The 1,141,305-nt window shown below is 39.0% G+C and overlaps 4 protein-coding genes, 2 non-coding genes and 1 pseudogene across 31 annotated transcripts; 4 read left to right on the top strand and 3 right to left on the bottom strand.

The window, feature by feature from the left end:
• The first annotated feature begins 200,862 nt into the window (after positions 1–200,862).
• LOC121488465 lies at positions 200,863–200,969 on the top strand. Its single transcript, XR_005987093.1, has one exon. It is a non-coding gene; the product is annotated as a U6 spliceosomal RNA (small nuclear RNA).
• Positions 200,970–374,015: 173,046 nt separating this feature from the next.
• On the top strand, positions 374,016–379,335 carry LOC121487177 (annotated as a pseudogene).
• Positions 379,336–454,420: 75,085 nt separating this feature from the next.
• LRRC7 (leucine rich repeat containing 7) lies at positions 454,421–947,250 on the top strand. Of its 7 annotated transcripts, XM_041746976.1 has the most exons (27): positions 454,421–454,478; positions 559,717–559,814; positions 643,821–644,023; positions 680,577–680,694; positions 698,797–698,875; positions 709,618–709,707; positions 712,519–712,575; positions 772,666–772,729; positions 815,721–815,795; positions 821,350–821,494; positions 826,655–826,727; positions 844,391–844,520; positions 845,536–845,651; positions 850,082–850,151; positions 852,348–852,447; positions 854,845–854,969; positions 856,983–857,231; positions 862,053–862,253; positions 865,305–865,416; positions 865,629–865,809; positions 867,502–869,182; positions 873,144–873,284; positions 881,453–881,572; positions 903,775–903,996; positions 918,539–918,631; positions 932,418–932,492; positions 945,836–947,250. In XM_041746976.1, coding segments are annotated over exons 1-27 (4,728 nt in total). In that variant the 5' UTR covers positions 454,421–454,476; the 3' UTR covers positions 945,944–947,250. The 7 variants fall into 7 exon arrangements, with proteins under 7 accessions (XP_041602910.1, XP_041602905.1, XP_041602904.1 ...); XM_041746971.1 differs by lacking the exon at positions 873,144–873,284 and having other exon boundaries at positions 865,689–865,809; XM_041746970.1 differs by lacking the exon at positions 873,144–873,284.
• A 14,732-nt stretch (positions 947,251–961,982) lies between these two features.
• On the bottom strand, positions 961,983–1,011,347 carry LRRC40 (leucine rich repeat containing 40). Of its 4 annotated transcripts, XM_041748030.1 has the most exons (17): positions 1,011,113–1,011,250; positions 1,010,853–1,010,944; positions 1,004,035–1,004,144; positions 996,507–996,688; positions 995,319–995,392; positions 992,629–992,758; positions 989,426–989,549; positions 986,206–986,348; positions 984,119–984,291; positions 982,688–982,775; positions 982,525–982,570; positions 976,277–976,385; positions 973,158–973,265; positions 970,812–970,922; positions 968,116–968,193; positions 965,696–965,881; positions 961,983–963,405 (listed from the first exon to the last, which is right to left on the bottom strand). In XM_041748030.1, coding segments are annotated over exons 3-17 (1,659 nt in total). In that variant the 5' UTR covers positions 1,004,036–1,004,144; positions 1,010,853–1,010,944; positions 1,011,113–1,011,250; the 3' UTR covers positions 961,983–963,299. The 4 variants fall into 4 exon arrangements, with proteins under 4 accessions (XP_041603964.1, XP_041603963.1, XP_041603960.1 ...); XM_041748029.1 differs by lacking the exon at positions 1,010,853–1,010,944 and having other exon boundaries at positions 1,011,113–1,011,251; XM_041748026.1 differs by lacking the exons at positions 1,004,035–1,004,144; positions 1,010,853–1,010,944 and having other exon boundaries at positions 1,011,113–1,011,345.
• SRSF11 (serine and arginine rich splicing factor 11) lies at positions 1,011,321–1,052,807 on the top strand. Of its 15 annotated transcripts, none has more exons than XM_041748034.1 (13): positions 1,011,321–1,011,454; positions 1,025,288–1,025,497; positions 1,031,428–1,031,561; positions 1,035,338–1,035,447; positions 1,037,462–1,037,554; positions 1,038,263–1,038,312; positions 1,039,704–1,039,831; positions 1,041,628–1,041,709; positions 1,045,753–1,045,884; positions 1,048,962–1,049,051; positions 1,050,886–1,050,981; positions 1,051,177–1,051,315; positions 1,051,420–1,052,807. In XM_041748034.1, the coding sequence occupies exons 2-13, from the start codon at positions 1,025,313–1,025,315 to the stop codon at positions 1,051,615–1,051,617; spliced, it is 1,437 nt and encodes a 478-aa protein (XP_041603968.1). In that variant the 5' UTR covers positions 1,011,321–1,011,454; positions 1,025,288–1,025,312; the 3' UTR covers positions 1,051,618–1,052,807. The 15 variants fall into 15 exon arrangements, with proteins under 15 accessions (XP_041603968.1, XP_041603969.1, XP_041603970.1 ...); XM_041748035.1 differs by having other exon boundaries at positions 1,011,355–1,011,454; positions 1,025,291–1,025,497; XM_041748036.1 differs by lacking the exon at positions 1,011,321–1,011,454 and adding an exon at positions 1,025,091–1,025,122 and having other exon boundaries at positions 1,025,291–1,025,497.
• Positions 1,028,504–1,028,607, bottom strand: LOC121488506. The gene has a single exon (XR_005987125.1). It is a non-coding gene; the product is annotated as a U6 spliceosomal RNA (small nuclear RNA).
• ANKRD13C (ankyrin repeat domain 13C) lies at positions 1,045,377–1,140,743 on the bottom strand. 3 transcript variants are annotated; one of them, XM_041748032.1, is made up of 13 exons: positions 1,139,999–1,140,743; positions 1,117,091–1,117,132; positions 1,104,335–1,104,439; positions 1,099,119–1,099,204; positions 1,097,921–1,097,966; positions 1,092,405–1,092,471; positions 1,088,108–1,088,252; positions 1,082,930–1,083,061; positions 1,079,481–1,079,642; positions 1,068,080–1,068,159; positions 1,066,668–1,066,766; positions 1,063,248–1,063,348; positions 1,045,377–1,045,841 (listed from the first exon to the last, which is right to left on the bottom strand). In XM_041748032.1, exons 1-13 carry the CDS (start codon positions 1,140,384–1,140,386, stop codon positions 1,045,837–1,045,839), a joined length of 1,458 nt encoding a protein of 485 aa, XP_041603966.1. In that variant the 5' UTR covers positions 1,140,387–1,140,743; the 3' UTR covers positions 1,045,377–1,045,836. The 3 variants fall into 3 exon arrangements, with proteins under 3 accessions (XP_041603966.1, XP_041603965.1, XP_041603967.1); XM_041748031.1 differs by lacking the exon at positions 1,045,377–1,045,841 and adding an exon at positions 1,054,063–1,056,288; XM_041748033.1 differs by lacking the exons at positions 1,045,377–1,045,841; positions 1,079,481–1,079,642 and adding an exon at positions 1,054,063–1,056,288.
• Positions 1,140,744–1,141,305: the final 562 nt, after the last annotated feature.

The following is a 1,141,305-nucleotide window of genomic DNA, read 5'->3' as shown; positions in this document are numbered from 1 at the left end:
GGCACGATCCTGGAGACCCGGGATCGAATCCCACATCGGGCTCCTGGTGCATGGAGCCTGCTTCTCCCTCTGCCTATGTCTCTGCCTCTCTCTCTCTGTGTGACTACCATAAATAAATAAAAAGAAAAAAAAGAAAAAAAAGAAAATCCATAGTGAATCCAAGACCTGTAAATGTTTTTCTGGAAAGATGGAGAGAGGGATGGAGGGGTGGATGGATGATTTGGGTTTGTAAACGCGGAGTGTGATTTGGTTCCAGACTTCATGAGACCCCAGAGGGTTGATTTTGTGTTTTACTCTCTTAAATCTGACTAGTCAGTCAAATTAGGCACTCCAGTGCCAAAAATCCCGTGAGTCCGATGACCTACCAAACACTGTGTCGGGTCCTCTTGGGAAACAAAAATGAATAGCACTGTCCACTCCCTTCAAGAAATTTACACTTTTTGGTGGAGAAACAAGACCTCCAGGTACTAACCTAAGGCAGCCCGGGGACAAATGATGTGTGTGGGGGTGAGTGGTTCAAGCCTACAGACGCGGGAGGGTCGGCCTGGGCTGACGTGGGGCCTGGAAGGGAGCGGACGACACAGTCGGGTCGGAGGAGAGGGGAAGGAGTTAAAGTGTGTGAGCAAGCAGCAGAGCCGGGCTCGTGGTCCGCAGGCTGCCGGGCCGGGCGCCCTCCTGTCCACTCGCGTGCGAGGCTCTCCCGCCTCTCCAGGGACCCTGGGGGCCCCTAAACGTGTTCGCTGTGAAATCGCTCACCTGTCTAGCTGCCCGTTGGGCCCTGATATACCAGACAGGTCAGAGGTGAGCTTCCTGAAGTGGGAGCGAGGGACGGGCCCTTGTTCGAGCTGCTCCCCCCGCGCCGGCTCCCGGGACAGCTAAGAAACAGCCCTGCTGTTCCCAAGATCTTGCCGTCTGGAGCCCAGTGGGGTCGTCCCATCTCAACTCTACAGATGGGGGAACCGGAGCCCCGAGTGGGCTGCCGGCCTCACACGCTGGGCCTCTGCGCGTCCAGGGGCGTCCGGCAGAGCCAGGCCGCGTGGAACGGCTCCCGGTCCGGGCGTGTTCCGTTGCCATCGCCCGGTTTATGCAGAGAACACGCAGCAGGCCCACGCGGGGGGGTGACGAGGGCAGCCGCTCGCCGGGCTCCTCGTCTGGATGCGACCAGAGCCAGGGACCCTCAGCCCCGGGCCACAGCCCCGCTGCGCCCTGTGCCTCGGACAAGAGCCGATGGCCCGCGCTCTGCGTTCTCGGGAGCAGAGCCCACTCCTGACAGGTGCTCTAATTCAGCGATTAGCCACGGCTCGGGGTGAAGCCTCCCTAAGCCCCGGGGAGACCTGGGGCGCTGTCACCGCCGGCGCCTTGGCCGCAGCAGCCGGACACCCACCCTGCCCGGGGCCCCCCCAGCTTCTGCGTTTCACCACCAACTGTAATTCAGTTTTAAATGTTCTAAAACTGTGCCCATCGTGCAGCTTCTGGGGGCGCAGAGGGAAGCCCGGGGCGCTGGAGGAAGCGGCATCCCCGACGGGCGCCCCACCAGGCCTGGGGACCCTCAGCCGGGAAGCCTGGCGACACGTTAGCCACAGGCCACCTGCTCAGAGCCGCCCCAGCACACAAGGCTCGGCCTCCCGTCAGCTCTAGGAGCAGCACGTAGACTTTCCTGGCCCGGCCCGTGGCCCTCAGCCCTCGGCGGGGGCAACGGGCATCCTCCCTTGTCCTCTGTGCGCCGCCTGTTTTCCCGCCTCGCCTGTTTCCTCCCAACAACACCGACCCCCCCCCCGAAAAATCCATCATCAGGATTCTGAGAACACAGGGGGGGGGCCTTCGATTGCAAAATCACCGATGGCTGTGCCTTCCCTGCCCTTTGGAGCAGCCGCGTCTTAGCAGGATGCACGTAGGCGCGGACACTCACGGACAAGCGAGCACAGGGGAGCAGCTGGTGCAGGGCCGAGGCCCAGAACACACGCACACGCGGGACACACGAGCAGGCATTCCGGGCTCACGGAGTCTTCCTGCGAATCTCAGCGATTTGGGCCAACTTGTCAAATCCGACTTGCACGTCAGTCGTCGCTCTTGGAGGTAGAGAACGAGGACCCGAGGGCAGGGCTAGGGGCCGAGGAGCAGCCTTCTGTGGCCCTTTGCGGGCCGCTGGGCACCGCGTGGGTCCCGGGCACTGCCCTGGTGCGGGCGCCCGGCCGCGGATCATTACAGCCACCGAACGTTCCGTGAGGCTCCACGCGCTGAACACCAGATGACCCGCTCCGTAAACCGGCTTCGTGTGACCTTAGCACGCAGCGATGTCCCAGGAGCAGCCCCCGGTGCAGGTGCCACGGGCAGCTTGACCCGCGACGTCCCGTCCCTCCGACGGTGTCTCTTCGACGTTCAGACTCCAGACGGGAGGCTGCTCTCAAGCTGGACACTAAATAGCAGTACTTCCCCCCCCTCATTCTTTTCACATCAAACAAGGGGCATCTCGCACTTCATTCCCTGCTCCTCGGGTACTCACCGTGGACACGTGTCTGGGAGGGGGGACGGCCTTGTTGGGGGGGGGCCCAGCCTCTCTAGAAGAAGTCTCCCCCGCCCCGGACTGCCTGCGTGGTCTGCGCTGGGGGCGAGGCCTTGGAAGGAGGCCGTGCAGAGCCAGGGCAGGTGCTCAGGGATCAGAGACCCGCTTGGGGGACTCGAGGGCTGTACGGGGTCCAATTCAAGGTCCTCATCTCCCCGTCTGCTGGGGACCGGCAGCCTGGCTGCGACCCGAGCGACCTCAGAGATGCCACAGCCTGCAGCTCAGAGGGCATCTCCCGCCGACGTGGTCCCCGGTCGCCTCCCCGCAGGCCGCTCGCCCTCGACGGTCGGGTTGGCCGCCCTTGGCCCCCGGACCTCCACATGGGGCGGACGGGCTCCCTCCCAGCTCCCTCCCAATCCCATTCTCAGGGTCCCGCGTGCTTCTGGATCTTCGCTCTTGTCGCTGGAACAGCCTCCCGCCAGCACCTGTGCCTCCTGCCGCCCCGGTCGAGCCTCACCTGCACCAGCCCTTCCCAGCGGCGTCTCCCCTGGCTCCCATCCCCAGGCCCCGGCCGCCCCCTCCGTGAGGCCGCCCCGGGTCGGGCACTCACACGCCGCAGGTGCCCAGTGGCCTTCCTGGCCTTCCCACGTCTGGAATGCGGGATCCCCCGGAAAGATGACGCTTTCTGCTATTGCACAGCAGGCAGACTCCCCATTTTCACGTCTTTGCGCCACTGTTGCTACTTTTCTCTGCCTCAGAAACAAGCCTCTGGACACCCGTGGCGCTCTCCGCCTCTGCCCGCACGTGTCCGGCTTTCCAGGCGCCTGGCGGAGGCCTCCTGGGCCTTGAGCCCTGCTTGCCTGCCCCGAGCACCGTGATTTCGGTGCCTTCTGAGCCCTCTTGGCGCTTCACTGGGGGTTTTCCTAGACGCCGGGTTTGGCTCGTTGTCCCTCGGGCCGGCCCTTGACTAGCCCCTGGCCGGGCACGCAGGCTGGAGCACGGAGGGCGGCTGGGTGTCCTCGACCCCTCGCTGGGCCCCTACGCTTTACGCCCCCTTTAGAGGCCAGCAAAGTGCAGGGAGAGTTACCTGCCCAGGGCCAGCGAGGCCAAACCGGCGACCAGGTCTTGAGTGAGGGGTCAGGCCGAGCCGCTCTCTCCTGCTTCTGCGACGCCCCGTAACGACCGGCATCAGCGTCCCTCCTCCCCAGTGACCGGCCACGGGTGCTCTGCACGCCTGCGCCTCTCGAGCCTCGATGCTGGCGGGGGTTTGATGTAACCCGACTGCCGGGGGTCGGCACTGGGGCCGTCGCCGGACGAGCCACTGAGAAGGTCCCCGCGCTGTGGGATCGGCCCAGCCCGCTGCGGGCACCTTTCCCACATGAGGGCCTGGGGACCCAGCCGGCCCGGTCCCCGCGGGCTTCACTTTCCAAGCTGCCACCGAAAGCCGGGTCTGCGGCGCCTCGGCATGGTCACCACGTGCACTGGGGCCTGAAGAGAGTGCCCGTTAGGGTTTCCGGGCAGGACTTGATGTTTCCCCAGAACAGCGCTAGTGGGACGCGGTCGGTCCCTTCAGAGAAGCTGCCTGTGCTGGGGGCTGCGGGCTCCCGGGCAAGGGCCCGCGCGGCCCGGGGCTGTCACTGCCCTTCCATTGTGCTCACGCGGGGGCACAATTGTCGGACTCAAGGGCGACTGTCCCCTGTCCTGTGCTGCGTTTTAGTTCCCGAAGCTCGGTCTGCAGGCCGGCTCCCCCGTCGGCCCCGGGGTCGCGACACCTGCGACACCTGCGACACCTGCGACACCTGCGTCTCTCTCCACCCGACAGTCTCCCTGCAGCTGCACTCGCAGCCTCCTTCCCACTGGAGCGCCTGCACCTCGGCCCCATTTCTCATCTCTGCTCCATCCCCTCGGACCCCAGACCCTCCCTTCAGCCCCAGTCTTCACTTCCCCACCCACTATTATTATTCAGCAAACGGATCTCCTCTTTGTTCCGGCCTTGGGCCCCGCAGCCAGAGGCCGCCCTGCTTCTTGGACCCTGGCCCAGTCGCGGCCCTACCCAGGCGCGGCCCTAAGCAGGCGCCCTCTCCCCTGAGCCCGTGGTAGGCAGGCTGGGACCAAGCTGGACGCGGGACTGGGAGGGACCGGCCTGGCCCCAGAGAGGACCAGGAGGAGGAAAGGCGTCAACCCACATTTTACACCCGTGGGAGGCTGAGGGGGGAGGCAGCCTGGAGGTGGTTCTGTGGGGTGGGCAGGGCCGGGGGTTGCAGCCGGGGAAGGGGCCCATATACAAAGGCTCACAGGCGGCAGCGTCGTCCCTGGGAGTAGTCTGCATGATCGGGAGCCGTCTACACCGCTGCCAACGGTAAGGGAGGCACGAGGACAAGGAGTGTGAGGTCTGCGGACCCCCGAGTGGGCCTGTGGTGTGGGGCAACTCAACGTCTGGGGCCTGGGTGTCCTCGCAGGAAATACAAAGCCTTGTAATGACCCTTAAGGCCACCATGAGGTCTAAACGCGGTGACAGTCGCCTCACGCCCCACACGGCAGCGCCCAGCAGGGATGGCTCACCGTGGGCGGTGCGGTTGGCCAGCACAGAGCGGGTGTGGACACAGGCGGGGAGGAGACAGCGCAGGTGCACAGGGCTCCACGGGGGTCAGGAGGCCAGGTGCACCGACGCGGCCGAGCCCCACCTGGGGGGGGGTGCTCCGTGCACCTGCCTCCGCACAGACGTCAGGCCACAGCACCTGCCGCCCGGAGCCTGCGAGGTCCTGTCCTGTCCTGTCCACCTCCAGCAGCCTCGTCCCCCAGGAGCCGGTGACAGCAGCCACCTGGGGGGCACAGCCTGGGCCCTGCCTGCAGCCCCACCTGCCTCACCTGTGCCCGGAGCCTGCGGCCTGGGGACCATCCTGGTGGCACCGCGTGTGGCTCCGTGTAGGGCCCCGGGGGATGGGGGGGCAGCCACCATCTGGAGCAGCGGGGATCCCTCCGAGGGCAACAGGGGTCGGGCCCCAACAGGGGTGTAGGGGTGTCCTGCAAGTTGCCTAAGGATGTCCCCACGACCCCCTAAGTGGCTGCATCGGTCCCCACTGGTGCGACTGTCACGGGGCTGGCCCGAGAGCACTGGCGAGGGCCCGAGGGCCCCGCCTTCCCTCACTGGATGGGTCGCCGGCACTTGAGGCCACAACCCGGGGAGGGATCATTAACCTAAAACAATATGCATTTTGCTATAAATGGCAAAACTGAGACCCAGAGGAGGTCCGGACAGAATTTGTATGGGCAGGTTTGTGGGGTGGCGGCGGGCTTGCTCGGCCCTGGAGCTCTGAGCTGGGCATCCTGGGGTCAGAGCGAGCCTGTGTAGGGGGGTGGGGGGGGCTGCCGTTTCCAGAACACACGGCCCGAGCCCTGGCGCTGCTCCAGCGTTGCCAGGTGCGGCAGAGAGGAACAGCCCGGGACAGTTTGCCTCCAGGTCGGCAACACGCGGTTTTTGTTAAAACCTCGGGCGCCGGGCCAGCACTCGGGGGGCACTGTCCCAGCACGACCTCCGGAGAGCGAGGCCCCCGGGGCCTGGGGACTCCTCCTCGGATGCGTGGGGCCCCGCGGGGCGCAGGGAAGGCGAGTCAGTCCGGGTCCTGCTGGGCTGACGGGCGGTGACGCCGCTGGGGGACCTCGCACGACCTTGCCACCTGGAGGGCTTCCCGGGGGAGACGTCACACGGCTGGGGTGACCCAGGGCCTTTCCCTGCTGCCGCCTCCTAGCTCAGCCGCCGACCCTGCTGGATGCTCCGTCCCCAGGTGCAAGTCCCTGTGTGCCCCGTCCCGCTCCAGGTGCCCTAATGGTCCCCATGACCCCAGGTGTGAGTCTGTGTGCCCCGCTCCTGCTCCACCTCCCCTCATGGTCCCCGTGACCCCAGGGGTGAGTCCCTGTGCACCCCTGTTCCCCTCCAGATCCCCTAATGGTCCCCACGACCCCAGGTGCAAATCCCTGTGCACCCCCCTCCCACTCCACATCCCCAGATGGTCCCCACGACCCCAGGTGTGAGTCCTTTGGCACCCCCCTCCCACTCCAGGTCCCCTAATGGTCCCCACGACCCCACATGTGAGTCTGTGTGCCCCCCTCCCGCTCCACCCCCCTCCATGGTCCCTATGACCCCAGGTGTGAGTCCCTGTGCACCCCCCTCCTGCTGCAGGTCCCCCAATGGTCCCCATGACCCCAGGTGCGAGTCCCTGTGTGCCGCTGTCCCACTCCAGGTTCCCTAGTGGTCCCCACGACCCCAAGTGTGTATCTGTGTGCACCCCCTGTCCCACTCCAGGTCCCCTAGTGGTCCCCATGATCTTTAAGTGATGCCAAACCCATGTGCTTGGGTCAACCCCGCAGTGTGAGAAGGAGCCTGTGTGCTGTCCCGGCCTGGTCCCCGGTCTGCCTGGGCTTGGGGCAAGCCCTGCTGGGCAGAGACACCCCACTGCCCCGTGCTCAGCTCCACGGCCTGCTGCGCCTTTCCTGCGCCCCATCGGGCCCCCCTAGGTTAGGGCCCTCAGGCCCCGGGGCTGAGCCACCTCCCCTTGCGGGCGCCCCGGCCAGAGCTGTCCCGACGTGGCACCTGGCAGCAGGTGCGCCCCCACCCCCCGGGTGTCCCTGGTGCGCGGCGAGCTGTCGGAAGCCCGAGGCAGCGCGGGACGTGGCATGTGTCCTGGGCACCAACGAGGACGCTGTAGGGGCCACGCGGACTCGCAGGGAAGCGCGGCCGCAGCATCACCCCATCTCCCACGGGCGCGGCCTGTGCACCCCTCGTACACCTGCCTTCACTCAACACTTCAGGGACCTGACAGGGCCGGGGCCACAGGTGGGGACCAGAGGGGCTGCCACAGAGCCGCCGCACCTGCCCGTGGCCTCCTGCACCTGCTGCCTCCCCCTGCGGGGTGGGCCATGGCGGGTTCGGGGGACACGGGCAGGGTGGGCAGTGCCCCACGGGATCCCGGGGGACCCACTCCTGCAGAGTGCAGAGAGGGGCCGCGTGGACCTGCCCCTGAGCGCCACGGCGGGGTTTGGCACCTGAATGCAAGTTCCCGCCTGCTACGACCTCGGGGTCCCCCTGTATAAACGGGGTTGGGCTGTCACTTTAGACCAGGACGCCCCAGCTGTCGGGCAACTCGACGGGGCAGGAGAAGGCGATCTACGGTGAACGTTGCTTCCTCTATAAAACAGAAAGGGAAGTGTCTGTTTAGACCAGGTGTGCTGTTGCTGCTTCTACTGCAGGACTGCTCAGGGCCTTTAGGTGCCAGGTAAATGACCGATCTCCCAGGAGTCTCGTCCTCTGTGGCATTCCCCAAACCCGCCCACCTCCAAACCCCACTTTTGAACATCTCATTACAGGATTTCCCAGAACAGAGCTCTGGGGACTTGCTCCGCCAGGAGGTGTCTGGGGGTCACAGTCTGCAGGAGCACGGGGCTGCCCCTGCCGCAGCCAGGAAACACCGGGGACAGGGCGGCATCGCACTGATGTGCCGGAGGAGGGGACACGCACAGACGTCCTTTGTTTGCTTCAGAAACTCTCTGCCCATCCAGGTCCCCACACCTGACTTGGTGCCCAACATTCTGTCGCAGATAAACCGAGCTCCGCAGGACGCCTCGGGACCGAGTTGACGCCTGCGTTGCCCACGAACACGATGCCACACACTCAACATGTATTTCAAAAATAAATGGGTGACGGGCTCGGAGGAGGGCACGGGATGCGATGCACATGGGTGCTACCCCGTACGTGGGCAAATTGAGCTTCAATTAAAAAAAAATAAATAGGAGCCCCTGGGTGGCTCGGTGGTTGAGCATCTGTCTTGGGTTCAGGGCGTGATCCTGGAGTTCTGGGATCGAGTCCTGCGTCGGGCTCCCTGCATGGAGCCTGCTTCTCCCTCTACCTGTGTCTCTGCCTCTCTCTCTGTGTCTCTCATGAATAAATAAAATCTTAAAAAAATAAAAATAAAAAAAATGAAGAAAATCAATGAACGATTGGCCTCAACCTCGACAAGCCCCGGTGGCAGGTGACAGTCGCACACCGGGCGGCAGGTGACAGTCGCGGCTCGCCTGAAACACGCACGTTAGCGCCTGAGCCCGAGGCTAGCTCGGGAAGCACCGGGACCAGGGCGTCAGCCCGCGTCTCTTTCCACCAAGCACCGAGGTAAGTGTCGGTTCTTTCCCAGTTTTTAAATTTGTGTTTTTGTTTTATTTTATTTATTTTTAAAAATCAGGCTGACCCAGATAACTGGCTAGTGTACGAGGGGAAGCTGTGGTCCCAGGTCCACACTTAGCTCTTAGCCGCTCCTTTCTGAGCTGCGGGGCGAGGAAGGCTACTTCACTGGTGACCACGCGTGTGGGTTGTCCCTTTCCGCCGAGCAAACCCCAAACGGAGGGGATCAGGGCACACGCTTTCGGATTTGCCCATAGTACTGCTGTTGGTCTCGTTTGGGCTCGGTTGCAGGGAGGCAGTTACCCGGTGGCTCGACGGGTGCCAGAAGGTCCAACACAGCCGGGCTTGCATAGCTGGCGCTTAGACCTGGCTCACACCAGGACTCCCTGTATCCAACAGGCAAATACGGGATTTTCCGCATGGCGGTGGCAGTGTGCTCAGGCCTCTTGAGGATTAGGCTTAGGAACTCCCACACCATTCGTTTCCCCATATTCTGCTCTTCAAAGCAGGTATCAAACCCGCCTAGATGTAAGGGGCAGGAAGTGAGGGGCTTCTCTCTTGGTGGGAGGAGCAACAAGGGCACACCGCAGAGCAGCCTCGGACAATTATTACAGCCATCTTTGCAGACTCTCGGCCACCATTTTAGCAGATACTTTTTTTTTTAAGATTTTTTTAATTTAAATTCAGCTTAGGGGCAGCCCCAGTGGCACAGCGGTTTGGCGCCGCCTGCAGCCTGGGGTGTGATCCTGGAGACCCGGGATCAAGTCCCACATCGGGCTCCCTGCATGGAGCCTGCGTCTCCCTCTCCATCTGCCTGTGTCTCTGCCTCTTTCTCTGTGTCTATGAATAAATAAATAAATAAATAAATAAATAAATAAATAAATAAATAAATAAATTCAACTTAGTTAACATACAGTGTGTTACCATTTTTAGTGATGGAACCTGGTGACTCATCAGTTGCAAGCGATGTCCAGTGCTCATTATGCCAAGTGCCCTCACCCAATCACCCCATCTCCCCACCCCCTCCCTCCAGCGACCCTCAGTGCTTTTCATAGTTAAGAGTCTCTTATGGTTTGCCTACCTCTCTGTTTTTATCTTATTTCATGCTTCCTTCCCTTCCCCACGTTCATCTGTTCTGTTAAATTCCACATACGAGTGAGATCATACGGTATTCTTGTCTGTCTCTGACTGATTTGTTTCACTTAGCATCATACCCTCTATTTCCGTCCACGTCATTGCAAATGGTAAGATTTCATTCTTTTTGGTGGCTGAGTGATATTCCATGGTGTGTGTATGTGTTTTTCTATATCCATTCATCTGCTGATAGACATCTAGGGTATTTCCATATTTTGGCTATTGTGGACATTGGGGTGCAGGTGCCCCTTCAAATCACTGTGTTTGTATCCTTTTTTTAAAAAAAGATTTTATTTATTCATGAGAGACACACACACACACACAGAGAGAGAGAGAGAGAGAGAGAGAGAGAGAGAGAGAGGTAGAGACACAGGCTCCATGAAAGGAGCCCGACGTGGGACTGGATCCCAGGTTTCCAGGATCAGGACCTGGGCTGAAGGTGGCACTAAACCGCTGAGCCACCAGGCAGATGGGGACAGCACACAGGCTCCTTCTCAGACTGCGGGGTTGACCCAAGAACATGGGTTTGGTGTCACTTAAAGATCATGGGGACCACTAAGGGGACCTGGAGTGGGACAGGGGCACACAGGGACTCACACCTGGGGTCAGGGGGACCATTAGGGAATCTGGAGTGGGGGGGGGACGCACAGGGACTTGCACCTGGGGTCGTGGGGACTATTACGGACCTGGAGGGGGATGGGGGTACACAGGGACTTGCACCTGGGGCTGGAGCATCCAGCAGGGTCGGTGGCTGACCTAGGAGGAGGCAGCAGGGAAAGGCCCTGGGTCACCCCAGCCGTGTGACGTCTCCCCTGGGAACCCAGCAGTGCAATTGCTGGGTCATAGGGCAGGTCTATTTTTACCTCTTTGAGGAACCTCCACACAGTTTTCCAGAGTGGCTGCACCAGTTCACATTCCCACCCACAGTGCAGGAGGGTTCCCCCTTCTCCGCATCCTCTCCAACATTTGTGGTTTCCTGCCTTGTTAATTTTCCCCATTCTCACGGGTGTGAGGTGGGATCTCATGGTGGTTTTGATTTGTATTTCCCTGATGGCAAGTGATGCGGAGCATTTCCTCATGTGCGTGTTGGCCATGTCTAGGTCTTCTTTGGAGAAATGTCTGTTCATGTCTTTTGCCCATTTCATGATTGGATTGTTTGTTTCTTTGCTGTTGAGTTTAATATGTTCTTTATAGATGTTGGAAACTAGCCCTTGATCTGATACGTCATTTGCAAATCTTTTCTCTCATCTGTGGGTTGTCTTTTAGTTCTGTTGACTGTTTCCTTTGCTGTGCAGAAGCTTTTGACCCTGATGAAGTCCTGATGGTTCATTTTTAGAAGATTCTTTTTAGAATCACCTTCCTTGGCAATAGTCCCTTTCCTGAGAGTCTACATCCCGGTTAATGGGGATCCCTCATAAGAGCTGATTAGACAAGAGGTAGATCCTTACCCCAGAGGTAGTCGACCCATTACCAAGCTGAGTCAACCAAACTCTTTTCCTAAGGAATTAGAATTATGAGGCAAAAATACAAGTTCGTGAGTCGGTGGCGCTGGAATCAAAAGCCATTCCATGTGCCCATTTCTCTTCCCTATTGATGGAGAAGCAAAGAGATATTCATTCATTCATTCACTCAAGAATATTTGCAGCATACCCATTGGATGTCGACACTGTGATAAATAACTGGCCGATTCTATTGAGAGAGAGAAAAGTGAAAGCATATCTGCATGGGTGAGGGAATAACCTCCGCAGGTTGCTAAATAGACGGAGGCTCTGGTTCCAGAAGCTGGAGATGCCTGATTTTACATCCTGCTCTTGTTTGCCCTAAGTTGCCTCTGGAATTGTGCAATAAAAAAATCTTTATTTTCCTTAAGCTGGTAGAAATGGGTTCTGTTACTTGCATTTAATGAATCTAGATTTAGTTTCCTATTAGGAGAGGCTGGCAGTTACTTTCTGTATTCAGAGAGAATAATGACATTGGAACAAATTGTCTATTACTCTGAGACTTTTAAGAATTAGTACCCAGGTGACATGGTCATTTGAGTTTCATGAGAGCAGGACTTCAAGATGTCAGACGGATTCTTCTTTATTTTTATACAACAAGGCATTTCTAAATATTAGGCACTCTCTGACTTGCTTACTGGGCAAGAAATGACGTGGAAGGAAATAAGCTTCTGATAATAATTTATGATAATAATTATTTAGCCAACTTTCCACTGATTATTTTTTGAGTGTGTACTATGGACCAGGCACCATTCCAAGCACTTAAGAAGTCCCAATCAGCCAAATTGATGAAGGTCCCTGTTCTTATAGCGCTTACAAGGCTAGCACCTTGTTCCCAATTAATGAAAAAGTAAGGGAAACATAGAGATCATTTTAACTCTTTTGGTCTCTCTGGAAATAGTCATTTTCTTAAATAAGTTTTTGTTTATATGTTTGGTTTTTTTTTTTTTTTGAACGGGTATTTTGTTGTTGAGAAATCTAATGGCCAATAATGTGTCTAGTTTTAAAATAAACATTGTAGAATAAACGAGTACAATAGAAAATGGGGGAAAAAAGGGGGTGCCTGGGTGGCTCAGTTGGTTAAACATCTGACTCTTGATTTCCACTCAGGTCATGATCTCAGGGTGGTGAGATCGAGCCCCTTTTGGGCTCTGTGCTCGGTGTGGAATCTGCTTGTCCCTCTCCCTCTGCTCCTCCCCCCTGATCTCACGTTTTCTCTCTCTCTATTAATTATTAATATTTATTAATAAACAAAATATTTTTAAAATGAAAAAGTACAAATATTAAAAAGAATACAGTAGTGTTGATACACTTGTTTCTGTGAACTATTTCGCTGACTTACTCTCTTGCAAGGTTGAGTCTACACTGACCTGATGAGGTGTGAGCTGCACTTTGCATTGGGATAGAACTGGTAAGGTCAGGATTAACGTGTACTGTAGTGGGGTTGGGGACATTGTAACTCATCTACTATATGAATGTTAAGGGCTTGACTTCATTCTCACTAGTCCTGGGCAATATTTATTTCTCCTCTTGCAATTATCATTGTTAGGACAGGTTTAAATCAGTTGCTTCTTCCATCCTGCCCATAGCTTTGTGGAAAAAAAAAAAAATCTATTTCAAGACTATTTTTTTAAATGAAGAAATTTAAATATTTTCCGAGTCGTTTTTACATGGCAGTTATTTTTAGCTTTTTAGAAACATGACTTCTTTTACAACAGTCTGAATATTTCTTCTTAGGCAACTGGGTTTTATTAGTTATTCCGGGAGTTCAGACATTAATATCTTCTCTAAATATCGTACATGTACTAAAGTAAGAATGTTTACTAAATTAGTTATTTTTTTTAATTTTATTTGTTTATGCATGAGAGACAGGCGGGGGAAGGCAGAGAGAGAAGCAGGCTCCACGCAGGGAGCCTGACGTGGGACTCGATCCCAGGTCTCCAGGATCACGCCCTGGGCTGAGGGTGGTGCTAAACCGCTGAGCCACCCGGGCTGCCCTAAATTAGTTATTTTAACAAACTTTGCAGGATATTGCAGATACAAAGGATGGGAAAGAGAGAGAGAGAGACATAGACACAGGTGTAGACAGAGATGTAGATGTAGATGCACATATAGATCTGTGGAGTCTGATGCTCCTGCTGTATTTGTAGCCTGTGAAGTCATTTTCCTCCTGGTGGACCCTTTAAGGCTTGCTAGCAAGGGTTCGGTGATGTGCCTGTGCTTGGGACTGTCCCTTTTTGCTCTGCTCACCGAAACAAGCCTGTACAATTAGCCCCGTGGGGCAGAAGACATTACCCAAAGGAAGATTCCATGTACTCAGTGCTTAGAAGGAGGGGAGGGAACAGAGCCTAGGAGCTAAGACTATGGCCTTCAAGATAAACGGACGGGCCCAGATCCACGCTTGGTGGCTTACTGGCCACATGACCTCTAACAAATCCCTTAACCTTTCTAAATCTCAACTTTTCTTGTCTGTTATGTGGTCACTTGAATCACATCTAGTTCATAAGTTTACTGTAAGGCACGGTTATTGCTAGTGTCGGGTGATGGAGTGATGATGGGGACAAGGCGCTAACGCGTTAGTAGAACCTAGACTTTTGGAACTCAACGCGGGAAAGGACCTTATCAATCAGCTCTTCCAAGCTGTTTTTTGTCAAATGAGTACCGAAGGCCCGACAAGGGTCCGTGGCTCACCCAGAGCCACCAGGCAAGGTAGTCGTGCTAAGACTTACACACTGATCTGCAGTCGGAGCTAAGGCACTGTTCGGCCGCTGTGTTCTCTTATTTTTCCTTCTTGTAACAAGAGGGAGATATCTGTGATCATTATGGCTAGATTAGCCGAGTGACTTTTGCAGTAACTTCAATCCAGGGAGTTACCCGAAACTCTACCACTTTATTAAATGGGGCTTTTTCAAGAAAAAGAAACTTTTGTATCATCAGGATAAAAGGGAGTGCAGTGCTTAAAGAACAGACTCCATCCCTGACTCTATTAACTCTATTTGTGTGCTTTCAAAAGGAAATTCTCTTGGGCAGATAAGAAGCCAGTACGCTCCAAGGTAATACATAAATCTCCATGCTCGATAGTCAGGCCGTGAGCAGGCCTGTGCGTAAGGCAGCCCACACCATCCAGAGCTGTGGGGCAGCCTCCTAGCTCTCGTGCATTACTCATGGCTCTAAGCAACCGAGCAGGGCAGAGCTTATGGCTCAGGGTACAGATGCATCATCTGAGGGGGCCGTTCCGAATAGAAATATGCCCCCTTCCATCCTACCATACACCTCCCTCTCAAGATGCCTTAGGGAACAGGAGAAGGTTGGGGGACAGCGGAGGAAAGGGCAGTCGGCGCTGCATTGCGTGGGCACCCCAGGCTTTCCGCTAGACCGGGAAACTGAGTTCTCTGGGTTGAGCATCTGTCCCTTCTCAAAGGCTCCTTTAGAAAAAAATGCGTATGACTTTCTGATGTGATGCTCTTGTGCAAGCCTGGAGAAAGAGAGGCGTAAAAAATCCATCTTAATTTGGGAGAGCAGCTCACAAAGGCCATCGTGATCAGCTATTTGGTTACACGGGCAGGTTTGGCCATGGTCTCTGAGGGGGAAATATTTATTTTTTATTTTTTTATTTTTTTATTTTTTGGAAATATTTGTTTAATCTCTTCTCGGTCGCTACGCCAAGCTGTTTTCAGGGGAAGGTCAAACAGAGAAAATCATAATTGTACGAGGTTAATTGCACATAATTAAGTTAGGCATCACCCATATTTTATCAGAATTTATTTTTTTACTAAAAGTCCTTAATGTAGGGATCCCTGGGTGGCGCAGCGGTTTGGCGCCTGCCTTTGGCCCAGGGCGCGATCCTGGAGACCTGGGATCGAATCCCATATCGGGCTCCCGGTGCATGGAGCCTGCTTCTCCCTCCGCCTGTGTCTCTGCCTCTCTCTCTCTCTGTGACTATCATAAATAAATAAAAATTTTAAAAAAAAAATAAAAAAAAAATAAAAGTCCTTAATGTATTAAATGCCCGTTGAATGAAAGGGCAAAAGGCCGTGTTACTGCGATTCAAATAGCTGGGGAATGGTTTCAGGTTCTGGGCCCCGAGTTTCCAATCCGGGTTCTTGGAAGAGGATGTGACCCAATGTATAGACCTTTTGCTTCTTGTGCTCTAGGGATGCGTATGTTTTGTCTTAATACTTACCTTGAGGACTATTAATGAGTTTGACTTGCAGAGGCCAAATGATGTTGCTTAATATTTTTTATTTATTTATTTATTTTATTTTTTTCATGTTACTTAATATTAATCGTAATATTCTACCTGAGTTTAGATATGAGGGGCAGAAAATATTTACATTTGAGCCCTGGTCCCCACCCACACTGGCACACATCCTCTCCTTAAACAGAACCTCTATCCGTGGCCCTACATGGATTTCTGGCTTCTGCTCCGACTCCTGTCTTTAAAACATTCATTCCTTAGTTCCCTCATCACCTAGAACACCTTGGCTCACGCATCTTTGTTCTGGGGCCAGTCACAGCACTTCGTGACCAGGGTTTGCACTCTGGGAAAGAGATGTGAAATAAAATAAAACGCAGGTGACTTGGTATCTTTAAATCTGAAGCCTGGATATTCCCGTTCCTGGAGTAGCTGAGGAGACAAAGACTCCCACCCCTCTGCATAAGTATCAGCAACCTCTTCTCCAGTCTGTTTTGTCGCATACGTTGCCATGGTGTTGGAAGGCGATGGCCTAGATAAAGCCTTGCGATGCTGGGGCTCTTAGCAAAGCTTCGCGAAACAACCTTTCAGTCACGGTTGGACCAGGAGGGTCCTCACCTAACTCCGTGACCTGATGCGCCGAATGCCAGCGCCAGCAATAACATTTTCTAAAATTCCCTAAATGATCTCTGCTGTCTTCTACATTTCTGAAGGTCTCCAAGGTGTCTTGCTCACCGTCTTTTTCTCTCTCCCCATCTCTCTTGTCCCTCTACCCTCTCCCCCCACCACCTTTCCTTCTTTTAGGCATATTTATTGAGTACCTCGTGTGGGACTGTCTGGAGGAAAATGGTTCCGAGTAACCCGACTCTGAAACACACGCGTCATTTTTCTTTTCTTGTGCCTATTCCACCCGGATGTCGGTTTGAGTGCCGAGATTAGATCACACTCTAGGTTTGGGAGGGCCAGGTTTCAAGCTGAGCTCTATTTGACTTCACAGCCCCTGCAGTTTTCATTGCATCTGACCACCTCAGGGGTCTAAAGTGGTCTGGTCACTCTAGCTGTCCCCCGAAGCTGCACCGGTAGCTGGCTTGTTACTAATTCATAGATCCCAGGATCTTCTTAATGGCAGGGAAGCTGAGAGTAAAATCTAAAGAAATCAAATGCCTGAGACGGTGGAGGGGATCCTATAAGAATCAAAAAACACCAAAGATCAAAAGACTTTATGTATCACTCACACAGAGTGTGATTTATTTATGATACTCACACAGAGAGAGAGAGAGAGACAGAGACAGAGACAGAGACAGAGACAGAGACACAGGCAGAGGGAGAAGCAGGCTCCATGCACCGGGAGCCCGACGTGGGATTCAATCCTGGGTCTCCAGGATCGCGCCCTGGGCCAAAGGCAGGCGCCAAACTGCTGCACCACCCAGGGATCCCAAGACTTTATGTATCTATGTAAAAAATACTTATTTAATGGATATATATATATATATATTCCATTCATCCAATAAACATTTTTAGTACAAGACCATCTTGGTCACACCCTGTTGCTTAATTTTATGTCTTGAGGGATTATTCCATCCCAAGTCCATCTAAGTTTTGAAGATGGTAATTCCCAAAGCTCAGACACAATTACATCATAAAATATTTAAAAAGCAATAAAGCGGTTTGCGAGAGCAAGACCTTTTCAGAAACGTTTGGCAAGAGTGATGAGATGGGCAGACCGTCTCCTTTCTGGCCTGTGGGATAAGAAAAAAGACCATAGTTTGACATTACTATGGGCTGGACTGCTTCTTCATAGTGAAGGGGAAGGAGGAGGTAGGAGCGGTATCCGCTGATCCCATTAGGAGCCTAGGATTTTATTACGCAAAGTCCTCCACGATCTCATTCAGAGTGTACGACCTACAGATGAGAAAGCAAAGGAGAAAGCAGATATTCCCGGGTGGGTAATCCGCAGGGGTCTGAAAGTAGCTCACCGCATTTCCATGTCTCTGGACCCGGCCGCCGTCACTGCTCTCTTGTACTCCCCGCGGGTAGAACATGCTACCAGTTTCCTTTCCTTCGTATCCAGTAACCGAGCTCGAGTATCCCTCCTACGAAGCCTTCCACGACTAGCCTAGACCACTTGCCTTTATCTCTCTCTCTCTTCAGAATTCCTAGTTCTCAGAATGACAAGTGACGTTCATCTCACGCTGCCTTAAGTCTTTCTCTGTTTCATCAGAGTGAGTCTTGCCACCGTGTCTGACCTTGACTTTCCTGAGCCCCCTTGGAGCTCTACCATCCTGGTTCCCTATTGCAGCTAAAGATCCCAAGCACACTCCTCGACTGGGCATTGTCACTGGAGAGAATCATGTGTCTTTGAGCAAGTCACTCAGTTTTTTTTTCTGGGTTTCCACTGCTCACCACTACTGCTTCTTCTTCTTCTTTAAAAATTTTATTTATAAAATAAAATATAAATTATAAATTTTATTTATAAAGACAGAGAAGCAGAGGCAGAGTGAGAACCAGGCTCCCCAAAGAGCCAGGAAACTAATGCAGGACTTGACCCCAGGACCCTGGGATCAGTACCTGAGCCAAAGGCAGATGCTTAACTGTCTGAGCCACCCAGGTGCCCCCGACTGGTCACTTCTAAAAGCAGGAGGCCTAATCAATCCAACTCCATGGCAAAATTTCTCAATGTTATGAGTTGTCCAGGGGGTGTCTGTCAAAAATTCTTGTTGCTCTAGCCCTTTTTGTGACATACCAGCACAGAAAGGGGTGTCAGGAATCTGAATTTTTAGCAGTTTCCCTGGGTCCTCGTATGCAAGTGCTTTGGGGATCATACTTCAGTGTTCACCCCTAGAAAGACATGCTTACCAAAGTGGTTAGGATTGGAATAACCTAGGATGCATGAAAATAATATAGATTTCCAACTCTCACTTCAGGCCAATGGAATCAGAAATTTTGGAATGGTCAGGAGATGGGAATTGAATCTGTATTTTTAAAAATTTCTACAGGTGGTTTTTAAATAACCATCTTTTTTTTTTCCTGCTGCAAAAATATTTATTATTTTCGTTTGATCCTACAGCTTGGCAGAGGACTACAGGGTGGTTAAAAAGAAAGCTGCCTAGTGGGTGCAGGGAGAGGCTGGAGCAGAAGGTCTGACACCAGGGTGATGCAGAAGGACCTGAGTTTATTATTATTTTTTAATTTTTTGAAACATTTTATTTATTTATTCATGGGAGACAGAGAGAGAGAGAAGGAGGGACAGAGACCCAGGCAGAGGGAGAAGCAGGCTCCATACAGGGAGCCCGACGTGGGATTCGATCCCGGGACTCCAGGATCAGGCCCTGGGCCAAAGGCAGGTGCTAAACTGCTGAGCCACCCGGGCTGCCCAGGACCTGAGTTTAGAGGCTTTTCGTCGTGCTTTCAAAGAGTTACTGGCTCAGCCCAGACTGGGGGTTGGCCAGTCTGCAGAGGTTAGTCAGGTGGTTACCCGTCTTGATAATTGTCACCTGCTCATCTGGGAAAGGGTTCTCCAGGAAGTCCCCGAGATGAGGCTCTGTGTGGGCAGAGCGCAGGGCATGCAGCTAGGAAGGCCTGGTTCACGTTCTCCTCCAGGGCCATCAGGCTCCCCTGGCATCCGTAGTTTCACCCTACTCCGCTGGGTGCAACTTTTGCATGTTCTGGAAGAGAGCGTGTCTTCAAGAGACTCTGGGCACCCTCCACAGTCATATCCTCATGGTCCAAATAGAAGCCAAGAGAGAAGGCATTGCAGGAGGCCCATTGCACGTGCCGAACGGGCAGCTGAGGGCACCCCTACATTGATGAAATGATTCTGACCAATCTAGGAGCTCATGGTTTGTTGGCATCAAGGAGCTAAACCCCTCTACCCCCTACCCCCCACCCCCCAAAAAAAAGAAAAAGAAAGAAAGAAATGGTGTTAGCTGGTCCTCGGGGTTACAGCCGAATAGGAGGTTGGAGGGGGTCAGGGCTAGGAGGAGGAGTCCCCAGGTGTGTCCCCTCCGAACACTGCTGGTGTGAGGACAGCTTTGCGGGATCCCCAGGCACGCTCCGAAATACCCAGGCTATTGCCAGCCGCGCTCGGGAAGTCCTTGTAAGCACGTTCCCGTCCTGCTTCATTAGCAGCAGCCTCTTGGTTCTGCGTCCGCGATTGCGACACCTTCTGCGAGGCCTCGGACTACGGGCCTTCGGCTAGATCGTCATTTTGGGAAAAAAAAAAAAAAAAATTCCTCCCCTTAGGATACAAGCCCGTTTCGAATACCATCCCGAGCTAAACGCTTGATCCCGGCAATAAGACTCTTTAAAAATCATGAAGAAAAACGACTTCGTGAAACTTCTGAAAATTTCACAAAATTTATCCTACATGACTAAGCTGTTGCAGCTTTTTGTTTCCCGTTTAACCCACATAGGAAATGTCAAATCACCATGTTAAGCGCACAATCCAGCAGTGAGATAGCACGGCCGTTACCATGGAAATGTGCCAAACACAGGTGGGCTGGCAGCTTGTGTGGGGGGCTGTGGAGGGGGACGCATTGTCAGTCACTTGACAACTGCTGTGCCCCATTTTTGTATTTAAATTATTCATGTCGTCAGCCAACCTAGATAGCTGCGGCTGGGCTACAGGCGTGGCCTTCTATCGCTCTACTCGGTCACACGGTTGGAAGGAATTATTTAATTGCTATAAATGCAACCAGAACTTTTATTTTTATTTTTATTTTTATTTTATTTATTTTTATTTATTTTTATTTATTATTTATTTATTATTTATTTATTTATTATTTATTTATTTATTTATTTATTTATTTATTTTTTGCAACCAGAACTTTCTGGTAGAACCATGGTTATCCCTTCCTCCAGCTAGAGGCCCTGATTCCTCATACATAGATTTTTTTTGGCTGGAATAACAGCAACAGCAACTACAGCAAAGCGTGAACTCCAAATAGATTGCGTGTCCGGCCCGCCCGTGGTGAGCGCAGCCCTGCCTCCCCCTTCGATGTTCATTTGCACCGACATTTCCTCGATCACCCTGTTCTAGCCACGTTGGTCTCTCTGTCCCTCAAATACTCCCAGTCTATTTCTTCACATCGCGGGGGGTTCTAGGCTGAATTGTATTCCCCTCACCCTGCGCGTACCGAAGCCCTGAACCATCAGAGCCCAAGGATGTGATTCTATTTGGAGATTGAGTCTTTATTTATTTTTATTTATTTATTTGTGTTTTTTTTGGGATTGAGTCTTTAAAGAGGAAATGAAGTTAATGGAGGTAAATGAAGGTAAGGAGGTCATCAGGGCGGGCCTTAACCCCATACGACTGATGTCCCTACAAGGAGAGGAGATTAGGACGCAGACCCAGGGGGAAGACCATCTGGAGCCGCAGGGAGACAAGCCTGTCTGTAAGCCAAGGAGAGAGGTCCCACAGGAAGCCAACCTTGCCACAGCTCGTCCTTGGGCTTCCAGCCTCCAGAATTGCGGGAAAATGAACTTTGGTTGTTGACGCCACCCAAGCTCTGGTACTTTGTTTCGGAAGCCCCAGCAAACTGGCGAACGGGTGTTGGTGCTTCCCTCCTTGTGCATGAAGTGTCCTTCCCTCGGGTCTTCGAAGCGGTAAATACTTATTTGACATTTATTCTCATCTCAACGGCCACCTCCTCAAAAATACCACGATTTCCCTCAGTGTTGGCCTGCGCCAGTCATTAGGAAAACTGGAGAGGAGGAGGATGGGACTAAATCGTGTTAGTTCAAGTAACACGGTCCTAAACCAATTGGCCAATGCATCGTCCTGGTTATGGGAGTCTGCTCATCGGCAGGCCCGTGGGCGCCCCGGCAGGACTCTTGTCCACGACTACGGGAGGTGGCGGCCGGGGAGGCCTGTCCGGTGCTCCTGCAGCTATTTTGTGACCAATAAGACGATCTGCCTGAAGAGGAAGCAGACGCACAACGGAGAGTCCACAGAGGGAGCACGGAGCGGGGAGCCACAGGGGGAAAGCAGGCCCAGGCCTTGCCCTGAGCCACCGACCGGGCTCTTTGCCTGCCCGAGCCAGTCGTATTGGGGTTTCCGGTTCCTTGCAATGGAGCAGATCCTAACGGACACACTATTTTAGCTTTTCTGCAAAAGATATTGGCCTGTGGGTGACACACTTATGACTCTGCTAGAATCAGGCCTCGTGGGAGCGGATGCCCCGCCTCGCTCTCTGTGCCTGCGACAGGTGGGAGCAGCTCGTCCTATGGCCGATGCGCACAAAATACCCGTGTGACACTTAGGGCCATGGAGGGAGGGCACAGATTGTTGCTGAGGGCGTCATGTGTCCCGCGGGTTTCCATCCCCACCCGCTAGAATGCGACCTTTATGAGGATGGAGACACGTGCAACACGGAGGAGGCCCTCAGGGGGGACCTGGCCTGGAATGAGAGAATTTCCCTGGACCCTTGCAGGGATCCTATGACGTAAATAGCGTCCTGGTCCCGTTGCACAGGTGAGTGCGGAGCCTCCCGTAACAGGTGCCAGACCAGCCTAGTCGCGGGGACGCCAGAGCCCACAGCTCTGTGATGCCTCACGGCAAGCAGCCTGCAGATCCAAACGTCTGTACAAGCGAGTCGTGAACCTGTCACAGAGTCCCCCCCAGACAGTGTTGGGGTCATTACTCATGCTGGGACGGTCCCTTCCAGCGGCCCCGGGAGTCTGCAGCACGATCCCTCGTAGGACATGACGAAGGGCAGTAATGCCTGGCTGCACCCCGGGACTACTGAACCCTATTCCTGGAGGGGGCAGGTGGGGGGACGTGGGGCCCGGGGAAGGTGGTTCTAACAGCGCAGTAGGTTATGCTGATGCACAAGGGTTGGGAACCGCTGAGAAGTGGTAAAACAGCTTGTTCTGCTAGTGCGACAGCCGCACCGTCTGAAAAGCCGAGGGAGGGACCGAGGCAGAAGCTGAGCTTGCTTCTGTGCTCCGGGCACCCTCCGTCAGCCACGCTAGTGCGTCAGCAACAGCAATGCCACCACTGCTCTTCCCTTTTTTTTTTAATTTAATGGCTCCGTCACCTTTATTTGAAGATAACAAAACACATCGACCTATGTGCCATTTGGTTTTGTATTACCTGCACGTGTCACAACCTGCTGCGAGGCCCGAGTGGTTTCATGCCTTGGAGCCCAGCCCTGTGCCCCATCCACGCCCCTCCCGGAGGCCGCCAGCACAGGGGTGACACTCACGCCGCTCTTCCAGGGGACGGTGACAAACGCAAGTGAGCTGATCCCCGAGCCGGGCCCTGGACCACGTGCATCCTTCCCCGCCGAGTCTTCCAAACCATCAATGGAGCTGAGGGGCCAAGTGACCTTTTACACTCTTCAGACGAGGAGACGGCGGAGGGTCAGCCACGCTGGGTTTTTTGTTTGTTTGTTTGTTTGTTTTTCGTTTTCTGTTTTTGGCCCAAGTCCCCCATCAAGTGTGTGAAGGAAGCAGGTTTTCCTCTTGGTCTCACTCTCGTCGTAACCTCCGTATGGTCGTCCCCTCTCGGAGATCTCCAATCAGTGCTTTTGGGAAGGGAGCCACTGGCAATAAGGAAAGGGGGCGGGAAAGATGGAAAGATGCGAGGAAGGAGAAAGGGTGAAGGGAGGGAATAGGGAAGGAGGGAGAAGGAGGAGAGGGAAATACTGATGCCCTGAAAGCAGAAAAGCTGGTCAACTCTGAACTCAGACCTGCCTGTTCAGAAGGTGAGGCTGCTTCTTGTCACGGGCAGGGATGTCTCAGGTCCCCCTCACCTTGGAGGTGCTGCTTCTAGAACGTGCTGGAACACCACCTGGCCCTCTTCCCCAGGGAGGGGTGCCAATGGGGAAAGGGTCAAATTCAAATACATTATTAGGTACTGGTACTTGGGGACTTTTTGGTGTGCTGAGCAAAGGGATTAAAAAACTGAGTTTTCAGGGATCCCTGGGTGGCTCAGCGGTTTGGCGCCTGCCTTTGGCCCAGGGCGTGATCCTGGAGTCCCAAGATCGAGTCCCACGTCAGGCTCCCTGCATGGAGCCTGCTTCTCCCTCTGCCTGTGTCTCTGCCTCTCTCTCTGTGTGTGTATCATAAATAAATAAATAAATCTTAAAAAAAATAGAAAACTGAGTTTTCTGCAAGGAAACTCTTTTTGGGGGGCTCTTATCCATTTTTTTCCTCTTGCCTTCTCTGAGGTTAGCAAGGGAAAATGATTATTACTTCCTACTATATACCTCATAGAAAAAAAAGTGACAGGGCTGAGGCTATACCATTATAGTAAGTTTGGGGGGAACGGGAGGAGGACTTGGCCCAGGTTTCGGGGAGAAAATTTCAGTCTCTGGGTTTATCTTGTGTTGTCTGTTCTCAGCCCTGACGTGGTAATATCTGGAGGGCCAGGATTGGAGGGTGAGCCTGTTGTAAAGTGCCGTGGGGCCGTAGTCTTGCTTTTGCTCTGGACCTCCTAGGTCTCCTCCATGCTCCTGCTTGGAACGATCACCGATGCAGGAGTTGGCACGTAGGGTCAGGGACCAGTATCCCGCAGGACAGTAAAGTGTGCACACGCGCCCTCATTACGTTTCTCTTCATGTTTAACAGATTCCCCCCCCCCACCCCCACCTCCAGCTTGTAGTTCATACTCCAGGTCAACACCAGGTAATGATGAAGTAGCTTTTGAAATAAGGTAGACGAGCTGCAGGGCTTGCATTCTTTTTTCTTTCTTTCTTTCTTTTTTTTTTTTTTTTAAGATTTTATTCATTCATTCATGAGAGATACACAGACAGAGGCAGAGACACAGGCAGAGGGAGAAGCAGGCTCCATGCAGGGAGCCCGACGTGGGACTCGATCCCCGGACTCCAGGGTCACGCCCTGAGCCCAAGGCAGATGCTCACCCACTGAGCCCCCAGGGGCCCAGGGCTTGCGCTTGTAAACGGTGCCGTAATCCACGGGGGGAGACCTGGGTCTCTGAGGAGGTGTGCTGGTCCTGTCCCATACAGCTGCGTGTCTCTAGCAGAGGGGTTACCCAAACGTGCTCTGCAGGTCAGCAACATCAGCATCTGGAAATTATTAGAAATGCAAATCACCTGGCCTCTCCTGCATCCAGAATCAGAAACTCTGGGGGCGCCCAGGTGGCTCAGTCAACTAAACATCCAACTCTTAGTTTCTGCTCAGGCCATAATCTCAGGGTCGACCCCAAGTCGAGCCCCAAGCCAAGCCCTGTAGGGCTCCTTGCTCAGCAGGGAATCTGCTCCAAAGTCTCTCTCTCCTTCTCCCTCTGCCCCTCTGCCCTCAAATAAATAAATATTTTTTAAAAAAGAAAAGACATTCTGAGAGTAAGGTCCACAACCTGTGTTTGACAAGTCCTCTAGAGGATTCCCGAGCTCCAACCGTTGCAGTAGCTTGTGGGTACAACATCCCCCGAAAGGACTTCCCAGTCTCTCCCAGGAGCCTCCTGTTCAGTCCCCCCTTCAGCTGCCTGAGTGGCCTTCCCCTCTGCTACTGAACTTTGCCCCCTCCTGGCCGTGGAGTCCCAGGTGTGCGCACCTTCCCCCGATAGGTCGCACATTTGAAATAGAAGGTTCTCCACTGTACGATGTTGCTTTTTCTTCTGGGCCTTGAAGGTAGTACTTGATTGATTTTATAATTTATGGTTTGATGTTATCCCCAGGCAAGGTTTGGTAACCCAGGCCAAGAATGTTATTTATTGGCGGCCAAAGAGCCCATTAAAATCTTAGGCCAGTGACTTACCACCAGGATGCCCTCGACCGAGTTCAAATTCATCTTTATATTTCAATGTTGTCATCTGCAAAAATGAGAGTAAAAATACCTGTTTCACAGGGTTGCTCTGCATATTTATTTAGATCATTTATTTAGATAACTACCTAGGTTCTGACACGCAGAATATGCTCCATAAGGGATTTGTCTAACTTACGTGGATGCCCTTTTCCCTTTTCCCTCTCAGACATCTTTCAAAGACCATCTGGACTTAAGGCTCAGTAGCCCATAGATAAATGGTATCTTCATGCCACCTACAGTACTCTGTTCATCCGGTCTTCCTACTCTCCCCCCAAAAAACATTTTTTGGAATATTTTATACATATTATATATATATAAAGTATATATATAATTTATTATATATAATTTATTCTATATATGTATAATTTATTGTATATATAATTTATTCTATATATGTATAATTTATTATATATATAATTTATTCTGTATATATAATTTATTCTGTATATATATAATTTATTATATATATAATTCATTCTGTATATATACAATTTATTATATATAATTTATTCTGTATATATACAATTTATTATATATAATTCATTCTGTATATATATAATTTATTATATATATAATTTATTCTGTATATATACAATTTATTATATATAATTCATTCTGTATATATATAATTTATTATATATATAATTTATTCTGTATATATACAATTTATTATATATAATTTATTCTGTATATATAATATATTATATATATAATTTATTCTGTATATATACAATTTATTATATATAATTTATTCTGTATATATACAATTTATTATATATAATTTATTCTGTATATATAATTTATTATATATACAATTTATTCTGTATATATACAATTTATTATATATAATTTATTCTGTATATATAATTTATTATATATAATTTATTCTGTATATATACAATTTATTATATATAATTTATTCTGTATATATATAATATATTATATATATAATTTATTCTGTATATATACAATTTATTATATATAATTTATTCTGTGTATATAATATATTATATATATAATTTATTCTGTATATATACAATTTATTATATATAATTTATTCTGTGTATATATAATTTATTATATATATAATTTATTCTGTATATGTATAATTATTTATTTATTTATTTATTTATTGTAAAAAACTTCCTAGGAAAATGCCAGAAACTTATATGTACTCCAGCAGATTGGGTGAACTTCAATCTATGCATTTGTGTACACGCACGCACACACGCACGCACACACACCTCTAAGCTATTGTTACAGACCTTTACACAGTCATACTATGACTCTAATAACAACCCTATGAGATAACTACAGACGCCTTTATTTTAATGATGATAAAGTATCACCAGTAGTAGCTATCTCGCCCTGTATCACATGCAGTTTAAGGGGAAAAAACAGAATTCTAGCTCAGAATCTTGTTATAGTTTTCCTTTCATGATAAAGCCCTCCCTTAAAGAACCAGGACTAGCAATTAAACCAAAACGTGTTTTAAACTGAGAAGGATGTTTAGGTGTTGCTGATAGGTAAAGGCAGGATCCTGATGATAGCATTTGTCATTTCTAATCAGTTCTAAGTTCTCTCTGTGGACTGCAGTTGAGAAGCCTACAGACAGAACCCCATGTGATTAGCAGGCTCCAAGAAGCCTATGCTATGGAAGAAACTGAGAAGTTATTAAAATACTAAGGGATCATTACTGAAACCTAAACTAAGGAGCCTGTGAATGGAGAGAAGTATGAATATCTCCTAGAAATGAGTGAAGAGTGAGGCCCATTAACATCCTGGGAAGAGCCCGTTGTGGAATGGCCCCCAGGAGGAGCCACTAGCTTGCTGGAGGTTAATCTTGAAGACCTAGCCAGACTCCGCGGGGGTCTCGGTCCGCTGAAGGTCCAGGCCGTGCTACTGTTCCCTGGAAGTCACTTCAAATAGGAACAACATAGCAGGGTCAGCGACCTTGGCTGCGTATTAGGGTCATCTGTGGGGATTTAAGAAATGCTGATGCCCAAACCACACGAGAGCAATTCAATCAGAATCCTTGAGGGTGGGGCCCGTCCGCTAGTGTGTTTTGAAGCTCTCCATAGGATGGTCATGTATAGCTGCGGTCAAAAGCCACTATTTTGGAAGTTAAAGTCCTTTCCTCTCTTCTTTGTTCCTTTGTATGGCTTAGCCTCATTCTTCTCTCCCTTCTTTTCATTTTTCTTAAAAAGATTACATGGGGAGCCATGTGCCATTATCAATAGGCTGTGGCTTCTGTCCCTATATAATTTTTATGCAGCATTGTAACAAATGAATGAAATCGTCCAGAAACAATTACAACAGCTGTGCAATTTTCATCATATATGAATCTTGTCAAGTTTCATCTATGTATTTTTTTTTTTTTTTGAGTTTCAGTTTGAGTTTATTTTTTTTCCGAGTGTGAGTGCTCCGGTCCCTGTGTTTTCAGCAACATTAAAGATTGCTATCAATTATTTAAAAAAATGTAGAGGTTTAAAACAATATTTGTTTATTGGCTACTAGTTCTGTAATTCAGAAGTTTCCCTGCTCAGGATATCACCGGGCCGGAAGTGAAAGTGTCGGCCACACTGAGTTCTTCTGTGAGGCTCTCAGAAAACATCCACTTTTAAGCTCATTCAGGTTGATGGTTGGTTTAGGTTCCCTGGGCTCATAGGACTGAAGTGTCAGCCTCCTGGCTGGCAGTCAGGGCTCTTCTCGGTCCTGAGAGGCCTTCTCTCTCCTGCCGGCCTCCCTCTTCAGGCCAGCAACGGCGCCCGGACGGACTCCTTCTCATGCTTTGAGTCTATGGTTTCATCTTCTGCAGCCAGTTGTAGTGAACTCTTAGCTTTAAGTGGATTCACGGATTAGATCACGACCGCTTGGATGATTTCCCTATCTTAAAGTCAGCTGATTTGGGGCCTTAATTACATGTATGAAGTTCGTAGCAACACCTAGGGGAGCATTTGATTGAATAACTGGAAGACAACGTGTGTATACGTAGGGTAGGAATCTTGGCGGCTGTGTTCGAGTTCCACCACAGTCCCCAAGGAGTGCGTGTGTGGGAAGATAGACTCGGAGCCCCACATGAGGCAACAGAGGATGGCAACTGACACAGAACAGGGCTGGTACTAGTGATTTATTGAGTTCATTAATAGGGGGTACTTGACTCCAGGGGATACGTGCAGAGGGTCAGAGTTGGCTCCCTGTAGCAGGTAATATTCGAGCCCCTCCCTTCACACACTGAACAGTTATTTACTGAGCCCCAACTTGTATGTCAGGCTCTGAACAAGTTTTGAGAGATGAATAGTCAATTTTCCAGGTGAATAGGAGAATGGATTCACTATGCTGAAAGATGAAAAAGCACGGCTCCAACACGTGACAAGGAAGGTGGTATTTCATGGTAGAGACGCTGTTCAGTCCTGCCAGGACGTAGAATGTGTGCGGGGAGGTGGCGGGAGATAAAGCCGGGTCGAGGCACCTGACTTATGAAACCCTTGCGACGCGGATTTACTTTACTCTTTGGTGACGGGAACCACTGAGGGTTCCCCCCACTCTGCTGGAGTATAAAATATAACAAATTGCATGTGTATGAAGTGTACACCGTAATGAATTTAATTAGTATAGTAATACACCTGTGAAACCATCACCACAGTCAAGAAAACAAACATTTTCTATCACTCCGGTAGTTTTCTCTTGCCCTATTGGCATCCATCTCTTCTCCACTCCGTCTGTCACGTTCATTGGTTTCCATTTTCTAGAATGTAACATAAATAGATGCAGTATGTACTCGGTTATGCTTGGCTTCTCTCACTCAGCATAATGAGTTTTTAAACTCAAATTTATTTAACAAAACTGCTATGAGGGGCACCTGGGTGGCTCGGTCGGTTAAACCCCTGCCTTCGGCTCAATTCCTGTTTCCAGGTCTTGGGATCAAGGCCTGCATCGGGCGTCCTGCTCAGCAGGGAGTCTGCCTCTCTCTCTCTCTCTCTCCCTCTCCCGCTGCCCCTCCCCACTGCTCCTTCTCTCCCAGATGGATACATAAAATCTTTAAAACAAACCTGCTGTGAACATTCATGTATTAGTCGGTGTGGGCTATTTTTATTTCTGTTAAGTGAATATGTAGGGATAGAATGTGCGTCATAACTTTTTATCTTTTCATTGTTTTACTCTTACTGAGTTTTTAAAATTGAAGTATAGTCGACACACAATGTTATATTAGTTTCAGGCGTACAACACAGTGATTCCACAAGTTTGCACCTTGCGCTGTGCTGGGCACGAGCGTAGTTACCCCCGTCACCATCCAACACTATCCTAACACCATTGGCTGTGTTCCTTCCATAGCCAGAAGCCTGTGTCTCCCGTTCTCCTTCATCTATTCTGCTCGTCACCTCCCCTCCGGCGACCGGTAGTTTTGTTCTCAATAGTGATGGGACTATTTCTGCTTTTGTTCACTCATTTGTTTTGGTTTTGGTGTTTTTTTTGTTTTGTTTTGTTTTGTTTTAGATTCCATGTATAAGTGAAATCATATGGTATTTGTCTTTTTCTGTCTGACTTATTTCACTTTGTGTAATGCTCCCGAGGTCCACTCCACGTTGTTACCAATGGCAAGATCTTATTCTTCCTTACAGCCGGGTAATATTCTTGAGTGTATGTGTCTGCGTGTGCTTGTGTGTTTTTTGTTTTGTTTTGTTTTGTTTTGTTTTGTTTTGTTTTGTTTTGTTTTTGTACACCACATCTTTTTTATCCAGTTATCTGTCAGTGGACACTTAGGTTGCTTCCGTGTCTTGGGTATTATAAATAATGCTGCAATAAACATAGGGGTTCATATGTCTTTCTAAGTTAGTATTTCCTTTTCTTTGAGGGGGAGTAAGTCTCCAGTAGTAGAATTATTAGATCATATGTACTCTACAACCTCATTGACACTCGGTATGTTCAGTCCTTTAAATTTCATCAAATCTAATGGGTGTGCAGAGGTATCTCACTGTGTTTTTGATTTGCATTTACCTGATACCTGGTAATGTTGATCCTCTCTTTATAGGCTTATTGGCCATCTGTATAATTTCTTTTATGAAGTCTCTGTTTAAATCTCTGTTTAAATCTCTGATTACGTCTCTGTTCATTTGTCATAAGTTCTTTGTCTTCTTCTTTTTCAGTTATGAATGTTCTTGATGTAGTCTAACTATAAGTTCCTTTTTGAAAACTGTGCTGTTAATATTTCACTAGTCTGTGGCTTACAGCTTCACTTTCTTTATGATGTTTTAAAATGTTTGAATATATCTTTTTTTTTCTTTTTGTGTTTGTGCTTTTTGTGTAATATCTGACAAACTATTGTCTATTCCAATGTCACAAAGACTTTGTACGATGTTTTCTTCTTGCTGTTGTATTTATCAGGTTTTACATTTAGGAGTTTGATCCATTTTGAGTTACTTTATTTGTATACAGTATAAGATAAGGGTCAATTAAAATATATGAGTGTCCAGTTTATCCAGGATGATTTCTTGAAAAAAACTTCCATCTCTCATTCCATTGCTTTGGTAACTATTGAAAATTAATTACCCATATAAATGGAGACCACTGAGGAGTTTTAAGAAGGAGAAAGATTATGTTCCATACACTTAAAAAATTAATTCTTTTTTTTCATTAATTCGTTCCATAAATATTTCTGAAAATTTAGCAATATGTCAAAGTGTATCATGGGAAGAGTCTTACCTGCACTTCGATCTTCAAAACTAGAACAGAGTCTGGCCCACAATAGGTCCTTGGAAGTGTTTGCTTAACAAATAAGAGAGACAAAATAAGATATAGTTTCTACCTTTAGGGATGTAAGAGTCTAGAATAGAAGAAAGATCTTTGGTGGGAGTGGATGAAGCTACGGCAAAGAGATGACTGAGCACAAATGCAGCCCCTTGGGTAAAGAGAAGATGGCACTGAGTTAGGGCACTGAGTTAGGGTAGTAATAGTGAAAAGTGACAATGAGTTCAAGATATACAGAGAAGGGTAACTGACAGGAAGGAGTTTATGATGTTTCCCAGATTTTCAGTTTAGAAGATACAAAGGATGGAGTAGATTTAGTAGGGAAAGAAGCAGGGATTCATACATCCATCTGAGTTCCTTTGGGCAGAAAAGGGAGTACAATGGACTCCTGCCTTCAAAGAATTTATAGCCCAGTAAGGAATGGAGACCAGTGAAGAGTAAATATGATGCATGTACAAAGAAAGGGGCCAGCAAGAGATGATGGGAAAGCAAAGAGGAGACTGTGTGGAAGAGGCAGTATTTAAGGGGCACCTGGGTGGCTCAGGCAGTTGAGTATCCAGTTCTTAGTCATAACCTCAGGATCATGGGAGCAAGCCCTGTGTTGGGCTGTGCACTTGGCAGGGAGTCCGCTTGTTCCTCTCCCTCTACTCCTTCCTCCTGCATTAAATAAAGTCTTAAAAAAAAAAAAAGAAATGGTGTTTAAATAAGACCTCAGAGGAAGTTGAAGATTTTCATTGTTTAAAATGATTCGAGGATATCCCTTCTGGCAGAGGGAAGAGTTGTGAGTTAAAGCAGAAAGGTGTGCCTCTCTGTGGCATGTTTATAGGTTAGTGAGCGGTGTGTTATGGATAAAGCAGAGCAAGGTGGGCTTCGTGGGATTTGAGGCTGGAAAGAAAGGTTAGGGTCAAAGGATGTGTGATAACCTGGTTATAAATACCTATTGTTAGTCAGATCCTGTATCAAATTCATCTGGCACGTTGGCAAGATTTGATGTCTGCCTTTGAGAAACTCATTATTTAGTGAATCTAAAAACCCAATAAGTAACGATAAAGAAGCTTGAATGTGCAGCAAGGACATGTCTACAGTGGAAGGCACAAAGTAAGCAGGAATTTACTCTGCCTCTGGAAGTCAGGATGTCTTCACTCAAGAGCATCCTAAAAGGCCAGTAGAGGTTTCTGGAGGGTGTAGGACAGAGCTTTCCAAGAATGCTTTCCAAACAGAGGTAGCAGCATGAGCCAAAGTGCAGAAGCAAGTGTGCTCATGCTCTGTGTATCTTTCTTATTCCTTTTTTCTTTGCTTCTAGCTAAAGGAAATGCAATTCTAAAATCTGAGTTTGAGTGTAAGGTGGAAATGGAGACACTACTTTGGCTTCTAGTCCAGTCTCTACTGGGTCAGTTTAATCGACCAATACCAGAGAGTCCTTATTGCAGTAGCAGGTGCTGGCCAATCTTTAATAATGAAGCCTACTTTATTTCTCTTCTTCTCTGCTCCTAATTATTCAGAGTGTATTCAGTTCTGTTCAGAGCAGGCAAATGCTAAATTTCCAGAGGCTTCTACAAAGTTATTTGTTGTTTTCTTGGCTCAGTGGGCTCTCCTTATCGCCTGTCTCAGCATGCTGCTGTGTCTTGCATTCTGATACTAAAAGGCCTTAGGGGGGACAATGCAGGTGTTTGGAATTTCAAGTGATGCAGCATCACTGGGGACACGACACACTACAAATGACAATCTCTCCATTTCCACCTGCCAGAAACTTGGGGACCAGTAGCGGCCTCTCCAAGCCATGAATATGATGAATAAATCTGTGCTCACTAGGTGATTATCTGAGAGTAATTCAGGCTAAGAAGATATTTTCTAAATAAAACACTTGAGTTTCAACTCATAAAGCACTTTAAGCATATTGGAAGCTGTATGTATATCATTTATTTGTTTCATTGGATTCTCTAGTGTTCATTGGAAGCCAAGGAATTGTCCTGATTCTATAGTTAGTAGTGGTACAAAGAGTCATTGTCGCAGGTTGGGTTTCCTGGGAAGCAGATGCTGAGGTGAAGTCTATTAGTGAGCTTAGGCCGCCATAACAAAATACGGTAGACTGGGTGGCTTCAGCAACAGAAATAGATTTCCTCACAATTCTGGAGGCTGGAAGTCTGAGATCAGGGTGCCCACCTGGTCAAGTCAGGTTCTTGAAGGGTTCTCTTCCTCACTTGCATACATCTACCTTCTCACAGTGTGACCATTCCTCTGTGAGTGCACATACAGACAGAGAAGAGATCTCGCTCCTTCTTTTCTTATAAGACCTTCGATCCCATTGGATTAGGACTCCACCTTTACGTCCTCACTGAACTTCAGTTACCTCCTAGAAGTCTTATGTTCAAATACTGTCATATCAGGGGTGAGGGCTTCAGCATATGGATGTGGGTGGGTGGGGGGAACAGTTCGGCCCATAGCACAGAGATATCCTGCAGGAAGCTTATGAGGGGATACCTGGGTTCACCACTTCTGGAAGGGAAGACAAAGAAGCAGCATTGAATCGTGGGAGAAGTTGGGCTGTGAAGGAGTATCATCTAAGATGCTAGTCGACCCTAGAAGGGGCTCTAAAGCTGGGGGAGGCCTTACAGAGTTGTCCTAGTTGAGTCTTTATTGCTGTGTCAGCCAGTCATGGATGTGGATTGTTTCTAGTGAGTTTTTGTGTTCTCTCCTTGTTGATCTGTATGTATTTTGATGGTGTGTGGATAGATTCCTGGGCAGCTGCCATTACTCCCTGGGAAATATGGAAAGCTGTTTTCAGATTCTTGCTGTACATGATGGTGTTGATGGCTCATTCCTGAGGCTGCATAAATAAATAACAGGGAGAATCCAGACAAAAGGATTGTGCTTCTGAAGTCAGTCAGAGATAAGACACTCAAAATCTCTTAGTTTTAGGTGAAAATACAGAGGCTAGCAGCATCAAACATATATATCACCTTGAGTGATTCAGGTGCATCTGTCTTTATTTTCTTAAGATCTAGACTGACTGACTCAATTAGCTAAGTTGACCATTTTGTTTCCTTATGTCTCATCTAGAAAATACCATTTCTCCAACCTCATATATTTAGTGATTACAAATCATTTGATCTTTGGCATTCCCTAATCTCACAGAATTAAGTCTTTCCATGTGATCCTCTTAGCCTGCTGCATTATGTCTTTCATAGCAATCCTGACATGCATAATTACCCAGTTAATGATTATTTCTCTGTTGGAGTGTTAGTCACATGAAAATCGGGAACTATGCTTATCTTATTCACCATTGTCTCATTATCGTCCAGCTCCAGACAGTTTTCAAATATTTGTTGAGTGAATAAATGAACAATTCAGTGAATGTTAACAAGATAAAACTATCAACCAGACATCTTGGGGTCATTTAGTACCTATGACCAGAAGTCCATTTAGTACCTCTGATCTCTGTCAACATGTTAAAATGGATCACTTTTTTGGGATCACTTTTTAATAATTCATTTTGAAAACTAGTTGTCCAGATGGTACATTGGCATACTTTTTCCTCAGGTCATCACTTTCGGTAAAAACATCTCAAGATCTTCCTGACATGTATCAACAGCAATCTGTAATCATGAAAAAGTCAATGATTTTAATTTGTCATCTTTGGCCCCTGACAACATGTTAGGAGCTTCTCACAGAGATATACACGCATCTATTCATATCCCTTTACTGAAGGACAACCCTTTATCAGAGAGCGTCTTCTTTGAAGTAATCTAGGGATTAGTCCAGTACATTCATGAACATTCTTTCATTTGATACTCAAAACATTTCTATGGAATAGACAAATAAGACATTTTCTTTTCATTTTATTGATTAAAAAAAATCAAGACAGTGAAGTTTAGGAATTTATTTGGGATCAAAGACCTAATAAAGAAAAAAGTTAGTCTTCTAATTCCAATTTATTTTCATTTTCTAAAGAAGTTATTATTTCTATAGAATTATGATTTGAATTATTTCTTAGGATAATTATAGAAATATTTTTCTATATAATTAGAATTACTTTTACTTTCTATGGTTTCTTTCTAATGACTAAATTGATTGATGTATAAAGAGTCTGAGTAGGAACTTTGTAAGGTAAAATATATATTGTGGCCACTTCCATTTCTCTGATAAGAGATCAATTAAACACATCAGGGAGAAAACATGATGCTAGTACGAACTTTATTCAAGACATCTGAAAAGATCTTCTGATTCAGAGAGAAAACTGGTTGTTTTCTAGCACCATTGTCAAAATATTGGCTGATTATTATCTTTCTGGCAAACAAGCTGCTTAAAGCCATCATGGGGTGCTCATGTTAAGCCCCGTCACTAAGCAGGATAGCAAAGAACATTACTATGCTTACTTTTCAAAGGCACAGTCACTCTCAGCAGGAAGGCAACACTGAGAATTTAATTCTGTCTGTACTTCTGCATATTCCACAGATAAAACTGTCCCCATCGCCACTCTCAAGTTCTTCTGGACAGGTTAAATATCAATGGGTCCATCTGTAGTTAGATTTGTTTTTGAGGCTACATGCGCAGCCTAAACTTTAGTAAAATTACAATTAGTATGAAAACTAATTGCATGGAAGCCAAGGACTGAGAAGTAGGGATCAGGGTACGGAGTTTCTAAAATAAATTTGTATGTGTGTGTTAATGTTTGGAAATGAATGACCTAAAAGTAGGGCTTGTTGTTTACTAAGTTTATAGGGCCTTCCAAATCTGTAAGTGATAGATTCAAAAAACTAGATTGGAAAAAATAAAACCATTCAAGAATAGCACAATAAAGTTTCTTTAATAAGTATCCAATATTCAAGCCAACTATACAGGGCAATTAATTAAAGACAAAAATCATTATTTTAGATACACTGAGTAGCTGAAGAAACCCACATCAGCGGGTGCAAAAAACAAGTGGTCCTATCTGAAAGCATGAAGGATATAAAATTTATAGAGATAGGTCTTAATTTTCATTGTACATTAATCAATCAAATCTTTGTTAGTTTTGTTTTTGTGATTAGTACCTGCTCTGAACAGCCCTTCCCTCTCCTCCAAAAAAAAAAATGTATAACTTCAATCTGCATACTTAGTCCCATCCAGACTGAACCAGACCTGATGAAGGCCTGTGTAATATCAGAATTCAGGTAGATGTGGTAAATTAAATATGTATTTTTATAAATCTGAAGGCAACCTCTAAATATTAAAAAAGGCATAGCTGATAGAACAAAAGTGAAGATAAATATAATTTTAGAAAATCAAATTTAAAAGTAGTCAGTAAAAGCAGAAAAAATATAAGGAATAGATGGAACAAATAGACAATATTCAAGAAGTAGTGGATTTAAATCCAACACTACAAATATTTGCAGTAACTGTAAACGGTCCAATGATTCCTATTAAAAGATAGAGGCTATCAGATAGCATATAGGGTGGTCATGTTTTTTCATTCTATCTACAGAAAAAAGTCACTGCAGCTATAAAGGTGTTGATAAGTTAAAAGTCATAGGGTAAAAAAGATATACAAACACTGAAAGAAAACTAGGTTGGTTATGTTATCATCAGACAATGTAGGTTTCAATACAAGGAATAGTATCAAAAGTAAAAATGAAGACGTTACCTAATGATAAATGGGATTAATTCCCGCAAATGACATAAAGACACTAAACATGCATGGAAGTAACAATTGAGCTTAAAGAATAGAAACTGAATGGAGCCAAAAGAATAAATAGGCAAATCCACAGTCTTAGTTGACTTTAATATTCCTTTCTCAGCAATCCACAGAACAAATAGGAAATCAGTGAGGATACAAAAGGCCTTTACAATTTAATAAACCAACTTGACTTAGTTGACATTTAGAAAACACACTTCTTTCCAAAGAGAGGAATATACATTTGCATTGTGCCTCCTATAAACTGATCCCAAGATAAGATTAGGCAACCAAAACACTTATTGGTGAGACCACATTTAAAGGAAAAAAAAAAAAAATAGAAAGGATCTAGAAGGGATGGGAAAGGCATCAAACTATTATAAAAATCTGACTTTCGTGAGAAAACCAAGAAAAGAGAGTTGGACAGGCAGCCTCAGGCTGTGGAACGCTTTGAAGATCCCAGAAAGTCCATCGAGGGCGTCTACAAGCCAAATTACCTGTCAGGAGAGTTCCACATCTCACAGGAATGCACTTGCCTTAGTATTTCTGCCATGTTGAGTCCTCGTATGAGAGCATCTCACCGGTAGTGTGACTTAGCATGGATGATGCTGTGGGAAGTCCACCAGTTATGCTTCCCCATTAGAGAGCTCAGTGGCACATATTCATGGATGCCAAGTGCATGCCTTGTGCTGCAGATTTCCCTCGCACAGCCTTGAAGAACAGAGCCTCCATGGTTCCTATGGCCCTCTTTCTGAGGACGAACAGGAAAGGTAGGCTAGTGAGATGAACTGTAGCCACTGGCGCTGGAGAAAGCCAAAGAGAAGTTCATAATTTAGTCATTAATATTGTACCTATGTGGGTTTTTTAGTTTTGATAATTGTACCTGTGACAGTGATAGGAGAAATATGTATTTGGTCTTTCTCATACAGAGCTCCTATGACTTTTCTTATTTCCTAAGTGATAGATAGGAGAGAACATCATCTGTCTTAATTATGTATGTGCACACACACACACACACACACACACACACACACGACCCCTTCCAACCATACCTGTTACTGAGGTGTCTCTTAGTGGATGCCTGAAGAGCCTCGGGATGGGAGCTGATTGACTGAGGAACCAACTATGTGATTAGAGGGTTAAAATTTTCAGCTCTGCCCCCTGACTTCCAGGGCGGGGAGAGGTGTTGCGGATTGTTACTCACCAATGGCCAATGATTTGATCATTCACACCTTCATACGGAACCTCCAAGAATGGGAATTTGAAGAGCTTCTGAGTTGGTGAACACATCCTTGTCCCGAGAGGGTGGTGCATCCCAAATACCATAAAGACAGAAATTCCCACTCTCAGAACCCTTCTGAACCTCACCTACATACTTCTTTATCTGGCTAGTCATTTATACCCTTTATAATTTCCTTTACAATAAATATGCACTAATAAGTAAAGCATTTCCCTGATTTCTGTGAGCCATTACAGAAAATTCTCAAACCGGAGGAGGGGTCATGGGAACTCCCAATTTTTCAAGTCAGAAGTGTCAGTAACCTGGGAACCCATTACTTGTGATTGGCATTTGAAGTTGGTGGTAAGTTTGTGGCTGGACGCTCAACTTGTGGGGTCTCTGCTAATGTCTTGAGAGACTTGGAGAACTGCTTAGTGTGGAAAACCAACACACTGGTGTCAGGAGTGTCTATGGAAAAGAAAGAGAGCATAGTAGTTATATTACCATAGTTAAAAGGGTATCCTTGGGGAGGACGGGTGATTGATACATAGGAATTGTCTGTTCTGTTTTTGCAGCTTTGCTGTAAATCTAAAATTATTTTTTTAAAAGAAGGGGAAAAAACCCATGACCTTATTTCCTCCTACTAATTAGTCAGTGTCCCTGCCAATGTGGTAAGTCTTCTTGCGTGCTGGTCTTTGGACACAAGGAATCCAAAGTATCCTAGTGGTAGCCATAGGTTGTAGTGATTGAACTCTTCTTCAGTCTCTTTCATGAACATTTAGTCAGAATGAGCAAGGAATAATAAAATTAGGGAGGGAGGAGAGAAAGAAAGAGACAGAGGAGAGGTCTAATTGCAAACATCACAAATAAAAGAGGGGGCATTAGCTCAGATCCTAAAACATTAAACGAGGGATCCCTGGGTGGCGCAGCGGTTTGGCGCCTGCCTTTGGCCCAGGGCGCGATCCTGGAGACCCTGGATCGAGTCCCACGTTGGGCTCCCGGTGCATGGAGCCTGCTTCTCCCTCTGCCTGTGTCTCTGCCTCTCTCCCTCCCCGTGACTATCATAAATAAATAAAAATTAAAAAAAAACATTAAATGATAATATGGAAATGTTTTGAATGACTTTATGTCAACACGTTTTACAATGTAAATGAAAAGGACAAATTCTTTAAAAGCCAAACTATCAAAACTCACTCAAAAAGAAATACCTTAAATTGTTACGTAATGCTGTTATCCCATTGAGGAATTTCCTTTAATTCCTAGTCTGCTGACAATTTTATTACAAATGGATGTTGGATTTTTTTGACTTTTTTTTTATACTATTGAATGATCATATGATTGTTTAATAAATATAGCTATTATCCTCATTGTTGTAACTCATTCTGTCTTATACATTTAGATATAGATACTAGATTCACAGTATGTACTTCAAAAATAATAGCTATTATTATTAATTTGGCATCAACATTGAGATTTGGCTACTTGTTTCTTGCTCATATCAATTACTACCTTTTTTTTTTTTTTTACTTTCTGAGGAGATGCAAAATAGGGATAATATAGCTTCATATATTTTTGTTGTTTCTGATAATGTCTTCTCTACCAACTTCTTGGTGGTATTTATTCCCAGGTGAGCTTGAAACAAACACCTTAGAAAGAATTATGAGACTAAGTCTACATATTTCCCTTACGCCTAAAGTCACTCTTTAGCAAACAACTTTACCCTCCCTTTCTCCTGTATCCCACGTTGGCCTCTTTCCAGAGCTAGAGGTGCGTTTTAAATGGAAAGTGCATGGCTGGTTTCAACATTGGGGGGAAAAAAAGTAAAGGAGAATTTTTTAAAGTCGCAGTTTTTAACAAATACTTCTAAATGCTGATCTCTTTTATTAGACTGAAGCTCTCATAAGGCCGAGATCATGTTTAATGTTTATTCTTGTTTGTTTGTTTCCATAGGCTCTACTACAGGCTTGGCACGGGGTTGCTTCTTACTAAATACTGAATGAATAAGTGAACAAAAAAATGTTTTATCTTAGGGCATCATGTTATACTGACCCATTTGTTCATTCCCCGTAGGAGTAGATTTTCTTCTCTGAAGAAACTATATCTCAATGTTTATGTGATTCTGTTCACGAAAAAAAAAAATTAGCCAGTGATAAATTAAACCACAAATAAAATCCCTGGCATAATTTAGAGATAAATAGAGACTTTTTAAATGGAAAAGCAACAGGTGATTTATTTAAAAAGTACATGTTTGTCCGGGGGAAAACACAATAGAAGTTTAATTTTATTCTTTTGTTTTTTGAGAGTGGCATCTAGAAACTTATGCGGACACAGTGGAAGCCAGTCAGCCGGCTAGTTCGCTACCACCACCACTCTGGGAATCCCAAGTTTCCTGTTACCTTGACAACCACAGGTGAGCACAACAGAGATGGGGCTGACTCACTAAATCCCCTTCTAAATCCTCTCAAAGATTTAGCTTTGTTAGCTTATCAAGTCCACCTGGCACTCTCGCTCCTCTAAAAAACTTAGCAAAACCCTTTGATTGAGATCCAAAATGATTTCTCTGTATCACTGATGAACTTTTATGAAGCCTGGTCTTTGGAACGCTCATCAAAACAAAATTTGAGCTCTTCTTTTTACAATGGCAAATCACAGATTCCAAATCAAGTTTTAGATATTTATGGTTCATAGATCCGATCCTCCAAAGTAGAAAATCTTAAAGGAGATTTTAGCCAAAGGGAGGCTTACCTAGCCATGGCGTTTATATTTAGCGCTTGCTGAAAACATTAAGACAAATATGTCCGTTGTTGAGTAGTAACAGGCAAACAAATGTAACAGACTAGTTTTCTTTTGAACTCACCATATTTACTAATAGCCAATCATCGCTTCTAAATCTTTCCCACTCTTCAAGTTGTCCAGCCATTGAACAAAAGGATCATAGTTTTTGTTTTTGTTTTGTTTTGTTTTACTTGGGATAAAAATCATGTAACATTCAGCCCCCAGGAATCGCTGCGTATTGATAAACAAAAATAACTATCACAGTATAATGAGGCCACCATATAGTATTACTCTTGCATTTCCACTGAACCTTTCAACCTAAAGAGAACTTCAATATTGCTCACCTTAATTCAAACTTAAGAACAACTGAAATGAATATTACTATCTTTTTTCACGTGCATAAGAAAAGTGAAACACAGAGAATCCAAGTGATTTTGCCCAAGATCACACAAGTAGAGAAGCCAGAATTTAATACACATTTGCTGAGATTTCTGTTACACCAATTTACTTCCTCCTTATGAAAAGTAAGATTTTGGCTTGGTTGATATGGTGGTGTGTACAAGGAAGGGTACAGAAGACTTGAAAAGTATCTCGGTGTCAGATGATAAAAAGTAAACTTTTGAATCTTTTAAATAGGTTGAACTCCATCCTACAAATTTTAAGGAGACATTGAAAACCATTAAGCAGGTGAGGAACATATTAAATGTTTATTTGCAGTAGTGACTCTGGAATCTTTAAGGACAAGAGATTTGAGCAACAGAAGATGGTAGCAGAGAAGTCAGTTAGGATGTTACGTCTGTGGAACTGAACTGGTCCACATAACCTGTTCTTACAAATGAAACGAATGGGTGGGACATAAGCAGAGGAAGAGGCACCTCATCTACTAATCAGTCAGACCCTGTCCTAGATGCTTTGCAAATACTATCTTTAATCCTTAGAAAAGCCCTATTATGCTCTACTGTTTTTATGCTCTAAAGAAATTAAACATTTCTTTTCTCACAGCCGGGAAATGGCATCACCAGGATTTAAATTAGGGTCCTTGTGGTTCCAAATCTCTCAATTTTCTATCAATATAACTCAAACGCAGTGGAATGTAGAGGAAGAAACATAGATACAGGTCCTGTGTAGGAAACAAAACCTAACATTTGATGGCATTGCAATAGGGAGTGAAGGAGAGAAGAATCCAGAATTTTTCTTAGTTTTATGGCTTGAATGCCTGGATGAATTATTGTAATGAGTACTGAAGTAAGTAATTGCAGATGAAAAGCAGATTTAGGGGAAAGATAAACATTTCTATTGTGGTTCTTAAAATTGTACTTTAGAATTACCTGAGATGCTCTGAAAATCAGTTTTAATTGCCCAATTTTCCCACTGAATGTAATCACGAGGCCAAGGATCAAACTATCTCTGGGTACAATTACTCACGATAGTGTAGTGCTTGGCATGTAATAGATGTTTAAAAAATAAGTAAAATTCCTGAATTGTCAAGGACTCTGAAGCCCATAATACTTATCTTAGGTTGAATCAATCAGAGTTTGCCAAAAACAGAAACCACACTAAGTATTTCAAGTAAGAAGGGATTTAATACAGAATTTATATAATTATATATAATTATATAAATAATTGTTGGAAGTCCTGGAGGAATGAATGCATCAGAATCGTTACTGTTTTCTCAGGAAATTCAGAAGATAAGGAATTGCAGAGATGTTAATGATCTCAATTCCCTGTAAAGTCTAAGTGGGGTATTTTAAGGGCAGTTGGAACCTTTTAGCAAAATTCCACATCTGCCAGCTCTCAAATCCCTGTGTCTGTCCATTTTTGCTCCTGAAAAAAAAAAAGAAAAGAAAAAAGAAAAAAAAGAAAAAAAAAAAGAAAGCTTCTCCTTTTCTTGTACCTTCCAAATATCTAATAAATTCCTCAAGATTATCTAAGAAATGTGGCTTCTAGGTTTTTAGCTACTATGGATAAAGGGATAGCTTTGAAAGGTGGGTGTGACATCATCATCAAATGATATTTAGTAGAGAAGTGATGAGCTTTATCCTCAGGCCTTTTCTTAGATGAAAGGCGACCTCCTCGCTGCTGCTTCTCTTTTCTCTCCCCCACAACATGCAACATTTATGGGCCATTTTTCTTTTCTCATCTCTGTGCCTCACAAGTACACATAGTTTCATGTGCATTTGTTCAAAATAAATATATGATATACCGATAGACTAATTCTTTCCATTTCGTTGATATCTTCTGGTGGATTCCAAATCAGCGCTGTTGCCATAGATTGTGCTCTTAAAGGGAGAAGGTACGACCGCGTCACTGGGTTGGTTGTTCACAAATCGTCCTCACGAAAAATCAAGACGGGTCTTAGGATCACAGGAGTAAAAACACTGTTTGAAGGAACCCAAATGCCCCTTTGTCCAATGTCTCATTCAACGTATAAGACTCATAGTGTTTCCAAGCACGTCCAGCTCTCAGGATCCTCTTTTGTGGTAAAGTAGTCCTTTCCATTTCTCTTTTGTGTCTCATAGATCAGATATTTGGTGCCACGTATCGAATTTGCTTCCTTGTAACACATGACTAATTAAACATTCTTTATCAAAGGCATAGTATGAAGTCACGGCCCTACCGGCCTTTACTCAAGCAGTCATTTCATTTCCCTGTAAATGCAAAGCTTAGTGTCCCCGAAGCTTCACTGCGTTTATTTCAATTACATAACAATCTTTCCTGTCTCAAATGTATCGTCCAACATACAAGCCAAATTTCTCAGCTGTGGGTAGCATTCTATGTATTAATTCAAAACAGTGTTAAAGTATGAAGAAAACCTAATTAGAACAGGGCTATTGGGCAAGTTATTACAGTCCTTTCTTCAGCTGGGCCCCAAGCAATTATCCAATATTTTTAAGTTTAATGAGCTACAAACCTGCCTGACAAGAGCAATATAGTATAGGCCTCAATTTTGTTCAGAAGATATGATCAAATATCTTGCTGAAGTTAATATCTTAAGAATGTTTATTGAAATATGATTGACCTACAGTGAAATCCACAGATGTGAGATGTTGCTGTTGTATGAGTTTGGACAGAAACATCCCTCCAGGTAACTTACACTCCTATCAGGATACAGACATTTTCATCGCCCCCCAAAATTATTTTATATTCTATCCCAATTGAATCATATTCTTCCCTCTTCAAAGGCAACCGATATTCTGATTTATTTCACCATGACTTAGTTTTGTCTGCTCTATAACTTCACATAAAAAGAATAAAACAGTGTTTTATACTTTTGTATGTGTTTATCCGTTCACCTGTAGGTAGGTGTGTGGGTCGTTGAGAACCTTGGCTACTGTGAACGAACCTGCTATGAGCATTCTTACACAAGCGATTTTGTTGATACCTGGATTCATCTCTCGTGGATAAATACTTAGGAATAGAATTTCTGAGTGAGAGTGTATTTGTATCTGTTTTTTCCCCCCAAAAAATGATTACACCACTTTGTATCTACACCAGTAATATTTGAGATACCTGGGCCCTCCATATCCCAGTTCATATTTTTAGTCTTTTATGTATATACGCTTTTCTTCTTACTATTTGATGTTTACTTTTGAGTGTAGTTGATACACAACGTTACACTCGTTTCAGATGTTGGACCTAGTATTCAGCAAGCTTACCTGTTACGCTACGCTCATCACCACCAGTGCCCCCATCATCTGTCACTACATCACGCTCTTATAATATCACTGCTGATATTGCTCCTGCTGTGCCTTTTATTCCTGGGAGTTATTCATTCTACAACTAGAAGCCTGTATCTCCCACTCCCTTCACCCATTTTTCCCATCCCCCCATGCCCTTCCCCTCTGGCAACCATAAGTTTGTTCTCTGCATTTACAGGTTTAATTTGGCTTCTTGTTTATTATTTATTTATTTTAGATTCCACATATAAGTGAAATCATATGGTATTTGTCTCTATATTATTTCACTTAGCACAATATCTTCTAGGACCATCCATGTTGCAAAAGGTTCAATCTCATTATTTTTTACGACTGTGTCATATTCCATTATATCTCTGTATATCTCATCTCTTCCTTATCCGTGCATCTACTAGTGGATACATAAGTTGCTTCCATATTTTGACTATTGTAAATAATGCTGTAATGAGTGTAAAGATGCATATATCTTTTAAATTTAGGGTTTTGATTTCTTTGGGTAAATGCTCAGTGGTAGAATTATTGCATTATAAGATGTTTTTATTTTTATTTTTATTTTTTTGAGGAACTTCCACATTATTCTTTAAAGTGACTGCACCAATTTAGTTTCCCACTAACAGTGTCGGAAGATTCCTTTTTCTCCACATTCTCTCCAACACTTGTTATTTCTTTTGATTTTAGCCATTCTGATAGGGGTAAAGTTATATTTCATTGCAGTTTTGATTTATAATTTCCTGATGACTAGTGACATGGAGCATATTTTCATGTGTCTGTTGGCCATCTGTATGTCCTCTTTGAAAAAAATGTCTGCTAAGGTCATCTGTCCATTATAATTTGTTTTTTTAAAATTATGCATTTTGTTATATTTTAAATTATAGTTCCAGTGTAGTTAACAAATAGTGCTATCTTAGTTTCAGATGTACAATACAGTGACCCAGCAGTTCTGCACACTAATTAGTCAGTGCGGTCAAGACAAGTGCACTCCTAATCCCCTGCATGTTTCACCCCTGCCCCCACTCATCTCCCCTCTGGTAATCATCAGTTTGTTCTCTTAGTTGAGTCTGTTTCTTCATTTGTTTCTCTCTCTCTTTCCTTTAATCGTTTGTTTCGTTTCTTACATTCCGCATATGAGTGAGATCATATTGTATTTGTCTTTCTCTGACTTGTTTTGCTTAGCACATACCATCAAGGTCCATCCATGCTGTTGCAATGGCAAGATTTCATTATTTTTTATGGCTGATAATATTCATTTGGTATATACCACATCTTCTTTTTGCATTCATAAGTCGATGGACACGGGCTTTTTCCATAGTTTGGCTGTTGTAAATGATGCTACAATAAACACAGGGGTGCGTGTATCCTTTCAAATTAGTGTCTTTGTATGCTTTGGGTAAATAACCAGTAGTGTGATTTCTGGATTATAGGGTTGTTCTATTTTTAATTTTTTGAGAAATCTCCATACTCTCTTCTGCAATGGCTACACCAATTTAGCATGCAATACTGTTATCTAATATATGGTCCAGACTCAAATTTTTGTAATTATACTACCAAGCTAAATAATACTATATAGTTTAAGGTCAGCTCTAATTGGCCAGTACACTCAGGCCACAGCTGCCATTTGCTGAGATCTGCACCTGCATCCTTCCCTTTATGTAAACAGCACTTACCTAAACAACGTAGCAAATATTAGTGGCCTAGTGAGGTTAAAAGCCTATGTATCTATTGAAGCCTCAGGCATAACTCTGTTTACTCAGGCTATTTGAGTTTAAAACTATCGGCATAATTATAAATAATCATCTCCTTAACACAATATAAACTGCCATAAATAGGCTTAATTAAAAAAAAAAAAAAAACTTGATGGATTATGTTTACTTATATGCCACAAAAGCCTGAAGTCACCAGGTTAAGAGCTCCAATCTCTCTGGGTTACCTATGTTTCCAAATTTAATCATTTGCTATTTCTCCAGGATCCCAGTCCATGTGTATACAGTAACTATCTGGTGGGGCCTCAAAATGTGGTTGCTACACTGAATTAGATTGCATGGGATTAGATTGATGTTTGAGTAGTTGGGCCTTAAAACAAGATGTTCTTTTGCATAGTAAGAGCATAATTACGTTCCAATGTGGTAAAAAATTTACTTCCATTTTTTTCAAGTAGATTATCCACCTACATAGAAAAAGTCAAATTTTATATTTCAGCGAGGCTTAAACACAAGTTCAGCTAACCAAAAAATTGAACATCCTTAAGTGATGGGCTGAGCACTCCTTAAATGATAGGCTGAGTCTCAAGGGCACGCATCAGACCCTGGATTTGACATCCATAAAAAAGAGTAGCAGGCATAGAGAGTGCAGATGTGTTGTTGTTGCCGTTGACAGAAAAGGACCCTGAAGCATTGGAAAAGAGAAACGGAAATAATGAACAAATCAACCCCGAGAACAGGTGCTGACATGTGGCTTCATATCAGATGGAACACTTACTTCACTTGTGTGACAAGGAAATTGAGGACAGAACACCCAGTAACATTTCACAAAAACAAAATCTCAAAAAGGGAACACAGAGAGGCATAAAATGATAGATGAAGGGACCCTAAGAGGTAGCCTGATCAAATGACTTGGGAACTATTGTGGCTGAAGGCTGGGTGGTGCTTTACTCCTGGCCTCTGTTGTTGGCCTCTGCTGACTTCACCTCAGCTAGCTTTTGCATTGAATGAATGTTGTAATGCAGAGTTCTCTTTGGTAGACTAAAAAGGATCTTTCAGTTTAAATGTGGTTTTGAAGAGCTCTGGATATCTAACCATGAAAAAAGAAAAAAAAAAAAAAAAAAACCTAGGACCAGGCAACCTATTTTAGCATCTTAAGGCAGCATTTTCTAGCCCAGAGAATTTTCCGGAAAGGATATTAGCCAGCATTTCTTAAAGTTTGATCTGGGAGTTTCTGAAAGTTCCTGAGGTCCTTTAAGGAAGGGTTTAAGTGTAGTTAAAACTATTTTAATAGTAATTCTAAAATATTATTTGCTGTTCTTCACTCTTATTTCTTGAGAGCATACAGTGGAATTTTCCAGTGGCTTCCTGCAGAGTAATGACATCCTTACTTTGATAGCTAATGGGATGTGTCCTTACGTATTTTGGACTTTCTGATGTAGTAGATTTAGAGCATAAATATGTAGGTTTTCAGTGATTAACTCAGCTTATTCTCAGAGATCTCACTCTGTTATCATTGGCTATCTATAGTTAAACCTGTCATAATCGCACTAACTCTTTTATCATCTAAAATATCATTACTTTGAAATTCTAGGATAAACTATAACATTTTATAAGAATTCAAAGTTCAAGTTTTAGAATTTCAAAATAATGGTTCGTTACTTGATTACATTGGTTTCATGGGAGGGTTCCTGGATAGAAAATTGCTCTAAAGCAGTGGCAACCAGCTTAGTAATTTTCTCCATCACGTACTCACAGTTTTTAAAAATGCCATTTTCACTTAAGGATGTTTTTAATTAACTGGTAAAAAATTACCAACTTTGCTAATATTGACCCTCAAATACTTACTATTAATATTTTATGTTACAAAATAGGAAGTGCAAACAAAGCAATTCTGTATTCTGAACAATGGTCGCCTCAAGGAAAGGCACTTGTATGCTTGTTTGAGTAATGAACTAACTGCCTTTTTCTTTTTCTTTTTTATGGAACAGCAACAGACCAATTACAGTTATTCAGACTTAGGTATTTGGCAAGCAGTTTCTCAAAAATGAACAGTGTGAGCCTGTCACTCTAAGGAAAATTACTTCCAGTATCTCTTGCCAATAATAAAAATTTGAGCTTTCTAACAAAAAAAGGGGGGGGAGAATTTTGGCAAACTTGTATTCACCTAGTGTGAGTTTGACAGCTCTACAAATACTTGAAAAACTTTACTGCTGAACTCAGTGATGATATTAACAGCTGTGATCTATCAGTGATATTATATAATGAAATGTTCCACGTGTGAAAGATCCAAATAAATCATTATACCACTATTTCCTGAATGAACGATACACGATGTCACAAAATTATTTATGAGTTAAGAGATTGATTCTGAGTACAGATAGGCTACTGGAATTTAATTGAAAAGAATTCATTGACGTGGTTTCAGATTTTACACTGTAAATGTAAATAAATTTAAAAAACTACCACATGTTGCATTTTGGTATAGTGGCAAATTAGAATATTTATAATTATCTAAAAATGGTATTGAAATATCCCTATTTCCAACTCAGATCTTTGTGAAGCTGGATTTTCTTCCTATGCCTCAACTAAAATCACATATTGTAATTGATTGGATGTCAAAGCCAATGTGAGAACCTAGTTAACTTTTCTTAAGTCAAAAAAGGATTTTGCAAAAATTTTATATAGTACATTTTTCTCACTAACTTCTTATTTGTTTTATTTTAGAAAGTTGATTATTTATGTGAACAAATAGTGGTTGTATTTTTATTATTTTTAGTTGAGTTAATATTTACTGTTAACCTCCAATACAGTAAATGTAGATAGATACAACCAAAATAAGCAAAAGCACCTCGGGGTCCTCAATAATTTTTATAGTATAAAGGGATAAAGAGACCAAAAAGTTGAGAAGAGCTGACATAAACCATTTTTCATTCATATAATAACAAAAATATAGATTCTTTTTATGTGTTAGGAATTGTTCTGGGGGGGCACCTAGAACACTAGTTTTCTACCTACTTGTTTTATTGATCAGTGAAGAAGAGTGTTGAAGTCTCAAATTATAACTGTGAATTAGTCTATTTATCTTTTCAGTTCTATAAACTTTGCTTCATTTATTTTGAATCTCTGTTATGAAGTACATATACATCTTGTTGGTGAATTAATACTTTTGTCACTATGTGACACTCTTCTTTGTTCTTGGTAATTCTCCTTACATCTGCTGGCATGTCTGATATTACCATGGCTCCTCCAGCTTTCTTTTGATTAGTTTTTTCCTTTTTTAAGATATTTATTTACTGAGGGGGGGGGGGAGGGAGGGAGGGAGGGGGGATGGGTTAGGGAGAGGAGACAGAGGAAGAAGAAGAGAAGAATCTCAAGCAGACTCCCTGCTGAGTACAGAGCCTGTGCACGTGCACGATTGCTTTCACAACCCTGAGATCATGACTTGGACAGAAATCAAGGGTTGAAAGTTTAATGGACTGAGCCACCCAGAAGTCCCGACTTCTGATTAGTTTTTTAATGAGAGATTTGCTTTCACCTCTTTCATTTAAGCCTACCGACATCATTATATGCAAAGTGGCTTTCTTGTATACAACTTATAATGGGATGGTGTTTTACTTTTTTTTTAAAAAGATTTTATTTATTTATTCATGAGAGACACACAGAGAGAGAGGCAGAGACACAGGCAGAGGGAGAAGCAGGCTCCATGCAGGGAGCCTGACGTGGGACTCGATCCCAGGTCTCCAGGATCACACCCTAGGCTAAAGGTGGCACTAAACCACTGAGCCACCGGGGCTGCCCTCTTTTTCTTTTTATAAAGATTTTATTTATTTATTTGACAGAAAGAGAGAGAGATAGAGAGACAGTGAGAGAGGCAGAGCACGTGTAGGGGAAGCAGCAGCAGAGAGAGAAGAAGCAGGCTCTTGGCTGAGCAGAGAGCCAGACATGGGGCTCCATCCCAGGACCCTGAGATCATGACCTGAGCTGAAGGCAGATGCTTAACCAACTGAGCCACCAAGGTGCCCCTATTTCTCTATTTTTTAAACTACATTTTGAGTTCAATATTTTTAGTGATTCCTCTAAGGTTTATAATATACACATTAACTTTACCATTTAGTTAGAATTAATATTTTAACACTTCAAGTGGAATTTAGCAACCATGCACCATATGGTCTCTATTCTCTATTTTGTGTACTTATCATATATATCTACATACATTGCAAAACTCAACAGACAGTGTTAAAATTTTCAAACACTGGTTAAGCATATTTTTCAGAATTTAAGACAAAATATTTTGATACACTTAACCAAATACATTCCATTTCTGTTATTTCTAAAATTCTTTCCATCTGAAGTTTTCTTCTACCTGAAGAGCCTCCTTTAATATTTCTTTCAGTAGAAGTCTTCTGATAACAAGCTTTCTTTGTTTTTCTTCACCTGAAATGTCTTTGTTTCAGGGATCCCTGGGTGGCGCAGTGGTTTAGTGCCTGCCTTTGGCCCAGGGCGCGACCCGGGATTGAATCCCACGTCGGGCTCCGGGTGCATGGAGCCTGCTTCTCCCTCTGCCTGTGTCTCTGCCTCTCTCTCTCTCTCTCTCTGTGACTATCATAGATAAAAAAAATAAATAAATAAAAAATAAAAAAATACTGAAATGTCTTCGTTTCACATTCAATTCTGAAGGATATTTTCTTTTGTTGTAGAATTTATGGTTGACATTTATTTTCTTTCAGCACTTGACAGATATTTTACTATCTTTTGGCCTCCATGGTTTTAGATGAGAAATCCACTGTCATTTGAATGGGTATTCCCCTATATGTGATATGTTATTTTTCTTTGACTGATTTGAAGATTTTTTTCTTTGTCTTTGGTTTTCACCAGTAAAATAATCATTATGTTTGAGTGTGGACTTCTTTGAGTTTACTCTTTAAAGTTTTAATTTTTTAAACTGTCTTTATTGTGTAAGATTATCTCAGCTATTATTTTTTCAAATATATATTTTTTTCAAATATCCCTCTTCCTTCTGGAACTTCAATAATAAGGATATTAGACTTTTTGTATTATTTCACAGGTAACTGTCAAATTAATGCTTCAAAGTACCGGGGAATCCCTGTAGGTTCCATGACAATATAAAGGATTATAAACAAAGTGGACCAGACCTGGGTCCTTGATAGATCAAAAGAATTAAAATACACTGAGAAAAATGAAGAAATATTATTGGTAGATGGAAAATCCTAAAATTACATTGCAAGACTGAAATTGATGATTATTACAACTCTATAAATTATGCTTCTATTTAAAAAAATATGTCTGGGGCTGTCTGGGTGGCTTAGCAGTTGAGTGTCTGCCTTTGGCTCAGGGCATGATCCCGGGGTCCTGGGATCGAGTCCCACATCGGGCTCCCCACAGGGAATCTGCTTCTCCCTCTGCCTGTGTCTCTGCCTCTCTCTCTGTGTCTCTCATGAATGAATAAATAAAATCATTTAAAAAAGATATGTCTGGATAAATGTGCCATACACTAGATCATAAGATTAATTATGACAAGGGTGAAGGATCTTGGCTGGCCCTACAAAACTAAAAGATAAGCAAATATTTCCTTGGCATCTTACGCTTATTTTTTTTTTCTTTATTTGCCCCTTGGCCATTCTCTATCTTGTCTGCTTCTCTGCCTACAAAGGATTCAAGACAATTCTTTGTCTTTGGCTGCTCTTGAATTCTGGGTAGCATGCTGAACAGTTCAAACACAATTGGGTGTGAAGAATTCAATGTGACAATCTTTTCAGGAATATTTGCTTTTAAAAAGAGAATAGTAATAAGCATATAAAAATAAATTACTCATTGTAGAATCTCAAGACTCACAAATGTATAATAATTTGGAGTAGAGGCAGTTCTTTCTTTTCTTTCATTTACAGTACGTGGGTTAAATGTACATAGAGCTGATTCATTGATATTGGTAATCAGTATCCTCCTTCAAAAAAAGCTCTTAAAACCGTGCACAATTCTTATATGCTCAGAAGAGAATACAATTAAAAATTTATATATATAATATTTTCTTTAGGAATATTTGGCTCCTCAATTAATCAAAATCTATCTATAACAGAAAAGGCAGAAGAGTAGAACGGTGTGGAATAGATTTGTCTAAAAGTAGACACGAAATTGATAGTGGTTTTCCTCAGTATCATGTGTGCACCAAACTAAGGGCTAATTCAGGGAGGTGTAGTTCTTTGATTCCAGCTCACAGAGAACACATCCAAATATACGTGGGCATTCTTGGCTCTAAGAAATATAAAATTTATCATTTGAGACAAATTGTTTCAATCTTTTATTCCTTGTCTGGAAATGAATCTTTGTTCTCTACAGAGCGTTTTATTAATATTTCAGGATAGAAAAAAGAACATTCATCTTCAAAGAAATCTGGGTTATGTTTTCAAGTTCTGCATTGTGAATTTAGGATTAAATTACATTCTTAAAAATCCTACAGAGTACCTATGATGTGATAATCATTTGACCAGATGCTTAACATCTGTACTTCATTTAATCATTTAAAATGTTCTGTGATACTGATGTTATTATTTCTATTTCCTTAAACAATGGGCCCAAGGTAATACAGCGGGTAAGAGGAAGATGAATTACATGAACTCTGAATCATGTATTTTTTTTTTCCAATTTACCCTTTATTATCTATCCACTATAGATTAAAATAAGGAAGAGGAGACTATGCTTTCTCTTATAAATTTGTACCTTGTTGCATTTTAAAAGCAGACTATGATACATGCTTCCCTAAAGAGATTTTACTCCCTCATACATATATGTGTACCCACCTAAGTGGAAAAAGAGATGAGGGGAAAATAAAACAAACTGATCGTGGTAATAATGTACAATGAACTAAGAAATAGGAATGACTTAAATCTCTGATCCTTTTTTTAAAAAAGATTTTGTTTGTTTGTTTATTTTATTTATTTATTTATTTATTTATTTGGTGGGGAGGGCAAAGGGAGAAGGACAAGCAGACTCCGTACTGAGCACAGAGCCCAACACGGGGTTCCCACGGCCCTGAGAGCATGACCTGAAGCGAAATCATGAGTTGGATGCTTAACTGACTGAGCCACCCAGGAGCCCATCAAATCCCTGATCCTATAATCCAAAAGGGAAAAAAAGAGAGAGAGAGAACAAGTAAAGAAAGAAATAAAGGCTGTCTTGCAACAGAAATTTGGAAATGTCAACATTGTTTTTTGATTTATTTAGTAGACATCAGTTTAATGTTACATCAGTTTCAGGTGTGCAACGGGGTGATTCAACTTCCCTATACGTCTGCTGTGCTCACCACGAGTGTAACTACCACGTGTCACCATACAACAGCATTACAATATCGTTGCGTATATTCCCTATGCTGTGCCTTTTATTCCTGTGATGTATTCATTCCCTAACTGGAAGCCTCTACCTCCCATTCCCCTTCATCCATTTGGCCTATTTCCCCATCCCCAGCCCCCTTGACAACCATCAGTTTGTTCTCTGTGTTTATAGGTCTGATTATGCTTTTTGTTTGTTTATTCATTTGCTTTTTAGAATTTTGTAAAGTAATACCTTGAATGTATTGCTATACTAATTCAGTATTTGTCAAAATTATCTGAATAGTTAGCAGCATCATTTATAACTTTATACTCTTAGTTTCCAATGACATTGTTAATTTTTTGAGAACACAATTTTTAAGGCTATATAGGGATAGGCTTTAATTTATTTAATTTTTCTACAACACTGTTGAAAACAGGTTAGTGTCAGTTCTTGACACTATAAATAATGATGTGATAGAAATATTTGTACATATGTTTTTATTAGAATTTCTAATTATTTCTATAGTGTACATTCTGAGAAGTAGTAAAGTAGGCTATGAATATTTTTCAGAATTTTGAAAAAAAGTTGTATCTCTTTACACTAACATCAATAATATATTAGCATCTCTGTGTTAAATATACCCTTCCTAAAACTGATTATTATTATTTTTAAATTCAGTAGTTTACGATTGAAATTTTTTTTAATTTTTTTCTTTGGTTTCTTTAATTACTGGTAAGTTTGAATTATACCTTCCAATGATTATTGGCTTTTCAAAGAGAAAAAAAAAATTTTTAATTTTTCAGAGCAAGGTTAAGTTTACCTGAATGACAATGCCTTTGAGTAGATACTGAATGTGTATGTGTGTTTGTGTGTGTGTGTGTGTGTGTGTGTGTGTGTGTGTGTTCAGTTAATTGATTATCCTAATTTTACCAATGAGACACAAGGGTTCAGAAAGTAATTTGTCCACAATCATACAAAGGTTAAGTGGTAGACCAGCACATGAATCCAGGAGTTCAGCTCTGGAGCCCCACCTTCAACAGCTGTATTTTATTGACTCTTATACATAAAAATTCCCAAGTACATTCATACTTATACCTGAGTTATTTTATAATTATACTAGGCTATATCAAAATTTATTTTCAAGATGAAGTGTCACTTCTCACAGAGAAACTATCTTTTGACCAGAAAATTATGTGCACACATAGAATAAAACCTTTTATGTACTACATATTGTGTAGACTGTATCAAAATAACACCGTCTACACTAAACATAGTTTACAAATATATCTGAGTCATCTTGTAATTGAGTTATTTTGTTGGAGAGACATATCTAATTCCGTGTTTCCTACCTTTAGAAAAAGCAGAACTTTGTAGTTCAACAAATGATCTTGAATGTGATTAAAGGAAACATAGTGGTACAAAAAGTAGGGATGATTTATTTGGAGAAATGAAAATAGTAGAATCCCTTAATAATTGTCTAGAAAAATATACAAAATAACATTAGCCTATTATTCTTTGAAATTTGTTGTCAATATGTTCATTTAATGTATGTTTTCCTTTACATTTTGATGTCAACAGATTTAAATTATCTATTAAAAACAATCTTTTCAGTAGTTTTTCTCATTGCTTTTATCCTAAGAGTATCATTCCATAATGTAAGGCCATCTAAATATTTCCCTACTTATGTTAACTTTTTTTTTTTAGATTCTCTTTATTCATGAGAGAGGCAGAGACGTAGGCGGAGGGAGAAGCAGGCTCCCTGTGGGGAGCCCGATGCGGGACTCGATCCCAGGACCCCAGGATCACCACCTGAGCCGAAGGCAGATGCTCCGCTGACCATCCAGGTGTCCCTACTTTTATAACTTCATAATTTACATTTTATTCCTTATGCCATCAAAAATTACTATGATCTGTGGCAGAAACTAATAACAAAATGTGATTATTTTCTAATACTTTGGCAATTCTCTTTTAGCAATGGTCAATTTGTTATAATGAATGTTAATTTTGAAGTTTTATTGCACTGTGGTCAGAGAATAATATTCTTATAAGTCTAACCTCTGAAAGTAGAGATCATTTTTTAAGCTGTTTTAAATATTCCACGACAGGTTGGTAATATATGTATTTGTTGTTTAATATTCAATGTTGAATCAGCATAATTATTCATATCATTTGGGTATTCTCTATGCTTTATTTTGGTTTTAGTTATCCAGAACAATCACACTTATGAGAAATTGCATCAAGGAGTTGTAGCTCAATGGCATTTCAAACCTAAATTATTGAAGAGATCATCTTATGAAGATTAGTTAGGACAGTTGAAGAAACAGAGAAAATGGTTTTGAAGTGGTATAAAAAAATTAAGTAAATTTAACTATAAATGATAGAATTAAAGGAATGTGAGCTAAAAATTAGCAGTTAGGACTGGATAACACTGGGCCTTGCATTCCAGGGCAGGTGGCCAAGACTTTATTCCTTAGGCTAGCCTGTCTAAACGGGTATGTAAAAGTAAACTGGAGATTTTGATAAATGTACATTGAAATCATGCTTAAGTGAGAATTAGGTTCTAAGGACAACTCTAAGAGGCAAAAATCTTGTACTACCAAAATTACTTTAGAAAGTCTATTGAGAGTCTTTATGTTCTGTCTCCCTTTCTGATATTTCGAAAGTCTATTAAATTGCCTGTGAATTAGAGTACACAAGGTGTGTGCTTATATGCTAATTTCATACGAATTACATATTAATTTTTTACGAATGCTAAAGTTTTAGTAAAACAAATAAAAAAAGAACAGCAAAGAAGGAGAGTTGATATAAAGACGACATTCTAGTTTTCTACCTTCAAACCCTTCTACCTTTAAGATAATAGTCTGTATTAATGACTGTAGCCCGGGTTCAAACCCTGGTTCTGGTCCAGTCTTTCTCTCTTTTGTTTGGGGACTCTAATCACTTGTCTTGTCATCCTCATTAATATAACCCCTAACGAAGGAGAAGAAAGAAGAGATGGGGAGAGTCTTCAGATCATAATATAAGACCGAGTCCTGGGAAATGAGAGAGAAGAATTAGATAGTAGGAGCCTCAGGCTGCCATGTGGTTCTGAGAAAGTCCGGCGAAGGGGAGGAGCAGAGTGGAGATGCCCTACAAGAGGGGTCTCGTGTTGGCAGAAAGGGCACCGCTGTCGTACCCCCGGCAAGTATAGTCATTGGCTTTGAGCAGCTCCGGGTGAGTGTGGGCCTGCAGAGAGCTCTGTGATGGATGCCAAGGGTGGTAGCTGGAAGCCGTCTTCTAACTGTGCGCCTCGCAGAGGATTTTCTTGAAGGGGCATCTGAGCAGCATGCACCCGGGGCCACCACCAATCGTATAGCACGTCTTACCCCCAACCCCTCCACTTTTTCTTACCTGGTACTCTGTTGCCATGAGTTTTCATAAAGTTGCTTCCACATGTTACCGGAATGGATAGATTTGCAATGTATTTCTAACTGGAGGACTAGCCTAAAGGCAAGATTTTACAAATAAATGTTGGGATCTATCAGAGATAGAGTGGATAGTGCTGCACTGTATTGGACAGTTTGTTAGCCCCCCGTAAACTTTTGATCATACTTGTTTCTATTCATGCCTTGTGTTTGCAGAATTAGCTTATTACCTACATCCTATTTTCACATGATTTTGGGCATCGAGAAAGGTCCAAGTGTATCTCCTTCTGTTTCCGTCCATCGTCCGATGCCTGAAATCATACAGTCAGGTTAGGAGCATAGTCTCCTGCACTTCATGTTTTTTCTTGCCTCTCTGTGGAGTGCCCCCCAATCTTTTTTTTTCTCTGCTTATGTCATCTATCTTTCAAGTATCAGTTCAGGTGTTATCATTTCCAGGGAGCGCCCCCGTGCACCTTTCTAGGCTCCTGTAATATGCCGTCCGTCTGTCCGTCCGTCCATCGTATAACTTATCCCACTGCACTGTCATGATTGCTTGAGCTTCTGGAGCAGAGGGCGTGTGTTTTTTCCCTGTATTCCTCATGATTAGCGCTTTGCATAGAACACGATAGTTACTCAGCAAATGTGTGTTAAATGACAAACTTAAATTCCACTAAAATGTTTATAGACACAGGTATGTCTAGCACTTTTACTTAGTCATTTTCACTTGAAGGTGATTAAAAGAGGTAGGTCTTGAATGGGCGAGGAAGTGATCTGGGGGCTAATGCCAGGGGCATTGTTCCTGAACCAGGTATTTTATTTTATTTTATTTTATTTTTAAATATTTTTTTTAATTTTTTTTATTATTTATTTATGATAGTCATACAGAGAGAGAGAGAGGCAGAGACATAGGCAGAGGGAGAAGCAGGCTCCATGCACCGGGAGCCTGATGTGGGATTCGATCCCGGGTCTCCAGGATCGCGCCCTGGGCCAAAGGCAGGCGCCAAACCGCTGCGCCACCCAGGGATCCCTGAACCAGGTATTTTAAAAAGGGCACCTCTGAGGTCGTAGAAAGTGTTCAGAATTGGAACCCTGAGACTAAGTTACTTGCTCAAACAAAACTCATAATTTTTCTAAAGCTGGCCCTGGGATGGGCTTATTTTAATTTCAATATGTTATCTCAGCTCGAGTGGATTGGTTTCGTAAACTAAGGTGTTTTGTTTTGTTTTGTTTTGTTTTAACCATTAGTAAAGGCAAATGGCATTCACACATCTGCCTGAGGGGAAAAACGTTTTCTTGATTTCCTACAGATGTGACCTCAAGAATGGCATGTTAGCTAAATCCAGGAACGAATAAATCAATACGGAATGTGAAGTGGCATTTAAAGGTTTATCCCGTTGCCAGTTTTTCCTTTAGAGCCAGCTTGATTTCTTTCAGTAACAGATCTTCTGGGACTCTAACCAGTTTTCATGGCTTTCTTCGTTGTTTCTTCTCTGGGACACCCACTGACCTCTTGAGAATACGCCCAACTCCTCTGGTTTCTGCAGTCTCTGTCTCCAGGACTCTGCTCAGGTTGAATGAGAACTAGACCTGAGGAACAATGTAGCTCTGCCTTCTGCCATACTGCACTTAAACAGTCATGGGAATAATCATCGTGTTTCAGAAATTAATAATGGGAATTATTATATGCTAGAGATTTTATAAATACATGTATTCTGAGTGATAATTGTGAATATATCTTTTTTTTTCTTATAATAAGTCAAAGATACTTAACTATAGGAAACTTATCATAAAAGGGAAAAAAAGAAAACCTTTAAGATTTTTCTACATCACCCCTCTGCTTAAAAACCTTCCAATGGCTTTGCACTGCAAATAGAATAAATTTTAAATGTTGTCATGGTCTGTACAACCTTATTTGATCTGGACACAGACGATTTATAAAATCAGACTTCCATTAGCAGTTTTCCCTGGTTTCCTAGTTCCAGTAGACTTTCTTTTGATACCCAGACATGACTAAGCCCTTCCTGCCTTAAGAACTTTGTATATGATAAGGTCCAGATTTTTCCCTGGTTTTTATGTACCTGCTTCCTTTTGGTCTCAGTTCAAATGTCTTCTTCTTAGAAACACCTACTCTGACCATCATAGATAAAGCAGGCCCCTCTCTACCCATTATATAACCCATTATTCTATTTTATTTACTCTAAAGCACTCTGAAATTTCCTTAGTGGGTGGACTCCACGAGGGCATGAGCTTCATCTGTTTGGTCATGAACAAAGGGACACTTAGCTGCAAATATCAACAGGCTTATATATATGATCCTCTCACCTTCAAGTCTAGTTCTGCCAAAGTACTGAGACCAGCTCTGATCGAACCTACTTGGATCAAGTGACCACATCAGACCCAAATATTGAGGCCCAGAGGGTAGAACACAAATTAGTCAGACTGGGATTACATGCTGCCTGCATATAAAGGGTAGGACAAGCCCTGGTAGTGATATCAAGAATGTGAACAAGGTTTTTTTTTTTTTTTTCCAAAGAAAATTGGGGGTAATTTTCCTAATAAATGGAGACTGGGAAGTGAAAGCAGTGGCTGCCTGCTACAAGAAATGGAAATATACTCATTTTAAAGAGTATTAAGGTATTTCTTAGTGTGGACGTGTCCTACTTTACTTAACCACTCTGGATGGATATTTTAGGTTGTTTGCAAAATAATGATGTGATGAACATCATTGTATATGCATTTGATTATATCAGGATAATCCCTTGAAGGGAAGTTGCTAGATCCCGTTGTACATATTAAATAATTTAGGGAAGTTCTACTAAATGAGGACGGATTTCCTTGTAAAACCTCATTCCCCTTGTTAGAATAGTCCTGTCCAATGGAAGTATAATGTGAGCCACATATATAATTGTTAAGTGTCCCAATAGCTACGTGAAAAGGGTAAAAAAGAAGTGAAATTAATTTTAAAAATGTGTTCTAATTAACCTAATATGCCAACAATTAGTATCAGTTCAACACATAATTAATATAAAAATTTACTCATGAGGTATTTTGTATGTTTTTTTCTCATGCTAAAGTCTTTGAAATTGGATGTGAATTTTATCCTCACCACACATCTCAATTGAGACTAATGCTCAGTGGATGTGCAATTAGCGAGAGCAGAGCTCTAGAATATTCTATTCCTAGTAAGCACCTGGGGGTTTTACACACTGAGGTGTTTTCAGAAACTGGTTTGTGGGCAATTGTTTAAAGTTAGCTCTAAACTAAACCTAGTCCAAATCACCAACTAATCAAAAGTCTCCTTGTAAGTGATAGTTTGCAAATACACAGAGGAGAGGACTTGGCAATCTTTGAAACCTGTCGTGAAGACAAGGGTCCAGACACCAGGAGGAGGCTTCAGAGAAGCGCTGAGTGAGGCCCAGGGTTTGCTAGTGGGTATGGTGGGAAAGGATACAAATCTGGGAAAACTTGACTGCCCAGAGGAAAAGAATACCGAGTCTGGCGAGCTATGGTTATCTGGTTCCCACCAGCGTGGTCAATCCCACTGTGATCACAGAGGTTTCCGCAGACTTTGGGAGCCTAGATGTGCTTTTAGACCATGGATTTTTTTTTTTAAATCTAATTTTAGAAAAATGTTTAATATATATTGAGTGCTTGCTCAAACTCTGTTCTGGATCCACTTGTTCCTTACAACATGGGAACATAGATACTATACTTATACTAATATTTTAAAAACTGAGACAAAAGTAATTATTTCATATCAACAACTGGTAGAGCTGGAATGCAAACTTCTGACTTCTGATTCCAATGTCCACGTGCATTAGCTCTATTCTATTTTATTCTTACTATACTAACATTCTTATATAAAATGTTGCCTTTTGACTAATAATCTAATTTCTTACGCACACCGACATAGTAAGTAGGTACCCTACTATCTTTGCCATAAACATTCTAGTCGCCAAAAGTTAAATTCCTTTTTGAAAACCGATATTTAGGAATTCAAGCAACATGCTTATGTCTTACAAAATGGCCAATGAACAACCGTAGGTATGAAAAAAAAATTATCTGAAGTTGAAGACCAAATCCTGAACCCTGGGGATTCCATCAGACCCTACCTGGCTAGCCAATCTCTCTTCTTTTCTTTATGGTCTCTCCATCTCATTTTCAGATAATTGTATATAGTCATTCAGGGAAAAAAAAATGCCCGGGGATAAATATGAAAGTGCCATCATCTTAATGTGACAGATAGAAAGTAGCACAGGATCAGAACAATAATCATTTAATTCCCAAGTGGGAGATGCTGCTGAGCCTCAAAGACGTACCTGGGGGGATACGTAATAGAAATGTTGGCGTCAGAGTGTGCATTATCTGATCCCAGTGCTCAGATCTAGTTGGAGACAATATTATGGCAAAAAGAAAAAATTCATAAAGTCAATAGCCTGAAGATGCAAAGGTTTTTATGCTTCTTTGTTATTATTGAATTTGAGGCTTCAATCAGAAATCTGTCCGCTTAGGACGGATCTGACTTTCAGAAATTCACAACTTCCTCACCGGCCAAATGAACAAGTCACTTCTACTCAAACATAGGTATTAATCGTTCACCTACAAAATTCAGGGCTCGTCTTTGTAACAGAAGTGTTAAATCAGTGAAGCAAGGGGGACCATTAGGCTGAGGTGGCTTCAATGCCTTCACGGCCTAGGGAGCAGAACAAAAACTAAACGCCTGGATGTTAAGAACTGGAACTTAAGACCAACCAATCACAAACAGCCACGAGGCTTTCTTAACTAAGGCAACTGCTTGGACTCCGGCCAACCGCATAATTGCCTTGCGCAGCTTCGGGTCTTCTCTATAAAAGTCTTGTCCCAGGTCAGGTTTGTGGTGCTCTTACCCACCTCTGCTTTAGGGCTGCCTGACCGGATTGGTTTTTGCTCAAACTCACAATTTGTAATAGGATCCGTCGTTCATCTTTGCGCAGGAACATGGAGAGGGCCCACAGAGCTCCTACCTAAGCGGGTGGGGCGTGTTTGTGTGTCCGCTGTGGTGCCAAGGTCGGGGGAATTCAACGAAACAGACGGTCTTCCCCTCGGGAGCCAGGAAAGGAGCACGGCCTCTGTAGGAGCACGGCCTCTGTAGGAGCACCCTCTGTAGGAGCACGGCCTCTGTAGGAGCACGGCCTCTGTAGGAGCACGGCCTCTGTAGGAGCACCCTCTGTAGGACCACGGCCTCTGTAGGAGCACGGCCTCTGTAGGAGCACGGCCTCTGTAGGAGCACCCTCTGTAGGACCACGGTCTCTGTAGGACCACGGCCTCTGTAGGAGCACCCTCTGTAGGACCACGGTCTCTGTAGGACCACGGCCTCTGTAGGAGCACCCTCTGTAGGAGCACGGCCTCTGTAGGAGCACCCTCTGTAGGAGCACGGTCTCTGTAGGAGCACGGCCTCTGTAGGAGCACGGCCTCTGTAGGAGCACGGCCTCTGTAGGAGCACCCTCTGTAGGACCACGGTCTCTGTAGGAGCACGGCCTCTGTAGGAGCACGGCCTCTGTAGGAGCACGGCCTCTGTAGGACCACGGCCTCTGTAGGAGCACGGCCTCTGTAGGAGCACCCTCTGTAGGAGCACGGTCTCTGTAGGAGCACGGCCTCTGTAGGAGCACGGCCTCTGTAGGAGCACCCTCTGTAGGACCACGGCCTCTGTAGGAGCACCCTCTGTAGGAGCACGGTCTCTGTAGGAGCACGGCCTCTGTAGGAGCACGGCCTCTGTAGGAGCACCCTCTGTAGGACCATGGCCTCTGTAGGAGCAAGGCCTCTGTAGGACCACGGCCTCTGTAGGAGCACGGCCTCTGTAGGAGCACGGCCTCTGTAGGAGCACGGTCTCTGTAGGACCACGGCCTCTGTAGGAGCACGGCCTCTGTAGGACCACGGCCTCTGTAGGAGCACCCTCTGTAGGAGCACGGCCTCTGTAGGAGCACGGCCTCTGTAGGAGCACCCTCTGTAGGACCATGGCCTCTGTAGGAGCACGGCCTCTGTAGGACCACGGCCTCTGTAGGAGCACGGCCTCTGTAGGAGCACGGTCTCTGTAGGAGCACGGTCTCTGTAGGACCACGGCCTCTGTAGGAGCACGCCTCTGTAGGACCACGGCCTCTGTAGGAGCACCCTCTGTAGGAGCACGGTCTCTGTAGGAGCACGGCCTCTGTAGGAGCACGGCCTCTGTAGGAGCACGGCCTCTGTAGGACCACGGCCTCTGTAGGAGCACCCTCTGTAGGAGCACGGCCTCTGTAGGAGCACCCTCTGTAGGAGCACGGCCTCTGTAGGAGCACGGCCTCTGTAGGAGCACCCTCTGTAGGAGCACGGTCTCTGTAGGAGCACCCTCTGTAGGAGCACCCTCTGTAGGACCACGGTCTCTGTAGGAGCACCCTCTGTAGGAGCACGGTCTCTGTAGGAGCACGGCCTCTGTAGGAGCACGGCCTCTGTAGGAGCACGGCCTCTGTAGGAGCACCCTCTGTAGGACCACGGTCTCTGTAGGAGCACGGCCTCTGTAGGAGCACGGCCTCTGTAGGAGCACGGCCTCTGTAGGAGCACGGCCTCTGTAGGAGCACGGCCTCTGTAGGAGCACCCTCTGTAGGACCACGGTCTCTGTAGGAGCACGGCCTCTGTAGGAGCACGGCCTCTGTAGGAGCACGGTCTCTGTAGGAGCACGGCCTCTGTAGGACCACGGCCTCTGTAGGAGCACGGCCTCTGTAGGAGCACCCTCTGTAGGACCACGGCCTCTGTAGGAGCACGGCCTCTGTAGGACCACGGCCTCTGTAGGAGCACCCTCTGTAGGACCACGTCCTCTGTAGGAGCACCCTCTGTAGGAGCACGGCCTCTGTAGGAGCACGGCCTCTGTAGGAGCACCCTCTGTAGGAGCACGGTCTCTGTAGGAGCACCCTCTGTAGGAGCACCCTCTGTAGGACCACGGTCTCTGTAGGAGCACCCTCTGTAGGAGCACGGTCTCTGTAGGAGCACCCTCTGTAGGAGCACGGTCTCTGTAGGAGCACCCTCTGTAGGAGCACCCTCTGTAGGACCACGGTCTCTGTAGGAGCACCCTCTGTAGGAGCACGGCCTCTGTAGGAGCACGGTCTCTGTAGGAGCACGGCCTCTGTAGGAGCACGGCCTCTGTAGGAGCACGGCCTCTGTAGGAGCACCCTCTGTAGGAGCACGGTCTCTGTAGGAGCACCCTCTGTAGGAGCACCCTCTGTAGGACCACGGTCTCTGTAGGAGCACCCTCTGTAGGAGCACGGCCTCTGTAGGAGCACGGTCTCTGTAGGAGCACGGCCTCTGTAGGAGCACGGCCTCTGTAGGAGCACGGCCTCTGTAGGAGCACCCTCTGTAGGACCACGGTCTCTGTAGGAGCACGGCCTCTGTAGGAGCACGGCCTCTGTAGGAGCACGGCCTCTGTAGGACCACGGCCTCTGTAGGAGCACGGCCTCTGTAGGAGCACCCTCTGTAGGAGCACGGTCTCTGTAGGAGCACGGCCTCTGTAGGAGCACGGCCTCTGTAGGAGCACGGTCTCTGTAGGAGCACGGCCTCTGTAGGACCACGGCCTCTGTAGGAGCACGGCCTCTGTAGGAGCACCCTCTGTAGGACCACGGCCTCTGTAGGAGCACGGCCTCTGTAGGAGCACGGCCTCTGTAGGAGCACCCTCTGTAGGACCACGTCCTCTGTAGGAGCACCCTCTGTAGGAGCACGGTCTCTGTAGGAGCACGGCCTCTGTAGGAGCACGGCCTCTGTAGGAGCACCCTCTGTAGGACCATGGCCTCTGTAGGAGCAAGGCCTCTGTAGGACCACGGCCTCTGTAGGAGCACGGCCTCTGTAGGAGCACGGTCTCTGTAGGAGCACGGTCTCTGTAGGACCACGGCCTCTGTAGGAGCACAGCCTCTGTAGGACCCACGGCCTCTGTAGGAGCACCCTCTGTAGGAGCACGGCCTCTGTAGGAGCACGGCCTCTGTAGGAGCACCCTCTGTAGGACCATGGCCTCTGTAGGAGCAAGGCCTCTGTAGGACCACGGCCTCTGTAGGAGCACGGCCTCTGTAGGAGCACGGTCTCTGTAGGAGCACGGTCTCTGTAGGACCACGGCCTCTGTAGGAGCACGCCTCTGTAGGACCACGGCCTCTGTAGGAGCACCCTCTGTAGGAGCACGGTCTCTGTAGGAGCACGGCCTCTGTAGGACCATGGCCTCTGTAGGAGCAAGGCCTCTGTAGGACCACGGCCTCTGTAGGAGCAAGGCCTCTGTAGGAGCACGGTCTCTGTAGGAGCACGGCCTCTGTAGGAGCACGACCTCTGTAAGCCTCCGTATGATGATTCCCAGGATCAGACGGTCTATGCAGGGAAGCACAGAGTCGAACGAAGAGTCTTAGGATCGAAAAGCTTAAATTGCAGAGAAGAACATTATTCGTTCCTCCAATACAATGTTTTATAATTGAAATCTTGGAAATATATTTGTGAAGAGTCAAAAAAAGAGTTAGCCCGAGGGCCTTGGAGCAGATCAGAGGTGGTCGGGGCCGGAGAGAGCACCACTTTTGACAGAGCCCGGTCCTCGCGGGGAAGAGGCAAGTGCTGCCTGAGGACCGGGCCACTCTCCCTTGCTGGGGGGTCTTCCATCAGCGGCGGGTGGGCCACGCCGCTGGCCTTCGTGCCTCTTCACAGAGGAAGGCCACGGAGGGAGGCCGCCGAGAGCCGGAGCACAGGACCTTGCTGTCCCGGCCGCCCCGGGACTGTGGCTCCAGAGCTCCCGGGGACTGGAGATGTGATGGGGAGCGCGGAGCAGCCCTGGGGGCCCGGGCTCTGGTGGAACTGGAGGCGCCGTCGGTGAGGACGAGCACGGGGCAGAAAGAGGGCTCGACCCCATCGGGTGCGAGCCGGGGCGCGGGGTCGGGGCACAGGTGTAAGTTCAGAGCCTCCATGTGATTTTGCAAAAACAGAACAAAACAAAACAAAACAAGGCACCTTGTTTTATCGCATGAGGCTCAGAGATGAGCTCATCACAGAGGCCCTCCCTCCGGGCCTGGGGGTCGGGGGTGGCCCGCAGGACCTGGAGCCTAATCGCTCCTCCGAGACCTGGCGGGGCGTCTCTGCACAGAGGCCGTGACCCCTGCTGCCCAGCTCTCAGGCTTGCTTTGCTCCTGTGGAAGGAGCGATGCCAACGCAGGGGACCGCCCGGGTGATCGCCCACGGTCGTCGGCTGCAACCACTCACACCTCACACCTAATGTCCTCGTGTGGAGAGGAACGTGGAGGTATGAGGACAACTGTCCCCACTTTGTGCTGAATATGGGCACAGGCCCTTGAAAAAGCTGCTGCTCTCCCGGGTTCCCGGGCCTGAGTAGTTTTGCTGCTCCAGGGAGACAACGAAGTGGGTGGCAGGGGTGGCAAGTGGCACAGGCAACACGGAGGGCGGGAGGGGGGGACAGGGAGTCGGTGTCCAGGTGGGAGCGCGCAGTCCCCAGACCTTAAGTGCATTTGACAGAGATGGGTCAGCGTTTGTACAGTGTCAGCTCCACGCACAAGGCACACAAACGGCTTTGCTAGACGGCGATCCCTGCCTGGAGCAGGCCCGAGCACCTCAGCGCGACTGTCGCCCTGACCAGGTATGAGACACCACGTCCCCACACACTGGACCATCTTCGCGACCGACGCTCTGATTACGGAACAAAACTTCGGTCTCTTGATTTGAATTTAGAAAGAAGAAGGGATGTTTGTTGCTAGAAATATGCTCCCTTTGCCCCTGAGTTCACCTGCCCATCCTACTGTCCCCAAAAAACAAAAAACAAAAAAACAAAAAACAAAGCTAAGATGCAGGATGAAGGTGGCCAGGCGTTCACTGCCCTAACAGCTTGATTCCCCCACTTTATTTTTTAAAGGGTACACATCAGAGGGTTTGGGTTTCACAATGTATGCTGGAGCACAGTTTTCGTTTTCCCCATTAGCTGATTATTCCCTTAATAACCCTGATACTCTCGCACGTGTGGCCCAACCCTGTCCTTAGTGCAATCCTTAAATGCAGCGTTCATTATGAATAAGGGATTTTTACCATTAGCTGAACCCCTTCGTCCTCCTTGGTTTGCTTTTGGGACTGTTATTTTTATGATCTTTGGGCATTTCTCGTTGACTTCCGACCACATCGCAATGTCTTGGTCTTAAAGGATCTGGTCTTAAATTCTTGTCTTTTCTTTTGTAGCCCAGTCTAGTTTGAGAGCTTGGCTCTTTTATCTATTTCTTGATCCAGAATCAGGTCTTCCATTTGTTTATGGTAAATTTATCTTACTGGTTATTTTTTTTATATTTATTTATTTTTATTTTTTTTAAATAATTTCTTTTTTTATTTATTATTATTTTTTTTTTATTTATGATAGTCACAGAGAGAGAGAGAGGCAGAGACACAGGCAGAGGGAGAAGCAGGCTCCTTGCACCGGGAACCCGATGTGGGATTCGATCCCAGGTGTCCAGGATCACGCCCTGGGCCAAAGGCAGGCGCCAAACTGCTGCACCACCCAGGGATCCCTGGTTATTTTTTTTAAAAGAGATTTTATTTATTTATTCATGAGAAACACAGAGAGAGGCAGAGACACAGGCAGAGGGAGAAGCAGGCTCCATGCAGGGAGGCCCGATATGGGGCTCGATCCCAGGTCTCCAGGACCACACCCTGGGCCCAAGGCAGGCGCCAAACCACTGAGCCACCCAGGGATCCCAACTGGTTATTTTATTTTATTTTTTTTTTAAAGCCTAAAAAATGCCAGTTAAAGTGAGAAGTTCAGAAAAGAGACTCAAAATACTTCGGATCCTAAGACATTTCAGTTTTATCCCCGAGCGTGAACTCTCCAATTCCAGGTGAGAAGGTTGATAAAGCAAGAAAAACTGGTAAACTCACGAAATGACTTCTAAAGTCTAACGTAATTTGCTTTTTAAAAACGGGTTCAAAAGAGAGTATATACAACAAGAGAATTAGTCCTGAACCTTCTTCTCTCCCACGCAGGTAGGGAAGTTGGTGTGGAGCGTAGGAGAAGTTCACCTGCAGCCGCTGGCGGCAGGTCCCAGCATGTCAAAGCAGAGTGTAGAGCCGCCCCACCCCAGGGACAGGATTAGAGTGACCCGAATCCTCCGTGAAATATTAAAACTTGCAAATTTATTTTTTGTTTGCTTCTCCCTTTCCTTTTTTTTTTTTTTATTCTGGTGTTACCTCCACTTCCCCCATATTTTAACTGTTGGAAGCTCCGCCGGCATGCAGCTCACCACATGCCCTCTGCTTCCCCGTGCCCTTCAAAACCCCTTCCTGGGGAGGTGATGCCCTTAGGTGTCAGGAGAAAAACAGTCGGAATCAACGGCCCTTTACCAGGGCATTTGCATACACGGGCGAGAAATGAATCGTACAAAAGCGACGACGTTTGATAAGTGGGGTGGTGGCTACTTCACTGGTGCTCCCTGCCCTGAGCAACAGAATCTTGCCGTCTATGGCCCGATAGGGCCTCCCCAGTAAAATAACTTCTAACAAAAAAAACAAATAGAGGCTCCCGGGAGGCTCAGTGGTGGAGTTTCTGCCTTGGGCCCAGGCCATGACCTTGGGGTCTTGGGATCGAGTCCCACATCGGGCTCCCCGCAGGGACCTGCTTCTCCCTCTGCCTGGGTCTCTGCCTCTCTCTCTGGGTCTCTCAGGAATAAATAAATAAAATCTTAAAAAAAAAAAGAAAGAGAAATAACAAATAAATTCATGGTATGAAGCTAATTCAGGTCTGAAGCTCGGTGCTCAGAAGGTAAGAAAAGCAAAGTCAAGATGCAATAGAAGAAAACAGAGCCGAAAAAAAAAAAAAAAAAAAAAGAAAACAGAGCAGAGAGCTGAACATATTTTTCTACTTTCTCCCGTCTTTCTTTCTTTTTTTTTCCCCAAAGACTTCTCTTTGTCTTGGATGTTCTGCAATTTGTCATGAAGTGTTGAGGTGTGGATTTTTTTTTAAATTGTCTTACTTGTGCTTTCTAGTTAGCAAGATCTGTTTCCTCTGTTCTAGAAAATCATAGCTGTTCCCTTTCCTCCTGTTGTCTACTCTCCTTCCTCTGTTCTCTCCTTCTAGGTCTGTAGGTGCATGTATGTAGGACCCTTTAGTCTCTCCCCAGTCTCTTACTCTTTTTAATTTTTCATGTTTTCAGCTTCTCAAGGCTACATTTTTGCAAAGTTTCTCAGATCTAGCTCCAGTTCCCTTATTATCTCTTCAGCCATGTTTAGTCTGTCATCTACAACTTAACCATCGAGTTTTTAATTTCATTGACTTTATTTTTAGCTTTCAGGAAAACTACTTCATCATATTACAAGTCTGCTTGTTGATTTTCTACAGTGTTTTATCCTTATGTTTCCATTCCTATTCTTGGCTCCTGTAACATGTCTTAATTTTCTTGTTTGCTCCCCTTGGCATTAGGCAGGGCTTTTTAATATTTTATCTAGAATTCCTAGGTATTTGGTAGCAATAGGGCTTTCTGGTTATCTGGACCATCAGGTGGAAAAATATATATATAAAAGTATGCCAAAAAAACAACAACAACAACAACAAAAAAAACCATAGGACCATGGGCGGTGGGGGGACGGGGGCGTGTCCCGAAGCCAAATGTCTACCACTCCTAATGGACTGAATTACATTAAGAGGACCCATCCTTTAAAGGAAATGAGACTAGTAAATGAAGTGATGCCTAAGAAGCCCCTGGCGCGGCCCTCGATTCCAGCCGCCCGTCCATCAGAATCCCCACCGCCTGCCGAGGTTTGGATCCGGGCTGTGGACGCGATTGCACCTCCAGGGCACCAGCAGCAGCATCAACAGCGACAGCAATGGGAGATGAAAATGGCTTTTCTTCATCTTTTTTTTTTTTTAATGTTTTGATTGTATTCAAATTTTTATTTTCAACAAAAAACTTGATACAATGATTTTAAATAAAATGTGGTATATTCTAGACACTTTTTTTTAATGGTTTTTTAAATTTGGACTCCTACAGTTCTGTTGTGATGCTTTCTTCAACATTTATATTATTTCTTACCATATTATGACCACTGCGATGGAGACCCACTGGCTGTGCCCGCAGGAGGCCACCCACACGCATAGCCGCTGCCCTGACCATGGAGGAGAGTTGTCCACACGATGTGCCGCAAACTCCACCAGCCCTGATTGCTCTGCGAAAACGCAAGTATGATTGCACACTTACGCCCGCGCGCGGGAGACGCTGTGTGGTCTGTCCCCTTCTCCAAAGCCAGAATGCACGTCGGCTTAGAGAAGGGGAGAAGCCCCCTAGAAAATAAATCTATTTCCCAAAGCTTTGTGAATCTGCCTCTCTTATTTCTCAACATCCACTGGCGGTTCTTTGAAAACAGAATTTAGAAGAATATACTCAGTTTAATTTCTGAAGGTTTAACTTACGCACGAGTATATAAAACAAACTGTCTATATTACACACTCGCGTTCTAGATCATTTCCTATTTTGCAACATGAACTGCTCCTCCTTCCAGACCAATTGCAGCGCAACGCAGCAGCATCATGTCACCATCACTGCCTTAAAAAAGATGACAGAAATCCTCTTTTTGGACTTAACCGAATTAACCATTTCAGTTTTCCCGTCCCCTTATGCATCGTATGTCCTCAGAGGAGTTGGTTCTGCGTCCTGTGCTTTAGACTGAATCACGTCCCCTCAAAACTCATATGTTGGAGTTCTCATCCCCAGGGTTCTCAGAGCACTTGGAAATAGGACCTTTAAAGAAGTGATTAAGTGAAAATGGGGCAGGCCGTTGGGGTCGGCCCTAATCCATCTGACTGATGCCCCCATACGAAGGGGAAATTTGGACGCATAGACACTCGACTACACCCTTAGAGCAGAGATGATGCGAGGACACAGTGAAGAAGGTGGCCCTCTGTAAACCGGGACGGGGGGCCTCAGGGGAACCCACGCCTGCTGACAATTTGATCGTTGGGCTCCCGGCTTCCAGAGCTCTGAGAACATAGGTTCCTGCGGCTTCAGCCACCCCGCGTGTGGTATCCGGTTCGGGTAGCCCTAGCAGGCACTTGCCTCCCCCCATCCTCTCCTGAACCTGCTCTGTTCAGATGTTTGCCCTCGCGGGGTACGTAGTAGGACCCAACACAATTTGGCAGGTGACTCCTCCTTCCTCCTTGGAAGTCCTTTCCCAGTTTGGCTTCTGGGACATCAGACTCTCTCGGACACTTCAATGACTGTGCCTTCTCGGTCTTCCTTCTGGGTTTTCCTTGACTCCCTGACCTCGAACAGCGCTTCCACCCTGGTCCCTCCTCTCCTTTCCTTCCTCCCGTTATCATCCGACTCCCAGCCTGTATTTACCTTTATCATCTCATTCCTGCCACAGGGATGTGAGAGATTTTGTGTCTCTCGTATCCACGGATACATCATCAACAGCTAGAACGGTACCTGGCACATAAGAGGTAGGGCCCACAAAGGCATTTGGGTTTTTTTTGGGGGGGGGCATTTTAAAACAATTTATTTAAATTCAATTTATTACATATAACGTATTATTGGTTTCAGAGGTAGAGGCCAGTGATCCATCAGTCCTCTGTAACACCCGGTGCTCGGGACATCATGTGACCACCTTAGTGCCCGTCACCCAGTTACCCCGTCCCCTCACCCCCACCCCTCCAGCGACCCTCAGTCTGTTACCTATGATCAAGAGTCTCTTATGGTTTGTCTCCTTCCCTGATTTTGTCTTGTTTTACTTTTTCTCTCTTCCTCTCTGATTCTCTGCTTTGTTTCTTAAATTCCACGTATGAGGAGTGAGATCACACGATAATTGTCTTTCTCTGATTGACTTACTTCACTTAGCATAATATCCTTTATTCACATTGTTGTAATGGCAAGGTTTCATTTTTTGATAGCTGAGTAGGATTCCATTATACATCTATATCTATCATCTATCATCTCTCTATCATCTATATCTATATCATCTATCTCACGTCTTCTTTATCCATTCCTCTGTTGATGGACATCTGGGCTCTTTCCACAGTTTGGCTCTTGTGGACGTTGCTGCTATGGACATCGGGGTGCGTGTGCATTGGGATATTCTGGGTAGAAGTGCTGACAGTCACTTCTGTTCAAGGCCGCACATAATGCTCAAAGCACCTCTTACAATTCTGTGCAGAAAGACCGAAGAGAATCTGGGATCCTCTTCAAACGTCAGAGTTAGGAGTGGACGAAATACTGTGTCGATATGGAAATGCAGCACCAAAGAGTCAAATAATCCGCATACGGCCTAGGAATTGTCATAGTGTCTCTGTCTCTATTCCGTGGAGGAGGAGGGGTAGTAGAGGAGGTAGGAAGGGGTCTGCGTTAAGTTCACAACATGAAAAAGGACCTTGAGGAACCTTATTTGCTGTACTCCTTCGTGTTTGCAGCAGAAAACAAGACGTTAGTTCACCAGGCTATGGGCCAGAGGGCTTGGGAAGCTGCAGGGAACGGGCTCAGCGTCCAACACACGGATGAAAGAACCCGAACACCAGGTGTCAACACATGCAAGAGGCCGAACATTTGGCAGAGGGCTTTGGAGGGAGCAAGTCTTTTCAGCGACAGTAATAATAAATATGCTGCTGAAAATGCACATGAGGTATTTAGAATAAGACAAGACTGGACACGCTGTAAATTTTAAGAAGGGGATTGTGGGCACAGCGAAAATGCGGCGTAAAGCAGGGCACAGAACTGAGAATAAGAAATGGTTCCGTTAGGGTTAGAAGCATAATGTGGGATGAGATTTTCAAAACATTTTAATGGGAAGGTGATTTTCAGATTATTGCAGTTTGCCGACTTTCCCCAAACCCTTGAACTAGAGTTGCGGTTTTCCTCTGCTGGGTGTTACGCCAGGGTCTTTGGTCCCTACAGCCTGAGACTCCAGCCAGGAAATGGGTTCGAGTTGTAGGAGTGGCTGGAGCTCAGCCTGGTGAGTGGCGCCGGAGGACACCTAGAAACAGCCTTCGAGGTCGGGCCGCGGGCTCAGGTTCCACCTCGGTAACTTGCTAAGTGGGCGGCCTGGGGCAGGCTCATCAATACCTTTGGGCCTAGATCCTAGTTTATGGAATGTGGAGAGGACAGTGTCCTCGTCCCAGGTCGGGTGCGAGGGTGGCCTGCAATCAGCAGGGAGCGCGGCCGGCGCTGCGTCTGCCTCGTAGGAGTGTTTGCTGAAGGTAGGGACGGCTGGGGCGGGGCGGGGGGCAGCATCACTGCGAGGGCCGGCGTGGGGGGGACATTCTTAGTATCAGGAAACGGACAGAGCAGGCCCAGATCGAGATAAACCAAGACATGTCCATTCTAGATTATTCTGGGAGAGGAGACTGTGGCAGCTTCACCAGGGAGGACGTGCTGAGTGGATGTGGCCGTCCTACAGCCCTGGGGCAGCAGGTAAGGACAGGCCCTCCGTGTGTCCCCGGCTCCCCCAGCACAAGGTGGGCCCGGGCGGCCCAAGTGGACCCCCCCCGCCCCTGGGTCGGGCCGACCGGACAGCAGGGCCCTCCTCCTACAGAACTGGGGGTCCTGAAAGCCAGGTGCCTACCGAGAGCAGCAGGTGCCTTCCCAAGGGGCTCGTCCTGCGGCGGAGCCTCAGGCCCAGGCCTGGGAGGTCCCGGGGTGCCCGGCGCTGCCCGTCAGGCCCATGCCTCCCCCCGAAATGCTGCGTAGGTCTCTCCTTTCTCCTGAACCGTTCATCAGAACCTCCTGAAATGGTGATTTCCATCCATGTCACCCTCATCCACGTCGATAAAATGTCTTTCCACTGACCCTCCCAAGCCCTAAAAGTGGAGCTCCTTGCTCTCCCACAACGTGCCGACCCCGGGGACACTACCCTCTGCGTGGCACCAACTCCCCAAACTGCCACCGAGTTGTCCGGTGGACAACTGACCCCTTGACTGATGTGCAGGGTCTGAAATCCCTCTGTTCCCCTGGCTTCCCGCTGCTCTGCAGCCTACAGGTGAGGAGAGAAGCGAAGAGTGTGACAGTCAGAGCGACGCGGGGGCCCCTGGGGTGGGGGGGTGGGGGACCGTCTCCACCAGGGAGCACCTGGCAGCTCAAGGTGACTGGATCATCCACCTGCGCCTCGCTGGGCAATTCCGCTCACCTACAGACCTGGGCCTTGGAAGCCTTTCTTCTGGCCCCACAGTTCATCTCATTTTTGGCTGTTTGTTAGGAAATCTGTGCCCTGAGAAATGAGACGTCTGGAACAATCTGTAATCTCCGTAGACGGCTTTGGTTGTTGTTGTTGCTGAAGTGCTGCCCAGTTGTGAGGAAAAACACCATTTTCCTTACAGTGCAGAGAAAGGAAGTTGTTATGTCTTTTTTTTTTTTTTTTTTTAAAGGGAAGTGCTTAATGCTGGCCTATTACTTGTAGAAAAGAGATAATACTTTACACTCGCACTGAAAAAGCTTCAGCTATTTTGCTTTCTTTTCTTCCAAAATGGAAGAAATTTGACATATTGAAACGTTATTTGGAAAGCATCGAGGACATTTAGAACTGGCTCGCAGTCTGTAGGTGGCCTATCGGAAGCTTCAGAAATAAGCCTTGACTAATCAACCAATTTTCTTGTTTTGAAAACTTCTCTGAACCTATTATTATGTAAAACAAATAAAATTGGTTTTCTTTTCAAAGAGGCTTTCTAATCTCCACTGTGCTTCAGAATTGCAACTTCCTATGTGTAGATACTGTTCATTTTTTTTTTTTTTTAGGATTTTATTCATTTATTCATGAGAGAGGCAGAGACCCAGGCAGAAGGAGAAGCAGGCTCCCCACCCAGAGCCCCGGGGTCACGCCCTGGGCCAAAGGCGGAGGCTCCCCCACTGAGCCCCCTGTGCCTCTATGTAATGTCCCCCCCCTTCTCTGTGATGCCAAAGCCAGGTAAGTGTGACAGGGTTAAATACTTTGGGTTAAAGGGTCTTTCCTGGGGCGCCCTAGTGGCTCAGTTGGTTAATCATGTGATTCCGGCTCAGGTCTTGACCTCAGGGTTGTGAATTCGAGTCCTGTGTTGGGCTCCATGCAGGATGTGGATCCTACTTTAATAAACCAATAAACAAGTAAATAAGTAAATAAATAATTAAGTAAATAAGTAAATAAAAGTAAAATGTCCTTCCTGAATCCCAGCCCCGGGCCTCTCATCTTAGCGGAACACACGCCCAGAGTTCATATGCTTGTTTCGCCCGACAGCTGCTTGGCGAAGGGAGTGGGGCTGTGGGTGGCCTCCAACGCTGAGGCCCCGACAAACCGTATGAGGTCGTGTTGACACGGGGGAGCTGCGATCACCTCGGAGAACATCTGTAGTCTGTGGTGCAGATGGCCCAGGAGGACTGTGGGACACCAAAGTCGAGAAGACAGAAGCCCTAAAGCATTCTGCTTGGCACTGAGGACGTAAGTTGGCCTCTGTTCGGTGGCCTCATGCCGTGCTCTGCAGCCCAGGACACCTGACCGGCTGTAGGCAGTGTGGCAGGTGATGCTGAGCAGGTGAGGTGGGCAAGTGAGGCTGGGCAGGTGAGGCAGACAGGTGATGCTGAGCAGGTGAGGTGAGCAGGTGAGGTGGGGCAGGTGAGGCGGGCAGTGAGGTGGGTAGGTGATGGTGAGCAGGTGATGCTGAGCAGGGGAGGAGGGGCAGGTGAGGGGGGCAGGTGATGCAGGTGGGTGATGTGGAGCAGGTGAGGCGGGCAGGTGAGGTGGGGCAGGTGAGGTGGGTACGGTGCAGGCGGGCACAGGCTTGGGGGTCAAGGGCAGGTGCCCCGCGCCCCGGCGCAGCAGTGGCCGAGACCCCGGCGGCCCCCTGGGAGGGAGGAGGCTCCTCGGGCCCCGGTTCCCCTGGGCGGAGTCTGCGGCCCCGCGGGTCAGCACCCCCCACCCCGGCCCCGACACCCCCGAGGGCCCGGGCCGCCCCGCAGCTTCCCGGGTGACGCCGAGGCCCCAGGACCCGAGGGACACCCTGGTGGGGTTGGGGCCACTCCTCGCGGGCGCGGATGGTCAGCAAGGGGCCCGACCACTGGCATGGACACCCCATCACCCCCAGGCGCTGGGAGGGGACCAGAGGAGGGAGCTTCCCTCCTCTGCCTCCTTCCCTCCTTCCCTCCTTCCTTCCCTCCTTCCTTCTCCCCTCCCCTCCCCTCCCCTCCCCTCCCCTCCTCCTCGGGGTGGACCCCCTGCCGGATCTGTATCAGGCCCAGGCACCTACTGGCTTTTATGGAGCAACTGCGGCCGCCCGGCCCACGGCAGATTTTAAATGGTCAAAGTCTAATGAAGACTCGCGTTCCCAGCCCCGAGGTTCTTCGCCGAGCCCCCGGTGCTGGTGCTCCGATCGGGCCATTCCTAGCTGGGAATCCAGACGTTTTCTCTTTCCAAGAGACCCTCACCTCACTAATGCGACGGGTCCGAGAAGAAGAGCAAGAAAGCCCCGAAGACCTTAGTCTAGTGGAGGGGAGACAGTATCTGTGAAGTCTGTCTCCAGCCCCGACACCCCGGCCGTGGGGCCCTGCTGTCCTCAGCACCACCGCTTTGAGACTATTATTGGACACATACTGCGCCTCCAGGATCAGGACTTGAGGCCTTTTGGATTTAAAAGAAGCCCTGCTGACTTTTACTGAATTAGCAGCATCGTTTTCGGGGTGCAGAGGGCGAGGTGCTGGTCGAGAGACAGACTTGAGGCTCAGGCTGCGATCCCCGGCATCGAGCCCAGGCAAGGGGAGAGCCGTGGTGGCAGGGGGTGTGGGAGGCGGCCCCGTCCACGGGGTGCAGTTGAGGCCCGGCTGCGTGGGCCGGCAGCTCAGAAGCAAGGGAAAGCCTGCGGCTTCAGTAAACATACCTTATTCCAACCATACTAAGAGCTCATAATTTTGAGGAGTTCGATGAAGATTTTTTTTTTTTCTTTCAATGTTCTGGAGCCAAGCTGTCCGGCTTTGACATCCACCTTCACTACCTCATTGTGTGATGGTGCCCAAATAATTCTCTTGCTTACCTCTATCTCCTTAGTCATAAAAAACAAAAAAAACAAAAAAAAACCGACCAACAACCCAGCAGCAATACGAGTACTGACCATAAACACCTCGCATTAGAGGTGAGGAGCTCATGAAATGGGTCATATAAGACCTTCAATGTGGAGCTTAGCACACGGGACAGTCCCTGAGTGATACGATGACAACAAGTGGCCGCGTATTTCCTATTGATCTTCTCCGTCCGTGCTGACCACCTCCCACACGCCCGACGAATGAGGACTTTCCAGCTTCTCTTGAGCCGGAGGCAGCCACCCAGGGCGGCTCTGGTGGGTCCCCGCACGTGGAAGTCTCCTGAAAGGTTCTGAGAGAAGTTTCGCCTTCCCGTTCAAAGGAACACGTGCACCCGCCCGCACCCCTTCCCCTCTGTCTCTTCCTTGAATGTGAATCTGAGGTCAGGACCCAAAGCCATCATTTGTGATGGAAGCAGCAAACAAAGGAAAATTTCAAGAGAATTGCAGAACCCCCCCCCCCGCCACGCACTGTCAACCGGACTAAACCCACACCAGCAAGTGCCTATATCTGGGTTCTTTCTATGTGGGAAAAAAATCCCCCCATCCTTTATTCTCATAGGTTATTTGTAGGTTAAAACATTCCTAATAAGCTATTATTCTTATATTTTTTAAAATTTTATTTATTTATGCACGAGAGGCACTAGGAGCTCCATTTCGACGCTCTGGGATCACGCCCTGAGCCGAAGGCAGACGCTCAACCACTGAGCCACCCAGGAGTCCCCTATTATTCTTATTCTTATTACTCCCTTACTTAAAGGCAGACATTATTTTATTTAATCTTTGGAGAAATCCAGGAAAGTCAGTATTGTTATGTTTTTTTTTTTTCCCAGTTGGACTTCAAATAAGTGGAAGCTTAGTAAAAAGCAACATTTTAGTATTAAAAATACCAGTGGCAAAAAAAATAAAAAAATAATAAATAAATAAATAAATAAATAAATAAATAAAAATACCAGTGGCAATAATATAAATAATGAATTTTATTAAATTGATTTATCATTTTATTAAATTTTATTAAAATGATAAACTAGTAACATAGTGACTGGCTGACCAGCCTTTGAGTGCTCATTCTATTTTGTCTGCGCGACATTTTTTTTATGACCCTATGCAGGAGGAATTGTGAATCACCTCACTCTTATAGATGAGGAAACCGAGGCACAGGAAGATTAAATAACTTGTGCAAGGTCACAGAATCGAGGTTCGGATTCAGATCTCTCTGAGCACCAAGCTTACGTGCCTAATTATCTAACCTACCCTCCCCACTGCCGAGGCGCCCGTTCATCATCCTTTTTCTAGGATTTGGCTTCTTCCAGGAGACGGTCAGTGAAAGGTGTCGGAGTCGATGGCTCCGGTGTCTCAGTGCGCGCTCAAGGGGAGCGCTGGGTCTGGGGGGCAGGCCCGGGGGCCGATCTGGGCCGAGGCCGGGCCTGCACGCAGGCCAGTTCATGTCGCGTCAGTGAAATCGTGTTCCCTATTCTGGCCTTTATGCAATCAGCCCTAGGAGGGCTACTTAGTCCACGGCCAGAAAAAGAAAAAAAAAGAAAAGAAAAAAAAAAAAGCTCTGAAAAGGTGGCAGTGTGTGTCTCTGGAAGGCAAGCCTAGACTTGTGGTGGGAGTTGAAGAAATGCAGAAATTACAAAAAAGAATCCCTCCCACGGATGTCTAAAAATGATGTTCCTCGCAGCTTTAGGTATCACAGTGGTGCAGCACAGAAGTATTTGATTAACCCGCTGGCGTTACCTCCGAGCCGTGGGTGTGCTGGAAACCTGCCTGCGCCACGCTCCCTTCACACGAGCCACCTTGTCGGCCCGCTCGGCCGTGGCCAAGTCACGTACCTTCGGGGCTGCCTCCTCCCGGAGGTTCCCGACAGGCCTCTGGCACCTGCAGCTTCCCTCCTGTATTTGGGCATAGGGCGAGTCGCAGCCGGGGCCTCGAGGTGGCAGGCTCCGTCCTCGTGTGACTTTGGAGTCCGCCGGGCCACACACGAGGGATCTCCGAAACAATGTGATGAACACGGGGTTGGCTCAGTGTGTCCCCACTGTGTCCCCTCCGCACCCCGGAGTCGGAAACACTCTTAATCGGGTGATTCTCGTGGTTAGAGAAGAGACCTTTCTGCCCAACATTTAGGGAGGAGCCCCGACAAGGGACCCAAGTTCCCAAACTTCTACGTGTTCCTGTGACCTTGGTTGAGTCCATTGACTTATTGGTGATTCAGTTTCTCTATCTGAGTTTTAAGTCATGGTGATCGACGTTTTTGGTCCCCAGGAAGACCTGGTAGGTTTATCTCTTTGTCAAAGGTCCATGTACCGGTGGTGGGGGTAGTGGGCAGACTGAACCGCCAGGGCAATTTGTTGATGATGACTCTGAGTGTTGATTGGTAGAAAATGATGCTCCGATCCAGGGGTTAGATTTTTTTTTTTCCCTGTATAGGGTCAGATAATAAACATTTTAGGCTTTTCTCAGGCCGTATGATCTCTGTGGCCACTTCCCACCTCTGCTCTTGCAGCCCCGAAGCAGCCAAGACGAGATACAAACAAACGGCTACGGTTACGTTTCACCAAAACTGTGTTTGCACGAACCGGTGAAAGAATCTGCCCCAATGCAGGGTCACGGTTTGCTGACCCCTGCCATTAGCCACGTCGTCGGTGGCTACAGGGAGACTGGTGACACGGGTGCCATATACGTCCCGTACCTCATATAGAGAATTCCAGCCTCCAAGTCTTTGTACTTTTATAGTCTCATTGTTTCCTCCCAACAAACACAGGAGGCAGCTCACCAGCGAGTATTTTTAGTGTAGTGGCACGTTCTGGCGAAGGCAGAGGCCTTGGAGAGAAGCACGGTGAGGCTGCAGCTCTGGACTGAAGCCGCGCGACCTTGGGCGGGCTGGTCCCTCGTGGCACCTCCTCTGGCAACAGGGCACGGGAACCGTTTCTGTGTCACGTATCAAGGACCCTTCAGTGGATGCTCGTGGGCAGTGACTATCTTCCCTGTTCCTCTCCGTCCACTGAGACTGACCTCATGGTATTTGTGAGTATTCAATGAGGCGGCCTGTGTGAAGCTTAGAGCGCGATGTCTTGTGCACGATAATGCTTAATAGACGTTGGCTGGTCCTCAGATTTTCATTTTACCAATAAAGGAAGTTTAAAATGGTCAAATAGCTCTGCCAAAGCTTTACAGTGAATCACAGCAGAAGTGGCACTGAAATCTAGTTCTTTGGGTACCAGAGACCGACCGTACTATTCCCGCTAAAAATGAGCAAACGTGTGTTAAAACTTTCTGCAAAGGAAAAACGTAGAATTCAAATGATAACATTTTTCATTAGAAGTAGTAGGATAGGGACAAACCCTAACTTTCCATTACTCTGCTTGCTTGCTTGATTTTTAGTCATTTTGGGGGGTTAAATTTCTTAATTTGAGGTGTAATTTCTTTATAGGCCAGTCAGGAGACAACTGGCCCCTGAGAATAGAACACAGGCCTTAGGACTGTTGAGGAGAGGACATTCTACGTGGCCTTTTTCTCCGAGCTGTGTTTCATCTTTTACGAAACGGACCCTATTGCCCTAAACGCCCATGTTTCATTCCATATTGGAATCACAATCTTGACCTGCTGCAAGCGGAGAATGATGGACCTACAAAACTAAAGTAGGGGGAGGCTGGAGAGCGGTGGCTTGCGTGCGGGTGCGGCTCAAAAAGACCATCTGCGCCAACGAGATTCATTCCCATCCCCCCTGCGTCTCCGCCATGAGAACAGCAGAGCAGTGAAGGTCTTTGGACAAGCGATGTCTCTTGGAAAGCCACGAAAAGTAAAGAGATGTTCAGCAAGAGCCGAAGGGGAGAGGTGTTGCGGGCAGAAAACACAGACTAAGCAAAGGAGAGTTGACTGGAAAGGGGAGAGGGATCCTAAAGAACCGCCAGGAAGCTTTGGAGACTGTTGCTTGGTAACCACCGAGCTGGGTTTGGTGGCTGCAGCTGAATCATTCAAGCGACTCCGGTTGCCCAGTTCCTTTCTCCACCTCGTCAGGGTGAACACTTGGAGTGGAATCGGATTCTAAACCAGCAGCTGATACGGACATCAGTGATGGGAAGGAAGTTATCCCAGGGACATCTCCTCCCAAGTCATGGGGCCTTGCCTCCTCGGTGGGAACGCCCGGCCTGGGACTTAAGGGGGCCGTGATGGGCTCGACTGAAACTCACTTCATCAATCATGTTTGCATGAATAATATCTAACTCGAGAAGGGGAAATCAAACTTAAAACAGAAGGGAGCTGAGGAGGAAAGGGCCCAGGGGAAGGTGCAGATGAACATTTCCATTTATTAAAAAAAAAAATTGTAAACACTTGTAAGAGGTGGCACCTCCAGCATCGGCAGGCGATGGAGAAAGCAACTCGTCAAGATCCCATGTGTTTTCTTGATGATACTTCTCCTCCCTCAGTGAATAAATTGATAAAAGATCAAGAGCTGCTCTGGAGACGACAAGCCCACGAGCGCTCACAGCAGATGTACACGCGGCCCGCACGGTGTCCCTGGGGCCAGCCCGGGAGCTCCCACTCACCTGCACAGAGGGCAGCGGTCCTGGTCGTGACCCACAAGAGGCTGGCCCGGGAGGGGGAAGGCGGGGATGGCCAGCCCGGGCCTCTCGGGCCTCTCGGCGTGTGGGCAAGCCCAGGGGCGGGGGCAGTTATCTCCCCGCATCTGCCTCCATTTGCTTGTCACCAGTCTCCTCCTCTTTCTCTTAACACCCCCACAAACACATGCACCGTTGGAGAGGAGACGCTATTTCGGGCTTGCCGGCAAAGGCAGGAATCACACCCAGACACAAAAAAGCGAGGGGAGGATGCTGCTGGCAGAGCGGACCACGCTCCCGTGGAGCTGAGGACCCTTCAGAAGCAAGAGACCTGTGGGTAGCATTTGGCCCTCCCAGTCCATTGACTTGTCCCTCTTCAGTGGTTAAAACCCTTGAATTTGTCATGAGCGGCTCACACGAGAGTTTCTGGAAGAACACCCGAGTGGTTCCATCAACTAGAATTCCTTTACTTCAATCCACTTGAACATCTAGCGTGTTCTTTCTTTAACTTCCCGGAAGAATGGCATTTCACAGCCGATACCTGGGGGGTCTGGTCATGTTCCATTCTTTTTTAATTCATATATTGGGGAGGAAGTGAGTCACACTTGATTAAGGGGTTGATACCACCTACTCATGCAAATTGTGTGTGTGGCGGGGGGCGGGGGCCAGGCCCCAGCAGCCAGGCGCAGGATGGGCCACGGACCTCCGCGCTGGCGGTTTCCCTTGGCAGATCACAGCCCCAGCATTTCAGTCCCTGAGGTGTTGGATCTGCAGCCACCACTGCAGAGAAATGGCAGGTCCGTGCCCGTGTGTGTGTGCGTGTGTGTGTGTGTGCGTGTGTGTGTGCGCTCACGCTCTTGCCAAAACTCCGGTTCATCACAAAATGTCAAACTCTTACATTTATGTGATCTTTATTGCCTCTATGGAAGAGGCTGTTTGAAAGCCAAATCAGACTGCCAGGCACAAATTATGGTAATAACAATAATGGTTATTTGTTATTTGTTTTGTGCTTGGCAGTGTACTAGGTGCATCTCCTCATTTAATCCTCCCAATATTCCGTGAGAAGATATTTATAACTTCTACTATAATAATCTCAGGGAGGTTAAATGAGTAAACTCAACCTCAGATCTGCTTATCTCTAAAATTTGTGCTATTTTACAGCTTCCCTGCTCTTATTTTAGAATTGCACTGTGAAACCCACTATCTTTTAAAAACATTCCTATAAAATGTAAGAATATTTTATTTATAGTGTATGACAAAGCCAGAAATTTAAAATGCTTCAATATCTATACGACTCGTTTTAGCATATAATTTTATATTCTCACAATTTGTTCTGTGTGTTTTTTTTTTTTTTTTTTTTTGGTTGTCATTGTTGTTTTATGAAGACCAGTCCTTGAGGGGGCAGATTTTTTTTTTTTAATCCTTTTATTTTCTTCTGTACCCTCCTCTGGGCCTAACATAAGACATTACAGCAAAGACAAGGAAGGGAATAGAGAAGACATTAACATGTGTATGCCCAACACAGGGTGACGCATTTTCACCTGGTTCCTATGGAATCACATGTAATGTGAGGATTCGATCTTAATGTCAGCACACATGGTAATTATTTGTTAGTCTTTTCCCCAGCATTAAGTTGCCTAACACAGCCCCTCATTTCTCAGCCATGTAGAATTTGAATGGGATTGATCTCATCACAGCTCCAGAGTGGGCCCTGACTGAACTAATTAGCAAATTCCATCTCCTTGGCTGGGTTATTGATTCAGAGATGTCACATGACCCAAGTGAAAACAATCAACATGCAATTCCCGGGGCTTTAATTTGAACTTTAAGGAAAGCCAAATTCTTCTTTCCTTAGCTGTAAGAGCCTTTGAGGGCCAAGAAGGAAGGATCTAAATATGAACCCAGCCAACCCTTAAAGTGCAGGGTTCTGAAACGGTGAGAAAGTCCTGTGTCTCAGGAATGTGTGTCCCGAGTCGTCCCTAACCCAGGACTAGGAACCAATAGATTTTCTTATTGCTCAAGGAGTTTCAACTGATTTCTCTGTTCCTTACCACAAGAGTCCTACCTAATTCTCTTAGAGTCAAAAGAAAAGAAAGGCCCACAGTCACAAAATCTCACAGTAAGACCACTACAACTAATTTTTATTGTTGATGTTCGTGATCATTGTAACAAATTGCTGTTTCTTGGTTTGTTCAGGTGATGAGGGGAGTTTCATTTCAGGATCATGCTAAGAAAAATATACTTCTTTAAACTCTAGAATAACATCCTATGTAGTGAGATGCTCAAAAATGTGTACGGCGAGTAGAAACTGAGTTTCTCCCAGGAAGCCGGGAGATTCTTGTGTTTGCTCTAGAATATTTGCTCAGTGAGTGGGTATCAGGTCACATCAGTGTCCCAGTTCAGGCTGCTATAACAAGAACACCATAGACTGGGTAGCTCCAACAAACATAATTTCTCACAGCTCTCGAAATGAAAAAGTTTGAGATCAGGGTGCCACTGTGGTCAGGTGCTGGGGAGGACCCTCTTCTAGGGTGATCTAGATGTGGAAAGAGACAGCTCAGGTCTCTTTATCCCCTTACAAGGGCGCCAGTCTCACTATGAGAGGTTCATCCCTCTGGCTTTATCCAAACCTAATTACCTTCCCAAAGACCTCACCTCTGTATAAAGACACATTGGGGATTACGACTTCAACATATGAATTTAGTGTGGTTGGCAGGGGGTCGGGGAGGGGGTGTGGGGTGGTTGGGAGACAAACATTCTAATCATAGAATGTACTATTTCAAATTACTTACCCCCCTGACTCTGCCAAGCATGTGTAGTTGAAATTGCATATGAACAATAAATATATCTATAATATGACTCCATGGAATTATCTAACTTTGTCTTCACAGTGTCACTTTAAGGAAGGAGTCAGTATTTCAATATGCTATATATGAGGACACCAGGACTCAAGACTATTTTAGAGCTGTCTTTCAGCATCATAAAGATAGTAACTAAATCGGGATTTATAGCTAGGCCTATCAGACACAAGCTACATGACACAGGAGATCAATAAATTCTCTTTTTATTGATTGAAAATCTTATTGGATTTCAATGGAATGAAAGCTATAAATATGGCAGCAAATTGCTACCACTCAAGAATCAATGAGCCTGTTTAATACTGTGATATTTAGAAGTCTTGGCCTATCTCCTGACTGAGATTTTTTTCCATTATACTTTAGGCTTAGAATCTTGGCTAACTCTAAATTACAGAGTACGGGAGGATCACGCAGCGGCATGTCCCTCAAGTAGTTTTGTTTGGCTAAAGCCTGATAATTTCTTATAAAGCAAGGAAGTCACATAATGCAGTATGTCAGGAAATAGTTACTGGAATTAGGGAAGAATATTATAATTACTTACTGAAAGGAAAAAAAAGACTAGAAATGGAAGGCATTTCATCATTAACATTAAAAAAAAAGATCAAAGTGGTCTTTTGCTCCATCTGTAAATGCTATGGATGATATGAGCAGAAGAATACATTTGAGGCTTATGAGACCAAGTATTTTTATCCTCACTACTACATTTTCTTTTGATATGAGAATATAATAGTAGGAGATGAGCCAGACTCTGATCCTATCTCTTAGAGACTTGCCCTCACTTTCACACTTTCTTATTGGCAGAATGGAAAGAAGGAACTAGCATTTGTTAAGGGACTACACCAGGCTCTTTTCGATGGTGACAGTATTTAATCACTTCAACACCTTTTTGAGATAGATTTTCACTTTAGAAACCAACAAAACTTAGGATTTTTGCCAAAATTAATATGACATATTATAAAGGCTAAGTCTCCAAATTCACAAATCCGGAGCAGAATCTGCAAGACCACATGTGTTTGCAAGTCTCCCAATTATCAGAAGTGGGCCTCACACAGATGTCTAGAGCTTTTTCCCAATCTAAACCTTGATAATCAGAGGAAGTTTTCAATTTGTTTGTTCTTTAGTTAGAGGCTTTAGTTTTGTAGTTCCTCCTTTTGAATTTCTTTACTTAACTGGTACTTTATTCTTTTTATTCCCTGTTTTTGCATATATTCTGTAGCCTAACTATTGAATGGCAATATGTATTGAAGGAGAACGAGAAGTGAGAACATTTTGAGGTAGTAGAGTGTCAGACACTCTTGGGTCTCTTTACTGGGTCTTTTTACATCTCATTACGGTATCTTGGAAGGTTACCCAACCACGATGAACCCTCCTTTTGGTCTGATCTATAAAATGAAGATAATGACTTTTCATAAGAATGTTAATAATAACTGAATGGTATATGTGAAAAAACCTTACATAGCTTTATTTCAATCCTCCACGCCCATCCTCCTTCTGTGGTATAAGAACATAGGAGTCAAGCAGTCATTAGACAAACACTCTGAGTATCCAGTATGTTCCAGCAGGTGTACTTTATCCTGGATCACCATCCTAGTGGAGCATCGTTCAGTATTCTGCTGTCCCTTAATGCTTTCAACAGTTTGTTGGCTTCAGTTTCTTCTAGTGATTCTCCATCTTGACTATGTAGCAGAATAGTTGATGGAATTAAAAGAAAAACACATATCTGAGCTTGACTCTGACCCTGACTTATAGAGGTTGCAGTTCAGTAGGCTTAGAAGTCAGGGGAGAAGCCCCGTAATGTGTATGTACCCTTTATAAGCCCCATGGGAAATGCTACTGCACATGGCAGGTTGTGAATTACTATAGTTTGGGCCACATGCTCTAGAATGGTAAATTAGTCCACTCTTGGAAACAGATGGAAAGATTACATTTCCAGAAGGTGAATATTTATCTTAATTCCCATAGGTTTTTTTTTTTTCCCTTAAAAAAGTAGTCCATAAACTATCTGCATCAGTAATACCTGGTGTTCTTGTGGTAAATGTGGCTATCTAGATCTGACTCAGGATCACGGTCCTTGTTTGGCAGGGCCCCGGGATTCTGTATTTAACAAATTTCCCAAATGATTCTTCTGTGCCCTAAAATTTAAGAACTATCGCTAGAGATATTTCAGACTCGAACTGTTGAGGACAGTTCTGAGAATAAGGCACAGACCTGAGGGGGCTTCCTTTGAGAATTGATTGTGCTGATTACTTTAAGCTTGACAATATCTTTTGACTTGTGAATTGAACCTGTGCTTGTTTCTTAAGTTAACTGACTTTATTATACACTTAGCTTTGACTTAGTCTCCTCTCTTCTCACCCTTCCTTAAATCCGCTATGGACGTTCAAGTATGCCAGGATATTAAAGAGAACCAAGCTCACTTTAGACCCACTTCAGAATAAAAATTTAAATTTTTGCTTTCTCCTTAGAAAATCTGACTTACTGGGGATCCCTGGGTGGCTCAGCGGCTTGGCGCCTGCCTTTGGCCCAGGGAGTGATCCTGGAGTCCCGGGATCGAGTTCCGCGTTGGGCTCCTGGCATGGAGCCTGCTTCTCCCTCTGCCTGTTTCTCTCTCTCTCTTTCTATCATAAATAAATAAAAATAAATCTTTAAAAAAAAGAAAATCTGACTTACTTAATATAGATGTAATTTAGGATAGAGGCAAAATAATAGGCATTCTTTGAATCCCTCAACTTTGTATCACTTTGATGAAAGTCCATAGAGTCAAGAGTTTATATTGCATTTGAGTGAATCCAGGAAAGAAGGATGAGATATCACTTGTTTTTAGAAGTCAGAAGGGAAACTACTTGGCAAAGCATGTAATTCAGTGTCCTGGTTCTTGACAGCCTATCTAGGAAATTGTCATACTGCAATGCCAGGGGTTGCCAATCTCTTACAAAGGAAAGCAAAGTGATTTTGGTTTTGTTTTTGTATTTGTTTTTGTAGCTAAGGATTGTTAGTGTGTACTCGGATATGAAGACTTGAAAGCACTTGGGTCTTTTGGTAGAAATGCCTGAGCTGTGCTTACTCTATGTCTACGTCAATCAAATGCAGTTTTTATCAAATTGCTTTTAGTTCCTAACTAATCATGACTTCTGAGATTTGGTCATGTGAACAGGGCTCAGAAATCAAATAACAACAATGATTCTAGAGGTTTTCTTTTTTGTTACTTTTTTTAATATGTCCTGATTAAAATGAATTAAGCTTCAGTTAACAACCCTTGCAATAAAGTCATCAGACATCTAAAGACTTGGGAAAGCAAAATTGCTTCTACACGCATGTATTAAACTTCTGGTCTTTAGTATTTTATGGTTTATCAGTTGGATTTCTGGTGACCATTCTGTGGAATGCCTTCCTTCTTTAGTGTTAGGAGGAAGGGATCAGAAAAAAGATAATTACCTTATAATTTCATTAGTTGTTTTAATAAATTACTTCTTGTATAATCTTTAGATTCTGTTTTCATCAAAAAGTTAAGAAATAGTAACTCACTTAGGGCAGAGTGTCTTGGACCATATACATCTGATTTATGGCCTTCGGTTTTCTATAAGTAGCCAGAGGGGAACTGCTTGATCTAGATGTTGAAGTAATCTCCAGTGTTTTTTGTTCTTATCTTTTTAATTTTCTTGTTTATATCATCATCATCATCCCAAGGTGGGAGAACAGGCTCTAGGACTCATGTCTCCTAAACCCCAGTCTGATGTCCATCTCATCACATTGTATTGTATTGTCAACCTCTTGCCTATTTCCTTATCCGTTTTCTGTTTAGATTTCATAGGTAAGAACCAAAATTACACCTTCAAAAAATAAATTAATTTCCCAGGATGGGAAATAATTTTGCTGCCCTGGCAGCAAAAGGAAGTAAACAACTATGCTACTAAAAGACATAAAGACTCTATCTTGTAATTTGGAAGTAAGGATTGACATGGTGTTGGATAACTCAACATTATGATGGATTTTCCGAAAGAAAGATAAAGTAAGATACAGTATTTAAATTCAGCAAATTTTACTTAACAGGATAAATTCCAGAACATGTACCTGAGGTCCTCCTTCGTCAATCTGCTTCCTACTTTTCTAGTTCATTCCTGTCACTCATCAGGATACACTGAATATTTCAACCACACTAACTTGTTTAAATTTTCTAGATATACCATGCTGGAAGGAAATAAGGGACAAGTGGTTTACCAGAGACTAGGCTTGTCCTGCAAGAGCTAAAGCCATGATACAGGTGGCCAGGTGGGACCTGCAGCCACACAGATGCTCTTCCTTAGGAGCTGACCCAGAGAAGGCACAGCCTGCTGCTGGAAATGACAACACAGAGTGAGAGAAATGCAAAATATCCTAGCTTTTTCTCTGCCTGCCCTCCATTCTTCCACCATTGGCTCTCACTGCCCAAACTAATTAGACGTCAGCTGGCAAGGGAGCATGGGAAATAGTTCCCTGAGATACAAAGCTGAGCAGAGAACATATAGGGAGTGGATCTTAGAGCAAAAACGCATGTGAATTTTACAGTCTGTCTTAAGTTGAGCTTACCCGGAAGTACTCTAAAACAAGGGCTTGAATTCAAGTAGTTTGTTTGAGAGATGAATCCAGGATACACAGGAACAGAAGTGGTGAAAATGATATATTGAAGGTCAGGAAGTTGTAAGGAGCATAATCAAGCAGGTTATCACGGCGGGCAGCTGAGGCTCTATCTTGTTGGAAACCTCCGAGAAACTGAATGGAAATGAGGAAGCTGGGGTATGTAGGTACCAACTCTCTTCTCTTATTGGTTGAGAACTGCTCCAGGGAGGGGATGAGCATTTTCTTGGTGCCACTTCTAGCCCGCCTTGAGGATGGGCTGAACATGCTTGGAGAAAGTTAACCAAAGAAAATCCACAGGCAGAGAATCACAGGTACTTGTCATTAAGAACGTGTCAGCAGGTTAAAAAAAAAAAAAAAAAAAAAAAGAACGTGTCAGCAGGTTAAGGAACAGGAGGTGTCAAGGGGCAATGACAGCACCTCTCCACTCCCGAGACTAAATTAGGTGCTTCTCTTCTGTGTATCTTTTGTAGTTTCTTCACATGTGTATCATTGTGTTTATTACGCATCTCTAATTTCGTCTTTTGCTCATTAAACCAGAGCTAGTTCTTATTCTTCACCCAGTCCCCACCAATCAGCCACAGAAGTCCTTAATATATATGAAGTATTCAATTGGTATCTCTTAACCTAATCAGACCCAACTCCTCCCTTTTTAATCACAAATTATCTGAAATATCTCATTTATCGTCCTGAAATTTAAACAATATAACCTGCCTACACATATTTTTAAAAATATCGATATTATGTCTTAACTCTGATTAAAAAAAGAAACAAGAAACCAATTTATAATAAAATAATATGCATATCATTATATAAAGCATGGGGCATGAGTATACTGGGAAGCATACTAAGTGGTTAGATACTTGCACCCATGGCAAAATACATTTAGCTTTAAGGGAAGAAAAGAAAACATTCATCTAAATATTATTTACTTTTTAAAAATCTTTGTTAATTAAAGTACAGGCTAATACATAGATTTATATATATGTATATACATACACATACAGACTTAGTGAAAATGAAACAACTAAAAATGCAGAATGACACAGAAACGTTGTATTGGCAACTTACATTTCATAAGATTGTTGTAACTTAGGATATGGTTTTCCAAAAAAGTGAACAGATTTTGGCAGATTCATGAAGAAAGCACTTTTTTTGTTGATTAACATAATGGCATTTCTGAAAAATTCTATGTAATTAAAAATACAGCAAATACACATATGTGTGCTTATATGCAAAATAGAGTTAGAATCTAGGCTCACATATTATGTAGAGATTATCTATCTGCATGAATCTCCCACAGGATATTTGATAGTTGCCGGGTGTGAGACAATTCTCTAAATGTGCAGGACAGTCCTGTGCATTGCAGTATGTAGAGTATCCCTGGTCATCCCTATGCCCTAGATTCCAAGAGGACCCCATAACCACTGTGACAACCAAAAACTACTTTCAAACTTGTAAGACACCCCACTGGAAGTGGGATTGCTCCTTTGAGAACTGCTTTGCTAAATGTTTGTTGAATGCCTTTCTTCTCAAGTACATGGGACCTGAATGCTGGAATGGCTCTGGATGGGTCAACAGAGGGATGAAACTACCTAGGAAAATATGAAGTGGACATCCACCACTGTCTTAAAATCATTTCCTGACTATAAAGATGATCCATGGCTGCTTTGGAAACATAAGTTTAAACACCTGTATATTTGTTGGGATATATGACACTGTCCTCCGGAAGAAAACATAATGGACTCGGCCTTTTCAGTTTGGCATTTTGATAATGACTTGAAAAAATATATAGAGGAGCCATGATTATCAGCTGTAGAGATAACACAAAGTTGGGAGAGTTAATGTGATGGTTGGCCCCCATGATAAATAAAAGAGTTACAACAAATACAATAAAATTCAACTCAGTAGCACAACTGCTTCTTAAAAATTGCTTGAGAAATGACATGAACACATTTCATTAGCCGGAAGAACTCATATGACCGAACTTGGAGCAAGAGAGATGGGAGGGGAGGAGGGGGAACAAGGAGTCCGGAGGAAGCTGAGAAGTAGAGGCCTGGACCCGGCAGTTGCCTTCCAGGGATTCCTGACTACGCAAAAGAGAAAACGAATTTGTTGATGGGTGACTGGCCTTTCAGCCACAACCAACAAGATGATTTTTCTTTCACTCATTTTATAGTTGGGAATTCCAGTGCTCATAGATTCAAGAAACTTTCCCAAGGTCTCACAGCTTTTAAGTGATTGCTGAATTTTTGTCTAATTTTAACGTCTAGTCATGTTCTTACGCCATCCTGAACCATCAAGAGATAATCCTTCCTATTATTGCACTTTGCTCTCTTCCTCAAATGAATTTAATCTTCCAATTTTTACTGGCTTTTTTTTGATCAGCCAGTGAAACCCTAGCTGGTTCTAGCTTTTCTTGGATCAAAGTTACATCTCCTTTCTAGAAAAATTCTTTTTTCCTTAGTTCCACTGAGGCCTGCCCCCGATCATCTTTCTCCTGGGAATGGTCAAGACACACACATCCAAACACACACACACACAGACACCCTTCTCTGACCTTTTCTAACTTACACATTTTTCTCCTTTGGGGGATTAAACTACTTCTGCTCCACTCTCTGGTATTTAAATAAATCTGCATAAGATACTGAAGTCACTTATCTTCCAGGCTTTGCTCAGTCTCCTTAGCAACCTCCCTAGCAACAGACTTCTTAAAAAAAGAATCTCAAAAAAGTTGCATAGGACCGTATTTTTTACAATTATACTAAAAATCAGGAAAAAAAAAGGTAAAACAAAAACTCTCATGGCGGCTTACACGGACTTCCCTTGTGTGGGTCCATTCGGCAACCCTGAGACCCGCTGAGGAGCTTCAGCTCCTGTCCCTCCCGTCCATTCCACTTTATAGTCAGAGCCATCTTCAGGCACAAACCAGTGTGTGTCATTTTCCTGCTAAAATCCTTCTTTCCAATGGCTTCTATTCTCATTCTGATAACAGGGCCACCTGGGCCTTTAATCTGGGCCTACAGAGCCTCACAGAGCCGCCACCCCCACCTGCCCCTCCAGGATTCGCTCTCTCATGCTCCCCCTGGCTCTCTCCCTGTGTTTCTGTTACTCCATCTCCCACGCTCATTTCTCCTTCGAGACCTTTACCTTTGCTGTTCTCTCTGCTTGGGCCACTCGGGGATTTTTACCTGATTCGTACCTTCTCGTACTCCCTGACCACCTTATTTCATCCACGTTACTTTTTAATAGACTCTAACACTGAAAATGCAATCTTGATTTACTTATGCATTTAGTATGCACGTGGTTTCCAGGAGGGGGAGGACTTGGTCTTCTTCACTACTTGACTCCCACCCCTCAGCCCAGGGTTGGCAGTGAGCGGTCACTCAGCGTTGACTACGTCAACTAACTAGTTGTGGCCAGTGTTTGTTCAGTGCCTCCCCTATATTGAGCTTTCTTGAACAGTTTGGTTACTTGTTGTCCGAAGTGTGGACAGAATGACTGACTGATAGAGAGCAAGGCCCAGGGCCACGTGCATCCTGGAGGTAGACGCTTGTGCATGGGGCGGGGGCGGGGGGGGGGGGGCTTCCACTCCACACTGAGGTTAAGAGCAGACCTGCGATACTGTCGGGCAGCCAGAGCTGACCACGGTCAGTCTGCAGAAGTGAGAAAGGCACCGTCGGTGTCGTTCTGCTGCCCGGGTTCGTCTAGACCCCAAGATCTTGCATTAAACATGCTCGCTGTCACGTGGAGCCAAGTGCAGCACGCTGGGGTTTGAGGGATTCCGTCTTGCAGACAGGAGGTTTGCAAGATTATACAACTGAGCACAGGTGACCAAAGGGATTTGCTCAAGAGGGAGGAAGGATTCTTTTAGTGTTTCTTGCACTCACCCCTCTTTTCTTTCCCAGAAATAATGCTTGATAAGGAACATCGGCTAAGTGGGTACTTTATGGATGATGCAGAGGAAGTAAATGTGGTGTAGAAGTTAATCAAAAATGTCTCCCACATTGACTTTCTCCCGTAGCTGTTTAATTAGCTATTCAAGAGCAGCACTCCTGTACATGACTAAAAATAGGCCGAAGCCTGGTCAGGAGAAAAGGACAGCAACCTGTTTTCTCTCTATTTTAATACTGGTTCAATTTTTATATATTTTTTTCTTTTAGAATTGGGCATCTGTAATAGAAAATACGTCCTGAAAGTGTAGTACTACGTTACCTTTGCGTAGAATTTTGTAACTTGCCAAGAACTTTAAATAATCCAGTTTTTCTTCTTTGTATACACATAGGTGATATTAATGTTAAAAACCCGTTGTGACGGCCTCTTGCCCCTATTTGTACAAAAACTGGCAGCCCCTCCCACCTCGGTGTTCTTGGGAGTCCCAAGGAGATGTTTGACCTCGTCTTACAATATTGTGTCAGTTTTTGCTAGATGTCCATTGTTTTCTTTCTTACCTGTACTGGATTATTTTGTCAATATTCTCTGTTCTCCAAATTACTTTTAAAATGCCTGCTGGTGCCTCTGTTTACCATGAAAACGCTGGTATCATTGCTGACACTTGTGATGCTGGAGGAGGAATTCTGTGATCTCCACAGAAGTGGAAACTATGTTTTGTATTAACCTATTTTATTCTACATTTTCCTCCCTTCTTTGAGCAGGCCTTCCTTTCACTCACAGGTATGCTCAGATTTCCCCCAGCCCTGGGCTCAATTTAGGCTCAAATGGGAGCCCCTTATGCATTGCTTCATTAGGTCTCCATAGCAACTTAGGAGGTAGTCAGTGTAAAGTAGTACTGGTCCCATTTTATATATTAGAAACTAAAGTGCAACAAAGTTGATTAATTTTTAAGTCCAGAAAATAATTATAAAGAATTATCTTACCAGATTAAATTAGGAAATCAGATGCCTTTCTGTTTATTTTAACCTAGATATTTTTTTGGTATCTTCTTTCTAAGATCAGAGTCTCCTTTTGTTAGCTCCTTATGCAGAGACTTTTTTTTCTGCTTGATTGAGGTATAATTGACAGCAAGGACATTCTAATTGCCTATAAATGGGAAAAAAAGCTACCCAGGAAGGGATGAATCTCATGTGAATGAAGGTTTGGAAGCAGAGACTGACAGGTACCTTGGGGTGATGAAATACCAGATGGAAGATAGGAGCCAGATAATCTCTAAAATCCTTTTCCGGTCCTTTGGTGGAACTCCAAACCAAGCAAACAACAATGTGTCTCTGCTAAAGGAAAGGGAGGAGGTCTGGGCTTGAAAGCAAAGCAGTCGATGAAATCTGAGAGAAAAGCAGAGGAAAGGCGGGGGAGAGTCTCAGGTTAGGCAAGGATAGGGTCTGATGAGGCAGTTTATGGATGACTAACTCTATCCCAATTCATGGGCAGAAATGTGCTGACCTGACCTGAGGTCTTTCTTGGGGAAAGAGGAGATTGCAGTGGGCGAAAACTGAGTGAGAGCAGAGTATTGGCCCCATAGAGGCCTCTTAGAGCTCTCCCCTATTTGGTTGTGGCTCCCTGTCCAAGTCTGATTAGCAGCAACCCGCTAACGGGCACCACAAGGATAGGGCTGGTTGTGGGGGGACATAATTCTCTGTGCAAGAGAGCCAATCAGGGGAACCCAGTCTTCCCAGGAAAGAGGAAAGATTACTGACAATTGTGAGACATCCAGAAATCTCTTCTGTATCTTTGTTTTGAGTAAATAGGACTGGAAGAGTTCTGGGATGGAGAATGGTGAACTGACCACTGACACAGCCCAGTGGGCGGGGAGGATTGTTACTGTGTTCCTCTCTATCCAGTTGGCCCATAGCCACACTTGGCTGTTCATTCAGCTTACTAAAGGTTTTCCAGCATCTGGGTTTTCTGTGCACTTGCTTTCCCTGAGGTGGTGGGGCTCATTGCTTTGTGTACGAGTCGGTGGGGAGGAGGGGACTTTCCCTGGTCATATATCATCTGGTTCCTGAAATGACCTCTGTTTCTTATCTTTGACCCATGGACTGTAAACACTTTTACTGCTAAATTCTTGAGCCATTAGCACATGATGCTCTGTCCATCAACCCATACAGGTGGCTTTGCATCATTTATTTCAGCCTTGGAAGCCGAGCATGCTAATACAAAATGCCCTTATGAATGATGTAATATTTATTTTTTAATGGTACATCTTTTTTTATATAAGATAAGTAAGTTCAGACAGCTTTAATAATCTTGTTAAGGCTCACATCAGAAAAGAAAAGCAGTTTTTCTCTCTAGATGGGTAAATTGAGAGAGGTTAATTTTTTTTCATAACAATGAAAAGAACAGATTTGAGAATATAACTCTGCAACCTTGATTCCCAGTTCCCTGTTCTCATCAATAAAACACAGTCAACACCCTGTTCTCTTGCTCTGATTGCTGTATTTACATGCCCCAATTCTCCCATTCTATCTAAATTGTATTTATATTTAAATCTAAATTGTATTTAGCGTCTCCAGCAGAAAGCTTTAATTTTTAAATTATTTCTAAGAGCCCTGAGGAGAGGTTATTGGAATTCTATCTTGAGAGCACAGGTGAAAAGGTAGTGCAAAGGTTAAAGGACTAAACATAGATCACAAACAGATTGCTACTGCCAGTATAGACAAGAATTCGTATGATAGAATTCCCTCTGCCTTTGTGGATAGGTATTTTCATAGTAAAATATTCAGAATGGCACTAAAAGTAACAAAATGAAGAGCAAAACCAAGTGTCCATTTGCCTATTCTAACTTAATGTCTTAAATAGTTAATTATTATTACCCATTTCCTGTTTTTCAAACCCTATTTAGCCCCTGGCAATAGTCTTGAATGCAAATAACGACTCTAATGTTTCTTAGCTTTAGAAACAGTAATAAATATTTGAGGTTACATATTGTCTTGGTATATATCGGCTGACTCTTGACATCGATATACTCAATTCCTAAGTGCATGTGACGTCATTAGTGCAGGTGGAAGACACTGGAGGGAACTAAAAAGAAAACATGAACATGTGCAATTACCCAGTCATTCAGAATATTAGCATCTGGCTAGGAAACTGAAACTAGCACCAACACTCTCAGAAATTTCTGTACCAGTGCCAACCAAGAATGGGTAAGGAATGAGGTAAAGCTCAGAATTTAATACAAAAAGATAGGTTTCACTAAGACTTGGTAAATGGAACTCTTAATTAGCATAGAGCAACAAAGGGGTAGGATTTGTGCAAAATGTAGAAGGAAAGATGGGGAAAATCTGTTACATGAATATATATCCTATGCAAGATGATATAATATTTTCAGAAATGTAAGCAGGGGAATGACATAATTAATTTGCATATTCTTAGAGCAGCATGGCATGTGCTTGGAGAGTGGAAAACAGGAGTCAGAAACCAATTTGGAGGTTTTCCAGTGAGAGATAATAGATGTCTAAACTAATTCAGTGTCATGGTCAAAAGAAAGAGCTTATATGAGAGATAATGAGGTGGAGGAATTAATTAGAAACGTGAGACATCAAGGAGGCTGCTCGAGAACAATGGGTGGATGGTGGCTTCATTCACCAGGATAAAAATGTGTGAATCTCTTGAGAAGACAGTGAAATTTAGAAATTTTACCTTGACATGGTTGAAGGATATTTCATTTAAGATGACCAGCAGTCGGAAGGAAATTTATGCCTGGACCTCGTCAGGAGGTCTGGGGAGAGATACTCGTAATCCTGAAACCTTTGAGATACACAATAACCTGTAGCAACTATTCCAAGTAGGAGATGTACAAATTGGACCTTGGAAACTCCACATGCAATCAGTTAATCATATATTCATGATTAGTGTTCAAAGAACTAAATGTAGCACTAAAAATGAGCATATGTCAAACACTTTGGAACACAGAGAGGGAAATACTTTGTTATGTGCCCTATTTTGGTAAATTACGAAGGTTTTCTTTAATCTTGGAGGATGTCTTCTGAACTTAACCTATATAGCTTCAAAAGCAAAATTCAGAACAAAGAAACAAGGAATAACTTTTTAATAGACCGGACCATGACAAGAATAGTTTGGGTTAGATGGAAACACTTTGCTGAGAATTATAAACGACGACGAAATACTGAATGAGAAGTTCTTTAAAATGTCCTCTGAAATTGATTTTGTCCAATCTCATGACCCTAAGATTTCACATGGATAGTTCTTTGATTCATTTTTTTTTGAAAACTAAGACACAAAGGCTTAAGATTCCCCTGTAGTTATAGCTTCATAAAATTAGTTTATCACCCTTTTCTGAGAAAACAGTACGTGTAAATGTGTTTGAGCCCATTTTGTCAAATATAACCTGAAAATCTGATTAGACGTTTGCACAGACCTATCACTTAGCCAGTGTCTTAACTTGAACATGATTGGTTTCCTAACTTTTATTTTTTTTTCTAACTATTTTTAATTTTAGGTTTACAATAAAATTTAGAGGGATGTTCAGAGCTTTCTTATGTACGGCCTCCCCCTACCACATACATAGCCTTCCCTATTGCTAACACACTTACCAGAATGGTATGTTTATTACCAAGGATGAACCTACATTGGCATATTATAATCATCCATAATCCATAGTTTACCTTAGGGTCTCTTCTTGGCAGTGCACATTCTATGGTATGGCCAAATGTATAATGACATGCATTCATCAGTATGATATCATTCAGAGTATTTTCACTCCCTAAAAATCCTCTGTGGCCTGATTATTCATCTTTCCCCTACTCTTCACCCCTGGCAACCACAGATCTTTTTATTGTCTCCATAGCTTTGCCTTTTCCAAAATGTCACATTGTTGAAGTCATACAGTAGATAGCCTTCGCAAATTGGTCATATAATAATTCTATGTTTATTTTTTTTTAATTTTTATTTGATGTTTATTTTTTAATATTTTTAATTTTTTGTACCTTTTTTTCACAATAGTGGCACCAATTTGTGTACCTCCCAATAGTACTCCAAGAGTACTTTTTCTCCACATCCTTGCCAATACTTGTTATTTCCTGTGGTTTTTTTAAATTTTTTTTTTAATTTTTATTTATTTATGATAGTCACACAGACAGAGAGAGAGAGGCAGAGACACAGGCAGAGGGAGAAGCAGGCTCCATGCACCGGGAGCCCGACGTGGGACTCGATCCCGGGTCTCCAGGATCGTGCCCTGGGTCAAAGGCAGGCGCTAAACCGCTGTACCACCCAGGGATCCCCTCCTGTGTTTTTTTATTTTAGTCATTCTGGCAGATATTAGGTGATATCTCATTGTAGTTTTGATTTGCATTTTTCTGATAATTAGTGATATTGAACATCTTTTCATGTGTCCATTGGCCCTTTGTATGTCTTCTTTGGATAAATGTCTATTCAGGTCCTCTGCTAATTTTTAATCAGATTATTTGTGTTTTGGTGTTGGGTTGTATAAGTTCTTTATATATTTTGCATATTAACACCTTATCAAATAGATCATTTGCAAATATCTTTTCCTATTTTGACATGATACTATATATAGAAAACCTTAAAGAATCCTTTAAAAGACTACTAGATCTAATAAACGAATTCAGTAAACTCTCAGGATACAAAATTAATTTATAGAAATATATTGCATTTATACACACTAATAATGAAGTAACAGAAAGAAAACACTTGGGAAAACACTCTCATTTACAATTGTACCAAAAAATAGAGTACCTAGGAGTAAACTTAACCAAAGATGTAAAAGACCTGTACTTTGAAAACTATAAAATATTGTTGGAAGAAGTTGAAGATGACAGGAACAAATGGAAAGACATCCCATGTTCATGGATTGGAAGAACAGATATTGTTTAAATGTCTATGCCACCCAAAGCAATCCATGGACTTAATGCAATCTCTATCAAAATACCAACATTTTCTTCACAGAACTAAAACAGATAATCCTAAAATTTGTATGGAACTGGCTGTAGTCATCAAAACAGTATGGTATTGGCACAAAAATAGACACATGGATCACTAGAACAGAAGAGAGAGCCCCAAAATAAACTCATGCTTATATGGTCAATTTACCTATGACAGAGGAGACAAGAATACACAATGGGGAAAAGACAGTCTCTTGAACTGGTGGTGCTGGGAAGACTGGACAGACACAAGTAAGAAAATGAAACTGGACTATTTTCTTACACCATAGACAAAAGTCAACTCAGAATGGATCAAAGACCTAAATGTAGGACCTGAAACTATAAAATTCCTAGAAGAAAAGACAGATAATAATTTGTTGGACATCAACCATAGGATCTTCTTTCTAGATACATCTATCTCCTCAATAAAGTGAAAGAAAAGCAAAATTAAATGATTAAAACTACACAAAAATAGAAAAGCTTTTGCACAGTGAAGGAAGCCATCAACAAAACAAAAAGGCAACCTACTGAATGGGAGGAGATATTTACAAATCATGTTTTTTTTTTCTTTATTAAGTTTTCAATGCTACTATAATGCTTCTGAATTAGAATGATGTTTATCATTCTCAAAAGATATGTTTCCCCTGTGTTTTGTTAAACCCAATATTAACATGTAAAACATGTTCTTTTTATTGCTGTACAGAAACCCTGTTTATTTAAAAATATATAGAACCACCTTATGTTTCCTGGAGGCAATTAGGACAGAATATATGAAAAATGTCAACAAGAATAATGGCTGAGGGTTTGACATTGTACATGTGCTATTGTCATTTTAGGGATAAGTCTAAATTAAAAATTCCAGCTAGGTAAAGGTGAGATTTCCTAAGCAAATGAGTTAATAAAGAAGCACTAGCTTGTTCCATAGTATTGATACTATGGCCAACATAGTAAGATATATTTGCTTTGAGTTTTATGGGAAACTTTGTAGTTCAATATCCTGACACACTAATGGGACACTAGAAATAGAATACATCTCATTTGACTCTGCACAGCACAGAGTATAAAGGAGTCTCCATCCCTATTATTCAATTTAATGGTGAGAATACATACCTTTTTGTTCTATTGATTCTATTAATCATTACCATGTATTTACTTTGTGTTTGTAGTTGGCCTATTTGCATTGAAAATTTGATGCCATCAATTAGAATCACAGAGGTAATCTGGACAAAGACATCATCAATCTATATTTGATTTTACATACATTTAATATGTAGTGAGCATTTCCTATATACTGTACATATGAAGGAAGAAAATTACAAAGTTAGGGTATCCCCATGCATTAGCTTCAAGGTAGAGATGGTTTTAGGGAGTATGTTGAAATGGTATTAAGTGACACAATCATACAATGAATGGGCAAGCTCTTTTCCTTTTTCTCTCTTGTTTTCTGGTTATCATCAAAGAGAATGTTTCAATGTGATTCTTCTCTCTGCCACTTCCCCTACGGTACTGACAAATCTCTTTCTATATATTTAGATACTTTTATATATGTATAAACTTTTATATATAGTATATATGCATATGTGTGTGTGTATTTTTTTAATGCATGGAAGCATCCTCAGTCTAGAACTTGAGGCAGACAACAGTATCACTACAATTTAATATGATTTTTATTTTTGCCACTTTTATTTTGGACTTTCTAACTAGAGTAAGAGATCTATTTTTCTCTAAGATAAATTGATATAAGCTAAAAGTCAAGAACTCTAAGTTGAAGGCACATTAACAATACTGGCAATACTACCGACTTGATAAAACTTGTGGATTATTACACAACTGGTTAAAGTTGGCAAGTACTAGACATTTGTATTCTTTGTCCTGGAAGGTAACCATTTGGCTTATTTTTCATGGGACAGACTTCCTGAATATTCCTTTCATTATAACTCTATGTTTTAGAGGTATGTTCAGTACCTGTAAAACCAGCTGTTTTACACTACTGAGGGACAAAGATTGTCACTATTCTGGAAGCCTGCATTATTTTAAGGTTCATTTGAAAAGACAAAATTAGGAGAAAAAAATTGAGAACTCGGCTTTGGCTCTGATGCATTTCTTTTTGTTGTTGTTATTATCAATTGTGATAGCTGAGCATTCCCATGGTCTTGTTCTGTGATACACTACATTAGGGTTGTGCATCTTAAAACTGGGTTTGGCTCTTTTTTTTTTTTTCTGGTTAAGAATCACTAAGTCACCTTGAGTACTTTCAGAGGGTAGAAAAGGAACTTTGGATGATACAAGTTATATATACAGGCATATATTATTTCATGTTATGAATGTGCTTCTGAACCAGCAACTGGCAAAAAAAAAAAAAAAAAAAAATCAAGCACTCAACAAATCAGGCCTCCGTAAATTCTTACTGATTGTTTTTCTGCCCTACATAATGTAAGAGAACAATGGCTTTTTTTTTTTTATCATGAAGAGAATGAATGACCTGCTACGGAAATACAAGGCATTATTGCATATTACCAGCCTTCCTTTTGTGATATTGATCATTGTTCTTTCCTCCTGCTCCTTAGCCCATAATTCTTGTATTTATTCTCCTACCTCTATGCTTCCCATCTCCTGATAGATGCAGAAGCTTGACAAGCTGTCACCAAGACATTGATATTTGGCAGAGAGCCCTGTCCTGTTCTTCTCTTTGCTGGGGCTACCTCTTAAGGACCCTCTCCTGGATTTACTCCCTTGGGTTTGGCCTTGTCAACATCATCTGTTCCATTGTCATGAAATAAGGGAAGCTACAGTTTGAGAAAGAGAGTCGAGATCTCAGAGACACATGGAGAACACTTCTCCCTTGCCCTGGACCCTGGTAGCATACAGATGAAACTTGGGGGTAGGTGTAATTGAGAAATATCTCATTCAAATTTCATGACCCAACTCAAAGGCAAACTGCAGCTGTTTCTATCCTCCTAGGCAGATTAATAGATCCCTAGAACTTGGGTTCTCATTATACTTTGGTTAAACCTCTGTTGTACCAAGTTCCTGTTTTGGCTTGCCTTTTGCAACTGATTTCCTTGAGAGAAGAAATCTATTGTCTTTATTTCTGTCACCTCAGTACCCACTCAGTGTCTGCTACACAATAAGCACTCACATTCTGGGGAGGAATTAAAGTGTGGAAAAGAAGGAAGAATAGATGAGAAAGATTGAGAAGAGAGGGAGGAAGGATGGGAAGGAGGAAGAGAGAATTTTCTTTAAACTTTGGAGTAGATGATTTTGCTTTTATCCTCCCTGAGTATAGAGCTGTCATTTAAACCTAGATTTTAGCCCAGGAATATTTAGAAGGATATGTTACTTTCTGAGGTGGCAACATAATCATGATGGCTGTTGGTTAAAAGATAGAAGATGTTCCTTCATTAGAATCCATTTCCCGACTACAGGTTTTCCTTTAGTTTTAAAAAATAATTGTTTTTCTTAAGTAAGTGCTATGTTTGTGATCTGCTAAACATATATAAATGGCAATCTCAAAATGTTTTAATCAGTTTTTCTCTTGTCTATGAGATTATTCTTGTTTTCTAGCTCCAAAATGCCAAAAGAAAAAAAAAAAACAACTAATGCATTTCAAAAAAAAAATCTAGATGATTTTGCCTTTTGATTTGAGATTTGGGCACTTATCTTACTTTTGTACTGCAATTGAAATCAAGCAAATCATTAAGCATCTCTAAGAGGAAATCCTATGTGAATTTAAATAGCTTATATTTTTATTTCACTTTTCCCAATTTTAAGCCACTGTATGACACACAAAAAGGTATTTCTAGGTCAAAAATTGCCCTACCAAATTTTTTGCTACAGTTTGTAGTGAGAAAAAAACTTAGCATTTGCCCTCTCTCCTCAGGTAGGTGGTTCTTAAACTGAATGTGATTATGAAAGAAAAAGAAGGAGGGAGAGAGGAAGAGAGGATGAAAACAGGTTTTTACAGCAAAAACCAGGAAATGTCTTAGAGACAAGGCTACAATGCTGGGAGAAAAATAATCAGAGTGGGGAAAACTTACCAAACACATAAATCTAAGCAGAATATTTTTTTTCTGCGCTCTAAAAACCTTTAAGGAATGACCCTATTTTTTTTCTTATTGTACATCATTCACCATCTTCCATATTCATTGCATTTGATGTGTAGAAGTTGCTTACTTTCCTCTTAAGATTTTTGTACAATTTCATTAAACTGCTTTATCAACTCCATATGGCAGTCTTCATGAGAGAGTTTGTCTTGCATAAATACTGATATTTCATGGAGGTCAGGAACCATGTATTTTTCATCTTTTTATTTAGGACTTAGTAAGGTAGCAGACACATAATAAAGCATTTTGTGTGAAAAATGCATAAATGACTGAATGATGTATGAACAACAAAGATCAAATTCTAAACAAAAGAACAGTCTAAGTAATTTAGTTGAAAATCATAAATGTAAAAAAAATCAGAAATATTTACTGTGTGCCTTCCATGATTTACGCACAGAATCTAACACTATAAATTAGGTAAAATTAGAAGCTTTCTGATCTTTAAAGAACATTTTTAATATCAGCCACATATTCTATCACGATGTTTTTAAGTAATCAACATTATTATTATGACATTATCTATCAATTAGAAAGAATGTTGTGATTAACCTCTCTACTGGTTTTCTAACCTTTTGTCCAGTTTGCAGAAACTCCTAGAGGAAAAAAAAAAACTTCATAGGTAAACTTTGCTGTTGTTTTTTCTGAAGATTTGTCTATTTTGAAAGGGGAAGGGCAGAGGGACAGGGAGAGCGAATCCTTGGGCAGGCTCCACGCTGAGCATGGAGACTTACTCAGGACTCATTAAGGACAACGAGATCACAACCTGAGCTGAAATTAAGAGCCGGTCACTTAACTGACCGAGCCACCCAGGTGCCCCCATATGTAAAAGTTTGTATCGGGACAATATAACATTCTTTCACTGACACTAGCAAAGGCTTCATAATTTTAGTTATATGTGGAGCTTGAGATAATTTCATTTTAGTTTGAAAATGGTTCATTTTTAGTCTCTGATTATTGAAAAAGCAGATATCAAGGTGACTAATTAAGACAAGGGGCAAAATTAAAAGTAATATTCAAGACTATTCACTTACTGGGACAGAGAAAGCAAGAGGCAAAAAGTGGCAACGACTCTTTGGTATTTTATTTCTTTCCATGAATCAGTCTACGGCCATACCACCCTGAACGCGCCCGATCTCGTCTATGAATCAGCACCAACCAAGAGTCAGTTGGATTAGGACAGACAAAAGAAATCATTTTATTTTCAAGAAACCCTGAACAAAAGATTCCTGACTTTTTATAGGCCCATATGTGTGCACATGTGTGTTTACCTGTGTCTGTGAGGAATAGTAGTAGAAATGTACTGAGCGAAAGTAGAGGTAAGCACCTTAGCCAAAGGCCAAAGCCCTCAGTAAGGAGGATTTCGCATAAAGATGCCCAAGTTAGGAATTCAAATATGAATATGATTATGTCTGGCTGTCCCAAGGATAGGGGAATGAGTCCTTGGCTGCAATTCCTTCCAGAAAACTGTGATGCACCAGCTGGGCACCACTTCTGATGTGAGGAGGGCAGATTTCCTCAATGAGACTTGAGAGACAAAGCTTTGTTATTGCCTATGGTTTGGCCAGAAAGATCACAGGTAGGATTTTGGCCTGGAGCCAGACTCCTCACTGACTCACCATCTTCCCTCAGCTCCTCAGCTGGGGGATTGTGTTGTGCATCTACATTAGCTCCTTCTGTCAGTGGCTCTCTCTGCCTGGGATTCTACAGCATCTGGCTCAAAATATTATTCCTTTCAATGTGCTTATTATCTTTTAGATGCTTGGTCTCATGGTCAATTACCCTCTGCCTCTGTTAACTTTCATTGCCACTTCTAATCAATCATGTGCCACAAATAACAGAATAAAATATTATCCCTGAGTTCACTTAGTACTGTTCAAAATAAAAATATCCTCATCATTACTTGCCTTTCATCTCTCATACACAAGATATTAATACTGATATTTTACAAGATTATTCTCTTAAAATATTAAATAGTCCCCATATGGCTAATTGATGCTTTTTTTCCCTTTCCTTTCTTCCTCTTTTCTTTTTTTTTTTTTTCCTGCCAACTCAGGTACCCAAATTCTGTTATTTCAATTGCTGACATTCTCCCTTGTTCTGGCTCACCTTTCTCTTGGCATTCCAGTATCAAGCCCTACATTATCCTCATATTTAACTTTCTGTCCTCTGCTCCTGCTTCTGGGCTACACTGTTTGCTGGAACCATCAAGCTTGGCTTACTAGAAGTTTGTGCTGTCCAACCATAACTTGGATGTGGATATTTGTTTGGCAACCTTCTCGCTCATCCCTCATTGGATTTCTGGCTTCAATGGCAGACTCAGCCTTTAGGCTTCCATTGCTTTTTTTTTTTTCTACCTCTCTTTACAGCTGAAAACCTTCTCTATCTCTTTAATGAGATGTGAGCTCTCCAACTCACCTTCTTAGTACCTCTTGTATGTCTTTATAATTTCCAGTTAGAGAAAAAGTGATGTCTTTCTTTTTCTTTAAAAGTAATACAATAGTAAATATATATATATATATATATATATATATATATATATATATATATATATCACAATAGTGTCTGTAATAATATACTATAGCATAATAGTAAAGAGCATCGACTTTTTAGAGGAAAAAAATAGGAATTTAGTTACTATATTCATATCTAGATTAAAATCTAACATGATGGAGTAATAGGATCTTATTTACATTCAACTTTGAAACAGTCCAGAAAGAGATAGAAAAGAAGAAAGATAAACATATGGAAAATTGTTTCTGAGGCACTAGAATTAGGTTCAAAAGATGACCTATGAAAAACAAGAAACAAATATCATAAGCCCTGAAGTTTCCTGAATTTAGTGCCATGAGAGAGATTCCAGGCTACAGTTTGGGGAGGAACAATTCAGGTAAAAACCAGCCGACTCTCTGAGTTGAGAAAATTAGTAATGAGTTAAAAAATAAAAAGCAGCTATTATGGCTTGACAGAGTACCAGAGAGCTGCATGAAGAAAAAAAAAAAGCCTTGAGATTTACAGAAAACTCTTGACAGATACTCAGCTGTGTAGTGATCAGTGCAAGCCCATGAATAAGCAACTTGAGGCTGGAGCAAATAAAGAGCACTGCCTCTGTACTCATACAGGGCTGGGAATACTGCTTTCTCCCCCCAACCTAAGTGGAAAATTCATTTATAGAGCACTGCATAAAGTAATCATAAATATCTTTCTTCAGTTGTGGGGAATAATTAGCCCTAGTTTGAGCACTGCTCAGGACTTACCTACAGAATATAAAAGCAAGACCAAAAAGAAATTATACCTCACCATAAAGCTCAAGGATATTTATAGGAGTATAAAGATATCCTGTATCTAAAAAGATAAAATTCACAATGTACGGCACCCAATTAAATACTATCAGGTATGCAAAAAAGCAGTAAAATATGTCCTACTGTGAGAAAATTGAAATGGAATCAGAGTAGACACAGCTGTTAAAATTAGTAGATAATGACATTGAAACAATTATTATAATTATATTCCATATGTTCAAAAAATTAAGTAGAAACATGGAAGATATAAAAAAGACCAAAGCCCAAAAAGCATGCTATAAATGAAAGGAGCATTAATGAGTGGCTAGGACAATTTCAGGAAGCCTGGTATGTAAAATCAGAGTTCCTAAAGTGAGGAGTAGGGAAGTGAGCATACAGATCCAAGCTCAATGAATTCCCAAAACAACAACCACATGGAAAATTAACTATAGTACATCATGATCAAATTCCTCAAAACTTGCAATAAAGAGAAAATTATAAAATAAGCCATAGGAAAAAAAGATATACATGTTATAGACAGAAACAAATTTAAAGATGACAACAGAAGTCTCCTTGAAAACAATGCAACCAGGAAAGAAATATAGACACACTTTCAAAGTATAGAAGGAAAAAACTGGTCAATCTAGAATTCTATTCCTAGCAAAAATACATTTAACAAGTGATTAGACAACAAAAGCTGAAAGAATCCATTATCAAGTGATTCACACTACAAAAAATATTAAAATGAATTCTTTGGGTAACAAAAATGATACAAGATAGAAATCTAGATCTTCACAAACTAATGAAGAGTGCTGAGAATGATAACCATTGGGTAAATATATAACTGTTTTCTTATTAGTCTTTTAAAAGATATTAACCATTGAAACAAAAATAATAGCAATGCATTGTGGGTTATATTACATGTCTGTAAGTAAAATGTATGGCAGTGATAGCCTTAAGGTCAGAAACACAGAAACAGGGATCCCTGGGTGGCGCAGCGGTTTGGCGCCTGCCTTTGGCCCAGGGCGCGATCCTGGAGACCCGGGATCGAATCCCACATCGGGCTTCCGGTGCTTGGAGCCTGCTTCTCCCTCTGCCTGTGTCTCTGCCTCTCTCTATCTCTCTGTGACTATCATAAATAAATAAAAATTAAAAAAAAAAAAAGAAACACAGAAACAATATCATATTATTCTTATATTTTTATAGTATGCAGAAAGTTGTTACCATATCACTTGGAGGTACACTGTAATAAGTTAGAGATATATACTATAAACTTCAATGCAACCACTAAAATTTTTAAAAAGTTATAGATAATAGGATAATAAGAGAAATAGAAGAGAATAATTAAAAAAAAAGCTTAGTGACTTCAGAAAATAAGAAAAACGAGGAAAAAGGGAACAAGGAGAACTAAGAATAGAAAACAAATAGCAAGATGATAAACTTAACCATATCAATAATCACACTGCATATTAATAATGACCTCAATACTCCAGTTTGAAGATAGAGATCATCATATTGGGTTTAAAAAAAAAGAAAGAAAGAAAAAGCCAGGCTCAACTAAATGCTATTAGAAAATCACTTAAAATTAAAATGTACCACAAATAAAGCTCCAGGCCAGATGATTTCACTGGTAAATATTAACAAATATTTAAGGAAAAAATAATATCAATTCAAGACAAACTTTTCTGGGAATTTTACAAAAGAGGAAATATGTTCAAAATCATTAAATACATAAGGCCAGTGCCAATGATAGATGTTATCATTGCCATATATATAGGAGGATTATCAAATCTATCTCAGATGATTGGGAAAGCGTAAATTTTCTTTTAGTAAAAGCTTGTTGAATTTACATTTGTTTAACTTGTCAACACAATGATGTACCTATGAATAATGCCTAATATCTTTCCTATTAGTACTATAAGCAATATATTTTGATCACAAAAATGTCAACAAAGGAACAAATATTCAGATGCATTGTGAACAGAATGTCAACTGTGAATCTATTAAATAGCTATAAAATAATTCTAAAGTCTTTATTCACGTATTTACTGAGAAGCCTTTTAAAGGTTATTATAAAAATGAAATAATTTTTCTTGATAAAAGTTTTGTATATCATTTCTTTAGTGCACGTTGCTCCAATTATCATTTAGCTAATGAACTCTTCATGTTTCATTTGCATAATTGGTTCCAATTTTGACAAGGAGAATATATCCTGCTGTGATAAAAGCATCATTGGACTCACCAATCGAGTGATGATTATTTGGTTTGAAATCAGCATGGACACACCACTGAACAGACAGGCAGAAACACTGGCTTGTCATTCTGGTTTCTAAATTCCTAGCTTTCTTTCTGCTTACCGAGTTTGGGACTATAACTATGTTAGGATAACAACCAGTGATAAAGCTTTCACCAGAATGGTATCTTCAGGTGAACTGAACATCCCTGTAGTTCAAAATGAACTACTTCTTTTTCAAATTTGAGACATTTTTACATGTTACTATCTATTTAGTGCTCTTACATCTCTATCTCCATAGCTCTAACTTTGCTCCTGAGCTCCATCACCATGCATGAATTGCCTAATAGACATCTTTCTGGGTGTCTTATACTATGCTGAGCTCTGTGCTAAGCACTTTCTATTCTTTATCTCATCCTTAGAATAGTCTCGTAAAGGAAATATTGCCATCTTTATTTAGAAAAGAGAGAGGGAGAGAAAAAAAAAAAACAAGGTTGCAAGGACATTCCCAAGGTCACACAGCTAGTAGAGGAAGGACATGAAATTCAAACTCAATTATTCGAGTCTAAAGCTATTTTATACTGCCTCCAACCGTATATTACATCCTAGAACTAGTCAGAGTTAAGACTGAGTTCCTAGACCTAATAATGTTAAGTTTAATATCCTACCTTTAAAAAAAAATAGTTGACCCTCCTATATCCTTAATGTTGGTGAATAGCACAACATCCTTTCCATCAAAGAAATCTGTCAGAATTTTTATCTGCTTTCCTTCAACCCAATAGTGGAAAACCACACCAACCAGTTTGAAAAGTCTGTGTTTGAAGAGTTTCCTTAAGAATGTAGTTTCATTGCTTGGGGGAATAAATCAGGGGTTATGTGATGCAGATTATCATGCAAAATTAATCTAAAACTGATCACTCTCTCAGACTTGGAATGTACTTAAAATTAGTACAGACCCCTACATAACAACTGTGGTGAGTCAGAATGATTATACAGGAACGAAAAATTGATTCACACCAATTGTTCTCCTGTATCTTGATCTGCCTTGTGTATAGACAACTAGATTCACATATTTTATAATTTTATTATCATGGCATGGAGTCAGAAGGATAAAGCCAAGTTAATATTTGTTTCTTATTAACATTATTAAATCCACTTTCCTCCTGGAATTCCTGTGTGGATTAAATTGATATGACAAAATCAGTGATAACAATGTTTCGTATATAACACAATGAAGCACATGTTTCAGTAAAGCAGAGGTTCACTAATTATTTTTTTTTATTTAGATAAGTTACTGTGATAAGTCTTGACTACTACTGGACTGAAACTGACCATTATAACAAATTGGGAGGGATATGTGAAAAAAAATACATTTGAAAAAGTCAAGAGCTTTTTAGAAATCCGAGTCCACTAGTCAGGGGAGTTTGGAGAATTTGACATTTATTAAATACTGATGATATGCTGTAGAGTATGCAACGTACTTAATACACTTATTATATTTATCCCACAAGGGTTTACTGAGTGCCTTCTCGCCTATACACATTATGTTCCAGGCACGATGCTGGTTAAGAAGCCTCTGATAATGCTGTTTTGTCCATTTTTCTCCCTTGCAAACATTGAACACTGAACATTGAAGCTTTAAGTAACTTGTGCAGGATTATACAGCCCTGGGTTTTCAAACCTGATTTTATTTGATCCCAAAGCACATATTCTCAAACCCTGAACAATGCTGCCTTCTACATTAATAGGAGTTTTCCTTATCAGACAGTGAAATTAGGGTAAAGAGCATAGTTTCTGGAGGGGAAAAAAAAAGATTTTCATTTAGATTCTGGTTGTATGAATCATTAACTTGGTAACCTCTGGTAAGTCCAGTCTCATGGCCTTATTTCTTAACTAGGATAATGATAATAAAACTCTCAACTTAACTGGCTTAAAGTGATGATTACATGCAACAATGTATGTAAAGGATGTGGTATGTTGTCTTATACTGAAGGGAAAAGGTGTTTGTTATATTATTTTAGATGGCTGGTGCCTTCATTCTTTTCTAAGGCTGTGTACCTCTCACAATAGTTTTCTCATTCATGTAGTCAAGATATGCTCCTACATCATCAAATTTCTTGCTTGTCTGTTTGCTTCTGAATGATCCCTGCTGTGAGATCATTTAAATATTGCTTCACCTTGTTTCTTTCTTTCTTTTTTTTAATATGCCACGACAAAGGATATAGTAAGAGCTGAGTAAGTACACATCACATCCAAAGGGAGGACAAGAGAGAATGACTCATTAATCTAGGGTAAAACCATTCTATTACTATATCAAATTTATCAAGAGATGTTTAAATGGACTCTGATTTTAGCTAGAACAAGCAATCCTGAAATTTGTATGGAGCCACAAAAAACCTAAACTAGCCAAAGCAACTTTAAAAAAGAAAAGCAAAGTTAGAGGCATCACAATTCCAGACTTCAAATATTCAGATATTACAAAACTCTAGTGATCAAAAGAGTATGTTACTGGCACAAAAATAAACACATAGATCTATGGAACAAAACAGAAAACACAGAATGGTCAATTAATCTTCAACAAAGCAGGAAAGAATATCCAATGGGAAAAAGACAGTCTCTTCAACAAATGGTGCTGGGAAAACTGGACAGCCATATGCAGAAGAATGAAACTGCACCCCTTTCTTACACCATACACTAAATAAATTCAAAATGGAGAAAGACCTAAATGTGAGACCTGAAACCATAAAAATCCTAGAAGAGAACACAGGCAATAATTTCTTTGACATCTACCGTAGTGACTTCCTTCTAGATATGTCTCCTGAGGCAAGGGAAACAAAATCAAAATTAAACTATTGGGACTGCATCAAAATAAAAAGTTTCTACACAGTGAAGGAAGCAATAAATAAAACTAAAAGGCAGCCTACAGAATGGGAGAAGGTATTTGCCAATGACATATCTGATTAGGGGTTGGAATCCAAAATATTAAAAAAACTTACAAAAAACTCAACACCCCAAAAAGGAATAATTCACATAAATAGAAATGAATGGACTCTTTTTCAAAGCAAGCTTACTGATGGCCAACAGACACATGGAAAAATGTTCCACATCACTGATCATTAGAGAAATACAGATCAAAACGTACAATGAGATATCACCTCACACTTATCAGAATGGCTAAAATTAACCCTATTGCACTGTTGGTGGGAAAGCAAACTGATGTAGCCATTCTGGTAAAAAGTATGGAGATTCCTCAAAAATTTGAAAATAGAACTACCCTATAATCCAGCAATTGCACGATGAGGTATTTATATACAAGATATATATGTACATACAAAAATACAAATTCTTAGGGATACATGCACCCCTGTGATTATAGCAGCATTATCTACAATAGCCAAACTATGAAAATAGCCCAAGTGTTCATCAACTCATGAATGGATAAAGATTTTACACACACACACACACACACACACGTGCATGTGCACACACACTGGAATATTACTCAGCCATACAAAAGAATGAAATCTTACCATTACAACGACATGGATGGACCTAGAGAGTATTATCCTAAGTGAAATAAATCAGTCAGAGGAAGATAAATGCCATGTGATTTCACTCATATGTGGAATTTAAGAAACAAAACAAATGACCATAATGGAAAAAAAAAAAAAGAGAGAGAGAGAGAGAGAGAGAGAGAGAAGCCAACCAAGGAACAGATTCTTATCTGTTACCAGAGGGGAGGTGGGTGGGAGGATGGGTGAAATAGGTGACGAGGATTAAGGAGGACACTTGTAGTGATGATCACAGGTTGACATATGGAAATTGAATTACTATATTGTACAGCTGAAACTAATATAAAACTGAATGTTAACCAAATGGAATTAAAATAATAACTTTTCAAACACAGGATCTGATTTTATAAAATAAACCATACAAAAACATACTTTAATTTTTTTTCTTAGTTCTTCCCAACTTGAACTATAGATTAAATGTAGTCTCAAAATCTTAGCTAGTGTTTTGTGGACGTCAACAAATTGATTCCAAAATTTATATGAAGAGATAAATCCAGAATAGTCATGTCAGTAGTGAAGCAGAAGAACAAAGTTAGAGAGTTGACACTACTTGACTCTAAGACGTCTTATAAAGCTGCAGTAATCAAGTCAGTGTGGTATTGGTGGAAAATAGACAAATAGATCAATGGAACAGAATAGAGAGTCTAGAAATAGACCTACTTAAATATAGTCAACTGATCTTTTGACAAAGGAGCAAAAGCAACAGAATGGAACAAAAATAGCATTTTCAACAAATGGTGCTGGAACGACTGGACTTTGCATGCAAAAATATGAACCTAGACACAGACCTTATACCTTTAAAAAAATGAACTCAAAATGGATCACAGACCTAAATATAAACTGCTGAACGATAAAATACCTCGAAGATAACACAGAGGAAAACCTAAATGACCTTTTTAGATGCAACACCAAAGGCCTGATGTATGAAAGAAATAATTGATAAACCGAACCGTGCTTTAAAACTTCTGTGCTGTGAAAGACACTGCCAAGGGAATGAGAAGACCAGCCACAGACTGGGAGAAAATATTTGCATAAGATGTATCCAATATAGGACTGTTATCCAAAATATTCAAAGACCTCTTAGGGCACTTGGGTGGCTCAGTGGTGGAGCGTCTGCCTTCAGCTTAGGTTGTGATCCTGGGGTCCCAGGGTCGAGTCCTGCATTGGGAGTCCTGCAGGGAGCCTGCTTCTCCCTCTGCCTGTGTCTCTACCTCTCTATCTGTGTCTCTCATGAATAAATAAAATCTTTAAAAATATATATACAAAGAACTCTTAAAATTCAACAATAAGAAAACAGGCAACCCTATTTTAAAACGGGCCAAAGATCTTAAGCAGTTCCTCACCAAAGAAGATATACACAAACCAGATCAGCACATGAAAAGATGCTCCACCTCATATGTCATCAGGGAAATGCAAATTAAAACAAGGAGATACCACTACAGAACCTACTGAAATGGACAAAATCTGGAACACAGACCCAAATGCTGATGAGGATGTGGGGCGACAGGAGCTCTCACTGATGCTGTTGGGCATACAAGGTGGCACAGCCGCTTTGGAAGACGGTTTGGCAGCTGCTTACAAAACTAAAGATACTCTTACCATAGAATGCAGCGATGACACTCTGTGGCATTTACTTCACCCAAAGGAGTTGAAAACTTATCTCCACACAGAAACCTACACGGGGATGTTCGTGACAGCTAAGTTTATAATTGCCAGAACTTGGAGGCAACTGAGATGTCCTTCCATCAGCGAGTAGATAAATAATCTATGCTACATTCAGGTGATGGAATATTATTCAGCTATCAAGTCATGAAAATACATGGAGGAAACATAAATGCATATTACTAAGTGAAAGAAGCCAATCCGAGAAGGCTACACACTATGATTCCAACTATATGACATTCTGGAAAAGATGAAATTATGGAGATAGTAAGAAGATCAATGGTTGCCAGTGGTTGAGGGGGGATTAGTGGGTAGATCACAAGAGACTGTTTAGGGCAGTGAAAAATACCCTGTATGATAGCGTAATAGTGCAATACACGTCATTTTACAATTGTCCGAACCATAGAGTATATCACAACAGGAGAAAACTGAAAGATAAATCACAGACTTTGGGATTATAATGTCTATAAAGGTTCATCAGTTGTGACAAATGTGCCACCACCAACAGAGATGTTGATAATTGGGGGAAGCTATGCGTGTTATGGGGGTGGGAATTATATAAGACATCTCTCTACTCTCCCAATATTGCCGCAAACCTAAAACTGCTTTGAAAAAATTCTTATTTTTTTCATTAAAAGAAAACTTCCGACATGTTAAGATGTTTGAAGCTGTTCTTGGAATAGGTTCTCTAACCAAGACATAAAACAGAAATTTGCACCGTAGCTAGGTATGATAAAGAAGTATTCAGGTAAACGCAGAACTATTTTAATACAAAGAGGCATAAAATTATGCATGGAGGAATTGAAATTGAAAAATGCTATTATTTTAGGAAATTGGTATTGAAGTTCTACTGAAATATTTGTCAGTAGACAAAATATTTGCATATTACCTTTTCTATAAAACATAAGATCCACGATAGACTAGTTTTACTTTATAGCCTATGGAACCTACAATGTTATTTTATAATGCTAACATATCATGCACAAGTTTTTCAAAACTAAAAAAAAAGTTTAAAATATCTAGCTTACACTTTATTGATCTTTTTGCAAGGCTTGACAAATCATGGTAGAGGAGGAGATTGTCACGCAAAATATTCACTTCCTCCTCTCCAAGGCATATGTGTACTGACCTTTTATCTTGGGCTCTGCCATTTGGCTTTCTTTGGCCAATAAAATTTGTGCTTTTTTTTTGTTTGTTTTTGTTTTTGTTTTTTTTTAAAAAATTTGGATAGAAGCAATGGTACAGCAGTTCTACACCGATGGTTTAAGGCTAGGATTACCCGATTTAGCAAATAAAACTACAGGATGTTCGGTTAAATTTGAAATTCAGATAAACCATATCTTAGTATAAGAACGTCCCAGATGGTTTATGTAAGTATGTTCCATGTAATTTCTCACACTAAAAACTATTTGTTGTTTATCTGAATTTCAAATTTAACTGGACCTCCTATGTTTTATCTGGCAGCTCTACTTAAGAGCTGGTGACTATTTTTCCTTGTCCTCTTGCCAGTGTCTTGAGAAGAATATGTCCTTGGAGCCAACTAGTTCCAGGAGATGAGGTGTTTGTAGGTCAGACTGAGAGTTAACCTACAGATTAGAGCTGCTCAGATGAAACTCATCTAGATCAACTAATCTCCTACCCACCCATTCAAACAATAGATATATTAGTAAAAAAAAAGGTTATTGTTATTCGTCACAGAAATTTTTGTGTTTGTTACATAACAATAGCAGACAGATATACAGGTTTTCAGAAAATAAAGAACACATTTGCATCCTTATCAAAACACACAGAATCAGTTTCTTCAGGCTTTTTCTACGTTGACCAAAGCTTCCCTGCAGATAGACTCTATAGTAGATAACTTACTTTTAATTTATGCTCGGAGAAGCTCTGTTCGTTCGGTAACATAGAACAGTAGACCATCTAATGTGACATTACACATTGTCCCTGATTGATTACTGCACCAGAATCTTTTACAAGATCATACCTTTCTCCCGTTCTTACCCATGTTCTGTCACACATAGGCCAACTGTTCACACCGAGAAGTCTTGCTCCTTTACCACTTTATTCAATGACTATTCACTGAGTGCCTTGTTGGTTATTTGTTACTGCCTACCAAATTATTTGAAAACTTAGTGACTTAAAACAACATTTGCCATCTAACAATTTCTTTGGGTCAAGAATCTGGGAATGGCTTAACAGACTCCTCTGCTTTAGGATCTCTCAGAGGCTACCATCGATATTTTGGCTAAAGGATTTTCATCAAAAGATTCAGCTAGGGAAGGATTCTGCTTCCAAGGTTATTCACAGAGCTGCTGGAAGGATTCAGTTCCGCATGTGCTGTTGGACTGAGAGCCTCACATTCTCAGGGACTATAGGTCGGAGGCCTCCCTGAGTTCCTTGCCACACGGGCCTATCCAGCAAGGGGTTTGCTTCATCGAGATATGTAAACCAAGAAAGCAATGGGAAGAGAGAAGATCAGAAGGTGGAAATCAAGGTATTTTATACCCTGATCACAGAGATAAGGTCAGAAGGTGGAAATCAAGGTGTTTTATTCTCTGATCACAGAGATACCAGTATATGACTTTTCCCGTTAATCTGTTTATTAGAAGCCAATTGCCTGGTCCAACCACCACTCAAGGAGAATATTATACAAGTGTGTGACTATGAGAAATAGGGGCCATTGGGAGTTATAATAGGCCGAAAAATGCCTCCCTGAATGATATCCATGCCCCAATCCCTGGAATTTGTAAATGTTACCTTAAATGGCAAAATAAGAGCCTTTGTGGTTATGATTAAGTTAAGGATTTTGATAGGGAGAGATGATTACTATCATTATTATTATTACTTCTAAAAACAATGCATATATCCTTATGAAAAGGAACCACAGAGAGATTTTACACATAGATAGGAAAAGGAGATATGAAGATAGGACAGAAGGAGACTTGAAGATGTTGGCCTTGAAGATTGGAGTGATGTGGCCACAAGTCAAGGAATGTCAAGAATCAGCAAGAAGCAGAAGAAGCAAGGAATGCTAGAGCCCCCAGAGGAAGCATAGAGCTGCTGACCCTTTGATTTTGGCCCAGTGATACTGATTCTGGACTTTGGGCCTCCAGACCATGAAATAATAAATTTCTTTTGTTTTAAGCTACATAAAGTCATACTTAAACTCACTTACACAAAGAGCATTTGTATTAATTTCCATAACTAAAACTCCCAAGTTGAGTTAGTTTCAATTACTATCCCCCATTGGGACTCAAACATGTCCTATATCTTTCTTCATTACTACTTTTATACTTAGGCAGAATAAGAATCGTTGCCAAAATGTGTGGCAAGATAATTAACAGTAACTCATCCCTTGCATATTATTCGGTCATAAACTGGAGCAGAAAGAGTAATTCTTTCCTCTCAATACACCTGCACAAACTCTGAGAGCATTTCTCATTGGCTGTGATTGGGTCATATGTCATCTGTGAAACCAATCTTTGTGTTTAGAGGTACGTGATAATCTTATTTTCCTGGTTGATTCCTATGTCCCCCCTGGAGTGAGGTCAGCTTCACCAAACTCATGGATTAAGATGAGAGTAGTGATTTCTTATTGGAAAGAGGATAAATAGGTCCTGGATAGGTGAAAAAGGTAAAAAAAAGGGAATTTTACACTTTATTCAGTACCCATAAGAAGTAGAGATAAAAAAAAAAAATGAGTCTTTATGTTTCAAGGAATTTAGAGTCTCATGCTGGGTACAAAACAATAGAAATGTAATCATAATGTGTCTCGAGTACTTACTTTCTCAGAAACCAAGACTAAACAACATCAGAGATACAGTTAACCGATTTTAGATAGATAGATGGTTTTTTGTTTGTTAGGTTGAGTTTTTTTGTTTTTGTTTTTGTTTTTATTTTGAGCAAGTACCTCACTGACTTCCTTAATGCTCCCCTGGAAGCGTCATGCTCTTTTACATCTCAGGACCTTTGGGAAGCAGCATAATGTATTATTTAAAAGTGGTGGGTGGGAGATGAGCTAAATGGGTGATGGGCACCAAGGAGGACACTTGGTCATCAGCACTGCGTGTCGTGTGTAAGTGATGAATCACTAAATTCCACTCCTGAAATCAGTATTACACTATATGTTAGCTAACTAGAATTTAAAGAAAAACTTGAAACAAACAAAAGCATAGGTTATGGTGTCCTACTCTCTTGGTGTCAATAATGGCACTACAGTTTGTTAGTTCTCACATCTTTGGTAAGTTGCTTAACCTATCTGAGATTTAGCATCTTTGTTTTTACAATTTAAATCAGATTACCCCTAGGTAATAAGTTGGGATTTAATGAGCTAGCTCATTCTTAGGATTTCAGTATAATGTCGGGCAGCTGCTCTATGAATGTTATTTATCATATCTCTCGGCTTTGCTGGGCCCCAAATATTTTTCTTTTCTTTTTTTTTTTCCCCTGCCAGTAAACTTCTTTATCTTAAAGGAGTAGATTAACTCTGCTCTTCTTTGAAGTCTTGTCTCACAACTTTTCTTACACATTATCTGTTAGAATCCATGGTAACATATTCCCTTGATTTTACCTCTATTATCACACTGACCACATAATCTTGTGAACATATGCTTTTGCATTTTTTCTTGCTAAATATTCAGAGTTCTGCTTGACATATATATAGTGGATTCTCATAGGTGTTTAATGAAAATTTTGTGAAATCTCATTATAAGAAAGGGCCTTGTGAGTAAAGCTTTTGCTCGCATTGCAAGTCCCTGAAAATCAGAACATCTTTATTCTCTTTTTGACTGTACCAGATGTTCACATAATATTCTCCACAATCTAATGAATCCATATATTTCTATAATATATGACAGGACATTGTCAATATGACCATTAATAAGAACTAATATTATTTGTAAAGTACATGAAGTTTTTTTTTTTTTTTTGAGTGTCCAACTCTTTTTTTTTTTAATTTTTATTTATTTATGATAGTCACAGAGAGAGAGAGAGGCAGAGACACAGGCAGAGGGAGAAGCAGGCTCCATGCACCGGGAGCCCGACGTGGGATTCGATCCTGGGTCTCCAGGGTCGCGCCCTGGGCCAAACGCAGGCACCAAACCGCTGCACCACCCAGGGTTCCCCATGAAGTATTTTAATATACAATTAAGGTTATTTTCACTCTTGTTTAATGATATAATTCTTCTCAAGAGACATCTTTGTTTTTGAAAAAAGACATCAAACCACTTGAGTATTTACCCTCACTATCTTTGTTTAATTATTCTTTATAAATAAGATTGATAGCTAAATAGGTAAAATAGTATGAGAGAGAGATAAATAGAGAGAGAGGGAGAAAATGAACGGGAATCTAAAAAGAAAAGAAAAAAGAAAAGAAAATTAAAGTCCTGGACTTGCTTCATTTGGTCCCAGAGATTTATTTGAGAGGTCACATCCAGGGTTACTTAGTCTGTGGTTTTACCCAACAATACAGTGTTACTGAAGAAAAAGATCTCATTTGGATTAGTTCCTAGTGGAGGCAGTGAATCAGTATTTGTTAAATTAAACTGAAGTGAGTGAAAATCTTCCTATAACTCTTTTATCCGGAGCCCCAGCTTTTTCTCAGATCTAAGAGGTCTAAGTTTGAAAAGCCTAATAAATAGTGACAGTTGTATTTCCAAATGCCTTCGCTATCTTCCCCTTCTATGCCCACCTTCCTACTGCTCTTATAAACACTTGTGTAACTTTATTTATTAATAACCTCCCAAGTAGCAGTATCAGCAAATGGGGCCAACTCACAGATGGAAAGCTAGAACTGGGGCCAGACAGCTAACATATTCATCCACTGCCTTCCAGAGTTAGTCAAGTGTGTCCAGCTGGTTTAGCATAATAGGAGGCTTATTAATACAACATAGCATTATAATCACTGAATTGAGACTAAATTTTCTTTCAGCAGAAATGAAACCACACAGTCACAGTAAGTGTTCTACAGACCCTGGGGAAATGCACAGACCGTTTTAAACTTAGGATTCCTCAATATTTAGCAGAGGGATTTTCGTCACAGTAAGCAAAATGTGTATCTGCATCTTATATCCCATTTCCCTTGTAGACCGTTCAATCAATAGCAAAAAAAAAAAAAAAGCTACAAAGGGTAGATCGTTAAGGCATTTGTAAATAGACAATCTTCATTAATCATAACTTTTTGAAGAATTCATTTAAAGTATGAAAACCTAGGAATGAACTTAGGATGATGAGTTTAACAATGATAATATTGTTGGTGTCAATCAATTTGTAAGAAGAAGGGTGCCATTTTGGGAAGCGCACAGTCTTTAGGGACCAGCAGGGTACACGTTAAGAGATAGTCTCTAGGGCTTGGATATTACCTCTACCAACTATCAGGTACCAGCTTGAGCTACTTATTTAAAATCTATTTTAAACTCTAGGTACTGAATAGAGTAATTTGAATAGCATCTATTTAGTAGAATTCTTTTAAGGATTATATGATACAATGCACTTACAACACTGGCATGTAATTTTAGACATTATTACAATTATTTTATTAGTAATATTAGTATTCAGATCCGGAAAAAAAAATGTATTTAAATCACAATTTTGTCACTTAACTAATTTTACAAACTTAAGAAAGTTGTTTAGGTGCTCTGACTTTCAATTTCTTGGCATATCATCAGAGGATCATATTGCCTACCTCGTAGATATGCTGTGAGGTTTAAACAAAATATTCCTTGGAAGCTTATACTATACTGGAAAGCACCAATATAATTTCTGGCATAGCATTTGATAAGTGATACATAGTTTTATTATTGACTATTCTTATATGGTGACCAATGTCCTAAAGACTGATAATTTATATATGCCAAGGCTCTCTCAACCTAAGTAGCAACTCAAAACATACAGAGTGAAGTAAGAAATAAACTATCTAACATTCAAGCATTTTTGATGACTTCAGTAAAGAAATTGGACCTTCCCAATATATGATTATTTATATATTTCTTTAAAAACATGTGTTATGGTACAAATATTTTATAATATTTACAAAGACATTTTAAAAGAATGAGGTAAATGTTAAAGATATAAAATCACTTTTACTCACTAAAATATTATCAATATATAAATGCATTAGATTTGGGGGAAAGCAATGTGATTGAATACGCCTCACTGAGTTTTAATCTTTCTTTAATGTTTTGTGACATAGCAACGTAAAGGTCTAATTCTGGTTTCATTTTTTTTGAATTCCTGATTTTTATGACTGTTGTAGTTAAAAAAGATTTATAAGTCCAAACAACAAGAAGCTGCCATGAAGTATTCTATTAAAAATATTACACAAGATTTTGAAGAAGCACCAATTATGGAAAGTTTATGTTGAGTTTCATCTTGTTAATGTTTTCCTTTCCTGATTCAATTAGGTTTTTTTAGCCTAACTATACAATGTTATACTTTTAAATTTTTAAAAAGAAGTTTCAAATCCACTAAAATGTCATTTGTGAAAATTTTAAGACAATTAAAAAATTATATTGCTGAGGTTTTGGAGTCTGCAGATATGAATGTTTTTATGGGTGGCATACAGTGTTTTTTGGCAGCAACACCAAAGAAGGATGGAAGCAATTCTAAGCATCTTTTTCCCAAATACTCTCCCCATAGCAAGAAATTCTTTCAAAAAGCATTTTCTTATTGTTGAAATATTACTTTTACCTCAAAGAGATGAAGTCAAAGAGCTTATTAATTTATTTAAAGATCTGATAAAAAGTAAAAAGATCTGATAGGCAGCAGCAACCTGACAGCTACTTATCATACCAGAAAAAAAAAATCAGCAAATTTGGAACATCTGTCTTCTATAAAATAAAAACATGTAATTCATCTTTAGGGTCAACAACTCTTTTCAGTATAATGGCAAAAATTTCTACAGTCAATGCCCCCATTTTATCACATAGTATTGTAAAAATTTTACTATTTTAAAAATCTTTATTTTAAAAATACAATTAACCAAGGACACCTGGGTGGCACAGTCGATTAGGTGTCTGACTCCTGGCTTTGGCTCAGGTCATGATTTCATGGGTCACGAGATGAGCCGCATGTCAGGCTCCATGCTCAGCGTGGAGTCTGCTTGAGACCCTCTCTCTCTCCCTGTATATAGAATATACAAACAATCCAGTGAGAACACCACTGTCAATGTTTAGGTCTTATGGAGTTTTTATTCTTTTTGGGGATGATTTTCTGATTGATTCAGATTGATTGAGGACTGAATGAAGCGCAGATTGAGTGAGGCAGGGTGAGGTAGAGGCAGTCCCATCCATTTATTAGATATTATAAAACTTAATTTCTCCCCCATATTTTGATTTTTAAAAAAGATGTGCTTGTTTTTAATTTAGAGACAGAGAGAAGCACACAAATGGGAGGTGCAGAGGGAGAGAGAATCTCAAGCAGACTCCATGCTCCTGTGGAGCCTGACACAGAGCTTGATCCCACAACCTGAGATCATGACCTGAGCTGAAACCAAGAGTCAGACAACTCAATTGACTACACCACCCAGGCACCCCTTCCTCATATTTTTATTAAAAATTAATATCATACATTCTAACTCTGTTTCCTTCTGGTGCCCCAATGGGTCATCTTATGCATTCGTGGGATTGTGGCTCCCATTTTGGAGTCCTTTGCAAAAACTGCAAACTTTGGATATAATGTCTATGGGAAAATCAGGAAAAGCTGGAGTGGTAAAAAAAAAAAAAAAAAATGCTACTCCTTTGAGTTTAGATAAGGGGAAATAGCCTTTAGTGGACAACTCCTTTGTGACAAGCCTTCAGTATATACTTTCACATTGATTCTCCTTTATCCTTATGATATAAAAAAAGTAAATTAATAGACTCAGGGGTCTGTACCGTGTTGTTCAATAAATTAGCTGCTTGCCACATATGACTATTTAAATTTAAGTCAACTAACATGAAATAAAGACTTGGGATTTTTCAGTTGCAGTAGCCACATGTCAAACCCCATGGCTAGTGGCTGTCATAGTGGACAGTATAGACTATGGGATATTTCCATCATTTTGGAAAGTGCTATTGGATAGATCTAGTCTGTCTGGAATGAGACCTCTTAGGAGGACGCAAGTAGAGATTTTCTTTGTTGCCATTGGCACTATCTAAAATTCTAAACAAATACTTTAGTTTAGTCCATAAGACCATAAAAGGAAGAATTATCCTTCCTCAATTAGTCAAATTAACTTAGAACTCCACACATAACACTAGCTCATATTTATTAAGAACTTACTTTATGTAGACATTGTAGTATTTCATAAGGATCATTTTATTTAATTCTCAATATGTGAATGAAATAAGTTCTTAAAGAGGTGTAGTAAATAATCTGAAGCCATAGGATTGAAAAATAGTAAAGCTGTGATGTGAATCTAAGGAATCAGAAGTGGTGCTGTGCTGGTCTGGTGACATCATACTTTATAGTAAGGACACAAGTGGTGTGAGCAGACTCAGGCACATGCCTGGAGTATAAAATTTAAGGGAAAGGAATATGCCGTAAAAACTCAGTAATCAGGATAGATGATATCTTATTATACTGTTTTTTAAAAAATCAAAATAATGAAAAAAAAATGCATGGTGAACACAGTATCAAATTTTTAAATAAAGACAGGATCACTATTCCCTATTTTTCCTTTTGTCTTAGGTGCCAATGTGGTTTTTAGGGCACTTTATTTTAAATTGTGATGTTGTATTTAAATTATGATGTAAAATCATAGAATTTTTTGTGTATTAATTTGGTTTTTAAAATAGTCCCTTCATAAACTCGTTGAATCACTTCTTTTGATCCTTACTGAACCCATGACTGATGCAACTAATTAATCAGAATCTCTAAAGGCATTAATCAGGAAGCTAAATTTTTTGAGAGCTTCCTAAGTGATATTTGGTGAAGATCTATGGTTCTTTCTCCTGCTCTTGTTTACTGGTGGTATATCCAGATAAATTAACTACCTAAGCACAATAATTTCATTACTCTAGCCTTTGGAAATAACACTACTTATCTTGTTGCCTGTCTGGATTTTTTGGGAAAATCTTACTTTCTATGCCACTCTGAGTGGTAATGATAAGTGATCGTAGCCCTTCATTGTGAAGTTATTATATATAAATTTTTTTAGATATAGAATTGTTGGATGCACATAGTAAACACCCAGGAAAAGATGGCAATATATTCTGTTAAATGGAATTTATTTTTCTCTATCCTCGATATGTTTTTCTTGAGAGGGAAGGAAACTGGCATAGAATAGTTAAGAACTGATATATTGTAATGGGATTTATAATGTCACAGAAAATGAGGGATGCCGTAGCAAGTGCAATCAAAAGTGATATGTTCCATAAGAGACTAGTGCCTTGAGGAGTTGTGTTCAACTACTAAAAAGACCGTAGACCTCTCACTCTATGTTCAATGCATCTGTTCAATGCTAGACTCACAAGTTTCCCACTTTGCAGAGCACCTTTGTTTGTAGGGGGCACTGTGGTACCCAGGAGGAAAGAAGAGGAGAAAAGCATGGGCTTACGACACAGACAGAATTCGATGAAATCTTGGGCAAGATACTTAATCTTCTTGAAACTCAGTTTTCTTGTAGAAAAAGCGATGATTACCTGAGTATGTTTATATTACATTGTGGCAGAGGGTTTACATTTTCCTAACCTCTATTTTGTAGAGCTTGGTTAGCTATATAAGTTTTAGGCCCAAAACATAACTTTTGCTTGGTTATTGCTAACTGCAAGGCACTGTAGCTTCAGCTAATGAGGACAGAGTGACAAGGAGAAAAAGAAAACTAAAGAGGAAAATTTGATTACATTCAATATGTAGATTGCTCTGGGCAGGACGGACATTTTAACAATATTTGTTCTTCTAACACATGAGCGTGGAATATTTTTCATCTCTTTGTGTCTTCCTTAATTTCTTTCATACGTTTTTTTGTAGTTTGCAGAGTACGGATCCTTCACCCCTGGTTAGGTTTATTCTTAGGTACGTTATGGTTTTCGATGCAATTGTAAATGGGATCGACGCCTTAACTTCTCTTTCTTCTGTCTCATTGTCAGTGTATAGAAATGCCACTGATTTCTGGGCCTGATTTTCTGTCCTGCCACGTTGCTGAATTGCTGTGTGAGTTCTAGCAACCTTGGGGTGGAGTCTTTCCATATAGAATATCGTGTCTTCTGTGAAGACAGTTTGACTTCCTCTTTGCCAATTTGGGTGCCTTTTATTTCTTTTTGTTGTCTGATGGCTGAGGCCAGGACTTCCAGTACCGCAATGAACAGCAGTAGTGACAGTGGACATCCCTGCCGTGTTCCTGACCCAAGGGGAAAGGCTCCCACTATTTCCCCATTGACAATGATATCTGCTGTGGGCTTTTCATGGACGGCTCTTATGATACTGAGGCTGTGTCCCCTCTATCCCTACACTGTGGAGAGTCTTAATCAAAGAAGGAGGCTGCACTTTGTCAAATGCTTTCCCTGCATCAGTTGAGAGGATTGTATGGTTCTTGTTCTTCCTTTCGTTAGTCTGATGGAGCACGTTGATTGATTTGTGGACGTTGAACCACCCCCGCAGCCCAGGAATAAATGTCACCTGGTCATGGTGCATGATCCTTCTACTGCACCCTTGGATCCCCTTGGCTAGTATCTTGGTGAGAGTGTTGGCGTCCATGTTCATCAGGGGGAGTGGTCTGTCCTCCTCTCCTTCTTGGTGGGGCCTTCCTCTGGTTTTGGGATCAAGGTCATGCTGGCCTCATAGAACACGTTTGGAAGTTTTCCTTCCATTTCTATTTTTTGAAACAGCTTGAGAAGAGCAGGTATTAGTTCTTCTTTAAAGGTTTGGTAGAGTTCCCCCGGGCAGCCGTCTGACCCTGGACTCTTGCTTGTTGGCAGATTTTTGATGACTGCTTCAATTTCCTTGCTGCTTAGGGGTCTGTTCCGGTTTTCTATTTCTCCCTGTTTCAGTTATGGTCGTTATAAGTTTCCAGAAGCAGCAATTCCTTCCAGATTGCTTAATGTGTTGGCACATGGTTGCTTGTGATATGTTCTTAAAATTGTTTGAATTTCCTAGGTGTTGGTCCTGATCTTTCCTCTTTCATTTATGATTTTATTGGTTTGGGTCCTTTCTCTCTTCTTTTTGATAAATCTGGCCAGGGGCTTATCAATCTCATTCATTCTTTCAAAGAAGCAGCTTCTAGTTTCGTTGATCTGTTCTTCTGCTCTTTTGGTTTCTATTTCATTGATTTCTGCTCTGATCTTTATTCTTTCTCTTCTCCTCCTGGTTTAGGCTCCACTTGCTGTTCTTTCTCCAGCTCCTTTAAGTGTAAGCTTAATTTGTGTATTTGAGACTTTCTAGTTTCTTGATAAAGGCTTGTATTGCAATGTGCTTCCTTCTTAGAACTGCCTTTGCTGATTATCTGGGGGGAAGGTGAGGGTCACCCTGTTACTGTCCTCTACTGGGTCCCTGCCCTGAGAGCTGTGGCCTACTTTGCACACACCTGCTCCATCCCTCCCAGGGGAAGGTGGAGGGTGCCCAAGTTTCTGTCCTTTGCAGGAAAGTGGTCACCCAATCAGACCAGGGCTAATGGTTTATGGCCAATCGAGCTGAGAGCCTGCTCCAGGGCTTGCTGACGATAACCAGTTTCAGGGCTCCAATGCTTGGGAACCCACTCTGCTCAGGCACTCTGGTTCTTTCTGTGACTCTCAGACCACATTTTCCCAGCTAGGAATCTGCCCCATTTCACCACTGGAGCACCTTTCAGGCAGGGATGTCTCTCGCTGGAGCACATTTCTAAGGGTTCCAGTTTTGCACTGGGGAGCTATATCATCCTCCAGTAGCCCGCTTAGGGAGGCTCCCTCCCCCACCATTTACCTTCTGTTATATCACTCCAGATGCACTTCTTCACACCTCCTACCTTGCATAAAATCACTTTTCTACTTGCAGAGTTCCAGCAAGTCTTTTCTTACATCTCAGGTTGAATTCACAAGTGTTCAGCATGATTTGATAGATATCTAGCTAAACTCAAGGAATCAGATGAGACAAGGTGCTTACTCTTCCTCCAGCTTGCCCCTTCCCTATAGTCCCTTTCAACCAGACAAAAGCCTTCAAAGGACTTTAAAGATATTATCCAAGGGCATCCTGAGTCTCAACCCAAAGGAGAGAAGACCCTTGAAGAGATTTGTGGTTGTGGCATTTTTCTAATGTCGTGGATTATAATTTAATACCATGGAAACACAGTGTTTTTTTAAGGTAGCTGAATTAGATTGGATGAAAAAGTGGCAAAGTTTAAAATGAAAAGGGACTCATGGGCCTCTACCTTTCTTTGGGCAGGATGAAGACTGAGCCACTTAGCTACAAATATTGGACATTTCTTATAGAAAAGGAAGGATGGTTCAGAAAAGAGAGACAGAGTCTAAGGATGGAGTTGGGAGACATTGAAATCACTCCAAGGGAACAGAACTGAGTCCCAGTTTTTCTTCAAGAGTAGAGTGCTCTGAGAACTAGTATCATGCCATTCTGGGCTGAGTTTTTCTTTTTGGATTACAAGTCTACATTTTTATGAGGTCCATACCAGAAGAGCCTTATCCAGACTTGAATATGAATCATAAGATACTGAACTTTTAACCCAGTCTCCTAATTGGATAAGATTTCTGATTCTTTAGTGGGTGTGAGAAACTTCTGCACGTAGTGTAGGTGTCATTGTGGCCAGAGGGTGGGTTTTAGCAAATTGTCTGCAGATATTGCCAGCAACAATTTCTCCCATTCTGGGATGTTCATGATACTCCTACATTAAGAATCTGAGTGCATTTTCCTATCTTGAACCTGGAATGGTCTTGTGATATGCTTTTACCAATATAGTAGGCAGAAGGGAGGCCCTAGGACGTCTGATTCCAGGGATCTGACAAAAGAGATTTGACAGCTTAAACTTTCTCTATCTTAGACCTCTAAATGCCATTAAGACATCTAACTCTTCCAGCAGAGAGATATAGAGAGAAGAGTGGAGGGGATGTATGAGATCATCCCATATGTTTTATTCTGACCTCCTAGGTGAAAGCAACCACGTGATCAGCCTGGTTGAATCTACATGAACCCAAGTCAACCTTGAAAGATGATAAATAATAAATATTTTTCATTTCAAGTCACTGTATTTTTATTATATAAAAAACAAATTAGCACAACGTTAACAGCTGGAAACAACAGACATTTATTTTCTCACAGTTTCCCTGGGTCAGGAGTCAGGTAATAACCTAGCTGGGTACTCTGAAGAGGATTTCACAATGCTGTAAAGAAGGTATTGGACAAACTTCCTTTTCATCTGAGCCTTGACTATCAAAGTATCTACTTTGGAGCTCATTCTTGTTTTTGGCAACTCATTCTTGTTTTGGAGCTCATTTTGTTTTCATTTCCTTGCAGCTCCACATCCGGGGTTCAGTTTTTTATTGGTTGTTGGATAAAGACTTCCCCCAGGTCTGCAGGCCACTCTCAATTCCCTGCCACATGGTCTTCTCCATAGGGAGTTCACGATGTAGCTATTTACTTCTTGCTCCAATCTGCTAAGGCAGAGTCTTATAATTTACCATAATCAAAGGTGACATCTTATCACCTTTGCCATATAATAAACCAAATCAAGAGAGTGATATCTCATTGCTTTTGCTGTCTACCCTTGGTTAGAAGGAAGTCACAGATTCCACATGCACTTAAGGGAAAGGGGTTCTATAAGAGTCATTTTGGTCACCTAGCATCTGGCATAGTCATTGTTTTAGGTGATTTGTCAAACAGCAGCTATTGATAATTAAAATGCCTTGCTCTGACCAACAATTTTTTGAGTAAAATTTGTCATTTTTAGCCATTCAAGTAAAGAACTTAGAAATGCCATTTCATTAAATGTTTGCAAAATTACAAAAGCATCTTTTAAGTAGAAATCTTGGCCACAATACTTGTGTAGAGTGTTTCCCATCTGAGTCAGCAGGTGAGAAGTGCCAACTCTAGAAAATCTTCAGGCCTTTGCAAATGCTTAGCTCAAGCTGAGCAGTATTCTAGTAGTACTCTGCTTTCAGATCCAAGATTTAAGCAAATTCCTTTAGAAACAGGGCCATACTGGGGGGATATGTCATTTTAAGTTCACAAGTATGAAGTTCAGGAAAAGTTACAATAATCACATCACCTTACAGCAGATGGTCTTGAAAGCTGAAAGCCAAGGATTGTCATGTCTCCTGTAGCAGGCACCTTTGAATGTTAGTTATAACTTTTGCAGTCATACTTGGACCGCCCTAAGTAAAGATGGGAAAACTGATGTTCTAACCTTAAAGCACCCAGGGTATACTTCATCGAAGGGCTGTTTGCAAAGATTACCAGGATCAATGTGTATCATTCAGGTTCAGATTATATAACAGCATATTCTTGCTATAAACTCTGTGAAGATGCTGCCTCATTGCAAACAGTTGCTGTTACTTATATACTCATGCCATGTGCAATAGCAAATTGAGTAGCACTTGATGAGCGTTACTCAATTAACACTCAAAATATCTCTATTGTAGGTATGCCTGCTATGGTAAGCCATTAAAAGAAATAAATAGGGAAAATGAATCCTAGAGCGTTTACTAAAATACCAAACTTTACACAGTGAAGAAGTCCCAGAGCCATGATCCCAATTTCATTAATTTCTGTCAGATTCCAAAGTCCATATGCTTTTTTTCTTTATGATGAATTGTCAATTTATTTATCCTCCAAAGTGGATAATGTCAAAACTTTTGGGAAGGATTTGATTTTCATCACTGAAACCTAAGCATTCCTCTCATTGCAAACTAATAATAGAGATAGAAAATAGATTTTCCTGGGTTTTCTTCAAAGGCATTATAGATGGCAGCAGTAGTGTCATTCCACATGCATCAAATCACTGATGTGTGTGTAGGAATATACTTTTTCTTTTCTTTTTAAATCAAAAAGAAAAGTTTGAATATCTAAGCTAAATATGAAGACTTTGACCCAGTCATCATAGCTGGCTGGTTTCACCAATCATAATAGTAATAAAAACCAGTGGCATTCTAAAGACAGAGGGCTGAAAAGGAGAATCAAATAAATAGAGTTTTAGAAAAGTAATTCTGAGTTTATGAAAAATAAAACCAATCAGTTGAAGAAGACATTGGCAGTGAAAGAATCAGCACTTCTAGTCGAATAGATAAAGTGTGAAAAAGTCTCTTACTGCTGAGGAGAGGGGAGTTGCTATACTTCCCACTGCAGGACTTCATAGAACTTCTGAACTTCAAACAGACTAGCTATAGACCACTATGAAAACTCAGGAATTCAGTGATTCTTCCAGGGTCATCACAGAGCCTGGAACAGACAAAGGATTTTACACCCACCGGTTTGGCTCAGACACAGCTTCAAAATAGGCTTAAAAATACACCTCACTTGCTCATTCATTCATTTATTTTTATCATGCGTGGGTAACCGCCAATCCTACTAAGCGTAGCGGGTACTGAGATAAGCACTGGGGATACGATGGTGAGTGAGACGTACCTGGTTTCTGCTTTCATAGGATCACAGGGTAATGGAGCAGAAGAGGAGGACAAGTGAACAGGCCTTGGTGATACGGTGGAGTGGATCAGGGGGGTTGTGGCGTATGAGCCACAGGGGGCGGGGATGTTTGTCAGGGAAGGAGTCCAGGAGGAAATGACACATGTGAAACCTGAATAATGAGTGGTAGACAGCCCGGCTAGGGAGGCTCGGAAAGCTTATTTTAGAGAAGAAAATGGCTTGGGTGAAGACTTGATAGTGAGGAGGAGCAAGGTAGATGGGAGGAACAGAAAGAATCATAACCTGGTGAGGCCGGGGTAGAAAGGTGGAAGTGGCCGGAGGTGAGGGGAGGTCGGGCCAGGGCAGTTTCGTGGGTCTCATGAGCCTGGTCATTCAGGCAGTGGGAGAGGGTTTGCACCATGGGAAGCACCTGAGGGAAAGACAAAGGGTCGTATCATTTCTGGTTCTATTGTTTAGAAGATCAGGTAGAGTTAGCAAGACAAGGGGTAGAGACATCACTGAGGTAGTGACTGCACTGGAGCAGCAGGTCTTGACTGGCCGTGGGAGCTAAGGGAGAAGAAATCGAGAGGTCCTCGCCCGTTCCCGAAGCGGCCAGGGCTGGGGTGGTGGCTGGACACCTGGGGAGGGGCGGGCTTGTGGAAGGAGGTGATGCGAGGAGTTTGCTTTGGGGCGGGAAGACGTGTGCATGGTTTATGAGAAGCACCTAGTGAAAGTGCATGCGCTTTACTGTCTCTTTTGAATCACAGTCAGCTTCTCAAACCGAGACGATGTTTAAATGTTTTTCCGTGTTTGCTTTTTGAAACGTTACCCAAACTACTGTGACCTCTATTTCTGCCACCACCGTTACCACGACCGTAACCTGCACCTATCGACCAGCTTCTGTGTCAGGCTGTGTCCTCGTGAGTCACACGTGTAGCCATGTGTAGGCGTCCTGCCGGGGCCGGGTGAGGTCCTGTAAGTCACCCAACGGCACCCAGACAGCCTGCAGGGGACAAAGCACTTGATTCCTGTCCTACTAAAAACCTTGTGCTGGAAGAACAACCCATTGTTCTTCTAGCTTCTAACAGAGATTGGCAGAGTCTCTGTCAAGTGTCAGGTGCCATTTCCACAGAGATAAACACGACGTCGAGGCCACCTTGAAGAGCACACGTGTTAGTGCAAGAGGTAGAAAAGCTAACTTGTTCCCGCGTACAGCCCACGAGCACCGCTTTGAGGGGGGTAAGTCGGTGGTACTGAGAAGACAGTAAACGAGAGGATTCCGTCAGAGTAGAGGAGTCAGGGGAGGCCTCTAAAAAGCCAGGAAAGTCACAAAAGTAGTACAGAGCACAGGACGCGGAATGGTCCAACCGCACTTCAGGATGACTGGATCGCACTGTGACATAGGCCTGGTGAGGAGCACAGAGAAGAGACTCGGAAGTCAGATAGTTATGGGACTGGGTGTGAGGTTGAGGGGTTTTGAGTTTGGTTTAGAATTAAATCTTTGGAAACTTTTGGGTAGAGAACTGAAATCATTAGGTTTTTCATTTCTAGACAGAGAGTTCAGCAGCCAAATAGAAAACTCAAAGTACATGGTGTGGAGACCATGGCCACAGGTCATGAACTAGGTCATGAGAGTCTGGCCACAGGAGCAGCTAGGCCTCCTGATGCAAAACCAAACATTCAGACGACAAAAAAAAGCCCCTTGAATGTGAATGCTTTTTAAAAAGGTAAAGGATTCTTTGGTTCCTTATGGCGTGCATCATTCCCGATTTATTTTTCTAAAGATTTATGTATTTATTTTAGAGGAAGAGAGTGGAGCATGCAAGCAAGGTAAGGGAGAGAGAGAGAATGTCAAGCAGACTCCATGCTGAGCCTGACTCGGGGCTCGGTCTCATGACCCTGAGATCATGACCTGGGAGGAAATTAGGAGTCGAGCGCTTAACCAGCTGAGTCACCCGGGCACCCCAGGCCCTGATATTCGCGTAGCTGTCTGCTTCACTTATTTATGTCACCATCCCGATTCCTTGGGGAACAACATCTATAAGAGTAAGAAGTGAAATGATGGAGCCCTAAACTAAGAGTGACAATAGGATTAATGCAAAGCGAAGGGACTACGGAGAGATTAAACGACACGGAGACTGAAGTCCATGGAATTGTAGGCAGGGAGTATAATTCGTGGCTCACCCTGAATGGTGAGAGACAACTTTAAGGTCGATGAATTCACCCTCTGAGGCTTTTCAGCCTATTAAGAGAAGCAGAACAAGGGTGGGAAACACTGACTCTAAAGGGTGGATTTAGGAAGGGAAGTTCTTTTTTTTTTTTTTTTGGAAGGGAAGTTCTTAAGGGAGACCTTGAGGGTGGCTGGGGGGCACTCTCTGCCAACCTCTGTCCTTCTCAAGCCTGTGCCTTTGACCATGGATAAAAATAATTAAGACAAAGAGAGAAAAAGAAAGAAAGAAAGAAAGAAAGAAAGAAAGAAAGAAAGAAAGAAAGAAAGAAAGAAAGAAAGAAAGAAAGAAAGAAAGTTCCATATGTAATAACAACGGTTACAGCTTCGCGGAGCTGCAGTCAGCTCGTTTCCTCTTCCACCAGGAGAGGCAGCAAGCCCAGTGCCTGGTGGGTGCCCGGGGGTACCCCCGGTAGGCTAAACATGTGGCTCCTCTTAATTTCAATATTGTCTAGAATTACGTCCATATTTATTTAGTAGAAGTGGAGGGGATCTTTCATTAGTTATTTAAATCGCCCATCTATTCAATGATTCCTGTTAACAAATATGCAAATACCTTAGAGGCACAAAGAGCAAAAAACAATTTTCCTTACGTTCTTGACCCCTAATAGTCCTCTGCCGTTCTCACAGTTTGGTGTCTATTACGGATTATAGCTCATCCATTACAGATGATAGTTTATCTATCGCAGATCATAGTTAATATAGATTTTCCCAGACATACTTCTGTGCTTTTACGTGAATACGTGGCGATCATTTCCTCAATTTGAATCCAACGCTATACACTAAATCTTTATATTGCATAAGTGAAAACTCAACCTTACGCAAAAAGCAGCCTGGATAGGAGTGCCTCCGTGTGGATGGGGGGCTTTGGCCACTGAACCGTCTAACGGTGTGATCTGCGATGGAGGATTTGGGCCACAACACACCACTTCCAGAGAAACTGCTGACTAAAGGTGCTCACCCCGCGTCCAGGAAGGACCAGAGATAGAAGTGAGCCACTAGGCGGTATGTGACTGAGCCCCAATAAAAACTCGTGGCACGGAAGGCTGGCCTCCCCGGTTGACAGTACTCTGTACCTATGGCCAACCACCCCGCCGTGCTATTTGTGACTTGATGAAGAGGGGACAACTGGAGGCTCCACGCCTAGACGTCCTTCCCTTCTGTGTCTCTTCTCGCGGCTGATTTTAATCTGTATCCTTTTCCTGCAACAAAGAATGATGTGAGTAGAATAGTTTTCAATAAACTCTGTTAGTCCTTTTTGCTCATTGTCAATCCTAAGGGTGGTTTTGGAAACCCCATGAACTTGCAACTGGTATCAGGAGTGAAGATGGTTTTGTGTGGGACTTGAGGCCTCCAGCCTCATGATTTAGGTGACTCGGAGTTCCCGTAAATATGAATCTGCTTGATACAAGGTTAAGATACACAAGGTTTTGTTTTTTTTCTCTTTTCCAAACATTTCTTCCCTGTCTTCATGAATTTTTTTCTTGCTTTTTGAATTGAGGAATTAGCTTGCCAGAGTCATCCAAGAGTTCAGTTAGTACCATGTTTGGGACAGCATTGAATTTACAGAGCAACACGAGGATATTTACATATCGGTGATATTTAGTTCTTCCATTCATGAACTTTGTCTATTTACGTAAGTCTTCTTTTATGTCCATTAGTAAAGATTTGCCTTTTTGTTTCTATAAGTAGTGGGTGTATTAGTTATATGCCTACATGTTTTATATTTTTGGTGCTAATTTATCTTTTCTCCTTGTTTTTTCTTATTGTTAAATTCTATCATATAAGTCATTGATTTTTTTTCACACATTAATTTTTTTTATCCAGCAATACCACAAGCCATTGTTCAATTTAAGAAATTTTCAAATTAATTCTTCTGGATTTTCTTGATAGAAAATTATATCATCTGTGAATTATGACAGTCTTTGGCTTTTTCAAATATGTATGCTTTCTATTTTTTTTATTTTTTTGGACTTTATTGCATTCTCTGGAATCCCCTGTAAGATTCAGATATTGCTTAATGACAGCAATAATTGGAATCTATAGTTTGTTCCTGAGATTATTATAATTTTAAGACTACTTCCTCTTAAGTATGTTTTGCTGGGACGTTCTCTTTTACAGATACAACCAAACAAAGGGAGTTTCTTTCTATTTCGAGCTTGCTAACTTTTTTTTTTAACCAAATTTTTTCAGATGATTTTTACATTGTCAAATTGATAAAAATTGTTTTTCCTTAATCCACTAATGTACCAAATTATAATAAATAATTTTCCTAATGCTAAACCCTCCTTGTGTTTCTTGAAAAAAACATCCTCTTTGATCAGAATATATTATTCTCTGTCCAATTCTCTTGTCAGGACTTACGCTTTCTTTGTGGAATTACCTGGGAAACTTCCCATCATTGTATATATTCTAAAAACTTAATGTTGGTACATCTTGGTGTTCTATGTCTCTCTTGACTGTAATAGTTGTGGAGAGTTGAAATAGATTCCTTTGTCATTTACCTGTGTCTGTATTGCCTCCCCCCAGCTTCCCCCTGCCCTGCCCAACTCTCTCTGTACCTACAGATAGGAGGATCCAGACAAGGAAGACTAACTACAGGATTCTGGGAAATGGAAGTAATTTCCTAAGAACTGAAATGACGTTCAGAAATCAGAAATGAGCGATTAGTCCTTGCATACATACAAAATATTCCAATAATAAATGACTGACAATAATTCACAAAATCTGAGATTAGTCAAAACCTGGAGTCAGTCAACACTACATGACTGTGTCTCTGCCTAAGTGTAGCTCCTTCTGTGCTCCCTCCAGGAACTAGGGCACAGGATTGGGAATAGAAATACTACTACTGCTACTACTACTAAAGCCACTGCTGTTACACTGACTCTGACTTCTTATTCGAGAAGGGCGTGCATGACAAATTCAGGGGCTCATCAATAGTCCGGGTAGAAGGTGGTTTGGTGTTGGTGGCCCTTCCAGGGTCATATTCCTTGACCCCGGAGCCTATAGTACTGTCCCTATATTTTAGTGTCTCCTGTCTCCTCTACTGTGTTTCCTAAGTAAATGGAATTCAGTAAATCAGTCTTGTGGTACCACTTGTCCTTTATACTCACACTGCAATGACCTCCATGGTCATTCTGGAATTCTAACTCTTTCATCTCTTGGGAACCCCTTTACTCTGCACTAATCTTTCAATCACTGTTGGTTTAGGTCTTTGTCATTTAACTTACTATCACAGAGATTGGCTAATTAAGGGACCAGATACAAGTCGGGCAGCACAGGAACAATCAGATCCTAAAAGTTTGCAAGGGATGGCTTGTAATATTTTATGAGCCTAATAATTTTATAGGCAGAAGTTAGACTGCCTCTTCTCCTTTTTCAATTCAGTTTTTTTGAAGTATTCTTGTGCTATTTTTTAATCATACATTATATTTCTAGGCTTTCTATGATTACCTTTGATTTGTAGCTGATATTTAGACTGATATTTTCTCTAACAATGTCTAGAGTTAATATTTACATTCCCTGATCTCCTTCAACAAAAATGTTGGTTAAGTATGAAATTATAGTTTTTTTTTTTTGAAATTATAGTTTCAAAGGTGTTTTCCTTTTTTTTTTCCAGAAGATTTAAGATAGTACTTACTCTATTCATTCTAGAATATAAGCAGTACCCAGAACTCTAATGAAAATCTTTCTCTTATTCCTTTGTGAGTAATTTGATAATTTGAAGGAAGATTTTAGCATCTTATTTTTTTTTAAATTCTTGGCATTCTTAGGTAAATCAGGATATACCTTTGCTTTTTCCTTTTTCAATTCATGCTGTTGTCATTCACTGGACAATTTTAATCTTATGTTTTATCTCTTTCTTTATCTCAGTTCCGGGTCTTCTATTATTTCTTCTCATCAGTTATTTCTATTGTTTGATTTGAAACTCACTTTAGATGGATATTAGGTATCTTGAATTGATCTCTATGAGTCTTAATTTGTCTGACTTTCAATTTTTTTTTTGTCTTTTGATTTTTGTTTTGGTAATTTCTTTGAGTTTATTTTATATGCCATTAATTTGTCCTTTAGCCATTTATTTTCTCTATTTCACCCTTCTAATATTTTCTCTAATTTTAGCTAGTGTTACTTTTTCATTTTAGTGATTCTTTTTATAGTACATATTTTTTGTTACACTATATATCTGCTCCATTTTTTGAGAATGTCAATTAAATTATTTTAAAATTCCTATTTATTTCTGAATTTCCTTGCCTTTTTTCTTTTTCTTTTTCTTTTTTTTTAAGATTTATTTATTCATGATAGAGAGAAAGAGAGAGAGAGAGAGGCAGACACACAGGCAGAGGGAGAAGCAGGCTCCCTGCAGGGAGCCCAACATGGGACTCGATCCCGGGTCTCCAGGATCACGCCCTGGGCCAAAGGCAGGTGCCAAACCTGAACCACCCAGGGATCCCCCTCCTTACCTTTTTTTCAAAGTCAATAGTTCCTTGTTTATAAAGTTACAGAATGATCAATGCATGTAAAAGTTCTTTTATTTTAAACATGAAGTAGGGATCCCTGGGTGGCGCAGTGGTTTGGCGCTTGCCTTTGGCCCAGGGCGTGATCCTGGAGACCCGGGATCGAGTCCCACATCTGGCTCCCGGTGCATGGAGCCTGCTTCTCCCTCTGCCTATGTCTCTGCCTCTCTCTCTGTTTCTCTGTGACTATCATAAATAAATAAAAATTAAAAAAAATAAACATGAAGTAAAAGTATTCACTTTTTATTGACATTTATAGAGACTAGATGAAGAATGCATCTATTATAATCATCAGTTCTACCTTCTGCATCAAATCCTTTAAAATTAGAGAAAAACATTTTTAAAATATAACAAAAACATATTATCTTGTTCATTGTCTTTCGGTTTACTACCTTTCTCTAAAAATGTGGTGAGACTTGGTTTGCCAACTGGGGTAGGGATGAAAGACTATAGTGGTAGATTATTATTAAGGGTATTAAGAAATTACTTCTTTCAGGGTACGTAGGTCTGTATCACCAATAGCCATCATCTGACTGGCTAGACTGGCTGCGAGCTTCGTATTTGTATGGGGAATGCAACAGGCAAGCTTCACTGTAGGGTGTATTGAAGAAAATACCAACAGAAGGACTGAGGATCTTGCCTTAGGCTTCCACCAATTATCAGAATAAAGAGGTCTGCCTCCTTTCTGAAGTACTGTAGATCATTTCCTTTCCGAGGAGCCATTTTTCTTTGGTCTCCACTCTTCCCTGATTCTTACTCCCCTACCTTCAGCTTATGTTGCAAACTGAGGATGACACCACCTTTACTTGGCTCTTCTATTAAACACCCATGCTCATACTGGTAGACTCGTCAATGTCCCTGATGCTTCTTGTTCAGTCTGAGCAAAGGAAGAGAAGGTGACCTGCTGTTCCAAATATCTGGTCGTTTTTAGATAATTTCTTCAACATCTTCTCTGATTTTGTGCACTTTGAATCTTGAGAATCACTAAAATTGTTTGAACTTACATTTTTTTATTTTCCTCATGTTTGAGGGCTATACCTTTCTTTGGTTTTTGGTCAGTTGATTCTGTCTGCAATTCACCTTTTAGGTGGTCCTCAAAATGTATGTTTTGCTAGTGATACCCTATCTTGTTTCCTTTATATTCAACACATATTTTAAACATTTTTCTATAATTAAAAAAAAATTGATGCAGAATTGATGTAGAATTGATGATATACTGTATCTTCATTCTTCACCTAGATTGTCAATTAAAAACAATTGGATACTTTTACTTCATGTTTAAAATAAGAGATTTTTATGCATTAATCATTTCATAACTTAATAGCATTTGTAACTATCTTCCATCTCATGCCTTTCTGTCATTTATAGATAATGTTAGTCATTGTGTTAGAGTTCTCCAGAGAAACAGAACCAATAGTATATGTGTGTGTGTGTGTGTGTGTGTGTGTGTGTGTGTGTGTGTATGAAAGATCGAGATAGAAACAGGGATAGAGAAAGAGACACACACACACATACAGAGATAAAGACAGAGATTTGTTTTAAGGAATCAGCTCATACAATTATAGGGATTGACAAGTATAAAATCTGCAAGACCGGCTAGCAGACTGGAGACCCAGGGAAGAACTAATTTTGGAGCTCAACTCCAAAGGCAGTCTAGAGGTCAAATTCCCTTCTTTTTGGGAGAACCTTAGCTTTTTTCTCTTAGGACCTTTGATTGGATGAGGCTAACACACATTATGGAGGGTAATTTGCTCTACTCAGAGCTTACTAATTCAAATGTCAATCTCATCTTCAAAAAAAAATACATTCAGAGGAACCTCCAGACTGATGTTTGACATAATTTCTGAGTGCCATGGTCTAGCCAGGTTTGCACATACAATTAGTCCTCACCATCATACAAATTCATTAATATACAAATTACAGTTACATGTGTATCATTACAAAGTCATGTTCAAAATATATTTATATTTAAAGATCTAATTTATTTATTTGAGAGAGGGAGAAAGAGAGAGAGAGAGGCAGAGAGCTTGAGCAAGCAGGGGAGGGGTGGAGGGAGAGGGAGAGAGACAATCTCTAGCATATTCCCTGCTGAGCACAGAGCCCTACGCCACGCTTGATCTCATGACCCTGAGCATGACCTGAGCTGAAACCAAGAGTTAGACACTTAACCAACTGAGTCACCCAGGCACCCCTCAATGTATTTTAGAAGTTCACAAATACTTGTATTTAAAATTCACTTTTAAAAAAAAGATCATTAATTCTTAGCAGAGATTCCCATGTCACCCATTAGTCAATTTCAGAATTTCAACCGATTACAAAAGTTGAGTTTAAGCAATCCTTGATGGACCAGTCTTAAGACTGATGTAAAATTCCCAACAGAGGTAATTAGTACTGTAGAGGGGGTTGCTGCTGTTTATTATTGGTGCTTTTAAATTCCTACTCAAGGGATCCCTGGGTGGCGCAGCGGTTTGGCGCCTGCCTTTGGCCCAGGGCGCGATCCTGGAGACCCGGGATCGAGTCCCACATCAGGCTCCCAGTGCATGGAGCCTGCTTCTCCCTCTGCCTGTGTCTCTGCCTCTCTCTCTCTCTCTGTGACTATCATAAATAAATAAAAATTAAAAAAAAAATTCCTACTCAAAAACAAGTTGCCCTTGGGGAATGAGTTAGATAGTATTTTTGTCCCATCTCTTTCATGCCCTCCTTAAAATATAACTTTGTGTTCACACACTGCCGTGTGACTTTCAAGAAGGTAGGTCAAGAATATATGTCCTCATTGACAGTGAGTTTAGCTCTGTGTCTTGTGTTGAGCAGTAAGATGTGCACAGATAGCAAACAGAAGCTATAGTTGCTTGGTTTACCCTCTTGTGCTTCTATTGTTTGACATAAGGAAAGAATTCACTGTCTCAGGCTGAGAAACACGTGGAGCAGAACGAAACTGGACATACAGTTAGAAATAGAGCCATAGCAACTATCCCACAGATCTAGGAGTAAGGAAATATATTTCCTAAGCCACTGAAGTTATGGGATTCTCTCTTTTTTTTAAGATTTTATTTATTGAGAGAGAGGGGGGGGGAGGAGGGGCAGCGACAGAGGGAGAAGCAGACTCTACTGAGCAGGGAGCCTGACGTGGGGCTTGATCTGAAGACCCCGATATCATGACCTGAGCCAAAGGCAGATGCTTAACTGACAGAGTTACCCAGGCACCCCTGGGGGTTGTTTCTTATACAATTAATTCTCAACGAGCACTGACTAATAGCGTAGGAAAAAGACCAATTTACATGCCACTGTTACTGAATGAATGGTTGTCATATTTTATCCGTTCATCCCACAAATATTTATTGAATGACAACTGTATGCCTGGGATTACTCCAGGTGGAATTAGTACTTTTCAACTGCCAATCGTATTTCCTTTTTCTTACATGGGGCACAGAAAACTTGCCTTGCTGGCTTTCTATTTAATTAGGATCCCAGTGGAGTGGCTATTGAATAAAATAAACCTTTGTACTATTTTTACAAAATAATCGGCATCAGTCACTATGTAGCCCGAAGGAAGAAAGTCAGACACAGAATATGATACCTTCTGATTAACAGAGTAACAATAGAATTTTAAGCATCTTATTTACAAATGAAGTTATAGACGGAGGGCGGAACACTGAGAAAAAAGCAGGTCAGGATAGACTCCGGTGACCAATGACTCTAGGATCTTAGTGGTCTGCAGCAGCAAAGATCATTTTTTGATCATTTTTTTTATCATTTTTTTGATCAATGCTGGGTGTCAATCATCAGGTGGCTCTTCTTGGTGTCGCCTTCTCTCTGGAACTCCGGAATACCCAACATATAAAACGTTGTTGAACTCATAACAAAGAGGAAGTATGTTCTAGCTCTTAAAATTTCTGCCTGAAATAGAATTCAGTCATTTCTGTTTTCATTAAATTGGCTGATTCTGTCATCAGTGGGTCATGAAATTATAATCTTCATCCAGGGAGGGGCAGCAAACAATTATGAATCATTAGGTAGTTTTTATATGCAAATATCTAGAATGTATGGCTTCAGAATTATTTATGTATTATAGAAGAGGACTTTAAGCTTGTCAAGTCCATAGCCATGAGGGAAATTTTTCAAAAATAGCCGAGGCATTTTATGATGAGGAGACATACCACAGGTATAAGTCAGACACGAATCTTACTCTAATAAGAAATAGAATATGTACGTATAATTAATTACTCTAGGTCAAATACCTTGCAAACATTCAAAAGTTTTATCTTTATCAACCAACAGTAAATGACTTTAGAGTTCAGATTTTTGCTTCCTAAAATGTGCCTGAGTCCATGATCTTTTATCCTCCTCCAATGTTTTATTAATATTTGCTAATAAGATCCCGTAGAGTCTTTGGTATCACCATGATTTTTATTAGATAGGACTGAATTAAAGAATATGAAGCTGATAGGTTTTCTATTTTGCCATTAAAAATTAGAGGACTTATATTTTTCTTTCTTCTTGATAAAACAACTAGAAAAATCTCTGACATAAAGGAGGACTAAGAAAATCTTCCTCCTCTTCCTACAAATATACTTCCAGTTGCCTTTAAGGATCATTTAACCTTTATAAAACCTACAAGTAATGCTTTACCGTATATAAAGCTCTTTTCAAAAATTCAATTAATTCTCATTACAATCCTATGAAATATGTATTACTACATTTCCTTCTTTATGGACGAATATACCGAAACTACAGGAAGTTAAATAACTTTTGAAAATATCAAATACCTTAGCAAGTATTTGCTAAAGGGACTTGTGTTCAACATCCTATAGTTTTTCCAGCACACTTGTTATAATGTTCATAATTGACCTTAAAACACTTCAGTGTAGTTAATGTGATAGCATGTATGGGCCGGTTACTTAAATTTTAGCTCTGGATGTGATTAGATGGCACCATCCTATCAGGACTTCAGAGTCTAGGGGCGGTTATCTAGCAATATGATAAAGGACGACATCCCAGTGATAGCAGATGTTGACCAAGAAAGAATTCACTGAAAATCAAAGAAAGCAGGCATTTATTGAGGCAATTAGAATTGCAATTTGGGTGGCTCAGTTGAGGTCTGACTCTTCATTTCAGCTCAGGTTGTGGGATTAAACCGTGCATTGGGCTCCACAATAAATGGGGAGTCTGCTTGAAGATTCTCTCACTCTGTTCTCCACTCCCCCACTCCTGCTTGTTCACTCACTCTCTCTCTCTCAAATACATAAATAAATCTAAAAAAAAAAAAAAGAATCGCAATTTGGGAGATGCAGATTCAGGTACAAACTTTAATTGTGTTCTGAGGAAGACAAAGAGGGGTCAGAGTTATAAAAGCAAGAGGCCACAAGTATAGTTCTTATTGAGGTCCTCTGTGCAAACAGGGATTGAAATTAGGTTAACTAGGATTGGCCGGGTCAGTAGGCAAATGAGTGCCTGAAGCTTGCTGAATGGGACTAGATGTTTTAGAAGAGAAGAATGAGGGTGATCTAGTTGCCATGATGAGAAGAAGGTAAGTCCAGGCTGAGGGCTTGTGACTGGCTTAAAAGTTCACAAAGTTCATAGTTCCTCCAATGAGAATATGCAGAAGTTCCTCCTCCCTTATGGTCTTCTGACCCTATTTTAAAAGTGTCTCTTAGCTAGGCTTGCTTGCTTAGTTTTGAAGTCTTCTTTTCCACAGAAAAGCACATCCTTCTGCTATTAATACCTAATCAACAACTGATACTTAACTAAGTGGACAATAGATGCTAAAAATGGGTTTTTATTGTGAAATTAATGTTATTAATTATAATTTATTTTTAAAGGAACTTTATTTGAAAAATTCAAAATATTCAAGATACGTAGATGACTAAACTATCCTTGCTTTGTTCTATGCACTTCTCAGAGCTTCTGTGTTCTTGATTCCCTAATTGATCCAAGGTCCATCTATTGGTTTTGGAAGTATGTCTGGATCACATGATGCCAATTAGATGGACTCCTTATCTCAGGAAATTTCACATGTCCTCATCAAAATCACTTTAAGTGATTGAAACACGTAAAGGACATAGAGCTGAGCATTCTTCAAGTATAGAAAACAGGTTGTATGAACTCTTTCTGTACCAGCTTTCCCAGTAAGTAGTAATCTAACAAATGTCCATGTAGAGGATAAAATTGAGAAATAATATGTGACTTGCTTTCTTTAACCTGACAACTAGGTTACGGAAAATAACAAACACCAGACAACTTTGACTTTACCATCAGCTCCTTCTACCTATGACCAAATTGGTTGTTTTTTTTTTTGTTTTTTGTTTTTTTTTTTACCAAATTAGTTTAGATCAGTTCTCCATCACATTGCATATCTTCTCATGAACAACATACAGCATTCCGTCCTTCAGATCTTTGTAACCTGAAATCACCTGGGGGCTAATGCTGAGGACAGTGACTTAGTGACTGGAACATGATATTTTCAGGGCCTTGAAATGCTTTAGAAATGTATCTGAGCTCTTCAAATATTGCATAAGTTAGAAAGCAACGTCTTAGGGATATTTCTTCAGGTGGCTCTGATGCCCCCTGATTCTTTCTATACAGCTATGTAGAATGAGAGATTCTACTACAATTTAAAAAATGAGTGCTCTTTATATGCAGCAAGCACTCAGAGAAGATATTGATACTTGATAATAAAAAAGTGCTTAGCAATTATACAAAGCCCATCCTTAGACAGCTTTACAAATATCAGCTAATTAAATTCTACTAAAGACAATTAATTTATAACATAAACATATGGTGGAAATAAGAAAAACAAAGGATAACATAGAAAGTAACATTCAAATTAAATGCAAATTGATTGAAATTATTTTCCCTCTTTGTAGGGTACATGAGCCCACTCTCTTCAATATTTTTTTATTATTGTTTCAATAAAGCTGCATGAATTTATTCTGAATATCACACTTTTATTAAGTCTTTGAGATTGCCTTTAATTATCATAGTGATCATCTCAGGGAACTGTTATAGTAAAATCCAATTCTGAATAAAAAATCAAGTTGCATTGTTATTGAAATCAGGAAAAAGTACTTTTCCTTTGGTTTGCCACCTTAGTACTTTGATGATCTGATTACCACCAGTTTCTGTCTTGCTTATTCAGCTTTCCAAACTGGAACTATTATTTTGATGGTGAGCTTTTGTTGATAATACAAATAATCAGTCAATTTTGCAGACCCAATCAGGTTTTTAAATTTTTATACAGCTTTGTTAGTTTGAAATCATTAAGTCATTAAATCATTAAATCAATAAGTCATTAGAGGAGACTTGGAAACTGAATTAGTCTTGTAACCTTAAATGCTAATTTCTGCATCAGATAGTCCCTGAAATTAGGGTGCCTGAATGGCTCAGTTGGTTGAGCATCCAACTCTTGGTTTTGGCTCAGGTCATGACCTCAGGATCTCAACATGTGAGATGGAGCCACATGTTGGGTTCTGTGCTTAGCAGAGTCTGCTTGAGATTCTCTCCCTCTCCCTCTACTGCCCTCTCGCTGCTTACTCAAGCACTCTCACTCGCTCCCAAATAAAATCTTAAAAAAAAAAAAAAGAAAAAAGTCCCTGGAATTGTATGGATGGAGTTGGTGGTGCTGTCATATTTTTGATACCTTATGATGTATTATTTTAATAAAATCATTGTTTTTCCCTTTTTCAAGACTTTATGACTTCCTAAAGCTATTATCCTTTTTTAAAACCTGTTGGAGCTGACTTGCCCATCCATGTATGTTAGAAGAGAGAAACTTATCACTGACACCTCATCACCTATAGGACAAAACTCAAACTCCTTAGTATGATATAGAAAGACTTTTATGAACTCCATTTACTGATTTTTATTACTTTTTCAGCTTAATCTCTTAATACTGTACCCCTGAGATCTGGAACTCTAGTTACACAAGGAATTTTCATGCTATTCCATACCTTTATTCTTTTGTACAGTTTCTTTTTCTGCCTGAGTTAAAATTTCTTATGCCTAGCAAAATCCTGATTTTTTTTTTTTATAATAGTCACAGAGAGAGAGAGAGAGAGAGAGGCAGAGACACAGGCGGAGGGAGAAGCAGGCTCCATGCACCGGGAGCCTGATGTGGGATTCGATCCCGGGTCTCCAGGATCGCGCCCTGGGCCAAAGGCAGGCGCCAAACCGCTGTGCCACCCAGGGATCCCCCTGATTTTTTTAACGTAATATTGAGAGTCTGCTTTAAATTACCTCCCCTGGGAGATCTCTGTGAAACATCCCGGGTGGAATTCATTTTACTGTCCTCTGGGTCCCCTATCATCTTGAATAAACTTCCATTATACTTCTATTTATCTCGATTACCTGATTTCTCTGCTTGTCATTGAGCTCTGCCAACAAAGGCTAGAGCCTTTTATTTATTTATTTTTGCCTCCCTCATTACTTCTAGCACCTGTTGTAGATCTTTAGAGGAAAAGAAGGATCTAGCTTTTCTGCCAATTCTAAGGATGGTTTCTTCATTGTCCTGACTCCTTTCTTATTAATATTGAGGGAAGAGTGACATTAATCTGATTGGTGAGACATAGATTAATGATTGGCCTCATTAGCTGGTGGGCATGGTCATGTATGTTCTTTTTTCTGCCTCTTTCTATCATGTAGCTGGAACAGAAAGTGAGCTAGAGCTCTACCTTTCAGGATGAGCTTGTTTACTTTAAGGGCCTACCAGTGGTTAGAGAATTTCAGAGGCCATATTTTGTCCTTAATAAGCTGAGAAAGAAAAACTATAGCATATTAAAGGGGATTCTATATCTGTAGAGAGAACACAAACAAAAAATCAGATAGCTGACAAAATATAGCTGCTAGAGAAGAAGAATGTCAACTTGAATAGAAAAGTAATATGAACATTCAGCATTCAAAATTAAACAGAGCAGGGACACCTGGGTAGCTCAGTGGTTGAGCATCTGACTTTGGCTCAGGGCATGATCTTGGGGTCCTGGGATCAAGTTCTGCATTGGGCTCCCTGCAGGGAGTCTACTTCTCCCTCTGCCTACATCTCTGCCTCTCTCTCTCTCTCTCTCTCTCATGAATAACTAAATAAAAATTTTTAAAAATTAAAAAGAGCAAAAATTACACCAATAAAACATGATTTCCAACTAAACAATTCAATAAGTAAACTGAAAAAAAATGTGGTCATTGTTGAGACTTGAATTAGTATCCTAGAATATCGAATAGAAGAAATAAAGAAAAGCTCAGAGCAAATATTTTAAAATGGAGATATTGATGGAAAAGAGATTCTGAGGATATCCAGATTCAATATGCCAATAATAGAATTTCCAGAAAAGAAGAAAGGAACAGATGTAGGGGTTACATTAATTTAACCACTATTCAACACAAATATTTGTGAGCTAAAGAAAGACCAGATTTTATCATTTTAAAGGATGCACTGAGTTCCTGTTATGAGTGATAAAAAAAATAACATGTACCCGAGCATAAAAATTTCTAAATTTAATGATAAAGAAAAACATGTCTTAAAGTTTCAGACAGAAAGATCAAAGTGCCTACAAAAGTAAAATAAGCTAGAAGATGGTGGAATAGTACATTTAAATGAGTGAGATCTAAGAATTAAAACCCTAGAAACCTGTATCTGGCCAAGGTATTAACATGTAAAAGCAATATGGATAGATAGATGATAGATAGATAGATGATAGATAGATAGATAGATAGATAGATAGATAGATGATAGATGATATATAGATAGATAGATAAACTCAAGAATGCAGAATGCATGTCTCCTTATGTAGGGTGATATATAATTTATCACTCCAACTGAGAGTGAAAGGTGCTTCTATTAATAATTATTCCACAACAACAGGCATAAACTAGGATTTGCTAGGAAAACTGCACTGGCATATACTTTATCATCCTGAAAGTCAGAGAAGGCACTATGAATACTTACCCCAAAACAAGAATGACTTCCTAGGAAAATAAGGATAATGGTTACTACCTATGTACCACATTTGAGGAAAATTCTAAGAAGCTTGAACCATTAAAAAAAAAAAAAATCAAGAGAAAGGTCTTAATACCCAGGAGGAGAAAACATGAAATGGGAGGAAATAAGTCGTGAGCAATAAAACTTAAATTTGAATAAATTGTAACAGATCATTTGGTAATGGGAATGCAATGTTAAATAGAGCTACTTGAAATAAAGGAAACATAGTTAAGATAAATTCTAATTATACCTGAGAAATAAGAATAATAAATTATGTCAACAAGAGTTGGGGTGAGAATAGGAAAAAGAGAATGTAAAGCATTTTTATCATTCATCTGGAGGGGAGAGAGACTATTACAAAGAGAGTAGTAGATGTCTTCTTATATTCTTAGTTGGTTAAGTTGATTAGGGGACGAGTATAATAGAGTACTCAGAATTAGCCAAACTCAAGTTTGAGGACACAGTCCTTAAATCATAGGACTTCCAAAACTTCTGATACCAGCCATGAGTTCAGGGATCTCAAGGGCTATCATCACTTTAGACCACTTTGCTACAGATTTGGGGGTCTCCACAGACTTCCTTAGATTCAATAATTTATTAGAATAACTCATAGGACTCAGGAAAGCCCTATACTTATGACTGCAATTTTATTATAGCAAAGTATACAAATCTGAACCAGCCAGAGGAAGAGTTACATAGGCCAGAATTGGGGATGTAGTAAGGTTCCAAACACAAAGATTCCATATCCTCAGGGATGTGTTACCCTCCTCATATTGACAAGTAGCAATGAATGCACACAGTATTGGCAACCTAGGAGCTCATCTTAGCTTGGTGTCCAGAGTTTTAATGGAGTCTTCATCATGTAGGTATGATTTATTGAGTCTCCATTAATTGAATTCAGTCTCCATTGCTACCAACCTTCCCTGGAGGTAAGGCTGATATCACATTGCTTAAAATCCCAGCCCTCTAATCACGTGGTTAGTCTTTATGATGTGGCCATCCCCTATCCTGAGTCATCTCATCAGCATAAGTGATCAAACATTGTTAAAGGGATCAATGATGAATACCAAAGTCATTCCAATTATTTGAGAAATTCCCAGGGTTCAGAGGTTACACCAATAGAACTGGAGACAAACGTCACATCTTTGAGTTACAGCTGGATTCTTTATTACACAAGATCATCTTTGTGGAGGAATTATTTGGTAATTTTTTTCAGTTTATATTATAGAGGTTATGTATCTGAAAAAGAATAGAAATACATGGCGCAACTTGTAAATTATCCAGGGGGAAACTGAATGAATTCTTGGACTACATCAACACAAAGAACATAAAGGTAAAAGATTAAATATTGGTCCCTGGATAAAAATAGAAGTGATTTTTACAACTTTCAAGTAATTCCCTTGAAAGGATGGTCCTGCCCATCCATTTGTTCCCTTTTCTGTCCAGTTAACTGGACTACAGATATTATAGGGGAAAATATAGCTATTTTAGAATAAAAGATTGAACTTGTGGACTGAGAAGATAGAAGCTCTGGACTTAACACCATTGGGCCACAAATTCAACTGTGGGTCACTTACCTAGATATTTGTGAGATGGGAATAAGGGAATAACTGTGGACATTTTTAGAGGAGCTTGACCTATAGAAGAGGAGTCTGACCCATATCCTAACTAGTACAACTTGGCAAAGGGATGCTAAGAAATTGGTGTAAGTAGATAATCATAATGGAAATAATAATAGGCAAGATAGCATTTAATGTTAAAAACACCAAAAAAATGGTTAAAATCGGTCATTGTGTAATAATAAGAGGCAAAATTCAATGTGATGGCATAATTGGGAGGGCATAATAGTCATAAGCTTGTATATTCCAAACAATGTAGCACCTAATTACATTGGCATAACTGTTAAAAATATAAGAAAATGAAAACAAAGAATTGTTAATTGATAACAGAAGATTTCAAAATACTTCTCCAGAACTGAAAAGATTTAATAGATTAAATTTAAAAAAAATTAATGGTGCAATCAATAAGCTTGATTTGATAAACACATTTAAAATATTAGAACGATTATGTAAAAAATATCTAGAATTTTATTTAATATGTCATAAGATTTTTTAGAAGTCAAATTTTTTCAGGGTATTCTCTATGATTATGATCCAACTAAATTAGAAATAAGTAATTTAAGGGTGATTAAAGATCTAAGCAATTTGAAAGACACTAATAGATGACTTAGAATAAAAAAGTCAAAAATTAAATTACAAAGTATTGTAGAACAAAGAACAGGAGAACATTTTATATCAAAACATATATAGGATATAGAGAAAGCAATACACATGGGAAAACATGGAGCTCTGAATGCCTTGATTTTTTAGAAGATGATGAAAAATGAAGGAACTTGGCCTTTATTATAAGGAATTACACATTAACAGTAAATAAAAAATGAGTTGTAAGGGTAAAACTAACAGAAAAAAATTGATATTAATAAAATGGGCAAAAAATAGAGGAAAGGATTTTTTTTTAATTAAAAAGCTGGGACTGTGAATACTTTAATTAATTTATACATATTAGATGAGCTTGGAAACTACAGTAGAATAAATCCTAGATTAACATGGATGAGAAGTAGTTGATTATTTCTGTAGTAGAATGTTCTCAATTTTATTTGAAATTCCCCAAGTTTTTGTTGTGATTTTTTTTTTAAATTAACAGTGTAGATGAACCCTGTAATAGGCGAAAGCCTACCATAAGCCAAATTCAAGCTGTATGTGACCAGTTGGCACATTTAGGAGTATAGTTTTTCTTGGTGTGGCAGTCACAATTTTTAGCATGTTGTTTGTCAAATATGTCAGGTAAAATATGCAGAACATTGTCATATAAAAATAATCAGCCTCTCTTTGAGACTTGTATATTTTTTAAGATAATTCCATTAATATCAGTTGGAGCTCAGTATTCCTTTTTTCTTTCTTTCCTTCTTTCTTTTTTTTTCTTTCTTTCTTTGTTTCTTTGTTTCTTTCTTCTTTCTTTCTTTCTTTCTTTCTTCTTTCTAACTTCTTGGAGAGTGGCATGCATTGAATTCAAAAGTGAGAGAAATGAAATAAAATTCTTTAATAAGATAGTGGTTTCATAATCATGAAAGGGATGAACAAGGACAGTTTTACTTGGTGATTGTCAGTGTTCAATACCCTAATTATACTCTTTAACTACTTTGTGGGGTTGGCAAACCACGGTCTACTCGGTGTGCGTCATGGGATGTTCAATAGTTTGATTCAACTCTCCTTTTCCTCCTCAACCAAAAGTCATCAGAGAAAACCAGAAATTAGCATTCTGGTTTATTTCAGCCAGGTAGTATGGAGCGAAGGTTTACTTCCCATGGCTTTTCAGACAATGACAGTCATCTTCTTTATGAGTTTCAGATAAAAATCAGAATTGCCAAGAATTACACCATAGCAGATTATTTGGGATTGTGGATTGGTCCCACAAATCTTTTTGAATGAGTTCCGTAAAGATGATAAATGGCTGAAACAGTGGTGCCAAGAGGAAAAGACAATGTGCAATCTGTGAAAAAAAAAATGCAGGCCATTTGGCTTTTACTGTAACTATGTCCAAGTGCTTTGCCAAAGGAGAAGAAGGGCTTGGAAGGTAAATAATGAGTCCAGAGATTCAAACCCCATCTGTTCAGACAGGCTGAAACTCACTGTGATGACAGTGTTTATGCTGGGCATTGATTGATGTCATCTCAATTGGCTCTTGACATGAGAGATAGTTGAGAATGTCTGAATTAGAAATTGGTCGTAGGATCCTAAATATGAGCCAAGACCAGTGGCTGTGAAAACATTATAGGAAAAGAAAGCTAGTGTCCTCTTTCCACCATCTATTTCTCAAAAAGAAGAGAAGAGAAAAGAAAGGAAGACAAACAAAAGAAGAAAAAAATAAGAAGAAAATGTAGAATGCTACACAAGACTAGAAAATAGCCCAAATACCAGGTGCTTATTCATAAATAACTTTTTGCATACATTTTACTCACATGTTCTTTTATTTTTGTTTTATTTTTATTGTTCTTGAATATTAGCTTTTTCGCTACATTACAAAAATGAATTTATACTCAGTATGAGCAATTTTCTGATGATAATTTATTACATAATAATATATTGTTTGGTTTTTAATTATGTGACCACAACATAGTATTCTTTTGTGACAGATCTTCCTCAACTTATGATGCATTTACCTACTGAGAAACCCACTGTGAGTTAAGAATACCGTTAAGTCGAATATGCATTTAATACGTCCAACCTGTGAACATCATCGCTGAGCCTGGCCTACCTTAAACAGGCTCCGAACGCTTACGTTAGCCCTGTCATCGGGCGAAATCATCTAACTCAAAGCCTATTTTATAGCCAAGTGTTGAATATCTTATGTAATTTACTGAATACTCTCCTGAAAGTGAAAAACAGGATGGTTGTAGGTGGACCAGTTGTCTACCCTTGTGGCCATACCCCGCACTGGGAGCTGCAGCTTCTGACTGCTGCCCAGCATCAGGAGACCGTATGGTGCTGCAACCCCCCTATTCTGGGAGAAGATAAAAATTCAAAATTTGAAGTATAGTTTCTGTTTAATGCATATCATTCTGACACAATAGTAAAGTCCAAAAATCATAAGTTGAACCCTTTAAGTCGGGGACCATCTGTATTATAGCATATATTTATTTATTCATGTTTTGACCTTTGTCTCTCTTACTAAGTAAGCTCTCTGCGGATCTTATCACTTGCTCACTGCTACGTCTCCAAAGCCTTAAGCAGTGTCTTGCACGTTGGGCTCACTCCGGAAAGGACCTGCTAAGTGAATGAGTGAACTTATATTCATACAAAATTGTTAGAACTTCGAACAATTTCTACATGAGTTATTTCCTTTAATTCTCATAGCAGTCCATGAGATAAATATGATTATCCTCCACCATACAGATAAGAAACCTGAATTTTCCAGTTATTTGCCGAATATTACATAGTTTTTGGAAATGAAACTAAGCCAACTCTAAAGCTCGACTCTTTTTTTTTTTTTGTAGTTTCAAGATTTTATTTAAATTCCAGTTAGTTAACATAGAGTGGAATATTAATTTCAGGTGTAGAATTCAGTGCTTTAGCCCTTGCATCTAACACCCAGGGCTCATCACGAGTGCTGTCCTCAGTACCTGTCACCCATTTAGCCCATCCCTCCCCCTGCCCACCTCCCCTCCAGCAACCTTCAGTGTGTCCTCCCCAGTTAAGAGTCTGTTTTACTGTTTGTCCCTTTTTTATTTTTTCTCCCCATATGTTCATGTTTTCTTTCTCTAAGGCCCAACTCTTAATGACTCCTCACTAGTCACATTGCTCATGCATCTATCATTTTTAGATTATTTGTGCTGTCTTTTGGAGAAGTTACCTGGATTGACTCATTTGTAAAGAACCAAAAGAGAAAAAAAAAAAAAGACATTAGCATACATGAAGAAAATCTCCCAACTCTGATTTCTCTTTCAAAAGATTTTCTTTGCAGACAAGATTTTAAAGGAAGCAATAGAAAAAATATTCCGTGAATCATTCATCTGCAGTAGATAGCTTCTTCATTCAAGTGAAGGTTTTCTTTCCATATTCATACTTTCTCATTTGGGGTCATAGAATCATAGCTGTTAGAGATGAAAACAGCTTTAAAGTCTGGTTCATTTACAGTCATATATTTTTGGTTTTGTTTTGTTTTGCTTCATTTTGTGACCCCTCAGTTTAGAGGCGAAGCCGTTCTCTCTGAATCACTGCCCCAGCCCCAGGCTCCTACTTGCCCGGGCAGCATCACCTGAAATTCAAGGGCCGAGACTCCCAAATATGATTCATGCAACAAAGGTAAAGAGGTGAAGTAACAATTAAAGTTTGCATTGATTTATTTCAGGATAGAAATGTAAACTCAAGAAATACAAATCTCCCAGGGAAATCTACCTGTCTTTGGTTCCTTAACCAAATCACAAAGCAATTCAATCACACTCAAATGAATTAAAATGAAGAGTGACTGACAAGCCGCTAAAGACAAATTTCTGGGCCGTTTTGTTCAAGGCACACGGTTCTATATGTTAGAGATTTTGCTAAAACCCTCACAAAGCCGGTGGAATATGCTCCATTAATTTTGAGAAGTGATTTGTTTCATTGCCTAAGTGACCTGTTGTGAAAATGCGATCTACGCCACAGAAAGGGCTTGTGGGTGCCTGTTGCCAGCGTATCGCTTGGCAAAGTAGCCCTAGAGCTAATCAAATCGATTTTCCAGAGAAAGTGAACTTTTTCATCTTAGGGCAAGTGTACATTTTGCCTCTCTCCCAGATCTGGAGACTTAATTCTCAGAGAAAGAAATATAGCTTCCTCCAGAGGATTCAGGACCTGAAATGGTTACACCAGTCTTTTAGGAGTTAGAACTTACTGGTTTCAAGTGAAATAAACCCCTTGGAACTTGCTTAAGCAAAGCAAGAGAATTTATGTTGAGGTTCTAGGGGTGCTTCACAGGAACGGAGAGAGTCCCAGGAACCCATCTTGGGTTGGGATGCAGCTCCTGGTGCACACCGGTCGGGACCTGCAGTTCTCTCAGCTGGCCCCACTGGCAGCGAAGCCAAGCTTCACGCCACAATTATTTTTCTAGCAATCTAACACCTTTGTTTTCCCTTAGTGCAAAGTGTTTGAAGCTTCCTTGAAAGCTTGCACACAAAGTGAAAATACTTGAAAGAAAAGTAACAAAGGAAACTCACTTTCCGTCTGTTCTCCTAGTTAATAAGGATCTTTCCTCTCTTTCCTATGAGCTCCACAAAGCATGACATTTGCCTTCTTCAAATTTGGGGCAATTTTCACTTGCAAATAATTGGACTAGTTAACCCTCTCGGTACTATGTCTCGGACGGGAAGGGAAAACATGGTTCTCTGGGGGCAGAAAAGCGCTTCAGCAGAGAAGGCCTATGACCTGACCCAGCCCCAGCAGCTATTTGTTGTCTGTCACTCACAGTGACTTGTCTGCTCCACTGTAATTATTCCAGATTCATATTTTATGCATGTTGAATATTGAGGAAAAAAATAAATATGCCAGGAATTCACATCTTGGGAAAACATGATATATGTAAACAGCCAGCTAATAACTGAAAAAGCTATTGAAAAATTTGTGACATGGAAGTAATACACTGATGATCAATACCAGCTGTTGACCCTTCAATACGAAGCTGTAAAAAACAAACATCAGTGCCCCTTATTACGGAGCTGGCTGGAAGTATTTGTTGTATGAATCAGTGGCTAATTGAAAATAACTGAAAAATTCTTCTATCCCTAATTCCAAAGTCTCAAGAGTAGATGGTACCTGGCAAAGGAATCCCCAAAGTTTATCTGCAAAAGGAGATGATATCAATTATAAGAAAAAGATTTGAATTCACTAGGATATTTTAGCTCCATTTTTAGTATTTTAGGTAGAGGAGCATAGGCTTTGAATTAGACGTGGAAAGTTTGAATCTTTGCCATACTTTAGTTGGATGCCATTTGATATATTTTTAATATGGCTAAACTTCATTTGTAAAGCGGGAGAATAATACATCATAGAATTAATATGGGGAACAAATGTAGTGTTATATACACAGTGAATAGAGCGACACACACCAGGTTCAGTAAATAGCTATTATAAAAGTGATACTATTATGTAAGTAAATACTGTGGCATGTGACAGCTCTCTACTATAAATAAAGTAAGCATTATGTTCAGCATATAGGGTCCTGGAGGAACTGAAAATCCCAGATTTCTAGTGATATCAATACACTTACTTATTTTTATTTCCTACATTATACACAAAATAATTTCAGAATTACAACACTTATATTTCTATCAAGAACAAAATTATTAAGTAGAATGCCCAGGAGACTAAAAATCAGGTATGTAAATACTGAAAAAATAATAAGATTTAGGGTTATAAAATACACATGTAAAAAGTCATTCGTTTCATCCTGCATTAAAAATTCAGAAAATACAATTGGAAAATTTTTACACACACTTCCATCTCTAGTGAATAAACTCAATCAACAAGTTTACAGAACTCTCTGTGCAAACCAAGGTTTTCAATCCTGGTACAATAGGCATTTCAGACTGGGTAATTCGTTGTTGTGGGAGACTTTCCTGTACATTGTAGGGTGTTTAACACCATCCCCAGCCTTTATTCACTAGATTCCAAAAGCCTTTCCTGCCCTCCACCCTAAAGTCATGATAATCAAAACTGTTTCCAGATATTGCCAAATGCCCCAAGAAGGAAAATTGCCCCCAGTTGAGAACCCCTGCGACAGCCTTATATTATAGAAGAGCTCTGTCTTAAGTGGAGAGAATAATTTCTCTTTCTTTCAAACCAAGCTCAGTACTATAAAAATCTCAATTCTTTTCAGTTTTAAAGACCTTTATATATAAAAAATCATTAAGAAAAATAACAACCTAGACGAATAAAGATACGTAGACACATAAATCATGAGAAAAGATATAATATAGCTAATAAATATATAAATTAAATTTCTAGCTCACTAATAATAAGGGCAATAAAAACATAATTGAATAATAAGAAAAAAACATTTTAATCATCAATGTTAGTAGAAGTGCTTTGACATAGATTTTCACTTCCCCTGCTGGTGGTGGTATGTATCGGTATACACTTTTTCAACAGGCAATGTGGCAGTAATATCAAAATGTTTTTAAAATACACATCTCCTTTTACCTAGTAATTTCACTCTTGAAAATTTATCCTACAGATATATTACATACATGCAAAAATAACTGTGAATAAGGGTATTTTGTGATGTGATATATAAAATAGCAAGAATTAGAAATACTATTAATGTCCAAGAACAGGAGTTAGAATAATTATGAAATCACTAGTGAATATAATATTCTTCCTCTATTATTATACTGTTTAATAATATGTACTTCTTATAACAAAATATCTTTAATAATGATGATGGTGTATGTGTATTTGTATGCATGAATGCAAGAGGTTAAATTTCTCAGGAAGCAGCCCCAGTAGATTCAGACACAAAGGTTGGTTGCTGGATATTTTCTTAAAGATAGTCCTTTGGAACAATATCTGTAGAACAGAGAGAGAGAGAGAGAAAGTAGTTGTAAGCAGAAGAAATCAAGCTTTGACTTATGCTCAATGCTGACTTTTTTTGACTCTCAGGGAGCTCTGGAGCTAGAATGGCCATTGAACGTCCCAAAGATGGGCCAAGCTATATCCCCACATCAATCACTTACTGGATGTAGACTTCCACAGGAGGTAGATGACCTTGGATAAGGATGCTCTTCTCACCAGAGTGTGGTCCATGAAGGTGCTAGGTCTAGCAGCTGAGACGAATCTTTATGGAAGGGCCACCCAGGTGGTGCATCACAGCATCCATCACAAAGTATGTGTGATTTGGTCTCTGTGAGAAGAATAAAGCGACATCCTTCTTTGGTGTCCAGGTTTTGAACAAATTGAAAAGTAAGATAAAAACACTTCTCAGAATGAAGGCCAAGCATATCGTCTTTTTTACAAAAATAAATAACTTTAAGAAATGAGAAAGACCCTGCTATTGAAGAAAATGACAAGTGGGCTTTCTAATACACCAAAGTTAGGTAGAGTTCCCCATTAGTCTTCAGCACTGTTGGGCTGGGACAGATTTCCTACGGGGTGCCCACTCTAGTAAGATTTATCACATGGAGGAGCATTACTAAAAGTGTGCTCCTTTGTAGGCAACTGGGTCCCAAGGGAATGAAAAGAAGAAGGGGCTCGACAACTCCCTAGTTTCCACTTCCAAACTCACCAATCTGATTTCTCCACCTTTGCTAAAGAGTGAAAGTGTCTGGAGAGACAAAGGTGTATAGAAAGACAAAGGACCAGAGTGACTGACTTACTCTACGCTAATTGGCTTCCTCCACAGTGTAGAAAATAGCAGCAATTTAGAAATAACATTTATTTAGTAGTGGTATGCATGTGAGAAAAAAAGAGTGTGAGCAAATACACTAAAAATGTTATATATGACTTGTGCTGTTGGGACAATACTAATGCCTTTTATTATTTTGGGGAGGGAAGGGGGATTTTTACAAGTGTCTTATATTGATATTTTGTTTTACTGATCTAAAAAGAATATTGCAAAAAAAAATTTAAAGCCACTTTCCTCACAATAAAATAGATTGTATACGGAGCACAGAAATGAATGAAAAATGAAGTGTGCAAAGAGGTGGGAGAAGATGAACCAAATAAATGGAGAAGAGAAGAAATAATAAATAGGACAACAAGAATAGCAGATGCAGGTGGTTGAGAGATAAGTTGAAAAGATAGCGGGCAGGACACTTGTTCCTACTGAATAAAAGTAAAGTACACAGAGCCTATCAGTACAGCTACAAAAACTAGTGAATTATGTTAGAAAATTAGCTTTTTTTAAACTTACCCTTAAAAAGTAGAGGGCTTGCTCGCATGGCAATTACTCTGGCTGCATTCCAGTTCAATAACAAAACTTTGAAAATGGCCCTTGGGTCTATCAGAGATGAACCAGAGTTGAGATTAAAAATGCTCTGGACACCTAATTATTATTTTTTCTCTCTCCCCCCAACCCTACAATGTAAATGTCATTGATAGGACTTGGTTTGCTGTATACACTATTTCCCTAGTTCTTACAGGATATAATAGACCATCAGACAGTGTTTCTTAAATGATAGGAAATGAGCTAGATGTGACTGTTTACCAACCTGTGACAAAGAATCCAAATCCATCCTTGATCTGTAATTCTAAAATTATAACAGTTAAATGAACTCACATTTTTAAAAAAGTCTTTGCAAAAAAGGATTTTTGTGGCAAAATGCCCATTTTGCCCCAAAAATGGTTTTTTTATTAACATAGAAGATAGTGTAAAAATGGACTTTTTTGATAAAGAACACAGTCTATTTTCTATAGCAATGAAGAAAGCTCAATTAAAAGTTTATGATTTCAAATAGGCGAAAACATCATTGTCATCTTTGTATGGGATGATCAGCATCAAATACATAGGTGCATAGACAAATGTCCACAACTCTAGCAATTATAACATATCAACCAAATGAAGCACTTTCTGCCTATGCCCCGGCCATTAATCATAATGGCCATTATCTTTTACTTTATTGCTTAAATTTTATAGCCTTCTTATGAGGGAAGAATTTTATGATCTGCGCTACTCTTTGGGAATTCAGCTTATGTGCACAGTGACAAGACCAACATAAATCTACCTGATGCTTAGTTGTAGTTTGAAGAGGTAGGTTTAAAGAATCCATATATTTTTAATTTAGCATGCCTCTTCAAAACAGTCTCTGTGAAATATCGATAACATAGAAGAGTGATTTTTGTTGTACACGTAGAGTTTTACGTGTCTTTCTGTTATATGTCACTCACATTAAGTGCTAACTCTATGCTGAGAATTCTTATAAGCACTTTTTATATATTTTGTAAATCTTCATGAAGAAACTATGGAAAAAAGCCATAATTCTTCCTTTTTATGACTCTTTTTTATTGAAGTATAATTAATATGCAGTGCTTTATTAGTTTCAGGTGTACAACATATTGATTCAACAATTTTGCATATTACTAAACACTCCCCATGACGAGTGTAGTCACCATCTGTCACCATACAATGTTATTAGTATTATTGACTGTATTCCCTTTGCTCTACTTTTTATCTCTGTGACATTTATTTTATAACTGGAAATCTGTACCTCTTAATCCCCTTTAATGAATTCATTTATCCATCTACCATCTAGCAACCATCAGTTCTCCATATTTAAGAGTTTATTTGTTTTTTTTTATTTGTTTTTAGATTCCATGTGTAAGTGAAATCAAATGATATACATCTCTCTTGTCCTGACTTATTTTACTTAGTGTAATATCTTCTAGATCCCTATTGTCACAAATGGGAAGATCTCATTTTTTAAAAATTTTCCGTTGTATATATACATATGTGTATGCACTATATCTCTACCCATTTATCGGCTGATGAACATTGAGGTTGCTTCCATATGTTGGCTATGGTTAATAATGTTGTAGTGAACATAGGGGTGCAGATATTCTTTTAAATTAGTGGTTTCATTTCCTTTGTGTAAATACCCAGTAGTAGAATTGCTAGATCATATATTATTTCTATTTTTTAATGTTTTGAGGAACCTCCATATAATTTCCCCACAGTGGTTACACCAATTTACATTCCCACCAACAGTGCACAATGGCTCCCTTTTCTATACACCCTTGCCAACACTTATTTCTTGTCTTTTTTGATACTAGCCATTCTGACTGGTATGGAGAGAAATCTCACTGTGGTTTGGATTTGCATTTCCCTGATGATTAGTGATCTTGAACATGTCTTCACATATCTGTCAGCCATCTGCACATCTTCTTTAGAAAAATGTCTATTCAGATCCTCTACCCATTTTAAAATTTGATTGTTTGTTTTTCCCCCTTGTAAAAGACATAAAAACTGAGGAGAAAAGGTTAATTAAGTTGCCAATGATTTGCACACTTCATCATTTATTCAGTCATTTAACAAATGTTACTAAATGCCCTTTCATAATAAGCATTATTCTGAGGATTAGGAGTAAAACTGTGAATAAGCAGACAAGTTTCCTGCTTTGAAATGCTTAAATTCTTGTAACAGAAATAGGAAATAAATAAAAACACAATAAATAAGATAATTTCTGTATGAAGAATGAACCTGTGGACTATATGCTATGAAAACATTAAATATAATGCCAATTACAGTGGTTATGGTCACAGAGTGTGACTTTAGATAGAGGAGCCGCCAAGGAAAGTTTGAAAAAGTGAAAGTTGAACTGAAGCTCAGTGTTGAGAAGGACCAGGCATAAGAAGATCTAGGGAAGGAGAGTTTCACCGGGGTGGAGTATGTAGAAACAGAAAGAAGTCCAGTGTACCTGGGGACTAGTGCACAAGAGATAACAACAACATAAAAGCCAAATTGATGAGGGAAACCCAAGTCTCCTGGTTCTCGAACTTGTGCTCTTACGTAATAACTGGCATTTAGGACCCTGTCAGCCTTAAGAGTGTCCCTAACTCAGGAATAGACCACAAGAGTTCTGAAACTTAAAGCAAGGTAGCTGCTACGGCAAAGTGTGAAATCTTGAGAACTTTCAAGTATTCTAGAACTTGCATAAATTTCACATTCTATTCCAAATATCTCTCTCTTTGTTTTATCATGAGAATACATACTCTCCTGCCCTTAAAGATTTGAATTTCTGGGAGGATGAGCCATATTGTTTCTGAGACTCTGAGTAGAACTTCCATGGAGCACATCTGAGCACACCTGGTGTATATACAGCATATTTTGAGAAACACGATTAGCAAAGCTCATGGTAGGCACTGAATAAACGCGTAACGAACAGATAAGTCAATTTATTCAGTTTGTTCCTCTCCTCTGAGCACATGGGGGTATCCCAGCATAACCTTAAAGGTCTTACTGGGAGGTGGCAAAGCATAGTGTTAATTATACCTATGAGTTGTATATTAAGGGTTATCTAGGTTTGAAAGTTTGACTCTAGCATTTGCTAGCATGTGACCTAGAGTAATTCATTTAAGCTTTATGTGACTAAGTTTCCTCTCCTATAATAATTGGTATAATAAAGTGCTATGGTACTTTTAAAGAATGAGGATTGGATATGATAATGCCTTTAAGAAACTTAGCATGATGCCTAGATTACTGAGTGTTTTAGGTACTATGCAGAGACATAAAGTTCCACTCTTTTCCAACAACTAAAAAGGAGGTACTTTCAGGACATGTGGAGAAGTATCTTGACACTGAATGGTAAAACAGAATGGACCGACATCTGGAAGTGGTATCAGGACAGTATTCAATTGTTGTATTGTGATGCATTGCAGTCTGCTGCTTAGTAGGCCCTTGAACAATTATTAGATAAATATATCAGTAAATAGAGGAATGATCAGTAGGGTAGTATGACACATGTCATTGGCCGGTAAAATAGTTGATAATGTAATTTTTTAAATGAGTTCATTGTTTCTTGTCGTTTATAAGGGATTCCATTTCAGCCTTACATGGCATTGCTGCCAGAAATATTTTATGGTCAAATATCATGTGTATTTTCATTTTAAAATCTCTCAGAACCTCTGTGATAATGAAATTATTGTCTAAAGCTATGCTGATAAACTACTGTCTGGAAAACAAAACAAAACTCTAATTGGAAGTGTTTGTAGATTTCCATGATGTCAACAGTTTCCCTAGAGCCTGTTTCAGAATACCATGTGACATCACTGAATGTAGAGGTGGAACGAGACAGGAGGAATCGGCTCCTGTGAACTGGTACGATCCAGCTTCGGCAGAGTACTGCTTTATCTTAATAAAAGTATTTTCTAAACTTACATAGTCAAGTGGGAGAGTGAAATTCTTGTCTCATGGATTCAAAGAATTAATCTGGTGGACAAAGGACAGTGAATAAAGTAATAGAGTTTTATTAAGTGAGAATATAGAAAAAGCTCTCAGGAGTGGGGCGGGGGTCCCTGACAGGTTGACAATGGGGGCTTGTAGGGTCGGTCTTTTATTGAAAGCTAATCAGGGAATCCAAATCCTCACATCTCTATTGATATCACCCTTGAGTCAGAACTAGTGAGAACACCTTTATGACTTACTTCCCTTTTTAGGGTCCGGTAATTCTTTGTTGGTCACAAGTAGCTGCTATGACAAGACCCCACTTCTGACATCTAGGGCAAGATGGTCTGGTTTATTTCTTTGTCTCTGGTTTCCTTATGCTTCCACATTTTGGGGATTTTTGTGAGCCTGATCCCTTGGGCCCCTACCTATCTCTCCCCACCTAGCCCTGCCGGTCCCTTACTCAATAGCTTCCTTCACCTTTTGTTTAACAGCATGCCTATTAGTAAAGTGTGGAAATGTTTTATGGGGCACCTCTTTATGAATGTCTGCCCTAGATTATAATGCTCTATTATTTTTATTTCCACAAACTTTCCTGAGTGGGCAACAAAGAGTCAAGTTTAAAGCTAATGCATATCTACATCTGATAGACCTGGACCTCAATCCTAGCTTTGATACCTTCTAGCAGGACAGAGTTGGGACAAGCTTCTTAATCTCCCTATGGCTCATTTTCTTCTTCATTTACAAAATTAGCATCATAATACCCACTCGGGCGGGTATGCTGTAGGATTTAAAAAGGTTAGGCAGTGTCTGGCACATAGTAAAATGTCAATAAACGGTGACTGCCACCACCATTATCCTCATTATTCATAAAATAATAAATGGAGTGAGAAGGTTTTGGAATAATTAATCTAGGAAAGGCTGTTGAGTATCTGGTCTGGTTTCTAGTTTTTTTAGTTTCTGTAGAAAAGTAGTAAGTAACTAATGCAGTTGTGTCATAAGTTAAACAACAGAACATTGAGCAGCAATTTGGTGAAATAGATGGATGATATTAAGCCTTTGTCATCTGTGGAAGACTGATTATTTTAATGCACCCAATTCTTTACCCATTGTTGTGGGACTTTGGAACTTTCCTATCAAGAGGCAGAGTATATTTTCTCTTTCTATATTGCTGTGGCCAATGAAGTGTTAGTAGAAATGAGCTAACAGAGGCTTAGAAAAGCAACGGCACACTTCTCGTCCTCTTACATCTTTGCTATTGTCACTAGAAGGACGTGCCTGAGGCAGCCTGTGGCAGGTTGAGAGACACGTGGAGAGGGGCCAAATTGCTCCAGCTACTTCTGCTGACAGCCAGGCAACCTCCAGACCTGTGAGAAAACCCCGCCAAGATCAGGAGAGCTGATTCCAGATGCATCAACTGTCAACTTCCTGTTGTGTATCATAGAGATTTGTGGTAGTTTCTCACTCAACAGTAGCTAAGTGATACATAATCAGACAGACAGACAGATGCCACATCAAACTCTCCAGGTGGTGGTGGGGGGAGCAACAGCTACTTTACAAGGTTGTCGTAAGGATTAAAACAGACAAGGTAGGTACACAAAGCCTCTACCATTAAAGAGGCATTTCAAAGGAGTTGGTTTCTGAGAATGAAAAAGTCAACTCCCAATAAATGTCTATAAACTTTTCAGAATGCAAAATATGTTAAAGTCTGTGATTACTACTTATGAGATCCCCAAAAGGAAGAGAATATGAATATTATATTGGAACCTTTGATACCAGATTTCTGTACGTTTATAACAACAAAAGAGACTTCCTTTCTTGAGTTTGTATGTATTGCTTTTAAAAGGCTGATTTTATATGACAGTCATTACAACAAGCTTCTCTTAAACAATGAACTGCCTACGATAAGACTTTATTTTTCCATTTTTGCCCCATTAATACAATGGCCTTGTTTTCCATTTACATAATGGACTCAAGCAGTCAATGATTGGTTAAATTGCTCATTCTGCCTCTTGCCTGCAAGGCTTTTGCTGTGAGCAAGCATCAAGCACAAAATCTGACTGCCATGGAACATTAAACAGGTATTCTCCTTTTTAAACTTTGAGATCTCAATTTCCTGGAGTTATCCAATAGAAAACAGATGCAAATTAAGAGCTCAATTCACAAAAATAATAGGTAGCATTTATATGGCTTCCTATGGAGATGGCTCGGAAAAAGCGTGGAAGGCACAGCTAGCACTTTCCAAATGAAATGTGTGTTCCTACAGTTTCATAAATATCCTTCTTGTTCTCTTCCAAATATTGACCTTTCTGTGCTGAATGCGGAGGTAAGCACAGGCGTGAACAGATACAAACAGGTAGGATCATAACAGAAAGCCCCCGCTGCCCCTTTAGGACACGTGTTGGTGGGTTTTTAAGGCACCTGTTTTGGACGCACTGAGGGAGGGGCGCAGATTGATGTGTTCTGACTTCTCCTGCGGAATAGCCTGTGAGGGGCCAGGACGCTGGCGGGGTTCTGGCCCACTCTCCGCCTCACTGGCAGACGCTCTCTAGCACTTGGAGAAAGTCATTAAGGAGGAAGCTCTGTTTCTGGTTTGTGGAGAGTGTGTGTGTGTGTGTCTGGGTTCTATTTGTTCTTTTGCTTTAATAAGAGAAAGAAAAAAGAAAACCCAGAAAAGATAAATGGTTCTGCTATATGTTGATAAACTGACAGCAATCCTAAAAGAATTCAGATCGTGTTTCACCTACATTAATTAGTGAAACTCTTCACACAGATTGGTGGGTTTTTTGTTTTTGTTTTTGTTTTTAGAAAGTTTGCAACCTTAGGTGGCAATAACAGAAAAGGACATAAAAACGCAAGTCGAAAATGTTGCATGTATTTGGGGAAATGGAAAAGCAATGTGAAGAGATGGAACTTGCACACTCAACTAAACTCTGTGTTTGGTGACTCATGGGGTCTGAACAGTTTGTAGAATCACATTGAGTTTATTGACTATTTCTATCAGGGACTATTTCTATCTATCTTTGGTGCGTATTCATCATAACTGGACACTCAGTGTGTCCTGATTGGAATGAAGTGGATCTAGCCTCAGCAGATACGAAGGCAAAGGATTGGTCCTCTGCATAGTAGGACCACATGGTGATAAACAGTTGAGTTCTTAGAAATCTCCAGGCATTTGACATATAAGAGATAAAATAGCTGCCGATAGTTCATTTGCTTTGTGATGGTTCTGGAGAGTTAAATCTTCAATACGTAGATCTTTGCTGTGAGGAAAGGTGTCACCTTCCACCCCAGCTCTTACAACTCAGTTGTCTGCTGGCCGCTGGCGCTGAGTGGATTCCTTTATAAATGCAGAAAGTAGGTGCCGATACCCATTGTGACAAGTAGCTCAAGACCGTTGTCTATTTATATTCAATCCTCCATCTCTGCCCTCATTTCTGCAGCTTTCATATTCCAGGAGCAGGAGTTTGCTGCTGTTCAGAACTGGCCTTTGCCAGATTGTCCATGTATAACTCTTGGGTACTCATACCTATCTGCGGTAGGTATGGTAGTCGTCTCATGGAGACGAGCCTTGGCTATTCCCTGACAATGTCAATATTTGGATATCAGGTTATGATGAGTATCATAGCAAATTCAGTCATATTTGTCTCTAGTTTTACTAGAAGTGATACAAAATATGGAAGCAGGATTCAATTAACTTTACAATCATCATCAAGCAAAGAGAATCTTCTGGCTTCTGGTTGGACACAAGGCAGTTCCAAAATGTCTCAGTGTTATCTTGAAGAACGGGAGGGTGGAGGTGTCGTTGGATTTCCTATTCATGATATAGGGTGAGCAGTGCTTCCAAAATATCATAGATCTTGAATACTAGTAATTCGTCCCACTGGAAACCCATTCTTACTATGTATTTCTGTTAATTAGCAACACCTCTAGTATTGATTAGAAATAAATATACCTCACCCATATAACAACCACCTCTGGAGCAGGGGCTTTCTGCTCCAGAATTCCTATGAACTATGGATTTCTGAAATAGCTCCCTATAGGTTACTAATCCTTATACCATATTTTCTCCAAATTTATAAAGTAAATTGCATACATATAACAGTTGTCTAAACCTTCATCTAGCCTTCTCAGCTTTTTTAATCTTCACAATATTTTGAGCCATCCTGTTTTGGTTATTGAATTTTGGTTTCCTATTTGGCATCTCTTCTGTTTTACAATTTGATTTCGACACCCATGCCCCCTCCTTCGTCCCTCCCCTATGTTTTTTCCATCTCTAGTTACATATAAAACCATATAGGCTATGCCAGGCTTCAGTTCTTTTAGAGGAGGGAGGTTAGAGAAAATAGCAGTTCAATTACTTCCAGAATGTTGAAGAGTAAAGTATGTGTCATTAGGAGCAAGAGGAAATGGGATGAAAAAGAATATATTTCTGTAGAATACAGTAGAAAGAACATGCACAAGTTTTGGGATCAGTTCTCTTCGTATTTGATGTCTGACTACACCTTTTACCTCCTGTTTGACCTTGTGTACGTTGCTTAACTGCTTTGAATCTAAGTTCCTCATCTGTAAAATGGGGATAAGCTTTATTTACTGAACATTATAACATGTAAAAAGTGCAGCGTCTGACATACTCTACTCTAACAAATGGTATTAGTGGCAATGTTAGTAGTAGCTTTATTGTCGTTATTGTTGATATGGTTTATCCTACAGACTAAACGTGAAATTGTAAAAAAGTCACAGAGACCCGTAAAGTGGGAAAAAAGGCTGTTTAATGACATGTGGAAAGACTTGCTATTGAATTAGTTTTCTATAGACAGCAGACTCTGCTAGCAATAATGCAGTAGAAATTAAAGTTTCTATATGCACAGATTACTTATCATTCATTGGTCTTTAAGACTATGTCTATATGCCGTGATTGTCTGTGGTGATATTTTCATTCATGAAAGGCGACAAATACGGATTTATATGTGCATATATATAGTATACTTCCTCCAAGAGAGGAAGGCCGATGAGGGTTTTAGTAGGAATCTGGATTATACTCTTTAAAGGAAACAAGTCATCATTTTCAGAATAGGCATTCTAGTATGACCATTAAGTGCCATAAGTTTTTCACAGAATAAGAGTGGGTTGTAATCTTGGCTCTACCTCTTACAAGCCACAAAACCTCAGTTATAACATCAATAAAATAGGAAGAAAAACAAAACAGTTGTGAGGATAAAACGAAGTCATGTAGAGAAAGCATTTATCACAGTACTTGGCACGTAGTAAATGTTAATTATATCCATCTGACAGCCAAGGAGAAAAACAGAAAATCTCTTAGATATTCCGATGATATGTGTGTGTGTGTGTGTGTGTAATATTTAAAAAATTATATGTTTTTTATATCTATGTTTAAAAATTGCTATAAGGAATGTTTGATTCCATCAAAAACTCCTGAATATTTTGACCATCAGGAGCATGTTGGAATGTGGATGCACACTTTCATCAGGTACAATGAAGGTCAGTGCTTAATGTCAGACCACTGTGCCTAGTGCCACCGTCTACAGATGATCCCAATGGGGTCTGAGCTAAAGACCATCTGACCCTGCCTAAACGTGCCCGCCCACCTTAGAGTCTCAAGCTACCATGAACAGAAAGCTTAATTTCTGTTACCAGGCAGGTGCTGCCAACGTACTGTGAAAGGGTAATGAGAATCCAGGATGCCCGCTGACACGCTGTGGGAGGGACACAGTGTCAATGGGACACTGAGCTTGAGCCAAACCCAAAGCCTGTACTGCATAGATGCTCTACAACTCCTAGAGCCAGGAGCTTGTCAACTTTCGCAGCCCTTACACCTTGTAGATATTCAAGAGGTATATGTCACATGCTGGAGGAACTCTGAAAGTCACTCATAAAAAATAACAACTACAATGAAAAAAGCAAACATGCATTTTCTTCTCCATGTATGGTTCAATCACTGGGCCAAACACTCTGATAATCTCCACAATTATCGAATGAAATGGGTCCTATCATTTCCCTCATTTTTACGGTTAAAGACGCTGAGACTTAGAAATGAAATACCTACTCAGTCTCACAGCTCACCGAGATTTCGATTCAGGTTATTTGGCTCCAGAAAGTAGATTTTTAACCTCCAGGTTATAGCATCTCTTCTTTGTAGCTAACAGTCCTGAACCACCACCAAGTCCTGCAGGCCGCTGTTATTCAAGCTCTGAACCAAGGTGTTATCCAACCAAAGGCACTTTACGCATTACAGCCTAGGCAATGTCCCAGCCAAAGGATAACCCTCCACCACCTTTAAAATTCATTGAAGGCCCTTCACAATCTTGCTACCATTTTACTTTCTGGTCTCATCTCTCTTCATAAGCCCCTCACACATTTTCTCCCAGTCTAAGCTCTAAGCCTACTAAATTGCTTTAATTTTCCAAAATTAGCCTGCCTTCACTCCTGCCAGGACCCTGCACAGTCCTTTGCACTCACCAGAATACACTCTCCACCCTTTGTTCTCATCAGCGCCCAGGTGTTCGGCGTGGGTTTTGGCTTACTTACCTTGTGCTCTGTACCCATGTACTTGAGGCCAGACTATAGGATCAGTGATTTTCTACTGTAGCCAAGCCTTGATGTTTGATCCTGACACAGGATGTACTTCCTCCCAATGACATTTCCCAAGATTTCACATCACTTTGAAACAGTGCATTTATTAAGAAGCAAGAGTAGGCAGTGATTGATGCATGCACATCTATGAGAACTCCTGAATTTAAAAGCACTAAACTAAGACTCAGACTCCTTCTGTAGATCACAGGGTTTAGCACCAGACTGTTATCTAGAATCAGAGTCCTGGCTATATAATCACGGATATGCATCCCTCACAGTCCATATTGAAGATATTCAGGATCTTCAATATTGAAGACTATTGAAGACTACAGCCAGAGAATACGGGGAAGGATAACATTTGAGGCTTCCTCCCCGATCCTCATTGTGTGTATGTGCATTTGAACATTTAAAATTAAGAATGACTTTAGCATTTCTGGGGGGGTGGGGAATGAGCCATAAATGCAAACATGAAAGCATCTTTTAATATGAGCTTTTAAAATTTAGCATGCTGAATGATTTATCTATTTATTATCTAGAAAAATCTCCTGAAGGGGATATTTAAAAATACATAATGGTCTTACAGTTTTCAAAGTGTTTCCACCTCTCTTTTAATTCTCTCACACCCCGTGGCTTAGAGGGCAGCTTTTAGAATCGTTACTTGACAAGCGAGGGGGAAAAAAGGGACAGGAAGGTTGAGTGATTTAGACACTAAACTTTTAAAACTCATCATCTTCTAATTTTTCTGACATTTTCCACATCTCTCTGTGCTCTCTTGTATGTTATCAGACATCCAAACTTGAACCCCCCAAATCTGGTCTTTATTAGGAAAAAAATATACCTTTGCCAATGAGTCTTACATTGTGGAAAATAGATATATCATCCCAATTCTTTTCTGTCCTCTCTTGTTAAACTTTTGTTAGCAGCTATAATCACCCTTCTTTATAAAAATATATGAAGCTTTAGAAACCAGGGTGTGCAAAGGATGAGAATATTCCAGTGGGTCTCGGGCCGCTTCCAACCCCAAGAAGGATATCAATGTCAGTGTCAGGCTTCCAATTTCCCTGGAAAGTTCTCACCTCTTTCTCCACATCCCAGGCCTCCCTAATCTTGCAACCCTGTATCTGAATTGCCTCTGCTTGTCTCTGCCTTTTCAAAAACCCGAGGTGCTTATCTCAGATATACTGTTACAAGCTCCTCATCTTTTCTACATTTGTCACTGATATCAAACCGGGCTGTCAGGGCTGATTATCAAGATTGTAATCTTTTTTATATATTCTCCTCTGCTCCCTGAATGAGAGAAAGTTTGTATGCCGGCCTTGCAGCATGTTTCATTACAATCTCTTTTTGCCATCCTTGCTTCCTTTTAGGCTTGTTGATGTTTACTAGGCCTGCTGTTGTAATCCCAACAGGATTTGCATAATAGGATGAATTTCTCTGACATCACTTTCAACCAGACTCCCTTACCTTGTGCCTGTGTTATGACAACTGCCTCCTAACTGGCCTTCCTGCCTCTTTTCAAAGCATGTTTCTCAATATTGACAAATAGAATTATCGTTTTGAAATGCAAATCTTCTCATGCTGTTCTCTGGTTTAAAACCTTCCCGTCTCCCAGCAGCTCTTAGCACCAGAGTCCACGAGCTGCAGACTGATCCCTCAAGCCTTCTGCCAGGTGGTCTTCATTGACCTCTTCAGTGTTACTTCTCTCCTTGCCATCTTTCTTTCATCCATACCTCTTGCAATTATCTCAACCTGCTAGTTTCTCTCTTTTGACGTTAGGAGTTTGCGCATGTCAGCTCACAGTCTAGGATCCCCCCCCCCTCCCTTTTTTCTCTCCCTACGCACTGTTTTATTATTTTGCAAGACTTACCAGGCAGCGCCATCCTTGACCTCACAAACACCATGAGTCTGGGAAGATTCCTTACGTGGGCTCCAGCAGCATCACAGATACCTGAGAATTTCTTTGTAACTTGAAGATGGGGACTCTATACTATTTATTTCTATACCTCAATGCCTGGCACAAAGTGAGCACTCAGCAATGATCAATAAATGAATCATTAATGTTCTATGCTTGGTGTATGAACATGCACAATACTCTTTCTATAATCCCACTTGGTCAGAGATTGGATTTTTGGCCTACTAGTGTTCAGGCAGGATAGCAAACTGGGAGTCAAGAGGTCCGGGTCCAATTGCTGTTACTCTCCATGTTTCTGTCTGAATCTCTATTTCATTTGTGTATTTTAAAATATATATTCATTGAATCTCGATAGGGGCCAACACAAATTCTAGGTGCTAAGGATGCAGTGATGTACAAGATAGGGAGAGTCACTGTCTCATGGAAATTAGTGTGTTTGAGCAGACAAAAACCAAATGGATAGACATAGAGTGCATACTGAGGTTTTGCAAGAGTCATTAAAAAAAAGTAAAACAGGATAATGAGGTTAAAGAATCAAGGATGTACAATTTTAGATAGAATGGGCAGAGGAGGTACTTCTGAAAAGGTGACATTTGAGCAGAGACTGAAAGGAAATAAAGGAATGAGCACGCACAATTTTGGAGAAAGAGCATTCTGAGTGGAGGGAACAGCCGTGTTAAGACGCCTGAGACAAATTCATGCGTAGCAAGGCTGCCATTGTTTGAGCACAATAAAAGAGGGTAAGTAGTAAAAGACCAGGTTCCAGAGTTGGCATGACCAAGTCATGCAGGGTCTGTAGCTCTTAGTAAAGTGCATCCTTTTTACTCTGAGTTAGAGGGGAATCTACTGGAGGATTTTGAGCAGATTTGCGGCACGACCTGATTACACTTTTCAGGTAGCACTCTGACTCTTCTATGCAGTAGATAGAGTTGGAGGAGTGAGTGTAGAAGCAAGGAGACCAGTTAGGAACCATGGCTGATAATTTGGGCTAAGATGAATTAGCAGAGAAAGCAGTGAGAAATAGGTTCTAGATCGAGTTTGAAGATTTCGTAGCATGGAATTTTTGGTGATAAATTTGCACGTGAAATGGGTACGAAATAGAACAATCCATGACGAGTCTAAAATTTCAGACCAGTTCCTGAGATTAGGAAGACTGAGAAGAGCAGATTTTGGTTGAGTGGAGTAGACTGAGAGGATCAGTTAGATGTCAGGAGGTATAGATACAGTTGCAGGTATAGATGCAGGTACATGTTGATGTAGACACAGATGTATACACAGGTGCACTGTCAGCAGTAAGATAAATGAGTTTGGGGAGAGGAGTGAGATGAAATCCTGAGGATTACCTAATATGGAGAGATTTATAGTCATAGGATTGGAAGCTGTAACCAAGGGAGTGAATGGAGGCAGAGAAGATAAGGGGCATGAGCACAGACGTAAAAGCCAGGAAAAAACCGTTGGAGGAGACTAAGAAGGACCCAAGAGAAGATGTTATTCTGGAAAGCAAGAAAAAAAGTGGTTTCAAGGGAAGAGTGAGTGACTGTTTCAAAAGCTGCTGATAGGGTGACTATAAGGAGAACTGGGCCTCCGCCCTAGAATCTAGTAATGTGCAGGTTACTGTAGCCCTGACAAACGCAGTTTGAGGGAGTGGTAGGAACAAACTTGGTAGGAGTGAGTACATGATTGTTTAAAAATAATTATATACAAAGAATACAAACAATTCATAAAATAAGACTGTTACATTAAGTAATTTTTGAATTACTTTTTCATCTCTAATTTCTATGGTTTTAAAAACCATGTCCATGCATTATACCTCAGTACTTGGGTTGCCAATTCAGAACATTTTTAGTTCAACCCAATATCCTGAGTGTCAAATTACCTTGAATGCACTTTATTTTTCCTTTGAGACTTCAGAAGGCACTTTAGCTTTTTTAGAGCCCCAGGGCTTCCTGTACCTACATCAGTTATCACTGCGCTGTAGGACTTGTGAAGTGTCCATTCATAGAATTCTGGGTAACAGAAAACTTCTTGCATTTATAGTCCCTTTATCCTTTGTTTCATTTTCCCCTCTGCTCTGCATATCTTATCCTTGATGCCCCCATCCACCCATCCACCCATCCATCCATCCATCCATCCATCCATCCATCCATCCACATATCTAGCCTTCCCTGACTCATCAAACATTGGAAATCTCAAGACCTCTGAGCATTCTCTCTTCTTTATTTGGGGACACTGATGTGGAATATCTCCTGACCCATAGGAGAACCTCCTAGTACAGATTAAACTGAGCAGGTCCAGGAGATAAGCAGGTCCAAAGTTATAAAAAGAAGGGGAGAGATATAAAGAGAAGCTGAAGGATTATAGCCAGAAGGCTATTTTCATCATAATCCCCGAGTGAACCTTACATTAAAGCTATAAATATTGTGCCTAACATCGGATCCCAAAGTGAGTATTTGGAGGACGTTGGTGTGGTGTACAGCCTGAGAAAAGCAGTGTAGGATGAAGTCTTACGCGAGGTGTTAAAAGTCCGCTTTTATATTATGGAGATTTATGGAACAGGGGCAGTATTGATAGTAAAAGAGGGTATAGGATACCAGGATAAAACATAATTAAAGTAATGAAGATCTTAAGGTGCTTAGTTTTTCATTTTTTCCCTTTATTTCCTCTTTTCCTATTCTTCCCTTTCTGACTCTTATTTTTCTCTGACATAACACAAAGAAAAACTTGATATAAACCGTGATGATGAAATTCAGAATAAAACCTTTCTTTAAAAAAAAAATACAACTGAGTGTTAATACAATTGAGGCACCTCTTTAAATTTAACTTCACTTCTTAAATTCTGTATCTAACTGTGATCTTCAGAGGAAACTTATATTTTCCAGAAGTGACATTCTTGACACTTTCTCAATGGGCAGAAAATATGCATGATACGAGATTTTAAGTGCAACCTTCAGTACAGCAATGCGCATTAAGTGCAGTGAATATAAGATAGAACATGAGAAAAATGGTCTATTTTTTATTTATTTTTTACTCTTGGCTACTTCAGCAGGACAAGGGAGATAATGGTTTGAGCTTACATGCAGGGGTTCAGAATTACAGCCAATGAAGCGGAAAGAAGCCAGTGTGTCAGGTAGAGAGGTACATGGCTAGGACAGGAATAGACTTTCCCGGCCAGAGAAAGAAGATCCTGATACTCAGCCCTGCCTCTGTGAGACACTTGAGACGGCTGGAGCAGTGGAGCAGACGTGCCCGGAGATATTAAGTAGATAGACTGAGAGAGGGAGCCTAGAGCAAGATGGTTTCAAGTTCTGGAGGGAAATAAGTCTCTGCAATCAATAGAACCGAGAAGGCCCATTATGTGGGAGGCTCCTTGTAGGACGTGGGTCTTCCTAAGCGAGTCTCTGCCAGAGCCATGAGGACGTGGACCCTGCTCGGGCAGGTCTGAGTCTTGAAATTGACTTCGCATTCGGAAATAAGTTAAGCTTTAGTCCTGGTCTTGAGAAAAGAAGATTCTGGTCCTTATGAAAGAAAGAAAGATTCAACCACAGAACCTCTTTCTAAATTAAGGGGGGAGTCTTTGGTGATGGATCCTAAGACTTAATACTGAAGGATGAGACCCACTAACTTCTTTCTCCTTTCCCGGTGTGTTGCAGTCCAATACGTGGATATGCTAACCCAAGTGCTGGGTGACCATAGCTTTGAAAGAAGAGAAGACATTCCCTGGTACCAGCGCTGGGAGGGGGCCGTGAAACGCCCTCCTCCCTGGAATGACCCTGTCAGGTGATGTCCTTGAGCCCCATGTTCATCTCAGAGTCAGAGTCGTGGAAAAGCATTTCTCACCTCTGTTGCTCCCCCCTAGAAACCTCCGGATAATGCTACGTACTGAGTTCGTAGTTTGCTGAGCACACTAGAAAACACCTGCCTGACTATAGCTAAATTGTAGCTTTATAGATTTTATAATCTAAGTCTGAGTAAGGGCCAGACAGGGCTAGGTAGGGAGAGATAGGTGGGGGGGCGACATGGTCAGGCTCACAGAAATCCCCAAAATGCCGAGGTGGAAGGAAACCAGAGAGGAGGAAACGAACCAGGTCATTCTGCCCTAGGTGTCAGGGGTGGGGGGTGGGGATGTCTTTTTTAGGACAGTCACCTGTGACCAACAAGGATAACCAGATCCTAAAAAGAAGGAAGCCATTAAAGATGGAATCACCCGTCCTCACTCAGACCAAGCCATCGCAAGAACGTGAAGGCCACAAGCTCCCTGGTCAGTTCTAAATAAGACGGTCAGAGGAGGCCCACGTGGGCGACCCTGCCGGGACCCCTCACTCCTGAGAGCTGCTTCTGTGTCGTCGCTTAATAAAACTCTATGACTTAGCTCAGTCTCCTTTACGTGAGAGATTGACTCTTTGACTCCGTGAGTCAAGAACCCAGCGCTCCTGCTTCAACTCCATGTTGCCCGCTACGTTACTCAAGGACTTTTATCACTGAATCCCAGCACCTGGCACATTTTTAGTATCAAATCGGTGCTTCGTAAAATGAAATGTGAGGAACTATTACTAGTCTTCTGCTGCTAATGGATTGGTTTTGTGCTCCTATATCCCCTGCAGGTGCCTGGTACCTGCTGTACTATTGGTACCTGCTGTACTATTATGTTTCGTCGGCAACAAGCTAGCCTGGACCCCTGAGTACATCGTGGTGCTGTGCGATACGGTGTCATTAGCCACTGCACCCAAAGAGCACTTGAAATGTGGCTAATGCAACTGAGAAACAGAATTTTTATTTTAGTTAAGTTTAAAAATGGACACTAAATTCAGTTACGGGAAACTTTATGTTTGAGACAACTTAGATTGTGAATCTACCTTTCCTTTAAACTTTATGAAATTTAAATACAGATCAAGTATTTCTGATGAAAATTCAGTTTCCAAAGTGAGATGCCCTAATGTGTAAAATACATGCCAGACTTTGAAGACTTATTTGAAAAAGAATATAAAAGTGTCGTTAATGATTTTGCTAATGATCACACGTTGAAATTGATAATAGTTTGGACACATTACGTTAACCAAAATATATTCCTAAAATTCACGTCACCTGTCCCTTACTTTCTTGTTGCATTCTTAAATATTGGCTGCTAGAATATTTAAAACTGCATATGTGTCTTACCCTATATTTCTATTGGACTATGCTGCTCGAGACGATCTCCAGTGATGACCAGGCTCCAGTTTTCATTAATACTATGAACTTAGAACTAAATTTGAGTCCATTTCAGGTGGTGATGACAATGATGATTATAACAACAAAGATGGTATTTTAATATTACTACTAACATGGAATTTTAGAGTTTACAAAGCATTCCTACCTAGAATATTCTATTAAACCCTAGAAATCACAGCAATGTGCTAGACAATGCATGGAAGCTCCAAGAAGCAAATGATTTTCTCAAAGTTATTCAGTCCATTTTTGGCAGAGCTGAGATTAGAACCCATGTGTCCTAATTCCAAAAGCTTTTCCCACCTACCTCAGTGGCCTTTTTTGTTGTGTTGTCTGTGATTTCTTCTAAAATACATCATTTTGATTAAATAGCATATTAATCATAATTACATACATTTATGAAGTCCTTTGAGCTTAGTAGTTATATCATGCAGAAAAGTGACCAAGGATTAGGATTTTTTTTTCATTGTTAGACCGTCTTTCTGATGATTTTTTTTCCCCAAAACGCCTACAACAGTAATGTTAGAATCCTGCCACTGGAATTTTTCATAACCCTGCGGAGTGAATCTTTCACTCAGGTACTATTAGAGCACCTAAAACCATAACACACCTGGGACTTCCTTCAGCTTACCACACTTGTTGAGTGACCATCAGAATGTCTGCCTGCTGGTAAATGACTGTCTTATGTTACAGAATTTAGTTGAGTTCATGCGATTTATTAACATGTGGGCTTGCTTGAGAGGGGTTATAAGGGGGAAGAGTTTCTTTGAGAGCCTTTCAGATTGTCTCAATCAGTAATCGAAGGACCAGATTCTGTAGCAGTTCTCATAATAAGAGTGAAAAAGGAAAAGAATTATATAAAGCAGGGTAACATGACCAAAACAGATTCCTGTAATTTATGTCCAATACCTTGTGTGTGTGGAGAGCTTTCATCATATCATTTCATTTAAACAGAAAATAATTTCATGAGAAAGATATTATTACTATTTTATAAGTAGAGGCCCACAGTTCAAGGGGTAAGTTGGATTCAATCCTCGGTCTATAGCTGTAGCTTGATCTCTTTAAATTTCCTTCTGTATAAAAAGTGTCAATTGTGGTTCAATCAATAAACACTAGACTGAATCAGAATCAGGTCCAAATTGCAGGCATAATACTTAAGATTGCATAATACTCAAGATTCAAAAATATTCAAAAAATATTCATAATACTCGAGATTTAAATTACAGATACAGTATTCAGTCTCTACCCAACATCATTGTACATTTGCTCATTCATTCATTCAACAAGTGGTTGCTGATTGCCAAGCTCTCTGTTCAATGCTGGGATGTTGTGAGGATTCATGAAATGCATCTCTAAAAGTACTTTCTAAAACAACAAATGTTTAAAGTATTCTCCATGTTTAAATTACTCATGATACAATAGTCTGCGGTGATGTGGAGAACTACTGATACCTATTCCCAGCTACAAAGATTAAAATAATAGACACCTTCCTGATCCACTTGGTTTTTCAGGCCAGAATTCACACATCAACTTAAGAAATTCCTCTCCTCATTTTCATGTCATATTTACAGCCTTAACTATTGGACATCTGACTGTTCCTCTCCATCCCCATTGCTATTAGTTAGCTTAGGGATCACCTTTCTTTTTCTTCCATAGACCATTTTTTTAGAGCCGTCTTTAATTCATAGCAGAATTTAGTAGAAGATAGAGAGATTTCCCATATACCCCCTGTACCACATACACACAGGCTCCCCCATTATCAATGTTCCCCACCAAAGTGATACATTTATTAAAACTGGAGAACCTACTTTGGTGCAATATTATCGCCCTAAGTCCATGGTTTACATTATGGCTCAGTCTTGGTGTTGTGCATTTTGTGAGTGTGAGCAAAGGTATAATGATGTGAACCCAGCATTTTAGTGTCATACAGAGTAGTATCATCGTCCTAAAAATTCTCTTTGCTCTTCCTAATCATCCGCCATCCCCCAAAGTATGTAGTGGAATTGTACACTATATAGCCTTTTCAGCTCAGCTTCTTTCACTTAGTAATATGTATTTAAATTTACCGCACGTCTTTTCATGGCTTGATAGCTCCTTTCTTTTTAGCACTGAGTCATATTCCATTGTCTAGATATACCACAGTTGTTTTTTTTTTTTTTTAAGATTTTATTTATTTATTCATGAGACACACACACAGAGAGGCAGAGACACAGGCAGAGGGAGAAGAAGGCTCCCTGCGGGGAGCCTGATGCGGAACTTGATCCCAGGACCCCGGGATCACACCCTGAGCCAAAGGCAGATGCTGAACCACTGAGCCCCCTGGGGCGTCCCTACTACAGCTTATTTATCCATTCACCTATTGAAGGACATATTGGTTGCTTCTAAGTTTTTGCAATTATGAATAAAGGTTCTATACACATCCATGTACAGATTCCTGTACTGACATAATTTCAACTTACCAAGGAGTGTGATTGTTAACTTATGTATTAAGAGTGTGTTTAGTTTTGTGAGAAATGCCGAACTGTCTCCCAAAGTGGCTGCGCATTTTTCCATTCCCACCAGCAATGAATGGGAGTTGATCTTGTTCCACATCCTTGGGAACATTTGATGTCAGTGTTTTGGATTTTGTCCATCTATTAGGTGTGTGGTGGCATCTTGTTTTAATCTGGATTTTCCTGATGACATATGATATGGAATATCTTTTTTTTTGTCATCCATATATCTTCTTTTCAGAGGTTTCTGTTAAAATCTTTGGATCTTTTTAAAGTATTATTAGCCTATTTGTTTTCTTATTGTTGAATTCTAAGAGTTTTTCAAAATATATTTTGGATAATAGTCTTTTAACAGATGTGTCTTTGTGAATATTTTCTATTTGACTCATCCTGGATGGGCAGTTACAATTATCTCTTAACTAGCTCATTGACCCCCAACTGTAACCTGTCCTCCACACTGGTATTACGCTGAGAACCCCATACTGTGGACTCTAAGATGATTATTTGCTCCTCTAGCTGCTTCACACGTCATCTCCTCACCCCTGCACTCCAGATACACGCAACTACTTATAGGTTCCCAAACGAGCCAGGCTGATTGAAGTTTCCATGTCCTGACCTTGTCACCTGTACTCAGAACACCTTTTCTCTGCTTCTTTACCTAATGAGCCTTCACTGATCTTTCAAAAATCATCTCGTCAGGCTTTTCTTTTAGCTTCTATCTCTTAAACATTTTACCTTAAACATCTACATTAAATTTACCAGTCCCAGAGAGGGAAGCAAGATGGTGGAAGAGTAGGGGACCTTGTTTCATCTGGTCCCTTGAATTCAGCTAGATATCAAACCATTCTGAACACTTGTGAATTCAACTGAGATATAAGAAAAGAATTGTTGGAACTCTACAAATAGAAAAGTGACCTCTTTTTGCAAGGTAGGAGGTGTGGAGAAGTGAATCTGAGGGGTTATATTGGAAGATAAATGGCAGGTTGGGGGGAGCCTCTGTAAGCTGGCAATTGGAAAGTGACATAGCCCTGAGTGCAAAATCAGAACTTTTAGAAATCTGCTCTAATGAGAGATACCTCTGCCTGAAAGGTGCCCCAGTGGTGAAGTGTGGTGTCAGAACCCCCAAGGACACAGGAAGACCGAGGGTGCCTGAGTGCAGCAGAGTTCCCAGGCAACTGAGCAGGGTAGCCAGCTGCAATCAGCAAGCCCAGGAGTGGGCTCTCAGCTCAGTTTGCCATATGCTCTGAACCCATATGATCAGGTTATTGCTCTCTGTGTGGGGGGCCCTGCAAAGGGTAGAAATGGGATGGCCCTCTTCCTTCCCCTGGGAGGATTGGTGAGGATGCACACAAAACCGGCAACCAGGTGACCAGTGTCTGTGCAGGGACCCTGCAAGTAGCAGGTCTGTGGCAAACACCTACCCCCACCCCATGTTCAAGGCAGACAAAAGTGAAGCCTGATTTTTCCTGAGGGTTTATTGAAAGAGTTTACCATCTTTCAGCTCTGGGCCTGGAGATCAGGGCACAGCCATTTTAATTCTCATCCTCCAAGCAGCACAGAAAGCCTTTAGGGGACAGAAGTCACCGAGAGCAACTGGAAGCAGCTTATACTGAGCCCAATGCCCTGGCAAGGGCGGTGCATCTCCATCAGGGCAAAGACACAGGAGAATCAGCACAGCAGGCCCCTCCCCCAGGAGACCAGCTGGAACATCAGGGAAATAAGAAGTTTATGGGGCACACATGGCTGCAAATCTCCAGGGCTAGGGGAAAATAGTATATAGAGTTCAAAGTTTTTTCTCATGATTCATTTATCTTTCCGTTTAATATTTTCCTTTTTTCCTATTTATCCTCTTCAACTAGTTTCTTATTTTCTCAACTCTTTGTTTTTAAGTCTTTTTATATTTCGCTGGGGTTGTGGTTGATATTTTTCTTTTCTCTTATTTTATTTTTTGTTCTCTCATTTATCTATTCTTCTCTGGACAAAATGACTAGGAGGAGGAATTCACCACAAAATAAAGAACCAGAGGTAATATCTCAGCTATAGATTTAATCTACATGTATATAAGTAAAATGTCGGACCTGGAATCCAGAATAATAATTATAAAGATACAAGCTGGGCTTGAAAAAAGCATAAAAGACACTAGAGAATTCCTTAGTGCAGAAACAAAAGAATTAAAATCTAATCAAACTGAAATTAAAAATGCTCTGACTGAGATGCAATTTAAAATGGGCACTCTAACAGCTAGGGTAAATGAGGCAGAAGAATCAGAGACATAGAAGACAAAATGTTGGAAGGTAAGGAAGCTGAGGAAAAGAAAGAAAGACAACCAAGGGTCATAAGGGGAGGCTTTGAGAAATCAGCGATACCATAAAATGAGCCAACATCAGAATTATTGGAATGGGAAGGGAGAAGAAATGGGTAGGAAATGTCAGAAAGGGAGACAGAACATGAAGACTTCTAACTCTGGGAAACGAACTAGGGGTGGTGGAAGGGGAGGAGGGCGGGGGGTGGGGGTGAATGGGTGACGGGCACTGAGGGGGGCACTTGACGGGATGAGCATTGGGTGTTATTCTGTATGTTGGCAAATTGAACACCAATAAAAAATAAATTTATTATTAAAAAAAAAACCTTACATTGAAAAGTGTAAAAAAAAAAAAAAAAAAAGGAATTATTGGGATGCCTGAAGGTGAAGAGAGAGAGAGAGAGAGAGGCCAGAAGGTATAATTGAGCAAATTATAGCTGAGAGCTTCCCTAATCTGTAGAAGGAAATAGGTAATCCAGTCCAGAAGGCACAGAGAACCCTCCATCAAAATCAACAAAAATAGATCAACTCCCAGTCCCATATAAATTGAACCTTTCAAATTTTAAAGATAAAGAGAAAATCCTGAAAGCAACTCAAGACAAGACATCCTTAACATAGGAGGGGGAAAAACATTACAGTGGCATCAGACCTATTCACAGAAACCTGGCAGGCCAAAAGTGGCTGGCATGATATATTCAGGGTAGTAAATGAGAAAGACATGCAGCCAATAATACTTTATCGAGCAATGCTGTCATTCCTCATGGAAGGAGAGATAAAGAGCTTCCAGGACAAACAGAAACTTAAGGAATTTGTGATCACTAAACCAGCCCTGCAAGAAATATTAAAGGGGGTCCTGTAGGTAAGAGAGAGCCCAAAAGTAATACACCCAGAAAGGAAGGGAGACAATCTACAGAAATAGTTACCTTGCAGGTAATACAATTATACTAAATTCATATCTGAATGCAAATGAGCTAAATGCTCCAATCAATGACACGGGGTATCAGATTGAATTAAAAAAGCAAGACCTATCCATATGATGTATACAAGAGATTCATTTTAGACCAAAAGACACCTCCAGATTGAATGTGAGAGGGTGGAGAATCGTTTATCATGCTAATGGACCTCAAAAGAAAACTAGGGTAGTGATCCTTATATCAGACAAATTAGATTGTAAGCCAAAGACTGTTTTAAGAGATAAAGAGGGACACTATATCATACCTACAGGGTCTATCCAACAAGGAGATCTAACAATTATAAATATTTATGCTCTTAACTTGAGAATAGCCAATTAACCAATTAATAACAAAATTAAAGAAACACATTGATAATAATACAATAATAGTGAGGGACTTCAACACTCCATTCACAGCAATTGACAGATTAGAAGATCAACAAGGAAACAAGGGCTTTGAATGACACACTGGCCACATGGCCCACAGATATATTCAGAATATCCCAATCTAAAGCAAGAGAATACACATTTTTCTTGAGTGCACATGGAACATTCTCCAGGATAGGTCACATACTGGGTCACAAATCTCACAAATCAGGTTTCAACTGGTACCAAGAGAATGGGATTATTCCCTGCATATTTCAGACCACAATATTTTGAAACTGGACATCAATAACAAGAGAAAATTTGGAAGTAACTCAAATACTTGGAGACTAAAAGGCATTCTACCAAAGAATGAATGGGTGAACCAGGAAATTAAGGATTTTTTTTTAAATCATGGAAACAAATGAAAATGAAACCATAACTGTTCAAAACCTTAGAGATGCAGCAAAGGCGGTTCTAAGAGGGAAGCACATTGCAATACAAGCCTTTATCAAGAAACTAGAAAGTCTCAAATACACAAATTAACCTTACACCTAAAGGAGCTGGAGAAAGAACAGCAAGTGGAGCCTAAACCAGGAGGAGAAGAGAAAGAATAAAGATCAGAGCAGAAATCAATGAAATAGAAACCAAAAGAGCAGAAGAACAGATCAACGAAACTAGAAGCTGCTTCTTTGAAAGAATGAATGAGATTGATAAGCCCCTGGCCAGATTTATCAAAAAGAAAAGAGAAAGGACCCAAATCAATAAAATCATGAATGAAAGAGGAAAGATCAGGACCAACACCTAGGAAATTCAAACAATTTTAAGAACATATCACAAGCAACTATGTGCCAACACATTAAGCAATCTGGAAGGAATGGCTGCTCCCAGAAACTTATAAACGACCATAACTGAAACAGGGAGGAATAGAAAACCGGAACAGACCCCTAAGCAGCAAGGAAATTGAAGCAGTCATCAAAAATCTGCCAACAAGCAAGAGTCCAGGGTCAGACGGCTGCCTGGGGAACTCTACCAAACCTTTAAAGAAGAACTAATACCTGCTCTTCTCAAGCTGTTTCAAAAAATAGAAATGGAAGGAAAACTTCCAAACGTGTTCTATGAGGCCAGCATGACCTTGATCCCAAAACCAGAGGAAGGCCCCACCAAGAAGGAGAGGAGGACAGACCACTCCCCCTGATGAACATGGACGCCAACACTCTCACCAAGATACTAGCCAAGGGGATCCAAGGGTGCAGTAGAAGGATCATGCACCATGACCAGGTGACAGTTATTCCTGGGCTGCGGGGGTGGTTCAACGTCCACAAATCAATCAACGTGCTCCATCAGACTAACAAAAGGAAGAACAAGAACCATACAATCCTCTCAACTGATGCAGGGAAAGCATTTGACAAAGTGCAGCCTCCTTCTTTGATTAAAACTCTCCACAGTGTAGGGATAGAGGGGACACACCTCATTATCATAAAAGCTGTCCATGAAAAGCCCAGTGAACAAATATCATTTTTGAGGGAAACACTGAAAGCCTTTCCCCTCAGGCCTGGAACATGGCAGGGATGTCCACGCTCACCGCTGCTGTTCAACACGGTACTGGAAGTCCCGGCCTCAGCCATCAGACAACAAAAAGAAATAAAAGGCAAATTGGCAAAGAGGAAGTCAAAGTGTCTTCACAGAAGACACGATATTCTATATGGAAAGACTCCACCCCAAGGTTGCTGGAACTCACACAGCAATTCAGCAACGTGGCAGGACAGAAAATCAGGGCCCAGAAATCAGTGGCATTTCTATACACTGACAATGAGACAGAAGAAAGAGAAGTTAAGACATCGATCCCATTTATAATTGCATCGAAAACCATAACATACCAGGAATAAACCTAACCGAAGAGTAAAGGACCTATAATCTATACTGTAAAAACCACAGAACACAGGAAAGAAAGTGAGGAAGACACATTAGAGTTGGAAAAGCGTTTCATGGTCATGGATTGGAAGAACAAATACTGTTAAAATGCTTATGCTACCCAGAGCAATCTACACATTGAATGTAATCCCTATCAAATTACTATAGACCTTTTTTCAGAATTGGAACAAATAATTCTAAAATTTGTGTGTAGACAGAAGAGACCGAACAGTCAAAGGAATGTTGAAAAAGAAAACCGACACTGGTGGCATCACAATGCCTGTCTTCAAACCTGTATTGTGAAGCTGTAATGATCAAGACAGTATGGTCCTGACACTAATACAGACACATACTGGAACAGAACAGAGAACCAGAAGTGGACCCTCAACCCTTTGGTCAACTGATCTTTGGCAAATCAGGAAAGAATATCCAATGGAAAAGACAGTCTCTTCAACAAATGATGTTGGGAAAATTGGACAGCCACATGCAGGAGAACGAACTGGACCATTTCCTCACAACAGACACAAAAATACACTCAAAATAGATGAAAAGCCTAAATGTGAGACAGGAATCCATCAAAATCTCATAGAAGAACACAGACAGCCGCCTCTTCAAACCTCTGCCACAGCATCTTCTTGCTAGACACATCTCCAAAACAGGGGAAACAAAAGCAAAAATGAACTATTGGGCTTCCGTTGAGATAAAAAGCTTCTGCACAGCAAAGGAAACAGTCAACAAACTGCAAGACAACCTACAGAAGAATGGGAGAAGATACCTGCAAATGACACATCAGATAAAGGGCTAGTATCCAAGTTCTGTAAAGAACTTATAAAACTCAACATCCAAAAAATAAATAATCCAGTCACGAAATGGGAAGAAGACATGAACAGGCATTTCTCCAAAGAAGACCTACACATGGCCACAGACACATGAGAAAACGCTCAACATCACTCATCTTCAGGGAAACACAAATCAAAAGAACAATGAGATCCCACCTCACACCAGTGAGAATGGGGAAAATTAACAAGGCAGGAAACCACACATGTTGGAGAGGATGTGGAGGAAGGGGAACCCTCCTGCACTGTTGGTGGGAATGTGAACTGGTGCGGCCACTCTGGGAAACTGTGTGGAGGTTCCTCAAAGAGTTAAAAATAGACCTGCCCTACGACCTAGCAATTGCACTGCTGGGGATTTACCCCAAAGATACAGATGCAGTGAACCGCCGGGACACCTGCACCCCGATGTTTCTAGCAGCAATGTCCACAATAGCCAGACTGTGGAAGGAGCCTCGGTGTCCATTGAAAGATGATGGATAGAGAAGCTGTGGTCTATGGATACAGTGGGATGTTCCTCAGCCATTAGAAACGACAAATACCCACCATTTGCTTCAACGTGGATGGAACTGGAGGGTATGATGCTGAGTGAAATAATTCAACCAGAGAAAGGCACTTCTCATATGGTTTCACTCATATGTGGAATATAAGAAATGGGGATGAGGATCATAGGAGAAGGGAGAGAAAACTGAATTGGAAGAAATCAGAGGGAGACAAACCACAAGAGACTCTTAAGTATAGGAAACAAACAGGGTTGCTGGAGGGGAGGGGGGTGGGGGGAGGGGGTAACTGGGTGATGGAAATTTTTTTTAAATATTTTATTTATTTATTCATGAGAGATAGAGAGAAAGAGAGACCCAGGCAGTGGGAGAAGCAGACTCCCCGAGAGGAGCCCAATGTGAGACTCAATCCCAGGACTCCAGGGTCATGCCCTGAGCCAAAGGCAGATGCTCAAAGCCACCCAGGTGTCCAGGGTGTTGGGCATGAAGGAGGGTGGGCACGTGATGCAATGAGCACTGGGTGTTATATGCAAATGATGAATCACTGACCTCCACACCTATGTTGGCTAATTGAATTTAAATTTTAAAAAATAAATCTACCAGTCCCTCAGACCTCTTTGTTATCCTTTAAATAAACATAAAATATAATGCCGCTATAGCAATACCAACACCTCACTGCACTCCCGTAAGAGTCTTCCTCTGCTAAACGATACCCACCTTGGGATCAAGGGCTGTTTTATTCATGCCTAGTCCCTGGCACGGAGCACACAGTGCTTATTTACTAAGAAATTGAATAAATGTTTATCATGGCTTAAAATCAGATGCCCTTTGTCTACAAAATAAGGTCTGAACTCATTTCAGATGAGGCCGGGCGCGTTCAGGGTGGTATGGCCGTAGACTGAACTCATTTCAAAGTTGTAACATTAAGCAATGGCTCCCCATAAGTCTTTTGCTGTGTCCATACCTTTATTTATGATCCCGTTATAGCAAAATACAGCAATTCTCCTAATGAGTGTTAGGGTTGCAGGCCTCAAGGCCCTGACTCATCCAGATTCCCAGTTGAACTATTTAAGGGTCTAGTCAATCAGGCCAGTCCTGCACTAAGGGCCGGATGAGAAAGAGCTTGTGGAGCTCTTGTCACCTATGGATCTAAAGAGAGTGCATGAGCTACGGTGTAGGCCAACCTTTAAGCAAAATGGAAAACGGGAAAACGTTCCCATCCAAATCTTGCCAGTTCGGTCTCTCTCCAGCTAAGGTTCCCCAAAGCTTCCCTGTCCACCGCTCTTATGTCCTCGTGGGTGGGCAGGTCTTTTTTTGTGGAATCTTACACTGCAAATAACGTCCACTTCTATCGCCCACCGTATCTTCATGACCTCGTGGGCGCCAGGTGGAAGCAGTGCAAAGAGGCCGCTGCATTCCCGTGAAGTGTGTAAGTGCTCAGCACGGAGGAGCTCTGCTTGCCACCAGAAGAGACTGTGAGTGAGCTGTCTGCAGATCCCTTACACTTCGCCAGTTGACTTGACATTCGCCGCTGTACGTGGGCTGGAGCTGGCACGCGGCGATGCCAGCGTTTCCTCTGCTGCTAGCATGTAATTAAATGCTTTGTGAAGCATTTGGGGACATTCAGTTATGTGAAAAACATCACAGAAATGAAGGTTCCCTTTGCCTTTGTTCTTTAGTCTAAGGTGTCTTGTTTCTTACATTCATTCAGTTATTCTTCCTTCGGGTACTTATTGGTCCTCATAAAGTCGGAATTAGACATTTGCAGAGGAAGATTTTCTTTTACACATTGGGAACTGTCTAATAAATAATCTGGAAGCATTTGCTGTGAAGGACACATCTTTGATTTTACCAGCAGAATGATTGTGATTCCTTCTCCTGCCCTCACTCAGCCTTACCTGGTAGGTCACTAACAGGCTGGAGTTTCGGTCACCCGGATTCCTCGCCGCCTCTGCCTTCCCTCTCTGTCTCGTTCTCCCCCTGCGCCAGTTGTGGCGAAGTCAGAGGCCATGTAAGAAGCCAAATCACTGTCGTGTGAGGGAATGTGGTGGAGTCCAAGCCCCTCCCAAGTGACAGCTTCCTCTGCTTCTCAGTCCCTACATCATGCTGATGCTTTTATTTCCAGAGGACAAGGCAGATCCCTGTTTTCTTTGCCTCTTGCATTGTCCCGATGACCTCACTGCTCTGAAACCCAACTACTGGCTGTTCCCTCCCTAGTGTTCCTGTAATTTCCTGTCCAAGATTTTGAGATTCGTTGCATCCTCCGAAAGCACCTCCACTGGGTAATATTTGTGGCCCAACACCTGCACCGCCCCACAGTCCATGTCCCGTAGGCCAGGTCTGACACTCCCCTTCTTCCTCATTCCCCAGGCACAGAGGAGCAAAGTCCATGCCAGGCCTTGCCTGCTGACCAGGCCCAGTCTCGCAGAGCCAGGACCTCTCTTCTTTAATTCCAGTTTCTTCCCTCTGTTCACTGTCCTTGTTACCATGGGCTAACTATGCCAGGGAGTGTGGCCACTCCAGTTTTGACAAGTCCCAACTTAGAGTACTACCTCTACATTTTACCATAGGAAAATATGTCATTTTTATCTTTGATATTAAAAATGCAGATCTTCAAATTTGCAGATCTGGGCACATTCTATAACTTAATATAAAATTCTACTAGTTATCATGATGTTGCTTTTTTGGTTGAAAAGAATATTTTAAGTGGGGACACACACACACACACACACCAAAAACATGTAGTAAATATACACATGTATTGATACATGCAACATATAAATAATATATTTATGTCTGTATATAGTACATACATATATCTATGAATCTTCATTTTAAAAAAAATTATAGAGGCAGAGCAGGAGAGCATTAATACTTGTCATGAAAATAACAGCAATGTTTTCATAAAAGCCATTTTAAATATTTCTTAAATTAAGGGACTACAGTATTAAGAGACTGACTACATCACGGTATATATAGAATATTAACTATCACCAACAATATTTCAAAATCCAAAGAAAAAGAAGCAAAGGGATCAACCTCTGCTTGGCCACGAGAGGCACAGACAAAATTTGTAACGATGCTTAATTACGCCCTTTGCATCAACTCAGACTGGATTGCATAATTACATCGATGATCCCAACAGGCTATTTCACCTAGAAATAATATTCTACTCTGCTCTTCTCCCTGTGAAGGCAAAGATGACTCTTCCACTTACCAGTAATCATATATACGCCTAGTACATTCTGAAAAATCAGATTGGAAATTTTCAAAGTACACCTTGGGTTTCAGTTGTCATGCTGGATAGTATATTATGTGCCATTCGAATTGGCAAAGGGATGACCTTGTTCTATAAACACACTCGAACTGTTATTAACAAAGGCAGGTGCTCAAAGTCACTATTAAATAACATGCTCCCTAGAAAAACGATTATAATTTCTTTATATATTATACACACAAACACACTTGAGTATAATTGTCTGTTTTTAGACTATAATATTAGAAATGCAGATGTATAGCTTCTCTGAGTCTCAGTGTCTATGTCTATACTAGGATAATGGCACCCACTTACACACACGACTATTGGACACACTGAGTAAGATAATGTATATGAAACACCTAATAAGAATATGACAGATAATAATCATTTAATAGATGTTATCTACTCTCCCATTTTCATTCATGAAATTTGAGGAGATCTTGACAGTTAGTTATTTCTACAAAGTAGTGTTGTACCCCAAGAGCAAATCTAGCTTGGGTGGACATATCACCATATCAATTTAGTCATTTGGATTAATCTTCCAGTCTTAATTGGTTTCAAACAATCCTGGCTGGTTTCACATTCGCTGATATGCAATGTCATACTGCAGTGACCACGATGGCTTTCATTTATTGATGACTATGCTCTGTGCATTATTCCTATACCTAAAGCTTTTCTGAAAGGCAAAAATTTACTCCCTTCATTTTGCAAGTTAAAAAAGTTCAGGAACCATGAGATTAGGAGACATGCATAATCTCTACAGCTAGCAAATTCCAAAGCTAGTAACCGAGCAGTTGTGCTGGCTCTCCAGCTTCTACATTTCCCCCACACTGCATGAACTCCCTTTTGTCTTCTCATTTATTTCTCACCAGTCTATGAGACACAGCCTTTGTGATATTCATGGTATTATCTTCACTGAATGATACAGTTCAAGGCATAGGGTAGATCCTAAATAATTTCATGAAAGACAAAAGGACTCTTAAGCACAACTAATGTAATCCAGTCCAGCTCAATAAATAGCTCTAAAGGTTTACCCAATAGGCCTATAAAATTCTGGTTGTAGGAAAATACAGCCCTAGATAAGAAATATTGTAGTTGTAGTTTCCTAAATCAGTCTGTGTTTTATTACCTGAGAACTTGCAATGTCGTAGGGGACTCCATATGTGTAACGCTAACATCCCACCAGACAGTGCAGTGAGGTAAGCATCATGCAATGTGGGTATACACTAGACTTCTGCTTCAGGTGGTCAGAAAAGTGTCAATGGAGGGGCTTCACATGGTGATATCTGATGTGGACTTTGAAAGATGAGCAGAATTTCAATTCATGACAACAGAGAAAATGACATTTTCAGCAGAGGGGGAGGTACTGGGAAAATAGAAAAAAGTAGCTTGTAAAAAAGTAGCAGTTTGCATAAAGGTTGTACTTAGACATAGTTTAGGCGACTCAAGGAACTTCTGTAATTCCAGAAGTGACACGCTTGCTTAATTCTAACTCAAAGTAACCACAGAAGCTGAGCATTCATACTTCATCTTCAGGAGTCAGAAACAGTGGCCAACTTTTATCAAAAAGTTTGCCTTTCTCTCTGCCCTTGCAAGGCATGACGGGGAAAAGTCAGCTGTTATCCTTGACTGCTGTGGAAGTAGCTGAATGTGAATTAAATGGAAGGAGCAGTAAAAGATAAGCCCAAGGAGAAGGCAAGGAGTACGATCAAAGAAATCCTTGGAGTGTTAATTGCAATCACTGAAAAAGAGGTAACATGAAGCTGAGAGTAAGATGATCTGCTATAAATAGAATTTGAATGCAGAATATTAGAAGGTCAGCAGATGGGGCTCTAAGAGGTGAAAATAACATGGATATTCAGACTAAGAAATAAAGCGATGTGATAAATTCAGAAAAAGATGAGATGAGTCCAAAACTAGGAGATAAATTTTCACTTTGTGGGTTAAACCAGCTAAATACAAAGAGTACAGATAAAACCAGCTCTTTGCAGAAGTAATTAGAGGATAAAATGACTCCCAAAATAAAGCAGAGAGCAGAGAGTTTGTGAAAATAGAATCCACAGACCAGCATGTGGTCCTAGGAATACAGGGCATATAAAGGAAAATGTATAAACTCTTGGTAAAAATTGTATTGAAGTTTGCACACTCTCTCCAGCTCTTAGGATTGTTGGCCTCGGACAAGTCACTTAGCCTCGTTCATCCTCAGTTTCCACATCTGTATAATTTCTCTGATTATACCCTTGGAGGCCGTAGAGGAGTGGGACTGCAGAATCAGACTGTTGAATTCAACTCTTAGCTCTACAACTTACCATCTGTGAACGTTGAATAAGACAATTTTCTTGCCTCGTTGTTTTTTTCCTCTGTAAGATATAAATAATATATGTTACAACATTTATAAAGAATTATTTCTAGGAGGTGAAAGGCAAGCTATCAAAATTTGTGAAAGCAATATGGAATAATTGTATTATGATCTCAGGATTGGGAAGGATTTTTTTTTTCAAAGAAACAATGTTTATAAATTATAAAAAGAAAGACTAATAAACTTGATGATGTTAAAATTAAAAGCCAGTGAAGAGAGCAAAAGAAAAACCATAAACTGGGACAAGATATCAGGAACTCACACGAAATGTTAAATATCGATATTCAGGATATAGTAACAGCACCTCCAGCAAACCTTACAAATCAGTAAGATAAAAGACAATAAGGCCATAGAGAAGAAAGAGAGTTATTAACAGTACCCTCCAAATTCTGGCTCATTGAGATGGAGCGGGAAAGGAAGGAGATAGATATTCTATTTCTAAAGCTGGGTGGTGAATACTTAGGTGTTCATTTATCGTTACTCACATCTTATACACTTTCGTTAGTAATAATACGTATTTCTCAAGACATTTCTGAAAAACGGAGATTGAAATAAGTACCTACTTCACCAGGTTGCTATGAAGATAAAGAAGTTATTTAGAACAGTACCTGAAATATAGTAAATACTTAATAAGTGATGATGATGATGATGATGATGATAATCTTAAAACGTTAGAAGCATTGTAAACAGTTAATAAAAGGTAGATACTGTTTTTAAGCGATTGTCTAGGGAGAGAATATGTGACTAGAGAGAGTGTGGTCTGCACGGAGACCAGAAGAAACCCTCCAGGCCCCACAAGTAGAGGGGGTTCGTCGCAACACTGTAGGCCTGTCACACCAGCCCTTACGAGCTCCTGGCTGGCACAAAAGTGCATATAATAACCTACAGTTTCTCATACGACTATTCTCAGAGGAATATAATATGCAAATCAAGCAGTATAAATACTCTGCTCTTTTCATTAGCTTTATTACACTTTTTTCCCATTGATAGAGAAACGTCTTATTGTATGTCTCAATCTCTTCTGAGTTTATTTAGTGGAAGCTTTAGCCTTCCAAAATCAGAGGGCATCGATAAAATTATGCTTCTAGACCAGTGAAGCAGAAGACTGGTTCCTGGATCACGATACAGCCTCAGCAGTGGAGCCTGGCCTGAGCCGCCCAGCAGACTCCTCTCTGATGCGTCTCAACTAAAAAAGATTGAAGAAAAATATTGAAAAATGTTTTGATAAGAGACTGTTTTGGTTAAGGTTCTTGGCAAAGATATGGAGTAGCAGGTATACGTTGTCTCTTGAGATCATTTAAACATACCGGCATGGCCCCTGGTTTCCTGTTTTGAGTTCAGTTCTGAAGTATTGTCTACTGAGTGTAAATGAGGTTAAGCATGGAGACAAGGAAGGTGTGTAATAGGTAGCAGGCTATGGATTGATGGGGAAGCACCGATCATCAAACCGAAGAGGGGAGTGATATTTTATGTGTTTTTTTTTTAAGACATGCAGTGTCAAGACAAAAACTATAGCTGCTTGCTCCTTATAAATGCAAAGGAGAGAAGTTCCCTAAGACTGTTGAGCACTTGTTCTGTGTACGACTTATAGCATGAGAAGTGTAATAAATTTTACTCCTATTGTCTAGGTTTAAAAATAAAAATGTTCAGCAAAGGGTAGCCCGGGTGGCTCAGCGGTTTAGCGCTGCTTTCAGCCCAGGGCATGATCCTGTAGACCCGGGATCAAGTCCCACGTTGGGCTCCCTGCGTGGAGCCTGCTTCTCCCTCTGCCTGTGTCTCTGCCTCTCTCTCTCTCTCTCTCATGAATAAATAAATAAAATCTCTTAAAAACAGGTTCAGCAAAACCGCACATTTAGGTATTATTTGTATGCGTGTGTAGTTGCAGAATCTGGATTTGAGAATCTGCTCCTAGGTTGATCAGTACTTTCAAAACCGTGAGGTAATCACCAAGAGAATTGATAGAGTTTATATAAATGGAGATTGTAATAAAATGAGAGACATTGTGTTTTCTGACCATAATATAATAGTAGTTGAAATTAATTTCTCAAAAGCTTGAAAATTTGACGGAGACAAATAGAAGAAGGTTAAATTCCCATTAGAGCAGATGAATTGTCCTTAATGGTAAGCAGGTTGATAAATAGGAGAAAAGATGCTCTCTCTTCTCAAAATACCCAAGAGGAGCATTAAAGAAACATTTTTCTGACTCTTGTTAAAATGGAAAAGCAGACTATTTGGGGTCTATGGGGTTTTGCGATATGGGAGAGAGATTGGAGTAAACTCCAAATACAACAAGAAAAAGTGGGGATTTATAGCCAAGTTACAGAATAGGGGTCTATGAATGGAAAATTCCTAAGAGACACCAGGGATGAGGAGGGATTTGGCCAAACTGGCAAGGCAGGGTTCTTCCTGAAGGCAGATCAGAGCGACCGGATAGCATCTGGGGAGATAGTGAGAGATGAGGAACTGGATCAGATATCGAGGACAGGAGAATCTGCCTCACCCGACTTACTAGGATTCTTACTAACACCGAGCTCTTGAAGACACACCCAGGGATGGGACCCAGGCAGGCTCAGAGGAACCTGCTTGGAGAACCTGGTCAAGGAGAGGGTCTTTGTCTTATTAACAATTGGCAATAAATAATCCAAAGAAAGTTCTCAGGAGAGAGAGAAATGGACCTAGAAAGTATGACGCTAAGTGAAATAAGCCAGTCAGAGAAAGACGAAATGTTTCACTCATTTGTGAAATTTAAGGAACAAAACAAACAAGTAAAGGGGAAAAGAGAGGCAAACCAAGAAACAGACTCTTAACTATAGAGAACAAACGGATGGTTCCCAGAGGGGACGTGGGTGGGGGTGGGTGAGAGAGGTGATGGGGATTAAGGAGGGCACTTGTGATGAGCACCGGGTGATGTACTGAAGTGTTAAATCACTATATCGTACATCCGAATTTAATGTAGCAATGCTAATTAACTGAAATTAAAATAAAAACTTTTAAAAAAAATCTCAGAAGAAGGAATAAAGCCCCACGCCCTAAGCCTGCGTGTAGAAATTATGGGGGGGGGAGGTCCTTGCATAGAATTTCTAAAGGTAAAGAAATTGGAGCAAATGGTATACACACCACTAAGTGTACTGAGGTAAGCGTGATAACTCCAGTTGATAAGGAGAGAGGGTAGATAGGCAGGTAGGTAAGAAGGTAGGTAAACAGAGACTAGCAGTGCAGGTCATTTTTACTTGGGAAGTTGCAGCGATGCTGGTAGGAAGAGGTTTGATTTGGGATATATTTTGATAGAACAATGAACAGGCTATAGGGACAGACTGCATCTAAAGCATGAGAAAAAGAGAGGAGTGTGAGAAGGTTCTAAGTGTAAGGCCTGGTCACCCAGGTGAATAGTGGTTCCACTCAAACATGGGCAAGACGACTATGGAGGCAGCATACAGAGTTTTCTTTGGACATGTTAAATTTCAGATGCTGGTGAGACATCTAAGTGGAAATAGCAACTAGGGATTTGAATGTGCCAGAGGCAGTACCCTAAGAAAAGGGCCACACATCTTAAAATTGTTATGGAACGAAGATCAATCAAAAATTAAGAATGATTTGGCAACGCATGCAAAAAGTCCAGCACTTCAGTGTAATTTATTTCAGCAACATTAATCACCAAACATCATGAATTTATTTAAAAAAGAAAACCTTAGGGTGAAGCTAAAATCTCTGCACAGTCCACGAGCCAAGAAGTGGGGGAAGCCCTCTGTGATGCTGCCAAACCTGCCTGAGATCCCTGTCGAGTCCCCTGAAACATCTGAGGACGGCTTCCAGCCAACCTTTGGCTGCACTTTTAATGGCATATGGGCGGGAGGTATAATGACCAGCACGATGAAGCAAGAGATGCTGCTAACGCTATTTCCACAAAGCAGAGATATTTTATAAAGTGGAGACAACGAGCCATACTTATCATCAGCTACATGCTGTTTTTGGATAGGATCTTGTTTAGAGTCTGGAAAAAAAAAAACCACACAAGAAGATAAAGCTAAGTAGAGAGTCATAACTTCAGTTAAAAATATGCAAAATGTTAAAGGAGTATCCTGGGAAGAACTGAGATTCCATCGTATGGGAAACGATGAATGGACTTGGAAGGGACATCACGGTCAGGCTGACTGGTGGCCCCTCAGAGGAAGAGCTGGCCACTTGCTTGCCTTCCTACGCACATGCCACCCTTCACAGGCTTCGAGAACTGTCTTTTAGGAGCACAACTCATATTTTACTTCTCCCATTTCTCAAATATTTAGTCAAGGTCCTCCATTATCTGATATCAAACTATTTTTCGTGCCACGCGTTCCACGCGCTGTGTCTCCTTGTGTTTCTCTCTGTTGTCCTTGTCTTATGTTCTGCTTTAACCTTTGGAAAACATTTTCCTATAGAATTTTTCTCATCCTTCTAGACCCGAATTCAAGGTCTTCTCCTCTAAGGAGCTTGATCATCCAAGCATAGTGAATCTTTGTTTCCTCTATTTCTTTTCCTTAGTTAAGCTACAGTTGTTATAAAGTTGTTAATTTTCCCAGTGAGACTGTGAACACCAGGAGGCCAAACACCACGTTTCATTCCTTATGTTGGTATTTCTTCAGCCTTTAGCGAAGTGCCATGGTCACTATGTTCAAGACAGACCTGAAATCATGAATTTTAAAATGTTTTATCAGGGCCTGAGATAGGATTTAATTCATCTTAGCTCTTGATATTTATATTAGTAATTTTAACACAATTAAAACCATAGGGTTTTTTTTTTTCTCTCTTAATTCCAATTTTTCCATTTATCTACCTATAGATTGAAGTGGAAACCAGAAGTTTGGGATAAGGCTTAATCACAGGTCTTTCCCATTATCCAGCGTATTAAACAATGAACAATGAACAATGACCACAATACAGGTAGGTATGGTCCTGGGAATTTCAAAAGAAGTTTCTATTTCTTTCTTTTTGTTCCCCAGTCAGGCTGCAAGATTTGGAAGTTTTAGATTCGAATACAGGGGTGAATTTCAGGGGCAGTGCACCAGATAACCTAACCAAGGACCATTTATAAAGTTCTTGATGTTTCTATGGAAAGATGCTATGAAAGAATAAATGACTTTTCTTTATGGCTTCACTTCATTTCACTTCATTCATAGTTATTCATTTCAAAGTTAACAGGCTTTATCTTTATCCTTATTCTCTGTATTCAGCTTTATTAAAACAAACTGTTCTCCAGGAGGAAATTATTGTAGATTATAGAACCGCATGTCACATAGAAATATAACAAAATAAATCCTTGGTAAAGTACAATCCTTAGTTTTTCAAAAAATAAGTTATCTATCTTTTAATTTTAATTGGTATTTCTGAAATGATTGACCACTTTGGAGCATTGGAACTTGCTGGGATTTAATATATCCATCAAGAAACTAGGTGGTAGATGATGTTTTTAAGATAGACTTGGCAATTCCTCATTCTGTTCCTGTACATCACTGACATTATAAGCGAGGTTTATCCCTCATTGTGAAGGCAGCTTAGCTCCTGGAAAAGCTGTCGAAGGAGATTTTTTTTTTTCAAAAAGAAAAGGAAGAAGACAATTATGGAAGAATTAGTTACAATGCAAAATCTTCAGTTATCACTATGCTCCTACGGAGAACATTTACTGTTATAGGCTAAACTGTGCCCTCCCCAAGGCTTCAGGTTGAAGTCCTAACCCACACTGCCTCAGTGTGTGACTGTACTTGAAGATATGGCCTTTAAAGAGGTGTTTAAACTAAAATGAGACCATCGGGGTGGGCCCCAATTCAATCTGACTGATAGACATATAGAAGGATTTTGGACACACAAAGAGTCACCAGATATACAAGATGAGGGAGGGCTGATTCTTTCCAGTGCTTCCCATGACTGGATGTTTACATGTGTCTGATCTGGGGGTGCAGCTTTAAAATTCTCACTGCAACCCCAACCTAAGCCATTTTCTTAAGAGCTAAGTAAGCTAACTTTTGGGTTCCATCTTATTTATTGCTTTGTCTATTCACTTGGATTCCATTTCAGGTGAAAAAAAAAAGGGACGGAATTCATTTACGTATTTAAAACTCAACGTAAAAGAAATTAAACATCAAGTTCGAGAAATCATAGACTCTGTGCATGATAAATATTTTATTACAGACTAATTGATTATGATCCACAAGCTAGGTAAACCAGCGACAAGACGGCTGATAGGCACATTTTGACTCTAAAACTGGAGATGACTGGTTGGTGATTGGTTTTGTTCACCTATAAATCACATTTCCAGTCTGTTCGTGGTCTTATTATTTTCATGTCTTACTTATCCTCTGGCTTTTGGACGTTTTATTAATTATAACCCATTTTTCAAGATGAACAACAAGCTCAGGGATAAAAAAAAAAGAGAGCTAAATTTTATGATGTTTGATTTTAGTAAAAAGGGAAATCCCTGGCTTAGTGGTGTTTTCCGATTATCCAAGCTATAAAACTAGTATGTTAATGATACCTACAATGAAAACTCATTGTGTATGTATTCCATACCAGTATGTGCATATTATAGCAAAAATCTAAGTACTGTACATAGTCTAACTCATTTAATCCTTGTATCAACTCCAAGATGAAAAGGGAGTATAATGTGGTTAAAAGTACTTTGCCCAGAGTCACCTGGCTGGCAGGAAGTGGAGCTGAGAATTGAACTTTGGCTTTTGGATTCCAAAGCTAATGTGTTCACCACAAAAACTTGCTACCTGCCCAAAGCCCTTGGCATTGAGAGCCACACACAACCTTTCAATAATGGGAAGCCCCAGAATCAGCTCAGGAGGTCATCGTTCAACTAGAGAAGGAGATTAACTGTTGAACCAGTGACTTATTTCAATGCACATAGAAAATAATTTGAAAAGTTTGACACATAATTCAAACAGGACTTCTCTTATTTTTTTCCCCCCGATCAAGTCTACCAAAAATCCTTTCTTCAGTGAAATTAAAGAAAATGGTACTTTGGCTATTGCTATAACTGCTTTAAACAAATTGATGACTTTTTAATCACATTTTTTTACAGCTCTTGGGGAAAGAAAGTCTAGTTAATTTTGCCAAAAACATAATCTCGTAGTGTTTTAAGATTCCTAAGTAAACTATCTGGAAAAACAAACACTAAAAGTATTATTTAGCAAAACTAAACTTACATATGAGAGCTAACCTAAAAGTTGCCCCACACAAGTAAATGATCAAAGGGTCTGTTTTTATTAAACTTCGTTTACAGAACAAGAATTCCCATTTGGTTCTTCTTTATTATAAATAAACTTCCTAAACATTAGCAGATTTCCTTAATTGCCACCGCGAACATGTTCTCCTCTATTAAAATCTAAATCTGGATCATGTGAAAATAACAGTGTAAGTAAAGTGAGTCTTACTTCATGTGCTAGATGAGCTAAATATAGTTCTACAAAATATGTATCCCTGCTGAGTCGGTCACTCACAAAAAAAATAAAAATGACCTCAAACGCAACGTGAAGCTCCCTGAAAGCACACGCACAGAAATTTAATGAGTATTAATGCTATTCTAAAGGAGATGCTAGACTTGTTAGCGGTGAGCAGGAAAGCCTAGATCATGCTAATGTTAGAGCCGAACAGATTCCCTAAATGCCTTTCTTGTTGATGCGAGATTCCTGTTTCCATGGCAACCTGCAGTGAGTTAAGAAGAGTACTGTTCAACTGTGCTGCAATTTTGCTTAGTCTCTCTGAAAGAAAAATGTCAGAAGAAACCATTTCTCTATCCATAGTTGTAATCAGAGATCGTCTACCTCCACCCACAAGCTTCTGTTTTTGCTCCTGAAGAAGAAATTAAAGGCAGTAAATCAGAAATATGTTGAATGATCTACTGCGTTCTAGAGGAGCTACGGACCCTGTACTGGATCCAAGAATCACATCTGCAGCCCGTGAGCCCTGGAAAATCTGTAGGAAGGGATCAGAACAGATAATGGTGCTAAATTATGAACAGGGAAAATAATGAGGCAAGCATCCTTACCCTGATTCCTAGAGGCTGGCTTTAAGTGTGTGACAGCACTTCCTCTAGGGTGGTGCACTTCTCTGTCCTGTTTCTGAAGCTCTGGCATTCTTTGCATTTCGAAAAGAATGGAAACATAAGGAATATTTCTGTTGTTCTGCAAGGAATCTAAATCAAAGCTCTGACAAGGGATGTCTGTCCACACGTTTGCTTGGGCTTTCCTGATTCATTCATTATCCGGCTCAAGACCGAAAGATTCCTCCTGAATGACAGAGGCAGCATGTCCATTGGCAAGTATCCCAGACCATGCAAGGGGGGGGGATGTAAGTGAAAATCAAAGGTCCTGATACAGGGGCCTTTTATACGAAATGCTGTGGTAGGAACACACAGTCAACTTTAAAAATCACGTTTGCTTTGATGTATCCCAGGACGCCCGTAGCTACCATCTATGGCACGCCCACCGTGCTCTAGGCACTAGCTCTACGTACATCTTCGTATTGATTGTCACACAAGTTCACAAGGTAGGAACTATGAATATTATCTTCAGTTTTACAGATGAGGAAATTACCGAGTAAATCACCTAGAGTCACGCTTCCCTAGGAAAAATGTTGGAGCGATGGAGGTGGACTGTGAGGCTGCCTACCTATCTTAGAATCAGTCTTCTGCTGTTAATAATAATAACAACAACAACAGAGAATATTTATGTATCCCGATCTAGACCTAGACTGATAGATCGATAGATACATAAATACGAGTGTCTATAGTAGGTATGTTAGCAATATAGCCGGGGGAAGCAGGCTGGTTGCAGTGGGGAGACTGGTGGGGACGCTAACAGCCCCGCCAGAGTTCAGGGGCCTCCAACACGGGCAACTGCTGCTCAGCCCCCACTGGTGTTTGTCCCGTGGAAACTCAGGCTGCATGTGGCCAGACTCTTTTTTTTTTTTTTTTTTGGAGTTCAATTTGCCAATATATAGCATAACCCCCAGCACTCATCCCACCAAGTGCCCCCCTCAGTGCCCATCACCCAGTCACCCCAACCCCAGGCCCACCTCCTTTCCAGCACCCCTTGTTCGTTTCCCAGAGTTAGGAGTCTCTCATGTGGCCAGACTCTTAGTACTTTCCAAGACAACCCACTAATTCCAGTGCTCAGGTGAAGTCTACGCATTTTTAAATGTGAGTACAAAAGAGAAATGTGAGAACCGAGAAGTTCTGCCCCAAGCTTTCTTATTGTTCTTCTCTCTCTTTTAGGAATTAATCGTTCTCTCCAAAAACTGAAATAATTTCACGAAAGAACCGACTTCCCTCCAAAAACAATTCCAAGGACAGAAATGAACAAAGAAACAGGAGTGCTAGAATTGGGGTAGAATTCGAGTGGTAGAGTTTCTGATAGATAAAGCAGAAAGAACAGTTGTATAGACAGTTCAGAGGTAATGCCCAGTTCTGATTTTGGTTTCACATACGGAGCTTCTCATAAAAATGGGATGCTTTCTTTTTCTTCCTCAATGTTTGATTTTTTTTTATACCAAACAATCAAAGTAGAACAGAATTCTATTTACTTAATTCAGTAAAGTAACATTAAAAGAAAACTTGTATGATTTTCTTCTGTGTCATGGTGCAAAGTGGCAAGTTTAATTTAGTTCATCTGAAAGATGGTAATAAGCACACAGCAGAAATGAGTAATTTAGATTTTGAAAGCTCCTGCTATTATGGGCACCCAAGGTATCAGGGATTGAGAGATCTTTAAGACACACACCTCCCACAGCAATGGCCCCTTTCAGACAGCAAGGATGAAGCTGAATTACACTGGAAAGTGTTTATTATTGATTATCTTATTACATTTACTTTTAATGACAGAAGGTCAAATTACATGGCTGTGTACAGAATTACATTTCTATATATAGAAAAAAAAAAGAATCTCCTTGTTTCATCTTAACTGTCTCATTAAAGGAACAATAAAATTCTCTCTTGGGGGGGCAGGATATGGATATGTTTGTTCAAAATGTCCTAGTGATTTTCTCAGGCACTGTTAATATTAAATATCAATAAATCATTTTGTTGGAATAGTGGTATTAGACCATTTCCTCATAATTTACTACAGTCATTAACTGACCAAATAAAAGACCCAAAGTTACATGAAAGTGAGCATGATCATAAAAGTAAATTTGAGTGCTCACAGTGGTCTAGCAACACATGTAATGATTTATGAATATGGCTCCTACAATGATATTTCGGGGATTTTTTTTCTCATTTTACAGAGCTGTGAGACTATAAAGCAACCAAACTCAACCGGCATTAATAGCAGCCAATCAGACCTAATGAATTTTGAAATGGAAGCACATATGGACGGAAGTAAAATCTTGTTTTTTGGGAATCTGAATTTTAGGCCCAGACAGGGAACCAGAACCAACACTTGAATTTCCATTTTCCTTCAATCACACACTATATTTCCTGTTATCTACTATTTCTTAATAATGATAATAATGATATTAGACAATAAGATATTTAGTTCTTACTATATACCAGGCCTGGTGCTGTGTATATATATTTTCTCATTTAATGCACATGACAACTTTGATATAGGGGATGTTATCTTTATGTTATAGGGTAGGAGACTGAGACAAAGAGGTTAAGTGGCTCACCTAACCATAACTAGTAAGGACTAGAGCAAAGATATAAAGTCACCTTTTTTCACACTAATGCCCTCACCCCTCCAGTGCGGCAATTACTACTGTTATGCTGCCATTACAGTCTCGTGAATCCAGGACACAAGTGGATTTCTCTGGATGACAAAACGCAGAGAGCTGACTAGGCTGAGCAAGCCACTCAATCACCGGGATGTCGTCTCCTTTGTAAAATGAGAATAACGCCGTTGCACTGCCAACTCCATGGGATTATTGTGAAGATGAAATGAGGAAATGTACATAAGAATAATTTGAGCAATAGCGACTGCTAGCAAATATGAATTATTGTTAATATACCATTGGTGTCTGCTCGCTTCAGCAGCACATGTACTAAAATTGGAACGATCCAGAGAAGATTGGCATGGCCCCTGTGCCAGGATGACATGCAAATTAGTGAAGTGTTCCATATTATATATGTATATATATACACAAATATATATATATATACACACACACACACATATATACCATTGGTGAATCCAGTCAATTAAATATAGGAATATTTATTTTGCAGAGGGCAATGAAAAACATATATTTTCTGAGATGCCTGGATAGCTCAGCTGCTCAAGTATCTGACTTTTGATTTTGGCTCAGGTCATGATCTCAGGGTCATGAGATTGAGCCCCATGTGGGGCTCTGTGCTCAGTGGAGAGTCTGCTTGAGATTCTCTTCCTCTCTCTCTGTCTAAAATAAATAAATCTTTTTTAAAGACTTTATTTTTCTCTTACTTTTGATTTAACCCAATCTAGAAAACAACAAAAGAGCTAGACAGATGGAAATCAAAATATGAGCATGAGAAGATGATGGCATACAGGAATGGCATAGACATGTGGTAAAAATGGAATTTCTAATCTTCCTACACTGTAATCTAGACCTTTGAATAGACAAACAGTGAAACTTGAGTTTACAGAAAGTTCCCTTACTCTTCATCAGCAACTTAGGGGCCTGGAGAGAAGAGGGTAGAAAGACTGGGAATCCCCCCTATTTAGGATTTCTTATTAGATGAATTCCAGATATAAAATCATGGACAATATGCTCTTCCCTACCAACTTCTGCTGGGAAAAGTAAGGAAGGGGGCTAAAGACCTGGAGGGTTTAGTGATAAGCTTTCCTAATGCAAATCAAGGAAGTGGGTGAGAACCATCTTCAAATAGTAACCTAAATGTCAATTGCTACAATTGTTGTGGGATCATAGACTATTTCAAGCTAAATAAAAATAAGCAATAAACACTAAATCTGACTAAAGCAAATTATGAGATCATTATGTTTAGAACTGTAAAAAGATTCTGTTTAACATAAAATGTCCCGAGCTGCATTGCATTGTTCAGTTTGCCCCTGAAGTCTTTATTGACTACATATGTTGAAATTTATTGGGCCTCTTTACTGTACATTCTTTTTAATATCTTTTCCTCTTCTCTAAGTGGAGTTAGAGTATGTAACAAATTAGGAAAAATGGAAGCCTAACTTTAAAGATGAAGGATAGCAGAATGTGCTACCTCAAAATATGCCACTTTGGCATAAGGATTATTTTGAGCTAAAATCAATTGAAAGAAGCAGATGCAAGGAAAGCTCTCTGCCCACCTCCTATTCGTCTAAAAGTAGGACAGAAATTTGTAAAGGTGTCCCCTTTTCCCCTCTTTACCAGAAAGGACAAAAGTTAATCATTGGAGACGATTCTAAGCCTTATCAGCCCAGAGAAGGCATCAAAGAAGTCAGCATAACAAATTTTGCTAAAACTAGCATTTATCTACCCCTCGTTTCCCCATGTATTTGTCTTCCCACATTTGCTGCCCCTGAAAGCTGCAAGTCCTTCCCCTTTGTCTTGTCACTTCTGTAAAATCTATCATTATTTTGGTAAAATGTTATATAAGTTTAAATTCCAACCACACCTGTGAATTACTCATCTCTGAGTCCTCCCACACGTATGCATGTGATGCACATGCTAATAAACTTCTGGGTTTTCTTCTGATCTTTATAATGTGTCTTTTGTTCATCTAATTTATAGGACCCTAACCAAGGAACCTAAGATGAGTAGAAGAGGAAAATATTTTTTTCCCTTCCCTACACTGAGAACCACTTAGAAAATTTTTGACTTAAAATATCCCAGAACAATGGCCCCTGTGAACTTGGTTCCATCTTTCCTTTACAGCCTCACTGCCCCATACTGCCTCCCCAAACGCACACACTAACACAATTTATATCCCAAACACATCACACTTCCCACTCATGCAAGAACTCCAAGCTCTTTTATACATCCAAACTTTTGTATTTCCAATTTCCACTGTCCAACATGACATAATGTCTCCTTGTGGAACGACAGAGGTCTGCTCGTCTTTCAAGGTGGAGCCTAAGTGTCCCTACTTGAACAAAGATTTCCAGAACTCCTAGACACAGTGATGCTCTGTGCTCCTTAACTACTGTGTTCACGTCCCTATTACAGCATTTGCCATGTCCTACATGTAGTAGGGTGTCCTGTTTGAACCCAGACTGAGTCAGGCTGTGTATATTACTAGTGGGCTGGTGGCTGCGATTTGCACAAGTATTTTGCATAAGATTTTTTTTAATGCTTTTTGGTTAAAGGGCAGGGAAATTTTTGTTTTGTTTGTGTTTTATCTGTTTGTCTCGAGCTCTTGAGAGACGTAAATAAAAATAGAAAAACAACAGAGCATATGTCCCTGCTTAATCCTTTGGATAAGTTGTTGGCTTTTTTAGAGAGAGAAAGAATTACAGCTGGAGACATATTTTTTTTTTTTTCTGAGAGTCTGTGAGACCCTGTGTCCCTCTGGGCTCTGCTACAGAACACACTATTAACTAAATGTAACTCAAAATTAGATCAAGGGCAATATCCTTCCACTGTGGTATAGGGGAGAGGAGTGGCTTAGGGCCACCATCAAAAATGGTGAAGTTCCCATATGGCATTTCATGAGAACAGGACAGTGTTTTTCCTCCCCTCCTGGGGCTCACCTAATCAGTGTGTCTACTATAAAGTCTCTGAGCTGATGGATCAGTTCATGTTCCAGAAGAAGCACCTTTTGGATATTTCTAGAAATCTCTGGGGATATTTTGCAAGAGGCAGGAAAGTCCTGAGTAAGCAGGTAGGAGAAAGAGCAAGACTGAGAGTCTTCGGGATGCTGGGTTACATATTCTCTAGAGCATTAAAGACCTAGAATACAGCTGGGTAGCTTTTACTGTCAGTACAAATTGCCACTCTCATTGTTTCATTGCGTGCTCCTATATCCCTGTAGGCTGTGCTGCTTCTGGTCAGAAATGATGTCTAAATAATCAAATTGGATGCACCTTATCCAACATGTATGATCATTGAATGAAAGAATGAATGGCTACAGATTAAATCAAAGAACACAACTGATTGTTGCTTTGTGCCAGTTTAATTCCCAACCACTTATTTTTCTTTATGTATCAGAATTCTTGTCAAATTACCTAAAGTCATGGAGGAGCCAGGGGAAATTGAGAAAACTGTTCAACTTGAACATCTTACCAAGGCAAAGCAACCCAGTAATCTACCTTTATATTTTGTGGGCCACACAAGTGTTCTCCATTGCTAAACAGCGTTCCAGTCCTACAATAAGAGTAGTAAAGTGGTGAAAAGCACAGCTTTAGAGTCCAATAGCCTAGATTGAACCTTTGGTCTGTCACTCTGAGCTTTGTGTCCTTGGCTAATCACTTGTGCTTTCTATTTAAATTCTGTCATTTGTTTAATAAGGAGAATAATACCTACCTTGGCAGGTTGTAGTGAATATTAAATAGATATCATTAAAGTATCCATAATAATCACTGGCAGGTGATAAGCCTTCATCCAATGTTAGTCACTTAATACGTATTTACTGAACTCTTTGTCACTTAGTGAGATCTTAGCGTGGCCAAAAAGTACTAACTGCAGCCACTTATTCAGGCTTGAATTATTTCTTATACTTTAGTTTCATTTTTGAAATACCAAGAATAGGACTGGATAGACATACTGAGTATCAGCAATAGCAGGTGTTAACTTTTTTTGGTAGGAAGATGATTTAAAATACCTACCGTGCGTTACATCTGCATTCCTGGCCTTGTAAAAAAAAAAAAAAAAAAAAGTCAAATGCTTTCTCAAACTTTATCTTTGGCCTTTTGTTTTTCCTTCCATTTTAGCTATCAGACCTACTGCTGATAGTTATTGACCTCCTATGGAGATTCTGGTTTCCTGGTGATGCATGTACTCACACAGTTGCCAGGCCATAAATTGACCCATCAGTAGGTGAGAACAACTCATTCCAATCTGACCATTACTCTATTCCAGAGAGCTGCAATTAGAACTCTAACAATGGATATATGAACTCCTAGGGAAAAGGTTACAAAGCAGGGGCACAGAGATGCTTAGGAAGCACATGAAGTCATAATTAAAAATGAGAATTTGTGCTTTAGAAAATGGATATTAAATTGGGAGAATAATTTCTGTCTACTGGCAATATGCCCATTCCTTCTGCAGGTAGCAGGGGATGCTATTATTTCTCTGATGGATCATGTTTTAGTAATTGCAGTGTCAGTACATTTTAAAACACCTTGCTACGAATCAGACTGAGGTGGCCATGCACTCAGCAGAAGTTACTGCATTCTGAAAAAGTCAGGCACAATAATCACATGCTTTGTAGAGGATTAGGGAGGTGTGAAATCTAGATTTAAATGGAAGCAAAACGAGTGCGCTTAGTTTTGCAAGTGAAATTCCTGTGCTTGTTGGTCACTTGTGTGTATTCCTTTTTCTCTACAGAGCATGAATGCCAGGAGATAGAAGCCAAATTTCCTATTTTGGTATAAGTCATCCTCATTTGCCATATTACTGAAACTATAATTTATCTTCATCAGGTTACATTTACAATATTATTATCAGTCGCAGGATATAGCAGATTCTCATAATTTTTGGTTTTATCATGAGGCCACGTTGAAAGGGGTCCTAAAAGAACTTGAGAACGTTTGGAAAGAGATTTTTGCCTTTTGCTGCACGACTAGTTTTCTTTCTCTCTGATCCCTTATCATATCATTTCAATGTTTTCAAGACTTCAGTGGTTTGTCATTTCCCTTAGAATAGAGTTGTAAGACAAAATACAGAACATTTAGTGAAATTTGAATTTCAGATAAATAACGAATAATTTTTAGTATAACTATATCCCATTTATTGCAAATGTTGCTTCGGACATATTTGTACTAAAAATCATTTGCTTATTTTTAAATCTGAAATTTAAATTAAACTGAGAGTCTTATATTTTTATTTTCTTAATCTGATAAACCTACTTTAGGACAAATATCTCAACGTCACAGCCAAGCTCTAAACAATGCTTCTCCTATATACAGATCTGTACATCTCCTACTTTTTTTTTTTCGCACTAGTCATATTGGATTTAATTCATTAAATATATTATTTGCTCTCTCAGTGCCATGCCTTTGCACAGCTATTCCCTTTGGCCTAGAAAATCTGTGCTCCCACCACCAACCATCAATATTATTTCTTTGCCTACCCCAACAACTTATATTTGTTCAGGTCTTTGAAAGGTTCACCCGGAAAGCCAATATGAACAGTCTTATTCTTGTTAGGGTTATAGTGGAGGCGATAAATAAAAACCCTGCCCTGATCTCTTGAGTTAGTAGCCAACTGAGAAATAAGATGTAGAAGAAAAACAGAGAAGTAGCAAAACTGACTGAAGAGTATGATTATAAATTTGCAGCCAAATGGACTTCCACAGCTATCCCTGGATTGGTCTTAATCCTCCAAATTGTAGGCATCATGGAGAGCAGGCTAGAGTGCCATTCCCAAAGGAGAGAGGAACAGGGCTAAGCTGAGACTCTTGTCCAAAACTGATGAGTCAAACAAGTCACTCTTCCTCCATTGGGACTGAAGAGAAACTAAGAAGCTTCTTTTTAAAACTTTCCTTTTAGGAAAAGGAAGTCGAGCAGAAATTCTCCTCCCGCCATTGTCTTCCCCTTTAAAAAATCGAAAGTGTGGAATACATGTTTGTTTTCAGTGCTTTCAGCTTTTTATTCCTTCAACTCCCTGAGTTTATTCATCAAGTTTATGGTCAACTATTGGTATAGCTAGTTTGCCAGCGGGGAGACGTTAGGATGGTCATGCTACTATGTTAATGAGGACACCTCATTACATCAACCACTCATCCTTTAAAGTCCTGACAGGCAACTGGTGGGCAGATTAGCTTTTGCCTCCCACATGAGGCAGAATGGAACTAACTTCAAAGTCCTTCTGAATCCTAGATAGAAAATCCACTCTTTATTTAGTTTTTCATCTTGAATTACAAATAGATCTATTATCTAAAAACAATCCTAAAGAAGTTCCAAATTTGAATTAAATCCTATTATGAAGAGTATGGATATAAAGGGTACCCCAAAAGTTATATCCCTTTCTCTTTACAAAAGCAAATAAAGTGCAAAATTCTTTAATCCAATTTCTTATACTATTCAGTCTGACCCAGAGAGATCCCCAATCCAATGGTTCAACAGATTTGGGTTGAATAGACAGCAGCCTGTTTGCTACTGAAACAGTTTAGTTTCTAAAGCATATTCAGTGTGGAATTAATCCGACCTAAATCCCCTTGTGTGAAAAAAAATTGTTCTAATGTTTGGACACAAAAGATTATCACCACATCAATCCATCTCATAAAATTTAAAAATTCAGGTGCATCTCTAGCCTCCACAGAATATTATTCCCAGAATCCAGAACTCTGTGCAGTCCAGGCCCATGCTCTTGTTCCTAGAAATGAGAGCAGACACTTGGTGGTTGAGGGAAAGAGGAAAGCTATAAGGAATCTTGATTTTGAGTTTTGCCAGCATGTCTTTTTTTTAAGTTTTTATTTAAATTCCAGTTAATTAACATAGTGTAATAGTAGTTTCAGTTGTACAACGTAGTAATTCAACACTTCCGTACAACACCTTGTATTCTTCATCAGCAAGTGTACCTCTTTTTAAAAAATCTTTAAAAATTTTTTGTTTCAGATTTGTATCTAAATTCTTCTCGTCAGTTAACATACAGTATAATATTAGTTTCAGAAGTAGAATTTAGCGATTCATCACTTACATTTGACACCCAATGCTCATCACAAGTGCCTTCCTCAATACTTGTCACCCATTTAACCCGTCCTCCCATCCACCTCCCCTCCAGCAACTCTCAGTTTGTTCTGTTAACTATAGTTAATAGTCTGTTTCTTGGTTTGCCTCTCTCTCTCTCTCTTTCTCTCTCTTTTTATTTCCCTTTGCATGTTTGTTTTGTTTCTTAAATTCCACAGATGAGTGACTTGTGCTGTTGATTTTAGCCATCCTGACAGGGGTGAGGTGATATCTCATTGTAGTTGTGATTTGTATTTCCCTGATGATGAGTGATGTTGAGCGTCTTTCCATGTGCCTGTTGGTCATCTGGGTGTCTTCTTTGGAAAAATGTCTATTCATGTCTTCTGCCCATTTTTTAATTGGATGATTCATTTTTGGGGTCTTGAGTTCTAGAAGTTCTTAATATATTTGGGCTATAGCTAGTTATCAGATATGCCATTTGCAAATATCTTTTCTCATTCTGTAGGTTGCCTTTTAGTTTTGTTGATTGTTTCCTTTGCTGTGTAGTAGCTTTTTATTTTGATGGAGTCCCAATGGTCTATTTTTTGCTTTTGTTTCCCTTTCCTCGGGAGACTAGTAAGAGACTGCTATGGCTGATGTCAAAGAGGCTGCTGCCTGTGTTCTCCTCTAGTACTTTTATGGTTTCAGGCCTCACATTTAATTCTTTAATCCATTTTTAAATTTATTTTTGTATATGGTGTAAGAAAGTGGTCCACTTTCATTCTTCTGCATGTTGCTGTCCAATTTTTCCAACACCATTTCTTGAAGACATTGTCTTTTTTGCATTGGATCTTCTTTCTTGCTTTGTCAAAGATTAATTGACCATAGAATTGTGGGTCCATTTCTGTGTTTTCTATTTTATAGAAAACAGAATAGCATGCCTGTTAATTTGTGCCAGTTATCTGAAGGCTACAGCCTGTGCAATTAAAATTCTTATGAGAAAAACTCCCATAAAGTTATGTGTAGCACCATGTTTGCCATTTGTAGGGAGGAAGGATCCACCTACGTACCATCTCAGCTCTCAAAGAACAGTATTTCAGACATCCCTGCCCCATTTCAAAGACATTAGAACTGAGTACAAGCGGCAGCCTCAGTCATCAGATCTTATTAGACATGTATTTCTTCCTTGTCTGGCACGTGTAAAACCTCTTACTTCTGCTTTTCCCTTCAAAATCCCTGTGTCAAAGACCATGTTATGAGTTTTGTTTAGTGACATAAGTTCTACCCTTTTCTTGTGAGTAGGCCCTTTACTTTTGTTTCATAGTGGTTACTCCCGTTGCTTCTTTTGATAAAAGTTTTTTGGCACTTGAAAACTCCATATTCTCCGTATTTATTTATGTTGGAAAATCACGATGCTATGGATGCTCCCAGAGCCTGAGCCACATGGGGCTAGTGAGCACCGAGGCACCTGCCATCTGCTCCTCAATACCCCGCCTTTTCCAGGTTCTCTTTAGAGAAGTAACCCCAAAAGCAACTCTCTTTTTCCATTCTTTGTGTTTCATCATCCTTATTGACTCAGAAATAATACAACTATCATGTTCTTTAATTCACCTTGATCTTTTGAAATTTTCTTTTTTCCTTTGTTATTATTCCGCATAGTCCCCGGTTGTTACAATACTTCATGTCACCATCCTCAATAACCAGAGACAAAGACTCCAAATATCTAAACTTACCGAAGCACTGCTAAATCTCAGTGCCTCCTCAGCTTAAGCCAAAATCCTCCCTCTCTCGAGCCAATGGAGTGATTTGGTTCTTAAATGCCACATTTTTGTATTTACTTCTAAGATATTTGGCGAAGGCACCAAGATGATGGAGTATAAGGTACTCTGATAAATAACATATTTATTTTCTCCTCTGAGTTTAGAATCCATTAAGAAATTAGGCCTGGGCAGATGGATGGATGTCCAAATACCAGCTCAGTTTTAGTTCCAGGAAGCTGACTGGAGAATGTGCTTTGGCGCTGATGCCGAAGCCCGAGTTCAACCAACTCTTCAGCATTTCCTGCTCTGCCACTGCAAGGCCAGAGCCTCTCTCCTGAACCCGCTCCTCAGGGGAACTTGATTACGGTGTGCGGGGCCTTGAGGCTCTTCATTGGAAAGAGAAACCGGAGAGATTGAGCATCCTCACTTCCCTCCTCGGACTCAGCATTCATTCAGCATTTCCTCACTTGCAGAAGGGAGCGAGGGTGCGGGGAGAAGATAAAAATGAGAGGGTTGAGGAATTCGTGTCCTGCTCTCAACTCTCCTGAGTTCGTGCTTCCCTTTATGAGCTTCACAGCGACCCTTCTTCTCATTCTGTCGGGCTTCTGGTAGGTAACGTCCTTGAGGGCAGCCTTGTGTGCCTTCCTTGCCAATATATCCTTGGCACCTGGCACAGTGGTGGCGCTCAGGGGGTATTTGCTGAATAAATACACGTTTACTTGGGCTCACTATTGTGGAATTCTGAGGCAGCACAGTGCTTGATAAACCTGATTGCAGCAATTGGCCGTGGTATCACCTGGAGACCCAAACAGAGGGCACCCCTTCCGCTCTCTTTCCCTAGCACAGGAATAACTAGCATGGCTCTGATATTCACCGTGTCACTGTCCCTTGTGTGTCCTATTTCTGGCAGTGCAGAGTATCATTGAATAGCCCCAGGGACCCATCAATCATTTTTTTTCTTCTCCTCCTATGCAGTGGCAGCAGGATAATATTCTAGGTATCTGTCCCCTGAGAGTGCTGACTCGTTTCCAGAAACATCACCTCTCATAGAATGCAAGGTTAATGGGGTATCTTCAATTAAAGGACATTGTATAAAGTGTCTGTTTCATTTTATTTTTCCTAAGCTCTATTTTTAATGTAAAGTTGTAACTCAGAAGCTCTCACATTAGTGACCACATTGTCTAAAATTAAGTTTTCTAATAGGCATAAATATTTTTAAGGGAAATGGTATTGATCACAAAGCCTAACTGTTCAAATTTCATGTGTCTGTGCTGGCATCAACGACATATGGGAATAGACTTGAATAACGAGGCTGACCTAGTACAGAACTCCTCATATCCTTTCAAAGGACTGGAAGTGAACTCTTCAGTAGAAAAATTAAATAGATGAAACATAAAATCAGTTGGAGGCCATTCACTTTATCCTGTCTGGCAGCTGGTGTGATATGATTGAGGTTAAGTGAGGAATGGACTGTCCTGGATAAAAGTACTGTCCCTTATAAAATAATCACTAATGTATACCAGACATGATGTTTCACGCTTTATATATGCTACACATGATCTTCATTATCCATTATCACCTATGAAACAGGCACTATTATTCTTATCGTCCAGATGAGAAAACTGAAGACTGATGTGCCCAAGGTTACAAAGTAGGTATCATGCATCAGGACATCAGGACTAGAATGCAGGTATGTCTGTTTCTAGAAGCCGTGCTCATTACCGATGAGCTGTGATGCTTATTCAACACACTCCAAAGGGGACAAGAAGTATAGACAGTGTGAACTGGCTCTAGGGTTTTGGGTAAACAGCCAAAAGAAGCGTCCCCAAAAGTCTATACGTTATGCTGGCCAGCTCACCTGGGAGGGGGGCTTCCACCAGAAATAATGCTTATGCAACAGCTTTAAGGTTTCCCCTGCCATGCGACCCTCGAGGTAGAGTCTAATACTAAAGGGACTCGTCAGGATTGGATGAAATGGAGCCAAAAGTTCGAGGTGGAAATAATACAAATGAAACTGTCTACCTGGTGGCAGATGGGCAGGGCAGGGGGCTCCCGCTTCAGAGGCACGGCCTGATCCTGGGCGCCTTCCTTGGCGACCCAGCGGCTCTCGGACAGCTGGGAACCTGGAGCAGGGTCAGCTGACTTGAGAGGCTGTTGAATTGGAAATATCAACAATGGCTTTGAGGGCCCACCCTAAGTCGTGTACACACTACCTCAGCAACAGCACGTCTGATTTCCATGGCATGAAAGTCATCCTTTTTTACTTTTTTTTTTTTTTTTTTATTTCTTAGCACTTGAAGAAGTTTGAAGCACACAAAACCATGCCTGTGGTTTCTAAATAGTTTTGCCGAGTTTCTCTTTTAAGCCGGAGTAAAAAATGAGTTACTTACATCGCCATAAAGGGCAGGCTGGAATCGGGTAAAGGCCTTCGACAATGACATCACGTAAGACTATACACCCAGCAGAGGGGCCTTGGGCTCAGGTTCTGATCCCAGGGTCCTGGGATCAAGCTCCACATGGGGCTCCCCGCTCAGCGGGGAGTTTGCTTGTCTCCCTCTCCCTCTGCCCCTCCCGCCGTTTGTGTGCTTGCTCTCTCTCTGTCAAATAAATAAATAATAAAATATTTTTTAAAAAAGATTATAAACCAACCAGAGATTTATCCAAAGGAGGTATTGTGAGGGCAAATATTTGGATTTATTTATTCAATGGATGGCTTCTGACAGGATTTTTTTTAAATCTTCTTTATAGCATTAGAGTTAATACAGGCATTGGTATAGCTTTTGATAAAATTTAGAAATATTTTGTATGGTGTCTTGGGAAGTGGTCATGTAGCTTTTTAAATACGGAAAGCCTTGTTTGTTGAGAAGATAACCAGTTTCTCTAACAGCCATTTTTTTTTTTTTTTTTTTTAGTTTGGTCTCATCACTACAAAGTTCCTTATACTAATTAAAAACATGCCCATTATAATTTAGAATAATGAAACTGAAAAAGACTTTAAAATCCATTTGGCAGAAACCCCATTTTTATAATAAGTTCATTGATTCATTCTCCAAAAAAGTATCCACCACGTGCCTGATATTGTTTCTGACACTGGGAATATAGGAATGAATCCCTAACCTGTGGCGCACACTCCTATTAAATTGAATTGTTGACAGTCACATAATATTGAAGAGAAGTGAAGGACTTCCACTGCCCTGTACTATATATGTTACCCCCTTCAGATTACACTCTTTTTGTTCATTCTCCAGCTATATATTACTAGCCACCAAGACACTGTTTAAAGTCATCCATATTTTCCAAGTCAGTCTCTTGTATGTCCTCAGGGTTATTTTAATAATTCTGAAATAGTATGTTTTATCCTATTTCTATTTACAAATTTATCTTTTCTAGTAGACCCTCAAGTCTTCAGTTACCACAATTTATTCATGTTGAAAACTCTGCATTTTTATGGGTGTTTTAATTGAATGAATTAATGAATTGCTGGGTATTATTTTTTTATATTCATCCAATAAATATCTACTAAGTGTCTATTATTTGCCAGTCACTATACTAGTTCCACTAGGAGATCATTAATTTAAAAAGACACAAAGCTTATATTCTGGAGCTGAAAATGAGACAATGGACCATAAATTTAGTAAGTAAATTAAACATTAAGTAGGAAAGTAATAAATTCCATGCAAAAAATAAATCAATAGATGTTTTCAGGCAAGCTGGGGTGGAGAAGGCAACTTTAATTTTAATGGAACAGTCAAGTATGTCTCAATGGAAAAGCGACATTTGAAGAATGAGTTGAGGAAGATGAGGATATGAGCCATGTAGATATTGAGGGGACAAGATTCCAGCAGAGGGAGTAGCCACTGCAAAGATCTTCAGGAAAGAGTGTGCCTAGTGAGTACCAGGGTCACTGAGGCCCTGGAGAAGTGGTAGGAGATAAAGGCAGAGAGGTGACTGAGGGCATAGATTTACCAGAGCTTCATGATCATTGTAAGGACATCAGCTCTTACTCTGAGAAACTGGGGGCCCTACCAGTATTTTGAGAGGGGGCATGATGGGCTTTGACTTAGAGTTTAACAGTTCTTCTCTGAATATTCTATTGAGTTCAGTCTACAGGATGGCACAGGGAGATGGAAAAGAGACCAATTAAGAGGTCTCTTTTTTGTAATAATCTGGTTTAAAAAAAAAGTGATGGTGTGAGGGAGTGTACAAGGCCCTATGAAGTATTTGAGTTTGTGATATAGAGGCAAAGTCAATAGTGTCAGCTATTCAGGAGGACATGTAATAGAGAGGCATCAAGGATGATTTTAGGATTTTAGGCTTGAATGTCTGAAAGAATGGCGTTGCCACCAACTATAATTTGGAATATGATCAATGGGAACAGATACTGTAGGAGGATGAAGAAGCAGTAATTTTGGACATAAGCCTGAGATATTTATTTGGCATCCAAGTGGAGATATTATGCAGGCAGTTGGATTTATAGGGAGAAGCTTGAGAGAAAGAGTGGGAAAGGAGGAGATGGTCCTGGTCTTGTGTTGCAAGGTGTGTGTGTGTGTGTGTGTGTGTGTGTGTGTGTGTGTGTGTAGTATCAGGAAATAGGTAATGTTAAAAGCCATAAGACTAGATGAAATTACCAAGGGGCAAAGTCTAAGCTGGAGATAAAAGAAAGAAAAGAATAAAGCTTCATGTTGTGGTGTTAAAAAAAGAGAAGAAAGTGTGAAATGGCTATTTAGGAGAATGAGGACAGTGAATAGAGAAAGGAAATCCAGTATGATTTCCAAGAAGCATTAAGGACACCTCTAAAGTTCATGGTCATAAATCTAAAGACCAGTTAGTATGTGTTATGTTTCCCTCCAGCCATATTCAGTTGTGTGAAAACAGGTAAAGTTCAAGTGGAAGGTGGGTTTAACATTTTAGACAATATGAAATATACCCCGCATGAACTGTAGCTATTTGGGAAAATATATTGGTGATTAGCATCAAGCTCTTGTTTAGGGAGAAAAGTCTGTATGTGTCTGGAATATTGGTTAGTGTCTTGTACGTATTTGGTTAATCCAATAGATTAAAAGGATATAATTAAATATGCACATAGGAGAAAAAACACTCTGCATAAAAAATTATCAAGTTTTTATAATAGAGAGAGTAGGGAATGAAGAGGGTGCCATTAAAAGAACAAATCAGCAACATAGCAGGAACCCAAAGTCTGAGGAAGAATATCGCTAAGAAGAACTTTCTGGTGGTCAGACAGCCAAGGAGCTTGTATGAGCAAAAGTGACTAGTTTCCATTATAACTTTTCAATGTTTTAGGGTTATAAAATAAAGTTACTCTGAACATTCAATAGACACTGTCATGCACACAAAACCCAGTGAATATGGGGAAAATCGGGCATAAGAGAAGACAAAGTGAGGCAAGAGTCAAGTTCAAGAGAAGCAAGAACTTGAAGTAAGGACTATCAGGGAAGACCTAAACCCACAGGACTTGCAGAAAAGTAGGACATTAGACATGACATAGAGTTTGTTAGTTTGGGTCAATTTTTTAATTAAATTTTAAACAATAGCAATATATCCACTGATATTTGAGTTAGATAATGATAATAGCTACCATTTCTTGAATGCCTACTCTGTCTGTGCCACACATACCCGCAGTTATACCTACTATGAATAAAACTTTCCTTAATACAAAGACTTGAAAAAAAATGTATTATTAAATTTCATGATACAAAACATCTGCTTATTTATACTTTTTAAAATTGACATGTGCAAGGCATTTGATATTATCTATCAACTTTACGATACTAGCATTACATTTCTGCCTCGTCTTATGTTTGATATTCTCTCAAAATTGAAGAAATGTGACAATATCGTCTTTAAATGACTGATGAAACTAAAATTCGGAAAGGTTAATTAATGTCTCTAATTTCCCATTGATGACTAAGCCAGGGATTCAAGATGTAGGTCTCTAGGACTCCAAACCTCTAATACCTCATGTAAATTCTAGGTTATTTTCCCACTATTTCAGAACCAGTCCTTATTCAGCCTAGCAAGCTAAATTCTATTTGCATATCCAGGAATACATGTTCATGTCGCGAAAACAAAACATTTTCCCATAGCAACAGTTCATCACACTAAAAAAATAATCGTCAGTAGTGGTTCAGAAAGCATCTTGGTGGTAGAGACAAAAACAAGTAAAGTAACTCTCTGATTTATCAACAAAGGAGGGGTTCACAAAGGATAAGATAAATTCTGAAGGGTAGAAAGAAATCTTGTTTTCTTAAGTAGAGAAATGAAAAAAAAAAAAAATCAACCAGAAGTAAGAGCTACATTTGAAACACAAGAGTGAAACAATCAGTTGTCAAAAACAAATGATTCAACCAAAGTGATTATTTCATGGGGTAGAACAAATCTTTATAAAACCATCAGTCTACTATCAAGCCATTTATCAGGTAACCCCAGCTACCTTTCAAGAAGATGCCCTTGTATGGACCTAAGCTACTCCCACCAGTCTTAGGTTTTCCCAAATCCCACTATGTATTTTGGGGCTTGGGCTTATGGCCCAGAACTCATGGCCCAGATCTGAAGCTGTGGCTGAAAAGGCCAGGAGCCTACGAAACCTGGTGTTGGGTGTTAGGTGGGAGATGAAGAAGGAAGGAAGAAGAGTAAGTCACAAGACAGGGAGAATTCTGAACAGATCTATGCATTTATATAGATGTGTGCGTGCACGCGCGTGTGTAATAAATTCCAGCAGTCAGGCAGGGGTAGGAAGTAACAAGTAACACAATTAGAGCCACCGGGGAAGAGCTGTACTGGAAATACAATGCCCAGGAAGTAAGCAAAATGGTTAGTGGGATAAGGTCCTAGGATACAAATTCAAGACCGTCATGAAATAAAGAGATTCATGTCAGAACAATGGAAAATGATGCATAAAGTTAACAGATTTTTGAAGCCGTTTGCATTCTACCGTTTTTGCTACCACGAGCTTTCTCCGTTATAGTGGTCAAGCTTAGAAACCACTGAGTGCCTCTGTGACTCTATGCCTTAGACGCTGTACTGTTAAAACTTTGCTTTTCTACCCATAGTTCAACAATGTTTGTCTAAAATGACTCAGCACTTCAACAGCTTCCTCCCAAATCACTGGCAAGGCTACCTGGATTCCTTACATTGGAATGCAAGGAGTAGACTTTCAATTTGACTGTTTTTTTTTTTTTAGTCTTTCAGCTTTTACCTTCTGTTCATATCCCTTATCCATTTATCTAGTGGGTTGTCTTTTACTTCCTGATTTGTAGATTTTTTTAAAAATTACTGGATACTAATCTTTTACTGTGACATGCATTGTAAATATCTTCTCCCAGTGTATGGTTTTTCTTACGTTTGTTTATAGGATCAATTTATCAATACTTTCCTTTGTGGTTTGTTACTTTTCTTTTGACCTCCTTTAAGAAATCCTTTTTGGGACGCCTGGGTGGCTCAGTGAATTAAATGTCTGCCTTCAGCTCAGATCATGATCTCGAGGTCCTGGGATCAGGTCCCTGCTGAGCAGGGAGTCTGCTTTTTCCTCTCTCTCTCTCTCTATCTCTCTCGTGCATTTGCTCTCTCTCATTCTCGAATAAATAAGTAAAATATTTTAAAAAATCCTTTTCCACCAGTACATAAATAGTCTGCTACATTCTCTTTCAAAAGTTTTAAAGTTTTGCTTATCATATCTTTTTATTTAATCAATCTGGAATTTACCTTTGTATATAGTGTGAGGTAGGGTAACAATGATATTTTTTTTATATGTAAGCCAATTGTTTTAGTACAAGTCAGTTATATTTCACCATTTCTCACTGCTTTCTAATGTCATCTATTTACAAAGCCTATATATGCATGAGTCCATTTTGCCTTCTGTACTATGATTAACTTTTTCCTGACTTTCAAAGCCCTAGGTAATCAAAACACGTAGCCCTCAGGTATATGCCCTAAAGACAATGAAAGCACTAAACCTACATTATCAGGAAACCTTAGAGCTTGAAAGTAATATATGTTTTAAATAATCTGATAAATAATTTTATAGATTAAAAAAAAAAACACAAGCACAGAGAAGCTAAATGAGTTGCCCAGGGTGATTCAGCCAGTCTAGTGTTTAAGCTCCTTCTAGAATTATGTTTACTCCATATCTACTGCCCTGAATTGTCCACAGAACCAGTGCTTGGCACATATTAGATTGAATTACTATTTGAATCAAATGACAGCATCAAATTAAATCAAATGGGATAAATGTGACTTGCTTGGTGCCCACCGTGTGTTGGACACTATGCTAATACTCCCCTAAAACCAGTGACTGGCCCTTGAATTTTGGCCCATGAGTTCCAGTTTGTGTGCTCTTTTGTCTGCCTCTGGACCATGACTGATAAGTATGAGAATGATTGTAGTCTAATAAGAAGGTTCGATTCAGACTTGATTCCTACATTGCTGTACTGCAATTTTCTCCAACATGCAGAAGAGAGATTTTTGGAAAACCCCTGAATTACATGTATATTATATAAGAATTGTGGAGATAGAATTTCTCTTTAGAAATTCTGTTACCCACGTCTCTTGCTTCCATTTACTTATTCCACAAACATATGTTAAGAACCCCCCAATGGCTTCTATGGTCATCATTAGTAACATTCTTGTCAAAAGAGTCTTACGTCTACTTGTGGAATTAGGATCTAAACATACATTTGTAATTCCAATGTAGTAACTGTTATAGCATAGATAACAACAACAAATTGTAGAAAAGTAGAGAAAAAGATCGGAAATGATCACTGTAAGGGCACCTGGGTGACTCAGTTGGTTTAGCATCTGCTTTGGCTCAGGTCATGATCCCCAGGTCCTGGGTTTGAGTCCCATATTGGACTCCCTGTTCATTGGGGAACCTGCTTCTCCTTCTTCCTCTGCTGCTCCCCTTGCCTATACTTGTGTGTTCTATCTCTCTCTCTCTGTGTCAAATAAATAAATATTTTTTTTAAAAGAAATGATCATTCTACCCGGTGGAGTCCAGGAAAGCCTCATGAGTAGGAGTATATACCTGAACTAAAAAAAAGTAGAGGAAGGGAAACATGTATTTGTGCCTAGATGTCAATGTTGATGTAGAACATTATGACACAAAATTTTATTAAAGAATGTCGAAATTTTGTGTTAGTTGGTGATTATCTAACTTTTCTTCCCAAATCTCACATTGTGATCAATATTGCTTAATATTTGTTATGCAGTTTTCTATAGTCAGTGTGAAGGCCTAGGGAATACAGGTATAGACACTGTGGATTGGATTACTGCTTTCAGAGGTACGGTACCCATATACTTTAGCTTCGAGTACACTTTGAGATTGCAAAGAAACACTATTAATAATTACAGGGTGGCAGCAGATATAAATCAGGATTTCCCTGAGCTAACTGGGATTAGTCACCATATATAAAGGAAAACATCAGTGTGCAATGCGACTGTACAACAGAGTTCCTAACCTTGTTTAAGGTGTCATAGAAGGTTGTGCAAATGAAACTTCTCCATAGAATCAGGGTAGGCTTTATCAGGATGCAACCTGTGCAGCTGCCCAAGGTCCTATACCTAGAAGGTCTCCCCATCTGGTGTAAGTCTCTACTGCTGCTGTCTTGAAATTATGAATATTTTCAAAACAAGGGGCCCACATTTTTATTTTGTGCTAGGCCCAGCAAGTTATATATTTACAATCCTGTACAGAAAATACATAGTCTGATTTAGCAGGATGACAGTCGAAATGCCAGAGGATTTATGATCCACATAGTATGAGGCTGGCTGAAAGATCTGGAAATACTTACCTGGATAAAAAATATCTTAAAGATGAATTAATAGCTGCCTTAAAACTGAAAGTTCAGATGGGTCAAAAGAGAACTAGAATTTTGCGTTTCAGCTAAAGAAGAGGGAAGAATGCTTGGAAGTTATAGGAAAAACTGAGGAAAGGTGGAGTTTTATTCCAAAGGAAGACAAATTTACATGCAAAATTCCCCAGTATCAGGTATTAAATCTGAGGCTTGGAGACCATCAAGTCACGCTTGTCGAGCACAAACATTTCCATTCATTAAGAAAAGAATGAGAGGATTACAATATTCTAAACCAATCCTAAGATTTCATATTTATGAAATACATTGACATGTTCCTGCCAAAATGACTCATATTTCAGAATTCTAGGAAGTGAAGAAGGGAAGATGAAACAATCTACTTTCAATTATCTTTTACTCGAAGCAGGGAACATGAAGAGAAAGTGTAGTAGCCCGGTAGGATTCTCACTCAAATTGTCTCATTAATAAGCACACGCATCATGCTGACACGGCTTTAAAGTCAGCAAATGATAATAACACCTATTTATTCAACACAGGGATCTAATTTAGTTGTTTAAGCTCTGCAAAGAATTCGTGAGTTAAGACTTGTTGTATCATTTGTTAGATGGGGAAACCGAAGCTCCAATCTTTTAATCCAATCTTAAAAAATCCAATTTTTTAGCCACCTAGCAGATGAGTTAATTGATTTGCTTATTCGTCACATAACTGTTTATTGACTACCCGGTACATGCAGGCACCCTACTGTGTGCAAGGATGCAACCGTGAGCAAGACTGCATGGACTCCGTACTGTGACAAGGTAGCCAGGACAGGGTAGACTTTTTTGCTTTCGAAAGGAAACGCTCAGGCAACTTTTATTTTTTTGTCAAGCAACAGGTATTGGGGGAAATTCTGATGGTATGGACCAAGTTTATTTAGCCTTTATTTCAAGTATATGGGTCTGGTACTATTATATCAGAAAGAGAATAAGATACATCCCTGGCCTTTTGAGAAGACGTATAACAGAGACCATACCAACGGGTGACGGCGAGTACAGAACAGAATGAAATGTGCGCTAAATAGACTTGTAAGTATCACAAAATGGGAGAGCAGGAGCAGGGGAGGGAGAGGTAAATGTGACCAGGCCATCAACTGAGGGGGGCCCTTGACGGGATGGGCACTGGGCGTTAGGCTATATGTTGGCAAATTGAACTCCAATAAAAAAAATATACAAAAAAAAAAGAAAGGTTTTATGGAGGGGTGCCCGGGGGGCTCAGCTGTGGAACGTCCGCCTTCAGCTCAGGGCGCAACCCCCGGGGTCCTGGGATCGAGTCCTGCATCAAACTCCTTGCTCCATGGGGAGCCTGCTTCTCCCTCTGCCTGTGTCTCTGCCTCTCTCTCTAGGTCTCTTATGAATAAATAAATAAAATCTTTGAAAAAAGAGAAAGGTTTTATGGAGAAGGTGAACTGAGGAACATGACAAGTAGCTAAAAGTTCAAAATTATGAGTAAGTTCCAAAAGAGGAAACACTGTGATGTATCAAGACCTATATCTATCCACAGTCCATGACATAGTAACGAGTACATATTCAGTTACTAAGCAATAAGTATTTATTAAATTAAACTTCTTGGTATGTATTTCATGTTAAACAGGGAGAAAAAGCAAAATCACATAGTCATGAATATCTGGGGAACATCTGGGTGGTGAGCAGGCGGGTAAGGATGAGCGGTAGGGGATAGGACGGCCTTTACGGAAAGCGCTCGTGGGAGAAAGAGGGAATGAGGCTTGAAAGACAAGTAGGAATCAAAATGCGGTGGTGACCTCAGTTTTTAGATGAAGCTTGAAGTGAACTCCGAGCTAATGACAAGCCAGTAACTCTAGTACTGAGCACCTGTTACAGCGTCTTCAACCACAGTGCCCTGTATGAGCTTGTTGCACGAATAGGTAAAAATGTGAAATGATAAATGAGGCAAAGAGTGACCTCCATCAGTCTATTCAATAAACATTTCTCGAGCGCCGTTCTGTTCTAGCTACTGGGGAGGAACGAGGCTTTCTGTCTTCACTGACCTCCTTGGCTGACGGGTCTGCACACACGTGTCGGTGAGCAATGGCAGCGCTGTGTGCGGGGAGTACACGGGGGAGAGACAGAGCCCTTTGGGACACATTAGGGAGACTTCCCATCCCAGCTTCTGCAGACTTTCAGATTTATTGCATTTTGGATTTTTCAGACAAGAGTGGTTAGTGAAGGACGATTAACAGGAGAAAAAAGGGGACATGTATGTGAAGACATGGAATCGTGCGGTTGAGGAGACGTAAGAACAAGGTGTGCAGAGGTCTAGAAGATAGAGGTTAACTAAAAATATTCAAAGACGGCAATAGGAAGAGCTAAGGCTGCAGAGGTAGAAGGAAGGCAATGAAAGATAAAATTAGAAAACCGAGAAACCGAATGCCGGCGAACAGTGGGGTGACTACAGCAATAGCTCACAGGGAGCCACCTAAGGCCGCGGCCGTCACAATGGAAAGGGGGGGGTGTCCTCCTGACCTGCACACGCTCAGTGTTCGATGACTACTGCATGACCGCAGACCTTGGAGGCCGAAAATGTGGGGTAGAGCAAGAGAAGGGAAAATTGACGTCGAGGTTGCTAGTTTGAGTGACTATATTGATGTTGTCTTTATGACTCGAGATTGGAAACTCCAGTTATTGACCAGGTTTTGATGTTAAATTAGTAAATTTAGCTTTGGAGATGACGTGTTTGGGAAACCCGCCTGCCATCTTTGTGGCGTTGCCTTGGCAGGGTAGGACAGTGTGCCTGGAGCTCAATCACCATGGTGTTAAAGGGCAGCCCTTGGGAGAACCTTCTCCCTCATCCCATCAGGAAGCACTTTTTCCTTCTCATGGAAAGCAAATGGGATCAACAAATGGGGCGACCGTCTGTTTTTCTTGAGCAAGGGATTGTCAGTATGTGTCTGCCCTTTCCCAAAAGGCAGGCTGCGTCTCTGCACTAAGTGGTGACACAACACCTGCAAAATCTCCTGTTTAACGCCATTTTCCTTAGAAATCATGCTTGTTTATCTTTTTATGTCTATGACCCAATAAATAACTTGTAGGAAACTACGTCCCTTTGAATATTGAATAAAGCAAAACAAAATTATGCTCGGATGTTTCTTAATTTCTGCAGAAGGAGGATACTGAAAGGAATCTGAACAACCCCTTCCCCTTGATGAAAGAGTTCCCCATAGGAACTTGTCTTCAGGCTACTAGAAGGATCCTTCTATATCTGCGCTTTTCACCAACTTAGCCCCACCAGGACGTCCTAGAAAGTTGACACGCCTCACCTTTGACAAAGGCCTGAATGCACTATTTACTGGCAGTTGTTTTATGGAGCATTGAGAGAAAGTAAGAACATTTCACTGGACTTGGTCTATTGGTGTCTTGAAATGTGGTTCTGATTGCAGCCAGAGAAATCAAAACATAGTTCAGCCCAGGGAGGGAGCCTTCCTTTATTTTTTAAAGTGCGTTAGAACTTTCATGAAGGCAAATATAGCATTTGAGTCCGCGGGAAAGAATAAAAGAAGAGAGACAGAGACAGGGCGTGGGGAGGGAGGGCAAGAGAAGAAGAAGGGAGGAGAGAGAAGAGAAGAAGAGAAGGGGATGATGGGAGGGAAGAGAAAAGAGGCTGAGACAGATGCTCTAAGCTGAATACTCCAGAGAAATAAAATTTGGGGGAGTGAAAATTTGGGGAATAAAGTTCAAGGGAAAGGGTCAAGCCGGAGGGGCCACCCTGACCTTGAGGAGTCCTTCCGTAGTTCCGGGGGAAGCACTTCTACACACTTTCCAACTCGTGTGCAGCGGAAAGGAAATCACGAAGCTTAGAGAGGACACATCTGAGAGCAGTGATGCGTGTGTGATGAGACCCGGGGCATGGGAATGCTTCAGACTTGGAGAGGAATCCGACTCTGACGTCACCGCCTGTGGCTCTCAGCCCCACGTCCGGACTTTGCCTCAGCAGCTGTAACAAGGCCTGGTGGGGCGACGACATGAGCCTCCTGTAAAGAGTCGCCTTCTCATCGAGCCCTTCCCTCCGCATTTTGAGTAGAAAACAGAAATCACGTGCACGAGGGCTGCGCGTTTCAGTCATTCAGGGTAATTCTTTTAATGCAGATGTATGGGCCGGACAGATGACACTTACGTTCAATCATTTGTCCATTCCAGTTAGTTCTTGATCCTAAGTATGCTTGACCCGATTTAAAGTGAGCGGAAATTCATTTCCAGCTAAGTAAACAGGAGCCACAGTGCTTCTGTCACTTGTTGGAACGGGCCTTGTTAAATAGCAGCCGCCCGCTCTCCACTCCAATTATGTCGGTAGGTTTTGAGGGTCTAGGTTAAGTGGAGTTGTCAGATTTCACTTTGTTGTACAATGAAGTCAGAAAATGAATTAATAGCAACAGCTCAGATCTGTCCGGCTTGGTGGTTTGCTGGAGCACCCATTAGCTCACTGGATCCTGATCCCGCAGGGAGGGCGCGTGCGGCTCTCCACCTGGATGATGGGGATGCCACGGATGGCCTCCTCAGCAGGCGGCGGTGGGGATTAAATGATTTGGTCAACACAGGGAACTCGACGTTGGGCTGGGCCCGTAGCAAACATTCAGTAAGTGTTAGCTATTTTTTTTGCCGTTCCTATTATTACGGTTATTAAGGTCACTGTGCTTTGTACAGTCTGCACCACACCGACAGCAGGGGGACAGGACACAGAGGTGATGGGAGAGGGACGGAGGCCAGGGCGATGACTGACAAGAAGGGGTTAATACCAGGCAGAGAGTTGAGAGGATCTGAACCCTGCCCGTCCCCCGTCCGACAAGGCTCTCTGGGGTAGGGCCTAGCACGAGGTAAAGGAGACGGGAGCAGGCACATGGAGCTGGTGTCGATTTGCTTTGTGACTATACAGCAGTCAGCGACGGGGCGGGGGGTTTCTTTGGATTAGAAGGCATGTGGGAAGACAGGCACCCCGGGGTTAGGCTGAGGGGTCGGATCGGCCGCCCGTGTGCATGACCCTGTGGGTTCATAACTAATATTCCGGGCCCAGGGCCGCCCTCTCCACAATGTGGACCTGAGTCTCTTACATTTGTCTTACGAGGAGGCTCCTAAAGTCAAGTCAGCAGCCACTTGGAACCTTCCAGGTCGGCTGAATATAATAATAGAGTTTCGACAGGTTGTACCCGACGGTGTGTTTACTCGTTTTTTCTCCTGTTCTCTGCAGCCTGAGTTCACGTCCTCGTCGCGCCTCATCTGAATGCTTGTGCCACTTCTCAGTCCCCACTTCTCCCTTCCCTCAGCCCATGTGCCATGATGGGACCAAATCCGTCTTACCGCCCCATGAGCAGCCAACCCTGCACTGGGATATGGATTCCGCAGCCTGAGGCTAGAAACTCTACTAACCCTGGTTCATTGCGTCCTCGTCTTTATGAGACGTCACTCGTTACACCCTCGTCTCTCCGGGGTCGTCCAGGCTAACTCGCCATTACCGTCTGGCCATCATTTGCTCTGTAACCCTGGAAAAATTGCTTAACCTCACTCAGACTCATTGTCCTGATTCTATCAGCGGTTCTCCATCTGGGGTGATCATACATCCCAGGGACGTTGGTGAATGTCTGGAGACATTTTTTATTTTTACAGCGGGAGGAGGGGGGGAGTGCTATTGGCACCAAGTGGCTAAAGGCCAGGAATCCTAGTGAGCACCTACAATGCCCAGGACAGCCCCCGGCTATAAAGGATTATTCGTTACCAAATATCAAAAGGGTCAAGGCTGAGAAGCTCCGCATTACGGAGATCGTAAGCTTCCTGACTCATGTGAATGTGACAGTCGAAAGTTCGCACGTGCCATGCAGTCCCTGGCATTTACAAACACCCCACAAATGTTCATTTTTATTGCCTGTGCCATCTCATTCCTTGCTTTTCCTGATTCCCGGTTTGTATTTATTTAACAGAACCTTCCTTAGTGCTTCCTAGGTGCCAAACACTTTAAAAACATGAATCCTCAGACTAGGCCCTGAACTTACCTTCAGTCCATGCCCATTTTGCAGGTGAGGAAACAGACGCAGCAAGGTTGAGGATCTTGGCTGAAGTGACGCAGCTTGTAGGTGACAGATGTAACGTCTGACACCAGCCGTCGGGCTCTACGGTCTGCGTCCTAACGGCTGTGTTGGGCTGTTTCCTACCCCCTGCCGTCCTATAGGACAGTCACGCCAGACTTCTGTTTAGGTTCGGGATGTTCAAGCATGTCGGTACCACTGAGCACGAAATGATAAGCTTTTTAGGAAGACGGGACACGTAGCTGTTTGTCTTAGCATCCCCCTGCAGCCAGCGCAGGGCTTACCATGAACCAGACAGGGTATGAACACACGACCCTGACTACCAGCTGGAGCTCCCTGGTAGAGATTTTCTTCTAGTCCCCGTACAGGATCGGGAGGACAGTCCTTGGCTCGAGCGGGGACTAAAGCCCCCTGATCGACCGGGGACTTTGTCTTTGTCCTTCCCTATGGCTTCCATAGCCTGGGCTCCAACCACCCAAATGAATCAAAATTGACCCTAGGTACTGGGTCACGGCTACTGATCCTCCCAGGAGGCTCGATGAGCATGATTTTGCAAAAATAGATGCATTTATTTTCCATCATTTGGCAACGAGGCAGGCACTAACGGGAACATATTTTGGTTCTTCAACATCAAAGAAACAAACATGTCTATGATCTTTTGAGTAAAGAGGTAGATAAATACTGAAGCCTTCCTGTTACTATTTTGTGACACGACCCTAACACATTAAATAGGTTTAACTTTCTCCTTAGACGTAGAATGTTCCAACGTAAACATTGTTCTTAAGGCCCAGAATTTGGATTTGGAAGGCTCAGGTTGGAGCCCTAGCTCTGCTGTTTCCAAACTGTGTGACCATGGCTGTGCCAATTAACCTCTCTGTGCCTGAGAGAAAGGACGTTAATGCATAAACACACACGTGCACACACACACACACACACAGAGACACATCCCACTCATGGGGATTTCCAGGATCAAATAAGATAAAAGTATATGAAAACACTTCGAAAAGTTTTATTAAAGAAACTGTGTGACTTTAGTTAATATTAGGGAAGTCATGGTTGTTTTTGCGACTCCTCAGAAAGAAATAGGTTAAAAGAATGATTCAGGAGTGATACCCTAAAACCCATTTTATAGTAGTTTTAAAAATGGACTCCCCCCCCCAAAAAATGAACTAAATAGGACTAATGGTGACTGATAGGATGCTAAGTCTCATATTTGAGAGCACAGTTTCCACTTAATCTTAGTTTATGGATCTCAAATTTTAGGAGTAGGTCATCCTATGCTCAGTCCTATATTCTTCCTCCAAGTTGCCTCATGGCAGTTAGTGGACATCAAGTAGAAAGGAGCCCCCACCAATGATGCTACATGCATGCGGTCGTGTCCTCAACCACTCTTCACCTCTGAATCTATGATGTTCCTGATGCAGACTTAGATTTTTTTTTTTAAGATTTTATTTATTTATTCATGAGAGACACACAAGAGAGAGAGGCAGAGACACAGGCAGAGGGAGAAGCAGGCTCCATGAAGGGAGCCCGATGTGAGACTCGATCCCAGACCCCGGGATCATGCCCTGAGCCAAGGGCAGACACTCAACCACTGAGCCACCCGGGTGCCCCCAGACTTAGGGTTTATAAAATGTTTTGTTGTCTCTGCATCCTTATAGCCTGCTCTTAACAAATATTTTCCTTAACCAAACTTTGGTCGGGCTCATCTGAGCCCTTTCTTGATCTGGCCCTGTCCTTGGGCTTTGTCTACAAGAGCAAGAATCCTGCTAAGTCAGTTTAGCAAGAATCTCCCACCCTATTGATCACCTGCGATACATTTTCATATTCCCCATTTTCCACTTCCCCCAAGTGATATCTGCCCCCCCTGGCCTGCCTGCAGTTAGAATTCTATCCAACCTGTTTTAATCAGAATCCCCTCTTATTTCTGAAATTCTTTTTTAGTAATTTTCCATCTACTGACCCTTCCCATGCCCCTTAATTATAAATTACTATTTTCCCTTGTATTTGAAGTTGAGGTTAATCTCTCTCCTCTACTGCAAAAATCCCATTTCAGGAGTCACTTGAATGAAATCTTCATCACTATCTTTAATAAGTGCAGAATAATTTTTTACTTAACACTCTTTGAATTTGATTCCCTGAATCAGCTCTTTTATTTTTTTAAAGATTTTATTTATTCATTTGAGAGAGAGAGAGAGAGAGAGAGAGAGAGTGAATGCATGCACATGAGTGGCGAGGGGGCTGCAAAGGGAGAGGAGAGAGAGAAGCAGCCTCCCCACTGAGCAGGGAGTCCAATGCCCGACTCAATCCCACGACTGATCCCAGGACTCTGGGATTGTGACCTGAGCCAAAGGCAGCTACTTACCAACTGGGCTGCCCAGGCGCCTCCTGAATCAGCCTTTTTAACAGGAATTGTGTTTCCGTCATGGTCGTGCTGCCTCATGCCACCTTTGAAGAAATGCCCGTCTCTCTAGCTAAGTTCACATCAGCTCTGAGGTCACATCAGCTGATGGCAGCCCCCAGACCGGGCGCCAGCACCTTGTATTCTTTTGAAAATTGTGATTCTAAGTACACATGCTTCGTTGCTGCCAACGAGAGAAACTGAAATGCCGAGCGTGGTCATACATGTGGTGTTCTCTGTGTTTGTATTCGCGTTTAGGAAAAGTCACGTCTCCACATGAACACCTTAGGATCATATAATAAAATTCACTTACTGAGAAATCCTCCCCGACTCTTGTTTCTACTCAACAAGAATTTTAAAATAAAACAAGAACCAGTTGAAGCCAAAGCAGCACACGTGGCAGATGCTTCGGAAGTACAATGTTTTCAGTCTGGAGATTATAAAGCCCATCGCCCTCCTTTGGCATCAACTGCTAATATACTTCGCTGGTAATATCTGCAGTTTGCTGCATAAATTGTAGCTGCAACTCAGTGCTCAGCCTCAGCTGTCTGGATAGAGGTGCTGGAAAAGTAAAGCAGTCAAGCTAATCAGATGGAGCCATTAGGACCCCCAACGGGCAGGATCACAAATGAGATGATTTCACCTCTGAAGCCTTCTTGGCTAATTGACTTGTACCTTTAAAAGTCATCCTAATTCAAATTCAGTTCCTGAGTTCTCATTCCTTAAGTTCTTCTAATTTGTAGCAAAATGAGCCAAGAGAGGTTTCATCAAAGGTCAATTTTCAGACTCAAAGTGGGTGAGCAATATCAAAGGGATCTATACAGACACGGAGTAAGGCTTTACCACTCCCAACTAATCAAAGAAAGGAGAGTAAAAGTGTGAAATTTGGGCAGTTTTAAGAGAAATGAAAATAAATGTATTCTGAAGAGCACAGTAATCTGAACTTTGACTTTTTTGGTTTATTGTCCAGATTCCTGTTCTCAGAAACAAATGAGATTGATTTATAAACAGAAGCACCAATCTGCACACTGTCTTTGTAGATTGCTCTTTTAGCAGATTAAAAATCTCCCCTTTTAATCAAACCGAATACAACTTAAGATAAACTATGTAGCTAAAAAGAAAACAAAGAAAAATTTAGGATTTCAAACTCAAAAAATGCACAAATTCAGTTTTCTTGTGTGACCTTACATAGCATACTGCAAAGAGAAATCGACTAGAAGTTAGAAGACCTTAGTTGTCTTCTCAGCTCCGAACATTATATTCAAGTCAATTGTTTCATTAATGTTTTAAAAGATTTTATTTATTTATTCATGATAGACACACAGAGAGGCAAAGACACAGGCAGAGGGAGAAGCAGGCTCCCTGCAGGGAGCCCAATGCGGGACTCGATCCCGGGACCTGGGGTCACGCCCTGAGCCAAAGGCAGATAGATGCTCAACCACTGAGCCACCCACGTGTCCCCAATTGTCTCATTAATTTATTCATTCAGCAATTATTTATACTGTTAACTCTGTGCTTTGTGCTGTTTCAGACATTAGAGATACAGATGCGGCAAAAAGAGCACACAGAACTGGATCTTAGTTGTAGTGGGAAGAGACAGGACAATAAAAACAATAAACATACATAATTTCACATGATGGTTAGTTACATTTTTTTATTTTTTTATTTTTTATTTTTTTAAAGATTTTATTTATTCATTCATGATAGACAGAGAGGGAGAGAGAGGCAGAGACACAGGCAGAGGGAGAAGCCGGCTCCATGCCAGGAGCCCGATGTGGGATTTGATCCCGGGACTCCAGGATCGCGCCCTGGGCCAAAGGCAGGCGCTAAACTGCTGAGCTACCCAGGGATATCCTAGTTACACTTTTTTAATAGTGCAAAGGAATAGAATGTGAGGCGTGAGTGTATGGGAAACAAGGATTCGACTTAATTCAAGGTGAAAACTCTCTAACTAGGTATTTGAGCTGAGCCTTGACTATGAAGAAAATCCTATCAGCCTCAGTCTCATCTAAAAATTAGGATAATGATAGTAACATTCCATAAGTTTGTTTAAAGTATGAATCTCGGGGATCCCTGGGTGGCGCAGCGGTTTGGCGCCTGCCTTTGGCCCAGGGCACGATCCTGGAGACCCGGGATCGAGTCCCACGTCGGGCTCCTGGTGCATGGAGCCCGCTTCTCCCTCTGCCTGTGTCTCTGCCTCTCTCTCTCTCTCTGTGACTATCATAAATAAATAAATAAAATAAATAAATAAATAAAGTATGAATCTCCTGCATTGAAAATACCACGTAAAAGATGGCACATGGTACACACTCAGCGATAGTGGTCGTCAATGTTATCGTTAGACATGACAATGATGGTAAGTTTGAATATATTTAATATAATGCAAATAATAAATGTTCTCCAGAGGGGGTGGAGTCAGGTGGCAACACTGTTGAAAATAATTAAGAAAGGAGATAGAATGATTACAAAATAGTAAAGAAGAAACGATGAAAAATCAAAAGCTATGTCATCACCTATCACAGTTCTAGTACCTCTCATTATCATAGTAGATTGAAAATACCACCGCGTCTTTACGTAGCCTCTTTTATCTGAGCACCCTAGTGTGCTTGGATCATATCTGGGGAGAAAAAAACTATTAATCTCTGCTGATGTTTGATCAAAATAGGCTTTGTCAGGTACAATACTACGAGACAGCATCAGAATTAGAGGTGAGCTAGAGTCTGGTGTTTTATACAGAACATGATTTTCTAACCTTTTAGAACTCCAGCAGTCGCGGGATGCAGAGTGTGCATTTGTCTGAGAGACACAGGCCTCTGAGTAACAATCATTCCTCGCCACTTACTAGCGTGTAACTTTTAGGAGCATAGATGCTTAACATCTTGAAGGCTTACTTTTCCTGTCTGTAAAAGGAAAACTGAGGTTCCTAATCTCAGGCTGCTTTTGATGTTTAAGAGATACAATAAATACAAAATCCACTAGCATGATGTTGGCGAAGGGATAGTAAACAGAAAAGATAAGGATTCCCCCCCCCCCCCACCACCACCGTGAAATTTAACCTAGTTGACAAGAAAAACCCACATAGAAATATGATTGCAATTGGGCAAAATGTCCTGAGAAATAAAATAGCATAAAAATGATGAAATGAAGATGAAAACATTGTCAAGAATGCCATGGACTATTTCTTTTTTCATAGCATTGCCTGTTCTTGAAATAAATTCAAACAGGACAGAGGTCGTGCTTCCTTTAGTGACCTGGTGGAGGGCCTCACACCACAAAAATGTCATACTTAAAAAATTGGTTTGATACAGGCAATCGATTGCTGCAGTTTCATAGTGTAAGACAGCTGAGGGAAACACAGCAAAAGGAATATAAAAAGATCTCAGACGGAGTGCCTGGTCCATGCCCCCGTGAGTTTAAAACTTAGTGGGAGACGGCATGGAAGAACCGCGGTTGGCCAAAGAGCAGGGCTCCTCTCTCTGGAAAGATCGTCCCCTTCCACAGCCTCTGGAGGAAAGAACAAGGACAAACAGATGCGAGGGAGAAGGAGAAGGCCCGCCCTGCCAGCCCGGTCGGATCTGTCAACCAAAGCAGGGACTCCTTGGGCAGAACCACCCGCGGCCCATGGGCCGCAGGACAAGACCGAAGGCCCCAGATGAGTCAAGTGGGCACAACACTGGCTGTGTCTCAAGGGAGAGGACAAAACAAGGAGATGCAAGCTGACCCTGCGACGCGGGGGAGTGCAGGTCTGCAAGGTTCACTGGCTCCGTAAGTGGTGTGTGAAGGACTCCAGTTCAGCCGCCAAGTAGAGACGCACCTGATGGTGCTGCATGATGGCCCCGCGGGGCCTAGGAGGGAGGGGTTCTGACGTTCATCACCTCCCTGCGCTGTTTTTCCCTTAGATGTTCACCCACTTAGAGAATGAGGTCACTCAGCCACCCAAACCAGAAGGAAGAGACTCAGTCCTCTTCCTATTAAGTGAGATTCAAAGGTGTTGCCTACGTGACTTCAACAAATACATAATAAGGAATAGAAGAGAGACCGTAGAACCCCAGAACTGCCCATTTTCCTTACACATGGTGGGGGCTTACAGGTCATCGTTGACTAATTGACCCTATTTCATGAGACTAATTATCCAAGGAGTGTGTGTGCCCCCACTTTCTGGTGATTTGTTTAATATCCTGCCACTGCAGTTACGAAAACCAAAGAGAAGTGGCAGCTAGGAATGGAAATTTTTCTGTGTTTCTTTTTCTTTAACACTACAGCTTTCCCGTATACACAGAAATTGCATTTTACTGAAGCAAATTTACTAGTTTCTGTCACTCAAATGACAGTTCTTATTTCCTCAGAAAACTCAAACTCCCTGTCTCATTGGAAGCAGTAGTTTCCTCGCGACGTAACATAAAACATTTTGGCGAAGAGCAACCCCAGAAATTAAAAAAAAAAATTAATGAATATGACAAATGCTTTGTTAACCTTCTATTCTTATCCTTATGATAGAAAGCTACATAAAAAGACTTTTCCATCTTTTTTTTTTTTTTTGATAAGGTAAGGAGTTGAACGGATACCTGAAACAGAAATCCTAAAATTCTTTTGAATTTTAAGAGTATCCAGTGATGTGCTTTCTATTTTTTGAGGATGGATGAGATTGAAAGAAGTGGAGTGAGAGAGAAAAGTCACTGAAGCTGGTAATAGCAATAACAACATTCTTTTTAAAGCCTAAAGAAGAGTTCTTGGTCTCAGAAAATTGCTTCGTGAATCTTAAAGGCACAGAAGAGCATAAGATCCTAAGGAAAACAAGGCGGGGGACCTGCCCCTGCACTTGCAGTTCACAGGGCAGAGGAGCGGCCCCCACCCCGTTGCTCGCTCTCCCTGTGCCCCCTGCCCTGGCGGAGGGGAGCCGTCGCCAGCACTGAAGCCAGATACAGCCTGGCAACTGTGGATGAGTACGAACCCCAGGAAGCGATGAGCATCTTTAAGCAAAGATACCTACGGAATCCAGCAGAAGCTCCTGAAATCAGTACTTAGGCTTTTGAGTCATAGACTGCGAAGCCTGTAAAGTTAGAGCACTAGTATGGAAAGAATTAGCCTCCCTTCAGATCACGGCGGGGTGGGATTTGACCACGGAATATTTCAAAGGAGCAGCCTTCTCTGGTTTGGCATAATTTAGTTGACGTAAAAATAAGGTTGACGGAAAATAAAGTTTCTAAAAAATAAAAAAAAAAAGTAAAAAAAAAAATTAGTTGAAGTAAGCGTAAGCAAGCTATGTTTTTATCCAGATCAAAAACCAAAATGTTTGTATCATATTCATTACTGTAAAAAGCTAATAACTTCCCAAAAAAAGGAAAGATAATGTCTATGAGATTTTTGTTTGTTTCTTTTTTGGTTTTCCCATTTTTTAGTGTTTTATTGTCAGGAAGATGTTTTTCCTATTAAATTACACAAGTCCCCAAAACAGCTGCATTTGGACACAGGCAGGAGCATCGGGCGGGGGCGGCGGGGCCAGCAGGTGTTGGGGCCTGCAGACGGGCCAGGCGGGCGGTGGCTGCGGCTCAGGTCACAGCGCCCAGTTCCTGGGCTGGCGCAGTGGGGCCGGGGACCCTGCACACGGGTTCCCCCTGCTCCTGGGGTGCCTCCCTTTGCAGCAGAGGCTACAAGACCGAGAACTACCTTTCCCAGATTCCCTGGCAGCAGGATCTGGTGACAAACCAGGCTCGCACATGGGCTTGCACTCGCACAGGTCTGAAAGGTAAAGGAGAGCTCCTGGAGACCGTATTTTTATTGCACTTAGGTTTTTTGTCGGTTTGTTTGTCGCTGGTTACAAGTGTAGGAACGAGGGCTTCTTTTCTGCAACAGCGCACGGCAGCATCTAGCTGTGTCAGTTTAAAGAAGGGATCGCGGTGGCTTCAGAACCTTCTGGGCCTTTCCTCCACTTCCAGCTACAGCCGTGTGCTCTTACAGTCAGTAGCTCGGCAGAGACCTCCTGATCCCCCCGCTTCCCCCGGGAAGTCAGCCCTGCCCTGTTCTGTTTGTTGGACACTGTTCCCAGACGCCGGCCTAGAGCCCACTCCTCCCACTTTACAGTGATTTTTATCTGCCCGTAAACCCATGTGTTAAATCCATTTCTACTTAGACTCTCTTAAGAGTTTAGCTCCTTCATCTATAAATTGGGGCAGATTTGGGCGTTTACTAATAAAGGTGTTGCAAGAATAAAGTAAGATGACTTAAGTAAACATCTAACCCAATTCCGGACACACAGGAAGCACCCATCGTATATGGGTATAAGCACCTTATTATCTAAATATCAGTTTCAGGCCGCCCTGCCCACTGATGTACCCTTTCTACACCTCAGACATTCGTTCAATGATTAATAGTAATAGGAACAACTGAGAAAGAATATGAAAAAGATCATTTGAGATAAGAGAAAGCATCTCTAGGATCTCCTGGTCATATTAAGAAGAAGGCTGTGAAACGGGCATATTCCATAAAGAGAGAGATGGGTGGGATAATTGTCTGGAAAAAGAGGCTCCAGGACCGGGAAGAAATGTGTCCCTGGCCACAAGGAAAACATGAAAAGGATGACCTAAGAACAGGGAGCAGCTGAAAGGGGATGAAGTCAAATGATCTTTTAGGGCAACACTATACATTAAAACAATTAACTGTGGAAATTTAATAAGAATGCCTTGGACCAGTGCTACCAGTACCCAAGGCAAAAGTAGAATTTTTGACACGAGACCACCAGCTGTCTTAGGATAAGACTTTTATTCTTCTGCCCCTAGTACCCTGAAACGCCTCCTGCCTTGTCCATTGTCCCTTGACCCAGGATTATTTTAGTGGTATTTAAATCCTGACCTAAGGTAAATGCATGAGGGGGTTAATTTTAAGAACCAGCAGAAATAAGGATTATGAGAGTATTTATAGCATAGTTCTTAATCATTTTCACCATCTTTTGGAGGTGCTTTAAATTAAGCAATTGCTCTCCCACCTTTGTCAGGTTCAGTCAATCAATCCTGCCTGTAAGTTTAAGTAGTATCTCTCTTATGCAAATTGGAGGTCACATCATAGGAGATAAAATTAGAAGAGGCTCTACAAAGAGACTTTAATGGGAGCTATTGATCTGCTCATTACTTGGCCTTCAGTTTTTAGACATCATTAGCAGGAAAGGACTTACTGAAAAGCCTCATTAGGACGGGGAAGGTGGACTGGCATGAGAAGTGCATGAAGGTAAAAATCAGGTATCAGAACTCTTTAGACACGTATGAAGTATTTTCTGGGCCCCTGAAAGACCAGAGGAAATGCCTTCCTAAAAGCAGCAAAGAAGTCGTTGTAAATTCAGTTGTAGATCCAGCTCCAAGATGGAACCCATCTCTTCCTGTTCACTCCTTCGAGCCTTAGAAATTACAAAATGAGAGTGTGCGGAACTTTGGCACAATAGGAAGTAGAGCCCAGATTTCCTGAGGCCCCACTCAAGTAAGTTCCTACCCCTATCACACTCTCTTACTTCCAATTCATCTAGTTTATGCCCTGAGGTGATTTATGTCTAGCTGAGTGATCTGGTAAGGCTGAGTCCTACACTCTAAATTAACTGTTCTCTTCTTAACATTCCATTCCATTATATTTTGGGTGGGCCTAGTTTCAGAGAGATTCACAAATCTTCATATAAATGTCATTCTCAACATTTCTCGTTACTGTACGCAGGGTAGATCAAGGTTTAGAGAAATTCATAAATCTTCATATAAATATGACAGTCTCTGTGGAGACTAGGATTTGAGAAATACAGTCTACAAGTTCAGATGAGAAGCCTTGACTTCCCTCAGCTCATAGACATATTCGTAGGCCCTGAGAAGAAAAAATATCTTGTGAAGTAAAACTATGAGGAAGCTGGAAAGATGGAGAATAGTATTTTCCTTGTCCATAAAAAAGTCTTCATTTTTATGGAGAAGCAATAAGAATGTTGACGTGACAGAGAACATGCATCGTTTGCATCTAAGCAACAAACACCAAACTCAAAGATTCTCAAGGAAGCTTTGAGCTTGTCAAAAAATTCTATTAAGTGATATCTGGCGAAACCATCTCATCACTCGGGGCGTTAGTGTTCCTTGTCAGTGAAATGCAAAGATGACTCTTGTTTTCCGAGTGGGTCCTATAGGGTCCCAGACCTCTGACTGAAGGTCTATGAGTCCAAGAGGGAGCCACATAGGTAAGACCTCAAGAAAAGACCTTTTGACTCTTTCATGAGTTTCACTGATGGTTTTGCTCTAATTGCTCACCACTAAAAATAGAATAAAATAAAATAAAATATTATTTAAAATTTAAAATAATATTTTAAATTTTAAATAATATTTTAAATAATGATAGAATAAAACAAAATAAAATATTAGTTAAATATTATTTAAAATAATATTTTAAATTTTAAATAATATTTTAAATAATAATAGAATAAAATAAAATATTAGTTAAATATTATTTAAAATAATATTTTAAATTTTAAATAATAAAATAAGCCATGATTATTTGAACTCATTTCTAGATCTGAAATTCAAAGATTTCAAATAGCTGATTTAATTGTCAGATCTAGCTTTTAGCATTTGGATCAAGAAAAAGTAGAATAGTAAAATTAATTTTTCTTCTACCTTTCCAACTTCTCAGCTGAGACCTTGTAACAAAAGAGATTAACAAGAGAAAAGCATACAAATTTACTTAATATAAGGTTTAGGGGGCATAGGAGACTTGATAAAGCAATGAAGAAGTCCTGAAGTAATGATTAAATGTAAATATTTTTTATGCTAGGTTTGATGAAAAGCAGAAAGTTAAAGAAAGATATGATAGGACAAAGTGAGCTAAATGTAGAAACAAAAGGAAATGTCCCAAGGCCTGTTCAGATTTTTCTCTTTGTCCCTTCATCTTCGAAGATAACAACGTTCCTTTTTTCTTCTTTTTTTTCTTTTTTCTTTTCTTTTTTTTTTTTTTTTTTTTTTTGGTATGAAGAGAGCAGCTTCTCACATGGGTGTCTTATGACCTGTCTCGGGGCGGGGCGGGGGTGGGCAGTCAGAAAATCTTTGCAGTGAGTGCCATTTCTCAAATTGCTCCAGGTTGAAGTATTCAGTGTGCCAAGGTGCCATCTTTTGGGGGTAGCATGTCCTGAACCCCATCCACAGGTCAGGAGAGTTTACCTTAGAAGTAGAAATAGAGGAATGTCACCAACCAAACTACAAGAGAAGGTACACATTTTTTCCTTTGAGAAAATGTCTTAGTTGGTTCTTATATTATGTCCGGAGTTCACTCCAGTGTGGGTTTAAATCCTGTTAGAGTCAGCAAACACCAGTTCCTGGATGGTTCTCTACCTGCAGTTATATTTATTTAGTCAACAAATATTTCCTGAGGTCTTACCAGGAAGGTCTTATAATTCTGGGCCTCAGGAATAAAGAGAAATGAAGTCGTGTTCATTGGCTTCTTGGAGCTTACAGCATCATGGGAGGGACAGGCAGTAAATAGATCTACGTCCTAGACATAGTTTCACTCTCTTTTTTAAACTTTTTATTGTGGAAGAATTTTAGATTTACACTAAAGGTAAAGAGAGATTTCAGAGACGTCCTGTACACGCTTCACCCAGTTCCCCCTAACGTTAGCACCTTATTAACCACGGCACATTTGTCAAAAGAAAGAAATTAACATTGACAAATGTAATTAACTAAGTAACTTTAGTTGGATTTGGACAATTTTTCCACTAATATCCTTTCTCTGTTCCCAAATCCAATCTCAGATACCACATGGCATTTAATCATCACGTCTCCTTAGTCTCCTTCAATCTGCAACAGTATCTCAATTTTTTCTTACTTTTTATGACGTTGATCCTCTGGGGAAGTACTGTTAAGGAGTTTGGGAGCATAGCCCTCAATTTGAGTTTGTATAGTATTCTCACGATTAGGCTGAGTGTATAGGTTTCGGGAAAGACTACTAGAGAAGTAAAGTGCACTTTCGTCACATCATTTCAGGGGATACGTGCTACCAGCATGACTTACCGCTGGGGATGCCAACTCTGATCACCTGGTCAAGAAGTAGAGCCATGTTTCTCTCCTGAAAGTGACTGTTTTACCTTTCCATGCTCTTCAGGAGAAGAGTCACGGAGCCCAGCCTGCGCTCAAGGGGAAGAGAATTAAGCTTTCACTTCCTGGAGAGGAAAGTGCCCACATTTGTTATTTGGAATTCTTCTCTAAGAAAGAGCTGTCTGCTCAACCAACTTCCAATAAATAGGTTTGCAATTTATTGTAAGCACCGTACAGGAAGATAAAAGGGAGACAGGGAGAAATACCAGGAGAGATTTATTAAGAAAGTTCTATAAACAAGACATCAACCTAGACTGATGCCCCAAAGACAGGGGAGCAGCAAAAGAGAAAATAACAGGAGGAAAATGTACCGTTACGTGTTTTCTTTCCTGCCCCACCCTCCGTAGCAGGGGTCACTTACAGATACTGGGGATTAGTGCTGCTGGGAGGCAGCATCAGAAAAACATGACAAAGTTAAAAACCTACAAAACTCTTCCTGGAACATGAACAGGATTTTTGTACTACGTGATGGCTACCATCAAACACAGAGAATCTTGAAGGAATTCTTGAAGAAATAGCTAACTTGAGCAAGCGAAAAAGGTCACAAGCTAAGTTTTCTACCTGAGATATTGTTTGAGAGACTATATTTCTTTACTCCCCCTTTCCATATTTATGAAGCAGAGTTGTTGTAGAAGACGGGAATCACAACACGCAGCATCACAGCGTCTCAGACCAGTGTGGGCGGAGGGTGTACACGAGGAAAGTAATCCAGGCAGGTAGGTGGAAGTGGGGGCAGGCCAGGGGCTGGCCTTGGCGGGGAAGAGCCAGTCGGAATGAAGGGAGTTAAATGAATGGGGTCAGGATGAGTCTACATCCTAGCTTAAATCTGTGGGAGCCCAGTTCATGGCACAGAAGCCAAGCACATGAGGAAATGCTCCGCATCACTTGCCATCGGGGAAATACAAATCCAAACCACAATGAGATCCCACCTCACCCCAGGGAGATGGGGAACATTAACAAGGCAGGAAACCACAAATGTTGGAGAGGATGTGGAGAAAGGGGAACCCTCCTGCACGGTGGGTGGGAATGTGAACAGGTGCAGCCACTCTGGAAAACTGTGGAGGTTCCTCAAAGAGTTAAGAATAGACCTGCCCTACGACCCAGCAATTGCACTGCTGGGGATTTACCCCAAAGATGCAGATGCAATGAAACGCCAGGACACCTGCACCCCGATGTTTCTAGCAGCAATGTCCACAGTAGCCAAACTGGAAGGAGCCTCAGTGTCCATCGAAAGATGATGGATAGAGAAGCTGTGGTCTCTGTACACCATGGAATATTCCTCAGCCATTAGAAACAGCAAATACCCACCATGTGCTTCGACGTGGATGGACCTGGAGGGTATTATGCTGAGTGAAGTAAGTCAATCGGAGAAGGACACACATTATATGGTCTCATTCATTTGGGAAATATAAATAATAGTGAAAGGGAATAAAGGGGAAAGGGGAAAAAATGAGTGGGAAATATCAGAAAGGGAGACAGACCATGGGAGACTCCTAACTCTGGGAAACGAACTAGGGGTGGTGGAAGGGGAGGTGGGTGGGGGGTGGGGGTGACTGGGTGATGGGCACCGAGGGGGGCACTGGATGGGATGAGCACTGGGTGTTATTCTATATGTTGGCAAATTGAACACCAATAAAAAATAATAATAATAAATAAATCTCTGGCTTGAGACTCTTTCCTCAGTAGGATGTGAAACTACAAACCCCCTCCAAGTTTGCAAGCACTGTGACAAGATGAAATATGTAATGTAGGAAAACCAATATTTTAAATAAAATAAGTTTTAAAAGACAACTGCGTCGGGAGATCAAAGTGAAAGGAGATTGATTAGTTAATTGAAACTCTACTTCCAGCAGAAAAATAGATGAAATAAGCAGATAAAAGTGCTTCCTAAGCTCCCGTACCCTTCCTTGTTTTGTGTGCTTTAACTTTCTTCCCACAGCTCTCAATCCTGTGCCTTATTTCAAAGCCTTTTTTTTCCCACTCATCTTGGGAACCTCAGGACACAGAGGAAATTTGATGTTCAGAAATTTTATTTTTAGGATATCGTATTATGTAATATCTTAGGCTGGTGTCATTCATTCCCCCAAAGTGCTGTTTTGAACAAGAACTGAGAAAAATGCACCCAGTAGATATAAACCTTTTACATTCAGACCGTCTTAAAAACCCCTTGTAAAAACTCAGCAATCCTTCCTGAAAACATTTTTTTTTTCCTTTTATCCATTAACAAATATGTATGTGACTCCAGACTCTTTTTCAAAGTCTGATGCCTGCGACTCTTATTTCTGGCAGCATTTCTCGATTAATTAACATTCCTGAGAGCACAGTTATGCACAAGCTGGAAAAAAAAAAAGAGAAAACTTTTATTTATTTGGTTTCCCTGCTGTGTGAAGGATGTTACAACTCTTATATACTTTATCCTTTGAAAAATATCCTCTTGTTCTCCCATCAAGGCTCCCCACGAAAGCAAGATATTGAGAAGGGAAAGGAGAACAGGTACAAAAAGTCAAAGAATAATGAAGAATGTTGTCTACGTGCTGAGGCTCAAATATCAATAGGGCTCTGCTACATTCGGGGCCCACATGTGTCCGCGCACCCCTCGCGGTGCTCTTTTTATCTCAGAGGAAGACTTTTTGTGGGGTGTCACCGACTGCAAGCTCGACGTCAAACCTGAAATTCTACATGGAGAACAATAGTGAGCTTCTGGCCAGCGACGAGCATAAAATTAAAGCACCTTATAGTTTCATGCTGCATTAGACTTGTTTTGATCTAGTATTTATTTGAAAGGCTTCCCATCAGCTCCAACGAGTGTTTGATGAGTGCATCCTGCTACAGGATCTATAGGTCTGATGTTTAAACAAGATTCTGCAGTCGTAAAGTGGGCCAGCAATCCTCGAATGCTGCTGAATTGCCCCCGGAGAAGCCAGCCTAGTCATTAGCTTTATTGCTCACAAAGAGGAAAACCGTGCATATAATTACACGGATTGCAGAGCCAGCAACAAGACTTGGCACCGGGGAATTATTCCCTGTGACCATTACTTCATCAGGATCAGGAGCTGCCTGTATGCCTTCAAAAGAATGTGGGGTCGGGTTGGAAACAAAGTCAACATGTTCACTTTTTGCTCTAGATGGGTTTTTTCACCCCGAAGCAAACCACTCTAGCCACTGATGGGTTATTTTTCAAGTCAGTGAACCCAGTGAACGAGTCGGTGTGACTTTAGACTTCGTATGATCATTCTAACGTCCATACAGTATTATCAGTAAAAATAATCAATGTTTATGAGACTATGAGGTCGTGCAAACTAGAGTTCGGAGAGGTCCCAGTTATTCAAAGTTCCGAGAGTACTAGTACGTGGATGTTTTCATGCGTACACACCGTGTGTGTAGGGGAGCTGGAACCAGAACGTAGGTCTTCTTGCCAGCCTGGTGTCTTCTACGGATGTCCCTTGTTCATTATCATCACCACAGTAAGAAACACATCACAGTTTTGAGGTTCACTCACAGGAAGCCTCTAAGGGTCACGAGCAGGCATGAGCACATGTCTGTTTAGATGTGCTGTTAGATAGACCTATTGGGGAATTCTTTTTTTTAAATATTTTATTTATTTATTTATTTTTGAGAGAGAATGAAGCCGGACGGTGAGGGCGGGGAGGAGGGTGCAAAGGGGGAGGGCGAAGCAGGCTCCCGGCTGAGCTGGGAGCCCAGAGCCAGGCTCCGTCCCAGGATCCTGGGATCATGACCTGAGCCAAAGGCCGACGCCTGACTGACTGAGCCATGGGAGCCCCGGGAATTCTTACATTCCTGTTCTGCAAGGCTTCTTGAGACGTCAGCCGCTTGGTTATCCTTGCACCTCTCTGATTTCTCCCATGAAATTAAATGAGATCAATGCATTATTGACAGCACATTCCTGAAACAAATCAGATCATTCCTCCTTCTCCATTCTTGTCGCCCTTTGCAGTAGAAGAGCCCCCACTTTGGGATCCAAAGGACTCTCATTAGCAATGAGCGGGAGCCAGTCAGATTCCTCCCTAAAACACGAAGGTCATAAAAGTAAAGAACACGGTACATGTGAAATTGTCCTGTTTATAATTGATGAGCTGATTTAACTTCCGAGGTCTACGTAATCTTCATGAAACAACACTGCTAGAAGCTATTGGGATCTCTTTCGTCTAGGAAATCAGACTCTGTCATTATCCCTGATTTTCTTTGGTGCCCCTTATCTATTGATCATCAAAATTCTTTTCAATAACTGGGCAGTGCCCAGAGACATATAAGCAAAGAAAACCAAATGGTCTCTGTAAGCTTCCTAAGTATGGGGATATTGGTGAGGGGAAATATTATCGTGCGTAACGAAGATAAACGACAGTTCCAAATGGCCTTGCCGTTGCAGGCCTCCTGGTGACCCAGCTCGGCTCCCAGATGCAGCTGCGGAAAATAATAGCCAGAGAGTGACGATCATTGTGACTTCAGTCCATTATTACCAGAAGGCTGATATACATAAAATGTAGGTCAAAGCATTCTGTTTAACGCCGTATTTATCTTCGGAATATGAAGCATGAGAACGTTGTTCCAGCACGAAAGAAACAGAGGTGATAAATTAGTGGTCTCCAACGCGCTGTCTAAACGACTACGTTCAATTTTTATCTTCTCATTGAAATATGAATTCCACGAGGGAGAGGACCGTATTTACTGTTCCTACCATCTCTCAGGGCTCAGCACAGCACCTACCTCATACAGGCCTGCAATCAGATGCGGGGAAAAGATTTGATTCGTTAATTAATGGGGACCCATGTTGTCACACGTATTTATTTACAACTGTTTTCCAGGCCTTAAACCAGCCCTCTCCATGAGGAGGGATTGCTATTGTATCCGTCCCTACATGCCCTCTGCTCAGTGAACCAGTGGATGCGAGAGGGATGCTGGCTAAGAAGTCGCTGGCAGGGATTGCTTCCTCCTCGGGGCCTGAAGCAAACGTACGAAGAGAAGACACGATCCATAGTGGGAAGAGTTGTTTCAGGGTGAGGCCAGCAAGAGGACCTGGACGGTGAAACAAGACAGAAATGGCTAAAGATAGAAAAAGTAGAGGAAAGACAAGAAAATTAATGGGATGTTCGGGGCATAAAGTGATTGGCTCAGAATACTAAAGGTAACTCTGGAACAAGTAGAGAACAAAAAGGAAGAGAGGGGATTCATGTAGTCGAGGAAGTCAACGGAGAGTGGTGAAGACAGCACGTTGCTTTTTAAATGTCAGAACACAAAGGGAAATTTAGAGTTAAGTTATGGGTTTCAACCGTAAGGATTTAGAAGAAACAGCATGGAGACAATTGTTGGAGGCTTCGTGATGTGTTTAGATGTAATTACGTGAGGAATATGGCACTTTTGATTGTGCAAAGCTGTGGTTAGGAATATAGGGAACTGTTTTTTAAGCTAAGTAAGTTCAGATTGTTGGAGGTAATCCAGCAGCTGCTGTGCATGGAATTTAATGTTTACATCTTGGAGACTAACACATTACATTTGGCCTTTAGTTAAAAATTATTTAGCCAGTGCTTTTTCAGAGAGGTTATATAAAATTTATCACCGTATTTTCCACAAATCCGATCCAACCATTTGAAATTCTAGGGGAAAATTCAGGAAATTTTATATGTACTTTTCCTATACATCCCACTCTTTCGTATAAAGATGGATTTGAATAGTTTATCTATTACCAAAATCTGCTTCCTACAATTTATGAAAGTAAGAATTTTAAAAGTGAAAAAAAAAAACTTGAACAATATATGTTCCTCAAAATCATTGATTTGTTAACTAAAATTCATCCTCATCCTTAACTTAGAAGAAAACTTCCTCTGTCATCTGACAGATACAAAGATATCATGAGATGTCATGAGTTGGTCAGTGTGGAAAACAAATTAATTTCAAGAATCCTCATATATACAAAGGCTATAGTTTTTAAGGAGAGACCAACTCCTTGATGAACTTACACTGATGTCTCTCAGGATTGCTATCTTTCTTTCAAGTAATTGCCTCTTCTTGAAACCAAATTATTAACATTTGCTTTTTATGAAGAGATACACTTCTTTTCCACCTATCTATAAACAGAAAGCAAATTCAGTTATACAAAAATGAGTCTGTGGAATATTTGTATCCCAGGGACTCAGTAAATATTTTAAAAATCTCTATAAATGTGCACTTATGTATAAGTAAATAATTTGCATTTAAATGTTTTAGTTTCTTTTATGAGAAAAATATGTGCTAACTTGGGAGTTAAGAGAACTGAGTTGTCCCAACTTTATCATTATGGGCAAGTCATTTAGCCATTTTGGTCTCAGTATTTAAAGTGAAGAGATTATATTAAATGTCATTTAAGCATATTAAGTAAATTGGCTTCCATGGCAACATTACTGAAAAGCATATTTGATATAATTTGAATTGATAAAATGAGGAATAATATAATCAACTGTTTTGGATTGAATGATAATGGTTAAAGTTAATTTCACTTTGGAAAGTAATTAAATATATCCAGTGGCTTGTCATGATTATTGTTATACTTCAGTCAACATTTACAGTAGCAGTCACCCCATTTTAGTTAAGTGAAAGGTATATTATGGGTTCATACAGAGATTAAACTCACAGAATTTGATAGACTATCAAATGCATTTCAATATTTATTCATGATAGGTAAGAGTTTTATTTTTAATTAATATCCTCACTGGCTATTTTTGATAGACATTTGGAATGCCTACACTATTATTATCACGGAGTTGATAATGTCATTTTTACTAACAGTTCAAATGTGTATAAACATTTTTTGTTAACTACTTTTCAAGGCATCCTTATATTTGGGGACATTTATCACCTAGTTAATGTTAAAGTTAGCATAATATTGATCTTGATTTCAGTCTGACAATTGTAGTAGCCATGATGAAGTTTAGGTCAGTGTATCTGATGGGCTCTGGTGCATAATTGTAGCCAAAAAGCAGAGGTAAAATCAATTATTTTACAGGTACAATTAATATTTTTAGTAAATAGCTTCAAAGTTTTAACTGCCTTATAAAGATCAAGGCCATAAATCAAATGACTTTAAAAAAAAAAAAAAAAAAAAAACCTCTGGAGCACATTTCTAATGATGGCAGAGAGATGTGTGAGTTTGCACTGCTTAACTTTTATTTGAAGCATATAATTATTGAGGCAGTGAAATAAGAAGCATAATTTGGATTTAATTCTATTTACTTACTATATGCAAGAATGAGATCAAAATATTTTAAAGAAAAAAATTGATCCTAAATTTTCAGACAACTTTCAAAATGGATGTTTGTCATGGGTCTTTATATAACTGGTAGCATAAAATACTCCTGTATTAGGACCTCGTCAGTAACAAAACAATTTTAAGCTCATTGTAACACAGTTTTCCCAGGATTCACTTGTGAGATACAATATATAGGAAGCGTTACATGCAAAGCGAACAGTCCATTCACCTTCCCAAATATTTGAAAATATCAAGCCAGATCAGTGGTGACGTAAACATACAGACTATATTATAAAGGACACATCTAGGGGCACTTGGCTGGCTCAGTTGGTAGAGCCAATCTCAGGATATGACTCAATCTCAGGATCATGAGTTTGACACCCATGTTGGTTGTGGAGATTATTAAAAAAAAGAAGAAGAAGAAGAAGAAGATCATAAAAGCTATCTCTTCACCCAAAAAGCAATGATATAGGCTTTTAAGTTACATAACGCTACCTTTTAACCAGATATTCAGTTATCCAGTATATCATAAATATCTTCCTATCTTTAAATGTTATCAGCAACAACATTTTAGTGGTTATATGGCAACTTACAGTCTAGTCATACTACAATTTATTAATCTAATAGTATTTTCTTTTTTAGGATATCTGTATATTTCTTCCAAGTTTTACCCTCATACACAATTTAAAATTTCTTTTGAGGAATATTTTGTCCCTTCATATTTCTGCTTCTGTTTTGTTTTCTTTAGTTTTTGTCTACAATACCACACCTTCACATGATGTAATTTTTCAAAATTTTGAATCTTTGTCGAGCTGTGATGTAAAAAACCATATTGTAAATTGAGATGAAATTAGACTACTAAGAGCTAGCAATTGGGCCAGATACCTAGGAATTTCTGAAATTGCCTTATGTTAAGAATTTGTCTTTTTCTTATAGGTATTTGACAATTTTATCTATGATATATATCATATATAAAGTCTATATAATATAGATAAATATTATATATCTATATACAATATAAAATCTATAAAATATATAAACCTATTTTATTTAAATTTTATTTCACATGTAGTATCTTAAGATGTTTAAATGTTTCTATAATATATTTAAACTCATAGGATTTTTTCTTTGTATTTATACTTCTGGCTATATTCCTGGGGAGGTAATTCATCATATCAAGATCTATAACGTACACACTGGTATGTATCAGTTATTTTTGCTTTGGTGCCCCCTACTCTTAATTTCTGTTCTCTTACTTTATTTTACATTTCCTTTATATATTGCTTTAAATCACTTCTGAAACAAGATAGTATATAAAAACATAATATATTTCTTATCCAAACAAACAACAAAATACAAACACCAACTAACATATAATAAAGAGGACCAATGAGAATGTTTGACATTAGAATTCTCTTTATAATTCTATGTAAACATTAACTTAGTAGTTTACAACTCAATTGTTAGAATCATAAGTTTCCCTGAGTTAAGTGTTCATATTGTATATAACATGTAAATGTAATTTTAAAAGTGAAAATATATTTTCACTTAGACATACTAATTAATGGCCTTCACCAAGAGAGTAACAAAATTTTACTTAAGTCTAAAAAAGCATAATCTTTTTAGCAAAGGTAATATTCACAAATGTGTACATTGCTAGCCCTTACTATTGACTTAAGTCAGTATTCAGCATTTTGCTGTGATGTATATAAAACAATAGAGAAATACAAAAATAAAATCAATAGAAGAATGGCAGATGGAGGCAGTCTTTTCATTATAATTACCAGGTAATTATGAAACCTATGTTTCTCTTACTAAAAGTGAGAGTTTTGTTTCTTGAGAGGACATATACATACGCAATTGTCAAGCCAAAAATTCTGCTTCTTCCCAATCAGTAGTTTTTAGATATATCCTGAATTGGGCCAAATGGATTAAACACTTACATTTAAACTTCTCCAATTGTTTAATGTCTACATTTAGAATTTTTGGTGCTATGAGTTGAGGTTTTGGTTTTACTAAACATGAACTTAGTCCTTAGAAGTGTCGTATAGAGAAAAGAAAATGAGTTATATATCTAGCAAGATCTATAACTTTGAAAAATGACTCAAGCTCTATGTCACAGGTTTTAATCTATAAAACAGAAGTAATCATTACCTTATCAGACTTTCTCAAATGATTAAATTAAATAAATTAAGTAATTATATACAATTTTAAGGCACGTAAGCACCTAGCCCAGAGTATACTAGGTGCTCAATAGTGCTCTTTTTTTCTTTAACTATTAAAATTATTATCAGTTTTTATATATGAGAAAGAGAAATAAACTTTAGTACTGATATATAAGAATCTCTAGGCAAATTTGTTGACAATGGAAGTTGGTTAAATACTTCTATTTCAAAGTGATAGAGTAATATTAGCATCGTCCCACATTTTCTCTTCAGATACCATACAAAATCAGCAAGAAAAAAACTGGAAAAATAAACATGCTCTGTAGTAAAACTATGAATGGTCTTATAATCTACAAAATATGTCGAAACATTGCCACAAGCAGTGAACATCAACAAAGGTGAAGGAGGATTAAGAAGAAAATGTTAATCCAACGATTTCACTTCTAGCCTAAAGAATTGAAATCAGAGATTCAGATACTCTCATAGAGGCATTGCTCATAATAACCACGAGGTGGAAACAATCCAATTGTCTATCAATACTTGAATGAATAAAGGCAATGTGTTGTATACATAGAGTAGAATATGCAACCATAAGAAGGAATGAAATTCTGATAGATGCTGTAACATGGATGAACCTTGAACGCATTACACCAAGTGAAATAAGCCAGACACAAGAATAAAAATATTGTATTATTCCGCTTACATTAGTAGCTAAAATAGGCAAAGTTACAGATGAAAAAGAGAATAGATGTTACAAGTGGCTGGGAGGAGGAGATATTATGGAGTTATTATTTTATGAGTACAGAATTTCTGTTTGGGATGGTAAAAAAGTTCAAAAAAATAGATAATGGTGATGGTTTCACAGCATCATGAATGTGCTTAATGCCACTGAGCGTACACTTAACAAGTCGCTAAAATGGTAAATTTCATGTTATGCATATTTTACCACAGTGAGAGAGAAAATAGAGTGGCTACAGATCTCAGTGAAACTTCACCAAAAACCCTCCAAGGGGAAGGAGACACTCTTATGTGCAAAACCAAAATCTCATATTCACAATGAAGGAAAAAGGATGCAAAGGCTTAGCAATTAAATCTCTGTCTGGTTTGGTTGTAAATACCAGAGTAGGAAGAGAAATCTGCATTGTGAGCAAGCTTATAGTTAGCTACCTAAATCCACCAGCATGAAGCAATTAAAGCTAAAAGAATTCACTAAATCTCAAGAAAAAATCCTGCTAGCATAAAATACAGCCTCGGCATCTTGCCAACATGAATTTTCTGCAAAGAATTAGTTGTGGGATGGGGGGAACCCAACAATGTATTTTATCCAAATATAAAGAATCCAAAAGGAATGAGCACACTATTGTTCAAGAAAAAGTGAAGAAAGGAACAGGAAAAGCTAATTGCAGATAAATATCACCTATCTTAAAGATATTATTATGGAGCAGATCAAAATTGTGCTCAAATATGGCTATGTTCATTTTTTAAATTAGTGATATAATAATTTTTATGAAAAAGAGTACAAGGCAGAGATACAAGAGTTCAGGGAAGACATGATTAGGACAGTAGGATAAATAAATTGAAAATACAGTAAAGAACATAAAATATAGGAATGATAAAACTCAAAACAATAAAATAAGTATAATAAATATTTGATCAAGATTATGGACAAAATGGTAGATATAGGAAATATACATTATAGGAGTCCACAAAAAAAGAAAAGTAAATTAATGGAACAGAGGAAATAGTCAAAAAATAAAGACTTGAAAGGACCTACTTAGCAATATTTGGTACTGAACTGTGAATTCTATTAGTAATACTGTTAAACATCAAATCTAAAGAAATAAGCCTCTTAAAAAATGTCCAAGATGCTAAAAAGGGGGAAAACAACATGGAGATCTTAATCTTCTTCACAAGAGAATTAAATGCATAAATATAGGTGTTGTGGCATGAAGGAAGAGGGTGTGAGGGCAGGGGGTTCTACAGTTCTCAAGGAATAAAAGTGTGACCTAAGGATTTTGTACTCAGCCATAATCATTCAGTATTTGTGAAGGCACAAATATTTTCAACATGTAAGAGGTCAAAAATATTGCCCTGATAACTCTTTCTTTAAAAAAAGAAGAACAGTATAGTATACATTTTCATAACCAAGGATGGCTGGAACATTATAGCAGATGAACTGATAATGAGGGCTGGATCTATTTGGCAGTGAGTCTAATATTAAGTGAATGGAGGCATTTACTTATAAAGTGAAATATAAATTGACAGAATACAGAAATTAGATTATTTGAAAGGGGAAACTGAAAGTGGAAGGCAGATAGATGATGGAAGAGGATATAAACCTGCTGACTTCCTCATGTTTACTAACAAAAGGTCAAGAGGTACTGTGTGAAATTGTAAGAGGAGGTAAAAACGGTGTATCAGTCAGGGGTCCCAGCAGGAAGTAGATGATATACTTGAATAGGATAATTGAGAAGAGTTAACAAACTGAAGACACTGCTCTTAGATTACTTTGTGGCAGTAAGAAACAATAAATATAATAAATCAGTAAATTAGTATATTAGAAGGTGATAATTCTATGGGGGAAAAAAGCAAAATAACCTGGATGAGGAGTGTAAAAATTAGGAGTAAGCGTGGTCAGATGAGCTTCGTGGAGAATATGAACAAAATTTTGAAGACACTGAGGAAGTTAGCCATAAGAATATCTTAAGAACTATAAGGAAGAGGCAGTATAAATATCTGAAGACAAGAACATGCTTAGAATATTTGAAAAATACAAAGGGATCAGTTGAGTTAGAGAAAATAGGTGAGAAGGATTGTAGCTGGTTAGTAAGTCTAAGAAGGAATCGAGCCAGATCATGTAGGAAACTGTAGGTCTGAGTAAAACAAGCATTGACAGGTTTATGCCGAAGAGTGACATGATCTGACCCACTCTTTAACAAGATCACTCTGTTATGTTGAGATTAGACTCGAGGAGAACAGGAATGGAAGCAGGTCGAGTCAGGAGGGTTTCCTATTATCCAAATAAGAAATATCAGTGGCTTTGTTCAGAGCAGCAGGAGCAGAAGTGGTCAGGAGTGGTTATATTATTTCCGTATATTGAAGGTAGAACAACAGATTTAAGAAACATAAATGTAAATAAGTGTTAATACATCAGAACCCCCTGCCATCCATGTTAAGGGAAATTCAAAGTATAATATTGCCGTGTGCCATGTTTGGATGAGAGACAAAATGATTCCTGAGAGTCCAGTATCTTGGAACAAAGAGAGGCCCAAAGGGGTTATCCCTCAGGCATCTCCAAGAAGTGCAGGCACTGAGGTGAAGTCCCAAGCCCGAGTTGGCTGTTGGTTTTATTTCTGTAGATGTAAAGTATGTGGCCACAGGGAGGAAGAGCAACTCAAGAAACCAACCATGAGAGGGGCAGCAGGGAACTGCACAGGGGACTATCTGCAGGGGCTGAGAGAACCGACCCAGGCAGGCCTGGCTATCCACCCACCGTCACTGCTGTTTTCAGCGGGTACTATTTTCAGTCTGGACCCATGGCAGAAATAACTGGCTTTTGCCACACCCATAAAGCTGTTACCACTTATGTGTATCCCTGTTCTCATTGTTTCTTTTACCCGCCGAGGTGTTGCTCTCCCACAAAATGTCACTAAGAAGCACCCACCAGAATAGCAAAAAATGAGAGAAATAATCTGAAGTGCTAGTGAGGACGTGGAGCTGCTCAAATTCAGATATGCTGGTGGCGAGAGTGTAAAGTGGTAGGCCCTTGCAAACTGCAGGAGAAATTACAAAAGCTGAATGTACACACACGCCATGACCCAGGTATTCTCCTCCTAAATCTATATAGGACAGAGATGTAGCTATAGGTCCACTAAAAGACATCTATGAACATGTTCATAGCATCACTATTTGTTAAAGCCCCAAATGGACACTTCCCAGTTTATACCTAAACTAGAGTGTAAACTGTAGAATAATCACAAAATGGAATACAATACAGCAATGAATAGGAGAAAACTACATCAACCTAGTGAAGTATGATTGAATTCCACATACGAACAGAATGTTGATTGAAAGAATCCAGGTAGGGGATCCCTGGGTGGTTCAGTGGTTTAGCCCCTACCTTCTGCCTAAGGTGTGATCCTGGAGTCCTGGTATTGAATCCCACATTGGACTCCCTGAATGGAGCCTGCTTCTCCTTCTGCCTATGTCTCTGCTTCTCTCTCTCTGTGTGTGTCTCTCATGAATAAGTAAATAAAATCTTAAAAAAAAAAAGAATCCAGGTATAAAACTTACTGATTCAGTTTACATAAAGGTTAAAAACAAGTAAAGCTGATATCTAGTGTTAGACATCAGATGGAGGGTACTCTTGGGTGGGGATTGGAGACTGTTCCTGGGGACTCATGGGGGGGGTGGATTCTAGGATTCTGGTAACACTCTGTTTTTCTTGATCTGGGTGCAAGTTATGTGGGATTGTTCTGCTTGTGAAACACAATTCATCGATCCATTTGTGATTTTGTACATTTTTCTGTACATGTGCCATGTTTCACTTTATTGATTTATTTTAAAGATTTTATTGATTTGTGGGAGTCACAGAGAGAGAGACAGGCAGAGGGAGAAGCAGGCTCCCTGTGGAGAGCCCAATGTGGAACTCTATCCCTTGACCCCCAGGATCATGACTTGAGCCAATGACGGATGCTCAACCACTCAGCCACCCAAGTGCCCCTGCCATGTTTCACTTTAAAAAGTGAAGACAATGCTTTTCACCTATGCAAATGGCAGAAATATTAAAAAGTATTTCAGCTAGGGAATAAAAAGAAAAATGTTCTCTTGCAGTGATGGTATGAGTGTAAATTAGTGCAACATCTATGGAAGGCAATTTCTTTCATATCAAATATCAAAACTAAAAATTCACATATTCTTTTTCCTAGGAAATCTACTCCAAAGAGTACATTTATCAGATACGCTAACACATGAACAACATGATATATGTTCAAAATTATTCATTTCACCATTGTTTGCATCAGTAAGAAATTGAAACAACTTCAAAGGTCATCAATGGATACTTCTTTAAACAAATATGGCAACAACAATTCAATAGAAAATTATGGAATTATAAAAAAAAACCTATATATAAGGCATGCAATGATATGGAGCAATTCCCAAGATATATATTTTAAATTTCAAAGGAAAATAGTGAGGTATAGGAGGCCTGGATGGCCTATTCCATTTATTTTAAAAGAATAAGTGCTTGTGTACATATAGAGAAGGATGAATAAGACATGCATAACATTTAATGCCTGCAGGCTGGAGAATCAGTAATGAACGACTGATAGTAGTAGTAGAAAGACTTTCTACAGTGTACCCTTGTGTATTTTTGAATAGGTAAATATATCATTTATTCAAAAAATACAACATACATGGAAATGAAAAATCAATTCATTAGGGGGGGAAATATGCATATGCTACCAGAGAATAATTATAAATACGGAGGGCACTGAACTTTCTTGTCTGGATCCTATACCAACGCAGTATTCTAAAGTTCCACCTTATATCATTAAGTGTGGGATTTAATAAATCACTGAGAACATTCAGAGAAAGGCAGTTTTATAGTTCCTGCTTAATAGGATATAGAATACTCTAGTGAGTTTATTTATTAGACTGTGTCATTGTCAATTTAAGATCATGTCTACTTCTTTATTCATTGAATTGAAAAGAAAATAGATTATCTACCATACAGCCAATTTACACTCGCCTTTCTGTTTTCCAGTTTTTTTTTTTCATAATTTAAAAGAAATACTACAGAGACGTGCTCTTCAAGAGTAGCTATGTTTATAAAGTATCCTACATCTGGATGAAAAAGTCAAAAATGCTTTCATTCTCTTTGTTTATATTCCTGGGGTTGACAGCCTTTTGTCATTTGAGCAAAATATAGATAGAGCTAAAATGTTTGCAAACTTAAAGATTTTATGAGAATCAGTGGTTTTCTTCCTAATTATAAAGCACACATGGGGCTATTCAGTGAATATCCTCTGTCAATATGGAAATATGTTTAATAAAAAGGCTAGCAACTTTATTTCAATGATTTATTAATGTGATATATTTCTTTCTCTCATGGTTTGGCAATTTGGCATGATTTACATCTAAATTCAAATGATCAGTCAGGAGAGTTTTATTTTGTCATAGTATACCAAAAAATTAATATATTTTCAATAATTTTTTTTCAAAATGGAGAGGTAAATATAGCTTTTGTTTAATATTTTAAAAGTGACATATTTAGTCTTAACATAAATTTTGTAATTACATCAAGAAACTGAATGAGAAATTATGAGTTTGACATCATTCCACTAAATGCAACCAATATTTATTGAGAATCTGATCTGTCTGCTAGAAACCACAAGGTATATAAAGCACTATGGGGACATAAAAAACTTGAGTGGTTTCTAATGATACAGAACAATACGATAGAATCTCTACCTAGAAGAAGCTTACTTTATTTGGGATATTCATATGGAAATACATGTAAAGATACATATGAAAATTAAATTATGTGTGAATTATACAGACAACAAATATTACAAGAGAAAGCTTGAGACACAGGGGCTATCAGTCAGGGAGGACGTTGGAAAGCTGATGGGATTATAGAGAATCCTGAAAGAATCTAGGTTATCAGGTATCATATTTTCTGAATTCCACTCTATTGTGAGTCCATTGTGTTTTATCACAGAGAATTCACGTGGTTGCAAATAATAAATGTCGAATACATAACTGAATTATTTTTTTTCTGCTTTTAAGGAGCTCATAAATCACCATGGACACATTTTCATAATTAATAAAATAGAGGAAAGAATACTAATTAATACTTTAATATATAGACAGTACACAAAGAATTTGTTTGGTACTGAGCAAATAATGAGGAATGAGTTATTATTTAATATTTATTTATTTATTTATTTATAATTCCATTTTTTCTATTATTTGTATTTCATTTTTTGTTGGATTTTGAAGTCTAAATATTTGTTAAGATATCACTAGAGATAGTGTCATCTTACAGCTAGCTCCATAACCCTGCATTAAGTCATATGGTCTTAAAAATGCATCATAGAAATCAACAAAGGGGGACACCTGGATGGCTCAGTGGTGGAGCATCTGCCTTGGACTCAGGTCATGACCCTGGGGTCCTGGGATCGAGTCCCACATCGGGCTCCCTGAGAGGATCCTGCTTCTCCTTCTGCCTGTGTCTCTGCCTCTCTCTGTCTATCTCTCCTGAATACATAAATAAATAAAATCTTTAAAAAAAAAAAAAAGAAATCAACAAAGGTCACAGATCAGAACTCAGCCTCTATTTCCAGAACTAGTTGTTAAACTTGTGTTTAACATAGCAGAGTAACGGTTTACTACAGCATCCCACTGTGTAAGTGATAGGTGAAAATAGGTGATAGTTTCCTTGGATAAAATTTGTAGTCTAGTTGACATTCACGAGCATAACTCTGCCATCCTAAAATTGGATATACTCCCAGCCATTTTGCCTGGCTCTGTGGTACTGAATCAGTGGGATATTAAGAAAATTGCATTGTCTGATTTGTACTAATAAGGTTCTTCATAATTTCTTTATGGAGTCCACAGGTATGAGAACATAATGTGTTGTCCCATAGGGGCAGTATCCAGATATCTGGAAAAAGAATGGGTGGGCAAGAGATGGAAAGGTGAAGGAGTTGGAATTAGAGGAATAACACTAAAAAAAAATTCAATAACTTATTCATTTCAAATGTAGTTATTACATACAAAACTGAGTACCAGGTATTGTTCTACTTGTTGTCAATGCAATGGTGAACTAAAATAAACACATTTGGTTTTCGTGGAGCTAATGGCTTTTCCAAAGTGGAAAGGGGCCTGTAAAATGTTGATGTTTTATAAATACCTTGATTCTCTTATCAAAGGAGTAGATTGTGGCAGAGCGATACATCAGTTTCCAATATTATTTTAAGCAGAGAGAACGGCTTTCCCTTATGAGATAAAGTATCTTTGACCATCAATTGGTTGTTGAAATCAGAGTCATTCTTCTTTCTTGTAATGCTGCTGGTTTCCCCTCCTCCTCCTCTTCCTCCTCCTCCTTCTTTTTTTCTTTTCTTTCTCTTCTTATTCTTTATGAGCATTTAAGTTAAAAGTTGTGAAAAGCTTCACTGGGGACTACTATAAAGATGAATTGGCATTTATTGGATATAACTGTGCAGTCCTAAATACCCAATTTTAGGATGGCAAAATTTATCCAAAACTTCTCCAAGTAGGAGTCCTTCCTCCTTTTTAAAAAAAGAATGCTTTATTTCAAGAGATGTTTACACCATGAGTTGTAATATTCATTCATTTAACCAGTTTCTTCTACTGAATTCAGTCCTAGCTCTAAAAATTATTTTGCTGGAGAACACTTGCCAGTTGTTAGGAAAATGTACCTCACGTGACTATTCCTTTCTACTTTATTTATTGGCATGACTGCATTTTCTTCATCTTACTTAGACATCTTTTTTTTTTTTTTTCTAGGAAGCTGATTCTGTTAACAACATGAACCCAAACACCACTATCTAAGGCAGAGGCATTTTGGACTCATAACAGGTCCTGGAGCCATTTGAGAAAAAAATGTCTTTGCCAAGATTAGTATAATGACATTTTTTATTCACCCCTTATGTCAAACTTTTCCCTCTGGGAAGATTGATGATATGATAGTCTCCTAAGATTTTCTGGTCAAATGTCCCACTAAACAACCTAGACGTGCCTCAAATTCCAGTGACTTGGGCAATAAATTAAACCAGAAAATTTTTTTGCTTTGGGTGGTAAAAGCAGATATTGGCTTCCAGTTTCCCTCACACATTCTGGAGTGCACAATGAGGTAGGGAGGATCTACTAGAATGTTTTTCTACTGGCCTCATTGGTGAAATAGGAAAGCTTTCAATTTTTAAAGTAGCTTTTTCTTTTGAAAGTTTTCTCGTATTGCCCCCAAAAACGAAAATAAATACTCATCAAATTTGCAATTAGCAGTAGTTAAATAGGAAAACCAGAAACCAAAAATTAAATAGCATTTAGGAAAATTAATATACTCATGGTACAATTAATATAACTATATAATTAATCTTATACTGCGGCCATCAAAAATCAATCCAGGTTCCTTTATATATCCTTTTATAATTAGGAGCTTCTTACAATGCAATTGGCAGGTTGTCCATTTTTAAATGCCAGGTATTAATTGCTAAAGCAAGTTAATGACTACGTGTGAAATTTTCTTTCCAAATGAAGTATAAGGACATGAATATATAACATATCATGATTTTAAATAATGCCGTACTCAAAATACTTTTATGTAGGTTACAGTTCGGAAATGTCGTTGTTGAGTGCTCACTATCTGCAGCTCAACTTCCTCAATGTCACTGTAGGTGTATTGATGATTGATTAAACTATTGGTTACAAGATATTGGGGGGGGGGCAGCATATGGCAGGCACTGTGATAAGACTACCGATGCCTGCAGGTTGCCGCCCTCAAAGATCTTCTAGTTCAGTGGGAGAAGCAGCTAAGTAATCCCATCACACTCAGTGTAAGGTATTGGGACAAAGGGGAGAGGGCTCCGAGAGCAGCAGAGAGGGCTCTGCTTTCAGGTTGGGGCCTGGGGAAAGCCTGCGCCATGAGGTGAGATTCACACTCAGCCTGGAGAACCAAGGGAGACTCCTGCACTGGAACAAAGTGTATCCCGCAGAGGGGGCGGGGGGGAGGACTCCTCACAGAAGGAGACACTTGTCCCCAGGTCCAGGTGGGTGGAAGGGGGCGGGAGGTTTCAGAAGCCCCCAAGGCCTGTACCCAGTGGGACGGGAGTACAGAATCCGTGAGCAGAGGACTGAGTCCGGACAGCGGGCCAAGAGGGTCCCCACGCTCTGCGGTGCAGCCTCCGCTCTCATCTCTGGCACGAGCGGGCGACACCGATCACTCCAACCTGTGCACCGGCCTGCACGGCCCAGCCCCGCAGTAACGACCAGGACGGGCCGAAGCTCAGGTGACCTGCAACGCAGGGAGGCCGCGGCCACCTAATCAGAAGGTCGTGGACGGCTCCGGGGGCCTGAACCAAAGCAGCTGCGGTGAGAAAGACTGGACTGGAGGCTTGAGAAGTGTTTGAGAGGCAAACTTAAGGCGCCTTCTAGGTAGAAACAGATAACGTAGGTGCTCACACAGCCACGTGTCCACATGTTCACTCAGTCACTTCACAATTGTCGGTTTTATACAAAACACTCTGATGGCTGGGACGCCGGGGGGCTCAGCGGTTGAGCATCTGCCTTCGGCTCAGGTCGTGACCCCGGGGTCATGGGATCGAGTCCCGCATGGGGCTCCCTGCATGGAGCCTGCCTCTCTGTGTGTGTGTGTGTGTGTCTCTCATAAATAAATAAATAAAATCTTAAAAACAAACAAACAAACAACAAAACAAACTGTGATGAATCCATCACGGCTCCTGCTCCTAAACAAACCACAGCCTAGAAATGGGGGGCTACCCGAAAGGAGAGGGGAGCTGTGGCTAATGTCTCCCCAACGAGAAACTTGATAAATAATGTGCAAAAAGACAAAACTTGGATGCAGACTATTGTATGTATTTCGAGCTCATTTTTAGGTGACGTGGGACATTGACGTAATGTGTCAAATATTGGGGGGTACGACCCACAGGCTAATTCATTCTGGGAAGACTAGTTACTGACAAAATTCAGGTATAGTCTAGGAGATGGTGTTATTAAACTTAAAGATATATATGTACTTATTAAAATCTCTCTATCTTGAGAGTTTGGAGCTACATACAGGAAATGGAAGGTATTCCAGATTGCAGCAGCAATTTGAGCAAATGAAAAGGTGGAAATGAGATGGTCTATATGACCAGAATTAAAAGGAAATTTTAGAGAGGAACATTCTCAGAAAACATGGATCTTATTGCTGTTAGGCAGCTTATTATAAAACATAAGCTCTTAACAAGGACAAAAGAGGTAAGGATAAAGCAAATATTTATCAGTATTTAGAAAGTAGTTATTAGGGATCCCTGGGTGGCGCAACGGTTTGGCGCCTGCCTTTGGCCCAGGGCGCGATCCTGGAGACCCGGGATCGAATCCCACATCAGGCTCCCGGTGCATGGAGCCTGCTTCTTCCTCAGCCTGTGTCTCTGCCTCTCTCTCTCTCTCTCTGTGACTATCATAAATAAAAAAAATAAATAAATAAATAAAAAAAAAAAAGAAAGTAGTTATTAAAGGAAGTAAGTAGAGCGTGCTTTACTTTTAAAGTACTGGATTATACCACTTACGAGACATTCGACCTTGGTGTGATGCGTAAGATTTCTGTGTCTAAATTTTATCTGTAAAATAGAGATCATACCAGTACCTGCCGTTTAGGGTTGTTAGTAAGTCGGCGTGTACGTGTACTCGGAACAGAGATGGGTGAGGATTGGCTGTGCTGTACACAGGGTGACAGGCAGATTTGTGTGGCTGCAAGCTCAGGACCCACAGCATGTGGGAAGTTCTCAAGAAATACTTACAGGCACAAAATGAAGGAATGCTGAAAACAGAAAAATGTGAACTTTAATTCCTGTTCCATTATTCACTGTGTGTGTGACCCTGGACAAATGGGTTACTATTAATTTATTAGATAAACACTTGTTGAATGTCTTATTCTGTGCCAGACACAGTAGCAAAATGAGACAGGCTCGTTCTTTGTTTTTGCAGAATATCCCTTTAGAGGCAGAGACAACTAAAAGCAAGTAAACTATATACATGAAAATAGTAATTTCAGTTGTGATAAGCACCTCAATTCCGTTATCTGCAAATGGAATATTTAAAGTACTTTTAAATATTAAGTATATTTAAGTACTTTTTAAAGTCACTGCAGTGACCATAAGCATCATGCATTAAAGCACTTGCATAATGCCTGGCCTAGGCTATGGAGAGTCACTAAATGACGTCATAGTACCAGCAGGGTTCACAGGACAATAGCGTGGTTTCCGCATTTCAGAACCTGATGGCCTAATGCAGGGGTTGGCACACTACGGTGCTTGGGCTGGCCGACTGTTCCTTTTTTTCGTTTCTTTTGTTTGTTTGTTTGTTTGTTTGTTTTTGTTTTTTTGTGTTTTTTTTTTAATAAATAAAGTGTTAGCGGAAAATGTGACACCTACTTGCTTACATATTTTCTATGGCTGCTTTCTCACTAAGAAGGCAGCGAGGAGTAGTTGTGAGAAAGATTGTATGGTCCCTAAACCATACTTACTTAATTGTTCACTGTCTGGCCTTTCAGGAAGTTTCCTGACCCTGGTATAGCAGGCTAGTTAGGTCACGTTTACCAAAAATTGGCTAGTGCATGTGATGCACCACGATGGATATAAATCTTTAGTGTTGTGAAAAGGGAGAGGTTGCTCCTAATTCAGGTTATCGGAGAAATCTTTCTAAGGAAGAAAACATTTTAACTAGACCTTGTGGGATAAATAAGAATTTAGGAGGTGGATGTTGCTAGGAGGAGGGCATTCCAGGCAAATTTCTGTATGAAGAAAGGCCTCAGTAGAAGCACAATATTTTACGAGCACCACGTTTGAGAAAATGACTGGATACCAGTATGGTAGGAGACAAATCGAGAAATGTCTTGAAAACCAGACCAATGTACTTGAACTCCGGGCAACTGAAAGTCACTGAAAGTTTCCAAGCATGAGAATGACATCATCAGTGTTTTCAAGATACTCGCTTGTCGCTTGTCAGTCCGTCTGCAAAATTCACTGAAGCAGGGATGATGAAAGGAAGGCAGCCATCCCTAAGTGAATGCAAGACATTGCACAGGCTCAAGATAAGGAGGGTTGGCGCTCGCAGACAGCTGGGAAGGGAAGGAGGACCACGGGCTGCGGGCTCACCCGACGGGGGGCGGGCCCAGGGTGGGTAACCAGGGCTCCTGGGCCGTGGGGGGTCGGGGGTGGGGGGGTACCAGGGCTTGTGGGCCGCAGGAGGGCGTGCAACCAGGCCTCCTGGGCCGCGCGGGGCCGCGGGGGCCGCAGGGGCTTAGGGGGCAACCAGAGCTCGTGGCCCGTGGGGAGCCCGTGGGCTTTGGGGTGAGGGGGTGGGCAAGCAGGGCTCGTGGGCGGAGGGAGGCTGTGGGGAGGCAAGCAGGGCTTGTGAGCTGCGGGGGCCAGTGCACTGGGCCACGGAGGGCTGTGGGGCGACAAGCAGAGCTTGTGGGCCGCGGCGGGCTTGGAGGGGGCAAGCAGTGGCCCCGGCCAGTGCGCTGGGTCCTGGGGGCGCAGACAGGGCTTGTGGGCTGCCGGGCTGGTGCACTGGGTCATGGCAGGGGGGCGGGCAGGGCTTGTGGGCCGCGGGGCCTGTGCACTGGGTCGTGATGGGGGGGCAGACAGGGCTCGTGGGCCGCGGGGCGGGGTGGTCCGGAGCACTTGGCTGTGGGGGGCCGTGTGGGGACGGGGGGCAAGCAGGGCTCGTGGGCCACGGGCCAGTGCACTGGGTCGTTGGGGGGGGGGGGTGGGAAGGGCTTGTGGGCCGGGAAGGCCTGGGGTGGGTCAAGCTGGGCTCGTGGGCCGAGGTGGGGGTGGGGCAGGCAAGGCTCATGGGCCGCGAGAGACATGGGGGGGCAGGCAGGGCTTGTGGGCCGCGAGAGGCATGGGGGGGGCAAGCAGGGCTCGTGGGCTGCGGTGGGGGGTGGGGCAGGCAGGGCTCGTGGGCCGCGAGAAGCATGGGGGGGCAGGCAGGGCTCATGGGCCGCGGGGCGGTGCGCTGGGTCGTGGGGGCGGCAGGCAGGGCTCATGGGCCGCGAGAGGCATGGGGGGGGGCCGGTGCACTGGGTCGTGGGGGCGGCAGGCAGGGCTCATGGGCCGCGAGAGGCATGAGGGAGGCATGGGGGGGGGCCGGTGCGCTGGGTCGTGGGGGCGGCAGGCAGGGCTGGTGGGCCGCGAGAGGCATGGGGGGGGCAGGCAGGGCTCGTGGGCCAAGGTGGGGGGTGGGGCCGGCAGGGCTCATTGGCCGCGAGAGGCATGGGGGGGGCAAGCAGGGCTCGTGGGCTGCGGTGGGGGGTGGGGCAGGCAGGGCTCGTGGGCCGCGAGAAGCATGGGGGGGCAGGCAGGGCTCATGGGCCGCGGGGCGGTGCGCTGGGTCGTGGGGGCGGCAGGCAGGGCTCATGGGCCGCGAGAGGCATGGGGGGGGCCGGTGCACTGGGTCGTGGGGGCGGCAGGCAGGGCTCATGGGCCGCGAGAGGCATGAGGGAGGCATGGGGGGGGGCCGGTGCGCTGGGTCGTGGGGGCGGCAGGCAGGGCTGGTGGGCCGCGAGAGGCATGGGGGGGGCAGGCAGGGCTCGTGGGCCAAGGTGGGGGGTGGGGCCGGCAGGGCTCATTGGCCGCGAGAGGCATGGGGGGGGCAGGCAGGGCTCGTGGGCCACGGGGCCAGTGCACTGGGTTGTGGGGGGGCAGGCAGGGCTCGTGGGCCGCGGGCTGGTGCGCTGGGTCGTGGGGGGGGGCAGGCAGGGCTCGTGGGCCGCGGGCCGGTGCGCTGGGTCGTGGGGGGGGGGCCGGCAGGGCTCATTGGCCGCGAGAGGCATGGGGGGGCAGGCAGGGCTCGTGGGCCGCGGGGCCGGTGCGCTGGGTTGTGGGGGGGCAGGCAGGGCTCGTGGGCCGCGGGGGGCCGAGGTCCGTCCCCTTGGCAGGGGTGCAGACCACCCTCGGACGAGACCGTCGGGGCCGAGAGGGGGTTAGTTGGGGACGGTCGCCCGCTCGTCAGGCGCACGCAGGTCCCTGGGGTGAGGCCCTGCTCGGCGCGTGGCAGGCAGGTGCGTGGCCGCCGCGCTGTGGCCCTGGTCCCTGGCGGCCTCGACCCCACCTGCCCCCGCCCGTGACCTGATCCGGGACCGGCCTGGACCCTGCCAGTCGCAGCTCCAGCTCCCGGCGGTCGGCGGCAGACGCCCCGTCCGTGTGGTTTGTGTTAGGGGAGCCCCCATCTGGTCTACACGTCATTGAAGCAGTAGAATTAGCAACCGTGAGACTGATAACTGAAGTTCCAGAAGTTTCTCCAATACATCCCTTTACAAGCTTTTCCTGCCCAACCGAGGTTGGGCAATTGTCAGTCAAGGGCTAGATGAAAAAGCGCTGCGTCCTGCCCTGTGCTCATTTTTCCAAACAGGGAAATGGGTTGAGAAAAAGCAGCAGCAGCCAGAAGACAGACGTGCTCCGGCTACGACCTGGTCTCTGGAGGTAGTGGATTGGTTCTTGGGCCATGGACCAGCGGCAGGTAACCCTGATGCCCTCCTGGGTTTTTTTTTTAACATTTATTTATTATTTATGATAGACATAGAGAGAGAGGCGGAAACACAGGAGGAGGAAGAAGCAGGCTCCATGCAGGGAGCCCACATGGGACTCGATCCTGGGACTCCAGGGTCACGCCCTGGGCCAAAGGCAGGTGCTAAACCACCGAGTCACCCAGGGGTCCCTCCTCCTGCATTTTAAGGGAATCGTAAGCTTGCTCGGTAACATCCCGCCTTGAGAAGCCCCAGGACTCCTGAATCCCACCAACAGGTGCAAGGTGTGGATGCGGCCGATGCGCGGCCCAGAAGCGCGGCCTCCCCCGAATTCCACTTCATCATCTGGGAGCGCAGTCTGTGCTATTTCAAATTTAAAACCAAACGACTTTTTTCTTTGAGTTAACTATGAAGTCCATCTCCATGACTGTTCCGCGGATGAGTTCCCTTTTCACTACACACATTTATAGATCTATGCCCATTCAACTTCATCCATAGCTTTGTTAAAATCCCTTCTTTTCCTACTTATATTTTGGTCTGTGCATCTAACGCGAGGTGAGAAGAGCTACATTTCTGTGTCTATTATTGTCTGTCTGCTCATGTGCTTCTTGAAGGCTTGGCTTTCAGTGTTGTGATGTTATGATATTTAAATATGTGTGACAACTCTGTCCTCCTTGTGGGCTTGTGAAGTAGAAAGTGGTACTTTCTGTATCATTCAGTTGGCCTTGAATTCCATTTTGTCTTGCACGAATTTTTGAAAGCTTTAAATAGACATTCAGTTTTTCTGATTCAGAATCTTGACAGGTAACAGATAGTTGATGGACAAAAAGAACCCCCCTGCACCGGAATATGATTACCACACTGGTATCGCATCTACGCATTGCCGAAGTGAGGGCTCAGGGAGGGGGGCAATGAGGTCTGCCAATGGAAAAGAATGAATCTAATGAGAAAAATAAACTTTTCCTTTTTTTTTTTTTTTAAAGAATGTATTTATTAGAGAGTGGCAGAGGGAGTGAGAGAGTGAGCATGAACAGGGGGGAGGAGAAGGGGGGGCTGAGCAGGGATCCCAAGGGGGAGCTCCATCCCAGGACCCCGGGATCCTGACCTGAGCTGAAGGCAGACCGTCAACCAACTGAGCCACCCAGGCGCCCCTAAACTTTACTTTTCATCGTTCATAAAGTACACTAACAAATAACAGCAAGGGCAGGAAAAGAACTAAAATTCATGTAAAAAGAACCCCTCACCGCCTCCCCCCCCCAAAAAAAAAGAGTGTCAGTTCTTCCTTACTTTTCCTGGTAATTCTGTTTAACATGAAGTTCCTAAGGTAGGAATATGGTACTATCATGTTGGGGTCATAAATTATTTGTATTAGTTTAAATATGTTTGCCATTTAGATGGGTATAATTTTGGGAATTAGAATTCACTAAGTGTACTTTAATTCTCAATATTTAATTCCTTCAAAACTCTAACAACAACAACAAAAAAACCCTAGCTAAAATTTCATTAAGTAATTATCCTTCCATTTAGCATAACATAATAGATTCAGCCACTTTATTAGGGTTTTTATGCAATAAAAGTGTTATTTTCTAACACACTTAAGATCCAAATAAGAGATTTGTCATAGCTTTACTGAATGTTGTCCTCAATCTCAATGGAAATTTTTAAATTTTAATACCATTCGCCACCAACGTTGCCTTAACAGTTCTCAAAGTTCCTACATATCCACTGTGAGGTGACCTTGAGGGGCAGGCATTCCACAACCTCAAATGATCACCGCTAATCAGGGAATGCAGCTATCATTTAGATCAAATCTCAGAATCTCCTTTTAAAAATATGTTTTATTGGACCTGACCTTCTTTTACCTTAGTTATGCACACTTACCCATCAGATTGGAAGACTTTTTTAGCATTTGAAAAAGTTCTTTTCTCTGAGGGGCATCCCACTGCATGCATAATAGACACGCTTAATAGAAGCAGAGCTATACAAAACTAAAAAAACAAAACAAAACAAAAAAAAAAACCTCTATTTTGTACTTTTCTACTCTCCCTTACATATTTTATTTTTAATTTGATAAGTTTATTGCTTTTTATAGATGCTAGTTGTTTTTAGTGAGGCCTCAATGTTATTTGTTTTGTAGCAGTTTCTTTATTCAGCCTCGTAAAGTCCTAACAATTTTCAAAACCTCAAGATGCATCCACTGTGACGAGCTCATTCCCAAATATTTTAGCCCAGTTGATCTTGTGTCCCCTAGAACCCCTGGGGTATCTGGGTTTATGGCCACCGCCATCTTGGTAAGTTCGTCGTTTGGTCTTGTGTCTCACATGGCTCATGTGTAAGTCTCCTCAGATCCCACCCATTGGGTTCACCCCGTTTGTATTTCTTCTCCTACTCTTGCAGCACCACGTGGTCCCACCTACCTCCGTTATTGACCCATTCCTGTCAACCGACTTGGCCTGTTCTCCTTCTAGGCCCATTGCAGCCTAGATATTAATGAACAGATATTTAGAATTTTTTTTTTTTCTCCCTGAGCTCTGATTATCATCATGGGGTTGGCTGGGAAGATTCTAGAGTGGTTCTGGCTATAGCAGTTAATCAGGCTCCCTCAGAATTTTGAAAATTCTGTTTACTATGCAAAAATACTGGTTTCCCTAACACTGTCTTATGTTACTATCTGAAGTTTTCCTTCCATTTTTTGAGCACTTACACTTGGTACTCTGAATACCCTACTAAACTCAGTTTCCCTGCATAATAGCAATCTGGCTGCAGTAAACATTGCTTCTTCTTTATGTTCTTCACATCTGCTTCTCAAGGCTTTACATTCCCACTGGAAAATTATCGAGCCATCCAGTTCTTTGAGGGGCTGTCCTCTAGATCATAGGTCACACAGGTCAGGGACCTCAGGGCTCAGATATACTTGCAAGTTGAATTGGCTTTCCTAGTTCTGACATTACCCAGACTGACTTTTACCTCCCAAAAGAAAAACAAAGTTTTGTTTTGTTTTGTTTTTTTCTCACACACACACACACACACTTAAAATACACAACTGCACACAAAATTGCTTCTTGGAAAAGACTAAGGATTAATAAACTACTTCTAAGACAGTAAATATCGCTTCATGTAAGTGAATGATTAATGCATTTTTGTTTTTTAATGTTCTAATGACAAAAGAGATTTTTTTAAAAAAAATTCCAGTATAATAATATACAGTATTATGTTGGTTTCAAATATACAATATAGTGATTCAACGATTCCATACATTAGTCAGTGCTCATTATGATAAATGTACTCTCAATCCCCTTCACCTCTTTCCCCATTTACCACCTACCTCTCCTCTGGTAACCAACAGTTTCTTCTCTACATTTAAAAGTCTGCTTTTTGGTTTGCCTCTTTTTTTCCTGGTTCATTTATTTTTGTTTCTTAAATTCCACATATGAGTGAAAATAATATGGTATTGGTCTTTCTCTGACTGACCCGTTTCTTCACAGTATGCTCTCTAGATCCATCCATGTTGTTGCAAAGGTCAAGATTTCATTCTTTTTTATGGCTGAGTGATAGTCCATTATCTATACATTCCACTTTTCCTTTTTCCATTCATCTACCAATAGACACTTGGTGTCAATAGACACTTGCTTCCATAATTTGTCTATCGTAAATAATGCCACAATAAGCACAGAGATGCATATATCTTTTCAAAGTACTGCTTTTGTATTCTTTGAGTAAATATCCAGTAGAGGAATTACTGGATCATATGGTAATTCTATATTTTTAATTTTTGAAGAATCTCCATACAGCTTCCCACAGTGACTGCACCATTTTGCGTTCCCACCACCAGTGCCTTAGGGTTACTTGTTCTCTGCATCCTCGCCAGCACTCGTTTATTGTGTTGATGTTAACCATTCTGACAGGTGTGAGGTGATATTTCATTGTGGTTTTGATTTGCATTTCCCTGAGGATGAATGGTGTTGAGCATCTTTTCATGTGTCTGTGGCCATCTGGATGTCTTCTTTGGAGAAATATCTATTCACGCCTTCTGCCCACTTTTTAATTAGATTATTTGGTTTTTGGAGGTTGAGTTGTATAAGTTCTTTATATATTTTGGATATAACCCTTTATCAGATATATCATTTGTAAATACCTTAGCCCATTCAGTAGGTTGTCTTTTAGTTTTGTTGATTGTTTCCTCTGCTGTGCAGAAGCTCTTCCTTTTGATGTAGTCCCAATAGTTTATTTTTAGTTTTGTTTTTCTTGCCTCAGAACACAAAAGTGTTGCTATAGCCAATGAGAAATTACAGCGTGTGCTCTCTTTGAGGACTTTTATGGTTTTAGGTCTCACTTTTAGGTCCTTAATCCATTTTGCGTTTATTTTTGTGTAGTTTAAGAAAGTAGTCCAGTTTCATTCCTCTGCATGTTGCTGTCCAGCATTCCCACCATTTGTTCAGGAGACTTTTTCCCATTGCATATGCTTGCCTCCTTTTTTTTAATTTTTTTCCTTGTGTTTTTTGTAGAAAATTAATTGACCATATAATCATGGGTTATTTCTGGGTTCTCTATTCTCTCCCATTGATCTATGTGTCTATATTTGTGCCAGTACCATTCTGTTTTGATTATTACAACTTTGTGATATATCTTGAAATCTGGGATTGTGATACTTCCAATTTTGTTCTTTTTTTTTTTTTCCAAGATTGCTTTGGCTATTTGGGGTCTTTTGTGATTCCACACAAATTTTAGGATTATTTGGTTTAGTTCTGTGAAAAATGCTATTGTATTTTGAGAAGGATTACATGAAATCTATAGATTGCTATGGGCAATATGGACATTTTAACAATATTTGCTCTTCAAATCCATGAGCATGGAATATTTTTCCATTTGTTTGTCTTCAGTTTCTTTCATCAATATTTTATAGTTTTCAGAGTACTGGTCTTTTACCTCCTTGGTTAAGTTTATTCCTAGGTATTTTATTATTTTTTGTGCAGTTGTAAATGGGATTGTTTTTAAATTTCTCTTTCTGCTATTTAATTATTAGTGGATAGAAGTGCAATGGATTTCTATATATCAACTTTGTATCCTGAAAACTTGCTGAATTCATTTATGAACTTCTAGTAGTTTTTGGTGGAGTATTTAGGGTTTTCTATATATTATATGTCATCTGCAAATAGTAAAAGTTTTACTTCTTCCTTACCAATTTGGATGCAATTTATATCTTTTTATTGCTGTGGCCAGGACTTCTAGGACTCTGTTGAATAAAAGTAATGAGAGTGAACATACTTGTGTTGTTTCTGACCTTGAGGGAAAGCTCACAGTTTTCCACCATCGAGTATAATGTTAGCTGTGGGTTTTTCATATGTGGCCTTTAATATGTTGAGATATGTTCCCTCCATAAACCTACTTTGTTGAGGACTTTTATCATGAATGAGTGTTGTATTTTATCAAATGCTTTTTTTGTGTCTATTGAAATGATTACATGGTTTTTATCCTTTTCTTGTTGGTGTGATTAACACATTTCTTAAAAATCTTAAATTCACTTTTAAATAACAATATGTGAAATTCTAATTCATTGATTACCTTTCGGGACACAACCAAGTATTGTCTTGATTTACATATTTGTTAAATGCAGGCCTTAAAATTTTCTGTCTGTACCAATTGGCTGCTGAATGTCAACTTTATAAAGGCAAAAATCATATCTATTTACAATGTTTTTAGTAGATAAGAACAAGGTTCACTGGTTGATTTGTTTTGTTTTGTTTTTTTAAGTAAGAATTAAATTGTTAGACATATTGTCATATTTAATCCCAGGGAGACTCAAAAAAGAAATTGATAGCTTCTTGAGAAAATCTTTAAATTAATAAGCTACAGAAGATATCAGTGTCAATTAGTATCTGGATATAATTGACCCCTGGATTTTTCTCTGCACCAGCCATGCACCACATCAGATCCTACAGTAAAATTAGAGAAAACAGAGACTATTTAGCTCACAGGACCTTGGGAATTTTATTAGCTATTAAAAGTCATAATATTCAATCCAAACCTATCTGAGAGAAAGAGATTTAACCAAGTTTTTGAGTTTCAGCATTACATTCTTCTCCAGTGTCTCTCAAATTTTTGTTTCTCCTATTACATTCACCAGGCCAGGAGGAAAAAAAAATGTCTATATTGTTATATTTTACCTGAAATCACATGGTCTTTTATCTGAAATCACATTTCTTTATATCCTAGCACCAAGGTCATCCATAAGCCTTTGAGGATTTTAAATATTACAAATAAGAAAACTTAGTCCTTCTCAAAGAATTATAAAAAATTTAGGCCAGAAGGATATGGAAAATAGGGGTAGTCTTTTAAAACTATTGGTTAACACAACAGGAAAAATAAGGTCACTAATCATTTAAGGTTATTACACATTGAATATGTAATGGCACCTTTTGGTTATAAACACAAATAATTATTTTTTTTGCCTATCTATCTACTTAGTATTGTTAGAAAAAGGCACCCAAAATCTGTAAGTAGGGCAAAAGAATACATATCTTTCTGATGTCACATTGAAGTGTTGCTTAACATAGCAATCTAACAGTTAACTTTTTAGAAGAACATATGATTACTTGACATTGTTATTTGCTATTTATTAAGAGTTTAGACTGTGAAGTTACATGTGAACTTGGAGTTTTTTATATTGTAGAGACATGAATAATTTCTTTTGTAAAAAGTCAACCCTAGAGGTGAACTGTATAATATTTACCAGGTTTTTAAAATCTAAACTAGAAATCTTTTCTAAAATTTCTTTATCTAAATGCCCTATAAATATCCAATTCCCAAAATACCTTTTGAGCTACTATGACTATCATACTTGTTGTTCATCAATTATTGAGTGAAATACATTTTGGATACATGTTCATTTTGTATGTACATGAGGGCCATGATTGTACCATTTGGAAATTATTCTTTGTTAGTACAACTCAAATCTTCTTGGAGTGTAGACCTCTTTTGCAAATAATCTTAAGCCTCTATGGCAAGCACTTCTAAAAACTGAACTCATTAATTCTCTGCAGTTGATGAAATGGAAAGGAGTCCCCTTCTGTGGATGTACTTTGTTTTAGTTTAGTTAGACACTAATCTAGTCTAATTTCCTGGGCTTCCCGGTAGAGCAACCATCTACTCAGAGTAGGATGGAGGTGTTGGAAAGGAAAAACTTTCCTGTATCCTTCAAGATTCTTCCAGTCAGTTTAAGAAATAAATTGACATGAAACAGATTAACAAGAGAAAAAAAAAATAATTATCTGTGCACAGATGCCCAATAATAAAATTAAGATCTAAAGAAATAATCAAGGCAGACAGTTTTTTATCTTTTTTGGGCACAGAGACAATAAATCTATGAGGAGTTGACCGAACAAAGAAGACTTTGGGAGCTCAGTTAGTAAGGAATTCTAAGTAGGATTTGGGTTAGGGTAATGAATTAGTAAACAAGGTTGTTTAAACAGCCTTCCTGGCTCTGAAGTCCTTATCTCTGGCGATAAGGATGTCCCATCACTTCCTGGTGTAGAGAAGTTACCTTTCACATGAGAGATTTATTTCCTGCTCTCTGAAGAGGAAGCAGAAGCAGGGGGTGGTCAGAGTGTTTCTTTTGCACTGATGATTCTTAAGTATCTTTTAACTAAAAAATAATCGGTATGCCAAAGTGACACTTTTGAGGTGGCTTACCCTAGGGCCCTACAGTCCTCACTGGATAATTTATGATTAATGATCATTAATATGGTTGCCAGGCTGTTTCTAACTGCCAGCTTCCTGCCAGATTTCTACCTAAATGTTGTTTTGAACTGTTTTGTTAACATGTCTTGCCTAAGCAGGTCCTTTGATTTTACTTTGTGGACCCTCAGCTCTCATCACACAAGCACCTTGCTGTTGCTGCTAGCCAATTAACTGGGGTGCTAAAAGAAACCCAAAGCATCATAACACAGTTGTTGGATTCTATTGTATTTTGTAAATAGAAAAGATTCACTAGAAAACAAAACCATTCAAGTAAATAAACAGCAGGTGAATACAGGCTTCTTGTGTGAGAATGGTTTTAGAAATAAGCAGGTGCCTTTATTTTCTACTTCCAAGATCAAAAAAATTTGAGAGTAAACATCAAAGGGCCAACATCATTATTGCAAAAGTTCCCAGGAGTCAGAGAAAACAGACTGCAAACATAATGCTGTGGGCACTTGATATGGACACTACGGAGTCTTCAAAGAGCAAAGAGGGTCTGATGGAAGCTAGAGTTGCTCTATTTGCAAGTTCTAAGAATTGTTTCTCAAGCAGCATATTAGAGCTGTGGCAAACTTTGCAAAATCCAGAGTAATTATATACATAGAATAGAAATAAATCCTCTTCTGTGTGATCCAGATTGTTTTTTATCTTTGCATCACAAAATAGAAGCAGTTAATAGTAGCCGTTTCTTGGAATTTTTCTTTTCCAGGAAAAATTTTTATTATTCTTATTTTGATTCCAATGCTATGCTATAACCATTTATATTAATAGTTAGCTAGCTTGACACAAAATGACCGAATAAAACATTTGACTCACTGAACTAACTAATCCCATAACACCAACTGCAGATCTGGTGAAGCAAGTGGGCTGAGGTTGATAGGGAGATTGGGAGACATTTTTACTTTTTGTTTGCTAACAAAATTTTTTGAATCCCTGTGATTTAGGGACCAAAGATATTAACTGTATGTGATATCAAAACAACATTGAAATTGCTATTTCATTTAAGTCAATCAAACCAGTCTCGTATAGACCAAAGGCTTGATTGGCTTAACTGAACTTTGTTTTTCCAGGATGGAATAAAATCATCTTATGTCTTAGTATGTATCTAAAAAAAAATATGATGGAATTCCTGATTTATTCCAGAAATCTGACTTTATGCATGCAGGCATCTCTGAGGGAACTCAGCAGGAAATCTAGCATCTGCTACAGCAACTGGAGAAATCCCTTGGTTCCCAAACTGCTTCTGTCTTAATTTCCTGTCCTCCTTTTTGTTAGCTTATTTAACCTGCAATTTTATAATTAAAGTACAATGTTTTCAGCTCACTGAAAATAACCTATTCAACCTCCTTTCCCTTCACGTGGGGCCTGGAGCCCTGGTGGATTTGGAACATGTTACAAGAATGTCTCTCTCCCTCCCTCCCTTTTCTTCACTGAGTTTCTACATTCTACACGGAGTTTTACCAATGAATGCCCCAATTTATAAGCACAAAAGTGAAAAAGATGTGACTCCTGGTATTGTTTCAGTCAAATGGCCTGGGCCTGATTCCTAGGATCTGAAAAATAACCCAAGTGAAGTTGTTTTGTGTGTCATTCTTATTAACCCTTTCCAATGCCAAACCTGACAAAGAGGAAGCCCATAGACCTCTATTTTTTTTAATATGGAAAAGTATACACCAGTATAAATCCAAATTCTAGTTTTAGTGTGACTTTGCATATCATAATTCTTACTCATTAACTGTTGAATTATATTAATCAGGATTCTTTCAGATACAAATTATAGAAATCTAATTCAAAGTAGCTTGAGCAAAAATAAAAAATGAAAAGGAAATGTGTCGATTCTGAGGATATGCAGTTTGTTCTTTTGACCTCTGGGATCCTTATGTAATAATATTTCTCTTTTCCTTTAGGTTAAGTGGATATCAGACAGTGCACAGATCATTGGGATGATGGTTCCTAACTCTGCTTCTCTCACAAGTAAACTCTATTCTCATGGTAGCCCACAAGAATTTCAAACTTATTTCATCTTAGTTTAGCAACAACAGTGGCCGAGTGCTTCTTTTTTTTTTTTTTTTTTAACAATTTTAGCAAAGATCGTGTGCTTGACTGTCATGGTAAAAGTATGGATTCTGGGTCTAGCTATTGTATCAATCACTGCATTTAGAGGATTTTCTGCTTTGCTTGGTCTTATGTCAACCTTAGAGATGGTAGGTAGGGTTAGAGCTAACTATACCACTAACACTTGAATTAAGAGCTTATGGGAAAGGTGTATTCAAACAAAATTTTGTACTCAATTCATAGAAGGAATCAGAAGGGGAAGACTGGCTGTAAAAGCAACAAATATAAAATATTAGGTCAACCTTGTGGGTGACATTTGCACATGTGCACATACACACAAATCTCATCTCAAACCTACAATTTAAATAATGATCATAAATAGTATAATGCAACTAATTCTTTAATGAGACATGTCCTCCTCTCTCCATAAGGAAGTAATCAAAGACCCATGCAGTTAATGCATCTTATTGCCAATCCACCAGCCCTGAATGATGGACATTAACCATATAAGGTTCTCGTGCTGGGTCTTACGTTCTAGAATTCCTGACAGATAAAGTTAAGCAACTATTAACATAATCTATAAATTCCAAGGGATAACGGCCATAAAAATGCCTATTTAAAAAGACAAGAAGAGTTATTTAGAGTGATATTCAAGGGTATATCCCTTTAGCTGCCCGGGGCTAGTTAGTGAGAATTTGAGAGTCAGAGAATTGTCATAGTGGTCAAATGATTAAAGGTCTCTGTTTCTTTTCTTTTCTCTCTTTTTTTTTTTTAAATTTTAATTCCAGTACAGTTAACATACAGTGTTAAATTGGTTTCAGATGTACAATATAGTGATTCAACAATTCTATACACTACTCAGTGCTCATCAAGATAACTGTATTCTTAATCCCCTTTGCCTATTTCACCCATCCCCCTCCCATTCCTTCTGAGGCAACCATCTATTTGCTCTCTATTTTAAGAGAGTTTTGGGTTTCTGGTTTTGGGTTTCTCTCTGTCTCTTTTTCTCTTCTTTGTTCATTTGTTTTGTTTTCTGAATTCAACAGATGAGTGAAATCATATGGTGTTTGTCTTTTTCTGACTGACTTACTTCACCTAGGATTATTATACTCAAGCTCCATCCATGTCATTGCGAATGGCAAGATTTCCAATTTTTTATAGATAAATAGCATTCTATTGGCAGTCTCTATTTTCTGTGTGGGAGGAAAAAATCTCCCCTTAAAGTTAGGAAGGAGGACAGGTGTTTAATTCACAATGGTGGACTAATTTGCTTTGCATTGAACTGAGCCTCCCATTTAGAAGACTTGGAATAGCTGAAAAAAATATTTTAAAAGAAAAATCTATTTTCAGTTATCAGAGAGCCACCAAGATTAGAGACATAGACATTTAATCCTGATTATGTCAAGCTTCTAGACATCTACTTGCCAAGTGAAGAGCTAGAAAACATTTAACACCAGTGGATCATAGACAAGTATTATTCCTTCATTTCAGTTCAGAATTTCAGATGTTACTCTCTTAATCAATTTAGAAGTACTTTCCTATATCCATAAGTGACTAATAACTATTGAAGTAGGTTAATGCTGATTCTGGTGAATTGCAATAATAACAGAATATTTGACTTTAAGATTTTAAAAATTATGCACAATGGTGGACTAATTTGCCTTGCATTGAAATGAGCCTCCCATTTAGAAGAGTTGGAATAGCTGAAAAAATATTTTAAAAGAAAAATCTATTTTCAGTTATCAGAGAGCCACCAAGACACAAGTCTGGGGAGACTGAGATCTCAGAGACAAAGAAAATCCAGAGGATGATCCTTAATAGTCCAATACACTTTTCCGCACCAGGCATTGGCTGAATCACAGTCAGCTGCTGAGAGTCAAAAAAAGCAGAGCTGTGAAGATGAGCAGGAAGTTCAGCAGATTCACTTGCCAGGGGAACAAACAGTGATGAGATGTTTTGTTTCCTACAGAATTAAGAAACGCAAGGAGTGGATCCTTAAATGTGCTGCTAGTAATTACATGGGGCCACAAAGCTATTGCTATCATTTTGCTTTTTTTTTTTTTTGAACATTTTATTTATTTATTCATGAGAGACACAGAAAGAGGCAGAAACATAGGCAGAGGGAGAAGCAAGATCCCTGCAGGGAGCCCAATGGGAGACTTGATCCCAGGACCCCAGGATCATTGCCCCAAGTTGCAGGTAGACGTTCAAACACTGAGCCACCCAGGCATCCCTCTTCCCTTTTTCTTTTTCTTTTTTTTTTTTTTTTATTTTGCAATGTTTACATTGCATTTCCTTTAAGTTTTTTTCCACTCTTATTTTTGAAATTGGATTTCATGGGACATGTGAATTATGAGTCGCTTATCATTATTCAGGTCTCTGAAAGATAGGGCCCAGAACTGCAGCATTTTTAGTGTGTATTATGAATATTGTGTGTGTGTATATATATGTAATATATGTATTGTATATGTGTGTGTATACATGACTCTTAAAAGATTTTTCCATATAATATCTGAAATATTTGGAAATATTTCCATTCACTCTATTCTGTATTTACTGTTGGCAAAACAAAGACGTTAAGAGTACATGTAGGTAGCAAGTGCCATACTGGAATCCCCATTACCTATCAGCTGTAGGAGCTTGAGCAAGTTACTTTGCCTTTCTGAGCTTCAGTTTTCACATCTTTAGATGTGGGGTTAAAAATAATACTAATCTTATAGGAATTTATTTTGAGAAATACATGAAAATATATGAATATTAAGAACAGCACTTATCAGCTAGTGAGAACTATGTAAATGCTTGTTTTCACCTTCATTATCACCTTATTCTCTAATCTAGGGCCTTATTTGAAGCCAAAATACAGATTTTTGTTATTTGAGGTTAACCACTTTATATCATGGCCTCAAAAATTCCTTTCCAAGGAGCTTCCTTGGTATGTTTTTTAATACCCTTGTCCATTAGTTCTGACCATAGTCTCTTTAGAGAGTAGACATGGGAACATGGATTATGATGTGAGAAGTAGGACCTGGTGAAAGGTTTGGCCATCAAGATTACTGGGTGTTATTTTTTGCTGAAGTATTTTGTTCATTATTGATCAAGAATTCTTGATTCTATTTTTTCTACTTCCACAACACTTTCCATTTGTTATAACTATATTCAAGGTAGCAGAACTGCTTCTGAGCTGTGAGCTCTTCTGGCTACAACTTCCATGGACACGAATCAGCTCAGGTCCATCCAAAAGACTGGCAGAGACCCAGAGAGGTTTATACAGTGTACTCGGCAGATAACAGCTTATGAATTCTTCTGAAATATGGAGCTAAAACAATTCCGAAATAGGTAGACAGCTATGCTGGCTGATGCAATGCTAATATTTTGATGTTACCACATGATTTTGAGATTTTTTTTAACTTACTAATTTTGAGTGTCATTAAAGTCAAAGCCACTTCTATATTTGTGATGATTCAGTGAAATTTTTTTCTGATTTGAATCACAAAATCTCTTTCCAGCTCAAAATGATGACTGATTGATTGTGTACTCTTATCCCATGGAATGTCAGTGACATAAAAATCCAAATATACTCTCATCCTTTTATACTTTACAGCATTTAATCCTGATTATGTCAAGCTTCTAGACATCTACTTGCCAAGTGAAGAGCTAGAAAACATTTAACACCAGTGGATCATAGACAAGTATTATTCCTTCATTTCAGTTCAGAATTTCAGATGTCACTCTCTTAATCAATTTAGAAGTACTTTCCTATATCCATAAGTGACTAATAACTATTGAAGTAGGTTAATGCTGATTCTGGTGAATTGCAATAATAAAGAACAGAATATTTGACTCTAAGATTTTTTAAATTACTGTCATAGACTTTGAAATATATCTGTTTGGATATGGATATGGAGTGAGCTGGTGAATCAGATTTCTCAGTATAATGATGCAGGCTTCTAGGAAGAGTGAATGCAATACAGCAAAATCCATTTCACTTTAAGTGCTCATACAGACACAACATATTGTGTTATAACTACATACAACTACATACCACATGTTATTCCTAACACATACAATACAATGTACTGCAGCACATTGTGTTATAATTTGCTATATTTCTCTTTAAAGCAGGGACCACGCAATTCATTTTATTATTTCAATTGCCTGGTCTAGGGCCTTAATAATTTAGAAAGTATTTGGTAAACAATTTTGAAAAAACATGAATCAACAAGCGTAAGGTCCTTCTACAATATTCACATTTTTAATAGATGAAGTTTCAGGTACTGAAATGGGCATCAATATTTTCAGCACACAAATAATCCATGTAATGGTTTGCTTAGAACTGGGTTATCCTTTATTATGAATAATCAAATCACAGTTAAGTTCATAAAGAAGCTAATGTCCAACAATAATCATCCATCTAAAGTTTAGGCCTGTGATACTTTTCAAACTAATTACTTATTTTAAAATTTTTGTCATCTTTGGAGCTGTTAAACAATCTGCATTGTGTTTGTTGAATTTGTCAAAGGGAAAACAGGTTTATATTTACTTTTATCTTCATTTTGGATATTATATTTTCAAAATTAATATCCTTATTGTTTTTAAAGTTTATTTTTGAAGTACAGTCAACATACAATAGTATATTAGGTTTTTTAGGAACATGATATAGTGATTTGACAATCCCTACACATTACACAATGCTCACCATGATGTGTATTTGCCATCGGTCACCATACAATGATATTACAGTCTTATGGACTATATTCTCTATGCTGTACATTTTACTTTATTTTATTTTATGAATAAGAGGTTAAGTAACATATTGATAGCCACACAGCCAGTGAGAGACAGAACTAGATCACAGAGCTAAGTGCCTTGGCTCCTGGACCCATATCAATAACAGTGGTTATTGTCACATGGTCCCTAAAATAGCCATCAGGATGTGAGTAACTAGTTTATCTGCTGATTATTACAGACACTTGGAATCTCTTAGGATATATTCAAATTATATGTGAAATTCTCTCCAATTGTTGTAAAGTTCTTGCAGAACATTTTAGGTTAAAATATTTTCATGAGGAAGTAAGAGCCATCTCCGGCCCCTACTTAGATCAAAGCCTGGTTTCATATACAATGTTTAAAATATGGAAAACTGCACATCTCTCTCCTGGTGGGATGGAGTATTAAATATGATATTTGAAGAAGGGGAAAATATGGCCTAAGTGATAACCTTAGCAAATGAATCAGTATTCTTTCTATTAAACCTGATTAAATATGCTTATTCCTGGTGCCAAGCAGAGCCCCTTAGATGTATTTTCTATGAAATCTCTGGCATTACAAAGGGCACAGAAAGCTTAAAAATTATTTCTGGAAAGTAAATTAGCTGTTCTGCACTGTTATACATACCTAAACTATAAAAGAGGTGAAAATGTTCTATTCTCTCTCACTAACTGAAATCTTGATTTATTAATTATCTTTACTCTTTAAATAGTCTATTTTTCACTATCTGGAAGTCTCTGCCCATAGGTTAACAATGGAATACCATGGACCCTGGAACTATAAAGCTTGACAGCATCAGTTAAGAACAATACAGGGAATAAGAATAATAACACTATTATACATTGATTATTTCCTGGACAATCGTTGAGATGGATAGCTTTATTATCCCCATTTTATGGATAAGGAAATGAAGGCATAGAGATAGTAGGCCTGTCCAGAACACACAGCTGGTAGGTGGCAAATCATAGACTTGACTCCGGAGCCCATGCTCATGGGCTATATAATTATTACCTGATTATAAAGCTTATAGATAATAATCACAATCTTTCAGGGCTTCTGTGAAAATTAATAGAAAGCAGCACAATATCTGGAGCCCGATATACAATTAACAAATGATCGCATTGCTGTTGATGATGCTAAAGTTATCATTTCATTAAAAATATAATATTTAAAATAATAATAATAATAATAATATTTAAATAATAATAAAACAAACACCTACATACTACCTATTTTAAGAAATAAAACATGACCACTGCCATTGACACTATACAATTACGTCCTTCTCCCTGCCACTTCCCACAAATTATCTTACTCTGAATTTTTGGCTTGTCTCTGTCTCCCTCATTCTCTCTCCCCCTCTTTTTCATTTCGTTTGAAAAAAATGTTTTCATTTATTCAGTATCTAAGTTTTTGTCCCAGGATGGCTTATCTAATAATAATGATTTATGAAGAAAAATTCCCTTATTCCCTTTTTAGATTTTTTAAAAATTCAACTTAATTAACATATGCTGTAGTATTAGTTTCAGAGGTAGAATTTAGTGATTCATCAGTTGGATACAACACCCAGTGCTCATTACTCACATGCCCTCCTTAGTTCTCATCACCCAGTTACCCCATCCCCTTACTCATCTCCCCTCAGCAACCCTGTTTCTTTCCTATAGTTAAGAGTCTCTTATGATTTGCCTCCCTCTCTGTTTTCATTTTATTTTATTTTTCTTTCCCTTCCCCTATGTTGATCTGTTTTGTTTCTTAAATTCTACATAGGAGTTAAATCATGTGGTATTTGTCTTTCTCTCATTGATTTATTTCACTTGACATAATACCATCTATCTCCATCCACATTATTGCAAAAGGCACGATCCATTCTTTTTGATGGCTGAGTAATATTCCATTGTTACATATATATCATATCTTTATCCATTCCTCTCTTGGTGGACATCATGGCTCTTTCCATGGTTTGACTATTGTGGACATTGCTGCTGTGAACATTGGGGTGCAGATGCCCCTTCAAATCATTGTGTCCTTTGGATAAATACCCAGTGGTGTAATTGCTGGATCATATAGTAGCTCTTTTTTTTAACTTTTTGAGGAACCTCCATACTGTATTCCAGAGTGGTTGCACCAGTTTGCATTCCTACCAATGGTGTAATAAGGTTCTCCTTTCTCTGCACCTCTGCCAACATCCATCATTTCCTGAGTTGTTGATTTTAGCCACCCTGACTGCCATGCAGTGGTATCTGATTATGGTTTTGATATGTATTGCCCTGATGCTGAATGATGTGGAGCATTTTTTTCCTATGTCTGTTGGCCATCTGGATGTCTTCTTTGGAAAAAATGTTTATTCATGTCTTCTGCCCGTTTTTTAATTGGATTATTCATTTTTGGGGTATTGAGTTATACATTTGGAATATAGCTATTTATCATATAGGCCATTTGCAAATCTCTTCTCTCATTCTGTAGGTTGCCTTTTAGTTTTGTTGACTGTTTCCCTTACTGTGCAAAAGCTTTTTATCTTGATGAAGTTCCAAAGGTTAATTTTTGCTTTTGTATCTCTTGCCTTTGGAGACGTGTCTAGTAAGAAATCACTGTGGCCCAAGTCAAAGAGGTTGCTGTCTATGTTCTCCTCTAGGATTTTGATGGATTTCTGTGTCACATTTGGGTATTTCACCCATTTTGATTTTATTTTTGTATATGGTCTTAGAAAGTGGTCAACTTCATTCTTCAACATGTGGTTGTCCAATTTTCCCAATACCACCTGTTGAAGAGACCATCTTTTTCCCATTGATATTCTTTCCTACTTTGTCAAAGATTAGTTGACCATAGAGTTGAGGGTCTGCTTCTGGGTTCTCTATTCTGTTCCATTGATGTATGTGTCTATTTTTGTGCCAATACCAGACTGTCTTGATGATCACAGCTTTGTAATACATCTTGAAGTCCAGAATTGTGATGCCTTCAGCTTCAGTTTTTTTTTTTTCAACATTTGTTTGGCTATTTGGGATCTTTTCTTATTTTATACAACTTGGTACTCTTCATAGAAAACCCAAAAGACTCCACCCCAAAATTGCTAGAATTGATAAAGGAATTGAGCAAAGTAGCAGGATATTAGAATCAATGCACGGAAGTCAGATGTATTTCAGTATACTAACGATGAGGTAGAAGAAATAGAAATCATGAAATTGATCCCATTTACAGTTGCACCAAAAAACACAAGATACCTAGAAATAAACCTAACCAAAGAGGTAAAGGATCTGTGCTCTGAAAGCTACAGAACACTTATGAAAGAAATTGAGGATGACACAAAGAGATGGAAAAGCATTCCATGCTCATGGATTGGAATAACAAATATTGTTAAAAAGTCTATGCTACCCAGAGCAAACTACACATTTAGTGCAATCCCTATCAAAATACCATCAACATTTTTCATAGGGCTAGAACAAATAATCCTAAAATTTGTAAGGGTACCTTTTTGGGATGTGTGTGTGTGTGTGTGTGTGTGTGTGTGTGTGTGTGTTTAGAGAGAGAGTGTTGCAGAGAGAGTGTGCAAGCTGGGGGTGGGGGATCATGTGCAGGGCAAAGGGAGAAGGAAAGAGAGAATCTTAAGCAGGCCCCACATCCAGTACTGAGCCAGGCAGGGCTCAATCCTGAGATCATGACCTGATTTCATGCTTAATCAACTGAACCACCCAGCTTCCCCCCTTATTACCTTTTTTACTCCAAATTTCTTGAATGCTTGTTCTGTATCATGAGCTCTTCCTCCTTAACTGTCTTCATTCATCCGTGTGTGGCCTCCATTTTTGCTGGTGCTGGAGCTGGAGGGCTGTTGAAGGAGAATGAGATGCCAGACTCCTGGCCGTAATGCTGACATTCAAATACAGCGTCCAGGGGGCCTTTGGGACTGAAACTCACAAATGCTGAGGTTACCTGACGGTGTGGCCTTGTCAGAATTTCAGAGATGCCTTTCGGTACTGGTGATATTTGGACCCAGACCCATAGGACCACAGACCACGAGGTCTGCTCAGTGAGAACCAGGGTTCTAATCAGGCACTGAAGCTTTAGGAAGTGGGCTGATTTCAGAAGCTGCGCATGAACAGGAGTTCAGATGAGCATGCAGGACCGTGTCAGATAGACTCTGTCAAGGGAGAGTTTCTGTCTCTACATGATGTGGAGACCAGTTGCTAGTTTTATGCCTTGAGCTCATCTGTGATCCACTGAAGGCTGCAAAAGTAATAGGACACATTCCAAATCCATATGCCAGTGGGAATGTGGCCTCTGTGATACCACCAGATTTTTTATTTCTGAATGGTCTAGATTTTCTCAGCAGTTGCCTGCTCTAAACAAAGCTTGAATGTTGCCAGATTCTGATGCCAAGTAGAGCTGGTGAAGAAAGCACTGCATCTTTTTTATTTGCATGTCTTCACATTTTACTCCTCTCAATCCTTTGCAAATATGGCTTTCAGCTGTATCCCACTAGCAGATTCTGCTCAACCGTCTCAGTTCCTCAGCCTATTCCCTCTCACTTCTTTCAAGTATTTGAGAACTCCAATCACTACTTTTCCTAAATCTTTTTGTTTTTCTTCCTTAACATGGATATGTCCTATTTCTGTTTTCCCTCTGTATCTTCTTTGTCTCATTTGCTCTTTGCCATTCAATTTTCTCTCCACTAAAAGTAATATATAATGGATCTGTCTTCATATCCCCCTCCTTCTGGTTTCTACATATTCCCCCTTGACCAGCTACCATCCCTATAGTTTCAAACTATTGTCTAATCTCTCTTTTAACTTTTTGTTCATTCACCTTGTCATAGGTAGCCCTACATGAATATACTACATCAGTTCCATCTCAACGTATCTAAAACTGATCTTATTATCTGCCCCTCCAAAACTTGTTCTTTCTTACATGTTTCCTGTCTTCATTAATAACATCTACATGATCCTCAATATCTAGGCTCAAAATATTAGGGTAGCAGTTCTCAAAAGGAGAGAAACTCACCCAAGGGGGCATTGAGATATTTGTGGAGCCTTTTGGGTTGTGGTTGGTATAAGGATTGAAGTTTACTAGTACTCCTTAATGTGTGGAGCAGGGCTAGAGGTGCCATACATCCTGCAGATGAGGCTACCATGTCCCCAAAAATTGTTTCTTATCTTCAGTGAATTTTGAATGTCCTACCAGGCATTCAGATAAGATAGAAACATTTAAAAAAATTCTTACAGCTAGAATTCAACTCTGTTTTACATTCAACAGGAAGAATTTTTGGCAGTTTTAATATATATTGAATTTCCAGAAATTCATACACTATGTAAATTGTCCTTTTTCCTAAACACTGCCAAGAGTTTTTCACCATTATGGAAAATGATGTCACTGTTAACAACACAGCTCATGGTGTTTGAGTCACCAATACACAACCATCCCATATATTTTCATTTATAGCTGCAGCAGTTGAAATGATTATTCATATGGGTGTGAACATCTGAAGAGTCCCTGCATTTCTACTCATTCATTCATTCAAGACATAACAACTTCCTTATATCTTCCCAAGGTAATTGTTCTGTGGTTTATATACTGAGGTACATTTGCTAAAATTGTTTTTTCTTTAATTTTTGTTTATATGTTACTAGTAAAGGGTTACACTAATTTCATTTAATAAATGGATGCACATAGTTTTTAAGTATCTAGAAATTTTTTTTCATGATAAATAAGGGAGAATTACTAGTAGTATTTTTATACATGGGGAGTTTGGTGTCTGATCCATTTGAGAACTTTTGACATAGAGTCTCCTCTAAATTCTTCCTCTTCTTCATCTACTAACATCAAATACTAATCAAATTCTATAAATTTTATTTTCATGACTCTTCTCTCATAGTTTTCAATTACGGCCTATATCTCAATTTACATGTTCTTAATCTGAATGTTCAGTGACTTCCTAATTAATCTTTCCTTGAAAGGCAAGGTTCTTAACAATACGGGCATTGGAATCAGACTTAGATTCCTATCTTATCTTTTCACTTATTTGTTGTATCAATGTTTTATATTAAAAAAGGATTACCTAGTAATAACAAGGTATTATATTAAAAAGACATACCTAGTAATAACACTGTTGTTAGGAAACAATATACAATATGTCTAATGCATAGTAATAATATCCACTTAGTGATAGTTTACTCTTCCAGTTCTATTTTATATACATAGGGGTCATAATATTCTAGATTTTATAAGATAATCTTGATTGCAGTATTGAATATTGTTATCAGACCATGAAGTTAGGCTTAGAAAATACGCTTCAGAAAATTATCGTGTTTCCTTTGGTGTACGCGCTAAAGGTCCTGGTGTGTGTGTGCCCACAGAACAAGTAATTGAAACTCCTTTAGTAACAGGTATTATATGACCTCAGGAGATAAATTCTCATTACTTCCTCAATAATATTGCAGATACATTTGATGCTGGGTACGAACAAAATTTTCTTCTCTCATCTAAGCTGCCATTTCTACTGAATGTCAGGAACTTAACTTATTTTCAGCTTACATTTTTTATGAACTGTACTTCCACTCAATTTCTGTTCACCCGAAGTGGAAATTTGAAGTACTTATCCAGAAGTAGGACTTTCCTTGCCTTTTTAGAAAGGAAATATTTCTGAAAATTAATGTGTACCCTAAGTTAACAGCAGTAATTTCAATGCCTGCGTGGATGCTACATAAAGAAATAGGGAATGAAAGTCATTTTTATTATTATCATTATTTGTAAAGCCCATTTCAGAAGATTACTTATTTCCTCCAGTTTGGACTTCTTTATTTAAATATTCATCTGCTAAATATGTTTCAGAAGGTGAACTTAAAACTGCAGTTCTAGCCAATTTTCTGAGATGATTTTCTTAAATGTTCATGGATTAGTTTATTCATATCAAGAATATTCCCAAAATAAGATCAGAAACAACTAAAGGAAAAGGGGAATGGGTAAAGTTTGGGGCATTGAGGACAGTGGGAAAACTTGTCTTCCACTAATTTTAAAGAACTGGGTATACCTACAGAAAATACAGAGAGCAAGCCTGGAGTATTTTGAGCCAGAAAAGTAAGAGTGTGAGGTGGTGGGGTACAATTTGTAAATGGACAGGGGAATATCATTACAGAAAAGTGGATTCTACATACAATTCTAGAAGACGGAAACAAGATTATTGGGTTGATTTAAAAGCAAGAAAATGTGGAAAGAGGGTAGGGGCATGCAGATATAAAAGGGGACAATACTAGGTTGAAATATATTATGAAAAATAAAGAGAAAGGAAGAGAGGAAGGGTGGAAGATGGGTTTAATGAAGAATAAATGAACCAAAGTACAGATGTTTTGAAGGAAACATTATAAGATAAGACATAATCAAAACCCAGCGTGGATATGCCAAATTTAAGAAAACTGGCTGGCCTCTTTAGTGTAATTATAAAGCAGAACTGGTAGTTTATGTATAACTTTATGTTTGAGCCATCTGTCTTATAAAATATGATTCCATTGTCACATGTTCAGCAATTAAATCAAGTTTTCTTCTATTGTTAATAGCAGAAAGTAATCAAAATAGAAATAATTTAGATTTTCTAATTATCTGCTATTTTAGAAGCTAGGATACTTTGGGTGTACTGTTACCCTTGACTTTCAGTGAATCAATTTAAAATGCCAAGGCTTAGGTAAGTAAAATATAAATGGTCATGGAATTTTGCCTCCAGCTATGACAGGAAGCTATTGAGTAAGTAGACTGAAATTGCCATCCTGCTGTAAGCAACTACAACACTGGACAAAAATATGTGAGGCAGTTGATTTCAGGCTGTAAAACACGCAGTACAGAACTGGGTTCTTGAAATGAGATAAAACTTATGGGTTAGTGAGCCCTCTGTTCACCCAAGCTCTCTGCCTGGAGGCATCCTCCTGACAATGGGCATTGGAGATGGACCCAAAGTAGAGCACGGGGGAGGCAGAGACTGGACCTTGAGGCTTCTGAAACACTTCTAATATGGATGGCAGTTGTGGAGGGAAGGAGCCCAGAAGTCAGAGGACAGTGCCATGCAGTTTATTGACAAAAATTGTGCTACAAATAATAGGGCAAGTTTTCTGATGCCGGGCAGAGAGTAAATGCTGTGGGTCTGAGACCTGAATGAGATTCCTGAAGCAGTACACTGCTAGGAGACATTATTCTACCTAGTGAGGCCAGACCTCCCTAGGCCGGGAACCTCAGATATCCGGTAAGTAGGAAGGAGTAAGGACCAAACCCCAGCATAATGGCCATGTCAAAAGACTGAAATACAGAACTGAAATAAGTTATCCTCCTAAAAAAAAACAGTAAACTTAAGCTCGATGGGATCAGAAGTATCTGCCAGCAATTTAATCATCTGCCTGAATAAAAGTCCATATTAATTAAAGGAAGACATCATAATTTAGACTCCCTACAACCTATTATCCACCAACTCATCCACAAGAATTCTATATGTAGTGAAAGTATTCCTAATGTAAGAGTGATATAAAGACATTTTCAAATTAAAAAAAAACAAAACAGGGATCCCTGGGTGGCGCAGCGGTTTGGCGCCTGCCTTTGGCCCAGGGCGCGATCCTGGAGACCCGGGATAAAAAAAAAAACAAAAAACTGAGGGATCCAGCTTGTAGTGTTGGACTCAACAAACCAACACTCAAGAAATGCCAAAATGCCTTTTTTTTTTTTTTCAGGCTAAAGGAAAATGATACTATAGATAGTTCCCAACTTATGATGGTTTGATTTATAATGATGCAAAAGTAATAATACATTGAAAAGAAACTGTACTTTGAATTTTGATCTTTTCCTGGTCTGGCAATATGCAGTAAGCTACTCTTACAATGCTAGGCTGTAGCGGTGAGATGCAGCGAACAGTCAGGGACGTGTTACAGGAGTAAATAACAGATAAACTTGCAACCATTCCGTACCCGCGCAATCATTCTGTTTTTCACTTTCAATACAGTATTCAATAAATAACATGGGATGGTCAACACCTTATTATAAAATAGGCTTTGTGTTAGATGATTTTGCCAACTGCAAGCTAACGTAAGTGTTCTGGGCATGTTTTGTTAGGGTACACTAACCTATAATATTTGGTAGGTTAGTTGATTAAATGTATTTTGACTTAGGATATTTTCAACTTTTGATGGATTTATCAGGCTATTCCCCATCATAAGTTGAGGAAGATCTACGGATGGAAACTTGGATCTGTGAGCAGAGTATTAGTATTAGTCACTGTAACAAAGTACCACAAACTGAGCGGATTAAGAAAGAGAAATTAATTGCATCGTAGGTCTGGATAATAGAAAACCAAGATCAAGGTGTCAGCCACTGGTTTCTTCTGTGGGCTGTGAGGGAAAATCTGTTTCATGCTTCTTCCTAGCTTCTGGTGGTTTGCAGCAGTCGGTAGCATTTCTTGATGTATAGAAGCACTATCCTAATTTCTGCCTTCATCTTCACATGGTGTTTTCCCTGTGTGTATCTGTGTGCGTGTGTGTTCACGCTCATGCATGTGCATGTGTGTGTGTGTGTCCAAATTTCCCCTTTTTATAGGAGCCCAATCATGTAGGAATAGGGCCCATCCTAATACTTTATCTTAACTAATCATATCTGCAACAACCCTATTTCTAAATAAGGTCATATTCTAAGGTACTGGGAATCAGAATTCAACATATGAAATTTCATGGGCCATCATTCAGCCTATAACCTACAGGATTGAAGAACACTAAGGGATATTAAATTCTGGGTAAATATAATGGACCATCATATTCCTTTTCATTTCTTTGGAATAGACTGTTTAAATTAAAAAATATCAGCATTGTCTTGTGAAGTTTATATTTATAAAACTAAAACACATGACAATAGCAGAGCAAATAATGGGAGGAAAATGGAGTTTTATTTTTTAGTCTTATTGTATGTGTTTTTTATAATTTATTGTGAAGTATATAATATTAATTCTAGCAATACTTGATAAGTCAAAGTACAATGTCTATACATATTGGAGACTAATGAAAATGAAAAATTCATTATGAGAATTAGAATACTCAAAAATATTCATTGACACACAGAATATATATAAAAAAAGAAGAAACAGAGGAGGAAAAAATACAGAACAAAATATACATTTGACAAGATGTTAGAATTAAACAATATAAAAATTATCTTAAATATAATTTAATTTATGAATTAATACTTTTAATTAAAAACCAGAGATTATCAAATTAAATAAAAACGTGTATACCAAATATATGCTGTCTACAAGAGATGTACTTTATTCCTTTTTAAGAAATGTACTTTAAACATGAAGTCACAGAGAAGTAAATGAATAGAAAATATATTCCATGCAAAGAAAACAGGTATATATATATACACACACACACACGTATGTAAATATATTCATATGTGGACATACATACTTCTTGTGTGTATATACACACACACATATATGTAATAAGGTTATATGTAATAATATGTAATAATGTATTTCAAAATACATGATACAAAATAAAAGGCAGAAATAGAGAAAAAAAATCTACCATCAGGGTTGGATATCTTGACACCACTCTGTCAGTAATTGTTAGAACAATTATACTAAAATTAAGCAACTAAATCTAGTTGATATAGAATACTTCACCCAACACCTACAGAATACATATTCTTTTTAAGTGTACATGAAACATTTACCAAGATAAATTATCCACTAGGCCATAAAATATCTCTCATTAATTTGAACACACTAGTTCTTGCAGAGTAGTTTCTTTGACCATAAGATAATTAAATTAATTTAGTAATCAATAAATAAAGATATCTGAGATATCTGCAAAATCTTCAATTATTTGGAAAGTAAAACACACTTCTACATGAGTCAAGGCTCAAAAAAGAAATGACAAGAGAAATTAGAATACATATCAAACTGAATGATAATGAAAATACAACATATCAAAATCAGTGGTGGACAGCTAAAGCAGTGCTTAGAGGGACATTTATAGCTCTGATTGTTTATATTAGCAAAGAAGAAGGGTTTAAATTCAATATTACAACTTTCCAGCATAAAAGGCTAGAAAAATCCATGAAAATTTAAGTCAAAGTAAGTGGAAATATGAAAAGAAAACTAAGAACAAAAAATCAAAGATATGGAAAATAGACAGAATTGAGGAAAACAACAGAGACAAAAGTTGATCCTTTAGTAAAATCAATACAATATATAAACCCCTAGCTATATCAATAAATAACAAAAGAGAAGAAAATATAACTTGCCAATTTCAAGAAAAAAAGATGGATTATCTCTACAGATCCTGCAGATACTAAAAGAATAATAAGAAAATAGTATGAATAGCATAAGGCCAATGAATTTGATGACTTTGATGAAATCAACTAATTTCTTCAAGCACAGGGCTCGAAAAAAACTGTTAGAAGATGTTGAAATAGAAAATACAAATAACAAATATATGTGAAAGGAATTCACTATCAAGGCCTTCACTGAATAATACTTCAGGCTCAGAAGATTTTCTTGTGAGTTCTATCAAATATTGAAGGAAGAAAAAATAACAACCTTCACAATCTATTCTAGAAAATAGAGGCCCAGGGAATACTTCCCAATTTATTTATAAGACCAACATATCTTCAATAATAAAACCTAGCAAAACATCATAAGGAAAGAAAAATAAAAACCAGTATCCCTCGTGAACACTGCTATGGACTTTCTTAACATATATCCCATCCAAATCTAGAAATATATTAAAAATACATCATGAACGAGTTGGCTTCATTATAGTTATGTAACTTTGGTTTAACATTTAAGTATCAATAAATCTAATTTTCCACATTAATAGAATACCCCCAAAAAAGGATTTCAATAGTTCCCTGAAAAATGGCAAAACCCACAATAACAACCACCTTGAAAGGGTTGTGGAAAGGAATAAATTATATATAGTCTCCTAATACCGAGCCTGCACATGGAGGTACTTGGTTAATATCAGAAGTTGTCGTGAAACATTCTGAAGCAATTTCTTTTTCCTTTTTTTTTTTTTTTCCTAATTGAAGTATAATCAACATACAGTGTTATATTAGTTTCAGGTGTGCGGTGATTCAGCAATTCCATACAATACTTAGGGTTCATCACAATAAGTGTATTCTTAATCCCCTTTATCTATTTCACCTCATTATTGTCCTTATTTTAATATGACTTTCAGAACAAAATCTTATATATCTCATTAAGGACCAACATTCATAACTGCTGATGACAGGAGTGAGTAGCAATTTAATTCTGAGAGGTGTTTAAGACAACTGCTTTGAGTCAACCATGACAACACGGCTACTGGTCTCCAGCTCACGGCTGCCCAGAGGAGTCGGCAGTTCAGTGTCATCCTCACAGCAGCCAGTATTTTTACACTATGCTGAGCCAGAAAGCATGGACAATGTGCTTAGCTCAGTCCCGGCAAATGATGTTGGCTGAATCTGAATTTGCTCTAGAATCTATAAATGACTAACTACTTAAGAGATACGAAGTAAGGGTAGGGAAAAAATGGTGAAATAAAAAATTAAGTAGGATAAACTAATAAGAATTTGGAAAAGGGTATGATGAATATTATATCTGTCTTCTACCGTACGGTTAACAAGGCACTCTCATAAATATCATTTCAGATCTTTATTTGTTAATGCTAAACCGATTTCAAGCAGAATTTTTGAAAGTCTTCAATATGCTAATGTGCATTTCAAATCTCCAACAAAAGATGACATAAAATTAATCATTTCTCCTACTTTTTCATCCAAACATCATTAAGCTCCCACAGGACGAGAATGCCACAAAATACAGTTTGGAAAGTGTGGCGCTGAAAAGTTGGGAGGTCTTTGGGAGGACAGGCTGTGTTTCAGTCAATTCCGTGTCTTCAGAACCAAACACAGAATCTGGCATTCCATAAATCTTTCTTTTTTTTTTATTCCCATTTATTATTATTATTACTGCTTTACAAATATAAAATTGATGCTCACAGACATGATTTACCTAAGTCAAATAGTAATGGGGATGGGATGTAATTCTTGCCTGTGTTCTTCTGCTGTGTGCGCTCAAGTGGTCAGGCCTCATGCTGGAGACAGACTGGAAAATTCATGGCGCAAACGTGGTATCCAATTGGCAGTTGGCAAATATAGGATCTGGTGGTGCTACTACTCTCCAGCAGGGTAAGTGACACCAAATTATGTCATCTTTCTGGACTTTATATGCTTCCTTTGCTTCTATATAAAGGAGCAATTAGATAAGGACCTCTGAAATGCCCAATGCTCCAAAATTCTCTAAATTGATCTGAGTTTCAAGGAATGACCGAATGAATATAATTGGTAGGAAAGGTAAGAAATATACTTTCAGGTATCTGGGGAGTAACTTGCCCTGGAAAGTTATATCCATTGGTAGGCTCACCCTAAACCTGAGCTCCATCAATGGTCCTCTTGTTTTATTAATATTGCTTCTCTTTTTAATCTGCTTACTTCTATTATTAACTCTATTAATAACAATAATAACTGCTTAAGGCAGAAGGTTTTCCTTTCTTTAAACTGTTTCCTCATTTATTTTCCTGTCTATCCTTTGCTCCTTATGAGGTAGAAACTGACGGTAGATATGTCTGGCTGTATCTAGGCCCTTAGGGCAAATGGAGATTTTGCATAAGGCCCCCCAAATAGACAAAGCGCAGACTCAAGGTCTTACTGAATCTCACCCTTATATTCTTTTTTCATGATTGTTTTTTCTTTTCTCTCATGAATATTTTAAAATATTGTTCTTAGCATATGGACCTCTTCCAGATGTAGATCTCTCACCTGTAATTTTGCTTAGGATTATCACTGCAGGCCTGTATCACTTTATTGCACTGTATTGTGTGTCACAAACATTGTTTTTCGTAAGATGAAGGTTTGTAGTAATTCTGTGTCAAGCGAGCCTATTAGCACCATTTTTCCAACAGCATTCGCTTACCTCATGTCTCTGTGTCACATTTTGGTAGTTCTTATAATATCTCAAACTTTTTCATTATTATATTTGTTACAGTGACCTGAGATCAGTGATCCTTAATGTTGTCATTGTTTGGGGGAGTCAAAAACTATACCCATATGGGATACAAACTTATAAATACAAACTGATAAATACTCTGTGTGTCTGACTGCTCTACCGACTGCCATTCAGCCATCTCTCTGCCCCTCCTCAGGCCTCCCGAGTCCCTGAAACACAACAATATTGAAATGAGGCCAATTAATAACCCCACAGTGTCTTTTAAGTGTTCAAGTGAAAAACTTGCACATAAATCAAAAGCTAGAACTGATTAAGTTTATGAGGAAGGCATGTCAAGAGCCAAGACAGGCTGAAAGCTAGGCTTCTTGCATCAAGTTAGCCAAGTTGTGAATGCAAAGGAAAAGTTCTTGAAGGAAATGCAAAGAGCTACTCCAGTGAGCATATTAAGGATAAGAAAGTGAAAGAGCCTTATTGCAGAAATGGAGAAAGTCGTGGTGAAGCTGTGGTGGTGTGGATATAAGATCAAAGCAGCCCCAGCACTCCCTGAAGCCAAAGCCTAATCCAGAGCAAGGCCCTAACTCTCTCAATTCTGTAAAGGCTCAGAGAGGCGAGGAAGCTGCAGAAGAAAAGTCTGAAGCTAGCAGAGGTTGGTACGTGAGGCTTGAGGCAAGAAGCTGTCTTCATAACATACAAGTGCAAGGTGAAGCAACAAGTGCTGATGTGGAACCATAGCAAGGTACCCAGAGCATCTAGGTAAGATAATTCACGAAGGTGGCTGCACTAAACAACAGACTTTTAATGTGGATGAAACAGCCTTCTTTTTAGAAGAAGTGGCCATCTGGGACTTTCACAGCAGGAGGGGAGAAGTCAATGCCTGGCTTCAAAGCTTCGAAAGGCAGGCGGCCTCACTTGTCAGGTGCTGATGCAGCTGGTGACTCCAACTTGAAGCCTTCATTTCATTAAGGTCTCCGAAAATCCTATGGCCCTTAAGAATTATGCTAAATCTCCTCTTCCCGTGCTCTATAAATTGAGCAAGAAAGTCTGGATGACAGCACATCTGTTTATAACATGGTTTACTGAATATTTTAAGCCTGCTGTTGAGACCCACTGCTCAGAAAGAAAAGATTCATTTCAAAATATTAATGCTCATTGACAACGCACCTGTCACCCAAGAGCATCTGATGGGGATATACAATGAGGTTCACATTGTTGTCATGCCCGCTAACATGACATCCTTTGTGCAGCCTGTGGATCAAGGAGTAATTTCAACTTTCAAGTCTTATTATTGAAGAAATACATTTCATAAGGCTGTAGCTGCCACGGTTAGAGATTCCGCTGACGGATTTGGGAAAATAAATTAAAAACTTTCTGGAAAGGATCCACCATTCTAAATGTCACTAGGAATATCCATGATTCATGGGAAGAGGTCAGAGTATCAACATTAACAACAGTTTGGATCGCCTTTCTAGATGCCGTTAAGTACATTCATGACTCATTAGAAGCAGTCAAACTATCAGCATTAAGAGGAGTTTGGAAGAAGTTGATTCCAATCCTCAGAGGTGACTTTGAGGGGTTCGAGACTTCTGTGGAGGAAGTAACTGCAGTTGTGGTAGAAACAGCAGGAGAACTAGAATTACAAGTAGAGCCTGAGGATGGGACTGAATTGCTGCAACCTCATGACCAAACTTTAACAGATGAAAAGTTGTTTCTTATGGATGAGCCAAGAAAGTGTTTTCTTGAGCTGGAATCTACTGGTGAAGATGCTGGGAAGATTATTGAAATGATAACAAAGGATTAAGAATATTGCATTAAATTAGTTCATAAAGAAGCAGCAGGGTTTGAGAGGATTGACTCCTATTTTGTTTCGTTTTGTTTTGTTTAAGAATTTATTTATTTATTTATTTATTTATTTATTTATTTATTTATTTATGAGAGACACAGAGAGAGACAGAGACACAGGCAGAGGGAGAAGCAGGCTCCATGCAGGGAGCCCGATGTGGGACTCGATCCCAGGTCTCCAGGGTCACACCCTGGGCTGAAGGCAGCGCTAAACCGCTGAGCCACCGAGGCTGCCCCATTTTCTTTTATTTCAAAGGGCTTTCTCCTGTAACTGTAGATGATTAAAACATCTCACCACTTGCAGGGATGCCCCTTGTAACACCACTCTAAGCTCAAACTTCCAATTTCTTGTTATGAAAATGCCCTGCAACTCAACTCACAGATAAAGGTATCACACCTTGTAACTATACCAGAGATTTAATAGTTCTCTCTTTAAATGCAGTCTCCATACAAAGTATTTCATTTCTCCACAGCAAAGTAAAAGCTAGAATACATTTTATTTTATTATTATTATTTAAAGATTTTATTTTTTTATTCATGTGACATAGAGAGAGAGGCAGAGACACACAGGCAGAGGGGGAAACAGGCTCCCTGCAGGGAGCCTAGTGTAGGACTCGATCTCAGGGCTCCAGGATTACTCCCGGAGCCAAAGGCAGATGCTCAACCACTGAGCCACCCAGGCGTCCCTAGAATACAATTTATATTGCAATTTTGTTACATATTTTAGGGTGAAGATGGTGTTAATGGAGGAATATATCTACCAAACACCTAATAGATTACCTAATAGATTACTATGTTAAATAATTCTGAAATGATTTATCTTAAAGGGATAAGAAAATGCTTTTTATGTGGCAACATTCATTCTTGCACAAAAAATTTGTAGAGCACCAACTTTTGCCAGACTTTGTGCTAGATTCTTGTTGATTTAAAGATAAGCAAGACAAAAAAGAAGAGAAAAAAATTCTTAGTGTCAAAGACTTCATAATCTAATAAGAAGTAGAGAAGAAGGACAAAGTTCCATATTGTCTTATATTGTTAGAATCCAAGTGAAAATAACGCTAATAGAGGTAGGCAGAGGTAATGACAAAAGGCTGCAGCTCCTAAGGATTAGGGTTAATTCAGAGAAGAAGTGATGCTTGTGTTGAGTCCTAAAGGGTAGAAGGAAATCCATCAGGCAATGAGTGAGGAGATGATGATAATTGCAGGCATTAGTTTTAGCATATGGAAGAGGATAGCACTTTATGGGAAACGGATAGTCTTTATTATGGCTACATTACGGGGCACGAGGAAAGCATTTTTTGTTAAAGAGGAAGGAAAGTAAATCATTAGGGGCACTTCCTACCAATTTAAGGAATTTGAACTTTATCAGAAAATTGAAAAAATATCTCTGGTGACTATGTGAAGAAAATTAGTTTGAATGGAAGCAATTGGAAAGTTTACAAAAGTCTAAATAATGAAGATAACTTCCCCTTTATTGAGAGGGTATTTGAGGGAGCGGGACACAGGATGAGAAAGAGAGAGGGAAGGAGAAAGAGAGATGGTGAGATAAAAGAAAATATTGGATACAGAATCTATAGGCTTACTGGATTCCAAAGAGTAAATAACAGATTTCCCCAAATCACAAGCATAGACAGAAAGGTAGTTACTTTGCAAAGGAGAAAATGGAAGAATAGAAGTTCTCCTTTAGTCATAATATTAAACACCCAAGTGGGAATATAGAAAATTGGATGCTCAAATTTGGAATTTAAGGAGCATTTATTGGCAGAAATTATGCAGTTTAATTTCATCAGCATATGGGTGAGATTTAAAACCAGCAACTAATAAGATCACCAGAGAAAAGTGTAGATAGATCTCTCAGTACTTAAGGTAGGAATATGTAAAAGATGATTGTTTGGGTGAAACTAATAGGCTGTTAGAGAAGATCAGGCCTCTTTCCTTCTCTTATCATGATCCAAGAATAAATCTGGAGCTAAACAAGGAAATCTCTCTGCAAGAATTAAGATATTAAGTCTGAGGACATTAGTTTCTGGGATGGAGATTACAAAGCATATAGAATTTGAGCTAAGTTTGACATGGACTGTTGTTCCTCTTCCTCTCCCACCTGGGCCGGCACACTGAGTGGTAAACGGGATTACTCTCTTAGAACAAGAATTAGTCATCTTTCCTTCTCATTTCTGGTAGATGCTCTTTTTTCTTCCCATATGACTTTAAGGCCAAGGCTATTTCGCTAACCTAGGAAATCTTCAGGCAAAGAGCTTAGATATTCTCTGTTTGATTAATTTTGTTCATTCAAAAAATTAATATAATGAAATATATGCGACATAAAAATGAAAATTCATAATGCTACAAATGGAATATTACAACTATTAACAATGTCCTCTGATTTTTCATTCTTGATGCCAGTGTTATCAGTTATCCCACTTTCAATATTCTCCTATTTTCTCTAGGATATGGAGGCTAGTGGGAAATTTCTGAAGACATGGGGTATAAGAATGTATTTGGGGGACACCTGGGTGGTTCAGTGGTTGACCATCTGCCTTTAGCTCAGGGTGTGATCCGGGGCCCTGGGATCGAGTCCCCATCAGGTTCCCTGCATGGAGCCTGCTTCTCCCTTTGCCTGTGTCTCTGTCTCTCTGTGTGTCTCTCATGAATAAATAAATAAAATCTTTAAAAAAGAATATGCAAAGGACAGTCTCTTCAGTAAGTTTTGTTGGGAATATTGGACAGCCACATGTAAAAGAATGAACCACTATCTTACACCACGTACAAAAATTAACTCAAAATGGTTTAAAAACGTCAATGTAAGACCTGAAACCATAAATATCCTAGAAAAAAAAATAGGTTGTTAGCTTTTTGACATAAGTCTTGGCAGTAAAATTTTTGAATCTGACACAAAAAGCAAAAGCAACAAAGGCAAAAATAAACAAATGATATCACATCACACTAAAAAATCTGGCAAAGGAAACTACCTACAAAATAAAAGAGCAACCTACTAAGTGGGAGAAGATATTTGCAAATCATATATTTGATAAGGGGCTAATACCCAAAATATATAAAGAATCCTAACTCAATAGCAAAAACAAGACAAATAATGGGAAGAAGATCTGAATAGACATTTTTCCAAAGAATAACAGGTACATGAAAAGATGTTCAACATCATTAATCATCAGGGAAATGCAAATCAAAACCACAGTGAGACATCACTTCACATTTGTTAGAATGGCCATCTGCAAAAAGACAAGAAATGACAAGTGTTGGTGAGGATGTGAAGAAAGGGAACCCATGTGAATTGTTGCTGGGAATGTAAATTGTCAGAATGTTACTATGAAGAACAGTGTGGAGTCTCCTCAAAAAAACTAAAAATTGGGCATCCCAGGTGGCCTAGCGGTTTAGCGCCTGCCTTTGGCCTGGGGCATGATCCTAAAGACCCCGAATCAAGACCCACGTCAGGCTCCCTGGTTGGAGCCTGCTTCTCCCTCTGCCTGTGCCTCTGCCTCTTTCTCTCTCTCTCTGTCTCTCATGAATAAATAAATAAAATCTTCAAAAAAAAAAAAAAAACAAACCTAAAAATAGAACTACCATATGTTCCCACAATTTCACTTCTGGGTATCTCTCCGAAGAAAAACAAAAACAGTGATTTGTAAAGATATCTGCACTCCTATGTTTACTGCAGTATTATTTACAAGAGCCAAGAAATGGAAACAACCTAGTTGTCCATTAATGGATGAATCAATAAAGAAATACATATTGGAATACTATTCAGCTATAAAAAAGAATGAAATTTTGCCATATGCAACAGTATGGATGGACCTTGAAGGCATTATGGTAAGAAAATGCTACACAGAGAAAGACAAATACTATATAACTTCTATGTGGAATCTAAAAATAAAAAAAAATGATAATGGAAATCTCAGAATCCCTGTGCTTTGTGCTATTATAATTCTAGAGATGAAGTTCAGGGAGCATATGGGATTCACCTAATCTTTTAGACTTAAGTAATAAAACTAAAACTCAAAATAAGAGTCTCCACAAAATTTATCAGAAGCAAGGGGAGAAAATGGTATTTCAGCATGTTAATCAATAGCAATACCGTCATGGACGGATGTCTGGGGAATATTCCACAAACAGGTAATCCTAACATACTCAATAAAGCCTTAAATATTTCCATAATCCTTTTCGACACTGCATTTCTAATCTGTTCTTGTTTTATGTTTTCATTTTTTTTTCCCCCAATCTGCTTCAACTAGCAAGTAAAATTTGGAAGCAGAGCATTTTGGTGTCCTCGAGCCCATGCACTCTAGGCCAGAGACTTCACTTCACTCTACTGAGCAAAAAGAAACAGAGTCAAAGCAAAATTTTTGTCTTGATTACAATCAGTCTGGAGAGGACAGGCCAAGGACTGCAAGTTTACAGTGAACTTGTACGTGCAGACAACAAACCGAGTTACATGAGAACGAATCATGGAGACGTAAACAAGAAACCAGAATAGGTTTAATCTTTTAAGATGTATACATATATATTTACCGTCAGTCTACGAATTTGGTTCATTTGATGGCTTGGATGAATATTTATGTACTCTACATTATGCATTTGAATTTAATTTAAAAAAATCTATTTAAAATATTCCCTATCGTGACATGGCTGACAAGTTGAACACGGAGTAGGAGCCCTGAGGTGAGGCACAGGGTTCTGCTGGGTTGCCGTAGGTGAAATGACGTTTCCCTGTGTTTTCCCCCAGTCCCACCAACATCAAACATAGTGACTTGTCAACCAGACAGTGTGCAAGCCTTCCTTTTTCAAATCACTCCCCTTCTCCAAGTAGCCGAATGGAATTTATTATAGCAAATCCAGGAAGTGCTACATCCATTGTGATTCCAGACATTAAAGGGGAGAAAAGGAACATTGTCTTGCTCCCACCTGATAGGAAGCTTTGCCATCTGTACGCACCTTGACACGAGCCTCTCACCTGAGTCTCCTTTAATAAGCACGCTGTGGCTCAGAGGAGGAGGGACCTGATCAGCTGCCCCATCACACTACCGGGTGTCCCGGCCATGGCAGCGGGAGGTGGGAGGCCCACTGCCTCTGATTAAGATAACGGTTCCCTCCACGATTAAATTTTTACTGAAGTTCCATCACTATTCAAAACCCAGAGATTAAAAAAAAAAAAAAAAACAGATTTTTCCTACTGCAGCTATAGGACTTAAAAGTCCAGCTTTTGTTGTCTTCTCTGAGAATAGAATGAAAGGAAAGAGAAAAAGAAGAGTGAAGAAAGGCAAGAGGTTGAAAGAAGAAAGAGAGACAGAGGGGGAAGGAAGGAAGGAAGCAAAGTGAGGGAGTGAAGGAGGGAGGAAAGAATTATGAAATTATCGAGGTTTGTCGTTCCATCAGCCTTGAGTATAAATCACCCAGAAAACAAAAAGTCCACCTTCACTACTTAACACAGAAGCCACCTAGTCTGTAGTTGTTTCGCGACACATGAAAACACCCAGGAAGCCCTAGGGCGGGCTCCTTCTCGGCACCGATTCCCCTGGATCGCCCAGAAATTATTTTCAGACAAAATCTGACTATTTTGTGTGGGCATAAAGGGTTCTCCATGTACGACATGCAAATAAGTGCTCTTCTGCCGCTCGCCGATTCTACAATAACTCTGTGATTCTATTAGCAAAGGATTCCCCCACTGGTGGAGGGAGGTCTTGGGGAGTAGTATAGACACTTGCTTACCAAATTAATCTTGCTTAGAAATTAAGAAGCTGCTGAAGCCCCGCGACTGTTCAATATGCAGCTACTTGAGCGGAAAGGGAGGGATAGTCTCTAGACTCTTCAGCTAAGAGTAGTCTGAGTCCGACAAAACCTTTTTGTCAAAAAGTAAACGTTTTCCCCGTGCTGCACAGTTGTTTGTTTCACAAAACAACACTTGGCAGCATTTGGGAAGTACAGAATTTGCAACACAAAGGCCTAATTCTATTTTTTTTTTTTTTTGATAACTTGAAACTTCTATCCTGTGAGATTTTCATGCAGAGTTTATCGCTAGCAGTCAGCACTTTGGCCCTGTGTTCGCAGGCCAAGTACAGTATCATAAAAAAAGGGAAGAAGATGGAGTTAAAATAATTGGGTTACGGTGAGATGGTTTGCTTAGTGCGTCGTCTAAAACGATCCACTCACGAGAAGGTGATTTCCAATGACTACGTGAGCGTTTGTCGCCCAGGGTTATGCAGAGACATCCCTGAAGGTGGGGGAAATCACAGGCTGGACACAAAACAATCCATGTTCAAGTCAGACCGTGTCTGCAGGAAACCCATGGTCTCACCCCTTCATTCATCCAGTATTGATTAAGCTCTTGTCCCACTGAAGCTACCGCGCAGGACGTCTGTGGCCCAGGGACTTTGTGGGGTGCAGGAGGAGGAGCCCCAGCTTCAGAACCTGAAGACCAGGGAGTAATTGTCTCTCCTACCCTATGGTAGCTGGGCGGCCATACATAAATTGCTTAATCGTTGCTGAGCCTGTTTTTGTTTTTTTGTTTATCTGCAAAATAGAAATGATAGCAGGTGCATCCTGAGTTCCTGAGAACTCACTGAGACACTCCCACGAATACCTGGGAGAGCATCTGATCCAGAATGCGGCAGTGCTCAGGCTCTGCGCTGGGCCAGATGCCACGGCGGACACTTAGCGCCCGACGTGCCCCTCATTCACGTGCTCTCTCCCACAGGAGTGTTTTTGGTTGATCAGAAGGTGCAGCTCTGCACATGGAGGGTGTGGATTTTGGAGGAAATATGGACAATTTTGGCATGGGAATTAATCAAGTGAAGCTGGAGACACGTGTGAGTCTGTATCACTAGAGCATTTCATGAAACTGTGCGTGCTAAGTTAGAGACCTCAACGTTTTCATTAGACAAGGATAAATAAAAATGATATTTATGTTTGTTTGCGATGCTTTATAGCTTTAGAGAGGTTAGAGGTTCACGCAGGTTGTAAACATACATTCAAATGTAAAGACAGAGCAAGAACTAGACCCGCAGCCCAAGGTGAGAGACAGTTCAAAGCTTCCCCTGTGCCCCTTGCGTGTCCCGCCCCGAGCACACCAGTCTCACTCAGCTCAGGGGGACATCGTCATCCTAACGTTTGTGGCTAATCAGCCCCTTAACTTTTTCACAGTTTCTCTCACAGACATAAGTGACTCTAAAGAATGTACGATCAGTATTCCCTAATTAAAATTTTTTTGATGATAGAATCACGCTGTGTGTGCTTCTGTGGTATAGTCCTACAGGCCTTATATCCGAGGCCTCGGATTACTTAAGCTAGTTCACAGCTCTAGTTAATCTATTTTCACTGACTGAGTAACACCCCATCAGTTCAACACGGTTGTTAACCCCTTCTACCACCGACCAGCCTTTAAAATACTAACACTTACTCTCTTTTGCAAACACTGGCGCCTCACACGTCGCCTTCTTTTGCGCTTGTGCAAGAGTTTTCCTAATACGTACAACAGGAGAGGGAACCGTACCTGTTCGACTTCACTACCCACTGGCAAACTCTCTCCCAAAGTGTTTGCAACAATTTTCCCTTCGCAGGCGGTGCATGAATATTGTCGTTGCTCCACGTCCTTGCTAATACCGTGTTGTAGAACGAAGAGCTATTAAGACGTCAACGCGCTTCTGGGTTTGCTAATGAGTCTGTACATCTTTCCTTGTATCCAAAGGTCATCCATGTACCTCTTCTATGAAATGTCTTCTGGAGATTTCAGTTCAACTGTAATTGGGTGTTTCCTTTTACTCTTATTGATTGATTGGTAGGGTAATAATCCTTGGTTGGCTGTATATGTTGTGAGAATTTTCTCGATTCTTAGCTTGTGTTTTTTGGTCTTTATGGAGTCTTGTAATGATCAGAAGTTGTTCATTTTAGTCTAATAATAGATTTTTATCAATCTTTTGTTTTATGATTTGGATTTTCTGATTTTTATTAATTAAACTCTTTTCTGCCCTGAGGTCATAAATATCCCATAATAATTATAGAGGTTTCCATTCTCACTTAAATCTATCTGGAATTGATTCTTTGAGTATGTAGAGAGCTAACTTGACCTTTTTTTTTTTTCCCAAATGGATAAATAATGATCTAAAACCATTTGTTCTCACTGATCTGCACTGACAACCATGTCATGAATTAAATTGATTTTCATCTATAGATAGAATCACCTATGGACTTCCGATTCTCTTATGTGTCTGGAATTCCATCCTTGAGCAAATGCTATACTATTAAATAATCATAGCTTCATAGTAGTTTTTGTTATAGGAAAGAAAATCATCTTCACGGCAATTTTTGATTCTTTACCCCAAGTCATATTTTTGGAGTTTTATGCTTTTATTAACACAAATACAACTGCGCATAAGCTGTCTGTCTGGTTATTTTCTTCACCGCACAGCCTGCCTTTGGGATGGTGACTGATGCCAGTGGGCTGCTCGTCCCACATGGGCTTTGCGGCTCTTGGAGGAGATGTTGTGAGCCATCTTTGCACCTGAGGTCTCTTGCGCATCCACAGCACTTCAGGCTCCTCGACCCTGTGGACTAGGAACTTGGGCAACCCACTGGGCAGCACGTGCGTGTGGTCGTGCGCTCCCGTAGCCAATGTTGGCCAGCAAGCTCTGGCCCTTGAATCTCCTGTGCACCCTACTGGCAGGGTCTCCGGGGTGCCCCCAGCTGCACCTAATGTTGACCTCCCAGTCTGACCACTCCCTGGTCAAATTCTGGCCCCTCTTTTGAAGAAGAGGGTCCTTTCTCCAAATAATTTTTTTTAAAACTAGTTATAAAGTTTTACAAAGATCCCGTGACTTTTTTTTTTTTTTAACTTTTGACTCCCTTCATCTATCCCCACCCTGTGAGAATACTGATTAGAAATGGTCTAGGGAGAAGCAGCACTTTTATTAGAGTGAGTCTTCCTAACTAGAGACCTGGATATCTCTTCCTATTTAAATCTATAACGTCTTCAAATGAATGCTGCCATCTATTTCTACTACACTACTTCTAAAATTTTTAGCCATATGTTTTTTTCTTCCTCATGCAGTAAATGGTTTATTTTAAATTACATTTTCCAATCAATCATTGCTTTATTTTGTACGTTGGTTTGATATCCATCATCATTCGTAAACGCATTAGTTCTAATGTTTTATCTGTGGGTTCATTGGTGATTTTTAACAGCAATCATCTCATCTGCAATTTTGATACTTTTCCTTTTAATCACTATGGCTTTGTTTATTTTCTGATTGTTTGTTTATTTGTTTTCTTTTAAATGTTCTTTTTTTTTTTTTTTTTAGTTTTATTTATTTATGACAGTCACAGAGAGAGAGAGAGAGGCAGAGACATAGGCAGAGGGAGAAGCAGGCTCCATGCACTGGGAGCCCGACGTGGGATTCGATCCCGGGTCTCCAGGATCGCGCCCTGGGCCAAAGGCAGGCGCCAAACTGCTGCGCCACCCAGGGATCCCTCTTTTAAATGTTCTGACTGGGACTTCGTTGCAATGTGTAAAGAAAAATAATGAGAACATGAGAGTATACATTCTTGACATCCTTGATGTTAAAGAGAATGATTTTAACATTTTATCTTTAAAGGTACTACATGCTCTGGATATTTTTGTAGGTTCCAGTTTTCCAGTGTAAGGAAGTTTCCGTCTTTTTTGATCTATTTTTTTGTTTTTAAGTCTTGAATTTCTTTTTTTTTAAGACTAGTTCTCATAAATGGTCAAAGCCAGAGCCTTCCAGGATCTGACTCTCTGGTATCTTATTTCCTACCTCACTCATGCTCACAGCTCCAAGCACATCAAACTCCTGCAACACTCCAGATATGCTTCTACTTCAGGAATTGAGTTCTGTTAAGCTGGCTACCCTTCTCCCAAGATATCAGCGTGGGTAACTCCTTCTTCCTTCAGTCTTTGGGTTATTACTAGAAAGTCCTCTTCTCAGAAATACATTCTCAGGATGTCACACCTAAAATTGCAATTCCTACCCTCACCCAGATACTTTCTGTATTCCTTCCTCAAGCTTGTTGGTTTTTTTTTTTTTTTGCCATAAGAATATACTGGTAATATGTTATACTTTTTCTTATTAATGCCTTATCAAGGAAAATTTGAATATGCAGCTCTGCATATGAATATTGCGGCTCTGCTTGAATATGCAGCTTTGCTTTCACAAATAAATCAACTAAGGTATTATTTTAGGAACAAATAGACTTGATTCTGTCCTCTTGTTAAGCATTTATTATTATCCTAGGTGAACTCTCCGAGTGTTCTCTGTCAGAAGGGAAAAACACTTCAAGAAACTTTCAGTGGTATCCAAAAATCTGGCATTATTTAGCTGTGAAACTGCAGCAGTTTCTTCTGATTATGTTTTCTCCTACTGGGCACAAAGACTGAACCATATTTGTTTGCTTGTTTGTTTTTGACATTTCATCTAGGAGATAATGACTCTTGCAATTACAGGAGAATACAGTTCCTCTCCTAGTTATGATAAATAGAGTAACTAAAAGTTATAACATGAATTAGATTGATCAGAAACGTTTCTATGGCTACTGGCATTCTGGAACAAAGAGATAAAATAAGCAGAAAACTCAATGTCTGGTCTTAGGGTATTTGGTTTTCTTTTTGGTATCTTATAGGTGATAACAATTGTCTTTTATTTAAAATGGAGAAAAGATGTTAAATTTTCACTTATTTGTGGGGCGCTCGTATTGTGGCAGACAAAAGCATGCATAGCGGCTTTGTGTTGCCTTAGGCTTGTTGGTAGTTTTACTGTGGGAGGAAGGGGGTAAGGAGACAAGGGGCATGCGGTGGTCAACACTGCAGTTTGGCTTATGAACTCTCTTTCAACCTGCTCCATTTGAGGGGCTAGAGACTCCTCAGCATGACCAGGACTAGAGAGACAAGTGAGGTGCCCAGTCCCCCACATTTAAGGATGAACTCACTCCAAGGCTTGTGCAAGTACAGGATTGGCACCTGTCATATGTTTTATCTCTGTGCCCTGCATGATCTCTGTGCCCTGCATGCCCCTTCCACCCCACCCTACTCATAATCCTGGCTTCTCTGGTCCCTTGATAGCTCGGTTTCACATGTGACCTAGCAGCTTCTAAGCCAATACACCCATGAGGGATTTGGAAGCAAGAAGTGATGCAGAGGCCCCCTCCCTGGGGATTCTCCCGTTTGTACTAGCAAGCAAGAATAACTTTGGATTTTCCTTATTAACTTTGTCACCGGTTTCAATAACTCTTCCTCCTATTTGCAGGCATTTAGAGGGAGAATACCGAGCTCCCACTTTCCTGGCATGGACTTAGCTGCAATAATGTTCTTTTGAAACTAGTGGTTGGGGTGATGTCTTATGTCTTCCATATTTTACAGCAGAGAGTGTGGTGGCAACATCTTGCTCTACAGGCCTCAGCAGAGCTGGATTGATTCCGGAGCTGGGAGCTGCAGCAGTGGCTCCCAGACTTCTAGGCTTCCTCATTCGGCAGGCGGCAGCTCCCTGGGCGGCTACTGTGATGGTTTTCTAGAAGTAATCTTAGATGCTTGGTCAACAGCTGGCCCTCTAGCCCTTCCAACAATTTTCTTAGTGATCATTCACTTCTTGCTTATATGATACCTGCAACAGATCCTTGATTGATAGAAATAGGGAATAAAGGTTTTATTCTTTTGATAAAAAGAAAGATTGAGGGATCCCTGGGTGGCGCAGCGGTTTGGCGCCTGCCTTTGGCCCAGGGCGCGATCCTGGAGACCCGGGATCGAATCCCACATCGGGCTCCCGGTGCATGGAGCCTGCTTCTCCTTCTGCCTGTGTCTCTGCCTCTCTCTCTCTCTCTCTGTGACTATCATAAATAAATAAAAATTAAAAAAAAAAAGAAAGAAAGATTGAAATGAGTTTTCTCGTTTCACCAGGAATCGACTGCACACAAATGTTTACTCAGGAAACATTTATGTATGTATATGTTTATTTGCAATTGTTCACCATATTAAACATCTATACTAGTTTATTTTTTGTGTACTAGTTTAAATTGATAAGAATTCACTTTGAATCTGCAAATATCATGCAGATGATCAGTAATTCTGTGTCAGTTATGTGATTAGAACTCTGCTCTAGAGTCTGAGAGAGGAGATGACAAAAAAATGACAAAACTTCTTGCCTAAAGAACCTGTAATTGTCGTTTTAAAGAAATTAAGTAAAAATGACAGAAATAAGATTGCCTGCCACAAAGTATGCATAAGATCCAATATACCATGATTCAGAATATTTATATTCTAAGTTATCTAACTGAATATATTAATTATATAGAAAGTGTCTATCAATTCGAAGTGGTGAGGGATTGGCCTGCCACAGAATGACCAAGAAGAGTCACAAGGACAAGAGTGTCCATCTCATTGAAGCACTGGCTAGAATGAAGGGGCCTCCGAAAGGGGGCCTTGCAGAACTTCTGGTTTCTAACCTATTGACAAGACCATTCTCATTATCACCCAGTCATGTCAAATTATTTTAGCCTGCTACTATTACACTTCCAGTTCTTTTCATGCCTCTTATTCTATTCCCAGGCCCACCAAGTGAGATTCTAATTATGTTTTGGATGAAATGGACCGATAATGTTCACTTATTATCGGTTTTGTTGCTGTAGTTCTACTTCTTATAATAAACTTTGATATTGGTATTCTTGTTCCGGTCATCACTCTTGAACTCACTTTATAGGAATCCATTGCTACAAAATATGTTACCTCTTAATTGCTTTATAAGACTAGGCTTTGAGACTGTGAACACTGAGGGTTACTGCCTGGATAATGGAGAATTTACCAACGCCAGCCTGCAATACCTATTCTCAGATAACGAATGCGCCTTTCCATAGGAAATAGAAACAAACCAGGCATTATATACGACCACAAGTAGAATCAAAGGTTTGTTTGGTTTTGTTTCCTATAAAAGCTTTTACTTTTCGGGGAGCATAAGAGAATGATTCTTAGAGGTCCTATTCTATTTATTTACCCATTCCATCTGAACTTCTGAAATTTCTTTTTAAGATGTTAATTAATTTGTTTGAGAGAGTTGAGAGAGAGAGAGAGCACAAGGGGAGGGACAGAGGGAAAGAGAATCTGAAGCAGATTCCAAGCTCCAAGCTGAGCATGGAACCCAATGCAGGGCTTGATCTCACAACCACAGGATCGTGACCTGAGCAGAAACAGAGTCAGATGCTTAACCGACTGAGCCACCCAGGCACCTCTGAACCTCTGAAATTTTAAACTTATGTCCAAACTCTTTTTCTTGTATAAGTATGTTGAAATCTAATTCTAATTATCCATGTTATTCCAATATATATATGTGTGTGCTATATAAGAGATAGTTGAAAATGACAGTAAATATTTGCTATAGATTTCATTATTCTAGATTTAGGCTCCTGAAAGCTTCCCAGTGGTAGCTTTAACATTAAATCATGAATACTTTAAAATGAAATTTAATTTAAACTTAAAACATTTCATATTTCTTTGCAAGCTCACAGGGCTTTCTGAATAGTAAACGGTTTATAAATGCTTCTTGATAGTGGTGAAATAAAGTTATTCTAATAGGAATAATATATGAATTGTACCTTTTCATAATTTTCTTCTGTAGCTGAATTTGAAGAAAATAAATCATATTTTTTTCACCACTTACTCTTTTTAGCTCTTTAAAAAAATTAATCAGAATAATTCCGATTCAATTTTGAACCAATAACAGGGGTTGATGACAGGCTTTGTAGGCAAACACTTTACCAGCCCTCTGAAATATGCCTAATTATGTACCCTGTTTAAGAATAATATAATCCCATTGTTAAAATTGCTGACCCAATGATAACATCATAACTTAATGCTATAGAGCTTTACACTTAAAAAATTGCTTTGGCGTCTTTTATCTATTTGACTTTAGCTTATAAGCAAACTTGTTAGGTAGACTGGACAGTGTTACTCATTATTCTCCTCATGCAGTTGTAGAAAATGAGGTTCAGAGGGTACACTGGATTTATTAAAGTCATGCAGCTATTTAGCAATAGACCTAAATCTGAATTGAGGGCTTATTCTTTCTTAAATCGACTTCATTGAGGTATAACTTGAAATATACAGTTTGATGATTGTTGAGAATTTTTATACTCCCATGAAATTTCCCCCACAATCAAGAGATGCAACATTAGCCCAGTAAGTTCCTTTGTGCCCCTTTGCAGTCAATTCCCTGCCTGCCCCCCACCATTCCCCACCCCGGCCCCGCAATCACAAGAAGATACGGCTCTAGGCAATAGGCAATCCTTGATGTGTTTTCTGTTCCTGCAGATTGGTTTGCCTTTTCTAAAATTTCATATAAATGAAATTTTGCAGTATTTACACTTTTGTGTGTTGCTTCTTTTGCTAAGCATGTATTTGAGATCCATTCATGTTGCTGTGTTTATCATTATGAACTTAGATTTTTGAATGCTAGGTATTATTATTTCCAAGGAACAGTTTTATAATGCTTCTTTCCCTTTATTCTAGCTTTAAATAGTTTTAGTTTTTCATTCAAAAACTAAGGCTAGGCTTTTACTTTTTAAAAAAATATTTTAAAGATTTTATTTATTTATTCATGAGACACCCACACAGAGAGAGAGGCAGAGACACAGGCAGAGGGAGAAGCAGGACCCTTGCAGGGAACCCAATGTGGGACTCAATCCCAGGACCCCAGGATCACGCCATGAGCCAAAGGCAGATTCTCCACCACCCAGGTGCCCCAAGGCTAGGCTTTTAAAATCGTCTCCTAATATCCTTAGTTTGAGTCTCAGCCATACTAGCCATATTGTTAAAAGTGCTCTTTCAAAAATGTAATTTTGTCATCTCCCCTGTCTACTTCAGTAGTTCTCATGTTGTCCACTTCAGTAGTTCTCATGGTTTTATAGTGGACTCTAAAGGGGGGGCAGGGGCAAGTTGAGCCAGTTCTGCTTCTGTACTCACCTGTCTGCCTTCAACCAGAACAAGCCAGTGTTCTATCTGTTGTATATATTAGGTTTCCATGCAAACTTTTAATTCGGGAAAGAAAAGTTACTTGCTTAAAACTTTGAAAGTAGCTCACGTACCCCTGACCCTCCAACCTGTTTGTCATCTTGATTCCCCGTCTGCAGTCCCCCTTCTCCCACTCAAAGATTATAACCAAGCTCTGACCACATACTGTGCTCTTGACCCATCCGGCTCTGTCATTTTCAAGTGTTTGTTCCAGCAGCTACACTGCCTGGAGTAGTTGTCTACTCGCGATCTTTACCCACCTAGCAAATACCTACTCATCACTTAAAGCTTGAAGTTCTAGGTATACCACATTCATGAAGTTCCCTTGACTCCATCTCCTAATACTTAACCTGTTGTGACCCCAGTTTCCTAAAATATCACTGAAACACCAACTAGGAAAACAGCTTTGTCTACAAGTGCCCAACTCTAGTTATCCCTCCTTACCGATTTATGTGATTACCTTGGAAACAGCCGTTCTACACAACATTGATGACATGATGACACGGGAGGGCTTGGTGCTTGTCTTACAGAGTCGAAGCATGAATCTCATGCGCAACGGAGCATGAAGAAAGTGATAGAAGTTGATTAAGCCAAGATCCAGAGCAAGCTCTCAGGAGTGAGAGGGGCCCGACAGGGTTGCCCCTGAGGGCTTGTAGTGGGCAGTCTTTTATTGAGAACTGACTGAGAAACTTGTGGCCTTGAGATTCTTGTGCCGTCTTGGTTTGAGTGAGGACTGGTGAGAACATCTGTAATGGCTTTCTTCTTCTTTGGGGTCTAGTTATCCTTTGGTGGTCACAGGTGACTGTCATAAAAAGACACTCTCTGTGCCCACACCCAGGGCAGGGTGGTCTGGCTTGCTCCCTGATCTCTGGTTACCTTACACCTTGGCATTTTGGGGATTTCCATGAGCCTGAGTCTGTGGCCCCCTACCCAGCCCTGCCTGGCCCTGTCTGTCCCTAACTCATTGACCTGAACCAATGGCCACAGTTCATTGATATGCAGTGATTCATGACCCAGTCAGAAGCTCTCACACACTTGTTGCCACCTGGACATAGTCCGTCTGTTCAGGATGGGCATATGATCCAGAACGGGCTTCTCATAGTTTGTGGTTCCCATTTTATCCTTATGCTAGTTCAAGCTGACTTTTCATGACAAAAAACAAACTCTCCTAAAATATATAAACTCTGAAGTGCATTTATCCATTTTTTTTTCAACTCTGCAATTTCCTTGACTGCTATCTTGTTCTTTGTAACTCTAACATGGAGCCCAAACGCTGCTGAAAAACAGATATTTAATATATATTTAAAGAGTGAATGGACAAAAAGATGGGTGAACAAATGTGCTTGTGGAACATAATAATCGAGATGAATTTATGAAAGCTAATTTAAAATTAACTGAAAATTTGAAACAACTATACATAAAAAATAGAGGAAAACTGTTGGGATTTAACATAAAGAATATTATAAAATAGAGGTATGAACAAGTAGGTAGAAAAAGGTTCAATTAGAGAACAAGGTTCAAAATTTCATAGTTTCAAACTGCCATGAGGGCCCTATACTTTTAAATCCTATAGAGGCATCTTCCTTAATTAAACAATTTGCATATCTGTACAAGTGCAAATAGCCATCTCAAGGAAGCCCTAAGAGAGTAAATAGAAATTGTGGAAGTAAACATATTCGTAGCTAGGAAGAAAGTGAGAAAGTCACACCACTGACCTTTGCTTTTTGACCTTACGTGAGATGTGCGTGCTAATTCCTTTTCCTTTCTGGATAGTATGTAACAGAGCCCAGGTTAAATGCAATGGCATCTTCAGAGGGAAACAGTTAAGGGGAAGTAATAAAGACTGTTTGAGGTCTAGACATGTTTATATCGTAAAAGCACCCACGTGAATAGTAATAGGAGAAAGTATTCTCTTTACCACACAGCCTCGGCGACTGCACAAACAGTCCCAAGCTCTAGGTATACAAAACCAAAACAACAGTGACCCTGTCTTTGAATACATAACAATTCCACTGGGAACATGAACAGAGAAATAAATTATAACATAATATGGTAAAACGCTGTAAAAGGACATGAATAAAGTGCAGCAGAGATAACCTTAAAATTCACCAAAGAAAGTTCTCGAAGAGTTTAGCAAAGAAATGAAAGAATATGACCCATTCTGAAAGAGTTTTAGCCACTATTCATCTCTCTGCAGCTAGATGTAGCAGGTTTTATTGGCCATCTCTTCCCTACCCCTCATAATTCTTTGAGTAAGATATTTACTAACGGATATTGGGAAGAAAGAGCAACTCACTAAATAAAATGGAATCAGTGGGAAGATTATTCAGGTCCTGTTATTTATTGCCATCACATATGTTTATGTTAATAATATTTTGTTTGATCATCTACAAGGTGCTTATTCTTACAAACTTAAAAAAGTAAGGATAATTGGTTAATTCTCTTTTCATATATGAGATATGCTGATAATTATGTATAGGTAGGATCGACTCTATGAAAGAGGGGGATAGGTGCCTATTTATTTGATTTGAGGAATATAGGGCCTTACTTAAAAATATTACCTGCTTTCTGGGCTGCCTCTGGATACATTTCTTATGATGCAAGTAATATCTTTTGGGTAAGACATTTTCATCAGAAGTCATTCTTATTACTTATTACATTCTTATTATGTACTGGAAAAGGAAAGCTCACTGGCATGTTAATAAGGACTAAGGTGCTAATGTGTCAGTGGGTGCCCTGCCCAGAGAAGGATATGAAGGAATAGGATGCAAAATTGTTAATTTTTTTCTAAAAAAAAAAAGGATGGGGGAAGAGTCTTGAGTATGAGAAACTTTTAAAAGGCAGATCCAGGAAAAACAAAAAAATGAAGTACCATGGTTGGAAGAAAATAAAGAAACCAACTATGGAAGAAGACAAAAGCACATACTCTTCAGAATAAAAAGAACACATTTTGTTTACTTCACAAGTTTTATTGTGGACATTGCCCTTAACAACCAACGTGATTTATGTGTCTTCAGTGTGTATGCGTATCGCTTGCTTTAGGTAAACCTATACGTTTATGTGAGGGATTGCTTTGAATACCTCCATGTGACAGACAATACCGTAGGACCCAGAATAAGATGGTGGGCAAGAATGGCCCAGGTCCCTGTATCTTAAAGAGCAAACAGTCATTGGAGACATAGACAAATTTAGTGAAATTCCTTGATTAGTAGGAGACATACTGGGAATATAAGATTATTGAAGGGAACTTAAGCATGATATGGGGGTTAAGAAGGGCTTCTAAAATAAATTATTTTTAAGCTGAGATTTAGATTTTATACAAGAACAGGCTGGATCAGTCCAGTAGAGGTGGGAAGGGAGAAGGCAGAATATGTGCAAATAACTAGCAAGAAGAAAGAATATGAAATTCAGGGATCTAGGAGATATTTGTATGGCTAAAGATCAGAGTATGGAAAGAGTGTTAAAATATGAAGTTGTAGTGTTTTAGGATTTTGTTAGAGCAAACTGCAGAAACATATTGTACTCAGCTTAAGTAAGTAAAGGAAGGAACTATTATACACCTAATGTGATAGCCCATGGACCAGGGATCAAGGATCTCTTTGGCCTCAGGGAAGGAAGGACTTCAGAACTTAAATGATATCAGATTCCTCTTTATCATTCGTCTTTGCTCTTCTCTGTGTTGGCTTCATTCTCCATGCTCGCTGCTGACACTTTCTCTACTTTTTCTTTGCTTCACATGCTAGATGCTCAAGTTGCTTGCTCACTCCCTGTCATTATACTGAAAAACCTTCTTATACAACCGACATGTAGGTAGGCCCCAGGATTCGTTTTGTGCCTGTTGTTGCAGAAATAGGCAGTTGGTCCAACATAAAACAATAAGAATGTTTTCCCTGGCTGGTCTCTTGAATGGAGATAATTTAAGCTTGATTGATGTAGGACCAGCATATCACCATGAAGACTACAGAAAGAGCTCTCTCGTGATAAGGCAAGGGGCTAAGCAAACACCTCCGCAGATATCCACTACAACGTGGTAAGCAGTATTGAGGAATCTGGACCACAGTACATAAAAATATGGGCTTTATCAAACTGTCAAAACCCTTCATTTGATGAAAGCGAAAGATGTTTCTTGAACCAGTGTACTCTTCTATTGTATTCAATATTTGCAAAATGTCCATTTGCTTGAAACTTGTCAGAAGCAAAATCACTGTCAAAGCAAGCAAGGTACATTTCCTAAACAGATGAGTTGAGTCCTCTTGGTGTCTGAGTTTCTACCACCAAGTCTGAAGACTTAACCAACTCTCATCATTACCGTACTGGTTCCCCATGAGTTTACGATTCTTCAGACTCAGTGTGAGTTAGAAGTGATGGGTGAGAGCAGATGCCATTCAAGCATTTTCTTTACTTTTGGCACTCTGATTTCTCATTTAATGAGACTTTCTTTTTTTTTTTTAATGAGACTTTCTAATATTTATTTTGGATGGATTCCTGCAGCTTTCCCCCAGATACCATCATCTGCAGTTGGCAGGCTGAACATAGGAGAAATATGCATAATCTTTAGTCATGGGTCAGATTACATGTCATGCGAGTGGTGTGATATCCTGACATGCCAACAAGCAAATGCTTAGGAAAAGCATGGAAAAATACAGCCTGGCTGCGTGCCCCTTTTTATTCCTACTGACATGTATTTTTTTTTAAATGATTTTAAAGACTTTTGAATCCTATCACACTGAGAGTAAAGGAGTCTTGTAGAGCTTTTGTTTCTTATGTTATTCAAGAAGAATAACAACTATCTTTAATTAAGTATGTGTTGTGTGCCAAGTGCTTTATGTAATAGTACATTAACTCTTTCTTCCTCAGGTTTGATTGAGATCCCAGCATGAGGGAAAACACATACACACACATATATCGGGTACTTGTTCCAATTACTGCAGTTTTGACAAAATAATCCAATATTCAGAAGCATAAGACACCATTTTCTTCTGTTCATGTGTTCTGTGGGTCAGGAGTTTGTATACAATATATGATATCCCAGCTGATTCCAAGGCTGGGGGTGACTCAAAAACTAGGATCCAAAATCATTCAAAGGCTCGCTTACACACGTGTCTGGCACTTGAGCTGAGGAGGATTCAAAAAGGAGACTGCCGGCTGGAATTCCTACGTGTGCCCTCTCCAGGTGACTTTGGCTTCCTCACAGTGGGGCTGCCTCAAGGTATTTGGACTACTTACGTGGAGGCTCAGAAATTCCAGTCCAAGTATTTCAGCAAATAAGGCTGAGGCTCCATCATCTTCTATGACCCAGCATCAAAAGCCACGTGATGTTACCTCTACCATGTTTTATTAATCAAACTTTCTCAGAGTGAAGGGGAGATAACATAGATCCTCCTTTTAATGGGCATCACGTCTGTGGTACCCTGTTTTTAAAAAGTCAAAATATCAGATCACATAGGCAGAGCATGCCTTTAGAAATTGTAAAAAACGGCATTGAAGTTCTTAGCTCATGACTCAAGTCAAGGATACAAAAGAGAGGTGAGGAATTAGAGAAAACAGATTTGGGATTGCTTTGAAGAAATTGCCAATATGTCCTGTATTCCGCTCTTCCACATCAGTCACTGTGAAAAACAGTGGATGGGAGAGGAGATTGCTTTGTTCTTACATAGAGGAAGAGATATTACAAGAATTTGAAGAGTCTGAATGCATGTCCTAGAATTTGAGGGAGGCAATGACTGGTATCTGACTCATGCCTTAAAAAGTCTGAAGGTTAACAGCTTGGACTGGCTGAAGTAGCCCATAGCAGAAGAATTAGAAAGTCTTCACTGAAAATAAGCTGTACCTCCAGAGTTCACCAGGGCATGAATGCCTGTGTGATCTCCATGACCCAGGAAGGAGATAGCTGTATGTTGTCTTGAAAATAACTCTGGGCCAATCTCCTTTGTTCAAAGACAAAGGGCACTTAGGCATAAGGAAAGCTAGAGGTGTTAGAGGCAAATGCTAAATGGGGATGGATGTGATCAACTGGAACTTATCACATGCATCAAGGAACTGAAGTCAGAGATCCATGGAGTCACAGAGGAAGTGGCTTTGGATATCACTACATCTGGCAAGTATCACTAAAAGATTACAAGTAAAAAAATAAAAATAAAGAAATAAAATAAAACAAAGATTACAAGTGAGATCTCCTTTGCTCATACCTTTCCTAGCTTCTACTGTCACACACACAAAAAATAATAATAAATAAATAAATAAAAAATAACTACCACCAACAACAGCTATCCGGTATTAGAAAATATCAACTAAAAACAAGAATGGAAGTCTTCCCTTCATCCTCACTAGAGGATAAAGAGAAAGAAAATATTTTAATTGAATGAAAAGTCAATGTTTCAAATGCCTACGGACTGATCTGTTACTAAAACCTGGAAAAAGAAGGTATTCTTGGAATACCTAAGAGTGACTAACTGTTATATCATATCTACTAGATATTTTTTGCAGAATTAGAGATAAACAGACCCTAGAAAAGATAGCAGTTTATGGGAGCCGTTGTTGGGTGATAATCATGCAGTATGCTTGCTTTCTAGCTTTTTCTAGTATTCTAATAAACATGATTCATCTATATTCAATTTTATTTAACTCTCATAATAACTTTAATGAGATAGGGAATATTATTCCCTGAGGCAGGTAAAAGATGGCCATAAACTCTCTGACATTCCTTTCATCAAGAGTTGGAGCTTGTATGTCCTCCCCTTGGATGTAAGTCATCTCTGTGCTTGCCAAAATGCAAAGAACACACAGAGGTGATGCTCTACCAATTTTTAAGTGAGTCCTTAAAACACTAACAGCTTCCATTTCCTTTCTCTTAAGAAACTTTCACTCCCATCCTAAACCAAAGTGAAGTCCAACTACTCTGAGGGTATCATGCTAAGAGGCCACCATGTAGATACTCAAATCCCCTAATACCAGCTGAGTCCAAACATTCTTCCCACAAGGTACAGACAAGGGAGTGATGCCACTGACGACCCTCAAGTCCAAACCATTTCCCAAATCAATACCATTGGGTGATCTCGGTCAACACTGAGAGAGTCAACAGAGAAATTGCCCAGCTGAGCCCTGTCCCAATTTATGACGCATAAAAGCATAAAACAACAAAATAGCTGACAGTTTTTGTCTTAAGTCACTGAGTTTGAACTAATTTGTTACAAGAAAATAAATAATTAGAATATTCCCATTTTATAGAGGAGTAAACAAGGCTCAGAAATATCACGATTTTTCCAAGAAAAACTTTAACAAATGATATAAAATATTTAAAACTTAGTTTTTTATTTTTTGTTTTGTTTTTTACTTCAGATTCACTCCACTATGTCACAGTATTTTAAAACCAAATACTGGATTGCCCGGGGGACTCATTTATAATGATGTCACTTCTAATATCGTCTACATATAGCAATACAACAATGACAACAAAATAGAATCCTCATATCTAGGATTTGGATGGACTTCAAGTACTGTTTGGGGTATATTTTCTTTTTAAAGCTTAATCTTGATAAGCTGGACTAATTTATTTTATAGGTCAACTAATTGACACATAACTTTGCTTTTTTGTGTATATGTTACCTAATTTTCTAGCATTGAATACAGTTCCTCTCATTTAGCTATTAACTGTATGTTCTCTTCCAGAAATTTTGTACATATACACGTATATATGCATGCAATTATCTATCCATTCATTCATTCATTAATTGATTCATTTGTTTCCCCTTTGCTACTTAACTTTCCACGGCTTTAGGACTGGTTTCTGTAATTAGATAAAAACAGACATAGGGTTTTGCATTTTTTCCATCCCTCAAATTTTAACTTGTGGTGCAGAGGATAGTCCCTGGTTGGATTTCAGGAATTTTAAAACATCCTTAAATTTCATGCAAAATCCTAATGTGTTTCTTAGCCTTAGGTCTTTCAAGCCTCTCTGAACTCTATAAAGGAGAGTATTTTAAGTACTACATCAATACTGAAAAGTACCACCTCCCCCCCCCATTAACTACTGAAACATGTTTTTCAATTTCATGTTCCTATGAAACATATCATCCACCATTAAAAAATATTCTTTCATTTTCTGGTTCTACATTTTACTGCATTTTTACTTCTGATGCCCTACAATATTTTAGGGTAGCTATTTGCAATGAGAGAAGCCTTCTGAAATTTTTGTAAAGCTGAACAATAACCTATTACCTATTACTTTTTCATGTCTACTTTAACATATATTGGCCAGGATGCTTTTCTGTTTTTGTTTTTCATTTTTCCTTAACAATATTGTCATCCAAAGTCATTGTATTAATTAAATAATATCACTCATTCGTTCTTTTAAAATATTTTATGTATTTGGGAGAAGAGACAGAGAGAAAGGCAGCACAAGAGGGTAGGGGCAGAGGGAGAAGCAGACCCCCCACTAAATGGAAAGCCCTACTCAGGGCTGGATCCCAAGACTGTGAGATCATGACCTGAGCTGAAGGCAGATCCTTAACCGACTGAGCCACTCAGGCACCCCATTCATTCATTTATTTAAAAATAATTTTTTAGTATCTTTTCCATACCAAGCACTTTTCTAGGATTGCAGAATATAGCCAGGAACAGAGTCATCAAGAATGATGCTTTTATGAAGCTGACTTGCTGTATGAGGGGAATACAGATAATAAACAAGAAAGATGCTAAAGGAGAAAAGCTGGAAATGAGTGGTGGTTATAATATAAGATGTGGAGCCTAAGGAAGGCTCAACTGAAAATACATTTCTGAGTAATGACCTCAAAGAATTGTGAGAATAGGCCAGGTGAGTTCTAGAAGAGAACATTCTAGGCAGAGGGAAAAGCAAATGCCAGAAGGGACTGAAAAAAAAAAAGCCACATTTTCCCATTGGTTTTCCATTATTTTTACTCATTTCTAAAAGATTACCATGACTATTGCAAGTGATGTCCTCTCAAGAATTAAAATGAAGGTGACTGAGACCAGGGAGTGACAGGACAGATGTTGAGAAGTACACTTATTTTGAAAGGAGAGCAGTGGAATTTACTCACATATTGGGTATGGTGTTGGAGGAAAAGAGGAGTCAAGATTAACCCCAGGGTTTGGGACGCCTGGGGGGCTCAATTGGTTGAGCATCTGCCTTCAGCTCAGGGCGTGATCCTGAGGTCCTGGGATCGAGTCCTGTATCAGGCTTCTCTTAGGGAGCCTGCTTCTCCCTCTGCCTGTGTCTCTGCCTCTCTCTGTGTCTCTCATGAATAAATAAATTTTTAAAAATCTTTTAAAAAAAGATTAACCCCAGGATTTGAACCTAAGTAACTAGAAAACTGGAATAGTTGTTAACAGAGGTGGCAAAGACTGTAGTAGATTGGGTTTTGCAGGAAAAATAGAATGATGTGTGGATAGATTGATGCATCAACAGAAAGACAGCTATTGAGGAAAGAAAAATGAAAACAACTACATATGGTTCATTGCCATGGTTGCACTCAACCACACAGTGGTTGGAAAACTGGAAAAGAAAAACAAAACAAAAGTAAAGTAACCTAAAAATTAGAAGCTTAGATACATGACCAGCTTGTACCTCTAAGTGTGTGAGCATAAAATGTTGCAGGATGATAAGATTAGGTAGATATTGTGAGTCACAGGCAGTCAAGGTTTAATTTATAGAAAACACACAATTTTCAGGAAAAAAAAAAAAAAAAGAACACAGCGGTGGCCAAGGCCTACCAACAGCTTTCGAATTTGCTGTTGTATAGCAAGCATTGAAGAGTGACGTGGGGCCTTCGGTGGTGTCACCTTGGCTAGACCGCAGTCCCTGGTGATTCCGCCAAACACAAATCTGGGTGTTGTTATGAAGGTATTTTGCAGATGTTGCAGATGTGATTAAAGTCTTCAGTTAGTTGATTTGATGTAAAGGAGATTATCCTAGATCATCTTGGGGGGATGGGGCTTGATTCACTAAGAGCTGAAGTTTCCCTGAAGAAGTAATTCTGTCTGTGGACCGAGCTTCATCTCCTGTCCCGGGGAGCCAGCTCGCCTTTGTTGACGGCCCGACCCAGGAATCAGACTTCTCTAGGAGCCCCCACCTGCAGCCTGAGCCGTGCGGGGAATCTTCTAATATCTGTGTCTCCTCTGGGTTCTGCTTCTCTGACTCCTGACTCCTCTCTCAGGGACACATGTACTAGAAGAGAGGACAGGGAAAAGGATGTTTATAGCAAGAGATAACTCGGCAGGACCCAAGTGGATAAAGGAACAGAGGAATGGATTAGAGGCAAAAATAATCAGATGAAACTTGGACAAATGAAGTAACTTTTGGCTGAGCCATGGAAGGCACTTTCATCTTTTCTTTGGTCAGTAGTCCGTCCTTAAGGAGGACTTACTCTGGAGTTTGCAGTGGAAATGCTAGCTTAGAACTCACTCTTATAAGGACAGGAGAGTGACTGTGGTAGATTGTTATGCTAACGGCCCCCCATGAATGATATCCAGTATTCATGCCCTGGCCCTGGTGTCCCCCCCCCCCTACCGACACAGGTCTTGGTCTCATCATTTGCTTTGTCCTGTAGAACCAACATGCATTAGATGTCGACTAGGCAGGGAGGAGCACTCTTGCAGTGCTGCCTGAAGCTGCAATTTTAGAAGCGCAGCCTAAAGAGAGAGAGAAGGGGAAACCAAGAACCAGACTCTTAACTATGAAGAGCAAACCGATGGCTGCCAGAGTGGGTGGGGGACGGATTATGTAGGTGATGGGGATCGAGGAGCGCACCTCTTGCGATGAGCACAGGGTGTCCAATGGAAGTGTTGAATCACTATATTGTACACCTGAAACTAATATCACCAGGAGGTTAACTAGTTACAATTTGAATAAAAACTTTTTTTAAAAAAAGCAGCCCAACCTAGTCTCTCTTGAAGATGAATAACTGCAGGCAGAGAGGCCCAGCTTTCCAGCCATCGCTACTGAACCCAGTCCGCAGCAAACGCACCAGCTGAATGTGGTTGCATAAGCAAACGCCCACCAAAAACCAGCAGCCAACCCACCAAACCATGAACAAATAAAAGGTTGCTTTTTAATCTGCTAAATTCTGGGGTAGTTGTAGTCTCTGGTAATGCTAAAGCCTGAGAGCACAATTCCCAATAATAATAGTAGAGTGCCGATACGTAATATTTTATCCGTATGTATTTTAAGATATTTTATTCTCCAGTTTGCTCAACTACTTGCAGATTTATAATGATAGGGATATAAGCTAACTTGATTTCCTATCTAAAAAAGAATATAGATGGACATAATTCTATCAAACCATTAACTGAAACTAAGTGATACAGGAGTCATTGTGGATCGAGGAAAAAGTGGTGTGGATATAAATAACGTTATCAAGTAGACAGTTTCATATAACTTCAGAGAATAATACTGTGAAAGAATAAGACCCCTGCTGCCCAGCAGGGTTGCAAAGTCGTTCTGCATGTTTGAATCAGAGCCATTCAGGAGATGTAGCTCCAAAATTATGACTAACTCCGTCTGATGGTATGGTTCTCCCTACTAATACCGATTTGGGAAACTCTCAAGAGGATACTTTTATTGACATTGCTGTCTGGACTACGTTCGTTGCATTTCTTCTCCTTTGTGCTGTGCACACGTGAGGGTTAGATTCAGCTACTCAGTTTCCCTGCACTCCTTTTTTTGTCCTGAATTTAATGGCACACACTCTGAAAGCTGTGCTTTTTCCTTTGGCCTTGTAAGGGTCTTGACCCTTCCTCTTTAACCTGGAAGTTCCCTGCCTTTTCTACCATATTAAAACTCCACCCGTTCTGGTGGCCAGTTGGCCTGATAGGTAAACTAGCCCATTATTGCCCAGAACATCTCTTTAATCTGAGTGATCAGTTAATCCAACTTCAAAGCACTCTGATTTTCAAGAATGCAAAATTACCAATGACCACTCTTCCCCCATCTTCCTTGTAGGTTGAATGAGAATATTCATTTGTTATCGTCATACTAGAAGAGCCCTCACTCAACAGGAAAAAAATAAAAGATGTTTCCCTGGTCTTTTCTCTTTACTTGTTTTAAATTATGACACATTTACATCTCATAAAAATAGATCTTCAATACATCAAGGAAGAAAATGTAATCCAGTGGTTAAGACTCAATTAGACAAGGATTTACCAGCCAAGGTGGCCATGGGCAAGTTTCTTAACTTCTCTAGTCTTTAGTTTTCTCTTATGGAATCAAATAATAAGTGTGTTGTGATAAGCAAAGTTAGGCAGTTGATATGAAGCTTTAGGCTGAGTTTTGTAGCATATGGTAAGTGTTCAAGATCAGTAGCTGTCAATAGTGGCCATGCTTACTATCTTCATGTATTTACTTGAGAGGAAAAAAATAAATGAAACAAACAATGTCTCCAATTCCAGTCCAATAAATTATAGAAGACAAGTCTTTATCAGTAACTTATTTGCTGGCCAACAAAATGCTTAAGATCTCAGATAAGACACATTTTCTCACCCATTATAGAAGATAATTGTCAGTAGATTTGATGAGCTTCACCTCTGTCGAGCTGAGGCTGAGTCATTCATCAAAGGCTGTTGGAAGTCATCTGTATCTGCTCTAACAGTGGCAACGTCCCTGCTCCTGGTAACCTCATGTCGCACTATCGCTCATGGGTGTTAAATGTACTCTCTCCGGGGCAGAGCTTTTACACTCAGAACGTTCAAGTAGGCACTAAAGTGCTTTGACAAAATTAAGCACTCTGAAAATAAAAGCCCAGGGTGTGTATTGAAAGTTGTTAATAATACAGTCTCTCAATAATTGCTATCACAGAGCAAAAATTAGGCTGTTTGGGCTTGTGCCCAAAGCACAAGCTAGGTAGGTAGGGGCCAAAAGGAAGCTATAGGTAGGGGCCAAAAACATCTCCTTTCTGAGTTAGAGGTTCTTCCTAGAGAGTAAAGTTGATGTAGTGAGGCAGGCATTGAACTCGGTTCAGGGAGCTAGGTGGCTTGCCCGCTCAGTTTTCACGTGAATTATTCCCAGTGGTTTGCCGTTCTGTGTCTTTGTTTCATCTTTGGGAAATCGGAGATAATGGGGCCTGTTGTAGAGGCTTCCTGCGGTAGTGGGTAGTGTGTGTGACGGATCTCCTCACCGTAAACATTAATTACAGTGTATAGGAATCGTGTCTGCGTAGAGAACTGGTTAGATGCCGATTACTGGGCCTTTCTCCAGAGACTTGGACTTAGATCTGGCGTAAGACCTACAAATCTAAATAGTGAACGTACATTCTACAGACCCTCTGACCACCTTCGGGTCAGCTATTGACCACACTTTCAGAAACATTTTTTTTTTAGAAACATTTTAATTTTTGTAGATTGTGTACTACACAATGATCATACCAATGATGAGAACCACTCATGATCATAAGAAAAGGAAAAGTACCAAAATGTTTTCTGGAATCTTTGAAAATATCATCTATGAAGATCCCTGAGAGAAATGATATGGATTCAGAATGTTCTTTTCTCCCCTACTATTTTCAGCAAAATTATTGTTACCTAGAGTGAAACAGGGGATGAAAACATGAATGTGCCGATAAGTTAAGACACGTTCTAACGCCCTAACCATCATAATATCCTGTAGTTAAACATACCTAAAGCTTGAATGTGGATAGAAAAATGGAGAGAGAGAACAGAGAATGATGCACACCAATTGCTCTTTGGGCCTGAATAAGCTAATTAGTACCACTGACCTGTGACTTCCTCTTAATTATATAGCTCCGGCCCCCAAAACAACCTGTTTCTTTTAATCAATATCAAAGACCTGGAACAAAGCAATAAATGGGGTAAACCAAGATGTGAAAAGATGTATTTTTCTTTTCCCCACATCAGATTCTGAACCATAGTTGTCTTTGTACAAATTATACTCCAGAAACAGGTGTTGTCATTAGTTTCCAGACACCCACTCACTATTACAAACACCGATAACCTCTACCACCCCCATTACCAAGAGAGCTTTTTCAGAGACAAAGTCAGTGTGTATCTCTGGGTTATCATTTGAAAGGTGCCTGAAAGGGTCGGTTCTCTGGCCAAAAATGCATTTCTTCTACTGACCTGTCAGCAGCTGATTCTACATAGCCTCTTTTAAAATAGAATTTAGAAGTCACTAATACCTATAATGAATTAAATTAAATAGGTATTTCATTTCATGTTGAAAGGATTCAAGTAAACAGAAATGTACTGGTTTCCTATTTCTTTTAGGAAATGAGATGGCCATCAGAGGCTATCAATTACATTTTTAAAATTTTGTTTCAGACATTGTAGACTATTTTAAGCCAACTTTCCTTATAATCAAATAAGTTCTGTGTATAAGTATTATTTATAAGCTACCAAAGAAATCATGCTTACCAAATTAAGACCCCAGAGATGACGAGAACACAGAACTGCAGACCTGACACCGGTGGCCATTTTTTCCCTCAAAGCCTTTGTTAATTTGAAAGTGAGCAGAAAGTTTTGGCAGACTTATGGGCTGGGGAATAAAAAGTAGAGGTCAGAGCCCACGAAGAGTGAGAGGTCCCAAAGTGGCACACCAATAATTTATGCTTCAGGGATAACGGTCAATATAAAATATGCCAGCTCTCCCGAGGACTTCAAATCTCAGTGCCCTTTTCCATTACGGTTACATGCCCTTGACCTAGGGTGTGATCGAAGCAGATCTACTAGCATAAGGTCATGTTATTTAGAGCCTGAAATTAAAAAAAAAAAAAAAAGAAAAAAAGAACCTGAAATTATCTCTAGAAAACTTTATCTAATCTTTCCAATCAGTGATGCTGTGTTAATTGGATGTCTATATAGAAAAAGAATGACAAGCTATTTCATGATCTACATATAAAAATAATGTTTACTAAAGCTAGGAGTGAAAGGCAAATAATAAAGTGTATAGAATATAACATATCTGTACATAACTATCCAGGAGAACATCTTTGACTACACTAAAATTAAAATTCCTCTTAAATGAAAGAAACCCTTAAAAGAGGGCATAACCAACCCGTGTTGTCTTCAGCATTTGCAAAACATATGCCCAATATTACCTGTGGCCAGATTATATAAAGAATTTCTGCAAATCAATACGAAAAATTCAGACAGCCCAGTAGAAAAGTGGGCAAAAGACCTGAACACACACTTAACGTGGGAGGATATCCAAGTTGCCTTCATTAGGGAAATGCAATGAAGCATCACTACACAGCTGTTATAGTAGCTAAAAACTTTTCTTTAAAAGTTGACTATAAAAAAATAAAATAATAAAATAAGATAAAATATTAAATAAAATAAAATAAAATAAAATAAAATAATAAAACATTGACTATAGTATTGGTAAATGTGGAACAATGAGAATTATCACATGCTGCTGGTAGAAATATAAACTAGTACAATTACACCAAGAAAACTATATAGAAATAAAGTAAACATGTGCAGATGTCCCAGACCCAGGAATGTGTACATATGTGTAGCAAAACACATGGATGGATAAGTCAAGAATATTGACAGCAGCATTATTTATAATTGCTCCAAGCTGGAAAATAACCCAAATTGAGAAATAAACGAATTAGAATATATTTGTACAATTCAGGAAATACAGAGTGTGGGGGGAAAGACAAATCTTTGCTATATATTATAGTATAGATTAACCTTAAGAATATTGAGTGAAAGAAAACAGATTTTTAAAAATATTCTATCATTTTGTACATATGAAATCCAAAATAGGCAAAATAAATCTTTGGTATAAAATACAAACAAACAAACAAAAAGTTACCTTTGGGAAGAAAGCGTGAAGTACTTCAGAAATGTCATCAGGGAGACTCCATTTCCGTGTTGTTTTTTATTTTTTGACATGAGTGGGCATTACACAGATGTGCTCCTTTGTGATTCTTCGTTGAGATTTGTGCTTTTCTCTATATCAAACTCCCATTTTTAAAGTTAACATTACATCCTTGGTGAAAGCAGCTGATTTTTGAAGTATCTTTTTCTCACTTTAGATGTCAAAGCCCTCAGGACCCCAGTTAGAGCCATTCATAAAATATATTGTGGCCACGACCTGCAATGGAATTAGAGTCTTTAGGGATAGGACCTAGGAGTTCGTCTTCTTCAGTGTCCCCGGGTGCTTTGGCAGCCAGGATTGAAAACCACTGCATAAGGGCTTCCAAGCCTTTCCCAGTTGCATCTATCTACACAAAGCTATTTTTCCCATTTGGTGCTCAATACTTATATTGATTAACATACAACTATGTATGGTATGAGAACATACATATTTTTTCCATAAAGATTTTTGCAAGCTCAACTTTATAAAAAAAAAAAAAGATGATTGATCTCTGAGTACAAATTGATCTAACTGTGCTTAAATATTTTTTTTTTAATAAAAGATTTATATATAAAATTTAGGGTTTGTTGTAGTTTAAGTAGGTTGGGTCTTGTAGTCTTAAAGATTTTCCTGAGATTTCTCAAGTATTCCTTAAAATAATAAAGTTCAGAATCCAATAATTCCGGGACATTGCAACTTATTATTGTCTCCTTGATATTATATCTGGTTGGAGAAAATAATTAAAGCTGGTTGACGTTGGGCTTTTAGAGACAAGATTTGGGGCTAGATGGTATTGTTAAGGTTATTTAACTATTACCACAATGGTAGGCAGAACTGCAAAATTTCTCACCCTTCTTGTAGATATATGTTTAGAATTATATCTATCTATCATCTATCTACCTATATCTCCTGTGTAATCCCAGGGATTTTAAATTATATTTCTACAATGAAGATAATTTATTTTATTCCAGTGATCAGGTCATATCATAGAGCACATTGGCTTTAAGAAAGGGAGGTTATCCAGGTGTCTGACGTACTTATCTAATCCATCTAAAAGTGCAGCCTCCTCTGGCAGGTGGCAGAGGAGGTTGCCAGGACCCAGCGTTCACGCTGACCTGGAGCCACAGACAACCGTGTTGTGAACCGTCAGTGGAGAGCAGGGGCCTCCGGGAGCTGGGCGCCCACCGGCCACCGCAAGGAGGGGGCACAGGCCGACAGCAAAGGGGAGCTGAGCGCTCCCAACCCCCCCTTGGAAGGGCCCGGCGCAGGTTAGGCCCGAGCCCCCCAGTACCTGAACATGTGGCCCCCTTGGGAAGCGAGCAGCGAGCAGCGGCTGGAAGTTGGAGGATCACAGAGGACAAAACCGAGTCACCTTGGGCAGAGCGCTGGGGCCAGCTGGGCCCCGAGGGGCGGCCGCTGCTCCTGGGCCGCAGGAGGAGGAGGGCTCCGGGCAGATGAGGCCCGGGCCCAGGCCCCTGGGCGGTGGTGGGAGCAGAGCTTGCTGGCCGGGGCCTGCACAGAAGCCAGGGAGAGCTCCAGGCCCAGTGGGAGCGGAGAGGGGCAGACTGGGGAGAAGAGGCCAAGGGTCACGGCGCCCGGAGGCCTCCCTGGAGGAGAGGCCCATGGGCCGTCCAGGCCTGGCCCAGCCGGGACAGCGGAGCGCACTCCCCGGAGCCGCTGACCGATGCCTGATGCGGTTGCTAAGCTGCTTGCCCGGGAGAGCATCGCCTCAAAAAGCTGTGGATGTGGCTTCTGTCTAGAGAAACAAAGGCCCGTGAGATCACGGGGCACGCGCGGGCCCGCAAGATTCTCGAGAAACTCTGTGGACCCCGCTGCGGAACAGAAAGGCCGTGGGATTCGAAGAAGCTCTGAGCCCCCAGTTCACTGGCCCATAAAAACTCAGCTGCCAGCACTTGCTCTTTATGATTCAGGAAAAAGCAAGGAAGACCCAGGGCCGAGCCGAGAGCCCGAGGATATTACCAGGTGCCCGGAAGGCAGACCTGAGAGCCACCGAGCATTTCTTCTAGAACACGAAGCCTAATCAGGGAAGCCTGGCTAGACTTTGCCCGGCTGGGCTGACAGTACGGTAGGCTGGTGACTCCGTTTGACCTTCCATTTTCTACCTTGGGCTTTGGTTTGTTTTTTAGCGCTAATGCCTCAAGTTGTTATATTCCTGCAGCCTGGTCATATCTTAGGAGCGTTCGGGGGCAGATAACTTGTTTCAGTTCGCTTCTAACGTCCGGAGATGGAGAGGAATTGTTGCCATAGCCCTCACCTTAATGGATTACTCACTGGTACCTTATTTAGATAAATTAGATGACGGAATTTTGGATTTTAAACTGCTGCAGTTATGGGATGAGTCACCTTGGGAGGTAGAAGTGGAAGGAATAGGGAAGACTGAAAATGTGTAGCACCTTAAGGGCAGGCTAGGACGTGGGTATTCCATAGACAATGGGGATCACAGAGAACTTATGCATTTTTTTTTTTAAATGACAAAGTTCAAGAAATGCCTGATGGAAAATCCAATGTCACAGTAATGCAGGACTTTTATTTTATGTGTGAAGTAAAGTATCCTTCAGAAAATGGGAAAAAAAAAACCCTATAAAATGAGCTTGATGATATCAAAGAGATTTAGTTTCTTGTCAGGGGTGATCCTACAGATGTAAAGATCCTCTGAAGAAGAATAGAAAGATCCTTCTTCATTAATCAGTTGCGACCTTGCCTTTTTTGGGTCGGAAATATCTGTGAGGAACTCTTTGATGTTCTTATAAATTACTAGCTTTGTCCCCTTTGTGTCAAGAAAAGATGTCTAAATGAAGTATGTTTACATTTATGCCTTGCAGATATAAGGCAAGTGTCTCATCAATACTGCATCTGTGACAACGTTTTAAAGTACAAATTAGGAAAACCTTTTTTCCCTAATTATCCCTTATTTTAGCTGCAAAGAATGTCATTTCTTCCAGAATTTTAGTGTACCATATATTCAGTTATAATGAGGTCATTTTTTTCTTTGTTTAACAAACTCCAGAGTTATATGCTTTGTAATTCCAAAAAACTTGTCATGGTTTCTTTAGCAGATGATGGCCGTCTGCACCATGACTGATGACAGCCTGTCCTGGAATTACCACGTGAATGAATCTCCTAGGCTCTCCATTGACTATATGGTTTCTTGAATTCTGGCATAAGCACTCAACCATAGACTATCCAATTAATTAGAAATCCGTTTCAAGAATAGAACATTTTTAGAGCAATTTTGACATAGGCCCGAGGGATCTTGAAGCCATGTTGTGTGAGGAATGACTAAAGAAATGAAGGACATTTAATTAGGTGGAAATGAAACATATTTAGTGTTCACTAATGGCCTGGTACCAAGAGGTGGACATTAAATACAAGCCGCTCTTTGGAAGGCATTTTTAAGACGTTGATTTGTTCAACAAAATAAATGTATTGCTCCCGGATGATTTGTGGACGTTTTCTAGGTGAGCTGATTAAGAGCCTAGCAAGTCTCCATTAGATATTGAGATATCGAGGCTGCAATGTTTGTGTGACCACATTGGGTGGAACGGGCGACATGACCGAAACTCCCTTTCAACTCACAGTCTAGGATTCTCTCTTGCAGGGTTTCTGATGCGAAGAAGACCAGCTCAGCTGGTACCAAAAAAAAAAAAAAAAAAAAAGAATGAAGGTGACCTATATTATTTTTGAAATAGAAACTTTCCCCGGCAGAATTCAAAGCAAAAAATAAAAGCATCTTATTCCACAAAGATTTGAAAGCGATCCTAGAATTCATCTGGCTCAAACTTAAAATCTTACTAATGAGGAAACTGAGGCCCAGAGAGGTGATGCGATCTAAGATCACATCAAGGCCACACCCCTAGAAGGTGGGCAGGAGACTCAACCCAACCTCTAGAACCCGATGATTAGCTCTCGGCAGTAGCCTGGCCCCTGTTACAATAGCAGCCCTTTTGTTTATTTGTCTCCTATGAAATCACCCTTAAAGAGCCGTGTCCTAAAAAAAAATAAATAAATAAATAAAAATAAAAAAATAAAAAAAAGAGCCGTGTCCTTCTTCGATTCCCCTCTGTCATGTCACACGGTAAATTGGTAATATTAATCTCCACCTTTTTTTCCCCTATCCCCTCCCTCTCACTTCCAGTCTCATACTAAACTTTCAGAATCCCCGCCTGTTCCTGCAGAGGGGGCAGTGGGCCGAGGGCCGCACGAGCTAGAGCACAGTGGCCCGGGGCCCTAGAGAGACAGGTAGCAGCGTTAGAGGGGAACGCCTGGTGCCTGCCAGCATCATAGATCAGAAGCCAAAAGTCATGAAATGGAAAGGGAATGAGGCCTTCGGGAGGAACCATAAGAGGCGATTGTGTAGGAGCCCTAGGACTGCAGATGTGTCGGCCTGGACGACCCTAAACCCCTCGCATCCCCGTGACCTCCTGCGCTCGGATTCCCACTCATTACTACAGAACCTGTAATAGTCAGCTGGGGCCGCAGTAGCAACATACCATGCGCAGGGGGGTTAGACAACAGGAATTTAGTTCTTACAGTCCTGAGGCTAGAAGTCTGGGGCCAGGGTGCCGGCATGGTGAGGTTCTGGAAGGAGCTCTCCTCTCGGCCTACGCACAGTAGCCATCGCACCGTGTGCTCCTCTGACCTCTCCTTTGCGCTTGTTGACAAAGGCTACGGCTCTCTGACGTCTCTTCTTATAAGGCCACTAATGCTATTATGAAGGCTCAATCCTCAGGACTTCCTCCAATCCTAATATCTCCCAAAGGAACTTATCTCCAAACACCATCATGTTCAGGGGTACGGTTTTGACGTATGGATTTAGAGGATTGGGCAGGGGGAGGGGTACAAACACTGAGTCCACACCAGAGGCCCCCCTGCCTGGCCTAGAATATAGAAGCTGTGAAACTCTGACACCAAACTTACATAGCAAAACACATTCCCCACAGGTTTCTAGCTTGTGGAAAATTTTGAGATCCTGTACTTGCCCTAAGGACGACAACAACAGATGCGAAGATGCTATTCTCCTCTATTTAGTAGGTCTTAGAATATTTTGGAAAAGTTTCTCCAAAGATAACTTACTTAAACCTTGAATACGAGACTGGTTCAAAATGGTTTCTCTCCATCTCAAAACGGTGCTTCAGGGCTCAGAATGAAAAGATAATTTCTTTTAACTGGCTACGCGTAGTCCAGCTAACTCCGCCAATCGCTTCCCAGTCCTAGGTTAATACGTTCCTGGCGTAAACAAGTGTGCCATGTGCTGTGCAGGGTATCATTTTGTCTACGCTAAGATCCTTTTATTTGGGGGTAAACGTGTAAATGGTTCAGTCCATTCTAATTTGTTTGACATTGTGAAATTTCATTTCATTTTCTAATATAGTAAGTAAACATTGACTTTTTTTTTTCTTCTACTCTCTGCTGCACACTGAACATTCTTGAGGAAATAGGTTTCTACATGGGGGATCTAGGTTAAGTATCAAAATATTTTTTTCAACAGATTAAGGTTAGAGAAGGGTTGGTAGGAGATGGAGCATTAATGCCATTTACAATGACCTATGACCTCTGCTTGTTTTCAGATATGTACTTGATAAAGACTTAAGGGAAATTACATCCATCCATATATAATTAGAAGGTCAGGATGACACAACATCTGTGTCAAACAAGTTAAATCCAAGGACTCCAGTTTGCATATTTAGTATTTAGGAAACACGGAAAGAAAGAAGTCTTGATAAAATACATTTGGTAAAGTGTATTATTAACTTTTTTGCGCACCCAGAGACTTCCTAATTATAAAAGGCAGAGAGAGGGCACTGGTCAATCACGTATCTGCAACAATGCTTGGAATTGTTCTTAATCTCAGGACATCTAAAGACAAACTAATCTGTGGAGAATAACCAAGCTCATAATGTGGAAATAGAAGTCACTATATGAGTTACAAATTGCTATATGCAATTATATACCATTTACTCTAAATAACATGTATTTGGGCTATAATAGACATTTTTAAATTTCTCCTTTTTTTTTAAGAAAATGACAAAAAAATGGATTCTATACCGTCAGACTGTCTATTCTGATCTGCTTCCCCTTCTTCTGCCTACGTGGTCTATACTCTGAATCCTGGGACACTCTTGCTTAAACCCGCTTGCGTTGGAATGTTGATATCTGATATACGGCTCTACTTCTGAATATAGAAAGTGTGTTGTCTTTCCTTAAATCTCACGTTGAGCGTCAAGTCCCTATCAGTGGTGTGCTGGATGTATGAGTACGCCCCAAATGGAAGTGTGTGAGAAGTGGAGTCTCATATTTTATATCAATGCACCTTATCTTAAGTCTATTACTCCAGAAACATGTCCACAGAGTTTGGAGTCTTACCATCCTTCCACAGTGGCTATTCTCCAATTCCACGGGCGAGGGGGTTCCGTGGCCCTCTGGCCCTGCCGCCTGAGGCCTAGGATAGCACAGTACGTCTACATTATTACTGATTTACTCCAGCAACCCCTGCCATATGGTTCCCCCGTCTGACCTCTAGCTACGGATCAGCCCAGTAAGTTGCTCTGTCTCCTTGTTCCAAACGTCGGGCGCCACCCCCTGTGCGGTGACCAGACCGCCTCCCGGATGCAAAAGACAGATGCTGCGCACTGTAAGCCCGCCAGGCCACGGGCTCCCTTTGCACTTCCAGTGTGCAGGACGCTAGCTGGGTACCGACGTGGGCTTGTGCTCCGGCCGTGTGCGTGCCCTGTGGCGGGTTCCTCCGGGCTCCACTCTGGGCATGAAGCTAGGCCTCCTCTCCGCTCTGAGCCCTGGGTGTGTCCAGAACACTCTCCCCTGTTCTTCCTCAAGAGCTCCCAACGTGCTGAGGCAGGAGCAAGGCACAAATACACGTCCCGGGGAGACCCCGTCGACTGAGTTGTCTGTTTCCTCTGTCGGGTCCCCATCCTCCTCCAGAGAGCACCGTCCTCACCTGCAGAGGGAGGAGGTGGCACCTGTTTCCTCGCTCTTTCCTTCGGAGTTCTCCTTCGTGGCATGCCACATCTGACTTCCTTAAAGTCTAGGCCTTTGAAAAGCTAAGGATTTGATTTTTGTGACCTTAAATGATTTATGTTTTAATGCTTTTGTGCCGTGCTGTCCCCCCCAAAGGGGGATGTTTAATGGGTACAAAACACTCTGGAGAACACTCCTTCGCAGGTATTTCAAATACTCGTCCTGATGCTTACCGTCCTTCGCAGCGCGGTGCAGAGCCCGCTGTGCCCTCCAGCACTGTTGTACACGGGCGCATTTCTCCTCTCCTTGCCTCTGGCTCCTACATAAACTCCAAGAGTTGGTGACTTTACTTCTCCTACAAAAGAACTGATGTCTAATTTTGTCTAATTTTCTGTTTACGACACTATTGCCCCCCGCCACATGCGCACACACAGGGAAGAAACATTACAGCACGACACTGACTAAACTGGGTCATTAACCTTTCTCCACCGTGACACAGCCTCATCCTATTGGCTTTGGTAGCCCAGCAGAGTCACCACGTAATTATGTTACCCTCGATATTGTATGAGCTTCAGAAGCATATAATAAACTCTGAAAGGCTATCGATACGCCTAACGCCAAACGATCAGTACAGACCAAAGAATGAGCTAGTTTAATAGGTTGAGATCTAATTTGAGGTGCTGTTGTTGAGGAAGGGCAGAGCGTAGCTGTTCAATAGTAAGACTATTATAGTAATCGACTCTTCCAGAGAGCTCGGTGCAGATTTACACTGCAACAGAGTGACATTTAATAAGTAACTGATACCCCCTCAATCTTGGTCCAAGGGGTGGTAGCTGGATTTTCTACAAAACCAATCTGTAACAGGAAGACTATGGAATTCATTCTGATGATGCATAAATCTTATATGAAATTGAGTCTTAGAGATTAATCAAGCTGAGGGATTTTTATCTGCTAGAACAAATCTGTCCTAAAACCTAACAAAAACCTTTTGATTAGAAAAACACTATTAAAATAAAAATCACTTTTTTTTATGTTTGACAGCTGATCTTATTCCATAGAATTCAGACAGCATAATCATTTCACTTATTTGTTTATGTATTAAATAATATATATTTTTTTATTTAAGAAGAGCACAGGGCATGAGCAAGGGGGCAGGGGAGAAGAGGGTGAGAGGGAAGCAGACTCCCCACTGAGCATGGAGCCTGACCCTGAAATCATGACCTGAGTGGAAGGCAGACACTTAACCAACGGAAGGAGCCACCCAGGCACCCCTGAAGCATTACAGTCTTTTTTTTAAGGATTTTATTTATTTATTCATGAGAGACATAGAAAGAGAGAGAGCAGAGACAGAGGGAGAAGCAGGCTCCATGCAGGGAGCCTGATGTGCGACTTGATCCCAGGACTCCAGGATCATGCCCTGGGCCAAAGACAGGTGCTAAACTGCTGAGCCACCCCTTCTTTTTAAATTTATATCAAACATAGGATATTTGGGAGAGAAAGGAGATGGGATGCTGCAAATGCATGTTTATAAATGAGCATTTACATTTTTAATAGACCCATTGTACCAATTCTCATCCTCAAAATTTGTTATTCCATTTAAATATTTTCATATGAGTTTATCCAGCAACTCTGAACATACTTACCTTTACTAAAGATTCCTAATTATCTTTAAGATGTGATGAGATGTAACTATCAATAGAAGTCATCAGGAGAAAATTCTGTGTTCTTCCTCAAATCAACATATTTGTTTCACTCATTTTTTTTTCTTCCATCCAAGATATTAGACTTGGTGCTGAAGGCAACAAAAGGTCAAGAAAGACAGTCTTATGAAAAGAAAACAAGTACAGAATTAAATTTTAAAAATGCAAGTCAACCATCATATAAGGAATAATTTTTTTAAGTGTTATGAAGTTTCAGTTGTCTGAATGTTGACATTTAGGTGAAGAAATCTAAAGTCTTCATGGGGAAGTTGTCATCTAAGACATTTTTTAGAAGATGCCTAAGACTAAATAGCAGGGGCACCTGGGTGCTCAGTTATTTAAGCCTCTGACTCTTGATTTCAGCTCAGGCCATGATCTCAGGATTGTGAGGTTGGACCTTAGGATTATCTCTCTCTCTCTCTCTCTCTGTCTCTCTCTCTCCGACCCTACTCATGCTCTCTTCCTCTTCCTCTAAAGAAAGAAAGAAAGAAAGACTTTGAATAGCAGACATTGCGAGTAAAACCAAGAAAATATAAATGAAGACCATTAAGATGGGGGATAGCATGAATAAGTTAGAAAAATATGGGGCATAACCAAAGAATAAGCTTGACCTATGTGGCTAGAATGTAGTTAGTGATGGTAGCAGGTAAACTAAAAATGGGTCTGAAAGCAGATAGTGAAGAACCTTAAAGATCAAGTTAAGAGGATCTACCAAAATGATTAAGCAATGAGAAGCCACTGAGGGAATGATACTATGTGGGGTGTGTTTTCTGCAGTTTTTTCTGGATTACAAATAAACTGCTACATAAAAAACAAAACAAAAAAAAAAAAAAAACCTCTTACTATTCTCTCTTAGTCCTGTTTCCTATGTCTGTATCTTATATCTAGGTTCCAGGTGTTGATCTCTGTATTTCACTCACCCATCCCACACACATGTGGACGTGTGTACATACACATGAACATGCACACATGAACAGAATACATATACTCTGGCAAGCTCTTTTCCAGGCTCTCTTACTGTTTGGTGTGTGTGTGTGTGTGTGTGTGTGTGTGTGTGTGTTTTCCTGTTATAAGAATATAGGCAATAGTTTGGGATGAGTATTGCGATGATTTTTGGTTGCATTGTATAGGAAATCCAACACCAATTTCCTACCCCTCCTTTCCCTGCTGTTTCTATCATAGAGGCTGGAAGAATAAATATTTACTTTCTCAGATTGTCTTGCAAGTAGAGAGTATCCTGTGCTACGGATCTTGGTGAATACACTGAAGTTTGGTAGAATAATCCTAGGAAAGATTTTGCTTTCTAGGTTAAAGCAATTGGATCAGTATCACCAACACCACTTTCCTCCTGTTTTCTTCTTTCTGTGGATGCTTGTACCTGGGGTGTAGGGTAGGGAGAGATCAAGAGAATTTCTGAAATATTGGTTTTGATGTATTTGAGCTACTGAATCAATATCCAAAGAAACTTTTACATATCTTCAAATAACTGATTATATGGCAAAAGTAAATCTCAACTTGCTTACTTTCCTTTTAGCTTACTTGCTACCAGAAAATTAAGTTCTTTTTTTTAAATAATTTTATCTATTTATTCATGAGAGACACACAGAGAAAGAGAGAGAGAGAGAGAGAGACAGGCAGAGACACAGGCAGAGGGAGAAGCAGGCTCCATGCAGGGAGCCCAATGAGGAACTCGATCCCAGGACCCCGGAATCACACCCTAAGCCAAAGGCAGACGCTCAACCACTGAGCCACCCAGGCATCCCCGAGAATTAAGTTCTTAGCATGTTTGGTGAAAGTCAAATAATTTATTTGCTGAATTCCATATAACCTCTCTGATTCCCACTTTCTTATCTCTAAAATGAAGAAAATACCACCTACTCTGAAGAATTACAAAGACAAGTAACAATGAAACACCTAATACAGGATAAAAGCAGCTATCACAAGATCTGATCAATTAGAGGCAGATTAATAAATATTTCTGAATAAATGAATAAGACATTCCTATTTCTAAGAAGCTTATTTGAATAATATTATTTTGTTTGGCCAACCGATTAAATTATATTTGAGCAATCCTGTTGGTGATCAGAACATTTGATGTCAGTCCAAATGTAGATTTGGAAGTCCGTATTATGTCTATATTTAAACTGAATGACTGAAGCAGTATCTTGGGTTTAGTTTCTCTATCTTTGACTAGAATTTTATACTAAATCAAATATGGTGATCAAATGGTGACCAATATATTCAAATTAGATGCTCATATGATTCTATAATGTTTAGAAGATAATGACAATTTTGTCTTCGGTGATCCAAGAGTATATTTCTTCTGAATTTTTGCATTATTTTAAAGCTTACTATGTACATAGTAGGACATACTAACAACACGCCATGTAGGAAATGCAAATTGTACTTGTAAAGGCTCCCTGCTGTATCATGATTGTTTACCGTTAAACTATAGGATGATGCTGACTGGTACTACAAAATATTTCTTAATTTAATGCTTAAAAAACAGAGGATTAGGGGTGATTGGGTGTCTCAATTGGTTAAGCATCTACCTTTGGCTCAGGTCATGATCCTGGGATCCTGGGTTTGAGCAGGGAGCCTGCTCCTCCTTCTCCTTCTTCCCCTCCCCTTTGCTCATGCTCTTTCTTTTCTCTCAAATGAATACATAAAATCCCTTTTAAAAAGGCAGATTAGTCATTATATGTGGAGGGGAGATTGACATTTAATCACTGCAAATCAGTATTATTTTCAAGAGTTCGTTACATAAACGGAAGGTAATACCCGATGTCAGCTAAAGAGGGATGTAGAAAACACAGCCATTAGGAAGTGGCAGGGTAGATAGTTGGTAGTTTGGGGATTGATCATGTCAATCTTCAACATCTTTTTGTAACGTCATCCTATGACTAGTGAATCCATACCCAGATTCCTACAAAACTGTATGTAGAATTTCTGAAATTTATTTTGCTTTATATCACAAAAATCGGCTACTATGTCTTATAGTAAACCACATACAAAATTATTTTTTTTTCTTTTATAAACTCCGTCTCCCCCACAGAACTCAACTCTGCTTAGCGTGTAGAAATTCAGAATAAAATTTATGGAGAGTTCTCTATCAGGACTCACTATCAGAACCTTAGATTGGGGCACCTGAAGGGCTTCTTTGGTTAAATGTAGGCTTTGGGTCAGGTCATGATCTTGGTTCCTGGGATGGAGCCCTCGTCTTGGGCTCCAATAGGGAGACTGCTTCTCCCTCTCCCTCTCTCCCTCCCCGCACTCATCCTCTCTCTCTCTTAAATAAATAAATAGATGATAGATAGATAGATAGATAGATAAATAAACAAACAAACAAATAAATAAATAAATAAATAAATAAAATCTTAAAAAAAAAAGATTGAGATTGAAGCTTTAAAACAATAAACATGACCTTACTGGCCATAACTCACAAGCAAAAGAATCACTTGACCTCAAAAAGCTCTTGCAAAACTTCATGTCTTTGAAGTTCTATAAAGGACGAGTGGAAATACCCTCAGAATCCAAACAACTTATTCAAAGAAAAATCTTCCATTCCCTTTTTTCACTCAGAGCATTTTTTTCAGAGTCTTCATATCAGTGCTATGAATGCAGAGTTTTACTCCATTCTTTATTTCTTCGGACTTCAATGTGAATTATTTCTTCACGTATGAGCATAGGATAAATCAAAGGTGGGAACTTTAAAACAGAAAAGTCATGGCTTTGGGATCAGACTCTAAAGCATTTTATCCTGCAGGGATGAATCTCTCCTAAGTCCCCTCAAAATGTGTTTTGACTGAAATATAAACAAGTAGTTCAAATCACGCTGAAGAAAGGGGCAGGCCCCGGTCCACTTTTGCCAGATACACGGGGATACAGTAGGCTAATCACGTGCCAATGGTTCTGGAGTGCTCCTTTATAGTCAGGGAACACATTTATGTTTATGGAAATTTAGTGTGAAGATAATTAAGGCAAGGATTGAAATAATGTCGTACTGGATTAGGGCGGACCTTAAAGTTAATGAGAGTGGTTTCACGGGATGAGCACTGGGTGTTATTCTGTATGTTGGCAAATTGAACACCAATAAAAAATAAATTTATTATTAAAAAATAAGAGGGTAAGAGCCTCAAAAAAAAAAAAAACATACATCGCATAAAGTGACGCACAGAGACACAGAAAAGAAGATGGTTTGAAGACAGAGACAGGAATTGGAGATCCACTGTGACAAGCCAATGAATGCCAGACAGAAGCCACCGAAAGCTCGAAGAACCAGAGAATTCTCCCCTAGTCCTCGGAGGGAGTTTGGTGCTGAGACTTAGCACCCCAAATCTGAGAATAGGTTGCTGGTGTTTCCCCATCGACAGTAAGCGAAGGTTCCTTTGCTCCATAACCTGCAGCCTCATCTGAGGCTTGACTGAGTTGGATCCGCCTCATTGGCAGCCGTGAGGCCATTGGCAGCGTCCCACTGCTTGTGGATTGTTGGACTGAGAGCTCCGGTGTCTTGCTGGCCCTCAGCTGAAGGTGACCCTCAGTGCTCACCACGGGCCTTTCCGACGTGGCTGCCTGCCTCCTCAGAGCCAGCAAGGAGGGTACCTCGATGGCAGGAGATACCACATGATCCTGTGCCTTTGGTCTGCTCTGTGCTGACAAGTATGGGCCAGGCCCTGCCCGGGACCGAGGGGTCAGCATCACACAAAGGTGTCGACAGCAGGACGCAGGGACTGGTGGGGCCTCCTGGGCCCTGTCTGCTCGTTCAGTCCCACACATCTGTTCCTTATATTGGGCCATGGTGACGTGGAGCCCCAGGGAGAGCGGAGAGTCTCTTCTGGGGCAGGTAGTGGGGGTCACGGCCGTGTCAGAGGCCTCTGTAGGATCCAGGGTCCTCAGTTTGTGGTGGACGTGCCACTGAGACTTGGCCTCAGCGGGACCCGCGCTGTTGTCGTCGCACCAGTTCTCTAGCACATTTTTGGCTGTGACTTTGGCTATAAAATCTCCCTTGTTTCTGCTCTTCTTATTTGCCCGTTTCTTTGGTCTACCTGGATGCTCTCCAGTGCGCTCCTCTTACGCTTTAATCAACCAGACTTGGTTTCCATTGTGTGTAACCAAGAACCCTGACTGATACACACAGTAAAATTAAAATTGTTTTCTAAGATTCCAGCCCACCTCCACCTCTGCTGCCTTCCCTTACTACAGACAATAGACACAAAATAATGATCATTAAATTTAGGTGTAAACATTAGAAGAGATGTAAAATACGTCTATTTCTCTCGAGAAAGGCTGCCTCTGACTCTTAAGTACCCAAGCTACATGTTTCTAGAGCACGTCCCTCTCACAACAGTTATCCACTTTATTGTCATTTGTTAAGAAAATCTTCCCACTAGACTCAAAGTCTTCTTCGTGCACAGATACCATCGGCATCTAAGTTAGTTGCCTGGTTCATCAGGAGAGTTTCTTAAGTTCTTGCTGAAATAACGAATGTGTGAGTGAACGGATGAGTGGATTTCTATCTCTCCTCCCTCCATAGTTCTGGTCCCCCCTAGTAATGAATTGCAACTACCTTTGGAAAGCTACACATGTTAAATATGCTAGAGTTGACCTTTTCTTAGATCATCTTGAACTTTTTTCCCTGAGAATGCTGTTTCAAAATTCATTCACAGCTAGATTTCCTAATTTCTTCAATGTCGTGTCAAAAAATAGTTATTTTTTTTTAACTCAGGATAGTTAAAATGTCAGCTGACATGACACATGATGTTATATTAGTTTCAGGTGTACAAGTTGGTGATTTGACAAGTTTATACATCATGCTATATGTTCCCCCCAAGTGTAGCTGCCCTCTGTCCCGTCCCGTTGCTTTGCTATTACAATATTATTGTATTCCTTATGCTCTGCTTTTTATTCCCGTGACTTATTCGTTCTATAACTGGAGCCCTGTATCTCCTCCCTTCACCCGTTTTGCCCAATCCCACACCTCCCTCTCCTCTGGCAACCACCATCAGTTTGCTTAATGTCATTTACAAATATCCTCTCCCATTTGATAAGTCGTTTTACTGTTTTGTTGATGGTTTCCTTTGCTGTGCAAAAGCTATTCATTTTGATTTAATCCCAACAGTTTATTTTTGCTTTTGTTTCCCTTGCCTAAGAGATATTATTTCATCTTTGGGCCTACCTGAGGCTCCTAAGATCATTTTCCAAACTTTATGACATTTGATATGCAATCCGGTGAAATTCCTAGATGATATTTACAATTAAGTTTTATTAAGTTTTATTTTATTGCCATGTTTTTCATACATTTCCAATATTCTCTCTCCCTCGCTCCACATCTTCTTGGCTGATCTACTCCATTTCTCATACAGACCACCACGTTCATCCACCTTACCTTCACTTATACCATTCCCTTCCCTATAATATCCATTTCCTCCTTCCACAAGTGTTCAAATACAACTCACCATTAGCTCCTTGCTAACTACAATGAAAGGGACATGCTATAGAAATATGTAGCTTGGGTACTTGACCTTATCTAAAGTCAGTGGAGGCCTTTCTAGAGAAAAATAAACATATTTTTCATCTCTTCTAATGCTGTTTACATCCAAATTTAGCAATTATAATTTTGCCTCTATTGTCTATAGTAAGGGAAGGCAGGAGAGGTGTAGGTGTAGGTGGGATTTTCAAGACAAAAATGTGATTTCTTCTACTGTCATTTCCCTGCCTAGGCCAAAGTAGTCTTTTCCTCCTTTAAACTCTCACGTTTATTAATTTATAATATCTATTATATTATAAACATACATATATATGCTTTGTCTCTTTTGTACAATATAAGATCCATAAGTATACAATGCATTGATTTATCTTCATATTCTCTGAGTATATACTAGATATTCAGTAAAGATATGGATGATCTTGCAATGGGAAGAGTATAGGATATAACAGCTACAAAAGAAAAAAGCAATCTCATTAAAGAATACCTGTGTGTATTAATCTTCTCTCAAATAAAAGATGTCAAGTTTTCTATATTGCTTTGTGTAGGTATAACCCAAATGCCACATGTGAGTATTGGCCAACCCATATTAATGCTGTTCATAAAATCTTATAGAATTGATCACGTCCCTCAGTTTCTGTGGTAGTCATTCCTGGGGCCAGACATCAAATATTTCTGGCTTTCTTCCATCTACCTTCTAGGTACATTTGAGATTAAGAGGAGCCAAGTGATTAGTTTTGACCAATGGGTTTGAGTGAAAGTGGCATCTGCCAGTTCAGAACCAGACCATTTAATTAACTATGTAAGACTTTGAGAGCCTTCCTTTTGCTCTGATATGAGGACTTACTGCATTTGAGATGCTGCTGCTCCATCCTCTAGGTCCCTGAGAAGTGGTGATGCAGGTAGCTCCTTGATGACTTATATGAACTTCTAGAAATAAAACATTGGTATTTAAACTACTGAGAATTGGAGTCATTTGTAATCACAGCATAAACCAGTCTACTCTAGCTGATGGTACCTTTATTTTCTTTTCAATATAGCAAGCCTAATTTGATAATAACAAAGTCTCTATAATGTTTCACTTCTCACTATTCTTTGCATCACACTTCTTGTCACCCACTGTTTAGGACATCAGCCATAATTTATGCACATGTGAAAAGAAGATAAAATCATTATGGGGAAAATTAGCTATTATGAATTGGATACGGAGGTGGGCTTATACAGTGAAAACATAGGGGGATCACAGAATAAATTTCTTGGGAAAAGAATAAAGAATTTAACCTTATTTTAAGTGTAAAATGCCATGAATGCTATACTACACTCTCAAATTCCTATAGACATGTGTTGCTTATTTCAAGAATTATTTATAAAAGAAAGACAAGATGATGAATGCTACTAATAAAAAAGTTTGGGTTTCAGGCTATGATTATAAAGGTAAACTTTTCTATGTTAAAATCTGGATTTTTATTAAATAAGCGTTCCCACAGAGGAGATTATATTAGCATGCATAACTTTCTAAAAAAGAATGCCACCTTTGTCATATATTATCACAAATTTTTAGGAAATTATTTTTCTTTTATAGAGGATCTAAAATTTAGAGATAAGTGACCTGCTGTAGGATCTGAATGCAAGTAATAGAAGTTTTAAAAGTAATATAACCTACCAATCAGTCTAGGAATGGCTTTTGTTTCATTTGTTATTTTTTTAGAGATAGGATCTCTCGATTCTTTTTTTTTCCTTTTTATAGTCAGCATATTTATTTTTAATATACTCTGAAAATCGCTGATCTTTAATTGATGTATTTAGATTATTTAATCTTATTATTGATGTACAGTTGACGTACAATGCTATATTAATTTCAAGTGTATAACATAGAGACTTGGTAATTCTATACATCATGCAATGTTCACCACAATAAGTATAATTGCTATTTGTCACCATACAAAGTTATTACAATTTCAGTGACTGTATTCCCTATGCTGTACTGTCCATTCCTATGACTTACTTATTTCAGAACTGAATATTTACACCTCCTAATCCCTTTCACCTATTTTACCCATCCTCCCCAACCCCTTCCTCTCTGACAACCACCAGTTTGCTCTCTGTATGAGTCTATTTCTGTTTTTATTTTTTTGCTCATTTGTTTTGTTTTATACATTTCACATCTGAGTGAAATCAAACGGTATTTGTCTTTCTCTGACTAACTTACTTCACTTAACAAAATATTTTCAAGATCCTTTCATGTCGTCAAAAATGGCAGGAACTCTATGGCTTCTATTTTAACAATCTGCTTCCTAATAGCCAAGAGTCAGTTTTAGCATAGTAGGCCATTATGATCACTATTACTACTATTATTACTATTACTGTTACTAAAGATAAGAGTAAGAATCCTAACCTAGAATGAGGTGCAGACGTTCTTCATTATGATGTCATTTGAACCCACAACGACATCTGGGTGTCGAGAAATTTCTTTAAACCGGGCGTCAAAGGAGGATCGTTGAAAATGAGAAACTCTTATCCATTGATCTGGAACGAATTGCTGACATGGTCCTTATGAAGTCCCGACATAAGGAGCCTCCGTGTGGAGTGGTATTAGCAAAGCGTGATCCTGTGAACGACACAATGGACCAGACAATCAAAGAGAGAATTTTGTTCAGGCTATTTTGTTACTAGGGAGGACCTTAGTTAAAGAAGAATGTCTCAAAGAGGACGAAGACGGTTTGGGTTTTACAGAGGCAGGTAACCAGGAAGTCTTGCAGTCTTGTGGGATTCCTCAGGAAGAAGGAAGGAAGGTCTTAGAGATTGCAAGGGCAGGAGTGGCCAAGAACAAGGAAGTAAGGGCGATTCATGACCAGCCGTGGTGCCTAGGCCTGCGGGGCTCAGAGAGAGTTCAGCATCATCGATTCCAAACCCAAGTTTCAGTCAAGATGCAGAAGTCACTCGCAGAAATCACCAAGTATTTTTAGCAAAAAAGGGATATAACACAGGGACTAAACTGCTTACAAAACCAGTTGGAAGGGCTGATGATGCAAACAGCAGGGGAAACGTCCACTGGCTCTCGGGTTTACCACCCCAGGCGTGGTGTGGAGAACCAGGTGGCCGCCGGGCTGGGCCAAGTAGGACAGAAAACTATGGGAAGCTATTCCTGAGGATCACAAGAAAACCTCCACAGCATCTCACATCTGCTGAAGCCCACGCGCTCACTTGCCACTGCCAAAGGGAAGAGGAAAAAGAAAAGAAAAAAAAAAAAGGATATGGTCTGCCTCACTTCTCCCTTTCAAATCATGCTCAAATGTCCCTCGTTGTTAGAACATCAACTGTATCCTGAACCCTGGAACCAAAAGAACTGGAGAATGTGGCTCCTAAATCCTCGGCCACTGTGAAACGGAGCTGTTGTGTTAAGTGAAAGATCATGTGCTAAGAAAAGAAATTATGCCGATCCCAGAGGGACCCCAGGGGTGGCCCGTGTTGTCCTTCTAAACAGAGCCCCGTGTTTGCTGCTGTGCTGCTCAGAGAATGACAGCTCTGTAATGCCCAAATCTGAACTCAGGAAGGAGAGAGCTGCGCGACTCAGACCGACGCAGGCTGAAGACTGAAGTGTACAGAGAACAAATTATTGTCGTTGCTACTTCAACAACTGGCCGGGACACTGCAGGCTTCCTTCTCCTTCCTGACAGAAGCGTTCAGAGAAGTGCGTGAGTCGGACGACAGCAGCCGCCCCTGCCCCAACAGTGTTCTGGTTTCGGTGGAGAAATGTGGGTGCAGAGGGTGCAAGCGCCGCGGCCCACCTGCCCACTTCGGTGTCCTGTCACTGCTGCTTGATTGCTGCGTCGTCTGGGGTCTAGGACTGCTCTACTCACACTTCTAAGATCCTGTCTCGTGAACTGTAAGAGATCAAAGAAATAGAGACAAGGATCTTGCTTCCCTCAGGGTCATTAAAAGTACGAAGGTGAAGTGTGTAAAGCAGTTGAACACACACAACTGTGTGCAGCGACGCACACGCACGTTTATGAAACAGTCACCAAAGCAAGAAAGTGATTCCCTTCATCCCAGGCTCTTTCCTCCACCTCATCCTCCACAGCTAAGTGCGCACAAAATCTGGCCCATTATGCCCTTTGAATGTCTTTCAAACCTTCTCCGACTCGTCCTTAGTTTAAATCCTCAACGAAAATATCTCCTGCCTGGCCCAGGGGCAATCACATCTTAATTCATTTTTATCATTGTGTCCTCCACACGCACCTTTCCCCATTTTCCACGGGCACTGCAGCCAGTGATCTTGCCGTATGGAAAGTGGGATCAGTCTAACTTCAGTATTAAAATCTTCACTTTAGAATCTTGAAGACTTTTAAACACGTATAGGGTAAAGTTGAATCTCTGCAGTTTAGTAAATATCGAACCTCATCATCCAAATTTGCAAACTTCTGCAGCAGTGACTATCAAACCTAGGATCAGAGTCGCCTGGGATGCTCATTAAAAATGCAGATTTTAGACACTTATTCCTTGAACAGGCTCATATGGTAGGTCTCATTTAAAGACAATAAATCTAAATAAAATCAGTAAGTAAAGAATTGAATAGCATAAATCTGAATTCTTAACAGTCAGTCGGGAAATCCTAATGCAGGGTTCCTGAGATCACCTGTTGAGAAACACCCTGCTCCGTAGCGCACGGCCCTTTCTCCCCTCTCCCTACCTTCTGTCCACCCGATCTACGGAACAGACGGTCTTCAAATATGACATATTTCATATGCCCTTTGGCCTCTACAACCACTAATTTCTACTTCCTGGAAGGTCCTTCCACACTTTCTGTCTTGCTAATTTCCATTAATCTTTCAACATTTCACCCAAATATCACTCCTATGTGAGGAGGTTCCTGAGTTTTCCCAGAGAGCAGTTACGTGTATTTTCTCCTGTGTGTTAGTGCCCTCTGTGCCGGCCTGTATTGTACTTGCAGCATTAAGTTATAGGCAGATTTTAAGTACTACACCTCTCCTGGACGACAAAGGCGCGGCAGGCAGGAAAAGCGTCCCGTACCCTCCTGTATCACCGTTATCCAGGTCCTGACACCTGATTTAAGGGTTTAGGTCACGTCACCTCTCTGTGACAAAATATTCCTTCCACGAGCTTTCTGCTTTTATCCGAGCCACTATCATTGGATACGAACTCAAATCTTCATACTAAGAATAGATAAAGAAGATTATTTTAAAAACACCTGACAAAATCAAAACCTGTTTTCTGTTTGATTATTTGATTTCAATGAAGAAGAAATGAGAAAATATTGAAGAGACAGAAGGTGAAAAGGGGTTTCAGTTTCCCTTATTAACACAACATCCTGAATAACCCAGTATCACCTGAACTGCTGGTAACTTTGCCTCAATTAAGTGGACTTCTCCTCCCCACACAGTTGCTGTGTGCTGGAGCCAGCGCACTCGCTCGTCTATGGGCCTGGATGGTTGTGGATTTACCTGGGAGTTTTTTTTATAATAATAAATTTATTTTTTTATTGGTGTTCAATTTGCCAACATACAGAATAACACCCAGTGCTCATCCCGTCAAGTGCCCCCCTCAGTGCCTGCCACCCAGTCACCCCCACCCCCAGGCCTCCTCCCCTTCCACCACCCCTAGTTACCTGAGATTTATAGCCAAGCGTTGTCTGCAGAATGGGGTGACATTCAAAGAGGAGCTGGGTTCCTCTCCAGTGTTTTACTATTTCACCAAGAGGAGACATTAAGCACTGACATTGCTCAGCTTTACCTGAGCCCTGTGTTCCTAGAAAGCAACAATGGTTAAGAAATCCCCTTACCTTCTTTTTTTTTTTTTTAATTCTCAGGAAATGGTTTGCTGCAAAGAGATACTCTTCCCCATGTGACCTAGATAATTTCCCAGATGACCTCCTTGTTTATCTATTACAAGGCCAGACACAGGACCTCCAAATTCCAATTATCTGTCTCATAAATGATTAGCTAATCTGTTTGTCTCTACTGACCAGTCTGGACAAAATGGCCACTAATTTGATTTGACCAAACTACAGCCAGGTTTCTCTTCTTCCCCCAGGACCTGAGTTTGGCGGACCACTGAGCTTAGGTAAGCACTGGGAGCTTAAACTTTGGCAGTGGAACCTGGATCCCTACCCCCCTTAAAAGCTCCTCCTAAGATCCAGCTAATTGCAAAAAAGGCATTTTTCTGTTCAACTACCCAGTCATGTCCACCTGCGCATCCCCCTCCCCATATACCAAAGCATCATCTTTTTATATAAAAGATGGATAAATCATAGTTTTCTTCTTTTCCAAATGCACCGGTCCTCTACAATAGTTTCCTTTTCAGAACCTCAGAGCCTTAGTCTTCATGAAAGTCTATTAAGGGCAGACACGAGGGGAGTGACAAAGCGTCTATCATTCACCCAGGAGGGTTTCTGGACCAAGGAATGTGCTAGTCGTTTTACTTTAACAAATTTGGAGGAAACAAGTTAAAAGTTAAGGACTTAAATAAGATAATAAAGCATCACAATTGAGATTTAGTTATAGGAATCCTTCAATACACCAAGAGTAGGTCACCAATTATCAGAACTTTTAGTTTTAATAGATGGAGGTACAAGGTTTTAGGAACTTCAGTTTCTGGGAATAGTCAGTCCCCCAGGATTTGCAGAGAGAAAAATATAAAAATTGTGAAGATCTTTCTAATACAAATGTTACACTGGGTTTTAAAAATTGTTTTACTTACCTTCAGTTGGGCCCTGACGTGTAAATGTGAGCACTGGGGGATTTTTGTGTGGAGAGTAGAATCTTAGGCAGCTCTATTTAGCATGATTGATGACTTTTTTTTCAATTGTATGATTCTTGTTAAAACAGGTCTCTTTCCAGGGTATTTCTTAATTGAGGTATCATTGTACAAGGCAGCACACAATAGCTTCATTCTTAAAGCATCATTTAAAAAAATGGTATTGTTCTTTGGCTTGAAAATCTGTAATAATGGAATGTTTAGGTTCTGTAAGTTTATAAATTGGATGTTTCATTATGTTCCAATTCTAGGCATATTACGGAAATCATTATTTTGGGCTTGTATATTCTAATCATATTCCTAAGATTTATAGAGGTGATTAGAAACACTTTGATATTCAATGTAACGCAATAACTTTTTGAAAGTGATATTTACAGTTGGTAATATGTGTGCTTCATCATTCTCTATCTGAGCTGTCATTGTCTTAAAGAACAGAGGTAGCTCTGCTTGCAGCAATGAGGACAGAGTGCACGATGAAAATTAAAAACAAAGCCAGAAAATAAAGTTTCCCAAATTCCAATGTTACGAGAATGTGATAGCTTACAAAAAAAATATCAAGGGAAAGACTTAGAAAATCATATAAAATTTGAATTTAATTATAAAAAGAATAATGGTGCTAGGAGTAGAGTATGAATACTGAAAAGCTATCATTGGAACATGATTTCTAGTGTAACATTTTACCAATCCCTCATTACTTAACCAAGACAGAACACCCTATTACTTTCACACAACTGTTGATATTGGAATAGCTTTAAATTTACGTTAACAGGGATTGACATCCGCTGGGTAGACTGCTACTCCTGTTCTGCTTCATGATGCTAATTTAATTTTGAAAGTGTTTATTCTTTTAATTACCTTAGCTATCCACCTCTTTACAAATAGGAAGATTGTTTTCTTTTAAAGACAAGAGTCCCTGTGAAATTTTCCCAGGAGCAAATGTGCTGAAATAAAATTTTACCGTTTCCAGCACATGCTAATTCCTCTACATAGAATCTTAGTGAACGTTAATTCTTCTACTCCCTTCCTCAACTTCTTTCGGAAGTCCAGTTATGGCCATGGAAACAACAGCAGCACGTTTCAAAACATATTCCAGCTTTTACAGGACAACCGCTCTAACCCCATAAGGTTTTGCCTTTCCCATGACACCATAACTGATTAGTCCCGGGGCCATTCCTACATCTTATAAGGATAGCTGCAACAGGATAATGTAGAAACAGTTCCATAGTTTAAAGCCATTACTATACTTCTTTTAATGTGAAATTAGTTGCTTGGTCAGAAGCAACATTGCAAGACCCTAAATAAGATATTCAAGGAGTTCACATGCAGAAGCATTGAATGACACGTTCAGACCAAGAATAAGCGTTGAGCGCTTGAGATGAACCACTGCCCATTCCATGAGGGAAAGAGCTCAACGTAATCAGTCTGTGACTGGATGGCTGGCCTGATTCTCCCCCCCCCCCCCCAAATGCTGCTGAGTTCTGAACTCAATATTGGTCTCATTTGTTGGCAGACTGGGGACTCTGCATGGACAGTCACCATATTGGCCTTGATAGTTGAGCAAAGCCTTCAATCCTTGATGCCAAGTCCACTTTCCATCAAGCAAGCACTGTGTATTAGTTTCCTAAGGCCACCAAAATGTCATAAACTGGGTGACCTAAAACAACAGAAAATTATTCTCTTTCAGTAATGGAGGCCGGAAGTCTGAAATCAGGTTGTTGCAGGACTGATTCCTACTGGAGGCTTTGAGGAAAAACTGGTTTCATGCTTCTTTTCCACGTTTGAAGACTGCTGGCAACCCTTGGTGTTCCTGGGCAAAAACTCCAATCTCTGCTTTTATCTTCATGTGCGTTCCTTCCCTGAGTGTCTCTGGGTCACAGATATTCCTAGTTTTTCTCTTATAAGGAGGCGAATCATTTGATTTAGAGGCCACCCTAAACACAGGATGATGTCGTTTCAAGATCTTTAGCTTAATTATATTTGCAAAGACCCTATTTCCAAATAAGGACATATTTGTAGGTACTGAGGACCTAGGATTTGGACATATCTTTTTGCAGGACACAATTCCACCCACTACACAGTAGGCTGACCTTAACTGACCACAACAAAAGACACTCACCTCCCCGACTATTGAGATATTCCTCTGTTCTGAATGTCCTTTGTTAGTTATTCCCGTGAGGCACAAATACCATCACAATCTAAGATGTCTCTCACATACCTTGTCTGTACATCTTTTTTTTAAGAACTTGCCAATCTTTTTCTCTCCAAGTCCTGACCATCTGGCCAAATTGTTAGCTATGCTCCATGAATCAGTGATAATACATACAATGTAGATCCATCATCTTTCTATCAAAATAAAGTGTCAATTAGATATACTGCTTGAATTTCTGCTCTTTGGGAGAATTCTCTACTTACAATGTTTCAGGAATTTCCTTGAATAGGCCTGTAATGTTGTAGTAGTTCTTTTCTGGCTAATTCCAGCATATTGTGCAGAGTGATTAGAAAGCCCAGGTCTAATATTTCTCTCCTCTAGTCAACTACTTGTAAGGAACCCTCTATGACAAAGATGAGCAAACTATGGCCCAGGGGCCAAATCCAGCCTGCTTTTATAAATAAAATTTTATGTAAACATAGTCACATTCATTTGTTTACATATTGTTTCTGCTTTCACACTGTATTGACAAAGTTGAATAGGTATGATCACTGTCATCAAAGGCCCACAAAGCCTAAAATATTTACTATCTAACCTTTTACAGGGAAAAATTTGCCAACCTCTGTTCCATGGAATCATAGAAATTGTTGGAGAAAAGTAATAATATAGGGGTTTTTTTTTAGATTTTTTAAATTTATTTATTCATGAGACATACAGAGAGAGGCAGAGACACAGGCAGAGGAGAAGCAGGCTCCCTGCAGGGAGCCCAATGTGGGACACGATCCCAGGACCCCGGGGTCACACCCTGAGCTGAAGGCAGACGCTCAACCGCTGAGCCCCCCAAGGCATCCCAGAGTAACAATATAGTTACAATAATGGTTTAAACTCATGCGGTTTACTTTTGCCTTCAATACCTGCTCAAATCCAACCTTGTGTTAGTTGTATCCTCTTGATATTATGCAGCTGCACCCACTGGGTTGATGGGTGAGATAAGCCCAATCCTTGTCACTTGTCCCATGGTCTAGCGTTTATGTATTACTTGTGACCAACAGCAAGTGAGGTGCTGTTGTTCTAAAAGAAAATAGTCCTTTTCTAAAACAGACTTGGCTTTGTTCCCTAAACCTTGTGATTCACACCATCTCAGCTTATATCCACATGATCTCTATCATATATACTTTCCACATCATCTAATCTACTGGGTCATATGGACCAAGTCAAGGAAGATTTTCATTGCATACTAGATCTGTTGCAAATTTTCTTTTACTCTAGGCACCTCTCAAAACTGTCAAGTATATAGGTCAATTAATAACTGAATCAGAGAGGTAGCCACAAACGTAATTATATGTTGTTTCTAAAATCCAAATAGGCCCATCAAGCATTGTGCCGCCTCCTTAGTAGTAGGCTAGGTAGGAAGTGAGATTTGTCTTTCAATTTGTTCATGTCCCAGAACACTGTGTTGAAAGAAACGTTACTAGATGCCCCTTAGTTTTCATAAATGTATCTTCCACACTGGGATTTTTGTGTCTCACCAAGTCATTTAGAATACTTCTTGCTCTGGTGTCCAAAAACCATGATATTGTCAAAGTCATACTGGTGTGAGATTTTTGTAAAGGCAAAACCGATCAACGTTCCTATAGTTTTGATTATGACAAGAGAGCCACAGAGCTGACTTAACCCCGAGATGACACAGTAAAGGTGTGCAATTGTCACTTCAGACGAAACCAAGCTACTTATCATGGTTCTTACTAAACAGTAGAAGAGAAGTATTTTTTAGTTCAATGACTCTGTACCAAATGTCAGGGACTGTGCCGAATTACTCCAATTAGGAGATGAATCCGGAAGAGAAGCTGCAATTGGAGTAACCACCTGGTTAGGTTTATGATAATGCATAGTCATTCGCCAGGAACCATTGGTCTTTTTCACAATTCAAAAAATAAATTAAATGAGGTTGTTACAGGAATCACTACCTTAAATATCTGGTAACAATACTGCTTTCTGAAATGCCCTCAAGGATGCAGTATTACATTTGGTTTTTCTATTTTGGTCATTATTGACATTTCAGTGGCTTTTCTTCAGTTGTTTTATATAATTGACCTTACTGTACGGGTCAGGAAGCCAATGTGGGGTCTTACTAGCTGCCAAAAAATGTCTATTTCAACTATACTTTCAGGAATTGATTATGTCTGTATAATCACTGGGGCTTACTTTGAGAAAGTCTTAGACCAAAATTTTATTTAATACGTGACCTCTTTAAGTCCCTAGTTAGACTCTTAGACCACAGTGTCATTTTAGATCCCTGGGGATTAGTGTCAAACCTGAGCCAGTGCTTAGGGATCCTCTCCGAGTCTATTTCCCTCCATTTCCTCAATTGCTTTAGTAAAGGTTTAAAGATTTATCATATTACTTGTGTCAGTACAAGGGAACTCGACCTCTCCTGCAATAAAGTGACTGCTGATCTATGAATTGGCTTAGGCATACCTAACTGGGAAAAAGCCCTTTGGGACAACGCAAGTCAAAGTTCTATCAGACCCAAAGCTTTATTTTTATGTTATTTAGATCAAATGGTATTTTAGTAGGTTATCCCTCTCTTCCATCCCTAGGAAGAAACCGATTACTTAGCCACCTAAAAGTTCCTGTGGGTAAACCATTTTGACTGTCCTCCAGCTTTGCTGCCTATCATGTTAACTAGATCCCATCTTGTAGCTGGTATTTCAGATACTGGCACCTTCACTCTTCTGGCATCCCATTATTTCCACTGTCTCCCAAACATCATTCCTGATATATAGAGGAAATTCACTCTAAAGCTGTTAAATTGATGCTGACGCTCCTTTCACCAAAGAATTAAAAAGTTCCTTGAAGAAAAAAAAATGCCTGTGTACTTGCCTGATTCTCACATTGTGTCCTCTGGACCAGAAGCCTTAGCAACATTTGAGAAATTATTAAAAATGTGTATTCTCCTCCTTCAACCCAGACTCACTAAATCAGAAACTTTGGGAGTGGGGCCCAGTAATCTGTGCTTTAGCAACTCTTCCAGCTGACTCCTATATGCACCCCCAAGAACCATCATTCTACGTTATACCAGGTAAATTCCGGTATTGAATCTAGCTCATCACTAAGGTGAGGTATCAAATGAGCTCAAAGATTTCAAAAATCAATCAAATAAACTGTTCGATCCACTCTTGGCTGTTTAGACTGACCCACTGAATACCAAATGTCATTGTATTAGTTTTCTAGGCTGTTATAACAAAATACCCAGACTAGGTGGTTTAAATAACAAAAATATATTTTCTCACAGTTCTGGAGCCAGAAATTCATGATTAAGCTGTTGAAAAGTTCCATTTCTCCTAAGAATTCTCTACTTGCCTTACAGATGGCCACTTTCTCACTGTGTCTTCATAAGATGGCCTTTGCACATCCATGTTTAGTGTCTATACCTCTTCTTATCAAAAACACCAGTCATATTGGATTAGATTCCAACCCTAATAACTTCATTTTAACTCAGTCACCCCTTTGAAGGCTGTATCCCCAACTACCATCACATGGATTAGGGCCTACCCAAATGACCTTTTTAATTGTAATTACCTCTGTAAATGGTCTATTTCCAAATATGGTAATATTTTAAGGTACCAGAGGTCAGAACATCAACATATGTATGTAAAAGGTGCAAAATTCAATCCATAACAGTTAAGTAAATGCAACCGTATTGATAAAATCATCCCATTGTAACGTGGTTTCATTCTCCTTGATCTAGCACAGCAAACATTCTTGAACAAATTTTCCAGTCTCTACTGATATAAAGTAAAATTTTGAAAAACTTGGTGGGTAGATTTTTCCTTCTCCGTATTGAGACTTTATATTTATTCCACTGGGGAATATTTGGGGTATTTGATAGATAAACAGAAATGCAGGTTACAGAGTGAAATTTGAGGAGAACAGACATAGTTAGATAAAGTCATTGATTTTCTTCAAGCAAGGGATGTCTCGTCTAATAGAAAAGAAAGGGCTACTCCTATGTTCAAGTGAGGACCATGATACTAAGGGGCCTCAAAGTTCTCAGAGTCATGGAAAGCCACCAAATGTATTCTCTTTCCTTGGGATCCCACTCCTTACAACCATCACCCTAATATCAGAGACATGGCTGATGGGGATTAAGGAAAACGTTTGTGACGAGCACCAGGTGTTGTATTTAAGTGTTGAATCACTCAATTCTACACCCAAAATTCATATTACACTGTATGTTGGCTAACTGGAATCTAAGTAACAACTCAAAAAAAAAAAATATCAGAGACATGGAAAAACTGAATTTAAATTATGTTGTAACTTGACAACTCATGTAAAAGTCTGTGATATCCCTGGTGTTGTGGCCATTCAGTCTCTCAAGATGTCCTTCATCATAGCCATGGCTTAACAGAGTGGGACAAGACGCACAAGCCCATCTCCCCAAGGTCTAAGAATATGTGTCCTAAGCAAAGCATCAAAGCAGAGAAGCGGAAATAGCTGAAAGCTTTTTAAAGTAGATAGGAATTTAGTTCAAGCTATTAAATAATGAGACGTTGGAAGAGCTAGAGGAACAAAAAGGTTTGTGTTGCTACCCTCAGATTAAGAACCGCAGGAAGTCGACATGAGGCCATAGGAGGTCACACATAAATGGTAGGTACTCCTTGAGCCGCTCTCCTTGGTACTTAGCAGGAGTTGAGTGTCTCGATCACCTTTGCTACTTCTGGAACCACACTCGAAATGGGCATTGCTGGAACTCCTGCTGCTGCCACTTCCAGAAGAAGCACAGCTTCTACATCCTCCCATCTTCTAGCCTCAGTGAAGTACCTCCCACAGTCTCTAGAAATGCTTTTCTCCAGCATTTATTTTTTTTTGTTTTTCTAACAAGATTCTTCAAATTTAGTCATATGTTTAAAGAAGTAAAGAGTCTAGAGAGGTTTTCAATAGGTGCAGTTACAGATATTTGTTTTAGACTGGTCTATGCTGGTCTTCCTCTTGCTGTGATTCTGCTAACTTAGCACAACCAATGAAGGCCAGTCCTCACTGCTTCTCCTGACCCAGTGTGTCTTGGCTGAGCATTCCTCTTTCCTCTTCTGTCCATGATTTTCCTTCCTGCCTTTCCTTCCTTCCTTCCTTCCTTCCTTCCTTCCTTCCTTCCTTCCTTCCTTCCTTCCTTCCTCCTATCCCTCCCTTCCTTCCATCCCTCCCTTCCCTTCCTTCCTTCCTTCCTTCCTTCCTTCCTTCCATCCTTCCCTCCCTTCCCTCCCTTCCATTCCTTCCTTCCTTCCCTCCTTCCTTCCTTCCTTCTTCTCTTTTTCTTTCTTTCTTTCTTTCTTTCTTTCTTTCTTTCTTTCTTTCTTTCTTTCTTTCTTTCTTCTTTTTTTTCCTTTCTTTCTTTCTTTCTTTTTCTCTAAACAGGTCAAGATCATTGATTAAGCTACAGTCAAATCACTGACTCTACCAATCTGGTAGACCTTCTCTAATGAAATAGAAGCTATCTAATTTTTTAATCTAACAAATATTGCTTTAAGTACTTTAAAAATATTAACTCATTGATCCTCACATGCACCTTGTGAAACAGGGACCTCCATCCTACAGATGAGAACTGAGGCAAACCAAACCAAACCTTAACCAAAGTTAAGGAACTTGTTTAAGAGTACTCAGTTAATAAATGCTGGAGCTGGGTCCATCAACCTAGCTGGTCTGACTCCAAAGGCCATGATCTTAACCAAGATGCTATTCTGCCTATGAAGTTAATTTTTTAAAGATTTTATTTATTTATTTATGAGAAACACACAGAAAGAGAGAGAGGCAGAGACACAGGCAGAGGGAGAAGCAGGCTCCATGCAGGGAGCCTGACGTGGGACTCGATCCCGAGCCCCTGGGATCACGCCCTGGGCTGAAGGCAGGTGCTAAACCATTGACCCACCCAGGGATCCCTGAAGGTAATATTTTATAATTTCCTAAGCTACTTTATAGTTTATAATTCAGTTTCATACTGTGGATTCCTAACTACTGTCCAATCTTTTCTCTCTCTCGCCTTTGCTGAGCTTCCCCAGTGTATGTGAGTATATACATGTGCACACATACACACACACATATGCACATGCACACTCTCCATGCTTCAGAATGTAAGACTGCTGGTAGTTCTCATAACACAACTCACTGATTCCTACTTACCTCCTTTTGCATTTGCTTCTTCCTCCTTAGTAGGCTTTACTTTATCATATCAACCTAAGAGAGCACTTTCATCTTTCAAATGCCACCTGCCACACACGTTCATACTCCCAATAGCACGTTTAGCCTTTTTAATCAATGAAGTCTCTGATGCTTATATAGACTTTTGTTTTTGTGATTATTGTTTGTATGCATATCTCTGTTATTATACTCTAAGCAAAATGATGATGAGGTTCAGGTCTCATTTATCTTTATACCTCTAGTGTCTAGCACAGTTCCTCTAGTGCTATTGTATATATACTATATTGTATATATACTATAAATATTTGCCATGTCTAATTCAAACCAATTTTTGCCATTCTTTTGCTTAAAAAATAACTTTAAAACTTTCTATTGCCTACAAAAAAAAAAAAAGCCTACAATCCTAGCATTGAAGTAAGGCCTCCTCATTATTTTTTTGTTTTAGCCCTCCATTTTTTTTTTCTTTTTTTGCCTCCAATTTACTTTTCTAGCTTGAGCTCTCACTTAAACACATGCAAAAACACATCAAAACTGGGACCACTTGAACATTGTAGAAAACCATTTCTTCTCTTTTTATTGAGATATAATTGACGTATAACATTGTGTAAGTTTAAGGTGTACACAGTGTTGATTTCATACATTTATATATTACAGTATGTTCTCCTCATAGTGTTAGTTAACACTTCTATCATGTTCCATAGTTATCATTTCCTTTTTGTAGTGGGACCAAGTAAAACCTAGTCTCTTAGCAGCTTTGAGGTTCATAATCCAGTATTATTGACTATAATCACGTTGCTATGCATTGGACCTCCAGAACTTATTCATCTTGTAGTTTCAGATTTGTGCCTTTTAACATCTTCCCAAATATTGCACCCTCCAGCCCTGGTAAGCACCATCCTATTCTGTTTCTCCTAGTTTAGTTCTTTTAGTATCTACAGATAATTGGGCCAAATTTTACAATATTTGGGCCAAAATTTGTCATTCTACATGCATGTCCTGTAGTTTCTTGCTTTTGTGTCTTTGCACATATTGTCTTCTCTACTTAGAATGCACGTATCCAATTCTCACCATTCTTTGAAATTCTGCTACGCATTCAATGCCCCACTTAAATGCCATCCCCCATTAAACTGTCTCTTCCCTAAATCAGATCCAATTTACCATTTTATTTTCTGTGAGACCACTCACTATATTCAGCTTTTCTTTTATTTATATATAGCTATGGTTTGTTTCACGCAATGTATCTTTTTTCCCCACACACAAAACATCCTTAGCTCCATGGGGGCAGATGCCTATATACCCCTGTATTTCCCAGAGCAATTTGCTTTGAGACTTTCCCTCGATAATTACTCAGTGTCAGCTACTGCACTGACAGTAGGATGATCTTGTCCACATACTTACTCTTGATGAAGTTCGTGTATATTACGATTCAGTATTGATTAGGTTTAATCAATAGCAGAAGTATGTTTGCTGGTCACATTCCATTAATAAACATGCTGATTAAAAAAATTTGGAAAAATAAAGCCAGAAAGTAATATAAGTAGCTACTATTTATTAAATGCAAAAAAAATATTAAATGAAACATCCAGATTTAAATATATATTATACTTAACCTCAGCTAATTTGTGCTGTTCATCCAGACCCACGAGGGTCTTTCCTTCCCTGTCTTCTGCCCCAGAAGGTATGTAGGGAGAAAGACTGAGATGCACTGATAGATATTATTATTTTTGAAGCATGTGAATTAAATAAACTCTTCTATTAATGTCGCTAAGTGGAACAGGGTGACTTTTATGGTCCTTGAATAAGTATTTTAAGGTTTTCAAGTCACATTCTCTGTTCTGCCTTTCTCACCCTCTACCTACAAAATCACTCAAAACTCTGGGTATTCATGGACCAAATAGATGAACAAGTGCTCTAAGTAGATGAAAACAACCCATTGACTTCCACCCTTGTGCTGCCTGCAAATGTTCAATTCACATTCACTGACTCTTGTCATTTTTCCTACCTCTTGGATTGCCCTGCTTGTTGTGACTCAGTAAACCCTTTGGATGGTGCTTGCGACCAGTTGACATTAGAAAATAACCACGACACACTCTTTCAGACCTCATTTCATCAGACTCAGTGGCATTAACACTGCCAGGGCTATATGGTTTCTTTCACAACTTGATTGCGGCAATTGTATCCCGAGTGGTACTCAGTCATCCTAACCTACATGTTTTATCACGCTCCTTATTTGTATCTTCTCTACCAAGACAGGCAGGTCTTCGGCATGTGGCCGTTCCCTTCACTGTGCGCCATCAACATGGCATTTGGGAGCAGTACTTGGGAGTGATTTAGAGTTGACCCTCCGCAGTCAGCAGACCTGGGTTTTAATCCCGGCTCTACCACAGACAAGGAAGTTGTTTAATTTTTCTAGAATCAATTTCTTGTCACCAAAATTAGTGCAATATCTTACAAGACTGATGTGAGAATTTAGTGAACAGTGACCTAAAACCCTGTGTCCTTAACTTAAAGTGACCAACAGACGATAGTCATATTTATTGTTGTTCATATTACTATTATTGTTATAAAGTTTTTAGTTAAATATAACGTGAGAACTTCAAAAATCTTTGGTATATACCTTGATAAAGTAAATGACTACAACCATGTAGATACCTCTCAAGTCTCAGATATCTGTACCCCAATCTTTGCTCATGTCCTCATCCAAGTCTTAACTATCCTAACAAAGCAATATTTTTACTTATATCACCATCAATTAGTTTTTACCTGTTTGGGTAATTTACATGAATAGAAGGATATTATATGCATTCTTCTGTGTCTAGCTTTCTTTTCTTAATATTATATTTTTTATTTCTTTGTGTTTCTGCCTGAAGCAGCAATTTGTTCATTCTTATTTCTAGGTTACATCAATATCACATTTTTTATCCATTTTCTTGTTGATAATCTTTCTCCTGTTAAGTGTTTGAACAATTTATTTCTAGTTTGGGACTATTTTAAATAATGCCGCTATGGACATTGCCATACAAAATGTAGTTCTCAGTTTTGTTGTGTTTATGCCTAGTCTAGGATTGCAGGACCATAAGGTGCATATTTTCGGCTTTAGTAGATATTGTAAAATCATTTTCAAAATCATTGATCCAGTTTATACTTCCACTAGTCATGTATGAGAGTTGTAGTTGATCCACACCAGCATCAACAGTGGATATTGCGAATTTTTCAACCATTTTAAGTGGAATCGCATCTGATTGAAGGGATAATTTATATTTTACTGATGATTAATGACATTGAACACATTTTCCGTATTGAATACATCTTAATATCCTTACAGTCAAGCAAGTATATTTGTTCATCTTTTGTTAATATTGTGCCACTTGTCCCTTTTTATGGTTTAATACAAATTTTGTATATACTCTAGATATGAGCTTTTTGTAAAATCTCTGTACTGCAAATACTGTTATCTAGTTTGGCCCGAGGTTTTCACTCCATTAATGGAATTTTTGATGATTTTTAAAATGTTAATATAGCTCAATATCAACCTTTTCCTTTAACATGAATGCTTTTGGTTTCCCATCTTTAAAAATTGCCTATCTCAAGGCCACAAAGATATTCTCTTATGTTATCTTCTGGAAGGTTTTGTTGTTTTAAATTTCACATGTAAGGTTAACAAACCATGCAAAATTATATTCGTATGTATGAATCAGAGGTTAAGATCCGTATTTTTCCTGTAATTACATCAGTCAACATAGCATCAGTTACTTAAAAGACCATCCTCTTCTGTTGCACTGCAGTGCCACCTTTGTTTTTGGACTGTTTATTTTGTTAGTTTATTTGTTTCTCCTTGCACAAGTATCATATTATTTTTATTACAGTAGCTCTGTAATAAGGTTGTTGATCTGCTAGTATAAGTTCTCACCCAACTTAGCTCTTTTCTTTTTAATATCATCTTTTTTTAAGATTTTATTTATTTATTCATGAGAGACACACAGAGAGAAGCAGAGACACAGACAAAGGGAGAAGCAGGCTCCATGCAAGGAGCCCGGTGCGGCGCTCGATCCCAGGACCCCAGCCAGGCTCATGCCCTGAGCCGAAGGGAAACACTCAACCCCTGAGCCACCCAGGCGTCCCTAATATCATCTTTGTTATTCTTGGCTTTTTAGATTTCCACGAACACTTTTAATTGGCTTGTCTGTTTCTATCCCCCCACTCCCTCTCAAACAAACAAACAAATATCTCTTGGGATTTTTATTGGAATTATATTGTTTTCGTAGATTACCTATGGAAGATATATCATCTTTACAACATTCAGCTTACCAGTATATGGATCTGAAATACCTCTTTATTTATTTAGGTCTTTGATTTTCTCAGTATTTTGTAACTTTATCTGTAAAGGTCTTCCATTAGGTTTATTTGTAGGTATCTGATATTTTAAGTTTTAATTTTATTTTAACTCCAGTTAGGTAACATAGTTATATTTCTTTCTAGGAATTTAGCCATTTCTTCCAGGTTGTCCAATTTGGTTGCATATACTTTTTCATATTATTCTCTTATAATTGTATTTCTGTGGTGTTGGTTGTTGTTTCTCCCTCTCATTTGTGATTTTATTTAAGTCCTTTCCCTTTTCTTCTTGGTAGGTATGGCTAGTGGTTTATCAATTGCTGATCTTTTTTCCCCAAAGAATTGATTCCTGGTTTCATCAATCTCTTCTATTATTTTTTTTAGTTTCAATATCATTTAATTCTACTCTAATCTTCATTATTTCCTCCTTTCTGCTGGTTTTGGGTTTTATTTGCTGTTCTTTTCTAGCTCCTTTATAGGTTTTGTTTGTCCTTCTTTTTCTAGCTCCTTTACATATCAGGTTAGGTTGTTTATTTGAGTTTTTTCTTGCTTCTTGAAGTAAGCTTGTATTACTAAAAACTTCCTTCTTTGAACTAGTTCAGCAATGTCCCAAAGATTTTACCCCTTTGTGTTTTCATTTTTGTCTGTTTCCATGTACTTTTTTACTTCTTGGTTGACCCATTCATTATTTTTTAGTAGCATGTTATTTAACTTCCATATATTTGTGGTCTTGCCAGATTTTTTTCCTTATGGCTCACTTCTGGTATTGTAGCATTGTGCCAGAAAAGATGCATGGTATGACTTCAGTGTTCCTGAATTTGTTGAATAACAAGATGGAAGAAACAGAGGAACAAATCATTGACCTGGAACACAGATTGATGGAAAGTAATGAAGCTGAACAAAAGAGTAAAAAGAGTTATGCAAAATGAGACTAAACTTAGGGAACTCAGTGACTCCATCAAATATAATAACATTCATATTAGAAGAATCCCAGAGAAAGAGGAGAGAAAATGGGGTAAAAATGTATTTGATAAAATAATAGCTAAAATCTTCCCTAATCTGGGGAAGGAATAGATATCCAGATCCAGAAGACACAGAGAACTCCTATAAAAATTAACAAAAGCAGATCCACACCAAAACATATTGTAATGAAATTGGCAAAATATAGTGATAAAGAAAAAAAAAATGTAAAGCAGCAAGACAAAAGAAGATAGTAACTTACAAGGGAAATGCATAAGGCTAGCAGGCAATTTTTTTGGCAGAAACACTCCAAGGCAAAAGAGAGTGGCATGATTTATTCCAGTTGCTGAATGGGAAAATATGCAGTCAAGAATAAAAAATAATCTATGCAGCAAGGCTATCATTCAGAATAGAAGGACCAATAAAGAGTTTCCCAGACATACAGAAACTAAAGGAATTCATGACCATTAAACCAGCCTTGTAAGAAATAATAAAGAGGACCCTTTGAGTGGAAAGAAGTGGAAAGGTAGAAAACAAAAAGGCAGTAAAAATGAACATTTCTATAAAAAATTAGTCAAGGAGCTCACAAAATAAAAGGATAAAAAATATAGCAACATACACCAAAAATGTGGGGAGGAAAAGAGTAAAGAATGCTTTTAAACTTTAATGACAGGATGCCTGAGTGGCTCAGTGTTTAAGTGTCTGCCTTCCAGCTCAGAGCTTGATCCTGGAGTCATGGGATCGAGTCCTGCATCGGGCTTCCTGCATGGAACCTACTTCTCCTCCCTCTGCCTGTGTCTCTGCCTCTCTCTCTGTGTGTCTCTCATGAATAAATAAATAAAATCTTTGAAAAAAATAAAATAAACTTAAATGACCATCAATTTAATCTAGACTGCAATATGCAGAAAAGGCTATATACAAACTAATGATAACCATATATAAAAACCACTAATAAGTAGACAAAAATAAGGAGAAAGAAATCCAAATATATCACTAAAGAAAAGCAGTGAACCAGGAAAGAGAAAAGGACAAGAAAGGATCAGAGAAAATCTTTAGAAAGAATGACAAAAAATAAAGTGACAATAAATGCGTATCTATTAACACTTACTTTGAATGTGAATGGACTAAATGCTCCAATCAAAAGATTAGGGTGACAGAATGAATAAAAAAGCACGACCCATCTATAAGCTTCCTACAAGAGATTCATTCAGGGGACCTAAAGACACCTGCAGATTGAAAGTGAGGGGATAGAGAAACATCTATCATGTAAATCGATGGTGAAGGAAAGTTGAAGAAGCTATACTTATATAGGACAAAATAGGCTTTTTAAATTTATTTTGAAAATATTTTACTTAATTATTGATTTATTTTAGAGAGGCAGAAAGCTCAAGCAGGGGGAGGGGCGGGGGAGAGAATCTCAACCAGACTCCCTTTTGAGTGTGGACCCCAACCTGGGATTCCATCTCATGACCCTGTGATCATGACCTGAGCTGAAATCAAGAGTCAAATATTTAACAATCTGAGCCACCCAGATGCCCCAGGACAAAATAGACTTTAAAACAAAGACAAGATAAAAAGAAGGATACTATATAATAATAAAGGGGACAATCTAACAAGAAGATATCACAGTTGTAAATATTTATGCACCCAACATAGGAGCACCCAAATACATAAAACAGCCAATAACAAACGTAAAGTAACTAATTGATAATAATATAATAATAGTAGAGGACTTTAACACCACGTGTACATCAATGGACAGATCGCCTAAACAGAAAATCAATAAGGAAACAATGGTTTCGAATGACACACTGGAACGGATGGGTTTAATGTTTATAATCCTAACATTCCCAACCTAAAACAGCAAGATACACATTTTCAAGTACACATGGAACATTGTGCAGAAAAATCACATATTAGGCCACAAGACAAGCCTCAACAAATTTTAGAACATCGAAGTTGTACCGTGCATCTTTTCTGACCACGATGCTACAAAACTAGAAATAAATCTGGCAAGACCACAAATACATGGAAGCTAAATAGCTTGCTACTAAAAAAATGAATGTCAACCAGGCAATAAAAGAAGAAATTTAAGCACCTTGAGAGGCATGTTTCTCATTTCGTTTATTGAGCTCTTTGCCTCTGCTGTGTTATTCTTTAACTCTGGGTTAAGGGTTTCACTCACATCTTCCACTCTTTTCTCAAATCCAGGGAGTATCTTTACGATCATTACTTTAAATTCTCTAACAGGCACCTTACTTAATAGAACTCTGGCTGTGGCCTTGTCCTGTTCTTTTGTTTGGAATAAATGTCTCTGTCTTCTCATTTTGTCTAAATCTCTGTGCCTGTTTCTATACCCCCCGACCTTGCAGGGAATAGCCTAATGAAGAGGTCCTGGGGTGCTCCGCTGTGTGGTGTCTCCTGTTCCCCAGGCCCTGGTGCTTCTGAGCGTCTCCAACGTGCGCTGCATGTGCTCTGCCGTTTTGTCCTGGCCACTCTATCCTTCAGGCCAGTTATCTGCAAAAGCTGTCTTTGCCTGTGGTGGGCAGGGTTTGGTCCTTGGCCTGGACGTGGCACGGTTTAACGAGGTGTGCTCTGATTGCTTTGTGAGATGAGATCTGTTGCCACCGTCACTGGAACCAAAGCTCTGAAAACTCTTACCTTGGGAGACACGGTGTGAGCAGAGGTTAAGGCCTCTGTCTTCTGGGGGAGGGGACCCATCATGCTTCAGCAGGTGAGAGTGAGAGGGGCAGTTCCCCCTGACTATGGGGTGGGTGGCGTGAAGGCCTTGGTATAAGAAAGTTCAGTAGCAAGTGTTGGTGCTGTGCCCCACAGGTGGCCCCGTGCTTAGGTTGGGGAAGCAACCTGTGGAAGAGGGAAATGGTGCCAACCAGTTCCTTTGTTCCTGGAAAGCTGAGTCCATGAATACGATCTCTCTGGGATGGGCTCTGAGACGAGCAGTTAACCTCCCATCTGTGTCCCAGGCCGTCTGCAGGTCCCTTCGTCCATGCTGCTTGTCCCAGGGGTGCTCACTGTGTCTTCGCTCCAAGAGGAGCCCCATTGTCCTCAGGGCTCTCCCAGAGACAAGTGTGCTAAGCTTTAAAACTCCAGGCTCTAAGCCCTGCAAGTACTCAGGAAATCCAGCACCTCTTGTGCTCCAAGGCAGTGGCCGGGGGTTCACTTTCCCCATACACTCCCCCATGTGATAGTCCCTCCCTGGCCCTGCACAACCACGTCTCCGACCCCTCAGCCCCCAGTGGCCATAATCCATCTCTTTCCCAAGCCACATCTCTGCACTTCTACCTTCTGCAATGTGGCTTCTTCTCTACCTTTAGCTGTGGGATTTGTGCTGCTCGTCTTGCGGTCAGTTTCTGGGGTATCTAAGATGATTGTGATTAAGGTGTAAGATGATACAATCTGGTTACATCTATGAGATGAGGAAAGCCTAAGTTCCTCCTACCTTGCTGCCATCTTCCTCTCTCCAAGCATATACAAAAATTATTTTCAAAGACATATTTTCAGTTCACTTTCTAATTTATTAAAAGTGATCAGGAATGCAAATGATGTTGACACTGACCTTGTATCCAGTGACTTTGTTAAATTCAGTTACCAATTTCAAGTATTTATTTGTACTTTATTTGGGGTTTCCTATATCCATGGTCAAGGCTCCAGTTCTTTCTTTCCCAACTTTATACTTTTTATCTTACCTTATTGGAATGGCCTGTTTCACAGTTCAACACTGGATAAATTGTGATAGTAAACATCTTTGTCTTGTTTCTACACAGAAGAAACTTTAATAATTTTTTCCAAGGATTTTTTGTGCAGATTATTAAGTTAAGGACATTCCTATCTACTCTTCATTTGCTAACAGTCTTTATCGTGAACGGGTTTTGAATTTTATCAACAGCTTTTGCTGGATCCATTGATATGATCACATGAGTTTTCTCCATCTTGCTAATGCAGTGAATTCCTTGGATGCCAAATCATAAGTGAATTCCTGAGAGTAACTCACATGGTTATGGAGTGTCATCTTTTTAATATAGTGTTGAATTGGATTCATTAATATTCTTTTTTTAAGATATTTTTAAAAGATTTTTTATTTATTAATTCATGAGAAACACACACAGAGAGAGGCAGAGACACAGGTAGAGGGAGAAGCAGGCTCCATGCAGGGAGCCCCACGTGGGACTCGATCCTGGGACTGCGGGATCATGACCTGAGCCCAAGGCAGACGCTCCACCACTCAGCGTCCCGGGATTCATTAATATTCTGTTTAGAATGGTGTAAATGTTCTATACTTTACTTTTCTTAGCATTCTTTTATTTTGTTCTCAACATAATACTGATCGCAAAAAACAACTTGGGCAGTTTTACCTCTTTTTCTACCCTCTGAAAGAGTTCATGTATTATTACACCACAAATGAAAGAATTGACTTCATTAACTATGCAGGCAATATGGGTCTTTCTGGGAGTTTTCTTTGTGAGAAGGCTTTATGGATTGAATTTATTGAATGAATATGAGATTATAAAGATTTTTTTTAATTTTAATTTTGTTAAATTATTTTGCAAGAAATTTCCATTTTATTTCAATTTCAGTTTTGGTATGAAGTTGTCATACTATCCTCATTTAAACTTTGTAATATCTATAGGATATGTGATTATATCCTCCTTTTTATTCTTGAAAGTGGTTTTTCATTTATTCTCTCTTTTTTTCTTGGTCAGTCTTGCTAAAAGATGAACGACTTTATTTACTTTTATGAAGAATCAACTTGTATGCTTTTTGATCTCCTTTATTGTATGTCTGTTTTTATTTCATTAATTTTCTCACATTGTCACTATTTCCCTTTCCCCATATTTTGGGGATAATTTCCTGCTGGGTTTTGGTTTTTTTGTTTGTTTGTTTGTTTTGTTTTTGAAGCTTTTTGAGATGGATGATTATAATCATTAATTTTCGCCTTTTCTTATTTTCTAATTTATGGATTTATATATAAACATATCCCTTTAGCTGGTCCCACATGTTTTGATAAGTAGCATTTTAATATAATTTATTCAAAATGCTTTCTAATATTCATTTTGAAATAACCCATGGGTTATTTACAAGTGTGTAGCTTAACTTCAAAGTATTGGGAGATCTTCTAGTCATCTTTTTATTATTGCGTGCTTGCTTAAGTTCTCTATGGTCAGCCAATGCTCTGAATTATGATGAGACTTGCTTTATGGCACAATAATTGGTCAATTTTAGTAAATGTTCCATGTGTACTTGAATATAAAATGTATTCTCCATTTGTTGATGTTGCGCTTTAAGCATGTAAATTAGCACATTTTGTTAATCAAGATATCTAAATCTTCTATTCCTTACTGAATTTGGTCTGTTTTTTTTCTCAGTTAGTGACAGAGGTATGATAAAATATCCAGCTAAAATTACACGTTTTCCTATGTCTCCTATAATCCTGCCAGATTTTGCTGTTGGTATTTTGAGTCCATGTTATTAATTGCATCATAATATAAATTATGGACTGTTATGTTTCTGTTGAATTAACCCTTTTATTATTGTAAAAAGTCCCATTTGGCCCTAATAATACTTTATGCCTCCAAGTCCAAGTTGTCTATTACAGAGTTTCCCTGCCTTGCTTTTAGTCAGTTTTTACAGTATCTCTTTTTTCTTCATTTTACTTCGAATCTTGGTCTTTCTTTATATTTTTCATTCCAGTTCTAAAATCTTTCTTTTTAATTGGGAATTTAACATATACCTGTATATAAATACTAATTTATTTGGGTTTCGGTATACCATATTAATTTTTGCTCTTGTCTGATCTCTTTTTTTTTCTATTCATTTTCTTGTATTTGTGGGATCAATCATGTTTAATTATTCTATTTGTTCCCTTATTGAACTTATCAGTCATACTGTCTTTTGTTATCCTTTTAGTAAATTCTATCAAAAGTCGAGAAACAACAGAAGTAAAAGCCAATGAATCATCAAAGTAGTAATGAGTAAAAGTTTCTTGTGCGCCCAACCAAAAAAGGCAGTTTGCAAACCAGGAGCACTTAAACTAAAACATAGAGAGGCTCAGGAGTATAAAGCATTTTATTAAGTTTTGTTATAATACAACTAACAGTGAAGAGGCAGTGACCTGTTTATTCTTCACATTTATTCTGATTATAATATCAGAATTTTCTGAAATGATAAGGAAGTGGTTAGTGGTTACCTCATATCAATTTTGGAAAAGTTTTAAGCTTTTGTTTATAATTTTCCAGTACATAAGCAAGAAATGACCCAGATCAAGTTAGTCTTGCGAAATAAACTCAACTAAGCTTTGTTTGTATAACTAAACTGGTTTTGTCTGCTTAGGGAATTTTCTTCTTTTTTTATGATTTATTTATTCATGAGAGACACACAGAGAGAGGCAGAGACACAGGCAGAGGGAGAAGCAGGCTCCCTGCAGGGAGCCAGATGTGGGACTCAATCCCAGGACTCCAGGATCATGCCCTGAGCCAAAGGTAGATGTTTAACCACTGAGCCACCCAGGAGTCCCTGCTTAGGGAATTTTCAAAGCCAGCTTCTATTTGTCTTCGATTTTAACTGTCCCTTCAAGATTCAGATAAATATCCTTGACTTGATACATTCTATTTCAAACTAGTATGCCTCCCATTTTTTTTAAGAGATGCCAAAGATCTTAGAAAAATAACTTTTTCACCCCACTCCCAATTTCTATGCTATTATTATCATGTACTGTGGTATTATTAAACCATACCAGACACATTATCAGTGACCCAATTATCAAGTTATTTTTCTTGGCCCCAAATATACCCTTGTGATACTCTGGCTTTGTGATACTTTGGCTGCCCTGTGAACAATTCTCCTTGCCATCTGGGTCAATGTGAGTTAGAGTTTGTCAGTAGAGGGCCCTACTGACAATGGAAGCAATAGCAGCAAGAAGGCCCTTGCCCTCGGATCCGGTGCATGGATTGGCGCGGATGCCCTATAGACCTCAAAGACCAGTTTCAACCACACCGTCAAGCCTTGCTCCCCATACCCAGTAGTTCTTTCCCGAGCTCCTGTTTGTGCCTTTGTGGTAGCCCCGTCTGGACCCATGTCCCCCCACCCGATGGCTGCTCCTGGGAAGCCTCAGTGGGCTGCATAGCAGCTACGGTCACATTCTCCAACACCTTTGCCAGCATAGGGAGCTGAGCTCCAGAGAACAGCTCCAGCCTGCTCGTGTTTTCCAGCTGTGGTTGGTCATTTATAAAGACCTTAGGTTGTGGCCTGTGCCCTCGGGAAAGTTTCTTCACCACCGTGATGTGGCCTGTTCCTGTGAGAGCCGTGGTCTCTTTGTAAAAGCCTGAATTTCAGCTTTGGGCTGAAGCAGGGGGTAGTAGGGCGAAGCTCGTAAGCCCTCAGTTCTTTTAGTTTTCATTCTCCCTCCGTCTCAAAATAGCAGCTGGCTTTGTTTGTCTGTTTGCCTTGCACAGTCTACTTACGGACCTATTTTGCCTCTTTTAATACTTAAGTATCTTTGACTAGTGAACAAGTTTTTACACTAGATTTCCTCAGTTCTAATAACTGGTTTGGTTTCCGTCTCCTGGCTAGATCCTGACTAAGACTCTCTAATCCCCAGTAGTACTTCCCACTGTTTATCTTTCTGGTGCTCTTTATTCCCTTCTGTGATTTCATCTGAGATTATTTTCTTTGTCTGAAGAGTACCCTTCAGTATTTTGTGAACTGCATGTCTGCTGACAATAAATTATCTCAATCTTTGTCTAGAAATTCTTTCTTCTACGTTACTTACTAATGAATAATTTTGCTTTGTGTAGAATCTGAGGTTGTGTAGAATCTACTTTATTTTCGGCACTTTAACAATGCAGTTTCTTGTCTTTGGCTTTTCTATTTCTATTGATGTGTAAGCTGTTAGTCTCATTGATGTTTCTTTGAAAGCAATGTAGATTTTACTATTACGTGCTTCAGAGTGGTCTGTCTGACACTCTTAGGTTCATAGAAATCCCTGAATCACACCGCCTGATATCTTTAATTGGTTTTAGAAAATTGTTAACCACTATTTTTTCAAATATTTTTCCTCCTTATGCTCTAATTATATTTACTTTAAATCCTTTCACCATGACCCTTTTACTCTTTTGTGTATTTTCATCCTTCTCTTTGTCTCTGTGTATCAATTTGGAAACCTTTCATTACTCTGTCTTCTAATTTACTATGGTTTCTGTCTGCTGGTTTAATTTGTTGTTATAATAAATCTATCAAGTTCTTTATTTCCATGATTATATTTCTCACATAAAGCATTTCCATATGAATATTTTTTTACACAAACCAGCTCTCTCTTGACATTTTCCTCTATTTCTTTGAACATATCAATAATAACTATTTTAAGTCTGTGTCCCATCACTCCAATATCTGGATCACATGTGGGTCTATTTCTGTTGCAAACTTACTTGGACATTGAGTTTTTCTTCCTGAAATGATTAAATAACAGAAATTTTATAAAATAATTACAGTGCCTACCTTGTTTTGCTTTTTGGTTTTTTATTTTTGCAGTGCTTTCAAAATAAAGTAAAAATTCTGTATCTAAAGTAAAAGGAAAGTTTACTTGTATGCATTTTTTTAGTATGTATAATTCATTATAGGATAGAATTCTAGAATTAAAGTGTATAATAAAGTTACCCTTTAAATCAATATATTCATTGTCGGCTTTATTATTTTATTTAGACATCTTCTAATACCTTTCTATGTAAGAGTGCGTGGGATGTGTTTTTTGAAAGATTTGACCAAAGGAATCTCAAATAAATATCATCTTTATTAAGGAAGTAGGTTGCATTTGGAAGAGATTTGCTTTTGTCCTGAGGCATTCATGCTATAAATATAGAACAGATAATTTTACTTTAAGTCTAACAATTGCTATTAAAATGAAGCAAAATCTACCAATCATCTGAAATTTTTATAGGTTTCATTAAGTCGGTAACACATAGGTCACTGATAGATATTTAAAGTCTGGGTATATGTCATCATCACGGCCTGTTTTGAAGTCAGAGCATTACATATTGAAAAATTTTTGTGGAGAAAAAAAACATCTTTAAACAACTGTGGAGAAAAAGAAAGATAGAGATGGGGAGACAGAAGAAAAGGATGTATAACAAAAGGTAAATATTTTATCGAACTCCATATTCTACTACTGGGGAAGAGTTCTATCAGTCATATCTAAATATAAAGACCAATTCCGTGTACTGAAGACAGGGTATTAAAGTCGAAGTGTTTGGGCCAAATGTTAACAGAGGCAGTCTTCACATTTGAGTCTGGAAGAAGGTGTTTTCTTCCTATGTTCTGGTTCTATATCTATACTTCCCGTGGGTGTAGATAAGCAGCACTGCCAGCCTGAGTTGAATCACCTTGGAACCACTGCTATTTACTTTTAACACCTACTCTGTCCTTTGGAGCACCTCAAGTGTCTCAATGGTTAGACAATGGACATTGACCTATGTGGCTTTCAGGACAGTGGGCTAGGATATTCTGTGATCTTTTATGTTTTTAGTAGCAGTACCGTTAATTACACAATGGCATAACTTGTGTGAATAAAATTAATGTTCTGTGTCTACGTCCTACAAAATAGCTAAGCAGGTTTTTTCAAAACTGCAGGTTTTGGATATGTTTCTGATGGTCCAAATTAACATAACTGTGTGTCAAGGTGTTGATTGCCAGCTTTAGGATCTATAAAAATATTGAACTTTGGTGAGAGAGAAGAGAGTGAATGATTACTTAGTAGACACTCAATAAAGCTTGTTAAATAAATCTTTGATGTTTCTTGTAGAATTTACATATAAAGCATTGAGCATCATGGACTGAAGTTCCTAGATTTCAAGAAACATCTCAGGTCTAAAACCTATCACACTATTATGAGAAAATTAATCTCTTTTTTAAAAATTAATTTTTGGAATAGTAATTATTTTATAACACTAGGAGAAGATAAGAATGTGACAAATTGAAAGCACTTCATTTTAAATACTTCTGTTCATGTCTTCAGAAGTTCTTTTTTTATATAGGAAAGCATGTCTTTTTTTTATTTTTTATTTTTAAATTTATTTATGAGAGACACAGAGAGAGAGAGAGAGAGGCAGAGACACAGGCAGACGGAGAAGCAGGCTCTCTTCAGGGAGCCTGATGTGGGACTTGATCCCGGGACCCCAGGATCATACCCTGGGCCAAAGGCAGGCACTTAACCACTGAGCCACCCAGGGATCCCCCAGAAGTTCCTTTCTATATCAATTAGCATCATATTTTTTTTCTGTATTTGGTCATAGTCAAGTTTTTGTTGGTTTTAAGATAGATAGATAGATGATAGATGATATACTTTTGCATTACGAGAGTATTGCAATGTTTCTGGGAAAAAATATTTTTTAAAATATATTTTATTTATTTATTCATGAGAGACACAGAGAAAGTGGCAGAGACATAAGCAGAAGGAGAGGGAGAAGCTGGCTCTTGGCAAGGACCCTGATATGGGTCTTGATCACGCCCTGAGCCAAAGGCAGATGCTCAACCACTGAGCAACCCAGGTGCCCCCTGGGAAAAAATATCTTAAGTCACTCTCGATGGGCATTTCTACTTGGAATTTCTTTGAGAAAGTTTGCCTTGAAAGTTTTATTCCATCCAGACCTGTTCTGTGAAAGAAACTCTGTTAAGCACAGAGATACAAAGATGAGTAATAGAGATTTCCTGTCATTAAGAAATGAGACATAAATTTGCAAGATGCCCTGTATTAGTTTAAGTATAAATTTCAGCCTGCTGTTCTAATTTATCTTCCAGCTTCCTAAGGAATAAATTTTCTAGATATTTTAACAGATTTTACATCAAATGATAGTGGTGAAACAAAGCAATGTAAATACAAGCTTTTTTTCTTTCCTCTTTTTCAAAATTACAGGATTTTTGCCTAATTTAAATCATAAAAAATAAACTCTTCTCCATAAAAATAAGAAACTATGTCTCAAAGTAACAAAGCATTTCAAAAAATCTTTCCTTCAAAGCATTATGTGTGTGAGATTTTGATATTTTCTGTATAAAAAAAATTCCAATCAAAGTGAGTCTGTGAAATATTTTTTTCTTATCCTTAATTTCCTCTGTGAGTAATCCCAACATACACGAAATATCAAAGTTTTTGAGGAGCCCTAGGATTTAAAAATTCAACTTAAATTTGTTTAGCATTTCCCACTTACTTAACCATAGATCCTCCCTTGTAAAATAGACACACACAGACTCACATACAAATAATGCATTATGGAAAACAGTGGAATAAGTTAGGTTCACACAGCAAAGAGAAGAACATCTACGTCTTTATTTTGAGACATGAGGGCTCCCGATAACCATGTTTGCCTGACCAAGTAATGATAAGATAGTAATCATTCTCATTTGAATCTGAGTCCATGACCCAATAAGGCAAAAGGCCAAGAGGTGGGATATTGACCTTTTTGCATAGGTCAAAGAAAGAAGCTGTCGTAGAGAGGGCAGCTAAAGTTTCTAGAAAAAGCCTATGGAGTAATTAGCAACAGAGGCTGTGAGCCTAGACTACTTGTGTTCCAATCAACTCCAGTTGCTAAATGCGTGACTTTAAAAAATTTACGTGTTCTTTATGTGGCTAAATTTTGCTATATGTAAGTGGAAATAGTAACAGATGTTCCCATATCATATATCATAATCACTAAATTAGCTAATAAAGTACTTGGAACAATGTATAACACGTAAGTAAAAGCACTTCAGGATTTAAGTAAATAATCCTCACAATTCTTTGTCAGGTTTCGTAGTTGATGGGTCATCTTCTTCTAATTAAGAAATCCGTTTTGTTTGTTTGGCTTTTATTTTTTGTTCTTACAAATTCAAGCTCACTGGGTTGACACCTATCAAATATTTATTTGGGAAATTTACAAAATGCGTTTATGGAGCGAATACAGTAAAAGGAGAAGAGGAAATTTTTTTTACACAATCTTCAGCCCGTGTTCATATCCAATTTCTTGGGGCATGTTCACTGGAGGAAACCAACTAGCCTTATGTAATGAGAATAATAGATTATTTTCTATATTGGTCCCTGTTGCCTCCAAATATTTGCTTGTGGACTTGGTTGTGCAACATTAATAATAACAATATATTTACTGAGTGCTTACTATATGCCCTGTGCTCTTCTTAGGGATTTTAGTGTAGTTTTTCCACCGAATTACTGCAAGAATCCTACAAGTTGTGTATTGTTGTCATACCTTTTTTGTAGAAGGAAAATAATGGGAAATGTCTTCTTACTACTAAACAGGTTTACAATTTTAAAATGTTTTAAAATATTGCAAATATTTTCATTCTTTCAGCATAGAAAATTATCCCTTAAGAGCCTTTCTAGGATGGGACTGCTGAGAAGAATAATTCATAGGTTACAGATCATGAATATTCACAACTTGTCGGTTTATACATCAAAAATGGTATCTCTTTTGATATTCACCAAACTCATAAAGGTGCTTTTATTACTCTGTGTTACACAAGAAAATTGAAGGTCAGTGAGGTTAATTCACTAATTCATGTTCACAATGAAAATGGTCCACTTATCTCTTTTAAAATGGGCTGAAATATCGTCTGAAATGAAATACACATACCTTTGCCACTGGGACTAGAGAAAGAAATGTTAGCGGTGATGATAGATACGTAAGAGGTTATCAAACATAGGAAGGTCTCCAGTACTGAGCTAGAAAAACAAAACATAATTCAGGACAAACTTTAATGGGAATTTTTTCTTACTGCTCATTTTCTCTGTGCAAAGGCTGATTATGGATTCATTTATCTCATCAAGAACAAAACATGGGGAAGTTGCGTTCGTATGTGCTAAGTAGGACAAACATTTAGAAAATGAACATTTATATAATTCAGTATTTCCCGTGCAGGTACATCTCTAAATTAAACATAGGCCTTTGAACTACTGCCACAATTACAGGAGTCGTCAGAGGAAAATTTATAGTGGTTTCTTATTGTATCTACTTACATCTGGTCTCCCTGTCAAAATGACATGGAGCAACCTCCAAAAAGCATAAATATATACCTCCTAGCTATGTGCATATTTTGAAATCACTCCAACCCTTCAAGTTTTAACAGAAAATACATTCTTTTTTTCTGTTTCTATGAAAGAAGCTTGCAATGAGTCTGTCTCCACAGGAGCAAAATAAATAAATGTCATGACTTTGTCATTATCATCTTGAAAACTTTCACAGCTTAGTTTATCCATTTAAGAAAAGAAATCTTTACGATGCATCAGGTACTGTTTATTCCATTGTAAAGGTTGAGAAAACATCAGCTAATTGTCAAGAAAAACCCAAGTTTGTATTCAAGGTATCCAGCATTAATTATCATGAAAATGCAAAGAAGACCTTTTAGTTCACTTCTTGCTCATTCTGGGATGAAATTTTAGGCAGTAGATCTAAAATTTGATAAATTGTTTCAAGAGGCATTTCAGGCCTACAAATTGTCACACTATTATGAGAAAACTAATCTACTTTTTGACAATTAATTTTTGGAATAAATTTGATAAATTGTTGAGTGGCAGATTTCCTCTGAATACAAGCTATGCAAACTAAAAAGAAATGTGATTCAACTCTCTTTTATTTATAAAATGGAAGGAAACAGTAACCCAATGTAAATAATACCTGGATTAAAAATCATGGCACATTCGAAGCACTTCAAATAGTTGTGGCCACTCTGTGGGATATAGACTCCTGGGCTCTGGCACTAGGCTGACTGGCATTTGAGTTGTACCCAGCTATGTCCCTAACTCATTATGGGGCATTGGGCTGATAACTTTTCTTAATCTCAATTTATGTAAAATCATAATAATTATAAATATTAACAAATTATGAAATATGCATTAAAATTATGTGTTACATGTCTATAAATATTACTTAGTTCCCAATATAAAGGAATGTTACAAATTTTGTAGGAGATCATGAATGCGATCTCCATATAGTGCTTTGTAAATTGTAGATACTATTATTAATTTGGTTAGATTAAAAATCAGATTTAAACCGAAAGAGTCGGAGCCACAGCCTGCAAAATCCGATATGCCATGTAAGGACTTTAGATTTCATACTGTGGTAGGCAATAGGGAGACACTGAAGAATTTTACCCCAAAGCGTACTGTGATATGCTTTGCATTTAAAAAAAATTATTGTGCCTACAGTATGGAGGGTGAGTTGGAGGGCACAATAAGGAAAGCAGTTACAAGACTTTTTCAATAGTCCATGAGAAAATAATAAAGGCAACCACAGAAATAACCAAGTCAACCACAGAAACAATGGAGAGAAAAGAATATGTATGAGATTATAAGGAGCTAGAAATAATGGAGCGTGGTTACCAACGCCCTGTTGCCACATGGGGAAAGGAGGAACCAGGAATGGCACCCGGCCTCCAAAAAGTAGTCGGGTTAGCAAATGCAAGAGGAAGCACAGGTGGGGAGGGGACATGGGGGACGCATAGAACTAGATGTATGAGGTAAGGCTGGTTTTGAAGAAGCAGAGGTCAAGTTGCCTGGAGGACACAAAGGCACAGGGCTCTATCACACCACTGGCTACACTGGTTTCTGCTTGGAGTTCAGGGTACACCAGGTCAATGAAGTTACAAGACCCTGCGCAACTGCTCATAGAGACTAGATAGAGTGCTGAGAAGAGAGCGAGCGTGGAACTTCGGGAAATATCTAATATAAGGGATGGGCCGTAGAACAAGAACCTACAATGGAGTCTGAGAAGGCAGGTCCTTCTGGCTCCAAGGAGATGAGGAGCTGGCGGTGCCAGGGAACCAAGGTGGCAGTCTGTCAACTAGCAGGAATTGGTAAACCCTGCCAAATGTTGCAGGCAAGAAAAGTAAGATGGGTAGAGAAGAAATACCAGATGATTGGACAACTATGGGGTTGCCTGTGATATTTGCAGAGGAGTTTTATTGCAATAAAGGGGACTGTAATCCGATTATAGAAGTAGGAATGAAACATTCCAGCGGACGTCTTTTTTGTTTTGTTTTGTTTTTCCAAAATTGGGTACAGGCATATTTCTGATCCCTAATCTTCCTCCAGAATCTTGCTATACCTCATCAAAAGTGAAGTCTATTTCCTATTTGCTTGAACCAGAGCAGGACTTTGCCACTGTTTTGATGAACAGGACGCCCTAGAGGTGATGCTGTGTGACTTCCAAGTTTAGATCATAAAGGGACTGAAGACCCCACCCTCCCAATCTCTCTCTCCTTCTCTCTATCTCCCGCATCCCTGGTTCCTAAAACCTACCACGCAGGCTGTGAGGCAGTGCAGGTCACACGGAGAGTCCACTTAGAGATATTCTGGCCAACGGACCCAGCGAACGTCGCAGTGCTAGCACCAGCCCCGGCTGCTACGGCGAGCAGCAATCTTTTCCAGGATTTTAGCCCCTAGGCTTTGAGCTGTGGCAGCTGATGCATCCGAGGCAGAGATGAGCCAACCCCCCCGAGCCCGTCTCTAATTGTAGATGGATATTTTAGATGTTTTAGGCCACTAAGCTTTGGATAATATTTTACGCAGCCATAGTAAATTGTATAGGCATGAAGGGGGAGAAAACCACAACTTTGCAAAGTGTTTGTTCAATTCTTTACTCAAATTTTTAAGCAGATTGTTTGTCATTCTATTATTGAGTTGTGGGAATTCTTTGTGTCTTGGATACCACTTATTTGTTAGGTATGGTTTTAGAAATATGTTCTCCTAGTCTTTGGGTTGCCTATTTATTTTCTTAATGATATCTTTCAACGAACAGAAATGTTTAGTGATAATAAGATCTAATTTCTTAAATTTTCTTTTGTAGTCATTGGTTTTTTGATTAATCTAAGGAACTTCTACCCACCTATTGGTAAAAATGTATTCTCATATATTCATTCTCTTTGAAATATTTTCACCCTCTGAAATTTTTATTCTTTTAGTTTCAATGATTATGTCTACATCTCAAATTAATTTGTGTTTATGATATAAGGCAAGAGTTAAAGGTTATTTTTTTGCCATATATGTATCCAGTTAACCATTTGCTGAAAGGTTTTCCTTTCTCCACTAGATTTGATAACTTTGTTGAAAGTGAGGGTTTGTTTGTGAGCTCCCTATTCTAGTTCACTGATCTATTTATCAGCCCTTATGCCAGCACCATACTGACTTGATTTATAGTAAGTCTGTAGTTCTCCACCTTTGAACTTTTTCAATATACCTTTGGATATTTTATCTTTTACATTTCTATATAAAATTTCAAATTTCCAATCAATGAATGACATGTGTTGTCTGTTAGTTTGGGTCTTCTTAAAATTTGCTCAAATGGTTTTTTTATTCGTATTCAACGTAGAAGTCTTGTACACCTTCGATCACATTTACTATTTTGGTTTTTGTAGCTATGGTAAAGAGAATTGTTTTTTAAATATTATTTTCCGATTGTTTGCTACTGGCATATAAAATAAAATTGATTTTTCTGTGTTAATCTTGTGTCCCTACAACACCGCTAAATCCAATATTCAGTTCTGCCTTTGTTTTGTAGATTTCATAGGATTTTCCACATAAGTAATCATGTTATCTGGAGAAGACTCTTTTCCTTCCTTGCTCATCTGTGCCTATTATTTTTCTCTTTTGTCTTATGACTAGTTTCTCTGGTACAACGTTAAATACAAGTCGTGAGAATGTGAATCTTCTTGATTTTAGAAAGTGTTAAATATTCTGTTATTGAATATAATTTTTTTCATATAATTTTTCAGAGATCTTTATAGACTGAGGGCATTCTTCTCTATTATTAGCTTATTGAGAGTTATTTTTTAAAATCACTAAGTGTTGAATTTTGTCAATGCTTTTTCTACAGCATTGAATAGAATATATATTTTTCTTTTTCATTACAATGTTAAAATGGCAAATTACAATGGTTGGCTTCAAATTTTAGATTAGTCTTGCCTTCCTGGGATAAACCTACTTAGTCATGATTTTGATATATTGTTATATTTGATTTACTAGTACTTTGGAAGTATTTTTACCAATATTAATGAAGATTGGGGGGTGAATTTTCTTTCTGTGTGTGCTCCTTTTAAGATTTTAATATCAAGCCTATGCTGGCTTCATAAAATAAGTTGGTAATTGTTCCCTACTATTTTATTTACTGAAAACTTTTTAGACTGATGATATTTCCTTATTAAATATTTGAGAAAATTTTCCAGTGAGAACCTATGAGTCTGAAGTGCCGGTAGATTTTGGGCAAAAAATTAAACATCTTTCAAATATATATATATTTTTTATGTATATTTTTATAGCTTTATATATCTATATCTTTATATATCATATATGTCTTTTATAAATATATAAAATACCTTTATATATATAAATACCTTTATATATAACATATATAAAACATATATATATGTATATATAAGACACATATATATGTTTTATTTTGTGCCAATTAGGCTAGTTACATTTTTCAGATACTCATTTTTTTTCATCTAAGTTGACACATTTGTTGCCATAAACTTGGTCATAAAATTTCCTTATTATACTTTTAATATCTATAGAATCTATAATGATAATATTTTTTTCATTTTTGATATTGAGAGTCTGTATTCTCTCTTTCATGTCAAGTTTAGTTTTATTACTTTTCTTTAGTACTATCCTTTCCTTTGTTATTTTCTTACCTGTTATTTACTTTGGCTTTAATTTGTTTTTTTCCTGTCTTCTTAAGTTGGAAACTTAGATCATTAATTTTAAATACCTTTCTTTTCTAATATATCTATTTAAAGCTATACATTTCCCTTTAAGCCCTGTTTTAGCTTCATCCCATACATTTTTATATACTAGATTTTCCTTATCACTTAGTTGAACATATTTTATAATTTCCTTGGATTTCTTCTTTGACCTATGGATTATTTAGTAGTATGTAATTTCTGAGTATTTGAGTTTTCCCTACTATCTTACTATTGTCTAATAGCTTTTAGGTTCTAATTTAATTCATTGTGGTCAGATAGTATATTATGTTTTAATTTACTGTGACTTATTCTATGGTTTAACATAGAGTTTATATTGATGAACATACTATATGCACTTGAAAGTATATTCTACAGGGCAGCTCAGGTGGCTCAGCAGTTTAGCGCCGCCTTCAGTACAGGGCCTGATCCTAGGGACATGGGATCAAGTCCCATGTCAGTCTCCCTGCATGGAGCCTGCTTCTCCCTCTGCCTGTGTCTCTGTCTCTGTGTCTCTCATGAATAAATAAATAAAATCTTAAAAAAAAAAAAGAAAGTATATTCTACAATTGCTGGATATAGGGTTTTGTAAATATCAATTAAGTCAAGACTGCTGATAGTGCTATTCAGACCATCTACGTCTTTACTGAGTTTTTTGTCTAAATATTCTTTTAGTTGGCAGAAGAAAAAAAGTAAAAGTCTTTATGCAGAATTGTGTTTTTCTCCCTTTAATTTTGTCAATTTTTATTTCAAATATTTCAAGATTTTGGTGTTAGCTGCAAAGATATATGTGATGGTTAGTTCATCCTTATGACTTAACTCTTATCACTGTGAAGTGTTCTTCTTTATCTCTGATAACACTTTTTATTGTGAAGTCCATTTTATCTGGTATTGCATAGTGATTCTAGACTTTTTATGCTTACTGTTTGCATAACATATCTTTTCTACTTATTTTCAACTTCCTTCTGTCTTATACAGAGCATATCTCTTGTGACAACAAGCAGTTTGGTCTTGCTTTTTTAAATCCATTCTGATAATCTCTGACTTTTAATTAGAGCGCTCACTGCATTAAACTTTAATGCAATTATTAATGTGATTGAATTTAGGCCTTATATTTTATTTTTCATTTGCTGTTTGACACTTCCCACACAGCTTCCCACTCAGTGTTTTTAGTCTCTGTAACTCCCTTCTTGCCTTCATTTAGATTATTTGAATACATTTAGAATTCCATTTTAATCTCTCCGTTGGTATTTTAGCTATACTTTTTTGTGTTGTTATTTTTCATTGCTTCTCAAGGTATTTCCATATACATCCATAGTTATGCAGTATACTTAGAGTTAATTTTGTACTATTTTGCACAAAAAATATTGAAATCCTGTAACTATGTAGGTACACTTATCACCCTTCATCCTTTATGCTATAGTTATGTAACATTTCTAACATACATTATAAACTCCACCAGAGAATGTCATAATTTTGTTTTAAATGGTACATGTTATTTTAAAGGAATTATAAGATTTTTACAATCATTCAGATCTTTAACAAACTGTGATGCTGTTTATTTTCTCCTAAAGAACCAAATTTCTATATGGTATTATTTCCCTTCACTGGAAGGACTTTTTTTTTTAATTCTTAGTTACCTTATATTTTTAAATATCTTCATTTTGCCTTTTATGTTGAAGAACATTTTCATTGCATGTAGAATTCTATGCTGAATCTTACTTCTCTTTTAACACTTTGTTAATGTGTTACCCTTCATCTTCTTGATGCCATAGTTTTTAATGATGAGCAGGGGTCAAGCATCCCAAGGCCAGATCCAGTTTCCACCTCAAGATGTTTGCAAGGGAGCTGAAGTTGGTTTCTGGGTGCCCAGTGCATGAACTGTGGCTGGCATGAGGTGTGGGTGCTGGTGCAAGCCTGCAAAACCAAAAAGGTCGCCAACATGCTGGTTGTTCATGAGCATAGACACACCCCTGTGGGGCTCATTGTCAGCTTCTTGCCCCTCCACCTCACTGTTTATTACACACTGTGAATGGGATTATATGACATGATGTCCCCAACCTGGACACTGTGTCAGAGGCCAAGCCTCACCTCATCGTATACAGCTTCTCTCTCCACCTGAGCAAAGGAGAGTCTGACATATTCTAGTAACTGTTCCCTGTGCCCAAAGATGACAAACACCTGGCCATCACCATTTCAAACCAAGATAACTACGTCTCCTTTCAAGTATGTGATCCACCTGGGCACAGTGGAGCAAGAGACTACAGGAAGCATGGAATGGTCTGGCACCCCTATACTACCAGCACACACAAGAGAGTCTTTCTGAGCACGGAGTGAGCCCACTTACTGGTCAGTACATGGACTTGGACCCAAGAGATGGGGAATAGTCAGAAAAAATTCTGTGTGCTAAGAGCATACATGCACACACACATCAGTGGTATTTCTTTTTCATCATTGAGAATAGCGCTATACTTGCTGTAAGATCCTTGAAGCCTAACTCCAACATCTAAGTCTTCTTGCAGATGGCTTCTATTTGGTCTTTTCTCTGGCAATTGGGTCATATTTTCCTGTTTTTCATTTTGTTTTGTGTTTTTGTATCATGGGCATTGTGAATGTTGTGTATGTAACTCTGGCTTCTCTTAAAAGATTTGGATTTGTTTGTATTGCCTGTTCTTTCTCTTGACCCTATTTCTTCATATGTAAAAAAATATATATATATTTTAATGTCAGATGTTGTATCTGAAAATGTATGGGTTTGGCTAATGTTATCTCCCTTTAGAGATGATTTACCCTATTCTCTGATAAGCAACAGCTCATGGACTGGACTGACTTAAAGCTGGTTTTCAGGGGCAGCCCGGGTGGCTCAGCGGTTTAGCGCCGCCTGCAGCCCAGGGCATGATCCTGGGGTCCCGGGATCAAGTCCCACATGGGGCTCCCTGCATGGAGCCTGCTCCTCCCTCTGCCTGTGTCTCTGCTTCTCTGTCTCTCATGAATAAATAAATAAAATATTTTTTTAAAAAGCTGGTTTTCAGTGTCTGTTAGGCTCAAACATTTTTCTTTTTTGCCCGAGTCCCTACAGTATAGCTCTCCGGGGATCCCAGTGGAAAGTCTGAGCAATATTTTAAAGCCCTCATTCTTGGGGGCTTCCAAACTCCTTTTCTCTTCTCAACACTAGAAGACTACCAGAATTCTATTCTGCTTCACAATCATTTTTTGTCTGATTTCTTAGCTTCTTATCACGAGCAGCAGAAATGGCAAATGTCTTGGGGGTAAACATGTACCCGGTGCCAAAGTGACTTATTTGCACCTTTCTTCTCACTGAGAGCTTAAACTTTCAAATTTAGGTTGCTTTGGCTGCCCCAAACTCAACTTTTATCTTTCCAGACTGAAGAGATCATTTTGAAATTCTCCTGGCTTCTCTGCCATTATCCTTTCTGGCAAGCTTCTTGGTCTTTTGGTCTCTTGACCCATGCAGAATATGAACAAATGTCCTAAGAGGAGAAACAACATGCAAAAAGTTGGACACACTTTAATAAATTCTCTGTTTGATATGCTCCTCACACCCTGGTACATTAGAAGCTCTCTAATATCTTTATCAATATTTTAGTGGAGTTTTTTTGTTGTTGTTGCTTTGTTTTTTTAATTATTCTAGGTGAAAATATTGGTGTGCTACGTACTACTCCATCATAGCCAGGAGACTGACCTAGAATGAATATTTCTAAGAAATCACTAAATTACAGACATAACGTGTTTTATTCTGCTTCTCCTTATTGTGCTTCACAGATACTGTGTTTTTTACAAGTTGAAGTTTTGTGGAAACCCAATGTCAAGCAAGTCTATTGGCACAATTTCTTCGGGTCTCTGTGTCACATTTTAGTAATTCTTGCAATATTTCAAACGTTTTCAATATTATTGTTTTTGTTGTTGTTATGGTGGTCTGTGATCAATGATTATAACTCATTGAAAGCTCAGATGATGTTTAGCATCTTTCAGTAATAAAGTACTTTTTAATTAAGGTGTGTAAATTGGGTTTTAGACATAATGCCTTTGCACACTTGATAGACTACAGTACAGTGAAAACATAATTTTTATATGCCCTGGGAAACCAAATAAGTCACTTGACCTACTTTATTGAGATATTTGCTTTATGCATGGGTCTAGAACTGAGCCTGCAATATCTTGAAGGTATGCCTTTATTTTTATAGTATAAATGTTTCTGATCATATTACATTTCATTGAACTGGTGTTCTATAACTTTCTCAATGTCCTCTTATGATATTTATGATGATCTTAGCTAAAAAAATGTTTGCAGTTGACATCTAGATTTGTACAGCTTCTTTTCAAAAGAATTATTTTTTCAGAATTAATTTAAAACTATTGTGCCAATCTGCAACACTACTTGCAAAGGTAATTGCTGCATTTTTATCTCTAGTTCTCCAACATTAAAGATTTATAAAATAATTAATTTTGTACAACTTAACAATTATAAGTAGCATGTTATTTCAGGTGAATTCTCTTTGATCACTGGAGGTGCCTGGCCGGCTCAGTCCTGTAGATCTCTTGATCTCAGGGTCATAAGTTCAAGCTCCACGTTGGGTGTGTACTAAAATATTACATAATTTTTTTATTTATAAAAAAATTAATAAGTTTGAATTCTCTTTGATCACTTACAAAGCTAAAGAGTGTGTTTATTTGTGGCATGGGGAGTAATTTCAAAAACTGCACATCAGTAGAGCTATTAGGTTAATATCCACACTTATAACAATAGATCATCCATTTTTCCAGTTGTTTGTGGCATGTTTTCCCTTGTATTCTTCAAAATTCTGCACAATATCTAAGACATAAGATTTACTCAGTAAGCATTTATCAACTTCAATACCATCATTTCTTTTTCAATAATTTTAGACAGTCTTTGGATAACATTTCAGAGGCTTTAGTTGTACATGGCATAAAACTGTGGCTTATCGATTTAAACCATTTACCATATGTCCAATATCCTTCTTTCCTGGATGCCTCATTCTGATCTATTTTATCATCATGAGAAATAATAGATTCATTATTATATATCTGTTCTCTAGAATTATATTGGTAGATTTTTCTTTTATCTGTAGCAAACTGCAAAGGGGACACAACTATATTCCTGGACTTGAGCAGGCACATAATAAAAGTTTTGAAGAATGAGGACATTATTCATGGCTGCTAGATAAAGCATGCCAGCCAGGGTTTTTGATTGGAAAAACAGTCAGTTCTGCTCAACCATCATTCTCTAAACTCTTATCTTTCTGTAAGCAAAGATAGTGTGGCCAACTTGTCATCAGTAATATGGTTTTGAGTTGCGTTTTGGGGAGTAGAAACCAATTTACAATGATCTTTTCTTGTACTGTAAAATTTCTAGACATGTTTAAATCTTGGCAAAGTAGTTTATTGTTATTAATGATAATTTCAGGAAAAACATTTTCCTAATATACTTTAAAATGTGAAATATACAATATCCTTAAAAATTCTTGATAGGTTTAAAGTTACTTGGAAGCATAAAATACATGCATTTTGATTTTCTCATAAAACCATTTTATTTGTTATATTAAACTCAGAAGTATAATTTATTTAAGCAACAACTATGAATGTCCTAATTAAATTTTCTTGTAGTTGTTTTTTATTCTGAAACCATAAGCAACTTAATATTAAACATTTCAAAACCTCTTGAGGTATTGAGAAGCAGGCTAAAAAAATTTAAATAAAAATATTTTTTAAAAAAGAATATATACTTCAGAACTACTCTTTTCCAGAGAAACAACATGTAAAAAATACCTTTTTGTAATAAGCCAAAAAAAAAAAAAATGCAGTTAAAAAGGTCCTTTAACTTTTGAAATTGCATTTATTTGGTTTTATATTTAGACTGGAGAAAATACTTTAAATGTTATTCCTCTGCTATCCAATGAATAAATACCCTTTCCATCATTTCTTTTATACTGTTATCTATACTCTGGGATTTCATGGCTGATGAAAGACATGCATTTCAAGAGGTATCCAGGGCAGTCAGCATTGCTTTGATACCTTATCATTTTGTCAAGTTGAAGACAATAAAAACATCAACCAAGAAAACCTAAGATCTACAAATATCATTTCCCAATAGAAAGAATATCTTAACATCGAAAGAGAGAAAGAAAGAAAGAAGAAAGAAAGAAAGAAAGAAAGAAAGAAAGAAAGAAAGAAGAAAGAAAGAAAGAAAGAAGAAAGAAAGAAAGCTGCCTCCGTGTAAGAAAGGCTTTTCACTGAATATGTTTCAATTTATAGAAAACTCATTATAGCTTTTATATATTTTTTTCGATTTTAGCTTTATCATATAATATTTTATTTCTACAATTGATTATTGGTTACAGGGAGGGTTCACTTTGCCTCATAAAACAAAAATCATCTTAAAAAGAAAAAAAAAAAAACTTCGCAGACGAGAGCCAATTCCCAGACTCACATATACTTAATCTAAATACCTCCAGTTACTGATAACTCATTATTGTTATTATTGAATTAAAAATGTTGGAATCCTATTAGTAATTTCTCAATGTCTTTCTGCCACATTTTATCATTTTCAGGGACTCCTGAAACCCAAAGCATTGAATATATTGAGAGCAACTTTCTGTTATTTAATGGGCTACTTCATTTCTTGATTTTGTCTGAATTCAAGCAGAGAGCGGAGCTTAAGCTAATGGCCAACGACTCTGAAGCAAGAAGCACTAATCAGAGGCCTTACCCACAGAGTGCCAGAAGGCTTTTCTTGGCAGCATCTGAGACTGCATTCCCAGATCAAATAGCTAACGGTGTGCTCTGTTCTCTAACTGCTGAAAACACCCTTCCACCATGAGCTCTCCTGTGCTGCATGGTTTTCTGGCCTACTGAGTACCGTCATCGCGGAGCCTCATCTAATGAGAAGTGTCCCCGGAGGCAGACATGAATCTTCCCTGCTTTTGAGAGTTGTATTATTTGTCCTTGGTTACAGAAATAGTGATGATCTTTTCCTGTGTAATTTAACATCCTCCTCCTGCAACATTTGTAGGAATCACTCTGGGGGAGTAAGAGCTGAGTAACAGTATTACAGCCCTTAACCGAAGGGAGTTTGTTCTAATATTATTTCCATCCTATTTGTTTCCATGCTGCTATAAAACTTCTCTGCAAATATGTTCATGGCCTTGGTACTGGCACCTTGTAATTTTCAGGGTAAAATACAAGGTCGTGGTGACATGGAGAACCTCCCTGACCTGATCCCTCCCTGCCTTGTATTCAGGATCTGTATGATCTTTTGCCACAACTCCCATCCCCGCACCTGAAAACTGCAACTGCATTGGACCACCGGCTCCCCCAAAGACCCCCCACTCATTCTTACCTCCGTGACCTTGTGCTGTCTACCCCTTGGCACAAAATGTCCTTTCCTACCACGCTTCGCCTGCACTATGTGCACCGTGGTCATCCAATATGCTTCCCCTGCCTGCCACCCCGCTGTGTGCTCCCAGGGTGCTGGGCGCAGCTCCATCCTGCCTCAACCACACTTGTATTGGAGCTTTCATTTCACCAATAGAAATAGATCGTGAATATCCTGAAAATGACGACCTTGCTGCCTCCACCTGTGCAGCCCAGTGTTTTGCTCAGTGCTTGGTATATGGTAGGCTTCCCGGAGAATTTATGTTTCTTCTCCTCTACTTTGATAATTGATAAATACCCTTCAATATGATCCCCTTTTCAACCAGCTGCACACCTTTATAGGAAAACTGATGAGAAACTGGGATGAAAATTGAGAGAAACAAGCCTACCCGCCCCCAATACCCATCAACACAACACAACGAACCTCGTTGCTGATGTTGCTCAACCACAGAGTGAATAAATCACAAATCTTTCACTATCCCTTGTCTTACCAGGGGCAGTGGACATGTCCCTTTGTGATTGTGCAGTAATGGTTGATGTTTTTGTAATGATACACCTGAGCTCTAATGCTGGTGACAAGCACAGCGCCTGTGACCACCGTATGTAGAACAGCTGACGACTGTGAAGTCAGGATAACAATGAATTTGTCACGCGCTTTTACAGTGACAAGCAGAAAACACCACTTTATATTTTCAGCTTCTGGATAAGTATAGTTTGTATTTTCTTTAAGATATTTCCCAGTCATCATGCTGATGGACTGACAAGCTCAAAATAGTTTTCTCACAGGGAAAATTCAGCAAAGCTTCACGAACCTGGTTCAAAATCGAATGAAGTTCAGAAAACAAAAGACCATGGATGAAAGAAAATAGTGTCTGCATCAGGGCATACTCAGAGTAAGGAGAAAGGTCAAAAGACATTTCTCTGCATAGAATCATCCCAACTTTATACCCACAAACACATGCATTATTTTTGTTCATGCAGCAAAAATTTAAAAAAAAAACACTGCCAATGAGGATTATAAAAACAAAGCATGCTTTTTGTGTTTTTTTTTTTCATTTGGTTGGTTTGTTTGGTTATTTACTTAGGAATAACCTATTAATAACAACCTAGTGACCACCCATTTTAATTAAAATAATCTAATTTTCTTTGTAGCTGTGCAAATCCGTTGCTATAGACATGACTAGCTGAATTGGCCCCAGCATTCTCAGTTGTATTCAATCACCTGTATTGTGTTGTGAATGTAGCATGTGCAGGGGCAGAGAGAAACTATTTAGCACCAACTCTTTGCCAGGCTTTGGGTCAGTTTCGTTATGTGATTATTTAATCTTACAAGTATCCTATAGGGATTTATATCTGTTTCTTACAAAGGAGGAAAATGTGACTCAAGTAACTAGCCAACCCAGGATTAAAATCCAGGTCTTTTAGTGACTTCAGTGGCCCTATTCATTTCATAGTGTCACATCACCCACAAGACACCGCCCTTGTGATTTGATCTTCAAGAAGCCCACGTCAATACTGAGCAGGACAACCTCTAATGGGTCCGTTTAGGGGCAGCCATGTGACTTGGCTCTGCTCAACGACGTAAGCAGAGGTGTGCTGCAGGTGTCTGGTCATGTTTCTATTGCTCTTAAGGAGAGGCACATATCTGAAAAGGCTACACTCTACGTGATTCTAACTATCTATCATTGTGGAAAAGCCAAAACTATGAAGACGGTAAAAAGATCAGTGATGGGGAGTGGAGACAAGATAAACGGGCAGGACATGGAAGATTTTTAAAACAATGAAACTCTTTTGTGTATGGTGGATGCATGTCACCATACGTTTGTCCAAACCCACAGAACACCCAACTCTATGAGTGCCCCCTAATACAAGCTAAGAATTTAGGTGATAATGCTCCATCAGTGTCGGTTCATCAAGTGTAACAAATGTACTAATGTAGGGCAGGGTGTCAATAGTGAGAGAGGTTGTGCACGCGTGGAGAGGGTTATATGGGAATCCTCCATACTTTTCACTCAATTTTCCTGTGAGCCTAAAACTACTCTAAAAAAATTAAGTTTATTACTTTAAAAAATAAGCACAGACCATATAATGTTCTGTCAAATTACCAAAATTATTCTGTAAGTGTGACCATAATATGTAGAAATACCCATAATTCTTAAAATTCGGAGCACATTGATACAGTGACAGTGAATCTGTTTAGATCTGTGTCTTGCCTGGAGGAAGTGATTTTAAATCAACTTGTTCTGTTGTTTGCTTATTTCACTTGATGATAACTGTTGACTAAGAGGCCAATTATAATTTTACTTCCCAAAAAGGACGAGCAATTGAAAACATCTTTCATAAACTACAGCTCCGCAGTTTCTCAGTCTTTTACCACAAATGACAGAATTGAAGAATATTCTTTATATGCCAGGTTATTTTTCTTTGGTTGTGGACAGTTGTGTTGTTGTGTATCTGATTGGAGATCACCTCACAGTAGGGCTTTAGGAGTCTTAACACTATCCATAGACGTGAAGGAGCATATTGTTGTCTTGCGGGTGTGTGTGTGTGTGTGTGTGTGTGTGGTGTGTGTTATTATGGCTTTACATTATTCAGCAATAGTGCCTTGTACCCTTGTAGGGACCTTCAATTCTTACCTTTCTGCCCCACGTATACCTGGGACCTAGTGTGGGACCCTGCTCACAGCCAACATGATGAAGGAGAAAATGATTTCCTAATTCTTTCTTTTTAAGATTTTATTTATTTATTCATGAGAGACAGAGACAGAGGCAGAGACAGAGGCAGAAGCAGAGGGAGAAGCAGGCTCCATCCTGGGACTCGATCCCAGGACCCTGGGGTCACACCCTGGGCTGAAGGTGGCGCTAAACCACTGAGCCACCCCGGTTGTGCTATTTAGCCTCTTTATGTATTGTTTGTCCAACATCTTTTCTGCCAATTAACCATATCAAAGGAGAAGAAAACATGGACTAACATTCTAGCATAGTGAGAAGTTGCTGCACAACCAAAATCTTACTGGATCATAATATTAAGGTACAGTGATAGGAACCAATGGGATTGAAAACTGACAAAACTGATGTTTGATTTCGCTTTAATGATACGAGTATTTTGAGAGACTTTAAGAGACCCTGTCAAAGCTCAGTGATTTCAAATTAACAAAGATCTTGCGCAACTAACACCTGTATCTGGGTTAAGGAAGTTTTCCATCCCAACACGAATCCAACAACCAAAAGCGACATATTGTCGCAGAAAAAAAAGGGGGGGGGCTCCAGAAAGAAGACAATGGGTTCCAGGACACCTAGATTAAAACTCTAACAAAACGGGGAATAAAGGGCTATTTCCAATAGATAATATATTCCAATATATATTCCAATAGGTAAATATTGCTCTAACACTCAGGGAGTTTAAGCACATCTGAACACATTTTGAGAGTTTGTTTGCTTGGCGGCAAAGAACATCTATCGACGGGAAGATGAGTGTCACACAAATGTACTTTTGTTTTAATTTTCTTGGGAGTTGCCTCACGTACCTAGAGTGAGGGGTTTTAGAAGAAACTGGGGGTTTAACGTGAGTCTTCCTGAAACTTTAGTAGAATACATGATGATATGACAAAAACATTGAAGTAGCAAGGTCATCTTTTGAAGAGCCTAATATGGAGAAAAGGACCACAAGTAGAATTTTGAGAAAATCACTCTCACAAGAGACTTTAAGCATTTCAGGTCACCACTCGAAGCTAGAAAAATAGCAGTGACACTTGTAGGTCATGAGGACAGAGCGGATAACAATATGAATGATAAATGTGGCAGAAATGAGGGACAAGGAAACCTTCCCGGAGACACTGCTGGATGATAAAGAGACTTAAGTCTCATTTTTTTTTCACTCTGTTGAACTTGGAGCCAAATGTGCTTTTTCAAACCATTCCTATTATTCACATACTTCATAAATGGTATGGTCCAAAGATGCAAAAGATGTAAAAATAAATACATCTAAAAACTAATCAATGATGGATATGTTGGGGGTTAGTGTTTTTTAAGGAAAGAAATCAATAGTAATAGGCTAAAAGCAAAGGAAAATAAAAAATGAAGATCTCTTCAGTGAGGATTCATGAACCTGTAAACATAACATTGTTTTATTAGCTCTGTAAATAAAATTTTTAAGTTATTAATGCTTAACTTGTTTAATTCAGCAAAAGATAAAAAAAAAAAAAAAGGTCAGCCAACCTGAGGTATAAGGACCAGGTCTAACCTGCAGATCTATCTCTGGTCCATAGCAGTTCACTTCCACAGGGATTTTGCCAAAACTATCTTCCTGGAAAGGACCATAAAAAACACTTTAGTATTTTCTCCTAGGGAATATATACGTCATCGTTGTTACCCTGCAAGTTTTTTGCATAATATTCAACAGGAAGACAAAATATCTTCCTTCGGAGATGGTGTCAAAAAAATTCTTTAGACAGACTGCAAGTAATGCCTCAGAAATGAAGACACTTGAAATGCAGGTTTCAAGCTTAAAACGCTTATTTTTTTTCAAACATGTATCATATGATATATGAAGTAAAAATATCAAGAGAAAGCATGATGGTAGTCTATATTAATCAGTATTCTTCGGAGAAACAAACCAGTAGGATAAACACAGCACACACGTTTATAAAGAGATTTCTAAAGAAGGAATTGGCTCACATGGTTACGGAGCCTAACAAGGTCTAAAATCTGCAGAGTGGGCAAGTAGGCTTAAGACTCAGGACGAGCAGGTGTTGCAGTTCAAGCCGAAAGGCCATCAGACTGGAAAACCAAGAAAGAGCCAGTGTTGCAGTCTCTTGTAGAATTCCACTTTGGGAGAAGTCAGTCTTTATCTGTTAAGATCTTCAATTGATTAGGTGAGGCCCACCGGATTACGGAGGGCCATTTGCTTTACTGAATGTCTACTGATTTATATTTTAACCTCATTCAGAACACTCTCACAGAAACATCTGGAATAATGTTTGACCATATATCTGAACACCATGGTCCAGCCAAGTTGACACGTAAAATTTACTATCATATTATATAATCAAAATTCAGGCTTTCTTTCCAAAATCATGAACGTGTTATGAGAAAAGACTCCATAAATTAAATGGTTTCATTGACTGCCTACAATAATTAAATAAGTAATAAATTTGTCACAGCTGCCATTAGTATCAGTCCTTCATCTATGTATGTGCACATGCATGCCTCTGGCATTTTCTAGTGATCAGCAAGTTAGCTCAAAAATTTGTCACGGAATTATATCTCTGCTTATCAAATACAGAAAGAGGGTATGAGAGGCTGCTATTCCCAGAAAACTTTCTTTTCCTCTAGACCACTTTACATTCAAAACACCTTGAAAAGCCACTAACACTTGACACACAGGTGGTGCCAGTTTGCTGCTGATTGAGAAGTGCCACTGGAAGGCCAGTCGTGGTCTGCATGTCCTGTGCGTTCTGTCAACGCGTGTGAACATATGGATGGAAAAATGCCTGTGAGTAGCATGCAGTTGTCCTTGCTTCTTGAGACAGCATAAGCCAAACATTGAAAATTTGATATTCAGTCTGGGCTTTGTGATTTCTCTATCATGGAGCACTTCTCAAAGTAACTTTTGAGAATTTTGAAATTTATCTCTTAGTACATGCCTGCACCCAATTCTCAACACAAATTTGTGTACTTCTATTTTCTATATTATGTATTCCTTTCTTCCAACTCATCTTCTCCTTTTTCCTTATTATCCTCTCTTATCTATAGTTCTTATTTCTGTTTTTTTCTTCTCTCTGCAGTGTTTAAGCTTGACATCGCCCCTCCCTGTCCCCTATTGTATTACTTAGTCCTTTAGCAAGCTCTTGAAGCTGTTCTCTAGCTTTTCAGTAATTTTAAATTCATCTGTCTTGCTTTTTGCATTTATGTTTGTGTAAAAGTTCTATCTAGAGTTCTAGAGTTCTATCTAAATATCTATTCAGGAAGTGCAAATGAATGTCTATTGACAAAGTGTAAAGTTCGTCATAAGTATATAAAGATGACGATGGTTGATGATGATAATGATGTCGTGATGACAATAATAATGGCAAATGACTTGCAGAGGGACTGGCTGGCAGTTGTCACTACCTGCCCTACCCTCTCTCATTTCGATATACTAACTGCCCTTTGACAAACAAGGCCTTTAGAACTTTGCTTTTTTTCCTAACAGAGACAAACAAACAACATGACACTTGATAAAAGTGTTGATCAAGCTATGATTGAATTCCGACCCAGAGAAAACACAGGGAGACCGGCCCGTGACTTGTGGAAGTGGAAAATCGAACTTGCCTCAATCTGATTCCAGTTTCAGGAATTTGGAACCTGAAAGGCTTCATTAATAAAATATGCTACAGCCGGGAGGCCACGGCACAAAGCTGAAGTTTATAGCCATTATCTGGATATATGCGTGTGTATAGATTGGTCAAGTGAGCTGATGGGGCCCAGTGGGGAGCAGGGCTGGGTACAGCAGATGGCGCGGTGCTTGACGGAGGCAGAGCAAGCTCCTTATTTTCTAGTTTGAAATTTCTAGTTCTACTCTTACCTCTAAGACTCATGAGATTCTCAAGTGGCTTTCTGGTCCTTGATACTAGAAGAGCCTTACAAGTTTTATAAGTCTCTGCTTCCAAAGGAAACATAATTAGGGTTTTTGTTATGATGTCATAACAAATATTCTACAGAGCTCTTCAACAATAATTATTCAGTATTTATAGTTGAATAAATATACTGAATACTGAATATAGTATTCAGTATTATAGTTGATACTTATATCAACTATATATAGTCCTATATATAGGACTATAAATATAGTCTATATTTATATAGACTATAAACTATAAATAAAACTATAAATAAAAATTTATACTTACTATAAATAAAAATCTCCCCAGAAATCATAATTAGAAATAGGGTATATGCCAGTTTTGTATTTCTTCTTCACAGAATTGGAGGGAATCCATCATCAGTTCTTTCTTTCTATTTGGAAATAGAATTCCCACGTTTTGGTACGTCACATGTGCCAGTGAGGTTCTGTATCTCAATGTCCCTTGCAACTAGGTGAGGCCAGCACTGTAAATAAAGGTGATCTGTGCAACCTGCAGGCTGAGTCTGAAGGAAAGGAGCGTGCTCTTGATTCCTCTTTATCCCTTTTCCGTTGCCTGGAAGGTACTCCTGATAATAGATCATCTGAGGCACACGGCAGTCACACTATGATAATGGCATCTCTGATATTATGGATCCTCCATTTAAGACCTGGACTTTCTATACTTATATTCCCGCGTGAAATTTCTGTGTTACCTGAGCCAACGTTATTTCGTCTTTGTTAGAACAGCCAAAGAGACATCCTAACAAACATAGATGGTATCGATGAATAGAGAATTCTGTTAAAAGGGAGAAGGAAAACTATCAAAGATAATTAGGATAAATAAAGTGATTCCGTTTAGGAATTTAATACCAAGTGCATACTTCACCAAAATGTTGAGAGTGATGGGCAATAAAGAAAATACATCTGGGTACGTAAGAAATCAACTGAAGTTATGTGGAACGTGCAAATGACTACTTTTAACTGTTTTGAATGTTAAAACATAAATGTTTATTATGTTCCTATTGGTTGTACTAAAATAATGAAGTTATATCTTTATATTCTTTAAAAAAAATACATTTGGATTAATGGTCTAGTTGAATGGATTAAAGCCTGTTTGGGAGAAGAGAAGAAGACGACGAAGAAAGGAAGGGGAAAATTGCACAAAAATTACGAGTTGCTAATACTACAACAATGAGGTGAACCACACGGTGGGTGTCCCACCCAGCACCGTTAAAATGGTGGTGGAAGCTGTGCCGCCCCTGCACTCCCCCATGGTCCTGAAAGGACTTTTCTATAGTGATGCCCTGATGGTGACTAATAGCACATGCTAATGAAGTGAATCAGAGCTAGAACTAGCCCCACATTGTCTGATCAGCACCAGGGCAGGGTAGGTGCAGCAACAGAAGCTAAGCTCATGAGGGAAAGGACTTGAACCGTGTCCAGAGGCTTAATTCGAATCTGTGCTTGAGAAGTCTTGTGTGCATGGCTCGCCTGGTTGCCCGGGGCTTTGCAGAAAGTTAGGGTGTGCAACGCGCACGTAGTCCCATCCTCACCTGGTCTCATCAAGTCTCCGCACCGGCATCGCTGCCGTAAAGGACCTTTATCTGAGAAATGGTGTAAGTTCCTTTTCATGGGAACCTGTGCAAGCTGTTTTGGGTTCAGAATGACTGTGGCGTCTTGCTGCTTAGATTGCTTTCCCCGCGCTGATCGCCATCAACCAGGGGGTTTAGAAAGGCCCAGAGGAGCAATGGGAAAGAGACAGAGAGACAACGCTCTGCGGAAATGGTACGGATTTAATACAGATTCCGAAAACAGACATTCTGAATCCAGACCTGTAATCAGCATAAAAAGGTTTTGTTTTGATGGTGGTGAGACCGGACTGTCCTGTCTCTAAATGCAATCGTGGCTAATTACGGCTAGAATATAAATCTTCATTTAATCAAAGATATTAAATGTGTTTGTTTCTATTGGTTTGATTTTTTTGTATGACAACAATAATGACTAATTTCATAGAATTGTATTCTGTTAAGGTAGCCGTAGTTATTATTTATCAATATTCATAGAAGACTGTACACTTGGGTTTCCAAGGGCAATGAGGAACGAAGAAGTAGCTGACATCCGTATGAGCACGCCACCTTCCCAAATATCAGAATAAGAGCTTCTTCTCCTACAAGACAGATTTGCAAGACTTACGTACTCTGGGAAGCTTCTCAAAATCCCTACTCCTGTGTCTGGGTGAGGTCTGTGCTCTGTGCTCCAGTGGCACAATTTATTACCCCATTATAACACTTTTGTGAATTTATTTATCTGCCTCTGTAGGACTAAGTCTCTTACAGTAGGACCATATATTACTTGATCCTCGTATGCTCCAGTTATTGATTGCTGCACAGCAAATGACACTAAAACTTAAAACAACAATAATCATTTATTTTGTTCACAAATCTGCCATTTGGACAGAACCCAGCAAGGATGGTTTGCTTTTGTTTCTCACCGTGGCAGTGGAGTGGCGGAGGCGGGCCTGGAAGACCAACTTCCAAGACGGCTTCTGCGAAATGGCTGGTGCAATAGTCGTTAGTGCATAACAGTGTAGCTCAAACTTAGCAGCTTAGAGAGACAAAAACATTTGTGGATGTTTTTGTTTGTTCTACAGTTTCTGTGTGCGGGTGTTGAGAGGGAATTAGCTGGGGTTTTCTTCTGGTCTTTCATGATGCTACCGCCAGGGATTCACATAGGATTCCAGTCATCTGAAGCCTTGATTGAAGCTGGAAAATCTGTTTTAAAATGGCACATGGACTGTGAGTCGGGACTGGCTGTGGCTCCTTAGTCCCCGCCCCCCCCCTCCCCGCCCATGCAGACCTCTCCCTGGGGCTGCTCGAATGACTTTGTGATCCGGCAGCTGGCTTTTCCCATCATTTTATGAGAAAGAGTAAAACACAAGTTGCCATGGCTTTTGATGCTTAGCTTAAGAAGTCCCAATAGTTCATTTTTGCTTTTGTTTCTTTTGCCTTTGTGAATGTATCTTGCAAGACCCAGCAATTGCACTGTTGGGGATTTACCCCAAAGATTCAGATGCAATGAAACGTCAGGACACCTGCACCCCGATGTTTCTAGCAGCAATGGCCACAATAGCCAAACTGTGGAAGGAGCCTCGGTGTCCATCAAAAGATGATGGATAAAGAAGATGTGGTTTATGTATACAATGGAATATTCCTCAGCCATTAGAAACGACAAATACCCACCATTTGCTTCAACGTGGATGGAACTGGAGGGTATTATGCTGAGTGAAATAAGTCAATCGAAGAAGGACAAACAGTGTATGTTCTCATTCATTTGGGGAATATAAATAATAGTGAAAGGGAATATAAAGGAAGGGAAAAGAAATGTTGGGAAATATCAGGAAGGGAGACAGAACATAAAGACTCCTAACTCTGGGAAATGAACTAGGGGTGGTGGAAGGGGAGGAGGGCGGGTGTTGGAGGGGAATGGGTGACGGGCACTGAGGTGGACACTTGATGGGATGAGCACTGGGTGTTTTTCTGTATGTTGGTAAATTGAACACCAATAAAAATTAATTTAAAAAAAATACCATCTTCTTTAAAAAAAAAAAAAAAAAAGAAGTCACCTGCTATTGCTCCCACAATATCTGATTGGTCAAGCGCCCTTCAACTTTATTCAGCGTGGAAGGATATTGCATAGGGCCATGAGTGCCAGAGGGCAGGGGTCACTGGCTACCACCGATGGCATAGTGGTGTTGGCTCCTACCTGTGTCTTTAGATAAGCCTGTGTGTTCAGATAAGGCTTCCACGCAGCACGATGATGAAGTCTCAAGAGAAAGAAGAGGCAAGAAAACCAGTCGGCAGGAGGTGGCACGACGGTTGGGTGTGTACTCTGAAGATGGTACGACACCATTTCCATTTTATTCCACCAATAAAAGCAGCTATAGGCAAGAGGGGGCATGTCAAAGATTTTGTGGTCATCTTCAATGTTTGACAGGATTGTTTTTGTGTTTGATATCATGTAAGGACATCGCGTGTGTGATTCCACACTTAGCACAATGCTCAGTGGGCATTCACTAAATATGGGTTCGAGGAGCAAATGAACCTTGCGTTTATTTTGTAAGGAATTGATTAGTACAAGTATATAGTACAATCACTTTAGAGTTGAGATTTTTGCGCATACTAGTACCTTCGCAAATAAAAGGAATAAAAGCTGCCTTTATGTTCTAGTTAAGATACACATTATGTTACTCAGGATGACTCATGTAATATTGCTCTTTCATAGAGGGAAGATGGAATCATAGAAACTGCTTTTTCAAAACAGCATTATAAAAGTGAGTCTTGAGTAGAACCTGAGGCTACTAGAGCTTTGATGACATAACATCGTTATTATTTCATGCTGAATTAGCAGATAGTAAATACCACAGCCATTAAGTAATGGAATTCATAGAATTTCTTTCAAAGAGATGAGGTCCTTATAAGGTAGAATTAGAGAAAAACTAAGAGAAAGGTTCACGAAATTTCTAGATACCTCGTAACCTTTGGCTCATTCACAACCAATTTTAGTAGGAATGTGAAATTCTAAATATTCAAGCAAGGGGCAGGGGGCCGGGCACTACCATACAAAGATATATCCAAACTGGTTTAAGCAAAACTCCTTTAGTTAGAGACAGCACTTGAAGCGTCGGCATCTATGCCGTTCACAGTTTTAACAAACAAACAATTTTTTGAAAGGTAGCATAATAAAAATCATAGTCCTGCTGAGCCCAGCTTTACCTTTAGACAATTCTTTTCAACCAAATTATAAAGGTTTTGTAAAAGCAAGGCAGACATTTAATTACTATCCCAAGAGCGGCAGCATTCCAATATGACCTTCAGTAACACATATTATCAATCCAATTGAATTTTTAAGAGTGTTTTCTGGAAAATACACACTCGATTATGTACTCTGTGTCATGAATAGTTTTCTAAGGGCCTTAATCCATATTGGCTTTAGCCCTGCTCCCTACGGTTCTTTCCAGCATTAAATCTGGAGTGAGACGAGGTAATGAATAGACAAACAGCCCCGTACAGCGTCTAATAGTCGTGTGCAAACCATAACACAGGCGGAGTTCGGGTGCTCCCTCGCAGCCAAGCGCAGCTGCGGCAACTTGACTGTGACCTGAATAATCAAAGAAAAAATAAATAAATAAACTTGCATTAATTTTTCCCTTGAATAGCTATGAAGAAGTTTTATTCATCAAAAAAAAAAAATCGTCCATAAAGTCTTCTCTTCATTAACCCTTCTCCTAGACAATTATTTTGAAAGCAGAGCAAATTCCATAATACTTCCCCCATATTAAGTGCTCCATACACGAAGGTGGCTTGGACAGGCTGATGTGCATTAACGACAGCAACCACAAAATCTTCTTTTAGTGTGTTTTTCTTTTTTTTTTACATAAATCAATAAATGGGAAAAGAAGCTGCTTTCAGAGATATTTAAACGGTGAGAAGCCAGATTTCAAGGAATCTGAGGAAGATGATCCTAGTTGCATGGGAAAGAGGAGGGTAGATCCTGAGATCGGAAGGAGTTTGGCATTTACAGGAGCCTATAGAAGGCGAGCGGGGCTGCAGCGTGGAAGCGGAGCAAGAGGGAGAGTGTGCAAGGATCTGGAGGGTGGCAGGCGACCGTGCACAACCACAGGCCGGCAGCCTTTCCGTGACGGGGACAGTGGGAAGATACAGAAGAGCTTTAAGTTAGGCAATGCTTTGCTCATCTGAGAGTTCGGTGAAGAGATTGTAGGGATGCAAAGTGAAACTGCGGCCACAAGTCAGGAGATCATCAGGTTGGGGGCGACGATCCGCGCCGGGGTAGAAGCAGTGATGATGGGGCGGAACAGACACATTCTAGTCGTATAGAACCAGTGGAACAGGGCTGGGTGGTTATGTGACCTTCGAGAGATGGAGGGATCGGGAAGGGAGGACTGTCAGGTTCCCCAAGTGAGCAACCGATTCCAGTTTAGTGGGGGGGGGGGGGAGCCTGGGGGGACATAGGTTTTGGAGAAAATGCAGTCGTTTTATTTGAGATGTTAACTCTAAAGTTCTTGTGAAACATGTAAGTGGCAGATTCAGATATTTCTTCAGCTAAAGAAGTCAAGATATCAGGAAAAAAAATGTCAGGGCTTGTAGATGCAAGTATGCAATTGACAGCATAAAGATGATTTTCTAAGTCATAGGAATGGATAAGCTCATCTAGCTAGAAAATGTAAAGACGAGAACCAAGAACCGAGCCGCATGCAGAGTTTCAATAATTGTGTATAGAAGGAGCAAGTAAAACCTTTGTCAGAAAACCCATAGAGCATAGTGTTATAAAAATTGAGATAAAGGTTTGTTCAAAAAAAAAAAAAAAGGGGGTGGTCAATTATGCTGAAAGATGGATGCTTCAAGGTCTGATAAGATAAGCGTAGGAAACGGCAATTTCCGGAGCTTGGTGGAGATAGAATCCTGATTAGAAAGCTTAAGGAAATAGCGGGGTGTGAAGAAATGCAGACAGTAGGTGACTCTCACAACACACTTTATTATGAACAGAAGCTAAGAAATGTGGAGGAAGTAGGGGACGCGTGTGGGATCAAGGGCGATTTATTTTATTTTTATTTTTGTAAAATGGGAAATCCCCCGGCAGGCTTATTTCCTGATGGGAATGATACACAGTAAAAAGAGAGAGAAAATGATGATGCAGAAAAGTGAGGTTACTGCCAGAGCATCCTCTACTTGGCCGAGGTAGAGATAAAAGGGGGGATGGTGATGGGTGCAGGGTTAAAAGTTAAAGAAGGAATCAGTTGCTCAAGAAGGGAAGGATGGAGCATAGAGAACAAAGGGGAGGAACACCCCGGGGGGCTCAGCGGTGGAGCATCTGCCCTCGGCCCAGGGTGTGACCCTGGGTCCTGGGATCGAGTCCTGCTTCGGGTCCCCGGCGGGGAGCCTGCTTCTCCCTCTGCCTGTGTCTCCACCTCTCCCTGTGTGGCTCTCGTGAATAAATAAATGAAATCTTAAAAAAAAAAGAAAAGAAAACAAAGAGGAGGGAGCCTTTATCTGCCATAATCAAGGGAAACAGGCACAGATGGGACAATGTACGAAATAATCATTTCAGACCATGAGACATGAGTCTTCCCGGAAAACACAGCAGAACTGAGGCACGGGATGGAGGACCTGCTGGAGGTTGGTGGGTGTGAACCTGAGGGGTACCCGGGGCTCTGTGGCTCTCCTGGCATGAGCGGGCCCTTGGGAACGGGCAAGGAGGGGACATAATTTGGCTCCTCTAGGGTTGAGGACCCAGCGCATGGCAACAACGGGGGGAGAGGGGAGCAAGTGAGGCCGGAGGCTGGCCCAGGTGTGGTGGGCACCGGAGCCCAGGGGACCTCGGCTGAGCGGGGAGGGAGGTAGAGACGAGGCGGAAGAGCCAAGGAAAGGTGAAGGCCCCGCTTTAGGGCTCGGGGGAGTTGAATGGAAGGAGTCGTGGTTCTACAGCAAATGTCTTAGAAATGCAGAAGGTCACGAGGAGGTCTGGGAGCGTCGGAAGCCCGGATGGAGGAGCAGACTCACCTGCTGACGGCAGCATCCAGGTGCACCCAGCAGAGCAGACGGCTGCGGGGGAGCGCGGGACCCCCTGGGCCACCTGGAGGGAGAGAGAGGAGAGAGACCAAGCCACACCCGGGATGCCAGGGTCCGCAGAGCCCCATGCTACGTGGGTCCCCAAGGAGCCCCCAAGGGCGAGGGCTGGAAGGGGAAGACCAGGAACCCAGGGGGAAGAAAACAAGCCAACGATTGTTTAAAGGGCTTGAGCTGTGCCCTCAATGTTCTCCCCGTGGTATATACAAGCTGAAGACTTGGCCTTTACGTGACCTAGTGTTTTGGACGTTAACCCAGAGATGCCAACTGGCTGTCTCGAAGGTCCAGCAAGGGAAACCCGAGAAGCCCCGTGGCCATTCACAGGATGGGCCGAGACGCTGTAACAAAAGCACCTGAAATCACAGCTGCTTCGCCAACAGAAGCAGGACTTCTCGGCCACCTCAAAGACTAAGACCAAGGAGGGAACACGAGGTCTGCTTCGCAAGGCCTTTCGGGGACGGCAGTGCTCTCCAGGTGATGCTTTCTCTTATGTGTGTGTGTGGGGGGGCGTGGGGTGCTCCTGGCCTCCCTCCCTGCCCACATTCCCGTGGGGGACAGGGAGCCTCCAGGACGCAGGGCCTGTCTGCAGGAGGTGACCGCACCGTGCACGCAGCGTCCACCTCCACCGTGCTGACCCAGGCCCCCTGGCTACTGTGGCCTCTGGCCGCAGCCTGGCTCCCAGCCTTGCTGAGTTCTGAGGCTTCATGGAAAAATAAGGGGAAAACAGGTCATTGGGGAGAGGGGCAGTCTCTGCAGCAGCACCGACCACAGCGCGGGGCCCACACTGATGCTGCTCCCCAGGGCCATTGACGACCCTTTGCAGGAAGGGTCGCCCTTTCCCCCATCACAGACTTCATTGACTTTTAAGAGCAAACCCTTTGGATTTTTATTCATAAATACATAGTAAAATCGACTTCTTTGATGATTAGTGACATGTCGATATCAACATTTCAGGGGCACTTTCCAAGTACAAACGTTTAGCCTGGCGTTTTGCTGGCCCCGTTTTGCCATAACAACACGGTGGCGCGCTCCATGGTTTAATTACGTGGAGAACACAAATAGGGAGTCTACACTCAAATACTTGATGTGTCTGGATATGGATGGAGACGAATCCATTATTTGACAAAGTACGACGAGTCTATGTCCGCGAGCCCGCCCGAGTAAAACCACTCGGAAGTAACAAGTTAATAAAATGACAATAAATCAAGTTCTAGTCACTTAATTTGGTAAATGGCCTCACTGCAATATATCATCTCTGCCAAAAATAAAAATAAAAATCTATGAATGTCTAGTTTTGCTATCTGTTTTACTTATTAAGCTTTTTTTTTTCTTTTTGCTCATGAATAACTGGTTGCTCAGCATATGCCCAGTGAAGGAAGAGACTATTTGCCTCTGATTCTATCAAAGCATTTCCAATAATGGGCCTCTGCTGAATAAAGCAGCTGTAGCAGCACGAGGGACATGTAAATCAAGATGTTCATGAAGAACTGAACGCTCAGATTCAAAGAGTTCACAGGAATATGGCTCATAGAACTAAAATAGGTTATTACAACTCAAAGTCAATTTTGTTGCGGCAGGAAAGCACGTAACTGCTGTGGGCAAATGAAGAACTTTATAACAGAGACCCTGTAAGATCAATGAAAAATATTATAAAATTAATTGTCTAAAATAACAGCTTTTTATATAGGGATCTATGTGGAGGCCAAATCCCCTTCTCACTTCCCTCCTTTTGGTCAATATGTACCATTTCCTTCAAAGTCATCTCGCATTTGATCTTCTTCAAGAGGCTTTTCTCGATTTATATTTGCCGTGATCTTGTGTTCCATGGTTTTATACTTTGAAAACATTTTAAGACTTTTTTAGATTCGTTGATACCCGGGTCTGCAACTTGAAAACGACACTACTATGATTTCATTGTTAAGTCATGAATATTATAAATATAAAAGAGGAAGAGAAAGAACCCGACGACATATCGTCAGCACAGGTACCGGTTACACGGACACACGCATTTTCATGTGATCAAGGGTGGTGTTGTAGGACGCTTGGCACACACGCCCCACGTCCAGGCAGCCCTAGATGTGAACCGTTCGCTTGCCGATTTCCGTGTAAGTCATGTGATGCAACAATACGGACTTGCCCCTTTCTGATAATTACAGAAGCTACTCGACGACGTCGATGAACGATGAAAGGTACGGAAAGCACTTCGGGGATGCTGAAACGGGATGCACGGCACATGAATATTAGCTGTTGCTGGTGTTATTACTCATGACTTCTGAAGCTGTAGATATTTTAAGTTCATTTGTATCAGCAACAAACCAGAGTTCAAAGATTTTAGGTAAAAAAAACAAAACAAAACAAAACAAAAAAAAACAAAGATTTTAGGTAACTTGAAAAATCTAAGTGGAATTGAAGATTCAGAATTTAAAACGGGGTCTAGAAAGCCACCCCCGTTATGCCTCCCTATCACTTCTCATTCTTGTTTTGTTTGGTCTGTATCTTGTTCTCCCGCAACACCTGCGCAATATTATGGTTTTAGAATGATTATTGGAACAGCAGCCGACTTCCAGGCCGGGGGCTGGTAGGATATTGTCTATCCTGGGTGTTTGGGGAAAGTTCATAACTGCTTTCTCAGGCCGCCCAGGGGGCTCAGCGGGTGAGCACCTGCCTTAGGCCCAGGTCGTGACCCAGGGTCCCAGGATCGAGTCCTGCATCGGGCTCCCTGCATGGAGCCTGCTTCTCCCTCTGCCTGTGTCTCTGCCTCTCTCTCTGTGTCTCTCATGAATAAAGAAATAAGTCTTTTAAAAAAATAATTGCTTTCTCGTATATTTTGCCTTCAGTTGCTTTTCACATGGTATTGTTAGAGACACCAGTGTTGTTGTTTGTTATTAAGTGACTGTTGTTCTACAATCCCAGCTGCCTCACTCTCCGGTGCCTTCCCTTTAAAAGAAAGAAAAGTGAGAAAAGGAACCCAATCGGTCAGACCTAAACCGGAAGGTGTAGACAGTGGACAGTAAAGGAGTTCTGCGCTTAGTCCTGAAAAGTCAGGATCACCTTCTATCTGACTTGCAAGCTAGAATTTTTACCATCCTGTGCTACGCTGCTTTTCCTTGAAAGGAATAATTGTTATTTTCCTAGAAGCTGAGTAAGAATCTAAGAGCTCTAAGTATTGAATTAAGCAGAGTTTATTTTTTTAATTTTTTTAAAATATTTTATTTATTTATTCATGAGAGACACAGAGAGAGAGGCAGAGACACAGGCAGAGGGAGAAGCAGGCTCCATGTGGGGAGCCCGACGTGGGACTCGATCCCGGGACTCCAGGATCACACCCTGGCCCAAAGGCAGGTGCTCAACAGCTGAGCCACCCAGGGATCCCCTGAATGAAGCAGAGTTTAAAGAAAAAATCAAATTCAGACAGCAAAGAGAAAACATCTAAACACTAGGTTTAAGGATCAGGTCCATCCTCTTTCTTGGGGACAATTTGCAAGCAGCCACAGTTATGATATTCATATGAATAACCCATAGATTATCGTACATGTACATTATATACATAAAATCCCATTTACATGTATAGAATCACATATAAAATCACGTGTATATTATATATATATAAAGTACATATAAATATATACCTCGTGGTGTATATGATACATAATATATATTGCACGTATAAAATATTGTATATTACAGATTATATATATTATCTAATATATAATTATATATTATTTAAACTTAGCTAGTTCTAAGGCTTGCCACTTTGTTAATTCACAAGACATTTATTTATCTCAAGACACATCAGTGTTTTGGCAGGCGTGTTCTACTTCTACACATATATTTTTGTGAAACTAGGTGAAAAAAAAATCCCTATTTAAGTCTGATGCTCTGGTGAAAAGATGCTACTCTCAGAAACAAAGGATGGAAGTTGTTTTGGTGGGGGCAAGACTAAGCTGCAGTGAAATGGACAGTTGTGATGTTTTACCAGATAGTTGATTAGAAACTGAATTAAGAGGAGACGTGGTGATAGGGAAAAGATATGTTAAAATGCCTGGAAGTATCAGGCTAGATTAGCACGTGGAAGTTAAGATGGAATACAAAATAAAAAGCGAGAAGGTGCTTAGAATGAAGCTTGGACTTGGACTGTGATGGCAGGTGAACCTATTTAAAAGAAAGATGAAAAAAAAATCAAGAACAGGGTCGCCTGGGTGGCTCAGTCAGTTGAATATATGACTCTTGGTTTCAGGTCATGATCTCAGGGTTGTGGGATCGAGCCCCAGGTCCGGCTCTGTGCTCAGCATGGAGTCTGCTTGAGGTTCTCTCTTTCTCTCTCTCCCTCTGTCTCTACCCCCTGGCTTGAGCTCTCCCTTGTCTCTCTCAAATAAATAAATAAATCTTAAAAAAAATTAAGAGCAAGTAAGGGTCATGAGATCATAAAAGCCATTCAGATGAAAGTTAAATACACATAGTAACCAAAGGTTTTAAGAAATTTCATAAATTACTTAATCACGAAAACATTATAGCAAACACAGAACACCTGGGTGGCTCAGTGGTTGAGCGTCTGCCTTCAGCCCAGGGCATGACCCCGGGGTCCCGGGATCGAGTCCCACGTCAGGCTCCCTGCAGGGAGCCTGCTTCTCCCTCTGCCTGTGGCTCTGCCTCTCTCTGAATCTCTCATGAATAAATAAGTAAAATCTTTTTAAAAAATTATAGCAAACAACTACCCTGTGCTTCATAGTAGCTCTATTTATGCATCATTTAAAGATTTTATTGTTATGTTGACATTTTACCCAGATAAAAATGTAGTATTTTAAAAGATATGAATTGAAAATGTTAAAGCCATAGTATTTTATACGTGTTTAAAGCTTTTATCTTTTAAACCTGTTTAGAGCTTTTATATCTGTTTAAAGCTTATTCAAAGATTTGTTTGGTTTCAATGTAAGGTTCTCTGACCCAAAAGAAAGATATTTTAGTTTGGTTATTGCTGGAACACTTGCAGACCACAAGTTTCATATATTATATAATGATTTATATTTGTTTTAGTTAAAATGTTGTCTGAAAAGGATTTAAAAAAACCTTTAGCTCATTGCTTTGATTTCATCATAATCAAGCAGCATTCATTCCACTTAGGCTGTGTCAGCACCCATATTGAGGTCAAACTTTCAGTTAATTTGGGTGAGCCAGGGACATTGCAAATACTACCTTACATCAACAATTCAATTTTAGCATATTTTTCATCAAAGAAAGTGAATTTCCCTATGATTCCTTAGATTCCAGGATACCAACTGTTCAGTCATTCTAGACCATCCAGCTGTTTACCAAAATTCTGATGAGAGATTTCAATGATGAATATAAATGAAATATGTGTTTTACTTTTATCTGTGGCATTTTATTGACACAGCCTTAAACAGGGCAGTGTAATATAAATCAATACCTCATTTTTTCCTTTCTGTCACAAGGAGATTTTCTGTTTTAAATATAGTGGATTGGAAACAGAAAATAATTTAGCAATGGAGATTACAGCTTCCTTTACCATTATTCCCATTTTCCACATATGAATTTTCTAATTGATTTAAGTCTCTTTTTTCCTTCCTCTTGTTGAAAAAACAAAAATTGTAAAATATCTGTCTACTTTTCTAGTCTCAAATTGTAAATATGAACACAAAATGCATTGCCTTAGATTAAGAAAACAGTATGTCATTGCAAGTTTGTAACAATGAGGAAGATACTAACACTCTCTGAATTTCATTTCCTTTATAAAATCAGAGTAAATCAATCTAATTCTTAGAATTAGTGCAGGAATGAGATAGTAATTGAGATAACAAGTAAGATAATAAAGGATTTTATAAAACTGTAAAGCCCCCTTAATTGCATTCAACATTGAACACGTATTATGTGCCAACCATTAACAATGAAGAAAATAAGGCAAAAGCCCTTCTTTTAAGAATCTCTTAGCCTAAATGAAGATGTGATAAAGGAAACATTGTCAGTACAGTGTGACAGGAAGCACAATAAGGTGTGCACGTGGCTTTGAGAGTACTTAGGGAATTACATATCGAAATCGGTCAAAAGCTTAAAAGAGAATGTCCTAACCATAAGACGTTTTATGTAAGCCTCATGGTAATGCAAAGAAAACACCTAAAGAAGATACACCAAAGAAAAGTAGGGAGGAATCAAACCATATCGATGCAAAACAATCAGCAAATCACAAAGGAAGACAGCAAGAGAGGAAAGGAGGAACAAGCTAACGACAAGACAGAGAACAATGAACAAAATGGGAGTAGTAAGTCCTTACTAATCGATAACTGCTCTTTTTTTTACAAAGATTTTATTTATTTGAGAGAGAGAGAGAGAGACTGAGAGAGCAAGCGGAAGGAGAGGGACAAGCAGACTCCCTGCTGAGCCTGGAGCCCATCTCAGGGTTCAATTTCAAGATTCTGAGATCATGACCTGAGCCAAAATCAAGAGTTGGACACTTACCTGTCTGAGCCACCCAGGCACTTCCAATAACTGCTTGTAGTGTAAATGGATTAAACTCCACAACCAAAAGACATGGAGTGACTGAATTGATAGAAAAAAAAAAAGTGAGATGCAACGATATGCTTTCTGTGAAAGACTCACTTTAAATGTAAGCATATATAGAGTCTACAAGTGAAAATATGGGAAAAGATATCTCATGAAGACGATAATTGGCAGAAAGCAGGAGTAGCTATAGTTATATCAGACAAAATGGAATTTAAGGAAAAAATAGTCACAAGAGAGGTGGTTGAGTGGGTCAGTCAGTTAAGCATCCAGGTCTTGGTTTTGGCTCAGGTCATGGCCTTGTGGGTCACGAGATCAAGCCCAGCACTGGGCCCCACATTCAGCAGGGAGCCTGCTTGGGGATGCTCTCCCTCTGCCCCTTGCCCTTCTTGCTCTCTCTCTCCTTGTCTCTCTAAAATAATAAATAAATAAATAAATAAATAAATAAATAAATAAATAAATACACACATACATATATATCTTTAGAAACACTTATAAGGGACAAAGGTTGTCACTATATGATAAAAGAGTTAATTGAACAAGAAGATACAACAATTATAAATACATATGAACCCAACATCAGAGGGACTAAATATACAAAGCAACACTGACAGATTTAAGAGAGAAATAGCAATAGTAGGAGATTTTAATATCTCATTTTCAATAATGGATAGACATTCAGACAGAAAACCAGAAAGAGACAGTAGACTTGAACAACACTATAGACCAGAAGTACCTAAGAGAAACATACAGAACATTCTCCCCAACAGCAGCAGAATACACATACTTCTCAAGGAAGCATAGAACATTCTCCAGGAAAGATCATACACTAGGTTAAAAAACAAATCTTGGGATGCCTGAGTGGCTCAGTGGTTGAGCGCCTGCCTTCGGCCCACGGTGTGATCCTGGAGACCCAGGATCGAGTCCTGCATCGGGCTCCCTGCATCGAGCCTGCTTCTCCCTCTGCCTGTGTCTCTGTCTCTTTCTCTCTGTGTCTCTCATGAGTAAATAAATAAAAATCTTTTAAAAAACTCTTAATAAATTTAAGAATATTAATACTATACCAGGACTCCTTTCTAACCACAGTGGAATGGAACTAGGAATCAATAGAAGGAAAACTATAAAATATGTGCATATTAAACAACAGATTCTTAAGCAACCATTGAGTCTAAGAAGAAATCAAAATGGAAATTAAAAACTATCTCAAAACAAATGAAAATGAAAACAAAACATACCAAAATATATGTGATATAGCAACAACCATACTAAGAAGCTAGTCCACAGAAGTAAACACCTCCATTAAAGAAGAAGAAAGATTTCAAATAAACAATCCAAATTTATTCCTCAAGGAACAAGAAAAAAAGAACCAGCTAACCCCAACGTTAGCAGAAGAGAGGCAATAATAAAGATTAGAGCAAAAATAAATGAAATAGAAAATTGGAAAACAATACAGAAAATTAATAAATTGAGTTGATTTTTTTAAAAGACAAAATCAAAAAACTTTACAAAGAATAAGAAAAGTAAGAAATACCCAAATAAAATCAGAAATGAAAGAGGAGACATTAGAACTAATGTCACAGAAATTTTTAAAAATCATAAAAGACTATTATGCATAATTATATGTTAGCAAACTGGACAACCTAGAAAAAAATGGATAGTTTCCTAGAAATACACAATGTACTAAACTGAATCGAGAAGAAATAAAAAGCTTGACGGGATCAGTAAGGACTAAGAAGATTGAATCCGTATCAAAAACCTCTCAACAAAGAAAAGCCCAGGCAGTTTCACAGGTGAATTCCACCAAACATTTAATAGTTATTACCAGTCCTTCTTAAACTTCCAAAAATAGAAGAAAAAGAAACACATCTAAACTCATTTTATGAGGCCAATATACGCTGATACCAAAGCTAGACAGAGACACTACAGGAAAAGAAGACTACAGGCCAATATTCCTGATAAGCATAGAAGCGAAAAATTCAACAAAATGCTGGCAAGTAAAATTCAACAGCATGTTAAAGGGATCGTATTCCACGATCAAGTGAGATTTATCCCTGGGATGCAAGTATCTCTCAACAGGGAAAAATTAATCGATGTTTTAAAACCACATTAACAGAACAAAGGATAAACTAGCATTATCATTTTAACAGATGCAAAAAAAAAAAAAAAAAAAGGATGCTTGGGTGGCTCCACTGGTTAAGCACCTGCCTTTGGCTCAAGTCAGGATCCAGGGTCCTAGGATTTAGGCCCGTGTCAAGCTCCTTGCTCAATCTGGGTCTGCTTCTCCCTCTGCCCCCTGCCCCCTGCTCATGCTCAGTCTCTTTCTCTGTCTCTCTCTGAAATAAATAAATAAAATCTTAAAAAAAAAAGAAAAAAGAAAAAATATTTCATGAAATTCAACACCCTTTCATGACAAAAACTCTTAACAAATAAGGTATAGAAAAACTTACCTCAACACAATAAAGGCCACAGCTAACATCATACTCAGCAGTGAAAATTTTTGTTTTTCTTAACATCTAGAACAAAGGAAGGATGCCCATTCTTACCACTTCTGTTGAACATAGTATTGGGAGTCCTAGCCAGAGCAATTAGGCAAGACAAATAAATAAAATCATCCAAATCAGCAAGGAAGAAGTAAAATTATCTGTTTGCAGATGACATGATCTTTTATGCAGAAAACCCTAAAGACTACACACACACACACACACACACACAAATCAATTAAGAAAAGTACAGGATATAAAACCCATATATCAATCAGTTGCATTTATACACACTAGCAACAAACAACTGGAAAAAGAAATCAAGAAAATAAACTTATTTACATTAACATAAAAAAGAATAAAATACTTAGAAATAAACTTGACAAAGGAGGTGAAAGATTTATACACCAAAAATCATAAAACCTTGGTGAAATTTTAAAAGGCAAGCATGCTGTGTTAATGGATTAGATAAATTATTTTTTTTTAATTTTTATTTATTTATGATAGTCACAGAGAGAGAGAGAGAGGCAGAGACACAGGCGGAGGGAGAAGCAGGCTCCATGCACCGGGAGCCCGATGTGGGATTCGATCCCGGGTCTCCAGGATCGCGCCCTGGGCCAAAGGCAGGCGCCAAACCACTGCGCCACCCAGGGATCCCGAGATAAATTATTTTTAAAATGCCCACTCTACCCAAAGCAATCTAGAGATGCAATACAATCTATCAAAAACACAATGGCATTTTTTATATGAAATAAAGAATCCTAAACTTCTTTTGGAACCCAAAACGCTCTGTATAACCAAAGTAATTTGAACAATAAAAACAACGCTGGAGGCATGGCACTTTCTAATTTGAAATATATTACAAAATTACAGTAATCAAAACAGGTACAAGCATAAAAAGAGATGTACAGGTCACTGGAACAAAAGAGCCCAGAAACAAAGTCATGCATGTACAGTCAATTGATCATCAACAAGTGCCAGGAATACACAATGGGGAAAGGTAATCTCCTCAATAAGTCACACACACACCGTGGATATCCACATGCAAAAAAAACATGAAATTGACCTTTATTACACCATACACAGAAATAAACTCAAAATGGATTAAAACCTTAAATGTAAGACCTAAAACCATAAAAATTTCTTGAGGAAAACGCGAGAAAAAAATCTTAACACTGGCTTGGCAGTGACTTTTTGGATGAACACCAAAGGCACCAGCAACAAAAGCAAAAATAGCCTAACTGGATTATGTGAAGTTGAAAAGCTTCCATGCAGCAAAGTAAACCATCAACAATATGAAAGGCAACCTACAGAATGAGAGAAAATAGTTGCGAAACATACTCAATAAAGGGTTAATATCCCCCCCCCCAAAAAAAAAACCACAAAGAACTCCAACTGAATAACAAAAAACAAATAATCCAATTTAAAAACTTATGGGGCAGCCCGGGTGGCTCAGCGGTTTAATGCTGCCTTCGGCCCAGGTTGTGATCCTGGAGACCCGGGATCGGGTCCCATGTCGGGCTCCCTGCATGGAGCCTGCTTCTCCCTCTGCCTCTGTCTCTGCCTCTCTCTCTCTCTCCCTCTCTTTCTCTCTCAAGAATAAATAAATAAAATATTTAAAAAATAAAAATAAAAAAATAAAAACTTATGAAGGAACTTAATAGACATATCTCCAAAGAAAGTCTACAAATGGCCCACAAGTATATGAAAGGGAGCTGAACATCACTTATCATCAGGCAAATGCAAATTAAAACCACAATGAGATATCACCTCACACGTGTTGGAGTGGCTGCATATGGTATATATAATTATATATAGTACATACACATGTACATGTAACATATGTAAATTAAATATTTATGAGTTCATATATATGTGAAATGATATATCTAAAGATAAGTGTTAACAAGGATGAGGAGGAAAAGGAACCCTTGTATGCTGTTGGTGAAAAGGCAAATTGGTGCAGCCGCTACAGAAAACAGTATGGAGGTCCCTCAAAAGAATAAAAATAGAGCTATCATCTGATCGAGGAATTGCACTTCCGAGTCTATATCCAATAGAACTGAAGTCAGAATCTCAGAATCTCAAAGAGACGCCTGCACCCCCATGTTCACATGTACAATGGCCAAGGCATGGAAGGCGCCTAAATGTCCATTGGTAGGTGAATGGATAAAGAAAATGTGGTGCGTACATACAGTGTTATAATATGTAGATTTAAAAAAGAAGATCTTGTCACTTAGGGCAATGTGGAGGAACCTGGAGGATGTTTTGCTAAGTGAAATAAGCCAGGCAGGGAAGGGCAAATACTATATATGATACCACTATATAAAGAATGTAAGATAGACTCTTAAAAAGTAAACCCTATGATGGTGGTTACCAGAGGTTGGGGGTAGGGGGAGAATAAGGATCAATAGCCAAAGTGCACACAGTTTCATAGATTGCGGTGATTGTTTCATGGGAGTACACTTATCTCCCAACTCATTAAACTGTATACATGAAATATGTACAGCATTTTGTATGTTAATTATACATACAATGAGAACAACACTAATCTGAATGCAACTTATAGAGAAAATGACGCAAAAGGTAGAGGGGGAAAAAAGACAAATAGAAATCTAAATTCATAAGACTAAGTTTTTTTGTTTGTTACCATATTATGTGAATAATATTCATATCAATCCAGTATTTCAATAATACTCACAGAAAGGTTGGAAGGAAAAAAGATTATTACTGTGTTCAGAATTGGAATATTCATATGAAGGATGTCAATTCTCCCCTAGTTGATCTACAGGCTTAGTGCAATTTTTATCAAAACCCTTGAAAGTCCTTTTGTAGACATAGACAAGATTATTCTAAAATGAATATCAAAAGACACAATATCTAGAACAGCTAAAATAATAAAGTGGAAGAAATCTTATATTAAGGCCTAATATACGGCTACATTGACCAGGACTGTGTGCTACTGATAAAGGGATAGGAATCAAGGAAGAGGATAGGAAATCCAGAAATAAGCCCACACAAGTACAGAAAATTGACTTTTGCAAAGGTGCAAACACAGTGCAGCGGAGGACGGAGGGGCAGTTGGCTCTGCATCCAGTAATATCCATTTTTTTCTGCATTACGCACTCTGTTAGTAACAATGTTTGACCATGTACCTCTCAGGCTTGTGGGCTCATTTATTTATAAATTAAATGTGTGTTCTACTGCTTTAACTTTTTATGAAGAACATAAGCCAACTATACAAATTTTTAAGTATAAAATAAAAATACATAGAACTAGGGATTTTTCAAACATTTCTATACTGCAGTGGATCATCTTGTGATGCAAGCACCACAACCTGACGATGGCCAATTGTTAACAAATGGTAGCTTTCCTTTTCTTTTGTTTTAGTAACACTTTGGGTTTTACCTTTTCCCCTGACATCACTGCCCGCCAATATCACATAGGACTACAGAATAGGTGATACCCTCACAGCGTTAGAGCTACCACGATTCTCTAGAGAATATTTTCTGTATTATTAATGGTGGAAACTCTAACTAGTTTCTGGAGGCAAGAGAAATGTGAAGAAACTTGGGTTTGCTCATTCTATTTAAGATATGTGTGACAAATTTTGTAGTGCTAAGAATACAGAAAAGCAAAACACACTTTTTTTCCCCCTCATCAGTCTTCCCTTATACTTTCTTCATTACATCTCCTGCAGAATATATAGTGATTGAGAGTTGTAATTTGTTCACAGTCTGCATACATGTATGTGTACTGTAATATTCAGTAGGGCTGAAAGATGATGAGAATTTACTGAGCTAAATATATTACCATAAAATGTTTATGTCTCCTGCTTTTTTGTTTTTTGTTTTTTTGTGTATGGGTTTTTTTTTTTTTTTTGCTGTAGCGTATTGAAACAGACAAAACAAATAAATTGTTTTTTTTTTCCATAAAGGTGGGACAATGCTGTGCTTTATTTCTTCCTATACGACCAACAGATATATTTTGGTAATTAAATATTAGAATAACATCAATAAAACATATTATATATATATGTATGTATACACATATATATGACACATATAAGTGACATGTATTTAAAGTATAAAATAATAAATATTCTAAGTGTAGAAGAAAGAGCACTGAAAGGGAGGGTTTTCAACAAACATGGTAAAATTTTTGAAATAAGTACATGTTAGCAATAACCCTCCTTAAAAACCAAGGAATTCAATAACAACGGAAAGGTCCAAGTGGAGATAAAAATATTATCTATTCCAAAACCAGTAAAGAATTCAATCTCCTGCCACAAATTTTGGTGAAAACCCACCTGATCCAAAACAATTCTGAACCAACTTAAGGAAGGAGGCTGCTAACTAATGTGCAGCTCAGTCGTTCAGGAGTGTGGGGCACCGTTATGATGAGTAAGTTAGAAATTTCTACTTTTAGATTTTAATAGATGGAAGTTAAAAATAAAAGTGAAAAAAAAATAAAAAAATAAAAGTGAGCTTTGTGGTAGAATGTAAAAGACTTCTTTAAGTCATCAAATCAGGCACAACCAGGACATTTATTATCTAACCTGTCCTTTTTACGAGCAAAAATGAGAGCTAGAGATATACCTTCTAGGAATAACTATACAGAAATAAATAATATTTGTACTATGATATAAAAAAAAGTTGTACTAATTGTGTGGTATCGCTCCCACTTAAATTTTGAACAAAATAACTGGGCCAGTCACAATAGAAAGAAGAAACCGAATTTCAAGGTAACTCACCATCAATGGGACAAAACATAATCCTCATTTAATAGAACAAATCTAATGATTAAAAAATAAGATAAATTGGACTGCATTGCCCGGGGTCCCAGCTTCGTGGGCCTTCAATCAGCAAGCAGAATACTAAACACTGAATGTGGAATTTAGTTTCTAGCATCTTCAGGGAAGCTTTACCTAATATTAGCTGAGCATGTACCAGTCCTACAGTCATGCTTGACTACATTCCCACATGTCATTTTCTCCACGGTATTTTCCGATGTTAAAAATTATCCTATGTATTTAGCTAATTGCCTATGTTTTCACACTGGAATATAACCTTCTAGAGGGAGGTTAATCTTCATACCTCTAGTGTGAAGTGTAGACACCGGTACAGTGTAGACACTCGATAAATGTATGTGCATTGAACAAATGAACACGGGCGTGTGGGTGGCTCAGTCGGCTGAGCTTCTGACTCTTGGCTTCCACTGGGATTGTGACCTCAAGTCACCAGATCAAGTCTCTCATTGGGCTCCTCGCTCCACAGAGAGTCTGCTTGGGGTTCTTTTTCTCCCTTTCCCTTTGCTCCTCCTGCTACTCACACATGTGCACGTGCTCGCTCGCTCTCTCTTTCTCTGGGATAAATACATGAATCTTTAAAAAAAAATAAGCAGATGAACATAAAGAGAGTCAAGGAGGTTCTACCTATAATTTGTGACATATGAATTTAAATAGAATTTACCCTACTTGAGCATAAGTAAACAAAAAAATAATAGAGGACCTCAGCAAAAAGCTGACACCATGTATTTAAAAATAAATATTTATACTGCAATTAAGGACATTGAAGAAAACAGATTTTATGAAATCAGAGTTATGGTAGTGAATTCAATGAAATAGACCAAAGCAGAATCAGGACAAAAAAATACAGAGAACAACAAAGATAGAGCAGAGCTTATAAACAAGCCCAAGTACAGAAAGAATGGAGTCACCTTTCAGATCAAATCAATGGTGTGCGGTAGAGAGTTCAGAAAATCACACGTAATACACTGGAGAACAATTAAAGAAAGGTAGTTGGTGGAAAAGACACAGATACCCAACCAAAGATTATTGGTACGTCTAGAGAAGAGCACCGAGCTAGTAAACAAGGAAAAAATTTCAAAGTATTAATGAAAAGCAACTTTCCCGAAATAAAAGATGACATAAATCTGCGCTTCTGAAGGACTTGCTGAGGTCTACTTGTCAGAAAAAAATTTCAAAGATTGACAGTCACAAATTCTATTTGTCATTAATTTGACATTCGGTTTGTCTAAGAAACATACAGCTGGAATAAGTGGGCCTCCTACAAAGAAACACCAGAGATTTGCTCACACTTCTCTTTGGCAGCTTTAGGTGTTGACAGTGGAGCAGTGTCCAAACCTGAAGGGAAGAGGGAAGAGGGCAAATCAAGGCCTTCGGCCATTCAGATTGTCATTCACGCGTGTTGGCAACAAAAAGACATTTTAGAATACACCAGCGCTCCGAAAGCATTTCCTATATATCTTTTTTTTTTTTTTTTTTAATTATTTGAAGTGGCTCAGCTAGTTAAGTGTCCGGCTCTTGGTTTCAGCTCAGGTCATGATCTCAGGGTTGTGGGATCAAGCCCCACGTCAGTCTTTGAGCTCTCCGCATGGAGTCTGCTTGGGATTCGCTCTCTCTCCCTCTCCCTCTACGCCTCCCTTCCACTTGCACATGTTCTCTCTCTCTGTCTCTCTCTCTCAAATAAATAAATAAATCTGTTTAAAAAGTTATTTGAAGTAATCTAGTCAAATGAGAGATGAATCAAAATAATTTATGAGGCAAGGTAATAAAAATAAAACCCTGAAAAGTAAAATATTTATTGATGAAATGTTAGTTTACTCATACTTATTCATAATTCTATTTAAATTAAGGATTAAATTTTCATGGACACTTGTAGCCATAAAACAGAATGTGAATGTAACTTAATCTTCTGCTTCAACTAGCTGGAGGAGTTTCTGTTACACAACCGAGAACTGTTAGAGTCGTGTCTGTGTCAGGGAAGTGCAATCTGCTCTGAAGTCACCGTCTACACCTCTTGACTGCCATGAACACGGTCACTCCTAATCTTGGGTCTCACTCTGTGCGGGCATCAGCGGCTGTTGTCTGGTGTCCCTTGAGCTCTGGTACCATGTTCTAAGGACTCTACTTCCTCTTCCTATGTCCTTCTCCCATTGCTGAGGCCAGGGAGGCTGGAGGGAGGGGCTGCCTGGCTTTCTTAGCTACTTGCCTACTTGCTTTCACCAAGCGACATTTCTCGTCAGATTAGCTGTCTAGCCCATATCCCGCCTCTGTTTTCCCTTAATCTTACTGGACATCTCTAAGAAGTCTGCACACATTTGGAAGGGTGAAACCAAATCCCTGCTGCTCTGTATAAGTACATTTTGGGAGGTCGAGGAGCAGAAAGGTCATCTTTACTAAATACGCATGCACCCACACGCACATATGTGTGCACACTGGGATTTGAATTGCAGGGGGAAGTACAGAGGTGGCCACTCAGACATTTACCAGCTAATGATCAATAGGCTTCTCTCTTCTGAGCTTCCTCTTTCTATGGTTTTGCTCTACGGCAATTTTTATTTTTCTTCTAAACTTTGCTCCTTATAGTTAAAACTCAGCTCATGAAAACAAGGACAATCTTCCCTTTCAACTAAAATCAAACGTATTTGGCTTAAAGATCATTGTCCCAGACTTGGAATTTATTTATTTTATTTTTTAAGAAGATTTTATTTATTCATGAAAGATTTTATTTATTCATTATTCACAGAGAGAGAGGCAGAGACAGAGGCAGAGGGAGAAGCAGGCTCCCTACAGCAAATCTGATGTGGGATTCGATCCCCGGACCCTGGGATTACACCCTGAGCTGAAGGCAGGCACCCAACCTGAGCCATCCAGGTGCCCCTGGACTTGGAATTTAAATCTCTATCTTAAAACTGAGCAACAAATGTCCTCTTTGTTCTAGTCACTATCTACCTGCCTTCTCTCTGATATCCAGCATTTTTAGATTTTTGTTTTTTAATTATACATGGTAGGTTCAGAAATACTCTCCATCATATTATATCTTCATAAATATATTTATAAGATATATAGTATATACATTCATTTTTCTGTTTTATTAATACTCCTGTTGAGTTTGGTGTCTGTTTGATGGTGTTGGTTTTTCTTGAATTGTCGGTGATTCTTGGTTATTTTCTCATGGTTCTTTTTGCCTGCCTGCCTATGGTACTTATGATGGAAAATCCTGCTGTGGGTAGACTAGGAGCTAGTCTTTGGAGTTTGGATGTCAAACCACTTGGTTCCCATACTCCAGTTTAGGTTATTGACCACTGTGTGTATGCTCTTTTCCCCAGGTTTCAATGTACACCTTTTCTCCCTTAAACCTGTGGGCAAATAATCCAGCCACTAACTACTCAACCAACCATGAGACAATCCCTCAACTGCTTCAAACACAGCTTACTAGAGTTTGCCCTAATATTCTCTTTTCTCCACTTCTATCCATGTGCTCTGAGCTCGGTTTCCCAAAAATCACTCCTATCCACCCAGGAATCTTTCCCTGCTATGCCTTATTCTTTCTCTCGGCAGTTCCTCAGAGTTTCTGATATAGTGTCCTTGCTGATTGCACAGAAGCAGGGTAAGGAGTTAAAGTGAAAAAGGATAAGGGAAGACATCTGGGAGAGGTAGCATTGAAATGAGTCATAATGTATTACATGATATTTATAACATACCTGTTAGAATAGCACTCCAGGTAGTGGGAATAGCAAGTGCAAAGATGCTGGGAGAAAAATATTCTTGGCTTGTTCAAGGAATCTTGGGGGACTATAGAGTGTATGGTAGTTGTTTCTTGATGGGGTTGAGAGAGGAAAAGTCATGCCATAATAAGGGTAACAAATGCACCTTTAAAAAAATGAATCTCAAACGGAATAGGATAAAATATAAGAAGGCCCTTGATTACATGATAAGTGATGTAAGAACTGTAAGAATGGGAGAGATTAGTTCCAACATGGTGGACCAAGCAAAATTGTAGAAAAGACCTTAACAGAAGTATTTTATTTCTTGTTTATGCAAAAGTGTGAGTTCGTTGGTTGACTCTGCTGCATAACTTCATTAAGGGCTCCATGGTTTGTAAAGTGTTGTCTGTGCCTGAGTGGTATACGATGTCTTACTACCAGGCTGACGTTGCACCCAGTGGAAAGGGGGGAAGGGGAGAGTAATGTGGGTCATTTTTTTCCTGGGCAAGACTCGAAAATCACATACCACTTTTATTGACACTCCACTCATCCAGAATTTAGTCATGTGGACAACCTAGCTGAATTGAGGTTTGGAAGTATCTTCTTTATTGTGAGTTGCGCCCTACCTAGCTAAAGTCTCTGTTGCCTTGGAAGAGGGGAGAAAAAAAATATGCACTTTTAAAAAGTATGCACTCTCCTGCCCTTTTAAAAAGAAAGTATTCATAATTACAGTAATTAAAATCTATCAGTTATGGCACAGTTTAAAGCTCTAATGCTATATAAACTTTAGTTCCATTAGCCATCTAAAGCATCACATTGATTTTTTGGCCAGGGCTAACCTCACCTTTCATTATATTTAGCTTTAGATATTATATGGAACATTCTGACTTGTTGAATTTCTTGGCTAATAGATTATACCACGAGTTAAGTAGACACTCTACACCCAAACAACAAATACTTCATAGGTTACCTGTCAGATTTCAAATTATAATGAATAAAACTTTTATTACTTTATTCCCCATCACACTCATGGATTTTTATATTACCTTTTATAAGGGTCCATTTCAAATTTGATGGATGTGCACAGTGTATGAAGCAATCTATATTTATGTTCCTTGCAAAGGCCAAAAGTTGACTAAACGCGTCAAAAAACTGTTGCCGCTGAAATGTAATTGCACACATCATGAATACATTACCACTGCTGCAGCATCTGCAGCGCGTTGGCGCAAACTGCTGCTGACTTTCAGCAGACTACAGCAAATGGCAAATACATGCTGCTCTTTTATCCAAGGAAGAAGTATTGCATGCTTTTTGGTCAAAGTATCGTCTCCAAATCAGCAACAAAATACAAATACAAGTACTACTGCAACAGCTGTGATTTTCTAGAAATGGAAGACCTCAATAATTCTACACATATGCTAATCTGCAAGAAAATTTTATCATCCTGTATTATCGATGACCTAAATATAGATTCTGAAGGAAACTTAAATGTTGATCTCAGTTTCTTCAAGTAGTGGCTTTGTGACCCGAATACCAAAGGTATCATCCACAAAAAAATTAAACATGCAAAGGGAAGAAATAATTCATAATTTATTAAATGATGTAAGTAACTGCTTCCTTGCATTACTTACATTGTATGATAATAAATAGTCCTATAGTTAAATAAAAAGAATGAAACAAGTAGACATTTTAGCCTCCAGGCAAGTTTTATTTACTTTTTAAAATGAAAGACTTCAAATTAAAGTATAGCAATCAAGAAATGATCACTGAGAAAACTATTCCTCATCTTATGGGCCATCTGTTTTGAAAAAAAGCAATGAACAACTATATTTAATATGAGAAAGATAACACATTGCATTGATAAAAGACAATTCTATAAAAATGGGGCAGAGAAGAATGAGTTCTGAAAATAAGAAATATGATGACCAAAATAAAAGTATTCAAAAGAAATAGTTGAAAGTACTGACAAATAACATCACCTAGGAGGAAAATAAAAAGATAAAGATCTCAAAAACAGGAAGGAATTGATAGAAAATTAGAATCAGTGCAGGAGGTTAAATATCTGAATAATAGAAGTTCTTGAAAGGATAAAGGGAGACATTACCAAATAACCAACAAAAAAAAAGATTTGCATAAGCAAAAGACTTGAGTCTTTTCATTGATAAGACTCAGCAAGGATCTAACACATCAAATCAAAATGACTCATACCGAGACAGCATTATAAGGTATCAGAACACGGGATACTAAGAAGAGCCTACAAATCTTCAGATGGGAGAAGCCGGTCAGATACAGAGGAATAAGAAGAAAACATGGCACCGGGCTTCTCAACAGCAGCTCCAGATACTAGAAACAATCAGCAGTGTTTTCAATATATTCAGGGAAAATTAGCTCCAACTTAAAATAACATGTTCAACCAAACTCTCAATTGTGAGGATAAAGTTTTTATCCAGGTAAAAAGTGGAAAAACAAAACATTACATGTAATGTATTTTTCTTAGGAGACCAATGATGTTGAATCTCAACAGAACAAGGAAATAAAGTGGGGAAAAAAATCCTAAGCAACAAAGAAATTAAGCCAATGGGACTTTCAAAAGAAAAGTGAAGAAAGTCCCTGGGTGACAGCTGAGAAAGAAATCTGTCCAACTTGGAGCAGAAAAAAAACAAAACAAAACAAAAAACAGATAATTGCATGAAGGAAAACTGGAGAGAGGAGGAAGACCGGGAGAAAACAGATGAAAATAAAAGCATAAAAATGATAAATCATCTGATGTTTAGCGGTGTTTATGAACATTACTGTCAGATATTTGGCAGACCTGTTAGAGAATTTAGAATAAAATAATAATAATTGGTACATGTAACACTGAGCAAACAGATAAAAATAAGACAATAATTAGCTCTTGGTCAAATTAAATGTGTTTTTGCAAAAAGGAAATATATTCACAGTCTTCGACCTGGTTCAGCAGTTTGCTTAATTCTAGTGATATAAATGCTAAGAGTTTCACCAAAAATTATGATGTAGTTGCATTGAGAAGATAAGAGAAAGAACCTTAGCTCATCCAAACTCTTAACTGCTATAATGAAAACTTTAGTAGGTTCTATCAAAATCAATCAATCAAGAAAAATCAGAGCGGTATTTAGAAGTATGGGTGTAAATACCAAAGAAGCAGCTAAAATCCTTGAAAAGTGGCTGCCTCTGGGAAGCCTGACGAGAGAGAAGACATCCTGGACGCAGATACTTTTTGATATCAGGGTGACTTTTATTTTATATATACGGGCAGGATTCAATAAGGGGCAAGTGGAAAACAAATTGATGCCTCCACTGCTATTTCAAATACAATCTGCGCTCTCTTTTTCTCTAACTCTTGGGTAAAATTTCTAGTAGACACAATAGCTATTTTAGGTTATTCTCTGACAACAGAACATTCTCTGGTCATTTTTAGAGCTAAACATAGTATGTACATTGTCCGGACTCAAGTGATAATTGCAGAGCTCTCCAGTCTTCCCCATTTTAAAGCCTTGTTCTACTCTTCAGGATTGTTTTAGGCTGGGAAGCCTCCGGAGAAGGCAGGGGCGTAGTGACAGCAGACCATGGGAGGCTTCCCCTCTATTTTTTTTTTTTTTTACTCTATTTATTACTTTTCCTTTTTCCTTTTTTTTCTTTTGTGAATGGCGCCACTTTTGTGGGTTTGTCAAGGACACTTTTTCCGGGGCTCCCCCAATCAAAGCTCCCTTTTTGGCTGTGGGCAACGAGTCTCGGCTAGTACCCTGCCCTCTTAGGGTGGTGCCCTTTGTTTATGAATCCAGTAGCACCTTCAGCCCTTGAGATGCACTGGTTTATCTTGGCTGCAGACCATGTACATTTTATGGTTCCACTGAGCTCATGAGAAAGCCTCACATCCCTGCCGAGGAGAATGGAAATGCAGCTTCCTCCCAAGGAAGAAAAAATAGGGAAAAACCTCCTCTCTTTGTTCCACAGCCAGGCAGGCAACTCCACGTACTACTTTTGACGTTAACCTCCCCAGATGTGAGCCAGTCACCAGTACTTAAGCCCCGTAAAATCTAAGGGATCCATGCAAGCTGCCAGGATGAGCCCCTCAAGGCCCCTCTCATTCATCTTGAGCTGAGACGGACGTAGCCCTCAGCCTCTGCCTCTGGAGGTAAAAACCACAGTAGGGCCTTCTCCAGGAATCCTCTCCCCCAGCTCCTTAGCCTGCCCTCTCTTGCAGGTTGGGGGTGATCACCAACCCTGGGAGACTCAGTTCCACCACGGTTTAGCTTATACAACATAAGTCTGCAAGTACCCAGAATCAGAATACTAGGCTATATGGCAATGATTTTTTTCCCCCTTTGGCCTTTGGACATTGACTAAAACTGAAAAAGAAGCTTAATTTTATCATCCTGTTGCATCGCTTTTTAGTACTATTTTTTTGAACCATATGCATTTTTTAAAAATCTGGATCAAAAACAAAAGCTGATTTTTCTTTAAAAAGGAAAAGTAATGAGATGCCACAGTATAAACTAAATAATAGTGATTCTGAGTCTTTTCAGTCAAGTGTCTGGATAAAGGAAGACTTGAAAATGATACATATGGTGAAGCAGAAAGCCCCAGGTAGCATTCAAGGGTCCGAGCTGCAAAGATTGCAAATTCCAGGGCCTACCAGACCGGAGAGACGACAGTCGTACAGGAAGGAGGGTAACCTGGACCAAACTGTGCAGCTCTCACCACTGCCCCGCACACAAGAGAAACGTGAGCTAGTGCATGTGCGAATTAACTAGACAAGAGCTATCCCTTTTTTTATGTAAATTTATTTTTTATTGGTGTTCAATTTGCCAACATATAGAATAACACCCAGGGCTCATCCCTTTACAAGGTATACATACAGCAGTCATTACGGGATCATGGACGTGCACTTGAAATATCTTACACATTTGTCAGTTATGCCTCCGTAAAGCTGAAAACAAAACAAAACCCTTCAATGCAAGAGTCCTGAGTGATGACAACTAGTGTCAGAAACTGGGAGTGAGGGGCACCCGGGGGGCTCACAGTGGAGCGTCTGCCTTCAGCCCAGGGTGTGATCCCAGGGTCCTGGGATCGAGTCCCCCATCGGGCCCCCTGCATGGAGCCTGCTTCTCCCTCTGCCTGTGTCTGCCTTTCTCTGTGTCTCTCATGAATAAATACATAAAACGTAAAAAAAAGAAAAAAAGAAAGAAAGCAAATGGGAGTGAAGGGCAAGGATTCTGAGAGCCTGAACAATCTAAAGCCAACAGCTACTACATTTCAGCTGGTTGCCATGCAGTGACTTAAAATCTGATTTCAAAGAGGAACTTATTTTATACAGACTCTCTGTAAAAAAAAAAAAAAAAGAAAAGAAAAGGAAAAAAAGAAATGTTTTTGACAACTAATTGAAAAATGTTGAAACATTTTTAAGACAAACAAAACTTGTCTTCCAGCCAGATCCTGCAGCTAGGCAACCTCTGATCTTCGGATTTCTTTGCACAATGCCTGTCATACATCAATGCTGTTATATAGGTAAATTATTTCCCAGGGTACTATGTGATTTTCTCTAAGACTATTGGCCCTAGATTACAGAACCACCCAAACCAAGGTCATTATCTAAGTCCAGTCAATAATTTAACATATTTATTGAGCGCTTACTGTGTTTCAGGCACTATTCAAGGTACCCCAGAGATACAAGAGTAAAAGCAAACAAACAAATCCTTTGTCCTTATTTATGGGACTGAGTCCATGGGCAAACAAGCAAACACTCCAGATTATGGTTAATGCATATGTTTAGGGCAGAAGTATTATCTTTATAAGCATCATTGCTGCTTATTGACTGAACATTTATTTGTTTAGTCATCATAATAAAAGATAATGAAAATGCATTTGCGTCTTCATTTTATAGATGAGGAAACTGAAGCCTAAGAGATTACCTTGATTACCCTAACACAGCTATTAAATGGCACAATGAGGGCTTGAGCCCAACGTCATGGAACTCAAGAATCCTACCTACATTTTGGCATCATGTTGGATGAAGACTAACGAAACAACAGGTTTAGGAGGTAAAAAAACCACAGGTTTAGGAGGTAAGCTAAAACAGAGAGACTATGTGGGGGGGAAATGATAGGAAGGTCACACATACGCGCACACACACACACACACGCATCACATCACATCACGAACATATGACATCAAGGAATAGCTCATAGCCAGAATATTGGAAAATAAGCACAGTGCACGCACTTCATGTTTAGATATCAAAGGTAAAGAAATTCTTTAGACAAACACATGGTACATACACAAAAGATAATTGTCTCAGCAAGGGCGAAGTAAAGGAGGCCATGAACCATGGTAGCTCGTACTGGACATTTTGCATTTATTAACAAAATTAGAAGTCAATCGCCCCAAATTTCTTCAGAGCATCTCAATGACATTAAGATCCCAAGGGTTTTGTTGTCGTTGTTGTTTTCAATTCTTCCTCTTATGCACGTTGCCTTTCTGGCCTCTTGTCTTTGGCTTGTTTTCTCAAGGTCACAGTGTCTAAATGAGGAAGAGGGAAAGGTTCTCCTTTTTCCTTTCTTAGAGTTTCCTCCAGGGAGAAAAATATTTCCTCCAAAGTTCCTCCAAAGATGTTTTCATTTCATTGGTCAAAACGGTAACGAAGATGAATGGGGTCGTTCAAATTATGATAGGCTTGGACAAACGTTGATTCATCGGTGTAGCCAGACACATTGAACAAAATTATGGCTTTACTAGCAAGGAGGAAGGGATAAACGGTTGTCGGTTAAGCCCCTAATAAAGTCTTCCAAAATAATGGAAAAGCAAATATTTCTTGTGCTTATTATACACAAAATACCTTATAATACAAAGAAATAAAACAATGCAATGATTGGTAACCACAAAACCTTTATCTGTGTAAATAATAGGTTCAGAGTTCTGAGTCAGTTCATGGATTTGATCAAATGTATCAAAAGTAATAACCTGCGTGAAATGAAAAGCATTTTAAAGAAAAATCACAAATGAAAACTTAAATGCAATCTTGACCTGAGTGCAACAGGCAAGACAGTAGACTCTTGCACAGAGAAGATCAACCACACAGCCGGTAACGATATCTTTTATTACCATAATTCTTTAACTTTATTGGATTTGAGGACACATAGCAATGGATTCTCTCTTAAGAAGCAGAAGAATCGAGACCTTTTCATGTAACTTTTAGAAACCTGTCCCTCTTGGTAGCTCACTTGCAGGCAGGCAAGAAAATACCTCAAAATGCAACTGCTCTGTACCTGGGTACCGACAACGTATATACTTGGTTACATCAGGGTACTATCTATCGGGTTCTTTTTGCTTACCCTCTTTTTCTAGAGCTTTGTAGACAAATTAAGTGTGAATCCTTTCAAATCACACACACATACACGCACACACCCACACCACATTCATATTTTAGTGTATTTTTTTTTTTTGAGAGAGAGAGGGTGCACACATATGTGCGTGGGGAGGGGCCGAGGGAGAGAGGGAGAAAATCTTAAGCAGACTCTGTGCCCAGAGCAGAGCCAAACTCAAGCTCACGACCCAGAGATCATGACCTAGGCTGAAATGCAGAGTTGGTCATTTCACTTACGGAGCCACCCGGGTGCCATACCCACACACTCTGCTGAAAGGACAGTTGTGCCCTTCATACAATTTTCATTGCTTTATCTTAATGTTTGCTTTCTCATTTGTTTCCATTTTTGTCGTTCCCTGATGCTCAAATCAAATATGACTTTAAACATCAGGAAGTTATTTATAGATACTCAACACACATGTTTATGATAGTCATTTTCAAGTTTATTACCTCCAATAATGTAAATAAAAATAACCGCCAGAACCTGACTATGCAGGAAAGTGATGTCCGGTTTATTTCTCCCCTTTTCTCCAGCTATTCAATGCCCCTCAATTGCCTCCTACCAATTGTGCCAGATGATTTCAGTGTTTTGCCCACATCCGCAGGCCCTTTACCAAATTTCCACATTTAACCTACGGTTATTCTTTTGCTCCAAAAGCTAGCAGTTAGCATCCATGTATCTTTATTCACAAGCTGGCTGCTGGCTGCTGGAACCAGCTTTCCCTTGAGCACAAGGAAAGCCAGAATTGCCCCTTCCATCCGCCCCACCCCACTGGATGCACCTAATAGATAACTGCTATGTGCAGGAGTGCAAAAGCGCTTGTTCTCCTGCCTCTGACTAAGACAACTCAGAAGTGGTCCTTGTAGTGTTTACAGAGTGCTGTGAGATTGAACCAGTCACCCTTTGTGGACCTCTGTCTCCTTGCTTGCTCCTTCCCATCTCAGTTCCACTTCCTAAATCCCCCAGCAGCTTACGGGGGTTATGAAGCCAGGGCTGCTTTAGCAAAGTACCACAAGCTGGGTGGAAATGTATTAGCTCCCAGTTCTGGAAGCTAGAAGTCCAAGATCAAGGTGTCATTAGGATTATTTCCTTCTGGGGCCTATGAGAGCATCTATTTTATGCCTCTGGCCTAGCTTCTGGTGGTTTATTGACAATCTTTGATGCTCCTTGACTTGCATAAGCATCACCTGATCTTGGCCTTTGGGTTCACATGTCATTCTCCCCATATTCACAGCTATGTCCAAATCTCTGCCTTCTTATAAGGACGTCAGTCATATTGGATTAAGAGCCCACCCTATTCCAGTATGACCTCACCTTAACTAACTACATCTCTAATGACTTATTTCCAAAGAGGTCACATTCACATGCACTGGGGGGTTAGGATTTCATATCTCTGGCACAGGGAGTGGGGGGTGCAGGTAGCTCCCACCTCAACCCATAACAAAGTTTTCCCTAATAAATCATTTTCACAGGAATTCTCATCTCAAAGTTTGCTTCTGGAAGGCTCATTCTGTCCATCAAATATTTAATTACCGTCTCAGTTACATTGCTGTCTGTTGCAAAGAAAAGATGGTTCAACTTAAATTTACTTGCATAATGAAAGAAATGTATTGCTTTATGTAAATAAAAAATTCAAGGAGAGATCAGACTTTAGGCAAAATTTCATTCAGACATTCATGAGTCACTCAACACAAAGTTTCTAAGTGCCAGCTCTGTGCCAGGAAATGCACTCAGTTTTGGAGATATAACAGCAAACCAGAGACATTCCTAGAACTTACATTCAATTAAGAGAAGACAAAAAAGTCAAAATTAATAAGTAAAATGAATAGCAATTACATGATGATGAAGATGACAGGGAAAAAAATAATGCTGAGAAGGAATCAAGTAGAGTTGTGGTGGGTGTGTATGTGGCTGGCATAGTGCTTGTAACAATAGTTTGGTCTTGAAAGTTCTCATTTGAAAAGTAACATCTGAATAAAGACCTGAACAAAATGAGGAAGTGACCCATGAGAATATCTAGGAAAATGCCTAAGAGGAAGACATTCCAGGCATAGGGAATAAGTAATGTAAGGTGGAAGTTTGCCTGGGATGCTAAGAAGCAGAAAGGAGGCCATTTGGTCTGAGCAGAGTGAGGGAGAGTTAAAGTGGAGAGCAAGAGGTCAAGAAAACAGTGTTCAGAGCACATGGAATCTTATAGGCCATTTTGAGAAGCGTAGACTTCACTCTGAATGAGATGGGAAGCTCTTAGGGAGCCCTCACAGAGACCTGGCCAGATCAGACACTTGAACAAGTCACTTGGATACTATGCTGAGAACAGACTGAATGGGGATGAGGGGAGAAGCAGGAAGACCCGTTAAAAGGCTATTGCAATAAACCAAGCAAGAGATGGAGGTGGCTTGGACTAGGCCATAGCGACAAATGGGTGAGATGGTCAGATCCCGAATATATTTTAAAGACAGAGTCAAAGGATTTGCCAGGAACTTTTTTTTTTTTTTAAGAGCAAACATGTTAAAAATGCATCTACATTTCTTTGTGGTTACATTTCTCTTTGCTTCTCTCAACTCAGCCATGATCATGGACCAACCGCATCTGCAGATTGCTTTTCTCAGGGTAGAAAAACAGCAGCTTAATGCTTCCTAGATAAGATCCAGGAGAAAAAGAGGGCTTCTTTCATTTACTCATTGCCAATAACATGCTAAGCCCCCTTCTGAATGAAATAACTTCGGTCACATCTACTGTGATCACGAGAATATCTTATACCAGATGGCATAGGCCTGAGTTGTGTGCCCTAAACCATTAGGGCACTGTTCCTAAACCATTAACTGTGGAAGGAAACATAGAATTTCCCTGATTGCTTCAACTCAACCATTGCTCATGGGGTGTTCAAAATCACTGAACAAGCATGGTGTCCACAAAAAGGGAAAGAGTAAAATAACTACTAGCAAGGCAAATACAATGTCCATTACAAATACAATTCTGTGGCCTAAAAATTATTTTCAGCCCACAGACCTATGGCTTCCTTAGTAAATATAATCAGGTATAAGCCAAATTCTCACAATAAAGTCCATGAAAATTGCTAATCCTCCAATTGCCAATGATGAATGCCTTCCTTTGGTCAGCACACAGAGTCATATATAGAATGAGAAAAGAAAATAAGAGGGGTCTAGTCATATATAACAATTTAAATAAAGAGTTCATCATGCGTATTTTACAGGTCAATTAGGCAAGACTTCAGAGAAGGCTGTCTTAGTAAGTTTCAGTCCATCCTCCTTATACTATCTTTGAATTAGTAAAATCATAGGTTCCGAGCATGGAATGAGGCCTCCTAGGGGCTTGGGAGAGGAGAAAATGGAGGAGGACATAGAGAATCATTTATCAATGGGCTTAAAGTTTCACTTAACCAAGATGAATAAGCTCTAGGGATCTGTTGTACAACATTGTGCCTACAATCACAGTAATGTACTCTACACTTAGAAATGCTTTATGGAGGTACATCTCATGTTAAATGTTCTTACCAAAATAAAATTAATCGGTTACAAATAACATCACCAGGGCAGCCTGGGTGGCTCAGCGGTTTAGCACTGCCTTGGGCCCAGGGTGTGATCTTAGGGACCCAGGATCGAGTCCCACATCGGGCTCCCTGCATGAAGCCTGCTTCTCCCTCTGCCTGTGTCTCTGCCTCTCTTTGTCTCCTGTGTCTCTCAAGAATGAATAAATTTTAAAAAATCTTTGAAAAAATAACACCATCACCAAAAATAACAGTAATAGCTGACTCATTCACTACAACTCTGCGCAAGGCACTCTTCTTCTAAGCACTATACATATGTTTAACATATATCATTCTCACACTGGTGTTAGGGTCTCTATTCTAGACAACGAATGGAGGCACAGAAAGGTTAAATAGCTGACCCAGAATTGAAACCAGTCTTACTCCAGAGTTTATAATTCTAACTGCTATGCCAATGGAAAAATGTTGACCATTTCATTATTTTTTATTTCAGAAGAATTAGTATGAGAATAAGTCAATATTTGTGTTGTTTCTAATTTCAAATCTAGTGACAAACACTGAAGCAAAAATGCTAGATCTAACATTTTTTGATATTTTAATGTGAGCTTTGTATCATTGACTCTATTGATTTCCCCATGTCAAGCGGCCACATTAAAAATAAGGAATTTTCAAACAATTGATTGTGGTCTGAATAGATACTACTTGATCTAATGAAATACAGAATAAAAGAATTCAGTGGTAATGGTTATTTTAAATACCCAGGTTTAAAATGAAGTAAATAAACATTTTATTTTGTTAAATTACTCTATCCTTTATATTTCAGTATTTTTAAAAGAACCATAATGCATTTGAAAGATACTAAAACTAGAATTTCAGTCTTGGTTCTGTTATGATATTTTTTCATCTTCGAAATAAGAAGAAAACTAAATAATCTCTAATTTTGCTTCTAGCTCTTACATCCATAAATAGAAAACTGATAGGACATCTTAAAAATGTATGGTTTAGTTCCTACAGTTTAGTTTTGCATGAAATTAAACACGATTATGTTATAAAGTCCAAAGACATCTAAAATATACATTTATGTATGTTTAGATATATAATGTATATGTATGCGTGTCTATGCGTATGCACAGACACACAGTTTCTGATAACGTATTGATGTATTAATTCAACAAATTGCATTCTCTACCTCATAGGCAAAGTTGGAGGAAATGTCTTATAAACATAGTTTCACTGATATTCTAAAAAGAAATAATATAAGATAGCTGTATGATTTTGAATCTCAATTATGGTTCCCTTTTTTGATTCCAGTCAATTTAAAAGAAAAAGCAAGTTAAACTTCTTGACATGGAGGACAGGACCACACATTAAGTCTTTATTTTCTCCTATATAATTCTTATGCAAGTATTTGCTTATCATGAACTCACTTTGACCCAAAGGCTTTGAGCACATTTTAGATCTCAGAACAGGTAAAATAGACACCACATAAAATGCTGAGAGAAATTCTGGTTTCTTTCTGACATGACTTTGATATTTTATAATACTCATTGAGATAATGACTCAAACTTTCATTACACAAAATAATAGTCATGTTGTCTGGAAAGTTTCAATTAAACTTATAAGCAGCCTTATGAAGAAAAGAACTCTGTATTGGAGTTAATATCTTGAATAATCATCCTGGTATCTGTTGCCTCTGGGTAATTCATTTAATCTCATCTTTGATTTGCTTATCTATAAAAAGAAGATAAGGATGATACTTGTCAAACAGGGTTGTTGTTATGAAGTCCCGGATGAGCTAAAAATGTATGCTATTCTCAGTGAATGAATGTAGTAAATGAATACAGATCTCTTTCTTAAGCACTAAATGTTTACAGCCACCCAGCTGCTCAATAATAAAACAAAAAAACTTGTGTTAATTGAACATGTTTCATGTGTCAGATTTAAAAACAAATAGATTTCCAACATTATTAACTGTGTGACACAATAGAGGTGTTAGCTAAGGCCACCATGACAATCATCACAGTATACGTGTATCAAATCAGTGTGTTGTACACCTTAAACTTACAAAATATTGTATGTCAACTATAACTCAATGGAAAAATAAAAACAACACAAAAGCCAACCAGTTCTAGAAGCTCCCAATGGGAAATGGCTGCAGTCATTTTCTGCACTTTCCCCAAAACAAAACTGCTAAACCACTACCACGGAAGGAAACAGTTCATCATAAGGGGGAGTTAGCAGAAAATATAAACAGAAGAATCAGCAACTTAAGAACTTGAAATAAAACTTCAAGTGAAAAAATATGTATGTTTAAAGTAATAATAAGAATGATTAAGACTTATTTTGAACTTACCATGTTCCATACTGTTTTATTTGTTTTATGTGTATTGTTATTTAATTTTTACACTGTATATACAACTTAAAAAACAAAATAAAACAAAGGCAGGTTACCTTTAAAGAATGATATTTAGCCAGAAAGCAATAATAGTAATAGTGATAAAGATAGAAAAATAAGGGCTTACCTTCTTCAAACTGCTGCTGAAAAATAACTTCATTGAAAATTCTGTTCCCATATAAATTGTTAATCAAGAATGAAAACAAGTACATGTCAGACAAAACCTAAAGACTTTGCCACTTATAGACCTTGTTTGAAATAGCCACCAAGGCCCACTCTTTACTATAGAGAAATTCGAATTCAGAAAACAAGAATGTTATATGAGAAATATGATAAGCATGGTAATTGGTATTGGCAAATATAAATAAGCATTGATTACATAAAACAATAATAAGACTGATGAATCACTGACCTCTACTTCTGAAACTAATACATTATATGTTAATTAATTGAATTAAAATTTTTAAAGTAATATAAAAACAATAATGATGACGATGACTAATTTGAGGGTAAAATACCAAGTTGGAACTAAAATTCTAGATACAGCATAGCATATGTGGAGGAGAGTTTAAATGCTGTAAGATCTCTGTTGTCTTCTGGAGTAAGCCAGAAACATGGATTAAGAATAAACTTAATTAAGTCAAGTATTCACCTAGAGAGTAAATGTGTATGTATAAACTTCAAATCAATAGAGGAGAGGAAAATAAAATAAAAATGGTTATGAACACGACTGGAACAATCTAATACAAAGGCAGGCATAGAGTTAAAAAGCTAAAAGTATCATAAAAAGAAAACAAAAGTAAGATGTTAAATGGAAGTCAAAGTTTATCAATAATGACAATAAATGGGTGTGTAATAAACTTCTTAAGCGTCTCAGGATGTATTGAAAATATTAAAATTCAATATTTGTTTCTTAGTAGGACATCTGCTGTTTCAGACACACACTGAACACCCAAAGGTTGACAAAAATTAGAAATAAAGATATGGAAAACTAGTGTGATAGCAAATACTAATAAAAAGGTAGTGTGGTTCCATTAATATCAGACCAAACTGACATAATGGCAAAAATATTATTGGGGAAAAAGAAGTCTCTAAAAAATTATTAACATTCACCATAAAGATACTGTAATTCTAACTTTAAACACATGGAATAACATAGCTCAAAATTCATAAAGCAAGATTACAAAATTACAGAAAAGGTAATGATTAATCTATAAATAATCATAATAAATTTTAATAGACTTATTTAGTAACTGATGAGTTCAGCACAGAAAAAATTAGTGAAAAAAAATAGATGACAAGTTACATAATTATTAAATTGAACACAGAATTCATCAGTTAGAGAATTTGTATTCTCAAGCACATATAAAACTTCTTCAAAATGTGGTCGCCTACTAGATAGAACATCTCCAAAAAATCAAATAAAAATGATAAATTCAATGATTTCTGACCACAAAGCATTTTTACAGTCAATAAGAAAACACCCTAACATTCATATGACTTAAATCAAAAAACATACTTTCACATATCTTCTCAAAATACCTCAAAGAAGAAATAATAGTGTCAGTTGCATAATGTTAAGAATTTGACAATTCACTAAAAATCAAAACTTATGAGGTATATTGGAAAATCAGTGGCATTAACAAAGTAAAAAGATTAAAAATTATTGAGGTAAGAGGTTAACTCAAGAAATTACAAAAAGAACAAAGCAAATGGAAACAAGAAAAAGAAGATAATGAAAATATATATAGAAATTATTGAATAAAGAATATAAAGTTAATGAAAGCAAAATGCACCCTTATAAAATTTGAGAGGGAGCTAGGGTTAGGAAGAAAGAGGGAAAAGAGAGAAAGGATATTAATTTTTGGAAAGAAAATAGACTATAAAAATAATAATAGTGTAAAACAAAGCCCATTTTCTAGAATGCTCCTCCCTCAAATACCTACACCTCTTGCTTCCTGACATTTTATTCTCTACCCAAATGTTCCTCCCACCTGACTAATGTAGATATTTGCATGGAAAAAAATAATATCATATTATTCCTCCTTGGTATGACTGGATATAAAATTAGCAGACTCTACAAACTCCAAGAATTAATAACTAAAGTCTCGTAGCTAATTATTAATCAGTAAGCTTCTAAATATAAAATCAATATCTAAAAATCAATAATCATATCATTCAATATCAGCATCAGCTGGAGAATAAGTTTTAAAGAAACAGTTGTATTCACAATATGAAAATAATCTGTAACAAACCAAGAATAAATCCTAGTGACGAGCAAGGTCATGAAGAACATGAAAGAATGTAACGGGAGCAAACTAACATATTCATAGATGGATAGATTCACTTTTGCCAAAAGATGAATTCTCCCAATTTAATCTGTACATTCACTGATATTCCAATCAACATTTCACCAGGGCTTTTCACTGATTTTGAAAAGATTAACCAAAAAATTATATTTATGCTAATGAGATTAGACCAGAAGAGCCAAGAATATTTTGAAATTTATTGGAGGAGGACTTATCCTAACAAATTTTGAAAGCCACAATATTTGTTTTATTATAGACTCATGTGACATAGAATCACTCATGAGAGTAAAACAGAAATGGACTCACGTGTAAGGGGAACTGGATTTATCACAACTATTGGAAATCAGTAGGGTGAAGGCCAAGTGGTCAATGGGAAAACTGGCCATCCATTTGAGACAATCATGAACTATTGTTATTTCTTCTAATTTCCAAGAAAACTCACCTGGAACACACTTCAGTTGTCCTCATTCTAAATCTTTTTTTTTTTTTTTTTGGTCACCCAGTGCTTCTTCAACTTAAATTTTTTTGATTTTCACGTATTCTTTCTGAACACAATGAGGTACAGGATCCTTCTATTTATGGTGTCCATTTTTTTCGCCCCTTTTTGACCTCAATTTCTTCCCTGGATTTTCAGTTGATTACATGGACTATTCTCTCACCAACATGCTCAGATCCTTCAAATTGATGTTCTTTTGGGTCTTCCATAGAGAAAGATCCTAACTCTGAATCACTTCCACAGTTGGCCTTCTCTGACCCAGGCTACTGAGCGCTGCTTAATAAGAATTTTATGTCTAGCGACTGGTGTCGCTAAATTCATGGGTTCCAGCTCCAGCACCTAATCACTTTTTATATTTAACGAGTACTTTAGTCACTTTCTTTACAGAACTTTCAGATTTCCGCTCTTTTCCTCAGGTTTTCTTCAAACCCCCTATGCGAGTTACTCTCAGCAAATATCCTGGTTCCCTACTTTCACAAAACTTAAGGCCATCTGGCCTGAACCGCCATCATCTTCTCTTCTCTGTGTGTAGACGCATTTGGATATTTACACGCACACACAATTCCATCCCTCCTGCTTCACGGGCACGGGTGGCCCTCGTCCTGCTTCCACAGTAACCCTCTACCTGTAATCCCTGTCTGATCCATCTTTATGGCTTTGGGGGCCTTGCTCCGTTCTCCTTTCTCCTAAGGCTTCGATAACTTCCTTTGAGTAGTTCGTTACCCTTACTATGGACATGCTCATGCTTCAACACCAAAATTAAGTATTTTTCTATGAAGCTCTTTCCCCTAGCCACTGCCCTAATTCACTCACTTCTCAACCAAGCTCCTTGAAAAATGTAGTGTCACTCACTGCCATTTTCTTATCTCCGCTTATCCCTCAGCTCTCTACAGTCTCATTTACAAAGTAAGTTGGGGCTCCTGGGTGGCTCAGCGGCTGAGTGTCTGCCATCAGCTCAGGGCGTGACCCCGGGTCCCAGGATGGAGTCCCACATGGGCCCCCCCATGCAGGGAGCCTGCTTCTCCTTCTGCCTGTGTCTCGGCCTCTCTCTGTGTGTCTCTCATGAATAAATAAATAAATAATCTTTTTAAAAAAATAAATAAAAACTTCTTAATATCTCCAGGAAACTCCCCATTGACCAGTTAGTGGTGCATTCATTCCAGGTCTTCGTCTTTCTGAACTTTTCTCCTGTATCTGACCCTGTGGTTCATTGACTCCTTTTTGAGAGTCTCTAATGTTTCTCAAATTTTCAAGAAAATTTATCTCTTGAAATATCCTTTTCATTAAAGGTTTGTGACCAAGTTTAAGAAAGAATGAAATGAAATAAAAAAAACCCCTCCGCATGACCAATCTCGCTTGAAGCTCCTCATACGTCATCATATTGAAATGTAAGAGGATATATTTTCACTCTTCTGTCGTATAAATTGTGCCCACTGCAGTCCCTCCACCAATATAGCCCTGGGAAGGGACAAGGGGGTGAGTGGCTGTTCCGGAAGGAGCATGTGATGACGTAGAGGAAATCCTGTTGAAATCTGGGGCAAGTGGAAATTTTGCCTCTTCTGACCTCAGGTGAATGCTGGGAAAGCGGAGAAATCCTGAAGTGAAGGCATGAGGCAGCAGGACCTGTGTGTCCTGACTTCATCCCCAGCCTGACCGTGTGTGAGAGTCAGTTCCGGGCCGAAAGGCCAGTCCTTCACCTGCAGGGGTGAGGTGAACCTTCTGCAGAATGACTCTGTTCAACCAGAGCAACCCTATTAAACAAAATTAAGGTGGCTTTAGAGCGTGTGTGGACAGCTCTTGGCCCAGAGCGTCGGTGCCCAGAATGGCCTACAGCGTCGCAGGCGCCTAGACCCGCAGGGCCTTGTGGGGCACAGACAGCAGCCTGCTCGGGGGTTGACTACAGAGACTCCTGCGACAGAAGAAAGTAACTGCAAAGCTCAGGCAGATCAGGGTTTAATCAGGCTGCGTCCAGCGCTCAAGTGCCAGGGAGGACTAGGTGGGGCCCAGTTATCAGGGAGGATGAGAGCCCCTCCCAGGCTCAGGAAAAACAGAATCCAGCTTGGTCACCGAGTGGCAGCTACAAACGCAGTGACCAGGGGGCCAAGGAAATACTCCGTGCAGAGTCCAAGGGACACCCCGCTGCCCCGTGGATACAAAGCTCTTTTCCTACCACCCATAGCACCCAAGGACACAGGAGTCTCCCCTGGGATTCCAAATGCCTTTTGGGGGAAGAGCACAGGAAGGATGCAAAACCATGGAAAACAGCGTCTACCAGGAGGGGACTAACTTAAACTGAAAACTGTTACAACTGGGTAATCTTTGAACATTTAAAGCAGTTTTTGTTGTTGTTGTTGTTTTGTTTTTAATAAAAAGCAACCCTGTGACTACCCAGAAGAGCGAAGGTGAGTGAGAAAGATCAGGATGCTCAGGACGCCGGGAGGTGGTGATCTGTTCTCCGTTCAACTCCCAGGCCCAGAATCATTCTTGAGAGCAGGATCATTAAACTATACATTTTCTTGTGCCCTCACGCTTACCACAGTGCCAAGAGGAGAACAAGGCCGCAATTTATTTTATTTTTTTAGACTAAGCTTAATGTGTAAGTTAAATCGGCTGACTTTACAAGGTTTCTGATGAGCAGTCGTTCTCAGACTGGTTTTTAGACCCCTGAGTGGCCTTAGAGCTTTTATAAGGAGTCCATGAAGACAAGAATATTTTTATAATAATATGAAGACATTTGCTTTATTCACCATGTTGAATTTTGTACTGATGGTGCAAAAGGAATGGTGGGTGAAATTGCAGTCTTCGTGGCAAGAATCGGGGCAGTGGCACCAAACTGCACTGTCAGTGGTTTTTCACTACATTTTCATTAAATAATAATTAAAAATAGAACTCACACTCTGAAAAATAATAATAAAAGTATTCCAGGGGCACCTGGGTGGCACAGTCGGTTAAGAAACCAACTCTTGATTTTGGCTCCACTTGTGATCTCAGGGTAGTGAGATCGAGCCCCATGTTGGGCTCCGGCCTCAGTGGGGAGACTGCGTAGTTTCTCTCTCCCTCTCCCTCTGTCCCCTCCCACTTTCACTCTCTAAAATAAATAAATAAATAAATAAATAAATAAATAAATAAATAAATAAATCTTTAAAACTAAAAACTAAAAAAAAATAAATAAAATAATTCTGATTTTACTTAAGACTGTTCTTGAAGAAACAAGAATTATTCAATTAAATCTCAACCTTTGAACATACTTTCTGATATAAATTCTGTGTGACAAAAATATGAAGTATGCCGAAAACCACGTCTTCATAACAACAAAATGTTTTTGTATCAAGAAAAGGACTTACGTAGTTGTTTAAGTTGCCAGCTGGAAGAAATAGTTTTTCCCCCTCAGAATACCAGTTTCATTTGTAGATAATACGCTAATTAAATAATTTACTAAACACAAATTCTTACTAGCGCTTCTGAATATAGTAGGCTGTTGGTGATTAAAAAGCAACTGGCTTTTTTTGTTGCCTATTCTAACCCATCTACCTCTTGTTTCTTCCTCTCAGAACCTCACTCTTATTAAGGTATAATAGTCCTTCCCATGAGGCTCACAAGGCTCAGGAACAATGTCCCTATCTCTTAGTTCTGGGATAATCATGATTGCTTTAAAAGTCCTGTTCCCCCCAAAAAAAATTTTAAAAAAAATAAATAAAAGTCCTGTTCCCCCTTATCTGGAATTCGTCAAAGAACAGGCAAGTGATCCGATTCAAACTGGTAAGAACCAGAGAGAAGTTCGGTGGAAGTTTCTATAAAATTGATTCCTACCATTTAAAACAGAGTCATGGGAAGCCTTTCTTCCTCTCATTCCAAGTCTGCATGTGAACAGGGAAGAATTCAGCTTCAGGAGCCACCAGCAACCACCCAGTCGTCCAAGGAGCCTGCGAGTGAGGACACGGAAAGAACCTGGGCTTCTGCTAACGCTGCTGACGTATGAGGCCAACCACCCCTGAGAACTGCTCTCCGTGTGCAGCTCATATTTGAGCGAATGACTCTCCTTGTGGGTTACGCTAATCCGAGTCATATTTTCTGATCTCTGCCACCAAAAGCATCCTACGCGCAATAAGATAGCTGTTTTTTATTCTCACACTTCCCATTAGGTAGCATGTTATGGATTTTTAACCTCCATCTGTTGCTTTCTTTCTGGCCACAGGGAATAATTTGCAGGGCAAGTGATGTTCATGTTCTTCCATTTGTCTAGAACAGCCTCCCCACCCATTTGGCTGATTGATTCAGGCCTCGGGTAAGGTCCTTTAAAACTCTGGCTGCTGTATTTTTCATAGCAATAAAGATTTATGATGCTGCACTAACAGATAGGCCGTTTAACTATGATTGCTAGTGATGTAACACGTACTTTCTTATCTTTTCAGCACTTTTGAGAACTTTGAGAGTAATATTATAGCAAACCAAGTATTACATTGGTAACTCTCCAAGGATGCTACTATTTTATTTAAAATGTATACTGTCTAATGTTTTCTATATAATACTCATTGCATGATCAGGATATTACATCGATAGACTAAGATATAGACTAACTGCTTAATTTATTTTACACCAGATCCACACAAACTCCCCATTAATCAGAAAGATTTTGATTTCCAGCTAGAGAATGTGCAACTAAAAGTGGCTTAAAACCATTTGGGTTAATAAGTAGAAGAGGATAATGGCTGAGCATGAGACAACCAACAATATCCCTTTCCACCTCCTGGAGGAGATGTAATTTAACGCTGTTTCTTCTCAACAGCTCTACTCCTGCCAAAACCTACTACTTACCACTTAGGAAAATCAGAGTTGTTTTCATTTACTTCAGAAGGCAAGCAGGTTGTCAGCACAAGCAAAGGAGGGGAAAAGAGTTGTATGAAAATCCGCGTCTCTACCAATCAGTCACCTGTGATGGAAAAGGTAACCTAATCCAGTGTAGCCAACACTTTGTGTTTTAATAAATAATGCTTATTTCTTTTTAAAAAATGACAACTCACTTAAAATTTAGAAGGAGCATAATCCCAAAATGAGAGTCCTGATGAAGAGTAGTGCAGTTGTAATCTACATTGGAATAGGTAGACAGATAGATACACTTTTTTGTCTTTTTTTTTTTTTTTTATATCCTCTGGATCGGCACTGATCCTCCACCCAAAAGCATAAGTTAGCTATGGACACATTAAAAGTCATATTTGGACAAACTGACGCATTGTAGGGCAAGATTTATTTATTTTCATTATTTTTTTTTTGAAGGGCAAGATTTAAAAGAAATACAAATCCCTATGTCCAAGTCACCGTCATATAATTTCTTTCTAAATTCACTCCTAGTTCCTAATTAAAATAACCCAACTCTGGTATTCTCCTCTAAGTGTCTTTTAACCCATCATCTTGTGTTACTCTTATAAATTAATTTAACTTAATTTATTTAGCCCCTTATTTGAGTATATATTGCATGTAAAGCATGGTGACAGGAGCTTTAGGGATATAATGTTCAGGATCAGTCCATTTAATCACCTTCCCCATTACCTCACTCCCCAATTCTTCAGGTTCCTTCAGGTTTAAAATAGGTTCCTTCAAGTATCAAAAAATCTTGCCTCTGGGCACCTCCGTGGCTCAGTCGGTTAAACATCTGCTTTCAGCTGAGGTCATGATCTCAGAGTCCCAGGAATGAGCAAGCCCCCAGTTGGGCTCCCTGCTCAGCAAGGAGTCTGCTTTTTTGCCTCTACTTCTCCATCTGCCCCTTCCTCCCACCCCCGCCCAGCTCATTTTCTTTCTCTCTCTCCAATAAATAAAAATAAAATCTTAAAAAAAAAAATCTTGCCTAAAACTTGTCAGAGAAAAGGAGGAACTTTTCATCTTAATTCTTCCTGTTTAAGATTTTTTTATGTTACTTACTCTGAGTCTGCTCTCAGTTCTAACAATAAGCATGTTCTTTGCTATATTTAGAAGAACATTTTTAAAAGTTTAACTTTAATGTCAGCTTTACAATCAGAAACATCCTCTTGTCATTTGCTCTGGGTGCTTTCTCCTTCATGGCACGTTGCACAAGAAGAGTTAAACTGTGGCTTCGTGTCTGTTTTCCCAGCTAACCTGGAAGGCCCTTGAGAACCTGCTACTCATCATAAAATCTCCAGGACCAGGAACAGGTCTTTAAAAATTGTTAGAACTGAACTAGTTATTTTTTTTTTAAGAATTCATTTATTTATGTGTGTGTGTGTGTGAGAGAGAGAGGGTGCATGAGAGTGGGGAGGGGGTAGGTCCAGAGGCAGAACCTCAAGCAGACTCTGCTCAGCCTGGCCCAGCCCACATGGGGCTGATTTCATGCCGCGGGAGGCTGTGCCCTGAGCTCAAACCCAGAGTCAGTCACTTAACCAACTGAACCACCCGGGTGCTCCCAAAACTGAGCCAGCTGTTGCGGAAGGAATACTGAACGAACTTCAACCTTAGTCAACGTTAACGTCCCCATTCTCCACTAATCAGTCATTAATGTAATGTCAACCCTATACATATCCATTAAACAAAACTCGAATGAGCCTGTGCTACAGGCCAGGCATGGGAGGATGAAGCTTGTGATCTCGAGGAGCTCGCAGTGCAACGAAAGCTATTTTAGGACATGTAAAAACTTGATTCTGATTTTCAAAACAGGCAACTCCGGTGCCTCACATGACTGATCACTCATTCACATCACTCTCTGGAGATTATTTTTCTTTGATTATTTTAAATACAATTGGAACATAACGAAACCGAGTTATTTTAAAAAACCAAAGCTATGTAATAACTTTGCCGTTAAGAAGTCACTCAGGGAATAGAGAAGCTGGAGGAAAAAAAAAGAAGCTGGAGGAGACTTTTGGAAGAGGAAAAAGTCACACAAAGTGCAATCAGGCGCATCTGTAATGTCACACGTTCACAGAGCGGAAGATGGAGAACTGCAAGGACAAACGAATGGAAAATGTACCCAAACTATCAAAACGATAATCACAATCACATACATAAAGCTTCTTTCTAATTAAATGGTGGAGTCTATAAGAATTCTTAAGTAAAATTTGTAATTTTGAAACGTAGTCTGTTTTATGCTACTCTCCAGCTACCCCTCTCGTGCCTCAAAATCTTACTCAAGTACTAGCTCTTGTGGGAAGCGATTCTTCTACCTCAAAATAATTCTTTCTGCTCCACACACTTGTCAGAAAGCGGAGTAAGTAGAGAATAAAATCAAGAGATCATGGGAGAACAAATGTATAGATCATATAAGGATTTATTTACCAAATGTATTCATCAGGTATTAGTAATTACTTTTAATAATTAATAATTCAACATTTCCCTACGTGGGCACTCACAGTACATTCTGATGGTACTTCTTCAGCGGACCTTCCCATCCTTGTCCTGTCTCAGCGCTTTTCTTCTCTGTTAGATCAGAAGATTAAATCTTATTCATCCTTCTGCACCTTGCAGCATTACATTGAACAAGTTGCTGCCCATAAAAAAATGAGAATGAATCCGAATCACCAAATGACTTTTGTTAGTATTTTTATCATAAACAGATGGCCAGAAAGCTGGCTCCTCCTTCACATGAGCCAAAGCAGGATTTGGCGAAATTTGACACTTTTTATTTAGTCATAGTCTGAATACCTGATTGACCCTCTGCGGAGATACAGCTTTCCGGATGTGGCCTGGGACCGTTAATGTTCCATCAAAGTTCCCCAGGTGATACCTATGCATCCAGTAAGTCAATAGGTACGATTCGATGACATCCTGTGCTAAGGCTGATGGGGCTAGAATGGTAAATCTGATAAACATCCCTGCCTGCATAACACTCACACTCTAGTGGGAAAGGCGCTCATGATTTGTACTTATAATGCTTCTCGTGCAAAAGTGATTAACTTTGCTCCTAGACTGAATTAACATTGAAATGTCTAAGTTAATGATAAATGATAACTATGATTTATGAATCCCTATATGTCAAGCAGTTGTTAAGCACTTTTTAGGTATTTTTTTATTTAATATTCATACAACATGGATATTTAGATATCATTTCTAGGTTATAGAAGAAGACACTGAGGCACTGATAGGTTTTTAAAAATGCCAACATTTGAGCAATATTTAGCAGAACCAGGATCAGAACTGAGATCGGCCTGACTCCAGTGCCTTGTTCTTCACCCTAACCGTGTACCTCCAACTGGTAACCTCTTTAGTGTAGCATCTGGAATTTTTTAATTTTTATTTACTCATTAATTTTGTAAGGCAGGGAAAAGCATGGGATTTGTCATATTTCAGCTTATCCATAATGTCTAGGACTATAAATGTCCTTACAGCATCAAAGTTACCAGGACATTGAAAATGAGTATGTGCACGATCATAGTTCAAGAGGGCAAAGAAGCATGTAAGAAAGACCTAGGACTATGCAAAGATAGTCCAAGAATATTAAGTTTTGGTAAGGATAATACCTTATAGCTTAGATAAGACTTTAGTGAGGATAAAACCTAATAAACTTAGCTCTATTTCAGGGCTCTTTTCATCCTCCTTTATAAACATTTTGTGGTTGCTTGGATCAATTATAAGAATGTAATTTAAGAGACCTTGCCGTAAGTCGATAGCATATCTTTCTGAGAATTCCAAAAGGAAAAAATAACGACAACAACAAAAAAGAAAGAACTCAGTTTGCTTTTTTTTCTTATGATGTAGACAAGGAACTGCCAAAAACTTTAAAGGAAATGCTTTGATGTCAGAGTTTAAGAGGCTAATAATGATTTCTGTGACAGACACTTGTCCATGTACAACAATCATAATTACTCTCTGATGCCTGGGCTATGAACAGAGCTGGAACACAATCTCATATTCTCTAGAACATAAGTTCTGTAACGTATATTCCCCACAGGAGGACACAAGCATGCCCTGCTAAGGAGCTTTAAGAGCTCCTGAGCTTCGTAAGGTACATAGGAAACTGCCACTTGGGTTACTAGTATATACTGGGTGGGGGGGGGGGGTTCAAGATAAATTGGCAAAGACACAGAAATCTTCCCTTATGTATGAAAAATTTTCTGACCACCCTTGTCCTGAACTCATAAACCACTTCCTGTTGATGTATTCTTTCAGAAGCGGTTGGCTGCTTTCATAAATTGTTACCGTACATGTTCACAGGTAAGTGGATCATCCTCAGGTTGATCTTGTCTCCTCCCTCCAGAAGTTGGGATGTGGTCATTGGTCCCTTCGTTGCTGCTATGAGAGATCTAAACACAATCATCATTTCCTCTGTTTAGCCCCTTTTGTGAAGATTTGATGGAGTCATGGAGCTGAATCACATTTTGGCATTTGACTCCCATAATCTCACCAACTGATTTTCTTCCCCAAACTATCTCACTTCCTGGATCTTCCTTTAATTCTATCCCAAATAATGGCCAATATGCTAGCCCCTGCCTTCTTTGATTTGTTGTTTATATCAGTTGTCAACCCTGCCACTGCTGGCTTTACTTCACAGAATAGTCTATCTAGTATTAGCCTCTACCCTCATCTCTTAGACCCATGCCCATTCCAGTCTTCAGAAAAATAACAATAATAATAAGCTTATTTAGGTATTATGAATCACCACATCCTAGAAAACAATGAAAATTATAAATAATTTTCAAATATATATATGTATACATATGCATATATGGGGGGAGAGAGAGAGAGAGAAAGTGTACTTCAAAGGATTTCACTCAACTTTTCTATATTCTCCGTAGTTCCTTGCACTGGGTAGACACTGTATTATATATTATTTAGTTTGCTTAAATAGAATAGACCCATCAGATGAGATAAATTAGTGAAGGAAAGATTTCCTCATCTCCAACACTCCTGGAAAAGGGTGTACTATTGCTATGTACTGGAAGGGACAGAATTCAGCAGTCCATTTTTTTGTTAGGAATTTTTCAAACAACATCTACGTGGACTTACTGGTCTTTAAGCTCCTGGAAGCCAGAGACTTGGTCTATGTCCTCTTCACTGTGAAAGGTCATGGGAATTTGGAGGCAGGAGTTGATATATCGACACATCCGTAATGGATGTGGTTTACGAAAGGTAAAACTTGCATGACTGCTCTGCTACGTCATGAGGAAAGTAGAACAAAGATGGGAAACCAGAAGAGCTAGGGAGGTGCACATGGTCTGCCCATGCTTAGAAGCTTATCTATGTTGCACTTTGATTTAGCTTGTCTGAGAGAGAAGTTATACAATTTAAGGCAAAAAATCTTTAAGCTCTTGTGGCGGCATCATCAGAGAACAGGTGTCTGGAGGTGGTACATCAAAGAGCATCTGGCTGGAGGTGGAAATAATAGACTCCTTCTTGGAAGACAACAAATTTAAAATGGAGTCTACCAAAATAAAATAAAATAAAATAAAAATAATAAAATAAAATAAAATAAAATAAAATAAAATAAAATAAAAAAGAGTCTACCTTCTAGTTGCAAATTCTTAACATCATAATGGGGCAAGGTAACAATATTGGTATCAGCTCTACAGATTGTTGAATAAGCCTCATCAATTGAATGGAGTTTTTGACCTTCTTCCTATTCTCTAAGGATTCAAACGCCCACACCAGTCGTTGCCAGTCAGGGAGTCCTGATGCTGTCGTTTATATTCTCCATTGTACTTCAAGAGTTTTGCATATAGTAGGTAGTCATTAAATGTGTTGAACATCATCTTACACAATTCACTGTGCATTCAGTATGAAGCAGAATTTATAAACAGACCTCAAAGGTTTAATTTCGTAGTCACTTTTATGAAAACCAGTTAACATAATATTAAAAAAAACATAGAAAAAACAATGGTGAAGGTATAAAAAAGGAATTTTTTTTTTGTTAAATAATTTTGATAGAAATCACAGTTACGAAGATATTTTAACACACATTGTGGGTAATATAAGCTGGGAAGTTCAATTTTACATTAAGGAGTTTTTAATGTAATAGCTCTGCTACCTATAAAAAATGTTGAGTTATTTCCAGGGAAGTGAAATAATCTCTTTAAATTTAATGTTAGCATAAGCATAGAAATCTTAAATTATCCAAGTATGTACTTTAGAGAAACAGGAATATTATCCTGACATATTTAAAGATATACAATACATAAAGGTTGGATAACAATGGTAAAGTCTTCCTGGTCATTTTAGACAATAGATTTAAGATTATAACACCTTGTTAGGCTTTAAGAAGATAGTGCGTGCTTACTGATCCAATATCTATCTGTATGATGAAAGTAAACAAAACCAACAAAACGTGTCTTCACTGGTGCAATACTATAAATAAATTACATTCATAATGATGTTCATATTGTCGATTTATTCTCAACCTTCCCAGATTCTTACTTATTTTTTAAAATGCCGTATAGTACATAAAGAAATGGAACAGAAACAAATATTAATCTTTTTTATTTGAAATAAACAAGTTTAAGACAAAATGGCTGACAGCTGTATCTAATTTTCTTTTCCTATGCAGGAACAAATACACTGAGTAACCCATGCTCGGAGGTACTGGTCTATGGCATTCTCAGACAATGAAACAGGGAAATGCTATTGAGTTTGAAGATTACACAGTGTGAACTGTCAGTGTCTGGCAAGAAGAATAAGGTTATCAAAAACCCTTTGGCTATATCTATGTAATGTCCAAATTCCTGTCCGAACACTAAAACATTCCTCTCAGTCAACCAGGTGAAGGTTAGTTTATTGATGTGGTTTAAATCCAGGAGGATATCAGACATTCTCAGATCCATGACCTTTTTCTTGGTAGAGAAATGAGAAGGAGCTGCAGGTTGGGATTGTGGGGATGTGTAATGAATTGAGAGAACTTCAACACCTTTTCCTTTTACCACTTAAAGTCTCATGGGACTCAACTAAAAACTGATTTTTCTGTAGGGAACATTTTGATTTCTATTCTGTTACCTCATTTCTGGTTATTCTTTTGCCCCAGGTAGAAGATAAGATGAAAGGAGACCATCCTATCCATTTACAAGTATTTAGGTAAACCCTCTGCATTTCAAATTTCATCAAAAGACGTGCTTAACTGCAACTTAATAATTACTGCAGATATACAAGTTAAGTAATGAAACATGCTTGTCTATTTGATTGGGAAGGTTTTAAAGATGACTGGTACCCAAGGCCAATAGTTGTATGAGAAAAACAAGAATTTTGATACATTATTTATGACAACATGAATTAGTTTAACATTTCTGGAAGGGATTTTGGTGCTGCCTATCGATTTTTGCACATTAGCTTTCAACAACGTTATAACAATCATATTTCTGTATTATTATTATTATTATTACATGTATATTATTATATAAAATGTTTTGTTAATTCACTGCTATATCTTTATCAAAGAGTCCATCTATTCCAAAAGGAGGTAAGTTTTGTTTTTGTTTTCTCTTATGTCTCCTATTTAAATTTTTAATTGGTAGATGAACACCATTCATAATTCCAGTTGTTTGTGATACTGCTATCAGAAGAGTTGATTTTAATCAAATAATAACCATGAATGCTATCTCATAGTGGGTCTTATAATAATAATAATCAAAAAAACTAATTTAGATTAATGTGTTCATTATCTAACTGGTAGAGATAACTGGTGTTGAGATTTTTGCATACACTGACCCTGAAAATATATTAGGGATATCAAAAAATAATAACCAAATGTGTTTTTGTTTGTTTTACTTAAAAGCTATCAATCAGCAAAGTCACCACACTGTCATTTGTAACAACATTATGGTGGCAAGGCTCATTCCCACTGCCACCGCTTATAATAGCATGCTTCAAAAAAAGGGAATACATAAATGCTATTTTAGTTAACTTCAACATTTTGACAACGAAAAAATATCACCTCAAAAATTGTGATGTAAACAGATAAATTAGTTCCATTTCCAGACTATGGCAGCCTAAATATCATGAAAATACTTCTAGAACAAAATATCTAGAAATGTTGGATAAAAATAGAAAACTGCTTTTATTTATTATTTTATGGAGAGTGAAATTCAAAAAGAATATTCTTGGAGGCCAAAAAATTAAGAAAAAATAGAAAAATCACAGTGATGAGAAGCAGTAAATTAATAAATCGGCGAGGGGTTGCCTGGCTGTCTCAGTTGGTAGAGTATGTGACTCTTGATTTGTTATCGTGAGTTCAAGCCTCATGTTGAGTGTAGAGATTACTTAAAATAAAAAAAGAAGCATTAAATATAATGCCTCTGATGGAGTTATGATACCGAGTAATCTAGAATGTGCCTCTAGGTCTAGAACACTAGACCTTTCACCCAAGAAAGATGGGAGCTAACTGAGGCTTCTACTTACAAGTGGGAAACATGAAGGTCTACATTTTCACTAAAATGCTAATTTAAAATTACCTATCCCTGGTAAACAGAGATTACAAGGTACATTATCTGCTTCACCTTCACTATGAATGGAGAAGAAAATCTTTCTCTGAGAATTTATAATCACAGGCATGCCCTTTTGATCACTTGGGATTTATTTGGGTGGCCTGGGAAACCCACAGGTAAAAATTGAAGCTATTTGGGTAGCTTGATCTCCAGGGCGCATGAAAGAAAAAAACAAAACAACAACAACAACAACAAAAAAACCAAATACAGATCCTTCTTGGAGGAAAATATCTTCAACCCAGGTTTCACATTATTTCCACAGAAAACATCCAAATGAAAATCAGCTCAGAATCCAAGGTAATTAGCAAGGGGCAGGAGAAAATAAGTCAGCACCCCAACTTAGATACTTTGAACTTCAAATATTAAAATTATTAGACACAACATATAATATAAAAGAAGGAATCAAAAACATTAGCAAGAAATGTAACACTTTCAGAAAAGGTCAGAAAATTTTGATACATGTAATAGAATTTGAAATATAAATATAGTTAGATTAAAAACCCAATGGTGGGTTAAACACTATATTCGATAATTGGAGAATTAGTCAACTGGAAGATAAAGTACACAAATGTATATACAATGTAGCACAGAGTCACAAGAGGAGAAAAATGTTAAAAAGTGGTTAAGAGACATAGAAGATAAAATGAGACAATATAGAGGAATGAGGGAGATATAATATATAAAGGCTTAATTGTTGCCCCCAAATGAATTTTTAATTCCTAACAGCATAAAAAGAAATCAGTAAAGGAAGTAAAATCAGATAGAAATTAGGAAATACAAGGAAGGAAATCATTCCTAAAAACATCAGTACTCACAGATAGAAAATATCTAATAATAGCAGGAATGAAAGAAACGATTGGCGGGGATCCCTGGGTGGCGCAGCGGTTTGGCGCCTGCCTTTGGCCCAGGGCGTGATCCTGGGGACCCGGGATCGAATCCCACGTCGGGCTCCCGGTGCATGGAGCCTGCTTCTCCCTCTGCCTGTGTCTTTGCCTCTCTCTCTCTCTCTGTGACTATCATAAATGAAAAAATAAATAAAGGTCTTTATTCTAAAAGAGCACGTGTATACAATACCTTTGAGATGCAGAATGAGATCTAGAAACCTATGCTATAGTGATTGGATTATAGGAAACAATTTAAAAAAAAAAAAAAAAAGAAAAAGAAAGAAACGATTGGCTACAAAGTAACGACAATTTGACGGAGGGCAAATATTTCAACAGCAACATTGAACACCAAAACCCGGGGAATAATATCTTCAAAATCCTGAGAAATAATAACATCAACCTTGAATTGTACACTAGCTTAATTGTTATCAAAGAATAAAGTGTAAAAAAGATTTTCTTCTAACATAAAATATTGGAATTTGAGTTTTTCATAGTTACAGGCTGTAAGATATCAGGTGAAAAATGTTGCGGGGGGGAATTCACTGAAATAAAGTGCTATCCTGAATGTAAATAAAATCTCTATTTATTTCACATTCAACAAAAACTATTCTTTTCTGATGATAGAGATGTTTTAAAGAAAACAAGATAATAGGAAGTTATTCTTAATAATCAATAGTATCAAGGCTCTATCTTGACCTTTGATTAGATTCCATGCTAAATATCACCATTCTTAAATATACTATGTTCCAGTATGATTTATATACCTAAAGGCATTTCTTTGGCCTTAAAGTAAGCAAAATAGTGAATCCTAACCAAAAAGTCCTAGGCTCCTGACTATATAAGATGTCTAAACCATTCCATGCTGCTTTTACTAAAAATAAGTAATTTGAATAAACTCATCAAACTGTTGGGCACCATCATTTGACTATTGTCTCAGGCAAATGGGCTGACAAGATCGTGCAGACTGCAAAAGGGGAAAAAGTTATAAAACAAGACTATCAAAATTATCAGAGCTTGGTATATATTGCCATAATTAAATTAAGATTTAATTCTATTTATATTTACCTTCATCATTTCCATCTATATTTAGATGTTATCTTAACAAACAAAAATGTACTCTTAATATTTTTCTGGCTATGTCTATTCTCTCATCATTGAATGGAAAGATATTCTTTCCTAAGAATTATTTTTCTGGATCAATGCAAATTCATGATACTGTAATTGAAGTCCAAGACTTGTGTTATATAAGAAAACAATTATAGATGGGCCAATAGGACTTCATAATATCGACCATAGCAAGGCACTATTCTAGCATTTACTTGAAAAAGTAAAGTTGGAAGATTTTATTGGTAGCTCATTTTTCAGTTATCCATCTGAAGCTAGGACTAAACACAAAGCAGAAAAAAAGCAATACATATTATTTTGCTCTAACCTCTAAGGAAAGATAATGGTGTTTCTATACTGACTGATTTAGCATACAGAAAAATGTAATATTAACAATGCATAGATTGTTGGATTAAAGGATTATGTTACCTAAGGGCAGTTGAGTATTGTATAATACGTGGGATAGTGTGTGCATGTAATCTTCTGAACTCTGGTCATTTATGCAGTTTGATTTCATATATTTGCAAATCGCTGGTGGTTCTTTGGTAGTTTATAGTTGTGGTTAAAAAAAAAAAACTTTGCTAGGAAAAACATCAATGTCCTACTTGTCTTTTTAAATAATTCTTATCTCTTCAAATTAACAATAATGTACTATATTAAAATTTAAGAACATAGGATAATGCAATTTTAGAATGAGAAAGACCTTTAGGATACTTCAACTACACATATTAATGTTAGAATGAAAAATGCATGTTAAATTTTGTATATAGATACGAACCTACCTAGAGGTAGCAAAGATGTTCTCAGGAGGATTTTACACTACAGTGTGTTAGTGAACTCATATGCATTCCTTTTTAAAAAAGATATCTCGGGATCCCTGGGTGGCGCAGCGGTTTGGCGCCTGCCTTTGGCCCAGGGCGCGATCCTGGAGACCCGGGATCGAATCCCACATCAGGCTCCCAGTGCATGGAGCCTGCTTCTCCCTCCGCCTGTGTCTCTGCCTCTCTCTCTCTCTCTCTGTGGCTATCATAAATAAATAAAAATTAAAAAAATTAAAAAAAAAGATATCTCATTCCTGTTAGCTGGTCTTTTAACTTGCATTTCATCTAAGTAACCTTCCTATTAGAGCACTGGCATGATAAATTTAGTCTGAAGTGCTTGGGAGAGAGAATTGCCAGTTTGATATAGCACAAGACAGAGCAAGGTCTTGTGCTTTCACAATCTGTTTTCAAGGGATCTGTTGTGTGAAAAAAAAAATTAAAGAAGCTTTCGTGGACCTACACCATGCTTACAAATCAATGGCCCAAAAGAAAGGAGGAAGAAAACTCAAAGATATTTTGAAGAAGAATAAGATGAAATGCCATGTTCTCCCTACACCAGTATCGAAGCACTTTAGAACAGTTTTCAAGTGAGACACTATAGCTAGACAGTTGGAAACAAACACACAGGCCAAAAATTGACCAATGAGCTGGTGGTATATGATAGAGGAGGCCTCCGTTACTTAGGAAGAAAAAAAAATGGAAACGAACAAAAATTGATCCCTTACCCTCACACCATATATACAACCAACTTCAGATTGTTTAAAGTCTGAAAGGTAAAAAAGTAAAATTATAAAGCTTTTAGAACACAATACAGGAGAATATATTTTTAATGTTGAAATAGCACAGGTTTTTTTTTTTTTTAAACTAAATACAAAGGATATATCAAAAAGGAAAGTACTGTTAAAGTTGATTATATTAAATTTAAGCTTCTTTTCCTAAAACACCATATTAACAGTGGAAACTAAAGGTGAAAAATAACTGACAAAGAATTAGGACAGCACACACGCACACACACACACACGCACACACACTGAGAAAATCCAAATTGAAAAATGAGTGAAAAAGATTAACCAAGAAATTCATAATGGAAATGTGGATTATTAGTAAACCTATGAAAAGGTGCTCACTCTCATAAGTAACCAGGAAATGATGCACTTAAACCAGAATGAAATGCCACTTCACGCCCCTAAGACTGGACAACATGAAAATGTCTAAATACCAAGAGGTGCCAGGAAGTGGTTCAAGGGAAACTCTCCTAAATGATAGTAGAAATGTAAACTGAAAAGAATTTAATATTAGATATACCTTGCAACCCAAGAAATTTACTCCTAGGTGATTTGTCAACTAGAAAGACCCTTATACGCATCCGTAACGAGATGGAAACGAACAAGTTCACAGCAACATTATTATAAAAGCAAAAATTGTCATCAAAATGTGAGTAGGACAAATTCATACAATCAACTAGCATGCTGCAGCAAAAATTAGTGAACCAGAGTGACACACAAGAAGATCATTCTTAGAAACGTAATGTAATTTTACAAATCAAAAGCAAGTTGCAAAAGAATGCACATTGCATTCTATCATTTGCATAAGGGTCACATTTCCAAAGCAATGCAGTAAGAGTTGTGTTGGCAGTAAAAGGTCATGAAATTAATTAATTAGTTAACTGATTAATTATATATTCATTAATGACATATTGATTAATTAACACAAAATTTAGGAATGGGATTATCTGTGTAGGGTGAGGGGAGCAGAAACAGAGGAATGGGAGAGGAAGCCTCAGTCTTCCCTTCTTAAGGTGTGTGGTGGGTACACCACTGTTCCTTGTATTTTGTAGATCTTCAATATGCAAATGAATGTTGAAAAATAAAAAACAATGATCCGGATAAATTAAAAACCACCACAAAGAAGCATCCTCTTTAGCTAGGGCAGGTTGTGAATCTGAGAATGAGTTTCCCAGTAAGGCCATCTAGCTAGCTTGAGGAAGAATCTTGGGGATTCCTACTTCCTCTTCAGAGCGGCCCCAGCCTCCCCCACAACGCAGCGCTCCCCCACCCTTCTAGGCCCTCACAGACCCCAGGCCTGTCCTCCCGAACTCCACCAGCGCTGAGCTGCTCAGATCTGTTCCCATATATCCAATTTTAACAATGTTTTTTTTTTCTTTTCTATTTCCCCAAGGACCAGTATCTAACCGAGGTATTAAGGGTGGGTGCAGCTCACAGCGCTCTGCTTTCCCTGAGCCGAGTTGCCTTAATCAGGAACAGCCCGAGAGGAAATCTTTCAAGACAAGGGTGACATTTCCGGCCTCCAAAGAGAAATATTGGGAAGATAGTTGGCACCTGATTATTTAATATCACCATATGTCTTTTATTTTCGAGCAATTTAGTCCTGGGAATAGGCTATCGTCTCAAAAATTGTAGTGGTGTGAGTCAAAGGGACTGATTAACTATTTACGGCGTTATGTGGGGGGAATGTCAAGCCGTCCCTAGGTGTGATCCGAAAAGCTAATCTGTTCAAACTGCCTTGATCTCACTTTTGAAGTTGTCGCTATTTTTGGTGTTAGACCCCTGCTTGAGTGACAGCCTGAGGATACTCATTCCTCTTTCTCCAATTTTCAGTCATCTGCATTTCCAGAGGGTTGATGACAGGGCAACTTGGAGTTTAAAGACAGCATCTGCATTTGCATTTCAATAGTTCCATAATTCTCTGAAAGCATTGAAATCTCTTCAGTATGCCTCATTGTTTAAATAGTGAAGGTAGCCACATTTTGTTCAAGATTCATAAATCTCAGAAAAAAAAAAATTGGGCTATTGTATCCAAAGCCTGTTCTATGGAAAACACTCATCTCCCGTTTTTTCTTTCTTTCTTTCTTTCTTTCTTTCTTTCTTCTTCTTTCTTTCTTTCTTTCTTTCTTTTTCTTTCTTCCTTTCTTTCCTTTTTCTTTCTTTTTTTTTTTAAATGCTAAAAGCATGCTTGTTAAACAGCACAGGCACTACATCACATCTGTACATAGTTTAAATCTTTTATCCATTTGGGTTCTTATGGCCTGGAAACAAGGTTCGAGGATAAAATAAAGGGGAGAGGAGGACATACAGTTTGAAACATATAATAAGGACATTATCAATTCTTAATTTGGAATTGCAAAAAAAAAAAAAAAAATACCTCTCCCCGTTGGAATGCAGCAAGTTTGTTCTTAGGAAAGAAAGTACTTCCACTTAACACCTGGGCGGTGCCTTCATTGGTAGGTGTGTTACCTGTTTGGGAGGATCTGCGGTTACTTACAACCAACTAGAAGTAGAAGACTTTTGTCAACTGTTTTGGTACAAGGAAATGAACCCTGGGGTTAAAATAAGAAATTCTGAATTCAAATACAAGGCCCCCCGGGCACCTTTCTGTGCTGGGCCTTCTGCCCTTCCCCTGAGTGTAAACACACATTATCCATCAAGTCATTTCGGAAAAGTGAGGGTTCTGTGTAAACTCTATCAACAACAACTGGGGGTGTATAAAAGCTCGCTAGGATTGTAAAATCCTTGTGTGAGGTCAGTTACCCTTTTAATATTTTCAACCAGTACCTCAAATTTTTCATCTCACTCCATCCAGCTGAGACACCGAGAGGTGGTAATATGTTTACAAGGACAAATCTGTGGGTGAAAAAAAAAAAATAGAGCTCCACAGAGGTCAATTCAAAAATCTATCATTCTACCAAACTGTTTTTTTTTTTTTTTTTTTTACCTCCTTGCCATTTCAGAACCATTTTCCCCCTCGTGGTGCTTTACACTGCACTTCAAACACGCTGTGACTTTGTGAAACATGTGCCCCCTTGCACAGGCACATGGTCTGCAATCCCGGGAAGTCGGCCCACCCTCAGGGCCCAGGTGCAGTGGGGACTAATCCGGATTCCGGGGCCGTGCAGACGCGAGCTGCAGTCTGCACCGACTCAGCCTCGGCCCTCCCCGGCAGCCCGAAAGGTTTGTGACCTTGAGGCTCCTCGCTTTGCAAATCTAGGGCCGGAGCAAGTGCGTCTTCCCGGGAGCCAGCCGAGCGCCTCCGAGCCCGGAGCGGCCGCCGGAGGCCGCGAGCCGAGACTCCTTCCTCCGCGCAGGAACAAAGCCCTGGGCCCGGCCGCACGACAGGGGCTCCCGGGGCCGCGGGCCCGGCTTCGAGGGGGGAGTCGCCCCCGCTTGGGCTGGGACCATGAAGCCGAGTCTAAACATAGGGCTAGGCTGGGCCCGGCTGCAGGGCGCGTGGCTGCTTCGGAGAGTTGGGGGGAAGCGTGTGCGGACCGCGTGCGCCTGTGCCTTTATGTGCAGGAGCCCGCGGGCGCGTGTGCGCGGCTGTGCTCGCGGCGGGAGGCGGGCGGCGCGGCGGGCCGGGCGGAGGGGAGCCCCGGGCGGGGCGGGGCGGGGTGCAGGGGGAGGCGCACGGGGGTGCAGGGGGGGTGCAGGGGGGTGCAGGGGGAGTGCAGGGGAGGTGCAGAGGGGTGCAAGGGGAGTGCAGGAGCGTGCAGGGGGCACAGGGGAGGTGCAAGGGGTGCAAGGGAGCTGCAGAGGGGTGCAGGGGGTGCAAGGGAGGTGCAGGGGCTGCAAGGGAGGTGCAGGGGAGGTGCAGGGGGGTGCAGGGGAGGTGCAGGGGCTGCAAGGGAGGTGCAGGGGGGTGCAGGGGAGGTGCAGGGGCTGCAAGGGAGGTGCAGGGGGGCACAGGGGGTGCAGGGGGCGCAGGGCAGGTGCAGGGGGTGCAGGGGGGCTCGCGGGGGGGGCGGCTCCCAGGGAGGACACTCGCGTCCTCGGCGGCCCGCCACCCGCGGCGGGGGCGGGGGCGGGGGCGGGGGCGGGGCGGGAAGCCCGGGCGGCGCTGGGGCCGCCTCTGCGCGGAGCAGGCGGGAGCCGCCGCCCGGCCGCCGCGTCACCGAGCCGGGGCGGGAGCGGGAGCGGGAGCGGGAGCCGGCGCGGGAGCGGGAGCCGGCGCGGGAGCCGGGGCGCGCGGGGAGGCGCCGAGGCCCGGAGCCGCCGCAGCCGCGCAGCCGCGCATCCGCCGAGCCGCGGGTCGCCGCGCCCCTGGGGCCCGGGCCGGCGGCGGAGCAGCAGCGGGGCCCGGAGCGCCGCGGGCCGCCCCCCCCCGCCCCGCCCCGCCCCCGCCCCCGGAGCGCCGGCCCCGCGCGCCGCGGAAGGCGGGAGGAGCCCGCACGGCCCGGCCCTTTGTCCCGCTCGGAGCGGCGGCTCGGGCCGGAGCGCGCGGGCGGGCGCGGGTCGGGCCCGGCGGACTCGCATCCGAGCCCGAGGCTTCGGGGGCCCGAGGGCAGGCGCGGGGGCGCGAGGAGCGCGGGCGGGCCGGGGCCGAGGACGGGGCGCCCCCTCGGGCCGCCGGGCCGCCCCCTTGACGTCTCTCCCACCTGGAGGCGGCTGCGGCGGGCGTCGTCGGAAGAGGGGGCGGGCGAGGCGCGCGGGGGCGGGGAGAGCCGAGGCACAGCCCGCGGCCCGCCCGCCCGCCCGCCCTCCGCGCCCGCGAGCCCCGCACCTGCGCGCCGGGGCCACCTGCCGCCGCCCGCGCCCCGCGCCCGCCGCGCCCCAGCGCCGGGCTCCCCGGGGGCCGCAGGCTGCGCACCGGGCGCTCCGCCCGCCCAGCCCGCCGCCCGGCCCGGCTCATTGTGCGCCGAGCTCCTGGGGGCGGGGAGGGAGCCGCGCCGCCGCCGCCGTGGTCGCTCGCGCGGCGCGCAGGGCGGGCGGAGGCAGGGCAGCCGCGGCGCTCGAGCCTCCCCGCCGGCGCTCGGGGCTCCCCCTCGGCCGCGGCCCGCCGGACCCGCCCGGCCCGCCCGCTGCGCCCGCAGGGCCCCGGCACCATGGCGTGACGCGCCCCCGCGCCTCGGCCGCCCGCGCCCCCCGCGCCAGGCCCCCGCGCCCGGCCCCCGCGCCCGCGGCGCTGCGGACCCCGAGCACCCTCCGGAACCAGCCCGGGCGGCGGCACGACTCGCGCTCGCCAACCTCATGGGCAGCGGCTCCCGCCGGCGATGTGAGTAGCGCGCTGCTGCTTCGGGGCGGGGCGGGGCGGGGGGCTGCGGGGCTGCGGGGCTGCGGGGCGCTGCCGGGGACCCTAAAGGGTTACATCCTGCGAAAAGGGGCGGCGAGGAGCGAGGGCGGCCGGGCGCGGGGGCGCGGGGGCGCGGGGGCGCGGGGGGCCGGGCGAGGTGTCGCCTCCCCGCAGGTGCCCGAGGGACGGAGCGCCCCTTCGGTCGTGCCCCCCCCCCCCCCGCACACTTGTGGCAGGTCGCAAACGTCCCTTGATCTCGGCAGGTGTGTTACTGTTTGATGTCCGCTGGCTTGGGGATGGGGAAGGCAATTCAGGGGATGTCGCTGCCTTTGGGACTGGAGGGGAAGGGTGGGGTTGGAGGGGGCTGGAGGGGGCGACGACGGTGACGGGCTGGAGGGCCTCGGAGTCCGGGGACTGGGGGCGCCCGTGCCCCCCCCCCCCGAGCCGGCAGCTCCTGCCCACACACCTCCTTTGTGTTGCAAAGGCGGAGCTGGAGACCCCGCGCGGTGCCCGGTCCCAGCGCTGCCCCCCCCGCATCTCGTCCCCCAGAGCCCCGAGGGATGCGGGAGTCGTTGGGGATCCCCGGCGGCCGCGGGGGAGCGAGGGAGCGGGGGCAGGAGGTGCCCTGGGGCTCCTGGAGCGGCTCGCGCTCGCCCGCAGCCTCCGCGCGCGGGGTCCCCCCTGCCGGGAGCGGCCGGGCCGGGGCGCACGGGCTGCCGCGGAAAATAGCGCGAGCTCGCGGGGGCGACGGCTGCACAGGTGCCTCCGCGGGCTGCTCCTCGGCCCGGCCCGGGGCGGGGGGGGGGGGGGGCGGCTCCGCCCGCCGAGTCCCGAGGGCGCAGCGCAGGGCGCACGGACCGGGTCGCTCGCGCAAGTCCCGGGATGCGCGATGGGCCTCGGAGCGCAGCCACCTGCGACTCCCACGCTGCTCTGGAAGTTCCCCTCCCGGGGGTTAGAGACGCCGCGGGCGGGGGCGGGGGGCGGGGGGCGGGGCGGCGAGCCCCCAGGCCCGCACCTGCCCTCCGCGGCCACTTTGCCTCCGCGCGGAGCCCCCGGGAGCCCCCTGCGCTGCGAACTGGGTCAGAGCCGGCCCGGGCGCCCGCGGCCCGCAGCCCTTCTCCGTGGCCCCGCTTTAACCTTGGCGGCTTCAAGCACAGCCGAGGGCTCCGTAGCGGGGGCGCCGCGCGCGTTCCGGGGAGGCAGGACACGTGATCGCCCCGACGGAGGGGCCGGTCCGGGCGCCCGACTCGCTTTGGTCCGGGCTGAGCCCCCGCGCCCGCCCCCCGCAGCTCGGGCCCGCGCCCAGGGGGCTGGAGGGGCTGCCCCCCGCGGGGCCCGGTGGAAGCCAGGCGGCCCCTGCGGGACGCGGCGGAAAAGTTCTGCGGCCCCTGAGCACGTGGGCTCCCGGCGCGCTCCGCCACCTGCCGGCCGCGCCGGCCACCTGCCCCCGCCGCCCCGGACGCCCGGGCTCGCTCTGCCAAGGGCTGCAGACCGGGTCGGGTCGCGTCCCTGCTTCCGAGCATCCTTCAGCGCCCGGGGCGGGCCGGAGACGGGGGGAGGGGGGGGCTGCTGGGCTGACGCGGGGGCGCGGGGGTAGCCCTAGTTCTCCGCCCACCTGTGCGTCGAGGTACCAGACCTGGAGGCCCCGACGTGGTGGCCCCCACCTGGAGGCCCTCACTTGGAGGTCCCCACCTGGAGGTCGCCACCTGGAGGCCCTCACTGGGAGGTTCCCCACCTGGAGGTCCCCTGGAGGCCCCCACCTGGTGGCCCCCCACATGGAGGCCCTCACTGGGAGGTTCCCCACCTGGAGGTCCCCTGGAGGCCCCCACCTGGTGGCCCCCCACATGGAGGCCCCCACATGGAGGCCCTCACTTGGAGGTCCCCACCTGGAGGTCGCCACCTGGAGGCCCTCACTGGGAGGCCCCCACCTGGAGGTCCCCTGGAGGCCCCCACCTGGTGGGCCCCCCACATGGAGGCCCTCACGGGGAGGTCTGGGAGGCCCCCACCTGGAGGTCCCCTGGAGGCCCCCACCTGGTGGCCCCCCACATGGAGGCCCTCACTGGGAGGTCCCCACCTGGAGGTCCCCTGGAGGCCCCCACCTGGTGGCCCCCCACATGGAGGCCCTCACTGGGAGGTCCCCACCTGGAGGCCCCCACGCAGAGGCCCCGACCTGGAGTCCCCGACTTGGTGGCCCCCACCTGGAGGCGGCTGATTTCCTTTTTCAGCCCTTGTTTTAGGCGCCGCCCCCGTGGGCTCAAGTCTCGCCCGGGGCGGGCCTGCATCGTGTCTGCGCGGCGCTGGGAAGCGCAGCCCATCCCCATGACATATTGTGGAGGGAGACTTCTTTATACATTTTTTTTTATACTTCGCTGTCCAAGAGAGATGGGTGCTTACCATGGCAACCCTTACATCCTCCGTCACGTGTGCCTGCACATATGCGGCTTCAGAATTAGAAACGACTCCTTAAAGAAATAAGCCCGGTCCCGTTACCGTAGCCACGTTTTATTCAGAATTTTAGCACTGCTGCAGGCTTGGCATTAAAATTTTCTTAATTACCATCTTAATCCACTTTCTTCCAGAGGCCTTTAATTTTTCTGCGCCCTCCATAAAATACAGAACATAAACCCAAAGTTTTTGTGTGTCTGTATTTTTCCTTGCTTTGGATTTTTTTTTTTTTAAATGTGAAGATACAAGTGAATATCACTAAGGATTTTTATCACTTAGGAGAGTCATTAAATATCTTACCCACGTGGTGTTAATTCCCAGGGGTATTCCTTAAATCTCTCGCAGTTTGTAGTGCCTGGTAATATTGATAGAAAAACTTGGGCTCTTTAATCATGACTTAAAATGTCCATTCTTTAGGACACTTGAAAATGTGAGGATGTTACGCTTTCACTTGGTTAATGAATAACTTGATAGTTGATGTATGAAAATCACACCTACTTATGCTCTACCCTTATCTTGAGACGATGGTGGCCTTAACGTCACACATTCCATGATATTATAACTTCCTTCCATATCCAGATTAACACAGCACACAAAGGGTAACCAACTACTAATGAGTTGCCATCTGGGTTACTTCTGGATTCTTCTTACATTTTCTTCTTTCACATAATTGTTTAAGTTTTAGGAAGTTCTTCATTGAAAGAACATATGCCATCACTTGAGTATAACAATTGCGGCAACCACAGCGTCCGTGGAGGACACTGTGTGGAGCATGTGTTCTGTCCAATGACTGCTCGGGGGAGCACTCTCCATCTTCTTTTTGGGGCAGTTTAGTCAGTCATGTCAATTTGCAATATGACTCCGGGAAGACCATTAACTCAAATCTGTGACACCGGACAGACCTTTAGTTTGTGCCAAGCCAACTGGCCATTAAGTAGTTCATATTTCCAAGGAAATGATTTGGAGATGACCCCAGGATCTTCTGAGAACCCCGAAGTTCTTTTTTTTTTTTTCCTCGTGTTCCAGCGCTTAAATCTGAGGGCCACATCACTATTCAGTGGAAAGTTTTTAATACCTCAGGATTTAAAAAAAAAAAAAAAAAATACCTCAGGATTTTTAGAAATGGAATTTTAATATTAAAATGACAATTTGACCATATAGTCTAGTAATTAGATTCTATTCTGAGGAAACACAAAGGCAGGAGATGCATGGAAGGTAGATTTGGCATGTGGGTTAAAATACTGAGATGTGAACTGTCCAGGAAAACTCAAAAGTGGCACTGTACATCAACAGTATTTGGAAGATGATGACCCCAAATCAATCATATTTTTCCTTTATGAAGTTTTTGGCCTTGTTTGGTTAATCAGGTTTGAATCCTTACTAATAATCATGCCTTATGGAAATTACTCTAGTGAATTATCCTGAAGTAGTAAAAAGGAGAGTAAGAAACCTTAGAAAACTAGTTTTATTACTTCCATCATTAAACATGTGATCTTTGGTAATTTAATTAGCCTGTTTTCATGCTGTAAAATGGAGGTAGTTATAATAATAGTAATTTATCATTCTAGTGCATGGCAAATAAGACAAATTGGTGCATGGAAAGTGATTGGGATACTTTTTAGAAGAGCGGGACATAAACTTTTTGATACAAGTCAATTTTTCTATAGTAACCTGTGGGGTAGGGGGTGTTTGTAGGCATGGCATAGTCCATTTTCAAGGTATGCCGTTGAAATAGTTATACATATCTGTTAACTATCTTGGAATTAAGTGATTATGCTCAGAAATCCGTGAGATCTTTTGTGATCAGAAGCCGTTCCTTGTCATCTTGCTTCCCTTGCCACAGTGCGTGAACCACAATCGTAACAGCAGCTACCAATTACTAAACACCTACCATGATTCAGATGCTTTCCTTCAAAACGGTCTCGTAAGACACATTATTCTCACCATTTGAAAGATTAGAAAATTAAGGTTCAATGACAGAATTGACAAGTCTGTGTCACACAGGTAGGAAGTGATAAAACTTTAAATCCACATTGGGCTTCTTTACCTTCTTCTTCACCCCATGCATGCTCTCTCCCTCACGGGCATTAATTAATACCTGTTAAGTTACTGAAATCTGTAGATTATTTCATGATGAATAAAGGGAAACTAGTGTTTTGAACCAGCTTTCCAAAGTTATTTACATATTTAGTCATAATGCACTACATTACTTTGGTGACCACGATTTAATGTGGTACAGAAGCCACCACTGCTTATCTTCCTGGTAATTAATTCATGACAGAAACATTTAATAAGCTATTAGAATCTGTCATATAAATGTCCATGAAGGAGGTTTTCCATAAGTCAAGTTTGGAGTCAAGAGCTGTCCTGCCTGCTTTGAAACTATGATGATATATTTGATATATAAGCCCCTAGAGAGGTATCACATGTGCTATTTAAATTATTAACCATAATAGAAAATTATCATTTGTTATTCAATGACACATGGAAAAAATATGAAATACATTTAATAACCCAAAGGATCTCCTACATACACTCATTTTCATTACATTGTTCACTGCTTGATAAATTACTTAAAATCTATACAGAATTATCATTTTCCTTTAATACACACGAAGGCAATTGTAGTTACTACGGATGAAGTGTTGAAATTTATTATCGTTGACATGATATGGTTAAATATTTTAACAGTGGACTCAATGCTTACGTTGTTAGAGGAACCCGTTTACTGACTTTTTAAGGATGTGGTTTCTTCAGTTGTGCCAGGGTATTTTTGCTTTACTTGCAGCTCAGTAAGGTTGAGAGCTTTATTTAACAGCAGAACATAGCGATGCCGTGGCCACAGTAGTAGCATAACAAATTTATTAAGAACAAGGAATTGTAGAATATGTGTGTGTGTGTGTGTGTGTGTGTGTTCAGATAGAATTGAATTTTGTGCCATCTAAGAGGTAAACACATGAGATGCTACAGGTTCCAATTCAATTATAAAAAAAGAGGTAGCTGACCTGAAAAGAAAACTACTGCGAGTGTAAGTGCTATCAGTATTCTTGGCAAATTTTCCTAGGGCGAGAGGACGGTGGTACCGTGAAATACAGGAAATGATGAGAAAAACAGTTGAAAGTGAACTGTTTGGCTTCATTTACCAAGAAGAAAAATCCTAGGTTTTTATACTACTATCATACGGAAATAGATACTTTTGTGTAGTGGCAAAATGTTTTATAGGTGCCTAGCTGCATCATCAAATTATTTGGTAATAGAAGGAAAGGCGAGAAATGAACTTGCCTGAGATGGTGCCTAAGTGTTACGAATAAGACATTTGTGGCACCTACAAGGTGAGTAATGGACACAAACCTAAAATGTGTCAGCTGAGTGTATAATTAAGATGCCATAAATGGTGTAACTAAAATTATTTAAAAGTGCAGATAGATTTCTTGCATAGTAGTTGCTCGAGCATTCCGCATCTGACGTATTCAACATTGAGGCTCTTACCGTGACTGGGCATCTTGTGCAGGATGCATTTGCACATTAGGCTACATTTTTTTAAAAAAAGATTTTATTTATTTATTCATGAGAGACACAGAGAGAGAGAGGCAGAGACACAGGCAGGGGGGAAAGGGGAAGCAGGCTCCCTGCGGGAAGCCCATTGCGGGACTCCATCCCAGGACCCCGGGGTCGCGACCTGAGCCCCAGGCAGACGCCCAACCCGCTGAGCCACTCGGGAGTCCCTTAGGCTACATATTTTGAGCACTGATATCACCCTGGATATTTACTCTGGTGTGATTCTCAGTCCCTGTAATTCAAGACATGAAAAATTTTTCTTTCCTCAAGTGTGATTAATTTCTTAAGACAATTATAAAAGCTATTGTAATTAAATCAAATACCTATTTAAACTTTGAGTGATTGTTAAATATTAGCAATGTCCTTAGGGTAATACCATATTGAACACTGGGCGTACCACACACATACACATGCAGCTGTGATTGCTCCATTTTGCAATACACACACACACGCACACACACACACAGCTATGATCTTCTTATTTCATGATTTCATAACACTTTCGAGATGGCAGGGAGTCTAGAGGGTCTTATTGTACAAAAGAGGAAACTGAGCCCTGCTAAGTTTGTTTTCTTGCTCAGGGGCACAGAGCTGTTAGTGAGAGAAACAGAAACAGAACCAGATCTCTTGGCTCCCAACCTCTGCCAGTTAAACCATGCTCTCGGAGCTGCTGGAATCCTTTACATTTGAGGAAAGGGAAATAGGGAAAAGGAGCTTAATCCAGTGAACCCAGTTAACGAAACCAGCCAATATGATGACGCCGTCCAAAGCACATCCATTTCTCGTATCATTTTTTACCTGAATTTTGGCCTAAGTTTTTGTGGATAGTCGTCTTAGCTTTCCATTTTGATTTGACTGTTAAGGCAGTAAACACTCTAAATTGAACATCTATTACCTATTTTATTGTTGAAAAGATACCTTTATTTCAGAAATACGGAGTTAATTTCACTCCTATCAAAGCATTCTAAATTTGGATACTCTATCCTTTCCAATGAAAATTAAAATGTTCTCTTAAATTATTGATCTTTTTAGCATAATGCCCACTAAATTGGTGTTGGATGATGGAGAGCTGTTTAACTCATTTCATATAAATGGATTATTTTCTATATTTGCTAATTTCATTAAGGGTCAATCATTGAAGTTTCTTAACAAGAATGATTTAAAGTGAGGGTAGGCCTTTCTACACAATATCGCCTTAGATTTTGACCAGGAAAACATTTTAACCAAGAAAATAAAATGCGATCCAGTTGGAACTTGTGAAACACATTCATTTCTGTGAATAATTTTTTTGCATCGCGGAATAACATTTTGAAGGGTCTTTTGAAATTACAAGTTCCCTCTTACTGCTAAATAGCTGTTTATATATCTGTTGTGGCTTAATTCTCTCTTCTTTCAGGAGACAAATCTGAAATAACTGTTTCTCACTTAATGCCTTTTCTAATGCTAAAATTCTGAGCCTACTTTATCAAGAAGTTCCCTTACTGGGGGACTTAGGGCAGGATGTCTTTTTTAACTGGCTGCCAAAACATATTCGCAACAATTTTTAAAGCACTTTTGAAATTATGATGTACATCTCTTGAAGCCTGCATTTGGCTTATAAGCAAATGGCATATAGAAATATTTACAAACAAAAGTATTGATGTAACGAGACATACCTACATAGTTACATCTAAGAATCCTCTTTAAAAGGCAAATCAGAACTTTTCAGTGCAGCAGTGATGTCTTAAAATTGAAGAAAAACCATGATGACTAAATTAGCGCATTACATATCAGCACATTAGCTATGCTTTTCATTTGTAGAATGGTTCTTATTCATGCCAGCTTTCAGTGTACCGTTCTGGGACTCGTGGGTGTGATAGAACGGAACATATTTCTGTATCTGTGAATATAATCCCACACACCATTTTACATGACAAAATCTGAATGTCCTAAAACTCGGTGTTAAAGATAAGACAAGATGTCAACCTTCGCCAGTCGAGGATTTGAATCACCTCCCTGGCTAATAGCATTGTCATCTTTCCGAAGGTCCAATTTTATTTAGAGACCTGTAATGTAAGGAGTATGGTGTTTGTGTTTACTTCCTTGCTTGCTTGCTTCTTTCTTGCTTTTTCGGACTCGACATAGCTAAGGTCTGCTTGCTGCAGACAATAAGCAAGCTGCTGAAACTCAAACACAGTAGAAACTGAAGTACGATATGAGCAGAGGAGGAGAAGTGCAGAGGTGATGTATTTTTGTATTTTTGGAACAGGAAGAAACCACTGGAACCTTGGTGCACATCCATTTTCTATATACAAATCATAAAGAAAATAAGCTTTATTCGTAGTTAATAAATATATGGATTAACAGGACCACATTCTATACGGAGATAGGGTACATGCTCATTTTTGCACGCATGTTGGAAAAAGTGGGAAGACCATGGGTAATCGAGAATCATTTCAGTCTAAAATTTGCTGGCGAGTAAAAATGTCAGAACGGGGTTTGTATAAACAGGGTTTAATGTCTGTTTTTCCTAAATATAGTAGTGTACATGTCAAGCTTTTAGTTCCAGGTGTAGTCTTTGTAGACACCACCCTAATACACTCTGTGAGCTAGGCCAAGCACACTTGCCTTCTGTAGCGCTTGTAAGGTAGATGCCTTCTCTAATATTTACTAATTATCATGAATTCAGCCCTCAAGGCGTGGTGTAACGGGGACTGCTAGCAGAGGAGCCTATCCCTGTCTGCCATCAGTCTTGAGGTTGCACTTGTCACTCTTTGACCCTCCACGTGACCAGGACAGCCCCAAACCGCAGGGGCGCCTTTTTTGCATGTTTAAAATCATCCGTAATTTTAAGACTGTGTTCTTAATCTTCTTCCCTTTTTTCCTGATAGAATTTCTTCTTTATGATCATGTGTGAGAAATGGATAGGCATGCCGAAAAGAGCGAGTCTAACTTGGACTCGGGGAATATGGATGAATATTTTGCCTCAAGTGTCACTTAATATCTTTAACATTATTGCTCAGTAATGGACAAAATAGTGTATATTGGGTATAGAAGATAGAATATCTTACTGGGAGTCAAGAGTTATAGTCTGATGTTCACATTATAAAAACTAGTATGATAGCTTTGGGTATTTGCACTGAAAAGAAAGATAACAAAAAGCCCTAAAACGCTACTTGAAAGACTACTGGAAGCATCTTGCAGTCTCTTCTGGATCTGAATCAGGAGAGAAATTTACCCTTAGGCCAGGCAAAAATTACTGTAAAGTTGGTAAGTTCTTTTCAGAGCGCTTGTTTGAACAGAAAATACATAGAATGTTAATACAGTTCAATACAACTTTAGAGTTCCTTGATTTACCTTTTTTAAAAAAAGATTTATTTATTCATTCATGAGACACACACACACACACAGAGGCACAGACACAGGCAGAGGGAGAAGCAGACTCCCTGCGGGGGAGCCCGATGCGGGACTCGATCCTGGGACCCCAGGATCAGGCTCTGGGCTGAAGGCAGGTGCTAAACCACTGAGCCACTGGGCTGCCCTTGATTAACCTTTTTAAACGTAATCCTCCTTTTTTTTTTTTTTAAAGATTTTTTAATTTATTTATTCATGAGAGACACAGAGACAGAGAGAGAGGCAGAGACCCAGGCAGAGGGAGAAGCAGGCTCTGCGCAGGGAGCCCGATGCGGGACTTGATCCCAGGTCTCCAGGATCAGGCCCTGGGCCAAAGGCGGTGCTAAACCACTGGCCCACCCGGGCGGCCCTAACCTTCTTTTAAAAAATTGTGAGATGTGTGATTACCCAAAGATTACTGTAAGTCGGTCTTTTCGGGATAATTCCGTGTGTGAATGTGTGTCATTCCTAGCGTTGTTACGTAATTGTTTGCTTGAATGACTGTCTCCAAAAACAGCACGTATACAGTGGCTTACCCGGTTTTTTTTTATCCCTAGCACAGTAGCTCACGGCATAGCGCAGAAAAAAATGCCTGTTGTGTGAATGAATGGTCTCATGCTTCCGAATGCTTCCACGGGACTCTTGCAGCCGTTAGCCTTCCCCTGGACTTCTGCTCCTCCCTCCTCCAGGAGCATCCTAGGATTTTACTTCCCAGATCGTCCTCCACGTGAGGCGCGGGAGATGGCTTATTTGGCCAATGCAAGAGGAGCAACACGTGAGGACAAGCATCTCTTTTAAATAGAAGTGTTTGTGGCCTGGTCCACTCTTTGCATTTTGCCGATGTAGCAAGTGTAGAGGCCTGTGCCGTGTCAGACCCTCCATCATCTTGGTCTCTGAACAACTAAATAAAGCTAAATTAGGCTATCCCTGCACACATGTATTCACTACATAGCGTGAGCAAAAAATAAGGTGGTATGTTAAGATTTGGGGACTGGGGGTACTGTTTGTTATTGAAGGTAACCTAACCTTTACTCATTTACTGAGTGACATTCTAGTAGAAGTGGAAGCTTGATGTGCAGTTTCTGGCATCACAGTTAAAGGGACATTATTGGAACATGCCTCTATTTAGATTTTATTTTATTTTATTTTATTTTATTTATTTTATTTTATTTATTTATTTATTTATTTATTTATTTATTTATTTATTTATTTTTAAAAATTCCGTTTATTCATGAAAGACACACAGAGAGAGGCAGAGACACAGGCAGAGGGAGAAGCAGGCTCCATGCAGGGAGCCCGACACGGGACTTGATCCCGGGTCCCCAGTATTGCACCCTGGGCTGAAGGCGGGTGCTAAACTGCTGAGCCACCTGGGCTTCCCTCTATTTAGATTTTAATACAAAAATGCGTTCTATTTAATGATTGGTTAAAATTATAGCAAAATTAAAGCTATTTCTAAGAGAGATAGACATCTCTCTACTTGGGAAAATTTTAAGGTTTCAAACACTTTGACTCTCTCAGTTTGTGATTTAATGTACACTCATATTTTGATACACCAGAAGTCTCCTGTTTCTGTACAATGCACTAACTCCTCCTCTGATTTGTAAACAACACATGAAATATTTTCATATTTGATCTATCTTTTCCCATTCCGTCGATGATTGGGACAATATTTATAATAAGAAGCCTACCGTATCTACTGGAATCTGCAAAATATGCTCAGTTAATGAATTTTAATCAAGTTTATGTCTTCATTCATCCATTCCTTCTAAATATTTATTATGCTGTTCCTCTGTGCCAGAGCCTGTCCTAGTCAAGGCTGACTATACATGTGACCCCTGTTTCCATGGCACAAATAGGGTAGGCAGACGTTAAATAAATAATCATCCTAGGGACATAATGATTTCAGGCTCCCATTAGAGCTAAGAAGGGTAAGACCAAGGTACTGAGGATGAATATAATAAGGGTCTGAGCAGGAGAAGCAGCATCTCTGAGGAGCTGATACTTAAATAAGACCTCTAGGATGATAGAAGTTAGCCAGGACAGGGAGGAATCAGGAGAATTCTAGGCCTTTGCAAATGGCATCTGCAAAGACTAAGTCAGGAGATGGCATTTGGAGGTCACAGTGATTGGAAGGAAGCTGGCGTGGCTGGAGAGTAGGGGTCAGGAGAAGATTGGTATAATAGGAGCCCGATCATCTCGGGATTTCTTGACCAGGTTAAACATGGAAGATCTTTATTCTACATCCTATGTGAAGTCATTAAGCATTGTTAAATGGAAGGGTGGTACGGACGGATCGATATTTTTAAATGATCCTTCGGGGCGGCCGTGTTTACGGTGCATCAGAAGGCCCGAGTGGGGTAGGGCTTTATGAATTAGGAGATGTTTACAGTAGGTTGGGCCAGACACTAACGTGGGCCCAGTAGGTTGGGCCAGGATTACGGTAGTGGAAATGGGAAAAGGTGGGCAAAGCTGAGACGACCTTGCTTTGTATGACCCACTGGATTCGTTGCTGCGTTGATATCGGGAGCGGCTAGTGAGTAAAAGTGTAGTATCAAGCATTATTGCAAGATTTCTGACAGGAACAACTGGATACATGCAGGTACAATTTCCCGTCTGGGGAAACCTGGAGAGGGAGCTCATCTATTCAAGTGTAACTAGAAGATTGGCACTAAGACGAAGGAAGCTGAATAACAGGCTGACACACTAAGGAAACCTGAATCAGAGCATCAATTTGTAAAACTGAAAATCCCTAATTAAAATGACTGGAGATGTAGTGAATACGTGTGCGGGGAAAACCACGAAAGCTTCTTTTTAAGAAAACAAGTATTTTCAAATAAATGATTATTGATTATGCGTCAGAGTGACTCGCCTTAATAGTCCCTATCAGAGTTTTCTTCTGATTATTCTTAGACACGAAAAGAAAACGTACATGTGTTTCCTTTCCTTCTGAATACTGATTTCTTCTGTCTTTCTCCGTTATGCTGTAGGGTCTGAAAAGAACAATCTGCTTCTGGTCCTCCTATATTTGGGTTCTTGAGCAGGAGGGAGTCACCCATTGGTAGCATTTGTTCTAACAACGCATCCCAGGTACTTGGTAGCACCTTGCAGCTCCATAGCTTCCCACATATCGGTGCTGTGGGCTCCTCAGGGCAAGGCCACGCACATTCGCGCGTGTGTTCCTCTCCTGGAGCCCTTCACCTTTGTGATTCCCCGGCGCCCAGTTCTGTGGGTTAAGACCACGGTAACCTGCTTCCCAGAGTGCGTACGTGAGTAGAGTCAAGATCATCCATTCATGTACAGGTTAAGGACACATTCTTGAGCAAGAGTTCACCTACGGGTCACCAGCAGCTAGTAGCTTAGCTGGGTAACATCGTGATCTTACTCCTCCTTCCAGTTAGCAGCGGCCACTAACAATCCCGAGACACCTCGGTGTGGACAGCCACGGAGACTTGCCCCTTCCTTGCAGATGTGGGGGGTTGCCACGGCTCTGCTTGGGTGTGCTCACCCCGTCTTCCAAACTCCAGCATCCAGGCGGAAGGGGGAGCCCTGGTCTGGGACGCCTTGTTTCCCTGGAAGAGGGCAGGATGGAGGGGCCATACCGACCCGTTCAAGTTCAATGAAAGCTCCTACTCACACGTCGCGTATTTCGTGTCCGTTCACATCCCATTGGCCCCACAAGTCACATAACCGAGAGCGTCATGGCAAGACAATCGATGGGCAAATGCCTGCGCTGGTATTAAGGCCCAGTGATGCCATTAGGAACTCCAGCTCTTTTCAGATCATCGTGTACCTTTTGGGTCATGTTCTTAGCACTTATGTGGAGTTTTCCTACCTTAACGCAATGGCCTTCAAGTGGTCAAGGATAATAGCAGCAATGACTACCAACTGCAAGTTGTCTAGTGTCTCTCTTCCTTGCTTTTTTTTTGTTTTTTTTTTTTTAATCCTGGCCAGCTTGAAGATCTATCCAATATAGTAGTACTTGAGAATATATTCTGTTTTTTTTTCTTTGAGTTGAAATCTATTTTATAAATTTCTCAAATGAATTGTCCTGTGCCCTCCTATTTCCCTAGCACAGCTATTTTCCTAGCATGGGGCCCTTGGAAAAAAAAATAATAACCTTCATTTTGAAATTTAGATTAATAGTAATTCAGTTTTAGCTTGGGGAAACAGACTTTTAAAGTACCGAAGCTTAGTTATGAAATAAAATTTTATTTTTTAATGAAAACCTGGAGGATCTGTGGAGTGATTGAGATTTTAAGAATGGATATACTGTGGAGTTTTCAAGATAATTATCAATTGATAAAGCTGTAGTCTGAAATTCCCTTTAATATTCAAATCTTATATATTTCAGTTTTGCTCATGTCTACTTTAGCTAGCACTTGGAATTGTAACCATCATTTCATGAATTATCTTTTTGCAAAGAAAATTTTAGTTTTCATTTTGTTGTATTAACAGGTGGAATCATTAAAATCGCGAGTATTTCTAATTAAAAATAAATTCTTCAAAAGTAAATAGATCAAACCATTCATGTTTAACCTCCTTTGGTGTTCTTTTGAAGCCACTTGGACTCCTCCTTTGGATGGTAACACAATCTCCACTAGATGAATGGTTTTCAAGTATTTTTTGTAATTGTGGAACTCTTTTAGCAAATGACATAGCACAAACAACCCCAATGCATAAAAGACAAGTAAGACTGCTGTGCTTGAAAATTACTACATTTTATACTCAAGGACTATCATGCCGAAGTATAATCATTTTATAATTTCTCACTTCCTTTTTTAACAGAAAAAAAAAATATTTTACCCCCAAATGAGGAAATTGTCAGAAAATGGAAGCATTATTTAATGTCAGCTACAGATCACCAACAAATTTAGAGTCAAGCAGTCATTTGAATTGTCCAGTGAGTATATACAGGATTGCATTGCATTAGCCCTTCATTTTTTTTTTCCTTCGACTGTCAGAGGGTGATATTATCCACACAAAAACTCTCAAGAGGGTTTCACTTTATCACACCAATTATCAGTGTGCATTCGAGGCTTCTTCAAGACAGAGAGGTATTTGAGGCTGCCAGTATGCCTCTTAGTGAGTATCTTCCATGCCCAGCTAAATAAGCAAAGCGGTAGGGAAAACACAACTCCAGGATAATCTGAGGCAGATGAAAAGACTCATTTTGCTGAATACGGCTCATTAGGATGGTTTTGGTTTTTGTGCTTGTCAGGCCTTGGGATTACTTCTCTCGTCCTAAATACCCTGTTGAGGCAGGTTTCAGTTTTTGTGAAACTGGGCTCCAGGCTCATCAGCAAAAAAGAGCTGCAGAGGCAAAGGTGCACAGAATAATTATTTCCTCCAATTCCTTTTTTTTTTCTATTATCACATATGACAAAAGTCTTTGAGGTCTTTTGGGGGGTTTTTACATTTTAGAAGACGTGGAATTCTTATTACTTTTGTTGGCTGGCTTATAATAGTCTCTTACCTCCTGCCACCCTCAACTTGCGATTTTTATTTTACCAAATACCTATATTTTATTTTGCAGGCATCTGTGGTTCAGTGACATGCATAGTTGATTGCGGGCAGAGCACATACACAGGTTTAAAATTTCTTCTGTTACGTTCTTGCCAGGCCGCCGTGGGAAAATTATTTTTAACTCTTTCAGTCATAATTTACTAATCCTGGAAATGAAAATAATAATGCCCGTGCAGTTGCAGTTGTAGTGATGAAATAACTTATGTAAAAAAAGTAGCACACTGCTGTTGTAGTGATATTTCGGACACGCAAATCACAGTACCTTATCTCCTCCCCATTGAAGATGATTTATTAAAAAAAAAAGAAAGAAAATGGTTTATTGATTCGCCATTTTTTGGGGGGATAAAAATGAAAAACAGTACTTTTGTTTTTTGCTGGAAAGCTGCAGAGTTATAGGAAAATTTTATTACATGAGGAAAATTTTGTAGAATATTTTGATCTTTTTTTTCCCCCCAGGGGTACATTTACCACTTGCAGAGATTAGATGAAATAGAAAGCGTTTGAAAAGATGATAGTCTAATCTTGTGCGTGATATATATATTTATAGAAGAGGTCACTATTCTAAATATAATTCCCATGACCTATGGAAGGATCTATGATGCCGATTCTCATTTGCACCATAAAGATAAAAAGAGAAGCTTTGAAGGAGGCTGCAGACATCAGGAAAAAGTTGTGGGCCATCCGGTAATAAACATTTCTTAGAAATACAGTAGGTGACAAAGCCCTTGCAGCCGCTGAAGGGGGCCGCTGACCTTGTCAGAATGACACAGCCGCCCAGCAGGGAGTTCGAAAAGAACTATTACCAGGAAATCTATCCCTCTGCAACTTTTTTTTTTCTTTTTTCCTTTTTTCCTCTGCAACTTTTAATTAGCAAACTGTTGCATCGCGTATCTTCTGTATTTCACGAGATAACGCCTTTGGTTCCTTTATACCGTAAATGTGGTTCCTATCAACCAGATAAGAACCTTCGCTCACAAAAATGATTCTTACAATGGAAAGGGCCGTGGAGTCTTAGAGGAACCCGCAGAGAACCTGCAGGAGCCCATGGGCCCCAGTGCACTCGGGGAAAGTGGCCCGACCCGGAGCTGGCGCCCTGAGCCCGTTCCCCGCCTCCCGGGCCGGGGGATCCACCGGATTCCAAGACGAGGGTAAGTTGCCGTCGATTCCAAACGTTGACCCTCCGAAAGAAAATTAAAAAATCAAAATGAAAAGGTAAAACGTTGAGCCGCTCCGAGGTCGTGCCCACCGGCCTCCTCCTGGCAAGAGTTGAGCCTGCTGCTGCGGTCGCCCTCTCGGCCCGCAGCCCCCGGCCGGGACCAAGCCTGTGCCAGCCACTTCCACAAAGGTCGCCACGGCCCAGGAAGCCGCTTGCCCCCTCACGCCGAAGCTCCCCGGCCTTCCAGGGCAGCGGACAAGCTTGTCACACGCATCCTGTGCTCCTTCTTCCTCCCGATCCTGCGCCGGCGCGCAGCGGGGCCCGGACACCCTGTGGCCTTCCCCGGGGACACCTGCCCGGCGCCGAGCGCGTGGCTTTCCTGCCCGGCTTTCAGCAGGCCCCTGTGCACAGGTGTGGGGCACAGGTGCAGGGGGCGCTGCGAGGAGCTTCGTCATCCGGGGGGTCCGCAGGTGCAGGGATGACAGGTCGGGGCAGGACGTGCAGAGCCGGGCCCTGCTGCCGAGGTTGACAGGTGCTTTCCTGGGCCCGTCCTTTCCCTGAGAGCCCCGGGGACTTGCTCCGGGTCGCGGTGACGCGCACCCTCTGCTGACTGGAGGCCGTGAGAGGGGAGCTCGAGGACCGTGGTCCGGCAGGTGCAGCGCCCGGGGTCCGGGGGCCACGGCCCGGGTCAGGCCGCACAGGTGCGCTCGGGGGCTAGATGCCCAGCGCGTGTCCTTGACCCCAGGACTTTCAGTCAGTCTTGATGAACGTTATGTCTATTTTTATTGTGATCGAAAAAGCAAGTCTTTTCAGTTTACGAGATGCCGATGGACGTATTTGTGTAAACCAGACGATTAGTACAAAACTGACATTTTTACCTAATGTAACTCGTGGCCCTTCAACTGTTGCCCAGGGCTTTCGCGCACCTTCCAGAAACACTCGCTCTTTGTTTCTTTAAAATACAGTCCTTCGTCCATTACTGAGCAATAGAATCTAAGATCCTGAAAAAAAAAAAAAAAAGCCCATTCGTTGCGAAACCTTGGATTCACTGTTCTCTGAATTCTGGGGAACAAAACGGAGAGCGAGTGACTGGCAGCTCCCGCCGTGTTCATGCCGCCTCGCGGGCGTACCCAAGTCCTGGCATTTCTAGGGGCATTATTGGACGTGATTTTCTTGCCTTTAGTCTATTTACCTGACGAAGTCTCCTGTCCCTGCCGCCTTCCCTAGCCGTCTGGAGTCGGAGTGTTCCTGGGTCTGTGCGTGTTCACCCACCACGCCGTGGGGTGCTCTGCGGTGGGCCGAAGCCTCGTCTGTCGAAGTCGCGCCCTCCGGCCGTTGCTAGCGCTGCGCCCGGCGCCCACCGCTGACCTCCCAGGCTTCTTCCCTCCCTTAGCGGCATGTGCTTCAGCTTCTTTATTTTTTAATATTTTATTTATTTATTCATGAGAGACACAGGCAGAGGGAGAAGCAGGCTCCACGCAGGGAGCCTGACACGGGACTCGGTCCCGGGACCCCAGGATCACACCCTGGGCCGAAGGTGGTGCTAAACCGCTGCGCCCCCCCGGGCGTCCCACGTGCTTTGTCTTCTTGTTCCCTGATGTCTAATCCCAGGTGGTTTCCAAGGCCCTTTCGGCTCTATGGTTCCACCTCGACCCCGGGAGGTACCCAGGCCTGCCTAGGACACCTGTGCCTGGAAACCGTCGCTGCCCCCCAAGCTCCAGGTCCCCAACTAGATGGCACGTCCACGACGCCTCGAGGGTTCTGGCCATTGGGAGCCACTAGAAGCTCCAGAAACGTCCGTGGCTTTGCCCCAGGCCACGGTGGCTGCCAGAGATACTGCTTCTATTTATTTACTGATTTTTTTTACATTCTTGTCCCAAATCCCAAATGCCACTTTCTCCACGAAGGCTTCCTATAACCTTTCTCCTAGTATTCCAGGGGAAAATTAGTGGCTTTTCCTCTGTGTCGTGAAAGTCATTTGCATACACCTGCCATCGAAAGGCTAATTCTGTTGGATGTTGCTTGTCCGTGTGTCTTTCCCAGGAGGAAGGGCATTGCGGCACCAGAACTAGCATCTCACTCTTGTGCAGCCAGCGCTTAGCACACAGTACCTGTGCCATGAATATTTGAGGGATAAATCAATGCATAGTAAAAAAAAAAAAAAAAAAAAAAAAAAAAAAAAGAACTTTACGAGACCTTGACACCTAGCCTGGATACACACATTACTAAGTACTTCAGGCATAATGTGATGGGGTCTGCATTCTAAATTGTGTTTTTCTTGTGGGTATCAGATGCAGAGGAAAGACTATACTAAACATTGGGTTTTCTACATTTAGTTCAACATTAAGTAAAATGAAACCAATGTAGAAGAGTGGGGAAAGTATGGATCTGGGGGGATCCCTGGGTGGCTCAGCAGTTTAGCGCCTGCCTTTGGCCTGGGGTGTGAACCTGGAGTCCCGGGATCGAGTCCCGCGTTGGGCTCCCTGTGTGGAGCCTGCTTCTCCCTCTGCCTCTCTCTCTCTCTGTGTCTCTCTGAATAAATAAATAAAATCTTTTTAAAAAAATGGATTTGGGTTCTAGCTCTAACAAGTGGTAGCCAGGAGGTTTGAAACAGGCTGCAGAAGTTTTCCAAGGGTGGGGGGGAAAAGAAAGTTTTCCAAGGGTCGGTGTTTTCTTTTTCTTTTTTTCTTTTCTTTTAATTTATTTTTTCTTTATTTTTATTTTCTTTATTTTTATTTTTATTTTTTTGGGGGGGTCGGTGTTTTCCATCTGTGCAAAGAAAACAAAAGTATTCCTACCTACCTCACCATTTGGCCATGAGCGTCGAATGAGACAAATACATGAACATGTTTTGTAAAGTCTTAAAGCCTGGATGGTTTTAACTTAGTATCTTGGGAGGATTGAATTTACAGTCGCGGTCACAAGGCCTGACGCGCCAAAGCGGGACTCTTAGAATCTACTGACGCCTTAGGTCGGAGCATCTCACGGGGCCCCCTTCTGTATGTGTTAAGCTCCTCTCTCCTTGACAGACCTTGCCAGTCCCTCTTTGTCCACAGTAGCATCTTCCTCTTTCCCTCTCCCGCAAGCCGCTGCTGGTGTGCATGCAGGTGTGTGTAGGTGTGTCGCACGCGCTGGCCGAGGACACTTCGTCCCTCCCCTTGCTCTGGTCGCGCTGAGCGGAGACATCCACCCCTGGGTCAGCTGCCGTCCCTGCTGCTGCCCTCGACCTCCCTGTACGTCCCTCCGGGCCAGTCATCGTCCCCCAGGAGCCTGTGGTCCACGGCCTCCTCATCTCGTGCCTTCAGCACCGCGTGCTCACCTGAGACCCCGCTGAGCCTCCGCAGAGGACCATGGGGCACGGAGAAGTCGGGAGAGAGGCCTTGGCCCCTGGACACGTCCCCTTAGTTTTTGGATCAGATGCCAGTTGTAGATCTGGGGTGTTTTAAGAAGCTTTGAGACTCTTACAGTTACGTGTTGGGAAAGAGAAGCATGATCCCTGAAGAGATCCCATCAAAGCTATTTGGCTGTTCCTGTCCTACCCAACTGAGGTCGTGACCCTAGCGGTGGGCTGGCCTTCGGCCACCCGCGGTCCCCAAACTCTAGTTTGGCTCACTTTGAATGACTCTCTCGTCATGTGGTGAAGCACCTGTTTCCTGGGGGTCGGAGGTCAGCGGTGCGGTGACCACACGCTCATCTGCATTCTGTGGCGACAGTTGTGACCCCCCCGTAGCTCCTGGCTTATCCTTCACACTTCATGTCCAGCGTTTGACGTTCCAAGAAAACCTTTTAGCTCGACAAGCATTTGGCTTTCTGACGATTGTGCCAGATTAGGGCTTTAAACGCTCAGTTTTGAAGTTTAAGGCTGAGCAGTAACTTCTTTGTTTGCAGCCGTATTCATCCTGTCCCCCTACCACGGGGGCTGGTGGCTCCACCGTTGGAGGGGACACAGGAGGTAGAGAAAGGAAATGTAGGAAGGAGTATTATCCATAAAACATCTCTAGGTGGTGTATGGCCATAATTATTAATTGGCCTTTAATCTATGGAATTTAGAGTCTCTAAATTTCAAATAAACCATCAATTATATCCTAAATTTTTAAATTATCCTAGAATTCCCCCCCAAAATAGGGTAATGAGTTTGTGTGTTGTTTGTTGCGTATCCGCAACTAGAGGAGAGGATGCACACAAGAGCTGGACGTAATTTCTTTACCTACAAGCTGGGGCTAGTAGTACGTCCCTCATCAAGTTGCTGTGGGCGTTACATGTGGTGATAGACGTTGAGCCCCCAGATGATGCCCAGCACGCGGCGGGTGTTCAATAAATTCAGTTCTCTGATCTTTCCTCCGCCTTGCTTTCTTCCCAAGCTCTTAACAGAGCCGGCCGGGGGGCAGAATTCACCAAGTCTGACAATATTAACAATGACGCCGCAGCTGACGGGTGCCGCTGTAGCAGCCGGCCGCGGTGCACTTTTGCAACTTTTAGAGGAGCTTAAAAAAAAAAAAAAACGTGATACTCTGCACAAAAGAAGCTTACTTTGCCCCCAAAGTTGTCGGCAACAATGGGGATTGGAAAGCTTTCTCTAAAAGTCCTCATCATGACGGGTGATAAACTATCATGAAACTGCCTGGGGTGTCCTGTAAAGACACGTCTTTGGAGCACTTAGGCCGAGTAGACATCGTGTTCCCGGTTTCCGACTTGACGGTGCGTCCAGTTAAGCCCCATAATGCTGACCGTGAGCTCTTAGCCTGTGCAGTTTAGGCAGCTTGTTAGTCCAGGCTTAATTAAGATCAAAGATGAGCTACAGATACAAAAACAAACAAACAAAAAACAAAACAAACAAAAAAAACAAAACAAGAAAAAAGCAAAAACATGAAGGATAGGATCTTTATAGAAATTTAATCTCTCTGAATTCTGTTATTCTCACAGTGATGCAGAGATTGACGGAAAATAAATATGAAAAGAGTTAAAAACAGAAGATGCAATAGGATATCCTAGATAATCACGTATCACTGTTCTTATGTTAAGAAGTGGTGGTTAGAAACTAGGTACTTTGCGTCAGTGTAGAAAATCTTGGCCGTACGTATGGAAGTTTTTTTTTTTTTTTGTATTGTAGTTTTAATTTTCATTAAGTGTGCGGTTGATCATGATTAATGGAAATGGAAAATAGACTCTAAAAAATCCTATGGAAACAGCAGGATATATGCTCTTTGGTCCGTGATTGTGGATAGAAGACCAGAAGGAAACACTGAGCTCAGCAGTTACAGGACTTCCCTTACCTCACTCCTTGTAATTTTCCAAAGATTTCCTCAAAATAGGCAGAACCCAGAACGGTGGTAATCAATGACCAGAAAAGAAAACAACCAGATAGGGGTGTTCAGTGAACGCGTAAGACCACTTTACGTGGGTGTCAGCTCTGTTTGTTCACACCAGTGTCTGAGGCTGGGAACACTTCCCATTGCCGCCGCAGAGCGAGGACGGGGGCAGGAGCTCTTTGGCAGAACAGAGGTTTTCTCGTAGGTGTCAAGAGGAAAAATCTCTCCGCCCGGCAAACATAAATCATACGTGCAGGGAGGTAAAGCCATATGATCCTCGAATAATCTCCCTATAGAAAAGCGTGATAAAAACAATAGCTTCCGTGATGGATTTACTCTACGGACATTTATAAATCTGATCTTCAGCATTTTGACAAGTCCCTCTGATTTCAGAGTTTTTCATAACCCGGTATCACAAAGATAAATATTCTTTATTGTTCTATATCATCTGAAAATTCGCCAGGGATCTAATCTGTGATTCAGGATTGATGATCAAGGTGGCACTTAACTATCCCTTCCTTCATCCAATTAGAACAAACGAAAATTAGATCAAGCAAGGAATGGACGTGTTTATTTTTGTCACTGAGGCATTAGCGAATTTATCCCAATTATTCCTACAATACCTCTTTAAGGTTAATCTATCATCTTACCTCAGGAATACGCAGACTTTTCTCATATCTTTCTGTTGCCAGTCCTCTATTTCCTCTTTTACTTTTTTCTCTTTCTTGCCCTGTAAGCACTTATTTAAAAATACATTACTCTAACCGTGTCCCCTGTGTACAGGCACTACATCAAGTGCTGGGGACGGACTTAATTTCTTCTCTGAAACACCTTTTGATCCAGAGGAATAAAGGCAGTTATGTTACTTTGTGCCACGTGGGTCCCGGGATCGAGTCCCGCGTCGGGCTCCCCGCAGGGAGCCTGCTTCTCCCTCTGCCCGTGTCTCTGCCTCTTTCTCTGTGTCTCTCATGAATAAATAAATAAAACCTTAAAAAATAATAAAATGGAGCAGATGTTCCAATCTAATGAGAGTTTTAAATGAAATTAAATCATTATATAAAATCTGCTGATTCAAAAGAACATAGGAACATCACTTGAAAGGGACCAAGAGTAAAAAAAAATTTAGAGAGATTATATTTTATTCCTTAACAAAAGAATAAAAAGGAAAAAGAAGACAGGACAGGTAACTTTTTTTTTTTCTTAAAAAAAGCTGACTTTTGGCAACACTTGATCGTTTTCATGACTTTTGAGTGTTAAGTCGTTCCATTGTAGGGACTGACTGCCCGCCCAACACCGCTGTGAATTTTCTATTTTCGGGGCAAAAATTGCCCGATCTGAGTTCAGGACTGAACTGATGGCAGCGAGCATTTAGGGCGCCCTGAAGAAATTTAAGAACTTACATTGGGAAGAGAAGTGCCAAGCATCCTAGTTTTTAAAATAACAGCTAATATTTTCATTTACCAGGCATACTTTAATGACCAGCATGTATTTGGGTTTTACGACGTCTCTAGGAGAAAGGGAATTTTATCCTCCCAGTTTTACAGATGAGGAAAGTGTAGATGTGTGATTGGAGACGATGAGTGGTTTTCTCAGGGTCGTCTGAGGCAAAGCTGGGATCCAAGCCTGGGAATCTTCACATTTAAGTGCTACCTTGTAGTGGCTCATAAAGGCTTTAGTTTTCTTTTTAACTTCTGCATAATATTTCTAATTAATAGTCTTGTTTTATTCTGTATACTGGTTCTTTAAAGAATCAGCTGTTTTAGAGAATTGAGTTTATTTAGGTGCATAGTACATAGCTTGGAAGAAAGGCTGAATAATGGAGCATAGAAAATGAGAATTCTGTAACTTGGACCATTTAGAAATTTGATTCTTGAAATTTTGGTAAATTGGGAAATAAAGAATCATACTCTGTTGTAAGCAAATTAGCGAAAGATAATGTAATCATGAAAAAACCGCACAGTAGAATCCAAGTGGTTTTAATAATAATAAAACTGTATTTGGACAATCTAACACATCCTTCACATTGTTCTGCTTTTAGAACCAGTTCACAGATATTTAAAACATTTCGTATTCATTCTGAGCAAGTAGTAGATATTGAACAACTGTTCTTTGATTTACAAAAATTGTACTGACAATTTGAGATGTCATCAAGAGACTTGGGTTTGTAAAATTGAATATAAAATATTTTCTTCTTAACTCTAACATCCGCCTCTTTTTATTTTATTTTATTTTTTATTTTTTTTCCGCTTCTTTTTAAATGCCTTTTTTTTCGTGAAGCCAAACTTCAACCTAAGGAAATTGTTAGAGAACGCAACAGTTCTCTTTCCTCCTGTATCCTTCTTCTGTTTACCTTGTAGACATGCACCTTTTACAACCCGAACTCCAGACCGTGCGTGATGCGCGTCTCTCTTAGTTAAACACGACTGGGGAAGCCTGGTGGGCAGAGCACGGGCTTTGTACTTCGATGGGCCTGACCTGACCTTTCATCCTTGTTCTGCGGTTTGTCATCTGTGGAGGCAGAGACTGGGAACCTCTGAGAGCGAGGGCCACACACACCTGGCCCTGTCCCCTAACACGAGCTGTCCATCCCCTGGCAGCGTCTCCAGTCCCTCTGCCACTCAGGAGCTGGGTGACCTTGGGCAGTTTTCTTAATTTCTCTGAAGCCTAATTTTTTTTTATTTGTAAAATGAGGATAATAGTACTTACTATAGAGACTTACGACAGTCAAATGAGATGATCCATGAGATGGGCCATGTATAAAGTACGGCGAGCCCAGAAAGCGGTAGTTTTTACGATCTGTGACTCGGTATGACCTTCTAGGAAGTTGATCTGCAACATGACTAGTCCCTGAAGGTCGTTCGGGCCCTGCAGACGTTTCCCCTCCTATCAGCTGTGCCCGAAGGACATCTGTGTAGGCGGTTTTCTAGCTCCTTATTGACTAAACTCATGGAAATAGTTTATTGGAGGTGGAGTTTGTGTGTGATCCACGGTGAGCAGCTTTGTCCTCCTTCTGCGCACCCTCAAGGTTTTCCAAGGGGATCCTACTAATGTAGGGCGCTCTCCGGGGCCGGCTGTATCCGCCAAGCCTTCCGGACACAGACGCTCGGAAGCGATGCCAGGGTCCTGGGCTGTCCAAGGGCGCGCTCCGAAGGCTCCGGTCCGCCGCTGGCAGCTGTGTCGTGGCGCCCAACGGGCCGGAAGTGCCCTGGGACTCGCTCGTGTTGCCTGCCCCCCCCCGGCCGCCCCCCGGCCGCCCCCCCGGCCCGATGCTGCGCTCTCCCTCCCTTGGCCTCCTGCGTCTCCCTCGTTGCTAAGTCCTGGCCGGACTCTCGGGGCAAATTTTCATGCTGCCCGTGTTTTTCTCTTCTTGCTCTCAGTGCCCCGGTACATGGGTGCTCATAATTTCTGGCCTGGCGTCCTCCACCAGCATTTTACCTGGGCTCTCTGCCACCCACACTTTGCCCCCCGAGTCGTCGTCTCTGGTGCCAACAGGTGTCTTTCCCGAACCTGGATGCGGCCAGATCCTGCGTTGACTTTTCATTCGTTATGTTGCTTCCCTCCTGGGTGACTGCGCCCAGCCTGCCGGCTCGCTCCTCCTGCACCTGGAGCAGGTGTTCCTGCTCCTTAGAGGATGAGAAGCAGCCCTGCTTACGCCATTGCCATTCCCTTTAATACCAACAGACACAGAAGATGATGTCACTGAGCCTAAAGAGAACTTCATAAAAAATGACCATTGCTAATTTTTTTGAGTATTTATCATAGTTGGGGCGCTAGGTCGAACACTTCACCTGGATTTATTCATTTAGGCCTCCCGCTGCTCGGTGCAGGTACGGCGGGTGCGTCCGTGTTTCAGATGAAGACGGTTGGGGCGGGAGAAGGTCCGGGAACTCGCCCAAGGCCTCCGGCGGGTGACGGTCAGGGCTGAGGGCCAACCCGGGGCTCTGGCTTCCACCTGCCCAGCGACAGGAGGCCAGGAGCGCGGCCTCCTGGTCCCCGCGGCAGGGGCTGCACTGGCCTGGCCCGCGCGGGTCACACGCCCTGCGTGTGCTCGCCCACCGCCTGGCTCTTCTGCAAACATTCGACTCCAATATACTACTTGACTTTCTAGTAAGTTCCCTTTACCTTGCGTAGCTTTTATAATAAAGCTAAATGAATGGGATGATCCATTCAGGAAGCGATCACTTACCCTCGGCTACTAAACTGGGTCACCTGGAGGAGCTTGTGGGATGTGCCCTGAGACCTTAGTCACCTCGACGCTTCTAAGGACGGATCCTCAATCACACGCTCCTGGGCGGTCATACCTGTGAGTCCACAGCGTCAGGAGAACTGTCCACACACTTGAAAGCAAAGGCCTTTTTTTGTTGTTTTCTGCCCTGAGTCTGGTCTTTCTTCATCATAGGAGCCCTTCGATGGGGCCACACAGTGTGCTAACCACCACGATCGCCCCCTTTGCTCTTCACGGCAAAACCTGGGCCAGTATCACTCTCAGATCAAAAAAATTAAAAGCCTAGAGAGGTTAAGTAACTTGCTCAAGACCACACAGCACATTACATGGAGAAAGCAGAACAGAGACCCTGACCCGATTCCTCGGCCCTTACCGTTGACCACCACGGGCAGCTGCTGGTGGGACGTCTCCGCCTAGACGTCTGCACAGAAATCTCACCACACTGAGGTCTGCGCGCAGCTTAGCCGAGCCACAGGCCCACTGGCACCTAACGAGATGCTTTGGATGATGGATGCGAACCTAACATCCAGTGGATGGAAATAATAATATCTACTGAAGTGTCTCGGAGAGATGACTTGTTCTATAACTAAATGGTGCTTGTAAACACATTTTCAGCTGCAGTTGGAACAGACTTTGTTCTTTCATATGAAGTAACCAGGAAGTCAGCCGTTTGGATCTGCACAACATTTTTTTTTCTTTTTTTACTAGGTTTAGCTAAAAGCTGGAACACTTACATTCTTTTTGGAACTAAAGCTTACTTTTAAACATCTCCCCGTGCCTATTTGGAGCACAGAAATGGAATTCAGCTACGATGCACCTTTGGACTTACCTATAGAGCATGTGGTTGTAATGCAAGCAGCGTCTTCTTCCCTTCTGTTGTGAATATGAAGGCTGCGCATCATTTACAAAGACTTAGTTACAGCGGGTTGATCGGGAGCGGTCTGGTACCAGTCGCTTGGTGTGTTGGCGAAGCAGGCCCACGAGCTTCAAAAATTCACAAATTTTCATTCGTTACCTTCTAAAACTGAGAAATAAAAAAACAATGAATAGTTCTGTTGTCTTTTATCAGTATTATTATAACAGGATCTTTTTCTTTTTTAAAATAAAAAAATTTATTTATTCATGAGAGACACAGAGAGAGGCAGAGACACGGAGAGGGAGAAGCAGGCTTCATGCAGGGAGCCCGACGTGGAACTCGATCCCGGGGACCCCGGGGTCACGCCCTGGGCCGAAGGCAGATGCTCAGCCACTGAGCCACCCAGGTGCCCCTATAACAGGGTATTTTTCTGACTCGATATTACTGATAATAGTTTACATTTAGTCAATGTTTCCCAGTTTGCTTTCACAAACATTACCTTACTTAACCCTCAACAAAACTCTGTGTAGCTGGTACTATCAGAGATTTCCAGCTTAGATTCAGTCTGGGACTTTAATCTGTAAACCAGAGTTCCTTCTACTTTATATTCATTAATTTATTATTTCATTCGTGCAACAAATACGTGTTGAGTACTTAGTATGTGACTAACCTAAGAACTCAGGGTAAAGGACTGAATGAACAGAATAGTCAAAAATTCCTGTCCTCGTGGCTCGTATTCTAGTTGGAAGGTGTGGCATGAGATGTGTTAGTGTGATGACTATAAAAATATATATAAGTAATTGATAGAGTATATTGGAAATAATAAGTATTTAGGTATCAGCAACTGATGACTTAATTAATTCATATCCAGATATGCTTTCTTAAGCAGAACATGTTGAGCATTTAATTCTGATTTTGATATACAGACTTGAAGCTTAGTACATAATTGGAGAATGACATGAAAGAATGAATGATGTAGAGACATGAAGATCATTAGATTTAGGGAAAGCATCTGTAATTTCTATATCGATTGTGGCTTAACTGATCCATTCATTTATTTATCTGACAAATAATTATTGAGTACTTACTGTGTGCCCTGGAGATAAACATCAATCAAGAAGTACACGGCCCCTGCTGTCAGAACGTTAACAGTTCTGAGGGAAAGACAAAGAAAACCGAGGCAAGCACTATAATTTTAAGATAGGGGAAAATACACGGTGACATGAGAGAGGAACATAGTCAAGTACCCAAGACTTGAAAAGAGAGGAGATCTTCTGGATAGAAGGGACATGTACGTTCTGGGAAGAGAAATGGAGGGAGCTGGAGAGACAGTCCTAGATTAAAGGAAAAAATCATGCACAAAAGTTCCAGGTACTACAAAGGTTGTATTTGACTTTCTGAACTATTAGAATTCATTATCATTTAAACGATGTGAACTTACCGTCTTTCCCTCATTTTCTAGCCTCCATCCCCTCCTACCATATAGTATAATTTGAAATTTCCATTAAATGAGACTGGTCCCACTCACTAAAATCTGAGTAATAAATCCTCCAGATTTAATTCGAACCCCAGCATCAAACACAATGTCTCTGGCACTTAGGAAAATGCCAGATCCATAATAAACGTCCAATAAGTTGCTGTAGACTGAAAAGAGGTTATTGACTTGAAACCCCAAAGTGAGTGGGTGTTGAAAAGATACTAAGAAGAAATGCGTGAGGCGCAGTCTGCTAGCCTGACTCAACTCTTTCGATTGGTGTCCATTTGCTTTTTGCTTCAGTATAGACTGCGAGCACGTTGAATCAGACATTGTCGTATAAAAACATGTAGCGATGTGATCACTTCCCTGGTAATCCCCCCTTTTGCAAATACTTTTGTGACTCAGAGGGCTCATTTCAATTATAGTCGTAGAAAACAGGGAGAAAGAAAGCAAGGAATATTTGATGGAAAAAACGACACTAGGGAATGTTCTATGAGGGACTGTTTCCAGCCATTAAATGGAATTTCATGTACATTGATATTTCTACACATGATTACCACCACACACTACATATAGGAAAAATGTATATATATATCCAAAAAATGCATATATATATATATATATATATATATATATATATATATAGGCCTGGGGGAGTAAAGCAACTAAGAAGCAATCAAAGAAAATTACCAAGAATTAGGAAATGGCCAACTGAGGCCATGTCTTCTGTTCCCATTATATGTGCCTTTCCATTATTTCAAGTAATGTTTAGGGCAGGCTCAGGATACATACACTATTAGAGTTCTTCAGAGAGAGCAAACCAACAGGGTAGATGGACAGATGATAGATAGATAGATGATAGATAGATAGATGATAGATAGATAGTAGATGATAGATAGGTGATAGGTAGATGATGGATGATAGATAAATAGACATAATAGACCTGATAGATGATAGATATATGTATGTGTATGCTTTTATGTATAGATATGGTGTGTTCATGGATCTTGTAGAGAGAGACAGAGACAGGGGGTTGATTTTAAGGAATCAACTCACGTGAATATTGTGGAGGTTTAGTGAGTCCAAAATCACATAAGGTAGGTCAGCAGGCTGGAGACTCAGAAAAGATTTTCAATTTGAGTCCAAAGGCGGAGTCTGACAATTTCTTCCTGCTTGCAGAGAAGGACAACCTTTTTCTATTAAAGTCTTTGACTGATTAAATGAGGTCCACCCACATTATGGGGGGTGATTGATTTTCCCCATGTCTACCAGTTTAAATGAATGCTAACTTGATCCCAAAACCACTTTCACAGAAATATCCAGAACACTGTTTGACCAAACACCTGGGCACTGTAGTTCAGCCAAGTGAATACCAAGATGTTTCCAGCCAAAAGGTACACAAGGATAATGGATGCAACTGGTTAAGTCAAGGATGCCCATTACCAAAGTCAGTGATCCAACATCCTACAAATTTTGCATTCTTTAGTATTTCTACTGAATATTTTTAAGGGATCTACTGAATGTTATTAAATCCCGTCCCATTGAGAAGTGCTTTCTCTTTCTCTCCCTCCCTCCCTCTCTCTCTCATATTAACATATTTCAGACAATTTTGAGTCATCGTGGACTTCGTATACTTTGTTCACACATGCTTTTTTTTTTTTCCTACCTGAACTGGCATAGCAAATGAAGCATAATAATTGCCACAAAAGTGCCTGACGCTCTAGGAAGAGTCTCTTTAGTGAAAGTAGAAACAAAGAAAAACAGCATGTTCTGCTTATTTCCAACATTTAGTTACTGTGAACCTCACCAGCATGAAGTGGAAATCTCAGTTTTACGAACGAAGAATCAAGGAGGGTCAATGATAGGCCTAGGATCACCCGCAGGATGGACTGCGGGTGTGGTTCATACCAACTTCTTTCTGGTTATCTGTGTCCTCTTGATTTTGCTACATTGACCAGGAATTCTTCTGCACACCCCAGGGAGCACCCCGGCAGCGATCTTGATCGCTGGTAGTGTAACATAACTGCGCGTCTTGCATCTGTGAGCATACACACAGGCTCAGTTTTCACTGGGAACTTTACTGCATTGCTCTGGATCCTCTATTCTCATGAAATAATTTATGCAAATTCTAGCACAAGACTAGACTGTGTATAGAATGAACTCCAGTCTGTATCCTAAGCCACGTTGTAACTTATTTATCATTTTTAAAAAATCAGTATAATAAAACTGTGATAAAACTTTTTGATTATATAAGCTTTTGAAAGTAATATTTCATTCATCAGGAAGTCCACATCTGATAAATTGAAGCAACACACCACAAATGAAAAGTCGTAGTAGTCAGAGCTTGCGGTGTTTTGGCCTTGGTTCTTCCATTTCCTTGATTTGGGATGGCAGCAGACTTGACCAGTTACATACTTGCATCCAGCCCCTTTTTTCTTCCTTGCTGGCAGAGCCCTGATTTTAGTTGGGAATTTATTCGGGCATCTGCCCTCTCGCGCAAACCTCAGGAGAGAGGCACGTGTTTCCAGCTCCAGGGTCAGTCGTGATTAGTCTAGCCCAAATATGTGGCTGTTCCAGTCTTTTTATTAATGATTGCTTTAGACCCAGTTCTGCCCAATAAGACGTGAAAGGAGGTCTGCACAAAAACGTTCCTCGCTCTTAAGAAGATGCATGAAAATAAACTGCCCTTTTATTCCCATGCATGTTTTCTTATTTAGACATAATACCTGAAGTTGATGCATCCACATTTGGCCAGAAAATGAGCCGGTCTTAGAAATTAATCTGGTTTAGGAATTGACAAAATAGGGAGATAGAAGCTCCCCAGTTCTTCAGTGACACTTCCAGGACTCTGCTCAAAGTCTAGAGCCATCCTCCTCTAGGTTTACCTTATATGTCAAGTTAAAACACTATTCTTGATTGTTTGAGCCAAAGAAGCCAAGTTTTCTATTACTTTCAGCCAAATCTGTTCTAAATGATAGAACAGATCATTGACTTTAAGGAAAAAGAAACAGCACCTTCTTTGGAGTGATTCTGAGTTTTGTATCTTTTTTATTTCTCTCTCTCTCTCTCTCTCTTGCGCGTGCGCGTGCTATTAATTATTCAGATAAATAAGTAAATTCCATTTATTTACAAGAATGATATGAGGATACATGGAGAAAAAATTAAAGTTTAGCAAAAAATAATAATAAAATAAACTACTGCACATTGGGAAAATAATGCCCCCAACATTCCAGCATCAAAGTCCATAGGGGCAAGACATTTAACCTCTCGAGGTCTCAATTTCCTTGGCTGTGAAAGAAAATAGTAATAAATCTACTACGTAAGGATTTAATATAATAATGGATATAAAGCACTTTAATATAGTGCTGGACAGCTTATGCTCTAAGCTCATCTTATGCATCCTAACCTCGACATAAAGGCTAATTCTCCATAAATGTTTATTGGCTGTCTGTACTGCTAATTTCTACTGTAAGTATTCTTTGTTTCAAAAATTTTCTTATACAGCTTGGTTAGCTTTAATTTCCTGTAGAAAACAAAATAACTGCAAGCGAAACACACACTCAAACCCTCCTTAAGGAATCGCTGAGTTAGAGAAAAGCCACATAGATGATGTTTAGCAAAGATCATATTTAGTATATTCTTTTGACTAAAAAGGCAAAATCTACAATATTATATTTTTTAGGTGCTATTTAGTATTTTCCAGTTAAATCTAGTAGCAACCAGTCATTGTGAGCTTCATTAAAGTGATGCCACGTAGATAAAGTACTGAATTATGTACAGGGTCTATGAAATGGGATCAGCAAGTAACAGGAAACTAAAGCCATGAATTTTCTATTTGTCTTCAGAAATACGTTGATATTGTATTCAACTTAGTATAGAGAGGGCAGTACACTGAACTAAGTAGAAGTCTCAATGTATTTCATGTAATAATTTTTGTGACCATGAGTCAATGTGTATCTTAATTTCCTACATAAAGTGAGGTCATTGGAATGGGGGATTTATTAGTCTGCCTCTTTTTTTAGAATTCCATGAATGTAATCTTTTTTTTTTTTGTACTCTTTTAAGAGTAAGTGTACTTAGATTTATAAAAAAAAAAAAGGAAAGATATTACAGAGGGCTCCCATATAACCCTTTACCACTTTCCCTTTTAATTATATTACATTAGTATGGTACATTTGTTACCCTTAGTTAATCAATATTGATTAATTAAATCCCATACTTTACTCTTATTAGCTTAGTTTTTACCTCATGTTCTTTTCTGCTCCAGAGTATCAACCTGGATACCACATTGCATTCAGTCATCACATCCTCCCTCCTAGGCTCCTCTTGGCTGTGACACTTTTCCGATTTTCCTTATTTTTGATGGTCTTAACAGTTTTGAGGTATACTGGTCAGGAATTTTCTAGAAATCCCTCTATTGAGACTTCTGTTGTTTTTCTTTTTTTTTTTTTTTTTTTTTTTTTTTTTTTTTTTTTTTTTTTTTCTTATGATTAGGTAGGTCTATAGGATTTGGGGAGGAAGGGCATAGTGATAAAGTACCAGTAGGAACTCATGGATGTTTATTTTGTTCTTCAGGTTATAATCCAGTACAACTTTATGTAATTTATTGTCCTAATGGTTTCAGCTTTAACCATTAGGTACTCTTTCATTGGACTCCTACGTTCCTTTGACATACTTTTAATGACTTCTTTACTTTGTGTCCCTACAAGATGCTTCAGGCTCATCTTGTCTATTTTCCATCCCAGTCCCAGAAACAGCCAATTTTCCAAGGAGTTCTGGTACATTTTGTAAAGAATGGTATCAGAGGGGTGCTTGGGTGGCCGGGCCTGCTTCTCCTTCTCCCTTTGTGCCTCCCCCTGCTCATGCCTTCTGTCTCTCTCAAATAAATAAATGAAATCTTTTTTATTTTTTAAGAATTGTGTCAGAAAACAAAAATCCGAGCACTGGTTGTGGTATTGCTCCTCGGGTGTTACTGCCTCTAGGCCCTCTCAGCTGACCAAGCAAGGAAATGTATGTGTGCGTAGGAATGTGTATGTAGAGGTATCCAGAGATATTTCTATGTGTAACTGTATCTATATTGTTAGACATAAATTCATGCTGTCTCCCAACTCTAACCCACTACCACAGAGATCACTCTAACCTCCTCCTATTTCTCTGGGATCTCTCATTGCAATAGTAAGAAACCTAGTTTCCACCATTCACCATCCATTTACTTAATGGTTCAGTGTCTCAGTATGTGTGTGTGTGCATGTGTGTACACACATACTGTGGTTTCGGAATTGTGGGTTTTTTATAAAGATTTTATTTATTCATGAGAGACACACAGAGAGGCAGAGACACAGGCAGAGGGAGAAGCAGGCTCCCTGCAAGGAGCCCGATGCAGGACTCAATCCCAGGACCCCGGGGTCACGCCCTGGGCCAGAGGCAGATGCTCAACCGCTGAGCCACCCGGTCGTCTCTGGCTTCAGAATTGTGAAAGCATTTTTAGATGGGAAACAATTTCATCAACTAGAGAACAGTGCTTATGTGCAACTACCTTTGTCTTTAATGTTAGAGACTCCTTTTATTTACAGAGTTACTTAGGTGAGCTCCTTTCCCTGCCAATGTAGTCATTTCTAACATAACAATGTAACCTTCAAATTGTTGATGATTAATATTTTAAAACAAATATCAATATAGACTTTTCCCAGCTCAGCATGAGAAGTTAAAGCTATTAAATTATACCAACCTCTTTTATATTGTCTTCTTATTCATTTATTTACAAGAATGATATGAGGATACATGTCTTGAGGCCCAAATGGTTTTCAACTTAAAATTTGTTGGTCCAAAGTATTACCTTTGCACCTTCAGGGGAAGCCACTGGTTTTAATAGCTGGATTCAGTTTTGTAAAGTTACCTCCACCACCTTGTATATATTTTTTCTTTGTAGTTTTATGATAGAAGACATGACTTAAATACGAAAACTTCAAAATGATCAACCCCAATAATATATAAAACATGCTCATATGCATTTAAATTTATTTCAAAGAGAATCTTAATGAGTTAGGCAAGTTTTGTCAGTTTAACTTTACAAAGAAATTGAGATTTAGTTAATTCCATGTTCATATGACTTTAAAACCTTAAAATGTCAAAGCCGGAAACAAAACCTAGATCTTCTGTTTTTCTGTTCAGTTATAATTTTGACAGCATCTTTGTGCCATCTCAAAAAGGATTCATTCTAATACATACATTTATTTATTTATTTTTACGTTTTCATAATTAATTGATGGTGCTAGATGACATAAGCAGGGGCATCTGGCTGGCACAGTCTGTAGAATATGTGATTCTTGATCGTGAGGTTGTAAGTTCGAGCCCCAGTTTGGGTGTAGAGATTACTTAAAAGAATAAAATCTTTAAAAAAAAATTCCTGCTTATAAAAAATATTTTCAAAAGTGACATCAGCAATATTCCTGATATTCTGAATCAGCAGTGCAAGATTGACCATAATGCTTAATAATTAGAGTACCATAGACAAAATCAGCTACAAGAGTAAATATACTTTGAAATAAACCAATGATCTTTACAAATTTTATATACCTAGAGGTTACGATACATACTTTATTACATATCTGACTCTTACAAAAGCTTAAAATGGGAAATTTTAAATAAGGATGTTGATAAAATAAAATTGACTTTAAAATTATTGCTATTCATTATCATTTTTACACCTTTGTCCTATGTGTTATATTAGTTTCCTAGCACTACCATAACTAATTACCACAAACTGGGTGACTTAAAACAACAGAAATTTATTCTCTCATAATTGGAGACTACAAAGTGTGAAATCAAGGTGTTAGCAGGATTGGTTCCTCTTGGAGGCTCTGAGGAAAAATCAGTCTGTTCGGTGCCTCTCTTCTACATCCTGGTGGCTAAGACGCAGGCTACCGTTGGCGATCTTTGGTGTAAACCTGTACCACTCCAGTACCTAACTCCATTTTCACATAGCTTTCCCCTTGTGTCTCTTTTTTCTTTTTCTGTCTCCGTTCTGTGGATGCTCATGGTTGGTTGCAAAGCCGATCTTAAGTCTGCATCATGTCAAAATCCAAAGGCCCTATTTTCACGTAAGATCGCATTCACAAGTATCAAAGGTAGGACTTAGACATATCTTTTTTGAAGCCGGTATTCAGTCTACTGTAGGTACAAACTTAGAATTCCAATGCCTTAGAATAGCATCGGTAAATTTTGTTATAGTTATATGAGCTTGGTGAAATTTGGTAATGACGATGATGGATGTGATAAATGGAAGAGTTCCCTTGCTTGTTAGGAAAAGAGCTTAAGTATGTTGAAAATAATTTGATATGTAGTAGTGATTATATTTTATGACTCTTTTCATTTCATAAAAATGTAACTCCTACATTTACTATAATTCATATTAATTATGTTTCATTACTGAAACACCATTTTACCAGATAATTCTCTACACATTACAACTTCTGTTTGACTTATATCTTAATCCAAAAGACCATTGGAAATAAGTTTTTAAGCAAAAAATAAGTAGAAATTTTTGTTTCTTTTTGTTGCTTTTTTTTCCCCTTTTTTTTTAGCCTAGGGGCTAGATGTTCAATATCAGAGCTCTAAAATTATTGTTTTTTTATGCAATATCTCTTTAATAATATTCAAATATCTAATTTGTTTTTAAATTTAAATTTGCTATATATCTTTTGGAATATCAGATTATAGATGACAAGTTAAGGAAGTATGGTAACCACTCTCCTTTTTCATTGCTCTGCTTATGCTTTTTTTTATTCCCCAAAATGTGGTTAAAAAAATAAATGAACTATTTGTCAAACATTTTAACAGTGTAAAAAAATTAAATTTATATCAGCTTTATAATTTTTTAAAACCTTATCAAGTTCTTGAATATTTTAAGATCTTTCTTCTTTTCTTTGGACCTGAAGAAGCAAATTTTATGTGAGACTTTTTGGAAGGAAAATTATGACTTATCTGTTGTTCTTTATAGGACTTTACATAGGTGGTTATGCTATTTTCAGATTCAAGAGCTAAAACCCCAAACCCCTAAAAAATTGTACAGTTTCTGATCATATTTTATTTGGCCAAGTCATTCTAGATTTGATCCTAGCCCACAGAGCTAAATACCACAATTTTATTTGTAGTCTCAAAACAAAATCATTTTTAATTTTAATTAAATGACAGTAAAAAAAATAATATATTCTGTATTGGCCTTTACTTTTTTTTTTTTAAGATTTTATATATTTAGGGGCACCTGGTTGGCTCAGTCAGTTAAGCAACTGCCTTTGGCTCAGGTCATGACCCCAGGGTCCTGAGTAGGGCTCTCTACTCAGCTTCTCTCTTTCCCTCTGCCTATTCCTCCACCTGCTTGTGCTCTCTCTCTCCCTCTTTCTCTGAAATAAATAAATGAGTAAGTAGATAAATAAATAAATATTTTAAGACTTTATTTCTTAGAGAGAGAGAGAGAGAGAGAGTGAGCAGGGAGCAGAGAGGAAGGGCAGAGGGAGAGGGAGAAATAGACCTCCCTCCCCTCCACACCCTAGTATGATCCCAGGACCCTACCTGAGCTGAAAGCAGACCTGAACCTACTGAGCCACCCACATGCCCCTATTTGGCCCTTTAAAATAATTAAAACTTGTAAAATCCCCAAATAATCTTTTTGGTTAGTGAGAGGCAGATGAGTTACAAAAGTCTTCTGTTAAGATTCAGATGCTATGTGGAACTAGGAAAAAAAAAAAAAACTACGTCAATAACACCTTAACTTGATTTAGGGTTTGGTTGGTTGGATTAGCTCTAGTAGAGAACAGAACCCCTAGAGGATGATACGCATGATAGATTAGGTTTTGATGAAGGACTATGATGTCTTTGGCATCACTTTTTATTGTTTAATGGGTTTTGCTATAATTATTTTATAAGTGGTTTTAAATCTGCCGACATTTTTATCACAGCCAGTATTAGGGTAGCTCTAAGAAAGATTTGAGAGATAATAGAAATTAGTAAGTGTGTACTCTGTAAAGCAAAGTTAAACTATTTGTTATTGGGGCGCCTGGGTGGAACAGTTGGCTGAGCTTCTGACTCTCGATTTCGGCTTCAGGTCATGATCTCAGGGTCATGGGAAAGAGCCCAGCATGGGGCTCCCCATTCAGCAGGGAGTGTGCTTGTCTCCCTCTCTCTCTGCACTCCCCTCCTGCTTGTGTGCTCTCTGTCTTTGAAATAGATAAATCCTTTAAAAAAAAACCCTATATACTACAAATGGAATTACACAAAGAAGGTAGAAAAGATACCTAATGTATATGATTACAAAATATTTTAATAACAAAATATTAAAAAATCAGTCATTCAGGAAATGTGTGAGAGCAATCTGGTTTTGACAAATGGCACCTCTTTGGATATCTGAGTGGTTGGCTAGATAGGCAGGTATGTTCTCACCTTAGTGAGAATGGTTGTCCTGATAGAACTGGACTGTTGTAGTAAATACATAGATTGCATTCAACAAAGCTACTGACAACTTGCTTGTGCAAGGTGCTTGACCATATGCTATAGAGGCTGCCAAAATTAATGAGACAAAACACCTCCTTTAGAAGTGGTTAGGTCTATTAGGGACAGGTAATTTGTATACTGATAATCTCGACTAAAGTACGTAGATAAGTGCTATATGACTGTTTCTGATTAGATAGAGACAACTACCAGCCCAGGTACTCAAGAATAGTCCCTGGGAAAAGGAATATTTGATGTAGGTCCTGAGAGATGGAAAGTATTGCAGTAGCTTAGGGTGAGTATGAAAACATACACACAAGTAAGGGGAAAGGATTTTTATTACTTATTTACTTATTCATTTAGAATGAAAATCTATTTTTGACTAGAGTGCAGGGCTCATTGAGAATTACAGGTGAAGAAGTAAATATGCCAGGTGTAGGAAATGATCCTAATGCTAGGCAAAGATCTAGGGTGATACTGTCTAAAAGTTAAATGTAATGTACCACAATTTTATTTGTAGTCTCAAAACAAAATCATTTTTAATTTAAATTAAATGACAGTAAAAAAAATAATATATTCTGTATTGGCCTTTACTTTTTTTTTTTTAAGATTTTATATATTTAGGGGCACCTGGTTGGCTCAGTCAGTTAAGCAACTGCCTTTGGCTCAGGTCATGACCCCAGGGTCCTGGGTAGGGCTCTCTACTCAGCTTCTCTCTTTCCCTCTGCCTATTCCTCTACCTGCTTGTGCTCTCTCTCCCTCTTTCTCTGAAATAAATAAATGAGTAAGTAGATAAATAAATAAATATTGTGTGGACCATATATATGCTTGTGTTTCAAACTTTCTGAACTGAACTAGTTCCTTCGCATTGGCTGATGAAAAAGTTACAAAAACCAGTACAAAATATCCTTGACATTCATATGTTTGACATTTTAGATTTTTTGACTCAATAAAAGCTATCTTAAAAGTTGGCAGCACTAATAAATTGTGGTTTTGCTGAGATATACTTTTAAATAACATATATCTGGAGCTGATTCAGAGGTAGTCACTTGCCCAGTTCCCAAGTCTAAGAAGTCGTCAATTCTCTAAGCATGGTCCCAAACACATTTTATTTGAGAAATTAAGTACATCAGTGGTATAAGGGATTGACATGGAACTCACAGTTCACCCTACTCTGAATATCCAGTAGTTACTTTACCCAAATATTAGAATAAGGAGTTTCAGAAGCTCCTCTGTCTTGAAAAATCATTCTATTGTCATATTTCTCACTTAAGGAAAAAAAATGAAGGTGCCAGAACCTAATAATTAAAACACTTATGGAACAGAGTACAGATTGATGATGAGCAAAGTGGATAAAGGCGAATGGGAGATACAGGCGTCTGTGTATGGCATGAATAAGTCCTAGAAGTAGAGGACAAGACATGGGGAACATAGTCATGATGCTGTGACAATGTTGTACAGTAACAGATGGTAGTAGAGTCCACGGTAGTTTAACCCACTTACGTAATCTTACAGATTCTCTCTTGAGCAAAAAAAGGAAGGGGAGAGGTATAGTACACATTTCAACAATGATCATCTGACAAAAGTGTCATTGTATTTGATGTACACTTTTTTTTAAAGAGTTGTGGGGGTTTTTTGGTGGTTGTTGTATTGTTGGAAAATAGATTTCAAGAAACACACACCTAAGTAAGTTACTGCTCTTTTTTTTTTTTTTTTTAATTTCAAAGTGAGTTAGAGCCTTGTAGTTCATGCTGGATGTGTACCTACACTTAGGCAAGGTAAATAGTGGTTTCTTTTTATTCTTTGTTCTTTTTAGGAAAAAAGATTCAATTTTCTGATTTTTACTGAAGGAGACAAATGGACATTGATGATATCTTTCAGAATAAGATGAGGTGACTGAAGAGTTTCAGGTGGTGCACTGATAAGAGTTGGTGCTGCTTTAGAATCTTTAGTCTATTTTTCAATGAGATATTTTATTCTCTTTAGATGGAGGCCTGGTGATTGGGCTGCTATAAGATGTATTGGCAAGATTTTGAAGTATTAGCAAGCATTTTGGAAGGCAAACAGAAGTCATCATAATCATCTCCTGGACTTAATTCACTCGCTTAATTCAGTCATTTCAGTCTCATTTTTACTTTCTTGTTTTTAGAATAATTTCTTATTTTGTTTTGTCAGGAATCAGTAACATAAAACCAAATTAAAATTATAAACATTACTGGAACTGGAAGAGCCATCCAAATATTTTTAAATGTTTTTTTTTTTTTTTTCATTTTTGCTTCCTTCATACCTGGATCTGCACATTGGTTTTCTACTTCTGTTAGCTTTTCTTTCCTCTTCTATTTTTCTTCCTTGTGAATTTCTAAGCTTAGTTTTGGTTTGTTCAAATTTAGTCTTGAAGATAACTTCTTCTGTTTCGGTAGTTCTTTCTAGGTGAATGAGTCTTAGTAATTTTGTCCTTGTTACACTGACAAACATTTTGTTTTACATTTTCAAGTAACGTTATGTTTACTGGAGGGCCCACAAATATAATTCTTTCCAACTCAAATGATTCCCTAACAAATAACTCATTTTGAGGTCATCCAAGGTATCAAAGTTATTAAGATCATTAAAATTGTTTTCCAAGTGAGATGGATGGACAAGTCTAGCTCTGTGAAAGAGAGCTCGCCTATTTTTGAGCATTAGCAGGTATTGGCTCTTCTATTTGTAATGGTTCGCCTTGCTCTGGAAAGTCAGCTTCTTGAGGATGAACTTGCTGTAAACAGCTTCACAAATAAATCCTTCAAGTCATCATTTCCATGGGAGTCCATTCCAAAGGGACATGTTCATGGTCCTGAGCAGGTTCTTTTTGTTCTGAAATATGTTTTTCTTTCAAAGCAGATACTTGACATTCAAGGTGGTAACATTCTTCCCTCCTGGAGAGAAGCTATAAAATGATATTTTGGGCTTCTCTCACTTTTTGATTTTTCATTTTCCAAATCTAGACCCTTCTATTACAGTTCAGATCATTTAAAAAAATATTCTATTTATTTATTTGAGAGAGAGAGAGCATGAGCATGAGCAGGGAGGATGGCTGAGGGAAAGGCAGAAGCAGACTCCTGGCTGAGCAGGGAGCTAGATGCAGGGGCTCGATGAGAGTCTCAGTGTGGGGACTCGACCCAGCGACTGATGCAGGGGCTCCATGCAGAGCTCCAACCCAGGACCTTGGGACCATGGCCTGAGCCAAAGGCAGACACTTAACCTACTAAGCCACTCAGATGCACTGTAGTTAAAAAAGCATTTTAAAATAGTGTAGAAATGTTGATTATTTGGGATAGCACAGCTACAAATGAGTTGGGGTTTCCTGATCTCTGCCAAGTTCTTTTTCCTTTCTCTTTTCTTTATTTATGTTTTCAAGACTAGCCTGAAGAGTCTTTCTAAGGCACCTTCCTTTGGCCATCTCCTATTTGGCCAACACCTGTGCTGTAGCCATCCCCCCTCCCATTCCAAGGCTCTGTGAGGCTCCTGGTATGGTCCTCACTCCCAAGGACTGTGACACCATCTCCTCTCTCCTGTGACTTCTGCAACCACATTTGAGGTTCTTCGTTGCACCCACCCATTAGCTGTCTGGATATGGTCATGTGATGTGAAAGCCCTGCTGGGCACTTAGGGAGAGTCCTCTGCTGGGCAGCATCACATCAAACCTTAAAATGACTTAGTAAAAAATATCACATACCAGTTACTTTGCCATATGTTGTCCCTGACTTAGTTTATTTTCCACTTCTTTGACAAATTCAAAGAATTTATTAGGTGTTTTCAATAGACTAGACATTTGGGTGGGTGATAGAGTACAGAAGGGAATAAGACATGTAAGATCCCTGTCCTCAGAGATTTTATTCTACTCAATGTTTTCCCTAAATAGCTTTTAAAATATAACTGGGATTTTTTCTAAGGTACCATGTGTCTCTTCAACTTTACATACCAGGAAAAAATAGAATTTATCAGAAAACATGTTCAGATAGTCTAACATAACATGATATTTATGAAATAGGTATTTCTCCATAGGAAAAAAATTGTAGACAAATGGACTATCTGATGATTATCAGAGGCAGCATGAAAGCATTAGGCTTTTTAGTTGTAACAAGAAATAACCAGGCTGTAAAAGCAGAAAAAAGAGATTGGAAGGAGGCTGTGGATTTCACAGTTTGATGTTGGGCCAACCTTGCCTTATTACAATTATTAGAATATTGTCTCAATTCTGTAATACAGCCAGATCGTATATTTTACCCTCTCATTATTCAAATCTAACTCACCTCTACATATTCATAAAAATGATTATTTATACAGGACAATAATAGAAAATTTTCAATATATTAATCTTTACCTCATTCTAATCTTATCTTAAAAGAATTACTGTGTAAAATCAAAAGATTATATAAACTTATGAGCCTATCTTAATTTTTTATGTATATACATACATAGAGAGAGATAATAGATAAAGCTAAACCTGAAGGAAAAAGGAAATATCAACATTGATCCCATCACCCAGTTAATATTAGTTATTAACACTAATAACAATACTAAAAATACCTCACTAATATGAATGCTATTATAATTTCCATTTTATGGATGAAGAAACCGAGGCTGAGATGTGTTAAGGGACTTTCAAATGAGGCCCAGATCGCAAGTGGCATAGATGTCATTTGAACCTGTCAACTTCAAAGCCCTGTTTCAAGCCAATGTGAAGAATTATTCTTATGTTATGATTTCTTTGGGTTGTGTGTGTGTGTGTGTGTGTGTTGGTTTGTGTGTATCATATTTAACCAGCACTCCATTTTTTTGATGTTTAGGTCGTCACTTTTTTTTTTTGTATACAGTGCTACAATAAACACTGGACATCTTGCCCACAGTTTGATACAGAAAAATGCCTAGAAATGAGAATTTGTACAACTGACATTTTACAAACTACCTTCCACCACTATTTCCCACAATCTGTTAATATATACAGAAAAAATAAAAAGAATATTATGAACCCCAGTATATCCCATTATCTAGCTTTAACAGTGATCCTCATTTTTCCTACTTTTTGTTTCATTTATACTGGTGTTTATTTTGCTTACACAATTTTTAAAGAAAATTCAGATAATATATCACTGTAGCCATAAGTACTTCAGTGGGTATCTCTAACAGATAAGAATTGAACTTTGTAAAACAAGACAAAACAAAATAAGTAATTGAACTTTGTAATGATTTTCTGTTTCTTTTTTGCAATTCATGTGTTGAAGAAATAGAATCATTATTCTTCAAAAAATTTCTATGACCTGGGTTGTTTAACGTGTTCATTTTCCCATCTTTATTTTACTTTCCCACATTATTTTCCCTGTGAACTGGTGGTTACATTTAAAGGCTTGAGGAAATTCAGGTATAATTTTTTTTTTGCAAGAATACTTTATCAGTGGGACTGTGTACTGTACTTAAAGAAGATTCTTAAGAAGTATACAATTTCAGATTGCCCCATTTTTAGCAATGACAGAGTTGGTTACTAGTTTAAGGCACATGTCCTTTAGCCTCTCCTTCTTTCCTTCCTTTCTTTCCCTTTTCTTTTCTCTTTTTTAATTTTTTTCCAACCTGATGGCCTGAAGTTAGTAATTTGTTTTCCATTTCTATGACTATTAGTTATAGTGATTTTTTTCACCTGTTTATTGTTTGGCCTTTTGAACTGTCTCAGTAACTTGTTTCTTTGTCTTTTGTTAATTGTACTATTTCCCATTGTAGAATGAACAGGTGCTTTGTTCTATTTTCATGTAACTAGACTAGAGACATGTTTAATTTTTTTTTTACATACAGCATTTTTAAGAACCCTTTAAAAAATGTTTCTAATGTAACAAGAAACCTTTCTTTTGTACTGGTTTAATTAATTATAACACATAGTGGGTAAGCTGTTAGAACACTGGTGAATTTATTCAATCTTCAAGACAAAAATATTTCACAAAGTTAAGGAAACACACAGCTTACTACACAGAAATATAGTTTTCTATAACAAACATCCTCAGACTCACAGTTACACATCAACAGTTCTTGGATTTTTACTATATCTGACTATAGAAAAGATCTTTGCTCTTATTTAATATATTTAGTCAAGAAACTCAGCTTAAAATGAAAATATATAAAATAATTCTAAATTTAATTAAAGTATTACGGAAAATGTACATAAATATTTGCTATTTTTTTCAACAAAAAGTAACGAATAACCTGATGCTTTTATTCTCAAAACACTGCAGTAGCAGGTATTTTTTTTCTTCAAATTTCTTATTAATACTCTTGAAATTTGTGACCCATGATTTTATACAGTTTCAACAAAAGTGAAATTAAAATCATTTAGCTCTTAATATATTTTATTTTCAAATCTTTTCCTAAAGATTCTTAAAAATTTATTTATGATAGAGAGAGAGAGAGAGAGAGAGAGAGAGAGGCAGAGACACAGGCAGAGGGAGAAGTAGGCTCCATGCAGGGAGCCCGATGTGAGACTCGATCCCGGGTCTCCAGGATCACGCCTTGAGCTGAAGGCAGGCACTAAACTGCTGAGCCATCCAGGGATCCCCATCTTTTTCTATTTTATGTACATTATTGATACTAAACCTTTGCTGCCTTATGTACTGTGAATATTTTCCTGGGTTGTCATTTGCCTTTCACCTTACTTACTGGCCTTTAGATTTGTAATAATTTTAAAATTATTTCAGGACAGTTGATTTTCATTATTTCATAGTAGTTATGTTCTTGTTAAGTTGCTGCAAACACAGAATAAGTGAATATTAAATCATTGCTCCTAGTGGAAATACATGTTTATGTTCCTGTGAGCCTCTGGTTCATTTCTATTAACCAGTTGCTACCTCAACTTCTTTGATGTGTGTTCTCTTTAAAGGCACCTTAGTTAATATACATTGTTGATTCATTAACATCAAATTCATGGCCAGGAACACTCTAACTCATGCTTGAACAAAACTTATCCAATGTATTTCCTCTATAAGGTGAATTACAGCCTTTTCCTGCTTAGGAATGCTGACAGCTGGGATCCCTGGGTGGCTCAGTGGTTTAGTGCCGCCTTTGGCCCAGGGTGTGATCCTAGAGTCCCGGGATCGAGTCCTGTATCGGGCTCCCTGCATGGAGCCTGCTTCTCCCTCTGCCTGTGTCTCTGCCTCTCTATGTCTCTCATGAATAAATAAATAAAATCTTTTTTTTTTTTTAAAGGAATGCTGAAAGCATTTCTGCACTATACTTGCAGGACATTTTAAAGAGAAAAATTACCAACATAAAGTACAAAATGTTGATATAGAAGCTTCTTCTTACCTTAAGTGCATAACCTTAATGGTGAAGGAACATGTCAAGAATTTTAGAGTGTCGGTGGCATGAGGAACTCTTTTCATTAAATTGATTTGTATATTTTAGAACAGGTAATGTAATTTAACCCAAAACATTTCTAATGTTTTTAACTTAGTTATGTAACATAAATATATGTACACACACAGTCATTTTTACAATAACTCTGTATTGAAGATATCACTATTTCTACCATACAAATGATGAAACTAAGGCAAAGCTTGGGGGCTTAAAGAATTTGCACAAGTCGATTAAGTTGGCCAAGATCACATAGCAAGTGCTAAAACCAAGGCTCATCGTTTCACACTTCACACTATCAGCTCTAGTTATATTAAACAATTTTGTGTTCTCTAGTTTGGCTTATTCTTCCCCACTTTTGGGCCTTTCCATACGTGACTGCCTCTTCAGATAATCTTCCCTTCCCCCGCCCTCTTCACTTAATGAACATTTACTCATCCTTCAGTTTTCAGTCCAGGCGTCATCTTCCAGTCTGTGTGAGATGTCTCTCAAGTGAAGGTGTGAAACACTCAGCACCTCCTGTTGATATTGACCTCATTGTATTAGTCTGCTGCTTTTCTTGCTTGGATGTACAATTTGTGAGGTCAGGGAATGTGTCTCGCTCACTGTTGTATTCTCAGTCCCCTGCATGCTGACGAGCATACATGAGCCCATCTGACTTGAAATATCTGCTGCTTAGATAACCATGTATTTCCAAATGTTGAGCAAAGCAGTGGTTTTCTAGATTCAGCAAATGTAAGCATTTTGGTAAGTTTTGAGATGGTGGATTTCCTGAAACCATTATAATTGACTTACGAGACGAGAGAAGAGGAATTATTCTGGAAAGATATCTTCCTAGTGTCATTAAGTTATATTTACAGTTTGATGACAGAAAAAAAAAATGCATATATATATATATTCAAGAGGAAAGGATAATAAAAAATAATTATGACTTTTCATTAAAAGCCTGGAAAACAGTAAAAACTAATGTATAAAAATATTTATCTGACATATGATTATGAGAACACAATATTATCATCGATAAAACTCTAGGAATTAGAAAAGATTCGTCTCATCTCATCAATGACACATCTAATAGCTCTTTTCCTGACAAACCAGTTTACTTTTTATTTTGTATTAATTAAGATGTATCATGAGTAGGTCGTATGTATATAGATACACACAAACTTTTTATTGTAAAATTTTACTGATTTACTTACACTCACCAGGAGTATTTGTTAGTCACTTTTATGCTTGAAGGGGCACATGGGAGGGATACCAGCATGAAATACGTGTGGTAGACACAGATCCTCTTCTCTGAATTTTATTGTTAAGACAAACACCCAGGAGCACAATAATAAACTGTTCATCATAACAAACAATTTCCAAACCCAATTCCGTTGTCGACATATTTCAAGCAATATTAAATACAATTGGAATACAATGCTGGAGTGTGTGATAACTGCGTATCAGTCTTTTCTATGCCACTAAAATCGAAGGCAAACCAGCCAGGGAATGTGTTCATTTTTACCTATCAGCTCTGTAGGCAGATAAAACCCTCATTTGTCCTGGCCTCTGTGGCACGTTGATATCACTGGCCAAACACTAATTTGGGCCGCGTTCTTTTTGTGCAGGAAGGAACAGGAGCAATTTAAATCACCCTTAGGCAACTTGCATTGTCTTCATTCATGTTCCCTTTCTTGGCACTGATTACTTATCTTGGCTCTCCTATTAACTTCTGTGTGACTTGAGGGATGCGGAAATTTAACAACTTACGTGAGCTTCCTCATTTGTAAAACGCAACTAATTTACTTATGTAGCAATGAACAGAATTCCTAATTATGCCAGGCAACTCTAATTACTTGAATTACTGGAAACAACTTGCCACAAATTTGGAGACTAGACGTGGGTTATATAAAATGTCTCTCAGTGTGACATATAGATATTTCCATAATGTACCCATGTACCCCCCCCCCCATAGGATAAGAACTACCTCAGATATATTGTATTGTATATTGTATTTGTGTCTTTGCAAGAGTCTGGGGTAGTTTTCTTTAATTGTTCTTAATAGGCAAATATTTTGTTTTATTTTTTTTTTTAATTTTTATTTATTCATGACAGTCACAGAGAGAGAGAGAGAGACAGAGATACAGGCAGAGGGAGAAGCAGGCTCCATGCACCGGGAGCCCGACGTGGGACCCAATCCCGGGTCTCCAGGATCACACCCTGGGCCAAAGGCAGGCACCAAACCACTGCGCCACCCAGGGATCCCAAATATTTTGTTTTAAACTAAACACATTCCTTTAGCCAAATGTTTGGCATCAAATATTCAGATTAAATATAAATATGCTGGACTATAGATCCATGTAATTACTCTTCCTGCTTTAAAATCCTCTGTTAGATTTTCCCAACACTTTAATCCCTTTGTAAAGAAGGTATAAACACTTTTGTAGCAAACATTCTTATTTCTCTTCTCTCTTGCCACTTGCATCTATAGAGGCTAAAAACATAATTTATTTCCCCAGCCTCCCTTGCAGCTAGGGAGCCTACAACCATCCTGAGGAAAAGGCCAAAATAATAACAGAGAACAAGGAGCTGACTTTGTTGAGATATTCAGTCAATGTCATGAGCTTCTACTTTCAGAATTCTAACAGGAAGAAAAATAAACCTTTATATATATATATATATATATATATATATATATATATATATTATAGTTTAAAAGACAAGGCAAATTTAAATGTGATAATCAAAGGAATCCAATAAATATTTCTCAAGTGCAATCTATGAAAGCAGTGCTGTGCTGGCATTGCAATGTTTACCAAAAACGTAGAATTCTAATATCTGCCTTTAAGAAGCTTATGGTAAACATTGAATATACTTAAAATAATCTTAAGTGTAATTATGGTGCAGTAAATGAAATTTAATGTTCTTTTCAGTTACCTAGAAAATTGATTTTTATTAGTAAAATACAGTAAAATTTTTACTGGTAAAAAAAATCAAATTAGTAAAAGTACTAATTTTTAAATAGTAAAAACAATCCCTTTTGGTTTTGTAAAAAAGTATGCCTACCCTTTATACTTATGTTCTAAAATAATTAATAGAGGAGTGCCTGGGTGGCTCAGTTGGTTAAGCATCTGACTCTTGATTTCAGCCAGTCATGATCTCAGGATTTTGAGATCAAGCCCTGAATCAGGCTCCACGCTCAGTGCAGAATCTGCTTGGGATTCTCTCTCCCCCTCTCCCTCTCCCTCTGCCCCTATCCCCACTTGCACTCTCATTCTCTCTCTCTAAAATAAATAAACAAAATCTTATAAAATAAATGAATAGAATAATAGGTCTATTATTCTCCATTAAAATAAAAATCTTTAGTAGTACCATACCACATATATATCCAGAGTACCCTCACAAGCAATTTTTTTTAAGATTTTTTATTCATTTGAGAGAGAGAGAAAGCATGTGAGCACACCTGCAAGCATGATTAGGAGAAGCAGACTCTCCACTGAGCAGGGTGCCCAACACAAGGCCAATCCCAGAACCTGAGATTATGACGTGAGCCAAAGGGAGATGCTTAACCCATTGAGCCACCCAGGGGCCCCCACAAATTTTTAATAAAATAAAAAATACTCCTTCAAGTCCTTTGTATTTGCTTCCTCAATTATCTTAGCAATCTTTAATATTTAGAGTTATCATTATTATAGAAAACTCAGTGGGAAAGAATTTTTCCAAAGGCTTGATGACTTGGTACATTTATGGACTTTAGGATAAGGGGAAATAATAATCTGAAGCCTAGAAAGACCAACTGAAAATAAATTTCACTTAAAATGAATAACCAAGGTTAGTCTGGCTTCGACCTTAAAGATATGGTGTCAAAAACGTCAGCCTTGTCAGGTGTTCAGAGAGAGGAGACGACCTGTATTTACAAGTGAAAGGGACCCGTGTAGACTGGGAAGAGACAGGCCACAGGAGGGACAACGGGAGTCACCGAAGCATTGTTCCATGATGAGCTACTTCATACTCAGTGAAACCTCCATGTTCATAACCTACTGCAGGAAACGGAGAGGAACGTGTGTTCCTGAAGAAATCCTGTCAGAACTTGTGCTTTTAACTTTAAACCACTAGATAATATTTAAATGTTGGAGGTCAGAGTTATTCATTGTTCTTTGAGAAGAATTTAATTTCCATTTTGTATTTGCATTTTTAATCCTCTGCCTATTTCAAGCTACATGACAAAGAAATTCAATTTCTAATCAGTAACACAACCAGCAATTGTCTGATGTCCAGTTTCATTGTTAGTGCCCCCCTTTCTTATACATTTTACTCACAGCTGTGGTAGTTGAATGGATGTCCCAGTTACATTGGAATTTGGGTGGCAGCAGCTAGATATTCGAGTTCAGCCCCAGGAAGGACTAGGATGGCATCTAACATAAATCAAGGAGCTATAAGTCAAATGCAAATAAGTAAGCATATCATTTCCATGAGGGAAAGGATCACGTCTGACTTGCTCATCCTTGTATCACAGCACCTAGTACGTTGCCTGGCACATAGTAGCTTCCCAATCGGTAGTTACTAGGTCTACAGTTTGAAAAAACAGGGTCAGAAATACCTTGGGAGTGTTATTTATAAGAATAATACATTAGCAACAAGGACGCAATGTGGTACAAAAATCTTTGTAAGTTAAAAAATGTATTATATTCTAGGAGTCCAAAATCGGAAATACTCTGGGAAGTTGTTGGGCTTAAGTCTACAAATGGAGAAAATTATTTTGTCTGCAGTACTTGCCTTGTGGTCAGTGCAGCTGACTGCTCTAACAAGAACTCTCCAAATCTCAGCAAATAATGTAGTAAAATATTTATCACATACTCTTTTGAATGTCGCATACGGTGAACTCTATGAAAGCAATCATCCAGAGATCCAGGCTCCTTGTATTTTTTTGCATCTATTTTCTCTAAACCTTTAGATGTTTCTCCATCAGCCAACAGGTGAAGAAAGAGAATGAGATATTTATGGACTGAGAAACTGGCATACATCACTTCTACTCACATTCTGTTGTTGAAAAACTAGTCACAAGTCCACACTTAAAGGGTGTGGACAATGTACTCTCACTCTGCTCAGGAACGAGGAGGGGATGGAAATTGGTCAGCACTAGCGACGTCTGTTACAGGCCATTCTTCCAAGCATCACATGCCTGTTATTTGTTTTCCCATGCATAGAATATACTCATTTCTCTTCCAGAAAGGCAACCCAAAATCCCATTCAGTCATTGGATCCAGGTCAAAGCGCAGAGACAGACCTTGGGTGGTAGGCAGTCTTCTCTGTAGGATCTTGATGTGGTTCCTAGTGGGCCAGCGGCCTATAAACTAAGAGGAAAAGTAATCCATACTCTCATACATTGTGAAATATACTGATTAAGATAATCAGAAAAAAAAAACCCACACAATAGAAGCTTGTGTTTAGATAGAGAAAGGATAAAAGACACTATCAATAACAATTAGGAAGCATGACTAGGCAGGATGTGAAGACCCCTACTGTGGTGTAGGTGGGAGGGATGTTCCTTAATTAGACTCTAGTTCTACTAAGAAGAACAAACTCATCCATTTTTTTTTTTTCCTAAGACCTGTGGCTCCAGGCTCTGAGAAGTTCTTCCTTTTCCATTAGCTTCCATTGCCAGATCGGATGTGAATTTACCTCGGTAGGTGCCCCATGTTCACAGCTTATCTGGCGAATGCAAGTATCGAGGCCAAAGAGTTATTTTAAATAGCAAATATATTCAGGCTCTTGGTTTCTTTAGCCATAAAATTTCCTTGAGAACTTACTAGGCTTTGATCTTTCGATTCTAGTCTATCTTGTCCATGCAGTCTCTCTCCACTGGATGGTAGCTTCATTAGGCCATCAGACGTGGCTGGGGGTGGGGGTTATACCCTGAATCTGATTTTTGCCAGAAGAGCTAAGACTTAGAAGTCTTTTGACTCCCAGAGGTAAATTATTTCCTATTGTTTGGAACCTAGAAGCAATTGTCGTTAGCTTTCCTTCAAGGCTTCAGATTTGTGGACTTTCTCTTAAATGTCACTTCGGCTAACGAACCTGCCCATTTTTGGCTTAAGCTCATCTCTTTCTGTCAAGATTCTGTTGAAAATAGCAAGAGCAAAAAAAAAAAAAAAAAAAGAAAAAGAAAATAGCAAGAGCACCCAACACATGGTCATGTTGATTCTTTCTCATCGCTTTCCTCGGCGCTAGGGCCTCTGTGAACATGTGCCTACTTTCCACATTATCACCAGTGATGGTTCTACGCCACGTGTGGAAAAGCAGAAGAAGGCTTTCAAACCTTGTAGCCTCGGACTCCTTGCCATCTATGGCCCACACACCTCACATTCGCTTAATGCCTCGTATTTTAGTTTCTGCCACGGTACCTCCCAACTATCCATTCCTATACGCAGAGAGGCTTGCAGCCGCGACAAGCAACCTCAATGTTGAATGGCTGCGTGAACCATGGAAGTTTCTTTCTAACTCGTGTCACAGTTCAATGTAGCTTTTGGCGGAGGAGTTGGCACATGTGCAAGCTCTGCTTTACTGCCTCAGAGATGCTTATCCCAGTGATTTGTGACTCCTCCATCAGCCATTCTCAAATTACAGTCCATGGACCTTTGTAGGGAGGTGGTGGCCTATGAGGCCAAAACTGTTTGTTGTTTGTTTGTTTTTCTTTTAGTAATTAGTGGAAATTATATGTCTTTTTCAGTATGTTGACATCCATAGTGACGAAAAAAAGTGAATAGGACTGCTGGTGCCTTCACACGAGTCAAAGCAGTGCATCAAAATGTAATCATAGCCCCTGTCTTCATTGCCACTCACTTGCAGTCAAAGCATCATCAATTTCTTATAAATGTCCTTGGTGAGGGAAGAATAATTATTTCAATAAATCTTGACTTTTGAGCACAAATCTTTTTCATATTCTGCATGAAGAAGTGAGTGTGTGGATAAGGCAACTTCTGCACATCAAAGTACAATCCATGGTAGACCCAAGGACATACCCTTTTTCTATTATTTGAGTTTCAACATCAACTTGTCTTTTTTTCTAGAATACTGTTTCTGCTTGAAAGAACAGGCAATTCAGGCTTTGGCATTTGGTGGAAATTTCCTCAAAAATTAACAAAGTGAGCCAGTTATTTCAAGGACAACCATTGTCAGTATTTGTGACAAGTGGTAAAAGTCAAGGTTTCAAGTAAAAATTAGATTTTTAGGAATTTAGAATTTAGAAGTTTCAGAAATTTGTGCCACTATGAGCCTGAAGGCTTCCCAGTGTTCGAAGACTTTTCTGATGAGACGGGTGGTAGTATTCATACTGTATAATGAAATGTATAAACATTTGGAAGATAATGTGCAGTTCGAGAACCCACTGTTTTCCAAAGGGCTGATGCTTCATATTGCAACGTCGTATACTGGTAAACTATCCACTCAGGGTGCAGTAGAGAGCCATGGATTTTAATGAAACAGAATATTAAAAAGTCAGTTGATATAGTTTCAGATTCTGTATTGCAATGAGACTTTCAGAAACCAGGAGCTTTTGTGAAGTATCAAAGAAGAGTACCCAAAATCGTCTTAAAATGCTTCTTTTTCCAACTATTTGTTTACGTGAGGCTGAATTTTTTTTCATATGCAGTGTCAACATGAAAGAAATTCACAGTATTTCAAACAATGCCACTCTTCTCAATATTTTTTTCTTGTGTTTGACATTAGGGTTATTTTTAATGTGGCTGCAATTAGAAAGATTTTGACAATATTCCTCCCATTACAAGGATTATTCTTATCTTTTTCTATTCACTTCTACTTGCTACTTGTGCGTTTTGTAAATACGTGTCCTCTTTTTCTGTAATTACCATTTATTGAGCCCTTGCTATTATTTGCCCTTGACAAAGTGCTTTACTTTTATATTTAAATACTCAAAAAAAAAAATCCCATGAGGAAGGATTATCTCCATTTTACAGAAGAGAAAATCTAGGTGCAAGATGGTGAGGCAACTTACCCAACATCCTCTGGAACCAGAATTCAAACCTAGATTTATTCCAATTCCATTGTCTCTGTCCTTTCCCCTTTCTTATATTCCATTATAGAAAAATGACTGTCCTAAATCAAAGCCTGGGCATCTGATTTTCCATGAAATTATATTAGTCTTAATAGATTGCCAACTCCAACTCACATTGTCCGGAACCTTAGGATTTTAGGAAATCTTTAGAACTTAATTCAGAACACGTTCTTAGATACATACAAGAGATATTTCTCTCACTAGAAAATATCCTGGCTGAAATATGATAGTTATTTAATAATTACACTCACTCTCTCTACTAGAATATGACATTGATTCTTCTACTCTCAAAGTGTTAGCTTGAAAATTGCCTTGTCAGATTCTATCATTTTTAGGTGTAAAGATGTTTATACCAGACTTTCTAATTAGTCTAGTAGCAGCCGTTCTGGCAAGTTCAGTCTGTGGAAGAGGTAAATTTGCCACCACCCTCCCTATTTGCTGCCATCCTGCCTGTTAAGAAGCTCATCACCCTCCTCTAAAATGGGGCAATAAATATGTGACACAATTCGTCTGCTTTTTCTCATTTTAAAGATTATTTTTCTCAATTCAACTCTTCTTACTCATTACTTATTGATGAAACCATGGTTCAAACATTCAGTGCCCCTCAAATGTCTACTGAATTAAGGACAAATTCCAGCTTGGAATGTATGCGAAGCCTCCTCCCAGGCCTCGGCGCTTCTCCCCTTACTGCTGTAGACTTCCTCTGAGGCCTCCCCGGACTAGACCACCCTTTGTCCCACTTACCTTGTCCTCTCTCAGCCCTTTACCCGCCTATGCTGGTTCTTTCATCAAAGGAAAAGGATGTCCTCTCCATCCTATTCAGACCTAATTAAATTATTTTTATTCTTCAGTGTCTCTCTGAATCCTGACCTTTACCCAAAGCTTTACCAGACTATTATATATAATATTTTCCTTCTCTGAACTCCCAGTTTTCTATTTGTATCTTTCTTAGAGCCTCTATTATGTCTTATTTTACCTTATCTGTTTGTGTGCTTGGCTTACTCGGAAATTAGACTCATAACTTTCTTGAACATAGAAATCCTGCCTTACTCATCTTCTGTCTTAATAATGCCTTATGTAGAACAGTTCCTCATTCTGTGTAGCAGTGTAGGTAAATATGCTTTCTACCCTTCTAAGTTTACTAATTATCTAAGATAGATGGAAAATTCTATGGGAATGAACATCATCTAGGAAGTAGATGGTTTTAAATTTATTTTTAAATTTAATTTTTAAAAAAATCCTAAATTTTATTTATAACAATTATTTTTAAGTTTTAACGTTAGTTTCTTGACACTAGTTTTGAGATGGAAACTGTTGTCCACATGTGGACCATACTCTCACCATTAGTTATTCTCCAGATGACTTTTTCTGCATATGACTTTTCATTAGTTCGGGACCATTTTCTACATGCTAGTCTATTCAAATAGGTCATAAAAAGACAAAATCTGTCTTTCTTCTTCTAACTTGGTGATAATGCATAATTGTGTTTGGACTTAGCATCTCTGATATGAATTTCAAGACAGCCCATGATTATTCTATAACTGGAAGAAGAGATGATGGACTCTATACATCAATATCCAAAGTTGTGGAACTCCTAGGAAATACTGGCTCTCATTGAAACCCAGGACCTGGTGTAGTGTTCAGAATGAAGAGAACTGTACAGAAACTCACCTTAAAGTAGTAGTAAAATGAGTCAAATTGGATTTTGAAAAGGCTCAATGTTTCAGGCAAAAGAACAGTATTTTAATCATATGCATCGCTTTTCCAAGTACAGGAAAGATCTTTTCAATAATTCCCTATACTATATCAGAAACCATACTATTATTCAATTTAGCAAGTGAAAACTGATGATACTAAATAAGGTCAAGGACTAGCTCACTAGCTAGTGACTAGCTTTGCCCTTGACAAGGTGCTTTACTTTTATATTTAAATACTCAAAAAAAAAAAAAAAACAACTCTATTAGGGTGACTGCTCTTAATTGATCATGGGCTCAAGATTGGCTTCAGGTCCTTCTCAAGGCTACATCTTAAGTACTGGTTCCTGGTTGGCCTGCTCAGGGCAGGAACCAATTTGTCTGCCATCCCCGAGTGCCCAGAGAATCTCTATAAATCAAAGTCCAGGTTTACTTCCCTTTGGACCTTTGAGAAAGGAAAAAGAGTGGGATATGTGCACATTTCTTTGGGGATATTGACACCTTGTAGTTGAATGGCTTGATAATAAGATGAGTGTATATTCAACTTCAGCAGATAATGCCAAATTGTTTCTCAAAATTACTGAACTACTTACAGTCATTCCAGCAGAGAATTCCTGGTATTATTCATTAGTCCTTATGCATAGTACTATCAGTCATTTTTAATTTTAGCCATTCCAGTGGACATGTAATAGAATCTCATTGTGATTTAAATGAACATTTTCCTGATGACTAATGATGTTGAGCACCTTTTTATATGCTTATTAGCCATTTGGATATGTTTATTTATGAAGTCCCTATTCAAGACTCATGTGTTTTTTTAATAGGCCACACTTTTCTTATTTATTAATAAGATTTCTTTAAATATTCTGTATAAATATTTTATATTGATTATATATGATTTAAATATATTCTCCTACTCTATGGCTTGTTTTTCCACTTTTAATAAGCAGAAGGTTTTTAAAATTTTAAAATCTAATTTCCATCAGTCTTTTTTGGGTAGGATATGCTTTTTGGATTCTCTTTAAGAAATATGGCTACCAGGGATCCCTGGGTGGCGCAGCGGTTTGGCGCCTGCCTTTGGCCCAGGGTGCGATCCTGGAGACCCGGGATCGAATCCCACATCAGGCTCCCGGTGCATGGAGCCTGCTTCTCCCTCCGCCTGTGTCTCTGCCTCTCTCTCTCTCTCTGTGACTATCATAAATAAATAAAAAATTAAAAAAAAAATTAAAAAAAAAAGAAATATGGCTACCAGAGTCATGAAGATATTCTCTTCATGAGAATTACAATCAAGAAGTTTTATTTCCTTATTTTTTATATTTCAATCTATACTCATCTAGATATTATTTTTTTTGAAAGGTTTTATTTAATTATGCCTGAGAGACACAGAGAGAGAGGCAGAATCATAGGCAGAGGGAGAAACAGGCTCCCTGCAGTGAGCCTGATGTGGAACTCGAGCCCAGGACCCCGGGATCACACCCTCAGTGAAAGGCAGATGCTCAACCACTGAGCCACCCAGGCACTCCTAGATTTCATTCTTGTATGTAATATAAAGTAGATATCAAGTTTTATTTATTTATTTTTATTATGGCTACCTAGTTCATCAAGTAGTTATCACTAATCAAATGTCCACGTATGCATCGTTCATTCCTAGACTCTGTTCTTTCCCATTGATTTATTTCTCTATCCTTAAGTCATTACTACATATTTTAATTACTGTGTCCTTATAATTATACTGCTTGGGAGAATAACTCTCCCTTTTGGTGGCTTGGCTATATACTTTATATAAGAGACTATAATTGCCTGTACTTGTAGGCTCCTGTCTTTACTACGTGAGAGTAGGCTATGCTCTATCCATCTTCGTATACATTTTAGAAGCAATTCACCAAACCCTTTAGAAAAGCAAACCTGTAATGATTTTGATTAGGATTTGTGAAGTCTGTGAATAAATCTGGGGAGAACTGACACAATACACAATTTTGTAACTTCCAATCCGTATATCCCACCCCCCCACAGGGGATATATATACAGATCTATAGATATTCTTTACTTTGCCCCAATAATGATCTATGGTATTTTGTAAGATATTATATGCATAATTTATTCTACTCCTATGTATTTTAATGCTATCGTGAATGGTACTTTAAAAATATTGAGGTATAATTGACAACACGTGTATGTATTTAAGGTATACAGTGTGATGATTTGATAAGAGTATACAAGGTAGAAATAGCAAAGTATTTCCTTAATCTGATTAAGAGTATCTACAAAGACATATCAGACATCATACTTTGTGGTGAAATACTGAAATTTTATTCTGATTCTGAAAACCAGACAAAGGTGTTCACTATCACTATTTATATTTTATGTTGTACTTAAACTGTCACAAGGTAAGAAAAAAATATTTTTTTCTGGTATTTGGAAATAAATTATTTTTTAATATTAATCTTATATCCAGCAACTTTGATAAACTCCCTTGTTAGTTAAAACAATTTATTTCTAGATTTTGGGGGAATTTATATCATCTACATTTATGCCATCTCTTAAAATTATTATATGTTGTGTTTTTCTAATTTCAAATATATGAACATAATGTATATTATGTTCATAATAGCCTTCACTTTTTAATGTTATAACTTCTAGTGATGGCCTCATTTTCATTCCTGTTATAATATATGTCTTCTCTTTTTTTTTCTGAATCAGTCTCAGTCAGGACCTTCATCAATTTTGTCAATCTTTTCAAAGAACCACCTTTCAACATTGTTAATTTTCTCAACTCTGTGTTTACCTGAAATTTCAATAATTTCTTCTATTCTTTTAATATTTCCAAACTTCTGTATGTTTAGAAGTTTCTTTGTTCTTTTTCTAATTTCTGTAAATGGATGCTTGATTATTGGTTTTTCAGTCTTTCTTTTTAATAATATATGGATTTATGGCTATAAATTCCTCACAAGTTTGGCTCTAAACAGGTTTAGCTATAAACAAATATATCTACAAACTTTTCACAAGTTTTGGCATGTAACATTATTATTCTATTAAAATATTTTCTAATGTCCATTTTGATTTCTTTTTTAACCCGTGGGTCTTTTTAGAATACTTACTCTGAATTTGCAAACATCTGGAATTTTTTTTTATTTGCCGTACAATTTCACTTATATATGGAACTTAAAAAACAAAACCAGACAGACTCTTAAATAGAGAATAAACTGTTGGTTGCCAGAGGAGAGATGAATGGGAGAGATGGGTGAAATAGATAAAGAGAGTAACAGGTACAAATTTCCAGTTATAAAATAAATAAGTGGCAGAGATGAAAAGTACTGCGTAGGGAATATAGTCAATAATATTCTAATAATGTTGTATGGTGACATATAGTGACTATACTTATGGTGCACATTGCCAAAGGTGTAGAATTGTTGAATTAATACTAAAAAAATGGTGATATAGCATTTTACACCTATCATAGGTGCTAAAACATAAAAAGTCTGTAAACTAGGTATTCTTTGAAGAAAGAAAAAAATGGAGATGATGCAGCAGTAGTTGTTTATTCCAGGAAGTTATTCCAGTTTATTCCTGTTAATGATTTGCTAAATTCTTCTGAGAATAGTATATTTCAATCCTTCGAAATGTGAAGAAATTTGTAAGTGTTACACATATATTTGAATAGAATATATATTTTACAATTTTTGGTATGATGTTCTTTAAATGTAAATACACTTTTTAAATCATATTGTTCAAAACTTCTCTATACTTATTGATTTATTGGTTTTTTTCATATATTTCAATTATTTTTTATTAAGTTTTGATTTTTAATACCAGGATAGTTAACATCCAGTGTTATATTAGTCTCAATTGTACCATATAGTGATTCAATAAATTCTGTACAGTACTCAGTTCTCATCACGATAAGTGCATCTTTTAATCCCCCCTCCCTTATTTCACCCATCTAGCCTCCACTTCCCCTTTGGTGTCCATTAACTTATTCTCTCTAGTTGAGAGTGATTTCTGATTTCTTTTTCAGTTACTGGGAGAGTTGAATGAAAACCTCTCACTGCAATTGCAGATTAACTCTAATTGCTTCTAGAACTTCCAATTTTTTCATAACTTATTTGAGGTTATATTATTAGTTCCATAAAATATGATATGATTTCTTTTTTTATATAAATTTATTTTTTATTGGTGTTCAATTTGCCAATATATAGAATTCAAGATGCGTTTCAGTGTCTCCTGACACCTGTCTGTACCTGATTTGCCCTTGTTTCTAGGATGTAATCCCCAAGAACATCTTGCTTGAGGACTTTGATCTTATTTTTTCCCTTAACCTCAAGGGAGTATAAAAAGACTCTACTCAGATTTTCTGTCCCCATTTTAGACTTGCCCATAATGAAGAGTTGTTCCAAATAATGATGCTGTCTGCATCACTATTATTCTACATCTTTACTGCCTGTTAGCTCTATGATACTTCAGTTTGATGTTTCAAAATACTTTATATTTTTGTCTGTTTTCTGTTAGGGGGGTTGGTCTGAATTATTTCTATTAATATCATTGAAAGAAGATTTGTTTTTATACTGTTTATGGTGTTACCTTCTTTTTCTCTAGAATTTTCATTTTTGTATTGTTGTATCTGATAGTCCTGCCTTACTTTAAAAAAAATTTTTTTTTATTTAAATTCCAGCTAGTTAACATACAGTGTAATGTTAGTTTCAAGGGCATGGTATATTGATTCTACACTTCCATACAACACTCATTGCTCATCACAGCAAATGCACTTCTCAATCTCTATCACCTTTATTATTCAAAGTTTTTTTCCCTTAATTTTTTCTTTAAATTCTAGTTAGTTAAAATAGAGTGTAATATTGGTTTCGTGAGTAGAATTAGAATTCAGTGGTTCATCACTTACATACAACACCTAGCGCTCATCATAACAAGTACCCTCCTTAGTACCGACCATCCATTAGCCCATCCCCTACCCACCTCCCTCCATCAATCTTCAGTTCATTTTCTATCGTTAAGGACCTCTTACGGCTTGTTTCCCTCTCTCCTTCCCTCCGCCCCCATTATGGTCATCTGTTTTGTTTCTTAAATTCCACGTATGAGTGAAATAATCTCTCTCTCTGACTGACTTATTTTGCCTTGCATAATACACTCTAGCTCCATCCACATCATTGCAAATGGCAAGATTTCATTCTCTTTGATGGCTGAATAATATTTCTGTGTGTATATATATGCCGCATCTTCTTTATCCATTCATCAGTTGATGGGCATTTGGGTTCTCTCCATAGTTTAGCTGTTGTTGATAATGCTGCTATAGACATCTGAGTGTGTACACCACTTTGAGTCTGTATTTTTTTATCCATTGGGTAAATACCTACTAGTACAATTGCTAGATGATGGGGTATCTCTATTTTTAACTCTTTTGAGAAATCTCCATGTTGTTTTCCAGGGTGGCTGCACAATTTTCATTCCCACCAACAGTGTAAGAGGGTTCTCCTTTCTCTACATCCTCACCAATACCCGTAGTTTCCTGTGTTGTTAATTTTACCCATTCTGACAATTGTGAGGTGAATCTCGTTGTGGTTTTGATTTGTGTTTCCCTTATGATGAGTGATTTTGAGCATTTTTTCATATGTCTGTTGGCTATCTGGATGTCTTCTTTGGAAAAATATCTATTCATGTCTTTTGCCCATTTTTTAGCTGAATTATTTCGTTTTCGGGTGTTACGTTTTAATTTCTTTATAAATTTTGGATACTAATCCTTTATCAAATAATGTCATTTGCAAATAACTTCTCTCATTCTGTAGGCCTTTTAATAGTGTTGATTGTTTTTTTTGCTATGCAGAAGCTTTTTGTATTGATGAAGTCCTAATCATTCATTTTTACTTTTGTTTCTCTTGCTTCTGGCAATGTGTCTAGTAAGAAGTTGCTGTGGCTGAGGCCACAGAGGTTACTGCCTGTGTTATTCTCTAGGATGTCTATGACTTTTAGTTTCACATTTAGGTCTTTCAAACATTTTGAATTTTTTTGCGTGTATATAGTGTAAGAAAGCGGTCCAGTTTCATTCTTCTGCATGTTACCGTACAGTTTTCCCAACACCATTTGTTAAGAGCCTGTCTTTTTTTCTGTTGGATAATCTTTCCTGCTTTGTTGAAGATTAGTTGTGTAAAAGTTTTATCCTTATAAAAGCCTGTCTCAAGTCTGAAGAAGCATATTCTTCTCACAAGCACATTCTTCTCACAGTTTCTGTTTTATAGTTGTTTTGGTTTAGATTTGTTTTCCATTAAAATTTTTAAATTACCTGAAATATAATTTGAAATAATTTTTTTCTCCAAGAAAAATTTGTCAATATCTTTATTAAATAATATTTTGTTTTCTCATTTATTTTAAACCCCTATTTAGTATATCCTAAATTATTTTCAGATTATTTCTGGTTTTATATATTGGTTCATTATATTTTTGTGAAAATATCACAAAAGCTTTAGCTTTTGTTAGCTTTGTAATATAGTTAATATATTTGGTGTTTGATGTTTTACATTGGAATTTTTCTTTTCAAAAACTTTTGAGGGCACCTGGCTGGCTGAGTCAGTAGAACATGTGACTCTTGATCTCAGTGTCATGAGTTCAAGCCCCGCATTGGGCATGGAGCCTACTTTAAAACAAAAACAAAAAGCAACAAAAACTATTGATTCTCTAACATCAAGCTTAATGGTGAGAAAACTCTTAAAACAGTGAACAAGGAAAAGATATTCCCTCTTACCACTCATTTTCAACATTATGCTAGCTAATGCAATAAGGCAAGAAAATTATACTAAGGTATACAGAATGAGAAGGAAGAATTAAACCTTTTTCACAGATGTCATAATTATTTATGTACAAAATTCAAGTGAATCAACAAAAACATTCCTGGAACGAAGAAGCCTTAATAAAGGTTGTGGGGTACAAGATCACTACACTAAGTCAATTGTTTTCATGTATAGTAGCAATGAAGAATTGGAATCTGAAATTAAAAGCACAATACAATTTACATTAGCACCCAAAAATATGAGATACTTAGATGTAAATTTGACAAAGTACATATAAGTTCTATACAAGGAAAACTATAAAATTCTGATGAAATCAAAGAACTAAATAAATGAAGATATATTGCATGTTAATCGTTAGGAAGACTCAATATTGTCAAGTTGTCAGGTCTTCTCAACTTTATCTGTAGATCCAAAGCAATCTCAATAAAAATCTCAGGAAGTTACTTTGTGGATATTGACTAATTGATTCTAAAATTTATAAAATAGCCAACATGATTTTGAAGAACAAAATTGGAGGAGTGGCACCACCAACTTCTAACTTAATATAAAGCTACAGTAATCAAGACAATGTGGTATAGGTAAAAGAATACACAAGTATTCTTGTTCAATAATTCTGGAACAATTGATCTGTTTGCAAAAACGAGAAAGGAATGTAGACACAGATATTACACCTGTCATGAAAATTAAGTCCAAATGTGTATACCTACATGTAAATTGCAAAACTCTAAAAGACCTAGTAGATAATATAGAATAAAACCTATATGACCTTGGATCTGATGATGACTTTTCAGGTGCACCATCAAAGGCATGATCTATGAAAGACATAAATGATAGACATAATTATTCAGGCTTCTCCCACCTTTCCTGAAAACCTTAATCTCTACTTTTGTATCTTACTACACTCTGACTGGCTGCTTGATAAAGAAACTCAGCCCAGTGATCAGCTTTCTTGCAGTGTGTTCATAACCTGTTTTCAACTCTGAAGCTACGCAGTGTGTTCATCTTGATCTTAAATCTGACCATCTCTGTCTCCTACTCAGGTCGCTGCAAAGGCTCCCTGTTGACCTGAGGTTAAAATCTAAAACCTTTATCATGGCTTACAAGACTTTTTGATTGACCTCTGTTTCCTTTTTTTCTTTCTTAATATTTTTCTTCTCTCTACACCAGAGAGTCTGAATCTTGTTTAGATTTTCTACTAAAATGTGTTCTCTCTAACCTTATGGACTTTTCACAAGCTGCTTCTTCTGGTCAGGACCCCATGCTTTTATTTCTGTAACCCGTTCTTGGACCTCAAAGACAGGGTGAGTGGCTACTCTAGGTGTGTCCATGGCAACCGTTGCTTCTTTCCATTCTCTAGCACTTAGCAGATCTTATTTTTCTTCCTTAAATACTTCTTATAGCGCCCACACTAGACTTGGAGCTATATGAGGAAAGAAAACAGTTTTGTTCACCACGTTATCCCCCACACCTAGCACAGTACCTGGAGTGTATTATGTGGTCCATTTATATCTGGTAGAATTAATAATTAACCAAGTGCCAAGTATCCCTTACAGTATTTAAAATTTTCTGTATAAATTATTCCTAATTTCGCATGCTTTTGATTAATCTTTTTGCATAATTGCTATGTAAAATCTCACTTTAATTATTTTTATTTTTTGAGAAACCGTTTAATATTTATTTTTCACTTTTACATCTTTTGGTACTCCAAATTACTATTTCATTAGTCACTATACTTAGTTTTTGCTTTTCTCCAGGATTTTTTTTCATCTTTGACACAAGGACTGTGTCTTGTTAATTACTGGAGCTTCAGTGACTAGAATAGTGAATATATATGGGATTAATGAATAAACACATAATTTTAAGGCTATAATTTTTCTAACTAGCTTGAAGTTTGTATTTTAATTTTCTCTTAAGTGTTCTCTTAAGAGTTAAGTAAGGTATTTTTTTAAAAAGATTTAATTTATTTGCTCTGTGTATGTGAGAGAGAGAGAAAACATGCATGTGTGAACAGGGAGTGGGGGAGAGGGGAGAAAGAATCTCAAGTAGACTCCGCTCTGAGCACAGAGCCCAACCTGGGGCTGGATCTCATGACTCTGAGATAATGACCTGAACCAAAAATCAGGAGTCAGATGCTTAACTGACAGAGCCACCTAGGCAGCCCTAGAGTTAAGTAAGATATTTTTATAATTTCCAAATAGTTGAGAGTTTTATCTTTCTTTTTACTTTGTATTACTGCATTATAATTTTCCTGCAATTAAATCATAAAAATAGAACATTTACAATCTGTGCTTTTGAAAATTTGTTGGGGCTTTCTTTGTGGAATAATATCTGATCAGTATTTTTTAAAGCTAACCTCACTACCTTAAGTATAAGGTTTCCATAAGTTACCAATTTTGACTTGGAACTATGAAATCAATAATATAGAATTCAGATCTCATTACTTATTTAGTTTTTACTTAGTTCTGGGGAAAAAAATTCTTAAAAATGAGTTACATCTCCTTTTATCCCATTTATTTTAACTTTCTTGCATTTCTAACATTTCTGCAGATTATATGTTAATATCTTATTATTTGTTACATAAAGATTTGTGTTAATGGACCATATCTTTTACCAAGTTAACTCACCATATCTGTCCAATTTAAAGCTACTTGCTTTAAAATACTTTTATATTATCTTAATATTTCTTTCTTGATCATATTTTCTGGCATATTTTTGCCTAATACTTTATTTTATTGTATTTTATTTCTCTAATACTTTATTTTTAACCCTTTCTGTATTTTTCTTTGACTGCTATCTATATAAATAGCTTACAATTAGACTTTGTCTTGTGATCCAGTCTGAGAGTCTTTTCAGTGTACTAGGATTTAATTAATTTACAATTGGCAACATAGGCAACAAAGTTTGATAATAATTGATAATTTAAAATATATCATGTACTATTCTAAATACTTTTATCTAGTAACACATTAATTCTTATAATAGCTCAACCAAGTCAATATATAAATACATACATCAATTAATATAAACATTTTACTAGGTTACACAAAGATTCTGAGTGACTTGCTAAGGTTATAGGGGTAAAAAAATAGAAGAGCCAGGAGTATATCTAAGTAGTCTGGCAGGAGGGCCTGCTTTAAACACCAGGTTTTATTATCATGTAGTTTTATGTTGATTTTGAAAACTTTAGGTAGTACCTTACATAAATACTGTATGGTATGCAAAGATCTTTGAGATAATCATTTAAAAATACCGTTTTCGTTTTCCTTTGGATATATACCCAGAAGTGGGCATTGCTGTATGATATGATAGTTCTATTTTTAATTTTTTAAAAAGGTTTTATTTATTTATTCATGAGAGACACAGAGAGAGAGGCAGAGACACAGGCAGAGGGAGAAGCAGGCTGCCTGAGGGGAGCCCGATGCAGGACTTGATCCCAGGACTCAGGGATCATGACCTGAGCCCAAAGCAGGTGCTCAACTGCTGAGCTACCCAGGTGTCCCCTATTTTTAATTTTTTGAAGAATCTCCATATTGTTTTCCATAATGGCAGCACCAATTTCTATTCCCACCAACAGTGCACGAGAATTACCTTTCTCCACATTCTCACCAATACTTACCTCTTGTCTTTTCGTGATAGACATTCTAGCAGGTTATTTACAGCAGCCAGCGTAAGGGAACAACCCAAGGGTTCATGACTGGATGCACTGACAATGGAATAGTAATCCATCATGAAAGTAAAGGCCTTCTGCCATTTGCAATAACGTAGGTCAACCTTGAGGGCATTATGCTGAGATAAGGCAGACAGAGAAAGACAAATACTATATAATGTCACATATATGTGTAATCTAATAAAGGCAAACTTGTAGAAATAGAAAGAATTGTAGGGACACCTGAGGGGGCTCACTGGGTGAGTGCCTTCCTTTGGCTCAAGGTGTGATCCTGGAGTCCTGAGATCGAGTCCTGCATTGGGGTCCCCTGCATGGAGCCTGCTTTTCCCTCTGCCTGTGTCTCTGCCTCTCTCTCTCTGTGTCTCATAAATAAATAAATAAAATCTTTTTTTTTTTTTTAAAAGAAAGCAGAATGGTAGTTACCAGTGACTGGGAGATGGGGGGACTGGGGAGATGTTGGTCAAAGAGTACAAACTTGCAGTCGGAAGATGAGTAATGGAGATCTAATGCATGCATAGTGATTACAGTCAAAAATAGTATATTACAGGCATAGTAATAGTATATTACAGGCAAATTGAAGCTTTGTGGCAACGCTGTGTTGAGCAAGTCTGTCAGCACCATTTTCTCAATGGCATTTGCTCACTTTCTGTCTCTGTGGCTACATTTGATGGTTCTCACCATAGTTCCTAGTTATTATATTTGTTCTGGTAATCTGCGGTCAGTCATGTTTGATCCTATTATTGTAATTGTTTGGGGGCACTATGGAGTGACCTTGATTAATAAGTGTCTATGTGTTCTGACTGCTTCACTGGCCATTTCCCCATCTCTCTTTCTCTCCTCAGACCTCCCTCTTCCCTGAGACACAATATTGAAATTAGATCAGTTAATAACCCTGCAATGGCCTCTAAGTGTTCAAGTGAAAGGAAGTGTCAAATGTCTTTCATGTTAAATCAAAAGCTACAAATGATAAAGCTTAGTGAGGAAGGCATGGCCAAAGTCAAGTGGCCAAAAGCTAGGCCTCCTGTACCAAACACTTAGCCAGGTTTTGAATGCAAAGTAAAAGTTCTTGAAGGAAATTACAGGTGCTACTCCAGTGAAATATGAGTGATAAGAAAGAAAAACTTTCTTATTGCTGATATGGAAAAGGTTTAGGGCCAACTTAGGTCGAAGCAGCCCCAATATTCCCTTAAACTAAAGCCTAATCCAAAGTAGAGCCCTAACTCTCTTCGAGTTCTTTTTCTTTTTAAAAATATTTTATTTATTTATTTGAGAGAAAGAGAGAGAGAGAGAATATATATATATGTGTGTGTATATATATATATATATATAGAGAGAGAGAGAGAGAGAGAGAGAGAGAGAATACAACCAGGAGGGAGGGGAAGAAGGAGAAGCAGACTCCTTGCTAAGTAGGGAGCCCAACACTGGGCTCAATCCCAGGACCCTTGAATCATGACCTGAGCCGAAGGCAGATGCTTAACTGACTCAGCCACCCAAGTACCCCTAACTCTCTCTAATTCTATGAAGTCTGAAGAGGTGAGAAAGCTAGCAGTAGTTGGCTCATGAGTTTTAAGTAAAGAAACCATCTTCATTACATAAAAGTGCAAGGTGATGCAGCAAGTGGTGATGTAGAAGCTGTCGCAAGTTGTCTGGATGACCTAGCTAAGATAATTCATGAAGGCAGCTGTATTAAACAACAGATTTTCAATGTAGATGAAACAACCTTCTGTTGGAAGAAGATGCCATCTAGAACTTTCACAGCTAGAGAGAAGTCAATGTCTGGCTTCAAAGCTTGAAACATTCTGACTCTCTTGTTAAGGACTAATGCAGCTGGTTCATCAACTATTCTGAAAATCCTATGGCCCTTAAGAATTATGTAACTCTACTCTGTCTATGCTTTATAAGTGGAACAGCAAAGCCTTGATGACAACACATCTGTTTACATCATGGTTTACTGGATATTTTAAACCCACTGTTGAGAACTACTGCTAAGAAAAAGAAAAAGAAAGAAAGAAAGAAAGAAAGAAAGAAAGAAAGAAAGAAAGAAAGAAAGAAAGAAAGAAAGAGAAAGAAAGGAAGAAAGAAAGGAAGGAAGGAAGGAAGGAAGGAAGAAGGAAGGAAGGAAGGAAGGAAGGAAGGAAGGAAGGAAGGAAGGAAAGAAGGTTGGTTGGTTCCTTTCAAAATATTACTGCTCATTGCACCTGGTCACTGCAGAGCTCCAATGGAGACATACAAGATTCATGTGGTTTTCATGCCTCCTAATACAACATTCATTCTGCAGCCCATGGATCAAGGAGTAAGTTAAACTTTCACGTCTTATTATTTAGGGAATACATTTCATGAGATTGTAGCTGCTGTAGGGAGTGATTTCTCTGATGGATCTGGGCAAAGTCAATTGAAAATCTTTGAAAAGGATTCACCATTCTAGATGTCACTAAGAACAGGTATGATTCAACAGGAGTTTGGATGAAGTTGATTTCAACCTCTTGGGTGACTTTGAGGGATTCAAGACTTCAGTGGAGGAAGTGACCACAGATGTGGAGGGAATAGCCAGAGCACTAGAATTATAAGTGGACACTGAAAACGTGACTAAATTTTGCAACGTCATGATCAAACTTCAATGGATAAGAAGTCCCTTATTATGGATGATCAAAGAGAGTGAGATAGAATTCTTTCTTGAGATAGAGTCTCCTCCTGGTGAAGATACTATGAAGATTATTGGAATGACAACACAGAATTTAGAATATTACTTAATGTTAGTTAATAAAGCAGTAGCAGAGTTTGAGAGGATTGACTCTAATTTTAAAAGAAGTTCTACTGTGGGTAAAATGCAAACAAAACAGCGCTGCATGACATAGAGAAATGGTTCACGAAAGGAAGTCAACTGATGCAGCAAACTTCATTGTTCTCTTATTTTAAGAAGTTGCCATGACCACCCCATCCTTGAGCAACCACCACCTTAATCAGTCATCAGCCATCAACACTGAGGCAGGATCTTCCACTGGCAAAAAGATTACAACTCACTAAAAACTCAGATGGTGGGTCCTATTTTTTAGCAGTTAAGTATTTTTTATAAAGGTCTGTGCATTGTTTTTTCAGACATAATGGTCTTGCACACTTAAACTATAGAATAGTGTAAGCATGACTTTTATATTTGAAAACCAAAAGTTCACTTGACTCTCTTTATTGTGATATTCCATCAGAAAGATATGTTAATTACGTGACATGATAGAAGTATTAGCTAATGCTGTGGGTGATCATATCTCCATGTATAAATGTATCAAATCAATACATTGTATACATTACACAATGTTATATTCAATAATATATCAATTAAAAAATCATTATTGACAACACCAATCGTATGAAAGACTACAATGATGGTGTTATGAAAATGAACACAGTGCATATCAGTTTTTAGCCACAAACTGTGCAGATATTAGAACCTGGATTAAAACAAGTTCCCTTAAAATTCAGGATTAATTTCTCATGTCAGTGGTAGGCTTTTTTGGGAACATATTTATATGATGATTGAATAAATGGATGAATGCTGAGCCTACTTCCTGGTTTTAAAGAATCCACCATGCACCAATTCAGAACTATCTAGAAAGGCGTAAAGTTATGCGTTTCTTGAAAAAAGAATGACCAGATTCATGCAACCACATAGATGATTCTATTCAATTCTGTTCTACTCCAAATCTACTGAACATTTTTTTTCTTTTTCTGGCGTATGACAGTTTCCTCTGTGAGGAAGCTTGCATCCTTTTTAGGCAAAAAGAATGTAAATCTATGTTAAACTTTAGACTATCTTCTCTTTAACTAACTAAATGAAATCTAAATTACTATAGATCCAGTGGGTTTCTTACTCTCTCTCACTTTCTTTTTCTCTCACACACACATACTTGTTTTTTATGGAAGTAAATTTTGTAGGGGAAAGAAAGTTATAGTTATCTAAAAGAACTTCTAGAATCTTTTAATCATTTATTTTCTCATTGTGGGCTGTTTGGGAATTCTAATACAATGTTAAATATAAATATCAAGAGTGGATGTATGTTATTTTGTTTCTGACTCTAAAGGAAGTATTTATGATGTTTACCATTAAGCATGATGTTTGTTGATGATAGTATTAGATATGTGCCCATTTTAAGTCGAAGAAATTTTGGTATTCCTAGTTTGTTGACATATGAAAAACTCAGAGTTGATATTTATCTAGAATTTTTTGTGCCTACTGAGGTAGTCCTATGGTTTTCTTCTCTAATATGATCAGTGGGGAAATTGCAATAATAGGCTGTCTAAAGTTAAATCAACCATGCATTCTCGGAAAAACTTCTATTAATCATAAAAGTTTTAAATATCTAGATCTGAATGGATTTAGTTTGCTAATTTTTATTTATATTTCAACTATGCTTATAAGTTAAATTAGATTCTAATTTTCTTTTCACAAATTGCTTTTGTCTTGTTCTTTGGCATAAAATTTATGGTGACATCATACTAATTGGGGAATATTCTCTCTTCCCTTCCTTCCTCACTGATCTTTCCCATCTTTTTCTCTCTTTTCTCTTACTTTCCCTTCCTCTCTTCCCTTCCTCCAGAGTAGTTTGTGTAACATAGATTATCCAAACCACCTAGGCTTAGTGGGGGTTTTGTCAGATGTCTGTTTGATTTTATGCTTGATTTTAAACTACCGGATGGATAGTTTTAGTGGTTTCAATAAATTTAGATTTTTCTCATGCTTCTTGGAATTGTTTATATTTTCCATAAAAAACGGTCATTTCCTTTACATTTTCAAATTTAAAAGAACAATATTGTTTATAAACAATCTTGGGGTTATTTCTATTCTTTCAAAGATCTTATTGATTTATTTGGGAGAAAGAGAGAGAGAGAGAGTGAGCACCAGTTGGGGTGGGGTTGGGGGAGAGGGAGAAGCAGACTCCCTGCTGATCAGGAAAGCCAGGCTGGGGCTCCATCCCAGAACCCAGAGACCATGACCTGAGCTGAAGGCAGATGCTTAACCAACTGTTTTGGGATTATTTCTAAATAAACAATTCAGTATTGAAGAATTAGGTAGGAAAATACCTACATGGGACTGGTAGGTTTTTTTTATTGTTTTTTTGGTTTTTTTTTTTTACATTTTATTTTTATTTATTTATTTATTCATGAGAGACACACACAGAGAGAGAGGCAGAGACACAGGCAGAGGGATAAGAGACTCCATGCAGGGAGCCCGTTGTGGGACTCCATCCCGGGTCTCTAGGATCACGCCCTCGGCTGAACGCGGCACCAAACTGCTGAGCCACCCGGGCTGCCCAGCACTGGTAGTTATAAGACTTGATTTCTTATCACAGCTCTGTCACTATACATGGTGACTTAGGCAAGATATTTAATCTCATCAATTCTATTTCCCTATCAAAAATTTTGGAAAATTGGTCAATTTATTCTGAAAATCAAATAAGGTAATTCATTTAAAGCATCAGACCCCTTCTAAGACAGAGATCACCAATCATATTAGTTTTCTTTTTCTCTCTTTTTCTTCCCTTTTATAGTTATTTGGAGATACCTATTCTGTGAATTACCTATATTGATTTCTTTACCTTCCATAATCCCACTCCCTATAGCCACCATACTTCCTGGTCTGTTTCTTTCATCTTGTGTATTTGTACTTGATTACAGAATAATTTTAATATGTCATGGTAGATTTTCTAAAAGACATTCTTAAAAGATAAAGATATGTCTTGATCAAACAAAGCAAACTTTCTTAAGCCTATTACAATAAGTAACAAAATATCACTTTGAGAGAACAGTAGTAGTATCTCAGAATAGGGAGGTCAAGGTGGGATCTTTTAGGTTTTATGAGGCTAGTCTGAGATTTTCAGGTAGGTTCTGCAAGAAGAGGCCTATGTTGGGGCAGGAAGGAAAAATGAAGTGACTGTTGGTAAACAATATAATAATATTGAAAAGTAAAATTTTGTATTAATCAACAGAATTATCTTTTGGGGAATGAATATTTTATAGAACTACAACCAAGTTTTTTTTTTTTTTTTTTTTTTTTTTTTTTTTTTTTTTTTTTTTTTGCTTGTTCTTAATGTAATCACAGGGACAGGAAACTATGCAATGCCTCAACATTGCTTAATTTAGACACAGGAAAGTACTCCTGCTCCTATTATTAACACAATGTCAAGAAATTACATTTATTGCAGTTTTTAGCCACATTCTTTTGGTCATTTCTAATCCTAAAGTGTAATATAAACCATCAAACAGAAGCACGGATCTGGATTCATCATTACCAAACCATATAACTTTAAAGTGAATCGCAAGGTAGAGAACTGATTAGAGTTGCTCAGTTTATGACAAAATAGCTCTGAATTATTGGGCATAGTTAGGCAAGTGTCTTGGATAAGTCTTGATAAGTAAGCTGAGATAGATAAACTATTTTCATTTACTATTTAATTTTTTAAGATTTATTTACTTGAGAGAGAGTGTATGTGCACAAGTGCGGGGAGAAGCAGAGGGAGAGAATCTTCAAGCAGACTCCCTGCACAGGACTCCATCCCATGACCCTGATCATGACCTGAGCTGAAACCAAGGGTTGGTCACTTAACCAACTGAGCCACCCTGGCATTCCTTCATTTACTATTTAATTTTGGTAAATTTGGTAAATTAATTTTGGTAGTTAGTTCCCAGTATCATTTTTTTTAAAGATTTATTTATTTATTCATGAGAGACACAGATTGAGAGGAGAGGCAGAGACACAGGCAGAGGGAGTAGCAGGCTCCTTGCAGGGAGCCTGATGCGGGACCCGATCCCGGATCCAGGGATCACGACCTGAGCCAAAGGCAGGCGCCCAACCGCTGAGCCACCCAGGCGTCCCCCCAGTATCATTTTTTTAATGGCAACTGTTTTTTGTAATAAGTTACTGAATTTGTCACTCTTGTTTAACATAGGGACAGGAAAGTATGTCTGCACCCAGGATTGTTAAACACAGAGACAGAAAATTAGTGTAAGCATATCTACTTTAGAAGACCAATTTATTAGAAAAAAAAAAGAATTTAATGTAATCTTAATTTAAATCTCAACGACTTTTGAATTATCTGGGTCGTTTGCTTTATTAACAAGGAAAATTATTCACTATCACAGGAATTACATACTTTGAACAGAAAAATATATTCTTTAAATTCAACATAGTGTAAAGTCAATACTGAAAAATTTTTTAAAAATTATCTACAATGCAGATATTACATGGAACTATCAGGCTACAAAACCAAAACCCAATATACTGGAAGATAAACAATGTGGTACTTCTGAGTAGATCACGTTGGATTTATTTTGTTAATAGTTGTAATAATAACTAACTGGACAGTCTGATATGCTTCCTAGTTTGACCATCTGCCACTATTGTTGCTGTAGCAACAATCCCACCACTTATCCTAAGTTAGTCCTATGCCTCTTAACACCACTCCAGAATGAGCCTCATTTTAAACTGATGTCTGAGGGGTAATTCTAAGATAGTCATTAAATGGTAAGCTTCCAATTCATTAGTGGACTGAGTGGGACATAATGTTAAATAAATCCTCGAGGTAGAGATGGATACATATAATCCCTATAAGAAGAAAAAAATTACATCTTCCATATACGGGACACAACATCTATCTTGGTTCATTATATATACTAAAAATAGCGACAAACTAACTAACGAGTGGTTAGTGACATATTAAACAATTTGGAACGTGTCTTTCCAAATTCTATATATAAATAATATACAGTAGCAAAAGGCACATAGTAAAATCTGTCACATGAATGTTCAAATCTAGTCCTCCCATTTCCAATTTAAGGCATAATTACTTCATTACTTAAGCTTTCTGAGACTTTATTTCCCCATTTGTTAAATGAATTTGCTGAGAATTACATGGGATGGCATTTATAAGATTCCAGTGAAATACCTTGTAAAAACAAGGATGATTTAGCCAATTTCTTCTTTTAATCAGTGGTATGATTATGTGTTTATAATCACATGCAATATTTTCCTTTGTATTAGAGTAGGAATTGATCTTGTCTTATACCATTTTCTTACATCTTTTATGACTTTTATATTAAACTTTGTTTGATAGTTAATTCTACTTATGAACTGTCATTATTCATTGGGATTCAAACATCAGTTTTGTTTTTTTCCCCCCATTAATCACTACCTGCTACACACTCTTTCTTGCTCCATAAAAACATTTTTGGCAGTTTCCATAATTTCCTGATTAGTTTCTGATGTTTAAATTTCCAATTTAGTTTAAAGCTTCAGTCACAAGGCAATATCCTTTCTCCCTTCACCTTCACTGAGACAGGCCAGTCTTGAACTCAGTAGGTTAGAGGAATGATCTGTGCTTTCCCCTCCTTCTCCTCATATGTGTTGAATGATGGAAGACAGAGATCAAGGGCACGTGCCTCTTAGTGATCTGGCCGCTATCAAAGATCTGAGTTGACTACTACCACATGTCCTATTCCCTCAATGGGTTTGAGTGCAGATATCCTTTGCTAACTTTCTTTTGGGATATAGGTATGATTTCTACAAAGGACCCCATAGAGGTGGGTTTTTCACATATCCGTTCTTGTATAAGAGAAATCCTTCCAGCTCATGCTCCTTCAACTTATTACAGTATTTTTTTCCCTAAAGACACAGCCCCATTCTTTTGCAGTTCAAGTTGTCTTTTCTAATGATGAACAATTTGTCTTATGAGTGAGCCATAGGAAACTCTTGCTCCTTGGTAGACCAAGTGATGGGCACACCTAAACTACCCCAAACCCTCTATGTTCTACCATTACTCTTAAATCATTTTCTCTCTTTACTGAACAGACTAAAGAATTGATGTCAGAATAATATAAACAGTTGACAGAACTCTAAAAATTGTGTAATTGTTTTGGAATCCACTCTCACCACACATTTACTTGTGAAGAAGGCACGTAATAACTCTTTTGTTGGTCTATGGGGTATGTTCTCTGGTGATAGCAGAATTAAATGAAAGGTTAATTTCTTAAAACCATTTAAACAATTTAAATGGAGACAAAGAAATCACAAACAAAAATCAGAAAATATTTCAATATTTTGTGAATGAGAACAAAGATATATTACCTTTTGTAAGATGCGGCTAAAGCAGTGTTTAGAGCAATACTTTTAGCTTAGAAAGATTTTATTATTTCATTGCCCTGTATTTAGTTTATCTTGAAATATGTCCCATGTGCACTTGAGAAGAATATGTATTTTGCAGTTTCGGGTGTAATATTCCATAAATGTCAATAAATTAACTTGGTTAAGAGTGATGATTGGATCTTCTATATTCTTTTTTTATTGTTATTTTAAAAGCAATTCAGTACATTTTTTCAAAGATTTATTTACAACCCATGAGATCATGACTTGAGGGGAAACCAAGAGTTGGACACTTAGCTGACCAAGCCACCCAGGCACCCCTGGATCTTCTATATTCTTAATGATTTTCTACCTATTCAGTTACTGAAATAGAGGTGTTGAATATTTCAAGTATTATTGTAGATTTCTCTATTTTTCTCTTTTATTCTTTCAGTTTTTGCTTCATTTTGAAGACCTCTTACTTGATGCATTCATGTTTAGGATTTGTATGTTTTCTTGATAAATTATCCTCCTTATCATTACCAAAAGTCTCTCTTCATCTCTGATGATATTTCTTGTCTCATATTTTACATTTTCTGATAAAACTCTAGTCCCACAAACTTTCTTAGGTTTGCAACTTGCATGATGTATCATTTTCTATCCTTTGCTTTCAGTGTACTGTGTTTTTACATTTCAAAGGTGTGTTACAAACACATAAAATTGGGATTTGCCTTTTTAACCAGATGTTTTCACTGGAAAATTCTATCAAGTATTAAAAGAAGAAATACTGTCAGTACTAAGCAGACTCTCAACAAGTACTGGAGGAGGAAATACTTCTCAACTAACCCTGATACCAAAATCCTATAGTATAAGAAAACTGGAGATTAATACCTCACTAGGGAATAGACCACAAAATATCCTTAACAAATTGACTCTAGTAATATATAAAAATGAAAATACATCATGAATGTATGAGGTTTATTTGAGGTTTATGCATCATGATTAAAAAACCAGTGTAATAAACCATATTATAGAATAAAGGAGAAAATCATATAACCACAATATTCAATATCCTTTATCATAAAAATCCCTTAGGAATTCTGGAATAGAAAAGAAAAGATAGAAAAAATAGAGATAGAAAGGTATTTTTCTCCATTAAGTAAGGGCACCTACAAAACTCCACAGCAAACATTATACTTAATAAATTGAATGCATTCCCCTAAAGTAGGGAACAGGGCAGAATATCCTCTCTCATAACTTGCATTCAACATTGTATTGGATGTTCTAGTTACTGTAGTAAAGGCTAACATAAAGTTTGGGAAAAAAAGTGAAACTCTTTTTTTGTTTTAAGTTTACAAATGATATGATTGATTTTATAAAAACCTGAAGGAATCTATAAAAACAACTACTAGATTAAGAAAAGTTAGCAAATTCAAAATATATAAGTGCAACATATAAAACTCAATTACATTTCTATATACTACTAGGTGCAAAGCTTTTCAAAATGAAATGCTTTAAAATTACATTTACTGTAGCACCAAACATCATAAAATACTTAGTCATACGGCAGGCCTTCACAACACACAGGCTCAAGTCCAGTTCTGTTGCTTGGCCTTTCCATAATTATTCTCCTTTCTATGTGTTCTGTATGGAATACCAATAAATCAGGATACCTGACCCCCAAAATTGATACCTCTGATATTTCTTTTCTGTATGTGTTCAACATTCAGGACACTTTATTCATGATTCTCAATATTGTTTATTTTTTATATATCAGAAAAGTGGGGTAGAGAACATGAGTGATTTTTCAGATCATTCAGCTAGTTGGTGTTTGAACTGCTCTCTGAAAGCAGGCCATCTGACTCCAGAGCACATGATCTTAGCCAAATACATGCTACTACCTCTTTTAGAGAAAATACTTTGTAATATATGACTTAGATGTTTAATGAAGAAATATATCTTATCAAGAAAAACACCCACAATGAGATATTACTACGTATTCATAATGCTATATTAAAGATCAAATTATATAGAAATCATACTATTAAAGCTCCTAGTTCATTTTGATTTAGAACTATGATAAATCTTGGTGCCTGAAAGATTTTTCTAGTAAACCTTTTTTAAAAGATTTATTTATTTATTAGAGAGAGAAAGAGAGAGATTGCAAGCAGGAAGAGGGGCAGAAGGAGAGGGAGAGAGAATTTCAAGCAGACTCCCCACTGATTGTGGAGCCCACTGTGGGTCTCGATCCCCCAACCCTAAGATCATGACCTAAACCAAAACCAACAGTCAGATGCTCAACCAACTGAGCCACCCAGGTGCCCCTCTAGTAAATATTTAAAACAGAAGCTAGTGGGAAATTTTTCTTAACCCAGATTGCAGTGTTGTGAGAAGTTAATTGTTTGGTTTTGTGGGAAATATAAGAGGAACAGGGAGATTTTACTGAGGAAAGCCTACGAATGTGGCATTCACTGAATGTTGGGGCCCAGCCTGTGTGCCTACGGTCAGTCCTTGCTCTTCCACTGCACTGCTCCATGCTCCATGCTCCATGGGGTGACCTGTGAGCTGGCTTCTGAAAGGAGTCAACAGCCGGAGGTTCTGTTTGGAAAAGGGGCAAGGAGGAAGGGAGTAGTGTCTTCCACTTCTCTGCCACAGACGGCTTTCCCAGTAGCAGCTGCACTCCCTCCCTCTGGTTCCTGCTAGATAGGCCCACGGTGGTCCCAGCTTCTGTCCGATGAATCAGTATCGTGGGCTTCGGGAACATGCCTTCCCCCTCTCTCACTACACATTAGTGTTGACAGTGCCTACCTGCTGTTGCTCATCTCCCTCCCCTGCTGGGCTTCTCAGCTCCTCCACCCTCTGTTCAACCCATTTCTCTTCGTTCAGTTCTCTCTTTTATGAACATTTGAAGTAATGTTTGTTTGGTTTAGGGTTTCTTGTTTGTTTGTTCACCATGAGACACCAGGTAAAAAGTAGGTGATGAGACGGTATGGGTACTGTTTCCATGCGCTATCGAGAGCCACCAGAAAATGTTGAGAATATATGATTATTTTGAGAAAATGATCATATCCTGACACAGATGTAAATAGTTATTAATAATCTTAAGTTGCAGGGTTTTTTTAAATTTTCAGTTTTTTAAGAGGTTATTTTTACTGGAATGTGAGCATACAGATATTCTTGGATTCTCTGTTTCACGCTCTGTACTCTTCAAATCCTGGTTACATTACTTACTAGTTACCTGATATGGTGCTAAGTTGTATTTACCTCTCTTTGCCTTAATTTGCTCAATTGTAGAATGGAAATAATAATAGTAACTATTCTATTTTACCTCATAAAGAGCTTGGAATGGTGTGTAGCATACCACAAGTACTCTAAAATTGTGAGTAGTTATTATTATTAATTATTATTGTTATTTGCCAATTTTAAAGGAAGGAGAAACTACTTATTGCTCTGGTAAGTGAGGAATGATTTATTTGCTTTGCCTACCCTAGACTTTAGGCCGACTTGCAGGGCTATGGAAAAACGAATGGAAGTGATTGCTGCAAAGGTTTTGAAGGACCTTGTATCATATATAAAATTTTACTAAATATCTGGAAGATAAGGAACTGTCAGCAGTTAAGGGAGATAGTTACATCCATCTTTTTATAATTATTATTTTATTTTTTAGAAAATAATCTGGGTAATGGAATTGAAAGGAGGTTAGAGTAGAGACTGAGAGGAATATAAGAAAGTGCTAGAAACCCTCCAGGACAGATGTCAGCAAAGGCACTGTTAGCCCATATGGTGCCTTTGTGCTAATTGAAAGGAGACTCCCCTTCCTCCATGCAGATGGAACGTCTTGCAGGAGCATATGGTTTGGCGAACAGACTTTCCAAGCCAAGAGTCCTTATGCAGTTAACAAACTGCCCCAGTTTACACTGCAAGCACCCCAGATTTTACCCAGTGCCTGGCAAAGGCAGTTAAGAATGAATAAAGAACAAGTTGGATTTCAAAAGAAACTCCTTGTGGGCTAAATCTCAGCCTTCAATGACAGTCACATGGGGATCGGGGCTCATTCCTCCAGGAGGTTTAATCTCAGTACAGATATGAATCCTTTATGAATGATGATGGCCAAGCACACAATAAAAGATTTTTTATATGTATATATATAAAATATATAAAGAAAATCTATCAGTATTTCTCAAATAAAATATTAAAGTCAATGTGACTTTCTGCTGATGAAACTCAAGGACATAACACAATAGTAAGAATATTACTTTATTATTTATCTTGTGTTTTCCTTCTTCAAGGCAAATTCTTTCCCTGTCACCTTACTATTAATTCTGTTTCTTTCTCATAAAAAAGAACAAATTTGCTCCTAAAAAAGAAAATACTCTGCAGCACTGTCAAAAAACTTTCTGATAAAAAGCCAAGCATCTGTCTCATTTGTTATACAGGCTTTTATTGTTTCATACACAAAGCAAATATTTATTAGCCACCTATTGTGGGTTGTGTGTGAAGTCTTTGACTGATTTATACATGCATGCCTGTAAGCTTTGTATTCAATTAGTATTTCTAACCATTCCTTCTGAATAAAATGTAATGTGTAGTTTCTTATAATCAGAAAATTTTTATTCGTTCTTCTTAAATGCACTCTGAATGCTTCAAATTTGCAGACATGCTTTTGGCAGAATTTGGGAGCAGATTGCAAGCATCATTACTTTGGCACTGTCAATAGCTTACCTAATTTAATGGGTATATTTTAGCACATCTTTCATTCGATTATAGCTGCCACAGATAGGAATGCTATCCTTATGTGAAAGTTACAGCAGTGATGACAAGTATAGATGTCAATTCCAGAATTATGGACTGAGGCCTCCAGCTAAATCATCCCCCAAGACAGTTTGGCATGCCTACATTCATAAAAATAAGTGAAGAATGTCAGCTCTTTCTAATTAGGTGACAAGCCAGAGGTACCACCTGAATAAAACTAAGTTCTGGAATAAAGTTAAGAGACATAATGATGACTTTTTAAATATTTTATTCATATTTTTTCATATATAGTTTCAAATGTATGTCTATTTAAAGAAATAAATATACTTATAAAAGTTGTTTGCTCAGGCAAATTTAACCTAGTTTATATATTAGCTATGGTACTGATTTAAAAAAAAAAATTGAGGTTGGCAAAAAAAAGGGTCTCTAACTTTCTTTCTAGTTGAGACCAAAATTATGTATCCTTTTTGGTCATAAGGAAATTTTGAAACTCCAATAACATCTGTCAATTCAAAGATAATTTATTTTGTTTCACAATGTCTATTAAAGTTATTTTAAAAGGCAGTAGACATTGAAATGAACTGGGTGATTTATTTAAAAGTCAGAGTCACAGTAGAAAAAGCATAGACATGATACTAAGAACCTGATGTTTATCTTAGTAAAAGAATAAAATATCAAAATATAGCAGCATAAGAAACTTCAGAAAAATCCCCCAAATATAGAAGTTTTAAATTTATGTCACTAGTTTAGGTAGGTTATTACTTCACTTTCTTTTCTGGTATATCTCCTTCATCTTGCTAAAGTAAACTGTATGTATACAATTCAAAGGACATTTTTAAGTGAAATATAAAAATGTAAACCTCTAATCTCTTTATCATTTATTCAAAAATATCCAGATGAGAAAACGTATTTTATTTGAGGTTATTATAATTTAAATTCCTAACAGATACTGGCTTCCCAAATAAGAGTTGTAATAAAAAGAAACAACAACCTTTCTTGAAGTAGTCTTATCACACAGAGTAGGTGCCAAATAGACCTTAAGATGCCTCCCTGACTGCACTTGTGTCGTGATGCCAGATGGAATAACAAATCTACCATTCCTAAGACAAAATCTCTAACTTTTCAACTTCAATAAGTCATTTCTGAACCCTTGCCAAATGTACTTATTTTATGCATTATAGGTTCATTTTTGAAAAGATAATAGCTGCTATTAGCCTATAAGAAAGGCCGTACATATTATCCTTCTGCAAACAAGGGAGATAAAAGTTAAGGCAAGTTAATAGTGAATATGGCAACTTGCCTGCCATTTATTCACCATTAATAAATGATAAATTGTTTTAATAACATAAATGGGTTGCACTTCTCAGAAATGAAATTAATAAAAAAGTATACATTTTGATGAAAAATGATCAGAATTACCCATACCAGATATGCTGGCCAGTACTTCAAAGAGATTGGCTTCAACTTGTGTAACCTCTTGCCATTCATCATGATCAAGGTTTTCTTCTAAGATGGTATAATATTCCATAGCTCACAACTAATTGGTCGCTGCAAGCAAGTAAGCAGATGAATCCCCAGAGCAGTTAGGCAAGTGGAGAAAGCCATGAACTTGTTCAGATTCCTATAACAAAATCCTACTTGATAAATATTTAATGAAGCTAAATAAAAGAATTTGCAGACCATATATACATGCTTAAATACATTTATTACTGAGAGATGTTTCAGTTATGGGTTGTACTCAGTTTTTAGAATTACAAGTCCCCCAAAACTGACTCTGACTTAAAACATCAGGTTTTTTATTTTCCTATACTTATCTCCACTCTAGTTAGTAATACTATAAAGATGTCACCGGAAACACCAGCTTGTTCTGACTGTCTATTTAGCCATATGGATTTTTTTCTGCTTATTGCCTGCATGTTGCATGTACCATCCCTAACATCATATCCATGTTATCATAAGAAAGAAGAGGAGAGGCAAAAGGATAAGACATAGAAGACAGCAACAGTGCCTGTCTCTTTTAAATAGCTTCCCCAGAAGCCCTTAGTGATGTTGACTTACAGGTGTTAGCCTTGATTGGGTTACATTGCCACCTTTCTAGTCCAAAGAATTTGGGAAATGGAGGATTTAAATATTTAGGGAACTACTACCTTGAACAAAATTGGGACTCTATTATTAGTAAAGAAGGGGCAAACGGATACTAGAATGCTTCTGAGAATTTGAATCATTCACCTACAAGAGGCTCATTTCAGACCTAAAGGCACATGCAGATTAAAAGTGAAGAGATGGAAAAGCATTCATCATGCAAATGGAAGTGAAAAGAAAGCTAGGGACAACAATACTTATACTGGACAAAGTAGACCTAAAAACAAAGTATATAAGATACAAGGACACTTTATAATCATAAAGGGAATAATCTAACAAGAAGATATAACAATTATAAATTTTTATGCACTAACATGGGAGGAGCCAAATATATAAAGCAGTTAATAACAAACATAAAGGAAGTAATCAGTAGTAATACAATTATAGCAGGGGACTTTAACACCCCCATTTACATCAATGGGCAGATCATACAAACAGAAATATAACAAGGAAACATTGCTTTGAATGACACTTTGGACCAGATGGATTTAACAGATATATTCAGAACACTCCATCCTAAAACAGCAGAATACACATTCTTTTCAAGTACATATGGAACATTCTCCAGAATAGATTACATTAAGCCATGAAACAAGTCTCAACAAGTTCAGAGAGTAATCCCATACAATTTATTTTTTCCAATCACAACACTGTGAAACTAGAAATCAACCGTACACACACACACACACACACACACACACACACATACACACACACAAAATCTGGAAAGAACACATGGAAGTTAAATAACATTATTTACAATAATATTTACATTATTAATCAATGGTCCAACCAAGGAATCAAAGAGGAAATTTTAAAATACACAAAACCAAATGAAAATGAAAACATAATGGTCCAAAATCTCTGGGATGAAGCCAAAGCTATTCTAAGAGGGGAGTTTGTAGAAAGACAGGCCTACCTCAAGAAGCCAGAAAAATATCAAATAACCTAAACTTACACCTAAGTGAGTTAGGAAAAAGAACAACAAACAAAACCTAAAACCAGCATAAGAAAGGGAAAAAAAATAAAGCCTAGAACAGAAATAAATGAAATAGAAACTAAAAACAAAACAAAACAAAACAATAGGACAGATGAATGAAAACAAGAGCTGGTTCTTTGAAAAGGTTAAAAAAAATCAATAAACCATTAGGCAGACTCATAAAAAAGGAGAGAGAGAGAGAGAGAGAGAGAGAGAGAGGGAGAGAGGACTCTAACAAAATCAGAACAAAAGAGGAGAAATAGGGACACCTGGGTGGCTCAACAGTTGAGTGTCTGCCTTTGGCTCAGGGCGTGATCCCAGGGTCCTGGGATTGAGTCCCACATTGGGCTCCCTGCAGGGAGCCTGCTTCTCCCTCTGCCTGTGTCTCTGCCTCTCTCTGTGTGTCTCTCATGAATAAATGAATAATTTTAAAAAGAGGAGAAATAACAGCCAACTCCACAGATATGCAAGGATTATATAACAATATTATGAAGAGTTATATGCCAACAAGTCAGACAACCTAGAAGAAATGGATAAATTCCTAGAAACATATAACCTCCCAAAACTGACTAAGAAATAGAAAATCTGAATATACTATCAGCAATGAAATTTATTCAGTAATCAAAAGACTCACAACAAACAAAGTCCAGGATGAAATTGTTTCACAGGTGAATTCTACTAGACGTTAAAAGAGAAGTTAATACCTATTCTTCTCAAACTATTCCAAAAAAGAGAAGAGGAGGGAAATTTCCAAATTAATTCTGTGAGGCCACTACTGATACTAAGACCAGGTGAAAAACTCTAAACAAAAGAGAACTACAGGCTAATATCTCTGATAAACATAGATGCAAAAGTCCTCAGCAAAATATTAACAAACCAAATCCAACAATATATTTAAAAAGCTATTCACTACAATCAAGTGGAATTTATTCCTGGGATGCAAGGGTGGTTCAGAATTCCCAAATCAATTAAAATGATAAATCGCATCAACAAAAAAAAGGATAAAACCTATAAGATCATTTCAATAGAGGCAGAAAATGCATTTGACAAAGTACAATATCCATCAAGGCAAAAATCCTCAACAAAGTAGATTTAGAACAAACCTCATTATTATAAAGACCATATATGAAAAACTCACAGCTAACATCATTCTTAAGGAGGAATAACTGGAAGCTTTTTCCCTAAGATCATGAGCAAGGTAAGGATGCTCATTCTAACCATGTTTATTTAATATAGTACTAGAAGTCCTTGGCACAAAAAACAGACAAAAAAGAGAAATAAAAAGTATCCTAATTGGCAAGGAAGAAGTAAAACTTTTACTATTTGCAGATTCCATGATACTGTATATAGAAAACCCTAAAGATACACCAATAATATAGAACTGAAAAGTGGATTCAGTAAGGTCATTTCTATACTAAATGGATGTATAGCAATCCTTTGTATTTCTATACTAATAATGAAGCAACTAAAAGAGAAGAAAACAGTTCCATTTATATTTGTATCACAAATATTAAAATAACTAGGAGTAAACTTATCCAAGGAGGTAAAACACTTGTACACTGAAAATCATAAAACACTGATGAAAAGAATTGAAGATGACAAAACAAATGTAAAGATATACCATGCTCATGGATAGAAAGAAAAAAATACTGTTAAAATGTCCATAATACCAAATGCAATCTACAGATTTAATGCAATCCTTATCAAAATACCAATAGCATTTTCCACAGAATTAGACAAATAATCCTAAAATTTGTAAGGGATCACAGAAGACCCCAAATAATCAAAACAGTCTTGAAAAAGAACAATAAAACTGGAGGTATCACAATCTCAGAGCTCAAGACACACTACAAAACTATATAAATCAAAACCGTATAGTATTGGCACAAAATTAGGCACATAGATCAGTGGAAAAGAATAGAAAACCCAGAGGTAAACTCAAAATTATATGGTCAATTAATCTTCAACAAAGGAAGCAAGAATGTGTAATGGGAAAGCAAGAGTCTCTTCAACAAATGATGGAAAAACTGGACAGCTACATGCCAAACAGTGGAACTAGACCACTTGCTTATACCACTCACAAAAGTAAATTCAAAATGGATTAAAGACCTAACTGTGATACATTAGGAGAGAGCACAGGCAGTAATTTCTCTGACATTAGCCATAGGAACATTTTTCTAGGTATGTCTCCTAAGGCAAGGGAAACAAATGCAAAAATAAACCATTGGGACTACATTAAAAAACAAAAACTGAACTTGTGCACAGATAAGGAAACTATCAACATAATTTAAAAAACAGCCTGCTGGTGGGGAGAAGACATTTGCAAATGGCATATCTAACAAAGGGTTAGTATTCCAAAAGGATAAAGAACTTAAAAAATTCAACACCAAAAACAATTCAATTAAAAAATGACAGAAGACATGAACAGACATTTCTCCAAAGAATACATCATCAGGGAAATGCAAATCAAAACCACAATGAGGGATCCCTGGGTGGCGCAGGGGTTTAGCGCCTGCCTTTGGCCCAGGGCGCGATCCTGGAGACCCAGGATCGAGTCCCACGTCAGACTCCCGGTGCATGGAGCCTGCTTCTCCCTCTGCCTATGTCTCTGCCTCTCTCTCTCTCTCTCTCTCTGACTATCATAAATAAATAAATAAATAAATAAATAAATAAATAAATAAATAAATTTAAAAAAAAAACCACAATGAGGTATATCACCTCACACCTGTCAGAATGGCTAAAATTAAAAACACAAAAATCAAGTGTTGGTGAGGATGAGGAGGAAAAGGAACCTTCATGCACTGATGGTGGGAATGTAAATTGGTGCAGCTACTGTGGAAAACAGTATGGAAGTTCCTCAAAAATTAAAAATTGAATTGCCATATGATCCAGTAATTCCACTACCGGGTATTTACCAAAAAAAATGAAAACATGAATTCAAAAAGACATGTGCACCCCTATGTTTATTGCATCATCATTTTCAAAAGTCAGATTATAGAAGCAATTCAGGTGTCCATCAATATATGAATACATAAAGAAGATGTGTATATATGTTTGTGTATGTATATAAAATATATATTTAGGGGATCCCTGGGTGGCTCAGTGGTTTGGCCCCTGCCTTTGGCCCAAGGCGCAATCCTGGGGTCCTGGGATCGAGTCCTGTGTGGGGCTCCCGGTGTGGAGCCTGCTTTTCCCTCCTCCTGTGTCTCTGCCTCTCTCTCTATGTCTATCGTAAATAAATAAATAAATAAATAAATAAATAAATAAATAAATAATAATCTTAAATATATATATTTACATACACATGTGTATATGTATAAATATATACATACACAGTAATGCATATACATATATATGTATACACATACACAATGGAATATTATTAAGCCATAAAAAATGAAATCCTGCCATTAGCAACAACATAGATGGAGTAGAGAATATAACACTAAGTGAAATAAGTCAGTCAAGGAAAGACAAATACCATATAATTTCACTCATTTGAGGAACTTAAAAAATAAAACAAACTGGCACAAGGAAAAAAAAGAGAGAGACATTTTCAAAATAAAATTCAAAAAAAAGTTTAAAATAAAAATTTATAAAAGAAGTGTTTGAAGCATTCCAGGTATAGTAACAACCAAAATGGAAGCATTCTTACTTAATTGTCAAATCTTTAAAATTTTATCCACAAATATTATTCTAAGAATTACTAAAAATTTGAGTTCTACATTTATGAGATAGTATATAAACTCCTGTAATAATATACTATACAGTAACATGAACAAAGCTGTAAGTGTTTCATTAATGTTAACAAAGCATGATGAATTCTTTTGTAAATAGAAAGTGTCATAATATATAATGTATAGTAGAAAGCATGACATAACATTTGTTATATGAGCTTATATAATACTAGGGCTGACTAACGCTTTTTGCAGCAATGGGGTAGTTGGCTTAATTCTCGTTATGTGGAAGGATAACTTTTTCTTGTTCAATGACTCCTGTATTTTTAGGTGACACTCCCTTTGAAATAATGCTTTGTAGTTTAAAAAGAACTCTAGGTTTTATGTTATCAAACATTTATGCCAGCATTTGTTTATTTAAGATTGGTCAAATTGTATGCTGATTTACCCCAACCACTTTGACGGGCAGTGAGTCCATAGCAGTGCACATGGCTTACTCTCTGCTCTCAGGGGTTGACAGTCTGACCTGGTGAATGCCAGTGGTAACTCATGGTTGCCAGTGTCCACAGTTCCACAGGCCTCCATCACCATCATCACCATCACATTGTACTCTCAGTGAAAGAGGCCTCCCCCAGGTTGTCATAAAGAGAAGGCTGCAGGTTAGCCACATGTGTATTACAGTAACTTCTCACTTTTTCACCATAATCGTGGAGTAAATTTTTCTCAAGGGGAAAAACGTTAGACTGTTGTTTGAGGATTAAATAAAATAACATTTAGGGATTATGCAGGCACAATAAATTTTAGTTTTAATAGAAATCTTCAGTTCTCTTGGTTAAGTCCTGGATTTGGGAGCCATATGACCTGAATTCAAATTCTGACTCTACCGTTTCCTAGCTGGGAAGGACCTTGTGAAATGTCCTCTAAGAATTGCTGACCTTATAGGGTTCTTATGAGGATAAAGGAGCTATGTAATTCCTGTGAGCCTACATTCTCCATGTATTTTGGTTATTAGCCCATTAATTGAAGCTGAATTACCAAGACTCAGCATCCATTTTTTTCAACAGTATTTGATAGACATTCTCCTAGCTGTTTTATGTATTTTTCTTTCTCTTTGTTAATCAAATAACTATATTTTAAACTTTTCTTGTATTTAAATACCATTACTACAAGTATATACCACAGTCAAATTAGCTCACATTTATTGATTGCTTGCTGAGCACAAAGGACTCATGCAAATATTTCACATGTATATTCTCACTTGAGTCTCAGAACAAAGTTTGCTATTATGATGTTTTATTTTATTTTTGGTTTGTTATTGGCTTCTTTGCATAGTCACAGCTATAATTCACATAGTTGAGGCTTCTTAATAAATGAAAACAAGATAAGTAAAAATGAGTATTTTTAGTACTTTGCAATAAACACTGCTTACTAAGCTAATGGAAGCATTCTGGCTTAATGTTTCTCTGTGTTTTCTCCGGGGTAGATACCTCTCCATAGAAAGAGAGGAGGCTATGATTCTGATCTAGAAAGTTACCTCTATCCCTGCCCCAACTGTAGCTATTTGATTTATTCCCTATTGAGAATTATTGCTCATGGTGTTTAGAAAAATTATGGTTGATCAATGCAGTACTTCATTAAAAAAATTTTCCACAGAAAATTATTTAATATCAATACAAAATTCCAAAATTATGGAAGAAATTGTTTAAGAGTTAAGCTTATATATTAACACGGGATTCCGATTTTTAAAAATCCCGTCCTACACCCACACCATAAAGTCTTTCTGTCTTGATCTCAACACAAAGTGACAGAGGCAAGTACAGTTAACAATTCCTTATTTGTCAGTAATCAGGCCACAAAATCTGAGTTAATAAAATAATCAATTAACCTTTAACACAAGATACTAATACAGATGCAATTTGTGTTATTTTGCTAAAGATGTCATGACAAAACACCCCAGACTGGATGCCTTAGACAAGAGAAATCTGTTTTCTCACAATTCTGGAGTCTATAAGCCCAAGATCAAATGGACAGTAGGGTTGATTTCTTCTGAGACTTCCTGCCTTGGCCTGCAGATTGCTACCTTTTCCCCATGTTCTTAAGTGGTCTTTTCTCACCTGCATGCCCCTGCTGTGTCTTTGTGCGGACAGACTTCCTCTTCTTATAAGGACACCATTCAGATTGGATTAAATCTCATCCTAAATCCTGATTTTAATTTAAGCCTCTCTTTAAAGGCCTTGTTTCTAAATAGAGTCACATTCTGGCATATATGGGATTAGTGAGTTAACCTTATGAATTTTATTCTTTTTTAAAGATTGATTGATTTATGAGAGAGTCACAGAGAGAGGGAGAGTGGGGAAAGGGGCAGATGGAGAGAGATAACTTCAAACAGATTCTGCACTGAGTGGAGCCTCACATGAGGCTCTATCTCATGACCCTGAGATCATGACCTCAGTGTAAATCAAGAGTTGGACAGTTAACCAAATGGCCCACCCAGGTGCCCCTAACATTTAAATTTTAAAGAAGAAGGGCTCAATTCAGCCCATAACACAATCTACTTAGACATCATTTTTCTTCCATGCTTCCTTATTTATTGGACATTAAGCTTCAGCTAAAATGTGCAAAACAAGTAGCAACGTGACATATCTTTTCATTTTGTAGTAATACATCATGCTTTTCTGATCAAGAATATGCTATTATTTTAACAAACACAGAGGGCAACTTATTTAAATACAAGATCTAATAAAGTCTTAGTTTTTATGATGAGATCTTTTATGGATTAGTTCACTGTATTGACATATAATAATGTCTTATTAATGCATCTATTTATCAAACTTTATATTTTTACCAATGCCTATTTAATAATGCTAACCAGTATAGAAAAAAATGCCGTTCTAGGTAAAAAATTTAGGACTTGTACCATTCAATGCTAGCAAACATAACTTTTATCCAATACTAGCAAAATAGTTGTGATTCATTATTTTTCAAGACTCCTATGTAAAATAATATTGCTTTAAAAATGAAAAATATTTTGTATGAAGGATAGTACATTTAAGAAAGGTTATTTTGGGGCATCTGAGTAGTTCAGTCAGTTAAGCGATCCAATTCTTGATTTTGGCTCAGGTCACATTATCAGGATGGTGAAATCCAGCCCCATATTGGTTCCATGGCAGGCATGGAGCCTGCTTAAGATTCTCTCTCACCTCTTCCCTCTGCCTCTCCCCTCACACTCTCTCTCTCAAATAAATATTTTTTTTAAAAAAAGAAAGATGATTTTATCGTTGTAATTTGTACCTTCTAAATTTTCTACTAAAATTGAGCTCAATTTTCAAAGGAAATTATTATTTTTCTTTCTGTCCTACATCTTCAGATAAATTTTGATAAAATGTATTCATGCTGTGTATTGGTTATTGGTAGTTGCTTCATTATTCACTTGTGCATATTATGTGCTTATCATTTAGTGCTGCCAGGCACATAGTCCTCAAAATCAATTCAATTGTGCAAAATTTCTGGCTGGGAAACAAATATTTCAACCTATATTTACAATTATACTTTCATTCATTAGACAGTCAGGTGCTGTTTTTGGAATGCTTACCATGTTCCAATCACAGTGCTATTCTCTTCCTGCTCCTTTTTTGTTTTATTTTGCTAAGCAAGAGTATTACCAATTTCCAACTTACCATGTTGGTCAAGAATGCCATGTTTTCCCCAAAGATCCTCTCCAAGATCATGCAATTTGATGGTCCTCAGACACTGGAATTTCACAGAGTACTATTTTTTTAATAGGACATTTTATTAGAATAATAATGATAAACTTACCATTTATTATCACCACCATTTTATGAGAAGGAACATTTCAACACCAGAAAGATTGCTCAGTTCAAACCTCAAAACTTTGTTTTTTATTCTTATTTCCCTAGTGAAACCTTTGTCAAACGTAGTCCAAAATCTGGGAAAACAGAACAGAAGGAAAGAGAGGCAGTAAATATCAAGAGGACTAATTAAAGACCTATGTATAGAATAGCGCATCCCTTCTCACCATGTTAGTGATTTTTGACTTAAAACATCAAAGAAATTGTTGCTGTGTAACATTTGAAAGAATGACATTTAGCTTATTTAGTATATAGTAATAGGTAATTAGGAAAGAATATTTAAAAATATATATATATATTGTGGAGTCATCCACTTGTGGCTTTAGTTTCCTAACACAATTTTTCTGGTTATTTAAAATATTTTGTAATACAAACATTTCTCTCAGTATAAAAAGTAGAGTTTCAAAATAACTTTTTCACTAAACAGAACTTTTAGATCCTAAAGATTGATTAAATACTGATAAATGTCTATGATGTTAATGATAGTAGAGATTAATTAGGAATGACAGTATAATGGAAAGAATAAAAAATAAACAGTATAATCCTTTACTACATCATAATTATAAAAAAAATAGAAGGAAAAGAAAGGAAAATAGAAGACATAAATATTCAATTAGAAGCAAAATCATAGTTATTTGTTAAGGTATAAAAATCTACAGTGAGTTATAGACCCAAAATTAGATACTTGCATTGTGAGTCTGTGTGCATGTGAGAGAGACCGGTTACTGACCTAAATTCACATGACCTAATTTCTCATCGGTACTTGTATGTTTCTAATACTAGTGATAGATATTCCTGAGATATTGTCATATATGATTAATCTGAAAGACCAAAACATAATATTTTAAAGTATAATGACTAGTCAGGATGCCTGGGTGGCTCAGCAGTTGAGCATCTGCCTTCAGCCCAGGGCGTGATCCCGGAGTTCCAGGATAGAGTCCACATGGGGCTCCCTGCAGGGAGCCTGCTTCTCCCTCTGCCTGTGTCTCTGTCTCTCTGTGTCTCTCATGAATAAATAAATAAAATCTTTAAAAAAAAGTATAATGACTAGTCAAAAACATAATTATTTGTTTAAACCAATAATTTTTTGGCCTCTTATTGGCACTGTCTTTTGCATAGACGATTTTATGTAAAGAATTGTCAGTCCTTCAGGAAAATTCTTGTAGGTAGAATTACTTCAGAATGACACATAGCACTGAGCCAGATTAGAAAGATACTTATGTTGTCCAATTTGAAAAGTACTGTAAAGATTCCCAAGGATTCCCTTCCTCCAGGTGCTGTTTCTGAACCACCAGAGTACAATGCATACATGATATCTTTTCCATGATAAAATATTATGAGGGGTAACATTGAATGAATCTACCATAAGATGTTGTTGACTTGCCTAGCCCTGCAGAGAATCTAGATAGAATACAGAGAAAGCCTGGGAAATGAGGAGGATGAACAAAAAGACATTTTAGGGTTTGTGCAGATGAATTTTTTTTTTTTTTTTTTGCTATTTAAAATTTTTGTCTAGGAATAGTTTAGGAATGGATTTTATTATTTTTTTTTTTTAGGAATGGATTTTTATCATATTATCTTGCAGGTTCTTCATTTAATTCATGTTATCACTAAGTATGAATATTTATTTATCCTCCATGCTTGTTTATAGAACATTTCTACCAAATGAAATAAATTCATTTGGTTTATTAATATTGAAATTTATGGAAACCCATTGGTTAAAACAGTCTGCATACTATTTTGCTAATGTTCTCTAGTGTACTTTATAGCAGCTGTTTTTAACTCATCACTTTTCTACTAGTAGCATGAGCATGTAATGGCTCTTTCCTGATCCTAAAGTAATTATCGATTTTCTTAACAATATTATTTTGATTCAATGCAAAGAAGCTAGGGTCAACAGAGGTCTTATAGCATAGAGATTTTGGAATTAGAGAAATGTGAATTTGAATCCTGTCTTTCCTCCTTTCTATCTGTGTCATCTGCAGCTTACATACTTAGCATTTCTAAGGCTTAATTAATTTCCTCACATTTTGGATACAGTGGTAAAATTTTAAGTAATTCCTGTTTGTTTTTATCCTTCCAAAATATATCATGACAAATGAATATTTTCTTTGTAAAATACATGTAATTTCTGTTATTGTCAGCATGATGCACTGCATATCCTGAAAGTACCTTCCTGTGAAAACAACTAAAAAATCTGGATGAAATATTGATTACATTTCTTTAAAAGAGTTGCTGAACTGGCTAGATAATAGGGAGGTAGCCAAAAGCTAAAAGAAGGAGAAAACCATGAAATATAGGTAAGAATTGAAGCGAGATTTACCCTAGGGCCATCCCCTAAACTATGGAAACTTGAGCTCTTGTGTTGGTGGCTGGAAATGGGCAGGCAGTCAGGAAATGAAGCTTAGATATTCTCTGGACTAAGTACATTCTAAGCAGGACCTCAAAGAATCCTCAAAGAAAAAAACTTCCAAGAAAAATGAGCTCATCTTATAAAGTCACAACATGCATAAAGAAACCAGAAACCGTAAAAAGCATAGCACTATAAATCAGAATCAGCAGGAAGAAGAACCAAAAGAGTCAAATCACAAAGTTTTCAGATATTAGAATTACCTTAAATTTATGTGTTTTAAGAAATAAGAAGAAGGTGAGTAGAGAACAGGAGTCTATAAAAATAATCAGGTGGATTTATGAAAAACACGTTTGGCAGAATTAAAGAAACCAACATGGTATGATGAAGCATCCTGGGGCTGACAACAGCAAAGAGCCATCTTCACCCCTGGGTCTACAGTAGGATGGAAAAGGACAGGTTTTGAGAATCTTGAGAGAGGAGTCCTTGCAGCTATAGCAATGCATCTCTGAGAGGAGCTGCAGATTTTTGTGGAAGAATGCAGTAGGGAAAATAAACGCCCCACCTCCCTCCTGCCCCAGGGAGTTTCCCCGCGCAGTACCTTCCACTGGTCACACAGACCTGGATTCAAAGGCAAGGGAACTTTGTTGATGCATGACACAGAGGTTAGTGCACCAGGACAAGGAACAGAGTGGAGGAAGGAGGGTTAGGTTAGCGGGGCAAAGAGGGAATTCCCAACCCAAGAAGAGGCTAAGAGACATTGAGGATAGGGTGCAAAGCCCTAACTTACATTTTAACGGTTATAAAAAAGAGAAAAAAACAAGATACAATGAATGATTTTTTAGAATCACTAAAAGACAGCACATCTCAAATCAAAAATCAAACCCAACATAAAAAGAAATTTGCAAATGGACAATATCGTAGTACGACTAAAAGACGACAATACCAAGATGTTAAAATCAGCTAGATGGGAAGGAAAGATTACCTCCCAAAGAAGAGTAGTTAAAATCATAACTGATTTCTCCTTTGGAAATTACACTTTTAATGAGCTATAAGTTATCGATCAACATTTCATTCTTTATCTGATAGAGCCATCTCTGAAGAAGAGGTACATAATGTACATGAACAAATGATAAATTTAAAATCTCCTGATTGACTTCACAGACCATTTTAAAAGATGAGCTTCGGGAAGAACGATACTTACCAAAGGTAGAATGTTTTTGAGATGAATAAAGAATGGTGAAGCAAATATTAAGTATGTGGCTGAATCTAAACATAGATAGAAATCATAATTTCCAAAGTAGTAGACAAAAATAAGATGAAAACAGGGGGGAAAAAAACCTTTAATTTGAAAGAGGGAAGGGAAATAGAAACTCTGTATAAATAGAAAGCACAATATAAAATTACAGAAATAAATCCAAATTATGATCAGTAAAATCAGATAAATGCAAATATAATGTTCTTGTTTAAAAAAAATTAATTTAGGGATGCCTGGGCTGAGTGGTTGAGCATCTGTATTCGGCCCAAGTTGAGTCGAGGGACTCCAGGATTGAGTCCCACATTGGGCTCCCTGCAGGGATCCTGCTTCTCCCTCTGCCTGTGTCTCTGCCTCTCTCTCTGTGTCTCTCATGAATAAATAAATAAAATCTTTAAATGATAATAAATATTAAAAAATAAAATAAAAAATGAATTTTTTAGAAAGCTAGATTTAATTTTACAACAATATTTTCTTTCCAAGAAACGTAACATGTTTCTTAGATCCAAAAAAATTTAGTAACAAGTATGGAAGATGATATTCCATGTGATTGCTACCCATGAGAGCTTTTGCAACTATATTATTATCAGATAAACAGATTGTCAGGAAACAGCCTTATTATTTTTTTTAATTTTTTTTATTTATTTATGATAGTCACAGAGAGAGAGAGAGAGAGGCAGAGACATAGGCAGAGGGAGAAGCAGGCTCCATGCACCGGGAGCCCGACGTGGGATTCAATCCCGGGACTCCAGGATCGCGCCCTGGGCCAAAGGCAGGGGCCAAACCGCTGCGCCACCCAGGGATCCCAGGAAACAGCCTTATTAGATCTTAAGATCATTACAAAATGATAGAAGGTTCAATTCATGAGGATGTTACAGCTTCTATATACTCAATAACATAGATTCAAACTATATAAAACAACAACAACAAAAAACCCATAGAAGTATAAAGAGAAATAGGCAAATTCACCAGCATGTTAGGGAAGTATTCATGCATTTCTCACCAATTAATATAGAAGCAAAAATAAATATCAGCAATTATTTGGATAATATACATTCTTTTCAGAGCACCTATGGACTTTACAGTCAATAAGCAATGGATTCTACAAATAAGTAGATTAAGAGATTATTTTGGAAGTAGCTAATAAGCACTATGGAAAAATAAAATTACAACAGAGGAAGAATGGTCAAAAGTATTGGTACCGCAGTGAAATATTGGGAGAGCTGCTCCAAGTATGGTAGTGAATGTGGTGGTCAGGCTGCACATCCTTGAGATAATAACCCAAATAGACACTTGACCGAGGTGAAGGAAGGTTCTGGAGGACACTACTGGACCAAAGGCCTCAGGCAGGAGCCTACTGTATATAGTCAAGTGGGTTGACTACGAGGGGAAGAAAGGCCTGTGAGGGGATGTTGAGGCAGCATGACACAAAGGTTTCCTGGGCCATCGTAAGGACTTTGGCTTTTGCATTGAGTAAAATGGAAGTCTTCAGAGTCCTGGGAGCAGAGCAGTGCAAGAGCTGACTCCGGATTTAAAAAGACACCCTGGCTGCTGAATTGAAAATAGACCCTAAGGGAAGCAACGGTTGTACCACAGGCGCGATGAATATGCGCTGTCCTATTCGTTTAATGGATAATATATTTACGTACCCACACAAGAAGCCAACAGAAGATAAACTAAAGGAGCCCAAGGAAAGCAAACCCCTCTGGCTGGGTAGGGGAAGGATACCATGGATGAAATGCCCAGTGAGGGATTTCGAGGTGAGATAGCCATGCACCATGTGATGTGATCCTTCTCTGTGATCCCATAAATTTTTAGAAAAAGCAGAAGGATTTTTTAAATGCTCCTAGAATTAGCACATAATTATGTGATGTCCATCTGAGTAGTTCAGGCTGTTCGGGTACTCACTGAGCCTCAAATAGGAACATAACTGGGTTTTTCCCAGAAATCTATCTTCCTAGATGAGTCATCTTGACTCCTCTTTCTTAGTAAAACATACCACATGTTCCTGTTTTTAATTCATTTTAGTATAAGATACGAAGAGATTGAAAGCATTTATGCTTTACAACATCCTAGAAATCATAAATATGGTTCTGGTTATGACGGTATCTGCTCTTGTCATCGATAAGAATCATCACCCTCAAACAAGACTCGATTAATTTTCACAGTTCATTCATTTAAAGAAAAATTGGAGTATCTTCTGTGACTCTGCACCATGTGCAACAATTCTAGAGAAATTGCTGGGAGATCATTGTCCTAACGTTCAGAAATCTCAGTTCAGCGACTGTGAAGCAGGGGCCTGGGGGCTACAACTGCAATCGGAAGAGATCCATCGGCGAGCATCTACCGTCAGCTCAGGGCATGACCCTGGGGTCCTGGGATCGAGTCCCTCATCGGGCTCCCCACAGGGAGCTGCTTCTCCCTCTGCCTGTGTCTCTGCCTCTCTCTCTCTCTGACTCTCATGAATAAATAAATAAAATCTTAAAAAAAAAAAAAAAGAAGCCATCCATCAGGAATAGGATGCAGAACACACTGAAGGCAGAGAACTACAGGGAAGAACTTGGCCTTGACATCCCGCCGTTATAAAGACTATGATGTCATTTAATTTACATATGAGAGTATATGGTCAGATATGTGTGCACATTTTGAAAATAATATTTATTCATGTTTGCCAACGCTCCCCATGTCACTTTGAGAAAGGAATACATGGTTTTCTTGCAAAATAGTTACAGTGCTGTCACACACATTTTGTTCTGCGTCTGAACAGCTACCATATGTGAGAGTAGACCCTTCTCTGAGACTGAAGAAGGCTCCACGTGAAAGTGGAATAATCTGGAAATGAGCTGAGCCGTGCCTTCATCTAGGCAGCTGAGCCGAGGGGGAAAGATCAGCAGGAATCAGAAAATGCAGACATGAGTCTGGCTCTGTGCTGACCTTGGGTAAATGAACCTCCGTGTCTTCATCTGTACGGTGCGAAGCTCACAGGCTCTTCCTGGGGAATAACTAACACACGTGAAGATGTTGTATGACCAGAGAGCGCACTGGAGCTGTATGGGGCATCCATTTATTTCTAATGCCATTTATTCATTTAAAAAGGAGGATTTAATTTCTGTTGTATTCTGTGAATCGTAGTAGATCCTCACAGATGAAATAACTTCCGCCCTCAAGGAGGTTGAGTGGAGGCTGGGGTGTGTGCAGGACGCTTAATAGGACAGAGACAGAGGATATTGGGGACATGGGCAAAATCATAGAAGGCTTTCCAGAAGAGACATGTCTCTGTGTTCTGCTGGTATTAGTCTTCTCATTTCATAAATGTTGACTCAGGTGTCTTTATCTTCCTTTAAGGTCAAACCACAGGTGGGAAGAAAAGAGAATATAAAAAAGGAATGAGCCAGGGTGGGCCACAGGGAGCCTGCTTCTCCCTCTGCCTGTGTCTCTGCATCTCTTTGTCTGTCTCTTGTGAATGAATAAAATCTTTTAAAAAAAAGAAGTCAAACTAGGCTTATGAAGGTATTAAATGCTGATAATTTCTAGATGGCAGGTAATTATACTTCTGGATTTTATCTTATCCAAAATACAAGTTTTCAAAGAAATAATTTCCATGTGCTATTAAATTTTAAGAATGACGAATGAATCAGGTATAACTTGTGATAGTATCATAATCTGAGTGGTAATAATCTTATTCAGGAATCTAGCATTGTTTGGGTATTTTTTAGTATCAACTTCATCTTTGCATAATTATGTTGATTCAACACTAAGACTTCTTTAAGAATTCTTACCATTTTTAATTGATTTATTTCTTCCTCATTGCCAGCTCTCTGTCTTTGCTCTTGAGAGTAAAATATACATCTTTTGAGTATTTTGGATGTATTGATTTATATCTTCTTATTCCTTCTTTGCATTCTTGTCATCCTATGAATACCATTCATTTTTGTAGGCAAATGTGTCTATCAGTTTAGCCACTTAATTTACGTAGTTTTAAGGGACTTAAAAAAAAAAACTCTTAGTCTAGTGAACTTAGTTGATTATCCTTTTGTAATTTCAGTGATGAATATATTCCTAAATCTTACAGGTAACCATTAATTTCTATAAGAACTTTCACTAAGAAAGCTTGCTACTCCTTGTACCAACTGAATTTGTCAATAAAAATACCTTCATGTGGGTAACAGACTTCCAATACAGTATTATTTTGTGTATGGGTAAAAAACACAGAAATTTTTTTCTTAAATAGGGGAGGAGTAAATAATTTTAAAACTAGAATTTTGGGGACCCCTGGGAGGCTCAGTGGTTGAGCATCTGCCCTTGGCTCAGGGCGTGACCCCAGGGTCCTGAGATTGAGTCCTCCCTCGGACTCCCTGCAGGGAGCCCTGCTTCTCCCTCTGCCTGTGTCTCTGCCTCTCTTTCTGTGTCTCTCATGAATAAATAAATAAAATCTTTAAAAAAAAACTAGAATTTTGTCAATAGTGTGCTTCCTGAATTTATAAGGAACTTGACTTTTTTTTTTTTTTCCATTCCTACATATGCTCTTCCCATTAATTTCATTGATTTTTCATGGAACAGTTGTCTGCTACACCCTCTATGGAGTAAATTACATAGACCATTAACATTCCAGTTCTGATTTGGTGTTTCCAAAAGATAAGCTCTAGGCTTTTTTTTTTTTTAAAGATTTTATTTATTCATGAGAGACACAGAAAGGCAGAGACACAGGCAGAGGGAGAAGCAGGCTCCATGCAGGGAGCCCAAGGTGGGACTCAATCCCGGGTCTCCAGGCTCACGTCCTGGGCCGAAGGCAGGCACTAAACTGCTGAGCCACTCAGGGATCCCCAAGCTCTAGACTTTGTAAGAGGTCTATAATAATACCTACCTACTTTGAATTCCATTTCTTTGGAAAAAGGTGAAAACAATATTCTACAGTATTTGTCATCCCTTAAATATGTGACAAGGCAATATAAATATAAGCTCGCCCTCTCTGAAACTATTGATAATTCCTGCAGTTCTGATAAGTCATCCCTGGCTCTGAAAACTCAGGCATGTGATACTTTTCCAACTCAACAGTACGTTGCCTACCTTTCTGTTTTGTTAAACATTTCGCTCTCTTTTCCAGCAGTGTTAAGTGTAGTTAAGAAGTAATTTCTTTTCACAATCGTCTTGCTCTAGTTTGTCCTTATTAACTATCATCTCAACACATTTGGCTGAGGTAATTGGGTATTGATTATTTTTGCACTGTCATTTGCAGTTCAAATTGGATCTTTACAAACATTTGAGACTTTTTAATGGCTGTTGTTTGCTCAACATGCAAGCATAGTTTCAGTCTGGGGTTTGGTTCATTGTGCTGAATCCAGGCTCAACTTCACCTAAATGAAAATAACGTTCAGTGATAAAGCAAGAGCACTTCCACGACTTCTTCAACTTTCCTTTTTCTCTTGAATTCTAAGCCAAATAAGGAATCCTGAAGCTTGGCTTCACTTGGGGTTACTTGGCATTAGAACTTTGTGAGGATGGATGGTCACAGCATGCTGCCCTTATTCCTTTTTCTTTTCCCCTGGGCAAGACAGACTGCTAATCATTATTTCCAAAAATGATAGCAATCTTATTCTTCCTTTTTTTCATATGCAAGCTTAAGCACAGTTTTATTTTTTAATACCCTTTTATTTTTATTTATTTTGTTTTGCCATGAATTCTTTCTGTTGACTTCTTAGCCATACAGAAGCATGAATCAAAGTGACAATTACATGAAATATTCAACATTTCAAGATTTTTTAAAACATCTATGACTCACTTCTTATGAATCCTACCACATGAGACACTAGAGGAAAGAAAAGAATAAACATTTTCTGTGCATGGGGGCATTTGAAATGAAGACCGGGATTTGAGAGTCAAAGGGAGTTCAAATCCTAACTCTTGCCCTTCTATGTTACCTTGCATATGTCACTCAATTGCTCAGACTTTCAGGTGCCTCATCCTTAAAATAGTGATGTCCTATATCTATTTCAGAACTGTCATGAAAATGAAACAAATTATGGGAAAGTATTTTGACAACCACAGTGCACTGTGTCTATACGAACAAAGGGCACAAAAACTGAAATGGAGACTAATATCAGCTTGGAAATTGCTGGTTACTCTTCCAACATGTCATAGATATAATATGGAAAATTCAGAAGGCAAGCACTGAGTATACATGAAGTGGTTGGATTTGTTTCTGAGTGGAACTAGGACTTAAACAGCCCCTTCAGGAATGGTTAAAATTCATAATGGGAGGAAAAAAATCTTCTAAATGTTCCTGCTAGAAAGGAGCAGACTTCATTCATCCATTTATTAAATCGTTTGTTAAGTATTTATGGAGTGTTTAGTCTAGGCACTGTGCTGAGGGATCCCATGGAAGATGGAGGGGCTACGGCAAGAAAAGATACTTAACTTTGTCACATTATAGATTTTAATCTTTGGATTCGGATGAATTAAATGGTAGTAACCCTCTTCAGCACAAAATTATTGAGTGAATTTCCAGATCACAGTCAATATCACATGGCTACGTTCTCTTACAGAAATGTTCCTTGTACATTCACTGTTAGATCTGAAGGCAACACATGGCCATATTACTATGTCTTACTAAGCCTTCCACTCATGACGATTGCCATTTTAAATATAAAGGGTTGTGTTTATTTATAGGAATATAGTTTGTTGTGTCTAATTCTGCCTATAATCAAGTTAAATAAAAGCTCAATAGAAAGTAAGTGATATTTTTTAGACGCCTGCATTTGTTCAGGATGGCTTAATTAAAAATAATTATCAAAACGTGGAAATGTTTACTTTTTTAGAAACTAAGTCAAGGATATTTCCTCTTTATAATTTATTTTATATCTATGTAACTGATTTAAAAAAAAAACAAAACAAAACCTCTTTCAGCAGCCCTGGGGAGAATACAGAGCTCAAACAAAGGAGCTTACAAATATTCAATTCATTGCTTGTGCGCTGGACGTCATTTAGCGGCTTATCCAAAGTTGTCTATTTATCAAGTTCACCGTTAAGCTCTACATTTTTCCAGTTTGGGTTGTGCTCAAAGGCACAAATATAGTAATAAGCTCAACGAGAAGGGAGAAACTAGCCCCAGTATGTTTGGTATCTTGTAAGCAAACCAAGTAGATTTTAATTTTTAATCTAGTTCTTTTGTGTCACGATTAACCCCTCCACCAACCCACCCACACACACACTAATTGAGGCACCTGGTTCTGCTGAGGGACGTCCCCACAGAGCAGCATCAAGCTGAAGAGAACAGCTCCCTTGTCATCTCCTCCCATCCCTAAGCCCTACAGCACATGGAACCTGGGACTGTCCACCCTGCTCTCCAACGTCTGGTAGCCTTGGCAGCGTTGAGTGCAAGGGGGTAGCTTCCTAAGAAGGTGTCAGGAGCTGCCAATGAATGACTGAGAGGGGAGGACATGAGTTGGGGATAAGGAACAACAGCAGTAAGTGAAAGGTCACTCCCTACCTCAACCACCTGGGTCACACCCGGTGATCCCAGAACGTATGGTTTCCTTCATGGCACGATTAGCAAAGATAGGTTTATTCATTCATTCAAACAAAAAGATAATTCGTGAATGCCAAACGCCATGTTAACTTCTTCGCTTCACCGATAAAGTGGAGAATAAAATCAGCATCAATCCCTGCCTTCATGGGGGGATGGTAGGAGCAAGGTAGACATTAAGTAGAAATTCTCAAAGACTAATGTATGATTGCAACTTGTGATGACTGTTAGGATGGGAAACTCCGGGCTGAAGGGTGGAGCCTTATTTTGGGATCTCATTAGATGGAGGTGTCACAGTGATCCCTTCTTAAGAACTGATATGATGACGAGGACTGGAAGGGTGATTAAGAATTATTCAGATCGAGTAGGAGGACTCATCTGAGTCAATAGGAGCGTTCTACGTAGAGTCCCAGAGACAGGAACGAGTTTTAGGTGTATATTCAAGGCCCTTAGCTGTACTCAGGGCGGAGCTCCATGGTTGAAAACCGTAGTTGTACGAAAAAGTGTCTTTCTGCAAACAGGCTCCGAGGGGGTCACTGTGAAGCACTTCTACACTGAGGAGTTCAGTTGTTCAGTTGTCTCTGCAAACCCTCATATGGAATCCTTTTCCAAAGCTTCACTTCCCTGCTCTTGTTGACTAATCCAGAATTCTTCTGTGGAGAATCTTTACCAGCCAAGTGCTAAGTGGGGACTTCCAGGCATGCTGTGCTGTCTCCTGCAGTCGTCACGTGGGGCTATTGAAACTGAAATTTAAATAAATTGAGGAAATTTTCAAAAACCACAAATGTGGTTCCTCATTCACACTAGCCACATTTTAAATGCTAAATAACCCGAGTATGAATAGCAGCCCCTGTATCAGACAGCACAGATGTTGAAAATTTCCGTCACCACAGAAAGTTCTACCACACAGTTCATGTAGCAGCTAAGAGCCTGGGCTCTTGAATCAGACAGATCTGGGTTTAAATCCTGGGTTTTGCACTTACTCTCTGTATGATGCTAAGCAGTTAGTTGACATTTCAGAAACTCAGGTTAACCATGGATAAAACAAGAAGGACGTAGATACTGTATATATAAAGAACCTAACATCACACCTGGAGCAGAATAGGCATTTTAGAGATTCTTATACCTAATAGCTCTACTCTCTTAGTTCAATACTCTTGTCCCCCAGTGACTCAGTCATGCTCCCTCTTCCTCCTCCGTCTAGTGGACTCAACCATATTTGAACCCAAGCTTTGCTTCCCTTCTTAACTAGTCATGCTCTCAACCCAGTCCACGATTCTGGATTAATTAATTAATCCAAACGTGTTCTCTCATCCAGATGAGCTGCCAAACCTTGTTGGAAGAAATCATTTCACTCTCGAGATTATCAGCGGGCAGCCCTCTGGCTCATCTGGTGGGTCACCAGAGTACTTGGCGAACCTCTGATGGTACCTCTCTGGATAATCTTTTCATTTTTGATGGTACCTGTCCTAACTGCATTCTCTCCACCTTTGTATCAGCAAATGACTATATCCTGGAATGAACGCACTGAACTTCTCTCTCTCGTATATTTTGTTTATTGATACAGAGGCCCCCAAATGCCAGTATCGGGATCAGTATAAGGCTACTTCAGAAATATTTGATTAATGTTAAAAACATACATCTGCGTGGCTGTGACTCCAGCATGCTGAATGAGAATCTTTCGTACTGGGAATGGGGGAATTTGTACCGTTTAAAGTCTCTCGGGTAGTTTTATGACCTAGGTTTGGGGAACACCACCAAGAGAGTTGTAGACACCTTTGCTCATAATCTCTGATTGCTTTCTCATGCTCCTTAATATTAATGTGTCTGCCTCCACTTCTTCCCGCCAGTTGACATGTAGGTTGCTCTTTTCAGAGCTCTTCAGTGAGTTGTCAGAGCATCTGTCTTGCCCGTGGTCATCACACTTAATCTCTCCTTGCTGGCACTGTGAACACACTCCCACTGGTGGCTCGCCAAGTATGAAAGTGGCGCCAATAGCTCCTTTGCTTTGTGCTGGCTGTGTTCCAAAACTTCATTTTTGGTCTTTTTGTCTGACCGTTTAATGCAAACTGTAGATCATAGATGACACACTGGTGGAAGAGTTCAAACAGCTGGGACTGTAATCTCGGGAAGATGGAAGACTCACGGTTGTGTGATAGTTTGAACATGAACGTTGCTCTGCAAAATTTTAAGTTAATTCAAAGTGTGTTTTCCCCTGTGCATAACGTTTAACATTCCAGGGAACAAAAGAACTTTCAATGCTGTTTTGAATTGTTTGCATCTATTAGTGTGTTGTAGATATAATTTATAGTGAGTTTCTTCGGCCCCTGTTATCTCTTTGGTGGTTCTCAAAAACTTAAAATATCACTGATAGGTGGAGCATTGGTGGTGTAGTGAGCATAGCTGCCTTCTGAAGCGTCATTGATAGAAGGAGACATTTCAGTGCAAATAGCTAAATGGTCAAAAACTCAACATGTAATTAGCAAATAACCTTATATGCAAATATATATTTGTGTAGTATATTTATATAAATATCTAATAGTTACACTATTTATGTATAGGTATAGATTAATATAAATATTATTGTGTTTAAGAAGAATTTTCTCACTAGGGGTGCTTGGGTGTCTCTGTCAGTTAAGCGTTTTGACTCTTGATTTTGGCTCAGGTCATGACCTCAGGGTTGTGAGATGGAGCCCCACAACCAGCTCAGATCTCAGCAGAAAAGGCTGCTTGAGATTCTCTTTTTTTCCTTCTTCCTCTGCCCCTCCCCCTACTCATACTGTCTTTTTTCAAATAAATACATCTTTAGAAAAAAAAAAGAAAAATTTCATCATTATTATTCATTACACAGTGGTAATCTCAAGTATCAGTCTTCTAGTGGAATTACAATAATAATAGACTCATGGAAATGATAGATTAAGAAACAACTAGAAAAAGATGAAAAGTCAGAGAACCTTGATTAAATCTCTGTTGAGCCTTTTATTTCATGTGTGGCCATGAGCGGGTCACTGAGCATTTCTCTGAGCCTTAGTTTCCTCATCTTCAAAATGATCTTTCAGGAAGTCATTGTAAAGACAAAAATGGAATAAATGATTAATGGTAATACATTATAAAATATATTTATTGTAGTTGCTAAGGTCAAAGGGCACTATACAATTTTGAGATATCTTCTAAATTGTCTAGGAAACATACACTATGTAGCACTTTAGTTAATTCATGAGGATAACAACCCACTTTTATCCATCTTAGTATCCGTGAAAGATTAACATAAGTAAATCTTAAATCTTATTAGATAAAATGAAGTATATTTTATTGAGTTCTTTATTTCTGAAAGTTAGCAATTCATGTGGTTGGATGTTTTGTGTTTTTCTAACAACCGGGACATTTATTTAGCCAGAATTTTTCCCCCTCATCATTCCTGTCTGTTCTTTTTCTTTATTGAATAAAGGCGAGCTTTCATACTTTTCCTAACGTACTGGACATTTAAATTTTAGTATATGATTTCATTTTTATTTGGGATAATTGTGATAAATAATAACTACATTTGTTGAGCCCTGGAATTGTGATAAACACAATGTAAAGCATTTTACATGTATTAACATATTTGATCCTCATGACAGTCCTATGAGAGGGCTTATGCTTTCCTCATTTACTGATTAAAGATGAAGACACAAAAGTAGGTATCTTTCTCTGAAATCACCCTTTAAGAGACAAAATGGGAGTTTGCACCTAGGCCATCTGATTGCAGAGCCTAGGCTCATCATATTCAAGTCAGGCTCCGCCGCGTAATCTCTTGCAGGTCTGCTTGTGAGCGTTCTTAGAATGAAGCTTTGGGCACCACAATTCCTGTGGGGGTTGACTTGGAGGCATTCGATTCCAATAGCAACCATATAAGTAAAATTCTCCCGGAGTCCTACTAGTGCTTTCTAACTCATTATATGGAAACAAACATATGGAATCAATTTCACATGGTCGGTAGGCAGAGATATAAAAGGAAAGATATTAAATGATAAAAAACTTTCCTTTTGCATCTCTGACTGCCCTCGGTGGTTTTATAGGGTCATCAAAATGAGTAGATTACGTGCTGGTGGCACAAAACTGTAAGGCCCACTGAAATAAAAAATACGACAAAGAATGTGCCGTAAAATATGCTAACTCAAGTTGCGTTTGATTCATTTATTGCTATTTTCTCATTGTTAGCATTTCAGTGTTGTCAGCATGGCTAATGTTGCTAGGAGGTGAGATGTTTTATTAACCTGGGGATTAGGGCTTCAACGTACACATTCAGTTCATAACGATCTCTAATTGGAGAATGGGCTTATGAGTTTTGTCCATGTGGTGTTTTTAATTTTTTTTTTTTAATTTAGAAGTCCTGGAAAAGTCAAGCCCTCCCCTGTTTATGACATTCCCTACTGCCACTCCCTACTGTCTTATTTCTTTATAGATACTGAATAGTGTTGTTCACTGAGCCTGTGTAGGTACTTGAATTATTGACTCTTGATTTAGACGATGTAAAGAGCCAAAATGTATCAAGATTTTGGTGTTAAAATTTATTTTTTGTTCTCTCTTATAGGATGGAGAACCTAATAAGGGGAAGGAATCCCCCACAATATCAGAGAAGTCCTTGTAAAGAAGTTCGTGCAGCACTTCGGAAGAGGCCTGAAGAAGAGTGTAAGTATGTTTAATAGGACTAAGATATGTTCTAGATAGATTTTGGTGAGTAACATTTAAAATAAAGGATTAACTTTTGAGTGATTAGTCAAATGACAGAAGTACTTAATAAATATTTGTTGAATTAAATTGAACATTTTTTTAAAAAAATATGATTAAATGATACCTGGATTCAGACAGTAGGAACATTGTTTTCTTACAACTTTCTTACAAGTTTCTCTTGTACTTCAAGATGTTCTACTGAGTTCCCTGTTCAAATAGGATTGGAAAACGCTACATAATCTACCATGTTTTCATACCATAAATATTAATGTTTCTGAGGAGGTCTGAAGTAGAAGAAATTTTTGAAATGTGTTTAAAATCATTATGTTCCACTTTCATTTAACCAGACTCTTTCAATATTTTTTTTTGACCTGAGGACTCTTTGAAAACCACTGCATTAGACTAAAGAATAAATGTCTAATGGTAAACAAAAAACCATAAGGCAAAAAGGAACATTTGATTAATCAAATTTAGAAAAGCATTTTGAAAGACGGAAGTTATTTATCTTACTATAAAGTCATTTTACTCCATCAGCAAATTAGTCAATATTGGAATATGCGATCGTCTATGAGGACTTTATTTTAATATTTCTGGTCTGTAGCATTGTTGGAGACACTTGATACAGTATTTGCATTTTAAGTTTCTAAGATGACCAATAATACTAACTTTCCTCCTGCAATGTGCACATAGTTATTTTCAAGGAACTGGATCGCATTCTATCATGGCAAAAATGTATGTGAATTTTGTCCTTTTAGAGAAACTTACATTTTATAAGGATAGAGCTAATGCAGTGGGTTTTTTGTCATATATAGCTTAATAGACTTTTAGGATTGTATTGGCATTTTAAATTACTTTGAAGTACACTGTTCTGAGTAAAGAGCAAGTACATGAAAGTTGGGCCAACTCATGGCAAGTAGAGTGTTTTCATTCTATTTTGTTTTTATTATAAAGTTTAGACAACCTGATTGGTTATCATCTGTGTCATTCAGTATAGTGTTAATTTTTTTTCTTTTTCTTAATGTTGGTTTTCTTTTAATTAATGGGTTTACTGCTTCTAACACTATAAACAATTCCCAGTTAAAACTAAAATTTGAAAATGAAGATGGAGTTCTGGGCAACATAATACTAAAACTATAGGATACAGACTCTTGCACAAAAGTACTGCTTTTTGGTTGGGTTCGTAGGGAAGCTCTGTGGTTTCTCCTCTATGCTGGTTTAATGCAATTAACTTAGTCCCTGGTATATTTCTTCAGAATTTATTTTAAAATTTATAAGGGATTTTGGTGAATAAATCTATCATTGGTTCTCTCAGAACTGATATTTAGGATGTATATATATAGTGATTTTGCAAAATTCTGAGTTAGTCTAGGATGGAGGTTGACCACTGGGTCCATTGACAAATCCAGCCTGACACCTGTTTCTGTAAATAAAATTTTGTTGAAGCACACTCATCTCTTATTTTATTAGGTATTGTGTTTATCTGCTTTCACACTACGGAGGAAAAGTTGAGTAGTTATGACAGAGACTATATGGCCCACAAGGCCAAAAGTATTTATCTGATTCTTTACAGGAAAGGGTTTTAAACCCAGTTCTGGGTCACTGGTTCTCAAAGTGTGGTCTTCAGACTAGCGACAGTAGCAGCATCTGGGAACTTGTTAGAAATGCAGATTTTAAGAGCTGCCACCCACATCTACTGAATCAAAACCTCTGAGAGTTGGGTGCAGGAATCTGTGTGTTTAGAAGAACCCTGCAGGCGTTCTGATGCAAGCTCAAATTTGAAAACCTCTAGCCTAAGGCAAATGACTGACTGCAAATAATGGTAAATCATCATGGAGACAAAAGACTAATAAAGGTACGCATACGTCAGAGTTAAGCCTTACCACTGTTTCATGTAAGGTACATAAAATGACTGATGCTTGTATTATAACAAACAAGTTGTCATCAACTGGAGGGGGGCAGTCAGGGCAAGTTTTCAAATATCCTTACAGGAAGTCAGTTGGGTTGACTAAGCTATTGAACATGGAAAGCCATAATGAGAAATAAGAAACTCGTAAAATGTTATTCTCTTCCAGAGAGGTCTTCATTATCCCTTGTTAGTATAATGAGCAGTTCCTCTTGCCTTGTTACAGACCAGTGTTAATTCCCTAAGTAAGAAGCTTCTTTTTCGGAATGAAAGCTGCGGATCACATTAGTTAATTAAGACATTAGCTTCAGAGTCACACAGAAGGGTTTATTCTCTAATGTGACACTTAATGTGACCAGCTGCAGGAACCTGGGTATTGCTTTTTTTAATCTAAGACTCCATTTACTTATCTGAAAAATGAGGATAATGATAGAGTCTACCTTGTAGGGTTGCTTTGAGAATGAAAGTTAAATATTTATAGAGGCATACCTTGGAGATATTCCAGACAATGGAATTGCCATAAAGCCAATAGCGCCATAAAATTAGTCAAATGAGGGATCCCTGGGTGGCGCAGCGGTTTGGCGCCTGCCTTTGGCCCGGGGCGCGATCCTGGAGACCCGGGATCGAATCCCACGTCGGGCTCCCGGTGCATGGAGCCTGCTTCTCCCTCTGCCTGTGTCTCTGCCTCTCTCTCTCTGTGTGACTATCATAAATAAATAAAAATTAGAAATAATTAAAAAAAATTAGTCAAATGATTTTTTTTGTTTGTTTCCTAGTGCATATGACCACTAGAAAGTGTAGTCAGTCGATAATGTTACGTTTAACAAAGTGATGTACATACCCTAGTTAAAAAAAAAAGTGATGTACATAACCTAGTTAAAAAAAAAAAATTCCTTTATGGCTAAAAAATGCAAACTGTCACCTCAGCTTTCAGTGAATTGTTATCTTTTTGCTGGTGGATGATCTGGCCTCGGTGTTGGTGCCTGCTGACTGGTCAGAGGGGTGGTGGCTGAAGGTTGGGGCGGCCACGGCAATTTCTTAAAATAAGGCAACACGAAATGTTGCCACATTAATTGACTTTTCTTTTCACAAACGATTTCTCTGTAGCATATGATGCTGTTTGCTAGCATTTTACCCACAGTAGAACTTCTTCCCAAATTGCAGTCAGTCCTCTCAAACCCTGCTGCTGTTTGATCAACTAACTTCATGTGATACTCTCAATGCTCCATTGTCATTTTAACCATCTCCACAGCATCCTCACCAGGAGTAGATTCCATCTCAGAAAGCCACTCTCCTGGCTCATCCATAAGAAGCAACTTCTTATCTGTTAAGGTGTGATCATGAGATCGCAGCAATTCAGCACACCTTCAAGTGCCATTTCTAATTCTAGGGCTCTTGCTGCTCCCACCACATCTGCAGTTAACTTCCTTCATTGAAGTCTTGGAGCCCTCAAAGTCACCCATGAGGGCTCAAATGAACTGCTTCCAAACTCCCATTAAAGGTGACACTTTGACCTCTTCCCTTGAATCACAAATGTTCTTAGTGGCATCTAGAATGTTGAAACGTCTCCAGAGGTTTTCAATGGACTTCGCCCAGATCCATTAGAGAAATCACTACCTATGGCAGCTATAATCTTACAAAACGTATTTTCTAAGTAATAAAAATCAAAAAGCTAAATGATTCTGCAACCCATGGACTACAGCATGAATGTTGTGTTAGCGGACATTGAGACAACATGAATCTCGTTGTACATCTTCATCAGAGCTCTTCAGTGACCAGGTGCATTGTCAATGAGCAGTCATATTTTGAAAGGAATTTTTTTCTAAGCAGTAGTTCTCAACAGTGGGCTTAAAATACCCAGTAAACGGTGCTATAAATGGATATGCTGTCACCAGGCTTTGTTCCATTTATAGAGCATAGGCAGAGTAGATTTAGCATAATTCTTAAGGGCTCTAGGATTTTTGGGACGGTCATTGAGCATTGATATGAACTTAAAGTCACCAGCTGCATTAGTCCCTAACAAGAGAGTTAACTGTCCTTTGAAGCTTTGAAGCCTGGCATTGACTTCCCCCTCTAGCTAGGAAAGTCCTAGATGGCACCTTCTTCCATAGGAGGCTATTTCAGGGGCTCCTGGGTGGCTCATTTGGTTGAGCATCTGACTCTTGATTTCAGCTCGGGTCATGATCTCGGGGTCCTGAGATGGAGCCCCGTGTTGGGCTCTGCACTCAGCATGGAGTCTGCTTGTCCCTCTCCCTCTGTTCCTTCCCCTACGCTCACTCTCTCTCTCAAATAAATAAATAACATCTTTAAAAAAAATAAAAGAAGGCTGTTTCATCCACATTAAAAGTCTGTTGTTTAGTGCAGCCACCTTCGTGAATTATCTTACCTAGATGCTCTGGGTACCTTGCTATGGTTCCACATCAGCACTTGTTGCTTCACCTTGCACTTGTATGTTATGAAGACAGCTTCTTGCCTCAAGCCTCACGTACCAACCTCTGCTAGCTTCAGACTTTTCTTCTGCAGCTTCCTCGCCTCTCTGAGCCTTTACAGAATTGAGAGAGTTAGGGCCTTGCTCTGGATTAGGCTTTGGCTTCAGGGAGTGCTGGGGCTGATTTGATCTAGCCCGACCATGAAAACTTTACCCATATCAGCAATAAGGGTATTTCTCTCTCTCTCTTTTTATTAGAGAGAGATTTATTATCATTTTTTAAAAGATTTTATTTATTTATTCATGAGAGACACACACACACAGAGAGAGAGAGAGAGAGAGAGAGAGGCAGAGACACAGGAGGCAGAGGGAGAAGCAGGATCCATGCAGGGAGCCCGATGTGGGACTCGATCCCGGGACTCCAGGATCATGCCCTGGGCTGAAGGCGGCGCTAAACCGCTGAGCCACCCGGGCTGCCCTCTCTTTCTTATCATTCATGTGTTCACTGGAATAGCACTTTTAATTTCCTTCAAGAACTTTTCCTTTACATTTACAACCTACCTAACCATTTGGCACCAGAGGCCTAGCTTTCAGCCTGTCTTGGCTTTTGACATACCTTCTTCATTGAGCTTAACTATTTCTAGCTTTTGCCTTAAAATGAGAGCCATATGACTCTTCTTTTCACTTAAACACTCACAGGCCATGATAGGGTTATTAACTGACCTACTTTCGATATTGTTGTGTCTCGGGGAATAGGGAGTCCTAGAAGAGGGAGAGAGATGGTGGTTGGCGGAACAGTCAAAACACATACACTTATGGATTAAATCTGCTATCCTACGTGGACACAATTTGTGGCTCCCCAAAACAATCCCAATAGCAACAGGAGACAGCACTGGTCTCAGACGACCAGGACAGATATAATAGTAATGAAAAAGTTTGAAATTTTGCAAGAATTACCAAAATGTGACAGAAAGACATAAAGTGACATAAAGTGAAAATGCTGTTTGAAAGATGACACAGATAGACCAGCTCCATATAACCTTTAATTTGTAAAAACTCAATTATCTGTGAAGCACCATACTGTGAAGTGCAATAAAACGAGGTACACCTGTAGTCATTACTTGATATAGAACCTCGGACATAGCAAGTTTTCTTTTCTTTCCTCCCTCTTCCTTTTCACTTGTTCTCCTTATTCCAAACTAAGAATCTCGTGTGAGGATAATGAGCATGTTTCTGATCACAGAAATAGAAATTAATAGAAAGTACTACCCCTATTTTTAAAAAACAATAATGCATAGCAAGCAACAGGTTGTACAAAAATGACATAAATCTGAAATTCTTGCAGCAGTGTTAGGTAGTAATCCAATGGTAGGTAGTAATTTTCTCACACAATGGCATAGCTCTTTCTCTGTTATTCTACAAATTCCATATGGAATCTTGACCAAGACTTGCTGGGTCAATTGCCATGGAAAGCTGCCACCTTAGAAAACCATCACAGAAAGCCAAATGGTACTGGCTTCTCTGTGCTGAGAATTGGAAGGAATAGTAGAGCTTGACTCCTTTAGATGCAAGGAGAGGCCTGTTTCATTTGGCCATATCGCATACAGAAAATTTTGCTAGGTAGCATAATTCATACTGCTTTCTTTTACAATTTTTTATACTTTTCTGCAGTATTTTCAATGTGAAGATCAACCTTAGGTCGCCAGACATAACTCTTAACCAATTATGTCATGTGAATTATATCTTGCTCTTCTACGCCGAGCATAGTCAAGCAAACTTTCAGTAAAAATAAATTGCTTCCTACAAGACAGACTTTGAAACATGCTCAAGTTCTATCCCATTAAGAAAACAAATATATAAATTCTGTCCTCCAGATCCCAGCCCCATTCAGCTACAGCAGTACATTCTTGTTTTACTCCTAGGTAAGCCTCTGTAAGAGTCATCCATACTCACTCCATCTATTTATCTCCCACTCACTCCTCCAAACCCATGCAATCTGGATCCTCCCCAGCCACTCAACTGAAACAGCTTTCATCCAGACCACCAATAATCGCTCTGTGTTGCTATTATTTGTTTTCTATTGCCATGTAGCAAATTCTACAAACGTACTGGCTAAGACAGCCCTCATTTATTACCTTGCAGTTTCTATGGTTGGTAGTCCAGGGTGGGTTTAGCCAGCTTCTCAGCTTCAGGATCTTACCAGGTAGAAGTCTCATCATGAGCTCAATTGAGGAAGCATCCGTTTCTGAGCTTACTCAGGCTGTAGGAAGAATTTGTTTCCTTACGGTTGTATAACCGAAAGCCCTGCTTTTTGCTGACTTCCAGCTAGAGGCCACTTTTTGTGTTAGAGGCCTCCTACCGTTCCTTGCTATATGTACATTCTCAGTATGGCTGCTCACTTCATTGAGCCAACAAGGAGACTCTGTCCTCAGGGAAGGCGCTGTCCATCTTTTAAGGGACAGAAATAAAAGAAAATCTACTTTTGTTTAATTCACAGTTAATTGATTTGGGGCCCTACCTGCACCATTACCTTATCCATATTCTGTTTCCTAAAAGCAAGTCACAGATCCTACCCACATCTGAAGGGTATTATGCAGACCTTGAGCATTTGGGGGTATGATGATCATGGGACCATGTTAGAATTCTGCTTACTACTTGTTAATTCCACTAGGCAATTTTTGTAATGCTCTTTTTATTTAAGTTCCTAGCAAGAATCAATACTGTTGATTATTTCTTTCTTTTAAAAATCTTCTAATTGGGATCCCTGGGTGGCGCAGCGGTTTAGCACCTGCCTTTTGCCCAGGGCGCGATCCTGGAGACCCGGGATCGAATCCCACGTCGGGCTCCCGGTGCATGGAGCCTGCTTCTCTCTCTGCCTGTGTCTCTGCCTCTCTCTCTCTCTCTATCATAAATAAATTTAAAAAAATATAAAAATATAAAAATCTTCTAATTTTTTGGCTATCATAATATAATACTCTTCTGATTTTTCTCCATCTCTCTGGTTATGCTTTTATATGTACAACTTGCTCTTTCCAGCCACTACATATTAAAATTTCTGGATACTATTTGAAGTCTTCTTCCAAATATACTTATCCATGAACAACCTCATTACACCCACAGCATCAGTTATTCCTATAATTAGATATCTCACAAATTGATACCTCGAACCCACACCTCTCTCCATATATCCAAACATCTGCTTGATACATCCCCAAACCGGAGCTTCTTCCACTGTTTCTTTTTTCTTTTTTTCTTTTCTTTTTTTTTTTTTTTTTGGTCTAAATGTTATATGTTATTAACTATTCAAGTTGAAAAAGACACAAACCTAGGAGTGATTTTTCTTATCTTCTTCTCCTTTTCCTTTTATGTCCACCATAATCTCAAGGCTTCTTAATTTTACCTTCTGAATATGTTTTGAATCTATTTCCAAATCATCTTCTCTGCAAAGATTTTAAGACTCTACCAAATACTCCTATAAGTTGTTTTCCTACATGGTGTTCTGAAACCTTTCATTTTAAAATGATTCCATGGCTTTTCACTGTTCATTTAAGAAAGACAGAAGCCTCACTGCAGTTTATAGGACCTTGCAGAGTCTAACTTGTATCCATTCCTTCAGCTTCATCACATACTCTATTCCCTTACTCTCTTTATTCCAACCACATGGGCTTTCTTTTATTTCCTGAATGTATTCAGTAATAGGTAAACAAAATATGTATATTTTTAAATGATATGGAATCACAGAATAACAACAATGTAAAAAATTACCCTGGAAAGGAAGATTATTCTTTTGGAAAATATTGAATGTAGAAACCAGAAAAATTTAGATAGCTGTATGAAATTTTTAATAATCACAAGAAGATGAATATCTATGAAATAGCTGCAAAGTAAACAATAAGGAAAAAACAGCATTTTTCTTTCAAAAAGCAAAAGGAAGAAATAAAAATGAACATTGATGAAGAAAGGTATAAAGAAACTTAAGAAAAGCAGATAAAATCTTCACTGGGATCAGTAAAAGAAGAATTGACATTGTAAAAATATAAGATATTGGAAGAACAAATATAGAACATCCATGAATACAAAGGAAATATGACCAAAACAAAAAAAGATGGAGGAGAATAATGGCAAATGTATAGAAATAAAAAATGGAAGTCCCTCCTAAGAATGAAAAGTTGTTCTAAGAAAGAAATCTAAATGATTGAAAGAAAAAATAATCAAAGACTTAACTGGTTATACTTTTCAGGATAGTAAAAACAAGTGACCACATATTAAAATGTCTTACAGTGTACTATACAGTCATTTAAATGAGATCTGCATCTAGACACATCCAGAGAAAAATTTTAAATTATATCATCAGCTCTTTAAAGAGCAAGATACCTGTCTTATTTACCGTTATATCAACAACACACAGTATAGTGCCTAGAACTTGGGAGATATTTAACACATATTTCAGAAAAGTGAAGAAAATAATTACTTAACTTTTAAAATAAAAGTGCACATAGGAATCTGGCTGAAAGAAAGAAAGAGAGGGGAAGAGGAGAGAAATAAATAGAGAAACAAAGAAAGAGAAAGAGAACTGAAGGATGTGAGGAAGGAGTAAATGAAGGGAGAGAGGAAGGAAGAACGGAAGAACAATTTTTTTATTTTAAAATAGATGTCACAAACTCATGGACTCATATTTTTCCTGTTCTTTCTTTCTAAATGCAACTGAATACCCTGAAAATTATTCAATGGACCATGGTGAAAGGATTATGAGGGCTTAAAAGAAGGCAAACTGGCTGGGACTTCAGTAATTGAGGATAGACGGTATCTTTTTTTTTTTTTAAGATTTTATTTATTTATTTATGAGAGACACAGAGACAGAGAGAGAGGCAGAGACACAGGCAGAGGGAGAAGCAGGCTCCATGCAGGGAGCCCAACATGGGACTCGATCCCGGGTCTTCAAGATCACACCTTGGGCTGAAGGAGGCGCTAAACCGATGAGCCACCCGGGCTGCCCGGATAGACAGTATCTTTTGAGTATTTCTTTTTATCCATATATCCCTACACTGAGCACCAGAGAAAACTGCAAACTGGCACTGTCAAAAGACATTCTTCATCATCATCATCATCATCATCATCATCCTCCTCAAGAAAAGCCTGCTCTCCTAATCCACAGGAGTGGGACAGGAAAAGCCTAAGTAGATACCTTGGAGAGAGCCCTAACCTTTATTCTAAACTCCCAGTTTACAGGCAATTTAATCCACCTACAGTAGCAGATCAATGAGGCCCTGCCACCCAGTCCTACTTTCTCTGGCACACAGACCTATCTAGTGGTAACAACGGTGGCTTTGAAACCCTGTGACCTTCCACTCAGTGGCATAAGGAGACCCAGACCCAGTAGTTTCTGTGCCTTCCCAGTAAGTAACTCAGTAACATTAGGGAGCCCAGAAAGGCACTTCCACTCTGACAGATGTCACTAGTAGGATTTGAGCAATAGCCCAGAGGTGCCAGAAGAATAAAGCAGACCAGAGTAGCATTAACCTTACAAGGAATTAGGAAACTGTCATTGTAACTGAAGCCCATAAAAGTAGGCCAGAATCTACATGCTAAATCTAAACAGGATAAGTGCCTGGTAAAAGTAGAAGATTCTTGGGGCACCTGGGTGGCTCAGTGGTTGAACATTTGCCTTCAGCTCAGGGCGTGATCCTGGGGTCCTGGGATCAAGTCCCACATTAGGCTCCCCGCTCTGAGCCTGCTTCTCCCTCTGCCTATGTCTCTGCCATTCTCTCTCCATCTCTCTCTCTCCCTCTCTCATGAATAAATAAATAAAATCTTAAAAAAAAAAAAAAAGTAGAAGATTCTTACAGGTTCAAGAGTCTCCTAGAATAATAACCAAAATGTCCAAGATACAATCGATAATTATATATACCAATGGTATTATTATGCATTTGTAAGATAAAAAGATGGTATTATACCGCTCTGTCAGGAGCCAGGAAAACAACAATCAATGAGAAATAACAATCATTTGACACCATTACTACAATGAATTAGATGTTGGAATAATCTGACAAGGAATTGAAGCAGGCATTACAAAAATGCTTCAATAAACAATTACATAATCTCTTGACACAAATGAAAAAAATAGAAAATCTCAGCAAAGAAAAGTTATTAAAAAACAGAAATTATCTAACTGAAGAATTTAATGACCAAAATAAAAATCTTGCTGAATAGACTTAATAGAGTGAAAATGGCAGAGAATAGAGTAAGTGAGCTGGAAAACAAATGATTCAAATTTACTCAATCTGAACAACAAAGAGAATAATGGACGACATAAATGAACAGAACTTCAAGAATTTATGCAAAAATAACAAAAAAATCTAATATTTTTATCATTAGAGTCTCAGAAAAGAAATAGAGCATTTGAAAAAAAGTATTTGAAGATGTATTGGTTGTAAACTTTCCCAAATTAGTAAAAGACATAAATTTAGACATCCAAGAGGCAAGATGACCTCCAAATATGATAAACCCTAAAATATCTCCACCAAGATATGTCATAATTAAACTTCTGAAAACTAAGGATAGAGAAGAAAATCTTATAAAAAGCCAGAGAGAAATAAAACCTTGCCCTTTTACCTATAAAGGAACAAAAATTCAAATAATGGTGAAAGAAAAACAATAGAATGGATAAAAATAGAAGCATAATAAAACTTTTTTATCTCATATTTTATAGTTGAAGCAAAAATTAACACTTGATAAGGTGCACAATGTATGTAGAAGAAATAAGTAAGATAAGTACACAAAGTGGGGAGAGCAAAGGGACCTAAATTAATAAGGTTTCTCTACTTCACTTTAAGTGGTAATGACATTGAATCCAGTAGATTGTGGTAAATTACATAGGTATGTTTTAATATCCATAGCAACTGCTAAGAAAATTATACAAAATTATATACTCAAAAATTAGAAAAAAAATTATGAATCATATATAAATAAAAATTGAGCTTAAAAAAACTGAATAACCCACAGAAAGGAAAGAAAAAAGAAACAGAGGAATGAGAAACCAAGGGAATAAACAGCAAATAACAAACTGGCAGACTTAAGCCTTAAAATATCAGTAATTGCATTAATTAAAAAGGGTATAAATGCTTCAATTAAAAGGCAGAACTTGTCAGATTAAAGACAAGGATAAAGGATAAAAGGCAAGACATCATGTGTAGTCTATAAAAAAATCTCTTTAAATTAAAGACACAGAAATATTAAATATGAAAGGATAAAAAAGGAGCTATCTCACAGTGTTTAAATGAAAGCTAGAGTGACTATATTTATATCAGGAAAATTAAGTTCAAAGTTAAACATAATAAAGAAAGTCATTTCGTAGTGATAAAGGGGCCAGTTCATCAGGAGACTATACTAATCAATCCTTTTTATTTATTTATTTATTTATTTATTTATTTATTTATTTTTAAAGATTTTTATTTATTCTTAAAGATTTTTATTTACTCATGGGAGACACACAGAGAAGCAGAGACACAGGTAGAGGGAGAAGCAGGCTCCCTGCGAGGAGCCCGATGTGGGACTCGATCCAGGACCCCGGGATCATGCCCTGAGCGAAAGGCTGCTCAACCACTGAGCCTCCCAGGCATCCCAATCCTCAATTTATTTTTTACAAATGTATATTTTCTTAGACTTTTCCTATAACTTTAAGCTCTATATACTTCTCCTTTATTTTTTTGTAATTTTTTAAAAATTTTTATTTATTTATGATAGTCACAGAGAGAGAGAGAGAGAGAGGCAGAGACACAGGCAGAGGGAGAAGCAGGCTCCATGCAGGGAGCCCGACGTGGGATTCAATCCCGGGTCTCCAGGATCGCGCCCTGGGCCAAAGGCAGGCGCCAAACCGCTGCGCCACCCAGGGATCCCTATACTTCTCCTTTAGCCTAGTTTTGTTATAATGTTTTTTTTTTTAACAATTTAATTTTCAATAGCTAAGAAATTCCTGGTTAGCATAGCTAGGGGTGTGACCTGCCTTTAAAAAAACCACCATTGTGGGAGGCCTGGGTCGCTCAGCTGGCTAAGGGCCTGCCTTTGGCTCAGGAGCTGCTCCGGGGTCATGGGCTGGAGCCCCACCGTGGGCTCCCTGCTGCTCCATGTGGGGAGTCTGCTTCTCCCTCTTCTCTCTGCTGGTGCTCTCTCACTATTTCTCTCTCTCTCTCAAATAAATAGATTAAATCCTCTTTAAAAAAAAAAACACTTATTTGTATATAGAGAAATGTTTATGAAGGTGTCATGTTTCCTCAGCATGAAACTGAGTCAATATTATGGAAACTGAAATCTGTTGGGTTTCTGAATAATAAGAAAAATTCATTGAAAGGGTTCTTTTTTTATTTGACTTTCTTATAGGCTTATTAGGAATTAATGAACTTCTATCCTTACGGCAAGGGTATTATACCTTCTATTGGAGACAATATACTTGATATTATCAGGAGGTAACAGTTAAAATTATTGTTGTTTTCAAATAACTGCTACCTTTCCAAATGTCAGAGTATGCTTCTATTGACCAGGTTGGTGAAAATCATGGTGATTCGTCATGTTCTTGCCTTCATGTCTGTCGAAAGTTCTTGAACATGATTTAACCCTCCTCTGATGGTTCAAGGACAGCTTTATAAACACCCATTACTGTAAAATGTGGTAATAGAACTTGATTTGTGCTTTCTCCATATCAAGTTGTCAGCTGTCACTTTTGCTGTGGTTACTCTTGCTTTTTTTTTTTTTTACTTTTTTTTTTTTTTTACTCTTGCTTTTAAGCTAAGCTTTCTTCTGACGTCTTGTTTCCTGTTTTAGTTTCCTCCTTCAGAAAGGTGATAAACCACCCTTGTTAAAATTAAAAAATAAATCAGTGTTCATGAATCAAAGATTGAAAACTAATCAATCCTTGGATGATGCATGGTAAACAAGTTAGAGAAATACGGGACATTAAGTGCAGGAGTGGGGGGGGTTATTGTAAAGGATCCCGAGGTTACCCTCTGTCTACCAGACCTCACTGGATCCCTGGATACTTGTGTTTCTTTACCAGGTTCCGATTTCAAACCATGTAGCCATGACTCAACTCTGATGCTGGTGACCTGGGGCTGCTGTCATCTCGCTCAGTTGGTTAGGGACTTACGCCTTGGGGGGTGGAGAGGAAATCTGATGAAGATCATATCCAGGAAAGAAATTCATGAAATCCTCCGGCTTTATACTTACAGACCTTGCACGTATGCACGATGTCAATGTACAAAGGAAGAATTCTTATCTTTTCTGGACTTCTCTTTATGCTAGAAAACCTCAAAAAAAAAAAAAAAAAAAAGGAAAGGAATAAAAGAAAAAAGAAAACCTCCAAGAAGCTCCTGGAAAACATTTCCTATCATTTCATGACCTAAATTGTGTTCTGTCTCTATTCATGTGTCATTACTGTCTTCTAGGAAAAGGCTATGCACTCATTAGCGTAGGACCATTATACTGCACCAATCTTTAGAGAGTTGATTTAGTATTAAAAGTAATTTTAGGTAATGTATTTGCCCTTTGGCCTATCATACAATTATTCACACCATATCCCATGCTATTGCTTACAGTATGTATTTGTCCATATTTACTTAGCTATCTTAAAATGTTATAAGATTGGGAATGGGAATAAGGGATGGAAGAGATGTGACCTTAGAGATCAGGAATCTGGGCATTGATGTTAAAGGATCCCTATATCCAACTCAGTGCCGTCTTTTCCTATCCCAGCCCTAGAGTTTGTGGGCAGTACGTATTGCCATTATCTTCAGTTTTTTCCTTTAATTTTCTTAAAAATTCCATTTCCTTCTGGTTTGGAGTAAGACCCACTTCTCCTGCATCTCCCTTTCAAGCCTAAATCACTATTAGTCACATTTTGTCGATGAGGCTATAGAATCTCAGATGTGTTAAGTAATGTCTACAATGACACCCATCTCGTAAGTACGCGTGTCGGAATAAAAAACTTAGATTTGATTCCAAAAGCTATCTCGTTTTGTTCTATTCCATCATTCTATGTAATTCCACTCTGCTCTGTCTTTATTTTAGTTTTTTTAGGATTCACTTTCTGCTTAATCTCAATTTTTTTAATGTAAAATATCATACACACAAAGAAATGCACACGACATATTTGTACAGTTTAAGGATCATAAATTAGCATTCCTGTGCCTAAAACATCAGAGTTGCTTAATTGCATATTCCTACCACCTGCAATTGTCTTTTAGTTCAGCACCTTCATTCCAGGAGACCACTCCTCCCCACTCCTCATTGCTTAGGTCTATCTTTAAGGTGAACGGTTAAGTCCTGCAATAACGCCAATCATGCATATGATTTTAGTAGAAGACAACTCAGGAGAAGCAAGTGGTCAGTGATTTCTCAGTGGCTGGGAAGCCTTACTACTTGTTACTCTTTCCATTAATGTCTTAGATGGTGCTCGTACAGTGCCGGGACAAAAACCGAAGTTGCACTCAGTTGAATTTTGCCATCACACCTGAAGTTACTACATGTTCTTGACCAATTATTTTGACATGATGTAAAAATAAGATTTTTAAAAAGTTGTTAATTTATTTATGATAGTCACAGAGAGAGAGAGAGAGGCAGAGGGAGAAGCAGGCTCCATGCACCGGGAGCCCCACGTGGGATTTGATCCCGGGTCTCCAGGATCGCGCCCTGGGCCAAAGGCAGGCGCTAAACTGCTGCGCCACCCAGGGATCCCTAAAAGTAAGATTAAAGAGAGATTAAATTAATGTTGGTTCACAGCCTGAACATTCCTAGACATTAGAACATTGAAATCAGGTTCATGCAAACTTAGTATAGGGTTGATGTATTTTAGACAGCTTTCAGAGTTGTAATAGAAATCCAGGCAAATAACTTAAAAAAAAAAATATATATATATATGTTTTAAGCTCTTCTCTGGAAAGTTCATAGGTTTAAGCCAACTCGCTTAGTTATCTCCGCAAACAGCTTCCTCCAAGATTCTTTTTAGGATACAAATTTGGGAAAGGTTCTCAGCAGTTATTTTTGTGGCACCTCTGGCTTAGCATGTCATTCATTTGTGTTAGAGCCTCTACTGGACTTCTTTTAAAATGCAAATACCTCTCAGGGGAAACTCTAGTCACATCATGAAACTCTTTAATGTAAAAGTGACTCCAGATCACTGACCTCAAGAATTAGAAGGAATCAAGCATCCAGAGGCCTTTGGATGCCCAGGAAGAGAAGGAAAGGAAAACAAATACGTAGATGAAGAGTTCGAAAAGCGCAAGTTTGGCCTGCTACGTAGTTTCGCCAGGAGTTGGTTCTGTTACCTGGTGAAAGGCTTTTTCGCAGACTTCAGCCATCTCCCCGTCCTTCCTGTCATTTCAGTAGTGACCACCCTGCTAATTCACTCCTCCTTACGAAAGCTTCCGTCTCCTCCTTGGCGGAGGGCAGGACCCCCTCCTAACTGTCCCGGGGAACCCCCTGTGCAGACTGTCAGTGCAGCGGCGGGAGCACAGTATTTCACCCTGTTGCTTGGGAATCTTCCTCCCCGTTGGGTTCTAAGGAGCTTGAGGGCAGGCGGACCCTCCTTATTCCATCTGTTGTTAGCACTAAGCACAATATTTGGCGTAGAGTCCTTACTCCAGTACAAATTCAGAAAAAAAAAAAAAAAAAGGCAGGACTTGTAAAATGCACAATATGGTTCAGGACATGATACTTTCCTAGAGTTTAAAGGCATCCAATAAACCTCTTCGGTCTCCTAGAACAGTTCTGGAAGCAGGTCAGATGCTGACAGCGTGGCAGCGCTCAAGCATCAGTCTTAGGACTCGGCCTGCTGGCCTGGGGGACATCGCTGGGGCGTTTGGCAGCAGCCCTGAGCCCCCAGCCCACGGGAGGGACCACAGGCGCTTCTAGGGCCAGCGTCCCTGAGGCCAGCGGAGGAGCGGGTCGGCAGCCCACCTCCCGAAGCAGCCTCCTGTCACAGAGGTGGAGGACCGGCCTGAGCTACACATCTGCTTCTCCCTCAAAATCTATGAATTACGTGGATGGCCGCACTCCCTGAGAAGAGTTGGAGAAACGGAAAGTCAGGAATGTTGGGAGATGTCTCCACAGAGAAACTAGGTGCGTGCCTAAGAAGGACCGCCACGTGCAATGTCCCCGAGAATTTTCTCTCTTAAGCCACTGGGTTTAAACTTTATTTAGGCCCTTAGAGAGCTGGGTGGAGGGGGGGTGGATTTATTAGAGCAGCCTCTACCCAGGTATCAACCACTAGTCTTTCCCGGATCCTTCTGGGATCAGAGGGGGCAGAGAGGAGAAGCATGTCGATTTCACTCTAAAATTGCTTAATTTAAAAAAATATATATTTTATTTATTTATTCATGTGAGACACAGGCAGAGGGAGAAGCAGGCTCCATGCAGGGAGCCCGACGTGGGAACTTGATCCCGGGACCCCAGGGTCACGCCCTGAGTCGAAGGCAGAGGCTCAACCTCTGAGCCACCCAGGCATCCCCTAAAATCACTTTAAACCAAACTATTGACACTTCATTTCATGTTCTACTTATCATCCCAAATAACGTCCTACATGATTATCAGAGCTTCTGCGGTACGACTTAATTCACTCATTTATTCCACAAATACCGATTGAGCACCTGTCCTGTGCCTCTTTCCCTGTTCTGGGTGTTTGTGATCCATAGTGAGCAAAAGTTCACAAACCAGAAGAGGCAGGCTTTCCCAGTCTCAACGGACTTATGTTCTAGTTGGGAAAAGCAGACATTAAATAAATTAAGTAATAACTTAGTAGAAGGCGATCCGTTTTGTAGAAAAATACAAGCAAAGTCATGGGATTTAGGACTAGAGAGGGATTGGAAGGCAATTTTCAGTGGTTAGAAGAGAACAGGCCTCATACAGAGGAGGACATAGGAGCGAGATCGAGGAGTTCGCCACACGGGTCTACTGGTTATCCCGAATCCACGGCTGCTGCATTTAAATTAGGCCGAGAGAACTTGACTGTCCAGAGGTCAATTTTGGCCTGACAAGCTACGATACGTCCGTACCTGTATTTCCAGTCTCCCTTCAGAGAGAGGCTATTAAGTTAAGCGTTGCCTTTCTGCGAAATTTAGAAATTTATATTGATGGACACCTTAATCATGAAGTGCCTTCTTTCCTTCCCCAAAACTATTTCCAAATCTTTAAGTGCCAGCAGCGCACTGCGCGTGAGCCTCATGGCATGATTCTCACAGTCTGGTGAGCAGGTGCCCTGGTCCTGGAACCCTAGTGGCCATCGCCACGTGCATCGCTGAGGACTTGCTTAGTCCTGTACAACTGCCGTCGTTCTTGTCGGTCTCATTTGGAGAATTAAGCTCAGCGTGTTTCTGACCAAAAGCACCCATTGCTGATGGAGAATTATGAGCCAGTAAGGACCTCAGGGAGGTAAATACCCGCTTTTTTGAGAAACTTGCCCTCCTCCATGTTAGACTGTTCCAGATAGGCCTTGACTAGTATTTCTTTCTACTCTATCTTTTTTATAGACGTGAAATGGGCATATAGTGTGTTTCATCTCCCTCGGTTGTTCTACAACTTTTAGAGCCAAGTCGACAAATAAAACTATAAGACACCTGGTTAAATTAGAATTCAGGGGCAGCCGGGGTGGCTCGTGGTTGGGCGCCGCCTTCAGCCCAGGGCCTGATCCTGGAGACCCGGAATCGAGTCCCACGTTGGGCTCCCTGCATGGAGCCTGCTTCTCTCTCTGCCTGTCTCTGCCCCCCCCTCTCTCTCTCTCTGTCTCTCATGAATAAATAAATAAAATCTTTAAAAAAAAATTTGAATTCAGATAAGTAACAAGTAACTTTTTTTGCATAAATATGTCTCAGACAATATTTAGGGCACATTTATATTAAAAATTACTCATTCCTCGTCTGAAACTCAAATGTGACTGAGTAGCTGTTTTAGAGTTTTCCAGAAAAACAGAAACAATAGGATAGCCATCTGTCTTTCTACTGCCAAAATACGAAATTCAGTCAGGTAAATTTGAAGATCTAATTGGCTTTGTAAAGTGATTCTTGAATTAGGTAGCATCTAGCACTTAGAGGGGAGTTCTGAGGAACTGTACAAAGTGGGTGTTTATACGGAGGGTGTTTATCTTGTCTTTTGATATTACCAAAAGACAAGAAAGGTTTGTCACATCTTTTTTGCCTGGAGGGTGGGGAGGGGAGGATGGTGGAGTTTTTATCATGCAGGTCACCTCATTAGTGCTGCTCAGGAAATTTTAGATGGGTAACAACTCGCATTTCTGCATGAGATTGAAACTGCTCAATCTCATGCTCTCATACGGGGGCCAATGACTCCATTTTGGGCTTGATGTTTCTTTTTTCAACACTATTATCTTGGGCACCTGAGCGGTTCAGTTGGTTAAGCATCTGACCTTTGGTTTAGGCTCAGGCCCTGAGATCCAGGCTCCCGCCCCACCTCCCACTCAGCACAGGAGTCTGCTTGGGAGTCTCCCTCCCTCAGCCCCTCTCATTCCCCATGCTATTTCTCTCTCAAATAAATAAATCTTAAAAAAAAAAAAACACTATATTTAATTATAGATATAGGCAGAGATCTCTATATCTATAGATATAAATAGATGTCTCAGTATATATAGACCTCTCTCTATGTATATGTATGTGTGTGTATATATATAATTTACTAAAGAATTGGCTCACATGTTGGGGCGCCTGGGTGGCTCAGTTGGCTGAGTGTCCAACTCTTGATTTTAGCTCAGGTTGTGATCTCAGAGTGGTGAGGCTGAGCTCCGTGCTGGTCATGGAGCCTGCGTAAGATTCTATCTCCCTCTTCCCTTCTCCCCACCCTCACCACCCTTCTCCTTTGCATGTTCCCTCTTTTTCCAAAAAAAAAGAAGAAGAAGAAGAAGAAGAAGAAGAAGAAGAAGAAAGAAGAAGAAAGAAAGAAAGAAAGAAAGAAAGAAAGAAAGAAAGAAGAAAGAAAGAAAGAAGAAAGAAAGAAAGAAAGAAAGAAAGAAAGAAAGAAAGGAAAGGAAAGAAGGAAGGAAGGAAGGAAGGAAGGAAGGAAGGAAGGAAGGAAGGAAGGAAAAAAGAAAAGAAAAGAAAGAAAAGAATTGGCTCACATGCTTGTGGAACCCAAAATCTACAGCATAGATTTGGTAGACTGGAGACCAAGGGAGGCGCCAATATTTGCAAGACAAGTCCAAAAGGCATCTATCTGCTAATGGACTTCATTGTTGCTGAGAGATCGATCTTTTCCTATAAAAGCTTTCAATTGATTGGATGAGCTCCTCTCATACTATGGATGACGATCTACTTTGCTCAGCGTCCACTGACTTAAATGTCAATCTCATCTAAAAACACCTTCACAGAAACATCCAGAATAACGTCTGACCACGTAGCGAGGTACTGTGGCTAGGCTGACAGGTTGGCACAAAATTAACCATCAGAGTACCCTTTATTTTTTATTGACTGAGTCTAGAAACCCTGTTTCAGGGGGTCTCAAGTGAGTTTCTAAGAGTTTAAGTTGTGCCCCCCGTTGGTCTATTTCTTTAACAATGTAAAACTAGTATTATTTACTATTACCTTTTGTTTTGCTTTGTTTTTATTGCTTTGGGACACAAATATATGTTTTTCTAATATATTTTCTTAAATATTGTCTTGTGAGGTCTCCCATATGAGACATGAAATGAGTTAAGCACTGAGTCTTTCAAAGCCTTCAGTATTTAAACAAATGATGTCATCCCTTCCCTCCTGGGTTGGATAATCCCACCCAGGAAGATTCCCACGAAGCTACACAGGCTCACACCTGGACTTGATCTCTATTATTCTGCATGCATTTTCCTGTAATACGTCCCCCTTAATATTTCTTGTCATTGCTGAATCTTTCTTCATTGCTGATTCTATAAATTTCTGGAATGTTACTCAAAGGCAAGGCAATACCTGTACCATCACCATTAATGATTTTATCACTTTGAAACTCACCTAAGAATGCTTTAAATGTTTTGTGCTGGTTTTCTGCCTTCTATCCTTAAATTTGCCCAGGTTTTGTGGACCCCTTGTATAGTTCTCTATTTCTCAAGCTGTAATTCCCAGTTGCTGTCACTCTGGACTTTTTATCCACAGCTTTAAAAGGGCTGCACTCTCAGTTCCTCTGACCCAGCCTTCTCTCAGGGAGTCATTCTAGATTGTTTTTTCTAAAATCCTGTCACTCTGCTTTGGTTAGATTTCTTTAGGCTCCAGTCACAATTGTTTGACTTGTTCAGCTCAAACTTTCCAACTTTCCTCATTCAGTTTCGTCAGAGCTGGGTCTACCCATTTCTGTTTTTATTTTTATTTTTTTAGGATTTATTTTTTTAAGAGAGAGATGGTGAGAAACACAGAGAGAGAGAGAGAGAGAACAAGCGGGAGGGAAGAGCAGATTCCCCACTGAGCAGGGAGCCCAACGGGGGACTCGATCACCTGGGATCATGACCTGAGCCGAAGGCAGGCCCTTAAATGACTGAGCCACCCAGGTGCCCCTGCCCATTTCCTTTTAATATTTGTTTCTTTCAACCTTTAAGATCTCATTTTCTGCTTCATAGCTGTCTAATCTATCCCATTTAATCTCAGTATTATATGATTTGCTAGGGAAATCTCTTTTGTCTCTCTCTCTCTCTCTCCAAAGTAATCAGGTAGTTTCCCTTTTTATTTTTCTATTGCTTCTGTTCTGATAATAAAGGCGAACTCTCTTTTCATATCACTCCAATTCCTTCTGGAAACCCTACACAAATTCCGTTTTTAAAGGCTATGTGCTGTACACACATAGCTTTGTTATGACTTTGTGTATCCTTCAGGTAGGCAGCAAGCTTAATGACTTGCTTATTATCTTTTCCAGTTCCACCTAGGAGAGGGCAGATTCTCATCATTGTTTGGTCTCCGTTTTACTTTTCCATTGTTTATTAGTCAGATTCACCACTTCTCTGTGGGCGCTTCCACAATGAGTGTTTCCTGAGTTATAAGGGCCAGGGACAGTTCTTTTGGGATTATTCAGCCCAAAGCTCAGGGTCATAGAGCAGTAACTCAGACACTGTGGCTATTACCCACTGAAGTCAGCAGGGCCAATGCGACGTTGACAAAATAGTCCCATCTTTCCAAACCATGCCCCAGAAAGTAGCCACTTGCTGAAGAATAAAACTGTGAGCTATAACAAACACCTGAGTCAAATCCTGCATGGCCCACTTGCTAAAGCTGAAAGCCCACAGCCATATGTCCTGGTCCCATCAAAAACCTATCCAGGTATAATTTGAACCACCAAAACCTACTTTTTTGCCTACTTATGGTTTTTGCTGATACAACTGACATTGGAGGATGCGGCTCAAGTACGTGGCGACAGTCTGAGAATTAGCTCACCTAGTCCCATCTCATGGGGCCTACTGTTGTACACCTGAGGCCTTGGAGGACTGGAGGAAGCCAGGATAAGGGCTTGAGATCTGCATTTATGCTCAGTCCTTCAGAACCAGATAACTCCTTCTACATCCATGGAAGAGACAAAATGGGGCAAGATCCCAGGATGTTTAGGGAAAATGCCTCCTCATGGAATCCAGAGAAGTAAGCAATGAGTCTGTCCCCTCCTACCACACTCCTATGTCACTTATAACCATGAACCATCTCTGGCAAAAGTTATCATGGGCTCAGTCTGCCACGATGGGACTGTACATCAATACCTAGAACACCTGTTTCAGAATGAAAGGCCAACCCAGAAAGCTTCTCCTGACAAACCTTATACACCCATGAGGCGCCATAACTCCATACAGATTGTCCTATAGTAGTAGTTAAATTTAGTTTTCAACCACCATATTTTCGTATGTTGATGCCACCTCTCTGGTACATGACAAAATTGACCCCTTGCCAAAATACTTGATCCAAAATGACTTCCAAACCATGCCCCAGAAAGCAAAGGCTCTATCCAAAGCTGCCGTGAACTAAATCAACAAGAAGCCTCCCATAATTTGAGAATCCTATCTGATTCTTCTGTTATTATATCCGGTTTCCAGGAACATATAGAAAAGTGCACAAAATTTCTAGAATATTTCTTGTTCCCACAACCAAGTATGTTGTATGTTGCATCCTGCTTCTGTTCTAGATATCCCTATAATGATGATGTTGGGCAATCAGATTTCATGGCATAATTGAGATGCAGCTATATTTTTGTCTCTCTCTGTCCCTTTAAAAGGGGATAGGTCATCCTCTGGCCCTGATATTGTTGACCTGCTCTTAGGGAATAGACAGGCTTGTGATTGCTTTTTTTTTTTTAATGTTGAGTTTTATAGGTTCTTCATAGATTTTTAGATACTAATTCTTTATCAGAAATGTCATTTGCAAATACCTTCTCCCATTCTGTAGGCTCCCTTTTAGTTTTGTGGATTGTTTCCTTTGCCGTACAGAAGCTTTTTATTTTGATGAAGCCCCAAGAGTTCATTTTTGCTTTTGTTTCCCTTGTCTCTGGAGATGTGCCGTGTAAGAAATTGCTACAGCCAAGGTCAAAGAGGTTGCTGCTTGTGTTCTCCTCTAGGATTTTTATGGTTTCATGTCTCATACTTAGGTCTTTCATCCATTTTGAATTTATTTTTGTGTATAGTATTAAAAAAATAGTCCAGTTTCGTTCTTCTGCATGTTCCTATTTTTCCAATACCATTTGTTGAAAATGCATTTTCCCATTGGATATTCTTTCCTGCTTTCTTGAAGATTGGTTGATCACATAGTTGTAGGTCCATTTCTGGGTTCTCTATTCTGTTCCCTTGATCTCTGTGTCTGTTTTTGTGCCAGTGCCACACTGTCTTGATGATCACAGCTTTGTAATGCAGCTTAAAGTCTGGAATTGTTATGCCTCCACCTTTCTTTTGCTTTTTCAAGATTGCTTTGACAATTCAGGGTCTTTTGTAGTTCCATATATTTTAGGATTGCTTATTCTAGCTCTGTGAAAAATGCTAGGGGTATTTTGATGGGGATTGCATCAAATGTGTAGATGGCTTTGGATAATAGATATTTTTTAACAATATTTCTCTTCCAATCATGAGCATGGAATGTTTTTCCATTTATGTGTATCTTCTTCAATTTCTTTCATAAGTGTTCTATAGTTTTCAGAGTAAAGATCTTTTACCTCTTTGGTTAGGTTTATTCCTAGGTGTCTTACAGTTTTTGGTACAATTGTAAATGGGACTGATTCTTTGATTTCTCTTTTTGCTCCCTCATTATTGTTGTATAGAAATACAGATTTCTAGCAACATATTTCTGTACATTGATTTTGTATCCTGCAACTTTTCTGAATTCATGTGTCATTAGCAATTTTTTGGTGAAGTCTTCTGGGTTTTCTACATAGAGTATTACATTGTTGGTGAAAGTAAAAGTTTGATTTCTTCCTTCCTGATTTGGGTACCTTTTATTTGTTTTTGTTTGATTGCTGAGGCCAGGACTTCCAGTACTGTGTTAAATAACGGTAGTGAGAGTGAACATCCCTGTCGTGTTCCTGACCGCAGATGAAAAGCTCTCAGTTTTTCCCCGTTGAGGATGATACTAGCTGTGTGTCTTTCATTTATGGCCTTTATGAAATTGAAATATGTTCCTTCTATCCCTACTTTGTTGAGAGATTTTTTGCCACACTAACAAAAGAAAGGGTAAGAACCATGTGATCCTCTCAGTAGATGCAGAAAAAAACATTTGACAAAACACAGCATCAAATTAATTTTTTTATTTGTACCAGATGAAATTATACTTGTGGCTTTAAAATTATGGATAAAAGATACAGACTAAGTGTCAAGAAACTTTTTCTCTAAATTGTCAAATCAGATGTTATAGAAAGGAACCAAGAAGTATATTAAGACAATAACGTATCAGTTAGAAAACCAATGCAGTTTAAATGGTTTATTGGAATAAAGTTATCATGAAATCCCGGCCCCCAAAGCAGACATAGTTGCAATAGATGTTGTCTTGTGAATTTTGCTTCACTAGACCCTTAGCTCTGTGGAGAGAGGGTTGGTGCCTCCATTACATCTGCATCACCAATGCTGAGCCCATGATAAATGCTTACTCATTTACTGAATTAAATAATGAAGAGCAGAAGACATCCTCATTAAAAATAAAAATACAAACACTTCAGTGTTGTTTTTTTTTAAATCTATCACCCATGCTAAAATGGAAAAGAAAGTCGTTAAATGGATAGCATGTTAAAGCCAGTGGTGTATTTATGAGTTCGTGTTCCTTGGAGTTTACTGATGGACTCATTAACATCTAAAACTCTGATCCACATGAGGCTGTTTTTATATGTAGAATGAATAATTGTTTCTGTGAAATAAAAGTTCTGAACACAAGGGATGTCTGCTAGCCCCTTTGGAAGATTCTCTGGGTTTATTAAGGAAAAATGTTTAACCAGAGCATGCTATTTTAGAAAACCTTGGCTTAATTTGTTTCCAAATTGGTACACAGAGGGTATCTGTACTTAAAGATTCTAAAATGAGGGTGCCTGGGTGACTCAGCCTGTTAAGCATCCAAGTCAATTTTGGCTCAGGTCATGATTTCAGGGTCATGAGATTGAAGCCTTCAAAGGGCTCCCAAGCGGGGCTCCATGCTGGGCGTGGGGCCTGTTTAAGAATCTCTCTCCTCTCCCTCTACCCTGCCCCCCCCTTTAAAAATATTCTAAAATGGCATCTTCAGGGTTGTATAGGCCAAAAGAAAGATTACATCTTACCTGTTTTAACTGTCTGAACTGATGATGTGTCCATCTGGCACAGAGTGCAGAAAGTCTTGCTCAAACTTCTGTTTTTAAATTAATTTACATTTTTTAGAACAAATGGACCAGGGATTATGTTGCTTTATTTCCTGTGAATTTGAACATCCTGCCATCAAGACTAAAGCTAACTACTTTCTTCTTAATTTTAACTGTGAAAATACATGTGACTTGTTGTGTCATTTGGCTGCATGCCTGAAGAGTGATTAATGCTACCTGCGTGTTCATGGGTCATCACACACCATGTTTAATCAAGAACATATTTTCACCTCTGGTATTTGACATGTCACATGCCTATCAGTTTACTGTCAGGCAAGATAGAACACATCATAAAGGGCATCCGTTCTTATTGCTCTCTTATGGAGCAAAGCACTGCAGATGACAGTAAATATGACAGCTTTTGTGATCAGCAACATTTTTAGTGGCATCTTGTTATTCATAATACTTTGGCTAGACAGTTTTACCAAGGATAATCCGTGGTGGAATGATAGTTCCTGCATCGTTGACCACAAAATGATTTTTAAGCTTTTTCTAAGGCTTTTTGTCTTTCAAGCTTTTTTCTCCTCAAACGCTTAACTAAACTTGTTACAAAATTAATTGGGAAGGGGAAAAAGGGAAAAGTGATTATTAAAAGCTCACTTTTTAATTCTTGACTCAAAGGCTATATTTACCAATTTTTAAGGACCACGGTGCACACTGAAGGATATCAAGACTGAGTATGATAGAGAGGTGAACTTAAAAATCATAAATAATGCAAAAATGATTTTTGATTGGATATATAGCTATAGCGCTTGGGGAACTTATTGAGATGAATATTTTGATGATATGTGAAGTGTAGACAGTGTTGTGGGCATAGCATAATATGTACTAATAGTCATAATGACCTTCGTGTTAAAAAAAAAAAAATGAGTAACAGGAAAGGGAGAGCAGTTTTATGACTAGCATTATCCAGACATGTTCTTTTTCTCCTAGGATCAATTGCAATGTTTATCACATAGATATAATTTATATTTCTGGTGTTATGTATTATGTACACCATCATTAAGCAAAGTTCATGAGATGACCCACTCCTTGGCCCACCGATCCTTCTGCAGAGAATATAGCCTCGAATCACTTAATGCTCTTTTAGTTCTTAGGAGACCCTAGAAGACTCTGAAAACACCACCACAATTTTTAAATGCACAATACTTCAAATTCAGGAACCACAATTTATTTTTACCTTGTCCTGATTTATTTTTTTTTTCCTTGGGAAAAAGAAAAGATTTTATTTCTTGGAAAATCTCACAGAAATGACTTCTCCTCATGGCACCATTTTAAAAGATTAGACATGGTTAAAAGTAGATAATTTACTTTTTCCAATCGTTTGATGCTTCAAGAGAAAAACAAATAAATCTTATTTCCCTTTGTTTCATAAAACTGGTACTCTCTTTTTATATTTCAATGTCAAATCTAGGGATTTTAGAAAAAAATTTAGATGAGACTACGAAAACTGAGATTATTTTTTAATCTTAAATTGCGCTTGTTAGTTTGTTTACCAAGGATGCCATAAGTTTAGAGTCTTTTATGATAGCACACTTGTTACATATTTATCTATCTATGTAAGAATAAATCGTAATCTCTGATATATGGACGTCATTCCACAGATATGTAATTGTTGCTTCAAATTCTCAAAATCGTACAAATGTGTGTCAGTGTCTGTGTATACGTGTGTGGCCTGTGTATAATGCATGTGTTAACATACATTAACTTCGTTGTGAGCCTTGTTCTTTAATTAGCAATTTGTCATAAAAGGTTATGAACATAAAAGTATAGATAGAAGTAATCATGCATCTGACTCAATCAACTTTCCCTTATTAAAGTGTCTTCCATTTCTTCTTAAACTTGAAAAAGTAAAGGATTTGGTCATCGGTCTTATTTAGAGGGATTCTTGGCTAAAAGATACATAAATTGGCAAATTAAACGCCTTTAAGAATTTTATATCAGAGTTAATGAGCTTCCTTTAAACAAACTAACAGAATTTGTAGCCTATGCTTTTCTTCTGTTGCATCTCTTCCAGGAAGCATGAAGATACATTCATTCAATGTTAGTCTTTTAATAAGTCGTTTATTTTCCTTTTTATTTCTTTTTTTATTGCATTTTTAATTTTCAAAATTAAAATCAACCAGAGAATAATTTTCTTCCAATATACAGATATCTATAATAGCTAGAACTTTATTTATACTTGATAATTTTGAAAACTTTTATAAGTACCATACATTAATATTTTAAAGGAAAAAAGAGAATAAAGTACACTTTAGGAAGCATTTGAAAACTATTTTGCAACTTGTAGAATTATTAAATCAGGTAAATTACCGTAATTTTGGCTTTGGGCAACTTTAATTTCTCTATGTCTCTACCTCCTCATCTATAACATGGGAGATATAGTACTGCTTCATAGTGCTCCTGCTATTGTGAGGTTTTAATATTGTAGGAAGACTTTTCTGCACAGTCAAAATAATTTATGGCTGTTTGTAATTTTTCAAATTAATTTTTATTTTTTGTGTTAACTTTTTTACCTTTAAACCTAATTTCTCAGTAATTGTCTTAAAGCTAAACATAGAAATCTTATTCTGTTTATGAATCTAGTACATTCTAATAGTCACCTTGAAACTTTATTACTTGAGGGATGCATGGGTGGCCCAGTCCATTGAGCATCCCTTGATTTCGGCCTCCATCCTGATCTCAGGCTGGTGAGGTGAGCCCCGGGCCAGGCTTCCCACTGAGCGGGGAGCCTGCTGAAGGTTCTCTCTCTCTCCTTCTCCTCTACCCTCCCCCCAGGCACACCCACATGCTCTCTCTCTGTCTCTCAAACACATAATCTGCTGAAAGAACTTAATTATTTAAAATCTGTTAAATTTCTAAAAATACTTTCAGTCTCTCCATAAATTGAAACCATCTTACCTTCCTTATCAGATTGTTTGAGCCCCGAGGTAACAAGCAGAGCCTCTCTGCACCCTTCAACCACTCCAGCACATCTCATCGATTGCACGTCTGACGTTAGCGTATTTCAAGTTCTCTGAGGCATCACAATACTAGTGTTAACCGACTAAATAAAATTCTCCCACATACTTCAGGGAAACAGCTGTAGGGACGGAAAACCGTCCCTTTCTTCCCTTCCCCGTGCTTTGGCTAGCCTAATAATTCAACTGACACAGACAAATTAACAGAAGAAAAAGAAATTTTATTCTGTAGACATAAGAAAAATAAACAAAGAAAATAATTTTGTAAAGTATCGGCAAACAGAGAGACCTGGGACAGGGTAGTGAATTAGTGGAGAGGAAGTAAGATTAGTGGTCCCTGCCTTCTCAGGCCCACGGGCCCCTCTCTCTGGGGGGAGGATGCCTCTCACTCCTCTGGGACACGGAGGTGCCTTGCGCAGTGGGGTGCATTTCCCGCTGTCAGGAGACACAGGTCATTTTTGTACCAGTTATTTCTGGAGGAGTTTTAATTCAAAGTAATCAATATGCCAAAGTGGCACATTTCGCGGTTGCCTATTCTGCCCCCCCCACACTAAAACTCTGTAACTCATTTCTCATTTCATTTGCAACCGCATGTTCTGGGGCCCTGTCGTGTCAATGTTTTGAATATGATAAACACTTTTAATATATCATTTATACATTTTTTTTTCTGACAGTCAACTCAAAATTACGAGTGGAAAATGGTTTTCCTTCGTGATCCCAATTTTGAATCTTTGAATTTCCCCAGAATCAGAAAGACCCGTTTACCCACTGTGTCTGATGCAACTTCCACCATGACAGCAGCAAACAGCCCCCAAACCTCAGCATTTTCAACAGCAAAATTTATCTTTCACTACTGTTACATGATGGCCACGTAGTGGCTGGGACTGGGCTCTGCCTTCTCTTTGTTCTAGAATCTAGAGAGAAAATGGAGTTTATGTAAGCTGGGATTTGCCACAGACGGCAAAGAGCACTAGGAGCGACACAGGCCGATGCAGAGCTTTCCCTTGGCTTGTGTTTTATGAGCCACAGTAAGTCACAGGGCCTGGATAACCTCCCCGGGGCAGGAGCCGTAATCCTCCCCTAAGAAGCACCCCTAGGAGCCCGATAGCATGGGAAAATGCTTCAGATATTTTAATCAATCCATCAATGCATTCAACAGCATCTTTTCCCGAAAAAGAAAAAAAAAAGATCATATTACTAACTAATTATTTCATAGGTGAAATTTTACCCTAATACTCAGTCGCTTCTTACCTGAAAGCCTGAATGCTGAACTCTTTTCTTGCTTTGTCAGGTCTTCCCGTCATGCTAATGGCCTTGTCCTGAGGCTTTCATGAGATAAGGCAGATGGAAGCACCTCTGTGTCCTTGGCAAATACAAGTGGGAGTAAATTAGGTTTCTGTTGTTGTTTTCTTGTTTTTTGACTTCATCCCTCCCGGTTCCATTTTGCTGGTATAGTTGTGTGGTTTTTGTTCAGGCCCAACTATTTAAAGCAAAATCACTTACCTATGCATGGGTAAGAGGAATTTTGCTGTTCTATCATCAGTGACTCTGAGTTCGAGTCATTTTGTCCCCAGAAACAGTCTTGTGTCCCCCATCATTCAGACTCCTCCTCTGACTGCTCTAAAAATTATGTTTACATTCCTTTAGCCTTTTCCATTGGACTTTTTGGAGCCCAAATCACGCTGTTTTCTCATATCAAACTAGTTATTGACAATAAGCAACCTGCAGGTCATTTTAACATATGGTTTTAAGCAACATTTCATTCATCCTATAATGTATTTGAGCACATTTTATTTTAAGGTGAAAGCATAATCTAACTAGCCAGGTTATTGAAGGAATTGAAAGTTAGGCAGAGGAATCTAAATTTAATGATGTAGCAAATAGGAATTAATTGAGCTTTCTGAGGCAGCAAATAGAAAAGCAGCATGGTGTCATTTCCACCGTGTGTTAAGGAATATGGGATTTTGTGTCCGACCATCCTGATTGGAATCCTGTCACCACCAATATGACCTAGTATTCCCATTCAGTAATAAGATCACACGACCTCCTCCATAGGGCTGTCATGCAATAACTGGTTCAGCAAATACTGGGTTCTTCCTCTGTGCTACGTGTTGTTGAGCAAACCAACTCAGTTACTGACCTCGTCGTACTCACTGTCTAGGGACAAATGCAGAAATATATGAGGAAAGAAGAAAAGTAATGATGAACAATTGTGATATTGGCTCTGAAGGAAAAGGAATGAGTGACAGGGAACTGGGATTTAGATCTTTAAGGGATGAGAAAAAGCCTCTCTAAAATGGTAACATTAATGGGGATCCCTGGGTGGCTCAGCAGTTTAGCACCTGCCTTCGGCCCAGGGCATGATCCTGGAGTCCCAGGATTGAGTCCCAGGTCAGGCTCCCTGCATGGAGCCTGCTTCTCCCTCTGCCTGTGTCTCTGCCTCTCTCTCTCTCTGTGTGACTATCATAGATAAATAAAAATTAAAAAAAAAATTAAAATAAATAAATAAATAAAATAAAATAGTAACGTTAATAAGGAATAAACAAGAAAAAGGTTCTGTAGCTGTTGGTGGCCCATCCATCTCCTCTTGACCCTTAATGTTCTACTATGTGCCCGTGCATCTAAGTGCAAGTATTGTTGCACCCTCTGGAGAACCTTCTTTTGGCAAGTGTTCAGTGCAGCCTGGAGGTTCAGAGGACTTCATTCCTCCAGGTGCAGCATCAGTCATTGAGAGATGGGAGTGGGGGGATAAATAGCTCACCTTCCTCTCCCCTCTCATGCCCTCCCTGAGCATGAGCATAAGCCTCGTAGGTGACAGTTTCAGTTGCCCGGAACGGCAGCGGCTTCATTACTTCCTGTTCCACTTCTTTACTTGTATACTGGTGTTTCCCTGGATTGCCTCCCAGATAAAGCATTGACATCCAGGTCTATGTCTTAGGCAGAACCTGCTGCCGGGGGAAACCAACCTGAGAGAACTATCTCTGACCACCTAGGATAGAAGCTGCAGTAGAATCTGCGCTTAGTAAGGTCAGTCTCCTCCTCCTCTCCCCGTGCTCCCCTACGTCAAGCACGCATGAGGAAATGTTTTGAAAGTCATCTCTAGACTAAACTCTAGTTTGGGAGGTAACTAAAGTCAGAGTCCCCCCAGAGGCCAGTGAGGAAGCAGACAACCACTTTAGAACTGACAAAAACAAGACAAAAAAAATCAATAAAAACCCAGACAAGCCAATGTGAAATGCCAGTGAAATCTAGTTACAAAGTCTGTTGATTTTCTTTTCTATCCTTCACTGCACGTTGTATACTCTGCTGGACTGTGTGGTTCAGTGACATGTTCTAAGGGAGCAGTTGTGCCATAAAGATACCACTGAGTAAGGAAAATTATATACATGATTAGGCCAATAAAAATAGGCCAAGAGATCAGCAAATTGTTCTGTGAAATTGGTCAGAGATTACAAGGGCTCTTCCTCCTGTCCTACCAGGGCCTTACGTCGTGGTGGTACTGGGGCAATGTGGAGGGGCCTCTGAGCTCCAGCAGCACTCTCAAAGCTGCTATGTATACAGCTGACCCTTGAACAATGGGGAGTTAGAGGCGCCAACCACCCCCAACCCCACCCACATACAGTCAAAAATCTGCGAACGACTTTTGACTTTCCAAAAACCTACCTATACCGCAGCCTACTGTTGAACGGAAGCCTCCCTGATGTGCTTGCCTTGCAAGGACATTTCCATGTCAAGTATTCCTCGTCCTCTCTTCTAACTCATTTTCCACTTGTAAACCAGCCTTAAACAGGTCATCTGAAGATTCTACTGGCTCTGGAAAATTCTAAAAATCTTAAAGATTTATTTCCTACCAGAGCATATACAAGGTCTGATCTGTCAGCTTCTCCCGTCCCAATCTATCCTTGGGTGACTGCTCTTCATGCTGATCGGGCTTAGGTAGACTAAAGTTCCTCCAGCGCATGCCACAGGCCTTAGTGTCCTTCTGAGTGGTGATCTTTCTCCCTGGAATTTAAATATCAGCTGTTTACATAAATAGGTCTCTCTCATTCCTTAGTGTCTGCTGACACGTCATCTTCTCAGTGCGGCCTTTCTTGATCCCTTTATCTGAGACGTATCGCTCATCACTACAACAATGCCACCTAACAAACAGCAACGGCATCTCAGTGGCGTGCAGTAGCGAGCATTTATTTACCTCGGTGTCCGGGGATTGGTTGGGAATCCACCAAGCCAGGCTGGGCATTGCTTGGTGGCTCTGCTGATTCCATGGGGTTCTGTTCATGTCTGGAGGTCAAAGAGAAGTCAACTGATCTATGATGCCCCTGCTATAGACACAGCTCTGCTCGGTGTATCTCTCATTTTACTCCTCGAACCCGTGGGCTAACCCGGACATGTTCACCTCATAGTTCTTACACGTGGCAGAGCTGTGACAGTGTGGCCGGAGACACACAAGGCCTCTTACGGCCTAGGATCAGAACAGGTCCACCATTACTTGCACCCATGCTGTTGACCAGAGCAAGTCACAGAGCCACACCCAACATCAGTGGTATATTCCTCCCACGGAAATATTAGGGGCAGGAAAGGAATACTTCTGAATACTAAGGTCTCCTTCGTTATTTCAATTCAGAGCGCTCAGTTTACTGCCTTCCAGGTAATTTTGTTTTTTTCTCTTCAATGATCCTTGGGTCTGTCTCACTCATGAAATTTTATATTAGACAAGAAAAAAAGAATAGACTGGATGGTATCGGAACAAATTAAACCCCAAATATCAGCAGTTCTAGCCTTGTCTATCCCTCCCCTTCCCTGGAGAGTTCAAGGGATTTAGAGAGGGGAATAAATATAGAAGGAATGCAAAAGGCTTATAGTGATTTACGAGGCTCTGCCATTTTTTCTGCCTTTTTTACTTGCCTTTAAAATAAATAGTGACTATCATAAATAAATAAATAATTTAAAAATAAATAAATAAAATAAAATAATATACTTGCATGGAAGAAACTTAAAGGATCTTGGTTTGTTCATTGAAATTCAATGAAAATTTAATAAAATGTACCTGGGGCATCTAAGGCGCTGACTGATCACCGAGTCAGAAGCCTTCCATGAACTTCTGGAGTGTGCTCAGCGCTCCCTGACCCTGGCTCCCATAGTGAAATAAGGTCACTTCCTGTCGTCTCCTGTCTCAGATTATACTTAAATCTGCTTTCAATCTCTGCCCTTCAGTGATGAGCTCCATTAAGAGTTTATTCCTAATTTATCCAAGAGGCTACACAGACAGGATCTGGAGGGCCTTAGTCTCATACTGGGAATTCTGTTTTGCCTTCTAGTTCCTGAAAAGCCTTCATATCTGGACTTTCAAGCTCTGTCTTTAAAGTCAAATGACCTACAATGCCACTACTAAGACACCCTTTGCTCCACTCAGATCTCACAAACCCGGTGCTGGGTGTGCAATGTCACACTCTTGGCCAGCCCTCCCACTCTAATTCCTATAGGTGGACACCTGCAAGGTGTGACAACAAATTCCGATGAATTTCCTGAAGATACTGGTGACCTTCAAAAGGTCCTCACTTGCTAAGGATGGCTGTGGTGAAATTCCTCCCAACATAATGAGCAGACTATGGTTATTTAAAATTTCTCTCAACCTTGTAATTCAACCTAAATATGTTCCCTGCCGTAGTCCTTACCTGGATTGATATTATGAAGTTTCTGTGATATGCAGCACCTGTATTTCATCAGCTCTGAGAGCGTTATTGGCATTAAATAGTCAACGACTATTCGTAATCAGATCACAGAAGCACTAGGAGAACATTAACCTTGAGACAGTTAAACTTCTTTAGCCAATTCAACATCAGTTTCAGAGCATTCTTGCCATTTCAAACCCTCTGAATTTTTCATTTATCCTGTAGTATTTGGAAACCTGTCTAGAATTTCAGTGTTATCAAGAATACCCACTGTGCCCTCTGGATGTGAAAGGTTAATTTTGATGGACATTTAAACACATTAGGCAATCTCATTTAGGAAATGTGAAGTTGGGATTTGTGGTGCTTGGCACCCAAGTCTGGCTTATTCACTGCGTTGTCATAGCCCAAGTGCCGTACCAACACTGGTTAAATATGACAACATCTACAGAGTGATAGACGCTACGTAGAAGCATAACTGAATGAGGACTTGGCCCCGGAAGGCCATGTTTTAAATAGTAGCTTTTACCTTAAGGACTTTTCATATGCACTTTCTACTTTTGAGTAGCAGGTGGAAGAGGCAGGTCTCACTGGGATTACAGCAGCTCAGGCCATCTAAAGATATGGAAAGTTTAGGAAGAAAAGGGCTGTAATAAGGCGTACTACTTAGAATCAACATCCATTTAATGCATAACATGGATTTTTAGGTCATCATTTACATCCAATATAGGCACTGAGTGAGGAGGTTATCCATCACTAGTTAGGAGGTTGACTAAAAGACTAGAAACCAGAAATACCACAAAGTAAGTGTAGCCCAAAGCAAGAAACCTTTCAAAAGACTTGCATACAATGCTTCCCTATCTTAGGTCTCCCACTAAGTCTTTTAAAATGGACTTTAACCCCGGGGGCTATCAGTGATAGCACTGAAAAAAGCACTTGAAAATTATTTTTCTTTTAAGCATCTTATTTTAAGTTATTTAGTAAAAGGTTACCGTCAAGGCTGGTATGCTGGCCTCTATTATAACCAAAAGGTTCTTTTTTTCCCCTTCAACATTGGCCTTAAAAATGTGGTTTCACCTGTTACTATGTATATTAGGTCTCTTGTAAAAGAAAAATAAAATCCGGTGTTTAAAAGAGCATGTGTCCTCCTAACAGTGTTTCCCTTCCCTAGTGAGTGTTTGTCTCACTAGCCATGATGAGGCCCAATTCCAATGATTTGCAAATAACAGAAGCAAGTCTACTCATTCTTAAAATAATATCACTGTATATTATACTAAATAATATAATTGTAATATACTAATATAACTATTATAATATTATAATACAGTACACTACACTGTAATACAGTATCATATAGCATAATATAATAATAATATTAATAATTCAGACATATTTCTTTCATTATATTGAATAGTGAATCTGCCTGAAAGTAGAGGGACAACTTTTATTTTCAACAAAGTAACAACAAAAGACAGATGACAAGAATATAATAATGTATTTTTTTAAGTATGCATCACTTTTTGGGGGCAGTGGAATAATATATTTAGGATTAAAATTTTACTTGTTACGGTATAAGAAAATAAAAGCAAAGACTGTTCTCCTAAGAAGTGTGCTTAGCTGTTAATTTATATTACTTTATATTATTTTTTGAAGATTATTTGTGAGACACTTAAGGTTAATTATTATTGTCACTATACAGATAAAGAAGTTACAGTAGATGATGATTCCAGTTTTCTAATCTAGACGCTAGACTATATTAAATGGCATTTAACCAGACTGTATCTTTGTATTCCTATGAAATTCAGGATAATATATTGCAGGCTGTAAGCATTTCATTATGTAACCTATAATGTAACCTATAATGTAACCTATGTAAATCATTTTTAATTTTAGTATAAAAGTTAAAAGGCAAAGGTATTAAGAATAACTATAAAAATTGTTAATTTCTATTTCTTTCAATAATGCATTTGTAATCAGAAAATTACTTCAGCTTAAACACATGGTTTGCTAAGCTTTATTTAAGATTGTGCATTTTATACAAGTAATTACATCAATTAAATAAACATAATCTCCAGCATTTTAACTGCTACTTATATATTTTAAATACATTTTTTATTTTCCAAAATATCCTTTAGAGTCCTAACTTCAAGGAGAGATTTCTTTTAGTACCTGAGTGTTACTATGTGCGTTTGGCTTTAGTAAACAGATTTTGAACATTTTCTTGGTCCTTTCGTTCCAATTTTTAAATGTTTTATTAAAAAATTGCACTAAATAATATCAATAAAGCATCCCTTTATGATTCCTAAAGCATACCAGGCTCAGCCTATGTATCAAATAGATAACTTCTCTGTTCCACTGATAAATGGAGGTTTCCTATAGCCCTGACTCATACATTTAATAATTATATTGAGATTCTTGGATTTTATACATATAAAGGCTTTACATTAAGTATTCAAACAAACAATTTCAAGGTGTCATTTTCTTCTTTATTTCCCAGGTCAACCCTGGGTTGTAACATTGCAGAGTAGAAACTACAATGCTAAATAAATATGCATATCTGCATTAATCTCGTTAAAGTCACTTTAAAAAAATAAATTTGATTATTACAAATGCATATGGGTATTTTAGGCTCAATTATCTTAATTGTAATATATCAAACACATTAAGCTACGAATATACCACACCTAAGTGCCAGTGTCAAAGCACTGTGTTTTAATGACCACCGGGAATTACCAAATCAGGGTTTAAGGTGTAATAGTGAGAACATAAAATCTTATTCACTCAGAATAATTAGGGGAAAGGCAGCTCTGACCTGCAAGAACCTAAATTATGAAAAATTTTAAAAGGAATTCTGTCTTTATAACTTTAAAAAAAATAACATTTCACATTAATTACTTAGTTATTGGAAATAAAACAGGCAAGGTGGAAAATCACTATACAAAGAATTTTCCTTGCAGATACTGAATTGTTTTTAGAAGGAATATTGGACATTAGTGTCCTTTTGTTCCATACTGAATTTATATATTCACAGCTTAAATACTTAAGATGGTAGTGTTTGTGGAATTATTCTGATGAGGATGTATAACCTGACAATTAGAAATACATTTGATTAAGCTCTTCACATTCCATTCTTGCTTATTATGTTCATTTAGATGCATTTGTCAATTTATAAGTACAGTTAATTAAAAATTTTTAAATTTTCTTTTTTTTTTTTAAAGGAGCCCGCTACATGAAAAAAATGCAAGTCAAAGTGGTCACAACCTAGAAGTCTGCAGAGACAGGAATAACTAGCAAGTAGATACTATGTTATTTTACTATGCTTAAATATGTAGAATTCAGTAGTATTCTGGGAATTTTACTCTATAATTACAAAATAGTCTTGTAATTTTAAATTCATATCTAGTAGTATTTGTGTTAACTATATCACATCACAAAAATAGGAATTAAAAATGGTAACTATGGATTTCAGGAAACAAATTTTCTATCAATAATAATGAAATGATTTTGGTCAGAAAGATGAGTTTAAAAATTGTATCTTTTCAGAGGTCTTATACTTAGAAACCTAATTCAACAACACATTCCTTTCTAAAAAAAAAAGCATCTCCCTACATCCTGTAACACATTAAACCACTGTATAAATGTGTTAATTCCTCTCATAAACCATTAATAGGAATTATATTATAATCATGCTTTTAAGAAATAGAATGAAATTGCATTCACTTTCGAAGGTTACATTTCAAAATTTCAAGGTGATATCAAATGAAATCTAGACACGAAGCAGGAACTTTCCATTTATCAGTACTCACTGACATTTTCAAGAAATGAAATAGGAGGTTCAATGATAAGAACATGTAATGTTTGGATGAATGGATTTTTAAAAAGATTTAAGAATGTGGGAAGGGTAAATAAGATTATTTGAATGGCAAGAAGGATCTTTGAGACTCTCATGGTTCCATATTAAAGTATTTTGGAGTTGATTCTTGCTCCCCGAATGTATCTCGGAGATTGTAACAGAATCAGAAAATGTTGAAGCTAAAAGTATTTTGGAAAGTATTTGCATCAATTCTTTCATTGATATGGTTTAAGAAATGAAGTTTGAACTTAGAAACTGATTGTACATGTCATATACTTCCATGCATACACACATGAACACATTTAGATGCACATACAGGATAATAACCATGTATTTTCTAGGATAAAAATACAGTTCTTGTTAACAGATATTTTTCAGTGGATGATGATTAAAATATGTCTGCAAAGAAAAATCTATGAGAAATGATGGCAGCATCCACAATGAAAATATTTTAGAAATTATACATATTTTTATATTTAAAATCCTACGTAGTAGAAACTTTTTAAATTATAGACATTCTTTAAAACTGTATTTCAACTGCTTAAAGAAGATTCCTAAAAAAACTTTATAAGCCAAAAGAAATTTTTGAAGGACTTATAAATGACTAGTTATGGATGATAACTCACATTCAAACGATATCAAATAGTTATAAATTGGAACCATACATTCTCATAAGAATGCTAAACAATAACTCAGTATAATTAGCATAATTATTAATTATAGCATAATTGCTAAACAATAACTCAGTAAAACTCAGAGATAAAAAAGCATGAGTGAAAACCTAACAAATTTGGTTTATAAATTTAGACATTTTATCTTGGGATGTCATACAGTGATACACACTTAACACTGCAGGGTGTAAGAGTCAAAATTCAAAATTCAGACTTTTAAAATAGTTTAGTTGGACTATCTTTGTATTAAAGGAGAGAAACTTCTAATAATTGTGTTTAGATATACGTTGGTAAGAGTCAGTGTCGGGATCAATTTTAGCTCAGAAGGAGGTGAAGAAGGCCGGAATTTGAAAGGTGTTGAAGAACTTAAAAGAAGTGTTTTAAAAAGGAAAAACATCAAGAAGGCTGTTGAGGGAATCCAGGAGTGGGAGTCCAGGAGACTGGTGCTTGTGGCCACGCAGCTGGGGAATCTGGGAGTCAAACTAGGGTGCTGACAGTAGCGATAGGGAGGGCTGTGATGGGAACCAACACCCGCTTCCCTGGATTCTGCGGGAACTTCGGTTGGGTGAACAGTGGCCCCATTGCTTGAGATCTGGAACTTTAAGTGTAGAGCTTCCAGTAGATGATGGTAAAATGGTGACTTGGGTTTGCAATGTGGAGTGCAGGTGCGTCCGCACAGCCGAACGGGGACACTGCAGAGTTGTCAGAAATGCACAGCTGGAGGTAGGACTAGACGGTGTCTCCCAGTAGACAAAGTGGTTGAAGCCGCCAGATGTCATCGGGAATATTGTCAGAGGTGCAGTTCTTAGGATCAATATTCGATCATCAAAGATCTGTGTAGAGAAAGAGAAATCAGCCACAAAAACTGAGCAAGAGTCAGCAGTGAGAGGAAATCTGGCTTCCAGTATTTTTGTTTAATCTTATCTTTTTTTTAAAGAAATTGAAGAAGCAGGAAGATTCGTAGAGGTTGGCAATGTCAGATGCTGCCGGAAAGCCTGGGAGGAGGATGACTGAGGACGGAAAACTTTTACAGATATCTCAGTTAGTCATGCAGTCACTGGGAGCCCCTGATTGGAGATAATCCAACTTTGGAGGCCAAACGAATTTGTGAATCCTTTTTCATATAGAGCCTTTGTTCTTTACCTTATCTCCTTCAGATATCAATCCCAATAATGGATTTACGTCTTTCATATTTACCTTACATAGCTTCATATTTGTAACTCAGATTTACTTCTTTTCAGAACATCCTTATAACTCCCTGAAACTTAACGCTAATTTGAGTAGCGCTAATTCAAGTTAATGTATCTTGGTTAAGGAAATTTTTACTACTGGGTGATCCTATCAAATATAGATGGCCTATTATTATTTCATGTAGTGATCTCATAAATGATTTCCCATAGCAGGCTGACAAATATCTGTTTGCCTCTGTTGCGAAAAACCCAGTCCTTCTCCTGTGTTCCTTCTTTGCTTTCTTTCTTTTTGTTTTTAAGATTTTATTTATTTATTCATGAGAGACACAGAGAGAGAGAGGCAGAGACACAGGCAGAGGGAGAAGCAGGCCCGATGTGGGGAGCCCAACGTGGGACTCGATCCCGGGACCTGGGATCACGACCTGAGCCAAAGGCAGATGCTCAACCACAGAGCCCCCCAGGCACTCCCTCCTTTGCTTTCACGACTGCCACACTCAAAACAACTCTGACACTAGTCTGTCTTTCATTTCTTCCTACATGTCTGTGTTTCCACTAGGGAGTATTTTTTCTCCTGCCTGAAGGACTCTTTTGCATTTCTTTTAGTGCCAATGTGCCAGAAATAAATTTTTCTCAGTTTTTATTTCTCTGAAACTTTTTATTTCATCTTTATTTCCAAACATTATTTTTTGCTGGTTATAGAATTCCTTTTTCAGTGCTTCGAAGATATCATCCCATTGTGTTGTAGCTCTGTTCTTTCTCTTGGGAATAAAGTCGTAAGTCTCACTGGTGCTTTTTTTGATGAATATTTGTCTTATTGTGTAAAAGATTTTTAAAAGACTTTCAAAATGGCTTTTAAATTATGGTAAAATATGCATAACAAAATTTACCATCTTAACCATTTTTAAATGGACAGTTTAGTGTTATTCAGTATATTCCCGTTGTTACACAACCATGGCCACCAACCGTCTCCATACCTCTTTCCATATTGCAAAACTGAAAGTCTGTCCGTCTTCCAGCCCCTGCAAACCACCATTCTACTGTCTGTCTCTTGGAATTTGACTACTTTGGAGCAATCTAAGTGGAACCATATAGTATTTGTTCTTTTGAGACTGAGCATAATGTCCTTTAGTTTTGTCCGTGTTGTAGCTTGTGTCCGACTTCTCTTCTTTTAAGGTGGAATAATATTCCATTCTGTGTATAGACAATATATTGTTCATCCATTCATCTGTTGATGGATACTTGGGTTGCTTCCATTTTTTGACGATTGAGTGTAACGCTGCCACGAATATAGGTGTACATGTATCTCTTCAAATCTCCACTTTCCTTTCTTTTGGGTATGTATACAGAAGTGGAGTTTCTGAATTATGTGAAAATTCTGTTTTCAGTTTTCTGAGGAGTTGCCGTATTGCTTTCCATAGTAAGTACACCATTTTAAATTCCCAACAATGGAGCAAAAGCAAGCCAATTTTTTCACATCTTAGACAATACTCATTCATGTGTGTGTCTGTGTGTGTGTGTGTTCGATGGTCACCATCTTAATAGATATGAAAGGATAATCTCATGAGGATTCTGATTTCCATTTACCTAGTAACGAGTGCTTGAGCACTTTTTCATGTGCTTAATGCCCTGAATATATCTTCTTTAGATAAATGTCTATTCAAATCCTTTACCTAATTTTTAATTGAGCTATTTTTTGGTTGTTCTTTATAGGCTTTTAAGATTTTTTCTTCATTTGTTTTATTTTCAGCATTTTGATTATGATACATCTGGGTGTGGTTTTCTTTCCAGTTGTTTTCTCCAGAGTTTGCAAATTTCTGGTTAGAGATTTTCACCAATTTTGGAATATTCTTAGCCACATTCTTTGCAAGTAGTGTTTCAATCCCATTCTTTCTTTTTCCTCGAACTTCAGCTACATAGATCTTTTCACTGTGCACACAATTCTCTTATACTCTATTATTTTATATTCTCTTCTTTCTACTTTAATTGGATATTCTCTGTTGATCTGTCTTCCAGTTCATTATCCAGTTTTTAACATGATTTTAAATTTATTTATTGAATTTTGAATTTCAGATACTGTATCTTTCAATTATAGAATATTTGATTTTTAAATAAATTTTAATAATCGAATTAGATTATCCTATTATCTAAATAAATTAGCGAAATTCTATTTATCTTCATCTGATATAGCGTGTCCATCTTTTCAACCAGTTTCTTGAACATATCAATTGTAGTTAAAGTTCTTGTCTTTAATATGTTGGTCACCTATGTATCTATTTTTAGTGTCTGTTTATTCCCTTATATTTTGGTCATTATGAACCTGTTTCTTTTAGTAATTTTTACTAAATGCCAGATGTGTAGTATGCTACATTTTAGAGTCTCCAGGTGATAATATCTTGGCAAATAAAGTAGAAAAAATATTCCACCTAATTTTTTCAGGGATTAAGATGAGTAGAGTCTGGGTGCTTTAGTCTATCTCTGGTAATTTCCTGTTTCTAAAGTGTAGTAACCCTCCAGAATTTTCAACTGAAATCTTGGTGTGTTTACTATGACTCTTGCCCCTTGTAAATTTATTGATAAGGCAGGACATTTTGCCTTGTATTTCAAAGATTTTTATCTAAAATTCTAGCTTACTGTGTCATGAAATACCAAAGCACACTAAATTATTCAAAAGAAAGATCAACTATACCGTTAAATGTCTTCAGTTCTCCAGTGTTTACTTTAGGTTCTCCAGACACCCAGACCTGTTATTTGGCTTTCCCTGGTTATGGCCCTTTGATCAAACTAAACCCAGATTTTCAGACTCTTGTTTTGTGCCATAGAATTGGCAAATGCTTCCAGAGAAAGGATCTTTTGATGCTCAGCTCACTTGTCTTTGATTCTCCTCACTGTGAAAATTTAGCCCAGCTAGTTTTGTAGGTTCCTCAGCTCTCTATTTAAATGTATATATCTCTCCCAGTATCTCTCTGTAGAAGCATTGATGCTGCAAAACAAAACAAAGAAACAAAAAAACAAAAACAACAACACTTTTTGTATATTGTTTGGTATATAATGGGAATTTTTGCATGTCAACTAACACAGACTAATGTATTTTTTTATTTTCATGTCTTCCACTTCTTTCTCTTAGGATCCTTTCTAAAATAGACTTTATTTTTTAGAGCAGTTTTAAGTTTGCAGCAAAATTGAGCAGACAGTACAGAGAATTCCCATATATCCGCTGACCCCACACAAGCATAGCCTTCCACACCGTCAACATCCCACACTGGAGTGGTACATTTGTTACAATCAATATTGACATAGTATTGTCATCCAAAGTCTGTAGTTGATAGTAGGCTTCACTCTTGGTGTACATTTTATGAATTTGGACAAATGTATAATGACATTCATTATTATGGTATCATACAGAATACTTTCACCACCCTAAAAATCCTGTCTTCCATGCCTCCTAATCCCTGAAAACTGTTGACCTTTTTACTATTTCTGTAATTTTGTCTTTTCTCGGATGTCATGTAGTTGAAATCAAACAGTATGTATCCTTTCAGACTGGTTTGTTTCACTTAATAATATGCATTTAATTTTCCTCCATGCCTTTTCAAAGCTTGATAGCTTATTTTTTTCTAGCACTGAGTAATATTTCAATGTACAGACCTAGAACAATCTATCTATTCATAGTGTATTCTTTTTAACAGCTGCATTAGATTCTAGAATATCTGGATGAGTTTCATTAAACAATCCTCCATTTAGGGATGATTTACTCTACTTACAATTTTTGCCTCTTAATATAATGGTATGTGAGCTAACTTGAATATATCTTCATTTATTTGCTTATGTTTCCAAAGGGATACATACCCAGGGGTTCCTGGGTGGCTCAGTCAGTTAAGCACCTGACTCTTGATTTCAGCTCAGGTCATGATTTCAGGGTCATGAGGTTGAGTGCTGTGTTGGGTTCCATGCTTCCTGGGAATCTGCCTGAGATTCTCTCTCTCTCTCTCTCTCTCTGTCTTCCTTTGCCCCTTCTCCCACTCACACACACTCTCTCTCTAAAATAAATAAATAAATCTGTAAAAAAATAAATAAGCATAACATTTACAAAGATATACATACCCAGTTATAAGCTTCTGGGGCATAAATACACTTTATATATGTAAATTTATATATATGTAACATATATTATATACATGTAATATTAAAGTTATTTTATTGTTATATACTATATAATTTTAAAATCACTTTACTGTGATAAGTATACATAACATAAAATGTACCATGTTTAAGTATACAGTTCACTGGCATTAAGTACTTTAGCATTATTGTACAGAAAATCACCAATATTAATATATAATGTTACATATTTCAAAAATCAAAAGCTTCTATATGATATAAACTGAAAAATGTCTCTTCCAACTCTATCCCCAACAAATCAGTTTTCCTTTCTAGAGGGAAACTGGTTATTTTCAGTTTCTTATATAAACTTCCAGAGATATTTTTCCAATATATAAGCCTATGTACATACACATACATTTTTTTTCTTTTTCCCTTAGATTATAGCATATTCAGGAACTGTTCAATACCTTTTTCCTACCTAGTGGAAAATATTGGATATAATTTCATATCTGTTTGTGAAGAATTTTCTTATTTTATTTTCATTTTATATAAACTCCTTAAGAGCACATTATGTGAATTCATATCCCTTCCAGTCTTTTGCTATCACAAACAATGCTACTCTAAGTGACCATAGGCATAGATGGTTTTGCATCTGTGCAAGCATATCATAGGAAGAGTGGAATTGTTATATTCAATGTAATTCTGGTGGAATTTGTAAAATTGCTCTGCATAGAGCTTGTTCCAGTTTTTACCATTATCCATAATGTGATGCATATAACTTTCTAAATTTAATAGGCAAATATTGTACTCAAAAGCTATGGTGATTTAGATTGCCATGGGTATGTAATAGTCATTTTCACATTGCCACTGAGAAATAAGTTGTAATCTCTCTTTTCTTATCTTTCTCATTCTGCTGGATATAGAGTAATATCTGAATTACTTCAGGTTGCATTTTCCTGGCTACCAGAGAGATTAAACGTTTCATATGTGTATTAGTCACATGCTCTTCTGTAATTTGTATGTTGATATTTCTTGCCTACCTTTTTATTGTGTTGGCTTTTTCTTATCACTTTGTAACTGATCCTTATATATTACAAATATTGGCCCTTTTTTCTTTCAAATACATTGCAAATATTTTCCTCACCTAAAATTTGATTTTGCTAATGTCGGTTTTTGTCATTCTTTTAATGTATCGGGCAAAATACATTTTTTTCTTTTGTAGTGGAATTAACTCATTTTTGCTAGAATTTTATTACATGTAACTTATATTGGTATTTAATTCCCTAGAAACAGTTGGGTGGTTCTTTTTTTTCTTTAAACAAAAAACATTTTATTTATTTATTCATAGAGACACACATAGAGAGAGAGAGAGAGGCAGAGACACCAGCAGAGGGAGAAGTAGGCTCCATGCAGGGAGTCTGATGTGAGATTCGATCCCGGGTCTCCGGGATCACGCCCTGGGCTGGAGGCGGTGCTAAACCCGCTGAGCCTCCAGGGCTGCCCCAGTTGGGTGGTTCATATAGATTATGACAGGAAGTCTATTTTCATGAATTATTTCATTATTTTAAATCACTTGTGATTGTGAAAAGAGTTTTACAATTATGAAACATTTTATATTTCATGTGCAATACAAAGACAATTTCATGCTTTTATTTATTCATGAGAGACACACAGAGAGAGGCAGAGACACAGGCAGAGGGAGAAGCAGGCTCCCTGCAGGGAGCCTGATGTGGGACTTGATCCCTGGTCTCCAGGACCATGCCCTGGGCCAAAGGCAGGTGGTCAACCACTGAGCCACCCAGGTGTTGATATAATGCTTTTGTGCAGCTATCTGAAAATGTTATTTTCTAGATAAGAGATGTCAATAAATGAAAGATAGTAAACCTCATTTGAGACTTCTGGGTTAAGAGATAAAAGTACCACAAAATGCCAGGAAGAGGAGAAAAATATTGTTTTTCAATTTTTCTGATACTAAATAAGTTGCTGAAGTCCTCTTGGGTTATAGTACTTATCTCCATGTTTTAGTGGCTAGTTCTCATAAATTATTAGGAAGACTACTGGGAAATTAAAGCTTTTCCTTTTATCACTATTCATCTTATGTGATATTTAGAGTCCCCCATTCTTTACAAGTTATGGTGTTAGATAGGCATGAAGGGTAGCAAAGTGTTATATGTCGTGAAGGCCGCAGAGTCTAGTGGTTGAAGTGCACGTTCTGGAGTTGAATCATCTAGTTTAAAATCCAGCACTACCATTTAAGGCTGTGTAAAATGGTTTCTTAACTTCTCCTTGCCTTTGTTTCCTCATCTGTAAAATGGAATGTAACTGTACTTATCTCATTAGATTGTCTAGGTGTTGTGAATGAAGCAGCAAATGAAAATGACAAAATTCATACTTTGTAAATGAGGTATTTGATCCATTCGTATAAAATACAAATTTGACTATAATATGTCTTAGTGGAGTGAATAAAAACTAAATTACAAGTATCTATGCACCATTTACTCTATCCCTCTTTTTTTAAATTTATACTCAATCAGCCAACATACAGTACATCATTAGCTTCAGATGTAGTTTTTAATAATTCATCAGTTGCTTATATTGTAATCTCTTAAATATTTATAGATTAATAAACTATAGATTATTAATTATCAAAAATATGTAAATTTGAGGGGATCCCTGGGTGGTGCAGCCGTTTGGCGCCTGCCTTTGGCCCAAGGTGCGATCCTGGAGACCCGGGATCGAATCCCACGTCGGGCTCCTGGTGCATGGAGCCTGCTTCTCCCTCTGCCTGTGTCTCTGCCTCTCTCTCTCTCTCTCTGTGTGACTATCATTAAAAATAATAATAAAAATAAATAAATAATAAAATACAATTTATAGATTCTCTAAAAAAATATGTAAGTTTGAGAACAGTATGAGAAATGGATTGGCATAAAAAACGAACAGGACACAGGGCACATCGTAAGCACATAATATACTGATATAGAAAAAAAAGAGACAAAGGAAAGAAACAGACAAATATAGAGAACTAGTAATTGCCAGAGGGGAGGTCAGTGAGATGATGAGTAAAATAGGTGAAGGAAATTAATTATACTTATTGTGATGAGCGCTGAGTAGGGTATAGAATTATTGAGTCCTTATGCTGTACATACACATGAAATTAGTATAACATTGTATATTAGTTATACTCAAATTTTTAAAAAAATCAATAAAAATTAAAATAAAATTAATAAAATGAAATAATTGCCTTGAGTCAGTCAGTAGAAAGTCAAATTAAACAAATTTGTTTTATTTATTTTTTTTTAAAGATTTTATTTATTTATTCATGATAGTCAGAGAGAGAGAGGGAGAGAGGCAGAGACACAGGCAGAGGGAGAAGCAGGCTCCAATACCGGGAGCCCGACGTGGGATTCGATCCCGGGTCTCCAGGATCGCGCCTTGGGCCAAAGGCAGGCACCAAACCGCTGCGCCACCCAGGGATCCCCACAAATTGGTTTTAAAAGAAAGTAAATAGAAAGTACAATTTGTATTCAGAACTGATTAACCTATTCTAAACTATTTTGAAAAACAGAGCTTTCATTTAGAGTCTGTAAAGGAGAATATAACATGGAAAATCATACCAATAAAAAAGGGTAAATTTATGTTATTTTGCAGTAGGATTTATTTATTGAACCAATATTTATGGAGCATCTACTTCATGCTTAACCCTGTCCTAAGTGCTGGGTTTATAGCAGTAAACAAAACAATGAAATCTGTATCGTCCTGAGTGTGTGTGTGTCTTGCACAAAGAAGTGATACTTTAGGCCTATGAACTTGAAAGACACAGCCTGACAATCAATCCTGACTAGGACGGAGAGAAACAGGAGATGCAAAAATCACTCAAGGGGCGGTTTCTCTGTTGAGGTGAGAAGTCAGAAGCCTATACCTGGGAATGGCAGAAAGACTTATAAAAATTATGCAACTGTGTTGTTACTGAATTTCTGTAATAAAATCATTTCAATGTACTATGGGGATTTGCTATTTTTAAATAAATCCTCTTCAATTGTTTTTATGAATAATCATGTATACTTTTATTCAGTTTATATCTTTGATTTCCTTAAAATGTAATAAGCCTATACTACTTTAGAAAAAAAATCTAACCCCGAGCCAACTCTAAGTGAATATCTTCCTGAAAGGGTATCAGCAGTGTTTGCTAGGCAGAGAGAAATGAAAAATAATCTAATAGTGTCCATTGAGAATAACCTGAGATTGATAACCAACTATCACAGATTACAGGTGGCATCGAGAGGGACAGAAATTTAAAATATAAGGAATGAAACTGATGTCGTGATTCTCCAAATACTCTAATTCCTGTATGTAGCTTAGATGTCTAAAGGTTAGGAATGTTTCCATAGGAAAGAAGTCCTGAAATGCTGGGGTCAGCCACAAAATAGCAATCCTGGGAGGGGAAAGCTAGAGGGAAGCAGTGAAGTTGACACAAATCGTACTTGACTGTCAAGGCCAAGATAAGCAGCAAGAGACCGAGACCAGCTGCACACCCCAGGCTCCTGGCCAGACGGGTGCTGCCCCGGGGATCCCCGTACGACCCAGCGACTTGGCTTCTGTGCCCTGAGGTGTCCCGAAGCCAAGTAAATGAGTTCCCAATGTGTCATGTCTGTCTGACTTCACTCCTAAATTTCCTGCTCTGAACAAAGAGCCCTCTTCCTACCTGTCGTCTGGGTGGGCGCTTTTTAGTCGGAATTTGGAAACTGAGGGTAGTTGTTTAAAGTGTAGCTGCAACAGTAGACCTGGAGAGGACAGGAAGGGCGGGAGGGAGGCAGGATGGCATTTATCGAGTAACGTTTATGTAGTTCAAGTACGTTCATACTCGCCTTTTGTCACGTAGCCCTCATGGTATCTCTCTAAGAGAGATGGGGGGCTGAGCGGTGGAGAAGTGGCTTCCACAGGCACCACGGTTACTGAGGGGTAATCAGCATTACAGGCTACTTCTGCACGACTCAAAGGACCATTCTCTTTCTGCTGTACTGCCAGGAAGAAAGAGTTTGCATGAGACAAATTGGTTGGAGGGAACATTGTAAAATTTTAGCACCATTATAAAATTCTCTAGAGTCATAGGTTTATGGAAGAGACATGTCACAACTCCTTAAAACAACACCAGTGGGACAATGACAATACCAGTAAGTACTGATGCATGGAATATGGTTACTTCTGGTCGTAGTGCAAAGGGTAGATTGGCGGGAATCATGGTGGAGAGGTCGGAAGAATGTCTCTCAGGAGCGAGCATGCGATATCTAGGGAACAATACCTAGAGCATTTTTGAAATTCAGGGCAGAGATCGGAGTTAAATATTTGGATTCAGAAGGTTTTACTATGAGGATAGGAACCAAAGCCAGGGGTATGGATGAGATTTCCCAAGAAAAAGTACAAAGCAAGAGGGTGACTGAACGCGAAACTTGGGTTAAAACCAAAACCCAAAGTGAAAAGCATTTAGAGAGGTAGGAAGAGGACGAAGGTAAAGCAGATTCACGGAGGCAAGAGCTGAAAGAGTGCTCAGGGGGAAAGAAATGATCAAGAGTTAGATAAAAACTGCCAAGATGTCTAAGGGATCGTGGAATCTGGTGGTTGAGATATTGTTGGGGACCTGTGGGGGGACGTCGCAGCAGCGTAGAGGAAGGACTCGAGCGTGTCCTAGAGTGGGCTCCTTGGAAACAGGCTCCGAGGTAGAGGATTACTGGGGAGCGGGGGGCGGGGGTAGAGAGAAACAGCAGAAGCCACGGCGCCCTGTGTATCCCCGGGCCTGGTCTGGCCGTCCAGAGTCCTGCCAACGGGAGACAAGGAGGCTGGGGTATCCCAGGAGCACAACCTGGGCGAGAGAGTTGACTCCAGTGGAAGGCCCGGCCAGAGAGGGGCCCACCGGTGAGCCCTGACCAGGCCTCCCTGCAGCCAGGGGGAGGAATGGGTCCATCCAGGAGTGGGGCAGCCCTTCACTGCACCCCAGAAGAGACTGAAGGAACAAGTAGGAAGGGCTAAGCATCTGTTTTCAACATGTTGCCATAAGAGATTTACTGTGGCAGCCACTCGTCTCTTCCACCTTCTTCTCCACCACCACCATCTTGCCAGCTCAGTCCTGTACCACCAGGTTTTCCTAGAGAGATGCTTCCTTTACCCACCTCGCCTGCAGCTAGGGAGCTGTATCTTCTCTCGGTTCTCCATGCTCACCCCAGGTAGGCCTGGCCTCTAGCATGGGGCCGAAGGAAGCTAAGGGGATTCCTGTAGGCGCCCCCGTCAATCCGTGCCATGTGAAAAATCACCCTATTTTACCAAGTTGCTTTTTCTAGATCAACTGCCATCACAAGGGAGGCCTTCCATAGAAGCTTCCAAGCTAAGGAATGTAGAAATTACAGGGCGAGACTTGATGTATCACTACAGGGCTCCGACCGTATTGAAGAGTCTGGGTTTACATAGATCATGGAGGGTTTTACCTTTCCTTAGAAGACACTAAATAAACAGACCACACAATTATAAATATGAACTCTTGCTATAATTTCATGCTCATGAATATAGAAAAGGTTAAATAAGAGCTGTTCATCATTTTGATGATTATTAATTTACGGCAGCCCTGAATGTAAGGAGAGGGTAAAAATAGTTCCCAGGAGGAATTTGAATCAACATGCGTTATATCATTATGTCAACCACTTTTTAATCATCCCTGCACCTTATGTTCTTGTAGGCGCTTGTGCAGTATCAACTACCCCTGGCGGTCACCTAAGATATGTATTTACTGGCAGTTTTATTACTTTACTCAGAATCGGTAGGGCCATATTTTTGTTCTCTTTAAATTAGAATAGTTTAATATGTATGATGTATCGACTTGGCTTTCTTTTTTTTTTTTTTTTTTTTGGCGGGGGCAACTGTGAAGTTCTAATATATTAAATTACCATTTAATAAATAACACCCCCACACACACCACCAAAAACAAACAGAAAAAGAAAAAAAAAATCCAACCAGAATCATGTACGGTTTCATGAGGTTCTAACTAGAGACTGTTTGAAAAGGTGGATTTGTTCTTGCTTTGAAAATACCATATAAACACCAAAAAAAAAAAAAAAAAAATCCATCCCATCTGTCAAATTGCCTGGAGAATGCACTTAACAAGGGATGAAGCTGCATGTTCAAGGCATAAAATATGCAGCAAGGGAAAGAAGGATAAAGCCACCCTGCGGTTCACTGGCTTCACCCACCGAGCGCGGCTCTCCTTGTGAGCAGGACAGATTGGGGAGCTCCTGCTACATCAAATCCCCGCCACTGCAGAGAGTAGGAAAATTGGAAAGAGAACACTGGACTGCAGATTCCAGCTCCTTCCATGACCATTAGCCCAGGAAATCGTGAACGTTGATAACACTTCCTTCATTTTATGGGAGCAGACCTACTTTTTCTAATAGGGGGGGAAACCCCACAACTTTTATTTGCAATCAAGGAATTTGACACATGAAAGGAGTAAACTTAGATTTTCAGCTTTGCAGCTCTGCCGGGGGGACAGGAGCACACTGTTAACAATGTGCTTTATAAGCTAAATCATGGCAGTTGTACAAGTTCACGATTGTTTTTCCAAAACGTGGATGCATCGCGAGAAAATAAGATACGTTTGGAGGACGGAAACATAAAGTAAAACGCACCTGACTTAATTCTCCAACAAAAAAGATAAGACCGAGTATTTAGACACCCTTTTCCAAGGCAGATTTTTACTTGGATTAGAATTCTTGAAAAGTGCTCACCTTCCTGTCAAATAACACATTGGAAAACTGTATCTGTTGGTTTGTTTTTTTTTTTTTAAGATTTTATTTATTTATTCATGAGACACACAGAGAGAGGCAGAGACACAGGCAGAGGGAGAAGCAGGCTCCATGCAGGGAGCCCAATCCGGGACTCGATCCTGGGACCCTGGGGTCATGCCCTGGGCCGAAGGCGGACGCTGTACTGCTGAGCCACCCATGAATCCCTGGAAAATTGTTTCTGGAACAAAATGTTGAAAGCTAAAGTCCCTGAGAGTGATCTCCATCTATGAATATCATCAAATCTTCCTAAAAATTCTCTTGGTGAATTTTGAAGACAAGAGAATATGACATCAAATGTTCAGGGCAGTTTGCAAGCAATACAATTATGAAATGGGAGTCCCACTCTTAAAAGGTCTTGCTCATTAGTAGTAAGAAGTTATTGTTTGATATTTCAAGGTAAAATGTGAAAATGTCCTTCATACTCTTACTAGGTTTCCTCACTTTACAGAAAAATTAACATTTTTATTGCTAACTTGTTAATTTCAGTTAAAAAAAAAAAAACGCTAGGCAAAGAAGTTTATTTGATTTCTTTTATCCAAACTATGAAACTAGTCTTCAAGCCACTGAATGCCTAGAAAATACAATAAAAGAGAAAACGAGTCTTTCAATTAAAAATGTATTACAGTTTGCAAAAATAATTCCAATGTAGGGACGCCTGGGGACTCAGTGGGTTAATAAGCACCTGCCTTCAGCTCAGGTCATGATCCCAGGGTCCTGGGCTGGAGCTCTGCACTGGGCTCCCTGCTCAGCAGGGAGTCTGCTTCTCCCTCTGCTCGTTCTCTCTCTCTCTCTCTCTCTCTCTCAAATAAATAAGTAAAAGTTTTAAAAAATAGTTAAAACTTAGTTGTAATAATACTTAGCTAATTTTAAAATACTGACTTTCTTTGGAAAGGTCTGGATCATACTTCAGGAAAAAGAGGATTTTTTTTTTTTAAGAGAGAAAGCTCGTGTTCCTATGTGCATGCACAGGTGGGGCGGTGGGACACAGAGCAGGGGGGGAAGGAGAGAGAGAATCTCAAGCCAACCCCGTGCTGGGTGCGGAGCCCCGCGCTGGGCTGGATCCCAAGGCCTTGAGATCATGACCTGAGCCAAAACCAAGAGTCAGAGGCTTAACCAACTGAGCCACCCAGGACCCCCAAGAGGAGTTTTTTTTTTTTAATAAAGGAAATGTTTATGTTTTATAAAGGAAAATAGATTTTTGAAGGTTGTTTATAGTTCTTAAAAAACCGGACAATGTTGCACAATCTAATGAAAAATAGGAAACACGTATGTAGCTGATTGTCCAAAAGAAGACACATACAATTATGACTAAAATATGCAATCCCTGAAAAATTCAAAAAGTTCTAGTCAATAAAAAAAAGAGTCCACTTAAAAACTTAAAAACAAAGTATCTAAATATGTTGCCCAAATTCAGGAACTGTGAAACCGCAGTTATTTTAAAACTCTGTATGTTAACATTCTGTTGTGAGGGAATGAAATAAAGATTGCTTCATATTGAGAAATAGGGACAATAATCTAGACAAAAATGAGACTTCAGCAAAGGGAATAATGAAGAAGACACAGTAATCTATTGAAGAAGAGACAGAAAATTTCTGCAGTGCTCAGTTGGACTTAATATATACATATACTTGCAATATTTTGACTCTGAATTTGGATCGCATGGATGAAGAATTGCTCAATCTCCTTTTATAAATAAAAAATACTTTATATTCCTTCAACTAAAGAATTACATGCAAATGAAGACGAGGGTGTGACCAACACGCTCCTTTGAACATGTATGTTCGCCCAAATTACTTCAATAGAGTAAGACCTTAACACCCTAGAAACAAATCATTTTTATAGTTAATGGGGCTTCATACATTCCTGAGAAAGTGGGAATTTGTCGGTGGCTCAGGAATTGATCCCGGGGCTCTGTACCGGCTCGGTGTGAGAGAAATATCTGATTTGTGAGGGAGACCTCAGTGTAGGACGAGATCTAGATGGACTTTGGCAGGAAGTGCAGTTAAAGAGAAAATAGATGGGACGCGTACTTTCTTACCTAGTTAACACGTGGTAAATTTAGGGAATTATAGCAATGGGAACCAGGGTACTCTATTTATAGGTAAGGACACTTAAAAAATAAGAGGTGATTTGATTCAGATCCTGTGGCTACTTAATGGCAGAACTGGGACTAGAATTCAGGTCTCCTGACTCTCAATCCAAAGCATTTTAATGGAATTCTGGCAAGATTCCTGATGATACTTGATGTTCCCGGTTAGACACGCAATTAAGCTTGTAATTGGTCCTTGTTCCACTTCTCTGTGAACATGCCTGTCTTCAGATTCCATAAGATGGCACATTATTCACCCAGGGACAGAGAAGAGAGTGTGAAAATTAAGCGAGCAAAGTAATTTTATTTAAGTCGTTCAGGAAACAAGGATAATAACATGATTTGGTTATTTATTTTCTACTCATATTTCCTTATTTGCATTAAGTAAGTACCTGATTCACCTATCTCAGGTGCAAGTGACTCCCAACTTATTTCTAATTTTATTTCCGAATCATGGTGCAGAATTGTTGTAAGTCGGTGCCTCCCACATCGATTCTTGCAGGTTTCCGCTGACTTTTAGTCTTAACGTGTCATGACCACTGTTCCTCTCCTTTGAGCTCTCAAACCACTCTTTGCTAGCGCGAAAAACCTCATCCACAGATTTCTCAACCCTGCACCTGTTTTTTTCTTTATGCAGAGAAATACTGGGTTTGCTAAATTGTCATTTTGTCCAAAGGCATATTTAGCTCTAACTCTATTTCTGACCTAAGACTTTTAGAAAGCGTTAGTCGGTCATCTCTTAAAATGTTGGAGATCCTGGATTTGTTCATCATTTCCTCCTTATTATATGTAGGTAACCCATTTGGGCAGGACTTCCAGAGCGTTGGTGTCGCATCAGGACGCATATAATGTCATCTTGTCCCACAATTGATGATACTAAATTTGACCACTTAATTGAAGTGGTGTCAAGTCCTTCCATTAAACGTTTTCTCCTTTGTAATTGCTGATTACTGTGTGGGATTTGAAAGATATGAATATCCTAATTCCAACAACTGTTTAACCAATAGCTTTAGCATCCACTGATGATTCTCAACTGAATTCCCATTAGGGATTGCAAAATAGGCATATTCTATCATTTTACTACATTGTATTAGTATTCTTTTAAGACGTTCCCTTTTTGATCTCTCACTTTCTGCACTTGGGGCTCACTAATTTATTTTTAATTCAACGAATTTTTTAGGTCCAGTAAAAGCAATAGAAATTCAAGTCTTAGTCTTGCTCACTTTTGCTGGTAAAATGTTCCAAATTTGGTGCTTGGAAAATATATACATTTATTAACAGTGGCATTGCTCTGTTATTTTTAAAACAAAATTTTTGCTGCTTTTCTGCAAGTCTAACCATGGCATATGTTGAAATTAATTATTTCACAATTTTCTATTTTGAAAAATGACATTTGGAATTTGTGAGATTAAACACTGCAGAAAAAAGTGTTATATAGCTTGTTTTTTTTTTTTTTTTGATTCCCATAAGATCTGATTACTTTTTCTGACTACTTTTTCTGATTCACTAAGAATAGACAATTATTAATTTATTCAATAACTCTATGATGTTTAATATTTGAACATTTGCTAAGTCATGCTGTATCTTCACCTCTTAGAAAATAAGCATGTAGTTATAGTTACTGTTTCTCTATTCTTAGTGTTTTACACAAATAAAAATTACTTAATACTTCCATCGTATTTTAAGGTGATCCAGTCATTTCCCAAGGACAATGAGACATTTCTGGTCACCAAAAGCCGATTTTCAAAAATATTTCATTAGTGCGTGTGAATAAGTTGAATCATGAACCTCTTTCAGGGGAGCAGAACACTTTCGAAAACAGAATTTCTATCTGGAAAGCTGCAGATTTTGGTTAATTTTCAGACAGAAGTTCATTCCTATGATAAGCAGGGAATGTACGTAGAGCACAAATACAGATTTTGTAGTTAAACGGACTTTGTGTGCTTGAATCTCAACACATTCATTGCTTGGGGACCTGGTCTCCTTACCTGCAGTAAAAGGGGAATAAAGCTTCCAGCTCTTTCTTCTTACTGGGAGATTCTTGGCAGGCCCCCACCTAAGTAATGGAGCTATCATGATTATTATCATTATCATCATTACCTTTACCTTATCTTTGATATTATCAGCCCTTGAATTGGTTGCAGACAACAATGTCAGCAAAGGCTCCGAGAGTCTTCTCTGTTATATACACAAGGTAAGGATGACCGCTGGGTGCTGGCCTCTGGATTTATTTCTTCACAGCATGCTCGGACTGCTTAGCTCAAAGCCTGCCAGAGCCAACCTCAAATTCTTACATATCCAATTGCTTTAAATAGAGCTAAATAAATATATTTTTAGCCATTTCAAGTCTGCCTGCTTTGCATGCCCGACAAAACTACACCCAATATATGCTGCCTATAGCTAAGACAAACCTTGTGGTTGTGAAGACCTCAAATGGCTGCTACCCTTTGTAGCTCTCCAACTCAGAGACTCTCTGTTTTGTTGCTGAGCCACAGACTTTAGACATAAAAGCTCCCTGTTTAATTCTCCTCACCACTGGAGATGCCTTACGCTCTTCCCCTTCTGAATGATGGTCCCACGTCACCGCCTCTGGTAGGTCTCCCTTCCAGAGGGAGTTCCCAGAAGTCCGTTTCAAACCTGTCCATGTGCTACCCAGGAAAGCTTGTAAAATATTGCTTTATTCTGCTTCTACCTTTCCCTTGATCCGCCCTGATAAACCTACCACAGTCTCATATTGGAGTTTTGGATCAAAGATTAAGAAGCTGAGTCTTCTAATAAATATTACTCTTGCTTTTTTAGGACAAGAGGGAAGGAAAAGAAGGAGCTTTTGGCTGCATTTATTTCACACCCTCACCCCAAGGAATTTGACTGTAGACTCACATTGCACTTGTCCAACAGGAAAATAGGACTGTGTTTGGCCAGATACTGGTTTATTTTATTCCAGAGGGAAAAATATCTTGTCTGGGCTTACTGAGAACTCTTTTGGGTGCCAAATGGGGGTTGAATTGCTTGTAGAAAGCCGTCTTTGTCTCACTGAAACCATAGTAAATGGAAAACATATCGAGACCCAGTAAGAACTATTGCACTTATTACTCAGTCCTATTTGGAAGGGTGTATCTCTATTTTACTGCAAAGGTAACTATGATGATAGAGCTAGTAATTGGTAAAGCTGTGGATTTGAACCTTGCTCTTGTAATTTCATGGTATGGACCATGATTACTGTTCTTGACCGCTCATCATTCTGCTTTACCTACTCCCAAGCTGGTACTAATCTGTATTTGAGTGTTTTATGGGACCTCTAATAGCGATATAAACCTATTTTTTTTTAATTTTCTTTCTGCCAGTTTTTACTTCTTTTGTTTTCTATTGTCAGGTCATTAAGCGTCTTTTAAAATCGAAACCTTGCACTCCAAAACAAAAGGCATACCTTTTAAAACTTGCCTTAATGTGTTTCTCTTGTTATACAAAGTGTTAGTTTAACAGTAGGCTGCTGTTTGAGGAAATTGCTGAGAAATATTGAATAGTACCCCTTTGAGAGGGGGGGAAGCTATTTTTATTCAAAAACAACACACTGATGGATCTGTTAGTTGTAAAAGGCAAGGCCCCCCAGGGGTAGTTTATGTGAGAGAAATAAGACACAGAAAGAGCTAGACTGCTTCACTTAATAAACTATCCGGAATTACAAATATGACTCTTGGCAGCTTGAATAGAAAAAAGAAAAAAAAACTTAACTGGTCTCCAGAGACTCAGTAAAAAGTGGATAGGCAGGAGTAAGTTCTTGGGGGACTCTTAATAGCTTGGAAACAAACAGGACCTAGAAAAAAAAATGACCAAGTGAGAAACTCCTTAGAGAGGAAAAACAAACTATAATTATGGCCCAAACTGCAGTTTTTAGGTTACTGGGTATAATGCAAAACTCCCATATTGAACAATAAAGAGGGTTTGAGAGGCTTGACTAACAGCAAGATAGCAGTAGCTGGTCACTATGGTAACCAGAGGTGAAATGATGCTGATGGCAAAGTACGCTGCTGAGATGAAGTTGAGCGTGTGTATTGGGGCCACATAAAGACAGCAAATCAAGGTGCTCTTTGCCATCTATTATTTTCTGACTTGGAAAAGAAAAGATAGAGGGATAGGCATTAGCTGGGAAATCTCGTCATTTGAATTATATAGTTTCCCTTTGCCCTCACTGAGGCTAGCAGAAGGAGGCCAAGAGAAGGGTGAGCATGGTAATTAAAGGTGTTAGTCACAGAGGGGGACAGCTGTGGGCTTTCAGCAGGTCCACTGTGAGCCTAGGAATATAGAAGAAGGAATGCTTCCAACTCACGAAGACCAGGAACGTGTGGGGCTCTCTATCTACTGCCCAGGCTGCGTAGCAGGCATAGGATGACGGAAGCCATACAAGTCTCAGGATGGATACAGCAGGAGAGAGCACGAGGCTGAAACAGGATTGTGGGCTCACATTTAGAAAGCTAATTGATTGGACTATAGGCCTGTGTGTTCATTTTTTCCCCAATTGCTCTGAATAATTATATTTTTATTATCAGAGGAGAAGCAGGCTATTTAACTAGGTGAAACTTAGGTTAACTTGCCAATTTACTGGTTAACTGTACTAGGTGATTTATACCTCATTTAATCTAATAAAGAACTAGTTAGTGAAGATATAAAGCACTTGACAGGATGAGCACTGGGTGTTATTCTGTATGTTGGTAAATTGAACACCAATAAAAAATAAATTTATTATAAAAAAATGAATAAAGCAGGCCATAGCAAGTGCAAAAAAAAATAAATTAATTAAGTCCTATTTTACCAGAAAAAAAAAAATACAAAGTTTAGTTTGTATACAACAAATTGTTCAGGCGCTAAGTCTGAATTTTCAAGATGTCAATCAGCAGAGGAGAAACTGGCCGCTGGTTTACATGGTCAAATGAAGAACTATCATTAGGCAAACTGAATTCGTTTGAAAAGTTTACAATTAAAGAAGCCTTTGTCTGTTAGAAACTAGTTTCATAACTATCCAGCATTAACAATATGAGTAACATCAGAAGAGACTTCTAATACAAAAAAGTCACCAAATGGAGAAAATAAATAAGAGATGAGAGGTTATTGACTCTATTGTGTGATTGGTCAATTTTCTAGCTAGAAGGGGAGAACTGTATTGACTGGTGATGGCCATATCTGGCCTACTAGGGTCGCCTTAACAAAATATCACATGCTGAGTGGCTTAAACAGCCGGAATTTATTTTTGCCCAGTTCTGGAGGCTGGAAGTCCGAGATCGAGGTGCTGGAGACTTGCTTTCTCTTGAGGCCTCCCTCCTTGGCTTGTAGGCAACCACCTTCTCGCTTTGTCCTCCACGACCTTTTCTCTGTGTGTGCATGTCCCTGGCATCTATTCCTCTTCTTATGAAGTCACCAGTCCTATTGGATTGGGACCCATTTTTACGATTTCACATATTCTTAATCATTTCTATGATGCCCCTCTCTCCCAAAACAGTGACATTGGAGATTGGGGCTTCACCTGTGAATTATAGGGGGACACAGTTCACCCCGTGACATTGCCAACCCCCAGAACAGAGCAAGCTTGTGGAATATCCATTCATAAATTTACAACAAATATCTATTAAGTATCCACTATGTGCCCAACACTACACAGGGCACTGGAGGATCTACAGTAAGGAAAGGAGACTGAGAGCTTACTCTGTAGACGAGTAGGGAAGGGAACCACTTCGACGACTGTAATAGATTGTATAGGAAGTGCCAAATTCTATGTAGCACTTAGCAACAGTTCTCAGTCTCGCCCAATTAAATTTGAATTTCAAATAATTTCTGTAGGGTAAACCTGTCCCAGATACCGTATGGGCCCTACACTATGCATTGTTTATCTGAATTTTGCATTTAATTGGGCATCCTATTTTTGGTTGTGGTGGTTGTGCGCTTGGTTGTTATTATTATTTTGTCACTAAATCAGGCAACTCTGCAATCCAGGGGGATCTGCAAAGCTCCACGGAGCTCACATGAAACTTTAAGACCTGAGGGAATAAGTAAGACTAGGGAAAGACTAGGCACCCCCCCCCAAAAAAAGGCAAGAAGAGAAGAAGCCTGGCAAAAGAAAGATGCTGAAGACCACCTGTGAAGGCAGAAAGCACACAAGTGCAAAGTAGAGAGAAGCAGTGGTGGGAAGCAGGCATTTGGGAATAAAGAACAGAGGTGAGTGTCAGGAGGAGATAGAAGAAATAATGAACGAATTCCACTAGTCCCCAAGGTATTTTATTTAGTTTGGTTGGGTTTTTTTTTAATGTTTTATTTATTTATTTGACAGCGTGAGAGAGCGCAAGCAGGGGCAGGGCGGAGGGAGAGGGAGCAGCAGGCCCTCCACTAGCAGGGAGCCTGACCCGGAGCTCCATCCCAGGACCCTAGGGCCATGACCTGAGCCCAAGGCAGGCCCTTAACCACCTGAGCCACCCAGGCATCCCCCAATAAAGATATTTTAGTACAGGAGCAAGCTAGAGGAGATTTAACAACCAGGACCAGTCAGTCACCAAGTTTGCCGATTATAACTCTGATCTATTTATTTACTTCATCTTTTACTATGTTTCCTTCTCCCTTCTCTACCTCCGTTCCGGCCACAGAAATTCCTGGTTGGTTTCTCAGCCTTGTTCAGATTATTCTCTACTGAGTAGCAAGACAGAAATGAAGATCTGACCAGATCCCTTCCACTTAGAACATCTCAAGATGTTCTAAGAATTTTCATCGTGTTTAGGCCAATTCAAATTCTTTAGAAAGTGATGCTATGATTTAAAAAGCTGATGGAGAGTTGAACATGATCTTAAAAGAGCAAAAACAGAAATATAAATACCATACGTCTGTATACACGTGTCAGTGCAAATTCTGTGACAGAAAAACTCAGAAGGAAAACTGCCTAAAACTCCGACAGATTCTAAACTGAATAAAGCAGAGCGAGGTATATGAAATGATTAAAACCATATTAGTTTGGTTAAGGAACTGAGAAATTGCATATTTCTTGATATTTTAACACCATATACTTTAACCGTACGGCTTTCTGCAACTCCTGTGTAACCAACTAACAGAATATTTCCAGCGAAAAGATTTCTAAACCAATAGTAATTTTAAAGGCAAAACATTTTTATGAATAAAATAATTTTGTGTCATTTTATATATTTAATTTTGGGGCAGCCTGGGTGGCTCAGCGGTTTAGCGCCGCCTTCAGCCCAGGGGTGATCATGGAGACCCAGGGTCAAGTCCTATGTCAGGCTCCCTGCATGGAGCCTGCTTCTCCCTCTGCCTGTGTCTCTGCCTCTCTCTCTCTCTCTCTCTCTCTCTCTCTCTCTCTGTGTGTGTGTGTGTGTCTCTCATGAATAAATAAAACCTTTACAAAAATTAAAAAATATATATATATTCAATTTTGGATATGTTTAGTGTCTTCGGGTTATATGTGGTCATTAGAAGATATTTATATGTGGGGCACTTTTAGCTCAGTGCCTTGAGCTCAGGTTCTGACCCCGGGGTCCCGGGATCCAGTCCCACATCAGGCTCCCTGCATGGAGCCTGCTTCTACCTCTGCCTCTCTCTCTCTCTCTCTCTGTTTCTCATGAATAAATAAATAAAATCTTAAAAAAAGGAAGATATTTACACGTGTATGTATGTGTATATATTTGCATGTGTCTGTGTATAAACATCGTGACATATCAGTAATAGCTGAATATATAATAAAAAATGGGATTTATTTAATAATGTTTACCAGCCAGATTGTAGACAGGCATAATTCTCAGATTAAAGCAGAAAAATAAGGTGACTTATTTCACGGAGCCAGGCCACAATCCTTCATTATTTTAAATCTTTGCAGCTGAAAATTATTGATGCTCTCAATTTTGTCAATCATCTTGTTATTGTTTACAGTGCATAACTGTAATATATAAATGACAAAGAATTCTTAAAAACACGTGCATCATTTCGTGCCTAACGCAGGATTGCATTCCTGTGCCGTAAAGTAATTGATGTTCTAATGTTGGATGTTCTAATGTCAAAGTAGGCGGAGTTGGTCTTGTTTGCTATAACCTGCCCGGGGGGTCCGGGACGGAAATGTTACAGGAGGCATTTCCCACGGCAGATGATGCATCACTTAGATGTCACCCGAATGTAACGTCTCGTGAAGGATGAAAGTGCTGTGAGTTACCTTTCTGATGGAATTTAAATAGAAATTTGAATTGTTAGCTAGCTAGGGATGGATACTTTTAAAGAGTTTTGGAATTGCCTGTGGTTGTCAGGGCTGAGCAGGTTGGGGTCATGAGGAGTCCTCAGAATGAGCTTCCACACCTCAGCATCGTCCATGCCGGAGAGAGCTCTCAGGGCCAAGGAAGAGGATAACCTACCCCGGCAGGAAGTTGGAAAAGATTTGCAGAGGGACTGACATCTGAGCTGTCTTGAGGATGAATGATGAAGATTTCTCCAAGTTAAAAAAAATAAATAAAATAAGAAGAGGGTCACCTGGGTGGCTCAGGAGTTGAGCATTTGCTTTCAGTTTAGGGCATGACCCCGGGTCCCAGGATCGAGTCCTGCATCGGGCACCCCACAGGGAGCCTGCTTCTCCCTCTGCCTGTGTCTCTGCCTCTCTCTCTCTGGGTCTCTCATGGATAAATAAATAAAATCTTTTTAAAACGTTTTTTTAATTAAAAACAGAGAGAGAGACAGTGAAGATCACTCCTGATAGAGAAAAGCATCTGCCAAAGCATGGAGGAATCCAGAGGCATTGTGGATGCGCTGGGCGGGAGCAGTTGACAGCATTTATGAAACAGGCCACGTGGAAGCCAACTAGACAGCTGCTTAGGAGGTCAAAGGAAGAGGAGAAAGCAGCATGGTGCCACGTTCCATCAGGGATACGGAGAGGAGGAGCCACATTTGCAAAGCTGTCTCATTGGTGCCATTGGAAGAGGAAAAGGGTGGAAAATCCAAAGTGGAGGATGCTTCTGACCATTGAGCTTAGGAGACTGGATGTGTCTTCCTTCAGTAACTGGAAGATGTCTTCACCCTAAGAAGGTCAGATTTGAGGGAGAAAATAAACAAGAGCATCAGCTGAAAAGATAGTGAGGGCAGTTGCCAAGTAGAGAATCTGTTCTGGAGCAGAAATTCACGGGAGGGAACAATCTGTGGTATTTACCTGAAATGTAAACTTCTCTAAAAATTTTATTAAGCTTTTAATTTAATTCCACTGTGGTTGACGTAGTGTTATTAGCTGCAGGGATACAATATAGTGAACAACTGTGTGTGTTACTCGGTGCTCCTCCTGGTAAGTGTGCTCGTCAATCCCCGTCACCTACGTCACCCATCCGCTCACCCACCTCCCCTCTGGTCACTAGCAGCTTGTTTTCTACATTTATTATTTTTTTTAAGATTTTATTTATTTATTCATGAGAGACACACACACACACAGAGAGGCAGAGACACAGGCAGAGGGAGAAGCAGGCTCCCTGCGGGGAGCACGATGTGGGACTCGATCCTGGGTCTCTAAGAGCAGGCCCTGGGCCGAAGGTGGCGCTAAACCATTGAGCCACCCGGGCGGCCCTGTTTCTACATTTAAGAGTGTTTCTTGGTTTGTCTCTTTTCCCCTTGTTTGCTCACTTGTTTGCTTCTTGAATTCCACATATGACTGAAATCATATGCTGTTTGTCTTTCTCTAATGTCACAGAGCATCATGCTCTCTAGCTGCACCCATATTGCAGATGGCGAGCCTTCATTTTTAGGGCTGAATAATATTCCATCGTGTGCGCGCGCACACACACACACACACACACACACACACACACCATTTCTTTATCTGGTCATCCATCGAGGGACACTGCTTCCATAATCTGGCCATTGTAAATAATACTACACTAAACACAAGTGTGCATGTCTCCTTTTAAATTAGTGTTTTCATGTTCTTGGGTAAGTACCCAGCAGGGTGATTCCTGGATCATAAGGTAGCTCTATTTTTAGCTTTTTGAGGACTCGCCATTTTCCAGAGTGGCTGAACCAGTTTACATTCCCACCAGTAGTGGATGAAGGTTCCTTTTTCTCCACTTCCTTGCTGACACCTGTCGCTTCTTGCAATTCTAATTTTAGCCGTTCTCAGGTGTGAGGGGATACCTCATTGTAGTTTTAATTTGCATTTCCCTGATGATGACGGATGCTGAGCATCTTCTCATGTGTCTATCAACCATCGGTATGTCTTCTTTGGAAAAATGTCTGTTTATGTCTTCTGTCTATACCACATTTAAATTGGATTATTTGTTTTTTGGGTGTTGAAATGTATTATCTTTTTTATATATTTTGGATACTAACCCTTTATCAGATATGTCATTTGCAAATATTTTCTCCCAGTCCATAGGTTGCCTTTTAGTTTTGTTGTGTAGAAGCTTTTTATCTTGATGAAGTCCCAATAGTTCATTTTTATTTTGTTTCCCTTGCCTCAGGAAGACATACCTAGAAAGAAGTTGCTATAGCCAATGTCAGAGCAGTTGCTGCCTGTGTTCTCCTTTAGGATTTTGTTGGTTTCAGGCCTCACATTTAGGTCTTTATCCATTTTGAATTTATTTTTGTGTCTGGTGTAAGAAAGTTGGCCCAGTTCCATTCTTTTGCATGAAGCCACCCAGTTTTCCCAACACCATTTATTTTTGTTTTGTTTTGTTTTGTTTTTAATTAACTTTTATTGGTGTTCAGTTTACCAACATACAGAAAAACACCCAGTGCTCATCCCGTCAAGCGTCCACCTCAGTGCCCATCACCCATTCCCCTCCAACACCCACCCTCCTCCCCTTCCACCACCCCTAGTTCATTTCCCCGAGTTAGGAGTCTTTATGTTCTGTCTCCCTTCCTGATATTTCCCAACATTTCTTTTCCCTTCCTTTATATTCCCTTTCACTATTATTCATATTCCCCAAATGAATGAGAACATACACTGTTTGTCCTTCTCCGATTGACTTATTTCACTCAGCATAATACCCTCCAGTTCCATCCATGTTGAAGCAAATGGTGGGTATTTGTCCTTTCTAATGGCTGAGGAATATTCCATTGTATACATAAACCACATCTTCTTTATCCATCATCTTTCGATGGACACCGAGGCTCCTTCCACAGTTTGGCTATTGTGGCCATTGCTGCTAGAAACATCGGGGTGCAGGTGTCCCGACGTTTCATTGCATCTGAATCTTTGGGGTAAATCCCCAACAGTGCAATTGCTGGGTCGTAGGGCAGGTCTATTTTTAACTCTTTGAGGAACCTCCACACAGTTTTCCAGAGTGGCTGCACCAGTTCACATTCCCACCAACAGTGTAAGAGGGTTCCCTTTTCTCCGCATCCTCTCCAACATTTGTTGTTTCCTGCCTTGTTAATTTTCCCCATTCTCACTGGTGTGAGGTGGTATCTCATTGTGGTTTTGATTTGTATTTCCCTGATGGCAAGTGATGCGGAGCATTTTCTCATGTGCTTGTTGGCCATGTCCATGTCCATGTCCCAACACCATTTATTTAAAAGACTTTATCCTCTTGCATATCCTTGCCTCTTTTGTTGAAGATTAATTGACCATATAATCATGAGTTTGTTTCTGAGCTTTCTAGTCTGTTCTATTGAACTATCTTTGTGCCACCACCATACTGTTTTCATTACTACAGCTTTGTCATATAACTTGAAATCTCAATTGTGATACCCTCAGCTTTGTTTAATTCTTTCTTAAGATTGTTTTGGTTATTTGGTTTCATTCGTGGTTCCATCCAAATTTTAGAATTATTTACTCTAGTTATGTGAAAAAAAAAAGCTGTTGGTGTTTTATTAGGGCTTGCATTAAGTCTGTTGATTGCTTTGGGTAGTATGGACGTGTTAATAGCATTTGTTCTTCAATCCACAACCATTGAATATCTTTCCATTTGTTTGTGTCATCTTTAATTTCTTTCATCAGTATTTTTATAGTTTCCAGAGCACAGGTGTTTCATGTCTTTAAGTTTATTGCTATATATTTTATTCTTTTGGTGCAATCGTAAAGGAGATTACTTTCTTAATTTCTCTTTCTGTTGTATTGTTGGTGTATAGAAATGCAACAGATTCCTGTACATTGATTTCACATCCTGTGAACTTATTGAATTCATTTATCAGTCCTAATAGTTTTTGGTGGACTCTAGGATTTTCTATATAGAGTATTATGTCGCTTGGAAATAGTGAAAGTTTTATGTCTTCCTTACCAATTTGGATCTGTTTTATTCTTGTATATTCTTATTGTTATTGAATTACTGTGGCTAGAACGTCCAGTAATATGTTGAATAGAACCTTGTCTCAATCCTGATCTTAAGGGGAAAACTTTCAGTTGTTCACCATTGAGTATGATGTTAGCTGTGGGGTTTCCACATAGGGCTATTATTGTGTTAAGCTATGTTCCCTCCAATCCTACTTTGTTGAGGGTTTTTATCTTGGATGGATGTTATGCTTTGTCAAATGCATTTTCTGCATTTATTGAAATGATCCTATAGTTTTTATCATTTCCCTTGTTGATGTGATGTATCATTTTGATTGATTTATGAATATTGAGCCACTCCTGTATCCCGGAAATAAATTCCACTTAATTGTGGTGAATTTAAATTTTAAAAATGTGGTAAGACAATTTTTTAGATGTATTGGATTTGGTTTGCTAATATTTTGTTGAAGATTTTTGCATCTATGTCTATCAGATATTGGCCTATAGTTCTATTTTGTTTGCAATCGTTTATTTGGTTTTGGGTCAGAGTAATGCTGAACTCATAGAATGAGTCTGGAAGCTTTCCTTCCTCTTATATTTTTTGGAATAGTTTGAAAAGAATAGGTATTAACTTTTTCTTTAAAGTTTAGTGGAATTTACCTGTGAAGCTATCTCATCCTGGACTTATGTTTGTTGGAATTTTTTTGATTATTGATTGAATTTCATTGCTGGTAATCAAGCTGTTCAAGTTTTCTATTTTTTTCCTGATTCAGTTTTGGGAGGTTGTATGTTCTAGGAATTTATCCATTTCTCCTAGAAACGAGCTCCTCGTTTCATTCATCTCTTTTATGTTATTTTTTAGTTCCTATTTCATTTATTTCTGCTCTAATCCTTATTATTTCCTTCCTTCTGTTAGTTTTGTGTTTTGTTTGTTCTTACTTTTCTAGATCCTTTAAATGTAAGGTTAAGTTGTTTATATGATATTTTTCTTGTTTCTTGAGATAGACCTGTAGTACTATAAAATTCCCTCTTAGGACAGCTTTTGCTGCATCCCAAAGATTTGGATCATTGTGTTTTCATTTTCATTTGTCTCCATGTATTTTTTTTTTAATTTTCTCTTTGATATCTTGCTTGATCCATTCATTGTTTAGTAGCATGCTCTTTGACTTCCATGTATTTGTGCTCTTTCCAGTTTTTTTCTTGTGATTGGTTTCTAGTTTCATACTGTTGTGGTCAGAAAAGGATACATGGAATGACTTTGCTCTTTTTGAATTTGTTGAGAATTATTTTGTATCCTAATATATGGTCTGTTCTGGAAATGTTCCCTGTGCACTTGAAAAGAATGTGTGTCCTTCTGTTTTAGGATGGACTGAAATGTAAACTTTTAAGAAGAAAAAATGCTTTTGCCTCTTACTTTGATATTGAAGTAGTAAGGTTGTATATGTTTACTGTATCTCTATTTAAAAGTAGAAAATGTCTAAAATATATGATTATTCTTTAATTTATGTACTCTGCTCAATTATATCTAATAATCTTTACAAAAAGGACCATAGTACTCATAAGAACTCTGAGACAAGCAGAAAAAATTAATTATGCTAAATTTATCCCCTTTACTGTGGGCAAAATATTTTTAAAATATAAATGAAATCCTCATTCTAAGAAGCTAAAAAGATTATTCTGATTATCCGGTATATTCATTTATCTCAGTGTCCATCTTATTCCCTACTCGCATCCTGCATGCTCTTAACCTCAGCATGCACATAGTAAACACACAAACACGATGCATATAAATTCATTTAATGAATTCCTTTCTAAAATATTCTTAAAAACTAAGCAGATGGTCTAGGAGAATAATGAAATTATGTTACTTTTCTGCTTCAGATTAGATTTGCCCCTTGATTCAGAGCCAGAGTAAGAAGACAGTTGTTGCTACTCACTGAGAAACTAGGTACATTTTGTCTCCCTTTATGCTCATTGCTACACCTTGTCTTGTTCTACATATATCTAGAAAATGTGAGATAGAAGGAAGATTTGTTCTGACAACATTCATATGTTTATATCACTAAAATTGCTAGAAGTGGATTGAGCTCTAACTGAGTTCATGAAACAAAGTAAAATATCAGATTTATATTACTATAAGAATTATTTACTCTGTGACATTCTATATCAGTAAGAAAAGTAAATATTCTTGATTTAACCTCGGTGCAAATTTTCAAGGTCAGTTAAGAGAAATGCTCTCAAAAGACATTTCCATTTGAAAGGATCCATTAGTGACAACGGAGAATTAAATCTTAGAATTTTTTTTCTTCCCATTTATTCATGTTATTATATATAGCCCTTCCGTGAAAGCACAATCAAATGAGACCTTAAATTCTATTAACCCTTCACATATAAAGATGTATCCTTTATTTTTTTTTAAGAATTTATTTATTTACTCATGAGAGACAGAGAGAGAGAGAGAGAGAGGCAGAGACACAGGCAGAGGGAGAAGCAGGCTCCATGCAGGGAGCCCAATGTGGGACCTGACCCTGGGACTCCAGGATCACATCCTAGGCCAAAGGCAGGTGCTAAACCTCTGAGCCACCCAGGGATCCCCAAAGATGTATCCTTTATATAGTCATTTAGATTATAGTGGACCTACCTGCATATAGTGGACCTACCTGCTCAAAAACAATGGCCAATCATACACTTAAAAAACATCTGGATTTTTCACATACTGTCCTACAACTAGAGCTGAGAATGAGACTAATTATCTAGAAGAGATTGTTTTTGTGACTAAAATATGAGAAATCTATGGGATTAGCAGATGCTTTTATCCAAGAGGGAAGAAGAGTTCTCAAAGATGATATTTAAAGGCAGTGATGGGTGAAAAACAAAATGTTTCCTATTTGTAAGCCATTGAGTTCATTCAACAAACTGATTTTATAAATGTAAATTAATGAAGGAACAAATAAAGAAAGATTAAAAACACCTCAAATTATATGTTGCCCTGTCAACTGACAATGATTGAGAATAAACATAAAAAATGCTATGTTAGGTATTCCTATGTAATACTCTGGGTAGTATCAACTGGTACAATAATTGATCAGTTTTTCAATACTTATCAGGAAGAGTAAAAGTGTTTAAATTCAATTCACCTAGTAAATGCACAAGAACTTGTATTTGAAATTGTTTAACAAGGCATTAGTTATAATTGGGGAAAATGGAAATATAAATTTACAGGATAGAAAAAAGACTGGTCAAATAAATTGGTAGACATTCACAACAGAGTATTTCATTATCTTAACAAAATATGTCTCCAGGAATGTTTAATGATATGAGAAAGTGTTCATAGTATAATGCTAGGTAGAAAAGCACAACACAAAACAATATATTTAATTTTGATAATATACATGTGTGTTGTATGTTTGTGCATGTGTGTATGTGTCTCTATGCATGCATTTAGGATACAGCCTTAAATGGATGATACAACATACTCCAATATGTTTATAGTGCTTTATTTCTGGATGATAGGAATATAGTGAGCTTTATTATACTTTTCTATATCTTCCAAATTCTTAATAATTATTATGCATTACTTTTATATTCTGAAGAAAATAACAAGTGAGATTTTAAGTAGCAATATTTTGATTGAGTAGAATTATGTGCCCACAATGTCTAAATAGCTCTTCTCTCATTACTCTTATTTTTTCTCTCTGCCAGTATGATAATGCTCATTAGAAAAGTATCACTCAGATATATTTCACATGATCTGCTGGTTAATAGTGTCTATTTCTATTCTCTTTCAAATGATCTTCAATTTATGTCCATTATCATGTAGAATGTCCACATGGGGGCAGCCTGGGTGGCTTAGCAGTTTCGTGCAGCCTTTGGTGCAGGGCGTGATCCTGGTGACCCAGGATCAATTCCCACGTCGGGCTCCCTGCATGGAGCCTGCTTCTCCCTCTGCCTGTATCTCTGCCTCTCTCTGTGTGTCTCTCATGAATAAATAAATAAAATCTTTAAAAAAAAAAAAAAAAGAATGTCCATATTGACATATAGTGCTCTCTCTTTTCCAATCGAACTACTCCTTCTAAACAAGATATTCCTATCATTTTGAGGAATGATATGATAACAACCATATCAATTGTTTAAGACATTTCTGAAATCTTTATTTAAGTCTTTGAGTTAAATTTTTAGGTTCAAGTAGTTTATTATATTCCTTATGTGTATTGATGAAAGACTTTGAGAGTCATTTCTTTTCTAGGATGTTTATTTCTGAGAACAAGGGGGTAATCTATGCATTTTGTTCTTTTTGTGATGTCAGAGTGTCTAATTTTATACTTTCGCTGGACAATTTTAGCTCAACCTGAGATTATAGTTTTAAGTCTTTTTCAAACCATTGGTGAATCTAAGGCCAAGCAAATGTCCCATCTTTGCCTCTGTGCATTAATCTGTACTAGGATAATTTCACATTGCATGTCTGCCTTGGATTAGGAGAACAACAGCAACAACAAAAATCAGAGTTTATGGTCTAATTAAGAACAGTACCTCAAGAGATTGACAAGAGAGCAATTGCAAGAAGTGTTTGCCTTATTGGGTCCTGAGTTTCATAGACACTAGAGAAGAGCCGCCTAACTTTTGAATGGAAGCTGAAGAAGTGGGTTGTGTTAGTTTGCTAGGGCTGCTGTATCAAAGACCCCAAACTAGATGGCTCAAACAACAGAAATTTGTCGTCTCATAATCCTGGAGGCTGTAAATACTAAATCAAGTTTTGTCAGCATTGATTTCTTTGCAAGACTGTGAGGGATGGATGTGTTCTAGAACTGTCTGTTTGGCTTATACATGGATGTCTCTTTACATCTTCCCTCTGTGTGCATCTCTCTCTTCACATGGGCTTCTTTTTATAAGAATACCAGTCATTTTAGAGTAGGGTCCCACCCTAATTTGGTTATGACTTCATCTGCAACAACACTATTTTCAAATTCTCAGGTACTAAAGTTTACAAGTTCAACACATGAGTTTTAGGAGGATACAATTCACCTATAACAGTGATAGTAGAGGAAAATTCTTCTACAAGGACAATCCCTGAGTTTAGGCGAAAATGATAAGGAAGAGATGACCCGGCAAGAGGGTTCAGGAAAAGGGGAAATACAAAGGCACAAAAGCATGGAAGGCAAGGAATGAGTGTGATTTGGAAAGAGATTATAGTTTTGGCAGAGGTTTATAGTCTGGACTCAGTTACACAGGATTGATAGTGAAGTTAGCAAGGAGGCTGTGAAGAATTTCACACATGTCTAGATTTGAATCTTAGAAATGTTTACTCTGGTAGTGGCTGTGATCTTTATGAAGTACGCTCTGCCTACCATAAGGACCCCTGTATATAGGCATGCTCTTTCACTCCAAGAGCTCTCCTGCCTTTTTAAGCCCTTTCCAATTCTCTTGGCAAAAGTTTGCTCCTGATTGTATTCTCTTAATTTTCTCAAATCCTGTTTATTGCTTTTACCATCTCCTAAATAATTTAATTCAGCAAGAATTTAAACGAACAACAAAAATCCCATATGTAGCATTTATTACTTACAAAATGAATAAAGATAAGCATTTACTCAAGATATTTTAATTTAGTGCGTGAAATTGTACTTTCAATCTCATATCAGAGACTGACAATGAAAAAAAGTCTCGGAATCATAACAAAGTAGTTCCAGTTTAAAATGAGTCTGGTTCTTCCATGTTAACTTTCATGAACATTTCACTTAACAATTATTAAATATTTGAGTGCATTATCACATGCCTTTAACTTCCTTGCAGAAAGCTTCTTAAATTAATTTTTCTCTTATTTTAACTCTTTTTTCAGCCTGAGGGTGACATCAAGTAGGCTTATATGTTTCATAAATCTCTTAAAATCTTTCCAATTATAAAGTAACTGCCTAGATTTATACCCAAAGCAACTTAATTGATTAAAAGATTATCACTACGAGCCCTGTTTATTTAGTTGAGTTTCAAAATTGCAGCATTTGCTCTGTCCTGAAGGCACAAGTACCACCATCATCAATATTAATTAAAATATTAATAAACATAGATAATATAAGAACTTATCTATAGTTATGATTGAAGAATGAATATAAAGCAGCATGAAATACCGTCTAAAAATGCTTTCTTCATTCTGCTTATATCAGATTGAAAGCATAGGTCTTTTGTCATGTCTTGCAAAAGGCACCGTATTGACATTGTGTCAACATCACAAAAGGCAAGGAATCCTGAGATGAGACAACTACATGGAAAATACTTTCTTACTAGCTCCTTCTAAAGCTCCTACTCAAGATTTGAAGTGTCATACATAAATTGACTCTTTACAAAAATAAGTATTGGCCTTCATATACCCAGATTTTCATTAAATAAAATATTTGATTAAACTACATCTAAATGTACAATATCTGTCTCTGGCTTTCCAATAAATCATGCTGAGTGACTGATCTTTTCTTAGTAACTCAGTCATCATTAAGAACATAAACTATTGTCTTATACCACAGTATACAAGTATCTCAGAGATATTAAGGTATAAAACCATCATCTGAGTAATTTATTCAAGGATGAAATAAGTGGTTAGGCTAAGATTCCAACCAAACCTAACTTTCTAGTAATTAAATAGCTTATATGTAACTGCTTCCATTCTATTGTCTTATTCTGTACCTCTGTATAAACAAGTCTTCAGATCCTATTCCAGAAACTTACTAGTTTAGGTTACCACCTTATGAAGGTTAGATCTTTGAGAGTGTCCTAAAGCTTTGTTTCTTCATGCTACTCTTGGCTGAGGTTCACAAATTGCCTTAAAGGAATATTTATCACGAAATAGACTGTTAACAGTTTTTTAAAAATTAGAACTTTTCCCAACTTGAACTACTTTAATCTAATCTTGAGGTTTACTTTCTGCTGTCTTCTATAGCTATATTTGCATATGTAAGTAAGTCAGTAGATAAAAATTCCAAGACAAGATGTGCAGACAGAAAAGAAGTATTAAAATATTGCTATTCATCTCTGTGATATAACAAAAATAAATTTTGAGTAAGCTTGTATATGCCATTACTTATTACAAGTCTTCTCTTAAGAGATTTTTTTTTCCAGATTGATTCTATAATCCTTAGGTTGATGTTCTTTAGGGTAGTCAGTGTTAAGGTGATAATATAAATGGTAAGGAGAAGGAAGACAAGGAAAGCAGCCTTATTTATAGTCTGAAACCGTAAAAGAAGACTTTATAAAAAAATATTTGAGCTTCCATAAGTGATCCAAACTTAAATGCTATGGATTTTTTTCCTAACAGCACACATTGTGACTACTAGGCAAGGAAATAGAGAGTAAAATAAAATATTCCATTTATTATTCCAAGAAGTTCCAATTCACAGATTTTTTTAACATCTGGTACTATGTTGTTTTAAGAACTGCTACAAATGATAAGAGCCAACAAATAAAATCCTTCAACATGAGATTTATAAAGATGTAAGGGTGTTACCGTAGATTGTTTGGATGAGTATAGATGAAGAAAATGGTTAAGGGAGTGGTGTAAGCTAGAGCACAGAATTGGAAAAATATGCTTGTAACTTGAAGACAGCTTGAATGTCAAGCTAAAGAAACTTGTAGATCAGCCTTTCCTAAAATGTGTGAATCAGAATAGTAAATCCTAATTACAGTGATAAATTTAAAGCTTTTAACTTTTTAATTTATAAAAAAGTGATTTAAAAACACTGATTTGAATAAAGATAAGCGTAATTGCTTATCACAAGACCTCCCCAAACCCTTAATATGCTAATGCACACTGCTTATTTCTTAGAGGAAAATATAACCCAGGAACATGGGCTGGAAAGTATTGCTGTTGAAAATATAGACTCAGTGAAGCTTATAGAACTGGGAGATAGACATACATTTTAGAAAACTAATCAAGATATTTAATTAACTGTCAATATGTAAAATGATAAGTCACTAATATTTTCTATTACGGTGATTACCATATGCGAAATTACAGGTTTATTTAAAAAGCTTTTTTAGTTAATATTTATCTCCCTCACAATCCAGTGAATTCATTAGAATAGTGACCAGAGTTCTTTTACTCACTGGTATTTCCTAGCATATAACCCAGTAGATGTCTAGAAATAGTGCACTTCCATTTAGTATGACTTTCAGCAATAGTACTAGGAGATGGCAAGATTCTGACGTAGATTGAGTGCATGGTAAAGAAAGGAAGGGGAAGATATGAGAGGTTTAATACAGAGGGGAAGAAAGGAGCAATAAAAGAGGACTCCAAGGTACAGAATTGAGGGAAGGAAAACACAGCTAATCACTAGAAATCAAGAAAGAGCACGGTGTGTGGTACAGAGTAGGAGCTTAATAAATATTTCCAAATTCGCCTTAGACAAGTTGAGTTTTAATTAAAGATTGGTAGCTCATTAAGCAGTTAGGAGCTAAATCAGGGATAATGGTTTATATTAGAAATCATTCATAGAAACTCTTTGAAGTCTCTTTGAAGTCAGTAGATGAAAATTCCTGGGAAGAACGTGCAGAGAGAGAGAACGCAGCATTGCTGTTCTTAAAATAAGCAACTCGTCCAAAATCAGAGCTTAGAAATATTTAATAAGCTCCTTCTTGGTACCAGACATTGTGCTTTCCTTCTTGATTTCTTGTTTTGTTTGCTGGTGTGATAATATCAGCATTAAAGACCATAAGGAGGTTTGTCCCAATAACAGTGCTTTGATCTTCATGTTGATAAACTGGTTTTGGAAAGCAAACCAAACCACATGGAACAGTTGCAGGCTTTCAGGTATTGTAATGATAAAATGCAAACAAACCCATGAAATCTGAATATGTTTGAAATATAATTATTTTAACAGTCAAAAAAAAAAAACAAAAACAAAGAAGGAAGCCTCAGATATTCCACTTGGGGTCCTAGAATTACTATGTATGTTGTCTGGATAAGGGGGTTTCAGAGACATACTTGAGGTTAAGTAATGGCTTTAAAGATGTTTCTTGAAGTAGGACATGGAGAGAGCTTGGCAGGTTTCCATATCCCCGTGGCACACTTAGTGAAGCAAAGCGTTTCTCAGCAAATAAATTAGAAACATTTGTCATTTGGAAAATGTAAGACTGTGCCAACTAATGAGGACAGCCAGAGTATTTATCACAAATCTTGGAAAGATTGAACTTTCTTTGTCCTTTTATCTTTCCAGGTATGGAATATTAGGTGAGGATAACATGGACAAACGTGGGTCTGAAATTACAGGGAACACGGTGGCATTGAAATTCAGGTGTTTTGATACACATATTTTTACTGTTTTGAGTCACCTACTGCAGGCATAATTCTCAAGTGATGGAAATTATCAATAGAGGAGGATTTGAAGAATGTAGTAAGATGCGTCTTTTGTTACTTCCCCTAGGTTAGTCCAGGTTAGCAAGCCCGGCTGCATAACTGCATTTGGCTCTGGGAGGGTATTGAAAGGGAGGCTATTGACTGTACTCTGCGGTTTAGGAAAAGAAAAATCCTCTTTTGCAATTCAATATATATTTACATTATATATGAAATTTGTGTGTGTGTGTGTCTGTGTATATGCACACATATATATGATTCAAGAGAGAAGAGAATCCATGCAGCGCCCTGAGAATCCAGAAAAGGATTCTCTTACCTTATATTTCAAGGAATTTACTGGTAGGGCTTTAACAGAAAGCAATGAATACCTGTTTACCTGTTTTCCTCTTGCCTTTTAAATCTCTTTGAAAAACTGAAAGCCTGAGAATTACTTTTTTGGATGTTTGCTAAGGATCCGTGTTAACACAGGAAGTCGGATTGCTTCTGAGTCAAAGTCCAAACACTGGACATGAGGCTACACGCACGCCCTCTGCGGTATGCTGGGCACTGGTCATGTTTCAGAGAAAAGAAAATCTGTGCTTCTGTATATCATGTGTGCAACACATTTGTGCTTTTTGTGTTTTGTGCTCTCCCCAATTCCTGAAATACTCTCTCCACTCTACCTGGCTACATTTCCATCCCTTGGACATGCAAAAAAGTCTCTAGAACTGACTGCTAGATATTCCCCCCACTGCTACCCTCTGTTCCATCCTGCACCTATGGAATATCTTATGTATCAGTCACTGTCAAGTGTGTGCGTGTTTGCGCACCTGTGTGCGTATGTGTGTGTTGTAGAAGTGCTGGTAAATTCATGTCTTTGTCAAATCTCATTTGCTAATTGATCTATATGCGTGGCTGTTACTGTAATACAGACTCTGCTAAAGGAAAAAAAAAATCAGTGGCTTTGGAGTAAGGATATATGAGATACAGTTTCAGGTCTACTAATTATTCTGTGTGTGACCTTATGTAAACCACAGATTCACTAAACTTTTAGTCCACTATTAAAAAATGGAAAATAATATGTAAATATGTATTCCTTGTAAAAAAAAAAAAAACAAGATGATAGATGGTAAATTGGTTTGAAATTTTCAAAAGTCTGTACAAACAGAAGTCATTGTAATCATGTGTAGCTCTTATATTCATTAATAGTTCATATTTGTAAAGTACCCTAAGCCAGATACTTGACATGCGACTGGAAATATACATTGTCGTACAGGCTAGATGTGGTCCCTGTCTTCACAGAGCTTTTAGTCTAGTGAACAAGAGTGATACTGAGTAAGCTATTAAAGTGTAATCAGAGGGAATTGCAGCATATAGTCAGAACATACTCTCAAGAATCACGGCCTGCTTTGTTGAATAGGGAGAGGCTGTTTTCCCTTAATGTGATATTTCTAGAAGGCAAGGGAAGTTGTCCTTTAGAGAGGCAACCCTATTTCGGAGAGCCCTAGTAAAAAAATAAAAAGATAAAAGAAAGAAAGAAAGAAAGAAAAAGAAAGAAAGAAAAGAAAAGAAAAGAAAAGAAAAGAAAAGAAAGAAAGAAAAGAAAGAAAAGAAGAAAAAGAAAGAAAGAAGAAAGAAAGGGAAAATTTAGTCTTAATAATGTGAAAGAAATCATGAATGCAGAGAGCATAGAGAGCAATCAGAAGAGTGGTCCTACCTGATTAGGCTGCAAGGGGGCTATAGGTGTGAGTGTGAAAGGTAGGAGCCAGGCCACAGGACTGTGTGATATTTGGCAGGCCACGGTAAAAATTTGGGCTTTGTCTAGAGGACAGAGAGGAGTCACTGAAATATTTGCAGCAAGAGGAGGACATAATATCTGTGTTTTATGAAGGTCACTCCAGCTGTACTGTGGAGGGAGAACAATAAGCAGAGACAAGTATAGATGCAAGAGATAATAGCTTGAACTAGCTTGCTGGGCACTTGAAATGAAGAAAAATAGGCTTGATTGAAGAACTATTCAGGCCATGTAATCGTTAATACTGGGTGATTGCTAGATGTGGAGTGTGGGAACTAGAGGAGTCAAGAACAATGCCAAGGTTTCTATCTTGAGAAACTGGGTGAATGGTTTTGCCATTCACTGAGGTTGAGAACACAGGAGGAGGAGGAGGTTTGGGCAGAACAGTAATTGCTAACACTTAGTGAATGCTTAAAACCTGAAGACACAATTCTAAACATTTTGTTTATACTCTGTTATTTGATAGATGACTAAACATGGGGCTAAACTGATGTGCCGACTCACACGGCCAGGAAGTTGGCTCCAGAGTCCAAGCTCTTGACCACGATGATGTGCTCTGTACCTTTCAAGAGCATCGCATCAGTTTTGAACATGTTCTGTTTGAGATGCCCCTGAAACATAAAGTGGAAATGAGGAGGAAGTAAATCTGAGTGAATATAAAAGAAATTTTACTGCCACCTATTATCAAAGTTAAATAAAGTGACATGAATGAGATTGTAAAGGGAGAGAATGAGCAGCTAGAGAGGCAACAGGCCTGGGGGCTGAGGGGTGGGAGAGGAGCACATCTAATATCCTAAATCTCAGGGTTCCAGAGAGAGGATGGTACCTTCCCAAAAGACTGAAATGCAAGTGCAAGGATAAATGTCAGAATTCTGAGTATGATGTCAGGGGAGCCAAAGAAAGAGAACATTTCCAAAAAAAAAAGGATGTAGTTCTCTGCCCAGTACTCCTAATAGGTTAGGTAAGAAGGAAGGAAAAGTATGAAAAGGATTAAAACAAAACTTCATTTTAAACATGAAAGTGAATCTCTCGCCTTCCTTATGTATCTGTTTTTGCAACCCAGATTATTCCACACTAAACTAAAAGGAACTTTAAAATATATATATTCGGGGCACCTCGGTGGCTCAGCCGATTAAGCATCCAACTCTTCATTTCAGCTCAGGTCATGGTCTCAGGGTCACGACCTGGAGCCTCATGTTGGGCTCCACACTTGGGGGAGTCTGCTTCTCCCCCTCCTGCTCTGACGCTTCTCTGTGCTCGCTCTCTCTCTTTCTCTCTCTAATAAATAAATAATTCTTTAAAAATAGATAAAATACATATAATCATAAAGACAGAGAAAATAGAAGAGAAGGCACCTGGAAATAAGAAATTTCCATTAATTTTGAGGAAAAAAAGGGAAAGAAGATGTAGTTAATATCACTCTCTAATAAATAAATAATTCTTTAAAAATAAATAAATAAAATACATATAATCATAAAGACAGAGAAAATAGAAGAGAAGGCACCTGGAAATAAGAAATTTCAATTAATTTTCAGAAAAAAAGGGAAAGAAGATGTAGTTAATATCATCTACATACAAAATACACTGTTAGCTACGCTATGATGTACCCACAAAGGGGTATGAAAATTGGTTTACGGCACAGACCTCCTTACAGTCTGGGAGACAACAGGTACCAGGCAAGAAACTGAAGATACTCAGTCCTGAAAATAGGAAAATTGACTGAAACACTCTCTATAAAAAGCTGCATAGCTGTGCTTCAGGCAGAAGACCAGAATATTCTTTGGCTTGCTGCCAGATGATCCTGCAGTGAAACCTATCATGCATGTAAAGCTTCCAATTAGCATCTTAGAGCTTCACTCTTCAGTTCTGAAGGACAGGCAGGGATCACCAGATATTTGTGGAAAAGCCCTATTATGAAAGATAAAGATCAAAAGAAACACAGAAAATGGAACTCAGAAACAATTCAAGGAGCAGGGGGTACAAAGACAGAAAGCCTGCAGTGAATATTTTCCAGGAGGAATGAAAATGATAGGACACCCTCAAATACAAGCGGGACACTATGGGAAAGTAGCATTCCGGAAGCAACGAATAACTTTTGACAGTGAAAATATGCCATCGGATGAAAAATAATATAGCAGATGGATTTAGGTCAGATTGAGAAAACCTCCCAGAAGAGAGAATAACAGCACAAAGACACGAAAATTACAAAAGAAAAGAATAATCAAATTACAGGGTAAATCTAGAAGGGAGGTCCCACATCCAGCTAATCGAGATTGCAGAAAAAGAGAAAATAAAAACAACGAAGAGGAGAAAATTACCAATTAAATAATGACAGAAAATTTGACGGGGTTAAAAGATAAGTGCTTCTGGGACGCCTGGGTGGCTCAGTGGTTGAGCGTCTGCCTTCGGCCCAGGGCGTGACCACGTGGTCCTGGGATCGAGTCCCACGTCAGGCTCCCTGCATGGAGCCTGCTTCTCCCTCTGCCTGTGTCTCTGCTCTCTCTTTGTGTCTCTCATGAATAGATAAATAAAATATTTTTTAAAATTAAAAAAAATGCTTTCAAAATGGAAGGATCTGTCAAATACCTAGGAGAATGGATTAAAAAAACACATCAAAGCACATTATCATGAAATTTCAAAAGACTGAAGATAACATAGAAATTCTAGGATGTTCTGGTCAAAGGGACGGTGGGTATAAAACAGGATTTTGAATAGTAATGGAACTGGATTTCCTGGCAACAACTTTAAAAGCCAAAAACTAATAAATTAAAAATGTCTTCAAATATATGAAGGAAAATTATTTCTGACCTGGAAATATATATCCAGTCAAAATTTCAATTGTTTGTGGATGGAATAAAACCATGTTCAGAGATTCATGTATCAGAGATCCTTTGTCAGTAAATTACTAGATGTTATATTCTATCTTGGATGTCGTAGTCCAATGAGTCCAGAAGGAGAAAGACATGGGATTCAGAAAATAGAAGATGTAACACAAGAAAGAAGTGGAAAATTCAAAGAATAATGGTGAAGAGAAATTTTAGAATATCAGATATATATCAGATTTAGAAAAACAGACATTCCAAAGAGGAACAAGAAAACACAGCGTTTCTAAAGGATTATTCCAGGGCCAAATGACAGATTATACCCACTTGACTATACCAAGAGGAGATAGAGAATTGAATCAACGAAAAGTACATAGAAAAATCAAGCAGGAAAAAAATAAGGAAATTCTTAAAGAAACAAAAAAAAATGCGCAAGAAATAAAATGTGATTGAATTATAGTATTATATAGTCATGGTAAAATAAATACTATTAATTTAATACAAAATTCACTCTCTCTGTATTTTTGCTTGGTTAGAAGTATATGAGAAGTTGTTAGAAGGAAGTTGAAACCACCACATTATGTGCTAGAAACCTGTAATTGAGAAAGTAAGGAGTAGCATTATAATCCAGTTATTGGGATCCCTGGGTGGCTCAGTGGTTTAGCACCTGCCTTTGGCCCAGGGCCCGATCCTGGAGTCCTGGGATCGAGTCCCACGTCGGGCTCCCTGCATGGAGCCATCTTCTCCCTCTGCCTGTGTCTCTGCCTCTCTCTCTCTCTATGTCTATCATAAATAAATAAATAAATCTTTAAAAAAAATCCAATTATTTAGAAATTTGGGTTGAAGAAAAGCTCAAAAATTGAAATTTATTAGATGTCAGGAGCACAAATCAGGAACCGGGAGGAGTTATGATTGAGAGAGCGTCCAGGAATGAGACACCAAAATCGTCAACGGGTGCAGAAGAGCGCTCGAGAGACGGTAAATGAATGGCATGCGAGAGAGAGGAAGATGTTACTGCTGGGGAATGGGACCGGCCAAGGAAGGGGGGTTTTCCAGGCTGAGAGGAGAGTAATGGATTTTAGAGAGCAAGGGGGATAACGCTTCCAGGTGTTTAAGGGGTGAGAATGTCAGCATGCTCCACTTTTGAAGGCTACAGGCAAACCAAGTTTTAGCTGAGACTATGAGGGAGCACCCAGGGAGGAGGGCAAGGCTTAATGAAATCATTGATCGTGGTATGAGGCACATTCTCGGGGCTTAGAGGGAGTAGAGAAGAGAGAAATTGGGCCAGGGGCAAACTTCAGTCCGTTGTGGGGATGAGAGAACGGACAGAAAAGATAACCAGAAGAGCCTACGTTTTGGGGCAATGGAAGGGGAAGCAGTCTTAAGTAAGCTGAGTTCCAAAAGTCTTGGTGCGCAGTGGACCCTCTGGCCAAATGGTTGAGGTGGAAGCCTGGGTATTCTTTTTCCTTTCATTTATATGTAAAACTTTACAGTGGCAGCAACAGACAGGTATCAAGAAATAGTCACATGGTTCAACCCAGTGCTAGGCACTGGGCAACAGCTGGTTGTGCTTTCATCTGCGGGTCCCAGAGGCAGACGGGCCACACGTATGCCTTGAGTCAGCCCTATGGCATGACAGCTGGGGGTTGATGGGACTACTGGTGACTCAAAAACCTTTGTAATCTTTTGAGATGCCTCTGTCTTCCCCGGTCTCCCCTCCCACCTCTCATCTAATCCATCACCAGCGTACTGGATTCTGCTTCGTAGATATCTTCCCAATCCATCACTGCTTTCCAACCTTACTGCTACTCTCATAGTCTAAACTACCAATCACTTGCCTTTACAACTGTAATAATTTCCACAAATATTTACTAGGGGCCTAATATGTGTCGGGTGTTTACTAGACGCATTTACCGGCCGCCGAATATGTGCTGGGGCCCGGTAGAGACAGAGAAGGCGCCAACTGATAATCAGGGATTTCAAGTAAGGTCAAGTGAAATAACAATTACAAAACCTTGTGATGCAGGCTCCTAGAGATGTGCAGTGTAGGTATTGCAAGAGATAGAAAACAATGAGGAAGAAAGGCCATCCTTTTAATGTTGTCAGTTGGCCTCCTACAGAATAGCACGCGCACATGCCCACCTGCAAGCGCGAACTCACGAACCTGTCGTCAAAATATCATGTTATCTTTTTATTTATTTATTTTTTATTTTTCTTATTTTTTATTTTTTTTTATCATGTTATCAATGTTGGAGTTAAAGGAAGGATGAGGACGGCTTGGGCTGAATGTCCAACGTCATTTTCTACTCATCTCCCTCCAAATTTGATTTGACCTGAGCAATTTAAAAAGCAAAATGCAGTGTTGTTTTTACAAACCAACACTGCTTTCTAGCAATAAACTTACATTGGTAAATCAAATAAATCAACCAAAAGAGTTCACATTTCAAATTGATGCTCATTGAGTACTACACTGTAGCTGGCAAACGGTACCGTGTCTGTGAATTCAAAAATGAATAAGACAAGATCTTTTCCTCAGAGAACTTACCTAGGGGGGAAACGGCACATCTAATTGGGAAGCGACGTGATCTGTGCTCTGGGAACTCAGAGAAAGACTCTAGTCATTCTTCCTGGAGAGACATCCGCAGAGAGAGTGACCTTTTAGTTATAATGAGAAGTTTTTCAAACAAATTGTCAATAGCTGATGGTGGAGTCCTAAGTATATTCATTTATCCATTCATGAATTCCTTTTTTGCTTTTATTTTTGGGTTTTTTTTTTTTTAGTTTCAAGTATTTATTTAGATTCCAGATAGTTAACATACAGCGTGTAATATTCGTTTCAGGTGTAGAATTTAGTGATTCATCACTTAGATACAACAACCAGTGCCTTCCTTATTACCCATCACCCATTTAACCCATTTCCACGTCCACTTCATCCCTCTGGAGACGTGTCAGGTAAGAAGTTTCCATGGCCAGAGTCAAGGAGGTTTCTGCCTCTGTTCTCCTCTAGAATTTTAATGGTTTCCTGTCTCATACTCAGGTCTTTCATCCATTTTGAGTTTATTTTTGTGTGAGGTATAAGAAAATGGCCCAGCTTCATTCTTTTGCATGAAGCTGTCCCGTTTTCCCAACACCATTTGCTGAAGATACTCTTTTTTCACATTGGCTATTCCTTCCTACTTTGCTGAAAATTAATTGACCACATAGTTGAGGGCCCATTTCTGGGTTCTCTATTCTGTCCCTTTGCATGTGTCTGTTTCTGTGCCAGGACCATACTGTTTTGTAATATCACTTGAGGTCCAGAACTCTGATGCCTCCAATTTTGCTTTTCTTTTTCAAGATTGCTTTGTCTATTTGGGGTCTTTGGTGGTTCCATACAAATTCATTTGTTCATTCTACATTTGTTATTTAGTATTTACTATATTGTCAAGCACCAAGACAAATGCAAAATGAATAAAACATAGATCCTACTCTCAAGAGACTTACAGTCTAGAAGAATAGCATGAAAAATCAATAGATTTAATAAAGTGATATGAGTGGCACGTTACAAATATGTGTATTTCATGGTATTTGGTCATTTTAACCTAGAGAAAGATGTTACAGGAATTTCTGCCATGATTATAAATTGCTTTCTCCCATTAAAATTGTAAGATTCATAAAGATAGGCTCTCATTCTGAAGCAAATAACCAATCCATCTCTAATCTGTAGCTGCAGTAGAATAGAAGCTTCATGAAAACAGGGACTTACTTCAATTCATCACTCTCTCCCAGGTATAAGAGCAGTGCCTGGAACATATGGTTGTTCAATAAATATATGTTCATTAATGGAATGAATCTGTGGGTCAGAAAGAGGTCATCATAAACCTTAGGAGTGAAACTTGAATATTTTTACAGAAATGGGAAAAATGTAATCATTTCCAACAAATTCCAGATATTTCTGTTCTGTATTGTAATTTGTGTGAAATTTTTTAAAAAAAGATAGATTTATCCATCAAGTGAGAGTGTATGCGTGGTAATCACATGGCACTGAGTCAGGATTGTATTCTGGCTAGATCTTGCCATTCCGAAACTGTGTGATGATGGGAAATCTCTTAACCTCTCTGAATTCCATTTCTTTATTTGTTAAATGGGAATAAAAACCTATCTCACATACCTTGCAGGGCTGTTCAACTATTAACTGGTATAATGCATGTACATGTCCTTTACAAACTTGAAAACATTATATAATCATAAAATATGTACCAAAATCAAATTTCTAAAGCTTTACTATTGCAGGAATGCACTCCAAAAGCAGTCAATTAAGTAGAGTTTTTTTTCTGTTTTTTTTCCTCTAGTGCAGTGCCTGGAGATGACCACCAAACGGAAAATTATCGGCCGACTGGTGCCGTGCCGATGTTTCCGAGGTGAAGAAGAAATCATCTCAGTTTTAGACTACTCCCACTGCAGTCTTCAGCAGGTGCCAAAGGAGGTCTTTAACTTTGAGCGGACATTAGAGGAGCTTTATCTAGATGCCAATCAAATTGAAGAGCTACCCAAGGTAATCTTTGACAACCTAAAATATACACTGTAAATGAATATTTCATAATATCCAAAGACTTGGCATAATGATAATGTTAACTATAGCCTTCCATCTGGATAATCAGCAAATTGTTCAAACTGATATAACTTTCCCCAATATTCTTTTTTTCTCTTTTTTTTCCCCAATATTCTTGTTGATATATATTAATACCATGTCATTTGTAACTTCATATGATATGTTAGTAACCAGTTGAGCTCCACGGAAATCATCATTTTAAGAATTATGCCTTATTTTAATTTAAAATGGCCTCCATGAAAAGACAGATCGAGATCAGTATTGGTGGGTTGAGATCAATAGCTTATGTTTGTAAAAAAAAAAAAAAGAAATATATGACTCTATATTCCAGAAGTAAAGTTTTTATGTTGTATGTTAAGGCAACATTGTTATAAAACCTTGAATTACTTGTTCTAAGTCTAATCCTTCCACACATATAGCCACACTTAATACTATTGTGAAAAACAAGCTGTTATTTCTGGAATTTGGAATCTTTGATTATTACAGACACCATTGAATACATGGCATACATATATAAGCATAGTATAGCTAAAAAGTTAACTAATATCAAATTCTGCACACACACGCGCACACACACACACACACACACACACACACAACCATTATGACACTGGGCTATGCAAAGGAAATCTCTCGTCTCCTGTTCTCCATGGCAGAAAAGATGGATGATAAAAGACTAGTTGACACAGACCAAGGCCACACAGCAGAGAGGTTCAAAATCTAAACCACAATGATCATCTAAATAAGTAACTCACATTAAGTAATTGCCATAGCATTTACCTGTAAAGGATTTATGCAATGGCTCAGAAGGGGAAAAAAAATGGCCTGCAATACATTTCCATTGCTTATGCTAAAAAAAAAAAAAAAAAAAAAAGCATATTAAATACCCAGGAACCAAGAAACTTCCATAATAAAAACTAAGAGAATAATATGCTTATCAAAACAAATTATGAATAATTGTTTTCACTTAGGGTTATAAATTATGGTATTAATATAATACGTCAGAGGCAGGAACTATTTAATGGGTACTTCAAAACCAATATACTTCATTTTTGACAACCAAAGTATGTAGTGTCATCTTGGAGTTTGGGACAGGAGTTTAGGTCAGGCTTAAAAAAAGTTTTAACTGTATGGATTACCATGGAGATACACATCAAGTAGAGGCTGATGTGAAATGGGCTGTTTCTCCCAAAGACCATGAACTTCTTGAGGGCAGAGATGGCATCTTATTCACCTTCTCCTCCCGGTACACTAGCATGCATGGTGACTTTCCATCTCTTTGTTGCCGCTAGCAGGTGGAACAATGCAGAGAACTTCATGTACTACAGGACTTGATTAGCAAAATGGTAAAAGGTTTAAGCCACTCATAAATGTGACATTTAGTTCTAATTTAGGAAAAGTAATCATAAGTATTTTTTTTAAAACAGACTAATCTAAGATTGCCAGATAAATAAGGGATATCCAGTGAAATTTGAATTTTAAACTAAGAACTAGGAAATTTTTGGTAGAATTATACCCCAAATATTTCATTCAGCATACGAATACTAAAAAAATACTGATTTATCTTGGCATCCTGTATTTTTATTTGCTGAATCTTGACAGCCCTGAGCCAATCAAGTTATTCAAAGTTTTTTTTCTAGAACCAAGCAGAGAATTGTGTAAAACAAATGGTAAAAACACGTTTATCAATCAAGTACTTACTTAATAGGTACATTACTACGCAGTGTTTGAGGCTTTAGGGGGTGTAGGAGAAATAAATCTCGATCCTTACTCTCAAGCATCTAACAATCTAATTACAGAGAAAACTGAAGCTTTAGAGGCAAAAGCATGATCATGTGTAATCGGAGCCCAAGAGCCAAATACTGTTGTAGAGAAGAGTTTCATTCTTGCAGGGGGAGGGAGGAGGCTTGATCACAAGGTATAAATGCAAAAATTGAGATGATACATATGGAGAGGGGAGGAGGAGAGTCTGGAGCTGCAGGTACACGTGAGGGGTGCCAACAACACGTAAGAGGAGGGAGAGCGTGGAGGACCCAGATTAGGAAAGGAATTGAGAGCCACACAGCATTGTTTGACTCCATGAGTTAGGCAGAGAGTGTCACTGGAGAGTCTCATAGACCAAGTGAGTCACTAGGAGCCTACGTAAGCTTGGATTAGCAATAACTAAAAATAATACAAGTAAACCAAACACTCAGTATAATTTCCCCATGTATTGAATTGCGGAGAAATTGTTAATCTTTTATTATCGGTGTGCTTCCTATATTTCAAAGATCTTTCACATCATCTCTCAAAGTTTCTTCGAGTTCCCAAATTCAAGGTTGTCACTTTCATATAACAGCCCTGTGTCACTTTCTTCTAATGTACTTGATATTGAGATAGGATCTAAATTATCCGCCGCTGAGATATGATCATAATAGTACAGGGGTAGATTTGCGCATATTAGAAAAACAAGGAGTTAAATAAAAACTCTCTTTTTCTGAGGACAAGAAAGTCTTAACTTGTTCTTGGGTCTCATTGGCCTTAATTGTGTTATATGTTCGTTGCTGAGCCAATCCCTTTGCTATCAAATCCATTATGGCAAAAAAATGAGATTAGTTTGATGGAGTTAAACAATGATGGGCCACGTCTATGGATTTGTGATTGCCGGCCACCACACAAAGGGAAGGGGTGCAAGGACTCTGGGGGAGATCACCACAGTGTACACAGCAGACAAAACGTTAGGCAGTCATTGTTTCATGAGGAAAAGTAGGCAGAGTATTGAGTCTTAGGGAGCTTAATCTTCAAAGGTAAATTAAATAAAACCTTTGTTGTCCGCCATTTTCTTTTATTGTTTTCTTTAGGTTTCCCTGGCATTGTTACCATGGTGATTTCAAAGCTGCTGAGTAAATGAGATAGCTGTTTGTATTTTTGATATTACATTATGAAAAGAATTACATTTTGTAAAGTTTTTAATTTTTTCCCTTCTGATATTTGATACTGAGAATATTCTAGCTGGCTAAGAATTGCTACTGTAAGACCTTATGCAACAGGTGTAGAACAGAGTCAAGGTTAATGACATTAGAAAAGATATGTCAAGACTATGTCAGAAAAGACGTGAAAATAGATGTGAAAGAATAGGAAGTTTTTTGATTAGGAGTGGTTCAATCTGTGTTACTTAATTTGCTGTAGTAAAAGGTAAAAATACAAAATGACATGCCTCTCACACAGTGATGGAAAACCCACACAGCTTATAATTTAGTACCATTTTGCTTGTTATTTTGAACCCAACTTAAAATTATAGACAGAGTAATGGACCGTAACAGGTGTATATTATGTATGAAGGAGTGTGGGAAGAGAAAAGTAAAAGAAGCCTTAAGGAGAAAAACTGCTGAGAAACTTGAAACTGAAGAGGAACCTTAATAAAGGGAATAGATAATTCGGAGAAGCTAATACGTGGCCAAAATCGAAAGACATAGAGAGAGTGACCTTGGCAGATGAGATCGATTTCGCCACACGTAGAAGGGGGTGCAATGAAATCTGAGGCACCGGACCTAGAAGACTTTCTCCATATTAAAGTTTACAACCTACCCTGAAATATCTTAGAGATCAAGAACCTGACCTTTGGACCCAACAAATCTAGGAGTAGATCTTGGCGCCGCTGTTTGGTTGGAAAGATACTTTATTTTGTGGGAGTCTCTGTTTCTTCATTAACAAAACTGGGGAAATAATAGAGGTTGCCAGTGGCTCCATAGCTGGGAGGTCGGAGGTAATAGATAAATGAGTACTGGGTGAGGTAATGCACGTGGATGTACCTGGAATAGAGAAATCCTCAATAATCGGTATCCCCCGTTCCCCTACCACAGAATCACAATGTCGTCTTATGTTTGAGTAGACGCAGCCTAGGAGATTGTTATATTCAGCGCTCGATTATCACCTATTAAGCAAATCCAGGCCAGAAAAGCTAATTTACTTCTCTTAGGCCACGTGGGATGTTCGATTCCTGTCCAAAACCTTCATCGAAGACGGTGTAATCATAGGCTAGACGAGGCCGTGCTACAGTAGCAAGTCAAAAGCTCAGTCCGTAACTGAACAAAAGTCTTGCTTGATGTCCCATGAGAAGCACTGCCCTTAAACAACCTAACGTCCGACCCAATGCAGAAATGCCGACTTAATATTGCTCTTGCAACAGTCATCCAACCTCCTCGTTAATATTTCTATTAGTGGGAGACGTCACTAAGTTAAGAAGCAAACCATTGTATTTTGGGGAAGCTCTGGTTATTAGAATGTTCTGCAATATGTTAATGATACCTGCCCGCCCACCCATCTATCTATGCATCTAAAACTGGGCTAGCCACGTGGAGTGATGCAGAGATTACTAACCATGCCTTCTCCGGACAAAGAACTCTGCTTCTGGCATGACTGCTCTGATCCTTCAAATATTCTAAGACAATTCATATGCTTTACCTTAAAGTTCTATTTCTCCAAGATGAGCTTCCAGGGTTTTTTTTTTTTTTTTTTTTTTGACCGTTTTTCAAAGACATGCTTTCTAATTGCTTTGCCACCTTACTGACATTCCTCTGGACACATTCTGACTGTTAGCTTGGTTTTAGACATTGGTGTCTCAAATAAAAAGATCCGTCCACATGGAGGTATTCAACATAGAAGTAAACAAAATGTGATGGAACGCAGGAGAGAGGTCAGAGTTGGAGATGGACTTAAGAGTTATCCACCTGGAGATGAGAATTTAAAACCAGGAGACAAGATAATGTCCCTGAGAAAGAAAGGAAAAAGAAAATTGCCGAGAAACAAATAGTTAAATTATAAAAAGCAAGATGATAGTGGAAACCCACCATGGGAACTTGCCTAGAAGTTACCTGCCTTTCCCCAGTAGTCATGGCAACTCTGTGTATATGGATAAAATTGGGAAATTTTATTTTGTCCATGTAGGTAAAAAAAAAAAAAAAGAAGAAGAAGAAGAAAGAAAACTCCATGGGTAAGAAAAATATGGCATCTCAATTGATTTTGATATAGATTTCTACAAAAACCTATTGGCTCATAATGAAGAGAAGAAAAGGACATCACCTTGACTGTGTGCTACTATCGAAGCTAATTCTGGGAATTTCCAATCTTCCAAGTCATTTAAAAGTTAGGGTCATGCGCATTTTACTTATAAAATATGAGTTTTATATGTGAGAAAGGAGACGTTGTGACTTCTTACCATAATACCGTGAAACATTCAGAGGATCACAAGACAGATGAGATACAGGGAAGTCACACAACTATCTTAAAATAATTAACAAGAAGACCAAACAAACCAATAGTCATTTGAATATTAAACTGTACATTCTTAAAACTTGCTAATTTTCTAGAAGCATATTGATGATGTCTCCACGCGGCCTCTGCTGCCTCGGCGTGACCCGGATCGGTAGCTCCCACACTTCCGGATTTTCAGAACTGTCCTTCTTTCCTTTGCTAGATAAACACTTCAGAGGTCCCATGCGGTACTTTTATTATTTTACCATTAGAGGATGTTTTCATAGCCCAATGGAAAACACTCACGAACACAGAATAAATAGTGTTCCTTCGTAAGAAAAGATAGGCGGTGAACCTACACTCTTTTAAAAAAAAAATGGCAGTTTTATTGAGTTAGAATTTATATACTTATCAAACTTACCCTTACAAAATGTGTACAATTTAGTGGTTTTATTATGTTTGCAGAATTGCGATGCCATCAGCACTGTCTAACCCTAGAAGGTTCGATCACCTCCCACCCCCAGCCAGAAACACACTATACCTATTAGCAGTCACCTCGCATCTCCTGCTTCCCTAATTCCTAGAAATCTCTTTCCCTGTGGATTTGCCACTTTAGGACGCATCATCCAGGGGGATCCTACACCCTGGCCCTCAGGGACTGGCTTTTCTCACTGGGCATAGCGCTTCCCAGTTTGCCCAGCCCGGAGCGTCCAGCAGTACTTGGTCCCTTCTTGCTGCCAAACGCTCTGTCTCTGCACATGTGCCACCTGCCACTTTTAAAAAGCGGGGTCCGCGCTGCAGGGGCTGCCGCCGGGTGGCCGAGGGAGCACCTTTCCATCAAGGCCGCGTGGGACTGTTTTCTCAGTCGGGCGGCCTGGGGTAGGGCCTGGGGCTGCGAGCCAGCGGCACCCACCAAGGGCCTCCGTCCCCCGCTGGGTTCAGCCCTGGACCTTAGTGCAGCGGTTGCTTAATCTGAGTTCGTGAAGGTACAGAGAAAACATGAAAATAAACCCATCCCCACGTGGGTCCAGTTTAGGGTGCTGCCCCGGCTGTGGGGCGCGAACAGGTGGCCCCCGAGGCCGCGGCTGCTCCTCCAGGGCCACAGATGGGTGCCAGGGCCGGGAGCAGGGGGACTGGGGGATGGGGAGATGGGACGGGGGTACAGGGGGACGGGGGGGGGGACAGGGGAGATGGGAGGATGGGAGACAGGGAGGCAGGGAGAGAGGGAGACGGGGAGACGGGGACAGGGAGACACGGAGATGGGGAGACATGGAGATGGGGAGACATGGAGATGGGGAGACAGGGAGATGGGAATGGGGAGACCGGGAGCCAGGGAGACAGGGGGACAGGGAGACAGGGAGGCAGGGAGAGAGGGAGACGGGGAGACGGGGACAGGGAGACACGGAGATGGGGAGACAGGGAGCTGGGAATGGGGAGACCGGGAGCCAGGGAGACAGGGGGACAGGGAGACAGGGAGGCAGGGAGACAGGAGGACAGGAAGATGGGGAGACAGGAGCTGGGGAGACAGGGAGATGGGAAGACAGGGAGACGGGGAGACAGGGGGACAGGGAGATGAGGAGATATGGAGATGGGGAGACAGGAGCTGGGAGATGGGGAGACAGGGATCTGGGAGACAGGGGGACAGGGAGATGGAGAGACGGGGAGATAGGGAGATGGGGAGACAGGAGCTGGGAGATGGGGAAATGGGGAGACAGGGAGCTGGGAGACAGGGCAGGGAGATGGAGAGACAGGGAGATGGGGAGATGGGGAGACACGGAGATGGGGAGACAGGGAGATGGGAATGGGGAGACCGGGAGCCAAGGAGACAGGGGGACAGGGAGACAGGGAGGCAGGGAGACAGGAGGACAAGGAGATGGGGAGACAGGAGCTGGGGAGACAGGGAGATGGGAAGACAGGGAGACGGGGAGACGGGGGACAGGGAGATGAGGAGATAGGGAGGTGGGGAGATAGGAGCTGGGAGATGGGGAGACAGGGAGCTGGGAGATGGGGAAATGGGGAGACAGGGAGCTGGGAGACAGGAAGACAGGGAGACAGGGCAGGGAGATGGAGAGACAGGAAGATGGGGAGATGGGGAGACACGGAGATGGAGAGACAGGGAGACAGGGGCATGGGGAGACAGGGATATGGGAGATGGGGGAATGGGAGGCTGGGGTGCTGGGGAGATGGGGGGACAGGGAGTCAGGGAGATGGGGAGACAGGGGGATGAGGAGATGGGGGAGACAGGAGCTGAGGAGACAGGGAGCTGGGAGACAGGGAGACGGGGAGATGGGGGGATGGGGAGCCAGGGAGATGGGGAGACAGGGGGACAGGGAGACAGGGAGACGGGGGGACAGGAACCAGGATCCGGGCACAGAACACTGCTGGTGGCCTCGGTGGCGGGGCTCCTGGCTGACTGTGTGGCTGGACCCTGCCCCCCAGGAAGGCCTGGCCCGGCACCCCCTTTTCCTTCAGGGTGCTGCTGGCACATCAGGGCCCGGGGCGGCTCCTCTGGTGTCCCCCAGGCCACCGTGGTCCCCAGCAGGCAAGGCGAGGCGCGTCGCCGACCCTCCGTGTGGCCGTGGCCCGTGGCTGCCGCAGGCCTGTGGAGCACCCACCCCCCCCAGCACGGCTGGGGTCTTACAAAGAGCAGGACCTGTGACAGTGGCCGGGGGTCAGGAAGGACGGGGGCGCGGGAGCTGGCGCAGGACAGCGGTCACCCAAGAGAAGGCTTGGGCTTGATGGGCTGGGGGGTCTGTTTGACTTGGCTGCGGCTGGGGGGGAAGGACATGGGGACCGTGCCCCCCTCAGTCCACGACCCACCGCCCCGCGGGCGGCATCTGTGTGGTCCTCTCCCAGCCCGAGGGCTTCGTCCCTGTGGGTCACACCGGCCCGTGATGTTCCCTCCGGGCGAGGACCGTGTTCTCTGACTCTGAGACAGTCGGAGGCAGGGTGCCGAGCACCCTCTACTTTCACATAGCTGGGGAGGAAGGAGGCTTGGATCCCCTACAGTCTCTCTCAGACTTAATGTTTTGTGATCCAGCCCCTTGAGTTTCCTTTTAAATAGTTGAAAATGATGAGCAAGGGAGGGAAGCATTGGGACAGTGACCGTCGCCCCGGAGCCTGAGCGTGTCAGTACAGGGTGAACAGGTCTGGAGAACAAGGGCCTGGGTTTAGCCCAAATCTGCTGCTGATTAACCACGAGGTTCAGACGTGCTGTTTGACGCCTCTGAACCGCAGCTTCATCTGCGGAGGACGCCAGCTGATGGGTTCCTGTGCATTTCTGAGGACCGTGGTGAGGCTCAAGTAATGTATAAAGTATCTGAAAACCATGAAAACAGTAGAATGAAGAGAAACTCTTGAGTGAAGAGAAATGGCTCATTTTTGGTGAAGATGAACGTTTCCTGGAAATATGTCAGGGGCTCATTAACTTACTAGGAGCCTGGAGAACTTGACATGGGAAAAGGATGAGAACCAAGCGAGCTCCGGATGGCTGCACACAGCAGCCGGGTGGGCCACACGGAGCTACTTGGGGAGGAACCTGGTCTCCATGTGATCATGGTGTTTGTTCAAGATTCAAATTCCAGGTGCTTCTCCAGTGAATATACGATGAGCGATGATCTTAAAGGGAAGGCCCGGGTCCTAATGGAAAGAGAGGAACGGATGCTCAACAAGCAAAAGACCGTCCACCGATGTCGCACACACCGTATATCTTCAATTTAACTGATTCTTTTTCTTTTTATTCACCGACATTTGCTACCTTAGATTTAGGAGTCTGAGGGCATGTTTTCCTTGGGCCTTTAAACAAAATTATTTGGGCACTTGCTAGTTTTGAGAGAAATCTGATGAGATCAAAGGGGCCACAGAAGGAATATTTTAAGGTGACCAGCGTCAAGATGTTAGTTCACAATTCTGATCTTAGTTCATCAAAACTTGAATGATGATTGATTCTTTTTTCTTCTACTCTAAAAGGAATCTTCCGAAGTGGAAGACACTATTTGTATCACTATAGTTGCTGATTAAACAATGGCATGATTGAGAAAAAGGAAAAGCCTGGCTCTCGATTAAACAGGGCCTCAGTTTACAAATGGAGAGCGTGAAAGCTGCCATTTGTCTAATAAAGTCGCCTCATTTTCTAAATTGCACATGAACATGTGATTTCTCAAGTGTCTGTATTTTGGAAACACAGAATTATCCATAACCTTGGCATTTTACATGCAGAACCTAACATATATCTATGGAGGGCTCTCCTAGGATCCCGAGCTTAAGTAAGGAAAAAAAAAAAAAAAGACCTCAACTCTGTCCTCCCTTAGAGATATTCGTGGTGCATCACTGTCTCTTCTGGTGCCACAGGTATAGCATTTATCTGCGTGTATAAAACCATCTCCAGAATGAAACCCACACGAGTGATGCGTGCATAATCAAAATTTGACTGTTCAGTCTCTTGCCTGAAGCATCTTTCTCCAAAAGTATTCTTTTATTGCCATTATTTTAACATTCAAATGCATAGTTTTTTTTTTTTCAATAAATAAATAATGTAGGTGGACTCCATGAGGGCTCAGGGAAAAGTGAGATGAAGGACAAATTTGTAAAAAAACAAACATCGTTTATGTGTGGAAAATTCTAGATCATTTTTATCTTACTCCGATTCCTATTTTTGTTTAAAATATTTCACTGTTTCAAAACTTTGTAGTATCAACATCCCTTTTTGTGCGTCAGTGAGAAACTAGGACATCCATAGTACCCCAGTCAGTTTTTGACCTGTTTTACAATCTTCCAACTGAAGTCTTACTCATCATATCACTTTATTTTCCTCCTATCACCTATTTCTAACCTCTACCCAGTATCAAATCTTGCTGAAATCTGAGTGAGCAGCCTATTTGCTGATTTTTACTGCCGTTTTTTCGAAATGGTATTAAAAACATAAATATTAGGTAATATATATTCATTGATTGTTCATTCATCCAGCAAGCATTCCTTGAGTACCAATTATGTGCAGACAACTGTTCTAGATACCAGAGATACATTGTTGAGTAAGGCCTACAAGATTTTTGCAAAATCTTCATTGCTGCAGAAAAGGAACAGAAGTAATTTTTAAAAGAAAATGTCACATAACAGTAAGTGCCGTGATGAAAATAAAGGAGGAGAATTATGTTGAGTTTCGGATGAAAGAGAGGAATGCACCGTGCAGGTGTGAGAAAGAACATTGCCAGGAGGAGGAATACTCTAGGGCAGGAATGATAGTGGCATGTTCAAGGAGCAGAAAGAAGGTGGGTGTGTAATGAGTGAGAGGAAGAGGGGAACAAGAGGCAGATGCAGGAGGAGAGGTAGGTAGGTAGGGGGGCTACATCATGCTAGTTCAATAAGATGGGAAGGACTTTAGATTTCATACTGAGTGAGATCAGGGGCCATGGAAGGACTTTAAGGAAAAAAGATGATGTGAAATAACTTGTATTTGTGGAAACACCACCCTTGCAGCAGTGTAGGACGAACTGTGGGTAGCTGAGAGTGAAGGTGACATTAGACCCTCAGCGGTTATTCAGGGGAGCAGGGGGTTGCTTCAGCTAGGTTGAGAGTAGTAAGGAGAAGTAGGATTTTAGACTAAGCTTTGTCGTTTGCTAATGGCATGGGTTTGAGAGGTAAGAGAGAAGGAGCTACATAGAGATTTAGAAAGCACTGCTATTGCCAAGGAAGAGCGCAAGGAGAGAAAGGGCTGTGGGTATAGGAGGAACCATGAATGGCCTTGGAAGCCAGAAGAGAACAGAAAATGCCTTAAGAAGAGGGCGCGGAAACCAAGAGATTGACGAAAATGACAGAGGAGGGACCGTTGTATCTGCTAGTGTGGATGTAGTTAGTGACTCTGGTAAGAGTAGTGGGGCAAAAACCCCATGATGTGAGCTGAAAAGAAAATCGTGGAGACACACAAGTCTCTTAGAAGGTTACACTGTGAGGGAGAGCAGAGAAATGAGACGAGCTAGAGAGAAGTTTGAGGTCAGATAAGTATTTGTTTGTTTGTTTTGAAGATCCGTGACATTAAAGTGCGCTTGTACACTGATAAGAATAAATTGAAAGAAAATAATTCCCGCAAGTCCTGAAAGCAAGAGGACATAGGATTCACAGAATGCACGAAGAGGTCGTCTTTGAGAAGAACAGACACGCTCCTTCCATTTTAATGAGAGAGAACCAAGGAGATATAGGTGCAGATGGTGATGGTTTGTGGGCCTGGAGGGAAGGGATGGATATTGAAATTTGATTCAAATGATAGAAGGCTCCTGTGTTCCAGAAATGCTTGCACCGTTGAACTGAGAGCATGGGAAGTGGAGATCTTTAAGTGAGCTGAGACGGTGGAAGAAGAGGCTGCGTCAAGTTTAGGACTGCAAAGGAATATAATTTACAAAGGGATTTGGGGGCCTCCAATGTATGAAGTAGCTCTAGTTTGTCAGGTTTTTTCTTCACATGGTGGGTAATCCAAAACCAGTTGCAAGAGGCAAGTTAAAATTACGTTAGCTTATGTGCCTGGGCCAGCCGTGCCAGCTGCAGAAACAGAAAAGAAGAAAACAAGTGACAGAGCAAGTAACGAGAAGGCAGGAGATGCAAGGGGTATTTATTGAGCACCTACTGTGTGCCAGGCCCTTCGTATGCAATGATAGCTCTTTTGTCCTCAGAACAACTCTGACACCCAGGTTTCGTTTTCTTCATTTTAAATGTAAGGGCACGGAAGCGCAAGGAGGTGGAAGAATTTCCCAAAGGTTATACAACTAAAAAAAAAAAAAATACAAACTTTGGCCTATCTCACTCTAAATCCTTTTCAATTCACTAATCCGAAGGAAGACCTTTCAGAATTTGGCATTTTACTAGATTCGGGGATGAACAAGGAGGGATTAAAGATGATGAGATTTTCATCCTAGAGACCTGGGAAAGTAACACGACTAAAAAATTTATTGGAAGAGGTTATTGTGTAGAGAATCATGACAAATTGTGTTTTAGATGCATACTCTGTATATTAGCTAAGATTCTCGAAAAGATACCAGAAGGTAGTGATAGATCTGAAGCAGCCACGCAAGATCAGGACTGTCATTACTTATCTATTCTTTACCCTGAGAGCTGAAACATGTTTTGCTTGGCCTGCCTATTTTTTTTTAATGAGTTAGTGATTAACTTATAAAATATCAGATTTTATCAAAAAGTCTGGATTCCTGGCTTGCCTTTTAAAAAAGGGTAGGGGAGGCCTGGGTGGCTCCATTGGTTAAGCGTCTGCCTTGGACTCAGGTCATGATTCCGAGGTCCTGGATCTGAGGGTCTGCTTCTCCCTCTCCCTCTGCTGCCTCCCCTGCTTGTGCCTGTGTGCGTTCTTTCTGTCTCTTCCTCAACTAAATAAATAAAATCTTAAAAAAAAAAAATGGACGACCCAGGAGAACCCATATTCACAACTGGTAACAATAATTAGGTGGAACTGAGTATTGCTGGGCTCTTTTGATGGAGCAGATCTAGTTTGCCACAGATTCCACCCAAGCTTCCCCCCAGCACTGAAGTTATCTATGTAGCTCCTGCAGAAAATTGGGATTTTGCAACCTAGGTATTTATTATTCTTTTCATAAAAAAATAATTATTTACTTTGTGTCTGGTACTTCCCTAGTCCCCGAGAAGACAGCTGTTGAACAGATGAATGTACCTTGTAGCATGAAAGGCAGACATGGAACAAGTAATTGCATCCCGTATGCTGTTTATTATGATGCCTGGAGAAGCAGTGGGTGTTTTGGAAACATGTGTTGAAGCATCTTTCCTGAGGCACGTCATTGCAACTGAGACTTAAGGACAGTAAGAGTTCACCAGCAGAACAGAGAGCTGCGTGCCCAGGGACAGCGCAAATGAGGCATGTGTAAGGACCTGAAGCAAGTCAAGTATTGCTTAAACACCGCGCAAGAGAGACAACGAGGAGCAAGGCTGGAGAGTTAGGAAGGCCTTCCACGCGAAGATGGGCAGTTTGAATTTTATACTGAAATATGTGGAGATCCATTTAAGGGTCTACCTGGCAATAGCCCAGATCAGAAATATCGTTTGCAAAGTTCTAGCGGCACCTAGAATAGAAACAAAAGAGTTGAGGAGACCAGGTAGGCAAAACGTAGAGGAATCTGTGAGAGATGATGATGACCTGGCCTCCCTCCTGGCCTTCCTCCCCGTGGATGGAACAAAGGACATGGGTTAAAATTGCTTTTGGGGGGCAAAATTTACTCGATTTGGTCATCTGTTTCATATCTGTATTTTGAAGGAAGAGGCAAAGTGAGTCACAGGTGACTCTCAGGTTTCAGCTAGGGAATTTGGGAAGAAGCCAGAGCCCAGTTTGAGGCACTAGCAAATGAATATCTATGGAAGCCATATCCGTATCCTACTGAGAGAGCAACCTGTCCGACTGGAGCTGGCTAGACAGGGTGCAGGAGTGAGTTCCTCCAGAATAAGAGAACATTTATCTGCGGTGCTTAGCATTCGAATATATAATTGCTGTGGGCATTTGACAGAGCTGTTTGAGCATTTGGGGAAAAAAATGAAGGATAAATGCACAGAAAACCAAGCAAAGAAAGCAATGAAGCAATTTCAGAAAAAAACCTTTTATGAATAAGCAACACACACAGTGTATAAACACACATGATTGATATCAGCCTTCACTACTGATTTAATAAGAAATTTGTATGTGAGTATATTGAGAAGATGAGGAAAAAGAAAGTGATGATGGGTTGGTGAAAAATGATACGGTTTTTTTACGGGCACCAACCCCTGTACAGTCGAAAATCCACGTATAACTTTTGGCTCCCCCAAACCTAACTACTGTTGACCTGAAGCCTTACCATAACATGATGGTTGGGTCACAAATTTTATGCTATATGTGTTATATACTGAGTTCTTACAATAAGATAAGAGAAAAAAATGTTATTAAGAAAATTATAAAGTAGAAACAATACACTTATGATACCGAACTCTCCAGCTAAGGGGACCTGTGTGGTTTAAACCCATGTTGTTCAAGGGTCCGCTGTAAGTAGGCAGTGTCTACAGTTGATAAACCAAGAAGTAGAAAAACATGTGAATTGTCTAGAAGTATAGAAGAAAATATGAGAAATAATGGTTAAAAAGTCGAAAGCAACGACCTCTAGAAGGAGGTTGAGAGATGGAAATGAGAGGACAAGGAACTGTTATAATGCTTTTACTAAAATAAAAATAGAATTTAAAAAAATTAGGAGAAAAAGAATCGAGCTGGAAGAGAAAACCAGGGGTTAACCTTTTGCGGGATTGGACCATACTGGGGTCCTTTCTTTTGAAAATGATCCGTAAGATGCAATGACAAATGTAACGTCCAAGGCTCAGGTAAATTGTCAAGAGTCATTGAGAAAATGACATAGAAAGCAAAAATGTAAATATTTTAAAAAAGCAGGTGAATATCTGCTATCTGTTCTTTTCATTACTTTTTACAATAGTCGTCAGCTGATTCTTACATGTTTTAATGTCACTCATTTCCCGGCTCCGTCCTTAGTGTGTGGAGCGGTTCTAAATGAGAGAGGGCATCTTCCTAATGCAGCAATTGGGCCTCGCTCCTGGAATGAAATGAACCTTTAGGGAACTGATAAAAGGTTTTGGTCTCTACAGTATAAATCAAGTTGCTTCATTTCTTATTTGCTTGTTTTTTTTTTAAGACAATTATCCCCTCAATTTCTAGAGGGGTTAGAACGTGAGTTCTCCATTGTCCGTTTTATTACACTTTAGAGAAATAATCCTCCATCAGTTCCCTAAAGGCTGATTTCATTCCAAAAGTGAGTCCCACTTGCTGCATTAGTAGGATGCCCTTTCAGGATCCAGTTGTTGGCCGGGGCTTCCTGGCCTTCCTGGCCTTCCTTGACGGCAGGCCCTTCTCCGCTTGGGACGGGGGCAGAGGATTCCTTCGGCGGGACTGCGCGGCGACCTTCCAGAGGACTAGCCTCTCGTCGTATGCAAAAGTCTCCCTGTGAACATTTGCCTCCAAGAATTAGTACAGACGTATGAGGCCGTGAGTTAGGATCTCCTGTAGCATACAGGTGCTACGGTTTTCTAGAATGACTATTGATTGGAAAGGTTTCTAGGACAGAAACGTGAGTAAGTCATGGAATCAAATGCAAAATTCATCCTTTGCCAAGACGACAAGGCGCGTCCTCCGTATTGTGCTGGTTGCGCTCCTGCGGCCGAGAAGCTTCAGGGACCCTCCACTGGACCCAGGGGTAGGGAACTGTTCCCCAGCTGCTCGGAAATGATGGGAAACTAGAGGAGCAACGGATATGAACGCTGTGAGCTCACACCTAGGGCCTGGCTGCTGGTGTTATTTAACTTTGGGGGTCAGCTCCTAACTGCAGGAGAGCCCGGAGTGGTGGGAGGAGGAGGAGTGGGACGTACACCGTCTGGTGCAGCGGAAAGCCCTGGGGCTTTAGAACCAGGCAGGCCTGAATTTGAGTCACAGGCAGGGAAGTTCTCCACCGCAGCTTCTCTCCTCTGTGGGAGAAAGCATCTGCCTTACGGGACTGTTTGGCCAGCATTTGACTTTTGTCACTTATTGACCTTGTGGTAATTCTTCTTCATTGTTAGAGATTAAAACACCATGTGTGCGAGGTACGGTTGTGGGGCCCCGAAAGTGTCAGCTGCGAGCAGCTGCAGGGCCGTGAAGAACACCTCGCCGTGCTCACGTTCCTGTGTAAAATGAGAACTGATGACCCACTTCATAGGAAGGAGGCTGTTTGCTCTCTCTCTCTCTCTTTTTTTTTTTAGTTAACGGTAATATAAAAAGAGAAAATCTGTTTGCACATACCTCTTCTTGACCAAACTGATGTGAAAATTCGTTTCTAACCAGATCCTAGAGATGTTTAGCCTTCCTATACCAACAGGTGCTTTGCGGTTTCTGTAATGAACCCCAACCAGCAATAAATCAGTTAAATCTTGACCACAGGTTAGAGGAAATGCCAACATTCTATCTGTCTCTTTAGAATCTTTCCTGCTTGGTTTCCTAGTCGTACTACGTAGCCTCACCGTTGAGTTTTCATCTTGGCACGAGCGGGTGTGCGTGTGCGTCTGCGTGTGGACGAGTGCGTGTGGTATTTATGGCCTAGAGTTGACTCTGTTGTCTTTAAATTTTAAGCAAATGAATTAAACGTTTGTTCTCCTCTCTCTCTCTCTCTCTCTCTCTTTTTTTTTCCGAGGTGATGATCAAGGTTAATTAAGTTTAACTCCCGGGGCTCTCGGTTGTGTCTTGTCTGTGTCAGTGGCCCTCACTGGGAGGAAAGACTCTCTTCCTTGGTTCTGAATGACGGACAACGGACTACGTAAGAGCCGTAGTACATACGTTGACCCCCTGAACTTGCCCATTGACACCAGTGACGGCTCCTGTGTCCTGGCCGGTGACGCCGGTCCTGGGCCTGCCCACGAGCTCTGGCTCCCCAGAGACGAGGAGCGGGGCCGGGCCAGCAGCACGGTCGTCAGACAGGTCAGAACTCGGTTTCGAGCAGAGTCACAGGAGGCAGGGGGTGAGCTCTGGGGACGGTGAGGTATCGTCGAGGCACAGGAAAGCCGAGGAAGGCAAACACTAGGTGATCCGTTAGACCAGGCCGGAAAGAGGCTCTATGCTGTTCTTCTCATTGCCCCAGGCTGCGTGATTGGTCTCAGAAGCAGAGGCCATCGGCTGCACACCCCCCAGTGCTCACTACCTCCAGCGCCCTCCCGTCCAGGCCACCAGGTCTTACTAGACACTTGTTTGCCAACACCTTGAGGGGGTCTTGATCTCGGTTGCCCCATTCGCCCGTTCTCCCGGTCTCAGCAGCCATACGAGAGACACACATCTCTTATGGCAGCTCAGCCCTATCTCTTAGTCCTCAGATTTATATGTCCCTTCTGCATTTACCTGAATATTCACACTCAACAAGTCTAGTGCCCCCGCCCTGCCCCCGGCCATCTCCTGTCCTATGTTCTGTCTCAGTTGGTGACTGTCCGTTCAGTAGCAACAAATAGCAGGACTCCATCATCCTCTCCCTACTTACTTACCTTCTGCATCAGATCATCCCCCTCATTTGAAGGGGATGCAAAGGCTTTTAGCTCCCATGGATGGAGCATCAGGTTCAAGATCTTGATCCCTGGCGGTGGTCTTTTTGATCCAGTCCATTTCCCCACAGAATGGAATTTGAGCAATCTTCCCAGAATCTAGAATCTTCTGGAAGTCTTCCATTGTATTGGCCACAACCATGTGAGGCTTAAGGTCTTCAGAAGCCCTTGTAAACAGGCTCACATGGATGTCTTCCAAAATAGCTTTAAGTTTAGTCTCAGCCTCATTATCAGCAACTGTCAGCTTTTCTCCAGGGTCTCGTCTGACAGCTACAAACTGGCAGCTCTTCATATCACGTGGCCCAACTTCAAGGGCCAGTCCTGTGCATTTTGCCACCTATATATTTCTTAAATCTAAATGAAGCCGGAGAGCTGGGTTCCCGTATCGCCGAGTCAAAGAGCAAATCTTGCGGACAAAGGAGAGTGAGTGAAGTCATAGAGTTTCATTATGCGAGGACACTAATTAAGAAGTGAGGGGTCCCGACAGGGTCGCCAACGTGGGCCTCCTCTGACCGTCTTGTTTAGAACTGACCAGCGAGCTTGTGGCCTTCACGTTCTTGTGATGGCTTGGTTTGAGTGAGGACGGGTGATTCCATCTTTAAATGGCTTCTTTGTTGGGTCTGGTTATCCTTTGTTGGTCACAGGTGACTGTCCTGAAAAGACACCCTCCATGCCCACACCCAGGGCAGGGTGGTCTGGCTTGTTCCCTGATCTCTGGTTTCCTTTCACCTCATTCTGGGGATTTCCGTGAGCCGGATCACATGATTCCCTGTCTACCTCTCCCTTCCCAGCCCCACCTGTCCCTTACTCATAATAATCTCACCTCTCCACCCTCTCAATGGAGGCTTCGTTGGGCCCTCAGCCTCTCTTAGCCAACTAACGGAATGGGCTCCTTATTGATAGGTCTCAAGCCTGCTGACCCTTAGGGAGACCATATGGAACTTGCTCAACAGCGTGTAGCTGGTTAGGGTGGAGTTAGAATTCAAATCTAGGTTTGCTTGATTCCAAAGTTTATAGCCCTTCCACTATCGCTGCAAGTGGGAAAGAGCCTCCAGCTCTACCATCTTTTGTCTGGTTTACTGACCTGGGCAGGGCGAGCCAGTGCACATTGGATTTTCAGTTACCTACAACTGATCAAAGCACAGATAGACAAGAACTTTGTGTGTGTGTGTGAGTGTATATCTATATATGAAACTCTAAATTAATGCCACTCAACCCAATTGCTCATGCACCATCTTGATTATTCTCTCTACAAACAAAGCCAGTGCTTTTATAAATGTCTATTTGCCTGATTTTTTTTTGCCAACTAGTAGTTACTAACCAGACAACAAAAGAGCCCCCCAGGCTCATCTGTGGGCACACATGCACACACAAACCCAGGCACACATATGCACGTACATCACTTGTCTTAAGAATTATAAAGATATCAGAAATTTTTCCCAAATGCCTAGTAGCAATTAAGCTGGGTCGAAATTAAGAACATTTAAAGTGCTACTTTTATATTCAGCTTTCATTTTCTTCCTATTTCCTTTTTGGTGTTATTGGCGTGCTTCCATCAAGTGAAGTAATCATGGACATGAAAGTCAAAAAAAAAATCCTTTCATTTAAAAACTTTTATTTTTTAAAATTTATTTTATTTTATTTATTTTTTTTTTTTTTATTTATTTATGATAGTCACAGAGAGAGAGAGAGAGAGAGAGAGAGAGGCAGAGACACGGGCATAGGGAGAAGCAGGCTCCCTGCAGGGAGCCCGAGGTGGGACTCGATCCCGGGACCCGGGGTCACGACCTGAGCTAGAGGCAGACGCTCCACCACTGAGCCTCCCAGGGCCCCCCCATTTAAAAACCTTTAAATGCAGACTTCCGTCAAGCAGAATGGGTTTGGCAGGGCTGTGGGCCTTGTATATTCAAACTGACAACTGTTCTTCCAGCAGAACAGATCTCGAGTGCCTGCCTTCGAAGGCAATGGCAAGTGCTAAAATAGCCTTTGCTGTTCGAAGGGGAGGAATGACTGGACGGCGCCCTCGTGCCGATCGTTGCTGAAAAGTTCTGTATTTCAGAAACAACAGCAGGGAGATTACCGTTTTCTGGGATAAAATGCTTGGCTGTTGGTTGCAGTCCGGCCTTTCCCTGAGGAAGCGCAGAGCCTTGGACTCTGCTCAGATGCCAGGGATGGGCGCGGGGACACACACGTGTTCCCTTTACCTTCTGTGATGCTCTCAGCCCTGAAGATCTCTCCTCCCAGCAGGTCGCCCTCCTCACTCCTCCTTAACCAAGACTCTCCTTATCTCTCACCTGTTCTCTGATCCCCGCCCCCCGCGCCCCACCTGCCTGCTTCTGGTCACAGGTGCCAGTTGTTACTCAAAATAAAAATCTGAGTCAGTCACTTGCCCCGTTGGTGAACACCCACGGAGAGGATGTTCATGCGAGGGAACAGTCCACGAGCCTGAAAGGCCCGAGCATCCACACGTCCAAATTCTCCAGGTCAAAGGCGAGGTCTGGAAATGCTTCTCTTGGAGAAGAAGGCACCTTGCAGAGCCCTCTCTTCCTCGTCACGCTTCTTACATCCCACTGTGCTTTTTCCTGGACTTGTGAGCACTAGGTGACCCTATGCTTGAGGAGGTGGGTGCTCTGCTCTTCATCTTTGGGTCCTGGCGCTGGGTCTGCGGCCCTGTCGGTGCTCAAGAGGCGCTCAGCGTATGCAAGTCGCCAGGAAGGAGGGGAAATGAGAAGGCAAGAAGTAGGGAAGCAAGGGAAGGGGGAAGGGAAGAGAGGCGGGGAGGGAGAGAGGAAGGAAAACCAAGAAGCAAACGAATGTCACCATTGGCAGCTTGCCGTTTCCCCCAGTACGGATATCAACCCATTTTTGACTCCATTATTTTTGAGTTGGCTCCTCTCTCACTAAAGATAATTAACATCTGTATTAAACTAAAGGATTTTAAAACATTTTATTACAATGTGCATCAAATAATAATAATTATTATTTTTGAGACGGCTTTCAAAAGAACTTGGAAACGCTATAGAGCCTGAACGCTTTTAAAGGGATTCAGAGGACGAACTTCTAAGAAACCAGCCATTCGGCGATGCCAGCTCATTAGACAGTCCTTTTCCCCGCTGGAATCCACCTCTGCCAACATAAGGCATCAGTAACCCTCTCCCTGAATATTTATGACCTTATATGAACCTTTTCAGGAAAAATATTTTTTTTTTATTCACAAGCAACTAATATTTTTTGTTTGTGGTAGAAAAACAAACAAATCTTATATCTTATTTTTTCCAAGGAACGATGTTTGGAGATAGAATCATTCACGCTCATGACATTTTTATTGTGTCCTCAATTTTCCAAGCCTGAGTACAAAGCTGGTAATAAAATGCTGACTCCGAATTATAATAGTTTGCAAGTGTGCAGCCCCCCAGGGGTAGCACAGCGCCGTAACGTGTGCTCACGTTCACTGTGGTTTGGGTCCTTGCTGTCAAAGATAGTCATCGAATCTGAGTTTTGCTCCCTAACTGCTCCTGGGCCCAGGGTGACGGGCTCACGGTGCTACCGTCCTGCTCCCTCTCCCTCCTCGCGGCTGCCAGCCACGTGCTCAGCTGTCACCCTTCTCCCTCCAAAACACAGACCTGAATGTGCAGAGGGAGCAGCACTGCCCTGGAGATAGAGACACTTCTGCACCCCAGGGAAGTGCATGTGAATGCCCTGATGCGTCCTGGGTGAACCGTAGGGGAAGCCTTAGCCTCCTGAGTCCTCCCGTCTGCAAAGTGGGGCTGATTGTACCTTCCTTGCTACATTGTCTGCTACATTGTCGTAGGCAGTGGAGATGACAGATTTTAAAGTCTAGTTTAGTGGCTCGCACCTATACCGTAGGCACTCGGGAAACGGTGCCTGAAAGATCTTATTATGTCACGCCCCTGCATTAGAACATTCATGAAAGAACAAGGGATTTAGGGAGGAAGCACCAGGTGTCCGCATTGCACGGCACCTGTAGGAGAAGCCTGTCGTCTAACGTCCCCAGCACGGGCTCCAGGCCGCAATAGGCATAAATGCAGAATGTCATGAAAGTCACACGTGGGGCATGTAAACTGGCCTTAAGCTGTGACCCGAAAGAGGGGGGCCTCATCCTGGAGGTGAGGTCGACGGGAGGGGGCACAGGGTGCGATGGAGAAAAGCCTCGGCTGAAGACCCGGCTTTGCAAAGGCAGGCAGGGTACAATGGGTACAGAAACTGGAGCTGCTGGCGGTGGCAGGACGTGTAATGCAGGCCAGGGGAGGGGAAGGTGTGACGAAGACACAGGGACCGCAGAACGACGGGAGGGCAAGTGCAGGGCGAGGGTATTGAAAGCCACATCAAGGAATTGGGGCTTGGTCCGAAATGAGCAGAAAGGCAATGGAATCGTCTAAGCGGGGGATGCACCTGATTACGTCTGCTCTTTTACAAGTTTCGTGTTATGACCTGTTACGAGGTCCTTAACCTGCTCCACAGGTCCGCACGGGCTTCCCATGATTTGCAAGTTCAAAGCTGGATGCCGATATGTATGTGTGTATCTGTGTGCATGCATTTGCGTGTGCATCCGTGTGTCTGCATCCATCTGTATATGTATCTGTGTGTGTATCTGTGTGTGTATGAATCTGTGTGTGCATCTCTGTGCATCCATGTGTGTGTGCATCTGTGTGTACATCCGTGTATGTATGCGTCTGTGTATGTGCATCTGTGTATGTGCATCTGTGTGTGCATCTGTGTGTATATCCCTGTGGGTATGCATCTGTGTATGTGCATCTGTGTGTGTGTGTCCGTGTGTGTATGTTAGTGTGAATGTATCTGTGTGTGCACCTGTGTGTGTATTTGTGTGTATGCATCAGTGTGTGTGCATCCGTGTGTGTGCATCCATGTGTGTGCATCCATGTGTCTGCATCCGTGTGTGCATCCCTGTGTATCTGTGTGTGCATCTGTGTGTGTATGAATCTGTGTGTGCATCTCTCTGCATCCATGTGTGTGTGCATCTGTGTGTACATCCGTGTGTGTACACATCTGTGTGTGCATCTGTGTGTGTGCATCTGTGTGTACATCCACGTATGTATGCGTCTGTGTATGTGCATCTGTGTGTGCATCTGTGTGTACATCCTTGTGTGTATGCATCTGTGTGTGCCTGTGTGTATGCACCAGTGTGTGCATCCATGTGTGTGCATCTGTGTGTGCATCCATGTGTGTGCATCTGTGTGTGCATCCATGTGTGTACACCCATGTGTGTGTGTATTTCTGGAGATAGTAACTCTAAAGGTGAATCAGATGATTAAAGAGTACCCCGGAGGGCGTCCTGCGGGATGAAGCCTTGCCTCCTAGGCCCTTCCACATTGGTTTTCTGTGCCCCTCCCACCCCCTGCTCCAGAACAATCCCTCTCCCGAAGCCTGGGCAAACTGTCTCCTCCTTGGGGTGTAATTTCCTATTTTTTCCTTGTCATTCCCCACACAAGCTCAAATCACAGTCCTCGATTCATGAGGAGCCAGCGAGAATGACTGACAGAGACCAGTACACTAGGAATAGGAAGTCCAGAGCCTAACCCATCCTTACGTGGAAATCATATACACCACCGACTCGTCTTATAAATCGGTGGAGAAATAATGGACTATTTTCAAAATGGCGCTAGAATAACTGGTCATGTATAAAGGGAGAAGAATGGATCCTTGCTTCACCTCATTCTCAAAAATAAATTCCAAATGAGTCAAGCCAAAGCATTGAAACTTTTAGAAGAAAAAAAAAAAATAGGAGACCATCTGGTACATATTAAAACTGAGAGATGAATTTGACTACTGTAAGGGCCTTTTTATCAAAAGATACCACAAAGAGAATGGAAAGATGAGCCATATATCGAAAGAACTGGCAATAATTAGTAACTAGAATATGCAATGAATTCTTTCAAATGAATACAACAAGGAAATATGTTTGATTTTATTAGTTACTAGGTAAAATGTGTTACCATGGTACACATCACAGATTGGGGAGAATTAAACAGTCTGCAACACAAGTTCAAAAATAGTATGAAGAAATATGAACTCGTGGCCTTGTTAGAGGGAATTTAAATTGTGACAGCTACAGTGGGGAAAAATGCCATGACTTGGTAAATGTAAGCACATGCCCACCTCCTTAGAGGACTTCTGGATGTGTGCACCAGCAGACATGTACAAGAATATTTGTAGCACCATGGCCTATATTAGGAAAAAATGGGGGGGGGGAGCAAAACTCTGTCAACAGTAGACTATATAACAAAATTGTGTTATATGGGACACACTGTGGTAAAAGTGAATAATAGATGATATCCCTCAACATGGAATAGTGCTGATGGCCTAATACTGAATAAGAAGGCAGGCAGCGGGAGAAAGCCCGCAGTGTTATTCCATTCATATAAACAGACAAATCTTAATGTGTATTTGAGGATTAGTGGGCCTGTGGTAAAAGTATAAGTGAAAGTGACAAAATGAGTAAAATAAAAATTCAAGAAATTGATTGCCTCGAAATGGGTCGGAAAGGAACCAAAAGACCTGACTGGGAGGCGCATGAGTAGCTGTGGGACTCTGCATTGCGGCACGGGGGTCTTTGTTTTTATCGTCGTGATTTTTAAACGAACGTTACCTGTTATGCACCGTCTTACGTATGCATAGTTCACAACGAAAACGTTTAAGAGACAAAAAACAGTCATAAGGTACATGCAATGGCCTGCAAAAGACATGGAGCCTTTGCTTAAGGCGTTCCCGGGCGGGTTGTTTGAGGATTTCTCTCCTTCTTCCTTCGTAGACTGATGAGTGTGAGGAACTTTCCTTGATCTTCGTTCCCTGTCTACATTCTGTCACCGCTTTTCTCTCTTCTTAGGCTGCGTGCGTCCCTCATTCGTTCCCGCCTTCTGCTTCGTCTGATGTGAGCCTTCAAGGCGACAGGTCACTCCCCATTACTCTAGCCATCTCCCGCCATTTTTAACGCACAATGTTTTATTATCACTTACTTATATTTTATAATTTCCCATAGGATTTCTCTTCTGACCCATGAGTTATTAAATTTAAATTTCTACAAAGCTTGGGGCGTCTGGGGGGCTCAGCAGTTGAGCATCTGCCTTCAACTCAAGTCATGACCCCAGGGTCCTGGGATCGAATTCCACATTGGGCTCCCTGCGTGGGGCCTGCTTCTCCCTCTGCCTGTGTTTCTGCCTCTCTCATGAATAAATTAATAAAATCTTTAAAACAAATTTCTACAAAGCTTTTAAAGTTATCTTTTGGTAAATAATTTATAACTTGCATTATGACCCAAGAATTTTGTCTTTCTGTTACGAGTTCTTTGAAGTTTGTTGAGACTTTATGCCTAATACATGGTTAGTTCCAAGTTTTTCATATGCACTTTTTTAAAGAAGTACTAAATACGGTTGAGTTCAGTGTTCTCTATGTGTCCAGTAGGACAATCTAGTGGCCATCAATTCTAGCTTTTCGTCTGTTTTTAATCAATTTTTAAGAGATATTTGTCAAAATACCCTGTTACAATGCTATCTCCTATAGATAAGCTGGATTTTTCTTTAAATATTTTACAGGTAATGATAGTGGATGCATACAACTTTACATTTATATATTCCTTGTGACCTAGTGTTTTTTAACATATGGCCACTCTCTACTAATACATTTTGCTTTAAACCAGTATTATGGTATAAACTTTATTTTGGTTAATTTTGCCAGTCTTATCATTTTTCCATCAAGTTTTCAGTGGATCACTACTAAGATAAATATTTATTGATGGTAACTTTTGATATATTTGGATTAATTTATTCCATGCTAGTCTTTATTTTTATCTATATAGCAAGTATTTACTTGTTTTCCATTATATTTATTAAAGATATTTTTCTTTTTATCTTATTTCTTTTTATTTTATATGATTCCATTTATTTTGTAGGAAATTGTACACCTTATTGCTATTCCTTTAGTTGTTACCCTAGAAATTAAAAGTTAATCAGTACCTTTACTGTCTTTACAAACAAAGCAAATATCTGAGACTGTTGTGTTTTATTTATTTTTAAGATTTGTTTATCTATTTAAGAAGGGATGCAGGGGGAGGGCAGAGGGGGAGGGAGAGAGAAACCGAGGCAGACTGCTCGCAGAGCACAGACCCAGTGAGGAGCTCGCTCTCACCACCCTGAGCTTACAAACCTGAGGTCACCACTTGAGCCAAAACCAGGAGTTGGAGGCTTAACCAACTGAACCACCCAGGCGCTCCCTCCGAGACGGTTTTAATCCGATTATCTTTCCCTGATACGTATGCTTTTGTTGTTCAAAATTTTAGTTCTACCCGGCTTCATTGATCTATTATTGACACATAACATATGGAAATTTAAAGAGTGCAGTGTGATGGTTAAATATATGTGTACATTGCACAATAGTCACCACAATCAGGTAATAAGGAATCAGTAAGGCACCGCATCTCCATCCCGTCACGTAATTGTGATTTGTGTGTGCATGTGTGTGTGTGTGTGTGTGTGTGGTAATGGCACTTAAGATCTATCTTCCTTACAACTCTCAAGTATATAATGCAATATTGATCATCACAGTCACCATGCTCTGCAGTAGATCTCCAGATCTTATTTATCTTACAGCTTGGAATTTGTACCCTTTAACCAACATCTCGTACTTCTTATCCCACGGTCCCTGGCAACCCCCATTCTACTGTCTATTCCTCTGAGTTCCACTTCTTTAGATGTCACAGTTAATTGAAATCATTCAGTATTTGTCTTTCTCCATCTCTGTTATTTCACCTAGCGTAATGCCCTCATGGCCCATTTGTGGTGTCTCAAAAGGCAGGATTTCCTTCTTTTTATGACTAACACTCCATATATATATATGGAATATATACATATACCACATCTTTATTCCTTCCCCTGCTGATGGACACTTAGGGTGTTTCTTATGCCTCGGCTATTGTGAATAATGCTGCAGTGAGCATGGGGGTGCAGATATCTCGATGAAATAGGTGTTTTCGTTTGCTTTGTGTAAATACCCAGAAGTGGGATTGCTGAATCATATGGTAATTCTATTTTTAATAGAATCTGAGGAACCTCCGGATTGTTCTTCACAGTGGCTGCGCCAGTTTACATTTCCACCAGAAGTGCACAGGGTTCCCTTTTATCCACAGCCTTGCCGACACTTGTTTCTTGTTTTTTTGGTTTTTTTTTTTTTTTTTTTTTTTTTTTGTAACAGCTACTCTAACAGCAAGGAGGTGATGTGTCATTGTCATCTTGATTTGCATTTCCTGATGATTAGTGATGTCAAGCATTTTCTTCATGTACCTGTTGACCGTTTGGAGGTCTTCTTTGGAAAAGTGTCTATTCAAGTCCTATGCCCATTTTTCAATCAACTTTTTTTTGTTTTGTTTTGTTCTGTTTTGACTATTGAGTTGTATGGGTTCCTTACGCATTTTGGATATTGACCCCTTATCAGATAAAAGGTCTGCAAATACTTTCTCATTCCACAGGTTACCTTTGCGTTTTGCGGACTGTTTCTTTTGCTGTGCACAATTTTATTAGCGTGATGTAGTCTTACGTGTTTAATTTTTGCTTTCGTTGTTTGTGCCTGTGAGGTCATGTCCCAAAAATCTTTGCCAAAACCAACGTGAAAGAGTTTTTTTCCAAGGTCTGAGTATTGCTACAGTTTCATATCTTACATTTACGTACCTAACCCACTATGAATTAAGTTTTGTAAGTGGTATAAGGTAGGGGTCCAGTTTCATTCTTTTGAATATTCTTTTGAATATGATTATCCTGTTTTTCCATTAATATTTATTGATGAGACTATCCTTTCATTTTGGAGGGTCTCTTTCGACAGATATTCATTGAATGTATATGACTGGGTTTATTTCTGGGTTCTCAATTCTGTTTCACTGATTTATATGTCCATTCTTATGCCACTACCAAACTGTTTGACCTACAATGATTTTTTTAAGCCTATAATTTGAAATTTTGTCATTATTTTATATAGCTAATGTCTGTTTAGATTTAATCACATGTTCTGTTTAATTTTTTTAAAAAAAATTTAATGCGATTACTTCTTGTAGCTCAGACTTGTGTGCTAGAGTCCTTTACCTTCTTCCCAAAAGATATCTTTTGAGAGATGCCCTGGTGGCGCAGTCAGTTGAGCATCCTACTCTTGATTTTGGCGCAGGTCATGAGATAGAGCCTCCATCAGGCTCTGCGCTCACTGGAGAGTCAGCCTGAGATTCTCTCCCTTTCCCTCTCCCTCTTCCCCTCCCCACTGTGTGAGTGCTCGCTCATTCTGTCTCATAAATCAATAAATCTTTTTTTTTTTAAAGATATCTTTTGACAGTTGTTTTAATGAAAGAGTTTTGGTAGTAAACTGTCTATCTAAAAATGCTGTCATTTTTCCCTTTTCCTAAAAATAGCTACAAATATACTATTTACTCTTTGTACTTCAGTAGTAACATCTAATGAGTCATTGCTTTGATTGTTAAATTCTCTGTCTTTCTCATTCTCAGTCTTTAAGAAGGTAGTTTCTCCTCTTTGGTAATTTTTAAGATCTACTGCCTTTGATACTCTGCAAATTCATATAAGTCTACATGTAGGTTATTTTTCATTTATCTTATTTACAATTCTTTGAGTTTCCTCCATCTGAAGATGAAGGCCTCACAACAATTTTGGAATTCCTCAAGCGCCTTATCCTCTTTTTCTGTGATAAATTTTGCTTAAATTTTAAAAGCTTTTCTTACTGTGTTCTTCATGTCATTTAACCAGTTTTTTTTTTCTATTTTCCATCCCCTTGTTTACATTCAGTTAATTTCTTCTTAACATCATGTGCTATGACTTTCCTCCAGCAATGTTTGTTCTTCTGATCTCTGAGCTCTCTGTGATAATCTCCTCTTTTATCATCATGCTTTCAAATCATGTTTTTATTTCTTTAAACATTAAATGCATATAAATTGCACCTTGTGTTTTATAATTCTAATATCATTATTTAGAGGCAAGATTATTTGTTTTTCTGCATCATCTCATTTTGTTAATTATTTAATTAGACATTTAGTGATTTTTTTTTCAGTGATCCCATATTTCTTAGAACTTTATCTGTGGGAATTCATTGAGGTCTGAATTTAATATGTATTCCTTCAGAGGAGATTTTTATTTACTTTTAGCAGGCATTTGGGGGCAATAGTACTCCAGGACCACCTATAACTCCAGATTGGGTTTTAGGGTGCTTTATAGATTCTGTAAATATATATATACATAGATTCCAGACCCTAATTCAAGGGAAGATAGACTGTGGTTGGTAAGCCCTAGAAAGCTAATCTTTGGGGTTTTCTCCTTTCTGTTTTTGTTTTTTATTTCTTCCTTTCTTTTTTTCCTACCTTCCTCCTTTGTTCCTCCTGGACTTCTTTCTTTTTTTTCCCCTTACTTGTTTGTTCCTTCTTTATCTGTTCTGTTTCTTCCCTCATCTTTCTCTCTCTACCTATTTTTCCTTCCTTCCTTCTTCACTCTGTCTTCTCTCTACTTTCTTTCTCTCTTTCTTTCTCTTTTTCTTTTCTTTCTTTCTTCTTACTTCACTTAGAGTCAAAACTGAGAAAGGCATGCATTCCCCCACTGCCTCTCTTTGAAGGACTCAGTTTTTTCTAGTTCACCCACAGAGGGTGTCACCCTTAGGAGACCCTACCTCTAACTGGAATAGCCTATAAGCCAATCCCCCACTCTGTTCAAACTCCAAGTGGTTTTCCATCCCCCTATATTTGCAAAAAAAAAACAAAAACAAAAAAAACAAAAGAAAAACTAAGTCTTCAGGCAGCACAGACCAACAGATATCATCAAAGCAGAAGTTAAATGTAGTCCTACTTATTATTATTTTCTTGTTATTCTGGAATTTGAGGATTTTGTACTTTACAACCAGAGCTTAGTTATGCATAAAGGGAGGGTGTGTGTGTGTGTGTGTGTGTGTGTGTAGTTCTGCTGCACTAAAATATTCTTTGAATATTTAGTCCACCATACTGGTTAAAAACATAAATTGACAGTATCATTTCGTGCCTTTTTTAAAAGATTTATTTATTTATTTTAGAGAAAGCACACATGATTGGGGAGGAGGGGGAGAGGGAGAAAGAGAATCAAGCAGACTTCCTGCCTCCCCCATCCCACACCCTGATAAAATCAAGAATCAGATACTTAATCAGCTGAGCCACCCAGACTCCCCTCATTTCATGTCTTTAACTTCTTTTTAAGATTTTACTCATTTATTCATGAGAGACAGAAAAAGAAACAGAGACACAGGCAGAGGGAGAAGCAGGCTCCCCACAGGGAGCCCAATGCAGGACTTGATCCCAGGACCCCGGGGTCATGCCCTGAGCTGAAACAGACTCTCAAACACAGAGCCACCCAGGTGCTCCTCATGTCTTTAATTTCAATGCTGAACGTGGACCATAGCATTTGATGAGTATTCACTAAATATGTTTTAAATGTATATAAATGTAGATTCAGAGAATTCACTGCAAGATCCAAGTCACCTTGAGCTGCTTTAAAACAAATAATCTGAAACTAGTTTAAGTTATACATTCTTTGAGTTGGGTGTACTTTGAGAAGCTACAGAAAATTACAACATTATCCCTCTTTAGCCTTCATCTGCCTAATTTGTGCTGGCTCTTGGGCAATCCATTTGTCATCACCCCTTCCAGGTATACTTTCATGAATCCCCCCCACCACTATCATCAAAATAATTTGGTGCAGATATCCTACTTCTGTGTTTATGTCACACCTGATATTTGTCTCAGCATAAATTTTTTTTCACATTATATTTAGCTTATTGTATAAATATTGCATTGTAAGCAAACTGAGCTCGGTTACTGCTTCTTATTCACTTTGTGCCCCTTGCACTTAGCATAGTTATCTGGTTTATAGCAAGTATCGATTCATGATTTTCCATGAATAAATGAATAATATACCTCTTAGAATATACATTTTGGGTCTAAATACATTTTATTTTCCACACTTAGACCTTTATCTTTTGTGTCAGCTCTCTTAGAAAATATCTAACCATTGCTTTCTGGAGTCAGTAATTTAAATTGCCTGCTCGTCTCAAACCAATTTCTGTCAGAGTTAAATTGGTTTCCTTTAGCCCAAGAAAGAGCATACTTCAGTACCAAAATATTTTAAGACTCAAAGTGGTTTTAATGTTTTTGAAATGTGAAATATCATTAGCAAATGAAAGCCAGGATAACCATTACCATTAACAGTCTTACTCTAATTAGCTATTAATTATATTTGCTGCTTTATAGTATATGAAAAAAATCACAGCTAGTTCATAATCATTCTTTATTTCATTTTCATTCAAAGCTTGAATATTGATTGAAAGAATCACTAAAATGTCTTCTTAATTTCTTTGCCAATTTGGAGACACTGTGACTCATATTCAAAGTTCACTCTTTGTTTATGAAATTTAGATTCCATGAGATTGTTTACCTAATCTGAAACTCCAGTTCAGTGAAGTACCACTTTCAGCTGGGATTTATCACTGTCCTCATTTTCCCTTGACTTATCCAAATATACTTTCAAAGATATTTATACAGCACACACTATGTACAAGACACAGTGCTAGCCACGTTGGCGTGTTCAAAGGTGAAACAACTTGATATCAAGATGAATTAGACATGATTCCCACCTTCAAAGACCTCTTCATCTACAAAAATTAAGGAATTGATTACTATATAGGTGTGCCTCCATATCATGTCTATAAATATTCAAAATGGCCAACAGTTCTTGGCTCTGACCATGTACCAAACGCAGTTTTACACTTTTGCAAGTAATTCATTTTATCAAATCCAAGGCTACCGATTATGAGGCATGTCTTTACTGTACCACTAAGGAAGATACACTCCTTAAAAATTATAACTTGCTCTTTTTTAAAAAAGATTTTATTTATTGAGAGAAAGAGAGTATGAAGAGGGGGAGGGACGGAATAGAGAGAGAATCTCAAGCAGACCCTGTGCTGAGCACAGAACCTGAAGTAGGGCTTGATCCCACAATGCTGAGATCATGACCTGAGCTGAAACCAAGTGTCAAATATTTAACCGACTGAACCACCCAGGCATCCTGAAAATTGTAACTTGCTCTTGATTATAAGATTCATTCCAAATATCAAAGATGTTAATATGCAAAAAAATTGCAATACTTGAAACTGATGAAATAAATTAACTCATGTAATCATCTCAACAACCCTTCACATCAGGCAATGTTGTTTTCCCACTTTTTCAAATGGGGAAATTGATCGAGTTCAGAGATGTTAGGTAACTTGCTCAAGATCACACAGCTAGTAACTAGATGCATGGGAATTGAACCCACATCAAGCTGATCCCAAACACCATGCTCTTAACCACTATACCACAAGAGTCTTAGATTCTCCATGCTATAGGGTGTTCCACAGTTTCTATACCTTTTGTTCCTGATATGGCTTCCTTTAAAATGAGAAAAATTGAGGTGCCTGGGTGTATCAGTCAGTTAAGCATCTCCCTTTGGTTCAAATAATGATCTCAGGGTCCTGAGATGGAGCCCTGCATTGGGTTCCCTGCTCAATGGGGCATCTGTTTGTCCTTCTCCCTATATCCCTTCTCTCCATTCATGCTCTCTTTCTTTCAAATAAATAAATGACATATTTTTTAAAAATATAATAAAATAGAATTGGAGAAGAATATAGGGACCTCTATTCATTCTTTTTCTTAAATTACATTTTTTCCAAGTTTTTCTTTAAGTTCCAGTTAGTTAACATACAATGTAATATTAGTCTCAAGTATAGAATTTAGTGATTTATCACTTAGATACAACACCCAGTGCTCATCACAATAGGTGCCCTCCTTAATCTCCATCACCTATTTAACCCACTCCCCCAGCCACCTCCCTTCTAGTAATCATCAATTTGTTCTTTATAGTTAAGAGTCAATTTCTTGTTAAGCATCTGATGTTTGGTTTTGGCTCAGGTCATGATTTCAGGGTTGTAAGATGGAGGCCTATGTGGGGCTCCATGCTGGTTGTGGAACCTGCTTGGGATTCTCTCTCTCTCAAAAAACGGTAACAACAATTAAATGAAGGGAGAGAGGAAATGGCCTCAAATAAAGAACAATTCTTTATATTTAAAAAAAGTTAGCTTTAAAAGAAACTATCACATTGACCTTAATGTCCTCATTTCCCCAGTGATCAAAGAAAATGTAGGCATAAGATGGGGTAGGATGCCATACTATGGAAAGAGCCCAACTATCCATTGACAGATGAAAGGATAAAGAAGATGTGGAGTATATATACAATGGAATACTACTTAACCATCAAAAAATTGAAATCTTGCCATTTACAATGACATGAATGGAACTAGAGGATATTATGCAAGATGAAATAAGTCAATCAGAAAAAGATAATTATCATATGATCTCACATGTGGAATTTAAGAAATAAAACAGACGATCATAGGGGAAGAGAGGAAAAAAACAAAACAAGACAAAATCAGAGAGGGAGACAAACCACCCAGGTGCTATATAAGACTAATGAATCACTGACCTCTACCTCTGAAATCATTAACACGTTATATGTTAATTAAATTTAAATAAAAAAATTTTAAAAAGAGTCTGTTTCTTGGTTTCCCTCTCTCTCTTTACCCCCATGTTTATTTGTTTTGTTTCTTAAATTCCACATCTGAGTGAAATCATATGGTATTTGTCTTTCTCTGACTGATTTATTTCACTTAGCATGATAGTCTCTAGCTCCATCTATGTTGTTTACAAATGGCAAGATTTCATTCTTTTTGATAGCTGATAATATTCCATTGTATATATACACCACCTCTTCTTTATCCATTCATCAGATGATGGACATTTGGGATCTTTGCATAATTTGGCCATTGATGCTGCTGCTACAAACATCAGGATGCATGTATCCCTTCAATTAGTATTTTTTTATCTTTTGTATATATACTTGGTAGTGCAGTTGCGGGCTTGTAGGGCATTTCTATTTTTAACTTTTTGAGGAGCATCCATACTGTTTTGCAATGCACAATTTTCATTCCCAGCAACAGTGCATGAGGGCCCCCCTTTCTCCATATCCTAGCCAACACTTGTTGTTTTCTGTATTATTAGCCATTCTGACAGGTGTGAGATGATACCTCATTGTAGCTTTGATTTGTATTCCCTGATGATGAGGGATATTAAGCATCTTTTCATGTGTCTGTTAGCCACATTGATGCCTTCTTTGGAAAAGTATCCATGTCTTCTGCCCATTGTTTAACTGGATCATTTGTTTTTTTGGGTGTTGAGTTTTATAATGCTTTATATATTTTAGATGCTAATTATCAGATATGTCATTTGCAAATATATTCTCCCATTCTGAAGGCTGCCTTTTAGTTTTATTGTTTCCTTTCTCATGCAGAAAGTTTTGTATTTTGATAAAATCCCAATAGTTCATTTTGTTTCCCTTGCCTCAGGAGACATATCTAGCAAGAAGTTGCTATGGCCAAGGTCAAAGAGGTTGTTGCCTGTGTTCTCCTCTAGGATTTTAATAGTTTCTTGTCTCATATTTAGGTCTTTCACCCATTTTGAATATATCTTGTGTATGGTATAAGAGAGTGGTCCAGTTTCATTTTTTGCATGTTGCTGTCCAGTTTTCCTGTTGAAGAAACTTCTTCCATTATAGAAAACCCAAAAGACTCTACCAAAAAATAGGTAGAACTGGTAAACAAATTCAGGAAAGTTGCAGGTTACAAAATCAATGTACAGAAAATCTGTTGCATTTCTATACACAAATTATGAAGCAGCAGAAAGAGAAATCAAAGAATAGATCCCATTTATAAGTGCACCAAAAACTATAAGATACCTCAGAATAAGTCTGAACCAAAGAGATAAAAGATCTCTACTCTGAAAGCTATGAAACAACAATGAAGGAAATTGAAGATGACACAAAGAAATGGAAAGACATTCCATGCTCATGGATGGGAAGAACAAATATTGTTAAAATGTCTATAATACCCAAAGCAATCTACATTTATAATGCAATTGCTATCAAAATACCAACAGCATTTTTCACAGAGCTTTAACAAACAATTCTAAAATTTGTATAGAAGCACAAAAATCCCCAATAGCCAAAGCAATCTTGAAAAAGAAAATCAAAGGTGAAGGCATCACATTTCCAGACTTCAAGTTATATTGCAGAGCTGTAGTGATCAATACAGGGTGGTACTGACACAAAAACAACCACATAGATCAATAGAACAGAATGGAAAGCCCAGAAATGAACCCATAAGTATATGTTCAATCAATCTTTGATAAAGCCAGGACCTATAACTAATTCTTGAGAAAAATTGAGAATTTAGTTGATTTTAATTCAAGTTAAATTCTTTAATTCAAGTTAAATCAAACTTGAATTTTTTAAAAAATGTTTTGAAAATCATTTGAATTTTATATAAAGTGATTATAATAATTAGATTAAAGTATTGTTAGTACATTTTACCAACATCAGTATGAGGCGATTGAATTTCTAAAATCTATACATCTATAACTAACCACATTGCATGTGGACTGAATGGTTCTCACAGAATGATAAAGACTGGGCAAAACTTTAATGTCTACCATGAATATAGACATCAGTTTTTCTATTTTTTAAAGGGAAATTTAGTCAGTGAAAACAATCTGTCAGAGTTCTCTTTTTCAGGTTTCATAAAGAGAGGTAGTAATACTTTTGTATAGCATATTGAAATTCTAGCATTACGTGAAATATTAGAAATAATCTTTGAAAGCAGCCAAATATGGCTAACCTAAAGCAAGAAACTATATTTTATCTGAAGAAACAACTAGCACAATCTACTTTTTAAAAAACTATTGAGTTAAGAAATAATAATTATGTTCTACATTGTTTTTGCCTATAAATAACAAATTACATGAAAGGACAAGCAGTAGTTAAATGTACTGTGAGCCAATTGCATAGTCATGGATACCAGACACTTCATCTGTGGAAATTCAGAAAAATAGAATTAGAAATGTCAAATATAAAGGATCTCATTAAGGCAATTCTTCCAGAAATGAATAAAATATTCCGTTTCAACTATTCCTATCTTGAGTAGTCAAAATGAGATTGACATAGCTAAAAAATATAACATTGTTTCCTAAAATATGGTACTGGAAACACACACATCAAAATCATCAGATCACAAGAGTGCTTGTTTAAAACTGCAGATTTCAACCCCCACCCCGGACCCACCACATCAGTGCTTCTGTCAGTAAAGTCCAAGAAGCCACATTTTATTTTTTAAATTTTTTTAAAGATTTTATTTATTTATTTATTCATGAGAGACACAGAGAGAGAGGCAGAGACATAGGCAGAGGGAGAAGCAGGCTCCATGCAGGGAGCCCAATGTGGGACTCGATCCCGGGTCTCCAGGATCATGCCCTGAGCCTAAGGTAGATGCTCAACACTGAGCCATCCAGGGATCCCCCAAGAATCCACATTTTAAATCAACACCTTCACTCACTAGTGATTAGAAGCATGCTGGATTTGAGAACCATCGCTTTAACACTTGACTCTTCCCCATGCAGTACTTTGGACTGATGGCAGAAATGAATCAATCACTAGTTATTGATTTTTTTTTTTTTACCAAATATCAAAAGTTAAATGTTTCATTTGCTAGATATTTATGAAACAGTATGAAGGGACACAAAAGAAATGTGAGCTCATGTATTCACTTTTATTGCTATTCTTGGATGTTCTAAACAACTGTCGAACATGATTACATGGAGATAATACATGTTGCAGAGAAAGAGAATTAAGGTTTTCCTGGTAGCTGTGAGAACAAAAAGGAAGGGGCGACTCTAGAAAGTAATTGAAAGAAGAAAACTGGTCGGATCAGTGGCGAGTTGAACATTCATCGTAAACAGAAGGGGAAGAAATAGAATACCTTGCATCTTGAGTTAGGATAGTAGAGAAGAGTGAGGCAAGAGCATGGAGATGGAATGTGAAGCATTCTGGAAAGAACTAAGGGTACGATGTGGAGGTAGGATTTTTGCAGCTGGCCCTTTCATTACCCCATTTATAAAGATGGGGAATTGAGTTTTGTTACTAAGTTTGCGTATGAATGGATTTAACCAAATTGAGATCTAATTAATCGTTATTTTCTTTTACAGCAATTGTTCAACTGTCAAGCTCTCAGAAAACTAAGTATTCCTGATAATGACCTTTCAAATCTGCCAACCACTATTGCTAGTTTAGTTAATCTTAAAGAACTCGACATCAGCAAAAATGGTAAGATTCTTCTCATCTTATCTCTACGTAACTTGAATTTTTTTCATTGGAAATATGCTTTGTTTTCTCTTAGCAAATAACACTTTTTATTTTGATTGTGTGTAACTTGAAGTTAATTTTGTTGAAAAGTTACATCTTAAACTATAAATCAAAATGAAAACCTCTCTTCCTTCCACTTATTAATGCCCCTGACTCACTTCCCTTGTGTATTCAGATATTTGACTTACTCTCTTGTAGCACATTTTACTACCTTTGCACTGTTTATTTGCCTCAAAATCACAGTAGAACTTAGTGAGGCCCACCCGTTCACTCTACTTAGACTTGAACTCCCCCGTGCCCCGTACTCTGCTCTGTTTTCCCCATAGCACTGACCATCTTCTCATTATTGTAGAATTTACTGATCTGTTACAGTTATCGCCTATCTTTTCCTTCCTCATCACGTAAATTCTGTTATTAGATGGGAGGGATTTTTCTGTTTTGGTCACTGACCTATGTATCTCAACTGTCTTGAGCAGTGGCTGAAAAATAATAAGTGTTCACTAGTGTTTCCTGTACCTCTGGCCAAACTTACGTGTGTGGTGATGTTGTGAAATGGTGATGCTACTGTCAATGTTCTTGTTGATGACATTTCCCTTTGACTGTTTGTGGGAGTCTCCCATGCCCTCCTGCATTCTCGAATCTTTCTTTCCTTCCAAATGACCTTGGCTCCTCATTTTATTAGAATAAAGCAAGGATTAATCCAAAGGGCTATGTCTAGGCACTATGAGGGTATAAGTCATGACCTCTCCGCCATTAAGCAAGTTGGTTAAACTGTGTGCGTGTGTGTGTTGCTTTAGTTTTTTCAGGCAATATGTTTGGTGCCAAAGGAACAGGCGTGCACGAAACAGGCCCCTGCCTTCATGAAGCTTACATTCCAGTGAATGCGTTAGACATTAAATGAGTAATTATGGATGATTAAATAAACAAGTAGAGGAAAGATACATTGGATGTGATGGGCATGCACACTAGTGGAATGAACCCATTTGGTGTGGTTAGGGAAAGTCACCCTAGAAATGATACCGAAGCCCAAATGGACAAATAGAAGTTGTTATTCAGTGATTATAAAATCTCATTTATGCGAGATGAGTAAGTTACAGAGATGCATTTTACACATGGTGTCTGTAGGTAACAATATAATACTGTCCAACTCACAACTCATTAGGAGGATAAATTTTATGTTAAATGTTCTTACCACACACACACACACACAAATAGTAAGGGGACAGGAGGAAATCTTGGGAGATTTTGGACATGCTTATGACCTTATTTGTGATGATGGTATCATTAGCATTTGTGTATGTCCAAAGTCATCAAGTTGTATACATTCTACATGTGCAGTTCTTTGTGTGTCAATTATACTTCAATAAAGTGGTTTTAAAAAAGGAAAAGACTATTTGTTAGTAGGGAACAGTTCAGGAAAGGCTGTGGCTTGAGGGATTCCATGAGGCATGGCACCAGCTGAATAAAGGAGAATATTTCATTTGAAGAAATCAATAAAGTGCAAACAGGGACACACACCTCTTTCTGCACCAACCTAACTAACCACATAGAGGGTTTTCAGGAAGATAATTCTAGAATGACCATTTGTAGACTTAGAATGACAAGATTTAGGTCCATTGAAAGATGACATTGTCTACCTTTATTCTTTTAAGATTGTTATAGGCCACGTGTCTGTGTGGATTGATATTTCTGTACTTATACTGCTTATATATTTATATACATTCACACATCAAATTCTATTTTGAAATTACAATTTCTGAGAAATATCATAACAGCTGACCATAACCCATCTCTTGGTCTTCAGGTAGGTTTAGCTGAGTATTAGGAGTAAATAAATATCTATTTTTTGAAGAGGATTAGGAAAAAAAATCATCCCCAAATATAAACATGAAACTTCTAAGAAACATGTCATTTTTATAATGATCTCCTAGTGGTCCTCCTGCATCAAGAAATTTTTGTTGTCAGGACATGAATTTCAAGTTACACTGCTTTGATTCAGAAAAGTCTGTGAGCATCGTTGGAACTCCTTGTGAATATTATTTAGGGAGTTTTTGCTTGTGCTCATGATCTCTGTGTTCTGGAAATATCTATGCAAAAAGACATAGTAGACATGGCGAAACAATCTGCAAAGTTAGTATGGGTGCAAAAGGTTTGATGAACACGATGATGTATCAGCCATTGACAGAAGTCATAATCAGTAAAGGATTTTGTCCTATCAGTCCTTTCACAAAATTATACCCCAAAAAATCCGCCCCTGAATTCTGCGGCAGGCCAGCCGGTTGCTTAAGGAGTATAATACACCCTCTGGGAACCTGGCGAGGGAAGAAAGAGTAGATAGGGGGAAAGTAAGTGCAGTGTCAGCATCAGAGGTGACAAGGTGGGAATAGTCCTGATGGAGGCGTCCAGGCGTGAGACAATATAATGTGTATTGGCATTTAGGTATCGACAGTGGAATGCTTAATTTTGAGGCAAGGACTCACTCAAGTACCAGTCAATCTAGCTAAAATGTGCTTGGAATGTGCTTGAAGTTGACAAGTGACTTTTATAATGACACTAATTCACTTGGAGGCTGAGATTAAATCTGATCTTGATTGTCCATGTGCCCCCCAATCTTCACTCTCCATATTCACTTGCCACCTGACATCCTGATTCATCATTTTCCCTCCATAATTCAAAGATACTTTTTTTATGTTAAAAGCCTTTATTTAAGTGAACTGTAGTGTACAGAAAAGCTATCTACACAATTTGTGTGACGAGCTTGATCTGCAATTCCAACTGACCCGGATCCCCTTCCATTTCATGGTCAGGTAATACCAAATTGTTGTTCCCAAGTGCATCAGGCTGATTAGTCATAACATAAGGAACAATACCATTTTTTTTCTTGCCCAAAATATCCCTTTTTCTTCACTGCTGTACCTCCTCAACCAGGTCCTTGTCACCTTCAAAAGACATTTATCCTGAGAAATATTCCTGATCCCTTATAAACAAAGAGAGTTGTTTCTTCCTCTGTAATAATTTTATATTTTATAAAATATAAATTTTATACCTCACTTTTAATTTTAATTTCTGTATATCCTTCTATATTTGGTCAGATTATTAAACTCCTGAAATCAGGCACTATTGTTTCTCTATTTGGAGCCACTAAAACAAAAGGCAGCATCCATGGCAGGTGCTCAATAAATATTTGGCAGATAGGGACACCTGGGTAGCTCACGGTTGAGCATCTGCCTTTGGCTCAGGGTGTGACCCAGGGTCCTGGGATCAAGTCCCAAATCGGGCTCCCTGTGAGGAGCCTGCTTCTCCCTCTGCCTGTCTCTGCCTCTCTCTGTGTCTCTCAAGAATAAATAAAATATTTTAAAAAATAAATATTTGACAAATAAGCATTCTTTTAACAAATATATATTTGTATTTTTTTAATTATTTGTTTATTAGAGAGAGAGAGAGAAATCACAAGCAGGAGGAAGGGACAGAGGAAGAGGGAGAAGCAGATCCCCACTGAGCAGCAGGGAGCCTGACATGGGGCTCGATCTCAGGACCCTGAGATCATGACCTGAGCTGAAGGCAGACATTTAGCTGACTGAGCCCCCCAGGTGCCCCTATATTTGTATGTTTATATTACATTCCCCTAGGAACCTACGTAGAATAAGGTCTCTACCTATTATACTAGGGAACTATTAAAACTGAGTGCTGGAAAAAAATGGAAATGACACTGCAATACATGAGTGACTACAAAAATCAGCACTAAACTGCCATATAATAATACTGAATACTGAATATCCTTGGTCTTTGGGGTAATGACTACTTCACGTCAAGCTTTGACTCTCCCCTGAGCTTCAGACGGGTATAGCCAACTGCATGCTGTACATAACTATGTATTTCACAAACCCCCCAAACATAATGTTACTTAAAACCAAACTCATCACCTCCCCTGACCTGCACCACGGGGTTTCCATTGCTCTTTTAAGGAGTTTACACTCTTTCTACATCAATTGAAGTAGCATAAGTAGAAGAATAACCTCACCATATCTGCAACTTGGAACACTAGTGCTACTTTGTGAAGGATGAGTTTGGCAACGGTGATGGGAATAGCAGAATAGAGGGAACAGGGAGACCAATTAGGAGGCTATCCAGGTCATCCAGGAAGAAGACAAAGGGACTAAGTTAAGATCGTAATGATGGGAATGGTGAGAAGGAAAGAGATACGACACACATGTAGAAGGTAACTTGGCGAGACTTGGTGGTTGAATGCATGTGGGAGTTGGAGGAAAGAATGGATTTTTTTCATAGAATGTCTGCAAGTTTTGCATTCCACGTATGTGTCTGAAATTTATTTGCAAGTGATCTATGTGCAGGGGCACCTGGGTGGCTCAGTCAATTAAGCCTCTAACTCTTGATTTTGTCTCAGGTCATGATCTCAGGTCCTGAGACTGAGCCCTGCACTGGGCTCTGGGCTCTGGGCTCTGGGCTCTGGGCTCTGGGCTCTGGGCTAGGCATGGAGCCTGCTTAAGGTTCTCTCTCTCCCTCTTCTTTGTGCCTCCCCGCCGTCCCAAGCACACACTACTCATGCTCTCTCTTTTTCTAAAAAAAGAAGAAAAAGAAAAAGTCAATGAGCATGTCATTATACCAGCTAAAGTACCAATATTCCCACTGTTCATGTTCTTGCCAACATTTGGGATTATTAGATATTTTAAGTTTGGCCAACAAGATGGATCAAGGGTAGGTTGATATTTTAATTTATATTTGCCTAATAACTAGTGAGATTGGAATTTTTAAATTTCTTTTCATTAGCAAGTATAGAATCTTTCTTTACAAATTGTCTGTTTTGGCCCATATTTATTTTGGCCCATTTTATTTCTTTTCTTGTTTGTCCGTTAGCTTCTTGGTGTTTTGAAAGATCTATTTATGTGAACACTTGTCCCTTGTTGGTTAAAATGGGTCACAAATATTATCTCCCCAGTTGTGGCTTGTCTTTTCACTTTGCTTAGGATGCCATTTGTCATGGAGAAGTTGCTAATTCTAGTGTAATAAAATTTTTCACTCTTCCCTTTATGGTCTGCATTTTCACAGCTTATTTAAGAACTTCTTTCCTACTTTAATATCATAAAGATATTTTTCTGTATTTTCTTCCAAAGCTATAAGTTTTTCTTTTCACATTTTGGCCTTTAATTCATTTCCAACTTATTTCCCTGTGTTATATGTGATCAAAATTTACTTTTTCCATATGAATAGATGATTAATTGTTCCGGCAACATTTATGAAATCATCCCTTGTTTCCTCATTAATTTTTAATTCAACCTCTTTTACATACAAAAGATGTTTTTCCAAACTCTGTTCTGCCTTATTGGCTCATCTCCCTGTTCCTGGGCCAGTATCACATTTTTGTAATCACTATAACTTAATACTTAGTTTCAATGTTTGATAATACAACACCCCATTTCTTTTCTTTCTCGTGAGTATCTTGCCGTTCTTGGTATTCAGTTCTTCCATGTGAATCTTAGTTGTAACTTGTTGAGGTTTGTAAATGATCTATTGGCATTTTTAAAATTAGTTTGGATTTAAACATTAATTTGGGAAAAAATTGATGTTTGTGATAGTAAGTATTGTAATCTATTAATATGCTTATTATATAAGCATAATTTATTAATATGCTTATCTATTAATATGCTGTTTACCTTTATTTAGGTCTTATTTTGTGTCTTTTAATAAGGTTTTGTGATTTTCTTCAAGAGACTTGTACACGTTTTATTAGCATTATTAGTAAGCAGTTTAAGTTATTAGTTTTATATTGTGCTCATTTTTTAAGGACTTTTTAAAAAATTTTAGTTGATGTTATATGGAAACATTACTAATTTTGGTATCTTGAGCTTACTTTGAGCCATGGTGCTGAATACATGACCACTAGATTCTTTTGAATTTTTACGTATAAAATTAAATTATCTGCATATGACAGTTTTTTCTTTCCCATTTTATACTATACTTCATAACTTTTGCATCATTTTTTCAAAAGTTATACTTTTCTAGGAAATCACCTATTCCATCATTTAGGTATTCAGTTTTATTGGCAAGCATTGCCCGTAGGCTTCTCCTATGCACTTTATAGATCTCTACTATATCTGTGCCTATTTCTTCCTTTCTGTCTCTAATATTGTACACCCATGCCATCTGTCTTTTCCTTCTTTTTTTTTTTTATCATTCATCCTGCCAGAAGTTTTTCTACTTTACTAATCTTTCAAATAATACTTTTTGGCTTGTTAGTCTCTCTATTGATTGGGTGGTTTATTTTCCATTGTTAATTTTTACCTTTCTACTTCCTACTGCAACAACTTTTATTATGCTCCTTCTACTTTCTTAGGGTTTACTCACTTGTTTTTAGTACTTTAATATATTTGGAGCTTTTTCAGTCATCACATTATTTTTATTGAATTATATTGAGATTACATGGTCTGGATGATACTGATTTCTCATTATTTATTGACTTTCACATTATGGCCAATAATGGCCATAATTTTAATTATTTAAAATTTTAATAATTTTAATTATTATAATTTTCACATACCATCAATTTTAAAATATTTCCTTCTGCTTGTAATAAAAACATATAGTCTGTTTATTGAGCACACATTAAGGATCTACTAATACTATAATATATAATTACATAATATATGTGTGTGTATCTATCTATCTATCTATCTATCTATATATATATATAGAGAGAGAGAGAGAGAGAGGAAGCAAGTAGATAAACATCCATGCTGCATGTAAATCAACCTTCTTCTCGTAAGCCTTTCTGTTACCAAGATTACATGCAGCCCTCCATGGGTAAATGCATCACTTGCCATGCCAGCGGATATTTTATCATTTATTTCTCAGATCTTAATTCAATAGTAAAATAAAAATCCTATGTCTATCAGAGATAAATGCATTTTATGATATTGTGAGCTCTGAATAAATAGCCTATGCCTGTCTGTAGAGCTGATACATGGTCATAAGAGAGTAAATTGTTTTATATGATAAAGCGAGACAATGAATGATGAGGTTTAATTAGGCAGTGGTTCAGTTTTAAGTCTGATTGTTGATTTGTCATAGCTTCAGAAAGACTGATACTATAATTTAAGGACTTTAATGAAAATGAATTAACGTGAAAGCCCGTCTTAATTCTGCAGCAATTAAGTGATTTTTCTCTCATCCTCTAAAACTTATTTCTGTGTAAGAATAGATTCGACCAGCATCATAGTGGGCGAAATCACTATTGTTAGTTAAAATGAAAGGCAGTCAGAGTGGAAGGCATTATTATCTGTTTTACTGACTTGCCAATTATTCCACCCTTCCCCCAAATGCATGCAAAACACCGAAGACAAATAATATTCTCAACTTTCAATGAGGAAAGGGAGTTTTTTTCAACCATGCTAGGAAAAGAGGATATGAGTAACCAATTAAATGATAAGAATCTGTAAAAATTTAAGCATAAGAGAAACAGAGACTCTAGCAATATGTATATAGTTCTTGGGGGAATCTATTTTGGAGTGCCTTATGTGAATTGGGGAGAAAATGTTACCATGCAGTTGTTCTCAATTAACAATAAATATTCTTTTTGGTGTCTGGCAAATCATTAGACCATTTATTTAGAGTAAAGCTTAGTATTTGGCCTTATTGAATGGCTCCCTTACAACCCTTGGAATTCTTATTTGTCTGAAAATCACTAGCCCCCTCCCTTATTATAAGACTACGTTTCCTCTCTAGAGTCCACTTCTACCTAAGATTAAAGTGTCAAAATAAACTGAAGATTAACTCCCCATATTTCTGTTAGAGAATGTGATGACAACAAGTACCAGGTTTGCCTCTTGCCATCTTCTCAGCCTGATGCCAGGACTTTCAACTTATTTTTTTTTTGATGTCTTCATCAGGAAATAAAATCAATAAGCAATGCTTATGTGTATCACTAGCACTTACTCCACAGGGGATGGAGTTCACAGTGCGGTTCAAAATACATATTTTTGTAAAAAGAGCTGCCCTTACACCATCACCCTTCTGAAGTCTGTTCTGAGCCCTGTCACCTAAACTGATAGCCTTTCCTTGAGTCACAGCAGAGCCTTTTCTGAGTAATCAGAGTAATCAGCCTATCCTCTGTGTCTGTAAATCCTGGAAAAGTGTAAGAGAACAAAGCGGAACGGGTGATGAAGCGCGCGAGCCCCCTCTCCACCACTCTGCACTCCCTCCCAGCGTCACTATAAACCGCTTAAGAACAAGAAGTGCTGTACCATACGCTGTCTCCAGGTCCTCACTAGCCACCGTCAACATGCAGGCACAGCAAGCGCTCAATAAAGTGGCTGATTGACAATCAGGGAAAAATTCATCGGCCAAATATGCAGTGAGATTATTAAACAGCTCATTCCACTATTATATATGTTTGTTTTTCAATATGCTTGTTTTTGAAGTAGAGAGAGAAAGGGAGAGAGACAACCAAGTATCACTTTTTAACTGGTTTTGTCTAAGTCAGATTTATTCCTCTGGAAATCAGCTCATTGTTGGCCAAGGTCACAAAGACTTCTCAGAATTCTTGCCAGACACATCCCTTCAGGCACAATCAGTTGCATCACTGTATCAGATTATCGATTACCTTACCTGCATTTGGCTTTTCTCTTTATAACGCCACTAAACGAGGCAGTCTCGCAGGAGACCTTTTGGGTCTCCTGGCTTACGTTCCTACTGAGCTCTTGATTCTCTTCACTAGAGTGGTTAGAGGTAAAGCAAACCATTCCAGTCTATTCCCTCTTCTTGTTTTTTCTCTCTCTTTCCTTTAAGATGTAACCAACCTGCACAGTTTTTCCCAAACTTACCAACCTAATTGCTGAATGTTTTTGCTTTCTCATGTACAACAGATTGCTCCTTCTGAAATCTCCCTATAATCATTACTTCCTACTCAGTGGAGTATTGCCTCATTTACCAAAATCTTTGGGAAATATAGGTTTATACACAAACTAATTTTCCAAGATAAAATTACAATCTATCTTTATGTTTACCAAAATATTTTATTTTAATCATTCCAGTTGGAAATTTTTCCAAGAATGTTTCATTATCTTCTTTAAATTGGTGTCATTAATGCGATTGAACTTTTCCAGATTGACTCGAGTTCATCATGGGCTGTCTTACTGAACTTTTTTTAGTATGTGCAGCTACTTACCCTCTACACAAGATAAGAATGAAAAACTTGAAGAGTTCTGTTATTAACTTTGTAGTTTTTCCCATCTCCCCTTCTATTACCAGACTATCAGTTATAATTCATTCATACTGACACATTGCCTATTTTGAACAGCCCCCTTTCTATTCATTCCTTGTAAAAAATATCAGTTGAACAGCATATAAAGAATACAAACATTCAGAACGAGGCTTATAGCACTTGTTGCCGATATATTAAATTCAGAAATAAGGAGCTTTATTCCTGACCACTACTGTCAAAGTTTCAGAATGTTGATACCATCTGAAATTTGACTGAAGATAATTACAGAACAAATGCAGCTTACAGTGCCCCAGGTACAAATGCGACATAGTCGATCTTAAGTGTGCACTAAACTCAGAGTTCCAGAGAGTTGGAGTTGTTTGCATTTGACCGAGGCTCTTCTGTAAATGCCACATTTCCAACTAAGACTTACTCCTCAAAAGAGTTCAAATCATGGATTTGATGGAGGCAGCTTAGCATACGTAAGATTTGATAGTATTTGGAATAAGGTTGACCTGGTTTCATATCCTGGCTAGCCTCTGGGACTCAGTTTCCCCATTAGTCACTTGGGAGTAGTAAACCACTTTAAAAAATCTTTGTGAAGATGAAATAAAGCAAAGTGCTTATAACATTTCCTTCATAAATTCCATTTTTTTCTGCTCCTAAATCTAATCCAATTTACTAGATAAAACAAATAGCCTGCCTGCTCTCTCAAAATTGAAAAAAAAATTATAAAAGTCTGCATCACAATTTAAATATTAGATGAAAATACTAAAATCTCATCAGTAATAGTTCCTCCTTTATTTTATACAAGATATGATATTTTGTTGTTTTCTTCTATAAGCACATGGAATTATATGTCACTGATATATCATGCGGACTGATAATATCTGTGAAATTCAGAGAACAAGCTTGCCAACATGCACTATCCATAACTATTATCATATGTACTGATTCATACAAAATTTATACATTATAAAGATATATTTTAATGCACTTGAGAGAACACTAATTCATTCAAAATTTGATAATTTTTAGGAAGTCTTTTATGTTATGTTTGAATAGAGATACCTTTGAATCTTAAGCCTCTGTACTAAAATCAAGTATTTCCATATTTTAGTCCATTGCTTCAAGGTATTGATGTGAAAATATAATTACACCCAATTTAATAAACACTTCCTGAGTTTTCAGGAACTAGGTCTGATTGAGGTACTGTCAGGAACATCAAGAAACTGAATGTCAACTGATGAATCTCATTTCTGAGTCCGTCCTCTTTTCAGATCGCCTCATACAACTCCAATCATCTTTTGCCCTATCAGAACCACCAACCTACTAATATCCTGATGTTTCCTTCCAACCTTGCCTTTTTTGTTTGTTTTCTTTTGCCCTCTTTGCATGGCTTGAATTCTGTGGTCACTCATCACATGACACCCCTTGACACCCTTTCTCCTCTCACATCACTGTGCTTTCTCAATAAAACGATAAACCTCACAGACTCCAACTCTCCACCTATTGCTAAAAGGATCTGGAAAAATCATTCAATCACACTGACTGATCCCACTTTAAATTCATGATAAAAATTCTGAAGTGCAGCCTTCACCCTTTCCAAAAGCCATATTATCCTTCCTTAGTCCATTGACTCTCCTCGTCTGGTGATTATTTCATTTGCTCTCCTCTGCCTTCAAACTCTCCCACTTTCTCTCCCACCTTAGTGGCTACTGATTCTTCTCCACTGAAAAAATTAAAGCTCTCAGATTATAACTTCCCAGACACTTGGCATAATATCTACCCATCTACAAGCATCTGCACCCATATTCTCCGACACCTGCCTGTTAGTACAGATCAACTGTTCCTGTTCCTCTCTGAAGCCAGGCTCTCCGCTGCATAAGCTGGGCTCTTGCCTACCCCTGGATATCACTCCAGCAATTCTCCTTGCTTTCTGTTACATCATTAAGATTTTCTTTTCTGCTTGTTGACTGTAATCATTATATGCACATACTGTTATTTTTTTCTATCCTAAAGAAGACTCCTTGGTTCCTCGTCCCTGAATGTCCTCCTCTCCCTTGTAGCAAAAGCTCTAGGTGAGAATGTCTATATTCTCTATCTACAACTTATTTCCTCTCATCCTCTCTTAAGCCACTACAGATTTCAAGCCCACTACTCCTCCAAAATCATTCCAGTCAAAGTCACCCCAATATCCTCATTACTAAATCCACAGGCAGTTTTTGACCATCGTTTCACTGGACCTATCAGCATCATTTCAAACAACCGAGTCCTTCTCCCTACTACTTGACACATTTACTTCATTTGGTTTTCTTTTTTATAAATTTGTTTTTTACTGGTGTTCAATTTGCCAACATATAGAATAACATCCAGTGCTCATCCCATCAAGTGAGGGGCACTTGATGGGACTTCATTTGGTTTTTAGGAGTCAATACTCACTTATTTTTTGTCCCATCTGTCCAATTGATCTTGTTTAGTCTGATTCTTCCTTTTCTCCCTATCCTTATTTTGGAGTCCCTTGTAGTTCAGTTCTTGGTCCTCTTTTCTTCATTATCTTACATCATTGGTGTTCACATTTTGTCTAATAGTTTAAATACTATCTATATAATAATGAATCCCCAACATTCTGACCTATAGTCTAGTCCTCTTTCCTAAACTCTAGGTTCATAAACAAATACCTACCTGACATGTCCTCTTAGAAGTCTAACAGACATCTCAAATTATACATATCCAAAAGTGAATTCTTGATCTTCTCTTCAATGCCTATTTCACATACTGCTTTTTCCCATCTAAGTTAAAGGCAACCCCTTCATTCAAGTTGTTTGGGCCAAAAAGCCTAGAGTCATCTTCGATTCCCTTTTTCCTTTCATACTCCAGATCTAATTTATCAGGAAATCCTATTGGCCTTACATTCAACATACATCCATATCCCATTCACTTCTCACTCCTTCTGCTCTTACCCAGAAGTAAGACTCTTTTAATGTTTTACTTACAACAGGCCCAGTTGGCCTTCCTCCTAGAAAGGCTACCCTACTCTGGGACCTTTAAGAGTGATCCTCTTAAATTATAAATCAGACCAAATTACATTTATGTCCTTCAATGTTTCTTTATTTCATTTAGAGTAAGTACCAAAGTCCTTGCAATGGCTTAAGAAGCCCCATATGAGTAGATACCCTGATCTTACCCCCCACATACACACCCCTATTACCTCTCTGACTTAATTTTTTACATGTGTTTTTTACATGTGTTAATTTTTTTACATGTGTTTTAGCCATTCTGGACTCCTTACTATTTCTAGAATTCACCAGACCTTATACTCAGGCCTTATACCATCTCACTATCTGCCTGTGCCTGAAATGTTCTGTCTTCCCATGTTCAAACATCCAGACATCTGTATCTCTATCTCTCTCACCTTCTTCAAGTCCTTGCTCAAATGCCATCTTCCTAATCAATAATGAGGCTTACCCTAAATCACCCTAGTTTACTTTAACATCCCTAGTATTTCTGATCTTTCCTTATTCTGCTCAAATCTTTTCCCATTGTACTTCTTATTGCTAAGATACTATATAATTTTATATATTTATATTTATATTAATTATCTCTATGTTTTATTGTACACATTCCTCTGCTAGAATACAAGCTCACAAATGAGGAGAATGTATCCATCTTTTTCATGCTGTGTCCCCGATATTTAGCAAAATTCCTAACAGAGTAGGTACTCAAATATTCGCCAAATACATGAATCACCTTTTTCTCACAGGGACCTTATAATTACAGTTAGTGACTCAAATATCAGAAAACTGTATACAATAAGATAGTAAAGTAGTGACTCCTCAACTTATAAGCAAGTACTATGTCTCATTATTTTTTAGTGTTATTTAATTTCAGACATAGTATAATCTAGAATGCTAGGTGTTAAGAGGAGAGTCACTTAGACTAAACTAGTGAATAAATTTTCAGACAGATGATGGAATTTAAATGTATTTGTATGGATGATATTCAGACTGAGGATTTAGGTGAGACAGTAGATGAGGACAGGTAAAAATTATAATATTAAATAAATATATTCAGAAAGTAAGAGTTAAAAATAAATTTATATGTTTTATAAATGTATTATAGGCATGTTGAACTTTCATTTATGATCATAAGGATCAATGTTGCTATTACTATTAGGCTATGTTTGATAATGACAAAATTGTATGCTACATTTAGACTCCATAGTTATCTATTGGATGGGAGGAAACATCTGCTTTTGTACTTTAATATCGACTTAAAACCAACTTAGTCTAGCACAAGATTTTAATGACAATTTAGTTTTGCTCTTAAAAAATAATTTTTATAACTAAATAAAGTTGAAATCTATATTAAATTTACAAGTTTAAGATTATCTTGTCAAGACTTAGTTATCTGCATTTGTACTAGATAAGATAGTCCAAATAAAAACAACCAGATAGGGCAGCCCCGATGGCGCAGCGGTTTAGTGCCGCCTGCAGCCTAGGGCATGATCCTGGAGACCTGGGATCGAGTCCCACGTCAGGCTTCCTGCATGGAGCCTGCTTCTCCCTCTGTGTCTCTGCCCACCCCCCTCTCTCTCTGAATAAATAAATCTTAAAAAAAAAAAAAAAAAACAACCAGATATACTAAAACCTAAGTTTAGCCATGACTTTTCAACTTATCCCATGCTAGGCAGGAAAGGTCCATATCTGATTGATTCCAGAATACTCCTCTTTCCCTTTTTCTGTACATCTTCTGCAAGAATGACTGAGATGTGAAATGGTCAAATAGAGGAAGCAGGAAAGAGAACAAGAATGAATAATCCACAAAATGGGTAACTTCTTGAATAATTGAAAGTTGAGCAGGAACTTTTTCAATCTAACTTCTCTTAAAAAAGGAAGGGCAAAAAAAAAAAACAATCAGAAAAAGTAGTCAATTACATCTTTTATACTATAAGGTATTAGTATTCTGTTAATACAACTTTGATTAATTCCATTACATTAAAACTTTTGTTTCGGTTTTAAGTTCAGGATGCAGAAATGTCATTTCTCATCGAACAGTATTTCTGCGAACATATTCAAAATAGATTTTGTGGTATAGTTGCTGAAATGAACATATTGGGAAAATATTACCATAGTGTCTTAATTTGTAAGGTAAACATTTATTGGTAGCATCAGCCATTTGTGAATAGAACAATAGCCCATTTTTTTACAACTAAAGAAACAGTGCCCATTTTTAAAACTAAATACACTATTTTGATTATATTTTGCCATCTAATTATTTTAAAGTAGAGTTGTCATTGGTTTTTCAGCCTAGGTTTGTGTCTAGTCTAGAACCTAAATCTCCACGGATTCCCAAAAGTGAACTCTCAATACCCTTAGAAGAGAGTTCCTTATGGATCTGTATTAGAAATTTTATGTGCTGTCTCAACTGAAAAACAGGGAATAGAACTTGAATTGTAATGGTCTACAAATGCTTGACCCCATTTCCTACAGTTATCACAAATAAAAATGGTTAAAATAGATATATTGTTAAAAGTGAAGGGTATGTGCCCCTCTGTTTCTGGAGGAATACATTTGAAGATCAAAACAAAGTTCATGCAGAGACTGTGTGTGTTTGTGTGTATGTGCGCGCGTGTGTGTTTGTGTCACACAAATAAAATCTTTTTCCTATTGAAAACACTGTGTTTCAGATGACCAGACAGATCAGTCACAAAGACTGGTCGATAAAGGTGTGGATTCTATAATCAAATCTAACATAATTTTAATAAGATGTAACATAATGAAGTAAAAAGGAATAAAAGATATGTTGTTAAAAAATTGAATTAATTCCCACCTATATCCATTCTCATCTATAAAGACCCATTATGTATTTAAATAAGTCACCTCATCTTTGTTAATGTATGGTTCTTCATTTGTAAAATGAAAATAATATTGCCTAATATATCTTCCTCACAAGATTATTAAGCAAATTATTTTTACACAGTGGCATAGAGCAGAGTAGGTTACCTTAACTCTTATTAATACATAGATTTTATATTAGGTGCTTGTTAAGTGCCATACAGTATACTAATTGTTTTACCTTCCTACCATCTAATACTCAGATCAACCCTGTGAATTAGATAGCAAATGAATAAGCGGTGCTCAAATATTATATTATTTAAGATTATTGGCTAGTTAAGTGACAACACTGAGATTTAGTCATGCTTCCAATGAGTACTTTTCAGTCTTTGCTAAACTAAGTCTTTGTGTTTTCACTGAACTATGAATTAAAGATATGCTCTAGAACTTTTTCTAAACTCTATAGAGTTTGAACTGCAGTATATATGGTAAAGTTCCCCTGGAAACCTTTTAGAGCATTTATCTCGGAAACCATATTGATTGGATATTGGAATATTCTTTTGGCACACTAATTCCTATTGATTTGCTTTGTTCTCTTAGGTGGATAAATACTATAAATGTATTACCTCAAGCCAGCTCATTTTGATATTTGACTCCTTTCTTGACTGAGACAGTCTGTTTCTATTTACTGTTGACCCTTGAATAACAGGAGGGTTATGGCTGCAATCCCCTGCACAGTTGAAAATCCACATATAACTTTATACTCTGCTGAAACTTAACTACTAATAACCTACTGTTGACCAGAAGTCTTATCAATAACACACAGCTGGCTAACACATATTTTGCACATTAAAGGTATTCTTACAACCAAGTAAACTAGAGAAAAGAAATGTGCAGAAATAAAATACATTTACAGTACTGCATGTATTTTTCCTTTAAAGATTTATTTATTTATTTATTTGACTGAGAAGAGCGTGAGCACAAGCAGGGGGAGTGGCAGGCAGAGGCAGAGGGAGAAGCAGGCTCCCCGTGGGGCACAGGGCGCAATCTAGGGTTTGATCCTAGGGCCCTGAGATCATGACCTGAGCTGAAGGCAGACGCTTAACTGTCTGAACCACCAGTGCACCAGGACTGTATATATTTATTGAAAAGAAAAAATCCAGGTATAAGTGGACCCCTTGCGATTCAAATCCACATTGTTCAAGGGTCAACTGTATTTCTAATAATTATAGGTAACATTTATGCAGCACTTCGTGGCAATTACTTTATCTGCTTTATCTCTCTATCCTCAACACAACTCTCCTTGAAACCATTCATAGAATCACCAATTTTCTAAGGATGAAACTAAGACTTTGAACATTTAAATGACTTGCATAGGGTTACCCAGCCAGTAATTGATGAAGTTAGGATTCCATCTTAATTTTATAGACTCTACTTTGAATAACTTTACATTTGAACTGCAAACAACATAATAAAAGTTTTTAAACAGATAATTTAGTAGTATTCTCACCACAACAGGGAATTCCATTTTCGGTAAAAGGTAAAGAATTACAGTGTTATTCTTAAAATCATTCTAAAAAATTTTCTTCTGTTTCCATGTCTTGGTTTACACATAATTTAAGGAAAATTCATCCCAAGGCAAGCACCTGTAGAGATAAGGCACCAGGTACACCAGGATGTAATGAGTCTAAATTGAAGACCAGACAGAAAAAGCTAAAGGGGTGAAAGAAGCCTTATCCTCTGTTGGTTGCTGATATCCGAAGTAAATATAAATACTAAGGGAAAATGTTGAGGACATCTCAAGGACTGACTTATTGACTTCTTTGCCATTTTATTAAGGTCTAGTTAATGAAGGCAGCTGTAGATGTTATAGCCTTTCCAAAAAAGAGAATTGGCTTTTCTCATTCTATTTGTACCTAATGCAGCTCTTAGGCTTGCTTTGCTTCTTATGAAGAAGCCTAAATACTTCAGCAATAACTTTAGGACAGCATAGTTTCTGATGAAATTTCACGTAGAGAGAAAGCATGAAAGACATCCCCATACCCACTTTTGTGCCCTTAATTTGCAGTGAATAAATGACCTGCCTTGGTTTGACTGACCTGCTGCTTCACTGGGCTTCAAAGGTCTGTGGACATGGTGGTCTAGGCCAATGGGACCATGGCATTCCTTTCTCACTTGGAGAGGGTCTACTAGATTTGAATCATTTGTATCAGTTGAACTATCCTCCACATCTTTTATTTCTCTGACCCTCACATTTATGGGTTAGATTTGTACCTGATTTTGAGTTTTGTAGAAACACCCGTTTTTCTGTCAGATAGCCCACAGCACAACTTTGACAGCAAATGAGCAGTTCTCCAAGGGTGATGAGCCAGGCTGGCTATTTCAGAGACTTCAGAGGGGGCCCAAGGAGGAGCTGTTCCTCTTCACCTTCTCAGGCAGATGCAGAACTACACTCTGTGCTGCCAGCGAGGAAGAATTGCATAAAATTTGTTAGAGACCCACATTAATTTGGGAATATCTACCGCTTTTGTGATATATCCTTAGATATTTTTCACATGCATATGTTCAGTCTTCCCATCTTATAAAATAAAAGAAACAAAGATTTTATGTTCCATTTTCTTTATTGCTGATAATCCCTTGCCCCAGTAGCAGCACTTAATGACCAAATACCCAATTATTTTTATTGCTTTAAGTTAGTATAGAGCCAAGATCTACTTTATACCAAATGTACAATTGTCCTCAACTTTATATCCAATTTCTTACTGTTACTCTGATAAAATATTTAAATTTTATTTTTAAAATGTTTGTATATATTATGTAACACTAATATATTATTACATTATTAAACTTACTTAAATTATTATCCTGATGCTGTATTGATACTATATCTACACTGTGTATTAATTCATGGTTTTAATTATTCTTAATATTAGAACTTTAATTTAAAGATTTTTTGCTGGGACAGTTTCATATGCTTTTTTTTATTTTTTATTTTTTTTTACATTTTAGGTGTACAAGAATTTCCAGAAAACATTAAGTGCTGTAAGTGTTTAACAATTATTGAAGCCAGTGTCAATCCCATTTCTAAGTGAGTATGAATAATTACATTTTATTTATATTTATGTTTCCATTAGATAGTGATATACCCAGATAAAGGAAATTCACACAATAAATGAATTCTTAATGCTGCATTTAAAATTCAGTTTAATAGAAGGATTAGGAAAATAATCAAATCAGAACAATTTAGCAAAAGATGATTAAAAGCATTGCTGAGTAATGTGGAAGGCTTAACTGGCACAAGATGGCATTACTTTGAAGTAAGCTATGTCATCATATTCCTGTGGCTCTCAGGCAACAAGACCATGAAAGAGCACTGAAAAGAAACAGTTATTAGTTATGATCACAGTGGAAAATTAACATCAAGGATCTAATGAAAGTTCAAGAGAGTACAAGAGTTTGAGATATTAAAATAGCTGATCGTGTAGTTCTAGCTAAAAAATAAATTCAGTATGATCAGAAAAAGGGACTATTGTTTTTTTTTGTCATTGTTGTTTTTGTTTTTTGTATAAGGAAGAGCAAAAAGATAATTCTATGAGGATAATAGAATGGAATACTTAGATGGTAAAGATGCTGTGATCAGAAATGGGGTATTTGTGGCTTCTGATCTGTTAGTAGAGAAATGCCTTGGGAAGACGAGACCCAGCATGTGTCAGTGTTGGCAAATTATGGTTATGTCATAGGGATAATGTGTACTATGCAATCAAATAGGTCAGGAAACCATGGAATGAATGGATTGGATAAATCATGAATCTCAGTGTTAAGGTCATTTAACAATAGAGATGGACATAGAACCTGGAAAGACAGTAGCAGCAATATCTGGAAGAGGTTGAAACAAATCAGTACTACTGGGATGCAGATAAAGAGTTTCAGTAAGACTAACATTATAATTATACAAAACTGACAGTAGGATTTGAGAAAAACCTTAAGTCCTCTGTTGGGGAGACTGGGAGAAACTGAAGCCCGCCAGTTGGGCATTTAATGAGTGGAGTGCTTTTTAGAGGAACAAAGAAAGTTTATTAAAGGGAGTTTGTAGGGAAATTTTTCATCAATACAATTGAGAAGAGGGATTAATGAGGATGGTTTCTCTATGGATCATGAGAAGAAGCTGTACATGAGATTAGGAACAGAATATAAATGGAGATTGAAGTTTAGATGGAGATCTTTACAGTGAATGATTTGTAAAATAACTTAAGGCCTTTGGTAGAAAGTGTGGAACATCAAGAAATGTGTTTGAAAGAGAACAACTTTTCTACCTCAAAAGTAGAATATGGAAGAAAAAATAAATAAAACTGTGAAAGTATTTCCTGAAACTCTTACACCAGAATGCAACTCTCTCAACAAGGAATAGACATTACGAACTTTTCACATCAAGACTACAGCCATGTCCTTGACTGGAGTCATAATAATCCAGGGCAGATGATAAATGGTTTTGACTTCTAGTTCTTTAATCCTAAGAGCTCATCTTATTTAGAAATCATGATAAGGTCTTTGGGAATGGAAATCAGATGATAATTTATCTCTTTAAGAAAGCTTCAAAACTGTACTTTTATTCGCAGTCTCTGAATTCCTTCCATACATTTAGCTTTTTAAAAGATGATTGAGTATGACTTATTTCATGAAAAAATGCCTAACCCTGAAGTCATTAAGTAGTCTGGGAATTCATAAAGTACACAGAAGTCAATTTAAGTAGCGTACTAGTTTTAAAGTTTTTTTAAGATATAATTTACATACAGTGAAATTTACCTTTTTAGGTGTATGGCTCAGTGAATTTTGACAAATATATAGAGTGGCGCACTACCACCATGATAAGATACGGATGATTTCCATCACTCCAAAAAGTTCCCTTGGCTCAATCATCCACTTCTCTGGTTTCTACATCCATGGTTTTGCCTTTTCCAAAATGCTATATAAGTGATATCATACTTTTGTGTCTGACCTCTTTTACTTAAAAGAGTGATTTTGAGATTTATCCACATTGGTTCAAGATTCAGTATTACATTCCTTTTTATTTCTAGATAATACTCCATTGTATGGAAATACCATAATTTATTTATGTATTCACCAACTGATAGACATTTAGGATGTTTGTTTCAGCATATGTTTTCTGTTGGGTAGACATGTAGAAGTGGTATGCTAGGTAGTACCGTACATGTATGTTTAACTTTATAAGAAATTTCCAAACCATTTTCCAAAAGAGCTATATCCCATTGCCTTTCCTATCAGCAATTTTATTAGAGTTTCTGTTGTTTCTCATCTTTGTCAGAATTTGGTGCTATCAGTTTTTTACTTTTTTCTATTTTTACCCACACTAGCACAAGTGGTACTTCATCGTGGTATTTCACTGTAGCTTAAATTTACATTTTTAATGTCCGGGTAACATGTTTTTATTTTCATGTATGTATTCACAATTTGTATTGCTTCTTCAGTAAGAGTTTAAATCTCTTGTTCATTTCTTTTAAAATATTTATATATTTCTCTTAGAGAGAGAAAGAGTGCTTGGAGGGAGGGGCAGAGGGAAAGGGAGAGTCTCAAGCAGACTCTGCGCTGAGCATGGAGGCTGATGCAGGGCTCATCTCATGACCCTAAGATCACTACCTGAGACGAAGCTAAGACTCAGATGCCTAACCAACTGTGCCACCCAGGTGCCCCACATCTCTTGTTCGCTTTTATTGTCCTGTCTTATTATTGAATTATAAGGATTCTTTATATATTCTGGCTGAAAGCCCTTTATTTGTATGCAAATAATTACTCCTATTCCATGACTTATCTTTTGATTTTTAGGGGTGCCTGGATGGCTCAGTTGGTTGAATGTCAAGCTTTTTTTATTTTGGCTCAAATCATGATCTCAGGGTGGTGGGATCAAACCCTATGTCAGGCTCCATGCTCAGCTCAGAGTCTGCTTGTCCTTCTCCCCATACCCCTCCCCATGCTCGCTTGCTGATGTGTTTTTTTGCATATGGATATCCATTTATTCCATTACCATTTGTTGAAAAATATTGTCCTTTCTTCATAAAATTACTTGAGTACTGTTTTTTTTAAAATCAATTGATCATATGTGTCTGGATCTATTTCTGAATTCTCCATTTGTACATTCATCTATATGCCTGTTCTTATATCACTTCATACTATCTTAATACTATAGCTTTATGGTAATTCATACAATCAAGGGATGTGAGTCCTTCAACTTTATTCATTTTTATTAAAATTACTTAGGCTATCTATAACTTTTACTTTTCCATATAAATTTTATAATCAGCTTGTTAATGTCTACAAAAATATGAAATCCTTCTGGAATTTTAATAGAGATTACATTGAATCTATAAAGCAATGTGGGCAGAATTAGCATCTCAAAAATATTGAATATTCCTGTTGCTGAGAATAGTATATCTCTAGAGTTGCTTAGATTGTTTAAAAATTATTTTATCAGTGCTTTGTAGATTTCAGCATATGAATCTTGTATATGTTTCATTCATTTTATTCTAAGTATATCATTGTTTTGGACAATTGTGAAAGATTATTCCGTTACTCAGTTGTTTGTTATTAATACATAGAATTATAATAGATTTTTCTTTATGGACCTTATATCCTGCAACCTCACTAAATTAACTTATTTTAGGAGATATTTTGTAGATTTGGGGTGATTTCCTATGCAGACTATCAAGTCACCTGTGAATGTAAATAGGGTTTTTTTCCATCATTTTCAATTTGTGTGCCTTTTATTTATTTCTTTTTCTTTTTTTATTGTCCCCTAGATAGGACCTCCTGTACAATGTTGAATAAAAGAGGTTAAAAGAGACATTGCCTTGTTCCCAAACTTAGGGAGAAACCATTCAGACTTTCACTATCCTGTATGGTTGTTACTTATTGTTTTTTTCATTCATGCCTTTCATCAGGTTGAGGAAATTTTCAAGAACCCATTCCTCATTTCCTTTTGAGCTCTCCCCAGCGGGCTACTCAAAGTTTAGGTTTTTGCTTTCAATCTTAACAGGGGAATCTCAAATTTCTCTGTGATGTCCTCCTAACCATTGTTCAGTCTCTTGACTATCAGATGGTTCCTAAGCCACTCCACCTTTTCAGGAACTTAGTACAGCAGAGATCCAATAATCTCTGTCTGTTTTCTAATGCTATGTAAGAGATTACCATTAGTCTAGTGGCAAACAACACATATATATTATCTCTCAGTTCCATGGGTCAGGAACCTGGGCCTGCTATAGCATAGTTCCCTGCCTCAGAGTCACCAAGCTGCAATCAAGGTATCAGTCAAGGCATTCTTATCTGGAGGCTCAGGTAAAGAAGAATCTAATTTCAGGTTCACGAAGGTTGTTGGCAAAATTCACTTACTTGCTATTATAAAGTTGAGAGCCCCAGCTTTTGGCCAGCTGTCAGCTCAAGGCCCAGATCCTAGAGGCGGGTGCAGTTCCCAGCCATGTTGACCTTCTCTATAGGCAGCTCACAACGTGGCAGCTTGCTTCTTTCAGGTCAGCAGCTGAGTGGAGTTAATCTTCTAGCAAGACGATATTATGTAATATAGTTTTGAGAATGACATCTCACCATATTTTCCAAGTTCCATTGATTCGAAGCAAGTTACAAGTGTTATCACACTTAAAGAAAGATGATGCAAGGTCATGACCATCAGGAACTGAGGATTATGGAGGCCACCTTGGAAACTGTCTCCCACATCCTCGATATCTGCTTTGCTGAGACTTCTTATTATCAACGGATATTGAATTTTGTCAAAGGTCTTTTATTTTACAAACATCCTTTGACGTGATTTTTTTTTTCTTTTTCAGTCTAATGATATGGTGAATTACATTGAATGGTTTTTGAATGTTGATCCAAATTTGCACTCCAGGAATAAACCTTACTTCCTCAGGAAGTATTACTTTTTAAAAATAAATTAATGACTCTGATTTGCTAATATTTTGTAAAGGATATTCCTGTCTGTATTCATGAAGCATATTAGTCTGAAATTTCCTTTCTTGTAATTTCTTGGCCTGGTTTTAGTAACAGCATAAAACCAGCATCATAAAAATAGCTGGGAAACCTTCTCTTCTATTTCCTATAAGAGCTCATGTAGGATTGAAATTATGTCCTCCTTAAATATTGGTAGATTTTGCCAGTGCAACCATCTAAGCCTGGACTTCTCTGATGGGAAAGTTTTTAATTTAATTTCCATAGTAACTATAAGATCATTCAAATTACCTGTTTTTTTCTTGAGTGATCTTTGATAGTTGGTGATTTCCAGGAATTTGTACATTCATATAAGTTTTCAAATTTATTGGCATCTAATGTTTTAATAATATTCTTTGATCAACCTTTTAATATCTATGGGTACTCTAGTGGTGCTTTCTCTTTCATTCCTAGCATCCATAATTTATGTCTTCTGTATTTTTTTTGCTTGATCAGTCTGACTAGAGAGTTGTCAATTTCATTGCTCTTTTCAAAAAACCATATTTAGGTTTCATTGTTTTTTACTTTCTCGCTTTTCTCTTTGTTTTCTTGACTCAAGAAATCTACAAAGTAATAAGACAGGAAGACCCTGGAATATAGAAGTTATAGTTTTGAGTATTATCATCTTATTTTACTTTTAGATGTGAACTTTACAGTATAGTCTGAATGCCTTAACCAAGTCATTGGTAAAAATTATAATAAAATTGAAAAAAGCTATTTAATAAGAAAAGCATGAACCAACATTTACTGATAGAAGAGCCTGTCGTATCTTAGGCTTTTAGATACATTATTTCATTTTAATCTTTACAGCAACCTTATAGAGTAGGTAAACATTATCTACATACTTTTTTACAGATAGAAACACATGAAGATAGTTTTTAAATTCCTGGGATCCTTTCACTGTATTCACATTTTAATGCATAGCAATAAGGACATTGCTTATAAATGATGGCATATCTACTGGATGGATACAAAGATTATATAGGGTAACCATATGTCTGTTTGCTCAAGTCATCCCAGTTTACCCCTCTTGATGTGCTATGATTAATAATAGCTCACTTTTAACTCTCAAAAATGTCCTAGTTTGAATGATAGATTATATAGTCACTCTGGTTATACAGTAAAATTGAAAGATAATTACAAAGTAAATTGATATAATTTTGTAGTGCTGTTAAAACATATTGGAAACCTGATTACAAAAACATGAGATAGTAATGGTGGTTGTGTTAAGAAAGTGGAATTATGAGCAATATTTTTCTTTTCTCTTTATATTCCAAGTATTCTATAATCTTATATTAATTTTATAATTTTACAATGTATAAATTAAAATATTTCAATGCAAAATATCTTTTCAGTTAGAGTAGGAGATTTTACATTGGCTCCTTGATCACAGTTTATGAAACCCATAATGTAATTTGGCCTAACTGTTCTATTAGGGGTCAAATGCCTGTAATATGTTTTCGTTTAACTTCTAAAGTAAATGCAATTAGAAAAAAATGTTGAAACAAGGATGTCAGTAGCCAACCTTAATTTGCCTATTGTAACAATAAAGGTAGCATTAATAAAAGTACTTAAATTAGTATTCTAGTTAATATTGAAAGATCAGAATAAAAGTAATACCAAGGACAAGTACATAATTGTTCTCACTTACTGAGTTCTTACTATAGGGAAGGTAATCATTTAATCACTGGAGCAACTCTGGAAATGGATAATATTGTCATCATTATACAAATAAGGAAATTGAATTTGCAAAGATTTAGACAGCTCATAGAGTTAACAACTGAAAGAATGATTCAAACCCAGGTCTTCTGAAATCAGTGCCCATGTGTTCAACCACTAATCTATATGGGTGTCTGTTGTATTAGACTTTCTTTGTTGCCGTTTGAATATGCCACTTTTAATTTAAGTGTTTGATAAAATGAATGTGTTTCTTAGTAGAGAGAATTATTTACCCATTTACAAAACATTTCTTCTTTGAATTCTCATTAGATCAGTCAAATGTGGAAAACTATCAGTAATTTTGGGATAGTAAAACCATTTCATTATTGAGAGCTCCCTAACTTAGTGTAAAATGTTGGATTTCACTGAAGAGCTTGGGGAGGATAAAGACAACCCATGATTGTCATCTTCATTAAACTTACCTAGCTTACTAGGGAATATCCTCTTCCTCACCACTCCTTGTATAATCCTCTGGAAATGGTAATATTGATAAATAGGGCCATTGTCTCTATTAGAGGCTATGCAATTGTACCTTAAAGTTAAAATAAATAAAATTATCTTCTTTAGCATACCTACTGAATTTATATATTTTTCAAATAATATATTTTCATCTATAATACTGGATCATTGAGGACATTATAAAAAATTCATTGTCTTCAAAGAATTTAATTACTTTTCCCAGGAATTGAAAATGCCCAAGACATATACAAAGCAATTGGTATAAGCATTTGGTATAAACAGTCTGTTATAAAGGATTTGGTAAAACGTTGCTAAATCTATGAGTTGAATTTTTTTTTTTTTTTATGAGTTGAATTCTATAAAGAAAGTGAGGAAGAAGACATTGATTTCAAATCCAAGTACACAGTAACTATTCAGTAAATTCTTGTCAAAGTAAATTGAAATAAAAAATATACATGATATTAAATATGACATACTGTATGAATAAGCACTTTAACCCTACATGTTTTAAAAAGAAGGTTTGATGTAAAGTGTCAACACATCTTTGTTTATTACCAGGCTGACTTACTTTATATTCTGGTTTTTCATAAAACTTATTTTTAGCAGTACAGTTTTACAATTGGAGCCTGCACAGTGCAGTCAATTCTCAAATCCTTAAAGAAATGTTCTATATAAGAAACAGATTTCCCTGCAGCATAAAAAAAATATAGCCTTTGCCAGAGAAGCAGCAATAAAGAAATACATATTTGATCAAAGAAGTAGTATAATGTAATACCATTTAGTGCAGATACATATGCAGAATAGTAGACTAAGGGAAGCTGGATAGTTCAAACTGTCCCTATAACTAGGAAATTAGCATTTTAAAGCTTTTTCATGTGGTAATAGCTACCATGTTACAGTAAATTGTTAGATCAAAGGTTTTAACATTCTTGTCATTTTCCATGTATTAATTTTCTTTTTTCAAAAGTCATACATGATACTTTCTTTCCAATGGGTATAGAGACCATAAGGATATTAAAGTAAGATAACAATTAAACATGTATTGAAATCTATTGGACATCTGTACCATTATCATAAAAACTATCATACTATCAGGATATGAGCTAATGTATTACGACAAAAGATAGCTTAGAGAAAAACAGCGATCTCCCATAGATTTTTTTTAAGTCTATAGGATAAAATTCAAACCTTGGAGTCAAGCATTCACCACCTTCTAAATCCTGTCCCCCTACTGATACTCTCAAATCTTAACTCCCAATACTTTGTACACAAAGTATTTTCCCTAGAGCTTGCCTTCTTTTTGTCACTCCCCTAAGGTGAGTGACTCCTCTACATTATTCCCCTGCCTTCTTTCTCCTTTTCCATTTTCATGAATCTTACCTCTCTTTAAGGGAAACTGATGCAAGCAACCTCTGTGAAGCCACATGAAACAGTCCAACTTCAAAATACAAACTGAAACAAGGTATTTACAGCAAAAAATAATCAATAGAACAACACTACCCTAACAGGGTGGAAAGAACTCCTACAAAGTAATGTAAAAATATTAATTTAGTTTGGATTCCCCAGACATGAGTGTTTAGAAAATAATTTAAGACTGGATTTAGGAGATTGGTCTCTAGAAATACTTGTTGAGGGGCACCTGGGTGGCTCAGTCGATTAGGCATCTGACTTTGGTTTAGGTCATGATCTTGGGTCATGGGTTTGAGCTCCAGGGAGTCTGCTTATCTCTCTCCCTCTGCCCTTCCCCCGCTCATGCTTGCTCTCTCTCTCTCTCTCTTTCCATTTCTCTCTCTCTCTCAAATAAATAAATAAATAATTTTTTTAAAAGAAATACTTGTTGAGGTTATGTTATCAAACTATTACTAGTATAGACAAGTAGACCTTAATCTCTTGGGAACTCTGGGAAACACTGTTGAACATGTACCACAGCCTCATCAAACACAATGAGTGAAAGAGCTGAAGTGTTTATAGTCTTACTAATCATTCATTGAGGGCTGTTCCTGAGGGACCTTAATTTCTTATGATGAGGGATATAATTTCAATAATCTCTATACACCAGGACATATGTCAAAAAATATTTACAGAAACAATGTTTATAATAAAATAGAAACAACTGTAGTATTAAAAAGAGATAATAAATAAATTGTGGTATATTCATACAGTGGAATACTAGGGTGATGAGCCATTGACGTCAAAATGGATGGATTTCACAATTCTGATACTAACTTTTAAAAGTTTCGGGAAAATATTCATCGTATGATTTGATTTGTATAATGTTTAAAACCATACAGAAACCACTTTTTTAGGGATTTAAGTAGATGTAGTAGAACTAAACAGCAGAATAATAATCATTCAGGAATTTGAGGGGCAAATAGGATGAGGTAGTCAGGGAGAGGCATTCAGAGGCTTTTTTTTTTAAGGGTACTGCTTCTATTTATTAAATGAGGTTGTGAGATATACATATATTCTTTTAGACATATAAGTTCATAACAGAAGATTGGGTGTAGGAAGAGAAACCACGGGATGAAACTCAGAGGCTCCCAGGAGGAGATGGAGAGGAAATAGGAAAAGAGGGTCCAAAAGCCAGGAAGGAGAGAACAATCGATTACAAGTGTTGCTAGGCAGTGCTGGATACAAAATGAAGTCATTGGAGGCTTTCGAGTGTGGTTTCAATAATAGAGTTAGGGTAGTTGCCAGAAAACAGTGCTTGACAAGTAATAAAAAGCAATGAGTATAGGCAGGTCTTTAAATAATTTTGTCAGTAAATGCAAAGGGGGAGACAGGCTGTAATTTGAGGTGAAGGCAAATTTGAACACAATTTAAAAGTATTTTATAGAAGAGCATAGTCTTATCTGGCCCATTGACAAAAGCATTTTAAAATGTTTAAGTAGAAATTCAATTATAGGAAAAAATTAAATATTCTTCTAAGAAAAAGTCTCCAGGAAAATCCTTGAGTTAGATCTTTCTGGTGAAAAATATTTAAATATTTCACATAAAATTTTCATCCAACTGGTAAATTTCCCCAAAGGACATTTCTTCAACTCTTTTAATGCCTCGTTAGGCATTCAGGATTCTGTACATTCATAGTTTCAAAGTTCTTGGTCATTTTTGTTGAAAATCAATTGAAAAAATTTGAGCTACAACATATATACATCACCAGTTAGGGGTACAGAATACTTCTTCCTTGGGCAATTTTAGTCATCACTGCCATCTCATACAGACAGGTGTTAATGTTGTAGTGAAAGAGTAAGTACATATCCTTGCCCGACTATAAATGTGAATACTCTGTTCACAAAGAATATTAAATTTAAAATAACAAAACATGGCATACAGCTTGAAATTTCTATAAAAAACATCTCACTGGTGTGCATAAGGTTAAGGCAACAGTAAGAGATGATGTCGCTGTGACATAAATCTCAGCAGAGGAGAGGAGTGTGGAGGTGGGTAAATGCCATTTATTTTAATAACAGGCAAAATTTTCAAGCTGTAACAACATGCTCAATAAATTCTTCCATTACTATGATACCAAAGGAGAGTTGACAAATGTATTATACGTCTATTTTCTCTCCTTAGAGATACATATTTTTGTTCTGTTTCTATGACAACATCGATGCAGTAACTAAACCTTTAACTCCTTTCTAGACTCCCTGATGGCTTCACGCAGCTTCTAAATCTGACCCAGCTCTACCTGAATGACGCCTTTCTTGAATTTCTTCCAGCCAATTTTGGAAGGTAAGAATAAGAAATTTAAATGATGAAATTTTATTTCCATATAGGTAAGTACTTTACCAGCTCCAGTAGACGAGGCTTCAAAAGTGACAATTATGATTAAAGATAGAACTCATGATTATTCATTAAGTGAGACAAGGTTAATTAATGAGACATTTTCCAAAATGAAATAAAATTAGGTTGTTACATGTCATTAATAATCAAATAAATTCCACGTGAATTAAAGAGTTAAGTCTACAAAAAATAGCATCAAACATAATCTGGAAAAAATGTACATGAATATTTATGGCTCTTGGGTTGGGAAATACCTCTGCAGTTTAGAAACAAAGGAAAATATAATAAATGGATAAATAGTTTTAACTGCATAAATACATTTAAAATAAAATAATATCAGAAAAGATTTTTAAATTAAGGTAAAACAAGAACCTGGGAAAACATTTCCACTATATGTGGAAAGCAAATTATATCCATAATATATAAAGAATTCTTACAAATGAGTATAGAGACAAAGATCTCATTAGAAAAGAAATGAGTAAATGACATGCACAAGCGAATTCATAATTAAATGTACAAATTGCTAGTGAACACATGAAGAGTTTGTCCTCACAAACAATAAAAGAGGATACTAATGAAAACGACAATAAAGAACTTTGTGTTCTATCATATTAAAAAGCTGTTTTTACAATAAAAGGAGAAAAGATATTCTCACACACAGCTTATGAAATTGCAGAATGTTAGGACCTTCATGCAGAGCAGTGCGTTTTAAAAGACTTGAAAATATTTACAACTACTGCCTTTGTAATTTATTTCTGAAAATGTATCCTCATCAGATACCACACTAAGACTTATGAGCAAGGATATTTGTCATTATTTATAATATGAAAAAAGGGGAAGCACCACCCATCTGTCTAGATTAGTTGGATATATTATAGTGCATCCATATGACAATACTATGTCCATTTATAATCTGGCTTAGGGAAATTTTTTTAAATTCCTATGATAAGTTATGTTCAGGAACATATTATAATAAAATATATAAACTCTGTTTCACTAATTTGAGTATAAAATATGAGTGAGATTGGATTTCAAGATTCTTTGAAAGTGAAATTATGAATAATTTTTATTTTCATCTTCATATTTTTCAATATTTTCTAGGTATTTGACAATGAACTGTTCTTTTATACATAAAAGGTATATCTTAAAAGTTAAGATATTTTTAATTTATCATCAACTGTATTTTTCCAAGTGATAATTTTTGAGATTGTTCAAATAATAAGTTGGGTATAACTCAACACCCATCTGTTGGTGTTAAGAACTCAGTAGAATAATTAAGTCACTTAACATATATCAGCCTCATTTTATACATGGAGAGAGCACATCAATATTTCCCAAATTCTGTTACTTTTGCAGATAAGGATATCATACCACCTATAAACACCATCTACTTGCACAGTTTTTAAAATTCACAGATCTTCAAAAGAGCATTTGCCTTGTTTCTAGATGAATTGACACTTCACCATTTGTTCATATAAACTATCACTGTTGTCTGGTACTGCCTTCAACTACAGATATACTTTTGATTCATCAATCAGAGAATATTTATCACCCTAGACTATACTTTTTGGTCTTAAGTTTTCCTCAGTTATTTTTTAGTGGTCCTAATGTCAAGAAAGAGATTTGGGCAAACAGAAAACATAATACCAAAGCCAAAGCCACTTGGAGTTAGAATTTAATTTTGTGTGAATTGCCTGCCTAGATACACTCTATTTTATTACTGTAATCTAAAAAAAAAAAAAAAAAGTTAACCTTCAGCTGGATAATGGAACAAAAGAATGATTAAATTTCCTTCCAAAATGTGAGAATGGTACCCCTAAAAGCCAAAGTAAATCATAAAATATCTTCATACTAGTACAGATGTTGAAATTTGACACATACGGATGTTTAAGAAATCTCTATTACTAGCAATACACCCATGCTCTGAATAACTGGATCACTTTATTTCATATAGACATTAAGAGTTTTAAAATGAAAATTAAATTAGAAACCTGGTAAGAGTCAAAACACAAAGAAAGGGGAAAGAGAGACCTAGATGAGTATATAAAAGTCAAGTAAATATGGGAGAAATAGTTCAAATAATGAAATATCCCCAAAACACCAAGAATTTAGAGAATCTGATTAATATGTATTCTAAAGTAGCCTCAACTGAGTACATTTTAAAGCTTAGTTACAGACATTTTAAAAGTAGTGTATCTCCCACTGTAGAGCTTAACAAGTCAATGTGAGATGTAGGCGACTTAGACTGGGAAGCTAAAGTTAGGAGAGGTTGATTAGTGCACCCAATGTCACAATAGACTGTGACAGAGTCTGGACTTCATCCAGATTCGTCTGACCACGAAGCTGAAGCTTTAACCACTGTGCTGACCTATTTGCTTTACAAGTTCATTTAGAGTCTCTTAGGGGGACAATATTGTTATAGTCCAGTGGACACAGCACCTGGTATTAAGTAGATACTAAATTATCTGTTATCTACAATTAAACAACAGTGAATATATTTTTATAAAGCCTGAAATTTAGATTACGTGGACCCAATGATATCTTTGAATGGTCTTTATTTTTAGGAAAGCGATTATTCGTCATGATCCAATGTTGAGGCAACACTATTTAAAGTCAATATGTAGAATTCTTTAAAATCCGTAACCATGATAGGTAATGTTCAGACACAGTTGTCTGGTTCATGCAGTGATAATTGACTTTCTCATAGGAATATCATTTTACAGAGAAATGTTAAGGAATTTTTTTTATTCACTTCTACAGACTCGTCAAATTGCGGATCTTGGAGTTAAGAGAAAATCATTTGAAAACTCTACCAAAGTAAGTGACCAAGTGTATTTTTTAAATTTTGAATTGTGGTTTTACAGTAGTAGGAAGAAAATAGCTATTTTTATGTGGGCTATGCGTAGCCATTTTGATTGAGTTAATCTATCTACGATTTTTTCCTAGAGCCTGAAAAGTATAGTATACTGTAAGAGATTCATATTGAGTAAAAGTATGTCATGTTTATATAACTGTGTAATTACAAGTCAAGGGAGGAAGAGTCCATTTAAGGTTCTCCTCATAGCTGAACATGCACACCAGGAAGTCACTGCATTGGCTGACACTTTTAAATGAAACTGACATTTTTATAGCTCAAAATAATCAACAATTTCAAAAGGTTCAATCCAATCATTTGCAAATTATTCAGTTTAATTTATGGATTGTGATAGCTTTCAGTTTTTAAGTCGAGAATATGCAGAAATATTTCATAAAAAATGATTAAAATTTTTCTAAAGTTCCTAAAATGGTTTGTCAGAAATTTTATGCATTCTTTCAAACTGTCCCTTTTTGGCTTATATAAAAGCACAGAATATTTTTATACAAAAAGTCATCCTCCTAATTGTATGGAATGTTTAGTTTAATAAAATACTTTGTTTCATCCTGCCTTGCCTTATTCATGGCTAATAATAGAATTTTGTGTTGGGCAGAAAAAAAAAATTTAAGTCAAAAGTTATTTAAAATGAGAAAATTTTTATGCAAATAAATCAATATGACTTGTAAATGTTACAATTAAGATACTGAAAGTACTATCTTGCTGTTATTCCCCTCCTGCAGTATTGCAGAAAAAGTATTGAATACAGTGATTAATTTTTCAACATATTAGCAGGACTTTGAGAACTTCCCACTGCTGGACCAAAACATGATTTATTTTTTACTTTTTAAATCCTTTCCCTAAGCTAACCAGACTGAATTTCATTGGTTTAACCAATATATCAATGTAATACTTTCAATACACTTCATATATGATATTATGTGTGAAAATTATGTCAATGCAATATGAAAGTTTCAATAATGACAGATTCCATTTTTAAAATCTACATAGAGGAAAAACATATCTATTCATTACTCCATAAGTGGAAGACAAGGAGAGAATGTGAAAAGGAGGAAATGTCTAAATAGCTGGACATCTTGCAATTTTGAGCGACTTTTGAGAGGTCCAAGGGAAGGCACCTCTCCCAAGTTGGGGACATAAGCAAAGATGGGAACACGGGGCTGGGATTGTTGCTTGTTCGGCAAGTAACCTTCTGCAAATGCAGCTAGTTGCCAACATTCCTATCCCTAATGTTTTAAGTATCTGTATTTAAAATAGAATGGAAATATGGCTAAGTAGAAACAAACCACAGCAAAAGAGCAGTTGTCCCTTTCCTCTAAATGTATATACGTTTAGGTCAAGGAGAAACTATTGAGTATGTGGAGGAAAATCCTTTCCTCTCTTCTTTCAAATAATGGTTTTCATGTAAATATAAAATAAATATGACACAGGTTGTCAAGTATTTAAATGTGTATTTTTAGGTAGAAATTTTAAGTACAAATTAAAATCTGACCATTGATTGGTAATATGGACTTTACATGAGGGAGTTGTGTTAACAGTTCAGACTCGGTGCAGGGGCATTCTGTAGGTTTGAAACTGTAGGCCCTCTATCAAACAGTTAAAATCAGTAGATTAATATGGATTTAACTGTGTCCGGCTTTAAGAAACATTGTAAATATATGTACAAATGAGACTAGGTGTCCTTGGCAGACCGTTAATTTTTTCACTTAAAAAATAATTTTTAAAGCTATGTCCAATCTAGTATATTGATTTTTAACTTATAGACAAAAAACCTAAAGAACCAAGGACAGGCATAAAATACAGAGAAGTATATTGTAGCTTTGGTGTCTATAAAATGAGAATTGCATAAAGTTTTGTCTTGAATAAAAATGAACTTTTTCACTATGTATTATATATAGTACCTTCTGATCACCAATCTAGACCCGTAACTAAGAGATATGTGAACATTTTCTATCATCCCTTATTTTGTGCCTCTGATAACTATAAAGGAAAAATGTCACTTTGGGAAAAATAGTTTTAGTTTTATAATGATTACTCCAAGAGATAGCTCATGCTTTCCTCGGGGATACGAACAAGATGCTAAGTCCTTATGGGGTCGTCAGTGGTTTTCTTTTCTTTTCATTTTGTCTTAAAAGTCAGTCTGTGCAAAATGTGAAAAGGTATAAGAATTACAATATAACATACGTTAAAACATGTGTCCTTTAAGTAAGTTAGTATGCCGATATATGAGATGTTTTGATATATGCAGATTCTAGGACAAATTTTTTGTTACTAAAAACATTACTATTATAAATTTTCTTAAACTGCTCCCTTATGATCATTCTTTGAGGTATATGAATGGGTGAGAAAATTAAGTTCCTCAGATCCACATTTGCCTAAAAATCCCTGAAACAGTACATCTTTATTATGTGTAATAATTGAGGATATTAAACATCTGAAAAAAATCCAGATAACCAAAAAGAAAACTTTTAGATTTCATGGCACAGTTTTCTTCATAGCAGAATGATCTTCTATATTACTATTTTTTTTGAGAGGAAGTAAAAAAAATGAGTTTGTTCCCAGTTTGAAGGTTTTGCACTAGCTATCACTCTATCTACAACTCTTACCCCAGATCTTGCATGGCTAGATCTTATGATTCACATCTCTCTTCAGGTGTTGCCTCTAGAGCACATCACAGTGGTTTGTCCCTTCTTGGCCTTTATGCCATTTCACTATTCCTGTAGGTTTTCTTCATATCATTTATGATTCTCTGGATTATTTTGACTCTTTGTTTACTTGGAGATGATCTGCTCAGGAGAACATTAAGTTCTGTTAAGACTTTTTTTCTTGTTTTGCTCCTGCTGAGTTTCCAGTGGCTAAAACAGTCTCTGGCAAATAGTTAGCACTCAATAAATAATCAAAAATGCTAATATATTGATTCACAATTAGAAATATCTGTCATGGGATCCCTGGGTGGCGCAGTGGTTCGGCGCTTGCCTTTGCCCAGGGCGCGATCCTGGAGACCCGGGATCAAATCCCACATCAGGCTCCCGGTGCATGGAGCCTGCTTCTCCCTCTGCCTATGTCTCTGCCTCTCTCTCTCTCTCTCTCTGTGACTATCATAAATAAATAAAAATTAAAAAAAAAAAAAAGAAATATCTGTCATATGATCTGGACATTTTGTGTTACTTGATTACTCCATTGAAAATTATATGAAATATCAAATATTATAATCACATGAGTCTCTCAGTAGCTAATAGCTGAGCCTTGATTTTTAAACACACACACACACACACACATACGTGCACAAGCATGCTCCCTCTGGTGGTTTTAAGTTACACATGATAGCTAAGGCATGGCAAGGGAGGAAAATAATTTCAAGTTAAGGAAATTAACATTTAAAACAACTCAAGAAACTCCAAAAGTCATGTAACTTATTTCTTTGGTTTTATTGTTAAAATATAATACATTTAGTCAAGAAACAGAATATCTGTCAAGATAAAGATGAAAGGACAGAACAGTTTCTTAAATGAAATTTAGGGGTTGCCTCAGTCAATTAAGTGTCCAACTCTTGGTTTTGGCTCAGGTCATGATCTCAGGGTCATGAAATTGAGCTCTGCTTTGGTTTGGCATCAGGTTCTGGGGCTCCGTGCTCAGCATGGTGTCTGCTGGAGATTCTCTTTCTACTTCTTCCTCTGCTGCTGCTCATCATGCACTCTCCTTCTCTCTGTCTCTTTCTCACTAAATACATCTTGAAAAAAAATAAATGAAATTTAGAAAATGTTTGCATAGAAGTAATCTAACAGCATATATACAGTGACAATGATGAATTTTATCTTTAAATATAAATTCCCTGTATTTGTGAGAATGCCTAAGGACCCACATATATCATACATATAACTATTCACAAGCTACACTGAAACATACCTTATGTGGACATTCTCTAAGACAAAAAAAAAATCCCTTGAATTGTAGATACAAATTAAAGCTAGAACTACATCAAAGTATTGTTAATGAGAGACATTAGATTATGAAAGTCAAGAATAGACTGAGGGGTTATTTCAGAACCTTTAGTCTTCAGAAGAAGACTAAAGAGACATTAATTCTGGATTTTTTTGTTATAAAAAATGTATTGAGACAACTGGTCCACTTGCATGGAGTCTGAGAATAAGACGCAGCAGTGTAAATTTCCTAATTTGGATTACTGTATTTTGGGTTGGTTGGAGAATGTGTTTGTCTGTAGGAAGCATACATTGAAATATTTGGAAATAATGGGGCACCAGTTTTGCAATTTATTCTCAAGTAGTTCAGAAAAGTTAGTTATTGCTTCAGTACTTTGAAACTTTTTATAATTTTATGATTGTCTTAACATAAAACTTTATTTTAAAAAGTTACTTTAAAATATAGAAGCTTTGCAAATAAGAAGAAACACTGTCGCCCTATGGCAACCAATGATCAGCTTCAATTTTGAAATACGTGTGTATATTGAGGACAATGGGAGACTCATTTATGTACTAGAACGACTGTAAAAATGAACATTTTAGGGATAAAGGTTCTCTATATGTGAATAAGATATACATTGTAGATTTATTATTTTCCAGCCTGAATGGTAATAAATACTCTATATTAATGATTATCATTCAATGTTTTTATTCATTTGCAAATACATGTTTTTAGTTTTCATGTAAGTTCATTTTTCTTTTTAAAGAAGATTAATTGATAGGCAGATTACAAAAATACAATGAACATATCATGTTTTCTCTTTTGAAACCTCTCTTCCTTTGTGATCTATTTTACTACCAGTTATCACCGTCAGAGTAATGAAGAAAGAGTCATAAAATAATATTGTCTCTGCACTGGGCAGGTGTGACTGAGTCATTTGCTATTCTCATTTCAGTATCCTATTAATGAATTATCTCATTTGGCATTACTGTACAAGCTACTTCAATAGGTTCCTTAGTACTATTGTGACAAAGAATTCCATTGTCAGGCACAGCTTACAGAATAGCTTTTTGATGTTTCTATTAACTCTATTTTTGTGACTATAATATATAATTATTTGCAGTGTGTTTTTATAATCATATTACCTTAGTTTTTACAAATGTATATTGATTTATAAGGCATGGGGTTTTGTTAAACGCATGGTACCATCCCATCCTGGGTGATCTTTACCAAGAGTGACAATACGACAAGCTAACAAACCAAGGGTAACCATATTGGTGACCTCTGGCTTTAGAGGGTTGCACTTAGAACTGTTTTCTTTACTCCTTCTCACCAGGTCTTCTATTTTAAAAGGAAGTGAAATAAGTGATGATTATGGCATTCTATACGTTAAAAGCATCCTATATATCATAACACATTCTAACAATGTGATTGTTAGAGTCCCTCCTAAAATATCAAACGTACACTTTCCAAAGATTCGCCGAAGGAAACACTGTGAGCTCTCTGTCTTCTGAACTAATTTGTAGATTAAGATTATGTCAAATCCGGTCAAGAGCTACGAAAGGACCAAAAGTCAAATAGAACCACAGAACCAAATAATTTTTTCAGAGTATTTCAATTAATATCCACTCTGATCCCTAATGAACAAATCTATCAAAAGATGAAAACTACCTGACATAATACTAAGTTGAAAGTGCTATGGCTTCAGTTTCATAAGAGCTTAAGGCTTAGTCTCTCACAGAAAAAAATCGCCTGTATGTACTTGTATTTCACCTGAAAAGTTCCATAATGTACTTCAGTGGGTATATATTTTATAGTCAGAGAAACCTGGGTTTCTGTTCAAGCCCTTGCTGCTTCTTTACGGATTATCTAATGACTCTGAACCTTAGTGTCATCATTTTTGAAGACTACTCAGTGGTCACTATCTCCACAAAACTGGAAAATATATTTTGGGTAACAGTTAATGAAATGAGTCTGGCGAGCATTTAAAACTAGAAAAGTATTTAAACAAAAGTAGTTATAGTGCTCAGAAAACTTAAATGTGCTTTAAAAATTGTATGATTAAAAAAAATTGTATGATTTATATATTTTTATCTTACCTCATAAAACTCTTTATTAGAGAGGGAATGGTGGGGTTTTATTATTTACTTTATAACAAAGTCTTAAAATAACGTGTGATGTTAATATGCCTTTTTTATTTTTTGAGCAGTACTATAATGAGAACTCACATAAATTATTGTCTCTCTTTAATAAAGTACATGAAAAACTTTAAATATCTAGTTATCAATTCTTAAAGGCTTTTCTTCTTTTTAAGATTGCTAAAATTTTTAAATCAGGTAAATTGAACTCAAATTGTAAAAGACACAATAAAAAAATAAACAAAAACTCTCAACAAGCACCATAAGGAACATATCCGTTATTTATGACTTCTTGTACTTTTATAAATCCATTCAGTGCATATTTGCAAATTCAAACCACTGAATGTGGGTGATTGCTCTCTGCATTATGGATAAATGTAGTATCTTCACTAAAGATATGTGCTAAGCATCATAGACCAAGCATTGATCTTAGTTTCAGAGTCTTGGGCCAGAAAAAATAAACAAAAACACAAAAGACCTAGTTAACAGACCTACCCTTTTGGTCTCAGCTATTACCTCTGCGGTGGTGAATGGCAAGTATTTACATGAATTCCAGTGCCATGCTCTAGTAGCCAAATCTCAAATGGAATTGTCACCAATATCAAAACCAAAATGATGTTACCTCTCTCTTCCACCCATCACTTTGTAGCAAAGCTAAACCAACCCAACCAAAACAAAACAGAAATCTCAGGTTTCTAATTATAAACCGCCTAATGACATTACCATCCACCTAATTACAAAAATTAGATATTTCAATCCTCTTTTCCCATCCTACTGCCCCCAGATCCATGAGCCATCAATTTATGTCACATGCAAGAACTCTTTTCTTCCTTCTGTCACTGCCTGACTGTATTACTTGCCTTAGCCTCCAGACACTCCTTCTTCAGAACCTTTATCTCCCCCATTGGAATTCATCTCCTGTTGTCAGAGCTTCCTTACTAAAACACACCATGGCACATGTCAGTTTAAAAGCTCACAACAACTGCTCACAGATTGCAGAAGACAAATATGTCAAGAGACTTCCTAGTTTGGAGTCAACATTTCTAGCGCCCTTACTTCTCAACATTACATCTTGCAGGATCTCTCTGCTGCATCCCATACACAATGCACCTTTGCAATTCCAAGCACTTCTTCCCCCTTTTCTGTCTGAAAAAAACCCAAATCCTCCCTTAATTATCCATTACTTTTGCTGTGAAATTAGCCATAGTTTCTGCATTCAGAGTAGTAGCTTACGAAATCTGCTAGAGATTTTCAAAGGCAACGTTTTCACAGGAATTTTGATCTAATTATAGTTTGACTCAAAAACCTTATAATATACTTCAGCTCCATAGGCCTGATACCAAGTAAGCAATGCCCAGCAGTATGCTTTTCCTTCCCGATTACAAATTTTGTAATGGCACACAGTCTCAGCAATAATGGACACTCAAGAGTACTGCTGATTGATCTCCACTAGGGCCCTTTTATAGTATTCTAGTAAGTGCAGAAAGAAAAAACTGAACTTCCAAAGACAGGTTTTACCCCAGTATTTAAAAAGATTTCCCTGCCACCCATGTTTTGATTTTCACTTTTTAAAAGGACTCTTGATGAATAAACAATAAACCATAGTTGACTCAATAAAACCAATAAAACAGATGAAATGTATCTGACTCTTTATAGATTTTTGCTTTCTTTATGTTTCCACTTTCCTTTCTACTCAAGTCAAGGTTAATTCAGGTCTTTCAATATGTAAAATACATCCTAAAAAAGCTTGATTTTCTGCTGAACAGACGCAAGAGAAATATTTCTAAGTTGTTATGTCTTCCACAATTTCTATGACATTTAAGATCAGTGCCTGAGCAATATTAAAATTAAAAATTCGCATAAGATATTAACTTCATGTCATTAATTTCCTTGGATATATATTTTATATTATCTTTAAGTAATATGAGATTTTTAGTTGTCCTTTTATGGCCTTTAAAAATTATTATTTCTTCCTTCTCAAAATTAAAAACTTAAAAATTCTATTATATTTAGTTTTATATTATTTATCCTCAAAAAGATCCCAAGCCTTTACCTAACTGCATTGTATATTCATTTTTCTTTACATTGAAATTTAATTTTATTCAATATGTTAAAAAGACTTCTTTCAACATTTAGCACATATTAACAATCTTTTCTAGTTATAAAGTAAATGCCCTATAATTTTAAAATAAATCACATTAAAATATGACTCTTACTTATCAAGCATTAGCTATTCAGATTTATGTTTGTTCTAAAAAATGAGATAGAAAATGATATGCTACATGAATTAAAAGGTAAGAATAATACATTTCAGGGGCACCTGGGTGTCTCAGTTTGAGGTCCAGCTCGGTTTCTGATCAGATCATAATCTCATGGGTCCTGAGATTAAGCTTTGCATGAGGCTCTGAGTTTAGTAGGGATTTTGCTTGAAAGTTGTCTCCCTCTGCCCCTCCCCCCACTCTTGCACAAGCACTCTTTCTCTTTAAAATAAATTCTTAAAAAAGAATACATTTTCTACTGGGAAGTATTCAGTAGCGATTTAGATAAATGAATGAATTTATGTGTTTTAATTACATTAAAATGCTATGAAGGATATTGATTCTTCTGATTATAGGGAGACATTTCTAAATTAAACAAATTTTTAAAAGTAAAAACTTGGTTTTGATTAAATGTTTCATGAAATTTCCAGAAGCGAACGAAAAAAAGCATTTCTTACCCTAAATAGATTCACAAAGAGCATCTCTTTAATTATTACATCCAACTAAATGGATACGCATTTTAAAATACATACTTTTATAAAAGAAAGAGCTCATCCCTAAAGGCTCTATTTAAGAGAGAATGTAAAATTTAAAACCTTAGGCTTTCCATTGCTTGTACGGTGACATGCAAATTACTAAGTAACCTGACCCCTATGTTCCCTCCAACCACTCCCTATTTAATTCTCTAAATACAACTTGCAGGTTTGTGCTTCTGCACAGTTACTGATATGTTCTCACTTTGTATAATGAACAACTCGGTTTAAAAATAACTTTAATTAAATACACACGTACCTAACATGTGTCAGACACTATTGTAGGTACTAGAGGATATGACAATGAGTAACAGAGACAATGAACAACAGATTCTCTATTCTTCAATGACTTTCAGGTCTGATGAAGGGAGACAGACAATAAACACAAGTAAGAAATACGACAGGTAACTGCTGTAAAGAAAATGAGATGGTACTATAGAAAGTGCTTGGATTTGGGGGGGAAGGTATTTTTGTTGGTGGGCTGTTGCTTTGGGGTGTTTTGTTTTGCTTTGCTTTGTTTGTTTATTGGCCAGGCTGGTCAGGGAAGACCTTCATACAAAAGGTGGCATTTTACACTTAGATTTGAATAATGAAAAGATTCGAAGTTCTAGAGGAAAGGCAAAAACAACAGCAACCAAAACCAGCAGGTGCAAAAGCACTGGTGATGGGAGGAGCCCAATGCATCGGAGGAATAAAAAGGCGTCAGTGTAGCTGGAAGGTAGTGAGCATGAGCATGGAGTGAAGAAGTCTGAGATAGAATCAGGTGGGGCAAAATAGAAAGTGCCTTGTGAATCATGTTTGAAAATTAGGATTATATTCTGATTGTAATGGAAAGCCGTTGGAGGATTTGAGCAAGAGAGAAGTGTGATTTGATTGAAGCTTTACAAAGATCAGTATGGCAGTTCGGCAGAGAAGGGGTTTTAGGTGGGCAAAATGAAAGAAGGACACCAATTAGGAAAATGATTAAGTAATGAAGATAAAAAATGATGATGGCTTTGTCTAGGATTGTATCTATGAAAATTGTGAATGGTCAGATCCGGGATTCATTTGGAGGAAGAGCCTCACTGATGGAGAGAATCTGTGGGGAGAACAAAAGATAGGACTCAAGGAACTTTCCCAAAGATTAGGTTTGACCAAGATGGATAGCAGAAAAATTTTCTTACATGGAGAAAATTCAAAGAGCAGATGAAGGGAATCAGAAATTTGATATTGGCCCTGGAAATTTCGAGATGCCTGTTAGACAACCAAATGTAGGCACTTAGGTACATAAATCATATGGTCAGGAAGATAGAGATACAATTTTAAGGGTCTTTACTGCATAAGGATATTTAAAATTCAGACACTGGTTAAAGTAATCATGGGAGAGAATATAGAAAAGAGACAAGAACACAGAACTGAGCCTAGAACACTTTAGCACTGACAGTTTAAGCAGGGAAAGTGGTCCTACAAAAGAGCCTCAGCGTGAGCTACCAGAGAATTAAGAAGGAAACCAAATGCAAAAAGTACACAAAAGTCTAGAAAAAAGAGGAAGCAGAGAGGAATCAGTTGCATCACCACTTAGAGGTTGGGCAAAAATGGAACAGAAAACTGAGCATTGGCAGTAGCAAGACGTAGATCATTGGTAACGTATTTTCAGTAACATATTATGTGAAGCCTCATTGGACTGGTATAGGGGAGAAGAGGGATTATCAAAAGGAGATGACGAGTACAGACAATCCCTTCAAGGAGTTTAGTTGCAGAATGGAGCAGTAAAAAGCCAGCAGTAACTGGATGGGATTTGGTGTCATGGAAAGGATTCTTTTTTTTTTTTTTTTTTTTTTTTTTTTTTTTTTTTTTATGGAAAGGATTCTTAAGATGGATAATGTCAGAGCATATTTGCAAGCTGATAGGAGGGATTCGGTAGAAACAGAGAAAATAAAGATGCAGGAGAGAAGAGAACTAAGTATAAGACCAAATGCTTGAGGAGGTGAGGGAATGGGATGCAGAGCACAAGTGGCTATGGAAGCAAAAATACATCTAATATGGAAACATGAGGATCCTAGACAAAATAGATCTAAACGGGGACTGCTGGCTGGGGAGTAGAGAAATTGGAACATTCTCAACGAATTGCTTTGATTTTTCTCTACCAAGTATGAAGAAAGCTATCACCTGAGAGTGAATAGGAAATGTTGGAGATGGGAGGAGACGTGAGAAAGTGGGAAAGACTAGTTGTCTTCTAGAACGGGAACGTGACTATACAAGGATGGTGCCGCAGAATCATCCTGGCAGTGGTGACTGTCCGTTTGAAATTCGAGGTTATATATTTGAAGGAAACCTATTGAGCGAAATCGAGCAGTCTTCCTCAGAGCCTCAGACACTTTGCTGCAGACACAGCAGGAAACGGCTGGCTGGGTTCCTCAGGAACCCCCAGTGGAGGAGGACAGGAGCCAGGGGAGGGCGGGCTGTCCACAGGAGGGTGCCACGGGGCTGGGACCAGAGTCTCGGAGAGGGAATACTGGTAACTGAGAATGTAACACAGGAAGGAATGTTGATTTGTTCTTCTGTCTTCTTTGATACACCATCAAAATTAGTCTTTAAAATACAACCCGAGGCCCCTTTCTCTACAAAGTGTCTCTGGACACCTAGGACACAAGAAGTCATCCCTTGCTCGTTGCTACCTTACCACTGTGTGCGTTCCTCTGTGATGGCCTTTGTCACATCGTAAGGGCTGGTGGTCTAGGAGGATGCCCCCAAGGTTGTGAATGGTCACTAGGAAGAACGATGCCTTGATCCTGACAACCACGTGGGGCATAAGGAAGGTTCCAAAGAGCATTTGCTGAATGAAAGCAGGCACAGCAGGATGGAAAGCAGCGCTTCGGTGCCTAGAACAAAGCCAAGCACGCCGTGGGACGCCTGGCAAATACCTGATTGATTGTAAGGACCAGAAATGAATAGAAAGTTAAAGTCTGTGATATTTTGCATTCAACAATCTGCTCCCTGCATCTGGCTCTTGATTATTGAAACTTAACTCAAACATATTGCACATTGTCTTTCCTTTTTCTCATTTTGCTTGCATACTTCTTGGTCATTGCAGTCACCCCAAGCCTTTGAAAAGGGTGCACTGCAGATGTCAAATTGGTATCGCCGTCTTTTGTCTTTTTTTTAAAACATTGGCAATATAAAGACGTGGCTTCAACGGACGCTATTAGTTATACGTGGACTTTGGTTTCTTGGGTTAGTTTAATACGTGATTTACCTCAACTGAAAAAAAAAATAAATATCAACTCTGGGTATATTCTTTGATTATGTTTCCTTATAAGAAAATTTATCACGATTCTTTTTTCATGGAATGAATTTCCATAGCATTATGTAAAATGAAAATGTGTTCTAAAGAAAGAAGTAGCGAAGTCACAGTGTATTGAGGCAATATGGCCTCTTCTGGATTGCCAAGTGTTGTTGCTGGGGAAGCAAACCATTTAAAACACTTTGTATCTGAATATCCAAAATGTAATGATAATTCTCTTTTTTTTTTCAGTAGTGTATCCATTTTTCTTTTTTAAAGTACAGTTAGCATACAGTTTTATATTAGTTTCACTTGTACAATATAGTGATTCAACAGTTCTGTACATTGTTGAATCATCTGGTTCAACAGATCAATGGACACCTTTGATTCCCTTCATCTATTTCACCCATCCCCCCCACCCACTCTGGCAACTACCAGTTTATTCTTTGTTTGTTTTTTTTAACATATTTATTTTTTATTGGAATTCAATTTGCCAACATACAGAATAACACCCAGTGCTCATCCCATCCAGTGCCCCCTCAGTGCCCGTCACCCAGTCACCCCCACCCCCCGCCCTCCTCCCCTTCCACCACCCCTAGTTCATTTCCCAGAGTTAGGAGTCTCTCATGTTCTGTCTCCCTTTCTGATATTTCCCACTCATTTTTTCTCCTTCCCTTTAATTCCCTTTCACTATTTTTTATATTCTCTATAGATATATTTTACCAAAATTTCTATGGCTTAGTGAATGAAATGTCTACAAAATCTTTAAATCGTACGTGATGCTCAAATGCGACTCCTGCACATCCCCCCCACCATGAGACTGCTACATTAAAAAAAAAAAAGCAAACAGAAACCACTAGCAGATGAAACACAGTACATACCATCCATTGTTGTATTGAAGGAACCATTATTTGGCAGTTTGCTGAAATCGTACAATAAGCCATGTTTTTATGGAATTGCATTCTACTTGAGTTATTCAGAAACTACCACCTCTTAGTTTTTCCTTTTAGATACAATTCCTGATAGAAAATTTTGCATTTGGGGATCCCCGGGTGGCGCAGCAGTTTGGCGCCTGCCTTTGGCCCAGGGCGCGATCCTGGAGACCCGGGATCGAATCCCACGTCGGGCTCTCTGCATGGAGCCTGCGTCTCCCTCTGCCTGTGTCTCTGCTTCTCTCTCCTCTCTGTGTATTCTCATGAATAAATAAATAAAATTTTTTTAAAAAAAAGAAAATTTTGCATTTGAAATAAGTATTTGAGCATAAGAAGTATGCTCAAAGAGTCTAATCCAAGATGAAGGCAGGACTAAAATGCAACAAATGTGGGATAAAGTAGATGAGAAATATAAACTCGGTTGATTTGAGAGTGATGGCTGTTACCATTTACGGTCACAATGGAAAACCTGAAATTCTCGCTTCAGCTGTCATTCAGTGACTTACATAATATTTTGTGTATTATTTTTTAATAATAAATTTATTTTTTATTGGTGTTCAATTTGCCAACATACAGAATAACACCCAATGCTCATCCCATCAAGTGCCCCCCTCAGTGCCCATCACCCAGTTACCCCCACCCCCTGCCCTCCTCCCCTTCCACCACCCCTAGTTCATTTTATTTATCAAATATAATGATTAGCATTCCATATTGGTTCATAAGTAAAGTTTACTCCTTTATAAAATCTAGCAGACTTTCCATTTATAAGGTTTAGGATATATGATATAAAATCCCATTCAATAAACTGATTATGTTTGCTATTTCTATTCCACCTGCAAAATAAGTTTTAAATGAGTAGATCAACATAGTTTTGTTTTGACTCTAGCCTGTTTATAAGTTGAGACCTTGAGTATAATTGCAACAAGGATAAGTAACTTCCCTAAGTTTCTTCCATTGTCTTCTGACTTTTTCTCCATCTGTATTTTAAAATAGAAATATATAGTGACATTTTCATCTGTAATTACTAAATCTGTAATTACTAGATAAAACACAGATTTTTTGGTATATCACAAACTATTTTTTAGCCATCATATTTGAGATGACCTGATCCAACGGGAATCCAGAAATCTTTAGTAATTTCACACAGAATAAAGCTAGTGCTTGACAAATGTTCAATAAAAAATAATCATTGGGGCAGTCCGGGTGGTTTAGCGCCAACTTCGGCCCATCGCGTGATCCTGGAGACCTGGGATCGAGTCCCACATCGGGCTCCCTGCATGGAGCCTGCTTCTCTCTCTGCCTGTGTCTCTGCCTCTCTCTCTCTCTCTCTCTCTGTGTGTGTGTGTGTGTGTGTGTGTGTGTGTCTTGTGAATAAATAAAGAAAATCTTTAAAAACAAAAAATAATCATTGCTCTGAAAAACAGACAGCTGTTAGATGAGCTATTCCAACAGTTTTAGTAGTAAAGTCAAAAATCTTTTAAAATCTGGGATGCCCAGGTGGCTCAGCAGTGGAGTGTCTGCCTTGGGCTCAGAGCGTGACCCCGGGGTCCAGGGATCGAGTCTCACATCAGGGAACCTGCTTCTCCCTCTGCCTGTGTCTCTGCCCCTCTCTCTATGTGTCTCTCATGAATAAATAAAATCTTTATTAAAAAATCTTTTAAAATCCAGTGTAAACGTCCAGAACATACCAGTATTTTAAGAAATCAAAAGTTCTTGTTTTTTTTTAAGATTTTATTTTTATTTATTCATGAGAGACACAGAGAGAGAGAGAGAGGCAGAGACACAGGCAGAGGGAGAAGCAGGCTCCATGCAAGGAGCTCGACGTGGGACTTGATCCCGTGTCTCCAGGATCACAGCCCGGGCTGAAGGCAGCACCAAACCCCTGGGCCATCGGGGCTGCCCCAAATCAAAAGTTCTATTGATGATTGATTGATTGATCGATTGATTTCAGCTCACAGAATCAAATCTGGGGTCTTCCTCCTTAGTGGCCCCTGGGTCAGGAGCAGGGAAGGCACCGGCCGTGCAGGCACTTGGACTTCACTGCGGCCAGGGCCAGGCTGGGCCTGAAACGCCTTTGGCCACCTGAGCCCTGCACCCGTGGGCCCGGGAGCCCCCCTGCAGCCTCAGTGCCCCCGAGTGTCCCGCCCTCCGGCTCACGGCCCACCGAGGCCTGAGCGGGCTGCAGCAGGGGGGTTGTTCGCGGTTGGGCTGGGCCAGGCCCACGTGCCCCCTGGGCGGCGGGAGAGGAGGGAACAGGAAGGAAGCCCAGAGAAACTTCTCCATGGGGTCGCTCCTGTGGCCAAAGAAAGACACGCCTGTGTGTAGGAGTGACGGCCGATGGCTCTCGGAGGATGCTGTGTGTGTCACCCCGGCTGAGGCCCTGCAGGTCACGCGTGGCTGCTGTTGGCGCGCTGTGGGCCCGCGGGCCAGGTGTGCAGGCCTCCCTGCCCCCGGTGCGCAGGTGTGTGCAGGTGTGCGCAGCTCCAGGGGCGCTAGCACGGCTGACGTGGGGCTCCGCTGCCTTACGCCTTCAGACTCCTCTTGTCCTAAAATGTCGGGTGATGATCGAATGGCCTGGAAGGTCACACAGAAGAAGAACGGGCGGGAAGGTCACACAGAAGAAGAACAGGTGGGAAGGTCACACAAAGGCCACCTGGTTCTCACCTGCTGGTGAGGAAGTGGGCCTGGGCCAGCCCCTGCGGCCGCGCCGGACAGCCCGTCAGCATTCACGAGCCTGCACATGCAGCCCACGTGGAAAGGTTATTATTTTTTCTTTTTTAAAAAAAGATTCTATTTATTTATCCCTGAGAGACACAGAGAGAGAGAGAGAGAGAGAGGCAGAGCCACAGGCCGAGGGAGAAGCAGGCACCCTGCGGCCTGGGCCACAGGCAGAGGCTGCACCCCTGAGCCCCCCGGGTCCCCCGTCACTGTTATTTTCGCCTCCGTTGACTGTCCTTCTGGCTACGGCAGCGGGTGGCAGGGAGGTGCTGTCCTCCCAGGGAGGTGACGGGCTCCAGGGGCCCAGCTCTTGTGGGCAAGGGGACGGGGCACACGGTTAGGCCAGAACCAAACCAAGATGCGTGCCTGTTGCAACAAGTGGGGATTTTTCTTCCGAATATATTCTAACCCAGGAAAAGGCCATGAGTGGTCTTGTCCAAACAGGCAGAAGGCCCACATGGAGGGATCCTCCGGCTGAGGCCACTCGCACAAACGCCGTGGGACATTGCTGCACCTGTCACGATGCCCACGGCCCTGCCCGGCACTGCCTCCACCCCGGGGGTCGCCGTGGCCCTCTGGGACACTCAGAGCAGCCCACCGCGGCCTGGGCCGTGAGAAGGCCGTGGAGAACACCAGAGACTACGAACGTCCGCCCAAGACAATCCTTCGGAGTTTGCGAAAATCTCTAACACTCCTTCTATGTGCTCGACGTGATTTAAGAACCCAGGTGCTCCCCAGGGCAGTCGGGTGCTCGGTGAGTCTCCGGATTCCACAGGCTCGGCAGAGGATCCCTGGTGCTAAGGAAAATAGCTGGCAAAGGCCCCTTTTTCGGATTGTGTGACACCGAAAGAACAGTCACTAAGATGATCACCCTGTTCCATGTAGCTTTGGAGACGACTTACTGTTGGTTTTCATAAAAAGATGAGAATTTTTTCTCCACCCGGTGTGCACCCAAAACTCTGTTTAGCTGAATTTCTGTGTTGACATCCGACAAAGAGCCCCTTTACACGGAAATAAAAAGGGTAAAACGTGGATTGCGTTTATATTCCAATCAGGTGCGTAGTAGACAGTGGCACCAATGAGACAATCAAGGACAAACTTTTCTATAAAGATCTGGAAAGGATGAAGTTTAAGGAGGTGTTTTCTGCAACTGTAAAGTATACTCGTAACCCCAGGGGATTGATCAGGAGATAAATGTCATTATTCACAAGCAAAAGGAAGCCCCACCGCTCCCCCCAAAAAAGTCTTCCGGGGTCAACCCAAACCCAAATCTACTGCCTCATGTATGACCCATAATATTGCGTGTTTCTGCCGAGAGTGGCTCAGTTTGTATCTTCTGTGTATTCAAGGATCACATTAGTAAATGTGTAAGAATTGATTTATCATTTCCAGTAATTAGATGAAGACAAATTTAAATACTTTTTAATTTGCGGACAACACTTGCGTTGTGAGTCTTGCATTATCCAGATTAAAGTTTATTCTTTGGCTGTTCTAATATGTTATGTTAGTATCACAGCCCTACAGCGATTTACCATCTACGTGTTATCAAAAATGTCATCCTTAATTGATTCTGATTCCCCAATTAAATATTCTATTGACAGACAGCTAACCTGAATAGTTCTTCTTCTCTTTTCAGTCAGTACAGGTTTCTGTTATACGTTGAGCCAGAATTTTTTCTTCCTTTTTTATTTTTCTCTGGAGGCAGTTAGGGTTAATGGATTCTGATATTAAGTCTCTTTCTTTTGACAAGTGTAAATTAATCACTTTGGGGAAAGCTTTTCCTAAATTATAAAAACTTAAATGCTGTCAAGCTTTCCCTAAATGTAATGATTTTGTTAAGACCTAACAAAGTTGAGAAAGGAACAAAGACTCCAAAACAGTGTGGAAGTTTCTCTAAAGTAACAAATGCACTGTGTTCATTTGGACCCATCTCTAAATCAGCCAAAAACCTTCTTAGAGTATTAGTTAGATTTCAAAAAGATGTGTTAATATTGGAAGAAACTCTCAGTCTTCTTTTATTAATAAGTTAAACTGAACTAAATGATGTGAGAAGACATTTATACTGAATATATTTATTTCATAGTCATAATCAATAGTCAACTTATGAGCTCAATTCTCTTTTTCCCAATGGTTTTTTCCCAATGGTTTCCGCAATTCACAAAATTTGATTCACCATTCTATTTCTCTTTCATTTCCCTTTCTTCATGAAGACATCAATCCTCTGATAGGGTTTTTTTTTTTTTTAATCGTTGCTTGTTGTTGCTTTAACATGAAAAGACTCATTGGATGAAATACATATTTTTTGTTGGATTCTGTTTTGCTAAATGGTTGGCTGTCATTGTATTTTTTGTTTGGATTATTTAGGGTTTTTTTCCATATTGCCTGGAGAACCTCTTGCTATCCAGAGGAATCCGAGGCCTAGTTGCCTATTTAAAATCTTACATCTGGGGCACCTGGGTGGCTCAGTGGTTGAGCATCTGCCTTTGGCTCAGGTTGTGACCCCGGGGTCCTGGGATTGAGTCCCACATTGGGCTCCCCACAGGGAACCTGCTTCTCTCTCTGCCTCTGTCTCTACCTCTCTCTGTGTCTCTCAGGAATCAACAAATAAAATCTTAAAAAAATAAAAATAAAGTTTTGTATCTAATTTCCTTTTTAAATATTGTTAAGAAGCAATACTGCTGGACAATTTACAGATGCTACTAAAAATTGATATTCTGACTATGAATTCTTCAGCAGCAATAGTAATACTAATAGTCAACATTTCATAGGGTATTATATGTGCCAGGCACTGTACAAAAGTGTTTTATATTATCAATGTGGTTAGTCCAAATGTTATGACTGTAATATAGATCCCATTATCAGTTTTCATTTCGTAGATGAGGGAAACAAAACTTAAGGAGGTTTTTGAACAGCTTGCCCAGTATTGTATGACTCTTAAAGGTAGATAAGAAAAGACAGAGCAGTCTCCCCGATGAATCAGATGGAAGAAACTGATACTAACAGTCATGCTACTTGCTAACCATACACTCCTACTTAATGTACACTTAGCAAATTTAAGCCATAATATGCGACTAAAATGAGTAAAGTGTTTTCAACATGGTTGGAGACAAAATAAATATATGAATATCAATATTTTTTCCATGCTAGAAAAAAATTGATGAAAGAGACTGAAATAAATATTCCCTTTCCAATAGAAACCAAAACTAAGTAACATGTAGGAATAAATTTAATAAGAAAGACCTAATGCTTATGAAGGAAAACTATAAATTTTAATCTAAGGTCATAAAAGAAGATCTAAATGGATGCAAGATACATCATTTCTTTTATGAAATATAAATTAAAATGTTATTTCTCCCAAAATTACTCATTAATGGAGTTCAGTTACTTATTTAACCCATCTTCCCTTATAATTCCAAACACTTTCAATTGGATAAAATAATCAGAATTTATATGAGGCAGTCCAGCTTTCTGGCACTTTTAAAGTTATCTGACAAGTGGGACAGGTGTCTCAGGTCAGATTCCTTGAGTCTGGGCCTTCTCTATTGAGGTAATGTGTCATTGTGAAGTAGCAGTGGCTACGCATTTATGTAGAAGGGCAATCTGTGGCATGGTTGATACAAAGGGCGCTTCAGACCTTGGATGCTCATTAGTTAGTACAATACTTTCCAAAATTAACCACAAAGTATCCTCAGGAAAGAAGTCTGATTTCCCCCTTCTCATCTGTTGCACGATGGGAACTATCTACAGCCCAAGACACAGATCTGAACTCAACCCCGTAGTCTAGTTTGAACATGAAGAAGTGTTAGTTGGTCCTTAAACATGACATATAGGTTATTTTCCTGGACAAAAGTACTGGATGAGAAGCCAAAAGAACTGGGCCTCTCTCACCAGAAGTGAATCTATTTTTATAAGAAAGCAGAAATTAAAGCACTATGGAAGCATGATAGTGAAGAGTACAGTAGAAGAGTCCAAATATCCAGATTTCTGCCGGGAAATATTTCATCCTGTCTAAAGCCTCCCAATAATGAACAGTCATGTTCTATTTGGATGACTACATTAGTGGAAAATTTTGAAACAGAAACGCATCTCTTGGCTCTGAATAACAACAGGAGGTATTGGGAAGACTCTCAGCAAATGTAGTCAACCGAAGATATCAACAGATCAGGAATCCAGCCTAGAGAACGTGCCTCTAACATCCCTTGGAGCTGTGGTCTATACTCTTCCTGTTCTTAGAATGAATCTTGGAGATGAATTATCCATATATTTCAGTGCCTTGCAGGTACCATGAAGTCAAGAGTTCCAGTGGTGAACTCATCATTTACATCACTATCTGTACTTTTTCCAGGTTCCCCAAGCTCATTTAGAAATAATAGAAATAACATTTCCTAGATCCTGTGAATCATCCTAGGCCTCTTTCTTACTCCCACATCCAATCAGTCAACAGGTTCTGTCTAATTCGCTTATTCATTTCCTTCTGTCTGGAACTTGCTGCCCCCAGATCCATACGTGGCTGACTCCTTTTTATCATCTAAATATCTTAAATCAAATGTCACTTCCCCCAAAAGTTTTTATGACCGTCTAATTTAAAGAAGCCACTCCCAGCCCAGCACATCCCAAAAGCCTTATTTTAATTTCTTTGTAGCACTGATTGCTATCCAAATTCTCTTGTTTATTATTTATCCACATGTTTCTAAAGCTTTTCTCGGAGAATAGGAATCTTGCCTAGTTTGGTCATCACTGTACACTCCCCACCGAGTATCCTGTCCGATTTATAGTATGCATTGAATATGAGTATACTTTTGGAATTTACTCATTATAGAATTGATTTTAAAAATATCTATTTAAGTACTTTAATGTCAGGCATGGTTGTATGCATAGCAGACGTGAGGGTGGGAAAAACTAACCCCTATCTGTGTACTCACAGAGGTTATATTTAATAAAAAGACAACCACTAATCAAATAACCACATAAGTCAGTGTAAAATTACAACAAAAAATAGTTACTTTCAAATCTGTTTTTCCTTCCCTTAGTCTCAATTACCGTTGCTTTAATTCAGGTTATCATGAATTTCATGCCTCAGATACTAAAATCATCCACTTTCCTGCCTCTATTCTTTCCACATTCTACTCTTTTTTTCCAAAATTGAAGTACAAATCTTAAGTCATTTTCTACCTTTAAATTCTTAATGAACTTCAATGACCTTCAAGAAAAGAATATCTACCCTCTTTAAGATAATGGTTCTCCATGACCTGCGCCTCAACTCTCTCTCTCTCTCTCTCTCTCTCTCTCTCTCTCTCTCTCTCTCACTCTTATTAAATGCTTTATTTATTTATTTGAGAGAGAGAGAGAGCATGAGCAGGGGCAGAGGGACAGGGAGAAGCAGACTCCCCACTGAGCAGGGAACCTGACCCGGAGCTCGATCTCAGGACCTCGGGATGATGACCTGAGCCAAACACAGAGGCTTAACCAACTGAGCCACCCAGGCGTCCCTCAACTGTCTCTGCTTCCTGTAGTCATCACTTCTTCCCCCTCAACACACTCCATGCTCTTGTCATCCTGAATTATATACTCTCCTCTCTGGGCCTTTATGTATATTATTTCCTCTGCCCAGTACATCTTTCCCTAATCTTTGATTTACTAGTTTACTTACCCTTTATAACTCAGTGGAGATAAACTCCTATAGAAATCCTTTTCTGAACCCCCTCTGACTGTCCTAGCCATCCTTTTTCTGGGCTCTCATATCAAAAAGAAATAAAATTTAGAAATACATATGTATATATACATGTACTATAATTGTTGATTTACTTGCTCATTTCTCTCATAGTCCTGTAATTTCCTTTACAGAAGAATGTCTTTCATGTTTCTTTCTACATCACCTAAAGCAGTAAGAAGTGCGTAGGATGATTGGATGGATGGATGGGTTCACCTGACAAAATTAAAAATAAAATCCAAGGATGACATTCAATACAGCTTTAAACATATACTATTAAGAATGTGCATTAAAAAACCATGCTGGTCGTAACAGAAGGCTAGTGAAATTCATCTTGGATCTTCCGAGTACCGTGGCAGGCAACACTCAGTAATTTATTCACTAATTTTATTCCATGTTTGTTGATATTAAGAAAACAGCATCAATTATCTGTAGCCCTGTATTTGAAGTGTTGGGAGATAAGGTAACGTGGCAATTACATTATTAGACTGAAAGACAGATGGTTTGCAAGATTTCTACCACTAATGAAATGCTGCTTAAAACAAAGGGTGTTCACACCCTCTGGTCTTCAGTGAGGAAATGTATAACCAAAGAAAAGGTGTGATTACAAACTCTTTGTAAACTGGATACATACAACGCCTGAGGCAATACCATATCCTATGGTAGGGAAACTTGAATATTTAGAATCATACATAAAAATATAGTGCAGGGTGGCCCTTCCTAATAAATATATGGCAACCAGGGGCGCCTGGGGGGCTCAGTCGGTTAAGAGTCTGTCTTCCACTCAGGTCATGATCCCGGAGTCCTGGGATCGAGCCCCTCATCAGGCTCCCCTCTCAGCAGGGAGTCTGCTTCTCCCTCTCCCTCTGCTCACCCCCCTGCATGATCTCTCTCTCTTTCTCTCTCTCTCTCTCTCTCTCTCTCTCAAAATGAATAAATAAAAATATATATATAATATATATATTTATATAGCTACCATTGCTGCCTAAGGGAAGTGAACTATTTTTTCTAGAGAAGAGGAATATGAGGGCACAAAGACAAGATGGTTTTTGAGAAACTTTCAGGATCAATTTGCAACCAGAGTTACTTGCTGCCATTAGCCATTAGGGACATAGTGAGTATGGACCAGTAGTATAAAAATGAGGTGATTCTTGTTATTCTATCTGAAAACATCCTAGCAGGGGGTAACTTCTTCCACCCTAGCCCCAACAAACCTGCAGAAAATAACTTCTCCGGCCTAAAAAAGGATCACCTAAGCACCAATGTAAGTACTTACATACCTCCTATGTTCCTAGTTGAGATGTCATCTGCCCAATCTGCCCAATACTCAGCAAATATTCATTAAATATCTGTTAAGTGTCAGGCACTAATCATCAGAAGGAAGAACTAAGAGTAGCTGATGGAATGGAGCTATGGTGAACTTTTTGGAGTCAATACTAATAGCCACTGGGTTCCAAAGGCCAAGGAGTTAAGGTCCTCAAGAGCATCAGAATAAGTGAGTCACCAAAGAGCATTTCTTTTATATAAATGACAGAGACAGAGTACCAGTCACTTCAGGAGTGACCTGAAAATCAGCCTGTGACCAGCATAACTGTACATTCACCCACAGTAGTGGGTTGAGGATGTAGCTCTCGGGTGTTACAGGTAAATGGAGTTTGGAAAAGAAAACTTTGCCTATATGTACATCCTCTAACTTTTTCATCATGAGTAGGTTTGTAGTTGTCAAGATAGCAAATTGTCAGGTGGCAAACGAATGAAACCCAAACTGAATTCTATAGGATGTTTTTGCTTTAGGTCTATTATTATTTTTAACACTCACATTTTGGAATGAAAGAGCCCAGGTGGGTGGGCATTCTAACAAAAAGTATATCTGTTGTGTTTTAAAAATTTATTTGAGTCACTACATCTGAAAAACAGAAATAGTGGGTAGAGACAGTGAGAGAAAGTAGAATGTTCTCCTTACATCCTCTCTATTAAAGCTGAATGCTCTTTATGAGAGGTGTAGTTTTCAAAGGAGACAGTGTTACTGTGCCAGGGCTGGGAGAATGATAGGGTCTAGATGCTGTTAACCTTAAAAACAACAAAACAAAACAGAAACCAGTTATTTTCCCAATAAAAAATGGGTTTATTTAGGATTAACAGAGGATTTTTTTAATTTTTTATAATAAATTTATTTTTTATTGGTGTTCAATTTGCCAACATACAGAATAACACCCAGTGCTCATCCCGTCAAGTGCCCCCCTCAGTGCCCATCACCCAGTCACCCCCACCCCCCGCCCTCCTCCCCTTCCACCACATGCAAGCTGTGATGAAACCATAGGCAACTCCAGCAAACAAAGAACATTATTTTATGGAGAAGATGGGTTGAATTTGGAAGGGGTTGTTTTGAACCTGTGTCCATTGGAGAAAAGCCCAAGTCAAGGGTGATGATGGTAGTCAATTGCTTTTTTTTTTTTTTTAAGATTTAGTTATTTATTTGAGAGAGAGAGAAAGCTCACACAAGTGAGGGCAGGGTCACAGGGTGAGAATCCTCAAGCAGACTCCCAAACCATGCATGGAGCCCGATGTGGGGCTCCATCTCATGACCCATGAGATCATGACCTATGCTGAAACTAAGAGCCAGACACGCAACCGTCTGAGCCACCCAGGCGCCCTGCTAGTCAGTTTCTTACAGGAGATGCCGTGTATATCCTTCCTGCCAGGGAGGGAGGCATTGTAATTAATGATTCTTTCCAGTTGATGATTCTTCTGTTGGGGTCTGGTAATTTGACAGTTCTTCCCATAATTGATGTTGAGTGGCACCCCCTCCACCGCCTCTCCATCACGCCTGCCTCATTTTAGTGAGGTTTCTTTCATTAATTTTCAGAAAATGGAGCAAAAACTAGAGAGAATGTAGAGAGCCGGCAAGGTGTGACACAAAGCAGCAGGCTAGATATTAAAAAGTTATATCTTTTCATTCTCCCAAAGTAAATTTAAGTAAGTTTTAAAGATTAGGATTTGATGGCGTCCACACTTTTCAGACATGGACCTTTTGATTCTAAGGGTTATTGACATTTCTCCTTCACAAAACTTCTTACTCTAATCCTGCCTTAATAACATACGTATGTAACCAAGTGTCCCATATAATGAATGCATCAGAACGTTCTTTAAAAATATAATTAAAAATTATAACAATATAGTGGTGTTATTCAAAGCAAAGTTTCTTTTCAATTAGCTCCCAAATTAATTTGTTAGTACTGAATGTCAATTCTGCATTAGTGCTTCTTTGGCAATTATTGCTTACCATCAAGGCTCCATTAAGTTTCCGTGTTTGAAGTGATGAATGTGTACTTCTGTTGATTGCCGCTTGTGACTTAATGAGTTATTCTTAGGGTAAATAATGTTTTTAGCAATATGTTTTTTGTTTTTCCAACATTTGCAAATTAACTAAACCTCCAGAACTTTATATATATTTAAACTTACAGTACGAGTACTAAGTCACATTTTTTCAAGCCCTTTGGGACACTGGTTTAAATAAACTACTTTAGTAAGATCTCCATTTAGAGAACTTCACAGAATTATCATGTTTCCATGCCAAAGGAATTCAGAAAAGAAAAAAAAATTATTTCAGTTCTGATCATGATTTTATACAAGTTCCTTATTTTTAATATTCTTGAGACTACCTTGAGACTACCATGAAGATTTTTAGATCTTTTAACAATTTTTAGTTTTTAGAGTTTGTTTTTCCAAGTTCCCAGTTTGAGGATGGAGTCAGGTGCACAGGCATTTATATAAATAGTCACAATATAGTTCTTTAAGAAGCACTGGTATGGAATGGAAAAGTCAGGCTGATTTCCTATAGTGTGTGTGTATGTGTGTGTGTGGGGGGGGTGTATAAATACCTATCCTATTACAGTGCCGTGAGAAATGGTTGGAACATAGATTTGTTGATTTGTTTGTTGTTTTTAAATTTGGAACACACAGGATAATTTATTCAAGTCAATCTCAAGCAAAATCTGAAGTCAGTGGAGTCATTATGAACCTTTCAAAATTAATCCTCATGGAAGCAAAAATAAATAAGTAAATAAATAAATCCTTATGGAAGCAAAAACCACATTTGAATTCCAAAATATTTGTAAAATAAAAAAGGCAATGTCTCAGTAAATAACTCAGTTATTTACTCAATATTTCAGTTAGAACATGGTTTTCAGTGATCTACTGAAGAAAATTAAGCTGTAGAGTGAAATGATGAGATTTGCAACTTTAACAGTTATGGTGAAAGTTAGGGAGCAAGTCTGAGGATATAGAATTGAAGAGTCTGGATACAGAGGGGACCATTTCAATGGCCTAGAGATTATGTGAACCAGGTTAAGTCAGTGATGGGAGAGTGGAGAGGAAAGACATGGATATACTTAGAGACAGAGTTGAAACACTTTAGTAAATGATTTAATTTGAATTAGGAAAGGCTGACAGAAAAGTCAGCATGACTCACTTGGCTGCTAGTTTGGGAGACTTGAGGAATTATTGTGATAAACCGGTACAGAAGAGGTTTGGGAGATATGGGAAGGGTGGAAACCGCGATAGGTAGAAATACTGAATTTCATTTCAGACTATGTTTTGGTAAAATGCTCTAGTGACACAGATGCAAAGACCAGGAGAGAAGTCTACAGTTAAAAGTTTGGGAATCGTAACATACAATTCATTATCAAGCCCAAGACAATCAATGAAAATTCCTGAATTTCTAGTTGTAGAAGAATGATTAGATTAATCAAGATAAACCAACATGGTAAAATACATTATAGAGTCATTAAAATTACTTGCTTTTTAAGTAATAGAAAAATGCTCAAAGAATAATATCAAATCTAACAAGCACAGAATGCAAAATTGCTTGTACAGTAAGATCTCAATTGTGTAAAAATCTCAATTGTGTAACTGGCTAGAAGGAAAAGTGTTAAAGAGTTATAATGGTCATATTAGGGTAAAAGGGCATAGTGATTTCCCCCCTTTGTCTATGTATCTATGTTTACGAGTTTTCTTTGTGCCTTATTTCAAAACCAAGTTAGGGTAAAGGAAGGTTTCCTGGAAGGATAATGATTAAGCTGAATTTAAAGGACTGCATAGAAATCAGTGGGTGAGAAGGACAGTAGTGGCAGAGGTACTGAGGGAAGGAATACAGTGTGTCCAGGGAACTGTAGGCAGTGGAAGGTTGTGGAACAACAGCGTGATGACACACAGAGGTCGGAAAGGAAGCTAAACAGAAAGGCGTGGAAGCTTTATGGAGGCTTGTTATGTTGAGATTCTATCGCACGTACTTGAACAACTGTTAGAGAAGCTTACGCAGGGCCGTATATTCATTCGCTAGGGCTACCGTGACAACGCACTACGGATGGAGTGTATTAAACAGCAGAAATTTATTTTCTCATGATTCTAAAAGCCAGCAGCCCAAAATCAAAGTTTTAGCACAATTGGTTTATTTCGAGGTCTCACGCCTTGATTTGTGGATAGCTGTCCTCTCCTCGTGTCTTCACATGGTCTTCCCTCTGTGAATCTATATCCTAATCACCTCTTCTAATACAGACACAAGTTATATTGGGTGAAGGTCGTCCACCGTAGTGATCTCATTTTAACTTATCTTTTTAAAGACTTTATTTCCAAATACAGTCACATTCTGGAGTACTGGAGATTAAGAATTCAACATATGAATTTTGGAGGGCGAGGGAGACTATTCACCTCATAAGGAGGTGAGGTGATTAAATTTCCTTTGGTAACCAGGTGAAATACGGATTTCAGGAAGAGGGAATGGATTAATAGACTATTATAATAATCCAGGCAAGAAATCACCATGTCCTGCAGACTAATGAGTATAAATCAGTGAAGGAAAATGAATGTTTTAAAAAAATAATCCAGAGAGAGCAGCTGCTTTGAAGAGGAAACAATGAATTCAATTTGGGAAGATTCAATTCTATACCTAGCATACCGTTAAATATAGGAATCTGAAGCTCAAAGAAAGTCAGGCTGAAAGTCTAGATTTGGGCATCATTATGGATATGTCATGGGAGCAGATCCTCGCACTTTGAGTGCTGAGAGCAATGGACTAAACCAACGTTTAGAGAACAAGTAGAGAATGAGCTCATGAAGGAGACATTAACGCGCGTGATGAAGCAGAAGGGCGCCTTGTGTAGAGTTTAAGGAAGAGCTGGGATGAAGGGAATAATCAATAGGCAAAGGAAGCAGAGAGACCCTAAAGAGGATAAAGACTGAGAAACATTAGTCGGATTTGGAATCAGAAAGATTTTTGGACGCCGAAACCCAACAATTCCTTGAACTTTTATATGCCAGGCTCCGGGTAAAGAGCTGTAAAGCATCCGTTATGTTTCCTCTTGAGTTTCATTCAGTAAACTGAGATAAGTGTCACTGTGTCTGTTTTATGGATTTTTTTAAAAAAAAAATGATGACTCAAGGAAAGTCAGAGAACCAGCGTAAGGTCAGCGGACAGCGGCAGATGCGGGAGTCAGTTCTAGATTGCTTTCTATGTCACCGAAACTGGCGTGCCTGACTACTAGCAATACTAACAAGAGCAAGGCAGTTTCATTCCATGGGAGGGGTGAGAAATCTAGAGAGCAGTGGGTTGGTGACTGAGTGTTTGGTAAGGAAATAAGAAGAGGGGAAAGGAGGACATGGACCAACTCATCTTGTTCTCCAATGTTAAGTACGTTGCCTGGCACAAAGTAGCTGCTCAGTAAATTTTAGTTCAGTGACCAAGAAGTAAATGTTAACCTGAGCTGGGCATAAGGCGTGTATGTTACGGGTAGGAGAGGAGGTAGCAGGGCTGTAGATTGCACATGGCCCAAGGAGAGAGAACCGCAATGAAGAGGAAAAGAGAAGAAAACGTGAGAAGCCAGATCCTTCCTAGAAAAGGTTGATAGATCTGGGATCAAGTGGACAAGTAAGAATTTGACCTAAATAGGTGGAGAAATATATTTTTAGGTTGAACAAAAAGAAAGGGGTATAGAAATAAATGCATAAGGACACATGATAAATCACTTCATATTCCAACAATTCTGTCCAGATTAAGTTCCCCTGTAGAAGAATAGTTCGTCATTTCTAAGTTATTTGCTCTAAAGTTCTAATATATTGACACATGCAATTCCCTGTGCCTGGAATGTCTTCTTTTTCACTGTATGCTAATATCCTATTGAAAAAATAAGGACTCAGATCATAGATTATCTCTTCAAATTATTTCTTGAATTCCCCAAACAGAATCTTGTGGTGCCCATTTGTAACCTGTAATGCATGCCTCCTGGAGGGATTTGAAGGCGATAGCTAAAACACCCTTCCACTTATTTACTGAACTTTTTTTGAAATAGTTTAGCATATCGATAAAATATTTTGAAATATTATAAGGTATATTTTAGAGCAGAGGAGTCTCAAATTTGATTTAGCTTGCACACAGTTGCATTTTATGTGGTTCAACCTTTTATATACAAATAACATACAGTTTAAATTTTCTTATTCATCAAATGACTACATTTTATAGTAAAAGCATATTCTTTATTCCTTGAATCTTAGTAAGCTTATGCTGCAGATGACACACAGATTGGGGAAATGTATTCAATGTATTTAAAGAACAAAATGTTACTTGCCATTATGAAGATGTCTCTATTGATCACCTTTGATGTTCAAAAAAAAAAATGATTTGTACTTGTGGCCTATCTTCAAAAGCACATTGTATGCTGTAATACTTTACGCTTTCAGGTGGTGTTGAATTTTGGCTGGTTGAGAATACTGACTGCTATATTACTATTCATTCTTGAGTAATCTATACGTCCTATGAGAAGGTTAAATGATAAGGCAGAGAGATCTGAGACAAAACACTTAAGATTTAATTGCTCTGAGTCTGACAGCTATCCAGTTGCATATTTCAAATTATCCAAGAAAAATACACAAAGGGCACAATTATATTCAACTTGAGCTTGAACTTGAGCTACTTAGTATTATCTACATCTAATTTTATATAAAATATAATACTTTTGTAATATTTGTACATGCTGTTATTTTACTCGTGTCACTAAAGAATATGGACTTAATAAATATACATCGGGAGAGTTAAGACAGTGATGTGAAATAGCTGTGTCAATTTGTGAATAAACACCTATTTTAAATGGCTACTTAATATTATACCAAAAAATAAATAAATGAAACTAAAATTTTAGCAAAATCTATGCGATGAACTACCCTGACAAAGAATCTGTGTATGTGTTGCCTGTCAACTAAACACACAAATAGGTAATTTTTATTCAAATAACTTATGTGCATTCCTAATCTACCTATCGTAAGCCTGGAATGGTTCAGCTTTTAAAGCATTTGCCAAGTTCTTCTAATATAATTAATAATTATATGGTTTTGAGGACTCTATTTCTTGCCTTCTATGAAAATGCTTTAAGATTAACGTGCAATAATTTCAGTTGTATGCAAAAATATTGTAAAAATATATATTTTTTGATTGAAAATATAGAAGTCTCTTTAGATGGAGCAAAGAGACATTTCTATTGTAGCTAAGGTATTCAATTATCATTAAATATTATGTATAATCATAATTGCATTTATCAGAGAAGCCATAATTTGCTTTGTTTTTAAGTATATCCAATCTTTAGATCATTATATGTTAGTAAAGCATTTAATTAATTTGAAAAAAATGTAGTACATCAAAAATTGTAAATAAAATATGTGTAAGTCATTAAGTGAATTGTGATTTGTGGCTTTTCTGGAAAAAAATGGAGAGCAAAATTAAAATAGCGTAATAGTATGATTAATTGACTCAGGATGGCTCCTGTTAAAGTAGTATGTTCAATAAGAATCTGTCATTATAATTTGTGATCATCTGTCCCTTTACAGTATATCATATATAATAGACTCAGGTGCACAAGCTGTATAAATGACTGTCATAAAAAATGTCACTTTTTAAATATAAAAGATGGTTACTTTACTGAATTAATTAAAAATAGCCATAATATATTAGTTTGTGCTACTGCTGTGTTTTCAGAGATGGTAAATATTTTGCAAATTATTTTGTTTTAATATATGCATTTATCATTTTGCATTCAAGTCAATGACTTCTTTCAAAATATGCTTCCAGATAGAAATTACATATATTTTTCTTAAAACATAAAAATGCTGGGAAACGCTGCTGTTTAAATATTTAATCTAAAAATGGGAGGAATGATTATTTTTTACTACTCAAAACATTCTTTCGATCAAAATTCTTTTTATCAAATAGAGTCTTCTACAGCACGTCCTCTTCCATATGTATCTATCACTGGTTTCTTTCACTGATATTTTCTCGTATAAGAGCTTTTTTTCAAACACTATACAGATTAAGCTGAATTAGTCCATGTATTATGGAACTGATATATTTGAGGAAAAAAATTTATATTACAGAAGACATTCATAAAGTCTGAGGATGCCTGAGTAGCTCAGTCAGTTGAGCATCTGTTGGTTTTGGCTCAGGTCGTGATCTGGGGGTCATGGGATGGAGCCTTGCAAGGGCGCCCGCTGAGCGGGGATTCTGAGGATGCTCTCTCTCTGCCCTTCTCCCTTTGTCCCGCCCCCCTTCTCGCTGTCTCTCTCTGTGTCTCTGTCCTGTGTCTCTCTCTGTGGGATGAATGGATTAATCTTTACAAAAAAAAAAAGTAAAGTTTATTATTTTCAAAGACAGAAAAGGATGCTGAATTTCAGCTTAAAATACTGATGGATGCATTCCTACTCTGCTCTTAATAGCATGCATCAATAATGCTTGTTAGTGTAGAGAGTTCATTTAAATGAGCAGAAATAACCCTGGAAATGAAAGTTGAAGCAGGTTGGTTTTTTTGGTCTTGTTTTGATTTCGTTTTTGTTTTGAGAAAATAATCACTCCATGATTTTCATGTGAATGTTTGCTTTCTCCTCTCAGGAAGTACGCATGTTTTTAATCACCTGGTCCAATTCCACCCCGTTTAATTTTGTCTTTATCTTGTCTAAGATCCTTCCTAATCCTAGAGCTGTACCTCCTTACAGAAATCTTGCTTAAAACCTATTTCTATGGAATTGCATTAAAACAAACGAACATTCCAACTTCCCTGTACTGTAGACCAATTGGTAATTATTTTAGTCACCGTCTGCATTAGGAGTTCCATCTTTTGGGCATTGAAATTGATTTTTCTCATCTTAGCATCTGAAGATCCTGAGTGTGCCCCTTGCCCAATCGCCTGAGACTATACAGTGAGTGACACCTACAGCAGAGGATGTGGAGGCAGCGCCTTTTCGGGCACCAGAAATGGCAGCATCAGGAGCATCAGCACGAGTAGACTTTGTAGAGGTAGTTCTCCCAAACTATATTATTGAAACCAAACATTTTTGGCGTCCCACCTGCTGATGGGGGCTGCCTTACTACTCCCTAGATTTATGCAAAATGTTTGGTCTTTGTTAAAATTTAACAATGGCTTTTCCAACTAATACAAAGAAACCTGATTTTTCTTTTTTTTACAAGTGTGTTCAGTTGCCTTGAATTTCAATGACTACAAAGTTTTGTCGGTCTCGAAAAACATTATTACCCATATTTTTTATCAAATTTATTTCATTATTTGTAATATAAAGCTGCTGTCGCATATAATTTTTGTGTAAGTATTTTTGAGTAGATCAGAACAATTCATCATCTTAGAAGTCAGCCTAATGCAGTAAATAGGAAATTTTCTCTAGTCAGTTATATTCTTCAGAGACCGAGTATGGTTGCCCAGTTTTGGTGCCGTGCTTCCTAAAAAATGTTCCATCGTGAACTTATTTTGCAAAGTGGAAGATTATTCCAGGATAGCCCCAAGTCAAAATATGAAAAGCTAGTGATTGATTGGTTTTGGCATTCTTTCATTTTATGTAACTTAATGTGGAACAGTTAATTTTCTAACTATAAAACATTGTTGTTAATTAACCACATTGGCTTGATCTGTACAGTTCAATGACTTATAGCATTTCAATCTGCATGTAAAATGAGTCTTTGTAATGATTTTTTTGCAGAATAAGTAACAATCGACATAATGGGCACATCTACTTTTAACTCTTTAAACATATGACTTAGAAGTAAGACATGTTTCATACTGAAATTTTGAAGTTTGAAATCAAGATTGCAGAGGGCTTCATCTTGGTGCAGTTCGACATAGTCATCCTTCACCCCCCATCTTGATTTGTTTGTTGGAGCAAAACAAGATGTACAGAATTTATACTCGTTCTATTGTAACTGTTGCTTGGTTAAATATAATTAGAAAGTTCTTTTCTTAAAAACATCTGAGCAGGGTACACTGAGCTTAATAGCTCTTCCTTTTTTTGTTTTGTTTTGTTTTGTTTTGTTTTTATCTCATTTCGTGACTTAGGAAATTACAAACTGCCATTTTTTTGGCAAACCTACACCACAGAGTTGAAATGCACTCTTCTGAAGATTTGTATTCTTGTTTTGATGTATTTTAACCATGCAAAATATATGAGATAATAAAATTATGTCCTAAAATGCATAGCCCTTTGTAAAAAACACATATACATATGAAAGTATGTTGGGTTTTTTTGTTGTTGTTGTTAAAATGGTGTGAATGCTGATTTTTTTTCATGAGTGCTTACGAAAATCTGTGTGTAAAGATTCATACATCTACTTTAATTGTAAACATTGCTTTTAGCTGTGTGCTTTATGTTAATTGACTTCTGTCATTCTTACATAGACTGCCTGTATCTCTGGATAGATACAGATATAGATGAAAGTTCTGTTCTCAGAACAGCAAGGTAAATCTCTGACTCTGCTTAAAGTAAATTGTGCTATTCCAGTGTAGGTTTGTGATATGCCTTTAACCATGCCCTTCAAATACCATTTTAGAGAGTGTTTAAAACATTCTGCAAGGAAGTAGCTTTAATGATTAAAGAAATACTGCTGTTCTGCCTCTATTGTGTTCCAAGGGGGAAACTGGACTTGCTGTTGCTAAAATTTTCAAGTCTTACGGAGCTGCAGTTAAAGTCTGCAGCAATATGCAGTAGTTCTGTTGGAGAATCATTTTGTTGGCATCATCTCACTGCAGTAAACCATGTTGAGTTTCTGGTCTTATGATAATTACAGCTGAAAGCTTGTATTTGTAGGATAAAGGGAACTTTCCTTAATGAGAAAAAAAAAAAAAACTAACAAGTAACTTGAATTTCAACTGTTGTCAAAACTGGAATGGTTTAAGACTGTATCAGCAGAAGTGAGTACCGAAGTAAAAATGTAAACTAATACCACGGAATACGATACTTGATGCATTTTTGCCCACTGTTAGTGCTGTGCATCACTGTTAACGTCCCGACTCATTTAAATGACTACAGATTCATGCACAATGTTTACGTCACTCTAATCTTACCCTGAGAGGACTCACACATACCAACGTAACAATATTAAACGTGTTTGTTTTACAGTTAGATCATTTTTAGCCTCCAGATGTGTATCTTTAAACTAGATAAAACGTTAAAAGGACAAAATCTGATTGTACGCATTTGGAGTTATTGAAATAACGATTTCCTCTTGTGCTGTCATTTAAAAATATATTGATTATAAACTCATGATAGTGGGATTTGCACGTTAAGCCAGAATTTGACTAAATGTGCTTAGTAATAAACAAAAACTAAAACAAGATTAAAAAATACCTCTTAAGAAGAAGCCAGCACAATATATGCTTGTCCATTCTCCAGGATTCAGTATACAACAGAGCTCTTTCCTCCCTGTTGGGATATGGACACTCTCAGGCATCTGGACCACCATGTGAGCAACAACGCTGACTTGCCCTTCAATATCTTATTGACTTCTCATGAAGTTCAGTTTTTGTGCCTCTTAGGAATGCCTCAGAAAGCAGGATGCATCTTCCGATTCTCCTGCGAGTTCATGAAGAATTTCAGATACTCGCCCATCCATCCCTGTGTTTCTGTTCCTATCAAATGTTACTAAGATTTCTACCATTTTGTATTTTCTTTTGAACCATGTCTACTTTTTTTAGAGCAAAATGTGCAGATCTAAATTTTGTCACAAAAATATGGCTGTCCTATCAATTTTTAGTCAAAAGCAAAATGCAAAGAAGTCACATAAGTGTTATTTTACCTTGTTTGCTTCTGCCACCAGCACTCAACATAAAGCTGGATAAAGACAGTTGATGTTTATTTACTGGCATAAAAAGCAAATATTAGTGGGGTAAAATTACAGCAAAGGGTTGTTGTTACAGTAAAAAATAGGTTCAGAACAGAAGAGGGTTAGAACAGCCTGAGGATGGACAGATTATACAGTTGTTCAAAATCTCATTGAAGTAAAAAATGTGTCAAACCAATAATGGCCTTTCCTTCCTCCCACACTCAAAGTGCTTTGATTTCAGATTATGATACATATGGATATGACACTCGAAACCAAACTCTTAGTCACCTCTCTGCTTGGGTGAATTTTGGAGAGAATACAGATTTTTGATTCAGTCCAGTTCAGTTAACATTTATTGAGGACCTACTGTGTGCCACAGCCTTGCAACTGAGGTGCCAGGTACAGTAGACCCCCTTGTGTTAGGCTGATCATAGTCTGCTAAGGGGTGTACACAAGTCATGCGTTACATACAATTTAGCATATTACATGGGATTATAGAAATGTGATGAGTGAACAGAAAGAGTGCAAAGAACACTTACCCTATTGGTAAAATTTAGCTAAGAATTGCAAAGGAGATGAAGGCTAAGGATTCTTTTGGACAAGAAATTGTCTTTTAACCAGTGCAGGGTAGGAAAAGGAGCATTACTTCAAGAGGAACATATCACAAGGCATTAAATGTGCAAGGAGTACACCTGGGGAAGGAGTAGCCATCGGTGGATAGAGGAGATAATCATGGAAAGGACTGTATGCCGTGGTTAGACTTCATTTTGCAGACAGTGATGATGTTTTAATGAAAGAGATTTAAGTGGAGAAATGGTAACATAGATTTGTGAGTAATGGGATAAAATTTAAGTAAGAAATCACAGGTAGCTGCCCCTATACGGAAGCAAAGGAAAAAATCCACTCAGTAGATTCTTTTGCGTTTTTTTTACACATTTATTGAGGTGTATATTGCATAACATAATACCCGTTTTAAGTGTACAATTCAATAATTTTTAGCAAATTTGTAGTTTTGTGATCACCACCACACTATAACATTTTGTGTTTGTTGAACATTTCCATCACCCCCCACCAAAAATTCCTTGTGCTCGTTTGCAGTGCATCCTCATTTTGATATCAGTTCCCACAGCAGCCCCAAGCAACCACTAATCTCCTTACTGTCTTTATAAATTCCCTTCTCTGAACACTTCCTGTCAGTGGAATCACATATGTGGTCTATTGTGTCTGGCGTCTTTCACTCAGCATAATGTTTTCGCGGTTTCCACCAGATTGTTATGAGACCAACAGAACAGAACAGTATTTCACTCCCAAAGAGACTGTGAACTCTGGGAAAACAAGACGTCTAAGAAGGAGGTCCTGTGAGCCTGGCCACTGTGTGCAGGGCACGGGGGTTGGAGGGACCAAGGTGGTGAGGACAGAATGGCAGGGGAAGACGGTTCAGTCAGGGTAGAAGAATCAGAAATGCATGGGGATGTGAAAGGAGAAGGAAACATGTCAAGATATCTTAATAAAATTTGCTGAAGACTAAATCTATTTCCTCCCTGTCTTCAAGGTTTGTACTAGGTATTTGTAGACACTAAATATTTGTCAATAAGACTTTTGTGGTTACCATCTATAGATATCATGAGCCTTGTTAGCTTTTTTTTTTTAAGATTTTATTTATTTATTCATGAGAAACACACACACACACACACACACAGAGAGAGAGAGAGGCAGAGACCCAGGCAGAGGGAGAAGCAGGCTCCACACAGGGGGCCCGATGCAGGACCTGATCCCAGGACCCTGGGGTCATGCCCTGAGCTCAGGGCAGATACTCAAACCCTGAGCCTCCCAGGCACCGCGCCACCCCCCCCCCCCCCCCGTTAGCTTTTTGAGTTAAAATCACTTCTCTGAAGAATGCAGGACCTTAGAGAAAGCCAAGGAATCGTGACAGGCTGACATCTGCAGTTTAAGTATAAAAGCTCAAAAGTGAACCTGGAACGAGCCGTATTTTCCTTGGAAAACCACTTGGGACAATGTGATCATTGCACTGAGATTAGAACTGCAGGTTTTCAGAGAATTGCAAGATTGGTTTAGGAATTCCTGTTCAGTTGGGGAAACACGTAGGTGGCATTATGAGGCCACTCAAGTAAGATAAGGCTTCTGGCACATTCTCTGGGCCTACTTTCAGGCTTTACCTCACTAGCTGAAAAGTGTGGCCCTGCTGATCTGGCTGTGCTATAGGTGAAGATAAAGCAAGTTTGGAGTTACTTACTTACAATGACCTGCTAAAAAATAAAATAAAATAAAAAATCACAGGAGTATAGTGCAGCTGATGGAATAAAGAGACTGAGTGCTGGCTGGAATATGCCTGTCACTTGGGCGCACCAGGAAGGACAAGCTCAGAAACAAAGAAGTAACTCAGTGCAAGAGCCTGACGAGAATCTCCAGGTTTAATGGCACGACTGGCTTCAGGCCAAGAAGCAAGCGAACTAAGCAAGGTTGGAATCTCAGAACAAAGCAACCAAGACAGGTTTCCAGAGGGCCTACCCAGAAAACCCCCTTCCTGGAAACCCCACCTCTGTGCTCTCGAAGGCAGAAGCAGCCCCTCCATGCCCCACCATTGGAGGGACTCTGTGGTACACTGCGGCCTCTGGGGGTGAAGAGCAACTTCTAAGCTCTGGCCAGGGACCCTCCGGAGCCATCCCGGGGTAAGGAATGGAACTGGATCCCTAAGCCCCAGAGTTAGTATCTCCCAGCTGAGCCCACGGTGGATGAGACCCATCTAGAACCCAAAATGTTGGTGTTTGTTTGCTTCTTTTAGAGCAACAAGGAGCATCCACCAGCACAAAACTCAAACTCTGGTCTTGAGAAGAGATCAACTACTAATATTAACATACTTAAATCCTAAATAACTGATATTCCTTTGTGAAATGACCAGAGGTGTTGGCCAAATATTTGCAGCCTCTGGGGTTGGGGAGAGAAAGAGATGCATCCAAGTGCATTGGAATAAGATGGACATCTTCATATTTTCCTTCCACTTTGGCCACTTAGCTTCTCCCTCTGCCTCTGTTTGCTGAAAGGAGAAAATACAACAGTCCCACTGGAAGATTCTTTCAAGGAAAAATTATCGGAGGAGGAGAATCATAGTCTGCTGTGGGCTTTGTATGGAAGCTAGAGGGGAGTGACAGGACACATCAGAGGCACACACTGTGGGACCTTATCCAGCACTTCTTCCTGGATGCAAGGCCTACACTTCTCTCCTTCCATCCTCCATATTCCACCTAGACTTTAATTATTTACTTATGTACTTTCCTTCTTTATTTTCTAATTGTAGGTTTCTTGAGGACAGGGTTGGTGTTTTATTAGTCCCCCCAGGGTAGCTAGCATACTGGCTTTGCCAATGGTGTGTATAGCTAAGAAAGAACGAAAAGAAAGATAGAAAGGGAGTACCACCTACCGAAAGAGAGGGAGAGAGAGAGAGAGAGAGAGAGAGGAAATAAGATTACTTCTGTTAGGGAGGAGGAGAGGACAGATTTGAGAACATTGGATCTAGGCCTTAAAAGGAAAGTTACATTTCAACTACTTGGGGGGAAGCAGTGGCAACCAGTCAGAGGAAATGGTGGATGTAGAAGTGTCCAAAGGTGCATTATTGGAATCAGGAAAGCTCTGATTTTTCTGATGGTTGAAATAAGTCAAAGGAACAGTGGAGTGTAAAGGTAGACTGAGGAACTCGGATCTGACTAGTTGGCAAGCTAGTCAAGGATCCTTAACTACGTGAGTAACAAGAAAGAGTTGGTGTTCATGGCAGGAGTTAAAAACTTAAGAGAAAATGCACATTAGTGCAATGTCCTAATAAATAAAGCAATTGATGTATTTAAACACAGTACGACACTTATTTTTAAATCTCTTCTAAGCATCTGGCACTTGGATAGACCTGCAGATGCATGAAGTCCTATGCATTACAACTCAGACTTTGTCTTCCCTTCTAATAAAACGTCAATCCAGACAAAACTGATTTAGCCTACAAGTGGCCTTGTGTTAGTTGATAATGAAGGGACGCTAATGTTGACTGGTGGATATGCAAGACTGTCTACCCACAAACACGTTTTCATTAAATCTTGTAACAACTGTGTAAGGTCTGTGTTCCCACTGTTTTAACCAATGGGAAAACTGATATCCCTGCATCCAAACCCTGCATCCAAAGCCACTTCTCCCTCTGGTACTCCATCATGTACCATCCTCACCGTTTGCCCACAGATTATAGTTTGCTTAAATTATATTTTTAGCCATGTCGAATTATTTATGCTGATGTTGCTCATTTGACTGGTATACCTCCACCGCCCTTGATTAGAAATCAAGTTGTATTAATACTTCTAGTAGATTAGAGGTATTCATCACACAAGACAAGGATTGCTAGTCCTCTTCAGATGTATGTCAGGGTATCTTCTGTGCTCTGGAATCATAAATTAACCTTCTGTCCTCAGAATGATACCTTGAGGGGGTGGCCAGTGAGTTTCATAAGGTTAGAAGAGTATCAGATTATCTGTAATAATGTAAGATGCTCATCGTATCTTTGCTTGATGGCTCAGTGTCCATAACTGTCCATTTTATCTTTTCAAACTTTTAAAATGGGAGTGGTTTCTTATTTTTCATTTCCTAAGATGTAAGATTGTAAAGGTAACAATACCTCATACAGCTGCTGCGCATTACATTTTTCAAGGCCTACTAAAAAAAAAAAAAATGCTTTTAAGAATATGTTTTTCTGACCTGCACATTAGCCTGGTAAGGAAGGCATAAAAAATATTTCCCTTTTAGTTAATAGGAACTGTAATGTTATTTACTACCATATAAATCATATCCTTTGTGCCACAGGCAATGTGCTGATTTTCGGGTCAGCTTATACTATTTATTGATACATATTAATTCTATATTATGTTTCTCCTTGAGGATGAATTTTTAGAGTCATAATTTTTATTGTAAGTTCATGCTTTGCAGAAGGATTTCACACAAACTGATGGAACTTTGAAATATAAATTGTTTTGTATGGGAATTACCATAAAAGACAGTTAAGCAGTCCAGGATGTTTCTATACAGTAATTACCGAATAATGTACCTTCAATATTCCTTGATTTAATGAGTACAGACACTGTAGCTTCTCATGTCAAGGCGTTGCTATTCTATAAAAATTTTAAATCGACTTTTTAATACAAAGTTTCTCATACTTGAAAATCAAACCCTTATTTTCCATGATGCAGATAGTCGGTATGCATTTTGCAATTTAGGGGAAAAAATGGAGAGAAACTGGATAACATTTTAGGGAAAAAGCAGAAGAACATCATTGTCGTCAGGCCGCTGTGGATTAACAGGCTTATGTGGGCATCTCTAATTATAAAGGAAGACTGGGGGGAAAAGAGGATTTAAAAAGGGCAGTCAATGTGGACCCCGTAATTCTAACAGAAGTGCAAAATGGTCCATGCAGTCCACACCGAGCTTCGGGGACAGGGTGAGAAATCAGTGTGTTTAACATTAGCCACAGAAAAGTCAGTGAAAGAGTGAGGATTGGAATCAGGGAAAACTTGCCCAGCGATTGTGGAGCACTGAGAACGTGGGGAGAGCTGTGCCACGTGTGGAGAATTTCAGGGATCTAGGCTGTCCCTTCAGGGAGTTCTTGATTCTCTGGAAGCAACACTCTAAGCCAAGGGAAAGGCCTGGGCACAAGCAGGTAGATGAGTGGGAAATGGATGAATCATGGAAAGTTCCAGCAGGGCCATTGGCGGGGGTGGGGGGGAGGTGGTATTAGCTCGAGCTTGTCGAGAGAGGGCCTTGGAGACGCAGAAGGGAGCCTGGCTGATGAGGGCTTCGGACGGTGGCGCATGAGTCATGTCAGTAGAGAAGATAAGCCCAGTTCGGGGAACGTTGCCAGGCTCTGGCCATTTAGTGTCCCCTGAGACAGGCCCCAGGATCCTAACTGTCCTCGTGGCTGCTGACCTTCATGGGGTCCCAAATTCCTCACCTCTGCCAACGCCTGCAGCCTTCCCATTAGCCCTTGGGAACAGGTGTCCTCATCGCCGTCACAAACGAGGAAACCGAGACAAGGCGACACTGTGCCCCGTGTCACGATGTGGGGAAGGGGAGGGTGAGCATCTGAACCTGGCAGCCCGACCCCGAAGCCGTGGCCCCGCCGAGGAGGATGCACCCAGATCCGGATGAAAGTTGTGAAGATGTGGGAGGATATATTTTTTCTAGAGATTTGAATACATATTGAATTCAGAAAGATGTTGCTGATACTTATCAGTAAAATACCCAGAAGTCGTTTTTTTAAAAAAAAGCTTTATTTAAATGTGATTGGCATCTGATAAACTGTGCATCCCTAGAGTGTACCCCAGGATAAGACCTGAAATATATACCCCGGTGAAAGCATCCCCGTGCTCGAGATAGAGAACACACCGATCATCCTTAAACGTTCCCGCAATCACTGCTCACCGACTCGCCACCCAAATACCATTCTGCTGTCTCTCACTACAGATGTGTTTGAATTTTCCAGAATGTTAAATAAATGCAATCATAAGAGTAGATAGATAGATAGATAGATTATAGATATAGATATATTTGGTCTGGCGTATTTCACTAAGCATAATTATTTTCTTTGTCCATGCTGTAATGTTTGTCAATTTTTATTCCTGAGTAGTATTCCATTGTGGAAATATACCAGTTTTTTTTTTTAACCTCATTATGGATAGTGTATGAGTTGTTTTCTTCCAGTTTTTTTAACTATTACAAGTAGGCCACTATGAATATTCGTGTACACATCGCTGTAGAAATGTTTAGGAAAAGAAGTTGGGCACAAAGGATATATAATATAGATTCTCATTTCTATAAAATACAACACGAGGCATAAACCAGTCTATGCTATCAGACCCGTGGTAGTGGTTCCCTTTTGGGAGGTGAGGTGGTGACTCGTGAAAGAGCGGGTGCGTGAGGGGGCCTGCATTTGGACTCTGGAAGGTTTCGTTTCTTCATCCTGATATTAATTACGTGGGCAACAAGTCCAGCATATAAAAATCTAGTGAGAATTATGCTTCTGCTGTGTGTTCTTCTATAGGTATCTTATACTTTGATTAAAAGTTAGGATAAAAGTGAGGCTAATGAAATGGTTTGGTTTGATCCAGAAGATTTTTCTATATGTTGTTTGGCACGTCTGGGTTTGTTTTTGTTTTTGTTTTTGTTTTTTTTATTTTTTTTCATAGCTCTTCCTTCCAGTCCAGTTACATGCTCCTAGAGTATCCTTGTTCGTCCTGTACCAGGACCTTTATACCTTTTACCGTGATTGCTTGCTTTACTGTGTGTCTTTCCGGTTACACTGTAAAGTTTCTGGGGAGAAAAAGACAATGTCCACCTTTCTCGTTTTCATGTCCATAGTCTGGTGTGGTGCTGGGAACGCAGTAGATATGCAGTGACTACTGGGATGAGCGTTAGAACGGTTGCTTGTGCACCTGCCCCAAGCTTGGCGTCTGAGTCTTCATTATTCAGGCTCTCCGAAGGCTTTGCTTCTCCTGTGGGCTACGAATTACTGACTTGAGTCTGATATTGAAGGTTTTTCTTCCTAACCTCAACTCTTTGTTTTCACAGACATTTTTCAAAATAATAATGACTTCTGTTACGGAGTACTTGCTGTGTCTTCTGAACACGTTACATCTACCAACTTATTTGAGATGCACAACCCAGCAATATGGGTATTCACATTGCTTCCATTTCACAAACAGGGAAACTGAGGCACAGAAAAGATGAATATGTTGTCCAAGGTCACAGGGCTCATGACTGATCCCAGGCTAACTCCAGAACTCATGCTTTTATTCAGTATAGGCTTTTGTATTTATACATATTACTTTATGTCATTACATTCTGAATTTTGGCAAAATGCTAGCTCTTCAGAGTGGCTTTCTCTGGCCACTTTATCACACAGTAGCAGCCTCCCAATACTCTCAATCATTCTCCCCATGCTTTATTTCCTCATAGCACTTACCACCCCGTGATGTATTACATATTTGTGCTTATTTCTTCCTTATTCATGTCCCCTCACTAAAACGGAAGCTCCATGAGGGCAGACACTTTACCTGTTTTGCTTTCTGCTATATTCTTGCATCTTAGAATAAGGCCTAATATATTGTAGATACTTGATAAATACTTGAATGAATGAGTAGATGCTTCGTGGAATCAAGCTGTGGAGCTACAAGGATGGCAAGGATTTTTTTTTTTTAACCCTTTTAGCAAAATCACTTTCTGCTTAGAATAGAGACCAGAAAGGATCTCTTTTGGACAAAAGCATGGACACCGATACGCGTTCCATAGGGCCCAACTGGAATTCTTAACTCAAGAGCATTTCTGGCCGTTCCAGTGTCATGTGAGTTTTAATTCTGGAGGCAACTTCGTTCTGGCAAAGGGGAACCAAAGAGGGTTTTTATGTGGCATCACATGACTTGCATTTTAAAGCGATCTCTGGGCTCTGTGTGGAGAGCGGGTTCTGGAGGGCACAATGGAGGGCGCGGAACCGCTCAGGGGGCCACGGAAATAGCCCAGGTGTGAAGAAGGCCGTGGGCTGGAGCTGCAGAGGGGACTCTAGAAGGGAGAAGAAATAGATTTTAGAGACAGAAGAATCCGCAGGGCTCGGTGAATAGTTGGTCGTGGGTTTGTGCTTCCGACGGGATCGACGGCGTGGAGAGCGGAGGGCACTGGGCATGGGGCTGAGTGTTCAGCAGGACAAACTGGGCCCGTGGTGGAATCGGAGGTGCTGTCGGCAGACAAGCAGCAGAGTGTGGACCCGGAGCTCGGGAGAGCCCGGGCGGGAGGCCCCCGTCGTCCAGGCCGCAGCTGGCCGAGTGGGCGCACGAGCAGGCCGCCCTCCAGGACCCGCGTCCTCAGCTGGCACACGGTGACCAACTCGGCATGACTCCGGCCGGGGCAGAGCGCAGGCCACCCCGGGTGCCAGCCCGCTCCTGCCCGGGCCGCCCCGGCTGCAGGTGCTGCTCCTGCTGCTGCTCCACGGTGGCCCTTCACGTCCGGCGGCCTCCGTGGAGGAGCCCGCTGCCTGGCGTGGCTCCCTCAGGTGCCCAGGCCGCGATGCCACGGAGCCTTGAGAGCCAGGCCTCAGGCTTCTACGAAGGAGTTTGATGACCAGCTCGTGAAGACACCAAATATCCCCACAAACCAACACTCGGGTGATTAGTTGCTACAGCAAGAGAAGCTGCGAACCGTGGAGAACCACGGAGCGGGTCAGTGAGAGGGCGTCGGACGGCCTCGGTAGGGATCTGGGAGAAGGCTCAAGAACGTGGTCGTCTTCTCTGCATGGGGAAGGCTCTGAAGACGGGGCATTTGGTAGTGGAGATTTTAGTATTTTCCACCAGGAGACCAGGGGAATGGAGGGTTGCGGAGCTGCTGTTGTCTTCTATTTGCTTTGTCCCATCACGACCCCGAAGAGCCCTCAACTGAAGTTGCTACGTTACGACATTAGCTGTGATCAGTGGGGAAATCCCAGGCCTAGAGGGGAGCAGCCCCGCTAGCCACCAGCTGTCAGCTGTCAGGGCCCCGTTTTCCTTGCTCAGTAGGTAAACGTTGCCTCCTACCAGGACTCCTCAAGCAGCAATTACCAAAACGCCAGATGCTGGGGCTGCCAATTAAAAAATTACTCAAGCCCACAATTTCCAACTATTAGATATTGTATTAGGCAGCTTGGGTTGCCTTCACCAGAAACCGTAGACGGGGTGGCTTAATTTATTTCTCACAGTTCTGGGAGCTGGGAGGTCCAAGACCAAAGTGCTGGCTGACCCTGCTGCCCAGCGAGGCTCTCTTCCCAGCCTGCAGGGGCCTCCTCGTGCTATTTCTACACCACAGGGCGGGGTGGGGGGGCAGAGCTCTGACAGATGCTACCTACTATTTGCTTGATGTTCTAGGACAAATTAATTTCCATAGATTTTTTTTTTAAGTTCACTTTCCTTTTATTTGAACATAGTACGATCCATATTTATAAAAAGCTCTTTTTCTTCAGTTTTATTCCAGTCGTATTGAGATATAATTGGCATTCATCACTGTGTAAGTGTAAGGAGTATAGAACAATAATAATCCACGGAGCGTGAAATGATCACCACGCTGAGTTTAGTTGGTAAACATCATCCAATATGGATGCAAGAGAAAGAAAAAGAGAGACAAAGAAACTGTTTTCCCATGTGATGAGAACTTGTAGGATTTACTCCTTTAGCAACTTGCCTGTGGCCACCATATGGCGTTGCATCCCTTCCCTGGATTTGTAAAGAGTATTTTCTACTGGTCGGCTTCACGTGAGCCTACTTCGTATTGGTTGCATACACACCTAAAGCTGGGGGGCGGTTGTTTGTGATCTATAAAAATTATGACAGTTTTTTTTTTTTTAATGACAATATTCTTTCAGGGACCAAAATTGTAACAAAGACTTTCTCTGAAGATTCCTTTTTCTAAAATGCGATTATTCTCAATTGCATTTGTTGTAATCTGAGGAGCCCTCTGAGATACATTAAAGGGGCCCTATTTAGTCTCATGACCTCCAAAGTGAAATCTGTCAGAGAATGGCTCCCTTAGAATTGGAGATTTTTTTAGAATGCCATAAATGGCTTATCATTATAATATGTATGGGGTTTTGCAGGCAGAAAAAAAATCAGAAAGGTAAACTGGTGTCAAATTACATTTGACCTTTGAACAAAGGAGCACCAGGACCTTAGGCAGTTGAAAATCTGCAGTGGGTTTTGACTCCCCCAAAACTGGACTACTAATAGGCTACCATTGACTAGAAACCTTAATGATAGCGTAAACAGTAAACCCACGTTTTTTATATTTATTGTATATTGTAGTCCTACAATAAAGTAAACTATAGGAAAGAAAATCCTATTAAGAAAATCAAAAGAAGGAGAAAATACATTTACAGGGCTGTATTGTATTTACTTAATAATAATAAAAAAAATTATCTGCATATAAGTGCACCAGAAAAGCTCCAACCCATCTTGTTCAAAGATCAATTCAAAGGTCAATTGTACAAGGTTCCTTGAATGCAGCGTGGAGGAATTTAGACCAACACCTAAAATAATTTGATTTCTGAGCCCAGATATGACATAACCAAATTGTTTTAGGGATGATTCTGGTATCAATTGTAAGTATGGATTGGAAGCAGTTGAAAGTGGAGGCAGGCAGACTGGTGACAAGGCCGTGACAGAGGCCTGGGGTATCATGGTCCAGCAAGTAAGAAAGGCTGACCTAAAACGGTAAGAAGCGCTTAATCTCTTAAACCTTACTCGCAGTATTATCTGATATGAAGCCACGTCCGGGTCGGGCAGAGGAGATTTAAAAAGAACATGCGAGACGTATAGTGGAGGTCGAATAAACGATGCTTATAATTGACTAGTTTGGACAATGATGGAGGAGAAGAAGTTCCGGATGGCTTCCCAGTTTCCACTTTGGGCTACGGGAGGATAGTGGTGACACTCATCAAAATGGGAAATAGAGAAGAGGCAAATCTGTTCTATCGTTGCTTTATTGGGACACTCGCTCCTTTCTTTCCTTGTAGGGAAAATAGATCCCATCCTCTTATTTTGGCTCTGATGGTTCCTCCATCTTTAAGAATGAGCCGCTGGAAAAAAAATTAAAAATAAATTAGAAATAAAAGAAAATAAAAATAGATAGATAGATGATAGATAATAAATAAATAAATAAATAAATAAATAAATAAATAAATAAATAAAATGAGCCGCTGCTCACAGTGGGAAGGTCTAACATGGCTTGACCCTCGGAACACAGCCCACCGTAGCCCGACAGGAGAATTATCCTGTGGACCGGTCTCCCCCATGAGTGCCTTGCTCTTAAGAAAGAACTTTCTGTCTCTTCTTTTATGTTATGGCATTAATGTTAAGGAAACAGTGAACTCCTCTGATCCCTTACACGTTGCAAAGAATTTTATTGAGAAAGTACTTTGCTGTTTCACGATATGTCTACTGCTTTAGACACCTAGTTTTTATGTTGGTGGTAGCACCATCTGCTTGTAATTTCCTTTCCGCCTTCACCATCTGGTGAACTCTCCTCTTAAGCCCCAATTCCAGTATTACCTGACATGAGGCTATCTCGAGGCTCCTGAATTACAAGTTCTCAGAGCATTCCGACACCTTCTGGGTAGCATGACTCCCAGGCTTAATAATTGAGTACAGTAACTTCATAATTATTTGACTTCTGAATTTTCTGATAGAATGTAAGCTCCATCAGGGCAGCGATTGTGTTTGTGTTTGTGAATCATTCTCACACACAGAATAAAAAACTCACAGTATTCATTACTATTGTCAATAATAATGTAACTAATAGTGTGACTAGTAATGTAGCTAATAATAACGTACCTAACACCAATAATTGTAAGCTTTAAGATCATTCCATTGGATTGTGAGGTGCGTGAAGGTAACAACCACATCATAGCGCCAGCCCTTAGCCTAGCATCTGATATCTGCCCAATAGGTATTTGTTGCATTAAATAAACAATTATTTGGTTAATGAATTTAGAAGCTTAATTTACAGAAAATCTGTAAAGTGAAATATCAGTATAGTACAAAAGCAAAGAGGTTAGATGATAGACTTACTATTTTGTCTACAAGGATAACAATGATATGAAGAATTAGGCCTTTCTTCCACTTTGGACAATTAGAGCTACGTGTTTTGTCACATTGACAAAAAGTCAATGTTTCCTCAATAAAATTCAGATTCAGAAATGTAATTTTTTTAAAGAACTTGGCAAGAAGCATTGGTCAAACTTATGACTATTTTAAAGCAAGATTTACTTTATATTAGTATAATTAACCATGAGAAGTAATACAATTAGACTTCAGTGTCTTTTACAGTTCTGTGATTGAAATGAGTTTTCATTATGAGGCACATTTCACAGTGGTCTCATTTAGAGTAGATTTCTTACCCATTGTTATTTCTAGCGTATAGTCCATTATTTCTGATAGCTATCCTACTATATTTTATTTCACAACTTCTAAGTGCTGATTGCTGTGATCATATTTTAGCATAATAATCTTTATGTCAACTTGTATCCATGGGGAAAAAAAATCAGTCCTGGTGAAGGCCAACCAGAAAGTCATCCTAAGTGAAATTTGTTCTAAAATTGCTATTTTAAATGAACATATACAGCCAAAAGCATGCATCATTCCAATTATTAAATTAAATCTGATTTTATTTCTGTGTATTGATAGAAACTATCAAAAAATATACCACTAATCTAGGTTTTAGCATTCACATAGTAAGTTGGGAAGACTCTAGCAATAACTTGAGAAAGAAGGAATATCTAGTTGAGTCTGAGGCCTATATTATTTTAAGGAGAAATTGAAATTAGAGAAAATGATTTATGGAGTAATTTTCTTTGAAGATGTAATAAATATGAAAAAGAAGAGGAATATAGACTTGAAAAAAATTAACATATCTACCTGAGTCCTGAAACTATAAAGTAATAAAAAGTAAAAGAAAAGAATATATATAGAATCTGTCAGGGCTTCTAAAAAGCAGAAGTTATAAACATCAGACAGCACACCAAAATACACAGGATACCTTATTAAGATGAAATCATCAAAATAGGTATCTAGAATGTTGAAGTCAAATGCAGGAAGAAAAAATCAACTACCCTAAACCCTAAATGATTTGTAGAAATGTTTTTTTTTTTTTATTTTGACCTTGTGGTCAACATGTAAAACTATACAAGTGTTTCTCTACATATTTTCTATTTATTTTGAAATTATTTAAAATGCACTTTATCGCATGACCCCCAAACGCTAGAATGGTGGAATGAGTGTAGCAGAAAGTATGTTTTGGGCTATAAGAAATTCTGAGTAAAAGTGACTCCTTGAGTAGCAGGTACCTTGTTGCTCGTTAACAAAGTCTCGGGGTAAGCAGTTCTGAAGTTGGTTTCAGTAACTTAATGATTTTATCAAAGGCCTGGGCTTTCTGCGTCTATCTGTGCTGCCCTCCCCGCATGCTGGCTTTCATCCTTGGACTCGTTACCGCATTCGGTTGCACAATGTCTGCTGCCACTCTAGACATCACATTCTTCTCCAACCATGAAAGATAGAGGAATAAAGGAGACAGAGGGGGAAAGTCCCATGACTTCCCCTGTCCCCCCGCCCCTTCTAAATCAAGGACAATTCTCAGAATCTCCCTCAGCAATCAAGCCCCAAATCTCTCCTCCTCCTCCTCCTCCTCTTCCTGTCATGTGTCCATGTCCTAGCCTCAGAGGAGATGTGCCAAGTGACTATCTGGCATTTCCAGTCTGAGGCACACCAGATCCTGCTGGCAAGGAAGAAAGGGGGGAGATGACAGCGGTCTAGGAGCAATTGCCAGCCGTGGCTAAGTGCCAGGTCATTCTGAAAGGCTTTCATCCTCTACAGTTCAAATCCTCCGACACCTTAATGACAGAGTTGCATCCCTTGCATCCCCCTGTAGTATATACATCGGTGAGGGTACTGACCATCTAGGACCAAATCTATGTCAAAGCACATGAATTAGTATTTACAAAGCCCAGTGTAAAGAGTGATAAAGAGTTTTTAAAAGAGCTTACACCCGCCTAATTATTTTCCAGTAGTATATTCAAAATCCCATATAATGCAGGTTGCAATACACAGTAGTGAAAACGAGCATCTTCATAGCGGATCCTGTTCTTCATAGCGTTCTGATTGATGCCGCAGTGCACACTAGAAGTGTCAGTTCCAGCAAGTAGCCATCCAGGGATCATTGTTCCTGCTTACATAGCACCTTGGCCCCCACAAAGAGCTCAGAAAGTCTTACGGGTATAATCGCGTCTTTGCTGCATTGTCATGAGTTAGAGATGCACAATCATTTTTGACCAGTGGGAAAATTCATGTAAAGAGTGAAAGAGTGGTGATGAACCCAAGTGGACTGTATAGACAAAGAACAACAAAATGCGGACCTCCCCCATCTGGGCAGACCTTTCATTAAAATGAGCAGTGCAGAATTTGTCCTAGATAGCCAGCTGCTGTCCTTATAGTTCCAGTTTTCACTCTAATCTACTTCATCGGATGAGTGTATCTCCCTGTATAAACTAGAAGTATTCTTGAGAGCTTACTTGAGAGTTTATTTCTTCATATAGAATCTTTCATGCTCTGCACTAAAGTAGAGATAAGTAATTACAAGAAACTGAATTTTTCCAATAAGAGTCATAAAACCAACATAAGCCTTTAAATGCTGAATGTTTAAAAGGAAAATCTATTCCCAAAGGAAATACTCCAAATATGTGACAGCTTGATGTAAATTACAAATTTTAAGTGTTTATCCTAATAATTTAAGGACTGCAGGGAAGACTATCTTAATTGAGAAGGGTTAACAAACTTGTCTAAAAAATTGCCTTCCCAATATTCTTTGACAAAGTGATAGATGTTTAATTTGGCTACGTACCCATCTGGAAGATTCCAGGAAGCCAGTTTAGCATTTTGTTGTTCTTGTTCTCGGGAAGAGGTTGAATTGAAATGATGGGAAGCAATAAAAATTGTCGCTGTGATATTGGGTTACGGTATAGTAATAACAAAGGCAGGATTTGATCTCAGAAGTTTTGATCATAAAACATTTGATCATAGAGGTTAGGGCTTATCTGCTATCAGGCACTACATTTTAATTTTTCCTGGCTTGTAAAGATACTAGATTTTATCTTCCTTCAAAATAAGTTGTGCCAGTAGCTGCATTTCTCAAGACTGTCAATTTCTGGACCTTCTAGTGTTCAGTACCGATGCTGTAAAGAATTATTTTTTCAAAAATTTATAATATGAGGGTCATTTAAAAAGAAATTATTCACAAGGGAAGAACATGATAATGTGGCAAATTTGGCAGGTCTAAATTATAAAATAGAAATGTTCATTAAATTTACGACAACCGATCAAGCAAAGTAGAAAGGTGGTATTTTCTTTCCCTAAGTTTCAATAAAGAGGGAAACATCGGACATTAACAACTGAGAGATTTCCTGTCCTTGTGCCATGAATAGCCACTAATCAGAGAGAATGTGTGAGCACATTTGAAAGACAAGTTGAAAGCTGGAATGCATAAACCCACGCCAAAAATTGAAAGAATCCTGCCAGAGTCAGCAAATCTAAGTTACTACACTGGGAATTAATGGGGAAACAATAGCCCTGCCAACTTTATGTGGCTTCAGGGGTAATTGTACATTTAAATAAATAAAGCCTCTGGCATCTGATAAAAAGAAAACCATACATTGTATGCAGATGCACCAAGATATTGCATTATTTTCCAGCATTGGAAAATTCCATTCCAACTGGAGTCTTTTTCCAGATTTGCAGTTGGGTAAATTCTATAAAGTAATGACATGCTAGTAAGGATTTAATTTTCACAAATACAACCAAAATGATAATATTAAGAACAAATGTCCCTGGATCGCAATAGCATGTACCCTAAGAAATGAGAACTTCAAGTAGTTCATTAATATAAATAGTTATCTAACAAAAATTCTCTGGTAATATTCTCAGTGTTTAATTTATCTATCATCTCTGTATGCAGAGGTTTCAAGACTTCACTATTTTTAGGGACCAGGATTAAATCATAAACCCATACAGCAATCTAGATGTGAGATGTTAAAGAGTGATCTCGACCAGGGGTCGGGAAACTGTGGCGTGTGGTCCAAAGCTGGCATCCCTGTTTTTCGTGAATAAAGCTTTATTGAAACAAAACCATATCCATGTGTTAACATATTATCTGTGGCTACTTTTGCATACAACAGCAGAATTGAGCAGTTGAGACAGAGATCAGATGGACTGCAGGATCTGAAACACTTCCAGCCTGGCCCTTACAGAAAAGAATTGGTTGGCCCCTGGCGTAGACTCTGGTGACCTGTAGAGAACACGCTTTTCATAAAAACATTGATATTTAAACAATGGTCAATCCAAACATTTCAGGCCAGATATAGATGGCAGGCCAGTGCTGGGAAAAGAGTGACCTTATCATTCTTAGCCTTGTTACTGACTGTCTGTGTGACCTTGAACAAGTCACCAATTCTCTGATAAGTGAGCATTTCCCTTTACTGAGGTTGTGGTGCATGAGGTCAGATGGCAAGAAACAGCACGGTCTTTCAGGGAAATGTGAAAGCTGGGCCAGAGAACTATATCCAGAACAGTCATAAATGGGAGGAGAGCCTAAAGTGAACTTGGGAGCTGAGGTACAGAGTCTAACAGGTCAGAATTTCCAAGCAGACAAATGAGGATGATCTGATCAAATTTAAATACTCAAATAAGTTATTTAAATATGGCTAGGCCTGTGTTTTCACGGACAAGGATTCAATTTCATCGTCTACAAAAAGAAGTTTTTCAAAATGTGCTCTGAGTCTGAGAAAGGTCATATAGGAAAGAAAATAATAAATGTCCCTTGGTCACATAGACAGGAAAAAGTCTAAATTAGTTACATCTATTAGAGAGTCACAATGAACCTTTGTGTATTTCATCTGTATTTCATACGGCCAAGAGGATGTAAAACTGTCACTATTTGCAGGTGACATGATATTATACGTAGGAAACCCTAATGTCTCTGAAAAATGGCTAGAACTGATAAATGATTTCAGGAAAGTCATAGGACACAAAATCAATAGGCAGGAATATGTTGCATTTCTGTACACTGATAATGAAGTGGCAGAAAGAGAAATTAAGAAAACAGTCCCATTTAAAATTGCACCAAAATAGTAAAAGACCTGGGAATAAACCTAACCAAGGAAGTGAAAGATCAATACACTGAAAGCGATAAAAATATTGATGAAAGAAATTGAAGATGACACAAACAAACGGAAGGATAGTCCATGCTCATGGATTGGGAGAACAAATGTTAAAATGTCCATACCACCCAAAGCCATCTACAGATTTAATGCAACCCTTAGGAGAATACCAATAGCATTTTTCTTGGAACAAATCATCTTAAACAATGATCTTTTGCATATGGAACTACAAAAGAACGTGAATAGCCAAAACAATCTTAAAAAAGAACAAAACTGGACGTGTCTGTGAAATTAATCAGTCAGAGAAAGACAAATACCATACGATTTCACTCATATGTGGAATTCAAGAAATAAGACAAAGAAAAAAACAAGAGGCAAACAAAAGAGACTTAAATATAGAGAACAAACCAGTGATTGCCAAGGGGAGAGGTGGGTGGAGGGATTGGGATGGGTGAAAGAGGGGAAGGGGATTAAGAGCCCACGTACCATGATGAGCACTGAGTAAAGTACAGAATTGTTGAATCACTTTATGGTTCACCTGAAACTGATATAACACTGTCCATTAATCATACCGGACTTATTTAAAAAAAAAAAAACCTGGAGGTATCACAATCTCAGATTTCAAGATACACTTCTTTTAACATTTTTTAGCAAGCTTTGCCAAAATCTCCTGGCCATCTGAAAGTTTTTTAAATCATGCAACATCTATAAGAAAACTTTAGGAAACTCTAATCTAGAAAACCTCGTATTTCCAACTCTGAAACCCTCCCTATTTTAGTAGCTAACTCTTATAGAGCATTTGCCATGTATCAGGCTCTGTTTATGTGCTTTTCCTACATTAACTACTGTAATCATCACAACTCTGTGACGTGGGCGGTCTTATCATCATTCCACTTACAGATGAGAGAACTGAGGTAAAAGATATGCTTCAATTTGTTCAAAATCAAACAGCTAGTGAGTAGTAGAATCAGGATTCAGACCCAGGTCATCTGAACCCAGAGTCCATGCCCTCAACTACTCCACACTTGCAGTCTTGTTGTTATGTGTCAGATATTCAAAAGAGTGAAAAACTTACCTAAACATTTCACAGAATATTTTTTTTTATTATTTGAACTTCAGAAAGACTTATTATTAGAAATGCCATTCGGTCAACGTAACACAGGATTTAGATATCCAGAGACTAGTGAACCTCAGCTTTATCTGCTTTTGTCATCATGCATAGTTCATAATAAATGAGCTAACGTATATTCATTACAGTATTTATTGAAACAGGCCTATCAGGATATCTCCTTGGCAACCGTTAATTAATTATAACTGCTTCCTTGGCAACTGTTAATTAAGTGTAGATACCTGATAAAAACTGAGCAGTTTGTCTTTGCAAATATTCTAGAATCCAAACTTCTCACTGTTACTCATTCGCTCATCCATGGATGAATGTCTTCATTAAACAACACCGATTGAAAAGCTGTTTACGCTGTGAATAAGACTAACAAGTTACTTGCTTTCATGGAGCTTTAATCTAGCAGGGGAAAAATAATTAGTAAGCAAACCAGAAAGATTTTAATTTTCTGTATTCAATATTTAATTAAATTAAATAAAGGATTTAATTAAATAATAAATATTTTCAGTGGTGTTAAGAATAAAATGAAACAAAATAACATGAGGTGAAGGAGCAAGGGAGATTTTAATTTGAGTAATGGGGAATGGACTGTCCTGAGGACAAAGCAAATTCACAGAGTTGAAGAAGAGCAACCAGCTTTTGGAAGATTTAGGGAAAGAACATTAAAGTCAAGAGAGACTGCAATGATAAAAGTAAAAATCATTGAAATTTATATATATATATATATATATATATATATAATATGACCATAGCTGGGTAAATATTATTTAGTACAACCAATTACTTTGGAACTTGTACCTTTTAAATTACTAGGTGAACTTACAAATGAATCTAAATAATCAGCAAGATACCTGATTCAGGCAGATGTAGGTCAAACTCTCAGCCTTATTGGTAGAGAATGTGGCCCCAATTTGTGATCGAGTCTTCACATTTGCTTCCCCACCTTTGGCGGGGACCATGTCTTCAAGACCAGGCATTTGTAAGGGGAAATCAGACCCAATGGATTCCCCTACAGGGATGGAGGGATAGGTCCCCAGACGCACGAGAGCTTATGGTAAGGAAAGAGCACATGGTCAAGTAGGCTCGTGTGACTTGTACAAGGACAGCCCGCATGGGAACCCACTGTCAGGGTAAGGAGGTAAACAAAGGGAGAAGAGATGCTCACCCTTCTACTAATCAGTAAAGAGAGGAGATAAAGTCCTGAGCTATTCCTCTAGCATGGTGGACTTCATCTGGAGATGATTCCCACCCCCCAACCTCACTCTGCATCCCCAACCTGGGAGCAGTAGACACTGTGCAGAAATACACTGGTTGTGAAGACTGCAGAGAATGTTTCCGATATGCTGCTAACCATCCCTCAATGCACAAGGCAGCCGTATCCTAGAAGTTTCCTTGTCCAGCCCTGAGGGTAGGACAGTAGGGTTTCCTGCAATAAATTGCAGTGGAAATTTTTAGAGTTTCTTCACTTTGGACCAAAATCTTTTATATCCTTCAAGGATGCATGTTAATATTGTGGATTTAAGCTACAATCTCAGAAGAACCTCAGCTTTAGATGTAGTCTTTGGTATTTTGGTTATTTTTTTGCACATATGTAAATATATACTATTCATATAGCTACTTTCTCCAAAACCCAGCTGCAATGTCACTTCTTCTTAACGTTTTCCCTAATGACTAAACTGTTAGACATTCCTTCCTCTGAGATCCTAGGGCAATCTATACATATTTTTACCTTAGCGCTTATCACCTTGTGAAGCAATCATTCTTTTGATGGTCATTTCCACTTAGAAAATAAGTCTTTCCAAGTAGAGACTGCAGGATGTGCTAAACAGCTTACAATGCACCCAGTAGGCCGCTATATCAAAGAATTTACCTGTCTAAAATGTCAGAAGTGCCAAGTTGAGAAACTCTGCATTCCAGAAATCTAACTCCACAGAAATCCTGGTGACCCCAATGCCCACACGGTGCCTGCCCTAAGGAACACAAACTCGAGTGAATGAATGAATGAATACTCACAAAGAATGCTACTAACACAAAATACCGTGTATTCTATTTTATTTTTCTTACAGTGTCTTACTTGTTTATATCCTGATGAAATTTGAAACCTATTACAGACATTCAGCTAAAAGGAACATTTATTGGACAATTTGACAGAACAATTTTAGTTCGGCAACTAACACATGAACAAGAAAAGCAGTAGGTCGTGTTACGGACTGTCTAAAATCTTGTGGTTCGTGAAGGCAGTCGATTTCAAAGGTGTAAAAATGTAAGAACTAATATCGAATGACATCTTCAAAAAACAGAAGTAAAAATATAACCATTTTAAAAATATAAAATGTAAGAAATTATATATTGGAAAGACAACTCGAAAACAGAAGAATTTAATGATGGATATGAACTTTGCTGACAGTAAAGATCATTGATGGAAATGAGGATCAGAAAAATAAAACGAGATAAAATCAAGATTAAAAAATGCCATTTTACATAATAGAGCTTAAATAAGCTTCAGGAAAAGTTTTTTAAAAACCTCATGGGGAAGGCTTTTTTGTTGTTCCGGAATAAGCAAAAGGAAAATTGTTGCCCATTCAGAAGAATGGCAAAGGGATGGTGGGAAGCTATGTTAACACATTTAAAATATGGTTTCTAGGTATGAGTTTATGAACCAAGGGCTTCAGAAGCAGTAACCTAAGACTAGCTGGGAAGAGAAAAATGCTTCGCAGTGACATGGAGGCTAACTATCCCTTCACAAAAGAAACCAAACTTTACCCAGATACATATAAGAAATAATAGTTTCTTCATAGGTTGTCTTGGTCAGCCCCCAGCCAGAGAGTAGTGTTCAGTTCCGAGCGCCACGTGGCCGTCAGAGGTAGGAGGTGTTTGGGTTCTGGGGTGGTCCATGTGATCTAAGCCTCAACCCTTCAGTTCTACTGTTGTGGTGATAAACAGCCGTAGGTCATATGTCAACATGGTGCGTTCCCATAAAACTTTACTTACCAAAAAAAAAGAGGTGCCAGATTTGGACCTGGCCTTATTTTGGAAGAGAAACATTGATAAAGATAATCCTGGATTATCTTGTGTTCAAGGAGCCTGGAAATCCTAACACACAAAGGATGATTTAAGAAGTCACTATTATTTAGCCTAGGGAAGGAAAAAAAAAAGATACATCCTACAAGTAATAGAATTGGCCTCAGGACACACAGCTATAAGACATCCCCATTTCTTCATTTAATAAAATTAATTTCATCTTGGTTCTCTACCACTAAGGCTGGTGGGGGGAATTATCTCAGAGGATCAGTGAGAACTATAGAATTTACAGAATCCAGAAAATTGTAGAAAGGCCTCTGGTCTTCAGCTCATGGTGGGTCTCACTGGAATCTTTGTCTCCTACAGGGTGAAGCCCAGTGAAGGTGGCTCTGCTACCCCTATGATTATTTCTAATTTACGTGCCACACCTGGCCACTTGGTCCTCTACCTTGGCTCTCAGGGCTTTGTAAATCTTGAGATTTACAAGAATTTGCCATTCCTCAATATTCCCAGGCTAAGGAGAAAATCTAATTCTCTTTTCTTGGGGCCCAGCCACTCCCATCCCCTTCCCTAAAGCACTTACCCAGTGGCATAGATGACACAAGAGGCGAGGCCCATGTTCTTACAACGCTGGCCACATTTTCAAAACCATCTTTGGACTGGTAATTGGTCCCACACAGGCCCTTCCGGTCGTCTTGAAACGTATTTTAAGGAGGGAGTGGAGACAGGAGGCATAGACATATGAAAAACACTGACAATTCAAGGAAGCAAGTGGCAAACATCAAGTAAATCATGGAAAAGAAAACAAATGGTACATGAGCTCAAAAAAAAAGAATAATTTTGAGGTGGAATAGACAAAAAATATCACTTATTTATTTTTCAGTTTTTATTTCCAGTCAAGACCTTTCCCTGAGCTCTAGTTTCTCTCTCTCTCTCACACACACACATATTTAATTCCATTGCAATATTCCCACACTGGTCCTCAATCCAGAAACTATTTTAAACTCCTTCCTCTCGTACCTCCCACTCCCAGTCAGTCATCAGCAGTGCCGAGTTCCCTCCACCAGAGCATCCCTCCCAGCCCGCAGTGCCGTCCCTACTGCTTTGTCTTATTTCTGGCCCTACGTGCGTTTCGGGACAGTCTTAGCTGGCCCCTCCGCTAGCACATCCTCCCCCCACGTCTCACACCATCCCAAGCTGCCGCAGCGAGCTTTCTAAAATACAAATCTGATAAATACTTTCTGATCTGAATCCAAAAGGCTTCCGTTGCCTTCAAGCGAAAACTCAGACTCTTTGGCTCGACATGGGTTTCTTTATGGTACGGCCCTTCCCTACATATTCTTTCTTATTTCTTACTGTTTTTCTCATTGTTTTCGCTAACCTGCGGTTCCTTGAAATAGGCCACGATCTCTTTCAACCCGGCCCTTCGACACTTCCTCCCCCAAAGGCCATCTCCTCCCATTCCAAAGCCTGATCGATGCTCCAGAACAAAGTGTCGATGGAGCCTTTTACCCCCAACACCGAGAAAGGACCTCTCCCTGTGCTCTTCAGGAACTCACACGTGTATTTTCTAGGACACGCCTCCAATTTGACTGACGTATAATTGACAAGTGGCCAGTTATTCAAAGTATATATGGTGATTATTTGATGGATGTGCACATTGTGAGAAGCGTCCTCCCATCTGGTTAATGGACACCCCCATCCCCTCAAACATCTACCTAGTTTCGTGGAAGGGTGGGAGTGAGGGGGGTGGAGAACACTTAAAACCGAGTCTCTGATCTACCCAAAACCCTGATCTACCCATATTCCTTATCCATCGATTACAACGTCATCCTTCTAGTTGCTCAGACCAACACACACTCTTAGTTACACTGGACTCTACTTTTTCTTACTCCTCACGGAGGTTTCAGCAAATAAACATTGATTCTAATCTTACATATGTTCAGAAGCCAATCACTTCCCACCACCTCCACTACCACCACCGGGCTCCAAACTACCCTCACCTCTCCTTTGGCTTCTTCCAGTAGCCTCCTGTTTGATCTCCTGGCTTCCACTTCCGTCCCTCTCTATTTACAGGCACAGATATCCTTTAGAAATAAGTCACTTCAGTCACACCTTTGATCAAAACCTTTTAGTGACCCATCTTACTCAGAATCAAGTCCTCCTCCTCACATTGGGCTGATAAGACCTCATATTATCTGACTCCTCGCAATCCTCTCTTACTCCCCTCATCCCTCGCTCTGCTTTAGCCACATGGTCTCATAGGACGTCTTCAAGCAAACAACATGTCTGTGCACTAGCCTGTTCCTTCATTTCCTTTAATTTCATTTTCTTGGTAAGGCCTTACCTGGATCTCCCTACTAAACATTGCAATCCCCCTATTTCCATTCTTCATATCTACTTCTTCTGCTGAAGCTTTCTCCATAGCACTTGTAACCTTCTAATATATTATCCTACTGTACTCATTTATTTTAGTATTTATGCTTATTTATTGTAATCGATTGTAATTCTCCCCCCAATGCAATGGAAAGTCCCTTTGGGCAAGAGTTTTTGTCCCTTTTATTCATTGCTGTCCTCCAGACCCCAGAAGATTGTCTGGTGCATAATCGCTCAATAGCAGTGGCTGAATGAAGAAAGGGTACACACATTTTTGCATTTCTGAGTGTCTGAGAGTGTCTGGATTATAGTAGTACTTTAAGCTATGACATAATTACTGTAGCCATTTTAAAGAAAAAGGAACTGAAATTTCTGAGATTTGAGTCAATGATGCTTCCAGAATTTCTGTAGAGTCAGGATTTAGGGATAGCATTCTGGTTCGTGGGAGGATAAGGAAACCTGGAACAAAGAAAAACACTGTCTTTTCTTACACGGTACGCCGCACTTGAGGATGGCTTGGGAAGCGCCAGTCGCGTGTGGCGCCAGCAAGGGTACCTCTACCTTTGGCACCAAATCCTGCTCGAGGCTTTACCATTTCACGGAGCCGTAGCAGCATCCCAGCCAATATCTTCAGGAGACAAGGAATGCAACAGTCTGTCTGTAACACAAGTTCATTTAAGTAGAAAACGGCAAGATTGATGATGACATTATAGCCGTATTGTGAGTTTTGGAATGCTTTGCTCAGGATTGGTTTCCCCCATCGGTCCCGAAATCTGGGGTGATTCTTAAGAATGTAGATGTTGTGGACTCACCCTATGCCTCACACTGGAATGGATATTTAACAAGCTTCCCGGGTTTGTGTTAAGCAGCGAGCTCTGTATTCCCTCCGCAGAATGGCTTTTGGAAATGTCTTAAGCAGGTGGTAGTTTTGCATACGGTTGTTTTGTATTTGCAGTTTACTTCTCTCTCTAAAACACCCCCACTTCTGTGCACTATTAAACCAGGTATAAAAAAATAAATAATAAAATAATAAAATAAATAAATAAATAAACCAGGTAAATATGACTGGGGGTGGGTGGAATGATTTTGGAGCAATCAATGTGTCATGGACTTGCCTCACGATAGTATTTTTCTCCATCTGTTATAGGTCAATGCACAAACTGGCCCAGTTGGAAAGACTTGACCTAGGCAATAATGAATTCAGTGAGCTGGTAAGCGAATGCATTTTCTAACCCTGATAAATCCACCCCAGGAGGTTATCTCTTCTGTCTCTGTAACCCCAGGTTCCAGGTTACTACCCATGTTCACGTTTGCACTTGCTAAATGTGAAAGCAGAATGAAATCCAGGAAATAAAGTGATGATCTGACTCTATCATACCCCGTAGAGAACTGGATAATATCAGATTCAGTAAAGAGAAAGGGGGCAGGTGGGGACGGAGGGCAAGCGCGTGCGAACGAGGCCTGCGAGCGCCACCACGGCAGCCACCAAGAGTGTAGCGCGTCGTCGTCTCACTTAGCCCTTATCTGACCCGTTGCCACCTTCACCTGGTGGAAATGCGCCCAGAGTGGTCACGGTCGTACAGCCTTTACGTGGCCGAGCAGGAATTAAAGCGAGAGGTGACTAACCAGAGTTCAGGCCCCGAGCCCTCCGCCTCTGAGGCCGCTCGCTGGGGAGGACGGCTGGAGGCCGGGCCCGCCCTGGTCCCCAGCTCCGTTCTCCTATCAGCTCACCTGCACCGTGCACCGCGGCTCACAGAATCCCTACTGCTCCTCTCAAGCTTAACCTGTCTTTAAAATTTGCCTGGAGACTAAAATCTCAAATGCAGGGGACACGGGGGGGGGGGGGGGGGGGGCTCAGCGGGGGAGCATCTGTCCTCAGCCCAGGCCGTGTCCCAGGGTCCTGGGGTTGAGTCCTACGTCGGCTCCCCGCAGGGAGCTGCTTCTCCCTCTGCCTGGGTCTCTGCCTCTCTCTCTGGGTCTCCCCTGAATACATAAATAAAATCCTTTAAAAAAAATCTCAATTGCAAATTAGAGAGCAAACAGTCCGTTACAAGCAGACTTTCTGATTCAGAAGTCTCCCCTTGAACATCTTCAGATTTCAAAAATGCAATTCGTCTAAACTGTATTTTAGCCATTTTTAAATTCAAACACTTAATTGAGTAATCAGCTACTCTCTCCGGGCCGCGTTGCTAGCAGTGTGACCTTGCGCAGCTTCCTTCACCTCTAAGTCTCTTTTTCAATCTCTCTAAAATGGAAATTACAGTGGCTCCCCCCTATGGGGCTTGCATGAGAGTTAAGTGAGGTGACACTTGTCCAGGGCCTGGGAAGGAGGGAACCTCGGCCAACGCCATACCCTGGAGGTGCAGACACTACCTCGGTGGACTAGGCCGTACCCATCGGGCCACTGTCCTGGCCCCCATCGCCGTTTGGGGGGCGGGAAGCTGACTTTTGGCCTTCTGCAATTGGAAGCGTGGTGTGATTGAAGCAGGCACCAGATCCCCTTAGGCTGCATGTGGTGGCCTTGCACAGCAGGCCTGTGTGTGTCGTGCAAGGCCTCGGCTGCCCCTGCGTCTCCTTACAACGTGGCCGGTGGGCGGGTGCCAAGGAGGCTGAGGCCTTCCTGAAGGACCGGGCCTCCCTGCTCTCCTGCTGCTTTTCAGAGGCGGCCGACGGACGTGCTGTCCCCCAGGCTGGGGCTGCCCCCTGTGTGGACTGTGGGCCCAGTGAGGCCCTGGTCACTTCTGTGGGCAACTCCCTGCAGCTCTGGCTGGCTGCAGGCCCAGGAGGCCCAGGAGCCCGGGAGGCCCAGGAGCCCAGGAGGCTCAGGAGGCTCAGGAGGCCCAGCGGCCCTTTCCCAGGTCCTGTCCTGAAGGTACCTCACTGGCCTCAATGCCAGTTGCGACCCCCCCACCCATGGACTGGCTCCGAGAGTCCACGTGATGGGTGAACTGAGAGAGGCCCAGGGAACAGACTTGGGGGCCTCCCTCCCCCTGCTGCGTGGCCCCACCGAGCCAGCCTGCTGAGGGTGCACCCCACCTTGTGATGGCCTCAGCGCAGACAGGAGGGCACAGCAGCCCAGAGCCAGTGAACTTCGTAACTGTTGTATCCTGGGAGTTTCAAAATCTGTTATTAAGAAGTTACAATCTGCTTCCGCGAGGAGGTGTAGCCAGTCTAGTGGGTGAAAGAACGTGGACCGTGGATTCAGACAACTGAGGTTTACTCCCGATTCCACCACCGGCTGGCTAGGCGCCTGTGGGTCTAAAGCTCACTCTCTAGCCTCAGTGTCCTATTCAATAAAATACGGGCATCGAAGCTGTCTATCTCACAGGATTGGGGGCGCAGAATCCATGCAAGAGATAAGTGGCTCTGTGAACTCTGACTCTGTCAGGCATATGATCTTGGAAATCAAATCTATCAATATTTGGGCCAACATAGATGAATAGGGTATGTCTGCGTGTTGGAAAGTAGACACAGTAAATGTAAACTAAAAAAAAAAAAAACATATTATTTAACTTATGCTGTACGGTATCTAAGGAATTATCACTGAGCAGAAACATTTCTTTTCTTTTGAACTCCCAGTATTCCATGCTAGTTACAAAACAAGTCTCTAAAAAAAAATTGTTTTTTTGCATTTGTCCTGGGACCACTTATTCGACAACACTCAGTTACTTGGCATCGGCAGCAAGGAGGAAGGGTGGTGTAATTATGGAATTTCACATTTCTGTCATTCACTTTTAATCAGATGCTTGGCTTTTATTAGTCATATGTGTGGGACTAGCTGTTGTTTCTCTGAAAGTAACAACTTTTAATGAGAAAATAAGAGAATTTGCTTTGATAAGAGGCCTCTAGAAACAATGTCATGTGTAGGAAAGGGGGCAAGTTCCATTCTGTAGCTAGGTATTGACACCTCGGAGATTACTATGAGAGAATTCATTTTGTGTGATGTTCTTAGGAGACAGCTATGGAGAGAAGATGATAATAAGTCCCCCAAAAAACCTTATAATGTGAAAATCTAATAGAAAGAACAGAAGTTTGCTTGCTTGAGACTCAATGCAAATGCCCTAAATGAGGTTTGGAGACATATCTGCTTAAGGATGCCTTGTTCATAATGAATAATCCTAAACAGAGGGAATCACTTGATATTTCTAAGGATGGTAACCACCAGAAAATCCTGGGCAAGGTTCTGGGAACATAATAGATTCTCAAAGATCTTCATTATTATTGTTTCTTTCATGGCTTATTTTCATTGAATATAAAATCAACAAATGTCCATTTTTTTTAAGTTGAGAAAGTTAGAAAAACTGTAAAAATTATAGTGAGACTCATCCATGATCTCATCCCCTTATATAACCATTATCAGTGTTTTTGGTGTATCCTCCCCCCACACCATCATTTTCTTTTTAGTTAGACCAAACGAGTATTATTCAGGGCCAGGTCAGAGATGGGACATCGTAGGTTGATGTGTTAGATAATGTCAATGCTTGAAATTCCTCTGCACTGAGGGTAGACAGCCTTCTAACTCTCAGAGAATAATCAGGAACTTTCCAAGGTCATAGAATGGTCAGGGACCCTGAAAACAGATGCAGTGATTGCCACGGGGTAGGTACACACGCTGGGCGTATAGAGATCTACCTAACGAACAGGGAGTCCCATTTGCATCCTGGGCCCGTAGTGGGACTAATAAAGGCCCCAGTGCACATCGCTATGAGTGAGAACACCCGGAAGGAAGCCGATTGAGCAGCAGAGCCTCGAGGAAGGTGAGACAGGTGGATCCAGAAGCCGGGTCAGGCCATAGCTGACCATCCGCCCAATGAAGCTGTAGCTTCCAGCTCCCACCCTCTTACCCTCTTCCTTCTCCCCTCCCTGCACTGGAGCAGGACCATGCTAATAAGGGAATAAGAAAAGTGTCCCTCGGAGCCCTCCCAACCTCTGTTCTGGGAACCTTCAAGTAAGAAAGCTTCTCTGCAAACCAGAGAGAGAAAAGAGCTGAGCCCGGAGGAAACAAACAGCACACTGCAGAGTGGTCCGTGTGTGGCTCAGGGTGCGGCAGGCGGGCCAGCCACCTGCAGACAGCAGCCCGGGCGGCGCAGGGCCAGCAGCAAGGAAGACAGAGACAAGAGTGGTCGCTGGACTAGCATCTCCTGTGACATGGGGGGTCCCTTGTCTCCACTCCCCTCTGGCCACAAAAGGACCCCTAAAAGGAGGGACGGGGGAGGAGGATCCCAGGAGAGGCCTGATTTCTTCATCTCTTGCTATGCACGTGGAGGGAGGTCCGAGAAGTGAGGGCTGAGATTGCCCTCTAACTGTGACATCGTACCTACCGGCGGTACGTGTCTTCGTAGAGATAGTTCTATTTGCCAAACCGGAATGTTGGTGTGCGTTCTATTCTACACTAATGCATGATTATCAAATTCAAAAGATTCTTTGCGAGCATTATGAGTTAGGATCGTTCTCGGCAGCTGGATGAGGAAGACCGTCAAATAGCAGCCAAAAAATAAATAGCGACATTGAAATTCAAACTTAGAAAATAATAAAATCAGACAGGCTTGAAATTCTATTATATCAGATGTTACACATATAAAACAATATATGTGGTATGTATTAGAAGAAGTTAGAAAACATAATAAAAGGCACTACCATATGTTTATGACCCTGGGTACCAGTCCTGTATAGCTGCCCATACGTCCTGACCTGATCCTGCCTCGTTCCCACAGACAAGAATTTTGTTTGACATTCCCTATGTTGGTATGTGTCTAAATATTACATTATTTCACTCTGCTTGTTCTCAGGCTTTGCAAAAATATGACTATACTACACCTTATTTACTTCTTCCTTCACGATCATTTTTGTCCATTTTTTTTTATTGCATCGCAGCTATGCATACTTCCATAGGTACACATGTGCAAGAATGTTTCTAAGGCATATGTTTAGAAGTGGAATTTCCCAGTCGTTAATTGTGCACATATTCCACTTGAAAAATAAGGCTTTTTTTTTTAGTAATTGTATTCATTCACCAGCACGTCTAAGAGACCCTGTGTTCCATATCTTTGTCTACACTTGATTTTGTCAGACTTCGTATTTTTTCCAGGAGTTGGCTGACAGTGGCATCTCCTTATGATCTGAGTCTGCCTATGTGTGATCTTTTATGAGATTGGTGCTTTAAAAAAAGAAAAAAGATTGGTGCTTTTTCCATATGTTGGTGGTGGTTTGTGTTTCCTCTTCTGTGAAATGCCTGTTCATGTACTTTTGCTCATTTATCTATTGGAGGTCTCTTTTTTGTAGACTTAGCAGGATCTGTTCTATAGTCTAGATGCTAATCTTCTGTTGGTTATATGTGCTACAGATACCTCCTCCCACGCTCTACAAGTTTTGGGGGTTTGTTGGTTTGTTTGTTTGTTTGTTTGTTTGTTTGTTTTACTTTCTTCTTGATGTCTCTCGATGACCTGAAGTTCTTGATTGTAATGTAATAAAATGCATACTTTTTTATGCCTGGCATATTTTGTGTCTTGCTTAACAAGTTCTTGCCTCCCCAAAGTCAAATAGATCTCTTCATATGTTTTTTCTAAAAGCTCCAAAGTCTTCATTATTTATAGTCAAATGTATTTCCATCTGGGCTTAATTATTTTTCATTGAATGTATTTTTTTTTCTGAGCAGATTGTTTTCCAAGCAGCAATTATCAGCAGTCCTTCCTTTCCTCCAGAATGAGTTCAACCTCTTAACAAAATATGATTTCTATACATTCATAGCTGACCTTATTCCTTGGTTAATTTATGGTCTGGGTACCAGAACCACACCATCTTAAGTAGCACAAACCATGTTTTTGATATATGATAGAATAAGTCTCTACCACTGAGGCATCTGGACATTTGGTGTTAATATAAATTTTAGAATTAGTTTATCAAGTTCCTTAAAAGGGAAAAATGTCTTTGGGATTTATTAGAAATGCATTGATTCTATACATTAATTTTTATTGATTTATGGTGAATTGATATTTTAATGATATTGAGTCTCTTTATGACATATCTCCATTTATTTATCCATTTTAATATCTTTCAGTGAAGTCTTATAATTTTCCTCAGAAAAAGTTTTACACCTTTTTTATTTCTAAATATTTTATCATTTTGTTGTAGTTTTAAATTACATTTTCAAAAATTATTCTTCCCACTGCTTTATTGCAGGTATACAGTAATCCACTTGATATTTTAAATTTATATTTAGCTACCAGCTAAACTCTCTTATTAATATGAATAATTTGTCTATAGATTAGAGATTTCTGTGTAGGTCATCAAATAGTCTGTGCATAGTTGAATAGAAGCAAATGTTATTATCTGATTTCTGATATTAATAAGAATGCATTTAACATTTCATTATTAAAAATATTCTTTACTATTAGTTTTGCATAGATGATCTTTGTTGAGTTCAGAACATTTCTATTTCTAGATTACTGAGAAAATTTGTCATGAGAAAATGCAAAACTCTAACAATTTTTCTGCATTCACTGAGATAACATTTTTTTCTTCCTCCTCTGTTAATGCAATAAATTATAAAGAGGATTTTTTAAAGATATTAAATATGTGTTGTTTTACTTATTTTTATTAGGTTTTTAATTTTAATTCCAGTATAGTTGACATACAATATCAACTAGTTTGAAGTGTACAATACAGTGATTCAATAGTTCTGTACATTAGCCAGTGCTCATCAGGATAAGTGTGCTCTTTAATCCTCATCATCTATTTCACCCATCCCCCCAACCACCTCCCCTCTGGCACCCATCAGTTTGTTCTCCATAGTGAAGAATCTGTTTCTTGGTTTGTCTCTCTCTCTCATTTTTTTTTAAATCTTTGCTCATTTGTTTTGTTTCTTAAATTCTACATATGAGTGAGATCATATGGTATTTGCCTTTCTATGGTTGGCTTATTTCACTTAGCATATTCACTAGCTCCATCCATGTTGTTGCAAATGGCAAGATTCTGTTCTTTTTTGTGACTGAATAATATATATATATATATATATATATATATATATATATATATATGCTATATATATATATCTTCTTTATCCATTCATCTATCAATAGACACTTGGGCTGCTTCCATAACTTGACTATTGTGCATAATGCTGAAATAAATATAGAGGTGCAAGTACATAAATTAGTGTATTTGTGGGTTTTGGATAAATATCTAGTAGTATGACTGTTGAATTAGTGGTTTTGTGTTTGGGGGGTAAATACCTGGTAGTGTGATTGCTGGATCATAGGGTAGCTCTATTTTTAACTTTTGGAAGAACCTCCATATTTTTCCAGAGTGGCTGCACCAGTGTGTATGTATTCCCATCAACGGTGCAAGAGGGTTCCTTTTTCTCCACATCCTCACCAACACTTGTTTCTTGTGTTTTTGAGTTTAGCCATTCTGACAGGTGTGAAGTGATACCTCATAGTGGTTTTGATTCACATTTCTCATTTCTCTGATGATGAGTGATGTTGAGCATCTTCTCATGAGTCTCTTGGCCATTTGTATGTCTTCTTTGGAGAAATGTCTATTCAGATCCTCTGCCCATTTTATAATTGGATTATTTGTTTTCTGGGTGTTGAGTTGCATCAGTTCTTTAAATTCTTTGGATATAACCCTTTATTGAATATGTCATTTGCAAATATCTTCTCCAATTCAGTAGGTTGCCTTTTAATTTTGTTTACATAGAAGATTTCAAATGTAAAATGACTTTCGCGTGTCTGAAATAAATCCAACATAATCATGATATGCTGATGATCCTCACCTTCTTTATAAACTGCATTCAGTTCAATCTTCCCTGGGAGTTTTAAAAATCTTTGCTCATGTGTTTGGTTTTTATACATTATTCCTGTGTGCTTTCTCTGTGGGTTTATGTTTTTCATTAATTTTTAGAAAATTATCAGGCCTTATCTCCTCAAATGTTTCCTTTTATCTATATATTCTGTATCGTCTTATGGAGTTTGGACTAACTATGAATATGAGTATGATATCATAAGTGATATTAAAATGCTATTTAATAATTATTTTGTGAGGTCTTTTTTGAAAAAGTAACCAAGTAGGGGTAATTTTTTAAATGTTTATTTCATCTCCATAAAGAAATTATTTCTGCCTCTCTACCTAAAACTATCCAAGATTAATTCTCCAGAATTTGAGATATGATAGATCATTTTAAGAGTATTGTCAGCTCTTTGAACTATTTAATGTACCAGTTACTGACAGAGACATTTCTAAAGCATAGGCCACTCATTCTGGATTAAAGAACAAAACATGAATTTTAAAAAGCAAATACCTAAACTATAGTAACAAAAATATTTAAAGAATAAAAATATATTTTGTGTGTGATGAAAAAGTCATTTAGTTTTTTAAAAGATGATGCAAAGATTCAATGTATTTAAAGTCCAAGGAATTCATCAGGAAATGAGTAGTATCATTTTAACTATCTAATATTTGAGAAAATATGTCAAGCAGTCTTTATAAAAACATTTCATAAATTCAGCAGTCCATAAACTATATTAGACGACTGATATTCCATAAATCTTCTCTTTAGAAAAGCTTAGAAAATATTCTGCACTCTGAAAATCACCATTTTGAAAGCTTAGGAAGGCTGCAGATCACCATAAGCAAGAATTTCTAATCTCAATATTCAAACTGAATAACTTTTATTGATTTTTCTCACTTTATTTGTAGGGTAAATAAAAATCTCAGATAGATAAAGAATGGAGATGCTGAGAAGAAATGCCAATAGTTGTATAGTGTTGGAACGGAAAGGTTTTACTCTAGCCTTCAAGATTCTTCCGCTGGTCTAAGAATTAATTTGACAGCAGACAGATTAACAGGAGGGGGAACAAAAAGTTTAATTGACTGTGTACAGCGTTCCAGTAATGAAATTAAGACCCAAGAAATGACCAAGGCAGGCAGTTTTAACACTTTTTAGACAAAAAGACAATAAATCTGTATGAAATTGACAAGACAAAGAAAATTTATGTTTGGAGGTTTCAGTAAGGAATTCTAAACAGACTTTGGACTGGGCTGAAGTTGCAAATTAGTAAAATACAAGCTCTGTTTATACAGCTTCCATGGCTCTGAATTCCCTCTCTGCTAGTAAGAATGTCTCTACCTTCTGGTACAAGGAGAGTACCTTTCACGTGGAGAGTTATCTCCTGGTTTCTAGAGACAAAAAGGAGTCAGAGTGTTCCTACACTCAAGTAAGTTTTAGTTCAAAATAATCAATTCGTCAAAGTGGTACATTTTGGACTACCTGCCCTTGGATCCTACAATGGAATATTTATTTGGGCTACATAAATCATACTAATGTTTTTTCATAGACATTTGAAATAATCAAGTACTTCAGCTAATAGTTTAACTTGTAATTTAAATTGATTAGAGTTAAATTAAATTCATTCTACTAAAAGCATAGCTGAAAAAAATAAATAAAAAAGTAAATAAATAAAAGCATAGCTGCCAGTGGCTTCACCTACCTGGTAAGCCCAAGCTGTGCTCCTTTTTAATTACCTGGGATGCGTGTATATCTGAGGCAAGCGCTGTATTTGCATATCTAACAATTTCCTTCATAAGTAATTACAGCATAGGTTTCCCTACCTACTCATCAAGTTTTGTCAAGTGTTTTTCAGATAAAGCTTATTAAAAAGAACAAAACAGGAAAACACAATTTGCAATAATAACTGGCCACCTGTTCTTAAGGAAAATACTTGAGACATCCTAATTATTAACTCCTCCATTTCCTGCATTTGTAAAATCACTGAGGACGTTGATTGTAAATATGCACCACAGGCATTTCCAAAGGTTATTCATATACCAAGAGAAACATGAGAAATGAAAGTTTTTTTTTTTTTAATTATTAGAGACACATCAATTTCTGTATCAATCCAGGCCCGGTCAGGAGGAAACTACATCAGTTGTTTAACAAAGGGAATTTAAGGAAAAGAACAGTTACGCATGTGCCAGAAAACCGAAAGGACAGAAGGGGGACAGGGACACTGAGGGATCACAGAGGTGATAACTGTAGGAAGCGGCTGGCACCTTCAGGATAGGGAATAAATGGCAGGGGGTCGTGTAGGGGACTCAGCCCCGTAGAGGCTCGTGCTGGTGTCTCTGAGGGACCGTGATGAGGCTGCTTCTGGGTTATGTGGAAAAACCACCACCTGAGCTCTGCTGCTGTGGCTGACGCTGAGTGTCACCCCGAGGGAGCGTTGCTGTTGGGATGCTGACATGACCAGGGATGAAATAGAAGGAGCAAGCCCCACCTCCGGCCTCCAGCCTCCCAGTCTGTCTCCAGTCCCCCCAGTTGTCAGGGCCTGACACTGAGCTGCCTGTCAAAACAGAAATGGCATTAGCCTCAGAATTGCAAAGTAGGGCAGAGAGACGTAGGCCCCCGGCCGAAAGGCAAGAGCTTACGCGTTCAAAATAAAACAGGTGTAAGAATATAATGATAATAAATAAATAAATAAAATAAAACTAATGTTTGCTTTTGCGGACTCAATTTTGGCGTCATTTCCTCCGGACTGCTTTCCCTGCACTGACAGAGAGCACCGTGTCCCCAACTGGCACTTGATAAATGTTTTTGAGCGAGTGAATGAATCATTTGATTTTAAAGTGAACAGTCAGTTCTCATCATCAGCATCGTGCCTATATAAATTGGAGATTTTTAATTCAAACTAAACAATAATAGAGGTTGAGGAAATACTTTTAGTTTCCCTGCAAAGCAGTCATTCCACAATTAGATATCCTTTGAGGAATCAATTTCAATTCACTTTGAGACAAACTTCCAAACGAGTTTCCCTTTGAAACTCTGAAGGACACAATTTGCCACTGTGATCAATAAGTAAATAAAACTGTATCGCCACTAACTCTGGAATTTGAAAGGAAATCTTGATGAATCATTCAATTGAAATGTATTTTCTCACCGAAAATGATTGTGGAGGCTTTTTTTTCAGATGACAATCAGATTGGGGCCTCCATTTTTACAAATACCGCATCCGTTGACCTAGGCCTTTAATTCGCAGACTCCAAGGTCACACATGCAAATAAGGAAACTAATTTTTTGCTTTCGAACTTTCCCTTCCCCAGAAATAAAATAAGTCTTCTTTGCCTGCTTTCAAAGGCAGCAGCTTTTCCCTCATTGCCATTTCTCATGACTGCAACGTCATGACGAGGTACCAGGAATGAAATCAATTAGCTCTGTTTGCCTTTCCAGAAGTAGATTTTTCTAAGAATGGCATGTATCTCCATGTAGTCAGTCCTGGGGTTTCTGTCAACAGTTTCTACCAGAGACATTAAAGGAAAAAGAAGTATTCCCTAATTGTACCAGGATAAACAACAGTAAGTAAAAGTATATACATTTATACTCTGGGCTCTACAAAGAAAATAGACGTATTATATAGTCATGGAGCAAACCCAAGAGCATATTCTTGAGCTGTGAATAGGGATTGTACATCAGCCCCCAAATAACAGAAAACTCTATTTAAAATAATCAAAATAAAATTGACATCCACCTCCCTTATGTGCTGAAATAGTAATATTTAGACATATTATCTTAAATTGGATTAATAGAAAAAAATGCATTTGGTTTCAGGTTTCACGATAAACCAAAACTAAAAGACGATGCAAACGTCAAGGAGAACTATAAAGGGGGCTGGATAGAGTTGTGTGTTGATGGAAGACGTAATTAATTAGGGCAGCTGGGGAAGCTTCACTCAGAAGGTGACATTTTAGTAAAAACCTGAAGTAGCTGAGGGAGTGAACCATGCAAGTATCTGGGTGGCGGTTAGTTCTAGACAGAGGAGATGGGAATCCCAGCACCTGACATGAGAGCAAGAGTGACGTGTGAACAGCAAGGAGGCTAACACGGTGGAGTAAGGAGGGGATGCATTAGTTTGACGGGGCAGGGAGGTGGGTAGATAGGATCCTGTGAGAAATTGTAAGGGTTCTGCATCTTCTTCTAAGTAAAATGGGGGCCATTTGGAAGGTTTTGAACAAGTAGAACTTGTGGCCTGACATGTGAAGTTGTGTTACGTCCCATTGCGTTACATACAGAGCAAGTTACGTTACCTTCTATGACATTACCTTACGTTCCCCGGGTCACTTTGACTGCGGTGTTGAGAAGAAGTGGGAAGTGGGGTACGTGAAGTCAAAGAGACCCGTCAGAAAGTGATTGCAATAACATAGGCAGGAAATAATAGTGTCCTAGATTGAGGTCGGAGCAGCGGAGGTGGTGAGGAGTTGATTTCTGGGTAAATCTGAAAGGAGTGGCCGGAAGTTAGGACCTGAATTTGTAAACTGGAGATACCGTCTTTCAATAAGTAATAACAAAAATTAGGAACTCGCAATTGATCACCAAAGCGAATGCTTACTGAAGACGGAAGAAGAAACTATGAATTTTGAGTTATAAAATGAAGTTACTAAAATGCATTTTGAAAAGCTATCAAATGCCATAAATACCATTAATTCCAGGAAAGTAGCATACAAGCACACCTCTATAACGCTCTTTTCCCCCTATGTTTTGGCTTCATGCTCTCTGACAGTCTTCATGTGACATATATTTTACAATACCAGTTTCTATGAAGATAATAGAAAAATAATCCAATCTTTACTCTGATTTTTATTACTGATAGTTCGAAACATTGATTTCAGCTTTATGATTTCTCACTGATATGCCTTGTAAAATTTTAGGATTGCTGCCAAATTTGGGCCGACCTCTGGCTCCATACATCTCAAGGCTCTTTCTCCTCCTCCACCGGCGTACTTAGGGTGCTGGGAACCAAAGGGGATGTTCATGTTCAGTGTGTCCTCTGGCCCCACACTCACATGTCCTGATGCCCAAGGCAGTTTGCACAAGAGCAGGAGTATAACTAGAAGTGCAAACAGGATTGCAAATCTTATAAATATATCCCACTAAACCTCCATGGCCACGCAACGACTTGCATCCAGCCCCCTATATGCCGCTGGCCACTCCATCACTACCTGACCTGAGGGAAACCACAAGATAGGACAAGTCAGGATGGAAATCACAATTAAAATAGTTTACTTTTAGCCCAACATTCCAGGACAAGGCATGTACCTCGTCCCTTCCCTACCGCAGAATCCTAACAAGTGACCCAGCCTTTGGGACTTCGAACAATACAAATGTATTATCTTATGGTTCTGGAGGTCGGAGGTCTTACAGTTCGCATTTATTTCATCATGGCTTTGTTCCCTTCAGAGGTTTCATGGGAGAATTTGTGCCTTGCCTTTTCCAGCTTCTAGAGGCTGCCCGTGTCCGTTCCACGAGTGGTCCCTTTCTCGCTTCGCTTCATTCTCTGTATCAGACGGCACATCTCCGGCTCTGACTTCTCTGTTACTACATTACTTTCTCTCTTCTCTGACCCTCCTGCCTCCCTCTTATAGGAGCCTTTGTGGTTACATTGGGGTCACTCAAATAATCCAGGATAAGCTCTTTGTCTCGAGATCCTTATGGTATCAGCAAATTCTCTTTTACCAAGTAAGGTCTCACATTCACAGGTTCTGGGGATCAGGGCATGGGCATCCTTGGAAGTCCGCTACTCAGGCTCCACGGTCTGGCCTCTGCTCCCAAAGATTTATGTGTGACTTACATGAAAATGCACCTGCCCCGGCGCAAGGTCCCCGGAAGTCCCATCCATTAAAATTTTGACTCGAGTACAAAACTCATCTAGAGCTCATCAGCTTGGAAGTCCCAAATTTCATCATCTAAAGCATCTAAATTAGGCATGGAAAGAGTTCTGGGCATAATCCATCCTGGAACAAAGCTCCTCTCCATCTGTAGACCCGTGAAACTAGAAAACAGTTCATCTGCTTCCAAAATACAATTGTGGAATAGGCATGGGCTAACGGCTACAGACATTCCCGTACAAAAGGGGACGGAGTGGCGGATAGGAGTCCAAGAGGGTCCTACACTCAGGAACCATTTCAGAATCCAACCAAGAAAACTCCATTAGGTCTCAAAGCCTGGGACTAACCTCCGTGGCTCAAACTCCACATGCTGAGTGAGTCACATACACAAGTTTTTGCAGTCAGGTAGGTTGAATCACCTGTTGCCTACCTCTAGAATTTGGGGAGTCTCACCGTCTTCCCTCATCGTGTCCTCTCTCTGTCCCTGTCAGCCCCTGCTGGCAGTATTTCTGCTGATGCAACAATCTTAAGAACCTTGTGGGTCTCCCTTATCTATCCTGATGATTTCTTCACTGAACAAGAAGTTCCTTTACACATCTTCCTTGGATAATCCCACCTCTATTGCTGGCTTCTTCTCAGATGTCTGGCAGGTTCCATGAGACACCTAATTAGTTTCTTCAGAAGGCGCTGTGTGGATGGATGGATGGATGGATGGATGGATGGGTGGATGGATGGGTGGATGGATGGGTGGATGGATGGATGGGTGGATGGATGGATGGGTGGATGGGTGGATGGATGGATGGATGGGTGGTTGGGTGGATGGATGGGTGGATGGATGGATGGATGGATGGGTGGATGGGTGGATGGATGGGTGGATGGATGGATGGATGGATGAGTGCTCCAACCTCTTAATACTTATAAGGCACTTACAAAAGTTTGCCCAGACACATCCCTGGATTTTTTCCTAGAACACACTTTCCTGGCAATGAATCACCTAATTTTAGCCTCTTTTTTTTTTTTTTTTTTTGGTAATCCGGATAGGATGAGAATTTCCCATCAAGTCCTGGTTTCTTTTTGCTTAGCAGTTCTTTCAGTGTATCTGTTTCTTCTTGCATTTCACTGTAATCAGCAAGTAGAAACCAGGACACACCTTCAAAACTTTGCTTGGAGAGACACCTGGGTGGCTCAGCAGTTGAGCCTCTGTCTGCAGCCCAGGGCGAGATCCCAGGTCTGGGATCGAGTCCCACATCGGGCTCCCCATAGGGAGCCTGCTTCTCCCTCTGCCTGTGTCTCTGCCTCTCTCTCTGTGTCTCATGAATAAATAAAATCTTTTAAAAACCAAAATAAAACTTTGCTTGGAAATTTCTTCAGTATATACTAAGTTTACCTCTTGCAGGTTCTGCTTTCCACATAACTGTATGACACAGTTCAGCTACTATATAACAAAGATCCCCTTTCTTCCGTTTTCCGCGATAATATGCTTTTCATTTCCTTCTGAGCTGCCACCTACTAGTGCTTTTAGTGTCGTGTTGCTACCAGCATCCTTTCGTGATGATTAGGTAATGTCTCAGATGACACAGATTTTCCTTACCGTGCTTCATTCTTTCACTTCCTCCAGAGTCTTCCTAGCAGAGAGTCATTATCATCCTTACTTCTACGAATACTGCGTTCAAAACAATCTCAGCTTTTTCTGTCACAAATTAATAGCCAGAATTTTTCCAGTTTATGTCCCCTGGCCAATTCCAAAGCCACTTCTACATTTTTAGTTATTTATTATGGCAATGACCCCCTTCCAAGTTCCAAAATATGATTCCCATTGTTGAACTCTAACAAATTATGACAGATTGAGTGGCTTAATACAACACAAATTTATTATTTTAAAGTTCTATAGGTGTCAGAAAGGCTGTTTCTTCTGGAGGTTTTAGAGAAATATCCATTTTCTCTCCTTTTCCAGCTTCTGGAAGCCACCTACGTTCCTTGCACCATTTCAGCTTCTGCTTCGGCATCATATCTCCATTTTTGCCTTCTCTGATCTTCCAGTTTCCCCTTCTAAGGATACTTGTGACTACATTGGGCCACTCCTATAACCCAGGATAATCCGTCCTCTCCATCTCAAGATCTTTGAATTAATCGTACCTTTCTTCTCCTTTTCCATGTAAGGTGACATATACTCAGTTTCTGGGGCTTAGGATGTTCACATCTACAGGGAGCTATTATTCACTTGACGACACTACCCACCCCCCGCTCCGAAAATTTAAAGCACATGTCCACACAAGACCTTAATAGCATATTCATAATAGCTAAAAGGTGAAAAAAATCCAAATGTCCATTAACTAATAAATGGATAGACATGATATAAGTTGCCCATACAATAGAATATTTGACAAAAAAAAAGAACGAAAGACTGATATAGATGGACCTTAAAAACACTACGGTATGTGAAAGAAGCCAGAAACAAAAGGCTATATATTGTATGATTGCATCTATCTGGGATGTCCAGAATACAGAAGTCCACAGTGACAGTAAGTAGATTTGTAGTTCCCAGGGTATTAGGGTGGAGAGAGTGACTATGGGTTGTTTTGGGGGAGGTGATGAACATGATCTAGAATTAGATAGTTATGGTCGCACAACTTTGTAAGCATACAAAAAGCCACTTAACTTTATATCCTGAAAAGGTGAAATTTATGGTATGTGAATTATGTTTCCATTTTTAAAATCTTAAAAAAAGAAAACAATCTTAATTTTGCAAATTGCACAAAACGTAGCTATGTGAACACACGGCCAGGCTTCCTTCCAGGATCTGGGAAGGAGGAGTTCGTGCAAGAAGAGGCCTGAAAGTTTGAACCTCATTAACTTAAAAGTATTTCTGCCTCTAGGCAGAAGCAACAGGATTTGTTGACAGACTGGATGTCAGGAATGAGAGACGGATCGTAGTTAATAACGACTTCATGAATTAAGACCTAAGCAACTAAAAGATTAAATTTCTACTTCTGAGTAGATTACTACACCAGATGCAAGGTGGTTGTTTATTTTTTTCAGTTCTCTTTTGTTTTAATTGTGGGGGGAAAGCACATAATGTTAGCTACCCTCTTAACACATTTTTAAGTATACAGTACTATATTTTACTATATATTTATAGGTAATTATAAGCACAATGCTGTGCCACAGATCTCTAGAGCTTTTTCATCTTACGTAACTGAAGCTTTACACCAGCGAACAGCAGCAACCCGTGTACTCTTCCCCCTGTAAACCACCACTCTACTTTCTGATTCCATGGGCTTGAATACTTTAGATGCCTCATGTAAGTGCAATCATGTAGTATTCATACTTCCCTGACGGACTTATTTCACATGGCGTAATGTCCTCAAAGCTCGGCCAAATTGTCACACCTTACAGAATTTCCTTTTATAAGATGGATTAATATTTCATTATATATTTTATATATTATTATATATAAATATATATCAACGTTTCATTATATATATCACATTTTCTTTATTCATTTATCTATCCATAAAATAGACATTTAGGCTATTTCCACATTTGCCCATTTGGAATAGAGCTGAAATGAACATGGGACTGCAAATAAATCTTTGAGAGATTTCGATTCTTTTTGATATATACATAGAAGTGGGACTGCTGGATCATATGGCGATTCAATTTTTTAATTTTTTAAGGCACTTCCATATTATTTTCCATAGTAGCCTCACCATTTTGCATTCCTACCAACAGTGCATGAAAGTTCTAGTTTTTTTCCACATTCTTACCAACATTTGAGGGTTTTGTTGTTGTTGTTGAGAGTGACTATCCTAATACATGTGAAGTGATCTCATTATGGGTTTATTTGCATTTCCCTGATGACTAGTGATGTTGAGCATCTTTTCATACACTTGCTGGACATTTATATGTCTTTGGAGAAATGTCTATTCAAATTCTCTGTACATATATTAATTGGGTCATTTTTCCCAATTGGGTTGTAGGAGTTCTTCTATATTTTGAATAGTAATTCTTTATCAGATATGTGATTTGTGGATATTTATTCTCATTCATTAGGTTGCCTTTTCACTCTGTTGATTGTTTCCTTAGCTGTGCAGTTAATTTGATGTACTCTCTCTTGTCTATTTCTGCTTTTGTTGTCTGTGCTTTTGATATTATATCCAAGAAATCATTGCCAAAACCGTTTCATGAAGTTTTTCTCCTATGTTTTCTTCTAGGAATTTTATTGATTCAGGGCTAACATTTAAGTCTCTAATCCATTTTGAGTTGATTTTTGTGTATAGTGTAAGATAAAGGTCCTGTTGCACTCTTTTACAGGTAGATATGCAGTTTTCCCAACACCCTTTGTTGAAGAGACTATCCTTTCTACATTGTGCATTGTTAAATGTTTTTTTTTTATTTTATTTTTTTAATAAATTTATTTTTTATTGGTGTTCAATTTACCAACATACAGAATAACACCCAGTGCTCATCCTGTCAAGTGCCCCCCCCGTGCCCGTCACCCATTCACCCCCACCCCCCACGTTCCTCCCCTTCCACCACCCCTAGTTCATTTCCCTGTTAAATGTTTTTAGAAGATCATTTTTGAGTGGACCTATTTCTGGGCTCTCTCTTCTGTTCCCTTGGTCTATATTGTCTCTCTTTATACTGATACCTTTACTGTTTTAATTATTATAGCTTCATAATTTTTTTGAAATTGGGAACTGTGAGAATTCAGCTTTGTTCTTTGTTCTCAAGATTGTCTTGGCTATTTAAGATCCTTTGTGGTTCTGTGGAGATTTTAGGATTACTCTCCATATTTCTGTAAAAAATGTCATTGGCATTTTGAGAGTGATTGCATTGAATCTGTAGATCAATTTGGTTAGTATGGACATTTAAAAAATATTGTATCTTGCTATCCAGGAACATAAGATATCTTTCCATTTATTTATGTCTTTTTCAATTTCCTTCATCCTTGTTTTATAGTTTTCAATATAGAAGTATTTTACCACATTGGTTAAGTTTATTTCTAAGTATTTTAATTATTTTGATCCTATTATAAGTGGGATTAATTTCCTAATTTCCTTTTCAGATATTTTATTGATAGTTTAAAGAAATGCAACTTCTTTTTTTTAAGGGTTTCATTTTTTTTACAGTAAGTTCGAGGCCCAATGTGCAACTTGAACTCTGGACCCCAAGATCAAGAGTCATATGCTGTACTGACTGAGCCAGCCAGGCCTCTTGCAATTTTTTTTTGAATGTTAATTTTATACCTACAACTTTTTCAAATTTGTTTATTAGTTGTAACAGATTTTTTGGTGGAATCAAGGTTTCATAACATTTAAATCATGTCATCTGAAAACAGATAATTTTACTTCTTCCTTTCTGATTTGAATACTGTTTATATCTTATTCTTGCCTATATGCTCTAAGATTTCCAGTATTGTGTTAAATAGAAGTGGTGAGAGCAGGCATCCTTGCCGTGGTCATGATCTTAGAAGAAAAGGTGCAGTGGTTTAGCACCGCCTTCAGCCCAGGGCCTGATTGGAGACCTGGGATTGAGTCCCATGTTGGGCTCCCTGCATGGAGCCTGCTTCTCCCTCTGCCTGTGTCTCTGCCTCTCTCTCTCTCTCTCTCTCTCTCTCTCTCTCTCTGTCTCTCATGAATAAATAAATAAAATCTTAAAAAAAAAGAAAAAAGATTTTTAAAAAAAGGTTCAGTGTCTTACCATTGAGTAAAATGTTAGGTGTGGGCTTTTCGTATATGGCTTTTATTATGTTGAGACAGTTTCTTTTTATTCCTAGTTTGTGGAGTGTTTTTATCATAATAGGATGTTGAATTTTGTCAATGCCTTTTCTGAATCTATTAAGATGATTTTGATATTTTATTCTTTGTTATGCTAAAGTGGTATATCTCATTGATTGATTTTAAAACATTCTGCATCTTCAGGATAAATCCCACATGGTTATAGTGTGTCATTCTTTTAACGTGCTATTGAATTCAATTAGCTTGTATTTTGTTGAGGATTTTTTGAATTATGTTCATCAGGGCTAGTGGCCTTGGTTTTCCTTTCTTGTGATGTATTTTACCTAGTTTTGGCATCAGAGTAATGCTGGTTTCATAAATGAGTTTGGAATGTGCCCTCTTCTTCAGTCTTTTGAAGAGATTGAAAAGGATTGGTTTAATTCTTCTATACATATTTGGTAGAATTAACCAGTGAAACTCTCTGGCTCTGGATTTTCTTTGTAGGGAGATTGTGATTACTGATTCAATCTCCTTATTTGTTATTGGTCTGTTCAGGCTTTCTATATCTTCATAATTCAGTCTTGGTAGGTTGTATGTTTTTAGGAATTTATCCATTTCTCTAGGAAACGTCCAAATTACTTATGCTTAACTACTCATAGTAGTCTCTTATAATTGTTTTTATTTCTGTAGCATCTGTTGTAATGTCTCCCCTTTCATTTCATAGTTTGTTTATTTGAGGTTTCTCTTTTTTTTCTTAGTCTCGTCAAACAGATGTCCATTTCCTTTCAGAAAAACTACTTTTAGTTTTATTGATTTTTTTCTATTATTTTGCTGTTCTCTATTTCATTTAATTCTCTAATTTTTATTATTCTTTCTTTTTGCTAACTTTAAGCTATGTTTGTTTTCTTTTTTCTAGTTCTTTGTTGTGTGAAGTTAGGTTATCCATTTGAGATCTTTCTTTGTTTTTTAATATGGATATTTATCACTATAAAATTCCCTTGTAATAATTGCTTTTGCTGCATCCCATGCGTTTTGATATGTTATGCTTTCATTTTTGTTTGTCGCCAGATATTTTCTAATTTCCCTTTAATTTCTTCTTTGGCCCATTGGTTATTCAGGAGTATGTTACTTAACTTGCACATATTTCTGAATTTTCTAGTATACTTCCTGTCAATTTCTAGTTTCATTCCATGTGGTCATCACATATACCTGGTATTATTTTAATCTTCCTAAATTAGTTAAGACTTGTTTTATGACCTAACAGGTCATCTATCCTGGAGAATGTTTCATGTGCTCTTGAGAAGAATGTGTGTTCTGCTGCTATTGGGTGAAATGTTTGTATATGCCTGTTAGGTCCATTTGGTCTATAGTGTTGTTTCAGTCCTATGTTTCCTTATTGATCTTCTGTCTGGATGTTCTATCCATTAGTGAAAGTGGTGTTTTAAAATCCTCTATTATTATATTGCTATCTATCTCTGCCTTCAATTTGTTCAATATTTTCTTCATACATTTGGATTTTTTGATATTGGGTGCATATATATTTATAGTTATTATACCTTCTTGGTGGAATGACCTTTTTATCATTATATAGCTTATTTCTATGTCTATTTAATTTAAAGTATTTGATTTAAATTAAAGTATTTAATTCAAAGTCAATTTTGTCTGATATATATATGATTTCCCCTATTTTCTTTTGGTTACCATTTTCATGGAATATCTTCTCCCATTCGTTCACTCCCAGCCTGTGTGTCTTTAAAGTGAGTCTCATGTAGACAGCATATAGTTGGGTCTAGTTTTTTATATCCATTCAGCCAAAAAAACAAAACAAAAACAAACTCAAAAGCCATGACTCTGTGTCTTTTGATTGAGGAATTCAATCTACTTACATTTAAAGTAATCATTGATCAGGAATGACTTACTATTACCACTTTTTAAAATTTTTTTGTGTCTCCTTTGTAGCTTTTTTTGTTTTTTTCCTCTTGTGATCTTCCTTCGTGTTTTGTTAACTTTTTTGTAGTGGCATATTTTATTCCTTTCTTTTGTGTGTGTGTGTGTGTGTGTGTGTGTGTGTGTGTGTGAACTATAGATATGTTCTTTGTTTTTCTTATGAGCTTACAAAAACATCTTAGAATTATGAGAATCTATTTTAAACTAATAACCCCTTAATTTCATTTGTATACAAAAACTACACTTTTACTTCTTATACAACTCCCTACTTTTATACAATTTATATACAATTTAGAACCGCGAGACTGTATGTGATTACCAAAGAAAGGAGTATGAACAAAATATAATAGCAATAATTTATACAGACTATAACTGTATATAATAGATAAAAGTAAAGTCACCCCAGTAAAATAAGAATCTGATACCCAACAGTCTCCTTCTACCTACCTTCTCTGGCTCCACAAAATGCAATTCTGTGGTTGGTATTAATAGGTTCAATTATTAATTGGGGACCATTATGAAAGGCAGAAGTCTAAAATGACCCCCAAGACATGAACCTATTGAAATACAGAAGTCTTCTCCCAGTTATTCAAACACTAATACAAGTAGTGCCAGGAAGTGACTTTGCCTTATGTAATTAAAATTCCAAGTCAGCTGACCTTAAATAGAGTGATTATTCTGAGTGGATCTGACCTAATAAGGCTACTATAAAAGGGAATGGACTCTTTTTAATTAAAGATATTAGAAGTGTGAGAGGGCCAATGGAAGAAGCCATATTTCAAGGAATGTAATAGCTTCTGAGACCTGGGAGTGACCTCAGCAGAGGAGTAGCAGACAGCAAGCAAGGAAACTGGGACCTTTCTCTTACAACCCAAAGGAACTAAATCTTGCCACATCTACGTAAGCTTGAAAGAGGATTCCATGCTCCAGATGATAATGCAGACTAGTCAATACCATGATTTTAGCTTTTTGAGTCCCTAAGCAAGGAAACACAACCACACAATTCCCTGATTTCTGACCTGTAGAGCTGAGAACTTTTATAAATGAATGTTGGTTTAATAAGCTGCTAAATTTTCAGTTACTTGTTATGCAGCATTGAAAAACTAATACAGCTATGTTGTATTCATTGTTTTTGCAAAGATTACAACATGTTGGATAATTGGAAGGATTTGAAAGTCTCCACAGGGCGTTCTCACATAAGACTTTCAATAAAAGCAAATGATACAGTAGAGCAGTAGAAAGATAATGTAGGCAAACATCAGGGGACCAAGAACCTTCCAAGTACAGCTTCCCAAGATCCTTCTTATTCATACAAGGATGTGCTTCATCTCCAAATAAAACCACCACAATTTACATGATAAATCCTAGTTTCAAAAAGCTCCCTAAAAGTTTCCAATGGTGGTTTTTGTGCCCTTCTTTACACATTGCCAAGCCAGGCTACCTAACGGGGGATGCCAGATATAAGCCCCAATAAACAAATCAGCCCTGGGTATCGCCAGGGGAGTTTCAAACTTTCAATAGCACATTATAAATAATTAATTAGTTCAGTGCCCTTATCTCAGCCAAGGGTCAACGCTAGCCGTATAGCTTCCCCAAGAGATAAACACAGAGCTGAGCCACCTCTACCATAAAATAATTTATCCTATACAATTTTGCTTCCCTTTTCCTACTTCACTCTCCCTGGGCCTCCAAGCAGGTTACTACATTTGGCAATGGTATGTGAGGAAGCAGGTAGACAAACAAGAAGATGTCATATGGGGCCCTCGAGAAAGATAGATGATAGAAGACAACCCTTCTTTAGAAGACAAATGTCCGATTCCAAGCCTGCTTGCTGCCCATGTCTAGATAAGTAATGCTGCAGTCAGCCACCTGTTATGAGATATTCTAGTTGAGTTACCAGGTCTGCAGAGCAGTTCTCAACCCACTATCTTTTCTGGCCATTGCCAGGGAATTCTTAGAGGCTACAGCTGCACTTGCCAGCAAGGTGTGGAGGAAGACTTATCAATGAGGATAAATGCATTATAGAATTTCGCTGCTGTCTTGATTGTGCCAGCCTGGAGTTAGCCGAAATACTGCCTCCTTCTCTCTCTGACCCTATCGCTCATATCAGAAGCCAATGGGAAGATCTTTAATAAGCAGTTCCAGCTAGTGAAATAACCCTAAGTACTAATCCCTGACTATTTAGGAGTCCTTCAATTGTTCCTTATGGACTGACTATGGCCTATTTTGCTCCCTTCCCCTGCTATTTCATATCTGGAAACTTTCTTTGTTTAAATTGTTAAACTGTTTATATTGCTTTTTAGTTACCAAAGTGATTTTAATACAGTGGTATATAAAAAGGAAAAAGAGAAAAACCCTCCTCAGCAACCTCCCAGTCTCACTCCCCAGAGGTAAACACAGTTTAATGTCTGTCGTGCGACTTCTTTTTCTATTCATTTGCAAAGGTACATGTGCACATGCATTTTTTTTCACTGAAGAACATAAAATGGGCATCGTATATCTTTTATACTTTTCAAAGTTATAGAAAGTTTCTTATAGTGGACATCACATTATTTAATCTATAACCCATTGATGGACATCTATCTTGTTTTCACTATTTTGCTATTTTAATAATGCAGTGAGCGACTTTTTACATATACATGCAAATATTTGCAGAGAATGACTTCTTAGAGGTAGAATTGCTGGATCACTGGTTATATGTGATTCATTTTAATAGATACTGCAAATTTTCCCTCTCAAAAGCAGTACTAATTTATACAAACTTTTGGATCTCATTAGAGAAACCAAGCAATTCAGACTTCCCAGCGGGACCCCATTTGATTTGTCCTAAGTCACAGGTGATTCACACTGAATTTTTTAAAAACATAATTGAATCTACGTTGTACTTTCTACAGAATTCTCTAAGTTTCAGGCTTCTTATTTTTACCCTTTCCATTACTTGCAGCACCAATTTCTTCTCTTTCATTTGTTTTCAGCTTTGTTTCTGTTTTGTCATTTTAGGGGAACTTGGGGGGAGATGGAAGATAAATCCCATTTTGACATTTGAATCAGCTTACTGTTTATTCATTCACCATACATTTACTCTGTATTTATGCAGGCACTTTAGGCACTGAGAATACAAAGATGAATAAAACATAAATTTACCTTTCAGAAATGTTGAAAGTGCAAATGATAGCACCGCAATTAGCAAATAAAAGGTAGATGGAGAGATGGATTATAAAACAGGGGAACTGAAGAGTGACTTTGGGAGGAAAGGCAGGTTCAAGGTGAGGAAGCACTTGAAAGGTAAGTAGGAGAGAGAGGCTAGCTTGTGGGAGTTACAGAAGAGTAGACGTTAGAAGAGGAGGATTAGAATGAAGTGGTCAGATATGGCTGGAGTACCGATTCTTTTGTAGGATAAAGGGAGTTGAGATTTAAAAAATGAACTGAAGCAAGAGTATTGGAGTCTTTGAGTGTCATGCTAAGCATCTAGTATTCAGCTCATAAATGATAAATAACCTAAAAATTGTGGAGCAGGAAAGTGACATATTCAAAGTCTACATTTTACAATTTACCTCTAATATGCAGGATGAATTAATCACTCAATCAATATTTTATCGATAACCTGCTATGTGTCAGAAATTGTGTTAGAACCCAGAGCTTTAATAGGAACAGATTAAAAACAGGGATGAGTGAAAATTATTGTAATAGTTTAGGAAACAGATGATGAAGCCAGAACTAAGAAATGAAGACAGAAGAAATGAAGGGCAACAAAAAGTCGGATTCCAGAAATAAAGAACTAGCAGAAAAGGGGTGGGGTGAGTAAAAGGGGAAAAGAAGCAGGTATATTGCCTTTAATCGGGCAACTGGGATGAGGAGCTAGGGAGTATTCTGCTAAGCGAAATAAGTCAGTCAGTTGGAGAAGGACAAATACATATGATTTCACTCATATGTAGAATTTAAGAAACAAAACAAATTATCATAGGGGAAAATAAGAGAGAGGAAAACCCAGAAACATACTGTCAACTATAGAGAACAAGCTGATGTTACTAGCTGGAAATTATCTTCCCCTCCGGTAGATTCCATATAAAGAGATCTCTGCTGCGCCCGTTACTTTCGTTCTTATGTTATACGTGTCCCTGTCTGGGTAGGCGCATGATCACAGCACACAACCTTCCCTTCTCCTACCTCTAGTGCTTGGTGAATATTGTCCATAAAAGGATTTCTTTTCAATCCCTCAGAACCCAGTGAGGCTAACTTGTGCTTTCGTTGCATACAAGTACTACTGACTCTCTCTATCCTCTGTGGTCCCTGAAACCATTTCACAAGCCTGTTCAATTTTTTTTTTAATATAGCCATCACAAAATATATTATTTGTATTGTGACTAACCACCTGCCCTAACTAAGATGTAAGTTCCTTGAGGGCAGAGAATCTGTGCATTCATCTCAGTAACCCCTGTCTATAAGCAGTGTATATTAAATAAGACTCTCAAATGGCTATAAACACTTAAAAATTTAAACACTTAGATTTGTATCACACTGTTAGAAATTCTGATTCAATGGGTTGCGTGGAAAGCTTAGGAATCTACATTTTATCAAACTCCCAAAATGATTCTTATTCGCAGTAAACCTGAAAATGGTTACCCGTTATTATTTGTTAAATGAATGCTGATGTTTTTTTCTCTCTTAAACTATAGCCCACAAGGGCAAGGCCTGATCTGATGTGGGTGTTTCTCCTGTCTGTGGCCTAGCTATTTGAACATAGTAGATTCTTTTTTTTTTTTTTAATTTTTATTTATTTATGATAGTCACAGAGAGACAGAGAGAGAGGCAGAGACATAGGCAGAGGGAGAAAGCAGGCTCCATGCACCGGGAGCCTGATGTGGGATTCGATTCCGGTTCTCCAGGATCGCGCCCTGGGCCAAAGGCAAGCGCCAAACCACTGCGCCACCCAGGGATCCCAACATAGTAGATTCTTAAATCTGTAGAATTGATGTATGTTAGTGGGATTCCTGATGACTGGTGTAATCTTTTAAAGTTTTCCATAAGACACAAGATTTGCTGGGCTTTGAAGAATGAATTGGACTTGGACAGGTGGGGAGGGAAGAGAGCATCCCAGCCAGGGGATTAACAAGATCATAGGAATGGATGGAGGTGAGGAAACACAAGCGTGCTGAGGGTTGGCAATTAGATTATTTTAACGAGAGCAGAGGTTCTTGTGGCAGAGGAATGAAAGATGAGGCTGCGGAGCTCCCCACTCTATAAAATAAACCTTTGTTAGCAGAGCTCTCATTTTCATTTTAATTTAATAAAAGCAAAAATAAGTGGTTTTGATGTGATTAATGACCAATAAGGGAGATACAGGCCTGACTTGGCAAGCATCCATCTTCATGGCACGTGCAGAAGTACAAGATTTAATACAGAATTAACCTGCCCAAGCATCTGTTCACAACTCCATATGAAAAAGAAAAAAATAGCCTGAAGCATATGTTACAAGTTGAAGTCTGGACAACTTTTTTTTTTCATATTATGTTGGTTGGAATTCACATTTTTAGCAAAATCCCTTATTGACTTGTTTGCGTGAATTTGAATATTAAATAACCATAATAATGATAAAGCAAAATTTTTAAAAAAGCATTCTTGTTCACTCATGAAGAAAAGATTCACTTGTTACTAAATGGATAATAAATTTGGAGTTAAAATATATTCCTTTGGTCTTATAGCATAGCCAGCATCAGCTACACATCTAAAATTAACCCGCTCAGAAATAAATCCATTCACCAATCTGGAAAATGGTCATTAGCAGTCTACTACTTGCAAGGCACTGTATGCAAAATGTTAATGGTAAAGCACCACGCATACGACACATATTAAAAGATTGATCCTTCCATATCAAGAAAGGTTGATAGGGAATCATTTGTTTCGACAAGTTATCATTTATTCCTTTATTCATTCAACAACTCTTGGATGACTGAATGTAGCTATATGATTTTATTTTGTTCTCTGTTATATCCCCCCACACCAAGCACAGTGCTTGATATGTGTTAAGTCGTCAATAGATATCTTTTGGGTGAATACATTTATTAATCGCTCTGTCAAACTCTCATATACAAAAGTAAAATGAAAAACAAAGATAGTCCCTGCCCTCATGCATCTAGTGAGGTAAACTGATAGTAATCAAGTGCACTCACAAAGGTAAAATTCCAGCCATCACAAGTGTTCAGGAGTCTATCATGGAATTTGGCCAAAGACTTCCCTGAAGAAGTGATCTTGAGTTGAAATCTAAAGGGTGAGTAGAAATTAACCTGGCAAAGGAAAGGAGGAGGAGCACTTTAGGTAGAAGAGGGAGCGGGAAGGAGCACGATGAGCGCATGGTGACTGCAATATAGTTTGAGAGAGAGTCACAAAAATGTGAGTGGCAGGCTAGGGAGGGAAGTTAAGAGTATGTTAAGATAGTTCGCAAGGAATTCTAGAATTATAAATATGGGGCAAGGTCACATAGATAAGGAAGTACCCCATTTAAAGTTGATACAATATAAGTTCTTTTGAGCCACAGCCTCAAAACCCATTGCTCATTTGTAATATAAAAAAAAATTGTCCAATAAAACATACCAATTTTTTACAGTGACAAGCAAAACAATCAAGCATGTAATTTCAAATTACATCGTCTTGATCTTTGTAGATTGCACCAATAAATATTATAATTTTACTAAATTACATCGTTGCAATTAGCCGTCAAATGGGGGTTAATAAAGGAATCAACACAGTACCATAAGAATAATTTGGGTGTGCTGATGTGGAACTGTATTGACAGTTTAATATACCCTGGCAAACAGCTCATTCAACTGTTGTATAAAACTAATAAAAATATATATAATTTAATGTGTAGTTCACATGATAGAATTTGTGCAGGAAAAATAAAGCTGAGAGTTTTAAAGGGCTTTAAAGCAAGTGTGGAAACAATGAAATGTTAAAATCTGATTAAACAGGTAATTGTCCTTATTTTCTCACTAGTTCTTATAAAGTATTTGGTCAAGTGGACTAATATTTTCCTCTTTCCTCAATTCGTTTTGTTTTTATTTGGGCTTTATGTACTCCTATCATTTTCACCACAGTATGTAGCTCAGGATCCTATGTCTCTCCGCATTAACCTATGTCTACATTTTGTCTGAGATTATATAATCTGAGATTATAATACTCTTTGAGTTCCCCCCGCCACATGCACATGCTCCTATATCCCATAACACGGGGCTGCCCGTGAAGTTAGGGCTTGGTGAGTAGTTATTAAATCTTCAGAAGTGGCAGGTTAGAACATTTATAAATAAATAGTATAGGTTTTAATAACTAATAATGAGAGGTAGCATAAATTATTAGCTTTCATTTATTATTATTATTATTATTAGTTAGATAATAAGTATGACAGTAACCAGGTTTAGGGATAGATGTTGTAAAATGTTATCTTTTCTTTATCCGTTTATATTGTTTATGTGGCATATGGAGAAAATATAATAATTATCCAGCAATACTTCTACTCTTTGTGCTCTGATCTAATTCTTAACTGAGATTACATAGGGAGTAAATATCAGAAAATATTATAAAAGTAGAAGATGACATATACAGGAATAATAAATAGACACTGACATATTAAGGACTAATAAAATGAAAATATGCAATATTAATAACTCAAATTCTACTTAAAATAACCCATAGAACTCCAATAATGTTTATAAATATATATGTCCTCAAAATGTAGTTTAGGGGCGCCTGAGTGGCTCAGTCAGTTAAGCATCTGGACTCTTGATTTTGGCTCAGGTCATGATCTCAGGGTTGTGAGATCGAGCCCCATGATGGGCTCTGTGCTGAGCCTGGGGCCTGCTTGGGAGTCTCCCTCTCTCTCTGCCCCTCGCCAGTGCTCTTGCTCTCTCTCTGTCTCCCTCTAAGAAAAAAAAAAAGTGTAGCTTAAAAGCCCATGATGTGTAACACACAAGATTTTATTGACCTACGTAACATTACTATGTAGTGAAGTAAAATAGGATAAATATAAGGGTTTCCATTTCTCTAATGGGAAAATTAAAGCACAGCAGGAGTCAAGGTTTCTACCAATAATACTAATCACTTTCTTTATTCATTTAGCCAATATTTATTAAGCATCCACTAGGCTAAATTGTAAGGATTAATGGTTACGACTCAGTTTAGAATGTTGTAACTGCTATAGATTGAAGACAAAATGGCTTTGGAACCCAAATGTGAATGGGTCTTGTCTTCATTCCTTTCTCACCCAAAGGAATGCCTAAAAAACTACTCTTGCTACCAAACCCAACAAAATGGTCTTCCTATGGAAAGATTTACAATTTGGGGGGATTTTTTTTAAGATTTTATTTATTCATGAGAGACGCAGAGAGAGAGAGAGAGAGAGGCAGAGACGCAGGCAGAGGGAGAAGCAGGCTCCCTGCAGGGAGCCCGATGTGGGACTCAGTCGCCAGTCTCCAGGATCACACCCTGGGCTGAAGGTGACGCTAAACCACTGAGTCACCCAGGCTGCCCAAGATTTACAATTTTTAATAGAGCTCTTCACTTCCACTGAACAGCTTTAAGATACTGTCATTAAACGTAATTATCTGGCTTATCATTGACTGACTTTCAAGCAGAAAAGATAATGTGCACACATTTGACAGTTCAGTTTCTTATTTGCTGCAACTCTTGCTATTTATAGCAGAACAGTAGCCACTTCTTTGCTATTTTCTGTTCAAGTAATTGGTCATTCTACAGTTTGTGGAGAACTAGTTATCATACAGGCTAGATATTGATTACTGATTTTCAAAGAATTTTAATTCTGAATTTCATTGAAACACTCTGAATAGTAGTCTTAGATTCAGAAGGTACTTGAGTTCTGCAGTACAGCTTTATGACCTTCAAGGGTCATTGGCGGTATATTTTTGCAACAGGCACACTGCTAAGAGTTAGGGATTCAACGATGCAAGACCTGCTCCAGAAGCTTACAATAGTGAGTATCAAACTAAAGGTTTAAAGAAATTTCAGCTTTGGCCTTTGCCAGATAAACTACCATCCACTATACTTAAGTAAAATCCAGTAATGATGTCGTGAAGTACCAAGACAAAAAGAAGTTTTCCAGTATCTACAGAAAATAAGACTGATGCCGTAATAGATTCTTACGCACTTCTTAGCAATTTTATTAAAAACGTTTCTCACTGTGGAGCACCAGGGTGGCACAGTCACATCCCACACTTGTTTTTGGCTCAGGTCGTGATCTCAAGGCCATAAGATCAAGCCCCAAGTTAGGCTCCATGCTCAGCATGGAGTCTATTTGAGATTCAATCTCTCTCTAACTCTGCCCTTCCCCTCACTCAAGTGCATGCATGTTCTCTCTCTCTCTCTCAAATAAATAGATCTTCCAAAAAAATTATCACTGCTATTATAAATTAATCCATATCAGAGAATTGACCGATGGTGGTAAATAAAAAATGGTGACTCAGATTTGTTTTTCATTCAGTGAACTATCTATATTAGAAAGATATGTACCTGGTACAAAAAAAATAAATAAGCTGTTGTAGGTATTTTCAGAGATTAGCCCATAAAAAATATATCAATTATGGAATATGTTGTAACCAAAAGTGTGTGCATGTATTTTCAACCTTTCAAACATTAATAAGACAAAGAGAAAACAGGTATAACATACAAATTATATAGTTTACTATAATTATAATTTGCATTAAGAACATCCATACATCACTTAAAGATTCTAGAATTTGAAATTGCATTGGCAATTGCAAATTTTTTCTACCTTGAAAATACTTATAGCCATAAAATTTCCTTTAGTCAACAGGGCCTTAATATAAGTTCTTTATCTCTATATTTAAAATTGTTTTCTCTGGGCAACCCCAGTGGCTTAGTGGTTTAGCGCTGCCTTCAGCCCAGAGTGTGATCCTGGAGACCTGGGATTGAGTCCCACGTGGGGCTCCCAGCATGGAGCCTGCTTCTCTCTCTCTCTCTCTCTCTCTCTCAAATAAATAAATAATCTTTAAAAATTAATTAATTAATTAATTAAATAAAATTGTTTTCTCTTCCCGATTTGCTATTTGTCCTATATTCTCTGACTTTAACAACTAAGTGTTAAGTCTGATTTATGTAGCTGTATTTTAGGGACCCCAGCACCAAGGTAGACGTCATGATGATTTTTCACAAGAAAATGAGTTTTCAGTGATACTTCAGAGTGCCTTGAAGGGTGAATGGGAGATAAGGAAGCAAAGGCAAATAGTGACAAAACTTTTTCTAAAGTGTCTCTGTGAAGAAGAGCAATGAGTGGGAAAGTAGCTGGAAGAGGCTAGAGAGGCTATGAAAACAGTATTTTTTCATGATAAGAGAAACTAAAGCATGTTTGCGTGGCCCAGTAGAGAAAGAGATTGATGTGTGTGAGAAAGGGGAGAACTGCAGGTCTGGATCCTTGCAAATCGAGAAGAAATGGAAGAGATGTGATCTAGAGCCCATATGGACAGGAAGGGAACATGCGTTTGTAAGGCCAGCGGTGGTCAGTGAAAGAGAGCCATAGAGGTGACTACAAAACACATAAACGTATCGTGCTAAAGCCAAACTAGATGCATCCCCAACTCAGCTCCAACTAAGCCAGATCTCAGACGTGCCACATTATACCCAAGGAAGTACGATGGAGGGAAAGGATGTGTAGCAAATCAGAGCAATCTTAACCCGTTGTCTTTATAATATATTCCCCTGCCAATCTGTCTCAACATGCACGTGAGAGGCCTGAGCGTCAAGCTTCCTTACCCTTGGAGTAAGTCCGTCTCTGGTCCCTTGTTTGTTTCCGTGAACAATATAGGTAAGCTAAGAACTGGGGGTGAGAGGAGGATGCGATCTTTGACAAGACCGAAGAACTCTGAAATGGTCTCAGAGAGTTGAGCATCTCAAGGAAAAGTAATCCGGTTGTGTGGCAGGACTCGGTCCCCATTTCAGGTATTTGTCATGAATTTAAAGTGAGACAATCAGCCAACTTGTGATTTCTTCTAAACAAAGCTTAGTGCAGTAGCAGAAAGGGCAGAAAGTTGGCCTCAACCCAAGTTCAGATCAGTGGGGTGAATGTGACAAAAGAGGACACATTTGCCGAGTGACGTTTGCAAGAAACTGTTCATGACGATGAAGTGTTACTCGTGAATCTCGGCCTGGTAAGGAAGGAAAGAGAAATGAATAAAGGTGAAGTCAGCATAGAAGTCACGCCAGTCACTGCTCCCGGGGAATTCCAGGGCACGGACATAAGTGGAATGGCAGTGCAGGAGCCCACGGTCAGCCAGGGGGAATTTGCAATTGAGATTTCAGAGTTGGTACACACTCCTGCGATGACAGCTTAAGTGGGGTATTGGGAGTGAGTTACTGAATTGGAATGGAGGAAAATATTGATTATGAGTGTGGATTGTTGATGCTGTTCAATTCAGATGAAATGTGTGAAGCACTAGCGTGTTCCCTTGGAAAGAGTTGGAGATACGAAGGTAAATAAGATTCAGGTCCCTGCTTCAAGGAGCTCCCAGTATCATAGGCAAAGTCCTCCAGTAGGAACACCAACACCAAAGGAATACCTCGCCCGATCAATGATCAGACCCACAGGCTTCGAGAACAACATTTGGGAAGTCCTGGTCGCGAGAGAAAGCCTGATGCCTCTAGGAACAGCAGAGTTCGGGTTTCCTTGAGGCCCAAGTTTGAATGGAGGTGTAGGGACAGGAAAGGGTCAGAGGAGACTTGCTTTGCACCATATGGTAAAGGTATCCGAGATTCATATTCTTTGGATAGTGGGATACAGGACATAATGGAATGGCCTCCTGGCTGCAGTGTAGAGAAAGGGGGAGGGAGGAAGTGGATGTGGGTTTTTGGAGACAGAAGGCTGAGACCAGTTTGAATTGTGAGATGCGAGCGTATATGTTAGACAGTTTCTCCCTCTCGGGTTTCAATTCAGACGAGATCATCAAGCCGTGTGATCTCCGTGGGGGAGCGGATAGTACATTAAAATGGAAATCATGGAATCAGAATCCCTTCCCTTCCCTAATTGCCAAGGCGTGATGGGACCCACCCCAGGAAATCCGAACGTAATCTCCATGAGAGCTTGTTTGTTTGGTTGGTTGGTTTTTTTCTCTACTTTTTCTCCAGTGCTTGGTACAAAATAGACTCCTGATAAGTAGTGACTTGAACACATTTGTTGAAGGAATTAAAGCCTCTCTTTAGCATCTGATCTCTTCCTTTGACGCTTTCATCTCAAAGCTGCCAGCCCAAGGAGCACCATGCTAGAAATGAACCACTTAGCACTTTTCTCTAGGATACTCCTCTTATTCATCATCTGACGAAACTTCAAGATCAGGCTCTTGTCTCCCCTATATAATAGCCATAAAATTATGGGCACAGTCATTTGCTTCTTTATGCCCAAATCTCCTTGTCGGTAAGGTGGGGATAATAGCTAATATTCATTGAGTATTGAGCACAGCACTTAAAACTTTTCAGTGTTCCAAGCACTTTAAATATTTTTTTAAAGATTTTATTTACTTATTCATGAGAAACACAGAGAGAGAGGCAGAGACACAGGCTGAGGGAGAAGCAGGGTCCCTGCAGGGAGCCCGACGTGGGACTTGATCCCAGGACCCCGGGGTCACGCCCTGAGCTGAAGGCAGACGCTCAACCGCTGAACCACCCAGAGACCCCCGTACTTCAAATATTTTAAGAGCAGTTAATCCTCATTAATGTGCCCCTGCCATTCACCTATTACAGACAAGGAACCCAAACCAAGATTTTATAGCCTGTAAGCAACAAAACCCTGAGCTGAACTCCATCCAGCTCCCCAAACCAAGCTCTTAACCACCCTGCTTACTACCTGTCCAAAAATCATACCTACCACACTGGATAGTTGTCAAGATTCATTAAGAATAATTTATGTAGAGGCACCTTGAAAAATGCCCTTTTGTAGTAAGTGTCCAAAAGAACTTAGCTTGTGTTGTTGTTACTGTTTTATTCTTATTATTTGGATCTTCTTGGGGAGCTGTATGTTCATTTCATAGAAGAATCACTCTCTCCTTTGGGAAATTAGGTTATTTCATTTTAGACAGATCTAATTGGGAAAAAAAAAAATCACTCCTACAACTTTCCTCACTGATACTAATTCTAAACTCTTTCCTCACTGATTCTAATTCTGAACTGGTGATAAAGGTGGGACAAATCCAGCCCCTCTCCATGCAACAACCTTCAGTTATTTAAAGACCGGCGTCTTGCATGCCTGTAGCTTCTGTATCTCCAGCTTCCGTATCATTTCTGCCATTTCTCCTATGGCTTATTCTGAATAAGCTCTGGTTTGTTGAAGACACCTTTACCCTGGGGCACCTAGAGGGGAACAGAATACTGTAGTCCTTCTGTGGGCTGATGGTTGCATATAGAACAGGACGTTGATAGAAAAGGTCTTGGGACAGCCCTTCACACTCTGAATCATATTCCCAAAGATCACCGTAATGTCTTCTGTGCGTGGGGCAGGCGGTATCTCTGGACCGAATGAAGGCAACTCTAAGCAAATGAATTAGTCAACACTGAGCTTACTCTTGACTTAAATCCTCAATTTTCTTCGCATTTACTTCTGCCTCTAATGTATATGTGTATAATTGGTTTGGGAAACATATGGCAGGATTTTATGTTTGTCCCTATTAAACTTCACGTAATTAGAGCTGTCCAGTGTTCTAACGTTTTCAGATCCTTTTGGAGACTAATTCAGTCATTTCATGTATTGTCTCTCCCTCTCAACATCATGTCTTCTGTAGATTTTTTTCCTGTGTGCCGTCAACATACTCATCTGAGAATTTAAATGGAATATGTTATATTCATATTCATATTAAAATATTCATTAAACTTTATGGCTGAAAGTGTTTCAATTAATTATAAATTAATCACAGTTATTTCAGCAGTGCATCTTATTATTAATTGTTAAGAATACCTGTTTATTTATTCATTCAATAATTTCTGGCATGTAAAAATATTTTCTTAAAAATATTTTCTTAAATATTTTCTGGCATGTAAAAATATTTTCTTAAATTACTAATTGCAGTAATTAAATTAAAAGTAAAGTTTTAATATACGAACATTTTTGTGGGAATGGCGTCTGAAATAAAATTGGGAAACATAAAACTAACGTAAAGTGGAAATAGGCTGAGACCCTCTGGAGCTAACCGTTTCATCTCCAAAGAAATTGACTGAAGAAGTTAAATGGTCTCAAGGTGTGTAGGACAGAACAATTGAGAGAATGAACAAGTCGGCTGGCCATCAGAACAGAACAATTTTAATCATCCAATTTTGTATATCAGAAAGGGTTTCAGCTGTGCACTATGAAATGCATGAATGGAAAGTTTCCCAGTTATGAGAGCTAACGGTCTGTAGCACACCAAGCATATTATTAAATAAAAAATTTAATGAGAAACGGGAGAAAGTTTCTTAGAATGTAATCTTGGTTCCTTGGCAAATTGCAAACTCTAAAAATTACCAAAGAGGGCAAACATAAAATAATGATAATTTGAAGTATCAATCTCAAACTTTAGAAAAAAATATAGTAACTGAAATATCTCAATGAAATATCATTATATCACTTTGTTTAGAGAATGTAATTTTTCAGACTTGCATTTGATATTTTACATTTGTTGATTTCAGAAAAAAAAAAAACTTGTATTTATCTGCATTTTGAAATAGGTTCCATCCTGCTGCCTTCTAGTTTCTGCACAGTGTCTGGGAATAACAAGATGTTATTATTATATCATCAGATCATCTCATCAACTTTAAGACACTTAAAATTTAAAGTTCTTTTTCTTTTCTTAATTTTAATTTGTTTATTTTTAAGTAGGCTCCTTACCCAACATGGGGCCTGAACTCATGACCCTGAGATCAAGACCTGACCTGAGATCAAGAGTCAGATGCCCAACCGACCGAACCCCCAGGCACCCTCTAAAGTTCTTTTCCTAAAGTTTAAAATTTTAAGGTTTCCTGGTTTAATTTTGACAAAATTAGATACATGTCAGATGTTATGCTCTTCAGTAAATATTTCTCTTAACCTCATGGAAGAAAAAACTTAATAGAGGTATAAATAAATATAGTCAAACTCTATCATGTAAATTAGTGGAATAAAAGTAACACATATATCCAAATCAGTAGAACAGCCTAAAATTGTATATACATGACAGGAGTTATTGCAGTTTGTTGCAGTCATGCAAAATATATGTTCCATTTATGTTCATGCTGATGTAATCATTTTCTTAGACCATTTTAGCAATCAAAGTAAGGTCACTTCAGAAAGAATTCTAAAGTGGTTTAGGTGGGTATAAATTTAGAATAAAATATTCTCTATTTTTTTTATTATTAAAGTAATGCCTATATACTATAGAAAATTTGGAAATTATAGAAAAACTGTAGACGAAATTTTAATCGCTCATAATCTCACCATTGATATTTTTAAATTAATATTTTGATGTAGTTTCCTCTGATATTTTTCTGACTCTTAAAAAAGTAAAAACATATAAAAGTATATTTTTATAAAATATATAAATATTTCCTATTAAATATGCATTTAATATTTACATTATAATATAATATTTTAAAATATATTTTATAAAATATAAAATATAAAAATTTTAAAGAAATATGTTAAATTCCTACTAACCAAAATGAACAAGTTGACTATTTTTTGTATTCGAGTTCAATCTTTTTTTGAAAGAAATAAAACACTGTAGCTCAAATGGAAGTCTTTTATGCTGGTCCCTCCTGGTCTTGTTACTATCACAGCACAATTATAACTTTGAATTTGGTGCGCTTCTATTCCATATAGTCCTTTTTTAATTGCATATATATGTATATGTTTATATATATATATATATAGCACTGTTTTATAATTTTTGGAAATCAACTTGTGCTATATGAATTTTTATGCCTATTTTATCATTTATGTCTGCAAGATCTTTCCATCAGCACACTTAAAAGTATAGATAATTCACTTTCATTGTTGTATACTATAACAACAAAAGATTTTATCATTATTTGGTTATATGTTCCCTTAAGCTATTGTTTATTTAGACTGTGACTAACTTTTTAATATATCAATTATATCAGTGAAATTTTTAATATATCAATTATTATATTGTATATAAATATTATATTATAATATTCTATTATATTATTCTTCAGTGAAATTTTTCTACAGTAAGAATTTTCTATATTTCAGAGCATCTCAGTAAGGCTAGTTGCCTGAAAGCAGATGTGAATATTTTTAAGACATGAGAAACATATTTGGAAACGTTTTCCTTAGACGACTATGCTAACCTATAATCCTCAAAGCACTTTGTGCTCACACACCTTCATCAGCATTGAATACCCGAAGCCATTCTTAAGTAAACTCATTCATTTTTAATGGACACAATTGACTTTGCTATGACAACAAGTACAGATGATCCTTGGCTTAACCGTGGTTCGACATATGATTCTTCAACTTCACAATAACACAAAAACGGTACACATTCAATAGAAACTAGACTTCAAATTTTGAATTTTGGTCATACGACTAGCAATATGCAGTGGGATGCTGTTTGGCCGTGCTGGGCAGCAACAGGGAGGAGGGGCTCCCAGTCAGCGAGGGGGACACCCGGGCAAACAACCGATACGTTTACAACCATTTTGTTGCTTGCTTTCAATACGGTACTCAATAAATTATATGAGACATTTAACACTTTATTATAAAATAGGCTTTGCATCAGATAATTTTGCCCAACTGCATGTGAATGTAAGTGTTCTGAGCATGGTTACGGTGGGCCAGGCTAAGCAATGATGCTCAATAGATTAGGTGTATTAAATGCACTTTTGATATGAATATTTTCAACTTATGATGGCTTTATCAGGATGTAACCCCATCGTAAATCATGGAAGATCTATAGTATGAAAAAAGGCAATTTATGTGTGAGGTTGGGTGGTGCAGGTCATTTAGTTCAGTTCAAAGACCCACTTAAGATTGTTTATTGATCATGAAATGCCACTGCATCATCTTCATGTTATGGTTTTTGTTTCAATGAGGTCATGTATTGATCCACTAAATATATTTTCTCTCTGCTGTTATTAGGAACTAGCTGAAATTTCTTCTGTGGCACATTTTATTATAATATCCAGTAATAAACATATTATCTTTTTTTTGAAATCTAGCATATGCTTTACTTTCTTTATTGGGCATCTGTGATCACCAGCATTCTTCGTTATTTCAGAATTTCAGTCTTAAGCTGTAACATGATGTCATCTTTGGAGCCAGAAGACCTGAGGAACGGTCCCAGCTGCAGTTATGCAACCCTCATAAAATCATTCTCATTTTCCCCAAGAAATGATTATCAGATTTTTCACCCATAAAGTAGGACTATTATTACCTTATTATGTTATTAAATAAATTAAATGAGAACCTTTGAAATAAAGTAGAAATATAAGTTGGAATTAGTTATCCCTTTCCAAGTAGTCATGGACGTCTAGGGTTCCCAGGAGAACCCAGTGTGAGAGATATTTGACAGGTATAATTGGTCAGCTTCATCTGCCACCTTCTCCGACACAGCCAAGGGAACATGTTAGGCAGTGCATGAAAGTCTACCCAAATTTTTAGAGACCATGCAAGGCCTTATGTTCCCACAGCATCCTGCCCTGCCCACACACCAAGATTTCATACTACCCAGAGTTCCAGCGTCAAGTCTGTCATTGCCTGGAACCACTTCAGAAATCTTACACTCCTAACTTCTGCTCTCATACGAACTTTTCATCCTCCTAGTTCTCTCAATCCCTCACATCTCCTGCATTCCTCGCTGACCTCATGGAAACCTGAAATCTCTTGCTTCTTCTGTTTTTTCCTAGACTGTCAGTCCCCCACCTAGCCCCTAAAAAGTTAAAATAATTATTATTGATAGAGCTCCTTTGGTTGCCCCTAGCTTCTTCTTTGACTCCCCTCAAACTCTGCTAGTATGTGCCATTCTGCCCAGGTGCTCTACATATAGAAAATTCTTGACCCCTCCTGTTCAACAGATTATCTTGCTCCCTACTTCATCAAGAAACTTTGAGACTTTCAGACATGCCCTCTCCCCACTTCTTCCCCCCATAGGGTTCACCTACAACCACACCATCCTTACCATCTTCCCTTGAGTCTCAGTGAAAGAGGTATCCTACTTCTATTCAAGGCCAGCTTCTCTTTCCGTGCTATCAGTTTCATCTTATTTATCACCTCTTAGAATTTACTCCATTAGTTCTAAAAATTGCATTTTCTCTGTCTTCAATCTGTCCCTTCCTACTAGTGTCTTCTTATCAGCTTGACTTCCTCAATTTCCTCCTAGCCCCTCGATTTCTATCTCCAAGGTTACCAGCATACTAATATTTCCAAAACTGAGTGGACATCTTCAGTCTCTTATTTCACTGGATGCCTCTGCTGCAAACGATACTCTTATTCACTCCGTTATTCTTAATACAACTCTACTTATTGGGCTTTAGTAACCCCTTACTCTCCTGGACTCTGTTCCTCTTTGCCTTCTTCTGAGTCTGCTCTTCCTGTGTGTAGCTCTCAAACGTTAGTGTTCCTCAGGGTTCCTCTCTCATTCAGCTGCACCTCTGATTCCCTCACGTTCCCTCGTAGGGAACTTGTCCACATGTGTTTCTACCTCCACAAACACCTAAGTCGTATCCTTAGCTCAGACCTATTCCCTAAGCTTCAGATTTTAATAGTTAAACGGTTCCATAGACATCTCCACCTGTGTCTCACAGGAACCTAAAGCAAATCATAGTCTCCCCACATATCTGTTCCTACCTCAATATTCTCTGCATCTCCATTGGTGGCACCACCAGGTGCTGGGAAACTGGATGACATGCATGACCCCCACTCTCACCTTATATCAAGTCACCAAATCCTACTGTTTTCATCTTCTAAATGTTTCCTGAATCCAACAACTTCTCTTTATTCCTCATTACCTCTTTCATTATTAGCCCTCTTAAATTTTCCTGTTTTTTTCTTTTCTTTTTTCCACTATCACTTCCTATTAAAAATATTTTTTAAACAGTTGGTGATGTCCCTTTACCCATATAATAATCTTCTATCTCCCTAACAAAATATGAGGACTTCATAGACCCCACCCTCTTCTGTTAGCCTCATTTTCTGCTACTCACTCTGTTTCAAACTTCACACTCCAGTAAAGCAAACTGCCTGTTGCCATTCATACATCTATACTATTTCTCCCCTATGCATCTGGCTAAAATGTGCTTCCTGTCCTCTCCTCTCTACTGACCAACTCCCTCTCATGAATACTTATGTGGCTTCCTCATAATTAGGGCATATAGGTCCCCCTTTCCTTATATTCCCATTATACCATATATTTACCTTTTGTGTGTTTGCCTAGAAATAGACCATCAGTTTAGACTACACCATGCATCAGTGTTAGGCCTGAAATTGCGGAGGTGTTTAATAAGTACTTACAGAATAAAGGGATAAGTAAATTATTAAAGTACTTTTATCCATTCTTGTCATTCTTTTCTTTTATATGATGTCACTGTGTGGCATGGACAGTAGTGTTCAAATATTCCATGAATTTCCCTTATATCTCCCAGCCGTTCTTGAACGTAGGTCCAGGCCTTATAAACAGCTCTAGATGAGGAGCTATAAGCAGAGGTGATATGTGTCACATGTACTCTGAGATTTTTAAGAGTAGTGCCCAGTTTTCTACACTCTCTTCTCTGCTCCTGCTCTTCTGGAAGTCTTGAGATGGCAACAACACAAGACTGTGGGGGCAGAAACCCATGACACTGGACATGTAATGGGAATGGGAAGGAAGCCTATCTGGTGTTAAGCCCCTGAGATTTCAGGATTAATTTGTTACCACAGCACAATCAAGTTTATCTTGAGTGATGCTCATTGATCCAAATTTGTAAATTAGTGTCTGTCTTATTGCAAAGATGAGGTTGTATTGAAGTTACCAGTATGCAACCCTCCCTTTTTCTAAAGTCTGCATGATGCCTAGGCATAGGAAAATCTGCACCATGCGACTGATATTTTCCAACTGCCCTGACTGTTCCGAGCCATCCCTCTGCCTCCAAGCTTCTGCACGCTAGACTGTGCTTCCTACATTTGATTCATGTTTTCCACCCTTGCCCAGCTTAACATACAGGTAGAGTATTTCACTGCCTGTTCCCTGTCGATCTAAGTAAAAGTGAGAATATTTTCCTACACACAAAAGAAATCTTCCACACTTACTCACACATGCCTCTGAGTCCACAGCTGAATGCCATGATCTAACTTTAGATTTTGATCCTTGTTATAAATGAAACTTCTCCAGAGAACAGTACCATGTTCCATTGCAGTTGCAGTCCAAAGGCATCAGAGGCTCTCTCCAAGGTAGTCGTGCAGTCTCTGCAGCCCTACTAATGTGTCAGATGTTTGTATGTAACTCCTGCTGCCTCACAATTACCAATATTCTTATCATTACATAGAAACAATTCGATTCTTTTCCACTATTTTTCTATAAAATACACTGGTTTTCCTAATTAGGTCTCAAATTTTATTGAACTATGGTAGTATCTTGTTTCAGTGATAATTTTTTTTTTGCAGTTGAAAGAGAGGAAACATCTGACTTCAGGCATGGCTTAATTTCAGCCCAATATGTCATCAGGATCCATCTTTTAACTCAAACAAGCTCTTCCCTGTTTTTTTTTTTTTTCTTTTTTTTCATGCCTGAAGCTCCCAGAACTGTATCCTTCCAGTTGCTAATTCAGCAGGGAAGACCAAGAGTCTCTTCCCCTGAAGTCTCAGTGAAAGAAACATTGCTTCTCATCTGTTCTGAATGGCTCCAGTTTCCATCCTTGAGCCAACCCTGTGGCCAGGTGAATACAGGCCTTCCTCACTTCCCTAGAGTGGCTAAAAGGAGTCAACTTCAAGGGAAGCAGGTGGCCTTAAGGTCCCGAATGGGATAATTTTTGGAGAGAAATCAGAAAAAGGTCATCACAGATCAAGAGATGATGCTGGTGTCAATAGCTTCCTCTATCCTCTCTATATAGTCTGCTGCCCACAAAGTGGAATTCAGAGACAACTTCAACTTAGGGAATTAGAGTATTTCATTGTGCACCATGTGCTACACCCTAATCGTGTTCTCTCTCTCCTTTCTCTGATCTTCTCTACATTATTCTCTTCTCTCGTATGCTACCTTCTGTTTCAGTTGTTTATATGTATTTGTCTCTTCAATTAGATCATCAGCTACTTCAAGGCAGGAACTGGGTTTGAATAACTGTGGACTCTACAGTATGCTTTTCACATACAGGGCATCCACTGTTCAACCAGTAATAATCTGTCGAGTAAATGAAGGGATAAGAAACGAGTGGGTCCAATTCGTACTATTATCATATCACGGTAATGTGATGCCTATGGGGAGGGTGTGTGTAAGGTTCTACTACACACACATAATAAAAACCTACTGCGTGCCAAGTACCAAGGCAAATATAAGGGATATGAGGAATAGTGATTAAAAAACAAACATTGCTTTGCCCTTCAAAAGCTTGTATTCTAGTGAAGAAGACAGACGCATTGAGTAATTAGAGTATGATAAATGCTATAAAGGATGACTGTAGGCTGTTAAGACAGCGTAATAGATTTTAATTTTTATTATTGTTGTTGTGATTGTTTCCAGGTCAGTTCTAGGCTGGCTACCTCAGGGACTACCAGTTTTGATGGAGGTTGGGTTAAACTTAGAACTTCCTAGAGGATTAACACTAGATTGACAAATAAAGTTTCCAGATTCAAGAAATTACACTTCTTAGCACAATTGCTAAGAAAAAAAAACTAATTTTGTTGTCTTTCTTCCTATCTCTCTCCCAGCCTGAAGTTCTGGATCAGATACAAAATTTAAGGGAGCTGTGGATGGATAATAATGCATTGCAAGTGCTACCTGGGGTATGTAAGTTTTTATTATGCCATGTGGTCTAGCATCTGTTATATATTTATTGTAATTAATGATAATCTTCATTTGTAAATCTCAGTGATTGCCTTTCAAAGAAGAGCATTTTTTGAACACCAAGTGTTTTTCATAGCTTTTTTTTTCTTTATTTCACATACCTTCTGTAAATGGTGTAGGTATATAAAATGTATGAAAGATTTCTCTTGTTCTCTTAGGATTACATTTTCATCTCTCTACATACTGATTTTTAAAAACTGAGAAATTTATATTGCTATGTATAGAGAAAGAAAATGCTACATATAAAGTCCAAGTCTTATTTTTTGCAAAATCAAACTTATTCCTATAGGTAACTAGATGATTGTTTCTGCTTACATTGTTAAAGCTCTTCCACAAAATTAAAATCTTTCTCTCAATTTAGGTAATTTCCAATAGAATACATCTGAATTTTTGGAAATGATAAGGGTAAATTACAAAATGTTAAAAAGAAAGTCAAACTAGAATCCATTTTTTTTTTTAACAGAGAGACAATCCAGTAATATCTCCCAAGAGGGATTTACTGGTCAATTCATTGAGTGTGAACACTCCTACCTTTTCCATTCAGTGAAAGAAGGGCTTTGTAAAACACTGCGTCTTGCCACTCATAACACATGCACTCAAGTAAGCATGTACACACACACACACACACACACACACACACACACACCCCTCTACCACAATGTTCCTATTGGTAATAGCCAATTTCAAACCCCTTGCATTGGGCATTGAGCTAAGTAGACAGGACAGCTGGATTTGTAATAACTCCTCAGCCACTGAGATTTAGATATGTGTTCCCAAAGCCAGTCTTATTCTTCTTTTGACCTGACATTAAAAACTCCTTAGAATGATTGCAAAAGCAATGAGAACAAGAAGTTTTTCTCTTTTGAACAAGCATGAAGCCACATAAAGGAGAAAATCTGGCAAAAGATTAAGGAAAAAAATATTTTCTTCTCTTATCAAAAGAATACATTTATACTGTCATCATAGACACAAAACAAAAAAGCGTGCACATGCTTTATATATTGATTTATTCAAAAACCGTTTACAAATATGCCTCTATGAACCAAAAACTATGTTAATGTTAGGGTTACAAAGATAATATAATCAATGACCTTGAATATATTTGTTTGAGGAGCTCATCCATAATAAGAGAGAGAGATCTAGATTCCACTACAGAGTAGAGCCTGATCTGTGCCATATTAAGGGTATGTACAGATCTTGGGGCAACACAGGTAAGATACTCATCAATTCCCTGTGCAGATTGAGGAATCAGGGTGTATGTCTAGTTGGAAAATACACCTGCCGCTTAAATATGTTTATTAATTAAAAATCACCTAGATAATGCCTCACTCATGATAAATGCTAGGTGTTTTCCAAATACTTGCTCACTGAATCCTCATAATGATCCTATGAAGTAGGGTTTATTACCATCCCTATATTATGGATGAGGAAACTAAAACAGAAAGAGTTAATTTAAGTAACTGGCCCAAGGTCATGCCTCAGGTAGACGGTGATCATTGAAACCAGCACCAGAGGCTGCTGTTCACTATGATGTTCCAAAATGCTGCTGCCTTAGAATCAGCAGAAGGCACAGATGAGAATTACGTTGATCCTACTTTTTTGTAGGCATTACATTCCCAAAATCCAACCTTGAAAATCAACTCAGACCTCAAACTCCTTAGTAACCTTATTATCTAAATGGAAAAGTAGTGATGAAATTGTCCATGAAACAGGTAATGCTGCCTACTTTGCCTGTTTCAAGAGTAGATTTTTCTCATACGGTGCTTTAAGGACATTTCTCATGTTAGTACACTTGAGTTTCTTATTTTGCTCTATTCCTTGTGGGAACCCCCATCTCCTTGCCATAAAGAGTCATGGCTTTCTGAATGTCTGTGTTAGCAAATAGTTGCTATGCAAGTACCTAGAAACACATGTCTTTGACAAGCTAATCTTGAACGCAGCCTTTAGCTACCCCATGTCTATCAGTTTCACAGAATGATTAATCCTAAATATTTGGTGTCATAAGACACAGGAAAAAAGCAAGTTCATCTTATTATTAGTTCATGTATCAAAGTATATTTTCATTAATATACTTCTAAAATACTTTGGGAAGCCTGAACTATCATTTTGCTATGCTGTTTTTTGTAAATCAGGGAAGCAAGTAGATAATGATGAAAAAATTAGTCTTCCACATAGCTGTCCTATGAATGTCCTTCTAAGATCAGTCATTCAAAATGTGACTAAATAATGCATTGAGTCTATATTTGATTTTAAACAAACTCCAATATCTTTTGTTTGTGATGGCTTCTACTCTTTTCATTTGCTTCTACTGCTCACGTACAGACCCCTCTATGTCGAGGGATGTTGGAGCAAGATTCAATATCCCCAAGGACTCTGAGACATTGGACTTCAAAAGCCTTTATCACTCCAGGCTACTGTTGCCTTTCTAAGGTGTTTGAAAGTGAGAGTTTAAGAGACTCAAAAATAAACACTGAAGTGTTATTTTGCTTCTAAAAATGATGTTTAGAAACTTCACAGCAAAATATTAAGTTCCACTACAGATAACAATGAAGGAGGTTCAGAGTAAAGAAATTTTCTCATGATAAAGAAACAAAAAAGAAACACACACACACACACACACACACACCACATCTATCATCCTTTTCTTGCTCACCAGAAGGGAAGAATGAGCCATGGTAGCGTAATAGCTCCTTAGGGTGGAAATCTATAAGTAGAGTGACAGTGTTTTTCCAAGTGACATATTTCCAGGCATGCGGGGAATTCAGCCCTCTGGCCTGTCACCCAAATTACTCCGCTCCTAGCTTAGCCACTGTTTATCTACTCCAAGAGCTTGCTCACATTCTCTGCCTCCATGGGGAGGACGGGAGGGAGCAGGGCTACAGATATGTGCTGGGTTAATTAGGGAGTTAGAGGTCAGTAACTGCCCATATAATCAACAGGCTTTGTAGTCTGTCATCTGAGAAAAGTGAGTTTGAATCTTAGCTGCACCCTTCTTAATGGGGTAACCTTGGAAGGTTACTGGTAGTAGATGCTGGCATGCATCATCCTCTTGGAATGAAGAACTGACTCTATTCCTGAAGCTTCTGGGAATGCTACTTGCAGCTCTCCACCTTCTTCAGGAACTGCTCCAGCTGAACAGAACCTCCCTACGCGGGTCACATCCCTATTCTGGGAGACTTCCACCCAGCGACTGGTGATAAAGGTCTGGCTCCTCGGTCTTCCTCGGGACAATTACAGGGCAGTCCCAACTTAGTGAGCCCTGAAGAGCCTGCTGCAGACTCCCTCAAGACCCATCACAGCTGGGCTTCTGCATCTGCCCAGTCATGCTTCCTTTCTCCCTCTATCTTTCCACTGGTATTGATCCCAAGGACACTCTCGCATAAACTTCTCTTTGTCTCTGCTTTCCAGGGAACCCAGTGTGTGACATCACATAATTACTAAGCTGTAATGTGTGCTAAAGTGCAGATTCTGATTCAGTAGGTCTGGAGTGGGTCTGAGATCCACATTCCTGACAGGCTTCCAGACGGTGCCAATGCTGCTGGTCTGCAAAACACATTTGGAGCAGCCAGGATATGAAATATTAAATCGAATAATATATGTAAGGTACTCAGCACAGTACCGAGGGTGTGCTTGTGTGCATAATAAGTTTATTGACTTATTTATTTCCACTCTGTCAAATAATTAGAGACAGTATACTAAAGTGTGCCCAGGTAGGTTAGAAGGACAGATGACCCACTGAACGCGGGTGTGTGGGGGGCATTTATTTGCAAAACATGCCCTGAAAGAGAAAGAAAATGAGGACTTTCATCTTGCTTTGACTCCCGTGGTCCACGTCCCAGCTAAGCAGTCCCCGTAATTCCTGTTCACGGTAGGACTTTGTTCTTCCCTGTCCTCAGCAGTTACTTGTGAATCTAATTCTCCCACTTCTAAAGTTTTCTCAAGCCCGTCCCCTCTTCATGCTCACATCTGCTGCCTTAACTCAGGTCCTTCTCATCTCCTCAGCTGCCATGTTTCCAGAACCTTCTGATGGGTCTCCGCCACTCCCACCATGAATCTTTCCTCCACAGCTCCCTGAAGGCAGTGTTTTAAAGCACAAATCTGATCGTGTCATTCTGTCTTAAAAGCCTTGAGCAGCTTTCCTTGCCTGTTCGGTAGAATTTACATCTCCTCACATAACGCGCAAGGCCTTTTAACACCTGGCTTCTTGTAATGCTGTAAATCAAATTTCCCACTCTTCCTCACACATGCCATGATTTTTCACATTTTGCTGTGAGTGTCTGAGTCATTTTCTCTTCCGGGTGCAGGTTCTCCTTTTCTTGACAAGCTATGTCTTCCAGGCAGTTTGCAGCCCTGTGCTTCTACGGCGTTCTACACATGCTAGTTTTTCTTGCTACCATTATAAATAATCATAATTGTTTGTTTATTTGACAGTTTCCTCCACTACTACGAGCTCTGTAAGAATCAAAGACTTTGTCTGTATCATGACAAGTCTCTCATCATACTTAGTTGACTTCTTTATGATTGTTTTTCCATGTGTAACACAAGCCCTGACATGTAGTAGATCCTCAAAAAGAACTGTTGAATGAACAAAATATTGAAACTGTTTAGTAGGATAAAGTCCAAATCATGATTTAAAACCTTTTTTTATGTGTTTGGAATTGTAAGAATCAACATGTCAACATATGTTATTTGGGTGGCAATCTTTATTTTGATTGATTGATTGGCTGATTTCTTCTGCAGTGTCGAGTGTTGTATTGAGATATAATTCACATACCATAAAATTCACTCATTTAAAATATACAATTCAGTGGCTTTTAGAATATTCACATGGTTAAATAGCCATCACCACAATCTAATTTTAGAACATTTCCATTATCCCCAGAAGAAACCTTGAAGCCAGTCCCAATCAATCCCATGTCCCCTTCCCCCCAAACCTCCAGCAACTCTAATCCGCTCTCTGTCTCTATAGAGATGCTTATTCTGGACGTTTCATATAAATAGAATCGTGCAGCAGGTGGATTTTTTGTTACTGGCATCTTTCGCAGCATATGTTTTGAAGGCTCATCCATTTTGTAGCATATATTTGCATTTATTGCAAAATAATATTACAACATGAGGATATACCACATTTTGTTTATCTATTCATCAAATGATAGGCATTTAGATTGTTTCCATTTTTTGACTACTGTGGATAATACCGCTTTGAACATTTACGATTTTGTGTGGACTTATATTGCATTCTTGAGTATATGCCTAGGGATGGCTGGGTCATACAGAAACTCCAGCATTTTCTAACTGTTTTTCAAAGTAGCCGCACAATTTTAAATTCCTGCTAGCAGTGTACGAGGATTGCGATTTCTCTACATTCCTGCCAATGCTTGTTATTATTGTAGCTGCTTTTAAAATAAGTTTTACAGTGTTGTGCTTTTTATAACTTTCAAATGTCTTGTGAAAGTTTCTCAACTAACCCTGAGTTTATGCAATGTTATCAAGTCTATAGGGAAGTTAAAGATGTTGGTATACCTGGATATGTCAAAAAACAGAATAGAAACGGTTGACATGGAAATTTCTGGATGTGAAGCCCTTGAGGACCTCTTACTGTCATCCAATATGTTGCAACAGTTGCCTGACTCTATAGGTGAGAATATTCATGAATGTTTATATGAAATATATCATTGTCTTTTTTGGCTTAGTCCTAGTTGGTCAGTAGTTATAGGGAATATGCTCTTAGCCTGACTGATACTAATAAATTACCAAGTTCATTATGCAAGATGTAAAAATAGTAGTTTACCAATATCTTAAAATGAAATGGTAACACTAGTTAACAAATTCAAGAAGGCTCTCCTGTTAAAATGATCGTACCAAATTGATTTTTTTAAAATTCAGATATTTTAAGTTGTAAAGTGTTATTATAAAAAGTATATTTCTTATATTTAGAATGATTTGATGACTATGCATGTCTCCTTTTATCACCATAGAATTAGAGTAGCTTCTATCCACAGGGTCCTGCCATCTCCTATTTTCAATACTATTATAACACTGCTATAATCTAGAAATGACATAAAGAAGTATAATAAATATAAAATCTCTTTGTGGTTCTATTATTAAAAACAGATATATTGTCTTTTATATGCTGTTAAGATTCATGACAGCAGAGAATTGGTCTTAATATGCGTAAGCACCCAATCCATTTTTGTTATAGATCTTTTATATAGTAGTTTTAACACAGCAGGCTAGGTTTTCTTTCTATCTGGATTTGATAATTTTTTTATTTATATAATCACATACTTTATAACAGTATTTTCCAGCTCATTCCATTAGAAGAGTTATCTGAGAGCTTTATTGAACACTTACACATTTCCAGACTCTTTCTCTGAAAATTCTGATTCAGTAAGTTTGTGATGGGTCCTCTGATTTGTTTTTATTAAACATCGTAGATGAAACTTGTAGTAAGATAAGTTTAGAAAACACTGTTTTATGTTGTAGAAGGTGAGGAAGTCTAATGGTTAAAAAGAGCAACCTTGGTTTAAGATGACAGAGATGACCATCTGGTCAAGATACATGCCTCGTACTACCACTCGATCGCCAAGCTGTATATCTTCAAAGATGTAAAGAGAATAGAAAAATTACTTATATTTGAAGAATATAATTTTGTTCCTTACTGCCTCCTCAGTACCATGAACTATCCCTAGTTTATAATGAGGGTTTCTTAAATATTCAGCAAATAAGATAATTTAGCCATGCTTATTAAGAAGAATGAACATCTACCTCAACCTGAGCTAGAACGGGAATATAGAGATGACCCTAGGCCTAAAGGGCTCCAGACCACAAAGAGCTGTAAGTTCCATTTCTGCAGTGAAAAAAAAAAGGTGCTATAAGCATAACAGATGAGTCCAAATGCACAGGAGATTGAGGCAACAACCCCTTTTCTGTGAAGAGAGCCTGAACAATCTACAACCACTATATGGACCTAGTGTTGGAAAGAACAGATAACAGATTCACTGCTGAAAACCCTGACAAGTCACAGCTAGTTCGGATTGGATCTGCACTATCCACATGGGCTGAGAGCTTCATGTCGCCTAAGGTGAACCCTGGTTCTGAACTCCAGACACCTGGGATCAGGGGTAGGGAGCCAGAAAACTGCCAGACAGGGAGGGATGAGCATAGGTAAGGAGAAAACATTCACCCTCACGAATGAGCATGCAAACAAAAATCCTAAAGGAAAACTAATGTTTTAACAACAAAAAACTCAAATGGGATAATTTACCAGGAGAAACCCAAGTCATCCAGCGATGTAAAAAATGATTTTTAGGTATGTGTAGATCCTCGAATAGACAAAAGTTAGAATAACATTCATAAAAATAAGAACTTCTAAAACAAAGACAAAAACTGACTAAGAATAGGGGGTTATGAAAAAAAAAAACAATTAGAAATCCTGGAAATGAAAATGGTGCATAGTGAAATAAAAGATGATATAATTATTTGTTTAAAATATCTTCCTTCCAGAAAGCAGCCTAGGAAATCAGCCTTCTCGCGGTGCGGGGCAGACAGAATGGAGGGTGGTAGAAAAGGTCAGACTGGGTAGTTGGCTAGGAGCAGCAGACAGGATGGGTAGGTGGGCCTGTGTATTGAACACTTTCATTAAGAATCTGAATGGCTCAAATGAGGCCGGTAACTTTGTTGTAACAGCTTACTCCTCAGGCTGTCTCTTTGGACCCTATTGACCTTTCAGAGAAAATTACATTTGTGCAATTGCAGGGTTGCCTGACTCCCTGATTATAGGGAGGCTAACTTTCCTCCAAAATGGCTAACTTTCCTCCAAAAGTTCCTTTCTTGGGCCAAGAGAAGTGTCTGGATAGGAGACAGAGCTGTGTTCTAAGGCCCTAAAAGAATTGCTTCTGACTGGATGGGGAATTGCCTCTTGGCTTCTTTATTTGGACATCATCAGGCTACCAACATTTAGGAGAACAGTAAAGATAAGAAATTTCATAGAGTCAATTAATAATGAAAAATAGCAACTAAAATTAAAATCTTTCCTTCCTTCCCCTCAACGTTAGTTCCTCTGCAGCTGTGAGGTATTTGAATGGGGTGATGCACTCAACAAAACCCATATGCTGAGTCTCTTTCCTTGTCTGGTTCCAGGGAAAATGAAAGGGGCTCTTTTACTCTTCTAGATAGAGCTTTCATTTTTTTTTTTTTTTACTTTCCAAAATGATTTATCTTATTCACAGGTTTAGTAGTCGAGTCACCTGAGTTCAAATTCTGGCTTTTCTATCTTGCTAGCTTTGTGGCCTTAGACCAGCTATGTAACTCTCTGTGCTCAATTTCTTCATCTATTAAGTAGAGCAGTCAGACCACCTGCCTCCTGGATTGTTTTCAGCAATAAATGAATTCATACATGCAAAATTGCTTGGAACAGTACCTGGCACATAGTAAGTGCTCATGTTAGCTATCGTTGTCATCTTAAATTTGATGAGCGCACAGCTATTTGGCTTTCAAAACTCCATTGCCTACACGTAAATGCCATGTAAACATAAGCTATTTTTTATAACAAATCATAGTAATGTTTCATGCATCGCTGCTTATTACACATTTATATATAAGTAGCTGAAATCATAGTAAGAAGCTTCCTTTTTCTTTCCCTTCAGTACTTCTACGTTGGCAGAGTCCGGTAAAGAGGTGGGGAATTAGGGAAGGGCACAAAGAGCGGGAAGGAACAGGGTTCAACACCTTCGATTCCTGTAGGGTAGAAGAGGAAAGTCCAAGCAGACATGGTACAGAAATGCAGTAAAGGAATGATCTGCTGGGAGAAGTCATGAGCAGCGAAGGTGAGGGTGAGGTCCTCTTTCTGCTCCAGGGACATCCGTGTGGCTACAGAAGCTCCAGAATGTGTCCAAAGAGCATCCCCTTGGATAGAATACGTGAGTGACAAAGTAGCCGCACCCCAATTGAACAGACACGGAGCTAAGCAAAGAGACCTAGCTGGCTTCCACCTTTAAAGCTGCAGAAGCTTCCATGGGGGGTCAGAGCCACTCCTGCGTCCTTCAAAAAATTGTTGCATCAACCTTTCGGTTTTAGTCCCTAGCGTGCCTCAAGACTTGTCACCACCACTTTCAGACTCTGGCACTGTGATTCTCTTAAAGGCCATCTGTCACCCAGCCCCCAACTCCTCAGGACCCAGTGGGGCTGGTGAGACCGTCAGCCCTCCCCTTGCTCCACTGTGGGCAGGTGCAGCCGCTTGGTAAGGGCCACCAAGGCGTAAAGTTTGGCTGTAATCCATCACCCCCTGTTTTCTTTTCACAACCGATGAACACGCTCTTTTGTGTTTCCAAGGCTGGTATTTCTCACATACACACCAGAGAAGCTGGAGCGATGCAGTCACCCTTTAAACATGAACACGGCAGTGGGTGAGCACCCTTGGGGGATGAAGGACCCCGGGAGAGTCGCCTCTTTCCCCGGCGCCCTCTTTCGGCCCCGTATCCTGGGGCTCAGGCTGGCGTGTTAAGCTCTGCTACTGTGTGGACATTTCCTCAAGCAGCTGCCCTTCCACTAGCACCCTTCTCTCCGGGGGAGCGGGGACTCTGGTGCTTCTACAGAGCATGTAGCGGAGGAGCATGCTGGAATTCAAAGTACAATAATCACGTTTTATTCCACATCTTGTTCTGACTTACTTTGTGCCTTTAAGGAATCCTGAGAACATTGGAGGTGGGTGGGCGTGATCTGCAGCAGCTTCCCAGGGCAAGTGCACGAATCGCTGGCTGTACAGGGCGCCCTGCACGCTCACATTCGCTCCACAGTCACTTTGGGGTCACATTGCTGCACGGATACAGGAAAAGCTCCTGGAAAAACTTCATTACAGAAGTATGATTAGTGTGGTTTCATGTAGCATTTCCCAAACACATTTGACCACGAAACCTACTATATCCAGCAAAGCAACTTTTCTCTTTCTCTCTGTTGGATTAAAGAAAAAAAACCTGAAAATTCTTAAAAAATAACAAGTTTTCTGTAAAACAAGTAGCCTACAGCATATATGCATATTTCCAACATAAAACAAAAAATTAACCACGCTTTGCCCTTGGACGTTGGCTGTTTAGGCCACACAGCTACTGCCCTGGGGCTCCATGAAGGAAGCTGTTCTTCAGTTACTCTGTGCCCATCACTCATTAAACCCCGGGAATGGAGCAGTCGGTGAGGGTATGGAAGGCATAAATCTGACAGTGAAATATAAATAGTTGAAACCAATTCTTGGCCAGTTCTACTCAGTATATTAAAATTGCAAGTTTTTAGTGCTTTTTGCTGATCCAAGTCAGGGATTTATGGTAACGAAAAGAGTATGAGGTCATATGTTGAAATTTTCCAAGTCCATAATTATAACCCACTGCATTGCACAACACCCCAGTCCCCGTTTGTTGATTATTAGGTACACTTCAGATTTGTTTTTAATTTGTATCACAACAGGAATGTTAGTGATCAGTGCTTAGGAGTTAATTAAATATTAAATCACAGCCGGCTTCAAAGTGTTCATCTGGTCCCTTTGCAGCGTAATAGATAAGGGAAATGCGGTGGCGTTGCTGTCAGCCCTGTATTGGTCTGTCTGCATTGACGTACCTGAGCTCCCACTGATGCCAGTGAAGGTCTTGCAACTGGACTACATACAAATATATTTGTAGTTTGTGTTAGCAGAGTAGAGCCAAGTGGCATGACAAATAGTCACCACAAGTGATTCTTTTTCTTTCATACTGTACGTCCGGTCAGAGATCTGTTCTTAGGTATTAATCAGCCTTCTTCTCTCTCTTAGGACTGTTGAAAAAACTAACTACTCTCAAAGTAGATGACAATCAACTTACAATTCTACCCAACACGATCGGAAAGTAAGTGACACAGTTTCATACCAGTCGGCCCCGCTAAGCCACACAAAAGGATATGTTCAATTTTCTTTACAAAACATTTTCTATCTTAATTTAGGTTTATATCTGAATATTGCACTGAGACCTAACTATACAATATGAGAAATAACTATGACTCATTGGTGAGCAAAGGGATTACCTGGATATTTAATTATGTTATTGCCTGTAATTTCCCAGATACTATTAATTTGGTGGTCTTGACTGAGGAGCAGCTCAAAATTCACTTGAATATGTCTTATGAAGTCAAATCAGTTTGTATAAAGCTCTGTAGTTTGTATATGTTACCATTACACTGTAAGTGATTTATACATTTTGTTAGTAATTGTTTATAGTAATAATACTATATAATAGTACTGTGAGTGTTATTTATAATAATATAATAGCTATTGCTAACTGATATTCATAGAAGTTTAATGTATTTTTAGAAGCTGAAGAGATAGGCATCTGTTTAGTTTGCATTTTTTTAAAATGGCAGATGTCAATTCTGTTGTATCAATGCTAACATTAAACATGAAATACTAATGGGTGATGGGTATTAAGGAGGGCACTTGTTGTGATGAGCACTGGGTGTTATTTGTAAGTGATGAATCACTAAATTCTACTCCCGAAGCCAGTATTACATTATATGTTAACTGACTAGAAGTCAAATAAAAATTTGAAAGAAAAGAAAAAAAATGAAAAAGGGAAAAGAAATAAATATGAAATACTAAATAATCAAATGAAAATGCAGCAGAGCTTGTTAGATTGAATTTTTTTATACTTTGGAGGAAATTTTATTGAGTTTCTTTCAACTTTTATTACAAATTTTGTGTGGTTATTTTTGAAAAAACTTATTAGGTTTTTATTTTAATTCCAGTATAGTAAACCTGCAGTGTTATATTAGTTTCAGGTGTACAATATAGTGATTCAACAATTCCATACATCACTCAGTGCTGGTCACACAAGTGCACCCTTCAATCCCCATCACCTATCTCACCCATCCACCCCCCAGCTACTTCCCCTCTGGTAACTAGCAGTTTGTTCTCTATAGTTAAGAGTCTGTTTCCCGGTTTCTCTCTCTCTCTCTCTTTTTTGTTTCCTTAGCTTGGTGTTTGTTTGTTTGTTTCTTAAATTCTAACTTGAGTAGAAAGCATATGCTATTTGTCTTTTTCTGACTTATCTTGCTTAGCATTATACTATTAGCTTGCACTTTTGAAAGCTTCAGGATGAAAGGCCATCATTGCCTTTTAAGGATGCAATATATCCCATTTATTTGAGAACAATTTCTTCCTAGTTTTATGTTGACACTAACATTTGGTTCACAGTTCTTTAAGAAATATATATATTTTTATCAATGTTTCATTGAAATGCTTTTGTTTATGACTTGTGTCAAGGGAGAAATCAATATGCTCTCTTCATTCTAAAATTATGTAAGGCCATTCTATAGGAATCCTGCCCCACATGTCAGTGTGAAAAATTACATAAATCCATAATTTAACAGATCTAGGTATGTTTGGGGGATGGGGAAAGCTTGGCCATTTTTCAAAGTGAGATTCAATATGTATAATTGACATGTAATATAATATTCATATTTAAAGTCTACAATTTGATAAGTTTTGACGTAGATATAAAGCCATGAAATAATCACCATGATCAAGATGGTGGACATAATCTTTAATCCCAAAGGTTTCTCATACCCTTTTCTCTCTCTCTCCCTTGCTCCAAATTGGCAAGTAACCACTGATATGGAAAAATCTCGCTTCCAAAGAGCAGAACAATTTGGCTAAATTCAAATTCCAATATTCAAATTTTGGAAAGTAGTAAACATCTCAATTTTTAAAAAAATATTAACTATTTTTAGTATTTTAATGCCCATACCATTGCAGTATGTTTCTACCTACATTTAGTCCCATTTTCTCCAATAGAGAGGGAAATTAACTTTCTTTTGGGGTACATAAAACTAATTATCTTTATCAGTCTGATGCTTTTAAAAACTTCGTCCTATCTAATTATAGTCTTAGGTACTAATTTTCTTCTTTAGGTCAATATTCAAGTAAACTAAATTCAACTCCATTTATCTCTACCAAGGCCATGATTGGTATTTTGACCCTTATGTTCACACTTCTTATATAAAGTCATATAAACTAATTGCCCTACATCTGTGAAGACAAATTAAAGAAGTTTGATAAACTAAAAATGCACAAAGCAAAGTTGCTTTTTTAGCATGTAATGAATTTGAGTGCTAGGTCATTTACATAGTCTTCATTTTAATTTTTAAAAATTAATAAAATTATTTGTCTTTGAAAGTATGAAAAAGATTCATCAAAGATAAATGGGCCTATTCGATTCAAAAGTTGATTACTGGTTTCTAAGGATAGAGGTTAAGAATCTAGTCATAAAAGATCATTTTTTCAGATATTTTTAAATGCCATTATCTGCCTTTGATTATTGTTTCAGGGAAAATAGAGGGGAAGTATTAGAAGAATGAACTAAAACATACACAAAAAACATTGAAAAAGCAAACAAACAGAAGCCAGTGGGAAGCATATGGGAAATCTCTATTCCTTCTTCTCAATTTTGCTGTGAACTTAAGGCAGCTCTAAAAAAATAGTCTTTAAGAAAAAGAATGACTGACAAACTGGTTATTTAAACTTGGGCTTTGGGAAGACATTTTATCAAAAAAATGAACAAAGTGAGCTTGTCATTTCCAGGAAAACAACTGACAGTATTTGTCACTGACAGTAAAATTTGAGCTATCAAGCAAAAATTGGAATTTTGGAAAATTCCTATCTGCCACTGTGAGCTTGACAGCTTTCCAATACTTATAGACTTTTCTGGTGTGATAGTGTGATATAAATTAATGTAATTTGTTTATATTATATTATGAAATGTGTCAGCATCTGGAAAATCCGTATAACTCAGTGAAGTAGTATTTCCAAATGACCAATGCATGAGTTACAAGATCAGGTACAAGTAAGAGACCCATTCAAAATACAAAACAGACCAGTTGATTGTGATGTATTGATATGAAGAATAAGAAATTCACTGATATCATTTCAGATTTTACATTGAAGTTATCCCCTCAAAAACTACCACTTGTTGAGTTTTGGTTTAGTATCAAAGAATAATCACAATTATTCAAAAGAACTATTGGAATATTCCTCTTTTCTTCAACTACATATCTGTGGGGGGTTGGATTGTGTTACATATAATTCAGTCAAAACACTATGTCACAGCAGATTGAACACATAAGCGGATATGAAAATCCAGTGCCATCTATTAAGCAAACATTGAAGAGATTTACAAAAATAAAAACAGCGTCACCTTTTACACTAAATGTTTTTGTTTGGGAAAAATATGGTTACTTTGAATAAAAATGTGTTATTTAACATTTTATAGGTTTACTATTATTAACAGGTAATAATTATGTTTAAAACTCCTGTTTTAATCTATAATATAGTCGATATCGATAAATATAAAAAATATAAACACACATTCTTTAGGGTTACCAATGATTTTTAAGAGTGTAAAGGGGTCCTAAGATCAACAAGTTTGAAGATATCTGTTCTATATCCCATCATGTTTTGTATAGTAAAAGTACGAGAGCCATTATCTAACTTATGTTCTCACTGTATGTCTCACCTGCATACAAATGTTTTGAATTTGCATATGTGGCAAAAAACAAACTATCTAAAATTTTGTAGTATACCTTAATAAGCAATCTGTATGAAGTAAGAATAACAACAATAATAACAATAGGTTGGTTTTTCTTAGGAAATTCAGAATTGATCAGAAGTTTAGTGCAAGGCTAAAGGTGAAATTTGATTATGATCTTATTTAATGGCATTCCACGTCACATCAAAAAGTTTTTATAAACAGTAGAATAGCCTGCATTTTATTATGAAACATTCTACCTAAAACTCTGGACACCAAAATCCTGGAAATGTTAAGACTAGCTGTAGTGATATTCCCATTCTACTCTTAGAATGTTTTAATATGTTAGAATTGTCTCTGGTCATTTTTAATAGTCCAAATATTAAAAATTGCTAGAAGAATTAATTTTTGAACATTTTTTCACAGTTGAAATGGATTCCCTAGGTTTTGTGCAAAATGACTTGTAAAATTGATCATTTTTGTCGTCAAATTTTAGTTTGTACCTAGGAGTTGCAGCCACCCTAAGAACTGAATGTACAATGAAAAATAACATTTTTTTTTTTTGCTCACATTGTGCCAAACACCACTTTTGGTGCTTTACACACATTGTTATTTAGTTAAAGCCCCCATTAACAGTATTCTATGTGTATTATGATCTCCCCTTCCCCATCACCAGTTACAGAGACGGAGGCTGAGAGAAGTCAACAGATTTCAAAGCTAAGCTGTTAGTTGACCTCTGATGCCTCTTAATATATATGAGTCACATGTTTTATAATATTTGGTACTTCATGGATCCCACTGCTCTAGAGACAAAGGATCATCTATAGGAAGAGAAACTGCATACTTCTCCTTCTTAGGTTCATAGCCTTGATCAAAAGCAATAAAAACTCAAATATCTGAATGGAAATCTTAGAAAGTCCTTCCCTCATAGAGTATAGTCAAACAGAAAGACTGTTGGACTGGGAATCAGAAAATCTAAGCAAAGCTGGTAAGCCCCTTCTTCTCACTGGGCCTCAAATTCTTGACGGAAAATGCAACGAGCACTGGCTTTGGAGTTGAACAATATGGGTATGAATGAACCCTGGCTATGCCACTAGTAAGTGTGAACTTGGACAAGTTATTTAACCCCTCTGTGCGCTTAGTTTCCTCATTTAAAGTCTCTACCTACACCTAAAACCCTCTAGTTTTTGGATCCAATGTTTAGCCCCTATGATGTCAATACCCTAGATAGTCAGCTCCAGCAGTCTACTTACCAAACTGTTATAACAAGAAAATAAGTGAACTTTATTCTAGGTACCTGAAAGCTAAAAAAAAACATTTTCCCTCTGTTTTCTAATCATGAAAGGATATGTAAGAGATTAGAAATGTACACCGCTCTAGGGAGGAGGTTGTGGGGGCTGGTGAATAGAATAAACAGGGAGACTTGCTTTTATCATATACTCTCTGCAGTTTTTGAATTTTCTATCACATAATGTTATATTAGTCAAAAAAAATTAAAGACAAGACACAGACACACACACCCTACACTGAATAAAGTCCAAATTCTTTAACACAAATATTCAGGCTTTTCTATAGTCTCATCTAAACTGGCGGTAAACAGTAAGTTTGGGGTCAGCATGTGATGGGCTGATCAGCAGCATCAGCTTCAACTGGGAACTTGTTAGAAATGCACATTCTGAGACAATCCCAGCTCTACTGAATGAGAAACTATGGGCATTGGGCCGGGAATCTGTGTAAACAAGCCCTCCAGGGGACTCCGATGCCTGCTAAAATTTGAGAACAACTATCTAGATCCAGCTTTCAGTTATCAGCTAACTATCTTCTCAAACCCTCGTCTATTGTGCCTGTACAAGAATTACCAGAAATGTTGGTTTAAAATGAAGCTGCCTTAGAGAGGAAGTTTACCATAGTGGGTGGTTGCTCTGGCTCTGGAGCCAGACCTTCCGGGTTCAGAACCTGGCTCTTTGATTTGCTGTTGGGTAACAACAGAGCCTTCAATCCTTCCTCATACAATGGAAATTATAATTATGATCCTATCTCATAAGAATGTTGTGGATTACATAAGAATTAAATGTATTAATAAATAGACAGTGCTACACATTCAGTGAATGTTTTCAAAAAATAGTTTGATAAAGTAAAAAATTATTGACTTAGTTAACTTGCATTTTGGAGATTTGGATTCAAGAGATTTGTTTACTGTTTTTAGAACTTAATTCTCTCTCCTGCTCACCCAGACCACCGCAGCTTCCTTAAATTAAAGTTCTTGTACACATACAAACTAGGCCAGCATTTTCTGAATTAGAATTCTCAAAACAGTTATAACTTGCGATTTTAACAGGTATGACACATAAGTTTCATGGACAGTAAGTTTGGGGAACTCTGCGTACAAGTCAGAGAACACTCTAAGTTGCAATATTTTTCCATTTCTTATATCAGTTTCTTGTCTATCTTTTGTATCATTATATAACCTTTCCATTATTTTGCCATGTCTTACCAACTAGAACATAAGCTCCGTAAAGTCTGGGTTCATGTCTTGAGTATATTTAATCTCTTCCATTGTGTGTACCCAAGCAGTATGGCAGAGGGGAATGTTTGCAAGCCTTGGAACTAGACCGATTCAATCCTGGCTTCTCCCCTCATTAACTAATGGACCTCTACTCATTAACACGTCACTTCACATCTCAAAATTGCAGTTTTCTTATCTGAGAAATGGAAATAATAATTCATCTTAGAGGTTATTGTAAGACCTAATGGTAGATAGCCTTCAATAAGTTATAATAGTCATTAATAGTGATAATTAAAAAGACATTTAGTTATTGTTGTCTATGTTCACTTGTGTGAGGATATAACACGAATAAATATCCAGTGTTTAAAAAGAAAAATGTTTTATGCTGATTTGCAAATATAATAATACCCTGAGTCTGCTCAGGCTGCCATAATTAGATTATCATAGACCAATGGCATAAACAACATAAATTTATGTATCTCAGTTCTAGGGGCTGAGAAGTCCAAGATCAAGGTGGTGACAAGATAGACTTCATTCTGAGGTCTCCTCTTTTGGCCTCTAAGCAGCTACCATCTTTCAGTGTGCTCACACAACCTTTTCTTTGTGTATACAAAGAGAAAGAGAGAAAGAGAAGGAGAAGGAGACTAGTTTTCTAGTGTCTCTTCTTACAAGGGCGCTGATCCCATAATGAGGACCCCATCCTCAATGACTTCATCTAACCCAAATCACCTCCCAAAGGCCCATATCCAAGTAGTATCACACTGGAGGTTAAGGCTTTAGCATATGAATTGGGAGGTGGAACACGAACATTTAGTCCACGACGTACATATTTTATTTTATTTTATTATTTATTTTATTTTATTTATTTATTTTTAAAGATTTTATTTACTCATGAGAGACACAGAAGGCAGAGACACAGGCAGAGGGAGAAGCAGGCTCCCTGCAGGGAGCCCAATGCGGGACTCTATCCCAGGACCCTGGGGTCACGCCCTGAGCCAAAGGCAGCAGCTCAACCCCTGAGCCACCCAGGAATCCCATATTTTAAACTTATAAAAGATACTCTCAAAAAAAGCACTGTTTGAAACTGTTTCTACGCTTTTTGGCAGAGTCCTCAAGGACAAGCCTTTAGAATTGTAGTATTTGGTTGTAAAGTCTAAAGACCTAGAGAGAAAAATTTAAAATACAGAAGAAAAAGATTATAATGTATTTCCCAAAGTGATAGAGTTATCCTTATAGAAAAAGTAAAGTTTTTGAAAAAAGTACAGAGAAATGATCAAATGGAACTTCACTAATTGTATAAGATTTCAGTTCAGGTCCAAAATCAGCAATGATTTCCATTGAAAAGACATTGTCCTCCTTCCTATTTTCTCCTTCACTCCCTGCCACTGTATCTTAGGATTGTGACCATTTGTGGGTTGTGGCCAAATTATAAATGCAATATAAATTAAATGTTCCTATATTTTGGTTGGTTAAGAAATCTTTCAGTATCCTAACTTGGAACATAGAGAATCTTTTGCAATGAGCAAAACTGTATTCTACTCATAGATTGTAGAAATGTTCACATAAAATACTTCTAAATAGAATGTTACATTTGAGTAGTACTTTTCTCCTATAATAATAATAAAAAAATTACAGATCTTCTTTTCAACCAACCTAATTAACTTTCTAAAGTAACCAAAGGAAGGGAAAGATCAGTGATTACCTTGGAAGAATGGGAAAATTCGGTCAAATGAAAAGTATATTGTCTTGACAATGATGATAGCTTCAAAACTAGTCAACATAGATGTTTCACGGGTAAAACCTCTAAATGATTGAGTATTCCCAACAAATGCTTTTTCCATCACAATTTGACTGAATTCACCTTAAGGAATTAAGGTTCACCTTAACCAATTAAAAAATGGGTGAGTTTCATTTAGTAAACACAGAAAAGAATTAGTTTCAATTTTGGTAATTTCTTGCATTGTTTAGAAGCTATGCAAGCAACTTACCTATTGATGAGAAAATTCAGGATAGAGTCTAAAACTGGATTCCTGGCCTACATTAAATGATTTTATAATCTCTGAAAATAAGGATAATGACAAAAGTTACTTAGCATTCACCATGTGCCCATTCTAAGTGTTTTGCCTGTATTTAGTCCTTGTAACACATATTTAACTACTGCTTTCACCCTCGTGTGCCCAGTGATGAACCTAAGGTACAGAGTAATTAAGTAACTTGATGAAGATATTGCCGCTAGTAATTGAGTGTAGACTCCAATCCCAGCTGCTGGCTGCAGTTTGGTCTCAATGCCTGGGATATCCTGATGCTTTCAGGCAGACGCTATTTAAGCTATTTTGCCTTTTCCAAACAAATTTTAGATTTCTCCCTTTAGTCATTACAGACATACCTCATTTTATTGTACTTTATAGACACTGAGTTTTTTTACAAATGAGGGTTTGTGGTATCCTTGCATTGAGCAACACTGTCAGTGCCATTTTTCCAACAGCATTTGCTCACTTCGTGTCTCTGTGTCTCATTTTGGTAATTCTCTCAATAATTCAGACTTTTTCAGTATTATTATATTTGTTATGGTGATCTCTGATCAGTGATCTTTGATGTTACCATTGTAATTGCCTAGGGGCACCATGAACTGCGCCCGTGCAAGGTAGCAGACTTAACTGTAAACGTCATTTGTGTTGTCACTGGTCTACCAACCAGCTGTTCTCCCGTCTCCCTCCCTCTCCTTGGCCTTCCCTATTTGCAACAATATTGAAATTGGGGCAGTTACTAACCCTACAGCAGCCTCTAAGTGTTCAAGGGAAAGAAAGAGTTGCACATCTCACGCTTTAAATCAAAAGCTAGAAATGCGTTAGCATAGCGAGGAGGGCATGTCAAAATCCAAGGTGGGCCAAAAGCTAAGCCTCTTGTTCCAAACAGCCAAGTTATGAATGCAAAGAAAAAGTTCTTCACGGAAATTAGAACTGCTACTCCAGTGAACACACCAATGATTAAAAAAAAAAAAAAAGTTTTATAGCCATTATGGAGGAAGTTTTCATGGTCAGGATAGAAGATCACACCAGCCCCAACATTGCCTGACCCAACGATGCCTGATATACAGCAAAAATCTTTTTAAGTCTATGAAGGCTGAGAGAGGGGAGGAAGCTGCAGGAGAAAAGTCTGAAGCCAAAAGAAAAGTCTGAAGCCAACAGAGAGGTTGGCTCATGTGGTTTAAGGAAAGAAGCCATGTTTGTTACATAAAAGTGCAAGGTGAAGCGGCAAGTACTGATGTAGAGACTGTAACAAGTTTCCAAAAGATCTAGCTAAGAAAATTCACACTAAACAACAGATTTTCAATGTGGATGAAATAGCCTTCTATTAGAAGAAGATGCCATCTAGGACTAGAGAGGAGTAATTAATGTGTGGTTTCAAAGGACTGTCTTAGTTTCTTCTTAGGGGCTAATGTAGCTGGTGATTTGATTTGATTGGATTTAAAGATTTACTTATTTATTTGAGAGAGAGTGTGTGTGTGTATGGGAGGAAAGGGGCAGAGGGAGAAGGAGAAGCAGATGCTCCGCTGAGGACAGAGCCTGACCGGACACAGGGCTCAATCTCAGGACCCTGAGATCAGAACCTGAGCTGAAATCAAGTCAGAAGCTTACTGGACTGAGGCACCAGGTACCCTCAGCTGGTGGTTTTAGGTTGAAGCCAATGCCCGTTTGCCATTCCCAAAGCTTGAAGGCCCTTAAGAATTTCACTAAATCTCCTCTGCCTGTGCTCTCTAAATGGAACAACAAAACCTGGATGAGAGTGCGTCGATTTACAAAATGATTTACTGAATATTTTCAGCCCATTCTTGAGATCTACTGCTTAGAAAGATGCCTTTCAAAATAGTTCTGCTCACTGATGATGCACCCAGTCACCCCCCAAGCTCTGATAGAAATGTACGACGAGATCCATGTTGTTTTCATACCTGCTAACACAGCATGCATTCTTCAGTCCGTGGATCCAAGAGTCATTTTCACTTTCAAGTCTTACTATTTAGGAAATACAATTTGGAAGGCTGTAGCTGCCATAGATAGTGATGCCTCTGATGGATCTGGGCAAAGTCAAGGGAAAGCCTCCTACAAAGGAGTCATCATTCTAGATGTCATTAAGAACATTTGTAATTCATGGGAAGAAGTCAACATATTAAGATAAACAGGAGTTTGGAAGAAGTTAATTCCAACCCTCATGGATGACTTTGAGGGGTTCAAGACTTCCCTGGAAGAAGTAACTGCAGATGTGGTGGGAACAGTGAGAGAACTAGAATTAGAAGTGGAGACTGAAAAAAAAAAAAAAAGAAGTGGAGACTGAAGACATGAGTGAGTTGCTGCAACCTCATGATCAGACGTTAATGGACGAGGAGTTGCCTCTTATGGTTGAGCCAAGTGAGTGGTTTCTTGAGCTGGAATCTACTCCTGGTGAAGACACTGTGAAGATCGCTGAAATGACAACAAAGGATATTACATAAACGTACTCGCTAGAGCAGCAGCAGGGTTTGAGAGGATCGACTCCAATTTTGAAAGAAATCCTACTGTATATCAAATGCTACCAAACAGCATCACATGTCACAGAAAAATGACTCATGAAAGAAAGAGTCAATGGACATGGCAAAATGCATTGTTGTCTTATTTTAAGAAATTTTACAAAAACCTTCAGAAAACCACCATCCATCAGTCAACTGCCGTCAACATCAAGGCAAGACCCTTCACCAGCAAAAGGATTATGACTCACTGAAAGCTCAGATGGTGGTTAGCATTTTATAGCAAAAAAAAAAAAAATAATAATTAAGGTATGTCCATTTTCTTAGATTTTTAGACATAAACTATAGTGTAAACATAACTTTCACATGCCCCAAAATATTATTAGGAAAACCAAAGTATTCATTCAATTTACTTTATTGTGACATTCACTTTATTTGTGGTCTGAATGTCATGATGCTTGAATATTTTCATTTGTACGCCTTACAACACCAAACCCACCCTATCTCCAAGTTATGCCTATGTATCCCTTTCTACTAAATCTTTGCAAATACAATTAAATTAAATTCTACACATCCTCTTAAATTTGTGTAGCTCTGATGCCTTACTAATCAACTGCAGGTAGTTTTACATTTTGTCTACTAGAAGGTTTGGTTCATATGAAACAACTCATTTTAAAAAGGGACTATCATGGGGTAACTCTTACATAGTTCAGAAACATTATTCAAGATTTATTTTCAGTACGCCCTCCACCTTGGGACAGGTCATTTTAGTGCACTAAAACACTAGTTTCCTGAACTCAAGTGTTGTACTAGTCACCTTTTAAAACATAAATTGCTCTTTAGCCATTTGTAGTTCGGTTAACGTTACAGGAAAGACTTGACACACTTCCTTCCAAATTTTAAGAGGCGATTTTCAAGAACTTTATTTGGGTATGTTGTCAGACCAGGACTTTCAGAGTTGATGGAAGAGTCTTGTGGGAAAGCTTATTTTAATAAATTATTACACATGCAGAAAAACTGATCACACTGACTGGATCTGTCCACACATGGAAAATAAACTGGATTTCCAGAAAAAAAAAGAAAAAAGCGTGGTATGTCTAGCAGGAGCTTAGCATACACTTAATCCTCTTTGAAACTCTCTGTATTAGTCATTATCAACCAATTTTATAGATGAGAAAAGTCACTCAGCTATTAAGTGGCCCCACTAAAATTAGAACCCAAGCCTATCTGAATTATTTTCCATTGAATTACATTATTCCTACTGAGTTGAAACCAAACGAAGAAAGTAGAGCCCAAAGCCATTTATTTTTATGTTTGTTAGCATCTACACTAATGGAATATTTGATAGTATCTAATGGTTTCTAAGAGTCATGAATGACGCTAAAGTGAAATCATAGATAACCCATGTAGTACAGTCACAGTCTTTCCTCCTCATTAGCTAGGTAATTGAGGGTTAATGACACAGTAATATCTTCCCAGCCAAAATTAATTTATTAAGACCAAACTAGAGAAAAATGTAGAGCGTATTTTTAGAAAATTAAGTCAATACTGTTATTGTTGCTTAATTTCAAACATCACTACCTCCAGTAGCATGCTTCAGTGGTAGTGCTGCCGTGGAACTAAGGGCAAACCTTTACTGAGCACACCCCTTCCGATATCCATATAGATTTTAGCTTTTATGAGCATGTCTGTTCTGTGTGTGTGTGTGTGTGTGTGTGTGTGTGTGTGTGTGCTGGAATGCTACTCTTGAAATATTTGCAAGAGCTTTATTTAAAGCCTTCCTGCTAACTCAGCGTGTGGTCCTAGGACCAGTGCATTTACGTCACCTATGAACGTATTACAAATGCAGGATCTGAGGGGATACCTGACGGGATGAGCACTGGGTGTTATTCTGTATGTTGGTAAATTGAACACCAATAAAAATTAATTTATTAAAAAAAATGCAGGATCTAGACCACCCCAACCCCCAACCGCTGAACCTGAACCTGCATTTTAGTAAGTTCTGGTGATTCATGGGCACTGTGAGGTTTGGAAAGCACTGCTTTCACATACTTTACACCTTCTTTGTAGTATGTTTTTCCTTTTAATGTGTACAATTATAGACTACAGAGAGCAATTCAAAAAAGTGGGGCAACTTCAGGTCTTTTTTTTTGCAGAAAAGTATAATGAATATATTTTTATTAAGATACAACTGATACAACATCATATTAGCTTCAGGGGTACACCATAATGATTCGACATTTGTTTATACTATGAAATGATCGCCACAATAGTCTAGTTAACATTTATCACCATCCATAGTTACAAAAAATGTTTTTTTTTTCTTATGATGAGAGCTTTTAAGATCTATTCTTTTAACAACCTTAACACATGCAATACGGTGTTATTACATGTAGTCACTGCCATACTGCACGTTATATCCACATGGCTTATTTATTTTATGACTGGCTTTATTTACTTATTGTATAACTAGAAGTTTGTACCTCTCGACCACATTCATCTATTTCTCCTGTGCCCTACCCCCCCTTCTAGCAATCGCCAATCTGTTCTCTGTATCTATGAGTTCAAATTTGTTGTTTTAGCTTTTCCACATATGAGGTCACACAGTATTTGTCTTTCGCTGGTGACCGATTTCACTTATTTTGATTATCTTTTGAAAGCCAGTGATAATCTGAGCAAATGTGATATAACTTTTCATAGAGGATCCTGTATTAAAATACCTTAAGTTATTTCTAACCAGATAGCCATCAACAAAGTCAGCTGGAATGTTATGAGTTTAAATCTTTTGAATTTCAGGGATTATTGAAGAGTGTGTGTTTTGCATCTAATCGCTTTCTCTACAACCCAGAGATGCAAAATTCTTCCAGACTATAAATTATTAATTCAGTACAGCCCAGAGTGCCATGAAAACGTTATCTTTTCAATGCAGGAAGTTCTCACCTTGCACAGTAGGGGAGGACTCTGAAAACAACCGTGCAAGCCAAGACCATGCAACAGTCTTAATAACCAGTGAAGGAAAACTATAATAGTTCTCCCTGAAGGTCTTTAAAACCTTCTTTAAAACAGTAAATACTATTATGGTTGGTTATAAGTGTACAGGGATATAGAAAAATAGTAAAATTAATATTCCTCTAGTTCACCATCTTTGAAAACAATGGGGACATCAAGAATTAAAGTGGGGTCTTTTGTAAACAAGTCTTCAAGATCGGTTTGAACAGCACTCGCCTTCTTTTCACCGCGTAAATTATAATTCGGAGTGAATGTCTTTTCTATGTGTTGGTGAATTGCCTTTTTAAGGTGGAATCGGCTTCCAAGCTTCTGTCCTTTGCGCTTTCGATGACCTGAAATATCTCTGAGAGTCCTGGGAAGTGTATTACCAGCGTCACTTCCTCTAGGACATCGTCATCCTTTTTGTTAAAACCACTTGCCTCATTTATGTCAACGGGCTTGCCCCTTAGCTCCCCTGGCAGTGAAGGTACAGTCAGTCCCTTGAATAGGGGCAGGCAAATCCCCACCGTCCTTGTGTCTTCTAGAACTCAGTTATGTCTCCTCACGCCCTGCAAAGTTGTCTGCACAGTGTGGTCGGGATTTCTGCTGTAATGCACGCGTGCTGCTTGCCGTGACTTCCTGCCAGGACGCTTACGTATTTTCCTTTGTGTGCTTCAGGTCATATTTCCTCCAAAACTCAGCTCAGAAGCTGTATGATCTCCAGTTGTAGCATTGACAGCCTATTCAGAGCCTGTGTAGGGTAGGCTTTCAGAGTCGAAATAACTCCTTGGTCCGTTGGCAGGGGTAATGAAGTTGCTCTCGGTGAGAAAAAGCAAGTTTTCACTTAAATCACCAAGAGCGCTACGGAGACCAAGAGCATTCTCCAACAGTGATAGTGCCCTACGTATCACAGTACTGTACCCGTAGCATCTCCCTACTGATTGACAGGGACGTATAGCACGGCATGATGTGCCATTTGTGGTGGGAACCGAATGACAGGTGTCTAGGGACGATCGCCGGCAGACTTTACGGCAGTGATGTGGCCGGTCACTGACCATGATGCGCATCTGCTATTTACATTAAGACTTGTGGGCCCAAGAGGAGAGAGAAGAGTTGGCGTTTCATGCGGCTACTCACAGTTAATATACTGAGGTCCGAGCCTTGTTGATGGGGGAATCACGTTATTTAGTGAAACCACGATGACTGAAATTTATTCTTATCACAACTACGCAGAGTAAGGGCTGCTTGACTGTGACTCACGACTAACCTTAAGACATGTTTTTATTTAAAAAATGGTTTTATAAAAGAAAGGAAAAATGAGAAACCTTCATTATATTTTGAACTGTTTAAGTCTTTGACTTCTACCTCTGAAATTTCTATTTTTAATATTCTCTGGTGTTTTTATGACCGACCACTCGCCGAGCACATAACCCTAAACCATCGACAGATGGCTTATTCAGTTCTACCAAATTTATTCAGTACATTATATATGTAAGACACTGAGCCAGACTTTTTTTTTTTTAGGAAGCAAACTGTTGGGGGTTTTGCACATGCATTGATCCCTGACCCCCGCATGTGCATGCACACACACACCCATGCACGCCTGGCACCCAGCGACATAACCACCCTGGTGTATGGGGCCTCAAAGGATTTAGAAGTGGATTTATCAGGGTTCACTAATACCCTGATAAAAAAAAAGAGAGAAATAAAAAGAAAATATTTCCAGAGCATGTATTCTATGCTGGATACTTTGCTAAATTCTTTACTTAACAGTATCTCATAAGATTCTCAGAGCAACTGCACGAGGCAGGAATTATTAGCATCCTCTTGGCAAATGTGAAGAAACCGAGGCTCAGAGATAGTGTTACACGCCTTGTCTAAAAAGAAGGAAAAAAGTTCACTTAGGCAGCATTTGCTCACGAGTTATTCTGAGCTGAAAGTTGTGTTTCACCAACCCGCTGAAGCTGTCAGGGACCACGAACCACGGTCAGACTCAACCTACCAGATTATTCTTTCCTGACCCGTGGTTAATGGGACCTGATTTGTTTACCTGTACACAAACCTGTGACCTCATTCCACGCTCTCTGTAATGCAAATGTTTAACCTTTAATGAGCATCTTAAAGCTCCCCTGGGCCCCGGCTCCCCAGTGCTACCCAGTGCTACCCGGTGACTCTCCCCCGCCCATGCCCCTGGCAGGCAGGTAGGCCGAATCAGCCTTGGGGCTGAGCACGGCTGTCGCTCCATGGTTTGGTGCCCGGGACAACACATCTAGTAAGTGGCAGGGCTGGGCACACACACACACACACACACACACACACACACCCGGCCTCGCCCCCACGTGCGTCATGTCTAGGCTTACTCATTGACTGGATGATGGCAGGGAATCGCACTCGAGCCAGCCGGCTCCACGACGTGAAGAAGGAAGCTGGTTCTACGACTCTGGCTCCAACTAAGCCTAATTCACTCTCCCTTTACAACAGTGGGACCCTCACACGTGGGGGCCCCCTCGGGGTACAGTGATGATGATAATGACGGTGACAGTGTGATCATCTGAGCAACAGCACCGAGGACAACTGAACCACAGAGAGCATCTCCTCAGGGACAGGCTGTCTCCCTTGCCCAGCTGCGGCGAACCACACACTGGAATGTCCTGTTCCCTGGCGCTAAGGGGACGGGCACTTAGGCAGTTCCTGTCGTGTGGTCCGGGCTTGAGACTGGCTGTGCGCAGAGCCGCGGGCCCGGTGACCAACAGGCAGCCAGCCGGGGCGCTGTGTCCCTTGCTCATCCTGCAAGGACACCAGCCCGGCACTGCCAGATTCTCCTCTTGCAAGAGGCACCCAAAGCCTGGGTCATTATTAGAGTTTACCACTTTTTGAAATACTCCCTGGGCGGCTCGGTCCATTAGGCATCTGACTCCTGGATCCATCTCAGGTCATAATCTCAGGTGGTGAACTGAGTCCCCTGTCGGGCTCCACGCTCAGCAGAGTCTGCTTGAGATCCTCTCCCTCTGCCCTTCCTCACCTCTCTCCCTCTCTCTTTCTCTCAAACGAATAAATAAATCTTTAAAAATAAAGTGCTATGTAAACCAACGCCAATGCATGTGCAGGCTGAAATGAGCCCTGTGCGTAGCCTCTGCTACAGGTGCACTGGCTGAGAGGCAAGGAAGCACCGTGGAGGCATGCGGTGAGCGTTTTGGGCCCCAGCCTTCTTGCTCTGTGTGGCCTCCGGCAGGTTATTTAGCCTCTGTAGGCCTCAATTTCCTTATCTGTGAAATGAGTTTTAAAATAATAACTATCTTAGAGAGTTGTTATAAGGTAAAGATTATTTTTGTCTTTAAAATGCTTAGTAAAATACCTAAAATTTAAGTACTGATTTGTTGTTAATGTTTTGCCCCTTTATCCTCCCTTTTGTGGACCTGCCCTCTACACGCTTCCGCCATGGCAGTTAGATGCCTCCACTCCACGGATGTGCATCACGAATATCAGGCTATAAATGACACTTTAGTTGTATAAAAAACAAACAAACAGGACACCTGGGGGGCTCAGTGGTTGAGCATCTGCCTTCGACTCAGGGCATGACCCGGGGTCCTGGGATCGAGTCCTGCATCGGGCTCCCCACAAGGAGCCTGCTTCTCCCTCTGTCTGTGTCTCTGCCTCTCTCTCTCTCTCTCTCTCTCTGTGTGTGTGTGTCTCTCGTGAATAAACAAATAAAATCTTTAAAAACAATAACAAAACTTTCTGTCGTTTTCCATGGCTCACTTAAATGACAGGTGAATTTAGAAAGGTAAAAAAATAAGCCATATTTATATCACTAAACTGAACCACTCATTAAATGGTATTGAACCACTTGGGTGAACTGATAAATTAATTTATATGATACTATTGTCATCACTAGACGAATAACATTTTTTGTTCAGTGAACTTGGATATGTGGCTTTTTAAAAGCATTTTAACCATGTTACCTTTTGATATGTCTAACTAATGTATTTAACTTTTCAGTTTATCTTTATTAGAAGAATTTGACTGTAGCTGTAATGAACTGGAGTCTCTGCCTTCTACTATTGGCTACCTTCATAGTCTTCGAACGTTAGCAGTCGATGAGAATTTCCTTCCAGAATTACCCAGAGAAGTGAGGAATAAACTTGTTTCTGTTAATTAATTTTTAATGAATATGTCTTGGGATTAAGTCTTAACAGGTGCAATGGCAACATATATCCATGAGTTGAGCTGTCAATGTGTATAGGAATTATCTACATATGAATGTGTTAATTATTCATTTTAAATAAATAATAAGTTCTTACATTTGACCCAGAAAATCCATTTGGCTAAAATATTACTTGCAAAGCAAAGTAATAAAATATTATAAGTTAATCAATGATAAGGAATGCAATTTTAAATAATTTAATTTAAATATTTTGTTTTTAAGAATAATAATGAATAACATCCTGGGATAATTACATTTCCATTTCTGAAGTGGAAGATTTTTAATGTAAATGACTTTTTTTAAAATATCATGTGGCATAATAATATTATTTTTATTTTAGAAATCACCAAGAGGTTCTGTTAGTTTTTATTTCTAAGTGGGATTTTTATTTATTAATGTCAAGAAAAAAGTGTGAAGTATATTTTCAATTTAATGTTTTCTACTAAACACTTCCATAGTGAAGGAACAGTAATCAATATGTCATTATTTTAGAGCCAAAAGCTATGAATAAACATGACAAATATCATTGTAACATGAAATAAAACTAACTTTGCCATAGAAATGTCAATGATATTTTATCTTTTGTGTATGTATGATCTACTAGAAACATAGATATATTAATACTCACTTGGATGGACAAAAACAATTGTTCTTTATGAAAACAGTAAAGCTAATGAGCATTCTAATAATAAAATTATTAAGAAAACTCTTCCTAATATGCAAAAGAACATGAGATATATATTGCCTTAATATCTAAGGAATTTTAATATCTAAAAAATATACATATATTTTAAAGAGATATTTTTAAAAATAAAGCAATAGACATACTAAAAGAGTCCTAAAAGTGATAAGGAAATCTATAAATTATTTTAATATTTAAAATCAATTTAAAAATAGTTTACAGTGTGTTTCTTTACTTACTTTCTTTTGTTACCCACAGATTGGAAGCTGTAAGAATGTAACAGTTATGTCTCTACGTTCCAATAAACTGGAATTTCTTCCTGAAGAGATTGGACAGATGCAGAAACTAAGAGTCTTAAATTTGAGTGACAACAGGTATTTCTACAACATTTCACAATCACCTATTAGTTATTTGCTGAAAGCAAATTATTATTTCTTGTTAATGATTTTAGAGGCATTTTCTGTGTCTTATAAAGTATAGAGAATGCAGATCCATGTTTTATTGAGAAAATGGCAGAAGCTAAATTACTTATAAATTGATATTTCTAAATTTTATTATTTGATTAAATTCAGATCATATATGATGTTGTATGTTTAAATTATATAAAAATTATACACCCAAATTTATATGCCACAACCTTCCTATGTGCAAAAGGCATAATATTATGAATTCCTGGAAAAACTATAATAAAAAGCTACAAAATGTATTAATTAAAATCATGTATAGGAGTATGTATGTATCTATGCATATATATATATATGTATACATATATACACACAAATGTTTTCACGTACACATTTATGTCTCTAGTAAATTAACTGGGTAATGGGTGTATTGTCAATACCACCAGAATGCCGGTAAGAATATTGCCAATTAGTTAATACTCAAAAGTTGTAAAGTTCATACATTATTGTGAGGACAACCAAAAAAGAAAGAAAAGATAAGTCCCCTTTCTTGTGACAAAGGTATTATAAGGGTGGATAGGCAAAAAGAAAAAGCGAAACTGAATTCATCCATGTTTCCACCACAATTGTCCTCAAATAGAAAAGGATAAAAATAAATACCGACTAAAGATAACTGCTAAGTAGACAAAGTGATCATAGAATAGAATGTATGAACTCTATTTCTAATAAGTTTCAGTCAGACAAATGATAGAACAAGAAACTAAGAGACTGCAACAAAACTGTCAAAGATGACTTTTATGGAACCATAAAGAATGTTCAGATGAGTAACTGTCAAGATACGTATACTAGTTCTCATTTGTTTGTTTAAGACAAGTCATAATAATAATGTGATTTTCAAAAATTATTCACTTAGTAATTCAATAAGATTCCCATGTAAGAGAATAAGACATTTTATTAAACAGTTTGGGATTTCATTTTCAAAATCAAGATGACGAGGAAGCTTCATAGCTTGGTACAACAAAACAACCTCATCTTCTGTCTCGACTGGGTTACCAGACAGGAAAATGAGGGAAATGCATTAAATGTTGTGCCTGACTTACAGCAAAACACTTTTCAAAATGTTCTAAGTATATTCTTTTGAATAAGATTAGGAAATATGGTCATGGAGATATCATAGGAGGATGGATTCTCTCGTAAATCCCATTACAGTCCCCTATGGAATTGAGCTCCACTACCGTTAACTTAGAGGGGGGTTTTCATAATGCATTAGAGCAGGCTCTTAAATTCTTAGTAAACTCAACTTTTGTTCATTAATAATCTTCATTATGATAGAGAAAATATGCTATCAAATATTTAAAATGGCCCATTATTAGAAGTATTACAAATGAATTTATTTTTGACTATTTTCTGGAAGTATAATTAACATATAGTGTTACATTAGTGTCAGAAATACAATATAAGGATTCAGCAATTCCATACATTACTCGGTGCTCACCACCATAAGTGTACCCTTCATCTCCTCTATTGCACCCATCCCCTCACCCACCTCTCGTCTGGAAGCCACAACTTTGTTCTCTGTATTTAAAGGTCTTTTTTTGTTTGTTTGTTTTCCCCCCCTTTGCCTGTTTTGTTTCTTAAATTCCACATATGTGTGAAATCATGTGGTATTTGTCTTTGTCTGTTAAGTGAAATAATCACTTAATATTATACCCTCTATAACCTCGTGGGACCTAGCAAATAGCAAGATCTCATCTGACAGGTATAAGGTATTTCTCATTGTGGTTTTGACTTGCATTTCCCTGATAAGTGATATTGAGCATCTTTTTATGTTTCTGTTGGCCATTTAGTATTGTCCTCTTTGGAAAAAAAAATGATTATTCAGATTCTCTGCTCATTTTTAACTGGCTTATTTTTTCGTATTAAGTTATAGAAGTTCTTTATATATTTTGGGTATTAACTCCTTATGAGATATATGATTTGCAAATATGTTCTTCTATTCAGTAGGTTACATTTTTGTTTTGTTGATGATTTCACTCACTGTGCAGAAGTTCTTTATTTTGGTGTAGTCCCAGTAGTTTAATTTTGCTTTTGTTTCCCTGGCCTGAGGAGACATATTGAGAAAGATATTTATATGGCCAATGTCAAGGAAATTACTTACTGCTTGTTTTCTTCTAGGAGTTTGATTTCAGGCCTCACATTTAAGTCTTTGATCCATTTTGAGTTTATTTTTGTGTCTGGTGTAAGAAAGTAGAAGGGTTACTAATAAAGTTATTTATTCAGGAAATCAAGGATACTTCAGTAACTACCATGGGACAGACATATAGCTAGATGCTAGGGCAAAAGATATAAGACACTGAGAATCTCACAATATCAGGAACTTAAAATATTTGCTCAGGCCAGTTATATTAGCTTAATTTTTCTCCTAGTCCAGTGACTGGAACATAGTATAGAGCCAAATTAATATTTTTTTTTAATTAATGAATGAATCAATGAATCTTAAACTGCAGTTAAAATCAATATTCCACCAAAGCTGAGGCCAAAATTGAACATTGCTATCAGAGAAAGAACTGCCTGGATGGAAGGTTAAATATGAAATGTTATCCGAATGTTTTTACTATCACAATTTCAAATTTATAATAGATTTTTTTTTAAAGTTTGGTATTCTAATTGAGGAACCATTATTCCTTTGCACTGTCAACTGCAAGATTGCTCCTGGGGTCAACTTATTACACATGTGTGATATTAAATAGAGGCTTACTTTCAATGTAGGTTAGAGAAGGAGCAAGGAGAAGGGCATGTAAGTCATCCTTCTCTAAAGGCTCCTCTCTTTATATTCTACATTTTTAACTGAATTGATGACTTATTATATATAGTATTATATATGATTCTGGAGATTTCCTCCTCATGTAATTTTGATGTGGCAAAATTGATATTCTCTATATGACGTGAAAAACTCTTCCCACAATACTTACTTCAGAATTCCTGGCTTAACTGAAATTAAATAAGTAAAAACTACTGACAGTTTTTATGTAATTTGGTTTATGTTATAAATACTAACATAACCAATTATTCTATAAAAAGAGAATTATGATATAAATTATTCTGTTACTCTTTATATTTTTATTTATGTTTTATAAAGATTTATGAACTCAAAGAGGTTATTATAGTCTTCCTAAAGGTACCTGGCTAATGCACACTGTTGATATTTGTATTGGCTGTCAATATCTTTTCGTATTTACTAAGTTCTTTGAAAATGTTCAACTGCTTTTACATATAAAATAAACAACTTCCATAATCATTAATTATTATAATATTTCCCATTTCCATTATCAAAAACTATGTACTCATCAATTGGCTGAAAGAATTCCAACATATTAAAGACTTAAGGGAATTTTTATTCCAGGTTCTATCTAAAATGTGTGTCTGTTTTCAAAAAAGAATACACAGAAATTGACAATAAATCCATCTGCATGCCTTGATTATATCACCACTTTGCTGAGTAGCTATGATGGTAACCTATATAATCACAATTCATTCATCATGCACAATTTCAGGGATATCAGATAGAATGTTGAAATAGGCATTTGACAACTTGGCCCTCCAAAGGCTGAAGCCAATAATAAATAGATAATTTTGACTGAATACCAAAGCACATACCTCAAAGTGCAGTTTTAAAGATTCCCTCTTGGAACACATACTACACGACATGCAAAGGGCGAGAGAACACAAGGACACATTTGGGAGTCAATATAACATTGGGAGCTGTGAATACCTTTAGGAGTACAACAAACATGACCCCATCCTATCATGGAGCCTACAGTTCTTTGGAGCAATCAGCCAGTAGAAAAGTAATCATAAAAATAAATATATAACTACAAACTATGGTATGTTCCATCAAAGAAAATATAAGGTGCTTTGTGACTATTGGGGAGAGTAATTTAAATGAAGAGTCAGGAAAAGCCTCTTTGAGAAAATGGCATTTAAGATGAGAGCCAAAAGACATGTGGGATTTAGTGAAGTGAAGTCGGGAAGAAAGAATATTCCAGAGTGAATAGTTTGGCTAATCCACACAGTGGGTAGATAGAAGGGCTGTCAGGTGGCCCTGGTGGGGCTGAGTTAGGAAAAGACTTGCAGAAGTTTCTAGAGAGGCGTGAGGGCCAGATCTTATAAGGCTTGACAAATCACGTCAACAACTTTGGATTTTATCCTAGATATGATGGGAAGCATTTGAAGGGTTGTAAAGAGGAGCTTTTTTTACTTTTTAAAGATTATTCATACTGCTTAAGAGAAAGGATTGGAGAAAAGAATGAAATGAATGTTACAGTATTTTAAATAATTCTTAATAAAAAGGAACTATATCCGTCTCCACCCATGCTATTAGAATTTTCTTGTTTTTGCAGATTGAAGAATTTACCATTCTCATTTACCAAACTTAAAGAGCTTGCAGCTTTATGGCTTTCTGACAATCAGGTAAAAACTTTTATTACCGGGTTTATTTTGTGTATTAAGATGAACTGTAATTGAAACTTTGAATTACTAACTATTCCCAAAAGATACCCTTGACAATTACTACAAAATATAGATTCTTTATCTTCCAGAAGAGAGATTTTGGTAAAGGTAGCAATTCGAGCACGTATTTCATTGCTACAGACAATACAGTAGGATAATCCCCACCCTCTTTAAATACTTTGATTTAGCATCTGTTTCATTCTCAGAGATCTCACACACAAAATGATCGTTTTCACACCTTTTTACTTCCAAGTAGTACATATATATGTCCTTAGGGAGAGTTCTTTAATTATATCTCTGAAGTTAAAGAACAAGAAATCATTCCCACAGTCCCCACAGAATTATTATCCTACATGTTCCTCTTTTTCTCATACTTTTAATTATAATCAACTTATAAATTTTTTTTTAATTTTATTTATTTATGATAGTCATACAGAGAGAAAGAGAGAGGCAGAGACACAGGCAGAGACACAGGCAGAGGGAGAAGCAGGCTCCATGCGCCAGGAGCCTGATGTGGGATTCGATCCCGGGTCTCCAGGATCGCGCCCTGGGCCAAAGGCAGGCGCCAAACCGCTGCGCCACCCAGGGATCCCTATAATCAACTTAATTCTAAAATTTTATACAAGAAGTTTTCAGATGCGTTTTGCAACTGTTACCAGTACTTTCTGTGAAATTGGTTTGATATTATTTTTTATACTCACAAAAGTAGATTGTAATTGAACCAGTAATCGAGTGTTAACGAAGAACTTGAATAACTGGAAAATAACAAGAAACAGTTGAAGACATCTGATTTGCCACAAGGAAAAAAAAATGGTCATAAACTATTTTGACATAGTTTATTAGTCTTTTTTACTTTTCTCTTGTAATCCTAAAATTTTGAAATATCTATCCCCAAATACAAATAGCCAAATGAAAACAAGTCATCTTGAATTTAGCTTCTTATCATGATTTCCTGAGCATAAAAGCAGCATTACTGGAATTGTTCAGAATTCTAGGTATTGGACTACTTTTGTGAATAAATAAAATAAATCTCTACAAAATGTAAAATATATGTGCTAGAATTTTTGTGTTCCGACATTCGTTAGAACACTTGCTCCCATCTGCTGAGTAAAAAAATTAGATTATCACTCAAATTCAAACCTTATCAATGAACTATAGATTTTTCAAGGCATTAATATATCATTATAAATAAATCATTTCTGGATTCAGTATGAGCTATGCTAATGAGCAGTCGATCCTGCAGTCTTGCATTGGGAAAAAAACATCCCCTAATATCATGATTTATTATTCTTGTGAGAGAATGAACTGAACAGTAACTGCATCATTTAACTTTTATTTAGAACAGTGATTTAGTGTGTTTCTGACTCAGTTTCATGAAACAGGTTGGTATCCCAAATCCCCTTTGTGCTTCACTCCTATTAATAAATGTCATCAAATAGGAGGATTTTTTTAAACATTAGAGATCATCATTTCTAGTATACTTATATATATATATATATAGCATACTTATATGTATAGTATATAATATCAGAGTTCTAAAACACCCTTAAGAAATAGGATTTCTAAAATCAAATTAATAATAAAGAATGAAATGTTACCACCCATAAGAAATGTATTGTTGACCTAGCAGATACAAAAAGTACAGCTGTTAATTTTTAGGTAGACTCTGTCTTTGGTTACAAGAATATCTCTTAAAAAAATGCTTATGTTTCAACCTAATTAAACTCATAGATGATCTTGTAATAGCGTGAATTTGATAGCAATTTCCATCTGTCTTTTTAAAGGGCAGCAATTTGTGAAAATGAATGAGCATATAGAAGCACACCACAAGCTTACTTAGTTGAAATGATTTAAGACATCTTGGTCTCTTTAAGATTAAAACTAACATTGCCAGTGAAGACGAATTGGTTTTGTAAAAGAATATACTAGAGAAAAAGAGATTCTCAGCTTGAAGACCTTAGGATTTGAGAATATTCCTCAGCAATAGCCTTAGTTCTTAGCTTTCTTATTTTTATTTCATTACTTTTTTTCCTTTCCTTTTTTTTAATTGTTCATTCAGCTCAATGAGGCGAGACTATTGACCATTATCTTAAATAAATGTAACATCCTTCATATTTGCTATCTTATTAATCTAACTCATATGTTCTTTGCTTCTAGTCCAAAGCCCTTATCCCTTTACAAACTGAAGCCCATCCAGAAACAAAGCAAAGAGTATTGACTAACTATATGTTTCCCCAGCAACCTCGTGGTGATGAAGGTAAATTGTCAGTAAAAATTTCTCCTATGCTTATATGATTATGGATAAAAGGGATTAATTTTATTCTGATCTCCAGCCAGGAATCCTGGCCCATTGGGTATGCCTTTAAAGATAATTACATGACACATATGAATCATCCTGGGGTTCACCCTAAGCATGAATCTCATCATCAAGTCAAACTTTGACTATTTGCAGATGACAAACTTGAAAAGACTCCACAAAAAAAAAAAAAAAAAAAAAAACCTGCTAGAACTGATAAATGAATTCGGTAAAATTTCAGGATACAAAATCAATGTAAACTATAGTATTTTAAATAAAATTCCAAAAACATAACTCTCCCTCTTCATATATGAAAATGTTGATTTTTAGGAACAACTTCTCTTGGTGGATTGTAAAACATAGGATCCAGCTAAGTGACATGAGCTAAGAAGGGTCTGATCTTAAGGAAGTTTCAACGGACTGTTTTATTTTCTGTGTTCACCAATTTCATGAACACAGTTTAAACATTTAGTCCAGTGATCCCGGGCCCTACATTATTTCATGTTAAGTCAACCATAAAGAGATGACTTGAAAATAATGATCATTCTTTCCCTTTCAAGTTAAGTTTCTGTAAGTGATGTCCGTAGCGATGATAGGAATGCTTGTTGAAAACCTAAACCTTTTTTAAAATTAAACCTTCTATCCTTTATGATGACAAATTTCATAAAATTTTTACAGGAGGTTTGTCCTTTACCATTTGGAACTCTGCCTAAGCTCCTTAGCCCGACCCAGGACAGGCTGCCACACGTATTTTCTACAGTCTTACAGTATTGACAATTCTTAGAAGAGTAAACCCACTTTAATCCACCCATGGATTAAATCCACCCAATCCACTTGCATGAGAACAACTTTTAAAAGAAACTATTTGTTTATAGATTCAGGGATAACTATAATAAATGTCCTTAGTCTTTGACTTATAAACATAAGTGAATTATTTGGGGATATTTTAGAATATTTTTATTCAAATTTTGACTTACAAAAGTAGGAAAAGGAAAAATTGTTTCCATTTTTTTCAGACTTAAGTAAAATTGATCTTTGGATTTTATGCAAGAAAAGTCACCATGTTTACATATGCTATAAGAAAAACAGAGTAAGAATTGTTTTTATTCGTGCAACTTATGTTTTCATATTAGTATCCTTAGATTGTCAAAATATTTCGTTCCAAAAAATTCATGGAAAAGTGAAAAGAGTCTCAGATTTGCTGATCACTTCTGAAATATGGCCTTGCATATTAAATCCCTCATTTATTGCAGGGAGTGAATGTAGTCAATCTAGTTAAGCAAGGTGTGATATTAAGGAATTAGCCTGGGTTTGTTTTGTTCTGTTTTCCTTTGAGGAAAGGAGAGTTGGTAATAGAAAAATTCTCTTGAACTTTAAGCAAGTCACCCTTGGCTTTTCAGGCAGAAGTGTAATAAATGAATTTTCAGAATCCTTTGGAACAAACAAGGAGGTATATGATAAAGGTCATCTTTTGGGAAAGAATTTAGCCCAAACTAAGTACTTGTCTTGCATTTTCATGTGATCTTCACATTTAATATTGGCAAGGAAGATATTACTATTAGTGTACACTTCAATATAAATTAAAGATTTATAAGCCACTTATTTTCCCTGTTAATTTGAGACATATTTAGACTAGTTTTAAGACAGTAATATTAAAGACTAGATTTCGATATGTTCACCTAAAAACAAGCCCACCTCCATTACTCCCCAACCACATACACCAAAAAGAAAAGCTTGCAATCTTATACGTTATACTGAAAATACCAATGTTATGTAGTATCTTTTATAAAATCCCGATAGAGTCTAGTGGCTACAAATATGCATATGGGCTCTGTAATCACACAGACATGGGATAGAATTCTGCATTGGCCCAGAGAACTTGGAGCAAATCTCTTAAAACTCAGCTGTATTTTTCTCGCTAACAAACTGAAGATGTATTAGTACTACCACTGGTGTCCTAGTGTGAAGATTTAAAAAGATCATATTTTAAAATGTATAGGTCAGCTCTCTTTATTATTATTATTATTATTATATCATTATCATCCTTTGGAGAGCCCATTCTCCGCACTAGGAAACTTTGTAATCCTGATATATAATTAATATGTACTTAGGAAAGCTGAATTCGACTTAAGGTGTAAAAAACCATGTAACAAATATCAAGGGAATTTTATTCCCTCTCTTTCTTTTCTTCTTTTTCTTTATTTCCTTCTTTCTTTCTCTTTATTCCCCCCCCTTTTTTTTTGTTTTTGTGCTTGTTTGTAGTACCTATTGCCATTTTTTGCATAGTGTACTAAGCTCTATTAATAACACTTCATGTAAAAAAAAAAAAAGCAATAATACTTTGGAATCTAACTGTAGATTTCCAGTCAGACAGTGACAGCTTTAACCCTACACTGTGGGAAGAGCAGAGACAACAACGCATGACTGTTGCCTTTGAATTTGAAGAAAAAAAGGAAGATGACGAAAATGCTGGGAAAGTTAAGGTGAAACTTTTCATTTTGTTTCTTCTTTCTTCTCATTACTTTTGTTTGTCCATTGTTATTATTAAAATAGACTTTGGGACAAATTGAGTGACCTGTGCTTGAAGGTCGAACACCTCTTCCCATCTCCTGGTGGTACCTTTCATTATAGCAGGATGATAATTTGAGAAGCATTGTGTGCTTCAGAATGAGACTCAGGTCCCAATTCTGACTGAGCAAATTTGATCCACCACCCCATCTTACAGAGTAACAACGTGAAGGAGATTCAAGGTGAGAGAGAGCCAAGACAAACAAATCTAAGCATCTTATGATTATATTCTTGAAACGCTGACGCGGTTTTCTTTTAATCACTAAGCAAGGCGCCAGACAGACCCTATGAGACCAAAGTGTACACTCATAGGAGAGCCAGTGGATTAATATATTATATTGGCTTTAAAATCTCTGAAAGATTTTGTCTCTAGGGTATCCAAGAAGAATTTATGAGTTTTCTTAAGTGAGAAAACAAGTTTTAAAGGAGGCAAGTGCCTAATAGCAGGTGATCCTCAATTTTTTCACCTCGAATATATATTTTTTTAAATCCTTTATTGGAACTAATCTAAGTCAAGTAACAAGGTGAGTTTTAAAAATCTATATTTTTTTCATTATTTAGATGTGAAATGTCAGAACAGATTTTATCAACATCAGATCTTCCTATTATCATCCTGTCAACATCTTGAATCTCCAACTAATTTTGTCTAGTATTATTTGTGTACTTCTACCGTCATGGATACTAACAGTTCTCGCTCTGAGTGACTAATTGCCTAAGTGATTGTATGTGCATCCTATTAATAGATCTAGATTGTGTAATGTGTTCTTTTCTGTCCCCTCATTCCCACATTTTCTAAACTTTTTTCTTAAATCAACACACCCTGGAACCTTACTAGATTTAGACAGTAAGGTAATTGACAAGGCCTACCTCCACATCATTGTGGAAAATCCAAAATGAATTCCCAAATCAAAATGATGGTTTTGTTAAAGATTTGGGTTTAAAAAAATGTTTCTGGATGCTTGGTTAGTGCTACCTAATAACCAAAGAAACATTTTTTTTTTAACTTGTGAATTCTTAGGAAAAGCAATGCCAAACTAAAAATGAAGACCCTTACAACATTTCAGTTCTTCTTTTAAGATTTCATATGTTAAATCTAGAACCAATGGATGATGCATTCTATACTGGACCTCTGATTCATTCTTTTACTTCACTGAATGTCAAAAACTACATACTTATTCTTAAAAATCCATACTCTAAGGATCCAATAAGAAAATAGTACACTTAATATACTCTGGTATATGTGTCAATGAAAACATAAAATATGGTAAATGGAAATTATTATTTAGAAGCCCTGTTTGTGTGTTATGTGGTCGGGTTTGTTTATAATCAGAGTAGGTCCATTATACTTTAGATTACATTTTCTTTATGCTTATTTATATTTGATTTACTTATATTTTGGTGAAACAATGTGTTTCAAAAATCTCAAACACTTGGTTTTGACTAATTTGAATATCTCCAATGCCACTGGCTATTGGACAAATTAGAACACAAACAAACTTCTAAATAAATCATCATGGAAGTATGATGAATGGAATATACAGCAATCTTACACTAAATTAATCACACTTTGCTGGTTCATTACATATACATTAAATTTAGCACCACTTTACCTTTCATTTACATAAAATTTAGAAAGGAACCGCTGACCTATGCCATCAACTTCCAAATGGACTAGAGTATAATGCCCTACTTACAGAGTGTGTAGTGTAGTACGAATGCTGCCTTGTGTGAAGAAATTGTGACCCATTAGCTTCATATTGAAATTGGTACTGTTTTATTAGAGAGTTCAAACTAATTTTCTGATGGTTGTTTTAAATGCATTACCCAGAGTGAAAAAAAAAAAAATCAAGAGTAGAAAAATGATAAAGTGAAAGTATTGCTACAGTGCTCCTCTTTCTCCCAGAAAATGGAGATTCCTTCTCCCACAGGATCACTCCTGCCAAGCCCCCTGGGAAAGGGGCCAGCGTGGGATTACTCTCCAACCTGCCAGACTGTCTGGCGATTGCTGCACACCATGGGCCAGGTGTGATCAGCAGATCCAAGATATGCCCGTCCCCCAGAATGACCCACAGCTGGCATGGGGTTGTATAAGTGGCCTCCAGCAGGAAAGGAGCATGTGTACTCCATTGCCAGTTGCAGCACAATCCACCACTCTTCCCTCTCTAAGTGGCAGACAGGTAGGCCTAGGTGTTTGGGGTAGGAGAATCCCCCATGTAGAGGCAACCTTGGAACAGTGGTTTATGGGGTATGTTCTGCATGATTTGGGGTAAGAAACGTTGATCCTATAGAAACCATCCAATTGCCAGTGTTTGATCTCAATTTAAGGTTTTATTCTTTGACATTGGCAATGGGGTGGAGAGAACCAAGTCAGAGGGGAGGGAACATCAATAATAAGGTGCCTAATGGTGGGATATATGGCATGATTTTTGAGTTGGGTGCTTCATTTTTATTTATGCTTTTATTTTTAAAGATTTTTTTCTTTAAAGTGTGGGAATACCAATAGTTGGGCAGAATGTTGATGACACTATTGATAAAATCCAAATTGCCCCCACACGTACACACATCTTTGTATATCAATTCAGAGGGAGATTAAGTAACAAAAACCTGATTCTTAAAATAGCATGAGATTTGAATTGATATTTGTTGAGAGTGGACTTTGAGCACAAAGATGGGCATCTGTTGAAAAGCATCAATTTCCCTCTAATTTGAAGGCACAGATGATGAGAATTCCTGTAAGAGAAGATTGGTTTGGGAGTTGTGGCAAATAGGGCTTCCTTATCTCAGTGGGTTGGGTATTTAAAAGTTCAGTGAAAAAAATATATATATATCTTAATGGGTTGTGAAAGAACACTACAGTTTCAGTAAGCCTTACCATCCATATGTAATGAACTAGATTCTTATTCCGTGTCTTATATTCTTTCTGCAATATAAGGCCAGCTGAGAATCCTAACAAACTCCTGTAAGTTTCCTTTCTGTGTAAAAGGTTCTGATTAATTCCCAAAATAAGATATTTAATGATCAGTAATCAAATCATTAACTATTACTTCTCTTACTGGAATTTACAGTCAAACCAAATTAGAATTTTATCATTATATAAGAAAACCACAGTTCTTTGAGAATTCAAGATACCATCCCTAAATGCCCTAGCTATTAATATGAATTCTTTCTTCCATTGCTAAACTTTTGAGAGTCTCCAACATCTTGCAGCTGCTATTTGCATTTACTGCACTTTTTTTTAGATCTGAGATATATAGAATGTTGTGAAACATTTCTATTTTTCTAAAATTAAAATGAAGTAACATTACAGTGAAAATCTTGCATTTTAATAAAATGTATATGTAAAATGAACAAATACTTTATGGTGAGTGATATACACAACATTTTGGTGAAAACAATTGACGATTTTTTTCCCACCTATTTATACCATAAATGAATTTACATATTTCTCCATCTCATATTAGAATGAGGGAGTATTTCTAGCCTATGTATTTAGAAATATAAAGAAGCTTTTTATTTGGGCATTACGGAACTATTGATCACATTGTGTTTATGATCACGTTTACTCATTTCTGAAGCACTGCACATGCGTTAAAAAGTAGGAGGTGTAGGCAAAACAATCTGTAAAAGGGTATAAAATATGCTTTTACAGAGCTTATAAACATAATAATTATAAACTATTATATTTTCATTTTAAAAGAAATTATAAAATTAGCTTTATGTTTTAAAAAATTGAAATTATCTTGTTATTTAACTCAATAAAATTTACATTTTAGATTTGCACACACTATTTCTTTCCACAAGTTTGTACAAATATGTGCTTTACTTATAACAGAGAATAGCCCTGAGCCAAGTAACACTCCTGTAGCATAATCTTTGGAGTCAAAGACCTGAGTTTGAATTTGGACATTGCTACCTATAGCTGTATGGCTTTGGGCAAGGGACTTACACTGTCTGAGCCCTATTCTAAGGTGAATAGGAACAGATCCTACGATGGGTTATAAAATCTAAACTACGTTTAATTATAATTAATTATAAATATTTACCGTTAATTATAATTATTTATTGTTTATATTTAAATCTATATGGTAAATAAAAATTGTTTGTTATATAAATAGCTATTAATAAATTAAATATCCCTATGAAACATTTTGCATGTGCCTGGCACATGGTAGATACTGAATAAATGATAGCTGTTGTTGTATACAATCTGAAAAAAAGTCCAAACAGTTGCAAGTAGATTGGTATTTATATATACATATATAGTAGAATCTAAACTGCCAAAAGCTTCAGATTTTAAAAAATACCTACGTAGAATCTGATTTTAGAAAATAATATCTAATCTCTGCATAGAATTTATGCATTTTCAGAAACTTTCACAGTTATCTCATTTTAGTTCTAGATTAACTAAAGATACTATCGTTCCCATTTTACGTGAGCAGAAACTGGACAGAAAGATTAGTGGCTGATAGCTTGTTGGGAGTAAATCTGTGGCTTAAATTTAGGTCTTCCGACCCCAGGTCCAGCAAGTTCTGTTGGTAGACTAGTAAATGGGAAGCAAGGAGCTTACTGTCTAAGTGGAACAAATCCAAGTTTTCTAAGACCTGAAACTCCCGCAGCTTGGATAGGAGGCTCTTTAAGGAAAAGGATATGAAATAACCATGTAAATAAATAAGTATGGCCTCTCACAAGGCTTTGGAAAGAGCCAGTGCAGGTGGCAGGCCCTAAAGCTTAAGCTTCATTAACTTGATAAATCTGCTTCTGTTTCTAAATTTAAATATTTTTCAGAGATAAGGTACCCAATCATATTCTGGTGATGTGACCAAACTATCACATTAACTTGCTTATAAAATAACCAGAAAATATTGGCACTGTGGCCATTAGTAAATAGTCATCTAGTTTAGTAAATAGTCCTCTAATTGTCAGATGAGACATAGCATCTACAAAAAATAGATTACATTATTCAATGTGGAATTTAATTCAATTGAACACATCTTTTCTTTTTTTTTTTTTTGCCTTTGATTCCATTTAGAAGTGTAATCTTAACATTGAGGATTTTTTAAGGTACATAGAATTTTAATTTAATGCCCTACATGAGAATTATTTTTCATTCATATACCACTGGTTATTAAAAATTTAAAGATGTTCATAATTGGCATAATCTCCATACCACTCTACAATCTATATTTTTAAATGTAGTTTTTTGACTTCTAGCCCTTTGCTGTCAAATACTGTTAAATGAGTTCAACAATATAACTTAAAACTTAATTTGTGATGAACATTTTTAATACCAACTTAACAGCAGATCCAAGAATGCATGCATCCCAATGGACTTTGTCTAGCATGGATATCATTCTTTTTATGTTTATTTAAGAATGCATTATAAATTAAGTACCCTGAGATATCTTTATATTACATTCTAACAACTTAATACTTTTTTTCTGAGAAGTCTAACTTTTTCCTGGGTTATATTTTTGTAGCTTTGTGTCTATATATTATTAATTTCATTCTTATTTGTTTGAGTGTAAAAGACTAAAACAATATTTATACTAGCAAAATTATCTGGTTTTGCATCAGCTTTCCAAAAATTTACTGGAAAAATAATTTTATATTTTTAATACTATGAGGAATTTTAGAAGTCATCTAGTGAGTCCAATCCCAGTATTTTATATGGAAAATGATCCACGAGGAAGATAAATATAACAAAGTTGGTGGATTTGCTAAAACTGCAGATGAGCAAAAGTGTTTGAATTCATATTTACAATCCTCAGCTCTGTACCACCATCATAGTTTCTTACATCCCATGGATTACATGGGTGTGGGTGGGTGGCTATGTGTGTGCCCCCACACTTTCTCCTTTCCTCTTTCATTCCTACTCCTTCCTTCTCCAGCTTTGTTTTCGCCTCCCCTCCTCCCAACCTACCCCCACACACACTTTCCACACACATATACTCACTACAATCATATAAACCATTCCATTTTGTAAAGTTGGTTCTACTCAGATGCAAAAAGTCATGATGGTTAGAATAAGCCAGGCCAAATAAATCGGTTCCTTGTTTTTCTTCTCACTCCCTTTAAATCACGTGGATAATTTGTATTTATTCCAATTTAAGCATATCTTACATACTCTGATAATGGGATAGTCTATCTGGAAGCGTCTCATATTTTCTCTCTCTAAATTAAATGTGAAGAATAATCGTTAATACATATGTTCCCTAAAGTCAGATCGATAAAGCAAAAAAATGAATTCAAGAATGAAAATAAATATCTGGGTAAATAGAAGCCAAAGTTTACATGTTCATCTAGACTATCTTAGAAAAATCTCCTCAATTTTTAAAGTTCCTTTTTACTCTAAGACATTACCTACAAAGCATATTACTTTATTTGGGTAAAAACTAAATATAAAAGCCACCCTGAAGCATATATTTTTTTTAGGTATTATTAAGAATTAGCTACCTGACCTTTGGATATAACATGCTGATTAACACAGAGCTGATGCATGTTTGGTAGCAGATACTGCCAATTCCCCATTTTTTTAATACATAATAAGCTCTACTTGTAAATCTCTTGGGGTCTCCTCTTATCATCTACACTGATATTCCAAAGGTGTTATTAACATGAAAATAATCATAAATAATTAAGATAGGGAGGGAATAGCCTCTAAAGTATAAAAGCAGCTGATAGTAATGCTTAAAATCTCCGGATTGCCAGTCACTCATATGTTGGACCTACTGCTACTTCAACGATCTGCAGGGTAGGTCTGAAGATAGAATATAATCCCAAAATCGTTTTTAATCTGGAAGGTGGGCAGGGCGGGAGGAAGCCCCACGAGGGCAGAATGTGGAAAGAACACTATGTTCTTACTCTACAGTACAGTTTCTCAGCAGCTCAACACTCACTATATTGCATTTGGTTTTACTACTGCACATAAAATGGAGTAGTTTTGTGAACGTGTTTGCCGAAGGTATTTTTATGTTAAATTTTTTTTTATAAACTTCTAGGTTGAAATAAACCTAAAACGATATCCAACTCCTTACCCAGAGGATTTAAAGAATATGGTAAAATCTGTTCAAAATCTGGTGGGTAAGCCAACCCATGGAGTGCGTGTTGAGAATTCAAATCCAACTGCTAACACGGAGCAAACTGTGAAAGAAAAATATGAACACAAGTGGCCTGTAGCCCCAAAGGAGATTACAGTGGAGGTATTTCAAGGTTATTGGTAATTGCCAGTGTGGTTTGGATTTTTTGGAATTACTAAATTATATGTTTTTTTTTTTTTTTAATGATTAGATCTTCTCTGATAAGTGCAGTTTTCCCTTAAAATATAAATGAGTCTCTCTACTTTTTCAAACTATGAGGGTTGCATTTAATAAATTACAGGTAAATGACACCCTCATGGCCTAAAATTATTAATACAGCTCCAAAAGTTCCAATACACACAGAAGGAAAAACTTGCTCACTCAGCTAGGCCCTGCCAGTAAGTGCGTGATATCATTTTCCCTCTACTCTTTTGGCTACCCCAAACTTTTATTGTATGAGTCATTAGAAAAGACTAAACAAAGATTTTTTTTTTCCTTTCTCTGCAAATTTCAATAAAATCCTTATTGAGAGAGGTTTTTTTTTTGTTTTGTTTTGTTTTGTTTGTTTTGTTTTTTGCTTATTTTTGTCTTTGGGTTAAAACCTTTATAGGAAACACTACCATAAACAATGACAAAGAGGAGATAAGTTTGAAATTTAGCTTTTCTGGATCTAGACATGTAAAACTTAATTCCTATATTTTAGAATAAACTAGATATTTATCAGTTTGTGTGGTCTGAAAAGAATTCAACTACATTTATGCCGCCTCTACTTTCTCATCCACTCTTCAGCTAATTTGGTTATCACTCTTTAATCTTCATTAGAAACATAACTGGTATGAGCACATCTAGAAGTTTCTATACCTACTTCTCAAAAATCTGGGTTCGTGAAACTCTTTTACAAATCTGCATTTCACAGCATCGATTTGTTGCATTGATTAAACACCAACTATCTATTTAGCACTGTGCTAACCACTGTGAGAAAAAAGAAATATAAAATGTGCACATGGTCCCCAAATAATTCAGAGGGGCAGAAGGAAAAGAACAAGCGATTCCTCGCTGAGCAGGGAGCCCGATGAAGGTAGACGCTTAACCATCTGAGTCACCCAGGCGCCCCTGTATTTATACTTCTATGCTTGTACAACTCTTTGTTTTGTTGACTAAAATCAAATTCCTGTACTTCGGTCTCAGGTGTCATAAAAATATTTCCTTTTTCAAGTATTATTTCAACAAATAAGTTATATTTCAATTCCTAGAATGTTAGTACTAGACAGAAAATAGCATTAATTCCTATCATCTATTCCCTTCATTTTACTGATGAATTGAATAAAGTACAGAGAGGTACACTGACTTGCCCAAGATAATCTGATTAATAAATGATAAAGCAGGAATGGAATAGAAATATGTCACCCTATAATTGAAACATTTTTGACAAGCCTTAACATATTTTATGCCTTTTCATGGTACAATTTCTCAAACTTGTGTCTGCTTCTACTTATAAATTTCTACAAAGACGTGGAAAGACTTTTACTCTCTTCCGTCACCTTAAAACTTTATCATTAGGTTTCTTATGCTAAGTCTTTGAAATGGTCTTCAAAATCCATGAAAACACAGATTTCCCTCTTCATCTCCAGAATTTCCACCAACCCCACACTCTTTCCTATCCCTCTGCCTATCTGGAACTGGATTGTAAGTCTACACTGTGCTCACAGTTGAGCTCACTAGGAGGCAATATAAGGGAAGATTATTGGACATGAACCTGAGAATCCTGCCTCTATGCTGGATCTTGGTCTAATTAATCCTTTAAGCAGGGACCTCGCTGAGTCTCAAAATTCACTTGTAGGAAATGAAAGGGTTGACTAGAAATATTTTTTAAGTAATTAACAAGTATCAGACATATACCCAGGTTTTTTACAGGCAAATATTCTCATACAAACCTAACCAAAACCGAACCAAAAAATAGAATTTAAGCCAGGAGTGAAAGAAGTAGCTGTTTCTCGGTAACACCCAAAGGCTTGAGCCTGTCACTCACTACGTGGGGCGTTAAAATTGTTTAAGAGTTTCTATCACTAATTATCAGTTGGCATACTTTGCACTTACTCTATTTTTGTGCTCAAGTATACTCTTTCTTTGATTTAACAAACTATTTCTAAATGTGTGGCATTAGTGTTTTAAACCTGACAAGTAGCAATAAATGAGAAAACTGAAAATAACTTTTTGAATTCAAATTAGCCTAAGGTTTAGGCAGAAAAGACATATAGATAACTGTTACGCGTAAGTTGATATCACTACCTCCCCATGGGCATAGACAAGACATTTTTATACGTAAAAGAAAGTGAAAACTTAGTATTTTACCACCCCCAATGCTCTCACTGTCTGGTTAACTGGAAATAACAATTTTAATCATAGGAGTTTAAAATTCAGAGGCTTCTTAACATGTTCATTTGTCTTTATAAAGTTTATTCTTATACCAGTGTTGCTCATTACACTCAGTGAATGGATTTAGAATGAAGATTTAGCAAGCTAGATCAATCATGAGGAAACTAGAAAACTTTAGGAAAAGTTAGGACAGAACTAAAGAAACTGAGGATAAGATCACTTGGGAAACAGTGGGAGTTAAGGGGGGGATTGGCAGTAAGAGCAGGATGTAGAGGACCCATTTGTGCAGAGCATGGCTGATGAGGAAAAAATAATCAGTTGGTCCGTGATAGACTTTGCTCTGAGAACTCTTACGGGAGACCCCCCCTTAGACTGCTGCACGTGTACATATCACCCACATGTATGTACGTACCACAGACTCACATACAGCTCATCCTAATTCAGTCCTGTGTAATTAGAAGATGTATCTCATCTCCCCACCTAGATGGTAAATCTCCACGGGCCGTGGGTGACATTTTGTCTTTCTTTGGAAACTCCACAGTTCTTTGCACAGTGCCAGGCGTATAAACAGGCATCCAAAAAATGTTTGATGAACAAAATGGACTCATTTAAATTAGAAAGACAAAACATCCTAGTACTGACTTCAGAGAAACACGTGATTCGTTTCTCCCCGTGCTCCACAGGGACTTAAATCCTAGAGCCCCATCTTTAAATCTGAGCCAAATAAAGATGTTGCCATCTTGGTTAACCAATGTTTAAATGTTTACTTTCCTTGTCCTATATTATTATATCTCTCAGGATTCTTTTGTTCATCCAGCTAATGAAATGAGGATTGGGGAACTTCACCCTTCATTAGCTGAGACCCCTCTGTACCCACCCAAACTTGTTCTGCTAGGGAAGGACAAAAAAGGTAACACTGTGAACCTGATGTGGAAAATATGCCACAAATGCATGTGCATGATGAATCACCAGTTGTAACGTATGACACACCATAGTCTATCGAAATATTTGACAACTATATATTCCTAACATCGTTACGCTCTCGGGTTTTCATACTTGCTTTTCTGTGTTTCTTACTGTCAGTGTTCATAGCATTGTAACATTTTCCCCTTTACGTTTCAGAATCAACTGATGAGTCTGAAGTTGACAAAACTCACTGTCTGAATAACAGTGTTTCCTCAGGCACTTACTCAGACTACTCGCCTTCCCAGGCTTCCTCAGGATCCTCTAACACCCGGGTTAAAGTGGGGTCCTTGCAGACAACAACTAAAGATGCAGTACATAATTCTTTATGGGGTAACAGGTGTGTTTAGAATTTCCCTTTCTTTCTGTTCCCAAGTGCTTACTTTCAGCAACTTTTTAAAAAACGGGATCTTAGTTTTTGAATTGCATTCAGCACATGAGTGGTGTAGAAGACAGCTGGAAGGGGCAGATAAGCAAACACGGTCCCCCTGGGCTTTCCAGGAGAGGAGGAATCCATTTTATACAGCAACCCGTTGTTTAAGGGAGAGATGGCAGGAGATCATCCGTTTGAGATGATAGGGACAGAAATCTTGAAAAGCTGAAACCAAGAATCCTGTTTGCCCACTACTTATTTATGACACACGTGGGCATTTCCCCATCCAAAAATGGGCTTACGGAATAAACTAAGATGCGTGGGAAGCACCTGTGGGCCCGGTACGGAGTAAACATTCAATAAGATCCTCATTGCTGTCATCACCGTCGATGTCATCATCACCCTCGTTTTATCACCACCTGGAAAAGTTAGGATGTAAGCAAAAGCATTTAATCTTTCCAAAATGATCCCTACTCTACCATACTTCCATTTCACAGGTAAAAGTCAAAAGCCAAAGAGCACAATAAGAGTGATCCAGTGAGGTAGTAATTACCCAGTGCCGATTCTCTTGTTTTGTGCCTTGTTGCTGGGGGTTACAGTGCAAACAGCAAATCCAGCAGCATGTGGTGTGGGCGCCCATGATTCTTCCTCGTGGCTTGCTGATAACCTCAGAGGTGTCAGCGATGCATTCTCTGGTAGTGAATGGATGACTATTTCTACCTATCGGTGCCCATGATACAAATCTTGACTCTTTCAGTTTATAAGTCCATTATTTGTCATGTAAGCTGAGATTAATGAGGTACTTTGGAAGGTTCCTCCTAAATGTACTACTTTTCAATTAGCCAAAGCGCTGAAAAGTGTTTCTTTCTCTTGCTGATGGCAAACATATAATCCAATGTTATGAGTGTGCAAGTGGTGAGAATAAACCTAGAAAAACGAGCATCTTCTAGAAATGCTGGAGGCACTGGTATAAACAAGCCAATGACCAAAAGTCCTGGTATAATATAACTTACATCCTAGGAAAACGTGCTCCCTGTACCGTGGGTTTAGTGTTTTCAGTACCTGGCCTTCAAGTAAATGTTATCTGAAGACAATCTGGGTTCATCAGATAGATCGAGTATCTATAAGAAAGGCATACCCTTGACCGGTAATTCGGAAAGAGACTGAACCAGAAATTCCAGGGAGGGGGACCAAGAATCAGGTGATTCTGATTATCAGACGAGTTCGGGACCTCTACTGAGGACCTCTCTCTCTCTCTCTCTCTCTCTCTCTCTCTTTCATCGCATCATCCAACAAACGTGTATTTTGACACCTACACTGTGCCAGGCGCTCTGCCAGGCCTGGAGAGAAAAAGTAAATACGTAAATAAATCTCGGCCCTCGTGAGTGTCCGGTCCGGCAGCGGACGCCCGACAATACACAGTGGTAGCGTGTGTACACGCTGTTGGGAGGTGATGATTCCAAGGAGGAAATAAAAATCAGAGGAAGGCAAAGCGGTGGGCTCGGGGGTCGGGGGCATGACTGGCGCCGCCCGGTCAACCGAGGGGCTGCGGGCGAGCCGGCCCCTGGGCCAGGCCGCGTGGCGCTCGCTGCTTGGCGTCTCCCGGGCAGAGCCCCGGCCCTTGCTGGTTCTCATGTCTCCCTCCCACTGTCTTCACAGGATTGCACCGTCCTTCCCGCAGCCCCTTGACTCAAAGCCATTACTCAGCCAGCGGGAGGCTGTGCCCCCGGGGAACCTACCACAGCGTCCTGACCGGCTGCCCATGAGCGACGCCTTCGCCGACAACTGGCCTGACGGCTCCCACTATGACAACACGGGCTTCGTGGCAGAGGAGGCCGCGGGCGACAGCGCCGGCAACAACCCTCTCTTGGGCTCGAAGTCCAGGAGCGCGTCGTCGCACGGCCGCAGGCCGCTGATCAGGCAGGAGAGGATCGTCGGCGTCCCCCTGGAACTGGAGCAGGCGGCACACAGACACACGCCGGAGACAGAAGTGCCTCCTTCCAACCCTTGGCAGAACTGGACCAGGACCCCGAGCCCCTTCGAGGACAGGACCGCTTTCCCCTCCAAGCTGGAGGCCACCCCCTCCAGCAGCCCGCTGCCCGACAGGAAAGAGCACGTCAAGGACCCCGCTGAGCTCCCGGGCCCGTTCTCCCCGGGGGGGCCGTGGGACTATCACGACCCCAACCCCAACAGGAGTCTCAGCAGCGTCTTCTCCCAGATCCACTGCCGCCCGGAGGCGTCCAAGGGCGTCATTTCCATCAGCAAGAGCACAGAGCGGCTCTCCCCGCTGATGAGGGACATCAAGTCCAACAAGTTCAAGAAGTCGCAGAGTATCGACGAGATCGACATCGGCACGTACAAGGTGTACAACATCCCCCTGGAAAGCTACGCTGCCGGGAGCGACCACCTGGGCAGCCACGAGCGGCCGGACAAGCTGCTGGGGCCGGAGCATGGCATGTCCAGCATGTCGCGGAGCCAGTCGGTCCCCATGCTGGACGACGAGATGCTCACGTACGGGAGCAGCAAGGGGCCCCAGCAGCAGAAAGCCTCCATGACTAAGAAGGTCTATCAGTTTGACCAAAGCTTCAACCCCCAGGGAGCGGTGGAGGTGAAGGCCGAGAAGAGGCTGCCGCCCCCCTTCCCGCCCAGTTCCGAGTACGTGCAGCAGCCCGGCAAGAGCGCGGCCAAGGACCTGGTCAGCCCCAGAGCCTACCGAGGCTACCCGCCGGCGGAGCAAGTGTTCTCCTTCTCGCAGCCGTCTGTCAGCGAGGACGCTGTGGCGAGCGCCCAGTTCGCGAGCCAGGGCGCCAGGGCGGGCTTCCTGAGGAGGGCCGACTCCCTGGCCAGCTCCACGGAAATGGCCTTGTTCCGCAGGGTCAGCGAACCTCAGGAGCTGCCTCCGCCTGAGAGGTACGGCAGGCCCCCGTACAGGGGAGGGCTGGACCGCCAGAGCAGCGTTTCAGTGACTGAGTCCCAGTTCCTGAAAAGGAATGGCAGGTACGAAGATGAACACCCTTCATACCAAGAAGTGAAAGCTCAGGCGGGAAGTTTTCCGGTTAAAAACCTTACCCAGAGGAGGCCGTTGTCTGCGAGAAGCTACAGTACAGAGAGTTACGGGGCCTCCCAAACCAGGCCAGTCTCAGCTAGGCCTACTATGGCAGCTCTTTTGGAAAAAATACCGTCTGACTATAACTTGGGTAACTATGGTGACAAGCCATCAGATAACAGTGATATAAAGACGAGGCCCACTCCTGTGAAAGGAGAGGAGAGCTGTGGTAAAATGCCTGCAGACTGGAGACAACAGCTGCTTAGACATATAGAAGCTAGAAGGTTAGACAGGGTATGTCTGGCATTTCTCTGTAAGAATATCCCTCCTGCCTTTAGTTTGCCTTGATCGGCCTTTCTAAGCACATGTAGTGAAGCATGAACTACATGACCGGATAGATGATGAGCATTTTCTGTCTCTCTCTGTTGCGGGGCAATTGATCATAAGAGTCTCTCGTGGGTATTGTTTCATGCTCTTCCACAGTCCCTGACCCGTAGGTGAATGACTTAGCAAATCGAGCCTAAGTATTGCTAGGGACAGAGAACCCGACTCCATTACGCGGGCTGGCGCTTCAGTTGCTTGCCGGCCGTTGAGGCGGATGCCCCTCCTAGGACGCACAACTGCTCTCTAGTGACCCAAAGAGTCTGATTTCGATTGAATCTATACGAAGTGGGTATCTCAGCCCCTTCCTGCACAGACTCGCTTACAGCAAAGGCAGGCCCAACGTGTTTACTACATGCCGTACGGTTACCGCAATGGGACTGCTGAAGTTATTACTTCTAATGAGCAATAATCTTCCCAGCAAGAAACAGAAAAATAAAATAAGCAGAGATCGAATGCCCTCCTACACGGTACTGTATTTAATTAAAAAAAAAAAAAGAATCCTGCCATTTAGAACGCTGATTTTTACACAAAAAGAGATGTCTACGTTCAGAGCGTACGATAGGCAACAAAAATAGATGCTGTCTTTATGACGACTGCGAGGGTACAGGTTCTGTGTGGATAGTGCAACCGAAAGAAGGAAATTAATCCCAATTCAGTTACAGACTGAGTCACAATACAGCACGGAATCCATAGTGATTGAGGAGAGTTAAAAAAATATATATATATATATATAGTTTGTATATATGTATGCTTTAAAGCCTAGAATTACTTTTGTTGCCCGTTCATATCTCCTTAAGAGAAATCCGATATTTTATTTTCTAGAGCTATGATCAATTGACCATTATCACCGAGTGTAATTTGTGGCTTTGGTGTAGAGGGCAAAATTGCGTGCTCTGCATTGATCTTAGATTCTTAAGGTCCTTTCTGTGAAAATAGGGGGCTTTTGTTCTTGTTTTCGAGAGTTTAAATACCTAGTGCAAATCGGGGATCTGGGTAATAATATATCATTAGAAAGTTTCGCTCAATAGTTTTACTATTTTATTGGGTGTCCTGGTAAAAGCACAGGTCACTGCACTTATATCTCCTTAATATTGAATAATATTGTGTTTTCAGGTATACTCTTTTTTTACATGATTATATTGTTTGTAGGTCGTGTCTACATGACAAGAAAACAATTACTTTTAGGGACAAGTGAACGGCTAAATGTGGGGGCGGGTGTTAGTTTTTCAATGTGGAAATTGGTTCTGCCTTGCAAAATCTTTCATCAGAATGTCTGTTTCAAATAGGTGTGCTCAGTCCCATTGAAGGGAGCCTCATCAGAGCCTCATGACTGGCTGTCAGTGGGAGACACCTGGTCACTTGTCACCATGCCTTACCTCAACCTATGCCCTCCATGTAGACAGATAACTTGGAGGGCGAAAATATTTGGGGCCAAATAATACAGTACAGTTTGGGAACTCTGGCCTCGTGTAGACACGACCATACGTAACAGGGTAAGATGAACTAGTCAAGAAAGGTTCTAAGAAGCTCTTCGGAGCATTGTGTACACTGACTAGTAAACTGAGGCAACAGAGGAGTGAGTGAAAACAAAGCACGAAAAAGAAGGCGAGATGCTAAGCATTTGGTACCATCGTTTATTTGCCGGTTTCTCAGAGCAGTGGTTGCTCTCCTTTGATCAGAGCTGCTCCTCTAGCTGGAGCAGGAATTGGGAGAGAGGAAAACAGGCCTGGGGGAGGGCAGGGGCGCGGAAGTCTGCACCCGGGCTGTCCCGGATCCAGGTCCCTAAAACTAAACCCAGGCGTGTTTCCTGCTGCTGGGACAACACTTTCCTTTTCGATGAGTTTGCTCGCTCCCCCCTGCTTGTTTGCAGTTACCTCCGACCGGCCCTTGGTCTTCCGGAGCAATTTCAATGTATATTCCATAGCTTCTTATTTAATTCCAAGGAGTTAGGTCACCCCAGAATATCGCTTCAAGTCACTAGATCCCGAGAGTTTTTCCTCTTGTTTTTTTCCCCCCCGGTAACCCCTCTCCCTCCTACCCCTACCCCCCACCCCCCATCGTATTATGGGGCTATTCAAGCTGAATCTTACTTAAAACTTCCCAGCTCCTCAAAAAGATGAATTCAGGGTAGCAAAGCACAGACTTTTTACGTAAAAGTAGTTTGGAGGTCGCTGTGCTACTTGACACCCGTCCGAAGTCAGGCTGCACCAGAGATGCGGTGTGTCTCCTTTAGTTGAGGCTTTAAACCCGGAAACCCAGTAGTCATACTGGAAACTACCAGATCTTGCCCGCCCCTCGTAAGGCAGAACTGCCGAGAGGCCCGGACGCCAGGTAGGCTTCATGGCCCAAGCTAATGCGGGGTCAGGGGCTCGGCTCGGCCGCCGTTAGCCTTGGAGAGGCAGCCCCGACTCCCGCCGTGGACCCAAGATGCTGCTTTCTCCTGCAGCCTCACCCCAGGCCTCCTGCTTCCACCACACAGTCCCACCGAGACCGAGGGAGTGTCCAGCGTGAACCCCCGTGCCCCAGACCGCTACTCTCCCACAGGGGCCGAGAGGGGCCTAGGCTGGAGTGATTTTAAACCTTAATCATTCCGGTGCCAGAGTGAGACGTTCAGGGTCCTTTCCAGCTTCGGCATGGTGACAACGAGAAACCTCTGGATGAAACAGCCGAGGACCCGTAACAAACAAGCACACCAGGCCTAGAATAGTCTTTCAGTTGAGCTCAGCGAAAGTCATGACTTTGCACACGACGCCCCCCGACTAGAATAGCCGCCTGCTGCTGTTGCTCAGTAATGCGGAGTGGTTAGAAAGTTTACTGAGTTAACTGGGGTAGATTTCTATTCCTCCCCCCGCAAATAAGAGAATTATTTAAAAGGGCCAAATACTGGCAATTACTGCCTTTTGATGAGAGGTGGAAAGTGGAGATTGTGCTAACGGAACCTATTGGATGGCGGGACATACGTATGAAGTTCTGTAGAAGAAAGGTTGACTAGCTGTCAGCCCCTTGGAACACCCTGAGATGCACCCATGGGAGGGCAGGCACCATGCGGGTAGCACCAGGGTGCTCCCTAGGTATTTAGGTGCACTGGATAAGGAGCATCCGTAGTTCAGATCACAGTTCTTTTAGCTTCATTACGGAATTCCTCCAGTTCAAAATGTGACTTTTAAGAAACAAACAAGCAAAAGCCAGAAACTTTGGATCCACCTACAATTTATTTGACTGGTTCGATTAATCAGTCAGTTCAGTTAGCCGATAGTTAGGCTGAATGATTTTTTTTTTTTTTTTCCTGACCAGCTCTCTTTCTGAGCTCCTATAATTATGTCTATAGCCCGAGCAACGAAGGACGCTGATTTTGGCTCCAACCTTGGAGTGCCTTTGTTTTAAGGCAGAATTAGAAGCTGGCGTTTGTCCTTTGTATGCGCTCATCTCACTGTGTGAAAGAGACCGTGAGATTCGGAGCTGGCAAAATCTGATAAGACCTCGCTGTCTGGAGGTTGTTGTTTTTTGTTTTTTTGTTTTTGTTTTTCGTTTTTTGTTTTTTTTTTTTAATTAATAGACTAGTGAACAGCATCCGTCCAGAGTCACGACTGTCGTGACATCCGAGAGACAGGTTGGATGCCTTTGAGGCAGCAGCAGATGTAAAGCAGACTGTACCCTTGCTTTCTGTCTTCTCTGTAGTTTGGATGGTGCCCATTACGTGCATAACTAACACTGTTGACTGTATGCTTCCGTGTGACCAAGTGCATGTGGAGAGGAAAGTTACCGTTTGCCCGCTTAAAGTTAAATGTTATGAATTTAAACATGTTCATGTAATGATCAGTTTGTTGAGCATGTGTTCACACCCTGTCACATGATTATTTCCTCTACTCAGAATGCTGCTTACAAACACAACACAGTTAACCTTGGCATGCTGCCCTATGGAGGTATTTCAGCAATGCATGCAGGCAGAAGCATGACTTTAAACTTGCAGACTAAGTCTAAATTTGATCTCCAAGAACTACCTCTCCAGAAAGTAAGTATGGACTGCCTTACATGTGTCAGCATACCAAAGCCGATTAATGTTGTTTGTTCACTTACTGTGTGTAGGCTGTACATACGAGCCCGCTCGGAAGACTCCGAGGCCAAAAAAGCACAAGGGCAAATACCGCAGAGCCCGAGCTCTCAGCCGCTGGCGAGCGCTCGGGCCGCGACCACGTTCGGGTTCCTGCTTAACGGCTTTGCTTTTTGGATTGAGCAGATCCATGGCTTTTTGAGTTGCTCTACGGCTCATTTTCTCAGGACCCATTTCTTTTCCTTTTATCGTCTGTCCTCCTTTCTTTTGTGTGTGTGTAGGTTTGTAAACATACGTTCTTTTGAACTCTTTTGGACATAGCCCCATCCCCCCTCGCTGATGCGTTCTGAGCGCAGAGCTAGGATTAGCGTCGGCCTCGGCGGGGCCGCAGGGACCGAGCCCCACTGGGAAGGGAAGTGGCCGGCGCCCCCCGTGCCCCTGCAGCCCCTGGCTCGGTGGGAGCCCCCCCGGGGGGCAGCACGAGGAGAGCTTGGCGGCCTGGCCAGCAGGCACCTGCTCCCGGACTCCCGCAGGAGGAGGCGCACAGGCCTTGCGCCCGCACGACACACACTGGGAGAGGCCCCCCACCGCCAAAGGAACATTCTGCTCTTTTCTTCAGGCACAGCTGAGCACGTGCATTTTCCCTGTTTCGGTTGGTTGACGCCTCTGTCTTAGTGACATTCTGATGGCCACCGGTGAGTCGGTTTCCCACCATGTGTCAGCACGACGACGCGTGTAATGCGGTCAGGAGCCTGGCCAGGCCGAGGGCCAGGGAGTGGTGCCAGCAGGGAGGGGCCGTGAACACAGCGAGCAGACACCCGCCCCGGCGACATGCAAGGCCAAGGCCTCAGGCCCGTGTGCCCCAGAGAGCAGTGAAGCCACGGTTACGGCCAGGCCGCTCCATCGCCGGCTTCTCGGCGGGTGGGCGATGGACAAGCTAACTAACTAACTAACTAACTAAATTAAAAATCACAAAGTCAAGAACTTTCTAATGTTGTTTCTCCCGTCCCCGGTCCCCTGGGGCGGGACCTGAGGTGGGGGACGAACAGAGGCCTGGCTCGCGGGGGTGCCCGCGTCGGTGACACAACCGCTCCTGTGGCCAAACGCCAGACACTCGCCATCGCCGAGCGCAGGACTGGGACACGAATCCAGGGAGGTCCCAGCAGCCAGGACAGGCCAGCACGACCCCCACCCCCGGGCTCCCACCTCTGCCCTCACGGATTCCCACGTCGCGGCTCAGAGGCCCCGCACCCAGAGGGCTTGGCAATTGATAGAAATCCAACCCTCACACCAGAAGGCTGAGTTTCAAACTTCAGTTAGCAGCGTAGGGAGATCTTGATGGGGAAGGAGCTGTTGCTTGCACCCCCACATTCTATGGAGAGCCCCTCATTTCGCATGATGTTTGGCCCCTTTTCCCTCCTCCATCTCTAGAACGATATAGATTCATCCAGAGTCGGAAACGTGATAACATATTTGAAACACTCTTCCTCAAAGGCCCCAAATATAAATTAGGGTGCTCCCATATTGATTTCCTGGTCTTGCTTGGGGTGCCCTAGAAAAGGGGTTCATGAACGGTTACTAACGCAGCTCTAAAATAATCTATGCCAGAAAAATAGTACAGAGTTACACTATTTAGACTTTTCAACCTTCCTCGGTTGGACAGAGATGACCTAAAGGAATCCTCTTTGGAAGCAACCTTCAATTGCAAACCCAATATAACTCAAGTTTTGAAAGATTCCATCTCAAGATGAATTATCCTCACTATGTTCTTGTCCACACCAGAGAGAGAGACAGAGAGCGAGAGAAAAGAGAAGGCAAGGGAGGAAAAGGGATACAGACAGGACAATTACTCCATTACCCCTAAAGGATTTTATGGCCCCAAACTATCACTGTAAGCCCTACAAACTTTCAGCGCTAGGCCTGATGTGTCCAGAATGTTCCAGACTCTACTTACTCCCATGGTTTCCATGCTCAGTCTCTGCCCCTTGATCTTCGTGCTCAGACACAGCTCCTCTCAGGAGCTTCTTTAATTCAAAAATCCCTTTGGTTTTTCTGCCAAGTCTTAGAGCAACCGCTTTTAAATTTTTCCTTTCTTGGCTCCACTGACCATTCCTAACAGGCCTTACGGCTGAGGTTCAGTTTCCCTGAACCCGTCTCACCGGGAGAGGAGAGAGGCAAATAATTATTTTCCTTGGGCTTACAAATGCATCAAAACCCATTGCAACATTTTTGTCTTGCTACTTAAGGTGATAAAAATTAGCATCAGCAGTTTAAGATTTCTTTGCAGTCTCTAAATGCTCGTCAGCCATGAGAACTGCGTTGAAAATAAGAGTAATTGATAAACAAGCATTTTCAGTAAATAAAATTGATGAAACCGTTCATTCTCCCAAAGAAATATGGGAGCTGTTTTTATTTATGAATTTCCTAAGTGACGGTGCGAGCCACCCCCAGCCCGGGATGTCCCAAGGAATCTAAATAAATATTTTCACGTATCATCACCAGTTCAGCACTGGACATGGGGGGCAGCCGCTCCTCCAGGAACATTGGGGGGCTGAACCCACACCCTTCCTTCCCCCACGCTCTGCTTGTCAAGCCTCCGCTCTGGCGGTTAGGGGAAAGGAGCACTTTTTCGTATTTTCCGTCCCACGGAGCCCGTCGTTCTGCAGGTGTAAACCCGGCCAGGGCGCCTCGGTGACTCCGAGCCCCTCTCCACCTCCGCTTGCGCGGTCTCTGCTAGCTCGGGCCTCACTCGGCGGATCATTTGGTTTCTCTGGTTTGAGTTTCTGTGTAGGTCACCAAACGTACCCCGTCATTTTTTTTCTCAAAAGTTTTGAACAAATTTATCATCCACCTATGAAGAAAATAGCCGTTTGCGAACGAAGATGGAAGAATCTCTACTTCGGTTTGCAAAGTGAATATTTACGTAGATGGAAAGGAAAGGCCCTCCCAGACTTTTCCGGGCTTGGAAGCTTTCGGATTTGTCCCCGTTTACTACACGCCAGGTCAAGTACTGCACACACTTCCCACGGATTACAGGCCACACGTAGGCTTCCTGGGCTGTACACAGTAAATCACGTAGGCGATGGTGATTTTATGAAGCCTGGTAAGATAGTCACAGAAAGTCGAGAAATACAACAGAATTCTTTTAACATTTAATTTCCTTTCATGTTTTCATTCATTGATGTTTATTCTAATTTCCTAAAAACTTTAATAGTACTTGTAACCAGAACATTTAAGATACAGAAGTCAACGATCAAATCATAACATTATTAGCATTTTCCACCTATTCATTTATTTATTCATTCATTTATCCATTTATCATTTATTCGCTGCCTCTCCAAAAAGCATCTAAGGCAACTTTCTATGACATTATGAATGGTTCCGTGTGCTTCTTCGGATGTGTTCTGTTGTAATGGAGCTTAGTTATTGTCTTGAAGTTGTATGTCATTAGACGGAAATATAATATCGTAAAATGTCAGTTCAAATTGCCGTTTTTATTAACCAGATTAATGGTAGAATAAATATTTTGCCAGAAGTATAAAGACTAGGATTTATTGGGAACCTACTGTGCACCTGGTACCATTAGGTACTTTAAACGCGGTTTTTCACACCCGCCTCCCGAGGAGAGGTGTCCCTGCATGGTCCGGGCCCGGAGCCTGCGTCCTGCTCCGTTGTCGCAGCCCGCAGCTCCCGGGGTCGTGTCTAGGCAGAGCCTGCGCCGGGCTCTGCGGGGCGCCCAGGTCCCCGCTGTCTTCCCTGTGCCATGCAGCCCTCTCGCCCAGCTACAAGGCCTGGCCCCTCAGGGAACACCACCCCTCGCAGTCGATAGCGCCCTCTCACATACTGACCCTCTCACATCGTCTTCACAATCACCCAGAAAAATAGATTCTGTGGGATGGAGAGAAGAAAACACAGCAGGCACATTAGCCAATCCAGGACCTAGCGTGACCCCCACCAGGCCCCGCGTGCCGCAGGTGGCAGGTGGCGGGTGGCAGGGCGTACTGAATGCTCATGCTGAGCCCCGCACCTCAACACCCACCCGCATCTCTGGGCACTCGTATGACCGAGACACATGCTCGAGGGCGGCCAAAGGCCAAAGGCCAAAGACCGTGAGCAGAAGAAAGTCACAGGTTAGGTCATTGTTGCTCCCGCAACCCAGAGACGAGTGGGGCTGGGGAAGAAACCCCAGTAGAGTGGGGTCGCTTCCATCTCCCCATGCTGGAGGAGCTGACACCTTGTTTTACTTGTTCCTTCCTTTCTAACTCCCACCACCTCGTATCACAGCGCAGCGCCCACTGCTTATTGGCATATTGCAACAGACACTAATATAAATCACACTTCCAGGGGCAGGGGAGTTGAAATTATGGAAATATATGTATTAAATCATCTTTTCGTAGAATTTTGCCTGGAAGAAAATGGCCTTGCTATGTGTTTTATTAGTTGATACACTATCTTTTTGGATTAGAGAAAATGGGATAGAAATGTGTGCACCTAAATTATCTTAAAATTTCTTCTGCCCTTTCTTACTGCATCTATGCAGATGACTCAGGGTCAAATGGTAGCAACGTTTGCTATGCATTTATTCACCCTAATCTCAAAGGTTACTTACTTAATTCCATTTTTTTCCCACCTAAAGCAAAGCAAGATTTATGCAGCACCTTGGGGCAACTTCTGCCTGTAGTTTCTATTGATTCTGCTGCATTTATTATTGGCTACCTATCGCTCAAGAAAGATTCACTTATCCTTCTAATTATGAAAAAAACCCTCCAAACTGTAAATCCACATAAGTCCTCATGGACAATGGCTAAAATTACCAAAATAATAATGTTAGGACTCGTACAGATGAAATAGTGAAATGCTGGTTTAAAAACCATCTAAATGTTACACTACAACCCTTGAGATCATAACCATTTATTATGAAATTTGGCATACCTTGGTCTTCGTAATACCTATTTTTTTAAAAAATATATGCAGAAAATGAATAACCATAATTTTCACTAGAAATACTTCAGGGAAAATTGTTTTTCAGACATTTTTGAATCCGTGGTAATGCCTTTCGTGAACTATATGCCAATTACTAAGCGAGACAGATCCTTGAGTTCTTAAGGCATACATCCCAAGACCTTTGCAATGCGCCAAATGCTAATACCCCTCTCGTATAACTTCTCCAGCTTAATGTACTACGTATAATTTGCCAAGCATTCGGTGCACCCACTAATTAGCTAACCAAAGCAAAACTACCAGACTCACTAAGCCCATTTATTCATAGATGTGACTCCTACACCTATACAGACTCACATATGGACACACATAAGCACATGCATGCACACACTCACACCCGTGGCATATATGTCACAGATATTCATGCACATTTTACGTCTCAGCAAAATCAGAAATTACTTCTTCCAGTAGTCCCTCATGGTCATTCCCAGTGGTCCAAAACGTAAATGTTAAATCTACAAATGTCCACAGTCATTTCCAGGACTGTATTCCTTCAGCAAAACTAGCATTCGTGTATTTCTTAACAAATATAATTTCTGATTTTTCATAAATCATAGTGACCATTTTCTCTATGATTTTAAACTATTTAAAGACCTACAGAATTTATTTTTTGGGGGGGTATATTTTTCAGTTGTTCCTTTTAATCCTTTAAAGAATTTTAACAACTGAGCAACTGCATCTATGTACAGTTCAGTAGCACTTTATCAAAAGTACAGTTTTTTTGTAAATAGCTATACATTTTTTGAGACAGACTGTGAACCCATTTGTATAATTCTCTTTTGGACCACCCCAACCCAGCATTAATAAACGGCTTTCACAGTCTTTCTATTTCTCCAAACTTAAGCCCCCAGGGCGCCTCACTTGTTAAAAACAAACAGGCCACAGCACTCTTGAAATGAAGAAAGGAAATTGCTTTCAGGAAGTTGTTTTAATTTTGATGTCTAGTGAAAGGATTTTTTTCATGTGTCTGCATGTTTATGTTTTCTCTGACCCCTGTGATGTAGAATCGGTGTGGTTGCTAATTCTAATTTTAGAAAGAGAAAGATTGATTCCTAAACCAGTGAAGAGCCTACACCATCATGATATCAGGATTTTTGACTAAAGGGTTTTCACGTTTGTTTGTTTTTTTAACACCAGAAAGAATTCTGCAATTCTCAGTTGTTCTCTGTGACTGGGAGTCACATCTGGGCAGCAGAAGCAAGACTAGTGCAGGAAATAGGGGAGGAGAGGAGGATGCTATGGAGGGGGAAAAAAAGAAAAAGATAACTGCACTACATTTTGGCCGCATCTCAAAAATAGATTTTGCACACACACCTAGCCAGATGAACACATTCATTATCCTACTTCACTGGCAAAGAAATAAAGCCAGAATGACATGGATATTAGTTTAAACCATCAATTTAAACCAAAAATAAACAAAAGAGCACTTGCCAGTAGTGCTGACCCTAAATACTTCTATTTTAACTGCTAATTTTAATGATTTGACTTGTCATATTTTAATGTCCAGAAAAATTGTATGCGGGCATATGCAAACATGTTCATCTGAAAAAGGAAAAGACTAAGAAATTAATACTTGAACACAGACAGGCATTAAGTAGCTATCTGGTTTTTTTTTTCAAGTAGTATGTACTTTAAATGTGTTACCTACATGGGATTTTTCAAACAAACACAAGTGAATTCATTCCTAACTAACCTTGATGCTTCGATGCACTACTTTTTTTCTCTTTTTTTCACACTTCTGATAGACCCATGAGAAAGGAGTTTATATGACCAAAGTACAAGAAGAAAATTGAGTTACCTCCTTACTTTTCATTATGTCCATGAGACCTTAGGAGAACTTCATCTAGGGTCATAATCTTATTTTAAAACAGTCCCAAGCAATCCCTTTTTATAAATGCATGCAGTCAGAATGCAGATTGGATGGTTATATAATTGTTTTTGAAAAAAAAGAAAAAACGACTAGGACCACTCTGTGTAACCAGATGAGGGCTGCCAAGCAGCTCAACTGTGCCACGTTGTGACGAGAATGGCCCAGTTCTCCCCTCCTGGGGTTGGGCAGCTCCTCACACAGAAGAGCTGCACATACACCCTCCAACCAGGCTTTATTTATCCGTAGGGACCCTTCAAGACATATACAGAAAATGGTGTAGGAAACACTGAGCGTAATTTCTCACCCACATAAGAATTCCCCAGGAAATCAAGGAGTGCCTGGATAGCCTGTAGGTTAGGGCAGGAGAAAGTCTTCCAGAAAAGTTGATCTGCTTCCACAGGAAAAACAGACTAGTACTGTATCCCTCCGCTGGAGCTGTCTTTCTGATGGTGTGTAATCAATCACTTGCTATTACTCAGATCAGACCAGCGAGCCCACCCCAGTATCTAATATTAATAACAATAAAGGGGGGTATTATTATTATTTATTAAAAGTAATAAGCAGTAAATCCGCTAAAATATATGACGACTTTGAACTTTAAAGCACAAATGATCTATATAAATAAATTCAGAATCAAAACAGTCATTTATTTATGCTGTGATTCTAATAGCACAGTATTTTTTTATGTTCCTCTCATATTTCCCTAAAAGCGATTCTGTAGGTAATGTCATAGAACCATAAATCTACACTATGCTACTATTAACACTGTTTTGGATTAGTGTGCAAGGCATGTTCAACCAGAATCCGTACAGCCTTATAAAATTTGTTTAAGTTGTGGTTGGAATATTGAAAGTTATATACTATGCATTAGATGGTTTCAGCTTATATTCTAAATGGTAAGATCATACTAAAGAAATGAATTGAGCAGGTTTTAAATGTTGTGATTTTAAAGAATTGGTTGATGTTATTCTGATTATATTTTTTTATTCAGGTACTGTAAATAATCTAAACTTTTCTTTAAAATTCAGTAAATAACTCTAAGGTGGTTATTTTAATTGAATTTCTCACTGCGTCCAAAAGCTGTCAATTTAGAATTCTTATGGGGTAAATAGTGTATAATAATACTTCCAGTTCAGGATATTTGTTTTGCTGCAATTAAGCAAAATTAATCTTATCATAGTCACTAGGGACTCTTTTCAGAAAACTATGATAAACTTCTATTACATCACTAAAGAATGCCATACCATTTTCGCAATAGACCCCGTCCCAGCAAAGCAACATTTTAGACAATGGACAAGAAGATGTATCTCCTAGTGGCCAATGGAATCCTTATCCTCTTGGGAGGCGGGATGTACCTCCGGACACCATTACTAAAAAGGTAACCAATTTCAAATTAATGACACAACCCATGAAACCTGTGCATCCATTGTAATATGTAATCCATATCTTGTGTCTTAGCATCATTTCTAATTTTGTAATAAATTTAGGCTAAATATTATCCCACTATAGGGAGTCTAGTTAACTATAGGTACATCGAAAAGAATGAGAAATGAACACTCCCAAATGTTCAGAGTTGGGAACAAATTTTTGTAGACAATATCCTGCCACCTCTCTGCAGGTACTATCACCTCTTACCAGTGCCGGGCTCCCACCTTCAAAGTGCAAGTACAGGAATGACCCTCTTTAGCTCAGCAGTATGGTGTGTAGCCAGTTTGTGTAAAATGAAATTTGACTAGAAAAGGTTGATTGACCATTTTTAAAGTCACAGCAGCTCATTCACCCATTCATTCAATAAATCCTTATTGAGCAACTGTATGTACTCAGCTAGGTATTGAGCACTTGCTAGATACTGGGGAACAAAAATGAGTAAGATGGTGTCTTACCTTGAAGACCTTTTAGTCTACTGAGGTAGCCTAAGTGGTAAGTAGGTAATTATAATACCACCTGTTAAACTGCCGTGAAGGGAATGAAAAGAAAAGCACAAGATGATCGCAACATATATGAGGAACAAGGGATGGGTATTCCAGAATATATTTTTTTAAACTCATATACTCAATAAGAAAAGACATACAGCACAATACAAAAGAATGGTAAAATACAAAGGGAGTTGGAATAGTAAATAAATATTTTTAAAAACTAAATATTTTTGGCAACCAGAAATGCAAGAATAAAGATGCTATTTTATACCTATTAATCACAAAAGTCAAGTCTGAAAAATGTAAGTTGTTTGCAAGTATAGGAGCAATGGAAACCATTTTATGGTTCTTATAGGAATAAAAAGCACAATCACTATGGTATCAAATTATCTTACGAAGCTGAACATGACATACCCTACATTCCAACAATTACCCTCGTGAGCTATTATTCAAGACACTTGTAATGTTTACAACAGTAGAACACTGGAAAAACCCAAATGCCCAGCACCAGGAAAGCATGTAAATAAGCTCTGTTATTCACAAAGAAGAGTATTTTATAGCAGTGAAAATTAGTTAATCATAATTATGATAATGTGTATAAACTTTAGAAACATAATTTGAGTAAAAAACAAGTTTCAGAAGATGGAACACATCAAAACTCATATTTATAAATCTCAAAAACAAGCAAAACTAAAAATATATTGTTTAGGCATAAGTACATGAGTCAGAAAACTATTTTTATAAGGGAATGGTTAACAAAATTTATGATTGTGGTTATTTCTGAAGGGAAGGCTGGGGTAGGATCAGTGAGGAAACTTGCATTATTCTTGCTACTGTCTTGTTTCTTAGGCCAAATTGTGGCTCTTACATTTAGTTCTTAAGTACACAAGTGTTTATTTTGTAATTGTGCTTCATAACTTACATGTATAATCATATACTTTACTTGTAATCTAGGTGATGATTTTCCTCCTGATGACTACTTTCCACTGCTTTTTTTAAAAAAATGCATATTAACTATCAAATTATTTTACCTAAAATTATTTATTGTTAATGATCTTATTTGTATGTGTTACACATGTTACTAGTCTACCTATTGGGCAGTATTAAGCATAGCAGAAAAACATAACAGTGTGATTGATGCTATAAAGCTGGGATATAGGGCTCTGAGAGTATCTGGGAAGGGCACCTTTTTAGTAAAGAAACTGAAGTTGAGAGGAGTGATGTAAAATAAGGCAGGAAGGTAAACAGAAGTTTGATCACACTGCACTTTATTCTGAAGGAAAGGAGAAGGGGAGCATTGAAGTGTTTTAAACAGGGGAAAGCCAAGATTAAATTTTCATTTAAAGAACACTCTGATAGCTTTACAGAGAAGGAATTGTAGAATAGAAAGACTGAAGGCATTGGAACCAGGTAAAAAGCTTCTTTTGTGATCTACGGTGGTTGGGAGCGAAATGCATAGATTCAGTATCTTCTTCAAAGGCGAGCCAACATGATATTGTGATTGACTGGACGTGGGATAGAGGAGATAGATACAAGCTCCGTGGCTGACACACAGGGTTTCCAACCTAGACAAGGGACTGATGCTGTGCCATTCACTGAGATTGCAAGTGGAGGTGGAGGAGAGGAGGGTAGTTTAAGTTTTAAATGTGTTGATTTGAGGGAGGTTTAGGGTATCGGAGTGATAATGCTTAGTGGGTATTTGGATATATTTATCTGAAGTTCAGGAAAGAAATCTTAGCTGAAGATACAAACTTAGCAATCATCAAAATACATGTCACGATTGAGCTGTGAGTGAGACAGATGGATGACACAGAACTCCATGAACGCCAACATTTAAGGGATGTTCTTAGAAGAACAGAGAAGGAGTAATCAAAGATTTTATCAGTAGGGTTATTTCTGCTACACATTATAGAAAATTCAAGGGAAACAGCCTTGAATGTTAGGTGAATATTTAGCTAATTATCAAGATCTAGAGTTAGCCTCCAGTTATTTAACCTAAATACTTAGGTTTTTTTTTTTTCTCTCTCTCTCTCTCTCTCTGATCTTCTATCCATACTGTTGGCTTTATCCTAAAATTGGTTTCTCTCATTATTTTAAGTTGGCTGCCAATGACAAATGGAGATACAAGCTTCCTCTTTCAAATCAGTCAAGGGAGAGAACCAAGTTCCTAACAGCTATCTCTGATAAGCAAAACCTCCCAAATCCCTCAACAAACCTCTTCTTACATCTAATAAAATCATGATTGGCTTTGACTAATCAGTTGCAGTAGAATAGATAGGGCTTTCAACTCCAATGACCACTAGGAAACAAGAAGGAAAAACTAAAAGGAAATAAAGTTTTAAGTAGGGAGTGGCCAACAGTGTTACGTGGTGCCAAAAAAAAAAAAAATCAAACAAGGTAAGTATAACTAAAGGCTCTTTGGATTTAGAAACAGAGAGGTCACTGGTGGCCTTGGCAAAAGGAGCTTATTTAACTGATGGAGTGGAATCCATTGGAACCTACAGTAAGGAGTAGATAAACATAGAAACCTCGAAAATTCAAGAAAGGAATGAGAGTATTATGGTAGACTCTGAAGAGGGATAGAAGAAAGACAAAAGGAATATTAAAGATGGCAGACCTCTGACCACATTGGAAGGCTGATAAGAAGATACTGGTAAAAAGGAAGTTGAAAATCGCAAAGAAGAAAGGAAGAGAATCTATTTCTTTATGAGGAAATATAAGAGGATGAATATGATGACAGGAAGTTCAGGGAATACCTATCAGAGCCGAGGGAAGGTGGCCTGACCAAAGGAGGGAACCATATCCACTTACATAGCTGCAAAGGGCTACTCTAATTTTTCCATAAAAGAAAAAGATTTATTCACCTGGAATTAACAGATGCTTACATTATCCATCCGTATATCCATCTTACCTGAAATTATTTTCAAACTCCATAATATTATGTTCAATCATATCATCAGTACAAATCATGATCACTTGCTTGCTTCTCTACTTGCTTTAAGAACCTCATGCAACCCCGTAGGGAGTAAACATTTGTGAGGTTGTTGATCTTATGAAAGACTAACACAATTGTTTAATGTACCTGAAAACGTCATAACCTTTTATACTTCTTGTGAAATGTGAAATGATGTAGGATGTCTTTCGTGTGTAAATTCATTGGTATCTTCTTCCCACGAGATGCATTTTCAGACTACCCCAAGTTATAGCACTTTTGCCTAAAATCTGAGATTTTAGAACATACAGATACATCTACCTATTATCACATGGAGAGCATAAATAATGCTCTAAATTTTCAAATTCAGGTTTTTATTGTATAATAATAAAATATATAATTGAATGTAATATATATAACAGTTGAATATATTAAGTCAATTACTATTTAGTGAAAAACAACCTAAGGAAATGAAAATGGTAATGGAATTATCAGCCCGGGCTGCAGGATTTACTGAAATACCTCTGAAAATTATACGATTATTTCTTGGGTTTATATTTCATTCTACAGTGAATGCTTTTAAAAATCAGTACTACATTTTGTTGAAACGAGTAGTCATTGGGCCAGATAGAGTGAGAATGGAAAATTAAAAATTGAACTATTAATGGAATGGGGAATCAAAGGAAAACAAGTAGTGAAGTCTTAGCCAGCTCCATTTGAGTGTATTTCTTGAGGTCTCTGTATGTATCAGATATTTTTTCATCTTATTGCTATGCCTAGAGGTACTCCTGTGTTACTGCTGTGATACTCCAACTGTGTGGTATCAGTGCTGTGATACTACTGTGACCAGAAACCACTGTGCTGCTTCAGAGATGCTGTGGGAGACACGGGTTTAGACTGAACGGTGACTGAACCATAGCTCTCTGGTGAACTAAAATCAATAGTATTCATGGGGATGCCCATGAGTGCCCCAAGCACCAAAGGAGAACAAATTTGGGTGCCCTCCAACACATAAAATATTTTAGACATGCAAAGTAGTTAGACAAAAGTTGCTCATCGATCAGAAAGCGTTTTGTTCTTTACCTACTGTTTCTGTCCTGAGGACCTGAGAGTGGCTCATCCTTGGCAAAATGTGGGGGAGTGTAAAATCTGGACTTGTTCTTTGTTCTCTTTTCTTTTTTTCTGAGTGGCAAGAAGTAGGATTTAACTGACTTGTTAATTCTCTCTTGCCACGTCAGTGTCCAAAATCTCAAATTTTAAATGTCCATTTATCCAAAAAGTATGGGAGTCATTGCTAGAAGAACATGTCACAGCCAACGTAAATCTCCCCGAGTTCCGAGTGGTACTACTCCAGCACTTTAAGGATTGCTATTAAAAATTTTGCAATGGCTGAAAACAACAGTGTTTTCAGGGGTATTTGTATGTTAGACTCCTTTCACATCTCTGCGTTCACAGCTGTAGTCTATTGGATTATGCTGCAGTCACCTTGGTAAGAACTATCATGTACCATATATTAAATATCACTCTGTGGCGGGCATTGTGCTGAATGTTCTAACGTATTTCTTCATCTAAGCCCCATGACAACCATATCAGGTAAGTACTAGTATTTTTATCCACTGTATAAAAGAAAAAAACGGAGGTTCTCAGAGACACAGAGTTTAGGTTAGATTACATGCCAAGGTTTCACAGGTGACTAAATACTTTGGACTACTCGCCTGTACTTAGAAAAAAATAGTAAAATAGAAATAGAAAAAATAGTAGGAAGGTCATAGAATAAAATGTAAGTGGAAAATTTTTCATTTTAAAGTCAGACATTAGGGGCACCCGGGTGGTTCAGTCGGTTAAGCGCCTGCCTTTCGTTAAGTCATGGTGCTCAGGTCGTGATCTCAGGGTCCTGGGACGGAGGCCCCCAACCTCACCCTGCTCAGTGGGGAGTCTGTTTCTCCCTCTCCCTCTGCTCCTCCCTCCATGTGCTCTCTCTCTCTCTCTCAAATAAATAATTATTTTAAAAAATTAAAAAGGGGATCCCTGGGTGGCGCAGCGGTTTGGCGCCTGCCTTTGGCCCAGGGCGCGATCCTGGAGACCCAGGATCGAATCCCACATCGGGCTCCCGGTGCATGGAGCCTGCTTCTCCCTCTGCCTGTGTCTCTGCCTCTCTCTCTCTCTCTGTGACTATCATAAATAAATAAAAATTAAAAAAAAATAAAATAAAAATAAAAAATAATAAAAAATTAAAAAGAATAAAAAATAAAATCAGACATTATACTCTGATTTGGCCGACTCCTTCCATAAGAATCACAAGGCTGTTTTTCCCTAACTCTGAAATGATAAACTCTTTTAAGGATATTAAGCCTTAAAAAAAAAATACTGAGAGTCTTAAGGTTGAATATCCCTGAGAAGATTTAAAATTGAAGGATAGAACAATGCTGGACAGAAAAGCATTGCAGCCCAAAGGCTAAAGTGGCGTATTAAAACAAATGAACCTTAAAACATTTCCTTTCCGGAAAAGGCAATAACCAAAAAACTTTAAAATCCTTGTGATATTAAATCTGAAAAAATTTTAATATGTAAAGACTAGACTTTCAAAGCTCTCTTTTAGCATTCATGACTTTTCCCCTCCCACGTGTCTATTTTTCTAGGTTAAGTACGTAATTGCTTGGCAGCTAGAATAATAAAGATAGATAATCAAGGGTCAACACCGGGATGGACACCGTTGAAAAGCAAAGCATAAATGCGTAGCTAATTTAGTCTTGGCTCACAAACTTATCCCTCGTGCTGAATTTGCCCATGATTTTCTCACATCTCTGGTGCCAGTTCAGCCATGAAGGGCTTCATGATTGCCAGATGCTTGGCATCTCTGAGGCATGCCCAGAAACTCATTAGGAGAAACTTAAAGAAATTCAAGAGAAATGATATGGGCCTTTTTTTTTTTTTTTTATCATTTTCATGTTCATTTTATCCTTTCTTTCCAAGGCCCCCAAATTGGAATTTTTGCTCTTTCAGATCATATGAAGAATTTTTAAAGTTTTTAATTAAGTTCCTGGGAAGGAATATTCATTCCTTATTTTAATTTTGGCATTTCTCATATATCTTAGTATAATGCATTTTACTGCTTCTTACTACATGTATTTAGAAAGAAAAGATCCAAAATACCTTCTGAAAATCTCATGTTGTGTCGCTGTGACCATCTGGTCAAAACATCATTTTTGTTTTAAGACAACTGAATCAGGGGTACCTGGGTGGCTCAGTTGGTTAAACATCCGACTCAGTTTCAACTCAGGTCATGACCTCAGGGTCCGGGATCAAGCCCCTACGTTAGGCTCTGTGCTCAGCGTGGAGTCTGCTTGAGAGTCTCTCTCCCTTTCTCTCTGCCCTTCCCACTTGTGCGTTTGCTCGGTCTCTCTAAAATAAACAAATAAATTTTTAAAAAATAAAAAGAGCAAGTCAAAATGTGGAAGAAGCAGATAGGAAAATCATCCCAGGAGACTTTACATATAAAAGATGAGATACAGGGAGATAGAAATGTTTCTCGTTTCCATCAACTACATCAGAATCAGGAACATCAGTTGTGGTTTAAAATAAAAGTGAGATTAAAAAAAAATATTCTGAACCCTTAGGAATTGTCAGTTCTGTAGCTAAACTCTCCTTTTTTATACAGAAAGAGGTGTGTCAGGTTGTGTAGGTTTCTCCCGAGACTTTGTATTTTTCCCTCCCAGTGTAGACCAGTAACAGAGAGGAGCCCCCGGGGGAGAGCCTGGCCTGGGTCAGTCCACAGGCGAGTGGGAACAGCTTTCCCCATCACCGTGAGCGCCCAGCCCGGTCCTGGCTCCCGCCTTGTTGCTTCTCCTTCCCAGGCCTCATTTGTTGTGTCTGATGGGAGCAAATTTTGCACTGGTCCGAGTAGGCTTTTCTTTAATTCTTCTGGTAGACTGGCCAGCACCGAAAATCAGGAACAGATTGGAATTCCTCCTACAGCCATTCGTAACTCCAAACATTTTTCTAAATGTTAGGAAACGGTCTTCCTGAACCACTTGGCTGGCTGAGATTCTCCTTGCTTCCTTCATCCTCTTCCTGTAGCCCTCACTCATGGTGGTGTCAGGCTCCGGGTTGAGCAAAATAAAGACTGTCCCGATACCCGTGTGATGGCATCTACGGGGCTGCGGAGCTCCAGGAAGCGATAGCAGCCAAAGGCACCCTCCGTCGGTGAGCTCTGCCCGAAACCCAAGAACTGAGTCAGTGGAAGGCCAAATTGATGAAGTCATACAATTACAGATTTTTAAATTACAAAAACAAGAAAACCTCTTCGCACAATACGTCGTCCCCAGAAAGACGTTTCTTACGCGAATGTACGCAAAGTTTTACTCTTGACCAAAAGCCACTTTTTTCAAGGACCAAAGTTTAAAAAGGAGAGGGGGACATTGGGAAGATACCAAACGCATGAACCTCTCTGGATAGAGCAGGACTCTGAAAATGACTCTCTGTACCTAAAACAATGCAACCCTACTTTTCTTGGAGTTTGGGTACCCGGAAATAATCTGAAACTGATTATTCGTGTAAATCTTACCCTTAGATTGAAAAAGGGGTTTTAAGCAACACACCAGTTGCCTGGGAGGCAAGCGTACCCACCCTCCCACAAATACCCCTCCAGGTTAGGCAGGGTCAGGAGTAAGAGAGGTAGGTAGGTGAAAATCATGGCTCTTGTGGCTGGGTATCAATCATGGATCATACTGTTAGCATCCACTCACTGGAGGCTCTTTGAAATTTCTGATGCTTTTTTTTTTTTTTTCTGATGCTAATTTTTAGTGACTGTATTAAGAGCAAGCACTAACTTCTTCCCCTGACACCTATATGCCTTTGTCTCTACTAGAACAGCCTCAACATGGTCTTTATGGCATAAATATGTTATTGATCCAGAAGAGAATGAAAATGCATTGCTAGAGGTCAAGTTAAAACACGTACAACAGTCCAAGGAACAATAATAGGAGTTGTGAGCTAAGGGCTCAATCTCGTCTTGAGAATTTCAATTCGCATTCCTTTTATGTGACCAGAATCACAACTGTTATTCAGATGGACTCTTAAAACCTAGCTTATTGATGGCCAACATGTTACCTTTTCCAGTAAATCAATGCGGCCATGTCTTTCCCTATACTGGAGAAATAAGAATGAACATAACCGATGAGATTCAATGCCCCCCCCCCATAATTGCAGATTATTGATCTAAGAGAGAGAAGCCTGAATAAATATAAAGACTTGTTAAGCAACAACTAATTGCCAAAGCAGGAGTACGTGACCTGTAGGAAGTCAAAAATTTTATGAAAAGAGGAGCCTTCGGAGGCAGATCCGTGTCCTCAGTAACAGTCACCGGATCAGGAAGAAGACTTTGAAGAAATCAATGAAGCAACTTCCTCTATTTAATGATCCATTTCAAAGACTTGTTTTGTTAAGCTGACAGCTAGGATGATGTAGTTTTAATCAGTTTATTTTAGTATTATGTGCTTCGTAGACGTTTTAAACTTACCCTATTTCTATCGCGTAATGGAGTTTGTTCTCAAAAATAATGCGGATAGGAGGTGGTGGAAATGTCAACGGAAGACAAGTCTTCCCTAGGCGTGCAGCTGAAGAACGCAGGACTGGAGCCCAGGAAGCTGTTTCTACAGCCAGGTCTGACCAGGTGTTATTCCAGGAAGGGACCCGCCCCCCGGCCCCGACTCAACCACAGAAATTCAGAAAACATCATAGCGTAGCCCTGTTGCAGTAGCCAATAACCCTCAACGTCAGCAATATAGGAGACAGAGAGTTAGCTAGTACGTTTTGCCACAGCTTGGTATGGTCTCTTCTGTTCCCTGCTCCGAAGAGAGAAAGAAACCCTGGCTCCAGTCATGTGCTAAAAAATCATTTTTGAGTGCTCTTCTACTTGTTCTTGACCCTACACATATCAAGTATTGTAGATATTCTTTTCTTTAAAGATCGTATTCATTTATTCATGAGAGACACAGAGAGAGGCAGAGACCCAGGCAGAGGGAGAAGCAGGCCCCAAGCAGGGAGCCCCACGTGGGACTCGATCCCGGAACCCCGGGGTCATGACCTGAGCCGAAGGCAGACGCTCACCGCTGAGCCACCCAGGCGCCCCTATTTTAGATAATCTTAAAAGCACTTGTTTTCCAAACTTCATTTTGTTCAGTCTGACACATTTACAAATTCTTTACTTACTTTTGTGAATCTCAGAAGGAACAGAATCAGGAGCTCTAACGCATGATTGAAACCTACCTATAGATTCTTGCATCATATTGAATTTTGTTCATTTTGTTCATTTTGTTTCTCAGTAATTGAGCATATCCAGCTTCCTGATCATATCGTCGAAGATTCCAGCCACCACTTCCTGTTTAATACTGTCTCCATTTTCAAAAAAAAAAGAAATCACCTCAATCCTGTCACCAAAAACCACTGGTAAAAGTGATAAAACTGCACCAAATAGTGAATCAATCCCTGTAAAATGACAATTACACCAAAACATGAAAACTCAACTATGCACTAACCTGCAGAGGGAAAAAAAGAATCCCAATTTTTTAATTAGCTTTTAAGGTCTTGCTTTTTTTTCTTTTTTTCTTTTAAGCAGGAGTACAAACAAACAAACAAACAAACAAAAACTGTGAGCTTTAAGTTTGACCTTAATTGGCCCTTGAGCATATTAAGCTTTGCTGTTGAGTGTCTGCAGTGGGGAAGAGAGGACAGTGATGCATATCTTGTAAGGTGGTCCTAAAAATTAAGATCATGATGTAAAATACTTATTACAATGTCTGTCATGTTGGTGTTTAATTATTGGCAGCTATTATTATTATTTATTTTTTTAAGATTTTATTTATTTATTCATGAGAGATACAGAGAGAGAGAGACGCAGAGACATAGACAGAGGATCACACCCTGGGCTGAAGGCAGACGCTCAACCGCTGAGCCACCCAGGCATCCCAGACTGTGTTTTTTAAATTTGTATGTGCTATTCTCCATAAAAGAGGCCATTTCTCAACATCTGAAACAAAATGCCTAATTTACTGCTTGCTAGCAAAGAACTTGTAAGGCACAGAGATTTCTGAGTAAACTGGAGTCTGGGGAAAGCATGGAGTTCAAGGATTGGTGGATTTTTAGAAGCTGGAATATTTAGGGGTTCATTGACTTTGAACTGGCGAAGCATGGTTATTTGAGTGAGACTGTTAATTATTGGCTAACTTTTAGGAGCGATTTCTAATGCAAATGGTCATTAATTAATCGCAACAGCTTTAAAAACAGTTCTTTGGGATGATTATTCATTGCCATGTCCAAAGAACAATCAGACCTTTATTTAGCAGGGAGCTTTGTATTCTCATTGCAATTACGGAGTACTTACTATGCACCAAACAATATGCTCAATTTATTACATTATCTTCTTCAATCCTCACAATATTCTGTGAGGCGGTTGCGGTTGTCTACAGTTTTCACATGATAAGCAGAGGGCTTAGGTAACTTGCGTATGACCGCATAACCCAAAAAGTGATAGAACGAGAGATAAAACCCAGAGTCCTCGGACTCCAAAGACTCTGCATTCTGTACTTCCTCTATTATTTTTTTAAGTTAACTCCTGGCATTTCTACAACCCCCCCCCCATTTCTATAATTTTGTCATTTTAAGAATGCCATACAAATGGAACCCTACAGTGTGTAATCTTTGGGGATTAGCTCTTTTACTCAGCATAATTTTCTGAAGATTTGTTCACTCCATCATGTGTGTTAATAGTTTCTTCCCTTTCCTCGCTGATTAGTATGCCATGGTATGGATGCCTCCGTTTGCTTACCTGTGCACCCCCTGAAGGAAACCTGGGTTGTTTCTGGTTTGGGCCTGTTATGAAGAAAATTGTGCCAAACATTCATGGCCAGGATCTCGTCTGACTGTAAGTCTGGCGTCTAGGATCAATGTCCAGGAAAGGAACTGCTGAATCATATATGGTACTTGCATTATTTAGTTCTTTTTTTAAGAAACTGCCAAATACGTTTCCAGAATGGCTCTACCATTTTCTCTTTTCAGCAGCAGCTTCTCAGTGATCCGGTCTCCCCTCATCGTCCTCAGCATTTGTTGGGGTCACTCTGTTTTATCTAGGCAGTCCGACACGTCTGTAGTGATGTCTCACTGTGGCATTAAGTTCTCTGATAGCTGATGATGGTGAACATCCTTCCAGGTGCGTGTTTGCTGCCATCTGTATTGTCTTTGGCGAAATGCCCCTTCGTATCTTTCAACATCATTCCAGGTGCATTACTTAGTTTCTTACTTATGCGTTTTGAGGTCTTTCTCCTTGATGCTGTTCTTGTCAGCTACGTGATTTGCCAATCTTTTCTCAAACTCTTTGGTTTGCTTTCCATTCTCTATGTTTTATCTTTACGCCTGTGATCTATTTTGAGCTGATTTTTATTTATATCAGGTGTGAGATGCAGGTCACGGTCCATTTATTTTTGCCTATGAATGTCCACTTGTGCCAGCACCGTTGGTTGAAAAGGCTATCTTTCCTCCATTAGATTGCTTTTGCACCTTTGCCAAAAATCATCTGGGCAGATTTTTGTCAGTCTGTTTATGGGTTCTCCGCACTGTGCCATTTATCTATCTGTCAGTCCCCCTGCCAATACCACAGAGTCCTGATTACTGTAACTATAATAATCTTGAAATCAGGCTTATTCTTCCTATTTTCTTTTTCTTTTCCAAAAATCATAATAGTTATTCTAGTTTCATTGCCTTTCGGTATAAATTTTTGAATGATCTTACCTATATCCATACAAAAAATCTTACAGGGATTTTTATAGGAATTTGTTAAACCTGCATATCAATTTGGAGAAAATGACAGCTTTACTATGCTAAGTCTTCCAATCCATAAATATACCTTCATTTATTTAAATCTTCTTGATGTCTTTCATCAGCATTGTGTAGTTTTCAGACTGTAGGTGCTGTGCAAGCTTCATTTGATTTACACCTAAGAATTTCGCTTTTGTTGCTTGAAATTTTGATGTTCACGTCTGTGGCTAACATATGTAAATACATTTGAACTTGTATCCTACAAACTTGCTTAACCCACTTGTTGGTTCTAGGAATTTATTTTTGTTAATTCTTTTGATTTTCAATGTAGACAATCATGTCATATGCAAATAAGGACGGTTAATTTCTTCCTTTTCAATCTGTATGGCTTTTCTTTCTTTTCTCACCCTATTCTATTGACTAGAACTTCCAACACTATGTTGAAAAAGAGTGGCGAGTGTGGACATCTGTGCCTGGTCTTCATCTTAGGGAGGAAGTATTCAGTTTTGCAACATTAAGTATTATGTTATTTTTTATTTATTTATTTATTTATGATAGTCACAGAGAGAGAGAGAAAGGCAGAGACACAGGTAGAGGGAGAAGCAGGCTCCATGCACCTGGAGCCCGATGTGGGATTCAATCCCGGGTCTCCAGGATCGTGCCCTGGGCCAAAGGCAGGCGCTAAACCGCTGCGCCACCCAGGATCCCTTAAGTATTATGTTAGCTGTAAGTTTCTCGTAAGTGTTTTTTTATCAGGTTGGGGAAGTTGCCCTCCGTTTCCATACCTCTGGGAGTTTTTATTATGAATGGGTGCTGAATTTTGTCAAATTTATTCTGCTTTCATTGATAGGATCATAACGATTTTACTTCTGTAGCCCATTAACATGGTGCATTGCATTGGTTGATTTTGAAATACAGAGCAAGCTTTGAATCACTGGACTATGCCCCACTTGGTCATGGTGTATGTATCCTTTTTTTATGTTGCTAAATTCTATTTGCCAGTGTTTTCTTAAGAGTTTTTGCATTTATCATTGTTTGTAGTTTACTTTGTTGTTTTTTTTTCTTTTTTTTTTTTTTGGTACTGTCCTTGTCTGCTTTTGTTATTGGGGCAATATTTGTTTCATAAAATAAATTGGGCAGTGTTCCTTCCTCTTCTATTTTCTGGTGAAAAATGTAGAATTTATGTTAATTCTTTTTTTTTTTTTTAAGATTGACTTATTTATTTGAGAGAGAGAGAACACAGGCAGCAGGGCCAGAAGGTGAGGAAGAGAGAGAATCTCAAGCAGACTCCACACTGAGGGTGGAGCCCAATGTAAGGCTCCATCTCATGACCCATGAGGTCGTAACCTGAGCTGAAACCAAGAGTCTGAAGCTTAACTGACTGAGCCACCCAAGCGCCTGATTGTTGTCATTTAAACGTGCGTAGAATTCTCCAGCATAACCATCTGGACCCGGAGATTTCTTTCCCCGAAAGTTTTTAAATTATAGATTCTGATCTGGATAGTTACCGGGCTATTCAAATTATCTGTTTCATATTGGATGAATTATGATAGTTTGGGTTTTTTCAAGAAAGTGGCCCGTTTCACGTGCATTGTCAAATTTATGAGTGTAGAGTTATTTGTAGTATTACCGTATTAGTCTTAGGATGTTTACAGGATCTGTAACGATATTCCATTCTTCATTCCTAATTTTAGTAATTTGTATCTTCTTTCTTTTTCTTTTTCAGTCTTGCTAGTAGCATTTTATTGATCTTTTCAAAGAAGCAGCTCTTTCCATCTGTTTTGTCTGTTACTTTGTATTTCATTAATTTCTGCTCTTTTCATTATATCCATCTTTCTGATTGCTTTGGGTTTTTGTAGCTCTTCTTTCCCTAAGCTCTTGATATAGGATCTTATTTATTGATTTGAGGCTTCTCCTTTTCTAGTACATCCATTTAGGGTCATAAATTTTCCTCTTTGCACTGCTTTAGCTGTGTTCACCAATGTTTCTGTGCCATATTTTCATTTACATTCAGTTCAATGTATGATTTTATTTCCCTCGAGACCTCTTTGACCCATAGATTATTTAGAACTGCATTGTTTAGTTTCCAAGGATTCAGATAGTTTTATCTCTGTCATTGGTGTGATCCTATTTTGGTTGAAGAATACATTCTCTATTATTTCAATTCATTTAAATTTATTGAGATTTGTGTTCTGGTCCAGGATACATTCTTATAAATATTCTGTGGGAACTTGAAGATACTGCGTATTCTTCTGCTATCAGGTAGAGGGGTCTCTACTGACATTTAGGTCTGGTTTGTTGATGGTATCACTGTGTTCTATATTCTTCTGATTTTTAGTGTAGTCTAGCAAGTGTTGACACGAGTGTTGTGATCAACTATAATTGTGGGTTTGTTTATTTCTTTTTAAGTTCTATCAATTTTACTCTATGTATTTGCAGCTCTGTTGTTTGCTGTGTACACATTTAGGACTGCTATGTCCTCTCAGTGAATTGACTCTTTTTTTCATAATGTAATAATCCTCCCTCTCTTTAGTATATTTTCTCTGCTCTGAAATCCACTTTATCTAGTATTAGGACATGACATATATTTTTAAATCCTTTTACTTTTGGGACAATATTTTTATCTGCCAAATATTGTTATATTTGAAATAATGGCTGCATATAGTTGAATAATGTTCTTTAATCCCCTCTGTGCAGTGATAAATGGGGGAGAGATCTTTTAATTTATGCATTTAGTCTCCTAGCATTTAAGAATTGACCCATTAAGGTTTACATTTCTTAAAGATTTTATTTATTTATTTGAGAGAGTGGGCATGAGCAGGGGGAGGGAAAGATAGAAGCAGGCTCCCCGTTGAGCAGGAAGCCCAATGCCTCGCTTGCTCCCAGGCCCCTGGGATCATGACCTGCACTGAAGGCAAACGCTTAATGGATGGAGTCACCCAGGTGTCCCTAAGGTTTACACTTTAATGTTTTTTTTTTTCTGTTTGCTCGCTCATTTGCTCGCTCTCTCCCTCTTTCTTTCTCTTTTTTTCCCTTCTCCTCCTCCTTCTCCTCCTCCTCCTTCTATCTTCTTCTTCTTTCTTCTTTCTTCTTCTTCTTCTTCTTCTTCTTCTTCTTCTTCTTCTTCTTCTTCTTCTTCTTCCTCCTCCTCCTCCTCCTCCTCCTCCTCCCCTTCTTCTTCTTCTTTCTTCTTCTTCTTCTTCTTCTTCTTCTTCTTCTTCTTCTTCTTCCTCCTCCTCCTCCTCCTCCTCCTCTTCTTCTTCTTTCTTCTTCTTCTTCTTCTTCTTCTTCTTCTTCTTCTTCTTCTTCTTCTTCTTCCTCCCCCTCCTCCTCCTCCTCCCCTTCTTCTTCTTCTTCTTTCTTCTTCTTCTTCTTCTTCTTCTTCTTCTTCTTCTTCTTCCTCCTCCTCCTCCTCCTCCTCCTCCTCCTCCTCTCTTCTTCTTCTTCTTCTTCTTCTTCTTCTTCTTCTTCTTCTTCTCCTCCTCCTCCTCCTCCTCCTCCTCCTCCTCTTTCTTCTTCTTCTTCTTCTTCTTCTTCTTCTTCTTCTTCTTCTTCTTCTTCTTCTTCCCCCTCCTCCTCCTCCTCCTCCTCCTCCTCTTCTTCTTCTTCTCTCATCTTCTCTGACCTGCTTCCTATGTGTTATTTGTATATTTTTTAGAATTCATTTTTATTTATGTATGGTGTTTCTAGTAAATCTCTTTGTGTAGCTTTCTAAATGGTTGCTCCTGCTATTACACTGTATATACATAGATTAGAAGAGTCTGCTTGTGTCATCACTTAATGGTTCAAGTGGAATGTAGAAATCTTCTCTGTTTCACTTTACCCTCTTCTGTTATAATTGTGTCAGACATTTCCTCTATGTACATTTAAAACCACCACAGATAGTGCCATAGTCGTACTTCAATCGACACACATAACTTTAAAAATTCAAGAAGAGAAAGAAAGTACATTATATTTATGCATATATTATTTGCCATGTACTTTCTTCCTTCCTAATATTCCAAGGCTTCTTCTTTTATTATTTCCTTTTTATTTAGAGAACTTCCTTTGGCCATTATATTAGGACAGATCTGGTGGTAACAAATCTTCATTTGTCTTCATCTGAGAATGTCTCAATTTCCCTTTTATTGCTGAAGAACATTCTCACTGGTATAGAATTTTAGGTTGACCATTCTTTTCCTTCAACACTGGAAAAATATTGTGCCATCTCTTTCCTTTCTCCATGGTTTTTGATGAGATATCTGCTGTCATTTGAATTGTCTTCTTCACTCATAAGATGTCGTTTTTCTCAGGCTGCCTTTAAGACATTTTTTTGTCTTTAGTTTTCAGAAGCTTAATTATGTGTCTATGCATGGCTTTCTTTGGGTTTCAGCCGCATTCTTTCTCCTCTCCTTTCAATATGATTGTTAGAAGTTTTGTATGGTCTCAAAGGTCCCTAATAGTTTGTTCATTTTGTTTCAGTGTGTTTTCTCTCTGTTATTCATACTGGATTATTTCTGTTGCCCTATCTTTTAGTTTACTGTTTGTTTCCTTTGTTTTTTTACAATCTGCTGTTAAGCCCATCGACTGAGCTTTCCAGTTACTGTATTTTCAAGCTCTAAAATTGCCATTTGTTTCTTCTTAATATCTTCTGTTCCTTAGCTAAGACTTTATACTTTTTCTAGGGTTTCTATTTTTTTCTCATTTGTTTTAAGCATATGAATAATTGTTCATTGAAGAATTTCTTTTAATGGCTATTTAAAATCTTTGTCAAATAATGCTCACATCTTTGTCTTCTCAGTGTTGGTATTTCCTGATTATCTTTTTCCATCCAGTTTGATGTTTTCCTGGTTCTTGGTATGATTGAAACCTGGATATTTTCATATAATGTTATAAAATCTGCTTTTTACTTAAACCTTCTGTTTAGCTGGCTTCCCCTGACACCTCTCCAATTGGAGAAGAACAGGGCACTGCCTCATTCTGGCCAGGGAGGGAAAAGTCCAATTTTCTCATTCAGTCTCCACTGACAATTAAGGCAAAGTCTTCTTGTTACTGCTGAGGAAGAAATTTCTATCTCCCCAGATAGTCTCCACTGAAAACTCAGTGGGGGTAGCTTCACTGAGTAATAGCTTCTCTATTAAGAAGGCCCCGACCCTCTATGAGGTCCTCTCTAATCATACTATTGCCTAGATAGTTGCCTCATTCTTGCTGGATGTGGGTGGAAACCCAGGCTCCTTCTGTGGTCTCCATCGGCATCCTTGGGCTGGGGGAAGACTTGCTACAGGCAGATGGGGCTGAATGCAGTGTCATCTCACTTGGCTTTCTTGAACATCACCCCAGCATGAGTGGTGGTGCTTTGTTACATCTTTATAAGGCTAGATCTCTAGGCTCCACACTTGGCTGTCACCATTGTCAGGGTGAGGTCAGTTTTTTCCATGGTGTTTAGTTACAGTAGAATTATCATGGTCTAAAAGTCTTCTGTCTTGCTGGGCTGCCCATATTCTGGTCCTTTGGCTAAGGAGGGAAAGCTTCTGTTGGGGCTTTTCTTTTCTGCATCTGTTGGCATTTTCAGGCTGCCCACTTCCTCAACCCCAAGTTGACACAAAAATAAAACTCAAGAAATTCACTGCCATCATGTTGTTATGTCGTCTCCATGTCTGTAGTTGATCTGCTTTCTTCTGCCTTCTTTCCAGAGTTTCCTTATATTTATTTACATAAAATGTCCAAGGTTTTAGTTGTTCCTGGAGAGAATAGAGAACAGTATGTCTAGTCCATCTATCTGGAAGCAGAAGTCCAACTGCCTAGATTTTTAAAACTTAATCTCCTTACCAAAAAAAAGTCACTATAGAACACATAATATAAATAGAAGGTAATTGGACTATTTTGTTGATAATGATGTTTTACAAAATTACTGAAACTGACTCATTTAAATGAGTGTCACTGGTTTCTTGAAATCAGTTCCTGAGTTATCCTTTGTAGATGATTCTGCATTGTTGACACTGCTCCCAAACATTTTTTGAACTCTATGGGACTTAATTTGAGAGAATGAATTGTGTCCATTTGAATATTCTCAGTGGCATAAACTGTCATCCTTTGAAGCTGTGTTTGATTTTTGGAAGTAACCCCAAGTGGTTCAAGAGCCAAGATGGCTCGTAAAATAGATGACCAAATTGGGTAATACACTTCTCAGTCTAACAGTCTTTTCTAAGACTTTTCTAAGAGAATAGTGTGAACCAAAGCATTGTTGCAGAGAGAAACTAATTTATTTTATATCATACAAAACCTCCCAAGCACTTTAAATTCCTACATAATAAGCCTGATGAACTGTGGACTGAATTTTGCATGAACAGTGCCATTTGGTATCAAATCAATATTTCTTTTCTGTGGTGTTGACATTAGTGTTTTCTTGGGTCCTATGGATATTGGAGTTTTTCCTCTATAAATTTTGACAGTATATTTTTTGGGTCAACTTGAAAACACTATATTTCATCATTATTCCCCTCAAATACATGTTATTTTGTCCAACCTCCCCCTGAAAGTTCAAATAAATGTCAAATCTTCTCTATTTCTTTTTATTATTCCACGTGTGTAGCCCAGTCTTTACAAAAACCTTTATGTTCAAATTCCCCTTCAGTATGAGTCAGTGTTCTCAGAACTAACCCTCTGCTTGAACAAATGCAGCCTCTGACATTTGCTACATTTTCATTAGCCCTTTGTACTTCATCATGAGCATCCTCATTACCTTTCTTAAGCCTTTGTGCCTGTCAATAAAAACTTCCTCTTTACAGTTCCTCCAACACCATAATTGTCCCTTTAGATATCTTGTCATTGATGTTTGCTTAACTTCACACAAAATTAAGTGTTAATTCTTGGCTTTCTAAAGCTGTCACTCCCCATCCCCATTCACTGTAGCCCCAGTAGAGAGTGAAAGAACAATACTGATGCAAACAGAATCATTTCACAGCACATTCCTTCCATGCCCACTTTTTACCAAACTGAGAACGTAAGCTTCTTCACTTCATAATCATGGAAAGATTACTAAATGCACTTATTTGCTTAACTATAATGCTCTAAGTCACATCCATAGGATCTAAAATAGATCACAGACCTGATTCAATAAGTTGGGATGGCCCTTTGGCAAATTAAAGAGCTGCTAAAGAAATTTAATATAACCTAAGATCTGATCCTTTTGTTCCTTTTCATGGAACAAAACTTCAATTCACAGTTCAACTATGATGGGGAGAGAGTCTATTTGGGGGATTACAGTATAATTTTGTGTTTGAGAGCATGATCTTTAATAGTCTGCCTTGGTTCAAATCCTGATCCTGTCAGTTTACCAGTAGTGAAAATTACTTGGGAAAGCTACTTAACTTCTCCAGGCCTTAGTTTCCTTATTAGTAAAATATGTTAGTAATAATTCATACTAGTTAACCTCTAATGCTGTTGTAAAGACAAAAGGAGGTAATATGTGCAAGATAGGTGTAACACCTAGTGTTTCAATAGTAGCCATTATTTATTAAACACCAGTTACTATGCCAGTCATTAGAGATGGTAAGTAGGATATGGTGCTTGTCTTCGAGGACTTCCAAATCAAAGCATAATCCTGGGCTCCAATGGTTCCATCAGAAGGAAAAAATAAACCAGAAAAATAAGTCTACACACTATCATAGTTCTATGCAATCAGGTTTTCACCCTTGGATAGACCATTACCAGAATATTCTAATCAATGAGGGATTGTTATGTGGTCCTAATTGATTTTCCCATGTAGATTATGCATCGATGGACCTAAAGTGATTTCTGGATCCCTCTAAATTTTTCTGGGTGTTATAATTCTTTGCTTGTCTACATGATGACTTTTGATTAATCTGCTGGTTTTCCTCTTTTCCACTGGCTCAAGCACTGACTGAAGACAAACAGATTTAAGTGTAAATCAATTTATTGTTCTATAGCCAGGCTAGTCAGCTTTAGTAGGTCTACATCATCAGCGTTTCAAACTCCAGGAAATCATTGTCTTTAACTATATAACCTAGCATGCCAGGGAGTTCATTCAGAGTATAGCAGCTCAAAATGTCATATGTTTTATCACGGTTTTCCTCTCCTACCAAACAACAGAACATAAAATTCCATGGAGGTAGGAGAGAATCAAACTAAGGGGGAAACCTGGACCAGGAGGGTGTTCAATCACCTAGAATAGCTCTCAAAGGTGCAACGTCTCCTTTCATTCAGATTTCTGAGAAGGGCATCTAGATTTCTGGGAAGAAAGAAAGATACATTTGCCTTTTATGAAGTTATCTCCATTGTGTTTATGATGTTATAGCTTTGCCATTTCTGGTTAGCTGTGTTGGATAGTGTTGGATTGGTAATGATTTTCACATTGTGCTAGTATAGCCTGAGTCTCTTTTTTGCATCTTTTCCTCCCATTTCTCATGACTGAAATATTTTTACTGTTTCCAAATGCAAAAAATTGTCCATGATAACAAGACAACCAGTTGGGTACCTAAAAATATAATCAAATGGTTGTTTACTTTGCCATACGTATTGCCAACTAATAATTTTGAGTATTTTCTTCACTAAAATCACCTCTTGTTTGGAACCAAGCAATGTGCCTCCCATCTTCCCCAAATGATTTTCTGTGTTCGCTGTCATTTCCTTATGTCTCTTAATGTTACTTTTTTTTAAGAACTTTTAAAAATTCAAACTAATATCTTCCTTGAATGAATATTTAATTCCTCCTTTATTCCTCCAATCTGACTTTTTAATCAAAAATCTTGATTAGTCAGACTTCCCCCACTAATGAATCACAAATTGGTTACACAGAAAAATTCACAGGCTTCCCTAGCTAATGAATTCCAAGGTGAAATTCACTTTTGAATTTCAAATTATCTACCCTTAAAAGATCAACAAGAAAGAAACTGAATGCAGGAAGGAACCCTTCAGGTGCTTCCATAGAAATAGATGAAGTACCGAGCATAGCAGTAAAACACATGTTTAAAAGTATTAATGGTGAGCATTCTCTTCCCATGTTAGACCTGGAGGTCCATGTTAAACCATTCATAATCGTAAAAGGCACGTTCTGGGTTACCAGCCCACAAGCAGAACTGCCTGCTCAGTGGGGGAGATATCAAGTAGGCTGGAACACAGGTGAGAAAATCAGAGTGAGCAAGGAACGGTGGTGGGCACCATATCATTTGGAGACAGGAGACCAAAGTGAGCGCGCCCTCTCCCTCCAAGAGCCACCCTGAAGAATCGAGAAATGATCATTATCGCTTTAAACGAGGTACTAACGAAGCGCACGATGAGAAGATCTACAGACAGAGCTCACGTTGAAGACCTTTTCACATCTAGTCCCTCCATGAGCTACAGATACAGGAATTTGCCACATGGATCATTTTCAAGGTGACTGAAAGATTCCCCCAACCATACTCTTGCTTTAATAACGCAGAACCTGAGTAAATAGCACCCTGACCTGGACAAGCTCACTCTGCGCCTGTGACGTAAGGGAATATACACACTTTGGTTCTTCTGCTTCAGATTCAGGAACCAGGCTGTGTCCTTCTCCTCCTGATATCCCCTTCTTGTATCTCTCCCTGCTGTCATTAAAACTAAAATACCAGATAGCACTCCACTTTATTTTTAAAAGTTGCGACTTCTTTTTGTTCTCGAGATTTTTCAGAGGGAATTTGGTCTCTTAAAATGGGGGATAAAATAATCTTGAGCAAGACACCAGATGACCACACATGTATTTCATGCGACCTTACTCCAATATTAGCATTTTCACGAACCACAGTAGGCAGACGCTCGCTGTGCCTTCATTATCCTTCCAGCAGTGGCCGAGAGCCCGAGGATGCCACTCTACCGGAGAGGTATTCTGTACGTGTGTTCTACTTTCATGACATCTTTCATTCCTACCAATCTGCATCTAACAAATGATCTTCTCCACAGGCAGGTAGCCACATCCAGACTTTGATGGGGTCCCAAAGCCTTCAGCATCGTAGCCGGGAGCAGCAGCCATATGAGGGAAATATAAACAAAGTGACCATCCAGCAATTTCAGTCACCATTGCCTATTCAGATCCCCTCTTCACAGGCCACCCGGGGACCTCAGCCTGGACGGTGCTTAATTCAAACTAAAGGGCAAAGAAGTATGGATGGATATCCGGAGCAGGTGAGAAAAGTTTTTATCATTGATGAATTCTTAGGAAATGTTCAAGGAAGTCCAGGGAATCCATGGTTTACGTCCACCCCCCCCCACACACACACACACTCATGGAGTCTGGGACAAATAATTGCTGTCACCATGTTGAACGGAGCAGAGCATTCTTTGTAGGGGTTTTGTCATTATTTTCGGTGGTTCAACACTACAACATACGAAAATTAATAGTTGGTAAAATGCTCATTCACATCAGGAAAAACTGAAGAATTAGAAGTTTTTCTGGTTGACCCTACACCTTCTCCTGCTCACTTTCCCCTCTAATTTAGTGCTATAGCATGGCTTTTGAATGTTACAGAGCTTCAGTGGGCAAGGCATATTTACGAAGGCCTCTGGACAATGAGAAAAGTAGACTATTTGTGGAAACCTTTTTGAAAAGTCCTATCTTTTGATTGTTGAATGAGACAAAGATAAAGCTTTGCTACGAAGAAAATGATAAAGAGCAGTTAGAAGGGAAACGTTTCTGAAATGCTCCAAAAACTACTGATAAAATCCATGTAGCAAAAAAAAATTGCTGCTCTTCTGACCTATCTAAAATTAGGATTTACTTTTCCATTATAGAATGTATTTTTCTTCCTTGGAACCAGAAAACTGAATAGGATCTTATCTGTTGAATTATATTATGCTTAGAAAGTAAGACATTAAGATCTTCATACTCTCACAAAATTAATTTCTCTTATTTCATTCTTCAGACAAATAGGCATGGCTCCTACTGACTTCTCTAACTCCTTAATATGTTTTATAAGATTTCATTTTATTATTGCCTACTTCAAGCTTCACATATCACCCTGCCTTATTTTCTGAACATCTCAGACGTTACCTTCATTCTCCAGTTTTTTCCTTTACACTGGTGAAAGCCATTTGTTATTTGGATCCCAGCTGCTCTAGACATTGCCTGTTTCTTAATACCTTTCTTAAGGCTGAGATTAGGTATTAATCATCTTCAGAATCATAAGCTTTTTTTTAAAGATAGTTTTCTTCCCGTCCTGCTGTGATCTAGGTCAAGTGTTGGATTTAAGGTAAATAAATCAGACATGTGCTCATAATCAAGTAATGATATGAGGTTTTTAACGTCTCCAGAGATTCTTAAAAGTTAATAAAGTTCTAAATTATGCTTTACTACAGGCACCTAAAAGGTTAAAAATTATTCATATTCCCTCCCCCAACAAATATCATAAAACTCAATGCAGTTCTTGGATTTCTTTATTCCTATTAGTAGCTACATGATTTTTTTTTTTTGCACAGAATCAGCACATTTAAAAATCCACTGAGATCAATATCCTGTTTCACCTACTTTGAACAATACGCCTAGTATTAGCATGCAGTTATTCTGAGCACTCTAAATTTAAAGGCCTTTTTTACATTATTTCTCAAGAATACATAAATTGTACAGGTTGACCAATGAGAGGATTACTAAAGGCCAAAGTTTACATACTTATTAAACTTACAACACTATGATTCTTTAGAGAAGGTATTTGCCATCCCTGACAGGTGTTTTGATCCACAGCTCCAACATCACGTGCCTTTCAAACTGGAAGGTACAAACTGAAACATTCAGGGGCCCCTGGATGCTCAGTGGTTGAGCGTCTGCCTTCAGCTCAGGGCATGACCCTGGGGTCCCGGGATCAATTTCCGCATCAGGCTCCTTGCATGGAGCCTGCTTCTCCCTCTGCCTGGGTCTCTGCCTCTCTCTCTGTGTCTCTCATGAATAAATAAATAAAATGTTAAAAAAGAAAAAAGTTTTCTTAAGAGTCAAATAATGCAATTCTACAGACATGCACAGTAAGTTTGGCACTGCAAGTACAGACATAGAAAATAGAAGAAATAGAAATACAGCATTTTAAGAATTAAAATATTGGAGGGAACTTTATCATTATCAGTCCCAACCTCCCTAATCTACAAACAGAAAAGCAAGTAAAGCAAAATAAAACCAGAGGAGAGAGAGAGAGAGAGAGACTGAAGGTTATGGATGTCACATTATAATGAAAATATTACATGTATTTTTTTATTTTCGTAAGTTATATTTCTTTTGAAAACTCAGACCTCTTCAATATGTGTGTGTGTGCATGCACACTTTAAAGGTTTTTATCCCATAGTTAGCAAAAGGGAAAAATAGAGATATTTAAAATATTTTGTAGCTGTACAGTTTCACATGAAAATTATAGGGTAGTGATCGAAGTGCAAAGCCCAAAGAAGTAACTGAAATTTTCTAATGTGGGTTTCAGTCCTATAAATCAAGACACTCTGTTTTAATAAGGCATTTCTAGTGCTGCAATAAAAGAGCCATAAAGAGAAAAACAGAGTTCTCCTAAATGATCACAAGGATGTTAATTTGGTCAAGTGCAGACGTTTCCCAGCTTACAGAGGCTTGACTAAGATTTTTAAACTTTACGATGGTGCCAAAGCAATTCACGTTCAGTAAAAGCCATACTTCGAATTTTGGATTTTGAGATCAAAATTCGTGTTCATGGGCTAGTGGAATCATAGGGTAAACACCAACGCACTTCCAACATCCTGTACCCTTGCAGCTGTTCTGTTTCTCACTTTTAGTACAGTAGCCAATAAATCTCATGAGATATTCAACACTTTATTGTAAAACAGGCCCCGCGCTAGGTGATTTTGTCCAACTGTAGGCTAATGTAAGTGTTCTGAGCACATATAAAGTAGGCTAGGCTAAGCGGTGATTTCAGTAGTTAGGTGCATTACATGCATTTTTGACTTATAATACTTTCAACTTATGATGGGTTTATTGGGCCACCATCCCATTGTAAGTTGAGGAAGACCTATTTGCTCAATATGGAAAAAAACATAAATCATTCATAACTTTTAGGTGCAAGTAAACATAAAAATGGTACAGGGAGGTACGCAGCATGATGAAACACTAATTTCTATTAAAGTTCGGAGATTTTACTTTTTTAAAAAAGTTATCACTTATTACAATGTTGTAGTTGAAAAAAATATCCACTTATACATTTTTGAATTTAGGGAAAAGTAGTCTGAATGAAAGTAGGAGAAGAAAGGACAACAGTTACCGTACATTGAGCGGCTGCCATGCTCTAGTGTGTACCCTAGTCCCGCCTTATTCACAGGGGATATATTCCGAGGCCCCCAGTGAATGCCTGGAACCATGGGTAACATTGAGCTCTCATATGCTGTTTTTTCCTATACATACAAACCTAAGATAAAGTTTATTTCATAAATTAAGTGCAGTAAGGATTAACAACAATACTAAATAATAAAATGGAACTATTATGACAATATGATGCCATAAAAGTTACGTTAAAGTGGTTTCTGCCTCTCAAAATATCTTGTCCTCACCCTTCTCGTGCTGATGGGAGATGACAAAACGCCTACATGATGAGATGAAGTGAGGTGGATGACGTAAGCATTGTGATACAGCGTCAGGCTACTAGTGACCTTCTGAAGACTAATTAGAAGGAGGATCATCCGCTTCCAGACCGCGGTTGACCAGGGTGACGGAAACCATGGAAAGCAAAACTGCAGATAAGGAGAGGGGACACTACAGTACATGTGCCGTAAATACTGACACAGGCGTGGCTTCAGGGGTGTGTGACCGTGCAGTTGCACAAGGTCCTATGTTTAGAAGGACCCCACACTTGGCTTAGTGCTCTGCTGTTGCCAACTTGGGATTAGTAACAGTCATTGAACAAGGAGCATCATTTTTTCATTGGGCACCGCTACTTACATAGCTGGTCCTGTTTACACATAATGTTCCATTTAGTCATCACAAAAATCTTTTCTTTTTCCTTTTTCACAAATGAAGAAATCAAGGCACAGAGAAAATAAGTAACTTGTAAAAGTTATAAGTGGTCAAGCTGGAATTTTAGCCCTAGTTTCTCTGACCCAAAACCAAAGTTTTGTGTCCCAATCTTACCATTAAATTAACCACATGACCTCAGACACTTACCTGCTGTGGCCTCAGTGTCTTTTTCTTGTCAAGTAATATTAACTAAATCTGTTTTGGCTACAATTCAGACTTCCAGAACTGTCTTATGCAGATAGAGCGTGGTCTTGAACTCACATGAAAAATTCCAGTGCTTTGGAAAGCAAAAAGTACTAAACAAGTGAAAAATGTTATTGTTAACAAAAGCATAATCTCTGTGTCTCCTAATGTGATCCAAAGAACTAATGCATTTCTAACCTGATTAGGACAAGTTCCATACGCCAATGAACATATATAATGAGTGCCACCGCTGATGGCATTGAATTAAAATGAATGTCATTTTTTGCCTAGCCAGAGTTCTTAACTTTGTTTAGCCATAAAGAAGCACGTAGCAAACTTTGCTGTTCCTTCTCAATGATGAGATATCTCAACTTTCAAACCACCCATCACAATAAAACAGGGCAAGATGCCTAACAATTCTAACTTGATGCACTTAGGTTTACATGTTTATTTTTTCACCAGCATTAAATATCAAATCAGTTTTGATTTAGACAGTTTTCAACTCTAGAATTAAATATATGGAAGTAATTTTTAAGCCATAAAGTGCTACTCAGATTCAAGGTACTAATTTCTATACTAGAAATCTGATTTTTTTTAAAGATTTTATTTATTCATGAGAGACAGAGAGAGGCAGGGACACAGGCAGCGGGAGAAGCAGGCTCCCTGCAGGGAGCCCCATGTGGGACACAATCCCAGGCTCCCGGGATCACAACCCTGAGCTGAAGGCAGATGCTCAACCACTGAGCCACCCAGGTGTCCCCAGAAATCTGATTTCTAATAATGATGTTCTTTTTAACAAATCATCTACAACACAAAACCATGTGCATGTTACTTGAAATTCATTTTCAGGGGATTAAGCTTTAAAAAGAGATTTTAATGCACAAGCCATTTTGACTATTGGCGAACATAATAAAGGATGAGAGTCAGAGTTATATTAAGTAGTGAACTGAGGAAAGCCAGAAAGTGAAGGCCTGATCCCACTCCACATAAAAAAAGAAACAAAAACCTCTTAGCCCTCCTATTCCTTAGCCCTCGTGTTCCTCCTATCAGCTCTTTCCTTGGTTTCCCAGTCCAAGCAATCATCTTTATGCGCCTTATCCTCCCCTTCACGATGCAATACTGTGTATCAGTTGTTCTCAACCTCAACCATACATTAGAATCTGCTCAGGGCCTTTAAAAAACACTGATGCCTTGGCCTCAACCCCAGAGAAATTGATTTCATTAGTCTGGATGCGACCTGGTTAATGGGAACTTTCGAAACTACCCAAGTGATTCCATTGTGTAGCCAAGGCTAAGAGACAATATAGATATACTGTCTAACTCAACAATTTAATTTACCAGGTGAATAATATATTGTTATTTATCACTGATTTGATTCATAACTTGTTCATAATTTGCTAAAAATTAAAAAAAAAACTAACACCAACTTGGTGTTTCTTTTTTGCAAATGTATACTCCATAACAACATATGTTTATACACGTGGAACATACAGATACCAAAGCAGAAGTAGGAAGGAAAGACATCAACAGGATGCTCCAAACATCTCAAAACCCTTTCATATATTAATTGACTTGATCCCATGCATAAGGATGTGATACGGATAGAGCCGTGTCTGTTTTACTGAGTAGAGAAGTAAGCTGCATACAAGTGGACTGTCTTGCCTGTGGTCACACAACCACCTAGAAGCTGAGCTGGCCTTAGAATCGAGGGTCTTGAGTCTACTGCACCATACGCTGCAGGCTGCTGCACTAGAGCCAGGCACAGACGTCAGCAGCGAGCTCACGCTGAAGTAGTAAGCGGTGGAAACATAGACCCTGAGTCTGCGTCTGCCCCAGACCGGAGGAGAACACCCACTAATTAACCTTCGTATCAGAATGGCAGGAGCCCCATGGTTGTCTTCTGACTCTTCCTGAGTATGTCCCTGAAAGAGAACTGACTATACCTGAATTACCTTAGAATTAGTCTTTGTGAGTCATACAAAGTGACCTGCATCTATAATATTCGACGGAAAACAAAACTCCAAAACCTTCCCAATCTACCTTGGAAGAAATCATTTTCATATTTAATAATACACAGAGGACAGTTGGCGAAAAGACAAGATTTCAGACATTTCTCTGAATTAGATGCTCTCGTGAGCTTCCCCAAGAGCTCACAAAGGTGAGGCTTTCCTCCATTGAGGCCAAGGGAAGAAAACATTATTCTGAATGTTTGACAGAAGAATAAAAACTTGGAGATTTCTTTTATTTAAATTATGGATTTTTAAATTAATAGGCAATAATTTGATAAAGATGGTTAGAAAATAGATATTAAAATGATTTTAATATATGTTTCTTACTCAATTGATTTCAGGGAACTCCCATAACCTCATTCTACTCCACTTAGAGTGTTGCTATTTATAAATACTTTCCCCTTAGAATTTTGTTCGGGAACCAAAATAATGCTCCAACTCTGAAGTCATAATCCACAGTTTGAAACAAGTAATGTGTAACTCAACACCACAAAATCTATGAATTGACTTTCGAAGTTCTGTGCAGCCAAATAGTAGAATTTGGTAAACACTGTAGTAGGAACAGAAGGACTCTCTCGGTGCCCCACTAAATATATGTATGATCTTCTTGGTTTCCGTAAGTGTAAAATGAAGGAAATGAAATGAATCACCTTTATAATTTATTTACGGACAAAAAAGCATTTGAATTTCTGTTCCGGAGTTGGCTAATTTTTTCTGAAAGATCTAGATAATGGTACATCAGAGGATTTTATTCATCACTCTATTAGTTATGTCTTTTCAAAAGATTTAATTAGTACTTTGAGTTGGACTTGCATCTGTAATTCACAACAACAACAAAAAAGTATGGAAGTAGAAGAGTAAAAACTTTAATTATTCTTGAATATTAACATTTGTGTATTTGATGGTATTACTATATTATTATATTGTTATATATTACATATAACTTCCTTATATAACAATATATGATTATATAATAAATTATAATATAATATATAATGATTATTATATGTAATGATATGTTTAATATATTACATATTATGTATTATCATACCATGTCATTATATAAATCAGATCATGTCACTCTTCTGTTTAAAAAGCCCTAGTGGCTTCGAAATTTCTGAAATCATATACATCCTTACTATGGCATAAAGTCCCTACAGATCTGGCCGCCACCTCCTCTCTTTCTACTCTTCCTTTACATATTTTTCTCTAGTAATGCTGAACTCATTGTTGCTGTTGTTACTGTTGTTAACCGTACTGATAAAATCTACACATCTTAAAGTTCATCTGTTGAAGTATACAATTCAGTGGGTTTTGTATATTTATACAATTACGCAACCATTACCATCACGTGATTTTTAAACATTTTCATTATTCCAAAAAGGAACTTTGTACTTATTAATAGTCATTTCCATACCCCCTTTCCTTTATTTGCCCCCAGCCCTAGACAATCACTCATATACTTCATGTCTCTACACATTTGCCTATCCTGGGTGTTTAATATAAATAAGACCATAAAATATGTGAGTTTTTTTTGTGACTGACTGATTGAAATCTGTGACTGAAATTGAAATTAGCATAATGTGCTAAGCGTGGAATATAGTGCTAATTCATTCCTTTGTATTGCCAAGTAACATTCCATCGTATGGCTACACCACAACTGTTTATCCATCAGGTTATGTACCTTTGGATTATTTCCACTTCGGGGCCTTATGAATAATATTGCTATGAACACTCATACATAAGTCTCTATACAGATGTATGTTTGCATTTTTCCTGGGAGGTTACTGAGGAATCAAATCGCTTGGTTAAATGGTAATTATGTTTGTCATTTTGAGAAGCTTCTAAACTCTTGTCTAAAGTAGCTGCCACATCAGTAAATACAAATCAAAACCACAATGCGACACCACCTCACACCGCTCAGAATGGCCAAAATGAACAAGACAGGAAACAACAGATGCTGGAGTGGATGTGGGAAAGGGGAACCCTCCTGCGCTGTTGGTAGGAATGCACACTGGGGCAGCCTGGAAAACTGTGTGGAGGGTCCTCAGGAAGTTAAAAACAGATCTGCCCTATGACCCAGCAACTGTTCTAGGTATTTTCTCCAAAGATACAAATGTAGTGATTGGAAGGGACCCCCGCACCCCAATGTTTAGAGCAGCAGTGTCCACAACAGCCAAACTGTGGAAGGAGCCCAGATGTCCACTGACAGATGATGGATAAAGAAGGGGTGCTCTATACACAGTGGAATATTACTCAGCCATCAGAAAATGAAATCTTGACATTTGCAACGATGTAGATGCAACTAGAAGGTATTAGGCTGAGTGAAATATGTCAGTCAGAGAAAATTATATATGATCTCACTCATATGTGGAATTTAAGAAACAAAACAGGAGCATAGAGGAAGGGAGGGAAAAATAAAACAAGATGAAATCAGACAGGAAGACAAACCATAAGAAACTCTTAATCATAGGGAATAAACTGAGGGTCGCTGGAGGGGAGGGTAGTGGGGGGATGGGGTAACAGGTGATGGGCATTAAGGAGGCCACATGATGGAATGAGCACTGGGTGCTATAAATGACGAATCTCTGAACTCTACCTCTGAAATTAATAATACATTATATGTCAATTAATTGAATTTAAATAATAAGTAAATAAAGTGGCTGCCGCATACTACATTCCCACCAGCAATGAAGGAGTATTCTAATTTCTTCACACTCTCACCATTGTCTGTCTTTTTTACTATAGCCACCCTATGAAGTAGTATACCGTAATGATTTTCATATATATTTCTTTAATGACTAATGATGTTGAGTGTCTTTCCATGTATTTATTAGCCATTCATATGTCTTCTTTGGATAAAGCCTATTAAGATTCTTTGCCCATGTTTTTAGGTGTTTTTTTTTTAAGAATTTATTTATTCATTTATTTTAGGGAGGGTGGAGAGAGAGAGAGAGCAGGAGGGATAGGAAGAGAGAATCTGTAGCAGACCCCACCCTGAGTACAGTAGGGCTCGGATTGATCCCGAGATCATGACCTGAGCCAAAGCCAAGAGTCAAATGCTCAACTGACTGAGCCACTCAGGTGGCCCTGCCCATTTTTAAATTAGGTTATTTGGATTTTCAATTACTGAACTTTAAGGGTTGTTCATATATTGTGAATATAAGACCCTAATCGTATATATAAATTGCAAATATTTTTCCCACTCCATGGGTTGTCTTCACTTTCTTTGTAGTGTCCTTTGAAACACTAAAGTTTTTAATTTTTATAAAATCAGTCATCTCTTTTACCACATTTGTTTTCATATCTATGAAATCGTTGCCTAACTGAAGATCATAAAGACTTACTCTTATTTCTTCTAGGTTATTTTAGTTTCAGCTCTTACATTTCAGTCTCTGATTTAGTTTGAGTTCATTTTTATTTTGGTGTGAGATGGGGTAAAAAACATTATTTTGCATGTGGATACTCAATTGTCCCTGTACCATTTGTTGAAAAGATTGTTCTTTTCTCATTGAATTACCTTGGACCTTTTACCTTGAAAATGAACTGACCATAAAAGGTTAGGGTTTATTTTTGGACTCTCAATTTTATTTCATTGATCTGTGTGTCTATCCTTATGTCATCTTATTGTCTCTTGATTTTATAAGGCCCCATTTATCCTTAGGGCATTTAAAATTGCTGACTCTAGGGGCTGGCATAATTTTCCCATTTTTCTTTTTGTCTGTTGCATGATCTTTTACATTATTCATATTTCTGCTAAAATGCCACTTGAGCATTTGAAATATCATCTCCTGGCTATTCTCCTTAAAATGGCTCCACATTCCTGTCCCATCACTCTTACCTTTCCTGCTTTATTTTCTTCACAGCTCAACTCACTCTTTGAAATTATTTATTGATTATGTATTTAATATGTCTTCCCCACTAGAATGTAAGTTCCATGAGGGCAAGGATATTTTATATGTCTGGAAAAAGTGCCTGGCACTTAGTAGGAAACCAAAAAGTATTCATGGAATAAAGGCATGAATCATGATGACTATAACAATTTTCGTTTCCAAAGCTATCATGGTTTTTCCAAGCAGTTAACTGCATAATTGAAGCATTCCATTGAACAACGGGCATACCTTCTAATAGCTCATCACATGTTTTAGAAGGAGCCACTATATACTTTTGACAATGCATATTTGAAAATATCTTTTGTCGCATATGCATATATTTATTCAAACAAAAGTTAATTGAGTGCCAGCCACTGTTCTAGAGAGTCAATGAAGACATAGATATGAAATAAATAGATATAGATATATCTAGATATCTAAATAGGTAATAGATAAATAGATAATAGATAATAATATCTATTTTATAATAGATATAAAATAGATATGATTCACAGAAGTGATTCAAGTATCCTACTTGCATAAAAATCCATGTGGATGTGGCCACCTCCTCACTAGAGCTACTCTATGATAATACCCTCAGGAGTCAGGCCTAGAAATGGCCTCAGAGGAGAAATGTTCTTGATTACAAGGTTCCTCTGGATCCTTCAACAATTAGCAACCTTCCAATAGATCAAAACCTCATATTGAATTCCCATCAGTATCGATTTTTTTAAATTCTGCTTGCTTCACTTCCCAAAAAGATTTTTAAACTATCTATTTTGGGTTTTTTTTAAGTAAAAGATAAGAAAAGTCAATTCTTCTACAACAAGTAAGCAATCTTCCCCTTGATTTTTCATCAAGTAGGGCTATTGATTATAAGTAACTCAACCTAATAAGACTTAATAAAAAAAAAAAGATTTTAACTCATATATAGTTGGCTGAAACTTCAGGGATGGGCAAGCTACAGATGAGGCTGAAAGCTAGGTTCATGACTTCTTTCTGTGGGTTGGTTCCCATCTCATGGTAGAAAAATAGGTCAAAAGCTCCAGACACTCTCAGATTTAAAACTAGATGGAGAGAAAGGAAGATTCTCTCTCCTGGAAATCCTGGTAGGCATCTCATTACTCCTTTTTGATTGGATCACCTCCCCATCCTGTAAACAATCCCATTTCTAGAGGATACAGTGCTTTGTTTTAGGCCTAGATAACATGATGCATCCAAAGCATACAGGCTGAGAATAAAGAAGTAGGTGGTTATTCAAAAAGAGATTGAGGTTACAGCCACCAGAATTAGGATGTGCGGATCGTGGGCAGCAAAAGCAACAGGTATCCATTCAAAGCTTTTCTACATACTGCCAGGAAAGAGAATCGTAATTGGAACATATCATAATAAACCAGCTCATTAGAGCATCACAAAATATTTTTCTGGAATGCAATCCCCTAATCCCGAATTATACCTCCCAACACACACACACACACATACACATTTTTTGTATGTACACATGTATACACAAGTGCTACCATTTCCTTTGTTCTTGCCAGAGCCTTGCAAGACCAAATCAGATAACTACCTTCTAGAGATTATATATTACGACTTCGCAGGACCTCACTGCCACATTACAATCCATTTTATCCTAGACCTCTCTAAAATAAGGCCCAGCATGTTAATTAGAGCAGGATGGACGCAGGCCAGAAGCATGAAGTAAAGTCAAATGATGGAAGCAGACTCTAAAGAAGCAAATACACCCTTGACTTCAAGGCTGTCATTTATATTTTTGGCCAGAAATTTCATTCACTGATACCAATATCTTAATAGAAAACAGAAACGCTGATTTTCACTAAAAAAGCTATTTAGTAGCCTCTCAGTTCTGACCTTTTGCTAAGAAAACTGCGTTTCCTCTTTGCCAATCCTCTTTAGTTTCCGACTGCTTCGTGGCTGTGAGGTATTCTCTCTTCTTACATTTTATGGCCCTGTTACCAGGCAGGTGGAACGCCTTATATGTGGGATGAATACTCTCTCCGACATGCTTTATGGGACACAACAGTCGCAACACAACCCATTAGCCATACCACGGCATGCCCAAGGGCGGTCTAGCTTCACACCAGAATTTATGGTTGTTTGTCACATTTATAAAACCACAGTGTCATCTTTATTATTTCTATTATTAAAGAATATATTGAGGCAGTTCTTCATATACTTGGCACATATGAAATTTGTTTCCCTTAGATTTTTAGTGCCTTCAGATTGACAGTAATATAAAATAGATATAGTCAGTACCTTGAAAGAGAACCACTAGAAAGTACTCTCGGCGATTTACTCTGTAAATAAAATCTGTTGCATATGTTTCCTTTCAGGTTTTATAGTGGCCTGGGGAACGCCAGCAGTCTATGCCCCTTCCATATATTTCTCTGTGCAATATGAGGTTTTCACATTAGAAAGATATAACCCAAATTTCAAATAATTTAATCGGAAATGTGCAGGATATATGGGGAAGCACAAAAGTAAAATGTGAAAATCATATTAGTTCCTTTCTTCCATTTTCTAATTAGCCACTAATAACGAAAAAGGATTACCAGGTAAACTGAAGGTATATTGAATAAAGTTAAACTATTCCTTTGAGCTACATCGAAGCTATTGTATGTTCACATCCACAGATGGTGAGCTGTATAAATACAAAACTATTATAAACTATAGTTGCTATTACCCTATGATAACTAGTTTTAACAAATCTAGCTCAATTAGGGGAAAAGTTATAATTAAACATATCTTTTAAATAAAAATATGGGAAAGTACTTATGGTAATTGCAGTTATTCATAATCTAGAAACTATTCATTAAAGACTCTACCATAAAAATCACATTAGTGGATAGTGTTTTGCCCTTGTATTGCAAGTGAACTATGTAATAGTTAAACATTATATTTATTATTATGAAATATGAGAGTAAATTAAGGATAGTCTCATTAAACGGCCAAACCTAATTAATACAGTTCCCAGCGACTCATAATATATGCTAATTAAGCCAGGAACAGTACTCAAGTTTGCTTTGAACTAAGAAGTAGAGATTAAAAGTATCTTGAAAATAAAAATATAGAGAGTGTTTGGGCATTTACATTTGTCTACAAGCAAATTAATAGGCTGACTAAGCAAGACTGCTGGGGGGAACATTAAACTACTTAATAAAGCAAACATCCCAATTGTCTTTAAGAACTTTCCCAGTTTATATTTATATAAATACAAGATATCTGTCAATGTATTTCTTTAGACTTTTTTCTTAACTCCTTATGAGTCTTTTGCCTGCTAATCTCTGGTAATACTTGGCTCCCCTAATTCCAGTACTTGTTCTGTCCTTAAAAGTTATAAAAGTGGCTTTCTTTCTTTCTTTTTCTTTCTTTCTTTCTCTTTCTTTCTTTCTTTCTTTCTTTCTCTTTCTTTCTTTCTTTCTTCTTTCTTTCTTTCTTCTTTCTTTCTTTCTTTCTTTCTTTCTTTCTTTCTTTCTCTTTCTTCTTTCTTTCTTCTTTCTTTTTCTCTTTCTCTCTCTCTCTCTCTCTCTCTCTCTTATTTCTGTAACCAAAATGTATGCGCCCTCTGGGGTCCCAAGTCTTTTGATCTTGGGTCACCTCATCACACTTAACATGGAAAACTAGCATTTTCGCCGTGGTCCTCATACATATCCCAGCTCAGGATCACCATCAATTCCTAGCTTTGTTACCGCCTCCCAAAGTCATTCCTGGCAATGATTTCCCTTCTGCTGAATTCTCGATCTACATTTTGCATCCACTCTTAAAACCCGCTGTCAGCTTTACTCCAGCCTTCACGTGAGGTGGACCTAACTTGGGGTGCCATCATTTCCCCATAGGTCTCAAAGCACAAAGCTCTTGTGTTTAACAGGCTTTCCTTGATGGTTTAGGGTTTGGGAAGATAATACAGCACAGAACACCAGAATTTTAGCCCTCACGGTCCTAAATATTTATTGACTATTCCCCAGTCTCCATATCCTTGACCTCTTTCTGTTTTCAGTGCGCTCCTCTGTCTTCCAAGGCTAACTGCCTCTCCAGGAGCTGCTGCCAAACCCAAAACTTCTATTACTGAGTATTACATTCTTCCTCTGTTCCACCTTCACTCAAACTACAGTCAAAAGTTCTCCCCTTTCTCAAAATAAAAGCCCTGCTATTCCTAAAAAAATCATCTGCCAATGAGATGAATTGTACTACCCTCCTAGAAAGCAGTAGCAAATTATCTGAATAGTCGCATTTTCCCTCAATGTATATTTGCAAATTTTCTTCCATTTATTCATACTGCCCTTTCTAAGTGGCCAGAATATATGTGCATTTAAAGAAAGTAATTGAAATAATGCACAGTCTTGTTATTGTTATAAAGCTTTTAATTTTCAAAAACTGCTAATCAGAGTGTATTTCTACACACAATAATGAATAAATACTTACTAATCTCTGCTTGCCCAGGTAATTTCAAGCTAGTTTCAATCATAACTTATTGCCTATAGAAGCACTAAATATTTTGTCTTTTGTGTACTAACATAGGCTAACCCTGAGAACTTCATTGAAATGTAAATTTTTTCTACTGTAATGCAATTATTTGAAGATGTTTAGCTTTGATATATATTTGATCACGTTTTTATATCTTTTTTACATAGTTTTGTGTGAGAATAGAAAAGAATCCTGGCCTTGGATTTAGTATCAGTGGTGGAATTAGCGGACAAGGAAATCCATTTAAACCTTCTGACAAGGTAAGAAGTGAATTTCTTATTGACAGTTTTAATTAGAAAAACACTGTATTTTACTGCAGAAAAAGAAAGGTCAGAAAAAATTGCTGGACTTCAAAAAATTTGTCCAGCACCACAGTGCTTGACAAATCCTAAGAATAGGGCAAAAAATGAAGCATTCCCTTTGAAAGGAGAGTTGTTTGTTTTTGGCTTTGTGTTTTGTTCACAATTGTATATATTTTTAAAGAAACCTATACAGGCAATCTGTAACAAATTTTTCCAAAAGTTTGCTTGCAGGTCAGTTATGTTGGGAAAATGTTTCCTCATGGTAACAGAATGATTAAATAATGCTTTGTCACCAGGATCAGGTGATTAAAATCTCTTCAAGGAATATAAGGAATGTATATGAAGCAGTCCTATATAATCAGGGGAATGCCAGTTAGAATGTCTGTGCACCAGTAATACTGCCTTTCTATATGGAAATGATGTTGAGAATAACCATTCATAGAGTGAAATTAAAATATTCATAGTTTGGTAGGACCAAGTGTTTACTTAATGTTAACAAATTATCCATCTACTTTAAGGCAAAGAGTATGAAAGTTCAAAATTATCAGAAACATATACTTTTAAAAGCCTCAAATCATTGTTTTATTCATCTTGACCCTTCTCTTTGTCTCTCGTCTCACATCTCCACAAGTTCTTCCAATGAAAAGTTAATGACCTTATCATTCTTAAGATAGTCAGAATCCAAAAGACATATTTTCTCTCCTTTCTCACCAGCATATACTTGATGAAATATTATGATGAAATCCTTTCATTGTATTTCTGGCAGGCACAGGGTAATAAATTTTTAAGTTAGGGATGGACAGATTGCTAAATAGTCAAGAGGTCTGAAATGCTGTTGCTTTTCTGCTGTTATTTTCAAATGAAGGAGAGAGTAAACGCAAGGCTTTAAGATCATTGCCTGTAATTCTTCCACTATGACAAATATGAACATTTTAAAACTATTAATTTAACTTCTAATTTCTAACATTTGATGACACTGAACTACTTCTATGATATTATAATTTGCTCTTTTGGTTAAATGCAACAGATATAAAGCTCAAATTGATAATGTGTCCACTGAAAGATTTCCCCCTCAAAAGCACTCTTCTTCGCCTGATTACTCTCTAAAGCACTTCACAATCTGAAAAGTGAGTCTCTATTATTGCAAAATTGATGAGAGTAATTAAAAGTTCCAGATCTGCAGAAGCCTCTCAAGACTGCTCTTAATTTATTGACCGCTTTTGATGTCATGCCAAACATATGGTGGATGTTTAGTTAAAAGTATAGAGAGGATCTAAAGACATTGGCTTTGCCAATTATTACATGAACTTAATTCACTCACAAGGAAAGGGATTAATCTCTTGGGAATTCAGTTGCATTTCTTTAGCCCAGTGTCCCATTCTTGTAGTGGTAGCATAATATTTAGAGTAGAACTCAGTGCCCAAAGTAACCAAAAATGCCAAACAGTAAGAAAGTGAAAAGGCACTTAAAAAATACCCCTCTCTCCAATACTGAAAAACACGCTGCTTTTTCATAAGTTGGCTAATTCACAGCTGAGAGTGAGGAGAACCAAATTAAACAGATGTTTACATTCAACAGCTATTACCTGAGTCAGAGGTGGGTGCTTTTTGAGGAGTCCTAGTCAAGCAAAAGCTAAATTTTAATATGATACGTATTCTCTTCCAATAAACACCTCATGGATTAGAAATATTCTCAAAAACCACACTATATTATTTTACTTACTGCTCATGAATGTTTGAATCCTTTGCAGTGTCAGGCAAAATTCTAAGTATCCAAGATACCTGAATGTCTTTGAGACACTGAGGATTTCACATATAAGGTAAACAGTAGATTTATTCCATCCTCTTTATTACGATTGATGAGAGCTGTTGTTTCAGCCAACTGCCAAGGACCATCGTGAGATAGAATCCAAAGTGATTACCTGCTATCGAGTTGGACAGAGAAAACATGCAGTGTCAAGTAGTCACCCCAAAAGCCTGGGAATATGGGCTGGGAATATGGGAATGGGGCAAAAGTGAGCTCTCTTGTTCAGTCTGACAGAAGTTCCCATTTAAAACCTGAGGTAGCATGAGTTTACGCAGAAAATACTTAAGACAGTCTGAAAGTTAACTGAGGCTTTAGGGGGAATTCAGGACTGAGCCAGACATGGGGACTGTTTTGTACTGGACGTTGAGAGCTTCTAACAGCACCTGGTCTTACAAACTTAACTCCTCTCAAAGACCTCAAGTTTGTCCCAATCAAATATGGTGTCCTGGGGCTAAATGGGCAGAGCACGGTCAGTCCCGCAGCTCACGTCATTGTCAGAACAAGGTTTAATGATTGAACAGACCAGTTCACTCATCATGCAGTTCATTATTTGGGGCTCACCTCCAGGTTACAACTGCTTTTACGTACTTGGAAAGGGAAAAGTGTAGAAAACCAGATGAAAAATGGTCCCACATAATGCCTGCCCCTGCCCTCCCAGTGAAGTGGGTGGAAGCCATGATCTGGTCTATTATCATAGGGAAACATTGCTGTCAGGAGAGCCATACACTACGGAGAGGTGAAAGATTTTGATCTAACAAATCTGAGGATAATAATAGTAAAAGTAATAAAAATAACAGCCTTTTATTGAGTACCTGTAATGTGCTGGTCACTCTATTTGGCTCTTTATATACATATACTTATCTGATCTTCATAACAACTTGTATTAGTTGAGTATTATTATCCCTCGTTTTGCTGAGTCCCAGAGGGGTTAATTAACTCGTCCAAGGTCATTTAGGTGATCTGTGGCAGACAAGATTTGAACACAAATTGATCTGACTCTAAATCCTTTTCTCTTAATAAGCACTATGATGCATGCCTCTATCTGCAAATGCCACTTAGCAGAAGAGCCACATGATGAATTTATACCCTGTAGAGATGAAACTAATATGATATTCTAATATTGAAAGTATTACAAAGTCCTCTAATTAGTCATAGTCTAGATATTTGTTTCAACAAGTCCTTGGAAGTCAGCATGTATTCTCTATTGAACCTAGATAATTAGACGCAGACTGTACACAGTGGATTACTAAGCAATTATATATAGCTTTTAGACTAAGGTATCATGATAGTGGTGATTCTGCCAATGGAACAAACCACAATAATCTTGGCCTATTTTTGAATGTTCATGGGATAATAACTCGTGTTGGCAAAATTCACATAATTGACCAATACAATTTCCACTGAAAATTGTTGTTAGAAAGAAGAGACTGGATGAAATGGATGACTGATACCACGTTGTTGTAGTGTCTTCATAAGTCATAAGACCCTGAAGATGAGTGGGTTTTTAATGATGCATTCTCATAGCTCATCGTTCAGGGGCTGATATCCCTCCTTGCCTCATTTAAGGAGGAAAGACTAAGCTCCTAAAGTTTAAAGATATTGAAGAAAACTCATAGCCCCTTTCTCTATATGCTCTGAAAGCATAGTACTGAAGAGTCCCATGAAGAGCATCTGGTCGTAGCATCAAAACGGAAGCTATGTTACCGGTATCCCCAAAACACTTGACACCAGGACATATACATATTGGGGCATTGGAACCAAGCAATCACGCATTCTCTGCAGTTTTAGCATAATAACCACATTCAGCAGATGTCACAGAGCCTACCCATATTTCCACTGATTTGGGCAATCTGCATGTAGATACGGAAATGATAGGAGGAAGAAATCCATGTTCTTAAAATGTTTAAATGTCTTACCTTGCCTGTGGTACAGGTAAAATCCCAAGCCCAAAATCATGGCAAATATAAAATATAATCTTCAATAAACCCTACATAAATATCCTGGAATTTAGAGCATTGTACTATACTTCATCCTGACTTCTAAAAGACTGGCTCCAGATGCCGAAACAGCCAGCAACAGGGCCTAAACACCTTTACACCCTTCCCTCCTCACCTAGAAAAACAATGGAACGTTTTTTTCTTTGTGTGGAGCTGGGTATTGCATCAAATAAAAAATGTTATATGTTATTCCGTAAGAGAAGAAGGATTAGAGGTGCAGAATTGAAGCATTTACTTGATATCTTACTCAGGAATAATAACACCTGGAGGAAAACACTTGGCAGTGGCAAGTTAGAAGATGCACAAAAATGATTTTCCAGGTTTGCTCAGCCTCACGGCGCTGGGTGATTCATAAACAAAAGTTGCAGGAGATTTGCTCTTGACTTATGAGAAAGGCACATGCTGTATGCCTACTTCTTGTCATATATTCTTCATGGATATAAAAATCAAGAATAGCAAACACCTATGTCTAGAACTCCGCACAGCATGCGATTTACATTCACTGCATAAATATGAAACTGCGTATATTTCCTTTATTTTGTACAACTACTAGACACATATGATTTACTTTCTATATTTCTAAATTAATTTTATAATATAACTTATATATCTACTCCCTCCTTAATTCTACTTCAAGTGATTTTGTAATGCAAAGTAATTTGGAAAATCTATGAATTATGTGAAAATAACATTCAGGAGCAAAGGATAGCGATAATACTCTTTATTTACATACTGCGTTTTGGACTAAACATAGGAAGGGTGTTAAAAAAATTTTTTTAGATATAAAACTAAATTTTCATTTTATTTATTTTTTTAAGATTTTATTTATTTACTCATTCATGAGAAACAGAAAGAGAGAGGCAGAGACAGGCAGAGGGAGAAGCAGGCTCCATGCAGGGAGCCTGACATGGGACTAGATCCTGGGTCTCCAGGATCATGCCCCAGGCTGAAGGTGGCGCTAAACCGCTGAGCCACCCAGGCTGCCCATAAATTTACATTTTAAAAATTTTTTGTAGATTTTCTTTTTTAGAGGATGGGGGTGGGGTAGGAAAGGGGCAGAGGGAGAGAGAGAGAGAGAGAGAGAATCTTAAGCAGGCTCCACACCCAGCACAGAGCCTGACGCAGGGCTTCATCTCACAACCCCGAGACCATAACCTGAGCCAAAACCAAGAGTTGGACGCTTAACCTTTTGAGCCACCCAAATGCCCTTAGACATAAAACTAATTTTTAAAAAATAAGTACCAAGCATAAATTGTTTTAAAGCATAATTGATTATTTCAGCTGCATCTTAGTCAAATTGTAATTTGAGGTTCAGAATGCCACTTTGAGGACATTAAAAGTGTGATTTTTTAAAAATAAAAAGTATATTTTTTCATATTCTGTTCTTTGTGTTAAAAAAATCTTGAATCTATTTAGAAATATTGATAGAAATGTACTCCTCATAATCTTCTGTCAATAAGATTCCCACAGGGGGGCACCTGGGGAGCTCAGCGGTTGAGCATCCGCCTTCAGCTCAGGGCGTGACCCCAAGATTGAGTCCTGCATCGGGCCCCCCCGCAGGGAGCCTGCTTCTCCCTCTGCCTGTGTCTCTGCCTCTCTCTGTGTGTCTCATGAATAAATGGATAAAATCTTTACAAAAAAAAAAGAAAAAAAACACGATTCCCACAGGTATTCCACTTACATGAGACTTTTTAAAAAGGCATGGCACTGTGCTTTAGACAGTTGGATAATGCAGTTTCCAGACATTATGATATAAAAAAGACAAGACATGGACTCAGCTTATAAAAGAATATAATAAAACTCAACACAAGCTTGGTTCTTCACACACACAAAAAAAAGCACTGGGGCATACATGTGAAAAATATAAGGCAATGAAAAAGCACCATTTGAAATAAGAACACCAATTGCCATGTTTTAATTAACAATATATTTAGAAAATCACTGGAATTAAGTTGCTATCACTTTGTGATATTTTATAACAATCAGTAAAATACTGTTCAATAAATTGAAGCCCAAGTACACAGCTACTGTATTAGTAGCTATATTAGTCTGCTAGAGTTACACATTATTTATGTTCCATCTGCTGCATCATTTTAGCCATTTGGCATGGAACAAAGTGAGTAAAATAAGCAGGGAGAAAATGTGGGAAAAGATTTAGAGACTTTTAAGTTTGTTGACATTTACTGAAAAAGCACTAGTCACTTCTCAGTCAAAATACGAAAGCGCTTAAAATTAATTCATAAATAGTTCCTTACATAATGACTAACAAGAACTGACAAGCCCATCAATGAAGGAAAGTTCATTACTGAGGGTCAAAAAGATCTTCGGGAAGTGTGAAACCTTTTTTCATTTATGAAGTTAATACTACATGATTTAAGTGGTATTCCAGGGGCTGCGTAGTATTCCTACTTTCTTGCTTGAAAAGTGTATAAACCAAAGTCTATAAACCAACTAGAATTCTTGGAAATATGAGAAATAAGACAAAAAATAAATAAATAAAAAGGAATAGCTACGAGGTCTCTGCCTGTAGCAATATTTTCTAAATTCTTTTTTATCCACATAACATTTGAGATATATGTCAATAATTTGTATTTAATAACAGTATCATCCACTTTTCCTCCGTTCCACCCCCAAAGTTATTCCGTACTGACTCTGGCCTCCAAAGAATCACTGGTAAGCAAAATATAGACTCTGCATATCCCTACCAAGCAAGAAGATACCGCAGAGCTCTAATTTTTGTAGTTTGTACTTGTATAAAGTCAGTTCCCCTAGGTACAAAGCTCGAGCTGGGGATTGTTGTGCAAGTAGTTAACTGAAGAAGTGCTCTCGGGTGAAACCTGAAAGGAGTGATGGGTGCAAGGTAGGGCAGGGGAGAAACTGACCAGAGATGCGGAAGGCCTGGTGCAGAGTGCTCGGGTGATGGACGGTACCAGGGCGGTGTCACCTTGAAGAGGCCAACAGTCCTTTGCACCCCGGTGTCATGTTGGCTGTAGGACACCCCCAGGGAGAAGGGTATAACCTTCCAAGCCTTTCATAGTAAGTAGGCTCCCGGCTGAGGGTCATTTTCAAGAGAAGTGTCTGATGTGAGCCATTGGCAATACCTGTAGGATAGGAGCACCAATTTGATAAAGGGAATCTGGGCAGGTCCGCAAAAACATCCAGCACATTATTATGAACACAATAGGGTTTCTTTTCCATCTTTCAGACTGAAAGCACTTTAGTCCTAGACATTCCAATATGCTTGCTTCTATGCTTGCACTGCCCTAGGACCTGCATGCTTTCAACCATGGGATCTGAGAAATTGCCAAAGCACCTGGTTCTTCAGTATGGACCCTGAAGTCGACTCCGTTAGACTTTTCGCAGTGAGACCCCTTTAAATAGGCTTTTAAATCCTTGTAATTTTTCTGGTTAATATTTTTTGTAAAAAAAGGGTGGGGGGCACTGCTATCTTCTAAGAACATAGTCCTAGTTTCTGTAAGAGATAATAATCACCAATTGAACCAAATCTGTGTTCCTTGGTAGCAAAAGAAAAGGTTTGCAAAACTAGATCAGAAGGAGGAGGGAAGTTTGAGTCAACACCCTTAGATGGGGCGGGGCGGGGGGCTGGGGAGGGGGAGGTGGGAACCAGGTAACAAGAGATAAGATCATAGGAATCTAACACAAGTGAAAAAAGAAAACCAAATAACTACTAAACACTTTTATCGTGTCATGTTTCTCTTTTGAGTGTGTGAAGAAATCATGTAAAACTCAAAGAGTTGATTCTTAAATTTTGTAAATTCTCCCTTAGAATTCTTCTAATAGATTGGGGAAAGCCACAGACAGATGAGGATAGATTTCCAAGAGAGACTAAGGCAGGTTAACCTGAAAGTCCTAGAACTATGCCAGAAAATTAGACTCATAGGTCAGAATTTACAGTGTGTTATATTTTTAAATAAAAGATTAGCTTATATTCAGGCCATGTGCCTTTTGGGCATCGAGCACGGCCTCCCGACCTCCTGAGTACACTGGCCACCTCTGAGCAGAGCGTCTAGCGTGGTCCAACTCTACAATGATGTGTTTTTGCTACTAAATAAAACCACAACTTAAGTCTAAAGGGATCATAGTTTGACTGAATATAGCTTCCAACAAAATAATTTTTCTCTGCAAAAACCTTATTTTAGCATAAGTGGCAAAGTTTTCACTGAATTCTTCACTTTTCAGTTCATTATTTTGAAATAGTGTCAAAAATTATGCCTTTGAGGAGGCTTTGAGGAACCCTGCCGTGATGATAATCAGAAAGCTGATTACCAATACCAGTTTAGGAATTGCTACAAAGAAGAATCCACAGCCACCTACAGTCCCCCCCACTCCTGTTTCTAATAGTTTTTACTATTTTAGGCTATATCTGAAGCTGAAAAGAAAACCCACGGGGGGCTCTGACACAATCAGTAAACTGTATGAAGCTCAGCAATCCAAATATTCACTCCCAGTCAAGGTGGCACAGTAAAGATAGGCTCTAAAGAATTCGTGAAATAAAAGAAATGAAAAGATTTTTTTTTTAATTTTTTCCAAAGAGCCAAAAATCTGAAAAGACAATATGGAAGGAGTATGATCATTTACCTTTAAGAGAAAATATGAAAATCAAATGAAAAACATCTCTTTTTTAGTCTCAAGAATTTCACTAAGAAATGAACAGGAAGCCAAGGCACTTTCAGTCACAATGGACAGACATCCCGGAGATGTTTCACGGTTAGTTAGTAAATGGGACCCGGGAGCAATTAATAACAGGAAAACTATAATTATAAAGTAAGTCAGACATAATTTTATCCCTGACACTCAAATTTCCCCAAAAAAAGAGTAGTGCATCATGATCAGCATGAAACTATAAAAAATATTCTAGTAGTCAATGTGTCATTTCATACAGGAATCTCAAATAAAAGGGAAGAAAGTAGCTTACTTTTGGGATGCTTTTGGCAAGTCAGAAAAGCAGTATCTTGAAAGCTATATAGGTATATTTATATATTTACTTATTAAGCATATATAGTGTGTGTATATTTATTTATTGTCTATATTGGTATACATAATCTATATTTTTCAAAAATTTGGCTACTAAACAAACCTTTAAATGCCCTAAAAGAAGGATGCAAGCCTAAAGGGCAAACAATGTAGACTTCGTCCACTAGGACCATCTCCATTATATTGCGACTGGGGTATCTGCAATCGTGTAGTATTTCCTATAGGTTTTACCAGTCTCCTTGTTGCTCCAATGAGCTTTTAATACGTTTTTTTAGGAATGCAGCCAAGTGATTTCTTTGTTAATGTTTACTTTAAAATGTGTGAGAATTTAATGAATAAATAAATACACTATACATATGTTTATATATGCTTATACCTTTAAACATCCTTTAAACATTTATGTTTATTCCTTTAAACATTCCTTTAAACATCTACGCACAGAAGTGCCCAAGACTTCTGTGCAATTTAAGAGGACTTTGGTCAATTGTCATTTGAGGCTCAAATTTCCTAGGCTTCTAAATGATTCTTTCTGTTCCTGTCCTGTGAATTTAACACGTCATTGTTTTGTCAGCTAAGACTCGTTAATACACAGAAGCTCATGCTCACTGCCGAGGCCCCTTCCCTCCGTCTCTCTCCCTCCCCACTCTCTGCTAGCTTCTAACTGCCATGTGGTAAATCTCTTCTTCTGCCACATATCGACTCCTCGGTTATTAAGGTAGCAAATTGTTCAAAGCCAAAGATTTGACACTCAGTAATTAGTCTTAAAATATTTTGTGATAAAAAAAAAAAATTTCGTGATCACACTTCTGATTCCCAGAGAAGGGAACTACTGATGATACCTTTATCCTTGATGTGTCAAATCTTCCACTAATCATGGGAGTCAAGTAAATTCTACGAGCCACAACACAGCTTCAGATTAATTTTGCCAAACCCATGAAAACAAAAAATTATTTGCATGCTTTTGGCGAAAAAAGAAACAAAACAAAAACCTTTAAGATCTCTTGAGTTTATAACTGGGTTTGCTTTTTATGAGTCAGTTTTCCCTCCAGAAACCCTTTTTGAACTTTCGTAATTATATGAAAGCATAAGGTACTATATTTTATGATATTTAATGAATGTGTTCTGAATTGTAATGATAAGAGTATGCAATTTTTGTTTGAGATATGGCCTTCCTAGAAACCAATTTCTTAGCATCAGCTCCAGCCAAGATTTTTCAGAATTTTAAAGAAAAGCATATTTCAGAAGTTGAAGTCGCAGTTCCCTTAAGACAAGTTCTATTTTGGGGCCTACATTCACAATAGCTGAGTCTGTCAGAGCCATTCACCTTCATCATTAAAAAGCTATATAAAGTTCCTTTCTCCTCTAACGTGAGAATGTTAAATGTTGGCCTTGTAGACTTTCTGAGTCCATTAAAGTTTATGTCCAGAGGTGGATAGACTAGGTAACCTGTAAAGACAAGGTCAGATCTTAACACTATGAAAAACCTCCCATACTCGCCACTTTTCAAAATCACTTGTGAAAAGTTAAACTTTTTTTAGAAAATCTATTCTGGATACTTTTAGAAAAAAAAAAAAAGACATTAATGACTTGCATAAGGGCTGGTTTTTTAAAAATGGGGAAGAAAAATGACAACAGGTCATGCCTGTTAGCAGCTCCTGTCCAGCTGTCTCCACATAGGCTTTGGCTCCGACGTGCGTGGGTCCCTCTGTGGTGGGACGCTCTCTGGAGGTGGTGCGAGGGGACAACCGTCGCGCTGAGCATGGGATGGCAGACGTTAGAAAAACATGCTCAGAGATGCCATAAGCCAGGAACTAGATGGGGCAGCTGTTATGAAAAAGAGCTAGTGCTCCTGACTTGGAGCCACCGAAGCAAGTAGGCCCTGAACGTTCCTAAGAACCATCAGCAGGCCCTCTCGTTGGGACCCGTGTCCACAGCTGACAGTGAACAACGATCGGAGCCATTGTCCCTGAGAGCTGCCACTAGAAAACCACAAGTGAGACAGTCAGGACTTCCCAGCCCTCCTCCCACCCTCTGCCCTAGAGGACACGCGGCCCCTCTACTCTGCTGGGCACTCCAGAGAACGACGGTGGCTTTTCAATATCATCCAGGTTCAGGGTGAAGAAGAGTTTCCGGACAATAAATCTGGTGCTGTTGGAGACTCAGGAACTCTCATCTGGGATTTACTGGTTATAAAGCCCTTGGGGTGTCACTCAGCCGTCACACTGTTATAACACTCGTGGAGGCTACGGTACGTGCCTGCACGGGTCTAGGTGTCTGTAGATTCGCTCCATCTCATAACCGTGAGGTGTGTGCCGCGCTGTGCCCACGCTGCAGGGGAGGGAAAGTTAACCACACCAGAGCTACTTGGCGTGCCCAGGTTCTCAATAGGATGCAGGCTAACCCCAGGGCTGTGCTCCTACTTCTTACACTGTGGGGAAGGCAGGAGAAAAGGCCCCCCCAAAGATAGCCACCCCCTAATGTCTAGGACCTGTTAATGTGCTCCTCACACAGCAAAAGGGACTTGGCAGGGGGGTGTCAATTACGCACTTTGAGGTAAGGAGGTTGTTCTCCTGGCTCCAGGGGGGCCCAGTCTAACCACCTAGGGCCTTAGAAACGGAGACTCCGCTTGCTGTGGTCGGAGGGAGATGTGACAACAGAAAAGTGGTCCAAGAGGTGCCCCTTTGGTGGCTCCACAGGTGGAAAATGGGGACTAGAGGCCCCTGGGGACTCCGCTGGGGAAAGTGGCTGCCTCAGCTCAGGTCATGACCTCAGGGGTCCTGGGATGAGCCCCACGTTGGGCTCCCTGCTCGGTGGGGAGTCTGCTCCTCCCTCTCCTCCACTTCCCCTGCTCCTGCTCGCTCTTGCTCTCTCGCCCGCTCTCTGTCAAATACGGTGCTTAAAAAGAAAAAAAGAAGGAAAGGAAAAAGGAGCCTGTGTGCCAGCAGCGTGGACCTCAGCTAGAAGCTGGAACGGGCAGGCTGTCCTGTAGGGATTCCAGAGGATGACCCCGGGGGCAGGGGCCTGGCCTCGTGGCGAGGGCGCCCTGCAACCCGGGACAGCGCCACGGCCCTACCTGCCCTGGCCGCCGGGAGCACTGGCCGCCGAGCCTCACCTGACCGTCCTCTCCAGGCGACCAGCTCTGTCCTCCCGCTGGAGTTAAGCACCTGCACAACCGAACAGACAAAAGTAACGAGCTGAGCATCAGTCTACTGAATAGTGACACTGTTCACTTAAAACATTTTTTAAGTTTTTATTACTATTTTCTTAATTACAAAAGCAGTACATGATCATTGCAGAAAAATTAGAAAGGAGAGATAAATAAAAAAGGGGGAAAAAGGTTATGTACATACATATATATATACATATATGAAGTCTCATCACCCAGTACAACCACTGTTAACACTTAGGAATATATCCCTCCAGATGTTTTCCCACACGAATATGCATATTAACATTTCAGCAAAAATAATGTCATAGCATAATAACAGCATCCCACAGTATAGTGTTTTATGCCCCGCTTATTTCCCTAAGGACTAGTGTACTTCCATAGCTGCCATCTAGGACTTCACTTTTACAGACCACATATCATACCTTTGTATAAATTTACTGGAACGTAGTTCATCAGTTCTGTTTTTAGACTTTTAGATGTGGTTTATGACTTTTATCATTACAAATAATACTATGATGAACGTGTGAGGAGATGAATGTTGCAACTTGTCAAGTTACTTCCTTAAGAAAAGTTCTAGAAGTTGAATTGTTGGTTAAAAGTTACACAGCTTTCCAAGGATTCTGATAGCTGTCTGTAGTTTCATCTTTAAATGGAAAGGAAAACAGATTAAAATCAGAAAGATAAAAATCATTCAACAGTTTTAAATTAATAACCTTCATAAAGATCTGAAATATTAAATGATAACACTCATAGAAGTATTTCAACTAGGGCCTTTTTGTTAAACCATTCACACACACATAAAGTTAGTGGATTTAAGTGAGAGTCAAATCCACAAATCAACAAATAACAAATGTTAAATCGACAAATAAGAGGACTTCCTAAATTACAGGCAATGACATTACAATATTACCTTCTATTAATACTTCTTGGGGACTAAAAAATAATATTGAGTTATTGAAACGCTATTGAAATAGCGTCTTTATTTTTAACATTTATTTTATATGAATTATTTATATTTTTAATGTTTTAATAATGGTTGATTTCTTGACTTTTATCTAATATATTATAAGCTCACTGAAGCCAAAAATGACATTCTGTATATCTCTATAACACTAGCAATCAAGGCCTAGCATATGGAAGGCATTCAATAAATGCTTGCTTTATATACATGATTAACAAAATTAATTTGACTTTTTTATAAACTAAATCAGTTTGGGGATTTTGTAACTACGTTGGCAGAAATTCTGTGTTTAAAATGCATATGGGAATTTTCTTGTGTTTAATTTGTTCACGTGCATTTTATATTAAAATTTCAAGTAACATACAAAGTAATACTAATTAAGATAAACCAGTATTTATTTGTAATTCTGATAAGGTTTTTAAAGTGTATTCTGAATTTACAATCTGTCAAATAGAAGATGTTTTCAATAAAGAAAAACTTAAGAGTGATTTCTGAATTATATGAAAGATGGTTTAGCATCATATTTCAAATTATTTCAGAAAGAAATTAGACTCTGCCATGAGATTAATTTATAAATCATAGGTGCCCTTTAAATCAAGATCAGCTTTTGTTATGCAGGTAAAGATGTTGCTTTTCTTACATTTGACTTAAAAAATGGTGCCTTTTTTTAAAATACTTTGATAATCTTTGAACCTTACATGTATAAAATGTTTTTAGTCTGTTTTCATTGTTTTCTATGTGAATGAAAAAATTTTTGACTAGGCCTAGTTCTTGATAATACAATCAATCCTAACCTCTGTTACTTCTGACTTATAGGGTATCTTTGTTACTAGGGTTCAGCCTGATGGACCAGCATCCAACCTGCTGCAGCCTGGTGATAAGATCCTTCAGGTAAGAGAGATAAAAAGCACTGCTTTCAAATGCCACATTAGAACAAATACGTAACCGTGTTATTACGTCGAGGGACGTGAATTAAATGACTGGCAATAAGTTCTTTTCACATTTCTTATTTGCGTTTATGTGGGAGCAAAGGGTTGAGAGGAAAGTCAGAAACAAATTCAATCTGATATAATTCTACAAATTCCAGTAAATACTGGAATGCCAAATGGCACATGGTAGATATTCTGCATCTTTTTGCTTCTGTGACTAGTGTTATTTGGTGATATAAAAAGAATTGAAATGTATAAGAATCTATGAATCGCTATCAAGTATATGTAAGAGCAGTGAAGTACTGAAATAGGACATCTGTGAAATAGGGTATTTAATTTCTTAACAGTAAGCTTATTACTGTTTGACTACTGTAAAGTGCGTGGTTATATCTCCCTACACCCCCCTTCTCAGATACTTCAACAAAAGTTTAACTATATATAAGGTAACTTATTAAAATGTGCTGTCTGATGGAAAGGACACTTTCTCTAACCTAAAGTTCTGTATAACAGAAATGGGTCACTCAGCTCTGGAGATCTTCTATCTTTTATTTACCGAACACCTTCAAAAAGTTCTAGAGAAGTGGAAACCCTAGATTACTGTATATACATATATTTATATATACATCACAAATATAGCATTAATATTTTTTTGTCAGAAATACTTAAAACTAGCAAGATCCTGAAAACTCGAGTTTTCAAAAATGATAATTCTCCGAAGACCATGGGTTGCTGGAACCCATAACAATGTCCACAGTAGAAATAGCATCCAACAGGTTTGAGTCCACTCCATGCAGGCAGAAGACCAAGCCAGCAGTTAATCTTTAGAGTTAAAATATTGAAACAAGAAAGACACAAAATAATCTAAATTTATTTTTACCATTTGTTATGGAAGTTCTATATAATTTTATTTCCTAAGTAGCCCTTTGATCTTAAGCATTTTATATCATGCCTATGGTCCTCATAAGTGTTATGTGTAAAATGAACTGTGGTTTATATTATATCTGACATCCCCTCATCTTAAAAATTCAACTATTCAATAATTTTATAAATTTCCATGAAAAGGCCAAGAGTAAACTAACAATGTAATTCCCTAACAGTAAATGCTGCTGTTTAGCAAAGGAAATGGCTAGTTTTTTCCTCTACTGAATTTCAAAGAAATGATTTTGAATTTCTGAGTCTTAGAAAAAAAATGTAGCCAGCTAATCTAAGATCTCTGATCTATCTGAATTCTATGCCAGTTAGAGAAGTCTTCCATAGCTTGAGACAAGGTTGGGAGTTGCCCTCATCCATGACACAGGTAGCAAAAGAAAGATTTTTCTCTCTGGATTCAGAAAAAATATATCTAAATATAGATATTTGTTACACATGTTAAAATGTTATATATCTGGAGACAGGTGATAGATGACAGATGATAGATGATAGATAGATAGATAGATAGATAGATAGATAGATAGATAGATAGACAATCAGTTTAGATGAATACAGATAATCCTTCAGAAAGGAAATGAGAATTCAGTTAGTGCGTATTTGCAGGATTAAAATACTTTTCTGGCTGGGCCGTTCTAGGATTATATGTGGGGACATGAGGGTTGAGTATTTCTAGTCCCTAAGAGATATACAGACACAGCAATTCTGAATGCAAGAAGTAGGAAGGAATGATAAACCGAATCAGCTAAAAGCCACAAATCTGCAGAAGAGCTGCACCTGGGTTGGCTCTTCTCTTCACAAATGACTGTGAAAAACATAACATTTTATTTTTGCTCTAGACTCATTTGCATCTAGTACAATAAAATCAAAGTCCATTTTCAGCAAAATAAAAATGCACATACAACCTAAGCAAATGAATTACTATATTCGCAGTTTCACTTACACTAGTTAAAAAGCACAAGTGGCAATATACTTTCTGAAAGAGGTAAGAATGGCTAATTCTAAACTGAAATCATTGCCAGCATCAGATGCTAAAAGGGCAGATTATATTTCTGTCTCCTTATAACACTACTGGCTCTTTGTTTAAAGAATAATGGAAAAAATTAGTTATCTCTCATTTAGAAAATCCTTAAAATATGTCCTCCCTGGAGCAAATTTATTGACAAGCCTTTATGACAATGTAACAGCCTAGAAAATAAAGGTAAAGGAACAAAGAAATAAACAAATGAACAACAACAACAAAAACAATGAATGAGCCTAAGCAATGGCAGTTATTGGGTTTGATGTAACCCAAAAGCAAATAGCAGAAGAGACACTGAATAGCAAAAAAGACATATCTTTCCCAAATCTCCCCCAAACCCTAAATTTATTATAGAAGAGCTGTCTCTTTCTTTGTCTATAACTCTTTTCATCCATTACTCTCTTCTTACTCTGTTATGGGATCATGCACTTGTTATTGGAATTACATAAAGAGGTGTGCATTAAGAGATTATCTTAATTAATGTTAATATTTCTATCATTTTACTGTTCATTTTCCCAGAATAAATACACTATAATCAATGAACATATCCAAGTGACCTACTGTGTTTAGTGAGTTATATAGCTGTAGGACCCTGTGGATGAGGAGCTAGCACCATGCTGGGAGAACTGATACTTCCCAACCTCACCCTCCTTCTCCTCCTCCATAAAGTCAAATATACAGGAGTGAGAGAGAACAAGTGAAAGCACATGCATTATTTTTTTTTAAATGTTATTAGATTGAACCATCTGAATTTGCCAATATTTGACCATTTCTGAATATTAATTTCGTTGGCTTTACATCACAGTTTCTTTTTTGTAATGTTCTTTCCAGTTAAAAATAAAAATCAATCTAATTTATTACACATTTTAAATTCAAAATATATTAAAATACAGAAAATCCATTAATTTTAGTTACTCTGTTGAAAAGATGAATAGACTGAAAAAAAAGAATATATCATACTTGATAGTTAATGTGGTTCACAGTCATAGTCTGAGGCTCATTTTTAAGTATATTACATAAAATATTACATACTATATATATATAAGTATAATACTCTATTATATCACTGTAGTCAAACCTTATCCTTTTCATTTACCTTCCCACCCCCTTCCCCAGATAGGAGCCTCACTTTGGCAGAAGAAGAGAAAATAATTTATAGATATTTATTAACCACATCCAAGTTTTACCAGTTGTCAAAACAGATTTTTCTCATATAAAGTATACTAATATGATACCTAATTGAAGATTATTTCATAGTCTCTTCTACCATACTATAATTTTAAGGCCCAGAATGTAAGAAAAATGTTTAGACTTCCCAAAAGCATAAATGAAATAGCCATGGATGCCTGAACCTACCGTATACAGATACCCAGTGCTGTGTCTTTATCTGACCGGGAGATCAAACCCTCCTTGCCTGAATGGAAGCCGTACATGTCTTTGAATGACCGGGAGGCATGGTTCACTGCTAACAGTATATCTTACTTAGCTAAAGCTTATTTCTTCAATAGCCTCAAAGCAAAGTGCCTCTGAGAAGTCATAATTAATGTCACAAAGTCCATGCACTAAATTTCATGACTTTTGCTCATACGAAAGGCTTTATTTCATACTTGGAATCTTGTACCTAGCTTTCCAGACCACCAAGGGGAAAGCCTCTGGATCCAGGCACACAGCCGAAAGCAAGAAGTCACAGTTGGCAGCTTCATGGTCTGGGAAGAGAAAAACTTCTTTTAACAAAAACAAAATTCAAAGAGCACAGCAGAGTCATTCAGTATAGACTCTATAGTGTTTCCCAAGAACATCCCTTATGATGTCATTTTTTAAAGAGTTCCTTAGTCAAAGAAGTTTCAGAGCCACCTCAGACTCTATCCCTTGTTTTAGGATTTCACAATGTATCAAGCATTTCAGAACCTAAGAAATCTTACAAATGTATATGTCCCAAACATATTTGACCATACAGCCCTCTTTACCAACAACATCCATTAACTACCTCCACAGAACACACTGTGGGAAATGTCTCTTATAGAAGCATCTAACTGGGCCCACAGCTTTATCCCACGGTGTTCATGTTCATAATTATCATCATGAGTCATTCAGAATGGGTTAGAGTATATTCGTGTCTCTGAATTTTTAAAAATTTATCCCAAAAAAGGCTACCAAAAAAAGTAGAGTGAGAAATTCTCATTATGGTTAAAATGAAGTGTTGGGACCCTTCAAAAAATAAACTTAAGCTGTTGAAACTTCACTAAAGCATTCCCAGCAAGGTCAAATGAGTTTTACGTTAGCTGATCTTAGGAGGTGGTTGAAAATGAAAAACATCAGAGAGGTTGGTCAAATGAGTTGATGCTTTACGTTAGCTGATCTTAGGAGGTGGCTGAAAATGAAAAACATCAGAGAGGTTGGAGGAAAAGTGGGGCAGAGGGGTCAGTAATCATATAATTCTTAATGTTCAGGGAAATTATTGTTTTTAATAAGACATTTAAAGAATGAGATTTTTTTAATACAGTTTAATTAGAAGACAACAATAATTTTCACAAATGTGTATGGCTTCATATGCCAGAGTTTCACCGCATATCTTATTTAATTTATGAAGTTCAGTACAGTCAACTAATAAAAGATTGAGTAAACACACATTGCAAAGCAAAAGGTAACATTCTACATAATAAGTAAAAACTGGAAAACCAATAAAAGCAAGTTAAGTTTCTTAGACTGGCTCTAACTTCCATAAATTGGCTGAAATAAAAATAACAATTAACACCTCTATGGTGTCATTTATATCATGCAACAACCCTGCAAGGTATCTACTGTTGACAGAGGCTAAATGACTTATTTGAGCTTCTTCCGTTTATACAAAACTGATTCTACTGGAACAGACTTTACTGAAAGCATCATATTCATCACATTTTCTATTTGTATATTTGGAAAATATATATCAAATGCCACAGTGTACAGAGTATTGGGCCAAGCGGTGTAATATGTAATAAGGAGTGTAACTAAGTCCCTGGCTTTACACAGCCTAGGCTAGGAAGTAGATGTGCTCAAAATCACCTGAGCAAAAAAATGAAAGAGGAAGAGAGGAAAGAAGGTGACTTTAAGCACTTAATAAAATCAACTTCTCACCTGTCTTAAGAGCAAATGCTCTACCCAACAGAGACCAACATGGCTACACAAGCCCCCTGAAAATGAGAGATTGAATTTTGCAGTTCTGCTCATTTTGCAAGTTTTTTTTTTAAGATTTTATTTATTTATTCATGAGAGACACAAAGAGCGAGGTAGAGACACAGGCAGAGGGAGAAGCAGGCTCCATGCAGGGAGCCCAACGAGGGACTCTATCTCAGATCCCAGGATCATGCCCTGAGCCAAAGGCAGACGCCCAACCACTGAGCCACCCAGGCATCCCTATTTTGTAGTTTTTTTTTTTTAAGATTTTATTTATTTATTCATGAGGGACACAGAGACAGAGAGAGAGGCAGAGACACAGGCAGAGGGAGAAGCAGGCTCCATGCAGGGAGCCCGACGTGGGACTCCATCCTGGGGCTCCAGGATCAGGCCCTGGGCTGAAGACGGCGCTAAACCGCTGAGCCACCGGGGCTGCCCCATTTTGTAGTTTTTATTTCTTTTAAAAGAAATAAAGTATAGCTTGTTAGGGAACTGCTCTGCAAAGGAACGTAGGGAATTCATTTGTTAGAGAGGTTCCTTCAGCATGTTTGAAAAGAAGAAAACAGGCTTCTAAAATCAAAGCAATTGAATAAGTAAACGTGCCTTCAGGATCGCTAGGTATTATTAGTTCCATGCCCAAATTCCTAAACAAATAATTGACAAAGTCTTTAGATGCATCTCTGGTAGCCAGCCATGTCTTTTTTGAGCCAGACTTCATGAAACATTCAAGCTGCAATATGTGTGTGCACTTAAGATAGAAGAGAAATCCTTATCTATGTTTGAGTCTATGAAGATTTTTTTAATACTGCAGTAAAAGCCATTAAGACTTCAAATTCTCTCACATTTAAAAAATGAGATGCAGATGGGAACTCTCCAAGAATTTTGAGATATGTGGCTCAGATTTTTGATAGAAAGGAAAATTTTTCAAATGACTTGGCAGAAGGTCAATGTGGTATCAATTATGCAGCATATTCAGCTCCAAATATATGCCAATATTTAGTGATAGAGTGCTCTATCAGATTAAAATTCTGAAGTGAGAACAAATTCCAGGTAGCAATGTGAAACATAATTATGATTATTTAAGATTCCTGCTGTTCCTCGTAATGTCTCGCTGTTGAGATTAAACACCATGAAGGCTTGCCCTTGTAGCTCTGACACGGTTCCTGTATTTTTTAGTTTTCCCTCATTCCAAGAGCTATAGGCCTTCAGAGATATTACTGTACTAACGTATATCCAGTGTACAAAATACATGTGGACTCCCGCTTTAAATGTTTGTCCCTGAGGGTTTCAATTAACCAATAATCAGACACCTAAGTCCCTAATATCATTTTTTTTTAAATTCTGAAATACTGTCCTTCTTATTGCATAATACCACCAGCCTTGTGGCCAGGGCTTCTTAGCAATTAGTTTTTAAATTTAGAGCTTTGAATAATAAGGATACAACAAAATTCCTGGGAGAATTACAGCATCCTCTGTAGAATTTCTGTAGTATAAACATCCAAAATTTATGCATTTAACAAAACATTTACGAGAAGGAAATCAAAGATAAATCTTGGAAGGAACAAGAGGATGAAATCGAGAAACCAAGTAGACTTTACAGTAAATTGATGAGCCATGATTGCAAAGCTCTACTTTTCGCTGTAATTGTAAATATGATATTCATTAACCCTCCATCTTTCCAAGTCTAAATCATGCAAAGGGACAATTAAAAAGCATCTTATGGCACTGATGTCAAGTGCAATTTTAAAAAGGCAGGATATCTTCTAGAAACAATATCAAGATTATACAGTAAAAAGGTTCCTTTATATTTTCAAATGAGCTAAAGCCAGAAACCCATTAATTATATATTCTTAAAGCATAAGATTTTCAGAATATCTTTTCTTTCCTCAATTTTTTTCTTATTAACTTCATTTTAACTTAATACGCTATTTCATTTATTTCTCATTTTTCATGAAATTACTGTTTCCTCTAAAGTGCACACATTTTATTATAATCCACAATAGACTGTGTTTATATAAAACATGTATGTGACCAACTGTGACAATGTATTTTAAAATTTCATTAACTTAGCATTGATTCTTCAAATCATTTCTTGCACTCATATTACACATATATTCAAAATATCAAATGCACAAATGTAGATTATATGCATTTACTTTTCAAAGCATCATTGGATTAATCCCCTGCAATCAATATCGCGGAGTAGGGGACTTTACTTTCTCAGCCCTTTTTCTGTTCACACACATAAGACAACCACAAAACATTACTAGCTGAAATATTAGGATTCTTCTCAGGTTCATTTTAATTGGAAAAGCCCGACACCAACGTAGTCACATAATTTTCTGATTTCCTGTCTGAACTGCCCACGATGTTAGCCAGAGAGCCAGATTCATTTTAACAAATACAATATAAATTCCTTTGCTCTTCAGTACTAAGAGTGGAAGGAAAAGCTTCTCTCGAACTGAGATTCTATCTTCTTTCATTCAAACACCTCCTTCCAACCCCTTCCGTCCTGGTTTTGCCAGGCATTGGGGCTAACATAATGTTGCATATCAAGAAATGGCTCAATTCATATTAAAAGCTGAATTCCTTTTGGGCATCTGGGTGGCTTAGTTGGGTACACGTCTGCCTTCAGCCCAGGTCATGATCCCAGTGTCCTGGGGTCGAGCCCTGCATCGGGCTCCCTGCTTAGTGGGGAGCCTGCTTCTCCCTCTGCCTCTCCCTCTGCTGCTCCCCCTGCTTGTGCTCTCTCACTCTGTGTAAGATAAAATCTTTTTTAAAAAATTGGATTCTCTTAATGAACCTAAAACATTCATTAACAACTTCACAACATCCAATGAAACAAATGATGTGCCAAGTTACTAAGCTGACTTCTGTAATATAAATTCCTACCCAGTCATTAGCTCTGGGAGCCTGGATCTTTCCTATACTGTGACCGGTCCTCACATTTTCATCTTCAAAAAAAAAAAAAAAAAAATAGGGTTCACTAGACAAGAAAGTTCCTTCCTCTGACATTTTGTCCTTCTATTCTTGTGATCTAATGAAAATTCAAGAAGGCAATAGTGAAAGTAATATTAATAGTAGTAGGAAACATTTGATTGGTTTGCAGTGTGCCAGGCCTAAGCACTTGACATATATTAACCCATTTAATCTTAAATAGACTCTCTAAAATAATGAGCTTTCTGATCTTTCAGAGTTCTCCTGGTATTTTGTTTTTTGTTTTTGGGTGAGGTTTTTTTTTTTTTTTTTCTTTGAGATTTTATTTATTTATTCATGAGAGACACACACAGAGAGAGGGAGAGAGAGAGGCAGAGACACAGGCAGAGGGAGAAGCAGGCTCCCTGCAGGAAGCCTGATGTGGGACTCGATCCCAGGACCCTGGATCACGCTCTGAGCCGAAGGTGGATGCTCAACGGCTGAGCCACCCAGGGGCCCCCTTTCTGGTATTTCGAAGCCACTCCCAGGCAGCCTCTCTCATGGTGGCATCTTAAATAGGCCTCTTGAGGTTCCCCCAAAGCTCTGGTTTTAGATCCAAAATATTTCTGGAGACTAAAATTACAGGTAGAGTCCTACTGTTTATTTGCCTCAGTGATCTAAGTCATCAATCTGCTTATTTCCTTCTGGGAAGTCAGCTCTGTACCTGAACTTCCAACTATATAACTCTCATTTGTCACTTACAAAGCATGGAAACTAGAAGCTGATGGTTTAAAGTGATGTTAAAAGCTCGTTTCTTTGAGGGCTCTTTCTAGCCCTGGATCAGAACCCGGACTGTGGTTCAGAACATCTTGAAGCCTGTTTTATTGGAAACAGCCCCAGATACAAGGCCCGACTTCATCCAGCTGTGCCCTTTCCCTGCTTTTTTGCCCTCTGTGCTGCAGAAAGCTGGGATTCACTGGGGCCACTGGAAAAGACTTAATTCCCTTGGATTTCCTGCTGCTTTTGTGAGCACAGTACCTTGATCCCCTTCAGGACCACTCTTCCCAGTTAGCCTTCCGCCTGCCTCTCCCCGGAACCCAGCCGTCCTGTTCTTTCCTCTCTATGCATTTGTCCCACAAGAATCCCTGCTCTTCTGTTCAGCCATTAGACTGGAGCCAGCCTTCTACCGTCTTCTGGCAGGAAGAGTTAAGCTCTGCTTCCTCTTCCCCGTCCCCTTCCCCTCCCTTACGTCAGAGTTTTCCTAGCTGCGCAGGGCAACCAACCGCAAACACCACCTCCCAGCTTTGCTCTGCATGTCCCAAGTTGCCACCCCGTCCCAATCCCCTGGTGAGATTTCCTTTCCTTCTACAATGCTCCCTTTTACATGTATTTTCTGACAAATCCCTCCGCATTCTGTGTGGTGAATACCAAACTGCAGTAAAACCTAACCTCTGGCGCTTACGCTGCCACCCTGACCTCCTTCCTGAACTCGTGTCTTGTTTCTAAATATATGATCAACAGTTCCCTTTGCATCCATTGCCATGGCCTCAGACTCGATGCCTTCCCAACTGAGCTGTTCCTTCATTTCTATTTTCTCCTAATGGCATCACAGTCTGATTCTTGTTTGTTTCTTATACCCTTGTTCAATTAAATGCCACATTTATAGATTCTACCCTAAAAGTTTTCTTTTTTAATCCATTTCCTCTCAAGTTTCCTGGCACTGTCCTAGCAGATAGCCTGACTTAAGCTTTCCACTTTTGAGAGAGAAAGCTCACATATGGCTACAAGAACCCAATTAAGCCAGAGTTAACACTATAATAAGAATGAGAGATTCAGCGTTTCTGGAGATTCTAATTTAGGACTAAATGTTATTTCTACCAGTATTTTTGGAATGACTTAAGTTAATCCCTGATAGGAATCTGAATGAGAATTAAGGTTTTGCAGCCACCATAAAAAACAAATTATGTCAGGAGATGATACAGCAACAGTTTTAAGGGGAAAATGTTCATTATTTTGTCATAATCAATGAAATGTCAGTTCAAATCAATGGAAGCAATTGTGGTCCCATTATTTCAGTGAAGTTATGAAAAAAATAGTAAGAAGGAATCTTCTGGTATCAGATTTTTCAGCCCTGGTTGTGTAGCCTCAGGCGGCCTGGCCTCTCTGAAGTGTATCACTTTCACTTACAAAATAACAGGATTAGCCTGGATCGCACTTGCACTCGCTCCTATTCTCTTACTCTCCTATTACCTCTTTCTCTGTCTCCAGAAAAGTTCTGTCAGAGGAAGGAACTTTCTGGGCTATCTCTCTTCATTTTGAAGAAACGAATCCACAAACTCTCCCCACCTCCTAGCAAGCCCCACCACATTAGCTAACTTTTATGGTCGTTTCCTATGCTAAGGCCTAGGGTCTAAATTCACTGGTATTTTTACTCTTAAATTCTTCTAAAAATGATTGCATACCTAGATCATCTTAAAACTCTTTTCCCTGCATGAATTGTTGAAGAACTTACTTGAAAGAGCCAACTGTTAACATGTGTAGGGCTGGAAGGGACTCCAGGATTGAGTGAGACAAGGATGGTGGTCCCCCGCCAATCACACTCTTGCGAGGTGCGAGTATGGGGCAAACTCTTGTTGTTCACTTCAGAGAAACAGCTTCCCTCTTCCCTTTTCCTTCCACTGAGCTACCCTAGTACTTCATTTATCTCTTCTGACGTTAATTCAATTCAGCAATTGCTGAGTGCCTACTACAGGTAAGGCATTTTCTATGTTATTTTTAATTACGTCCATGGCTAATTTCCCCTTCTGGATGGTCACCTCTTTGATGGGAGCCTCCTCTTATTATTTCTTATCCCCAGTGCCAAGCACAGTGCCTTGGGCACAATTAACACATAGCAGACATTTTTGATTGAAAAATAAATAAATAATAGTGGAAGTGGAGCACACCTTTTTGAAAACCTTTTGATAGAAGTATTCAAAATTAACAACTATGACTAATTTGCTATCTGGGTTCTGTGCCACTTACGCCCTTAAAATTGATATTATTTTTGAGACTGACAGTCCCTAAAACCAGGAATGGTGAAGTCTAATGAAGGACAATATACCATTTGTGGCCTCCAAATCCTAGAACATTCCTTTTCCCTGAAACACTAAGCTACTGAAATTCAAACCTGAAAATTCCTGGTGGGTTGTGAGTGCAATGCAGTTCTAGGTTTTGAGTCTTCTGAGTCTTTTGAGCAATCTGGGTGCTCACAGAGTGATTAGTGAGGACATTCAAGAACTCCATTATTAAAGTTGGATTCAGGGGCCCCTGGCTGGCTCAGTCAGTAGAGCATATGCAACCCGTGATCTCAGGGCTGTGAGTTCCAGCCCAACACTGGGTATCCAGCTTACTTAAAACAAGTGAGTAAATAAAGTTAAATTTAATTCATAATTCAGGTATGTCTTTTGGTCAAACTGAAGGCATTAAGGTAGTTAGTATATTCCTCAAAAATACGGTGGAATAAGCATACATTTCACCTGCTATTTTGCTATTTTCCTGATGTCAGATACAGATTGAGAATAAAAAGAAGAATATACCATATGCTGTGTTCTCTATCCCACATCATCGTCCCACCAGAAATAACATCACATGGACACAGTTGTCTGGTTTTAATTGTAACTTATGCAAAAAATTGGGGCTGAAGTTCTATCCAACTACTGAAACAGCCAATGCCAACTTTCATAGGCATTTCCAATAATTAAATGTTATTATAGATATTAAAGGAGGTATATATGTATGTATATATACATACATATATATGTATATATAGATAGAGAAAGGAGGGAGAGAGAGAAGGAGATTCTTCAATTCAAACAAATGTATGCTTCTAGCTATATGGCTTTTCATGGATTTACCTTTCTATGTCCTAGGATTTTCCTTGTTAGATGTACTGTGGTTTAAGAAATGCAATATTTTAGGACCTTCTTTTTTCATCATACCATTAGCCAACCAATTTTAACAAACTAGTGATAAAATATAATGTATCAAGATGACTTTCACTTAAATTATAAAGTCTATACAGTACTGATGGAGATCTGTTTTAAATTCTAAAAAGCCAAAGGCAGTGAAATATCTTGAGCATTTTAAATATTAATCATATTTTAAGAAAGAATTAAAAAAGGCAATGAGTTCCCGAAATTAGTATCCATCAATTGAAAACTGAAAATGTCAACCGATTAACCAGCTCTATTGTCTGTACTTTGCCAAGTAGTCAATTTAGCTGACTCTTCCAAATCAACTGATTCCCAGATGCCAGGAAAACAGTTACATAATTGTTAGTCATTAAGTTTCCAAGAATTATTCCTACCAAGTTTCAATAAGATCATGGTTTTCTTTTGGCCTTCATGACAGGGAAGGTTTATGGGATCCACTTCTCTGTATATTCATAATAAAAATCATTCCAATCAAGAGAATCTGTAATTTAATGTAGAAAAAAATGAGCACTCATAATAGAGAAGCATGTAAATGTCAAATTATAACCAGCCGAAACCCCAACATTGTAATCTTAGGCTAATTTTGTCTAAAGTGGATATCGAAGGCATAGATTGATCATTCTTGACTAGAAGATGGCAGGCATTTTCACTCTTACTAATGTCACACTGTGTGCTTTACCTCTGAGGGATGGATCTCTTAGGCGTATTGGATGCCATTGAGAACCACCTGAATACATAATGAATATACTTGCATTTAGCAATAGGGGAAATAAAATAATCTCCTTAATATAAAAATGTATTAACTTAGAACTTTTCAGTGAGTAAAAATAAGATTTAATAAGACTGTAAGAGTGTAATTATGTGTGTCATGAGTGCAATATCTGACCTTGCTGAAGGGATTCGCCTATCAGTAATTCCAGAGCAAGAAGGCAGTGGTCCTGTGGACACTTCCAAACATCTCAACTAAGTACCTGCAAAAACAAAACAGATCAAAAGACCAACCACAGAACAAGGACGGTATTTCAAATGTACCCATCTGTTATCCACCAGTGTGTCTCCATGGTTAGAACAGTGGCGAGGGCAGCCTTAGATAGGACATACTAGATGCTTGATAAATATTTGTCGAATCAATAAACGGAATCAGAGCTGCGTGAAATTGATTGTTTCCATAGTTCCCATTCTACTGTGAATTTTAAAAACTGATAGTTTTTGGTTCCTCAATATTCCCTTGAATCTTATGATTAGAAACAATGGTGAGGTGACAAACAAGTATCTTGCATTGATTGCCCTGTTTTGTTTGTGTGTTCACAGGCAAATGGACATAGTTTTGTACATATGGAACATGAAAAAGCTGTATTACTACTGAAGAGTTTCCAGAATACAGTAGACCTAGTTATTCAACGTGAGCTTACTGTCTAAATATTTTTTATAAATAGTGAAGATACGTCTAGCCAGACCTAATGTTCAAAAATAAATTTATACATAGAAACAAATTTTGCCAATTGCTGGACCAATGGCAAACATTAGTGCCAAATGTATAATACTATATGTTAGCACTGATCATCCTTAAAAATGTTAACTATATAAATATGATGTTCATGTGGTTATGTATTAGTTTTAATTGTCAGCCTCTGGCTGTGCATTGGTGCAGTTTTGTTTTTGTTTTCGTTTTTGTTTTTTTTTAATCAAATAAGTTTCTTCTCGAAGTGGATTTCATATAATTTCGGAGCACGGAAGCACATACAAGCTCTTTACGAATTCTGCTCTCCATCAGAAACACTGCCTCAAAGTTGTATATGCCTTTATATAGAAAATACGAATATAAAGAATTGTAATTCCCATAAAATATTTCTAGCACAGGTATATGTTGGCATATATACAAAAAGAATATAGAGAAAACAATATTTTCATAAACTAAACATCTCGGATTGAGAAAGAAACTATATCTTAAAATAAGACTTTACTATATTGAATCTTTTTCAATAAAAATTACATGATAATGCCTTATGAAAGTAACTGTACATATGGTATAAAGTGTTTATACTTGGTTCCATATTCATTTGCTAAATTCTCATTAACACAGAGTGAAATATTTCATAAATTAGCCATTTATCTCTGGGACCGGAATAAAAATAGGACAAATTAATTTGTTCAATGCCTTTAGCTAATTATAATACACACAGAATTAAGAAACAGACTAAAGGTCATTATAGATAAATCCTTTTCACCACAAATTTATGCAGTGAATGATGGGTGGCAGGAAAGATATTGCTTTATTTCTTTCAAGTTTATGTTGATTATAAACTGTAGCCCCTGTGCTTTCCTTACTTGTAAATGTGGAATTTATTTGTGTGTTGCTTTATCTAATTTGCTACTTTTAAATAATTTAAAATGAGTTTTGGAGATTGATAAAATTTATCATTAAGAAAGACCGCTGTTAGAAAGTTATGGTGGATGATTAAAAAACTTTGGTATTTAAATATGAAACTTCAAATATAATTTCTCAGAGCTGTGGTCCCACTGTATTTATTAATGTCAGTGCCTGTTTTTGTGGGCTAAAATAGGGAAAATACTTTTTTTCCAAAAAAGTTTCAAAGTATACAATCCTGGGTTCTGTCTCACTGGAAAGACAAGCATAGTCGATACAGAATTCGTTATTTTTACATTAGAATTGTTTTCCTCTATAGATGATCAAAATCCATTTTATAATCCTTTAAAATATTTCTTTTATATATTAGTCATTAATTTGATTAAAATATTAATTTGGAATTTCAGAATAATTTCCCAGAGTTGGGTGTATGCATGCATGCTCTCTCATATTTCCACATAGCTCATTATATACATATATATACATATATATATATACACATATGTGTGTGTATATATATATGTATAAAATGAATTTAGTTTACATGCTAGTGTTTAAAGTATTCTATTAGGATTTTCACAATAGTATCATGTATTGATGTCACCAAAGCTCTGAGAGTAATATTTGTAAGTTAACTGTTTTATGGGGACATTGAAAATACTGTATTTTTGTAGGGTCTATTAAAATGAGTGTCACTTATTAGAAGTACAGTGGTATTTTTTGGCAATAGAATTTGTCACTTGAAGGCAAATGATACTTCACTTTATAGATGATGCACTAATTTTGATGTTGCTTTACGTCAGGGTGACATTATACCATGATTTTATAGGGTTTGACATTTAGCAAATGATTAAATGATTGGCCTATTTAATATGTTTCCCAGAAGTAACTTTTAAATGCATTTTAATATACCGACAGTTTCTGATGAGAAATGTCTTTCAGAGCCTAATTTTCTTTGTCAAAAACTCACACCAAACCACGGTACCACCGCTTCCAGCTGCTATGATAGGATGATCGTCATTAATCCAGATAGAGACCCCCACTGGCCTCACCAGATCACTGAAAGGAAAAACAAACTCATGGGTGTAGTTTGGTGGTCAGTGAAGCATCTCAAGCCGTCCCATCACTTTTGTTTAATCTTTCATGGGAGAGGCAGAAGAAGAGCCACATATAGGACTTCCCAAGTCTCTTATGTCAGGTTTCCACATCAAACCCAGGGCTTCAGGAGATGCTTCTGAGGCACAGAGCTAAAAGGATCATAGTAATCACCGCTGCCACTCCTGGTGTGACAACGTTGTCCTGGGCCAGTATTTTAACCCTTCCTGTTGTACAGGAAATGAGAGAAAGAGAAAAGGGATTCCTGACCAACTGGAAAAGAAATGTGATGTGCCAAAGCACTTCACGGTCCATTGTACTGCTATGCTGCAGACTGAGAAGAGGCAGGTAATAATGAAAAAAGGCTTTTTTTTTTTTGTTTTTAGATTGAAAAAAATCACTAATTACTTAAGGGGGTCAAAAAATAATCTAATTTATTCCACAGATGACTAAAACCAAAAATACATTAATTTCTGAGTATTGACTTTTGGAGAAATGTGTTCTATTACCTGAAATTGGAATCTGGTGCATGTTAACAACAACAACAAAAAAGTTAAAGTTATGCCTTTTTAAAAAAGAAAATCGACAACAACGAAGAATGAAGGAGTGAATTCATGATGACTCCAATAGACTCACCTCTTGGTATTTGATTTTTATTGAGATCTTTTCTACTGAGGAAGCTGTCTATATCTAGCGGATCAATAAGACAGAATGATGAGGAATGGAAAACACGATGGTGGAAAGAACAAGCACTGAAAAGTATTGGTAGAGTTCCTGCAGATTTTGAAAGCCAAGTAGACATGCGTGGACCATTTTTAAAACGATTTACCTGACTTATAATACACTGCCTCAAAGGTTCTCTCTTATGATACTTCCCATCTTCCAGACAAGTCACCAAATACAGTAAATTTAAAACATAACTGTACATTTGACAAGGAATACTCAAAATCAGTATAATGTGCTGATATTTACAACATGCTAATTTATTGCTCACTGAAACCTATAAAATACATGCGTCCCGGGTTAATCAAAACTGTTGATTATGTAAACATCAAACAATCCCAGTTGTTTCTGGGTCTTAGATTGGATTACGACTTGTAAAATGAAAAGTAGTTTTAGTGAGGATGGCAAATCAGCATCAATTTGTTTTTAATTTTAAAGACGATTATACACATATTACTAATATGATTCCTTATTTTAAAAGTAGGACCTATTTTAGCAGGTGAACTAAAGAGTCTATTTAGACAGAGGAAAATAAAGAGATTAGATTTATACATTCAAATATGAAGTGAAAAGTATTTGAATTTGCCAAAATGATTAGATGAAGGGAGCCAGAAAAACACTTTACTGTAAATCATAAAATCTTATTTAATATCTTCACCAAAATTTAAAAATTTGGAAGACATAGTGTGTTCGTCAACTTGTCTTTTCATTGGCTCTTAATACTGTCCTCCATCGATTTCTGGCCCGTCATCGGCACACACATCATGTGTATGTTGTTATCAAGAGGCAAGAATACAACATAACCAGGAAGAGAGGCACATTGGTAAAGGACTATCACTCCGAGCCTTTGATATATTCAATCAGGCACTATGTTTGCCTGATTGTTGATATACTGACCAACAGTGGGTTTACTAGAACACTAGGTCAGTAGAAAGTTCTGCAACATAATGAAATCCAATAAGTTGAGAAGATGGGTCCTTTTTCTAGTATCAAGAAAAGCAGGGCTGAGTCTCCAGGAAAGCTCCTCTCACGGGAATGCTAAAATCTTTCTGAAGCTCAATAAAATATTCAAACACTGGGTTGGTGATGTGCCCTCTCTTATGGTTGGTAGTGACCTCATCATGTAGGAATGGCGGGGGGGGGGGGGGCGGGAAATCTGCAGATTTGAGATCACCTGCATGAACTTTTTTTCCTTAGCAATATAACTGCTTTCCACTAAGAAAAGCATCCTGCCTTGGCCCAGAATATTGCCCCATGGCTCCATCAGGCCATTCCCCAAGTGTACGTGACAGTGAGAAAATAGAACGCGGGCTGTGGAAGAGCAGATGTGCATGGTAGAAAGCACGTGGGTTAATACCATAGGAGATCTTGGGTGCCAGCTCTCCTCTGCATCCATTCGGATTCATTTGATCTAAACTCTTCCGAGAATGTAATTTCTGAAGGACCTCACTGTGTGAAATTCAAAGCAGATGCGGTCCAGCTGGGTAGCTGCTACTTTCTGGACCTTCGGGGGGCATTTCCGTTTCTCGTACGTAAAACTGGCCTGTCTTCGTTGCTGCTATTGCTGCTGTAGATTCGTCCCTGTGACTCCCTTTGGTGTTCCAGATGCAGTGGATGGCCACTTCTGTCCTGCTGCACAAGGATAAGAGGCCTCCTTAGAGCTCTCATTGTTTGGAACCCCTTGAGGATCTGCTGAGGGTTCCAGCCTCCAGTTTGGGAAGAACTTCCTTGGGTGACCAAGGAACAGGGAGGGGAGTAGTAGCATTAACCGAGGTGCCAAGGTAGAGCACTTCTGTCTCTAACAACAAACCAGCCTCGTGTGCTAGGGGGAGGGTGATAATGCCTTAGTAGAATCAAGTTTCCACTTCTGTTCTTAGAATGTTAAATTTTACTGTATCAATGACTCAAAGCCTGCCAGCTGGTTTGTTATGGGGAGAGGTTCCAATCTTCCTCAGATTTGACACTATCCACAAGAGAATGGTTTGGAAACTCTCCTGTGAGGGTCAAAGTTGCATGACTTCTACTTTGGGAGAATTCAGAGATTTCTGATATATGGGAGGGGCTGGGGGGACCATACACTCGTTTTGATTAAAAAGAATACATGAAAATCTAGGACTATTGAATCCCCTGGACTCTTAACTATAGGATTATCTTGATCTTCATGAGAGCAGTTCTAGGGGAAGTAAAGAGAAAATCTTAGGGCAGGGAAAAAATTCACTGGTTCCAGCTTTAGAAGGTTTAGAAGCATTACTCCACCTGCCAGATTCCCTGGTTGGATTTTGTTGTAGGGCAGTCAGCTCACACTCTGTAACAACCCACTGAGCATTAAGCAAGATAAGAAATGGGACCAGATGTAAGAGAGGCAGAGAAGAGAAGACTACCTCTGCAGCTGCCCCGAAATCTCCCCAAACGATGCTCCAAAACCCTTTTTTTGTTTTGGCCTGATTTTGTTAATAGCAGCACCTCAAAGAGTAGGAGATCATGAAATCCAGGCAGGGTTTATGTAGAAAGCACTGAAATCCTGTGCCTGTGACTCATTAGCCTGGGGTTGGAACCAGTGTCAGCCCGACCCGAAGAAAAGGCCCTGAGTAAACTTCTACAAATATTATATTCAAACTGGGCATACTTTTCAATGTATGTGGGAATGAGTGTTGAGAAAAGTTGAATAAATCATCCCATCTTTCTCTAGTTTGAGTACATATATTTCTTTTTCTAGAAACTATCACTGTTGCACACTCATTTGTGCCAGGCTTTCTTTTTATTTCTTTGTGTCTTTAAAATAACATAAGCAGCCTATGGTCGGGTCACTCCCTACCTGGAGTAAAATATCTTAGAACAGAGACTTTTTTTTTTTTTTGAGACTTTTATTTTCGCCAGAAAACTCCGTATTTCCTCCATAGAAAGACAATTACTACAGCTGAATCTCAGATGACTGAGGTCCGTCATTCAAAATTCAAAACATTTGGGGGAATTTTATTGAAGAATAGAATGAGAACAGTAAGTGCAACGCTTATAAGCATTTGTTGGGCTTCAGCTATCTACCAGGCCCTGCAAAGGGTATATAACATGATCTCCTCTGCACAGTCTCACAGTCAAGTGGGAAGATGAGAGAGCTCCCAGGAAAAAAGACAGGACAAGGCAATGTGGTGAGTCCCTCTGTCCCTGCCCTCAGCCCATGTATCACAAAAGGAGGCAGCATCTTTATCTGGTCAACTGTCTTCTGGGGTTGAGCATGGCTGATCCCTCGGAGCTGTAGATAGTTCTCCTTACGGGGTCTTGCGGCCTTTGGGGGCCATTATCAATATTCGGCAAGATGTCGGGCAGTATTTGATAGGCTGTGAGTGGCCAAAGTGGAGACTTACTGGACAGGATGAGTAGCGGCCGTAGTCCCTTGAATCTGTGGAGGAGAATTTTGTCAGTTGGTTTGTTGCAAAGAAGAGAGAGAATATAATGAAAAATGTATTGCTCAGCCTGGCCCAGCACCGTGTCTATCTGCCCCCGACATGTTGGGGAAAGACATGGAAGTGATGAGTTCTTTAAAAGGCGTGGGCTTTTGGATGAGGAGGCTCTTCTGTGTTACGTCCCCCGAGGGTTGCTCCTATGACTACCGCCTCTGACGGACTACTACGGGGAGCGTGGGAGTCGTCGGGATCCAGTACTAGAAGGAGGCACCCGGAAATGCAATGAGCTGGATGTTCCTTCAGCCAGCCGCGTTTCCTGTTTATTTACCTCACGTCCTTTGATGGGGAGAAGGACATTTCCACTGCACCTTGTTCATCCCGTCCCACGAAAATACTGTTTGCGTGAGGTGGGATCACACGTATTTACACACCACGGACGTCCATTCATTCCTCCAAGGAAGTTGGATTCCTCTGAATCTAGGAGTTGCTTGTTGCTTCTTCACCCTGCCTGCACCTCGTCCGTGTTTCAGACCCCTGGAAATCCTGAGCTTTCCCTGAGTATTTCCCGTGCTTGGTGACCTCAGCCTCTGCCCACGCTGGTCCCTCCACCGAATCCTCTCCCCATCCTCTTTCTAAATTACCAAAATTATATGCAGCCTTCAGAGTCCAGCTCAAGCATCACCACCAAGATAAAACTGAGAGAAATTTCTCTTATGATCATAGTCATATCCGGTTTTGGTGTATTTACAGCACTTATCCCATCCCACCTAAGCTCATAGCTATTTGTTACTTACGCGTCCTCTCCTATCAACTGTACACTCCGGAGGGGATCGGAAACTACTTGGGAGGCTTCCAGACCGAAGAGCTGCAGAAGGCACTTACGGTTTTGCTCACCATGTATCGTTAGGGCCTGTCCGAGTCTCAGAAGCATAGTAGGTGCTCAATAAATGTTTATACAGCGATCACACGGATGACAGGCCTGGCACACAAACACAATAAATATCAAATTAAATGGGAAGTTGGTGTCCAGCTTGCACAATCTTACACCACAGACGTTTCACTTTCTCAGTTCATTCATCATGCCTAGGGTTTCTCGGGGGGGTTCAGGTTTTGTTTTTTTTAATTCTCCCTTTTACTCTAATTCCCCTGCCCTCCTTTAGGCTCTTCTGTCACGTGTCAGCAGTTGTGTTTCACTTCTCTTTTCTGTGTCGTAAGGACCTTAACAACATCCGAAAAATTTAAGACATGGCTTTTGTTCATTGACTTGGAATACGTAGCACCTATTGTTTTGATTTGTTTGGGTTTTATTTCTCGTCTTGGAAGAAGTCATGCATACAGACTCCAGGAATGTTTCAGAGGAACGAGTGCATGAATTTCAACTCACAGGGCCATGGTTCTGACTTAAAGGCATCTTACGGATAATAAACCTAGTTCCTTCATTTTTTCGGAGGCCCAAGACCTCGAGAGGTAACGTGACTCTGCGTGGCTGGATCTGGTTTTAGACTCTTCTTCCTGTACGTTGTGACTTGGTAGATTACTTTGCAAAAGCTATTTTTAAAATTTGGAGGCACGAAGAATGGTTAAGAGAGTTGGGTTGGGTCGGGAATGGGGTTAGGGAGAGGTGGTTGGGCCGAGGGAGTCCCCAACCCTATTTTAGCCCTGGAAGTAAATGAAGCTTCTGCCTCATGCTGCCTATTGTACAATAAAGAAGAGTCGTCCACAGGCCTTTGGCCACAGTTCAAGTCTGACAAGGCTTACACACTGCGTTTTGGCATCATTTCGTGGACGGCTTCCACCTGTATCCCTAAAGTGAAAATGTCTTACCCTCCAGCCAAAATTATCAAGAACTGCTGCAAAAGCTGTAACATACCTATTTAGATAAGTCACAAGAAAATGTTGGTTAACTGGGGGAAACTGCTTGCCCCCAGCCACACTTTTACAGAGGTCAGAACCTGGCCTGTTGCTATCGAAGTGGAGAGAAAGCTATTTATGCTCCACCAGCATTAGCTTCTTTAGCTACGTCCCTTACAGGGGGAAACGGGGACTCCAGCCCCTCAAAGGAGAAACGGGGAAGGCCTGGGCTGGTACACTCCTCACCACAGTTCCTTTATTACCTGGTAGGACCTTGATTTCTGTGCCTTTCTTTCTCAGCCTTCCCTCGGAAATATTTCTCGAATTTTTCCATTTGAGTTGGAAAGCACATTGACTACAGAATTTAGCGAAATATTCTGTGTTAAATCCACGCCTCATCTGCCATTTTGCTTATACAAAAAATATCCATTACTTTCCATTCCTTTGTATGAGGGGAACTTGCTATCTCCTGACACAAAGAGAACTTGCTAGATGGCTGATAATGGCTTCGTTTGGGGGATTTTTTTTTTTCTTTAAATTCTAGAAGCCCGTAAGTATACACTGAAGGAAACTTTCATCATTATTTTCTTTAAGAGTTTGGTGCCTCAGTCTCTCCATAGGTCTACACGCTGGTCTCACAGCTCCGTGTTCATGTATTTGCAGAGGAAAAGGATGCCAATGTCTGTGTGAACCAACGGAGCTGAAAAATGAAAAGTAAATGATTCATTGAGTGAGAGACATTTTAGAGTCGCACGAGTATTTCAGAATAGGAGAGAACAGACTCGAAGGCTGGACGCAGGAGAGAAATAAGGAAGTCATGAGGGATGAACGGAAAAAGGCAAGGGAGAGGGAGAAGGGACTGACAGGCTCAGAGAGGCTGCCTGACAGACCCCCGACTCGGGTCAGACACAGGAGGGCCTGGGGGTGGGCGCTCCTCTCTCCCTCTGCTCTCCCTCCGGGCGGGAAGCACCGTCTGTCAGCTCGGCCTGGTTTCTGGCCTCCCTCCTACTCTTCCACAAGTAGCAGGACCTCGAAATGAAAAAACACGGCATCTAGCAAAATCACCTCTCATTCCACGGCTACTTACTTCCAGAAACTTCTTTCGCAAGGCCTCGGATGATCTGAGGCAGGCAACCTCTCAGCCCGGAAAATCACCAGAAGTCACCTCAGGAGGCGACGGTCGTCACCTCAGCGCCGGGCAGTGTTCGCAAGTCCGGGCTCGTGTCCAGCGCGACCCGACATCTGCGTCCCTGGGCTTCAGGGCACGTCGTCGAGCGGGGGCAGGCCCGGGCCGGGAAGGCGCCGGCGGACACAGGCCCACGCTCCGACGGGGCGTCCTCACACCCGCTGTGCCCACGTCCCGGGTACCTGGGTGCCCCCCCCCCGCGTGGACAGGCCCAGCCCCGGAGGGGGCGGGGAGGGGGGGCGTGGGTGCGAGCGGCGGGCGGAGGTCCCGGCCTCCTCCCGCGTCTCAGGCAGGAGCCCGCCGGGGGCGAGCCGGGGCCGTCGGGGTGACCGCGTCCTCGGGCTGCGGGGCCTGGTGGCCGGAGCCCCGCCGCGTGGCCCGCGCCTTTCCCCGAGACGCCCCGGTGCCGACCTCCTCGGGGGCCGTTTGTGGGTTCACGTAGTCTCGTTTCCGACCGCTTCGTCTTTTCTTCGGCCCCAAGCGAAGCGAGAACGTGCTGCTCCTCCAGGCTCTGCTCCTCCGTCAGGGCCGCGTCAGGACCGCGTCAGGGCCGCGCGGAGGGCGCGCTCGCTCTCAGGACGTGCGTCCCTCGGTCGCCGGCGGCGGGTCTCCGGACGGACTTGGCCGGCGGCCGGGCGCCGCGTTGTCGATCCGACCCCGACCCCGTGTGGGCGCAGGCCGCGCGGCGACAGAGCGGGGCGGGCGGGCGGGCGCGTCCCTGAGGAGTTGGGCCTGGCGCCCCGGGCGCAGCGCACCGCAGCCCTTGTGGGGCCGCCCTGAGGCCTCCCTGACTCACGCTGCACGTTCCTCGGCCGCCTCCGCGCCCACGCGTGCCCACGCAGGGTTCGCCAGGCCCGGGTGCGGGCTGCGGCGCGGGCCTCCCTCCCAGCTCGTCCGCGGCCGCCCGGGGAGCTGCTCCGCGGCCGCAACCTGCCGCTTGTCCGTGCTGGAAGTCACCGTAGTGGAAACACCCTGGCTCGCTGCACGCTCCGCGGGGCCCGCAAACGTTCACGAGCAAAGGACGCCGAGGGCCGCGGGACACGGAAACGAGCGACGGCGGCCCCTCGCGGGAACGCAGGCGGCGCGGAGACGCGGTCGGCAGGAGCCGCGGGGGCTGACACGGAGGCGAGAACCGAGCACCGGAGCGGCAGGAGACAGGATCCCAGGCGGACCCGCTGGCGTGGAGCCCGGAGCGCCCGTGACCCCGGCTCGTGACCTGAGCCAAGGGTCGCGGGCTGAGGCTCCCGTCCCCCACGTGTCGGACGCCGTGCGGCGCGGATGGAGTGGCGCGACCCGGGCGGCCCCACGCTCCCCCGCGGGAGGCGGACTGGCGGGGCTGCCGCGGCTTCCACGCGCCCTGTCGCCGGCCGAGGCCTGCGGGGAGGGGCCTTGCCGCAGTCACGGAGGCGGCGCCGCTGAGGGCTCGGCCTGACGAGGAGGGACGGGCCGGGGTCACCAGCGTGTGCCCGCGGGGGCACGTGACACCCCCAGGAAGGAGCCCCGGCGTGCCCGGAAGCGTGCCCGGAAGCGTGCCCGGAAGCGCGCAGCCTCGCGGCCGAGGCGCCCGGGACCCCAGCCCCAAGGCCGGGGAGGCCGCCCCACTTCCCCGACATTGTCCTCGGGGACCAGCCCGTCGGGCCACGCCGGCGGGACAAGCCGCGCTGCGGTTTCACACCCCACGAAATCCTCGCGTTTCGTCCGTTCTTTGAGATTAGAATCAAGGATTTTATTTTAAGGTCGGGTCGGAATCAACCTAGAAGCGGAGCTGCAATCCCCGTGACAAAAGTGGGCTCGGAACGCGCACGCCCGAGAACGTTCCGGAAAGTCGGCTGCCCCGCGGGGAGTCCCGGCGCGTCGGACGTGGAAACGGGAGCGCCCGGCGGCGGCCGTGACCTGTGCTCGGGGGCCTCGGGGCCTCGGCGGCCTCGGCGGCGCGGGCGGGCTGCGCACGTGCAGGGGCCCGCTGGGAAAGCCGCCGTTCCTCGCGCGTTACCGGCTGTGCGGTGCGGCCCCCGGGGGCTCGGCCGGGAGGCCCAGGCAGCGGAACTTTCTACCGCGTGGAGCCCACGTGCGCCCCTGTGCGAGACGGACCTTCGGCGCGAACGCGCAGGGTTCAGGCCGTCGTGCTGCCTGCGCTCAGCGCGGCCCGACGCCCGCCCACGGACGCCACCCGTCACGCTCCACGCGCCCCCCTCGGACGCTCACACGTCACGCTCCACGCGCCACTTTTGGACGCTCACCCGTGACGCACCCGTGACGCTCCACGCACCACCTTGGGACGCTCACCCGTGACGCTCCACGCAGCCCGACGCTAGTCCGTCACGCTCCCCACGGCCTGACACTCTCCCGTCATGCTCCACGCGGCCGGACGCTCACCCGTCACGGTCCTCGCGCCGCCTTTGGACGCTGATCCTCGTGCTGCACGCGGCCCGCCGCTCGCCCGTCATGCTCCGCGCCGCCTTTGGACGCTCGCCCGTCGCGGTCCACGCGCCGCCCTCGGGCGCCCACCGTCACGCTGCGCGCGGCCCGCCCCCACGCCCCCGGGCCGTGGGTCCCCAGGTCCTGGCGAGGGGCGGGCCAGGCGGGGCCCCGCGGTGAGCGCACGCCCCGAGGAGGCCCCGACGGCGAGCCACGGCGACGCGACGCGGCGGACGCCAGACGGACGCCGCCCGGACGGCAGGGCCGCGAGCGCGTCTGCGGGGGAGCGGTGGCCGCGGGGCCCGACACGCCGCCCCCCGGGCGGGCCGAGCGCGAAGGCCGCAGAGCCGAGGCCGCGCGGTCCTCCCGCCTCGGGCTCCCCGCTCGGCGCCGCCACAGCCGCGGCTCGGGCTTGACGGTTTCCAGGGCTCGGGAGCGTCCGGAGCCCCAACGTGTCAGGGGCGCGCTGCTCGGGCGGCCTGAGGGCGGCGCACGGAGCCCCCGCCCCCGCCCCCGCCCCCGCCAGCGGCCCGCGGGCACCCGGGCCCTTGGCCTCGCCTCCCGCACTCGCGAGGGGCGCCCCGACGGCCCGTCAGGCCGACGGACTCCCCGTCGCTTCTCTCCGCGCCGCGTCCGCAGCCTCCCGTCAGGCCTCCGTTTTTCTGCATCGGTTCCCATGGCAACGAGTCTACGGCGGCAAGTGTGGCTCCGCTTGGAGCTGCCTGCGCGATCCTCGGTCCTGCGGCGGGGACACCGCAGTCCCCCCTCCCCCCCGCCTCTCCCCCGCGGGCCCTCCCCCCTCCCCCCTCCCCGGGTCTCCCCCCTCCCCTACACCCCCGCCTCCCCTCCCAGGCCCGGCCCGGCCACGGCCCCGACTCCCCGCACCTCCCGATCCCGGAGTCCGGATGCCCTCCTGCGCACCCGTAGAGGCCAGGACGGAACCTCCGTGGTGGCGCGGCTGCCCCTCCCTGCCCCTCCCCGGCCCCACCGTAACCAAGGGCAAGGGCCGCTCACAGGCAAATAGCCTCCACGTGCCCCTGAGACGTGCACAGCCCAGGGAACAAGTGTGTCTCCAGTGGGGCCTTAAGTCGGTGTCTGATTGTAGGACAATGGGGGCCTTTACACAGATGTCCTCCCAGCGAGTTAAGGGCCAGGCGAGGGGAAGCCAAGGAGCCATCCCCGAGAACTGAGCTCGGGGCAGAGGCGACAGGACGGACACAAGCAAGGAAACCTGGTGACCGGGGGCTGAAGGGGGGCGACCGAGCTGCAGCCGGGGCGATCAGGTGCAGTAGGGAAGAGGCAGGAACCCGCGGGGCCTGGGGAACAAAGGGGCTTGGGAGCCCCCCGCTGCAGAAGGGGAGCCTGCGGCCAGAGAAGGGCCGCCTGCAGACTGGCCGACCCCACCTGCAAAACAGTCCTCAAGTGATCTTTCCCTTCCTGACATTCTGTATTTGATCTTGGGTCCTAGAATTCCACCGTGGCTTGGCAGCGAGCTTTAAGCCTAGCACCCCCAAGTCTCCTATGGCCTCAGCTTTGAGGAAAAAAGTCTCCATGCGGAATATGCTTTTTATTTAGTTTTTTTGAAAAGCTAATGAATTCAGGGGAATGAAGATAGACGTTAGAAATAAAAACGTGGGTATCTCTAAGAGAATTATCAAATGTGAATGATTCCTTTTTTGTTGGGTCTTATAAAAATATGGGATACTTAAGCACACTGAAGTTTTAAAGTCACTGGATTATATTGTACAAAGGTATTTTTGGCCCTTTAAAAGGTTATTTTCCTACATGAAGAAAAGTTTTCTTATATAAAAACTTACTGCAACTCAGGTTTTGTGTCTCTGTAGAGAGACCCGTATGTAGGTGTTTTTCTTTGTGCGCTTGGTTTTGCACAGGTAAAGTAATGAGGTTAAATATTGCCCAGGTATGCAGGTCAACTGACTTCTGTGGCAGCTGGATTAAGGAAAGCATTTGGTGAATGGACAAGAGAAATCACAGGCTATTTTTTTTTTTTTTTTGTATCTTTCTCTCTTCCCCTTCCCCAGCACTCTACCAGAGAACATCTCTTATTGAGTCAGGAAATCCTAATTTTTTGGAAAGTCCACAGGAAAACCAAGTTGCAAGTCTCAGGCTGATAGAACATAAAGCAGTTCCCATGTTTATTAGGATGGTTAATGTAGTTTCAGAGTATAATGCTGAAATAAACTTCAGACTCCATACCTGTAGTCTTTCCACTCTTACTGGTCTTGAATGTGGGAAAGGCATCCGTTCAGGGCAGTGAGTGATGCTGAATGTTAAGTTGTACTCCAGGAAATGTGATTTTAGCTTTGATGACGCCTCGTGTCAATGGAATGCAATAAATGTTTTATACTGCGTTGTGATGTTTAGGTATTTCCCTTTAACATCCTCAGCTGCATTTTTCTCCTTAAAAACACAAGCCTTACTGTTTTCTGTTGGCAGTGAAGAGAAAGATAACTGATAGGCAGGTAAGCTGTCTCAAATCCAGGCAAGTTGCTCTTCGTACTGTGTACAGAAAGGACTAAATGAAGCTTAAGGACAATGGCATGTAAAGGAGCAACTTTTTCCGAGTTAAAAACTCAGAAGTGAATCTACTAAATTGTTTGTCAGTTTCAAAGGCCATCTCAGGTGACCTTATAGAAGTCAGGTTGCATTTTTCCCACTTAACAGCCACCCAGGGGCACCCCGCCCACCCAGTTGTACATAAGTAAACCATAATATGAACTATGGTCTCTTTATACTCAAGGAAGAGATATTAACAGCAGCAATTCTAAACAGACAGTGACAGATTTGTAATTGGTCTGTAAAGAATGGTAAGTAAACGGATATTAGATACTAGGTTTTAGAATTTTAAGTATCCATGAAAAGGATTCCTCCTTCCATTCCTAAGCTACTCGACAACCGGTTGCTTCGGATCTTCCTTACTTGGGGGAGGGGGATACTGTGTAAAGAAGTTCTAATTCCACCCATTTATATTAATATTTTTCATATGCACACACAAATTATCCATTTTCCCTTTGAGGTCATGTAAGTCAGTTAGTGAAATATTTCACTCTTCTTTAAGAAAAATTCCTATGCAGTGATGCAACATTGGGCCATGATTTTACTGAGATGAAGACAGTCTCTAGACTCATTCTTTTTCAAAATCTGACTTCACTACCATATGTGCAGCACAACAGTGACATCTTAAGGCCAAGTAACAAGAACTCCTTTAGCCAGAGAAAGAACTTGAATTGGGATATGTTTTCAAAGAAATTTCATTACGTTATCAAGCAGTTTCCAAGTTCACAGTTCGCAACTGCTAGATCTTTATAAATGCTACTTTATGACTTCTTTTGCGGTCTTTGTGAACATTTTAATGTGCACTGGTAAACAGGAACATTTTACATAGACACACTGTATATTAATGCATGCATTTCATTGCATAGTTTATTGATACTCCCCTTGTAAAGCTTTTATGGAAGAAACAAGCCACAGGAGTATAGCAAAAGAGGCTTAATCTTTATAAATTGGGGCCTTTTCTGTCTCTTTGCTAGGCTAGGTGGCTGTATACAAACTCGGGTGGGAGGGGGCAAGAAACACCTCTTAACGTTTAAGGTTTTCTACATGGGTGAACTCTAGCCAACTCAAAGCAGATTGCTTACTTTAGTAAAAAATTTTACCATTTTATAAAAAAAAAAAAATTAAATCATGACATGTTTAATTGAAATGGCTGTATTGTAATTAATATTTTGAGATAATTGTGATTTTGAGCTTATATATAAAAAGTTGTCATTTTTGTATGTGCTAAAAATGTACCACAATTAACAGTACTTTTTAGTTGAACTACATATTGATGTAAATAAACACTGAATGAAGACATATTTACTACTTTATTAACATAGATTGTGAATGTACTTAATGGAGTGTTTTTTTTTTTTTTGCAGTATAAGACCATAATGACCTTGAAAGCTGCTTCATTTTATGTGCAAAGGAGTCCTATGAATCTATATTTTAAATTTACTGAATCAGTGAAATTAATCACTTTGTCAGTTAATTTGCAAATGCAAGCTGTATTCTCCAGGTTCTTTTATGTATTGACACTAATCGGTAAAGGTGTACAATGTGATTAGAATGCATTTGAAGATGCTTTCTGTACAGATACAAAATACAGGGACTACAATAATGCTGTGCAGTGTATAGCAGAGCCATTTTTCGGCTTTGGTGTACTCAACTTTTTCAGTATTTAAAAACGTGTTTTGAATAACCTAAAAGTCTCTTTATTGTATAAATAAAATGTCACCTTATTGTAAAGTGTCTTTTGTTTAATACTGAAGCAGACTGCTTAGTCAGCCACAGAGTTGTAGTATGAAAAGAGAATGTTTCTTTTAAACCAAAAACATAACCATATTATAATCCATATTTGAAAAATGTAATTTTTATTATGAACATGTATTTATCTTTACTAGCAATGATTTTTTTTCATAATATAAGCATGCCTCTATGAGCCAAAAGCAAGCTAGCTACCTACCTAACTATATAAATTAATATACATTCTGCTGATTGGTTACTTAATAGAATCACATGGCAAGTTTCGTCATGACTGATCAGCCTACCTCTGACATTTTACCTCTGACATTTTTGGTGTAAGTAAAAATATTTCTATTTTATTTTTACTAAATCAAGTTAACCTATAGCAAATTCCCTTTTAGAAAATTTCCACATGGCTAACAAGTTTAGTCTTATGAAGATAAGATGCAAATTTGAAAAGTAAGGCCCTGGAAATAAAAAAGATACACAAGGTTGGATTAGAACACACCAACAGATAGATAATGTATACAAATACCTGCTTAGTAATAAGTACTTAAGAAATTTCCAGGATTTCTATGTGATACATGTTATTATTTTCTATTGCTGATATCTACTGAATTAATAAAATAAGCTCTTCAGCACTTTTAAAAAGAAGAACAAAAGGTATTTCTAAACATATTTCGAGGGAAAAATATGCAGATCCAATCCCTTCAAATTTCTTGAATCCAGAAGTACTAGATCATTGTATGGAAACTAAATACTAAGAAGTCATTAAAAAAAAAAAAACGACTTGTCAAATTTTAGATTCAAAACTGTGAGAGCAATTTTAACAACACTCTTCCCTGTTTTCTCTACCAATAACTACATTTCATATAGCATTTCTGTTACATTAGAAATTCTGACAAAATGGTTTCATAAAATGGGAAAAGGCTAAACAAGTAACATTTCAACTAGATTAAAACAAAAACAAGACAGTGAATGTTAATTTAAAACTTATACCAAGACCAATCACATCACAAAAGTCTTATCATGAGTAAGGAAAAGTCTTATTTTTTTTACACCAAAAAAACAGTTTGGAATAAAATTCAACTTTATATCTAACAAAAAGGTAGAAATTAGATGGTCATATTCAAATCAATGGCTCACATTATATGTAACACAAACAGAAATAGGGGGAAATCCCCACTTTTACAAAAATGCTTTATCATTATAAAAATATCAAACTAACTTAAAAATTCACTTTTGAAGAAACTGCTATCTTATAAGGAATGAAAGTAAGATAAATCTTATACAAAACATTCAGAATAAATGCATGAATACTGCATGTGGTTATCACCTTTACAAATGCATAATGCCTTAGAAAAATGTTATTTATCAATGTAAGAAGTCTAAGAATTAACATGACCAAGATTATAAAATAGCTCCAATTTAAGTAGGAATCCGGTCTCTCAAATATTCCAGAATAGCAGCTGTTCCTTTCATTAATATGGCTGCTCGAGGAACACGGAATGGATTTCCATCTAGTAGTAATGTTCTAAACAGAAAAACAGAATTAAGAATTTTAACATTTTCTATTAGGGAGGCTTTTCTTCTAATTTCATTTGCAATTTTATAAATATAATCTGTGTATTTTTTTTTCTATTTGTCCCTTTTCAAATCTAAGCATTTCAACAGATGTAATTAGAACTACAATAACCCAAACAACATTAATTGAATAGTTATTATATGAAAGGTATTGTGCTGAGTAATTTATGTTCGCTGGCTCTCAATTATAACACATAAATTACTCAACACAATGCATCATATGTAGACACCATTAATACTCCTATTTAATAGGTAAGGAAACAGAAATTCAGAGAAGGCAGTTATGTCCAAGATCATACAGCCATTAAACAGAAGAGCTGTGACATGAATCACCATTTTACAATCCACCCTCTTCTCAATCTTACGATGACCAATTACATGGCTGAATTCTATCCACACATTAGAACGAGCACACTCGTCAGCATACCAAGGACTATAATGTAACCAATATATCCGCCCTTGACCCTGGGAAACCAGGACACATGCCTGCGCTCTACCTCCCTTGACCAGATACACACACAAAATCTATTTACATGTTCTGAATGAGGTTCAACTTAAGATTTGAGGGCTGGCTGATTTGTTTTTTTTTATATAATTAATGAAATAAATGATAAAGAGACTTTTAATTTTCAGCAACTTAAGTATTTGTGTAAACAAAAGCCAAAGGATTCATACCCCATTATACAGTAGATCTAAATTACATCTTCAAAATATTTTTTTTTATATCTTCAAAATTTGAATGGGCTGTGACAATTCTTTTTTTGTGTGTGTGTGACAATTCTTTTAAAGACTGATTATCTTAATTTATAAAAAGGAATTAATTACAGCCAGTTTTCTCATTATTCACAGGCTCCATATTGTGCTAATTTGCCTACCACTAAAATTTATTAATAACCCCAAAATCAGTACACATGGCACTTTCGAGGTCATTTTTGGATATGCACAACAGCACCAAAAAATCTGAGTCCATCAATAGGCACATTCTCAGCTGAGGTCAAATAAGGTGATGCTGTTCCTTCTTGTGTCAGTTCTCATACTGTAATCAACTGTCCTTTCTGTGATCTATTTAGGAGTGCAACATTTTTTGCATTTTTGTACTTTGTGTTGGTGAGTTTGCTGTTTAATATGCCCCACAAGTGTGGTGGCTCAACTGTTGTCTACTTTTCCTAAACACATGAAGGGTGTCGTGTGCCTTACAGAGAAGATAAATATACCAGAGAAGCTTCACAGGCGTGAATTATAGTGTGGTCTGGCTCATAGTTAAAATATAGTAAATACAGAAACACACACAAAAAACAAGGTTCTATATTGACTCGTTCATGAAAATGTGACTAGAGGCTCCAAAGAGCCTAAGTATATAATTCCCCTAGCAGTAATGGTTCAGTACTCACTAATTTGGTGTTCACTTTATAAAATGCAACTACTGTAAATAACAAGAAGCAACTGTATTTGCCTCTTACTGTTCACGAATATTGAGGTACTGAAACAGCTGCCAGTGCCCCCCAGTAAAGTAAAATATGCCAAACCATCATATACAGTTTTCAGTAATTAAACTACTTCTGACACATTCTGCTTAAGTACTTGGCTTTCTGTTGACATGTCAAACTCTCTTTAATTCATCTAACAAGCACCTACTGGGTGCTCACTATGTTCTAGGCACTGGGACAACTCTCTTCTAAAGGAGGAAAAAGAAATGGTATAAATGAGTCCATAAAAGGCAGGATAGAAAATCAGAGGGAGGGACTAACTCTGCTTGGAGAAGAGGGAAGGTTTTTCAAAGATGATATTTAGGTTGATTACTGATAAAAGCAGGGTAGAGGCATTTAAGGCCCAAGTAACAACTAACACAGAATAAGAAAGGCCATGCTGGGCTTGAAATAAATGGTCAAAGTCTGTAATCAGATTTTGAAAAACCTTATATACATAACTGGGGAGTTTATATTTCCCTGACATTTTTTATGCAGTGGAGTTTCGAGTTATACACACACAGTGGTGACAAAAGGATCAGAAAACAATCAGTTCCTATGTTTACACATAGATTATGCCATAATAAACAAAGCTAAAAATACACATTTTTGGTAAAACTTGAAAAATGAAATTGGGATCCTGGATTTTGTTACCTGTTATTTTTAACACATTAAATTGTTTACCTCAACTTTCCTGGGAGTACCTCAACAAGACAAAAACAACTTACAAACTGATCAAATAAACGGTAAACCTTAGCGTAATGGTGTGGTTACCTTAAGTTCACACAATTACCAAGCTCTGGTGGAATTTGTAGGAGGTCATTATTTTGAAGGTCCAATGTGATCAGATTTTCCATTGCCTTCATTTTCTGAGGGTCCACAGATCCAACCTGGTTGTTACTAATCAAAATTGTTTCAAGTGTGGGAATGTGATACAGAACGTCAGGTAGTATTTTGAACCTATTAAAATATGAACAGAATCAAGGCAAAATCATTCCTTCAAATAAATGATCTTAAGTTTGATACCATGATGTAGTTTTCTTCAGTGTAATTTATTTTGTAATTTATTTGGTTTAAGTCCTCTATTCAAATTTTGAAGAAAATGAATGGATTCTGGAAACCATGAAATATATGTTAAGTAGACAGACTTTGTAACACTTTGTATTTATTGTGCAAATCCAACCAAAGTTTAGAGTAAATTCCCCTATGTTTTTCTTTTCACATTTATGAAACAAGAAAATCCTCCCGAGAGCCTCTCTACAAAGGTCTCATGTAGGTATTCTTCCTTGGTTTGCTTTTACTTCTTATGAAAAGGAATTACTACCAATATATTAAGTAGATATTAGAGATTTATATTTTACTCCAATGGAAGCTTCCAAAATACGTGCATCTTTGGTTCCTGAAAAGATCACAAACTAACACTGACTGCTGCTTGCTCATCTAAAGTACTACTGTAGGTGTCACAAAAAAAGAAGGCAAGGCTCCGAGCAACAATATTAAGGATCTCTTGGGGGACAGTGGCTAGCATGGTTTCAGTGTGAGATAAACTGTGGCATGGACTAGAAAAGACAAGGGATGGGCTGAAGGAGAGTTTAATAGCTGTGGCCTTTTTACTTCCCCATATTGCCCTTTTATTTTGTTGCCTTGATGTGAAAGCAAGCAAGCAAGCAAGCAAGCAATGGTAAGCATAAACTCAAGATGGCTCTGAAGTTCCAGCGGGACTGGAGAGTTAGTAACTAGGAGTACAGAGGGACCAAACTGCCCAAAGCAGTCCTCCCTCTTCTTTCTCAGCAATCCCTGAACAAGGGAATCTAAATAGATGTAGCTCACCTGTTAACACAGAAGTTAGCTTCTGCTATCTTCCCAAAGACATCACATGAAAATGTTTTTGACAGCTCAATAGACAATAGAGAACTGATAGTTCAGGTCACAAAGATTAGCAAATTATCTGAGAAGCACATATATTTTTAAATACTGATATAACCTACAACATGAGAAAGCATGAGCAATAATGAAGCAGACAGAACAAAAATTTAAATAGGCAGTATTTTAGACACATCACTGTGCCTTAGCTCCCTCAACTGCAGATGAGGAATAATAACAATTGTACTACACTTATTGTTGTAAGGGCTGAATGTTTAAGCTGGAATGCAGTAAGTACATGTTAGTTATTAATATTTAGATTATTGCCAGAATCAGCTTACATCATAGGAAACAAACGGCCTAGTTGTTAAGGGCCCAAGCACTGGAGGCAAGCCACCTGAGCTCAAACCCCGGATCTATAATTTACTATTTTTGTGAACCTTAGCAAAGCATAAATATCTAATATTTACTTAATTATACTGCCAGTAATTCTGTTTCATTAGAAATAAAAGCGAACTAAGGAAGAATACCTATGTGGAGACATTTTATAGAAAAGCTTAGGAGGATTCCCTTAACTTCTAATCCTTGATTTTTAAATGAACAGGACAGATTCACAGTGAGAGAAACCTCTACCTTTTGTGAGGACTCAATGAGATAATATATGCCCTTAGTCCTGTGACAGCAGATAATAAGCTCCCAATAAGTATTAGCTACTCTTAATTATTAGCAGTATCTTTAGTGTTTGCAGAATGAAATCTATTAGTTGGCGTATAAAGCTCTGAAAGGACTCGCTCCCGCTTATGTGACCACCTTGGTTTATTATTTCTACTCCTCTACCCCCTCACTTGAGGGTCCGAGCCATATCAAACTGCTGGAAGTGTCCCAAACACACCATGTTCCCATCCATTTGTGCCTTAGTGCCTGTCATGTGCTCCGCCTGGGAAGCCTGATCCCTGTGTGTCTGGCTGACGTCTAATTTTTAGGTCTCGGCTTCTATGCTGTCTCCTCTACCTTTGGCCAATCTCAGAAAACATCTTTTCCTAGGCACTGCATTTTCACTATAGCAATTATAATTATTTATTTACATCTGTCTTCCTACTAGGCTACAAGTTTCTTAAAATTGTTAAAAGGAAAAGTCTACTAGACATCAGCTGTGAAAATTCTAAGAAAGCAGTATCGCTTTCAATTCTAGCTAGAATAAGGTGAAAATAAACCTGAATATTTAAATAAACACACGAGGCCTTTTGATTGGACTCTTTGAGGTGTATTCTCTAAGACCTATAAATTCTCCACATAAATATCCTTAGTCATAGATTAGTCTGTTCTCTCACCTGTTAAAGGAAAGGTTAATTGTTTGTAATCTTATCAGCGATTCCATTTCTTCAGGCAAAGAATTTAAAAAATTGTTCCTAAATTGGAAAGAAAAAGATTTATGAAGTCTGAAAATCTGTACAAGTTTAATTTATAATTAACGTGTTGACCAGACACAAAACTACATAGCTTGGTTTGTTAGTCCTTAATCCAATCGCATTAAGGCTGAGTCCTGAGAATTGTGAATCAGTCAGCTGGCTCAGGTATTTGATTAGTGTGCCAAATCCTAATACCAATACACAACCAACTGATAAAGCAACCAAATCTTTAATAATACACTTAATGGGGCAAATACTGTAAACTAATCACTTCCCTCCTTCGAACTAATCTCAGCAGTACTTCTTACAGATAGGGCGGCCATGGAGAGATCATGCCTGTAAATACCATATTATTTGATGCCACAAATATTTGATTGATGTTTAACACATATATCTTGCATACAGACATGAAATTCTAAGCAGAACTGTAAAATTTTATGAAAAAACAAAAAACAAGTGATGAGATTCTGTATAACTAGAAATTTGGAGCTTTCTACTCCATAGGTATTAAGCAAGTCCATTTCTACTAAGTTTAGAATTTCAATTTGTACAATGCTAATATGAAATATTTTTAAGAATCTTATAAACAAGGATGGCAGCAAATGGAATGTCATTTACTGTTAGAAGGATCTGGGAATAATGTTAAAAGGAAGGTTAACAACAAGAAGAAGGATTCTAGGCCCTATATAATTACTAATAATAGAAAATATTTGTGAGAAAATTATATCCAACTAGATGGCTACCTGTTACAACTGAGTCATTTTCTCTAAATTTCTTTGGGTTCAGAAGTCAAGCCTATATATTGTCATACTTTCTACACCTATGTTCTTTTTCCTTTTCTTCAGTTACTGTCTCTAATAACTTGTACTGAATAACGTACTGCTGGTTTCTATCCTTTTCCAAGAGTCTTATATAGCTACTGATATCAGATATGAAAGCGTACATTAGTCACTTAATTAGAAACCTGAAGGTATAGACAATGGCATACACATAACACACTCTAAGAATGGGACAAAAATAAAGAGAGCAGTAATGAGTACATGAATTTATTCTCTCTGCTCCATTAATGCTGAACACTACAACATGGTTTTACACAGCTTTGCCAGTGTAATTGCCACACCAAAACAGAGGCAATTCGACATTTAATAGGAGCAGAGTATTAGATTTGCTTTAATCCCATAAGCCAAAAAAAGTCTCTACAAGCAGAATAAATCCTCAAACAGAAAAAACTTAGCTTATTCTTATTTACCTATTGTTTGAGCAGAGCAAGAGGAGTTACAGCTTAAAGAAACTAAAAGCGCACCTCGTAACAACATATGAGTAGGAAGTGTAGATAATGAAGTAATAGTATACAAATAAAGACTTAAAGCCCAGGGCAACCTGGGTGGCTCAGAGGTTGAGCATCTGCCTTTGGCTCAGGTCATGATCCCGAGGTCCTGGGATTGAGTCCCACATCGGGCTCCCGCAGGGAGGCATGCTTCTCCCTCTGCCTGGGTCTCTGCCTCTCTCTGCGTGTCTCTCATGAATAAATAACATAATTAAAAAAAAAAAAAAACAGAAAATCTGAAAGCCCAAACAAATAAATATTTGACTATCTACCTCTTGGTCATTTATTATTATTTTTTTTTAATTTTTATTTATTTATGATAGTCACAGAGAGAGAGAGAGAGAGGCAGAGACATAGGCAGAGGGAGAAGCAGGCTCCATGCACTGGGAGCCTGATGTGGGATTCGATCCCGGGTCTCCAGGATCGCGCCCTGGGCCAAAGGCAAGCGCCAAACCACTGCGCCACCCAGGGATCCCTGGTCATTTATTATTACTAATCCTCAAAGAACTGTAGCAATTCCGATCCTGTCACTTCAACTTAGGACATATTTAAATTAAACTTCCTATTACCTCCACAGAGCCTTAAATAGTTTGTTTTCTTTTCTTTTGTTGCCACTCATGGTGGTCTTTTCTTTCTTTCTGGTCTTGAATGTTTACTATACTTTGAAACCAAATAGGTTTTCTTCTTAAGATTTTATTAATTTGAAAGGGAAAGAGAGTGAAAGAGCAAAAGAGAGAAAGAAAGAAAGAAGAGGGAGGGAGGGCCCGAGCACAAGCAGGGAGGGGCAGAGGGAGAGGAAGAAGCAGACACCCGGCTGAACAGAGGGCCGGATGCAGGATCAATCCCAGGATTCTGGGATCATAACCTGAGCTGAAGGCAGCCACTTAACTGAGTCCCCAAGAGCCCCCAAATAGGTTCTTATTTTAAGGGAAGCCAGGCTAGCTGCTGCGCCAACATAGGATTTTGAGTTTTATGCCATTTACTTTCAGAAAAGGAACGATTGGAAACAAACACTTCCATGGACTATTTGTAATTTTAAGCATAAATTTAAAGAATGTGTTAATATTTTTGTAATATTTCTTACTTAACTTATAAATTGCCTAAAATGATAGATGTTTGATTAAAATATTTCCTAAATGCCTAATTTTAGATTTGTCCAAAAATGTTTATTAATAAACTAAAGAGCAATTTCCACACATACTCAGGAAATACGAGGGAAAGAACAAATGTTAGGCTAAACTCAAAGACAAGTTATAATGAAAAAAAGTGAAGCAACAGCATCAATAAATACCTGAGATCTAAAAAAGTCAATTTCTGAAGCATACATAATTCCAAGGATATAAAGGAAAGCTTATTAAAACTGAGATTGACATCAGAAACCATTTCCTTCAGTTCCACAATCCTGAAACAAAAACAATTTTAAAATGTTAGCTCTTGAATTTACTGTCAGAACTTCAAAACTCCAAGGAGATCACAGGAGGAAAAATCCTATATTATTTTTGCTAAAATTAAGATTTCCTGTAACTTTTACTTTTCTCACTAAAATTTCAGTTTGGATGTGTATTCTGTAACATAGTAGTTTTCTTTTAAGACTGCATAATATAATATTCTGAGGACCTCACAATGATTTTTAACTATGATACATCAAACTTTTTAAAGTATAAGATTTTTTTTTGTTCAAATTAACGTTATATTGATCATGACCACAAGAAAACATTAAGTTAATTCCGAGGTTTAGTTAAGTGTCATGACTAAATAACTTAAGTCAAAGACGTAAAGAGAAAGACTTAAACACTTCTAAGCAAGCCTAATCAACCTTAGTAATTTTAAAGCACACTATTACTCTAAGAAATGTTAGATATGATTTGCCAACAAATGAAACTACATGAAAGAAAGTATATCAACTGCTGTGCTAAAGAAAGATGAGTTTGGATATGTAACTGATAAAACTTTTTTTGGAAAGTTTTTGCATATATGTACTGAAGTAATTCTGGAAATCTGATCTAAAGAAATAGTATGTTTTGTTTTATTCATTGCCATCATTAACCACCTTATAGTATTAGATAATTTAGATTTTAGAAGTATTGTTTATAACAGAGGAAAACACTTATGATAAAGAAACCAGTTAAGATAGAAATGGTATAGGTAATTCTAAATGGGAAATAGCTTGAAATAAAACATGCCATGAACAGAATAAATCAACGATGGGACTAAAAATGATCTGTCCCTTCATTTTGTCCAAAATTTTATGAATAAGTATTATTTTCACAACCAGGAAATTATATAGTGAAAAGTATACTTGGGAAATAAAAATTTAAGAGGGAAAACTCTCAGGATCACGGTATGTCCTGACTACCTTTCTTCTTTGGCTCCCTATATTGCCAAAAAATGTGTCGAGAAACACTGTTGTTTTGCACATGCAGACTGTGAGGTAAAATGAGAAAGTGATGAAGGTGATGCGTTTTAGCTCCTTCCACCTCCATTCCCAGTTTTGACCCAGGATTCCCCAGGCAGACTTATACTAACTGAGGACAAATCTAACTGCTCAGTTCTTCCGTCCAGTACCCACAGAGCCCTTTAAAGAAGAGAGAAGTAGATGGACTAGATCTCCTTCTGCTATGGAATTTCAAAGTTAATTGACTTTTAAGATATATATTTTCCAAAGTATGCTCTGCAAAATAGAAAGCAAGTTAGTTTGTCTTTTTAAAAAATTTTAACATCTAAACAATATTTTTGACAGTCAGATGACTGTTATTTTCCCAATCATCTTTTTTTTTTTTTAAGTACTTAAGGGCTAAGCACCAATTAAGTACTTTGTGTGGATCATGTCATTTAATTTAATTCTTATAAAATAGCTACTTTCTTATCTTTACTTCATGGGTAGGGAAACTAAGAGCAGCTAGTTAGCCTGTCCAAAGCCACACAACTCACAGATCTGGGATTCAGATACATGTAACTGACTCCATTGTCCAAGTTCTTTATCATCACCCTATCCTGTTTCCCATACTGTTGTTTTAATTGCAAGGTTATATGTCAACTCTCTTTGGGTATATAGTTTACTACGAGATAATCATTTTAAAAGTTCAATATTATACTAATTTTCTCTCATAACCTAAAGATTTTGCTATAACTAATTTCAAGACATACTGAACAGTACAATGCCCGTGACTTGTAATATTTGATAGTGAAGTATTCTTTTCTGCGAAGAAAATATTGACAGAATTAATTGTTTTTTTATTACTTTTATAGTCAGTGAAAAAAAAATTCAGTGGCTTGGCAATTCATTAGCATAAAGCCCAAAATGAAAATTCCTATTAATCCACACGGCCCTGGCTTTGGATTGTGTCTTAAAACTTTTGCACTAATAATTCTAACACCTATTTTCCATGTTTAAACTGTAAACGAAAAAGAAACCAAATTTAAAAAAACTAATATACCTCTCAGAACTAATGTTAATATGTCTCAGAGAATACTTAGGTGAATTTTGCTAAATCCCTCAAGTATCAATAATAAGAAAAATTCTACATATACTTCTACTAGAAAACTATGAAAAAATAATTACTCTTGCTACTGAGATGCAAACACACCAGAGGATGAGTCACAACTTAATAGAAATGACATCATGAACAACTCTCACCTTTTAGGAATTTCACATAGCTGATTCTTACTGAAGTTAACGGAAGTGATAATGTTGCTTTTTACTGCATCAAATACTTCATCAGGAATTAAAGTTGTTTGTTTATCACTAAATGAAAAATGGTTTTAAAATGCATCATTCTTAGCAGTCAGAAAGATATGATTATCACTTTTCACTTTTAAAGGCCCTTAAAGATTTTATAAGAGTTTTCAAGGCAGCAAAGCAGTTGCTTATGAAGAACATTTTGAAACTCTGTAAAGAATGTCACAAAAACCTACAAACTCACAAAATACTAACCATGAAGAATTTAGACACCATATCATATCGCAATACACTGTATCATGCTTTTTGAGCATTCACATACTCAGTGTGAATAAAAACATGTATCTTCAGAGTCTAAGATGTTTAGAAATCATATAGTAAATAGACACAGTAATTAGGAAGTCGATTCTTCTACCTCAGAATAGAACTAAATCTGTAATTTTAAAACTGTTGTCGTCCCTTTTCTAACAGGGACCATCTGTCAACTTTATGTAGCTATGTAATAATTAACTGCAAGGTAATACTCATTTTTAAAAGTTAAGCATTATCAACATTATACTAAATTGTTTCTCATCACCTAAGCCAATTTCTCTCTGCTTTAGCATGTGACAAGGTAGACAGGGTAGTGGCCTTAGACTAAACTATTCCTGTTTTTTTTTTTACCATTAAGGAGCTTTTTAAAAATTCACTTTCTCTTAACCTCAGTTCTGTGAAATTAGAATCTGAAGAGTTATTCACTGTTATATTACATGGGCCAGATCTTTCGCAAATGCAAATGTAAATAAATTTCCTTTTCAATAAGATTTTCAATAAAATATACATTTAATATTAAATAAAAGTATAATAGTACTCTGACATTTGCAGATTTAACAATGTCGATGCTATAATTAGCCCTACATTCTTCTTTTATAATGTTTATGACTAATACATCATCTACTGAAAAATATTAATGGGATGTCAAACTAATGACTATACGAAGAAGAAACAATTATTACATATAACATCCAATATAGAGAAATCTGTAAGAAAGGCATTGTAATACAGATAGGTAAAAAGACACCCTAAATTCAGTTTTTATAGCCTCTACTGCTGTAGGGCCCTATTTTTTATTGTGCAGATGAAGCATTTTTACTTTTTCAATCAGAAACGCTTAAGTCATGGGAAACTGATTTATTGTAATCAAACACTGCAGATTCACACTCTTGAAAAAAATTAGTTGAAGGCATTTAGGCCTTGAGATTGAGAATTCATTTATATTTTAATGGAATACTCCTTTCCAGTTAAAGTCTCTGAGGAAAATAAATTACAATAAATTCAGAATCAAAAAATGTAATAAGATGCATGGTTTTCAGTGCTATCTTTATAACACTTCTGTGGTATCTGTGACTTTAAAAAGTAGGAATGGTTATCTCAGATACAATTGTATCAATATTACTTTATAGATTCTTTGGAAGATTAAAAGCAACAGCATATGTAAAATACCTTCCTAGCACAGAACAGGAACTCAATAAATGATATCCAGGGTTAAAGGAATAAAGGGTGAGGAAAAGAAAATTCTAAGGCAGAAATTAAGTCTGTCTTATCATCAGTCAGTGTATTGTGACACCTAGCATAGGATTTGAAACGTAGCAGGTTCCAAAAATGTCTACTGAATAAATGAGTATGTTATGTGGAAGAAAAGACATGCTAAGCTACCATATGTTATGCTATGAGAAAAGAGGGATGCAAATATTAAGTATGGAAGACTATTCTCTTGTGTTACAAAGAAGGAAGTAGGCTTAAGCAGTGATTTCTATATACAATGAAGAATGTCAGACTAGAGGTGGAAACAAGGTGAATGAAACAACAGATCTGAAATGGAAACTGTATCTTGACTGCTGAGAAGGTGGTTCCTACTGACACATTAAGACTGAATAAATCTGAAGACTGAATAACTGAATAAATCTGGTCACCTGACTTGAACTTGGAACTTCAGTCTGTATCCTTTTGTATTTTCATTATAATATCCAGACATGAGCTAATCACAGTAGGAGCTTTGACAGTATTGGTTACTTCTATCATTGTTGCCTTAGGCAGTACTGAAAGAGTACCTAACAATCTTTGCATAGGTATCTTCTTTTCGGAATCAAATACACGTCCATAAAATAGACATTTTTAGGTTTCTGTCTCAACTTTTATACCAATACTGCAATTGTTCCAGGTTTAATACATATGTACTAGAGCATATTATTATGGCTTATCATTTGGCTTATACGTATTAATGCTTTGCCAGCTTTAGGTCTACATTAACTAAATAATACTAATTTCTTATTTGCTAATAGAGACCTTCCCAATATAAAATCCTGGGTGGCTCAGTAGTTGAGCATCTACCTTTGGCCCAGGGCGGAATCCTGGGGTCGGTCCTGGGATGGAGTCCCGCATCAGGCTCCCCGCAGGGAGCCTGCTTCTCCCTCTGCCTGTATCTCTGCCTTCTCTCTGTGTCTCTCATAAGTAAATAAATAAAATCTTTAAAATAAATAAATAAACAAAAATAAAATCCTCTCTTGAGGTTGGTTACTGAGTCAAAAAATTACATTACCAGACAATACTGTCACTCTTTTTACAATCATAAAATGTTCTTTATTTTAAAAATGTCAATATTAATAATCATTTATCTCTAAAGCATAATAAACACAAATCACTGAAGGAATGGTCATTTAAGTCCACTGTACTTTTAATATGCTCTTATCTCATCACTGTTTCTGCAATTGCTATTATTCTAAATACCAATACACTCTGATGAATACTTCCTCACCAACTTTCCTTTCATCTGAAGGATTATTTTTCAAAATTTCCTATTATGTTCTGCAGTGTTTAAGAAAATTACATACCGGGGATCCCTGGGTGGCTCAGCGGTTTGGCGCCTGCCTTTGGCCTAGGGCCTGATCCTGGACATCCTGGATCAAGTCCCACATCGGGCTCCCTGCATGGAGCCTGCTTCTCCCTCTGCCTGTGTCTCTGCCTTCTGCCTCTCTCTCTGTGTCTTTCATGAATAAATAAATAAAATTAAAAAAAAAAAAAGAAAGAAAATTACATACCTATAGTCTAATATTTTTAATGTGATGATAGCATGTACATTGACTCTGGATTCACTTGGTAGTGTCATGGCAGTCTCAACAACAGAATCACTTTGGTTAGGTCCATCATCTGGCAAAAGAAAAGTTATATGAAAACAATATTTATACTATAAAGTCACTTCTAAATTCCTGAAAATAGTAAAAATGGTACACATGACTTCTAGATATTATTGGTGAGAATGTCTTTAGTCATATACTTTATTTCTAATAACTCAAATCTACGTCTAGAACTTATTATTTAATTAATAGAAAATAGATAAAATTACTATAATATGGCTTCAAAATCTTCTAATAAATCCTATCCTAAGAAAATTTAGGAGTAGAAAATAACCTATAGGTAGGAGTAGAAATTTAGGAGTAGAAAATAACTATAATCTCTCAGAAGAAACAATGATACTAATCCTTCCTCTTAAGAAAAATAATATGGAGGGGCACTTGGGTAGCTAAGTCAGTTAAGCATCTGCCTTCTGCTCAGGTCATGACCTCAGAGTTCTAGGATCAAGCCCCTCGTCCAGCTCTTGCTTCTCTCTATCCTCTCTGCTCATGTTCTCTCTTGCTGTCTCTGTTGCTATCTATCTCTCTCTCTCTCTCAAATAAATAAATAAAATCTTTAAAAAAGAGAGAAGAAAAATAATATGGTCTATTAGAAGGAATTTGTTAACAAAGGAAAAGTATTACTTCCCACAAATGTCTACCAAATAGGTATATTTCAGGACACCTGCAAGAGATTTCAAGCCATCTGAACAGAAGTAAAATATGACTATTAACCTTCTACAGTGAAAAAAATGAAATAGTCCTAGCATTCATAAGTTAAAAGCAGAGAGCACACCAAAAGAACATAAAACAAATAGTAGTACCCCTTGTCTTGCTTCAGCCCAATAGGCATTTATTTGTTTGTTTTTTAAAGATTTTAATTATTCATTAATTCAAGAGAGACACAGAGAGAAAGACAGGCAGAGGGAGAAGCAGCCTCCTCACAGGGAGCCCGATGTGGGACTAGATCTCTGGACCTTGCCATCACACCGAGCCAAAGGCAGACGCTCAACCACCAGGGCGCCCCCAGGTGTCCCTTCAGTAGGCTTTTATTGAACATTTGTTGAATACTGTGAAGTATATTTCTCTTGCATGGAGCTCACTAATTACTCACTAATCAATAATCATTAAGCTAGTTTTCTTATGCAAACATCATATGGATATTTTATTTATAGAAGTAGCATAGAATAAAATACCGTATCAAATAAAAATAAAAGACACCAAGATATATATCAGTATTAAGTAATGCTTTAGTATTTAGAAGTACCCTAGCAGTTTGGTTATGTCACTTTAAAGAATATGAAATATATATTGCCAATTTAGATCAGCAGATAGGCAATATTAAATCACAACAAAACCTAGCATTATTTTTTAAACATGTGTATATGAGTATGACAACATACTGAGATAGAGTATTCTCAACATTTTCAAAGAGCTAATTTTAATAATCAGCATCAGAAAGAATGTAAAGAGGGAACTTATCATGCCTTGGGAGGGAACTATGTGAGAGATTTTCTTTTTATTGTATATCCTTGTATATTGGTTGAATTTTTTTTTTTACCATGTGCATTTACCGACTTTTTAATTAAAAAACCTAAGATGGCAATATTCCCTAAACTGATCTACAGATTCAATGTAATCCCTATCAGAATCCCAGCTGACTTCATTGTAGAAATCAACAAACTGATTCCAAAACTCATATGGGATTGAAAAAATGCAGAATAGCTAAAACAATCCTGAGAAAAAAGAATAGATGATTTACACTTACCGATTTCAAAACTTACTACAAATCGATGATAATCAAGAGATTGTGGTACAAGCACAGGACAGACATACAGATCAACAGAATAAAACTGAGAGTCCAGAATGAACCCTGTATCAACTGATTTTCAATAAAAATGACAAAACCATTCAATGAGGAAAGAAAAGTAGTCTCAAGAAATGGTGCAAAGAAACTGGACAGCCACATGCAGAAGAACTAAATTGGACCCTTATGTCATGCTATATATATAAAAATTAACTCAAAATGGATCAAGTTCTTAAATGTAAAAGCAAAAATATAAAACTCTGAGAAGAAAATATAGGAACCAATTTTCATAAAGTAGGTTTTTGCAAAGGATTTTTAGACATGAATCCAAAAGCATAAGCAGAAAATAAGAAAAAAAACCTGACTTCATCAAAATTAAAAAAAAAAACCTTCAATGTTTCAACAGACACCATCAAGAAATGAAAAACAAACAAAATAAATGAAAAACAAACTCACAAAGGGATAGAAAATATTTGTAAATCATCTGACAAGACACTTATATCTGTACTATATAAAGAACTACTATAACGGAATATTAAAAAGATTCAACAAATTTAACAACAAATTAAAAATTGGGCAAAAGGTCTGAAAATTGGTGCATTTCTCTAAAAATGCACCAATGGCCAATAAGCACACAAAAAGATGCTCAACATCATTAGTCATCAGGGAAATATGCAAGAATCCCAGAGTGAGGTGCCACTTCATACCTACCTGGGTATCTAGAATCAGAAAGTCAGAAAACAACAAGTGTTGGTGAGGATATAAAATCATACAATGCTGATAAGAATGGAAACTGGTGCAGCTGCTTTGTAAAATAGTCTGGCAGTTCCTCAAATGACTAAACATAAATTTACCACTGACCCAGCAATTTCACTCATTTCATTTCCTAGATATACACACAAGAGAAATGAAAACACAAGCTCACACTGAAACTTGTAAATAAGTGTTTATCACACCATTATCCATAACAGCTAAAAAGTGTGAAAATTCTCACTGAGATGATGAAAATTTTCTAAAATTGACAACTTTATTCCCACAAATTTGGTAATCTAGATGAAATGGACCAATTGCTTGGAAGACACAATCTGCCAAAACTCACAAAAAAAGAAACGTAGAACCTGAATACACCTATATCTATAAAAGAAATTAAATGAATATTTAATGACCTTCCAAAACAGAAAGCCAGGTCCAGATGGGTTCACTGGTGATTTAAGGAAGAAATTTTATCAATTTTTATAATCTCTTTGAGAAGACAGAAGCAGAAAGAATACTTCCTAACTTATTCTGGGGCCAACAATAACCTAAAACCAAAAGCAGACAAAGATATTACAAGAAAAGAACTAGAAAGCACTATATCTCATGAACATACATGCAAAATTCCTCAACAAAATATGAGCAAATTTAATATTAAAAAGTATTTTTTAAATTATACACTGTGACTAAGTGGTATTTAACCCAGGAATTTAAGTCTAGTTCAACATTCAAAAATCAATGTAATGCTTCACGTCAATAGGCTAAAAACCAAAAAAAATATGTGACATGGGCAGCCTGGGTGGCTCAGCAGTTTAGTGCTGCCTTTGGCTCAGGGCGTGATCCTGGGGTCCTGGGATCGAGTCCCACCATCAGGCTCCCTGCTTGGAATCTGCTTCTCCCTCTGCTGTCTCTGCCTCTCTCTCTTTGTCTCTCATGAATAAATAAAACCTTTTAAAAAGAAATGTGACAACTGCCAACGCTCCTTTATGATAAAAATTCTCAGTAAACGAGGAATAGAGGGGAACTTTCTCAACTTACCGAGAAGTATCTACAAAAACTCTACAACTCACATCATATTTAATGGTGAGACTCTTGAACCCTTTCCCTAAGATGAAGTATGAGGTAAGGATGCCCCTCTCACCACTCCTGAACATCATACTGAAATGTCCTTGATACTGCAATTCAGTAAGGAAATGATACTAAAAGTACACAAATTGGGAAGGAAGACATAAAATAGCCTTTGTTCACAGATGGCATGATCATAGGCAGAAAATCCATAAGATGGGACAAGCAAAACCTCCTGAAACTAGTAAGTGATTATATAGTAAGGTTGCAGGATACAAGGTTCATATACAAAAGTATACTGCTTTCCTTTATATCGATAAGTAGAATCTAAAATTAAAAACACAATAGTAATTACATTAGCATCCCCCCCCCAATGAAATGCTTATATATAAATATGACAAAATATATATAAGAACTCTATAAGGACAATTACAAAACTATGATGAATGAAATCAAAGAATTAAATAAATGGAGAGATATTCCATAAAAGGTCTCAATATTGTCACGAAGTCCCTTCTTCCCTACTTGATATATTCAATGCAATCCCAATCAAAATCCCAGCAAGTAATTTGGGGATAGCGATAAACTGATTCTAAAGTTTATATAAAGCAGCCAAAGATTCAAAATAGCAAATGCAATATTGATGGAGAAGAACAAAGTGGGAGGATTGACACTATGCAACTTGAAGACTTACTTACTATAAAGCCACTGTAACTGAGACAGTAAAAAACTGACAAAAAAAAATAAAACAAAGAGCACATAAAAGACTACCTAAATACAGTCAACTCATCTTTGACAAAGGAACAAAGGCAATAAATACAGTGGAATAAAGAAGGTCTTTTCCACAAATGGTGCTGAAATATCAGGAGATCCACATGCAAAAAAGAATAGATTTATTCATAATTGCCAAAACTTGCAAGCAGCCAACATACCCTTTAGTAGGGTGAATAGATAAATTGTAGTACATCCAGACAATAGATTATTCAGTGCTAAAAAAAATGAGCTATCAAGTCATGAAAAGCATGGAGGACACTTAAATGCATACTACACGGTGAAAGAACCCAATCTGGACGATTCTAATTACATGACATTCTGGAAAAGGCAAAACTATGGAGATGAGAAAAAGATTAATGGCTTCCAGAGATGGGCTGATAAAGGGGATAATAGGATAAACAGACTGATCACAGATTTTTATGGCAGTGAAAACACTTTGTATGATTATTACAATGGTGAATAAGTTGTCCAAACCCATAGAATATACTACACCAAGAGTGAAGTCCAACATAGCTATGATTTGGGATGTGATGATGTGTCAATGTAGGTTCATTCTTGGGAAAAAAATATACCATTCAGGTAAGTGATGTTTATAAATGAAGAGGCTATGGATGTGTGGGGGCAGAGGATATATGGGAAATATCTCAATTTCATTGTATAGCTAAAACTACTCTAAAAACATTAAGTCTTTAAAAATTGTTTTGGGGCAGCCCGGGTGGGTCAGCAGTTTAGCGCCACCTTCAGCCCAGGGTGTGATCCTGGAGACCCAGGATCGAGTCCCATGTCAGGCTCCCTGCATAGAGCCTGCTTCTCCCTCTGCCTGTGTCTCTGCCTCTCTCTCCCTCTGTCTTTCATTAATAAATAAAATATTTTAAAAAATTGTTTTTATTATTTCGCTATGACTTCTAACTGATTCATATCAGAATAATTAATAAAAATTAATTTCTGGAGGAGAAAGCATACCTGGAAAAGAAATGAAACACCCTGATTAGCAGGAAATAAGAGTCTTAGAAAATTGTTAATTTATTTGAAGACCACGGTTGTAAATGGAAATTGCTGAAGTATACAATTATTAATTTAACATATACTGACTGGCAATATGGTGTTAAGCTAGGCTGTGCATAACCAGAGTTGTGAGCTAAATTAACATTTGCTATAGGTTAGCCACTAAGTTGTAGACTGTGTTATACAGCAATACATTAGTATAGCTGACTTTTTAAATATACTCGTGTATCCTACAATGACACACATAAAATAAAAATTGGGATATAGCACAATTTTATTGAGGCATTAAAAATTAAATGTACAGTATCAGTTTCTCTTTTGATGCATATTCATGCTAAATTAACATATCCTGAAAAATGTGTTTTATCTTTATTCTTGTCAGAACTTAGCAAAACTATGTATGAAGCAAGTATTCAAATAATTGTTAATATGCCTCCTAGTCAACAGAATTAATATACTATACCATATCATAAAAGTCAAGTTTTGCTCTTTTTTCAAAGTTAAAGCACTAGGATGTTTATTGAATCTTTTATTTTCCAACTGACATACTATAACACAAATCAAAGAAATTAAAGATAAAGCATTACTGTGAAATTAAGGATTTTTTTATGATTTCAGCATATTTATGGCCTGTATGGATTCAGCATTAAAACCACCTGTCAGGGACCATTTCCTCTAATTTACACTCACAATACATGTAAATTTATATACTATTAGGTTTCGCCATCTTTCATACTATCCTTCAAAATACAGGAAAAAATTAGAAAAGTACCTTTAATCTTGCTTCGCAGATATTTTAGGACTTCTTGGGTTCCTTTCTGAAAAGGTGGAGAGAAGACATATATTCATCAAGACATACCTTGCAGTTTCATAGATCAAAATGTATGTTTGAATTTCAAATTTAAAAACCAGAAGTGAATTCCAAATATGCTTACATTTATAATTTCTCTTCGTATGGTTCTCAAAGGATTCCCTTCTAGCGCCAGAAATTTCAAAGGGAGTTTTCCCAATGAACAGGGTAGACTACAAAAAGATTAAAATGATTTCAGGGCTAACATGAAGAGTTAAGTATAATTCAACTGAATAGCTGAGTATAAAACTAACAACACATGACCAACTATATATCTTATAATAGTGTCAAAGAGAGTCCAAGAAACATAGGCCATAAGTATTTCCTTTTCAGATAAATGCTGAACATGTAAAAGAAAAAAGAGATCTGTTTTGAAACTGTCATACTGTGATTGCTAAAAAAAAAAGTGTGAGCTACAAAACATTTGCTAAATAAAAATTGTAAAAAGTAAATTTGAATAAATCAGTGATTCAAGACAGCCATATTCAAGGATACTAAACGTTCTGATTTTGTTCAAGTAACCAAATGAAATTCTTCCCTAATAATCTATTATTTCCCACTTACAAAACCATTCGTACCCACAAAAACTGTACTCACCCCACAATCACCAATTTATATTTTTAATGAGATTATAATCAAATTGATCTTGCTCTTAATCTTTCAGTAGCTCCTCATTTCTTCATGAAGGAAAACTGACTCTTCAGAGGCATTTTAAGGACTTATTCCACATGGCCTCAACTTACCTTTCAAGCCCTAATTCCTCACCATCTCCCTAAATGTCCCCTACTAAACAGGTTAACTCAATTCCTTGCAGTTCTCTATATATACCCCTACAATTTCCTGAACTTTCAAAGTTTTCTTCATGCTTAAGTTTTGTCCCACCAAGTGAATCACTGTGACACCTTATGTGTGCACTTAAAAATCACAGTCATCCCTGAAAGATCATATGGTGGATTAGAGCAAGGCAGGATCCTGAAAGTGAGTGTGCTCTTAAATTTTATGCTATAAGAACTTAACTTGCCTCACCCTAGTCCCAGTCCCATCCAGCAGCTAAGAATGTTTGTTCTTCTACAAAGGCTGCCAACTCCTTTCAATAAATTGCTGATTCCTATGTTTCCTTTAAGCCCTCAAAGCATTTTATATCTCTTCCATGGCTTCACATTCATTTAATGAATTCAACAAATATTTATCAAGCACTTTCTATCTACCCAGACACTGATCTAGGAGTCAGAGCTAGAGCAGTGAACATAAAAATCCTGACTTCTCAGTTTCTGTTCTGAGTGAATCAGAGTAACTTATAAATATACCTGATTCTATCAGTACTTTAAGCTTGCTGCCAAGGATCAAATCTAACCATTCTTTGTAGGTCTGCATATGACACTTGTCCAATAAATATTTAGTGAATTTAGAAAAAAAAGATCTCTACATTTTTGCAAATATTTATTTATTAATATTAACTAATGAATTATAAGCAAATGCAGGCATGATTTCTTATTCATTTGATCTTTAAACTTACCTACTAATATCATTGTTGCTTAGGTCAAGCCTTTCCAAAGACTGTAGTAGTGTAATTTCATCTGGAACAGATCTTAACTTATTATCCCGCAGGTCTAGCACAAGGATAGAATTCAGATGCTTAAGATGTTCTGGCCCTAATATTTCAATCTGGTTTTCACCTACATGTAATTCCTACAAAACCAAAGATCAATCATATGTATTTCTGTATTCAATTTTATATTAGATATTAAAAATAAAATTGAAATCTTAATTTCAAATCACTGAAAAACATGGAAAAAACATAAGTTTCTAATTAATTCAGGTACTTAAGCTTGCAATTACAAGTAAGCTATCTTATAGCTAAAAATGTAAAAATAGAACATGTTCAAGGATTTTCTGATAATTAAAAAAAATTAAAGATTTAATCTGCCAGGAAGTTCAAAGTTTACAAACCAAAGCACAGAAATGATTTAGTAACTACATTTATAGAATTAATAAAAATACAAATCCAAGAACCATGCTGATAAAAAATTTAAAGTTTTAAAAACAAGTTGGAATAAGCATAAGAAATTATAATTAGTTTGTTGTTATTCAACATTTTAATTAGTAATCATTTTTTTTAAGGTTTATTTCAGAGAGAGTAAGAGAAAAAGTGCATGAAGGGGTCAGAGGCAGAAGAGAGAATCTCCAGCCAACTCCATGCTCGGCAGGGAGCCCGACATGGGGCTTAATCTCACAACCCTGAGGATCATGACGTGAGCTGAAACCCAGAGTCAGACACTTAACCAACTAAGTCACTTGGGTGCTCCTCATTAGTGATTATTAAATATAGTGATTTCCCATTAACAGAATCTATAATTATCAGATGGATAATTAATCTTCAACTAAATAACTTTCTCAGTTCCTTTTAACACTGCCACCATTCTGTTTAAGAGAAGCCCTTTTAACTCTAATATACAAAAACACATGAAGGAGAACAATGTTAAAAGACAACGTTTATGACAAATTTAAAAGACAATGCTAATGCTATATACTTAAAACAAAAAGAAAGTAATTAACTTTAAACAGACTCGATTATGGTCAAGTAAACAGGAGATGTGGCAACTTAAATTAGATACATATTCCTTCCTAGTACTACGGGTGTCCTACAGTATGGCTCCACCTTACTATGTTAGCCTCATCATCTACTTCTCCAGTTATAAACTACTCCCCAGATGAGAAGGACAAACTCCTAAACTTGATGATTTCTTTAAAAAAAAAAAAAAAAATCAGGCAGCCTGGGTGGCTCGGCGGTGTAGCACCGTCTTCAGCCCAGGGCCTGATCCTGGAGACCTGGGATCGAGTCCCACACCGGGCTCCCTGCATGGAGCCTGCTTCTCCCTCTGCCTGTTTCTCTGCCTCTCTCTCTCTCTCTCTCTCTCTCTCTGTGTGTGTGTCTCTCATGAATAAATAAATAAAACCTTTAAAAAATAAATAAAAATAAAAATACAAAAATCTACTGCTAACAATACCATTAACGTATTTAGTCATTAAAATTCTGAAACATATAGGGAAAACATATAATACATATTCCCAATTTAAAACAAGATTAAAAATTTCATTTTCATAATTAACTTTTGGAAAATATATAGTTATTTAGTAATCAACTAAATATTACCTTTAAATAAAGAAGATGGGTTTATGTATACAATGGAATATTCCTCAGCCATTAGAAATGACAAATACCCACCATTTGCTTCGACGTGGGTGGAACTGGAGGGTATTATGCTGAGTGAAATAAGTCAATCGGAGAAGGACAAACATTATATGTTCTCATTAATTTGGGGAATATAAATAATAGTGAAAGGGAATAGAAGAGAAGGGAGAAGAAGTGGGTAGGAAATATCAGAAAGGGAGACACAACATAAAGACTCCTAACTCTGGGACACGAACTAGGGGTGATGGTAGGGGAGGAGAGCGGGGGTGGGGGTGAATGGGTGACAGGCACTGAGGGGGGACACTTGACGGGATGAGCACTGGGTGTTATTCTGTATGTTGGCAAACTGAACACCAATAAAAAATAAATTTATTATTTAAAAAACAAATAAATAAATAGATAAATATTACCTTTAATAATCTACAAGAAGGAAATTCTGGTAGAAAACGTAATTTATTCCTCCGTAAATAAAGCAATTCTAGTGATTCCATGTTAGCCAATTCAGGAGGTACAGTTTCTAAAAGATTTGAATTACAATCCAAATGCTTTAATCCTACAATACATAGTAAGTGAAAAACAAAAATACTTTAATAAAAAGAAAAATATTGGTCTATAATTATGTATACATTCAAAGAATGTGTACGTCATGAAGAATTACAAACCCATGCTACTATATACTGCTATAAAGAATCCTAGAATAATACTGAAGGAAAAAACATACATTGATTGCTTTTATATTTAATTATAATTAAAGGGAAATGGCATTAAAATGATGTTTAATAGGAACGCCTGGGTGGCTCAGTAGTTGAGCCTCTGCCTTTGGGCATGATCACAGTTTGGGGATCAAGTCCCACACACCAGGCTCCCTGCATGGAGCCTGCTTCTCCCCCTGCCTGTGTCTCTGCCTCTCTCTGTGTCTCTCATAAATAAATAAATAAAATCTTTTCTTTTTTTAAGGATGTTTAATGATAGTCCAAGTTATCTTTGTAATGGTAAAAAACAAAACACTCTAGTACTCTGTTAAGGTATTCTAAAAATATAAACTACACACTATGATATTATTTTCCTCAGGATTATATATCTTTTATTTCTTTAAGATCGATTTATTGATTTACAGAGCGGCAGGGGCAGAGAGAAAGGGAGAGAGAGAATCTCACGCAGACTCTGTGCTGAACACAGAGCCCCACACAGGGCTTGATCTCCCAACCCTGATATTCTAAGGTGAAATCAGGAGTCAGCCGTTTAACCGACTGAACCACCCAGGCACCCCTATAATAATTATACACCTTTAAAAAGAAAAAGCTTCAGGTAAAGACATAAACATGCATGCATACAAACTGTATGAATGGATGTCAAGTAACTAGCTAGTATTAGACACAAGTATTTAAACTAAGCAAGTTGACTTTCTGTCAAAAAGCCTTGGATTTCCATATATGTCCTATGTTTCCATTTATCCATACTGTCTTCTCTCTCCCTCCTGGTCTTCATTTCTTTTCCTATTTTTGCTTAAATTACATCCTTTCTCTAACATCTCAGCTAACACTATGGACAAGAATGCATACTATAGCTCGAGAAGGATGTTCTTACTTGCAACATCTCTCTTACCTCCTGGATTTTTCTTTCTTAAAAGGCATATAAGAAAACAAAAATGGAAAAAAGTAAAGGTCTTCTTTCCCTTAAGCATTTCATAAGCAGCTTTCTCCCTAATCCACGTCTCAGATTCTTCCACTTATAATGGCTATCACATATTTTCCGCAATTCACTCTCAATCCTCTAGTTTGAATAGGTGATATGCATTTTACAACTTTTTTGCTGTACTTGAGCCTACAAATTTTAATATAATGCAAGTCTAAGTTGATACTGCCTTAGACTGCTTCTTTTAGTATTTAAAGAGGCTACCTGCTTTTCAAAACAAATGTAATAGCACTACTTTCAACAAATGCTATAATAATTTATGTATTATTTGGCTAGAGCATTTTTAAAAATGTCACAATGTGATCCACCCCAAATCCAGGAAATTCTATGAAAAAGAGTTTGTTCAATTTTTTTTTTTTGAAAAGTTTGTTTTAAAACAGACACCATAGTCTTCACAATTGTTTGCATTTAAGAGTACTGAGAATACAAGCACTGCATAGTGGAAAGAGTAATGGGGATGGAGTAAGAGGATTCAAACCCTTACAGAAATGTTGTGATTCATAACTCAAGCCTTGGCTCTACATTTTATAAGATAATTTATAAGCCTAGGTTTATGAATCTCTAAAATATAAAAAACATACATCTTTCTAACCTAATATAACTTTGTGATGGCAAAACAATATATGTAAAAGCATTTGAGTTAAAAAGAACCACAAAAGTGTTAGATATTGTTCTTGGGGTCTAGTTGTTAAAGGTGAAAAAACACGTATATGCCCTATTAGTGACAGTTTAAAAGTATCACTGTCATGGCTAAAAGGAGAAAGCGTTCGATCATCATTTATATAGAATATTGGAAAAACTGCTATAAATTCAAAGTATTTTTCTACTGATTTCCCTGTTTTCCCATCTCTCAAGAAATGTCCAATTTATGAAAAAAAAATCCAAGCTTCTTATATATTAAGATAATGTATTTTATTTTAGCTCTACTTTTTAGCACCTTTATTGAAAAACAGCAAAGACAAGCAAAGTTTCAATTACTGTTATCCCATGTAAAGGCTCCCCTAAAGTATCAACTCAATTTATGGAAGATTTAACTTACACATTCCTATTACAAATAACAAATGACTATTCATCTAAAGTAAAAAGAGCACAATTTTACAAATTTATCTCAAACTGATCTATAATCAACTATACAAAATCACTCCTGTAACTTCCACAAAAGGGAGGTTTAAAAAAAATGAAGAGGGGTTATACATGATTAGCAGAAAAGACTAGATAAGGTAAACAGTGTACAGCTGACACACAGTATGCTCATCAACCAAGAAATAATGATAGTTTGTCTTTAAAACAAAAGACTCACTATAATGATTCTGCCCTCTACATCAAGAATTCTAAGAGAACTAAGTGTAATTATTTAAAAGGTACTGAAACATACCTTCAATCTTTTTTTATCCCTTAATATTAGTTCTAGAATATGTTCAACACAATGATTCAATGGTAAACTTCAATAAAACCACTATTTTAACCTTAAAAAAAAAAAATGATGGCCATTTTTTTTTTTTTTTTTGACACCATCTCCTGATGTCTTTCCTTTGGACTACAAGAAGTCTACAAGCTATAACATAACCACCAGGAGAATCACCTATGAGAGGGGAATACCTCTTATTGAATGCTGAATGAATGAATGAATGAAGAGATAACTCTAATCAATATCTCAGGTATACAGTTTTACCGTGATTCATAATCATATCTTATTTTCTTCTTTTTGATATGCCAAAATATGCTTTTGATGGTAACTGTTTAGGAAGTTAAGCTAGACAATAATGGTCTGCAAATAATATGACTACCTGCTATTATTTGCTTTACCACCATAAAATTTATTATTTTACTTCCCTGTAACATTGTAATAATTGTAAATATATTACAATTTATTTTTCTAAATATAAGTTGTACCAACTTCACACTTATGTATGTTTTAAAATAGAAAAGATTTACTTTTCATTCCACTTATTTCCACTGGCAAACTCTTCAGCTGATTACTGGAAATGTTGAGTCGCACCAGACTGGAGAGAGAAGAAAAACTAGCAGGAACAGTTGTAAGACGATTGTTGGAAATATCCTTTAGAAAGAGAAAGGATGAATGAATAAATAAGTAAATGATGGATGCCTCAAAGTGATTCCAGGATTTTGAGGAGATTGCAACACAAAGAAAGAATATTTCAGAGGTGATAATCATTTGTAACTCTCAATCACTGACAATTTCAAAAATTGTCTGTCATTTATTACCTCAGTGTTCTATGAGACCACCATATCCCTAATAATGTAGCAGAAAGGAATCAGAAAGAATTGACTTCAGAAATATTTTACAAAAAGGTTTCTTTTTTTAAATAAAGGTTTCTGTTATTATTAAGTCATGCTATATAATGCATTATGTTTTTAATTAAAAATCTATTTGTTCATCCAATATTTTTTTAATATCTGTGAAAAATTAGGCAAACTATGGGTAAACTGTAAAATGAAATGAAAAATATCTTTGCAAGGAAGGAAACTCTTGAAAAAAAATACAGCTGAGAAAATGGACATTTTAATTTTTAAGGAAAAAAATATTCCCTCTTGGTTCTTCTGCTGACCTCAGCAAGTCTGCTTTGACTAAGTCCAGGAGTTTACTCTCTACTACTTTTCTTCATTCAAGTTTGCTTATCGAATGTCTACCAGTTTAAGTTATTGCTTCCGTTTTTTCTTTAAAACATAAACTGTTTTGAGAGAATTTTTTTTTGAAACTTCATTTAAAAGACAATCAGATAATTCTTATGACATCTGAATAAGGTGTAAGTACTCCATTAGCAATCAGCCAACTGTTAAGTAGGGCCAGTTGCAATAGTGAATAAGAAAAAAATGACTTAAGGGAACTTGTTCTCTGAAGACTTTCATCTAGTCTAACATTAAACAGTTGCATTCTGTAACTCTAAATCAATTAAGAAGACAGAAAAAGGTAAAAACGCTAGATCAGCTATTTTTTATAAACAGTTACTATTATAAATGACATCAGTCTACAACAAGAAACAACAATCTATAACTCCGACACGAAACACTAATAATCAACAGACTACAACTAAATAAATATTTTGTAATATCAAATGTTACTGACACTAAATGCAATATAGTGTTCTGGATTGGATCCTGGAACAAAAAAAAAAAAAAAAAAAGATATTAGTGGAAAAACTAGGAAAATCTTAAAATCTATAGTGCAGTTAGTAATACTGTACCAATGTTAATAACTTAGTTTTTCATATGTCCCATGAGTATGTAAAATGTCAAATTATGGGAACTCTCTGTACTCTCTACATTTTTGTAAATCTAAAATTATTTCAAAATAAAAAGGTTAAAAAGTTTTTGACACAGAAAAGATATTAATTCACAAAAATTCTTAAGGTATTTAAAGAACCCTAATCAACAAAATTACTAATAAAGTTAAACATTTAATTATTGCAGTTAGTAAGTTAGATGTAAAACATGTAACATTTACATATAAATTAATCAGTATGCTGTCACTTCTTCAATAAATATTTATTTAGTACCATTGCTAAAGTTTTTATATAACTTTAAGAAATAGTACTTGCTTAAATTATTAAATATGCTTATATTTCTAATGTGATATATTGTTCACATTTATGGTTTAATACTGTGTCCTTAAGAACACAATTCTCAACTGAAATATCCTTTCATTATGCAAATGACTATCTGGGAACCCATAAAAAGGAAACAACTGGGAATTGCTATAGTTTACTGGGTTTCCTTGCTAATATAAACACTTTCTTTTTTTATGTATCAATTACTATCTTTTACCATTAAATTTTATAAGAAAACTGATGGCTCCTTCTTTAGCTATTCATTTTATCTACCTATGCCTTTCACTTTCCAAACCTTATGTCCAATCTGATCAGATTGAAATACGACAAAGACAGATATTGAAGGAATGGTTGAGGAGAGTTATATATGTTGATTTCAAACACTAGAGCAGATGAGGGAAATACCAAGGAAGATGTATTTACAGGAAAAAAAAAAGAGGTAAAAGAATTAATTTTCCCTTTAATGAGAAATAAACTTTTTTTCTTTTTTTTTTTTTTTTTTTTTTTATTTACGATAGTCACAGAGAGGGAGAGAGAGAGAGAGAGGCAGAGACACAGGCAGAGGGAGAAGCAGGCTCCATGCACCGGGAGCCCGACGTGGGATTCGATCCCGGGTCTCCAGGATTGCGCCCTGAGCCAAAGGCAGGCGCCAAACCGCTGCGCCACCCAGGGATCCCAATGAGAAATAAACTTTAAAGTGACATAAGTAAGTTTTTGAAAATATGTAATAGGGAAAAGAACAAGAATATAAGAGGAAGTAACTATGTGTAGTAGAGATTACATATTGGAACAACTAATCTAATCTAGCTAAAGTCTTTCAGATCGAATATTTTACAATGGAATTTTACTCTTTCAGGGGTATGTGGGAGAAAAAAAGGGATACACTTTGCAGTCAAACTGACTTACGTTAAAATCCTGAATTCCTTATTAGTAACATGGCTTCAGAGAAGGTACTGTTTTTTGTTTTTTTTTAAATAAACCATAGTTCCATATGTGTTCTAGAAGATAAAACTATGTACCTTGCTGTTTGTAAAGAACAAAGCTATGTGCCTATTGTTTTCATTATTCTTAAAATAAATCTGTATTGCTTTGCGGTTATCTCTATTTAGGATATGACATAGAATGAAAATTTTGTGAGGTAAGGTGACATTCTGAAAAATAGGGAAGAAAAGACAGGACTTAAAGGGAACTGTCTGGACACTCAAAGGACAGGAGAGTTATGGGGACAATGAAGAAGGAATGGGTATAGAAATGGGAATTCATTTATGCTAAAGACACCTATTTTCTATTTTGCAAAGTCATAAAATCCTCTGGTAACAGTCATCCTTATTACCCCCTTCCATACCCTCTTCTTTTATTAAAACCTAAGGTGAATTTATAAGAAAAAATAGGAAAAATAAATTTACAATTACTGATTGAGCAATCTAACGGAAACATAGTTTCTGATAATCTAGTCATATAATCAGCTGTCCATGTTTTTCATTATTTCAATCATATATACAATTTCTTGGCCTGATGAAAAATCCCATCAGCCCCAACTTATATAAAAATTCAAAAATCACAACTTACCAAATCTTCTAAATTGAAAAGTTGTTCAAATCCCTCTGGTATACGAGTTAGTTCATTATGCTGGAGATATAAGCCTTTCAGGTTTCTTAGATTTGTAATTTCTTCAGGAAGTATTTGCAGTTTGTTATGGCTATTGATTAATAAAATAAATGCTGAGTAATTTGGTAACAACATAAATATTTGTAAAGGTATTTTTGCTAACTACATGGGCTCATTTTAAAAAATAAAACAGGATAACTAATTTTAAAAACTTATCAAACTTCACATCCAAAAACTGTATCTCATTAAAATTATAGTCATCTAGAGTAATCGAGTTTCAAAGAAAACAAAGAAATAAAGGTTTAAAACCAAATAATTTGTGAACTTCTGATTGCTTCCTTAGAGCCTACTCTTGATTTTATATGTGGAAGGATACACTGGACTCTTTTAATTTTTCATACTGTATCTGAATTTTATTTTGAAGATTTTATTTATTAGAGAGAAAGAAAGTATGTGTGAGCAAAGTGGGTGGGGGGCAGCAGGAAAGGGAGAAGCAGACTCCCCACTGAGCAGGGAGCCTGACACAAGGCTCTATCCCAGGACCCTGAGATCATCACTTGAGCCAGATGCTTAACCGACTGAGCTACCTAGGTGCCCCATATCTGAATTTTAGAATTTTAACAGAGATATGGGCACACATACACTACAGCTTCTACGGGGATTATGTTTTCAAGCTGGCACTCAAGACAAAAATAGCTATTTCTGTTTAAGGGCCTGGCATGTCCAGTTAAATGTAATATGCAAGTTCACTCTCTTTGTTCTTAGTCTTAAATTTTCAACTTGGTCCTTCTGTAGAGTTACTCAGTTTATTGTTTTAGATGTCCCAAGTCACTAAAGATGATACATTCCCTGGTAATTAAGAGATGACCTGATTTAACTTATTCCCAGATTTATCTCAACTATTCACTTAGGAATTCCATTCTATTTTTATTCCATTTACAATTATTTAACAAATAACAGGATGACGTAAGAAATACAATGGGGTAAAAATAACCTTAAATTATACAAAAATAAAAGTAGTTGAAACAAAAATACAAGATACCTTCTAAAATAAATTAAAACCACTAAACAGTTGTCAAAAATTGGCTATTACTGTTGGACACTTAATTGAAATCTTTGTAAATGTCACAGGGACATAGTTGGGCAGAGACGTAATACATTTCTAGCTACACATTTTTTCGACTCCATTCTCCATCTACTTCCTCCATCCTAACACTTATCTTCTAAAGTGCTGGAAGCCAAAGCTAAAGCCATTGCCATACCCAATCCATACTCCCTCACCTCTTCTCTCAATCCTCCCCATTCTTGACTTTGCAGGTCACATCCATGCCTTGGACTTGTATGGGGAAGAGGGTTTGATGTAGCTCTAAATAATTAGCACCATTTATGTAGGTATCTTTGCTGATTTATGTAATTTTTTCAACAGATGAGGACTGTAACTTAAGGAACCATTTTCCTTCAAAGCAATTAGCTTACCTGCAGAGCACTAAGACTTGACTATGCTGTTAGATAGATCTGTAACCATACCAATTTTATAAACCAGTTTTTCAAACTATGTTTTGAACACTTAATAAACCTTGTAATCTCCTAAGTGAAATCTTCCCAAATCCCTTTTCCTCTAATCTGTGTATACATAACATGTAAGATAGTTATTATTTCTTGAAAGTCTAGGTGTGTATTGAAAAGCAAACAAAGTTAGCCAGAGCTTCAGCTGCCTGGCTTCCCATATACCTACCAATGAGTACTAGAAGCACATCTATAGAACCCCAGGAGTTCTCAGAAAAGTTTAAAAGCTACTAATATTCGGGACGCCTGGGTGGCTCAGCGGTTGAGCGTCTGCCTTTGGCTCAGGGCATGATCCTAGAGGTCCGAGATGGGGTCCCACATCAGATAACCCCCCAGGGAGCTGCTTCTCCCTCTGCCTGTGTCTCTGCCTCTCTCTCTGTCTCTCATGAATAAATAAAATCAAATAAATAAATAAATAAATAAATAAATAAATAAATAAATACTACTAATATTTTAACCATGACATTTTTACCATTAATGAAAGAATCATTTCAAAATATTCCTATTTCCTATTCAAAATTCCTATTTCCTAGAATTTGATATTCTAAAAAAAATATTCTATTCTTTTAGAATATCACAGTAACTTAAAACCTGAGATATCAACAATACAGTTACTAAAATACCCAGTAAAAATTGTTACATAAAAATAAAACAAAAAGGGGACCGCCTGGGTGGTTCAGTCTCTTAAGTGTCTGCCTTCTGCTCAAATCATTATCCCGGGATCCTGGGATCAAGCCCTAGGTCCTCAGGCTCCCTGCTCTATGTCCTTGTCTCCCAGGCGTGCATATGCGCTCTCTCTCTCAATAAATAAATATTTTTTTTAAAAAAAGTAAATAAATAAAACAAAGTACTTCAAAAAAGAAAAAAAATAGGCCTTATATTTTTAAAATCAGAAAAACATGTAATTCTAAAACAAAAACAAAAATAATCTTAGGAAAAAAATAATCTGAGGAAATTTAAAATTCTTCTCTTTTACCACTTTCTGATAATACAAAAATATTTTCTGATGTTAGAAAAAAATTTAAGAATATCAGATTTACACCCTTATATTAGCAACACTGAAATTAAATAAGCTTAAATTTTACCTGACATTAAGTTTCTGAAGATTTTCTAACTCTCTTATAGCTGAAGGAAGGGATGTCAGCTGATTATCATGTATCTAAAAGTTATTTAAAAACAGTCAATATCTTAGTCATAATTAACCATATATGAGTTTGCCATTGTACAAAATTCTTCAATAATAATTGTTATTCTAATTCAACAGCAGAGTTGGAGTACTGTTAATTTGTTCTACATATAAAAGAAGAAAAGTAATTTGAAGTGACCAAACTTCTGTTCAAAATCATGAAGTGATATGTCATCAATTTTAAATATTACTATTTAAAAAAATAGCTGTACCTCACTGAGGGTTAAAAACTAATATTTTAAAAACATAGCTATACCTTTAAGAGGGTTAAAAACTAATAGCACTTGATAGTATGATTTATGTCAACATATCAAAAAAAGGGAGAGAAAGAGGAGGGGGACCTCTCATGTTCTCATATTATTTTCAAGGTACAAGGAACCTTAGAGACCACCTAAGCCAATCCATTCATTTTACAAATGAAGAAAATAAAAACTTCTCTGGAAATTTGACCAGAGTCAACATTTTCAGACATGAACTAGAAGATTTCTGATGTTCCTAAGTACATCAGAACTCCATAGACTGTGCAACAAACTACTCATGCTTTCCTTGACAATATGACAAGACTAAATAGTCTAAATAAACACACTAATGAGACTAAAAAAATGAGACTAAATGAGACTAAAATATAGTCCTTGAATAAACACACAAAAATTTAAGTTCAATAATTCAAGTCAGTGTTGAAGACAAGTTAAAAAAATGTAATTTCAAGTATTGCTTTCATGTCTAGAATAATGAGAAAAATAACTGCAATACAAAATAAGATGAGCAACAGCAACCACTTGTTAAATACAGATTCATGCAATAATGTATTTAAATCTAAAAATAATTTTTAAAAATAGGTAGTAATCTTAGTCGTGTTTTATAGATGTGGAAACTGAAGCACAAGGAGGTAACCTTCCAAAGGTCACACAGCCAATGAGAATAGAAGCCTGATGTTCAGTATGTGCACTCGGAACCCTCATGCTATGCCCACCAATAACTTATTCCTCTTTGTATTCTATCAATTAAACATGTGTTTTTTGCATATCGATGCTTAACTTGACCTCTGTAGTCTCTTCAACTAATGACCCATCATCGGTCAACGTACATCAAGAACAGTAAGCGCAGGCAGGAGTCGCAGGTCATCTGTAAGCGACTGAAGCTGATTGCTGGATAGGATGAGTTTGGTCAAGTCTGTCTGCTCCCACCACCGCTCGGCAGCACTGAACGAAAGATTCTGGTTAGCTTCCTCGGGAACATCCACATTTATTCTCCAGACACACTGAGGCACTATTTCCATCACCGGCACACCAAAAAAGAAAGAAAACAAGAAGTGAGATACTAAGTGACATATCTTTGTAACAACCATTCAGCTTATCTATCGAAAAGCAATTTCTGAAACGTTAAAAAAAAAAAAAAAACACTTAAAAAATTCTAATAGCAATGAGTTACAACTAAAGTTGATTTTATTCAAAAACAGAACATGGTATGTATTTTATATAGTAAATCTCAGTTGTAGCTTCATTCAACTATAGGGACTACATGTATACTTTGCACAGCATGTTGTGGTAGATCTAGAAGACGGATAAAGGAGGGACTCTCCCGTTACGCCAACAGAATAAAGCATGGAAATCAACATTTATGATTGATTGTTTATAAATGTTTATAACAGAAGCACATACTGAGGAAGCACTGGTAATAATAATAGCTAAGAACAGCTAACATTTATAAATACAAGGCAATTTTCTAACATATTCATTTAAAACTTGTAACGACTCTGTGAAGTAGGAGCTATTACTATTCTCATTTTAAGAAAAATGGGGCACAGAATGTATAATTTACCCAGGGCCATACAGTTAGTAAGTAGCAGAAATGGGATTCAAACACCGGCAAAGCTGTATGTCTTGACTCAGAGTGGACATTTGGAAGGCATAACTAATTCTGGCAGCTGCTATTTTACCAGACATAAAATTTTGTTTCTTCCTCATCACACAGTATTGGGTGGATTCTACTGCAGCAAACGCAGTAACTTCTTAAACATAGCAAGTAAGACCATACAAGTTGAACAGGGAGAGTCCAGGTTCACCACTATAAAATCTGAAACTCCAGGAGGTGTTAAAACTTGCTATAGCATTGCAGCAAAACTATTTTAGAGTCCTTCATTCCTTCATAAAAGTACAACTACATATTAGTACAACTGAGAATTGTGAGCAGGTATTAATCAAGGCAACAACTGGTTATACCTTGCAGTGTTAAGCTAAGATTTCAGAATGAGACTAAATGGAAAGGTGTGGTCAAAGTTTCAAGTTCAGAACACCGAAGTCCAATTCAGGATTATTAATCTGATACAATGGTTCTACAAAAGCCAAGCAAAGCTTCTGATAGTCACGAGATTTATACTTCTTCAAAAAATGGGGTACCCGTATTCATATTAGAATGGATTAAAAGATTCCTCTCCTACCTCTCTCTGCTTAGGTAGTCTCTTTACAATTCTATCACTGGATCTCTAGCTAATATGAATATTACACAATATAAGTGGACTCAAAAACTATAAGCTTCTGTTTGTGAATAGAAGTTTACTTTTAAAGCAAAGCAAAATAAAAAGAATTCGCTATCCTCAACTCTTTCAAGAGCAAATGCACCACAAAACGTATCATTTACTATAGCTACCATTACTATTATTATTTTGGTATATAGGTATGGAGGGTTGAGTGGGAATAAGAAACACAGATCAACTCAGATTAGCATGTGAATTTATTGACACCACAAGTAAGCAGAAATGGGGATGCTCTATATATTTGACTAAATAGCAGTGTCACTTGAGAAAAAAAAAAATTTAAGTTACTATATGCCATACAGGTTAAGTCACCAACAAAAAGTTACAGAACAAAAAAGGCAAGACAAAACAATACAAAACACACACTAAAAAGTACAGAGAAGCTATGTGATATGCACAATTCCACTCCTAAAAAGATATGTAGAGCATTTGTGCATCTATTTTTCTCTAACACCTATATAGACGTACATTAAGATAATTATAATTAAAAAATAATGTAATAACAAATTTTGGTGGGAGGCGGGGAGAACAAGAAATTTATACACAACATAATGAAAATGTTACCCATTAACTACATTAAATAAATGTTACAGTTTTAAAATTACTTCAGATTTTTTGTTAGCAAAATTTGTCCTTGTGGGAACTATCAAGGATAGTTGATCAAGGATGGATAATTGTTGATACTATACTGTTATTGAACATTTATCAATTTGCTTTTCCATAAACACTGACACACTGCTCATTCTTTCCCCTTTAATTATTCGTGAGGTATCCCAATTTCTTCAAAAGCTTATACCATCAAGATTCATGTCACTTTTCTTCCCCCACCCATAAACATGAAGAACCACTAAAATTCTTAAAAAGTCCTAATTATTGAGAAATTCTATAGAGGCAGCCTAAAAGTAGCTTACCAATTAATGAAACAGATACTATCAGGTAAAAATGGATGTCAATAGGCATATAAATTTGAAAAGCTACTATTCATTAAGGTTTATTAATGTGTTATTTACTTACTTATTTATTAAGTAGGCTCTACCCTCAGTGTGGAGGCCAACACAGGGCTTGAACTTACAACCCTAAGATCAAGACCTGAGCTGAGATCAAGAGTTGGTCACTTAACGAACTGAGCCACCCAAGAGCCCCTCATTTGCTTTATGTAAATATTTAAAGTATTATATAAAATGTCAAATATATACATAAATTTAAATAATAGTATAATGAATTAGCACTCCAGGTATCCACCACCTACCTTTAACAATTATCAACTCATAGCCAGTATTGCTTCATAAATAATCTCATTTACATCGATCTAAGCTACAATCATAAACCAGATAAAGAACAAATTAAGCCTAAAGTAAACAGCAAAGAGATAAAGAGGGGAAGTCAATGAAACAGAATAAAGAACAATGAAATCAATACCTGGTTCTTTGAAAATGGAAATACTACCTTAGATCCTACAGATGTTTAAAAGGATAAGGGAATACTATAAACAACTTTACATCTATAAATTTAACAGCTTAAATAAAATGAACAAATTCCTTGAAAGGCGGGAAAAACACAACAGCAGTAGAAAACCTGAGTAGCCTTGCATCTGTTAAGGAAATTGAATTTGCTATTTTAAATATTCCCATTTAAGTATTTAAAACAAAGAAAACCCCAGGCCCAGATGGCTTCTACTGGTGAATTCTAGCAGACATTTAGAATAGAAATGATATTAATTCTACAGAGTCTTTTAGAAAATGGAGGAAAGAACAAACCCTAACTCGTTTTATACAGCCAGCATTAGCCTGATACCAAAAACAAAGACATTAAAAAAAAAAGAAAAAAATTACAATCCAAACTTCCCAGTGATTATAGGCCCCAAATTCCATAACAAATGTTTTACCTACATCTAAAATATACATCACAACCAAGTGGGAGTTGTATCAAGAATGCAAGACTCTTTTAACATTTGAAGATCAATCAATGCAATCTATCATATTAACAGAAAAAGACACCAATGATTCTCAAGAAATGAAAAAAAAAATCTGACAAAATTCAACAAGATAAAAGCACTAAAAAAACTTAAGTATCAAAAGTAATTCCTTCTACCTAATAGAGGGTTTCTATGAAAAGCATATAGTGGGGCACCCGGGTGGCTCAGTGGCTGAGCATCTGCCTTTGGCTCAGGTCATGATCCCAGAGTCCCAGGATAGAGTCCCGCATAGGGCTCCCCTTGGGGAGCCTGCTATCTCCCTCTGCCTCTATCACTGTCTCTCATAAATGAATAAATAAAATCTTAAAAAAAAAAAAAAAAACGAAAAGCATATAGCTAACATCATTCGTAATGGTAAAGACTTTCAGTGCTTTGTTTTAAAGGTTTTATTTATTTGAGAGAGCAAGTGAGAGTAAAAATGAAAAAGAGCATGAGCGGGGGGAGGGGCAGAGGGAAGAGAAGCAGACTCCTTGCTGAGTAGGGAGCCTGACTCAGGGTTCAATCTCAGGACCCTGGGATCATGACCTGAGCCAGTCACACACTTAACCGAGTGAGCCACCCAGGCACCCCAAAGGGAAGAACGCCCATTATCACTACTTCAGAATTTCACTCTAGGTCCCAACCAACGCAATAAGGAAAACAAATAAATGGCATTCAGATTGAAAAGGAAACAGTAAAACTGTCTCTATTAGGAGACAACATGATCACCTATGTAGAAAATCCTAAGGAATCTATAAAAAAAAAAAAAAGATGGAATGGATTTAGAGAGTCCACAGAATTCCAGACATACAAAAGTCAACTGTGTTTCTAAGCATTAGCAATCAATACACGAAAATGTTTTTTAAATGCTTAAAGATTTATAACACACAGCATCTAAAACCATGAAATACTCAAAGTTAAGCGTAACAAATATATGTAAAACCTGTGGTATGAAAATATAAAATATTGCTATGAAAATTTAGAGAAGGTCTAGATAAGCAGATAAATATATCACATTACAAACTAATTATTAAGATGTCACTTCTCCCCAAGATGACTTACAGATTCAGCAGCACAATCTTTTTTTTATTTAAAGATTGATTGATTGATTGATGATAGACATAGAGAGAGAGAGGCAAAGACACAGGCAGAGAGAGAAGCAGGCTCCATGCCGGGAGCCCGACGTGGGACTTGATCCCGGAACTCCAGGATCGTGTTCTGGGCCAGAGGCAGGCCGAAACTGCTGAGCCACCCAGGGATCCCCCAGCAGCACAATCTTAATCAAAATCTCAGAAGGCATTTCTGTGGAAATTAACAAGCTGATTCTAAAACATATTATCAAAATGGAAAAGAACTAAAACAGGTTAAGTAAGTTTTGAAACTGTTGAAAAAAGTTGTAGAACTTAACAGTACTTGATTTAAATTCTTACCACAGTGCTTGCCAAGACAGTGTGGTATTAGTATAAGGATATATAAACCAATAGAAGAGATGAGTTCAGGAAAACTGCATGCAATTATATATTGTCAATTCACTTTCAACAAAAGTACCAATTTAATAAGAAAGAAATAGTCTTTCCAACAAATGGCCCTGGAACTGTAAATTCATATAGATAAAAAGTGAACCTCAACTTTTACCTTATGACAAAAGTTAACTCAAAATGGATCATAGACTTACATATGAGAGATAATGCTATAAAAATTCTAAAAGCAGAGGAGAAAAGCTTCACACCCTCTGGATGGATAAAATTTCTTACTACAGAAAAAGTACAACTCCCAAAAGGAAAAAAAAAAAAGATAAACTGGACTTCCTCGAAATTAAAAAAATTATATTTTTCTAAAGAAATCACTAATCCTCAGACTGGAAAAATATATTGCATATCAATAGGGATAGATATCTGAGAAGTACTTGTATCCCCAAAATATCATAGGTCTTACAATTTAAAAACAAATAGCCCAATTTAAAAATAGAATAAAAATCTGAACACTTGGCAAAAGATCTACAAATGGCCAATGAACAGTTGGAAAAGATGCTAAACATTATGAGACCTAAGGAAATAATAAATAAAACCATAAGGAGGTATTACAACACAACCACAAGCATGGCTAATGTTAAAAGGCTGACAATACAAAGTGTTGGTAATGACCTGGAACAACTGACTCTCTGTTTAGTAGGAGCAAAAAGCTTGGTAAATTCTTACAAAGTTAAATACACACTTATCACTATATGCTGAGCAGTTCTACTCTGAGGTATGTAACTCAACAGGAATGATAACCTGTTTACACAAAGACTGTATTTGAAAGTTCATGGCAGTTTTATTCATAATAGCCCAAAACAAGCAACTGTTGATCAACAGATGAATGGATAAACAAATTGAGATATATACATACAATGGACTATTATTACTGAAAAATTTAAGAAAACTACTGATATAAACAACATGAACCTCAGAAAACATACTAAGCAAGAGATGCCTAAAACAAAAAATTGCAAATGTAATTCTGCTTAAATGAAACTCTAGAACCAGCTAATCTATACTAACAAAAAGCAGATTACTGGTTGTGCGGAACTAGCAGTGGGGTTGACAAAAAAAGGGCCTTAAAGGAACTTTTTGAGTGTTGCGAATATTCTATATTTGTTATTGTGGTAGCAATTTACAAAATTGAATGTATGTATATATGTATGCGTGTGTATAAATATATATATATATATACACACGCACACACATATATACTTGCTGAATAATAGTACACTTAAAATGGATGCACACATTGTAAATTATACTCCAATACGGTACTCAAAGTAAAATAAAGATGATGTAATATATCAAGGTAATTGTATGTATACATATACTCATATGTACAAGTGAATGAATAAACAAAGTGAAGTATATATATGCATAAGCTCACATACATACATACATACAGCTACATACACACATATTTCTCCCAAGATGATACTTGTTTCATATACTACCGGATGCAACTTTCTACAATGATGGAAATATCCTATATGCTGCACTATTCAATACAGTAGCCACTAGGGGCATATAGCTACTGAACACTTAAAATGTGGCTAAGGTAACTGAAGAACATGATTCTTAATTTTATTTAATTTTGGTTAATTAACATTTAAATATCCATATGTGACTACGGGCTTCTACAACGAACAGAATGGCTGTTAACAAAGACTGAGAAAAGATTTCTTTGCATGATTTTTTGGCATATTACTCTTTATTCTACTGACAATAGCCAATTATAGAAATGGGGACTACAGATGGCTTGATTGCAGAGAACTGTCTAATTTGGAGAAGATACTTGGAAGTGGGTAAGGGAAGAAACAGAAAAGAAATAAATATGTTTAAAATGGTGTTTACATGAAGGACGAAAGAATGTGTACACGGTAAACTACAGGAGCAACAAATCATGAGATTTAAAAATCTTTTTTGATGGTTTTGAACAGTTTCATAAATATAATGACCACCCTAGTACATGATATTTCCTTAAAGTAGAAAACCATTATCATTTCTATTAAGATCTATATGCCTAGTATACGTAGACTCCTTCTTCTAAAAGGCTGTAAATATATTAAACTATGATACACAGTATGACATCATGGACGTACGACTGACGAAAGAGTCAAAGAACTAAGGCTTGGTTTAAACTGTGCAACAAATCAAACTGACCAGTAATCTAACATCTCTGGTTACCAACTTCCTTGCTGATTAAATGAGAGGGTCCCACAGTAACTTAAATGCTAGGATGCAGCAATAATAATAATACAAAAAGGCTTTTGCTAGGTGCAGAATAATATTTTAATAACAGCTTATCCTACAAATGCCATTCACTAAACGATCTACCCAATTATGATGATTTTAAAAGAATAAACCAGTAAGTCTAGCACTATGTAAAAGATCAGAGAAAGCTCACTGACAAATATTACAAATTTCTCCACAAGTTTATTCATGGCAACCAATGGCCCCTTTAAAGAATCCCATACTGACAATCCATAATACCTCAGTGTCACTTTCAGACTACACGTAAAGTTTACTAAGAAACAAATACAGTCATACATACATATATATACACTCGATAGCAAAATTAAACAGTTACATAGAAGGCATTAACTCAGTTTCAGCTTGAAGTTGGTGCACAGGGATAGTCTCCGTGTTTTAGAACACTTGAGTCATTGTTATATTAGAATGCATGAAGAGAACTCCTGGAAGTCCAGCAGGACACTGTAAGAAAAAATGAAACAATGTTTAACATATAAAAAAGGAAACATATTTACCAATCACATTAAGAGAAAAACAAGCTTGAATTTATACTTTAATGTCAGGGTACATTCAGTTTTATAGTGAAGATAAGCCTCACTGAAACTGTAATTCCATTCTTCCCAATCTGTACTTCTCCTGTGACAGTATCTACGACAGATGGCATTCACTTAACCAACGTCCCCTTTCTTCTCCTACTCAAGAAAACATACTAAAATGCAAGTAAATGAACATATTAATAGAGGGATAAGTTTAACTTTGCCTAATGTATTAAGCAAATTTTGGCATTGATAATAACTTGAGGTATACTACTCAAGAAATTGCAATACTGAGGTTCAGAACTATTTCAACAGATCAAGAAATAGGAATAGCACTTTCAATTAACCATCTTGTTCCTTGTTTTATAATCCAAACAAGTAGACTTCCCTGGCTTTCAGTATACTAAAAATTAAATTTTTACCTCAAGATTCTGCAATGATATACAGATTAAAACACTTTCCTATTGTTTTCATTTCTAAGAATGTTTTTTAGATGATCCACTCAATAGTTTCTTTCTGGTTACTAAAATCTGATACTTTGGTTAATTCTTATTAGCTGTTATTCCATTAAGACAAACAGTAGTCAAAATACAGAGTTAAGCTAAATAGTAAAGCAGAAGACACTTAATATAGATTAAGGATGCTTATTTCAAACTTGGGAAATACATGATTTATGTTACGGTTTTTACTGTGTCATAACTGAATAAGGCAAATTCTCAGTACCTTAAAACAGATGGCATAACATCTTGAGGCCTAGACACCCTAGACCTATTGATTTACTTCTACAAATGAAAACTAACAAAACTGCTCTCTTCAAAGTAAGAAAGATAGCCTTATACCCATATTTCCCTTTTAAATAATATGGTTTCCAAGCAAATTTAATTGGTTTGTTTAGTAAATTATCCACTTACCATTTTTCCTGTCAGTTCAAAATGTGGTTTCCTTTAAAATTTACAGCATTCTTCTGTTCCAATCTCTGATACCTTTGATTTTCATCAGTTTTTGATGTATCACCCAAAAAACATTTTCTACACTACTATTCTACCAATGTCATGTAACCACAAGGCAACAATCAATACCTCCTTTTAAATTCCATCTTTCTTTTACTTGGTCCAATGAGAAAGCTGCAAGATCCATACTAAACCAAACAATGATATATATTTTTGTGTACTTGCTCGGAAAAAGCTGTCATTTAAAAATTTTCAGAATATTTCTAATATTTCTTTGAAGTTGGTTATTAACAGTGACTTTGTTTCAGCACATCTTTGTCAGTAAGTTATAGAACTGACTCAAGTATAACTTTAAAACTGCCAACAATATTCAGATGTTTAAGTAAATTATAGTAGTCATAAGATATTATAGTCACTAAAAATCAGATTTTTCAAGTGACACCAAAAAAATGTATAAACAGAAGTCTAGCAGGACTGTGTACAATGCTAAATTTGTTAAATAATAAAGAACAAACGATAAATTATATATCCTATTCACATGAAAAACTTTAGAAGAAAAACCTTCAAAATATTAAGTGACTAACCCTGAATGATTATTTTCCCTTTTTTGCTTCCTATAGCTTGTACTTTTCCTATAACAGACACTTGTAAAAAGAAGAAAACGATAAATGGGCGTTCATAAAACAACTATGGCTTACAAAAAGAAAGGGTACTAAAAACCATCAAGAGTACCCATTTCGGGATCCCTGGGTGGCGCAGCGGTTTGGCGCCTGCCTTTGGCCCAGGGTGCGATCCTGGAGACCCGGAATCGAATCCCACGTCGGGCTCCCAGTGCATGGAGCCTGCTTCTCCCTCTGCCTATGTCTCTGCCTTTCTCTCTCTCTCTCTGTGACTATCATAAATAAATAAAAAAAAAAGAGTACCCATTTCAATGTCAGATAAAAATTAATGCGTACTACGTACCAGTTAACACCTTATTAGGGTAATAAAATGTCTCACTATTCTTAGAGCTTCCACTAAGAAAAATCAATTCAAGGAGACCATCATCTAAGCTAAAGAATAAACAGAATTTTAACTCCTTTGGGTTATATACAACAAAATTAAAGGCTAGATTCTATTTTTCCAATGTAGGAATAATGGACATGAGTGTACATTACAGATACCTCTAAATTACTGCATAAACATGGAGGTAAGACTTAATAGTACAACATGAGAATATGTTATTTAGCAAGTGCAATTCTTAATAAATAAGTTTGAATAAAACATATTAAAATGCTTATGTGACTATAAATTCTTTGAAGTGTTAGTTTGCTTCTTTCGCACAATATCTGGAAAACCATAGCAGGTGTATAACAAATGTGACTTAAATTAGTATCTGTAACTCCCCACAGAATTCAAACATTTTCATATTTATTATCTCGTATCTTTTTTTTTATAAAATATCTCATGATACCTCGGACATATTAATAGCAATCAGAAAGAAGCCATGTTTGGTTATCACTTTTGAACATAATTCATAATTTTATGTAATAATATTTGAAGATAAAAATGAAACTTTTTAATTTTTATTTATTTATTTGGAGAGCAAGCAAGGGTGGGATGGCAGAGGGAGACGGAGAGAGAGGGAGAAAGAGAATCTTTAAGCAGCCTCATGCCCAGTGCGGAGCCCAACTTGGGGCTGGATCTCATGACCCTGAGATCATGACTCACTGAGCCGAAGAGTCGGAGGCTTAACTGAGAGCCACCTGGCAACCCAAAGAGACTTTTAAAAAATGAGTATAACTTGGGGGATCCCTGGGTGGCGCAGCGGTTTGGCGCCTGCCTTTGGCCCGGGGCGCGATCCTGGAGACTCGGGATCGAGTCCCACGTCGGGCTCCCGGTGCATGGAGCCTGCTTCTCCCTCTGCCTGTGTCTCTGCCTCTCTCTCTCTCTCTCACTGTGTGCCTATCATAAATAAATAAAAAAAATAAAAAAATAAAAAAAAAAAATTTAAAAAAAAAAAAAATAAAAAATAAAAAATGAGTATAACTTTAAAAATATAACATGTGTAGACTAATAAAAGGTTTATCAGAAAATAGTAACAGTAATCATTTTTCTGCAATTACTTTGTCAGAAACAAAAACACTCATGTACCTTTCATCTATACGTCTTCATATAACACAGACTTTAAAAAATCCAAAAGGCCACTGGCCGCCTTCTGTGTATCACTTATTCGCTGAACCCTAACTGAACAGACATGCAGCGTAAAAAAGACAGAGGACAATCAAGCTCAACACTAAGAAAACAAACAACCCGATTAAAACATGGACAGGATCCCTGGGTGGCACAGTGGTTTGGCGCTTGCCTTTGGCCCAGGGCGCGATCCTGGAGACCCGGGATCGAATCCCACATCAGGCTCCTGGTGCATGGAGCCTGCTTCTCCCTCTGCCTATGTCTCTGCCTCTCTCTCTCTCTCTCTGTGACTATCATAAATAAATAAAAATTTAAAAAAAAATTAAAAAAAAAAATAAAACATGGACAAAAGATCTGAACAGGCACCACACCAAGGAAGATATACAGATAGCAAACAAGGTTATAAAAAGATGTTCCACGTTATACAACATTAGGGAATAGCAAAGTAAAACAACACTGAGATAGGACTACATCCTTCCCATAAGGGCTCAACTCCAGAAACCGGATGATACCAAAGGGTGGCAAGGATGTGCATCAACAGGAATGTTCATTCGCTGCTGTTAAGAATGCGAAATGGTACATCCATTTCGGAAGACGATCTGGCAGTTTCCTGCAAAGCCAAGCACAGTCTTACCATGGGATCTAGCAATGGCACTCCTAGCTTTACATCCAAGTAGGTGAAAATTTATGTCCACACATAAACCTGAGCACAAACAGCAGCTTCATTCATAACTGCCAATAAGTGGAGGCAACAAAGATGTCCTTCAAAAGGGTAAATGGATAAAATGGTACACCCATACCATATACTACTATTTCAGGATAAGAGGAAATGAGTTATCCAGCCAAAAAAGGCACAGAGGAACCTTAAATGCATATTGCTTAGTGAAAAAAGCCAGTATGGAAAAGCTACATACTCTGGGATTCCAACTATATGATCTCTGGGGAAAGGCAAAGCTACCGGAGCAGAGAGGAGGTGGCTGCCAAGCTGGCCTGAACGAACAGGTGTAACTCAGGATGTTTAGGGCAGTAAAACTGTTCTAAATGATACCATGACAGCAGATACAGGGCATTACGCTTCTGTCAAAACTCAAAGAACTCAAAGAACTGTACAGAACTGAGAGAGAACAGTAATGTAAACTGTGCACTTTGATAATAATGTGTCAATATTAGTTCATTAACTGTAACAAATGCCCCTCGTGCATGCGAGATGTTAGTAAAGGGAGAGCTATAAACTGGGGTAAGGCTGTACATAGGGGTTCTGTACTATCTGTTCAATTTTCTAGAAACCTAAACTATTCTAAAAAGACTGTTCTACAATCTAAAAGACTGTTTTATGTTTTAAAAGATTAGTTGTTTGCGGAAGATAATCTTTCATTACAGCCACTGTTTTTACAGTGTAGGATTCTGAGAAAAAATGGGAGGGCCTTACAAATACTTCTGGGGCAACATTTCAAAAGGTTTTTGTATGTTTGTCCCAAGAACTTTATAGCGAATCTTGTGATGTATGGGGAGTCCTTAAATACTGTGAGTGACATAATAAGATCCGGGTATCAAAAAAGAAAACTCTTGATGATGACACTGATGCAGAGTGTGAGATTTAAAGAAACCCAGGAAAGCATTTAGGAAGCCTATTAAATGTCAACAGTGACAGCAATAAAAATGATGACAGTTTTTATGGTGTAGTTTTCACGTGCCAAGTACTTTGTATGTTATTATCTCATTTAAATTTGAGCGGGTCCGATCATCACTACCACATTATAAATGAGAAAATAAGGTACAATGAGATTATGCATTTTATTTTTTTTTCATTTTTTTTTTTAATTTATTTATGATAGTCAGAGAGAGAGAGAGAGAGAGAGAGGCAGAGACACAGGCAGAGGGAGAAGCAGGCTCCATGCACCAGGAGCCCGATGTGGGATTCGATCCTGGGTCTCCAGGATCACGCCCTGGGCCAAAGGCAGGCGCCAAACCGCTGCGCCACCCAGGGATCCCCGAGATTATGCATTTTAAAGTTACAGGAGGGGGCAGCCCCAATGGCCCAACGGTTTGGCACTGCCTTTGGCCTGGGGTGTGATCCTGGGGTCCCGGGATCGAGTCCCATGTCGGGCTCCCTGCATGGAGCCTGCTTCTCCCTCTGCCTGTGTCTCTGCCTCTGTGTGTGTGTGTGTGTGTGTCTGTCATGAATAAATATTTAAATGAATAAAGTTACAGGAGGGCAGCCCGGGTGGCTCAGCGGTGGAGCGCCTGCCTTCTGCCCAGGGCCTGATCTTAGAGACCCGGGATCGAGTCCCACATCGGGCTCCCTGCATGGAGCCTGCTTCTCCCTCTGCCAGTGTCTCTGTCTCTGTGTGTCTCTCATGAAAAAATAAATAAAATCTTTAAAAATAAATAAAGTTATATGAGCAAAGGCAGGTAGATAAGGAGCACGGCCCCCAAGAGGCCCTACTAGAGCCCCGCTTTACCCTGGCTGGGCGTCCAAGGCTGAATGACAGATGTCGAAGGCCACAAGTAGGTAACCACCTTGTACTTTATGGCAACAAGGGTTTCTTTCTGATATGTAAGCTACAAATGCCATGTGCTTCTCCTGCTTCTATCCCCCCACCCCCACCCCGCACGGAAATACGACGCACACCCACCCACTTCATCTGCTCCCTTGGATTTTTAAAAGACAAAACCACCCGAGGCCAATACAAAAGTACATTCTGGTGCTGTGCCCGAGACTGCGAATCCGAGAAACCACCAAGGAGCTGACACCGAGGCAAACACACGAGGGTTTATTTACAAGCTCGAGCTTGGGTCCAAGTATACTCCACACAGCAGAGCAGGGGCTGGGACCCCGAAGTGGGTTACAGCTGGGTGTTTTATGGGCTGGTCTAGGGGATTTTTCAGAAGCGGTGGAGGAATTTTTTTTTTCCCCGTTCCAATATGGGGGGAAAGGGTGTGGGAGTTTCTTAAGATCTAATATGGGATTCTCTGAGCTCTGTTGTCTTTCTGATCTGGGATTCCCTGCCGAGGGCATCCTGAGCTTTGTTCTCATTCTAATACGGGGGCTTAACTGCAGTAAGGCACAGTGCAGCTCCCATTCGCAGGGGCCTGAGACGGCTCTGCTCGCGCCAACGCTGACCTTAAAGGTCTCGGCCTCCACACCCGGCGCATCACTTACTACTTGGAAAATATTCACTATTCCTTCGCTTACTCCCTCCACCAACATTTAATAAGAGTCTGTTAGGAACCGCACACACATTTTTTGGGGGGGGGAAGGGGGGGAGTGTTCGTGATACAACAATGAATGAAACAAAGCTCCCTGCCCCTCCCGAAACTAACATCGTAGCGCGAGGGCAGGGAGGACAATACACAAATACGTACATTCGGGTGGTGATAAATGTCAGTACAAAATCAAACAGATAAAAAATTAAAAAAAAAAAACCGCAACCGCACGGGCGGGCCCCGCGGGAAACCGTGTGTCTGGGGGGACCGACGCGCGTCGGCGCCCGTGCCCGTAAGACACTTACGTTTCCAGGGATTAGAGGCTTCTGCAGGCAGAGCAGGGAGCCTACGTCACCATCACGGCCCCTTTCACCTGCTCGGTCTACTCTACACGTGACTGTTAAAAAAAAAAAAAAAAGCCGCCGCTCGCCGCGGGGCAGGTGGGAGCAGCGCAGTGCGCGTGCGCGGGAGCCCCGGGGCCGCGGGGGGTCAAGGGCTGGGGGGGGGAGGAGGAGGGGGAGGGGAGGGCCCGGCCGCCCCCCGCCGCCCCACCTCGGCGCCTCACCTTCGCGGAGACCCCGGCCCGACAGGTTCAACTGTCCGCTCCTCCTCGCGGCCTTCAACAGCCCCTGCGGCACCGAGGCGCCCGCGTCCGTCCGCTCGGCTCGGAACCCCGCTCGCGGGTCGCGGCCCGCCACGCCCCGCGGCCGCGACATGTTCCGAGGCTCGGGCCGGCACGCGCAGCCCCGCCCGTGACGCGTCACGCAGGCGCCGCCGGCCGTGCGCGGGGGCCTTCGCTGGCGGCGGCGCGGCCCGATGTCGTCACCGCCGGCGCCCGGGCTGCCGCGTAGAGGAGCCCTTCCCGTTGCCGGCGCCGGCCCCGCGTCTGGGAAATCGCTCGGCTCGGGTAAGTGCGGCTCACGGGCTCGGGGCGGGCGGCGGCGGGCGGGTTCGCCGTCTGGGCGGTCGCGGCGGCCGCGGCCGCGGGCGTCGGGGCGGGACGAGCTTCCGTGGTCCGAGGCCCGGACGTAGGGCCTGCGCGCAGCCCGGAGCCCTGGGCGCGGCCCGCAGCGTGTGGCGGGGGAGCCCCGAGGCCGTCGGTCCGCGCGGGCCCGGCCTGCGGGGGGCGGGGGGGGGCTGGGCCTGCGCCTCCGCCTCCGCCTCCGCCTCCGCCTCTCGGGACCGGAGCAGCCCGGCGGGCCGGGAAGCCCGCGACACCCGCGTTCGAATCCCGCCGCCTCCGTAGGTGCCGCGGCCGGGGCCTGGCTCCGGGCCGGGGGGTTGGCGCTTCTCGCGAGCCTCGGAAGGACGGACTAGCGCAGGCCGTAGAGCTCGGGCGGGACGGCGGCTCCGCCGGGGGGGCAGACGCTGCTGCCGGACGCGGTGGCCCGGAGACGCGCTGTCGGGTCGGGAGCGTGCGCTTGCCCCGGCCGGTCTGCCAGTGACGCGGGGGCTCCGATGCCCAGGGCCGTGCGGGGGCTCGGCTTGCCGCTGCCCGGAGTGATTGTGTCCCGCGGGGAAGCGGCCCCCGGCCCTCCAGCAAGCCGGGGCGCGCCGCGGTCCTGCGCCCCTGAAAGGCGGCTTTTAACCACCCCCAACACCCCAACACCACCCCACCCCCAGCCCCCACCGCCAACACCAACAACACCCCCCAACACCTACACCCCCCAACACCACCAACCCCCAACACCCCACCACCCCAACACCAACACTCCCCCAACACCAACACTCCCACCACCAACACGCCCTCAACACCCCACCACCATCAACCCCCCACACTCCCCCCCCCCAACATTCCCACCAACACCCCAACACTCCCACACCCCCAACCCCCACCGCCAGCACCAACAACACCCCACCACTAACACCCCACCCCCCCACCACCACCACCAACACCCACAACTCCCAACACCAACAACACCCCCCAACACCTACACCCCCCAACACCACCAACCCCAACACCCCACCACCCCAACACCAACACTCCCCCAACACCAACACTCCCACCACCAACACGCCCTCAACACCCCACCACCATCAACACCCCCACACTCCCACACCCCAACATTCCCACCAACACCCCAACACTCCCACACCCCCAACCCCCACCGCCAGCACCAACAACACCCCACCACTAACACCCCACCACCACCCCCCACCACCAACAACACCCACAACTCCCAACACCACCACCACCCCAACACCCCACCACCAACACCCCCACACTCCCACCCCCCCAACACCCCACCCCCCAACATCCCCACCAACACTCCCAACACTCCCACACCCCCAACCCCCACCGCCAACAACACCCCACCACTAACACCCCACCAACACCAACACCCCCAACACCACCCACACCCCCAACACTCCCACCACCAACACCCCTACCCCCAACACCCACCGACACCACCAACACCCCCAATCCCCGCTTTTTCTTCTCCGTTCTTCTTCAGAATCCTTGACGCTAAAAGTGAGTAGCAGAAAAGTAGTAGCAGAGCAACACCACCTGCAGGGAGAGTGGGTTGTGAGGCGAGGACCTTAGTTTTTGCAAGGTCCCCAGTGAGCCTCCTCCCTGCCACAAGTTCATCTTGACAGTAATGATCGGTACCACCTTCCCGAGCCCCAAGTGCCTCGGGATCTCCTTTGCTTTCTCATATTCAGAACAGTGACCACCTTTGCAGGTGAAGAAAGGGAGGCTGAAAGGGACCCAGAAACTTGCTGAAGGTCACGAGGTTCTGTAAGTGGTCTGGCCAAGAACGCAAACTGGATCCCTCTCGCAAATCTTTCTTGTTAATCATTAGGATTTGCGCATTGGCCTTTATGCCATCATCTTCAACCTCTTTATATTTATTCATGATACAGAGGGGCAGAGACACAGGCAGAGGGAGAAGCAGGCTTCATGCAGGGAGCCCGACGTGGGACCCGATCCCTGGTCTCTAGGGTCATGCCCTGGGCTGAAGGCGGTGCCAAAGCGCTGAGCCCCCCCACCCCACCCCCGCGCTGCCCTTTTTTTTTGTTGTTTTTTTGTTTTTTGTTTGTTTTGTTTTAATTAGAGAAAAGCTTTTCCTCTTTGGTGGTTTGTAACAGCCTGCCTTTGGAGGATGAATTACTCAAGTATGAAAATTCATAGTAGCCACCAGTCCCCCATCCTAGATTCTTTTCTTAGCTCAATTTTTTTTTTTTAAGTAATAGGCAAAGTGTAATAGTTTCATTTGTTGTGCTTCTGCTTGAAGTGCAATATTTTGTTATTGACATTTACAGTAAACATTGCTGCATTTTTTTTATGAGAGAAGCGTGATTCTGTTTAATGGCAAAGTAATTCTGAAAATCCAAGTGACCATATACTTGTGGTAAACTTCAACAGGTATAAACTGGCATGTAAAATTTTATGAGTGTTTATTTATAGTGCACCGTGTGTGATGCCTGCGGAGCAAGTACAGAGTAAGCAACTTGAATTGAGCCTCCATAAAGAGAGCTTAGAGTGATATGTACTTGTCTTCCTGGGACTTAGCACCTTATGTTAATTGTATTACTTTAGGAAGAATTCACTGCCGACAAAAAAACCCAGCAGTTTCTCAGCTTGAGCATTTCAGCAAACGTATTTGCATTTGCTTTAAAAAAAAAAAAAAGGATTTTTGAAGTAACATGAAATGGATGTCTCCTGTGCAGAGGCTGGAGTCTACTCCATAGCTACCTTTTGTAGCAGAATTTGCTTAGCTACAATTTATTATTTTCATTTTATTAAAGTAAATAATGCCTTGTCCACCTTCTTTGCCAAATGAAAAAAAGTGGAAGAAAAAATGTGCCTAAGAATTACATCAACCAAAAAATGCTGTTCTGTGTGGTAACGGAAAGTGTACTTTATCAAAGTAAGATAGAGTGGCTTACTTCTCCTTTTACAGTTTAGTAAGACATTTTCAAACATGTCTGTATTACTCTCATAAATATTGCTACACGTTAGATTTATTTCAAAGCTGAAAAGTAAGATGGATTTATTGAGGCAAATCAAGAAACTGTAGTAAAGGAAAATGACATTAATTTTTGCAAGATTTTTAAAAATGTTACCACCTAAGAGCAAAGTGAATTTGCTTTCCAAACATTTCTAGGAAGTTTCTTTTTGTGTAAATTAACAGATTTAGATATAACCTATTTTGAATTAGTATTATCTTTCAGAATGTTGCCTAATCAGTGGGAACTGCTATTTTATGGTAAAGTTATTTATTGAAAGAACACTTCACTTTTTAACCCTGTCATTATTGATTGGAATTGTTGAACTTAAAAAAAATTGCTTAATGTTTTTTGAGTGGGATTTTTTTACATTCTTACATACTTATTATTCAAAGTTTTCTGTATTTGTCCCTCTATCAATAAGTTGTTTTAAATGATCAAAATTAGAGCAAAATCATATAGGACAGGGGCTCTCCATATTTTAAATACTCAACTTTTCAGGTGTTCATTACCCGTGTCTTTTAGTTTCCTTTAAAAATTTCAATTCTCAGTTTCACATGTTTTCCATTCATGCCTATAACTACCAACTTTTAAAAGTAGTCAGTAGAAAACATTCTATACTATTTCACTGAAGGCAGTACATATTTTGCATTTCTATTCATAGTTTAAAATGTAGATTTGAATTGTATTTTGTTGTTAGTGAGTTGTGATAATTTTTTCTGATGGAGAGTGCAGTTTATTTTAGAACATTTTATATCTATTCTTTGTATGTTTCCTATGCTTTTTCATTTTTTTTAAAAAGATGTATTTATTTGAAAGAGAGAGAGAACAAGCTGGAGGATCAGGGAGAGGGAGAGAGAATCTCAGCAACTCTGCGTGAGTGGGGAGCCTGACTTGGGCCGGAACTCATGACCCTGAGATCATGACCTGAGCTGAAACCAAGAGTCGGAAGCTTAGCCAGGACCACCCCCTTTTTTTTTACTTTTGAGTCCTCTAACAGGAAGCTTGCTCTAGGTAGTTTAATCTTTGAGTAAAATAGCGGGTCTTAACATTTCTCTCAGCTTTCAATGCAAAAGAATTTCGGTCCTCAGCTTTGGGAAGATAACATTTTCATTTTACTCTTTTGAAAAGGTTTTTACAAGGAGCTTGGGGGTGGCACAGTTGGTTGAGTATCTGACTTTGGTTTTGGCACAGGTTCTGATGTCAGGGTGGTGAGATCAGCCCTGCATGGGACTCCGTGGGGAGTCTGATTAAGACTCTCCTTCCAGGGTGCCTGGGTGGCTCAGTCGCTTAAGTGTCTGCCTTCAATAGGTTATGATCCCAGGGGCCTGGCATGGAGCCCCACCCCCAGCTCTAGGCTTACCTGGGAGCTTGCTTCTCCCACTCCCTCTGCCCTCCCCACCCCCATGCACTCTCTTGCTCTGCTCTCTATCTCTCAAATAAAATCTTTAAAAAACAAAAACCTCTTTTCCTCTCCCCCCTGCCCCCCCAAATAAATGAATCTTTTAAAAAATAAAATGGCTTCTGCATGCTAGTGGTTTTCCTATGAAGGAAAATGGAGGAACTAGTTAAACATTTTTTAATTCTAATTACTATTAGTTTTATTTTTTGGTTTATTTCTATCAAAAAAAAAAAAGATGAAGTGGGTGGTTATAAAGCAGTCTTTATGTCATTAAATAAATGTTTATTGATTTTTCCAAAATAAGCTGGGAATGTTTCCCATTATTGCCAGGGATTCCTACTCCTAACCTTTAAAAGCTATTTTCTTGCTCATTTTTCCAAGATTAATGTTTCTTAGACTGAAAATATTAATTTTATAGGATTTCAGAGTTTGTCTCCTTTAAAGCAGTTAACTAACAGAGAAAATTAGGGTACCAAATCCTAGAATGTGCTTCATAATATCATTCTGTCTGTGTTAATACATACAAACCCACTGTCAAATAAATCTGTTTAAAAGTTGGTTTTAATCAAAATCCACTATTTTAAAATTTGACTTTATATCACTCTCTGCTGACAATTTTTTTCTGCTGGATTTGGCTTACAACTTCATTTGCTTAATACTTAAAGAGGAATCAGGATTATTCATGACAAATATTGTTCTATATGAACAAAGCCTCCCCGACTGTTCTAATAAGATAATATGGTCACTGAGACTTTATTCTTAGTGTCAACTTAAGTTGGTAAGAGGAGAATATAAGAATAATTTGGTAGTTTGTTGACAATTACAATCAATAGATTTTTACTTAAAAATTTAATATTCAAATTTCAAGGCAGAATATTTATACTCAAAATTACAATCAAGATAAATGCTAGTTTAACTTTGAGAATAACTTCAACACTGTCCACAGTTTTTTCCACATCAGGTTTTTTTTTTTTTCCCCATCATTTAAAATATCGCAGTTACCTGTACTTAAATAATATGGAAGGTACCATCATTGGGATGTTGAGACACTATTGAACACCTAAATACCTGGTCCCTACAGTGCAAATCTGTGAGCCCAGCTTTGCTCTTCAGCTTTATAGAAATACATGTTTTGCACTTGTCACTGAATTTATTTACTGTTAATACATCTTTGATTATTTTCCACTTTAGAGATTGTGACCTTTTTTTCTTTTAATTCATTTCCTAGAAAGTTACCTTTCCACCATCTCTTCCCTTCAAAGTAATTATTTGATCAACATCTCCACGTGTTTTAGACTTCATTGTGAGTTAATTCCAGCTCATAGTTCATAGCTTCAAGTGACTGGAGTGGCATTTGGGAAAAAGCATTATGTTTAGCTTCATCGTTTATCAGAAATTCAGATTGTTAAGCGTACTTAGTAATATTTTCCCTTTTTTACCCCCTGTGCTTTCGTCATTTGATGGTTTGTTGGCTCTGACCCATGTCACAGTACTTTTAAGATTAATCAAGCATATATGCAATTACTTACGTCTTGGAAATAAGAATACTCTAAAACTGTAGAAAAGTAATTGAACCCTTTCATGTTGTCCATGGAACATTTGCAGGTTTTTTGTTGTTTTTTTGGACGGAGGGGGGTTATTGGTGTTTTGTTTTAGAAAGAGAGAGAGAGAGAGAGAGAGAGGTAGAGAGAGAATCTTAGCAGGCTGCACACCCGGCACGGAGCCCGACATGGGGCTCCATTTCATGATCCTGATATCATGACCTGAGCTGAAATCACGAGTCAGATGCTAATCCACCGAACCTCCCCAACACGTTTGCATTTTATCAAAAAAGGTATGTTTTGTGTAGCCATCATCTATCTCTGCATGCTATTGGTAAAGTCCTGCTTTAGGATCAAAGTGAATATGAAAAGTTGAAATCTGTTGGTGTCATGTTTCAGTTGCAGCAGCCTCTGGAAGAAAGAGAATCTAGTAAGTGCGTTTTGCATGTTGACTACCACTTAATAGTTTACAAAGTATTTTTATATTTGGCAATCGATAAGACATAGGAAAGGTAAGGAAGTTGAACACAGACCTTCCTACAGTGGTATATATCATTGTTGGGGTGCCTCTGTGCTGGACTGTGGGGTCGGTGCTTCATATCCATAACATTTCTAACCTTAAAAACTCGTACCTGTGTCCTCATTTCTCATATAAGGGAATTGGGGCTCGCATGGCTAATTGTAGGAAGCACCTATGGTTGAGAACCTGCAGAGAGGAGTAGCATGGGGTACTTGTACTTTTTTACACTTATAATCTGAATATTTAACATTTTCCATTTATTACTTTATAATTTTTAAAATATGCCACAAACGAAGCCTATATTAAAATGTGAGATCTTAAGAAACTCTTCTTGCTCTGTATATTAGCTCTTCTGATCATATCTTCCATGTGAATGGTGTCCAAGGGACAGCACTAGCCTAAAATAGAGTGATGGTATTAAATGGAACCCAGTTGAGGTGACCATTTTTCAAAATGAAAGATTTTTAATTTGTAAAGCAAGGATAGTTGAAGTTTATCTTTTCTAAGCATGTGTATTAGTGTTTTCATCCTCTTAACAGCCTAGTGAGGTGAACATTACTATCATTTTTCAGATGAGGAATTTGAAGCACAAAGTAATGAACCAGAGTCACGATTACTTTAATTTAGTTTGACTCAGCCTGTATTCATAATCACTGTAGCATCTTTTAATTGTTGTGAGGATTAAAAGACATTTTAAATGCATTCGGTTAAAATATATATATATAAATAAGTAAATAAAATAAAAGCATTTGGTTATTATAGGTCCTCTTATTACTGAGTTGAGTACACTTTCTTTTTTACCAATTTTATCAGACTTTAGAAATAATTTTCCTTCATGAAGAGAAAATTATTTTTATGACATAGGAGGGGGAAAAATTTTGAATGGTGAAAATGTCTTAATTCCTTGATCAGGGAAAACTGTTAATATTAAAATACCTCAAACTGTTTATTTAAAGATACCTGTAACTCTACTGGATATTTTTTCTTTTTTCAAAGATTGTGAAACAGTCCCCTGAAGTAGCCTTTTCTCAGTTGCAATTCCAAAAGAATCTTACATAACACAGAGGATACTATAGAGTAGTCAGTATCTCTGGAGTTTCTCCATCCAAATATTTCTTTTGACCTCATTCAAGCCAAACAGCCAAACGAATCTGTACAGATAAATTGTGATTTTCCAAGTAACACATATGCATCATAGCTCAGAATACTATGCATATGTATATAGGCAACAGCATTTTAATGTCCAGACTATAATTTTTTTTCCTCTATGTAAATTTTCAAGGTGTTCACAGATCCTGTGCTGTCAATTTAAAAATACGGATTCTCATGCCGTTGGTAGACAATATAAATTAGACAATGCAAAACTAGTATTTGGAAATAAATTGAAGTAGACTTTTTTTTTCTGTCCTAGTGTGTGTGTGCATCCACCCATCTATCAGTACACTAATGCCGACTCATCCTTTAGACTCTTCATTCAGATAAAGAAAAGGGAATGTGAGATTTACAGTTTAACATTAGATATTAATATTTATAGAATTATCTAATTTTTAGAAATAGAATAGAAATACAATTATCTAATTTGTAGAATTAGAAATTCAAAATAAGATCTGCAGAGAAGTTTTTTTTAAGTTGAGGATTTGTAAGCTGCAGTTTATTTCCTAGTTTTTCTTACTGCTTTCTTTCTAGCCATAGAGGAAAAATGGATAGCCAAATACTTTGACAATTTATCTCAATCAGATTTCCTTATAAATCTGACAGATGCATTCCTGTCTTCATTCAGCAAGCCTTTGCTAAGTATATTATCTGAGTGAGGCATTTGTGAAGTTTCTAAGCACGTAGATGATAGTAAATTTTGACAAATACTGATTTTGTACTAGATATTGTCTGGCATCAGGAAACACAAACACCAATACTGTTACCTTCCCTGTCCTCAAAAAAAATGTATTTGCAAGAGAGGAATTGCTGCTTAACAAGTTTGATTGAAGTCCTATTGCTTGTGCAGATTTGCAAAATTGTGTCAATTAGGAGAACTCATTTCTTCTATTAGTTTGCACATGTGCTCGCTTCGGCAGCATATATACTAAAATAGTTTGCACAAAAGTGGCTAACAGTAACAGAGGTGACTTGATTTATCCAAATGGGAACATGATATCCAGTGGGTAGAGTGATTATATATCTGTACCAAATCCTATCTTTTATTTGAAGGATTTCCAAATAATATATGAGAATTCTTTTTCCTTTTGTATTGGAAATATCTTTTTTTTTGCAAGTGTTCTTTTTTCCCCAGCCACATTTGTATATAAATCACATACAGCACTGTATATGTTTAAAGTGTAGAGCATAATGATTTGATCTATGTATATTGTGAATTATCACAATAAGTTTAGTTAATATTCATCATCTCATTTAGATTAAAAAATAAAAAGGAAAAATATATTTTCCTTGGGATGAGAACTCTTAAGGACTTACTCTTGCGTATATATCATACAGCAATGTTAAGTATATAGCCATCATATTGTACATTGCATCTCTAGTACTTATTTATAACTAAAAGTTTGTATCTTTTCACCACTTTCCTCCAATTCCCCCTCCCCCACCCTTGCCTCTAGTAACCATAGATCTGATCTCTTTTTGTAGAAGTTTAGGGGTGTTTTTGTTTTTACTTCACATATAAGTGAAATCCTACAATATTCGTCTTCCTTGTCTGACTTTTTTCAATAACAATAAAGCCCGCAGGGCCCAGTCATGTCAGAAATGGAAGGATTTCCTTGTTTTTTATGGCTGAATGCTAGATAGTACACTGTGTATATATGTATGCGTATACACATACACACTCTACAACTTCTTTATTCATTTGTCAGTGGACACAAGTTTTTTCCATGTCTAGGATATTCTAAATAATACTGCAGTGTGGTGTTAGCAGTTACCCATTACCAATAGTACTCTATTATGGGGAGCCTGTAAGTTATTTTCTATATTCCAAAAGCTTTTCAGAAATCATGCACTATAGTATGCATATATAGGCCAAAACTGACTATATGACTATACAGGCCATAATAAGACTAGTATATAGACCAAAATGACAGGTTACTTTTTGCTTTGGATTAGAAATAGCATTAACCCTTGGTAACGGGTAATATTTATCATGCAAATATAGCTAGAAGCCTTCCCAGTCCACTCCAAAGATGAGCTATGGCCCTTCCCTTTGCATATTTCTTTCACTTTATTTTCCACATGATACTGACAGGATCTCCTTGTAAGTCTGTCTCTGAAAATGTAAACTAGAAACTATTCATTCAATAAAGAATAGTCTTCCAACTTTTCTTGAAAGCTTCAAAATTATTCTTACCCTTAGGACCTTTTTAATATGCTATTTCCTCTGTTTGGATTGGCTCTTCCCCCAGAAATTCAAATGGCTTGCTTCCACCTTTTATTAAAGTCTCAGCTCAGTAACACATTCTCTCCTATGTTTTATTCTGGTTTATTTTCATGGCAGCATGTTACTCCCTTACATCTTTGCGTGTATTTATTGAAAGTATGCCATACTGAAGTTATAGGCAATCAGGGACACTGCCTATCTTTTTCTGCTCTATTTCTAGTGTCTAGAAAAATCCTGGAACGTGGGCAGCCCCGGTGGCTTAGCAGTTTAGTGCGCCGCCTTCAGCCTGGGGTGTGATCCTGGAGACCCGGGATCAGGATCGAGTCCCACATCGGGCTCCCTGCATGGAGCCTGCTTCTCCCTCTGCCTGTGTCTCTGCCTCTCTCTTTCTCTCTCTCTCTGTGTCTCTCATGAATAAATAAATAAAATCCAAAAAAAGAAAAAAAAAAGCGCTGAAGAAGCATTTAAAAAAGAAAATCCTGGAACATAACAGGTGCATAATATTTGAAGGAATTTGCAAGTTTTTTTTAACAACTGCTTATGACGCTGAGGTTAAAGTAAATAAGACAAGGGGCACCTGGGTGGTTCAGTGATTGAGCATCTGCCTTTGGCTCAGGTTGTGATCCCGGGGTCCTGGGATCGAGTCCTGCATCAGGTTCCCCCCAGGGAGCCTGCTTCTCCCTCTGCCTGTGTCTCTGCCTCTCTGTGTCTTTCTTGAATAAATAAAGTCTTTAAAAAAAATAAGGCAAGTATGATATTCATCTCCAGATTCTGTATTTCTTATAGTTTTGTTTAATCAGGATCCTAAACAAATCTGAAGTGATTTAAAACTACTATAGATTGGGGACGCCTGGGTGCCTCAGTGGTTGAGCGTCTGCCTTCGGCTCAGGTCATGACCCTGGGGCCTTGGGATCAAGTCCCACATTGGGCTCCCTGCATGGAGCCTGCTTCTCCCTGTTGTCTCTGCTTCTCTCTGTGTGTCTCTCATGAATAAATAAATAAAATCTTAAAAAATAAATCTATAGATTGATTATACTTATTTGCTTTGATGTATTTATTTGCCTTCAGTTATCTCTATGGGCAACAGACAGTAAGTCGTCAAAGTAGTTAATTATTTAATCAGTTTATTAGACCTAGAAATATTTTCAGAATTATGATTCATTCAGTTTCTGATTGAACTTAAATTCTTAGAAGCGAAGTGAATTTTTTTTCAAATCACACTTAATAAATCACAGGGTAGTATTCTAAGTCTAGTATATTTTCTACCTGTCAGATGATTTGAAAATAAAATACTCAGAAATTCTCCTTTTTAGAATAGGATTCTTTTTTTACCACATTGTTTCTCCATTCAGAGGCACCATCTATTGGCATATGTAGTAAGTTATGCATAAACTGGCTTGTGATGATTTAAAAGATTTTATCACAGAACTCTTTCTTGGAAAAAAAAAACTCTTTCTTGGTTTGAATGTGTAACTATGAAATATGTCAAATATATGTAGAATAACAAAAGATTTCAGTGTATCCACCTTAAAGAATGAAAAGATGCTAACATTAAAAAAAAAAAAAAGAGGCAGGAATGAACCCTGCGTTTGTGTTGTTCTTTTATCATAGAGCACTGTAGCATGCACAGGTATTCACTTTTAGAAAGTATTAAATTTGTCAAATGACAAAAAAACAATAATGAATTTAATGTCCTTTATTACAGAGAAGACAGTGCATGGATTGGGGGATTACAGTGCCTCACAAACAGTTGAACACTCTTCCCAAAAGATTTTAGCCAAGAGCATGTTTTAGAGACCATTGGGAGAGGTGGCACAGAAATGCAGCATGATTGGCCAGGAGATTGAAGGAGTTCCTTATAAAGCTAGCAGGTCCTATTACCTAGGTAAGATAAGTTAACTCAAGCTGAGTTAGAGGATTGTAATTGGTGTATGTGAGGTTTCTGGATAGGTGATTCCCGTAAGTGCAGGCTGACTTAAATTTGTAACATGAGTCAGGTCACTAGGGCAGCCTCCCATTTTGTGGGTCCTGATACAAATTAACTATCAAATTAATCTGTAATTAGCAGCTACATGCATTTGATTCAAAATAAGATAAATACAAAACAAAAATAAGGGCTATGTTGTTTGAATATAAGCCTCAGGAAAATTACGAATTACAACAAATGGCATGCCACTCAATGAGTATGAATATAAAAAATGTCAGATTATGTATGTATGTATGTATTGGAGACAGTATGTGTGAGAGCGAGCGAGCACAAGCAGGGGGTAGGAGTAGAGGGAGAAACCGACTCCCCACTGAACAGGGAGCCCAAAGCAGGACTCAATCCCAGGACCCTGAGATCATGACCTGAGCTGAAGGCGGATGCGTGCCCCTCTGAGCCAGCCAGGCGCCCCATGCCTTGTTTTTATAAGAAGTAGCAGAAGTGAGTTAGCTAGTGCGCACACCCAGCTGGTTGCCTCTCCATCCAGGTCTCAGGAACTTTGTGTTCTAGTCTTTCAGAAATCACACCCTTGACTTCATTATCCCGTAGATATATTCAGCAACAAAAATAGTCTGTAAGGCCTCAGGTTTTAGCCTCCAAAAATACTGAGGGGCAAGTAAAATATTTAACAATTGTCTTAGAATAAATAGCTCTGTCATTAAGGCACGTGTTTAATTCATTATTCATGTGTTTAACACCTTTACTGGACATTTACTACGTGACAGACATTGCGCTTACATCTTAAACTGACCCAGAAAACTCCACCACTTTGGGAGGAGATACATGTCTCTATAATAAGTAGAGGAGTGTGTGTTTTCTGTTGTTGAGCGGAGAAGAGGAAGCTTCTGCTCGCAGAAGTTGTGGCAGGGAGGGAGGGAAGGCCGTGGCCTGCGGAGGATGGTAGGTAGTGAGGGAGGTCAGTAACGATGTGGATAAGGGCACAGTGCAATTAGAGGGCTTTTTTATTGTATTTATTCATGAGAGGCAGGGACACAGGCAGAGGGAGAAGCAGGCTCCCTGTGGGGACCCCGGGGTCACAACCTGGGCGGAGGGTGGATGCTCAACCCCTGAGCCACCCAGGTGCCCCTAAAGTAGAGATTTTTGTCGCGTTTGGGAAACTGCTAGGGTTTGGGTAACATTGGATGAAAACGGGAGTTCAAATAGGCTTGAAAAATTAGACAATTGTTTTTATAGTCAAAGCTTCAGAAGTATTTTAACCAAGAATATGCATGGAGATCAAGTTTTTCCGTAGAAATTTCAGATCATATAGTTGAACATATTTAGATACTGAAAAGTGTGCTTTTAAGAAGTCAGCTTGTGCCCTGACATTTGCTTATTGAGCATTAGTTAAGTATATCAGTAAAAGAAGTGCTTCGTCAAGGTTTCGGTGACCAAGTTTGGTTAGAAACGTAATGTCACCAAAATGTGTGTAAAGACATGACATTTTAGGATAGGAAAATTTTGGTAGCTGCGGTGGAAATTTCCTTAGTCCCTGGACAGATCCCTGGGTGGTCTTGCGTGAAGAAATAAGCAGCATTTCTGATGGCAGCGCTTGCTCGGCGGCGCAGCTTGTGCAGAGGAGCCCGCGCTCCTTGTTCTCAGGACTTGATGCCTCTCGCTCGCTCTGCAGGAGAGCGCGGGGCCGCGGCGGGGGGCGGGGCCGCGGCGGGGGGCGGGGCTGCGGCGGGGGCGGGGCCGCGGCGGGGAGCGCGGCGGCGTGGGGGCGGGGCCGCGGCGGTGACGCGCGCGCACGGCCTTGTGGGGCGCGGGGCGCGCCCGGGCGGTGGTGGCCGGCGAGGTGGGGGCGGCCGTTTGTTTCCTCGCGGTGGCGGGCTCGCGCGCTCCCCCTTCGCGAGCGGCGGCGGGTGGCGAGCGGCGGCGGCGGCGGCGGCGGACGGCCCGAGCCCCGGCGGCGGATCGGCCCCCCCCTCTCACGGTTTGTTGTGTGTTTGATGTGTTAAAGCAGGAGCGCGGCGGCGAGCGGCGCCATGAGCAGCAGCAGCGTCGTGCCCGGCTCGGCGGGCCCGGGCCCCAGCGGCGGGCCGGGCGGCGGCGGCGGCGGCACCGAGGTGATCCAGGTGACCAACGTGTCCCCGAGCGCCAGCTCCGAGCAGATGCGGACCCTCTTCGGCTTCCTGGGCAAGATCGACGAGCTGCGCCTCTTCCCGCCAGAGTGAGTAGCGCTCGGGCCTGGCCGCCGCCTTCCGGGGCCCGGGCCGCGCGGGCCTGCGCTCTCGGGGGCCGGGCCGGGCCGGGCGGGGGGGGGGGAGCGGCACGGGGCTCCGGAGGGCCGGGCCCGCGGGGCGCCGCGCGGTGGCTGCTTTGAACAGAAGCAAGTGTTGGAGCCCTTTGAGGAGCAGCCGCGTCCTCGGTCCCTACGGGGCTCCGGTAGCGACGTCCGTCCGTCCCCGCCCCCCCGCCCCCGGCGCGGGGCCCGAGGGGCTCAGCCCCGAACGGCGGACCCTGCCCTTTACGCGCCTCCGACGAGGGGCTTTACACAACGGTGGATTCTGGAGTTAGCACGGCTCTCTGTGTCTGTTGTGTGGACTCCTGCTCCCTGCACAAGCAGTGGGTGCCTGAATCGCCGGGGAGAGGCGGAGCCGTGAGCAGAGGTGACCAGTACCGGGACCCACGTGCCGAGCAGCGGCGGGCGCGCCGTGCTCGGACCCTCCCCGGGAACCCGGGAACCCGCGTGCTTGTGCTCCGCATTCGTGGTCCCCCGGTAGAAGCTGATCCTCCTGCAGTGCTCAGTACTTTACGTATTTCATCACTTTCTACTGAAAGTATTTTTAGATGATTCCTCCCGTTTTCAGATGACTATGTTGTCTTGAATTTTTAGAGGAATATACATGCAGAAAAGGTTTCAGAGTTCACTGATTTTCAGGAAGTGTAGAATTCTGGGAACAAACGTTTTGTTTTGAACGGAAACTTGACTGCTTTTGGTAAGGAAGAACAAATAGCTTTCATAATAGGAATATACAAAAATACTTGCCGTTATTCCATTTTCTGACAACATGCCCTTTGTTAAGTTTTTGTGAAATTAACAGTGAAAATGCGGAAAATGAGAATGGCACGTGTCATTATTATAATGCTATTATTCAAAATATCTGACATACCGGATTGATTTATGAAATCATTCTTTCCAGCCCAGCAAGTTACAAAGAAAGACTCTTGTTATAGTTCCTGACTTTAAAATGTTTTGTTTTGAAGATGCTCTTCTTAGGATGCATTTGTGAAAAGGTGACACAGGTATAGGCTGTTTCCTGGCTCCTCTTTTACCGAATGAATGACCAGTGTCTTAGAGTCCTGATGGACCAGTCTTGGCTTTTTTGCTTTGTTGTCAAAGGAGTATTTCCATCATAACCGGGGGTGACTGATGTGAATCAGATAACGTGACCTGGGGTGCTGTGCCTTGGGACTCCTTTTCCCGTATTGGGAAGAAGATAAATATTGACACATCTTTGCTCTTTGACTCCTTTATATTTGTTCCCACATATAAATAATTTCTCATCTGACACTGTACAAGGTTACAATATAGTAGATGCTAGTACTACCTCAGTGGCCTTCTGGATTTGAATAGGATGGATGTAGAGTCTTTCTTTTGTTCATTTAACGTGGATTTTTTTTTTTTTTTAATGTAAGTCTTAATTGCTAATCTCACTTGCATGACTTGGAAATGTTCTGGACAATTTCTTTAAGCTTATTACTCTTTTCAGCATTAGCTTGCTGGGGATAACGTGCTGTGGAGTCCTAAATAGTGCTCCAAAAAGGTGCATCATTCCAAAAATATAGTTTTTTACTCATAGAATAAGAGTAAATGGTTCAGAATATTTAAAATTCTAACATAAATATGTTTGCCACTTTTTTTTTATGGGGTGTATGTGTGTTTTGTTTTTCCACCAAAGGCATTCATATTCACTTAGGCCTCCTCACCTAGATGGATGTCTGACATGCTTGCTGCTTTTTGTTATTCAAATGTCACCTAATCAGAGAAACCTTCCCTGATCACCCTGTATGAAAATAAAACACTCCTGCTCCCTCTCTTCCTCCCCCCGTTAAATTTAACTGCCTTGTTTTTCTCTAAAGCACTCCTCACCAACTGTCAGGTTAAGTTTAGCTTCCTCTCCTGAAGTATGTGTCCCCTTAGGTCAGCAACATCACCTATGGAGCATTGTTTAAAGTACATAGAGGACAGCCTTAACCCACACCTACCGAAATGGTGCTTTCCGTTATAAATACCTATGAGGAGGGGGCAGTGGTGATTGTGGGATCTGGGATTACAGGAGACATTTCAGTGTCCACCTCCTCACGAAGGTTTCTCCCTTTGTTTCATTATTGAATCCTTCTCTTTCTTGGTTCTTTTAAGCTGAAAATTGCTGGCCTATAATTTCACCCAGTGATAATGATGTTTTAACAAGAAATAATACTCTCACCCTCTCTTCAGTATGACAGCCCTTAACAGCTATTTGAAAGCCTCTGTCGGCATTCCCCCTCATTTATTCCCTCTCTTATAAAGGAAAGTATTCCCTTTAATTCTAGTTGTTCCTAAAATGCATTTTAGAAATTCAACATTGTGTGAATGTCTAGTCTATGCTAGATGATTTCCTATTTTATCTTAAACCTGTTTTTTTGAACAAGTGAACTGAAATTCGCATACGTTGTTTTGCACTCCCAAATCACTCTACCACCATAGAATCAGAATTCATATTTCCACCCCAGTGTTGTGATTCTCCTTTACTACTTGGTAAAGTATTTCCTTGATTCAGCCAAACAACTTATGAGTGGAATCATTCTTTTGACAGTGAGTATTCTTTCAATGTTTGGTTTTAGTGTATTTCAGATTGGAGAATATAACTGGAGTGTTTATTGGGTAATGATCCCAGTGAAGCATATGTCAGAGTTATGCATTAACTGAAGGTTCACATCAATTATTTAGGTAATTATTTTGGTGGCCAAAAATAGATTATTTTTAATACTGACCGAAAGACTTCATTTTCCGTGAATGCATAGGCAAGTCTACGGAAACCGATGACTTGTTAACAAACTGACATTGATCTCACTCATCCAACTGGAAAACAAAAAAAAATGTTCTTTCACAGCAAAAAAATAAAACCTAATACAGTAAACTTCTAAGGAAGAGTTTTGCGGACATTCTAACTAACTATCTTAGAAAAAAAATAAAAGTATGGTACACATCACAAATTTGAGTCTTATTCTTACAGAGGGCCATGCGAATCTTCTCTATCATTCCAATTTTAGTGTATGTGCTGTGGAACTGAGCACCAAAAATACTTTAATGCTCATAAGTAACTACAGTTGGGTAAGATTATCTTTGAGAACTTTTTATTAAGTGCAACATTTTGCTGTATTTCTTTATAACTGAATAAGAACTCAATGGAGGAGAGGGCTATAAGGTCAACAGAGTCACATTTTCAGGTGAACGTTACCTTTGTCACAGATCTGCCATTTTGAGGGCTTAGGAGATGCCTTTATTAATAATTTTAAGCCCCAAATTCTCCACCCAGAAATGGTTAACACAGTATCACAGTGGGAGTTGAAAGCGTGTCATCAGTGGTCTGAACCAGAAGCTCTCATGCTTTAGTTGGCATAAATATCAACCGTGGATCTTACGAATCAAAGCCCTCCTGTAAAGGGATTCTCAAATTCATTGGGCTTGATGGAAAACAGAAACCTGAATTTTCCATGAGCATCCCAGAAGACTGGGAAACAATCCTTAGAGGACACTTTAATAAAAAGATTGGGAAAAATAGTATACCACTCTTTACCTAAGGGCAAAAGCATCACATAGGGCTGGCTTTGTCCTGTCTTGCTTCTCATCAACTGCCCTACCTCATCTATATTAATTCTTAAACGTAAAAGATGAAAACAAATTTTTAGAACAAAATTCTAGGGTAGAAAAATTGATTTCATGCATCAGTCTGAAAGTGAAATTTACATGCTATCTTATCAGCGTGTGTCTTCTTTTAATAAATTCTGAGACTATATAAGACTGTAACTGAGTCCAAATAGTAATGGTTTTAAACAAGGTTGTTTGAAGCAAGGAGAAATGAATTATCTGCCTTTCTGGGTTGTCTTACGGTGACTCTCTTTTCCTTGGTATTTAATTATTCATGTTTTTACTTCCACACCACTTACGGGTTTGATATAACCAAGTAATAGCTGGAAGTAATAGCAGTAATATTGCCATGACATGAATGGATAGAAAAATTGCGAATCATTTAAATTGCCAAATTAATGGAAATACACTGAACATGTAGGCAGTATTTCCTAATTTTATTTTATAAGGAACTGTTCACTGTATTGATATTTTTTAAAAACTTAATATTAGAGTCATTTTCTTTTTTAGTCAGATGACAAGAGTGTCAAAGAAATGGTAGGGATCATTTTTTCAGAAATGTAAATGTCTATTACTTCCCAAACCATCATGTTAGGTGTTAAAAATGAAGGACAGCATCATTTTAAAGAGCTTTTTAATTTTGTAAAAATGTGGATATGTAAGAAAAGAGAAGTGCAATAGCTAAACCTGCTGAAATGGCATTCTTTCCAATATATGGGTGCAACATTGTTAAATTTTAGACCTGTCGTGCTTCCCATTAAAACAACACTATATCCACATTAAAACAAAACAAAAAAACACTGTATCTTTTCGAAAATATTTGGCAGTAAGCTTCCTTTAATAAGATGGCTTAAACTCCATTTGGATATACAGTATTGTCAACTTTGCTTTGAGCCTAGATTTGGATCACTGATTGGTGTATGGCCAGTGCCTTTCAAGAAACCTATTGAAAGTTCTAATGGGTTTGAGTGCTTGGGCTACGTATGTAATGGCTTCATGTTAGTGCTCAAATTATGAAGAATTTTCTTTGCAACAACACATACCTCTGAAATACCAGGGTAACCAAGTCTGATGTAATTACATTTTTATGTACACATGAAAATTAATTTATTTGGAAGAGCTAGCGATAAGCCCTATTTTAAAACCATTCCAACTTATTGTAAGATTTTTTTTCATTGTTGAGTCTTAAGATGCAGTTGCGTTGTTATAATAACGCAGTTGTTCTTTACCCTGGGTGCATATTAAATTGGTCACAGAGAATTAAAGGAGGAGGAGGCATTCCCTACATCAGAAGATCTTACGTTAATTCACGTAGAGTGAAGAGCCTGGGGCTTCCCCCCCCCCCCCCCGTGGTTCTGATGTCTAGCCGGGGATGATGTGATTATGACTGTTTTAAGCCATTACTTTTCAAACAACTTTTGGTTTGGGGTTAAGGGAGCAATGCTTAACTTTATTTGATCTTTCCCTTTTTTCACAGAGTTTTGTGGCAGAAATTTGAAACACCTTGTATTTTAAAAAGACAAAAATCCTGTTCACTCTTACCCTGCCGTAGGTTGCATTTTAGCACTTGTTTTACCTAAGAAAGCAATTTGCTGGGGGAATTTTGTGTAATGATACCAGGGGGTACTATGTAGCCCCATGTGTGTACACATTTTTTGTTTGTTTTTCTGAAAGCAATCTGAGTAAGACAGCCTTAATTATTTATAATGCCTCGGAGTTATAATATGCTGTAGGTGGAAGAGGACAGCACCTAGTAGGCAGGTCAAGAAAACTCATTGTCAAGTAGGTAGGTGTACTTTCCCGCAATATTTTTTTGTCCCTGAAGTGGAAGTTGTGTTTATTTATTTGTTTATTTATTTATTTATTTTACTCTGAAAAGTTATCAGTAACGAAAAGTTTTCTAAACCAAAATTATTTTACTTGCAATTTAAAATAGCTGGTATTGGTACTATGGGAAAAATGTTGAACTTTGGTGGTCTTCTCAAACTGTGAGATTATAGTTTCAAACTGTTTTTAATGTGATGTACTGTAAATTTAAACAGTGATTGTTTCTGTCCACATGCAGTTTGTGAGTTCAGTGGGCAGTACTTTATTTGAAATTTTTTGAAGTAGTTAAATACATGTGATACGTATTTTTATCTGCCTGTTTTACTTTTGGAATGCAAATGTTTATGAGTCATACGTTTGTGTTCTAGCTGATATTCTTTTTTCTCTTTTTTTTTTTATGTTATTTGTTTATTTTGTAGTGATTCACCTTTGCCAGTATCATCCCGTGTCTGCTTTGTTAAGTTCCATGATCCGGACTCAGCAGTTGTGGCACAGCATCTGACAAACACTGTATTCGTTGACAGAGCTTTGATAGTCGTACCATATGCAGAAGGTTTGTGCTTTGTTTAACTACCTATGAGGGCATCCTATGATGACCATCTACCTCAGTATAGTTCTAGAGTGAGCGTTAGTAGCATGTTAGAAATTTAAGCTATTAACATTTTGAAACCCTTGTTATACTGCAGTCCGTGTTTTTACTTGCAGATTTTTTTAATTCTAAAAATTAGACCTGTTCTTATATTTAACTTTTTGCATTCTTTTAAAACATTTTAAGTTCGTTAAAACCGTATCCCTAATTGTAATTTCTTAAGCTGTATCTACTTAGTTAATTTAATGTTGAGTTTTATGAAAAAGTCCTGAAGGTGAATGGTTCATTCCATGCACATTTAATTTACATAGAAACCTTCAAATAAATGCATGATGTTATTTCTGTTTTGAATAAATGACTAGGTTAGTTTTATGTATGTAGTGCTCCCTCTGACAGATTAACTAAAAAAATATCCCACATTGAATTCCAGTATACCAAGGGTTGCAATGATTTTGGTTTTTATGAAAGTTCAAGATTTCCTGTAGCTTAGGTGCCAGATGGGCACTGGGTAATTTGTTTTTATGCCAGATTTTCTTGTTCATTCTTGCTATATTTTCTAGATATCTCTAAATAATAAATTCTTCTCTCTGTTATTTGTGTGTGTGATTTTTGTAGTGGAGAAGGCAAATGCAAAACTCTTCCAGATGACTGAAAAACAGTGGGTCCTCTGCAGCTACAGGGGATTCTAGACATTAACTAAAGGCCAGCAAGCACTCAAGTCCCCCAAGTGTTTTCCTGGTGTAACCATTTGTTAACTACATTTTCTCTCTTTTTACATTTTAGGCTGTTAAAGTAATTTGACAGAAAAATAATGAGCAGGGTTTTTGGATCTAAAAAAGCCACTGTGACAAGACAGCACTATATTAATTCCATTTTGTAAAATTTTCTGAGACATATTTTATAATTAGTTTGTTCCCAGTGTACTGCGACTTTATTTGCTTTTCGGTAACTATAAATTTTGATCAAAGAAAGCACTGAAATATGATAAAATTACTGGATTTTAAGCTAACTAACGTAATGCTGACCAGAATTTAAATGCTATCCCCTTAAATGAACTGGTCAGTGGAAGCAGAATTTCGATGTTGTTAACTTTAGATGCTATCTCAGAGCTTTGAATACCAGTGTGAACATTTACACCGTGCCGTGTAAAAGTTGTGAAATGTCTAGTCCTTAAAACTTAGAAAAATTGCCTTTGTGGTTTTCTAAGAAATTAAATTGCATTCATAGATGGGTTTATAAGTAAGGCATGCTATGTAATAGTAGTACATCTATCTCCATGATATTAAAGTGTGTGAGCCCTGTTTTAAGGTTTTAAAATATATGTGCTGATAAGCGTTTGAGTTAGTGTGTTTTGATTAAGCAATTTCTTTTATATCAGTGTGCCTGTTGTAGGATAAGACGTATCACCAAGAGAAAATTTACAGAATTCAAACTTAGGATAAGTAAAATACAGTTTTTGAAAAAAAGTTCAAATCATGTGAGTAATGTGCAAAACTTAGACTTTAAATTTAAAGAATTCTTACTGGCTAAGTATCATAGTTCCCGAGTCCTGAACATAATACAGTATATCATATAACTGGCTTTCAAAAGTATTTTTAGACTTGTAGTAACCTTTCTAGATCTGTTCTGAAAATGAAATATTTAGGAGGGTATATAGAATTGCAGAAATATTTAAGTTCCAGAATCTGTTTTTTGGTGTATTTGATTTATTGGTATGGTATGCTGTATTAATGTTACCACCGCTGAATAACTAATGTACTCAATCCCTTTGTCACCATTCACCCTAGTTTTTAGCTCTTAACACTTTGGTGTTGGCTCTTGGTCAGTGTTTTAGAACAATAGACACAAAGTGTACGGTAAGGAATAGTCTTAATTGGTAAAACTGAGATAGCTGGATTTGGAAGGAACTCGTAATAGTAATGGATTTGGGGGTTATTTAGGTTCCTTGGTTAATGTTTGTTTCTTTTGTCTGTTTCTTTTTCTTTCATTTCTACACATTCATGCAGTATTTCATGGTTCTATCAAAGCAGCAGTAAAAAAAATACTCTTGACGCATGAAAATTAACTGGTGAGGGGCCTCATTGCTATTTTTAAATTGTAGTTTTATTTTTAAATAGTCTTTTTTAAATCAGAGGATCAGATGCATGACTTTTTTTTTAATGGATGCAGATCTTCTATCAGGTGTCTCACAATAAATTCAAGAGGATTTTAGTTTGCCAGAAATGTTGCAAATGCACTAATTTGAGTAAGATGTTGATACTTAATATTATCCTCTTGAGACATAATTTTGCATGCAAAATTATCCCATAATCTTTGTAGGTTTGTTAATATTGATGCATTAATGCCCTATATCTAAATGATCTTCTCCCCCCACCCCTCCATAACTCTTGGTATCTAAATTGATGACAGCTCTGACACAAGCAAGATAACAGTGCTGTGTAGTATACATTTGTTTATATTATCGGCACTTCTCAGTATAGGTGGAAGGAACCATTACCTTTATTTAACAGTGGTTTTTCTTTTTTGTTGTTGTGTTTTACAGTTCTTTTCCCTGGTTCAGCCTGAACTATATACCAGGCCCTGCTGAAAATACCACCCAACAGTTTTCTTCTGCAGCTTATCCAGTTTCTCTTAAGTGCCCTGTACATATTGTATGTTTTATGATGAGATGCAGTTTCTTAATATGTATTACAGAAATACTACTGGTATTTGCAAATATGTAGTTTAATTGTATTATTGAACTCTCATTTTGGGGGCTTGGGCACATTAACAGATTAATCCATCTGTATAGGGCTTTTGCTGTTGGATAGAATTTAAATTGTCTACATAAATATTTGTTTAGGGCCCTTAGATTTTATCTGAATACACAGATTAGGCTTTTAAAAACAGACATACATGTTGTTTTTGGCTTTAGGAGTTTGGCTAAGTTAGCTTTTGAACTGAGTTAGCTTTTGAACTGACACTTATGTAGCAGCATTTTTGGTATGGTTAGCATGGCACATGTTGGAACATAAAGCATTTTACTGTACAGGTAAGGAATGTGCCATGTTGTTTTACCTATTCTCTTTCTTTCTTACCCACTTTCACACGCACGTCCTGTGTGTGTATTCAGAGACCTTCAGAAACATTCATATTCATTTTCATGAGTCAGCAAAAGCCCTACGCTTGATTCCAACAGAATATTTCCTTTACATACTTTTCTTCTCTTAATTTTTACAAAATTTGTATGGTAGGTGTAAAAGAAAATCATAGTAACTGTACCATATTATTAACCCCTAAATCAAACTTTTTTTGTCTTGTGTATCTTGATTTTTCTGTGTGCTTTATAGTGAAGCAGCCGACACGAGTCGTTGTTCATAAAACAGCTTTTGAAAGTTGAGAGCACACCCCTGGAGAACCGACTGTGCTTGCTTACGTTTGGTTCATGACTTAAAAATCGAGTACAGGTGATGAAATCTTGGCAGTGTTAACAAAAAAGTAGTGTGTATTGTGCTATTTTTTTTTTACTCTAGAAACTTAACCATTTGTAGAGAAAAAGGAAACAAATTTTCACACATTGAAGTTTCATTCTGACATAAAATTAATGATAAATAATCATAGAAGTCAAGCTTTATATTTTAGCGAACATAAGTACTTTCAACAAACTCAGGTGGTGTATCAGGGAGACATTTTCTGGGTGTTTTTGTGTGTTTTCTGTCTTGCAAAAGAGCGTGTTCTAATGCAAGGATGTTTCTCTGCAGGAGTTATTCCTGATGAGACTAAGGCTTTGTCTCTGTTGGCACCAGCTAATGCAGTGGCAGGTCTTCTGCCCGGTGGTGGACTCCTGCCTACCCCCAACCCACTTACCCAGGTACTCCCAGTTCTGTTGAACTAAAGGGTGGAAAGGAACGCAGGATTGTGGGAAAATCTAAACATACCTGAGCTTTTTTTTTTCAGTGCGGTCATGATTAGAGTTCACAGAGTGATTCCACGTGTGTCTAGTATTGTAAGAGGCTGTCTTAGATATGATCATAAGTACTAAAGGAGACCTCTTGGAAGTTTGCATTTTAAGAGCATTCTGAATATCGTAAATCTGCTATATTTGGTTTGCCGCTAGCTCTCAAAATAACCCATAAGGAACTGTTGTGGGCAGGGCTGGAATCTCATGAGACCTGAGACTTCTCTGGAACATGCTGTTAAAAATAGTATGTTCATTTGGACCCAGAAAGAAAATAAAGGTGAAATTTGGACTTACTGTGTTTTTATTTCCCCACTCAATGCCCTTTGATCTTTTGCTCTTGAGGTTTGAGTTAAGCACATGGCTTGAAATAAAAATGAATTCTTAAAGCAGATTTTTTTTTTTTAACATGGGGAAGGTGACATAAAGTTGAAGAACGTTTTTGCTAGGTAATGCTTCTAATAACCCTGATAGTATACTATAAAAAGCATACTGTTTGAGAACTAAAAAGCTCTTTAAATGTCATGTATTCTCATTCAGAGAGATTAGAACTGATCAGTCGTGGTTTCAGAGATGATAGTGAACAGCAGGCCTCAACCAGCATTTTTTATAACAGCATTACTTTCTGTTTTTCATTTTGCCTTTGTATTTTTCATTAACTGTTATATTTGAACAGTTAACTATTAAGTGAACCATGTAGTACCAGAAAAAGGTTGAAATCAGGAATTCCCATCTTTTTTAGTATAACTTTGTCATTTAAGGCCTCATTTTTTACTTACAGAATGAGGATCTGGATAATTTGTAGATACCTTCAACATACAAAATTGTGTAATAACGAAGGTAGACATTTTTATAGTGACACTACTTGAGTTGTACTCCATAAACAAAATACAGGAAGTTTGGTACCTTTTATTTGCTAGATATTACTAGAAGAGCTTTTAGCACAGTTCTTAGCAAGTTAGACTGCCTCCAAAGCTATAGGACTTTGCATGGTCTGCATCTGTTAACTGAGTAGAATTATGTCAGGCAGGAGACAAAAAGAACATGTGGTGATATGAATAGGGAAAGGCTAATATAAAGAGTTACTAACTAGTAACAGGAGGTAACTTCGCAGAACTCCCAGTGAATACAGTAATCACAGTTAGAGGAAGTACTTGGGATGCTGAGGAAGAAGGAACACAGACGAGGGGGTACCTCTTCCCCCTTTCAGGCTAAGTTTCAGACCACCTTCAAAAGGATGGAAGTACAAAGTCCCCTGGGGTGCCCACAGAACTCGTAGGAAGCTGCCCAAGAGGATGGTACCGATGGTCACTAAAGAAGTGAAGGCCATTGGGCTTCCCACTGTGGTTACTGTTACAACCAGAAAGTGAACATAGGAGCCAGGAAGAAAAACCCCTTCTACAGTGTCCTCCTTCTGCCTCCCCCTACAGATAAAGCTTAACACAGTGCCAGCTGTTGAGGGAGAAATGCTTATAAGGGTTCTGCTTTCATTGTCACAAAACAGGGCAAAGAACAGTGGATTTGGAGCTTAGAAGCAACAAATGTTTATCATTTTTGGCACACAAATATGTAAAATTCTTGTATCTTTTTCTCATTTCTGGTTTTAGGGATAAATATGCTGTCGTGAGTGAAAAATGAAGCTCTAGTATATTGCAGGGGGTAATAGGCAAAGTACAGCCCTTGGGCCAGACCCTCGTTTTTGTTAATTTTGATTGGAACATGACCGTGCCTATTTGCTTATTAATTAGTATTTTCTTTGACTGTTTTCAGGCTGCACTGGCATACATAGCTGAGTAGTTGCAACACAGCCCACATAGCTACAGACTTAAATTAGTTCTTATATGGTCCTTTAAAGGGAAAAACAATGATCCTTCAGTATCAGAAATAGAAGTTAAATTTTAAGTAAATAAAATTTGAAATTTCACAGATTGGCGCTGTTCCATTGGCTGCTTTGGGAGCTCCTACTCTTGATCCTGCCCTTGCTGCACTTGGGCTTCCTGGAGCAAACTTGAACTCTCAGGTATAACTTCATACCCTTCAACTTTGAGCTCATTTTTATAAATAAAGGATTTGTTCCATTAACTGTTAAAGTTTGCATTTCTAGAACGGGAGATAACTGATTACTGTAGTATAGTAATAATTTTTTTATTACTTTATAAAGTTGTTAATGAGAAGTTTAAAAGGTCACTGCATTATTAGCCCCTTAACCATTAAAGAATCTCTTGCTTTATGTAGTTTAGAGTAGTTTCATGGGGAGCCGAGTACATCAGTATGTTTGGAGTCAGTAAACAGTCATGAAAGGTTCATAATTTGTTTTCCTGTTATTTACTCTCTGAGAGGTTTTGTTTTCTCTCATTGTAATTTGGTGAAACTTTTTTCCTGAAGTCCTGACCTTGTGGAAATCTTTTATTATACTGCCGAAGCAGTTGGAGTTTTGTTTACATGTTTCTTGAAACTGAGCTAACAGGCTCGTCAGAAAGTCTCAAAATAAGCAAGAGGTGAACTGTTTTATAAGATTTAGACTTTTCAGCTTCATAATATTTTTACTTGCTAAAGCACTCAGCTTAATATGTGTTTTCACTGGCATTATATTTCCGTTGGTCTTCATGTCCCTAAAATGTTACTTCTGTAAGTTGCCCAGATTATCTTAAGGCATTTCAACATACTGAAAAAATGAAATAGCGATCATTTATGTTTTCTCACCGTTGCTATATTTTTGTTTTTGCAGTCTCTTGCCGCAGATCAGTTGCTGAAGCTAATGAGTACTGTTGACCCCAAGTAAGGATTTTTTTCTGTGTTTACAGTGGTGTTACGGATATATAGTATGTGAATGGTGAAGATATTAGATAGTTAAAAGTTCTTTCAAATTATACAATACAGAATTTGTTTTCTAGAAACAAGGAGCAAAATTCAGAGAGGTAAGCCCATTTATAAAGGGTTTTGTTTTAGTGTAAGTTGAATCTTTCTGAACAGTTGTAAACACCTTCTGCCAGGATGACAGGAAAAGAGCTAAGTGTTACCCTTAGTTAATTCACTTGAAAAATGTATACATACAAAGTACCTACTAGAAGTCTGTACCTTCATAGCATTTTTACTCTAGTCAGAAAGGGAGACATATTCAAATACAGTAAAGTATCTGTGTCCAGCAAGAAGTCCACAGATGCTGTGGGAACTTACGACAAGGAGACCTTCAGGTTAAGATGGGAGAGGCGGAGCCTGGGAGTCAGGGAGACAAGTGAAGGAAACACTATCCCAGAGCAGAAAACTAGCACATGTCACATAATACCAACGTCTGTTTTTAGGTGCTTTGAAGAGTTCTCTGTGTGCCGTTAACAGTCAGGTTCTGTAGTTGATAATGTAACCAAAGTCCTGAGATGTTTCACTTGATAATTTTTTGATATATTAAAATTGAACTTAATGTTTTTCCTGCTTGGTAAAATCCACGATAAATCAGTGGGAGAGCATGGGGGGAAGGAGAACAGAATCATTTCACTATAGTAGTTTAGTTCCTTTTTTCTTAAAAATTACCTGGTAAAATCTTAGCGTGTACTTACCGACCAGCATATAACACCAGCACAGTTGAAATTCCCTCTGTACCCATTTTTGTTTCCATTGCCCTTTCTCCCATAAATAATAAACTGTCCTACAGTCGTCTGTAATTTTTTCACAGACGTATAAATCCTTAAAAGGGTCATCTTTCCAGTCAGCAATTTCATGAGTAACTTTGGTGTGCCATCGGCCTCTGCCTCGTTATCTGTCCATCTGGCCTTATAAGTAATACTCTTGCCCAGCAAAATTATGCTGTTCTAGAAAGTTTATAAATTATATGAAGGAAGGTTCTGTCAATCAAAAATCTTTGGCATCTGTATGTTCACAGGTACTGGCATTTCTCACCCTGTGTTAATGGAAAGTTAATGGATGTTCAGCAAAATTAAATAAGTACTTTCTCTTATTCCAGGTGTCTCTGGGTCTTTAAAATGCAGATGCCATTGTAAATATTGGAAAGGATCCTATACTGTACATACCTTTACCTAAACTAACATGCAATCCTCCCCTTTTTCAAGTAGTATCTTACTAAGATGATGGTATATGAAACATTTACATATTTATTTGTAATACTGTTGTGTGTTTTAAAATACTTCAGATCTCAGTTCTTGGTTCTATTTCAGGTTGAATCATGTAGCTGCTGGTCTTGTCTCACCAAGTCTGAAATCAGATACCTCTAGTAAAGAAATAGAGGAAGCCATGAAGAGAGTACGAGAAGCACAGTCCCTAATTTCTGCTGCTATAGAACCAGGTAAAATATGTTAGGTGGTTGTGTTGAATCTTAAACCATATGATTGTTGGTGAAAATGATGGTTGCTTAAGTTTGGGAATAATGTTGAGTAATACTGTAGTCATTTTTTAATTTTCTAAATTGTGATAAAAGATGACGTAGTAGAGTGATCTCTCCTGGGTGAGGGTAGGGGATATGTCACCCTGACATTTGAAAATATCTGGAGGTACGTAATTGTTAGGCTGTACCAAGTGCATCTCCAGTGGGAGAGGAGCAGGATGTAGCTGAACATCCTACGATGTACAGGACAGACACCCTACCCCATCCCTCAAAGAGTATTGTGTTCCTGAATCCTAGAGCCTGGATTTATGTTGGCATCTGTTGGGATAGCCTCCTTGATTTTAGTCTTTTATTTGACCTAGAGAACTTTCTAAAAATGCTTCTGTTAATGACATTTGTTTAAAGAAAAGCAAATACCTAAAAATATAATACCTTATTTTTCACAGATTGTCTTTCTGAGATGAAATGATTATCCTACCGTCTGCCCTATATAGATTGAATGTTTCATCCTGGATTATTTTTCCCCCCATTAAATAACGTTTTACTGATTTTTCACTCGTATTTCTTAATAAATGGCAAGGTTTTAGATATATATCGTTTTAGGAAGATGATTGTAAGTGTAATGTTGGATAAATTAATACCAAGTGCTTTATATCAGTTATTAAATCATCAGAATCAGTGAGTCCAAGGCCACAAGGCAAGCAAGCAGTAGGAGCTTTAGATGGACGGCTGGATATATGTGACACCAAAGTAGGACACCATGCTGCAACTCTCTGTTCTTATTGAAAACTCAGCTAGTAATTGGAATTACTAAAAGTGATTTACTTATAACTCTGAAGATTTTTGTTATTAATACTGACATTTGCAATAAATTATATTAATAAAATGATCTAAGTGTGAAAGAAAAACTCAATCTCGCTTTGATTATAGACCATGTATGGAGAATGCAGTGGCTTTAAGTCTCAAGTTAAGGGAATTGTTTCTATGTTGTTTAAAAACTAGGAAATGGGAGTCAACTCATCTAGGTCTGTCTCCTTCTAAACTTATACATTGAAAACTGGAGAGGTAGAGTAGGTGCTCAGATTAAGAAAGAGAGCTGAGCTTACTAAAACCCAGTTCTGTCATAGAGTAGTATAGTGCGAAGAGTGAATGAGTCCTGACGTTCTGGAGAATTGAAGGATAAATATTGAGCCTGTGTATTAACCACTTTAACATAAATATACAGGAATTTCCTTAGCAGAGGAGCATAGACCTAGGTGGTAAAGAAGGAACATGTTAATGGAGCAAGAATTTAAAAATACCTGTATTTCTGGTTATTTTAAATCTATTAAATATATTTATCTTACAGTTAAGTGCTGGTTGGAGAGAGGTTATTAATACATAACAGATGAAAGTAAAGTTGTAGTCTGGGTGAATTATATTTAGGAAAGTAGAACCTGGGAATGGAAAAAGGGACTCTCATTTAGAAACCTATAAAGAATGAGGATAATCCTTTTCATTAGATTGTTTATGGATAATACATCACGGCCTTCCGAGTCTGATACAAATGAAATAGTCAAAGGGACCTTTGGCTAGCTGAAAATCAGAAGTCTCATTTGGACCTACTGAACGCCTAGAAAAAAGGATCACATAACATTTAAGGATGATATATATAAAATCTGAAAATTAAGATAATAATTTCTTAGAATAACTCCCAAATGGGCACAATCTTTCTATCTGATGACTTCTAAGTCCAGATTCCTTTCTTTTAAATCCAGATAAGAAAGAAGAAAAACGAAGGCACTCGAGGTCAAGATCACGTTCTAGGAGGAGGAGGACCCCTTCATCTTCTAGGCACAGGTTAGATTGGTTGTTGTTGGTAGTTAATTATACCTTAGACAAAGATAATTTCTATATTTCACATCCTTCTTAATTTGCTACCTGTTAATCTACTTAGCTCTACTTGGCTAAAGTGTGTTTTAGTAACTGCTGCCGTTAGCAGAGGTTAGTGTGTGGGTTCCCATATGTATACATGGAGAAAGGGGATGGCCTGAACAGACAAGACAGTTGGCACTTTAAAGCTCCAAAATCCAAGGATGGGAAGAAGGCACTGGGACTAGAGCGCTAAAATGAGTTAGCAAAAATTTAATTTTCTCTTGAAACTTCAGATTTTATCATCGGCAACAAGTTTATTTTTCTTGCGATGATAGGCTTCATGCATTTTTTTCAAGGAAATGTCTGCCGGTACCTTAGTCTGCACAGCCAGTTTGTCGTACTTGTTCTTCCCAGTAAATGTGTTCTTTCACTTTTCACATGGGAAAAGCAGTTAGTTAAATTCACAACTCACACAATTGTGTTCCTTAATAACAACAGCCATTGAGCTTTAATTTGAGAAGTGATTTATGCATTCATTGTACAGAGTGTTGCTTAAGGGACTAGATTTAATGTTTACTACTTAGTAGTACTGTGTTAATAGTATTCAAAGAACCAGATTTAAGAAAATGGTTTATATTGCTTCATCAAAGACCTCTTTAGTGAAAATGGCTTTTTTTTCTTTTTTTCTTTTTTCTTTTACTGCAAGGGCATACTCCAATTGCCAGTGAAGAATGCAGCGACTGCTAGGGCAATTCAGTTGCTGCTGCCTTGATTTGTGCTAAGAAGATGCTATCCCTTTGACACCACCATTGCTTTTGCACCATTCAAATGTCAACATGGTGAAAAGGGCAGATATCTTGTTTTTTTTTTTTTAAAGTGATTTTGACCTATGGACCTCATGACAGTGTCAAGTCATTTCATAGACTCCTACAAGGCTATGCATTAGTCCACTTGGCTGCTATAATAGAATACCATAGATTGGGTAGCTTACGGACAAGAGAAGTTATTTTTTTCATGTCTGGAGACTGGGAAGTCCAAGATCAAGGTCTTGGCAAAATAAGTGTTTAGTTGAGGACCTTTGTTAATAAGACTTTTCACTTTGTCCTCACAGGGAATGGATGAGGGGTTTAGATCTCTTTCGTAAGGTCATTAATCCCATGAAAGCTGCAGTCTCATGACCTAATTACCTCCCAAAGGTCCCACCTCAGTATCATCCTATAAGAATTTTGGAAGGGACACAAAATTCAGTCTATAGCAGAATGTTACAGGGTTGTCCTCTATTTTTCTTTTTTTTCCTACTTCCCATCTTTCCCCAGCATCTCATTCCTAAAGATATCTTTCAAAAAAACCAAGTCTGGATCATGTTAATCTTTGAGGAGCGCCCTTATTGGCCTTAAGAACGTGGTAAATAAAACCTGAGAATGGCATTCAGGTTTCTGTACTATTCAGCCCGGTTTATCTTTCCACGCTTGTTCATTTGCCACTCCAAAATAATTAACTACAGTACTTTTTGCCTAAATATACATTTCCGTACCCCTCCGTGTTTTTGCTCATAATATTCCCTTCTGCCTAACGCTCTTTGCCACATCTTCATCTGCACCCGAGGAACTCCAGTTTAAACAAAAAGGAGAAAGCAAACACTCAGGATCAGCTAAAATTTTACTCTTTATGTGAAATAATTGGTACTACTAATTATCCTAATTTTTCAAGACTATGCTCTTAGGTTTAACACTCTGCCTGACATGGGACTCGATCCAGGGTCTCCAGGATCACGCCCTGGGCTGCAGGCGGCGCTAACCCGCTGCGCCACTGGGGCTGCCCTATGAGCAGTATTATCGTAAGCATCTTGGCTTGTAAAATGACGTACTTTCAACAAACTTTTTAATATGCTAATTTCATATATTTCTCTGATTTTTCTAAGAACTACTGTAAGCTAGTAAGTGTGTTAAAGTAGTTCTGCAGCACATTACTCTTAAAAGAATAACTTTCAGGACCTTATGTTGAACAGATGGATGCGGTACCTCTGCTTATTAGGTATTTGAAACTATTTTACATTATTAATTATTTAGGAAGACATTCTAAGAATGTGCTTATGATTTGTAGTTTCTGTATCTGTTTTTTATATATACGTTAAAGGTAGGAAAAATGAATTACTCCGTTTATTTAAAATGATTGTCAGTTTAAGGTTTTCTTAAAGCCAAAAATCCTCAAAAGATGAGTAATACTTCATTCTGATAACATCAATTTTTTATTTTCCAATATCTTTCTAATTTTTAAGAAGAAATTGATGATTTTGGTATTTTAGAGTCAATATCACCCAAAATAATACTGGTAAAATTTTTAATAATTTTTTAATATTTAATTTAATAAAATTTTTAATAATAACCAGTAAAATAATACTGGTAAAATCAGGCACTATAGTAATTACTCAAAAGTATAGTGTTGAATAAGACAAATTTACTGCCCATTTTTATGAAGCTTACTGAACAGTAGGTAAGCATTACATGAACAATTTCTAGGCTATAGACATGTTATTGAGAAGGGATTGTTTTAGTAGTTTCCAAATATGGTCAAAAATAGATGATTAAAATGGAAGTTTATTCAGGAAGACCTTAGTGATGAGTTTTGAAACAGCGATTTTTAGAGGAGGAGGCAACAGCAGACGTTATTAGGACGTTAGCAAGAGGAAAGAAGGGCACCTACACTAAGACACTGAGATGAACTTTTAAATTTCATTTTAAGTAACAAATACTTTAATAATATAGATGATACTGTTTTTGTTTGTGGAAGTAATAGTCTCAAGGAATGCTCTCCACTTGCTGGCTTGCAACTGAGATTTGAATATAGATCTTTATCATTTTTAAAGTGTCTGTTCTCTGAGCATCTTGAAAGAGTGAATGAAAAGTTTTAGGCTATAATAGAAGCATGTTCAATGGTCCCTAGAAGTTAAATGATAAAAGTCTTAAGCAAAGGATGCAATTTTTTAAAATTATTCTTAAAAGAGAATAAAACAAAAGGATTAGTGACAACATCATAATGTTAATTGTGCTTCTGAAGCCCTGGAAGAGAACGTGTACAGGATTGAGGAAACAGGGAGAGGGCGCAGAGAAGCGCTTCTGTTATGTGACAGGAAAGAGGTGATGATGTAGAGGCAGTGACAGTTTTGAAGGGAAATGAGAGTAAAAGCAGCAGTTTGTGCTGAGTTGTATAGATCTATATCGGGCTCCATTGCTTGGCTTTCTCTCAAATTATAAATCAGAGAAGTGAAATAGTATTTCAGAGAACAACTAGAAATTGTAGAAGGCAACAACACACTAAGTGGTTTCCTTTATAGAATGGGAATAATATGCCTTATTATGGTTTATTATGTCAGTACTTATGCTGAGAATAATTTAAAGCATGTAGTAAGCACACATAAGTGTTGGGTATTGATAAATAGACTTAACTTGCAGTAGTGAGGAATCCCATAATGCACATGCTAAAATATTCTATGTAGTTGTGGAAGATGCTGCTAATGAATCAGATACTTTTTATTTTCCTTCTTCTCTAGCACGATTTTCAGGTTCAGAGTTGTAATGTCAGAGGCATAGGACTCTTGACAGGTTGAGTAAAAAGATTAAAAGGTGAGAAATTCCAGGTGTTAAGTATTCATTTCTAGGGTATCAAAGATGTTTTAGGGGCCCCTTGGTGGTGCCTCAGTCAGTCGAACATCCGAATCTTGGTTTTGGCTCGCTCAGGTCACGATCTCAGGGTTCTGGGATTAAGCCTTGCCATCTGGCTGCGGGATCCGCTTGAGATTCCGCCCCCTGCCACCCCCACCCCCCACCCCTCCAGTCACTCCAAGATACGAAAATCTTAAGATAAAAAGTTTTATTTATGGACTAAATAATACCAGCAGCCGATTGAAATTTACCCCCATTTATTGATGGGTAACCCATATATCTGAATCATTTGATGCTAGTGAGCCAGTCACAAACCTAGCCTTTCTACCTTTATTAATGTGTATTGGCTTTCTTTTGCATGATTAGGCGGTCAAGAAGCAGATCAAGAAGGAGATCACATTCTAAGTCAAGGAGTCGGCGACGATCCAAAAGTCCAAGGCGGAGAAGATCTCATTCTAGAGAGAGAGGTAGAAGGTCAAGGAGCACATCAAAAACCAGGTACGGTGGACCATTGACATTAGTTGAGAAGACAGATTTGAGAGTTCCCAAGATCCTAAATACGGGCTACTTACTGACAAAAGAGTTGATGAAAGGACTTAGGGTTAGATTGGATAAAGGAACTATTTAAAATTTGTAAACTTGAGATTTCTCCTTATAGCTGAAAACCTACATAAGATTTCTTTGTAGTAAAAATTTTTACTTGACCTACTACCTTCTTTCATTTCCTTCTTTCCACTCAACCCTGCTAAGGCTATAGTGCTACCACCATTCCTCCTGATATGCTGGAAAGTTTATGGCAGACAACTATGCCTTAATTCACCTTTAAAAAATCCCGTTATTGGCACTTTATAAACATTAAGCATTGCTAGATGGTAAACACTGAGCCGTGTTTAAGACAGTCTCCTTATCTCGTGATTGGAATGAGTTAGAAGGTTAAAGTTGAGGATTCATTAAACAGTCATCATACCTTAACATTTTATTTTGACTTAAACATGCATTCTTTCAGCAGTGGTCTTTCATATAGGGCCAAACCCTTTTAAGATAATAGGCAGTCCGTCGTCTTCTTTTTTTTTCAAAGATTTTTCATTTATTCCTGAGAGACACAGAGAGAGGCAGAGACGCAGGCAGGGGGAGAAGCAGGCTCCTTGCAGGGAGCCCGATGCGGAACTTGATCCCAGGACCCTGGGGTCACGCCCTGAGCTGAAGGCAGACGCTCAACCGCTGAGCCACCCAGGGGTCCCAATTAATATGTAGTCTTTTTGTTGTTGTTTTAAAATTTTATTTATTTATTCATGAAAAGAGCGAGAGAGAGGCAGAGACATAGGCAGAGGGAGAAGCCGGCTCACCTCAGGGAGCCCGACATGGGACTCGATCCTGGGACCCCGAGGACACGCCCTGGGTGGAAGGCAGGCGCCAAACCGCTGAGCCACCCAGGGATCCCTAATATGTAGTCTTGAGTAACATTTGCCATGTCATTGTATTTTCACTTGAACAACCTTCACAGTGGCAAGAGAACTATCACTTTTAAAAAGTGCTTAGTGGGCAGCCCGGGTAGCTCAGGGGTTTAGCGTCTGCCTTCAGCCCGGGGCATGATCCTGGAGACCCGGGATCGAGTCCCACATCAGGCTTCCTGCAGGGAGCCTGCTTCTCCCTCTGCCTGTGTCTCTGCCTCTCTGTCTCTGTGTCTCTATGAATAAATAAAATAGATTTAAAAAATAAATTTTAAAAAAGGGCTTAGGCTTTTATTATTTTTTTCACATTTATAGTTGTCGCACACGTATAATTGCACAATGCTAGTGTTTTTTTAGCAACTGTTTGTTTCTAAAATATATGCCTAATTTTCTAGAAGCGACTTTTTATACTGTCTATTGTCCGTTTATATATTTAATTATGTAATTAAAAATAATCAGAGTCCAAAAAAGTTTTTCTTGGTGAGCATGTAAGTCAACTGGGAACAAAGTTTTGGGGGTAGCTCTGCTGAGTATTCAGCTGTGAGGAGGCTTTTAGTTATTATATTTTACAGAGTGGGTTCTCTTAATCCAATTGATTAAGCAAAGCTGAATAATGAAATGTGTATCATACAAAGAGGAGTTGGGCATGCTTTCCCTCAAGGGCCTTTTTTTATACGAGTGGGATCAAGGTAATTACCAAGGAAGGCTCCTTGTTAGTAGTTTGGGAAGATGATTGAGAAGTGCCTGGTGGTTGCGTTGACGGGGTTGACTGCACTTCGGAGCGTGGCTGCAGGCAGAGGATGTTGTTTACAGAGTTGGCCTAAGTACCTGGAATGGCAGGGTAGCGAGTAGCACCGGGGAAACTAGATGAGATCGAAGAGGTGTTGGGGGACAGGTGACAAACCGGAGGCTGTGGTGTTGCCCCTGTGGAGTTTGTACCTGCCCCAGGAGGCAGTGGGAACAGACGGAAAAGTTACAGGATTGGGGGTTACTGCTTTCAAATGTGTACTTTGAAAAGATTTCTGATAGAGGATCAGTTTGGGGAAACATGAGGGAGTCTCCTTAAGGGCGACTCACAGTAACTAGAAATTAAAGAATTGGAACGAGGAGGGGGTAAGTCATGGAAGCAGGGTGACCAAAGAGGGGAAGGGCTTAGAAAAACAAGAGGAATGAGGGATACTGGGGGGCCCAGGTGGCTCAGCAGTTGAACATCTGCCTTTGGCCCTGGGTGTGACCCCGGGGTCCTGGGATCGAGTCCCACCTTGGGCTCCCTGCATGGAGCCTGCTTCTCCCTCTGCCTGGGTCTCTGTCCCCCCCCCGCCGCCGCCCCTTGCGAATCAATAAATACAATCTTTAAAAAAGAGAAGGAATGGAGGGATACTTCCAATCTCTGCCGTTACAGTCGAAGATAGGTATAGGTGTGGGTGAAGGACTTCCCATTCAACAAATATGTTGATTACCTTTACCCAGGATCTTGGGGGGAAGGGTAATCTAGGGGAAATGCTCCAGGAAATAAAAGTAAATGTACAAGAATATGTGAAAGATTGAGAACGAGGTATGTGTGGGAACAGCCCAGTGTGATGGGGTATTTTTCTGATAGCTTTGGAGAGCCCAGAACGTGTAGCAGGAGCAGGAGAAAGTAGAAGGTGGGCGTGGTCCATGGTGTAAAGGTCAGCAGCCCCGCGGGGTATGTGCTTGGGAAGAATATTGGTAACTGATTAGACGTGGCGGCACTTTGTGGGTTTGGGCCTGAGAGTAGCGGACGCAGGGCCGTGTGAGTGGGGAAGCTGGTGACCAGCTGGGAGGAGAGGGGCCGATGAGGAGCCTGGAGATCGTTGTGAAAACTGTTGGTGTCTGTTGCCAGCGTACCAGGAAATTGGACAACATCCTGTATTATTTTTTCACCGCATAGTCTGTTTTGCTCTATTGGAGAGAAGTTTATGTGGAACAGCAGGAAGTGGAATTTGTCTCTAAGTTATTTCCCACTGATCTGCCCACTTCAGCTCGTTTCTGTAAGGAGGTGTCATTCTTCTGTTAAGAGTGGCAGCGGAGCTCGTTGTGCCCGTGTTATTTGCAGCGCTGTGTTAATTTAATGCGTTCGTTAAAATTGTGTTTGTTTATTAGAGACAAAAAGAAAGAAGACAAAGAAAAGAAACGTTCCAAAACACCACCAAAAAGTTACAGCACAGCCAGACGTTCCAGAAGTGCAAGCAGGTGAGGGGGTGGCATTGTGTTCTCGGCACCTTTTATAACTTGCGCAAGAATATCCGTGGGCCGTGGGCATGAAATGGTTTCCAGTTCGTAGGTGCATACGTCAGTGTCGACGTTCTTTACAGGCCATTTGTGAAGAATAATGCGAAGGGTTTTTACTCCGTGTTTTCCAGCGTTCTATTTGAAATGACATGGAATTCAACAGAGGTCAGGTTCTAGGTTTGCCAAATACATGGCACATCCTGATTCGGTCTGTCTGTGACGTTTTAATGACTGAGGATACGCTCAAGTGCTACATTAACTTCATTACGTCATGTTTAAAATATCCACGTGCAGACACCAGTTTATTGATAAAATGAGAGGCCTTGTATGTAAGTTCCGATCTAGGTCCTTTATTTTGCCACAGTGAAAAATTCGGTGTTGCAGCTTCACTGCACAGAACCTGTATTTTTCACTCCTGAGGTGGTTCCGACGCCTGTAGGAAGCGTCACCTGCTTCCATCGTCTCCACACCCGCTTGCACTGTCACGCTGCCGGGCTGTGTTGTGGTATCTTGATTGTGCAGATTCACTGGGAGGCTCAGGCTCTATAAAAAACAGCTCAGTGGATGAAAGACCTACATATAAAAGTCAAACAAACTTTCGAGAAGAAAACATAGAATCAACTCTTACGGCATTGCATTTGGTAGTGGTTTCCTCGATGGCAATGAAAGAGAGAGAAAAATTGGAAATCATCGCTCCTACAGGCGTGTGTGTCAGAGAACACGATCGAGAAAGTCAGGACGGCCCAGAGTGCTAGGAGGTGCTTGCAAGTCGTAGAGAAACTAGTAAGGCCCTTGTTACCTAGGACGTGCGAAGGATTCTAGGCGTAACCAACTGCCAGTGGGTCGTGAGAGGCTGAGGGCAGAGCAGATCAGAAGCACCGCGCGTCGTGCTGTTTCTTTCGATGTTTTTTAAAAAGATGATAACCAGTGGTTGGGGAGGATGTGAAGACACTGGAACTCTGTGCGTTGCTGGTAGAAACGTAAAATGGGGCAGATGCTTTGCGAAACATTTGGCCATTCCTTAAAACGTCCGGATTTCTTGACAACAGTAGTTCCCTCCGGGGGTGTAAAGCGCCATGGCCACACAGACACGTCTTCGCAAGTGTCCTAGCAGCCTGCGCCGGCAGCCCAGGAGTCCGCCTGCGTGTCCTCTAACTCTGGTCAACAGGGGTCCGGGCCTCCGAGGAGGACCGTTCAGCGGTTCACAGAGGGAAGGTGTCCCCTAGAGGCTCTGGGGCAGCACGCGGGACAGCCGCCTGTCCCCGGCCGCGTGGTGCCCACCCCGTTGGCAGGAAGTGTCCGTGAAGTGTCCACAAGGGGCAGGTCGAGGCGGCGGCTAGATGGTGGCCGAGGAGCGGGGCTAAGGGCGGGGGCACGGGGGCCTCGGAGGCGTCCTCCCTGGACCACAGTGCGGCCTGGGCATGGCCTCGCCTCCGGCCTCCCCAGAGGCGCGAACCCCGCTCCGCCTGGGTTACCCTGGGGGGCGGTTGTGCGGGTTCAGGGCCGCAGGGACCGTGTGACGAAGCCTGAGAGCTGGGGGCCTGGGGGGTCACGGGGCGAAGGGTGAGGAGGAGCCTGAGCAGGCGTGTGGAGTCAGGTGTCCCTCTGTGCCTCTGCTCGGTGGTGGTCCCCCTGCGGGTCCCTGAGTCGCGGAGGCAGCGCCCGAAGCAGGAGGGGCCGCGTGGGCGGGGGGGGGGGGGGGCACGGAGGAACAGCGCCTTCCAGAACCGAGCTGCCGCCGCAGGAGCAGGCACGGGGCCGCGTGTAAGCGTGGTTGGTGCGTCTGTGCTTCTAGAGAGAGACGGCGGCGGCGGAGTCGCAGTGGCACCCGGTCTCCCAAAAAGCCTCGGTCGCCTAAAAGAAAGCTGTCGCGTTCGCCGTCCCCTCGGAGGTAAGGATGTCGGTGCTGGGGCCCCGGGTCTGTCGTCGTCGTCGCCCCCCCTCCCCCCTGCGCTCTCAACCCCTCTCCCCTTGGTCTTCCTGTGGCTCGGTGCCCTGTGCCCTGACCCAGGCTGTGCGGCCGCACTCGCGGAACTAAGCGGTGTGTAGAGCACATCGGTTTGAGGCTGTGTCCCTGTCCCCCTAGACATAAAAAGGAGAAGAAGAAAGATAAAGACAAAGAGAGAAGCAGAGATGAACGGGAACGATCAACAAGCAAGAAGAAGAAAAGTAAAGACAAGGAGAAGGACCGGGAACGAAAGTCGGAGAGCGACAAAGACGTCAAAGTAGGTTTACAAACGGGTTTGCTCCGGCGCTCGGGGGAGCCTGGGGGATCTTGCCAGCCGGTCTTTCTGGAAAGACGTTTACTTCTTTATTCTCCTTGGCAAAGCAGGTCACACGGGATTACGACGAAGAGGAGCAGGGCTACGACAGCGAGAAGGAGAAGAAGGAGGAGAAGAAGGCAGCCGAACCGAGTTCCCCTAAGACGAAGGAGTGCTCGGTGGAGAAGGGGCCGGGCGACGCCCTCCGGGAATCCAAAGTGAATGGGGATGACCATCACGAAGAGGACATGGACATGAGTGACTGAGCCCGGCCCGTGGCGCCCGCCTGTAAACATGCATCAGTGTCATTCCTCGTGCGACCTCAACGCTGTACTTGTTCATCTCCGACCTAGGTGTGCACAGCTCTGAGTTACAAATGGTCATAAAGCTCCTGATAGTGATACTAGTCATTTACACCCCAAAGCTTCTAGAAAACGATACACGAGTAACCAGTTGTTGACGTGGTGAGATCTGATCGAGTGACCAAGCAGTTGTACCAACCTGGTGCTGCTTCACAACACAACGAAAAGCTGCATGCGTCTCCAGCAGGCATGGATTGTTTCTGTGTATGATCCTCTCTATTAAGTCAGTTCACTTATAGTATTTCTAGAATTTGATTCATTGCCGTAATAGAGCCCTGTAGGGAATGCACTGATTGCATGTTAATTGTGGCAGGAATATCCTAAATGTCATTAAAATCCTCCAACATGATGGATCTCCTTACGGTCTTGTTTGTTGACATGACAAATTAACATTCTTCTAGTTACATCTGAAAATGAACATTTGAAATAGATAATCCTTTAAGCCTCGTGGCTGAATTTTCGTGGCTTTTGTTTAACTCTGAAAGGTTATATATATGCACTAACCTTTTTTTGATGGCTGATTAGGCTCTAATTACAGAAACCAGATTTCAGAGGAAGCGGCCTCCGGCAGTGGGTCAGTAGCGTATTTTGAAGTAGAGTTGTATACTTTTTCATAAGGTGTTTGGGAATTTGTTTTCCTGAAATAATTTATTCCACGTCGTGACATCAGTGAACGCGTCTGCCTATCCTGAGTCCATCTGCAAAAGGAAGTTCTCTCTCGTCCCGATTGTCAGTTTTCCAGTCTTTTATTAATTTGTTTTAATCTCAGTGTTGGAAAAAAGGGGTAGTGCATTTTAAATTGACCTTCATATGCTTTTAAAATAAGACAAATCTACTTGATAATGTACTTTTTATTTGATCTCGAGTTGTATAAAACCAATAAATTTGTGTTACTGTTACTGCAGTAGTAACCTTATGCACACGGTGATTCCATGTTAAATGCAAAGTAGTTAGGCGACTGTTTTCTTAGTTACAGGAGTTTCGAGCTTCACTTTTGTGCAGTAAAAGCAAAAGTAGGCTACAGTCTGTGCCATGTTGATGTACAGTTTCTGAAATTGTTTTACAAGACTTTGATAATAAAACCCTTAAACTTATGCTGATGCTCCTGTAAACCTGCATTTGTGTTTATTGACGCCCTGGGCTGCACCCCGGGGGTCCGAGGGGCGCCAGCGGACTCCCCCGCGGCCTTCTGGAGTCCGAGCACAGCGGCCCTGGCAGCGGCCCTGGCAGCGAGCGAGGCGCTGGGCCGCGACGTTTCCAGGTCCCTGGCTCCCACGTGGGTGTCCGTCATCCCCACCCCAGGCGGGGTGGGGGGTGGGGGCGCCCCCGGCTGGGCCAGGGCAGTGGGCGAGGGGCGGGGGCCTGGGGCCCACTGCCCAGGTGAGCGACTGCGCCTCCCCACGTCCCGGCCCCCCGCCCCCCTCCCTGGCCGGAGGGGTGGCTCCTCGCCGGGGCCGGGGCCCCTGTGCAGACGGACGGTGCCGGGGTGCCGGGGCCTTGGGTCCGTGGGATGAGGACGGGGAGCCCGGCCCGGGGCTGCGGTCCGCTGCACCTGGAGAGCGCGGGCGCCATCCACCACTGCCGCCCCCCAGGGCTCCATCCCCCCGAGGGCTCCCCACCACCACCCCCCCCCCCTGCAGGACTCCCTCCCCCAGAGGGCTCCACCCCCCCAGGGCTCCATCCCCCGCAGGACCTGCAGGCTTTTTCTCATGACCCTGTAACATTTCCCTCTGGTGTAAGAATGTGTGATGCGCACAAGGTACAAACTGGGCGCTGATCCCGTCTGTGGCAGGGCCTCCGCCCCCAGTGGCCCTTAGAAGTGAAGTCGCGGAGCCTCCTGACTGGGGGTGGTGGCAGCCGCGCCCCCGCCGCTGAGGGCTCAGCTATGGAAAGGGTTTCAGCTTCCCCGAAGCGCGGCGTCCAGACTGTCACCTGTACCTGCGCTCCCGGCAACCACCGCACCTGGCCGATGCTCCCCCTGTGACACCCGATGCTCCCCCTGTGACACCCGACAGGTGCAGACGGAGGAGACCTGGGTCTCGGGGAGCATCTCCCTGAGGACAGGAATCCTGTCCTGCAGGGACGCCTGTCCTAGGGCAGGGATACCGAGCACTCCTCAGGGGTCACCGAGGATGACCCCGTTACCGCCTCCCGACTTCCAACAGTTGCTTCGCTCACAAATGGAAGGCTTGTGGGACTTTGTGGACTCCCGCAAAACCTAGGTTTTCACGTGAGATTATCAGAATGTAGGGTCACGGACGGGCGCTTCAGGCACCGGGACACAGCGCGCGCACAGCGCTCGCTGCACTCAACAACTGGATTAAAAGGCACATTTTGAAAAGTCTAATATTGTGAAAAGTTTATTTGCATTTATTGACTCCTTGTTTTCACCATCGTAAGAGATACATTTGCTTGTCCTTTGTGACCAAAGACATCTCGGAATGGATAATCTACTACTCTTTATGAAAGAAAAGGAGAGGAGTTAAGAACAAAATCCAAGTGCAAAAGTTTTCAGTAGTCTCCCTACCTCCAGTGTACCCCAGCAAGCCAGTCACAGCTCCGAGGAACCCAAGTCCCAAGCCGCAGGCTGCCACGCTGCTTCTGCGTCAGGTCGTCCGCACGTGTGCAAGATCCGCAGCACCTGCCTGCAGGACAGCACGCTCCCGGGGAGGGCGGGGAGGGCCCGGCCCACCCACGGGAGGACTCCACCTCCAAGTCCCCTGATCATCAAGCCTTCCCAAAATAACAGGGATCAACTTCTAGTCCATAAACCTAATCTGGGTTTACCAGCTCTTTCCGCGAAATTCAACAGACCCACATACGGTGGGAGTAATTGGTCTTTGAATCTGTAACTATGATCACTTCATTATAAAATGTAATAAAATGTCAACATATGCAATGTCGTGTTTCAGCATGGAAGATGCAGCTTTATAGATGTTTATTATAAAATTTTCTTATGGTTGATGCTTTGGATTTTTAAATAAATCATCTCTTCAATAAAAGTCTCTAAATTCATTCAAATTATTTAAAATCCTGGAAAAAGTTTAGACTATTGGTCACTCTACAAAATTTGACAGATGCATTCTGACACATTGATCAGGATACATTTAAAAAACATTTTTTAGCTAAGCTCTTTAATACAACATAACATTTTATGACTGTTAAACATGATTCTCCCTAATTTATTTTCAGTCTTGGACCTTTAAACCGTCTTGGAATAAATATGAAATTTTTTAAATGCAAAAATGAGTAATGCATGATTTCACTTTAGAGATTAAAATCAATAAATATTTTCTCGTGACTTAAAAAAATAAACAGTAGGAATCGTCAATCCTGTGTACATTTCTGGAATTTAGCTTGTAACAAATATATTCTGTTAGCATATAAAATGTTTTTTTACCTTACTTTGAAAGCATTAAGTATGTAGGGATGTCCAAAGTACGTGGGTGGATTTTTTTTTTTTTAACTGACACGAATGCATCCATATTCCATTAAAAACAAACAGAATAATCAGAATGATGTGCACTTATTAGGAAGCGAGTTTAAAAATTTGGAGTTTTTTTAAAGTGCTGAGATTTGGAAGAGGAGTATCTTTAAGCATGCTAACCATACCTTATCATGAACACAAAAAGGACTTTTAAACTCAGGTTTAGAAAAAAAAAAAAAGAAAAAATAGAGGTTCTATGAAAGGAAGATTAGTAACAAACATTTTCCATTGAAGAAAGAATTCAGGTAAAAACAAATAGCACCACAATGAATTGCACTAAGGTGCTAAAGGAGGTACCTTATTCCCTGCAGAGTGAACGCTCCTTCTGAAATGTATTGCAACATATAAATGCAATTGTTTAATGGTTACCATTTGGTTCATTCATCTACAGAAAACTGCATTCCTTCTAGTTCATTATATTGAACAAACATTCAAATTACTGAACTATACATAATGTTACATAGTTTACATTTTATGAAAACAAAGCTTGAAGGAATATTTATAAATGTCACCTTGAATATAAGATGACAAGTTTAAAAGGGCTTCATATCTCTTAAGACATTTAATTTATGTTAATGGTCCAGGAGTGTTTTAGATATAGATATAGATATAGATATATTTATATGCATATATATTTCAACAAGAAGTGTAAAAATCTTTAAAAACAAATCACAGCACTTATAGCTGTTTTACATAAGAAGTACTCAGGGTCATTAAGGTGTCAAACTATTACACTTATAATATGTATATTTTTAAAAAGACTGAAAATGGCACATCAGGAAACTTGCCGAAATTCTTTTTAAAGGCCCATCTCATTGTATCGTATTACTGATGTGTCGGCTCAATGTAATTCCCTTTTCTTCTCAGAACACCTGTCCCTTCTACTTGGATTCACTTCTGGGTCTCTGTATCTGTCTGCTTGCTTTCCTTGTGAGAGGACATCACTTTCCATGTCAGCTAAAGATCAGGAAAACGGCTCGGGTCTTCCTTATAGTCATCAGGTATAGTGAAGATGGAGCCATCAAATTCATCATATCGAAACTCCTGAAAAGTCACAGTGGCTGTGATCGTAGGAAACACGGGAATATCTAGAGAGGACGATCAATGACAGCATTGTAAAATGTTTATCTATTTACAGACTAGAAATACTATCCGAGATATCCACGCCCCTTAAATGTAAGGAAGCACTGAATACTCGGGACCCTGATGAGTCCTAATATGTGTCCAACAGTGGGTGCGTCTATTTTGGAGAAGGGCTTTGTATTGGTGGAGAGAGAGACACACCAAGGCATCAAGAATCACATCTCAAGGGCGGCCCGGGTGATGGCTCAGCAGTTTACCGCCGCCTTCGGCCCAGGGCATGATCATGGAGACCCGGGATCGAGTCCCACATAAGGCTCCCTGCATGGGGCCTGCTTCTCCCTCTGCCTGTGTCTCTGCCTCTCTCTCTCTCATTTATAAATAAGTAAAATCTTTAAAAAAAAAAAAAAAAGAATCACATCACAAATACAAGTTCTCGTGGCTTCCCAACCTTAAACCTATTAAGACAGAGTCCCCCAGGCTCTTATCTTTTTCTTGGGGCCAAGAGACAGATATATTTGTACTTTTCACATTCTGGCATCTTTTCTATTCATATCATAGTGTATATATATACTATTCGGACCCTGAGCTGATTTCTCTTCATTCTAATACAAAAGAAATACAAATAACAAATAATTTTACATTTTGTAATGGTTAAAAACACACACCCACACAATTACATGAAGTTTAAACTCCAATGCCCCTAAGTAAAGTTTATTGGAACACATGATGCCATGCATTTACTTACTGTCTATGGCTGCTTTTGTTTTCCAACAAGAATTAAGTAGTTGTGACAGAAACCATATGGCTCGCAAAGCCTAAAATATTTACTATCCTTCAGAAAAAGTTAATGACCCATCTTAGGCATTGGAAACAAGGGAAAAAACAAGTGAGCAGGAGAAAAAAAAAAAATTCATCGATGGAGATTATATCCTGGTTGGGAGACACGGGAAATAAGTGAAAGTAAGTGTGACTAAGAATATAGAGAGAGGTAGTAAAGCACGGTGGGGAGAAAGGAGTCTCCGTGTTGGAGCTCTTGACCAGGGTGGTCATGAGAAAAACCTCAATTAAGTGACCTTCCAGCAAAGACCTGAGCCGTGAACCATACAGCTGCCCAGAGGGAAAAAAATCCCAAGCAGAGGGAACAAGTACAACAGCCCTAAAAAAGACAGTGTCCCGTGTATCCTGGGAACAGCTAAGAGGCCAGTGTGGCTGACAGGTGAGTGAAAGGAAGATGAACAGGAGGAGGAGAGACAGGCGCCCAGATCAGGTGGGGTTTAGGTCAACAAGTCTTTGGCTATTTCTCTGGATGAAAAGGAGAACCAGTGGAAGGTCGTGAGCAGGGAAGTGACGTGCACTGTGTGGGCAGATGTGATGAGAATGTCACGGAGGCCGACGAGTAAAAGGAGAGACGCATTCCAGAAGGAGCAGACACGCAGGGAGACGATCGAGAGAGAATTCTGTCCAAGAAGTCAGAGGAAACCTGAAGACGACCTGTCATTCACGGGGATGAGGACTGTACACAACAGAGTCAAATCCTGGAGAGATGACCAGAACGATCACAGAGCGGAGCCAGCAGGTTCAACAACAGGAGTATCAGTTATAAACACAGTTAAGAGTGGAAGAGAGAACATGCAGTGAACAGCTGGCTGCCTCTAGTTCGGGGCTACGACAAAGACACTCGGCCCGTACTGAGTGCTCCACTTTTCCCACATCTGCACACGTTTTATTTTAGCCATTCTGTTCGGGGTGCAAAGTGATACTGTGGTTTTATTTGCCTTTCCCGAATGGTTAATACGACTCAACACTGTGTATGTGCTTACGTTCCAGTTACGTATTTTCTCTGGTGAAATGTCTGTGTCTTCTGCCCTCTTCTAATGGGCCTGTTCTGTTACTGATGAGTTTTAAAAGTTCTTGTGTTTTCTTTCTTTTAACTAAGTCTTTCAGAGAGCCAACAGTCTTCACTTTTCATGAGGTCTAATTCATTGATTTTTCTTTTCACACATAATGCTTATGAAGTCTAAGAACTCCTTGCTTAAACCTATATCCCTAAGGTTTTTTTCTGTTTATTTCCTAAAAGTTTTAAAGTTTTACATTTTATATGTAGATTCAAGTCCATGATCCCTTTTCAACTAACTTTTATACGAACTGCAGGACTTAGGCAGAGGTTCCTTTTTTTGCCTTTGGATGTCCATTTGTTGAAAAGGTTATCTTTCCTCCATTGAACTGTTATCGCATCTTTATAAAAAATTAGTGTGCATATTTATGAGGGTCTATCTCTGGATTCTCTGTCTGTCATGTTGTTTATATATTCATCCCTCAGCCTGTAGCACACAATCTTGATTACTACAGCTATACAGTAAATATTGAAACTGAATAGACAACTCACATTTTATTCTTTTTCAAAATTGTTTTGGCTATTCTTTTGGAGATGGGGTCTGCAGTTTGCAGAAGTAATCAAGTTAAAAGTCGTTAGAGTGATCTCTAATCCAATATGATCAGCGTCCTTAAAAATGGGGAAATTTGGAGACACACAGCAAGAACATCATGTGAAGTTCAGTGAAGGCAAAGATCAGAGTGACTCTTCTAGAAGACAAGGAAAATCGCCAGAAGCTAGGGGAGAGGCATGGATAGCCCCGGAAGCCCACGAAAGAGACCTCAGATTTGTAACTTCCAAAACCATGAGAAAATACATCCCTATTGTTTAAACAAACCAAGTTTGTGGTATTCTGTTACAGCAGCCCTAGAAAACTAATACAGATATTCTAGATTCTTTGCCTTCCCATGTAAATTTTAAAATAATCTTGTCTGTTTCTACAAAAAACTATTGCTGGGATCAGTGCAAGAACTATGCTAAACCTGCATAGCAACTGGGGAGAATGAACATCTTTCCTATGTTGAATTTTCCAATCCATGAGCATGGTATGTCTCTCCATTTGTTTAGATCTTCCTTTAATTTCATTCATTAGTGTTGTATGATTTTCAACATATAAAAAATGTATATGTTTAGTCAAAATTATGCCTAAGTATTTTTTTTACAATTGTCTAATTGTAAATAGTACTTAATATTTAAATTCTGATGTCTATGTGTTCAATGCTAGTATTTAGAAATACTATTGGTTTTTTTATGTTTAATTTGTATCCTGCCATCTTGCAGAACTCATGAATTCTGGTTTCTGGTAGAATCACCAGGATTTCTACTTACAGAATTATGTCTTTTGCAAACAAAAGGTTTTCTTTCTTTCTGCTCTGAATGCCTTTGTTCCCTCCATTTCATTCTTTACTGTATTTATTATCCGTTTGATTTCTGCAGGCTTGTAGTACTATCCAATATCATTCCTTATTTTCATAATTTGTGTTTTCTCCCTTTTTATCAGTCTTGCTGCAAATATGTTCATTTTATCAATCTTTTCAAAGAACCAGTTCTTTGCTTCATTGACATTCAAGATTTGTTTTGTTTCCTCTTTCACAGATTTCTACTGTTATTTCCTTCTTTCTGTTGGCTTTAGGTTTATTTTGCTCTTCTTTTTCTCTTATTGTCTAGCATGAATATATAATGATTAATTTTTTTATTATTTTACAATTATTGAAGTTTGTTTTATGGCCCAGGATTTGCCCTACCCTGGTATAGGAAGTTTCATGAGCGTGTGAAAAGAACGTGTATTTAGCTAATGTTGGGTAAACTGTACTGTAAATGCCAATTAAGTGCTGTAGTTTAGGTGTTCTGTATCCTTGCTGATTTTCTGTCTAGTTGTTATATCAACTGTTTAGGGAAGAAGAGTGATGAAGTCTCCAATTATAATTTTAGATGTTTTCCTTTCATTTCTTTCAGTTTTTGTTTCCCCTACCTTGTAGCTCTGTTCTTTGGTACATATACATGTAGAATTGCCATTCTTCTTGAATTGATCCTCTCATCATTATAAAATATCCCTATCTGTTTCTGATCATTTTCTTTGCTCCGAAATCTACTTTATCTAACATTAAGAGAGTTACTCCTGTTATCCTTTGATTAATGTTTACATGAAACATCCTTTCACTTTCAACCTTCCTATATCATATTTGGAGGCATGAAAAGAACATACACTTGGGTCATGTTTCTTTTTTTTTTTAAGTTTTTTTTTTTTTTTTTAATGTATTATAGTCACAGAGAGAGAGAGAGAGGCAGAGACACAGGCAGAGGGAGAAGCAGGCTCCATGCACCGGGAGCCCGATGTGGGATTCGATCCCGGGTCTCCAGGATCGCGCCCTGGGCCAAAGGCAGGCGCCAAACCGCTGCGCCACCCAGGGATCCCTTGGGTCATGTTTCTTAATCCATTTTGCCAATCTCTATCTTTTAAACAGTCTATTTAGACTATTTACATTTAATGGAATTATTTACATATTAATTAAGTAACAATCTATCTAGACTATTTACATTTAATGGACTTATTTACATACTAAGTCTGCCTTTTTGTTGTTGTCTCTGGTACTTTATTTCATTTTCTTTCCTTGCCTTCCAGTAGGTTACCACAGTACTTTAGAATTTCATTTGTCTAGTGTTTTTGAATATACCTCTTCGTATAGTTTCTTTAGCTATATATATTTTATATATGTTATATATAACTAATTTGCCATAGTCTTTTAGTGTCATCCTTTTAGCAGTTCAAGTGAAGTAGAGAAACTCTGCCTCCCTTTATGTGCCTTCACCTTCTCCCCTTTACAATATAATTGTAGATAAAAGTAACAGTGGAGATATAAAACTAGACTTTCAAGTAGCCTGGCTATGAAAAACAAAGATTAAGGACCAAGTGCTGAGTAGGGTAGAATTAAAGGGGTTATTTTACTTAGTTGGTTAAATTTTGAAAGGAAAAAGACCTGAACAAAGCCTAACAACTAAGAAAAAGCAGTTAGAGAAGGAAGTCTGAAGATAAAAGAAAAATATGGGGAGACCTGATAGAGTAAGCTTTTTAAAAGAAATGGAAGAACAGATCCATAGTACAAATGGAAAGATTACTCAAGTTAAGAAGAGAGGTACCACTTCCACTGAGATAGGAAAGATAAAGGAAAAGATGGGACTTGGGACAAAAAAGTCTATATTGGGGGGGGGGGGTGAAAGTAAGAGGGAGGTCTCATTTCCGATTGTTTTTTGTAATTAAGGAAGCAAAAACCACCTGCTTAGACTGTGGAAAGAAGCAGTGGGAGAAACTGGGGACTGATAAAAGAGGTTCAAATTTAGCCTTTGAGCAAAATGGGAGAAGAAGCAAAAAAGCGAAAAGGTCATTCATAATTAGCATTTAAAAGCTCTGGCTGATTTTGAAAACATAATTGTATTAACAATTTTTAAATTTTTATAATTTTCCCTTCAATTGTATTTTTTAGCCTGACCACATAAGAAAACTGGTGGAAGATTAAACAAACCCAGGATCAGAGTTTTACAGAGTTAATTCAAAAGAAGGACAAAAAAGACAAAAAAAAAAAAAGAGAGAGAGAGAGAGAGAAAGGTAAACAAATTCCCAATAACTTTAAAGTATACAAGCAAAAGATTATCAATCCCTTGTTAAGAATGTGGTTCTATATTAGAGAAATGCCTGCAGAGAAGTATAGTTTACTTTTTTTTTTTCCTTTTCACATAATCAAAACATTTCTTTTAAATACAAATCTATATTGTATTGTGGGTTTGACTGAGGTTTGGGACTTAAATAGATATGAACACAGAGATAGTTAGAAACTCTCATATATTCAATCCCTGCCCACTGTTTTAGTTTGTCACTGTGCCTCTTTAAATATAGTACCTAGAAGAGAGTCCAATGCATCAACTATTTTCTGGCTATAGAATATTACAATCGGATTTTAAGCTTCTGCAAAAATGAGCACATAATGAACCCTACCAGCAGCTCAAACACACATCTCTTGATTGCTTTAGTTTTCAAATCATTTCTACCTTACGATCTTATCACTGGTTTCTTCAAGTAGACACTGGATTCTCAATACTTTTTCATTACAAAGGGAATCTACAGTGACATTTTGAAATGTTTTAAAATCCATTTTAACCCACAAAATGCTTATTTCCAAGTCTGTAAAGTTGAGAAGGTCATGTTTAATTTTTAGCAATGAAAGCATTATTTCTGTGAGAAAAGCATTTTGGCCTAATTATTCTGAAATGTGATTTTAGTAATGTTGAATAAAAAAACTAAAATCTATCTGAGGGATTAAATAAAGGTTATACTTACTATATATTTATTTTTCTCTCCACTGGAATGTAAACTCTAAGAGGGCAGAGACTTTTACCATCTCTCATCCCTAGAAAAGCATCTGGCACACAGCAAGCACTGATTAAATAATTGGTGGCATATTTAATGACCATCCAAATAGAACATGGGTGGTATTACTGGCTCTCTTGAAGCTTGACACTAAATCTAAGCCTAAACTCCTAAGAACCATTTAATAGTCTCCTGTTCCCAGTTTTCTGATATACTTAGGAAGATAAATACAGACAAAAACAGGAGTTTAGTGTTTTGAAAGATCATTGCTTAAGATGAAATTAAGCTTAAACATTTAAAACTAAAAGATAAAATGTATGAGTATTATTTTACCCAAGAATAGTGACTGTTAGGATTCCACAAACATTCCCACTGTTCAGAAACTCAAGAGTCTGCTAAAAATTTGGGCTAAAACCCAGTCTCCCTATTTGACATTAGAAAACGTTATCACAGGGCATTTTAAGTTCTCACACCCTCTTGTATGAAATATTTGCATATCCCTTACATTTAACTTAAATCCAGTAGAATTAGAACTCTCTAATTCTCTGTTGGAGTTCTAAACATAAAATATAAAACATAAATCTCAATGCGTGTAATCACAGGAAAACTTTATAAAAATGTAAGCAACTAGGAAATCATTTTCCTTCCAAGTACATTTCTTATTAAATGTTACTAATCAGATCCGTATTTCTAATGGACATTGAGATTACATATAAATATTCTCTTACCTAGTTTTACAGGGAAGCCTGGAGGAAGCTTCATCTGAACAAATTCTCTAAGCTTGTTAAAGTGCTTGAAGGGAGCTATTACTTCCAAAACATTCAATAATCTGAAAAATGGAAGGAGAAAAAAATATTATCATTTTTCAAACTGACCTGTGTCCTTCTGTTGTTTTAGAACTGCGTGCCTTCGCATGCTTTGTAACTCAGACAGGAGTACTGACGTCTAGAGGTTAAGGATGAGGAACGTCTCCTGGTTTTTTATTACTCTCTTTCATGTGTCAAAGTTTACAACATTTACATTTGATTCTGAAGCCAGAGTTTCCAGTTGTTTGATTTTTATATTTATATTTAAATGAAAGGTTTACACCCATGTTCTTCCTGAAGTCTACACACTCCTGAGTCCTTTAATTAGTCTCACTGCTTGGGTGGCTGAATTTCACGGTCAATTTTGTACGTGTGAAGAGCTCTTATGTTCTTTGTATTCCTTGATTTCTTACAGATTTCATAAATGAGTGTTTCTTTTTTGTATGTTTTTTTTTTTAAGGATTTTATTTATTCATGAGAGAGAGAGAGAAAGAGAGAGAGGCAGAGACACAGGCAGAGGAAGAAGCAGGCCCCATGCAGGGAGCCCAACATGGGACTGGATCCTGGGTCTCCAGGATCACGCCCTGGGCTGAAGGCGGCCCCCCGCTGCCCTCTTTTTTGTATGTTTAAAGGGAAATTTAGCTGGCAAAAAATTTCAGTTTATACTTCTTTCCCTCTGAATTACAATTTCATAAAGCCTGCCTGAATTCAATATTCCATTAGTCTTTAACTGTAATGTCCCGTTTCATCTTTTGGTTGGATGGATTTCGTTTTTTTTTTTTTTTTTTAAGATTTTATTTATTTATTCATGAGAGACACAGAGAGAGAGAGAGGCAGAGACACAGGCAAAGGGAGAAGCAGGTTCCATGCAGGGAGCCTGACGTGGGACTTGATCCCAAGACCCCGGGGTTAGGCCCTGGGCCAAAGGCAGACGCTCAACCACGGATGGATTTCATTTTCAAGTAGTATTACTTTTCTTTCAAAATAAACCTATAGCTGCCAAATGTCTTGAATTCTTCTGTGTTTTCTTCAATTGCCTTGATATGTAAATGACATCTTAGCCAGATACACTACATGATCACATTTTCTTTGTCTCAGAAATGTCAAGATGCGAAAAAATGCAAAGCTAGGTTTTTACCTTTTTTTTTTTTTTTTGCCTAAATGCCTTTGGATTTCTTTACTAACAACTGAAGTCCAACAGTATAATCAGGATAATTACTGTTACTAATCATCCTTCGATTTTTCTTAGAACCTAAAGTTATGCTACAGATTGTTTTTCCTTACAAAGGATTTGTTTTTTACCCTACTTTGCTATTATGGTTACATTTTGGAGGCTTTTCATGTAAATGGATCACCAATGATCCTTATGTTGAACATTCTTGTCCTCCATAAATATTGCTTCTCTAATTCTTTAGCCTCTTCTTTCATTAAATTCACGATGAGCTATCAAATTTTATTTTTCAGCCACATCTATTGTGTTCATTATTGTTTCTAATGTATTTGTTCCACACTAGTGTTATTTAGTGCTTAATGTATTTCCTAGCCTTATAATCTCCTTCTCGTTTAATTCTATTATCTTATCATCTCATCTTAGAATGACCTAGTTTACTTATTTCACATTCTTCTTACATTTTTCTGTAGCATTTACAAGGAATTTTCTTCTGTTCTTTGACCTGTATCTTACTGTGGAATAAATATTTTATCTGGCTTGTACATGCTCGGTTTTTAATTTTTTTTTTTGAGAAGGAATGGTTATAATGGCCACATTTTATAAATTCTAATGTATCCATTTTCTTTTTCACATGCTAACTGTGAAATTGGGATAACTCCTAAAATTGATAGCCTCTTATAAATCAGCCACATTTTTCTTCTTTATTAGAACATAAAACTGGTGCATCCTTGAGTCAGTGGGGTCCAAACTAGGATGAATCATGCAGATTTGTAGGTATGGCTAATGCCCTTCTCACATCTTCTGACAACTATCAATCTCCCTCTCTGATCCATAGATTGAGGGCTGCATAGCTCATTCTACCTTTTTTTTTTTTTTTTAATTTTGGTTACTGAGAAGTATGAGACACGTACATCCTTTGTAGAAAATATGAGTCCTCCTTTCTTCTATGAGCATTATTTTTTAAAGATTTTATTTACAAAGCATTACAGAGAGAGAGAGAGAGCGAGCGCATATGTGCACGAATGGGGGGGGGGGGGCAAAGGGAGAGGGAGAAGCAGACTCCCTGCTGAGCAGAGAGCCCAATGCAGGGCTTGATCCCAAGACCCCAGGATTCTGACTTGAGCCAAAGGCAGACGCTTAACTGCCTGAGGCACCCAGGCACCCTGAGAATTATTTTTTAATATACTAGGCCAAACTAGAAAGGGAAGGAACTAAGAAGGAAAAATTGTCTGGTGCTTCAATTCATCCCCTCCTTTAGAAAGGAGCCTGAAGTTACCTTTCTGTTAGTCAGCTCTACCCACCCATCTCTTCCACTCCACCCACCTCTCCAAATTGGATTTCTAGTTTTTGAGAGGGGAAGGCAGACAAAAAGGGAAGGAGAATCTTAGGCAGGCTCCATACCCAGTGTAGAGCCCAACACAATGTAAGGCTCCATCTCACAACCCTGAGACCAGGACCTGAGCCGAAATCAAGAGTCAGATGCTTAATTGACTGAGCGGCCCAGGTGCCCCACAAATTGGGATTTTTTAAAATGAGCATCTGATGAGTACAGGTTTGAAAGGATATATTCAAGACATTCACTGCAGTACTAGTTACAATGATGACAAACTACAATCAAAATGTTTATCAGCAGGAGGATGATACAACAAAGGACAGTACATCAATACTAAAAATACCAAGGAAAGAAGAGAGAAAAATGTAATTATTGGGAGAACTCTGAGATACACTCATTTTTAAAAGAAAAAATGAAATTCACAGAACAAAATATAAACTATTCCCTGATCCTATAAAAAATGCAAAACACACAGAAAAATCTAGACAAAAACACCCATCCCAGTTATTCACTTATTAACTATTAGTGACATAACAGTAAACTCATTTTTATTCCATGAACTTCCATGCTGTTAGATTTTTTTATAATAACCATGGATTCATTTACTGCTTTTATAATTTAAAAAAATGACTCAAAAACTTATCTGGTTAAAAGAGTAAAAATGTTAGTAGTCTGTGAACTAGAAAACACCTAGAAGTGTGCACACACTATCAAACAATGGCTATTTGCTTTTTTCATTTCAAAGGCCTCAAATGCAACACTCAGATACAAATATTATTACAGCCTTTAGGGTTGCTTAGTTTCTTTCATAAACTTATATAGTTAGTAACAAACTTACGACTCTATTCCCAAAGGAAATTCCTGGCTCATGGCTATTGTCGCTTTAAATGTTTTTTTACTCTCTTTGCACACCAGTTCTCTACCCAGATGAGGAGCTCTAAAATGGGAAGAAAAAAAAAATTAGGAAACCTTTTCTACATGCTACCATCTTCCTATGAAGAATCTGTCATCTTCTACTGACAATAAATCAATTTTTCTTACTCTGTATAGAAATAAATTTAAATTATGCTAAAAAGACTTCTTATGTATAAGAAATGAGACAAGGGTAACAAAAAAAGAACCTAGTATAAAGTTCAGAAAAATCAACAAATTTCATATTAAATGTAATTTTAATAATCACTACTTTTAGGAATAAAGCAAATCGCTAGAAGAAATAAACTTTAAACAGTTTTATTGGATCTCTGGAACAAAATATTGCATACCTCTAAAATCACTTATTCAATTCACTCTTTTACTGTCTACACTTCTTAGCACTGACCAGTAAGAAGTAAAGAGTAAAAAATTTTATATTAACTATAGACTATTATAAGATGGAAATATTTTGAAGTTAGAAAAGTATAATAATAAACCTTAAATATTAACCAAAATAAGTCATGACAGCTTCTTCCTAATCATGGAAGTAGCTAATATTTTATTCTCTACCAAAAGGAAAAAACATTTTCTACTAACAACTGTATACTTTCTTTGACAGGGTTGGCCAGAAAAAAAATCTTTTTATTTATTCATTCAAAACAAACCATTTATTCACTTATCATCCTTTTATTTAGTAAATGTTTACTACATACAAACCATGTAATAGGTACTCTAATAAGGATCAGTAATATAACATTAAGCAAAGTCTTATGTAAAGATGGTGAGAAGTAGGCCTGGCACAGGCTGAAACAGATAATGACAAGAGATGAGCTCAGAATGTCAAAAAGTAGAAAAATAGTGAACAACTTCACTCACCATGCTAAAGACTAAGGATAATAACAGATTATAAAAGTTCATATATAAGGGAAAAACTCAAATAAGCAACTGCCGTGGGAAATTCTTCATAAAAGTTCATATATAAGGGAAAAAACTCAAGCAACTGCAGTGGGGAATTCTTCACATTATATTTTCTTAGAATAATGTCTGTAAGTTTTGGGGTTACATAAAATGGCAGCCAGGATGTAAAAAGAAGGCTCTACAACTTATTCAAATGTAACTGGGGTTACTTTCCTCCCTCATCATACTTAATCTACATTTTACATGATAAAAGAATTGCTTCAGACAAAACTACACTAAAAATTCTTTATAAAATAATTTTACACCTAAATATTCATGTTTTTACAAATTGTTCTTTCTAAAAACCAATGAATAAAATAAAGTAAAACAAAAAAGTCCTTTCTTTATAAAAGAAAATCAATAAACAACAAAAAAACTTACTTTCCATTTTCAGCAGATATATACTCTTCCCATGTAATAGTGTTCTGAGGAGGAGGGGTAAGGGACTGTCTTCTAACCGGCTGCCAAAAAATAAAAAAGAAACAAAGAAAGAGGGAAAGACAGAGAGGGAGGAAAAAACAAAAATGACATATTTTTAAAAATATAAAATAAAGACATGTAATACACTATGTTAATTACTAATGTACTTATATCTCTTCAACATAATGCTTTAAGGAGTTCTTCTGAGGTAAGTCCATGGTGATTTAAGCTAAGATTTATTAGCATTTTTTTTCTAAATCTCAAATAAGACAAGTATTAAAGTAATAAAATCCATTTGTCCAACAGCTTAACCATCTAAAATGTTCCTGCTATTATGCCAGATGTTGAACATGGGAACTAAAGACAAGTATAAAAACTAACCCTCAAGGAATTTACAATTCAAAGTTGGAAAGAAGAAGAAAAAAACAACACATACAGACATAACTGAGAAATACAAAATATTTTATGTTAAAGGCCAAATGAGCTTACCAAAAACAGAAGTTTAGAAAAGAGAGCAATCATCTATGGACAATAAATGGAGACTAAGGGACTGGGGCGCAGATTTAAACGAAAACAAAATAAAAAAGAATTATTTTAGACGAGGAGAATGGTTAAAAAAAAAAAAGAAAAGAAAACCCACACACAAAAGACTGATTTATTTAAACTGGAAAGGAAAGTTCAAAAGGGAGATCAACAATAGTCATAAAGGTCATGTCGGATTTTAAAACTTGTTTTTTGCTAAATATGAATTGGTATCACCACAGGACAAACTGGCAATAAGGAACTAAGGGAGTGGCAGCAGAAATTAAAAACTGCTATGGAAAACTACCGAGACAAACTTGTGGAGCAAAAGGGCAAGGAATCAAAGACTGATATAAATAACAAGATACATAGTTACCATGGGGAGAGGGTCCCATTCATAGCACAGTGTTAGGTACTATAAGATGTTAGTAGGCAGGATATTAGAGCTGTTAAAATCAAGGATTTTGAAGAAAACAAACTGAGTTGGAATCCTAGCTCCACTACCTGGTAGTTGTGGGAATCTGGGCATTACATTCTATCATGTCAATTTAACTACCTGCAAAACATATGGCATCTAACAAAATCAAGGAGAAATGGCAAAGAAAGAACATAATGCCTGGTACAGAATTAGTATTGAGTAAATAACGGTCACAATTGTATACTGTGAAGTTCCCAGAGGGCAGTTACAAAAGGAAAAGGGAAGAATCCAGTTAACGATATGGGAATTCTAAAAAAAAAAAAAAAAGATATGGGAATTCTCTGACTAGATTAAAAAAAAAAAGCGAAAACAGGAGGTTGATAACTAAGTCCTAAAAACAACTGCATTAAGAGAAAAAAAAAAGACAGGAAGAAGCCAGATATTAATCAAAAAGAAAAAAGAAAAATCTGAGCATCAAGCTGTCATGAAGGCCAAAAGATTGTTAAAATCACAATACAAAGACTTTAAAGAGAAAGATGCTTGAAAAAGAGCCATACGTTCTTTTGGTTAGAAGTGATTGAGATTTTTGAATAGCATCAGAAAGATGTGGGGAAAAAAGGAAACTAACTGTTTGAGCATCAGGCAATATGAAATACAACAATTCCATTCTTGAAAACTTTACAAAGAGACACACAGAGAGTAGGTTATAATCCCGAGTGATCGGGGCTTTGATTAAGGGATCTAAAGGATGACATAAAATCATAAAGAGGGGTTTTCTGACCCAGACTGGGGTAGCCAAAGCTAAGTGCCAGGAATCACGGTTCCTGAACAGAGGGGTCTACAAGAAAGGGAACAAAAATACCAGTTGAAGAAGACTGAGGAAAGCACAATGGCGAGGAGAGTCATGTGATACCCACCTAGTATGAGTAGAACACATGGAGACCAAGTAGTAAGATACAGGGGTAGGTAAGCAAGACAGAAATGAGAAAGAGTACTCTGGCCTTCCATTTTGTGCACTGAATAGACCACATTTTACACAGGAAGCAACAAATATTTTAAGCAATATAATGTGGATTTTCAGAACACAAATTTTGGAGCCACAATAATCATCAAATCCTGCCTTTGCCAATCATTACCTGACTTTAGACAAATTATTCAACCTTTTTTGTCTCAGTTTAGTCAACTATATAAGCTCACAGCATTGCTGTGAAGATAAAAATGATTTCTTCAACATAAAACACCTCATTCAAAGCACTGCCTGATATGTAGTAATTACTCTATACATTTTAGCTATTGAGCATAGGCATTCCATAGTTCATTTTATTTTAGGCAGATCACTCTCAGAGCAGTATGTAAGTTACAGACTGATCTCAGGAATCCAAATGAGAAACGGTAATAGCATACTATTTCAAAATGGAAGGAAAAAAACAGATTGAAGAAAACTTCAAGATTTTGTGACTGATGACACAGGGGTAAGGAGAGCTAAGAAGTCTAAGGACAAATTTCAGGTTGTTGGCTTGGGTAATGGTAGTAGATAATGGTGCCACCACTCAAGATAGAGAAGAAAGACAGGAAGGAGGAATAAAACTGTTTGATCAGATTCAAACATACTAATTTTATTTTTATTTATTCATTTGTTTTAAATAAACTCCACACCCAGCATGGAGCCCAGCGTGGGGCTTGAACTCACAACCCTGAGATCAAGAATCAGACACTTAACCAACTGAGTCACCCAGGGGCCCCTACACATACTAAATTTTAGAGCACTACAGAGCTGATGATTAGGAGTAGTCACAATTGAAACTATATTCTGGGTGAGAGTGATCAGTATTTATATGGTAAATAGAAGCAACATCAGATAGGTATCTAACCAAGAAGACATTAGAGACTACTAGTTGTTCACCCAGTATCTATTCTCCTATTCTTTATTGTGTGTAAAAAAAAAAAAAAAAAAAAAAAAGCCTCTCATTCAAATTTGCCTAGACTAAAGACTTCTTTTCCAGCCATCCTGGAAAAGGATGCTAAGTGTTACCATGTTATTGAGTTCTAACCAATGGGATGTGAGCAGGGTGATGTGTGCAACTTCTGATTGGATTTACAAACAAAACAGGCAAGTCCTTTCCTTCCAAATTCCTATTAGGAATTACTATTCCTGCTAGCTGGAATATTACACAGGTAATAAACGATCTTATACTATGTAGATGAAGAGTCACATCTAAGAATACAGAGAAGTAAGACAAAAAAAGACTAGGTCTGAGATTAACCCGCAGAGCAGAGAAACCACAAACTCAAATTTTTTACATGAGAAAAAAGCAACCAATACCAATTTAATACATATAATGGGATGCTACACATACTACTATAGCAGGTGGCAATGACTTAGAAGAATGACAAGCAGGCATAAAAGGCGGTTAGTGACCCTTATAAATATTGTGACAAGATATTAGGTAAAACGGTATCCTGTGATACTGCAAAAGGGAGGCAGATACATGCTAACAGAACCTGTAATTCTGAGGGAAGAGACTGGACAAATTTAAGACTCCTGCTCCAAACCAGAACTACAGCAAAGGCTAATCTCACCTCCATCCAAATCCCATCTAGGCAACACTGCTTAACATTTGTCTACTCTTGCTTCCAGTTTAGTTAATGCTTGTGTACATTTGGCTATAACTGGTTTATATATATATATTATATGTGTGTGTATATAAATATACATGTATATGTATATACACATGTATATATGTACATATCATGTATATACATATACATTTATATATGCACAACACATGTGTACACATACATATTATCATGCATATATATATATATATGCATATTATCATAGTAAAGACTCCCTCGCCAGGCATGATTAGACAATGTATAAAGTATGTCACAAGTATATTTTTTCAGGTAAAAAACTTCTATAAGCATCTCTATTGTTTCTAGTAGAATTCTTTCTAAACTGTACATTGCACATTACCCAGCTTATAAAAAGACTATAATGAATCTAATTTAACCTTTTACTGAGTACTTCATCTCATCATGGTACCAATTATTATGTTTTAATAAGGTCTTTCCTAATGTGTTTATTCTCATTGATCTTTTGTTATATACTGACACTTGCAGCTAAACCCTTCAGTGTTCCCTCTACATTGTTACCTTAGCTGTCTAATAAAATAGGAAGACATGAAAGCTGCCACAGGACAGCAGATGGCTTTCAAATGTTATTTCCCAAAGTCAACAGGCTCTGTAACTGAAATGTCATCAAACCTTTCCTCATAATTAAAGGCAAAAATTCTAATGACTGTTTTCCCTGAAGCATACAAAAAATATACTTTTTTAAATGTATTACTAGGTTTCCTATTATTCAATTATATGGCAAAGATTTCTAGCAGTTTAAGACATTCATGTCTTTTATATCTATGTATTCCTATTGAGATTTTATATATTTAAAAAAAAGACATTAGTGGATCTTAACTCAGTATTCTCTATATATAGTTGGCACAAAGTAAATGCTTTTACCAAAGACTCTTATATCTAGGGTATAAACAGGGCATTATTCCCTCCTCCAATAATAATTAGTTGGAACAAAAAGGAAAAAGAGTACCAATCAGTGCTCTTAAGAATTTAAGCATCAGTGACTTAAGAATTTCTGAGGACTTAAATTTTATTATAAAAATACCTTGTCAAAAATATGTACTAAATATTAAAAACATGTCTGGAAAGGAAAGGAAGAGGAGGCATGGCAAAACTAGTTAAATGGCAAATAATTGCTCCTAAATGCTATCTAAAAGCTATTTCTTATAGAAATCAAAACAAATATTTGCCTTAAGAACAAAAAATCTCAAAGATATTCATTTACAATAAAGAATATAAGTTTATTCTGAAGAGAATTAGACATTTAAAAAACTGAAATTCTATTAAAATGTGGCTTCAGGGACGCCTCGGTGGCTTAGCGGTTGGGTGCCTGTCTTCAGTTCAGGTCGTGATCCCGGGATGGAGGATCAAGTCCCACATCGGGCTCCCTGCATGGAGCCTGCTTCTCCCTCTGCCTGTGTCTCTGCCTCTGTCTCTCACTCTGTGTCTTTCATGAATAAATAAATAAATCTTTAAAAAAGAAATTTGGTTTCAAAATATAATACTGTCATGTTTTTTGAAATCAGAATAGTCCTATGTATTTTCTAGGTTCTTGAAATTTTCAATAATACTCCAAGCCAAAAATAGTTTTTATACCAATATGTGTTCTATACACATAATTTTAAAAACATCACAATACTGATTTTTCTTTTTAACATTTACCAGTAGCATCTTTCCAGAATTCTATCTTAAGGTTCCCCCACAACCTTTCCAACTTCAGATTCCCAATATTTTGAAAGAATTGCTAAGACATATTAAATATCTGAATATACAGCAAGAAACAACTGTAACACAGACATCTTGGGGTAAGGGTCCTAAAATTGAAACCTGCCTTTGACATTCTAGTTTTGTGACTTCATATAGATTAATTTCTTTAAACCTCGGTTTCCTTTCTCTAAAAGGGGACAATGAAACTCATCTCATTAGGCTATTATAATAATTAAACGAAATGATGTATGAAACACTTAATAAAATGCCCATGCTAAAAGCAACTCCAAAGTTTTAAGCCAACATAAATATGAAAACAACTTGTTAAGATGAATATGGATTCAGTTTTTTACTGTAGAAACTCAATTTGAGTTTATGGTACTTCATTCAAATTAGGCCACTGGAGAATCCTTTTCTATTTCTATACATTTGAGTAACTAATCTATATTTCACCCTGACTTGAAAGTTAATAAAGCATTATGTTGATTTGTGTTGATTTATTTTTGTACTACCAAATATGACCTAGCAGCTATTAATTTCAATACTGGTATATATTCTTTTAAACTCTGTTAAAATTTTAAACATAGTTCATCATTAAATGACTCTTGAATTCAATGGATCCTTCCCTTTACTCTTTTTGACCCCAATTTTTAAACTTTACATGTTAATTAATATATACCTTTCCTAAAAAGCTTATGTAGGTTTAAAGAACTATACCTTCCTAAAAGTATCTACAAAATGCATTCAAATATTTCTTTTCTCCTTTAATGACACTATCGAATATAATTAAACTGATATCAGTTTCATGTTGCTTTTCATGTGTTAGCAAATTGTGTCTAGGAGAAATACACACACACAAAATACACCGCTGATTTGTATGTCTTTTTATAATTACATTTATCAATTCTATTTTGGTGTTCTTTCATCCTGTACCTACCTGATTCAACCAAATCAAATTATATGTATAGATGAGTATCTGACAGAATTACTGTTTTCTTTAAATTTCTTCTAAATATTTATAATTGAACTTCAAAAAGATTCTCAAATGTAATTCTTCAGTTCTTCCCTATCTAAAGTCCAAACAATACATAACGAGATACGTATTTTCTTTATTCTAAAACAATTAAAAATGTAATCTTACAAGGATTGTAGAGCTAACAAATAATAATATAGCCATGCCTCTTAGTAATTCTTAAGAAATTACTCATGCCAGATTGAAAATTAGTATAATGATTTTTAAAAATTCACATGTATAAAAAAAAATCTCTTCTAAGGTCAGGAAAAAGGCATGATACCTGATCTCAACACTTATTTATTCAATATTATATTGGTGTTACTTCCCAGTGCAATAAGAAAAACAAAGGCTAAAAGATTGGCAAGGAAATATGATCATCTGTAGAAAATCCTAAAGAGTCTATAAAAACTATATAACTAATATATTAATTTAGCAATATGGACAAATCATATGTATTTCTATATGCTATAATGGAATGCCTAGAAAATGAAATATAAAAACATTACCATTTATGAAAGCACTAAAAAATACTAAATGCTTGAGAGAGACTTAGTAAAATATGTGTAAGATTGGTATGCTAAAAACTACAAAACACTTCTGAGGTAAAACTATAGAAGATCTAAATAAATGGAGAGATATACCATGTTCATAAAACAGAAGACTCAATATTTTTAAGATATCAAGTTCCCTTACTTTAATTTATAAATTCAACACTACCCCAATAAAAATTCCAGCAGGTTGTGATTCAATGGAGGAAGGATAGACCTTTTTTTTTTTTTCTTTTAATGATGCTAAATCAACTGGACATCCAAGCCAAAAAAATAAACCTTGGTCATACATCATATCTTATACAAAATTAACTAATTCATGGGCTTAGAAGTAAAATGTAGAAATATAAGAGTTTGAGCAAAAACATATAGGAGAAAATCTTAGGGACCTGGAGCTAAGCAGAGTGTTTTTAGATTTGGTGGAAGTCATAAAACAAAAACTGATAACCTGGATCTTATCAAAATTAAAGACTTTTCCTCTTCAAAAGACCAGTTTAATAGGATGAAAAAATGAGCTACAAAGTAGGAAAAAAATATCTGCACACACATCTGACAAAGAACTAGTACCTAGAATGTATAAAGAACTTTAAAATTTAACAGTAAAGAAACAAACTAGACAATGGGCAAAAGACCTGAAGAAACATTTTATCAAAGAGGATATAAATCTGTATATTTTATGGCAAATAAGCACATGAAAATATGAGCACTGAAATATCATTAGCCATTAAGGATATGCAATAAAACCACAATGACACAGCACTGTTCACTATCCGTTATGTACTAAATGCCTATCTCTCCAAAATTCACGTGTTAAAACTCTAACCACCAATGAGATGGTATTTGAGGTGGGGCCTTTGGGAAGTAATTAGATTTAGATGAGGTCATAAAGTGGGACCCACATGATGGGATTCCTGTCCTCATAAGATAAGGAAGAGACCAGAGTGCTCTCCCCCACCTAAGAACACAGCAAAGGTCATCTGTAAGTCAGTAAGAAAACCCTTATCTGGGAAGCAAATAGCCAGCATCATGACCGTGGTGTTCCCAGCCTCTAGAACTGTGAAAAATAAACCCTTGTTGTTTAAGCCATCCAATCTACTGTATTTTGTTAGAGAATGGAAAATGGAAAACATTTTGGCAGTTTCTCATAAAACTAAACATGTTAACTACCATCCAATCCATTAATTGTACTCTTCATTGCACTTGGACCTGAATGAAGAAATCCCCCCCCCACCCCCCAAGAGAGGGATGTGTGAGGGAGTTCTGAATGGACTAAAGCAAGGGCAGGATGTGGGCATTCTAGAGATGAGTGCTGAAAAGCACTTCACTACCTCCATTTGACCTCAGGCTGTGCTTTCTAATTAAGTTCTTTCCAGTCATTTTTTAACTCAGGCAAAAAACCCTACAAGCAAAGGATCCCTTGTTAGAAACCCAGACTATTCCCTCAAGCAATAAGAACTGCCCTGACAGCAGCAAGACCCCGCTAATTGATCCCAAGACAATGATCAATCTGACTTTTACTGTTCAGCAGCATGTGCCCACTGAGCTTTGTCCCACATTTTCCTTACATAAACCCAGAAGTATTTTCAGCACTTTGGATAGTCTTTGAGACTTCAGTTAACTATCTTCCTGGTGTTGGCGTCACGAAAATAAATTCCTTCCTTATTTCACAACCACTTGTCTCTCTGCTTTTGGATCTTGCCGGTGGCAAGTAGCTGAACCTGGTCTGTTCATTGGAGCTGGGCGTTCTTGGACACTTGGGCCCGATTACAGTACGAACAGTACACAGAGTAGATAAATCAGACAACTGGCATGAACTGTCCTCTAGAGCCACCAGGGCGGTGAGGCACACAAGGTCTGATGGCCCACTCCTCCAGGGCCCCTCTCCCCATATACCCCTCAAACATACACACAAACACATACACAAGCTTCACACATTCCCAAAGAGAGCATTTATCTCAGAGAAATAAAGACTTCTATTCACACAAAAACCTACAGGTGAATGTTCATGGCAGCTTTATTTGAAATGACCTAAAATTGGAAACAACCCATGTTTCCTTCAACAGGTGAATAGTTAAGCAAACTATGATACATTCACAACATTGACTACTACTCAGCAGTAAAAAGAACAAACTATTGACTTACACACCAACTTGGAAAAACTACCAGGGAATTAAGCTGAGTGGAAAAAAAAAAATCTCAAAAGGTTATGTGCAATATCCTTGAAGTGACAAAATTTTTTAAATGGAGAAACAGATTAATAGTTGCCAGGGATGAAGGACAGGGAAGGCGCAAAAAGGCAGAAGGTGTGCCTATACAAGGGGAATATGAGGGATCTTGTGGTGATGGACATGTTCTGTATCTTGACTGGAAATGTAAATATCCTGGTTATGATATTGTATTACTGTTTTGCAAGACGTTTGTTGCCATTTGAGAAAACTGGGTGAGGCATATTCTTAGGACTATGTATTTGAACCTATAGTTATTTCAGAATAAAAAGATGAATTAAGAAAAATCAAGCAGACCTTTATGTAAAAATTGATCTATATATTTAACATCATCCTAATCAAAATCCCACCAAGTTTTTTATCTTTTGTAGAAACTGACAAGTTGAATTTAAATATTCATCAATCATCATCGCCTATATATAGTTCAAGGGCTATGCTTTACACAGGAACTGTTTCTTCCAATTTCTGATCAGAAGTTGAAAGCTTGTTTAGTTAATTTATTTCATATTATTTGGTTCTATTACATACCTCTTTGGAATTAAACTATGTTTTAAGTTCAAAGTTCAAAACTACTGCTGATTAAAATGCCATTTAAACAGCCCTTGAACAATTCAGGTGCATCAGGTTATAATTTCTGCCCTGAAGAAAATCAAGTTGTATACTGTTAAGTTTAAATGTAGTTAAAAAGACAACCGAAGACAAATGGCTGGCTAATGGCCCAAGAAATTCTAGTCTATAAAGTTTTGTTTCTGTGTATTCATCCCAAAATAGTTTACTGCCAAACTTAAACATAGGTAGCAATACCTACCACGACAACAAAATCTTTTTTTAACAAAATCATTTTTTAAAAAGACAAGTTCAATAAAATCTTAATCAAAATGCAAGTCCAAAGAAATGGCCTTTTGTCTGGTCATTAATGGAAGAGGGTAGCAGCTGTGTCAAAGACTGAGCTCAGCATTCTCTCTCTCAGTTCATCTCCATTTCTATTCCCTGAGCATATCGTGTCCTACATCTCCTACTGACCAAGAGATCAGTTAATACCAGAAGTCTTCCAGAAAATGAAGTCCTGTAGGCTCTAACCCAAGGCCAAAAGAAAAACGAATACAAAGAGGATCTGGCAGGAAGGGGATGGGATCACACTACACTGGCAAAATCACAATATTTCCTTAACATTTAATGAGGATTCTTAAACATTTTATATTCTGCACTTATTTAACTAAATAAACTATGGCTGATTCACTGAACACATGAACTTTCTAAAAAACTAAAATATTTCCACACACACAGCATCACCATGAATTAGCTGGAACCTGACATACTATTCTGAAACAGTTTATCCCTAGAACATAATCTAGCATAATACCAGAGGAGAAAGACCACACATTCACAGATTCAAGCCTCCTCATAGTAACCTTCAATCTTTTTTACTCCTGTAAGTCATATTTTACACTTCAAACCAGCACTCACACATTTCATTAGGTAATAATAATAATACCATATTACATGTGATGTGCTCTGGTTTTACTCTAACATCTTTACTTAGGTTCTCATTTTTTTCTCTTTTAAAAAAGGATGGTCATAGCCCACTAGATTAATTTCATAACCTACTAACGGGTCCCTATGCTGCCTTTGATTTGAAAAGCACTGCTTATAACTGTAGTAAAATGTTAACATTTGGGGAATCTTGATGAAAATATCGAATTCTTTGTACTGTTTTCTTGTACTTACTTGTAAATCTAAAATTGTCAAAATAAAAAATAAATTTAAGAATCCATCCAATTCATCTTATGAGGAAATAAGATTGCAGACGCAATGATGATGTCTCATAGACCTTTGTATCTCCTAACTTCCCCTCCCCTTTCCCTACTGTCACACAATTCTTTGCATATAGCATGCTCTCAAGATATACATGCTGAATACAACTTATGGGAAGTTACAGCTTAGAAATGACTTCATAAGAGAGGTAATTCTTTAGCTGGGCCTTCAAAGCAACACAAGGTTTCAGTTGGTGAAGCAGGAAAGATATGCAAAGGGACACAAATTAAAATTTAACACTGGGTTTCATGCTTACAAAATGATTTTAATCTATTAATGAAGACTCAGAGGCCAAGAATAGATTCACAAAAAACCACCAGAGGCGCTATCACAGAAAAATAAAAGGTGATAGCTAGTTAAAAAAACAAAACAACCCCTATGGGTGTACTTAGTGTACTGATTAAATTCACTGAGTGCCAGGAATGAAGTCTATCCCCTCTCTCCTTAGCACGTTATAAATTAGAAGTAAATATTATACCTCAAAATTCTGTTCCATTATGTTTCCACCTTTACTCAAACTCTCCATAATGGCCTTATTTCGAAGAATATCTTCTTCACTAAGGTGTTCTCTTCTTTTTCTTGATTCTAAAACAAGTCCATTCACCAGATAAAAGTCTGCCAAAAAGTTTCCTACTCTTTCCTAAAACAAAATTAAATAATCAAAATAAAATATTAAAATATTTCAAAATAACAAAATGAATTAAGTTTATCTTAAGTTTTAAAGATTAAAAAGAAAGTTTCAAATATACATGTTTTTCCATAAACATGTAGCTTTTAGGTAAAAATAAATACTTCTTTGGTAATTGAGCTTATCAAATTATCTCAATTATATACAAAATTACACATTTCACATTTGCAAAGGAAAATTTAAAACACACAAGATATATGATAATCTGCAAATGATTAAATCTAAATAAAAATACCACATAGTATTCCTTTAGAATCTACTCCCAAGTAGCACAAAGCTATCTGAAAACTTTATTTAGCTGATAGTCAAACACCATGAGTAACAAGGAGGGGTCAGGGATAATTACTGTTCCCATTTTACAGATAGAAAAAAAAAAAGTGGAATGAAAATAAATATTCTAATTCACACAGGAATCTCTAGCACACCTAGAATTAATTACCTGTTCCAATAATCTATTCTGTAACAGGATCTAACTTCGAGTTACAGTTGATTGCTTCTTTCAATAAAGAAGAGAGAACAGAATGGTCTTGCTGACCAATACAATTAAGTGTTTACATTATGGATTTGGGTAAGAAAACTCAAGTGATATAAATGTTACCAAGAAAAGAGTTATTACTTCCTTTCAATGAAGTCCTCCTTCAACATTAACCTTTACCTTTTTCAGACCCGTGAGTGGTCAGTTTCAAATACCTTACTACAAAACCCACGATCAATAACTTACTGAAAACAAACTTCCCATTTCTACCTGTATGCAAATCACCTGGTCCCATCTTACTGATATTTTTTGGCATTCCAAAACTGTGTTTAGAGTTAATTCCATGTACACCTTACTTTTGGTGGCCTCCTTACCAGTCACCAAAAAGTTAGGCATTCTGCAACTGTTTCTACCTACAAAATGGGAACCATAATTATTACTGACTCCCTCCTTACCTGTCAAAGATTTTAGAAGATCACCTAGACGCTGTTCAAGAGCTTTAAGCTGCTTAGCAGTAGCACTAGATGAATAGCAGCTTCAATTTTTATCTTCTCTTGAGGTGATCCTTCTAATGCTGTCCAGAAGAACAGAGTACAAACAAATAAGACTTCAAACCGACAAATGGACTGCAGTGTGGGAGTTCACAACTGGAAATCCCATAATACTATTTGTTGCCAAATAGGCTTAGAAAATAAAGTTGATGAGCCTACATCTAATAGTGAGAATCTTTCTGTGGTTGAGAAATACTCAGGAGATAATTCTCAGTTTTTGAAATCTTAAAATGAAAAAAGCATTTATTAAATTATCATATCAATAAAAATTATAAGTGTATATTCTTCAAAATCCAGCCATTCCACTTTTTTCTATCTATAACAGACAATGCAAAGGCATGTAAATGGATGGCAAACAAAACAGCATTTGTAATAGCAGAAAACTGGACACAAATGTGTGTCATTCATCAAAATGTCCATAAATAAGAGACTAGATAAACTACAATATATCCATACTATGGAATACTATGCAGTTGCTAAAAAAGAATGAATGGTACTGCTGATAAGAAAAAGCTTTCTAAACATACTAAAGAGTAAAAAAAAAAAGTTGCAAAACAAAAGACATAATACAACACTAGAAAAAATAAATATCAACCACTAAAGATACATATTACCATGGATACGTATTAACGTATTTACAGCATAAGAAAGATCTAGAGGATATATAAATGGATAATCCTCTACAAAGTATTCTAGGGATTGAGTAGTGATATAGTGGCACTTTACAGGTTTATGTATAAGGTTGTATGGTGATTAATTTTGTGTCAACTTGGCTAGACTGTAGTGTCTAGCTATCTGGTCTAATACCTGTCTAGATGTTGCTGTGGAGGTATTTTTTTAGATGTAATTCACAGTTAAACCAGTGGACTTGGAATAAAGCCAGTTAGCCTCCATAATGTAGGCAGACTTCACCCAAACAAATACAGACCAAAGAGCAAAGACTAAAGTTTCCCAAAGGAAAAGCAATTCTGACTCAAGGCTGTAACATAGAAACCCTGCCTGAGATTCCAGCCTATTGATTTTAGACTCAAGACCGTTATCAACTCTTCTCTGAATTTCCAACCTGGTAGACTGCTCTACAGATTTCAGAATGGCCAGCACCTATACTCATTTAAGTCCTTTAAATAAATCAATCTCCCCTACACCCCTCCCTCCTTCTCTCTCTATATCCATATGTTATATATAGCTATACATGTATCTATGTGTTTTAGATATATAGAGATACAGAAAGAGAGATTTCCTACTGATTTCCTCCTAAGAGAACTCTAATATAAGCTATTTTTGTTTTTCCAGTAAGAATATATTAGATTTCTATGTATAAGGAAACATAATTTTTAAAACATAATTGTTAAAAGCAATAAATCTTGACCTTCACCTATGTGATGATTTATTCTTTTTTTTTTAATATTTTTATTTTTAAGTAATCTCTACACCCAATGTGGGACTTGAATTCACAAACCCAGGATCAAGAGTTGCATGCTCCCCTGACTGAGCCAGCCAGGTGCCTCTGTGATGATTTATTTTTAATTTTATTTAAAACTTTAAAAAAGGCTTCTTCATATATCTAATTAAAATTTTTTAAATATATTTTGAATAATCTTATAGAACCTCTTGCTGACAAATGCAATGAGAATTATGGAAAGAATTTACAATTCACTAAGGGAACGAACCTCCACAGAAATTTAATTTAATGATAATGTTATAGAAATGAAAGCTTATTTTAGTCATATATACAGAATACTGAGAAACTGTGAGTAGTTTGGAAGTCTAAAAGTGGAAAGAAAAAAAAAAAGACCCAGGGAAACAAATTCAAAAGTGTATCCCTCTTTGCCATCTTCTTAAGGAATAAAAGCATAAGAAATGTAATAGAACCATGTGAAGACACTGCTCCCTGCAAACAACAAGGTAGCTGACAGCAAGAATCTTTCTCAACAAAATTCAAATGAGCTAAACTTTCTCTCTTGGCTTTTGTAAGAGTATCTTCCAATTCTGTAAACAACCATTATAATTCCTTATCTGGATTCAGGAGAAGGAATAAACCACTGGAAGACAATTCAGTAAGCTACTTCTTCCTGCATCTCCATCATATTATTTTGGCAATATTAATTGTTCATTATTATTAATATATGAATAATGAATAATAATTATTATTATTAATTGTTCATTAAATACTGAACAATTTTTAAAGTTGAAAAATCAAGATTTGTACATACTGTTTTATCTTCCCGAAAAAGCCATCCAGTTTGGGCACGCGTGAAAGAAATTGATTTGGTTGATAAAGTTGCAGAGTAAATATCACTACTCATTAAAATGTCAACCTCCTCTTCTGTTTCCATCTCTGATTCCTGCAGTGGGGGTAAAAGGTAAATATAAGAATCCAGATTTTCAAAAGTTATTAGTCCTACATATGAAAATATCAACAATTAAAATGTTACAGATTTCAAAAACCAAAAAAGGACAGATTCTAAAACATGTGAAGTGCTACTTATTCTAAAAACCAATTACAGAAGTTTAAACTCTTTATCTCTAAAGTTAGAATTATGACTAATTATAAATCTATAATTACAGGGTACATGAAATCCAGTACTATTATATTGTTAGAGATATGTTATAGAAACAATACTGGATTACCCATTATAGAAATATAGAATAAACAGAGCAATTTTAAAAGATTAAGAATTAAGTTGAGAGGTCTGAGACAAAATTCCAATATAAAGGTTTTCCTTAAATATAAATCAGTCTTACTTTAATTCTTTCTACTCCAAAGACCCACCACTATCATTTGAGCCTTTCTTTCCCAAAAGCTATAAGTAGAAGGAAGAGAAGTAGAGCAGAAGGGAAGGAGAGAAGGGAGGAAGGAAGGGAGGGAGGGAGAGAAGGAAGGATGGGTATGGGAGGAAGGGAAGAAGGAAGGGAGGGAGGGAGGGAGGGAGGGAGAGAAGGAAGGAAGGGTATGGGAGGAAGGAAGGGAGGAAGGGAAGAAGGGAGGGAGGGAGGGAGGGAGGAAGGAGATCCTTTCTATATTCCTTATAGACAGAAAGGGAATCCAAAAATATCAACCCATGGTTTCAAAACTTAATAATCAGTCTTGTTTCAGGCTTATCTTCTCCATACTCCCCAGTGCTGGTATATAATAATTGATTAATAATAATTTTTTTAAGTGAGAAAAAAAAGGTTTGTGCTTCCTTCAGGGACAGAAGACTAAATAACCAGGTAAAGAAGGGTAAATGAGTAGGTATAAAATGAGATTCTATTCTATAATAGGCCAAGAGGGACTCTGATACTTTGGACTCCAGGGTCTTAAGGGGAAATAGAAAGAGGAAACAGGTAGAACCTAGAGAGGTGACAAGGGAATAAGAATTGTCCAAGGAGTTTTAAAATTTTTATTTAAATTCAATTAATTAACATATAATGTATTATTGGTTTCAGAGGTAGAGCTCAGTGATCCATCAGTCTTATATATCACCCAGCACCCTCCTTAATGCCCATCACTTCTTATCCTGTCCCTGCACCCCTCCCCTCCAGCAACCCTCATTTGTTTCCTATGATTAAAAGTCTCTTATGGTTTGTCTCCCTGTCTGATTTTGTCTGGTTTTAGTTTTTCCTCTCTTTGAGGGGCATTTCTACAGTTTGTCTTTGGGGTTTCATGATGACTGGAGGCTCTATTTCCCATAATTCCGGATTTCCAGCTTCCCAAGATGCCCATTTTCTCTTCTTCACCACCAAACTTCACCCAGACATAGTCAATTGCTGAATCTATGAGTCTATAGAAAAGAATACCTTGGTACTAGGACAGTGCCATTTCCTTCACCCTTTACAAGTGAAGAATGCTAAAGCTATAAAAGGTGAAAAATGTAGTCCTAGCAACCAAACTGATTCTGAACACAATTGTCTAAAGAAAAACTTTGGCTGGCAGAGGTTGCAAAGAACTGTTAGATATTATGTTTCAAATATACTGTAAATTAATTAGGAGTTCATGTATTAGCTTGGGAACAATGCTGTATACAACATGGTCTATGAAGAAAACTGCCTTAAGTTTCAAAAACCCTCTTTTCAAATAAACTTTTGGAACAGAACTCTTCTGTTCTTCTGAGTAGCTGTGACAGAGACCATCTGGCCCAAAAATATATCTAAATATCTAAAATATTTACTATTTCTCCCTTTACAGAAAGAGTTCGCCAAACTCTAGCCTAGAATGTACTGATGTGCTATATTAGGTACCAGGGAATACAACTAAAGGAACCACGGGGAGCAGAGGAAAAAAGCCATACAATGAATATATTATCAGAAGCTCTATGGTACCAGATTTAGTAGGAGCATAAACAAAACAATGGTCACCTAGCAAGGGAGGAAGTGACACTAAGTAGGTCCCTACCACTGTGGAAGTGCAAGAAGAGCACTCCAGGAAGTGGAAATAATGTGAACAAAGGAATGAAGCACTAAACAGCATGGTACATCTGAAAAACCACAAAGAGCTCAGTATGAAGGTACCTAAGATAGTAAGGTAAAAAGAGTCTAGAAAGGTAGGCAAAAGCCAGGTCAAGAAGGTTCCATGCCATATTAAGGAATTTGGATTTTATTCTTTAGGAAAAAGGATCTTTTAAAATATCTTTAAGGAAGGCAGTTTTCATGAATTTGCTTTCATTATTCAATCTATCTCTAGTATGTGGGATAATTTAGAAGAAGACAAGATGGGACCAGGATGATCATTTATGAGATTTTTACAATGGACCAGTTGAGACAGAATGAAAATCTGAATAGTGGCAGTAATGGTACAACTAAAAGAGATAATTATAAGACCTTAGGAATACAGAAAGGACTACACAGATTCTCTACTTAAGAAACATGGAATAAAAGAAAATATTTCAAAAATAACTCACAGTTTTCTGGCTGAATAGAGATTAATGTCATCCATCAAAGAAAGGACAATGGGAGAGAGGGCAGGTTTGGAGTTTGGAGGAGAAAAAAACAGAATTAAGTTTTAGATGAGCTGAATTTTGAGGCACCTGGGAGACATATATCATATCCATTAGGAACTTAAATAGGTAGATCTCCCTTCGGAGATCTATCTGGGATAGAAATATATACTGGTGAATCACCAACCTATAGCAGGTAGTTCAAGATGTAGGAATGGAAGAGATTATTCTGACAGTTTGTAAAAATGAGAACCACATTAAGGGCACATCAATATTCAAGAGATGGCAAAGAAAAAGCAACAGGCAAAGAACAATAAGAAGAGATGGGAAAAGAACAATCGATCAAAGTCAAATCCTAATGAAATGATAATTTTAAGAACTGAGTCACCAACGATAGCAAATACTTCAAAGTCTGATAAAGAGAAGGTTGAAGCAAATAGAATGATTTTAGCAAATGACTCATAATTAACATCATCTAAAACCCCAAACCTATTTCCATATCCAGAACTTCCAATTCTACCATTGGCACCACATCATTCCACTCTTCAAGGTAGAAGCACTACACTCACCCTTAAATCTTTCTTTCTTTTTTTTTTTAATAATAAATTTATTTTTATTGCTGTTCAATTTGCCAACATACAGAATAACACCCAGTGCTCATCCCGTCAAGTGCCCCCCTCAGTGCCCATCACCCATTCACCCCCACCCCCTGCCCTTCTCCCCTTCCACCACCCCTAGTTCGTTTCCCAGAGTTAGGAGTCTTTATGTTCTGTCTCCCTTTCTGATATTTCCCACCCATTTCTTCTCCCTTCCCTTCTATTCCCTTTCACTATTATTTATATTCCCCAAATGAATGAGACCATATAATGTTTGTCCTTCTCCGACTGACTCATTTCACTCAGCATAATACCCTCCAGTCCATCCACTTCGAAGCAAATGGTGGGTATTTGTCGTTTCTAATGGCTGAGGAATATTCCATTGTATACATAGACCACATCTTCTTATCCATCATCTTTCGATGGACACCGAGGCTCCTTCCACAGTTTGGCTATTGTGGACATTGCTGCTAGAAACATCGGGGTGCAGGTGTCCCGGCATTTCACTGCATCTGTATCTTTGGGGTAAATCCCTAACAGTGCAATTGCTGGGTCATACCCTTAAATCTTTCTAATTCTCAATTCAGTACACTCAAACTACTAGCAAGTCACAGTCTTTAATTCTTGGAAATATAAGTTATAATTTCTTTAAGTATTCATTGCACCACCCGTATCACTTCTCAACTGTAAAACTGTAAAAAGTAAAAACTTTTTCCGTAAATTCCCTGCCTCTAATCTCTCCCTTTTTCCAATCCATCCACAACATACTGGTTGTGTGGTGTTGAAGATGTCATTTAATATCTATAAGCCTCAATTTTCTAATCTGTAAAATGGAGATAATAAAACTATTTGCTCTGACAGATTATTTTAAAGATTTAATGAGAAAAGCTACATGTAAAGCACCTAAATTACTTGTGGATCAAATCAATACCTTATTTAAGAATCTATGACTCTCTGTTGCCAACTAAAGCAGATTCTGTTATTTTATCTGGCTTTTAAAGCCTCTTATAAACCACATTCCCATGCTCAATAACAGAAACCTTCACCACGGTCAAGTAGATCTCTTTTCTGCTTCTGAAACAGACCATCCTCATTCCCTCTCTCCTGACTTTATTCATTCTGTTTCCTCCACAAGGAATATCTTCTCTTCCATCTAAAACTTCATTGCTTACTGCCATCTTAGGCACCACAAAGAAAATTAAAAAAAAAAAAGCAACAGTGGCAAAATAAAATGTTGACTTAAAAACATCTTTAAGGTATCAATGATATAGCGGCACCGAAAAAGCTTTTTCTTTGGTTTATAGCAGGGAATGGGACATTCAGGGAACAAAGGATAAAGATAACGTATATATGATTCTTCAGTGGTGCTTGTGGAGGCAATAACAACAGGGAGATAGGACGTGACAGAAGGAAAAGGGAAAAGATAGAGAAAAATAGCCAAAGACTTAAGGACAGTAAAAGAGTACAAAAAGAGTACAGACAGCCAAAAGAGATGCCGCTATTAGGGAGACAAGAGATGATCAGCAACATTAAAAGAAGCTAAGGTAGCAAGACAATAAATGGTCAAAGGGCCAGCACAGGTTCAACAAATGAGTGCTACAAAGGAGAAGTCAAGCAAGTCGGAGTTCATTTAACTAAGAGATCATCAATTATGAGCAAATAGTCTCAATGGAATGGTCACGATGAAGACCAGAAAAATAAAAAAATAAAAAAATTAAAACGAAATTTAAAGCTAGTTGTAAAGAAATGAAAGCTTCGGGAATGAACCATCTCACTTAAGACTTTATGACTCTAAAACAATTACACTGAAGCTTGGTTGCATACATACACATTTAAAAAAAAAACATTTAGAGAAATACCGAGAAGACGACATGCTCACCTCATGGTGTATTCGCTGATAAACTTTTTGTTCATTGTCTAACACTACAAAAGATTCAGAGGGTGCCGCATCCCCATTGAAAATGAAGCTTAAATCCCCTCGTTGGCACTTCATGTCAGTAAAGTCTATGAGAGTAGTGTCAAGCCTGTGAAAGATGGGGAGATGAGAAATCCTGGCAAATGAAATTTTGATAAAACTCCATAATAATTAAACAAGCTTTGTTGCTTCTAAACTCAAACCGAGATGCTAACACCGTATTTCAAAGTCAAACTTCTAAGGAAAGTTACAGTATCTTATTTAAAAACACTGAAAGAATATTTAAATATACATTCCATTTTTCCCTGTATTTCATTTTCTGAATATGTACTTTATTAATCCAGCAAGGAAAAGATTGTTTCCACATTGTTCAAATATCTCCCTAACTATACCTTGTTCCCTACCATTGCCCTTACTTCAACTACTCCACAGAAGTTACGTCAACTGTGAAGGGCATTAAAGGAAAGAAGACTTGTCTAACATTCTTTGATCCCAATAAGACCGTGCTGCTAGCTCAGCAGAGTCCCTAAGGAGGGTACAGCAGCAAGGATGGACCACATTCTTAGATTAAGGGCCGTGTGTCCAGTCTTGCTCTTTTGATCTACATCTGTGCCTATGCCTAACCATCTGATACCAAACCTTGCTTCATCCCTCAACTACATAAATCATTTAACTTACTCCAAATTCTTGTCCTTTCTGTTTGACTTCCCAGATTCGGATTAGCATTCTCTCTCCCATCATCTCCACAGCCTAAAAACCTTATGGATCAGTCCTTGTGTATTTATCATACTCTTTGGTAACCAAGGCCTGGCATGCCCCAGCCCAATGGATCGGTCTCAAATAAATTCCACAAACCACCTTGCTGAAATGAGGGATAACACTAGAATGGAAAAGCTTACAAGCACCCTGAAGTGCTTCAATCTTAACACCAGGCTTTGTAGGAGGCCACATTAGGATCTCACTTACTGGCTGCTCAAAACACCACCCTTAATCTAAAAAATGGGTTGACACAGCTGTTAAGAGATGCTGATCACACCTACTGGGTTTTCAAGAATTCATTACTTCATAAGTTATTCAATTCTCATCCCAGACTAGGCAAAGGGAATGAGCATTCTTCATTTCCCTACACAGAAAAATCTGAGAACTGGAACATATCTTCTAGGCTGCATCAAAAGTGTAACTTGGGTTACATATAGTTTATCAACAAAACTAGGACCTTTTAAAAGTGAAGGTGATACTATTAATAATTTTGCCAGGACAACAGGGATGATCCAAGAGCAAATAGGGAAGTATGGTTACCTTATGTACAAGAGCCTCCTTCCTGAGCTTTACAAAATATATACACTCCCAAAGAATGAAATCAAAAAGCCCTAAAAAAAGCAAGTCAACAATTCCCATGGGGTGAATCCTGCCTGCTGCTTTACAGCTGAATTCTAGCTCCTGGTCCACTTCCAGGGGGCCAGCTACTGTAGTAGTGCCTATACTACTAAATATGTCCTGTTACCCCTTGTACATGTGGCATAAGAGAAAATAATGCCAGTAACAGAGGCTTATCCCCTACCTCTGTAAGATGTAGGCTACTGAAAATATCAAAAAGGAATAGATCATTTTCTATTAAGTGGTCTATCTGGATTTCGAGCTTCAGCTACCAGGGTACTCCACTTCCCCACATAAAAAAGGGAAAGAAACAGAGTAATCTCCTGCCTCCATTTCCTTCTTGCCTATCCCGGATGAGACTGGTAGGGGTTGGCAGGTAAGAATAGTGAGGAAAGAGATGCACAGAGAGACAGAGACAGAAAGACAAAGACACACTGACATGGTGACATTTGAACCTTTTGATCTAACCACACCGAATATCACTCATTGTCAATTTTTATTTCATTTGTGTTTTTGTAATTTTCAACTGAAAGGCTGTCCAAAACATCTTGTGCAATATCCCTGACATATTGGATGGCCTAGGAAGTTGTATTACATGCCTTATAATGATACAATTTATCATGATGGTATTTTAATGTATTAACTAGTCCTTGCTTTAAGCCTTTGAGTCTAAATATATTTTTTGTAATTCTTATCATGTAATTAGCCATGAAAAAAATTATATAACTGCAAAGATCTGAATAGAAAATGTTCAAAAAAATAGAAAAGACAGAAAGTGTTCTTTTTGACATAAAAGCTTGAAAACTGCCAAGTAACACTGAAAAAGAATATAGAGCCTTCCCTTAAGACAGAAAAAGCCTGCAATGAGGCAAAGTTTGCCCTGATCATTTCACTGACTGAAATGATCAGGTATTATTATGAGGTAATCTATAACCTCATAATTATTAATAGTGAAAACATTTACTAACATTCACAACAATAAAGTTACTTACACTTTCCTATTTCCACGGAAGTATTAATTTCTCCTTGACACCAGAAAAAAATTTTAAATGATCATGTCTGTCATGAAATATAAGTAAACTTTAAAGATTTCTTTGAACATATTTTAAAATTCAGTTTCATTTGTAGTAATTTTTTTTAAAACTGTCTCATGATGTTTACATTTGAAAGTTATTTAATATAATGGATTTTTTTTTCATTATATTCTTCTCATCTATGAAAAACCTTTGTCCATCCTAAAACCCAGCCTCTCCATTAATCTGGTAAACTTTGGTAATGAAAGCTTTAGAACCTATCACATTTCTCCTTTATCCTCAGCTGCTTTATGTAAGCCCCAGTGCTGAGTGTCTTCCTAAATTATAGTAGTTTCTCTTTAATCTATATTCTCTGTCACAATTATTCTCCCTCAGGCTTTTATTCTCATGTCTCTATTTTAACCATTTTGTGGTTTTATTATTTATACTTATTATGTAATACGCATCATATCATTTACTTTCAAGTCATATATAAATGTGAAATAATTTTTTAAAAGAAACTTTTTCCTAAATCAAAGGGTCAAACACAACTAAAACTAACCTTTTTTTTTTAAAGTAGCATATGGAAAATACTACTACACTCCCAAATTATCTACCACCTTTGGCAAGCATCTATAGTAAACATTTTTACATTGATGTACAATTTATGATGAAATCATAATATAATGTTAATAGGCTACTGAAATAAATCTTATCATTATCAAAACTCTTCCTAGTTTTTCTTTTCTATTTTTCTGTATTTTGCAAGGTTTCTATAATGATCATGAATTTAATGTACATATGCACTTTCATAATTAGAAATATCTGAAGGTTATTTTTTATTTTTTTTTATTTTTTTGAAGGTTATTTTTTAAAAACAAAAACCAGAAACTTCTACTTTAATCAAATTCTACTGCTTGAGAACAATTTCCCTAGAACTAACCTTGAACTAAAGATTACTCAGAATAAATCTCAGAGTTGACTTTCTAAAATTTCTGCCTTGTGACATGGTAGGAATGGACAGGAAGTCAGAGGTCCTGGCTCAGCTATTAATTCACAACATGCGCTTATAAAAATCACTTCACCTCTCTACATTTTCTCATTTATCAAATGAAGAGTTTTTATGATATTATCTCAATATATTTCTAGTTCTAGGTCCTTACATGTCCAAATTAATATTCTGGAGATATGTAGAGCTATAGTTTTACAAAATTATTTATATAATTTATAAATACACTAAAATATGGATATATAAATATAAGTTGGCAGTTCACTAGTATTATACACATCTTACATATGTATAATTTATAAATATACCTGTATTAATACAAAGTTTAAGATACAAAGAATGATAAAAATAAAACTCTAAACTGAGTAAAATAAATAATTACCCATCAGATCCAAAAATCAATCTTAATTTTAAAAAGAAAAAGAAGAAAATTAAAATTAGCCTTAAAGTGTGCACTAGAAGGAACAGATGATTAGACAGATGGACAGAGGAGGGAGGGTATGAGAGGGATGGAGAAAAAAGGACAAGAGTTGGGTCTTCCTTATGTGTGTCCCTATTCCCCAAATAGTCAGGATCAGAGATAACCATCTTAAATCTTCTCATTTTAAGATCCTGTGATCTTCACTCTGATTGCCTCCTAGATAGTCAGCAGTTGAATAAGAATACCTTTGATTTAGTCAAGATTTTATATCTTTGGTTTCTTCTCTGCAGGATGTCTCAAGATAAAATGTTGTGCATATATTACAACATGTTTAAGTTATAAAATACTACATCCAAATGCAACCTATTAATACAGAAAGAAAAGCTTCCTCTAAATCTCAATTTTCTGTTACTCAGAAAGAAAAAAATCAAGTCACCTTACCTGATATTGATACCTTGTTTGTATATTTTACATGCATCAGAAGGCAGAATTCGGGAAAGTAAAGGCACTGTGTTTTTAAAAAGAAAAGATAAAAAATACCTAAAGTTCTGAAACATTACAAATTTCTTAATTAGAAAAAGAGTAATTTCAACATTTTATTAATCCACTAAAATTGTAATCATTTCCTTTAAAATAGTATTTTTCCACTTAAAAATAATACATAAAGCAATTCCGAGCAACTTCAAATCCCCACTATTTAACTGTAATTGCTACAAAGTTTAACACTCACATCCTCCCACAAACACACATGAATAGCAGTCAATACAGTGCCACTCTTGGATACACACTGTAGAACATTATTATAGATGTGAAAACCATACCCCACAGCAACTAAACTACCCTGAATGGGTAACCTGATGAACCTGGATCCCATCTGATCCTTTAAATATAATCTCATTAAATAGTAGGAAAGTAATGTGTATTTAAAAAAAAAAAAATTTAGAGCTAAGTAGTCAAATTTGAGTTTGAATTCCAAATATGTGACCTCGGTTACTGAAGCTCACTGTGCAACCTCAGTTTCAAAATCTGTAAAACGGAATCATACTATTCACCTACAGATTTCTACAGTCAGTGTTGTTCACATTCAAATAACAAGCATATTCTGATTTCTTTATTATTTACTGTCTGCTATGTTTTAGGAAATACAGGTTATTCTATGGATGAATAAATCTGCATATAGGATATAATAAGCTACCACATACAAAAGAAATAATGTGAAGCCCAAACAACTTGAAATCAAAATCACATCACATGTACATGTGTATATAAGAATGTGTGTGTGTATAAGATATACTACGTGCATATTTTACAAAACTCAGTGTTTTAAAAATGAATGATAATCAACCTCGGTTAGAAAGAAGTAAAAACTTTATTATAGAAATTAAAGGCTAGTTTTTTAGTTAACTTTTTATTTCTATTTTATTTTATTTCATTTTTTTAAAGATTTTATTTATTTATTCATGAGAGATACAGAGAGAGAGAGAGAGAGAGAGAGAGAGGCAGAGACACAGGCAGAGGTAGAAGTAGGCTCCATGCTGGGAGCCCAACGTGGGACTGGATCCCGGGTCTCCAGGATCCTGGCCTGGACTGAAGGCGGCGCTAAACTGCTGAGCCACCGGGGCTGCCCTTTAGCTAATTTTTTAAAAAACATCAATATTGTCTAATTATCCAAAAAGGTATATTAATATATCAATGTCCTTTTTAAATTCCTAGAGGTCATGTAATCTAAAATGATTTCCGGCATTAAAGACAGTTTTCTAGACATTTTATTGTACACAAATAAGAAAAGTTACTGCCCAAAGGGATTATCTACAGTTACCCTAGTCAAAAAAATAAGAAATCGTTTTCTTTTTTTTTTATTAGTTTCAGAGGTAGAATTTGGTGATTTATCAGTCTTATATAACACTTACTGCTCATTATATCAACTGCCCTCCTTAATACCCATCACCTGGTCATCCCTTCCTCCCACCAACCTCCCCCTCCAGCAACCCTCAATTTGTTTCCTAGAGTTCAGCATCTATTATGATTTGCCTCCCTCTCAATTTTCATCTCATTTTATTTTTCCTTCCCTTCCCCTATGTTCATCAGTTTTGTTTCTTAAATTTCACATGAGTGAAAGCATCTATCTTTCTCTAACTTACTTGTTTCACTTAGCGTAATACCCTCTAGTTCCATCCACAGCATTGCAAATGGCAAGATCTCTTTCTTTCTGATGGCTCAGTAATCATTTTCTGATAAAATTTTTCCTTATATGAAACAACAGAACTTGAAAACAAAAGTAACAGCATTTATCTATATACATGATCAAAGCTCTTCTCTATGCTGTCTAATCAAGATCCAGTTTTCCTATCCTTAAGTATTTAGTAGAGCATGAAAAAGATAATTAAAATATAGCACTCTAATTTAAGATAATTTAACTTAATTTATTGCATCTTTTGAAATAGCATGGTAACCTACTATAACAAAACTTAGAATTATATATCAATATTTATCAAAAATCAGAAGCACAGGAACAGAGAAATGTAGAGAGAAAATAAGTTTAGGGACTGAGAAGCAAAAGCTAATAAAAAGGAAAGAGAGAATATATAGAAAAAAAGATTTCTGCTAGATTTTAATGCATTCCAAAATTAGAGCAATGTGCATTTTCCCAATTCTGCGATGACTTTATTCTCCCTCATGTAAACTGATCAAGTTCTCTATATCTGAGGTTATCTCAGCATAATCTGAGAGCTTAACATAACACTCCAAAAGTAGCATAATTCACTGAGCTGAAAAAAGAAATCTCTACATTTTAATCTTAGTTTTGCTGTTATTTACTCCTTGATATCAAGAACAGTTTATTAACCTAATGTTTTCCATCTATAATACACAAATAGACTCAAATACAGAATGGATATTCTGTAGATTATGAAGTAAAGAAACTCTAAAAACAGTTTTTCTGTTGAAATGTGCCATATACACAAAGCTAAATTTGAAGTCATGATTATTATACTATAAATTATTTCATGCTTTTACAGTAAGTATATAAAGGGTTTCCTTCAAAAACATAATTTTATCCACACCAAAAAAAAAACAAAGTTTGCAATATCTGGGGCAGTTATTATCCCCATTTAAAAATGAAGACACCGGGGACGGCTGGGTGGCTCCGCGGTTAAGCACGCCTGCCTTTGGTCCAGGGCATGATCTGGAGTACCAGGATCGAATCCCATATCAGGCTCCCCGTAGGGAGCCTGCTTCTCCCTCTGCCTATGTCTCTGCCTCTCTCTGTGTGTCTCTCATGAATAAATAAATAAAATCTTAAAAAAAAAAAAAAATGACACTGAGGCTGAGGAAAGATATGTGATTTCCCACATCAAATAGGAGCCAGTACTTCTGATCCCAATTTAAAGCTTCTCTTTATCTAAAAACCTAAGCTGGAATAGTTTTAGTTGCCTTCAGACTTGCTATTAACCAAGTTTGAGGCTTTCAGCCAAACACTAAATATAACAATATGAGAAAGAGTGTGCATCCTCCACTACCTCTAATTAAACCTAATTCTGGATCTCAATATTTCTTAACTTCCCCTTATTTCTGGGTTGCCTTTTTTCCCCTCAATATTAGGGGTTTCTTTTTAAGCAAAAAGAAAAAAAAAGAAAAAAGAAAAAAAGTCATGTTTAGTTAGCATTTTATGTTTGCAAAGGGAATTTATAAGTTCTTCCTTCTTCATTTGTTTTTTAAGTAGACTCTATGCCCAACAGAGGGCTTGAACTCACAATGCTAAGATCAAGAGTCACATTTTCTACCAACTGAGCCAGCCAGGTGCCCCAATATTAGGGGTTTTGACAATGGAAAGAAACACACCTAAACTCTAGAAAAAAAAAGCTTACTAATCAAATCTAACAAAAAGGGTTGTGCTGCTTTTTTTTAATCCAAAGGGTCTAAATTAAATCTAGCCAATAAGTTTCGTTTTTAAAATCATACATGACATCTAACCATCACATGCTAGTAGTTTTGACATGAAATCAGAAAAATCCTTTATCAACATGAAACAGATGTGCTGACTGTTTTGCACCAAAGTCAAATCTCCAAAGAAGCAATACTTTTAACCAATACCACAGTAGCTATGTCATGAATTTGATTATACAACATTTATACTGTTTATAACTACAGATATATGTACAATTATAGTAGTGATTACATTCATTTCTATTTCTTTATGTACCTGAAATGTTACTTTAAAATATTTTAAAACATTTGCTCAGCAAGATAAATCAACTATTTTAGAATTTAAACCACTAACAATTTCTTGAGAATCAGTTAAAGAACCAATATGCTCAAGGGACAACCTTGAGTATAAGATTGCCAAGCAGACCTAGGGTTTTTACACATGGAAAAAAAAAAAAAATGGTATTCAGGCTTTAAACCAATATGACTTGGAATTCTTCTATTTTACAAAGCTACTACAAACCTCTTTTTCTCTCAGTGTTCTAAGACACCTGGACTCTGAATGATATATAAAGCATAAAGGCAAGGTAGCCCTACAGGGTCACAAAATCATGTGTGATTTTGATGGAGCCAAAATTAAACTAATGAGCTAGTGTTGTAACAATGTTGGAAAAGAACTGACCTTTAGAAATCAGAACTTTACACTTAGAGATTAAACACACTAGGAAAATCTTAATCATTCATGCTATACATTATTATGTAGTTGTTGAAGTACTTCCTCATGAGCTAACAATATGGAAAGATGCCTATGATACATTATATAAAAGTGACAAACTGTTATAATGATATAATGGCAAGATCCCATTAAAACAACTAATTCTGAGGATACAATATACATGTGCATGTATGTATTTGTGTGTATTACATGCACACATACACTCATGTAAACTTTAAAAAGGGATTGAAAGCATTCATATGAAACATTTAATAGTGATTTTTATAGCTGTCAATAGCTGAATATTCAAATATCTTTATTTCATAGAAATTAATTCAGATGCTTAAAAAAATATACGCTCATTATGTCCAAACCTATACACAGATTACATTGTTTTTAAATCTTCAAAATGAAACCCAGATTTAGTTGTTTTAGTAGTTGTTTAATTAACAAAAGTCACTAGGATCACATTTCCTCTTTAGATACAAAGGTTTTCTCCCTAAATGGACTGAGGTTTAAAATGGGGAGGAGAGAAACTTATCATGCCAAGATAAATCATTAAATGACTCCAAAATATCTAGGGGTTAAGGTTTTTTTTTTTTGTTTGTTTGTTTGTTTTATTTATGATAGTCACAGAGAGAGAGAGAGAGAGAGAGGCAGAGACACAGGCAGAGGGAGAAACAGGCTCCATGCATCGGGAGCCCGACGTGGGATTCGATCCCGGGTCTCCAGGATCGCACCCTGGGCCAAAGGCAGGCGCCAAACCGCTGCGCCACCCAGGAATTGTTTTATAAATAATTGAAACAGTGAACAACCAAACAGTATGTATATGAAGTATACAATAAAAGTGGCAAAATGACTGAAAGATGACAAAATATACAAAATCAAATAATGTTAACTGAATTCTTCTCATTCAGGGATCTAAGTACTATATTTCAAATCTCATTAAATTTAGTAATCTCTCTCTGTGTCTCATGAATAAAATAAAATCTTTAAAAAAATTAGTAATCTAATAATCCCATAAATTATTCTCTTCCCTTTGAGAATTCCTTATATTTATTAAAATACTTAAACCTTCATTCTGTTTAAAAAGAATAATTTTCAGTCTTAAAAATAAGACTTTTGAAAGTTACTAATCAGGTTGGGATAATTAAATATTACTACAGGGCTTTATTACCATTACATTCAATGTAATGAAAAAGATATAATTTTCCTTAGGACAAGTTCAAATTTGCTAACATGTATATTTAATAGCTATTTTTGCACGTGCATTTCCACATTGGAACATATTTTACAGTAAAATATGACACATTCTTACCCCAGCTTTGAAAATCCCAGTGAAGTTCCAGATAAAAGTCACCTAGCTGAGAAACAAAATACAAATAATTACTGAATGTACCTTAGCTTAACAGTTCTCATATCAATTGAATATTTTAGTTTTTTTTAAAAAATCTATTATCACTAAAGGTCTATAGACAGGAATAGAAAGTAGTTTCAATTTTTGGAATAGGAGAAAGAAAAAATAAGGTTACATTACTTAAAACATTACAATAGCACACATTATTATACTTATCTACAAAGGAAGATATACAACTGCAGATTTTACTGGAACATATCTGAAACTAATAGACATTTAAGTTGGTATCAATAAATAGTCCATTTCTCAGCATAACCAAAACAATAATAATAAAACTATAACTAAAAATAGCTAATAACTTTAGATGTGTTCCAAAATGACTTTTTGTGCAGCCTCACAATGGACTAAGAAAATGACACAATGAAATAGAAACTTTTTCCTATAAAGTGGTAATTAACACAAGTTTACTAAATCTGAAATAACATATGAGATATATGGCGAAAGTTTGTATTTCACAAATTAGAACCTAGACAGCAAAAACTGTAACTGTTAAGGAAACTACTGTGATCAAAAATTTTCAAAAAAATTTCTCTCTTGAGATAAAAACAAAAAAAGCATACCCCAGAGGACACACAGTTATCATGATAGGTCTGTCTTCCTCCCTTAGTTCTTTCATACATCAAAAATACAGTGAATGAGAATAAGAAAAAAAATAAAGCTCTCTGCCTTTCTGTGCCAGCGCACCGGCTCTTACCACCGGCTCTGACATAGGACAGACAGAAAGAGTTTTATTATGTAAAGAAAATGCTGCTAGTAGGTAGTGGTTTCAGCTCTTAGGGAATCTTCCAACCCAAAGGACAAACGAAAACTATTGCCATTAATTATGATTAGCCTCCTTTTTTCTTAGAGGTCTTATCTAATTTATTGAAAACAGTAATTTTTTATTCACTGTCCTAGTCCAAAGTAAATGGTGCTTCCATAGCATCAAATTTATACATTATAATCAGAGTATTTTATCATTATTGTTCAATTCAAACAGGATTTTTAGCGTTGCTTGACTCTTAGTAATCAAGTGATTAGACTGCATTTTAAAAATGCTTAAAAGTACACTTATAATTACTCTTGAGGTATAAGATGAGCAAAGAGATATATAGCCTACCTCTTTCAGGGCTTTTAATAATCGAGGTCGTTTTTCTTCAACACTTTCCCTGGACTGCTGCTTAAGCTTCCTTAAAAGAGCCGTAACTAAGGTTTAAATCAAAAAAAATTATTTAATTTAAAATAAATTTTACCATGTTAGATTGTCAGTTATATATCAATTAAAAAAATTCATACAAAAAACTTTTTTGCCATGTTAGAAACCACTGGTTTATTAAACACAGACATATACAGATAGAGACATTGTAAATAAGTTAATAAGTTTAATAAAACTGTTATGAACCCCAAGGAAAATCGAGAAGAGACACCCCAACATGAACTTGTATTTACACTAGTTTTCCTAGTTTTTAATTATCAGTTAAGATTTACCTGAGTGAGCCAAGATTAACCAATCTCAGATGACACAATCTCCTGTTGTAATACTGATCTAAAAGATCTCAAAGCCAGATCTCAAAAATCCCATTGGATATTACTTTTATAAAAATGTAATTATTTGTAATTGCTACTGGGTGTATGTGTTCTTTTCTCACTACAGATTGTACTCTCACACAGCAGAAAAAATACTAAAACAAATCCTATTATGTCCGTGAAAAGAACTTCTGAATCTAAAAAAACCTGAAGCCCTCCATACTGTTTTCTCAATAGTTCAGACTGATATTTAGACACATTGCCTAAGAGCAAACCCCAGCTTTACTAATTATTAGCCACATGTAAATGGACAAGTTATTTATTTTCCCTAAATTTCAGTTTCTTTTTTTCATTTGTCAAGTAAAAATAAAGTAAAACCTCTATGAAATTCCTGTAAAGGGTCAATATAAATTGCTTACAATTAAGTAAATATAATTTTTACCTATTAGAATAAAGGAACTAGCTAAAACTAACTACCAAAGGAACAAGGGATCTCAGTTCATCATATAGTCCTACAACTAACTAGCTTTGTGACCTAGATTAGTAGTTTCCAAATACAAGTCTACATTTCAGTGCCCAACTGTTCAAGTTCCCAGTGATCTGCAGTAAAATGAAAAAATTGGAAATCAGGTTGGGGTTACTTTTTTATTTATAAACTATATATTTTTTTCAATTTAAGAACTATTCTTTCTACCATTTTTGGTATCAAAATGTCTTGTATTAATATGGTGATTGCAGAAGAAAGTATCATTTTTAGAGTTTTTACATGCTAAAATGAAACATTAGGTACTCCACATCAATTCTCAAACATAATTTTTTTTTCTGGTCTGTGAAATCCAAATAATCTGAGAAACAATGACCTGGATAATCATTAAGGTTATTTCCAGATTCAAATTTGTATGAATCTGGCTAATCTCATGTTTGTTGTAATTTAACCTTAATATCAAAGCTATATTACGCCAATTTAATAGAATTCTTTTTATAATTCTTCTCCACAATAAGCTCAAGTACTTTAATAAATCTTCCTTGACTCCAAAGAAGGCAATTTGCCTTTAAATTCAAACAAACCTCTGTGTCAAGGTAAAGAATGGAAATAATTCAATTCATAGATAGAAAAGATACCTTAATGAAAAGCGGAAGTCATGTTATTTTACACCAAGTAAATATATTGAAACTGACTAACCACATGCAGTAAATAACAATTACATTAAAATGGCCATTTTTTTAAAGATTTTATTTATTTATTCATGAGAAACACAGAGAGGCAGAGACACACAGAGGGAGAAGCAGGCTCCATGCAGGGAGCCTGACGTGGGACTGGATCCTGGGTCTCCAGGATCCGACCTGGGCTGAAGGCGGAGCTAAACCGCTGAGCCACCCAGGCTGCCCTGGCCAAACATTTTTAAAAAGATGCTGACAAAGAGATTCTTGTTCTATGAAACTTCACATTAAAGATAGCATCAACTCAAACTTTCTTATGGAAACAGAAACAAACATTTAGAATGCAATTATACAAAATTAGCAATACCTTTTTGTGGAATAAGGATTTGTACTCCCATACTGTAAGAATCACATTAATGATGACTGATACTAAAGATAAAATTAGTTTTAGAGGGGACGCCTGGGTGGCTCAGTGGTTGAACATTACTTGTTTTAAATGAAACTAACTTCTTTATGAAGGAACTTTCTTCCCAAATGAATTATAAACAGCCGATATAAGAAATCTTTATATATATCCATAGATCTTTTGTTGTCTTTTGGAGTGATTTTTCTGAAGAACAAATATGACCATAGAAAGAAACGAATATGAAAACTGAACCAAAAAGACCATTGGGTAATTTTATTCAAATATACTAGAGCACTGTTGGGTTCCTCATATAGTAGTTTTTATTGTAAGTAGACCTGAAAGTCATATTCCCCCATTTATAACTCCATGGTTATTTATTAAAATTCCTTTAACCAGGGCACCTGGGTGGCTCAGTGGTTAAGCATCTGCCTTCGGCTCAGGACGCGTCCCCAGGGTCCTGGGATCGAGTCCCACATCGGGCTCCTTGTGCGGAGCCTGCTTCTCCCTCTGCCTGTGTCTCTGCCTCTCTCTCTGAGTTTCTCATGAATAAATACATAAAATCTTTAAAAAAATAAAAATTAAAAATTAGCTTTAGAGGATGTGGATGGTATAAGAATTCATACAAAGACTCAAATGAAGAACAATAAACCACAGCTTATTAACTTTCTCTTTCCTTCTTTTCCCATACAAAGTACTTTTAAAGTATTCAGTTGGCTGTGCCTAAAGCCTTTGGAACTATGCCCTCCTGCTCCGAAAATCACTTAAATCTGTATCTTCTGCCCTCTACTTCCTTTTGTGCTCCAGAATAATTATTTTCCACTTCTTAGTTAAATAGCTCTGTGGACATACCATAGATAACTCAAACTCAATAAATCTAACATCAAATTAATTAAATCCCAGACTGATCTCCCTCTTTTGATACTGACCTGGAGGCTGATCACTGTTCACCATGTAATATTATTAAGGCAGAAAAGCAACATAATCTTGAAATTTTCTTTCTTAAAGTTTTTGGTTTTTGGTTTTCTTTTAGTAATCTCTACACACAACATGGGGTTCAAAATCACAACCCTGAGATCAAGAGTCACATGCTCTTCCAACTAAGTCAACTGGGTGCTGCTCACTGCCCAACCCCCCCCCCCCCGCCCAAGTAAAATAATTCTAGTCTGCAACAAATAGTTTAGTAATATCTCACTGTTCTGTACCACAAAAACAACAGCAGAAATCAGATAAAAAAAAGAGAAAGGGGTTACAGGTTTTGTTTTTAATTTATAATATTAGATTATACTTTGCTAATTAGATAATATATATTATCTCAGATTTTTCAAATAATGCAATTTTCCATGCCCAGAAAATTTTAACATAACACAAGCTAAGTAATCAAAAACTTAAATCACAGTATTTAAAATAATTTCAAAGTATAGACCCATTTAATACTATTATAAATATATCCATATATTTCGTTTTTTTACGATTTTATTTATTTATTAATGAGAGAGAGAAAGAGAGAGAGAGAGATACAGGCAGAGGGAGAAGCAGGTTCCATGCAAGGAGCCAGATGTGGGCCTCCATCCCGGGACTCCAGGATCACACCCCCGGCCAAGGCAGGCACTAAACCGCTGAGCCACCCAGGGATCCCCTATCCATATATTTCTAAATATGTAGCTTATAGTTGTTAAATTTATTATTATTTAAGTTAGCAGTTAAATATTTCCATTTCATGTGATGGAGCATAATTTTTTTTAATCCCTGAATAATTATAGATACATAATTATATGATAATTGGCAATAGGATACTATTCAGAATGTATATCTAAGACATCACTTGACAGAAGAAAATCACTTTAAAAGCAGATCTCAACTGCTATGCACCTCAATCTTTTACATTAAAATTTAGTAACTGATTTTCCAAGAAAACTGTTTCTTGGCCTTCCTAAAGAGCAGAGACCATATCTTCATTCTCCACATCTTACTATATATACATGCTTTATAGAAAGGACTCAGTAAATACTCACTGACTCTAAATAAAGGTTATTATGTGAAAACCACATAAGTCAGTGTCAGAAACCCAGGAATCCATCTAGTTTCCTCTCCATTCTGCTAATGGGTTAGAAACATCAGAGAAAGTTCCTTTAGACTGGTTGCTGCAACTTTTAATTTATTCTCAGTTTTTTAGATCTGTGCATTTTTTTGTCTTTTCCCTGACATAATTCTAGAATTAGTATGGTTTCTAACTCTCATTAGGAGCTCTTGATTTTGTCCAAAAGGGAGAACTGTCAATAAATAACAAAATATAAATATATATGCTCATGTAACTGGTAAATCATCACAATTTTATCTCATTAAATCCCAAGCCCAAATGTAGCTTCATCATTAGGAGCTGCCCAAAATGTGCAGAAAGTCCACAAAGATGTAGTATGTGGATTACATATAAAGCTAAAATACAAGAGCCCAAACTGTGGTATCAAATAGAACTAAATGCATGTAACATCCTAAGGGTGTTCAATCTAATGCACTTCTTTAATAAAACTGCCCAATTTTTTAAATCGTGCCTTCCACAGCCTAGAGTTAATTTTCAATCCTAGTTGTAAAAAGATAGTACCAGGAAGATAATATTCTCACTCATCCAGATTTAAATTTTACAAACTTTTCAACTATTGAGATGTGCTTGACAAAAATAAAACCTGTATATGAAGTTGGGGAAAAAAAACCCAACTCAGGAACAGGAGGAGGGAAGATAGAGTAACTGAACACAGTGTGTACTATGAGAAAACATGTGACTTTTTTTTGAAATTCTCAAAGACCAAAACAAAGAGACTTCCTTCTCACTTTCAGTAAAATCTATTCCCACCAATTAAAGCAAAAAGATAACTATTATAAAACACTGTGATTATTTTCAGTTCCAATTAATGTTTCACATAATTAAGTATCTGCCAGAAAGGATAGTCAGGTCTCAGAGCTTTTAAAAATCCTTCATACTGAATAAATAAAACAATGGAAAAATATCAGTAGAGCAGAATAGTATAAAAGAAAATAAACTATAAACAATATGCTTTCAAACATAATTCCTCAATTCTTTTTGTGTACTACCTAATATCCATGTTCCTAAGTTATGAATAATTCACATACAAGTTTACAAATAACTACAAACATTTCATATTACAGAAAGTTATACTAAATGAAAATTTTATCAAATGTAACACTTCATTTTAGAATATTTATAAACAACAATTTATATTGCTTACTCATCTGTCTATCTCCATAGCTGATGGCTTCCGCCAGTGGGCTCCATCCCTGAGCATTTTTCACCTTTACTGGAGCATTGTGAGCCAAAAGTAAGTGGGCACATTCTGAAACATAAAGTGGTAATAATATCAAACATCATGCAATTTTTTAAATCTATGAATATACAAATCATTTAGAAATTTAAGAAATCAATATGATACAAATAGGTCTATAAAATAAACACTGTAACAGAGAGAAAAATAATTTGTAAAAGCCCTATATATCTAACAAAGTTATTTCAGATCCTCAGATTCAAGATCTATTCTATTACTTAAAAATAAATTGTATCTCTCCAAAGAAGTATTAGATTCCTTAATAATTATTCCCAAGAGTACTGTGAGAATATTTCTACAGTCTAAAAGATAACCTGAGTAATTTATATCAAAATTCTACTAATAAAACTCAAAAAAGGATTTGTATGTATGTGATATCAAATAGAAAGTTCTTAATTTATTTCAGAAAAAAGAATGTGCTTTCAAAAAGGACCAGTAATGTTTCTATAAACCCTTATTTTTCAAATGTTACAATTCTTTTACTTCAGGAAAACACCCAAAAGAGGAAAAAGTCTGTTTATGAGTCCAAGAACAAATCTGGACAGTTTTCTAGTAAGCAAAAAAAGTCTAAGGTATAGGATATTCTTCTTAAAAATTAGCAGTAAAAAGTATATTAACAGGCAAGAACTTCAAAACTGAGGCTCATGGAAAATTTAGGATGGCTACCCATTTTAAATTTCCTACATGAATGGTTCTTCATTCAATCAATCATTCAGCAAATATTTACCGAATGCCTATCACACACCATTTCTAAGCACTAAGTCCTGGATATAAGCAGTAAAAAGAAAGACAAGGTCTTACTATCAGAGAGCTTATATCCTTTGTTAGAAGAAAGTAAGTAAACTAATAAGTAAAAAAAATAAGTCAGAGAATGACAGGTGCTCTGAAGGAAATAAGGGTGTTATGACAATGTCTTGTGGTTGAGCACAGGTAGAAGAATGTGATTCCTAGTTATAGGAGGAGCCTCTATATTAGCATATAGCACTAGGAATAACTATACGAAGTTTGATTAGAATAAAGTAAAATAAATACAGAAATTTCACAAAGGTGCTTAAGAAAGTCTACAGCATTATATAAGAATATAGGTACAAGAGGGGCCCCTGGGTGGCTCAGTCAGTTAAGCGTCTGACTCTTGATTTCAGCTCAGGTCATGATCTCAGGATTGTGAGATCAAGCCCCACATAGGGCTCCCTATTGGCATGGTCTTCTTAAGATTCTCTCTCCCTCTACCCTTCCCCCACCTCCTCTTCCTCTTCCCCACCCTTTCAAAAGTAAGAAAGAAAGAGAATATATGTACAAGAATGTATATTTTAACAGCTTAAATGGCAAACATACCGGAAACTAAATGAACATCCATAATGGGGAAATTACTGATTAATAGGATGCATCTATACCACTACAGTAATATACAGCCATTTTTTAAGAATACTGTCACATCAAAAGGACCAAGGAACCTGGTCAAATGGTCAGCCACCGGCCAAATTTGGGAAACCGAGCATCAAAAAGAATAATGACCAATTATAACACAGTAAACTAAAAACAATCAATTACAGAAGAATGCCAACTAATAAATGTAGAAGAAATGGTAAAATTTGAAAATAGGTATATTACAACACCAAAGTAATAACTGCTTTTAGGCAAATGTCCTCAATGAATGCTAAAGTCACGAGGCTAAATGCTATGATAGTGCTAGAAAACAGGATACTCACATGATACCAAAGTATTTTCCCAAGATTACTTTCTAATTATAAAGAGAAAAAAAAAGTTCCTTTCCAGTGAAAATATCTGGAGATCATCAGCTTAAACAAGTGACCAAATGTGGTGGCATTAATAGTGATATAACTTGACATTATGTGTTTCTAATGTTATGCAATATAAAATTCATAATATGACCTATGCAATATTCTTTCCAGAAATGTTTAACTTGAATCATATCAAGCCCTGATAGCTATTTTCAATTTGCAGAAAAGATACAAGATAAGGAACAAGTTAAATTACATCACGAGAAAATAATCAGGCAAATCTGAGATGAGAGACATTCTACAAATTGATTGGGCACACTATTCAAAAAGTAAAGTACAAAGGGGAAAAAAAAGTGGGCAAACTTTTCTACATAAAAAGAAAACGACATAAAAACCAAATGCAATGAGTAAACCTTAACTGGATCTTGATTCAATATAAAGCACGTATAAAAGACATTTTTGGAACAACTGGAAAATTTAAATATGAATTAGATATAAGAGATTATAACAACAGTATTAATTTTCTTAAGTATGATACTGATATTGTGGTTATGAGACTGTCCTTATTCTTAGAGATGCATGCCAAGGTATCCGGAGCTAAAATGTCATGATGTCTACATCAAACTCTCAAATGATACTGCAAAAATAATATATTTAACAATAAGAGAAAAACAAAGTAAATATGATAAAATGTTAACAACTACTGAACTTAGGTAGAGTATTTGAATGTTCACTGTGATCATCAAATCATTCCGAATACCCAAGAAATTGACCTGAGGACTGAAAGAACAAACTGCACAACTAGAGAGAGAGAAAAGGCCACATCAAGGAAAGTAGGAAGTACAAAGAAGCAGTTTGCGAGGAGAAAAGGAATGAGGGTTCTGGATAGGGAAGAGAGCCCGGGTCACAGAAAGGTGAGAGAGCAGAAAGCACAGGGATAAGCACAAGAACACTTCCCCAAAGCCACTCCCTGGGAAAATGTGAGGGGCTGATTATTGTGAGGTTTTGCGATCAGCAGGGCTCAAAGACTGGAGTTTTGGAGGTCTTTGGCCTTGGCTGGGACAGAGACCTTAGGGTGCTGCCCTGCAGCCTGGAGAGAAGGCAAGCAAGCAACCCCTGAGAAGACAGCGCAATCTGAGGATCACTAGGGCTCATAGGGGAGACCGTTTACTCTCCTTGGATCTTACCTGTGACAGCATTGCCTCTCTGGAAACAAAGGAGCCCAAGGTCACCATTTCACTCCCTTACCCCTTAGCATAAGTACAGAGGCACCTGCTGAGGGCGGCTAACCGACACTGTACACTGGCTGGTTAGCCTACTATGCTCCATATACCACATCCCTGCACATGGCACCACTGTTCTTCTGGGTCAAGCCTGAATGGGTCCCAGCACAATAAGACCCTTACCCAGAAGACCAGCACAGGTCCCTGCCACACCAAGTCCCTAAAGTCTGAAGTTTTAAAAGTAAGCAGGCCTGGGGACACGTGGAGAGCTGATTTGGTTAGGCATCCTACTTGTGATTTCTGTTCAGGTCATGATTTCCAGGTCCTGAGATTGAGCCTTGCATCAGGTTCACACTCAACGAGAGTCTGCTTAAGATTCTCTGCCTCTCTCCCTCCGCCCCTCCCACTGCTAACAGGCACACAATCAATCAATCAATCAATCAATATCAATCTTAAAAGTAAGCAGGCTTGGCTACAATAGAGCCCAAAGTGCATAGCACTGCTCCACGCAGGCAAGCAACCCAGAGACACACAGTATAAAAACAGGGATCTCAAAAACACCTAGGACACACAAGGGAAAATTATTCATTTTTCTGAGAGGGCTTCCCTGAGAGCAGCAGGCCTGGACTCCCATCTCCAGAGACAAAAAGAGTTGGCTAGAGCCATTTCACCTGCCCCTCAGCAGAAATCAATGTCAGTACTCTGCCCAGTGCCAACACTGGCTGCCTAACCTGCTTACACCAGATCCCACTCTGCCACCCACTGCTGGTGTTGCTTTTCTCAGGCAAGTGTGCCTAATGACCAGCACAGAGGGCCCCTCCCCCAGAAGACCAGCACAAATCCCCACACACACCACTACTAACCACAGAGTTCTGCAAAGCTTCAACTCTAGTGGAACAGCATCAGGTCTCATTTAGCAAGCAGACCAGAACACACCTACTTAAAACTCGCCACACTCCAGCCAAGGTCCTGACACCGTCCACCACAGGCAAGGAGAGCCCCTGTAGAGGACTGACCTGAGAGAAAGAACAGATAAAACACAGCAGCAGACTGCAGGCAGCACACACCAGAGGCACTTCCTGAAGCACCAGGCCCTGGACAATAGATGACCTCTTCTTCATAAGGCCATTACTAACAGGATCAGGAAACATAACAGAAATGACAGAATTAAAAAACAATCAGGCAGAAAAGAAAAATGCAGTATTTGAGATTTGAAAGCAACCAGATCTAATGATGAAAGAATGGAAGAAGTAGAAGAACAAATAAGTGAAATAGAAGACAGAATTATGGAAAATAATTAAGCTGAACAAAAAGAAAGAGCAATGGATCACAAGAGAGTGGACTTAGGGAACTCAGTGACTCCATCAAACATGGTAGCATTTACATCATAAGAGTCTCAGAAGAAGAAGGGAGAGAAAAGGGGTCAAAAGTTTATTTGAGGAAATAACAGCTGGAAACTTCTCTAACCTGGGGGAATAAACAGATATCCAAATCCTGGAGGCACAGAGAACTCTCATCAAAATCAACAAAAGCAGGCCAACACCAAGACATTTTGTAGTTAAATTTGCAAAACATAGTGATGAAGGAAAACGGTAAAATTTTCAAGACAAAGGAAGTCCCTAACTTAGAAGGGAAGACCCTTAAGTTAGCAGCAGACCTCTCCACAGAAACTTGACAAGCCAGAAGAGAGTGGCAAGATATATTCAAGGTGCTGAATAGGAAAAGTCTGCGGTGAGAGTATTCTATCCAGGAAGGCAGTCATTCAGAATAAGAGAGAGAAAGAATTCCCCAGATGAACAAAAGCTAAAGGTCTTTGTGAACACTACACCAGCCCTGCAAAAAAATTAAAGAGGGCTATTTGAGTAGGAAGGAAAGACCAAAAGTGACAAAGACTAGAAAAGAACATAGAAAATCTCCAGAAACAATGACAAAAAAAGTAATAAAATGGCACCAGTATGTATCAATACTTATTCTGAATGTAAATGGACTAAATGCTCCAATCAAAAGACATAGCGTATCAGAATGGATAAAAAAACAAGATTCATCTATATGGTGCCTACAAGAGACACATTTTGGACCACAGGCACCTGCAGCTTACAAGTGAGAGAATAGAGAAATATTTATCATGCAAATTGACATCAAAAGAAAGCCACCTATATCATAATAAAGAGAAGTATCCAACAAGAAGATTTAATAACTGTAAAAATTTATGCCCCCAACTTAGGAGCACCCAAATATACAAAACAATTAATAAAAATATAAAAGAAATCACTGGGGATCCCTGGGTGGCTCAGCAGTTTGGCACCTGCCTTTGGCCCAGGGCAGGATCCTGGAGTCCCAGGATCGAGTCCTACATCAGGCTCCCTCCATGAAGCCTGCTTCTCCCTCCCCCTGTGTCTCTGCCTCTCTCTCTCTCTCTCTCTCTCTGTCTATCATAAATAAATAAATAAATCTTAAAAAAAAAAAAAAGGAAATCACTGATGATAATATAACAATAGTAGAGGACTTTAATGCCCCACTTACATCAATGGACAGATAAGCTAAGCAGAAAATAAACAAGGAAAAAACTGCTTTGAATGACACACTGGACCAGATACACTTAACAGATATATTCAGAGAATATATGAATATATGAATGAATAATATTTCATTCTAAAGCAGCAGAATATATGTTCAAGTATATATGGACATTCTCAGAATAGATCACATATTAGGTCACAAACCAGGCCTCAATAAATAAGAAAAGACTGAGATCATACCATGCATCTTTTCTGACCACAATACTATAAAACTTTACGTCAACCACAAGGAAAAATTTGGAAAGACCACAAATACATGGAGGTTAAAAAAACGTGCTACTACAGAATGAAGGATCAAGTTGAAATTTAAAGAAAAAAATTTAAACAATACAAGGGAACAAATAAAAATGAATACAATCGCCCAAATTCTTTGGGATACACACAGAGCAGAAATAAGGGGGAAGTATACAGCAACACAGGCCTACCTCAAGAGATTATTAAAAAAAAAAAAAAAAAAAAACAACCTTATACCTAAAATGTTAGAATAAGAAAAATAAACAAATCCTAAAGCCAGCAGAGGAAGGGAAAAAATAAAGACTAGAATAGGAAATTATATAGAAACTAAAAAAAAACAGTAGAACAGATCAATGAAAGAGCTGGTTCTCTGAAAAAATTATTAATTGATAAATACCTATCCAGACTTATCAAAGAAAAGAGAAAGGACCCCCCCCCCCAAAAAAAAAAAAAATCACAAAGGAGAGAGGAAAAATACAAGCAATTTTAAGAGAATATTATGAAAAATTATGTGCCAACCAATCTGGAAGAAATAAATTCCTAGAATCATATAAAGTACCAAAACTAAAGCAAAAAGAAAACTTGAACAGATCGATTATCAGCAAAGAAATTGAGTCAGTAGTCAAAAATCTCCCAACAAGCAAAATACCAGGACCAGATGGCTCTGCAGAGAATTCTACCAAACATTTAAAGAAGAGTTTATTCTCAAACTATTCAAAAAAAATAGAAAGGAAAGGAAAACTTTCAAATTCATTCTATAAGGACAGCATTACCCCAATACCAAAACCAGATAAAGACTCCATTAAAAAAAGAGAACTATAAAAAGAAGAGAGAGAGAGAACTATAGGCCAATAACCACATGAACATAGAGGCAAAAATTCTAAACAAAATACTAAAATCAAATCCAAAAATACATTAAATCATTCACCATGATCAAATGGAATTTACTCCTGGGCTGCAAGAAGGATTCACTTTGCACAAATCAATCGATATGATACAACACATTAGTAAAAAATAGGATAAGAACCATATGACCCTCTCAGTAGATGCAGAAAAAGACATTTGACAAAGTACAACACTCATTCAGGATAAATAAACCCTCAACAAAGTGGGTTTAGAGGAAACATACCTCCACATAATAAAGGCTATATATGAAAAACACGCAGCTAGCATCATCTTCAATGGGGAAAAACTGAGAGCTTTCCCTCTACCATCAGGAACAGAACAGGGACGTCCACTCTCACCACTATAACATAGTATATTGGAAGTCTTAGCTCCAGCAATCAGACAACAAAACGAAATAACAAGTATCCAAAAGTGGCAAGGAAGAAGTCAAACTTTCACTGTTTGTCGATGACATGACACTCTACATAGAGAACCCAAAAGACTCCACCAAAAAACTGCTAGAACACTTGATACACAAATTCAGTAAGGTCTCAGGATACAAATTCAGTCTATGGAAATCTGCTGCATTTCTATATACCAAGAATAATGAAGCAGCAGAAAGAGAAACCAAGGAATCAATCCCATTTACAATTGCACCAAAAATCACAAGACACCTAGCAATAAACCTAACCAAAGAGGTGAAAGACCTCTACTCTGAGAAATATAAAACACTGATGAAATAAACTGAAGATGACACCAAGAAATGGAAAGACATTCCATGCTCATGGATGGGAAGAACAAATATTGTCAAAATGTCTATACCACCCAAAGTAATCTATAGATTTACAAAATCCCTACCAAAATCTATAGATTAATTAAATCCCTATCAAAATACCACCCAAAGTAATCTATAGATTAATAAAATCCCTATCAAAATACCAACAGCATTTTTCACAGAGCTAGAACAAACAATCCTAAAATCTGTATGGATCCCAGATGACCCCGAATCGCCAAAGCAACACTGAGAAGGAAAAGCAAAGTCGGAAACATCAAAGTTCCGGACCTCAAGTGACATTACAAAGCTGCAGTGATCAAAACAATATGGTCCTGGCACAGAAACAGACACATAGATCAATGGAACAGAAGAGAAAACCCAGAAATGGATCCACAAGTGTAGAATCCACTCATCTTCAACAAAGCAGGAAAGAAGGTCCAAGGAGAAAAAGACAGTCTCTTCAACAATTGGTGTTGGGAAAACTGAACAGCAACATGCAGAAGAATGAAACTGGGCCACTTTCTTACACCAGACACAAAAATAAATTCAAAATGGATGAAAGACCTAAATGTGAGACCTGAAACCATCAAAATCCTAGAGGAGAACACGGGCAGCAATCGCTTTGACATTGGCTGCAGCAACTTCTTTCTAGGTATGTCTTCCTGAGGCAAGGGAAACAGAATAAAAATGAACTATTGGGACTTCATCAAGATAAAAAGCTTCTACACAGCAAAGGAAACAACAAAACTAAAAGGCAGCCTACAGAATGAGGGATGATAACTGCAAACAACGTATCTGATAAAGGGTTAGTATCCAAAATATATCATGTATAACACTCAACACCCAAAAAACAAATAATCCAGTTAACAAATGGGCACAAGACATGAACAGACATTTTTCCAAAGATATCCCGATGGCCAACAGACACATGAAAAGATGCTCAACATCACTCATCATCAGGGAAATACAAATCAAAAACTACGATGAGATATCACTTCACACCTGTCAGAATGGCTAAAATTAACAGCACAGGAAGCAAGAGGTGTTAGTGAGGATATGGAGAAAGGGGAATCCTCTTATATTGTTGGTGAGAAAGCAAACTGGTGCAGCCACTCTGGAAAACAGTATAGACGTTCCTCAAAAAAGTTAAAAATGGACCTACCCTATGATCCAGCAATTACACTATAGGTATTTACCCAAAGTATACAAAAAATACTAATTAGAAAGGGTACATACAACCCAATATTTATAGCAGCATTACCAACAATAGCTAAAATATGTAAAGAGCCCAAATGCCCACTGACTGATGAATGGATAAAAAAAAAGGTGGTGAATATATACAATGGAATATTACTCAGCCATCAAAACAAATGGATCTTGCCATTTTGCTATGACATGGATGGATCGAGAGAGTATTATGCTCAGAGAAGTAAGTCAACCAGAGAAAGACAAATACCATATGATTTCACTCATATGTGGAATTTAAGAAGAGATGAACATGGGTGGGAGGAGCAAAGCAGAAAAGAGATTCTTAACTACAGAGAACAAATTGAGTGTAACTAGAAAGGAGGTGGGCAGTAGGATAGTTTAAATGGGTGATGGGTATTAAGGAAGGCACTTGTAGTGATGAGTACTGGGTATTGTATATAAGTGATGAATCACTAAATCCTATACCTAAAACTAATATTACACTGTATGTTAACCAACTGGAATTTAAATAAAAACTTTAAAAAAGGGATGAGGGGGATCCCTGGGTGGCGCAGCGGTTTGGCGCCTGCCTTTGGCCCAGGGCGCGATCCTGGAGACTCGGGATCGAATCCCACGTGGGGCTCCCGGTGCATGGAGCCTGCTTCTCCCTCTGCCTGTGTCTCTGCCTCTCTCTCTCTCTCTCTCTCTCTCTCTCTCTGTGACTATCAAAAAATAAATAAATAAATAAATAATAAGTTCCTTTTTTAAAAAAAAAAAAAAAAAGGGATGAGGGTTAATAAGGAAAAAGGACAACAGCACAGCTAAAAAAGAATTTTTTAAAATAAATAAAATGGATTCTCCAAAAAAATCTACCATCATGGGGTTTTATGAATGTTAAGTGTGTATGTGTGGACATATAAAGAAGTTAGGGGAACAAAACTATGACTACAAATCTACAGACTTATATATAATGATTTCATGATAAACTTTCAAGTGAAAAGAAAAATTTAGCAAAGTACTGTGTATGGTGATTCAACTTTAGTAAAAACAAATTAAGCCCCTATATTATATAAATAAGGAGAAAGGGGTGCAAGGATGCCCACTAGGCTATTAATGTTAATTCTATTAGGGGAAAAAGTAGAAGAGAGGATACTTTTATATGTCTTTGTACTGTATTATTTCAAGAAGTATTTATTGTTTCAAGAAGCATTTATTAATAGCCTTAAAAATAGGCTTTAAGAATCCTTAAAATTTTTAATTTAAAATTTTAAAATGCAAGATGGACAACAACCTAAAGCATTATCTTAGTTGTGTAAACTAAGGTATAAGATTGGTATGATCTATGTACATGCTAGACATGTCAACAGTATCTTCTGATATGCCATAAACCCTGCTAAATGTCTGCCCTTCACTCACCTGTCATAATTCAACTGACGTAGAAATGGGCGTCTAAAAAAAAGTCAGATAATCATAAATACACCAGTCACCTATGACATAATCTGATACATTAAAAAAAAAAAAGCAAGATCAATCAAATGCCTTTCCCAATAATTTTTTTTTCTCCCAATAATTTTAACAAGTTAATAAAAAAAACAAGGTAGTTAACAACCAGGCACTAAGGCTTAAAAAAATGCATAAATGTGCCACAAAGAAATTAGGACTTAAGATGGATAAAATGAAATTATAAGGAACAGAAATCACATACAAATAAGCAAGAGCTATGAACATAATAAAATATAAAGAGAGAGAATAAGATAAATAGGACAGTGCAAAGAAAAAGGAACATCCAGAAATACTAACCCTAGAGTTATTTCAGGGAAAAAATTATACAAAAACTGCAGATCCAAAAGAATGAATTAAAAGTTGCAGCAACTGGCCTAATGAACCCTTCTCTGATGTCTAACCAAAAGGATAAGAAATAGTTTACTTTTCTATTTCATCTTCTAAGGATTTCTAAAATATTCTTTTAGTATAATGTTCTTTCCATTTCAATTCAAATCCATAATTCAACAACCTCCCAACCTAGAAGGCCAACATGGCCAACAGACCTAGAAATTCAGAAAAAAATCAGACTTTAATAGTGAAAAAATAAGGTTAATATGTTAAGATGAATGAGAAAAGTAAATAATAGTGTAAAAGTCCTAGGGTATCCCTCTTTAAATCAATGAATAAACATTATTTGAGGGTCCTGGGTATTTTTATCATGTTTACAAACAAGTATACAAATAGCAAGTTTTCCTTCAACAACAAAATCAGTAAAGGTATAGTTTATTTATCTATAAAGAAGAAGATAAAAAGAGAATGTAGTGGCACAGTGGTACAATGAAAAATTAATTTACAGAATTAATAAGGTAGATGTGTTATCTTCCACTACACATTTAAATATTGTTCCTGTAACCAAATCTCAAAAATATATTAAAAGGCCATAAAACAAAAAAAAAAGAGTATGTAACTAAAAAAATATAAATGGTTCAGTATATTAACTGTTGTACCTACTCTACATGAAAAGATTTCAGAAAAAGCAAACACTGACATTATTTGTAGACCCTGAATCATCTAACCAAGTGCTTCCCAAAAATACATTCAACGGAACTCTAGTCTCTCAAGCTACATGTGGAAAAAAGCAAATCAAGTAACTTTGGGGAACAATGACTGTATATCCAACACCTGCCCCAACTCAGAAGGTCACAATGCATATTAGTACATTAAAGTTCTAGGAATGTCCAAATTAAAGGAAACTGCTTAATACTTATTAATCCACTATTTTTCAAATTGATTTGACCTGGAAATACTAGCTGCCTCTAAATACTTATCAGTGTGCTATAAAACTAATGTTCTGTGAAATATAATTTAGACAGACTAATATTAACCTATGATGAAGCATAACAATACCATTTGTTTTTCATTCAATACTTTTTTTTTTAAGATTTTATTTATTTATTCATGAGAGACGCAGAGAGAGAGGCAGAGACACAGGCAGAGGGAGAAGCAGGCTCCATGCAGGGAACCTGACGTGGGACTCGATCCCGGGTCTCCATGATCACGCCCTGGGCTGCAGGCGGCCCTAAACTGCTAAGCCACTGGGGCTGCCCTCATTCAATAATTTGTTATAAAAAATTTCAAATATACAGAAAAACAGAAAGATGATCACAATGATTGTTCAAATACTCTATACCTAGGTTCAATAGTTAACATTTTACACATTTGCTTTGTTTTCCTCCTAATGTTATATGTATTACAGATAAAATTTACAAATATATAAAAAAAACAGCAGACACACCATAAAAGATAAGACAGATGGCAGGTAAGCAGGTAGGTACAGAGAGAGGGGAAGGATGGCTGATTCCTCATACAGTCTTGGTTACTTCTCTTCCTGAATAGGAATAATAGGACAGCGCAAAAAAACAGCCTTAAAAAGTAAATCTTTTAGGGACGCTGGGGTGGCTCAGTCAGGTAAGCATCTGCCTTCAGCCTGAGTCATGATCTCAGGGTCCCGGGAGAGGTCTGCTTCTCCCACTACCTCTGCCTCGCCCCTGACCCTCCCTCTCTCTCTCAAATAAATAAATTTTTTTTTAAAAGTAAATCTTTTAAATCACCCGTCCACAAAGGTGTTTTTTAATTAAAGAATAAACAAGTTTTTACCATCATATAACATACAAAAGGTTAGACTTCTGAGTCTAGAGATATAAAACAATCCCTATTAAAGAATCTTAAAAACTCTTTGAATATTAAAACGATTATAATAATTAACAAATCTTAATATTTGGAAATTATAAATGCTTGCTTGATAAAACAAATAAAAAAATCATAGTTTCAAAAAGCATAAAATCAGTACAGGATTTTTACTAACTCTCGAGATGAACTATGGAAGTGAGAAAATATCGTTATTTTTAACATACTGAATCCTAACTCAATTAGTAAATTAAAAAATCAGGCAGATTTTTAAAAACTCAAAAAACAAAATCTATCTTAAAATTGTAACTAAATGTGAAAATACATGAATGAGTTTAAACATAAGAAAGGAAATATTTACTAACCTTTATTTCCTAACATCACAGCAAGATGTAAAGGAGTGTTTCCTAAAATTAAAAAAAAAAAAAAATTTAAATTAGTATAAAAACATAGGAAATCTTATTTAAAAGTGGTTTTGGTTCCTTCAGAAATTTCACTGGCAGATTTTAAGCAAAACTACAGTGACTGCAAAATGTTCTTCCTTATGTGGCAAATTCAAAGTCAGTCAAACACCATGGTTTCTAGACACAATGTGTTGCACCTCCCCCTTCAACACCCACCAAAAAAAGGATGCCCAGTTTACTTTTGAGGTTTCTTCTCCCAATAGATTTCACAGATTCCTTTGCTACTAATTTCTCTATATATCACTCTTTGTTCATTCAGCAAAGAATTTAAATATCTACTATATATTCATCTTTGGAGACAGATATCAAAAAGACCCAATCCCAGCCCTCAAGTTGTTCAGAAGTCTTAAACTGATAGGAAAATAAATAATTACTATTACTATTTATTAGAATAGAAGAGAGTATAGCATGATAGTGGGACATAAAACAGAGCTCCTAATTTTGCCTGTGCAAATAGAATTAACTATTGGAGAGGGACCAGACTAGAATGAGTCTTGACGAATGGGTTAGAAATTTATAGGCAGACAAAGCAACACAGACTAGTATTCCATGTTAAAAACAATTCCCTCAAATTACATTCAAATGGAAGAACGGTTTATATTTAGGAAACAAACAAATATGACTAGTGGGGGTAAAAGAGAATAGTAAATAATGATATTGGCAAGATGAGCAAAAGAAAATTAATGTGAATTATAGGCTATGCTATGAGGTTTAAACTAGATCCTATTAGTTGATGTTATGCAATGATTAATTTAATTTCAAAATGATACCCTAAGCCACACTAGTAACCTAAAAACATTTTCATTATAAAAGAAAGCAAAACTACAGTAATATTTGAAAATAAACTTACTGAATTAATGTACACTGATTTTCAGATATGAGCATTTTTACAGAAGGCACTACATGAATAATTTTTACCAATAAAATCATGTACAGAATAAAACAAGATTTGACACTTTTTAAAAACCTTATATATGATCTACCTCATTCTCTTAGCTTGACAAAAACTGCCAAAATGGTTAACACACATACACACACACACACAAAATCTTTTGCTCAATAAAAGCACAATGGAATATGAATTGTTGGCTGTAAATACGGCAAATAGTATGTTGTGCAAAATTTAGAAGTGTAATAAATTCATTAAACTTAAATTTTCTCTAATTTTACAAAACAAAAAATCTGGACTACAATAAATTTTTTTATCTTAACTATTGGGAACAACAAAAACAACAACAAAAAAACAGATTTGGGGAACATAATTCAGATTATGTTCTTCCAAAATCAAATTTCCCTTAGCGATGAGGTAAACTCACCAGTTTTCACATCTCATAATTAATTCTAGTTGAGATATGCAAACTTTACTAATACTCATACATTGAAGCATGTCCCCCCAAAAAAGCTTTTGCTTATAATACTAAGTGAACTTCACTAGTTGCCAAGTTATTGGTATAAGCTATTTTCCAAAAGACAAACTTCAGTCCTCCAAATATTTCATACCCTTTAGGGAGTTAGGTATCTTCTTTTATGCTAGTTATAAAAGTTTATCTAGTCCTACAAGTTTGTATTTTTATTCTATAGAATCAATATTTACCATTTTTGGTGCTCTTCATTCCTTTCTTCATCTCTAACCTTCCATCAGACTCATTTTTCTTCTACCCAAAACATATCCTTCAAGATTACCTTTTGTGGAGGTTTGAGATAAGTGAATTTTTTGTTTGTAAACACATATTCAACTTCAATCTTGAAGAATATTGTGCTGAGCACAAAATCATTGACTGGCTGTTATCCCTTCCTCCCCCCCACACCCAGCACTCTATGTGGTCCTAGGGTTCCTTTTTTTTTTTTGCTGACAGGCCAGCTATAAGACTTTCTACCCCTCCTCTGAAAGTAATGTGACATTTTGGGCTACATTTGTGGGTTGCTTTTAGTTGTTATTGTTTTGTTTTTAATTATCAGCCATTTCACTCCAATGTGAATTCCTTTTATTATTCTGCTTGTCTTGGACTTCTTGAGTCTTTGAATCAGTGTCTTTCAACAATTTCGTAAAACTCTCAGCAAGTATCTCTCCAAATGTTGCTTTAGCTCCATTTCCTTCCTCTCTTCTCTCCTGGGGTTCAATTAATGTAGAATTTCTCACCCTTTCTACTTTCTATTTTTTTAACTTTCTTTCGCTTCCCATTTTCATTATAGATATAATATAAAGGTTCTTGTAACCTTTTTCCAAGATTATAAATTCTGTCTTCTTCAGGGTCTAAACCTCTTGGTAAGCCTATTTATTCTATTTGAATTTCAGCTTTTATATTTTTTCATTTGAGAATTTCTTTGTTCACTTTCAAATACATGATTTCAATTTTTAAATTTCAGTTCTCTGCTTAAATATTCAAACTTGTCTCTTACCCCCCAAGAACATAATAAGCATTGTTATTTAGAGCCTCTAATAAGAATTACAATAAACAGGGGATCCCTGGGTGGCGCAGCGGTTCGGTGCCTGCCTTTGGCCCAGGGCGCGATCCTGGAGACCCGGGATCGAATCCCACATCGGGCTCCCTGTGCATGGAGCCTGCTTCTCCCTCTGCCTATGTCTCTGCCTCTCTCTCTCTCTCTCTCTCTCTGTGACTATCATAAATTAAAAAAAAAAAAAAAAAGGAATTACAATAAACAAAGCTCTCATGGGTTTCTTTTCCCCTGGTTCTCACTCATGCTGTTCAGTCTCCAGAGAAACTGAACAGCATAAGTGGTCATCTTTAATTATATACTGGATATAGTATTTCAGGAGCTCTCTATATAAAAATTTTGAAGCCTAAGAAACAAATCCTCCAGATACTTTCATTTGCTTTTGACATGTGGCTGGGGGTATGAGACTTCATTAATCCAGGGACTGACATTTTTTTCTGGCCTTCACAAATGACTCAGAGCAGTGCTCCAGCCTCCATCAGAGCTGATTCAGTTTTTGTTCATTATTATTCCTAAGGTATAAGCTCTTCAAGTTACAGCCCAAACAGTAGAGTGTTTAAGAGATATCGGTAGGCCCTGACCTCTATCTTTTGTCCTCTTAGCACAGTGAGGCTGTTAAAAGTGCAGCTCAGCCTCTAACTACTTCTTTTGGCTTTGCAAAAGCTACTGGAGCAAAATAACCTAAAATGCGAAGCTCAGATCTTTGGATTTTCATCTTTTGCCAGATTTTGGCCCAGTAACTCCTTCCAACGTCATTAGATCTCTAGTACCCTTAAGCTGAATATTTTATTCTTATTTGCTTCTAAGGAAGACTAGTCCTAATAATCTAGTCTATCATTACTACAAGCAGAAATTCTACTTTGATTTTATTTGCTAACTTTTCTCCCTATCTGTGATACTGTGCCTTCTATTCTTTGATACTGTTAATGCATAAAGATGAGATTATTTTATGAGGACTAATGATCATAACTTCTATCAAAATATAATTACTCTTAGTGCTTTTAAACCATTCTTATCAGTTCAATTTTATCAGTAATTAATCTTGCCATTCATATTTTTTTGCCACTAACAACAAATTTTCCACTTTTTCCAACCTCCGTTAGATGTGTCCTTTTCTTCTCATTTACCAAATGTCACAGTTATTATTTTTGGAATTTTTTCCCCTACTTCTTTCAGTAACAAATCTCATGCCTAAAATACATGAGCCAGGGAGAGGACATGACTTAAACCTAACCAGTCTGATATCCAATAGAAAACTGTTTCAGGGAAGGACACAATTCCCACCAAAGTCAAGGTTCTTTTCTGCAATCAAACTACCTACCTACCTTTCCTTCCTTCTCTCCTTCCTTCCTCCCTCCTTCCCTCCCTTTCTTCCTTCCTTTCTTTTAAAGAACTGGTAGGGAAGACTGTCTTTTGCTGCTGGAACCACAGTGCTTGAAGATGAGTACGGGACCAACTATTTTCTACAAATAAGTTAGTGCCCTCAATCAAGGACAATTTTTCCACCAAGGGAACAGCTGGTGGTGTCCAGTCCATTTCTGGTTATCAGAACTGAGGAGTGGGGGTACTGATGGCATCTAGAGGGTAGAGGCCATGGATACTGCTAAATACCTTACAATGCACAGGACAGCTTATTCCCACAAGGAATTCTCCAGCACAAAATGTCAAGTGCAGAGGTTGAAAACTGAAATAGATAAAGCCCAACTGTAACAGGAAAGAAGGAAGTTCTACATAATAGCAGACTAAGAGATTATTTAAAGGAAAATTTTTTTTTCTAAAGTCCTAAAAACACTGTAGGAGGTCTAGATACATGCATGTCCAATATTTGCTCCTACCCTATCATTTTCAGTTATATGAACCAATAAATGCCTTTGGGCTTAAGCTAGTTTACAGTTGAAGCTTAAGCTTTGGGCTTAAGCTAGTATGAGTTTCACTTATAATGGCAAAAATCATTACTAATACAATATAGGAATAGAAAACTTTACTTGCCATAACCATACTTTGGGAGACTGCTATTTTTTAGGCACTTTTGCTTTGCTTCTCTTTTTTTTTTTTTTTGGACTATGTAAATGTAATTTGTAATTTATCTTCTACAATAACACAATATAGGCAGATATATTTTAAATTCTATTTGTTGCAAAATTAATGCCTTTTTAGAAAATATTTTTAAACTCACATTTATCTAACAAAGTAAAAAAAAACCCACACATTTGATTTTTTTTCTTTTTTTCTTTAAGATTTTATTTATTTGAGAGACAGAGTACAAGCAGGGGAGGAGAGAGAGAGAGAGAGAATCTCCAGTAGACTTCTCTGAGCACAAAGTCCTGACATGGGGCTCAATCTCATGACCTGAGCCAAAATCAATGTTGGATGCTTAATCAACTAAGCCAGCCACACATCACTGATTCTCTTTAACAAAAAAAATAAGGAAGTCAATACTTTTTTTTTCTCATCTCCATTTTTGTTTCACTAATTTAATCAGGAGTTAAAACCTTTTTCTTACCCTTCATAGAATACATATCTTTTAAATTTTGAAGTAAAAGATTTTTTTTGGAACTTTGTTCTCAAGACTCTAATCATATTTGCTATGATTATTAGGCTTCATCTATGGTATATTTAACTGTTTTCAATGTTCATTCTCAAACTTTTTCTGATACAACTTCTCCTTTCTTGGGTTAATCATGTAAATTCATCTCTTATGATCTGGGATACTTCTTTAAGTAATACTTTTCAGGAATGCTAGCATGGGGTTACTCTATTTTCTAGAATGTTACTGTATTTTTCACAAAGCAATACTTACCTAGAAAGAATTCTACAGAAGATCTAATATTGGAGACATCTGAAGCCAATTTGATACTCATTTGTTAAATAATAATCTGTGTTCTTTACTTGTGTATGTACAGAATTCTTCATTAAATTTCAAAATATCACTAAGATATGCATATTCTCTTTTCATTAATTTTCCCTGGAACACATTATGAGCTCTGACTTTGGAGTCTAAACTAAGTTTAGATCAAAAATGTCTTCTTCTTTACTTATAGCTTTGAGTATTGCCTCTGATCCACTTATTCTGTTTTATTCTCTGGAAATATATACTACTCATAAAATGAAATCTATACAAGTGTAGCTCCACTATTTATAGCTTATCCCTCATTCTTTTAATTTTTCTTCTTTTCCACTACAGTCTGTTTTCAAATGAATTTTTTATTTCATTCAATTTCCTATACCATTAGGACTTTATTTAACAGTATCTTCAGGATACTTATAATGACACTTCTTGTATGAGTATTTTTCAAAGACCACCAATTGATTTTTTTTTTTTCTGTCCATCCATCCTGAAATGAAAATGTATTCAAATCTATTCTGGGAAAGGACAATCAGACTGCTCCCATTTTCCTCTCAATTCATTCAAAAAATGAACAGCAGAAACCTTTTCTAAACTCTGAAGCAAAAAGAACAAGCTGATATTTAAGTATTTCCCTGTAAGACTCTATTTTAATAATACAGATAAAACAAAGAAAATCAAACATTTGAGAGATAGTTGCTGCATGGAAATCAAAGGAGAATGATGCAAGACATATTCCTAAAAGTACAAAACATCATTGAAAGAAATACCTGAATAAGTTGAAAGACAATCCTGAGTTTGTGGATTAAATACTGGTAAAATGACAGTACTTCTAAAAATAGTCTATAATTTCAAAACTCTCCATCAAAATTCCCAACTGGCTTTTTTGAAGAAACTGGCAAGATGATCCTAAATTTCATATAAAAATTCAAAGTACCCAAACTATCCAAAACACTCTTGAAATAGAACATCAAAGTTGGAAGACTTACACATCCCAAATTCAAAACTTACTTCAAAACCACAGTAATCAACACAGCATGTACTCATGAAAAGACAGACCTATATATCAATGGATCATATTATACACAAAAATTAATTCAAAATAAATCATGAACCTAAATGTATGAGCTAAAACTATAAAACTCTTAGGAAAAACAAAACAAAGGAGTAAGCCTTTGTGACCTTGGATTAGGTAACGATTTTTCAGATACACCAAAAGCACAAAAGCAATAATAAACTGGCCTTCATCAAAATTAAAATATGCTGCAAAGAATGGCATCAGGAAAGTGAAAACAGAACCCAGAGAGGAAAATATTTTGCAAATTATATGTTTGATAATATCCAGAATATATAAAGAACTTGATGTAATGAGGACTGGGTGTTATATGCAACAGATGAATAACTGAACTCTACATCTGACACTAATATATACTATATGTTAACTAATTGAATTTAAATAAGTTTAAAAAAAAGAACTCTTAAAACTAAATAATAATCTGAAAAATCCCAATTTAAAAATAGGAAATGATCTGAATAGCTTTTTCTCTAAAGAAGATATACAAATGGCCAATAAGCCCACAAAAAGATGCTTAAAATCATATAGCCATTAAGGAAATACAAGTCAAAACTACAATGAGATACCACTCCATAGTCATTAGGATGGCTATAACGAAAAAGACTTAACACAAGTGTTGGCAAGGGTGGGAAACCAAAAAAAATAAAACCTCATACAAAGTAAAATACTGTAGCTATTTTGGAAAACAGTTTGGCAGTTCTTCAAAATGGTAAACACAGTTACTACATGACCTAGTCAAGGTATATACCCAAGAAAATGAAAAGATGTCCACACAAAAACTTACAAATGTTCATATGAGCATTATTCATAATATTCAAAAAGTAGAAAAACCTCTAATGTCTATTAATTGATGAATATATAAATAAAATGAGGTACATCCATGCAATGGAACATTATTTGGCAATAGAAAGGAACAAAATTCTGATATATGCTACAACGTGGCTGAACCTTGAAGACAATGTGCTAAGTGGAAGAACCCAGTCATAAAGACCACATACTGTGTGATTCCACGTATAGGATATTAGTGGCTGTCTATGGCTGAAGGAAATGGGGGGGGGGGGGAGGGTCGGAAGTGAAAGGTAAAGGGTACAGGATGTCTTTTTAGGGTAATGAAAATGTTCTCAAATTGTGGTAATGGCTACACAACTCTGAATACAACTTTGAATACTTTTTTTTAACTGTACAGCTTAAATGGTTCAAATGTATGGTATGTGAATTATATCACAATAAAGCTATTTAAGATAAACAGAAGATAAGTGGGGGATAAAATTGCTAGAATTGCAAGTATTCATGCTCCTAATAATTTTAAAAGCAAAAGTCCTCCTTACAAAAGCCTTTGTACTGGCTACACAACTTGTTTATTAGGCGGGGCGCCTGGCTGGCTCAGTCTGAAGAGCATGCAATTCTTGATCTTGGGGTTGTGAGTTCAAGCCCCACCTTGGGGATGGAGATTACAAAAAAATAAACTAAAAAAAAAATATAACTCAGGTTAATCCAGCCGTGGACTAAAAAATAAACTTTCTTACCCACTTGCTTCTTTGGTATGATTTTTTCTACTCAATAAGGTACTAGGAATAGTTTTTGGGTTTTGTGGTTTTTTTTTTTTTTTTTTTTTTTGATACAGCTATGATCTTAAGAAGAGCAATAAATGAAGGCAAAAGGAAAGGTGGGCTTGCTGTAGGGCACAAACTTCCTCCTGCCATCTATTTCCTATATGTATAAAGGGAGGGAGAGAGAGAATCCCAATCCTAAGCAGGATCTATGCCCGGCATGGAGTCTAACTCCAGGCTCGATCCCACCACCCTGAGATCACGACCCAAGAGTCCAGACACCCAACCGACTGGGCCACTCAACCACCCATCTGTTTCCCATATTAGACACATTCTCATCCTCTAATTCAGAGACATGACATAAATAAAGTTTTAATAGTACATAAGGAGGTGCTGTTTATCGACTGTTAATGGCTACTTTCATGCAACAGATGATACAACCTGTAAGCTTGTATTTACTAAATCTTAGCTTTAAAAAAATTTTTAATTGAAGTACAGTTGACATACAATGTTACATTAGTTTCAAGTGTATAACAGTGATTCAACAACTCTATAACTATCCTGCCCTTTAATTATGTTGCAGACCCCTGCTGTAATCAGTAAGGACTGCATGTCATATTGCATTGCTTCTAGGATAGACCGCCTGTCAGTCAATATAACTTCTATATATAATCACATATTACTGTTATTAAAACTTCTCTCATAATCTAGTTTACTTGATTCTAGAGTCATTATTGTACCTTATTGTCAAGTTAGGAGAGAAGTTCGAATATTCTGCTCTTTCAACATTTTACCCAGAGGTAAAAATCCATTCATTTTCACTTAATACTTAACTCAGTATTACCAAGTTCTAGGCATAGTGCTAGATATGAAAAATTCAACTATTTTTTTAAAGATCTTATTTATTTATTCATGAGAGAGACAGAGAGAGAGAGAGAGAGGCAGAGACACAGGCAGAGGGAGAAGCAGGCTCCACACAGGGAGCCCAACACGGGACTCGATCCCGGGTCTCCAGGATCACGCCCTGGGCAGAAGGTGGCGCTAAACTCTTCAGCCACCCGGGCTGCCCAAAAGATTCAACTATAAACAAGCTAGAAATAACTTTTGTCCTCATGGAACTAATAGTCACAAAACAGAAAAATAAGACAAAATAGATTGTGATAGGTGTTCGGAAAAATGACCTAAAGCTAAGACCAAAAATAATAAAGACATTACTTTCTGATTCTTCAGGCAGTCTTCTAATTCTTCTCATTATCTTTCTAATGAGATAATGTTTAAAATGAGATCTTAAAAAGGAGCAGGAACTAAGAAATCAAAGGATGAGAAGAAAAGCATTACAGTCAAGAGACCAGAAATAACCTGTCAGATTCCAGGAACTGAAAGAAAACAACTATGGCCAGAACAAAGAAAAAAAGAGAGATTTGTACAACATTGTATCACAGAAGCAGGCAAGGGCCGGATCATGTGGGGCTCTATAGATCATGTGGGGCTCTTTAACACGGTAAGAAATATGAACTTACTTTTAAGTAGAGAAGACATTAAAGAATTTTGAACAAGGAAATGACATGATACAAGTTACATTTCAAGATCACTCTCACTACATTTAGAGAATGGAATGGAAGGGGACATAGACTAGTTAAGAGTCTGTTGTAATATTCCAGGGAAAAGATAATAAAATTTGGTCTCAAAGTGGTGGTAGAGGCCAATCAGTGGAGACAGAAAGTAGAATGATTCAAAATAACCTGTGAGTTCGATATGTATAGGTAGGAGGAGGAGGTGAGACAAATGACCCCAATGACTGAGGCTTGAGCAGCCAGGTGAATAATGATGTGATTTAATAAATGGCTGGGCGGCTGGATGGGAGGGTATAAGGTAGAAAATAATAACATTTGAGCAAAAAATTTTGAAATATCTGAGATTCCCAAGTGGAGATGATTATAAAGTCTGGGAACTCCAAGAAGTCTGGATTAGAGATAAAAATTTGACAGTAGGGATCCCTGGGTGGCGCAGCGGTTTCGCGCCTGCCTTTGGCCCAGGGCGCAATCCTGGAGACCCGGGATCGAATCCCACGTCGGGCTCCCGGTGCATGGAGCCTGCTTCTCCCTCTGCCTGTGTCTCTGCCTCTCTCTCTCTCTGATGACTATCATAAATTTAAAAAAAAAAAAAAATTTGACAGTAAAAAAAAAAAAGAGAGAGAGAGAGACATTTAAAATCAAATCTCTAAATTTGCAAATACTCATATTTTCCCCCTAACATTGGAAAAGGTAATAATAGTGGTCTGTCTTCACTTCTCTATCTTCCAGGAGAAAATTTAAAAGGACCATGTTCTAAATGGTGACAATAGTAACAAGAAAACAAGGAACTGGTAACACCAGTTGATGTCAAGAAGGATAACTAAGTGGGTGAAGATGAGTGGGAGGAAAGCTTTTCTTTTAAATAGGCCTCATGCTAGTGTGGAGTTCTGGGGGGCCAAAACTAAGGACTCTAAAATCAAGACCTGAGCTGAGATTACAGTCAGAAGCTTAACCCATGAGCCACTCAGGTACCCTGGGAAAGAAACTATTTTCATAATGTATCTTTTACATCTTTTTATAATTTTGTCGTATGTGAATGTAATAACTTCTCAAAAACTTAAACAAATTAAGAATCCACCAAAGTCTAGACAGAGCCACTAGGTAAAGAAAGCAGGCCTTTATATACCTAGATTATTACTATTTTCTTAAACCCTCAAGGAATATATAGATGAAAGGGTGGGGCGTTTGGGTGGCTCAGTCAGTTAAGTTTCCAAAAATTTTTTTGTTAAGATTTTATGTATTTATTCACAAGACACACACACACGGGACAGAGGAAGAGACACAGGCAGAGGGAGAAGCAGCTCCATGCAGGGAGCCCAACGCAGGACTTGATCCCGAGTCTCCAGGATCACACTCTGGGCCGAAGGCGGTGCTAAACCGCGCTGAGCCACCGGGGCTGCCCAATTCCCAACTCTTGATTTCAGCTCAGGTCATGATCTCAGGGTTGTGAAATTGAGCCCCAAGTCAGGCTCTGCACTGGTGTGGAGTCTGCTTGAGATTCTCTCTCCCTCTTCTTCTGCCCTCTCACCAAAAAATAAAACAAATAAAATAAAATTTGGAAAAAAAGAAAGGGCAGAATCACTGGTATCTACTGAAGCAAATTAAAATTACTGTAATTTTACAAAGTCAAATTAATCAAATTTTCAAAAGATTTATGAACTAGAAATGACTTTGTGTTCAACTACTCAATCCTCATTTTACAAGTAAGTACATAATCAAAAATACACATTATAATTAATACTAAATATTACGCTTTGATTTCAATATTTTAAATATAAATCAGCATGATTTTCTTCATCATTCTTCTCCTACTCCTCTAGCCAACACTGGATTTACTTTACTGGCCAAGTATACCATGAAACTAAGTGCTCAGATGTCCCAGTTATATTTCTACTATTCCCTCAGTTTTCTTTTTCTTTTTTTTTTTAAAGATTTTATTTATTTGACACAGAGAGAGAGAGAGAGAAGGAGTGTGTGTGCAAGCAGGGAGAGGGGCGAGGGAGAGAGAGCAGGCTCCCCACTGAGCAGAGAGCCTGACCAGCGTGGGCTCAGTCCCAGGACCATGGGGCTCAATCGCAGGACCATGGGGCTCGATCCCAGGACTGTAGGATCAGGACCCAAGCAGAAAGCATATGCTTAACCAACTGAGCCACCCAGTCACGACATTCCCTCAGTTTTCTAAGATCTCAACCTGCTGCTTAAGCTAATCTGTTACATAAAAGATACTAAAAACTTAAAATAACCTGACAACTTTCCACAATGTAGTTTTTAAATCTGAAATCACATGCCTCGGTTCTAATTTGGTAAATAAAATGAATTCTGTTCTGTCAAATGAACAAAAAATATTCCAGTAACATTGAGACCGCTGCATTGCTGAAGTATGCAAATTATCAACCAAAAGGCTGGATTTACAGGGCATCTATTATATATGCCCACACTATCCTATATACTTTATAAATCTTACCTTACCCCAACACCCTCTGAGACAAATATTATTCCTATTTCACAGGTAAGAAAAATAAAGCTAACAATAATTATGTAATTTCCTAAAATTATATATCTAGAAATGTGTGAGTCCTGACTCTAAAATCTGTATGCTTTTTACTAGACCAAAAGTTTTCAAACTTTTTGGTCTCAAGACCCCTTTTATACTCTTAAGAATTATTAAAGATCTTTTATATGGATTGTTTATATGGACAAATCTATTGATATTTACCATACTAGAAATTAAAATTACATGTTGTAAAACTTTATTATTTTAGTTACAATAACTCCATTACATGTCAATATGTATTTTTTATGAAAAAAAAAACTGCATTTCCCAAAACAAAAATAAATGACGGGAGTATGCTATTTTAAGCTCTTTAATTAAAAATTAAAATAAATTTATTTAATGTCTGGCTTAATAGACAGCTAACCTTTTATAATTATTTTTGCATTCAATCATGTGTAAATTTTACTTTGAAGCATATGAAGAAAATCTAGATTCAGAAGATACACAGTTGAAAAAAAGGAATAGTATTTTAATGGCACTTTTAAATAATTGTAGATGTTCTTTACTACAACAAAACTAAGTGGTGATTTCTTAAAGGTCAGCTGCAATGTGAAATTTAAAACCGTATCAATAAACTTTTTGTATTGAGTACACTGAAACACACTGGTTTCTCTTGTACTATATACAAATATATACATATATATTTTTTTTAGATTTTTATTTATTCATGAGAGACACAGACAGAGAGGCAGAGACACAGGCAGAGGGAGAAGCAGGCTCCCTGCGGGGAGTCCCCCAGATGTGGGACTCGATCCCAGGACCCCGGGGTCACACCCTGGGCCGAAGGCAGACACTCCACCTCTGAGCTACCCAGGCATCCCTCTTGCACTTTAAATAGATCTTTTACAGATGCATGATTTTGGAACATCATACACTGATCATGTGAAAGATACAAGTTAATGGAGTTATGCAGATCTTCCAAGTGTCAACACATTTCATTATACCCCCCCCCCAAAAAAAAAATCACATTTGGTATTATCACCAATCTGACCAGAGAAGTCTTTAAATACTGGGAAGCTGTCAAACTCAGTGACAGAAGCGGTCAAACTTAAGAGTGACAAAGACGAGTTCCCCAAATTCTAATTTTTGATTCAAAGCTTGAATTTTTTAATTGGTAACAAATACTACCAATTATTTTCTGTGAAGTCACAGGCTCATTTCATTCTTTTCCAGAAAATTTCTGCCAACTATCCAAATTGGAATAGCCATAGTTTGTCTGTAAGCTGTTCTTCCAAGTAAAAATAGTGTTCCAGGACAAAAGCTGCTGGTTTGGCTTACAACTCAAACAACTACACAAGAGTGTTTTCCCTTCAACATGCAGAACAACATCATGCAAAATCTACATTATGTCAGAAAGAATATCAAAAAGATATGTACTTGAGATTAAAACTTAATAAAAGTAATCATTTCACCAGTTGCATCATAGACATTAAGAGAAACTGGCTTTTTTTCTATTTTCCTTTTTTAAACTACAAGTATGTGGTAGTGAATGTGCAATGAATACCAGCAGTTTCAGTGCCTTGATTCGTACTCAGGTTCCAACAATTTTGCCCACCACCGCTTTTGAACCATCAGCAAAAATGTCAGCATGGTGAAAAAGGCAAGTAATGACTTTATAAAAATAGTTCTGATTTCACCTGCCCCTAAGTAGGGAGAAAACAGAAAATTCTAAGTACTAGAACCAACACAACTCCAACTTCTACCGACACCTTTCAAGTTCCATCCAAGCAAGCAGTATAAACAGAGAATTTTTGTATTTTTCTCTCATAAACAGTACTATACTACTACAACCACATACACACATAATATTACATCCATCACAGACTCCTACCCAGTTCTACTTATTATTTCCAAAGTTACCCCTACTTTTAACAGCACATTAAACTAACCCTTGCCCATCCAAGTTTCTGCTTCATATGGCAGCCAGACTGAGTCTTTTAAAATCAGATCACCGTTACTCCTCTGCTCAAAACCCTGACTTCCTATTTTGCTCAGAGTGAAACCCAAAATCCTTAACACTGGTCTGCAAAAGTTCCACATGCTTATACTCACTGCTACCTCTCAAATCTCCTATCTCCTACCACTCCCCCCGCCCCATACCAGCCACACTTGGCCTTCCTTCTACCCCCTTGAACATGGTACCTTTATATTTGTATTCTCTGTCTGAAACTCTGGTCTGCCAGATATCTGCTCCTTAATTTTTTTTAGGTAACTGAATTTCTCTTATCCTTGATGTCTTCCCTGACCCTGACCTCAACAAACTACTACTTCCCCTCCCCTGTAATCCCAGCACTCTCTATTCTCCTTACCTGGCTTTATTTCACTCTATGATAGTTATCATTATCAGTCATACTACATATTTATTAGATTATTATTTATCTTCTTGCGTTAGAATAAGCTCCATGAGAACAAGGACTTTGACCACTTTGTTCACTGCTGTAACCCCTGCACCTAAAACACTTTCACATATTAGGAGCTCAGTATGTATCTGTTAAATGAAGGAATGAATGAACAAAGAAAAGAAAAAAATAACTATAAAGAGCCATGAGAATAGCGTTAAAATCTCTTTTAACTCTCCAAAAAGCATTCCATCCCAGAACAATGCAGGTCTCCACATGATTCTCTATGAAAGCCAACCAAAGGGTATGTACATGCTTAAGAGGATATTCAACACAACACAGGTGGTTTTATAGAATCCAGTGTAGTGCTGAGTAAGAGAGCACATGCATTAACATGACTGATAAATATTTACAGCCAAGAATCCAAATACACTAAACCAAGTCACACCAGTAGATGAAAGATGACTTGTAGGAGAGTCAAATACACCTAATCCTTTAGTACACTGACAGGCAGGATAAATTCAAGTACCAGATAAAACCTCAACTGAAGTACTATCTAAACCTCAAGGACAAGAATGTCTTCTGCTGAAAGGTACTTAACACCACAAGTGAGAATAAGGTATTGCTATCAATGGATATTACTATTATATTAGCTTTCAGAGTTAAAATGGTTTCAAGTACAGTCTTCCATTTGAGACTATAATGCCCCAAGAAGTAGATACTGTTATATCTGCTTTTTTCAGTAATTAAGTAAATAGCATAATTTCATAAAAAACCAGTTTGCAGAAAAGCATAGTCCCAAAGTTAGATCTAATTCCAAATATAGAGACAGCCTTCTAGTTTTGCAGGCATCTTCAGGATTTCAACAGGAGCAACAGCCTTAAGAATAGATGAAGTTCACCTAAGTCACACAGTTAAATCTCTATATTCTGATAACAAACACCATCCATAATTTTCACAGAGGAAATAGACCTTTTCTCTTTCCCTTACCCCATTTTACACACTTCAGTATTGCTCCAAAACTGATCTTCCATCTATCTCCCAATGAAATAAATAGTATGTAAACAAGAACACACTGTTAGTCTGCCGAGCCCCCACTCAATTTTTAAGGAACTATGCCTATTTTCTAGAACCCAAAGCATCCTGCCAATTACACTACACTCTGCATTAGATTTCTATGACTCAAGAAAGACATCAAATTGGGACAGACTGCCTAGTATTCAATTCTTCAAGGAGTCCTCCAGAATTCTCCTGCCTTACTGAGTATGCAAAGAGCACAACGTGGTCAATAACTGCTCATTTCTGTTTCTTTTTTTGCCAAAGCTGAAAGGTCAGAATTCCAGCTCCCATTATAGCTCAATACAGGAAAGGAGAGAAGAGGATTCCTCCCACCTTCTTATGAGATAGCTCTGCAGGTGTGTTCACATCACAATTCAAAGTGTGAAGTCACATTCTAATACTTACAGTGACGCCATCAGGAAACAGCAACTTAAGCCAAGTACAGTCCTACTCTGTCCGGAGATGCACATGGGGGAAGAGGTGAGAGGAAGGTCATGTCACATGGTGGTAAAGATGGACTGAATCAACACTGAGAGATCAGTGAAGTGACAGATTTCACCACCAAACTCCACTCATACCACCAAGTGAAGGTGCATGACAGGTTAATGGATTATCTTGAGCCTCCAGAAACGACTTCACTTTTTTCCTAAGACAAACTGAGGTCTGCCTTTCAAAACCAAAGTCCAGAAAAGACCACAAAATGTGAGGAGAAAAATACAAAACCATTTCTGTTCTTTTAAGGATGTGCCATCATTGTAACCCTCTTGGCCAAAATTGTTCATCTAAGGCTTAATTCAAGATTTTTTTTGCCATGCAAAGTGTAGCTCTATAGTTGCTACTCAGATGTAAAATGCATCACCCATCATAAAGATTTTAGTGACGAACACAAAGCAGAGAAAATAATATCAAAAAGAAATTTAAAGATTTACATAGAATAAGCCAAAATAAACCTACCACATGGGCACCAAACAGATTATGCTATTGCCTCAATTCTTAAACATATATTTTTAATCCTTCTGAAATTAAGATGTTTTAAAATCCCTGTCTGAAAAAATCTACCACAGCCACCGGCAGAGACACTATACAGGTTAACCATTTCATTACCATTCCCTTGAGTTACCAACATTGGCAGCAATACTCTCAATTAAAATATACTTTAGATTTGAAATTTCTAATCACTGTGTGAAACAGCCACATAAAGATTAAGCTACAATTCAGTAAAAATGAAAATTAACTATATAGAGAAGATGGCTTGTCATATGCCAGGCAATGTAATTAAAGGCAGTAGAAATCTACTGCCAAATCTCTCAGAATACATCAGAAATTTTTCATATCTAGGAAAGGCTGGTTTAAGCAATTCATGTATCAAGGACTTTCATCACTCTGGTACCTAAAAGCTTCCAACTAATGTCCAAGAGAAAGTACTTTACGTCTAAGAATATTTAACTCAAGGGGAAAAACAAAATTACATGTTTAACAAATAAGAAGTGCAGTCAAAATGAAGAAAATGTTCTATATGCCGAATAAGCATTCTCAATTCTAAAGGTGCTAAAGAAGTAAAACTCATCACCATGAATTTTCAAAAACAGCATGTCACCACGATACTTTAACTACCAATGGCAAAAGTGACTCAGAAAAATTTTTACAATGTGAAAAAAGGCTCAGACTTAAACTTTAATTCTATATTAAAGAAAAAATAGGGGCACCTCGGGTGGCTCAGCGGTTTAGCGCCGCCTTCAGCCCAGGGCATGATCCTGGAGACCCGGGATCGAGTCCCGCATCGGGCTCTCTTGCATGGAGCCTGCTTCTCCCTCTGCCTATGTCTCTGCCTCTGTGTGTGTGTGTGTGTGTGTGTGTGTGTCTCATGAATAAATAAATAAAATCTTTAATAAAAAATTAAAAATAGTATATAACTAAAGACACACTAAAGATATAAAGTTTAATAAATTTGTGTACATTTAATGTAATTTATCTTTTTTCCTTACCCCCAAAATTGCTTTTACTATATATATATATATATATATATATATATATATATATATATAATAAGCCATAATCACTTGGCATATCTAAACACAATATATTCATGATGTTATACCTATTACTGTATTCAACTTATATTTCAAAGATATGTTTGGATCCAGATATAGTATTCCTCAAAATAACTGATGACTCAGAAAAGGCAATTCATAGTCAACCAACACTTTACCACAAAAGAAAAAGCCCAATCTTTACTCCTATTCAAGTCAGTAATTTGTAAAATACACATACATACACACTCCAAAAAAAAGTTCATCGAATCAGAGATCACTGGAAACTGAAAGAATGATAGCGAGCTAAACAGTGACCAAATTAAGATTCAATAAGCTTTCTAGTTAAGTAGGATAAAGGATCAAAAATAATAAGATAAAATATAATAAATGTAAATTTGTTTGAGGTAAAAAAAAAAAAACTGCAAGAAGGGATAGAAAAGAGAGATAGCCAATCACCTGAGAAAAAGCAGTATTAAAAAATCAACATATTCTTGCTTTGTATTATTTAATTTGTGCTTCTTAGTAGTACACATTACTAAACGCTTAGAGCAATAGAGCCTCCTTTTTGTCTTTACTTATGAGACTACTAAAGTTAGTCCTGAGCACCATCCTCAAAGGGAAGAATTAACAAACTGACTTTCACTAAAAGAAGATGATTAAGATTTTCATTTATTTAACACATGTATATAGCATTTACTCTTTCATGGGCCATCTAAGCAAGCACTTTATAAACCATGCCACAGGAGGAATGGATACAGAAGTTAAGACTGCTTAACCTAACAATAAGAATGTGATAGCTCTTGTCAAATATCTAAAGGGCTATCATGTGGATGAGGTGGCCCAGTTATTTGTGCCATCACATAAAACAAGAAAGAACAAACAAGAGTGAGAGATTTGGGCTCTACAGAAAAACTCTGGAAGTTGTCCAATGGCAAAATAAGGCTATTATAAGGACTAAATGAGAAAAAAATATATTTAAGAATCTTGTTGTAAATTACATTACACATTAATAGAATCTACTTCTGTGCAGTATAGTGGGTCCTGATCAACAGAAATATTTACAGAGGGTGACCATGGACTTTGGAGTATCAGCTCTTAGTTCAGCTCCTACCTTTGCAATTTATACCAAGTATGCAACTTTAGCAAAGTTTCCTTGCATCTCTAGGTTTCACTTACCTCACCTTTAAAAGAAGGATAAAACAATCTGCTATGCATGGTCATTGTGAGAATTAAATGTGATAATATAGGTAGCATTTAGCATAGTGTTGACACACTCAGTAAATTGTATTCATGATGATGACAGTCATCATCATGATGCTGTAGAAGGAATCTCTCTGATGAATATACAACTATGTGGTATGATGTGCTATGACTGTATGGTTCTGCTATGCACCCGTATGAGTGTATGAATCTGCTATGCACTTATCATGTTATAACAATTCAGATATAATAGCTTGTATTTAAAGGTCTGGTGACTTAAAAAGCATTTATCTTTTGTAATGTGAAGGAAAAAATATTCTTAAAATCTAAATAAAGTATCCAGGTTAGTAAAATATGAGAAATAAAAGTAATGTAATGTAATGGAGAAATTATGTGGCCACAGGGGGAAAAAAAGGGACTAAAGAAGTAGCACATTAAATATAAGCTACTCTTCCTAAGAGACTCCACTTCAGGAGATGAAAATATATAACGCAGGAGAAAACCAATTACGCTTTCCAAAGGTACATGAACCACTGGTTACAATCATCAGAAATACCAACAATACAAGGGCAGCTAAGTACAATGCAAACACTTGGTATATCAAGGCAATTTAAAAAGTGAAGTCAAGTGGACGAAGGACAAGAGCGTAAGAGATTTCGGATTCTAATTACTTTGAACAGAATTTGTATTTTAACAAATCAATTTCTAAATGCTGGATTACAGAATATGGAAGCCCAATAACCCTATAATTTAGTATTTTCCGTGACGAACCAAGAAGATCAATTGTAACATACTATACTATCATACTTTGTCAATCATATTCATCCATCTCTTCTTTCAAAGGAAATTAATGCTCAAAAAGAAACTTTAATCTGTTTTCAGGAATATTTCAAGGTAAATATTTTAAATTTATACACACACACACACACACACACACACACACACACACCTACTCTGAAGGCCAAGTCCGAAAAACTTCCTAATTAAGTGATGAATAACCTGAAGCTATAACACATCTCCTATAAAAGCTGTTTCTCAAAGGGCTAGTATATAATTACCACCAACAAACAATACTATGCTTGTTGCAACAACAGTAAAATGATTAAGTAAATGTAGGAATGAAAAACTGGGTGCAGCTTTCAGGTATTTTCTGAGGATCTGAATCCTGATAAATGCCAGTGATATTGTTACAGTATTATAAATTCAGATACAAGTGTCGTTGTTAGAGAATTATACAACCAATAGAAATCTTATTCCTTTTTTTTAATCTCAATTTTCGCCCTTATTTTAGATAAGAAACCCAAAGTCCAATGGAATTAAGGGAGCTTATTCCTCAAGCAAGCATTTCGTTAATGTGTTATGTGTTATTTTGAACACTAAGTTGAGCGTATTCTAATTAAATGTGTACCATAGTCATGTTCATGTAAAAGCATAGTTATCAACAATATTTGTCAACTACCCAATTTAAAATGGCTTATTAGATGCTGAAAACATCAGGGTTCACATTCATTTTCATTAATAAATGTCCTGGTGGGGCAGCCCAGGTGGCTCAGCGATGAGCATCTGCCTTCCTCCCAGGGCCTGGGCCTGGGGACCCCAGATCGAGTCCCACGTCGGGCTCCCTGCATGGAGCCTGCTTCTCTCTCTCTCTGTCTCATGAATAAATAAGTAAAATATTTAAAAATAAATAAATAAATATCCTGTTGCTTAGAAGTCAACCTCATCACATTGTTTGTAAAACTAAAGGAACAAAAAATTCAGCTCCCGAGTTACGGCAGAAGGAGAAATACAGCCCTTGAATAATAAATGGTACTCCATTTTGTCGTATCGGCTATGATGAAGTCACTACGAAAAAATCATAGTACGGTTCTTAGTCACAGCCGTGTCAAGGTGAAACATTATTATCAGCAATTATGAAAAACACACAAAACGCTCAACACTCTACTCCAACAAAATTTCAGCAGCTTGCTCCAAGCATCAGATGCCCATCAACTTCTACAGTGTGGCTTAGTTCCATACAAATGGTCTACACTTTGCATTGAAGAGGAATATCAGTTCGATACAAAGTGTCTACACTTTACCTTTAAGATGGAATCGAGTTCGATACAGTGTGTCTACACTTTGCATTTAAGATGGAATTGAGCTCGATACAAAGTATCTACACTTTGCATTTAAGATGGAATCCAGCTCGATACAGAGTGTCTACACCTTGCCTTTAGGATGGAATCCAGCTCGATACAGAGTGTCTACACCTTGCCTTTAGGATGGAATCCAGCTCGACAGAGTGTCTACACCTTGCCTTTAGGATGGAATCCAGCTTGATACAGAGTGTCTACACCTTGCCTTTAGGATGGAATCCAGCTGGACAGAGTGTCTACACCTTGCCTTTAGGATGGAATCCAGCTCGACAGAGTGTCTACACCTTGCCTTTAGGATGGAATCCAGCCCGATCCAGAGTGTCTACACCTTGCCTTTAGGATGGAATCCAGCTGGACAGAGTGTCTACACCTTGCCTTTAGGATGGAATCCAGCTCGATGCAGAGTGTCTACACCTTGCCTTTAGGATGGAATCCAGCTGGACAGAGTGTCTACACCTTGCCTTTAGGATGGAATCCAGCTCGATACAGAGTGTCTACATCTTGCCTTTAGGATGGAATCCAGCTCGATACAGTGTCTACACCTTGCCTTTAGGATGGAATCCAGCCCTATCCAGAGTGTCTACACCTTGCCTTTAGGATGGAATCCAGCTCGATACAGAGTGTCTCCACCTTGCCTTTAGGATGGAATCCAGCCCGATCCAGAGTGTCTACACCTTGCCTTTAGGATGGAATCCAGCTCGACAGAGTGTCTACACCTTGCCTTTAGGATGGAATCCAGCCCGATCCAGAGTGTCTACACCTTGCCTTTAGGATGGAATCCAGCTGGACAGAGTGTCTACACCTTGCCTTTAGGATGGAATCCAGCTCGATACAGAGTGTCTACACCTTGCCTTTAGGATGGAATCCAGCTCGATACAGAGTGTCTACACCTTGCCTTTAGGATGGAATCCAGCCCTATCCAGAGTGTCTACACCTTGCCTTTAGGATGGAATCCAGCTGGACAGAGTGTCTACACCTTGCCTTTAGGATGGAATCCAGCTCGATACAGAGTGTCTACACCTTGCCTTTAGGATGGAATCCAGCTGGACAGAGTGTCTACACCTTGCCTTTAGGATGGAATCCAGCTCGATCAGAGTGTCTACACCTTGCCTTTAGGATGGAATCCAGCTGGACAGAGTGTCTACACCTTGCCTTTAGGATGGAATCCAGCTGGACAGAGTGTCTACACCTTGCCTTTAGGATGGAATCCAGCTGGACAGAGTGTCTACACCTTGCCTTTAGGATGGAATCCAGCCGATCCAGAGTGTCTACACCTTGCCTTTAGGATGGAATCCAGCTGGACAGAGTGTCTACACCTTGCCTTTAGGATGGAATCCAGCTGGACAGAGTGTCTACACCTTGCCTTTAGGATGGAATCCAGCCCGATCCAGAGTGTCTACACCTTGCCTTTAGGATGGAATCCAGCCGATCCAGAGTGTCTACACCTTGCCTTTAGGATGGAATCCAGCTGGACAGAGTGTCTACACCTTGCCTTTAGGATGGAATCCAGCCCGATCCAGAGTGTCTACACCTTGCCTTTAGGATGGAATCCAGCTGGACAGAGTGTCTACACCTTGCCTTTAGGATGGAATCCAGCTGGACAGAGTGTCTACACCTTGCATTCCATCAGACACTTTGTATCGAACTAAGTTTCACGGAAGCGGCGGGCGGAGGGGGGGATAAGAAGAGCAAGCAAGCAAGCAAGAGGCAGACAACCCGATGGCGGTGGAAGTGAGCAGCCGTGCCCGCGGGGCCGGGGCCGGGGCCGGGGCCGGGGCCGGGGCCGGGCGGGCCATGGAGGGAGGTGGGCGCTTCCCGGTGCCCCGGCGGGAGCGCGGGGGCGCGGGAGGGCGGGAGCGCGGAGCCGCCGCGTCCCGTAAACAAAGGAGGGGCCGCGCGTCAGTGCCCGGGCGTCCGGCGATGCCCCCGGGGCGGCCGCGGGGGGGGGGGGGGGGCCGGGGTCCGGGGCGGCGGCGCGCGCTCACCGTGGTCGTCCTTCTGGCCGATGCTGTGCGTGCGGATGAGGGACGACAGCCTCCGCACGTCCCCCTTGAAGACGCTCTCGTGCACCGGGAAGCGCGCGGGGCCGGGGCCTCCGTCGGCGGCGGCGGGCGGCGCGGGGAGGCCGGGGCCGGGGCCGGGCGCGGGGGCGGGGGCGGGCGCGGGCGCGGGCGCGGGCTTGGCGGGCAGCCGGTGGTGGTTGCTGAAGACCCTGGGGCCGGGCCTGCCGCCCTTGCCGCCGCCGGTCCTGCCGCCCGGGAAGGCGCCGCCGAGGGCCGCCGCCGCCTCGTCGTCCCCGGGCTCCAGCAGGTCGCCGTCGTCCTTGCTGGGCTTGCGGTCCCTCCGCAGCGAGCGGATCTTCTCCCCGGTCATCGCCGCCGCGGGCGCGGGGGGGCGCGGGGGGGCTCCCGGCGCGCGGCGGAGCAGGCGCTGCGGCGGCGCGGCGCGATCAGAGCGGCGGCCGGGGGCCCGCGGCGCAGCATGAACCCTCCGGGCGCCCGCGAGCCCGGGGCAGGCGCATGTCCCGGCGGAGGCACCGAGGGCCGCGCGCTCGCCGCGGGGGGGCTGGGGCTCGGGGGCCGCGACGCCGCCGCCGCCGCCGCCGCCGCCTCACAGCGCGGAGCAGGGCACGGCCATCTTGCCCCGGCTCGTCTCGCGAGAGCTCCCGCGGGCGGAGGGAGGAAACACCGCGAGACGTGAGCGGCCGGCTCCCGCCCCGGGCCCGGGCCCCCGCGGCGCCTCCCCGGCCGCGTGTTTCCGCCCCGCGCTCTGCCCGGGCCGCGCCCGCCGGCAGCCCCGGGAGCCTCCCTCCGGGCCCGCGCCCCCGCCCCGCGCGGCCTGCACGGCCAGCTGCCCCGCGCCGCTTCGGCCCCCCGCAGGGACGGGCTGGGCCCCGCGGCCCCGGCTGCCCGCGCACCTGCGCCCGCCGCAGCGGCCTCCCCGGGGCTCGCGCAGGACGGGAGACGCCGCACGACGGAGCCCGGCACCGGGAGTCCTTGGCCTTGCAGCGGCCGGGCCCGGAGAGTCGCCGCGGGGATGCGCGGGGATGCGCGGGGATGCGCGGGGCCGCCGGTTAGCGCCGCCCGCAGCCCAGGGCGTGACCCCGGGACCCGGGATGCCGCCCCGCGTCGGGCTCCCCGCACGGATCGGCTCCTCCCTCCGCCTGTGTCTCTGCCTCCCTCCCTCCCTCTCTCTCTCTCTTTCTCATGAATAAATAAAAATATTTAAAAAAAAAAAAAAAAAAGGGAAAAAGGAGAGTCCCCACGGTCTGCGGGCTGCTCGGCCCGGCGAG

This window comes from Vulpes lagopus, chromosome 3 (genome assembly GCF_018345385.1).
Source record: "Vulpes lagopus strain Blue_001 chromosome 3, ASM1834538v1, whole genome shotgun sequence".
NCBI classification, from domain to species: Eukaryota; Metazoa; Chordata; class Mammalia; order Carnivora; family Canidae; genus Vulpes; species Vulpes lagopus.
Note: the sequence above shows the minus strand (reverse complement) of the source record. Positions and strands in the feature narration are given on the sequence as shown.

Coding starts and splice junctions, on each gene's coding strand:
- LRRC7 (XM_041746976.1), top strand. Junction 698,876..709,617: donor AGTGTCAATCCCATTTCTAA/GTGAGTATGAAT, acceptor ACTCCTTTCTAG/ACTCCCTGATGGCTTCACGC. Junction 865,810..867,501: donor AATTCTTTATGGGGTAACAG/GTGTGTTTAGAA, acceptor CTGTCTTCACAG/GATTGCACCGTCCTTCCCGC.
- LRRC40 (XM_041748026.1), bottom strand. CDS start 1,011,263: ATGTCGCGGCCGCGGGGCGTGGCGGGCCGCGACCCGCGAGCGGGGTTC. Junction 976,386..982,524: donor TCTGCGAAGCAAGATTAAAG/GTACTTTTCTAA, acceptor TTCTTTTGCCAG/ATGATGGACCTAACCAAAGT. Junction 963,406..965,695: donor GGTAATTGTGTGAACTTAAG/GTAACCACACCA, acceptor TTTTCTGTTTAG/AACATTACTACTAGATGGAA.
- SRSF11 (XM_041748049.1), top strand. CDS start 1,025,313: ATGAGCAGCAGCAGCGTCGTGCCCGGCTCGGCGGGCCCGGGCCCCAGC. Junction 1,035,448..1,037,461: donor CCCCCAACCCACTTACCCAG/GTACTCCCAGTT, acceptor GAAATTTCACAG/ATTGGCGCTGTTCCATTGGC. Junction 1,041,710..1,045,752: donor CCTTCATCTTCTAGGCACAG/GTTAGATTGGTT, acceptor TTGCATGATTAG/GCGGTCAAGAAGCAGATCAA.
- ANKRD13C (XM_041748031.1), bottom strand. CDS start 1,140,386: ATGACCGGGGAGAAGATCCGCTCGCTGCGGAGGGACCGCAAGCCCAGC. Junction 1,097,967..1,099,118: donor TATTAAAAGCCCTGAAAGAG/GTAGGCTATATA, acceptor TTTGTTTCTCAG/CTAGGTGACTTTTATCTGGA. Junction 1,056,289..1,063,247: donor AGGCTTCCCTGTAAAACTAG/GTAAGAGAATAT, acceptor CGTCCTCTCTAG/ATATTCCCGTGTTTCCTACG.